The following is a 985763-nucleotide window of genomic DNA, read 5'->3' on the forward strand; positions in this document are numbered from 1 at the left end:
TTGCGGCCACTTGCATGTGGTGAAAGTGGGGTGCAATAGCCTAAATGAGAAAATTTGGAAGAAATTCTTTCAAAAAAAAGGTGCCAAATACTAGAACCTCGGCTGCACATGGGATCCCAAAAACTACGTCTGAGCTGACACCCAGACCCTGGGGAAAGGAGTTCCTTTTCCCATGGAAAATGGCCTCCATTTGCAGCCACTAGCGCTAGACCAAAGTGGGGTTCTGACCTAAAAGCTTGAAAACTTTGCAGGATTTCTCCCAAACCAAAGCTGCAAGCAACCAAGACCCTGCCTGCCCTTTGAGCCTCAAATGCCGCCTCTGAGCTGATACTCAGACCATGGGGAAATGAGCTCTATTTCCCATGGAAAATGGCCTCTGTTTGCAGTCACTCCCTCTGGCAGATAGTGGGGTGCCAACCTAAAAATCTGCAAACTTGGCAGGATTTCTCCCAAACCTAAGCTGCCAGCAGGCTGGACTCTTCTCTGCCTTTTGAGCCCCAAGTTCCGACTTTGATCTGACCCTGAGAAACTGGGTGAATGAGGTTTTTTTCCCATGGAAAATCGCCACTCTTCTCATTCTCTCACATGGTGCTGTAAATGCCACACTGACTGCAATTTTGCATTTTTGTCAATTTTTTGGGAAGGCCTGGAATTTTTTTTACTATCTCTTTCACTTTCTCTTTAAGTAGCTTTGATTTTGCAGTGTGTCTACCCGTTTTCCTTCCCTGTAAAGATCTAGGGACCATACTGCAAATCTCTAGCTCCTTATCCGAAGAAAAACTACTTTCAGAAGTTTGAAATGTGTATAAAACATTTAGCAAGCAATAAATATTTAGCATATTTATTTTATGTATAAATATTTAGGAATACTTAGCTCCAAATCATTCTCTCTGCAACAAGAGGTCTAAAGGGCAAGTGTTTTTTCAGTATGTTACAAAACAGTTTCATATCTATTTAATGGTTTTTGCTAATTTGACCAGATGTCAGATTAAGAGGACCAGTGACACAAAAATGTTGCAGCTGTCCAGGAACTTAGGTGCTTTTTAGCCAATCTGAATGTGGAGGATTGGGCAATGTAAATAATTTTTTTTTTTGCCTTCCATTCCCCTTTCCTTCATTGCACCTTTACCACAACTTCATATGAAGGATGCTTTATTATTTCATCTGTTTCTTGGCACTTATCAAACCTTGATTCACTCAAAATGTCTCTATTGTGGAAGCAGGGAGAAGAAAAGGGCCTGCTGGAGGTTTTATAAAGATGCAGGCTCACAGGCTAGGCACAGGAGAAATAGTAGCTCGCTGCTAAGATTTAGGCTGCAGCAGCCTGAAGGGAGGCTGTGCTGAGGGAAAAAGTGAGAGCAGGCACCAACACAAATTCTGAGCAAGGCAGTGAGTGACAGATGGCAGTGTCAGCCTTGCCCCAAGGAACAGGAACAAATATTGCCATGAGACTTCCCAGGGACTCATGGCAGCCACAGCCATGCCTGAGCCTGATGGAAGGGGAGTCTTTGCTTACCGAGACTGCCATCTATTCTCTTTTTCCAGGGTGACCTCCACAGCACTGACAGTTCCAGCCTAGGCTTGAAACTGGAGTTCTGATACCAAGACATGTAAGTTACATGACATACCATAAAATAAGGTAATTTGTAAGTCTATAATACAAAAGAGGATTATGGATCACTATGCTTCAACAGGAAATTCATGGATATACCTCCCTGACATATCAATTTGGAGCCCATGCCTCCGGATGACTTTTCCCTCCCTTTTTTTTCCTCCAAGCATGGATGTCCTTTAGAGGAAGCCATAATAAAACTAATTTCTACCATCACCAAGGGCATTGCAGATGAAAAATGAGAATACAAGTTGAAATGAACATAAATTAGATGCTAAAATACATCACTGTTCAGAATGCAGTAGGGACTGAGCACTCTGCAGTCCTACATATATTCTGTAGCTTGTGACAAAGTCATTTCTGTTTCTTTCAGGAAGATAAATAGGTCATAGAGTTCAACTACATAATCAGTTAACATGTGTAGAGTATAGGAGAGAGTAGCATTTTCTCTTCCTATATCAATTTTTATGGAAACAAATAAAGGCTAAGAATTTCCAAACACCAAATGAGCTGCATTGAAACCCAGAATCAGAGATTAGACACAAAATCAACAAAATTCTGTTACCAAAAAAAGGGAAGGAAAATTAAAGATCAAATTTAAGAGTTTGATTTTCATAATGATTCAATGTCTGTAGCATGAAGTGGAACCTTGTCAAGTTGTTATTTATTACCTGTGAGACTGGAGAGTCTTACAGTGGCAGTCAAAGTGAAATGACGTCTATCAAGATTTTTTGGACCTAAAAATAAGGCCTATCCTTCTTATTAATTTCAGTTAACATTTAAGTCTGGCTATGGCACATGTATGGGATTGAGTTCCAAAAAGCCAATTAAAACAAAAAATTCACCTGTGATGTATATTTTTTGCCAAGTAAAATGTATATGAATTATGTGAAAGCTTTTAGTCTATCTTAATGAACTACCTGTTACAAGTATTCATTGTCTTATCATAATATTATTTGGAAAATAAAACAATTAAAAGCTTAAAAAGAACATCCAGACTTACAATTTGACCCATAAATGGATCATATTCATTTCTTATCTAAATTTACTTTAATGTTTCTATAGTATAGCAGCATATACAAGAGGTTAGAAGAAAGTAAGTTTGGAATAAGGATACTTATAGCAAAAATTTCCTATTTCCATACTTGCTATAGTATGAAGAATATTCATATACTTTTGTTTTAATTTGTTTAGGCATAATTACTCTGGGAGATATTGTCATGTAGGAGAAAATACAATGATAAACATATTTAGGATGAAGAAGAGAGAATTTGCAGTATCATTTTCTTTGTGATTTATTTCACTATCAATGGGAACTTTTCTAGAAAAGGAAAAGGAGCTGAAGATCTGTGCTAGCATCCTCAGATTATCCTAAAGGAAAAAAAAAAATATAGCATGCAGATGGGTGCTTATGAAATTCAACAAGGCTAGAGATGATTCTGCCTTAGGGCAGTTTTTTTTGGATATATCTGGACTCAGAAGCAGGATGAGTGCCAAGGTCCTTGGGTCTCCATGGTTTCTGTCTGAATCCTTTGGTAATACATCCATTTAAGGAATCTGGTTGTTTGCATGAGGCAACTAAGCTCTGCCACTCTTTCCTGTGCTGGATAGCACTTCTCATATATTGGAAGTAGAGAAGATTATCAGACTAAAGAGGATCGCTTAGGAATGAGACTCACAGTAATATAAAAAAAAAAGTCCAGAAGATGGCCCATCATTATAGTTTTTAATAGGATTGCATGACACATTCAGGTGAAACAGAAGCTCATAAACCTTCAGCCAAACTTTCCTCTGCTGCCTTATGCACCTTTGTTTGTGTAGATGACGGCAGCCTCAGACCCTGTCCGTATAGCAGGCTCTGCCAGATCCAAACTTCCTTAAAAATTAAAAACCTATTCAATCAGAAATTGAGCAGGTTTTTTTAACCTCTTTAGTCTGTAAAAGTTTTCCTGAACTAAATCATCTAACCCTCTCTAGGTAGGATGAGACCCAGAAGGAAAAAGTGTCTGGGAAGGTCCAGATGAGACCACTTTTATACAAAGCAACACTTAGTGTTAAAAGTAGGGATAGTAAATTAGGCTAAAAGCAAAATGTGATAATGGACAATGATAAATTATGTGAGAAAATATAACTATAAATGTGCATAAATTTAGGCAAATAGGATAAACAATCCCTGATATCTAGCTCAAAACTTCATTGAATCAATTCATGGATATTATGTGAACCTGATCTTTCCGTTTTTAAACTTGTTCCCAGCTGTAACAAGAATGTAAGGCTTTTTTTGTGTTTTTTTAGATTATTACATCACAAGAGTTAAATGGAAAGATGACTTGAGAAGAATTCAATTAAATTAAAAAGTACCCTTAAATTGTATTTGCATGGAGGAATTACATTTTACCATAACAAGTTGTTTTCACAACAAGTTTGGCAAGAAGTTTGCGGAAGCATATGCTGCAGAAATGGCAGTTTCAAAAACCCTTCACTATTGCTGTTGGTTTATAAACAAAAACCAGCCAGCCCACTTGAAATAAAGGAGTATTTAGAATTCATCATTCCTTGCAGACCCTTATCAACCCAGGTGATTGACAACTGAGGTTATCTCTAACTGTGTCCAAGGTGTAATTACTTGTAAGGTGATAGTGTCTTGCTCTTCAAATAATCTAATAAATGGCAATTTAAATGGGGCTGGAGTATGGAAAGAGCTCCAGGCAGAGCAATGATGGTCTCTTTGTGGTTGCACATAAAGAACACACGAGTGTGTTCATACCTCTGAATCCCAAGCCTAAGCCGCAGTTTCTGAGCTGCAAACCAGATGGGGTTGAAGGACTATGTAGGGAAGGTTTTGAATTCTGCCACTCTTTTCCTCAGTACCCCCATTGAGCCACACTTGCCTCACCAGGTGACAGCATTTCTCAGGAGGCTTCAGACCCAAATTGACACCGGGACACTCCAGCAGCTGGTTCTTGACGGGAGCACAGCAACACAGAACATCGCAACTGCTTCACCTTGCTTCAATAGTAAAGGTGCTATCTATGCTTGCTTCACCCCTCCCCATTACTGCAATAACATGAGGAATTTAGGATTCCTGCTCTACATTCATGGATGTTTTTCAGCTCACATCATCAAAGCAGGGACTCAGCAGTGAGGAAGGCTGATTGCATAAATGATAATAACAATAAAATCTAGGTCAAGCTGCACTGCAGATTTTATTTAGATATTGCAGGTTCCTCTCTCACTCAAAAACTGACATGGGTCTGGAGCTGTGACTAAGATGACAAAGGGAGTGCAAAGGAAGGTCAGTAGCAACCACCATATCTCTGTAAAAACCAAACAACCAAGAACCCAAAAGTATGGTTGAGGTATGATCTGTGTGAGAGCAGATATCACGAGAGCTGTAACTGAATTATAATTGCAGGGAAGAGAAGGGAGAGAGGTCCTCAGGACAGGGGAAACGTGCATCCAACACGAAAAATGGAACACAAGTTTTCCCGTTGCTGCTACCCACATACTATTCACACTCCAAGCACCTCAACCTTATCATGCAAACATTTCTCAGTATTGACTGATAAGTGGCTCTAGATAGAAAGCACCTGAATTTTTGAAGACCAGCCCTTAGACTACATTTTCAGATCATTCAATCTCTGTAAGAGCAATGAAATACTGAGATTACATAGGATGCTTTTGAGGTCGAAGCTATGAAAAAGCCCACAGCAAGCTGGCTTCTAGGAAAAATTATCTTCTGGTAACCCAAGCAGAAGGATACACAGGGAATACACATATTTTTACAGTTCTTATTCATACCTTTGGCTATCAAGACCTCTCAATTTTGCATAGCTAAGTGTTTTACCAAAACTTTAGCAAAGACTGAAAAATAACTATTCATAGTCTGCTGCATGTGAAACAGATGCCTGTAGCTTCTTAAGCAGATAACATTCATTAAATTACCAGTGTTGGGATTTAAAGTAATTTGTGTGCACTCCTATATGGTGTGAAGAATAGAAGAATAGAGCAGAACACATTCCTCAGTGCCTATGTGTCAATTTGACAATGTCACTCATTCACATACTCACTAATTGGTTCACGCATTCCTAAGTTAATTCCTAAGACTTTTTAGAGATGAAAATGCATATACAATTAAAATTTTAAACTTTGTATTTGTTTAGGATATTCACCTACCATATATTACAAAGCTTGATTATTTCAATTGTAAGACAAAAAAAAAAGACTGCATTTACCATCCACCCCTAAAATAATCTCCATTGTTCTGCTTATGAGACTCTGAGACTCACAGGGTCACAAAGGAAAATGCAATAGAAGGGAAATAAATTTATTATTATTTTCAGGATCACACCAAGAAAAAAGAATTTTTTTAGCAGAAAGTAATTTGGCTGCCTTTTTAAACCTCCACTCAAATTTTCTTCACAGGAGCATCCTGAAAAATGTAGAGATTCACTGCATTTCAGAAATCAAATGGTTTTCTAACCAAACACATCAGCCAAGGCAAACACACACATACATTATTATTTACAATCCAGTATTCCTGAAAGCATCAATCTTGATGAGTCCTTCACTCTGCTCTTTGTATCTTGGTAGTAACAGTTCATCAACAGAAGAGTGACCAATATAAATAAATCAAGACAGGAAACAAATTACCCTAAAAAGAGACTCTGCCCTCTTCATCTTGAATCTGTGAGAGCTGAGTGATGAAAAGCTGGACACAATAAAAGATTTAGCACTGCAAAGAGGGGCTACAACAAGCACCAACCTCTCAGTCTGAAACTGCAATTCAAAAGCAGCTACCACTTCACCCTGAAGGGACCTGTTCTTCCTGTAACTGAGAATCCCCTAAGCACCAAGGCTCATGCCTCTACAGGTACATCTGCTGCTGCTCTCCTCAAACACAGCAGTGAACCCTCCTCAATCCTTCATTACCAAAGCATGGAAAAAAAAATATATTGTGGTGATATCCTTTAGGCTCTGGATGCAAGCTGGACAAAGAGGCCTTCTTACAATGCTGGGTGAAGCTCCAAACTAACCGAGTACTCACCTGTCTCTGACGAAGTCTTCCCTCCTCCCCTCCACAGCAGATCTCCCTGATGGCAGTTCAGCTGCTTTTGGTTCAACTCTCAGTTGCCCTGCCCTTCCCACACCTGCTTCAGGAAGCTGAGGCACTCAGCATTAAGTGTTGAAGTTGAGGAGCTTTTTTTAGTCCTTAAAACAAAACCCCATAATGGAGGCAATTCCCCAACTCCAAATAGAATCTTTTATTAATATCTTCTTTTAATATGACCTTCTTTTATGTCAGGTAATTTCAAGCCTACTTTTTTTTTGCTGAAAACTTTTGGAATTATTGGTTTTTAGGGAGAAAGACACTTAAAATATTTTTTTAATAGCAACATTATTTTTCAAGTATTTTCTGCTCACCTGCCTCCAGTTCTAAGTGCCATTCTGAGCAAAAAATGAAAGGAAAAAGATGGGATTTCTTAATTCCATCTTAAATCATTCTTAATTTAATTCAGGTAATCAATCATTTTAGCACAGTTAAATGGTAAAATGTGCAGAGGGATAAAGGCATCACAGAAAAAAAGGTGCACATCGGAATGTTACGCCCAGTCCTTCCACGTCACATATTTCAGAATTTGTGCATGGTTGCAGCACACAGAAATCATTTGCACTGGTAGCACCTTCTCTGAGCACAGCAGTCATAGAAGTAGCAGTGCCATTGACAGGACAGGAGAGACACTTGGCCAAGGACTGGACTGAAGCTGAAAAGTGAGCTTGTGCCCTTGGCAGAGCAAGGTGTGATTTCCCAGAGGACAAGTACTGCAGCATCACAAAAATAACAGTTTCATGAGGGATTCTCAAACTCAGGAAAAAAAATTATGGGCAGAATGAAAAAAGATTGAAAAAAAAGATTGAAATTACACCTGTGGTAAAATAGGACTAATTTTGAATTCATCGCATGACAATGGATGGAGCCCTGTTACCTGGCCTGTTTTGAGGCAAATACAGCTCAATTTTACCTGCTGCTCTAAGCTCTATCTCTCGCAGGAGTCACATGGCTTTGCTTGTCCTTCAGGCAGAAAACAGGCAGCATACCGTTCAAAGATCAGACGCTGCTGAAATCTGACGAATTAATGGTTTAATTCTGCCAAGCTACCCTTGAAGAGACTTTCATTTCATGGAGGAATTTAAAAGGGGTTTGCTTTTTTGAAATATTTTGTTTGGTTAAAAAAAAAAGCACTTTCACACATCCTTTGCAGTACCAGGGCACTTAGCAACTCCTCTAGTGGGTCTTTACCCTCTGTCTAGAAATAATTCAGCTATCAAACTTTAATGCTTCTATTTTGTATTGAATTTTTGGCCTTCTCTGAGCACTATTATATGCTGTAATAACATATTTTGAACTAAGCACTGCTGAAGATCATTATGGACATCCACACAGTGTTGTCTCCTGTTTTCCTTAGAGCAAACTAAAATGTTTAAAATTAATTCCAATCGAAATATTTGCTTTTCATTCTTCAAGGGAAAATGAAACAAATTGATTTGTTTTGGGTTGCAATATGTGTCTGAACCATGGTGTCACGTTTTAACTTGCGGGAACGGCATGAAGCTGTGTCAGGGTAGGTTTAGTGTGGATATTAGGAAGAGGCTTTTCACTCAGAAAGTGTTTGGGCACAAGCACAGGCTCCCCAGGGAAGTGGTCACAGCACCAAGCCTGGCAGAGTTCAAGAACATTTTGGATAATGCTCTCCAGCACATGAGGCGGTTCTTGGGGTGACCTGTGCAGGTCCAGGAGTGGCACTCGATGATCCTCATGGATGATCCAGTTCAGGATATTCTATGATTCTATGACAACTCCAGCTGGCAATTGAATTGACTCCCTCTCCACAGTGGGACTGGGAGGGAATCAGAAAAGTCACCCTGGGAAGACTCATGGGCTGTGACAAAGACAGCTTATCAGGTAAAGCAAAGGCTGTGCACACAAGCAAAGCAGAACAAAGAATTCCCTCAGCACATCTCACGGGCAGGCAGGTGCTCAGCCATCCCAGGAAAGCAGGGCTTCATCACATGGAAAGGCTACTTGGGAAGACAAACACCATCACTCTGGTCAACTTTCATGTAAAGAAGACTCATTAAAATGTCCGGGCACGTTTAACTTGAAAAGTAGTATTCCAAAGCTTTCTGAAAACACACTTAATTTATGTCACTGCTCTTCTGCTTCACTGAAAGCTAAGTGAGCACATAAATAGTGAAATTCTTAAAAAAAAACTAAACCAAAACATGGTCTAGAGCATGGCTTTTAGAATACAGGTAATCTGCAGCCTGCAAAGCCATACAGACAGCCTGCAAGTCTACTGTTCAGAGCTTCTGGTGCTCCTGGACATCAGTGTTGCAATAGTTACGAACCACAGCACAGTGTCCACCTTGGAAGCAGCCCTTTATTCAAGCAACTTTTAGCAGCTGAGTAGGAACTGAGAACTGTGGAAAATGGATTTGTAAAGAGTTCTCAGGGCCTGACAGAAGGCCCACATGGTATGCATCTGTATGCAAACTTTGTGATAAGAAATGCTGACTTAGAAATGCTACAGAATAGGACAGATATTGTTGAGAGGGAAATGGAGCTAGAAAAAGGTTTTAAAGGATGCCCTTGCAAATAAGACTAGATACTTTGGAGAAATAGAACTACGAAAGATGTATTGTAGGACCCATGAGGGGTAATTTTAGATGATTGGCTCTAAGATATTTACAGAATGGTATGGTAAAAAGCTGATAAGCTAAGAAATGTTTATAGTGTTTTGTAATTAAGAAATAGTTAGCTTCTGATTGTGACAGTGTGAATTATAACATCTATATTGTCTCACCCTTCTTATGAGACTGAAAACAGAATAAAAGTTTTTAGAATGCCTCTCAGTTGCCCCATCTCTAGGTCAGGAAAGGGTATAATCTGACAAAGAACAATCTCAAAAACCACAGGTTACTTTCCATGAAGTCCTATAATGCCATGGGGAGAGAGTAGGAGGAGAATTGCCGGGGCAAAGCACCAGTTCAATTCTGAGCAAAGAGTTTTGCATGACTCAGCAGGCCTGTGAGGTGAACAACGACCTCAGACAAATATGGGACATTTGTGCCATTTCCATACACATGCAGCCATCCTACCTGTCAAGATGAATTCATACTAAAGTCCTAACAAACTCAGACATGACAGAAACAGCTCATACTACCACATCAAAATGGAAAATGGGGGCCTGATTTTCCTAGGTTTGGGACAGTTATTAATGTCCTTTTATATTTATATAGTATTTAATACAAGCTCACGACCATCCTAGAGTCAAGCATGATTGATCATTATGAATTACGTGTTAATAATGATTAACTGCAATGATTAACCGCTGCTGTTCAAGTCAGTGACAACTATAGTTGTCATTGTTATGTTAATTTGCAACACTGTAAAAATGATGATGGACTAAATTGACTTAAATTACTTTAACATAACCTATACTCTGTTTTAATTATTGTAAAATCTGTTCTTATAGTTCTATAAATAACTTGCTGGAATTCATGTCAAACCCCATTCTCTGCATTCCCATATTATTAGCAGAGCTTGTTGAAGTCGAAGTCAAAATATATATCTTTCTAAGATAATTTATCCATAAAAATATATTAAAATTCTTTTCTATTATTTAGGAGATTGAAAAGAAACACAGTTTAATTCAAAATCCTTGAATAGACTTCAGCAGAAGGAATTCTCACATTACCTACCTGGAGGAGAACTACCCATGATTGCAATCCAGAGGGAATGTGACAACTCCTGTAAAAGGCAGCTGCTGCAGTAATTGAGACAGTTACCAAATACTTGAAGTTTCCCTGCCTTGCAGGATAGTGAGGGCAAGCACAACACCGATGCTGCCCAGCTGGTCAGAGGGGCTACCGGAGGGCTTGGCTCCCACTGCCTTTGGCAGCTGATCACTTCTACTCAGCCTTTTCTTCCCACACCAAGCTATTTCACCTTTTTTTGTCCCCAAATCATACCAATTGCTCTGGTGGAAATGAGAGCTGAGGTCTCTCAAAAACCCAGCACAGAGAGCAGCAATGACATTTGGAGATGAAGAGCAATAATTAAAAAAAGACATAAACTCAACCAACCATCTCAGTGGTTGGAAAACTAGGGAAAAAATTCTAAATAACATATAGTGATAAACCAAGAATGGGTGCATTTCCTTCTTTTAGCTTTTGTTTATTACGAGCCTAGAACTCATAATAAACAAAAGCTAAAAGAAGGAAACTGTGGCAACATATCTCATTAACTAAATTCAAAATAATTAAGGACCATCTGAAGATTCCTTTCCCAGTATCTACAAACTGAAAAATAAAATATAATCATGGAGTCATAAATTAAAAATATATGCCTATTAACCATATGTTTCAAAACTATTAAGTTTGAAGTGATTTGTACTTAGAGGAGAGATCTATGTTCTGATTTAAATACCCCTAGCTATACTGACTGTAAAAAGCCAGCTTTAATATTCCATGTACATCTAATCAGAGGTAAAATAAAATAAAAATATTAAGCTATTCACATGCTGTGGAAATTATAACCCACATTTAAGATCTGGCTGGTTTGCAAAGTGTACCCTTTATAGATTTCACAGTATTTCCAAATTACAGTCAGTTTAGTGAAGGTCACCAACAAAATTTGAGCATATCACAATTTCAGTTACCAAAGACATTACTGAAATATTGATAGCGTATGTTACAAACATTGATCAACAAATTTTAGTGGAGGTCTTATTACATGCATGTAACGCACCTGATTATTACTTTTCAGTAGTAATTGGTAGATTCATAGTCTTTTCCACATTAAGGAAGGTCATGTGGGGTCGGATGAAAAAGTGTCAGATGCTTTGTGTAGCCAGGTCTATTGGAACACACAGTGACCCTTTCAGAATTGGAATACAGAAAATGCAGAAAGTTCTGTTTGCTCTCGAACAGCCCACAGCAATGAGGTCGGGTGCCTGGCCCCAGTGTCAAGCCTACAGCTTACTTCTCAAATTTCCTGATGCCCCAGATTTGGATCCTGCCTTGTAAAGAAACTAATTTTTTGCTATTGTGCCTTCAGGAAGAAAATACCTAGCTCTTGGCTATAATATCTATCATTTTTGTTTGCTTTAGTCTCCTGCTTTTACAGTACCTTTTATGCAGGTCTATTTTTTTTTTTTTCTCTTTTCACTTCTAACACAGTGATTGTACTATTTTTACACAATTACCTAAGCCAAGATAGCTTAGCTCGACAGATTATTAATGTTCAGAGCATCTTTTCTAAAGTGCACTAAAAGCTATTGACACACCAAAGCACTGACTACACACACACAGAGAAATGTGATTCGAAATCATTGCAGATCCCTGGACTCCCATTTACAAAGGACTCTCACTTGCTCTCATTTTCTGCTGTGGTAACTTTTCCTCTCAGGCTTTATTAATCAACACTCTCGTGGGGATCAAATATCAAAGCCCAACTGCCCTAAGGCAAACTACCATGTAAATGTGGTGTTTGAAGAATAAAACAGGAGAGGGTTAAGCCAGTCAGATGCCTCAAGATTAGGCTTCCTAAATTCAGCAGTGCCAGAAGGACAAAACTCAACAAGGGCTTTTACATCTCCCTAAGTTTTACAAACCCAGTGTTTTCTTGTGCTTGAAATGTGAGAAATCATTTTTATTGTGGTTTCCAAAATCAGCAAACATCAATAGTTTGGGAGCTGTGGTACTGCTATAACTATTATTTATTTCTACTTCTATCACCACAGCTTATGAGCCCTCAGGTGCTGAGTCATCATCGTGCTGTGCTAATATGTGTTTGGACATAAGAAAAAAACAGAGCTCCTGGATACAAGAAAGCCCAATGGTTGGTTAACAAACCAAAGTGCTGTTCTGACTTGCCATAATTAGGAGGAAATCTTGTAGGTAAAATGTTTCCTACCTTCCACAGACCTTGTCATGCATAACACTGTTTTCCAATCAGCTCTAATTATAAGAACCTCTTCCCAAACCCAGCAAGGCCTTGGTGCAGCTTCAGGATGGGACACTGCATGAACAAACAGGGCACAACGGGACACGCAAAGGCAGCATCCCCACTCCACAGCCAGGAGCAGAATATATAAATACATAAATATAACAGGATATGGCAGGAGCCAGGTCCCAGACTGCTCCTTCTGCTACCAAGAGAACTTTTCCTGAGATGAGTTTGCACTAATGACATCACTGAGGATCCTGAGGATATGAAACATCATTATCCTTACCTTGGTTTCTAAAATGAAGATGGCAGGAAGCATTTCTAGCAGTTCAGAGACTATTAACAGCTGAAGGATGTTATTGTTTTGCCCCCCTGATATTTTTGCTCTCTTAATGATCCCTCTTTTTCTAAGAGTTCCTTGAATTTATATTTTCAAAACAGAAGATAGCTGAGAAGTAATAAAATACCTTGTGCAGGGCATTTACAATGTCCAGAAACCCTATTAACTTGAAAGAATTTCCTAAATAATGTTCAGACGCATACAATAAATTGCAGTGAATTCTATATATTAAAACAATTGATAATGGGCATTATAAAGTCAAACGATTTCAGAAAGTAGGCACCTTATCCAGTAAGCTTGTTATTGTTTGCATTAGGTTGAAATGAATAACAAACAGTCTGAGGTCTCCTGTGAGCTCTAAAATACCATATTTAAAACTACTCTTTCCTTGGTAGGCATTTAAAAAAACATATGATTCCTCAAAAGCCAGTTTGCAATAATTCATTAAAAACCTTTTTAAATGACTGAAAAATAAAGGAGAGGCAGTAATGCTTTATAGTTCTTTGCCATGTTAAATATAATCTATTCCCTACCTTTAACATTTACAAATGTGCACCGTGACTGAAGGAGAACGGACTCTCCTCTCTGTGTGTGCACACACCTACCCAGGAAGTGCTATACAGGTAATCTTCCTTCTGTGCTGCATCATAAATTACATATTTATCCTTAAGATTCAGGCTTCATTTAATCATTATCCTCTTCTTCCAGGTATTTTCCAAGGTGAAAGCAATTATTGACATGTGATGACCATTAACATGGTTGTGGTGGTGCTGACTGGCAGAAAAACTACAGGCCTGAGGTTTGCAGTGGTTTTGGCAAGCAAATAGCACTAAAAGGAAGATTTATCCTAGGATTCTCACTGGCCAAACACTGTTCAGCCTGTAGTTTGCATTTTGTCTGCATGTGTTTTAGAGAGTAGGTGATGAACCCTTTCACTCAAATGCCCTTCCAATAAGAGAAGACCAAGATAAAAGATTGTCAAATAAAAACGGAAGAAGTAGACCTGATCTAGTGAAAGGTGTCCCTGCCCATGGCAAGCAGTCTGGAACTAGATGATCTTTAAGGTTCCTTCCAACCCAAGGTGTTTTATGATTCTGTGAAATCACAGTGTGTCCAATTTCATAAGCTCATGTTTTAAAAATGCTAGATTATTCTCTCTGTTAGCATGTCTACACTGAGTAGACATGCATATCATTACTGGGCTTCAGAATTTCTCACTAAATTACTGTGAATTTCCAGTGAGATATAAAGGATACTGCTATTGCCCTTTACCCTATGACTCACAGGGAATAGCACATGTATTTAAGTTAAGCACAAACCTTCCTTCAGTTTCTGCGCTCTTCATCTCAACATCACAGACCCGTACTGCAGATTTTCAGTAGTCATAAACCAAGCACCCAGGTACTACATATCCCTGAGTCTTTCTAATATTTCATTCATTTCTAAAACATAGTTAAATTCAAGAAAGAAAGAAAAAAAGGTGCAATGAGAATTACCTGATTTGGCGAATTCAAATGCAAATGCAAAGAAACTTCCCACAGGAAAAAAAAAAAAAAAGAAAAAAGCACATATCTTGTGTTCTTCAAAGGTAGGGATGGATGCCTAGCACTGCATGTAATAATCTGTCCTGATGATTGGTAAGGAATATAGTTTATATTTAACTGCTGAACTAAGGAAAAGCATATCAATGATACAGCCATTGGTAAACAGCCCTAACATCTGAAGGCAGCTGAGTCAATTAAATCAATGGTAAAGATTATGTCTGTAAAGCATTGTATTTCCAGCGTGTAACTAATGGGAAAGGAAATCATTGGCTTCGAATGAAGAGATAGATATGATTCCTCTTAATTACACTTCATTACCCAAGAGCAGTCCTTGTGAGTGATACACAGCAAAACAGTGCACAATCAGTTCAATGTTTTATAAGTAAAAAACCACCGTGGGATATGATGCATGCTAAGAGAACATAGCATTACTGTTATCTTCTCATTTATATTTCATGACTACTGGTCCTTTCAATGATGAGATTTCCTTTCGTCTATGAATGGATGTCCTTTGATAAGGGACTACTTAATTAGTAATCAGCGATAGAAAGGATTTTTGGCATTTTGGATATTGCAGTCTTAATCTCAGTCCTTTACAGCTACAGATGAAAGGCATGCTTTAATGACTGATATGTCCCCTATATTGGCCAAAAGAGGCAGCCGGTATAAAGAAAAATTTGGATTGACCAAAAATATGAACGCAAGGCAGAAGAAAAAAAATCGTTAAAGATTTATTGTCTAGTGAGCATACTTCAGTTATCTAGGAATTAAGTAGTTTTTTTGATGATTCTTAATGCTATAGAAAGTAAATTGATGAAGATGTAGTCAGATAATTTTGAAAAAAGAAGTTTGTTTTTTTTAAATTTTCCATATTTTGTGAGTTTTCCCAATTTTTGTCCAATGAAATTTTAGAAATTATACATATATGATGTAGTTTGTGAATTAAGTCTCAACAGAAAAGATTCCTCCAGTGGCAGGAGACATAATGGGAATTTTGCCATCAGACTAGTAAGAGAGAGGCTGAGCCCTGTATCTGTTTTGTATCCAGTTTTTGGAAAAGGCCAGAATTGTGCATCGGGTACTTTATTCATTTGTGGACAATAAGACCTTTCATGGTTATATTAGAAGAGGAATAAAGCCTAGAAGGAAATACTTTAAGTAAAGAGCTCTTCCTATCTGACAGAGGGGCAGGAAGAAAATTACCGTTGCACTCTTCTAGTACACAATTCTAGTATAATGTCTTGTCAAGCATGTGGCCATTTTTGGAGCCTGAAAGAGTCTGATCTGATTGAGAAACTTTGATATTCTTATACCCTTAAATGCTTACATTTAGTCATAATTCACCCATGGATTTACAGCAATCTCAAAGTTATTGCTTCAAAGTTCTTTTCTGTTCTGGAAACAATTTGAAAAAAAACTTTAGCCCTGTCACTTACGAACACATGTTGCAAAACCAAAAATAAGCACAAGGTCCTGATTAAATAGTTCCTCTAATGAGAGTGAAAATTGAACCAAGTTTCCAAAGAAGCCAGCACATCCAATTTCATTACATGAATTCTTTCCTATCACTTTTGATGGATGCACTTGTGGAGGAAGAGAAGTCCTCTAATGAGACCACAGATGTGGTGACTCTCACCTTGAGGCACTACAAATCTAATTCTTATAAGACTTGTCTAACAATTTTCAAGATCCAGAATAGTAAGGCCATTTGTTTTGAGCAATTGGTTGGTTTTGAGATCTTTGACAGTGTGGGTTCCATTAAAATCCTGACATATACCAGACCCTGGTATTTACATTTACTGTTTCCTTTTTGTGGTATTCCTATATGGATGTCAAAATTTTAATGATGCCCTCTGTTTTCTGAAGTGAAAGGGATGGAGCTGTCATTCGCAAGGGTAGGCAGGTCTGTTATCTGAGAAAGAAACAGCCATTCTGAAGATATTTTTCACATGAAACAGTGCTAAGCTAACAGCAAGGGACAGTCTTCGAAGTGTCAGTCCATTCTTAACTCACTCTGTAGTGCCTAGATACTGTCAGAGCACAGTGTAGGATATATGACACAAAAATCTTCAAACAGCATGTGGAGGGGCTCAGCATAAGAGCCAGGCAAGACAGATACATATGTTATAATGCAACACCTCAGTGCAACAGAGCTCAGGTTCTATACTTGTCACTGCTAGTTGTAGTATATATATATATATATATATATATTCACACATATGTATATATATCTATATATGTGTGTATATATATATATCTATATATGTGTATACATATATATATATATATATATATATTTCTGTCTCTACACATCAGTTTAACCCCTCTTTGCTTTGCTTTACTATTAATTTGAGCTCAGGTTAAACATTCACAAAAATATATGGAGGTGTGTGTATAGTATATACATATATATATCCAGGGTCACAGAGGTGTCCGTTGAAGATATAAGCCACAAAAAAAAATCATCTTCATGGTTGGTACCTGCAGTGTTTTGCTCCTTTTGAAATCTTCTCACAGGCAGTGCAACTCAGTGACAGATTCAATTTTTCTGAACACCAAAACCTGGCAGCTCCATGACTAGGCTCTTGGGAAATGCAGTGGTTGAATGCAGTTGGAAGACCAGAGATATAACATCTGTCCTCTGAACATGTTTTTTCTTCTCCTTTACAGGAGCTAAAAAGCATCCTCCTACTCTTGTGTAGTAGTAACTGCTCTCATTGACAAAATATCCAAAGGCAGTAAGGCAAAGAGCTTAGGATAAATCCCCAGGTGCTCTTAAGGGCGGAGTCCTTGAACAATGGAATTTTACATTTCTTAGATGCCACAGTGGAATTATACTCCTCATCCTAATGGTCCCTTTGTTGCTGAAAGAGCAAGTCCAGATCTCTGAAGAAGTAATCAGACCCCAAGTAATCACGCCCTCTTATCTTTCATGACCAGCGCTTTCCCTGAGCACTCTGGAAGCAGAATCAGCAAGGGTTTAGCAGCTGTGGAGCCATTCTCTTTCTGTTTTCTTTCATGGACATATGTATAAATCAGGAAGGCTCAATTGAAAAAGGGGTGCATTTACTTAGGCATAAAAGCAATGAGAATCTGGCTTCATATGTTCTATTTACTCAGAAAAGTAGCAACCTCTCCCCAGGCATGGAGCTGGGCCAAGCTACACGGTCCTGCCAACATACTGCCATAGAACGGGGGCTAAAATTTGGCTCTAAAAATTTAATCCCAAGGAGTAATTTGATTACTTTTAAATGCAGCTTCGTTTTCAATTATTTTTCTCAGCACGCTCTTTCCTCGCCTCCATCCGGAGCTCGAGCTGTGTCATTGAGTGCCTGCGCCTGGCCGGAGGAACACACAGACCTTCGCCAGGCAGGGGGTACCAAACCATCCTTTATCAGGATGGCACCTGATAAAGGTCCCCTCCTCCTGTCCAGGGCCTCGAGGGATCTCAGTTTAGCCGAGAGACCACACGATGCTCGGGGAGCCCGCGGAAAAGCCGCAAATGCTGTCGCTAGGCCATGAATGCGCGGCACAGAGCAGGGATGGTTTAGAGCTCACGCTGGCCACTCACAGCATGGTACAGGCAGAGCCGTGGAGAGCTGCTGGCTCCGGTCCTGCAACAGCAGAACTGCTCCAGGGGTTTTGCCTCCTGCTCGGAAACTTGCTCACGCAGTGCAGTCATTACCTCACCGTGCTGTATTTTGTTTGACAAGCATGTTATATATGATGGAATAAAAAAGGGAATGCTGCTGATGCTCTCCTTATTGTCCTTATCAGATGACAGCGTGCACTTCTGCAGGCACTTGCCAGCACTGAGAAGGCTCAGCACTTTTCTGAAACCCAGGACTTAATGCCAAAGTCAAACATCAACCTAATTGTCTACGTTTTGACACTCAAAGTCGAAAATATATGTTCACCTGGTGGCTCTTAGCTCCTCAAATATCAGTAAAAAATGGGTCAGTCTGCAAAGTGAGAATATCAGCAATTCTTTCCTTTTCCAAGTTCATTTAGATCAGTGCCTGGTGATATTTTATACATATAATTTTTAAAAATCAGGGCATGTAAATTAATCCATTGCTTCTAAATATTTTAATTTTCAAGTTCTAAAAATAGATCAAGGAAGACAATACAATATTTCTTCCGAAAACTACATAAATATTAGTGGGATTTTAATGACATTCTTTAAATAAATTTGCTACTAAGGATAATGCCTGAAGGTCTAGCAGATAAAGAGACACAAGAAATATGTCAGGAAAATTCATACCCTAACTCAGAACTGGATGGCGAATGTAAGTAAAGTGATTTTTAAAAAATAGAAAACAACCAAAACCTCTGTGGGATGTTCTAGAAAGCCAATACAGTAATATTAAGGCATCTATCATAATTTCACAGCTATTGAGTTGCAAACACTTAGCCACACTAATTCACTCAAATCTCATATTGATCTTCCCAGAAACGAGTCAAAGATGAACTGCGTACCACTGCACTGCAACGCTGAAATGTAATTACTGATCCCTCCCCCAACGCACAGCATTTCTCATGTATGGTGTGAGCTTTGCTTTTGATACCCAAGTGTTTAGCAAGACTTTGTTCAGTCACACAGCAGAATAATTTGAAGACTGGCATCTCCCCCCCTCAGTAAGTCACGAATTATATAGAGCATCTAGTCAAGATGACCTGATGGCTGGTCTGGGACTTTGATCAAGAATTTAGAGCAATGGAAAACAAGCACAGCACATTTTTAATGGACTCAAATTAGAGAATCACCAATGATAGACGGAGTTTTTATCAGAGCTGTACAGTGATCAGGTTTTAGGCCTTATATGTTCAGCAGTTTTATCAATGCTCTGGAGGACCAGAGAAAATCACCATCTAAACAACAAAAATGGCTGTTAAAAAAGAAAAGCAGCTGCTAGGTTAGACAAAAAAGAGCAAATCCTTAATGCTGCAACACAGCTACATGTAAAGGAATATATCCAGGAATAAAAAGTGTAGGACACACAGGATAGCAGGAATTCCCTTCAGGATCCCCAGAAAACATTTAGGAATGATAGTGGTCAAATAGCAGTACATGAGTGCCAGCATGATGCTGCATCCAAAAGAGTCAATACTGTCCCTGGAAGAATAAACAGGAAAATTTCTGCAGGCAAGCAGAAGGGAATTATATTAAGTCTGGATTTGGCACTAGAGCTTCATGTTTGGGAGTTTATATGATGGATGAAATCTGATGTCCATGATTCACCAAGGATGTTACTAAATTGGAGAGGCTTCAGAGAAAATCAGTGAGAATCATTAGAGGATTGGAAAGGAAACCTGTATACTCCAGGACAACCACATAGGCTTTTCATCAAAAAGGTCAAGGGATAAGTTGATCTGTGTCCTTATGTCATAGGAAAGAAAACTTTGATATAAAATTACATAACAATATCCAGAATTAAAAGTCAGAAACAGAGTAGAATTTAAGCTGACATTTTTACTAATCACTGAAACAATTTAAGAAATATCTGTGCTAGACTCCTAAATTTGTAAATTAATATCAAGAACTATCAATAACTTGGGGGTTACTCCAGAAGAGTTTCTTTAGTTAACTAACACAGGAATTAACTCAGAAAGGTCTGTGTAAGTATGAGGTCAGGCTATTTTAATAAAAAATGATCTTTTCAATTTTCACATTCTAAAAAGAAGTTATGAGTAAAAAGCTGAAGCCACACATTCAAAAGGTCAGCATCACCTAGAATTTAGAAACTTTCTGCCCCTTAACTAAGGATTTGAAACTTTAGAGGACAACCATGCTCCTTGCTATCTTTTTTCTCTTCACAACATACTTGCAACTCCCACTGACCTGCACGTTTCTTTAAAATGAGCAAGGAGACTTTGAAAAGAGCCAGCCCCACAGAAGGCATAAGCTCCATGTGAAGCTGCCACTATTGCCTTGGGGACTCACATTCAGGGCATAATCCTCAGAATGCAGAATGAGAGCTCCAAGTCACACCTCTGCCATGTACCTGGCAGCCTGTTCCCAGTTCCCGTTTGTGCACAGGGCTCTCAGTCCTCAACAGAGACAGCACTTGGCACTGGTCTTTCTGGAACACCGTGTTATTGGTTTCAGTTTTGCATCACCCTGACTGTAGTTCTACCTAGGCCATGACACAGGGGAATGGGACCAAAACCTGGATGTCACATCCTTTGCCCCCTCACAGTACTCACTGGAGGTGCAATGTTGCTCATCAAGGCCTTGTTCCAATATGATTTATTCTTGATCAATCCATGTTTGCGGTATCTTATCACTGCAGCCTTTCAGTGCGGGAAAGATCTTTACACTCTCTTAAGGTATAGAAAGTCAGCTTATTAGTCTTTAATTCCCCTTCTCTTTTATGACTCCCTCGTTTTTTTAAAAAAAACAGTAAGAATTATGTCCATCCTCTTGCATACCTCTGGAATTCATCCTTCCCTACAGAGTGTTAATCACTACCCAGCAACAGCTCATCCTAATCTCTTAAATAATCCAAGGGTTAATTTCAGCCAGCCTAAGGACTGCAGCACACTAAGTGTTGTTTGACCTGATCTATGACTATCTGGCCAGAGTTCTTGTCCTCTCATTAACTGCTGTTAATCGTATCAGAGGTGCAATTACAAGCTCATTATTTTTCAACATTAAAAAAAAAAGAAACAGGCTAAATATTTCCACTCTTGCCTGCAATAGGCAAGAGACTGTATTTTCCCTTGTCGCCCATAAAGGAACTATATTTGTAGAAACATTATGTTGTTTCTTATGTCCATCGCTAGTTGTAATTCCATTCCTTCCTTAGTCATTCTGATCATTTGTATGTGTGGCCATGTATTATTTTACAGCCTCCAGCACCTTGTTTCTGCTTATGTTTTCTCTTTGATTTTCATGTCATTCAATAGCCCTTGATGTTGCATTCTAGTGTTTTATTACAACCACTCTATTTTATTCCCATTGAGATGGATTGTTTTCTGGTCAGCTTTTTGTGTTTTGTCCCCTAGAAACTTGTAACTCTCCTCTTTGTGTTTGTACTCCTCCCTATAAGAACCTGCCAAAGAATTTCTCTGGGTTTACTGAAGTTCACTTCTTTAGCTTGCTGTTATCTCAAAGCATGTAAATCCTCAGGCCATCACTACATCCAGGCTTCTGTAGGACATGAGCCATTGATCTGTCACATCAAGCCACTGCTGGCACATAATATCCTGCGTCTCTTCCAGAAGTTCCTTTTCTGGATGCAGTTCTTGGCTAACACACTGGTTCCTCCCCATCCTGTCTCTTGTCTTCCCATGCCTTCCTGTAATTCCCCACAGATATCGTCAGCATGATCTGAACATCTACTACTCCAGCTAGATGAGGGACTATATTTGTATTAGCTCCTGGCAATAGTAATTTATTAAATTCTGGAAGATCAGCCACTAGAGTGAATCTAACACACCCTGCAAGCACGTTAAGCTCTCTCCCTTTGATCCTTTTCCTCTTGCACAGTGGCATTTAGAATGGCTTTATGCATAATGAAAATCTACTTTTACCACCTTTGATAGACAACAACTATTTGAAATGCCTGTTCTCTGCAATGAAAATCTCTCTGCTGAACTGCACCTGCTGTGGGTTATCTCTGAGAGTCTATTTCAGTCCTAAAATTAACTCCATATTAACTCCCTCTCAGTCTCCCTAGATGCAGTCCTGCGCTTCCTAGGGCTCGGCCGTCCAGGCATCCCTAATGAAGTGACTTAGACAGATGCAAAGAAACCAAAGTATGCCACACACTAGCAATTTTGGTTGGTATGTTTGCATCCTGATGAGTTTACACCTTCTGCTACATAAGGGAGAACATGTAACAAATACTAAAGAAGTGGGAGTGTCTGCAGCTGGAAAGTAAAAAAATATCAAGTGTTTTCTTAAAAAAAAAGTCCTTCTGCTGAAGACATCAAGGGGGGAAAACAGGTAGGGAGAAAGAGCATAACATACAATGTGGATGGCACATGGATGGACAACTTTAAAAGCTCAAAGTGGTTTGAACTTTTTTTTTTTTTTTTTGCCTTGAAAGTGGAAAAAAAATATAAAAAGAGAGAGCCCCTTTAAGTCCTACTGACATACTGGGGCTGGTAAGTAACTGCACCCTGTGGTTCACATTACTATTTTATGTGTTCCTGTTTTTATGGAGTGCTAAATGGCTTAATTACATTTTACTGGTTTATTCTGCTCACTTGTTCATAACCTCATTAATCTGACACACACTGTTTTTTTCCCAAAATAGAGAATACACAATCATTTTTGTGTAATAGCGTCTCTAGGTATTTGCAACTGTCTGACAGGTATAATGTGGTTGAATTTGCTATTTATTAGGAAATTATCACTTCTGCATAAAGGTGCAAGTTATGAATAAAAAGCATAAACTGGGCAGACTAAGCTCTTTAGCAGCACATCAGGATCCCAGCTGATTTAAGTACTTGGTGGTGCTGGTGGAGTGGAAAGTATGCACTGCTCAGTCTAATTATCATTATCTTACTTTCACATGAGGAGATAGATTGCTAGTGTTCACCCAGATAATTTCTAGGCCATAACTGCACACTTTTCAAGCTTGATCCCTCCACTATTTGGCCCACTGCAGACAGCGTGGGATGCCTGGTTCTGCTCAACAGAAAAGCAGAGTGTGTGGACTGCAGAGCCCCCTCATCACAGCCTCTGCTGGTAGGTAGGTTTTTTACAGCAGAGGCATGTTACCTGACGTGTCTGGAATGATGCATCTTTAGGTTTTAGAGCTTTAGGTTTTAGATAAAGGGAAGTTGATTTGTTTTGACTTGTTTTGGATCGTTTTGTGTGAAAAATGGCACAATGATGCAAACTGAAAGGTCCAACCTCACAGAGATCAAATACAAGACCAGATTTGAGAATAACTTGGAGAACATTCTGTGGTTGACCCCATTGCTTTCCCCCATCCCTAAACAGCATTCACTCATTATTTTAGCTATTTAAACCAAGTAGAAATAGGAACTCAGTGCCTATGAGACAGGAAAAAAAAACCCAAACAAATCAGCTTCTGAAAATCTGTATTTCAATTAAGAGGTCTTCAGCAGAGACAAAAGGACTGATTAAATTTAAATGCTGAAGAAATGGGACGTTCTGTCGTGTTTGTGATTCCACCCTTGCAAAACAACTCAGTGAGACTCCTCTGAGGGTAAAATGGTACCCAGCAAGGACTTGGGATTTCACTAGAGGCACTCTGTCAAGATTTTTATGTGATGGCTGTCTATCCCTCTGTTTTGCAGCAAGATGGTCTGCAGTTTACAAGCATGTAAAACACATGCACAAGGTTTCCACATCAAGTTGTGTGATAAAATTTAAAGATACTGCTGATGACTTAACATGTCCTAAAAATGTTATATGTATTACTATTACAAATAACCCTTAAGGCAATTGCAAGTAAAAATAATGGTAAAACTCCTTTCAAACAGCCTTGCCCTTTTCCTTTTCTTTTCCTTTCTCCTGTGTTTCTGCACTGAGCCAGCGGTACACTGGAAGGCAGTGCTTACCTGAAATAGCTGTCACAGAGATTTGAAATTGAAACTGGAGATGCTCCAAGGAGAGACAGGGGTGAGGGCTGAGAAGAACTGGATGGGCAGCAGAATTCAAACACAAATCGAGGCAAAAGGCGTATCCTTTACACTGAAGAAACAGACCTTCTGTTCCAGGGATCTGTCGAAAACTCAATGTTCTGTATGAGCCACTGCAAAGAGACCACAGAACTGAGAGCATCCTTTTAAACAAGCCATTGAATCTCAAGTAACAGATTTGCATTGCATGACTCAAGAGACAGAGACTGCAAAAACAGAAGAAAGAACCAACTTCAGGTTCAAAAGATATGCATCAATCTTTTTAAATTAATATTAAAATAGAAAGCATCTCCTTGCTAAATTGTGGTTTTTTCCTGATTGCTAAATTAATTTCTCCTGCTTTGTTTTTTTCTCCAGCTATATTTTTTCCCTATCTTTTTCTTCTTTTCCCTTTTTATTTGGAAAAAAACCCACAGTTTCATATTTTTCTTTCATCTGATTATATCAAAATGAAGACTGATCTTTTTTCCTACTTTCTGCACAGCTTGTTAGCTAAGGTCTCAATCCTGCAAACTCATTTGCACAGTATAGCTCCAACTGTCAGTGAGCTGAACATCCCATGTAAAAAGACTGAAAGGCTTGGTTCTGCTCAGTTCACCCATCCATCTTGTCTATCCTCCTATATACTTTTTATTGAGATGTCTCTAAAAGAGTTGCCATGCACACAGGATTGGTTATTTTCTAAAGCACTTGATCTAAAGCAATTACAACCATAGGTGGTTGTTCCCATTGGCTCCAGAAAGGGTGCCTTCTGCTCTCACACAGGGTAACTCCAACTAATAAATTACTTAGAAATAAAAGGGAAAAGAAATATGGAAAACAGTGCAACTAAATGGCCTTAGCTCTTCTATTTAAAAAACTCAAACTCCTATCATTAGGATTCATCACAGGAGGTCAAGCAGAAATAAAGCATTTCCTCTTATTTCTGTACATGAAAATGTTCAATATAAATCAAAGGAATTGCAATAATTCATAATTTAAAACTAAAGCTCACCACATTTGTATCACGGCAGGAGGTAGTCTTCCTGCAAGAACACTCTCATACAACCAAAATTTCCCAGCTTCAGTCACGGGTTATTCTAAAGCAAAACACAAGAAAGTGATTCAAACAAAAAGGCTCAACACAACCACAACAACTGTGTTAGATCGAAGACAAAGTTTATCTCGTGAGAATCCCTGAAGGTTTATCTAGTACAAGACCCCACAAGATTCAATAAATCCCTGAGACATCTTCCCTCAGTCATACTTCTTCCAAGACTGTGAAGACAGCATACAAGAGAAAGGGAAGTAAAAATGGAAAGTTATTTCCATGCAAAGCAGTTGCAAATAATCACCTTTGAAAGTGCCCTTTTGCACCACTTCGAGCTGGTGATCCCACTACTGACAGTGCTGAGAATCTTGAGCTAGGCTTTAGTTAACCCTGGGAATGAACCAGAGAGTACAGAGGTATCAAAGGGTTGGGAAAAATTTAAAAGCAGCACTTTTATAACCTTGCTGATCATACAAAAAACTTTGAGAATCTAAGTTAGGTGTATCCTAGCACACTTTATACTTGTTTTCCTTACTCAGGGAGTACTAAGAACCTCATTTCATTTAACCTGACAATATAGTGGCTCGAACACAAAGACCAACCCCATCCATGCAGACACCATCATAACAAAACATGTTTGTGTGCAGGAGCGCAGTTCAGTACTCCCTTCTCACCATAGAATAGTTTGGAGAAAAGTCCGTGGCAGGGCACATCCTCCTGGTTTAGTTCCTACAATGGGCTCTGAAGCAGCTGCACCAGGAGCAGAACCATCACACATCTGCAGATGGGCCATTAAATCTGTGCTGTACCACTGATCTCTGAACCTCCTCTGTGACCAGGGGTGGTCCTTCCAGCATTTAACATTGATAGGGAACTCAGAAGTATTTCTGATGTCACAGCTGGGTCCAACCAGCAGATTTTTTGCTCTATAGTTTCCCTGAAACCAAAACTCTGGGTTTTTCCTCAATCAACCAAACTTATTCTATCTTTAACTCTAGTTTTGACAGCATAATTACATCCCAAGCTGAAGTGACAAACTTTCAGTCATCAGTTTTAACACATATGGGCATTAACAAGAGAAACAAACAAATAACTTGCTCAGCTTGTGCTTTGTGAGTAATAATTATTATTTCACATGTATACTGATTCTTTGGGATTATCACTTAATTAGCTACATATAAGTAGAGTAAATAATTGGTGCAAGCTCCACTGGAGGCTGCTCTTGGCTCTAAGATGGATCTTCAAAAGAAAGCCTGGCAACCAGAAAAAGACAGCTCTAACAGCCACCTGCTTTGGATCTGGCATGAGTAGATGGACAGAGGCTTTTAGTGTCTTTCAGGATGCTACACTGCACAGTGGGGTATTAAAAACAGCAGCTGTGATGTCAACACGGTTCTTTGGAGTGCTTTCAAGCCTTGTTTCTTCTCCTCAGAATGGGCACGTTTCAGGAGCTACAGATTAATTTCAAGAAGGTACCAAAGGTTTTCTTTATGCTGTATACACTTGCAGTAGGATATTATTTCCCCGTATGTTACCACAGAGTGCAAGCTGTAGACACACCATTCTTTTCAAAACAAAATTGGCTCCCATGACATTGTCAGTACAGGTGCATCCAGACCCTCAGCACAGAAACACCACAGCCCCTTTTCTGGGGTCTAGGAATGCGTTTACTTGCAAATGGTCATTTACACAGATACAAGTGGATTTTTTAAAAAGCACAGCTAAAGAAATTTTCTCCACGGGCCTGTTGAAAATCTCTTTATATGACTAGTGGTTAGTTTATTTAAGAGTATTTCTCTGTGCTTTCCTGGTCTGTGACAGCCTTGGGAAGTGAAATCCTGTTACTGTCACTAGCCTTGGAGCTAGCTGGAGTGGCTGACAGGTCCTTGGCCTTCTGCCTGAGCAGATACCTACTTTTACTACTCAACAAGAACCAAACCATGGCAAAAAACAGGCAGGAAAGGACATAACCTGTCACTTCTAGCTCTGTAGGCACCCCAGTCCCTGAGGTATAAGGGTAAACCTGGGTGTAAATGGGTGTGCAGTTGAATGGGATGAAGCTGGACCCTTCTGTTTTGCACTGTAGTGCAAACACAGGAGAAATTTGTAGTGGCAAATGAGATTTGTTATACTTTCTATTTTGTCAAGACATCTAAGGCTGAAGAAACATAAGACCTGTGGATGAAAACATATAAGAATACTTGAGGGAGACCCTGTGAAATCAGCCAGACATGTTTCTCACCATTTTAAAGGACAGAAGGATGGAGGTGTACAAGCACGTAGTCACAGTAGTCCCAGCAATTTTCTTGATTCCATCTGCCTACACTATGGGGAATTTTCCATTTAAAAACTTCTTAACTCCAAACAAGAAATGAGGGTTGCTGAGGGCATTATGTAGAACACAGAGCCTTGTAGCATGACCCTGAGTATGCCAGCATTTACAGACTTTTCATGTGGACGCCTGTGCCTGCAAAAGAGAAGTGCACATGTTGGCGGCAGATCAGATATCTGCCCGCCTGGGAGTCGTGGATCTTTGGTCTCTTAAACCCACATAATTTCAGCACACAATTTCCCTTGCACAAATGCTTGCAATTTAATTGCAAAAGTCTGGCCCTTGGTACTTTGTGAGTGAGGGATATGACACTCTCAGATGTACCAGTAAGATTGGTGAAGGCAGGAAAAAATGGAGACCGGGAAAACACACAGCAAAGGCTGTTTTGGGCTTTAAAGAGAGCTTCTACAACACTAGAAAAGTCCTGTATGAAAAAGCTGACAACCATGATAGAAATGGATTTTAATTGTGCTCTTCACTGTATTTTAGTATGATAGCAATTTGTGTGCCAACTAAATGCAGTCTGAATTGAACAGTGCCCTGACAGAAGCTGCCAAGGTACTAGATCATTCTGTGCAAATATAGGTATTCAAAATTAGATCAGGACATTTTTGACACTTGCTCTATCTCGAGTTGCTAGGATAGTGCTAATAAAGAGTGCTGAAATCCTCTCTGCAGCACAGCATCTAAATCACAGAACATTATTCTATTTTCCTTAAATGAGCAATCAATATTAGCCACCCAGGAGAGCACCACTTGCAAGCTCCCCTTGCTGCCCCATCCTTCTCTGCTTTAGGCACAGAATACCTGCTCATGTGCTAATGTAGCTACAGAGGAGACACACGTGCACCTCTACAAATGTGCCACACACCATTTCCCTCCTGTTGGTGCATCCTCTGCCAGGCAAATGTGAGAAGTGAGTACAGTATCAAGATTTTTGCTGCCAGCTTCCCTCCTCTACCAGCTGGGAAGAGTGAGGGCAGGGGCAGACGGAACCGAGAGGCTGGTACTCGTCTCCCCAGCAACAAACCTGCCACTTGGCGATGTTCCACTTGAGTGGCCTGCCGGGATGGAGAGGAGCCTGGCCGCTCCCGGTGGGGGCCTGCTGGCCACTACTGCTCCACTGAACTGGCAGCCTCTCTGCTGGTGTGAAACCGAAAATTAAAACTGCGGCAAAGTCTTTTCTAAGTGAACTGAATTAAGTAGCAGGCGATAGCACCTCGGAGCATCTTCCTGCTATCCCAGCACTTAGCTGGCATCACTGCTGATAAGGAAGCGCAGGCGGTGCTGCTTTTCAATCTCCCTTTGTGGGCTTGATCTTATTACAGAAAACAAATTTACCAAGCATGAATTATCGCTAAAATTCTTAATGCTCTGGTGGAGAAGAAAGCCTGACGCAGATGCCAGTAAATACACACGTCTGTGGATGAGGATGCCTCTCCTTGGCACGCTACATTCTCCCAACTTTTGGCTATGTGCTGCCACTGCGAGAATTATTCAAAAGATGGGCTGCAGAAAAAGGATCAATTAATCTGCTGAGCGAGCTTTCGAACCCATTCTCAATGCCACTGACAGCCGGAGACCCCCTCCCTGCGCTTGGTAATTACCCCAATATTTCCTGCACGCTTGTTTAAACGGCTTACACTGGGGCTGCCTGTGAAGAGGAGCTCTCCCTGTGCCGATCTGAGGCAGGGCAGAAAGGCAGCTTCCCTTATCGCTCCGCTTCACTCCATCTGCAGCCAGCGGGGCGCTGCCTAATCGCCGGCCCTGGGACAGGGACGAGCAGGCTGGGGGACGCAGATAGATGTCTCACCAAAGGAGACTGGGACTTTCCTACCGCGCTGGTGCCGCAGAAAACTCATCACGCTCTTGCTGCTTCAAAGGAGGGAGAGGAGCCTCTTTAAACCAGAGGCCTGTCCCTTAATTATACAAATGCAGCGATCAAAGTTATTATCTGTCCTTACAAAGGCCGGAGCTTTAATTGAATGGTGTGTTGCTACCTTTGAGAGAAAGTGTTCAGTACTCCTGGAGAGCAAAGTGCCAGGAGGGGGGAAAATGGGAAAAGAGAGAGTGAGCAAGAGGAAAAGAGCAAGAGGGAGAGGGATGGCGTTTAACAAGGAGGCTGCTTTATATGGAAATGTAATGAATACAGTTGATAAAAAAAGGGAGAGACAAAAGTTGTGAAGTTTCAAGCTGCGAAAGAACTTCAAAGTGTATTCAAATGTCACATTGATTTTTCTTCAAATCTGTAAGTCGTAAGTTTTTCAAAAGAGGAATATGATCCCCTATTTTATCCACTAATGTTTTATCTACAAAAAGGGCAAAAAAGCACAATGTTTTCCTTTCACATTATATAATCCCTATATTGGAAGCCTATCTTTTTTTTTTTCCCAAGCAAAGATTTTTTTCTGTGTCTTTGAAAGTGATGAGGTCTTCACCACATTTGTGTATTGTATGTTTAACTCTGGAGAATTCTGGGTCTGAGAACTTGCTCTAAGTTAAGTGGAGAAGAACTATACCCAGGTGGGACCTTACTACCACAATATTCCAAGCCAATCAGAGCAAGGCAATGCTTCCTTTCCTGGAAGGAAAAGATGTGACAAGTCTGGGAGCAATCTTCAAAGAGACATGAACCAACAAGGTTTTGTATCATGGTAGAAATATGTTGGCAAAGCAGTAGATTAAAATTATGCTAATTAATAAGGCAGTGACACAACCTAGTATGAACAACATAGCTCTAAATGAAAATGGACAGCATAATGGTCTATCATCTTCAATGGCCTACCATGGATCTAGAGACCGGGAAGAACCTATTTTATGCCCCAAAACACTAATTACCAATTGTGTTATATGTCTGCCACTATGATAGGTTGGTAGAAATTCCACACAACATCTCTGAGAACATAATTAATGCCAAAAATCATTAGAGGGAACAAAAGCTGTTTTATGGTAAATTCAGAATATCTCAAGCAGTTCTTACAACCTAAGCTCCTATCCTACAACACTGCAAAGGAAAGGTTTCTGCAGCACCCACAGTTAAGTGACTACCCTGTAAAAATGCAAACCTCAAAAAGAGATGGATGCCAAGGAAAACAAATATATTTTGAGGAATCCCAAAGGTTTAGAGCGAGTGGTTTCATAGTCTTCCAAAAATAGCTTTCATCATCTCTCACTTGGGATTATCACAGCACTAGGCTGCAGGAAGACCACAGAGCACACCTGTCTCAGGTGACTCACACGAATTTTCACACTTGGCAAAAGAAACTCTCCTTGCTTAGGGACTTTTCTCCTTTTTTGTTATTTTGTTTGTCCTTAAGGTTTAGCCATCTTGTTGAGAAATCACAGAAATGGAACATTCTCTTCTTTACCATGTCCAGTTCCCTTGCACATGGATTTCAGTGCTAATAATACTAAATCCAAGCAGAATACACTCAGGTTTATGTGGAAAATGGCCTGGAATTTGGATTTCTTACAGAGATTTGCATTTGGGCATCAGCTAGTAAAGGGAAGGGAAGAGTGTCTCAGCAAGCTGCCTAAAATTGCTACTTTGTGAGGGAATCCTTACCCAAGGTAATACAGGGACAGGATCTCAACTACACTTTGCCTAGAGACTGCAGCTCTGTCACTTTGTGGAAGGGCAGGCAGGTGTAAAATACAGTGGCAGTGCTGTGCCAAAGTACTTGTGAAATTGTAAGAATCTGTCTTTTAATGATTATTCTGAACAGTAAAAGGTACTGTTGTACAATACAGGAGTTTCTAGTGAGAAAAACCTTTGGACAGATTTCTAGTTAAGCCAACGTAAATTTTTTTCCAAAGGCTTCAGTAGCAATCCTCACATGCTTAGATGGAGTTCTCCACTCTTTTCTGCTGACAGTTTTGAAGTCAAAATAACCACAAATAAAATTTGTGCTGTAGGAACAGTGCTGGTACTGACTCTGGGGCAGCCTTCCAGGTTTTCTTGAGGAAAACCTTTGGTGGAGTTAGCATTTGCAACAATCCCTTTCCTCCAAGCCCTTTTTGTAGAAATAAAGCAGGCCTTCAGATATATCCTCCTGGGTTATGTAGACTGTAGATCAGTCCTTCCACACAGGGATTCCAGTGTACTTTCTATGGGGATTCAGACTTGATCTAGTGCAAATGTAGATGGGACATGTGAGCAGCCAGAGTCAGGGCTGAAAGTGTGATGCCTACAGCAGACAAAGTGAAATTTTGGAAGAAGTTTTGCAGATGCCTTTGATGCCTGGTCCTGCTGACAGGATCTAGCAGGACAGAACTGTGGAGCCACCATGAATGAGACCTACTGAGAGAAAATCTAAACCAACCAAGTAGGCACCACAAGGACACGGCAGAAAAGAAATAATTTACCTTTCCTTGCCCAAAGCATTCAGATGAATGAATAATTCTTTTAAAACTGTCAGTCCTCTTTGGCTTTTTACATGATTCCCAAGAGCTTTTTGCTCCCTGTGCTTCTCTTTTTTTGACCACTTCTGCTATCTCTGTTCACAATTCTATTCCTATAACTCACTGACAGCTCAGGCAACACTAATCAGGGAGATTTTCTCAACAGGTGGTTCAAGCCCCAGGAATACCTGCTAAATTTCTAACATAATTGGAGATAAGATCTGAATAATACTAAATGTAATTCCCCATCTCAGTATGGAAATACCAATTTGTCTTGCTCCCGCTTTTTAATACAAATACACACGTCTTAAGAAAACAGAAATACGCCCTTCTTGTGCCACATTTTGAGTTACCTATGAGATAATTGACATAAACTTCACAGGGAGAGGTTTATTTGTTATTAAATTCCACTGATGGAAAATTTATCCAAAGTAGAGCAGGAGGCATTGAATTTCCTGTGGTTACTGGCTGAGATAAAGAATTCTTTCAGAAGCTGAGGAGAAAAAAGGGCTGCCATCAGACCTAGGGACCATCACAAATCTTAACTCGCTCATGCTCCATTTGCTCGGTGTATTTCCTTCACCCTGCCTATTGTAATGCAAGTACACTGCATTTTAAAGTGAAATAAATATCTTATCATGGTAGACATTACTACTGCAGGTTTGGACACCTGGTGTGATAAACTCCTTCCCTGCTGCCTCCCAAGATGTTAACACTGGGAGCCTTCATTTACATCATCCAGCTCAGTAACAGCAAACTCCCCCTCCAATGAACCCCTCTTCTAGAGACTCCTTTCCAGAAACTTCTTTAAAAATCCAAGAATGTTAGAGCCAGTTAGTTATGAATCTTTTTTCTAGAATGAAATTTCCTACACAATTATGGCTGTTTTTCTTCCAAAGATTTCTCTCACGCCAGAGAGTCATTATTTACCCCTGTAGGAGATGCCGGTTTGATCTAAAATTATAATTATCTAATACTTGGACTGTAGTTAGATTGTTAGTAAATTTCCTTGAAGCTGAGATTAAGCTCATCAGGCTGCCATTCTTGAAACTGATCTTTTATTCAGTTAAAAAAGAATTAATTTTTATTCTAAGTACAGGCTGGATTTTCCCTTTTAAAAGGAGCAGCTGCTATTTTTAATGATTTATTGCCAGTATCTTCCCTCTCTTGCACTTTATTTCTTTCAGAACCCCCCGATGAATACCATCTGGTTCAAGTGATTTACTATGCTTGCATTTCATGAGCTGCTCCACAACATCCCAAATTAAGACAAGGAAAATATAGTCTGAGTTTCAGGAAAATCTTTCTGACAGATCTATTAGACAGTGGAGTAATCTTTCAGTGGGAGTCTCATTGTCTGAGCCATTTATAGCAAGACTGGACAAAGCACTGGTAAAATATACTTCAGGGGGCAATTCTGCATAAGCAGAAGGATAGAGTACATACATGACTGAAATTGAGAAAGACAAAAAATTTTAAGGGAACGATTTCCTGTCAGAAAATGCAGTTCTGCAGACAAAACTAGAAATACTTTATTAAACTGTGTGAATTTTGGTGAATACTATTGAAGAAAGAAATAAAAAGTGGAGGAATTACAATGTCAAAATGTCATCTTGAAGTCTTCTCTCAATAAAGAATTTCATTTTTTAATGAAACTTTTATTTACTCTATTTCTATACTACATTCTGAAGCAGAAATCAAACTAAATGCTAAATCTTTCCAATTCAGCCCAAATGTATTGTTCTTCCCTCCAGAATTGTACTTCCTAGAGAAAAACAGAAAAGCATAGGTTTTATCCTGTCAAAAATGAAAGCAAATAAGAAATACGACTTGACCACTGAAAATTGCCTTCCAACAGGTTTCTGACAGTTTTCCATGGTAAATGTCATTTCTTTGTGTTCCACGTTTACAGGACATTTCTCCACATTTGCCCTTTCACTTTGTCATTGCAGTGCCTTGTGCCTCAGTTCCTTCCAGATTAAAAGCAATAGAAATGTGCATTTCTCTCTGGCTGGACTGAAAGGCATTTCATAACAGTTTAGATTTTTATTAGTGAATTTTTCTCATTCCCTGTGGCTTGGCTACTTTCTTGTCCTCAGGTTGCCCGGCAGTTTTATTCTGCTTTCATTGATGTGTTTTAACCTTCCAACTGTAATATAATTGGAAATCTTAATCACAGTTGAAATAACTCCAAAGACAGACTTTGAGAAATAGTCAACACTGAGGTGAACTGTGTATTTTTTTCTAAAGTGTGGCTGGTCACAGTAGTTCATCGAAGCCTTTCTATCCTTTTCAAGAGTAAGAAACAAAATACAGCTTTCTTTTGTAAACAAACCAACCTGCAGAAACATCAAACCCCATATTAAATTTTGAAGTCCTGGGATCTGACCAGTGCTTAATAGCACTCAAAATTACTGTCCTTAGAAGCAGAAAGTCTCGATATTTGAAGACTGACTGTTGCTTCCTCTTTCTAAAGGAAGCAGCTTTCTGAAAGTGGTTTGCTTACCCCTTGACCTATGGACCCTTTTGGGTCTTTCCCTCATTTGCTATCTATTCGAATCCTAATACCTTCCACAAACTTAAAACAAGAATCTGTAAAAAGCAAAATGCCTGGATTTCCATGTACATTCCTCCCACACTGAGGTTTTCTCCCTTTCCTTACAAATAGCTCTCTTCTGCCACCAGTTACCTCCTGCTCTCAGTGGTAAACCACCGTGCTGTCTCTAATGAGTCCTTCATGCTTCCCACGTACATCTTGCCTCCTTGGAGACGATGGAGATTACTGGAGGGTTCCCTTCCTGTTCCCTGGGCTCCATCTGTGTTTCACAGAGGACTGGCAGAGGGAAGCATTCCTGTCCCCATCTGCAGAACCAAGTTGCCTGCAGGCAAAGCACCACATCCAGCCATATCTGATATCTTAGCAACTCTCGGATAATACTTGGTAAGGGTAAGGTTGCTAAGGTCCCCCAGCTCCCATGGGTGATTTTTAGGGTCTTCATCCACTCCCACATTTTATCCCAGTTGATCGTAGATGCAAACTGGGCATCTTCTACATTGTATGATGCTCTGCATCAAGAGACAAAGACGTTTAACAGGGTATGGAGAAAGAAGGTGCTTGGAGGCTCTACTTGTCAGCTTTTTAACAAAGAGAAGACTAAAACATAGCTACCTGGAAGCTCACACAGCCTTGAGAGAGAAACTTCCCTGAAGCTGAGCTGCAGCACGGAAGGTGGAAGGAAGTCTTTGGGTTTTCACAGGCAGCAACTCAGAGAAATAATGTCCCATGGTTAATTTGGTAGGAAGTGAGAGAAAAAGGAAAGCCCCATATAGGTAGAAACAGGTAGAAAATGTGACTGAGAGATTGAATTTCTGAAAGGTTTCTTGTCATAATGCACATAATCACACCAGGCTGCAAAGATCTGCTGTAAAACTGAAATCACAAGCTCTTATCTGCACCAATGTAATATAAATGCACCACTCTCACACATTTTCAACACACCCCTGGATTGCTTTAGGCAATATTTGAATTCATTGTGTACCTCTTTCCTGTATATTTTGCACATATGGGAGAGCAAAGAGTAAAACTCGAGTAAGAGAAGAACAGTTGAAACAAAGTCCCAGAAGTATAGGCAATGGATCAGGAAGAACATTCTTATTTCATCTTTGATTTAAAAAGCATAAATGGAATCACTTGCCACTCTACTTATGCAAAAGAAAAAATAAGGCAAACATTACCAATTTTACTGAATCTACGTTAGGAAGTACAAGTCTCCTGTGAAAACAGTGCTGAGGGATAATTGACTATGTTACCTTCTAGCTTAAGGGGCTAAGTTATTGCCAGATCAAAGAGGTCAAGTTGTAAGCTAGCAGTGGTTATTTCAGATTCAGGGAATGCCATTAAAGTTAAAAGCAGTTGTAATGCAACTTAATGCCTTTGCCTGTTTTATTTACATCTTATTCCTAGCATTTAACAAAAAGGTTATGGAAAAAAATAGCCACCTGTAGGCAGGAAGGAATTTCATTATGATCTCACTTTTAATTATTTAGTGTTAAATGGTTAGATTCTGACACTCCTATTCACATTATTGCCTTACTCAATAAATACTTTATCTAGTTTCGACAGTACTATGTCTTTACCCCCATAAAATCAAGAGGATGGGAATTTCACTTTTAAATTTTGCAGGAAAAAAATCACTGCAGCTCATTCTGGATCAGATCTACTGATTGACGTTTGCTGTCCCACAGAGAATTAGACAAAATATTTTTAATTCTTCCTTTGGTTAGCAGATGTCTTTTTAGATACATAACTGATTCCATAAGTGGAAACACTGCCAGTAAAGCAGTGTCTTTGGACATGTGTCGCTTACCTTAAAAGCAATATTTTATTATCAAGCTAAAAAGTCATATGTCTTTTCCACTAAATGGGAGAGGTGAAAATCAAAGGAGAATATTGCAAATTACCTGCAAGAGGCCACGCTGTTCACTGATCATCCATAATGCAAACTGAATGCACAGTGCACCAAAAGCAGCCTGCACAATTCCAAACCCAAAATCTAAGCAACTCCATTAAATACCTTCAACAGTTGAAGTCAATTAATTTGGAGTGGCAGCATACAAGTAGCCTTATTTGTTTTATTTACGAGTTACTCGTCTCAGGTCTCACCTTCTAATAGGAACTTAGGCTGCTGCCTCTAAATACATGGCCTCTTGAAAGTGAATTTTAGTGCTCCTGAGAGATACTTCAGTTTGATTTCTGACTCCAGGTCACAAGACTATCAAGTGAATTTCTATTTTCTCACTTTTCTGGGCAAGCAGGTCAGGGGGTCTCCTGTGAGACTGATTAAACTAGACAAAAAGTGGATCATGCTCTGGTCTGGATAAAAAACCCGCTTGACAATCACAGTGGTAAAAGCTAACACTAGTCCAAATAGTCTTGTAAAGGGTGGGAGGACTGGAACGCAACTGGCTTACAAGAACATTTTAATTACTGTAACTGTAGTTTCATCTATACAGAAATACCATAAAATGCCTGTTGGAATATTTTCATGCCACATCTAGATTCATTAGCTCATTTAAAACGCAGTGCTAAAACCAGTGCATTAGCTGAGGTCATTACAATACTGCTATCAGATAATTTCGGTGCTTATGCTAATTAAAATGATGGCACTATAAAAGAAGAAACCCATCTTGAGAGGTTCAAAGGCACTTCTGGGGAGAGGAATTGCACTCCCTTGGCTGCATGCCCCTGTCATCTCTCCTGAAAGGGGCTGCCCTTGCTGCAGGCCCTTGCTAGGGGTAAGTATAAACATATTTGTAGAAACTGGTGTCCCAGGCAATACAGAAATACTGGCAAATAAACACTTAGTGTTTACTTTTCCAGGGAAAGGACAGTCTCTGGAGAAGTCACCTTGGTTTCTGTAGTCCCTGCCATGGCAGATACCAGGGAAATCCTGCAGACCACTTCAAATCAACTGACTTTCCTGTGACCAGTTTGATTCTTGAATCCCTTTAAATTGAACTTTAAATTTTAGACACGGTGTGACTTGATTTATCCCCAGAAACTGAGATTTTTTTTTTTCTCCTAGTTTTCTTTTTTTTTCACAAGCGCTGAGGTGAAAGGGGAGACAAATGCTAGCAAATGTTAAAAACCCATTACGAGGTTCTCCCAGGTGCTGCAGTCCCCTATTGCTACCAGGAGGCAATAAAACATTTCATACTTAAACCCAATGCGGTGCCTTCTTTAGAATGCAAAATTACTTTCACTCCTTGCAGCATGGTTATCAATAAAAAAAAGCAACTCTAATATAGCTTTAACATTCATAAAACCAGCTACTTTACAAATTCTTTTGACGTAACTGCTATTTCAAAGTCTACTAAAGGTTATCATGGATTAAGAGTTACGTACTAGATCTGACTGGACATTACAACATAATAGCTAGACACTTATGATGAAATCATCATGTAGGTAAGGTAAAATTAGCTTCAAATTCTTACCTTTACAGAGAAAATTTCATTATGGATTTCATTTTTTAAGGCTTCACAGACAGAAAGAACAAATATGAAAAGGAAAAAACACTCATCAGTTTTTAAATGTATTTTCTTCATGAGAAGTTACTGAAGTAGAACATGAACCAGACTGTTTGTAGTTTTATGAAAGAAATATTCAAAGTGTCATTTAGACCTTTCTTTTCCCAGAGCTCATGTTCTATCTTCTATTCCTTCTTTGCTATATTGTATCAAGAATATAAAAGTCATATTGGCCATAATTATAAGAGATTATATAGTTTTACAGCTTCATACACAGGAAAGTGCTGTGGTGTTTCTGAGCAGATTAGAAAGCATACAGAGAAAATACGTCATTTCAAAAAATGAAGAGTAGGATTGATTTTCATTGAGTTGAATAAAATTTTAATGGCTGAGATCATAAGCGGAATTCAAAACGTGTCAGAACTTCACACTTTAGGTTAGAAGTAAAGCCACGCCTTCCACAGGGTACAGGTCTCGATGAGATTCTGGTAACTCCTTAAGTAAACTTGAGTTTGGCAGGAAGCAGTTTTACCTGAACTAAGAGCCACATACCCCCTAATGTGATGTCTAATTCCAGTGCCACTATAATAACCTAGTGCAGAGTGTGGGGAATTTTTCTGAGCGGCTTGATTTGATTTCTTTTTTTCAGCAACACATCTAATCTGATATAAATATTGCTGTGGATGCCTTAGAGCTTGTATACATGGAAACATTTACCCACCAGCTACAGTGTGAAGACAGTTTATTCCCTTAAACCTGTGACAATATGATTCCTCCAGATGGACTCCAGCCCTGTGTATCCAGGAGTGGGTCTGAAGCAATGACTTTGATTAAAAAGCTCTGTTTCATAACCAACTTTTAAATCATCCATGCTCCAGAATTAGATCTTCTGATTACAAAAGGTGTTAGCAGTCACGGGTCAGAGAGAAAGACGGGATCCAAAATGATTCATGAGTCAATTAGACATAAAGATGCTGTTGTGGATGGTGGACTCACCTAAGTCTTCTGTTCAATAGTAGATAACAAGGAAAAGCATTGGAAAAGGCCATTAGTGTGGAAAACATTATAGGGTGGAGGAAAGACTAGCAAAAGAGGGAAATAGAATTTAAGACTAAAAATTAATAAGATGTCATCCTCATAGGGTGGACATTGTACACCATTAACATGAGAACATTGTGGCACTGAACTGAAGTTTTAATTCCTCTGCTGTGGCAGGGACAAAGATAACTGGGAGACCAGGCAAGGGTTCCATGGAAGCACAGTAGCAGAGCACATCACTTGTATAATTTTCTTGTGATTAGATATTGGGGTACCTCTAGGCTCTCAGAGTACAAAAGCTCTGTGTTCCTGGCTTGGGTCACACCTCAGCTGTGTCTGGACTTGCGTCCAATGAAGAACCAGGCATGGACCTGAATGTCCTGTTGGTGAGGCCTTTGAAAGGATACCTGGATACAGGCCCCAAAACTAGCCTCAGGTCATCTCATTAGGCAACTTGTTTTCAACAAGATGGCCATGAGCAGCCTGTGACAGGTTGTGCTCCTTGCCAGCCACCATGTGTGTTCCCAGCAAAAGACAGTAGGAAGTCAGGAAAGAAACTGAGGCAGCAGCTCGACTTCTGATCTTTAGTTTACCTTGCCTTGCATCCAAGATTCTCAAAGGAAAAATGAAATCCTAAAATTTTAATTCAAAGATGGTATAGTAGTCTCAAATATGTTCAGGAAAGGGGAATAATGTAATTATCAACAACATTTATAAACACTCTGTGTAGAAATTTGTATGCATGTCTGAAAAAAGTATTTTATCTAAAAATAAGTATTTCTCCTGCCATTTTCTAAGTGAAACCTGCCCTAATAGTGTGAATATTAGACTCTTTTGAAATGAGGTGACATTTTTATACAGGTGTCCATAAAGTGATATCATTCCATTTATGGAAATGGCAGTAGAGTCTACTTTGTTTGTTTGTTTGCAAACTCTCCTTGGTATTATCTGCCAAACCCCAATTAAACATACTTTGGTATCATATAAAAAGTGTGCGTACGCACCAACTAAGCAGAAGACTTAATTAGCGGAAATATGCCAGCTCCATACCAAGGGAACTATGAATATTCATTGGCTCAGTTACAAAACAGGTAATCAACTATTCCCTTTATGAATTATGTCAATAGCACCATCAGTTACTGTGTATTTTCTCAGAAAGCAATTTTTAAAAAACATTCCAAGTGCATAGTTCATGCCTCTTGAGAATTAAACACACACACATACCATCTATATGCATTTAGGAATATAAATAAGCATACCTGAAATTATTCTGAGCTTGTGAACACCATTAGACACTTAAAAATGTGAGAGTACAATGGTCCTAGAAACTGGACTTGGTAGTTCACACTGAGTGTTGTTCATACACTCAGGAATCAAAGCTGCAAGTACACAGCAGCACCACATCTTTTGCCCACGGGACACTTATGCAAGCAGACTGAAGGCATGCAGAGTCAGTATTTGTGAGAAAATTGTTCCTTCAGGCTGAAAAGGGAGTAGGAAAGTAGAGCATGGCAGAGGAAAAAACAGTTCTAATGAAGAAACAAAGAACTAAAATTTTGCTTTACCTGCTGTTGGTCTGTATGAATAAGAGTCGTGCCTTTTCTCACCCTTAATTTCATGGAGGTAAGATCTACAAGCAGCTGTATTAGCCTATAGCTTTGCTGAAACTTATTATTTACTGCTGTATGCCACCACTTAAGGTTGTTGTGCTGTGTGTGAAAATCATCACAGATGACAGAGAATGAGCCCCTACATCTCCCTGGAACTAGCCCGTATTACTTTGGCATTTTCCCATGATAGCACTTAACTTTTTCCTACTTAAAGCTCTAGTGATTAAGAATTAAATTGCTTGTAAGAAGACGCCTTGCCTCACTGAATTGTTCTTACAAATAGTTACTGAAAGGTCTCTGAAAATTACCAGTGGTGGCCAGTATTTTTCTTCCTGCGGACATCTGTGACACAGCTTCAGGACTGGGGGAAAAGGGAACACAGAGGAAAGCAGAAGATGTGCCCAAACCCGAACAATCTACAGCCAAAGGGCTGGTGGCTTCTGGATAAAAATGACCATGTAAAACCAAACCTGTCTATACATCAATACAACCCTTATCGTGTTGTTAGCGGTCCCTTAAATATATAAATATTTATTGCTCTTCTAGAGGTTGAGGTCACTTGTCTCCATAAATTCTCAATAGGTACATGATCAAATTGTGAAGGTTCATTTTCATATTTATTGTATTACCAGAAATGCAGTGCTATTAGCATCTGCTTCATATGGTCCTTATTGCCAACTGCAGAGAGAAATGTTAGCGGCTCTCTCTAAACTGCAAAAATAACAATTCTCTGGAAAGATGTTAAATTGTGATAGCTACTATGCCTCTAAATAGATAATACAGACATTGTATGATTTTTGGGATTCTAAGTTTGTTTGAAGATTAGTGAAACTCAAGGTATTCATAATGTGGGAAATGAATTTGTGGAGAATTTTCAAAGAAAATTGTGGCAGGTATTTTTGCCTTTACAAACAGTTTTCCTGCAGTATGGCCATCATGCTCTCTTAAACCAGTTATGCTTTCCAGGTTACTAAGGAACAGTCAACAAATAGCATGGAATTATGAAACTGAAAATTTTATAGAATCATTAAGGTTGGAAAAGATCTCTAAAATCACTGAGTCCAACCTTTAACCTAGGGGGATGGAAAAAAATGCCCCAGAAGAAAGTTTTAACACTAATTTTGTGAAAGTCCTGTGCATGGGCTGGACAGAGAAAGAGAGGGGTGTGTGGCATTTCACAGGACATGGAACAACCAAGTCATTTCCCTGGATCTGCTCCTCCTTCACACTGCCTGACACCGAGCTGTGACCTCACAGGATTACAGACTGTTTAAAGTTGAAAGGAACCTCTGGAGGTCATCTCATCCAATCCCTCGGCCAAAGGAGGGTCATCTAGGGACAGGTGTCCAGGACCACATCCAGCCAGTCTTCAACTATCTCTAATGGCACAACTGACGATTGCATAACAGTGGTAATCTTGTATTAGGAGATGAGAGCCATATTTCATGATAGTGAAAATTAGGGACAAATGGAGAGAAACAGGAATTGGTTCTCCTACTGCTGCTCAGTACAAGGGGCCCAGTGAACACAGGCACTCCTGCTCATTTCCCCAGACTTTGATCTGTCTTCCCTTAGGTTTACATAATTTATCCTTTTAAAATTTATAGTCTACCCAACCTTTCACAGTCCTTCAGATCCTTGCATTCAGCTTCATTTTCTCATCTCTTCTCTTTCACTTTGCTGCTTCCTAGCCCTTGGTATACTCTTTCTCTACAGCCAGACACAAACCAGTCACACAGACATTGCCATGCCCATTTACCACTGGATTCTGGCTTTCTTTTTATTTATTTTTCCAAACTTCTTTTCTTTATGTGTGCTATTTCATCTTCCTGTTTGCCCAGTCCCAGCATCTCCTCCAGGCCCTGGAGGATTCCTGTTCATCTTTTCATACCAATATTCTCACGTATGTTTTCCCCATTCAGCTACTTCCCAATTTGATTAATTTTTTTGTGTTCTACAGAAACACCCACACTCCAAAAAAACCCAGTCCTGGCTTATTCTAGTTTCTCTTCCTACCTTTCTTTTCCTTGACTCCAATAGCTGATTCCTTTTTCTACCATCTTTTTTGTTACTTTTTTCAGACCTACACCCTGAAGCTAGAACAGATTTTCTGATGTGCAAGATTTCAAAAGCTTATAACCTAGGAAAATTTGTCAGGTACCATAGTCGTCCATGCCCTAAGTTGTACTGACACAACTCTTTATTAAGATACATGTTAAACCTCAGGAATGATGTTTCCAAAATAGAAATGTTTGGATTATTGGATACTATCCCCAAGATATTCAAAGAGAATTATGACCAACATAGAAAATGTCAATCTCCATTTGAATAAAGTGAAGTTTAAAAGCACTTGAGAATGTTATCATATAGTGCACAATGTTGGAGAACCTTAAGTAAAGGTTCTCCAACATCATGATACCTAGCAAGAAAAGACACAATTTATGGAATATTCTCTTTTCTGTTTGTTTCAACAGCCTTGACTTCGCTGTAAAGCAAATCTGTAGTTTAATGGTACAACCTGCAATGTTAGTAATCCCCTGAAATAACTGAGATTACTGAACCAAGGAACATCTGCAGAGTGCATGGTCTGTTGCCACTCAAGGAGTAACATGAGACCTGTTTCCTCTACAAATATGTAATTTTTGAAGTACGTGCTTGATCTCAAATGATGAGGAAGAGATTGTGTACATTTTCTGCCTCCCTGTGTGCACTGAGGAAAATAGCTTTAAAGCAGAACACCAGCTCTAAAGATTTTCTTTAGAGAGGAGGTTTTCTGTTTGCCTACCTAACAAAAATGAATTGTGCACAATAATCCCAATGCTGCTTGGCCTAGAAAAAACCCTTTAATATTAAGAGATTACTGAGAAGAACAGAAAGAACTTCCAAAAATAGAAAGAACTTCCAAAATAGGAACACATCACTGCTCTTTGACTTTACCAAGCAGACTATGTAAGCAATTATTATAACGTAATTTTTCCAAAAGAAAAAATGCAACAATAATTGGGCTATTTTGTTTTGCCAAGTCAGCAAAAGCTCTTAAAGACATGACATATTCCACTTATATGGATGAGAATGCAAATTATTTGTTTCTTATCAGCATCTGCTGGTCATGGCAGATGAGAAACTAACCATTCTATACATCTATCTATTTTCAAATGCATATAAGTGGTAACTTTATTCTCAGCTGCAGAAGATCTAAAAACTCAGCAAAAGTGATCACTGGATGCAAAGATATTCTGGTGATGTTTGTGTTTGCATCAAAACTTGTAAAAACAATTCTCAGCAGATAAGTGAAACCAGAATAAGAAAGCACGCTAGCAATTTAATAGGAGATACTGACCAGCTAAGGAATATAAAGAAATGGAAATCATCTAAGAATAATTTGCACAGATTCAATTTAGACAGATAAATTATAGTGCAAATTTTTTAAGTATCAAAAAGAAATATAAGAAAACCCACTCACCAAAGAAATCAGTAAATAGCTAATTCCTTTCCACTCCACCTCCAAATTCCCACACACATCCTAGTATTTTTCCATTCATTGTAAAAAGGTGTTATAATTTAACCAGAAACAGTAATTTTCACTTATTAATTTTGTGCTTTAAGGACTTGTTTAACACAGTATGTACATTTGCAATGAGCGCCCTACTCATCTTCTGTATTAGTCACAGAACAGAAGTCATTCACTAAGAGTCCTGTTTGCTCAGCTTTGTCCCAGTTTCTCTGTAAACTAGTATGGAACTTCATACTATACTTAGCCCTATGCTGGATTATGATGAAATTTGATACATAACAGCACAGATACTTCACATACTTCCTCTTTCATGTAGTTTCTATCACTGGCTCTCCGTAATCACGTACATGTTCAGCCTGTTTCAATTGTTTCTCCTCACTTCTCTTTTATCAAGGTGTCTTCCATAGCCATCAATCTAATTTTCCACTCAGTTCTTGTCTCTTTACTCAAATTAATTACCATTATTTACCTCTCTTGTTGACATTCATGTATCCTCCATGCTACACAAAAGGCTTTCCTTTATTTTGGGCTTGGATGCATGGCGGTGTGCACATGCACACGTGCTTGCCTGACTGACCCAGCCCTTCTAGAAATACATGCAGGTTCTTGAAGAAAGGTCAGAGGCACACAAGAAAAGCATTTTCTTTAAAATATTTAATTTTGCTGTCAGCCTTATCCAGATGATCTTGCTTTGTCTAACAGAATATAGGCAGCCCTGTGCTGAAAGTATGTGCACATAGAAAGAGATACCATAATCTGAAAATCAGTTGTAAGAAAGACAACTGGATCAAAGCAGGATTAAAATTTCAAACAGAGAGATAAGGTTAGCATAATAAGACTGCTGAATAGTTTCCCACCCTATTTTTCTGCAGTATAGCATGTTATTTTCTTTTTTTTTTTCTTGCAGTAACCTTTTTGCCATTATACAGTATTTAACAAATAATTCTTTACTGACTTGTTAGAAGTCAGTGGAGAAGGAGATGAATAGATAAAGGTCTGATAATAGACATAAACAAGCTCTTCCACACTTTGGGAGCCGCAGTTCAATGGATGTATTTAGACAAGCACTTTTATAATAATAAGCTATCCTACAAGTGTAGTACTGGCATCAGTGTATGAATATGAAACAGAAGAATTTAAATTCAAGAGGAAATATTGTTAATGAGGAAGAACATGCTTTCTTGTGAGTTACAAGTTGACTCTCCCATTACAGAATATCACAAATGTGCTGAAATGAATCCCAAGTAATGCATCTCTGTGATTATTACAGTCATTTAATTCACCCTTTTTGTCAGGTCTTTTCCTCCTATTAGGAATTATTAATAACTCATATATAATTTCACACTGCTTACCTTTTCTACAAGGTTGGCTGATCTGCATATCAGCTGCTAACTAAAATCCTTATGCTGTTGAAAGGAAAAATAAATTTCCTTCAACTATACAGTGGCTTGTTTACAGACTGAATATATTCTAATTAGATCCCTACACTGAAAAATAAGCTTTAATATGAAAAGGCATAGGGTAAGTTTTTACTTGAACCATGCAAGTGCATCTAGAATATAACATAGGGTCTGGAATGGACTGCATGGAACATAACACAGACCTGTAGCAGGCTGCATCACTCAAGAGCCTCGGGCATCTGTGCGCTTTGAGCTAAATCTAGGGATATGCTTACAGAGGAATAAAGTTGTACAGTAGTCCAATTTTGATTGGTTTTTATTTTAATACCCTTCCTAGTTAAAGGCTCTGAGTATTGCTTTGGAAAACCCTACCTCTAAATTCTGTTACCTCCAAATTATAAATGGCATGAAATGCCAAGTTTTTATTCTCAGTCAGAACTGCCAGTGAAGTACAGTCAGTTTTAGAATATGCCTTACATGACATGCAGAATAACCCAGCTGTAAGAAGGGCTTCAGAATATCTTTCCTGCCTAAAACCTGTTTCATACTGTATTAATTCCACTAAATGCTTGACTTAAAAAATCTGAGTGTTAAAAAGATTAGTTTGGATCCCAGTTTTGATCCTCAAAACTTAGAAATGCTAGAAAAGCAGGTAGGTTGTTTTTTTTTTTCTTCTAGTGCTGGCACTGCTGCTCAACAATTTATCAGTTATGTAGCTTTTCCCTGCCATGGGACAGGATTCTGACCTATTGGATTGCACAGACTGCACTTTACTGTTCAGATGCAAAGCGCATGGACACAAAAATACAGGAAAAGTATAGTGGATAACCTTTATAGTAATCAGAGTACTTCTCCACTGAGCATGACATGTAGATGAGCTCTAACAATGACTGTTGTTTGATCCTGCAGGTATTTTGCTATGTTGTTGCTGGCAATGTTCAGAGGAAAGTATTATCTAAGGTCTATGGTGATCAAGACAAAGAGTTTAACACAGAGGAAAATTCACTCAGGACTCATAGGAAATACGGAGTATCTCCTATTTCATAAAATGTGAATAGGAGTTCAATTTTCACTTAGTGGAACACAATTTGTATTAACGTTCTGGCCAAATGTCAAATTTCACAGAAAGAAGAATGAATATAGGCTCTACCTATGGGCACATGTACTTCAAGTAGTAATAGCACCTTAATTGATTCCGATACACTTGAAAAATTCATCTTTGTATGAAGTTATTTCTATTGATTGTGAAAGGCACACCCAAGCTGCCTTTCTGCTCTCATTTACATCAATTCATTGTCATTCAATTCAGCAGAGTTGAACAGAGAGCAGAATTGGGCCCCCAAGGCCCAATCCAGGAAAAGGGAGGTTTATAACTCATCCACCAACATGACATTTCCTATTCTCAGGGATGCAAATATAGTTTTGACTGTGACTTTAGGCAAAAAAAGAACCTGAAGAGAATATTTATTAGTTTATGTTTGTCTGATGCCTGAGACACCTTCAGAAAATGTGATTTATTTACACTAGACATAAATTCAGTTGGGGTCATTAATCAGTTTTACCAGACTCTAGATACATGATTTTGGCACACAATTTTCCTGCACCTTTCATCTACTAAGTTCATTGGGAAAAAAAAAAAACCAAAAACCTGGATTCTTTTGTTGGTCTGACACAAAACTCCTGCTTCAGGGCTTCCTTTTAAAAAGCAAATATTTTCCCAGGTAAGCAAGTAGGTGCAATGCAGTGATACTTTTTAATCTAGATATTAAGCATACCCCACTGTAGTATCTGTGAACCCATCCTTAGGGGACCAGTGGCAAACAGGAATTGTTAGCATTATGTTTTTATAGTAGCTTGCTTCAAGCATGCATGCAGGCTGCTCAGCATTAGCATGAGCTGGCATTGGTGCTCAAGGCAGCATCCTGCTCCCACCTTCCCCAGACCAGCTACTCCTCTGCCTCCCTGTTTCTTGTTCCAGCCCAAGAGCCAAAGGGAACAACTGGCTTGGGTTAAAACTAACTCACTAAATGATGAAAAATAGTTCTAACCCAGAGCAGCTCCTCAGCTTAATTCACAACAAAGGCTCAGGAGTGTTTGTCCAACACAGGGAAGCGTGGAACAAGACCAGCCCCAGGTTCAGTGACAGTGCTGGTGTCTGGTGACCTAAAGTGTGTGCCACTTGTCCTAGTGTCAGCAGAAGGCATGACCCACTTTTCCATCCCTTCTGACAGCATTGAAATCTTCCAAAGGGGAACTGAGTAATTCAAAGCATGTAACAATCTTTTTAAGCCAGCAAACCAGAAAACAACAAAGAAGTGCAAGCTGTTTCTTGTCAGCATAGTGATGAGCTGACTGCAACCAAACAACACAATACTATTATTATTATTATTATTGTCATTATTGTCATTATTATTGATAATAGCTTGTAAGACCTGTTTCAGAAATAACTTGCAGATTTATCTCAGTTCTGCATGGCAGTAGGGTGTCTGAACACACATATGGACAATCCACACAATATAACCACAGTCTTGATTTTCCTTCTGATTCACAACACAGTAGTAGCATTACTAACCCCACTTACAAGGAAGAAAGAAAATTAGATAATTCTGCTAGCAAGTTTGGGGGCACAGAGAAGGTAGAGAGAAAGTAGAGATAACCATTTTTCTGCAAATTTAGTAAAAGATCTTAAGATTGTTCTTGGTAAATAAGATTCCCCTCCATTTAAATGCTTCCTCTTACCCACTAAACATTTCTTTTTACCACACCTGTTCTGTATCAATGCCTCTACAAAGCTAACTTCCTTCTCCTGTTCTCCAGACACCTCCACACCTCCCGCAGCTGGTGCACCACATAGAAACTTCCTTTCCTCAAAGGCTGTCTGTGAGCTCCCATCCCCATAATGTGCATCTTGTCTTTAGTTTGTCCCCTTTTATTGTTCTACTTTTTAGTAACCAAAGGAAATTGGGGTTTTCCCCCTAAATTTTCTCAAATCCTTGTGTCTACTGATCTCCCGGGCTCCTCTCCCACAGCACCCCAGTGTACCACTCAGCTGCTCCAAGGTGGTGATGCAGAGTGCCCAGGGCTGCCTGGGTGAATTCACAGACCCCTTTCTGCACACTTAGTGCCTTTTGCCCCTCCAGGTAAGAGTGCAAGGTGGAAAAGAACAAAGAGAAGGTGGGAGGGGGACATAAATCCCTGACAGAGCTCAGCCTGGGGCATGGACTCACATCCTGTAACACAGTCATGCCAACAGAGAATCCGTACGCTTTGCACAAAATATTTCAAACCTCCTATTTTTTATCAGTGTAAGAGTGGCAGGGAAGATCAAAAAGAGCTAAAACACTAACTCTGTTGGGAAAACCCAGCACAAAGACCACAAGAAAAATGTCCTGCAGTTTGTCTCTTTGCAGAATGTTTTGACAAATACTGCCTTTTATAAACCTTGTCTAACATACAATTCATATCATTCTTTGGAAAATTACTCAGCTTGCCTTTGGATTAAAAAAAAAATACACATGAACTGCAAAGACTATATTTTAGCAGTACCTATTGCAATCTAGTTTCTTTTCTATAGTATAAACTGTAGAGCTAAAGTAGTATGTATTCCTCAATATTCCAGACAACCCTTAACTTTCATTTTCTTTCTATTAAAATCATAGCTGCTTCTTGCATATTAAAAAAAAAATAAAAAATAAAGGTTTTCTTGCTGCATGGAAAATACTTTCAATAATCAAATTTAGTCACAGAGCAATTTGGATCTCTAGCACGTCATGTAAACCATTTCACCCTATTCTTATACATAATCAAATTGCACAAGGTAAACATAAAATTAATTATCTGTAAGAGTTGTCTAACTTTGTTTTTTCCATTGAAATAATTTCTCAGACTCCTGAGATAATTTGATTCACCCCTGTACCTAGCAAAATTTTCTTTTCTTGTTTGTTTTCTTCTTCAAAGGTTAAGAAAACTCCTTTTTTTCTCTTTTTATTGTCCTTTACTTAACAAGAGGGTTTTTTGCATGCCAGTATTTTGATTTTCTTTTCTTCCAATCTTCTCTTACAATATGTTACTTTTACTCCAAACTGTATCTCAAAAAAGAGATGCTGAAAGGATACTGAATAAGATAACGAAAAAAAAAGTTGAAATTAATTACTGTTATCAATGTTTTGCATTAGTCATGAATGTAGGAAAACAAATATTGTTTCATCTGATTCTTTTCTCCCAGCCAGATTCTTTTATGCTTGTTTGGGTGGAGGATTACTTTCCAAGTCACATGATCTCATTGAAATTTACGGGATTATCACTGCAGGAAACATTTTTCATACTGAAAATAATGTCAGAATCTTGAATTATTTTCATATATCACAATACAAGTGGCTCGGTAGATTTTTCACCCTTAAATTGAAATATTTGTATTAAATATGTATTTGGTTCCCCAATTGTGGATCACCTTCAAGCAGCTGCCTACCTTTTGTTAGTACCCTACACCAAAAAACACCAGTTTTGCTCTCCAGCCTGTGACTCTGATATGCAGAGACAATTTAATTGCTCAGCATTCCTGAGTAATCATTTTATGATGGGTTTATTGCCACGTCTCCCTTATCAGGGCACGGCACTCTTTCAGACCCCAGTGATAAATCACCCTTTAGAGAGGGAGAAGACTGTGCCACTTTAACAAGTGCTATAAAGCACTTTTTATACCGTGAGAGTTCAGTGCATTTCTCATTCATCATACACCCTCAGTGATTTTACACAGATTTTACACTGTTGATTAGCTCATTAGTGGGGTTAATTGGATACATTAACTGGCAGAATTACAGCTTGACTATGAACCAGAGGCTGCAGCATTATAAATGACAGACAAACTACAGACACGCATGGCCAGCCTGAAGGAAGTTCTTCTCTTTGATTAACTTCCATTAGGTTTTAATTCTTCCCTTCTTTTATAATTGACTCTGCCTGAATATTTACTATAGCACAAAATAATAAGGAGGTAGATCACATGAAGCTGCATTTTCTATGGCCAACTCTCCTAATGTCACAAATATTCAGAAGACAACAACTTGAATATGAGCAGTAAGAAGACTTTCAATAGTTAGACCTTACAATTAAAGTGCACCAGCAGTCAAATCCTAGCTGCTTTCACACATCCTTGTAGAAAATAGTGCCCACAGTTGCACATTTGGGGCCCAACCCTGTTCTCTGCACATAGCCAGAATTTTACAGATGGATTAGCGTGTATAAAAAGATAGGAAACATTTGTTGTCTGTGGGAAGCAGGATGGAGCCACCAAGCAGTTTTCTGCTTAACCCAAATTCTGCAGTGCTTCTGGAGCTGCTGGGATGGTGTTGGTGAAGGAGCCTGAGTTGTTACGTCTCACAGAAGCCCACTGGCCCAATCATTTTGTAGGAAAGCTACTTTTCTATCAGGGTAATCAGGCTTTGAACACTGCTGAATGATGATTATAGAAGTTTAAAATTTAGTGATTTATTTTAAGGAGAGAGCTATGACAGAGTTTTTACACTGTTTTTCCCAAAGTTAGTTCTGACCATGTGAACTGGGGTTTTTCCACTTCAGATATTTAATTTTATCTGGTAAGAACCCAAACTCCAGTTTGAATACCTCTGAAGGCCAAAAGGGAGGAAACTCTGCCCTCATGTCTCTTCCACCTAATCAAAACCTCATGTTTTCCATCTAACAGCAGTGTATGTAAGCTTGGGGCAGATACAGCATGCAGAGCCACTTTGGCCACCCTGTCTTCATCTCACAAGAAGCTCTCCTGCATTTGCACACTCTTCCCCACTTTATAAATAATGGCTTAAAATGCTGTTGATAATCCCAACCTGTATCTCACAAGTTCTGGACACCTACTAAAGCATCTGCTAGGGGTGTCATTTTGTTTTATTCCCCTTATTTCTCAGGGGTAACTGATACAAACAAGTGTTCACATGCCCAAGAGGGTATTTTGGCATGCAAATATAAGAAAAGAAATGCCTAAATCTGTTGAGCACACGACTGGAAGTGTGGAGCAGGACCTCAGGCAAACTCATTTGACTACAGAAATAGGGATTACACTTAATACCTCTCTATGCCTATTTAGGCCAAAGCTCTTAATGGAATTTTGTTCCAGGGTTTTTGTTTTTCATGTATGCCTGCAATTGTCAGCCTAAGATTATAGGTTATTCCACTAGGAAAGAATATTGTAGTTAGTGAATTTGACCTAATTAGTATGTACAGTTGAGTCTGTGACCTTCATTTTCACTTTCGCTTGCCCATCTGGAAGGGAATACATTTCTTGGTCTTTTTTATTGAATGGTTCTGATTTCCATCACTGTACATTATCTTACCTTTTTTCATTCCGGTGAGATAGGTTTTGGGAAGAAAGCCCTTCATTTTTGCTTAGCTTCTGTTTAAGGCTGCTTTCACTCGCTTTTTAATTTCTGTTTTAAATAATGCTCTAAGTTTTGGATTGCTACCAGTCGCTGAGTTTTTTGTGTCTCATCTGGATAGACAGCACTTAGTGGTGAGTAGTAACAACATCAAAGCACTCTGGTATATTCCCTCTTAACCACCTATAAACCATTACTTTCCACATTATGTTATTATCTACGACAAAGTAACTACATGCAATTTGAAAACTGAGGATGAAGTCTGTGGGTTGTAAAAGCCATGCCTATATCAGAGTGAAGCAAAGTAGTTTTGTTGTTGATTTTGTTCCAGTAGCTCCAGTTTCTGAAACTGAAATACCATCTCAGAGACAATTACACATTTTTTTTATGAAATAAAGCCCTTCATAGATAGGATTCCAGACTTCATAGGTAAACAATTTATTAATTCAGCCCTGAAAGCAAGGCAGGATAAAAGCAAGTCAACAGAAAAATGGACATTTTTTTCTTCCTAATAGGTGGTTTTCTTATCTTAAAACCAACAGAACAGCTCTCAGAAACATCCAAGATGAGTATTTCTTCATGTAAGAAGAAATGTCAAGAAAAATGTCACCCCTGGTTTTCCTGTCAATAACCTGGTTTCTTTTGGTTTTGTAGCATGCCCCTTTGGGGATAAGATTAAACCATAAACCAGCAAGTGGTTAATGTTACCTCTTAATTACTTGTAATGGTGTGAAGCTGAAAAGTAATATTGCATAGCTTGTAATACGAGTGTTCATATGCCTTGCACTTACTGACAGGGAGATTGATCCTAGGTCTCTTTGAGCACAACCAGAAGGGAAGGCTGGGACTGAGATTTGTGCTGTCACACAGACACCACTACCCGGGCTGGTGTTTTTACTCACGGAGTAGCAAGGCTTTGTGAATGGCCCCACCAAAATGAAAGGAAATGCCAACAGAGTGAGGTCATGATACTCAGCCTAAGTAAACATATTTGATCTTGCCTCAGTGTTTGCAAACCCTTCCTCTGGATATCACAGCAGGCATCAAAGACAGGAGTAGCATGGTGTAACTGCAGAAGGAGGCCTCGCCTTCACCCAGAGGCACAAGAATGTGCATGTTTGTAAATGCATGAGAAGTGCCCTTCAAGTCAACAAGATTGCTCATGCACCTAAGGCTAGACACTCCTGCAAGCCCCTGGATTGTTTGCACAGGCATTATGCGTGCTGCTGCAGCTTCAGAGCACTCCAAGAGACTTTCAGCATTAAAAACTCACCACATTATTGAACCTCCCATGAGGGAGCTGATGAACATTGCTCCCAGTCACCCTCTAAACAGAGCATATCAAGGTGCAAGCATGGCACAGATCTCAGCTCTGCCTTGCCCCTCCAGCTTTTTCACTCACAGCTGCTGCATTTAGTTCAAAATCTGGAACTTTCTAAACAAACCAAAGGGAAAGCAAAAACTGAAAGCTGTTTGCGCCCTGGTTTCTTGTCAATTAAATGGTCCATTTCCTAAGACTGGCTTTCTTCCCTATTCATTAAGGTTCTTAGGCTAGCAAACTTCAACATCACCGTGTGGGCAAGAGAAGCATGCGTCTATAGCTGATTGGCCAAATGATTTGGTTCCTCAGTTTGCTCCTCCTTCCTGCCTGGCCATGCTACAGCTATGTTAATTTTCTTCCCAACTCTTTTGAAATTAACTGACTAGTTAGTCACCTTCGAGGCAAATGCAGGCACAATTCTGCACCTGGTGCAATAACAGAAGGGCATGGCTGGTGGAACACAGCACAATACTTGTATCATTTTAGATGCTGTGAACTTAAATGCTGTTTGACAAAATTCTCTGAAGACCATAAGGGAGCTGGGGGAGACCTGTGGAAGACACTCTGTGTCGACAACAACTACCAACATTATCATCATAATTACTGTTGTTATTGTTGTTATTACTGCATTGTCATTACCCATTACTATTTAATTACTAACATTATATGCCTATTGAATGCAGTCCAAATTCATGCTGAAGGTGGCTCTAATGACATAACAGTCCAGATAATGCAGGTCCAGCAACTGAGAACATTACCTGGCCCTGCTTAATTCACTCCTGCAGACAGACAGAACCAAGTAGATAGCTCTGAACCTCTGCCCTGTGCACAGGGACATGTAACAGGAGAGATGCCTTTAGCAACCACTCGGCATAACGTGACTTTCAAAGAAGATTGCCTGAGTCTCTGGTGTGACCACTGGCAGATGGTCTTTGAGAGATATTTTTGGGCTTAAATGTTTATTAGCTCGCTATACGAACAATAATTTGTATTCAGCTTGCTATATGAACAATAATTTGTATTCAGGTTAAGCACCTTATGAATAAAATGCCTAGAATAAAATGGTAAGTCCCAGGACTTAAAAAATTAGTAAAATCCTGTATTTGTTGACTGCACTCTGATTTCCATTTTGAAAGTTCCAGCAAAAACTTTCAATTACTTTTGCCAATGGACTTAGAAAAAGGAAATAATGTGATAATATTAAACCTTAATTCTTCCATGGCTGTTGGTTTGGGAGAACTAATTTGTGATTTTACCATGAAAACAAACAGCGTGAAAGGTATGAAACTGCCTAGACTGTTGCTAAAAGGAAGAAAAGAACTTGCAGGGAAAAGCTCCACACATAACTGGATGAATAATTACATGAAATAAGACACTGGAAGTCAACAGAGAATCTAAAAATGAGAATGGGAAAAAAACCCAAAACAACAAACTGATTGACAAAAACAAGCTATTTGTCTTTAGGGACAAAATGCTGAAGAATTTAGTGAGAATTAGAAAAATTCTCACTAGCTGAACTAGAGCAGTCAAGTAGATTAAAAGTACCCCTAAAATGTCCTTCAGGCACATGCTAAAAATCAGAGAGGAAGAGTGACTTCTTATGTAGTGAGATATAGGACAGACATTAAGGATAGTGCAGCCACGAATTAAAAAAACCCAAAAGTAAACATCTCACCTCAGTTTTCTAAAAATGACAGTGTTACTGGAGACAATCCAGGTGACTCTGAATTGAGAAGCTCAGCCAAAACAGGCATTACTTAGATAACCTTGCTTAGATAACAAAGGAAGAGTCATTATTTAGGAAAAGAAATAATCATCAAGTTGGCCAGCTAGCTTCTCAAAATTTTGCGAAGCTGGAGAACAACTTATGAGGAAAAAGCTAAAAAGGACATAAATATAATATTTCTTTACTAAAGACAGTCTCATACTCATCTGACATCTTTTTTGACTTTACAGATAAGAAAGAAAGGGTAGCACAGTACAAGTTAACAGTGTATACAACCAAGGCTGATGACAAAGTCAAAGTAGTTTTTAAAAATAATTAGTTTGTTTAATGTCAGTTTCGATATAGTTATTTATTCTCTTCTGGATGATCTGAGTTTATATTTTGTTGGTAGAAAAATTGTAGGTATAGATAATTTGTTCAACAGCAGAATCCTAATAAGGTGTCCATCTTTTTGTTGCTGCTGCTTCTTCCCTACATATTTAGCTTTCTAGCTACTCTATGATTCATATTCCATAATGCAATTTTGGCCACTTTCCTTCCCTCTGAATTGATGTTTCTTTCCATTGCTGTTAGCTAACATGTTATTCAAATTCAAAACATTATTATATTTCTCCCTCTCTTGCTCGCTCGTTCTTTTTTTTAAAGATCAAACCTCATTTACATCCTGGCTCCAATTGCTCCTTTTTTTCTCTATGCATACAGTATGACTTCAAGTTTAGAATGAAAAAAAAAATACTTCCCTGCCACAATTTATCATGGAAATTTAGTTTCCAAACTTCCTAGTTTTCCCTTTTCTGTATCCCAGTTTTTACTCCTCAATAATTTGTTGCAAACACTCACATGCAAATACTCTATTATTTTGTTTCTAGACAAAGATTTTTAGTTATCCTTCCCCCACTCGCAATTACGTTCTCTGCTATTTTAGCACTGTATATTTCCCTTCATATTTTGACCATTATAAGGCATATTCAAATTGTTCCATAGCCAGCTTTTAAAATCTGTGTTAATCAACTAATACACACAGCCAGTGCAACTGGATGTAAATGTGAGCCATGATTATAAATCAGTTGTCAAAGCAAGTTTGTGTCAAAAAGAGTGGCTTATATAAGCCTTGGGCCCAAAAGTGTAGGTTCCTTTTTGAATCACCTTAAGAAAATATCTATAATCTGAAGATTTTAAAATACTGACCTTCCTACTGTGGGCAAGTTTTTGGTTTTTGTTTTGTTGGAGTTGATGTAGTTTATAATTAGGTTAAGAAATTTATAACCTAGCCTCGATTAGCCACCAAAGCAGATTCTTTAAATTGAAGGAGTTACAAGGTATATTCCCCATTAGATTCACATGTCAAGGTTAAGTAGTTAGGATGGATGGTGAAGAAAACATGCAGAAATTTGTCAACAGCCATGGAGCTATTATTTATGATCTGCAGAAGAGCGCTCTCAGCAGCAAGCCAAGCATGTGTGTGGAACTAGGCATCACAATCAGTTGTGTAAGGCAGTCCAGTTCCACTGAGCCCAGATGGGTGACCACATCACACCACCTCTCAGCTTCTGATGTTTGAAAGGATGGACAGTATGGTATTACCCAGCAAATCCTCAGTTTCTTCTCCCTGTGCTAGCCTGTGATCTCAAAAGGAATGGCTGGAGGCCACTCAGTTTTTCACATAGGGTGTCCTTGGCCATAGATTATCTTTTATTATTTCTGTGGTGATTAGCTTTTATTATTTCTTTCATGCTTATTCTCTTATTTGACTCATTTGGATTTCAAATAAGTCTTTCTTAAACTATGACTACAGATCATAGAAAAAAACGTAAGTAAAAAATGAACCACCGTGATTGCAACAACTAAATTTAAATCTATCTCTGCATGTACTTCTTGAAGGACTTGGTTAACATCATGATATCTGTCGTATCCTCAGCCAAATCCCAACCCCTTCAAGTCTCAAGTGAAAAGTGGGAAAATACCTGAATCCTGCAATGATTCCCAAAATCATCAGCTCTGACACACAAAGCAGTCCATCTTTTGGAAATGCAGCAGCTGTCACTGACAAGCCTTGAGGTCAGTTTCCTTCCTCCCTAGCCAGGAAATGGAGGTGACTCCACCTGGGACATTATCCCAAAGGACACAGGTGATCTCTCAAATGGACAGAAATGTCACTGACCAAAATATGCTTCTCTGCTTCTGAGACCTTTAGTGCAAGAGCGCAGATGTGACCTGGCTGGTCTGGTGTGAAAGCCCAGGCAGCAGAGAAATGGAAGTGACTGGAAGAGGGCGGAGAGGCATGATCATTTTTCCTGACTGCAAGCTGGAATATTTCTGTGCTCAAGTCTAGTCAACAGAGCAGAGCTTGTCAGAGGTGAACGACAAACCTTGTAACAGGGCAATCAGTTCTCTCTGCATCATGCCTTGCAGGTTTGTTTTTCTGCACATTACCAGAGATACGCTAAGGAAGAACCTCTGCCAGAACTGAATGTCAGGAGTTTTGAATGCAGGCACTTATCTGGCTCACTTCAGAGCACTGTGATACCTAAATGCGAAACAGCTCCTTCTCTCTAAGTCATTATCAGCTCATACCACTTCAGCAGGGCTTATGCAGGGCTCTGAAGTTCAGGCTATGTGTCCCTAGTAGTCAATGGTTCCCCAGCTTTATTAGATGTGCTGTCAGTAGATCTTACAAGTGCTTTTCCCCTGGAGTTCTAAATGGAATAACCTGTTCCCCAACGGACTCCTAGAAGAGCCAACAGCAGTTGCTCCTTGTGTTTTTCTCCTTGAGAACTATTGTTCTCAATTATTCATATTCTTTCAGGTTTAAACACATCCACATGTATACAAAAACACTGACAGAGGAGGCTGAGCCCATGAATCTGACTCACCACATGTTAATACAGTGAATAACAAGTTCTTAACAGGAATATATATGCACTTTTCCTTCCCAGATGTGTTGTTCTGAAAACATTCAAGTTCAGCTTCACTAAAATATTCAGTCACATTTAAAAATCAAGATATTTAGTGCAGCTAGTAGAGTTACAATACTGGAACTGAATACTAACAAAAAACTGGTGCATAACTCACCCTCCTTCAGAAGGTTAGGAGCATCTCTGTAGATGTGAGAGTGTGAGATGTTAATGGTTAATAATTCAAACAATCGACCATTTGTAAAAGCACTGGACACTTTGCTGACAATGTGCAAGGGAACCATGCCGGTGCAGAGGGGGTGAGCACCCACCATCAAGGGCTACAAGCTGTGTTTTGACCCAGATGAGCCAGAAGGCTGGTAAGAAGCAGACCCTGCTGAAGTGGGATAGTGCTTTTTATCATTCCCATATCCTCCCTTACACAACTGGCTCAGTTGTAAAACTCCCCCCTCCCCATCACAGGAGATATTGGGTCAAGGAAGTCCTGAGGGTGTTCACCCTTTCTGATGGGACATAATTGGCTCAACTCCACTGCACGAGAGGCAGCTGTCATGTCTTACAAGATGTCATAATTGTCATAACCCATCAAAGATGCCCAGAGTGACCACAGACTAATTTCTGGGGCCTTCTACCAGAGGACCGAGCATGATCCAGAACATTGCAACAGATTCACAGTGTTTCCTCAGACAGGGTAAAACTTCTCCCCAGGGACAGTACCTGGGGGTTCCCACATAAACCTGAACCTATATTAACCTGTCCAACTCCATATGGGCTTCCCCCACCCTCAGGGATCAACACTGTGACCATTTGACAACAAAATTGCAGCAATCAAGTCTTGTTTCTGGATCCACATATGGTGATATCTTTCTGCTCTTATCCTTTCTTTCTCTTTCTTTCTTTCTTTCCCTTATCCATTTTCTTAAGTGTCATTTTTATGCTTTATATTGCTGTATTGCTATAGATAATACCCAAAATGGCTACATATCTCCTTTCCATTGCAACCAAACTGTTCTAAAATAAACACTATACACACACACACACATATATAAACACTAGTCATTTCATGTTTCAGTCTAAACCATCCCAAGGGATCTATTATTAATAAGAACCTTACCCTTGCCTTCAGGGGTGGGTTGTAACAGCAGAGAATGAGTAAGAAGCTGCCCTTCACAGGAACAAGATACCAGGTAAGAGGAGGGACTTGTCTTCTCACCTGCTCAGCTGCCATTTAGCACTGAAAACTCTTATTTACAACTTCACACAAAGTGCTCAGTGACAAGTGCTTACCCACTGCTATCCAGGTTTTGTCAGACCCTCACTTACAGTGACAATTATCTGTCTCTACCTGCTTGCACCCCTGATGTCAGTGGAGCTACTTATGACAGACCCTGGCCCTGCGCCTTCTGTATTAAATACTTACATTATTATTCTTACACTGCTGATAGACAAAGTTATTTCAATTATTCTGGGGCATGCTTTCTCTGCTTTGTATTTTGCACACAGGGCTTTTCACTGATAATCTAGGCAAAGTGTGTCTTTTTGTAGATTTTTTTAAAAAAGCAATTCCCTTGAAGATCTTATAGTGTTTGCATATGACAGGGGAGATTTACAGACAAATTATATTTTAGTACATTCTCACTAGAACTGCACTGTTAAGATATTCAGAAACACTGGGAATATAAATCCTCAAGCAATAGGTGGCATGCTGCCAGGTTTAGAAACAATCCAATAATGTCACATTTTGGAGGTAAGACAGTTTCAGCCTAGCAGCATCTTAAAGCTCATAGCTCACATTACCAAGTTTGTATTTCATAGAAGTTATACATACACAGATTTCAGTTTTGCTACAAATACAACTAATTGCAAAAGGAGATGTCACACCAAAACAAACACAAGAAGAGAAAATATGCTGCAAAGTGTTATTTTTTCTAGAGAATTTCAGGCATCAGCTGTAATGCAAAATTCCAGTACAACAGACACTATATCAGATGTGGGACACCAGCTTATACTGCTTCTAATGTAAAACTGTGGGATATTCACTCTTTTGGTAGCCTGAGCATGCTGCTTACCTTCTGAAACCATCTGTAAGCCCATAATTTGGTTGTTATTCGATGTACTTTGACTACATTAAGTGAAAACTACATGGCAAGCTATGTGCAATGGCAACAGTGTGGTGTTAGGTGCTCGCTAGGCCATGATGTGACACAAGGCCATGTAGTTGGACAACCTTAGAAATCAGCTAGCTAGAAATATAATGTCAAGAGAAATCTACCTAGCTCCTTTTCTCTTTCAATGAGATTTTTACTCTTCTCTGGCAGTACAAATCATCCAGTAAAGTATCTTGCTGTAGGACATCACTTGATATTGGCCTGCTCACATGCCATTCATTCTCTCCCCATATTTTTCATATATTCCATATGAAAAACAAAGATAAAGGAAAACCAAACTGGATACTGTTTTCTAACTAAAAGTCACAGCAATAAAATGGTGCCTGAATACCTGGCTTCCTGAAATGGGTGACCCTCGCATTCTGAATTCATAGCTACGTGTGTGGACTGACTTGTGGATAACAATAAACATACACATGGTTGCCCCTTGGCTGACAGAAAAGGGTCTGGGGGATACAAGGTGAGAAAGAAGAGGAAAAATGCATAATAATGAAAGGACAAGTAACAAATTCAGCTGGCTTTTAACAAGCAATAGTAAAGTATTGATTGTTAATGGTCTTTGGCATGGAAAAGTGTTCCCTGCTAGAACTTGTATTTAGGCTTAGGAATGGAAATATATATTTAAAGTTAGAGCAAATTTTACGAGGCATATTTTTTTTAACCAAGAACTATAACTTACTACAACTGTGGGTATGCTAAGCATTTTCAATATTTACACTATAATTTAATTACATCTTTTGCTCAAAAATCAAATGCTGAAATGCAGAACAACATAACTTCTCCACAACAATTCATGCCTGTGTACAATTCTTCCCTGAAAGACCTGCCCTCCTTCACCAAAGAAGTTTAGTGTCAGATGTAAGTTGCCACTGTTCCACTGCAGAGCAGTGGTGCTGCTCTACACCAGCTAAATACATAAGTTTAAATATCATCTATTAAATGTCACAACTTTTGCAACCAGGAAAAGGAAACATTTTTGCTGTGGAGGCAAGTTATGTTAATGCTGCCTAAAGGAGAACAGAAAGGCTCTGGGTCTTTTGAAAGTCTGAAATGTTTAAAAACAGAGCAAACTGCAGCACCACTGATTTTGCTGACAAATCTCTAATCTCTAAGAACTGAGTTTGTCTGTAAGATTGCTGCTCACACTCAAGTATTTCGGTAGAAATGTGATTCACTATTCTCTAGTTTAAAAAAGTTTTCGTGGAAGGAACCTGTGCATGTGATATCCCACAACACAATCTCCACAATGAACTGAAGCATTTTTCTCTGACAAAAAGATCCAAGAAAACACCAGTGTATGAGAGAGAATGGAGATTTAATATTGCTGGAAAGACTGTCTGGATGAACTTCTTATTGCAGAAGGAGATTGAATCTTTCCATTATAATAAAAGCATTGATTACTGCATCTTGATAAGCCTAGTTTATTATGGGATTCTTGCATAGTAAGAGAAAGTAACATTGTTATCTGCCTTTTTTAGGATTTTGGTAGGGGAGCAGATAGGCTTTTCAGAGTCTCCTCAGTCCAAGATGCAACAAGAGTGACTTCCCAGGTGGCCCTCATGTCCACCTCCTACTTTTGTCTGTTTTGCATCCAACATGCAATGTTACAACACAGCTAAGACGGGCATTTCTGCATTAGAAGCCCTACGTTAAAATTCATTCAGATTACAATTTTAAAACTTACTCTCTAAGAATGCCCTTTATTACTCAATAAGCCTTTTGCAAATCAAGTATATGCCTTCCTTGACCCATATTCCTCAACAGTAAAACTAAAAACCCCACACTCTCTATTTCATTCTGCTGGCCACAAACTTGAAGGTGTGGCTGGATTCTCTTTGACCTTGGCCATCAGGAATGCATGTCTTAACTTAGTGGCTGGCTGCTGAATTGTTTCAGTGGTAAGGAGTTCTGACCATTTAGCCTTCTAGGTAGTTAATGGTAGAATTAAAATCCAATCCCTGGTAATTCCTGTAGCTAGTGATGCTGTTCCTAAACTCTGTCTTTACCAACCCATTTCAGATTATTCCTCACATGTTTATGCGTTCACAGACACACAAGTGCTCAGTGAGGCACAGCAGGTCTGATTACACCCATGCATAGCATGGGGGGGCTGGATTTAAGGCCCTGCAGGAACAGTTCTGTCTTGAGTGTGGAAGAGGTGGCAGGGCATGTTTTCTCAAGGGATGCCTGTTGGCTCCATGGCTATTCTCAATGTCTGCTCTGCCAGCCATGGGTTTGGGGTCTTGAGTCCTACAGCCCACTTCTAAAGTAGCACAGAGCTCTGACACTGAGCCAGGGTCTCTGAAGCAGCAGGAGTTATAGCTGCCACCGGGATGTAGGAGAGCCACAGCCTCGACATGCCAGTGTTGTGCTGGGGGTTGGAGAGAAGTCATCCTCCTTTGCCGCACATCACACCTTCAGGGCTCAGCAGGCCTGGCTGGAAAGCGCGGGGCATTGACAACCTGGCCCTTTAGGGGAGACATTGAGTTGATTATTCATTCATAAAGCAAGTGTCACTTTCCCAATGCCAAACATGTACCTGTGCTTATACTCACTGCTGACAAGGTACGGCTTCAAAGCCAAAATAGAGCAGAACCTGTTGTTCTGTTATTGAGCAGGGAAATCAGGACTCAAGGGAAATACTAAGGCACAATTTCTGTCCCATCTCCAGCTCCCAGTGAGTTAATGATACTGCATTTGATTTACAAAGACCTATTTTTTATTTCTTCTATTATACTCCCAGACTATTTTAATGGGGACAGAATATTGACAAGGGAAACCACAGCTATTTATTTCCCCAAATTTACAGGTTCTGCTGCCACATTCATCATTTCCCTGAGTGATTTTCTTCTGTAAGTGAAATGTCTATCCTCTATCACTGAAAATTATAAATTACTACAAAATGCCTGCAAACCAACTGCCCACCAAGCCAACTGAATTTTTGTCAGATGTAAGTAAAGGATCAAGCTCATTATTTGAAAAATTCCTTTTTGAATGATATTTAATCACACACCTGTTACTCAACAGAGAGTGATTTATACAGTGCTGTTACGGAACCCAAGCCATACAAAATATAGGATGGCTTTCATTTGGAAACGTAAGCTGGATATAGATATCTAATTAAGTACATTTCACATTAATTCATTATGATGACATGTCAGTAGACATTATCCTTTCATTTGGTTGGAATGATTACTATGAGTACAACCAGCATATTGTTGCTATAAAAGACAGAATTTAGCAGCAGGTTTGATTTTGTTCTACCTTTCTTTGAAGATAAGAGACTATAAGATGTACCTGATTATGGCTCTGAAAGCCCAAGCATATATGTCAGAATGTTAACTTTACCAATATAATAAAAAAATGCCTGCACAATAAATTAATTCTAAACCTTCAGGAAAAGAAATGCTTTCTGTGTATGCAGATCATGACATGACAGAGCTTTTAACACCTTGTATAAAGCACAGAAAAGCATTAGTCTCAGGGAGAATTGCCTTAATTGCTTTGACCCCAAGGGCAAGATACTAGAGCTATATATTCAGTACAAACAATGGTGCCCTCAAGCAGAAAGCCTTTTCACTCTATTGCTTTGATTTTGACCAGTGCCTTCAGTGTAATCAACTATGGCAATGCTTAATCTTGCTTTTTTACATGTTAGTAATACAAATCATCTTTACAAATGGAGGAAGATTCGCAATCAATAACTCCTTCCTTACCACCAGGCGCAGGCAACAGCAATTTTGTACTGCACTATCTATTTAGAAAAATGCACTGTAAGAATGAAATATCTGTTTATATTACAACAATTAAAAACAAATTAACAAATGTGTTCAACAAATGTCAAGCATAGTTCTAGTCTTGATTTCAGAAATATGCAACACTTAACTATTATTACCTGCTGAAGGGGAAAATGTTACAGGCATTCATAATTATGTAAACTTGGTGCACTGGATGCATGCTCGTCCATTAGGCTGGTTAATTTATTTTACTTGCATACATGCCATGAGTCAGAACACTGAATGTGTATTTGATGTATACATTCAATTTCTTGTGCCATATCAGCCTGTTCCAACTTCCTTTTCTACCAAATTTTGTGTCTGTTTAAACACAGGCTCATTCCTGGCTCTCAAAGGTCATCTTAAATTCCTCATGTGTCTAACTTGATTTTTCAACTCTGATATGTTCTCTACTGTCTTATAAAGCTTTTTTTTATGTGCTGTTTGTCTTTTGCATATCATTTCAGTCTACACTTACTAAGGAACAAAAGCCTCAGCCTGAAGTGTTTCTGTGTGTCTGTAGCTAGACCACTTCTGATGCTGTTTTGTTATAGCAAGCCCCTGAGTATTTTGAGTCACTGGGATCAAGCAACACTGTCATGAATCATCATGATGTGAACACATACATGCAGTCCTGCTCTCCAAATTCCTTAGGCATTTCATTATGTTATTCTAAATGAACAATAACAAAAATGATAGTGCGAGCTCACAGGTTTGAAACTGCTTTCATGTGTTTCTGTAAGCAGGCTGTGATTTCTGGGCAAACTGGGCTGTGATGAAGTGCTCAGTGTCCCAGAAGAAATGAATGAAGGTTTTTTCTGTGTGGGTGACTGCAGTAAATGCACACAAGACTGCTCTGCATGGGTGGTATATAAATTAACCTTGAACCCACACTTGGCCCTGCTTCCCTTTCCTGCCTGTGTAATGAATGGGAAGGAGAGCAAAAGAAAATATCCCAAATAAAAACTTCTTAATCATTGCAGAAGTAAGGGTATTCCCCTTCTCCTCTAGGAGGCTTGATTTGGGCTGAGGCCTTCCCACTCTCCTCAGGCTGACAGACTGGCTCCCTGATATGCATATTATTTCAAGTGAAGACCACCCCCAGTTTTAGCTAGAGTGTGGGTGACTTGTCAGTCAGCAGTGTCAATGTATATTCCTCATGCTTGTGGGAGCACCCAGCCACTCATGGGACCTTTCTGAAGATGGCATAATGTAGATGCCACCTTCTGTTTTGTGCATCAGATGGGCAATTGTGGTTACAAAGTATATCTATTTGGAGACTGCTGGCACTTTGGAGCATGGCATCTAATTCAGAAATCATTTTGACATATGCTGTGAAGATAAATAACTGGTTCTGGTGGTAAACAAGTAATTTTTGTTCATGTAACTATATGGAGAATACGTGCTAAGTATCGTAGGGTTTTCAGAAAGGCCCTCGTTTCATCTGAAGATCTTGATATGCCTTACAGTGGTGGTTGTTCCTATTTACAAACAAGGAAACACAATCACAGGGAAGTGAATTAACTCTCTGAAGTCACTCATGGTGGGCCAGGAACAGATTTGGGAAAGATAGGACCTACCTAAGAACAAAATTCCTATCCCCTGACATGTTGATTTAAACAAAATACTGCTAAAATTTTATGGATGAAAGAAATTATTCCAGAAGGCTGAAGAGGAAAGGCCTACATGAATCAGTCAAATGCTCTTCTTCTCCAGTGTTCCATGGCTTAGTCCCACCCTTGTGGCAAAGGACAGGGCTGCTTTGATCAGCTCAGTTCTTTAGCTGCACATATTTGCTTATTGGCAAGGATCTTCTGTGAGGCAGGAAAGCAAAGCTCACTTCAGCTGGCAAGAAACCAAAGTCAGGACATGCTGTTCAGCCTTCTCGATTAAAAAATGGTATCAAAGTGAAATGAGTCACCAGCATAACACAGACTGCAAGAATTTAAGTGGCACTCACAGAATGGCAAAGCAACACCCTGAGTGTTCATCACAGTTGTGTCAAATCTAATGTGCAACAAAATTATGATGAATTCTGGATGACAGATGACAAATCTTTGTAAGCAAATGTTTCCCCGGGGGCAGCAGCAATGAACGGAGTGGAAGGGCCACAGAAGAGAAAATACATAAATGCATATTCCTGAGTTAAGAGTGCTGCTGGTAAGCCACACACAAATATACCCAGCTGGAGAGCCTTTTGTGATATGGATTATGCTGACCTGAAGATAAGCAGGCTATTTCTGTCTACAAAAGCAGGGAGAAGGGAGGCAAAGAAAGCAGGTGGAGACTTAGCTTCCCCTCACTAGACACAAAAAACTTGTCACTGAGGCCTCAGCTGACATTCACACAAGTAGACACCGAAGTGCCACTTTGACATAGTGCCACTGGTGTTGCTGTAAGACACTTCACTTGGGTGCTGGCTGCCACTCCAGAAAACACAGGCCTCTTGCAGGTCCTATTTCTTTATCTGTCAGCTCCACCTGATACTGATACACTAGGGCAATCTCAAAAATCATTAGGTGCCTTATGTGGAACAATGAATCCAGGCCTAAAAATGTCAAATGTGAAGCAGGTGAGCAGCAGAGCTACTATCAGGATGAGCAGTAAGAAGGGGAGGACTCACTGATCCCTAAGCAATGGCTATCACAGTAGATTCACAGACAAAACTCAGCACTTCCAGTCTTTCAAATCCCAAAGTAAAAGTAGCCACAGCAACTTGTGAGAGTTGCCAAGTCCATGGGTCCATTAAAAAATACAGTTATTATAGAATATTTTTTATCCTAAATGGAAAGAAAAGCTGAGCTAATTACATTCCCACTGTGTGATAAACATGAACAACTGCTGACTTTTTAATGGTGAGTACTTTAGGTCTGAGGTTTAGATGGATGGAGTAGATTTCCTGTATATATTTGAATATATTTGTTCTCACTGAATGAATAAACACATGCTCTTTTTCTCTATGAATATATTTTTAATGTCCTTCTACACTTACTACAGTACATGATATAACATTCAGTTTGACCTTTTAAGCTAATCTTTACTTGTCAAGAAAATATATTTTAGACATGGAAACTATCTAAACCTCAGCTGTCTTTTGGCTTCACTGCAGTGCCCTGATGCTGTCAAATATAATTTAGAAAGCCATAACACATCATTCCAAAGGGAAGGCTTCTGTTACCCCGAATGGATACATCTGTGGCCAACATATTCCATTTATGTATTCTAAACTGATCATTGTATCTTGCAACTGAAATCAGCTTGCTCTACAATTTAGAGAGGAAAAAGTAAAATATTTTTTAAATAGGACACTTTGCAAGGGGTTTGCATTACTGAAAGTTAGAAGCTTCATATAGTGTTTAAGAGCAGGGGAAGGATAGGTAAAACCTATGAGGCTGTTAGACAACAGAGGGCTGGGCAGCAGCATAGTCTGTCCTCTGCTGGGATGCACCCAAAATCATCACCCACATTTGCAGTGCAGGTACACTGAACACTGTGTGTGGTTTGTAGGAGTTAATCCGTTCCTTGAAGTGGGTTGTAAAAAAAAAAAAAAGAATATTGAAATTCTTCACCTTCATTAAATTCTTCAGTTCAGTGGAGCTGAATCAAAAAGAGAGACCAAAGATGCAAATACCCAACTACTACATTTGTTTAAAGGATTTTTCTCTCACCTGCATGGTTGTGGAAAAGAATAACTTGCATTTCAGATAACTGCTCTCTGACACCAGTGTTTTTTAGTCTCAAATTCAAAAACTGGGAGAGTATCTAAAGTATTCTCTCCCTCAAAGTATATATTTCTAGAAAAGATTAAAAGAAGAAAAGTATAGAGGGTGAAGAATTATGCAGCCTGAATGGCAATGCTTTTTGCATGTCATTTTAGTTTTGTTGTTCATGGATACCACAAAAAAAAAATCAAATGCAAAAAACCAATAAAACAAAACAAACAAAAAACCCAACCAAAAAAGTAACCACTGATATCCGATTCTTGTGTTAATGTCCCCCATTTTGCACAATCTTCAAAAAAATTATTTTAATCTTTGATATTTTTAATTAATTCTCGTAATAGTATTTCAAATCAGATTAGCTCATGACCACTATCATCAAGGAATTAATTAATTTTTAGTTTTGGTTAATTTTAGCTGCATGTATCTGGGGATTTAATGGGTAATATCTCTAATAATTAAGTCCTCTATTTTGTAAATGCATATTCCTGCAATAAATCTTAAGCATGTAAATAATATCATTGAAATCTATTGGATAAGCCACATGTATCAGGTTATGTGTATACCTGCACCTACAGAGAATGAAATTCAAGCCGTTCTCCAGTGAAATCTGTTAGGGCCGGAAGACAGTTATTAACATCTAAAATATTGTCCTAATGAATAAATTTATGAGTTTTCTGCTCCCTGTAGTATATTTCTAAGTAGATCACTTCATTTTTTTATTATCATACAGTCCTGCAACTGTTATTTGGTATCTTGAAGAAAATTCTCACACACTACATTGTATGTTACATCCATAATCATCCACACAATACATCTGTCAGATGTTTGCAATGGACTTTGAATTTCTGAATTTCTTTACTGGCAAAACATTTCCATTGAATGCTATGGCTTTTCATGTCCTCAGACAATATATAGTCCTCAAAATCAACCCAAGACAGTTGGGTAGGAAGTACAGCACCTCTAAAACCTTGGTGGGGCTAAGAGATCATGTTGCAGCATAATGAGGAAGAGTGGAAAGCCACACTACTTCTGCAGGTTTTTGTGTTTATAATTGCATAGATACCAAAGGTTAGGCAGGGTATCCTTCATAAAGTGGAAAAAACACTCTTTGTCACCACAGAGTTTTAATAGGCAAGTCATGTCTATTAATAAGGGCACATCTGTTCCAAAGACTTGCATTATGCAGGTGTCTGTTCCCCTTGTGTTTTTTGATTTTACAGTAGATAATTAGTTAGACATGATTACTTGCAACCCCCATTTGGACCACTTATCTCATTATCAAAGGCTTTAGTTTCTATTATGAAATATGAAACCAAACCCTTACCTTTGCATGTGCAGCACTCAAATATATACCTGTTAGGATTCTGAGAGGCTGATTGTTTTGTACTTAAAACAAATTGGCACCATGGTTAGTGATAAAAAGAGGAACTATTTTTGGTTTACAACTCTGTGAGAGGAAAACACAGCCTTTATTATTCTTTTTCTAATATCTACAGAAACCTTAAATAATATTTCATTACCTAATCTAGGTTAAAAATACAGCTTTTTCAAAATCTTTTTAATAAATATGACAGGCACAGGTCTTAAAAACAACAATTTCTTCTTGTGAAGCACATATTTAAATACCTTCTCTTTTCTGACAATTCATGGATCTATTTTGCTGTTCCAGAATTTCCTCTCTTCATCTAAACTAGAATCAAAGTCAGTCTCTTTGACATCTCTGGCAGTGGTGCAGCTGTTAGCTTGGGCTCAGTGTGGCTAAAACAGAAATACTGCTCTGCCTTTCAAGATTTACATTTATTCCTTCCATCAGAGTAAAAACTAGTGCAATGCCTGTTACTGTCACACTTGTTCAAAGCGTCATTTTGGGTTTGGACCTTTTCCTAAATCTGAAAATACAAAGTTTGCACATTCTGGCAGAGCAAATACTGCTATGGTTGTGCCTTTCTTACACATGCATGCAGAGAAAATGACTTCCTGAGAACTTTGAGTTTGTGCCTTGCCTACTGCACTGTTGATCTCCTCAGCAGAGAAGCAGCCCTCCCTGACCAATGTCTATTTTGATTGTTACTTTAATCTATATAATCCCACTAATCTCTCATTCTTCATGTTTTGCTAGTGTCCAAGACCTCCACTTGCCTATTAACTCAAGGTAATCTCAGCAGCTCACTTACTCAAACTGGTGTCCCTGTGCATTCTTGGTAATACCTCTAGAGTTTGAGAAGTCCTTTGTGAAGTCATTTATTCCCTGAAATATCTAAATAATCCTCCTGAACGGAATTAATGACAGCAACCAAGAAGCATGACATAGCAGTCAAGCAGTAAGACTATTCACCTTGGAGAGGGACAAGCTGTTAGTCTGGTTTCTGCTGAGGCTGAGTCCATTTCATACCTCTGTTTATACAACAGAAAATGCATAAAACTGTTGAGGTAGAATCCAGGATCATCATCCCATCCACTGGAAAAGTGCAATGAGTGTGGACGCTGGGATTTTCTCAGGGACTTCTTCCTGTGGAATAGATTTTCCCTGGACAGACACAGCAGACAAAGCCAGACTTCTCAGAATGCTGTTTCACCCCACACCTGGCATGAAGCAAAGAGGTATTTAAGAGCTCTGGATATTTCTACATATGTGTGGAAACCTCTCTTTAGGCCTCTAAATATTCTGACAGTTGCTAATTAAATCCACATGCCTTTCAATTTTTGTTATTTAGAACTAGTAAGTTTTAGAATATTATTGACACTCCATTTTCAGAAGAGGTATAAACACTTTTGAAAAATATAGTTACCATGTCCTATGATCACAATTTGGGGCCAAGACAGGGTTCTCAGCCCTCAAAATAGAAAGCTACATCAGTAGCCAGCAGTTATTAAACAGTGTCATTTTTTTCCAGGTACTCCAACTCTTTTTTCTCCAAAACATCAGGCATTATCTGCTCAATTGCGTGGCCTTTCACTGTGTAATTCCATCACACCTCTCATAAACTCTTGGTACCGATTTCAGTTACACAAGGGCTTAAATGAGCACCCTAGTATTTTCCTGTGGCTATAACTCAAAGCTGGGAGGCCTCTCCAGACACACTTCTCACAAATCCATGCACTACAGTAGGAAATTATTTAGAATACTTATGAACCCAAGAATTTCCTGTGATTTTTTTTTTTATTCAGGCCACATGGTCACAACTATCAATGTCATTTAATCATTCAGATTCAAAACTAAAATTAAGTTCCTCCCTAATATGCTTCATGAATTCAACTAGATAAATCTTATTTCTACAATTCACTTCAAAGTACAAGAAATATGGTTGAAATATAAGAGGGGCTATAAAAGCAACTATAAACATTATCCTTTCTCAAAGGCAGACTGGAAAAGATTGAACTATTTGACTAATAGCTGTAATGCAGAATATGACGGGCATAGTGTCGAAAATAATTAGGCTACAACATACAGAAAAATGACAAGAAATGGATAAAACAGAGAAGCTGACTGTCAGGCAAAGCTGTATGAAACTTCTTTCCAACCCCCAATTCCTTACTATTCTCTGCAAAGTCCCAGGTTTCTTTATCAAGCCTACTGCAATAATTTATTATTGTTATACTGACAGATTAAATTCCACCACATGCCACTCATGCCTATAAGTTCAATTAAACTGACAAGACTGACATGCATGGGTAACTTTTGTGCAAAAGGGAAAAGAAAGGCGGCTCTTCAATGGAATTAAATTCCAGTAGCACTTATGGCAAGGTGTTTTTGCAAAGCACAGAAGAAAAATTGTGGCCCTGAGTTTCCATCCCTGGAGACAGGTAACCAATAAAAACTATATCTGGGTTTGATTAACTCTGCATGTTTTTCTTGACCTCATTAACAGAATCAGCTGATGGATTTCTAGATCAATTTGCATGCAAATGCAAAAGAAAAGGAGTTGTGCTGTAATGCTAAGCTTTCTAGACTCCTCCTTACCTCATTTCATCTTCCTGTAGGCAAAACTAAGTGATGAATGGCCAGGGGAAGCAATGTGCCCTCATTTAGCTGTCAATTTGTCAAAATCTCAGGACAGGATTTTGTTCAGGATTTCCTGTTCCCAGAACAGGAACCTTTAGCAAGGTTTTCAAGCCACACTTGTCCAAGACTTTTCACAAAGGGTCTCAGCTTGGCAGGCTGTTTTCCTTTCCAGAAAATTGACATACAGGAAAAAAAGGAAAACTGAAATAATACAGTTAGTGGATGAATAAGCAAGGGATTTTTTGATCAAAATTTTCACTTGGGTAGACAAAAAAGTTTTACTGGAATCAACTTGCATGTGCTTCTTTACACTACAGAGCCTTAGTAGCAGTAGAAGTACAGGGCCAAATCCCCACTTTACTAATTCACTGGCCAGTTTCAACCAGTTCTTACATTGAAGAAGAAACTACTGTTTACATAATTAATAAAGATTTAAAAATTCATAGCCTGTCTTGTTACATTTTATAATGACAACAGAAAAATATCTCTTTTCTAATATTCTTTTCAGCATTATTTTTAATAGTGTGTAAATAAGTAAAATGAAAGTACACAGCTGCCAGTAAGATCATTGTCGTGGTTTAACCTCTGGCAGCAACTAAGCCCCACACAGGGGCTCACTCAGTCCCCTCACGCTGGAATGGGGGAGAGGATCAGAAAAGTAAAAACTGAAAAACTAAGGGATTAAGATGGACAGTTTTACAGGTAAAGCACAAGCTGCATGTGCAAGAAAAGCAAAATAGGGAATTCATTCAACACTTTCCATGGGCAGGCAGGTGTTCAGTCATCCACATCCAACTTGAGTTCCATCACCCCTAAGGGTGACTTGGGAAGACAAACATCACCCTGAACTTTGCTCCTTTCCTTCCTCTTCCCCGATTTTTTATATCCCAAGCATGATGCTATATGGTCTGGGATTTCCCTTTGTTCAGTCGGGGCCAGCTGTCCTTGCTGTGTCCCCTCTCAACTTGTGCACCCCCAGCCTGCTCAGTGGTGGGGTGAGGTGGGCTGAGGAGCCAAAAAGGCTTTACTCAACAATAACAAAAACATCTCTGTACCCAGCATTGTTTACAGCTCCAAAACATAACCCATATTAGCTACTATGAAGAAAATTCAACACACCTTAACCAAACCTGCACAATCATTCAGGGTTTAATTCTTGACCACATGTTCATATAATTCTGTGATTCATATGATTTTTTTTAAACACAGGACATTAGGACTCATTTATAACTCAGTTGCACTCCCGAGACCTTGTATTAATATAGAAATAATAGAATCAGGCAAGGTAAAGAGAGGAGGCAGGTAACACTGAGGGGAAAAAAATAGGTCTGCAATGTCATATTGATTTGTTTCTAGAAAGTAGGCACTTAGCTACATTAGCAAAGCTTTTACCCACTGGATCAGTCACAGATATCCATTGACTTATAGGAGGCAGCAATACAGTATCTGCCTAACACTGGTTAGACATTATTTATCTACATACGCAGTTCCACACCTCAAGCCAGTTCAGAAGAAAAAAAGACTACAGAAAACCTTACTGCTGGTAACTTGTTGATCAGCAGATTAGTATCTATTATAAACTACAATATATACATATTCAAGTTGCTTTGATTAGGCAAAAGAGGGATGTCAGGGAGGTACTGCTGAAAGGCCTGTCAAAGGCAGGCAACTTGGCAGCACAAGGACAAATGAAATTCACTGGTGAGGAAATGAAGGGCAGCACAGAATAAGTGATAAAATGCATTCTATCTAGCCAAATTAATAAGGTAGGAATGATCTGTAAAGTCATTACTAACAAGTGACATGGCAGGGTTCCTCTACCTTTAATATTATGTTTGATAACATTCTCTCTTTAAAAAAGATGCAATATGCATGGACAAGAGGACATGGAATAATCAGATATATAGATTTTATACATGAGAAACTCTGAAAATCCCTTCTGAAACTTTTTACAATGATCTGATCATTAGACAAAACTTCTGTTAAAAATCCATCAAGAAGAAAGCACAAGAAAAATAACTCTCAGAGGTCTTACTCTGAGCCCTATCAATATAAAAAGTAACCAGTTAGATAAATTAACAAGCATATTAACCATCTTTCTGGAACATCAGTAACACTGGGGAGTGGGGTTCTATTTTGATTTCTTATTGTATTTTAATTATTCTTAGCTAAACACACAGCTTTTGCCTCTGAAGAGAATGGAATGACTGTTTATTGACTAGGTAGAAAATTGCCAGAAACAATATTAAGTTCATAAATTCAGATTTCTCACTGGGAAAAGAGTTTGCAGAAGTGCTTTTGTCAGATGTACCAAGGCCTGAAAAGTCATCTTGTAAGTTGAAAGAAGATGAACATAAACATTCAAACAACACACCATTAAATGATGACACCAGAAAAACCTTAATGGAGTACGATCATTAGCCTGGCATCTTTGAGTCAACATCACGAGAGAAAGAGGAGGCTTGTCATCCCCAGAGCTGAATCTTGTCAGAATTGATCTGGATTTATGAGCCAGTAAGATAATCCTTCATGATTATCTGTCCTGTTGTTCACCATTATGGCATCCTCAAGGAGGCTGTTTCATTGTGTGCTCTTCATGTCATGCTTAGCTGAAGTGTAATTCTCTCAAGGACCACCTACACTTACAGGTTATTCATACACAAATTAATGGATGCTGGTGAAGTTGTGCATCCATTAAGCAGAGCATTAGCTTTCATGGCATTCATTTATCTATCAGATACTTTATTTATCACAGTTTTTCTGAAAGCTTGTTTACTAAGGGACCATGCTGGCAGAATATTGCTGCTCTCAATGAATTTTGTGGCTTATACATAAAATTTGAAAAATGAAAACTCATATAATTTGTCTTTTAGCTGGTAAAGAGTGGTCATAAGATAATGACTTGCCTAATCTCTGTTCATGAGAAGAACATAGCTCAAAAACATTGGGTTCATTCCCCTTTCTATTAAAAAAAAAATCCAAGTCAACAAAGCTTTGATTAATTAATAACAGTGATCTTAAAGCTTAGAATAATTTTTATCACATTAAAGTACTATGTATTCATTGATCCAGAAAGAGGAAAAAGTGTGAACAATTTATAACTAGATTGTCAAGAGAAGCATTTTTCAGCCTTGCTCCGGGTGCTCATTCTGTATTCAGACTCATACCTAGAGCCAGCTTTCAAATTTGGGTAGAAAGTTTTGAATTGCAGACCATCACACTCTGATATTATTCTAAGCAATACATTACCTGGAGGCTTGTTATCATTATCTTCACAGGGACTCCAGTCAATCAGAAAATCTTACTTCCTCAAGTTTCCCAGAAAAGATTCACAAAGCAACCTCAGCACTGGAGATGCTGCTAGGGTTATGGCATCAGGTCCAGCACTTAGGAGTCTGGCATTTGCCAGGGCTTGTGAAGGATGTTTGCCACCTCAGGGACAAGTAATCTTCCTGATGGCGATACAATGTTAGACATTTAAGTTGTCATTTAGGCTGAAGTCCCTGGGCCAGATCCTTTAAGACAACTAAACATGAAAAAATGAGGGAGATTCTCTTACTACAGTATTTCATTTGCACATCGAATTTTGACACATTTCAATTCACTGACCTGACCTATAATTTGCAGGACACTTCCCTGGTTTTTACTGTTTCAGCAGTTCTCAGAAATGGGAGCAAATGCTTTCTTCTTTTAAAAAAAAATCCCTGTGCCTTTTTGCACTGAGAAAGCCTAGGCAGTTAACGGCTTGGTGGAAGGATTTTGAAGCACATGCTTATGAACTTAATTGTGGCATTTTCTGATGGTGGACAGCTTGGCTTTCCAATTCAAAGATCGTCTTATTCCATCTTTTTGGATGGAAATCATCTTTTTGCCAAGAGAGTATTATGACTTCTACATAGAACAAAATACTATGATTCCTACTTAGCAATACTGATCTCAACTCCTAGTTTCTCTAGCTGGCCAGGAAAAGACAAAAGATATGATGCAGTTTCCTTTTAATATTCTTGTATTTATGTGAAATATTTGAGAAGAAAGTCAATATTATAATATTTAAGAAACATCAACCAGTGTTTCCATTTATTTGGCTGCTGTTACCTTCACACCTTCTCTTGCACTAGGTGAAGGTATGAGGGGTTACACTGTAAAACATTTATTCCCAAATATGTGTAGATACTAAAAAACTGTAGATACCCTCTATCACTAATTAATCTTGATTTACTTGTTTCTAAACTAAATAAATTCTAAACTAAGCAAATCCTCTAAATGAAATAAATTCTACTTTGTGAATTTATCTACTTTGTCTTTTGCTCACAAATCAACATGCGTATTTCACTTGCAAAATCCTTGTTTGTACTACACAGAGATGCTATCTAGAAATTAAATCACTAGAAAGATCCATCTTTAGAAACATCTTCATCCACACTGTCAAATTCTAATCTCTCATACTGACTTGAAATGTCACAAGCACCAGTTATTTTACTAAATACTTATCATCTTTATTGATAACTACAAGCTCAATTAATTTAGTCAGGAAAAGTGTGTTTTAACCAAGCTTATATGGCACTGAGAATTTATAGCAGATGATTTCAATGGCTCTGGTATATTTTATGTCTTACAATCCTATCTCATATATTCAATAATATCTTGCTGCCAGTATTCTTTAGCTAGAGTACAGAGAGATGGAGACAGCTAAGCCTGGAACTGTGGCATGATTAATTAACAAAACAAATCCACATACAACTGAGTGCACTTTTAGGTCTACAGACATGTGCAATTATGCAATATTTTCCAGCATATATGATGTTTGGCCTCATGTTTGTTTGTAAACTGGGGCCATTCTTAGAGACGGCCATAAGATTGTCCCATGTACATGGTGGCAAAATGTACTTGTTCAACTATATTTCATGTAGGTCACCTGCAGAGAAAATACTGAACAGAGAGTGTGTTTGGCTTTTGTATCAAGGACAAAGGCAGAGACTCGATGGGCTTTAACTTTTGAACTGTTTTCCAAACAGTGGCCATCTCATGATATTTTCTTGAGTGAACGGCACCTATTTACATCTGCTCTTACTCAGGTCAACAGGAGTTCTACCACTTACTGCAGCATTAGCCCATTGCTGCTGGCTTTTGAAAATGTCATGTGCAATAAATATGCAAATGATTGCAGTAATTTTTGAAGTCCATATTAAAAACTCTAAATTCTAAAGGGTATCTGCTCATCCCGTTTATTTTTTCCTTTTAGTTCCTAGAGTTGTGACACATTTAAACACATGCATTGGCTGTTTTTCCAGGTAGCTCCTCATAAACATTGCAAAATATTAATGAAGTTGTTAAGAAAGCAAAAGGCACAAAACATCAACAGTCATTGCATATTTAATTCACTGCTTTGTTCACTCTTTCCCCATTGCAAATGTACTAAATGACAATATAATTATAACCTAAAGCTGTTGGTAATTATATGCAAAGTGCTATAATAGCAATGAAACCCTAATGCTGAGAGAGAGCGAGAAAGTCTGAGGGAAGAGAGACTCAAAATAACCATTACTCATTGTACTCCTGGGTACCCCCTAAAATTGTTTGATTCTGATGGGTTACCCAACCTGCAAATTACCTGAAAGAAATTCAGGTCAGGTATACAGAAAACAAATTAATTACCAGGAAATTACTTGCTGGTGTTAAGCCAAGTATTAGCTCGTCAGCATTCAGCATCATTGGAATAGTGAAGGAAAACAATACAGACTTGAATCAGGACCTGGAAATGGAGAACAGCAAAAGGAAAAGTTTATTAGAAATTTTGTTTCTAATGCTGTCACCTTTCTTCCAACCAAACCTGAACTCCATGTCCAGTGCCAGAGTGTGCATTGCCATCAGATCACCATTCCCCTCACCCTCTTGCCCTGGACAGTGGCTGCACTACCTACAGGAACCACTTTCTGGCTCTTCATAGGTCCTGGGATGAGCTGTTCTGTCAGGTGCCATCCATATACCTCCTGGTATTTTCTGGGTTCTAGAAGAGCTCCTCTATTCCTTTGGAATTTGAAATAATTCCACCAGCAAAGCAGACAACTAACAGTTGCAGAACTGAGATGTACAGTAACCTAGACATTCTCTCCTCCTAGCTTAACAGAGTCTTTTCTGGATAGAAATGAGAGCCATACTCACACAATTTGTCAAGGGAATGTTTGACTTCTGCTTATTGTGTGTTTGCTGGAATCAGAAGGAAATGCCATGTAGCTATCTCTTCATTAGAGAGCAGTAATATGCAGCAGAGCAATGTGCTCTAGAAATGGAACCTAATTGAGATAAAGCACATAAAAACTGTGAATTATATGACAGGCAGAATTGGCAGCTTGTGATGGTGAAGTAAAGTCCCTGCTTATCTTACTGATATGTACAGTATGCTACAGCTGAATTTTTTAAACTTACACAAATACCATCAGAAGTTACAGCACCCGCTACACTACTTGCTCTTGCAGACATTCTGCCATGCTTGAATTTCTCCTGCTAAAATGTGCTTAAAAGAGGAAAAGAAAAAGCATCCACAACAGAACAGAGCAAAAAGCAGTATATCTCCAAGATTTTGTTCTGAACGGTCCTTACTGTCTCCATTCCTTTCCAATTCTTCTCCCTAGCAGTGAGGGGAAAGTGAGCAAGCAGATGGTAAGTGGCACTTAGTTGCCAGCTGGAGTTAAACACAACAATGACTAAGGAAACAAACATAATCCTAAAATTTAAAACTGTTTCCATTGCACAGTGCTCCTTTTGTGCTCACCCTTTCCCCAGCTGCACAACGAGCTATGAACTGCTTGGGTTCTCAGACCGCTGGCCGGTCCCCAGTGGCTTCCTCTCTCTGTGCCCGGGAGATCTGCCTTGCAGTGAGACCCATCTCTGCCTGTTCTGAGAGCTCACAAAACCCTTCCAGCCTCACCTGCTGAAGGGCTGAATGTAAAAATGCTTAAAACCACTTGCTGGCTGGCCTGCACCGTATGCTGCAGCTGACACACAGGTAACGTAGCACCATGTGCACATTGCATGCACGGGCTTTGGCAGGGGGCTTTGAGCTGCCAGCAGGTGGGAACAGGAGTTCTGCAGCAGCAAAGTGAGCAAGAAAAGCTCATTACTCCTTTAGTGTACACAAGTTCCCCACTACAGAAGGTATTTTAGCAGGGTTGCTTTTCGAAAAAAACCCACAGGCCTGAAATAAATGAACAGTTTTCAAGTAAATACACTCCTGCATTTTTATATTGAAATATCAGTTTGTTTGTCTATGTGCTCATTTGGTACAGTGTATGGAGTAGACCAGCACTGACATATGTGATCATGAGGGCAAAGCAGCTGTAAAAAATTGTTGAATCTGAAAGGTTGCGGCACATATCTGCACTGTAGTGATTATGTCCTGGATAAATTATTATGTGTGATTCATAAATGTTTAAACCAGAAAATAAAATTACAGTTACCAAGTATAACTTCCTTCATTTTAGGTTTAGATTGTTATGCTCTGTTTCTATCTGAATGAAAAAAAAATGTTTTGATAAGCAATAAATTGCATAAAGATGCAAATAAAGGATTAAATTATTTTAAGTAGTCTGGGCACCTACCCAAAAACAAACATACCACTCCCAAATGAAAGGACTGCTCTGGAACATGCGCGCTTGAAAAAGAATGACTCTTCTGATACAAAACAAGATTTTATACTGTTTATACCCTTTCAAGGTTTCTGGGATGAAAGGACATTCATGAAAGGACTTCAATTTATCTGACAACTGACAGCTTACATGTTAACATGACAGAACAAGAAGCAGAACCCCTTCTCTGCCTGTCCTCACAGCACAGGTATAACATGGGAGCACTGCCCTTGGGGTGATACCAGTAATACAGGCAGGAGACCCATCACAGTTCTTATCCAATGCTGATTTTGCCAACAAAACCAGCCACAGTTAGTTCTACTGCACTAATGGTGGGTTTGATACTTGTCCAGGGATAGTCCCATCTCTGAGTTGCTCTAAGCCCATTTTCTGCCTTACGTGGTACTCTCTGCCACTCAGGGATATCAGGCAGTATGTGGCAAAAAGCCTAACTCAGCACACTGCTGTCCAACAGCTGGCTTAGCTATACTGCCAGAAAATTTAAATAAGAAATTTGAAACTACAGAAAACTATTTCCCTTGTATTCTATGTTTAGACAACTTAGAAATGTACTGGCCCTCAAAGTCATAGCACTTTATAGCTCAGGATAGCCAAAGCCTTTTTCTCCAGATCTGATTCTAATGCAACAGGAATGATAAAGAAGAATCGCAACACTCTTGTCGTATCCATGGACATTCTGTGTCACATGACAGCCTTGGCTTATTTCTCTCTAGAGGGCCACCCCTCTTTTGAGAGCTGCTTATTGGCATGACTTGCCACTGGTGAGTGACCACCAACTTTCTGTGGTGAGACAGCCTGATTGGCCTGCTGCATGGAAAACTGCCAGCCTCACACATGCCGGTGAACAAACAGCAATAAGCGTGGGTTATCAGCAACCACACATCAGGCACTCTACTTAATACCATCACCACTTATCTGCCAGACCAGATCAGGTCTGGAAGTGGTTCAGGATATCTTGAAGCAAGCATCATCAAGAATCAAAAACATGATAAAAGAGGCAGGAGACAAGCTGACATAATGAGAGGACAACAACAGTTATCTGCAGACTGAACTGGGACAGGAAAGAGGACAAGTTAAGTCACTGTGGGTGAGAGCAAGTTTAGCACTGTAGCCTGGTTCTGTAAGGAACTGAGCAGAAATGTCATTGGATACTCAGAGGTGACAACTCCACCAGCTTTTGCATGGGCAAACAAAGTCATATCTCATGTGACAAGGCATCAGATTTCTATGTCTCAATTACGTAAGTGGAGCCATTTCCCCCCATCTTTGGTTTTCATTTTGTTGTTTGATTTTTGTTGGCTTTTTTTTTTTGATCTGTCAGTACAATTAATAAAGTTTTTGTACAAGCAAAACAATTTGATGGACATTGTGCAAGTTGGTTTTGCTTCATTCTGTGATTTTTTTTACATGCAAAAAAAGTACAGCTATGCTTTGAATAGGTGAAAGCTTTTTGGTCTACTACCAGCAGTAGTAATTTATAAGGTGCTAAGGTATCAAAGAATAGAAAGAAAAGAGATATGAGCTAAAAAGGCATCAGTGAAATTGGTTAATCCGCCTGCATTTCTCTAACTGGAATTCAGGGTCAATGCCAGTTTTTACAGACTGGTCTTCCACAGGAACACATAATACCTATAATTCCAAAACAAGGTTGATGCACCTTTGTTCTTGAAGTATTTTACCAAAGATTCTTAGTACACCACCTGGAGTGATGTACTGAGCTCTGGGGCTCAGGAGCCTAAGAAGGAAATGGACTTGTTAGAGTGGGTTCAGAAGAGGATTGTGACGATGATCAGAGAGCAGAACACCTCTCTTGTGAAGACAGCCCATGTCAGAAGATCTATGAGCCCATAGAAGATCTATGAAAGTCCCTTCCAAGCCAAACAATTCTGTGATGCCAGAAAGCTGAATACATCACTATAAATGTAATTTCTAGATCATCAAAATATAGATGTAGACCCTACAATGAAAAGTATGCTTAGATATACAGGGGTAAAATCAGGTTTTTTTCAAAAGAAAAGGAAAAGAAATTTTACCTGTGTTCAATCTAAGACATTTTGTTAAATCCAAAATAAAATGTCATGTAATATTTCACAGGTCATTTAGCTTCTTTGTGTTTGACTTTGACACGCCTTCAAATGAAAACAGAAGCATTTTCACTCCTGTTATTATAAACAGAGCAGCAACCAGTAGGGTCAGTGGATGCAGAAGACCTTCCAGGTTATTTATGGGCTGGGACAATAGCCAAATTCTCATCCTCTGAAAAACACACACATTTCTCTGAACACAGCTCACTTGGTTATTTGGGGGTTTCTGCTTCTCCTATTTGGGTCACAATGTATATGCAAACACAATGCGACCTTAATTACAGAGTCACTTTCATCTACAAGTCCTCCAACACCAAAACCTGCCTTTTCCCACCGCAGTAAAAATCACTTCAGACCTCTTCCTCCTACTTAATCTTGCTGTCTTTCTCATGCATATGTGTTTGTGTGTGAGCAAACGATTGTAAGTAATGTGTTTAAGCAGCAGAAGCATGATTTCTACAAAAAATTTCATTGAGGGGTTAACTACAGCCTGAAACAAATTTTGCATGGAATCTCCAAACTTATGTAAATGGCAAGGCTAGAAAAATGAAGACAAAGAGTTCTAGGCATAGTGGCTCCCTCCACTACTGCCCCAGCCAGCTTTAGGGAGTTCTTACAGGAGGTTCTGTATGTAGATGGAATGGATTCCCATACCTCTCAGAAAGTTTCTTACACTTTGAGCTAGTGAAACATTCCCTATGCAGCTCCCTGTCCCGAACTGGAAAAAAGCCCTGACTTTTTACAGCCTTCCAGATTTGAGCTGCCAATCAGTCAGACCTGCACTGGATGATCTCATCACTAGGCAACCATCCATGAAGGCCACTTCTCCTTGAGAATGTTCACTTATTGTTTAAATGCATTTCATTTCCATAGAGGAGTGTTTAATCTGATAACTCTCTTTTGTTAACCTTGTACTGGTGGCCTTTAGAATTATTTTCTGTTGTGGAAGTAAGAGAAAGACAGAAACCTGACTGCACAGAAGAATTAAATTTTCCATTTGAATAAACATCCTGTAATCTGAACAATGTCCACAGCTGAATAATCCTATTGATTTTATATATATATATATATATATATATGCATATCAAAAGGCCTAGCCTAGCCACATTTTCACTATAAGCGTAGACGAATAACAGAAAAAAATTTTATGCTATTCTAAGCATTGTAGAATGTATCCTCAGAACTGACCTAGCTTCCACCATGGAGAATAAATGTATCCTATAGGCAAAAGGCTCTTTTTCTCAGGCCAATGGGATGAAGAACTCCCACAATGTGAAGATGATGGGAAAACTGCCCTTTTGCAGGAAGCTACTGTCAGGAAGGACAGGTGTGCTGTGCTTGACTCTCCAGTTGTATCAAAAGCCAAATAATGCAAGAGCCCTGACTCATGCAGTGGCCCAGCCATTTTCAACACCCTGCAGCAGCTATGCCCTCAGGTACTCTGTGTGCTCTGACCTCAGGGCAAAGGGAGCAGGGTCCCATGGGAGAGGAGCACAAGAAGGTCGCACAATTGGTTGATTAATTGCAGTATGGATACCCCAATTCTTCTTGCTGAGTGAGTGCGGCGGGGGATTCGGTTCCCACTCCGTCCACCGTGGAGGGAAAACCCTGGGCTGGTGCTGGCAGGACGCCAAATGGACAAGGAGCGTGCCCTTGCCCAATAGCGCTTCCCCTCAGCCCACTTTCTGCCTAGTCCTAGATGGATAATATCCGTTCACCAAGGTGAAGGAGGTGACTCAGTCCTGGATAATTCCAATGCATTTATTGTAAGGAAGAAGAACAGGCATGATCCAAAAGGCAGGGAGACATCTACCAATAAGGACACCAACGAAAGAGTCTGACAGTTGAAGGAGGGTCCAGAGTATATAAGCAACCATGGGTAGGAGGGGTTACAGTATGAACGATCCAATGGGAAAGGGCACAGGAGGAGGAGCAAAGGTGGGGTGTTTGAAAACCGTCCAGTGGGGAATGAGGAAGGGGTGGCTTCAACAGAGCAACCAACGGGAGATCGAAACACCAAGAATGTTCTAGAAAGGGGTGTGTACAACACGTGTCATTCTTCTGCGTATTAGCATAACAGGGAAGGATTATGGGAGGTTACTATGGCAACTCAATTTGATTCAGACAACAGAACTTTCCCAAGGCACCTCTGTGCCAGCTCTTCCACCCCCATCCCCCACAAGTGAGTTTGTAATGATAAGATTTAACTCTGGCTGCTTATTTATTGTAACTGCACATTGTTACTTGTCCTGAAATAACTTGCCTAACAATACTTCTTTCTCTTCAGTTTGCTTCTGGGATAGAAAATCAGCACATATCAAATTTAAAAAAATAAATAAAAGAAAAAGAAACATGAGGCAATAGCCCTGAAACCCCTTTTGTGATATGGATAGTGCTGCAACTTCAAAACAATTCTACAACCCTGGCCTGGAAAAACAGATAAATCAACAGTACTTTGCAAACAGAAAATAAGCATGTATATATGTGGCTGATTCTTTCCTTTTGCAGAGTCATTTCCATCTCCCTAATGAAATTATAATCAGTGTCCTTTCTTCCAAAGTGGAATAATTAAGAATCAATTACACTTTAAACTATAGCACTGACTACTCTGTAACTATTATGTAATTGGAAAGCAGCTATATTGTCATCTTTATGTAGTTACACTGAATTACACAATCATTTAAATGGAATTACATTGAGAAATTGTATGTAAAGTTATTCATATTAAGTTCTGCAACTTAAGGACCCAATTGCCCACTTGGAGCAGGCTTTGAATCTAATATGTACAGCCCTGTGACTTTGAAGGGAAAGAAAAGGTTCCTTAATAAGTCTGAAGTGTTATCATTAGTATCATTTAATGCAAAGTGGTTACATGCTAGTGAACTATTTCAACTACTCTATTATATGGCTGAGCTAAAGAAAAGGAGCAATTGATAAAAATGTGGTGAAAAGTTCATAATAAGCAGAAATTAAAAACAGGACTCAAAAGCTATTACAGAGTGCATTCAGCTGGTACCTTCAAAATTGTAAAGATACTTAACATTAAATGAGAGAACTTCAAATCACTAATTTAGTTCACAGTGTGCTTTGGGGATTTGAGTAACTTCATCTATGTAGAATGTCTATAATGCTGCAAAGTTAAATCTGAGCTAGGGTTTTAAATTTTTCTTGTGGCACAGTGAGATATAAAACACTCCTACAGTGAAGCAATAATGTAAGGGTTTCAGTTTGGACTGATCCAATACACAAACCTTAGGGCCTGAAAGAATTGAAAATAATGTGCAAAAATAAACACTTCAAAGGAGAACCCCACCTGAACACAGCAGAAAGGTGTGAGAGGAAAAGGGTCTGGCTGGATTCATGAAAGAAGCTGACAGGGACAATTTCTTGCCCTTCAGGGGACTGATAAAGTTTGAAAATCTGGGACTGATAAATAGGAACTTAACCTGAGTGAGGTTAGGGTGAAAATTAATTATTTAAGTATTCTAAAACATTTGCCAATCCTCCATCAATCGAGCTACAGAGTCAAGTGTAGCTAACAGAGAAATACAGAAAGAAAGCACAACCATTTTGACAAGCTCTGTTTTTTCCTCAATAGAAAACTCTTCCTTTTAAGAACAAAGTTTTTAAAAGGCCACAGACTCTGCGCTCCTCTCTGTTGAGAGCACAGAGATGTTCATACAGATAATTTTTCTAGCATAGTCTGGTAAATGTCAGATTTAGGTGTAAATATTGAACAATCTCATCATTAAGCACCATGTATTAGTCACTCTCATTCTCACAAGTCAACACATTTTTAAGTAACATACATTTCACTGAAGTTTAGCTAGAATCCTCAAAGTCCTTAGACAGCATCTGTTCTCAAGTTGGTCCCTTCCAAAGTATTTTGTTGTTTGTTTTGGAGAGTAACCACTACCCTTTGCTCAACTGACATAATGACTTTTTACCTGAATCTCATAATGCCAGTGCAACACTTTGGCTTCCTTCTCATCTAGGAGCAGTGCCTTCTAGCCTGCATGCTCCAGAAAACCTGTATTCAGTTTGGCAAAAATAAAAACAGGCTTTGTTGGAAAATTCCTTAATTAGCAAGGAAAGTTGGAAAATAAGGCTTACACAGAGACTCATTTAGTGGAACACCATGAAAAATTCTGATAGGGGAGAACAAAGATTTAATTAGAGTTTGGGAATATTACCTGCAACGCTCAGAACTGAATTTTTTCTCTTATTTTTATGGTTGGCTCTGTCTACATGTCTCAAGTCCTGCATAATTTGACGAAATTGCCCTGCAACATGCCTCATACATACAACTCATTCTCCGCTTTCTCTACTGCCAATCCATCTCATGAAAAAGGTGACAGCTGATTCATAATGTTACCTTATTAAAATGTTTTGTTTCAATTCATGAGACTGGCCTGTTTCAGCCTTACATAATCTAGATAAATGCAAAGTTATTTCCAAAGTAACACTTTACAAAAGTGCACCAAAAACTTGTTACTTTCTTCTACTAATTCAGCTTCATTATCAGCTTACAAGATGTATGTCTGAATATACTAATCCAAAGAAAACCTCGGAAGCTGAATGCCTGAGGCCAGTGACATAGGACCTTTAGACATCACTAGTTTTGTAATGAAGGATGCATTAGTCACATCTGATGAGACACCCATCATAAGTATCAAGGCTTCTGAGAGATTTCTTAATGGGCTCCACCCCTATTTTTAGAAACAGTTTTGAAATTTGTCAATGATAAGATGGCGCCAGTAAATGGGTAGATAAACTCAGGACTAAGTAGTGTGCTCTGAGCTGGTTTATGGTTGACTTTGTAAAAGATCCCTTCAGGCCTCCTATGGGAGCACAATGCTGGTAAACTGCCAAAAAAGTCCTTGCCTAGCACCACAACTGTAGTACTTCTGCCATAATGGAAATCATTACCATTTTCAATCCAACAAACTTTGCACACCATTATCTAAACACTCTTTAAATCTTCACAAACTAGTATTTTTGCCATTCCCCATTATTTCCATTTTATAGATGGATAAATTGAAGGACAGAAAAGCCATGACTCTTCTAAAACTGAGTCATATTGACTTTCATCCCTTGGCTTCACCTGACAAAATGTGCTCGATCCCTAATGTCCCAGAGCAAATCAAAGCAGCTTTTTCATTAAGTTTTAGACATGTCTCATCCACACTGTTTTCTGCTGGTCATGAAAAACACAATGAAGTAAACTAAGTTTGCACATGCACCAAAGTGACCTCAAATTTTCTCTCTTCTTTTTGTACTCATGGAAAGTACATTGTCAAAAAAATTATATCAAATTTTATAAATTACCCAAGAGAGTTTCTTTTACATAATAGGGCTCTGGAATAGAAATTTGGAATAAAAAAATTCTGACAGGCTCTTAGCTAAAGGCACTAGCAAAATTCTCTGGTCTGTGCATTCTGACTAATTCATTGGTACATTTTACGTTCACTTATGCTGTGTACCCTCAGTTGATCTCATTGACACTTCAAATTTTGGCCAAAAAAGAGCATAGAGAACAGCTAGGCATTTTACCCCATCCAAATCATATGACAGTGTCAGCCTCCACACTTGCAGGGTTGCTGTTTCTCCTTGGGCCAGTGCTGCCAGGCTACCTCTAGCTCCAGGAGTGTCTCCTCCATGGTGCCGTCTGGTACCACCCTCAGCCCACCTTCCGCCCAAGCCCGGATGTCGTAATATAAAAATGCCTTACCACCGAATGAAGAGCAGGAGGGCTTCTTCCATGCTTAATCCAGAGAGGTTTATTGAGGGAGAAAGTGAAGAGCAGCAGGGACACAACCTTCTCCGAAGAGGAGCACAGGCAAAAAAGCCCCAACAGTGGCAGGGGTCCGGGTATATAAGCTCAGGGAGGTAGGCGGGGTTTGGGGAGGAGCTAGGGCGGGGTGACACAGCACGAACCAATAGGGAAAGGAGGTAGGAGTGGTTCCAACCTAGGGACCAATGGGGAACAGGGAACCAAGGAACGTTCTAGAACAGGGGAGTGGGGAGTGGGTGACTGACATGGTGATTGACATGGTGATTGACATGGGAGCTTGCATAACACACATGTTGTCTCCCAAGGCATTCCCAAACTTTCCTCCCCCTGGCCACCTCCCACACACACTTACCATTAGATTTCTCTTAGACATCTAACGCAGAGCACAGCTTAAAATTCTGACTAAAACTAATGAAGAGTAATGAGGGGTGCAAAAGAGACATAAGGGGTGCAAAATCTTCTGTCCTCTTCTGAAGCATTAGTTAAATAGAAAGTGTTTCATGTTTTAGTCTCATTTATTCAAACACTACAATCCCCATGTCAACAATATTTTGTCTAAATATGTCTGTGCCTAGTAAAATGTGGTTTATATCCTCCATTGTGATTTGGCTAACTGTTAAGAATATATTACACTGGCAATCTGGACCTAAGTCTCTTGAAAATCTATCCATGCTTTCTGTTCCATGAAAATATGTTTAAAATTATTCCAGTGATATTTCCGTTCTGTGATATTAGTTTGCCAAAGCCTCTATATTAGCTTCCCTGAGTGACGAAAAATGAGGTCTAAGCCCTTGGTAACCCACAAATCACTTCATGCCATTTGTGGCTAAATAAATGCATTAGCCGGTGCAGTTATCCCCAGTTGACATGGTGGAGATGCCACATTACAGCACGAGCTTCAGTGAAAATTTTAGCAGCCTTACTACGTCAGTGTGGCATCAGTACTCAAGGTCACCAGCAGCATTAGTTAAGTAGTTATGAGTTTATCCATCATTGTGAGCAACTTTTGCAAGATTGCAGCTAATTTAAACAGGGCTTATGTATATTTTAACTGAGCTGCAGTGGTGACAGCAGTTACAGCATCATTATTAATCCTAGGGCTCTAACATGCACAACAGCTTGGACTGCAGTTTTGCACTGTGTACAGCTAATACGGATGTATGAATTTGGGTGGCACCTTAGGCCTTCTCCCCTGCCTCCTTATTTGTGTTCCTATTCAGTGCAAATAAATCTCTAAAATACAAGCTCCTTGGCTTTCGGCTGTGTGAGAGATAGCCCATCTGCAGCAGTAGCAAGGAGCAGAGGTACAAAGGAGGTGTGGAACCTGTAAATAACCCTGCCCTGGCACCACCCAGGCCCTTCACAGGGGAACATCAGCCCATACAATGAGGTATCTGGCAGGGAGAGAAAACTTCTGCAGGAGAGCCCCTGCCCACTCACACCCCTGGCTATCCCAGGACAGCCAGCAATCCAGCTGGAAAGCCCAGCACCACAGGTCTATGGGAGAGGCTGGCTGGAGCATCTCAGGATCTGAGAGGTTTGGGGCATATTATGGGATGCAGGCAAGACCATTTGGGGATGGCACTTATTACAGAACAAGTGCAGGAAATGAGGATAAGGGGATCAAAGGGGAAGTTATTTATAAGCACGTTGCTTACAAGCATGTCGGCATGCTTGTCTGGCTATGCCCTGCACCTGATCTGCACAGTCAGTTCTGTCATCTTAAACTCTGTTTTCCTGGATGAGGGAAATCCCTAATTTATGTACATGCATATTCATGGAGGTCTAAGTGCCAGCAGCTGTACTAAGGACTCTGTTTGTGGGGTGCTGAAGCAACAGCTCTTAATTCTGACCAGCAGAATGGGGATCAGGAGGAGACTGTTAGGACAGCCCATTTCTGTGTGAATACTGCATACTTAGTTCATCTGTGTGGCCTGCTCTGTATGTGTATTTGACACCTGTCTGCAGTGTACCTGCTGGGATTACATGCTCAGTCCCACCAGTGCTTGGACCTGCAGCACTAACCTGCGGCTGCCTTCCATCTAGCAGAATTGCTGGATTTGGTGGCTCCCTGAAACTGTATCCTCTTATGAAATTATACACCATCTAGGGCAGCTCTGGAATGTGATATCTACAAACAGTGTGTACTAAGTGAGAGCCTAGGCCTCCTTTCTGCATGCAGATAGCAGTGGACTGTCATGGAACTCCCACTAAACTCCTTTTTCCAGGACTCTGCAAACGCTGCCCAGCAGATCACCAGTACAAGAGCTATTTCCCCCCTGCTGTTTCTGCAACTATTCCTATTGTGAAGTACAGCAAACAAAACAAACACAAACCAAAAAAAGAAAGGGAGAGGCATAGCCCTAAACAAAATTCTTTTGAAGTTGGATGGGACCCCAACTCATTACATTTTAAACAAAAGCTTTAAACCTCTCATACAGATGAGCTATTGTCTTTTGGTCTCCTTTTTGATGTTATTTTGAAGTGCCTTGAGGACACTTGATAATAAAGCACTCTATGAGTTGTATTACCTTGTTCTGTATTGCAATGTTTTATTAACAACAAACGCCAAATGAATAATGAAAACACAAGCTGGAAAGTTACATTTTCTCCTTCCATTGCTTGTTTTAGTCTGGTCTAAGCAACTTATTAATTGCCTTCTTTTTTGATGGTATGGATTTATGTTTGCTTAATGCAAAAGAATGGAAATAGCGTCTATCAATACCAATTACAATACCATCTTTCTTTAAAGGAAGGGTCTGAGGTAGACAGTGTTGCTTGACGGATTTCATGGAAGCTTAAGGATTTTGCATAAGATGTTAAAAGCAATTTTCTAAAATAAGTAAAAAAAAGGCAACCCCCAAACTGTAAATTACAGTTTTTCCATCCAAGTTTTGACTAGGAAAAACAGCACAATTCTCCTACAGATGTAATTTTCTACAGATGCAAGCCTACGAAAGCCATCCATAACAGCATTTTATGCTAGAAATACTGTGCCAAGCAGTTACTGAAAAACATACCATGAGAACAGAATTTTGGATGCTGTCCCCAAAGAACATTAAAGTTAGTCTCCAATTTGAAGCTCAAATTCTTTCGCATTTTTCCTTCTCCATCACACAGTGTTATTTAAGACTAATTTATAGCTTCAGGCTTTCAGGTCTCATAGAAATTGGCTGAGTGATTTTGTTATCAAGAAAATAAATGCTTTTATTGGAATCAGGATTTCATTCAGGATGTTTCATCTATAATGTAATTAAAGAGCTAGTTTAAAAAAGCTACAATTATATGGGAAATATATGCAAAAATATTCTCAGAAATGCTACCAGTAGAGTTTAAAATGGTATTGCCACAAACTCGCTGGGAAGCTCCAGGTTGTGGTACTTTCATTGTCCAACTGTGTAATAAGGATAAGTAACTGCACTCCACGAAAAACAACATTCCTAACCCAGCATTCTCACTGTCAAACACTACAAAAAGCACTTGAGCAACAAAAAAAAATCTTGAGCCTGTATTTGAGTATGGGAAGACAAGATCAAGTACTACTATCCATCCCAGACTTGAAGAGGGCATGTCTGGGATGGATCAGCTATGGGGCAGTTCCTCTTCAAACTAGGCAAATGTAAATAACTACATTATGTACGTTAAATGGCATACCACTACTGCTATGCTTAGAAAGACATGTAGAGAGATGAAGAAAGAAAATTCCACTTACACATAACTAAATATTAATTCATCTTAATGGGATTTTTCTGTGTCTTCCAAATACAAAATTACCAGACATTATAAACGGGATTCAATCTTCAGGTAAGACACAGTGGGTTATGCTTTTTTTGAGCATGTGCCGATTTCTGTCTGAGATTCAAGTCAGAACCTCATTTAACCCAACCTCCCAGGATTTTCTCTGGCTTAAGCACAAGTATCAATTACAAATACAAGTATCAAACTTAATCAAAATATCAGATTGTGAGACAATAATTTCCTTTACATTTTTCTTTCTAATTTCCCCCAGTATTTGAGACACTGATATCCGTTGAATTGAAAAATTATCTGCTATTCAAACAAACGACAATTCATGTCTGAATTTGCTTGAGCCCAAGGGTACAACTATAAATGACTCTTCATTTTTGTCCCCATTAAGATGGAAATGAGTAGACAACCCAGCTAACTGGCTGAAACATCAAAATGCAACTTTATTCTGTGATAAAAATACATTACCTCCAACCAAACAAAGGGTAGTTCATAGGAAGAAGAAAATTATGCCTTCAGATCATTGAAAATTCTCAACAGGGACGACATAATCAAAAACATGTGAGCAGAAATACTGGATGGGGAAGCAGGCTCAGCTTTCAGAGGATTTGACAAACATGAAATTGTGACTAATGTTTGTACAAAGGAACTTTTGTTCTTGCCCTATCTCCTGCACACCTTGTGTTTAAACAGCAGTTTGATCCTTGAAGCTCTTAACTCAGTTAGGGAAAAGAAAGCTCCATGGGTGCCCAAATAATAAAGAGTCTTTCCTTTTCCTGCATATTTCCAAAATACAGCTGCTGAAATAGAGAGCACAGAACTTTAAGCTTGAGAAAGAGAGATCAGGCAACCAAACAGACCTTCAGATGTCTTCCTAACTGGGAACCATAACTCCTTCCTGCAGTAACACTTGTGTGCCATTTGTCATGGCAGGTCCATTTAGCTAGTGCACAACCCTTGTGAGATGCTCCCTATTTAACTGCTCCAATTTAGTTACGATCACACCCAAAAAAGCAAACCAGAGAAATCACCACCTATTTTGACTGGAATGCATTAGGGTGTAATGTGAAGAAAGGGTAAATCATCAACTCATTTTCACCACACAGCAGCAATACCTCATGAGACCTCATTTTGAAAATAGCTGCACTGCTGCAACATGCAATCAGTTAATCTGTGAATTTACAAATATGGTAATTAAATCAGAGGACTTTTGAAAATTTTAACCCAATACTGTGGCTAAAAACACTGCCAAAAGGACCATATAAACTGTACCATAAATACTTCTATTGATTTCCTTGGAACAGTAATGGTGTTTGGAAACTTCTTAATTCAGATGCTTCTAGCAGAAATAGATGTCTTCTCCCAAGGCTCAGTCATGTTAGCAATGCTTTCACAATGTTCCAAAAGGAATAGCCAGTTAACCTCCCTGTTGATTCTTATGCTCTCCTTGTCCAAGATCTGCAGGAGCTCGATCCAAGATAAGGTCCATGACACTAATGCCTCAGGTTTTAGCTTTCATATTTTTCAGATTCTGTGCTGCTTTAGTGTGTAGTTCTGAGCTTCATATTAGGAGATGGTAACCTTTCTTCACAGAGCAGGTAGACAAAACAATTCCTGCTCTAGTTGGGGACCAAGAACAAATTATCCGAATTTCAGGCCTAAGAGCATAAACAACGGTGGACTGAGGAGAGAAAACGAGAAGGATGGGACTTCATAATCCGAAGCTGTAATTGGACAATTAACTCCAATATGCAGATGGACCAGAACTTACAAAAGTGTGAGACCCTGTGATCAGTCATCCATTTTGTGACCATTTTGGGTTCATCTTGGGTACAGCCCTGGCTGGGCTCTTGCACTGTCCAAGGTGTATCCGTTAAAGCCTTCTAATAAATACCTACTTTATTCTTTACCTCCGTCTAGCCTCTGTTCTAGGTCAGCCTTCATAAGGCATCAACACAATGTCAGCTTTTGCAAATCCCCAAGCACATGTGTGAGAAAAAACTATGTGTGTGCTCCAGCGTTTGCCACATGAAATATTAGTTTGCATAATTCCCATTATGCAACGCAATACCTTTACTGATTAAATACATTAGGTGATTACCTCAAAAAGATGATCATTTTAATAATGTAGTGTGGTACTACTTAGCTTTTTGAAAATGAGTTCATCACTGGGACACGACCTAAGAGTATGTGGAAAATGAGGAATTCACAACCAAAAGGAAAGAGAATATTAACAGAGAAAAACAGGAGTACTGTGCAGAGAGATTAATTTCAGCACCTACTGAGCAATCCCTTTATAAAAGATTATTACCAACATTATTTTAATTCTTGCAAGGTCAAACTGATTTATGAAATGAGTTCTTGTTGGGCATTCAGAAAAGTAACTAGGATAGTTTTAAATCACACAGCCATTTTCTCCCAAATTTTAAAAGTTTTTCAATTGGGAAATTAATTCATCAATTAATATTCACAAGTTATTTTTAATCCTATTTCAACATACTTTTATCAAGATATATACCAAACCCTAGGAAATGAAAAGCTGATTATTAATCGCTTGAGAAAGAAATACTAACTTTGCTCAATTGCTTTTCATATAAAAAAAGAGTCATCTGTGAATTCATCTGCTTTAATGCACAATGCTGGCACTGAGATGATTTTTGGTTTTAAAAGCAGGCAACTAAACAGAGGAGGTGAAAATTAGGACATTATATGTTGAAAGTCACAAGAAAATAAATATTTTCAATGTCTTTCAAATAGAGCTGTCAGTTTCAGCCTTTTTTTTTGTTTGTTGGGTTTTTTTTCAATGAGGAACATATATCTTTCCAGACAGTTGTTCCCTATTTCCTATTCTCTCTTTTGAAAACATTTTTGTTTGCTTTCTTTCTCTGCCTTGTTTGTAGCTTTTTTTTATTAGGCAAAATGTCAGAAAAGATTGATCCTTATTTATCTTTGTAAGGGAGGATGTCACAGTTTGCTCTGTCTTTGACTACTTGTTTATAGAACAGATGAAAGAACACCAAGCAGTAAACCAGAACCCTAGTATCATGTTGAGAATCTTTACAGAGAAGGACCAAAGTATTTTTATTGACACCATCAGTTGCTTTGTTTATTGGATGAAAAAATCCTGTACACCTATGCTATGCAGTTAGAGATTCATTGCAAGTTTCAAGATTGGAAATGCTTCTAGATTTTTTTCTACTTCAGCAGTGATTCAAGTTAATTTTGGCTCCTCCCAGTACTAAGCTATTTCATGTAAACCTATATCCCTATAAATAAACAGGTAAGTAAATAAATTGACTCAAGCTCTTCCTCTGTTTCCAGGTTTTGCCCTTCTGTCTCCCCTTGGCTGCTCCATTAAAGTTCTCTTTACACCTGGAGAGATTACATACACCCTTTCTGCATGCACAAGTTGAGGTTAAGGTGTCTCCCCATAACCAGCTTGGTGCACACACAAGTCTGAAATCAGCATTTTTCCCGCTTACACTTGAAGCTTACCATATCAGGGATGCTTTCTTGCATGCCTGTGCAGGGAAAAGGCTCAAGGGAAGGCTGTCAAGGAACAATGGATATATAGCAATTCTAGCCTGTCTCAACATGGACATTATATTGATAGATTTTTATTTTATGTTGCATGGAAATTTTTTGAAGAGTGTGTTGGAAACACAGATATGATATAAAAATATTTATTTCTTGCTATTTCAGTAAATCGAAGCAGTTACAAATGTGATGGGGAGCATTTGAAATGTGTTTGGTTTTAATTATTCTCAGAAATTATCTGCACAATTATAAGTTGGTACATATCACTTTCTAGGTGTAGTTTTAGAATGTCTGAATTTAGTGCATTTGAACTGATTTAGTGGAATCTGTCAAAGAACAATAAAGTAATGTGGAACTTCTAAAGCTGCTGAAGACTAGTCTCAGAGGTGCTTTACTGGTTCATATTGTTTTTGAAACAAACAAGGAGAAGATGGACTCTAGAAGGAGATGTCCCTACTGCTAGGAGGTAAGGAAGAGCAATATTCCCCCCGCTACTAATTTTATGACAGATACTTCTTCATTCAAGGACAAGCTGTGAAAAAGAGGCTTCATCTGGTATTGAGGAGGAAAACAGAGCATAACCTAAGATCTTCAACCCTTCTCTACATCCATCTACATACTTCAGCAACTATGAAAGCAGGTAAGATAAACATTAGAGCCTGGAGTTAAGAATCACAGAGAGGAATCCTGGCAGGACACATCTGTCATTCTTTGGCTGAGCCAAAGCTAGCTAAGGGATAAATTTGGACAGCGTGCTTCAGTCACGAAATTTGTGTTCAGCCACAAACAGGATCTTTTCTCATTTTGTTGTTATAAGTGTTTACCACTGAGGAGTAATTCCGAGGAGTAATTCTGAGGAGTAAATGCATAGTTCTTATCAAATCAACAATTGAAAGCACTTACAAGCCTTCAAAATGCTGTTAAGGCACCAAAATGTAGTGTATGAGTGTAGAATGCTAATTTGACAAAGAGGAAAACAATTCCTTAAATACTAGAAGCATTTATTAAACCTTCAAATTTCCAAGCCCTGCTGTGACTGAGTTACAGAGGATGCATGAATGAAGTCTATATTCAGTCAGTGTCTTGCTAGAATGCTCTTCAGGATTCAAAATGACTCATTTATCCCCCTTCCCTTGTGAGTGTAACCTGGCTCTGAATCGAAGCTCTAAAATAAAGTCACTCTTGACCCTGTCATGTGGTGGTATCAGACTACCCACTCTAAATGGTCCCCTATACAACAAAATGTCTCCTTATCACAGGGCTCTCTCACCTGCAAATAGCAGAGAAAAGCCAATTACCATCTTGCCTGAAGGTGAGAAAAGAAAGGAAACACTGGTGATTTTATGAAGTCTGCTAATGATCTTCTCCAGCAACCTTGGTCACTAACACTGAGTGTGCCTTGGTGCTGCAGTGCAAGCCACAGTCCCCAAGTCTGTCAGAGCTTGATGTGAGCTCTGGGAGCTCTGACAGCTTTCAGAGCAATTGCAATGACCTTTCATTGCAATTAATACTGGAAATATTTGGGAGACTGAATGCGGCTTACCATTGTAATATTCAGAAATCCTCAGCAAATTATTTGCCCATCACAAGAGTGTGAAACAGCCCAAGTAGAAACAGAAGAATTAAAAAGAGCACAACACAGCACTGCCCATATTTCATCCAACCCAGAGCACTTTTAACACATTAGAGTTGAAAGCAAGGGAATTAAATGTGACAGGCTCTTGATTCTTTGAAAAAGGACAAAGCAACAACAACCCTAACAAAACTGAACAGTATCTGAATGAGCCAGGAAAGTTTTACTAAAAATAAAAGTCATCTGTGGTTGCCTGTGTTACTGACTTCTTCCCAGAAGAAGCGTGAAGTCTGATAATCTTCAAGACAGAAATAATGCTTAAAATCAATTGTTGACAGAAACACAAGGCTCCTCTTAGAAGGAATTATAGACATTGCAGGGGATAAATTGTCTAGCTGCCCAAGTACTTCAATTTACTTGTCTGCCTATATTGAATAAAACCCCATAAGAAACATTTTGCGCCACCAAGAGCACTTGTGTATTCAGCTGCATGATTCTGCAAGGCCTCACTTTGCAGACACTGTTTGTTCAGTGGTAACAAAGATGATGATGATGAGTGGGATCCCATCCTCCCACCCATGATGGGTTTGGGGAGCCAGTCAGCCTGAGGAGTTTGCAGAAAGCAAGCCCAGCAAGAGAGTTGGAGGAAGAGAAGCTCTGCAATGGCTTGATGCAAAGTAGAACCCTGCAGCTGGTCTCCCCCTGCTCTGGGTACCCCTGTTTAAAGCCTGTTGTTCCATCCCACTATTAACAGCACTGACCTAGGAGTGGGAATGCTTGCACAGTCCCTTCATCCAGAAAAGGCATCCCATGGCAGTTAAATTTCACAAGAGTGAAGTTTTACTGGACATATATACCTACCTCTCACAGACTTTTCATGTTTTGCAGCCTCCCAGCATTCTCATGCATCAGCAGTAAAATACTTACTGAACATTAGCAACCTTACATCTTATCCAGCTAAATAAATCACTGTTTTTACAATTACTGAGTGTACCTTAGAACATTAAGACAGTGAGATATTTAAGTGCAGATCATGTGACCAGGCACCCCATGAACACCAAACATTCATGCTGTACATATGTGTAAGGTGATTTTCTTTATCTCTGTGGACCATGTGTCCTTAACTAGCCAAATTTTGCTCTAATTATGCATTTGTTGAATATGTCCTTCTCAACCTCTTATTTCTCCTTTTTTCCAGGAAAATATTTAGCTATTCTCTGCCATTAATCCAAATATTTTTAAAACTAAAGACCTTCTTTTTGCTTCTTTTATTGACAACACAATCTTCAAATCCTTATTCTGTGATAAATTTTCCACCTTTCAAACTATTGAATAATTAACTAAACTAAAAAAAAATTAAGCTAATTATTTTGTTCTGGAAGTCAGTAAGCTAGTTGGGGTCCAAGACTGTAGTGGTTGTTTTCTCTTCGTGTAGCAAATGAGGGCTAAGTCCCTATAATTAATGTAATACGCTGCCATGCAGCAAGTACTGTAAGCAAAAGTTATTAATAAGACTACATGAATGGTCTGTTCTTTCATGGCATCACAGTGTAACATAGAACTCTCCTTTGCAACATTCTGTGCATGTAAATGTGTATATATCTGTATGCACTGTGTGTCTATAAATATATATAAAGATGATTCTTCCTAGAAAGCGTTAAGGACTTTAGTCCTCCTACTTTTCAAACACCAAGAAACCACTAATATCATATACATAAATGCCAAAATAATTTCTTTGGCATTAAGATAGATTTTTTTTTTGGCTTCCTGAACTATGAGTGAGAAATCCAACAGAAACTGAATCAAACTCAGCATTTTCCTTTTCAGTCAAGTTACAGGAGTGGTAGCAGGCAGAGAGACAGTTGTGCTAAGAGCCTGACATCCATAGCATATGCACTTCCCAGGATTTTACTTCCTAGCAGCTCTAGCCTGCTTCTGTCAACTGAGAAGCCATCAGCAGATGCAGCACCAAATGCAGCTCCAGACAGCACCTTTCAGTTCAGCCTCAGCTGAAAGGAAACAGTGCAGAGGAAGACTGCTCTACTGAGACAAAGCACAGCCACGGGGATGCTGCAGAGGCCACTTCAAAAAAGTGCATTTCTGGTTCCAACTAAAATGTTACAATAGATGCATCCACAATTTCCATCTAGGCCAAGCACCTGCTGCTGATGCCAGCCCATTTATAAACTATTAGATCTTCACCTTAACAATATGAATTGGTTTTTATCTTTTGATAGGGAGACAATCTGGAACTCAAATGTTATGATTTTTAAACTTCATATTTTTATTCAATGACAATTTATACACATTTTTCTTGTGACATCTTTTTTTTTTTTCTAACTAAATGTGCTATATTACTTGGTTTCTCAATTAATTCACACAAAAATATTACATTATTTTTATTCCCTATTCTCATCTCCTTCTTTAATTAAGGTTCTTTTTTTTCAGTATGCAGATACACAGAATGACACACACAATGTCCCAGATGAACCATTCCCTGGCATTACTAACTCTGATGAAAATGGCTTGTCTAAAGTATTTTAGAATTGCTTTTGCCATTTTAATGGCATCATGGTAGGAGCAGCTCCTAATTTCTCTGTGAGCAACTGCTAGATGCACATCCTTCTCCTCAATTTCTGACAAAGGAGAGAGCACCCATGATGAAGGATAAATTCTGCTTATACATTACTGACTTTCTAACCATCACTTTTATGATTATCACCTAGGTCACCTGCTTATTCCTGAAAAATACCCACTTTCTTCCCTGTACTGATATCTTTTGTACTGTGCCACCAGCAAACTTTTCACACTACCAGACCTTGCAAAGCCCTAACATTAGTTCTAACAAATGTTCTATTGACTTACACACCGGCATTAAAAAGTACAACTCCATGATACATCCTTGAGAAATCAGACTAGGTAAAGTCTCCTGGAAAACTTCTCCTGCCCCTGTTCAGGGAATTTTAACCATTTTCTTTGGGGATGTATTCAATTTAGATTTTTAGTACTAATCTGTATCTCCTTTTTTTAAAGTAATGTTTTCCAGATATTCTGAATTTTGAAAATCAAAATTACATCTGTTAGGAAAATAATGGCTGCACACCTGCATTTGTTGAATATGTACTTCTCAACCTTTTACTTCTCCTTTTTCCAGTAAAATATTTAGCTATTCTATGCCATTAATTCCAATGTTTTTGAAACTAAAGAACTTTTTTCTTTTATTGGCAAAACTTCATATTCTTATGCAGTGATGATAAATTTTTCACTTTTCAAACTATTGTAACTTATTCTTCAACAGAAGAATCTTGACTTACTGCCATTAAAAGAATAACTGAAATTATTATAGGATACAAAGAATTTGTTATGCTTTTACTGAAACCAATGAAATTTGCACTGTATTGTTATGTCAGTGTGACTTCTTAGATTTATTCCTTTATTACTGCCCACTATACATTTCTGCAGCACAGCAAGAAATGCCTTTGTTTTCCCTGCCACAGCTGACTAAAGCTATCAAGAGACATAACAATTTTCAGCAGAGCTTTATCTTGTACTCCCATGCTCCTGTGTTGTGACACTTCTGGGAACAACCATGACATTTTGCTCAGATTGAAATCATTTTGCTTCTTTAAAGCACTGTTGAACTGTACGATGATTTTTCTCCCCTTTTTCATCTGAGTACAGCTATGCCAGACAACATGTTGTGTATTACAGAGCAGTATCTCCCTTCTAGGCTACTTCCTGGAGTGATAATAGAACAGTTCTTCAGGCTAGCCATGGAAATACTGCATGATATTGAGAACAATTCAGATAATTGCTCAAAGACTTAGGATTTGGAATTGTATTTCAGCTTCTCCTGAGGCTGTGTAAAGAAATGAAGGCCCTCTCACTCCAGGGATGTGAGTGAAGCTGCTTGTACCTCAACAGACATCACTGTTGTCATCAGCAGCAATAACAAAGGACAGAGAGAGACACACACAGACAAATATTAGCAGATGCTCTGTTTTCATCAGCTTTGTCTCTGTTTGGCTTTGAACTCCCCATTTCACTCTGCAGAATTGCATCTTCAAAAACCAAGGACAAAACTCATACAGACAGAGACACAGCACTCCAGAAGAATCCTTTGCATTTGAGCTTTTCAATGATCCCTTTTCTGGCAAAACACATTTCTGGCAATGATCTGCTGCTGTTGTTCTTTTACTTTACAAACTTTGAGAGAAATTAAGTTAATATATTTTAGCAGATACAAACCATGACTCAGAACTCTGTTTTTGTTCTCAGTCTTTCATGGTGTCTTTAACAATAATAAGAGGGTTTTAAAATGCTCTACAGTCCTGCTGCAGTAGTCACAATGGTCTAGGGATATAAACAATAAAAGACTCTAGGCATAAGTAGCATATTTTCTCTGAAGAGTTGCTAAGAGTTTAAAAATTACTGGAGAAGATTTTGGGCCCTTCATAAAGTCTGAAAAATACAGACATAATAGAGTGACTAAAAAACCCAATCCAAACCCTGATCCTGTAGTAAGTGCTGAAGGATATCAGTGGGAAATACAAATGCCAGTATGACACAAACAAGCAGCCAACTAAAATTACTGAAGATATAAACAAAGAAAGAGCAGATATTTTAGAGGCCAGAAGCAAACAAGGCTGAGGAAATAAAAGTAAACTTGATGGGTCAGAACGTGACTTAGCATAACACTCATCTGACACTGTAGTACACTATTACAGGATGTGATGAATCATTTCAAACACCGCTGCCTCGAGGATTGGATTTTTTCTTTCTTCTTGATGGAAAGCAGCATGTGGACATAATTGGAAGATGCAGAGTGGTGCAGTGTAGAAAGATCAGTGGATAGAGCAAGTCTGTTTCAGTAAAGGCTCTTAATTCTAATTCTATTCTTTTCACACTTCAGGGTTTTGTGTTTTGTTATGCCACTTTTCTCTTAAGCCTCTTATGTTCATTTGTTTTCATACTTCTTAACTTGCCAGCTATGTAAGCATTTTCTCTTGGGTTTCCAGAGGGATAAATGCAAGTTATTTGCAATATTTGCAAGTACTCAGGTATCCAACAGGTAATTTAACACACTGCAAGCAGCACCTGCATGTGAATTAGCTCTTTCTCAATTTCCAGTCTTCACCCTCCCCCATAACTAAACGTGGCATATATTTCCAAGAGAATCCAAATTATATGGCTCAGATCAGTGTAATAATTCCCTCATAGGCTGCAAAACCTGCTTTTTCTTTTTTTTTTTTATAAGCAAATAGCACAGAGATAAAGGCAGTTTACACAAGCATGAGGAATTCCTTCCATCTCACTAACACCCCATTTACTTCCATCTGCTCCAGATTCAGAGCTGGGTAGTACCAAAGGCGATCAGGGCTACACAAGCTGGGCTTAGAGCTTCTTCTGAAGTTGAACACATACAGTGTTATCTGAAATCACACTGGCTTGTTAGATGAAATCAGGTGAAATGGTGTAACATCAGAAAGGAGAACTTTGAGACTGACTAACTGCTAGCAATGCCAAAGACAACAATCCCATCACAAAACAACATCACAGATAAAAGTGGAAAGGGCTGCTGTGCACTATACATCGGCTACCGAGTGATCTGTCTGCTCAAAAGTTCTTCTGCAAACCTTATATGAAAGGTTGGGAAATGGCTCATCATTTTCTACTTCCATAAGCATTTGTTTAATCATTATTGACACAAAAAGTAAAAAGCTGTAAGTTCAGATAAGGAGAGAAATATCTAATGTGGCTATCTGCCAGGGTGACATAGAGATTCCTGGCACACAAAAGAAATATTGAATACTAACTTAAAAAACTCTCTTCTCTCTGGGTGCAGCTTAATAGCCATTTTTTTACAGCAGCTCTATTCTCCAATATATATATATTTAAATACATTTTTTAGTAGGTTTTACTTTGGTGATAAATAACAGAGCTTAACAGGATCAATAATGAATTAGAAAACAGCTGTCTCACTCTACCTAAACTGAGCTGCATTATGGTTGTGCTCTTCCTCATTTTGACTTTGGCTCCACAAGGTAGTCAGTCTCAGTTTAAGCAGTGGTTTGTGCCATTGGCTTAAGGACTCTGATGGTCAGGCATTTGTCCTGCTGCCCAGGTGCTCAGTTAGACATAGCCTTGCATACTCTAGTGAAAGGGAACATCCATGCAGATGGGAATGCCATGGTGTATCATATCTGGAAGACACAGAGCGTTCTGGATCCAACTTAATAATTTTGATAGTTTTTAAATGGGTTTATACAGTGCTTAGCTAACAAGCATTTAATCCAGAGGTTAAAAAGACAGTAACCCTAGAGACTGGTTTGTAAAGGGCTATAAAGATTTCTGAGGTAGAAAGTCATCTTTAGCCCTAGGGAGTGGACTGTAAAGGCTGAAGGGGATTTTATTAGCATCTTTAATTAAGCATTTATTTGACTCCTTGATTTGGCATTGAATCAATTTGTCATTAGTTGTTTTGTTATTTAATTAGTGTGCTTAATTACTGTAAATACTATTAGGCCTAAACCCTGCAAGTTGCTGAGAATTCTCACAACTCCTAGGGATGTCAATTAAAGCTCACACCATTTCCCAGGTCTAAAAAAGTACAGAGAATTGCTTTTGAGGTACTTATGAAAACCATATTATGACTTTTTTGTTTTGTTTTGTTTTTGTTCCTGAAGTGATTTAAGACCAAAGTCACAGAGGCTGTTTGATGTACAAGGAGCCATTGTGACTACATGAAGTTGATGGAAATTTTCATTTGACTTCATTGGAGTAATTGTTGTGTCCTTGGAAATGGAATACGCAGAAGCAAAACACAGAATTTGGCTTTCTTGTTGTGGGAGAATATCACAGAAAATTTAGTGAAATTTATTACTGACATGAGACACTCCACAGGACGTCACAAGGTGGGGGTCTCAAGGGCAATGGGGTGCAGTGCAGGCAGCATTATTTGGGGAATGCTGTAACAGTTGTACCAGATTTGTACTAGATTGGAACATCAAGGCAATAAACACCCTGTTCAAAAATAAAACAAAATTCAATGGTAGAACAGCAGCAGCCCTGTCTTTTTTGTTTTCACATCTACAAAAGAAATGGATGATTGGGAAGGATCTCAGTGAGAAAGCGGGTAGCTAGTGTTTCAGAATAGAGAGAAAAACCATGAGAGGAAATAGCATCAAATAACTGAGTAATTAATTCACCACAAAAGAAAAATATGTTTTGGGGTTATTAACAAAACCAATGATCTGGGGAAAAAAGAAAAAAAAGATTTATTGAAAACTACCTACCTTATTTCCTGAAAGGTGAAATATTTCACTATGATATTTCCAAAACAGGGAGGCTTAACTTGTGTCTTGAGATGATTTTTCATTTTAATTAAAAACTAAAACCCAAGTAAAACAAAACATTTCACTTTCTTTCCCATAATATTTAATGCAAGATTATGTTCCTGTTTTATTTTCTTGCTAAGTTAGAGAAAAACTAGAGAATGTTGTTTCAGAGTAATCCAAATCAAAAATTTTTCATGGGTTTGCTTTTGAGCTACTGACCCAAGCAGTATCCCTTCCACACAGCTTTCCCCCATCCCTGCTCTGCTAAGACTCTTGGCAAAGTGCAGAAGTGAGAGGGGAGATGATGCACAGACAGGATGTGAACTGTTGAGAGGTCGGCGCTGGAATTTGAGTCCAGGCATAGCTGAAGGGAGGCGAGATGGCAGGGAGCATGAGGCAAAGCCAAATAAAGTCAGTGGGAGACTCTCCACTGACTTCAGCGGGTGTTGAATCCAAACCAAAGTGACAGAGAAGTGTGAAAAATGAACAATGGGGCATGAGGAAGGAAAGGACAGAGAGTGATGTGAAGTGGGGGAAAATACCATCTGCTCTACTTGCTGCAGCCGTAGGAAAGCAGGTTTTTGATTTTTTTTTTTGGCTGTCAGCACAAGCTCAACATCCCCCTCTAACTTTTTTGAAGTGTAACACTGAGCACATGGGGGAGATGTAGAATTTTGCAGTTGATGCTACCAGCATGCTTGCTCAAGCTGGGGAAGTTGTTCATGTATAATACACTACCATTTCGCCATGCATCTACTATAAAAAATGTAATCTAAAAGCTTTCACCAAGTTAAATAGATGAAGCAGATGGACAGGGAAATTAAAAGAAACTGGCAAGGTAGAAAAGATAAATGGTCAACTGAGATTTGAAATGAAGAAGAGAGTCAATGAGGCAGAGAGCCACAGTGAAGATATTCCAGATGGTAGGGGCTGCAGAGAAGGTGGCTCTCAAAACACTCAAGAAATTTGGACCTAGAGAGAGGTCCAGTGGTAAGGAGGCCCCAGAGACTTGGAACCCACCTAAACCTGCGATGATGTTTGGGCCAGAAAAGAGGTCACAGCCCAAGAGGAGAAATGCAGTGACTCAGCAGAGGCTAAGATGCTTCTCTCAGGCTTTAAAATCTCAGCCTGTACATTACACTGGTCACTCTCTGCCTACTGTTAAGCTGCTTGCTACAGCACCTTTTCCTCATGAATCAAGGAGAATCCCCTCATTGTGGGAGAATAAGAAAAGGTCAGAAACAGCTGTCCAAATAGAAACAGGTCTGAAAAATGTTTAAAACCCAGACTCTCATCCAGATCCAGCTGTGCAAGCTCTCCTTGCCTGGATCTGAATTTCTTTTCTTCAGAGTGGCTTTTTCTTCTGACCAAACAGCAAAATTTGCTGGACTTGATGTTTCTTGTGTCCAGTGTGTTATCTAGGTTGCTACACAGAGAAAATTATACCTATGGAAAACAACTGCTAAGTTACAAAAGATTTATTGAATGTGTATGGGCTTTAACAACTGCAGATGAGTTGTCTAAGAGCAGTTCACAGAGGCCATTGGTGTGAATATTTTAAGATGTTATCCTTCCCCTTTCCTGAGCAAAGGTGCCTGCTAACAGTCTCAAAGTAAGAATTGTCACCTTAGAACTTCTTCAGTGGCCTGCTATATTTTGCAATAAAGTGCAGCTCTCTGCTCCAAACCCTCTTCTTTTCATTACCTATACTGAAGTAATGCTGCAGGAATGAGAGACTGAGGTCTACGTCTAATTTTTACTACTGTTTTTGGGAGCAATCTTAGCAAGGTGAGGGGTTATATTGTCAAAGTCTGTCGCGTCAACCGTACAATTTTACAGCTCCATTTTGTGGTTAGATCCACGTAATTGAACCTTCAACATCAATTTACTTGATTATAAGTCTGTGTCACTGAGCAAATGGCCATCAAAAGCCTCTCCTCCTATTTCTGATTTCCCGAACTTCAAAATGGAATATTAAGTGCCATTTAGCCACTGACAGTTGCAATACCCCATTTATCAGCCTATTAGGTACAGCAAGTAACACTAATGGGGGTGAATGTAAAATAACAAAAGACTAGCACCCATGTTGCTCTTCCCCTGCTGAAAGGGATAATTCAGTAATTACTGAGATGCCTCATTTAGTACCCTGGCCAGAGGATAGAAAATGGGTTATTCTCAAGATTTCAGGCGGCTAAATTAAACAGCTGCTATTATATTTTTAACTTAATTGTACCTTTTTGCATATTCTAATAGCCAAATTTCACCAAAGAAAGATTTTTTTCATGAACTTCACATGGGAACCTCAGGATTTCTCATACACACTAGAGTCAGAACAACATATCTAAGATACAGCCTGTCATTGTCTACACTTTAAGGTGCTGTGAAACCTGTTGTTTCCAGTCAGTTTGATGAATTACTACTTTGCTGAAGTGAACAGTGCAATCCATACCAAAACACAACTCTGAATAAGGGATCTTCTTTTTATGATGGCTTCCAAAGCCGGAAACCACAATAAATATTATGTACAGCACAATATTTTGAAATTAACAAGCAGATTGTCAGTTAATATAAATAATTCTGCTTATTTGAGTAGAAAAGCCTTTGGTAATTGACACCATAAATATATCTAAATATTTACATATTTACATAAATATTTGAAAAAAATAAATATGGTTTGTGTACACTATACTCAAATACAAAACAAACTGATGGCAGTACAGCAACAGAAAGAAGGACAGGAAGGAGATGTACCATTTCCCAGAGAAATCTGACTGCAATAAATATGAAGGTTATATGACTATGTAAAAATTTGGGCTTGGATTAAAGAAAATAAACAAAAATATTTAAGGAATAAAGGAATTTGCTTTTGTAATCAGTATTATCACAGGACAAAAGATGTTGGTCACCAGCCTTTGAGGCTGCATAATAGGGCACCAGAGCCTGGAGTTTTGAACTACAGCATAGCTCTCCAACTCCAGTTCCCCAGATAAATTATACTGATTTGTAGAATATCAATTACTTGCAGAGACAGTTTCCAGATTCAAATCAACAAGGTAATATTTATTTACAAAAACTATGAAGTTCCCTCTTTTTGGCTGGAAAAGGTAGAAACAATTACAATTTTAAAAAAGCCTTGCTGAGCCTTATCCAGCCAGTACTACGGCCAGTAAGAAAATTCAGCTAAGCTGTGGATAAGGCCTGAATTTTAAAATTTTGACCACAACATTGCTGGATTATTTGAGCAAAAGAAATGTATGTCAGACTAATTTAATTCCCTTTTGTGCAAACACATAAATGATATATCAATGTTTTTTGTGAGATTTAACAATATTATAAAAAATTACATTTTTTCACTTTTTTTTGTTTGAAGTTCCACTTTAACAAATGAAAGCAAAAACATAATGTTTTTTCTCTCTTCTCTTTGAAATCTTTTTTTCAGAGTAAGCACTCTGAAAGGATATCATGTGTGTCCTATTTCAAAAAATAAAATGTAATGGAAGGACTATCAACACAACAAGGCAGAACTGTGGCTGTAATATACCACAGTGTTCTGCTAACAAGTACAGATATTAATTACAGAGATGATCAGGCAGAGACAAGTAGCAAGGAAAAATTCTCAAGAACTGCAAAAGAAAGAGTCCATCACTGGGATTCTGATTGTCCATCACAAAACTTTGCTTTTAAAAGCAGCAGAGCTACAGGAACAATATTTATAGTAAAAAACATGTTCAACAAATAACTGTTATGAGGGTATGATAAGAAAAACAAATCTCAGCCCTACACTGAAGTGGATAAAAGGAAAGGAATGTTGGACAGACTGACAGACATTAGTAACCCATAGATAGCAGCTAATCTAAAGGGATTTTTGTGGCTTTGCTTTGGAATCACACAGCCCTTCATAAGAAACATTAAATTCTTCTAAGCTTTGCCCCTTCTCATCCTAACTTTGAAATTTTTCAAGGCTTTCTGAGTTTTGAAGAGTCTATAATTTTACGTAAGTCCCCCATAGGAAATTCCTGACATGGAGCCATTAAGGCAGAATTGGGATGTCATCTGGAGATGTTTACAAAATACAAGAACTCCAGTTTCCCTAATTCCTGGCTTTACTCCTTCCACCCTTACCACCCCTTTCTAGAACATGCTGAAAACTCCTGATAATTTTAATTTGCTCTGAAAACAATAATGATCCAACGAAATACTGAATGAAACACTGACATGGGTATTGTTCATGGTGTTCATTGTTCCCAGGAGCTGCGTTCTTCAGGAGGCTGTGAGGGTTGGATCACATGGCTGCTGTGCAAGGACTCACACCTAGGACGCTCGCACTAGAGGGTGGTAGGGAAATAAGGGGACTCCCTGAAATGATTTTCTTTCCCTAGCTCTTCTTTTTAATCTCCTATCATAATTCTTCTCTTTTTTTCCCAAGGCCAAGAGGAGAGAGAAAATAATTTTTAGAGAGATGACATAAGTTAAAGTTGTGTGTACAGGTAGGTTGTAATGTAGCAAACAAACCTTCTACAACATAAAAATACATGTGTGAATTGGGGGTTCAGAGAGCAACTCCATACTTTTCCTCCTGGGTTGAAGAGAAGTCTACATTTATGGTAAGAGTCAGTTTTGCCCAGGGTAACACAGGAAGTCTAAAGACTTAGATATGTGCAGAATTGTGGTTGGACTATTTGACCTTGAGGATTCACAGTCCAGTTAGAAAGAAAATTCAGTATTCTTTTCCCTGAGTCACCATTTTCACAAACATGTTCAGAGACTTCCATGTCTTCACCTTCATGAAGGAGGTGTTGCACAGCTACACACAGTATATAAACTTGTACACCACGTAACTATTGTGTTTTTACCTCACAGACACACTTTTTATTTTCCCATATTTCCCAGAAGAAATTAGGCAGGAGTCTCTCACTTTTATCTTGCAGGCACATATTTTAGCTACTGCAGGCACTTTCTTGGCTCCAAGGCATAGAATCTAAGCAGAAGACTGCTTCTCATAAGGAATCACAAAGAAAGTGGCACATTAAACAGAGGTTTGTGCGTGGAAGTTTCATTTTTTGAAAGAAAAGCTTGCAAGATTTATGAAATGTTTTGTCTTCAGTTGGAAAAGGGGTTGGTAATTTCCTCTAGATTCAATCCTGACGTGTTTAAATTTAACGATTACCATCTATAGAAATTCAAAGACCAGGGCAATCAATCATTCCATATTTTTGCAGGAGGAACTATGGTAGCTGATGCTACAGTTCAGCTTCATGTAAATCACATTTTTTCCCCCTTTCATTTCATGCTTCTTTATAGCAAGTTACTACTGTGTTACATCAGAGGCAGGCTTTTATGTTGTTTCTTAACTCCCTGTGGAACAAAGATTTCAGTCCAGATATCAAGAAGGTCAAAGGAATATAGACTTAATTTTCACCTCTTTTTCTACAGAAATTAGACTTCTATTTTCTCCACTGTTAATTCAAAAATAGATATTTAAGAAATATGGCAGTTCACACTTAAACAGCAGTAAGTTGAGTAGCTGTTGACATTTTAATTAGAATACTTTTAGTGGAAGAAACTCCAAGAACAAACTGAAATTAAAAAAAAAAATCTACTTTTAATTAACTAAACCCAAATGAATAAAGCCATATTTCTAATTTGAGAACTGTCATTAGTTTGTTTATTTGGGGCCTTTATCCCCAGTTCTGAAAAAAGGCCAGCATAGTTTATTAAATTTGTTATTATCATACAATTATAAAAAGGCTCTCATAACATTTAATGAAAATTACTACACAAACACTAATTTATTTGCTTTTCCAGAGCAACTCCCAAGTCCCAGTTTCAAAACACTTAGCAAATATTACACTATAAACCTCACACCAATGCTGTTATCACACTGCATCCTATTAGCTCCTGCAACTGCCAGCAAAAGTGCCTGAGGCAGAGAGATGCAACAACTTAGCAGGCACAGGGCTCATCGGTACTTTTAAACTCCAAGTATTATCGAATCTTCATTTGAAAAATAAAACCAGTTAATAAGTGGACTAAATTTATTTGGTCTCAGATGCCACATACAGTATTCACAGTAAGGAGCCCATCAAGGTTTTAGCTGGGAGAGTGCAAGAAGGGGAAGCCTCGTGTATGGATGCATGAATACATCCCATTCCAGCTCATTCACAACATTATGCCTTATTCCAGGAATTCAAATCCTGTTCCTCTTCCAGCAGCAGGTACAACAACTGCAATGAATGGGATCATTCACCCACATCAGAAAGAGAGCAGAATTTGCCTCACAATAATGAAAGGAATTCTTTTCTTCCAGCCTATCACCACATGCTTCACTTGCAGCAAAGGGACAATTTAACGGTACCAGCTCTTCCCACATTCACCGACAGAAACCCACTCATCTCAGGGGGACTGCGACTTGAAGGACTGACCTCTATTATCTGAAATGTCAAACTGTCATAAATTTGCCTGCTTGATTCCCTCCCTCCATAGCTGTGGCAGCTTCTGACCCAGCAGAGCTCTTGGGCATTTCCACATCATTTCTACAAAACACAGTTCTGAAAAAAGATCTGTGAGAGATGGGGATAAATGTGTGGAAATGAACACAGTCTGTAGGGTCCAGAAGGAGACTTATTTTCAGATTTAAAAATTGAAAATAACATTTTGTATTTTGCCTTTTAGGTGTTGAAAAAAAACCTCTGCTCTTTTTTTTTTTCCCCCCGGTCTACATTTCCTGGGGATAAAACATTGTATTTCAGCCAAATTCAAAGGAAGTACCTTTATCTTTCTGCCTCTCATATCCAGGCATGGGGGCATATGCTTATGGGCAGTTGTCTGAGAAGAGGTGGAGGCAGCAGAAGAGCCTGACAATGTTTTAGCGAAACATACCTTAGTATTTTTAAGTACCACACACCCGGTTATCTCCAGTTAAGTGACTTAAACTGCTAATGAACTTTTATGCAGCTCTCTAAGAAAAAGGCCCCCTAAATTGTAAAAATTGCTGTGTAACTTCAAATTCTTCAGCCACAAAACGAAGAGGTTTTGACAAACATTTACAAGAATGCACCTGAACATGAGGAAGCTGATAGAGTGCAAGTAAATGTTTTCTTAAGTAAATCCAGGAATACATAGGTGTTGCCATAAGAGACACCAACCTAGCTCCCTCCATGACCTATGCTATGACCTTATCAGCATGAATAAAGTCAATATCTCTGTTTTGTAGACCCATATCTTTACAGTCTCAGAGGTATTTTCAGTGTCAAAAACCCTTTCTTCCATCAGAATCGTCAAATGTTGTCCCACCCCCAATGACTGAGAAGATCCCCTATGCACAAAATGCTGCATCATTGTGTTGTGATTTAGGACTAGCATTCCTCAATTTAGTATTCCTGCCAAAAAACTCCAATTCTCATGCCACCCCCTGATTCCCCCACTCCCCTCCCCTGCACAAAAGGTAAAGATCACGGGTTAAGAATGATTTACTGGAAACAGCAACAGAACAATAAAATGAACAGTAGCAGCTGCAGTATTAATAACAAAGGGTATGAGAGAGGCAAACAATTAACATGCAATTGCTCATCATAGAACTGGCACTACCCTGTTCTGTGACTGGAAGGGACCCCTTTCCCCACTACCCCCTGGCATTGAGGAGAGATAGTACAGAATAACCTCTGTGTCCTAGCCAAGGCACTTCTGGCTACTGCAAAAATTAACCCTGTCCTGGCTGGAACTGGGACATTATGACATTTCATATTCCAGTAACAGTAACCAGTACCAGGAAACGTGTGTGAAACATGCAGTGCATATGCAGGAAAAAAAAACATGTATAGTCCCTGCTTGAAAGATAGAGAGGGAAATATTGCAGAGGGTCAGCCCAAACCCAACACACTGCAAATAGGTTACACAAGCCCAGAGGCTTGAGCTTGCCTTTTAGGAAAGAATAAATTTCAGTCCAAATGAGTGACTCTTACAAAATAGAACTTCTGCCACTCTGCTGGCCTGGGGGTGGTCATGTTAACTCTGACAAAGGAGATACTCTTGGTTAGGAAATGTTTTGCCACAGGTATGACTGTGGTAGTTCAAGAACAGTGAAGCATAGTTTATCATAACAGCACTCAGAGAAAGGAAAGAGCAGAGATTTAAGTAAGTCAGGCTTGCTTAGATTGATCAAGATGTGTCTGAGAATGAGAAGGGATATATAAAAGCTGCACAACTGAATCTAGACTGAAAATACATCTCTAAAGACAAAATTATGTTGAAACAGGCATCATGTTCAAAAGCTCTCAAAGTCTACGAACTCTACTATTAGATAATGCTTTGAAATCAGATACTAGTTTCAAGGAAGATTTCAAGAAGGTTGGTTATTTTCCATATTGGTGCTCCTGAAGTATAATCTAGGAGATGTTAAATAAAAGACATTTTACATAACCCACAGGCTTTGCTTCTTTTCAGTTAAAGGAAAATAGATCAGTTGGTGAAAGAAAACTCCATTGAAAACCCATGTAGCAAAGTACTTCACAGAACCAAATCCAAAGAGGAAGGCTGGGAGAAAGATATTTTTTTGGTGATTTTATGTGTTTCTGTGTCCCAGTCCTAGAATGAAGATTGTGTAGATTTCTCATGAACTGGATGGTGTCAACTTCTGCAGTTTTGCTTTTGATTTAGTAGTGCTAATTTCCTAATCCATGTGCTACAACATTCTCATTAATCATGCTCACAGATCTCCTAGGCAACTGGTTCACTTAGTTTTGGAGTCATATCAAACTTTTACCTCTAGTCATTACCCCTTCTTTTCCATACAGGTGTCTTTCACTGCCTGTTTTGATTTCCTCCACAAGTTAGACCTAGACCAGATCTCATTAGATGTGTGCTCTTCAAAAAACCATAGATTTGGTTTCCATTATACGCTTTATGTAAGCTTTCTGTTTTCATTTAATATTTCTCTACGTTGTCACGAAGACCAGAGCCTCTTTGTTTGCAACAGACTTTACAGGCTCCAGGAAATATCAACTCGTCTCAAAGTCATGCTAAATTTAGTTGATCTGTCTTTGTCACCTACATCATTTATGTCTCTATAATTGTTAGAGTAAAACTTCTGTAATGCTCTCATGTCCTTCTTGCTGCAAGTGATTTTGACCCAGATGGGTGGTATTGCTGACAATCTATTCCTGTATTAACACACACCAGGATCTTCACCTTCATTTTTCTCTTTCCTTTATATAATGCACCCCACAGTGCACGTACTGTGAATCCATATTTCTATCCTGTGACACTCAATTCCACATTTTCCACCAGCATATCTCTTTCTTCCACCTTTTTGCCCATTTGTCTTGTATCATTATAAAAACATTTCAGTTGGTTATGAACCCCAGTAAAGGAACCACTCTTAGATTTCCTTCACTGAATCTGTCTCATCATGACACACAAGAACTACTGTTTTATCCTGATCATCCTTCTACTCAACAGTATCTTTTGCCATTTGTTACATGTTTTTTATTTTGCTACCTCTGCTTGTTTAAGTATGTTTACCAGCCATGCCTAGCTCACCCCAGAAAGGTACTAGTCCAGCTACCCCACTGGAGTCCACCAATCCCGAGGAACTCCTGTTCCATGAATGCCTCCTAATGGTCAGACATCCTCAGACTTACCTCACAGCATTTATCCTTGAGCCATCTGTCCATCTTTGCTATCTTGCCATGCCTTGGCCTTCCTTTTATGAGGACTGGAAAGGTTCCACTGAGTGTTACGCACATGGAAATATCATTTCCCCCTGTCAGGAAGAAAATCTCTTCCATGGTGTGGATACTGCACCATTTTAAAATGGAACCTTGTTTACAATGAAGACTATAGGCTCCCTACATCTAAATCATCATTCCTCCAGTGGCTACTGGGACAGATAGGTGAGGCCACTTTCCCAGCTGCTTTTTTGCAATCCTATAAGACAGCAAGTCAGAGAGAAGAAATGAAGAAAAATGCTGGCAGCAACACTACCAGAGGAGGAAAGGGCAGATATCCTAGAAAAAGATACAAATTTTCTGTAATTATTTACAGTAACATGTAACAGTAACATGTATTAGGGGTCAGAAAAAGATACTTCTTACAGCTACTGTGACCCTGGGCAGCATACTGCTGTTCTTTTATAGCAGATCTTATAAATGGAAATATGGAAAAAGGTAATAAATATCCTCAGGTAAATCCCAGCCAAAGTCAAGTCAGTAAATACTTTTTCTATTATTTAAACATGGGTGAGATTTCACATCCGTTATTTATGCATACTGCCTTTACAACACTAAAGGGAGAAACAGAGGGAGACAAAAAAGCCAGTGCTTGGAATACTTTCCTATCAGACTCAACAGTCCTGATTCAGGGGCCTAAGAGTTTTCTGAGTTTAAGGACTTTTACCTCACTGCACCGAAACCACTTCCACATAGGAAAATGCCCCAGCATTGTGTTGGCACAGCTTATCTGATGGCAGATAACCTCAGCCTACAGCAACAAAAGGTGCTGCAGGCAGCTACAAGGGGAGAGCAGCTCTGCCCACATCCCACCCCCTCAGTACAGCTCAGCCCAAGCTCAAGGGCTGGGTGATGATGTTAGCAGGGTGCTAAGGCTCAACAGCTTTGCTATCCTGAGCTAAGCTCAGCTCAGCACCCTGTCTGCTTGTCTTCTGCTCACCTTGGACACCAGGAAGACTACAGGCAGTTTAGACCAGAGATTGCTGCTATAAACCAGTATGGCAGCTATTGAACTATGGAATTTCACACCTTCTTTATGCTTTCCTACATACATGATACCAGTTTAGACTTCTTACACACTACTATTCTGGACATATTTAAACCTTTAAAATATTTTCCCACTGTTTTTACAAGGACAAAAATTATCGCTTCATTTTCGCAATGGGTGGTTTCCTCACCTGGCAGCACCATGCAGACAACAGGTTTCTATTTAGCTGAGCCATTTGTTTCTGAAAATAGGGTGTACATAAACACAGCCTGGTCATTTTCTTGCCCTTTTCCTATCCCTCTCTATTTCACTACTCAATAGACAGTAACCATTTAATATGAAGTCTGCATTGCCCTTAAGAGCCACACAGCACAATTCAGGTGCAAGGGCCACATTTGTGACACAGCTCCATCACAGCACTGAAGCAATCTGAGCAACCTGACAACAGAGAGCCACCACCGAGAAGCTGGACAAGGGTTTAAGAGCACAGAGGTATTCTCTGACTTAATAAATGAACTGCAGTTCAATGTGCTGCACGGCCACACTTGTTTTAGTACTAAGAGATGTGGACAGTGTTTGGATCTATGGAATTATGTCAGCTTCACTGCATAGATGAGTGAGAACCTAAAGAGGTTTGTACTTTTATAAGTTCTTGAAAAGTATATAGGAAGAAAATATGAGCTACCCCAAACAGGAAAAAATAAAAGACTTTGCTCTAGCTAGTATTTCAAAAGGCAAGCAGTTTTCTTTGTATTTACTTCTATCCCTGCAGCTATAATGAATTATTTAGGTAATGTCTATAGAGTACAGGATTTGTTCTTTTATTTTATTTATTTACCTATTTTATCACAGGCTACTTACAAGGGCAAGTGTGCTGAGTCAACACAGGTGTAAATCACTGCACTTTTCCTTTAATCAGTGGAACTAGGCAAATTGACATGCATCACAAAGCTGACTCAATATATTTCGTACAGAACAGTTTTTTACTGAGTTATTAATAATGGACTTATTCGTTACCATATCACAAAAAACAGGGTTGGCAAGGTATACTTCTTCTCTCTCCCCCTTTTTTATTTTTATGCTCTCATTTCTTTTTAATACCATTGAAAACCTGTAAGCATCCAGTGCATCTAACCAATCCCTAGTTTAACTCACAGTACACACCTTTGGGAAAGACTCCCCAGGTAAACCCATCACTGCAAAATGTGCCACAACACAGATCTTCAATCTACTTCTGAATGACCTGGTAGTGCCACTTGGCAGAGCACTTCACTACAGAGAAGTGTCAGGTTGGTTTCTAAAAGCAGTGAAATTACATCAGTGCTGCCTTCTGCCAGGACTAACTGGGTCAGCAAAGCACCCCCCCGAAGGTGGCCATGTGGTTTGTACCTCTAGAGGTTATTGTGTCAGAGCTAGGTCATACCTCTGTACAGTGCTCACCCTCCCACCTTAAGGTCTAGATCCTCAGCTGATTAGTCTGTGCATAGTTGAACATTAAGTCCCACTGACAAGTTAATACCATTTACATAAAAATATCTCACTCTGTATTTTTTATAGGATAATAAGAAGGTAGAGTAAGTTAAATGCTGTCAAACCTCACGATAGGAATGTGATAACTTTAGAAATCAGCTCCACCAGAGAAAAAAATATTTAAGTCCACACTTCCCACTGGCAAACCTGCCCTGCACAGGAAACAAACCAGGCGAAAGGGTAAAGAAATTGTTTAAGTGGCTTGTTCCCAAAGCCTAAGGTAATCTGTGAAAGGCAATCCTGACTCCTATCAATACTTTCTTGGCACTAGGAAGCAAAAACAGGAGACAGGGCATAAATCCAAAGAGTCACTCTGTTCCAGGTAATGTTGGCATGAAAACCCCTTGAAACTGTAACCAGCTATTATTGTTTATAGCAGCACTAAGAATAGAGAAGCCACAGACATACAAATCACAGCTGATAGTCTGGGCTCTTAAATTGTTCTGTGTTGTTTATAGAAATGTATTAAAGACTATTTGTATAAGCTACACAGTTATACAAGTGTTTTAAAATTCAAACTGCAATAATACTGCTCTCTGCTACATTCTTTACTTGAATTAGTAATTGAAGGATCTGACCCTAGACCAGTGTGATATAAAATGCATAGAGCTGCAGGTATTGTCTCTGAATGAGAGCACGTTGTGTGACATTAGTTTATTAAATTGCCATAGCTGCCCTTCGCTCCCTTGCTGTAACACACACAGGGGGTCAATAGCCTGATTTTGGTCATTGCACATGAAATGAATTGTAACTATCTTGCTAATATTTCCAGGTATGTTGAGACATAATTCCTTATGAGTTTCTGGAGGCGGGAACCACACTGTCACTACTGTTGTCTGAGGTCCAAAAAGACTGTGATTGTTGCCTAGGTCCTGCAGAGTTTATCCTAAAATAAATCAGTTCCAAGATCCTTTGAGATATGAACTGTAAGGTATCTGCCTGTCTGTGCACACCTTTCATAACAATGTGACACCCAAAGTGATTAACGTGGGACTGCTAACAGATCCAGGATTGTTGGCCAGTAATATCAGCAACATATTGTAAGTTTGCAGGAGGTTTTAGCTTTGAGACAATGGAGCATGAATTTGGAGGCAGTCAGAAAGGGAATCCTGCCTTCATCCAAGTTAATAATCCTGATCTCAACTATCCCGGCTTAGCTTTTTTCCATAATGTGAAGGTGGGATCCATTACATTGCTGCTCATCAAAACAAACAAACAAACGCCCAACAGAAACATCCCCCCAAACCCTACACCCACAAACCTAATTTCAATTAAACATAGTCCATGTTTTAAGGAAAATTCAGGACAGCTGCCTAGTCATTTAACTGTAGCAAGCAAGAGAAAGTACAAGTGGAAGGGCAGAAAAGCCAGGGTGCTTATTAATTCCACACTTTCAGTTTGATGACATTTTGTAAAGTGTAGAAAAAAGCTTTAATTCTAGTCATTCAGGACTCTGAGATCAGAAGCAGCTTTTGGCACCTGAAGAGCAAGTTCAGGTCATGTGCACTGTAAGACTCAGACAGAAAAGCAGAAAGACCAAAAAAACCTTGTTCCAGTCAACATCTTTCCAAACATTTTGAACTCAAATGAAATAGCAGGGCTTTAGGCTACTGATATTAAGCCTATATCATATAGACTCAAAGTTCACACATAGATGTATAGGTATCTAGTTGTTTCACAATACTGTTTTGACTGAGAAGTTCAAAGTTCAAGTTTTGACTGAGTGCTTCAAACTAAAATGCAAATGAATTCAAATTCAGTTATTCTGCAGTTCATGTAGCATTAGATTAAAACTAGATTTAGAACAAGATCCCAAAGGCTACAAGAAAAAAAAAAAGACTTGTATGCTGCTGCTAAGACTAATACAGTCATAGTTTATTAATGTCGGTGGTAATGCATAATGAAATGTCATTATTACTCATAGGTAATATTGGTTTCTAATTTGAGGAATTGTGTCCATTTGTCTGCAGTTTAGTTATTTAAATTTATACCTTGGCAACTCAGAACAGGAAAGTGCTGAATTATCTGTTACCTGGGAAGCCCAAAAAATAAAATACCTGTTCCTTATAAAGACAGCCTGTATATTTCCCAAGTCTTTTTGTTCTGGATTTATGATTCAGTTCTTCAAGGGAGTCAATGAAAAGCCCTTTGGTAACATTCACAGCATGCCTCATCCTAGATCTTTTCTCTCTCTATTAAGGCTTTTATCTGTAAAAGGGTATTTTATTTCAGTGCCACTCTTAGGGCTGACTGTTGTTTTGGTGCTCAAAGGAATCTTCATGAAAAATTTGTCAGGCTTTCTATCAGTTATGAAGGTCACCAAGATGATGTTCAGCATCTCAGGCCATGCCTTTATCAGGCAACTAAGGATGCATTAACATCAGCCAAGATAGTACTTCTAATAACCATTTAAAAAAAAATGCCCACTGGCACTTCATTTATTCTGCTCTCTACCAGAATCCAGGGACACTCTGAAGTCCTTTGCTGAAATAGCTCAAGAACTGTATCCTTTAAACAAAAAAAATCTCAGTCATTCCCCATAGAAAGCACTGCTGATCTCAGCTGCAAGGCTTCCTCAGCCTGCTCAGCAGGGAAGCATGAAGATGTCAGGTAAACATAATCATGCTATTTGTGGAAAGTGTGAGATGAGAAAGAGGGAGGGTAATGAAGCATAGACAGAGCAATTCAGTTTCCCAGCCTATTTAGGTAGATTGTCTTTCTCTAATTGTTTTTCTCCCTGGAGGTACAAACACAGCAAATTTCAATACCATAAAGTTAAGCTTTATTATTGCAGCTTTCATTTCTTTCACAAAGAAATATGTACTGTATTATAGCAGCACCCTAGTAGCATACTATAGTTAAGGATGTCAGCAGTTGGGCTACAAACATCTATTTTTCCATGAGAAGTAAAAACCAGTGTTAGGCTAAAATGATGCATGTAAGGCAGGTGTCTAGTTTCCTATCAGTTCATAGAAAAGAAAAAAAATCGTAGGCACATTCTCTCATAATTGCAGATAATAATCTTTCAAAAAGCCCCAAGCAAATAATCCCCCACCAAAAAAATAAATTAAAAAATACCCTGACACAATATCTCCTACGTTACAAAAGGTTGGATAGATACAAGTTAAATGTACCATTTTGCAAATGTTTAAATACTGCCCCCAGTGACTTCAGAAATTATCTTCAGGATGAAAGGAATTTCATCTCAGTGTAGCAAAATACTTAAATTTTAATGGGTTTTGTCCAGTAGAAGCCAATGCAACAAAGCACATATTTATCTCATTAACACTTAAATACATGAACAGTTCATTTGAAACAATCAGGACAAGATTTTTCATCACCTTGTAGGGCAAGCTCAGAATAAAACAAAATGAAGACATGCTCTAAAATTCATGCAGACATTCAAAATAATATTTCTGTGCTCAGTTTTATATTTAAAATTAGCATCTTTAGGAACTAAAGAGTTTATAGAAGTCATTAGACAGACAACAAATACTTGATGAAAGATTATTCTAAAAAAGTAATGGCAGTAGGCCTGTGTTTACATTTAGGCACTGGGCATGCACTAAGATATAGAGCCACAAAAACCCAAGACAACAGTAAAGTAATCAGCTTCAGAGAAACAGAGAAAGTGAACCCCAATGACACACTTAGTGATTGACAGGAAAGCAAATTCTTGATGAATTAGGAAAACCTAACTCTTGTACTGTCTACTGTCGTTTTGATTTTTTTAAAGATTTTTAAAGTTTTCTAATGTTTACATTTTTGTAACAAATTTTCTTATACGCTTTTTGTAAATAACTCATTGTTTTGCATTTCTTTATGGAAGAAGAAAAATTTAATGGACTGTTGGTTTGTCCAGTGTCATTGGAGAGGTGGCACTGTCACCCTCCAATCCACTGTCACTTTTAAAAACTATAAATGTTGGAGTCAGAAAATAAACGTTCCCCTTTTTTCTTCACCTTGAGAACAGCAGTGTGCGTGTCATTCATTTCGTATCCTATAGCGACAGTCTACCTCTGACTAGATCTTAAAAGAGCTTTCCAAGCAATTTGATAGCATTACCCAGATTTCACAGAGAGGGAAAGGAACATGCATGGAGATTAAGAGATTTAGCCAAGGTCACCTGTTGGGCCCATGACAGGAGGAAAGAGTAGAGGCTACAAAGTGCAGAAACCTGCCCTGGGGTGGTTACTAAAGCAGAGGGGATGCAGAGAAACTTGCTGCCTCTCAGCATCAATTTGCCTTAGCTGTGCACTCCCCTCCCATGTGCCCAGACTGTCACAGCCCCAGTGGGACCAGTACTTGTTGGACACCTGAATTGGGAGGCAGGGCTTGCACACCTGCCTTCAGACACAGGGCAGAAGTGGAGGGGAGGGGAGCCAGGAGAACACAGCAGGAAGGAAGCAGACATTTGACAGACAGGTTCCTAGGGTGACAAATGTGAAAAAATCCCATAAAAGATCAAAGCACGGGTCTAGGGGCAACAAATGAAAGCTGAAGGACAAAAGATGCAGTGAGTTGCTGAAGACATGACTACAGGCTGTGCTGGTGTGCAGAGGCACACAACAGCAAGGGTGAGAAGGCCCACGATTTCATAGTATCTGTAGACATGCACAAGGAAATAGCAGTAGGGAGCCTGGAGGGTCAGACCAAATGCTAATAGACACCATTATTTAGAGGACTCTGCTAGAGGATGTAGAAACCTGGGCTCCTGCATGTGCAGCAGATGGAGTCCCCTGAGTGAGCTGACCCCTAGATCTCATGGAAAGAGAGTAACAAGACTTTCATTAGCAGCAGGTCTTTAATGGTCTACAGATTTGAATTGCATAATGATAGATCAGAGAATAATTTTGACTATTCTATCCAAAGACATTAGCTTAGAAGAGAAAAGTACTATTTACTTTCTAAAAAACATACTCCAGCAGAAAGGTTCGAGAAACAGAAATACAGTAGAAGTACACAGAAAGGAGAGAAGATGGAAAGAAATTGTATCACTTTCTCAGAGACCCTGCCACAAGGATTACACTGTTGCTCAATTCTGAGGTCCCCGCTAGAGCAAAGTGTCAAAGACTAAACAGGTTAATGAAGACAGCCTGGCATTTTACCCCACTGGTTGAGGGTATGCATTGCTTTAGCAGATCACACACAACATTTTGCCGCTGCGGTATTGCTCTCGCAAATTCACCAGGTGATGTTTTAACACAATGACCTTTCAGCTCTTTTAGGTAAAGCACCTGAAAGCATAAGCACAGTCCACAGACAGATTGTAAAAATAAAAAATATCCAACTGCCCTTTTTTTTGTACCAAGTTTTCTCATTAATCATCCCATGGACTGTGAACTACAGCAATATAGTTGTTTAATAGAATAATTGCATTCAACAAGAGTGTTTTCAGGCTTTCAACAACAGAGTCAAGATTTCTGCTGGTCCTGATTTTTTATTTACCTTTTGCCTTTCACATTCCCTTTCTGTTCCAGAATCTCATTTGCAATCATGAAAAACGAGTATTTTAGAACACACTTTAAAGCACTCACATTGGCAAAAATGGCAGGTTGAAAAGAAAGCAAAACATTCAAACTGAAGGTTGGTGGACTAAAATTCCTCAGGATGATTGGCAAACAGTATCATCCAAAACCATAAAATGATAAAGTTCTCTGATTTATGGTTTTTTTTTTTTTATAAACAAGGAACATTGGACCTTTGCAGTGATGATATGTATTTCAGTTGGTATGCACACATATATACGTGTAAATATACGTACACACATCCTAATATATATCTGAGAAGAAAAGAATTGAATTAAACAGCTCCAACCCACCAAACCAATACTTTTTAAATAGTTAAGAGATAAAACCTCAACAAAACATATTCCCCAGTGATGTCATGAGATACATACACTAAAGAATTAATGAGAATGTCATGCAATATTTTGAGACTATCATACTTGTGTGTACACTAACATGGATTTCAAAAAAAGAATATACCTAGATGACAAGACCAAAAAAATCAGATTAAAGTGGCACTTTGTTTTGACTCCACTGAATCCTGAACCCATGTCAATATAATGGCAAGCAATGAATAGTTTATGAAAATAACATGCCAGCACATAGAAACAAGATTCTCTTCTCTACCTAGCAGACAGGGCTTTCGTAATTAAGAAGAATAATTGCAACTTTTCTCTTAAGTGCACAGTCATTTGCAAATGTTAAAAGGCAACTCCTGTCAAGCTGCACAGCACCCGTCACATGCATACTTTTGGCAGTGAGGGTTTAGACTCGTGATAAAACAGTTCACTACACTTGAATCCAGCAGCAATAAGTATTGATTTTGAACTGATGTGATTTCTTTCTGTGTTAAAAAAACCTACCCCAAACTATGGCTTTTGTAGCATATGTTTTACATTTTACAGCTACGTTTGCTTGTAAGCATTCATTTTCCATTTCTATTGACATATACTTCCCCTCACACTGGCTGGAAGTTTTAAATATGTATGTATGGATGTCTTCTCCTACATTTTAGTGATTGTTTCACTTTAGATTACAGTCCTGCTTGTGCTGAGAAGTCAGTTTTACATCACACTGGAAACAACTTTCCTAAACAAAAATTTAAAGAAGGAGCAGGTAGAAACTCCACAGGGATCCTATTTCTTGTGGAGCTGTTTTCAAGTTATTCCTACTATTTAATTATTGAAGGGGAGGGCTTGCATTTGCACAGATTTTTGTCTACACCAGCTTTGTTCCTCTGATAAGACAACAAAAGTTCCCTTCCAACTTCTGTACTTGCTGCTATTAGAAAACACAGACTCCATAAAAAGCCAAGGGTAAGATAGCTCCATTTATAATTCTAGAGATGTCAAGAAGGGTCATCTTCAATAATTCAGGACTTTTCATCCTAAATCCATATATTTTAAAAATGCTGATTTATTATATTTTCAGGATTTTAAACAACAAAAAAAAGCACAAACTTTTCTCTGCACTTTAATTTAGGAGATGAAAACAGTATTTCCTTCCTACTTAATATTCACTGAACTTCTTGGAAGAAAAGTACAGTTTCACACAGGATAGAATATAGAGTATTGCAGACAGATTAATTAAAACATTGCAAAGTTGAAAATCAGGAAATATTTTAAAACTCAGAAGCAAGGAGAAATAATACCAGCTAATCTGACCTCTTATGCAGTATTAATTACTGTGTAGCGTTACTGTAATTGCTGAGGTGCTTACACAATTGCTTCTCCAGGAAATTACTGAAGGAGGTTTTGATGTAAAATAAAGAATTAATGTATTAAATGCTTTTAAAAATACATCATTGATTAATAGATACAACAGAAGTGCTATAAAAGCTATATGCTATATCTGAATGCCAGTACACAAAGGCTGAGATGTAGCCTAAGACTTATATTTCATTTCAAATATGAACAATAAACATTTTAAAAAATAATGCAGTGAAACTGGGTCTACAGTAATTTATCCTGCAGAGAAGTTCATATTACCATGAACACAGTAGGTAGTGCAAAGGGGGAAAAAAAGCAGCTTTTTTTTTCCCCAAAAGTGGTTCAGAAATGGCACATTCTGTCAGCACCATCATTCAGTATATGGCAGGCCAACTACATGTTACCTCATATTTTATTCCTACAACTTGGAATTGCTGTTTTGCTTCTTGTACTGTGCAATGCTGTCTAGTTGATGCCCCCTAGGAAAAGTCAACATGTGGACACTGAGAATTTGTTAGAAAGCCATCAATATTGACAGTAAGCAGTGTCCAAATAAATAATTTATGTTTAGTTACTAAACCACATGAATAAATTTCTGTCTTGCCTTAAAGAATAGCTTGTTTTCACATATGATGTAGCATGAAATTGAAACAGGTATGGTGACTGCAGTTTAGCCCGCTAAGTATTTGCAGAAATCATAAAAGAACACAAATCAGGCTGGAACAGCTTAGGCATTCTGTATAGGAGAGAAACATTTCCAGAAGAGAGGAAGTTGTTATATTTATAGCACTGGACAGTGGTGTACAGCTTTTTAGGAGGGTAGGGTTTGAGATGTCAAAATGAGCGGTGGGGTTGAGATGTCAAAATGAATGTTGATCTTACTGAAGAACAGAGTAAGTATTGTGAAAGACATGAGACACTTCAGCATCCATCTCTGGGTACTATGGCTGGGTATCTAAAATCACAAACTGAGATTTTGAAATCTGAAGCCAAGCTACTTAAATTTACACCACCTGTCTTAGAAGCAGGGCACTTTTCCTCGTGCCAGCATTGATCAAATCGTTGTTCGTAATTAACTCTATTTTCATATCCTTATCCTCTCTTGGAACAGCAGTAGCTTTCAAAGTATTTAAAAAAGTGACAAGCAGAGTAAGTGATTCTACCTAACATATTTAGGAGAATGACAAGGCACATTTCTGAGTTGCCAGGTGAGACACTAGGTTTCCTTGTAAAGGCTCCAACTTTTTCCTTTTATCTATCTTCAAAAGTACATAGAGTTCGCTCATTATATGAAAACATCTTTCAAATAGTGCTGAGTGGGTAAAATCTCCTCCATAAAATAACTTTATTAATAATGTTCCATTAGTTTTAATCTTTAAACCCTTAGGTCAATTTTTATTTATTCACATCCAGTAAGCCTTTGTAAAAATGTTCCCAGTGACTTCCAGACAAAAAATACCCATGGACCAAAAATCAGACAGCCTCAGAAGAGTGGCACCATTTGAAATTTTATATGAAGCTTAGATCATTTTTCCATCACAGTTTTAGGGCTGCTCTACAATTGCCCATCAGATGTTGAAAGGCAATGAAAACATTACAATGCAGAAGACAATAGATAGAGTATAGAGGGGGTCTTACACCAAGGTCAGTGCCAAAATAAAGCAATATTGTGTTAGCAGTGTTTCTTATTTCACATGTGGACTGTATTTCAAAAGGAGAGTGGTAATCTATATCTGCAATACAGATAAAAATCAGCAATATACTCCCTTTACTTTTTCTTTTTTTCTCCTATGGTGTGCTGCACACACGTAGCCAACAGAAGAGACAGTTTAGGATTTCATAACACAACCAAATAAAACAATATCATGATTTTGTGGTTTCAAAGAAAAAAGCCAACATGAAATTCAGTAAATTTTAGGTTTGGCTTAAACAAGGTAGGAAAAACTCCATTTCATCAGTTACATAGGTAGAACAATTCAGTAATAATCAAGCTCTGTATTGCGGGTGCTACCTGAACCTGATAGCCACTGAGAACTAGGATCTCAATAGATCCAAGTCCTTTCAGAATAAAGAGCCTTGCAAAATAGTGGTAAAAAGTGTTTGTGTGGTAAATGTGTCAAGTTCAGTTGCTCTGTTTGTTCACCTAACAGAATATTTTTTTCCCTGAGGACGACACACCAAGAACATTATGTTTTTAGATCAAGGATTTTCATGCCAGCTCATTTATAGAGTCTTAGTTTTGAGGATAGTCTTGTGCATTTTTGCTGTTTCATAGTATCAACTGCAGCACAGCAAGAAGAAATCCACAGACTGAACTATCCCAACCATCTCAAGTGGCTGACTTGCAAAGTAGGGTTTGCAAGCCTACAGTTCTTCATGTCAAATGGAATAATCTGTTAGAAGCAGTTTTTTTCCTACTGGTGCAGTTTACTGCACATTCTTATGTAAAGGCAACAAGCAGTTCTTCTGAAGTTGCACTCATGTCTAGCATATCTAGAGTTTGGACTGTAGACTTTAGAAGATTACGACTTCTTCTGCAACTGCAAGAGTACCTGCAGCATAATGAATACATTTGAGGTTGGTCTCCCTTCCCTTTGAGTGGATTTCATTGCTACCACCCTCTTCTCTAAGCTAAGGATTAATGTACATACCAATATCTCAGTCAACAGTCCTACTGTTTCCAGTACCACACTTCCTTTTCCCTTTCTCTCTGCAGCTCAATAGATGGAAAGTGAATATCCATTTATGTTTTAAAGTGATTAAAAATTACAAAGGAATTTTCCAGTCTCTGAAGAAAGAATTGAGAGTCAATAATGGCAGACCATAAGCCTCATAAGTGCTGTTCTTGTTTTCTAGTGGAAAATGGGGTAAAAGTTTTAATTGCGTAATTTGTTGTATATTTAAAATAGTTACCTTTACAGATGCTGTGAATAAGCCTAGTACTGCATTCCAATATAGACAGCTATAAAGCTATCAGCCTTTTGATTTCTGTTTCTTGCATCTTTGTTTCAAACTCTGCAAAAAACTGAGACCCTTCTGTGTCATAGCAAGAAAGAACAGCTCAAAGTCAAACAAAGAGAATCATAGTCCATGACTTCTATTTGCACTGAGCACAAATAACTTTATCCACTTTTTGGAGTGAAACTATGATTTAGCTTTGCTGAACATGATACAAATTGCTGTTTGTCCATATATTCACTTTTGCACTTACTTGATTGTCTTGTAAAGCACTTCAGCACTCCATGGGTAGGAAAATATATCATACAAGACTGAAATTAAATTGTCTGTTCTGCTGAAGATGAAACATTCTCTTAAATGTTTATCCTACTACAGACTTAGAGCCATGTAGAGATAAGGGAGTGTTTTATAATTACTGAGCTTGAATTCTACTTTCAGTTTTATATGTTTAATAATATATCAAAATGTTTAGATCCATGGGGTGCCTTATAAAGACAGAAATAAAACACGGACTTCATTAGGCAGTGTTTTCTTCTTTACAGGATCTTACTACAACCAAATACTGAAACATGCCTGAAGAGTTCAAATGGCACTTTGTCAGAGAAATCAGTCTCTGAAACTGTGTCCATCTTGCCTCAAGCCCTGCTTTTGAAATTCCTTATTTGCCTCTATAATCATTATTGGAGATTCAGAAGTTTAGAATAAGTAATGTAATTTCAGCTGCCTACAGAATTTGAGGAAAGCTATTAAAAATATACCCAAGTATCATCTTTTTTTCTTTCCATTAGTGGTGACACGTTTTTGAAGTCAGTGTCTCTTGCAAATGACCTTTTTGTGTCAGCAGCAGGAAAATAATGTACTTTGTTTACCTTAATGGACAGTCATAAGAATACCAATTAGAACTTCAGCAACCTCCTTTGCAGTTATTGCTGTCTACTAATTTAGGGGCATGGAGTGCATATAAAAATTTCTTTAGACTTGCATGGCCGTATTTTAACTCCCAGTCTTCGTTTCTGTCCTGTGTCAGCAAAAAAGATGGAGAATGCACCTGCAGAGGAAGGCTCACAGCCTGCTTTCTCTGCTCTGATGGTACACCAACAGGTAAGTGAATTAACTACAGGAATTGAACTATATGAGCTATGAATTCAAGAGCAGAAGGAACTTATCTCTCTGAATTTAGATCTACAAGATGGCTCAAAAGATTCACTCTTCTTAACATGCCTGGAGCATACAGACTAATTAAGTGGCAAAGAGAAAAGACACAAATGGAGAATGCATTATAAGAAAATGACAAGTTAGTTCCTATTTATAGGAAAAAAAAAAAAAAAACAGCTCCTAACTAATGCATTCATACAACTGGTCTCCTCCAGCTGATGTTGGGCAATATGGATCCCATGTTTTCCATGGGCTTTTCTCATCACTAAGAATCCTTACAAATCACTGAAGAGATTTGACTCCTGCAGAACTGTTACACTAAGTTCCTTACCGGTTCAGTTTTCTCCACATGCTTTCAGGATACCAAATTGTCCACTCTGAACATTTAATTTTCTCAAGGCTTCAACCACACTTGAGGTCCATTCTAATAGTTATTCTTCTGTCAGAAATTTGAGTGGTCATGCCCTTGAACTATTCTCACTATGAAGAAAATAAATGCCATGACAAAACCCCAGCATGGGCAAATGAACAAAAAACAAAAAAATAAAAGGGAATGCTTCACTGGAGTTAGAATACTCAAGATAAATATGGATAGCTGAAGGACAGTCATTAATTCAAACAATAAGAAGAGGAGAGATGCAATATTTTTCTGATTCTGTGAACCAGTTCTAAAACTCAGTGAACATTCAAAATAAAAAGTAATGCACTAGAGAAATGCATAACCATGGTGGGGTTCAGAGGCAGTATAAAATCCTGGATAAGAGATACTACTGAACAACCTCAGGTTTTGATTTTGCTATCAGAAAAAAAGAGGAACACAGCATGAACTGAATAACATTTTCAAAAGTTATAAAGTTATCAGCCATGCAACTCTGATTCTGAGTGAAGGTTAGTTCAGAAAACATGGGTATTGACTGAGCTAAGAAAAAGAGAGGCTATAACTGACACAAGAAATAAGTATAAGACATCTGCCAAAAGCTCCAACACACCAAAAGCCAACAAAATAACAAAGACATAAACAAAAAAATCCACAACAAGAAACCAAACAACGAAAACCAAAAACATAAGCAGCAAAGACAGTACTCTCCAAAGGCAAGAGTAAAGTGTCATAAATAATGTTTTTTACAAGCATTGAGTTTGCTGGTAGAAAGGTGCAAGTCACAGGAGAGATCTATTATAAAAGTATTTTTCTCAAATCCGAGGTGTTAGAGAAAGCATCCTGGGATGACACAGCCAAATGAATAAGGAGAGTATCTCCAAGCAAAGATGGAGAGCAAACATCCTAAGCTCTTTTTCCAGAAATATTTCCTTAAGTAGCCTTGAACAATTTACATTCATAATACATCTATCAAAAAATAAGTTTCAGGCAGATGAAAACAGAATTTCCGACGAGCCCAGAATTTCTGATAGCAGCACCAGCTCCTAGTGAGGCAGACCTGCATTATTGCATTTATTGACCCAAGGAATGAAAACATTATCTGTTTCACTTCCATAATAACTAGGGCAGCAAGAACGAGATTTTTGGTTGATGAGGCAAATCACAGGTAGTACGAATGGGACCATAAAATAGCCTATTGAAAAAAGCCACTAAAACTAATAAAGCATGTCCTTTTTCTTTTAACTTTGGACAGTACACCAGAGAAACCTGGACAATGTTTTGCGAAGAGTTTCAAATTAAAAAGTGTTCAAGAACAAACATTGAGATAGTTTATGGTAGAGAAGTATAGTACAACCAACTCAGAAGCATTTTTATTTAGTGGCCAAAAAGTGCTAACTCCTTATTTATCCTCCTTAGAGGAAAAGAGTGCAGTATGGTTTTGTCCCTGTTCTAAAAACTGTTCTGCTTTGTGGAAGGCTTGAGCTAAAACTTCAACCTTATACAGCAATTCTACCATTTCCTTTATAAAAAAAAAAAAAACCACAGCTTGTGATCAAGACTTCCATAGGTTTGTAAACACTTCTGTTGCTCTGAAATCTTATGCATACAAAAGTTATGGAATTTTTTCACAAGAAAATTTGAGCAACCTAGAAAATTGGGCAGTGTGCAGATGACAGGGAGACCTTTATAAAAACCAAACCAAGACACTTTACCAATATATCAGCAATGCTCTAAATGGAGCATGACTGAGATTAGTGGAAGATAATTTGCCTTAATTAAGAAGAGAGAAAAATCACTGCCATCAAGACTGAAGAGTACTATATAATGTGTTACATCTGTAACACCTATGGAAGTAAAACTTCTTAATTTTTCTGTGAAGTGCCTTGCACAGCTAAGCCCTGACTTCCTTCACTGTAATGAAAAAAAACCATCCATTTAGAGAATACACCAATTTTTCACATACACAGAGCAGCACAGGAGAGTTTCTTTTAGCTACGTGACTTCAAATTCGTGTGAACTACATTCAACTGATGGGATAATACATGTAAGCCAACTAAAAATCCAGACACTCTGAGCCAGTCTATCCCTCATTAAAGCTGACTGGCTGTCAGCTGGCTGGCAAAACCCTCAAAATCCGTGCCCCAGTTTACCTACCTATAAATTGGGTTTTAATAGCACTGTTCTTCTGCACACACTGAGACCCTGTGAAGCAGCATGTGGAATGTGGGAAAAAAGAAATGATAAATCATTACATAAGACTAAGTGCTACTATTCTGAATTTGTACAGTGATAATAACTTGATTTTATAGATTAGTAAAATCATGAGATCATAGGAATAAATCTAAATTAACACATGTCAGAGGGTCACAAGACTAGATAATATTCTGACTTATCTTCTAAAAAGCATTTTGCATAGCAAAATATGTTTTGAAAGGGTTATACAAAAATATAATGTACTTCATTTCAGATTATAGAAATTCCTAGTAGAAACAACTTTTCTTGAGAAATAGTAATAATTTAAAATATCAATTATTCATATTTTTCAATATATCTCAAAAAATTCAATAAACTTTGAAATACAGAACTAAGCACTCACAACAAGTCTATGAAAGTGGAGATGTTACATTATTTAAACTATGTAAGGAATTGGTTGAGCTATCTGACTTTAACATACTACACTTCTTCAGAAGAACATAAATTCAAAGATCTTTCCTCATTCATTACTGTATGGAATGCTTTCCATCAAAACCTGTGCTGACATGGTGGACCACAGATATTAAAGGGGGTTAAACAATAAACTGGGTACTCTGAATGAGATTTTGTGTTGTTCTAAGACACAGGAAGGTAGCTATCACAGCACTCTGTTCTTCCTAGTTCCACACATTTAAGTGACTTGCACATACAAACATTTTATTTATGACCAAGTCCATCATGGGATGTACTGCACTGGCAAAGTAGGATTTTTGGTCATGATCCAGGTGAGCTAAGCACAGTTTCAAACACAAACAAAACCTCTCTTCCCCTGAAGACTTGCAATTTAATTAAATGTATGCTTCTCATTAGATTTGTCCTTGATATTTTGATTTCATCTTCCAGTTAAGTAACAAATCTATGCTTGCACCTGCTTAATTAATTAGAAACCAAATCTTCTTTAAAAACTACTACTTTTATGTAATAAGGCACTGTTTATCTTCTCTGCTTTCCCCCCATCTATCAGAATTATAAAATACCCATTCAACAAATGAGAAGGAAACTTAAGAACGTATTGATGATAGCATTTGCTTTTCCTTTTGCCTACTCCCCCCCAAAAAATTCAGTAAACAACTAGTAACATTTTCCACAACAAAGGAAACAGTATTTTTTCAGGTCTACAGGATATAGACAAATTTATACACTAAACCCCATGATGAAGTGATATTGTGAAGTTTATTTCCATTTTGGCAAGAAGTCTTGCTCTGACTTCAGCCTAGAAGTTCTGTTGCAGATGGTTTTTTGTGTATATTAGAGAGATTTCTTGGGCTTGGGAGAGTAGATTTAGTTTTAGTCCTTGCCATGTCACAGAACTCATGCCACAGTATAACAATGCAATACAGGTATTTTTTCTTTTTTTTTTAATAGGATAAAAGGTGCCTAGAAGGAGGAGGGAATATGCAAGCTGAAAAAATATACTGTGCAGTACAGAAGAAATGGAGGCAATTCCTCACAGAGCAGATAAGAGAGAAAAAAAGACACACAATTCCAAGACAAATACAAACACCACATAAAAGGGTTGTAAAAGCAAAAAAAGCACAAGTAACCAAACAGGGAAAACAACCACACTGTATTGGAGAAGTCATTGAAGAAAAACTGGTGTGGATTACAGTTAAAACCTAATCTTAATAGTTTTTTTTCTGCCCTGAAATGAGTGGGTTTGTATCGACAGAAATACAAAATGACAGAAGAAATGTGTAAGAATCAAAAATATGTGAATTGTGTATTGGTTTGATATAAAAAAATATTTTCAGCAAATGAAAGGCTTGTCTGAACAGTAGTTTGCTGACAAGTGTTTAAATAATTCTTGCCAAATTCTCTAGGGGATCTTGGGGAGGTTAATCTGAATAACTTTTGGTATTAATTCTGATAATTTGCCAGCAAGACACAGAATACTTCAAACTACAACTGAAATATGCTGATTGGAAACTACTAAAATAATGGATCATTATCCTGCCTAAAAACCATCAGGGAGAGAACTCTCAAGAGTTCCTTATTTTTACTTTTCTCCAAGTCCATTCTGGAGAAAGGACAAAATTAAAAGTGTGTAAAGCTAAATTAATGGACTTTTGATCACTTATCATCACTCATTTATATAATCAATATCACTTATTATCGCTCATTTTGATATAAAAATAATTTTGTTTTACTAAGCAAATCAAGGTGATTCCAAAAAAAAAAAAAAAAGAAAGAAAAAAACCAAAACACAAACCAAAAGTCCTGACTATGTTTGCAAAAAAAGCTATTTCTCTAGGAGGGGCCCACCTGCAGCTAATATTTATAGTTAAAAAACCTGTGTTCTATAATAACTGTGCATTGCAGTTCATATTAAGCACACAACAGCAGATGTAAAAGACTTACAGGATTATTAGAATTACACCAAAAGAGGTTGCTGAAAAAAACATTCTGGACAAACCCCTGATACAGTTACAAATGGCCACATTGGATGTCTTCTGCCATGCCAAAGGCTCCTAATAGTCCAGATATACAATATACAACACATGGTCATTAACTTTCACAAATATTTTTACCAAGGAATGCCCTCACTTCAACAGATACATTCAGAGATAAGAAAATCACCTTTTACATATGTTTAGGCAAAATTGCATTATAGTATATTTGCTAAAAAGTGTAATTAAAAAAATATTTAACTGCTTAAAATTACAAATATATAAATTTTCCAGAAGTGCACTGAACATTCCCAGAAACAATAAACAAGAACCTGTATTACTCTTTTGTAATTAAAGAGTGCTTTAAAACACACAGACATGATTATCTACAGCAAGTTGTCCTAAAGAGTTCCCCATTATCATTCTCATTTTTCTGACTCAATTCTCTCCCCAAGATGCTTTGTTTCATAGCTGTTTCTACCCTTCTAAAACTTGCTATGCTTAAAAAATAAAAGATATATATTTGCATTTCAAGTGGTGTCCAACACACCATTCCTACAGCCCTGATGTCACAAGAGCCACAGGCTGCAAGGATAACTGAAGGCAGAATGTACCTGTGGCAAGCAACTAACAGAGAGCAGGTGTCCACAGGCACGCCTCAGGAAGTGGGAAATCCCAAAGAAACAATCAGACTAGAGATGTCTTTGAGTCAGAAGCAGCAGGAGCCTGCAGAAATGCTTTCAAAAGCACAAATTCTTCATTCTTTAGAAATACAGCTGAAATGAAAGATTTGCAGTAACAGCCAGCAATGATCAACGTTGAAGGGGAAGACACTCAGTACCTAAAGTACCGATTCCACAAAAGTAAATTCAGATTTCTGGTCTACAGAAAAGCTCACAAAAAAATTACCAGGGCAAACATGGGATGCACATGCTCATGGAAAAACAGCAATCGGGAGAAATTCCTGATCCATATATTAACTCCTTTGACTATTTTGATCATGAGAAACTGGTATGAACTCCAAAAATGGAGAGGCACTGTAATGAAATTTTGTGCATGCGTGCAGCAGATTTGTAACAATTAAAAGAAAAAACACCTCAGTACAACAATAATGAAAAAAGGAAGGGGAGAAATCAATATCCTCACCAAAAAAAAAAGCTAAATCATCTAAGGATTCAGAGAATAAATGAAGATTTATTCATCATAAAATGTCAGTGCATTAGATGGAACTCATCTCACCAATTCTTTTGTTAAAGGAGCTGAAAACTGTCACCTATGACCAATGCTTCCAGAACTTGGCAGGAGGGTAGAGAGGAAGAGAAGAAAAGCATAGGCACACATTTAATCCCCATCTCCTGCTAGAGAGGGAGAGTTATAAATTCAGGCCATCAGAGAGATGCAATGGGAAACATTAGAGTTTTAAAAAGATGCTAAAGGTCAATCCATTCAAGAAATTTATGGAAAATTTGATAATACTGAGCTACCCCAACCAATCCCTCATGTTCAGGTCAAATTTCAATTATTGAGAGACCTTTATGTCAGGGAAAAATAATTCCCAGCATTGGTAGCATATGCCCTGTCAACATAAATCACAAAAACTGGATATATATGCATCCATGTGTAGTTCTCAAGTCTGCAGTTAGAAATCTCTGCAAGTACCATACTCTACTTCCAGAGCTTAAGAAATGTCCTTGATTCTCTTGCTTGACTGCATTAGCTTTACTTTCTCTCTGAACATCTGACAAAAGGTTGTACAATTTTGTTACTCTGCAAAATCACTTACATCTCTATAATGGAATTACGAGCACTTTTCTTCAGGTCCACAAGTAAACTACTTTTCAAACCACAGACATTTAGCCCCCTCTTATATTATAATATGCAAAAAGCTTAACAACAAAAACCTTTCTTGCTTTCCCTTCCCATTTGTCTCCAGGTCCTGCACAGTTTTACTTCATGGAGGAACAGGAGATGATGGAAATTAATGCAGAGGTTTGGTATGTATGGCATTTAAACAACAAGTAATAAAATAAAACTCCTAGAAGTATTATAGATACAAGCTTTTTTCTGATTTATGTTTATTTTTTAATGTGCTTTAACTGAAAGCATTAGAAACACACTCCAGGAAATACAAAGTGTCAGCACGTGACAATACCTTGATTATTACACCTGGCTGCACATTGCAGAGATTTTAGAGAGAGGCAGAAACATTTTCCGCATAAAGGAAAGCATACTTGGAGTTTCTTTATATGCCAAAAAACCCTGCCTTAAGTCCCATCCCCTCTCTCTTAAAGGGCTTTTTAGTGCTGCCTTCTCTGTAATGTCACCTGGTGATTAGAACAGTGCAGCAGCAGCCAGGGAGAGCAAGAGCTATGGCCTAAATAATTGACCTTTGGGGGAAGTGTTTGACAAGAGCCATGGTGCTACTTAGGGGAAATGCTGGTGGTGTTGTTAGGAAAATGTGCAAAGAGCTTCTACCACAAATGTCAATTTAGAAAGTCACATCTGTCACATTTGTGTCCATTTTCACTCCATTTACAGTTAAATTTAACTATTAGCATCAAAGAAAGGAAATACACTCATCACAAATTTTCCAGCAGAGAGAGGCTGCATAAGAGGAAAAAAAGCACATTCCCTCTAGAATAGTAATTACAACAAAGGAAATACTAAGGACATTACTTATCAAAATCTGAACATCTTTGAAGCATAGCAAACAGCACTTGAGCTTCACAACACACTGCTTCTCAGGAATGTCTGGCATTTTTGCCTAACACCCACAAAAACTCAAAAATAATAGTGATGCCCTGAAACATGTCACACTGTAAGGTTTCTCTTTAAAACTATTAGCTGAAATAATAGATGCAAAAAATCCAGAGAAATTTTTCAGAATTGTACAGGCCAAACTTCAACACTAAATAACAGACAGCAGAAACATACACAATTGCTGCAGTCATTGCTTAGCAGCCCTTACAGGCCAAGGTGCAAAATTAACACTTAACAATAACTGCCTGGGACAGTCCAAAGCTAAAATTCAGTACATTTGGCTGCGTACAACAGAAAGATACTGAACAGCACCAGTAAGTCAGGCTTGAATACCATGGCACAGAAACAGATCCTTAAACATGTAAAAATGAAGATGGAGCAAACTTTCTGATGTGCCAAGAAAGTCAAACATCAGTGTTTATCAAGGATAGCTTATCTTTGATGGGATTTTCCTACTTCATTAAATAGTCTTAGTTATGTATGTTTTATCAAAACAAGCAAATTTCTACAAAGAAATCTGGTCCTGAGGAGCAGCGCTGGAGGTGTCAGTCCTGTTCAGCAGTGAATGTTACAGTCTGCAGGAGAGCAGAACCCCAGGCTAGCTCCTGTTTGCCTGCATTTTCTCAGACTGAAGGCTTTATCCTCAAAAATCCTAGTTGATAGCCAAAGGTGACCACCAATGTCTGAAATATTATATATCCTTACCGTAATAAGAAATAACATTCTTCATTTTTGTCAAATATATATGATTGGGAAACACAGAATAATCCAGGTGGTCTTGGTTGAAATTCTGGTCTTTGGGCTATGAGCTCTGTACTTTTGATCTTGATACTGGTTATGCTTTTATACTCTGTGACAAAGTACAGAACGTGCATTAAAAATTCTTTATCCAGGTGAACAAGAATAAGATTCTATTTCAGCTTGACAGGGATAGAGAAGTGCAGAGAAACTGGTTTTTCCACTGGAATGATCTGCTGTAGGAGTTGGCCACATGCTTTAAATGTGACTGACATGTCTCTGAATTTAATGTGTCATCTACTGAGTTCAGGATCTGCTGTCTATCTCTCAATGTGTAAAAAAATGAATTGCTTCAAAATGATTTATTGCCAGCAAAATAGAATGTGAAAACAACAATAGGAACTGTGTTGTAAAGGTATCCTGCTTTTAACAGCACTGTTTGATGAGTGAATTATTTCAGAAATATAATCAAACATCCTTATTGTGAAATTCTCAGGCTTGATAAAGCTATTGCACAGTCTGGCATCTGCTTCCTGACTCAAAGAGCTAATGCCAGTAAGAACATGGAGAAATGCCACATTAAATCCCAGGTTTCCACTGCTGTTTATAAATCTGTGGAGAACATACAGGGTTGTATTTTCAGTATCAATCTGCAGAATTAATTTCTCTGATTTTATCTCCTGTCCTTTTTTCGTCCTGTCCTGTGAAGTATCTGCAGAGACATCTTTAACAAAGGATTTTAATTTCTATTTTTTTCTATGAATGGGTGGCTTGCTTTATAAATCTCATCTGTGTACAAGCTAGCAAAAGCTTCATATATAGAACTATTTTCAAAATATCATGGGTGATCTCTCAAAAAGAACAGGTTACACTTCAAAAATGTTAAAAATTCAATACATCAGTATTAATGTTTATTACTTTTACCTTAAAGATTAACATGACTATTAAAAGTCAGTGATGACTGGAGGTAAAAGCTCAAATTTTTTGAGAAGGTAAAGCATAAATATAACTGAACACGAGGACTACTATGCTTACGAGCACCTTAAAATTAAATATATCACATGGCATATTGAATCACACTCAGCTTCTGAAAGCATCAATTCAGTAAAGTTCCATGAAGAATATTTTACATCCTTTACAAGCCAAGTGTAAACACTCACCTCCTTTTTCAGAATGCATTCATGCCATCCACGCCTTTGTTATTTACCAGAGGCATTCCTAGGGCACAAACAAAAGACACTCAGATAAAACTATTGGCTTTTTTTCTTGTCACATATGTCACTGAAAATACCATCAGTAAGAAAAACAAAGGCTACACATTATTAGGTGTCCTTGGCTGTTAACATAATCCAGTTTGGTTTTATTTTAATCTGGAGTAAAGTAACTCTTTGCTGATTAGTGCTTAAAGGACTCAAGCTTATAGCCACTATTGCTACTGGACCTTCCCCTTCAGGTGTCTTCTGTCCAGTATTTGGGATTAAAAACTCTAAGATGAGTGAAACATGGTTGCACCTTTTAAAAAACCCATTAGATGGACCCAAGCAAGCAAAGAGATGAGAATGAAATGTTTCTTGATTGTTTTTTTTTCTTCTTCTAGTAATTATCAATGCTTACTTTCCACTTTCTTCTACTAATTAGTAGTGATGGGGAACACAAGCAGTTCCTGTGTTTAAGGCTCATTTTGATTGAAATGGTTTGCTGCTGTTTGGTTTTACAAGGAGCTGAAGTAGTGAATACAAATGGCAGTGGTAGCTTGCCAAGCCATTGCAGGTTATTTTAAATATTTACAACTTCCAGCTTCTTGACAGGACTTAAATTTATCCACTGCCTTTCAAAATATATTTTTCCCTGTTTTGTGAACGTTATCACACTATTCTACCTGCAGAGGAAATCTGACATTTTAATGACTATTAGTCAGAGAAAGAAGGCTGGAAGCAGGGAGGAAAGATCATCTTTCTGAAATATTTATCTCTTTTTTAAAATGTATGCAGAATTTTGGAGGGAGCCACCTGTTTGTTTCTGATATTCATTAAACTAATAACACCTGGAGATAAATAGATATTGCCTAGGCCCCCAGTATTAGTCGAAGCTTCAAAGGGCAAGTGGAATCACCTGTGATACACGGCACCTAATTATTGCCAAACTACTGTAGATAGACAATCTTGGAAAGGAAAATGCAAACAACACAGAGTAACAGACCAGCAATTTGCCAAGGGTTATGCATAAGGTTAATTACAGACTTGACCATTCCATGTTGAACTGAAACCTGGAATGGTTTTGCTGGACCTTAGATACTACCTGGAGTAGTCTGCCCAGTCATAGATTATGTGTAACCACCAGAAGTACATTCCATAGCAAAGTTAATCAAAGCTACAGATGACTGACAATCACATGTCTGCATGACACAGGAAGGAAATACTCAGCAAAAACAAGGCCAAATGTTGGACAATATGCATCCAACTTGCATGTGATTGCAAAGTTAACTTTCAGAATAAGCTGTTCATAACTGTACTGGTGGTGACTTGCCTTTCACTTTTATACCTTGAAGGACAAAGGCTGTTCCCAGCCTCTCCCAGTCTGAGATTGTGAAGGAGCTCCTTACCAGAATGAGAATACAACATTTGTGATGCTGAATGTATTCTCTTAAGGAGCAAAGAAGCCTATGGAAATGTTTGATAAAACATGAAACAAACTCATTTGACTTAAGAATCTAAATATTTTCTTTTTATTATGTATGGGTCACCATTTTGCACTGAGAATACAGTGCACCGATCACTGAAATCTGGTTTGAATTTGTGACCTCTTATTGCTCACTCCTTTTTCCACGTCTGCCTCAGAACTACAAGGAAGAAAGGCTACAGTTTGGAATCAGAGCTTTCTGTTCCCTGCACACAGTTTCAGCTCCTGGCAGTGTAACCACAATTCTCAGTGCAAAAGCCAAAGCTTAATATTCAGAAGTAGATTTAACACACAAAACCCAGGAAAAGTGAAGTTTTGGAGTGCATTTCACCTTCCTTCATTAAAAAGGAGAGGGACTGGATAAAGCACAGAGGACTTATCTCCAATCACTGAGTTATAATAGTATTACACTTCTGTTAAAACTAAACAAAACTCACAAGGGCTAGTGCCAGTGTCGGCACATGTCATTGCTAAGTGACATGAAGTATGCACAGACAGCTTTCTGCAGCACTACTGTGCTAGGGCAACACTTTTATAGCTGAGCTGTTTCCTCAAATGCAGGAAGCAGATTGAACACAGAATTTGAAAACAAGTTTTTACCTTGAAAAGTAAATTTCTTCTTTTCCAGTTCCTTTATCTTCCTCTATGAGTAAGACTCCCTAGCCCATGATAATAACTAAGTTCATCACAGTAATTGCAGTTTTGCTATTTCCCTTCTTTGCTGCATATATCTGGCTCAAGTCAAAACTTTTCATTTTCCTCTACTGTTTTTTATTTACTTTATTAAAAAGCAAATTAAAAGAACTTAAATTGCACCTATTGCCCTCAGAGGAGGCTTTGATGGTCTGGACAGATAAGCCTTTTGCTTACCAGCAAGACTGGACAGCATGCAATATCATGAGTGTAAATACACTGAAGCTTTAGGGGTCTGAAACAACTTCAGGGTTTGTACTTCTGTCACTAACCACGTTGTATTTTTGCAGCACTTTAGGCTCATGGAAAGCTTGAAAACCAATTGACTGTCACAAGGAATTGCCAATAATAGATTTTATGGCTTTCAGTAATTAGCAGTAGAGAGAAGTCCCAAATAAATGCAGTATTGTGTATGTGTTCATCAGCATTAAACTTCAAAAAAACCCTGTAATTTCCAAGTCAGATGCAATTTCCTTACAAGGTCTTTAACATGAAACAATACTAACAATAAAGATTATTCTGTACAGTTACTTAAGAACAGGCTTTGTTAGATGTAAAAATACAAAGATATTCAGAAATAGGGGGACAGGTAGAAATGTATCTACCTAACCTTCTATAAAGATAAGTAAACGTACTCCAAAGTAAAATAATCATCTTTAGAATAGAACAGACAAATTCTGGGATTCAGATTGGATACGTGGCAAGGGGCAGAAAATTTTGTCTCCCAATACACAAAAAAGAGCTAGAATAATTAGAGTTAAGTATTTTCAAGGCATACAAGTAAATAAATGTGTTTCCCAGCTTTGCCTTGTGGAAACAGTGGTAGCTTAATTATTAACACATCTTTGACAACAGGAAGATTAAAAGAGCTTAAAATTACCTCTTTGCACATCCCTGCCAGCATGCTCAAGCCCAGTACCTGTCACCCCTTCCACATCAGGAAGGTCACTACAGTTCAGAGTGTCAGGGAGCAGCCAGGGCAGCAGTGCTCCCCAAGCAGGGGTGAGCCTGGAGCAGAGGGTATTCCATGCCAGCCCCAGCCAGGGGCTATGCCCTGGAGATGGTGGCCACATCCAATTAAGAGCCCAGCTCATAAGGTCGGCAGTCAAACAGAAATCCTTTCCTCTGGATAAGCCCTGGCTTAAGGGAGCACTAACCTCAGGCTGAGCTTAAGTAGAGCTCAGAGTGGGGGAAGAGGAGGCAACTGTGGGGTGGCACAGGTGGGGCTGATCAGGGCAATTAAAGCTCATTGGTGCACTCAGGGTATAAAGTTTGGTGACTCAGTAGAAAGAGCCCTGCTTTTGCCAGTGTAGCTGTGAGAACAAGCAGGAGGCAATGTGATTTGATGTGTTGTTTTACTGTGCGGGAGGCCATACATAAACTACAGAATATGTTCACTCCTTTTCTAAAAAGGACTTGTTTGGCAGCAGAAGGGGAATGAGAAAAACTTCACAGACCTGATTTTTGTCATGGTGGCTGCAGATAATCTGTAGGTAGTATTTTGACAAAGGAAAACCTGTTTTGTTGGAAACACAGAATATGGCACACTATTACATCTATTCACCCAACAGTGATGGCTAGAGATGGAAAAATATATTAAAAATAATATTCCCCATTTGGATATAAAATCCTGGAGCTATTAAGCCATAAGCTACCTTGCTAATATATTTCATACAGATACATAGGGTGATTTTGAATATTATATATGATATTATTGGAGAAGTCCTAAAATTTGAATAAAAGTAATTTTTCTTTCAGCTTGATCAATGTTAACCATTCACACTAACCCAGTTATTTTCAACTATTTTTTCAAGGACCAATAAATGCCTGTGTTTCTTTACAGAAGTATGCTGCCTAAATGTTGTATCTCTTAAATGCTCTCACAAATTAATGAGATTAAACACATTAAACCAACAAATGAAAACATTTGTGAGACATTGATCAATAAATGTGAAAAACAATAATATTTCAAGATGATTTGTTTTTATATATAATTTAATAGGCATAACATTTCTAATAAATGTTATGAAGTTTAATCATTATAACCGTGCTAGATGCTGGATTGTACAGGCAAAGGCTGGTTTGAATGTGCTGCCATGTTAGACACACTTGCCAGTATTAAACAGACTGTGACTATTATCTGTACATTTGTCTCTCTCCAGGGCATTTTTAAGAATTTTTTTAATTAGCTTTTGTTTCCAGGCAGTGCTTTCATTTTTCTTGATAAAGCTTTTGTTTTTCCAGGGTACTACTGAACGCAGATTAGGTTCTATATTTTCTATAGTCATTACAGTCAGAATAGGAAGCTTTTAATAATATATGAAAACCAGCAATGACAAGTATTTTACAGTGCTTTCAAATCCAGTTAAGAATAAAATAGTTTAATGGTTACTTTCTTTTATTGTTTTAATTTTGGCACTATCTTGTAGAAACAGTGTTTCCCATTAGAAAATTCAAATAATAGAAGTCTATGAAAAATGAATGAGGTGTTGAGCCACCATGACAGAAATTGTACTCTGTAACATAAGTGCTAATCTCAGCTCTATTAAGAGATAACAAGAGTTAATAAGTTAACCAAGAATTAACTTTACTTTTCATGGTCAAGGAAGGAGGCCCTCGTCCGAGATTTGTGTTCATTTAAACGTTGCTGTGTTTGTCTCTGTTTGGAAGTAAATAGAAATATGCTAACTTAAGATAAGTCATATTCCATGTGCTGCCAAGAAGATAAAAATCAAGGTGTGGCCTGAATATAGTTTAGGATGATTTCTATCTTTGCACCCCGAGAGCCTGTTGCGATGCTCTGAGCTTTTGTGCAAGCTTTGACAGTCTGGACACCCTTGAGACTCAATTTGCCAGTCTGCACCTCTCTCCTTTGTTCCTTATTGTCAATTTTTCTATCTGACTCCAAATAAAGCAACTAATTTGGTGACAAAAGTTTTAACCTATTGCTTTGTACCAGCAGTCAGGTTTAAGTCAGTGGTTATGAACTGACATGATTCACAACAAATTAAAGTAACCAAGGAAGAGTCATTTACCCTTAAGGATATTAACAGTGGGTTTACCAAGCAACAATATTCACTATTATCTTATAAAAAATTATGTTTTCATCACCTCTCACAGCAGGGTTTCACATCCTAATTTGCTATAATTATTAAGTCAGCATCAGATTTTAAGAACAAATGTTATCATTATTCACTGCAGCACTCCAGCAAGGCTTCTCTAGGAAGCAATAAAGAACAAAATATGTTCTTTTTTATGCATTATTTATATTTCAAAGACCCTTATTTCCCCCTAAATACTTGAATTAAGTTGCAGACTGTGGTGTTCTGAGAACTGAGTTATGTCCTAAAGCAATGCTTCTGAAGAAGTGCATCCTGCTTGGAAATTGGATTCTGATTTGCCTGTGAGTTTTTTAATACAGGCTTCTGATATTCTGCAGCTGTAGCTGCTGCTGGATTTTGCATCCTGGCATGGGGACTCTTTCTGTTGCCAGAGAGAATGATGAATATTTGTCTGAGTATCTCAGAGCACATACTTATTTCCTCTTGAATAAGAACAACAATCAATATCATTTAGGCACAGGAAAACATCAACACAACACAACAAATCCAAGGAATGCTTTCTTTTTTACTGCTGATTCTACCTACTAAATTGAAGCTTTTTCAGAACTTATTTTTTATTGCTGCTGTACTCCATTGAACAGGTATGGCTAGAATAAGTATGGGCCTTCAAATACCCTAACATAATAAACTGCAACAGTTCTAAAGACATCGGATTCTTTCACTCCAATTTGAATCTAATTTTAGTGACAATAACACGGAATTCACACCAACAGAATTTGGAGCATGCAAGGAACATTATGTGTCTTGGTTAGAAGCTGTTTAAAGTTTTTACACTGAAAAAAAAGTCAGCTTTTTGGAACTGAGAAGTTTTCAGATCTCAGCTCTTTTGATAAATTTCATTACTTTAAATTTCTGTTTGTCTGGGTGAGCAGTTGTAAACAGGCAAACCAGCCTGTTTTTACATTTTCAAGATGAAAACCTGGAAGAATAATTAATTAGACATGAACCTTCAAGAGAGAGACTGAAATGAGAAAGAAAAAGCTTGAGTTTAAAATTAAATAATTTGCAATGGCCTAAATGAAACTTTTATATTTTCAGCTTACAGAAATCCGTGACACATTTAATGTCTTCTTTTGTTGATATCCCACAGTGAGCTACAGGAAAAAAAAACCCAAACCTTAACATTTCTTGAAATCTCTGTATCACTAAATGGGTGTTACTTGGAAATGTGTTTATAGATTTGCATCCTACTGGCAAGGTTCACTATGTTTTTAACCACAGCACATTAAATAAATGTTTCTTGTTTATCACTCATCCCATGGTCTGTGATTTCTAGGAAAGATCCCTTGGCTGAAGGGATTAATGAAGGCCAGAACATTGTAGGGGTACTCTGGAGCCTGAGGTTATGGTGTAGCTTTGTATAATACATCAGTAAGCATGTGTCTGCTCTTAAATTACCTACTGTTCCAACCAGAAATTCTAAATATTTTCTCAATTATACTCAAGTAAATTTAATTCTGTGACTATAAAGCAATAATAAAGCTCAGCAACCAGCTTCAAGCTCTTTATTTTTCTACCATTCTGTGGTGGTAGTCACTAGTCAATGGCTCAGAAGATTTAAGAGTTCATGATCAGGCATATTTCTAATGAATTGTTAAGAAAAAATACTTTTCATCACTGCAACCAACAAAGTGTAGGGTATGACATGTAGTGCAATTGTTTAAAGCTCTATGCTGCATGGTGCACAAACATTTCATCACCTCTGCCCACTAAAGAGTGGAGATGGAGAATATGCTGCTTTCACTCAGTGCATTATTTATATCTGAAAGACAAAATAATAGGTTTTAAAATTATGCTACATCCAGATTCAGGCCATAGCATGGAATGGTGAGCAGAATGAAATCAGAAACAAAAACCTTCATACATGGGAGCCCCCATCCGCCCTCACAAGGGTCACACCCACCCTGGTCTCTGCAGTCCATGTCCCAGACAGCCTTAGATTCAGTGTTCTCTGCCCACAGCCCCTCCACCTAATTTTAGAGCCAGGGCTGGGCTGTGCCTGTGTGGCACGGCAGCATCCTTTTGTGTACTCAGTAAACACATAAACATGAGAAAAGTCCAAGATTTACAAAGCTGGCAAAACCTGCTTTCAGGGCTCTGCCCCCTGTGCAGGACTGGGTAACAACTAGGGCCAAGTGAATAATGTATACATTTTCTTTTAATTTGAATTTTTAAATGAACCCACTCTGTTGTTGCACCTGTGCAGCCGCCACTGTAGCCAGAGCATTCTCAACCAAATGGAAGAGAAAAAAGATGATTAACTCTCTCTAGTCCTCCCTTCATTAAGATGAGACAGCCTGAATACTAAGGTGCTTTTTACAGCAACTCCATGTGCCTTGTACACTAAAAATTTCCTATATTGTTTCTGGTCATTGATACTCCATTTTCAGAATGTTATTACACCCCTGCCATTTCCATCTTCTGTTTAACAGACACTGAGTATCTAATTAGCAGCTAAACATGCATTCTCACACAGATGCTTTTAAAACAATAACAAAAGAAAGAAAAATAAATGGAAGAAAGGATCATGTCTGATTTACAGTCACATTTAAAAAAAAAAAACCCTTTTATTAGTAGGTTAATTAGCATGAGCTCAAATTTGAAAGTCAGCATTCCTATAATTTGGGATCTAAGGGAAGATGGCACTCCATAGTTATAAGTCATTACAGAGCAGCTGAGAAACAGAGCCCTTCAGCAGGGGTGCAGGAAGTGACTTCTGGGCATCTGGGAGCCTACAGGCTGCACACTGCCAAAACAACACTCCTTTGTCAGGACACATTCATCTTCTCCTCTCCCGTTCCCCTGCCCAGCCGAGCAGTTTCCCACATGCTGTAGCAAGACATGTGAACAGCACAGTCGAAACACTGTGTCACACATACTCCTTGCTTTCTCCCACCAGAGCCCTGTGGACACTGAGAGGGTGATGAACCCCATCCCCAGCTCTTCAGGCATCAGGCACCCCTGCCTCCCCTTAGGAAAGGCCCCATTTCTTCAGCAGTGTGCTGCACTGCTGGCTGAAGGCCAGGCAGATCTCAGCAGGGCAGGTGTTTCTTTTTTAGGTCAAGTCTTCTCAGGCATTTTTTGTTTTCAGCTGGAAAGCTCTCCTGCATGCATATCTAGTGCAGCATTTCAAAAGGAGTCTGTTAGAAGAAAATATGCTCTTGACATGAAGCAAAGTTTACAGCACCCTTTGATATGTCAAAATATATCAGTGAATATCAACGATATTCTCCAAAACAGCATGTTTTTAATACTTGAAGCTCTTGGCAGAAGTATGCCAAAGTTGCTATGAACAACTTCTTAAAAAATAAAAAATAAAATAATTAAAAGAAGGAGTTTTGCAGATATTTTTCCAGGTCTGTCAAGTTTCCTGGCAAATTATCTGTGTTTGTGAATTTTTAGGTTACCGAAAATAAAATGTACTCTGAAAACATAAATCAGTAGGTAAATACAATAAAATACAAAACATTTATGTCCTTTCAGGACAGAGGGGGAAAAAAGTCTTATTCAATTTCTTCTCCCAGTGAGACCTGGATCCATTGGGAAGGTGAGTAAGTACAGAAATGCTGAATTATGTCACTATTGAGTTCAGGCAGATTGCCATGATTTGATGAGTCTCTCTTAGAGAGACGAACTCTAAAAACTGATGTCATGTTATCCAGTCTTCAGTGCCAGAATTCATATTAACATTGATTTACCCTTGAGGCTGAACAAAGTCCTCACAGATAGTCAGTTCCTCATGATGACTTTCTTGAGGGTTTATTGCTTGTTGCTTGACTGGTTGTCACCAAAGGATCCTTCATTTGACCATTTTATTTTTTGTGTATTTTTAAATTGTTGACGAGGCTGACTGCAGAAAAATGTCACCCTTTTCACCTACTTCCTCTTCAACCACAATGGCAAATATGCCCTGTCAAAAGTCACTGACGGAATGACAGATCAGTTAAACTATTTTAGAAATTTTAGACAACACCTACTTAGTTGAAGATGAAAAGGAGTCTATGCTCCTCAGATTTCCGATGATTTTTTTTTTTTCCTTTCTAATGAATACATTTGCACAGGAAAGATTAATGGGTTATGTTTTGATACACAACAAAAAGAACTTTCACGGTACAAATGTATAGAGCTCATCAAGAAACAGTACAATTTAATTAGTACCTGAGATGTCTAAAATGGAAAATTTTAAGTTTTATTAAAAAAAAAAAGTACACAAAACCCCTCAGCACCTAAACAAGCCCTTTCAGAAGTGTTTATGACTTAGCTGGTTTTCAGTGTAGTGAATTAGAGGCTGCTCCAAACTCATGCGTTGAACTTGTTCCCACGCAAGGTTCATTAACTATAGACCACCATAAGCTGGAGAAAACAACTCTGAAACAGCACTGTGAGGATAAACCAGGTTGAAACAGAGTGACACATTGCTACAGCTCAACTGATAACATAGGGATTGTGCTTGCTCACTCCACTTGAGAAACTGATCTACACAATTTACTAACCTAGGCCTGTTTCAAGCCCCTGTTGAAAAATTCCAGCTCAACTTGCAGTTTTTCACCAGCTTTCTATTACATGGAAGTCTTGGTATCCTTTTGTGAACTCAGGGTTGTTGGTTTCTTTCTTATTGCTATTTTAATTTGTTATCTTACTTTCTGATTTTTTTTCATCAGGAAATGGGAGTTCAGAAAGACCTCAAGATAGGCTATTGCATCAATAGTTCTGGCCTAAATAGAATTAGGAAGTGGTAGGATCTTGCCACAAATTCAATTTCAGCTCTCTCCAGTTGCTAGCTCTGTACTGGAGACATCCCAATTTTGTTGTGTTTTTCTGCCCGCCACAGAGGAAAGAAAAGAGGCCCAGGAGAGAGTAAATTTCATAAAGGAACACAGTAAATCATATCTGCACACTGTTCTGGCTTTCAGCAACGGACACCCAAGATCAATGCAGAAGAATCCAAGACTGAATCTAGGGAGCCAAAGTTGTTCTGAGCTCTTTATCTGATTTGTAACTTCAGATTTTACCTCCATTTTGCTCCTTTCTTGACCTCTATGCCTGGCAGATAGATATATGACTCTCTGTGAAATAAGTTTAAAATTATAATCTCAAAAAGGCTACAATATAACAGGGAAAAAAAAGTGAGGTAGAACCAAGAATAGCATTTCCACCACTGTAAGCCCTGTTACTCAACCTTACTAATTATATGAGCTCTGTCAAAGTGAAACATTTAAATTTTATATTTTTATCTTTAAATTTTATAATCAATGCTGAAATCATGCATTATCCTTTCATATAGTTGTCATGTTTTTATGGTTGGATTTTTCTAATAACTGCATTTTTACAAGATGCTAAGAAGGGCACCACATCCCAGTTAGCATTCACAGAACGGTGCTTTAGAAAACAGCACACAAATGTATCTGTGTGTCTGCTACAGGGACTTACTTGAGCTGGAATATCTCTCTAATAGTGCCTGTTGGAAAGAACATTTTTCAGAGCCATTTCAGCAAGTGTTGTGTAAGTGGTTCAACAGGTAGCTAAATGAATGGTTTTGTTCCACCTCTAGCTAGATTTGTAAATGAATGAATTACTATCAACCTTTCTCGTCTAGGCAACAGCACCTTAGAGCTCACACATAGGACAAAAGTGAAGACTGATGCTTTCTGTTACTTTTCTGTAATTAGCTTTTTGTACTAATGGTACAGAATAAATGCAATAAAGTAATTTCAGATCTTACTGATCTGAAGGAATCTGACATATCTGACTGATATGTCAGGAACACGTGCAGAAATACTTCTCTGGTGTCCAAAGACTTGTTAAACACCTGCACGGCACACAGATTCAGTCAAAGAAGTACCTTGCTTAAAGCAACACCTGAAAACTGCCTCTGAAGTGCTGAGCAGGCTTAGGGCTGCTTTTCTTAGGAGAGTTTATTTTTTTATATGTAGGATGTAGACACAAGTGAAGCAGCTGCTTATAAAAGTGTTAGTAGGGAACTACATTGTTTGAATTGACATGCATTAATAGTTCAATTTAACTACAATAAAATATTTTGTGGTCACTATTTAATGCATGGAAAGGTCAGAAATCCTTTCCATGTGAAACCTGTAGTAGCCTACATCATAAGTCAGCAAGAAAGATCAAGGGTCTGATAAAAGCCTGAAGAGCTGTTAGCTGAGGCTTTAATACACGACTGCCTCCTGATCTTATTGTCCTGTAAATAGTGTTCATCACAGTGTGGCCTTTTACTTGGCAGGATGAGCAATAAGCTTCCACATTACTTGCAAGGGCTTTTTATTTATAGACATCTCTGACTATTAACATCTAAAACCATCATGGGCTCTGTCATATTCCTCCACATAATGAGAGTATAAAGCAAATAGGCCTTCTGTTCAGAGAAAAGTCAGTGTGTGGTATCTGCAAAAGGATTTCCAAAGATAAGTGGCATTACTAAAATGAATTAAAAATGCAATCGGTGTCTCTAGAGATATATTTGGCAACTTCTGTAGACATGGAGAAAAATTGTAACTAGCCACAGAAGTCTTAAGTTAAATACAGAGGAGAAAAAATGGGAGACTGGATGCTGTGTAATGGGCAAAAGAACAACCCAAGGGATGATTTATTTTAACAGCTGTGTTTTGTGAGTGCTATGGAGCAAGCTGTACATACTGCAAATAGCCCTGAAGGACCCTAGGCCTTCTTCTTCTCTGTCTCTTCTCTTATATAGGAAAGACTGGGTTTCATTTTAAAACTCAGAATCAAATAGGTCACTTCTCCCAAATATCAGGTAGAAACTGCACCACTGCATAAAAACAGCAACAACAGCAGTAACAAACATTGGCAAGAAGTAAGCTGACAAAATTACTATGCAAAAACCCCAAACTTCAAAAATAAATCCAGTCAGCTAAAAGGTCCATAGCTGCACTGTTTGAATTCTGACTGCTCTCTGTGAATGAAGTGTGTGCATCCCAAATTTAAGAATCAGTTTTGTTCATTCAGGTTCAAGAATGGCAGCCAGCGTAAGAAACACATGGGTGTTTCACAGGCAGAGACAAACAGAGCAAGCTCAGCAGGCAGTTAGTCAGTCCAGATGTTTCTCTGCTTTCCCTTTGTACATCCTGGATTATACTGGCATGTGACCCTCTGTTAGAAGAGTGCAGATGATATTGCCCAAAACAGATTTAGCCAGCTTTAATTAGCAGTTTTGGAGAGGCCCTGAGCCCTGACTTGCAGAAGACTTGTTCCGGGGGCCTTTTGCAGCAGGGCAGCAGGGAGCCACTTTGTGCAAGTGGCTTGCATAAAGCCACTCAGGATTGCAGGCTAAGACACTTGACATGAACTACTCCCCCTGCCCAGTTTCCTTCAATGACTAAAAACATTCTGAAGAACGTTAAGTTTACACTAATGTGTAGCTCCAGGGCCTGTTTTGAGGAGCTGTGAAATCTCCACACAGGCAAGCAAGCAATAAAAAATGAACCATGAAAAAATCAGACTAATATTTATTTGACTGTAAATGAAAATCACCATGGTGACACTGCAGTAGGATGATGCACTAGGTCTGCCATTGTGTCTTCTAAATTCTGGACACTTTGTATGAACCATGCCTTTGCTTCACAGTGGAGCAACAAGGGGAAGTGGTACAAGGAGCTTTTTGTGACCCACTGCAAGGTCACAGGGGTGAACAGGGCCTTGGTAACCTTCCCAAAATTAAAAGTGCACTGGGCTTCCCCATCCCTGCTTCAACAGGGGTGCCTAATGCTCCACAGAAAATTCCTAGTAGAACTCACCAGCAGGCATAACATGATGTTATCTGCCAGTTGTTTTGATATAAAATCTTGTTTCGACATTCCCAAATTTCTTGCATGGGATTTCTGACCTATATATGAAACTTACTGTATACCAAACATCAGCAATGAAAATTGGGCAGGAAAGTGAAAATGAAACCAATAGCTATGTAAATCAACATCTCTGTTTGGTAATCCCATGTTTCATCATCCTGTGTGCTTACCTGAAGAGCAGTCCCTTCAGAAATCAAACACTTTGGACATTACCCGTCCCCTCTGTTCTGTATGACAGCCAGGGCATTAAAAGCCTACTGAAGCAATGCTTGATTTCAGCCAGAACAGGCGAAACACACAGAGCACATGAAGGATGTTCTCATTACTACAGAGCTATAGGTCATGTCATTGTCCTCACCCCATTTTAGCACTGTTCGTTTAAGCAGAAATGTGCTCACTCTCCTTGCTTCCTTTCATCTCCTCTTTCTTTCATAGGAGGCTGCCTGATGTTTGGGTTTTTTCCCTTTCTTTTAGGATGACTTCAAAACTCCTGCCAAGCAGGTTCCTACACCTCAACTAATTCAAGTTCAGTTGGTAACTGCATTGGAACTCAACCAGTCTGAAAATACTGCTTAGTCACACATATACCTTGTTTGTGATCTCTAATCGGGGTTGAAGTCTTGCTCTTCACAGCAGTCCATAGATTTAGACCAGTGATTTTAGTAGGTCTGGGTTGGTGCCCAGATGAATGCAAGGAGTAGTAAACTTCCTAAATAAAGGGAGGCAGTGGGGAGTAATAGTAAATGTGTGAATATCCTACGAGAAACGGCATATGTGTGTTACTTCTATCACTTTTCCATGTCTCACACTCCTTGTATCCCACAGCTCAGCTCACAGTGAGCTTGGCTTGCACAGTACTTCCATGCACAGAGTGGGTCACCAGTTGGACGTCTACTGTGGTCATGACACAAAATACACTGCAGTTGGGAAAGCTACAATAAATGTAATAATGAAGAAAAAATAAAAAGACATTGACTTGCCTACAGACAATTTAAATTGACATTTCTGTAAAAACTTGTCCATCCAACGTGTTATTACCAGGTTGGGAAAAATTCTAGACAGAAGATAAAGCTTAATCTCTTCATGTGTTCTTTCATAGGAATGGAAGCAGCAATATATGTTGTTTTAGGTATCAAGTAGAATGAAATATTAAGTAGAATGAAACAGTTAAAAGCAGATGAAAATCACAGAACCACTGATAAGTTGCAATGTAACTTCCATCTGTTTACTTACTGAATCTTAGAATTTAGAGATCCACAAGCAGATTTGAATAAACTTGTAGCAAAAAACTGTTCATGCTATAACATAGGATTTAATAATCTCTCATCTATGAAATCAATTCCTTGTTCTAACAGATAAAGGTTTTGGATAATCTTATTTTGACAAAAAAGTGACTTATCAGTGAGTAAATCCTTCATTCTACTTTTATTGGTTTCAGTAACAGCTGTTATCACATCTGACCCCTGGAACCCTTTCTGTACCTGCAACAGAACTCTATCCTAAATTGGATAGCAAGCAAATATGAAATTACAGCTTTTGTATCAGATTTGAATTATTTTTTTTTCCAGAGCTAAACAGATCTAAGGCAATAAAAACATCAAACCCAGGAATTCACAACATTCAGAAACAATGATCCTGAAAACAGCAGGAAATATTTGGTTTAAAGAGTGTTATAGCCCCTGTTTCCAGTAACTTTAGCCTTGAAAGGACAGCAAGAAATTTTGCATATAGCCAGCAGAGATATTATATTACTAAACTCCAAAGAATTTGGCAAGTATGAGGAAGACCATTCAGTGTAATGCTAGCAACTTCTGCCAAAGCTCACAGGCAGCCCAGGAAGAGTCCCTAAGGCTAAAGAAGGTGGAAAAGGCTTTTGATGATTTCCTGTGTCTTTGATGTTAAGCCACACAGAACTGGATGTGTGTGTTCTCTTTAATGTTACCCAGGAGGAGTGTTTTTCCTACTAACTTTCAGGGCAGTTCCTGAGACCATCTTGTGTGGCACTTTCCCAAATGAAAAATGAAAATTAAAGCAATGATGTCAGTAAGAAGAGAACACTGAAGACAAAATTCAGAAATCTGTACCCATGCTGGGGAACATGCTGTTCAGAGAGCAATTTCATTGGAAAAAGAAAAGCCATGTAAGCCTCTGCCAAGTGAGGCACAATCACAGTGGGATCAGAAGGGAGATATCACTGCAGTAGGTGGTCAGTCCTGCCCAGGAGAGAGAGAGTAAAAACACAGTAACTTCATAGTGAGCCAGACTGAAACACATTTAGACTCTCTACAGTCTGACAGCTAAAAAAAGATAAGGATTGCAATTAGACCAGAATTTTTCAGCTAGAATCTTTTCTCTGCCCTTCCTGTCCTCTTTCATTACCCATTTTTGACTTCAGCAGGCTGACATGGTCATGTGTGTTGTGTGTGTGCATGTCCACACCTGTCTGCTTTTGGATGTGTGTGTTTTTAACTCATAGACCAATTTCAGCTTAACCTTTCCAAATATGAAAGGTCTCAAGGAGAAATGAAGTTTAAATACAATAGACAGCTGTGTGGCCATGGTTGATCAATGCCCTGCCAGGGAGAAGAACAATGAGCCCACTGGCCATTAAGGATCTCAGGACAGGCAAAAAATTTGGTACACACTTAAGCACCTACACTTGGTTTACTTTTTTATAAACCATACCCACAAAATAAAACCAGGTGGTTTTGTTCCTGTCTCCTCAAAACATCTTGTTCATGCTGTGTTCTTTTACCACATGAAGTAAACCTGAAAAAGGCCTGATGTATACAGCTGCTTAGCACGAGGGACAGCATCTCAGGCTCTAAAGTGCAAACTGTTAACACAAGTACAAGGTTTTGGGCTCTAGGGAAGCATTAAAGTTTGGTAAATCTCAGCCAAAGTAAGGAAGAATCTGAATAATTTGGTCATAATTTTATTTCTTTTGCACCTGCCTGTTGCCTTCAAATACTTGCTTAGAACAAAAACAGTTTCACTTTCATTAAGGATTGAGAAGTCTTAACGCCATCAAAAGTTGTTTGTGATTGCAGTTTCATCCAATGAAACCAAAGGATACAAACTATGTGCAAAATATATGCCCATTTTCTTACAGATATAACTGTTCTTGTTTCAAAAGCAAATGACAAGGTTATGGGTGAAAAAATTCAACAACCCCCCGCCCCCCCAAAAACAAATAGAAAAACAACAACAATAACAAAACTAAAAACCAACCAAAAAACCCCACACCTGATTAAGGTCTTTAATTCTGAACTGTGGATTATTTGATGTCAAAGACAAATTATGGTTCTTCAGGTTTAGATGTCAACTATAATGCTGCCAGATAATAATGAATGCCTTTCTGTTTGAACCAGATTCAATGTGAAATAAAAGCTAGCTTCAAAACAGTCAGTGCAGTAAGGAGATGATCTAGCAAAAAAAAAAAACCTTGTTTTTCAGATCAGTTTTTTTTTTCTTCTGCTGATGAAAGGTTATTACTTAAAAAGTAAAATCTTGTTTTCAGAGAGATGGAACACTTTCTAGACCTACTTACAGCACTGGGGGTTACGCTTGTCGCTTCTAAAAACCCAGCTTTGACAAAAGGAAAAATACAGGCAAGTAAGGGAATCAGACTGTGCAATCCATGCTTTCAGAGGGAAGAAGGCAAGATTAAACATAGTAGACCATTTTTAGTGTCAGAATCTGCGATGCTAAGTCCCTTCCTGCGCTGTGACAGCCTTCCTTGCTCACCTGTTGCCCAAGTGTTGTGTTCTCACACAGTGCAGCCAGGGAACCTTATGGCAGCGTGCATGATGATGTAACAACTACCATTAGCTGAGTATTAATTTAGGATGTAACCTCTTTTCTAGGTTACACACAAGTCCGTTGGCCACATTTCAAGATGATATGCAAAGGTTATGGAAAAAGCAGCTACAGGACTATACATCCAAATGAGTAAGACTGTGTATCCCATGACAGACTGAAAGAGACCATGTCATAGCTCTCCCAAGCTTTATCCTTCTAAAGCACACTCTTACCCTAAATAAATAAATATAAATTCCCAGACAAGTAGGTCTGCAGGGAAAATGTCTAGGATTTTTCAGACCTAGCAATAAGTTTGATTATCAAGTATATTCTTACTCCCTCCCTCAGCCCACTGTAACTATTTCAGTGGACAGTACAGACAGGGTACAATGCTTTTCACTGGAGTGGCAGCTCTGGTAAAGAGAAGACATTTGATTTCCAAACCCACTCATTGTTCTTAATATCAAGTGGATGGAATGGCTAGGCCAGGTGTCAGACTGGATCTTTGGAAATTTATGTCTCTTCCTCACCCACAGACAGCAAGAGTTTATGCAGCTGTCCCCTCACAGTGACCCACTCATTTGTCTCCTCTGTTGTGGCCAAGAGGTTTCTTCCAAGAGGAAGAACATAGTTCATACTCAACTCGCAATTGTCAGTGGCCCTCTCAGATGCTCTGATGAACAAGAGCACTTGTAATCATGGCTCTTGATTAGAAGCATTACAGCCATAAGGACAAAGCTAACAGCACTAATTTGTTCAGTACAAGCCAGCCCAAAGCTTATCTTCAGTTGCTGCCACACTGGGCCAGATCTAGACTTGCAAAACTAAATTAATGTCTACACTTTAAAATGCCTAAGTCACCCAACTTTATACTGAAGAACGTGTTTTTATTTGTCTGTAATTATTTATTTTTTTAAAAAGGGAAACTAGAGTTTCTGAAATGCTGTTCTTCTTGATATTTTATCTGCTTTGTGACAGCACAATATCTCTAAAGCTTAGATAGGAAAAGAATAAAGTAGATGGCTTAAGCATTATTATTTTAAAAATTTTTTAATCCTGTCATCAAGTCAGGATTTCTAATAATCATATATCAGATGCAAAATAATTAGGTCTATGAGGCCTATACCTGTTTGTAAGCTGGGGAATAATTGAGGTGATGACAACCTCAAGCTCTTCTATTATAAAAAAAAGTGGAAACATAAACCCCTGGAAAGCTGAATCTATTGCTAGACTGGATATTAGTCTCACATATTCATATAACCTAAAGAATTCAACTATCAGCACAGGATCTAGATGTTTAGAATAGGTTTATTCAGAGGAACTAAAAATTCCTGTATGTGTACTGTGTAAAAGATGCCATGAAGGAACTTGATAACCTGAGTAAATCAATTATCAGGTGAAAGGAAAAAAGGAATCTTTTTTCTACTGCAAAAACCAAAATAACACTTACAAAATCAATTGGGGCTAGAAAAATCAGTCAAGATCTCCTGTAACATTTGTCTTCATTCTCCAACTTGCACATGTAGTACCTACAAAACAGCCTGAAGTTTTGAGAAAATTAACACATTTTGATTGATTCAAGAAAGCTGTTTTCCCTAAGGCGCTACTGAATCCTTTCACTTTCCCTTCCCTTTGCTCCCTCCTCTAGAGAGTTACCAATTCCCTGACTTATTCTCTGCTGTGCACATGAGATCCCCTACTCATAGTCCAAAACTAATCACCAGCAGTTCCTGGTAACAATCTCCCTGTCCATTAAGGTCACTCCTGATGTCATTAAGATAGTGCTTCTTTATTACTGCCCTCAAAGCATGGGTGCTGATAAAGACAGAGCCAAGGGAGGCAGAAAGTGATTCCTCCCATTCATGTTAGGGAGGATTGGCAGGGGAACAGAATTAGACTCAGGGCAAAGCTGCCTGGCCTGGAATGCTGCAAGCAGGAAAAGAGGCTATTTCTCCTTCCTAGCTGCAGCATTCCATGAACCTCAATGATGTAATTGATATAGAAAAAAATAAAACCAGCTTAAAATGCAAAAAGAAAATTCACCAAGACTAAAAATGCTCATCTTCAAACCAAAGCAAATTAACAGGAAGCATTAGTAACTTTATCTCTGCAAAGAAATTAAGTCTGATCACTCAATGAGAAATAAATCAGATAACACACTCCAAAATTATTCCAATGAATTAGTACTCAGGAGTTTCTGACTAATTGCTGCCAGCCAGCCAGAAAACATGTCTTCTGTAGTGTTAATTTTTGTTCAAAAAGAAAATTACACTTCCAAGGGAAACATTTCTGTGTCTTTAGCACTGTTATCGGAAGTGTCTTATTACACAAGGTTAAAACAACTGGCATTTTGCACTGCAGAGACTCAGATGGGTGAGAGGAGTTGTGGGAGAAGAAGGAACTGAAAAAACTGTCTTCTTATCTTGGCATTAAACCATAAAAACCAATAAATCTTTAATCATCTTCTTTCAAAAAAAATGCAGGGGGATGGACTTCTTAAAGTGCAAATGAGTTTTTCTCTAAATAGAGATTAGATGATGTACGGGGATGGACACAAGAACAACACAGAATTTGGCCAGACTTTGAAATATATTTCAGAACCACCGTTATATTTGTCTCTGGCATCATTTTCTCAAGGCAGTAACATTGGCACTACTCCCTTGCAGAAGAAATCTAACCCAGCCATAGAGGGGATAAATGGTCTGTGGTGTTTTAAAGTATATCTAGAGCTGAAATTAGCCCACAGTAGAGTTAAGTTGTCAGTGTACAGCCAATTCTGGTGTGTCATTGCTGAGGTTCACTCAACAAATAGTCAGCAAGGACCCTTCCTAGATAGAAGAAAAGGCCTAATCAAAACCAGAGGCACAAAACAGGGAGGAAAACTCTTAATCATTCTATGATAGCCATGAAATCAGTTACTGAAAACAGCAGCCTGCCTTTATGGCAACACAGTCTGGAATATTCAGCTACACCTTGTATTGACTGTCCAACCTAGAAAATAATTCCTCTGAAAGAGACAAACAAAATAATTTCTACTCTATTTAATGACAACAATGTGAACATCATGTTTTGGTGCTATATTCTGTGCATAAAATGACTTGCAATTATATCTAATTCAAAAGCTTGTCCATTGTTGTGCAGGAAACTCCTACAATGCTGGATAGCTGGATAGTGTTAAAAGAGATCATCTCTAAGCAGTGTTAGTACTTGTATCCCCAAGTGTATCATTGCTGTCTAATTAAAATATGCATTCAATCCTGATATAAAACATTTATATAGCTAGACACACTATAGAATGTGTATATTATATAGTATCTAGCTTGTAATCACTATGCTTCATCCCAGCCCAACCTTTTCCATAGAATCCCAGGATACTCTGAACCCACAAGGATCACCAAGTCCAGCTCTTAAGTGAATGGTGCACACAGAGATCAAACTCCCAAGCCTGACATTATCAGCAGCATTCTCTTAACAACTGAGCTAAACATCCCATTGTTCTTAATCCACAAATTCAGAATAGGCAAGTTGCTTCTACCAGACCTGTACCTGAACTTGCAATCATATTTATTTCATAAAAAGAGATGCTGATATTTATGATAAACTCTGTGTGCATCTGCAAACCATCCTGCACCGCCCATGTGTGCAAACAACATTTTCATCAAATATCTCTTTGCACAAAGGAACTCTGTGGGAAGGTGCATACACAGTGCATCTTGATTTAAGCTCAGCCTGCACCTTATGCTTCAAAAATACAGGCAAATATCCCTGGAGTGAACAAGAGTAACACTGTAACTGCAAAATTATTCTGAGACTTGGTGGAAAGGTCCCATACTGCACCCTCTAAATTTCCATTTCCATTATCATCACCTAGAGGAACCAGCCACAGGTTCAACAGGTTCAATACCACAGGGGTATTAAAATGATCCTGTAGAGTTGCTATGGCTGGTTCTCAAGTTAGGAGATAGATTCTCAAGAAAGTGAGAGCGAAAGGGAAAAAAAACCTAACATGTTCTCTGTAAAAGTTTTATTTATAATTCTGTATCACTGTCAATCACTGTCAGAAAAAATAATATTTGTTAAAAGAATGCAGAAGTAAGCCCTCCCCCTCTTTTTCTCCCCCTTTCCTCTCTGTTCCCCTTAATTACAATTTTTAGGAAGGAAAAAAGCACTTGGATGAAAACTGGCATTGGTCTTCCTGATCAAAATGAAGGAAGAAGGATGTAGAGCTCCTGTATTACTAATGGATGCTGAACTCCTGACCTCAGTTCTGCCACTCTAGTCAACAATATTTATTTCAATGTAGGTGCTGCAAATTTACCTTGTAGCAAGAGACAAGAAGTGTATGGAAAGGATAAGCACAGAGAAAGAGGGCAAGTTTGTTACTCTTTCAGCTTTGTACCTAAACTACTACTCCAAAGTGAAGTCCAGCCACTTGCACTACATCCCAGACTCTGCAGACATCCAAAGTCACTTGTCTGGATGCAAAACATCTTCTACTATTTCCTCTTCTCCTCAAGTACTCAGTCTTCAACTGAATTTACTCTATTCTGTTCAAGGTAGAGCTTCTCCATATTGAACAACAATGTTTAGGCACATCCAGGACTGTGCACATCTACACTTCATCAGCAAGGAACAAAAACAGAGAAAAAAAATTCCATTGCCAAGGAACAATTCTTGGAAATAAATTGAAATAATTTTAAATTTGTAAAATACAAGCATTTACAAAAAAAGTCTGGAAGTATTTAAAAATACATGGTGCTGGAAGAAAATTGTTTTATGCATTTCAGTTTCTTTCTTTATTCAGTGAAGTATTTGATCCAATTAAAGAAAGGCCTAAGAAATCTCACCTATGTAATAAACAATCACAGATTATAAAAAGCTTCAAAGAAAGTCTCTTATTACTTATGCATTATTCTTACATGCAGGTCCAGCTGCAGTCACTGGAATACAATACTACAGTTTTGTTTTGCCGTCTTCTGGAGTGATTATTGTTGATAATGTTGGAAAAGGACACTTGTATTTTAGTTATGAAATTTCAGGTTTTAAATTAAGCATTTGATAGGCAGTTATAAACGTGAGGTCATTGTAAACTTACAAGTTGTTACCAGAGAATTAAATATGTGAGAAATGTTTCCTTATGCAATTGGAAAAGTCTCCTTTCTTCAAGGTTTTCAATGCATTTTCTCAGTTCTCATGTTGAAATCAAGCATGCCAGGTTTTACTTTTGTTATCTCCAGGCCTACAGCACTCAAGGCATCATATAACATCCAGTGAATCATTTTAGCTCTGGCCAGACTATTTTGTCTATACCCATACTTTACAAGACCCTAAAGTGGACCTTATCAGTTAGCAAAGCAAGAACCCTGGAGGCCTAATATTACTGGGAATGGATTTACAAATGTTTAAGAATGCAGGGCTCAAAGTGGGATCCTAACGAATCAAAGACAGATGTTCTCCTACCTAAAAGCCATCAGAGAGACCAAATTGCTGACAGATGATACCCTTGAAAGCCACAGCAAATAAGTGACAATTATTCACCAGGAGTGCAGCAACCAGAGGAAATAGGTTAACCAGTTTGCCTTGAAAGTGCTATATATTAGTCCTTGTGACTCAATTCAGATACTTCTCAGTGAATATTACACTACTGGGTGCCTATATTCTACACTAAGAAAGAGCACTGGAAATTTACTAAAATGCTTTTGAAAATCTTTGTATTTTGTTTGCAAAGGCCAATCTGTAATGCAGAGAAGTGAGGCAAACATGCCTGAGGTTTGGGAAAAGCATCTGACAAGAAGGGCTTCTTCACATACACAGGTGCTTCCCATAATGGAGTTTCTGAAGAAGAACATTCAAATGGAACTGTAGTTGAATTTTGCATAAACATAACACTTGTAGTGCTTTGCCTTGTATGAGAAGTGTCTTCTAGAGAGAAAAAGACAAAAAAGGGTTCTCACATAGCTACTTATTAGTTGTGAGGAAATCTGAAAAGGTCAGAACCTCAGCCACAGTTACTGGCTGTCTGGCCGTGTGTGTTGATGCTGCAGGCTGCATTGTGGTCCCAGATAAAGATAAAACCAGTTACTGAGCTAGCTCAGACATCAAAAAGATTCCAGCCAGAGCAACAAAGGCCTCAGCATGATCTCATTTACTCAGTCTGCCTTTGTTTCTAAGTATGTGTTTGATGTTTTTTACAGTATTCAAAGGAACACCGCAATAAGGAGGAAATAATAGCCTATAGCCTTTTTTCTCCTCATGTTGACATTTTAAAGAACATAGTGATAATATGACATTATAATTACAGAACCATTAGGCCCAGTTCTGAAGTTCTTACTCAGTTTCTGGTTCAGGAAAACAGCAATTTCTGAGGTCTGACAAGTAATGAGCTCAATTCAGCACTTTTTTTTTTTCCCCTAATAAAATATGCTGAACAGAAAAACAAGAACAACAAAAGATTGTGTCTCCAGCAATACACATTAAGGCATATGCAAAAGCACATACAAGTCACTCAGTTATTCCAGAATTTTTTCTGTTTATTTGACTCATCTGGAAACAATAACATAAGGGAAAAGTAAGTAGAAAGCAACGTTTTCTTTCTGCTCATTTTCTCCATATATCCCTTTTGCCAAAAGAACAGGTGCTGCTGCTCTCAGGGGTGCCACTGAAAACCTGGGCTCTGCAGAGATAGTGCTTCCCAGAAAGGACCTTCTGAGCAGTCCTTTTACTCAAGTAAAGAAATGGCTGACATAAAGCCCTGCAAAACCAGGGATAGGAATATGGATATTTTTAAAGGATAAAAAAGGTAAAAAATACATGTGCTATTTCTGCCCAGATCAGATTTGTTATAAATAGAAAAAGGACACCAGCGAGGGTGTCCTGGCCTCACACAGACATCAGCATCAGCTGGCTGACAGAAACTCCCTGATGGAGAACTCTATTTGCAGTTCTATGTTATGCTCAAATGCAGTTTTGTAGATGCTTGTTATGTATTCACAACATAATATGTTTCCATAAGGTAAGTTTGGTATGTGGCTTGAGGTAGCCAATAGACCACAGAGTGGCCATGCTGGCCATGGTTAGCTGAATTACAATAATTCATGGGCCAGCATTTCAGGGAGTCTCAGCTGACACAGGTGAAGAAGGTGTCACAAAATGTCTGTCATAAAATCCCCATGACCATCAAGACAGTCAATGGCCAACCTGTTAATGTCATTCCCTATGTGAGAATTAACCTTTGCTGATGATCCCAATAAATCAGTTTCCTTAAATCAGCTAACAGTCTGTGCACACGTATCTGAGCAGCATGCCAGGAGAGAAAAGAAACAAGCTTAGCTGGGATATGACCCAGATTCTGTGATATGGAGTAGCAGGAGTTTTCTAGGGAGAAAGAGGAAGGTTGTTCAGCAGTTTCAGCTTTAGCTCAAGACTTAAGAGACAGGTTTAATTCTCTGCTTCAGTTATTTCCTTCCTATATTGTTTTTGGAAAACTTCAAGATAATAAATGTCTAAGTACCTTCAGTACTGCACCCTTAGTTTTCCTGTAATTCAATTCTTCATTTTTACAGTGAGTATTATAGCAGTTTCTCATCTCATGGGGCTGTTTTAAGTGCACTGAAGGTGGTCAGGTGCTCAGGTATTGCATTGGTGAGGGCCATGGAAACATCTGGCTCATAATCTGTGGATGTGGTGCCTGGCTGTGTGACTAGAACAAATCCTTCACCTCTTAGTACCTCATTTCATCTTCAGAACTAGGAGAATATTTTTCTACTCCCTTTCCAAAGTGTATTAAAGCAGCACTCATTAATGCCAAAATGAGATGAGAAAAATAACGACGAGCAGCTTTTGAAAGCTTATAAATAAACAAAACATACTCTTGTAATCAGGATCCGTGATAGCTTTACTATGAAAGGAGACTGTAAACAACCAGAGGAAATGCAGCCTGAAATAAAACCCAAGGGAATGAATGGATTTATGTTTTAGGTTCCTTGATATCATGCAGATAAAGAAATAAGACTGCTTAAGAAAAAGATAAGACCTTAACTGCTCAGTATAAGATGGAGATCATCTGTGCATTTGGAACATTAGAAACTTGGGGAAATCCTGGCCCTAACATTTTTGGGGTATAAGATATCTCAATTATTTTAACCATAAATCTTTGTCCTCAGTTCTACTTGGATCAAACAGTATACTCGTCAATAGTGCAGATCTTTACATTTCTTTACCCTTTGACTTCTACAGTCCACGACTTTTGGAAATATTTAGATGTTTAAAAATTGCAGAGAAATTATCCCTGAATTTTCAGATGCTTTTAAGAAGATGAATTTCTAAATCCTACTGGAATCTGCATTTACATTCTAGTCAATGTCTGACTGCATGGCTGCATAGCTCCAAGCCCCCAAAATTAGATCTTATACCATTTAGGTGCATTAGAAAATTTTACCCAAATCATATTGCTGTGATTTATTTTGTGCCTCCCCTATCAGTAACAGAATAGCAACTACTGAGACAATTTCATACAGTACGAGTCATCAGGAAATAAGGGTTTTACAGAAGCCTAAATAATTGAAGCTTATTACTTGTGACTTATCATTTATTTGTGTAACAGTGGTAATGCAAGGCTATACATTAACCAAAATGAAATACTTATATGAAAAGGAAAATGAAAACCTACAGGTTTTTGATATTAATTTATGTTTATAGAGAAAAATGAAAATTATATATGATACATCGGGTAGAACTTCCACCAATCCATCACATCTTTGCTTGAAAATCATCTGACTGCTGTGCCAAAATGTAAAAGTGCTTTAAAGCAAAAGATGTGATGTAGTAGCTATTAGTCCTGTTACTTCTGATGCATCACTGTGCCAGCCACTTTCCATTAATAGATGATCCTAAAGAGACTGTATAAAGTGTTACGTAGATGAGAAAAGCTTGGTAATGCTGTCCAAAAGAAATTGCTGATTTGGGAACTTAATTCCCTCACCACTGGAAGGACAGTAGAGAGAGTATTGATGCACTAAATGAAACTCTAAATTAATGAGCTACGTGAGACAAAGGTGAGGGTCAAGCCTACCATTTCTGCAAATTTTAGTTTCCTTTTCCCTGATCTACCTTTACAGAAAGTGAGGCTTCCATTCCATTATTAAGCTGCCCTAAGATGTTTATGATTGACATGTTTGGCAAGCAAAATTATTTGTAACAAGAAAAAAAGGACATGAAACTAAGGAAAAAATGCAGAGCTGAGAGATTCAATCACAGATGGGTTTTGTGACAACTTTTTCATATTCATTTTACTTAATCAGTTTAAGTATGAATTACTAAGAATCAACTCTGTTCTGCATGGGTGGGAGAATGACCTATCAAGTCTTTTGTTGAATGATATTCTAGGTCAAAGTAAGGAAACCATGAGCTGTCATCATTATAATTGAAGTGTTACAGGTCAGATATACTTACTGTCAAACTGAGATAAGGAAGCAAAACTAAAAATTCTTGTTATTTAAATGTGCAAATCTTTCATTTAAGTGCACAGATCACTGTGTGGTTAGACACTGCTATTTTTCTGTTTTACAGATAACTATGTAAATGAGTTCCCTTTCTTGCGGACAAATCTCTGCACCTTGGAGATAGAAATCATTATCTGTTTTCTCAGTAGTGACTCATAAAAGCCAGTAGCTGAGAAGTATCACATTTTCTATTATCATGGTTTATTTTTCTTCTTTATATAATCCATGAATGGGTTCGAAGTTATGTTTTTAACATTATCTCAGAACTGAGAATGCACTTAAACCAATATTTTTTTCAGAATGTTCCCAAATGTGTAGTTATTAATACCCTTTATATGCATAATTGACTTTGTGAAGTGCAATCACGTTTTCCCAGAATCTATCCAGGATGTTTGCCAAGGACTACACGTACATTGAGGACAGCACATTCACTTCAGAAGAAAAGAGTTTTTTGGTAGCTAAGAAGCCTCAGAAACAATGTTTAGATTCTAAGTGAATTAAAGTTTGTTGTAAGACAAAATTCTGCCCACAGACTTAACAGACTGATTACTGACACAAAGTTAAAAAGTGGAAAATGTTGGCTTGTTTTTTAAATTTATATTTATCTTTATGCAATATATGGTATTTTCTGCTATACCAAACATCAAAATTGAGTAACACATATGTGATAAATCAAGAGAAATAATCAGTGATCTCCAAAATGGCTTTGAACTCACCACAATGGATAGAAGGCCATTCTCTTGCCTTCAAGATTGCTATACATCAGGAATTTCAATCTGCTAAAAAATTGTTCGGCAATATTTATGTCCTATTCTATTCTTTCTTTTTCTCTTTAAAAGAGAAGACAAGCAGAGAAATCAAAAAACATAAGGACAGAAAATCCCCACCAGTTTATGCATTCATGCCCATCTCAGTCATGTTAGAAGATTGAGTGTTCTTTCGTGTACTCATCCAGTGTGGTTTTAGAACTCAAACATGAAATATTAAATTTTGTAAATTTAAAACTCAGCTGAAATTTTAAGGTCTGCTCAGATGTATCCACTTACTACCTGACACTTGGGACATTTTCTATACTAAGGGAAAAGAGTCAGTAAGAATAGTGTTTTAAAACAAACTTCAAGCTTACAGTAGTTGTTTCTAACAAAATTTCCAGTATATAAAAATATTTTGACAGTATATTGTACTAATGTTGTAGCCTCATGAATCTTCACTAGTTTTTAATAAAAAACAATTGACTTTGGGCAAAAATCTAGCACTAAATACCTTAAAAGGGCAAGAAAAAGTCACTGGGGTTCTCGCTGAAAGTATTTCATTGTAGAGAGTCCACAGTTTTCCACTCCTTTAGAATTTGTATAATTTCAGCAATTCAATAAATAACTTCAATGGGGAATTTTATTCTCATTCCTCAGAGCCTCTTAAGGCTGTCCTTTATGTCTCAGGCTGTCATTTGCAAAGGCTAGTTTGATAATCAAGTGCCAAATCCTTCAGTGGTTTTCAGCCAGCTTTCTGTTTGTGCATTGATAGCTTCACTGTAGAGACACCTATTGTGAACAGTTTTTATAAAGTAACTGAACACACCGAATGTCTGATTCATGTGCTAGATTTCCATTGATAATAACAAGGTACTGCAGAAATTATTAACACATTCTATTCTGAAAAATGCTGTGTTTCTGTTATGTGAGGACTCTGTTCTTCCTTCACTTTTCCTGTAATTTCCCAAGAATAAAACCCCAGGGCCAGTCTTCAGAAGGTCTAAATGCTTGCAACTCCCACTAACTGCAAATAAAATTCTGTTTTGAGCACTTCTAAAAAACAGGCCTGCAGCACAATGGTTCATGCTGCTTATGGAATACACACAGGGTTTTGTAATGGTCATAAAAATCTCTGACTTTGTCACCCTAAAGAGTCACAGATGAAATCTGTTTATTATAATATTTGCTATCTCTGAAAGAGGAGAGCATACTGCCCACATTTGAGTCTGTATTTCCAAGGAGTTTTTGAGTTTCATGTCAGAAGTGGAGCTGATTATGCTAGGTTTAGAGACACATCAGTAAACAGAAAAAATGAATCATAAGCACTTAATAGTACTGCGGCAATTACACACACAAACACACACAGACCACCCGCCACCTCACCCCACCCCCATTCAGCTGAAATAACATAAGCAATTGCACTCAGCTTCTGGGATTTGGAAAATGCTATTTCCCTCTTTTGTTCTTTGAAACATACTCACTCACCCTATTAATTTTCTGCCTATTCCCAGAAAGCTGTTAAATATCAGATGTTACATTCAATTGCCTCATTGCAACGCATGGCAGCATTTGTAGCTGAAGAGGTATGTGAGTTAGAAAGTGAGGACGCAGGCCTGGGGGGGAAAAAGCAAAAGAAGACAGAGGTACACTCTGTAAGTTGAAACTGTCTGTTGGTGTCTTACAGAAACAATTAAGCTAAAGAATCTTAAAAAATATATATATATATCTCTAGGGAAATATTTCTCTCCTGGAAAGCTGTTTGAGCATAAATGACTGCTCTTACTTCCTCAGCTCATTCCTCCCCCAGCCTCAACCTGCCTATTAAACTAATAGAGCAGTAAAATGAAGGGCTTGCATTTGAGCAGGTTGTGAGATTCTGAGATTCTAAGCCCATGGACAGCATCCTCCACGCTGCCATTGTGCTGCACCAAATCTGCCACCACATGGAAGAGTTCAGTAGGCTCTCCCTCTTCATATATCTCTAACATAATGCATCACTCTTGAGAGAGGCTGTCAAACTCTGGCAGTGGAGAAGGCATAATTACACAAAAAAGTAATTTGATCGGGAAGATAATCACAAAATTATAGTTTTGAAAGGCAAGACAATGGAAAGTGAAGGGAAAATTATTTGAATCAATATAAAGTTTTTTTAAAATGTAGCAATCAGGCACCAGTTTGAACAGTTACGCCATTTTTAAAATTTCTTTTTTCATTGCTTGCACATCCAGATTACCCAGCAGCCCACACTGTCTTTATTTTTGGCAGCAATGCTAAACCAATCAGGTATTTGTTACTTTAAGAGGCTTACATTTTGTCTCAGCTGTGATTACACCCTATCATACTGTATCACATGTGTGTGGTGTTGCTTCCCTCTTGGCAAGCTAAATATGCTGCTATTGAGCTAGTTATAAATAAGTTGTAAACGTCCTAAACCTTTTTATTCCCTGTTTGACAATCTACATGACATTATCATGCAGTAGTTCTGTAATGCAGTTTTGTAGCCTATTTTAATGCAAATTAAAGCTAGTACCTAATATCTAGACTCGTTCAACTTGACTAGTATTATTCAGACTGGAGATTTGATTGTATTTACTATCCACCTCTTATTACTAGGCTTGTGCATATTTTCCTTTGACCTTTTTTTTCCCTGTAATTATAGGGAAAACAAGTCATCCAATTATATGAATGGGTTCTATTATTGTCAGTAATATCTTTGTGGTGACTTATTATAAAGTATTCACTCAAGAAGATCTCATTGTGGAAGTGGCATTGCCTTTCTTTGGCACACTAGCAAATTTCATCTTTACTTACTAAAACAAATAGGACCTAAAAAGTGCAGCACACTTCTTCTTTTGGATGTTTCACTCTGTCAGGTCAGTTACCCATTTTATGTGCAACTGCGTTTTCTTCTTCCCACTCAGAAGCACAATGTTGCCCTCACTGAAATTTTCAATGACATTTAGCAAAAATTATAAGCATGACTTGCAGTGGAATAACAAATATTCTTGAAAATTTTCCATCTAATGAAACCGGCATGTAGGTCCTCAGCCTCTTGATAGTGTCTCTTTAACAACTAATCTCTTTGATAGAGGGTCTCAAAACTGTATAATTACTCCAGTTAATGGATGAATTGTTCTCATTAAGAATCAGAATTTCTAGCATGAAAGCCAGCTAAACAGAAACAAGAAGTCTAAGCTTATTAGCTCTGACACAGAACAATCATTACAATTTCCGTGTATATTCATCAAAACTGCTCTCCCTGCAACTACAGTCTTGCAGTTGTGATTTCTGGAGATTTGAATCACATACCTCCAGAGCATCAAAAGGGTTGAAACGGTTCTGCAGCTGTTAGTTGAGCATTCAAAAATATTTTTAGGGTCCTATTGCAATTAATCTAAGACGGTGTTATCTGAGAAAAGAAGTTCTGTGCAGGGATGATTAATATGTAATGCCATGTATCAGCACAGGTTTGTTTTATGTGACTTTTATAGTGCAATGTAAGTTGAAACTCAGCCTGTGATTTTCATCCACAAACCTCTGCTGTTACAGAATCCTGGTTAACTCCTTGTAAGACCAAGTGGTAAACAATCCCTTTACAATCCCTTTACAATCCCTTCTGGAACACTTCTGTAAAGGACATCTCATTATATTAAGCCAAGTTGGCAGAGTCATAGATACTGTTGAGCATTTATTAAAGCACCTCCTACATTACTATAGCTGTGCAAAATCTAATTAGAATGGAAGCCAATGTACATAGCCTTATAAATAAAATAAAGCCTACAGTAGAGACCTGCTGTCTTTGCACATAATCAGAGTGATCAGCTATACAGCAGATGGCTACTTAGTCAGTTGGCTAAGGGTTACAGCACATTTACATTTGTAAAAATGGATGAGAGTTTGTTAAAATCCTTTCAAATAACTGATTTTCCATGATGCACTTGCCCAATAACATAACTTAAAAGACAGTTTATTGGCTAATTGAAAAGATCAAAAGGGAAATCAAACTGGCTAATTAAGGGGCTGTTGTAATAACACCTTTTTATCTGTTTCCATTTAATATTCCCTGATTTTTACTATCCTGAAAAATAATGACGCTTCATTGAACATAAAGCTTAACTGCACTGCTGCTCTGGATAATCTTCCAGACATTTAACAGCTTTTTAGCCATATGGACAATGCATATACAGCTTGAAAACAGTTTTTATCCAGATACAGATAATTTTACAGGAGAATAGAAGGGCTATACGTATCTTTGGAAGTTAGGGATGAGCATCTGTCCATCCCAGAAAATATTAAAATGCCTTCTTGCTTATCAGGTATATTAAAAGTTATAAAACTTACAGTAAAAATATCATTAAGCATAGATTCATGAATTTATAATCCCTTTAAATATATTACAGAGTACAGGAAGGTTGTGGATAACTCTATAACTAACTTGTTTCAGAGCTGCAGTTAAAAGTGTCTCTATATATTTTGATATGCATGAAAATTACAATGTGTCCTTCCCAAAATTACCACACCGACTCATTAAAAAGTGAATTTATACAGAAGGAATCCAAAATCTGCTAAATCTTTTACAAATTACAATTAATTGAAATTTTCTAATTGAAGATACTTAACACTCAATTCCAGACAAATCTTAGTAACATTGAAGCTTCAGGCCTCTGATAAAATTAAAAGAGAGAACTGGTGTAAATATACTGCATTACAATTTTTCAGTTAAGGTAATTTTTCCTTCCATGCTTTTTATTCATGGTAAGAAAAAGTTATTTATTCAGTATATTCTAAAGGATAAATATTTGACTCCAAATCCTACTGTGTAGAACAGTCTCTTCTAAAGCAATTGTAATCTCTTATTTTTCCCCAGTGGGACTGAAACCAAAGCTGAATTCCACTTCTGGCAAAGACTGGGTGGCAGCCTCCACACCCTCACAGATCAGGAGACAACTGTGCTCCCTACGCGTGTCTCAGGTAGGACTGAATTCACACTGTGCTGGCAGCTCAGCATTACACCAGAGCTAAAACCCAACCCTGCACAGAAATAAAAGACTTACCAGGCATAGATCGTGTATATCCTAGTTACCCCCACTTGGCAGGTGTGCCTATAGTTGCAATACAGTACAGGAGGAAGAGAAAATCTAGCCAGGCAAAATGCAGGATGACTTGATGCAGTTAGAAGAAGTTAAAATCCTGCTAAAATAAAAGGTGGGACAAACATACATGTCTGTGATATGGAGTAAAATACACTAAAGGTGTGTTGTAAGTGTTCTTAAACCTGCATTACTACCCCACAAATTAATAATTAAGACTAAGCTTTGTAGAATTCCAAAAAAATCTGACACCTTGCGAAGGCTGGCCTAAACCAGAGGCTAGACAGAGTTAAAGAATAAAGTAGGTATTTATTAAAAGGCCTCAATGGATCCACCTTGGGCAGGACAAGAGCCCAGCCAACACCCAAGACGAACCCAAAATGGTCACAAAATGCACAACCTGTCACGGGGTCTCACACTTTTTTAAGTTCTGGTCCATTAGCATATTGGAGTTTACTGTCCAGTTATAACTTTAGCCTATGAAGTCCCATCCTTCTTGTTTTTCCCTCTTCAGTCCACCCACCATTGTTTGCGCTCTTAGGCCTGAGATTTCTATTGATTGTCCTTGATCCCAAACTAGAAAAGGAATTGTTTTCTCAATCTACTCCATGAAAAGAGCTTACCATCCCTTAATATGAAGCTCAGAACTACACACTAAAGCAGCACAGAATCTGGAAAATATAAAAGCTAAAACCTGAGGCATCAGATCAAGTTAGAAATGTACTGTAAAAGTTTTGAAGGACTCAGTATTATAATTCATAAATGAAAAAATTAGGGTAATTCATAAATTCCAAATGAGGACTGAAAAATTTGTGATACTTTGAAAATGAATTATGAAATTATTCAATAATGTAACTGTACAGAAGCAGCACTTGTATATTACTTTTTGACTAAATTGTCTGTTTCTTCAAGTAATTTTTCAGCATTTATATTCTTTTTCTTCCAATACACCTATTTACCTCTCAGTGATCCTACTCTTTCTGGCACTTAAGATAAATGAGAATGGAGAAGAACATCCCAGTTGTCTGCAGTGGAACAGGGATTTTCATCTCTTCTAAGGCAAATAAAGTTTAAATTAAGTTGAAGTCTTTTTTCTTCACATCCCAGATGATATTTTTAATTGAACTTGATTTATTCTTCTTTTAGGTTTTAAAACACATGAATAACTTCTTCTTTCTGCCCACCAGTCTAAAACAAGCATTTGTTTTAGACTTGAAACTAGGTCAAGAACTGACAAAACACAGTGATAGGCTTACTTTTTTTAACAGCCTAAATACTTTTTAGCTGCTGGGGATCCTTCTTTGCTGAGAGCTGCTGCACAGACACCTGCATTTTCATCTCCTGTGTGGGGTGGTGCTGGGCATGGTGCTGGTGTGTGAAACCCTGCAATCCTTCCTCAGTGCAAGAGAGAAGCACAGAAGTTACAGAGATGACGTTTGATCAAGGTCTGGTGGGCATGGAAGAGCTTCCCTGAGGAAGAAAAGCCCCTGTCCTGTGGTATTCCCAGTAGACAGCAAATGACGAAAATACTGGTAATTTCAAAAGAACGCCTATCAAGCCTCTCCACTCTCTCCAGTGAATCTTTCTACATACGACTACCTCAGACCAAACCTTCTAAATCACTTATTCCCATTTCCTCCTTCAACTATTTCTAAAGGGATTCCTTGCCTTTGCAAATATTAGTAGAGATCAAACTACAAATCATTGAGACTTCAGATTCCATTCACTTGCCAACTTTCTTCAACACTGGGCTACTTCTTAAAGTGAGCCCCTTTAGACATTGCTGGATATTTGTAAAGTCTCATTATATACAGCACTCTGTCCATCAAAGTGAGCAGGCTGCCTGTAATATCTTTTTTTTTTTTTTAATACAAGATTGTTCATTTTAAAGGCTTTTAATATATCAAGTTGCATTTACTCAATTTTTTTTTAATCTAAAGACCTGTCATTGCTCTTGAGTGCAGTCAGTGAATTACAGTAATTAATGAGCTGGTCACTTCTCATATTTCACAGGTCAGCAATAAAAAAACTTGTAGTGTTTCAGATTTTTTTAGAGTTATGTCTACATGAGCAAACACCTGAGGCATCAGTGACTCCTAATACCTTAATAAAAATTTCTTGCTGTGTGATAATGACATTTTATCAACAGATCATCCATTGAACAAGCCTTCTGCCTCATTAATATCCTGGTCTTTACTAAAGATCTTGACATCATTATAGTATGTCACTGCAAAAGGAAAAGTTTGATGTTTTTAAATACCAAAGGAATAAACACATCTTTCTAGTGGTGATACCTTACAATTCAAAATTTTCTTCTCCTTGTAAGACCTTGAGCTCTCATAAGACATACGCAAAATAAACAGAACATCACTGAGTGTAACCCAAAATTCCAATAATTAGAATGTTTAATCGCCTGTAAAAGTTATTTATTTAATGTTTTGAGATATTCCTGTCTAAGACAATACTGTGGTATATGTGATGCACACATACTAATTATTTACCCCAAAAATATGCTGCTTTTGAAGTTTAGCATTTCCCTGAATATATTAATTATCTCCAAAAGTACAACCTTCAAGGTTGTCGTAATTTGTAGCATTTAAGGCTGTATGTGCATTACAAAAGCATGTCTGCTACTTTCATTTTTTTTGTTTTTCCTGATGTTTCTGGCAGAATGTATGATAATTTTTATAATTTTATTCTAGCATGCAATCTTATATATACCATTTTGAATGTCATGTGTCAAATATCTGAAAATCTGATCCAATGTGTGTTGAAACTAACATGAAGCCTCTTATTCATTTCACTGAAGATTAAACATGACCTTATATGTAAAACAGGAGTTAAACCTATTTTCACATCTGTAGAATGTGAAAGCTTGAAAGAAATAGTGAATTGTGACTATGAAATTATTTGATCTCTTCCTGTTTTTTTCAGCATCTCTGCATTATCAGCATATAAAAGTCTTAATAGAACAAAGAAGGGGTAGAGAACAACTGTGATGCATTTTAGAAATCAGATCTGCCTTTTCTAGGCTGTTTCATGTGGACATGTGCAATTCAGATTTTTAATGTGAAGTTCTGCCTGTCTTGGTATTGTATGCCTATGACTTTGAGCAATTAAGAGATATCATATAGCTACGGTGCACTGGATAGATATGAGAAACCATTAGAAGGAAACAAAGTACATACTCTTGTAATTGACTGAAATGTAATGCTCTCGCTGCATTAAAAATGAACCAAAAAATCAAAACCAGATACAGAAGTAATCAGAATGCTGTGAGGAGGGGGGAAAGATTGCCAGTTACCAATACTGTACTGTTACATTATTTTAAAGTCTTTTCCAAGTAATTAACACACAACCTCAACCATGTTTTTGTTAAATAATTGCAAAACTTCAAATGATTTCAAAAAGGGCAGATTCAGGTTTACTTTTCTCGGGGAACACTGACCCATTATCTTCAGTAGGTTCCTACTGAAACTACCAGTTTGTTTTGTCTATTGGATATTCCAGCTGAATGACTTGACAACAACTGAAAGCTGCAAGAGTGAAACCTGGGTGTATACCTTTGTTTCTGAGTAATGTATCTAAGTTAGATTGACTAAGCTAGCACAGGAAAGTTCAAATCAACAAGTTTTCCTACAATTTTCACATTTCACAAAGTATAGCTCAAGGAGTGGTAGGGAAGAGGAGAGAGAAATGAGGATAATTACCCGAATTTTGATTGGTTTGCGGGACTATCACTAAAGAATAATTAAAGCAGTGCTTACATCTATATTGAATGATGGTATTGCTTATCCACAAAGTCTGGGGAACTTTTTCTACTAAAGGCTGTGAAATTGAAAGTAAAAGATAAGACTGAGACTTCAAAGGAGAGGAGAAACACAGTAAAAGGATATGTAGCAAACTTAAAACAAAATTGCATGAGTATCACCAGTCCTAAGATATTTTTTTGAACCTTTATCAACAGGGCACAACATGCTCAACTCTTCAGTAAAGAGATTACCCACTTGATCCCTAAAGACTTTTTATTCTATCTAGGAATCAAACTGTATTACCTCTTGCATCATACATAGAAAATGCTTATTTAGATGAAAAATGGCCTCTTCCAGACAACCTTGGTCTCATTTACTTCAATTAATTTCTATCAGTAAAACTAATAACAGACAAAATTGTTCACAATTTATGTAATTAAAATGTATAACATCATCTTCATCCTTTTGTGTATATATATATATATATATATATATATATATATATATATATAAATATACACAGTTTGTGCATCGTTAACTATTTTTTTCCTTCCTATACAATTCGGTCTGAGTATGAATTGAAACATGCTGTTGAAAAGTGAATCAGCAACGGTTTCCTCTGGGTGGATGTCAGTACTGACAGGAATTTATAGCCCTTCTGGATGCTTCTCAGTTTTTGATTTCAGATACTCCTTATTTTGCTTTTGAGGAAATGGAGGTATGGGCATAATGTGACATTTAAGAGTTGAACTTCCAGAATCTCTTGGAATGTACAGGAATGTACAGGAATCTCTTTTTTGGTGAATAATCTCCACATAAATGCCTTAATGTTTAGGCCCCAATTAAGAAATGCACATCTTTGTCGCAAACATAAACATTATTGATCATCTCAGCTGCCTGATTATCTTTCATCAGCACCCTCAGCACACTCCACATGGCTTCTTTATATCCAGGTTCACAACAACAGATAGGAAGTAGCTCTTAGAAGAGAAGACACATAGGAAATTTCATCAATCCTACTCACAGCCTGCATCTTTAACAGCTACATGAGTAAGACAGAAAGACTCTTTAGTCTTGTGTGGATTAAGGAAAAGAAGGCTAAATTACTATTTAGAAATGCCAGTGCTTTTCACACACCTATTGCAGCAAATATTTTATTGATATTGGTGACTACCCATCCTCAGGTGTGTTCCCATCCACTGGAAAGGAAGCTGGTGGTTTATGTGCTACACAAAGTAAGGTTTATAGCTATTTCCACTCCTCAACCAAATTTATATTTTGGATAATATACAATAAAACTTGAAGCTAGTCAGTGTGAACACAACAGCAAATAAGAACTTCTTTTGGAGATCTATGGCTGGACTTTTAAGAAATCTTGAAGACTGAAGTTGATTAGAAATTCAAAAATAAACAACATAAATTAACAGGGGAACAAATTTAAATCTTCCTCACACATCACCTTAAAGAATATTTTTAACATCTTCCCTTAATTCTATTTTTTCTTCTTCTTTTAGTTCTCTTTTTTTTTTTTTTTCATTCTAGGATAGTGTGATTAAATAATGGCTCACTTTTAAAACTCTCCAGTTAAGTCAGTCACAGTCTTTCCACCCATCTAAATGGATTGCAAGTTGGGCAGCAGCAAGTTAGAACTGAACTTTTAGCATATCACTTTCACTTTTAATATGGCTAGTTTAAGCTATATATCTAGTATTTTTGGTATCTGCAAAGGAAGAACAGATACTCCCCAAATCTTTGATTTCAAGTACAGGTGTTTGCTTTTTTACCTTATGCCATGTCTTTCTAGACTGCTCGCATGAAGAAGAGTAAAGAACTCTTTCTATTTGAAATACAGATTTTTCACTTTTTCCAGGCTTAAGAGGATGTGCAGGAACAAAATGTACCCTTTTGAGAGGGTAGAGCAGAGACTGGCTGACAGAATATGATTGGTAAGAACATCAAAGCTACAGTTTTGTGAGAATCTTAGGGTCATCCTTATAATAAAAGAGACAATCCCTTGCAGAAGTTTTGGTAAAGAGTTCAATTGAAAGTCCTTACCTTTAAAGATCAGATGGTGTGAGAAGCCATTTAATAAATCTACAGTGTACCTCAGAAAACAAGCCTTTAAAAACAAAGACATTAACCCTGACAGAGCTAAGTAATCCCACTAACAGATGAACATTTTACCAGGCTGCAATGCTAAAAGAAATGCTGACCCATGCTAAGACAAAGAGGGAAAAATTTTAGAACTGTGACTCAGTATCACAGTACATGCCCTCTAGATCCACAGACTGCATTACATGGTTCAGTGCCAAATGGACAGATCTAGCTGGAAGCTATCAAGTACAGATGATTGCAACAATACATTTCTCAGAGACCTGCTTATCTGCAACAGATAACACAAGAATTGCTCTGTTTATCTGAACTGCAGAATGTGAGGTGTTTAATATTGCTTATCTTAACTTCAGGCCCATAAATCCCCTATTTTATGTGTCAATACTCATATTGCAACTTCTCCATTTAAATGTCTTAATTCACACATGGCCTCCTGCAAAACAATCCTCAGGCTTCCAAAACAGGTCTAATGTGAGCAAAATTGAGTCTTAACCCAACATTTAACATCACCATCTCCAACTTGGTATATCATTGTAAATATATTACAGTAAAGCTATTGCTGTAATATTGTCATTACTGGTTCAATTACAATGAAGTAAGGTAAGCTACAGAAATTCATCATTCTTCTTCATTCCAAACTTTCAAACCACTGTTTACAATTTCAACTCTCATGATGATGTATAAGTCTTTAAGGATGTTTTCCTAAAAATAAGAATTTGTAGCTGATACAGGTGTTAATGACTGGAAGGTATGACATGGTAGAAAGGGTTCATTCTGTCTTATTGGCTAAGTGACCTCCAGACATTATCAGTTTGGCCCAGCTGAAGTGATTGATCGCTTTAGAGAAGAGGTCAGTAAATATCCCCCAAGAATTTGGGTGCAGCATCTTTCCTTACACCCTTTCAAACATCTCCAGAGCGAGACTGATTTATTCAGTTTCAAAAGAGACTTAACAAACTCTTGATCAAGGGGTCTTGTATTAGCACAATAATAACAGTAACATCAATGCCAGTGTCACCTTTCTCCACCATACTCTTTCTATCCTGCTGTTTTAAGTATTTTAGAAATTTTTATTCATAACGGAATATGGGTATGAAGAAATAAGCCTGAAAAAAAATATTGCCTGACTGCACCAAAGAAATAAATTACTGTGACTCAGAATTTTTGGATCAATTATTATTTCTCACATGAGTTCATTCTTAAAAAATTATTGGATAGAGGCAAACTATATACTCTTCCAAAATCCCTCCCCCCACCCACTGCCACATACACAAAAAACCAGAAATATTATTTTGAGAGTAACAGAAAATATATTTAGGAAATTCATGGGAATTCAACAGGATTGGTGGAAGTGGCTTGTCTAGGAATCCTCATCCAACATGAAATCACAGCCAACAAGTTTTTGTTACCTGCACTGTGGATCTGCTTTTCCCCAACACTATAAGCAGTAATGCAAATGCAAGAGAGAGTTCTTCCTCAGAACAACCATGGTCTCTGTTCAGAAATTGCTCCCAAAAGTGTTCCTAGAATTTTTCATCCTTATTCTAAATATATGAATATTCACTATCATCCAGAAAGTTCTGTGTACCTTACAAAACATCCATAGTAGAAAAGTAAATTATAAATCTCTTACCAGTGGTGAGAATCAACATGTTTTGCATGAAATCAGCAGAGCTTTGCCTGATTGCACCATTCAAGGAGTGCTTATTGGCACTGAGACATCATACAGAACAAAACCCTGGCACTAAATAAAAAGAGAAGAAAAGAACAACATGATCTAGTATAATTATATTTGGATCTACAAATAAACATTTATGTTCTGATATCATGTACAGAGGACCTAGAGATTTTCAAGTCCATGCAATATTATTCCTTTGCATATGTTTGTGTATTTATAAGCATATACAGATTCAAATTGAGGCACTGTGGTTATTTTCTTCATTTGCTTATGAAAACTTGCTTTTGTTGAATACCATGAGATGCAAAGAGAGTGAATCAGTTCAGTTACAAAGTAAACTGCATTTTAGAAAGCCCTTGATAATTTCAAAACCTAGGACCTGTGTTTCAAGGACATATCACTAACTACTGAAGCAGAATGAAGCATTCTCATCGTGAGGAAAATTTCATGGTAAAAATAGCCTTTGAGCAAGTCACACAACATTAGCAGAATAATTAGTCTTTGACAATTGTCAAGGACAATTCAGAGTAATTTATTTTAGAGGCTGGCTTTTTTTTTTCTTAAATCCAGTATGCAGAGGTATGGAGTGACCTGTCAGGTACAGCTTTTATTTTCCTTACATTGTAACTGTATTCACTTACACTCTCAGCTATTAGAAAGCTTAGACAAACAGAGTGTGTTATATTTACAATGAGGATCCTGGAGCTTATTGTCCATGCACCCAATCCAGAAGGTTTAACTATTATGCACTTCTAATACTGACATATTGTCGCATCTCCCCCTTTCTTTAGTAACACCTTGGCTATGTTGGGAGAGGCTGTAGATTTGCTTACCAAAAATCTCCAAAAATGCTATAATATTATAGCATTTAATAATATTATATATTATAGCATATAATAATATTAAATATTTATTAAAGGAGAGGCACACAGACCACATAAAACCTGAAGGTTAAACTACAGCTCACTGCTGAACTTCCAGACACTTTAAGCAGAAACATTACTTGGGGTATTCAATATTATTCCATCTGGGAATACAAAGGAGTAGCAGATGCTCTCCAGTACTTTAGAGCAGTATTCTTGTTGAGGTAATTCACTGTAAAATCAGGCATCCTCTTATGCTGAAAGGGATGGAAAGGTTTTCCCTACCTTCCTGAATCAGGAGCTTAATAATGATGAAAATACACAAACCCCCACAAGACAAAGGACATCAATGCTTCCTGCCAAGGACATTCCAGAGTCTAGTCTGGCCTCTCTGGGTTTCTCATATTTTTCCCTGAAGGAAAAGACAATGCATAGCTACAGTATTTCTGTTGGCATTATCAAGAGGGCTGAGTCTGCCAGCCCTTACACACTACTTTGAGAAAACTTAGAGACTAATTGATGAGAAATTAGATGGAAAAATGTCCTTATCTCAAAAAATTACTGTCTTATGAGAAAGAATTGTAACGACTTTTCTCCAACAGATTTCTTGTATCCTGGCACTACACTGGAGAAGGTCAATGCCATATGCTCTTTTTCCCTCCACGTTTTCCCGGGGTTTAGAAATGGTACCTTAGAGTGTGTCCCCTCACAGCCTCAAAGTCAATGCAGTTACTCTCAGAGGTCACCATTTCACACAGGTAAACTGTTGGGAAAGGGGCCTGGGTCCCTTGCAAAAAGAAATGGCCAGGTATTTCCAATGGTCTGCTGATTGCTAGTTCCTGTATCCCAGTACACGCCAGCTCCTGGTATTTTTCCTGAGGACCTCTCTTAAGCAGAACAGGTTCCAGCAGCATAAATATTTGTTTCGCCCCTCTAGCTCTGAACTGTGCTATGTGCAGAGCTAGGAGTATCTGGGTCACAGATTTTATACCACAGCATGCCAGGGGGACTTGTTATTTCACTTGTCTGCTCTCCATGGCAGCCTGATGCAACTTGGCATGCAAAAATACGTGCAATGTCACACTGGCCAGGAATGAAACACGCATCACCCTTGGGTGAATCTGAAAGCCAATGTTTTTCTGATTAAGTGCATCAGGCAATGTTTGCCCCTCATTTGCACCAGCTAAACTTCATAATGTTCGCCAGAGCTGAGTTTGGATATGTGTATGAGAGTGCAGGTAAGAAGACAAGCTGTGACTTAGGATAAAATTTTTCTGTCTATCAGGATCAAGATTTCCTCAGGAAACTGGGAATTCTTCTCACACATTTAAATTATTATAATCTCCAGGGCTTGTACTTAAAAATTATTCCTGTGCAGTGCAAATTAGCCACAGATTTGGGAGATAATGAATCAGTATTCCAAGCTGTTGCATCTGTGTTTTTCCTGTTGAGTAGATGGGTACTGGTTTTTTCAGCCTTATGACCTATTTTGTTTTTACATCAGGCACTATTATGAGTTTGGACAGCAGCTAATCTTTTTTCTTTTTTATAATGCGTAAAGCTTTCAAAGCTCTACTGCAACTAATGAGCAGTTTCTTAGAATAAAAGATAGTGAAGTTAAAATCGTGTCCTCTCTCAGAAATTATTGTGTCATATATTTCATTCATCATAATTCACTCTAGCAAGTAGTAAGTTTAACAAATTCAGGGGAACCATTGATACTTGTACAACTCTTTTTATATTTCTTTATATTAAATCTTTTAAATTTTTTGTGATAAAAGTGTATGTTAAACATAAGCGAAAGAACACCTCTGACAATAGGAAATGGCCATGTTTTGAAGGTGTATTTACTATAGATATATCTTATTGTTGCCAGCATTAAACAGGATTAATCATTCACTTTCTAATATTATACATCTCTATACAATTTTCAGATTCTAAAAAAGTATGTTGGGATACTTTTGGCTTTGGAGAGTGCTCCATGAATATGCAATGTATAAGAATGCAATGAGAGCTTTAACATTAAATTGGATATTTTTCAGCAAGAGCTTTGAGTTTCTTCCTGAGCTGTGTAAAAGGTCCATTATTAAGGTCTTAAGCACTGTCACTCAGCTAGGAAAACTTTTCACTTATTTTTGTACACACCACAGTCTGCTGGTGTCTCCAGTCATGTGCAGATGTTCGTGCAACACCAGCATAATGTATAGCTTTATGCTACATGCAGAGAAAAATGCCTGTGCAATTCCATTCTTGCTTCATTTTCTATGAGTAATGGCGAACAAAATAATGAGAAACAGAAGTTGCAACATAAGACAGATAAAATAGGCCAAATTACCATCATTCCCAAGCACAGAGTCTCCATCCAATCCATGGCATGACAGACATCACAAGATTCCAGGTTCCAAACCCAAACAGCTGTGACACTGCTTTTTCTCCCAGGATGTGATAAAAAATTAGCAGAAAGAGGAATCACCTTACTTTAGCCTTCAAAGTGTAACTTTAATTTCTTTTCTTCACATGTATTTGCTTTCTTGTCATAGTTTCCCCTGATACATCATTCCACCCTGATTAGACTATCTTCACGTTTTAGCTGCTATCTATTTCATCTCTCCTAAAAAAGCTATAAGGCAATCCATCTTCATAGCTTTGTTCCTGCCTTGCTCAGGAAAGCACACACCAGTGAGATGAGCGTGAGCTGGTCATATCACACAGAATGCAGCACAAACTCCACACCACCAGGCTTCCCCTTGTCCACTTTTCATCCAGATGGGACAGTTCAATAGAGAAGGGTGGACTCATGACATTCAATATCAGCAGTTTCTCTCTGTAGAGTTGAGCATAAATATAGCAGTTCACCTGTTTTCTCAATAAAAAGAACTCCTAAAAATTTTTTGAGTATTTATCATCTACTCCACTTAAGGTTCTTGAAGTTTAAAAAGATAAACTGAAGGAAAGACATCTCTGTTCCATGCCAAAAGGCTAAACTAAGGCAGGCAAATGAAATTTGGGATTTCCTAATCCTTTACTTCATAGGAAACATAAACAAATATTTTCCATTCATAACTTCTTTCAGTCAAGAATTCTTTTTATGATATATGCATATAGTTGTTTCCATTCAGATAGACTAATACAGGAATAAATGTATTTTTTATATTCACAATTATCAAAAGAAATATGAAGATATAACACTAAAGAGATAAAAAAATGTGGACCTGCAAAACTCTAAACTTTTTCAAAGAAAACATATTTTCCATGAGAAAAATACAGAAAAAGAATATAATTTTCCCTAAACCAAGGAAACAGAAACACAATGTTCTCCTCAGGCTTTTGCAATGCCAGGAGTGCTACAAATAGAACAACAGTGGAATCTATGACCTGACTTCTGATTCTCTCAATAGCTGATTATCCTTTCTCTAATATCTAATACACCTTTCTTATTTTCATTTTCAAATAAGGAGACTTGAACTGAAATAGTGGTCAGGCATTGGAACAGGCTGCCTGGGGAAGCAGATGAGTCACCAACCCTGGAGGTATTTAAAAGCCCTGCAGATGTGGTTAGGGACATGGTTTAGTGGTGGACAATGATCTGAGAGACTTTTCCAATTGAAATGATTCTGTGATTCCATGATACTGTCTTCTTCAGAACACAGCTGAATCATCTGCAAATGTTGCCAAATATTTCCCTTCCAGGAGCTAAGCTGAACTGTTGTGTTACTGCTTTGAGGATTTCGAGGAAGAAAGGACAGCAGATTATTTTTTCTTGTTTTAAATGGTATGCTGCTGATGCAAGAGGTAAGGACTGACCATGGGATGTGGGAGCTGATAGAACTGGTACTGCTGCCGAATGCTTTGCACTACTAAATCTGGGCTCTTGGCATATCATTCTGAGCTGGAGGCCCCAGTTTTCAAGCAAACCATTAAGCACATGCATGATGGAAGGCAAAAGAGAAGAATGTAGAGTTAGTATTTTTCTTTAGCAAGGAAGACTAATAAGTACTGAAATGAAAATTACATTTTGGCTGTTTTTCCTTTTATATGGTTGTATTTCATTTTATTTTAGACTTCTGCTTCATGTAGTTGTATATATAAAAACCTCACAAACAACCAAATTACCCAAAGCAAAGAACATTTTAAAAAATCCCTTAAAAATTGTTTAGACTTAGGTTCTGCCCAGAGATTAAAAAAGCAAGTAAAAATCAATGAAGAAATATATAGAATAGAAACAAAAATTAAACAATCTGTATGACCAAAATGAATGATACCCTAGGGGCTAGAAGCTTGAAAATGAAATACCAAATATTTCTAAATTACTGTAATCTTCTAGATGCAAAGAATTCTCCTGGTATTTTCATTAATGAAGCATTTCAGAGGGTAAGCGTTCAGGTTGCTATAGTTAAAATGCAATTTCAGGTCGATGATTAGACGGCTTGTTTGTGTACGTGGCAGGGGCACTGGGAGTCATGTTTACATTTGAAGTTACAGGTTTTGTAGAGCACTTTGTTATAAAGTAAACAGCCTTACTGTGATCTGAACAATAAAAATCTATTTGTTTGTGGGCTATTTTAAAAAATATTATTTTCATACTTACCAGCACAAAGAAAAATACATGTTCAGTCTATTCAGCTGCAACACACAAGTCATCACACAAATTACTATCTTCCTGAAAGCTCTGTGTAAAATACCCATGAAATAAATATCACATTCATTCTCATAAGTGTGCAGAAGGGTCTTCTCCAAAGAAAGATGGGAACCTGGGGAAGATTTGCAATAACTAACAGTATGGCCACCATTTTCAGTTACTTCACTTGCAAATGGTTTTAGGTTCATTTACTCCTAGTTGGAGGATGAACCAGTATTGAGAAGCTAAAATGTTTGTGTATTTCACCACTAAACTGAATGACTACCACTGGTCAAAAAATGTAGACTGTTAATATAAAAAATGTTTGAAGGAATATGAGGGTCTCAATGAGTTTGTTGAGAGAATATACATATGCTATATGCAACTTGCAGTGCAATGAACATAAAATTTTGAGAATGGCATTGTTATGACTAATATTGCAACAGTCACCTCCAGGTATTGATTACAACATGATGTTCGCTATTTCATATTCCAGCATATTGCCTCCCCTTCTTAAAAGTAAATATCTTCCTTAATTCTAAATTGAAACATGGGACATTAAAATGACATAGCTCACTAGTTTAAAAACTGAAGTTTTTCAAACAGGCAAATGATTTAAATGTTTCAAATATTCTGATTTCTTCATATTTCAATCCAGCATAGTGCATAGGAGAATAGAAATTTCTTTTTTTAGATTTTATTAGTTAGCAGCTGATTAATAAACAAACTTGGTTTTGAAATAAAGAATGGACATATGTTGCAGCTGTGCATAGGAGTTTTACTTGGACTAGGCTGTTTTAAGCGGCAGCGTGTTCTTAGAGATGTGTTGAATAAAAAAAGTTCTAGAAAATGAAAAGGAAATCTAGGTTTCTGGCTTGCGTGGTCATTGAATCCAAACTATCACCAATCCTCATTCCTGTTATTGTAATGTGGAGCCTGGTGTATTGTTAGACCTTCATAATACAGAAATAAGTACATAAAGAAGCAGGACTACTTGAAGTACAGTGAACTGTGTTTATGTTACACACTAGGAACATATCAAAACATCCCCCTCTATTTCCAAGTCTGATATTTCCTTTGCTTAAAACTATCCATTACTTCCCTATCTACATGCAGGATTTGTATGTAAATGTTTATGGAGATTAAATTATTTTTTCGCATAGTGGTTAATCCTCCAGTTTACCTCAAGATGTTGGTTATATATTTGCTACTTTCAAACCCCGGCACTTATAGAGTGTAACATCAGAATATAAATATTTGTACCAGGGGTCATGGCTCATATTCTTAAACATTTTTAAACTTAATGGCTTAGACAAACACAAGAATTACCTAGAGCAGGACAACATATGGTGACTTTGCAATACTGTTTACGTATCTCGACGTGGAGTTAATACATTCTCCTTTCTAACATTCTAGCAATAGCTTTACAGAATTGGACAAGGTAACAAAAAGACTGTCTAGCCATGTGCTAGCAAAAAAAAAGCCCACTTGAAAAATTCTTCCCTGTCATTCCACTGGCTCAAAGACATACTACAACAAGAATCCTGACTGATACCTGATGCTGAAAAAAATAAGTGCTTTGTTTCTTATTTATAAAAAGCACATAGGTATATACATGTGTCTGTATTATATAAAGTTCACACATAAAATTGTTGGGCCATGTATAGTTTCTTACAATAAAACCAGAAGAAATTACCATCTCCCCCTTTATCCAGCTGAGAAACATTCACCTTTTTTGACAGAATCACCGCCAGAAAGAAAAATCATGTTTGACTTTTCATGCTCAGGATTTCCAAACTGAAGTTCCTTGCTGAGACAGGCAGACATCCACTATGGTTTGGGAGGCAGATATCAAGAGTGATCATGGAAACAAAGCCCAGAGCAATCCCAAAAATGTCCACCACTGTCTGGTCCAGATACAAACACACCAACTAGTCCAGATAAGAGAGTTTGCCTGATTCACTTGCAATAACGTGACTGAACATTCAACCCCACCACTCAAACATCTCCACCCTTTATCAAGAGCTGTGAGGTACATCTGCACCATGTGTTTCGTGGATCTCAAATGCCATGAGTCTCAGATCAAGCAGGAAGATGAAGCAGTTTCCATCCAAGATTTAGTTTCACACATGCAATGGTTACTGAATACAGACATCTTTTTCTCTTTAGTTATGGGTCACCTCATTTCAGTTTAGATACAGTTCACAATTCATTACTCTCTATGCAAAGTGCTGCAGATTGAGTCGTCTTAACCTAAAAAAAATCCCAGACAGTGCAAACACAAGAGAGCAATAAACTGAATGTCAGTGGTTAAATCAATAATTTATATAAAAAAGTTAGAGGTGAATTGCAAATCTTTTTATGTATTCCTCAAACTTCAGAAGCAGATGTTGAGCTAGAAGATAAAGTTGGGTATTCAGCACAAATGAAATGCAAGTTTTTAGGTCCCACCACATCCATTCTGTTAAACTTTCTGCCACCAGTTCTTCAGTGATGCCCCTCTATACATTAAAGTGTTATTATTAACTCAGTAGCAACACCAACCTGAAGCATAAAAGTGACCCTTAGAAGAAGGGAGGTCATATAAGTGACACTTCTTAATATTTAATGAAGGCTTAGAATATATTTTTATACACTCATGATATTGAAGACATAAAAAGTGATTTTTAAACTGAAGACATGAAAAATAAAGTTTAAATTTGTCAGAAAACTTTACTTACAACTGGAGGTACAGAAAGTTTTTTAAAAATATACTTTTGTAGTTGATGCAATAGAATGTCATTATAAGAGAAACTGACTATAAACATAATTTATTTCAGTACTTGAAAGAGTCATGGAAATTCTCAAAATACTATAGTAATATTCTTATTCTCTATTGCACCTAAAGTAATTGTATGTTTAAAGTCATTCTTTATTAAGTTTGTAGCAAATCATAAAATCTTAGATGCATATGTGCATTCTCTGATTAAGTTTGAAACATTCATCATGAGAGTTAAAAACTATCCTTAGAATATCATGCACTCCATAATAAGCAGCCCGTGTGATTACTTATCTAAGCAGAGTCTGACTAAGTGAGAGTTCCACAATCATACTCATAATTTTCCTATTTCGATTTCATATTCCACCTTTATTCCATGATCTCCTCTAAGAATAAATTTCTTTTAAACTAGGAACTTGGTTGTCCAACCCTCCCCAGAAATCATCTAAGAATTAATCACAGCTAAGAGACTCTTGAAAGGAGCTGTAGCTGTGAAATAACAATATTTTGGTATTTAATTGACCCATGACAGTAAGACTTTGTCAAAGCTGACTCCATAAAAAGCTGGTTTCAAAGGACCATGGAAAGCAGATGGATTCTGGGAAGGGATTAAGTGTTTACTGGTAGGGGGGTGATGGTTTGCTTCATTAATAAAATGTGAACAGCAGGAGGACACTAATGAATAGGCACCCTAGAACTGGCATACCAAATTTATTTCATCAGGCATGCATATTCACACACTCTAAAATGAAAGCGCCCCTCACCTACCCACGAGAGTTTCACCACACTGAAAAGCTGAAGGAGTCTACAAAGGGATTCTTCTAATAGCAATGTAAATGTTGACTGCATGATAACTGTGAAAACCCTGGAAAGACCTCTGAATGCTAGACAGCTTTCCACAACAGGTGGTCCAGCTTTTATGCTGAGTTTCTTCTCAGGCTTTAGCTTTCCCGAAATTATCTCTTGATACACTGATAGCCTGTGCAGTATAAAAGACATTTTGTTGTTTTCCTATGAGCATTCATGACTTTTGATGGAATGTGACAACAGCATACAAGGAAACTGCAGCAAATTTAGATCCTTATTCTATGCAGCAGTTGCTTGGGTATCCAGCCTCAAAGACTGTTCTGCTCTCAACCACTCTTAAGCAGAAAAACTTCTGGTTATGATTGAAGATCTCTGACTCGATGAAATACCCAGCCAAAATGATGCTTGTATATGGCAGATCTTTACTGTGGATTGTAAAGACCGATAAAAGTTTTATTTAATTAGACGGTACAAGGCTTAGATGTATGGATCATGTCATACACTTTCAGAAGGGAGCACAGAAATACCGAGTTAGTGTTCAGACATGAAAAAATGCCTGAGAAGCCCTTATAGAGAAAGACAAAAATACATGTGAGGGATTCACTGCCCACCAGTGGTGGACTGCAGCAAAATGAGTGATATGGTTTGTTTTTAACAGACATTAATGAACACATCTAGCATTGGATATTTATGCAAAAATGGTCACTTAAATAACCCTTTCCTTTGGTATTCAGTTGTTTCCTGAGGGCTTAGCATCTTCTACACTGGTCAAACCCCATCTCCATCAATTATGAGATCTCAGGGGTTCATTTACCATTTAATTCGGGACACTCCGGCCCAACCTTGTAAGTAAATGGTAGGTTTTCTTAGCTACAACAACATCACACTTCTGAAGAGTCAATTTGGCCCCTCAACACTTAGCACAATGTTTCTCCCCTACAAGCTGAACACAGTAAGAGAAGACTGCCCAGTCTCTTGGTGGAATGAAAAGACACTGGAAAACCCTCTGGGTTCTGCTTCCACACCAAAAGATTGCAGCCTATTCTTGCAACCTCCTTCCTCTTGGAATTGGCTTTGCCAGACAAATGCTGAAGGCATAAACAGGTAATTGGTGCTATTTGTGCCACTGCCTGTTCATGGCTTCTTCACTGCTTCCTCATAGAACTCCTATGAGACAAATTTTAGGGGCATCTGAGTGCTGTGAGAATCACTGAGTAGCTTTTGTTTTATAAATGAACAAATATATTCATAAGAGAGATGTGAAATTAGTCAACAAATCTCTAGGTTTGCTATGAAAAGGAAACAGCTTAAAAGGAACTACCTATCTAAATGTATTAAGGAAAGATCATGAACGTTGTTGAATTGGTTTGTGTTTTCTAATTTTTTGGGTTGGTTTGGTTTGTGTTTTTTTCTGGGCATCTACATGCTTTACTGATTGAATTTTTTTTTTTTTGGCTACTCTAATATTAGTTATCTTACATCTTATATTATTGCATCTTATAACATCACAGTCCAAGGTGCAAAGAAAGCAGAAAGATGTTTATTGCAGATTTTTTAAGCAGCTCCCTTTCAGAAATCTTACATGTATTTCAAGGAACCAAACAATTCCTCCCATCCAAAATGCTTGTGGTATAAGGACTCAAATCTGTGAATTTAAAATATTCTGATTTCAAAGGCATAGTTGAGAGAATATATTTTCATAGAGTACTTAACATATTTCTGCTTCTTCTGCAGAACTCATGGTAATGATCAGCTGCTCCCTGCTAAAAGCCAGAAGAGGGATAAAGCAGCTCATTTTTACGTTTATCAACAGTTTATTGATATATTTTTCAGTTTTCACTCAGCCCTGTTAATAATCCTCTACGAAATCATTACTTTATCCTACACAAGACAATATATATTGTCTTATAGGAAAAGAGATATGCTCTTTTCCTTGGAGTTTGGAAGTTGGAGCAGTAATAAAACATGTATTTTCCCTAGAAGTAATGCCATTTCCAAAAGAAGGCCTAAGATGGAGAAAAAAGCCTGAAAAAGGACTGCTGCAATTTAAAACAAAAAGCCAAAAGGTGCTAAGAGTAAAAGCATTGAAAGGAAATTATTCTTTGAAGTACAAAGAAACGGCATTTTTCCTCTGCAAATTATGTGAAGCAAAATACCACAGCAATCTTCTTACGTGAAATCCACTGCCAGATTTTAACACCACTTTATTAACTTGGGCACCCTTTGCTCTCCTGCTTATCATGGAAGATGAATGGTTAGGATGTAGAAAATGAAGGTGCCCTGTGTATCCCAGCCTTGCTTTCTGCAATCCTTTTCCTTGCTGAGGCAGGATGGACTGTCACCTTTGAGGCCATGGAGAAGGGAGCTGGCCTTGCACTGTAGTGGTGCTTGTGAGTTAGAAGAAACATCAGGTGCAGGAACTACCTCGTGGCTCTACTGCTAATACAACCATGGCTATTAATGTTTTCAAAAATATTTAGTTCAATTAAAAAATATTACTTGGATCAGGCAAATACTTTTTTTTCCAGCATTAAAAAGGCAACAGTCTGGAAAAAGCTTTAAAAAATTGCTGATAATTACATAACAGCTGTAATCCCAGATTTTTTCTCCTCTCTTCCTCTCTCTTTAAAAGTCTTGTGCATGATTTTATACCAAAGATTTCCATTGGCATAAGAAAGGAAAAAATCTGAATTGTCTTTAGAAACATAATTTTATATTTTCTTCTTCCTTCATTTGTCACATGAACAAATACAGATAGATGAGCTTAGAATTGTGTTTGCTGAAAAAATTCATCTCTTACATTCTAGAAAAAATATTTAAAAATCATTACTTGCCAGTGAAAAGGATTCTCATGGTTTAGATTAGTAAGCTCTAAATTAAAATATAAGAACATTAATATACAAAAAGAACACAGTAATTTCTAGATGCAGAATAATTGTACTCGAGGTATTTAAATAAAATTATACAGTTTAGATATACATATGTAAAATACTTTTAAAACTCTTTCATTTGGCATATATATTAATGTATGTGATATTAATGCAGTTTTAACTCTATTTGATGAGAAAGAAGTAGTTTCCTTGGATACATACAGTCCCAAATCCTGTCAGCAGAACTTTTGGAAGACATTTACAGATCTAAAGTGAATGTATACATGACTGTTTTGGAGAACTCATACTAATGATCTGAAATATTTACCATTGCGTCTAATCCTTTCACTGATTTCCTCTGAGAAAACTCAGGCTCCAGCTCCTCCACATGACCCCCGTTAGACAGCTGGACACAGAAATAAAGTTCCTCTTCCTCCTTTTCAAGCTGTAGGAGCCCAGCTCGCAGCCTCTCCCTCATGCACCTCGTGCTGCAGTCCCCCATGATCTCAGTGGCTCCACACAAGCCTCACTCTGGTATATCTCTGCTTATCTCGTACTGGTGAGCCCACACTGGATCCAGTGTTGAGCAGAGAGAAAGGATCCTTTCCTTCAGCCCTCTTAATACATCCCAGAATGCCTTTGACCTTTGTTGCAAGGACAAGCTGATGATTCCCCTTCAACTTTTCACAAGGACAGTCCTGAGGGGTTTTTCTGCCGAGCTGCTCTCCAGCTGTTTAGCCCTCCACCTGGTCTGAAAATGGTGTTCCTCATCCCATCTATAGGACTTAACACTTGGATCTGTCATGCTCCTGCCAGACCACCTTCTCATCATTGTTCAGCTGCAGCCCTGCTTTCCATTGTGCAGCCATCCCACCATCTGGTGCCACCTGAAAATCTTCTGGGATATCGCAACCTGTTTTTTAGATTGTTAATAAAGACGTGACACACTCCTGGCCCACTCCTGTATGAGATCCTGAGGCATGACAGTGATAACTGCCTACCAGGTGAATATAGCACCACTGACCACTGACCATTCAGCCCCCTGGTCCAGTCAATTTTTCTGCTACCTTGTCACCCACCTTGATTGGAAGTTGCTTCATGTTACCAAAAATACATTCAACAACTAGCAAAGATTTTTTCTTTTTAATGTGGTAAAGATTGCAAATTTACTCAGAAGATCATTTCCCAAATACTCCAAATCTCCATACCCCTGTTCCTGTGATAAAATTCAAACAAGAAGCACTGAAATCCCTAGGGATCCCTCATGACTGACAGAGAATCTTAACGATGATAAGGTTCTTCAGGATCATTTGAAATAGATGCTACTATCTAAATATAAATGTACTATCATTATTTCAATGGGCAATCACTGAAGTAAACAGCAACATTTCTATCAATGTGAAGAGCTCCACTGCAGACAGGTGCACATATATTTGCATGTATCTGGAGCACCAGGCACTGGCACAGTGTTTGGATTCAATGGAAAGCCAGAAATGGAGGATTTTCTGCATGTAGTTTTCAAACACTTCAAACTATGTTATGCCTTGAGAAAACATAAAGGCACTTTTGTTCTTGCTGCAGGATGAAGAAAAGAAAATAAGCTACTTTGGAGTTACCTATTGAAAGAAGCAATCTAAAATGGTCTTATAACCTGAAAACATCTTTCTATCTAGATATGGCTATTTTCAAAGCAGAATTATGTTTATTAAAAGCCTTCAGTGTATCTGACAGTTAAATGTACTATTAAACAGGAAGGTTTTCAGGTTTAGGTTTCTACAAGCATGTACTTATCTTAAAATAAATAGACAAGAGAAAAGAAACAAAGGAGATGGGTTGGAAAACCAAGAAAACAGCACCTTGTTTCAAGCCAACCTCTTCCAGGTTATAACTTCCTTGTGTAAGCATTCCAAAGGCCAAACAGATGGGCATGCAGAAAAATGCTCATGAAAATAAATAGAGATTAGTAGTGTTGCACAGTAGAAATTTAGTGAAGATAGAAAATTATCAGAGATGTCTCCAGAATCTTTCAGCCATACCTGCAATAAAGCACTCCAATTCCAAGCACCTACACTGGAAGAGCTTATTTCACAAAGCAATTCCCAGCAGAAGTTGCTGCTGTTTCAAGTTCCTTCACACACATTCAGTTTGGCATTGGGAAACCTCCCCTGTACTCCAGTTTCTCTGTGTTCCAAAACCTGACTTTCTTTACTGAACAATAACATCAGTGCATACAAAATGATGACAAGATTTGCAGGTTTGGCTGATTTTGTCTACAAAGACAAGGTTGCAGCATGCAAGCAGGCAACTGAATGTCATATGGACAGAGAACATCAGACATCACTGAAGGTGTCCACTTGCATCAATGCCACTGCAAAGCTCATGCAAGACTGTTTATATTGTGTAGGCATGGAGAAATTTACTTTTTACACCATGAGCCAAGCATTTGAGTCACTGCAGATGGCAAAAGTTATTATTAAAACAACTTATTCTGATATATAAGGTACAGTATACTATTAAGTATGTAAGACAAGTTATTTTTTATCAGACAAATGAGGTAAAGGAATGTTACAACAAACAGATTTTTAAACAGCAGTTTTACGGTGAGTCTGTATTCAGGCATCCATCATCTCTACTTCCAAAAATCTGCAATATGGCAAGAAAGGGGGAGAAGGAACAAACTTGGAATGGTACTTAGACTTGACATTCATAAACAGTAAAAATTTCCAATTTCTGGAGCAAACAGGATTTCTGTTTTGCCTCAGTAATTTTTTTCCCCATTTTACAATCCCAAAGCAAGTGTCAGGGATCTAGTATAGAATTACCTTTCGTATGGTATTCCTGCTGGTAGGTGAAACTGCACTCTGTCATAAATTGCAAATATGCAATGAAGCTCCTAATTTATTTGCATTTATGTTCAGCCCTTAAGGGAGCTACTGATACCAAATGCTATAAAACACACCATCATTGTCTCTGAAAAAAATTCCTGCCTTGCCTGCAGTGATAAAAGACAAGACTACCATCCCCTAATTACATAAATTATTTCCCAGGTGGATCATAGCAGATTCTACCTTCAGAACATAGATCATATCGCTTTCATATTAAAGAGCATATAATTTTTAATAAATACATCCATATGTGCATATTGATCTTTCATTATGAACAGCCATGGGAAAGAGTCATAGAGATGTAGATTCTGAATTTGTACTATGGATTAATATGAAACTTCAGCCGTATGCATTGATTTGTTCTAAAACATGGATAAAATTAATCAGCACAATGACAATAAGAAGCAAGAAGCCAAGTTGTTCAAAAGAGTAAACATAAAAACCCCAGTTTGTTTAAAAGCAAAAGCTGTTGCCTTCACAGCAAAAAATTTTAAGTTCGTTTTCACAGTCTTCAATAAAGAGAAGAAATGTTTCAAAATAAATTATTTTTACACCAAAATCCAATTTAATACAGTTAATATTCCTTCTTGTAATTTTTGGATATGACATATATATTTTATGCCTCAATATGGTAAAAATATCAAGGAGAAATAAAAATAATCACACTGAAATAATTTGACCATTAAATTAAGAAAAAAACCCCACCAAACAATTTCAGAACTTTTTTTTTAATGAAAAATGTCAACTATCAACTTTCTCTTCTTATCTAGGACATAGTATTTAAAAATTAGAATCCAGATAAAATGGAAATTCTGTTCTCAATTTATGGTTACACCCTGCTGTTACACTCCGCTCACTCAAACCTCCAGCTAAACCAAGGTACTTTTGGTCTGGGTAATCCCAACCAAATATTTTCAAGAGGTAAAAACACATAAAAGTTTACTGGCAAACTATTTAGCCCACTGAACTCAGAAAACCTTCATACCATTCAATGTTATGTTCTGTGAGAAGAGAGCTATAAGAAGTAGAAAGGGAGAAAACCAGAAAGATAGGAAGGACCTAGGAAGACAATCACAGCTATCAGCTCCTGGGTTGTAGTGATGTAAAGCTCCAAGATGAAAGTGGAGTTAAAGAAGAACATGCTTGCCTCGAGGTGACCCTTAAATCCTTTGGCCCATGCTGGGCCTTCCTCCCAGGTGGGACTTTGGTCTATGGGCCACTCAGTGGTGGGTTAGGTGACACTGTGGGACTGCCTCCAGTGTGCCATGACTGACAGACACTGAGAGACTGGGGGCTACTGGGGCAGGCGCCACCTCACCACACATTCAAAGCCTCCAAGATGTCTCGAACAGATCTTTTCCTGTCTCTGTCAGACACTTTTAAAGAAGGACACAGTACAGCTTACTCAGCACAAACATGTGGCATGGTAGAAATTTTGTTCTTCCTTACTGCTGGTTTCATTGAACAACTATGAAATTTTACCTCATCTTGCAAAGATGGCAAGACTGAATCAAAATTATGCTTTCCTGACAAAGCTGCCATAAAATTCTATACAGTTACCAAAGAAATGACTTTCCCACTTGAAACCATCATCAGAAATAGAAAAAAAAAGTGTGTTTGAAAAGATGAATTGCATCAAATCTGTGGAAAATGGCCATGCTACACTCTGCTCAGAGATTTGCATTGATTCTATGCTGTGGTATCTGTCCTGGACACTTGAGAGGGGAAATCTGTGTGGGGCTGTTATTATGTGCAATGTGTGTTTTGTTCTGGGACAGCTGCAGGTCCTTTATGTCAGATCTGCTGCACCTCTTGATGAGATTGATAGCTGCCTAAATAGCACACTGAAGATAAGGACTCATATTTTTTGTCTTTTGTATGCCAGCAAATAAATAAAACCCACCAATCATAACACAAACCCTGAACCTAGATGGAAGAACACGAATGGGAAAACATTAATTGATTGACTGGGGGAAGGATCAGGTCTCAACAGAGCCAACTGCTGCAATCCCAGAGAGGATACTAAATAAAACACCTGCATAGAGCTTATTTCAGCATATCTCAGATAGTGAAGATTTAACCTCAGTTTTCATGGTCACTTGGGCTTTGAAATAAGTAATAAAATTGGATGTCCAGATACAATTAGGAAAAAAATAACAAAACCCATCATATATAATATTCCCATTACTCTTTTGATTAGAAGATGTGCCTTAATATTCCTTTTTACACAATTAAATGCTTCAGCTCACTATACATTATAAACAGTTCATAGTAGATTAAAATTATTATAGCTATTAAGGCTTTTAAAAGCATTATGCAAATTCTCTTTTAACTATAAAACTATTTCATGCAACTAGAAGCCAGGAAAGATGAGATCAGTTTAAGGAAAGTATACCATTTTAAAATTATTTTTGCAAGTGGCATGCGGTACAATAAATGTTCTATTCTTAGTTCAGATGTCGATGTTTTAATCAAGGCCAAGATGACTGCAGTAAACAAGCATGAAGCAATATTTTTTGAGACCGACTGAGAAAAACTTACTTTAAAGTCCTGACTACTTCTAATGAGTCAAGTAAACAATAAATGCAGCTACATGTTGTAAACCATACAATTTTGCTACCAATTCTCATCTCAGTGCACAATCTGATAAAGTTATTTACTTTTTTTCAAAAGGCCAATAAACACAACCTTCCTCTTTTTGCAGTGCTGATTATTTTTGCACCTATATCCCACCTATATTTTGCACCTATATAAGGTGCTTGGAGGCCCTGTTTCAGAAAAAAGCAAGGAAAAAAATGTTTCCAAGGCACACTAAAAGTTGGTCAGTATCTTCTAGGAGTCACAGAGCCCCTGGCAACAGGAGAATCTATGTCAAACCTTGTGCTATGGTCAGAAAATCAACAAACTAACTTCAAGGGGGCTTAAACAAAGATGAAGGGTGCCACTGTTGTCTCAGAAATTAGAAACAAGTCACCTGCATTGACCTTATTAATATTTGTTGACATTGAGTGGTTGATTGCAAGTTTTTAATGTGGCTTGTTAGCTCCAGCAGAGGAAAAACCCTGAAAATAATACTTGTATTGCCTTAACCATGATAAAAGCATTTTCCCCTCTCACTGAGTAGTTGTTTGGTCAAGCACAGAAGTTATTCTTGCTGTAATAAATGGGCATTGCTACTTCCAAGAGATAGTCACATTTCTTGTGCTGGCTGCTGTCACTTCTGAATTCCACTCTGCAATTTAGCAGACTAGTTGCCCTCATTAAATGTGCATAAAACTAGCCTCAAAAAATGAAGTTTATCATGAGTTTAACTGTAATTGCATTCAGTTTGATTTTCTTCCCTTTAGTCACCCATGCCTTGGTAAATCTCATTTTCCAGAAACCTGAACAGTATATTTTGGTTTCATAATTAATTTTTTTTTCCACATCACATCGCCACAATATTTTGGTGGGTTTTTTTGTTTTGTTTTGTTTTGTTTTTGTTTTTTTTTTTAAAGTACCTGTCTAATGTCTCTGTGCTTACTCTGTAGAGGCATGACCATCCTTAGATGAAGACGTGGAAAATTCCTGCCATGTCCTGGAGATTCACAAGCTCTACTTGGAGTCAGGTAACTGGGTGCCTGCTCAAGGACTGCACTAGTGTTAGTAGGCAAGTAGCTTAGCAACAGGAAAGTAGTTAGATGAGTATTTGAGTCTTGAGGGAATCTACAACATGATTTTTACATTTTGAAACACTTCAGAAAGCCAATTTGCCCAGCTGCTGGAGATCATAAAGGAGGTTGTAAGTAATTCTCACTGAACGAATGGGGGGAGTTTGGTTCACTTCTAGTACCAAGAGGTATTTTCCTAAACTGAGAGAGAAAATTAGAATTTTCAAATTGAATCTTGATGGACAAGAAAAGTTGGGATTTTCTTCTGAGAAAAACCCCAAACATCCCAAGCTTTTAACTCTTATCAGCATCAGAAGTGAAATTTCAAAACAAAGCACAGACAGTACTTTTTACTCAAATTCTTACAACCATGTCAATGTCATAAAGAGAACTTAGTGAATGAGAATCCTTTTGACCTTCTTCATAAGAAAAGGGATACCACACCAGATGTATTTCTTAAGAAGTCAACCACTCTTCTAGGAAGACAGGATGAAAAATTTGGGGTTGTTCAGCCTGGGGAGGATAAGGCTGCCTACAGCACCCTTCCAGTACCTAAAGAGAGCCTACAAGAAAGCTACTACAAAGGCATGTAGTGACAGGATGAGGAGTAAATAGCTTTAAAATGAAAAAGGGTAGATTCAGATCAAAAATTAAGAAGTTCTTTACTTTGTGAGTGGTGAGTCACTGAAACAAGCTACCCAGAGAAGCTGTGGATGCTTCATCTCTGGCAGTATTGAAGGCCAGGTTGACTGAAGCTCTGAGCTACCTGTCTAGTGGAAGATGTCCCTCATAGCAGAGGAGTTGGAAAGAGATGATCTTTAAGGTTCATTTCAGCCCAAACCATTTGGATTCTATGAATCTATGACAGGTGAAAGCTGCTTCTCAGTCCTGAAGAGCAGTATGCAAACCTCTTGGAAGCAACAGCCCCACCCTCACTGAGGAGAAAGTCCAGATGTATAACAAGCAGTAAACAAGACGGAGGAGCACCAGTTAATGCAAGGCTGGCTAACTCCCTCCTTTCAGTGCAGAAGGATGGGAATCAGTAAAACTAGATTCTGTTCTACAAAAAGCTATCTCTTGCACTTTGCAGCAGTAATGCAGCTACTTCTTAGATCACAGCCCAAGATGACAAACCTCACTCCAGTCCAAAAAGGAAGGTGAATTTTTGCTTCTGTCTTGACAGCATCCATGGTATTTTTACCTGGTGCTGCCTTCAAGTAGAGATGCTGTCTTTAACCAGCACAGATAATGGGTTCAGCTTCAGGGCAACAGAACTATTTTTGTTCTGATAAAAGCCTGGTATTCCTGCATCTGAGGTTTATGTATGTCTACCCCTGGATGCTCCAGGGATTGTGGAGACAGCAGACTGCATGATTTGCATTAGGGTTGTCTCAGTAATGTCATGCTGAGACAAGTAATGTTACTACCTGAGGGACGTCTTTGTTTAGCAAAGAGTTTGTTCTATGACTTCATTAAAATGCAGAAGGATAAAATTAAGTTTGCTGAGGATTTACTGAAGCTGTGCTGCTTCTCAAACAGGCAACTGTAAAGAGCCACATACTGCTGCCACCACCAGTGCTGCCTTTAAGTCTTCTGCTCCTCATCCAGCTCTTACAACTCACACATCATCAGTTATCTGGTCCCTGGCTGTCACTCAGCAGCTCTTGCATGCCAGCTTGGTGTGCCTGCAACTCCTCACACAGCAGAAGACTGCCTACTGCATTTCAGTGAAAGAGGTACTGCAGCAGATCTGCTGGCTAAGTCAACTAAGTGAAGTTGAGTAGGGAGAAGCTATGTAGGAAGTGAAATCTCCTACACAGAGAAATGCCTCATGTCAATGTATACTTATTCATAGATTCAATGTATGTTACATTACATACATACAAACAATGTATCTACATACATTCATGTACTGTTGTTGGCTTTTATGACTCCTGCTTTTGCTTGATCTGAAAAAAAAAAAAGAAAAACCTGCAAAGTAAAAATTTTTACTAAGCTAATAAAATCATGAAAAGCAGTGTTAGTGGGAAAATTTACTGAACTTGCTGCCTACTTGCTTCTCACATGAGCTAACATTGTACAGCATGTGTTCTCCATGATTGTTTTATAGGACCTTATGGCAAAACAACTCTGGGTTGGTTTTCTCTACTTACACAGATCACAAAATTTTTGTAATGCTTTTAGCTCTGCAGTGGAAAGGGTCCAAAATCCAGGAGAGTGGCTACCTGTCCCTACCAGGGAGTGGCCTGGCATGGTGAGAGCTGCAGGTAAACTACATAATGGGTTGGGGCACTGCCTAATCTCTCCCCAGTTTATGTAGCCAAATGAAGTCCAGTAGAGGTGAACACTCCAAGATTTTTATCTCTGCTTGGCAATAGGGATGGATAATTACACCCTCTCCAGATCTAAAAATAATTGAGCACAGTCCCTTAGTAACTTGTGTGTCTGGACAGTAACCTACAGCTGTAGGACTCGAGAAAAGCAATTGAAGGTACTGTTGGACTAAAGGGAGATGCCCTAAACTCCTTTTCCTCTACAAGTATCATATTTCCTACACCTGAAATGGTCAACTGAGCTTTGTGGTTGTTTTCAGACCAGTTATTTGCCTATAGAAAAGCAACATTTTTCTGTTACTAAGGTTCATTTTGCAGAAATTCCACAATAATTTATTGAATAAAAAAAGGAAAGAAGGAAAGAAGGAAAGAAGGAAAGCTGCTTCTTTTTCCCTTTTAAATGGCCCATACAAAGAACATGCTTGTGAGCAACCATCTACTGTGAAATCCCAGTGCAACTATTTCAATTCTCGCATCTTTTTAGAGTCAAAATTAAAAATAAATGGAGTTTATCAGTCTTGTTCCCTTACAAACTTTGTCAACTGGAAACTACTGCAATACTAGTCCTTGTTATTTCAGGTAATCAGTCTGAGCTTTACAGATTGATGTGACACTACTGAATTGCACAAGATGACTTTTCTGGAATGAGAATCTGCATGTAGCCTTGCAAGTGGGAGACTTATAATCCAGCACATCCCAATGACTTTACATCAGTCTTTTAAAATAATTTTCCTGGTTCACCCTTGTCTGAAATAACTACTGCTATTGATTATCAAATGTGTTTAATATTCCTTTGAAACTAAAATAAATAAGGCAGTTCAATAAATAAAGCAATTTCATGCCATGGTGACATTGCAAATAAGAAAAAAAAATTATCTGTGTGACTGTGAGAGAAGGTATGCCAATAGCCTTGACATGCTCAAATATATCATAAAGTAAGCTCTTCTAGTCTTAGCTCATCATGCAAGTGCAGACATGAAGTATGACACTGTAAATTATTGACTGAAGAACTTCACGACTTACACCAGGTCTGATCAGAGTTACTAATTCACAAGTTTTGCAGGTTAAACTCTTTTATAGTGATTACTGCATGCCATTTATCATGTTTAGAATAGGGTTAAGACTGACAATTCATATATAATCTATAATCAGGTATAACTACAAGAAAATTACCACAACATTTGCATCTTTTCCATCCCATTCTTGTTCACCTGGTTATTTCTATCTAAAACCAGTATTGGGCACTTACTGAAATAGCATTATTATGTTTTCAGATCACATTTTCTATTTCTAAAAATACTTTTGGAAGTAAACCCTTTAGAAAATTTTGACAGGTTTCCTAGCATGGTGTCAGCAGCACCTGTGAGAGGCATACTCACATACTCTATTTCTTTACTTGTGCCATTAAGAAAAATATTGAATAGCACTGTAACCTGAAGAGATCCAACTGGGCTTCCACCCATTCTGATGGTGAAAGGATGATAATTCCTCTCTGGGAACAGTTTTCTGCCCAGTTCTACACAGGGGCCTTAGAGCAGATTGAAAAGATTAATATTATCAAACAATTTATAGTAGAGAGAAATCCCCTAGGGAATTTTAGGAGGTTTTATCTGATGCTTTTTCATGCACACAAGCCCTGTCAGCATCCCATAGTATAACAGAATAATTATGGTTCTTTTCATTATTGCAAATATTGGGTCTTAATCTTCTCCCATTAATATTCTAGGCAACTACAAAGAGTTGGGGGCTTTGCCTTTTCTAAAATTCACAGATGCAGAACATACCATGGGATGGAGAGACATTGTTCCTTTTAAAGCTGTGGTTATTATCCCCTGCACATATGACACAGATAGGGGCACAAAAGTATATGTTGGTATTTCATGTTAGTTGTGCAATTTGCATATTCTTCTGATAATGAGGAAGTTGTGGCTTGCCTAATTAATGTAAGGGAGGCAAATCATTACTGATTCCGAAACATTATCCCCCTCCATAATGGATTTAAGTGATTTTTGTTGACTTGAGTAACTTATTGAATTTGAAAATTGTTAAAAATATTTTATACACTTCAAACATGAAATGCTAATTTTGCACTGAACTTCAGTTTGCTATTTCTCTTTCATTTAGTGTTGGATATTCAGTAGGATTTTAATTTATTTATCTTCTCAGTGTGGAAAATCTGTCTTTCTTTTCATAAGGACATCTGAAACACTTGTTTTAAATTAACATGTGTTAAAATTTCACCATAAAAACAAAAATGCAAAACATATGTGCTTACTGAGATGCAAAGATTTCTTAGAGTTGTTCTTCCATGCAGGTTGTAAGGTGACAGTGGTATAGTAGATTAGTGAAGAAAAAGTCCATTGATAAATTACATAAATATTTGGCCTTAAGCATTCTGATCTAATGATGTCATCCTGATTATCCATGCCAGATCACCTGAGGGCAACAAGATTACTAATTAAAGCAGTCCTCTTCTAAGCTTCTACATTAAGTTTCTAGCCCTGAACATCTGAGTAGGATGGATACTAGCAGGTCTTCACTCAGTCTTTATTCAATGCTTTTATTCATAATGTCATCCACATTTGGCACAGAAAACAGATGGATAGATAACAGGAAATTTAGAAACCTGTTATGACTTCCTTTCCTTCACAGTGCCAGCTGGGTTTCTTCAAAACAAGGATCTGTCTAGAAGCAGGTTAATTTCTTCTTTTTAAAGCTCTGTATTCTCCATCCATATGTAAGAAAGACAGAGGGTCTTAAACTAGTTCTTTACTATATATACAACATTAACTTCCCAAGTTTTCTTGGGAAAGGTAGTGAGAATAATAATATGTTGGAAGGATGATGTTTTTTGTCAAGAAGATCAAGTGAATAAGTATCATAAAATTTTGCCAGTTTATTAAAGTGAGGCTTTAAGGGGAGGTGGGGCGGAAGAGAGGTTTTGGAAAGAGTTTCTTTATATTATAACATCAGGTAGCTGTAATTCTGAGGAAACAAAAGGCAATTAAAAAATCAATAGTGGAACACATATTGCCTTTCCTTCCCTGTATGGGTTCATACCCACGTTTTTCTTTATGCATCTATATAATTTTATTTGCATGAAATTTTACTTGTAAAGAGGTGTACATTTATAATTAGTTGCTTCCCAAAGAATATTACGCTTGTATTTCTTAAAAAAATAAGCACAAGTTTAGCAATTTAAAACAATAATAAAGTCAGCAAAGAGAAAAAACAGCACACAAAGCTCATCAGTTTGATTGGCAAAGAAACCAGGAGAGTTATGTAGTGGTGAAAATTCTTCAGAACAGATAAACAAGTACAGAAAATGGTGATGCAAAGAACCACTCTGCTATTTCATGAAATGCATTGACAGCAAACTCTAATGATGAGAATTTGAACTAAAAATGGTAATGAGTGTTGGGTTTAATTTATTTTTTAGATATGATTTCTTTTGTTTCCTTTTCATAGGTAGATCTTTAATATGATCAGGTCATGCCTTCTCAAATATTTAGCAAAGCTCTGTGGTTATATTTTCCCATTTGGGTAACATGTGCAGACACTGAAACTGCTTCTCTGACAATCCAAACTTCCTCCTTACCAGTGGCACCACTTCACACTGGTCCTTCACAGGATATGGGGTTCCTGCAAGTCTTGTTACTGGAGAGGTGAGATCAGCACAGCTCTCTCAGGATTTTATTCCCATCTTCATGGGAGATGTTCTACAACACTTCAGAAAATTGCCTAATCTTTCTCTACTCCTGCTTTCTCTACAATGAAAAGCAGTGGGTGGGAAGGGAAAATAGTAGCTACTTTTCCTGATAAAATACTTTGAATGTTACACATGAAAAGTATTCTATGCAGAGTAAGTAACTGCAATAAAGAAAGAGTTACTATGAAGCCTTAAGCGCTTGAAGTACTGTGGGAAAATTTTGCCCCTGATTTTTAGATGCTACTCATACTTGGATGGTTACTCTTCAGTTCATCATAAAGAGTTTTCTCACGTGTACAAATTTAGAGGACTGTTTTATAGACCATAAAAATATGTACTCAATTACTTCAAATAACACTTCGGGAACTGCATGTAAATGGTGCATAAATTGCCCAACGAATCAAGACAAATTTTCTTTCAAAATCAGGAATCAGGGGGTAACCAGCATCAACAAACTCATACACACTGTTGAGAAGGGAAATCTTATTACTGCAGAGTAGTTTTCATCTGTGCTGTAAATAAAACAGGGGTTTTAAACAAAGCCACTTCAAACATGCATCTGCAGCAATTCTATTATTAAAGCTGGTAGTGGCTCAGGGACAATCAATGCACTTTGCTTCAATACTGTTTTGATTTGCAATACAGTACCTAGATTGTACACTGCAGAGATTTATGAAACAGCTTATTCTCCACTATAGTTGTTCCCAACAAGCTTACTTAAGCCCTATATATCATAAGCACTAAATCAAAGGTTTGATGTCACAGAGCTCTGGTAAACTGACTCTATGAAGCTGTAATTCTCCTCTTGCCCTCTGCCAAGATGTGTATTATCATCGTCAAGGCCTCTGAAATGCTTCTGAAATGCATTTGTAGAATGTGTTATATTTATTACAATGCTTTTAAAAATCCCCTACACATTGATTGGGGACTTACTGGATTTTGTCTTTTTCACTTTTACTTTTTAATCCAAAAAAGGTTAGATAAAAATCCTACTGAAATTCAGTGCAGAATTTTTTTTTTTTTTTCAGTTAACTTCAGTCATACATTCACAAGTGCAGGCTCAATAATGTACAAATACAGCATGACTTTTTTGGAGCATTTTTATACCAAAGACAATTATAAAGCTTTTGATGATTTACATAGAATACACTTAGATCTTATACCTCAAATCTGGTTCCCACAACCTGACCAGTACAGAAGAAAGAGAAATACAAATCTCTTGGCTGCTTCTTACTCTAGATTAACTACATTAGTCTAGCAGTGCACATGGGAAATGTGGAGTGGAGTAGTTAATGTGCACTCCCTGTTGATGCAGAGAGCTAGATGTTGGTGGAGGGGCTGGTGAGAATCCGTGTGGTTTGGCCTTCACTTCCTTCACCCACACATCCCATGGGCATGGGGAAATGCCGTGGGCAAAGGGAGAGCTTTTCCCCATCTCAGGCACCGTATCACTTCTCTGAAGTTGTCAACTGCAGATGATGAGGCCCTAACTGCACAAAACAGTCTTCCTACTTTACCTTCATCAAGCTCCCTCTATGTGTGGAGAACAAAATACTTCTCAAATACCCAGTAGTATTGCAGGCTCCCCCAAGTGAAATTAGTGGAAGAGGCACACAAGATTGAAATGTTTGTCCTTAGTCAACCAAAGTACCTTAGATACCAAAGTACAGGAGAGAAGATCTACATTGTTTTGAGACAGGGGCTATTGATTTTATGTTCACCATTGCATTATGAAACTGCATCAGGAGCAAGGAAATTAGCATCTCAATATAAAGAAGAAATACAATTCAGCCAGTACAGAATGAAATAAATATTGGTTCTGTCATTCAACATGATTATAAACCATGCCAATCACTCCACATAGAGCACAGGTCCATAAATACAGCTTTGACTTCTTGACTGTTTAAGATGGATAATTGCTTCTGAAAGCAAATGAGTCCACAAATGTGTATTTCATTGTGTACTTTAAATTATCAGTCTCCAGTTTACAAAGAGTATCTGACTGGACCTACAGCTTCTAATGATGCAGTTCAAAATAATTCATATCAAGTCAGGGAAGGAAAAGCATTTTTTTCCCTAAGTAATGTCTCAACATTTACTTCAATAATATCTCAATATCTTGCATTGGACGATAAATGGATATGCACTATGCCAATTATGCCAGCAAATAGTGCTTTATATCATATTTTCTGGCCTGCCTCCTCATGCACTTTTTATACATGGAAGAAGTTACTCATAAACAAAAGCAAAGACAATTTATTTTCCTCCCTTAAACTGCTACTTTTATCTCTACAAGTACCTTTCATGAAGTCTATTTAAAACAAGATTGAGTAAGCAGCTTGGAAACTGTTCACATCACACTGCTCAGGACTTCCTGGAGATAACTGGTAATGTCCTCCTCTCAACAACACTTTGTGTTCAGCTGCTGTCCAGCTGTTACGTAGGTAGTTCATTGCTTAGGACAAACACTCGTACAGGTTGTGATGCAAAAAGTTTTGATTTGGTAAATAGCATCATAAATACTGATAATAGTGCAGTTGTAGAAGTAGAAGAAATAATCATACCAGTACTATCTGATGTGAAATAGAACCAGCAAACAATGAGTTTTTTTGGCTACTTCATATATAACATTACAGAGAGTTCAAACACACCAGCAACTCTATCATCAGTTAAACAAGGTCAAATTCTGTTCTTTCATTCAGTTTGGAACACTGCATTTCATTCCTTAAGTGACATTTTCGTTGATTTAAATATGCCATGTGTGAAATCTGGCTAATGCAAATCTGATCCACAAAACTTTAGACTTCATAAGGTTTAACACATGGCTTTTAGGATCTGGATTTAAGTAGGTGATCTCTGTAAACACTCTGCTGGGGTAAATTTAACCTTCAAATTAATTTTTTGTAACAGCTTCAAGGAAGAGGGTCCTTTTTATATATTTGATCCTTATGACACATTAATTTTATCAGTAATGTTTATATAAAACAAAGATTTTTGACCTCCAAGACAAATATTTTCTGCCATATCTAACGTCATTGCCTGACTACTGGCCAGTGGCTTTACAGTCCAGAAACTGCTCTCATTTTCAAGCCTCATATGTGCCAACAAAACACTGTGGTGTTACACCCTCCATGCAGAAAGCCATGCTTTCCTGAGATTTGGAAGCTTAAATTGCTCCTCTGGTTAAAGTAGACAGCAGTGCTATCTTTATCTAGCTGTTGGATGCTTCATTCGATTGCCTGAGTCATTGGCAAAATAGCTTGAGGCTAGACAGGTATATTACTCTTTAGAAACAGATGGTGTTGCACACAGGAGATTTGAGAAACACATTCTTAACACAGCAACAGATCTCTCTAAAATGAGCTGTCCAATTTATTATGGTTTATATAAAAATTCTGCCATTATCCTTTATTACCACCTCCCACTCCCCATTAAAAGTACAGTATTTGGAAACAGGTATCAAAAGAAAGGAGTTTTATTTCCTGGGAAGCAACATCAACAGAAAAGAGCAATAATTTTTTTGTGTTTGAAGCAGGTATTTTGGCAGAGTCAAGTTTGGAAAATTAATGTGGAAGAGAAATACTTAGTTAAGGATGTCTTTTGCCACTCATGCCTCATTTCAGGAAACACATCGTTTTCTGAAGAAAATGCAGTAGTTTGATATTATTTTCTTTATTAACAGCTTGGAGGTGGGGGACAGAGGGAAGAAACACAGAAAATCAGTATTGTTGCAACCATTTCCTGATTATTATCTTGCTATTTCATCATCCAGCTATCTACCTGCACTTTTCTCATGGAATAAATGAACCGCCAGCTGCACTTTTCTCACAGTTTATTAAAGGTATATCACTATTTCTTTCCAACCCTATCTATTTAAAAATAAAGAAATGAGCATATGTCATTATTCTCTAGCACAGCATTCAGTATTCACTCACAATGTTTCTAATGCCAGTTCTGAAGTGTGAAAAAAGCATCACATCATCAAAACTGCTCTTTAGTTTTCTAAGAATAAAAAAAACTTCATCTTCAAAAGAACCTCAGAATCTGAGAGGCACAAGAGAGAGAGAGCAAAGAAAATTATTATTCCTATACACCTGAATTTTAGTTTTCACTTTCGATTTGGGACTTCTAGATCTGGACATTTATATTTGGCAAGAACTTTGGAGAGAAAAAAAACATTCTCCTGCTTAGTTTATGATTTTGCCAGCATTAATTCAATTTAGGGACTAAATATTTGTTAGCTTTTTTTGTTTGTTTGCTTATATTTTCCAAGAACTTTTTGTTTACAGCATTGGCCATCACCATAAAGGATGAAAGAGGGAAAGACCAAATACATAATAGCATACAATGGTTTGTTCCTCAGTGTGGGTCAAACACAGAATTCAAACAAGTAATGGCAATGGCAATTGTTATGAAAATGGAAGAGATGGCAGCATTTAATTACCTAGATAGCCACAGCAGGTGACATACCTCAGGAATTTTTTGGAGATCTAGGGGGGAGAAAAACCCACCAATGCTGTAAGATTTTTTTATTTTCAACTAAGTAAGTATATACTTGCCTGCTTATGCCTTTACCAGAACCTACAGGGTACTATCTGTTCTTCAGGGAAGAAAATATAAACAGCATTAAGAATTGCAGTCAGAGCAGAATGACTCATCTTTCTCTTTACAAAGTGGGGTGACATCACTCCTCCAGCTGCTCAGTGTGGGGGAGGTCAGTTGGTGATAATCCTTGCCAAATGTGTCCAACAAGCACAGATGAGGAGTGGAGATTTCACATCATAATAATCTTCTTTCCTCTGAGCTTGTGGAGTCTCTTTTGGATGAACACAGCATGGTCCAGGGCTCTGCATAATTTCAAGGGATATGTCTAGCCAGGAGGAAATGGAGCCAGGCAGAAGCCACTCTTGGAGGCATTGTTCCATGGCAAACTAGTCAATAATCCACCAGAAAATCCATTGATGTAAATGCTGATTGGGGATGCATTACCTTTAGCTTCTTGGCTTTGCTCACATCAATATGTGTGGTCATTGTGGGCAAGCACACTGAGAGAGTAAACAATGTAAACTGGGCCCCTAATGCTCAGCAGGGAGAGGAGCCAGGTCACAGCATGAACTGTCCAGAACTCTCTGATTTTGTCCCAAAATTTGCAAGGAGGTGATGAAGTCTTCTTGCAGATTTCTAAATCACAAAGGCATATGGACATGCTTTATGTCTCCTGGCCACATTCAAGAATTTGCAGCAAGCTTCTTTCCCCCATGCTGTTCACATGAAAGTGGTTAGATGTGCCTTGATGCACAAAAGGGAGAGATCATGGTGCTGTTAGATAATACATTACTTGTAGTGCAAGCATTTAGAAAACTGGATACTAATTTTATCAAGATGTTGCAAGAAGGAACAATAATTGCAGGGACATAATTTTTTTTTTAAAGTGCTTGACTAAGTTTCTGCCATGGAAGCACCCTAGACAGGAAAATCCTTACAGATACTGGTTGAAATTCCATTCAATTCCAGGAAAGTACTTTCCATTGATTCTAATGATCTTCACATCAGAGTCTTAAAATTTATTGGTTTTTAATTTTTTTTTATTAATGCTGTTGAGCTTCTCATTCACAAGCCACTCATGGCTTCTCAATAGCCAGTTAAGTCTAAGCTATATTTATCGGGAAGTGTCCATGTTCAAACTAAGCTCAGAGCAAAGAGTGCAGCAATAGGAAGAAGCAGCCAGAGCAAAAAAAGAATAAGCTCTAATCACACTTTATCTAAAATGTACATTGTCTGAGGGCCACTTTATGGCATTGTTCCCATTCAGCTAGGGGACAATCAAATAGGTACATATTGTCAGCACAGGACAAATAATTTACAATTAACTAATAATATTCTGATGAATTTTAGACTACCTTCATTGTTCAATAATAGTCTGAACAAGTAAGGAGAAAATAAAATCCTCTGTGGAAAGCACTAGTCAACCAAGGCAGTCTGGAGAGCGGCAAAATCTATAAGTCCTTCTCCAAGGACTTTTGATTAGTCAAGTGGTATTTCATGCCTTACAGAGGATTTTAAAACCTTTCAGTATAGGAAGAGAGTAACAAACACGTACCTCTAAATATGTGATTTTTTTTCTTTTTTTTTTTTTTTAGAATAGCAGAAAATCCACAACTTTCTATTGTGGGAACCTGGCATTTTAACAGAGCATACATAAAAGAACAGTGGCATCTTTATATGCAGGCAGCAATTTTCCCAGTGCATCTGAAAATACTGAGGCAGGATAATACCATTCACTTAAATGATTCTGTTTACACTGAGTAGCACCTCAGTCCATGAAATTTTTTTACTAAAATTAGTCTCATGTGATGCAAATAAGAAACAGAAACTGAAGTGAATCAGCCAAATCTCGCAGTCCACAATGACAATGGTCTGGGCAATAAATGTTTCATTCAGGCAGGCCTGAAGAACCACTGCTTTTTATCCTGCCCTGTAGAAATTTGTACCTGACACTCCGTAGGAAACTTACAGAAACAATACAAATCAAGTCCATACGTGTCAAAAACAACACTTGAGATTCTTGAAATGGCAGGGAATTTGTTAAATTAAACTTCAAAATAATCCTAGGACAAGACTGGTACTCATATTACAATGAAAAAATAACAATGACACTAGCTAAAATCCCTGCCAAGTTCTCTTGACAGAGAAAAATTCAGCTTGATCTCAAATCTTAATATAAAATTAATCTAAACAAGTAGGTAAGACTATATTTTTCCATGGGTTAAGCATGGAAAAGACTCTGATTCCATGCAATGAAATTAATTTTAATCTATATAAGCCAGAAACAACAGCACAGGTACACACAAAACAGAACCACAGTTGTGCAAATGGACCAATCATTTCAACTAAAACAGGCTGTGCTCACAGTCATGCAAGAAAATGTTTTTCTATTTTAATTTTACTATAAACTACACAGGGGAAAATCCTCCCATGAAGATAAACAAGGAAATAAACAGGTGGTGACCATGTAGGCAATATTGCAAATAACTTCTCTCTCTCCCAGTTTTCAATTTGAATACCTGCTTTTAGCTAAATAACTTGTACTAGGTCCATAAATGGGCAGAGCCTCTCTGCAGCAGCAGTAAAGGAAAAACTTCCATCTCCCTAATTTCACAGCAGACACTTTGTAAATATAGTCTCTCCTGGCTTTCCTCCCATCCTTCTTCTTTAGGAGAAGCTTTACTCCCTCAGATTGTCAGCTCCACTCAAGCCCATTTTGGATTTAGGCGTCTCATTGTTCCTTTGAATGAATTATTTGGAGCAACCTTATGAGTTGACCGACCAAGACTAGGAGGAAGTAGATTTCACTTTTCACAGAGCCAAGTCAAGGTCACCCAAAGTGAATGGAAGGAAATTGATAATTCTGGAAGAGTCTTCAGGCCCAACTGTCTTCCACATAATAACTATAGTTCTGATTTCAGAACACAAGGTCTTCAGGCACTTTCCCTTTTGTTCTGGAAGGATTAAAATCAATAGTGTTAGCTTCTTCCTAGCAATCCACAAGCTTCTGAATTGAGTTCATGAGGCTCATAAGTCTATTGGCATGCTAGGGAAACATGAAGAATGCCAGGTTTCTTTCCAGTGTACTTCTTGTTCTACTATTCCCAAGTCCTTCTCCCTATTGTCATATCTCTGAGCCAAAGATTTTGTGCAAAGAATATCTGTGTGAGATATGAGTCTTATGCTGTTCAGGAAAGATTTGCGTCTAATTGTCACACAGAGATGTGCATTCCATAAACACTTCTCTTTACACGGTCTCCTCTGTTATATCCAGAATCATATTGAATCCATCCCTACCTGAGAGAGTGTTACTACTAACAGGTGAAAATGTTCCATAAGAGACACTTCCTCCTGGAAATGTCACAGTATGCTTTTTGTTTGTTTGTTTTAATTATCCTTGTACTGGCAGAAAACTGAGCACAGCTGCACTGAAACACTGATACTAAATTTTTCATATTTCATAAACACATGTTTAAAAACAACATCTAGTGATGCGACTGAAATTCTTACCTATTATACAAATCAAAAGTTCTCATCCAGTGCTCAGTGTAATACTTTTTGCTTTGTTCCATCAGATGGAAGTTATCTCATTCCCAGAAATTTTTAGTCCGAATATTCATCCATTTGACTCCTTTCCAAAGCTCCTCAGGCTATATGATAAAACTTTCCCATGCCATATATTGAATCTCTGTGACAGGATGAATTTCTTTGCTTAGGCTGATGCAACCACAGATTCTAAAAATTTTAAGATGCTGTTGAAGCCTCCTGGAAAACTCTGCCTTATCTCTTTCTTCAAAATTCTGCAGTGTCATTCTTCAAAGACTTATAAAAAGGCCTATTCTTTTGTGAAACCGTGATATAAAACTTCAGTATACTCATTGTTCAATAAGGTAAGAGGGAGCTGAGTTCCATTCAATTGCTGTGACCCCTCAAGCAGGTTATATTCTCCATCTACTGTGACAATCATAAATACAAAGTTTCTTTAAGTCCCACTGTCTCCAGTCTTGGAAATGTCTTTTCCAGAGTGGGAATATGTTCAACCTTAGCTCTGCCTCTTCTGGGAACGTTGTCAATTCTCTCTATGACAGTGTTGAAAGATAACCTTCAACAGATTTTCCATTGCTCTCTAGGAATATTCAGGTGGTGACAACATTTCATATAGCAAGCCATTACATTTCAAGTAGCCCTTTCAGAGCTTTTGAGAGGTAAATGCCTTCCTGTCTCCCTCCAGTCTCAAATGCTGACAATTTATAACTTGTTGCACTTAATTTTGACCATACATTGGGGGTGAGATTAATCATAGGTACCATAGATATTTTTGTCTGGTTTAACTAAAGGCAATAAAAGCAAAGCTTATTCAGGAAATTGCACTGGTGACACAATACTCCCAACCCGTGATCTTCAGGAAGCACAGAGAACTACTCCTGCTCTCAGAAGTTTGACTAGACCTGATCTTGGACACAGCAAGCTTGGTCTCAAGCCCTTGACTCGGGCTATCTCCAGCTTCTCTTGAAGTTTCTTAGTAATTAGAGAAGCTCAAGTATAAGAACCGTGCCTAGAGCACAGCAGCATGTGCAGATAATGGAAATAATAATAATAGAAAATATTTATTTCTTATATATGCGCGTGTGTGTGTACATATATATTTTTTATAAAAGATCTGCTTTATTTTCCCTTGTTTTTTTTTCTGTCTTGGAGACTCACATCCTGGATCTCGGGTGGAATTTGCTAAGTGCCCTTGTTTATTCAGGCTATGGCTGTTATAATTCTGGACAACTTTAAGTTTACAAACAAGCACAAAATAAGTTCCTTTATTTCAGAAGTACCTTTCCTAAGCTTGATTGCTTTCAGATGGCTTTGTGTTCCCTGGATTGATTCTACATGCAAGTCTTGCAAGTTATTCACTGTTGCTTCCACTTCAGTTGCTAATCCTGTTGCTTTGGGGAAGATTAAGTCCTTTTCTGACAGCAATAATCTCTAAATATTCCTATCACAACACCAAAAGCAAATCAACTCTCCACTTTCAAACATCCAAGCAGGCAAGCAAGTTACATGCCACTAGTCTGACTGGTCATCTTCTCTGTAGCAAAAGAATCTTGTTCTAATCCTGCATTCTATTGCCATCAAACTACATCATCTGCAGCAAGTATTCCTATGTTTCAATCTTAGTCTTTTTTGTACTTAGAGTTTTCCAATGATTATTTTATGAAACATAACATGAAGGAATGGTTCAGTTAGTATTTTCCTTCTCTTTGACAGAGTTATATGGAAATTCCTTTATGTTTGACCAGTTTAAGCTGATGTACAGGGAACAAATGTACTATATGATTATGACTGTAATGTTTCTGCACCTCACCTTCTACAAAATAATGTTTTTTAAAAATAGTTGCATTCAGAACAGTTAGGGTGGCATGCTGGAGAGACACACAGAGTGCTTCTTTTCACAGGTTGTACCTTCTCCCCCATCTCCTTTTTTGGGTTTAGGTTAAAATAAGACCCACTGATGTTAAAAGCACAGAGCTCGTTGTGCTCAGCCTTTCCATTACAGTAATTGCATTCTGCTTCCCAAAATTCCCCTTTCAGATGCAAAAGGAAATTCTACCTTTTCTTTTGGTTGTTGTTCTAAACTTCAGCTCTTCGTAAACCTTATCCCACAACCAGCTGTGTTCAATTCCTAGAATAACTCGTAAACATACAAAGCTAGCTAGCAGGTCTTATGTCCTCTAGGGAGGACACTAATAATGCTGCATAAACTATTATCAGATTAGCATTTTCCAGTGACATGACTGCTTTTCCTCCACCCTCCTTGGATGTGCAATTTATGCAGCAGATGACATAATGATCTTTGACATCTCACACAGCGTTTGCCGTATGCATATGACAATGGGATAGCACTGGATAGAAAGCTAAGACCTCTTACTTCCTTAGCACTGCACCTGCTCACTCTAATCATTATGGCCATTCACATGCTGTTTTTATTTTCTTTTAATAGGGGGTATAAAGAGAAGGAAATAAGTAATTTACTATATGTAGTTTACTTTTTAGCAAAGTGACACCTGTCATTGAATGAGACTTCTATTCAGATATTTACAGATTCCATTTTTCCATCCCTTTTATCTCCACAAGACATGTCTTTCATTCTCTGTTGACACTTACCCATCGATGGATTTTGGCACTGAAAAAGAATTGTACTAAACTATATATGCTTCAAAAATACCTCTCTATCCTCTCATAAAGGTGCACTTTCAAGCTACAAGCAGTGCAAGCAGTGCACGGAACTAGGAGCTGTGCTTCTGATCTGCACGGACAATACCTGACTTCCAAAGCTAAGCCTCAGAAAGGCTGTGCTATTCTAAACCACCCCCCCCCCCAGATGAAGCAGGCTGCCTGGAGCAGTTTTCCTCCCTTCCAGTTCAAGGGATCCAAAAATATTTGCTAAAGACCTGCACACGTACCAGAGCTTTAGGGAATGATCATCTTTGTAATGAAGTCTCTATACATAGAAAGATACTGTTAAATGCCTTCCATGTCAGTTGTCATTAGTGTGCTATTCAGGAATGTGCACACAGAGATTTGTTCAATAAGCTGCAGTCACCACACAGCTTCAGATATCTCACTTTCATTCTGCTCAGTAATTCATCAATCCTAATATGACTGTAATACCCACAACATTCCAAACTTTAAGAGTGCTGCCAATGACTACAGTTTTAAAAATAAAAATTGCCAAAATGTTTCCTCTCCTCAACATAAATGAGGACTTTTCCTATAAAACCCTAGCCTGGGACCAAAAATGGGCAATAAACAGCATTGGAATAGTGACAAGTTTGGATCCCATTATTTCACAAGACAGCCAGGCTAGAAATGAATGGTACCTGCAAGAGATAACAATGAATCTTGTCTTCCAGCAACACACAGAACCAGCTTCTCGATCTGAAACAGAAACTGAAAAATCACAAGCTGCTTGCTTTCTCACATATAATAATACATTTTAAAATCCTAAGTCCTCTGTACCTTTCTATCTCTTCCTGCTGCTTTGAAAGCTGGGCTTTTTGTAATATAGGCAATATATTTTAAAAATAGGTAAGGAAAAGGCACCTCCCTAAACATCCAGAATGATTTAAGCTACAATCTCTCCCCCACACCTAACACAGAATCCACAAGAGGATTCATGGAATTGCATTCTACTTTTGTCCTCTAGCACCCAAAGCCTAATGTTAGCCCAAGTCATACTCATGGATCTTTGACATTGCACAAAAAGTCTGTAAGAGCTTGTGGGGAAAAATTACAGTTCTATGAATGGTAGTTTTCAAAAGGAAATATGGTTTGGTCCTCTGTTCTTCAAGCTGGCCTTTGACGGAGAAACAATTTTTTTGCCTCTCAGAGGTATTATTTAAAACACAGATATGTATTTCCTTCTATGAAGCTGGATGAGATTAAGTATCTTTCAAATACAGAAAAAAGGAGAGCCTAAAAGAGTCAATGGTGAAATTGTTGTTTTTGTTACTATCAGCTTTTAAGGGACACAGGTTTCAATGTAGAAGAATAAGAACACATTGCTATGAAAAACTCCTTAATATTTCATAGAGACCCACAAAGCAAGCAATAATCTTGAGCAAACAAATAAATACTGCTAAGTGGTAGAAGATGCAAATCAGGTATTTAAGCTTTTAGGCATTTGTTTTACCTGCAAAACAAACCTGAAACTCACAGCAGAAATCTGTAAAAGTAGAAAACTGTGTTTGCTTTAGGTATTGGGATGTGGCAAGTCCTACACTTACTGCAAAATATATTAAAGGACTGTAGGTCATTGTTGCTACAAGAGTAACAGAGAAAATGGAATGAGAACCTTTACACTGGAGTCACTAATGAGTAAAAGAATGGTGCACATTGTGTGGAACAACTTTCTTCTGTATGTTTCCCTTATTTTTCATTACCTTTGACATTTCTGAGACTTGTTGTAACTTCTGAACTGCCTACTGCAGTGAGTAGTAGGAGATCAGACTTCACTGTGTTACACTGTGGAGCTGCAGAAAAAAAAGAATACATGAGAAACTGAGTGACCTGGCAGAGGTTTGAAGGTTGAGATGGTGTCCCAGATCATGCTGTCAAACAAAACATGAGCTGTGTGTACATACTACAGAAGTTCTCCACATAGTGAAAGAAATGCTCTATCTCCCTTGTTCTTTTGTTGTGCTGCAACACATAATATTGAAGTGGAAATGGGACATGACCTGTACTTGCTGTTCCCAGCATGTTTATTGGTACAGCGACTCCCTAGAGTCCACATTTGCCCAGGACTCCAGAGTAGGACATTGCCAACACAGACAGTTTAGGGTCAGTCCCTTTCCTATTACAGGTTGCTCAGGATGAATGTAGAAGTAAAAATTGGCTTTTGGTTGGCAAGTCACATATTTAAAACCATAGATGCTACAGGTAAACTAGGCACTGTTTAATCCTCTCCTCATTTTTAGAGACAGACCTAGCTATTGAGGCTCCTTAATGCTAGTACAACAGAGAAAGATAGGCTGGATTACCTTTTTCACCCATCACCAGAACTGTGGTCATTACAAGGCTTAATTCTTATATCCTTCCTAAGTATACATGAAATTTATTCTGAACCTAATCCCCCTTGATGTAACTGCTCTGTGTTATGGATGCAACACTTGATCAAAACACAAGAAAGAGACCCTGAGAGCTTGTTTTGCAATAGTCAGTACTTGAGGATTAATTTGTCAGAGACAAATAAACAATAAGTGTTACAGGTGCAAGTATAAGCTGTCAATCAGAGTTCTCATCCAGTCTGTTAAACCATATTTAGTGATGCATGGAACTTGCCTTTCATTTCAAGTATGCAAGACTGCATTTCTAGCTACCTCTGACTTGAGAACAGCTTTTCTAAGGAAAGCAAAATTAAAAAAAAATACCACCCACCTACCCATTCTGCTTGGATGAAGATCACATTGAGGCAGCTGTGCTTCCAGGGACTGTTCTAAACTGGCCATTTGGGCCAGTTTTCTACTTGCCTGGTGTCACTAGAGCAACTAAAAGGAGTCAGATGCATGACTGGGATCTAAGCCCCTGAATAACAAATCTTCCTTGGTCCGTGACAGCCAATTTTCTTTGACAATTTCCTCTGGTATTATTTCTTCTTCTTCAGTTTGTTTTAAGAGTGCCAAAGCAGCGATCTCAATGCAAGCCCTTCAGATAACAGTTTCAGGATCATGAAGAACAGTTGACTGACTGGCAGTAGAGCCAAGTTTGTCTTGTCTGGTTCTACAACATTTCAGGAATACTTTTTTTTCCCCATGGTGTTAAATGTTGAAACAATCCAAACATTTCACATATGGCAGTATTGCCTCAAATCCTCCCTTCTGTTTAGTCAGCCTCCACGTGTACCACTAGACCACTGTTTATATACTAGGGACCATAAAGGGAAGAATCTCTTAAAATCTGTTGTTTCTTGTTTCTCTTCATGCTGATTCTAAAGCTTCCTTCCTTCATTGTAGTTATCATTCTGATAAAAGGGAATCTATTCTTTATTGCAACATAAATCAGGAAAAGGTTTGTTCCCTTGAGTGAAGTGATTCCTCACACTTCTGTGTGTGTGTGTGTGTGTGGAAAAAAATACTCCCATGTTCCAGCAGTCCATTAAACCATAATTCAATGTCTTTGAAGAGATCAGGACACATTGGCATTGGGTAAAAGGTTAAGCAGGAGAAAAAAATATCTGAGTATTCCTCCTTGGCTCTGGGGATTTAGTCCTGCACTAACTCACTGGTGAAAGGGATGCTGGAAGGACAGTGTTTAGAAATCACAGTAAAAGACAGACTCTTGAAAGGGTCCATTGTGTACCACAGTTTCAAGTAAATTCAATAGAGGAAATATAGGCAGTAAGAAAAAAATAGTATTAGCCAAGTATTGATGGAATAAAAGAGAAGATGGAACTACCATGCAAAGGTAAAAATACTACATTGATGTACAGTTGTTCTACACAGGTATAAATGAATAAATTGTGTTCTTGCTACTGAAGGGGCAGGTGTACTGATATGAGAACCTGGATGGCTGCATGTAGCGATGTAGCATTGAAAAACCAATGGTTTTCAGCTGAGTTTAAGCTAAGAAAAGAGAGTAATAATTATTATCATCTTGATATATGCTGAAAAGCAATCTGCCATTTTAGGAATCCTTTTCCCTTTCCTAATCCCATGTACCTTTCCTCATGCATTCAGTATTTCTTGCATACCAGGGGGATTGATGCTGTCCTTTGGTGAGATACATGTTCAATTTTGGTCCTGACATTATATGTAACTTCTATATGTAACTCTTATGGTGATAAGATTGAGCATCCCTGACACTGCCATGTGAGTAGGGAAATAAACAGGATGGGAGAGGACATCTCATGCTCTCTGCAATTTCTGCAGTTGCTAATACAAAACTGAGCGCCTCACTTCAAGGGAGCTCCAGCTCTGCCTCAGAAGGGTGGATTCACTGATAACAAATTCAAATAGATTTACTGTCTCCCTGTGTTGGTAACAGGTTTCAAAGGTCATGTGCATCTGACTGGATTCTTGGGTCTTCCAGGTTCCCGCTAAAAAAAATCCAAAAATCTGGAAGTCCTAGTTGGTTCATTAATGTCTGAATCTGCAAGGCAACTTCATCTTACAGACTGATAAAATTGGGGCTTTCAGGCTTGTGGGACAGCTGTTTATTGGACTGCCTCCATGCTGCAGTCTGGTGAGAGCAGCTACCAAGTCAGGGAGTTCATGGGTCACCTGATTCTGGAAGCTGGACATAGGGAAGTGTCTCTGTTCTGGATTAAGACATATGGTGGCCATAATCTTTGCACCTCTCTTCCCTCTATTCAGTAACGAACAGGCATGAATTTAACAAAAGTCAGATTGATTTCACTTGATAGCTGCTGGAGTCCCACGTAGTACATGCTGTCCATCTGCTGTTCTTTATATCAATCTTTCTTTCACCCCTAATATGTCTGCTCTGAATGTTTAAAAAAGATGCTTTATCCTTAGAATCTGGCACCTATTATACATTGCCACGTGTTTGTTTGTGTCTTATTTTATTTTTTGTTTTCTTAACACTTCATCCAAAGCAAAATGTTGTGTTGCTTTACCAAACACTCTTCCTCTTACAACAGTGTTCTGCTAATTTATAGAACAGTGAAAAAGCAACTCCCAAGACACTTAATGGATCACATCTTCAGCAGATACAACATGGTGAAGCCCTGTGAGCCTCACTGAAGCAATAACAATTCATACCAGTGGATGATCTGGCCCTGCTGTAGCTATTCCATTTTTGAGCTATTGCAGCAAAAATCTCAATGCTCACAGCAGAGCCAGGAGCATCATGAGGTGGTGAAGGAAAATCCACACACTCAGTCTATGGGAGGTCACAATTGTGCTGAAGAAAGTCTGAAGAGATCCCCTTATTTCAGGTTTTCCATGCTATATTTAGCAAGAAGGGCTGCAAAACTAAAAAATTACATTAAATTATGGTTTTCTTAGTTTCAGAGCAAACCCAGCAAAGCTGAGGTGATCCTGGGGTTGTTTAGCCTGGAGAAAAGGAGACTCAGAGGTGACCTTATCACTTTCTTCAACTTCCTGAAGGGTGGCTATGGTGAGCTGGGGGTCGGTCTCTTTCTCCGGGCAACAACAGACAGAACAAGAGGACACAGTCTCAAGCTGCGCCAAGGCAGATACAGGCTAGAATTAAGGAGGAAGTTTTTCATAGAAAGAGTGGTCAAATACTGCAATCATCTGCCCAGGGAGGTGGTGGAGTCACCATCCCTGGATGTGTTTAAAAAAAGACTGAATGTGGCACTTGGTGCCATGATCTAGTTGAGGTGTTAGAACATGGGTTGGACTCGATGATCTTAAAGGTCTCTTCCAACCTAGAAATTCTGTGATTCTGTGATTCTGTAAAGGTTTTGTTAGTTCATGATAGAGATCCTGGGTGATGATGATATGTCTTTTACATATTGTAAAAGTGCACAGACCTTATTCCAAGATTTAAACCATGCATTTCCCTTACCAAACCCCGTGCTTCATGCCTACAAGCCTTGCTGACCAGAACAGTGGGAAAGCTGCACACTTTGAATGTAAGTGGAAATAAGAAAGAATAAGACTTTGGGACTTTTTCAATTTTCCCTTACTTTATTGACTTTTAAAATTACTTTGCTATCTCATGAACTGATGTAGTGCATAGATGAGCTACTCAGTGAGTGCAAAGGTGGTGATTTTCCATGGAGTATTATAGTTAGCAGATCTATCAGCTCATTGATTCATTAACTCAAAATGAACATTCTTTCATTCTATTTTTTTTTCGGATTGCACATAGTTCATTTCAGATATATTCCCCCTGCTTTCAGCTACGTAAGCAAATTAACACCAATGAGACTCAGAATCTATGAAAATGCATCCTCTGAGCATCTGGTAAGTGGATTTTTGTTATGCCTTATAAATGAGGATCAGATCTAGGTCAGGTCAAGTGCTGGGAAGGACATGCTAAACATATAAATTTGTAGCCATCACTAGTCTCTGGTTTCTGCATTTTTAAGACACACAATCATAACTTATTCATTGTACCAATATGCAGAATTATTGATAGAATTAACATATATAATTGCAAAAGGAGGAAGTCTCCAGATTTTTTTTAACATTTACATTTCTTTCTCTCAACTGAAAATCTATAGAGGTTTTGTTGTTCGCAGGTTTGATGGAAGAGAACAGTGTTAGTAGCACTGGGAAGATACAGCTGGAATATTCTAAGAACTACCGTATTAGTCTTTGCATTCTTGCCTCAGCAGGGATGAAGGAGATCAGAATACATTAGGATGAGTAACAGACACAGCCAAACTACCCCTGCGCCCCTTCTGTGGCTGTTGTCAGGGGTCTACTTAATGCACACTAGTGAAACAACACACACATTGCAGTTCTGAGACAATACACAAAACATCAATGGAGAAGGCAAAAATCTTGCCTTCACTGGCATTGTCCCTCTCACATCTTATCCAGACAACGCCTTTTATTAAGTGTTACGTGGCCTTGCACAGGATTTAATCAGTACTCCAGATTTCCCCACTTTAAAGCATCTTTTCAGTGTAAGAAACTGTGTGGTGAAACAGGAAACACAAGTGTGTTTCATTTAACTGAAATCAATGAAAGCATCTGTGAAAAAATGTTCTCATTGACATCTTTACTCAAGTATAATCCTTAGTGACTCAAACTTTGGATCCAACCCTAAAATCACAACTGCAATTGAATTTTCTGTTAAAATACTGCCTCAAATGCAACTGTTTGCTAAGGCCCTCATACTGAAAGTATGATTGTTGCAATTAATGATTTTGTTTTACTTTTGAAAATAAATTTGATAAATTATGTTCAGGCAACAATAATTATTAATGCATTTCAATTACATTTTACTTGAATTATAAAACCACAAGGGTCAATTGCAGAGATGAAGTAAGTTTCTTTTGTATCACCCAAACCAGCATTTTGTAAGGCATTTTCCTTGGTTATCTAGAATGTTGTTTGACAGGGTATTTTTCTAAGAAAACAAACATGCTGGTGAAAACTTGACTGGAAAACTTAGAGTCCAGTCACCTTTACAAGAAAATAGCAACTTACGGTACATAAAAGAACATATAGCTTACATAGCAATTTCCATAACTAGAAAAATAAGCTGTCTGAAGGTGCTGTGACTAATAAGTCACCAAATCAGTGCTTCTTTTATAGCTTTGGAGAGAGACTCAAATAAATCAGATTTGTCATAACTCTAAATACCATTTGAAATGTCAGCTGGGATTTCAAACTTGGTGTACCATGGCAATGTGTTTGTAAGCCTTTCACAGTTCAAGAAGCCATTTTCTGTGGGAGAAAGTCTTCAATTTTTTTTTCAATCATCTTTCTTCTATCTGTTCACATCAGATAAAGATGCTCATTCTGTTTAATCTGAATGCAATTTTTCTTAACACAATTCTGAGTATGTAAAAACTGTCCTCTCAGAAACTGGTTTAAATGATGCTGACATTTTACCCATTTGGTTTTCACAAAACCTGTGGCGGCACAGAGCAGTCATATTGCTTGCAGTAGCAGGCAACTCAGTTAATTTCTATGTTTTAAAAATGCCTCTTTGCCTTAGAAAAGGTCTCTATTTTTCACAAGCCATCTGCTGAAATGTAAGAGGTCATTCTTTTGAAAGAAAGCAATAAGGGATAGGATGGAATCAATGGAATCTCACAGTAGTTTCTTTATGGCACTTTTGGTTTTCAGTGATGAAAAAATGAATATGAATCTGAAATACATTGAAGTCTAATGTAGAGGAGCCATCAACGAAAGCAAGAGTATAAAATATATTTGGACTGAATTGGTTTAGAGCAGGCTGTCTGCACATTACCTGACTCACCTGTACAGGCTGTCTGCATGTTACCTGACTCTTCTGAGTTCACTTGTGACCACCAATCCAAGACGTGAATCACAGAAGGCAGGGAATACTCTAAATTAATAAGCTGTCAGTGACCAGCAGGGTGAAAACAACATTGGATTTACATTATTTACCATCTATTATATGAAGACAGCATAGAGGAACGTAGGAGAAAGATCTGACTTGGTTTAATGGCATGAAGATTTCTTTCCCACAGTGTTAATCTGCCTTTATGCAGCTATACCAGATCTAGAAGTATGTCATTCTCTCAGCACAAAGTAGCCGCAGTTTGACACAGGTTCTAAACCTGAAGTAATATCTGAGGTGGCACTTCATGTCTTCTCAGATTGTTGGGATGATTTAGGACATTAGCTGACCTGAACTAAGATTCCCACTAGTGTAGAAACATCACAAACTCATATTCAGGTACAAAGCTGTGTTTCAGTTTGAGTCACTAAAAACCAGATTTTTTTTGCTCTTCTTTCAATTCTATGTATATGTAATTTTACAGTAAATGCCTCTCCATGCCATCAATAGATTTGTATTGTCTTTGTAAAACAGTATGTTTACAAACCCTTAGTAACAATTTGGTTCATAAAAGAGAAGCCTATTACATAAAGTATTAAATTCCACCTTTGCAAAATTCCCAAACAACTCCCGAAGAAACAAAGGCTACCATCACTGAAATGAAGAAATTTCAGTGTCCTCTTCAAACACCAAAAATATTATTTTCCTGAAAAATCTCACAACAGCATAGGGATAAATGGAGCATCCCAATAACTACCCACTCATGTAATCTTTTTAAAATACTGTTTTCACCATACATTTTCATAATTATATAGGCATATGAATTAATTTATTCTGAAATTAATTTATACTGAAATAAAGTGAGGAAAGACTTCTTATCTCCTTTTTTCAATCTTGTAACTCTTTTTATGAAAAGACAATATTGAAAAGGTTTGTTCTCTAATATTCTTTGGAGAAAGGTGTCATTCATTTACCAGTGTGATATACAGTGAGAGAGGAAATGATTCCCTGTTCTGGATTAAAAATTCAAAGTGCATCGTGTAAATACCGAGCAAAGAGAACATGTTGTGGCAGATACAGAGAAGGAAGGCAGCTGGGCAGAAATGTACTGTCAAAACACTCCACACTGGCAAACCAGACCCTATGTAATTACAGGAAGCATCTTCATGGTAATTCAGGAACATTTAAAGCCCTCTGCTTCTCCAGGCATTTAATTGAAAGGGATAAAAAAATCCTGCAGAAAGTCAGCATTAGACAATAACAGAAATGGAAAATAATAATACACACAGAATAGTTCTAGTCATAGTGTCCTCTTCCACTTTTCTCTTGTCAATGAATAATTATTTTACTTTTTTACTAATTCGAGCAATTACAGAAATGTATCCATTGCTTTTGGAATGTTGGTATAATGATTCTGTCTATGGGCATGGGCCAAAAAGCACCATACCTATATTGATGCCTCAGGTTTTAGCTTTTATATTTTTTGGATTCTGTGCTGCTTTAGTGTGTACATCTGAGCTTTATATTGGGGGATAGTAAGCTCTCTTCACAGAATAGGTTGACAAAACTGTTCCTTCTCTAGTTGGGGACCAAGGACAAATTATCCAAATTTCAGGTCCAAGAGCATAAGCAACAGCAGAATGAAAAGAGAAAAACAAGAAGGATGGGACTTCATAACCTAAAGTTATAATTAGACAATTAACTCCAATATGCAAATGGACCAGAACTTATAAAAGTGTGAGACCTCGTGATCGGTCATCCATTTTGTGACCATTTTGGGTCCATCTTGGGCGTAGCCATGGCTAGATCTTGTACTGCCCAAGGTGTATCCACTGAGGCCTTCTAATAAATACCTACTTTATTCCTTAACTATGTCTAGCCTCTGTTCTAGGTCAGCCTTCACAAGGCATCACTTTAAAGGAGTACAACACGCTGCCCATGTACAAGTATATGCCAAGCATAAGGCACACATGTCCTTGCTACCAGCACTGCAGCCACCATGAAAAAGTGGCGAAGCCAAACATTAGATGGGGAAACCAGCTCCAGAAATACAGAATTTCTTTGGAAGCTCTGCTTAAATTTTGGGAGAAGAGTTTCCAAGTACATGGTAACTGTAGCCAGGGGCAACTGGTCTCACAACTTCCATACTCATATGGTAGTGAAATGTTTTTTGAAGCCACTGGGAATCGAGGTGTGATTTTCAAAAGGTGCAATAATCTAACCTTGTGTACTTTCCCCACCTAAGGGTTAGCCCACCAGCTACACTGTAGAGTAGAAGTAGGAGAGTTAGAAAAGTTAGGACAGCAAGGTCTATCTTCCATTGTAAACCAAGATCATTGTTTGCTTCACACTGGCATAATACCAGTGATTGTTTGGAAGTTATTTCTGACTTACATTTGAGTAAGTACCTGAGTTAAAATCCAACAAAGTGCATGGAATCCTAAGAAAATCTTTAATGCACATGATACGCTGTAAGTGATAGCAGAAGAGCAAGCAACCTTTGTTTACAAAAGTATGTGGATTCTTTGTTTTAACAGTGACTCAGTAGGACAGGAAAAAAGCATATTTTTCAGTAAAAGTAAAGCCTTTGTATTAACAACTTAATAGTGTGATATTTTCTTAGTGTTTCCGTTGAGGTTATAAATCACTTTGCTTCATGAGCATTATGTCAAAAGCTGCTTTTCAATCTGGAATATTAGGTTACCCTTTATTACCATTAAGATGCATTCTTCTCAGTCTATAGAGATTGCATTTCCCTTTTTCTGCAATTTCAAAAAGGACTTCTCAAGAAAGAACAGGACAGAAGTATTTTACAATTCAAACCTTACTCATTTATGCAAATGTTCTAAAAGCCCAAGTAGGAATTATGTTTTTCAGACGCATTGTGCTTCCTGAAAACAATGAAAACCTTTTCTGTATCCACAAAGTCAGCACTACATAGCAACAAGATAAAATGATCTTGCTTCCACCTGTTAAAACACAGTCAACTATTTTTTTTAAGACTAGACTGTATTAAAAGCTTACTCAGTACTCTTTGCTGGTATGTACCATTCTCTTTAGGAATTATTAAGACTCTAGAAGTGGACTTAGTAAGCTGCAACCAGGAGGGACCTTTTGGATCATCAGATACTCTTCCCTGCTAATGCAAGGACACCATGTCAAGTATTATCACTGTAATAAACTTTTCTGGTGCTGTTTTAATTCCACTTTTACCCCATCTTCTACTGTAGAGCTGATAGAAGCTTGGTGACCCATCTCTCAATCCAGGGGGCAGCCAGTTCACATCTACCAGAAGCTGATGAACTTATAAAGAGCCAGAATAACTTCTGTTACTTCTCAGCCTCTCTTCCAGGTCCTCTTAACTTCAGTTTCCAAATTTCCTCACCCAGGAGTCAAGTACTCCCATACAATTTTCCAGTAATTTCTTTCTGAGGAAACAGAGTGCTCTAACCAGGTTCAGTACATGCAGACCCATTCATTTGAAAGCCTGCTTCTTTCTTCTCCTATATGGTATCAATTATTTATTCCCATCAGTCCATCTTCTCACTGACAGAGTATTCTTTGCATTATTCCTATTTTCCCCAATTTTCCTTCTATAAACTGAAAATACTTCTCTGAACCATCTCTCCCTGCTTCTCTGTTTCTCACAGTAACAGAGCCATCCGTCTTGGTCTACTTCTCACTACAACTGAAAGAGATATATCTGTTTCTTGTCCTTAGATGCTCCTCTAACCTTGGTTAGTTAAGCTGAAACTCTTACACCAAATCCCTGCCCCACTCTGTCCTCTTTTTAATTGATTTTGGTTCTCTTTAAACTCCTGGTATTGAGAGAGGAAGTAGCTGGTACATATATAATCAAAAGGAGTACAGAGAAGAGGAATGGTGGGACAGAGATGCATGCACAGACTTGTTGCAACAAAAGAGGAAGACAATCTGGTGAGACAGGGAGAGTGTGGGGGGAGAAGGGAGCCAGACCTTAGGATGGACCACAGAAAAGATGACCTTGTTGAGTCAGGTAGCAGAAATTCTTAAAGTTGCAGCAGGAAACAGCTTCAGAGCTTCAATTTGAACCTCAGAGTCCTGCTGATCCAACCTCAGTAGAAAGCTATTATGTTCCCTAGAAAGTCTATGGATCCATGAGTGGCTAGATACAAATGGTACTGAACAGATCTTGTCCTGTGCCTCACTCCTTGCCCCTTTGCAGCTGAAGGACCCATGAACGGAGGTGCCCTGGGCAGCTCTGCCAAAAACTAAAATACAAGCATGGAACAGGAAGCAGAAATAGGATTACAGTCAGAGCAGTGGAGGAGCTGGAGACTGTGAACAGAGTATTGGATTTGAATCTATAAATAACATCAGATAAAAAAAAAAAAAAAGCAAACAAAAAACTGAGCTATGAGCCTATAATTTAACCTCTTAGGGTTCTAGTGGTAAATAAAACACTGTGGTAGTCTTAAGCCACCTGACCCAGCAATGAAATCTGCTCCCTAGCCTACTAATCTTACAGCTGGAATGACATTTCAAAGACCACCAGTGCACGTGTGAGCCAAACAAGCACAAAACTGAACTGCACAAGATATTTTAGTAGTTCTCTACTCAGAAACATGATTGAGGATTTTTTGGTCTGGATTTTGCCTGTAATCCCTTATGTTGAAGGCCAGTGTTTATTTCTTAGATATGAGGATTTGCTCTTCAGGGAGAGACAGATGTTTGTGGGAAGTCATGTCTTATCTCTCAAGACAAAGCTGCAGCTTCCCATGGTGTGCAGAAACAAATAATTTACCCAATTTTCAGTACTTTTAAGGGAAAGCTTTTTTGGTGGAAAGAAGGTTAAGTGACAAGAGCCCCCTAAAGGCCAAGGGCAGCTCCATGAATCTCCTTGCCTAGTGAGGCTCTAATACTTCTAGAACACGTATATTTTGGTTTTTTTTTTTCTCCTGCAAAAGCATTTACATGACTTATGCAAATCTCAAACTAGTTTAATGTATATTTTTCCAGCATTTTTACCAGAAAATCTTCTCTTGTGAGGAAAGAGAGCCATGAAGTTATGGTCCCATCTACGTCTAGATTAAAAAAAGCTTAGTAAGTATGCAAAGTTAGCATCCCTTAATGTGAGTTTTCTGCTATGTAAGATTTGCTTGTAAAATAACAGGAATGAAATGGATTATATTTATCTATTTATGTGTGCAAGACAACTTCTCTTATGATTAAATTATCTATGATGTTTATCAGGGGTAAGTTCTACCTTAATCCTCATGTAGTCAAAACTATTGATTCCACTGGATTTGTTCAAGCACTTTGTGATCTTAAATCTGTAGTAGGACAGATACAACACTAATCAAAACGATGGCAATATCTGTTGGACCTTAGAGAACAAAATATATAAGGAGAAACAAGTTTCTAGAGTGAGAAAACATGTAATATATTATACAGTAAAAATTTTATTCACCTTGTGGGAAAGTATCATTAATAATATATTCAATATATATTTCACACTGCATATATGTTTTAAACTTCTTGATTATTAATTTTTTAATTAAATATGTGAGTTATTTACCACTATACTGGCTTCCAATCCTTCTGTATTTCTACTCTTTTTCTGGACACAATTAGTGATTATATAATCTAATTATTATATAACCAAGTCACAAGCTAAAATACCTTTTTTTGCCTTAATGATTTCTTTCTAGTAATTTATATTCTACAGATTGGTCCCTTCATGCTTTATGTTCAGTCAAGTGGGATATGTCTAGAAGCTTCTTGCCCATATTGTTTCATAATTTTCAAGTTCATTTCTCTTCACAGCTTGTTCCAGGAGGATCCTGCTTCACTTAAATACTTAAATATGCATTAAACTTAAGTGTATAGCAGAATACTCTTGAAATCATCTAAGCCTTCTAAATTAAGCAGGAGCTTAAAAACTTTGTTGAATTAGGGGGTGTGTGTCTTACAAGATGCTGAGATATCTACAATTTCACAAACAGAAACTTTGTGGTTTGCTTTTTTCTTTTACCATACCTTTTTTAAGGCTTTTATCTGATTTAGATAAATTTTCTGGACTTAGCAGAAATTGTAACACCCATGGTATTACTTCTGCTCATTTTTCACCTTCATTATGCTCAATTTAAATAAATTTTGCACTTAATATTGCATTTCCTTTTATTTATGTGACCTGATTTCTACAGTATTCAGGCTTCTTTTTACCTCTTACCTGCTACTTGCACAGTGGGGACAAAAAGACTCCAAAGGGAAGATACAGATACTAAACAGTAAAGAAATTAAACTGCTTTCGCTTGAAATCAGGAAAGGTCCCTGTGAAAAGTGAGCAATAAGGAAAGACCATATGATTTGGGAAGATGCTTGGAAAAAAGAATATGCTAAACATCTTCATCTCTAGGTTGCAAGTTGAAAATAAAGAGGAAGTAAAATGCAAATGGAGTGACACTTAAGGAGGACCAGGCAAAGAGTCAACACAGAGGTAAACACATCTACACAAATGCTAGAAGGCTAAAAACAAACTGGGAATGTCTATCTCTAGATAAAGACACTGAATAACTAAGCATATAAAAAACCTGGGGACAGGAGAAAAATCACTGGAGTACTGTTATGCCATGACAAAATTTTCAGTGAAGAAATAGTAAACAGTGCTGCTGTCAGAATAGATCAACATATTTATGACAGTGTAGAGGTAAACCTCATCAGTGAGCCATCCATCTCAGGAAAGACCCAAAAATCTGCATGGCTTTGCAGATTTCCTCTGCACTCCTTTGCGTTCCTTTGCTTTGTGTCACTAACTATCCCCAGTGAAAGGCCAAATGTGCTGACAGAAAACAGAATTGTTTGGCGTTACTTCACTGATCTTCGTGTACTCAAGTGAAATGTCACGTAAATACTTTGCATGGGACTCTTAGAAGAAGTAAATAATTTATAGGTCAGCGACTGTCCTCCAATGAAGTATCCATCCCTTCTTCTAGAACCTCCTGAGCAAATCTCTACTAGAGAATCTTCCTCAGAGAACTTACGGAGCCAACTTTTTTGGTACATGAGGGCTGAAAGGTGTCAAATTTATCTCCAGTCTTAAAATGGGGGTTTGGGGTAGGGTGGAGGAGGAACATCATGAGCTGTTGTACGGTAAACCTGGCAAGCGTCTAAGGCTAATAAGTAGAGACTGTTACAGTATAGAGATTCAGCTATTATATAGCTTTGTTTGAGGGTTTGGTTTCCGTTACAGATCTGATGACTTTTGGATAAATGCAGTAAACCTGGGAAGACCTAATATAAATTCCCTAAACAGAAATCCCACCTTAAAAACCTCGTGAGGGTTTCTTGAACAGATTTATGACCATGTGGGCAAGACTTATCCAGGTGATATGCTTTACTGGAGTTTTACAGCTATTGTCAAATGTAATGAACAGCTTCCATACAAGGCATGAATGATGAACATCCTGTCAGGAAAGGAGATGATGGTTTTGGGATATATAAACCTATAAAATTTTGGATAAAATACAGGCTGTCCAATAAGGCAGAGGAACAAACTCAAAACAAACAGGAGGAGGTGGTTCCATGCATCAGGCAGTAGATCTTTATGACAGGACAGTGCAGGTGGAATTCACAGGGGTCAGGGAAACACAGCAGAAGTAAAAAGAAGAAAGATCCAGAGCAGACTACTAAGTGAACAATGAAAAGGCCAGGAAATTTCTCAGCTGAACCTAGCTAGAGATTTTGAAAGAATCAGAGAAGTGTACATGACTGCCCTATAGTTCTCTATCATGACTGCTTATGGACACTGCTGGAGATCAGTTTCAGGGTTGAATAGATCACCAGTCTGAACCCCTGTTCTTACAAAACATCAGCACAGCTTGGGCTGCATGGATATGTTAGTGCGTCAGGCAGCCAGCACTGCTCTGGGGAAAGGATGGAAAGGAGACAGAGTTCTGGGAAAGAGCAGGAGGAAAGTGAGTCAGGTTGGCCAAAACAACTGAGTGATGCCACTCACTGAGGGTAGGTGGAATAAACCCCTTAGAAAATGGGTTTATATGCTTTATGAGACAAGCAAAAAATATTTTTAGTTCTAATGAGTTCTAATGAAACCTATTTATTCCATAATAAACTATTAATAATGTTTGTTGGTTTCCCTATTAGTCACCACTTCTTCAGTGGTCTTCTGGAAGAGATTTTTGTTGTTTGACAAGTTTCAGTACTTATGGTCCCTCAAAGAACAAAGAAACAGCAGATTCCTTTACGAATAAAAATGCAGAAAAATACCTATAAAGTTAGAAAAAAGTATACATTTTAAATTGCGAAAATACAAAATTTTCTCAAAGGTGTTTTAATATAACAAGTGAACTGCAGTAATAATTAAGACCATTGCCTTAAAAAATGAGTACCCCAATAATTTTTTTTCAGTAAGTAAAATTTACTTCAGTTGTAATTTATGGCATATCCTTACAGTTCAGGATCTCTCTACAAATCCTCTTCCACTACATAATTTTCAGGGGGTTAATTAATTTCATGTCCAAATGAGTGCAAAATATTATCTATTTTCATTATTATCACCCTAATAGGATTAAATTGGTAATCACTTTGATTCTAATGAAAAGTCATAAATATCTCACTGCCTTCTCTTGTACATTTTATTTTCTATACCATCAGACCAAAGCTGCAGCAGCAGACTGGGCTTGCACACTTGGCTGCTTCCCTTCTCCCCAAGCTCAGCAGCAGCTGATTTACTCAGTTGTTAAAATAGACTGGCAGTCTGAGCTACTGCCGGTGTTCAACAGTCAGCCTCACCTGTTCAGCCTATCACTGCCAAATTCAAAGGGTTTTTTTTTTTTCATTTTCTCTTTAAATAACACAATACTGGAATACTGTTTGCACATAGTGCCATATTAAGCAGCAACACACATGCTGGAGGACAGGGTTTGCATTGCTGAGAAACTAAGTAAATGATTTGAGAAAAATCAGAATTCAGTTCAAATAGGACCATTTTATGATACTATTAGACAAAAATTATCAGCTGAGGGTGACAAGCAATGAGGCAGAAGCATAGTGGGGTACAAGGTGAACCTAAATCAACACTCTCACTCCATGGTATGAGGCAAACATCATCACTGGCAGCTGCAAGAAGCTTGAAATGCCTTCTTGCACCTTCTAGCACAAGCAGAGTGAAATTTAAGCACCGTGCCTTGCTTTGGGCACACTCACACAAGAGGGATGCACATGCACAGAGGGTGGCAAACAAAGTACAGAAAAGACTATGAACCCACAAGGAAGAGCTGAAAGAGCTGGCTTTTAGTCCAGAAAAGCAAAGCATGAAAGGAAGAATATTACTAGATTGTGAAGGCGTAGAGTAAAAAACAAAAGGGAATGTATTGCTCTAGATACTTAGGAGGGACAGAACGTAGTGCAAAACTGGCTCAAACTTCAGAAGAGAAGATAAAAGGATATTTCCAGGAAATCTCTCTATAGACAAGGACAGTGAACCAATAGAAGAGCTGATGTGAGAAAGATATAGAGCCTCCATTATCAAGCATTTCAAATAAAATATAGGACAAATGTCTTTCAGATTCTGACACACTGCTGATCTTATTCTGAGGCAGAAGCAATAAACCAGATGACTTCCCAAGGGTCAGGTTCTCTTTAGTGTATATAAATTATTTAACTCACAAGTCTCTGCATAACAATCTCTTTGTTGATATAGATTGTCTGGTTCAAAAAACCCCTGAGAATATAGGCTGATCTAGTAATTTCTTGACCTTGTGACCAGGTGGGAGTCTTGAAACAATCTAAAGTAACACCTGGACTTTTTCTAGGTGTGCTTGCAGCACCCCTCTAAAAGTATTTTGGCCCCGAGAAATTGCATAAATTCAGCAAATGAAGTTTTAACTTCAGTTATTCTCCTTTATGAGCAATAATCAAATTTAAACTGCATCTACCATGCCACAGGGGTCCTTCTATTTCTTGCCTTAGCCAGAATTAGTCCCTCTGCATACCCCAGGTAATGGGCCAAGTGCTTAGAGATTCCCCTACCAGTTTGTATCTCTACAGCATCTTATCTCTCAAAGTGCTCCATGGCACTATGAGGACATCTCATTGAAATTGAATTAGCCCTGAGAAGAAAAGGCAAATGCCAAGGAAAATTCTGCATTCTGCATGCTTTAGGAAAAGAGCAGAAAAGTGTCTTCTTGACATTCTGGCAATGTCAAGAAGAAAAAAGCAAAGCTGGATCTCTGATATACACAGTGCAAGCACACCCTCATTCGAAGAATGCCATTCGGAAGAATTACTTCTAAATTGATTCCCTGAATATATTGCTCCTCAAACCATGATTATGCACAGTGCAAATATATCCCATTTGAGTTCTCCTAAAACTCTAATGCATAACAGTAGGAAAGCAAACTGTGCTTTCTAAATGTCAGAAAAATTTAATAAAGCCTGAAGAAGGATATGAACGTGTCTTTTATTTGGAGCTGTAATTTGTAGTTATCAATGATGATGTTCGTTACTGAAACATACTGCAATGGCTGAAGTACCTAATTCAAACTGTGTGCATTAACTAAAAAATAAATGCAATCATAATTCCACAGTCAGACTCAGTATGCCAGACCCTTAATAAATGTAAATTATCAGCTGAGGATCTGGACCAGCTTTGCTGTATCTTCCTCCCAATTTAAAAGAAAATGCTATTAGTTGTACATAAGAGATACTGATGCTTCTGTTTTAATTAAACACAGCAGGACTTTTACATTTTTATGGCACTGCCTAAAAGGAGCTCACAGATCAACCTAGTCAAAGATTCCAGACTGCTAGTAGCAGACCTGAAGATGGAAAGAGTCATTATGAGTCCAAGATTAGTATTAACCATGACACCAATGATTGCTGACACAAAAAGAAATGGAACCTGTCTGTAGCACACATGAAAAGCAAATAAAAATGCTAATGAAAAAACTTACATCTAAATAATGCCTGATGAGTTCATGAATTCAAATTATTTCTCAATCTTGTATTAATTATCATTTAATAGCTTGGTTAACTCAAGCTCATTTCTAAGCAATCAGCAACTGTTATCTTGATTCCAATGTGCAGGGTTAAGAGATGTCCAGCTCTAACAAGTGACAATCTGATCTATTCTAGGTAATCTTGAGGTGAAACAATAGTCTGCTTGCACAAAGCGTACTACAAAGTCACATACTTCTCACTTCACTGCCCTGTTTATTTACCCAGACTAAGCTCCTGCGAGTGCAGCTCGTCAGAAGAGTAACTGGGCTCACAGGCCCATCAATCAATCAATCCAAATGGACAGTAAAGCTTATTCTGAAGTTCAGCACAGATTTTTGCGAAGAAGCTGTAGGCCTCTGCAATACTTAGAGATGTAAATAAATTCACTGTGATGTCTCCCTGTGTCGCTATGAATACATTAAGGGGACACTGTCAAGGTTGTTTGGCTAAGAAATTGTTAGGCACGAAATTTAAAACAAATAAAGGCTACACAAGACTTACTGTGTAACCCAGCAAAAACAAAACTGAGCCAGCTATTGTTTGGTTCTTTGCTGGTTTTGTTGTGGGTATTTTTGTTGTTGTTGGGGGCTTTTATTTGGTGGGTTGTTTTTAAATCCATGACCCTGAGAGAAGTTGGCTTACCAAATGAAAAAATTACAGGAATGAGAAAGCCAAGATATATGTGAGGCATTTTTTTTGGTAGGGCATTTTATTTTTGCATATCAAACTTAAATAATAGATGTGGGGAACTGAATAAAATTTAAGCACATCACTGAAAAAAAGAAGTCAGAGTTCACTCAGAAGATATAAACCCATGTGAATTGTAGTATCTGCTAACCCTTCTATTAGAGTTATTTTATTTCTGTATTAAGTCAAAGAATTAAAATTAATTTTCAGTGCCCAAAGGCTTTAGAAACTAGATGACATAACTAATCTCTTTCACAGATACCTAAAAGGATATAGTAAACAATATCTCACCAGTTGTCTACTTTTTTCTTGCAAAAGCCAAATATGTGGCCACAGTGTTTCTGATTGCATATCCAGCAAAAGAAAATAACTTTTAAAGAAAGCACTAGAGTAACATTAAGTAGCAGGAAATAAAATTGTATCTCTATATTTAGTCTGACAAACTTAAATCAGAACCATTCCCTTTTCTGTCAGAAAAAAAATAATCCATTAAGTGCATTCAGATGCCTTCTTTTTCTGGTCTCTTTTAAAGGTGTTTTTTCATCTCAAGCAAAACCTAACTTTATGGAAAATCAATTGTTTCATCTTCTAATATATACTCCTTTGGTTTCTGTTTTCTCTTGTTTCTCCCAGTGAAGCTTTCAATATCACCATTATCTTCTATGTTAATAATTTCCAACATCAAAAGGGAATTTTTTTTCCCTTTTTTTGTGCATCTAAAAATGTTGCTGTTTTTACAATCCAAAGCCACACAAAACATTCCAACCAACATAGAGTAACTTTAAAAAATGCATACAGACTATGCTTAATATGCTCTCAGTTAAAGAGGGACACTGAGGTTCTGGAGTGTGTCCAAAGGAGGGCAGCAAAGTTGGGGAAGGGTCTGGAGCACAAATCCTGTGAGGAGCAGCTGAGGGAGCTGGAGGTGTTCAGCCTGGAGAAAAGGAGGGGTGACCTTATCACTCTCTGCAGCTGCCTGAGAGGAGGCTGGAGCCAGGTGAGGGGCAGCCTCCTCTCCCAAGCGACTGGTGACAAGACAAGAGGAAATGGCCTCAAGCTTCACTAGAGAAGGTGTAGGTTGGACATCAGGAGGAATTTCTTCACAGAAAGAGTGGTGAGACATTGGAATGGGCTGCCCAGGGTGGTGTCACCATCCCTGGAGGAGCTTAAGATTAGGCTGAATGTGGCACTGAGTGCCACGAGCTAGATGGCATGGTGGTGGTTGGTCAAAGGTTGAACTCAATTATCTCAGAGGTCCTTTCCAACCTAATTGAGTCTTTGATTATTCTATGATTAATGCATGCACTTTTTTTTGTCGTTGTCTGGCCTGGTATTTTTTAAATAGGTGGAACAATGCAGTTTATTGGAAATTCTTCACAGGAGGAGTAGTTTACCTTGCTCAGTTAACTGAAATATGCACTACAGCAATCTTGATCTAGGTTACACGTTGACAATAAGTGAGGATTTAAAATTGAAAAACATCCAGATAACTTTGTGGTGCTGCTCTACAACAGGAAGATCACTGAATTTCTACTCCTCTAAAGGTTAGGAATGGGACAGTTTTTGTTTTGACTAAAAGAAATACCGTGTATCATTTAAAACCTGAATTGACAAAAGTTAATTATATGTAAGACATGCCTTTTTCAGAGACACCTTAGAAAACTACTTCTAAAGCAGGTTTTAAGTGAATGCTGATGAAGAGTTATTGTTTTAAGATTTAAAAGTCAGAAGAAAAGGGAGAAGGGTGGAATATGGCATAAAATCTAATTTCCAAAACTCGTTATGAAAAATTACAGACTAGGTATAGTATTTCAAACAAAATAAATATGTTGCAAGACAAAACAGAGAACATCCAAAGTCTTCAAAAAGAAATATTAAACCAAAGCATATAATTATTTGCAATCAGGAGACTCAGGTCATGGAAGTCTTGGCTGAAATTTCTGGACATGGGGAAAGCAAGTGACTTTTAAACCTTACTCACTCTATACAAAGAAGTTTGTGGAGGCCTCAGAATGATTTTGTCCCTCTTACAAGCACTGGAAGCAGAGTGTATGATGAAGGTGACAGTAGAGCCATTCTCATCCCTCTTTACAGAGCCTGTGCCTGCAGTCTCAGACAGAAGCTGCACGTGGTTTGTGCATCTTCCTGCAGCAGCCTCAGCACACAGTGTGAGTACCTGTGGGTGGTACAGGTGGAGCTTGGAACACACAGATGGGTCTCATTCCACCTTCCCAGAAGCCCTGCATCGCACCCGTGCAGAGCTCCATCACCCAGCCTGGAGGTGTGGATCCAAGTCACAATGAAACTGAGGAAATAAACTTCCCATGGCTTGACTGAAAAATCATTATGGAATGAGAAAGCACAAATACAGGAAAACAGCAAAGCAGGTGCACAAGTGCTTATTTCAGAATTGCAAGGAGAGAATCTATTTCTTTCCTAGCAGAAGTTGGCAGCTTTGTGGTCATTATCCAATTTGGCTGTAAACTTCCATGTTTGCATGATTCATTATTTGCCACCTTGCAGAACTGCCAGTGTGGAAGGGATACAACCAAGACAAAGCACACATCCAATCATATTGCAAGAGGTGAGCTAGATGCAGCACAAAGACATTGGTTTAAATAACTGAAGCATTACTTTCTTTGAATAGAACACAGAATGGATTCAATTGAGAACTACTTACAGCCTCCTTGATTTCAGAGCTAGAACTAACCCCTACGTATACTCCTTAATCATGTACTGTTCTGGTCAGTCAAACCATATGCTAAAGTGTGCAAACTAACTCTTTCATGTTTATATCAAATATCTGGCCTTTATTATCCAGAAAATTCACTGTAAAACACTCAAGCTAATTGTTTTGACATTTGTAGGAGGACTGACTCACTCTCCCAAAAATACAAGGTTTGGGAGACATAAACTCCTACTCCCTTACTCTATTTGTGGAGCCAAGGTAGCAGCTGATTTTCATTTATAGAGAGCTAGTAACTTCTCACAAACTCTAGTCCAGAAATTCAGAATATATGCACCCCTTTCTCCCCAGCACCAAGAATGGGAAAAAATCTCTGTGCATCTGAAATATTCTAGCTGAATATTTTATAAAGTACTGTTTGGTTCCCCCCCCCTCCGCAAAAATATTAGTTTTTTCAGCAAATCATTTCAAGACAACATTTATTTCTAATTTTCACTTTCACTATTGAAAAGAAAATAAGTTTTTAAAAAGTATGACAAATATCTAGCTCTCGTCCTTTACCTGGAAAATCTTAGGTAATATGCTCTGATTCGCAGCATAAATGATTAATGAGCTTATTTAAGTGTTCAAGTTTACAGCTCTCTTTGTTCTCAATTCCTCTCCTTCACACCAACATCAAACAAATAAGAGAACCTTAGACATTTCTTCAACATTTGGCCCTCGTCATGCACAACTTTCTTTATTGAAGAAAAGGCAAACAAGTTACCTTTTTAGATTATGTTGTTAGGTGACCTAGATCAAGGTGAACAAGTTAAAGTCTCTATCTAGGAACCTGTAGAAACTGATACTTGTTTGATCATATTTGATGGGACTCTTGTCACTTTGTGTTACAAAATGCTGGGCATCTTTAAAGTCTCAGCTAGTTTTCTCTGTTCTCTTCAGAGTCACCCTAGACAGGAGCTCACTCCATCCACAATTCATGTGCATTCAAGCCTGTTTGTCCTTCTGGAGACTGGAACTAGTACAGAGTAAGACATGATTCATGACATGGATATTATATATTATTTTCAAAACTGCTAAGCACCCACTCAGAGTTTTCCAACCCACCAGGCTATATTTTTTTGCTATAATTCAATGACATTGGTTCTGAGCTTGAATATTGCAGAGCATGTAGGACACAACACCAGATACTATGAAAATTAAGACAATAAAGTGATGCAAGGCATCAAATGTAGGCATTCAAAACACAGATTTCAGAAGAGGAAGGATTAAGCCATTACTTCTTCATACTATCAAGTCAGCGCAAAAGCAGGATTATGCTCTACTACCTTTATAGAATTATGAAAGTGGTCTTGTAAAAAGGAATAATCCTGAATTATGCTCTCAAACCAGAAAAATGAGACTGAAACAAAGTACACCAAGTTAGACAGCCTGAAAGTTTTTAAAAATAAAAACCTAATTTAAAAAATATAAATGCAATTTTAAAAAGTTGGGTTTTGTCCTTGCTTGGTAAGATTCTGCTTCTCTGTTCTTTAATTGGTACCTAAAATTATTATAAGACCTTACCTCCAAAACACCTTTTATGCAGTAATTTTCATATATATCAGCAACCTTGCAACACAGCCTTGTTGAGGCTGAGAGGCAAGGGCTGCTTGTCAAGGGATGTTTGTTTAATTAGCTGTGTTTTTTTTTTTCTAGACAGCTTGGACTATTTCAAATGAGCATTTAAAGTTCTTAGTCAGAGTGAACCTGATCATTAAACCGTGTCTCCCACTGTGCTCACATTTAAGCTTGTATATTACTTCACTCACATGAGTAACCCTCTTGACCTCTCTCTGGGATCAGGGATCAGAACTGTGCTAGGGTTTGCCTGTCCCCAGAATAGGCAATAAACACAAACAATCTAGTTATGAGCCAAAAATGTATTGCAAAACTTTTGATAAAGAAATTCCAACTTTTCTGCTGAAAATTAATAGAATTCAGTTTTGTCAAGATTTTTTCTGGGTTAACATCAGATCTGAGAGAAGCCTGAAATTCTTCCAAGTGAGAATACTTTTTTGACAGCCCATTAATTTAGCCATGCTCTCTATGTCATTTTGGTTGCCTTTCTGATCACTTCTGAATCACTGTGAAAATGACATTTCAGAATTGTGTGTGAAGGTTTTCAGGGCCACCATACTAAAAGAAAGATTAGAAAAAGGATAAGAGTGGGAGTTGCCATCTGACGTTGCAGGGTTTACGGTGAAGGTAAATTCACTTATCAATTCCCATCCTATCATCTTTCATTAGTTAGTTCAGATCAGGGTCTGAACGCCTCACGGACTACTTGTCACAGGGACCAAAAGAGAGATAAGAAATGATGTAAAACTATTTCCCTTGACAGCAGTAACACAGATGGAGACTTCATTCTGACCATATTGTCTGCTTTAGTGCCATCCCTAAAGCCATTAACTATCATAATGATGGGGCTCCAGTTATTTATTTCTTCATGATTTTCTGATGTTTATTTCACCATTACATCAGCGTGCTGAGACCTATGACAAGCCTTTGTGTTTGTCCTTGAAGGCAGCTGTCACAGGCAAAATGTTCAGTCTAAGGGATTCATTTATCAGCAGAAGTACACATGTGAGTTAAAACACCAATTCTGTACAATAACTGATATAACACAAAATAGAAACACGTTATGCTCATTTGCTACATATCTTCTATCAATGCTAGTGTCAGGGCTGGAGGGTTTGTTTTTTTGAACCTTGCTGGTATTATACTGATGATTAAAACCGCCAAATAATAGTTACTATTACTGTCTTTTTATCATCTGTTTCACTTCAAATGCCCTTGTGAAAATTCATGTTGCCTGACTTACAGGGAAAAATAAAAACTACTGTTCTCAAAATTACAATTTAACAAGAAGTATATAAATATAACAATGTAGACTGATAAAATTAAGAAATATCCCTTTCACATTTTTCCCCTGCATTCTTACTCAGACAATACAGAGTTCCCTAATTGTAGATCTGCAATAAGCAGCTCCCTAATTCAAGATCCAGAAAAGAAATGTATTTAAAATTGGAGAATACAGTCAATTAAGAAACTAGGTGGTGAGTTGTATAAGGATAGGGCATAAACACCAGGATCATACAGTCAGAGAATGTCAGTTTGGAAGGCTACTCACAGATAATTTGGTCCAACTTTTCTCAGCAAAAGCATCTTCTAGACAAGATGGCCCAGCACCCTGAATCTTAAAAGCTGAATCTTAAAACTGTCCGACATCAAGAAAACCATCCCTTCCCAGGGAACATTATTCTAACGGTTGATTGTACTCATAGTGAAAACCATTCCTCTTATCCAGTCAGAATGTCCCTGGGAGTAACTTGTACCCATTGCCCCTTGCCTTTTCACACGATTCATGGTAAAAAGGGAGCCTCCATTTTCTTTGTGGGCACCCTTTAAATACTTAAACAGTGTTAAGACCTCCAGTATACCTTCTTTTCTCAAGGCTGCACAAATCTAGTTCTCTCAGCCTTTCCTCACACAGCAGGCTTCCTTATCCTTTAACTGGGTTTAGTGGAATATTGGGTAAAGTTGCTAACAATTTTCCTAATCAGCTTGTTCATTTAAAGTAGAAATTTTCAGGGAAAAAAATAAAGGAAAGAGCTACAAAAGGTCTTGCAGAGATTTCTGACTCCCTAGACAACAGCAAACACTGATAGCCCCACCCATGCCCTCCTTCTAGGACAGCAGAAACTCTAACTTTTTATCATATTTTGCTTCAAAGACATTAACCAGATTTAGCTAACAATTGCCACATACAGCTTTAGCAAACTTACCTGAAAGTCACTGCAGTAATTTACAATATAGGAAAGCGATGTTCAGAACCCCCCAAATTAAAAAAAGGTAACAAAACCAAACCACAATGTAGCAAGGCACTCTAAATAGCTCATTTATGAGAACAACATTATTTATCTGCTCTGTGTCAAGGAGATTCCCACTCCAGCAGATACCCTGACAGTAGGGAAGCAGAAAAAGCAAGATGGAATTATTAGAGAGATGCATTTTGTATTCCTAACACTTTTATCCCAGGTGTAGTTATGTCACTTATTACATGTCAGGCCAAATTTAGCCCTTGGATGCCACTCTCACAACCACTGTCGTTTCCAATGGAGCTGAGGTGTTTACACACATGTGGCAAATTATGAAATAGAAGCATCCTAAAGAGTTGTGAAATCCACCTCACCATTTGTCTGATTTCATTTACTTCGGAAGTAGCTCAAATTACCAGTCCCTTCAGTTAGCTCATGTGTGATCCGTGGAGGCTCCTTTTCTGCAGTGTTTGGCTTTCCCCAGGAGAGCAGGTATTCACACCTGTGCTATTCATAGTGTTGCTTGTCAATACAGCACAGCAACCCAATTTTCTCGTAATTGCAATGGTAACTTTGATGCTCAGAGCTACTGTTCTGCAGAAATTAACAGGGAGACGTTTGGTCCCTCTAATCATGGTGATGTTTATAATTTGCTACAAAGTAATTCAGCTAATAGGATGTTAACTAGAACAAGCTCTGTGGTGAATGCGCAGCATGAATGTGAGTGTGTGCTGGACTCACTGCACTACTTGCAGGTGATAAATCTGGTTTCCAGGTTCAGAGTCATGGAATTTCATATGATAATTTGCCAAAGTGGTTTGAATCCTAGTAGTAAGAAGAAACTGAAACATTTAAATATTATGCCCATTGAAAAGGCCTCATTCAGCTCATTCTTTTAAACCTCAAGCTGCAGAGTTACTGTGTGTCTGGACAAATGTGTGGTAGGCCAGCTGTGTCCGTACTCATATTCATGGACTTCTACTCAAAACACTGAGCCCCTCTAAAACCCCTGTTCAAACAACCTCTTCCATCGGGACAATGCAGAAATTCAAAATAACTCTTGAAATAACTGTGTCACTCACCCTAGAAATTATTTTGTGCTCTTACATCCCCTAAAAAAGAATTTTTTTTTTAAAACTAAAGGCAAGTGGCTGAGGTTCTTATTTCCATATATTGTTTTAAAAGTATTACAAGATGTGAAATTTTATCAATAATCACACCTCACGTAGTTCACAAGAGAAGACTGTGACCCTCCCTTTACATCTACCTTTACGTACAATTCTATAACTTTTAAGTCTGAAATCTAGTATCATTTCAGGGCTAGAAATACTAATGAAAGAAAGACTTCCAGTGGGAAGTCAAGAGAACTTGCCCTCCAAGGACTACATATGATAACATTAATCACATGCAAATGAAATGCATGAGGTACTTCAAGTCTGCTTCATGCAAAAAATAATACAACAACTACTAAAACCCATGGTAATGACATTTTCAAATACATATTTCTTTAAGAGGAAAGTTCAGTAGATTTAAATTCTGGGGATCTATAGAGTGAAGGTGCATTTCATACGCCCTGTTGAACATCTGTGTCAATCACAGATTTGTGATTGTCTGTCGCAATCTGTGTTCTTCTGTGATCTTCTTCATATGCTTTCATCTAATTCTGGAAGAGTACAAGCAAGTCCCTTCAGAAAGCAACAAACTACAAGGACCATATGTTTCCAGTGTATATAATGTACATAAACAAACATGCTAAGTGTTGGCTGGCCCTAGCTTTGGTGCCTACATTGAATCCCAGCCAAAAGCCTACTGCCAATGAGAGGCATCATTTGCACACTTGCAGAAGTTACCACTTTTTATGTTCTTTTCTCTTTTATTGAAGCAGAATGAATGACATGCAGGACTGCCAGAGAACAATAGCTTTTGATTTCTTGTCACACAAAAGTCCTCCAGTGCAGAAGTCTAGCACTGACAGGAACACTGAATGTGTTTAGTAGTTGAACTCTTTTTTGCCCTGTTCTTAGAATACAAAACAAAATAGAATTTCTTCCCTGATAAGAGGAAATGTGAATTGCAGTGCATTGGCTCTGGAAGGCTCATATGTTTTCTGTCACTTGTTTCACCTCCCAGCAGTGAAGTATGGAATAGGTTTTTATAAAGATTAGAATGTAAGTGGGCGTACACCTATATGGCCAAGCTTATTATTGACAGCTTTCATTTCTGCTCCAGTGGTGCATAAAAATACGTGGCATCAAAACACTAGTCCAATTTAGTTGACAGGCAACACTATATGCCTTTTCAAAGTAGGTGTTTAAAAAAGAATCTCACATTAAATGAAAAGCTCCTACCTGCTCAACTTCTGTTCAATTAAATGACTGCTTTCACCACAAATTTTCCTTCCAAATTCCTATCATTTAGGATTTCCATGCATTTTTCCAGCTCTGTAAGTGTATACATCTTGGTGCTATGTGAAGGCTCAAATTCCAACTTCACTGCCAGAAAGAAGCCCAGATTTCCAAATGCAGACAGCAAATTCTGAGCCACAGCTTTCCCTTCCAGTGTTCAGACCACCTCTATGGTTGCTTCTACCTTTCCCCTCATGGGTGTTTCTCCTGTTTCAGAAGCTAAACCTTTATCAGGATACAGTAGGCATCAGTGAGACGTCATTATATTTTCCTCACTTGGCAGATTTTCTGCCACTACCTTCACTGCACTAATTGCACACCTTCTAGATAAAAATCAGCATTAAGGTACTAACTGACTTTGGAATACTGTCAGCATTTCTTACAAAGACCAATATTTAGGACAGGGTGTTGCTGTTACTTGCATGTTAATACATCTCTGATTTATGTCCTCTGCATCATCTGCACATCATGATCACCAATCTCTGCAGAAACATGCCAAGTTTGCATCATGCCAACCACACACAATGGCTTCACAGGAACTTGTGCACTGTGTGATAGTCCAGACATCTATGAGCATTTTCCAAAATCAGGCAATCTGGCTTCAATAACTTTCCAAAACTGCATAGCTCTAGAATCTGCATGCATACCAGGCAATTTTCATAGGGGGAACTATGTAATAAAAAAGGGGTAAATTTCCTTTGTGGTCACACTCTAACAACATTCAAAAAAGTCCAAACCTAAACAAAACAAATCTATCAAATTGTAAAATGTTTTTCAAAAGAATTGCTAGTAGTCTCGCTTAGACCTTTTAGTTATAGCAACACTTTTTTTGGCCAGTGATCTAATCAGAAAATTCATTTACAGTTGAAAATTTGAAGATATGTAGGATTTTTTTTTGACTTTAGAACTTTTATGGCCCTTATTTCTCTGTTGTTTTAACAGCCAATATTAAATTAATTAACCACTGAGCTGATAATGCACAAATGTAGTTCAACAGCAACAACTATTTTGATTATTGCTACTTGGAGACAGAAGGTAACATAAGGAATGGGAATCCACCCCTTACACAAGTCTTGAGAGACAGAGCTCTCCTCTCCTCAGAGATAGTCACTAATTCGAATCACATCCAGGATTGGGATTTTAGTGTCACTATTTAAAATCCCATTCCAACTGTCACCAACAAAACCATCCCCACCTTTTAGCAACTTGTCCAAAGTACAAGAAAACTGAGCTTGAAAATTTTGTTTCCTTGTGATGGAGGGTGGCCATTTCAAAAAGTAGGGAATCCTCCAAACAATTCCAATAATGTCACTCTAAGCTCATAAGGAAAGAAAACATGCAGAGATGTGCTGAAGGTGGTGTCTCTTCCTGGTAGATGTACCACGCACCTGTTTTTGGAATTCATTCAGGAGCACTGTTCCCATGGCAGGATGGCAGATGTCTATATGCAAACACAAAACAAGACATCTGTCCTGACCCATTTACCTCATAAAAGGTGAAAAAGAACACAATTTTATATTCTTGTCTTATTCCACAAATCACAGAGAAAGAATGCTTGCTACTGTTTTGGAAGAAAAGATTATGCAAGAAATGATTCTAGATCCAATTGAAGAAAAAGAAACCTGGCAAAGCTTTCCATTTCCCTACAGAGCCTTGGGAGATTTGCCCTTCAGTTTCCAAACAGAAGCCTAAATGGTGTTTTTACACTTTTCTTCCATTACTGTCCTTGCCTCACTGATGTGAATAGTGCCAATGAATTAAGTATCCTCAGTGTGACACAAGGGAATTTCAAAATATGACTGCTGGGATATGTTGGTATTCACTTGTGTTTACATATTTTTTTAAAAGAAAGATTAGTGTCTGTGCCTAAAAAAAAGAAAAAAAAAAAAAAAGAGAGAAGGATGATTCCCAGTGGAGTTTTGAAGAGCGCCTATTAAGCTGATTTAGTAGCTAACAATTTTGAAAAAGACTGTCATTTAAATGCTCTAAAATAGTTTCTACTCTCACAGACTATCAGTATCAGGGGAATCTTTATTATGTTTCTGCCTCCAGATGTAGCTCATCCCAGCTGCTGAAAATGTGGATGATTAGATGTGAATAAACCAGTATTTCCACTTACACAAATATGATATCTGAAATTATTGGGCTGACCCCAAAAGCACACACAAGCATGCTTATTTTACTTGTGGGTTTTTTTGTTTGTTTGAGGGTTTTTTATGACCTATGGGGCTTTAGATCCTCTTATAAGTAAAAATGGAAAATGTTAAATGCTGCCCGGTTTCACACAGTATATGTGACCAACAAACTCTCCTGAATAATTTCATGCTAACTCTGCTTGCCTTGCACGCACACAGACACCACCTGCATGGCTGCACATGTGCACCCACACAATCACGGGCTAGGAGAGTGGACAATCCCCTTTGCTTTGGAGACAGCTTCCCATCAAGCTAGCATATGGTGATAGCATGCTGAGTGACAACTGCATGATTGCTTTCTGGGACAAACTCAAGCCTGCAGCCTTGAGAACAGCAAAGTAAGAGGTTTTTAGGAAGGTGATACCAGTCTTTGGGAAGACAGCTGCCCAATGCAAGAGCATCTCCCAGAAGACTGGAATTAGCAATAGCTGGATGGTCATTCCTGACTGAAGAGAACAGCATACTGCAGAACAGATGACTGAATGGGAAATAGGAAGGGGGGAAATTGAGATGGGAGGGAAGGAAAAAAAAATCCTTGTGTCTTTCTTCTGCTGGATATGCAAGCATATCATATGATTGCCATGGGAGCAAATTAGCACCTTATCCTGCCTCATATTGCTGTTTGGAGTGATACACTCTATCACATCTTTCTCTCCTCTTCTAAAAAACATCCCCACCAGTTTTCTTTTTATCAGCTTGCTAGAGTGCTGTACAGGTCTGATTTGGAATTGCCTTATATCCCTCATTCAGGACACTAAACCTCAGGTAATGACCGAACAGGACAAAATGCTTCATGTGCTAGCTTTTCTCTAAGCCTGTTTGTCCCTCTGTCTCTGACCCTACCAGACTTTGCAGTCAGTTCCATTTACTAACCACATGACAATTTTCACTTAAAAACCAGAGGTGTGAAAGTGCCTTTCCTGTCTCACAAACTTTGCTCCTTTTCTGTTATCTTCCTATCACTTCCCTTACATTTTCTCTGCCACATTTTCCCTGTCTATGGGAACTCCTTCCCTCTTCTTCAACTTTGTGATTCCCCATGAGCCTTTCCATCCCTCAGTCCTCCTGAACTTTTATTTTACTTTCAGTTAATTATTGAAATAAAGACAATGAAGATGAACATTGCTTCGTTAAAGCCCAGATGATAATGGGCTCCATTCTCAGTGGAAACATAGAAGGCAGTCCTCTTCATATATTCAGTTCTGATTCTGAGGTCTCTTTTAATGCTATGTAGACAAATACAGTAGGCTCATAATAATATAACTCCTCTCCTCCATGTGACATCACAGGAGGAAATGCTTGGAAAGTACAGGATTTTCTTATTGTAGGAGTAAAGATTTTTTTTTGTGCTTGGTTTCCCTCCTTCATGTAGGAGGTTCACTACATGAAGTTCGCTACTTAAAAAAAAAAGTGTTAACATAAATTAAATCACATTCTGACAACAAATTGCTTTCTGTTAATGCCATATTCCAAAGTGCATTTTTCTTCTTGCAACAATGCCTTATTTCAATAGCTCTATTTTGAAAACAATATATCAGGGTGGGGCAATGATCCAAAACTCTCCAAAAAAGCATCTGTGGTGAAAAATAAGAAATAGATGCTTGAATGTAGACTGAGCCAACCAATCCCACTCGGTATAACAAATACTCGTAAATATATCTTAAGTGAATTACATAAATCTCCAAGACAGATGGGACATGATATATAGGCAATTGTCTTACATATAATCTTCTGGATATAGTCCTATTTTAAATATCTTCATTTTTAGGAGAATGTTAAATATATTACAATAATTAGAGGAAAGAGACATATGGGAGGACAAGATCTAGATTTGGCCTTCAGACAGATTAAAAAGTGTTGTTTTCATTTCATAGAATTATAAATGTTCATTTATTTTGATTTCTAAAGTGTTTCCTTGGTAAGGCTGGAATCATAAAAGTCTGATGTCAATTGCATATTGAAAGCTCCCTTTCCTCTCACTCACACAGAACTCCTCCAGCATCCTACTGACATTTCTTCCACCTCCACAAATCCCCTGAATATTTGTATTGAAGGCTATTATTTTGTCAATGCAACTACATACATCAGTGGCAAGTATACACGAGCTCCGGAAAGGCTTCAATGCTCAGTATGAGCCTTCATCATTTTGGTAAGTGACCTTTGTTTCTGATGGAGGAAAGGAAACAATTCTGAGTACTGCAGACCCTTTTTCAGCAGTTTTTGTTTCAGCAATAGTTCAAAGAGCACAATGACAAAAATATATACTATGAAGAGTTTGTCAGTACAAGATTTTTTCTTAGATGCTTTACTTTCTGCCTAAGGTGAAAGAGCTACAGTTAAGTTATCATTAGTTTAGCTGATGGAGCTAGTATCAGATATATACAGAGCAAATGGTTTAATCATTAGAACAGATGCTTCTGAGCTTACAGCCATGGATTTAAACCCCAACTGGGAATTCACTATTAGCCCTATCATTAGCATAAATTGATTGCTGTGATTGGCTAATCACTTAATTAGGAAAGAGATCCTTAATAGAGAACCACTTTGGAACAGTTTCTATAAATACAGGATTTCCTAGGTACATTCTGTTTAAACTTTAGACTCTATTTTTTACTTGCCACTTATGCTGTTTTCAAAAATCATATATCATCAATATACTACAGATCATATTGACTGTCTTCTAATTTTAGCGGCTTGTAAAATGAGGAAAATAGATAAAGGACAATTTTTTCCTCAGCTTTCTACAATGATTTTTTTCAAACTCTCCAATGTCCTTTCTCAGCACAATGAGGAGTTCATTATAGTGTAAAGTTTCGCTGTCAGCTCATTCACTGCCCTTAAAGTCACAACCTAACCCTGCCCTTGAATCACACAAGAGTAGTTCCTGGGTGCAATGTAAAAGACCTTGTGTTGCCTCCTAGAGCAATGAAGCTGCCATCTACATTCCTTACAAAGATTGCCCTAACAGTGATATGAAAGGAGGAGCTGAATCTTCTGGTTAAAGATAATAGATGATACAATATGTTATGCTGAAAAGGTATGAATAAGATATAAGGAAATTGTTTCAAAGGCCAGACCAGCGATACTCCAAAAGAATCCCAAGGGCTCTGCCGCTTTCCCTCTCAGATGAGTCAGATTAACCGCCTCACTCAGTGGCATCACAAAGTAACCAGTTTAAAACAGCACTTCAAGAGCTTTTTAAAAGTAAGAATTAAGTGAGTCTGTCTGGTTTAATTTCATTTAATGTAGGCGAGCCTCTGAACTGCATTCCTTTGCTCTAACATTGAGCTTGAAGCCTTGCTGCCTGATTAATGCCAAGCTGTTTGAAGTGTACTCTTTCCTTATCTAGCACTGTGCAGGCCTCACTACAGCCTGGGGAGACCCGCTGCTAAGTCAGAGCTCGGGGAGATTTTTGTCTGCGCTTCACAGAGGGGGATGGAAGCCAGATAAGCCTTACACTATAAAACAGAAAACAAAATGAAAACCTGTTGCCAATCCTGAAGAACTCGTTTATATGGAAACAAGGGGGAACACACTGCACTGTAACACTGACTTGCCCCCATGTATGATTTTCACTGTGTTCATTCATTAACATCCTCTCAAAAACAATCAGGTACCAACAATAAAACCCTTATATTTCTCTGAACATGTCCTTTTGAATTCTATTTGGAATTCTGATAATGTAAATATGTATAATAATAGCAATAATCATTACAGAATGACCAGAAAGTATTTGATTAGCCTCCAAAACGGCGGGTAGGAACACCTTCTTCTCATGGACTGTGGGTCATTACTTCACACTGTGTTCACAGTGAACCTCACCCTGTCTCTCTGATCTTTTGAAATCTACAGGTATTACAGGTTTCAAAGAAATAAAATTTAAAATATCTTCAGTAATACATATTCATTTAAACATTGATGATTATTTCTGCTGCCACTCACTGCTCACTGGAAGCACACCCTGGAGGTGTCTTGCATCTCCTTGGTTGCTAGAAGTTGTGCAAATCTCTGGCTTTGATAGCATTAAACGATGCTTCATTCTAGTAAGATATTCAAAGCTGTTTAGTGTTGGAGCAAAAAAATTGAAAGAAAAAATACATAAGCAGTTCTTGCCTTAAGTTACTATGATGCTTTCAGCAGTCACTAACTGAGAACAGCTCCCTCATCAATATAATCTACAGAGATCAAGATACAAAAACATTAAAATTGAAGGTATGTCCCTGTGGCTTTCAGATGCATTTAAAAGAAGGCTGAGAACAGGTAAAAGTATTTAGAAGCTACACATTCTAACAAGACTTTGCTGAAGCATATTTGTCTGTAAGTGCTGTGAGGTTATTTGAAAATATTGTGAAACATTAAGGCTCATAAGACAAAAAAAAAATAAAAAGAAAGGAAAACCAACAACAAACTATCTGAGCTAGAAACGAAAAAAGAAAAGGAAAAAAGAAGAGGGAACTCTTTGGAAGAATGCACCATTAAGAAAGTTACCATCTCAGAAATACTAGTGACAAACAAAAGAAAATAACTCCTGCACTTCCTTGCTAGCAAACCTCTATAAACCAGTACACTGTTTGTCTGAGCAGATGCACATTATGTGAACTTAATTGCATTAGGGCCAAAAGAAACCTCTGACTACATAAGAGAGTTTGTATAAAAAGAGTCTCTTTTCTTAGATGGGCTGGTAAGGAAAAAAGCTGGGGTGGAAAGGGAAGAAGTTGCAGACCCAAAAAAGAGACCAGCTCCAATACATTGAAAAGCTTCTGGCAAGATATTCTCTAAGCTGGATCCTTTTCCCTTCTCCTTCCCTACTTCTTCTCCTCAAATATTTTTCCTAGGTTTACACAAAATAGTGTCCCTCATTACAAACTGTCTTTAGAAAGTCTTTAATGCAGAGCACCACCCGACCACCACAGGTCACAGAATCAACCAAAGAAAAAAATCTGCTCTAAAGCTCATGAATATTAAGATGGTTGAGTCCCTCATGTGAGTATTTTTGTATTAAAAAATCTGATAGAAAAACCATATAAGATTATCACAAAATATTGTAAGAAGAAGAAAATATTGTAAGAAGAAAAACATCAGTAATATTGGTCACTCAGTGTAAATTTGAAAGTATATTGAATGAAGTCTTATGAAAATTCCTCTTCAAAATCTTTTCATGGTTTGCATTTCTTTTTGCCTTTTCCTACTGCTTTAGTGTCCATTAAGTAATTTCAAATTTCTGTTATAAGACTGTCATCCTGTTCTCGTACTATTCTTTCTTCTTCTCCCTCAAAGATTTTATACTTCATTGCTTACTGTACTTTTAAGGGAATATAAATAAGTAGAATGTCCTCCATTTCTACTCACTACCAGCCTTCAAAAATGAAATTTGTCAGCATAAACAGGATTATAATGATAAAAAATAAAAGTTAGGCATCACAAATCCCACTGCAGCAACTTACTACAAAGTAGATACTAAACCATGCTTAAAAGGCTCATGAAACATTACCTGCTAACTATGAGCACTGTTGGTGAGACCAGTGTAGTCTCACCAGCTTTCTTCTCACTCAGGAGGGCTAGATTTGGCTGGGATAGAGTTAATCTTCTTCACAGGAGCTATGGGGTTATAATTGGGATCGATAACAGGGATGTTTTTGGTATTAGTGAACAGTGCTTGCACAAAACCAAGGCCTTTTCTACTTCTTGTAATGGCCCACCTGCAGGCGTGCTGAGGGTACACAAGGAAAATGGAATGGGGTGGAAAGGCAAAGAATAGTCTGAGCTGGAAGGAACACATAAGAATCGTCAAAGTTCAATTCTTGGCCCGGCACAGGACAGATGCCAGAAGCTGGGAGGAGACATAGCCAAAACAGCTGCCCCCAGGTGACCAGAGGAATATCCATACCACATGGCTTCAATTCAGTGTGTAAGAGCTGGGTGGAGAGGAGGGAACAGAGGTTGCTGACATTTGCCTCCCCAAATAACCATTGGCGTGATGGAGCCCTGCTTTCCTGGAGATGGCTGAGTGCCTGCCTGCTGACGGGTGGATGAATTCTATGCCTGCTTGACAGCTTTTGCTTTGCCTATTGAATGATCTTTCAGATGTATTTTCAACAGTATAAATCACAATGGCAATATGCACGTGAAACCTAATAGAAATGTCTACTGTCTTTGACTGATCTTTGTCAAAAACAGTATCCTAAATACAAATTTTCTTTTGGAGTCTTTAAAGAAAATAAATTTATTTTTACTAGTCTTGAGCCCTTTGATATCATTAATTCAGTGTTAAACACGTCTATATCAACCACAAAGTCATTAATTTTCAATATTAGTTGTGCAATGAACGTAGTAAATCACACTGTGTGTTTGAAGAACTGACTTTTAGCCTGAGATGCAAACTGTTGTTTTTTTAAAGCAGAGCAAAGTTTGGAGAGAGTTATTAGACTGACAGAGCTGGGGACCAACTTTTTCTAAACCTTTAATAGCACTGGAAACCAGCAATTAGATTTGTTTTGTGCAAAGTCCATAGCAGATGTTTTTAACACAAGCATCTCTTCCTCACATTGCAGCTTGAATGCTGCATTTGTACTCAAAACTTACATGCTTTCATGTTCCTACAGATTGTGTCCTGCTTGCTTTTACAGGGCGGTGATTAGAGCATTAGGTGGTACCTTTCATACCTATTACAATTCTAGTAAGAAACACGTCTCTGCTGTGGAACTGGTTTGTCAAAGCAAGAGGCAGTATTGTTTGGATTTTCAAGTTAACAACTGCCAACTACATGGCTTTGTATAAGTAACAATCTCTGCTTTTCCAGAATCCTAATCTGCACTGGACATAAAACACCTCTGTAATGTAAATATAGATTCTTACAAAGATATCCTTTCCAATTAAATAAGAAAAAAAATCAAAAAATGAAACCAAACTAACAACAAAAAAACCCAAGGACATTTCTAAATTATATAATAGTTAGTGGAGACAATTATTATATAAAACAAAACAAAACATACTTTTGAAGCAGAGAGGAAATGAGCACAGAAGCAAAACACAGATTTGATACTGAGATAGACCTCACGTTGAGATCAAAGTGACAGAAGCAAAGTTCAAAAGCGCTGCTTTATCTTTCTGTAACTGAGCAGTTCAAAAGTGCACATTTTCAGAGAAGAGTGCACTTAGTTACCTATACTGAACAGGAAAAACTGCTTCTGAAATTTTTCTGGAAATAAAGATGGATTTCATTAGGCTGATTTGTCCACTGACTTATGATATCAGAATTCACAGCATTACTTCTGATACTGGAAACAGGGAAAAAACCCAAACAAACACAAACAGGTTTGAGGCTGAACTTAAAAGGAGGTAGGTGCTGGCTGCTGGCTACTACATCTTCCGCTCTCAGGTTATTCCATGTGGTCAAACCTCCATTCCCTGCAAGACACCAGGATTTCATGTATCTGGCCTACACATGCTGAGCAGACAATCGCCTGGCCAATAACAAACACTAGGGATTGAGGATTGTGTTCTATACCTGTCCTTATAATGCTTAAGAATCTCTAAGAATGCTTAAATACTCAGGCTGTGAGGAGACATGCCCTCAAATTCTCCTGTGCCTCCCAAAATGGTTATACTCCCTCATGTCCTTAAAAATCTAAGGAAAGAAACAACACAAGAAGCTTTGGGAACAATCTATCAGCAGCAATGATAATGCTACTCTCCTTTTTGGTTTTTGCCAAATCCTACTAGTCCATCTTTTTATATTATTTACATTGAAGTTGCTCCACTCTACAAAAAAGAACTTGAGATTCAGTGTGCCAGAAACAGAAGGAAACTTAGCAGGACACTGATCACAGCACTCAGTAAGCACCAGGCTGTCTCAATGACCTGCTTCTGTATTTCATCAAATTACCGTGTATTGAGACCTTTAAGAGATCAGAGATCTGTTCCAGAGGGTCTTCAAGTGGAGCTTTCCTGGATGGTCCGGGCAGAAGTGGTATGGATGAGTCCTGGAATCACAGAGATCACTGATACCCACTCTCAGGATTCTAAACACAAATCTAATATATTTCTGAGTTCCCAGATATTTTTCTATGAACGCTGTTTCTCAGCTATTTTTTACTAAACATAGGACAGTTTCCACTTCAAAACTGAAACTTGCCCTCTTTGGTGGTCTGCAGCCCTTTCATGATTTGTTTAGGAAAAAGACACTCCAAGATTCAAAACATTGTTATCCATCTACATTCTGTGACATGAATGGTATACATGAAAACCTTCTCCTATTCACCAGCCCCACCCTCAATTTTTTCCCCATTCTCTACAAGACTTTCTGAGTCAGATTAAGGAAAACAAACCAACAGACAGACAAACAAACTGTATAAAAATACCCCAGTTCTTTTTCTGAGACAGGACCACTTTCCACTTGTTTGTTAAGCCTGCTCCAGTAATTTTCTACTTCTTTCTCTTGATTTGAAGGACAGCCACTTGATTGTCTGATCCACATACATAATCTCTGTTACCTCTTGCTGTGCATTGTCTTTTAGGAAAAACCTGCAAACCTTGAGAACTGAAGAGTCTTAAATAAGTTAATAATATAACTAGCAGCTACCAAAAATGAAAGATATGCTATTCTAATTTGTAACATACATTGTAACACTAATTTAAAAATCTTTATTACTTCTTACTATTGTCTGGTTGAAAATTTCAAAGGACAGCAAGGTCTAATGCACTTCATCCACTACAGTCATGCATTCCTCTTCCATATGCCATGCATTAGCTCCATTTCACTTCTAGCTAGGTAGGGGCAATGCAAGCTAATCTATGTCATCATGTGATGTGCTTCAAAATGACAGCTCTCATCGATGAAGAGCTGAACAAAACAGCAACCACAGAGAAGATGACCAAAAGTGCAACCTCAAATACAGGAGTAAAGGGGAGGGCACCTAAAGCCAGTGGATTTCTCTGAATTTTGGCACGGTGCCAACTGATAGCAAAACAGGCGAAAGAAACAGCTGACAGTGACTGTTAAACCCATCTTAGGCCCCACAGGAATCAGTCACTGAAAGCCATGGTGATTTACAAGAGCCTCTGGTGGGAATTTTTAGACAAAAGTCCCAAGCAGCTTGCAATGTTCTCATTATCTGCAAAACAAAGTGTGTTAATAAGTATGCCAAAATGCTCCCTGTATCTGAACTGTGTCCACTGCAGACCTTTGTTCTTTTCATCACTGAAAGTTGGAAAAATATTATCTTTAACAGGCAAGAAAGCTGGACTGGGCACAAGGGGAAGCTTAATACATGAGCACTTCAGCCACATTCAATTTAATTCTCTCTTGATTTTTTAAAAAAAGTTCTTTTATGAAATGTTCGTGTTTCACATTATCACACATGGAGCAATAAATGAGCTGTATAATACGCTAAAAGATAAATATGTCTTATGGGTTGTCATTACGGACATAGAGTCAAAAATTTCTTTTAACTCAAGAACTACTGAAATATTGAAGCAAAAATATTGCATGTGAAAACAAATTAGAATGACCTGTATGAGCACTGCCCACCAAAAAAAAAAAAAAGTCTTATAGGAAGAGATGACTCATTATGAAGACAATATGGACAAATATGATATACACCTCAATTACTTTTAGGCTTGATTCAAAGACTGTTCATGTCAGCGGTAAATCTGGCTGATCGTCAGGAATCTGACGTGAATAGATTAAATTCAATGTTGGCATTTTAACATCTTTACTTCTCTTCAGAGCAAGTTGTCCAAACTTTACACATGAAGGCTACTCATACCTATTATAAGTATTAAAAGTATCATAATTAAAAAGAAATATATACACTACAATTAGTCCATAATCTGAGTACAAAATGTGGGTTACAAATCTGTTTAGTAATTACCTCAGTGATCTTTAACTAGCTCATATGATGTGATAGATAAATCAGATAAAAACAGTGCACTTTCTCCCTATTTCCAAACATGTGAAAATGACTGGCTGGACATAAGCTCCCCACAAAACCATTAAAAGTTGAAAGGTGTGCCATTTGTCAGTGGAAAGGTCATTTCACTAACATTTGGAACCATGTCTCATGATCTGACATATGACTTAACATCAAAATGACTTGAGCATGTTAGTGTAGCAATTCTTTTCATCCAGACTAGTATAAAGATTAATGAAGCAGGTTCAGCTGATGCCACCTACCTGTACCCATCAGATAAAGAGACTGGAAAAGTAAAAAGGCAAAAGATTTTCTAGAAAATATTCCCTAGTTAGGAAATTTCTAAATTCTAGAAAAGTTTCCCATTCTTCTATCCCCCTTTGTCTCTCCCTCTAAGGAGATAAAAGGCTCAAAGACTGCTGTGGAGCTAAGAAGGAAAGGGAATAACATTGTATAATGCCACACACCTTGCTTTCTATCCTCACAGACCACCAATGCCAGCTTCCTGGATTAAAGAGGTGGATGTTTTAACTGATCTGCAGTGTATGTTACACAGCCCAGAATCAGAGAATCGTTTAGGTTTGAAAAGACCTTTAAGATCATCAAGTTCTTCCCTGAGCAGCCTGTTTCAATGCTTGGCAACTCTTCAGGTGAAGAAATTTCTTCTAATATCCAATCTAAACCTTTTGTGACAAAACTTGAATCCATTTCCTCTTGTCCTGTTGCTTGTTTCTTGGAAGTAGAGACTGACCTTCACCTCACCACAACTTCCTTTCAGGCGGTTGTAGAGAATTATAAAGTCTCCCCTGAGCTTCATTTTCTCCTGCTGAACAGCCCCAGCTCCCTCAGCCCTTCCTTATAGAATTTGTAGTCCAGATCCTCCACCAGCTCCACTGCCCTTCTCTCTGGACATTCTCCAGTCTTTTTCTGTCTTTCCTCTTGTATTATGTTTCCATTATGGCAACTATATCACAGATCTCCTGGTGCACTATGGCTTCCAGCTCATCCTGTTTGTTGCCCATGCTGGACACATTGGTGCAGATGTATTTCATCTGGGCTGTTGATTCCACTACCTTTTCTGAGGAAAAAAGCCCTTATCACAGTGTGACCATTCACAAGTGCTTCTGTCATTTCTAACACATCAGTAACCCTGGTGTCTCTGCTGTTGCATGTATGTCCATTCCCTATCTCCAGCTACACAGCAGACTGAAGGATCTTGCTAGCACACCATCCCCCAAACTTTGGCATGCAGCCCTCAGCTGCTCTCTAGTGAGCCTGGTTTTATCCCTTTCCCCCTTCAAATCCAGCTTAAAGCTCTTTCGGTCAGTCCTTCTAGTGCAAAGATCCTGTTCCCCACTTTGAGGCAGGTATGCCCCATCTAAAACCAAAAATTCTGAAAGAGACCCTGAGCCAGATATTGATCTGCTGGCAGCTACCATCTGCCTACTACCTTGCAAACATTTAAACCTGTCCCAAAGCACTCTGAACAGGGAGTTTTATGAAAATACCAATGGATATGTCCCTAGGAAGACATAGTCTTAAAAGCAGAACAGTAAAAATTGGAAGAGAAGAGATAAAGAAAGTGCTAAGGCAGAAGGGATATCATGGAGGCTGTGTGAAAACAGTGAACCTGGTAAGAAAAACAAATATATTGAAGGGCCATTAACACAGAATTGGAGTAGCTGCACACCAGTCTGACTCCAGGAATGTCATCCTTTATGAAGTCACAGCTATGTTAGTGTACAGCTCAGTCAGCACAAGCACAGGGCCTGTTCACTCCTTTGTACAGACTTTGCTTCCTAGAAAACGCACCAGCTTGGTATTCCCAAAGATTCTACGGGCTCATTTTATGTTGGCCATTCCATTTTTTGTAACAATTCCTGATAGCAGAATAGAAAGCTGGTGCTACTTGACTCCCCCCTACTTGGGTTAATGACTTTTGGAAGTCTCTTAATGGGATTTAATTGCTGCTATGTTTTACAATAGCTATTCCGCATGCATTTCCTGATAATTGCCTAAGAGCCAATGAAAGTTAATGAGCAATAATAAACCAATTGTTTGCTTTTTCTTCTGAAACCCTGTCTTTCTCTAATGATTAATACTGTTGATTTCTTCTCGATATCACTTATTCAAAGCCAAAAATAGCCTAGATATAAGATGACAGCTTGTCCTTCAGGTAGTGTGGAGGATTTATTCTGTGGGCCATGCTTTCTAGAACATTGTTTCATTCACCCACCTACATATCTGTTCTGGGCAAGGCAGAAGCACTATCCCAGGAAAGTAAACTGTGATTATGCCAGTTTGTAAAGACTACTGATTTGTGGGTGTTACTTGCATGAAGCGCTTCCCCTGCCTGTTGGTAGAAAGCCATTTGGCCAACTTTGCTAAGGTTTTGATTCACTGTAATAAGGATACATTTTATTTAACAAGAAGCCACAGTCCACAAACACTTCACCACATGAACACACAAGATAAAACCAAAATAGTTACACTGAAAAAAATGAATAGTCTTACTTGATGGAAGTGAAGGGAAATTCATTCTCAGTGAGCTGCTGAACAAAAATTTTGTGTCTGAGTCCCATTCCTTACTCCATAATAATCAAAACCATGCCGGGGCAGCATAAGATCTCTGTGACTTTCAGAGAAACTTATTCCCTCAAGTCACATGGACTAGCACATGCTATTTAGACATTCAAACATGCCTAAGAGCTGGTCCCTACACACACAAAGTAAAAAAATGAATTAAATAAATATGCATGTAAGCAGGATTTTGAAGAAGACATCACAGGCTGGCTGATAGTAGCCTCAGCTGAACGTAAAATGGTGAAAAGTTAATGTTTACAAGGAAAGGTGGGCACATGTGTGTATACAAACTATACAAATATACTTTTCTAATTTTTTTTAATTTCTTTGAAAGTAATTGTACATATTGAAAAATCGTGGCATCCTTCTTATTCATGGCAAAAACCCTAAAAATTTCAGAAATATACCCTGACAGGCTCAAAACACCAATGAACTATTACGAGCTGTCAGTTTCCTAGGCCTTTCTACTTACAGAACATAAAATAACCCAGGCTTAGAAGTATATTCCACACTAGTAAAATTTTCTATCTGAGCAGAGAGGTGCTAGCTGATGTAGTTTCAAGATCACTCTCAGTAATCTTTGAAAGATCTCGGCAACTGGGAGAGCTGCTTGAGGACTACAGGATGGAACCAGAGGCAACGGACACAAGATGAAACACAGAATGTACTCTATGAACACCATGGAACACTTTTTCACTGTGAGGGAGACCAAGCTGTGGCATAGGTTGTCTAGAAAGGTGATGGGGTCTCCCTCCTTGGGGGTATTACAAAGCCATCTGGTCATGGTCCTGTGTAACTGGCTCTAAAGAGCCCTGCTTGAGCAGGGGGTTGGACCAGATGACTTTTAGAGATCCCTTTCAACCTTAACTATTCTGTGCTTCTGTAGAAGGATAACCTCTAATTTCACTTTTCCCCAAACTGGTGAAAATTAGCCAGCTGTACACAAGGCAAGCACAAGCAGTACTGCTTTCTTAACTAGATGAATCCTCTACGGATACCATATCATTATTTTTTTCTGCTTTTTCTCCTTCCTGTTATTTTTATTCTCCCATAAAATCATAAGAAAAATGATTCATGCAACAACAGATGGTGACAGAAACCCTCTACCTACACTGGAATGTAGCTGATGTCAGTATTCATTCATCTCAGCATAACAGGCTACATTCAGTGCTTTGGTGGAGTAAGGATGAGAATCCATTCCTTATAAAATTATTGATTTTATATAAGTCACAGCTATATACCCAATATATAAACCAAAGATAACTATAGCCCAGGGACAAGATTTTCCAAAATGAGCAGTGATTTTTCATGTTCATCTTGATAAAATTTAAATATGACTGGATATTCACAACATTGGAATGGGGAGGAGAGGGATGTTTAAGATGTATTTAAAGTGTTCCACATTGGGGAAAAAGAAAACATTAGGCATCAAATTTACAATAAACATTTAAAACACTTAGCCAAATAGGCCACAGTGATGTCATTTTAGAAATGCACAAAATCCAATTTTTCACACACCAGACACCATTTTACCTTGGATAATTCACATTCTGCTTTCAGTAGATTTTGTTCCACGGAACATTCTGATTACTTCCACACTTAGTTCTTAATAGTATTTGCATTCGATAGTACCACTGTGACTTAATCAGGGAGTGGGATTTTTCCCAAGAGGGTATTTTGGAAATGCTCATTAATGTGTGTTCCTTGCTCAAAACTCTTCAGTGCAGCTACGGGTTTAGCCACAGCAAGGCCCTGATTCCTGTGCAGCATGACTATAAACCATTGGAACTCAGAGTGAGCAACCAAAATTAAATTATGGGCCTTCGTTATAAAGAGCTAGTGTCAAAAATTGATTCACCATTATATAGAGACCTTTGCCCTGTTAATTCTGAGCAACGTCCTCCTAGAAACACAATTAGAGGCAACTTCCTAGCAATCAACTGTGTATTTTCTCTCCTATAGAACTTTGACTTTGAAAGAACCCAGGGAAATCCAAATGCATCCTTAATTCTGTACATTCTTATAACACTTTTTTCTTAATTTTAACTGTGTCCATATTGAGCAGTATGCAGATCTAGTACTTGCAAAGTTGTGAATCGGAGATATTACCTTAAAGATATCATGGGAAATTGGTCATTATATATGACCTGATTACCCTTCCACATGTGCTTAATTTTATATGCTTTTAAATGTCCTTGTATAACGCTATGCGCCAGAAATACTCACAGAACCTTTTCTAAACATTCTCTGTGTTTGAGGTGTGGCCTCACCAGTACTGAGAACAGGGAGACAATCCCTTCCCTGGTCCTGCTGGCCACACTATTTTGCATTAAGGCCAGGATGCCACCGGCCTTCTTGGCCACGTGAGCACCTGCTGGCTCATGTTCAGCTGCTCTAAACCAGCATGCACCGGTCCTTTTCCACTGGGTAGCTTTCCAACCACTCCATCCCCAGCCCATAGTGATGGCCTGGGGCTGCTGTGACCTGAGGGCTGGATGCAGCACTTGGCTCTGTTGAATCTCATACTATTGGCCTCAGCCCATCAATCCAGCCTGTCCAACATCCCTCTGTAGAGCCTTCCTGCCCTCCAGAGATCAACACTGTGCCTGCAAACTGACCGAGGGTGCACTCAATCCCTTTGCCCAGAGTATCAGTAAAGGTATTAAACAGGACTGGATTCCATCTGGACCTTGTAGACTTGTGCAAGCCTCAGTGGTGTAGTCACTTATATTTTCTCCCTGCATAACTTCACAACATTCTTGTAGTCCTCTGATGTTGCCTGTCTTTTCTTCCAAAGACCATAAGTTCTCCTTTTTTTCCCATCCAGACGAAGGTCTCAGTTCAGCCAGGATAGTCTTTCCAACCAGCTCATTTTTGGCTCATGTGGACACCCTTCTCAGGCGCTTTTAGGATTTCCTTCTCAAAACGCATGTTGTCTTCACAGACTCCTTTGTCCCTCAGGATTGGCTCCCAAGGAACTCTCTTAATCAGTCCCCTAAAGAGGCCAAAGTCTGTTCTCCGGACGTCCAAGGTAGCAGTTCTGCTGACTTCCCTCCTAACTTCTCTGAGAATCAAAAACTCAGTAATTTCATGGTGGCTGTGTCTCTCACTGTTACATTACTGACCTATCCTCCCCTGCTCACAAACAGCAAGTCCAGCAGGACACCTTCCCAAGGGGGCTCCCTCACCAGCTGTGTCAGGAAGCTACTTTGCACAAACACGTACATATTAGAAAACTCTCCTTGTTCTGAAGATTTTACAATCTTCTCAGGGGAAGGCAAAGAACATGAATGAAACAGAAAGAAAGGTGAATTTGTCTGCCCTCTGTCACACACTTCCTCTCTGTACAGTGCCCCATTTCCAACCATTGTTCCATAGAAACGGAAAGCACAGTGTTGGTTATTGTAAGATAACTTCATAATATATTTTGTCATCTATACTACATTTGACTGCTGAGTAGATTCCAAAAATCAATCCATGGAAGTGTATGGATGAGAAGCCTAGAGCAACTATAAAATGAGTCACTGCTTTCTGCAATTACACTAAAATGGTAACTAATGGTAGATAATTCATTTTATTGCTGGAATAAGAACTGGTTTTCCCTGTGTGTATATACAGAGAGCAAAATTAATTTCTGTATGTTTCATAAATATGTACTATATAAAATACATGGAAATAACCTGTTTGGGGGTTTCAACTAAAATGGTTTGTACAAGGAGATATGTAAAGCAAAGTATTTTAAACATCATGGCAAATATTTAACTTCTTTGTCCTCATCAAATAAATCACAACAGAAGTCACTAAACCAGACTCAAAGAGTTTCAATGGGAATAGTTAACTAAGCCAAACACTTTCTGCCTGAACACCATATCATGTACAGAAATAGTTCCAGTTCACAGTAACAAATGTTGGAGAAAAATATTGATATTAACTCACTTTTTCTAAGTTTGAATAGAGGCTAACACAGTTGTCGTTGTCCATGCAGCTTATCAAAGGACCTTTATTCTGCTCAGCAATGGAGTAAGAGGGACAGACTTGGGGCAACTTCTAACTCCTGCCAGAAATTACTACCTACTCTGGAGATTAACCCAGATGATGAAAAGACTATCTTCTGCCTTCACACATCTGAATATCCATCTGCACAGCCTCTCAAGATTAGACACATTACTGACAAATGCTGTAATAATTCATTTTCTGCCTTACCCTTTATTGCACTTTCACACCTGATGAAGTGTCTATGGTTAGCAGAAGATTATTTCTATCGCAGCACCTAGGCAGAGCTGATGTACTTCATGGGCATTTCTAACAGTTCATCAGAACCACCAGAATGACTACAGGTCTTAGCAGCATAAAATCAGCAATTTTTGCTTACACTGAGCCATATAGATTATTAATGTAGTGAAAAAACATATATTATTTTTATCATTAATAAAATCCCGATTAATATAATGGACCAGCAAATTTCTAGCTTTATTGTTTGTTCAGCCATCCCAGTAAGCCAGAATTAACATTAAACTGGATAGAAAACAACCACTAAAAAGCATATTTCTAAAATTTTCCAAATATTTTTATGTCTCTTCAAGAATTAAAAATTTAGTCAGCAATTAAAACTTCTTATTCTTTGAGACACATAGTAAACAATACTAAATATTTTTGGCCTCTTAAAAGACCTTTACAGATATTAAACTAATTTGGTATTACTGAATGATTTCTCAAGAGGCTCAGTATTTAGGTGCGTATTTTGACCACATACAAGCATTTCTCCTCTCACATATATATTTAACTATTGCTGATACTTTCAGTGCAGCTTGACATATCTATTGAAATGCAATGGAATCAGGCATTTGAGCTCTGAGTCTCATTTGGTAAACCTTAAGCAGATACCTAATTTTAGGAACCAAAGTTTGAAGACACTATTGAAAAAATATATAAAAACTATATAAAAATAAAAAATAATAAATTTAAAAAAAAAAAAAAAAAAACTCCACCTCTGTAGACCTGACTTGTTTTGTTTTATCACCACCAAACAACAGGAGATGTTTTCCAAGAGACAGCACAACATAGGTTTGTAGAAATAAATTTAATCCTATGCCACATTGCAATAACTTGTGGGAACACCATCCCTTAAAGAACATACAAAGTCTGTTTCCTTTCAGGCATTAGGGACAGTGCAGCCTATTTTTGCCCCAGACTAAACAGATTTGGTGGATTCACTAGAAAAAAAAGTCCCTAAGCAAAGGAAAATCAAAATTTCTACTTGATGATATTGAACTACATGGAATAGATGGCTATTTCTTCCCTTAATTCTGTGATGATGAAAAAAGAGTAGATACCAGAAGCCATGCATAGTCAGTAACTGAGTATCGCAAAAAGCAAAATAATAAATTTTGTACAGAATGACCTGTAAAATGCTCAGTGGCAAAAAATGCATTTAAAAGTGTTAAGGGTAGTTTTTACCAAAAATAGCTTTACACTGTCTTCCTAATAAAGGCATGAAACTAGTTGAGATACTCAGACAGATACACTTGCAAAATTCCATCTCATGTTTAATTTTTCCTAAATAAAAGATAAACTTCCAATTCTGATTGTCATAAACAAACAAACCAAGCAAAAAATACCATGACTGTCTTATTTGGTGCTGTAATGCAATGGCAAAAATTCACTAGGATCTTTTCAGAACTGCTCTGTTTCAAGAGGTGCTTGGTCAGATGACAGATATTCTCATCAGAAAAAAGAGGAGTGCAAATATCTTATTTTACATGGGTAACAAGGCCTTTATTTTATAAAGCTTTACCTATACGCAACAGAACCTGAATACATGAACTATAATGACTGACTTTTATAAAATCCTTGTGAGAAAGAAAAATACCATTTTTTTCTGAATTTATTATGGATTAAATTTAAATCACCTGAAAGTAAACACAATGCCCATCACCACCTGCCTATCCTTTACTTGCTGTATTTAACCTAAGTGCCAGAGGAGTAGTGGGAAGTTGCAACAATACCATTCATGTCAAAGAAAGCACAATCTGAAAATGCAAGTGTTCTTTTCAATCTCTAGCTTTTTTATCCTTTTAAATGCTGATATTTGTTATCCAGCTCTCCTATCCAAATGCACAGGGTTTGCTGAGGATCAATCACAAACTCTGAAGAAAAGTCCTGAAATGCTGTACAATCTAACTTCGAATCTAGAACTAGTCAATTTTCCTGTTAAAAATATAAAGGAATAATGCTTTGGTTCTTAGAATAATATGGACCAGAACTCAAATCCTGAGGTGTAATAAATAAAGAGGATTCAAAGTATCCATAGTGAGACTTCTTTCAAGGTACCAAAACACCTCATTACAGCACTGACAGATAATTCCAAAGCCACTCTCTGGAATACATAAAATGTATTGTATTTGGGTATATAATATATTGATACATGCATCCATATATTGCTCTTTTTCTCCTGTCAAATGATGGACATTTTGCAAAGTAGTAAGAGTGGATCAGCTTACACAATCAAATTAAATCAAAGAAACACCTTTTTAGAGAGGAATCCTTCCTACAATGAGTTAAATCTGTGCTATAGCTATTCTGTCCTGATGCCACCCATTGACAGAGTTCTCCTTACAATACTATCCAAATTCCATGTGTATAGTGCCAGAAATTACTGAAAATGAGAACAAGTCTTCACAAAGAGCCCACAGAGAGAGCCCAGCTTGTACCTGGGCTCACTTGTGTGTGCATTTCAAGATACAGACAAGTTGAGAGAGCCTAACTTTAATGACTTCTTGTACTGCTGTGTCCAGTATAATGCCAGCAGCTGAGCTCCAAAATACATTTTAAAGTGACACTGAAAGAAAACAGGTCTTTAGTAACTGTCAAAGCTGTTTCCACTAGGAGTCCATGTTAAAATCTTTCAGCTACACAGTATTCTTCCACACATGAAAACATTGAAATCTGGAATTTCAGAGCTTTTTTCTTAACTGAAGGTGATGAACTTTATTATTGGTTTTTGTGAATGCTGAACACTCAGAACTAGGAAGTGAACTACAATTTGAATTTCAGTTTTAAATTAATCACAGTGTTCTCTAGAGGTAATATTCACTCTAAGCATAAAAAATACATATCTCTGCATTCAAAACACATATCTCTGCATTCAAAACACATATCTCTGCATTCATTGGCTGAAAAAGACCTGAATAATTCAGTATATGGAACAGTTTTCCTTGTATATCTATTAAGACATGCATTAAACTGCCAATAATGCTATGGCTTAGTTAATACCTAATTAATGTTCATTAATAAAGAAATTAAAAAACTTTGGTACATGCAGTGCAGAAGATGGGTATTCTGCAGCTTATTAGCACCAAAGTTCCTGAACAAAAGATTATTTTTTTCTTGTTATCATTCAGACTTAAAAACATCAGCAAACACGGTACTTGGAGTCCTAATTAAGTACAATAAAATATGAGCTGGAGCTGTGACATTTAACAAAACTTCATAGCTCTAGGGGCCTAGTCTTGAACAGGAGTTTGAAATATGAATGAATTTGCAATTCCAACAACACTTAAGCTGAGCTCAAGGTTGGAAATTCAAGTCTGTAAAAATAAGAGAAGGTTAAACAAAATGCTCAGAGGCAGAAGCACAACACAAACTTATTTGAAAAACTGAGTGACATTTTTATCTATACAGGTCTTAATTATTGTAAAAAGAATGGGCTAACAAAAATGAATGATAGAATATTAAATACCAGGATAAAAAAAATAAGTCCAGGACATATAATGTGACTGATTAAATTCGTGATGAACAGAAGTAGGTAGAAAGCAGCAAAATTATTCAGAATAGTTCTGAATGATTTAAGATAGTAAGATGACACTAAAAAGAAAATTAAAACTAAAGAAACTGGATTTTCAATACCAAGGGTCCTTTTTTTATGTGAGAGGAAACTAAAAAAGGTAGACAATAAATCCTTACTTCACTCTCAGATAAACCATATCAAACTTCAAGAAATCTGGGGGAAGATAGGGGAGGGTGGAGTGTTCCCCCCTCCAATTATGAAACAGGGAAGAATAATTTGGTTTTGGAAGTATATTTCAGGAACGTCTTAAAATCTTCTAAGAACATATAGTAAGCTTATAACCTTAAAACTATCTTTGAATAGAACAAAAATATTTCAACCTGCCATCTCTCACAACATTTTAAAAGTGTTCAAACCCTTCACCTTTCCTCTTTTTTTTTTTCTTTCTATAAAATTTGAGGCGTTTTTGTTCCAATATCTATTTATTTTATGTACATCTTTTTTTTTCTAAGTGTCTCAAGGAACCATTCTGGAGGCTGAAATAATCACACCTTCTCTTCAAAAATCTTCAATACATGACTGGTGCATCTGCTACACTTTTATCTTTTCCACAGTTTCCCCAGAATTTTTCTGTCTCTTCAGTTTCAGTGAGGCTTCATTGCCTCCTATTATTTTGCTGTCTCTGTTGGGAAAAAATCAAGTTCCTTCTCATGAGGAAGAAACTTCCTTTGCTTTCATGCCTTCTTTTACCTGTTTTCTCTTCTCTAAGATTTGGTTATCTCAGCCATGTCAGAGCACAGAGTTAGGAACATCAAGATATGTGTGGTTACAAAAAGGGAAAGATTCTATTGGTATTTACCTGGATCTTACTGTGGGGAATGAATATATCTTCTACATGACAACATATTTGAGGCCTTTAATTTTAAATGTATCACATGAAAAAAGTTTTTACGTGCTTAGAACTGTTTTAGCGGCAGACTAATTCAAGAAGTTTTAACTTTTGTGATCTCAGGGGCAAATTTGTGTATTTTTCTCTTAGAAAAGGTAAAAATCTGTAGAGGTTCAAACATTTACAGGCACACATCTGGGTTTTCTTCTGCAAATCACAACTGCTTGCTGTCGGGTTTCACCCCTGGATTGGGGTGAGCCTGAAAGATGGAAAAGTCTCTCCTCCAACCTGTGCCTTCAAAGAAAGACTCAGTAGTCCTCTGTTGTCTGGTCTCAAGGTAGTTTATTGTTGGTTATCTAAAAGATTCTTCTCCCTGAACTGCTGTGGCCTGTTCAGCAGCTCAGACAAAGGCACACTGCCCTCCCAGGGGCTGGTGCCATCTTTTATATCATACATTACTTGTTACATGTTCATACTTTTTCCCCAATGCCTACTATCCATATTGAATGGTGACTTTCTACTCTAAACCAATCTGTGAGTGCCAACATCACCAAAGACATGGAGGCTAGGAAGGAGAAAGAAGGAGGACAGGGCACTCCCAAATCCCTCCATCTTAGAACTCCTGACCCCTGTGTACAAAACTTGGACCCCTGAGTACAAGGCTTAAAACCCCCCTGTACAGCACTCAGAAATCCTTCCTTTCACTTCGTGACTACTTCTACTACAATACCTAAACTTTTGTGTGTGGCTTGTAATTCTTCATACAGAGTTGGTAATTTGTTCCATGGGCTAAGATCAAAACCCCACGTGTCTTTGGCTGCATGCCAGGGTCTCAGAGCCCCCTGCCAGCAGCTCGGGCCATCCAGGGCACCCAGAGGGATGTCCTGGGTTCCCACAGTCTGAAGCACATGGAATTTTACAATAAAACATATTGCACCAGTGTCTAGAATTGCTCACCATTATTGCCCTCTTAAAGAATTTGTAGAAAAGTTTGTTTATATCCTGGGAAAATGAGTTCCTTTTCTCTCAGCAGCATATAGGCAGCTTCCACCAATATAAATAACCAGATTTTCAGTAGGGCCAGTGGTCAAAACTTGTGCGGTAAGGAAAGGTGTATTTTTAAAACATTTTAAAACTTCTCCCAATTCTTTATAATCTTGGACATGGTGCGAAGCTTTCTCATATATATTAAAAAAAGTAAATTTCAGAGAGAAGTATATTTAGAACAAAATCTTCTCAATGCATGAGAGAAGCATCACATCTAATTATAAAGTGTGGGTTGTAAGTTCACTACACCTCATTTTGTTTAACAAAACCTTCAAATCTCATTTCTAACCATGTGTGAATAGACACACTATGCTTAAGCAATGGAGAGAAAAGAAAAAAATTAAAATAGTTTGTGTCTCATAATAGAGAGAGGAAAACTATCTGTGACACAAGCCACCCATTTTTTAATCTTTTCAAGACCAGTGCAAATGACATTATCAGAAAAAAAAAGGCAAATCACAACTTACAAAAATTTCTCATCTGATTTGAACTCCTCAGAAAACTGTTAGTATTGATTTTCAAAGAAAATCTGCAGAAAATAACTGTTATGCTTTTTGGGATAGAGATCAATACAGGTATCACAAATCACTTCAATAATCAGAAGGGAGAGATTTTTCTTGGAATATTGTTTATCCTCTGTAATAAAACACTTTCACACAATGCATTTATCATCCTATTATGTTCAAAGATCAGAGAGATGGTTAAGAGCACTTAATTCTAGCGAAACTTTGCTCATTTTTTATTCCATCAGCCCACTATGATTATACAGTTAGACTGTTCCTGTTAGTGACAGCTTAAAAAGCACAGCAGTATTCTGACTAGTAAACACATAAAAAGCAAATTACTTAGCTGCTAATGGAGCTGTTCCAAATGGGATATAGAAATAAATACATTCCATCTACAACGTGGTGGGCAAAAAATTAAAGATATCCAGTGGTTATTATTTGTATATTTAGAGTTTTCTTACAAAAAAAGAACTTGCGCATGTCGCGCAACAAAGCCTCACGCAGGGCTGAGCTGGGAAAACCTGCAGAGCTCAGCACCACTCACACCTACTAGCTCAAGTCTGAGAGCATTACAGTTGTACTCCCCACAAATCTCCTGCTGGTCCTCAGGCGCCAAGCTCTCCTTTGGAGAGATGGCATTCCATGCCATGCAACCCATAGATTGCACACTTAATGTGAACGCTTCTGCTTGGTCAATGACCTAATGGCTACATTTAAGAAGGCAGGATTAATGTGCTTGCAGTCACATAAGGAACCTGCTAATGCAAGTCTCAATATTCAACCCAAATCTATGCTTCCTTTGTAATTCTGTCCAGAACATAACTGTTTAAAACCATGGGGAAAGCCAAATATGCTGTAACATGTATCTAAAAATAAGAATTTAAATCCTTCCTAAAATGAAAGCCTAAAAGGGGGTAAAAAAAAAAAAAGAAATTGAGTCCACTGCTTTGGAACTTTTCCACTGAGGACTAACAGCAAAGTCACCACATTTCAGTAAAAATATAACCAAATCTCATTGAACAGTTTCTTTCTTTACCAAGCAGATGGGAATTTTTATTCTGTGGATAAAAGTATCCAGAAGCTTAAATCAGCTCCCCTATAATGATTCTACACCACTGCACAGAGGATTAGCTTATCAGATTTAGACTTTCACTGGTCACCAAGTGAGGGGCATAACACATGACAGACTGCTCTTCCAATGGACTGAAAATCTAAGATAAACACTCATCTTTAAGAAATAAAAAATAGTTGAGATGCATTTTAGAAAGCTTCCATTTGCATCACTTAGTATTTACTTAAAAGATCAATACAACAAACTACTGGGACCTAATAAAACAGAGTAGTTCAGACATAAACCTCTTAAGAAATCAAATTAAATTCTTCAAAATTACAGGTACAATACCTAAGCTTTTAAGAAGAAAGTAGGGCATGTAGTACTGCCACTTCTGTTTCCTTATATCCCAAAATCTCTGGCATTGGTATGAGGAATTCTCCATGTCCTACACCATTAAAGATATTACACAAATGTCTTCTAAGAGCAAAACTTTCATGAGCTAGTCTTACTAGTAATTTTCAGTACTTTAATTAATATATCCCACTTAAAAAAATTACAGGAAAAATTAGTTCTAGAGCTTTTAGTCTGCCAGAAAATGTTGCCTTGAAGGAGGGTGCCATAGCATAGTTTATCTAAGCATAGCAAAAATTTATTCCCACGCAAAATGGATTCATGTTCACTCAGACTTATTTCTGATTCTGAAATTTGGAAATCCAATGTATGTGTCAGACCTTCACACCAAACACACAACTGAAGCATCACCTGGTGGATTTGTATGCATTGTTTTAAATTGGCAAGGGAAACGTGTAGAGAAAAATTATTCAAACAAAATAGGATTAGTACTGGTGCAATTTTTTGTTAAAGTAGTGAGACAGACCTTAGTCACTTCAGCAAAAGAGAAAGTCCTTAATTTGAATCCTTCTTTTATGTAAGTGCTATGATATAGAATATTTTTTCTCTTTTTTCTTACATGTTTCCAGCATGACTACCCCTTTGGTATTTGGTATATTATTACTATCTTCAATTATATGTTTCTGAGTAGAAGTATTTGCCTTACAGCTGCCTGAACACCCAAGGTAAATCTATCATTAGTTATTTCATTATTATTCTCAACACTTAATAGGAGCTTTATGTAAATCTTATCTACCTGTTCTTAAAAATAAGAACAAAGGTAATCTATGCATGTCTTCCTTTCATTTCCCTTGTAGTTGAAAAAGAACACTGCTCACTTAGAAGCTTCCCGGTGTCCAATACAATATAAGATTGATTCCCTTAACTCCGAACTAATTATGATTTAATTCTCTATTTAATTGAGCCAAGCATCTTGCATGAACTATTGAAACAGAACCATATGAAAAATTGCGTGTGATTTAGCTCTTAATTTTGAAGGTCAAAACACTGAGGTAGACCTTAACAACACTGACATTTCTGAGGTGTGTTTGAGAAACAATTTATTGGCTGGCAGAAACACCTTGCTAAGATTTGCCACCTTCCCCACATGAGTAACCTTCTGTACAGGGTCTGAGCTCTGCGGTAGTCTTTAATTTGAAAGATAGCAGGGTCTTTGATACCATGATTTGCCTTGGAACCAAAAGGGATGACAGTACACAGATGGATGGATGGGTGGATGGAGGGGTGGATGGGTGACAAGCAGGAAGGGATATAGAACAACTTCTCTTTCCACAGACAAATACCATAAATGAAGCAAGTAAATTACTTGGGAGCATTGTTTGTCCCTACCACATAAAAGCAGAAAAGAGTTGGTAGCTCTTCTTCCCAGAACTCAGAGAACTGCTGAACCTCTACTTAGACGGTATTAATAACCTGTTCTACCGGTTGCAACACCATGTCTTGGTCTCAAAGGCACATCAGGTTGTTCAGTATATCCCTCATACTTTAAAAAGTAAGGCCTCTCTTAGGAATCATTTGACAGCTAAAAAGGAGACAACACACTTTTCCTTTACTTTAAAAAAAAACCTAAAATGAAAGGTTTTTTGCATTTATGGAATTCTAGATGTTAAAATAATTCCAGGTCCTTCTGCCAGTCGGCTCAGATTTCAGCCCAGTGAACAGAAGACTGGAAACTGACAGCCAAGTCACCCATTATCTTTTCTCACATGTTCACTAATTAGTTGTGACAATTCCTGAAATCCCTGTAAAATGTGTTGGAGGCAAGAAAGGTGCACGGGTTGTATTTCTTACTTATCTTCCCTCTCCTCAGGCCAAAAACATACCCACAACCACTCACTGAATTTTAGTAATAACTGTTCTCCTTTTGTTTTCCAAGTACAGATTCGTGCCCAAATTTATTGAAAGGCTAAGAAACAAATCTATTTCTAAATTGCCAATTGTGTAGACCAAGCAATGCAGAAACTAATTTCCCTCATTCTTTTAGAGTCTATGAGGACCCACAGAACCCAGATAACATTCGGATTTTGTAACATAAAAAATAAATCCCAAAGTTTATTATACTCTCCTAGCAGTTAGAGTCCTAAAGACAAATAATGTATGAACAAAATATAGGAAGTTAATTCTAAGCCTCACAGAATTACTGCTCTAATTCTCTCTCTCTCTCTCTCTCTCTCTCTCTTAGGCTCCCCCTCTCACAAACACAGCAGTAGGAAAGAAGACTTGCAGGGACAAAAAGGCACTGCTGTTAAAACTATTATTAAAACACCACATGGGATGCTCAGCCAATTGTGGCATCTGAGTGGAATTTGTCTTTGTTTACATACATGCTAAATTGTTGCAAAAAGCCTAACATCAGCAAAACCAAGATGGAGATGTTTTAGTTCTTTGTACATTGCAAGATCTTAGTCTTAATATTTAAGAAAAAGAAAATCAGAAAAAATTCTTTTAATTAAGGTCAGTAACCTTCAGGTCTGGAAAAATAAACCACACAATTTATCTGTTTTAAATGAGTTTTGTGGCATCAGCCGATGTTTAATTAAAAGGCACTACAGATACCAGACTAGATCTGAACACATAAAAATAGAAGTACAGAAATAGGAAAAATAAGCTTCAGTAATACACAGGTTTCACAGTGGGGTAGGGTGCTGCCTCAATATGAATGTAATTTCTTAATAAATAACATCACGGTACAGAAGCATATATGAATTAAACAGAACAAATGCAGACCCTCCCTGTTATTTTCTTAGCCTTAGGGAAAAAAATTGCTGTCTGCAGGTCCCCTGACTTTTTCCTACTTTTACTCCCTTACCTTCCTTTTCTACTCCTCCCTTTTTTTTTTTGTTCTTTTCACACAGACTAACACAAGAAAGATGCTGAAAAGAGACTCCAGCATCAGAGAAGAAGTAAAACCAAAGCCTTGGAACAGGAGTATCACAGAAAGATCACCAAGGCATTAATTTTTAAATGAGGGAAGGGAAGGGGAAAACTTCTGAAATATAAAGGAGAAGAAAAAAAAGTATTTCTGTATTTTATTGTACTAAAAAGAGTCTCCACTGATTGGTTTAATCTTCATTCCTCTGGAAGTATTCCACATTGTTAAAAGGGCAAATTGCAAAACATTCTTTACCTTCAGCTGCTCCCCTTCCACCCAAAAAACACCCAAAAGCATTGAAATGTGTCTGTGGAAGTCTATGAAATCAACCCATCAGTGTATAAAGACAGAATGTGCCTTCAGGGCTGGGGTTTCAACAGTCACACCAAGCACAAGGACAAAGCACCCTGGCAGAGTAGATGGCTGCTGTGACACAACCTTGTGAGACTCAATCTTATGCATATTTGTAGGGAAACACAATGTACTTGTCTGTCAGCCTGCCCACCACAGAGGCTGTCATCCTACAGGTGTGACAGACATCACTTTGGAAGCCAAGACAGCCTTTTTGACAGAATGAAAGAACAAAATTATATTTTCCTGATGCATTGGTTTGAAATTCCTTAAATTCTAAGAAAATAAGAAGCAGAAAGCATGTTTTTCAGAAAAAAAATCACCAATCTTACTTACTCTGCAAGTTCAGTCTCAAAACTCATATTTAGGATTAACTGCCTAATGATCTATCTTTTTCCCTGAAAATAATTAATCTACTCAGCATAAAACAGCAGTGGACAAAACACAATGCAAATACAGATTCTACATTGACATGGTCCCAGTTCCTTCCTAAAAAGGGTACAGCTCAATATAAGTTTCAATATAACACCTGATAATTCTAGGTCCTGTGCCCCATGAGACAAGCACAAGCTCACCTGTTTAATTTCATTCATAAAAGGCTACTACATGATAAATTAAGATGTTAAAAAAAGACAACAGGAATTTTACTAATTTGAACTAATGCTGCTTAATACTGTCAACAAGGCAGGCATTAGAAAACAATCAAACAACATTTTGAAAAGTAGCAGGGCCTTGCAGTTAATGTCAACATCAAAAATGGAGGGTGGTACTGAAAGAGAAAAATTCTACTCAAAAGAGAGTGATAGCTGAACAATATGAGCTCAATGAAGGCTAAATGACAATTTAGGGGAAGAACCTTGCTGGGCTTAATTTAAACAGATTCTAGAAATACTCACTGCTATCATGAAATCATTAATAACAAACCCAATGCATCTGTTCTGTCTTTGTGCAGTTACCTAGACTACAATTCTTGACACCACTGTTCTGTAATAACCTCCATCTGCTCTGCTGTCTCTGTCATTTCTTTTGCTGTAACATATTGTGACAGAGGCTTCATTTACCTAAACTTATCTTGGCAACTTGTACTTCATTAAAGAGAATCCTGCAAGCATCAGTTAAAGCTTTCTTATCTGGCCATGCATAGCTAAGCTTCATAAATCATTCTTTCACTTTCCATTTTGCAGCTTCTGGAAAGGTAACATTATTGAATTCAGATCACTGGAATAGAGCAGTACTAAAATGTTTATTGACCAGCTTTTAGGCACTGAGCTCTGCTTTGAATGCAGACAGTAATATTAGCTAAAGCTTTTGAATTTAAAAGGGATGTCACTAATGTGTTTTATACATTGCTATAAATACTGTTTGATGGCAGGCCACTTTAGCAAGCTGCTACTAATACAGCAGAAACAAAGTATTATTAACATACATTCCCTCCCTCCTTGTCCTTTTAACCACAACATCTGCAAATATAGTATTATATATTCATAGATCTAAGACCTCAATCACAGCTCATAGTGCAGAATGTATCAGACAAAGGCAGCAGCAATATGCAAAGAGACCTTAAACCAATCTTTATATTCCCATCAGATCAGTCTGGCATGGCACCAGCACAGCACTTGGGGCAAGCCACAGCAGCTGGGGAAGTGCCAGTGGTCACTCATTTCTAAGACAAGAGAATTAGTGAGTTTCTACCTATACAGACTACCAGGTAGAAATCATGCGATAACCAGCAATATGTATACTACACACAGCATTACTTCATGATAATAACCATTTGTTAGTAGAATAAAAATAATGATGATCCCCTTTTTACAGACAGACAGAGCATCACTTTTGCATCAGATTCAGGAGAGCCATGCTGTGCTGGCTGATGAGTCAAATCGCAAATGCTGAGCTATAATAGGGTAGGAGGGAAGGAATAGGGAAGACTGTATTTGCCAGACAAAACTTAATCAAGATAGAAGGGCATCATTTCAGATGAAATTCCAAAAATAATTTGAACTAATATTTCCTATATTAAACCACTATCACACCTGATCATTTTGGTAACAGTAAAAGACAGCGGTTTAGCAGTTAAGATTGAACAGTTTTAACACTGAACAGTGTAGAAACCTCAGAGATAAGTAGGATGCTGGTCACTTTTATTCAAACTGTCCTTTGATCCACAACAGCAATCTGAACTGAACATGCCACACCTTCTGTGTGAGCACTAGCGGGCTAGAGGGAATTTGGGAATATGATTCTCCTGTTAACGTGGTCTACTTTACCTACAACAAGTATTATGTAGGCCAGAGAGACAAGAAAGTACATGAAGGTCAACATAAGACACCCTTTAAGCCACCTAAATTTAATTATCTTTCATAGTTTATAAAGATGCAGTTGTTTAAGAAAGAAAAATTATAGGTTCCTTGGAAGTTAGACAACCTCCAATGACAAGGAAAGGGGGCAATAAATTACATTTCAGTGGGGTAATGTTATAAATCCTGAGTACTGGAAGCACTGAGAAGCTTCCAGTAGCAGCTGCCTTTTGCCCTTAAAATGCCCCAATAATTGAACTAACTTTTGAATGGATTAAGCCTGAAATGAATAGTTCCAATTCAACACATTTTAAAATAATTAATTTTAAATTAATCTGAAGCAACACTGCCATATCTTTTCAACCACTCTTCCCACTTCACCTGCTGAGTAAAAGAAACCTTGATTATCCATATTGGCCCACAAATCACCTATTTAAAAAAAAAAAAAAAAAAAAGTGGCAGGGCAATGTTAAATAAGGTTTAATCAGCCCTCAGGACCTGTACACCAAAAACATGCAGCTGCCTCAGACACCATTTTTCCACCTTTTAAATAGGACCTAATAGTATCTAATAGGAACTCTCTGGAGATCTTAAACTATCAAGTTGTGTCCACTTCATTCCCATCCCAGGGTCTACTATTTTGATAACGGCTCTTTTTGGTGGAGTCACAATGAGAGGGAAGAAGGAAATGATGCAAGGACAAGGTCACCAGCTTGAAAAAAACCTCTGGCTTCTGTGCAGATGGTCACAAATGCTCTATAGATGACAGATACAGTCAGATCCTGGTGGCTGCTAGTCTCTCATTTTTTGCATTGAAAATACAAATTATTTCTCTAGCCTGAAAAATTGCAAGTTGTATTGTGGCAGTTTATACACAAAGTTGTTAGCATGTTTTCCTAATCTTAGAAGTCATCTAGCAAATAATGTAAATTTACTTATAGCTGAGAAATCTTTTGCTAGTCAAAGAGCAATTTTGTTATTAAGTGATGCTTCATTTTAATAATTTATAGCACAGATAATTTCATTTGGACTAGATTTTTTTGGGTTTTTTTTTGCTTTTAAAGGTTTTCTCTGTCTGCATCAGTTACAATTAAGTCAAATCTTCAAGGAAGGTAAAATAAGACTATTATTTTTTAATGATCAAGAAAATGAGTTTCTGTTGGGAATTTAAAACAATTGTTTTTGGCTGCTTACCTATGATACTTAGAGTCGTAAGGGGTAGAAAAAACCCTCCAAAAACAATAACAATTTGTGTCTAATTCAGTCCTTGCATGTCATTACAGTGATAGCTCTTTATCTGATGTTTCATTAGCAGATCCTAAGTTTTTCAGTAGTAATCCGAAGCAGCATATAACTTTCTTTAGGGTAGAGCATAAAATCCATAAAAATAACTGGGTCTTATCTATAGCAGGTGTCAACAGTCAGACATACTCATAAACCTTTGCCCATGAATAAAAGCATCCTAAGAGTCTCTGAGGAGCTAAAGAGCTGCTAAATTCACAGGCCTTCCTCATTTTCACAGTCTGAGAGCAATGGCCCATCAAAACACATCTTCTCTTACACCTTATGCACACAACTAGGTCATAAAACTTCTGAAAATGGGGAAAGAAGTGGGAAGTTAAAGAGCAAAGTTAAATGTACTTCGAAGATTTCCTCTTGAAGCTCAATACACAATGAATTCAAATCTCTAGATGAACCTCAAGGGAACTAGTTAATTTGTAGCTCCTGAAAACCAAATAACTCAGTGTATGAGTCTTTGGATATAATGATAACTTGTAAGCTTATGTAATGTTTGTAAAAGACTTTTTGATCCTCAGGTGACAAAAACACATAAGGGCAAAAATTGTTATCTCTAATTATGGAAGAGTTCATTATTATTTTTAAAGATGTAACCTAGAGCCTGATGGCTTTCTGTAATTATGCTAGCCTAAGGATGTCTTGTACAAAACTCTTTCCCTAATAAAAACCATTTAGATATGCTGAAATTAATACAGATCTCAGTTGCTAAGCGATTCAAGAGAGCCACATAACCTTTTCTGCTGTAAAACAGAGAGTTACGATGATAACTCTAAAGACAAGGATAGTTATCTTATAATCTTCATATTTATATGTTATAGACAAACTGATGGTTTTCCCTGTTATTGAAAGCTATCATTTATTTTTGACTGCTAATACTTTTAGCAAATTGTGCAAACTAAAGTTGTACATGCAAAAATCTCTTTTGAAGTAAATGTTTGTTTTATTTATTTTAAAATTTTCAGACAGAAAAAGGAAAATATTATGGAAAACCAGTGTCTTTCCCCCATTCAACATTTTATTGACCGTTCTTTAAAAAAGATTTTTAATACTTTTGTGATTTTAAAATAGGAGTTACAAAACTGACAATGTACTGAATTATTTCAGAGGTGTGCTTCTATGCAAGCCTGAGAAACTCTGCTAAATTACATCAAGGGATAAGACTTTGGGTTAAAAACCACTGTTTGCACATGTCTAGTATATACTTGCTGGATCTTTACTGCAGAAGTCTCTGAAGAGTCCAGATGAAGCAAGACTTACCTTTTTGAGCGAAATGTGGGAAGCAGTGAACATTTTTTCTGCCCTGTTTTCAGTTCCCAGCTGGCTGAATTCAGGCAGCATGAAATGAAAGTTAACCGAGAAAAGGGAAAGTCTACAAAGAAAGAATGAGACCAGCATTCAAGTGTGGGACAGATGCTGAGCAAGGATGCCACACATGGGACTTGGAAAGGTAGAGCACTATCCAAAACAAAAACAACCACAAACCACAAAACCTGTTCTTTCTGATTTTTTACTGCATTTGTTTTCATTGCACTTCTGAGCGATAAATAACTTCAACTCCATTTCAGAAACATATAGGCCTGGCAGTCCTTACTTGGTGCATGTTTCTCAAGCATACAAGTTCTCTTCGGTATTCTTCATGAGCTAAGAAAATGGAAAGAGATTGCTCAAAAAGAGTCAAGCACAGAAAGGAGTACCTGATGAACTCTCTAACAGCATGATAAGGATTGTGTTTTAGTAGATATGCCAAAACACCTCTCTGATTCCACTGAAGGAATACCATGCTTTAAAAACCCTGAAAAATTCCTTAGTCAAGTTATCTGCAGGGCTTTTGGATATACCTTGTTTATAATGAAACATACACACATTTATAAATCAATGGCAGTAGTGCTCTGATTATAAATATATCTGAAAAAAGTTTCTTTCAAATATGTCTGTAAAACATCAACTGATCTTGAACAGGCTTAAAATTTTCATCAGCAAGGTAAAAAGCACCATTCCAGTCATGAATCAGTCTTCATGTCAATGTGCCAAATCTACAAGTAAGTTTATGAGAAGCTAGCAGAATCATTAAAAACTATGACCAAAAGACACCCCCGCAAAAAAAAATAATTGCTAGTTATATAAAAATTACTAAAAGCATCAAGTTCCTTTATGCCAAGAGTACAAAATACAGTGAAAGATGGAAAGACAGTACCGCACACAAGTGATTGCCTTTAACAGGAATTTTGGTAGCATTATTAAACATCTACATATGTGAGAATGCTGATTTCATTTTGCATGATAAAAAACCTCAGTGTCATTATCTAATCTTTTTTTAGGCCATTATTACATTTTCATAGAGAAGCAGATTATCTGTAACGTGACTTTTCATTCACTTAAGCAGTTAGTTATAATCATATTGTTGTTACCTCAAAGAATTTAATCAACTTCCCTGATGATCATGCAGAGTGTGACTACTCTGAAGGAAAAGGAACAATAAAAATAAAAAAAAAGAAAAGTCTGCTACTTTCCTGTCACATCTGCTCCCTGAAAGAAGGAAGGAAAAGGTACTACCTGCTGAAATTCTGATCAAGAAGATCCAAATTCTGAGTTACAATTACAGTAAATATCTAATGACCTGGGTGGGGGTAGTTCTGCTTAAAAGAAATTAAACCAGAGTTAAAACAGAGTGGTTAGTGATAGGCAGTAATATCTTTGAATAAGAACAGTTTTGTTATCATTTATCAAGCATTTACTGACTGATGGAGTATGACCCATTCCACATCAGATGCAAGTCTTGCTGGCTGGTTAATTACAGCACAAAGTTTGTGCTGAATTTTGTTTTCTTTGTTGCTCTTTGAAAACAGCATGTGACTAAATTTGGTCTGGTTTGAAGAAAGGTTTCCCTGCTTTTGAAAAAACTTTCCCCAGATGTGTTTCACAGCAGTAACAAAACCCTAAGCAATCAGGATGAATGGATTCCCTGCAAAACTTCGTAATACACACACAGTTTGAGGAACAAGTATCTCATAGGCCTTCTTCACATGTGGAGAACTCAGGGCCTTTTCCACAGCAGTGGCCATTACCAAGGAGATGAGAAGTGACCCTCCTGGTTAATCTCGTCTCTTGGTAATTATTCACTTCACAGTCCTTTATATGCTAGAGTTTTACTCCTTGTATATTTAATTTTAACATGATTGGAGAAGTGGGAGTTAAATTCTTATTTCTACTAACTTCTGAAACAGCTCTCACTTCTGGTCATAGAATATATGGGTAAATGTCAGTGCTGTCTGTATCTTAAGACAAACACTATTTTTATTCCAAACACTATATTTAGATTACGAAAGGGATGTTCTACCACTGTCATTTATTGTTATTGCACTGCACCCACCCCTTGATGTCTTCTTAGCATGCTCAAGTGCACACACTTTTCACACCTGTATGGAACAAACCAGCTTCTGCTATTACAGTTTCTGCTGACATCTTCAACACAGAATGCTTCATATCTTAACAGAATTCTCCAGTGCAGCAAAACAAATTACAAGAAAAATTCTTTTGCTTTTTGAATTTTCTTTATAAAGTATATCAGTAAAACAGTCTAATGCTGTAGGGCAAATGGCTACTGCATGAAATTAATACATTCATTTAGGTTGCTAATTCTTGAGAGGTCTCTTCTTTCTGTGGAAAAGGGTTAAAAGCATTTAATGGTCTGGGTTAATAATAGTCAAGTTACTGAGTCAATTGAGTGATGAATTGGCAAAAATCATTAATGCTGGGTAGAGTTTCTGACCTGCTCTTTCAAAGGCAAAAGCTAAAAATGCCTTCCCTTTAAAACACCAAGCAACCCTAAGTGATCTGTGCTTGTGCAAATGCTTGATTGACACCTGTCTGATGGGTCAGCATGATGAGTAAGACATTGGTTATTCTCAAACCTGTAAAAAATTATGGAAAAGACACAGTGCATTGATAATCAAGGCCAGCATTTTCAGGAAACATATTTAATTTATTCTCAGGGGAATTTAATAACCTGTCTTCCTGTAGGGTTGGGTTTTTTAAATCCCAGACCTACAAGGGTAACTTTTTCATCCATATTTATACTTTAACACACATCTTTAACAGTGACAACCACATTACCAAAACTGAAATCATGAAAAGACTATCAAGGGAATACTTTACTTACAAACAATTGCAGACAACAATATTTTCTAACTGAAACAGAAGCCCTGCTGTGAGCATGGGGAAAGGGATGAGCAGAGATGAGAAAACGTAAGTGTGACCTATGGCATGCCAGGCAGGAGGTGTACTCTGGTATGCAGAGAGGTTCATCTGGGGGCTATATCTGGGAAGAGCAGCAGATGTAGGAAAATGCTGCTGCTAGAAACGCAGCATCACTTGAGTTTTGGAAATGAAAGCAATGTTATCTCTCAGATTCACTTACTAAGTACATATAGTTTTTGCCCTTGAGTATTGCCATGAAAAAACCCCAATGAAACAAGTATAAGTGTATCACTCCAAAAATAGAATTTCTGCTTCTTATATCTTTATCTACAAAGTTTAGACAAATGAAAGGGGGAAAAAAAAAGGCATCTCATTTTGGTGTTCAAGGCTTCTTCCTATGGTGAAAAGCTGAGATTCTAATGAAAGAGCTTGTGTATTCACAAAGACTGTCACTCCATGCTGAAATAGGAAATACACTAAATGATGTCTCTCTGGCTTTAATCTAGGAAAACACTTGAGCACAAGCACAATGCTAAAGCCAACACCATGAATAGTGCCAATGTCAAAGAGATTGTTCATACATTTAGATATTTGTTAGTTTCTTCACAAATATGGACTCTTGTGCTCTGCATTAAGCACAACCATGTGAAGCTGGACATTCAGTTCTTATCCTGGATCTGAAGCATCCTCACTTAGAGGCTTTGGCTTATTCATTTCTACGGGCACCTTCATTTTCACTTGTAAGGTAAAAAATATTTGGCTACACAACTAGAAGTGTATATTACCTGAATTTTTTTACATGCTTTGAAGATGAAAGACACATACATTTAGTTACCATTATATGTTATTATTAAACCTATACCAGACCCAGAAAGCTTAATAGTCTCAATTTATAAGCTACGATATATTTAGTCATGACTATCATTTAACTTGCTCTTCTGTCTTGATTTTATATCTTCTATCAGTGGAGTACTGGGCAGCAATAAATACAAACCTGTTGCTGCTTCATTCATTATCTCCACTGATGATATAATCTGAGTTTCAACAAAAAAAAAAAAAATCCACATGTTTCAAAAAAGACAAATATTAAAGCATGAATTCTGGAATATCATCATTTAAAATATCCCCTTTAGGGAACATGTGCATCATCTATTTCCTTTGGGTCCACAGAAAGATAATTTTTTTTTCTTAAAATGCAATGTTTTTTCCTCCACAGATGACAGCTTTTGGTTCTTATACTTTTTTTGCATGTGCTGAGCTTTGTGCTATTAAACTGATGAGAACACCTAGTACAGAGCACCAAAAAACATCAACAGTTAGACAGCTATTGGCAGACAGTGTTTTGACATGTAAATAACTACTACAGTCTATCTTTCCCTCAGTCTGTAATTGCAGGGTAGACTGCAGGACAGGTGCATATTTTGAGCTCTGTTGAGCACTAAAGTTTTAAAGTGTCTCTCTGGGCATGGATTTGGATTGATGGCTCATATATCATGAGTGAGAAACATTGAAAACTTCTGTAATGGCACAGCCAACCTCCCACAAACCTTCTCCCCTGTACTTTTTTCTATCAGAAGTTAACATGGAGAGTTGTTCCTAATTAAACTGCAGTACAAGGGAAAAAAGGAAATAGATGCAGCAATGAGCTGGACTATTGGATACACTGAAATCTTGCAGGAAGAAAGAGAATAGCAGCAAAAAGGGCTGAAGATAAAGGGCCAAGACATACACTGTTGCTAAAGGAAATAATTATCAAATCACAGTCTTTATTTTGCATAAAGTCATCTGTAATTCTAACAGTGGCTCAGCAAAAGGACTTGTTTCACTAAAAAACCTGATTTGGCCAAATGATATTGGATTCTTTTTGCTTTGACTTGCCAATTTTTGTAGAGAATTCAAGAATAGCTTAGAGCACAATATTTTGCAAACTGAAGGGACTTCCTGGCCTGACACATTAGTGTGTTATTCACATGTTGATCTTGAAATCTAGGACACGAGCTTGCTCATAGACTACTACAGGAAAAAAATATGTTAATACAGAATTTTCATCCTGAATTACTCCAGCAGATTCCACATTAAAAAAAAAAAAAAAAAAAAAAAAAAAGAAGATTTTTCATACTAAGTAATTCTTGGAATAATCCATAACTTCATGAAGGAAGTAAAAGATCACTGTATGCTTAATGGAGTATATGGTACAATACTTAACTTCCTGCTCAAGAAACTTGGTAACCTCAGAACAATAAATGAGCAAAATTTTTCCAGAAACTTTAACAAGATTTCTCCAGTGCTATCAATACCACTCCTCAGCTTGCTGTTCATCACAGTAATACACAAATCACCTGTTTTACAGCTATTTTTAAGTGCAGTGTACGTGTGCAAGGAGCAACTATTAAGGGGCACACAGAAGTATGGTGGTGGAAATATGGCTCTGTTTTCAGGCCACAGTGTGCAATGGCTCATGCAGTCACCCAACAACTGCAGTTTCACAAATGGGCCTGGAAAAAGAAGTGAGAAGAATCTACTATGAATTCTCTCTTCTATTACCCAATCAAGCTAAGTACTAAGGCAAAGGCAGCTTTCAGCTCCAGTAGTCTCCCTGAAACAACTGAAGGCTAAGCTGCACAACAGCTTTGCTGCCTCAGACAATGAGGCCTTAGGCAGACTTTGAGTACCCCTAATTTCTCCATTTACCAGCTGGAGTGGGTTTTGCCCCTACTGGCAGAAATACTGAAGTGATAGCTCTTCAGTTATTTTGGGCCATACAAACAAACCCATCTGGTCCAGTCTGAAAGAGGTTAAGAAAAGCTACAGTACCGAGAAGGGATAAACTCAAAAGTGGGGAGCATTTTCCAGCTACCATGGTTACTTGGGCCCCAAACAGCCACAGAGATTAAACCTGCAGATCGCTGCTTGTCTGCTCTTGTCCATGCAAAATTCTATCCACGTTTCAGCAATTAATTACAGATTTGCCATGAGGCAAACCTCAAAGTCCCACATTCAATTCATCCAGCTAAGGGATAAAATGACACACACAGCGAAACAAAAGATTGCTGACTCCACGGAAGGATCCTGCACTTCTACAAATGGTGACAGCCTCTCAGGCTGTACCCTGAGTGGGACCTGGCAGTCTCCCAAGTGATACTCAAGTGATCAGCACCACTTCCACACTTTCATACTCCCTCGGCAGGAGTCAACAGCAGCCCAAATTACCTAAAAAGCATAATATCTAGGAAAGGAGAACTGCTGACTAAAAAATATACCAATAAAAATACCAATTATGTCCTCAAATACTCAAAGAACTATGGGATTGCACAGCATGTTCACAGAAGGTCAGTGGAACCATATATTCTGGCTCTTCTAGGAAATGCTTCATCTCTACTGTCCTCTGTAACACCACGAGTAATAATGAGCTCCCCAAATACTCACCATGGTTCAGGAAGTCATTCTTTTACAGAAACAAGGAACAAATTAGGTGTCCATTTGAATTTTAACCCAAAGCTTTACTGTATGAATTATCCCATGGTTGTAAGGCATTTAGATCAGAACTCAAAATCTTGCTCTCTTTTGAGTGCCAGTGGAGGACACAACTGAATTTCACTGATGAAAATTATTGGGAAGAAAGCAGAGCAACCCCTGAGTTACAACTTAGTCTAGTTCGCGACTAAGCTAGAAGTGTTAAGGGAAGATACTTGTATCTGGAAATTAAAGACTTATAATCTGGGTGAAGAGTTTGAAGATTCGGACCTTGTGATTGAGAAATGAGAGAGGTACGAACAGAACCTGTGGAGATATACAAAATAACAATTAAAAATAAGTATTATTATAAGATACATATTAGTACTATTTACCACAATTTATAATGCAAGAATAAGTTGATAGTGATGCTGTACAAAACAATTTTAATAGAAAAGTGGAGAAAATACTTCTGCATGGGACATAACTAACCAGTGGTATTCTTCCTGAAGGTATTATTACCAAGACCAAGAGAATAGCAAAATTCAAAAAGGATTTAGACATTCAAATGCATAATGAAAACAGCCACAGATATCTTAGATGAGATTAAAAAAGCCAACATGTGAGCTATAATATTTGATGCTTCAGTGAATAAGGCAACTTCTTGCTGGTGGGCATTGGAAAAAAAATTTAAAAAATCTTTCTCAATTGGCAAACTGTTCCAGAACTGCACCTCAGCCACCTGTTATGGCAGTTCCTACCCTTACCCTTGAAGCCGCTGGTGGTGAGCACTCAAACAGAATGCAAAACCAGACAGACTTCGTTTTTCTATTTCTACATTTCAAGTGTAAAAACAAACAAATAGTATTACTATACAATCCAATTGATTGTGGTGATAGTGAGCTTACAGAATTTGAAAAGGAGAATAGAGCATCTTATCCTAAAATTTCCTTTAACTGTCATTAACTGTAAGGTTTAAGAAACCTTTAGAGGAAAGCTTTGACTTATGGAGTAAGATGTACACAATTTTCTGCAAGGCATATTTGGCATTTTAGACTACCTCTTTGCCTCTGGGCAAAACTCCCTGACAACAGCCAGCCCTACTGGAAAACACACAGACAATGTCCTTGTGTGCTGTGACCATTCCTGTCAATTAAGTAGAAGTTTGTTCCTAAGTTCTGCTTGCCTACAGCTTACCACTCACTGTAATCTGACACCAGTCCTCATGATGCTTAAGGGGACAGACTTATTGGCCCTCTCAAGTGAACCATATTTTTTCAGATGGTTGAGTTTTACCAGGTTTCCAAGTAGTGAGCCATCCTCCTTTCCTTGCAATTTACTAAAGTCACTTCTACATCATAATCTTCCCACCTTTTACAATCCTTGATATATACAAATATCCAATCTAACCCTCCTCTAGTGCAACTTAAGGCCATTTCCTCTTATCCTATCACACTTCCATTCAGGCAGTTGTAGACAGCAATAAGGTCTCCCCTGAGCCACTTTTTCTCCAGGCAAAAAAACCCCAGCTCAGCCACTCCTCCTGAGTCTTGGGACTCATTTAATGTGATGAGGATTAAGCAGGTCTAAAAAAGTCACACTGAGAACTTCTGGCTGTCCAGAGAGCTTTACAAAAACTACCGTACCTATAGAGCTAGATGGAGGTCTAAGAAACATTTCTGACTTACATGACTAGCTCCCAAATACATCTTCCAGCTGTAAATAAACTGACATTTAGCTATCAATTACAGAGCAGGGATTGCAGATCTAGAGGTCATGACAGACCCCGAGTGAGAAGAAACCATTCTTTGTCTGTTACCTTTGCAGAAAAGTAAATGTTTAAATGTAACTGAATTTGAATGCTGATATAAAAACACATCATCCACTTGGATCCTGTCTGAACACAGCGTATTTATATTTTCACCATATGCCAAAAACATCTAATTTGAGGCAGGAGAGAAAAAAAATAGCTATTTATTTCTTTTATAACAATCTGGCATGTGTACAAAATTTGAATTGCTTTATTTTTATGGAATATGTTGTAAATTAATGTAAATAATTTAACATGCAGATAATTCACTGTGCTGAAAATGACTGGCATTTTTCAAGAGTATAAAGAGCACTTGACTAGGAATGTCAGCAAATGATAAAAAGTCAAAAAAGTCTTAACTCCCTGTAAAAATGTTTTAGACTCCACAGATTGTTTCACATTAGAAATTGTACAGTATGTCAGAGGCTAACAAACCATGTGCAGCACATATTTTGAAGATCTGTTGTTTGCACTTCAAGCAAAAAAGACTGCTTTAATTTTTTAAGAACCTAAGTGACTGAATGAGTACATGACCATATTGCCATCCATGCCATATTGGATTTCACTTGCACTTGGCTCAAACTATTGTACTATCAAGCATCAGAGGGGGATTTTTTTCTCCCTGTAGAAAATTACCAATATAAGAACAAAGAAAATGTCTTCACTGACTGCTCAAGGTCATTCCTAGAGATTGTTCTTGCTAAATAAGTCTGTGGACATAGGTGAAAAAGCAGTAATAAGTGTCAGCTAGATGCAACCAGTCAGTCAAAGGGGCAAGCCACTAATTCAAAGGATGCCACAGGTTTTAAAGTCCAAAATAAGCTCTCATGTTACTTCTCTCTTAATTAAAGAATCTAATACTTCTTGTATCCTCTTTTACGTCACATACCTCAAAAATTCAAATGAAACACAAAAATCCCAGCACCTTCCAGATTAACAGCTGATCAGGCAAGAATTATTTTTCTGTTTGGTCAGACTTGGACAGCCACACAAGCTATGGATTTGTCTATATTTCACTGTAAGTATAAAAGACATTTTCCTATATCAGCAGTTAGGAGGTTCCATTAACCCGAGACTGTAAAATATACATAACATTTACGGGTACAGGATGCAGTCAGATGGGCTATGCTGATGGGCTTCTGTAGCAGATGTCTTTTTTATTTCTCTGAAATAACATAACTACTGTTAGAGCTGAAATTTGTAATTAAAATACAGCACACTTCTCAGAAATCTCATCTACCGACCACTCCAGTTCACACAGCCTGGGATGCAGGATGCTCCGAGTCCCTATCTGAATCCAGATTCCACATTTACAGCAAGCTGCTATATATATAATTAATGACAATGCCAATTACAGACATACAGGCACACATTCTATCCTCATCTCCCTTTGAGGTGTTAAGTCTGACTATATAGCCACAAGTTGCTGCATGACTGTATCCTTAGCATATTCCTTTTAATGCAGAGGGCATAAAATTCTCATTAACAATAATTGGAGTTAGAAGCAGGAATTCCAGGAAGGATGTGTTGTCTCATTAGATATTAACTGGAAATACTGTAAAATATTCTGTTTATGCATTGTTAGAATTCTGAAGCCTTTTTTTTTTTCTCTCCTTCAAATTAAGACCCCCATGAATAAGTCATTTGGAGCTAAATGAAAGCTCATGCAATTCTGGAAAACTGTGCTTGTGTGTTCCCCCAAGGATACAGACTTTCTACTGAGCTGTAGAGTTATAAGAAAAGAGTTATAAGCTCTACAGCACCTGCTTGTACAGGTAATAAATCCCCACCACAGTTAATGGATCTAGTGATTTTAGCTGTGTCATGTCCTCTCAAAATTCCCACCATATTTGGGCTTATAAAATGTGTGGAGCTCTACTTCATATTGTGCAAGGACCCAAGTGTGTCGATACTTCTTGATTACACACAGGACCACACCATTGATTCTCCATGCAAGAGAACATGGGCGAGCAGGTGTAGTTTATGTCAGGATTCATGACAGAGAAATCAAAAAGCCTCAAATTTTCTCTCAGGCAGCAATCCCTTCCAGGAGTCACCCATAAGTGATTTACAGCTGCGTCAGAAAACTGCTTCTGCTCAGAGACTAATCTTTCTAAGTCCCACAAAACACATTTCATTATACTGGATAAGTCAGGATAAAATCTTCATTAGCGGACCATGCCTGTTTCCTAACGTTTATGAAATAATTTCCAAGGAGACCAAGGAAATAAGGCTCTGTTCATTCCAAGCATGTTTACAAACTTCAGTCCTCAAGACAGCTCAAATATAAAATGTAAGAGGAGGAAGGAGAACCCGCATGGATTTGATCACTGATATTAAGATTCACAACAGGGATCTTAAACTCTTCTGCTTTAAAGGTAATTGTCTGATGCTCACAATTAGAAAAGGTGATCCTTCCAGCTTCCACTCTAATCTATAGGGTGTCACATGGCCATTTAAAAAAAAAAAAAAAGACAAACAGAACTGCGGTCTTCAATTGTTTGTTGAGAATTGGTTGTTTGACAGAAAATAAAATCCGAACCGGCGCTTCACTAATTGATTTCCCAGGGCAAATCTATACAAGGATACAATGTTTGTTCAAAATCAACAACAGTATCATTCAGAGTTAATACAAAGCACTTGTATCAATTCTCATTGACTGCTAAAACTATGGTCCTTTTCACACTGTAGCTGTTACCTGAGACAAGGAATACCTTGTACAATTTCCAAGGAAACTTTCTTCTAAAGGGTGGAAAACATTCTAAAGAAAACATGATGACTGGAGGAAATGAAACTAACAGTCACTTGCAAAATTTTGTCACAAAGAACTTAAAAAAACCCTCAACAATCAAAACCAAACATGCTAGAAAGCAGCATCCTCTTATTGCCCTTTCATTGCTTGATTGGTCAAAACTGACAGTGCAATTTATCATCCTCACTTCATCTCTTAGGGTTAAACCTTTCCAAAGTGCTGCAGGACTGAAAAAGACACTGATTCCATCCTCCTCCTCCTCTTTCCATTAACTCACTGATAGTTCAATAGAACTGGCCAGGATTTTTCCAAAGCTGCAACTCTACACCACCACATTATACTAAATCTTTTGAAAATGTGGTGGAACCAAAGTCTATAAAAACACTAAGTTCTTAAAGTAAAATCCTGAAGGAAATTAGATAAAGAGAAACTATATTTATGGGTATGATAAAAAAAAAAAAATCAACCAAACAACTAAATAAAGCCACACAACTCAAGAATAGACACACAAATACACACCAAAGAACAATGGGTGTTACTGCTCTTTGTATGAAAAATAAATCTCTCACTAGACCTGACATTACATTTGGTAGTTAGATTTTATTCCAACTGAACCGCCTTGCTGTATTTAACATGATATATGTTATTAGGACACAACTCTATCACATCTCCAGTAGAAGTTCTGCTCAACCCCATCAAGCACTTATTGATTTAGCAATGCTTGTGTGCTAACCAGCAATGCCTCTACATTCTTTCAGCCTCTTGTGACTCCAGTTTACATGGTAAATTCATGGGGCCTGCAGCAGCTCACTTTGCAAGGCAGGTCCTTGAGGAATCAGTATGTTCCACGAGAAGAGGTCTTGGTTCTCTTTGCAAAGCTGGCTGCTGCATTTATTTTGACACATTTCTCTATAGAGAGGACCAACAGCTCATGTCCACTGCCATCAAGTCATCAGATGGGGTTACATGTCTTTCTGGAGTTGCCCATACAATGAAAGCTGTGAAACAGAGTATAGCACATTTCTCAGCTCAAAGGCAACAATAGCTCATGTCAGGTGCAATGAAGGGGAGCTGGACAGCACCTGCAGTGCGCTTACTTTCTCTGTTTCCAAGGGACTTCCTCCTGTCCAGAACTGACCTACTCTCAAAATAGCATCTCCTCGCATGGCCCAGGCAGTGCTTAGGACTTGATCTGATTTTTCCATGACAGAAAAAGGAAAGGAAAATGGCATACATTAGCTTTCATCCACCACGCAAAAGACAAGCAGAGAATGGTCTCTCCTATATATCTCTGTCCCAGTTCTAACAAAAACAGCTTCTCATCCTTATAAGCACTGCAGAGATAACACCTTTGTAATCTCTTCCACAGTTTCATAGCTGACTGCACTAGCATGAAGACAAAAGATAATTTCTTTTAGGAGGTCCTAATACTGATTTACCACTCAAATCGGCAGTGCAGTGCAATTGGAAGTTATATAACTTCTACAACTAATATAGAAGTTATATGGTGCCTTTGAAAGAACATTCATATTGTCATAAATAATACTTATAGACACAGTGGTGTAAACAGAATATACAGAAAACAAATGCAGCATACATATCATAATGTTTCACCCTAGCACCTCTCACAGACAACTGCCTCAGCTTATCAGAGCTCTTTGTAACACTCCATAATCCAAACATCTTAACAACACTTTGTCTGGTAAATCATTCACAGAAGCATACATTCATGAACAGAAATGAACCTGCATATCTATAAATAAATTAATTCTACCACTTGAAATTGCAGAAAATTGTGTAAAAGGTTATGTTATTAATCTCTGTTACTTGCATACTGAAAGTCCAGACAGTGGCATTTTTTACAGTCTAGGTGCTTAAATTTGCACTCTTAATAATGGTATTGTTTTTTTGCTACTGTACTGCACAAACGAAAAGATATTTTACAACTATACACTAAGTCTCCAAGAACCATGAGCAACACTGTATTTTTTCCTGCATAAAATAGCCTCAGTAAAATGTGCAGTGGTGCATACACACAGTGTCACATTGATGTTCTCGGCACCATTAAGTAGTCAACAAACAGAAGTAGCATAATACTGAATTTTAAGTTGTGCTAGAAAAGTCATATTAATTTATTTTCTTAGCAGAACCTTATGATGCTCTGTACACAGCACCAAATGCCACAGACCTAGAATCTGCTTGTAGATTCTAGAAAATAACCCAACCATGGCAGCTCTCTGGTGCATACCTGCTTATCGAAACTTAGACATACACACAAGTAAAAAATTTAAATTTTACTCTTTCTTATCTAGAGTAAACAGTAGCTTAACCAAGGCTGTCTTACTCGGTGCTATAAGCCTGAGGAAACAGAGAAAAAACCTCACATAATCATTATTTAGTATAAATAAGTGATAATGTTCAACTTTTTACCACCTCAAACACTCACTTCTATTTATTCACATTTACCATAACTACTTCTAAATTCTCCTGCATCTCTTATGCAGTTATTATCATAATAACTCCCAGGAGTTAGTCATAAGTATTCTGTCTATGAAGCAACATCAGATACTTATTAGTTTTTCAGGTCTGTATACTTTGGTCTCCTGAGAAGATTCTGCACTTCGTTGTCTGTGGTTCTTAATAATTTCCATTTACTGGTCAACATTCCTGTATGTCTCTGGTCAAAGTTTCTGATCAAAAGCCCAGATTTCCACCCCATGAATGCATACAAGTTGTTTTGCACTCACTTTGCTGACTTAATTCTCAGAACCATAATCTCAATTCTGTCAGCTATATCTGAAGAACAGCCTATTCTAGATCTAAATTAGGTTTTAGCATTTCCAAATCTCAGTGGCACCAGGAAGCCATTGTATTCCAAGCTGTAAGTGTGGTTAAGTGGGTGGGTGGGGCTGGGGACAAAGGGGGACACAACAACACATGACACAAAACAGCTCCAGAACCAACAAACAGCAAAAAAAAGCATGACATTCTTCTTGAGCCCAGATTATTTTTCCTGATAGCAACAAATATTTATTCATTAGAGTCTGATCCTACCAGTAGTCAAGTGTGTTTGCTTTCTCCACCCTCTTCCCTCCCAAAAAGGGATTGTTCTGATTCAAAACAAATAGGTTTAAATTTATATTTTCTTAAAAATGTTTTTGCAATTGTAGAAATGTGCTAGTATTTTTAAACTTTTTAAAGCATTCCCTATTAAAATCTACTTAAAATCCTAGCTTTGCACATTTATTTCTAAAAGAAGAAAACACATGAAAAAGTAATAAAAACAGATAATGGAAACATTGTGAAACTATAAAACTGAGAGGCCATTTCCTAAAGGCAATTTCTGAGATTTGTAATTGTGAAACTTTAATTCCAATTCCTGAAAATATTATGAACCTTACATTTATTTCAGAAGGAAATACTTGCCATTGACCACCCTGATCTGCTCTTCAGGGAGAGAGGAAGAAACCAAGATTTTCAGAATGCCTGTTGCTGGCCATCTTTAAATTGTATATCAGTAAGTCATCTTAAAAGAAGCCATCTCATTGCATGAATGCTCATCCCAGATTCAGCTAAGATCAAATATCAGCTCTTGTTAGCCTGTCTGTTCTTCTATCCTAAACAAATGTTGAAAACCCAGACTCTTAAAAGCAACCTTTTGGTTTCAACATCATACTTGCACTTATGAGGAGCTAATTAGTTTACAAAGTTATGCAAAGGCACACAGGCCCTTGGTTTGGGTATATCTAGAAAACTATACTGAATGTTTGTACAATGCTATGAAAATCTGCTTCCTTCTGAATCCCTCTTCTTACTCAGATGCAAGGATGTATTGAAAAGTTTGTTGCTACCATAGACTTCCTACAGAGGCTAAGTCTCCTTATCCCCCTAAGACATGAGAAATGTTTGCATATTTTACTGAGGGCTGGGCAATGTCACCAAGACACAGCCTGGAGCAGCATGTTTCTGCACTGGAGCATTCCACAGGAATGACTGCAAATTAGACAGAGGCTATTCCATCCTGCTTCCCCGTTGTGGGAGACAGAAAGTAATTAGCTGCTGGCCTACACCAGCAGCAAATCATTAACCCCTCCTGCCCCTAAACATTAGCTCAGCTGTGCTGGCCATTGAATTGCAAAGGATGGAAATACATCTCTGTCCATCTGCTTCATCCGCTCCAGAGAATCAGCATACGTGATATTTGCTTGGCTCCTAGAAATCCAGTGTGGGAAATCTTGAGAGAGCTGGACATCATTTGGATTTGCTCAGGCCTGATACTCAAATCACAATCTGTCATTCACTGATTGCAGTAGAAGGAAGGGCAAAGCTGCCTCCATGCATGCTGCTGTTCTGGAAAAAGTCAGTAGATCCAAAGAGTGCAAAGCCAGAGCAGGATCTAGAGCTGGCTTATCTTATTGGTTCTGCTAGATCAGGCTTCGTTAAATACTGTTTTGGATTCGATCCAATGAAGGCAATGCTTACTGTTTAACCTTGACTCCATGAATCTGTTCCAAAAGCCTAACTTTGAGCAGTACTTCATCAAAGTAAGTATTTCTTCAAATGCTCTTATTACATATACTTGAAACATACATCGTAGGAACAATTTTTCTTCGCAGATACCAGCCTAGCAGCAAAGTAGGCTAAACACATCCATCTGACTCAATGGGCCAGACATAAAAATGTAGGCTTGAAAGAAATTATGTCTTATCATTTGAAAGATGGAGCCATTGCATTGGCATTAAACAGCCTGTGCATTAGATCAGACAGCAAATGAGATATTGATAGAACTATTTTGAACAGTCAATAAGCTTTCTAATGATTGATAGCTTTGAGCTAACTCTAGCAATATCAACGTCTGCACTTGGAAATTGGGGATTGAAACTGTAATGCAATATTCTCTTTGTGGAATTCATAAGCATAAGTCAAATGTGGGCAGTGGACCCAACTGAGGGATTTGCATTGGTCTCTTTCTTCATAGCATAAAGAAAGAATGACAGCAAATTTTGCTTGTTTTAATCTTTCCATCTAAATCCCACCAAAGCAGTATCTCAGAAGATTAAAAAAAAAGGGAGAAGAAAGCCTCAGAAGAAGCCAAGCTAAATCACTGAGCATGCCAGTCCCATGGATTTCATTGGAAGTCCAAACAATGTAACTGTTGCTACTGTAACAATTTTACAAAAAACAAAATTTTTCCCTTAGAATATTTTACATAGTATATTCAAAGGAAAAAAAATGGCTTTTCCTCAAAAAGCCATTGAGGAAAAAAGGGAGCAGAGGAGAAAACATACAGCCAAGACTTTTACAAGTGATGTCAAAAAATTATTAATACACTCCTAAAGTAGCTAGAATTTTAAAGATCATGTGCTTTGTGTTCTCACAGTATAAGCTTCTTTCATCTCATAAAGAATCCAATAAAGAGCCGCTATAAAAATATTCCTTATAAAAAATTCTTTTTTGTAAAATAATGTAAAAGGAATTTTAATTCCCTAATCTCCACCTATTAATTATTAAAATCAATGATAGCATATTTATTTTAATTTAAATTTCCAAGCCCTCAAACTGATAGCAATGCTCTAAGAAGTCTATAAATCCTTTTTGAATTACATGTATTCATGTATAGTGCTTCCTATTTGGTTAGCAACCAAGTTTCCTTTCAATTTCATCTGAAATTGGAGAGGGAAAAAAGGTGAAAGAAGTAGTCTGGTAGTCTTTCCTCATTATTTATAAACAAGTACTTCCCCTTGCAATCTAACTGAATTTGATATTACTACTCCCGGTTGCAAGAGGTTTGTAATTCTTTATCAGCAAAATAAAATGCAAATGACATTAAGATTCTCCACAGCAGAGAGAAGGTCCTTAACTTGGTCAAATTAACAGTTAGCAGTTTAAAACCTGAGTTGTGTCAGATCACATGTACCAGCATTGCTCCAGTTGCCCCTAAGAGCAGTGATGATTCAGTATACACAGGCACATTCCCCTCCTCCCTCTCTGCATCTGACATGGATGCATCCTTGCTCCCCTCTACACAACACAGAGCAGAAAGCACCATGCCTGAACAGTTAGGGATTCTCTCTGGAAAACTGACTGTCAGCAGAGGTAGCTCTCCTTTCACTTACTTGGTCTTACACCAGCATGAGCCTACAATCATCCATAATGCTGCTCTTGATTTATGCTGACGTGCCAGACCAGGATCCACACCTAAAAAAAAATTCAGTCACAATCTACTTAACAAATGCAAAATACTTCTTTCACCACCTCCAAGGAGGAGGCAACCTTCTTCTCTACTTCAGCACTTGCATGAGGTTTTTACATCCCTCTCACTGTTTCCAATGTCTCTTTGCCTTTTCATAAACACTATGCCTGAACTGGGGTGTTTGGGTAAGCATGTCTACTGCAAACTTCATGATATCAAAAAAAAAAAAAGTGCTCATTTTTAATTTATATTCTTTACACACCTGCAGAAATGATGTTTGCGTTTTGGTTTGCTAAAACAACACAGTGGCAAGGTGCTCCAAATGCAGAGAGGTAATATGGCAGGGTATATATAGCAGGGAGATTACACATACAAAAAGTAATTGAAGCGAAACAGTAAGGACAACAAAGGTTTTGAAAACTAATGTTTGCTGTGATCTTTGTTTATTTTTATTTTACTGAATCCTTCATCTAATACCAACTTAATAAATAAGCAGGCACTGCAGTTTATAAACGTATCACATCCTAAAGAAGAAATAAAAATAAATGCACTCTTCAAATTTTCTTCAAACAACTTCTAACACCACAACAGAAACAATTAGGGACTGTGATGCATTCATGAATAAAGAACAAGACTGGCACAGTGAAAAGAAAGCAGACAGAAAATTTCCCAAATGGACATGTATTGTTATTTAGATTGAGAGTTGGAATCAATTTTGGTTAAATCTTTGGTTGTTACAACTAATTTAAGGTGTTCATACCCTGTGAGTTGTGCTGACTAACAGTAAAAAGGCTTGTTTATTTACATCCATTGACAAGCAATGTCAGGAGTCTTGAATTGTATCTAAAATAGGTAGCATGGGCTAGGAAAGTGAAAAAAAAAGATACAATCTATTACTGCTTATGTTTATAACGAGTTGCTCTCCCCCAAAGGTTACTGGTGTGCATTTACAATGTGTGCCACCTAGTGGGAGCAAAAATTTGATAAAAAAGTTAAAATATTTTAAAATGTTAAAAAAATGTAGCCTGGCATTTTGCAGTCTAGAGGGAAATTAGAATTTGCATTAGGTATTGAAGCAGTGTGTTTACACACCAAGACCCTCAAAGGAAAGGGCTTCTGATTGTCCATTATCTCCTCCTTATTGCAAAACATGAGTAAAAGTCAGTAAACTTATGTATGAAAAGCTGCTGTTTGATATTGATAGTTCATCATTTGCACTATGTCTGTACTGGAAACAATGCTGCCTGTAGATAGTGAAGCAGTTCTGTTTCACAGACAGACAGACCTATGAAACTCACCAAGAAAGTTACAAAACAGACCTATGAAACTCACTAAGAAAGTTATAAAACACACCTGTGAAACTCACTAAGAAAATATTCAAGTCAAAGATCAGATAAATTCAAGGATGACAGACAAAAAAGTCAGTCACTAAATATTCAGAGCTACTTCTAGTCTAGCTAGTCTCTTGAAAATACCAACAAGGCTAAGAGTATGTGAAGTATCCTTTGGCTAGTCTTGCTCCTACTGCAACTCAATATTTGGGAAGTACATGGACTTTTGATGTGATTTAGCTCAAAAATTCTTGGTTTACATAGTTTATGCCTTAGTTATTCAAGGGTAATACAGAAATATTGAACTTTTGCTCAGTAGAGCTCATAGGCACGGTGATCTAAAGTACGGAGTAAACATACAGGAATAAGAATTAAAATTTACGATACAAGGCAACGCACTGCAATCTAATTACCTGGCCTTCAAAAAAATAAAATCATGGAAATGGAGGAAGTACCACTCCATAATCTTGGCTTCGAATCTAATCATCTTGTATAATTAGCTCAGGCATGGCAGGTAGCATTAGACGGGAGGACGAGCTCAAGGAGGTCTCGGCCCTCAGCGCTTCCCATCCCGGCCACAGGGAGAGCCGCCTGCCGGCTTCAGCTCGCCCAGGTCCGCGCTGCCGTGGCTGAGCAAACGAGCGGTTTGCAGCTTGGTGCTACTTCCCCAGCGGCCAGCTCGCACGGAGTTACAGCCCGTGGACAACTCCTCTGAAGGCTTGTCTATGCCTTCTCAGCTACACAGAGCTCTCTGGTACCGCGGCAGAGCCCGGGAAGGGGGAAAGGGGCGCAGGGAAAGCGCCTCCAGCCCTCACACCCCGCTCCAGCCTGGGCGCAGCGCAGGGCCTGATGGCACCTGCCTCCCGGCCTCTTTCCCAGCCTCTCCCTCCCCTCTGCCTCCAGCCCTGACCAGCTCCAAAGGACTCACAGGCTGGGCTCTGCCGGGAAACAGTCACTGGAATACAGGAGAACGTGCCCAAGCACTCGCCTTGAGCACAGGCAGCAAGGAGACAGGTGAAAGTTGTATTTCCTCCTGTCCCTCCTCCCAGGACCACAGGGCACTTGGTCCGCCCAGCGAGCACCGCTTCGCTCTCAGCCCAGGCAACCCAGAACTCCTTTTCCCGAGGCCGTCCCGGGGCGCCTGAGGGCTGAGGGCCCGCACCTGGAGCGGCCCATCCGCAGGGCACCTCCGGGGCCGGGCGAGGCACGGCCTGTCCTCCGGGAGCGCTCCCAGGAAAACAGAGCGCAGCATCGCCACCGCCGCCGGGAGCGCTCCGAGCTTCGCCAGGCTCCTACTGTCAGGTACCACTGCTTTTGTTGCTCCCTTTTGTGCTCTCGTCAGCAGCGAGTGCTTTGTTTTTCTCAGTTCCCAGCGAGTATTGCGAGCCCCACCGGTGTTACTCGGCTTTTGGTGTCCTTTGTTCCTCAAGTAGGAGGGTGCTTTAAAAGAAATTCTCTCCCTTTTAATTAAATCAAGGCAATGTGTGCTGCGATTTGTCTTGCTCTTGTCTCAAGAGAAAACTTCAAAATTACTTCTGCCAGGGCTTTGAGTGCTGAAGAAGAGGGCAAAGAGGCGAGAGAAGGCCTCGTGCTACTCAAGAATAACTCTACTTTAAAAAAGAACTTTATTCAATCATATCTGAAATATCTTTATTGCAGACATCACACATTTCCCTTTTGTATGTTGTTTCAGTTTTTTCTATGTGCAACTTGAGATATTCTTCATATAAGATCTGAAATGTTGGAGACAGTAGATACATTTTTCAATTTATTCTGATGGGGTTCTTTATGTGAACTATCACACAAATACGAAAGCAGTCCACAATGCATTTCAGTCCTATCAATTCATTACACTTTCTAAGATTTGGTCACAGTTTTTTCTTCACTTATATTCTTCTGCCTCAAGGATAAGAGTCAGTAAACCGAAACAAGTCACTGTTTTCATTATTTTGAGACAGCTAAAGAAAAGTAAATTAACACATTTATTCAGGATCTGTGCAGGTAGTAGAAGACATCCTCACCTCTTGTCAGCTCTTTATGGGAAGAAAACAGACTTTCACAAGCAAAGCTCAAAGGCAGATAATTATTCTGTGAGTTTAGAGGGGTCTGATTCTCAGTGTATTGAAGGTTTTCCAGATTATATGTTGATAATCAAACTACTGATCCCAGTAGTAAAATGTGAATTTTGACACCACATTTAGACCACTACATTCTGAAACACAATGTGTAGGTGTGGAGAAAAAAAAAGGAGTAAGGGAAATAAGAAAAACACCTGTAACAGTAAGAAGGAAGCATCAAGGCTGTTTGTATCAATATGTTGAGTTTACCACGATGTTTTAGAGGAGACATCGACATTTTCTGCTAATACTGTTAGAGGACACATTTCCAAATCATTCTATGTTTTACAAAGGAACATTTCTGAAAAGAAATAGCTTTTCAGAGAGTGTGCCTTCAGCTAGTAAGCCTGTCCAATGAGAAGCTGGGACCAAACAGAGGGCTTCTTGTGCTACTTTCACATTCACGGTCCCATCTGACTCCTCTGGGCTGGCTCCAGGGTTGGGCTGACCCCACAATGAGGTGGTTTGGAGAACTCCTGTTCCATGAGTTTCCAGTGTGATTTCCTGGACTTGTTACTACTCAGTCAGAGAAGTGTTGAAAGGAAGGAGGATGGAGGGTAGCAGAACCACTCCTCTGTACAGCAGGTTGCTTGGCTGACATTTTAAAATTGAAACTATCATACCACAATAGAAACAAGTGGTCCAAAGAGCTGGAGGCTTACCTGGTACAGATTGGTAGAAAAACATGGAAAATCTTATTTTCCCATCTCTTGTTTTGGTCCATGTGGTTTGAAACCTACTGTATTTCAATTCTAATTGCTCTGCTTCCAATGCAGTACATGGAAAAGAAAACAGGGAAAAGCATCACTAAAAATAATGTACTGAAGAATGTGAAGTCAGTTTAGGTCAGCACATCTAAGCAAATAAAATCAAAATGGGTGTGTATGATCTCCCAATGGGCTGGCAACTAACCAAAAATCACACTGTTGTCTTGCATTTTTGGCTGACCTAGCCTGTAAAGCAGAATTAAATTTTGGAAATAAAACCCTACTACTGTTTTGTAGCTCCTCCAATTCTATTCCAGCCTTCAAGGTAACTTGATGTAACTCAGTGCAATCTAAACTTCAAGCTTACAGAATTTTCAGGACTTTATAACTCTGCTTTACTGCATATATTTTTTTAAATTATTGAAATGTATTTGAAATTTATTTGTTTCATCTAGCCTTCCATGACCTGTTGCTTATCACCTCCTTTTGCTCAACATTATTTTCTGAAGAAAAGTAGCACTAGTACATCTAGCCACAGCATGCTATAAAGAATAAAATTCTCCACAGAAGCTGTTTTGGGTCACTGATGTTTTATGACAACAAATAAAATGTGTATGAGGGACATTTGATCTGAGTCCACTTAAATTTTAAGAAAAATAATGACCCATAGAATTTGTAGAAATGAGCAACAAATCTGCTTTCAGACCTCCAGATGTCTTAACAATATACTTTTTTTCTCTTCATGGGTAAGTTGTTTTCAGATCTAGAGATAAACTGAAAATCTAAAATTGACACAAAATTTGTGTCTATTAAATTCTCAAAATGTTATATCAGACACTTAACACATTCCCCCTTTCCTACTGAATACTACAGTAGTTCCACAAAGAGGACATTAGGGCCAAGATTAAATTTAAGAGTAAAAAACAAATGGATTTGCAAGAGATGTAGCACTAGAGGTTTTGGGGTGATCTACTTCTGAGTTATTGAAGAGAAAGAAGTATTTTGTTATTGGCAACAAATTGTCTTGCCTTTAAGTTTCCTCTCACTTTGCTTCATCCATAAGAAAAAGACTTCTGATCCTCCTATTTACTTGCCAGTGGCTTTGTCAAAAAAAATTGAGGTGCTATACCTATTTAGAATATTCAATGTTAATGAAATTTCATGAGCAAACCTATCTGCTTTACCGTGCCAGAGATTTTCAAGGCTTCATAGAGGGAAAATTGTATCAATCATACCAAGAAGGCACTAAATATCCTGAGCTCCAATAAATTCAATAAAAGCAGTAAGAGCTCCCCAGAACAGCCAGCAACTTAAAAGCTTGAGGCCTTAGGCACTGTTGTCATTTACACCTGGAGAATAATAGAGACATACAAGCAAAATTGAAGATCCTTTTTATCCTTTGTTTTAAAGGACATTCCTGTTCAAATATGTGGTTCTTCTCTCATGCTGTCCCTTTACCAGTAAGGGTGAGTGCATAATGATGCCATTCATACAGGCTTGCTAACAGCTAGATCAATGATACTTGTCACATGAGTAGTTTCCTGGGCTGCTTCTCAGAGTTAATTTTGATGGTATTACTTGAAAAAACACATTTAGCTTTTGGGTTCCTTGTATTGATTTTTGTTTTTCTAAATGTAGTGCTTGTTTCACCCTAATATGTAAGTGTTTCCTTAAAGTGGATCTATAATGAGGGAGTTTGGACTGTGTGTCTTACCTCTCTCTGCACACTATTAGCACTGGACTCCCAAGGGTACCTTGTGCAGTGAACTATGATAATGAGGTTGATGGTTCATAAAAGGGCTGATGTGACAAATTACTGACCTGTTTTGGGGATTAAGTAACAGCACCTTTACCAAGGTCTGCATATCAGCTTTTTGTTCAGCACAATGCTTGTTAAGTATGGTGGTTGTGCTGTTGTGTGTTCCATGTGCTAAGCTGATCAAGAAAACATTTGCAAAATAGAACTACTGATGTGATTAGTTGTGCTTCTCCCAAGACAAAACACATCATTCTGTGATACAAACTGTGCAGTGGGTTAAGTTATGCAGCTTCTTGCAAGGTCTTTGGGTCTTCCTACGCCTTCTGCTTTAGTTGGGAGAGTATTGGAAGGTGCAGGTTACAAAACTCTCTTCCCCATAAGACAGATGCTGCCCTTTTGCCCTATAAAGCTGTGATATTTGATTAAGCTGAAGCAGTATCAGCCTATAATCAGGTCTTCTCATAACCATTCTATTTCATGAGACACTTCTCAGTAAGTGGGACATTTATTCTTTCCTCTGATCTTGCTTTTGATGGTAATGCAACACACCTATTGATTCAAATTTAAAATCTCAAGCAGTACAGATCACTAGTAAAAATGAATTGTTTGTCATCTGTAGGACATCTGTATAGATGCTTTTTAATATTTGTCCATCTATTGGTTTGTGAAGATAGCCAATAGAAATTATACCCGCTGTATAATTTATTTCTTTGATATTTTTGCTGGTAATTTTTAAACCTTCTCATTTATGCCTGCCAGACTTTGGCTGGGCACATTTTTATGGGTGAAGAATAGCTCTGTAATACACAATGTGTATTTACATGTGTACCACAATAATATATGGTTTTCTACAGGAAGCATAAAAGCTGTTGTCATACTCTTAGAAGTGTTAGATGATGCTTCATTTGTCATTTTATTTTTGGAACATTCAGCAGATTGAGCTTCATTGTCCTACTGATGTGGCCAACAGAGAGTTTGCCTTGATAGTCTTTCCTCATTAGCATTGACACTGCTGGTTGTGCTAGCTTTCATCTCTCCCCATAGCTGTTGCTTTGGGTTTTTTGCTGCAAGGGCTCTCAAGCATTGAAATGAGCACAACTCGCTGTTGTCCCCTTGCTGCAGTGGGATTGTCATTTTTGTCCCTCATGCTGTCTCACATGCGTACAATTCCCGAGGAAAAAATGAATTCTGTGAAGTATCTTGCATAATTGTCTGTTCCTCTGTGATGTGTATAATGATGTGTAACATTATTTTGGAAAGTCATGATCAAAAGTTGAATCCTCACTGTATTCCTCCTTCATGTTTTATCAACACAGTTGGCAGGCAGTGGTCACAGTCCCTTCTGCGATGACATACTCCCCTCTCTAAAAAACAGGATGGCTTTTGCTGAGCTTATCTCTGACAAAGTGCCACAAAATAAATTAGTCTTTTTGCACAGATAGTGACATTGTGTAGTACAAGAATATTGGCACCACTGAGAAAGTATGACTGCAAAGTGCTAGGCAGATATTGTGGCAGCGGTAGAGCTATGAGAGAACTTTTACTGAAAATGTCATATACAAAGAAGCCCTTTAATTTCTTCAGTACTTTTCACATTCTCTGTGTGTTTTAAAGTTATCCCTACTTAGTGTGGGTTAAAAAAAAAAAATGGAATATGAATTATTTTGCAAGTACAGGACTCTGCATTTTGTACTCTCAGTAGGCCTTTGTGATGATGAGAGTAAGCTTACTCGAAGTGGAAGTCAAGGTAGGTTTCCAAAAGATAAGCCTCAACACTTCATGCATTTTATATGTGAATGAAAGATTTGTATGTACCCAGGAAAAGAAATCTTGTACTATAAAGCATCAGTCTTGCATGTCAGTATTTTGAAGCTTCTGGCTTCTGATTTACCAGTTGCTTCCAATTTTAGCCAGGATGATAGCCATCCTCAAAGTCTGAACACCATGTTTCTGTGTTTTTATTTATATCAGCTCACAGCTCATGCTAAGAACACCAAAACTCTTGAAAGTGCGTTTTGCCTTCAGATGAATATGGTCTACTTGTGAGAAATGCTTATGAACACAAATTTGTTTATTATTATCTGTTTTTAATAACCAAACAATCAGTATTGGTTTTCTAGGTTTGAAGTTACAATTAAAATGTATTAAAATTCATGTTAAATACTCCTTCTTCCAAAGTGAGTATTCAAGATTTGAAAGCAGTTGTTACGAAAGCCCAAGCCTCCAGATCATTCTGTATTGTGCTGATAAGTACATGGAGACAAACCCATCTTTGTCAATTGCCTAGCTTGGAGCAGAGCCTTCCCATTGCAAAGTTTGCATTAATGAGTATTGCAGCATCTGTTGAAGAAATGCAGAGGTGAACTTTTCGTTGCAGGGAGGGTCTACATGCCTGGGACACAGCAGCATGGTCTATTATGCAGGGGGTTAATGAATCTGCATTACAAACAATATATTTACCCTCTTGTGTGGGTAAATCATGGTTAGATCAACCTAGAAATTTACTGATATGTTGTTCAGAAATGTGTGTGCTAATAATGATGTAGCTGAGTTAAGGGAGCAGAAAGAACAGCCTGTCAATCAAAAATTCAAAAATAGAATTACTTTGATTAAACCTAAAATGCTATGTCCGTGTTGCGTTAACGTGTGTGGCTCCTATTTCAATAGGAGTAACTATGCCAAGACTGATGAATGGCATTTTGTGAAAATCTGTCAACACCAGAAATACTGGGTATCAGTCATTCAGGGACTCTGCTAGTGCCATTTAAACAGGTATGATACAAGTAACTATTTTAATTACATAAAATTTCTTCTTGTGATGCAACTTGTAGTATATGAGGGAACTCTTGAATGGCTTAGGCTTCCAATGACTTGTCTGAGCTCTAGTGTGGTACCAGATTGCTCACTCACTTTATTTTTCAAACAGACTTTGTTTCTGGAGATTCTAAAAGATCACTTAGAAGCATCACTGTGGGAAGAGCCCTGTTTTGACTTCCTATCCCAATTAATTATAGCAAACTTCAAACACTTTATTTTATAAAGTTGTAGATGCATAGAATAATTTGGGTTGGAAATGACCTTTAAAGGCCCTCCGGTCCAACCCCTGAAATGAGCAGGGACACCTTCAACTAGATTAGATTGATCAAAGCCCCATGCAGTCTGACACTGAGTATTTCCAGGAATCCCTCTGGGTAAGTAATTGATGCAAATGTTAAACAGTACTGGTCCCAGTACAGACTCCTGAGAGACACTACTCATTTCATGGTACTTTGTTTCTGAGTATAAACCAGATTTGTATGATCCATGATATTCTTCCTCAATAGATTCCTTTACCTAGTCAAACAGATAAAGGGCTGCAGCTATTAGTAACAACACTATCATCTGATTCTCTTGATATTTAGGAGCTTGAACAGAACATAATATTGCTGTTGTCATGGTTTTCCCAGTCCTTCAAAGTCCTTAATTTCTTCAAGTGGTGTGGTTCCATTTGTATAGCATGGTTTTCCATAACACTAACCCACATAACACCCTCAAAGAAAAAACTGAAGAGGGCTCAAGATAATGCATTCAGATACATTTTTGTCCTTACAGAATTCAAAAAATCTAAAAAAATTGCCACATGCTCATGCTCATAGTCTGCTGATTACTTGAAAGGATGTTTAAAGGATAAATTAGAGATCACACCATTTGAACTAGTTCAGAGAAATGTTTAGAGTGTGAATGACAGGAAAAACTTTAGTACGTGCAGCATGGTCCTGGTTTGTCCTGGTTTCAGATGGGATAGAGTTAATTTTCTTCTTAGCAGCTGGTACAGAGCTGGGTTTTGGATTCAGTAGGAGAATACTGTTGGTAACACACCAATGTTTAGTTTTTTAGTGTTTATTCTAAATCAATAACATTTCTGCACTGTGCCCCGTGCTCTGGCAGTGAGCAGGTGCACAGTAAGGGAGCATGGGCAGGACAGAATCACACAAAATCAATTAGCTTGGAAAGGCCTCTGAGATTGAGTCCAACCTATGTGACACTGTGTGCCACAACCAGTCGTATCTTGAACAGCTCCAAAAAGGGTGACTCCACCACCTTGCTGGGCAGTCCATTCCAATATTTAACACCCTTTTCTGTGAAGAAATTCCTCCTAATGTCTAACCTGAACTGGCACAGCTTGAGGCCATTTCCTCTCATTCTGTCGCAGGTTGTCTGGGAGAAGAGGCTGACCCCCACCGAGCTACAGCTTCCTGTCAGGGACCTGCAGTCTGTGAATACATTTCTCATTCCTGTTCTTGTAAGTCCTGTACAGTACTGGATACAGTACAGATAGTAACAATACTATCCAGAGTTACAGAAGAAACCCTTATTTATCCTATAATACTGCAGAAAAATGATTGTGTATTTTGGAAAATAATTAACTACAGATATTAAGTGTGTATCTACAAATTCATTAAAGACTTTTCAGCTCACTGCCTGGATACCAACTAAGTCCCAACTAGGCAAAGATATTACAAGAAGTTTTTCTGAATGTAAATAATAAATAAAAAATTATGCAAATAATAAATAAAAACCAGTTCAAAAAGGAATTTTGTTGAACCCCCTATTGCTAAATATTACTCACTTTATTTATATGGCTGTTTCATATTAACTGCCAGCTATGAGGGGGTTCTTATACAAGGGAGTAAAAAAAGTAGTGAGTTGAGTCCAGTAAGAAACTGGAAAAAATCTTGTGATGTTTTAATAATTTTGGTGAGATTTCTGACATTATTATCAGAAAGAGGGAGACCTTCATGTGTAGTTAATACTTTCAGTTCTTTGCAACTCTTCATAGTGCTTATGACTTCTAAATGACACCCAAATAGTTCTTGGGTATTAACACAGAAGGGATTCTCAGACTCAATGGCTTAAGGCTTCTTCTCACTTTGTCCTCTCTTCACCATTACTCCTTCTAAAAAAAAAACTACCATGAAATGTCAATTTGAGGGTTTTTCTAAAGCTGAACTGATGTTTGTGGCATGTGGAGTCCATACCATCCTGCAGAGAGCTTTTCACTGATTATTTCAGGGACTAGACCTAACAATTTTAAATACAGCAAATTAAGACCAGTACTTTACACCCACTGATAATACTGGGAAGCAGCATTCAGTGATGATGGCGCTCCTGGACTCGATGCAGCTCAGCCAAAGTGGGCGTCAGAGCAGTTGAAAGCCAACTGATGCCTGCTGCACCAAGGTACAGGAGGGCTTGTAAGTGCTGGCAGTGCAGAACATTTTGTGTTTATCTCCTACAGAAAACAGGCCCTTGTGTCCCTTTGATTTTTAAACCAGCCTGCTCCATCTGGCACAGTCTACACTTCCAAATAAGGTTCATCTCTCTGTTGCCTGCCTAAGGAACAATGGAAAAAGGACCCTCAGAAGGAACTTCAAACTAAGGTTCCTGCACAAATGACTAATTTTCCCTGTTACAGTTTTACCTAACTGTGGGGCCTGCCTTTAGGGGAAAGATGGAAATTCCATCATCCAACCACATCTGTTGTTTTCCAGAGTAGTACAAATATCTGCCAGAACAGTTCAGATTGCTCTAGAAAAGGGTAATGGTATCATGGGGAGGAAAAAAAGAAAGGTTCTCAACAAAACAATAACTTAGTTGATTTTTAGCATAATGGAGTTATCATGACAGATCAAACTCACAGATCTAGATAAGTTAGGAAATTAAACATTGCAGTGGGAGACAATGAGAATGACCAACATGCAGCAGAAAAGAATGTCTTCTAGAAACAAAGTTGAATTTGGATTGCACCCAAACTCAAACAATTATGCTCTTTGTTTTCCCACTTTAAAGTGTCCTCATTGTCCCCAGAATCTGAACATTCTTGATAATCTTGAAGATCATCATATTTATATGCGGTTATAAAATCTTGCTACACCACTTTTTTAAATCTGTGAGGTGTTTGGGTGGGTATTGTAATTGCAGAATGATCATGGATAAGTAGATGTGCCGAGGTTCTTATTAGGCATGATATTAATTTTTTTTATACTTATGTCATGTTGTTTCTTAGTCTGTTCCTTGGACTGATTAGTTCTGTTCTGTACATTCATTTTCTCTTGAAAGTTGTCCATTCCATTAGACTTGTCTTAACTGTGTTTGGATTTCTTGTATGCCTGCACTTCCCTCTCAAAAGCAATGGGGAGTGAAAGTGTTATTTTTCATGAATACCTATAATTTATTTAATGGCGTATTTTCAATTATTTGCTACCTCGGTCTTTCTGTTTATCTCGTACTTCACTACTGATGAAAATGTAGTAGGTATTTTTAGGGATGTCTCTAATTCAAAATCTTTCTTCCCTCACAAGATATTTACAATCACTAATTATCTATTCAGTATACACAATGCTTTTGTCATAGAATGACAGCAGTCACTGTATTTTATCTCTCCTTTTGACATTCTCTCAGTCTTTTTTTTTAGGCTTGAACAACCTAAATATTCTGCTGTCTGCAAATGCTGCCACTTGCATTCTGTTATTAAATAGTGATGTACAGATTCTGCTGTGACATCTTCAATTGAGACATCTAGTTTTCAAACCAGACTTTTCTTCTAGTTTATTGTGTTACTATACTTATTTACACGGGCAAGAAATGGCCCCAACAAATGGCAAATGATGTAATTGTAAGTATGTGCTGTCAGTGCTTGAAAACACTACACAAATTTTGACAAGCAGAGGACAAATTAATATTTTTGGAAGTGCTAGTTATGCAGCAGTTCTCAGGGGGGAAAAAAGGTGGGGCAGGGAAAGGGAGGGAATACTGTCAGTCTTTGGCAGTGAAATAATGTGCCAGAAGTCTTAACAAGAACCTGTTTAGTGACTTTCTGAAACAAGGCACTGTAGATTGAATAAATGATTTAATAAATGCATGGAAATCATGAAACTGACTTCCAAAAATTTACAGACCCTGTCCTACAACTGATTAAAATATAGCCTTCCTAAACATCTCCTCATTCTGTGTCAGCCTTAGAAGGATGATCTGGCCTTGTGCTTCAGGATTATAGCTCATAGGAGCAGGCTGGAGAGGATACAGAGAAGGGCCACAACAAAGATGATCAAAGGACTGGAAGGCTGCCCTGTGAGGCAAGGCTGAGAGAGCTGGGTTTGGGCAGCCTTGAGAAATTAAGGTTTAGAGGAGACCTTATCACCATGTCCCAGTATTCAGAGGTGGCTACAGATGAAAACTGCCTTTTTACCAATAGTCATGTGGAAAAGAGGATAGGGAATAGGTACAAGTTATTCCATGGGAGATTCTGATTGAATACGGGGAAAAAAAGCTGCTCACAATGACAACAATCAGCCATTGCAACAATCTCCCCAGGGAACTGGAGAATCCTCCGACACTGAATATTTTTAAGATTCAGATGGACAGGGTACTGTCCCATCTTGTCTAGATGATGCTTTTACCAAGAAACGTAGGACCAAGTGATCCTTGAAGTCCCTTCCTACCTAGCGTTATGTCTTAGTCTAATCTGGTCTGATCTTGTTCTCACTAAACCTTTAAGTTTAGGTGTCTTGATTGGATTTTATCTCCCAGATTGGTATTCCTACTTGAAAAGCAGAAGGTGTATATCCTAGGTAACTTGTCCCCAAAAGTGAGTCTGGGACAATGCAGGGGGCATTTAGCAAATTAAACATACTTGTTCCTGGAAGGTTTTGGTTTCATGACTTTTGGTGATGCTGATATATTTGAGGCACATGCATCTTGTACCCACAGTCAGCTCTATGTGGAATGTCATACTCAGGATAGATCAGATCCATTATATGCAGTCTGCAGAATTTTCCTGTTCCATGTGTGTGCTGGTTTAGCTTGGGGTAGAGTTAATTTTCTTCCCAGGGGCTGATATGGGGCTATTTTTTCAATTTGTACTGAGCACAGGGCTGATAATATAGAGATGTTTATAGAGAGAAGGGCTTACACAGAGCAAAGGCCATTCCTGCTTTTTATAAGGCCATTCTGGTGAGGAAACCAGGGGTGCCTGTAAGGTTGGGAGGAGACACAACCCAGACAGGTGACTCAAACTGACCAAAGGGACATTCCAAACCATGTGACATTATGCTCAGTATGTTAGGTTGCAGGAAGAAGGAAGGAGGGGGACATTTGCAGTGATGGTGTTCGTCTTCCCAAGATGCTGCTATGTGGGATGGGGCTCTGCTGTCCTGGATGGTTGAATACCTGCCTGCCCATGGGAAGCACCAAATTAATTCCTTATTTTGTTTTGCTTGTACATGCACGTTTTGATTTTTTTATTAAAAAAATCAATGTCTGAATCTCAACCCACAAGTTTTCTAGCCTTTGCCCCACCAGTTCTCTCCCCAGTCCTATTGGTGGGGAAGTGAGGGAGTGGTTGCATGGGGCTTGGTTCGTGGCTGGGGAAAAGCACAGCAGTGTGCCAGGGTGCCAAATTGCCCTAATCTGTTAGATAATGTAAAAGCTACCCCAACCTCAGATATTGCATGAAATTTACGTTAGGATTCAAATCTAAATTTGGTACGAAATCTTGCTTATAATTTCAGCAAATGTACAATATGTAACTAGCACATGACAAAATCAGTTAGCATAATAAACTCAATTTGTTATACCTCAATCCCTCTTTTTTTAAGATTGCTCTTTGAATAACATATGTCAACCAGTTAGAGTAGCTTGATAAATATTCCAGCTACACATTCCCCTAGCCAGTAGCAAACAACGTTTTTCCTCCCCCAGTACATTTTCAAAGCAAAGTCATCAGCAATGTACTAATAAGCCTCTGATTTAGTCATGCAGCTTGCAGTGAAAGCCTCGAGCTGAAGGCTGTGTGTATATATAATTTCCTACCTGCTTCTCTGAGCTACAAGCTCTTTCTATCAAGGTAAAGTGCACTAAACTAGCTCGTAATTCTTCTGTCTGCTTTGTGCTGCTTGAGAGGCTTTAAAGAGATGTAATCAATTTCCCAAATGAATGAAGAACAGCCATGACCCTGCATTGTGCACAATGAAGAATTCACTAGTGAAAATTCTCTGCATATATGTAACTCCTCACCTGTTACACAGCTGCAAAAGCATCAGGTCCTTGAGATGATATTGTATGTTGAATAAAGGAGAAAGACATAAGATAACAATCAATATTGTACTTTTCTGAAGTGAAATCACGTCTCTAATCTTGAATTAAATATGATAGGAAATGAAACTTGCTGGGAAAATCCATTCTGATTCACAGGTGCTGTGTCTTTCTCCCTGCTACTAATTTAAGTTTAAAATTGCAAGGTCACATACTGTGGGATTATTTCACATGAAAAAATGCTTTATGCAGAGTGTTTACAAATGGGGAATAAGGTTGTGAGTGTGTTTGGGTGAGAAGAGAGAACCACCAGTCCGTGTGTTCGGCCACAATTTCTAAAAATGCATATGTTGAAAAGTCACTGTTGTTTGAAGCAGCTTATTGAAATAAGGGCTTATATGGATGTATTTATTTATAAAATATTATCAGCCTACCCAAAGTACTGACAGGGAAGAGTGAGTAACTGTGAGGTTGTGGCTTCCTCTGCATGACACATAAAACAAAGGAAAGTCCAAACCAGGATGGCCAGGCTATCAGACCCAGTCAGCATGGGTTTATGAAGGGTAGGTCATGTCTGACCAACCTGGTCTCCTTCTATGACCAGGTGACCCTCCTGGTGGATGCAGGAAAGGCTGTGGATGTTGTCTATTTAGTCTTCAGCAAGGTCTTTGACACTGTTTCTCACTGCACACTCCTGGAGAAGCTGGCAGCCCATGGCTTGGACAGGAGCACTCTGTGCTGGGTTAGGAACTAGCTGGATGGCTGAGCCCACAGAGTGGTGGTGAATGGTGCTGCATCCAGCTGGCGGCCAGTCACCAGTGGTGTCCCTCAGGGATCTGTGCTGGGACCAGTTCTATTTAATATTTTTATAGACTACATGGATGAGGGCATCGAGTCCTTCATTAGTAAATTTGCAGATGACACTAAGCTGGGAGCTTGTGCTGATCTATTGGAAGGAAGGAGGGCTCTGCAGAGAGACTTAGATTGGTTGGATGTATGGGTGGAGTCCAACTGCATGAAGTTTAATAAGTCTAAGTGCCGAGTTCTACATTTTGGCCACAAAAATCCCCTACAACATTACAAACTGGAGACAGTGTGGCTGGACAGTGTTCAGGTGGAAAGGGACCTGGGGGTGCTGGTTGACAGCTGGTTGAATATGGGCCAGCAATGTGCCCTGGTGGCCAAGAAGGCCAATGGCATCCTGGCCTGCATTAGGAATAGTATGGCCAGCAGGAGCAGGGAGGTCACCCTTCCCCTGTGCTCGGCACTGGTGAGGCCACACCTTGAGTGCTGTGTCCAGTTCTGGCCCCTCAGTTTAGGAAGGACATTGAGATGCTTGAGTGTGTCCAGAGGAGGGCAACAAGGCTGGTGAGGGGTTTGGAACACAAGCCCTGTGAGGAACATTTGAAGGAGATGGGGTTGTTTAGCCTGGAGAAGAGGAGGCTTAGAGGTGACCTTATTGCTCTCTAACACTTCCTGAAGGGAGGTTGTAGACAGGTGGAGGTCAGTCTCTTCCACCGGGCAGCAAGTGACAGAACACGAGGACACAGTCTCAAGCTACACCAGGGAAGGTACAGATTGGATATTAGGAAAAAAAATTTCACTGAAAGAATAATAAAATATTGGAATTGTCTTCCCAGAGAGGTGGTAGAATCACCATCTCTGGATGTGTTTAAAAAAGACTGGACATGGCACTTGGTGCTACAGTCTAGTTGAGGTGTTAGGGCATAGGTTGGACTTGATGATCTTAGAGGTCTCTTCCAACCTCATTTTTCTGTGTGATTCTGTAATTCTGTGAACCAGCAATACAGAAAATGTATTTCTAAAGATCTAACCTACCTGTGTACACATTTATCCCATGTCAATTATCACTCTTTGTAATGGCCATGGAAGATTGATTCTGCAGCCAGATAAAGCTCTTTCTCTACACTTGTATAATTTCTAATACTCCATGATACAATGACCAGGAATTAAGTGGTGAAATCACCTGTGTCACGATGAAATTCTGCTTTAGGGAATCACCATTGTATTGTGCTGTCAGAGAAATAGCTGATAAAGTGGACTAAGATGTAACACATGATTAATCACCTTTTCTTAGAGTTCCAAGTGTAATGATTTTTTTGTTTGTTATTACTTTCCCTCTTTCTTGTCTGTCATATAAAACTGATAAAATGCAGGGAGTTTTATCCCTGTGAGAAATTTCCTAGACACATAATCACTGTATAACCCAAACAGACCTGAATTTTGCATTAATAAAAACTTTTCAGAAACTTTTAAAAGGAGAAAAAAAAAAGAAAAATAAATTATTGAGATGCCTGCCTGCTGATCAGTGTCAGCTGCCTGCTGACACTGATCTCTAAGTTCAGTATCACCTTTTCCTTGCACCCTTTTTCACCTTTCAGATGGCTTATAAAGTAACCATCTGTAAACTCCCTTTGCAAATCTTTTCTCTATTTCCTTCCACATATGCTAGTTTTTAAAAAAAACCCTACTATTTGAGACCATGTCTAATTAACAATTAGATTCATTGGTGGTAGTGTCCTCAGGAAGGAGCATATTTCCCTATTAGTAAGTAATCAGCATCAAAATCAAAACAGCTGGAGCTGGGCTATTGATCAGATAAATAACTTTGTTTGCAAAGCTCCATGGTCTAATATTAGCTCACAATGTTGTTTCCTCCAGCCAGATACTTTCCTGTAAAGCAGTCTGTTCAACTTTATTTACTATATACCTAGGTGTGGTTGACAGTTTAAAAAAATGTTGAGGGAAACTGCAGTTTTGTGACCTTGCCTTTTAATGGGTAATAAAGTTTTAAAACTGTAAGCCCATGACCTACTAGGACTCTTCCTTGGGTTTATTCTTTCAAGGCAATTACATCAGTGAACACTGTACTCAAGTATCTTTGCTCACCAACATCAGAGTGGCAAATCAGGATGTTAACCCAGGGACTCAGCAAATTTTCGGATCACTGCTTATTTCAGAATTTTTTGAAAACTAATCCTGAAAATAGAGATATTTAGGGGAGGGACTGTAAAGAGACAAAGGATGGTGACCTTTTGATCATTCATAGAACTTAAATAAACTGTTTTTAACATATGGTATGATTTGGGCTCAAACTTGAAAACCAATTAACCCTGTGGAACTGTAGCCCCTTCAGTTTGTGAGCTTATTCCTCTATAAAAGCACAAAAGACCTTTGTGACTGATCCCCTGCTTGTACCACCCAGGCTCATAAATATGCTGAAAACACTAAAAAACTGCCCTGTTTTCAGAGTTCAGGATGAAAACAATGTAATCCTTTGAAGGTGGAATGGACTGGCAAACCAGGAGCCAGCTCTGTGAACTGAAGTAGATGGGAAAAGTGCCACCCATTTGAAATGAGCAACACCAAACTCTGAGTAAGCAGGAAAGGAAGCTTGCTCAGCTTTCAGCAAGGGGCATGGTTCAGGTCATGAGAGTGGGGTTTGGGGTTACAAGCTTTCTTCTGACACTGAACAAGATGTTCTTCTTGTGGCAGAACTGTTACCTATTAAGTAGCCCTAATGGAAGGATGAGGAAAATAAACAACATTCTTGCTTCCATGGTCTGTTTCAAGTCTGGCCAGACATTGGTGCTGTATGACTGCCATGTATTCAGTATTTTGAATGTCCCAAAGACAGGTTAAAAATATGCAATGTTGTCTAAAACCTTCAAAATCTACTGAAAACTTTATCAGTAAACAGTGTTAGCTCTGGAACGCAGGCACTGATTCAGCTGCAGTCTATAAAAAGCAGAGTTTAGACTAATCAGAAAAGTGTTCATTGTAATCTAGAATTTAAAGGGTACACTTGAAACTGAAAAAGTTGTCAAGGATTATGATTGGAACTTTCTCAGTGGTGATCAGTTAGGTAGGGTTTGTTTGTTTGTTTGTTTGTTTTGCTATGTTTGTTTGGTTTGCTTCCTGCCTCTATATTTGTCTCTAAACCTTCTTGAGATCTGCTCTCACAACTGGGAGCTGTGAGGAGAACAGCTGTGACCTGGCCACAGCAGCTAGAGTCAGCTTTATAATGAAGTTGTGGGAGGAAGCAGAGGTAAGGACATGTGCCATATAGCAGGTGAGTTCCATGAATCCTAAATGCCAGTTGCTCTGTGCCTAGGGGACTCTAGGTGTGAGAAAGGATGTTCACGTTTTCAGGGTGTGAGAAACTGCCTTTGTTAAAGTGTGCTCTGCCCCACGGTTTAGTGCTTGATCTTGGCTGATTACAGACTGATGGTATGGGACACGGGACTAGTCACTTCCCTGTTCCTCACAAATGTGAGGTTTTCTCCCTTAGAACTTTTACTTACATACAAACATATGCAAGCATATGAGTGTATATACATGTACTTCTATAGATCTTTCTTCTCCATTGCTGGTAAAGAACAGTACACTGAAAAGTCCTAACCCTGTTCTTTCACAGGACTGCATAAGAACAGCATTTTAAATATTACAATTCATCTTTTCAACACCCTTGATTTGAATCCTTCCCCTTCTGACAGTCCTTTGCTAGCCAAGAAATTGAATGACTACCTCAGTGAACTTCCAAGGCATCAGCAGAGTATCTTTAGTGCCATCTCTTCGTGATTCTGCAGTGAACTCTTCTCATGTTCTCTGTATTTTGGAAGTCTTTTGTGACAGAGCAGTGATGGCTGCAGGAAATTCAACACACGAAGTCCCTGACCCAAGGACTACAAAAAAGTAATTAGCAGGATAAGTTTAGGTGTAAAGATACTGTAATTTTTGAGGACACTCAAAGAGTGGTGCTATGAGTTTGCTGATATTTCATTCTAGGGTCTTAACCATCAAACTCCTTTTCTGGCAATTTATTTTAATAAGATGACATTAAAGTTCCCTCTGTATTTTCAGCTAATTAATGTAATCACCAAGAAAGAGTCACAATTATCTGTTTTTCACTAGTACACTCAGTACTTCCCATGCAGAGAGCCAAAATTGCTTCTGGAAGAGCCTGGTTGATGAGAGTGAATTGTTGCTCCTGTGACAGATGGAATTGCCCAGGAGCCTTTTGAGGAGAACAGTCTGATTGCTGGTGAAATTAAAACTTGCCTAACTGTGAAAGGCTGAGAAGTATAATGGGGATGGTAAAGATTTAAATATTAACATTTGAGAAGAGTGAGAAAGAATCTCCAGGCAGATCAGATGGCTCAGATCTGCAGCAAGATCTCCTCAATTAATACCAATACTCTCAGCCTTTAAACTGTCTAGGCAAAACTACAGGAGAAGAAGTCTCCAGAAAGGATCTGAGTGTCATTAGGCAAAACTACAGGAGAAGAAGTCTCCAGAAAGGATCTGAGTGTCATTCCTAATCCCAAAAATACTCTCCCTGTTTTGGTAAGGCCTCATTACCCATCTAATAAGTTTTTACTGCTTCCTGTATTCAGACTGTGTGGCAGAGCAAGGGCATTAAAGCTGTGTTTATTTGCCACTCAGTATTTACTGGTATTTCATTACTACAATTTCAAATTGTAGAAATTTTAGCTGTAATTGCCTGGGCACCATAAATAAATAGTAATGTGTTTTCAAAATCAGTTGTTCCCCCCAAAAAAGCAATAATCTTGAATAAATTCCTATGGAAAAATTAGATCTAGGCCTGCTTTCAACTAACCTATTATTCAGCAACATAGTAATAGAAGATTGAGCATTTAATCTGAAGTGGTTGTTTGTAATCAGTGTTGTACTAATTTGGTTCCCTGCAGATAGTTTATCATTTCCTGTATTATATCTGTAACCATGTTTCATTTTACATGTTTGGATTTAACTGTGATATAGCCTGAATTGATCAGTATTTCTTATTGAGAATTGTTTTCCACACAACCCATTTTAGCATCCATTTATTCAATATGAGGTAGTAGTTCAGGTGGAAGAACATCCTCTAGTAATCAACATGTGCAAGAAATTTCAGTGCCGACTTCAATGTCATTCACCCCAGATGCTTAATAGAAGCATCCAGCAGGGCACTCGTCACATATTTACTAAAAAAGACTATGTTAATCCACTCTTTTAGTATTTGTTGGCATCATTTGTTACAAAGGAACATCAGTTTCTACAGCAGAGATTAACTCTCTCTTCTGGATTATCTAGCATTTCATGAATCTTATTTCTTTCAGGGGAGCCTGCTTATTGCAGTAAAGCCTCTTTAATGAAAGAGGGGTTTCATGAAAGCTGGGGTTCTACAGGATCCAATTTTAGATCCCATACTGTTTTGTCATTATATATTTCCCGTGGGCAGTATCAGATTGCTCTCGTTGTTTCCAGTATCTCATGCAGATGATCTTCAGATTTGCCTTTTTCTATTCATCCAAAACTGAATGTTACAGATACAGAGTAGTTACTAATTGGTCCATCTCTAGGTCTTTGCACTTCTCACTCATTGGTTCTAAAAATAGATGTTCTGTTTTCCCTGTTGCCAAGGCTTGTAGCCTTGGTGATAAAAGAAGAAAGAGGGAAAAAATTCAGTCCCTGAAAAACAGTAGAGAACTCTTTCTCCTAGGTGAGGGCAAGCAGTTCTAAAGGAGATGAGCTGTTTCACTGGAGTCCTTACAAAAGAACAGAAAAAATAATATTAATACAAAAAGTAGATAACGATGGCTAAAAGGAGTAAAAATTGCTGCAAAAAGATGAGCTAACTGCAGATAATAGATAGCATCCCAAGAACCTTTGTGGAAAACAGGGTATTTTTGCAGATAGACAGAGGGTGCCAGTGTAAAGAAGCATTTCTTAGGCCATCATGGAGTCCATGATCTCCAAAGCCTCTATGCAACAAGCAGAAATATAAACATGACAGGGGAGGTGGTAGTGCAGGTGCACATTGTACAAGATGACAGCAGCTTGATTGCAACATGGACCTTTTGCCAGCATAGCCTAGAGAGCTTTGGAATTGATAGTCATTTTTCAGGAAACATGCAGAACCACTTGAGAGAGTCCAGTGCAGAGGAGCAAGATCATAGAAACACGAAGTTTGCAATAGTGCATGAGCAGTCCGTTTGATTCAGTATCTTGCCCCTAACAGTAACAAGCAGTGAGTTTTTAGAGAAAAAAATGCAAAAAATAGGCATAGAGAAATAAGCTTCTTGATGTATTCCACAGAAATTAGCTGAAATTTAGGGAATTTCTGTGTTCAAAGATCATGCTCTCATGTGTCAATATTGTGCTCTTCAGCTGTCATTTTGGTTTAAATGTTAAATGTACTTTAATTACTTTTTAGGGCATTTAGAATATCTTCCAGTAAAGAGTTCCCCCAAAAAGCTTTCTGTCAGAAAGAAGGCAATGGAGCTCTGTAGTGGACTGGAGCTTATTCTGATCTGTCAGTGTATGTCCTCAAAGACAGGTTAGACAAAAGCTGTCTGGCAAAGTACAGTGGTAACGTGACTTGGGCAAGCGGGTTACTGCTTCATCTTTTCATGTTGTTTTTGTCCATACTTTCCTACAGCTCTGTGAAAGTGATATCGTCCCAGGAAAGAAATCCCTGCTCCCTAAATCCTCTCTCACATAAGAGCCTTTGAAGTCAATTTATTTGCTGTCTCTTTCCCTGCTCTATCTTGCACTGATGCCACAGCAGATCAGATGACAAGGCACATCCTAGACATTGTCTTATAGATGTAACACTAAGCGGGTACAAAACACTAAGAGGACATCCTCATTTGATCAGACACCGCCAGAATTGTGTAATTTTGGCATTTTGTTCACTGTCAGTTAACTCAGGTTGTGAAGCACAGAACAACAGGCCAGCAGATTTAACTGCTGTTTTGGGAAAGATTTTTAGAATTATTCATAAAGGATGAACTTGTTAGCCTGTTAGATAAAAGTCTCTTACGCAGTAGCCAAGAGCCATGAGTTTAGAGAATTAGATCTTGTCAGAAGCACGTGATAGAATTAATCAAGGAGCAAGTGGGACATAGAAATTAGAGACATTAGGGCATGCTATAGATCTGTTTGACTTTGATAAAGTTTCACACAACAAGTTGATATGCAAATTCAGAGATCTTAGGGTCAATGAGAGGATGAAGAAATGAATGAAAAACTGTCTGAAGTGAAGGATTCTGAATAAATCAGCACAAACTGAGTTAGAGAACAGAAACTACTGAAAGCGCCTGGATTCATTCATTTGTCACTTTAGAAGTTCTCCATACTTTATTCAGATGCTTAGTTGCATTTAAAATATGACCAGTGTTGCAGAAAAATAGCTGGGGAGATGTAGTAATGGAATATATTTCTACATCTGAGGAAATTTGCTATTTCCCCCTAAGGGAGAGAAAGAAAAGAAACTTACAGAATGCAATTTCTCTTATTCCAAATATTAAACAGACAAATTCATTTTTTAGATTTTAGACAAATTCATTTTTTGTTTCTTTTTTTCTGTGGTGAATTATGGGTTACCAGTTCATAGACACAAACATTGTGGACATCTAAAGTGAATGCAAGATGAAATTACTCTGATGCTTCTTTTTCCCCTCATGTATGCCCATTGTACATTACCATAATTGTGCTGCTCTGCAACTTGCATTCCTACTTTAAGTCTCCCTTTAGTAAGATTTCTCCCCTACACCACCCTCAAATGCCCACTTTCTCATTCACATGTTCGATCTTGTCTTGCATTCTTCTTCCAGCCTTCAAAGACTGAAGTTTAAAGACAGTGTATGATCTTACAAAGATCCATTGCTCTTACAGAATCTTTTTCTCAGGAAAAACTCCTCTCTCACTTTATATGAACTAGACCTCAGAGCCAAACTGTAGAAGCATCATCTGGTACATAAAGATTTGGGCTGGGATTCAATCCTGGGTCAACTATAATTTGGCCTCTGAGCAATCAATTTATGTTTTGCCTCAGTGCTTCATTTGTAAAAATGAGAATGATACAGAGTTATTTTGTAGGCATAATTGGGTAATGAGGCATTTAGCTTTCTGCCATGAGGCAGGGATGTATGATAATAAACAGAATCTTTGTCAACTTAGATCTTGGGAGAATCATGCTGTACACAGTTCTGTGGGTTTAGAAAAGGGTGTATGTGTGTGTTTGTACATATACATACACGTGTGCCTAAATCCTTTCTGATTTATATTGCTGAATGCATTCACAGTGGAGCACACCCTAACAGAGCTAGTATTTATAAAACTAATTCACATTCATCCATACAGGTGGAATCATGATAACACATATTCAGAAACTTTTTGTCCAAACTTTTTTTTTTTTTTTTTTTGTTCACTGGACCCTCTGAATTGGTTAACTGGAAGGTTTTTCTTATTGTGAAGAAGCACTATTCTGCATTCTGAGAACAGCAAAACATCATGCTCTTTATCAGAAAATCTAGAGAAACTGCACAAGACACGCAATGATTCTTAGGGACAAGGGACATAGACTATCTCCAGCAATGACAGAGAAACATATGTTAAGATCTGTTGGGGTATTATTTTGCTGAAAGTGTGTGTTCTACAGCATTACTCCGTTACCAATATCAGCCGTTCAGCAAACATAAGAACAGAAACAGCAGTACTTTAAAACCAGATCTTCCCTGAGGAAGTGTAGATTCCCCACTAATCCAAAATTGGAATTGGCAATAATTCTAAAGCAACTTTTTGAGAAAACAAACCAAGAGCAGGCAGGAAGAAAGGAGGTAGTGTGGCTCTCTCTCGCATCTTAATTCCTTTGCTTCTACATGAAAAGCCTACAGTTCCCATTCTTAAAGTACCTAAAAATACTCCGTCCTACTGCAATATGCCATTGCAATGATCTGTCTCTTGGTACAGTCCCACATAGATTTTTTCATTCAACGCAACGATTTTTTTTCCTTTCTTCCCCCGCCCCCTGCCCCAAAATATCAAGAGAAACACAGTGTCTCTAAACATCCTGGAAGCTTGTAGCAAGCACTCTGAATTCTGTATCTCAGCTGGGTTAACAGTAGTGTTACAAATAGAGCAGTCCCACATTGCTTATGTCCTGCTGTCTTGAATTGGATAGCTGAGTGACTGAAAATACACTTTTTATGCTCTGGGGGTGTCCTGACACCTGATCTATCTCCTGATCATCTTCAATTTTATTGAAATAAATAGCTTGAAAAATAAAAAGCGCAAGAAAAGATTTCCTTTTTTTTTCTTTTTCAATGCAAATTGAATGATTTATTCTACTTCTAGATGAGTTGATAGTTTGCTTTCATTAGATGTTGGTTGTTTTGGTTTTTTTTTTTTTTTTGCATTTATTGAGTTGCCTGACATACAACAAATGAAATATAGAACTTCTAAGTTCAGGAAATGGTTAATGAGGCGAGAGAAATGCGTTCTTACTCTGCTAGATACTTGTACTTAGGGGACTTCTTCACGCTGAGTCTGTGATAGTTAGGTCAACAGTCTCTTCCAGCAATATGCTAATCAATGCCTTTCCAAACAACAAACTCACAGCGATTTTTCTCCTGTGGGGAAAGTGGAAAATCCTATAAAGCTTTTATTGACTTTAGGCTGTGGGTTTGGAAGCAACTTGGTTAGTCCTGAGCAATGCATTGGCTGAGCTCAATAGGCAGCGGATGGTGAGGGAAGAGTTCTGTCTTTTCAGGTAAATGTCACCACAAGTCAATAAAAGCTACCACATGGGACTTTGAAGGACATAAAACACATTTGACCACTCAAAAAAAAAAAAAAAGAAGTTATTAGGCTGCTAGTCCTGTTAATAACCTGATTCCTTATTAAAAACATTGCTTGCTAGTACCTCTGCCTATATATTTCCTACTTTCTTCCAAATATGTAATCCCTCAGAAATAAAATAAATATCATCTATTTTGAGAAAAAGATTTTAATCTACCCATTTGAAAACTGTCATTAAGTTTTTCTCTTATTTTTTTCTTCTATCTTGTGGTTCAAAAAGGAGAACACAAGGTGTCCAGCATAGGCCAGGATGCCTTCACTATTAGAGCTTTATTTTATGTACAGCCTCTTTTATTCACATTTGTAAGACTCAAAACCTTATGGTTTCTAACTCACACTGTGTATGGTCAAAGTACTAAGGAAACAATTCAAGGGCTTAAGGTTGAGCTTTTAGTACTGTTTTTATGTCAGTTGCTGGCTACCATTCAAAAAATTTTGGTCTTTCAACATATCTACCAGATCATATACCATTTAAAATTGTCCCTGTTTAATGCCTGGATCAAGATTCCCAAAAAGACTACTGACCTTAATGATTAAATTAAATTAGATATGTTTATTTTCATTTAATGTTCAAGGGGGTATTTTTATCTTTTATTCAAAACCTGTAAAGCTACCTTGTGCAACAATCATGCTGTTACCTTGTGAATTTTGCTGTTGGTTCTGCAAGAGTCTGAAAAACTCTTTCACCATTGATATTTTTCTCCTGATTATTTTACGTTGTTTTGCTCCTAAGGTGTTATCTGGGTTTCTTATGGAAATGCCTGAGTTGTTAAACTGAAATAAAGGAATATTGTTGCTAAACTGAAATAAAAGAATATTTTAAGTATCCATGAAGAATAAAAGTTACCTTGCAAAGAAAGGGGGGGGGGGGGGGGAAGGGGGAAAGGATTTCTGTTCCTGGCACATTGTTTCACAAATTACTATCACAAGCTGTGTCATAGGCAGTTTTCCTTGTCCCCTAATCAAGCTGTCATATCATATGAAGCTTTTCATACCAAAGCTCACATGTGAAGGAACTTCTTCACATAGGACGTTAAAGCTACTATACCTTGTGACTGAAGGACCTTGATCATTGTTTGCTTATGAGTCATTATTATAAAGTCAAATGCTAATCACCTGCCTGTAGGGAAATGGGTGTCCTCCTGCTTCTTTGCAAGGCAAAGGAAGTTGCAGGAGATTGTTTAGTTGCTCCATACAGGAGGCATTTCTAGAGGTTAGGAGGCTTTGCAGAAATCCCAAAATTTAGACAGGATCAATTGTTCAGTGGATTTGAATAATTTTTTTAACAGCTTTTTGTCTTGAAAACGACTCTGCAGTTTGCTTCTATTAACATTTTCCCAAGAGAGTAGTTTGAATTTGAAATGGAAGTCCTTGGTTCTGAAGCTTGTTCCCTTGGCTTTTGCCCATATGAACACTCCATTTGAGCGCTCAGTTCTATATTTCTGTGTTACAGGAGTCAACATAATTGCCAGTGCTTTCACTTGCTACCTGAAACATTAGCATTCCTAAAGAATCAGGAAGGAGTGAAGGACACTAATGAGCAGGGATTTTCCTCTGAGTAAACTACAGAACTGATATGGTCAGTGGAGTCTCATGCAGAGATGAACCACATGCATCAGATTTCAAGTATGATGGTTTGCATATTACTTGAGCAAGCTTTTAGCAAATCAAAATCTGTCTTAAAAGAGCATGAAAGGGATATTTTCTTGCTTGCACCACAGCCCATGTTCCTAAGTAATTCAGTTGGACAAGATTTAATTAATAACCATCACAGCCTGATAAAGGCAAAGATACTGAAGAGCTTTAAAAGCCACTTGATCTATCCCAAGGCAGAAGTACACTTGTAATTTAATATTAGTCATGTAGTTAATAATTAATAATTTCACCTTCAGAATGATGATGCTGTTGTCACTTTGCACATAAGAAAGCAGCAAAAGCAGGGAAAGCTTTTCAAAGTCAGGTAACCATTTGTTAGCTATCAAAAGCATCGTCATAAGGTTTTTCTCCCTCAAGCTTACCTGGTTTTGATAACTCCAAAATAAGTTGGCAATACTAATGTGTGCCTCAAAAGTTGGTAATACTTCATCTTTCCTAATTCAGTTTTTAAATCTGTTGTTAACAGAGCTAAAATATGTATGTTACATTATTAGATAAAGAGATATATTTCAATAATGTTGAAAACCTATGCATACCATGGGTTTTCCTGATTTCTTTGGTCATTGTTTTATGACAACGCTCTTCATGGACTCAAATGACAATGCAACTTTGCATTTTCTTTTCTCTCTCAAGAACCTTTTTGGAAATTGATGAGTTATCCCAGATTTTCTAGTGGTAACTGGAATCCTAATAAACAGATAAATCTCTGAACCTCCTAAGTTATGCTTCTGTGTTTAGAAGAATTTGGAGAGGAACTGGATAACTTCAGTGAGTTGCCAGTCAATGTATAAAACCTAGCTCAGCTCAATAGACAACACATTATACCTATTTGATGGCTGATTGGCATCTCATCTGATATAAACTGGTCACCTTGATCTACCTGATGGACAGGTGTCTACTACTGTCAGAAAAGTTTTAAAGATTTTAAAAGAAAAGTGATAATTTAGGAGTAAGGCTCATATCCCCGATATGGAAGACTAAGAAAGCATAAAAGACAGGATGCTCATATGGTATTTAGATTGATGGAGCCAAAGGTTGTCCATTTCCATAAGCATGGTTGCACTCATACAGCAGATGTTACAGGCTCGAATTATAAGGTTTGGTTTAAGCTGCAGACTTACATAAGAGGTGTCACAGAAACAAAGTGTATGTTTGGCACCAGCTTGCTTATTTTTACCAAGAAGTCAAGGCATGAAGTGGCCCAGAGATTAAAAATGTCTGAATGATTTATCAGAAAGGGCAGATGAGACAGCACATAAAAGTTGCTGCTGCATGGAATGTGATACAGTCATACATTTTTTCCTTCAAAGGCATCAAGTTTATATTCCTTCACAATGTTAAACTTCTATTGAAAATCTGCACTTCTACAGAGGTTGGGCCTTGGGGTCTGTCTTTTGGGGGCCATCTTAAATGCTAGGTGTTGAAAACCATTCTGCTACATAAGTGATACTGCTCCTGGTGAGTGCCCTTAAGAGTCTAAATAATGTTTTGCAAGATTGGAAACTTGAACAAAATTTTCTACTTAAAGGAGTCCTGTGTGGCTCTTTTCTCATTTTATGTCCACATGTCATTACTGTCTGTAATTTAAATGCCACATAAGGTACATCTGAAAAGAAAAAATCTTGATTTATAATTAAATAACAGGACTTACTAATAAATGCTATGCATTTAATGGAGGCCTAGGACTACAGGCTTTTTCCATTTAATAACGTAAAGGCAATTGCATATCTTGAAGTTTTATTCCAAAATGTCATAAAAATTTTCAAAAGTTTCTCTTCTGATATTTGACATTTTTAACTACCCACATATTGAAATGGAAGCAGGAAGACAGAAAGCTATACCAGGGAGGATTTAAGAGTTTGACCTACACCAAGGTATGGAGTATAATAGTTTTGTGTTGGTGTTTTAAAAAAATAAAACCTTCTTCAAATTCACTTTGGATAGTAGGAGAGATTCAAGTGCAGACAATGATTTATAGAATTATTTCTTTGTCATTTCAAATAGGATTGTTAATGATAAGAGTGTCTCTTCCCTGTTACATGCATTCTTTGGAAACAATTATATCTCCTGAATAGCCTGTTCTGAACTTATTGTGCATTAGGTTTTGACAGCCAATTACACGTGGCTGTGTTTTCTTCATTTGGAGCTAATACCATAATAAATGCTACTAGGAAACTGGTTTATATAAGTGGATCTTGTTTGAGTTTGGATACTGTATAAACAGCAAGAATTGTACGGTAGAATTTGGTCTTTAACTCTTTAGCAAGAGGCCTCTTTATGACATCTGGTACTTTTGTATCATTTTCCAGAGACTGCAGATTGGTTACTGTTGATACTAGTTAGTCAAGCTGATAACTAATGACTGTAGTACCCCTGCCACAGTTTAAACAATTTTATCAGACATTAGCACCTCAGCTATGTTATCACTCAAGTTACAACTCTGTGTGGCAAGAAGATGTTTAGGAGAAAAAGTATGTGGCTATGGAGTAACCTGAAACAAACTTTCTTTATGGAGACACTGTTTTTTCCCAGGCATGAATTATAAATTATATCTTATTAGAAAAACAATCCAGGGGCATAATAACTTGAGTGAAAGACCAGCACTTATGTGCTACTATCCTTGTTATTTCTAGTTATTTACTTACAATAGGTTCTCCTTCTTTGTTGGAATTTGAAAAGTTACGTTATTGGAAATAAATCCATTTACAGACTTGATTATTGAAAATGCTTGTATTTGAGTTCTCATGTTTGACTGGTAAGAAGAGCAGCTTTGTTTCTGAAATGCCAAATGTCTGTGGTTACATTTCCTTGGATACAAGTTGTACCTTATACCAATCAACACTGATATCTAATTGTCTCTTGTTCTCTTAGAATTGGAAAACAGTATTTCATCTGCCATCTCCTTTCTCCTTGAAGATACTGGGCCAGTATTCAAGATCAAGGTCTATGTACTCCCATCTGTCTATAAAAAGTAGCCAAGCTTACTTGGTTCTGCTGAGAGTTGAAATCACAAATAACCACAACTATTTTATTTCTCAAAGGCAATAGATTTGCAAATGTTTGGAAGTAGCAGTTTCTCTCCTTCCCATTTTACATTCTGGGAGTAGTACTGATCAAATTACACCATTTGTAAAAGTAAGCTCTCAATAAAGGGACCGTTATTTTAATACAATAGATACATACAAATTCTGAGTCCTTCTCCTTGAAAGTAAGCATTTTTCGTAAAGGAAATAGAAAAAAAAATCAATTTAACCTTATTCCATTATTCTGTACAAGTTTAGTGCAAAGCAGCTTGGACACAAATTCAGGATATTCTGAGGGTTGGAGCTCCACTCCTTACAAAGAAATCCTTGTAGCTGGAACTTCTCAACATGGAATTGGAGCTTACTTTTAACTGGGGAATACAGGTGCTTAAGACTTCAAACAGTTTGAAAATTTGGACCCCACTATTTTAAGCCACAGATGACCTTTTTCTCCCCTCTATTTCTAGTGCCTGCTTCTCTTCTGCTATTTCTTTAACAGGTTGCTATATCATGGAATCATAGAATCATAGAATGGATTGGGTTAAAGGGACTTTAAAGATCATCTATTTCCAATTCCCCTGCCATGGGCCGGGAACCTTCCACTAGACCAGGTTGCTCAGGGTCCCAACCGACCTGGTCTTGAATGTTTCCAGGGATGGAGCATCCACAGATTCTCCTAGAAACATCTTCCAGAGCCTCAGCACTCTCACAGTAAAGAATTTCTTCCTAATATCCAATCTAAACCTACTCTCAATTTAAAGGCATTCCCCCATGTCCTGTCACTACAAGGGACAGTAAAAAGTCCCTCTCCAGCTTCTCTGAAGGCTCCATTTAGGTACTAGAAGATCGTGTATGATCTCTGTGAAACCTTCTCTTCTCCAGGCTGAACAGTCCCAGCTCTCTCAGCCTGTCTTCATGGAAGAGAAGCTCCCACTCTTGGAGCATCTTTGTGGCTTCCTCTGGACTCACTTGAACAGGCTTGAACAGTGCTTCTTATGTTGGGGGCCTCAGAGCTGGATGCATCTCCTTAGATCTCGCAGGACAGATTCTCAAATTCCTGGAAGTTGTTTAAAATCTTCTTGTGGTTTGTTAGGACTCATTTCATCCCATCATCAACACATGGACAGTGGTAAAGAAAAAGTGTCCATCAGGACTTAGATTTGAGATACAAACTGAAACTAGGGGAAAGATTTTTTTCTGTGAGATAACAAAAATAGGAATGCCTTGGAAAATTATGACTGTATAGATAGACTGTTGCAAGTTATTAAAGTGCATATGAAAGTGAAGGGTAGCTAAGATGACAAAACTAGAATATATATTTATAATGATAAAAATCTATCAAGAATAACCAATGCTGGAAATGTAGAAAGAAAAGTATATTATAGGAGCATCAGCTGTTGTCTTAGCTGTGCAGATGGGATATGGATTCACAGAGATTTTCAAAAAAATGACTGGTATTTTTGTAATTAATGAGATTTTAGAGGTATAAATTCAGATTTTAAAAATTAAATGAACAGTTTAATGCAACATAATCAATATGCTTTCTCTTAATCAAACTCCTAGCAAGCACACCTGTCTGAGGGGTCTTTCAACTATAAAAGCCTGCTTGGTTCTCTACTGAATCCTGGGAGGCTGACTGGAGAGAAGGGTACCTCGGGACACTGCTTCAGTTCACTTCCAGTGAGAAGCAGATCCTTGGAGAGTGCTGGAACCAAAATAAATTTTAACAGCAACTAAAGACTAGGCCCACATTACTTCCAGTACAGAGTGTTTTAAAGCTGCTTTTCCTCCCACTCTCCAATTCCTGTGATAAGTACAGCTCAGCTGAACAAAGGATTCCACTCTGTGAGCTGGCCAGAAGGAAGGAAAATATGAGGAAGTGTAAATATGTGTTTGGAACCCTGGGATGATAAAGAGCTGGACTTGATGATGTCCTTTAAGAATCAACTGAATACTTGAATACAATAATAATAAAAATAATAGCAGTTAAATTATTTTGCAAAGTAAAACTTGAATACTATTTAAACATTTTTTTTTTCAGAAAAACCCTGCAAGTTTTATTGCAGAAATCAAGTAGAATATACTGTGCTTGAGTGATATTCACATAAAGAAAAATAGAAAATTGCACTTTACAGTAAATAATTCTTAAGGGGCCTTAAAACTACTACTGGGTATTTTAGAAATAGGGGGAGCTAACCCCAAATTTAAATTGCCTAGAGTAGAACCTCAATGAAGTTTAGGTGCCCAGGTTCAAAGCTATGGCATGAAAATTTCATTTTAAGTGCTCTTTACACCCAGAGGCACTTAAGTTCTAGGAGCATGATAGTTCTTGGACAAATTTCCTGCAACTTTGTTCATATGTTCCTAGAAATACAAAAGGTTTGACAGGATGTCCAACTGTTATTAAGGCAGATGTCCAGCTTGTATTATCCTAGTCCTGAGTAGGAGCCAGAGCTTCTTCCCAAACACCCTGAGAAGTTCAAACCAGGGAGCAAGCTCGGAATATTTGTAATCTGCACCCAGAATCATGTTCCCAAATCCAGTGATGACTGCTCCTACTCTTGCTGTGTAGAGTAAAAACCCTATTTTTTCGATTACCAAGTATTTAGAGAATTTATCTATAAAGTGGGGGACTTAATGTTCAGTTCCACTGTGTTTTCACATGATTTTACTGTGATTATGTATAAAATTACTTTTTTCGTCCAAGGTAAAAGATGAATGTTTAGACCCCAGCCATAGGTAACACTGAACAGGCACATCTCTGTTCTTTTTGAAATTCTGTTGCAGTACAAAAGCATTTCCTAGGTCAGGGAGAAAGAGTAAACTTGTATATGAATCCATAGTTTGGAACACTTGCCTCGAAAGTGGAATGCTAGATATGAGCTGAAAGGCTGTTGCCTCAGTTTTGATTTCTAGGGTCTTCCAAGTAAAATAAATTTGTGGTTAAAACACTCTTCATGTTAGAGTTGCTGGTTTGAATCAACTCCCATAGCAAATTCTAAAAGTCTGACATCTGATTGATTTTTAAAAAAGATGTAGCCCTCTGTTCTCAGAAAACCACACTCAGCTTCACAGCCACGTTCATCTGAGTGAACACAGGCCCACATATCTGCACTGCAAAGCCAGGGGCCATATTTAAGACACAGATTGCTCCCAGCAGCATGTCCTATTGCTGATCCTCTTGGTTGTGCTTAGGGTACATTTGGCTCTGTGCTTGGCATATTATTTGTCTTAGATCCTGTTCTGAGAGCTCCCAGTACTGCTCCTTGGCACCTAACCTAGTCCTGGGTTTCACGACAACTTTTCATGTTGGTTTCATTTAGCATGTGGTTTATTGTATGTAAGTCTTTAGAACTATTTCTGAAAGCATTTCCAAGTCAGTGATTTCATTAATCTGCTAGAGGGAGACAATATAGTGAAGCAGCTCAATGATAGGTGAGATAAATTGTCTACATACCGTCGTGCAATAAGAGATTGTAGAAACTTTCAAAAGGGGAAGAAGAAAAAATAATCCATTTAGGCATTTACCACATCTTAGGCATTGCCAAATCTCATATGTCAAAATTAGTCTCTTCATGATCCATGACCTAATCCTTGAATGTGCTGCTGTTTGGAGAGGAAAGTCTGCTTGTCAGTCTTGTGTCTTAAGAGTTGAATTCATGCTTCACAAGGAAGTCCACTTCAATAATCTGTTTTTGCTGTGATGTTTGCAATTGCTTTTGCTTTTCTGCCTTTTCCAAGCCTCAAATTGCATACTTAAATGCATCTTTCCCACTGTGGTTTTCAAATACTCATTCTCTGTGCTATATAAAATGATATTGAAAAAAATAATATTTCACTTCATCAAAATGTAAATGATGGATGGGTGCTCTTAAGATAGGAAGAAGAAATAATTTGACTGAATTAAGGGAAATCTCAGATGTTAAATTTTAATGGCAGAAGACTTTTCTGTTGATGTACATCAACTCTCTTCTACTGATGTTAATTGACATTGTCCACTTTTAATCTGCTAAATGAGAATATTGTCTCAGACAGAAAGAACTGCAGCAGCAGGAACTGTTAGCAAGAAGATTGACAATATCCAGGGTCAACTGATTGGTCTAGAAATTGCAAGAATTTGGACCAGAAGTTCTACAGTGGAACAAGTAGTTGAAATTTCAGCAAGACAAAACATGCCTTTATTTTTCTTTTTATCAGAAAATCAACTTGATAGGAAAAACAGGCATTTTTTTTCACCAAGTAGAAAATCCAACCTGCTTCTTTCTTTCTCTTTCTCTTTCTTTCTTTCTTTCTTTCTTTCTTTCTTTCTTTCTTTCTTTCTTTCTTTCTTTCTTTCTTTCGGTACTCCAAATATTCTTGTATACTCTCTAATAATGAACATTCTTTTGAGACACTGTCTCCAAAGAGAAAATAACCCTCTGAGCTTGTGAGACAAGTACTCTAATTCGTTTTGCCTCAACTGACTGCCTTGATCCTCTTGTTTGTTTTGGATTGGGTTAACTTCTATTTTACACTTTATGCTGTTCATCACTGTGGGATTTTAATTAAATTGATATATTAACTCTTTGGTAATTACTGTTGGAGAATCTGTCGTAAATGTCATGCTGCTGTACTCTCACCCCAGGTCAGCAGTGAAAATGAGATGTTGTGCTTCAATATATTTACCCAAGGAAATTAAAACATAAGATAATTTATGATTTATCATTATCATTACAATAATTTATTAAAATTATTTATTACAAAGCATCATGCAATGTTTCATAAGTGCATAATGCTTTGTGCCTAAGTAGAGAATAAAAGAAAAATTGATTAGGGAGGTTCGACTTTAGTATCAGTGACAGACTTTCTGGGTGGTGACTACTTAATCTTGCCTTGCCTGCTGGAAGTTTGGACAAAGAGGAGAGGTAACACTATAAGACAGTAGGAAGTTTTAACTTTGGGTCATGCCTTAGACTCTCACTCTTGTAAAGTGGAATTGTTAACATGTGTTTGCTTCACAGAGTTACTAAAATGAGCAAAGACAAGCTTTTGGATAATTTAACAGCAGCATCATAGAAAAGACTAATGATGCTTGTTCTATATTCAGCAGAGAACGAAAGTGAATGTGCTGTACAAGGTGTACACTAACTAGTGAAGAGGAAATTCATAATATGTTAAGCAAGTACTTTCAACTGAATGTTGGAAGGATTCTCTAGAAAATCAGTCAATATATTATTAAAGAAAATATTGCAGTGCAAAATGTACAAGCAGTTCTTGTCCCAGTACTTCCTATCTGTTAAAAGCTTTACTTTGCAGGCTCAACATTTCCGTGTACAGTATGTGCACATATTTGACTTATATATTTCATTTAGAAATTGCTTCCAAATAGGATTTCTATCCCAATTTCAGAGATTAAAGAGATGTGTCACTACTCTATGTAATGCAGTGGTGTACAATGTTCTCGTTACCATCGTTTCTGAGCAAGATCCCAGCTGAGTCTGAAACCACATTATGCAAGACACTGTTCATACTTATAATTCTGGAGAATTTAAAATGTAAAAAAATTTAAAATGGTGAAGGGTAAAGAAGCTGAATACACTAACTGCCCTTTTATAGCTGAGGAATTTAGAGGATGTTACATTCAGAATTAATAAGCTTATTCTGCAAAGCATGTAGGAAGTTACGAACTAACTGAACCCAGCTGCTGAACCAGCTGCTTGACTGCTTCTGCAAATGCCCTACGGAGCAGGAAAGGTCCTCATTTCTGGTGAACAGCTTGTCTGTGTCCTGATTTCACACCCCAGTTGGAGGGCTGTCAGTGCAGCATTGCCCACATGCCCTACTGTCCCATGGAGGGCCCTCAGCACACCCCAGGGATGGCCTCTGTCGAAACAATTCAAGGATTAAGGCAGCAAGATGCAGCATAAAGCACACCTGCCACAAAAGAGATTTCCTGCTAGTAGCATCCTCTCTCCTATCTTGTTCCCCTAAACACTTACTCAGGGTTTAAAGTCTGAGTTCCAAGATGGTTAGTTCCTTTGCTTTGTATTGATACAGTTATTTTGATGTTACATTCACTGAGAATGAACTTGCACATGTCAAATAATCGATATAAATAAAAGAGAGAAGTACTGAAAACAATAACCAGCACTGCATCAAAATAATTCACTACATTAATTCCTAAAGTTAGGGACATGTTTTACAGATCATTGTAGTTTTTGACACTTCTCTAATGCCAATATAAATTATTCTTATGTTAGTCTGTTATAGACAGAGTAGTGTGCTGAAGTTTCTTAAATTTATTAATTAGGGAAAATCTTTCAAAATATCTTTTTTTTTTTTTTTTTTTTTGCCAAAACACTTTTTATGAAAGTTGCTTCTCTTAATAAATATGTGCATGCTCTGAATAGATCATTCTGCCTGGAGTGCACAACTGAAGAGGGGACTCTCCGTTTATGACTCAAAACAATTGAAGGATATATGTGCATTGTTGTGTTTGAAATGAACACCTTTAATTTCCTATTTATGTCATTTATGATCTTATGTATTCAAGGCTTCAGAAACCTTTGAAATGTGTGAGGAACATGCAGACTAAAACCTCACCTTAGCAAATGGTGAACGGTTGAAGATCTTACTGTGATCCTGGCCTCATTCCACCAATTTAACGGCAGAAGGATTTCTTGCTTTGCCCATGAACTAACTTTTAATTTTGATTCTTTGTGTGTCTTTGGACAAGCTATTTAATTTCAAAGTATCTTGATTTCTTCTTCTATAAAATTTAAATATTCGTACTTAGCTAATTTCACAGGCAAAATGATGCTTAATATTTATATAAATTTATGAGAGCCTTAGAAAACATATTCTTGAGGAAGATTTTTTTTTAATAATCAATGGAGTGATATGCATGACACAACATTGCTAGACAAAGCAAGACACAACAACCCCATTAAGAGGATTTTAGAGTAATAAATCACAAAATATTCCTATTTTGAGTTGAAAGGGACCCACAAGGATCATCAAGTGCAATTGTTAAATGAATGGGCCATACTGGGATTTAACCCATGACTTTGGTATTATTAGCACCGTGTTCCAATCAACTGAGCTAATACCTTGGCTGTTGTTTCTCACAGTCAAATTGTATCAAAACTGCAAAGAAAATTTATATTAATTTTTAGCACTGATACATAATGAAAGTCAATGAAACTACTAGGTGCCCAGAAAATTTGATTGAGTTTTGCTGGGAAAATATAGTCATGAAAATCTTGATCAAATAATAGTCACAATCTGGAAATGTGTAGCAGAGTTTTGAAAATGGAGCCCTATGAAATTGATTAAAGCTTCACAGTGCTGTCATTTTGATTTTAAGAGCTTAAGACAATTGCTTTTAAATTTTGAAGACTGTACTCATATAATCCCTCAGCTTAACATGTTACTTTAACATCAGTCTTTTGTGGATAATAAAATAGAGTGAAATCACAAGTGGTGAAATCTTTATTCACTGCTCAGCACTTTTATGAGCCCAAAATATGAACAGCAAAACCAGCTGTGTGTGAAGATCCACAAATTGGTAGATGTAAGTAACCCAAGAATCTATTTTATTCCAATAGTTCTGTATTTCTCTCAACGTGAAATTTAGCAACAATTACTCATTAGAGCACATTGGACACTCTATATAGATACTGTAAAGAGAAGCAAAGTCCTGGAAAATGAGCCACTTTCTCCAGATTTAACATCAACAGTTATTTGAAACAGTTAAATTCTTTGTGATTTTCTCCTTACAGGTGCTTGTATCAGAATTATGACAGATTTTTAGAAGCAGGTCCCTGCCCCTCATCCTTATATCACTCATCTGGAATAGTCTGAGTTTTTTAGTGTGGCCTTCTGAAAAGCAGCAAACTTGAGTGTTTTCAGGGTAGCAGAGTTTCAGAGTAGCAGACTCTTCTATCCATATTCCCATGACTGAACAACTTGAACTTTTCTTGTGCTACTCCCCATCAGTAGGTAGAAATGTTCACTCTTCCTTTCTTTCTTGAAGCTGGTTCACTTGCACTGGGCAGATATGTCAGAGGTCTGTAGCACATTGTACTTCCAGCAGAAGAGATCTACATAGCTGCCTCTCCAGCAGAGTATGAGTGCCATACTTATGGAACAGAATAACACAGATGTTTACTAAAATATTTTTCTTGTTCCAAGTAAATATGAGTTTTGTTATTCTGAGTGCAGTGCTGCTGCATTTTTTTCTGGTTTTGAGTGAGTTTTCTTTTTCAATATACATTTTTATTATTTAAATTGAATACTATTGCTTATTTCCTTCACAATACGGTTGCACATTTATGAGCAGTTTAACGAGGAGACTGCTCTAACCAAGTGTTTGGTGAAGGATAGAAATCAAGAGGTTAAAATTTTGAGGTATTAAAAAATACAGCAGGAAAACAGTGCAAATAATGTTCTTTACCTTGGTGACATAGCATCCTTTATTAAAAAACAGAGGTACTACTCATCTGAGATTTACTCTTTATTTCTGTGGCCCCCAGTGGCATTCCAGAGGTAAGGGAAAAGTTTCTTCACAGTCTTTACATGCACTTGCAGAAAGCTTCTTGTAAAAGCAATAAAGAATATAAACTTTGTTAAGCTCAAGAATATACACAAACCTGATTTAACTCAACTTTTAAGAAGATCTTTTGCATTTGTCTCCCCATTTGATAACTATCACATCAGTTGTGCACACGCTGATCTCCTGGGAATGCTCAGGTAGAGAAGATATTGCTGGACTCAAAGTAAATACTAGAAAACTCATTTATTCTGTCCAGGAAGAAAGAAAGAAGGAAGGAGAGAGCAAACTGACTGAACCAATTCCTCCATGAATCTGTGGGAAAACACAGAAATATTAGGTACATGAGTCTAATGAAAGAATAACAATCTAGAAATTAGTATTCAATGGGTTATAAAGAAATATCAAAGGAAAGATTCTCAGAAAGATGTAAAAACTAATAAAATTATGTGGCTTGGAGTCTTTTGTGAATAAATGGAAGAATACCAAGAAAGAAATATAAGTTTTAGTTGACATGGAAAAGTAGCTACAGAACAGTCTAACATTTCTGGTGTCTTTTAAGTACTTCCTTGAGTAAAATCTAAATAGGATCCCACTGCAGCCACTCAAAACAGGCACCAAGCCACCACAGGAATATCGGCTCCTAACTTGTTTCATTAATTCTGTCATTGAGCCCATTATTTTTAATTCACTGTGAAACTGAGAGAGGAAACTCAGACAGGCCTTATGTTAGAAATTTCTAGAGCCTTTCTCCTGTGTGAAGCAGAAGATTTTGGGTTCTCATGGAAACTGAAACAGTTTATTAAAGAAAGCAGAAATTTTCCAGAAGCACCTGTAAATAGCTGTTCTCATGAGATACTACTTACTCTGTGGACACTCAGGTTTCAACTGTTGTGAATAAATGGTACACAGTTGTCAATAGATTTGGTGGACTCATATATCAAATGAACCTCTTATTTTGTGAAAACTTTTCATGCTCCAGATATGGTTAATTAATTTTGAGAATTAAGATTAATTCAGTTATGTATCATCACCTATGAAAGAAAAATTACACGGAGGGAAGATTCGTTTACCGCTTGATAACAGTCAGCGCCCTGTAAGGTGTTTCCTTAGGCATGAAGATATGATCAGCACAAAGCAGGGCTCTGGAAAGAAAATACTCTCCTCTTGAAAAGTAAATGGATAATTTCCATCTTGAAGAGCAAGCTCATCCCTGGTTATTTCAGCCAAAGTTTTAGCTTTGGCTAAATCTGTTTAGGCTGTGTAGCTATGCCATGAAGATCCCTGTGGCTATTTAAAACACTTGGCACATGGCTGCTGTTGCCCCTGAGTCTAGGGAACGCCTTTCTCATGTCAGTCCTCTGACATAATGAAGTTCTGTGTAGGCTCATCACAGTGGGTATAGTGAGCTGTGCTCACTATAATAATAATTAATCTTAATTCTCATTTCTCCTTCTGCCAAATGGTCTTTTATTTTGGATGATGGTCTGTTATTCACTACACATTCTCCTTTCTTTCAGGATTCTGTCATTGGTTTCCTTTAAAGTATCACCATATCTTTGGTGCTTAAAAGACTAAATACAGTATAATGCTGGCAGAATTCAGCTGAATAATTTACAATGCCAATCAGTTAGAAGAACACATTTTAACAATGTGTTACATGGTGTCTTGAAAAAAAAAATTCCACTTAGTAAGGCCATATGACTATGGGGAATCAGGAAGAGTTTACTTCCTCTACAAACCTAGATAGTTACAAGGAGTATGTTTTGTAAATAAACTCATTCTTGTTTGTTTTAAGAAATGAAATGATGGAGGTCTAAATGACTTGAAAACAGCTGATAGGCTTTTCTTTATGGTTAACTGCAGTTGCTGTAAATGGTAAAGAAATAGTCAGAAATAGAGGCACATTCTCATCTGAGAAAGGTTGTACTTCTGGCTGTTGAACCTCACCTGATATTTTCTGTAGCAACACAAGCCCATTTATAGCTGTCAAAGGGCTCAACCTGACACAGAAAAGCAAAGCTGGAGTTCTGCTGGACACAGCCGAACTGCAGGTTGACATCTGTGAATTATGCAATGAGGGGAGCAGAACACAAGCTTGTCCTTAAAAATAGCTTGTATTTTCAGTGGAAGAGGGATTGGAGAAACACTCTTGCCTAATAATTATTGAAGTTGGGAGGGTACTTATTCCCATGGTGCTTCTCAGAGAGGAATAGTTTGTTTTGGCTTGTCTCTTCAAGTGGAAACATAACTGTGAATTAAAAAATGGCATGCTGAGTTTTAGGAGTGGCTTTTTTGCTGCTTGCCATAGAAAAGCAGTGGGTAGAGGGCAAGTTGTCATTGATTTTTGAAGCCTGAGTGCACTTTTCATACCCTGGTGCTGAATAGTGAGCGGTGCAATGCTCCTCAGGATAGAAAGTTTATGAATAATGCTAATAAATGGAGTGTTCGCACTGCTGTTTTCCTTCCCCAGTATGATATAGCCACCTGCTCCCTACTTTTGGAAGAAGGTGGTAGCAGATAAATTCTGCCTTATTTAGAAATATGACAAGCTAATCTATTCACAATAAGAATTCCATGAGCATTAGGTTTTCTTTGTTTGTTTAAGTTTCTTTCTACTTCTGTTTGATAATTTATAATTAATATAGTAATATTCTTCTATATGTTATCTTCTAGAGTAGTACTAATACTTTAGCACCAGTATGAACGTAGCTCTGGATGGTGCAATGTGGAGTTGAACTACAGATCATTATAGAGGTTTTTAAATTGTGATTTCGTCAAGAAGAAAGACTATGATTTTAGTAACATGCAGAACATTTGAAAAGCTATGAAGAGTGTAAAAAGCAATATATATATATATACATATTTTATATATATATATAACCACTATTACAGAATTTGAATAACTTTTACCTTTTACTTGCTGCTGCCTGTCAAAGAGCAGGGCTCACTCCTTCCAACATGATTTCATAAGGACGGCCAAGACTTACAAGACTTAATCACATGCACAATGTACACATGCACAAGTAGCACTTTTGGGCAGGATTGTTGTCCCGCTGGAGCCAATACAAACTTAAGGTCTAACTGGTCTCACACAATAAAAACAGCTCACTTCTACTCTTGCTCTCCTCTCATCAATAACAACTTGCAAATACATAGAATGAAAAAGCAAACGAGTAAAATTCACATCTCCTTATTCCATGGAAAAGTTTGCTTATATTCTTAACTATTTCAGCCATAGCTGGATGGTAGTTTTCACTAAGAAACATAATTTATTAATTACATTACTATAATGTGATTTTGCAACAAACCACGAAGGATCCATTGTTATTCCACAGAAAAAGGGTTTGCTTTGTATTCTTTCATTTGAAACAAACATGGCATTAGGCTTTGTCTGCTAACAACAGAGGGAGTTACTCTGTACTTGAATTAAATTTTCTAGAGAAATGTCTGAGTAACTGTCATGAATAGAAATTACATATTGTGCACAGAAAAGGGTTTAAATAGGGAACTTTTAGGCAGTGCAACTCTTGTTACTTTTTTTCCTCCAAAAATGAAATTCAACATTGTGCAGAGTGTATGCAAGCCCTAAATATCATGTGTATTCTTATTTTGAGAGCTAGTGGGGACTTAGGTATTTCATAGGTTCTGTTTGGACATGGAATTTTACCTGTGTGCTGCAAGGCATCTGCAGAAGTCCATAAATGGATTCAATAAATGTTGCTCAGGCTAGGCTGAGTTTTGTTATTATTTTCTCACTTTCACTATTTTACTTTCACTTTGAACCCTGCTTTATAGCTTCTGTCAGATATGAGTTATTGTTCTTGGACTTGAAAACATATTATTGAATAATAATTTTTTTTCCTCTAAACAGTTTTCATGAAATGGCAGGTTTTGTCAAGGGCTAAAAATACTCCTATAGGAAGACATCCTCAGAGTTCCATGGAAGTCATCTTTCTCTCATTTTTCATGTCAAAAGTAATATGTTGCTTTCAATGCTGTGTAAGTTTTGCTCCCCATCTTTGCTGTTTTCAGGAGCATAAAAAGGAATACAAGAAATGGTCTATTAATAGATATTATTGCCTAATGTCATTGCTTTGGAAAGCTAGTGTCTGTGTGTTGCAAACTGTAGCCCACACAGAAGTTACAGACACCAGGACAAGTATGATTCCTTTTGCTTCATTTTTTTTTCTGTTGCAGACTTACAATTGCCAATACCCACAGACACCAGAAAAATATTATATAAAAATGAGAGTGTACAGTAAGTGAGCTGTCTTTGACACCTTTTATGGGGTACACATGCTTTTCTGAGGGAAAGCAAAAAGAGGATCATATTTCTTACTCATAAAACAACATTGTGCATAACATGAGAGGATTAATGAACCTCAAATGCTTAGAACCAAGGAGCTGTTTGGAAAAAGGTATATACAGCTAACAGTACAGTATTGCTGTAACAGTACAGCAATATATGACTAAAAATCTTGATAAGAAGTTTTCCTATGGAATTATTTGTAATACTTCTTTTTCCAGATTGGAGTTCCTTCAGTAAAGGCCACACTATTACCTGATGCTTCAATTAAGATGAAAATTACATTTCAGAATAGTAGTTTTCTCTGTGGTTTTGAGGGGGTCCATTGCTAGTTTCCCTATTTGTGTATGTGGTTGTCTCAAAGTGCCTGTTTTCTCAAAGAAAATTTTGGGAACAAATGCATTTTTTTGAGGTTATGCTAAAAAAATTATAATTAATTTTTTTTTTTTTTTTTAAGAAATGCAATTTGGACTTTCATCAGAAAACCTAATTCGTTGATAGAAGTTAGAGGCTGTTTATTTTTTTTTTTTCCGTGAAGCACAGGCTTGGGTAAGGTCAGTTCTCTGCACCATTGCCAATTAACTTACAGATGAAATGGGTATTTCTGAGAATTGTCTGGAAGGTCTTTCATTCTTCCATGCCCAGTCCTCCATGACTCTCTGTCTCCTCTCAGCTCACCAGGGTATTTTCTTTGTTTGAAAGCCTTACAGTCTCTCTTTGAAGGGTGGCACTTTTCTCATATATGAATACTGAAGCAAAGTATGCTTGAGGGCCAAGATACTGTAGTGGTTTCAGTTCGCCAATTTAAGATTTCCCCAGTTTTGAGATTTCCCAACGAATGCGCTATTGAGTCATACTATGACACATACACAAGAGTAAAGCTACCTACATCTAGAACAATGCCTGAAAAGACTCCTTCTCTAGAAAATCTACTGCCAGGCCTTTTAGATCACCCATGATATTCCCTCTCAATTCTTTGCACAGTGATACTGTAGATGAGTAGGATTTCATTGGAAACACAGTACTGTGGTAAATACTGTCTCTCACAAGCATAAATATTGCGTATATTTATCAGATGTACTGACAAGGACCTCAGAAATATTCCTTCTAAGACAGTTTCTTTGCACGCTAAATATAAAAACTTTTCTTCACATATGCTCCCAAATGTTACAGTGCTCAAAGAAAGAGGCAGAACTCCGTTCAGCAAGGGAGATGCTGTAGGTTTGCTACCAGTACTGGTATTATAACTTCAATGGAAATTATTCTGGGCTCTGTTGGTGCTGGCAGCCTGCAAGTCTCTAATGGAAGCAAATGATAGACTTCCTAAAGCGACAGTATCATTTCACTAATGTGCAACTAAAAGTATTCAAGTGAAATCTAATAGCTTTTACTCTCCAGAAACATTGTTAAAATAATTGCTCCTCTTTTTGCAAAGTAATATTTCATGTGGCAGATTTTCTGGAAAGAAGGTAACCTAAACCATAGCAGGAGAATATACATTGCTCAGAAAATTCTATAGTAATTCTTGGGTGGTATAACAAGTGGGTTTCAAGATACCAAGACACTATGAGAAAAACCAAACCTTCCTGGGAAAAAATGGTCTATTTCCCTCTGTCCAAAACACATAGGACTTAGCCCATATTGCTTATTTTACTAAATTATTTGATCTGTGCATTCTTTTACTTTTTTTTTTTTTGTATGATTAAGGCATCAGCCTGACAGCTTTGTTGTACTCTGATGTTATCTAATTTTATTTCCATTTTCATACCCTCATATATGTGTGTTTATGTGTTTATGCATGTATATATTCATGCATTTGGGTAGTGCAGGTATGAATATGTGTGTAGATGTGTATATGAAGAAAGAGAGGGAGATGAGTAAGATATTAGTGCAGTACAACTAAAATATGACTAAAAGCTCGAGTAACATTTGGAAAAAGCTATATATTTAAGCACATTGCCTTTCCTGGCATAAGCTGTGTTTCGCAGTATTGTTTACCACATGAGGTTGTTTTAATTTGAGAAGTGAAGAAGAATAGGATATATATATATACACACATATATATATATGATAATACACTATAACATGGGCATTTGGTGTCATACACTTCAGTGTACAATTCTGGCCAAATGGGCAACGGGTAGTATTGTGTTTTATTTTTTTTTGAATTTTCCTGACTCAAACTTCCTCTGGTTTTTTTATTATTAGGAGTAAGGTGACAATTCATTACCTCTATGAATTAAGCATAATCTCAAGCTGTGTTTTTGATACCTCATTGCCCTCAAGCATGGTAACTGGCACTCTTGATCTCTGGCATTTTGCTTTGCTGCTGCTGCCTCAAGAAAGGGATATAGTCACAGCTCAACAATTTTCCTTCTAGACCAGAGTTTATTCCCACTCCCAGTTGCAATAGGTTGCTGGGGAGTTTAGGGAAAAATGGAGTAAGATGCAGGATGTGGGAGGGCAGTTCTCTGCTCACCCCATTGTGCTGTAGGACAGCAGTGCTTTCAGCAACTGCTGCCAGCTCCCTGCAGCTGCAGTGCACCAGGTTCTCCTGTGATCGCTCTGCATTGTGTCATGGGCAGAAGCTGCCAGCTGGAGCGGGTAGTGCAGTCTGGTTGTACTTAAAAAAGTTGTAGACTTTCTGCTGAGCCACTGTATTTCCCCACAAGGCAAAAAGTTACCTTTGCAGGCTGAACTCTCTGTTGATGCTTCCCAAGTCTCCTTCTAGTGACCACCATGAGGAGAAAAGCAATGCACGAGTGCATCCCACCCCTCAAAGTGAGGGGCAGTAAGGGGGAATAACCTTAAGCCTCTCTAAAGTGAGGGGATGTCCCACTCCTTTCTGATCATGTGGCTGTAGGCCTTACCATTGTGGTGTGATTTCAGCCTTGCATTAAGCTGACAGTGCCGTTCAATGTCTGAGCTTTGAAATTTAACACTTTGCAAGTATTTAACCGCCTTGAAATGCTGACAGAAACATTCAGTTTTAAGTTCTATAAGGCCAAATTCTTTCCTCCCATAATTTCATTGGTTATAGTGAAATTATACCACAGAGAAAATTGTCACGGAAAATCCTAAAATAGTACTTTAATCACTAATAACCTCTAGACACATAGTGCTGCATTAAATAAATAAATCCCCTTTTCAACCTTCAAAGTGTGTGTCTAATAAGAAAAGTGAGAGCCTATAATGTGGTGCCATTATATTCAACTGATCTGCTTCCTTTCTGGAACCAGAATCACATTAACTGGCTTCAGTGCCTGCATAGGATCCTGCCTGCTTAACAGTGTTAGTAGCCCTGCAAAGCCAGTACCCAAAGAAAAAGAGAGTTGCATTCTATCCTAATTAATTTTGCTCTGAAATGGTGGCTCAAGTATATATTAGCATAATACATTTGTATCTATTTTTTTAAAAGTCTACAGTTGATTATTATGAAATTTTATAATTAGAATTGCTCCATGAGGAAATCTCTGTAACATCTGTCTGAATCTCAGCTACTCCTATTCAATCTCATTAAGGGCACTAGGACAACCCAGATGATTCTGATCATATAATTAGAAAGCAATGATGCTCATTGTCTGATCTGTCCAGGAAAGCAATTGCTGAGGAGTGTGCACCAGAAATAATCCCATTTAAAGAGAGAGTCATTCCTCCCCTGTGACACCATGGCAGAGAGGGCTTAAGCCACTCTGAAGACAGCTTGAGTTTAAAGTTACTGCGATACAAACATTCAGCCCAAGGGTACACATTTACCCCAGGTCACATTTCAGAGCAGGGATGATGTTTAGCACAATTAGCCCCCTTCACATGCTGTAAAGTTCATATACTAAAATTAATGTTTCTCTGAACTTGGTAAGGCATAAACACACACTTCATTGAGGCACGTGCCTAAAGGGTGAGGTGGGCTTGGGAAACAGATCCAAATTTGAATGCTGAGCAAACCTAGGTGCTGAAAAAGAATAAGTCATATTTTGTACACTGGCCACATAGAAAATAATTTTTCCAATATTTTTAATTCTATAAACTGGGCTTTTTATCTTTTCTTTTTGAGATCATATGCCTACTTGTGAACCAGAAATAATTTCGTGATACACCTTAAGCAGCAGAGTTCATCTGTCTTTCAAGTCTGTATGAGCAGAAAAAGTGGAGTCAAGTGTTCATCCTTTGTTCCTTTCATTGGGTTTTTGTTGTTGTTGTTGTTTTCAAAACTTGGGGAGCGGAATTCTATTGCATCAATTTTTGTCTATTAGTGAACATGGGGTCTGCAATGTACTGAGTTTGAGTCCCCTGCAGCAGTATCAATAATGAATTATTTCCTTAAAAAAAGAACTATTTTTATGTTTATGTTTGTATTAATTTCCTTAAATTTTTTTATTCCTTTCTGTGACTTTTTTTCATGGGCTGTCATGGGTGTATTTTTGAGAAGATAAAAAATGAGAAGTGTGAATCTTTAGAAACAAACCCTTGTTACTGGATTGTTTTCCACATAACCAACAAAATTGGGACTTTTGTTTTCACCTCACAGCTGTAATCGTGTCTGAATTTATCTTTTCCATTAAGTTTCAGTTTGGTTTTATTTGTTTCTTTTTCTCCTTTTTCTGCTTATGTGCGTGCATGCATACACACATACACGCATACTTTGACCTGTACTCATATGTTTACATACACACACCCACACACTGCTACAGGTAAAATACAATTTATTTTTCCAGTGCACACAGCATGGTCTAAATCATGTATATGCAGTGAACCCCTGGCGTGTTGGGGAAATGTGCCTGAGCTCTACAGGCAGGGTGATGTTGACACTAGCTTCTCCGGCAGTGAACGCCCTGTGCTTTTTTTTCCCCAGAGGGCAAAACCCACAAAAGCCTGAGGGAATATTACCTTTGTGTTAAAAGGTGCACTGCAGTATGTTCAATTTATTTTGTGTACAGGCAGTAAAAGGACCCTGGATAAAGAGAGGAAAAGCAATGGCTTTTTGTTGCATTTTCCTTACTCTCCCAATGGTTCCCCTTTACATCTGAGAAGCAGCAGCAGGTGTTTGTTTTATTTGACACCTCACTGGAAAGGTCCACAGCACAAATTGAGCAAAGTGTGTTGCTGCAGTACCAAAGGCCTTTTTCATGTATATGTGTGTATGATGTTGGAGGAGACAGCTACAGCTTGTTAGTGATGATATCCCAATTACAGGTGACTCACCAGGGCTGCAAAGAGGATTTCAGCTCCAGTTTGGGACTCTGGCACAGGATGCTCTCAGGCTATGTTGTGCTGCTGCCCTGTTGGACAGTGCTGCTGTCATGGCTGTCCTTCCCTCATTCCTGGAGGTACTGGGGATCCCCAGGGAGAACCATCTTTGTGAGAATGAGGGCTATGACACTGCAGGATGCAACCTGAGCATTAACGGGTCAGTGAGTGACAGCTGAGCCTTCTCTCTGAGGTACTGAGCTGGCTATCACTGCCAGGAGCACAAGGTCTAGACAGTGAAGTGTGCCAATTTAATTTTGTCACATGTGGCTGGGTTGCAGAGACATGGCTGTTTCTAGAACTCTTTGGCAATACTAAAACTGATTCAGACCACAATGCAACATTTAAGGATGCTAATTAGAAAATAATTGTGCTGGGTTGTACAGATTTTACCATCGTAATATATCTTAAAGGCCCCTATAGAATGGGGAAGAAGGTATTTTAATGCACTTTGCATGCAAAATGAGGCACTAGATTTTGTGATTTGTAACAAAGCAGAGTACAACCGCCATCATCCAGTAAATCAGGAAGCAAAAATAGTTCTTAAGGAGTTAGTATTCTGCTTTATTTGCTAATTAAAATGGGGTTTGGATCTGCTCTTCAAAATGATTGCTCTAATTAATTCGTTGCTCTTTTGCAGTTCTACCTTCTATGCCATCTGAATACAAGGCAATCCCTTGTGCTTCTCAAAAGCATGATGGTCAACAGGCCCTTTCTAAGAGCAGCAGGCTTTATTGCTTTGCAGTATTTAATAAAATGTCTATTCTATATCAGGGCTAAAAATCCATCCATATACACACTATCACAAGATTTATTTCCAATAAAATGCAAGTATAAACCCACATTTTTAATTAACATCAAATATTTGTTTAACTTAGGGAGAATTAAAAGAAAAACAGATGATCACTTTTATAAGGCCAGTGACAGATTTTAGCTTTAATTGCTTTTAAAACTTAATAAAAGATAGTGAGTATTGTAATTGCTATTTCTGTCACTGTGATGTAATCTTTCATTTTGTGGTTAAGGGATGATGTTTAAGGTAGCTCCTACAGTTGCCTTTAAAACGTTGTCTGCAGTATTGGCATGACTGTGCAGAGCATTAGACATCATGTATGGAAAGGGAACTAAGGGAGTGAAGTGTGGAAGAAGATGCACTCATTTTACATTCCTCAGAGTGCTCAAAAGTTTGAAAATTATTCAGATCAGTCAGGACACAGATTTAAGGAGGTGTAATTGAAATATTGATTGTGAATATATTATCTGATAGAGGTAGCCTTGTGTTTTCTTAAACATATCCTGCTTTTTGTGTGTGCATTTATATTATTCACGGGTTTCAGTGAAGAATTTAATGCCACAAAATCTGCTTGTAAACTGTTGAAGTCAGTGGCTTGTTCAATATAGGAAGATGTATAGTCTATTGTTTGTTCTATTGTTTGTATTAGAAAATTTGAATGAAAGGGAAAAATGAAGAATGGATCTGGAACTGGAGTTCACTGAAGAAAGTGTAATCACTAGAAAAATCATTGAAAAAATCAATATAGAAAGAGAGTCTAGATGATTTCAAGATATTTTTGATCAAATCTGCAATACTTGCAAATAGTGGCATGATCCCACAAGTATCACTGGAGAGACCTCAACTATATTTGGAAAAGAGGTGTGAATCCCTTGCATCTTATACTATTTTGTGTTTTCCCAAGAGCAAGTTACACTTGCCATAGCTGACAGGAAAGTTTTAAGCTCTTCAGCTTTTCATTGCCAGCATATTTGGAACCTTGGTTTAATTAAAGTGTGTCTAAATGACCATGATTACAGCCTGTTGTATTTTAAATATTTAGTATATTAAAGATGAATGGTCCTAAATTTAGTTTTGTGAGGCTTTTTATGCCTTCAAGCCTGAGCTATGTCAGGGTAGTGGCTTTTGGAATATGTTTTGCGCAATGTCTGGATCCAGGGTGTTATGAACACTATTTTAAATATTGGATAACTGTAGCAAAAATCGGTTTTTCAGGAAAGCATCTTTGCCAGCCCAAACCTCCAAGCTATTTCAAGTTTATCTCTCCATATCTATTTGGTTGGTCATTAAAAAAAGTAAATACGAAAATATCCTCATAGTACCTGGGTACTCTCCGGTTGAGAAATTTCTATCAGAACAGTATTTGTTAGTAAATAAGAAATCATGGGAAGGAACCAGCATTTATCTTTCTTTTTTTGCCCATCTGTCTTTTCAACAGCAATCCAATATCAAACAGATACTTTTAAAGTTTACTTCCTTGAAAATGAGCAAGCAGACTAAATGGCCCCTACAGGTCCCATAAAACAAATCTTCTCTGGGATCAGAGGCAGTGCTCAGCCCGTCTCTACTGTGAGCGTTGTTTCTTGCAGAGGGCCTCCTCTCTGCTGGGCACACCTGATTCTTCCTGGAACAAGGTCCTTCCTACTCTAGGGAACTACACTCCATCCATTTTTGTGTGTCATCCACCCTCATCTTGCTCACCTCCACCTGATTGTCATTTCAGCTCAGTACTAAACTCTGTCTTTCTTGCTCCATTTTTTCCTCCTAATGATTTATTAAAATAATGACCCACATTTTCATAGCTGAGTGTTTGCAGCTTGCAAATTGTTGCAAGTACTTAGCCTTCATTTTTGTGATATAACGTTGTGATTTACTGCTGTAATAGTTATTTTCCCTATGTCTGGAATACAGGCTTGCATACTCAAATCTTCATGCTCCTATACATTTACATTTGCAATTCCTTTGCATTTCACTCCCACTACCCAGCAGCTTTGTAGCTATGCATTTGCAATATACTACTCTGACAACAACAAAATCTTTTCAGTTAATTCTTTATTCAAAAATAGAAAAAGAAAAATTTCTCTTGGTAGCAGTAAGAGGGGAAAAAAATCTGTGTGTGATTTGCTTCCTAATTTCACTGCATTATTGTCATTCTTAACTACCTGTCATCTGTCTGTGCCTGTCAAAATCTGCTGATTTTCTCTGTTGTCCATCCTTATTTTAATGGAGGTGCTTATTTTAATGGAGCTTTTTGGAGGTGCTTCCTGACACAGAAAGGAACTAATAAAGTGTTTTTCTCCTGCGTAAGCAGCATCTGCTGATACTTCTACCTGGTAAAACACTTATGTTTTTGGAAAAAGGCAAGAGTGTCTAGAAGCTAAAACACAAAGTCCTACCAGTCTGAGTACTGATGAGATATCTTCTGGCAAATGTGTGAGATGAGAGGAGTGCAGTGGGAGAGCCTGGTGGTATGGAGAGATAGCTGAAACAAGCAGATGGCTTAAAGGAAGCTGAGAAAGGCTGTTAGCACATAAAGCAGCAGACACTTGATGATAAATTGCCATTTTGAGTTGCTAGTTTTTTCTTCCTTATTTAGCTAACTACTGTTCCAATAATGACTTATATAATAGCTTCTCTTGGAAGACATTTACATCTCCTTTCATTGGAGGCATCTTTTTTATGGAATGAAATCACAGACTTAAAAAACCAGTAAGGTCTAATATAAGGAAAGGGTAAAAAAATACTGAGATGAGAGAAAGGTAATTATGCAATTTGATTCCTTTTCCTCTATTCAAGGAAAAGTCATTAATTGTCCTATCAATGGAAAGTAAGACCCAGGAGTCCAAAGAAGGGAGTCTAAGTGGCCAGGCTGCTCTGGTTATAGTATCTGCACCTTTGCCAGAGGTAGCTTATTCCTGTCCAGCTTTTGTGTCCTGGATATAGGCTCTATATCATCCCTAAGCTCTTCATATCTTGCTGCTTAAGGTGTATCATTACAGTAGTAGACCTGTCCATTACTTCTCATCTAACTTCGGGAAGAACCTTTAATTTACTGTTAGTTTTAATTTCCCTGCCTGTGAATTCTAGCTTACAGCTCTTAACTGACCTCAGAGCAGCACATGTGGGAGGTGGAAGCTTGTTACATTACATCAAGTAATATAGTATTTATCAAGAACACTCAAGGATGAGACATCTTCTCAAAGCTGCACACAAAGATTGCCTTTTGCCACAGAGGTAGAGGGCCAGGCAGATCTCTACAGCAGGTCAGTCCTGCATGATAAGCCCGTGGCAGGAGAGATGCTCCTTTCAAGTAGTTGTCCCCATCAGACAGTCTGGGTAATATGTGGCACGTGTATGTGGGGCAGTCACTGCTTACTTGGACAAGGGAGCATCAGGGCATATTTCAGATGCTCTAAAATGCTCTAAAACTTGTGCATTCATGTGACTGGGCCTGTGCTGGGTCTTCATGCAAGTCCTGTAAGCTATTTGGTGTCTCCAAAGAGCAAAGATACTGGTGAAGGGTCTGGAGAACAAGTCCTATGAGGAGCAGCTGAAGGAGCTGGGGGTGTTTAACCTGGAGAAAAAGAGTCTCAACAGGACCTTATTATTCTCTACAATTACCTGTAAGGCAAGATGAGGTTTAGTCTCTCATCCCAGGTAACAAGCAACAGGAAACAGCTTCGAGTTGCACCAGGACAGATGTAGACTGGATATTAGGTAGAGTTTCTTCACTGAAAGGGTAATTAGGCATTGGAACAGACTGCCCAGAAAAATGGTGGAACCATCATCCCTGTTTAAAAATCATGTGGATGTGGTGCTTAGAGACAGGGTTTAGTGATGAACTTGGCAGTGCTGGGTTAATGGTTGGATTCAATGATCTTAGGGCTCTTTTCCAACTGAAATGATTCTATGATTCAATGAAATACATCCTGGATTAGACATGGTAAGTGTCCTTCGCCAGTTGTCTAACAATGGGGTGGTTCTGGTTTCTAAGAGAACAGTAAGATACTGGTGTGCTTCAGGGCAAAAACACATGCAGCCCTTGGGAACCTGGCAGTGCATTCTTTGGTTTCCTTTTTCCTAAGTACATTGCTTTAATGTTATTCCATAACATCTATTCATTACTGCTAATGAACATAGAAATGATAATGAAGATGTAGCTCCAATTTCCTACTGTACCTGTAAAATATTAGTAATTTAAATGAGGCCATGCAAACCATAAAATTACAGCATCACACACTCTGGTTGCAATATGATTGGATTGCCTCTCTAAATGGTCCATCATCAATCCCAATAAAGGTAAAGTGTGGGTCTAACTGTTGTCTTGAATCCAATAGTTTAATTTTATTGCCTCAGCAGCAGCTGTTTAAGTGCCCCTTCCTCTGCCACTCAGTGCTGTGATAGGCCTTTTCCATAAAGGAAGTTCATTGAACCTGCCAGGATTCTGCTCCAGCCTACCGCAAGGGATTCTCTCAGGTTTAGAAGTACACAGATTATTCAGAAGGCTATAAATGAGTAAGAGATGTGTGAAAGTCCATATTTTCCCTGAGCTTAATTTAAATTCAACAGAAAAAAATATTAGAGTCATAGAATAACCTGAGTTGGAAGGGACCCACAAAAATTATCAAGTCCAGCTACTGGGAATATTCACCAATAGTTCTCAAGTTATCCAACCATCCACAATCCATTACATTCATGAAGGAAAGACATGCCAGGGTCAGAAAAATCCAGAAATACAAGAACACTTTGCAAGTCTTCTAAAAATATCTGGGTACTAGTGAACCCTAAGTGAAGAATTTTCTTTTCTATATGGTTGCTGACTGCCAGGAAATTCCTGAACTGGACATCATTACTGAAAAATCAAGACAATATTTAAGAAGAAAATCAATGAGGCATTTGCTGTAGTCAAATTTCAAACTGAAAGACAAAAATGGAAATGTAATTACATGTTAGCAGGACCCAGAGTTCTATTCAGTTAATATTTTTAACAGGTGAATTTTACCAGTAGGCAGGAACTGATTCTATCTGATACTCTGAGAATATAAGTGTCATAACTTCTAATTATTGTAATTCTTGTTCCAATTTCAGTACATTATTTGAAGAAACAGTGACAATGTCTTAAATGGGGAAAAAACCCACATAGGGAAATTGAAGCTGATCAAAATGAAGGTAAAAAGTGCAAATTACTTTGCAATGTTCTAATACAGTTTTTTGAAAGTGCTTATATAACCCATACTCAAGCAAAACTCATTTTTTCTCACTTTAAATATTTTTTTAGTGGAAAATTTACATTTACTTTGATTTAAAATCCAGTTCAGTATGGTGGCTGGAGATTTGTAAGCATGCATACTGTAGAAATATTTTTTGTAACTTCTGGGCCTGAGCTGATGCAGAGTGAAAAATTGCTTCCTTTCTCTTTCATATGAGCTGCAATGAAAAAGGTACTGCTCACTATGGACACATGACAGGTGCTCTGGAAAGAAGGGAAGTGCAGAGAATATTTCATTGGATGCCTAGGCCTTTTCTGGCCACCTACCTTGGAATGCAACTCTGACCCTGTGGTCCAGAATTTCAAGTTTTAAATGCCCTACTGTCCTACCTAAGAGGAATTTTAGAAGTATTTTGGTACATGTCAGGAATATTTTAAAGAAGGAAAACCTCATTTAAATGGAAATGGCTGGCAGTCCTATATCCCACTTGACAGAGCAGCTTTAACTGTACACCTTTTGATTGTGGGCAATAATGAAGATCTTTATTGTTTTATTCTTGTGTATTATTTCTCAGCTAACCTAATTTATGAGAACACTGATAATTTATTGTTCAAGTGCATATGAAATGCCAGTAATACACTGCCAGAGTGTTTCCTAGAAAATGTTTTTTTGCTTTGTTTTCTAAAATTAAAATTATTAATATTCCATGAGACTAAAATATGATGTTATCAGTTTGTTTTCAGGAGATTTTCACAAAACTTTCGTGCCACAAGGAGAATAAATATAAATATTCCCACTATTGCTACTGTACATATTTTATTACAATCTTCTATTGGTTTTCATTTTTCAGTCTGGAGTTTCACGACCTGGATGACAGTGGTTATGCTGATGAAGATGTTCACCTAATTAATATATAATGAAGTAATAGCTAGATTTATCTCTGCACTTCCATACTAATGCCCTGTAACAAGGGCTGTTCATAAATAAGCATTCATGCTGAAAAAAGTAGTTCTGTGAACACAAGTCATTTCAGGGAGAAAATAAACTAATGAATCAAGGTTGATGAAAAACAAACCCAACCAAGATTTTGGTGTGAATATAAACTTTCATCCTTTCATCAACAGGTTTTGTCATTGTTCTTTAGACAAGTATAAAACAGCATCTCTGGAAAATCCACAAAAATAACAGAAAATATAGAAAATATATTTTTAATAGAAAATCCTATTAAACACTTCTCTCTGTGGCTACTTCCAGGGGCCAATGAATTTAAATCTGCACTTGAGACAAAGTCTCATAAATTTAATTTTAAGGTCTCTGATTGTTACCACAGAATTCCACACATCCATCCTGTTTAGTAGGCCTTTAGTGTGTGCTTTAAGACAATGAATAGGAAATATCAATATTGCTGGCATGAAAATAATTGACACTTGAAATAATATGCTAAATAAGCATGCTCCTGATTTGGGACATTTAACATATGTTAATATAAATATTTGAGACTTTTCTAGGCAAATGTCAAAGCACAGGACTTTCTTCCTGTAATTAATTATTTTACTCTATTTACTTGTAATTTTAATGGGGGAGGTGGTGTTAGTTTTTCATAATCATGACATAATTTTTGTGAAGTGTATCCAATACTAATGAGTTCTCCAAATAATTTTAAAAATTTAGGAAAAATTTAGTAAAACTGTCAGAAGATATTTCACTATAAACATGAGTATTATTAAGTTCATGGCTTCTTGTTTTCTGGTCTTACTGGAGTCTTTGGTGACATATTACAGTTTTTCTTTTCCCTATTTATTTGACTCACAAAAATGCATTTTCTTAGTGTAAGTATTTAGATTTTTAAATTCTTATCTTTATTTTTTTTTGAAGAAGAAGTAGTTACATTTTTTTGTGAATGTACTTTCCAGAAATTTAACATTCAGGAAAAAAAATGTAGAGAGCAAAGAGTGATATTTGGGGTTGTTTTATCAAATCTATAGCATATTATTAATTTATTAAGAAAATATTTTCCCAGATTCCTAATGTAGTCACTAAATGGAACTAAAACACTTGCAGGCTTGATTTTCAATGGGGTTTCATTGTGTTCACTCGAATTTTGTCTGATTTCTATTGTACAGTCCACAAAATCTCTAGTCTCATTTCCATTATTGTACAATGCAGGGACAACCTCTTCTCTATTTCTACAAACTTACTAATTATTAAGAGCCTCATCTGGTTTCAAAAATGGATTTTAGATTAAACTATTCTAGGAGAAGCTGCATGGGTAAATCTATATCACAGGCATAAATCTTTGGTTAAAAAGGGGAATTTTAAACCTACTGCTTTTATGATTCTTTCTTAACATCTACTAAATATGTTATTTTTCCAAGTTATGCCTTCTGCCCAGGATTATTTTTTCATGGTTTATTTGGGAGACCTTATTCATAGACATCTCCTAGATCACAGAAAAAGTAAATCTTGAGGGGACTGTATGAAAGTCATTGAAAATATATCCATATCTGTTTTCCACATTTTTGTCCACTTGATACAGGAAGTCCATGAAAGCTTAAGAAAAGGAGGAGGTGCCTACATGTAGGGATTAGAATAGCTGAAATCACAAGAACTGCAGAAATTCCCTGAGTCAGCAGAGCATTTTATTAGAATAGCGCAATGAATTCCGGCACTTGTCTTTAGTGAGTTTCTAAATAAGCTTTAATATAATCTTCTATGAAATATAGATTGATTTGATAACCAGCATCATGGCATCATTGGAATAGCAACTATCAATTTTCCTAAATTAGGAGCAGTTAGGAAATAAATTATTAACAGACAGTGTAGAGCAGGAAAAATATTTTTGTGAAATTTAAAAAATTTGTATTTATTTCACAACTAATATTAAATTGTCCCAGCATGCAGCTATGTCCCACACATTGTGATTCTTCTTTCTGAATAAAATTTGTAAATGTGCCAGTGAGTGTCATACTGTTTTTGTATGAGATGCAGATTTAAACCATGTTTGGATAGTTTTAAATACTTCTACTGTATCTAAACCGAACCATTTCATCTTTTGAACGGATTTACTTCTTGTACCATTCCCATTACATTACAAATAACAGTGAAACTTTCTCCATCTCCAAATTATTTTTGTCTTTTTCTGAAGGCAGAATTCAGTGATTCCATGAGATTTTTCAGTTTTATTTGAATGGAAGCACTTATCATAAAGGTGATGCTGAAAGTTTTCACCTCAAATGCCATTTCACTTTCTTGTCACCTCCTTTGAGTATTCTTTCACACCCATAATTTTGTGCTTTCCTGCTGGGCCATCTCTGGTGTCCATTATTTACGCATTTTTTTCAGAGCCCTTGAAAACTGGACTGCACAGCTGCTGTCTTCTATTTTATTTTTAGGTTTGTTGCCGTTTCCATTTCACTGCAATAAATTTTATCAGAAGAAAAACAAGGATGATCTTATTAATTAAAATGGAATTTTGGGTAATTTTGAGATGATGACAAAGGGATAAGAGCCAGGACATGGAGTGTAAAGGCTGGCAGGATTTAATGGATTGTCATATTGGACTCAAGCTTGTTTATACAATGAGCAAACTCAATAAGCTACTGTCTCAGTTCTAAACTAAGAATATCTTATTTTTATCAGAAAACTATTGTGTCCTATAATTAAAAATAAGATTTTTGTAGCCACAGGGTTTCCCTGGAAAAGTTATACTTCTTTTCTGTATAATGAACCTTTAAATATAACAGCTCCCTCATCTCTGCTGTCGAGACAGCAGTTGTTTAGTCTCTTAATTCCTTTTAAAAAGCCCTTTAAAAACATTAATATGTATAACAATGCCTTTGCTCAGTGCACAAGGGAGCAACTGAAACTTATTCAGTGAGCTGCTGCAGTGAGTAACAGTTCATAGGAAAGGACCTGTGTGCTTTATTACTAGGATGAAACATCTGGATCAGAGAGAATTTCAAAAGCATGAGGAGCAAGTTAATTTCTGACAGGATGCAGAGAGTGCCACCAGGTCACAGTCTTTTAATTTAGTCCTGCTGGATGCCTTAGTCTCCTCTCCTGTGGTTCAATTGCTCTCCTTTTGCTCTAGGACACCAAAACAGCCTTGGGCTGAGGTTTTGGTCAGGAGCTGGTTCACTGATTGCACAGCCCCTAAATGTCCAGTGATGCCTTTCTGGTGGCCATGGAGACCTTGATAAACTCCCAGCTCTGGACGTCTAAGGTGCCTTGCCCAGGGACTGCAGTGAGAGGGTATAAATATTTGTCTTTTTTATCTCTGTCTTAAATTTTGAATTTCAGAGTTAAAATTAAAAAAAAAATCAAATTCTTTAAAGGCAAAATTCTTAACTTTTGCTATTATAACACTTAGTCTGTAAAAAGAAGAGCAATGCCAGGCTATGAAAATCTTGATTACTGTTTTTGTGCTTCCTTTTTCTTCAGAATTTCCTTTCTTGGGAGAAGTTAGAAAGTTTCAATGCCTGTCAGCTGAAGTCTCTGAGCAGTCTCAGCTTGGTCCAGATAGCCTGGTTTTCCCCAAACCCTGAGAAATAACCAGGCTTCTTGGTGAAGCCAAAATCGGGGTAGCCTCTACTCCCTTGCTGGGCAGTTCCAATGGAGTAGAGACTGCTAGAGGTCTTTCCACAGACTGTGTTGAAATTAAAACATTCTGGTCATGATGGCTATCCAGAGCAACTGTGGAAGCCCTCAGAAATGACTATTCAGAATTTGTATCTTCTGTGTGAGGTTTCCAGGAGTTTCTGCCTTTTTATCACCTTTTAAAATGAGAAAAAAGTAAAAGAGAAATTTTTTCTAATGTTTTAGAGATTATATTTTACCCTATCAGAACAATTATGGATAAATGGTTGTAGCAATACTTCCTAGCTCATTTGCTTTATTTTTGGGTGAATACCTGAATATAATGTTCTGACAGGTAGAGTGGCTTTTGCCACCAGTAGCCAATAACACCATTTTGCATTTACAGTATTAAATTTCAGCAAAAATAAGTGGCAACATGGACAGCACAACTGCATGCATTCCTGATACATTCAGCTGCTCATAACTGCCTGCAGGCTTAAATTATTCTTGCAAGCTTTGAGGAATTGACAGGGTAAGGGAATATTTTTTATCTTCCTTTCCTTCTTTTGATTTCTCTTGAGTGGATTTGTTTGCTGTTACCTGGTCCTTCCTGGACACTTACATTCTAGAACAGTAATGTTTTCATTCTTTAGTTACATTATAAAAGATCAAAAAGAATTTGGCATCTTATTTCATATTTGGAAGTTGAATAATATGTATATTTTTTCCAGCTTTAGACATGAAACATTCAAGAATTCAGTGTGATTATTGGTTTTAAAAGAAGATTAATTTTTTTTTGAACTCCATGAATAATAGGTTCTTGGAGCGATCATTCATATATCCATCACATTTCATTATCTTGCATCAACTTTTCATAGTTGACAATAAGCATAACTGACAATGGAGGAGCTTTCATTACAGTGATAGTAGCATACAGTGCTAATATTCCAAGAAATTACATATTAGAAAAATCTACATTTGCAGACTGCATTTTAAAAAATCCATAGCACCCCTGAAAATGAGGAAATTCAAAGTTAAGACCAAATATGGGCATTTCTAAAACAAGCACAACTTCAGGGGAACCACTGCATTGTTGTGGTATTTCCAGCTGTTCCAAACCTTTCTTATTATATACTCAATTTCTAATCTTGATTGTTTATCTGTGCCCATTCCCCTTTTTCAGAAATAAGTCTATCCAAAATTACTCCTGACAACAAATTTTCCCTTCAATCAATAAGCAAATGAGGCCAAATTCACTTTTCCACTCTTCACATTTAAAGATTTCCAGGGAAAGTATTGGAAAATTATTCCTTTATAAGACAGTAATGTCTTCCACTTGAGGATCCCTGTGCAAATGCCTAAAGTAAGGCTTTTAATACAATGAAAGTAAAACAAAATAAGCAATGCCTTAGAAGTGATCAATCTAGGATGACTTCTAAAGATTCTTACCTTAAAAATAAACTTAAGATACTGTTATTTATTTCTGTTCAGTAACTGGCACTTCTGTAACTGCATGAAACACAGGTATTTTCAGTTACATGGTGAACCTGACTCTGATTCTGTTCTACATTTGAAGCTCACTTTGGAGTGAGTTGTATATACAAAACACAGAGCGCATACAGACCTGAGAAAATAAATCTGGCATTCTATAATAACAGCCAGAAACCTGTTTCACTACCTTTGTTATTTTATCTTCCTTACCTGATCAACTCCGTTAATCACTTGTCAGTTACCAATTCCACCTTTTATTTCACCAGCAATACTTATTATTTTCTGGAAGATTATACTGCAGATATATTTTGCAAAAGTATTGCTTTTAGAGACATATTCTACAACTATTAACCTGAATTTGTAACACTGACTTTGGAAGTAAACTGACATGAATGAAAGGAAACACTTTCTTATCACAACTGTCACTATTATCCTGTTATGGTACTTCAGCCTTATGAATTTAAATAAGTGAGAAAACAAAACAAACTAAAATGTAGCTTGGTCTCCCTTTTAACTATAATTTTGCCTCATGAATTCACTGTTTGCCAGCTAAAATCCCTTGCATTTATTTAAATGCATTTCAGGTTTTCTCAGCCTTAGATCTTATTTTTTTTTAATAGCAGGAGTTGCAAGGAGAGTCACATCTCTAACGTTTGACCTCCATTAGCTGCAATAACATATACCACACACTTATCAAAACTCTCTGGGTCACTAAAATTCCCTCTTTAACTTGTAGAAAGAAGGTTATTCCTACTTTTTAGTGGTACTTTTTTGTTTGCTTGACTATTTCCCAACAACTAAGGGCAGTTTGCTGTTGTAGTAATTAGAGAAAAGGAGAAATATCCTGATTCTTTATCAATGTATTCCATTTATGCATTATTCCATTTATCCATATAAAAACTACTGTGCAAAACTTGCAGTTATTTTTCATATGGTCCAAAAGTAAATACATTTTAAGGGGCAAAAGAACAGTTGAGCCTTAGGCAGTGAGCAAAGTAAACATCAGGTGAAAGACAAAAGCCTGGAAGAATTGATTATGCCACTTGGCTGCTCTCCTGAGGAAGATAAAAGAGACCAGGACATGCTCTGCTACTCCCTGCATGTAGAAGTCAGGCTTGGGAACAATACTCTGACATCTCTGCCATGCAGATAACTTTAGCAGTCAAGGCTCCTGATTTAACTATTCACATTTTGTGGTTTTTGTGGCCACTGATTGACAGCTACAGAACATATTCTACCAGCTTGATCTTTCTGTACGGGCTGTAATGAAAAATAAAGAATTAGGATAGGAAAGGGATGAAATTGAAAAGATAAAGTGATCAAATAAAAGATTAGGATTTCCCTGAAGGCTCTGTATTCTGCCAAGATAATGCAAGAAGAACTTGAGCCAGAGTGTTTAGTGGGATGCACCCGGCCAAGGACACTGGAGACTGTACAAACTTTTGCTGCTCAAAGCCTGCTGGGAAATGCAATTCCAAAGGAACAGCACTTTACTGATCCTCAGCCTTTGAGCAGCTGAGTTACAAACATGTTGTAACCTATTGTGCTGTAATGCCTCCAAGCCAGAATATCAGAGGACATCATGCTATTTATGTTCCATTCTCTAAAAATATAATGTCAGGTAGAACTCACATCACTGGGTTTTGTGCTAGATCAAACTGCAGATGCTATGTCTTGTTTTGCTGATACAAAAATGTAAATCATAGTCATTATCTGGAGAATGAAGAATCTGAAACCTATGAGATGTGAGTTCACCCTCCAATATATGTAAAAGAAGGAGCTGCATTGTACAAGGAGTTTCTGTTCCATAATGACCCCAGAAAGTTGCTGAGTCCCTGAAAGTTATAATTTACAATTTTAGTTATTAGAACTAAGACTATAAGGAGATAATAGCATAGGTAATTTAGTTATTCTTTTATATGTTGGGATATTGCTGATATTGCATCATAATAACTCACGATCCATGCACCAGGCAGATCCTGTCTGTGGAAGAGGTTCTCTTATTTTGTTCATTAGAGCTATTGTATAATAGTCTTACAAGAAAACAACTCTGTCCATAATTTCTACTGCTGAACAGGAAGGAAGTTCACACAAGATCATATTGCTGCAGTTCTAGATAAAGGCAAGGCCACACCTGTGGTGTGATCAATGGTACCAAGCAGGAGCTGTCTGTGGGCTCCTTTATCACAAGGAGCTGCCTGAGTTTCTCCTGCAGCCAAGGGGTGTGTGCAGCATGACGCAGCCTGCGGGCCCTGCAGGCACAGCTCTGCACCTGCTCAGGTAACTGTGCCTCCTGTGAGATGCACACTGGCTGTGACATGAGCACTGACTCTGAGATGAGCAGTGATTGCTGGGCCAGATCCGTTGTGAGAGCTGCTCTGGGTTTCTTCTGCTCTGAACTTTGACACTTCCCTAGCTGAGAAAGTGGAGGTTCCTGAAATTGATATGAAACACCAAGTTGCACTGAGCAAGAAAATATTGGAAGGGCTATATATTCTGGGGAGACAAAATAAAATAGAAGGGCAAAGACATTTTAGATACAAAGACTGCCTCAAGTTGGGTCCCTGTATCTTCTCCCTTCCTTGACTGGTAGCCAGGCTCTCCAATGGCATCATTAGGATCTGTGCATGAAGAATTTGGCTGTGATGGCTTCAAAAATAAAAGCCAATAACAAAATGGAAGAGCTTTGAGATAAATCTCCAGGCCTTGATATCCCTGTTCTCAGGGAATGATGATGTATGTATCTGTTGCTATTATCCTAGCCTTTTCCCTTTCCAGATAAGTGAGATACAAGCATCCAGGCTCCCTACAGGTGATATTATGATTACTTGTAGGCTCTAAAAGGCAAGTCTGTGGAGTTACATTTACAGAGATCCTTGTGCCTATGGCCCATGGCAACACTGTTCCTCATGACTTCTGTCACCTGCTCTTTCTTACACTAGCTGAGCTCTCCAGATCCTCCTGACTGGACCAGAAGTCTGTGCACCGATCCGTTCAAGAAAACTCACTTAGTTCTCAGAGAATGGGTTCAAGATTAAGCTGTTCCAAAGTCCTCCAGTTCTTTGCTCTGCTGTGTGAGAAAAGGAAAATAACAGTGTCATTGTATTTCAATATATTTCATGTGACCATTTTGTCAGAAAGGAAGGAGGAGTTTTACAGTTTTCCCCTTACTCTTCTGAATACACTTGAAAGGTGCACCCTAAATCTGTAAAAATAGCATGCCACATCTTCAAGGTATTCAGGTACATGCAGCAAAACATAAATGTGCATGAACTTCATTTCATGGATTCAAAATGGAGAACCAAAAATCTTATAAAATAGAAGTTATGATCCATGCACAGGTAAGGAAATTACAAAATACAGTGAGTTTAAAACAAACTCATGAAAAATTGCTCTGAGGGAGAAAGACTGTATCAGTTAAGTGACCTTTTAAAAATGTAAGTGAAAGTAAAAGATGAAAAATATGAAATGGCCCTTATATAGAATAATTGCTGGGAGTCAAATGATAGGAAGGAACTACAAAATTAAGAGGAGACTCAAAAATATTAGAGAAAGGGGAACAAAAATAAGATGGCTGCAATTGTGGGATTAGGAGAAAGAGTATCTATATTTCTATTTATTACTATTTTTTGTAATAAAAACAGCGCATTTTAATCCAGAGATAATTTTCATAGCATGAATTAGAATCTGCAGTTCTGAACTCAACATGACGTGACAGAAGCAGCCTTACTGTTGCCTTGCAGACACTTGTGTGAAATCTAACCACCAAAAGACATAAGCAAGAGCACAGTGCCTAGCTGGGAACTGTGACCATGGTCACAGGAGAACACATCTCTGCGTAAGGTCTTTGATATGTGTTCCTCCTACAGGGGAGGACTTCAATGTTAAACTTGTCCTCCAAAGAGTTGCTCCATGTAGGAACATATTAAAGACAAAGGGTACTGTAGAAAGGTGACTGGTGACCTTGCATTGAATTTAATCTGTTAGAACAGAATTATTTTAGCTGGCATTCATCTTACTGAGAGAATTATTTCTTGGCACTCATTACTGTAGCAAAGGAACACATAATGAACATTAATAGAATGTTTTCATCATCATAAGCCTTATGTGAGCTAAGAATTAGCCCCTTTTGCAGGTGGTGAACTAAGCCAAATCCTTCAACATGATGAATGTGTCCTACATAGTGTTGCATGCCCCTAACTCCCACTGGAATTGCAGAGCAATGAATACCTTAGAGAAAGCTTTCAGACATCCAAGCACTTTGTTTAAGTGATTTGCTAAAAGTTCTACATACATAGCATTCCTTGTTCTCAATTACACTAAAACCATGTTACATTAACTGGGCAGGAGGCCAGCAAACACAAACTGAACCCTACAATACCAGCCTAGTGTCTTAACCACAGGATCATTCTTTCCACTTAAAACAGGGGCAAAAAAATCCAGAAGTTTTGGAAAAATGGCACAAATGGCAGTCTGTCAATGAGGGCAAATGGATAAAAGCAGGGAAGTGGTGAGTGGGTGTGTGTGTGTGTGTGTTCATAAGGAAGCAATAAAAGAAAGGAGTGGCAAGATGGAGAGGCTGTGGAGAAAGTCAGTAATAGAAACAGAAAGTAAGGAGAGACAATATGAGGAGTAGTACTGGCAGTACATGCAAAGGAGGTCCTTATGGCAGTGGGAGCCAATACAGCAAACAGTAAGACAAGAATAAATGTATTGTGCATATTTTAAGCAAACAAATCTTTAGTACTCAGTATGTCATTTGTATCCACAGGTAAAACACTGGAAAAAGAAGTCATATATACCTTAGAATACCACCATAGCTATAAATATAATGTGATTTCTACCAAATGGTGGGTTTGGGTTTATGTTTACTGTTAATTGTCCCTTATGACTCATGTATTTTCTCCTTATTGTGTTACAATGTCTGTCTTGATCACCTAATTATCACAAGTTAAGCTATACTTCATTACATTGATCTACCACTACAGTAACCCTTGTGCTTTTATTTTATTTATTATTATCTTCACAGAATTATACTTCCAAGTTCTCCTAAGTCATACATAACAACTTCTGGAAATTTCTTGAGGGAATACTTGTCAAAAGGATTTCAAAGGCTTGGGAATTAACACAGTAAAATCAAAGGGCCTTAGACAGAGGCTTTGATCTTGCAGTTTTGTGTCCTACCACCTTTCCCACTCTTTTTGATCCCTTCCACTTTTGCTGAAGCTAACGACTGCCCAAAAAGCAAAGCACAATTTGTCTAAGAGGGAGCATGTTTATCCTGCAGTGTCACTTATTACACTAGATGCTGTTTCAGAGAATTCCTTTTACCTGCCAGATCCCACTCTTCAATGGTGGATATACTTCTGCAGGAAGGGAAGATGAGCTACATAGACAAAGGCACAGCCACATGCCTAATGATACAAAAAAGGCAAATTTTCTTGAGAAAGGTTACCAGAACAGCTTTACCAGGAAAGCTCATACTGCTACTCTCAGGCCCACAAGCTGTTCATCACGTATGTGAAGTTCTTCTAAATAATTTTTGAAAATTTACTGCAATATTCCAAAAACAGCTACAGTGTTGATAGAACAGTAGAAGCTGGCAGCGGAACATGCTGACCCAATTGCTCCTGCAGAATTTCCCAAGTTATCTATTGTGTCTCTGACTGAAGATAATGCTGATGCCTAATACTTTCACCTTGTGTTTCACACACAGTGACAAGGGACCTCTGTGATAGAGCAGACTGTCGTCAAAGACAGAGTTTCCAAAATGATCCTCAAAGATTTGCTGCATCAGGTTTTCTGGCAAAAGGGATTTGTGGTCCGACCAAGCAAATGTCAAGAGCTGTTCCTAACCTTGTGCTCACATTTCCCTCTCTAAAGGGAGAATGGCTAAACCTAAGCTCCTCCAGATCGACCACAAGAGAGGTGATAAAGAGCCAACACTCTTATTATTGGTGGGGAAGGGTGAGCTGATAGACATAGATCACTCACTGGGAATAGCAGCCAACCTGTCATCCAGTCTATTAACACCACAGTCACTCACCATAACTTTTACTCTACACTGAACACAGGCTATGTGTTTTCAATGAGAGAAATATATTTGTCAAAATACCAGCTTTCACTGTTAAAAATACCATTCTGGTATTTTGGGTGTCACCTCTGGAGGGACTGGTCACTTGCTGAAACTGTGTTGCAAAAGGTTCTCCAAAGTGATATGTCTTGTGAAATAGCCACAACCTGCCTATTATTTTTGTACAGCAGGAAAGCAGTAAAACATCTTTTAGATAATCCCACTTAAGGTTTAAGCTCAGTGCTGCAGGAAGCTGTTGTGATTGTGATTTTGATTTCAGAGTCTGAGAGAAAGGGAAAACTATCCTTATTCCTGTTGTAATGGAAGTGGATCCTTTCTGTGGTTACTGTACAGAGAGCTTTGATGTTTTAGGGTAGAACTGTAGGATGTTATTCACTGTTCACTCTTGAGAAACAGCTCACACACAGCATAAATGTAATTTAAGTTTAAAGAAAAACAAACACACACACATATACACACACATGCGCACACACACACACACACACACACACACACACACACAAAGATTAACTCAGGTCCTGTAGAGAATATTGATGTGTAGTAAATTGGTAGAATTTGATCTCTCATGTGTTCATCCTCCCCTGTGCATTTGGTTTGATTCCCCATGTCCTTTGAGCTGTTATTTCAACATAGTGCCAGGTATCAGAATACTATAAAAACATTACAATGCCTCACACCAAGGAGAGCACAAGGGCACACAAATGATTGTTATAAATTTGGACACATTCAAGACTCTGTTGCAAGAACAGTAACACTTCTGGCAAATTAGTTAGACTCTTACAAAATAATTTTTACTGGAAAATATGAGTAGGATGCTTTTTAAGGACTGCATTAGCCAAGATTGCAATGCAATGACATGAAGACAAAGCTGTGAAGGAGGCTGTGTGTGACCAGCTATAGGAATTCAAAGTGGGATTGGCAAAAAAATCATATCATGCCTATGAAAATCTATGAGCATGTTACTGAATACCACGATATAAGGAACACAAAACAAGGCAGAACAGTGATTCAGTTTCTCTAGGAAATTATATCCATAATTTTAAAAATCTGTGTAATGTATCAGGTGCAAAGGCAAGGATTGAAATAATATGAATAGGCCTACCTGCAGCCTACAGACCTGTTTACATCCATATGGAAAATTTTCAGCCATAACATTTATTTGTTATTATGAGCACATTGTATTCCTGATGTCATCAGATTATTGAGCTCTTCCCAGCTGAAATTTGTTGAATGCAAAGAAGTCCTTAGAAAACTTAATAAAATCCACAGTTCCCATGCTTTTAAATTGGATTTGTTTAATTGGCTGATGTTATTGGCATAAGGACAAATATTCTACCCACTCCTGTTGTCATTTTTATCTTTAAGAGCCTGTGGACATTAGTAGTCGTTACTTAATTGGAATTTATCTTCAAGTGCATTTAACAAAACAAGTATGAGAAACTAACAGCTTGCAAGAAATTTGTGGTATGCTGTGTATTTGACTGTGTATGTTTTCCTAGTAATAATTTCTTTTGTTGTCACTGTGTCACATTCCCAAGGACAAGAATCTTAACATTAACATGTTCTGTTATTTTCTCTCAGTCATTTTAAGAGCATGAATCATGAGAAAACTCAAAAATTCCTAAAACATAAAACAAGAATAAGCAAAAATTACTAAGTACCTTCCCAACCTAATATTCTCAGCAGTTCACAAAAAAAATAGGCTGATTTTCTTGCCATGCTACCAAGGTTGAATTGTCTTCTCCTATGCAAAAGAAAAAGCTCGTCGGATGTTACAAATCAAAAGATATGTAGACAAAAAGCACAGGAATGAACATGAAGTGTATTTCTCATCTTCTCCATGTCACAATCACTGACACATTGCTTAATGACTTTGTGAATAGTTATTATTGAAATTTCTAATTTCCAATGTATTTTTCTCAGTGAACAGAGAGAACTAACTTTTTCCACTAAAACCACATTATTCTTTCAGTGGCTGAATTTCTGAATACAAATATTGCATATAAGTTGACTTGATATTATTTAGTGGACTAATTACAGAGAGGATATCCAACCAAATAAACTAAATTAATGCCAAGTCTTAAAACTGGGGAGAAATGTTTTGCCTGCATATTTAATTCTGTTGTGGGTTTGGCTTTGGATGGTAAAAGAAGCAAATCTTCTAGCTGATCAGCTTTGCACAAAAAACATACAATCCTGAGAATACAAGCTTTGTTGTTGCTATTGTTCAGCTAGTTAAACAAATCAGTGGAAGAAATCACAACATCTGATGAAGAGGTTTGAAGAGTTAAAATAAATACCTTGTGAAAAGCTGCTTTACCATACACTACTTTTCCTACCATTATGTATAGAAAATATCTCCAAGCCTAGCTTTATTATGAAGCCATGAGATAAAAGAAGCCCTAGAAAGTCAAATGTTTATTTTTCTGGCAAGTACAACACCTTCACAGCTGCTGAAGCAGGCTCTGTGCTTGCACAAACTCACATTCTTTACTTCTTGATAAATGTGCTACAATGTATTTTTAAAATATGGTGTTTGGAACAGAAATAATGTGTGAATTCATCCTTTTGTCTCTCTCCAGCAGTACTCTTTGTACTAATACAAAGGACAGGTGTAAATCATATTTAGTCAGAAGCACTGGCTACAGATATAATTACTTGAGTCTTCATGGTCTTCATGGTTCACAAATATTTTTTGCAGAGATTGATCACTAGAATGTTTTATTTTGTTATGTAGACTAGATTACCTATGGATCGGTCTCATACTATTATATAAGAAGTATCCATACTTAAAAACATATTTCTGAAATAAGAAGAGCCAAGTTGTTGCCATAACAGGCCTGTTTAGCCATACATCTTGGCTATTCCATTAATGCTCACAGCCTGGCTTGGTTTCTTGCACTTGTTTTTCCCTTTTCTCTTCCATGGCAGGCTTCAGCTCTTTCACTTACACTGGCAGAACAGCTGCTCCATCACAGCTGTTCCTTTTTTATTATTTTTTTATTATTACTTTCACATCAATGGTGTGGACACAAGAACGGATGAATCAGTAGGACTGAGAGAATGGCAATGGCAAGAGCAAGAATAAAGAGCACAGAGCGTCTCAGGGGCAGAGTTCTCTTAAACTGGTTCCCTGCTGGCCACCTCTGGTCCTCAGTTCTTGTTTTCTCTTTGGAGAAGTAAGTGTAATTTGTGGCAATAATGCAACTGTTCCTCACCCAAACTCAGTTACAGGGAGGAATGAACAACAGAACGATGGCTTGAAATTTCAGTCTCCTGAGGTTTCAAAGCTCTGAAAGCTAATTAAAGACTGGTATTAAGTATCCATCACTCATCCCTTAGACTTGTGTCTAAGTTCAAGAATATTCTTCAATATTTAGCTATTAGCTCATAAGTTTAAAACACATCAGAACTGCAGAATCAATATGGGCAAATGGCAAGGAAGGTAGAGGCATAGATGAACTGCAAAAAATTTCACCTTTCCCTGCTTGAGGAATGACACAGTCTAGGAATGAAGAGATTTCACTCTTCAACAATGTGCCTGCAAATAATTTTGTCAAATAATGTACTTAAGAAATTGCTGCATATAATGTGTCCCAAAACCCCATAGTTTGGCTGAAATCTACCTCTGTAATGCTGTGGAAGAAGGTGGGAGAAAAAAGCTGTTTTCACTCTCTTTGTTCTGCATTTGTATGGGGATGAAGTAGGCTGCAGTGCAGAACAGTAGTTTTGTCACAGAAGATATCTCAGCTGATAAAAAGAAATAACCTTGTCACCTTCTGTATTCTTTGCTGAAGTTAACATTATATCATTATGCTTCTGGTATTTTACAGTGAGACACAGAGTCAAACTAACATTTCTTTTGTCTTTTTAGTTTTTGTCCTCATTGTCAGAACCTTGACCTCTAGGCATAATGTGGGCATTGAATTAGACATCTGCTCTCTCTGGATTTTAGATATTTGTACCTTAACTAGAGACTTCAGCTCAGGAGTGTAACCCTGTTCTTGCTAACACTGGTGTAAGGTAGGGATCATTACAATATAGTCAGTGGAATTATTCTGGTAGAAGATGGGGGTAAATGGGGCTCTGGATTGTCCACAGACTTTCAGAAAATTGGAAAAGATGTTGCAGTATGTCCTCCAATTACTATTAACAAAAGTGCTCTTCCCCACACAGCCATTTTTCTCAAAGTGGCAATTTCTTTCGAGCTTCGCTTCCCATTAAGACTTCCCCTGAATGAGGGCAAATGAGAGTGATGCTCACTTTCATCAGCCAGGCAGTATTGGAAGACTGGCCTTGCTATTACTATGCACTTACAAGCAGCTCAGAAGCAATTGCAACGCACTTGGTTGTCTAATTTGAAACTCTGAAAAATAAAGTAAAGGTTTTTTAAGGCTCAGTTCAGGAAGAGAATAGCCTGTGCAGCAGCATTTAAAACTTTCAAGTGCTTTTTAGAACAATCTTGGTAGGAACTTTTCCTTCTCTTTTCCAGCATTTAGGATCCGGTGTGTTTCTCCTGTGAGAATTCACGACAAGACATACCTTAGAGATAAGGTAAGAACTGTGAGAAAAGGGTTTGCCTTAATTGTTATTAACATGCCCAGATTTTACAGCAAAAAGCAGACCTGGTCTTGGTAGGCAGCTACACAGAAATTAAACCGCACCACAAAACAAGCTGTGAGCTTTGAACGGTGATCCCAGCTTGGCTGAAAAATTGAATACCAAATTCTGCACTGAGGTCTCTTGTGAGCTAATGAGTGAAATCCATTGGTTCTTGTCCTTCCTGTCCTTCATGGGCTTGGAAGGAGTCTTGCTTACAGATCATGAGCCCAGATTTGACTTGGGCACTCAGATCTAACCCAGTGGTCAGAGTCCTGACAGTCTGTTTAAACAAAAATTGTTTTCATCTCTGTAATACCAAATTTATATGCATTTATACTCCCTTATCTATGCTTGGATTGTGACAGAATCTAATTTAGGAAATTTTATTAATCACTTTTGAATCAAACTCTGTATCTGCTTTGTAAAGGAGATTAAATAAAGAGATATCCTGTTCATATTTATGAGGTGTTTTCCTCTACCGCAGAAGCATAACTTCTGGTTTATTGCTCCTAAACAGCTTTTCAAAATAATGTGGGCTGAGAAACTATTTACACTGAGATACACACAGCTCTCTTTGCTTACATTTATGTTTTTGCATCAGTCCATAAGCAGCTGCCAGCTGAGGAATACCCAGCTCCAGCATTCTTGGTCTGGAGTGTTTGTACTTCACCCCGTAAAGCCATGTCCGATGGGGAGAGAATATGCATGCAAAGGAAATCCTCAACAGTTAATTGCAAAGTCTGTGTTTTGTCAAATTTAATGCATTTATGGGTACAGTTATGCCTCCACTTTTCTGCTTATAGGCCAGTTATTGCCCATCCAGTCTTATAAGGATTCATGAACAGTAGAGTTTGGAAAAAAGTTATAATGGAAAAATACAATTCTAGTGCTAATATGAAGACATGGTACTAAAACAAAACAGTTATAAAAATTTATAGGAAATTTTCAAAAGAGAAAAGTCAAGAGGATTGTAACTGAAACAATCTGGTTTCTAAGTGACTTTCATTTACTTTAGCAGTCGTGCTGAAAATACTGTTATGGGTTAGGTAAATAAATTTTTTTGTGAGAGAAAATATTTACTATTTGGCATCCTGGTGGTTTAAATCCTTTTTTATAAAAATCTAATGGAAATCTGCAGTAACCTTCAGTGTCTACAGATTAAAGCTCTCTCATCAGGAAATCCCAAAATGCTACACAAAATGCACAAGAAATGGTTTTGATGTTAAGGGAAAAAGGGAGGGAGTTTGCTCAGGCTGTACTGTTGCAGAGACAGTGAAGTGAAATCTTCATCTGAAGTTCTTTTCATTTGATGATATTTTTGTCTTATTCTCTGATATAAGTTCAGTATAGGTATGTCGTAATACGACACGAAAAGACGACACGGACACTGCTGCTCTCCAGGTGAACAAAAAAGAGGGACCTTTATTTTCTGCCTCCAAAATTTATAGTTTTCCAAAAGTGACAGTGGATTGGAGGGTGACAGTGCCACCTCTCCAATGACACTGGACAGACCAAGAGTCCATCAATTCTCTCCTCCTCCATGAAAGAATGCAAAACATAAGTTGTTTACAGAACTGTGTGTGAGAAAGTTTGTTACAAGAATGCAAACATCAGAAGGCTTAGCAAGGTCTTAGAAAATCAGGGTGACATAGGTATTCTACATATATATGACACACATTTTGTACATTTGGGGTTCCTGTCAAGTGTAATCAGTATGAGTAGAGTATCTGTATGGATACAAAGATGATCTAGGTTTCATGAAAAAAAGAAAAAAAAACCACTTTAAATCAATCCAGGCCTGGATGGGAAGTCTGTGCATGTTCAGGGTGCTGCACAGAGCCTTTGAGCCCTTGCCCTTCAGAGGTAGCTTATGGATGTAGGATTCTTTTCGAATCAATAGGATCCAAATGGCTGGTCAAAAGATGACGGAATTGAAAGTTTCAAAGCTGCATTGCATGAATGCTCTTTTAAATAGATGTAATTTGTGGGAGGAGAGTTTTCAGGTGTTGATTTTTAACTTTGAAGTTAGCAAAAATGCTGAATTGCATTGCCTGGTGTTTCTGTCTAATCGGCAGAATGGTACTGGTAAACATACCTGACATCTGGAAATTATCACATTGTGAAGTAATTTTCTTTAAAGTATTTCTAAATTTTTTGTTGTTGTTGTAATCATGTATAGTGGCTCAGATGTAGGCTTGCAACAGAACCCTCCATCAGGGAAATTAGGCATTTCAGTCTTAAATGTATAAGGTTTCTCATGTTACCATTTTAGAGATAGGTTTATCAAACCTGTTCAAAGCAATGTTCCCTGTTTGAAAGAATTCAATCTGATTCTGTTTGCTGCTGTTCCGAGTGCAGAAATGCAGAGATACCCTGGAATAAGATAGACACAGACAGCACTGGAGTGGTTTTGCAGCATTGTGTAAGTGGATTTGTCTATTCTTGGAGGCCTCCTTAACCTTGCTTCATGTCTCCTTAATGAGACTGCTGGCAAAAATTTCAGTGTGAGCTGTTCAAGTATGACGAGACTGACTACAAAAAAACCTCAGTAGAGCTGCAGAGCACATTTTTGATTCTCTAGTTTACCTACTTGACTCTGTTCACTCTGTCTCCTCACAACACCCTGCCAAAATAACCTTGAGAAATGTAATTATACACTCACTATTGATTAGAAAGGATCCATATTTAATTGTGTGTAACATGTTCCACTTTTAAACTTTTAGTTCTTTGTTCATCAACACTTCGTGTCAGACTGCAGCTCACTTTCAGCCACTGCAGTAATGATCTTCATAGGAAAATGAGGTTTCTCCCTTACTGAAATTGCTTAAAGAACAGACTTGCTTCCTGCTTCTCTATCTGCATGCAAGCTGTCATCCTTCCTTTGGTACAGAAGTGTGACCAGTCATTCCTCCTTGAAGGATCTTATTTGTAGTTTTTACAAGGAAAACAGCATTGCTGAGGCAGTACTTTGAGATCTTTGCATTGAATCTGTACTGCAGTCCCAAGGGACCATGTCAGTTAAATTTGGACCTATGGCTGTAGCAGTTTCTTCATTTTTACTTCACAAAAACTTTTAAATATAGTGGTATAAGATCATGTATTTGAGCAAACCTAAAGTCTTCTCTAATCTGTTCCTATTTACTGCAAAAAGCCCCACTTTTGCAGTAGAACATACAATTAAACATACAATTAAAACCTCCTGAACTTCAGCATACTAAAACTCTCTGACTTTGCAGGCAGTCTCCTTAGAAGTAAAACGTGGTGAGTTGCCTCTTGTTTAATAAGGAGTCCTGCGCAAAAAAAAGCTTAGATTACAGTATTTTTCTCAAGTAGAAGCCTAATTGAATCTTTCTTCCAGAGAAAATCTAATTTATGATCCTTAGAGATGCAGCTTGAAATTCTTGCTTCTGAATCTGCATCAACCCTCTGGGCGGGGTTTGGGTTTTATGGTTGGTTCAGTGAAGAGTAAAAACTGAGGACTTTAGTCTCTATATATGGTTCATGTCTGCTCTGAACTGGAAGAAATGCCATGACAGCAACTCACATCATTGTACTTCCAAAAAGCCAGACCTACCTGACTGCAGTTCTGCACTGGGAGTTTTTGCCTAGACCTTCTTCGGTCCCAAACGTGGGCAGACTGCTACAGAAAATTCAGGGTCAAATTCAGAAGCCTCACACTTGGTGCTTAGGGAATGAGCTTGGGATGAAAGAAAATTAAAAATTCTCTCCCCAGTGATTACCTCTGTCTTCTTGCTCAAATAGCTTCTACAGACTTTATATAGGGTGATGGTATTCATAGGACATGTTTACTTGCATCCATGGATTCAGACTACCTTAATATGATAGCCTCATAGGAATCAGGGCTCTGCACTGCAAAGAATCTGTGTGCAGCCATGCTGTGCTCCTCATTGTCTCTTGAGAGATTTGGTTGCTACCAAGGCAGTGCATGGGTGAGTAAAAGGAGAATGAATGTGTCCTCAGAAGACACCATTATAAAATACTTCCCTCTGCAGAAATTGTGACATAAAAATGCACAGATGAGCTCATTGCCTAGTGGGGCTATTTCTGGGATGTTTACCCTCACCTCTTTCTCAGAGCTGTGCCTACTGTAAGCAACCAGTTTTGAAGGTTTGCTTAAGATAGCAGTGCAGTGTTAAGCAGCGGAAGCATTTTCCTTTGAACATGGCTATATGCCAAGAGAAAGTAGCTATGAGTAGTTCATTTGTACAATAAACCCAGTTGTTAATATGCTCTGGGAGCTGTTTGGTTCCAAAATGTTATAAGTTGAGGAACATTATAACTGGAAAGTGCTTTTAATAGCAAATGATCTGTATGGAGTAACAAAAAGAGGGAAGTTGCAAGGGAAGTACAAAGATCAGGTTCAAAAGCATATCAGAATAACTCATAGGGTTACAGCAAAGATTTATATGGAGTAATTTCATGGGGTCCTGTCTTTGTTGAGATTATCCCTGTTATATAGGACTACAAGGCCATAACTGAACTGAGAATGAGATATATGTATCCTGTAGTTGATAAAGGAGGTACAATAATACCTCATTATAAAAATAATGATTTATAGAAACCAGAATGACTTATGGCTTTCTTTAACATTAAGCAAGAAAAGAATAACAGGAACAGTCCTAAGGCTTGTTCATTCTCTGAGCAAGAAGTAGGTCTCCAAATCTTCCAGACTGTCTTGATCAACAGGAAAAAAAAAAAAACCACACCAAAAACTGTGAAAACCTGTTTTAAAAAATCACTTATGAATACAGTAGCTGGTACTGGGTTTTGAAAAGATCAGCAAGAAAAAAGGCATAATAAATGCCTGATGTTCATCTATCAGAATATGGTTTGCATTAATTAAATGAAATCTTTTGTATGCCAGGAAGCAGATCTAGAAAGACACTGTTCTATAGTCAAGATATGTGTTGCTGGTACTGTGTAGGTATATTCTCCTGCTAGTAAAGACTTTTGATTGAAATCCTCCATTTTTTTTAGTACTACAGTTTAGCTCTGAAGCATCCTGCTGAGTGTTTCTGCTCTTATTTCAAATATGATAATGCCACCATGATGCCTTGTGTTGTGTAGTTCTGAAAATGATAACACCCCTCAAACAAACATGATAATTTGTGGAACTATAGGAAGATGTACATAGTAACAGTGGCAAGACTGATAGGAGAAGAATCTTATTCTCAGAAGTTCACTTTTGGAATTTAAAAAATAGACTGTGTGAGCTGAGACGGAAAATAAGATTTTACCTGAAAATTACATTCAAGATATCTCTTCTATACTTTCTTTTTTTTTTTTTTTTCCCTATGAAAGCTTATTGGCGTACCCTTTTAATATATTGCATTTGTGAAGGAGGAAAAGTGAGCAGGGAATTACCTAACTAATGTACTTCTAGGCAACTTACATTCCTTCTAAACAACTTAAATTCCTTCTAAATGATTAATGGATATCCCAATAACCAACATTTACATCAGATAAAGAGCTATGGTAGTTGATTCAAAAATTGGTTATGAAAACTACAGTTTCCAATCTAATTCTTGGAGCCATGAGATTAAAAATTAAATCCCTTTTTTAGGAGCAATATGAACAGTAGTTATATTTGACATCATGATCTCAAAGTACAAGTTGCACTGCACAGAAAATATTCCATCCATCCATCCATCCATCCATCCATCCATCCATCCATCCATCCATCCATCCCTGCCTTCTCTTAGCTTATAGGCACCCAGGCCCATATGAGTAGGTGGATCTATTGGACACAAATTGATTCCTGTCATGTGAGTAAGAAGACAGCCTGTAAAAGTGATGTCACAGTGTGTTCCACATCTCTTGAGGACAGTGTCACTACTTTAATGAGCTCCTTGGAGTAAAACTTGTTTAAAATCACAGAATTACAGAAAATGCTGTGTTGGAAGTGACCCATGAGGATCATTGAGTCCAACTCCTGGCCTGGCACAGGATATCCCAAGAGTCACTCCATGTGCCTGAGAGCACTGTCCAAACATTTCTTCAGCTCTGTCATTCTTGGTGCTGTGACCACTTCCCTGGGAAGCCCATTCCAGCCAGCATCCAGCCACCCTCTGGGTGAAGAACCTTTTTCTAATACTTGACCAAAAACTCCCCTGACACAGCTTCATGCCAAGGCAGGTTTAGGGGAGCTTTCCTCTCAACACATGCATCTGTGTAAGCCAAATTGAATAGATCTGTACTGCAAACACCAGACTGGATGTCAGTGCTTTTTACTTCATCGTGAGCAGGGAAGAAGAGAATCATATACTTCAATTTCTTTTGTCACATATATTATTTATATGTCCCAAAATATCCTGCATCCAAGTTTTTTAGAAACTCTTACAAATGTGGATCTTTCCAGGAGCTATTTTGGATTCTTAAATTTCATATGTCCTTCCCAACCACCCCCCCCCCCCCCCAGAAAAAAAAAAAAAAAAAAAAAAAACAGGGAAAAAAGAAAAAATAAAGAGACAACAAAAACCTGACAACTTAGATCTGATCTTTTTCTTCAAGATATATTCATACATATACAAATAAGTAGTGAGTTATATTAATATTCCATCTGACTCTCTCATCACCTGCGTGTAGTTGCAATTGCCAGTTTACAGGCCATTGTAGCCGTTTTGCAGGTGATGCTTAGCCACTGCTTTCATGTAAATCTAGCACATAAAATGAGTGTAGAAATACTACATACTCATCTACTGCGTTGTTTGTATTTTCAATCAGAAAGTGGTAACTGCTACCTAAATGATAATGTCAACCATTCAGCTGCCGCTTAAGTTACTAAATAACTATTCAATGCTGCTATTACAATAGGGTTATAGCAGTGTACAGTTTAGCAGAAGTACTCTAAAGTTATACCTCAGGAAGTATGCATTTGGCAAGAATACATACAAAAATCACCACCTTTAAAAAAAAATGTTCTTGAAGCAACTATTGTGACAAATCAAACAGATGCATGAAATAAGGAATTTTGAATGACAGATAGAGGGGTTAAAAATAGAGACCAGTGCAGCTGGATTTTGGACTCTTACATAATATCTGGGCTGACAGTCACAAATGTGAGACTGTGGCTTTGCTTTAAGAAAACTTCTCTTCCTTGGTCAGTCTGTCAAAGCTCTGAGAGTCATAGTTGTTCTGAAACAGGGAAAGTAACTTCTGCCAGCAACACATGTGAAAACAAAAGTGTCAGATTTCATGACATTTTAAAATATTCCTCTGACTTTTGAAAGCTCCACAAAAACTTTAACTACTAGAGGAAATCACAGTGAGTGTCTTTACTGATGTTTTGTCTTTGGCTGCTCTGCTCCAGACTGATCAAATTACTGCACACAAAAGCACTTCTGACAAGGCCCAGCTAAGATCCTATTTTTTCACATTAATACAATAAGGAGGATTGTCAGAATGGGACCATCATCTGCTGTGAAATGGCTTGGATAAATATGTGTTCTATATAAGGAAATGGTAGTCAAATTGTTCTATTTCCTAACTGGCTCTGCCAATTGACCAAGGTACAGTTATGCCCTCCCACAACAATTCATGTCGTGCATTATATTCTGTCATTATCAAGTCCTAAGAAAGTCTTTGAATGGCTCATGTCTGATACAGTAGAAAAACTGAAAAGAGTAGATTGAGGCACCAGCTCTTCTGCACTCAGTCCATTATGGGAAACCCCAGAGCTCAAGAAACCACCTCAAATGGATTGCTGCTGGTTACAGGGAGTAACAGCTACTCTGAAGAGATCATCACTTGGTCTCTCTTTTCAGCAGCAGTGATGCCTGGGAGCCCTGATGGTCCTTGACTCAGGAGAGAACTTCTGTGTTTGAAATAGCATTGCCTCATGGAAATGTCATGAGGAAATAGAGCAGGGATATGGGGAAATACAAGAGAAAAAACATGAAATAGCACAAGGACAAGAATCTTTTTCAGAAGGGTATTTAGTCCTATTAGGTAATGTTGAGAAGAGAATGAGAATGGAAGAATAGGAGAAGGATGTGTAAGACAAGCATATGTCATCCCAGGCACTAGAAGAAAGAAGTGGAAGAACTCTTGTTCCTTTAACAGTTCAGCAGAACTTAAAATCCTGGTCTGCATCCCTGAGCCATGTCTCATTACACTTTTATGAAGAAAGATGTTTACTTTGATTGGAAATACTTGTATAAAAAATTTGTTTGGACTTGGTCTGTGGGAAGAAAATACTGTGCATACCTAGTCAACAGATTATGTGAGTGGACCAGAAGCCCTCACATAAATATGAAGGCTTTCAGAAGACAAAATGAGGCTTTCAGAATTAAAAGTAGAAAATACTTATATGATTTTTTTTTAATCTGCTATGTTGAAATAACTGAAGGATATAAGCCTGAAATTTTTGTGGCACAATTGAGTAGAAAAGAATTAGTTTTGTCAAGCAAAATATGCCTGGGAACTTAATATTATTCAGATGATGTCAAATGCAGAGCAAACAACATAAATGCTGAGCTGTGAGAAACTCTGTGTGAATAAATATGTGCCTATCACACTTTAGACATAAAATATTCATATATTTCAACGCTAATTCTTCCCTGACTGGACTGCTTCCTGAAAATAAAAACAAAAAAAAAAAAAAAAAAGAAAAAGTTTTCACAAAAAAATCACTGGATACAGCTTATACTTAATATTAGTGGTAAAAACAGTGCCTGGAAACATCAAGCAGCCCTTTTTAAAACTCCATTCTATTTTAATTGTGAACCTTCACATTACAGGGTGGTAATTAGAGGAGCAGACTTAGCATGGAGGTAAACAGCTTTTTTTCTGCATCATTGCCTGACAGTTTGGAGCTGGTTGGGATTCAAGTCCAGACCCTGAATCGCTGGTGTCTCAGAAGCAGCTACGGATTAACATTTAATAAAGAGTAGGTCAGCTATGACCAGCTTTAATTGAAAAGGGACAGCCAGGGATAATTTCAAATGTACCACCATGGTTTCTTGCCTATCTGAGAGCAAGGTCAGAGCTCTCACTTCCTAAGTGCCCTTATTGCTGATAGAAAAAGCCCAGCATTTTGAATCTTTCTGATCAGGTCCAGGGGTAATACTAAACCAAAAATTATGTGCAAATACTCATTTTATTGGACATTTTGGTCATTCACAGCACTATGGGCTGAGAGAGACAGCTCACCTCTTTGAATGGCAAGTCTGAAGAGAAGCAGCAATTTTAATCAATGCACAAGCATTGCTCCTCCATCATGCTATAAGTAAGCACATAAGCAATGCAAGGACCTGATTCTGTGCTTCTGTTCCCACATCTGTACCTTTGGAATACAATATTTAGGGACAAATAACGGTCTTTAAGCTTGTGAGGTACTGTGCTAACAGAGTGATGCTAAAAAGATATCTGTAAAGAGATAGGTGCTCCAAAGCAGTCTCTTCCTGGGCAAAACAGCACGCACCCTATTGACACTGCAATTATGGAGCACTGCCAAAGCCTGCCCGCTCTTGATTTTATGTCTACTGGATTCCTCTGCCCTGTTACTGGTACAGATCTACCTTGGTTAACTCAGTTCTCTCTGCCATGGCATTCCCAAACTTCAGGCTCCTGGGGATTTACCCATCTTCTCAAAACAACAGCCTTGCCTCTCTTGTGAGCTCCCTATTTTCTTTCTCACTTGGGCTTAGTATTACTTGAGTGTTACACAAAACTTTTCCTGGGATATTTTATTGAGTGTTTTCTTTCTCAATCATCATCCTTATTTTTCATACTCATCTTACAGCTGAATTTTCTTTCTGTCTCTGTACAACTCACCACTTGTGGTTACTTATGTATTTCTTTGTGCAGTTCCTGACATCTGAAACTGATTATGAAACTCTTAATTTTCTTCCAAAGTCTCAACTGAAGATCTACCTTTTGGCGCTTGCCTGTATATCTTAATATTCTCATCGTAGTTTTTCTATTATAAACCCATCAATAAACAGCATATATTATATGGGAATACATAGTATATTTTTTTAAAGTTATAGAAAATAAGGCCTAATTGTGTTGGCTAGCTTTTTTCTTATTAGCATTAGCTGGAAAAAAAATTCCATAACTTTCTACAGAATGACACAGATACACTCTGGATACAGTGAAAAAGAGTAGGGCACAGGATATTTTGTTTATTTGTTTGTTTGTTTGTTTTTATTTGTTTATTTAGAAGACTTGCTAGCAATCCTAGATGCCATGCAATGCACCAGAAGCTGCTCACCTGTGTGGTGGCTGCTTAAGATTGAGCACCAATCTGGTTCAGGGCCAGGAAATTCACATAGCAGGAAAAAAAAAAAAAAAAAAAAAAAGATACAAAAAGAAACACACCAAGTGAGGGTTTCTGTAGCAGAAACTTGGGGCATAAATTCAGCATTTTGATTATTGTCCTCCTTGAATTATCCTTTTTTTAGTCCTTAACATTTCATTCTCTGCAACTTATTGGTACAAAACACTGCAAATCTCATATGCACAGAAGGAGCCGTAGCCTGTGCTTATCTTGCATCCTTGATCACTTTGGGTACATATAGAACCTTCAAATCCCCAAGCCCAGCAGACCTACAGTAAGGCTTTAAAATAACTTTAAGTTGCCTACATCATGAGTTTCCCCTGCTCCTGTTCTGAGACTAAATCAGAAAACAGAGAGTACAAGTGCTGCCCCCAGAGGCTGTGTCCCTGGAGAAGGAGTCAGGCATTGCTAATTACAGATGTGCCTTACTGTGTCCTTTGGCTTAAGTAACTAAGGGACTGATCCAAAGAGACCACAGGAATCAGTGGGAATGTTCTTCCATTTGCTTCAGTAGGCTTTGGGTCAGGCGTTTGTTATAGAGTACCAAAACCTGCTTAAATACACCTCAAGTTTCTGTTGGTCTCATGAACTCTATCAATTGTTCCCAGACACACTCTGCAAAAAATAATTTTCCTTTTCTGTGAGATTTCAAATACAAACAGCAAGCAATACAAGAAGCTTGTGGGCAGCTGGCTTGACTTTTGCCCTAGAAACTGCAGACAGGTCATGCATAACCTTTCTTGAATACAAAAAAAAAAATAGCAATAATTCAAATTGATTTGGATCTGAGTACAGTCAAAAGGACTGAAATTGGATGAAAATGTCCTGGATTGGAAGGAGCTTCAAACACTACTGAGGAGAGAAATAAGAAAAACAGAGAGTAGAACTGTGAGCAGGAAATTACAAAATGGAATTCAAACTAGAAAAAGAGTTAACAAATCATCTGAATTCTGTCTTCATTGGCACCTTGTGTATTTCTTCTGTTCCTGATGTTCTCTTTTCTTGTAGGTTTTAAGTGGGCCTGATAGGGCCATTGGTTTCAGGAAAGGTGTTGCTGTTTTGCCTCCATGCTGTGCAAAGTGTATCAGTATATCAGACTGTGAGATGACTGCATGCAGTCAGGAAGGACATGACTGAGTTGCTCACAGTCTTCAGGAAAAACAAATGTGAATTATATTTACATGTCTGTTCCTATATTAGCCTTTTCCTTTTGACATGCCAGGAAGGAGACAATTGCCATTATACAGTCAAGTGGGGACCTGGCATTTCCTAGCTCATTGAGAGATGTCCCAAAGAACTTCCAAACAGCCTCAATATTCTGATCCTGAACATTGACAAGAGAGAGTAGGCAGGTTTGTTAGTGTGACACCGGATGGAAAGGAATTTAAATTTAATATTCTGAAAATGCAAACCAAATATCACTTCCCATAAGAAGGGAAGAGTTTCCCTTGAAATGTGCTAAAAGACCTATTTCTTGAGATGCCTGAGAAGGAGTGGAAGTGATGTGTAAGAGGCAAACTTGCCTTGGTAGAACGAAGAACCAGCTAACCTTTTATTCATATGTGTCTAAAATGGATCCTGCAATGAATTTAATGGAATGGGTCTCGTAAAATGTTGTCAGCTGAATTCATCTCTTCACTGGGAGATCAGTGCTGATTTGAAAGTGTTAGCACAGTGATATATATTTGGAAACCAACAACAGCCTAGTTTCAGCTGCTTGTCACACATGTAGGATGGGGGCTAGATAAAAGTGACGTGGATTAAAGAGAAAAAAAAAAGGGAGAGTTTAAGTATGAGCCACAGAAGCACTGTGTTCCACTCTTCCAAGGAAAGGTCCAGGAGCCAGAAGTATTAGCTGAGATCTTGTCAAAGGCACTTATTTCACGAGTTTAATGAAGCCTGGCTACCAAATACCAAACTGACTTCAGAAAACTGGAAGAGAGGGAGGGAGGGAGGAAGGAAGGGAGGAAGGAAGGAAGGAAGGAAGGAAGGAAGGAAGGAAGGAAGGAAGGAAGGAAGGAAGGAAGGAAGGAAGGAAGGAAGGAAGGAAGGAAGGAAGGAAGGAAGGAAGGAAGGAAGGAAGGAAGGAAGGAAGGAAGGAAGGAAGGAAGGAAGGAAGGAAGGAAGGAAGGAAGGAAGGAAGGAAGGGAAGTCGCCTTCAATTTGTAGTCATAAATTTGTGATGTTGTATCTAGGAATTTGGTTAATCAATTAGTGATACAAAATGTATCTTCCTCTGTATCTAGAATACTTTAGATAAAAAAATGTTTAGCCTAAATTGATTTGTAGAACTAAATGAAGTAATTATGATCAGGCCAGAAAATATCTATATGCAGGAAAATGCAGTGCCTACAAAAGCAATTGGGTAAGTCACCAATCCAACAGAGTTAGGCATTCTGTGCAGATAAGAGACCTTATTGTTCTGCTGTGCTGTGCTAAACAATGTCAAAGAGGCTAAATTCTGATTCAGTGGCTTGCTATGTGTTTTTTATTCAGGCCAGATTTGCTCTGACTTTGTGTGCAGTGGTGTACACCTTGTGTCCTGGGGAGCAGCAACAATTGACTAACATTTGTTTGCTAGTTTAAATATTTGTTGGTTTGTTAGGATGGACATAGAGAGAAAGAGGAAGGAAAGTCTGAGGTATTATTTATTTGGGGAAGAAAGTGCAGCCATACAAACTAAAGGAAAGATGGGTAAACACTTCATGCAAACTGATTTTCTCATTCATATACCTATCACAGTTGTGCCTGATAAAAATACAATTTACTTTTTTTTGCTAGGAATAGCCACCTCTTTCTTTTTAAGGTACCACTTTGAAACTGCTTTCTTTTCTATCTGTGTTCTTTTTTTTCCCCTCTGGTCTGTATTTGGGGTTGATAATCTCAGGAGCAGAGTATCTGAGATGCTGTTCACCATTTTAAAAAGCCTGTGTTTCCCATTTTTCCCCTGAAAACAAAAACTCTAGGGGTTTTTTGATGTTTTGAAGGTTAGGAAGATTGCGACGTAAAGGAAGCAATTACATGAGCCATTTAAATCCTTTGATAGGCTCTCACTGGCAAGCCTAGCTTGATTGTAGTGAGGATGGAAGATGCAAGAAGTCTCATCAGACCAATCCCACAGTAGAAATGTGCACCAAAGAAAGTGCAGGAGAACAAAAGGGACAGATTGTGCACAGATAAAATCAGATGCCTCAGTAAAGTACAATGGGAAATGTGGGGTTGGTTCAGATATGAATAGCAAGTGTTGTTGCTTTTGTTATTTCAGATGCTGCTGTTACATGCTGGGGTTTACATATTCTTCACTCTTTATGCATTTTTTATGCTTATTTATCTTTCCTGAGAAAAACAGATTTATATCACATCCACATCTTGAAATATGCTGTATTCATAAGCCTTTGATTGACAAAATACATGAAGAAATCTAACACAAAAGATGAATTGTAAAAAAATAGAATGTTGCAGAAAACCAGAAAACAGTAAAGTGTGGATTAAAATCCAAGAGGTGTTTATAGAACTGAGTCAACAAATCAGCTTGAACACTCATACATTTACTTTAGCCTATCTATAATTCAGTTTCTAGATTGTTTGCCTGAGTATGTAGGGACTGATTGCCCTCCTGCTTGTTTGTTTAAATCAGGAACATCTTCTCTGCATTTACTAATATAACAGTGACATAATGGAGAGATGAGTCAGGCACAGAAAAAAGTTATATAATGGTATTTTTAAAAGATGCTCCATAGTTTACTGTGACAAAAAAAAATAAATTTATCAATCTCAGCAAGGAGATGAACAAGTCGGACAAAGTGGCTCAGCCTTGATCTGTGCTGATGAAAGATCTGCTTAGGCATGTCAATCACTGAAATGAGCACAAGGCAGCAATCTTTCCTAGTCATGCTATTGACTGGGATTCACAGAGATCCTGTGCATGCCAACCTGTGGTAATTTACACAGGATGTGAGAGCTGAAGCCATTCTGTTCTCATGTCTGCAGTAAGGTGCAAGACACCTACCGAATTCCCTTTATGCATCTTTCACAGAAAGAAGTGAGGCCGCGTGATAGATTTGATCTCCTACAATTATTTGCCAATTGTTCTGGAGCCAGGGAGATCAAATACAGAAAACAGTTCATATTCAGTCCACATGCCTAAACAAAATTAACTTTGGGCAATGAATAAATTTGAGGAAATCGTGACTTGCATGTGGACGGTCCCACAAACAGGAAATGAGGCTAAATCAATTTGATAAATTACTCCTTGCAGATGAGTCATTCAGAAATACTTTTGCAAGCATTTCACAGAGAGCTATCCAGAGCAGTCAGGGTGGAGAACAGAACTGTTTCCTGGCAGTGGGGTAAGCAGAGTGTCCACCCAACCCTGCCTGGAATGCAGCTGATGCCAGTTCCCTGCAGCTCCTGCCGTCTCCCAGGTGCTGAGGTGCTGATATGCTGTAGATGGAAGAAAGGTTTCCACAGAGACCAGGGGGTATCACTGTGAGAACTGTGGTTAATACCCATGCTCAGGACACCTTGGAGAGAGCTGTCAGAAAACAAGGCCCCACCTCTTTCCTTGTGAGCTGTCAGGCCTGTGAATTTTGGACACTGTCAATGTAGATGTCCTTAGGACTGTGAATGTTGGGCACTGTCAGTGTTGACATCCTCAGCCTTTAACATACATAGGTCAAATGACAGAACCGTAAACATTGGTGGGAAATTTCAGTCTCATTAGAAGTATGTTACAACAAATAAAACTCCCTGCAAACTCTCTAGATCTGTTTCTACTCCTAGTGTGGCCCTAGTCCTGTTTGACATTGTATTTATCTTGTTTTGTGTGTTGTAATTGTCAATACACAACTACATAGGGTAAAACACAGATTCTGGAGATGTGAAAGAAAATTGGCTCATTTTTTTGTGGAACACAACGATGAAATAAGGTGCAGAGGAACAAACTAGATTCCTTCATAGTGATCTTAGACCTGTCCATGCCTCTGCTACCTGTAAAAGAGCCTGCTATTTTACAAGAGGGGTGAAGATCATGGCAACTGATGTAGGCTGTTAAGCTGCCATGCACAATTGTGTGTGCAGTGGTGGCTTTCCTGTGGGCAGGTGCTATGAACCCAGCTGCTCTTTTTAGAGATGACTAAAAAGACTGACTCAAAGAGAATGACTGACTCAAAGAGAATGTGATGCAAAATTATTTTACACCATTTCTTAGCTTCCCACTGAATGAGCATACTGAGACTGGGGAATGAAACTGAGTCATTGGTGCTACTTGATGGAGCCATTCTGGTTTCATTTTTCTATCTCTCTGGGAATCTGATCATCCCTCTTTCTGTTAGGTAAGACTAAGAAGCTGCACTTTGTATTCCTACACATATCTCTGAGATACTCTGTCTAGAAAAAAAAAAAGAAAACAACCAAAAAAACCCTTTTACTAATAAAGAAGAAATAGGAGAAACTTGTGGAGAGGACTTTTACTGGAGTACACTAAGTGAAGTGCTTTCAGCTCAGCGGAGGCAGGTATTGTGTGTGCATATTTGTGGGTGAAAAAGAAATGCTTTCAAAAACACACACATTTTTCAGTGCAGGTAGAATAACAGTTTTCAGTCTTGAGAATACTCAGGTGACAGACAAAGTACTGCTTAAAGAAACTTTGAGCTGAAGTGTTATTTCTACAGCCATTATCAGCTGCATTCCCATGACTATAATGCGTTCCTCCAGAGAGAGAGGAAAGCTAACACAGCTTCTAGCAATTCACAGGAAATACACTTTCATTTCTTCAGAAAGGAGCAGAGGGAGTACTAGGTGAAAAAATTAACTTTTTTGAGACCAGAATTTCAGCACAGAAGCAGACATGCAATGGACAATTACGAGAGAAGTTAAAGCTCCAGTCACACCATGGGGAATCCTAAGGCCTCTTGTTTCACATGGTGTGGTGGCATTTGGGACCAGATGAGCATTTGCTCTTTCAGACTACAGCACATGCAGTGAGGTAATAAAAGTTTTCAATTGCCAGAGCTGTAAATCACTTTAAAGAATTCTAGATTTTTAATCTTCCGTGCTTAAAATGATACTGCTTCATGTATTATTAATCAAAGACCATGGTCTGTATGAGGATAGCATAGATTCCTGCTAGATGGAGCCACACCACATTTACAGCATTTGATAGGTTGACTCACTGAGATAAGAAGTTTCTGCAATCGTTAGATGAAACAAGCACACAAAGAGGTAGCCCAGAGCTGAAAATCTCTTCAAGAGACCCCGTTGTGTAGACTTTCTAGTTTCATTCCTCTCTCCAAGGAGCAGTATAGTTTTAAAAATACATTTCCCAGTTATTTCTGTTTCCTTTTCAGTACTGTGTTATAATATATTATGGAACTCTGTCAGCACAGATCTCTTCCAGGGAAATGCCACAGAGAGACTTTTGAAATGTAGGATAAGTAAGGGTTAAAAACTGATTAGTGAAATAGACTAAGGCCTCCAAGTTTCATTTGGTAATTTTATGTTGTCCCAAAACATCCAGGGAGAGATGTTTCATGAAATGTTATTTAAAAGATAATGTTTGCCTGGATTAGAAGATTTTTTCTAACATATATATTATATACAGAAAAATGGTGACAGCATAGAAGAGTGAGAGGAAAAAGCCTGCTTGTCAAAGTACAATATTTATTAGGTAGTGTCCTGTGTGCTGGGTAACTGAATTCACTGCACTGCTTGTACACTTGGGCTGTAGCCATTAGCCTGCTGTTCTGGAGTGTCAGGAGAGAGGGAAACTAACAGCAACAAGTAACTCCCCTTTACTTTGGAAAGCAGGGAAAAAGCCATGAATATATTTTCATAAATACAGAGGGCTGTGTGAAATATTTCTAATCATGTCAGTGTTCTAAAACAAGACACCCCCCCCCCCCCCCGTTTCCCCCCCCTGCCCTGTTCCCCATTCAAATACAGAAGTTCTATTTGGAAACATGGTCTGAGCACGGTGCATGCCTACATCTGCACTGAATACATCATCTGTCTCAAATATGAAACTGAAAATACCAGGGATCATGAGAGAAACAGACAGCCAAAGGAGATGATGGGAAGCAGTGTGATTTTGAAGCTGACTTCAATGATTTTTCTTGGTATTGAAGGAAAGAGTTAATGTTTGGAACATTTATGTATAGCATATCTAATTCACTGAAATGAGCAAATTATCCAGGGTTGAGCTAAAAAGAACCCTAGTTTTAGACTACAAGAGAAAGACCACTGCTTTGAACTACAAGAAGTCAAAAAAACCTGCTTTGAACTACAAAAAGAGGTACCTGTAAGAAAAACCTTGCTTTAGTTGAGCAGCAAAAGAATTCTGCTTTGAAATACAAGTAGGGGGGAAATCCTATCATATTCTGAGATGAATTGAAATAAGGAATGCACTTCCAAAACAAAGACAAAATCTGGGTTTGGGCATTTGAAAGGGAACAAAGAAAAACAGCTGTAAATACAGTAGCGGAGTTGTCTTGTCTTATGGTCAACATCTAAGATTGGAAAGAACTTCTGAGTCACAGTTGCTGCTAAAATTTGGTCTGTCCTGAGTGGCATTACTTGGCCTGGTACTTCACTTGCCTGCTCAGTAAAGCACCCTTAGCTCTGCTTACCTACCTCACCGAAGTGGGGATACTTTTCACAGTGCTTTGAAGATGTTAAGCCTTATGTACATGATAAGTATTGTTATTATACTTTACTATGGATGATTGCAATGCAAAGAGGAGAATAAAAGGCTGCTTTAATATAGAAAAGAACATTCTAGCTGTAAACATGAATAGGTAATGTAGGAAAAAATTTCAAAAGACTGAATAAAAGGAAATAAAAGAGATGGTGAGGAAAGAAGTAGGTAAAAACACCCTTCCAAGCACATCCATCTTCCAAGAGATGGAAAGGGCTCAGAAATTACTTGCAACAGAGGGAATTTCCACACAGATATGACTTGCAGCAAGGAAAGTTCTGTTTGCTCCCCTCCTACCGGATGAAGGCCTCTTGCTGTCACATTGCCATCTGGTGGGGAAAGGTGACAGGCTTTCACAGCCTGTGCTCTCCCAGGAAGGTTACCCAGGAAGAGCTGAGGCAGGAGCCATCAGGTATTGACACCAGAAGTGCTGCTGCTTGCCAAGAGCACGGATTAATCCCCGTGGGTGCTGCACTGTACCAGGAAGAGTGACTGTGCTAAGCTGAGAGCAAAGGCAGTATGTGATGGGTAGACAGGAGAAAGCCAGTCACGCTCAAGTGTAAGTGCTGAGTAGTTCACAAAATAATATATGAGTACAGAGACATATGGGAAAACAAATTCCGAAGACTGGGTCCTTCATCCACTCATCTGTATCCTGTAACTTGTTCTTCTCTTTAATATTTTCAGTTTAAAAAATGGAGAAATAATGAGACAAAGCATATGCACTTGTGCTTCAGGATGCGTTACATAAAGAGTTTGCTTTGGTTGGCCTGATAATTATGTCCAGCATGATGAAAATATATGAGGAAACTCAAAATTAACTTTCTCTTGCAAAAAAAATTAAAATGGGGTGAATTCTGGTATGGGTTTTGTTTTTTGTTTTGTTTTGTTTTTTACTCAAGCACACACACACAAGAGGAAAGTGACAATGAGCCTGGCAGGAGCAGAAAGGTCCATGTTCTGCAGAGCGTTTTGCCATTTCAGAAGTGGTTACTAATTGCGGTAAAATTTTTTGCATGACCAAACAAAGTCAGCTAGTTAAGTGAAAATTTTCCAAAGGAAATGTTGATATTTGTGGGCTAAAGGATATTTCCAATATATGAAGAGTCAATTGAAACAAGAGTGCCCCAGGTAAAACTAGATTCCCTGTAGCTACTTTATCTTCACGAATGTAATGATTAAAGTCAGTCTTGTTCAGGGAGGCCAGATTCTGAGTTTGTTTTCACCTGTTTGTCAGATCACCTCTGCTGAGTCCATTCATCAGCCCTGCAGCAGGAAGGTTTCTGTGGCATCATTCAAAGGCATCAAAATAGAAAGTCCTTCAAATATTGATTCTGCCACTAAGTATTAGGCACACTGTTCCACTTGATATTTATGGATTGTTACCTTCCTCATGGACCTTTCTATTGCAGGTTCCCCTGAGATCTATGAAAGTGCATGCTAAACAGAACCTATCAAACATTATTCCTCACTCATTTTAAACTGTACATTTCAACAAGCAGGATGGAATTCAGCATTCCACAAGGAGCTACTAGGGGATTGCAATACAGCTTCTTGTTAGACCAAAAGCAGTAAGGACTTCTGTACTGACAAAGGACATCCTGCATGGGAACAACAGTGCCCTTCAGAGCTGGATGGTTGAATTAAAAGACACTGGTGTAAACTCTCTCCTGCTTCATAAATGTTTTGCAAAAATTGAAAATTGCAATCAATTTTCCCTTTGCTATTTGTGATGACCCTTTTCTCAACATCATGATGCAGCCTGAACAGCAATAGCCTAAGCAATCTTTTGGCCAGTGATGAGATGGTGTGACAGAAAACTCTCTCCATGCTGCCCTATGAGTACCAGCTGGTACCGTGTTCTATCAGCATCAGATAGAACCCTTGGACTTTCCTCAGTTTACATGACTAACTTTAGGGTTTTGTCCTCTGGCTTAAGGGAGATTAGCAACATTGTGCTATTTTGTCTTACACTGTTTAAGCTCTGTGACACACAATGCGTTGGCTTCCTGAAACAAAAGAACTGTCAGCATTTTGAAAGTGAAGACTGGACCCTTGTAGCCTTAACTAAGGATGAGGAAAATTAGCAGCACAAGGAACTGAGTGCAAGGGAAATGGAGATACCATGGTGTGGGCAGCAGCTGAGTGTTTGTACTAGCAAAGGTCCTTCTGCAGGACCTCCGTGGAGCGCCTTCCTCTGACTCCTGCTGTTTAGCTAGGCTGAGCACCAATTGTCTTCACAGGAGGCAGAAAAGGACCAAGATCCAGCAACAGAAGACTTCATCTAGGTTTTATCAGAGTGGTGCAATGGTTTCATGGAAAGTGAAGCATGGTTCAGAGCAGTTTTTCTGTCTCTTCAGTTTGGATCAATGTGTACAGGCTGCCCAAGTCTATCAATGTGCAATTTTTCCCTTTTTTGTACCCCGAAGGATTCCTTCTTGAATTCTGTTGTAGCACTGATTTAGAGGGAGGGTTTAGATGAATATGACTTCTAAAATTTCTTTAACTCAAAATAACTATCTTTTAGCTTAGAAATCTTAAAATTACTTTAGCTAAAAGTATACATTGAAACATGAAAGATTGCCAGAATTAGGTAATTACTGGAACAGAACATATTCTGCTCTAGACTATTATCCTGGAGGTTGGTTAAGTCTCTGCACATAATAAAAACTTAAATTCCAGAATATGAAACTTTGATAATCCCTTCAGTATGACAAGATACTTTTTCCTTCCTGTCTGCATGACTTTTATTACATAACACTGAATTCTGCTTAAATATGTCTCTCAATTCTTGTAGGCTGTGTGGAATTTAAATAGTCTTAAAAACAGGTGCCATTCAGCATGGTGTTTTAGGAATATAGGGCTTGATCTTCCCTTACAGCATCCACAGGCTAACTAGTTCCACCAATCCAAGATGAGAGTAAGGTGAGTGGGAAGCCTTATCGAATCTGAATATTAAATACCCACTGAGGCATACGACCGCAGTATAAGAAAAAACTACTGAAGAATGAACTCTACAGAGTGCATCATGGCCACTCCTCCCCAGGATTGTTATGTAAGATACAAAGTCATAGATGCAGAGAGAGAAAAAAATGCAAAATACTTTTCTCAGATCATCAGCATTTCTGGAACATGGCTAGGGGGAATAGTGTTACACACTTTTTCTTGGTTTTTTGTTTGTTAAGTGCCATCCATGTGGGAACTCAAAGTGCCTCACAGAAATCTGGCTGATATTTGTCTGTGGGCATATTCTGCCCCAGCAGGAGTATGACAAGTCAAGGGATGAGCAAACACCCCAAGCCTTGGGACTACAAGCATTACTGCAGCATAGCAAGGGAAGGGCTCAAACCTGAAATCAGTCAGGCACAGTTTGTTTGTGTCTACAGGTTGTGTAGTGAAGAAGCATTTGTTGATCAAGCCAAAATAAATGCCACTGTAATAAAACTGATTATTTAAGTTATAGCAAGATACATTCATCAGCACTTAATGGCTGAAGTATAAGGCAGAAGGAAAAATTATAAAGCCCTTGCCATTTTCACACTCTTTAGCAATTCCAACTTTTACCTTGGAAACTCTTTATTTCACTCAATATCTTGCAGGACAGAGCTCTTTATATGACTATTTAATTAAAACTAATTATCACAAAGTGATCCCATTTTCTGCATTGCTTTAGTCTGAATTTACATCAGCTTGACAATTAAAGCTTCAAACCAGTTGTGAAAGCCTTTTATATCTGGTTTTCATTAGTTCATATTAAACAATTCATGGGCTTGATTTTCACTTCAGTGAGCCTTGTCATAAAACGTGCTTACACATAATGGTGATATCACATAAGAAGTGAAATGAATTAATAGATCAGCAGAAACACTAACTAGCAGATATTTTTTTCTCACACAATTTAATATTTTGCAGTCATACATGTCAGTCATGTGCAAGATATACTGAGACCATGAGGGTGGGAAAGCAGCACTAAGTCAAGAGGATGCTTTGACACTGTATTTTGTGTTCATTTGCTAAAGCAGGTGTGTAGTCAGCAAATCTCTGCTGAAGGGAATTATCCTTTAGATGGTCTCTTTTTAGTACTATAATGGTGCCACTAAAGCTGCAATAATTAAGGATCTCTCAGCATTTCATTACAAAACCATATTTTCAAGTGGATATATAAATTGCATATAGAGAAAATTTGCTTCTCGTTCAAATATCTTCCTAAAATTAGCATTCTGAGTGGGTTCTTAAAACAACACACATATTAATTTGTTGATAAGAATGACTTAATGAATATTCAGTTCAGAAACCATGGAGGAACAGCTGTAACCCAGTAAGACTAAATGGCTTAGTTCCTTCCAGATCTGTGCAAATATTGTATGAAATGTAATGTACAAAATGCTCCTATGCACACAAGCAGACGCTGTTCATCAGAAATATATCTGTTTAGCAGGCAGGGAGCATATTTGCATTTAGAGGGTTTTGATGTTTGGTGGAAGGCCTGTGCAGGTTAACTGAAAACACAAATCTGCAAGATCTCATGTATTATTAACCTTATTAAAAGGTTAGAATAAGAGATTTACAGTATAGCTTGCTTAAGATGGCAACAAGGAGAAAGCACCTCTCTCATTCAGTTCATGTCCATCCCAATAAACTGTTTCGCCTAAATTATCCTCCATGTTCTCTTTATACATTTCAACAGAAGGTTGAAATCAGCTATAGGAGCAGACTGGAAATCTACATAGCTTGTGGATGGCGAGTCTGGCAAGTTAAGCAGGCATAAGTGAGGGGAATTTCTCTGCTAGCTGGGATGCTTTAGCCCAGAATTAAGCAGGTAGCCACCTCGGCAGCATGGCCAGGCACTCTGGCCTGCAACTGTCAATTGCCCTTGTGGATGCAGTGAAAATTGAGTGTTTTCACTCTCTTCCCATTCAGGAGCTTCCCAGTGTCAAGGTCAGATTTGAACCCTCTGTATAGGATGTGAAACACTCCATGAAGGACTCTCCACGGGTAAACATGGCAGCGGCAATAATGTTATTCCTTGTCAGGCTCTGTTCTGTTATTTCGGTCTTTCCCTTCTTCCACAAAGGGTATGTTTGCCCTGTAGGAGTTAGGCAGGGAGGGATCAACTCTGTGCTTCTGATTTGCAACATCAAATGCTTTCCACAGCACCGTCATAGAGAATTTTGGGGTCTGAGCTCTGTCTTACATGTTAGAAGAGCAACAAATGGAAAGCAAGGATTTAACCAGGAAAAGACTTTAAAAAAAAAAAAAAAAGATAAATTTATATAATTGCTGCATTATAGAAGAGTGTATTTAACTTTTTATTTCAGATTTATTGAGTATTTACCCAAAAGACTGAAACAGCTCTTTTTGGAACATACAGTGATATAGTGTTCTAAAAATAACAAAGACTATTAATTAGTTATTTATCCAACAGATGGTCAGTGAATTAAATAATACAAGTTTTAGAAAACTTCATAATTATGTGTTTTTGCCAGAGACCTCAGTTAAATCTGTATAGAAATATGGAAAAATATGAAAATCCAAAGGATGCCATCAAAATTCAAATGTAAGTAACAAAAGCACTGAAGTACCTTTTAAGGGCTTGCACAGTCCAACAGCAAATATCTGCTCCCTCAGTCTTGGTTTGTGGGAGCTCCTTCTGATTCATGGCAGTATAACTAGGAGCAGAACCAAAGATGATCTTTTGTTCTCTATAAATCATGCTATTCTCATTATTATTATTATTATTATTATTATTATTATTATTATTAACTTAAATAGTTCTATTTTGGTTGTCAGTGTGTCAGATTCTTGACATTAAACTATACTAAACATAAGTCCTTGGAGCTATCCATTGCATATCTAATACTCGCATAACTAATCCCTCAAATTATATAGAACAAGGCCTGTGTGTGATGAAATACATCAACCTTTCACATATTTATCAGGAAAAGAATACAAGATTGAGTCCACTTTCTACATAAGGATACAAAAAAAGAAGAACAAAATTTTTCAAATCCTAATGCTGTGGTTTAAGTAAGTATTAAGTTTGTATTAAGCTTAGGTTTTGACAGCCTGATTCATTACAGTTATTTCAACTTAATTTGAATGTTATCTTCTGCATGTCCTCTCCATTATTCTTTCATATTGCAATGCCCCATTTTTAAGCAAGAAATGAATTTTCACTATAATTATGGCCCCTTTAGCTGCCCATCCATGTAATCTGACATCTTGAATAGGTGACATCTGAGCCAGGTGCTGTGGAAAAACCAGTCTGTCCCTCCTACAGAATGATGGTCATTTCCCTACTTGAACAAAATGATTATTTTTTTTCATGGTTAAAAGCCCATACATATTAAACTAATAGTTCTAATGCTGACATTACAATTCCATGAAGTGGAAAAAAATGCATTTTTTTTATACCTTTTTAATTCACTTTGTAAGCATCCTATTCTCATTTCAGCTATGTAGAGCACAAATATCAGTTCGCTGGCTCTAAATGTTCATATTCCAGTCAGGTTGAGTGTTAACAATACCCCTTCTTAAAATTTAATTTTAACAATATTCTTTTTAAAAATTTTATTGTATATTTTACTTAGTGCTTCATGTTCTACATTCATGTGAGATCAGAAACCAATTTTTATCACAAAAGGAAACAAAAAGGTCTCTATTCCTCATACCTGCAGAAAAAAAAAAAAAAGAAAAGAAAATTTCAATCTGTTATCTGGACATCTGATAAGACCCTGAAAAGAACAAAACGAACAGCAGTTGTGTCATGATTTTAAAATCTCTCTGCTTTTAAATGAAGCACACAGTCTGATTTGATTGAAAGCTGGTTTTGGTGTTGGGAGGAGGCTTCTCTGGGTGGGTGGCAGGAAGATCTCCTCTCTGCCACCCGGCCCCAGGCTCAGGACATAAAGGCTGAGCTGCCATCAGGAAGTGCCACGGTCCCATCCGTCTGTGGTGCCCTCCCACCGCCATGGTCACTTGCCTCCCAGTAGATGAGAGGAGAGATGGCTGCTAAAAATACACAGCTCTCAATAGCTGAAAAGCCAGCAGGAACAATAGTGTAATGCCCTCTAGAAACTAAGGATGGAAAAAGGGCATGAAGGGGAGGAAGAACAGGGAAAACTGAGAGGAGCTGTACAGAAAAGTCAAAGAGGAAGCAAAGCTGCTGACCTACAAACCAGCCACTACTTTTTGGGAAGTGCTTTTCTCTTGGAAATCAGAAAAGAAAGAATGACCAGTTGTAGATATGGAGTAAATGTGATCTAACCCTGTTGAGCAGAACCTGTAAAGCAAGGTGGTTTTAGTTTAAAAAATTAGATTAAAATTCTGTTTATTTAAACTGCACACATTTTTTATGACCAGAGCTAAGCCGTTATCAGAATGGTTTTAAAATTAATTTCCATTTTTTAAGACTGTAGTATTTTTATTTCTTCTATCAACATTTTTCACTTTTCAGAAGAAATAACTAAAAAAATCCAAAAACAGGCTACATTGATAAGGGTTAGTAAGATTTGAATCTACCTTTTTTAAGCTTTGAGGAAATTTTGCAAGACTTTTAAGTAAATATATTTTTCAGAGTATACTTGTAGGGTTTTGCAAAGTCCTGTTATAATTAGGACAGATAAAGAAACCAGGAACTAAAATTTCCATTTGTGACCTCTCTGACTTTCTACCACAGCATCTAAAGCAAGGGTGCCACTGTTAATACTGGAAAATGGAAAGAAGGGTGGATGCAGTAGCACTTACCAACCTTCACTTGATCTTATGATTTGTCTGCAGAACCATGATAGCTTTCTAATTTAACTGGAGGACTGAACCTAACAAAAACAGAGTTGTGATCTGAAGGGAGGGATTGTGAGCAGCAGCAGGCAGGCAAGAACAGCCTGCAAGTGCCAAATGCAAGGTGAGCTGGGACCACTGCCTCTCTTCACACATGTCAGCATGCAGATGCCTTCTGATAACAATTTACTCAGCTCTGGAGAAAGAGGAGCTTTTTCATCTTAATTACACTGGCTCCCAAATAGCATGACAGATTTTATTGAAAGTATTTCATAATTAAACTGAGGACTAACGTAAAGGAGAGCATAATCAACATTCACGTTTTATTACTTATTAAGACGCCAAACTATGGCCTGGGATTCTGATTTCTGGAAGGGGAAGAGGAAAATTTGGGCATACAACGGGGTCCCCAGTGTAAAAAGACTGTGTAGTACGAATGGAAGGGAACAGGGATCATTGAGGGCATTGGCGTTCTGCTTTGGGAGGTAAGACAAATTGTGATATACTACATTAAATCTGAATTATGCCATGGAAGATAAATTAGTATGTGGATCCGTAAATAAATACAAGTCTACTTGTTAAACTAACAAGTTGGGTTCCCCCTAGAAACCACTGTTTAGTGGCACAGGAACAGCATTTCACAGCTGGCCAGCAGTGAACAGGAGAGGAAGTGAAGAAATGGGAGGGGCTATTTAGGGACAATGATAGCAGAGATGGGAAGCCTTAGAGATATGTTAATGGCTATAGAGGAATTCAGTGCTGCAGCTGGAACTAAATACCCCAAATACCCCATATGTAAATTTCTTAAGAGTAAAGGTGAAATCAGCCCAAAGAGCAAGAGAACTGACAACACAAAGACCCAAAATGTACAAAAGTGAAACCACAAAGAGCTGGTAAAACAGCTGGTGTTAAATGAAAACTATCTCCTATCTTTCAGCTCACACCTTAAAAAACAACCAAGTCACCCCTCTCTGCCATCAGAAGTAGTACATAGGGGGAAAAAAGGGAAACGTGGAATATTTGGGAGAAGAATTGGATGAGTGATTAGGGGTTTTTTTTGATTGCATATAATTATATGAGATGATTTGGCAGGGAGCTAAACGAGATCATCTAATCCTTTTCCACATCCACAGAAACATCTCGGTACCAGAAAATATTTATTGTATTTGATTTCCGGCTTTCTCAGAACCACTTATATTAAATAACTTCAGGGAATCTTTTCTTTATGAATTTCAAGCTGGTGCACAGAGAGACAGAACATCAAGCAATTGCATTATCTTTTGGAATAGATATAATTTCTTTCAAATAGGACAGAAATCTGCTCTGGCAGAGCAAGGAATAGTGAGGCACCGGACCCTGAACTGTCTCTTCAGCTTGCCCATTTAATGGATTAATGGCACACCAATGTTCATGCCTGCCACATGATTTCTTTCATTACTAAGAACTTCCCTTATCACAAAAATACTAACATTTCCTTAGTGCCAATAATACAAATAGAAAACATTCTCTGTTCACAGCCCAGCAAGGCTGGTTCCATGGCTGCTGTCTCACATGGCCAGCAGAGTGACAGCTTCCAGGATAGGGATGAGTGTGCTGTGGGGTAGAGACAGAAGACAGATCTTCTTATGCCCTGCAGAGAAGCCTAAAGGGAAATGGGATTTGCTTCTTGAAAGCCTAAAAAGGAAAAGAAAAACAAAAACCCAACAAGCAAACAAACCTGATTATATGAAGATTCATAATTGTCCAAATAGCTAATAATTTGATAATATGCCTGCATAATTTTTGGCTAAATTGAATGCTACTTGGTGTAGTTCCCAGGGCAATTTTATCAGTAAAAACATTCTTTCCTGTATGAGAATTGAGACATCTCTATGACAGTGAGTGCTGAAGAGAAGAAAAACAATAGAAGCCTGCTGATAGCCAAATATAGTTATTTAATTCATGTCTCCAGAGAGGTAACAAAACATATGTTTTGGTAGCATCAAGTGGTGAGCGACGAAAGGAAACCTTTAGATCTCTCTGGATTATCTGAGATCTTTTTCCTCTATTAAAACATAACCTTTATTTTGCCCACTGAGAAATCCTTTTGGCATTTCACAACACCTCTGAGTACCTTGCCTCAAGGCTTCATAAAACTCCTCCTCCCAGCTAGCTTTGAAATTGTACAAATTCTGCACAGTGTCTTGAGGAACAGAAATAATTGTTTGTCCATTTACAATTGCTGCAGATCAGAGGAGGCTCCCCAGTCAGGCAGGACTCTGGGCAGAGTTTTCCTCTGCAAATTCCAGTAAAGTGAAGATCTTTTGTGCTAAATATTCCTGCACAGTACACTCATAATTCCCCTGTCAAAAACAGTTTGTGCTGAAGTGCCTGGTTGTTGTAAACAGGGAACAAGGAAAATTACTTCAGGAGAAGGCTCACACACACACACAGAGGCACACACCCATGTAGCTCTGCTTGAAGCCGTAGGCAAGCCAGAAGTTTAAATCTGTCTTTGGAGACTATAGGCCGAAGAGTGCTAAACATCATGGAAACTTTAAACATTATCCAACAGATGTGGTTTAATTCTGCTACATCTGTTGGCAGATATATGCACTATGAGAATAGAGGATGGCTGATGAGAGCCTGGGAAGGGCAAAGCCACAGGCAGTGAAAGCTGAATGTCAGGGACGTGATGCCTGAGGCAGGTGTGTCTGTGTCTAAAGTGAACTCTTTCCATTCGGTCTGCCAGCTCCATAGCATTTGTTTCTGTAGATGGAAAAGGTATTTCCTCTAGAGATGCTGCAGTCATCTTGCAGGGTACATTCTGCAGGTGCAGTGAGATGGGAAATAAAAAATTACTTTAACAAATTAGCAGAGGTTTAAAAAGTGAAAGTCAGCATTTTCAGGATTGCACGCAGATTTAGGAGGGCTCAGTTTCTGCATGCTCAGCCTGAAACAAATAATGGCTCAGATGCTAAAGAGCTACCCATGCCCCTTAGAAATTCCAGCTTTTCAGAGTTTTCAGACTCCTAAAAACCAGACATTAGCTCTTTTTTGTGTAGTTAGTGCCTACAGATTAAGTGCCACTGTCACTAGCAGCTTCTGGAAAATGTCCCTTCCTGTTTCCACCTTGCTTCTTAACATTTGACTCCTCCATCCAGCTCTAGCCAGATGGGGCAGTGAGAGTGAGAACTGGGCTCTCAAACACTGCCATTCTCATTCAGGTGATGGTTGGGTTTGACTTTTTTCAAGTTAACAAAAAGCACTTATATTTAGGACTGTATTCAAACACGATTTTCAGAAAGTGATAACAATGGATTTTTCTTTTTTGATATGCCATATGCATGGACTTTTTAAATGAGGTCTTTCTGAGCATCTCCTGGTTATTTTGTTGCTAAATTATTCCTAATTTATTCATAGTTTATGTGCATAGCTATTTTTAAAAGGAGTTATGCAAAGACCTTCCACCTTGCTCTGGCTATGAGAAAGCAGCTGTGCCTCTGCAGATTTTTTTCACCATCCCTCTTCACAGTGCCTGGCATCTCCTCGGTGAGGTATTTATTCAAAAGGAGAATTGACCTTTGGTTTCCTTTTGCTTCTGCCACTTACAAATAAGAGGAAAGAGTGCAGCTCGTGCTTATTTTGTGCCATCATCCACTTCAGTTGGGCTGTTTAGAAGGCACAGCCTTGGGCTGGTGGATATCCAATGGCCCAACCAATGCAGGCACAGAGAAGTGTGTCTGTGATAGCAGAGGTAATTCAGAAGATCAATAGTTGCCATCTCATCCAGTAAAGACTCACATTTTTCATACCTTTTACCACAAACTCAACTTTCTTCCTTCTCCCCAAAACAACATTTAAGTTAAACTATGCACAAGTTCATTGTATTAACATGACCATTTTTTATTAATTTTTATTGGTACTTTATTTAGATACAGCTTGATTATTTTCTACATTATATTGACGAGTATTTACCAGATTTACTTCAGTCTTTGTACACAAGCATGTGACCATCCTTTTACAGAATCACACAATCAATTGGGCTGAAAAAGATCTCTGAGATGATCAAGTCCAACCTATGACCAAACATCACCCTGTCAATTAGACCACTGAGTGTCATGCACATCTTTCCTTAAACTCCTCCAAGGATGGTGAATCCACCATCTTGCTGGGCAGTCAATTCCAATGTCTAATCACCCTTTCTGTGAAGGAATTCCTCCTAATGTCTAACCTGAACATCCTGTTGCACCTCTGGAGGCTGTCTCCTCCTGTTGCCAGTTTCCTTTGACTCCACTTGGCTACAGCCTCCTTTCAGGCAGTTGCAGAGTGAAAAGGTCACCCCTAAGCCTCCTTTCCTCAAGAAAAGTGAAATCTTTGTTGTGTAGTTCTTCCTTGTTCATGCTGTTCTTTCACAGCTTCCTACATCTTTAAAATACAAATACTGTTGTGCATAGGCTTTCTCAGTGCCAAGGAGCTATGGAGAATGGAAGAAGATTATTTAACTGGAACTCAGTCAAAAACTAAGACTAAAATTATATTGTTTGAATATTCAGTTTATTTCAGAGGCAGGGCATAGCAGCTATCATTGTTGTAAGGCTAGATACACGGAGTGAAACAAAGAAAGTCTTTCCCACATAAATGGCTCTTGCTTGTAAGCTATGAAAGTCTACATGATATAATCACAGAAATAATTATAAGTTTACTGTCTAAGGGCCACTAAAATGAATCAGAGCATTTTCTTCAATTCCCCTGACTCATGAAGCTGACACTGAAACTCTTGTGTTGCCATGATCGTTCAGTCAAATTTCCCAGTGAAGTCAGGGTGGGTTTAAAGCTTGAAGGAATACACCACCAGTTCCCCAGGACACATCAGTTTTGATGTGAGCTGAGGAAAAGGCTCATGCTGCAAATGTAACCATTAACTTTGTGCTGTGATACTGACAGGCAGCTGTAGCATTTAGCCCCCAGGCAGGGAATGGAGCAGCCACATCTCTGGGAAGCTGGGGAAGGTAATCAGAGTTTGGGAGGGAGGCAACTCACTGTGCTCACTTACTGCTGAACCCCAGGCCATCCTTCACTGCGGCCCCTGTGCCAGCCTGACCCCTGCTTGCACCTCACAGGGCATCACAGGCAGGTCCTGGTATTTGGAGTGCCAAAGGGTACTTACGTGACAGCTAAAAATGGGAGCAGAACACAAGTAGTTACCAAGATGAGAAAAATGTGTTCAGGAAACCAAAGCTCTGTTCTTCTGATAGCCAGAATCACTGGGATTCAGTCCCATAACCTAAACCATTTTTTTCTGGACAAAATGCAACTCAGGACTTTTCAGGGAGCCAGGGTGGACTACTCAGGGCATGCATATGAATATGAGGTGGTTGTGTTCCCCGTGGCTCAGAAAATATCTGTTGTTGTGCTCTGCTACAAGCACCGATGGGTTCTAATGAAATTATGGAAGGAATGAAAGTAAATTTGGAAGGGTTCAGAAATCAGAAATGACACAAAGGAGCTCAAGGAATTTGCAAGTAAGAGTGAAACATAACTATGTTTGCAGTGGTTGTATTAGAAATATATTCCTTTACATTGGGCTGGTATAATTGCTCTCATGTAGCCTGAGGCAATTTGGGAGGCCCACTGATGAAGCCAATGCACTTACAAAAGTGTAAATCCAGTGAAAGTGAAAAATGAGGAACTATTATTGTGACATACATCAGGAAAATATATTTGCAGTGAATATAAACAGAGACAACTGTTGAATATAGTTGCTCCTGAAAAGGTTTTGCCTGTGCACTGTTTGCCCAAACAATGTCCTGCTTATGATAGGCTGAGTGCTTATTTAATGAAATCAGTTCCTGTTTATCTTCAGCTTCTGATCTATCTGACTTTCTATCTGTATTGTAATGGTCTGGTTTGGGATTTTCAGACTAGTTTTTCTTCTAAGCCTGTTCCTTTCTTTATGTCATTCCCCAGGCCTGTTGAGAGCTCCCTCCCAGCTCCAACCCCAACCTGCCAAAGCCTCCTTGAAGGACTTCTTGTGCAGCAGGAAGGGTCGTCAGTATTTCTTACTGAAATAATCCTTTTCTCCTTAGGTTCTGTCAAGATAGACACTTTAAAAGCTATGTTAAACTGACAAAGTTCTTTGGGTTTTGCTCTTCTTTAAATTTTAGTGATTGACTGATTCATTTATCCTGTCTGGTCTGTCAGCTTATTGTTTATTCTTCCCGTACATGCTCTGGATGTAATGTTTGTTCCCTTAGCATTTGTCAGCCCTCTACTTTTTTTTTTTTTTTTTTTTTTTTTTTTTAGCAGCTACGTTATTTACAGCTGGGATGACAGCATTTGCCTCCTGTCCTGTCCTCTCCTCTCGTCTTCTTTCCTCTCTTCTCTTCTCCTCTCCTTGACTTCTCTTTGAATAGCTGACCTAGAAAAAAAAAATCTGGGTGAGTTTTCCCCTTTCCAAAGCTTCCAACTAAAGCTGCAGTGTCTACCTTGCAACATGGTTACTGGCCTTAGTCCCTTTTCTCTGTCTCCTTCACAAATGACTTCATTACTGACTTTAACACAGCTCAAGGCAGAACAGGAGGTCCTTTACTATCCCTGTAGAGTGCTGAATAAAACCAAAAAGAAAATTGCAATAATGCAATAATATTGGAACTGAAATAAAACTGCTGTTGGGATTCAAATGGGTGATCTCCAGATGCAGCTCAGGTCTCACCAGAAAGAATGTCTTTGAGTAAAAAGGTTTTACTTTTCCCAACTCCTCACTTAGCCAGTGTTTCACCAGGATGACAAGAGATGTTGTACAACAGGGCTTCTTTCACTTTATTATAAAACCAAATTTATGATTTCTTATGGTCACTAATGTGTCCTGGCATATCTCCAAGTGTTGGACCATTAACCTTTCTGTCAGAGCTAAAATCCACTTATATAATTATGTTATCTTTATCTCAAATTTCCACTTACAGTTTCACTTGGGAAATAATATGCAAACAAACTCCTATTCTTCCTTTCCTTTCCTTCCCTTCCAAAAAGCAAACAGTTGAATAGAGTTGCTGTCAAACAAAGGTGACTTGGCTCTTCCCTTGTCTTTTCCACTTGTTTTTGAAACAGAGTTATCAAACTTTATCTCCACGCTTTACTCTCTTTGATTCCACATCTAATCACAGAATTCTTTTAAATACTTTTTATGTCCCTATTCTGCACCCATGGCTATTCCAAAGGTGTGTTAGGCTAGAGTGGCAGCTTTCATGATTTTTTGCTCTCCAGACAAAAAAACCTTATCGAGAGAGGGAAACACAGTGGTTTGCTATGAGACACTCTGGGCTTTACCTTTGAAGACAAGGTCAAAGAACCTTTCAGTCTTCAGAAAGAATAACTACAGGGTTTGAGGTAGCTCTTATTGTTGGAGAAATTTTGTGTGATATTTTTGGTGACATTTTTCTTCACATTTTTCTCATAGCACATTCCTCAGTAATTTAGTACTTTCTGTCATCCATATAATCTTCTACTAGGATTTAATGTGATACTCATACCTGGAGAGTGCACCCCACTGGGCAAACGAAAAGCTCTGAAGTGCAGACAGGCAGCAAAAGGCACCTCACCCGCAATCAGCAGTGTGCATGCTTCCAGCTTTAAATTGTAATTATGATCTGAAACTTTAACCTGTGAAGGCAACATTGTGAGAGTTTAGCGTATCTGCTCACAAAGGTGAGAGGCAAAATGTGCTAGCACCAAAATGTGCTAGGAATTTCCTAATGGCCAGTGCTTTCAACCACTGCCAGTATTAGCACCCGAAAATCCATCTTTATTCTGTCTAGCACAAATAACTCCATGTGTAACAAGCATTCAGGCATGGCAGAATCTTTCCTACTTTACCATTTCTGTAACTTCATTGCCATTAGATGCCTCAGTTCCCATCAGGTTTTTTTTTTCCCCTGGATATCCCTGAAGGGAAGTAAACAGTGGAACTGTGCAGAGACTCTGGAGTCACATCTGGACTGGCATCTGCAGCTGTGTTAACAGGTTTGTTGTGAATGAGTGCAGAGCCCGGCTCAGGCACAACCTGCCAGAACAGCGTGACCCGCCAAAATAAGATAGAAAGTAAGATACATCCTTGTCACCAATTCATGCCACCTTGTCTCAAAATATATCCACTCCTAAAACTTAATGGAGGAATACAGTTTGGGTACCTGCTCTGCTGTTGGGAAATTGAAACCGGTTTGAGTGAGAGACTGCTTTCTGGTTATTTTTTTGCCAGAGCAGGGAAAAAATGCTTCAAACCTCTCCTGAAATTGTTGCTGCCCCTCTTTCAGTATGTTATTCTTTAAGTACACAGAAGAGGTGATGGCCACATAGGTTTTCATCTGTTTATGACTCCCTGCTATTAAAGCCCATCCCTTTCAGCAGTGCTGAGCACTAAGAACTCATTCTTGGCAAAGACTATGAGCAAAAAAGAAAGCAGAAAGAACAAAATTGGTTTTCCTATGAACCACAACTGAGACTACCAGCTTTATACCCTGCACAGGAAGCAAAAGTCAAACTATGGAGGAGGTATGGTAACCAAACCGTTCATAGATAATAGCAAGGATATTTTAAGTAATACAATGTTGATAAAAAAGTTTTGTTCATGATAGCATTACTTTGCTTTTCTCCTTACAACTGTAAGACTTTCCTGTTATGAAAACCAGACTGTATTTAGGATTGCAATCTATGTCAATAATACGTAAGAGAGAAAACCATGTAAAGTAATTCCAGTAACTGGAATTTAAATAATTTTTTTACATATAGGGAACCAACAGGAAAATACAGACTGCTTTCATGGATTGCTGTGTTCTTTTAGCAAGGGGGAACATGTACCTTGGTGTTAAGAAAAACCATATGAAGGATTAGCCATTTTGTGTTTTGCTTCACAAACTACCTCAGCAGAAACGCAGAGTTCACCTTACTTCTTGCTCAAAACCTGTTTTGGGTAGACATCACTATTGATTTGAAATGTAAATCACAATTTTCTCATGAATCAGAGCACTTCATTAGTCATTCATGGCATTGTTCTTTCCAGTCTGACCTCTGCTTGCAAAATGATGTCTCTCTCCCATTCTCAGACTGAGAGTCGGCAATGAAGGAGAAAGGTTGGGCAGCTTTGAAAAGAGTAACTATTTGTCTGGAGTGGTTATTTCAATATTTTCTGATGCGAAAGCAAAAACACATCAGAACTAATTTCCTAGCCTTCTGTCAGTCTGCCTCGCTTCTCCCACAAGGCGCAAGTTGTGGGAATTCACCGAACAGAAATTATACTGCTCATCCTGTCCTAAATGGAGCTCTTACTTTCATTTTGATGTGCGAGTGTTGCATGGAGTGGAACTTCATTTAACATACACTATATAATATTCTAGCCCCTGATGCCAGTGGTGCACAGCTGAATACTAAAATTCACAATTCAATCTACTGTAACAGGTTTTTCACAGCACCTCTTCCACAGAGTGAAGTTGATTGATGTCTTTGATTAGCCCAATTTTAGCATAGAGGACAGGGCAGTTTCTTCTCCATCTTGCCTGGAAACAATAAAAAAATGCAAAGTCTGATATTTCTACTTGACATTTGTTGTCTGTGAGTACTGCTCATTTCCTCAGCACCATTGTGCACTTAAGGATTTCTGTAGTGCAAGGTGAATGTATTCCATAACATGAGTAAAATCCATTTTCTCTTCTCAGGAATATGCACAAGCGTATATGTAGACAAACAAATTTTTCCATTTCCATTCTAAGTGTACAAATCTAGCATCAGGTTCTAACACTCTAATGACATTTTAATAAATTTTTACTTAATATATGTACTAAACAGGCTTTAGTTAATTTTTTTTTCTAAACAGAGCTTTTAAAAGTTCAAACAATTCATATTGTTGAAGTTAAAATGGCAATGAGCAATTTCAAACTGGAAATAAAGGCTTAAAAGCTTCTGGTCACAAGACAGAACTGTAAGAATCCTTAAAAAATTATCTGCTCAAATAATTCAATTATTTATACTAACAGAAGGTCTCAGTGGGGATTTCAAATATCTCTCTGATAAAAAAAAATCAAAATATAACAACCTTTCTTTTCTTTTTTCCTTTTCCTTTCTTTTTTCATCTAAGTCATATAAATAAAAATAAAATTTTAAACATTTTTTGCGAAGAGGTTACGGAATCACATTTTATGGCTTATATTTCATTTGCTTTGAAAACAGACACATCAGTGAAGCTAGATTTCTATGAAGTTTTATCATTAACTTTTATGTTCCCATAAAAGTGAATGAGAAGTTACAGTTTTTTGGTCATCCCAGTAGTTAAACTAATAAAAATGCACACTTTTTCAGCCATGCATACAATAGTATTCTCAGATGATTACAACAATTCTTGGTGATGTTTTCCCCTAGGTTTTGTTTTTATTTATTATCAGAATATTTCCATTTTAACTATCCTGAATTCACCTGGGCAAATAGTAAGACTCAGAAAGACTTCTCTTTTCAGGGAAGCAAATAAATCACAGTAAGGGCAAAATAGAATGTATTCAATTTCTTTTGTTCAGAACTGTGTCAGTTTTTAGCTGAAGCAATTCTTTTGGTGAAAAATGTAAATTGAGGGGATGTGTATTCCATTAAGCTTTCCTGAATTGTTCCATAAAAAGAGCTCAGATGAAAGAAAAAGTGTGAATCTTTTACTTGGAACTTTTAGAAATTTTTTAAAGGAAAATGCTTTAAGTCTTCATTCAAAAATAGATATGGTTTTAGTTTATTTTATAATCCCACTTTTTTTTTTTTAACTGGTAGAATCAAAATGGTGTTTTTCCACTGTCTTGCCTAATTTTTATTGAAATATTTTGTTTGATCTGCTGATCTTCACGTCCTTCTGTAAAAGACCTTAAATCAACAACAATACATAAAGAAATAAAACTATTCCAGTTTCCATTTGGAAATTTAAAAGCAAGCTAACCAGTAATCTGCACCTTGCATGCGTTTCCATAACCAACCTGCCAGTGCTCTGTAGCAAGACTGAGAAACAGAAATTATTATGTTACCATAAATACAAGCACAGCAGAACAATCTTTACTGAGGTGAGAGGGGGAAAGTAGAAAATTTGGAAACTAGGTCATTCAGCAAATGTTAATATGGCCTTTTACTGGAGAGAGTAACAGAAAATTCTGCACCACAGTTACCCCTTCCAGAAGAATAAAAATTATATATTGGGAGCAAAATAATTCCAAAGTTACTGTTTAATTCCACAGAAAATATTTTTTGCACATGGCTATTAAGTCATGATTTTATTAATATAATGTGTGTGTGAGTACTATATATATATTAATGCCCAATATATTCTATGCAGAAAAAAAGCATCTAATCTACACATAACAATGCACTGGGCTTGATCAAATGGACAGTTTCTAAGATTTGCCTTTTAATATAAGAACCTGCAAAAAAAAAAAAAAGTATTCTAACGTGTGCCAAGCGCATGAAAAACGTAACGCATTCACATCCTGTGAAGTATAACAGAAATTTCACTTTGGCAATTTCAGTGGTTCGTGGTTCGGTGTTCTGTTAATAAGAAATGAAAGAAAAAGGACTTCTTTCTAATCTCCTTCTCTGAGTTTCTCTCAGTTGCACATCTGTTCAGTCCCAGTGGAAACAATGTCATAACTTTATTTTAGTTATTAAGTAAAATTTTACAGCTGACCTACCAAAGGAACTGTAGACTTACTTCTCCAACTACATTTAAAAAGAGGCACAAAAAAAGAAGATTCTGACCTCAGCAGTTCACTGTGGAATTTGCACAGCAGAGTTTCCAAATCTTCCATTAGCATTAGTGATATACAGTTTTAGACTGTTTCACACTTTGCAGGGCAGAAAGCAAAATTTTAACAATTTTAGCAATTACAGGGAAGAATATTAAGCTCATGAGCTGTGACATTTAATAAAGTAAAAGATCTGTTAGAGGAAAAGGACTATATCTGGTCCAAATTGCAAACTCTTGTCCATCCAAGTGGACATTCCTATAAAAATCATGGAGAAGGTGTGATCCTAAGCAGTTGCATTAAGATCATGTTTGAAAGTGGGACTTAAAACCCCAAGTAACTGAGGTCTGTGTAGAGGCAGGCCAAAACATCTTCCAGACATACATATCTTAATCTTGCTTCTTCCAGATCCTGAAAGCTATTCAGGGTCTTAATTCCTATTGAATGAAACACCTTTGAATCTCTGTGCATTCTGGCTCCAGCCAGGTCTGGAAGAAATTGCTGTCACACACTGGTGCTGGTTCATACCGTTTCTTCAGTAAGTTTTCCTGAAATTCCACCTGTACCACAGAGCTAGTACCACTTCCTGAGCTTTTATAATACTGTGAATAGAAATGAAGACCTGAGAGAAACTATTAGTATTTTAAGAGCAGTTTTGTCAGTGCAGTAAATGGTATCTGACACTTTTCCTGAGGATGGGCTACTGCAGGTGCTCTCGTTGGCTTTTGTGCAGCTTGGGATGACACCAGGCACTATCATCAATCAGCGTTGGAGTACTCTTCAGTGAAGAGTAATGGGTAAGTGCAAGAGATTCTCCAAAGCAGGTCTCTGTTGAAGGAGAATTGTAGTTTCTGCCAAAGGAGGAAAGAAAGAAAAAGAAAGAAAGAAAGAAAGAAAGAAAGAAAGAAAGAAAGAAAGAAAGAAAGAAAGAAAGAAAGAAAGAAAGAAAGAAAGAAAGAAAGAAAGAAAGAACAGCGAACTACACAGAATATTAAGAAATAGGAAAATTGAAGAAGATAATTTTCCTCCTTGCAATTAAGGAGAAAAAGAAGTAGGATAAACAAGAAAATCAGGTAGAGCTTCTTTTTTTTCTATCAAGATCTCCCCTTCCTTCTGTAAATATTTTGTGATAAGTTTATGTACATGTTTGTCATGGCCAATGTCTGTAAAACATTGCCATGACGTAACTGTTCCTTTCTTTAGTGATTTCCCATCAAGGCCTGTGAGATCTCTCCCTGTTTGCATTTACTGCACTGCTGCTTGGCTCACACAAATCATTCACCCCTGATTTAAGGGGACAAAATAAGTGAGATTTGTTCTTTGTGATCATGACACAAACCTTTAAAGATGGAATGCCTTTAGCTGCTTTGGGCTCTAGAGTCTCTGGGCCAGAAAGGGTAAATATGATGGCGATGAGCAAGCAATACTTCAGTCTTGACTTGACCACCTCTTCTAGCAATTAAAGCACAGAAATATGTTCCTTACCCTTCTAATCAAAGAGTTATTTATTTTTTGCATGAGGTGTTGATTAAAATCACTGTATCTGAAGTAGACAGAGATTTCTTACTTTTATTTTATTTCATTTTACTTTATTTTATTTTATTTGTGCCTTGGTGGTTTTTTCCCCTCTTTCTCCCAAGGCATTAGGTGGACTTTTCCATCCTGTGGACTGGCTCATTTGTCTCTGTAGCTCTTCTATTACAAAGCATGTTCCTGCTGCCTGGCACATAGCCCTTCAGCTAGCAGAACCAATTAACCTCCCTCTTTTACTTTAAAAGTGAAAAAAAAAAAACAAACCACCCTCCTCTCCTCCCTTCTCTGTGCTTACAATAGGGTTAGCCAAAGTACATATTCACAGCTATAAATATATCTCTTGGAAAAGTGTAAGCATGTGCTGTGAATCGGGTTTATTTTGTCTTGGGAAATCACACTTAATATAAAACTACAGTTTCTGACCTTTCCTTTGTTTTTCAATGTCTTACTTATTAGCATAAGCTAACATTTATAGTTGTGCTAATATCCAAGGAGGTGTTGACATGCCTGTGGAAACATAAGCTTGCCAGACAAACGGCAAGCCAAAGGGACATGTCTTACCCATGCAGGTGCTGCAGTGCATTGCAGAAAAATGAAATATCCTGCAGGTCAAGGAGGTACTGCAGAATGAACACCATCACCTTGACTGAACACAATGGATCTGCTCGAATGCATCAACAGCAGCTCAGGAAAAGGATTGATAAACATTGTTTGAGCCACCTGGGCTCCTTCCAGTTGAAAAACCTATGGCAGGGGTAGGTGGATATCCTTTAGTAAGCACTTCAAAAAAATTATCCCTTGTTTCTGCCTAAACATGAGATGCAACAACGTGGTTTGTTTTGATCTTTATAAAAGGAAAGGATTGATTATTTTATTTCTCTTTCCCTAGAATGTTTGTCAGCTGTAGATTGGAATCCTTATTAAAATGAGGCACTTAGAATCCATTTTAAGGAGTTTTATGAAAAATATTTGTATGTTTTGTCTCCATTATTTTATATACCACTTACAATACTTCAAGTGTTTTCATTTTATTAATTTATGAAGCACCTTGAAAGAGAGTGTGATATGTATAAACTAGCACCTGCTACAAACACGGTCAAGGCTCCTGCTGACTATTAGTGCTATTCTTCAATTCATTGAGCTTCTTTTTCTGATAGCCTGAAAAGAACTGAAGCTTTGTAAGAAGAGCTAGCACCTGAAGCACAGCTTTGATGGAAAAAAAAAATAAAATTGTGAATGAGAGTCAGAGTGGAAATAGGACTGTGGTATTTGACCAGATATCTAGTCCTCTGTTCTTGAAATGCCTATGATCTTTCTTAGCAAGAGAAATGCAGAAGTCAGATGAAATAGGAAAATGTGGCTAATTTTGGCACACCTGTTTGTCACTCATAAATTGAAATTTGTGACTTAACCCAAGCAATGTTCACTTTGTTCTCTGTATATCAGTCACAAATGTTTGGAGCATCTCTATAAATGTCCTCATTTGGAAAGCCATAACAACAGTTCATAACTCCATTGACTCTGTTTATATAAACAGTTTCACACAGACTCAGTGATCTGTTTAATCCATGTCTCTGGCTTTGGGAAAACTGAGACCAACCAGTTTGGATCAGTGAAAAACAAGAGGATTTTTTGACAACATATGCTATATATGCGTGCAGTGCCTAAACCCATATCAGTCCCACCCCGTTATGCCCCCTATAGCAGTGTGCTAATGGATTCCCTCTTCTACAAGGTAGGGCTCCTGCTAGCAGGCAGTCTCCCCAGTGACCAGCTCTTCCAGGACTTTGCTAAGGAACACAGGCAGAAGCATTGTAGTTTCCAAGGTAAACATTCCTGAACAGCACTTTAAGAAGCAGCCATGCACATTCCTGTTAGAGCTGTGGCCCTGCTGACCCTGGCAGTATCATGGAGCTGTGGCTGCTGCTTCTCTGTTAAGGGACTTCTACCCTTCAGCTTTAGCTGCCTGTACTGCTGGAGGGAGAACCAAAGCAGGTGCGGCCCACAAGGCTGTGAGAAGCTGTGTTGTGTTTCTATGTCTGTCTGCACCCATAAAAGCAATCCAAGAGGAATCATTAGATTTTTGATCCTATATCTCGCCTCTACTTACTCTGCCTATTTTTTTCCTGACTATGAGAACATTTTTATTCAAAGCTTTATCCTTCCTGGAGTATTCTGCTTCCCAGAGAGCTTCATTTCCAGAGGTCTTCTGTAACATTCAGGCTGGCAATTATGGGCCAAACTAACACTTATAATAACCAACAGAACTTTAAGTTAGGTGACTAGGGTAAGCCACAGTAATTGTATCATGTGCATGTTTTGGTACCTGTGGTGAATGTATTGTGAAGATGGATAATTAAGTACACCCCACTTGTTCATGGGGAAGAGGGGATAGTTCTGCAGGGAGGCATCTTCACCTAGCTGTGCCAGTGTGCTGGGCAGTCTGCACGTGAACATGGTGTGGGAAGAACTGAAATATCTTTAGTGTGTTTTGTTTTGCCTAAAGAAATATAACAGAGACCCTCTTTTTCAGACCCCAAATGCATGAAATTTAGGAAAAATGATTAGCATGGCATCAAAGTTGACTGACTGTTCTTGCTATTCTAAGACCTGTTTTAAAGGCCATTTTCTCTCTGTGAATCCAGTAGAGCTTTTGGAATAATTGTAAACTAGTAAATTGTGCGGTAAAGGAGCTTTGTTACAGACCCATTCAAAAATGGGTCATTACCCTCTCACAGTGAGGGAAAAAGGTAGAAGAGGAGAGAAATTATTAAACAGCTTCAGGGTTAAAAATGGAATTAGTTGCTTTTGATCTGGCATGAAACCAAATGCAGGTAGCGGATTCCTCGGGAAGAGAGGTGGAGAAATCAAGGAGCACTGATTATTTGTAATGCCTACTGAGTCAGAAACAATTGCAACATAGGAATCAAGCCCTGCTGCGCAGGTGTGAAATTGACAAGTCACACACATCCAAAAATACATTGAATGCATCAGATGCTGCTGTGATTGACCTTATTTTGTGTACATTAGGCTTGTAACCTTGAACAGTAGGCAACGTGTTACAGGCGGTACACAGGCCTGATATCCACTGTGCAGCCCTTTTATTCTTTGCCTCAACAGATTGTTTCAATGGTTTGCCAGCACCTCTGATCCAAAAGTGACTGATCTTTCTGTCCAAGTCCCAAACACCCATGCCCTCTTCTGCTTCCGTGTGTTCCTTGCAATGTTGTTCCAAATCAAAACCTACCCTCTTTCCAGATAAAGCACAGAGTGACAATTAATTCTGTTATGAAGTCACAAAAAAACCCAAAAAAAAAATGCGCAGGAAATGTGTTCCCCTTTTCTCTTAGCTTATTTTAAAATAGGAATATTGGACTTTTCCAAGCAACTTTGTCAGTAATTAGAAGGGAAAAACTGCAACTATTTGAAATATGGATATTTCCCTCTCATCTTTTTATCCACCGTTTCTTAAATAGTGCTATCAACTTTTGCAATTCAAGAGATGGTCTAGATGGTCACACAGAGGAACTTTCACCTGTTCTTACTGGTTTGGTTCTGAGATCCAGCTGATCACGACCAGACATTTCACTGACCAAGCTTCATGTAATGTTTCCAGGCATGTTCTATCGGATCAGGGAATTTTTTAGATTGAGTAGATCTCAGCCCCACTTCTGCCTAGTTAAGAATCCCTGCAGTATTCGATAAAGCCCAAACTCCCCTATTTGCATAATGCCAGGTAACCATCACCCCACCAAAGCACATGAGCTTCCCTTCATATAGGCCATTAAAAATGACCATGACTTCTGCCACCTACCCTGGGGAGACAGATGAAAACAACTTGAAATTAGTATTAATTGGCAAGATGTTCAGAAAAGAACAGGAGCATTCCTGTGAGAAGTTCAAGAACAGCAGCAGCAGAATCTCTGCCCTCATGTTGTGTCTTCTATTCTGAATTTCTTCCATTAATTATCCTACTTTTTGAAGGGCAAGAATTTGTCAGCAAAGAAGTGGAGGCAGAAGCTGTGTTGGTATGAAAATTTAAAGTTTATCGTAGCTTTTTCTACAGTACACTTATCTACTGCTCGCTCAGTGATCAAAACCTTGTACAAAGAAAACCAAACTATTTAGGATTTGCACTTCCTGTTGATATTGTCAGTGAAAGGTTCCCTATTCATTAGCAGGTATGTGTGGAAGTTCTCCTCTCTGTAGAGTAGAAAAAAATCCGTTCCAATTTGCTGGTCTACCCACAGCACAATTTCCATTTTTTCCCTCTGCTTCTTATCACCAATGACTGCATGTTGCACTCCTTTTCCCACTCATCAGGCTATCCTCTACCATTGCAGCAAAAACACATGGAAGTGCTTCTTTATAACAACTGAATGCTTCAGTCATTTTTCCTTCCATGTCTGTCAGTCCCTTGCACTAGCAATGATCCTCCAGCCCTTTGATGGATCAGACACCTTGGTGACCACAGCAGAGCGTGGTAAGGCTCCATCTCCTTTGCAGCAGGCGTTGTACACTTCCAGGAAGTTTTGCCTCTTTCAGGTGCTCTTCTGCAGTTGCTTAGGATAGGTAAAAATGGCCACACTGAGCTCAAGTGGAGGTTGGCCCTGTGTATGTAATTGCTAACTCCTATTATTACATTCAAATCAAAAACGTAGAAAGCTTATGCCAAGATCTGAAAAAAAAAGGGCCTTTCTAGGCTTGTCTCTGCCTGCTTCTCCATACAATTGGTAGGATGTTGCTCTGTTTGAACAGAATCTGCTTCGATTCATATAAAATATCGAGCAAATTATTCTACCATGCATACTTCACAGTTTCTTATAGCTGAGCACATGTCATCATAGTGCATCACCTGCTTGTGAAAGAGCCATATATCTCAGTTTGGTAATTGAAAGATGGGAAGATGTGGGGAAATGTGATCCTCAGGTTCATCCTGGAGGAAGGGAAACCAAATAAATTCTCTTCATTTCTACATCTGTGGGAGCAGACAAGAAAAATGAGAATCAAATGCAGATAAAGGGTAAAGAATAAAAAACAAATAAAAATCTGGAAGTGGGAGTAGATTAAAATAAATAGATTAAGATGCCAGACACTATAGGCCATGCAAGGAGATATACGTACTCTGTAAAGTGTAACAAGACAAGCTTCATGGTGTGATTCAGGCTGTTGAAGTAATGCAGTACCCCTGAAATGAAGACAAATAGGAAACTTGTTACAAATTCACTCCCAAAACATCATCACAGTTCTGCTTAACATTGGATTCAAATGTCTAGTAGTCGCCTTCCAACCCAGCAGCTCACAGCAGGCAAGGTTTCATTTGCAAATGTCATCATCACTACTGGCAGCCTCAGTGACCGCAGAGAAGCCAAGGACTTGTTGATGTAGTGTTAATTTAAATGGAATAAATTGGCCTAAACAGTCAAAGAAATAGCATGACCCTGTCACTGTATGCTTAAATGCGGCTCAGCTTTTTGAGCACAGCCTTCATCTCTGTCTCATGGAAAAATATATCAGTAAAAATCTTCTAACTTTCATCAAAAAAATCCAGGCAACTCTTGCATGCTGTCAGCTGCAGGTAGAGATCAATATGGTACCAAAATAAGGTAATCTGTAGCACTGCTTGAACAAGAAGATCATGCTCTGGAGTAAAGGAAGCAAGGCAAAGGACAGAAATAGAAAATAAAACCTTCTTGCACCAGTAAGGGCAGACAGAAAATGTCATAGGTCGGTACACCTATCTTTGTAATTATCCAGTTTTCCTGACACACCTCCAATTGTGCTGTTCTTGGCTGCTACAGGGGTAGGAAAGAATCACTTCTCCAGATCTCCAAGGGTTAAAGCCTTTAAAACTCAAGGAGTGTTTTCCTGCTGTTCTGAGTTTATGGGGACAGGACCTATTTTAAATGTAAAGTCAATTCCACATTACTAAACAAGTTAGAGAAGTTTACTTGAATTTAGAAAGCGGAAACCTAACCTGACTCTATCTCCACACACAATCGGTGCTCATTCCCATGCAACAGGAACTCTCCCAGTAAGTGTTTCCCTGCAAGGCATTGTTCTGGAAGTGGGGAGAGGAAGGCTTCTCTCCAAGCAGGAATGGTAGAAATGCAGCAATGCAAACAAACACTGGTAAACAAACAACATACCTACTTGAGCTCTGCAATGGATCTAAACGATAAAATTGCAAAGACAACAGTCTGCACGCTCTCTGGGCTTTCACCCACCACCTGGCAGATTTTGGGAGAGAGCAGTGAAGCAGCTCCTGGAGCTCTGGGACAGTGCCAGACTTCAGAGTGCTGGAGCTAGATTTATATATTTGCTGTCCTTTCAGAGATGGCACTAGGTCAGAAGAGCAGAGCCAGGGTTCAGTTACTCAGCGGAGCATTGAGAGGAGCCCAAGTGCCTCAGACATGATGGCAGCACTTGCTGAACACTCCCTGAATCCAACTTACATCTGAATCAGAGCAGGAAAACAGGATGAGAGCAGGCACTGCACAGCTGAGACAGAAAAATGAGGTCTAATTGTTTGAAGACCTTTTTGACCTAGATGCACTGTTCATTACACAGAAACATTCTGCCTGTGTAGCTTTTCCTTGATAGATAGTACTTGATACCATTTTATTATTATTATTATTATTCATTTTCTGCTGCTGTGTAATACTAGACTGAGCTGTCAGGAGCTACTTTATTGCCCCTGAGTTGTTACTTTTCGGTGGTGGATGAGCTGACTCCCATGTTAGAAAACACCTTTCATCTTCCCAAACTGTTTAGTGTAAACAAGACTTTTCTTGCACGTATGTGATGTTGTTTAATTGAAGTAAATTGCTGTCTAATTGTGCAGATCATGCACAAGAAATAGAAGTAACAATATTGTAGGATGGAATTTTTAAGGGTTGTGTTTTGTAGGTTTTTTTTTTTCTTTTGCTGTGAACAAAACATTTTTACACTGATGAGTTTTTAATTAGACACAGTTCCCATTAGCACAGATTAAGATCGGGATTACATCTCCTGCATTTTTGAAATGTTGTATGATGATGAAATGGATAAGTAAAAGGCAAGAATTAACACAAAAAGTTTCTTTGCATTTAGAGATGTGCTGAACAACATCTGAATGCAGATAACTGCCTTCCCTCCACCCCTGCTGATGCATCTGGGTTTATCAGCAGGAAATGAGTGTGTTTATGTATTGGGAGATATTTGTTTTAAATATTTATAGAGTGCAAAGTCCTTAGGCATTTACAGGAGGCTTTGCAAATTCATCACAAAGTTGTTTTTTTGTTTTTTTTTTACACAGACCTATTTCAATGATTTTTTTTTTGGCATAATGCAGAAAGATTCTGTGCTCAGCCTCTGCATTAACCTAATGGCACTGCCTGGATTAAGTTGAGTATGGGAAGCAATGACAGTTAGAAAGAAATAGTCAGTACCTGGAACTCAGGAAGATCTGAATGTGAAGCAATGAGGGTGGAATTGCAACACTGGTATTCCTGACATTTCATACTCTGCTTTACCTCGCCCACGCTTGCACAAACAAGTATAGACAAATACGATTGCTCTGACCCTGAGTGTAGCAAAGTAGCTAGTGACTGTAAGACTGATGATAAGGCATTGAGAAGAATCCATCTCCTGCAAATAACCATAAAAATGTAGGTATTTCTTTCCTTTGCTTCTCGCCATCTTCTGCCCTCAGATCTGTTTCCCTTATTTATCCTAATAAAGCTGCACAGCACAAGGAGTTATAGATGTTTCACAAGGAGTTATAGATGTTTAAAGATAAGCACAAATAAGAACTTTGGGATACAAGGTAGGTATTCTGGATCATGTCCTTTATATGAAGGATAACCCATTTCTCCATCCTTCAGCCAATTTTTTTGAGATGCATGAATGGGAGTCCATGTGGTTTTCTTTCCCCTCAATCTGAGCAACTGTATGTGATGAAGCACAACCCATTAATTTTCTTTTCCTTTGTGTCTCTAAGGTGAAACAAGAGGGAAAGGTAGTGTGTATTCTTTGTTGCCAGTGTAGTATGTGCTCCCAGATCTTCCGCTAGCTCTTTACCTCTAAAGCAACAGAAGAGCCAAAACATTGTTTCTCTCTGTGGAACACTGCTCTGCAGAAGTATGTGCTGAGGAGTACTTTAATGAGGCATTAATACTCTCTACCATTTGGCATTTCAACATCCATGATATTTGGGATTCATAGCTCTAAAACGCTCACAGATCTCCTTGTACAACACCTTTGCCATAGGCATTCTAACTCAAGGTGCAAAATCTGTCTGGACAGGCTGTGCTCTGTGCCCACAGTCGATGAACAGACTGGGTGTTTCAGCTGCCAGGTCTCCAGTCCCATCTGTTCAGAAGCTGCTTATGTGGGTTAGATGCTGGTCAGACCCCTGCCCCTACTCCAGAAACGCCGTGTACGAAACGCCTGACAGATCAGCTTGAAACCAGGCTTGTGAAAAACAGCAAGATGTGTACGAGTTGAGATGACTTATAACCAACACAGATTGTAAGGCTTCATTAATTAGAAGATCTATTAATTAGAGAACTTTTTCTAAAGTCACAGTGCACTGTATTCACGTCATTTTTAACTTCAATTGTTAAGGGGATAAAAATTTAGGCAAAAAGAAGATTATAATTAGTCATGTTTCCATACAGCATGCCTTCATACACTCTGTCACACCTGTTGACATTTAAGTTCCAAAACTCCTTTTTTAAACAAGACAATAGCCAAATAGCAGATGACAGGAGGGCATGCAGATAGTAAGGCTTGTAGATGCCAAAAAGACAGATTGTATGCAGCAGGCATCCTAGAAAAAAATTGTTTGGCAAGCCACTTGATCTCTCTAAGTTTGTCACAGTGAAGAACTGCTTACAGGCAGCCCCACTGCATTCACCGACACCTGCAAATAAACTATAAAAGGACTTAATCAGATGAGATGTAATTTGGACCCTGCCAGTCAAAAAACAATAATCCTAACTGGCCAACCTCCGAGTGCCTAATGCCCTTGCAAAAAGACAAAGGACAACACAAAATATGACTTCCCTGCTAAGTTTATTAAAGTATCACCTACAGATCCCACCTGAGACACAGCCTTTGTTGTACTATAGGGTATACAAACAGCCTCTGCAATCCAAAAAGCAGAGAATCCACAGAAATTAGGTTGGTGGTGTGCAGCCAAAGAAGACCAGCCTGATTTGGGTACGTAGTATGTAACCTCTTCCTGTAGTAGAGGGCAGGGAAAAAAGCACTATGCCAAACACAGGGCTGGCTGTTTGAACCATTGCATCCAGCCTCCTCTCTGTTTGCATGGCAGCTTGTCTTTGTGCTGTATGCACTGCTAAGTAAGTAAAAGTTTGGGGGTGACTGTGCACATGCCAATGGTGGCTGCAGATCATCTGTCACACAAGCAGAAGATAGCAGACAGCATGTGTTAGCCAAGGGAGAGAGATACTTTAATGGCTCTGAAAGGAGTTCAGTAATTGTTTATTTTGAGATCTGACTCATTGTGTTTACCTTTAGCTATAGCAGTACAATAAGTAAGTGCCATTTATCATAATTGCGTGTTCACCCTCAGGAGAGAGACCTGGAGGTAATCCTGAACTTCAGCGTTATCTGCTGGGCTCACAGAAGGATTGGGATTAAATGGGAGAGATCAGGTTTCCCCCTCTTGCCACCAGGCTTTGCTGTTAAAATGTCACTTTCAGCAAAGTTTCCCCATACAAATATTGCTGAGAGTCACTATGAACCTCTCTAATGATAGTAGGGTTACAGGTGCCTTTTGTGTGACAAAGTAACTGTGTTCCTTTCTGCAACCAGATAATAAAAGCAATTTTGGGAAATAAGAACCTTCATCTGTGAGAAAGCCCAAGACTTCTGCTGAGAAATTGTTCCAAAACAAACCTCAAAGCAGTAGTGAAGCAAAAATAAGAGGAGAATGTTTGAAAGCTTAAGTCACTTCTTATTGTTTTTATTTTCTCTCCCCTTCTTCCAGTCTTTTTCTTCTGTAACCACATATCCTCCACTGTACAATATGTCTTATTTTAGTCATGGATGTAAACAGTTTTCCCCTTGAAATCTCTTGAGTACAAACAGCATAGAGCATGGCAGGAAATACAGCAACTGGTGGTCTCAGTACCATGGGGGAAAAAAGTAGGTTTTGTCATTTCTGACTTATTAGGCAATTATAAAATTACTTCCAGACATCAGCTGAGATCATCCTCTTTAGCCTGCTGGAACTTTGATTCACTTAGGTTGTTAAATAAATAAATAAATAAATAAAAATAAGCAAACAGTAACAGAGTGCACAACCCCATAATCTGTTGCTTCATTAATGCAAGATGTAAATGCTTCTCTTAATCTTTCTGAGCCTTAGAAGTACAGGGTGGTGTATCATGATGACAAGGCAGGGTTACTGAAGGGACACTCTATACACCCTTTTTAACTCAAATGCATTCAGTGCCATTGAACAAAAAGCTTTAATTTATCTCATATGCAAAGCTCTGAAGGTATTGCTTGCTTAATCATGTTGATGCAGACAATGCGATTACTCAGAGACGAAAGTTCTTTCACCTATGGCTCAACTTCAGGTCACGTTAGAAGCAAAAGCCAGAGGCTGGTTCCAAAATGCTGCGTGGCATGAGACTTCTGTTGACAGCTGGGCTTGGCACAGAACAGGGAGTCTCAAAGTGCTTTGAGTTCCCACTGATGCTGTTGGGAATACAAGCAGCAAGGAAGTCCTGGCTGTCCCCAAGGCCACCAACTTGAGGTCTTTGTTGATGCCACTTGAGAGTGCAGAGAGCAGGTGCTCAGCTGCTTCTGCAGTGCAAATCTGCCGACAACATAGGTGCTTTCCAGGTAGCTGCTGACAGAGAGGAGTCAGCTCAGCATCTTTAGACATCTGGCATTTTAGCTGGATAGTTGGGAGGGTCATTACATGTGTGGCTAATAAGTGAAACTGCACTGAATGTTTTGCCTCCAGATTCACGTGTATGTTGCCCTGGACTTAATGCAGCTCCATATGCACACAGCCGAGCAGGATATTTATAATGCCTGTCACTGTGATATATAAGCACTTATCTAACTTACTTTAAGTGCTGAGCAAGCCAGCAGGCCCTCCAGGGAAGCAAGATTAGTAGTCAGCTTGCTACTGCACCCTCATAGTGTGAATCCTTTCTACCAAAGAGAAGGGATGGTTAATGTCTGTGTAGAAGTCATATCCAGATCTGGCAGCAGGATATGTATCCTGGGCAGGATACACTCAGCTAAAATTGTAAATATTTTGGAACTTGGTTGTTTTTTTATTCAAGCTCATGCTATTCTTGTACTTCAGCTATTGCACTGCCTTGATGATACAAAAGAAAAAATGTAATTATGCAATGCTGAATACATGTTGTGATTACATGACCTGTTCCATATTAAATAATTGTACTAGAATAGTGTTTTGTCCTCCTCTTCCCCTAGGAAAATTCAGTATATTTCCCAATAGAATAAGTCAATCATTACAACAATAATTTCTAGATCATTGGAAATATTGTTACATCCATGTCATAGGAAAAAGGAAAATCTTACACAATATTTTTGCAATTGCTACAGAGTTTTTCCCCAGTTTTCTGCATTCTAGGCCCATGAAGAAGTATGTATGTGAAAGATCCTGAAGCTGAGTTCAGCCCCACTAACCTTAATGTTGCTCTGCACGGATCACAAATTTCCCCATGTCCATATGTCCTTACAAACTCTGTCTTCACAAGCAGCACAGCTACAGTGCAAATCTCTGTAGCTCTTCACATGACACAATTGCCATAAGAGCTCTGAGTTGCAAGGCAATAAAGCAAGGAATCTGTTTTTGCCTAAAGAAATTCAAGTCCAATTCTTAAACCAATGAATTTCAAACAATTTTACTGACCTTGTGTTTATCTAGAAAGGTCTTAGCATCAATGAATGATTTTACAGAGTCAGTGCTGTTCTGAAGTTGCTCCAATGTCTTAGACTAAAACTTTAATTTACATTTTTAAAGTTAGATATTTGTATGGACACCTATCATAATACACATCTCATTAACAGTATGAGTGAGAGATAAAGTCCTTTCCTTTGAAATATTTAATTTTACATTTTAATTGTATATATGTCACTGCCTTAAAATTAAATTAAGGAATAAGAGCTCAGATGATTATTACTGGCAAAATGTTAATCTTTGAGGCAGGGACATGAGGCAAGAAACTCCAGTCAGTATCTTGGAACGCCTTTCAGAAATTCTGAAAACAAAGGTAACTTCTCCATGTACTTCCCAAGTATGCAGCCTGCCTGCACCCTGATTAAACTGATAGGCTAACTCAACATGACTTGCAGAGGTGCAGCAGTTACATAAAAGTTTGAATTAATAAGAATTATCCAATCATGGTGTATCATTTCTAGGCCTCACATGTTTAACAGCTGCATTTACAGGAATGATTAAAAAAACCAACATTGCCAACAAATTGAAATGCAGCTCAAATTCTAATTCAAGTCTACCATGTCTGCAATTCGGCATGCATCACCCTTGTGTATGCAGACCTCATTCCACAGCTTTGGCCCAGTTGTGGCTGAGTTGAATTAAGTTGTAACAAGCTCAGAAATAGGGATTGTAGTGTTTTGGAAGAGAAAGCACTTCTTTTTATGATTATAAGTTCAATGTATGCAAATTTACTCTTACCATTTTGGAGAAGCAGAATTTAAGCTAGTGCCAAGATAAAGGTCTCTGCTGAAGCTCTAGACTCAGCCTTTCAGTTTTAGTTAGAGCTGTTCAAGGTGGGATAGAGGAGAGGCCATGAATATTAACAAGGGCTCTACAATCTGATGTATGCAAAAAAGGACATTTTTCCCTTTCTTGCCAGATGTTTTACTGCTGTGGGAATTACAAGCAAGAAGGTATCCAAACATCTTTGGGATAAATGATCTCCTTTCCCTTTTCCTTCATAATACAGCAAGTTGCTGTCAGAAAGTCCTGAAATACATGTTTCTGTGAAAGCCCAGGTCTCTATTATAAGATTTGCATGTAAATAGTAATCAAGCAGAGTTTTAAAGGGCTACTTAAGAATGTATACAGAATTGGATCAATGAAACTCCCTGGATTTGTATTTAGTCCAGTTTTCAAATTTCTGACATAGAAGATGAAGATAAGAGCTTTGTTTCATGTTTAACTATGAAAGGTAGTACTTCACATGTTTTACAGTAATTAAAAGATCTACTTCCCTTATGGAGCAGTGGATTACATGCTTTTATTTCTAGAATAGGTTTATTGTTACTATTTCCACTGAATTGTTTCCAGGAAAGGCATCACATAAGTTTTTCCTCTTTTTTCCCATTCTTCCTTAATCTCTTTTTTTTTTTTTCTCCTTTACTTTGGTTCTAGGCTTTGACTCCAGATTCTTTTTTTAGAGCAAGTAAAGCTGCGAAGGTCTGGCATTCTATTTCGAGTACCATTAAAATGTGTATAAATGTAGTACTCAACAAAATGTGACAGTAATGGCAGTCCAAATTCACAAGTGTTGCTGTTTTGCACTGCAGTCCCAGCTTCCTCGCAATTAAAACACACAGTATATAATGTTGGGTGACATACTCCAAATATTTCCATGTGTTTCCGTTTCTTAGAATTCTAACATGGTTCCCCTCTCTTATAATGACTAGATTAGGGATTATTACAGTTATTAGTGTAGTTTCTGGTAGCATTATGCTAAAATGTATCACAAATTCAATTCTGTTTAATGTAGGCCATAATCTCAAAAGATATTTAGATGCTGAACTTTCAGGATCATGGCCCTAGGCATATTGCAGGATGTACACACATGAATAGTAATAGCACTAGTCACATTTCTGAACTGCTTGCTGGGGTAGATACAGGACCAGGAGCTAGTGCTGCTCAAATTAATGAAAGCATTTATTAGGACTGTGGTAGTAAATTAAGAAGATCAAATGAAGAGCCCTATAATTACCTTATTTGGGACACAGTTTGCAATAAGAATAGTTAGATAAAAAAACAATTTAATGCTTAGAGCTCCTGGATCCTCACTTCTTTTGGCTCTCCAGATGACCTGACCCAGAGTAACAAGTCTTAGCTGACAGCTGGAGGCTTTCAGCCTCTCTGTAATTTTTATTGGAAGATTATTAGAGATAGAAAACTGACAGCCTGAGGTTTCTCCTAATTTAACTCCTCAGAGCAGGTAAAGAATAACAGAGCTGCAAACTTTTCACCTTCTCAGCCCTAATTAACCAGAAATCAGACCAGACACTGAGGCTTAAAGAGGCTGCCCTGGCCTCAGCATCAGCCTTTACGTCTGCTCTGACAATAATTCGTTTGGCAGAAGAAATCTTAAGTGTGCTTTTGATGTATTTACAGTCTACTCTTGCTGCTGCAACAGTGATTAACTTGCACACTATCTACTAAGTGTCTACTTCTGCAGCTAAAAATTTGCACAACAAATTTTCTTGTTGTTTATTTGGATTAGCATCCAGCGCTGTTAATTAGAATTAGATTTTAATTGCCATTCCTAACATGTGCTTGAGACACAGGCTAACTTATCACTCCTTTAGGCAGCGAGATCAACTTCCAACCTTTCTGTGTTTTCAAGGGATGAGTTCAGTTTAAATGGCTGGCTAAGACACATCCAGAGTAAGAATGACCTGATGAGCCAGAAGCTCAAAACATGGTGGCTTTAGACCAAAAATGTTAATCCTTAAGTTACCAAAACTTTTGACATTGTTAATCGTCTTTGCCTACTGTCACGATCCGTCCTTATGAATGGAGATCATGATGGTTTGTTAATTGAACTCAGGGTACAAAACACCAACACAGCAAAGGGGGTTTGCAGTAATGATCAGAACCAGTTTACTTTATTGAATAATCACAGCAAAATGCGTTGAAGGGAATCGAGGAAAAGAGAGAGGAAGCCCATGGAAAGAAAAGGGTTGAGAGAAAGGGAGGTAATAGCTACCAAACGCAGAGGCGACGAAGTTCTTCGAGGTCCAGTCGAGGTCTGGTCGAGGTCCAGTTGAGGAGTCACTTTCATGTTGGGGAGATCTCAAAATCTCAAGCTAACCCGGGGGTGTTTTATTAGAATTTTTCTATTGAGAATTGTAAAGGAGAGGGAGGCAACACAATTGTTTGGTCAACAGTGGGCGAGGGCTATTGTCTTTTTGGTCCCGTGGTTACTACCTGCAGGCAAACATCTCAGTTTGATCAGCTGCTCTCCCACACACACACTGCTCCCCCTGCAGGTTAGAGGTTTCAGTCCTTGGGGAAAAAAGGAGTCTTTTCCATATAGAGGTCTCATGTCTCGGCCTTGGAGGGAATGGCTTCTCCCACCTCAGTCCATCTGTCACGGTGGTTGTACAGTAGATGAAGGTTCTTCTGTGGAGACCACCAAAAGGTCATTCCAGAAAAGAGTCCAGCCGGTTAGGGGGTGGAGAAATCCCAGGGCCATTGTAGCAAAGCGATGCAGGTGAAGAAGGGCAAAGTGCCCCTTCTCCTTTCCCTGGGTTCAGTGTACCATGGGGTGGACAAACACACCTGGAACAATAACTCGAGTTCCAGTCCTGGGGCCCTGGCAAGCCCCCACGAAACCAGGATGCCGAACAGGATGTATGGTGGTCTGAAAATCATGAGGCAGATGAGAGTATTTTCGGGCAGAGTATCACACCTACTGACACTTTACAGCAGACAAGAAGTACTTCTGTCCCTTGGCTTTCTCTGAAGGCAACCTACAAAATTTTGGTTGTAACTGTAGCAAGGATTTTGGTGTGAACTCCTCTCTAATAGAAATTGACTTGCCCCAGAGATATTCCATATGGGTTCATCAGATCTTACTTTGTAATCTATAGGAAAATAAATTGCCACAGTTTTTGATGTGTGCTAGGATTTGCAGAACTGGGTAGTTTCCTTTCCATCAGCTAGCACTGGTTTCTGCAGTGAGCTGGATTAGGCTACCAGCAATCCTCTGTGTCAGTGTTTCTCAGTCTGTGGCAGCTGCCATCTACAAATGGTTTAGGTACTCCCAGTGAACTTGTCTGTCACTAGAATGGATTGCAGATATTTAAGTAAGGTTTCTAGATATTCCACCATACAGGCACACTTTACAAATATTGTTGGTTTAAGTTTTGGAGGGCTCTTTTGCTTTGTTTTATTTTTTCCTAATGTCTGTATAAGGGTAATGGCTCATTTTGCAATTCCCTGAAGAGTTCCTCCTGAATGTATGCTCTGTTTGCAGAATCCATTAGCCAAGCCAGTCCATGCTCCAGAAGGAGCCTCAAAACACAACTAATAGAATTACCTTAAATAAAATGAGTATGGAATTCCTTAAGCCTGTGAACATTTGCTTTCCTGCCAGAGGTACACGGTAGTTCATAAGAGGACTAGCAGGAGATTCTGGATATAAAGAACATTTGTGTCAGTAGCAGATGTAATTAAAGGAATCATTCTCTGGTTTAATGTTCACCTTTAGCACTGATTCTGTTGGGGTTAAGCGTGGAAGGACATAAATATTGTATGTGGGGAGAACAGTGTCTCTGTTTGCAGACCAGCTGAATTGAAAATGACAGGGAGTTAGGTGGTCCAGATAAAAAGTGTAACAGTGAGAGGTGAAAACCATTATGAGTATTGTGGCCCTGAGTTAGAAGAAACTCACCCACCCACAGTGATTTTCAGCAATGACTGTGTAGTTGCATGGCCAATCTGCTAATGAACACACAATCTTTAGTAGCTATTAAAGTTACTGTAGCACTTCAGTAGCTGAGAAAGGAGTGAGCTCAGAGAGTGGTATTTACTGAAGTTGTCAGGAAAGCAGTAGCAGACAAAGCTAAGAGAAGACTACTCATGGTTTTTTTGTGGAATTTAGGCGATTCTAGACAAATATTAGTTCTATTCTTTGTTATTTCTCCATCCTGTTGCTTTCAATTTGTTTCTTAATACCAATAAATTCACCTGATATTAATACTTCATATGAGACAGGAAATAAAACACAGCTCAGCTGCTAGTTCTGCTGCCAGCTGTGTCTATTTATCAGTGCTTCCAAATGAATCCACTAGATGCAGTGATCTAAAAATGTCTTTTTCTTTCTGTCATAATCCCCAGACTGACACAGGTTTCTTAAATATGCCATTCATCAGCAGAGAGTAATTAAGACACCAATTCAATACCCAAGAAAACCCCATTAGCTTTGGCCTTGAAGCTTTCTACAGCACTGCAAAATGTTTGGGATCTTCATGGCTTATCATTTTTTCCTATAATTTTGGCAAAAAGTGCCACATAAGTGATCTCCTGTTCTCAAAAAATTGTATTTCATTACATTAGGATGTCTTAAAAAATCTATTCTCCAAAATTATTGGTTGAGAGCAGGGCACAGCTGAATTAAAAACTGAAGGAATTCCTTTATCTGGGAGCAGAGAGCTGAAATGCAGTGTAATGACCATGTGCAAAACTATTGTTAAATCTGGACTTGGTCTGAGCCTGGTCCTGATCCAAGGCACTACACATTGTTTAGTACTTTTCCACAGCACAGAGTTTTACTGGTAGTTTGGAGAAGAACAAATGATTAATGCTGAAGCTGTGGTAAGGAATAAACAAATCTTACTCATACATCATGGAATTGTTGATGTGTGTACTTCTTCTGGGAAAACCAGCTGGGAGTATAAACATGGTATTGAATGTAGACTTGCCTCTTGATCCTAAGACCACTATCACTGGTAATCTTAATTCTCTTGTAAACATTACAGACACATGGCACTCCTAGGGCAGAAGAATGTCCTTAAAAGGGTAACAAAAGGTCTGGATCCAAGCCAGAATGGGGTAAGACTACACAGTGTCTCCTTTGCATGCTCTGAACTCCTTTTTTTTTTAGAGTTCCACCATGCACAGAGATCTGGCTAGCTAGAAAATGTCACAGAATTACTTTCCACCACATATTGAAGGTAGCTCAGCTTACAGAGTGTATTGCTGTGCAAACTAGTGATGTCCTGGCATCACTGTGAGAATTATTTTCCTTGCAGAGAAAGATCGAAGGCATGTGTGGTATAAAAGTAAATTTAAGTGAAAAATAAATTCCTTTTTGGGGAGGAGAAAAACGAACCAAAACCAAACAAAACAAAACAAAGAAAACAAAAGCAAAAACAATAACAAAAAAAGGAGGAAAAATGGCTAAATATATGTGATTTACTTTGTTCTGTGATCCAGCAGGCATTTTGGGACTTTGACAATCTCTGAAATGCTGGAGGTGTGGGGAGAAACAAGAATCACAGAATATTTTCTTGACTTGTAACTGTGAATCTTGTCCTAGTTATGATCATATTGTTTATCCGAGTCTTCTAAGAAACAGGATCTTACTGCTTATGTATTATGTCCTGTTACTTTTACAGTGTTCCATCCCCTGCAGTCCTCCCACATGCTCATCCTTGTAAACTGTGATCAGTTCTTAATTTTTCTTCTAAAGTAACCAAATCTTCCTTATCTGCTAAAAATTAAAAGGATAAAAAGTCAGCCAGCAGCCTCCATAATGCTAGTCTTTCGTAGTTCCAGTTCAGGCCTTCCTCTTACAGGACACATTTGAGAACATGTAGAGCTGGCAGAAAGCATCAGAGGTCCCCAGTCATTAAGGAACTTACTGGCACTCCCTGTGAATCTTGAGACTGTCTGGTAATGTGCTATCTTGTCCCACTCCTGTGTCTCCTCTCTTCCAGCCTATGCCTTCTATCTTGGTCACTTTATCATTAAAAGTTGCTTTTCAAAGAGTTCATTAAGTGAGCTGGTATTGTTACTTGGAACAATTTAACTCAAGAGAAATCAGTGAGCCCCCAGGCACGCCTGTTGTGGTCTAACATTGTAAAAATTGAGTTCTTTCCTTTTTTTATCTCCTGTGGTCTGGAGAGGGAGGAGCTTTTAGGGATGTTAATCTTGTAGATGACATGATTGTTTGTACTGATTTGTTGGGACCAAGAAAACAGAGTCTACCAAATGCGGGTTTTCAGTGGTAAATTCTTGTTCCAATTTTTTAGAACTGGTTTTAATAATCTCAAGACTAAATAATGGCTGATATGTGTTAGTTATGAAGGTATCACCTCTCATCTTAGAGTTTATGCTAGTCAGAGAGGAAGGAAAAGTCTTGGCCATTATCAAGCCAGTATTGTAATCTTCTGTATCTTATCATACTCTGAAGTCAGTCTGTAATTCCAGCTTAAAAAAAAAACAAAAAACCCCCCCCCCCCCAAAAAAAAAAAAAACCACAGAGAGAAAAAACTCTGCAACATTCTATAGAGAATAATGCAGAATATTAAGTTTTTATTAATAGATTACCATCAACTAATTTCTGAATACACATGGAATAAAATGAACTATGAACTATGAAACTACGAAACTCTGTTCAAGATGCTTTAATCATCCTCAAACACAGAACAACTGAGACATCTAATAAAAGAAAGCATTGTGTGGGGCCACAGCCACAGGTCCATTTATTTGATATTACTTTTCAAAATGTTACTCAGAAGAGAAACAATGAATAAAAGTGTAGGTCTCGAATTGAAGTGGTAATAAAGCAGACAGCTGCAGATAACCTGCAATGCTCTCTGACCAAAATAAGGCTCTTGTTATTATCTTTACAGTAGAGTCCTATTGGTGAAAGAGCACAAAGTTCTTCACATAGAGAACTTATTCCCAAAAGGCCTGAGCTGGTTTCTGTAAATCTTTGCAGAACTTTATTGGAAATAAGAGCAGACCCAGAATAGCTGCTTCTACTTGGGACAAAACTTAAACTTTTTTAGCACTGCATTACAAAAAACACATATTATCCTGGTTAGACTTGGAAAGCAAGTGGAGTCTCCTCTTTATTTTTCATGGTTTGCTTGATGTTATCCATGAGCAAATGCACAGCTGAATTTCTAGTAATGTCTTCAGACAAAGAAATCTAAAAGCTGTCAATTTTAACTACTGTAGTAATGCAAATCGGAGTTCCTTTCCAGCATTGAATTATAAGTGCTTTAAAGGGCTAAAGGTCATGCTTAAAACAGGATCACATGTTGTCATTGTGGGTGATTTTATTTTCAAAAACTTTTCATCTTCAGCTGCGAGACTGAACATTTTTGCTATTCCATAATTTTTCAACCTCTGTACAGAGAGATGAAACAGAGTATTTCTATGAAAACAAACTAATTATTGCTAAACAGTCAAGAATGTTGTTAATTATGTGACTTAAACAAATCATGCCATTTGTGAAACATTAAGGTCTTTTATAAGATGATAATGATAACTACAAGTATTAAAACAGCCTTTGGAAAAGAACATTAGAATAAATATTCTGGGAATGAAACAGTTTCTCTTCTACAGTTTGACATAGAACTTTTTCAGTCCTTCATCTCTGAATTCATAAGCATTAAATGCACACACAGCTTGGAGCACTTCACAAAACAGAATAAATACATCTCCTCATTTGAATCAATAAAGCTACTTCAGTTAACAAAGACTTCATTCTTGTTGGAGCAATCAAAATCTATATAATGTTTGCTTTGATTACTGGACTGGGATAAGTTTTCCCTGTACATTTGAGCTCTAATTGCCCTGCCACTAAGAGGCCAGCTGAAAAAAGACTGAAAACACACAACTGGGCTTCCATTACAGGGAACTGCAACAGATTTCCTCTTACTGTCACACACTGCTCAGAAAATTGAGGGTTTTCCTACGAAAGCTTCTTTCTGTTGACTAAAAAAAAAAGATTATTGGGTTACATGTTGGCAGGAGTAAGTGCATTCATGCATTTTGAGAAGGTACAGTAGGGGAGCTACTGGGGAGAGCTGCATTTCAAACGCACTGTACAACAGAGTAGTTTGTCAGGATTCAAAATGAAAAAGGAAAAAACCCCAAAAACCACAAAACCAAAAAACCAAACACACAAAGTGAGGCTCTTTGTTTTTGTTGTAGCTGGTTTTCCTCACAAAGTAGACAGAAATGGGAAGGCCAGGGGCGCTGCCATGTATTCAAACTCCCACAGTTTGCTGAATGTGATCAGTTTTAACAAAACAGTTCATGCATGAAACTGCCAATATATTGAACTATACAGAAAAGCTGTAACAATTAAAATTATGCCTTTTTTTATCTAGAAGATAAATGAATGCTACACAGGTCTATATGTAAGTTGATTATATTGTAGAGCTCCAAAATACTATGTTAAACGTTAATTTTCTTGGAAATTGGACTTCTTCATAGAACCTGCATCTTCTTAAACATATTTTGCCAGTGTGTTTCATTATTCTTCTTAAATATTTCTTTCTTCATGCTGTCAGTTTCCGCTCCTAATAAGTGGTTTACTAAAAACTGTAATTATAATTGTTTATAATGTTGCTTTCTGCCAAGTGCATCAGGGAAGAAAATCCATAAAATAACACACATGGTAAGAGCAACCCAGAATATACACCTAGGATCCTAAAAGCAATTATGTTATTTTCTCATGGTACCTAAGGCAGAGAAAAACCACAAAGGCAGAGGTAGGCAGTGAGGTGGTATTGAGACATCAGAGGGAGGGTTCTTGTGGCACTTGTAAAGAAATTTTGAGGCACTGTACCCTGAAAGGGACAATCAGAAATTAGTACTTGGTAAACAGAAGAGAAACTCATGTCCGTTGGAATCAGATGATTCTGGGGCAGAGACTGACATCTCTCAGTCACATTAATATTCAGTTCAGAGGTAGAGATGTAGTTACAATGCTACAAAAATACATACCGAGTGGAGAGGGAGAGAAGAATATAACACTGTTGTTCAACAGACTGAAATATTTCAAGTTATTCATGGTCTTAACCTCAGCCAAAAGGAGAAACCGAGGAAATTTGGAGTAGAACGCTGCACTATCACAGACTGGCCTAAAAGAGGTTTGTTCTCAGATAAAATGCTTAGATAATGAGAAGTCGTGGGACTCGGACGTGTTCCTAAAACATTCACGACTCATCATCGATCTGTTGCCGAGACGGCGGGAGCTGCGGGCCGGGGCCGGAGCCGGCGTCTCGCATCTCCCTCTGGTGGGAGGCGCCGCAATCGCTCGGCCGCGCGTCGGAGCTGCCCTGAAGAAACAGCCGGGGCAGCGCTCGCTTCAGGTCCCGACAAATACGGATTGACAGTAGGTCTCACCCTTGGTATTTTTGCAGTGATTTTTCAGGCAGATAGAGACTGAAATGATTAAGCTTTCTCTCTCTCTCTCTCTATTTTTTTTTTTTTTTTTTTAATACTGTACCATGCAATTGGAATAAGGAGCACAGTTTGAATACTGAGCTTCAGATGCTCGTGAATGAGCTACAGCTCAGGAACTGCTCAGAGAATACATAAAAAATGTGAAGAGAGAATAAATAAATAAGAAAATTGTGATCTGTTTACAGACAACTCAAATGAAAGAGAAAGCTCTTTGGCTGCATTATTTGGCAGTAGATGGAGGACACACATTTCAAAAATGGACAAGGAGCCTAAGTTCCATTGCCATACAAAAATATGATGTCCCTGAAAGTAAGACTTAAACACCTTTGACGTTTTTACCTTTATTCCCTAGGCATGTAAGTCCCCAGCTCCAGCAGTATCCTCTTGCACAAAGGACAACAGGATGTTATGCTCAGTAGGATACAACAGGATAATATGCACAGTATTCAGCATATGTATAAGGGCAGAATTTGGCCCTCCCTTTGGTATAATTAGTTCAAGAAGGTCCTCTTCAGATGTTATGAAAAGCCAAGCTGTTCAAATTAATGGTGAGTACAACAAAGTTGTTAATTGTCATAAATTTATTAAACAAATAAGTGCACCTCAAAATGTTCCAGGAGCAGGATATCATATGGTCTCCCAGGTGATTCAGTACAGTTCTGTAGTATGGTTTGTTATGAGGTGAAGCGCTGTTTTAACAGTTTAAGTGTGCACTATTAACATATATGCTGATCCATGGACTTGCTAGTATAATGCCAAGACTGAAAATTTAGCACACTACGATAGTGCATAAGTAAGAATGAACTCGGGAAAATCTGGTTCCATAAGTAAGCAGACTAAGTAGTGATTTTGGAAGATGAAACACAGTTGTTTTATTAAATTTCAATAGCTATGAAAGAAATTTTCCTTGGACCACAATTCCACTGCAAATAGTCATTCTCAGTGTGAAAAAACCACTCAGAAGTTTTTACTGGAAATGAGGCTGTGCTGCTCTTGAAATGTAAGACACCAAAACGGTAGCTTCATTTGCTGATCCCCAGTATCACACGCAGCAACCACAGAGGAGGTAATTGCCTATCTAAACTGTGAGAGCAAACTGCAGTACTTGATAGCTTGGGGCAGGCATGTCAGTGAAGTGAGAGGTTTGTCACACACCTGCTTTTTGGATTGCGTTGCGCTAGGCTCTGTCATAAAATAAGAGCAGCATGGCAGAGCCTGGGGGAATGGCACAGCCAAAAGCAGGTGTGTGTGCCACATGCTCCCCTGAACCGCAAACAGCTCATACAGGAACATGCAAAATACAGCCCTCTCTCAACCATGCTGTGCTGCGTTAGGGATGGGGCAGTAGCTGAGAGCACCTTGGCTATTGTAATCTCCTGGTGGGTAGCCTGAACCCACATCCCTTACTGCCATTTGTGTGGAAAATGAGTCCTTGGGTCAGTTGGTCAGAGTTGACAGTACTTGCTAAGGAACACAACACTCAGTGAGAGGACTGGTTAGTGAATTCTTACAGGTAATTATCAATGCACAGAAGAGATTCTTCTCCTTGTTCAAACCAGCATTGCTGACATTGCACATAATACAGGGGACCTGAGTATCTCTGCTCCAAAGTCATCAATCAAATTTTGAAATGCTTTGCAGTAAGGATTGGGGCACTTGAACCATTGGAAACTGGTTTGAACCAGGTGGAAAAAGTTTGATCTGGTTTAAACCAGCTTGAACTGGTTTGATCCAGTTGAATCAGGTCTGAAATTACTGGAATCATTTTAACCCAGTTTGGTTGTTTAGAATTGGTTTGAAATAGTTGCAACTAGTTGGATCCAGTTGAACCAGCTGGATCCAGTTTGAACTGCTTTATACCACTTGGAACCAGTTTTGACTAGATTGAACATTAGTCAAAATTTCTTAATGGAAAGGGTTGTTAAACACTGGAATGGACTGCCCAGAGAGATAGTGGCATCATCATCATCCTTGAAGGTGCTCAAGAAATGACTGAACAAGGCATTTAGTGCCATGGTCTAGTTGGCAAGTTGGTGATAAGTAAAGGTTTAGACTGAATGACCGGAGAGGTCTTTTACAACCCAATTGGTTCTGTGATTGTTTTAGTGCAACTCCAGATGATTGGGCAACAAAATACACTAAAGTCAAATTCACCAGTACACAAGTTACACCACAACTTTTTAAATGTTACCCTAGATTTTATAATCATCTATTAGGGGTATCTAATTTAGGGTTGAGTTTCTTGAACTTACCTGAAAAACTAAGGTGACATCTGTTAGGCTGCTAAAGCCACTTTCCAATGCAGACTCTTTGCCACTTTATATTTCTGTCCAAGTATGAAAATTGGAGATTGATAATTGCTTCAGATGAGTTTATGAAGGGTATGGAGTGGTTTTTAGGACATTGAAGGTGACAAAGTGATAGACTTAAATTACAGGTACTTTTAAGTCACAAACTTTTCAGACAGGATGGAAAATACCTTCCCAACCAGGCTCTGTCAGGGAAACAAAACAACTGCTTTTGGAATAAACCCAGGCAATTTGCACTTTCTAATCCCAAAACTCTGAATTACCTCAATCCTTTATCTCTATGTCAAATCTGAAATTTATTAAGCTGGGATAATAATTCTGTTTATCTCAGAGGGAGAAAAATAAAGAGCCCTTGGACAGACTTGCTCCTGAATAGGGAAAATCCATTGTGGTGGTATTGGGGATGGCCCAGACACAAGAGTCGTTTGTCAGAGTATAATGGATTTCTGAGAAAGCTCAGTGATGCAGACACATCCTCAGGTTCCCTTGCTTACACATAATGGAGCATGGAAAGATTTGAAAGCATGTTTTCCAGATAAGACCCCTATCCAGTTATTCCAGTTATTGGTTGCTGTTTCTTGAGCCATCTTCTCCAGGCCAAGGTATATCCACTTCCAGTAAAAAGTGGTTACTGAACACCTCAGGCTGTAGTACCTTTGCTCCTCCATTGTCCACCACACCTTGGGTACTGGGAAAGGACTTACTTTTTTCCCAACCTGAGGGCTTTTGGTCCCTGTGCCATCACTTCTGTCACAGCTCTAAACCAGCAATGCTCCCCCTTGCACCTACTCCAGGGCACAGAGGCTGACAGGTTGGCAGCCACCAGGGATCCGCAGGCAGGGCTGCAGGGACATCATCTTGAAATTGGGATGGACCTGTTTAATGAGGTCACTGAGCTACTAACTAGAAACTAAGCCTGGAACTATAGGTATTACTCCTGGGAGGCCCCAAAACATCAAAAATAAATTAACTCCGATTAATGGAGAAGCAAGCCCTCCCTCTCCTTTCCCTTGTGGCAAGAGATGTGCTCGTCAGCTGGTGCTGCCACAAATGCCTCTTCTACATGTGACATCCTTCAAGGGTCTCTCTTCCTGCCTCCGAAAAGTTTTCCCTGGAACAGGGGAAACAGTAAGTACCCAAAAAAAGGAGAGATGCTCCCAATTCATAGAGTTAGGGTAAAACAGGCAAATAAATATCATACATGGGGACCTGTTCTGTTGACTATCTGAGCTAGGGAGCATGAAGTCGGGGATTGCTGGAGGGAACATCTGCAATCAAAAAAGCTCCTGCACAGGACTCATATTCTCCTTTGAACGTGGTTAAAAGTTGAGTTTCCTTTTTACCACGTACACAGAAACTTAAATCACAGATTTTGATGGAGCCTTAATATTTCCTAGCCTGTGCTGTATTGTTTGAAGCAGATGGGACTTGCCCCCTTAAAAGATGTAGAACAGAGAGGAGATGGAGTGCTCCAGTTGGAGAGAATCACTGAGAGTGATGGGGTAAAAACCAGCCTGTTGAGCTTGAAACACAGCCTACTTTGGGGCATCTTCCAGGCATGCCCAGAACAAAAACTGCCCCTTTTCCATACTCTTAGCCTGTACCAAAAAAAAAAAAACCAAACCAAAAACCAAAAAAACCTCAACATAAAACCAAATCCAAAACCAACCAAACGAACCACAAAAAAACCCAAAAACAAAAAAATAAACCAAACCAAACCCCTAAAAAATTAGGACTTTGCTTTCCTGTCACACTGCAGCTTTATGTCAGCTGTTGTCGAGGAGAAAAAACTGGTGCCCCGCCAGATCCTGAGGTGGGAACAGTCTGGGTAATTCCCTGGGAAGGACACTAAACCCGGGGGCAGATGGGACAGAGCCTCCCTGGGGGCAGACAGCTCCAGCGGCTCCTGAAGACCCTCCTGCAGCATTAGAAAGGCAGGTAGTTCTTTTCCTGTGTGGAAGGGATAGGGAGGGGAAGGCAAAGCCAGAATGACTGGGAAGATCCCAGCCACGCCTCCCAGGAAGAGGGCTCCTTGCCTCGCACGCAGCCTGGCTTGCGGGAGCTTCTGGGCTGGAGAAGGCAACGCTCTCTGGAGTACCGTGGTGTGCGGAGGGTTCCGGGGCTACAGCCCCTGGCATTGGCACACGCGGTGTGTGAGGCGCTGGGTCTGCTCATGGCAGCCCGCCTTGGCTCTGCAAAGTGAAGGACAACTTAGAAAAGAAAAGAAAACCCAAAACCAAACATATAACCTACCAAAACCAAAAACCAGACAACCAAACCAACCAGAGGGAAAAAAACAACCAACCAACCAGACGGAAAAGCCATAGAAAGCAGCAGTAAAACCCGACCAAGCCCTGGTTGAGCAGTGAACCTGAGGTGTGGGCACTGCTATACTTCTCGGTGAGATTTGGTGGGCACGTGGTGAAGTCAGAGGCCAGGTGCAGCTTTTTTTGGGCTGCAAGAAAGGTGGAAGGATAAGGGCTAGAAGGGAGTGTTAGGACAGAAGCCCTGGAGGGCAGAAGGGGAGATGCTCCCCAGGGGTCGTGGGTCCTCCAACAGCTCTCCTGGTGCGATGTCTCCCCCTGCCCTGCTGCTTGTGGGAGCAGACTAGTAACCCCCGTCCGGCACGGAGCTCCCCGATCCCGCATCGGCTGGCTCCCTAAAGATGGTCCTGATGGCCCAGAGTCCTGAAGGTGTGTGCGTGGGTATCAACCCCACGGGGACATTCTGGGGATGCGAGAGCCACGGGTGCCGTGGGGTCCGGCCAGCGCAGCCGTGGCTCCCGTGCCTGCTGCCGGCTGCTGTGCCCAGGTGTGCCGGGGCGGGGGTGCGGGCGTGTGCCGCTGCGTGTGCGGGCGCGCACGTGTGCGCACCAACATCTGCGTGCGCCCGTGCCCGCGGCTCTGCGCGCAGGGGGCGCGGGCGGAGGAGGCGAAAGGGGGCCGGTTCTGCGGCGGGTGGCTCCCAGCCTCCCCCGCCCCCTTCCCTCTGGGTCTGCTCCTCGCTCCGGCTCGCATTCTATCGCAGGCGGCCGGCGCAGCCCCCTCTCCCCAGCCCCGGCCCCGGCCCCCGCCCACCCCCGGGGTGGAGGCAGCCGCGCCGAGCCGCCCGCGGGAAGAAAGCAGCGCTCCGCCGGCTCCGCGCCCCTCCGCGGGGCCATGCAGCGCCTCTGCCCGCCCGGTCCGAGCGCAACCCCTCGCCCCGCCGCCCTCCGCGCAGCCTGAGCGCCTGGCGGGGGCTCCGCGCCGCTCCGCGCCCGGAGCTGGGACGGGGCCGGCACAGGCGGCACAGGAAAGCTCCGCAGCTCCGCGACACTGCCCCGCTGCCCGGCCATGGGGAAGGGGCTGGATGGGACAGCGGCCCGCTGCGGGCTGGGACTGGGATACCTGCTGCAGACGGTGGTGCTCCCCGCTTTGGCCGTCCTGGGGGCCAGCCGCCCCGGCTCCGCGGCGCAAGGTAAGGCGCTGGATGGATGCATGGATGGATGGATGGAAAGGGGTTGGGGCATTCTCCGTATGCGGGTTGGAAATTGGAAATTGATTGGAAATGCGGGCGAATTTATGCCGTGGTTATCTTTTTTACTGTGTTTGTGTGTGCAAACAGTGCAATCGCCCGCATGCACGACCCCCGCCGGGGTCTGGAGGGTCCGGTCGTACCTGCCGGGTCGAGTCTGTAGGTGCTCAGCCTGGCTGGGACAAGCGTCTGCCTGCACTCCGTCCTCAAATGAGGCACGGGGAGCGGAGGGGAAGTTCGGGCTGAAGGAGCCCTGCCGGCAGCCTCCGGGGCAGGAGAGCCCGCCGGTGCGCCCCGGAGGGCTGGCAAGGTGTGTGGGAAAGGCAGGTGCGGGGCGGGTGTCCTTCCTCAGCGACAAAGCCGTACCCTGGAGCTCTGCAATCGACAGGTCAGTCTTAAACCCCCCAGGGCCCCCCAACGCCCTCCTTCTTCCTGCCTAAAACATGATACACCCGAAGGGAGTCACCGTCTTTCTGTGTTTATGTTTTGAGATTTTGTTTCCTCTCCCGTGTCGGGAATTCTGGAGTACATCTCGATCTGCCTTCCCGGTAGCTCTTGTACAAATACCCCTTTCTAAGTGTCCATGTATTGCTTCTCAGTGCATGTTTAGGGGTGTTTGAGAGCATCACAAAGAGCCCGGGCTCAGTGTGGCACCAGCCAGGCTGACAGCCACAGCTGGAGGCTTTTTCTCCTGTGAGCTGATGCTGGACAAACTTTCTCGGTGCTTCTCTTCTTTCTTTCCAGGAGTTAGACCTAATGTGGAAATGTGCTGCTTTTGTGGAACACAGGAGAGAGAAAGAGAGCTTGCTGCTGCATGTGGGCAGAGCCGCACATAGCAAAGATGTGCGGGTTGGTTAAAGCAGTTGGAAATCTCAGTTGTATGATTAACAAGAGAAAAGGAATTTTAGAAGCTTCTTTATTTGTTTATTTTCCACATGTATGTAGCCACGAAGTAATAACATGCACCAGACTTTTGATTTGAAATTGCTAGCATAATGCAAGGGTAAGAATGTTTGATTTCCCCCACATCATGTCTGTGGAGAGGCACTTGTGAAAGCTGCACAGATCTGACCCTCTCACCCAGCCATTACAAAGTGCACTCCTCTGTGGCCTTTTTGACAGGAGAACAGTGATGGTTGTTCTGATTCCTGGTGCTCCTGGCAGGCTTTCTGTGGATTCTCCCAGGCACGGAGCTGTAGGTTTGCTGCTGGTGGACTGGGTGAACTGAACATCATGTCTGTACGTGTAACAGTGCTAATCCATTTCCTGCTGATACTTACTCCATCCCCTCAGAGTCACATTCCCTTGCTCATTTATTTCACAGGAAGATCAGAAATCTGGCCATGAAGAGGGGGTAGCAGAGAACGAGAGTACAAAAATCCCTTATGCATTGTGGCATGTTTCATCTGTGTCTTCCATATAATTTCCTTTCACTGGTTGGTTTCATGTTCAAGATAAGACAGGTTTGATATTTTGTATGTAGAGGTTTTAGTAGTGCCATATGTGTGTAGACCTACATGTCAGGGGGTATATATCAGTCTGTGTCGATAGAGAAATATCATGTCAGAGGGTGTTGGAGAAGAAAGCTCCCCTCAGACAGTGGAACCTGGAGTGGAAAGGAGCCTGCCAGCTCTGCTGGCAGGACACGGGAGTTTCACATGACAGATGGCCTGAGCAGGGAAGAGAGGACCCCCTGCGTTTGGCTGTTCCAGAGCGCTCCTCTTGGTGCCACAGGGCTCATACCCCATACTCCTGGATGGTTTCTCCTTTCCACACTTACCCTGTGTGACAGAAATGCCACGAGGGCACAGGAGCCAGGCACCCTGTTCCAATGCTGCATAGGGGAACACACGTGTAGGACATGCCACACAGCGCAGGTGTGCTCACATACCCAGAGAGGGATGGAGAGCTCTTCAGCAACTCTGCCCTATGTGTGATAAACTTCCACAACAGAGTGAAATATCCAGGGAATCTGGTTAGGATATAGCTCTTTGTCTTAGACTTTTTTTTTTTTCCATTTATACTTTTATTTTTATTGCTTGGAGCAGGCAGAGAATTTGGGTGCAGACCTGGTTTTGGCATTTCTCCCAGAGCTGAGGGATTTTCTGATTGGTGTGTGCAGTGGGGATCTTCGTGTATGTGTGTATGTGTACACGGTGCTTCAGTGAGGCAATGAATCAACAGTTTAACTATGCCCTCTTCAGGAAGTTTCCTCATCATATAGCACCGGGCAAAGTTTTCCCTCTATTCTATATATACATTTTAAAAACATACATCTTTCATCTCAATTCCCCAAGTATCTTTAGCTTTTGAAGCAGGCTGAAAAAGCCATGAGTATTGCTGGGACTTGTGCTTTCATACCTTCCTTTTCCATTGCCTCATAGAAGATGAATTTATTAACTGAGGGGTTGGTGGACCAACCCCCCCCTCACTCCCTGGCACGTTCATTATCACTGCATCTCGGCGTCCTCCCGTGAGCTGCTCAGCAGACCTAAATACACTTTTTGTTTTATGAGTATTTCTTATCTTCTTATCTGAAGCTGTCTGCGTATTTTCCCGCTGTTATCAGGAGAGAACAGGAAATGGCTGCAATGGTAGAGACAGCCCTTAATTCTCAAAGCGGTGTGAATGAGGCCAGAATGATTATCAAGCCAGAATCAACTGTGACTTGGCATTCACTGCATTTACTATACCTCTATGATAAGCTACATCAGAATGAAAATTTAAATGCCCCAAACTGTGCCCCTGCTGGGCATTTTGGTGCCATCTCCATAAGAGCAACTTTTGTTGTGCTCCCCTACAGCTCCCACACTTCCCACCTCCCAAACTGTTATCCACTTATCCTGTGGCTCCCACCTTTTTGCTGTGTAGGTTGGATGAAAGGGAGGGTCAGGCTGTCTATTTGTAGGGACAAGCATGCTTCAGACAGCTTTTGGGGTTAATAACGATGATGTAAAAGATGGTAGAAAAGCTAAATGGGCTACGTATTAATGAGGTTGTGTTTCATTTGTTCCTTTACAATAAAAGAGTGCATTTTTCATGCTTAACCCCTCAAACTAATTAAATCAAAGTGATAATTTAAAAAGAAAACTGTAAAAGAGCCATATGTGCAGATATTTGTCTTGCCCCAGCATGGTCTGTATTAGCAACAGCAGCAGTTTGAAAATGCTTAGTGCAGAAAAAGTGAACTATAACATGTGAATGTAGTAACCTTTTGGGGATGCATCTCCTAATTAAATACCTAAACACATCTTGTTGAAAAAAGGCGGGGAAAGGACTTAATTATCTTGATGCATCAGTGGACCTCTTGTACTTGATCAAGCAGGTGTAATATTTGTATTAATAAAGCAGGAGCCAAGTAGTATTTTGTTGTGAATGGATAAGGCCCTTTGGAACATTAATCTGTTTTAAAGCGATGCACTGTGGTAGCTTTCAATGATGCTGACAAGTTTGAGCTGGATGTGGTAGCCTGTACCTGTTCTGAGTAGCATTTTAGTACTGCAGTACTCTTTGCTGAAAGCAAGGCAGCCACTGTGTTTCCTTTGCTGACAGAGGTGGAGTTTGAGCAGGATTAAAACTAAGTGGACGAATCTGTGCATAGAGGAGAGATTCCTCCTTGAGAACATGGGAGTCAGAATCTGAGCTCCTCTTCCTTTGGCTTCAGGCTCTAGCGGCTGGTTGCAAGAGTTATGGAAAAAATATATAGATCACGTACAGGCACCTCCTGATGGCTCTTCAGCATTGCTGTCAGTGTCATTTATTCCTCTGTACAGTAAGAATGCCAGAGTGCATCTAAACATTTCCACAGTTGTTGTGCATGTTTGCACTTAATCACTTTACATGGATCATTCACCACACAACTATATTTTTCTTTGGTAATGATCTTAAGCCCCAGTTATCCACTATATTTTGGGACTAGCTTTGTGCATGACATCCAAATTCAGAAACAGGAAACAGCCTTAACCAAATTAAAAAGATTTTCCTAATTTAATTTTCCAAATACAGTACATCTGAAAACAGGAATACAACTCTATGCCAAGGCCAGGAAAATCAGTTCCATAGCTGGTCTGTGCAGTAGGAAAGGACAAAATGTGGGCTATATTTATTAGACATTTCCAGGTAAATCTCTTGTTTTTTATGCAAATAGAAGAGAGGTGTTATGAGACACACCCTACCCAGTTCAGGTGAATAGGATACAAAGCAAATCAGTTCCTATGGAAAGTAAGAGAAGGCTAGGCTGAGAAGGACAACAACTGGCTATTTCTGTGCAGTATATGACTAGAATTTAGTGCATAAGTAGAATACAGAGGAGAGTTATACTTCGAAAAGCAAAGCTACATTTATGTCATGCTACCAGCAAAACAACAGTGTTTTTTTATAGTGTTTTATACCTGTTTTATAGTGTATGGCTGTATTTCTTGATTTCTGGTTCTTTCTGGATTTTAAGTCACTGGGCATTCGAGGAATCTGTTCTGGATACTTTTTCTACAAAAAGGCAAGAAAATTACTTTTGCATCACGCTAGAAAAATATTTTTGAATTGCTGGTGCAGAAGGGACTTCCTGGGTAAATTTACACAGCTTGGACTAGTGAACAATTTGCTGTGATTTAGTCCAAGAGAATTGGGCTCCATATGAGTCTCAGACTGTTGGTTTGTCATTGAAAACATGTTACTGGAGGCTATCTTAGAAACTAATATGTAATCATGGATGCTTTGCCTATGCAACACATTTCACATAACTGTCTATACATCCCTTTAGGAAGAAATGGCATTGTCTTTCTTCCCTTTAGGGTGGGGAGAGGGCTGTGCTGGTTTGTGAAGTGCACATCTCGTTAGCCACCCAGTGGAGGTATTCAAGTCTAGCAGGCAGCGATCTTGGCAGCGGTGCCATTGAAGCAGTAATTACAGCGTCTGTCATTTGCATTAGCCGGCTCTGCTGCGCGTTCGGCTCCGAGGTACAAAACAGCTTCTCAAGTACAAGTCGAGAATCAAAGGAAAGGAGTAAGAGACGAGCTGTGGTTTTCCAGTTGGCCATAACCTCCATCAGCACAGCGTCAGGATAACGTTGTGCAGAGGCACAGTTCAATGCCGGCTACTTCCAAAGACTGAAGGAATGGTGGTGTTTTAAGTGATTTATTGTGTGTGCTCAGTCAGTCCAGTCTCAGGAGCAGACACCCCTGGATTTTTCCATCATAACATTATCCAAGAGGCAATCTGAAGGAAATGTTATTAAGTCTTCTAGGAGGCAAGCTGCATTCCAAGAAACACTTAATTTGCATCATTTGCAAGCAAGCATTTGAAATTATGCTAAAAAGGGAAACGGTTATAAAGAACTTTACATAGAATAAATAGGAACAACAAAATTCCCCTTGATTTTGAGCATATTTATTCCCCTGTGTTTAAATTAATGAGGTCATCTGTAGGTACTTCAGCCCCCAACTCCACTGCTGTGGTGGAGAGATGATTAATTGAGTACTGTTATTTAGGTTCATGATAGGTTTGGTTAAATATTTTGCAGCAAGTCCAGTGTGGTTACTGTATTTAGATTTGTCTTTCTGGTGTGAGAATGTAGCATAAAACTGTGTGCACACTAGCTGGAGGAGCTAAAGGAAAGCCCTGAACTGTAGCTGTGTTCCAGTTGTTTTCCTCAAGGCTGGCTCTGCTTGTACAAATAACATGCACAAGTGGGGTGCAGTGAGTGGGAGCAGTGGGCAGGAGCTGCCAGAGATTTTCCCAGCTCTCAGTAACCTCAGAGATGCTTGTATATAGTTTTCTCCCTAGGTAGTCATCACTAGAACAACTTCCTGTTTGCTTTTATGACTCCATCCCAAATCACATGGACGTTAAGCAGGAAATATGGGATTTCCTCCCAAGTCATCAAATGCCAGGATTTGGGGAGTCCCTTTATAGCCTGGCACATTATCTAAAAGTTTGGGCTGGGGAGAAAGAGCTTCATGCAAAAACAATCTCACTTAGAAATACCATTTTTATCAACATGGAAAATCTAGGGGGAAACAGGAGAATAAAAGATTCCTTTTTTTTTTTGCTTATTTGCTCAGGGGAGGTTGGAACAAAAGGAAGAAATCTTAATCAAAACCAGAAAAGACTCAGTTATTTTAGAGAAAAGGTCAATAAAGCCCTGAATATTTACCCTACTGTCCAAACTATTTGTATTTATGCTCTCTAAAAATGTGTTAGGCGTTCAGTGAAAACTAAGTCCAAAAGTTGTGAAGTCTTCTGACAGCAACAGTTTTTTATTTCCATTTGCATTTTTCCACATATTTCCAGCCTAGTGAAAAATCTCACTGTTAGACTTCATTTACAGTCCTGGTTAGGACTGGTTAAGACATATATTACACTGCTCTCTAGATCTTACTGGGGTTTTTTGGGTTTTTTTTGGTAAATCACATTGATTTTACTGTGATGCAGATTGAGATGGAGACCCAGATTCTCAGTGGTGCTAGACATGCTCCTATTTCCACCAAGGAGTGTCAGGCAAGGCTGAATTTAGGTGATTACCTTTGCTGCTCCCTGAATACAAGCAGTGCTGCTCTAGCTTGCACGGCAGCCCAGCAGTCCTGTCAAGGCAGGGACACCTCCCCTGTCAGCATGTGATGCTGCAGTGGCTCAGTTCCTCCTCAAATTCTCACTTTCCTTTGTTATGAGTCCTACACAGGCAGGACAGGAGAGGCACCCAAAAAGCTGTGCATGCTTGTCTCAGTTGGTGGTACCTCCTGTGGGGAATATCTGCAGTTGTGTCTTTAGCAAAGTTATGTGCTTGTGTTGCTGGGCATAATGGGAAGTTCTTATTTGTAAGATCGCCTTAGTTATTCAGTCTCTGTTTTGCTGGATTTGGAAGGTTGCTGTATTTATCACTGTTTGGTGGAGAGGTCTAGGGGGAATTGCGTAAGCGTACAGAGCAAATGTGTTAGGGAAACCAAAATATGAGCTCAAGTTTTCTGAGTAGCCAAGACTCTGCTGCTGCAGTTGAAGAAAGAGGGGATGCTACAGAGGGAATGCTATATTGAGAAGGCTTTCAGGTACCTACTCAATATTGAATTTCTCGAGTCTCACTGATGGTGTCTTTATATCTGCTGTAATCTAGAAATATGTATAAAAGGATGGTGTGGGTTAGGAATGGTACTCCTCAGTTTAGTATGTCCCACTGGGACCCTCGAAACCAAGTGATCCTCACTCTCTCCCTCCTCCCTTCTCCCCTCCCCTGAGGCGGGATGGTGAATTGGAGGCACAAAATGTAAAGATCATGGGTTGAGCTAAGAACCATTTGCTGGGAACAGCAGTTAGATAAGAAAATGTACAGCAACAATACTGACAACAGAAGGTGCGAGAAAGAGGGGAATGATTCACATGGAAACTCCCTGACCACAGCAATGCCTCACCACTCCCTCTGCCACACCACCCAGACTTGGAAGAGAGCCCTTCACCTCATCCCTGGAAAATGAAGTGAGTTGGTTCAGTATAATCTCCAGGTCCTAGACATGACCCCTCCTGGCTACTGCAAAAATTAACCATGTGCTGGCCAGAACCAGAACAAAGGAACAGGCAAAATTATATGCTGTTGCCCAGGAACAGAGATGCTTCCTAAAAACTCTGACTTTCTGGTGGCAGGCAGTTTGGAAGGATTTGCTTTGCCCAATGCAATCCACAGTGTTATCTCAAATTTGGAAGGAAGAAGAGCAGATCTAGGGCATGGCTGCAGCTCTGTTGTAAATGGAATAAGGATCACTGTCCTGGGCTGTTTTGTTTCGTTTGGGTTTAATCTGCAATTCAGGACTATGTTATTCAACTGTATTTCATTCATCTGAATGAATGACTTATGCTCCAGAGGACCCTGTTGCTGTATGAGTTATAAAAGCTGTGAGGTTGCCTAGGCAATTAAATCAGTATCTTTTTTCTGTTGTTGCAGGAACATTTTTAACAACAATGCTAAGGAGCTCAGATAGATTTCACTGGCCTGGCAACAGCTGAGCATTTTCTTGTTAGGTAGCTTTTGCCAATCCCTTTTTAGTTATTTTCAAGAAGCAAAGTAGCTTTATTTCTTAGTCTTATATTGAGTGAGAGGTTGAAATGTTAATCTCAGTGGATTAGCAGTGTATCCTTTGAGAAAAAGGAAAGCTTGCGTTTTTCTTGGTCCCCTGAGTACTGGATGTAATTGTTTGAGAAATCTTGAATTTCATCAGCTAGATACAAGGAAATGTGCAAGTAAGCCTTGAATGATCTGTCAGAAGAGGTTGACTTTATTGCAGCCGTTTTGGAAACTTGCTTGAACTGATAGTTGTTCCCCAGGTGTTTCTTTGCTTGATTTTAGTGCATTTCACATGAGACAGTGAAAAGGGATCAACACAGGATTATTAGTAATTCAGAGCTTCTTGGAGAGCTATATCCCATCAATTTGCTGAAATAATGGCTGGAATATGAATTGCTGCACTTTTATGATATGGTGCATCTATTGTTTAAATACTTCCCTTGTCTTATCCACTCCCAGCATATATGTTTATACTGGAAAGTTTACATTGTGAGTGAAAATAATAATACAGTCTCACTGAATGAGGTTAATTGCAGTTCAGCCATACTGAAATCAAGGAGTAAGAAGTGGGACAGAATAGCAAGCGAGACTAATTCTGTTCTCATGGGCACTGGATTTACCTCCACTGACTGAAGTGCAGGCACTTACCAGGAGTAATTCCAGGTACAGATGTGCACACTGTCTTAGTCTGAATGACTTTTCCATTAGTATATCTCTAAGTTTTGCCAGTTGCTCATGGAGTCAGCCCAGATGTATCCCTCTCACCTTTCCCTTTTCCCACAATTTTGTGTGTCTGTTGGGTTGCTCTGCAGCTCTACACATACAAAAGATGAGTGGCTGTGACAAACAGTGAATAGCTGGGGCTAACAGGCAAACAGTGAGGTGTCCAGACTGAAATTTCATGTCTACACTCAGAAGAGACTATAGAGAAATCTCTGCTGCATGAACCTCTATTAATAGGATAAAACTCTCTGGTGCTTTCAACTAGAAAGAGATAAAGTTTCCTCTGTTAAGCTTGGCCACTTAATTGGAAAATCAGAGTTCATTGTGGAAACTAGAACTCTGTCTGCTTAAGCAAGGAATCTGTAATTACATGGGGAGGACTCTGCCCTTCTACAAGTGCTGTTCACAGAAAATCTTGCTGAATTGTCTCATGTAGTATTATATTCTTTGCTCAACTTTTTTGGCCCCAAAGCTGCACTATTTTTTGTCAAATCATCATCCCCATTACAAATTCTTTTCATGTAGACATTCCAAACCTAGCTTGAGGGTTTCCTTTCTGCTTCCTCACCAGTTTTTGAAGGTGAGGGTAACTTTTTTGGTCTCTTGCTCAAACAAAACGCAGCAATCTCTTTATGCAGCAGCTCTCTGCTGGCAAGAATAGGAGTGCAGGTTTTCCTTCTCTTCATCATGCAAAATAGCTGTATTGTAGCAAATAGGAAGTTCCTAATTTCTTACTTCCTAAGTAACGAGAAAGTTTGTAGCTAGAAAGTTCAGTACTGGGACCTGTCAGTTTCACCATCAGTTTCCTTTTGTTTTGTTTTCTTTTTAAACACCTAATGTTTATACCAAGGATAGACTTATGTGGTACAAGGCCAGGTTATGACCACCACCAAATGTAGCTCCATTAATTTCAGAGCCAGCACATGCCAGAAGCTGATCTGCTTCTCTGTTAAAAATATGTTGACACAGTAGAGTGAGACTCTAGGATAAACAGACCTTGATCTCATCATACTTGGTGGCCAGTTTTTTCCTGAGGTTGCTTCTTTTTTGCTTTGGTTTATTTTGAAGCTAAGTAATTTGAATAACTTTGAGGCTTTTCATTTTCTTTCTATGTAGCCATGTGAGTCTTTCCTGTAGAAAGATTAACATGGTGCCTCACTTGAAAAAAAGTTTGCAAGATTCTTTCAGGTAGACTTTTTTTTTTTGCTTGGCTTTTTGTTACAATATTTTAGATAAAAAAACTGACAGCCAAATGTCCCCAACTGTAGGCAGATATCCATGTAAATATCTATTACACACAAATGGGTAGCAATTTCCTGCTTTAGCAATCATTTTTGAACTAAAGACCCCTGCCACTAAAAGCATGGGCTTCGAAGTTTTAGGTTAGAAGTGCAGCCTGGTCGCTGGTTACAAAAGCAGTTGTTATCCTGGTGCAGGCAGTAGAATGAGAAGTGCCATATGCCTTTCATGAGCACTGGAGAAGGCAAAACTCCTTCCTGAAAAAGTCAGCTGCTGACTTTTGTTCTTTGCTTGTCCTAAAATATTTCTGTATGAATCCTTTTCTTCCCTCCACTTCCCCAAAGTTATATATTAATTCCTTGTAGTAAACATGGCTATTAGATAAAACCTTCCAAATCTATAAAAAAAATTTAAATGCCTAATTTAATTACTTGCTTTATACACATTTCTATTATTTTGTGGTCTCAAGAATAAAGTTTTAGATTTGCATTTATGAGAAACATTTGCAAAGAAAATTAATTTAAGTGGCAAAGCAACTTTGTGTGGCCTATTAATCTGCTTTGTTTTACTGATCAGCTTATTTTACCAGTACTTGGTTTCATTGCCCTTTTTTGTTTAGGGAAATCAATAGATAACAGTATTGTGATCAAATTTACTTTCTGTCTGATTATTTTTACTGGGTTGCTTGGGATTTGCTCACTGCAGCAAGGCAAGGAAAATCTGGTCTTTTGTCTTTGAAGTTTTGTATTCACTGGTACCAATGCAGAACATATTTCATTTGTGGAGGCCAGGCTGAGGTTAAGTTGGTTTTAAAGATAACAGTAGATTCTTGCGTCCTTGCATTTGTTTTGTATTTGGTGACAGTCACTAAATCAAGGGAAGGAATGTTCAAACAACACACTTGAGGAAAAGTGATTTTTATAGAAAGGGCCCATTCTTGCTAATAGCCAGTAACTGCACACAACCCCACTGACATTAAAAGTCCATTAGCTAAGCCAAGTTTAAACACCAGCTGATGCTATGTCAGCTAAATGTATATTGGAATTTTTCATGTAACACAGCAATAGCACTTCTGTACTTTTCCTAAAACTATGTACATTAAGAAAAGCAAATGTCATCTGATAGTAGTAAGATGAAGAGTTCACATTAAAGTAGGCAGAATTGTAATCAAACTGCAGTCACCATCTGGCTGCATTAATGAGAAACAAAAATGGATACAAGAAAAGCAGGGAGTGTCAGGTTTCTGAATTAAAGCTAGATTAACAAATGTAGCGTACAGGCTTCTGTAATACAGGATAAGCACAGAGCTGCTTATCTGCTTGGTTTTTTACCATTAAATATAATATGACCTTGTTTGAGAAGTTTATACTGAAGTCTGTAAGATGCCTTCTCATGTGGAGAACTGGGTTGCCATGGAAGGAGGTTGTTTCCCGGCTATTAAGGAAATATCTCATTACAACAGTGTGAAAACCTTTAAATGTGTCAAGATAGTGTTTGTATCCTATGGTCTGAAATTCTAGTTAACCAGTGGCATAGCAAATAGCATTCACCTGTCTCTATGTATCAAAAAAAGGGTTGAAAATTGTGGTGAAAAAACAGTGTGTGTGCTTGGTATTGAGAAGTGTTACAGGTGAGGAACTCACTGTTCATCTTCAGAAGCAACCAGCAGGCTGAGGTCCCAGTACTGTGGTCTTGGCACTCACAGAAGCACAGTTAACACCTGGTTTGGCAGTGGGTCGAATTCAGAGAAGTCGTTTTGAAGTCTGCATTGGAAATAGACCTTGTGCTGTAAAGCCGCTGTGGAGACAGGCAAAGGGTGGCTTAGCTAGTTAATGTGAGAGCTGGAGCAGGAGGTAATTAGTTGCTCACTGACATGCTCCCAAGCCTGATGAAGGACTGCTGTAACCTCCTCTGCCTCTGCTGTGTCATTAGCTGTCCATTAGCGAGGCCTTGTGTGAGCAGTGACAGGAGCACAGCTAAAATGCCTGATGTGGGCAGACCAGCCCACTGCAAATATCCTGTGGATGTATCTCGAGGGCTCCCTTGCATGCTCACCACACTGTGCTAGTAGTGCAAAACTCTCACACGTGTCATGGGGCCAAGCCTGTTTGTGTCTTCCTTGCTGGAGAAGCTGACATCAGTAGCGTGCCCAGAGCAGATTGTGTGTTTGCGAACCACAGGGTTTAAGGAGAGTAATTCAATTGCATTTTTCCCCCTTCTGGAACATAACATGTAAACATATTACTGAACTAAAGCCTGGTTTTAATTACAAGCAGCAACTTTTTCATGTTGACAGATTTTTACATGGAAAGCTTTATTGAAAATGAGAGGAGACCTTTTTGCCATCGTTAGTTCTTGCTGCTTAGTGCTTTTATCAAGTACAGTAAAATACAGTTTATAATTAATTCAAAGCTTATATGGACATGTTTAATATAATTACCAAACAAAATCCTGTTTACTGACATATTGCTTGTGAAACCAGCCTGAATAATCTGGTCTCTGGCACACATAAATCAGGCAGTAATAACAGCTGTAAATATTTCATAATATACTTAGAGTGCTTTGATTTTAATACGGAATCCACTTTTGGGTTTTAAGGATAAAACATAGGTCAAAAATTACTTTTACCATATGTTCCTTCCTAATCTCATGTACTACTTTGCCTGAAAATCACTTTTAAAAATCATTATTGTATTTTATTATAAAAAAAAAGTAAATATATGCACATTTATGAGCTGGGAAAATTATGTAATTAAATTATACTGGAGCTAACAAAATGACGCCATTCACATTGGCACAGGACAATTGCTTCAATACAACCATAAATATTTTTCATTGGAAAAGGCACTGCAGTGCCAATACTCTTTGTCTTTCTCAAAGTTTTACTATTTTTATCTGTCTGGATGTCTGTGTGTTATACACTAAGCCTGAAAGACACTAAAAGGCAGCTGGTTATGCTGTAAATTCAGGTAGCTGAAGGGCTGGGAAACCAAAGGTGACCAGGAGCCAGGTTTGTAGTGGACTGCTGGGGGACCTATGACACTGTGTTATATACTGAGCCCCCTCTTTCTGGGAAGGCTTTGAACTGGTATTTAAATAGAAGGAAGAAGATGTGACTGATTATCTGGCTACCGCAGAATATTTGGGCTTGCATGAGGCTACTAAATCATCTTTGAGAGCTCAAACTGTGTATGTGGTTTGTCCAGTTCAGAAAAGTACCTCAAAGGTTCAGGAAAAGGCTTATAATTATCCCTCAAGTCATTTTACCCTGCAACAAGAGAAGAACTTAAAAAGTAGCTGTGCAAAAGACAACATCTTGCATTTTTTGTTTACTTGGAAATGTTCTTTAACCTCTAAAATAAAATAAGAAATCAAGTAACTAGAGTACTATTTAGAGACACAGATTTGAAAAATATCCACTTTGGGAATTATTTTACCCTTGTTCTGCAGTTGGATTCCCCTGCTAAAGTTGACATAAATTTTCAAATGTTTTGGCTGTGGCACTCTCTGAAAAAATCATTAGTGTCCAAAACTGTGCCAGGCTCCTCAGGAATACTGCTCCCTCCATGAAACTCTCAAGCTTAGGATCCCACCCCCCCAAAATAAAACCACAACTAACAATTGTTATGAGGTAGGAAATGGCACTGGGATATATCACAACAGTTCTTATTTTTTTCCCTGCATTCCTTGAGGGAATACACAAAACCTGTTTGTGTAAAGGGAGCTTCTTGGCCTTGCTTTTAGTTGGTCAATATTTTAAGATACATCAACATATTTTGATCTGTGTAAAACTACTTGATGATACTTGTGATCAGCATTAGGTGTCCCTATCCTCATCCTACATGCACCTAGGGATGTAAAGGTATTGCTGCAAAGTATTATACAAGTCACTCTCTGTAGAGAGATCACAGGGGTTTCTGAATGCAATACTTTAATTTTAGAAAGCTGAAGTCCCAATTCTTAACTTTCTGTAGTGTGAGAACTTGCACTGAAGTCTGAGTCTTTGCTTGAGAAGACTGTAGTGTGTGAACAGTATTAAATTGCTTTGTTGTGTGTATGTGCAGGCTGCATCCAGATGCTGTCATTGGGAAGTTATTATTATATATAATTAACTAGCCACAAGGAATTTCTGGACTGAAATAGCTTATGTAAGCCTACGTGTTTCCTTCCCACAAGCCCAGCTTAAAGCTTCATGCAAGTATCTTGCTAAGAAAGTGTCTTTCTGCCCATGAAATATCATTTGGAGAGATGCGCTCACCTGCCAGAGTACAGCGCTTTACCTTGCAATAGTCCGACCTTCAAAAGTTAGTTCTTCTGACTGGTGCTGTTTATCAAATGCTGTGTTGTTTCATATTAGATGATGTGACCTTTAGATTTCAGCTGCTGCCATAATTTAATTGACAGCATGAGCCTTCCTGTTGGAGACTGTTGTGGTTTAACCCAGCAGGTAGCAAACACCGTGCAGCCACTGGCTCACTCCATCCCTGCTCCCTGCACCATGGGATGGAGGAAGAGAATTGGGGGAGGAAGTAAAATTCATGGATCGAGATAAAGATGGCTTAATAGGACAGAAAAGGAAAAGATGATAACAGTAATATTACTAACAGCCATAAAATAATTGGAATATGCAAAACAAGTGATGCACAGTGCAATTGTTCACCTGCTAAATGATGTCCAGCCAGTTCCTGTGCAGCAGCCCCTGTCTGGTTTCCCCCTCACTTGTATACTGATCATAACAGGATATGCGATGGAATAAACCTTTTGGGGTCAGCTAGCCTGGCTGTGTCCACTCATGACTTCTTATGCACCCCCAGCCTCCTTGCTGGCAGGGTGGGGTGAGAAGCTGAAAAGTCTCAGCATAAACACTGCTGAGCAACACCTGAAACATCAGTGTGTAGCCACCATTAGCCTCATCCTAAATCCAAAATGAAGTGCCATACCTGCTACTAGGAAGAAAACTATTTCTATCCCACCCGAAACCAGGACAGAGCCAAAATTATTAATGAAAATTTGTGCAACACCAGGTTTTCATGACTCAGGCCAACAGATATTACTTGAGTGTGTGAAGACCAAGTAGGTGTGGCAGTGTAGGTCTGGAGTTCAGGAAGGCCAAGGGTGTTTTCATTAGTGAGGAAATGGAGACCAGCTGCTTTATTTATGCTTATAAATATATTGTTATTTAGGTACACAGGTAAATTGTGTGTGCCGCTTAGCCCCATCTGTTCCCAATAAATTTCAGCCTGCAGGCTCTAGGTCTTGAAACTTTTGATTATGCCCAGAATGGTGAACTAAGTAGAAGAGCTGGCCTTCACAAAATATGCTTGCAGCTGAACCTCTCATTTTGTGTAAACCAGCACAACGTCCTGAGTTCAGGGCCTCGGTTCTGCTCCAGCTGAGGGCTGTTAACAGTCAGGATTTCTGTAAGACTCTTTCCTGGAGGAGAGATTTCTATCTGGTCTGTTTGGACAGAAAAAATTTCCATGACTCTAAGAATGCTTTTAAAAGAACTGGGGAGAAAAGGGAGCAGATGCTGCAAAGTATATCAGAGAGCGGACACAATGTTAACAAAGAGATTATTTACCACTAAAATAAGGAGGAAAATGTTTGTATCTTTACAAGATCTTGTCCCACTTATGAGAGCCTAAAGAAAAGATAGGCATCTAGAAAGGCAATTATTGGTTAAAATGCTGGTTTATGACTACAAATTGTTTGAAACTCTTCATTTAAAAAAAAAATCTTCTTTGGAAGTTTTTGCAATTGCCCATTATCCCACTGATGCAAAGGCTCTTCAAAGACTTAGTAATTAAAATGAAGAGGCTGTATGTTCACATTTTCCCAACTCTCTGCAGTTTTTCTTCCTCAGAACATCGCCCTACTTCTGAACAAAACCTGAGGTTAATTTTTCTGTGTACTATCAAGACCATCTTCCTTGCCGTGGCAATGGCTGGTCACTTTTGATCATCTTAGAGTGTATTTACAGAAACAAGACTTGATTGTCCTCATTGTCTTCTATCAAAGTAGGCATTGGAAAACTAAAACACAAGTAAATGAAACTGCTAGGATTAATGATTTCAAATATTAGTAACAGTGGAAAACATACATTTCTTTGTAGAGTTAAGAGTTTTGAATTCACTGCAGGCTTTGTCACTTTCCTGGGTGGCAAGACAAATACTGCACTGTATGAAGAAGTTCAAGCATCCTCTTCCCCCCAAAATACAATACACTGAACATTCTTCTCTTGCATGAAAACTTGGGATAGGAACAAACCTGGGGGATTTGAGGTGAAAGCAGAGGAGTATGTATTTACCAGCCACTTCAAAACCACGAGACAGACACAACACATGCAGGCAGCCTGTTTAAAGGTCAGGTATGTTGTGCATGGATACTTGAGTCAAGGAGGAGAAGGCAGTGATAAAGGAGCTGCTGCTCCATTTCCTTAGGACACCAGCACACACAAAGAGGACTGGTCTGGCCTAATGACTGCGAGTGGCCCCACAATCATCCCACACCATTAGTTGATCACAATAGAGTGGTCTGAATGTGGCCCTGACATAAGAGGCTTTGGGCTTCCCTGCTTCAGGAATGACCCCAGGATCCTCAGTTCAGTCTGGAAGACTATTTAGGATGAGCTAAGGCAGGCAGGGAGGAAAAACTTCTTGAAAACCAAAAGGAAAGTCACATGAACTTAAGATTTGGTAGTGTTTTTAATTAATGTGTCATCATTTATATAAAATATCTATTATATTGTGGCTAGGAGGTGCATTAAGCAACAGAGGTACATTACAAGAAGAAAAATATTTACTATTGCCACCAGGTTATCTCTTGATGTTGTTGTTTGGTTTGGATTGCTTGTTTGTTTGTTATTAATGTGAGAATGTTCCTTGGCCACCTGATAAAACTTGCAGAAGTGGGAGGGGGAACTTAGAACAATTTTATGAATTTATCCATCTAGCCATTAAAAATATATCAGTGGACCATTATTATATTTAAATCTGAAAGGACACTGTAAAATGCAGAGGCAATTTAAAGTGGGATCCCACAAGCTGTCTAAGTGAGGAATTTGGAGCAAAATAGATGGAAAGTATCAGTGAAAAGACAATGGATCAGGCCCTTGTTTTGGGTCCCCACGCTGGTGCCAGGACATAGTTATTTGCTACCAACTCTCCTGCTGGGATGCTTTAGGAAAATGTCATTTTGGTGTGGTTGCTGGGTATGCTAAGCTGTAAATTACATAAAAGGAGCTGAAAAAGTCAGTTTAAGCATTGTGGACTTTCATGCACAAGGAAACATGTCAAAGGAAAATTTGCAGCTAGAATGGGATTAAAGGCACAGTTCTGGATAAATCCTTTCCCTTGTGAGCAGTCCTATTAACCTTTGAATTGTGATGACACTTGTACAAGGATCTGTGCTTCAGTGTGTCAGTAATCCCATACTCCTAATATGCAGCCTAGCAAGGTTATGTGTAGCCTAAAATGAATAGTCCCAACAACGTTTCCCAATAGGATCAAAACCAGATCCTTAGGAAGGAGTTCAGACCAGAAACATAACTTCTCTGAAGAACTTTTAATCTAAACTCCCTATTGCAGGAGCTCTTATCAGAGAAGTTTTGACAGTGTCTATTGATTAAGATTCTCTTTCGTTGTATCTTAGAGAGTAAATCGAAAGGTCATTTTTTATATTGATGTGCAAGGAGTTTTATTGATTCTCTATTATGAGGCATTAATGAATCTATGGAAGCCTAACAAGATTGTATAGTTAACCTTGGCAAGATTGCCTGTTCTTTTTACATGTGCAGAAAAGGAAAAGTAGAACGTTCCACTTTGGAGGTTTAAATTATGTGGGAGTGAGTGGATTTTGTGGAATTAAATACCTCTAAGCACAGAAAAGAGAGCATGATATATCTATACTAACCCATTCTCTCTGAAATATGCTTAGCAGAGATTTTTTGGGGGGAACACTTTGTTTTCCTGCCCAATGGTACCACATATTTATCACTATGAAAACATGCAGAGAAGTCAATCACTCACTATGTGTGCCAGAAATGCCTTCCACAGTCACAACGATGTTATGTCAAAAGTCTGTCTCACTTTAAAAGAACAGGCGGGATTTATTCTGGAAACCTACCAAAACGGACCAATCTGTCTCAAAAATATGAAGCTGGGATCAATTTTGCAAAGTTAAAATAAACACTAGTCACACTTGACCCAGTGTATTAAGCTAGCAGAAGAAGAAATATAAGAAATTGGGGATATCTATGGATTTGGCTTGGTAGAACATTAAATATGACATACTGGATTAAAAAGTTATCTACTAACCTAAAAAGTATGCATAATAAAATTTGGAATGCCTTTTCAGTGCATTGTTCCACTACTTTCTTAAACATATTTTCTTTTTATGCCACCTAAATTAATGAGGGCCATCTTGGCTATGAAATATAAAGTTCATACCCCCTGAGAAAAGGTGCCTTTGCACAGTGAAAGCTCAGAAGCCTTTGAGTGAATGTCGTGCATTTTTATTTGCAGTAGGAAAAACATACTGGAGAGAGGCAAGTATAATTATATCCATTTTAGATGGAAACCAGAGGAGCTGGAGGCAGGACTGGGGAGTGAGCAGACACAGGAATTCCCCTCTGGTGGGCTCACAGAAAACATGGAAGTAATTTGTGGTATGAAAAAGGCTGATGGTGATGTTTGTTTCCATGGAAAGGCAGTGGAGAATGTAGGAACTGGGTGCTGGATTTTTGCACTAGAGTCTGATTTGTGTCCAGCTTAAGTGCTGCTGGCCCAGCTCAGCTTTGCCACTCATCCTCACTGGCAGTCAGCAAGGTACAGACCAAATTAGGAGTGGGGCTCCTAATGCCCAATTGGAGAAGCCCTGTTGTGCTGAGCCATTGGTCCAGCTCTGCCAGTGCCTCTGAGGACCAGTCCTGCCCAATTTGCTCCATGTCATGTGGTTAGCTCCAGCCTGCCTGCCCACATGTGTGCAGTTCAGTGACTCTAATGGGGCCCCTACACAGCTTTTCTGTTTCTCACTCCCTTTATAAAAGCCTCCTTTTCTCCTCACCAGATGGACAAGTCTTCCCCAGAGCATTTCCAACACTGTTTTAGCTGTGAAGGTGTGGGGATTCATTTGTGCCACTGTGCCTGTGCCCCATGGGGGCTGCCCTCAGGGCAAAGCTGTGCTGGGTTTCATATGAAGGAGCCGTGCTGCAATACTGCATCGTTCAAATCTGCACAGCTGGAGGTCCCTCATGGTCTTGGTGCACTCAAGAAAAGTGTCCTGTCTTCACCCCTGTGGCAAGCACCAGTTGTGTTTGAAGAGGATAGAATTGGCTGGAGGTGCTGGGTGCTCTGGAGTTGCTGGAGAGACATTAGATAGCACACCAAGACTTTGCTTGTGCCCAGAGCATGAATGGCTTTCCTTCCCAGTTTGGAGCTCTTGTCTGCTTCAGAGCACTACAAAATCAGTCTGTAAAGAGACACATCCCAAAATACAGAACTGGTCTTTGGCTCAGCTCTTGCACTTTTATTAGGTGCCATGAAATTGAGGGCTGGATGTTGCTGCCTTTCTCAGTCCAGGAAACAGGTACAAGGCAGTTCTCCTTTATGTATTTTTTTAAGTCACAGAATGCGTTCTATTTTCTGGTTTATGTTTTGAGTAGTGACCATTCAGGCTCTGGTGGTTATGAAATTGTGTCTGCACTGGAGGACAGTGGAGACCCGCAGTACATTAGAGTCTCTTTATTTCCCCCTTTGGAAGATGTACCTAGAAAATCCATTAATTAAGTCTTCCTATGTGGGAGCACCCCCAGAAAAGAGCTGGAGAAACCTTCTGAGACATTGCACAAAAACTGCAGGGTTATCTGAAATGTCTAAAATTCATGCAGGATGTAAGTGAATCCAAGAGGGACAGGCAAACATTACCTTTTGTTTTCATGTGTAAATAACACAAAGAATAGGGGTTTGTTTATTTTCTTTTTAATGGAACATTTTGGTTAAACTTCTTTGCATTTGCATGCATCAATACGTAAATAGATTTATATCTTTGAAAGTTAAAAACATTTTGATGACTGCTAATATTTAGTTTCTATCCACTTCATATAAGCTGCAGAATTCTTTTTTTATTGATCAAAAGAAGATTAAGGGATAAGGGATGCCAAGAAGTGCTTGGATCCTAGCCATCCAGCAATAATATAAGGAGGAAGCGCAGTTGTATGCAGTACCTTCAACTGCATTTCCAGACAGTACATAATCAGGAAAACAGACTCTCCCTCTTTTGTAAAAGAAAACATTGAAAAAAAGAGAAAAAAAGAGGAAAGGATGGATACAAACATGAGGAAAGTTAGGATTAAGCAATCCTTTGCAAACATAATATGGGTTCCTACTTTTTCTTCCTGGTGGTGTGCAATGGCTTTGGTGACCAGGCAGTAGGAGAGGCAATCCTGAGGTGACTATAAACACACAATCCAGCTGACAAAAGGAGTGAGTGCAAACAAAGCTGTTTGTGCCTCAGAGCACCACTCAAAGGTAGGAACATGGAGCAGTCTGATGAGGAGTCATTTGGCTCCCTGGGCACAGCCAGGATTGCTGTCCTGGTGACTCAGCTTCCCTTTGTCCCTGAGCTGCACACACCAAGCTTTGTGTGCCTGCAGGTGAGCACACCCGTGCCAGACATCTGTGCCAGGTGCTGCTGATGTGTCTGTCAGGGAAAAAAGAGCTGTCATGGGGCCTTTGCTGCCTAGCCCCTCTGTCTGGCTTCTGTGGTTTGCCCAGCAGAGTGATTTATGATGTGGAAAAAGGATAACCTCTGTCAAAGGGGAAAAATAACTACTGACCCGAGGGTGCTCTTCTTAAAGAAGTTTGTGTGGTTTCTCTAACATATATTGTGCTTTGATCCCATGGTAGAGTTGGGCAAAACTATGAACTGTTTCTGAAAGCCTTGGCCCTGCTCTCTGGATGGGTTGCACCTCCCCCCTGACTCCACTGACTCCTGCCACTCAGCACTTCCCTTCAGTCTGTAACTCCATTAACATTCATCACCTCTTACCTGCAGTTTGGCAATTATTGCTTTATGGAAGTTAAGAAGGGATGACCTTTGTTACAAGCCTGGCTGTTTTTATCATTCCTTTGATGCTGAGGGCTTCTCTGGACCCCAGGGTAGAACCAGTGACTTCTCCAGGCTAAGGGAGATTTCTGCCTGCTATTGAATTTGAGGATATCTTTGTAACATGCCTTTGGGTCCACATGGGTTTTGGAATCCCAGACATGACAATTTCCTGCACAGAAACACCACTTGGGTACGGCAGTTCTGGCACCAGATATGCTTTAAGAGGCAAGTCAGATTCCTCCCAAGTTCAGAAGCAGGGTTTTTACAGCTTGGATAAGATATGTCCTCAGCACTCACACTCATTTGACTAGTCTGGGAAGGAAAATGAGCTCCTCACGAGTTCAGCCAAGAATGCAACATATTTTGGACAAATGGACAGAAAACCCACTTACTTTTTAGAAGTGTGGAACTAGAGTTCAATCATTGTTCAGATCACTATTAGCTACAAAATGTGACTTTGTTGCAGTGGCTTTTAAAGTGTCTTTGGCTTTCTGATTGTGTTTCACGCTCTGGGCATTTTGCTCAAAAGCATCCCTGCCCATGCATGAGTCATTCCCCCTTTTTCCTTTCCCCTACATGGCATTTTGCAGGCTTCATGTAACAATGTTATGCACGGTCCTTGAGACACCCTCATGATCAAATTCTGTAGGAACTGCTTCAGGTACTAATTTCTGTCACAACTGTAGCCGGCCTTTTCTCTAACAAGCTGCAGGATGCTCCTGGGGGAGGCCAGCTGAGCCCTGCACCTTCTACAGAAGGTCACACAAACCAAAAATCCCTGCTCTGCAGAACAAGTCTGTTCTCTCGCAGTATGGTTCACGGTTCACAACTTTATTTTGCTGTTCAGACGTGGAGGGTTGGTTCTCATTGTCACAGTAAAGTGAATTATGTTGCAATTTTCACTGCAGATATAGCCTGTGCTAGGCACTTCTGCAACTGCTGGCTGGAGAAATGGGGCTTGCTTTGGGCCAAGATACAGTTGTGGTTTTAGTACACGGTGTATTTCTGCTGTTTGTGTGCAAACAACTGGCAGGGGTTTCCAATTGAAGCTCATCCTCTGGTGTTCACTGAACACTGAATTCAAAAATTAGTGACGTAATATATGAAACAACTTTTATGCCTTTTCTTTGAGGTTACTTTTTCTGATATTGATTTTTGCCTGGCACAGGATGAATTCCTTCTTATAGTTTTCCCCATTTCCTTAAAATAAGAAAGCTGTATAATCTGTAGATATTAGATTATTTCTTCCAAATGCTGTATTAACTGAACAAAATGAAAGGAGAATGACAGAGTTGCACTCACCTTGGGTTGTCCACCCTCTGAGTGCCCTTCCTGTACCCTGACTAGGACTTCTATATGGAGACACAGTCTCACTCTGTCCCTGTGCAAAACATTCTTAGGGTTAAAATGTTCAGAACTGCCTTTTCTTGTCTGTTGCATTCAAGGTCATATTCTTGAAGAATTTAAACTGCTGATAAAAACAAAGGAAAATAGAGTTGCATTAATTTATGTTGTCCTGAGGACATTCCGTTCTCTTTGGTGTGATACTGTAATTTTTAATGGATAGAGACTGACTTACACACTACTTATGTCTTTGTTAAGACATTCTAGTTGGAATTCAATGTCAATGAGATTTTGTATAGGTCCTTCACCTAAGTATGAATTAAATCCAGAAATGGCATTCATTTATGCAGGGTAGGGAAAATAGTTAAATGTTTTGTTCTTTCCTTAAATGCATTTTATTATACAGTTTACCACTCTAAATCTTGCTTTGATACTGGGATTATTGAAAATACTTCTTAAAAGGCTGTTTTCAAATCTAGCACATAATAAATCTGCTTCAGTCATTTAATATATGGTGCAGTACATTATACTGCAAATAAATCTGCTTCACCTAATTTATACATGGCAGGGCAAATGCTTGAGCTGGGAAACTGGGATCATGTATCTAATACAACTGCCCACTTCTAGTGACATAGAGACACTGTGCTTTCCATATCCAGCTTTTGTCTTTCTGTGGAATATTTTGAGGTGTTGCAATAGTCAGTCAATTATGTATTAATAACATCTTGGAAATCAAGCAAGGATGTGGACCATTGGAATGAGTCCAGAGAACGGAAACTGAGTTGATCAGAGCGATTGAACACCTCTCCTATGAGGAAAGGCTAAGAGGCTTGGGTTTATACTGGAAAAGATAAAGCTCAGGCTGACCTAACTGTGGTCATTCAGTACCTGAAGAAAGCCTACGAGAAAGATGGAGGGAGTATTTTCACAAGGGCATGTGAAAGGCTAGGACAAGGAATAATGACTTTAAACTGATTTGTATTAGGAAGAAATGCCTTCCTGTGAGGGTGATGATCCACTGGAACAGGTTGCCCAGAGCAGCTGTAGGTGCCCCATGCCTGGAACTATTTAAGGCCAGGCTGGATGGGGCTTTGAGCATTCTGGTCTAGTAAAATGTGTCCCTGCCCATGACAGGAGGGTTGGAACTGGATTTTTAAGGTCTCTTCCAAGCCCAGTCATCCTGTTATTCTATGGAAAATGTTTTAAAATATCCTTAAAAAGTGCAGCTTCATTTGAAGGAAAGGTATGAACAAGATGCTGCAAATCAGCCAGGATGTCCACTGTGATGAGCAATGAACCATACTTGGTACTGGTTTGTAATCTGGAATATGAAATTAAGTCTTCAGACAATCTGGGTCTCCAAAACATACTCCAGAATATACAGAGAGGGTATACCAGGATACACCAGCACGTTTGTCTGCCTTAATCTCTTGCAGCCGTTTTGTTAGCTATATTTGCATATGTAGTTTAATTAATCTAATATTTGCCAGTTTTCTTGGCATCAGCCTTGATGCAAGAAGAAAACCTTCTGCTTTTTAAAAGTTCTGGAAATTCTTCATTTGTGTGTGCTGAGAGTCAAGGCTTTGTTGGCAAGTAGAGTGGCATGGAAACCAGATCTGGGAGGCAAAGCTCTCCAGTCATTTTGAGTCTCCCAGCAAAAATAATTCTGCTGTTGGCTTGCTTTCTGACTACAAAAATACATGCAGGCAACTTTGGGGTGTTGTGTAAACTACTTTGTATGCAGACTTGACCAATGAAAGCATGTAATTGAGAACTGGCATGTTTCCTTCCTTTTTTAAAAGACATGCTGCTAGGGTTTGCTCTTTGCTTTGTATTTAGACAGCGTCCCTTGTAGCTGTCTGTTCTCACTCTTTCCCAAGCATAATAAAAATGAAAGAAGAAATATGTTAAAGCATGTTAAATTTTCTCCAGCATAACTAACCTCAGCATTTCCTTCCAACTTTTTCTTCTTCCTATGACTACGTGAAATAATTTTCAAGAGTTTTATCTCTGCATTGCTCCCTACCTTTTTCTGTCCCTCACTGCTTCCCAGTATTTGTGATTATTTTTGAAGTTTCTCAAACCTTCAGTTAATTTGCATGCTTTTCACTGCCATATTTTGTTTCTGCATCATTTTGAGAGGTGGTCACAGCAGCAGGTTTACCTCTGGTGGTGGCTGTGCATGTGAGGAGACCAGCCTATCTTAAAAAAGCCTATCCCCAGAAACCTGTTTTGAAAAGCTTCTGGCTGAATTCTGCAGACTGTTTTCAGAAGCTGTCCTAGCAGCTATCCAAATATTTCGTTGCTTCTCTGGATGCTGTTGATAAGGTTGATTCTATCATTAGTTGTAATGGTTTTTATCTCCCAGAGCAAACAGAGGCGTTAATGCGGATTAGCATATTTGTCAGTGTGTCACTAGATTTAATTTCTGTGATTCCTTCGGTCATCCTCCCCACTGTTTTTCAGCATCTGCATAAGGTAGCACTGAAATTATTTGTGATTCTTTAAAGTCCATTGGGTTGTGGTGTGATTGATCATTTGTCTGAAAATTTGTATTTAAGATGTATTGCATATCTAGGGGTGTCAGCAGAATACTTATGATTTACTATGCTCTAGCAGGAAGGGCTCTTAATATTTTGTATGCCTTGCCAGGTGAAATGGTATATTGCCAACACAAAGACTTTGGGAGGAAAGTGTACATAAAAATATTCCACGAAAATAATTCTGTGAACACTGGCAAAACCAGCTAACATAGATGGATAATACTCAGATTGGATTGTAAATAAAACTATGAAAGAAATAAGGCCATATATAACTTGTAAAGAAGAACATGATAATTCATGCATTGTCACTACTTTATCTTCTTGCTGCTGTTTTTCAGCACCAATCAGGATTGCTGTGGTTATTTTGAAATGTACCTTTTGAGTTACTGAGTTTCGGGAAACATAAATCTCAACAGCTTTGTTATCACCTTTGACTTGCACTGCACATAAAAGTCAGATTTGTCTTGGGAAACAAGTTAAAAGAGAACATTGGTAGCAGCCTGGGCCGAGTAGAATTGGGGAGTTTTGTGAAGTGGGTCTGGTACCTAAAGCAGGAGGGATGGTGTGAAGTGGAGGAAGGACAACATTGGGCGCCAAACCCTGTCTCCACAGCAGCCTGTGGAAAGACCTCCATTAGCATTGTCAGGGATAGGATTTCACCTTGACATTACCTTTTCAGAAAACACCAAAGGGAAGTTACGAGTGAGCCAGCCTGTACAGGACTTTGCTACAACACACTCCTATTATTAATAAAACCCACAACCAAAACAATGGCACAGTACTGTTTGCCTTTCAGAACAGGATGGGAAGGGTGGATTTTCAGCTTGTTTGAATCTGTACTGCTGAGGGCCCAGGAGAATATCAGAGGAGAGTAGAGACAAAAGCAACTGAAAAACGTTCGTGTAGTCTCCTAGTCTAGTTGTAACACTTTCTGCTGCTTCATTGTGCCTCTATAACCTCATTAGGCATTTTATCTGAATGTACAGTATTCTTTAATAATTGCAAATATTTGTTTAGACAAAAATATCTAAACATTTAAAATCTCTCTAAGGGAGGGGAAAAAAAAGGAAAACAGTAAAATCTGTGGGACTTCAAACAAAATTTTTCTTCCTGCAACTGGGGGGGTGGGGGTGTGAAGAAAGAGGGTAAGTCAGAAAGAGAGAGTGGTTCCTTCCTGCTCAGAGCATCTGCAGTAGGGCTTAGTGGAGGCTGTGGAGTACTTCAGCTCTTGGTTGCTTTTGCTCACGGGTTGAGCACACACCGTGTTTCTGGAGTGACTGTCAGTGGTGATGCATGGACCCATCAGAGAGGAGCTTAGGCTGACTGTCTCCCCCCTGGAGAGCAAGAACAGCCAGAGCCTGCCTCTGGTATTTTATCAGTCCTAGCTTACTCTGAGTAACAACTCATCTGCTATCTTGCTTGAGGTTTTCTTTCCCCTTTAAGTCAAGGAGAATCAGCTCCCAGAGAGTAGATAGCGTGCCCTGTGATTTCAGCCAATGCAGTCACTAACATCTTCCAGATGTTTTATTCTCCCTTGCATCCGTTTCACCATGAAATTCCTCTCTTTGTTGCCCATATTTTCTCTTATTTTCAGTTAAATCTATGCTCTAATGGATACCTTCTTTATGAGGTGGTGAACCACTTTATTTTAGCTGTCTGGGACAAACATTTACTGTCTGACAGCTCTGTGTGAACTTTGTGGGATTTTCATAAACTGACTTCAGTAAAAACAAGATTGGCTGTGTAGGAAACATTTACCTACAGAAGCTTACTATCAAACAAGGAGTCAGGGAAATAGGTATTTTTTACATGAAATTACACAAACCAGGATATATTTCTACATAAAAATAAGGATATAATTTTTACAATCCTGCCTGCCTACTGAAGTTTGGGAATGAAAAGGGGTTGGGGATTCAGCTGTAAGTGTAAGGCAAATGCTGGAATAATTTTCAAGCCCTTCACTAGGCATTAAGTCTCCAAGCTTAGAAGCAGATCTGCATGACTCAGTTGAATAAATGTGTTTGACACAGAAGACAAATATTGTACTCAGTAGAGCAATTTTGAAGTCTAATGCTCTCCTCTCCCAACTAATTCTAAGGCTTAATTACTGAATACCAATATAATATAATTCACAAATAATTCCCTGGCTGCCTTTTGTTCACTTGTGCCTTTAGTACTGTATTATCAAATACCAAACGATTATCAGATAGCATGATGGGTTTGCAGATGCTCTGCAGTGCCAAAAAATATCAAAATGCAATGACTTGCCAATTCACAAACTGGTGTTTCACTGGCTCCACAGGAGTATTGTTCCACTCTTTGGTTTTCCAAGTCTGATTTACATGTGGTAATAAAACATTCCCTTCATAATACTATTAATCTCCTGAATTTGAGAGGCAGACAGACTGAGTTTCCTTTGTCTTCATTCAAGAAAATATATGTTTTGCCTTTATATCTTGCAGCTTAGTTATCTGCCAGCAGATTACTGTAGTGCAGGGAAATAGGAGGAGAGTGAGCCTTTCAGCATGGAAAGGCTTCTGCCCACACATCAACAACTGCAGCTCTACTGACTTTATATTGCATGCTTTTCCAGGAGGGCTCTATTTGGTCCCCTTCAACAGCTTGAGAAGATTTTTTTTTTACATTAGTTTCTTAAAAAACTGAGCTTTCTTATGAGAGCTTTTGAGTGTCAGCTTTCACTTACGTGAAGTACTGTACACAAAAGGACATAAAAGCAATATGTCTAGCACTGGAAATTGCTAGAATTGATTTTTGTACCATGAATTGATATTATTTTTAGCAATAATCATATTACATTATTGCATCTAGAGATTTGATAGATGTGTGCAGTTTTTTCTCCCTTTAATGAAAAGGTGTCAGTCAGAAACTTTTAGCATTTCTGTGCTCAATGTCAAAAACAACACTGTGAGAAGGACTAGGATTTTTATTGTGAATATACACCCCATCATTAGATAGAGCAATTCAAATATTTCATCTGACAAAGCAAAAGGCGTGAAAACCGAATTGCTCCAAAGCCCTTGGGAAGAAGCAGAATAGTTCAGATTTTGCTGGGCACTTCAGTCTCACCTGATAATAGCCCACTCTCAGGAAAGAAGCTTTCTACCTCTATGATCCTTTGATCTTGGAGAGGTACACGAAGGAAGTCCGAAGACCTTCATGGAAAGTCTTTGCTCCTGTTAGGTTTTTAACAAGTAAATGAAAATTTTGAGTGGAAGCCTAGTTTAGTTATGGCTCTTGAGTTACTTGGTCCAAGCAGGTGAGTTCAGAATAGTCCTTATTGTTTTCCAAGTTCCTGACCTAGATCTGTTCCTAAAGTGGAGTGACTTGAATCCCTCTGAAATATCACATATGGCAGCCACAAGAGGAGTAATATAATAATAAGCGTTTCCAGCCTGGCCAGTGAGGGTGGAACTTTCTCTGCCTAGACTCTTCTCTACTGTTTGGCTTTTGGTTCTGAAAGAGGTGGCAGCAGCTCCAAGTGTCACCCCGAGCATCAGCAATCAGTGAGAGCAGCAGCTTGAGGCTTTCGGCACGTGAGGTGCCGCCGCAGTCAGTGTTGCAGGGCTGCAAGTTCTCTGTCACCAAATGTGAAGCCACACGCCCTTTGGAGCTGGTGCTAGGCATGCCTGTGACTGCATCTCTGTGCTTGGCATGAGGGCACTGGGGTGATGGGGTTAGAGAGTGGTAGGACTGCAGATAAAGCTGTCTGATGCAGTTAACAAAATAGATTCCACTGTTTGTACTGTGACGTTGGGTTGGCAGCCACAGCTTTGCACAGGGGTTCAGTTTCATTTCCTCTAGGATGGGTCTGTAGATGACGCAGGCTGTCACTTAGGGACAAGAAGTCTTCCAGTGCCTCCTGCCATGGGCCCAGGCAGATGGCCTCATCCTTCCACAGCTTTCTGGGAAACTTTGTTGAAAAAGCAGAGCTGACTGCAGCATGAAGAGCAATGGAACAGGGCTTCAGAAACCCCAGACATGCTCCTGCCCATGTAGGGCAAGGTGAGAAGACACAGGCTCTGGGGCTGAGCATGTAGGCTCTGGGGCTATGCTGGGCTAAGCCCAGAGCTCAAACACAGAGAGCAAGTGCTGAGTTAACCCTCTGAGAAAGATGCACTTGAAATAGTGCTGCCACAGCGTGAAGTGCATCAGCAGGGTGTCTCAGAGAAGCTTTGTATTGCTCCTGACCACGTTTGATCTGTCTGCGGATGAACAAAGGCTGTTGGTTTCTAGGGCTATATGTCCATTACTTCAGACACACATGCAAGGCTTGGAGGACAAGGATGTTAGAGCAGCAATTACGTGAGGTATTAAGGAGCCACAGCTGGCCACTTAGCCTGTCATTAGCGACCACTGCTATGCTCAAGTCAGGAAACACTAGAAATCTGCCGAGGAGGCCTGAATTAACAAAATGTGAGGACAGTTTTGAGATCAGATGTTCAAAGGATTAATTAACTTTTGGAAAAAACACCTGCTGATAGATACTGAGTCTTTGAGACCCCAGCATCAGGAGTGCCACAGAGCAGTATGTGATCCTGGGGCTGTGGTGTGGCAAGAGCCACAGCCATGTAATGCTGCCTCTCTGCCCCAACAGAGCCTGCTGCAGCTGCCAGGCTGCAAAGCCAGTGTTGGAAATGCTTGAGGAAAACATAGGGTCTGAGCTGGAGTTTGCAGAGATAATATATAACTTTTGAATGGCAAGGGGTAGGTATTAGTAGAAAAGCTGTAACGGTATGTTGAATCCTGCTTTTATTTTTGGTTTTGTGCTTGTACCTTCTAATGGCTTCAGCCCCTGCTTTACCATGAAGACCCTTTTTACCTTGCTACCTCCAGAAGCTGCCGTGAAGCTGAGTTCATTAAGCTTTGAAGTTTTCAGCCTCCGTGGAGGCTGAAGAACCACCTGCATATAAAGAACAGTTGAAGGAGTGCAGGAGTGTTCTACTAAAGAAACATGTCATGCAGGTTGAACTCCTGTAGCATCAGTCCCTAGAAAGAAAGAAATAACCAGAGTTGGTGATTTCTTTTTCCTTTATTTATTTTTTTTAGAGGAGAGGTGGGGAAGGACAGGGATTTTGCCCATTATTTGAGAGAAAGAGAAGCATTTAAGAATGGACACTAAGAGAGTACTTTGTTAGCAGGAGACTTCTCAGCCACTTCCCCTCTGATTCAGTGTTATTGCAATGTGTGGGACTCTCGTGGCTGTCACTGCCATATAATGCAATGAGTGACAAACACTACTTAGCATACTGAATGGGGGCACTGTCCCTAGCTTAATCTACCTAATGGCCCCACTGCAAGATATAAATAGATTAAGAGAGAAAATTCAATAATTTCCCCATTCTCCCACCAGAGCAATACACATTACATGTTCCTTGCCATCTAATTGCATTACATGGCAGGGATGCAATAAACATTTAATGGCAGTCACAGTCATCTGTCACTTCCCTTTAGGCTGGTAATGTTAGTATGATTTACATGCTTAATGTTGAACATTTTTGGGGGGAGGGAGGAAGGTATGAGTAAACCACATCAAAGAAGTTGTGGTTATAGCTAAAATATTTTCTTTAGTTAATTAAGAAAAAAAAAAAGCGATTGAGTGCCCATTGCTCCTGAGGTACTTTAATTAATGCCTCATGAAACCAGGATGGGACATTAAAAGTCTTGGTCCTGATTTATCCCCAGTGGTACTATAGTTTTGCACAGGTATAATGCCCCAGAAATTAAACAGGAGTCACACCACTGAGTTAAATGCAAATAATTGGAAGTCTTTAGGGAAAAATGTTTTACTCCCACTTCAGTTTGTTATTTAGACATCTTCATGCATCAGTGCATTTCAGAGGGAGGTGCAGTGAGTATATACGGGTCTGAAATATGTATATATTTCAGGATATAGTGAATTGATCTATACAGTGAATTTTCTATCAGCTTCAAGAGAACAGAGTGGCTCCATCACAGTAGTCTGTAAAAACATGGATGCCATGAAATATATTGTTCATGTTGAACGCTGTAATGGAAAAGCTACAAATCCCTGTGGACACATTTATATTAAATTATATTCTCCCTTCCCCAGACAAGTTGGGGGCAAGATGTTCAGCCACACTTCTCATAAAATTGCTCTGTTTTTCCTATGTGGACTTTTACCACGTGATGAGCAACATGTTCCACATCCAGTGGCAAACCCCAGCTGTTTTTAAACAGGAAGAACAAAAGTTTTCACATACTTTTTTTTTGTAGCAGCATTGAGACATGTGCTTTTGAATATGCAGGCCATTGGCTTTTTCAGCAAAGTTAAATTTCTGCATCAAAAAGTGTCCTCTTCACACCAGTGGTTTTTGAATTTACTAGAGCAGCATGAAATGTTAAAAAAAAATCCCAATGTAGGTTAGTAAAAAGCATAAATCAGACACAATAGCAAAATCAGTGTGAACTAGAAGAACAATTAAAAGATTAGGAAGGCACTGTCGTATTCTAGACCGACCACCAGCAAGTCATCATCTGGTGGAAACTTTCAGCCAGTGTGAATTTGAGCCAAACAGCAGCCTGCAGGTGACAGTCTCTGTAGCCCATTAAGAGTCTCTTGGGGCCTGTAATCCAGCAGCTGAGCCCATTTCTTACTCTTTCTGAGAGCTTGCTTCACATTTAGATTGGCTTTGCTTTGCTGTGCTTGTAGCTTGCAAGCCAACTGGAGAGCAACTGTGCTCTGCTACAGCACTGTGGTTCCCCAGCAGCTATGCAGCTTCCCTTTTCCTGTGGATCCCTAGAAGGATTGCTCTAATGTTTTGTCTCTTAATTTTGCATTTGTACTATCTAGAGCAAAAGTAGGGGAGTGGGTTTTGGTTTTTTTGTCTGTTAGAAAGTAAGAGTTGGGGTTCTTGGGATTTTTCACCAGAGGATGGGATTAGCTGAACAGAAATCTGTTCAGCTAATCTGTACTAGAAAAAGCTCCTAGAAATTGTGCTCAATCGGGATGGAACAGAGAGTGTGTGTGCATGTGCAGAGACTCACATATTGGTAACCTCAGTCTCTAGTTTGCTAGCTAGTTACCTGCTGTACAATGCTCCGGGCTTTTGCTAATTTGACAAGGTCACTTCACGTGGCACTATCTGCAATGCAAACAAATACCAAAGGTGGCAAGGCAGCTTTTCTTCTATGAATCACTAAATCATTAACTTCTCTGTCACTGAAGAGGTATCCTAGCTACTGTTTGTGTCCCTCTCAATCAATATCCCCAGACAGAGTATCCATGTCCTTTATCCCCCACAGGAATGACTAAACCTCTCCAGCAGCTCGGAATCACTCAGCTAATGGGCAGGGGAGCAGAGACCTTAATTGTCCCTGACACCAACACAGCCGCTCCTCTGCTTTGCTTTGTACATCTCTGCCAGGCAGAGGCCAATTGAGCTATGGGGATGCTCGGGCTGCTCTCCGAGCTCACCGAGCCAGGTTCGTGGCACGCTGACTCGATTGAGCTGACACAGCCGGGCTGCTCACACCCTGCCGAAGGCAGGCCCCTGTCGCTCAGGCCGAGCGCATCCTGCTGCCGCGAGGCTGCGCTGTGCCGGGCGCGGTGCCGGGCGCGGTGCCGGGCGCGGTGCCGGGCGCGGTGCCGGGCGCGGTGCCGGGCGCGGTGCCGGGCGCTGTGCCGGGCGCTGTGCCGGGCGCTGTGCCGGGCGCGGTGCCGGGCGCGGTGCCGGGCGCTGTGCCGGGCGCTGTGCCGGGCGCTGTGCCGGGCAGGGCGGGGGCAGCGGCTCGGCGGGAATGGTGCCCGCGCCCTCTGGCGGCCGCCCGGGGAGCGCGAGGGTTTGTTTGGAAACTCCGCCGTGCTTCCCCAGCCTCCTAAGGCAGCTTCACTGCTGAGTGAGAAACACTCTACACCTCTAAAGCGTTTTAGTGCTTCGGCCAAATGCCCGTGAAACTAACCTCCGCGACAGTTAGAAATGAAGATTACAGCTACTGCTGTCAGTCCCTTGCATTTAGCGCATCAGAGGTTTTAAAAACCTGGGAAAGATAGGACTGAAGTTTTGATTGTGTTGTTTTTGCATGTACACTTTGGACGTGGGCTTAGAGCACCTATGAGTGTGGATGTGACTGCTCAACTGATGTACTGAATTCAGGGATAGCAGAGCAGCAATGAATTCTACACAATCCCTTGCTGTCCACTTAAACATAAGTACATGCTTTGATTTAATTTTCTGCTAATGAGATGAAATTTTACTTAACTGAAAAGGTTGCAAGTATTACTGCCCGTCGGTGCAATTGGGATTTTGTGGTCTGAGTTGTTGGAAGGTTTGTTTTTACAAGTAGCAGGTCTTTGAGAAATCTTCCCATACAACTCATATCAGAAAAATATTTTGAGGGTGTATCTGTACAGACAGTGTAAAAATTTATCTTTTTTCATCCTGATATTCAGCAGAGAGCAATAAATGATTTAACCCAAGGCAGTTTTCCTAGTGCCAACCCTTCCTACCCCCACTGCAGCCAGTGCTGGACCACAAGAAAACTTCTGCAGTGGGAGGATATGATTCTCCCAAAATATACAGTAGTCTGTGTGGTCCTCCCCAGTCTGCCCTTTCTCCCCACCCCTCTGGCTTTGCTTTCCCTGGAAGCAATGTTGTATGTTCATGAATGAGTGTGGGGGATCTCTGCTCTTAGACACCGGCTTGAATATTCAGCCAGGTTATTGTTCTTTGAGCCTCATTAGAAGTTTTGAGAGAAGTGTGTGCATATAGATATAGTCATGAGCACATTTATCATTTGCAAATTTACGCTTAAGTTCAGATATTAAATATACAAATGGGAACAGCCTGTACCAGTACTACTGAACTGCCTGAAATATTCATTTCAGTCAGGTCTTGCAGTGATGTAAATTGCTGTAACCGCATTCAAATCAACGTTGCCGTGCAATTTAGAGCAATTTGAAAATCTGTCTGCAGTAGATATTATTTGTTAATAATTAGGAGAGCAAGTTTTATTTATTCCTTTGAGGAAGAACTCTGAGAAGCCTAGACTTAAAAACAAAGTGAAAATATATATAATTAGTTTTATGTATAATACATAGCTTGGGACCATATACCATAAACCAATCTAAAAACCCTAGGCCCTGGAAATAATCTTTGAAAAAAGAAACAACAAACCCAAGCACATTTCCATAGCATACAAAGTGTGACTTAATAAAAAATTGTAAAGTTTCTATAAGCTGTTTTCATAGGCATAAAGAACTGTGTTGGGAAAAATATTGAGCACTGGGTAGAGATCACTCAGTATCCCTGTTGACTGGTCAGCCCAGGAGGGAAGACTCAAAAACAGAAGAGAGTTCTTAGAATGGCTGCTGATGAAACTGTTGCAGGAGTGATGAGTCAGTCCCTCGTCAGAGAAAGACACTCATTTCTTCTGCTTGTTCCAGATGTTCCGGGTGATGTTATATATATGTATGTATATATATATATATATACACACACACACAAAAGTTTATTTGTATAGACAGCTAAACAATAAGAAGGCATGCACAAATTTAAAAAGTAATTTACATCCTACTGCAGTGAAAATAGAATTTCCCTGTTGGCACCATATTGATACTATGCTTTGGATGCAATACTGCCAAGTGCTGAAGGCTTTGCACCCTTCAAGGAAGCAGTTGGTTTGTCCCTGCTCACAAGGCAGAGGAAATGTCACTGTCTGTCCCTCTTCTATGGCAGGCAGCCCCAGCTTGGACTCATGTGAAATGTCACACAGAGCACTCACAGCAGAATGTGACAGAGCAAGACTCACTGTTCAGGAGCTTTAGGGACATGTACAGGGAGAAGATCACAGGCCCATGGTTCAGCAAGGCAAGGGTAAAGTGCCTCAGCCACCAAGGAAGCTGGTGCTGAGTTTTGTGGCCATGCCATTGCCATGCAGGCAGGATCCTGGGTTTACAGGGCTTACTGTAATGATTTGGGGATGGTGAGACTGTTGGCTTTTCAGACCTCCTCAGCCTGCAGCAAGTGTGCTTTTGCTATGCTGCACTGTCTATCTCTGCCTATTCAGCAGCAGCCATGCGAGTCAGCTGCTTGGTCCTCCGAGTGTTCTGCTTTCCTTTAATGTATTCCTAAATTGCTTAAAAGTTTATTTGTAGCTGTAATAGCCTGGCCTATCCTAATTTCTCTCTGCATGTTTGTAAAATCATATGTCAGCAGCCATCAATATTTGAAATCGTTGCATCAATTACATCCCTTTGATGCTGGTAAAGGCTGTTTAAGAATAAAATAACAACCCTGCATTTACTGCAATAAAAGTTTCCCCCAAACTGGTTTATACCATCATCACTCATTCAATGTGCTTGAAAACATTTTGTATAATGCTATTAGAGCGACTTTCCAATGAACAATACAAGTTAATATTGATTTTAACACACACAAATGATTCCTTAAATCCCCAAATGCTTAATGAAAATTTTAGTGTAGTCTTATGAAAGAATTCATGGATATGAGCCGGATAGCATGCAAAGAACAGCAGAATTTTCCATTCCAGAATACAACCTGATGCATGGCATACTTGTTTCTCTTACCTACCCTCCAGGTAAACTGATTCACCACCCCATAAATATTTGATATGGTCTCCTTTTTCCCCCCCTTATTTTCTTTCTTCCCACCCCCAAACATTACTGAAGTGTGTTTTTAAGGCTCTCTGTTAACTGGGAAAAGTCATAAACAAATTCCCAAGTCTAATAGTGATAGAAGTCTCAGTACTGGCAATGCTTTGTACTCAGATCTATTTTTAGCACCACTCCTTAGTAATGAAATCTAGCAGCCTTGAGTAGCAGTGGGGATTTGTCCGTGTCTTCATCCTATAATTTTGTTTCAACTGTTTCAATTTCTGCTTCTATATGAACTGTGTTCCCAACAAGCTGAGGGGTGAGATGTGGAGAAGGGAGAGCTGTAGTTCACTGTGGGAAGTGCTAACAGAGTTGGTTGATTTGTTGGATCTTCTTAAGACTGGAGATCTGAAAACATGCTTCCATTGTAAAAGTGGAAATCCAAAGAGATTTGGGTAAAAGAAAATATAAAGAGGGCTCAGAGGGAGATAGAAGAAGAGATGTGTGAGGATCATGCCAGCAGGATGGCGATCCCACCTTCCAGTCCAGATTTGCACAGATCAGCTGGACCAACTGGGAAAGGAGACTGCCTTCACTGCACTGACCCTTGCCCTCCTGTCTGCAGTTGGAGGTTTTGCAACATCTGTGTAAGCTAGAGACTTGTACATGCAAAGACCCCATATGAAGTTGAAAAACTGTTTTACTTGCAAGCCACCAAACAGCACCAGCAGACACTAACACATCTGAATCCCTAGTAAAGTAGGTTACCTTTGAATTAGTGACCTATGGAGCAAAAATTCTGTCTGCAACTGCTGCTCCCTGGAGGAATGCGTTGCCCTTCTCTCTGGGTGGTTATTAAACAGAAGTTATGTGTTGATCTCTCCAGATTATGCATTAAGTGTTAAGGGAAGGAAGATTCAGAAGATCTGCAGGAGAAATACCTTACCCTAGCACTGCACAAACTCGTTAATATTTGTGCAGCTTTATATTTTCTCAATTTTTGTCTAAATTTTTTTTTTTTTTTTAAGTCAGAGTTTGCTGTGCTGGGCACTCAGGTTGCAGTGGGAAATCATGACCAAAGAGTAGTTCTTTGCTGTCTATTTTCTTTTCCAGTGTGAGAGATACGAAAGCATCAAGGGCACACTGGTGTTTTAACTACTGGTTTCCAGCAAGCACTACATCTTAGCTTTGGGCAGCAAAGGAAGCATGAGTGAAGAAACCACTGGTATCTCTCTGGTCTTCTACCCTACTTTCCTTTCTGAAAACTCCATTACTTGGTCTATCACCTCCCATTTTTGCACCAATTCATGCAGGGAGGGTTGTTTCCTCTGCCCAGGGAAAGGAGGATCGCGGCCCCAGTGGCTTCATCCCATTGAATGCAGTAGTGTAGATGGTTAATCCCTTTTACCCCTGCCATGTTCAATTCACCCACTGCCACTGTTTCCCTGTGCTGCCAAGGAGGGCATCAGCTGATTCTGTTGGCATGGCACACTTCCTCTGCGCACATAACTGGCATAGGCACAGCCAGGGACACTCCAGTGTCACTGCTGCATGTGCCTTAAAGCACAAAATATTCCACTCTGAAAATTGCTTGGAGATTCTAAATTGCCTTTTTCATCCTTTGGGATGAAAAGTTCTATATCAGTGTATTATTATTAATGACAATAAATTATTCTTGAGGCAGAGAGGCTGCCTCGCTTCCTCTGGAGTGAAATGAGTAAGCAGTTTCCCAGGAGTACACCCAAAATATGAAATTTTAGCAGATGAGGCTTGCAGGACAGCCTGATGTTTCACTGTCATGCATGTGATCTGCTTGCTGAAATGGTCACAGAAGAAGATGCCCTGAAGAGGAGGAGCACAGGGCTCCCAGGTGGCAGGGCTAGTGCTATAGCCCCATGGCTCACTGATCATCCTTGCTGGGAGCTGGCTGTACCAACTCCCTCTTTGAGAGGCTTTAGTGAAGTCCTGGCTTGGTGGTTGAAACATTTCCATCGTTTGTTTTTCTGGGATGCCTTCCAGTTGCTCTGAATTGGCCTCTTGTTTGGCCACCCCCCCTGCCTGCGCCTGGTGCTGCAGTGCTCCCCGGGCCTCTGCTGATCACTCGAACCGCTTGATCGGGGGTGGTGCGAGGCCAGCAAAAGAGTCAAATTCCAGTAACTTCATCACTTACTTTTGGCAACACCTTTGTCTCACGTTACTTCTAAAACACTCAAGTTCATTATTGCAAGTTCAAGCAAAGAAGAAATAAACCCCCCTGCTTATCACTGACTATGGAGAAGCTTGTTTTTTCTTACCCTGCCGCTGATAAAGTATCCAGGATTTATTGTTTTGAAAGATGCCCTGTGCAAAGACATATTTCAAAAGGCAAAGGGGCTGACAATGTTTCACATGTGCTCTGGCATTTTGGGAGCACTGCTAATAAAGTGAGCTTTGCAAAGATGCATTTCAGCTAGGAGCAATAGAAATGTGGCCAGGCACAAACGGGAACTGTTCTGCGCAGCCTTGAGAATGGGACAAGTGGAGGAATGACAAGTTGTGTGATGGCAGATTTGTGCCGCAGTTCTTTTCCTTCTGTTTTTACAGTGAGTGAGATGCTATGGCAAACTATTTCGTGCCAGGGAGCGTATTTTCTGAAAGTAATGCAGGCACTGTGGAGTAAAAGAGAAGAGAACAGTTCTGAAAGACCCTCCAGCCACTTCATACAAAGTTTTCAAGGCTGAACTAAAGCTGGTATTGATGTCAAGGCCACTGTGCTCTGTTTGGCTGTGTAGAGCCCATCATTGCTTACTCATGCTTTTTGTGGGTAGTGAAGTACTTCTTGGCCCTGTATGTTTTCCCATTTTCACACCTGTGTGCACACCTTTCCCAGGAGTGTGGAGAGGGCTAGGGTTTTTTAATGGTAAGCTCACAAGATTGTCCTTCTGGGTATACTGTTCTACTGCCCTGACAGGAAAAAAATGCACTCAGTCGTCTGAGGAAAATGTTATTTTTCTCCTTTAAAAAAAAAAAAAGTAGAAAGGAGGAAAAAAAAAAGAAATACAGCCACTGTGGGCTTTGATTGTTGGAGGTCTGCTGGAGAAGAGTTGGTAGGAAATTTTTTTGGAGAGTTTGGTGTAGAGTATCACAGCTGGAAAGTGTAATTTGTCTGAAGAAGGGTAAAAGAATAATAAAAGGAAAATCCCTTTTACCCAAGCCATTCAGAGGCAGTGCTGAGAAGAAGAAAAGAAGGTATGGGTGTTGCATGCTTTTATTTTTCTTTTGCATAAATGTTTGTATGAATTTTCAATTACATAAACACAGGATTTTGGTCCAGAAAATCCTGGGCTAGTTACTACTCCTGCTAGGCTTACGTGTTGTCAAGGAACAGGAGGGAAATAACGAGAAGATAGAGAAGCATTTTCTTTCCCTTAAAGCTGTAAGCCCTGGTCTGAAGAGAGCTCTGTGAGTTCAGCATCGGATGAGCTTTCTCATCTCCTAGGAGTAGGACCCTGGGTAAGATAAACACAGGAGCCATTATGGGCTCTCCTAGATCTGTTCTGAATTGCACAGATGGCAGACTGTGATCCTGGGCTCATGTAGCACTGTGTGTGTGTGTGTGGCTAATTTGGAAAGGTAGAGTGATTAGTTTTCAGAGATGTTCTTGTGAACATACCTGTAAATTATGGGGTTGAAGGGTTCACAGTAGCCATGGTTGTTTACGTCTACCACTGTAATCAAGTACAAACTGAATTGGTGGAATTTTGGTCTTACAGGCCAAATTCTTCATAGACTTGTTCTGTTTTAACCGCAGCTTTCATGGAAAAGAGGTAAATGCCAAAGAAATGCAATTTTCTGCAAGATGCAATATCATCGTGAAAAAGGTGGATATAAAAAAGAGACTCAACCACACTAACTAGACCACATCTTGACTGTGGTGTTCTTTGTTCAGAATGAGCCAGAATATAATGTTCATTGCAGCAAAACAGTCTTTAAAATGTTAGGCTAGCATATAGGTATTTACTGGCTTCATCATTAAGATGAAGCTGGAATAATATAGATCCAAAGAACTGATGTTATTATTGAAGGCTCTAAACTAGACCTCAGGGACAATAAAAGGGTCATATTTACATGGATTTTTTTTTTTTTTTGAGAATGGACAGCAGTTTTCCTCCACTCAAACATGTAGATGGCCAGAGACGTATTCTTTTTTCCTCTGCTTTTCTCTGACAAGAACATTAACAGAACAGAGGCTGAAAATGATAATAATAAAGTAGACCACTAGTAATCTATTCTCATGGTGCTTTGTGTGTGTGTTGTATTGCTTGTTAGTTTAAGTTTTGGGGTTTTTTTTAAAGAGTGAGCTATGCAGTCAATCTAATTATTAGGAAATTAAAACTGAAAGGAAATTCAGGCAGAACTATTACTCAGAGGGAAGCAAACATATGAAATAAGTTGTCAAGCCTGGGTATTAAAAGCAATATGTGTGTTGCAGAGAGACAAAGAGGGTAACTTGTTTATTGTGAACAGGGAGGAGGTTCTGAAAACACAGAAACAGATGCAAGTAAGGGGAGAGTGAAATAAATTCAAAGGAGAGAGAGACTGAATTTTGTGGGTATAGTAGCCTTTTCTTGGGTGATGAGTTTGAACACATCTGTAAGGCAATGGAGAAGAATGTTTTTACATTTAAGTTTCAAGTTAACTGGGTGCTTTTGAAAAATAAAGGGGCAGGGAAATGGAATTCCTAATTTTTCTTGCAGCCACTGTTTCAGGGAGTTCCATTTCTCACCCACCGGACCATTGCTGGACTCTGGTGACACTGGTGTCAGAGTCAGCTGTATTTTATAACAGCAAACAGGTCTTGTGCAGGTCTGTCCTTCCCTCTGAAGTCAATGAGTGTCCTCCCTTCCCCAAAAGACCGGCTCTGCTGGCCTCAGTGAGACAGCCCAGGTGAGGGGTGGACAGCCTGCACCTGAAATTAAGTATCCTTGTGACATGGGGAATTCATTGGGAATGGACCCTGCCTTTCCAAGAGCTAGTCAGGATGCTAGATTTTTTTCCTCCCAGTTTTGGGAAAAGTGTGAGGTTTCTTTAAATGGGAGCTATAATGATCTGAGCACTGCCAAGGAGTCCAGCTTCCAGTCCTTCCTCTCCCTGCAAACCCGACCTCTTGCAGGAGCCAGCTCTGATTGCAAAGATAAGGCTGCTTTGTAAGAAACCATCCCCTGCCCCCTGGGGTCTCCTCTGTGAAGTGTGCAGAAATGAAGAGCAGAAGGAGGATCCTTTGGTCCAAAGTGATAGCGAGAAAGAAAGGAAGCATGACCTGAGTTCCCCTAATTATGGCTCTGAGCACAGAGATCCAAGGCCTGGGGCCTGGTCTTTGCCCCCATGCCTTTTCTTTTCCTTGATGTGAAACAATCCCCTAAGTGTGATAGCTGGTCTGTGGGTATCCTAACAATGATGTATGCAGCCTGTCTGCTGCTCTGCATCAGAAGTCTCCTTATTTTGCGATTAAATTTCACACAGGATCTTTCCATCCTCTCTTAGGTCTCAGAAATTTCAGGCTTCTTAACCAAAAAGTCAAACTAATATTTAAGGTCTCTGATCAATTGTTTACTAATATAATTAAAAAGTGAATAATGGATAACATAGTGTAGGAAACTATTACCTTTTGAGATTGTCTTCTTTCGAGATTGATAGCAAATATGACATTTGAAAATTTGTAACGAGCTTTAAGCTGGGAAAAGCCAGCCCTGGTTTTGAGCTGTGCCCAGACATGATTCAATTTAGTATCTCATCTCCTTTAAAAGAATTTGCCTGTTTCCTAGTGAAGAAAGATCATCAATTGTCTGTTTATTCCTGCATCTGCTGTAACTAAGATGATGTGCAAGCGATGATTAATGATTTGCGTTTGTTTCGGTTTTAAGGTTTCTGCAAGTGACAGTGAGAAAGGGGAGTTTTGTGAGCTGGTCTTCTGCCATGGGTTGTCATTCATGTGGTTGACAACTCCATCTCTCTAGAAGGCCATATAATAATGTATTTCCAAATAAAAAGTCAGTTAAGGGGACATGCATCACTTTGAGAGCTTGTTCAAAGTCAGTGTCAGGCGTGTAATTCAAAAGTGCTTCAGAGTAGGGCTCCTGAGAGAAGAATAAACAGGAGTGAACCACAGAGTACTCCCTGTGTCCTTCCCAACTTAACTCTTCTTAGTGGGAAGAACATGGCTTTTTTTCTTCATCTCAGTCTCCAGGATCAGTGTTACTGGGCATGCCTGAGCACCAGTGACTGCTGTCATCGATGTGGATTCAGCTAGCTGGCGATGCCCTTCCTTCTGCACCACCGTTTGTTGGACAGAAAGGGACAGCACTGATATCACTCGTGGTATTTTTAGACTTGAAGTGGCTCTGTTAGCATGATGTAAGTGTGGGGAAAACACTGGGTCCAGAGTGTGCCTGCCAGCTGGTATCCCACACTCCTGTGGAAAAAAAAAAGGCAGCAGATGTGGTGATGTGGCCCTGGGGTGTGGTAGTGTTGATTCCACAGCAGCAGGTGTTGCATCCCTGAATCACTGGTACACCTCTGCTTTAGGGCCTCATCTCATTCTTGATGGTTGCCTCACTCTCTTGCCGCTACCTCTACAGCTGCCATTCAATGATGAAGTCTTAAGATCCTGGTACTAACTGATATTTTCCTGTGGCCGTGGGACCCCACTTACTAGCCCAGCACCTAGCCATAGCCATGTGAGTGTTTGTAGGGCTTCTCAAGTCCTTTAGCAAGCTGAGGACTTTTACCTCTTCTGAATAATAGAACTAGATGAGAGTAGCACAGGTTAGTTAATTGTTCCTAAGGCTGATTGAGGATGAGTTTATCAGTTGTTGTCTCAGTCTTCAAATTAGTCTTGCCCTTTTTCCCATGGCATTGCTTTGGACCAATGTAAAGACATTATTTCTCTTATCTTTCTGTTTCTGTGCAAACTGCCTGCTGTCCTGGATTTCAATCTGGCTAGACCCTTCCACTGAAATTTTTCTGAAATTTTGTCACTTTGTGTCCAGGCTCATACTGCGTGTCAGTGTTTCTGGGCAGGAGACTTTGCAGTTGCTGTGTGCTTGCCCCATACCAAAGATGTCTGACAACTGCAGACAAGAGGATCAAAGTGCTGTCAGTGGAACTTCAGGTTGTTTGCACCTTTAGATAGCTGGTAAATGAAAATTGCTTTCCAATATCTCAGAGAGAAGTGTTAGAAACTATTAGCTAAAAGCTTTCTGCCTGGTAGCATTAATTTCCTATTCATTTCATTAAAGGAAGATTTTTGAAGGAACTTGCAAATTACAGCATGCTCCTAGCAGAATAATAGCTTCAGGAAAAACATGTAATAGCTCTCCTTAATCAAAATAAGGGCAAGTTGTTGCTTATCCAGCTGAAGAGCTGGGGATCACTAAATCTTGATTTCACATTTCTCATTAAACAATCGTACTTTTTTTAAACTGTTTTTAGAGAAACATGAGTCTATTTCAGTAAAATATGTGCTGATATGGTTATTTGTTTTTTCTGAACATGTTTATCCTACTGTATCCCGTTGTATTCCTATACCAGTCTCCCTGTGTCCATGTTCTTCCTTGACTGTGATATGTCAGCCTAAATGAAGCAACCCCAAACTGCTGGATAAAGAATTCTGTCCCTGTGGGATAATGTAGCAGATATTATCATTAGATAAAAGCTGATGATTAGATTTCCTGCTGGAGCTGAATGATTCTTGTCTCAGTCAAGTAATAGATCAGGTGGGAGTTTCTGCAGGCGCTTGCACTGTGATGCTCAAGATCAGCTCACACTGACTCTACACGTGTAAATAATTAACACAAGATGGAAGGAGATCCAGAATTAAACCACTGATTCTAGTGGGGTTTTTCAGAGAGAGGTGGATGCAGGCTGGCTGGACATAGATAGGACTGCAAGTCTTCAAAGACATTTAGATACCAAGTCTAGATCCACATGGGTGTTTAGAAAACAGAGTTCCTTTAAATTAATATGCCAAAATTTGCTGGCTTTTTTTTTTTTTCCTGAGGTGCCATTTTCCTGCTTAGTTTGCCCTATGTCTGCCTTTAATTGGGTGTTAGACAGTTTGTACTGTGGAGTTGAGAATCCTCTTGCATTATTTCCTTTAACAGTTTTACTCTGTGTTCCTCCAGCCTGTAGGCTTAATTAAGCCTCAGAACCTGTTTACCACAAAAGGTTATATTTTCATTATAGATAATCAAAGCAAAGAGAATTTAAATAAAATAGAATAAATATTTTTTTAAATAGCACAGAAATTTAGTAGCTCTAATCCCTTGCTTATTACTTGTGTACTTGTGAGGAGTGGCAACATACTGTGGCACATCTTAGTGCTTCCCAAAATCTAGGTGCTTGTGCCCTTCCTTCAAAGACCAAGACAGTGAAGCTGGGGATTATTTTGAAAGTTAATGAAGTTCATTTTTTGGGACATGTACTGCTTTGGATTTCTGGAAATGCAGGGGATTGGTAAATCAGTGGTGTGCCAGTTGGGTGGAGGCAGCAAGACTTCTGTGGCATGGGACAGGAGCCGGTGCTGTGGCTTGTGGGCTGTCGTGACTGCTGGATTTTTCCTTAAAGAATCCATCAGCATTTCCAGCCTGTCTGCATAGACTCTCCTGGAAAAGGACAGACTAGCAGACCCTTCTGTTTGGACAAAAGGAAAACTGAGAAGCCTGTTCAGACTGATGTGTACCTTTGAGTTGGCTTCCTTGCTCAGTGCAGGAAATGTATTTACAGAGTGCAGTGTGGCAGAGAGTTAGAGCAGGGAGCTGAGGCTTCTCCATGCCGTGGAGAGGGCAGGAAATGTGTGATCAATTCCACAACAAAATTGTACTTTTCAGTGCAAATGGCTGACTCTACTAATAGTGGCAATGCACATGGGGAGGAGCAGAATGAAGAAATAATTGAGGAAACCATGAGGAGCAATAATGTTCCCCAGAAATAGCTTGCTTTTATTTTTTTCTTAGATATATGAAATGCAGCATGCAGTGCTCTTGCCTATATTGCATTCTCCATCTGGCTGGTTACTGAAAGCTCACATTCTCCCGGGTTTTTCTGAGTTATTTACTTTAATATTCTGCCTTTTATAGGAAAGATTATCTTACAAACTGGATTCTCCATACTGGACAGATTTTTATGGTTTAATCCTGTTTTTGATATCTAATTCTATTTTTTCCCTTGTATTTAATATCATTTCCCCTGACACACATACATAAACACACGCAGGATTTCATGTCATATTTTTTCTGTAGTAGAGTCTCATGCAGAGATTTTCTTACCACACTTGATTGAGAAATAGCTCTTATGGGATTCAGAGAATTGTTCTGTACCTCCAGCTTAGGAACCAAGAAATCCTTGCGTGCCTTCTTCCCTTTAAATGGAGACTACAGCCAAAGCCCAATTAATGCAGAGGGAATCCTTCCACTGAAACTTCTTGGTTTCAGTTCTCTTGGTCAGGCTTGTCTGTCTTTTATGCTTCATTATCCTTATCACTGAGCATATCATAATACATATATTTATCCTACTACATGCCCACAAGAGATAGTTCTTCCACTTTATTGATAGGGATTTGAAGTACAGCAAGATGAAGTGCTTGATCTGGTAAAAGACTGAATTTAGCTGTTGAAGCCCTGGTTTAGATCAATTTCAGTGTATTGTCACTAAAAGGCCTATTCAAGTGGCTGTAGGTGCTGGTGGAATCCTTAATATCCTTATTGCACATATCCTTAATGCAGATGGTGTGGTTCATGTGAAGTGTTGTGAAAAGAGCTCTGGGATCACAGCTTGGGATCCAGGGCTAGCCATCCTTCTGCCACGTTGGCCTTAAGTGAGAACAGCAAACCTGCTTTCTCTCTCTCCTGGGTAGACACTTACATTGTGCTCTGTGGCATCTGTGCAGTGAGAATTAAACCTACCTGCACAGAATATTGTTTGGTGGCTGTAGGGTTCTACCGACAGAATATGGACCAGAGTTATCTGGAGCTGAGCCTGGGCAGTGATTTGTCAGCTACATATTGCTCTACATTGTTCCTGTGAGATTTATTGCAAGATGCTGTCTCTTCACAAGAGTGTTCAGGGTTGGAAAGCTCTAATCTGGCAATTGTGAGATAGGGTTATTTTTATTTTTTTTTCTTTTAGCTGGAAGGTAATTAATTGGTTTCCATAAAGGCTGGTGACAGTATGCCTTGGGTTGCACTGGAGGGTATGCTTAGGATGGGAGGATGAACATCTCTCTAACCAAAGCCAAAGCAAAACAGCTGGAGTTTTGTTGGCCCTGGGACCATGCCAGGGGCTCTCCCTGTTATTCCTCTATCCCACCCATTACACTTACTGGAACAGCACTGCATTATTCAGTGAAATATGGATTTCTTCTGGTTTATCTATTTAATTTTATGCAGGAAATAATTTTTGCTTACTTTATAGGACAAGCATGTAAACGTCCTGTAGTGCCCTAAGCAAATTGCTGTGAGATTTAAAGCAGAAAGCTTAGGACTGCGTTTAGGCTTCCCATTAGACTGAAAGGGGCTTAGATTTCCACTGATTGACCACTGAACTCTCCCTTCCACCCTCCCCCCCACCAACTCCACTTCTCTGGCCCAGATCAATGTCAGTAGTTAAATGGATCGGTTATTTGAAAGCTGTCTGTTGACCTTTCCTTCATGATTGATTGCATGAAAAGCGCACAGGAGTGTGGCTTCCAGCTAGGCAAGTAGTCACTGCTGACGGCTCTCTTTCACCACTCCCCATAGCCCACTAGGATTTCCCACAGAGGAATAAGCTGTCTGTGAAGATGCCAGACCAGAGAGTGCTCTCAAGTAACCATAATGAAGCTGAAAGCCAGCTCTAGTCTTCCTCAATGGCCGTGAGGAATTATTTATGAAGAGGAGACCAGGGCTGAGTGGTTTACTGGTCTTCAAAACACTTCCTGACCGGAGGTCTGGAATTGGAGAACCACAAGAGCCCTGGGTGACAGTTACCTATGGGTGTTGGCAGGTGTCCTGCCCCAACTGAGGGAAGAGGACAAAAGCAGGGCCATCTGACTTTTTCTCGTACACACACCAGCATGTGCTTGCCATCTCACTTGCTTATCATCTCACATACGTGCTGTCCTAGCCCAGAGAAATAATTAACTTTTCTATCTTTCAATATGTGTTTGAAACACAAAAACAGCCTGCAGGAGCAGATGCATTGAATTAGTCTTTGTGCAACTCTGCTTTCTTATGCTTTTCCATTCTAAAACTAATGTTGTCAGAGCTTTAATTTGGTTTAAATCTCCTGTAACCAATTCCATGCTAACAGGTTTTGATTTCTGGCATATGGAACATTTTAGTTACTCCTGATTGTTAGCATTATGAATAATGAACCCACCTTTTAACTCTTAAAATAAAGTTTGGCGGTGCAGTAAGTGACATTCTGTTTGCACAGAAGCAGAGAATACAAATTACCCTAAATCAGGTAATGGGAAGCTGATGTATGATGATTATGTTGTTTCATCACCCACTTTTTAGTAGGTTGTGCAGGATTGGTAATTCGCTGCATGATCTCCCTTTTAAATCACTTCCTTAATAAACATGTAACAACACTAGCCTGATGTAGGGCACAGCGTGACTCTATGCTTAATCTATATTTTACAAACCAGCGATACACTGCGAGTAATGAAAAGGTTCGCAATGTCAGCGCTTGATTCCGATTATCAGGGAGCTGCTGTCTGTGGAGTGCAGGGAGACATGGACAGCTGGGAAGGAGGATGGAGCAGGTTGACAATTGGTTTTTCTGCTGATAAATATAGTGCACTGCTGCCCAAGCTGTGTGAATGCTATTGTAACCTAGGTTCATGGTGATGCCAGGCAATTTGGTAATTGGAACAATGGGTGGGGGTTTTCGATGGCAACCATTTGCCATCAGCCGCCTTCTCTCTTGCCTGTCAGTGCTCTTTAGCTCTGGCACTGCAGGGTGGTCCTCCTAAAGGGTCAGCCTTAACCCTTCACAAACACAGAGAAAAGGGTTTGTGGAGGAGCTCTGAAAGGCATGAACTGGGAGTGAGGTCTGAGTGAGTCCATTGGAGACTGAAGAGGGCTTGGGAGCCTTTGAGATTTCTGGTTTCTTGGTGCATGATAATTTAAAATTATTCCTTGTACTGGAGGGAAGAGGGCCAGAATGAGAAAAAAGACAAAAGAAAAACAAAACAAAAAAAATTAGAAAAAATTGGCAGTCACCTTGCTTGCAAACGCAGTTTGAGCCTAATGCATGCTCAGTCTGCACAGCTGCATGTTTCCTTGCCCTGCTGACTCATCTGGAGTCGCTTCATGAGCAACACTTATTTTACTTAGGGTGGCTTGGTGGGATGACAGGGGTATTAGACAAAGCAAATCCATGTTATTTAAGAAATATTTCTATAGCTAAAATTAGGAGGGGAGCTGGTGTGTGTTAGAAAGGAGAATGGCATTTACTGAACTCACTTACTCTGGTAAAGATGGAGTGATGCAGCAGAGAGCTGTTACAGTAAGGCCTTGAGGAAGTGGGCAACACACTGGATGCTATGAGCACTGAGAGCCTGGATGCAGGTAACACATGTTGCAGAAAAGGCTCTGGGAGTGAACCCCCTTCTTCACAACAAGCCTTCAGGTTTTGCTCTCTTTCTTATATAATTTTTGAAGGACTTTTCTGGAAGTAAAACCAAAACCAACAGGGACATTCTTCTGTTGTAAAGATGGGATGAGAACCTTTAATAGGGCTAGAAACTACAGACCCATTAAAGATGATATTTACAATTACAAAGCTGGAATAAATGGAAAAATTAATTGCTCAGGAATAGCCAGCACCCATTGGTTTTGGTGCTTGGCCATAACAGAGTGAAATCTCCAGTCTGTCAGATAGGTGCTTGTTTTTCTCTTCCTTCCTTCTCTGAGGATCTTTCCATTGCCAAAGCTGAGAACAACGATGACTCTTGGCAACAAAGAGCGGTGTCCTTGCGTGGTCCTTCAGACCCAGTGCTAAAGGGAGTCCTTGTAGCTCCCACTGATCTTGCCAAGGACAATTTCTGAGTTCACATTTCTGGCTTGGGGTAGCAGTTACCAGGGGTCACTGCAGTGCTTTGTTGGTCAGGAGTTACTCCTGACTGGAGATCTAAATTTCTGGGTTTTGCCATGTGTCTGATAACAGCACTTTACCTTTCAATAAAAGCAGGGGTAGAAGATGAAGAATTGCATTGATGGCTGAGCAGAAATGAAGGGGATGCAAAGTTTCCCCTTCTCATTCCTTCCTTCCATGCAGCACAGCTTTTTTTAGCTCTCCTTCACCCTGGCCCTGGGTGTCTGACTATTCCCACTGTCATGATGCTCTGTACCCTCATGTCCAGAAGGGAGTCCATCCATCCTTTTGCTGGCATCCCCACACGGCTACCTGACTTCTGATAGACTGGGAAGTGAAATGCTTTCCCTGACAGTGCAAGGTTGACAGCAGATTTTGCAAACAACCCTTTCATTGCTCATGGAAATCTGGGCTTCAGATTTCAGCAGTTTTAGTTCCCAAAAGGGCCTTTCCCTGTAGGTAGGCAGAAATCAGTAAGTTGATGGAAGACACATGAGAGATATTTAACTCCCTGCCGGCTTACTATAATGGTCTGCACCAATGTGCGATCTTGAGGAAAAAAAGGGGGGGAAAATATCAGGCAATCAGTTTTGTTTTCATTTAGAGAGAGAAATGGAGACATTTTGAGAGATTAAGTGATATGCCTAAGGCTGGGCAGGGGGTCTGACCAGAGCTCAGACCTGAATTTACTGTTGCCAGGTCATGTAATTTGAGATCAAGACTTTTTTAAACATTTGAATAAAGGGTCTTTAAAGCCAAACAGTAACAGCTTTTTCTGGCACGGCTTCTTTCAAATCATTCTAGTAAACTGAAGGATATTAGAAAGTGCAAGAATAAAGCTGGGTCACAATATCCTGCCTTTTCCTTAAGTCTCGTAGTGATTTTTGGGAACATAATTTCTATTTTATCATGGTTAAAAAGCAGCACCTGCAGAGGGTTTATTTCTTTGCAAATGCCAAATCTAATGTTTCAAAGAAAGCTGAAGACGAAACGAAAGGGAGAGCAGAAGGGTAGGTAGCTGTCATTAGCCTTAAGTTTGTTTATGAAAACCCGAGATGACCCACAGCTTTCAATGACATTGATTGGCGTTCTTTAACTTTGTACTAATGGACTAATGACTTGCAAAGCTCTGAGCATTCAAAGGGAAAGAAAAAATCCTGGCATCTGTGAAAGATTACAATCTGTGGTATTCAGCTGACTTTTCCAATAAGTGTTAAATATGCAGGACACTGCAAAGAATTGTAGTTGTTGCTATTTAAAAGAAAAGAAATCATTCCTCAAATAGCAAAGTATTTTGTTTTTATTGCCAAGAATGCTACACTGAAAGTGAATAGTTTCAACTGTAGCCTCTCGACTAGAGGCAAACCTTGCTACAATTCAACAGCAAGCCGTGTCTGAGCAATCCCTCTGAAGCTCGAGTCTTAAGGGAGGAGTATTGAGGCAATAAAAAAAAAAATTATAATAAAAAATAAATAGTAGAAACCCCCTCTTGCTCCTGCTGCAGAACGCAAGTCAGCTAGTTTTGATTCTTGTTTTCCCCCCTTAACTCAGTTGAATGCTTGAGATAAAAGGGATTTGCCTTAAATTTCCAGTGTAGTGGTTATTGTTTCTTCTTCTGCTCCTTTTATTATCCTGAGTAAAATGTGCCACTACAACAATCCTTTTGAGACATGAAATACTGCTGAAAGGTCACTGTTTAGAGCACAGCCAATATAGCAGGAGACACTGCTAATCTATCAGTTCTATGATGAATATGTTGACAAGGAGCTGAATTTTAATAATTAATCATGATAAAACTAAGGCAAGTTAATAATTTAGAGTCTGATAATGGAGAGTGGTGTGACTCCTTGAGTAGGCAGTTTCTGTTAAGTTTCACCTCTGTTAATTTTAACCAAAAGGAGCACTGTCACTTTTAATTATGAACAAGAAGCTCTTGGAGCTGTACAGACATCACAGAGGAGGTCAGCTCCAGAACATGTTAACAGCTTCAAGAGAAAATCTGGGGAGCACATACAAAGTCAGTCTAAAGCGACTAAATGTGGTTAGTTCCTCAAGCTGTATGTTTGCTTTACTATAATAGTGTGTTAATGGAGAACAAGTAAACAAAATGGTAAAAAGTGATTAGATAGAAAGTAGATATTTTTCATCCCAAATATGTCAATTGTAAATGATCAGTATGAAACCCTGAACTTACTTGTAGTGGTGGCAGAATTGTCATCAACTCTGATGGAACCATCTATGTGCATCTTTTCACCAAAATATTCTCATGACTTGTCCATCATTGCAATTTCCTCCTCTGAAAACATTCTGTATTCCAAAAGACGTGAGATGGAGATGTAGGTATTTCCACCTTTGTTTGCCTCTCCAAAAACTTTTTTTTTAAAATTTAAATAGCCCATGTCAACAGAAAGAGGATAGAGAACAGCTTGAGTTACTCCTCCAAGCTCTGCAAAAAGCAGTAGCAGGATTGAGAGGGCATAATGATGTTCTGGTGGAGGGAAGGATCCATGTGGGAAGGGAAGGGTTCATGCACCCTGACCTTGCACCCCTACTCTGTGCTGCCCCAGCAGGCACAATGGGAAGACTGTGGTGCTGTTAGTGCTGGAAGCCCACTGGAGCCAGGGAAAAGAATGAGATCTAGGGTACATAAAGCCAGAATTCAGGCCTTCAGCAGGTTTCAGGAATTCTGCTGTTGAGGGAATATCCCAACTGATAAGTACATTTTGCTTTTTTTTAAGGCTGAATATGCTGGTTTGGGACACCACAGCATGTGCTCCATGTAAGATTGCCAGCGTGGCCTTAGATGTCGGAGTGCCTGAGCATTAACTTGTGTTTCCTGCTGCTTATGGTAGGAAATTCTTGGAATGCTGGGACTACTGAGGTACCTATTCAGTTATCAGAAGCATTTGGCAAGTTTCTGAGGGCAGCCACTGTAGCTGAAATGTTATTTTAATAATTTTACAAAGCTCTTTAATAAACAGAGGCTGACATTTCTAAGGAACCCTGTTCTCTTCACCCTTGTGGCACTCAGAGTTGGCTAGTGGGGAGAAAACACCTCACATAGTGTGGCCCAGGTTACACAAATCAGATGATTTAACAGACTTTTCAATGTTCACTGTTTAAATAGCTACTTTTGTTCCAGACTTGGCCGAGTTTTCAGAGGGCTGCCGTTCTACTCTTTACTATCTTGTTTGCAAAAGTTTGCAGTTCATGTTAAAGATGCATTGGCATGGTTTTAAAAAGAAGAAATAATAAAGAAGGGCACTAAGCAGTTAAACTATATGGTGTGTAATATTCAGAGTTACTTTACTTGGCCTCAGTGCTGTATCAATGGCAAAAAAATTAACACCAAAAAATGCATGCAAAGAATATTTGCTTCTGAGAAGAGCTCCGAGCAGTACCCGCTTGCCACTCTTACATCTCTGAGTGTGTGATCTTGTCTCTGCTAGTTGTTTGTTTTGGCCTGACTCCAAGGGATTTGTATTACAGGCTGTTTTGTCACTACAGCTGACATAACTCACAGTTTTTCTCTTTGGTTTTTCACCAGAGAGAATCGTATTTGTTGAACTGCACAGAATAACTTCATCTCACTGTAGTTTCATGCCATGTTGTGTTGATGTGTGATGAAGGCACGTCCTGTCATGATTTTATGTCATTCTAAGACAAGACACCTTCCCCATAAATTAACACATTTTGGATAAGTTGCTGCATTAGGTCAAGTTAGTCCATTGCAAAGTTTCCGGAGTCCAGGAGACACAAACTAGTTCAGAACAGTCGCAAAGCTTTGAACTAAACTTGTGGGATGTGATATACTCTCATAAAATTCAAGGTTGCCCCATGAACTTCTTTGTAGATGATCTTTGCATCATATCTCAGCCTAAGATTGTCATTAAAAATGTTCCTGAATTGTCTAGCAAACATGGGTGATGAAGTACTTGTGATTTAGGCCTCCATTCCTCTAAAAATAAATTTGGCAGATATCTGCACATATATCTGTCTCATTTCCAGTTTACTTGAATGAAAGGTGTCCCCAAATGTCTGTACTTCTGACTTCCTAAATCCATTACATGGTAGTGTGGTGTACCGCAGCAGATGTTTGGATGTTTGAAAGAATGGCAGCATCCAGTGCGCCATGGGAATCCCTGATCCATAAATTATTACATTTGTGTGTAGCAAGCTGCTGCATCAAGCACGGTACTTAGGGTATGGACAGAGAATGCTACCTGTCAGGAAGAACAGAGATATGCCTGTTTTATAGTAAGTCAGAATTAATCACCTATGTCTTCAATTAGATGTGCCAACGTCTCTGAACTTATATGTGAAGTGTTTGTAATTATAGACAAATGTCTACATGAAAGGACCAGATCTGATTCAGAGGCCCTGAGAAGCCCAGTTCCTTAGCACCAGACATGAGAGCTATGTCTGTATCTCAGGGGTCACCAAATTTGTCCCCTTATGTTAATGCTATCACCTACTGCCTTGAGGTAATTGCATATGCCATTACTTGATTAGTGTAGAATTTTTATTATAATTCACTCATCTCTAAATTCCAGCTCAAATTAGACTGCATATCAGATAACCTTTGTATTTGTTATATCTACAGAAAGAAATAGTGGCGTCACATTTTCATGTGCGAAGATTTGTGTCAGCAGTCATCAGCTTTCCTGCTGTAGGCTGGAGAAAGGATAATATTGCTTTGTCTCTTAACAACTCATGCTTTTGAGTTAGATTTCATGCACATACATATGAAAGGTTTTTGAGAATCTTACCTTTTTAAAAGGTTTTTGAGAATCTTACCTTTTTAAAATGTTCAGTATTTTTTGAAGATGACAGAAATAGGCTGAAAGTATGAAATTACCAGTTCTTCCCCCTCAAGTTTTCCTTCTTGCCAATCATTTATCATTTGACAGCACATAAAACTCTGAGGGCTTTTTTTTTTTTTTAATCTGGTTTTGTTCTTACTATATAACATCAATAGCTACTTACATCTCCAGTGCAATGTATGGACAAAAAGGCATATCCAGTCTATGTTGTTCATGGGTTATTGTAAAAGGATTAGCTATTAGGTGTTGTTTTCAGGCCAGCAGAAAGCCCTTTCGCCTTAACTCTTTATATCTAGCAAATAATTTTCCTCAAGTCATTCAGTTAGTAGATGTAAAATTTGAGCACTCTCCTGCAAGCTGGTGTAATTGTTGAAGGTTGAAATTGCTGCTCACATTTTGGCTTCCATTACAATTTAAACAATGGACATCACATTTATTCCTTCCCTAAACAAATGGTGCAACCTGTTCTACATTACTTAAACAAAAGTAATGACAAGAGAGTTAAGTGTTTAGGAGCTGACAAGCTTGATTTAGGATTGAGATGCATCACAGCCACTGGGTTTGTATGATAATGTTACTTCTCTGCCTGCTGTACTGATCTGCAGCTCAGAGGTGATGCTTGGGGTGTCCTCATCCCTTGATGAGGGTGCCCTGTGACTTGTTCACATCTTCCTCTAAGCAAGGTGGAAGCCTTCCATTATCTACCTGTGAAATTACCACAGAGGGAAAAACAGAAAGGGCCCGATCTCACAAAGTGCAAAGCAGACCCCGAAGCATTAAATTCCCATAGCTCCCCAGTGATTAAGATGCTCAAGTTTGTTCATTCTGCATTAGGCATGACGGCAGTGGAGAATGTCAAGGGCTCATTTCTGCTTTACATTTTTCTGTCAACTAGTTTATCCCTCATTTTTGTTTGGTTGTAGCTGCCAGGTTGATGCACAGTAAAAAGTAAAACCTGTAATATAAAATCACCTAAAGAAAATATCAATAAATTCCTTAGGGGATTTTATCAGTTTTAAATTATTTTCATATGACTGATGTTATGTGCTATGCTAAGAAGAAAATAAAGCAAGTTGACAGTACTTTTGACCATTTTAAGATATCTTACAATTTTTGGGAGTCTTCTCCTTGGGCTGATCATAAGACAACACCGAAAGGGACACTGTAATCAGCAGTGCAAAGAAGTCAGGGTGTTCTTCCTGTGGGTTCAGAACTGTCATGGTGTAAGTGCCTTTATCTAACTGTTGGTGATAGGTTACTCCTGACATAAACCCCACTTTGTGTAGACCTAAGATTTGCTCTCAGCATTTTGGTTTTAAGAGAGATAAATATTCTTGGGCTTTTGTTTGCCTGTATTTTTACAAAAGGCTTTTTAATTTAAATTTCTAAAGAAAGTGGCAGGGCAAAAAGTGTTTCCATATGCTGCAGCATGGAGCTGAAAAATAAAACTTGTTACTGGTGAATTATTATCATTTACTGTTTATACTAGAATATTCAACATGTTGTAGGATCTACTCAGAGATGACATGAAGGCATGATTCCTTCACAGCAGAGCCCCCCAGATCAGTATAGGCACAGAGAAGAAGACAGGCTAGAGCAGATAAAGAGTGTGAAAAGGAAAGTCAACTCTTCTCGCTGTAATGTGGCACAATTGTTTCTTAAGGGTATTTCATGGGTAATGAAGCTAAACAGCTTAGTTTCATTATCCAAGCTGAGATAAATGCATGGGGAATACATTTCAATACATCATCCAAGTCTCCAGTCAAGTCACAGTCTGTTCAACACAACACCACATTTTTAGGAGTTGGACTTCTAGACACAATTAAAACTTTGGTTCCCTAAGGTATGTGAAATCTAAATTTTTCCAAAGGATTTAGTGATTGCACAAATAAAGATGTTTCCGTCACTAATTAGTTTGGGATCGCTGTGTGTCCCATCCCACATATACTGTACAGAGCTTGGGCAGTCTCATTGTGTTCAGAGCTCTGACTGGAGAGGAAGAAGCAAACTGGAGGGTTGCTGTAGTTGCTGGGCTGGCAGCACTTGGCAGCTGGCTTCTGGATCTTGATCTTGGTGAAAAGATAAAACCAAGAATATTTTCTGTCCTATTGAAAGGAGAAAGGCCCTGTCCCTCTGAGAATGTCCTGAATATGTGTCTTAGGGAATTTTGGCATAAATGTGTATCTTATGCAGTGTAAACTGGATTGCTTTAAAATTGCTTTTAGCTACAATCATCCTAGAACAGCTTTAAAAAACAGGTAAGAAGTCTAGGATGACATGAAGATGGCAGAGCCCTTGGCTGGCCTCTGCCTGCCTCTTTCCAGCAGAGTTCCTTTCAAGGATTTACCCTGTGATGTTTGTCTTGGTGACATCCCTTTACACCTCTTATTCTCTTCAACCTCAATTACTCGCTCTGAAGCATCATTTCTGTCTCCTCCTGTGCAGTGCTTGTATTGGGGAACAGGAAAGGTTCAGTAAATCAAACTAGAAGTCATTGAGGAAACACTCACAGATATCCATGACAGCAAGATTCAGCTTCACTTGCTTGATAAATTGTGATCCAGAAGGTAAAATTTTCTGGTTTGAGTTTTTTGATGACCCCATACTAATTGCTGCTCTTTGCTAAGCACTGTGCTGTTCTTCAAGCAATGGGTGGAAAGCAGACGTGTGTAAGAGGTACAGAAGCCACCAGAAGGCTGGCTCATCTGCTTGGCTCATTTGCTCACGTGCCCTTCTATGATCTCAAAAATCTGCTGCGACTCTGCACTCTGAAGAAAAGCCCTAATATGCAAAACAAACATGATGCTAGCGATGCAACATTAAGCAACTGATGATGTTAAGAAATGTACTAATACTTGTGTTTGAGGCCGTCTGGTCTGGTTAAACCCTCCTGAGCCTCTTTAATACATGAATACTGTGTATTTCACAATGAAGTGCTTTAGGATAAAAGACTTTCTCTTATTGTTGCTACATTCACTGAAATTAATACTCTCTGATTTACATTCCCCCTGCCTCTCTTGTCTTCCTATGTATACATTTATGTGCTTCATGTGTATAGATTTGAAAGATAATTTTTTTAATATTTTCTATCTTGGGAAAATTCTTTTCCCTAAAGATATCTGGCTTTCCCTAATGTGGGCTAGTGGCAGTGACTTAATGAATTTTCGCTTCTTTCCATAAGAACTTTGACCAGAAATACTTCAGTAATAGGATAGCACTGAATATAAGTGGAATATAAATGTTGCACAGTTGAAATGCCTGCTTTGATGGAAGGGGGCAGAATTACAAATGTCACATATTCCAAACTGTTTTGAGATGACTGGATTCATTTGAAACAGAACTCCATTGCAGAGAAACAGCCTGGGGGTAGATTGATCTTGTTTACCTACTGCTATGTTTCTTCCATAGTTGTTAGTGCAGAAATTTGCCCACGCAGGACTGTATGCATTGGGAAGGTTGGTTTGTTTTAAACCATTTGACTCATTTTCTTTAGAGTATCTGGTTTGTCAAAGAGAAGGAGGGGGAGGGGGATGGAAAGGAAATGTTCCACTGTTCCTTAGGCTTTAAAAAGGAAACTTGGTATTCCTTTAAGTCTTAAAATGTTTTAATGCATCAGTGTTCCTGAAGTGTCCCAGTGCAATTGTTGCATCACCTGAAAGAAATGCTTAGTATTTTTGATTCCTAAATTATAGAGGTGTCCAAAGGACCCAGTGTAAGAGGTAACATCCATATTGGCATGCTATGGTGCTATTTCTCTGTATGGTTTGTTATTTCCCACATTCTGATTAAAGAATGTCAAAATGGTGCTGCCACACAGGTTCCAGTATCAGAGTGCTTCCCTCACCCACACACTCTGTTGGGGGCCTTGGGGTAAAAGGGAAGAGAATATGAGTTTCCCTGTGACAGCATTATTCATAATGATTTATTCTCTCTATTACTGTGGTTCTCAGAGGCCATGTGTAAAGATCAGGGCTTAATTGCGCTTGTAGTCATGAGGTAGAAAAAAGCGAGCGTCACCCTGAAGATCCTTGTAAATAAAACACCTTTGCTGGTGGCAAGTCAGACAGGTGTGTGAGGTGGAAACAGGAGAGAAGGTACAAGAAAGAACAGAGAAACAAGTTTGCTGTATAGTAACGTGTGTACAGAAACGAAAGGAAAGTGTACTTTGCTCGAGTGTCAGGCGCTGCAATAAATCTCACCAGACTCTGAAGAAGTGTCAAGACTGAGGCAGAGTGGCTGGACCTGATGCTTGCTGAGAGAATTAACAAGCCTGGCAATAAACCCCTGGGTAATAATGGCTCTGATGAGTTACATTTGCTTTGGAATTTACTTTTATAAAAGCATGAAATTTTATGTGTAAACAAGATCTATAACCACGTATACAGAAGTAAAGATTTTTAGTACCTCTGAGAATGAATTTATAAATGAATTTAGTACCTCTGACTGTGTTCTGTGTGCTCCAGCAGGACAGAACTTGGATTAGAGCTGTAGGATGAGAGTGAGTAATTCAATATTAGTTATTTCATAAGCTTTGTCCTTGGTGAACATAAAATATTATTTTCTTGAAACAATTTATTAGATGACCTTTTTTTTGCTTTTTTCCTTCCTTCCAATATGCTTCTGCCAAACTTACTCTTAGCATTCCCTCGGTCACCCAGATGCCACACCAAAGGATGTAGCTGGGATGTGGGAGCATTCCCAGCCTGGGTCAGGGAGGGACCAGCCCTCTGTATTGTCTCAGGAGAGCCTGCCCTCACCACCTTGCTCTGCCCCTCTCCCGTGTGAGGACCCACAGAGTCGAGTCCCTTCTCTTCAGCTGGCAGCACTGCAGCAGCCTACAGAGTCTCTGCAGCCAGCCACTGGGCTCCAGCTGCAGCAGGAGGTGGCAGCTACAGGGACAAAAAAGGAAGGGTGAATTAGGGAAGGGCAAAAGATTTTTTTTTTTTTTCCTGAAGTCCTTCTTCTGTTTTTCTTCTGGGAGCACTGGAGTCTGAGTTATGTTCAAGAGTAGCATGGATAAAGCTGTTGCCTTCAGCAAGAACACGCTGAAAAGCAAACTTGCTGGAATTACACTTTTGGTTATTGCTCCCATGAAGCAACAGCCTTGTGAACCTGGTGATAAATCAGGGCCCAAAGCCCACAGCGATTATGAGGTGAAGTACAGAAAAAAAAACCTGCAAAGGAAAAAGCCAAGACAATGAAGAAGGCATTGATTTGATTTTGATAGCTGCTAAACAAAATGGGCTGACAAAAAACATTAATGCCCCTTTCAGACGCCTCTGTGGGAGGTCAGCCACCAAACAAGAGAGGAAATGGTGGGGGTGCCTTTTGTGTTTGCTATAATACTGATGACTTATGCTTGATGGAGCCAGACTTGCTTGATAGGGGATGATCTGGCATATCAGAGAGAGAGCGGGACTCTTGCTTTCTGGTGAGGAACCCTGAAGAAGAGACAATGGAAGAGTGTTGCTTGCCAGTGGGCTGGCAGCAGTGGGGAGGGCCTGGGCTGTGCAGCTCTCCTGGGAGGCTTGATGGGATCACCTGAAGATGGGCTGTTCTTGTGCAAGGTGCAGGAATCCTTCTCAGGGAGTAGTGTTTGTGGCAGGTTTACTTGTTAAACTTCTTCATTTTGGTTTTCCTTCACTCCTCCAGGATTAAAATATTCTTTTTGGGGTCTGTATGCATTTACAAACTTGTCAAAGATCATAAACAAGCTCATTCCTTCTCAAAATAGTTTCCACCTTGTCCATGATTCGAGATGCCATTTTTGTCATGGCTAATCTGTACAAATTTTTGCCAAATAAGTAAGATACTGCTTGGAGACAATGGGACCTTTCTGCACAAACTCAAATGGTTTCAGTAAGGGAGAAAGAAAGAGCAGCTGAAAATCCAGCATTTCATTATTGATAGTGGCTAGTGAAGATGGCTAAAACAGGATGCTGTCTACAGCACTGGTTCTTTCTTCTGTTTTAACATCTCTGTGGCTGGCAACTTGAAAAACCCAACTAAATTCTGCTGTTATCAAACAGACAAGTTTAATTACAATGCACTAACAATAGCTTAGCTAGTTTTCAAGTGGTACTTAGCAGATTGGATAAAGGAAGCCTGAAAGAATATTTTTCCCATTCATTTTCTTCACATTCTTCCACTTTGTTTTCACATTATGTGCTGTAGAAAATTGTTTGCAGTCTGTCTTGTGTGAGTCACAGAGTATCTTAAAACATGTGGATTTTGGTAGCAAGTCACTGGCTTGTTTACTCAAGTGTTGCCTTGTGGACCAGAGACCCACATTTCACAGATCCAGTACCCCTAATGGGAACTTTGTCTCTAAAACTCTCCTCTGCTTTTAAATACCCAGTTTGCTTCTATTTCATGTGAAAAAAGATCACCTACAGAAGGTTACTGGAAAAAATAAGGTTACTTGCAGATACTTGATATAGAAGTCTGAAACTAACTAACAGAGGCAACTCAAGCGAGATTGCTGCGTGTTTTTATGAATATGTTACCAAGTAATGTAACTAATTACTTCTGTCTGGCCAATGGGCCCTTCCTTGGCAGCAAAGGTGACTTACAGAATTTCTTTGTGATCCCCATCCTCCCTTTGCTCCCTAGTACGCATTTCACCAGAATTTTCTGTCTTGCCTGTGCCCACATTAGTGTTTTGGAGTAGTGCTGTAACCTTCCTGACACGATCTGAGTTACAAAGCTTTCGAAGACATTAAGAGTTGATTTTTTTTTTTTTTTTGCCCCTATTACTTCCCAAATGCAGTTTGTAAAAAAACATCCAAAATTATCAGTGTATCCAAGCAAACGGTGATCTGTTTTCCCCATCCCCAGGTAATGGAGACAACGCTATCTTAGGCTCTGAGTGCCACTGGTGCCTGCCTCCTTCTGAGAGTTATCTTTATCCTTAACCCAGCTACCGCCTGCTGGGTTTTTCCCTTTTCCATTTTCATTGCCTTCCTTAAGCATCTGATAAGGAAGCAGCTTCTGCAAGTGTACACAACTGGTGGCTTCCAGGACTTTTATTTCCAGTACTTTCATCAGGACACTTTCATCAGTGTTAATGAGGCATGAAATCATGCTGACCAGGAGATGTATTCTAAGCAAATTCTGTTCCAAAATAAGCAGGCGTCTGTGCCTGATGGAGCAGTGGAAGTTGCATGGCACAAGGAGGGCCTTGGAGAGCCATATGTTTGAAGGCTGGTGGTGACATTTCTGCTTTTCTTCCTTATATGGTTCATTACTACAGTTTGTTTGCTTTCTTAATTGCTCTCTCTGTTGCTGAGTCTCTGTGGACTGTAATGTATGTAAAACAATGTGCATGAGTCAAGAGAAATGAAGGGTTTGACTGTCTTGTTGTAGATACCAATACGTGAAATACTATGAACTACAAATTAAGGGAATCCACTGTACGTTGAGCTACATCCTAAGCCAGTAGTAACTTAAATCCTTTGTTCATGCTATAATTTAATATTTCATAGCAGCAGATTTGTTCTATAGCAATGTAGTGCCTAAGGCACTCACATAAGAGTGCATGCACCATAGCGGTTCCAGCAGAAAGGAGCTTGCTTTGTCTGAGCAGGCAAAAAGTCTGGGGAAAAGGGAATATTTTAATTCCTATTCCACAGAAGAGGCAGACTGCAAAATTAACAGACTTGCCCGTGATCTCCCAGGGTCTTCATAAATGTGGTGGTGATTTAATCTCCCAATTGCGATTTTCATCACAAATTCTGAACTAATCGATAACATGTTTATTTGCCATCCCATAATTGCAGCAGTATTTTGCTGTTAAATACCCTGCAGTGCTGTTAAAAACTAGGTTATTTAAGAATTGTAACTAACATGGGCACTTGAGGCATTTCTAAAGGAAATAGTGTGTGAGCTGTTCGATATAAGTAACAATAAAGGAAAGTAGTTGATTATCCAGCAATGCAAACATGAAATCCTGCCTGAAGTACTTTGGAGAAAGCCTGACAGTGTCATACCACCATGGCACATCCTCTTCACTACTCTGCAGGGCACTGTAAAGTGGATGCAAAATGAAACAAAAGATTAAAAAGGAAAAATAGACTGGGGCTACCTTAATCTGAGGCCAGGAGTGAGAACATGGCCCCATGTCCTCTTGCACCCTGAAACGCAGGCACAGCACAGAAGGGGAAATTCACAATGGCAGATTGCAGCTTTGAAACTCTAAATTCAGCATTAAAGAAAATTGAAACGTGGCTGACTAGGCTGGTGGCCCACTGGAGTAATCACCTGCAGGCGTGTTTTCAAACAAAAGCTCAGATGAAAGCCACAGGGTGACCAACAAAGGGACAGAAAAGCTAATTTTCCACCTGCCTTTTGTTATAAATCGTGATAAACTGTGACTGTGGTCCTAGAGGCAGAACACTGCAAAGAAGTGAATTCTGTGGCTAGAAATGATGTGTTAAGACACTTTGGGCGAAACAAAAAACATTCTTGTGCCCCCCCAGCTCCTCCTCTCCCCAGCCAGATTAAACCACTGGTACTGAATCAAGATGCAAAGAACTGAAGCTAACCAGCTAGGCAAAGATTTAGCCAACATAGGAAATGTCTATAGATAGTTTTCTGAATCCCAGCTGTTAAAAAAAATTACAAACTGAGCCGACATATGGATATCGCAGCATTGTTTCTGCTTTCTGCATAGGAATGGGGCTTTTAATTGGGTTTTCAGTACATGTGCTTGCTGTTCGAATTGTGTTTGGATAAACCTGCTGGGAAGTTTGTTTTTAATGTATTGTTTTAGCAATGTTCTTGTTTTCTAACATTCTGGTAAGATCGATATTTAATGGCTTTGAAAGCACTCAAGTAATTTTATTTACAACTGTGAATGAACATTTTGGGCAACTGTTCTTTTTTAGTTGCCCTTTTTCCCATTTGGTTATCAATATGATGTAGATAAGAAGACTAATCTTGTTCATCTCCTATTGATTTTTGGACTAAATGAACAATCAGCCCCTGTTACTCCACTCCTCCACATCCTCAAATAACATCTGTAAAAGCAGAGATGTAGTAACAGATGTGAAGGCCAGATATGGATACATCACTTTTGCAAGGGAAGCATTTAATAGAAAAAGGGGAAATTGAGGGAGTACAGAGAGTAGTTTGGGAAGGTTAACTGAACTATTTGCACTCTTGAAAATGATAGTAACTGAAAACATAATTTCTCTCTTAACCGGTTTGGGAATTCCTCTCTGTCGAAAACTTGACTGGGGTAGATGAAGCAATTAGTGCAAATATACTGCAACATTAGGGAGCATAAGCATTTTTTTATTTTTAATTTTACAACAATAGAAGCCAAATACCCTTATATATTACATTAATGAGATAGATTGCTACTTTTAATGGAGCCCCTGTGCTCTGCACTGCTCTGTATGCAGATTTGCTAGTTAATAAGCCCGAACAGTGTTTCTGTTCATGGAAAATGAATCCGAAACATTTGTCAGATTATCTGTTTGGCATGCCTGACTGGTGTCTGGAGTGGCACTTTGCTAATGTGCTATTACTCAGTGTCATTAACCCACAGAAGCGATTGAAAGGTGAATTTATATTTGTATCATGCTGCTCAGAACAGGCGGTGCTCTGGATTAATCTGGTGTCCTGTGAAATGGTGCTGCACAGGATAAAACAAACCAAGCATTTCGCAAAGTGCGTATTCCTAACTCTCGGTGGCTTTTTTCACTAGAGGAATGTCCTGTTGTGAATATGGTAAAATGCAGGCACAAAGTTGCCTGTGGGAACATTTGCTTGTTAGTTGTCTGTTCAACAGAGTTAGAAATCCAAAGTTTTTATAATTCCTGTGAAAAGCTTCTGATTGCTTTCCCCGTCAGCATTAAAACCACATAAAATATTTTGGCAGCTGTATTATACATAAATAGCTTTGAAATATTGCATTAAAAAGAGGGGATTGGTCTGAGAAATGCAGAGCTGATTATTTTTTTCTTATTGATTAGGAAAGTGTATCTGTTTGCATGCAAGTAGATTACTTTTATCCTACAATATATTTCCTTCTCCACTGAAGAAAAGGAATTTATTTTCTTTTCTTTCTGTCAGTGAAACCATCATTATTAGTTTGTATTGGGTTAAATAACTGCCTTTTTTCTTTTTTTTTTTGTGTGCCATTATGTTCTTACAAACAATATTCATTGCAAACGGTTTTTAATGAAGTATGCATGTAAAACCACAGTCTTTTAATTTGTATGGATTTTGGAGCTGAAATGGTGTTTGCTATGACCTGTTCAGGAGTGCAAGGAGATACAGACCTATATAACAGAAAGGGGTTTTGCTTACTGAAAATATGGAAAGATGAAGGAAGAGAAGGGAACTGTGATTGTTCTATATCTCTCCTGATTTAACTTCTTTCTGTTTGGTTTTGCATCAAAGTTTGAACTTTGAAATATTTTTTTTCTGATTTTAAGGGGTTTTTTCTTTTAATTTTATTTTTTATGTAGTCTTAAAATATTGGTATACTTTTCTATGTAAAAAGGCAAAACCATTTTTAGCATTGTTGTACCATGCTTCACAAAAGACAGAGGACTGTGACACACTGTGCTAATCAGCTTTTGACGCACCACAGAGTTGGAAATGGTTTCAAAATCCCTTTGAATGGGGGTTTTATTTCCTATTTTGACAGCTCAGGTCTCCAACTCAGTCTGCAGACAAAATGCCCACTGCTTCAGCAAGCTTCAGCCGCGTAACCACGTGCTGAGAGCCTGCACCCAAACACAACTGGAAAAGAAAATAGAGGTGTAAGTGAAGACTGTGACATTAATGACTCACTGTGATAATGAGCACAGAGCTGGACCTAAATGAGAGGCGTCAGGGTAATAAATGACTTCTGGAAGTCATGGTGACAGGCGCGTGTCCCAGATCGGGATGTGGAGGTGCACAGCAGCGCGGTGCCATGCGTGCGCTGGGATGCTGCTTTGTCCCACATCCCTTTAGGAGGATGCACATTCTTACTCATTTCTCTTGTAGTAAGAATTAGTGCTGTCTCCATTTGTGAAGCTTAGCCCTTTTCCAGGGACTTGAAAAATAATGGACTCGCTGTTCTTCTCAATTAGTTCATTATTTTCTTTAATCAGATAGAGATCAGTTTTCCGTCATCATTCCTTAATAATGAAAATGCACTGATGAGCCTAATTGTTATAATAATTTGTCCTCAAACCCAGGAGCAGTCACCCCTGAATTTTATTGTTCAAAAAATGATAAATGCAATGCAACCTTGAATGTCTTTCCAGTCGTTGATTAGCTGTGCAGCCTAAGTACTCGGATTCTTCTGTGTGTTATTTTTGCTGTTATTGTATGATAAAACAAAGAAAAGAAATCCCGAGGAGTTCATCTACATTGACACATTAGATTACAAGAGCTTCTCCAGGGCATTTGTTCATCATGTATAGATAAATTCAATCTCTCACTCCTTTTCCTGTAATGGAAAGATTGCTGCAATGTGGGAGTTAATTAGCAGAGCTGTTTATGAAAAGGAAGGGGGGGGAGTTAGGCATGGGTAGATGGATAGATGGATGGGTTGATGGATGAATAGATAGATGCTGGAATGATTTTAATTTGTTAGAAAAGCCCAAGTGTACAGTGAAATGCAAAATTTGAAGTTTGCCCATATTTAAAAAAATAAAATATTATTCACTGACAACCCTGGAAAAGTGGATACACAGTGGATATACAGTGGATATTTTTAATTTTTCTGTGTGCACATGTGTTTTTGTTAGCTGAAAACACTGTCTGAACATTATGTAATTCTACTCGCTAACGAGCAATTTCTTTCATGTCACCCAATGGAAGCCGGATGGGCAGCACAGAAAAATGAAGGAAAAGTAGCTATGGAGTTTAAGTAATGGTTAAGTAGAACCTGAACTGATGGTGTAGGTTCTTAGTTGAATTGTTATTTCAATGAAGAAAATATGTTTTTTAACAGGTTTCATAAAAGGAAGGCTACCAATTTTCATAAAAACAGGTTTCATAAAAATGCTACCAATTTTGCCCTTTTTTAAGGCAAACCTGGGTCATATTTCAGCTCTATTTATTATTTTGTATATTACTCAATTTGGAAAAAGTTACAAACTTTAACAAATACATGTTCTGCATTTCACTGAAAAGGGAATAAGGCAGGGACCTTCTCCTATTTCTGCTTTAATGACTAATTCTGATATAAATCTGAACAGATTCAGACTTTTCTGTTTCTGGAGGGTCTCCATTCCTGGTTTGCATCCACAAAGGAACCAGCACAGTACTTAGCTACTTGGATTTCCATTCCTCTGCTCTGATGTTTATTTCATTTTATCTGCTTTTTTAAAAAAAGCCATTGTTACAAAAATAAGTATAAAAATATTCAGTAGCTCCTGAAGTTAAGGAGTGATCTCATGAAAGAATTTATTCCCATTTTAACTTGATTTTTGTAAATGTATATTTTTAAGAGTTAGTTGAAGCCTTTTCATTAGACTGCATACATACAAAAATAGGTTTAGCTTAATCTTGACTCAGAATTGCTTTTCATTAAAAATATAAATGTTTAAAAAATATGCAGAAGGCTTAGGAGCACTACAATTATTTGTAAAACCCATTAGCAGGATCCATACTGGTAACATTCCTTTGAGCTTTAAGAGGGAAAGTACAAGGTTCAAAGTCAAGATGCAGCAAAATTTGTTTTCAATGAACCTGTAAAAGTGATATATGTAAACATGTCAGACAAAACACATTTTGAGGCTGCATAGAAATACTTTGAGACTTGCTGTGAGATGAAATATGTTTCATACCTGCCTTATTTTGTGTTGATCTGGAAGAGACTGCCCTACTGAATATGAAAGCAGCATGTCCCCCAGCCTCACAATTATTTCATTCTGTGATGTAATGAAGAAAAGAGAATGGCTGTGCTCACGAGAAAGTTGAAGTATGCCTTAGGGAGGCTTAGGGAGGGTGTTCAAGAGGAGAGAGGACATTTTGCTAGAGTATGAACCTGCTTGTGCTGTTTGCTCCTCCATTGCCCTAACTGTGGTCTTGGACTTCTGTAGTTCTTCATGCCCTAGGCTGACCACATCTCATTTAGAAGTACCATCTCCCCCCCAGGCAGGTCTTCTTTTGAAAGAAGCATCTCCCCATGACTTGTTGACATTTCCCCCGTTCTTGCAGCTCACAGCCAAATCTTTCTTTAGGGAGGCTGTAAGATGTCCAGCTGCCCATGGCCTTCTCACAAAAATGTCCCATGAAGTTCTCCATTTCCTAAACCTGTCTGCAAGATCACCATTTGGTCACAAACATACAGCATGGCTATACACTGACCATCATCAACAAATTGTGCCAAGTCCTCCATGTGCTTTCTGTGCACAAATAGTAACAGAGAAAGTGAGAATCCTTCTACTGGGATCTTGCCTCTGATAGATTTTAGTCAGGTTCACAGTGACCATTTATATGTAGGCCATGTTTTCAAATATTATCTGTTGATGTCCTTCTCACTAACAAAGGGAAGATCTTGAACCTGTTTTCAAGGCAATAAGCTGGTGAAACCCACTTAGGGGAAACATCTCGCTATTGCTTGGAAAACTAAAACTGAGGTGGGTACTCATTTCTTTGTCCACATAAGAAACCACCCATTGCTCCTTCTTGAGTGCTTGGGGGGCTCTGTGATTGTTAGATTTTAAATTTTTAATTGTTTTGTTAGCTTAACCTGCAGTTGACCCATACAGATTTCATTCAGAGTGGTGCCACTTAGTAGTAATGCATTTTCTGACACCCTGCAGAAATTACCCTGCTGGCGTCGCAGTCTGGCCCATCAGCCCAGGCAGGGCTTCTGGTGGGCTCATCCCCTGCCAGGGGGAGCCTTGTACAAGGCTGCTCTTTTATTATTTAGCACCTTGTTTATGGCATTGCACTTGAACCCTGGAACTTTTCAAGTCCACTTCCCAGGGGTTCAAGGGCAATTATTAACCCCTGCAATGCAAATAATTTCCAAGAAGCCAAAACTCTGTGGTTGCATGTGGCTGATGTGTACAAGGCATTTGCTTAGTGCTTGACAACTTTAAATTAATTTAGCCCCCATTTTCTGCAACTCCCTCAGACCCCATCTGTGGGAGTCCCGCTGGGGGCCAGACGCATCTCTTTGAATGCTCTTAGGTGTGGGCAGAGCCCCCTGAAGACAAACCTTCCTTTAGCCTTATCTCTGTCAGGATTTCACTCTTGATGTTCTAATGCCCTAAAGTATTTTGATTTGTTGCCTGCAGAAAGAGGTATTTAGTCCCATTATTTCCAGCACTTGGCAACATTCGGTACCAGTTTCTTCACGTGCAGCTTTTAAAAACGTTTTAAAAGTAAAATACACTTGTTGTAATGTAAAGAAGGAGAACCAAACAGGGGCATTACCACACTGGTTGCTTTTGACATTCACTGCTCCAGGCCTTCTTACAAACGTGATCCTTTGGGAAATAAATTTTAATGAAATAACCCCAAAACATGACAAGTTACAATTAAAGGCCTGAGCCTTTTGAACAACCATAAAGAAGGCAGAATTCAGGTTTTCTTTTGGAATGTGTGAGAAATTAGAATATTTTATGTCGTGAAGTAGGAAAACCAAGATAGATTCATTAACGTTTTATTTTGAGCTTGAAGTTGCCACTCAGGAAAGCATCAGGCAAGAAAATAATAATGCCAAGAGAAGCCTGTTGATGAATAAGCAGAGTTCTTGTGGTGGCACATCCTTCCCTGTGGCCATCTTCAGGGGTATGCCAGTGCGAAAGGCAAGCCAGCACATGAGCACTTGGGTCGGTTGGGTTTCAGAAGGGTATTGCCTTCATGAAGGACCAAGGGCTCTCTTTGGAGGTTACTCCTGAAAGAAAAAGGCTTTAAAATGAAGCCTAGTGACTCAAAAACATACACGTGGGAAAAAGCTTGAATAAATAGCCAATCCTGCACCTGTTTGCCTTGTATCTTTTGGCCCCATCTGTGCAATGGAGAAGGGTTTCTTTGTACTCAAATGAGCTGGATGCAGATGGCAGCTACCTATAGTCCTGACGCAGCTGTACTTTGAGATCTTTGCATTTTGCTCATTTCTGACACAACGGCTTAAACTCCCTCCTAGGGCAGAGGTGCTTAAACTCTCTCTTAGGTGCTACCTGCCAGGTGGCTGCAGCAAAACACTCTTGCAAGCACATGGGGCTGATCCAGACTTCATCTCTGCAGCTGCTCAGTCTGCCCTCCCCAGCGCAATGGGAAGCTAAAAATGTAAATGGTATGGCACTGGCATGAATTTTGTCCTAAACAGAGCTGTATGTCCCTTAGCTTTGAAACTGTGGACTGCACGTCAACATAAAATGTGGCAAATGGTTATGCAAATGAGGAAGGGAAAATGTGTTATTTCTTGAGTGCGAGATCTTGCAAATGGATGTCTGCAGGCTGACAGAGCCCTGCCCTCATGCTGAGCTCTGAAAAGCTCTGCAAAAACAGGACAGGGCATCTCCCTTTACCGGCTTGCAAGACTAGGACTGGCATAACAAGTGGAGGAAAAAAAGTGTGGAGCCATAATTTTCCTTACAGAAAGCTAGTTTGGGAAAGTTCTTCTGTTGACACATTATCATTGCTTCAGAACTAAGTACCCACAAGAAGACACAAAATGATTGTGGTTCCATTTTTAAAGGGATATTAGATGTGAATTTAATCTAACCTATCTCTTCACATTAGACAGAGCATGAATTATCACTGACGATTGCTGGAATTCTGCGTAAGTATTTGAAGTACAGATGGGATGATATGACAGTAAAATTAAGTAGGAAATGACCACAGACAAGTGGGAAGCTGCTTCTCCTGCCTTCACCAAGAAGCAAAACAAACCCCAACACCTTTGAAGCCTTTAAAAGCAAGTTGGATGATCAGAAAATCCGTCTGATATTGATGATCTTCACGTGCTTTGCTGTTTATATGAACTCTTATATCCAGCATTTTTAACCTCATAACTGTATTATTACTCATTAATTTTATAGCCAGTTTATTTCTCAGCTGTGTAATATAGATCATAAAATTAATAAACTAATTGATGGGGAATCAGCTGAGAAAATGTAAATGAATGACTCCCCCATCAGGCAGCTGTTCCCCCGATCCTGACAGAGCAACGAACGGGGAGAGAGAATCAGGAGTCACCCTCCTCTGAGGAATTCGTAGTTGGTGGTTTAAAAGGTAGCATTTGTACTTTGGTGGCTAAAATATCTTCTGATCAGATGTGCTGTGGCATTTCACAGGGTCAGCTGGCACAAAAGCTGTGCACTTGTCATCTATGACATACGTGACTTGCACTGCAGTTTTGTTAATGCTGGAGACCCAGGTTAGGCCAAGTTTCAAATAAAGAGGGATCTTGAGGAAGAGAAACACTTTTGAGATTAGATCCTTATATTGCCTTTTGTGTTTGTGTGTTTTACACTGGAAAATTTTGGGTTACTTTCCCCTTTTCAAAATGGGAAAATAACTCTAGAGTGCATGTTTCACTGCCCTAACATTGGATGGACAGACGCATGTCTTCAGTTCTATCTCGCTCATGGCTTGCCATGAAAAGCAAACCTCTCCTAATCATCTAGAATTTTATCATGTTTATTCTTTGCATAGAACACTTAAATTTTAAATGTTTACCTCACAGGACTATTTTGGGAATATGATTATTAATATTTATTAATTTAATTTTCTTTCATTAAAACTAACAGCCAATGTTTTAATTTTTAATACTACTTCTGGTATACCTAGTACTCGAGGGAACATAAGGGTGCTCCTGGGAATCTTGTTAAATTTATAGCTGACCTATCCACTATGACTCATCAGTCTTCAGAGAAATTAGAGGTCCATTTTAGTACTCCTTTGTCTGGGTTTTTTTAATCTGTAGGAAGGAGAAAGAAAGGGAGGGAGGTATTTAAACACTTGACAGCTCAGTAACTCCTATAGACCATAAGTGAAAAGCTCATTTCTAAATGATGGTCAGGCAGTGGTGAATTTGGTCCCACATGCTGAAGGAGAGAAAGGGATTGAGTATAGTCAGGTCGATAGTCAGAGCTGCTGGTAAGTCATGGCAGAAAAAACTGTGTATGGATGAAAAGCATCAGCAGGTGTTTTTTGCTTCACACTGCCTTTTTTTAAGATGAGCCCACTAAAAACAAAACAACAGAACCATCAAAATTGATTTTATATTGAAAACCAAAGTACTCTTCAGGCACCCAAGTTCATTAAGCACTTATTTGTCTGAATTGCTTTTGCTGAGGTTTCTTGTGACTTGCTGACACTTCCAGAATTTCCCCAGAGTTCCTAATGATCAGAGAAGTTTGTGCCATTGGGAATAATGTGGAAAGCAGAGACCAGATACAGCCATGACTCCATTCTCCTGCAGCTGGGCACTGTTACTTGAGGCATCTCACAATGGCCAAGCTGCAAGGACAGGTGCTTAAAAAGGACCATGCCTTTGGAGCAGAGCTTTCCCAGCTGTGCATCCCTTTGAAACCATGAGTCTTGCACACAGGTGAAGGTAGGATGGCATTTTTCTGTGCAGTATTTCCTGGCTGAAGGCAAGGAGGCACTTCAACCCACGTAGTCAAAGAGAGAAGCTATATGGCTAATGAATCTTTAGCATGTCTGTGCCAGTTTGGATGTGGGGAGTTAATTTTCTTCACAGTAGCCAGTAACCAATGGGAAGTGGTGAATTATTTCCTTGTTCTGCTTTGCTTGCACGTGTGGCTTTCACTTCACCTCTTAATCTGCCTTTATCTTAGCTCAGGAGTTTTCTCACTTTTACCCTTCCAGTTCTCTCCTCCATCCCACCAGGGAAGAGCTGACTGACCATCTATGTGAAGGTTTATTGCCAGCTGGGGTTAAACCACAACAATGTGAAAATCACATTGCTGGGCTTCGTTTTCTCTATTGATTGTGTCTTCACAATGTATCAAAGGTGTCAGGAACCTGAGAGGCTCTTTTAAGGTTTTTTTTACTTAATTTTCTGTTTTTAAGAAAAAAGTATGGTGGTGCTTTTTGCTTGGGTTTTTATTTTCCACCTATATAAACAGCATTAACATTAAAAAAAGGGATCAAGTTTCACATGTGAATGACTTCTATGTGAAAATCTCCAGGGAGAGATTTTAATCTGAGGGTTTAAAACTTATCTCTCTTAAAGAAAGCAAATGTGAATCTACAGTGTGTGCATTTATATATATGTGTGTGTGTATATATAGATGATGATCAGTTTCTACATACATTAGCATGTATGCTCTAGTTGTATGGATGAACATGTGTGGATACGACTCACATGTTTGTTGACAGCTTTCTGCAGTGTGTCTGCTGGCATTCAGCAAAGGTGAACAGAATCAGACGCTGAGTTGTTTTTTCACCTTGGAGTTTCTTGCATGAATAAGGGCTCTCGTCCTGCACTGGTCAGGGACAGCTTGCAGGGTGAGGTGCAGGACACGGTGACTTGAATGGTGACACGTGATGTGTTATCTGAATGAAAGTTGACTTTTATCCAGGTTTCAGGATCAGGTCCATATTCCAACTACTCCTACAATGGAGTGTTTGCATGTTTTCAGATGTTCCCATAGATGGTCTGCAGATGCTCTTCCATTCCAGATTCTGCTCTTCATGTTGTTCCTATATTACACTGTCTCTGCCCCTCAGGAAATGTCCAGAATCTCCCATCTCCAGTGCTTCTCAGGATCAGTTCAACACCAGAGATTTGGCCTTGCTGGTCTCAGGCCTACAGCAAGACTGCAGAGGACGTGGAGGTTCCTCTTAGGCAGTGGATTTATGCACTGGCACAGAGCATTTTGTTGCTCACTCCCTGTACTGCTGTGGATTTTGCTGGGGAAGAGAAAATCCAGTGTTGCTGGTGGACCCTTTGTATTCCATGTTACCTTAAACCTTAGACAGATAGCAAGGTCAAGTGCTGTACCAAGCTATATTTAAATTACAGGCTGTGGAAATGTGAATTCTGACCTTTTGTAAACTTGCTTTTATTGTTTTTATTCTTCATTCACCAGTGTTCAAAAGCAAAAGCAAAAAAAAAAAAAAAAAAGAAAAAAAAAGAAGAAGAAGCCATCAGAAGGTTTGAGACTGACATTTCCGAGTGAAACAGAGAGTGCAAAATTTCAGTTTGACCCTGGCACTGCAGCTGCTGAAATATTAATGGCATTAAATGCAGGTGAATCGGAAATGTGTGCACAGGCCAAAGATTCCTCCAGGCGGTTTTCCTGGGGCTCTCCCGCTGCCTGAGTCACTGCTGCCGGCGGGGCGTCTCCTCTGCTCACCCGAATGAGGAGTGACAGGGGTGATGAGGACGGCCCTTATCGCAGCAGCCTCTCCTTGATAGGGAAAGCTGTCCGGCTGATCAGATTGAACAGGCAGCGCGGGCTGTTCAGCCCTGCTGCAGAGCACATCAGCCAGCTGGGGAAACAACATGCATTCTTGCACAGCGCCAGCTGCCGCTGCCCAGGCTGACCACAGAGGCTTGGGGACGCAGGTGACTTTGTTGAGGTGAATCAGGACCTCAGGCTGGGCTGGATTACCTCCCTGGTACGAAGCTCCACTTGCAATGCTCCTATATTCATTTTGTACGTGTATGTTGTAGTGTGGGTCACTCCAGCACACGCTGCAGCAGCGAGGTAGGCGATTGCTCCTCTTCCTGGGAATTGCTTGCTGTGTTAAAGGATTGCAACTAGAAGTCTGGAAAATGAAATAGTTGATGAATATTAAAAAAAAAAAAAAACAACAACACTCCGAGCTGTCTGTCCCAAACAGCTTAGAGGGTGGCAGTGCTACATAGCTGTCAGGCACTAAGCTCCCGTAAGATTTTCGTGATGCTAGGAGGTGAAATATTTGGAAGCGGGCACTCTCACGGCTGCCAGAACCATTTGAATTGTTAATTTCCATCAATGTCATGCCAGCTTTTTCACAGAACTGGGTAATGAGGTAAAGCAGCTATTTCGATACTGTCACATTTAGGTTAGTGGAAAATCTGCTGTGACATAAATGGACTTTTTAAAAAGCCAAAATAAAATGAAATGTCTAACGACTCCCCACTCTCCTTTCTATTCAAACAAAATAAAATGCTAAGGAGGGGATTTAAATGTTTGCATATGTGCCCAAAGCACAAGTTTCACTCCTTTCTTAGGACCAGAATAAACCCCATGAGTTTGTTTTCAAAGTTAGTTCTCTGTCAAGTTTGTTGCCTCATTTTCCTTTAACTTTCTTTCTGTTCTTTTACCCCATCATTCTTTCCTCCCCAACTGCCACCACACACCATCCTTGCTCGCTTTCTTGCAAAGCTGCCAAGAAACTGTGCGCAAATTTAATGTATGAATAACTGCTCGGTCTCTCAGTGACCTTGAAAAAATTGCTTTGCATCATTAAAAATTCATAGAAATGAAATTTTTGTGAGGAGACTGGCACATGGAAAATTAGTACTTGTTGAAATGCAGCTGGAGTAATCCAACCTCGTGAACTTTCAAAATTGTAATTCTTATGAGAGCTAATTGTGGCCAGCTTACAACTTGGATCAAGTGCTGCTGTTTGACTTCCTAAAATAATATCATGCTGTGCATGATATACCTGTTAGCACGTGCAGTACAAGTGCAGGTAAAGTTGATGCACAGCTTAGCAGACACAAAAATGTTTAAATATTGTTTAGTGCTGATATGCTGATAAGTGTGTAAAAGGATTCAGTGCCTGGGTGGGATAGTTTGGAAGCAAGTAAATTATAATTCTTTGCTGCTGTTAGTGGGCAGCTCTGGGTTGGGCCGCATATCCACTAAGTGACATTAGTGAGCTGTGGTGCCATGATGTTCAAGTCCATGTAAGATGCAACTTCTTAAGCTCTCAGAATTTAGCAGTCCACATTTTTTTTCCCTTGTGTTGGTCATCTAAACTGTAAAGCTTGGTTTCAACATCTGAGGGAGTGGGGAACTAAATAACATGTTTGCATGCTAGCTGTGTTCCGGGTGTCCTTGTTTTCCTGTTATACATGAACAATGCTTTGCTGGGAAAAATAGTAATTAAATAGTAACTACTGAAGTACAGCATGTAGTAGCAAAGTGCACTTTGCCTTCTTCAGCTGTGTGGCAGGATGGAAGCTTTAACAGATATCACAGTTCAGGGAAATAAAATGCAATGCTCACGGCGCTTGAGCAGCAGGAATGCTGTCCCCACAACCTGAGCAGACCAGGTTGTTCAGCCCAATGGAGGTAACCACTCAGGATTTCCCAGTACTGACCAATATCCTTACAGTCTGGCTTGCAATTTTTGCAGTTTATTCCTTGAAGGCTGCTTGTTAAAACTGGAGAGCCCTGCAGTGTTTTGGGCGTGATCCCAATTTTGTTAATACCAACTGGACAATTTCCATCTGCTCGTTGGATTTGAGATTTGGGTTCATTCCATCCATGGGAAATAAACTGATACCTTTTATGCTTATGATCCATGGAGGCTCTTTTACACTTTTTTACTTAAAAATCACCAGCTTGTTGGGTGATTTCCCATGCAGTTCAGTGTGTGTCACCAGAAGCACAGTGTCCCAGGATGTGAAGCAGAGCTAGGAGCGTACAAAGGCTGCAGCTGGCAGCAGCAGTATTTTGTTGTAAGTGGCTTTTGTTTGCCTGGCTCTGAGACATGCCTGTGAGCCCAGTGGACGTGCTGAATACCAGTTGCAGCTCTGTCATCAGCCATGCCACAGTCCATATTGTTGTCACAACGTAATTAAAAAATCATTGCTCTCAGTACCGTTTGGCACTGTGGCTGAGCCACAGCAGCGAGCAGCTCAGACAGGATGTGTCTGAATGAAAAGAAGTTTGACTGCCCAGGGTATTTACAGCCAAAGTCTGTGAGGATAGCAATATATGCATAACTTTGGGGATCAAGCTCTCTGCTTTTTGATTTTCCTTTGTTCCTGGGCATCTGTTTTCCTGCCTTTGTTGTAGGGTATCTTGTTCTGATGAACACATCCTGTTGTCTTCCCTAGCGCCTTGCTGCTAGATGCCATTAGCATATATCTGGGCCACCCCTTGTGCAGACTTGTCCCCAGGTGAAAGCCCTTGTGGTCTGGGATGGAAAGAGGCTGCAATTTACTGAGTCCATTATCACCTCTGGACGTGTAGAATGATAATGGAAGTGACAGAGGTGCAGCTGAAAATTGGTTCTTAATATTTTATGTGTTAAAGCTGAGGATTGGAAATCTCACACTGCTCTTCAGGGAAAATGAAGTGTGTGTGTCTCCCCTTCCCATCATCCCCTGGCCTCCCATCACATTCAACCATTGGGCAAATCAGCTCTTTTTTTACACTTCATCACGATGGAAACACTGCTTCAGCAGTGATATTTTTAAAGACAATGGCATAAAATAGTCTGGAGAAAGATGAGCTGTCCAGGGTGGTAGCATGGCCCCGTCAGGATCACTGCTGGAATGAAACTTGGTAGGATGTACATGCAAGGCTACTTGTTCCTTCCTCTCTGCAAATTAGGGATGAAACAAAATGACTGCCCTGAAACAGTACCTTCAAACTTGCAGTCTGTAACCCGGGCAGTTTCATCCCGCTGCTCTAATGCTTGCAAATTATGCTCATTTATCAAGGCAGCTTCCTTCCCCCTCCTCTGCACATACCCACCAAACTATTATTCAAGATTACTGTTCATCTATTCATGTGTAATGTGTCATGGATACATAATTTTAAATAGTTGCTTCTTCTAAATGACTTATGCAAATGACAAATTAACCTCCTGGCCTTTCACCAAACTCTGTCTGCCGACTTTCTGCATCTTCTTGGTACTGATTACAAGCAATATTAGATGAAATTGGTTCTTGCAGCTTGGCTTTATTAATTTCTCGTGTTCTTACATCAGTCGAAACACTTAGGACTGGGTGCTGCTGTGATTCTCATTGACCCAGAAATTTCTTGAGTGCTTTGGAGGACTCCTTTCTTTCTCCTTAGCCTCCTCCGTGCAAGTGCTAAGGCTGGGAGCAAGAGTGCACAGCTGAAAGGTACTTCCACATGTACAAAAGGAACTCTGGCTTTCCTTGTGCACTCTGCATGTTTCAATGAGATAATCAGCAAGGTGTTGCATCTCTGCTCTCACAGGTGTGTCTTGCAGCAAACATACTCAAGGACCCTGCCCTTGTAAGGCACTGGTGCAGGTTTAATGCCTCCAGCTGGCCTGAATTGTATCAGCCCCTAAGTGCAGTCACAGTCAGCTTCATATCATGGGTACCTTACTCTGTACTGTGTGCATTGTTTCTGCTGCCCTACTCACAACCAGAAATGCTGAAATATTAATGCAAACCACCATTTTGTCGTTGTTGTTACTGTAATGGGCTGTGAGTTTTGTAGGTAATAGATTAACCTTGGACTGAGGGCGCCTAAGTGCTAGCCATGGATCTGCAGATGACTTCTGTTGGTGCAGATGTGCAATTTATCCATGACTTGGTTCTTCATTTTTTAATGAAAAGAAAACACACTTTCTCAGTAGTGCAGTTGTGACATAATTTACTAATTTGGAGACTGCTCAACTATGATGCCATTATGAAAACAGAAATGCTTAGGAAAATTCAATATTACTCACCACTTTACAAATTGGTAAAATAAAGCCTTGAAAGAACTTGGTTGTAAACAAGGCTGAGGCATCCTAGCTAATTATGTGTATAGTGTGCTGAACTAATTTAACACAATGGAAAAGTGCCACCCACCCCCACGCTGGTCCCATTCTCCACAGAGATGTGCTGGGATGCAGGGAACACCATTAGCGGTAGCTGGTTGAAAGTGGGATGCAGGAGATGTGCTTTTGAGGACTGGGGAAATTTCCAAGATAATAAACAACTTTTCTTCAGCAGTTCCCATTTGATTGTTGTCAAAGTTGTTGAGGGTTTTTTTTAAATTCAGAATTGGTATTATTGAAATTAACAGCCCTGCATGCCAAATGGATGCACATAAAACACAAAGTCCAGCATTTTCATGCTATTTGTATGACTTTTTGCTTGCTTGGTTTTAAATAAAGAACAAGAGAATCACCCTATTAGGATTTAATTGACTTAAACACAGAAGAAATCCTGACTAATAACAAAGAGCTAACGTTTCCTCCGATCACAAAAATATTTTATCTGAAAGAGAAGAAACTGAGAAAAAAAATATTCAGATTTTGTTATTTAATCACTGTGTTTACCCCCAGTTTCTGTTTCAAGCCAAGCCAACTGCACATAGGCCATGGGGAAGGAGGTAACTTTCTTTTTAAGCTTACATATAGTTTTCAACCCTAATATTTTAGGGTTCTTAAAATATTGAGAGCAATTTCTTGACTACCATGATAAATATTTTTCAGTTTGGGGTAAAGAAGAAATCTAATTATAAGGTATGCTCTTCAATAATTGTGAAAATTTAAGTTTGGTTGTGATCTAGTGCACATGGATTCAATTAGCTCAAGGTGCAAATATTTGAAATAGAGAGGAGAAATATTCAACCATTTCAGCAGCCTTATTTTTTGGGGACACTGCTAGGTTGCTCATATGTGAGGAGCTTGGCATACAGCACATTTAATTCTGGCATCCCATTAAATACTGAGTCCTGTCTGGAAGCTGCTGCCCAGTGCTGTATGAACAGGCAGGCTGTTATGGCACCACCACGTCTCTCTCTTGCTTGATGAAGGTGGAATTGGGTTAGACTGAGCTCTTTGTATTTCAAGATGTTCTCCTGGCTGACGCTGTTCTTGATGAACATCTGCCTGTACCATGGCTTTCCTTGTCACCCACATGCAGTGACCAAGGCAGGGAGAACAGAAGCAGTCAGTTTAATGGCAACCAGGACGCTGCAGCAGGAGGAAATAAGCTCCAGGTCTTTGATTCAATAAAACTCTGCCTCCTTTCACAGACCACAGGAGACATCTTATTTCAATTCCATGTACTTATTACTCACATTAAGTATAAATAGGGCTATTCATGCTTTGCTATCCGATTGGTATTTCCTCCTTTTTCCAGTTGCTTTCAGAGCAAAGAATGAAAAGACCTTATTTTGGTTAGGTCTTTATTAAAGCTGCACAAAGCGTGGAAGGACCGACCTGGGCAACTACAAGTTAGAAGGTTCAGATTGATCATAAAGTTATTTAATTTATTTATTTCCTTTTTAATTTTGTTATTTGATGTTAGGTTAATTGCCTAATGTTTGAGAGAGAGAAGTAAAAAGAAAGCATTGATCAAGGTGGTGAGTGGCTCTGTGCACTGCAAGACCCAGCATCAAAATCCCAAAGTTACTGAGGAATGACCTCAGGGGACCCATGGGTCCCCCAAGTACCTGCAGCTTATGATTTTCATGAATGGTGTGTTATTTCCTACCTGCTACATGCTACTCCTTAATTTCTAATGTTCATTTTTGTTATAAAAGTGCCTCACTCAGTGAATTAGAGAGAAAAAAAAACAAATCCTGTGTGACAGGGCTTTAAATAACTCATTCTTCCAAGTTACTTTGCAAAAAATTCTAAGTACCATATATGCCCAGAATTCAAGGTCAAGATACAGACTGCTTTCATTTGACAAAGGGAAGAAAGCAGTGTTACATGTGAAATCCAATTACATAACAAATTATTTTGACAATGTTTTGATGTGATTTTGCACAAAGTAGTAATACATTTAAAAGTGAATACTTTTTAATAAATATTAGTCTGTTTTTATAATTTGAAGGAAGATACACCATTGCCTGGTGGGAATTAAGTAGCACTCCTGTTCTGCTCACAGTCCACTGAGGGAAGAGATCCTTAAGATTTACAAGTGCAGAAGCAGCTGAAAAAGTAAAATGCCCAATATGAATACTTTGTGTAAAGAGACCTATTGATTTAAACAGAAAATGAGAGAGAGAGACGCAATTCCATTGTAGCAGTTGGCTCTTCATACACTTCTAAAGCAGATGGTCTAATGGTCTAAGCATCTGGTTTGAAATATCTGCCTTCCCTAGGGCCATCAACTCAAATTCAGTCAAGCCGCATTTATACCTTTATTTTCAAGACAGATCAATTGGGCTGACTCTCTGTTTAGTTACAGGAGGGCTGTTCTCAGGTAATACCACTGATACTGGCTTGAAGGGCCTCATGCCATTCATAGGGTTGATTTTTCAGGCTTGACCTTAAAAGCAGAAGTTGGCTATATGTCATTCTTTAAGAGGATCCTTATGCCACAGAGGGATTTGTCCTGGTGTCATTGTTCAGAATTTCCCTTGTGTCCGTACTGCTGTGCAACATTTTTGGGATATATAATGTATCATTCTTGTGTCTCTTCTCTGCCTTGAGTATTTAAGCAAAAATCTTGGAATTTACATCTCAATTAGGACAGGAAGCTTTTGGGTAAGAGCAGGTAACTGTGTTTAGAGTGAATACAAAATTCACTTTTATATAGCAAGTAACACAAGAATGTGGCATCCTCGGTGCTCCTTGCATGGGATTTTACAAGATAAGGTCTGTTTTGTGCTTCGAGTCACACTTACATCTTGCTTTGCTGTCTGCTATCTGTCGCACAGAGCATTCCCTCGGATGCTGGCTAATAAAACCAGGAGGCACATTTTCCTGTAATAAGGAGGCAAATCTGAAACAACTGTAGAAGAATAGGAGGGCAATGGAAGGGCAGGTTCATTTTGTGATCATTGTGTGATATTGTTTATGCTATCATGTATTCCTCATTGCTGAAATTGTCTAACAGAATGTCTGCAGATTCTGTATTATGCTGCACTACAGCTGGTGACCTATATGCTGTCATCTGCATGGGTTTTGTATTCTAAGAATTTGAGTATGAATTAGTTTTTTTTTCTCTATTATTTATTGATAGAATGTTTTTAGAAAAGCCAGGGGGAAAAAAATAACAGGGAGATTTATAAGTTGAATGATGAGAACAGAATTTAGCCTGCTGTATAGTAATTGAGTGGCAAAACCAATTCCCCCTGTTGAAAAGAGATTAATCAAAAGATTAACCAAACCCACTTGCTAACGGCAGTTCTTAGGACAGTCCGGAATATGTAGTCGGCAAAATTAATCCTTCCAAATTGCTAAGAAACTCAGGGACTTCGAGATTTAAGCCAGAGTACTGCAGTTAGTAAACTTACCAATCAGTGTGTCAGGTTTGTAATTATTTTTTGTTTTAGTTTGATTTTTTTGCTTTGGAAATATAAATACTGGACTGTGGCATCTTGTGTGCCTCAGTTCCTGTGCAGGTCTGTCCTGCCAGGGCTCTGGTGAGTGTTCCACGTTGTATCGGCTCTCTGTTCAAAAGGAAATTAGGTGGCCACTGTTTGATTCAAGGAGAAATCCTTTACCTTCTATCCCATTGACACCTTTGCTGGCCTCCAGAAGGGATCCCAGAGCAGCTGATATAAGCCCTAGGCTGATGGCTTTTAGCAACTTCAGGGTCTGGCTACATAAGCAAAGGGATGCTTCATTAGTCAGCTGTATTGATTTTGTGTTGGCTTTGTGCAATCGCAGTCCTACTGCAAAAAAAGGTCTTACTCCACAGTATTGGATGTCACAGGGCTTTGATGGTGCATTCTGGATCTCTAGGGATGATAATGAAGAGCATGCCTTATTAAGGAGTGTCTGTGTGGGTTAACTTAATAGGTGACCTGAGCCATTCTATAGGAATATTTAGTATAAGTAATTTCTGCTGTGATTAGAATTTAAAATAATCTCCTTCTCACATCTGGTTCCCAATGGCTTCATTGTGATGGAGGAAAAATTAAGAAAGAAATGAAAATGAAACAATATTGAAAAGATAAATGGCAGTCCTGCACAATTCCTTTAGTAAACACTTCCCCCCCCCCCCCCCCCCCACCCCCCTTAAATGCCTTTCACAAGGCAAGGGAGAAAGCTGCAGCAGAAGGACAAAAGACTTCTGGAAAATTTCACTGCAATGCTCTGTTTTCTACAGTCTCTTTCTTCTGCCAAAACACAAAAAAATCCCAGGAAACTGGGAATGAGATAGCAGCTTTGCCTTTTTTTGTTTGGATTTTTTCTCTTTGTTTTCGTGACTGACAGACTTGGTGCTTCACTTTCCAAACTGTCACCTTCCTTCCACGAACTGTTTTCAAATCCCATGGAGCTCCTGCAAGGGAGCAACCTGTCAGAAGTGCCCATCAGCTTCTGACACATCGATGTACTCAGGGACCTGGAGGAGGAGTTAATCTCTCCTGCTCTTGCCCCACTTTTCTTTCTCTCAATTTTACTCATTCCAAATTTTATGGGAACTTGTGGTTTTTTAAGCAGGTAGACACCTTCATGGAGAGAGTGCTCTGCTCAACACTGGCTGGAGATCACAGCGCAGTCAGAGGGGCCAAAGAGAGTCTTGGGAACCTGTCCTGATCCAGAGCAAGCAAGGCCAGGAGATACTTTGACACATGGGACTACAAATAAGATTTCCTTTGCTATGAGAACCAGTACATTTCTTATGCATCTAGTGCTGTGGAAACCAGCAGAAAGGTGTGGTTCTTTCTAGAGCTGTGAAATACTATATAACTTTTTTCCTTGCCTTTATGAAGTTCTCTGGAGGATTAGGCAACCTGGCAGCTATCCTGAGTACAGTTCCCTTCTCTCTTACTGAGTTTTTTTCTTCCACACTATCAAATTTCTCTGAGCACGTAGAAAATTAGGGTAAAAGGATGAGGCAACTAAAACCAGGTAGCAGAACAATAGGATCCTGTTGGTATTCTGAAGAATTTGATGATATGTCAGTATTTTGCTGCTTCTCACTCTTTTTGCTATTTCAGAGACCTTTAAAATGTACTTCTTTCCTGCAAAAAGGGATTAATTCATGTTGATTAGCTACTTTTCTTTTTAGGTGATAGCCAAATGTAAAATACTTAAGCAAAGCTCTGGTGGGTCATCACAACTACTGCTGTTGATTCTTCATCAGATATTCTGTGGCTTGTTATCATACAATCTGTGTGGGGTTAAATGAGTTCCTATGTTATGTATTTTTGCTACAGAAAATGATCAACCCTTTTTTCAGTGCTGGTCCCTTCAGGATTTTGAGGGAGGCAAAAAAACCCCAAAAAAACAGAAAACCAAACCAGTATCTCTTCAGTAGTTAAAGACTAAACTGCAGCAGACATGGGCCCATTGCTCTACCTGGCAGGGCACTGGAATGCTGCTGGAATTTCAGGCTTGGTACTGTTGTAATTTCTGTGTGGAATTATTTTGACACACTGCATTTTTCAGCTCCTGAGGTCCCCTGAGGCTTTATGTGGATTGAGATAGCCTTAGTTAAGCTTGATTTGATGCTGCACACTTGGATCCAAGACAAAGCAAAGCTTTTGTATTTCCTAAAGAGCACATTATCCTCAGAGCACTTAATTTGTACCTTCTACTTCTGCTAGTAAAAGAGGCATTACTGCTGTGCCCTCTGTGGTGTAGTAGCAGGGGTTTATTCCCTTCTGCCTTACATGAACATCTGCTTTAACTATAGTTATTTACCTGTATTTACCTGCAGATCATGACAAGGAATCATGTATAAATAAGGTGATAAAAAGGAGGCAGGAGGATATTTTGCCCTGAGCCTGATGCACATCTGGAAGCATTTTTGTCCCTTTTGTGCCTGTTCAAAACTGTGTCTGAGAAAGCAAGGGAAGAAAATGCATATGAGTGAATACATAATAATGTTTCACAAATAAGAGAAGTGGGAAAACAGCAAGAAAAACATTAGCCACCAATACTGGGATACAGGTAGAAAGTCTCGCAGCTGAGCTGGCAATATACAGAAAACCTAATCCCCTGGATATTCTCCCGGGCCTAATCTGATGACTTCTTTTCACTGCTGAGTGTTGTAGCATTTATCCTCACCCTTGGCCACAACTCATGCAGCAGATACAAGAATAAGGTGGCATAATATTCCTGTGGTTCCTGCATTCTCCCTTGCTACATCTCTGTGCATACCCAGAGTGAGGGGAGCTCCATTGTGAGTGTCTTATCTAGGCTCTGAGTAATGCAAGATACTGGTGCGAAAAATTGAAAACCATTCTGGGGTCTTTTTGTGTAATCTCTGTGAGTGTATCTAGGTAGTGTATATTTGCTATGCTTGCTATGCTCTCATACTTTCTGTACTGCATTTCTGTAATTTTACATATCCAAGATACTTTAAAAAAAAAAACTAGAAGGAAAAGTCACACTGAATAACAAGATAAATCTGATTTATGTGCAGTGCTAACAAAAACGTTGAAGAGATGTTCTATGGGAAGAAGAGGGCAAATACATTAAATGCATTTTCCATAAAACAGAGCTCCTTTATTGTTTTGTTGTTTTTGTAATTTGGTTTGTTTTGGTTTCAGGGAGTGAAAAAGATCTGCACGCATTATTAATAGTCAGGAGCAGGAGTGAGCTGGATTTTACCCACAGCCTTGCTGTTATCTCTAATGCAAAATAAACTACAGCTAAATTGAAGAATTAATCACATTAAATTTTTGGTCCCTGATAAGGAAAATGCCAGTGTATTTGTATTTATTTTGAGCCTGGGAAACAATTTAGCTGAGTTCCTCTGGATGAGGAGTTTGCTTCTGTTTTGGCATCCCACAGCATTACATTAGATCTCATCACTGCTGCTGCATTAGTGTGTCTAAGCAGCATTCCAGTGATTACATCCACCTTTTTTAACTCCACTGCTAAATGAACAGGGAAAGAAAAGCTAATTACACCTTTGTTATGGAGGAAGGCTTCCTATTATCAAGTCTTTATCTGCTGAATAAGAAATGCACTCCAAGATCGACAAGCCTTGTGCAGTTTTTTCCCCCCGGTCTGTGTTTGGAAGATCTGTGAAATGTAGGTTTTGGCAGGGTTTGTCATTCAGATATCTCTGGGATCCAGACCTGTGGACAGAGACAGCAGCAGCTGTTTTCTAAAAATGCTGATTGAGGATTGTTAAGCCATGGGCTACCAGTACCTGCACTTCAGGATAGACTGGAGGTGGTGAGCATAGAGGAAACACTGCTTTTAGTGGAAGAAGGTGAAGGAAACTGTGCTGGATCTGGGATAAGAAAGTTTTGGAGGCAGGAAGGAATGCAGCCTAACAAATCATGAAAGTAGGGGTAGGCTCCAAACTTGAACCCATATCCTTTATGGGGCATTGGCAGATTTGCTGTATGTGCAGCCCCACTTGGCACTATAAATGTTATAAAACAGTCATAAAAAATAACAAGTATGTCTGAGAAATCCATGACCTGATTATAAAAAAGCATTCTAGTTTCACTGAATGAACTATTTCCTGAAAGTGATTAACTCAGATGGAGTAATAAATGAAGTAATAAATCTCTGCATTTGATCCTCTGGGCTTAATCCACGAGACAAGATTTATGACTGGAACCATTAACTCTTGTATTGGGAAAATGCTCTTTGTATCTCATCTGCATGATATTAGTTTAGAAGGTTTGCATTCAGACAGGTGCATCTCAGCTCTCAGTTGAAATACTGAAAACTTTGAGAATATTTCACAGTAAAATTATGCAAGATAAAGTCCCAGAGCAATGCTCTTCTGATGTATGCAGCATTTTGCTGGTTATTTTGAAGTTAAGCTATGGTCTGACTGAAACCTAAAGAGCTGAGGAAATCAATTTAAAGCTTCAGTCAGATCTGAATTCATGTTACTGTTGCTAAATAGAATCATAGAATTATAGACTATCCTGAGTTGGATAGCACTACAAGGTTAATTGAGTCCAGCTCCTGGCCCTGCACTGGACAACCTCAAGAATCCCACCATGTGTCTCAGAGCGTTGTCCAAGTGCTTCTTGAACTTTGTCGGGCTGCTGCTGCAACCATTTCCCTGAGGAGCTGTGCCAGTGCCCAAACACCCTCTGGAGAAAAAACTTTTTCATAATATCTAACCTTATATGTAACCAAATCTTCTCCTGGCACCGCTTCATGGCGTTTCTTGAATTCATTATAGGTCACCAGAGAAGAGATCAGTGTCTGCCCCTCCACTTCTTCTCATGAGGGAAATGCAGACTGTGGGGAGGCCTCCTCAGTCCCCTTCAGGCTGAACAAGTCAAGTCACCTCAGCAGCTCCTCATTAGGCTTCCCCTCAAGGCCCTTCACCATCTTCATCTTTGGATGTTGTCTGTGTATCATATAATCCAGAGGTGGAAGGAAAGGAGAGGGTTCTCTGTATGTATGTATGCATACACATACACATATATATGCAGTTAAAAAAGTTAAAAGTTAAAAAAAAAGTTTAAAAAAAAAAGTTAAAACCCCTCACTACTTCAAGTGAGTGTGTCTACATTCAGATGACTACTTCTGACACTAATGGGGAAATAGGTTCCTTTACAATGTGCTTTCAGGCACTAATATAATAAGTGTGTTACTATCCTACGTTCCCTAACATGAGCGAGAGCTAATTATAAAATATGACCCCTTAACAGGGACCTGCAGTGTTTCGTTAGTGTAAACATTAAGGCTGCTCCAGTTACAGGTTTCCCTGTAGCTGCCTTGGAAAGCACAGGTATCTCTGCCTCCTTTCAACAAGGAGGAAAAGGATTAATCCAAGTTATGGGATGATCCAGCACATGCTCTGCTTTACTGGCTGAATAGTCCATTGACTTTAAAGAAAATCTTTGGAAGATAAGATCTTGGCATCTTATGGCCAGCTAGGATTTCACCTAGGCTGCATAAATTAAAGCAGGTATGTGATTTTTTTGCAGATTTTGGACCTTAAGACCAAACATTGCTCAGAGGCAGGGCCCTTTCAAAGACATTAAGACAGCACAATTGAGTTGTGCCCCTAAACATCTGAAGAAAGATCACTTATTTTCTCCAAAGTTGGTGAGGTGGCAAACTGTGAAGAATTGGTTTGGGATGAGTATCCATAAGGTGATTTTAATTAGTAAAGCTGCACAGAAATTTCCACACTTCTTCCTTGATCATTTCTGTTGTTCAGTTCTAAGTTGAAATGCTCAAAGGGTGTGTACAGCCAGGCACTCTTTAGGTTAGCACCCACATCCTCATGCCTGGTGTGCAGTAGTGCTGCCTTCAACCTGAGAGCATCTGAATTGCAGCCTTCCACGAGCTGATGGTGGAAGTAGCTGGGAGCTATCACCTCCTGTTCCCAGGAATGCTTTTGGAAGTGAAACTACTGCTCTGGTGCTTGGAATATACTTGCAGAGTTTCTGGTGCACTTTTAATGCTGCTCTGTGTTTTGTAATGCTGTCCTCTGCTTCTGTGTGTGGGTGAGCTGCCCTTGCACTTTGCATGTATCTCTGACAACTGGGATGTGTCACCCAAGGGGGCTGGAGGGACCACGGGTCCTGTTTTGTGCCCAGATGCTCTAATGGCTAACCTGGCATGCTCTGCCTTTGCTCTGGATCAGCTATCAATTTTACACAACAGTAAAACCACCCAAATGCTCCTTCATATCTAGTAGATCTGGAAGCAATAAATTATCCAAGTAGCACCAAATCCAAAGACAAAGACAGATTGTTCTCCTCTTTGGATGTACTTCTGGAGAGCCAGATGTCTTTCATCTGCTGCGGTATTCAAATGTCTGTCTTCAAAAACTGGAATGCTGGACAAACATGGGGTGGGTGGTGAGTCTCACGGGCCAAGTGAGATGTCTGGGCTCTGCCAGCAGTCATAGTGGCAGAAATGCAAACATCTCGTTCTGCATCACTGCAGTTTGCTGGTGGTGTAACTCTGCAGAACTTAACCCCTGATCCTGCTGGTGGGGGCTCCCCTGATCATCCTGCCCCCTTGCCTGTCCAGGAGCAGAGTGATGTGATCACCCATGCTCATGGATTGAGAAAGACATACAGGAGTCTCTAGCCTAGGGTCCCTTGGCTGTCCGCTTGAGCAGCCCCTTTCTTCCCCTTTGGTTTGTTCTTCCAAGCATCTGCATGGGGGAATATTCTCTTTTCATTTTATCCTTCCAGCTCAAGTCATGACTGTCCATATCCAGCTATGTTTACTAGATTAAGCTCCCTGGCTTGTAAAGCTGTATGTAGCTCACCTCTGTTGGGAAACTTCTTTACTTACTTGCAAATCTGCCCAAGAGAAAATTGTCATAAAATGTATTACAGGCAGGGAGACTCACTAATCTACCATTTAATGATGGTTGAAAGGTTTTCTTTATTTTTATGTAGAGTGCAGATCAATAAACCTTTAATAAAGGTCCATTTTTTTAGATAATGCATCTTTTGAGCTATGGGATTGCTGAATTACCTACAAAAATGAGCTTCAGTACAGAAAAATAAAAAGAAAAGCTCGCTTGTAAAATTTTAGCCCTAGGAATTTTATGTTTTAATCAGTTTGCTTAGTAAAATACAATAAGGCTGTTGCAGTTATCAGCAAGATACTCCTCAGAGATACAATGCTTGCATCTGTCTCATTTATTAACCTGAATCAGAAAAATGAATGGCAAATACAAAGCATTCAGCTGAAGTTGTGCTAACTCCCAAGATAGCTTTCTTGTTCTGGTGCCTCACTAGCTTAAGTTTATAATGACAACACTGCAGACCTGATGTCTTTGTACTGAATGTTTAAATAAACCTTAGAAGAAAGCAAAATCAGGTGTCTAACCAATTAAGACTAGGGATTTGGATTTAGAGTTACAGACACTTCAAAGGAAGATAAGTTTGCCCAAAAAGACATTTTCCCATGTCACTTCTGGTTCAGTGTGAACTTTGAGACATATATGAGGGAAAAAAGCCTTTTTCATATTTAAGAGACATCTAAACAAGCCTGTGGCTGTAACAATGACCGTCATCTTTAAAAAGTAGTTGTATATATTATAACATAATAAGATAATAAATAATACATGTCTGTCTGTATCTATCTAGCCATCCATCCATCCATCTAGCCATCCATCCATGTAAATCCATTCCTCTTAACTGCGAAATTATGAATAGCAAAAATGCTCATTCTCCCTGACATGCTCTCTTTTTTCCTAAGAAAGATTGTGAACCTAAGCTTCAGATATAAGGAACTCCTATTTCAATCATACTTCCTTACAAATCTAAATCTTTTGTGTGACAGAGTGCATCTGAAATGTCGCCTTGTGCATCTAAATTGTCACCAGACACGCCAGCAATGATGTTTTGGTATGGCCTTTCTTTTCAGGGGGAAAGTGTAGGCATGCAGTCTGTGGCAATTGGGAGTGGGGCTGTGGCTGAGCCTCATCCCCAGTGGGCTACAGCTGTGAGAAGCAGGTGAGCAGCATTGACAGCAATGAGCCAAGGAGTGCCCAGGGGCACTGACCAACCACCAGAGAGCACACAGGTGCAATGCATCAACATGAGGGGTATAAAAGGTTGGGCTAAAGAACGAGAAGAGTAGATATGTGAGGACTTCTGCAGTGGTGTGGATGGGTTGAAGCCTTCTGGAATTGTATGGTAATACTCTGTGTATGGTGGCTGTCTCAAATGTTACATGTGATGTGTGCTGTGACAGCAAGGGTTTGGTGATGAACCATTATTGGCACTTACAATTTGTTACACTTTGCTTGGCTGCATACTGCATCCTATGATGCTGGAGCACATCAGGCTTCACTAGCGGTCAGGCAGTTTTTGGGGTTATGTACAAGGGAGCCAGGACTGACCTCTTGAGTAGAAGCCCCATACAGAGACACAGCCTTGCTCAAGTGGTTGGTCTCTGTGAGTCCAAGGACAGGGACGTCTTGAATCCAAATCCCCTCAGTGTCTCTGAGGGCTACAGTCAGCTAAATCATGTTTTCTGTTATTTGCTAGTGGCAGATAAAGTCCCTGCTGCCTTTGGAGGAGGTTCAGTGAGCAGTTTGGGGTTTGAGGCAAGGCCAGGAAGTGCGCCTCCCTCATGGGAAGCGTTGCTGTTTTGCACTGAGGTTGCTGCTACCTGCCACAGGCTTCAGGTATGCCAGTTTTGATAGCTGAAAACTTTGCCCCCCTACACAATTCAGGGCTTTATACCCTTCCTTCTGTGAAAACTTCCTGATTCATTTAGTTGCTGGTACAATGCCTGTGTCTGAGGGTGGGTGCTGGGGACAGCCTGGTGCTGGCAGCCCCCAGACCCTGGGAATGGGCACCCCAACAAAGCTGCAGTGCCAGGATTTTATGCTGCAGGCTTTTCTCATCCCTGCAGGACACAGATGAGTACATATGCTTTCCAAGTTCCATTGTCACAATGGGATGCCCCTGAGGGAGAGCTGTGAGGATGCAGGGGAGCCACTCTCAGCATGTTTGCATTCTCCCACATGAGGCTGTAAACTGTGGTGTCTGGCGCATGGCAGAAGTGCTTCCCATAGAGGAGGGGATGGACAAGGCAGGGGCAAGGCTGTGGTACTGTGGAGACAATGAGAGGAATACTTGGGATGGTAGGATGCCAGTGAGACCAGCTCTGCAGAGCGGTGGTGTTCCCACAAGGAACTATAACTCCTTTTGGCTGCCTTTTCATCCTCATTCTGAATTATTTTAATTTCATCTCTGGATTTATAAAGCACCTCTTTTCCTGGTGGTTTAGCACTTATTTACCAAGTTAAACCAAGCAGTAAATTACCTATGCTTGCCTGGCTGCAATGGACAAAATGACGGAACTGCTGTTGCTATGTTATGAAATTAAAGTCAGGACAGAAATAAAGAAAATAAGAAGGGTTTTACTGTATTACCTCACTATGCCTTCTGCTAGATTTCCCTGGAGAGAGGAATCCTTGTGGCAAGTCCTCCTGGAGAAGATCTCTGCTGTCCCCAGGGCTTTAAAACTCCAGAGCCCCCCGAGCTGATGGATAAGCACTTATTTTCTTCCTAATGGAACCTATACACACAATTGCTTTTTACCACAGCTCCCATTATTTCCATCAAAATGCACCTTCTCTCCAGCAAAGGCTGATCCAGCCTGAGGATTTGCTCCATCCTTTTTTTTTGGCTCCAATTTTTCTTCTGAGGCAGAGTTGCATTTTCCTGTTGATTTGCAGATAGGTCAGGTATTAACTGGGCATGCTGGAGTTTGGTGTCTGATTCCACAGTTGGCCCTTCTCCATGAACCCCATTAAGGCTTTTACACTACAATTTAGGCTAAGAAATTGTATTTTATCAATTTTATAGTCCTCAAGGTATCACAGTGAATGGCAGATTGGATTATACAAAATGAAGACAGTTTTACTGAGAGCCTGTTAAAGGCTCTGTGCTAATTCTGTAACTTCGTTTATAAAGTGTTTCTGCTAACATCAAATTGATTGTGAGCAAAGAGGCAGAGGCTGTTTGGTCTTTTGAAGCATTACTTCTCGGTAGAGCCAACACAGTTGTGGTGTTCAGTTGAGAATAGCAGGTAATTGTAGTGAGTTCCCAGCATTTGGTCATTTACAATCCTCATACGTTTTCTGTGCAAACATTTTCCCTTTTCTGATGCTTGTTTTTGCTGACCCTCTCTAGTCAGGAGACAGGGTTCCCTTATTAATCTGTAAATCAGAGTCATTTAGTTGACTTCTGCAATTTCAGTATGGGCTTGGTCATGTTCCAGTGGAAAAAATGTTGCTTTGACCAACCACTGTGATGTCTGTTGTTCCAAGCAGGAGACAGAAGAGAGAGCAGAGATAAGATACAGTCAAACAGTGAATGCCTTTTCTAATTACAAGTGGGCCATTCTGTTCCCCTGTGGGCAAAAGGCCAAAAGTAATATATTACATACTAAAACAACATAACTGTATTAATACGTGTGCTTAATATTGAGGGGAAAAAACCATGTGAACTGAGAGTTTTGCAACAGAAGGAATGTGCATGTTTCTTTGGGATAAACCAGCAGTTTGTAAAAGGGAGAATTTTCTTTTATCTTTCTGACTAGCTGTGGACTCGGGGTGCAGTTACAATGCTGTTTACATTCACAGTCATACTCAGATCAATTCATAATAAAGGCAGATGAAGGCAGGCTCCTCTAATGACTGGAAAGAGTCCAGAGCATGTTAGGAATTTCTGAGGTTCCTTTTAGGGTGCACTGCAGCTAATTAAATCCAAGGGGGGGAAAAAAGAATAAAAAATAGTAGAGGAAGTACAGATTGCAAAACTAACCTCGAGGGTCTTTGCCATTTCTAAGCTGTCTTCATTTGAATCTGAATTTAGGGGGAATAACTGCATTTATTTACATTCCTTAAGTACATCTCACACTCCCAGTAGGATGGATACTGCCTTCCTCCATTCTCTCCCAAATTTGTGCACCACATTGGTCCATGAAAATGTTTCTTTTCCCTTCCACACGTAGGGATCTGTGTGTGTGTCTTCATTTGAAGATGTCTGGGACTCAAATAACAAAGGACAACTGGAGATGTGCATAATAAGCTAGGCTTAAGACATAGAAAAACTTAATCTCTTCCTGAGGTTGGCAGCCTGCACTAGAAATCATCAGGCTCTTGGCAGACTCAAATTAAAAACCCAAAAAAACTGCAAAGAACAGCTCAGGGGGAGTTGAGCATCAGTGTGCAAGAATGCAGAGCAAGATAAGGCTGGGATACACCATGGGGAGAGCGCTGTCCCTGGGGCAGCTTGGAAGCAAGGCTGGGGGAGCAGACAGGGTGCAGCAGTCCATGAATCAGAGAAGCCAGGTGCTTACTGTCAGAGTCTCCATCACCTGGAAGAAGCTTGCTCATCCCCACAGCTCCAGCCACTTCAGTTGTGCTGCTTTAAATAAACAGAGCAAGGGAGATCAGAGCTTTTAGCTGCTTTTTCAGAAGCTGTTACAAGGAACTGATAGGGTGGCTGGTGAAAGGGAGAGCTTGTTTGGAGCTGAAAATCTGTGTGCAGCCTGACTCCTGGCTATCTAGAAGATGGCCTTGTGGGAGAAGAATTCTGGAGCAGATTTGTCATAGGGGAAGAATTGCTGGGCTTTTTCACTTGGCCTCTGCTGGGAGTATATGAGCTTCAGGGGCTCACAAAGAGCTTTGCAGAGAAGCTGCCTGCTCTCCTGGTGCTTGCAGGTCTGTGCTGAGGCTCAGAGGCCAGTGGCTGCTGTCTCCTCTGGGCCCCTCTGTTTATTTGCCTTCTGAGAGTCTTTGAAACACTGCTAAATGAAGTCTTGTGTAAATGTATTTTTTTAAACCCCCACAGTTTAATGTGAATAGAAAGAAAGTTCTGTGTTCCTGCATTTGCTGAGCTTGTTTTCCACTGAGGAATATGAAGTTGTTTCAATAACTAGTAAAGTGGCTTTAGGAGTACGGATGTAGACCTGGAATTTGTAAATCTTTAGATGTGATCCTGTGGACTGGCTACAGGAATTTGTTTTGGAGTATTTGGGCTAACATCCAGACTGCAGGCAGACCTAGGCTCTGTTGTGCTTAATAATGCCAAAGATTTCCTATATGAACAGATAAATGCAAATAAAAACCACTGACAGTAACAAAACTTCAGAAACCCCAGTGCAAAGCTGCAGATTCCCATGTGTGCTGGTGGGAGGCTTTGTTTTGACATCAGGCTTTGGTTCTGCATCTGCCACTCTGTGTAGCTGAAAACCTAAGAGCAGTAAGAGCCATTGGATGAGTGACATGACAGAATGGTGACTTCATTCCGTGTTCTCAGCTCAAGAGTGGTCCTTTTTTCAAGCTAATGTTTTGGGTTTTTTTTTTCCTTTTCTGCAAGTCAGTTACTATTAAGTTTCCAAATATTGTCTGCCCTTACATGTGTCTATATGTCTGTATGTTTATGTAGGCAAGTAATTAAGTGGACTTATTTGATGATGTTTCTCTTTGAAGAATATTTGGGTTTATCTAGAAGGGGGCCATTTTGGGCTTATTTCTTGGTTAAAACAGAGATGCTGGGAAGATGCCAGGTTGTCATGTCTCACTAATAACTAGAGCAGCTGCCCTCTAAAACTTTGCTTTCATGCTGATAAATAAGTTTCTGATTTTCCTTTGCTGGAGAAAATGTTCAAGAACTCACAGATGTAGGGCATATCTGAATGGTAACAATTATGTGCTTTTTATGCCCCTATTTCCTAAATGTCTTGTAAATGGTTTCATGCTACTACCACTGGGACAAAAGCATCCCTGAGCTACCTGAGGCAGTCAGCCCTTGCCTGCAATTCATTTTTTCTTGGATAGCCATGGGATGGGAGGGTAGTTTCCATGGGAAAGGAATAGGATTTGTGGGGTAAAAGAGCGCCTGGAACATGGCTGGCTTTCCCAGGGAGATTATAAGTTTTGCAGCAGTTTGGGTCCTCTTAGACCCGGAGCTGCTGAACTGCAGTTGCTATTTGTGATTTCTAACCTGCAGTGCTCTAGACAGCATCCCAGAACATGACTTAGACATGTCAGGACCATCTCATAAAAACTACAGAGGACCTTGAACAGCATTCCTTTTTTGATTTCCCATTTCTTTTTTCCGTCTTTCACTCTCCTAAGCGACCAAAGTGAGAAGGTGCAGCTGGTTTGTTTCTCTTGGCAGCACTGTGTCTGGTACAGGCGGAAGGAAAAGGTGATTAAGCAGTAAGTCAGAAAGAGAGGGGGAGTGCACTCTGTATGCCCCAGGGCTGTCCTTCTCCCTTGGGATGCTTGCCAGGATGACACTTTGAAGTAAAAGCACTCCAAAGCATCCTTTGGGGAGGCTGAGCTTTTTGCAGCTTCTCTTTGACATTTTCCTGTCCCATCCTGCTCCCACACACGTGCTTGTTGACTTCACGAGTCTCTCACTCAGCAAGAGTGATGTACCTGTAGCTCTTGAATCCTGCTAATACATGAGAGATCTTCCCTGAGTGCCTTCACTGGAAGGTGTCAAGCAAACCGTATTTCTTCCAGTACTCCCTGTCTTTTAATGAAAACAAGGCCATTCCTCTAACATTGTGTGATGCTTTGTTTTATACAGATTACACTGAAATTCTCAGTTACGAGGTTATTACAGTTTATAATCCCCTGAAACTCCACTATGAATCCTCTTGTAGTAACAAGTACCTGGCTGTCACGTATGCAAATGCCTTATCTCGTGAGAGCAGCTGGGCACAGAGGGTGCCCTTGGCTGAACACTTCAAGGTATGTGCTGAGACTGCTTGTTTCTTTTTCCATGTGAGTTTATCCCAAAAGGAACCTGCCCTCCAAGAAATCAATAATGCATCTATATTTAGATTCAGATAAAGATACAATGTTTCATATTGGTTTTCTTGGCTGTGCCAACACAAATTCCAACCAGAGAAGTTATTGAAGCAGGAAGATAAATTTTGACTAAGTGCTACCAGAAAAACCTAGTTATTCAAAATCTGTAGAGTGTTCATGCTGTACATGTAATATGCTTCATCTGTGATGCTCAGCAGCAGCTGCTTTTGCATCTTCAAAACAAAAAATTACAATTATTTGAAGTTTGATGCAGTACTTCTAGGTTCTTAGAAATGTGCAGTGAGCAGATAGGGCTTTACTGATAGGGGATCAGCTCCTTTTGCCAGCAGTAATTTAGAGATGAATTTCTTAAAACTGTCCAGCCTAATCATGGGACTTTAGTCACCTGGATCATCTCTTTGCCTACACTTCTCATGATGGGAGTTTTTCCTGTTTCTGCAGCACTGGGAAAAAACTGCAAATTCTGAAAACTGCCACTTGTCCTTGCTATAAAAGTAATTAAGGAACTTGCTGCATTAGCATGCAGAAAGTGAAGCCAGATTGCATTCTCTGCTGAGACCCTGGGGGCCAGAGAGATACTCGGGCTTTATCATAGGAACACGAGGCCGTCGTGTGGGCTAATTGAAATGTCATAAGCCGTGCATCAGTTAACACGTTCCGATACATCTCCATTGTGAGATCTACAGTGATGAGACGGCTTTCTTCGCACAAAATCCTGGCCTTGCACTTTGGAAGTGAGAGACAATATTAAAAAAGGAGGGAAAGCAGTGAGAGAAAATAAAGGTGAGGCTCTAATTAAAGTTAGATGTGATTTTATTTTAGAGAATGTTTTCTTAGCTGAGCGCTGCAATGCTCCCCTTCAGCATTTTGGATTGAATTACTCTTGGTAGAGATAAGCTCCATTAGTGTTGTCATTTTCAAAGCAGGCTTTTTCCTGTCTGTTGCTCTCTGTTCCTCCCCCAAACCTCAAGAACAGTGATACAAACATTAACAGGGGCCAGAGCAGGCCATGAGGATTAACTTTTTATTACCCTACTAGTGCAGACATTGTAGAAAATTAGTATTTCATGTGTGCCTCTCTTCCCAAGGCCTGTTTCGATCACAGGCTCCTGGTGCCTCAGCTTGGCGCCTGGCTGCAAGCTCTGTTGTCTTAAGCAGGGTCATGAACTTATTTTTGTTTTTTGCTGGCTGTTATCTGGGAACAAGTCTGGGGCCCTGGCCATGTTGCGCTGGGCAGGCCGCCCCAGGGGCTGTCTTGGCACTGCCATGAGAGGAGCTGAGCATGCGGGTGAGCACAGCACCGAGTGTGGCTTCTCAAGCCCATAAAGCTGTGTTAGTCAGCTGGGGAAGTAACAAATACAGAAGTGGCTGAAATCGTTTTCTCTGTGCTTCCTTAGCAGGTAGGTAGGCAGTGCTACAGACAGATGTACAGCCAGGATGTGAGGAGGACAAGCTGTGTGATAACCCTAGTGTGTGTTTGCACAGCACTGCCTGACACAGGAAGGGACACGGTGCTGGGATGCTCCTGGGAGTGGTTTGAGCAAAGGGGCTGTCTGCTCCGCACAGGTGAAGAGGCAGGTCTCCTCAGACTCCCCCAAGGGCACTGGCAATCTTTGGACCTGCCTTTGAGAGAAAGAGCATGTGGTTCCCAGCACCTGCCAATGGGCAAAAGTGCATCTGCAGCACAGTGTGCTGTGGTCCCTTAGGCTGAGGCTGGCCTACTGCCATGCATGCTGCCCAAAAAGCCTCATGTGCTTGGGAGTTCCAGTTCATATCTGGCTCTTGCCCCTCTTCTCTCTTCCTCAGCCACTTTGCCAGGAGCAGCTGCAGTTTCACCTTCCCTCAGCCTGGCAGTGTGCCTGCAAGGTGGGCAAGTGCAGCTGTGCTGTTTGTTCAGCAAGCAGGCAGTTCAGGAGTGGCTCAGCCAAACTGCTGAGGACTCCCTAGTCAAGTTTAGGATGGGTCTCAGGAGCAAGTGCTTACGTGTTCTTTTTCTCATTGTGATTTTTATGATTCCTTATCACAATATATATGCAAAACAAAAAGCATGTGCCAATATACCACAACCTGAGACCATGCAGGGAGCGTTCTGTTTCGGATGTACTCACCCAGGAATAAAAGCCTCTTAATGTCTTCAGAGTATTAATATGCTTAAAGTGGCTTTAAAGAAAAGGTAAGAGACTTGTGAATTAAATATTGATCCTGGTATTTCATTGTTGAATTGCAGGCATTCAATTGCCTGTGGATTATTCTGCCATCAAATCATAGCAGCTAGAGATGGAAAAGCTGTGCAGCTATCCCATTCATCTCCTTGGCAATGGAAGAGTGTTCTGCACAGTACATTTTTGTAGCAGCTGAAGTTGATTGCTTAATTCCAATTACTGACAGTCTACTAATTGCTTAGGCTGTATTCCAATTTTTGTCAGCCCTCCCATTAAGTTAACTTTTTATATAGAGGTCTGCCCTGCCTTCTGGATGGGGATCATATGAGTATCTTTGAAAAGGAAATTGTAAAATATTTTTTTTCTTTTCAGTTTCGTTTCTGACTACATGTGTTCTTGAGACACCTGCACTTTGTAACATAAACAAGCAAACTAAAATGCCACAAAGTGAGTAACTTAGGGAGATCAGACATGTCAGTATTCCCCAGCCATCATTATTTGCCTTTCAATGTGTCTACATCACAAACCTCCAGTGGATGGCTTTCATACTTCAAAATAAATTAAGGCAAAATATCTCTGTCAAAGTGTCCAGCATTCACATAATTTCTATCCCTGCCATTAGAGAATTTTTCTTCAGCAATCCTTAGTTACAGAAATTAGTATTGATGAGAAGGAAATACTAGCTTTATGTTACTGGTAAGCTCACACCTTGGCCCTTCAGCTTCTTCTCTGCTCTTAAAACTGCACTGTTTTACCCTAGGCCATTTTACTGTAGGGAAAAGTGTACGCTGGCAAACATCAGAGGGCAGGGGACAGTTTTCTGACTGCCCAAATTTCTTTAAATCATTTATTTATTCACTGCTTCATTTTTTGGCCAGTAAATGTGTATGAGCAAGGGTTTCTTGATGGGACTGGACAGCCAGAAAGGTAGCAGATGGAAAGGCTGGCAGAGACAGGGGTCATGGGAGAGCAAGGATGAGTTTGTGAAGATTATTTTAAAAAGAAAATGCTGATGATTGAGCTGAGGGGTAAAGGCTGGTGTGGGTCTGGGGAAAAGATGAAATGCTTGAAGGTGGATAAAATAACTTTTCTTCTGTGTCTATGTGCACTGCAGAAGCACGTAGCAGCGGAGTGGAATATGCTCAGCATCCCTGAGTGATGCTGGGCTGTGTCCTGCGCCATTAGGGGACAGCAGGTACCGAGGGGCTGGTGGGCTGCCTGTGCCTACGGATCTCAGCTGTCCCTGGGGGTGATGTAAGTGAAAGGAGAGCCTTGTGGCTCAGAGCAGCGTCAGAAAGTTTCCAAAGAGACCATTGAACAGAGGCTTAGTTTTGACAGGTGAAGGTACAGAACTCCCAGATGAAGTGACATCAGGTAAATGACTGTCATTTTCAACCACATCTCTGGCAAACAGTTTTTTGAGGGAAGATTTCCAGGCGCAAAGAGAGGAATTTGAGTGTTGATGGGGATTGCAGCCAGAAAGAAGTCAGTAAGAGAAAGTCCAATTTAAAAAGAATTTTGCAGAAGACAGACAACCATCAAGTCTATTAGACCTCCAGGCACGTGAAATTAAAGAATTCTGCTCAGTCACAAGATGACACAGAGTATGTCAAGCTTTTGGTCTGAGAGCTTATAAAATGGCTTAGAGTCCTGGCTTTGCTTTTACTTTTGTACATCCCAATTGAGAGCTGAGTGAAAGAATAGCTGGAGAACAAGTAGGCTGAAAATGAGCCTGTGCAGCAGAGCTGCTTCTTTGAAGGTGCATGGCCTTTCACTGCCACACAGCTTCAGCATCTGAGGCTCATCAAGTTTTTAACCTGACAAAATGAACTAGGAAAAGGAAAATGCACAAAGGGAAATTGTTACATCTGTCTGCAGTTTAAGCTGAGTCTCAAGTTCAGGTTACAGAGTAAAGTAAGGTTCATAGGAGTTATTTTAATATTTCAGGAACTGCTGTCAAGACCATGGTTGTGCTTATGACTGGCTGTGTAGAATAACCTGCAGGAAACATTATTTGCACTGGAGAATACACAGTCTGAGACAGGGATGCTGTATGTAAGCTCAGAGTGCAATATTAAAAGGAGCCACTATATCTCCCATGATAGTTGTTTGTTTCACAAACGTATTGCCAGTTATTGTAGCTATGCTATGTAACCTCCAAAACAATTGCCACCATCACCTCCAAACAATAGTTTGTGGATTTTTAATCTTCTCTTTGATGGTTCACACAGCCATTCTCTCAAAATGTGAATTGTGTCTGCATTACAGATGGTTGTCTAAAGCAAGAAATCATCCTGCTTTTTTCTGCTTACCTCACATTGGTATATTGTTTATGGCACTTGCACTTGACTGTGCTTAAACCTCAGCGTGTCCTGTACATTTCTGTCCCCCGCAATGTGAGTCTGGAATGAAAAGATGGTAAGGTGATGGGGGTGGTATATCTCCCATGGGTCTCATACCTTAAGTAAATATCTTTGAACATAAAATTTTTGCTTATATAGCATATAATTTTATACTTACTACTATGGCATTTTATCATTAGAAACTGCTTATACTTAGATTTTAAAAATTCTGCTGCTTTCATTAATTTTCATGCTAATGCTGGTACAAGATACTTGTGATTGAACAGGTGAAAAAAATTAATACAAAGGGATCAAACATCTTTCTGTGTTCTCACAGGACAAGGCTGAGTGGGCTGAGATTAAAGAAAAGGAGATTCAAGCAGATCCCCTGAAAATTTTTCAAACAAGATAAATAATTAAGCACAGGGTGAGTTTCCTAGAGAAGTGGTCAAGTTTGCACTGATGAGATTTAAAAACTCATTGGGTACCTATTATAAGCATGATTCATTCATGTTGAGTGGAACTTGCCTGCTGACTGAAGGACTATGACTGTTTTCAGTGATTCCCAAGATTCAGGGAAGAAAGAATCCAGGTCTTGCACCAGTTGTTAGTGTTCTGCCTGGATTTCTCTCTCCTTGTGCAGGCTGGTTTGTAGCATTAAAGGTCTGTGAGCATTAAAAAGATTGCTGTGTTTGTGGCTGTGCGGTAGTTTGGAAATGCAACATAACTGCAAAGAAGGGTCCATGACCTTATTGGGAATTAAGGGCAAAGATGTATGGTCTAAAAGGGAGTAAGTTTTAGGCAAATAAAAGTAGTCAAGTTTAGCAAAGGAGGAGAGAATAAATTGGTGGGCAAATGCCCTCCTGTTATTGTTCAAACTGTGATGCACTTCTCTTTCAAGGTTGCTCTCCAGTTGAACCTTAAGCAGTTGCAAACAGAAGTTTAGGACCTCCTTCTCAAATAAATAATGGCTCTGGAAAGCAGGTGCAGATTTACAGGGTGGTGATGAGTGACTGCTGGGACACTGGCACTCTGCTTTCCCTGGGGGGGAGGGTATAGAGTGTGCTCCAAGATCATGCAGTTCACTACTCTTCCATCCACTTGGCATGAAGTTTCTTTAGAAAACAATCAACTTGTATTATGGATGGCATGTTTTAATGATGGGTGGAGGGGATTACATAACTCTGGCAGCTCTTCTCCCAGTAAATGTTGCCATCAAGGCAGCTCTGGAAAGAGAAGTAGAGAAGAGATGAGTTCCTTTGACTTGCTGAGATTATCAGTTTCACTCAGAAATATTGAAGATGTGGTTCTGGTGCTTTTGCTAAGAGTGCTTTGGGACAAATGCTGAGAATCACTGATGTCCCATCTGGTTGGCAGGAAGACTTTCCAGCAGCCAAAATGCAGCAGTGCCATCCTGCAAGCCTGGACAATGAACTGCTTTGAGTGATTACTTGCTTTCAGTTGGGCTATGGAACTGCCACCACTGATCCACACTGCATAGGGAGTGAATATGTGTGGAAAAGAATAGGAAACTGACCTAGGAAAAATATGCTTTTCAATGCTTTATGGTTTTTCCATCCATCCTTTCATCCAAAGGAAGGCTTCCTGGAGAGTCAGTGTTACACTGTCAGGAAACTGAAGGAGCATGCCCGTGTGTGTGTGCTTATTTTAAAAACAGCCATCCTCTTTCCCAGGTGAAAGAAAAGATGTGTTCCCTTCCCTGCTGCACACAGCTCTGACTGATTGATGATGCATGCTCAGGAAGAAAATAAATGCTTGTCCAAAAGTTATTTCCCATATCTTTGAGAGGAACAAGCTGTATTATTTTTTTCTCTTGATTCCTAGAGTTGAAAGCTCTGCTTTTACCCTTTAATGGTAAGACATGGTTGTGTTTGATGAAGGTTATTTGAACTGCCTAAATGGTCAGGTATCAGAGAGCTATAGGCAGCTGGTGTTTGTTTAGTAAATGATGTCCCTGTTATTGTAGTAAAAGACAGGCCTCAGTGGGCTGTAAGTACACTCTGTTCCCTTGCGTGATACCTTTGTCCAAATGTGCGTTTCAGACCTTTGGTTGTTTGCTCTCAAATTTCTTTCTTCTTCATTATGTTTCTCCTTCCTTCTCTCCCACGAGGTTATTACACTGAAATAAGACCAATCCAAGTAATTCACTTAATAACCCTTTCAGAAGGAAGCAGAATTTTCTCTATGCAACAGTTGTCATTGCAATCTTATTTGTTGCTGTTTGCCAGCCATCGATGCTCCCCTGTAACTTGAATAATGTGACAAAGACAACAATTAACATATATTTAGTGTATGCCACTTCTGCAAAATGTTCCTATCTACCCTCATAATGAAATCATGAATTGGAATAAATAATCTATTTTCTGAAGTTGATGTTATGTCTGCACTGTGGAGGGTTAGAAAGGGAACTCTCTTGGCCAGAGCGATTTTATTATCAGATGAGTGTCCAGATGAGAACTTCAACAGCTGACCCTTTCCTGTCTGTCTCTCCTCATTTTACTCCCATGATGTTGTTCTTGTAGATTTAGAGGAATTTTAGGTAATTTACAGGTTCTGTAGAGTATCACCAAGATCCCAAAGCTCACCAGACATTCATTTGAATAGGAAAAAAAAAAATAGCTTTGGGGAACCAATTTTTGTTGAGCTGTATCTCCTATATAAGAGTTCACCTAATTCTGTGTTTCACATACACTGATGTAATTATAAAAATAGTTTGTCCTGTGATGTTTTGACCATTTTGTTTCTGGTTCTGTTTCACACTTTAGTAGGTAGAGGTGAGGATTTGGTGCAAGGCCTGGAAAATACACCTGTGGGACTTTTGCAGGACCTAACCTTTCCTTGTCTGGGATATGGCATGGCCATTATTATCTCATGTCAGCTGGGTTGTTTCCTCTTTTGCTTCACCCATAACCCAAAGCTGCCAGTCTGCTCATCTGGAAGTGCTGGTGTGGTGTAGCTGGGAATAGAGGGCGTTGTACACACCTGACATACAAGGGGCACTGGGTTGTACCTTGGAGTCAAGACCATCCTGAATCTGGAAACATCTGAATCCAGGAGGAGTGTGTATTTGAAAGAGGAAAGGAAACTGTGAATTCTTTGAACCTTGAAGAGATCAATCGGTTCATCAAACTCTGAGTCTAAGCTTTCCAAATAAGATCACTCTGCCCTTAACTCTTTATGTAGTAAATCTGAACATCTGATATTTCACTTCTGATGAACCACTGGCAGAAAGTCCAGGAATGCAGAGCCTCGAACTGTCCTACAATTAACATTTCAAAGTCTCCAGATCTGTGAGTGGAAATTTAGTGTCCCAGAGGATCTGGGCACACCCTGTGGCCAGGTTTGCATCTGACTGTGATTTAACAAATGCACTTAAGATTTAAAAATTCCCTTAAGATTAAAAGTTGGATCGAGTTGCTGGAGGAAGTCCTTCCCTTCTAGGCAGAGAGTTAAATTTATATTCCTCACCCAAAGATCACAAGGACAAAGAAGGGTGACATGGCAGGCTTTCTCATATTCTTCTGAAAGAACACAGTCATTTGTTCAGTGTGGAGGAGAAGCATGACCTCTTTTCAATATTATTTTTTCTCTTCAAGCATATCTGGCAGAATTACAACTGCAATAAATCTGTCCTGATACTGATGCAAATGTGTGAAATTACAGATCTCTTTCAACAACCTTTTGCTAGTTGTTTCTTTTTGGTTGTCAAGCTGTCAAGTAACCCCTTCCCCTAAATCAATGCTTCATTGGGGAAAAAACCCCAATACTTTCTCTTCTTTTCCGGGCTCCACTTTTCATTCCCCTCATTGATAGTCCAAAGAAGAATCTCTGAGTGAGCCAAATAATTGGAATCTTCAGGGTACGAATTGTTCATTTTCCACTAAATATGAAACCCATCATGCTGAACTGTGAATACAGCAGGATACACTTAGCAGGTATATGAAAATGAAAATAAAAGGATGCTGATTGAAAGGAGAGGGAAAAAAGAATCATGAAAGTGACATTTCTTTAACTCATCCAAAATATACAAAACTATTTTAACTGCTTTCATAACAGATACTGTGCAAAGAGACCCAATTAATTTTATCTTCATGCTGCTATACAATCTGTATAATTCTTTTGCTCACCCAAATGTCTGAGGTACATTATATTATTCATACAGACTTTACTCCTTGGTAAAAGAAATCACATTTAATCTCTTTTCTCTTTATCTATGGATTGATCTGTCTGTGAACAGTTCCAAATCTTAGCAGGGAAAAGAAGTGTAAGTAATATCAACCCTGTAAGTTGTGGAAGAAACCTTAAAGAGAGAGCATAATTGCATCAAACAGAGATTTTTGTCTAAATAGAGTAGTATATACTGTGTAAATGCAACATAAGATTGTGTTTAAAGGTATAATGTCTTCTAACTTGGTATGTTGAAGCAAAGAAGTGCAAGAGATCAATGTCCTTAGTTTTTATGAGGCAAATGGAAGGAATTCTGACTATATCAAATGAAACCCTAATTCCATACATAGTTACAGGAAACCAAATCAGTTTCTACAATTCCTTAAGCCAGACTCACTTTTGGTTTCTGCTACTGGAAAACAGCAACAAGGGATTTGCCCAAGACCCTTAGACCAAAGTGCTGGTTTATTTGAGCAGTGGGCAATGGCAGAAGTTTTCTGAAACTTCTCTGCAGACATATAGGATGGGAAGGTCAAGTTGCCCTCCAGTTTTAGGAATATGTGCCTGGGTTTCTTTGCAGAAGTAGAGCTGGTAAGTCCTTGCAATTTCATCATAGTCGTCACTTAAGCCTGTAGTAAATGTTACAGGTTGCTCAGTATGCCTGAGCTGAATGGTTTGATCTTCAAGGATGCTGGAGAGAGGAAAAAGCCACCACTGTCTGGATTTTGCTTATGGCAACAGAGTAATTGACCAGATAGCAAGTGTGGGTGCTCTGAGATTTGTTCTCCAGAAACTATGAAGAGGGAGGATGAAACTATGAAGAGGGTAGATTGATTTCATAATTAGGTGTGAAACTGCCTCTTTTTCTGGTTTTATTGTCAGCTTAGAAGCCAGCTCTAGTTTGAAGAATAGTTTTCTCTGATTGACAAGGCTTTCAGAAAGCTTTGATGCAGTTTTAAGTAATCTTATGTCAAATTCAGCTCTATACAGGGGTCTGGGTAAATCTGGGTTAGTGCCTTTCGTGCATACAGTGCAGAGAAATCAGCAAATTGCTTACAGTCCTTTTCTGCCTGTAGGCTGATGCAGAGAGGAGCCATAGTCATATACAGCTAAAGAACGCAGCACTGATGTTTCATCTTAGTCACACTGTAAGAGTTGTTTATCTCTTGTAAAGTAAAGACATAAAAATTAGTCTTGTAATAGTCACTGAATTGAGTTTCCGAATCCAGGACCATGATCCAGGATCACCTTTGGGAGAAAGTCCATAGTTTGACCATTTGACATTCAGTATGTGGGAGAACCATCTGTACTTGAATATGGAAAAAATAAATGGCCATAGAAAAGGGGAAAGTGCCACAACTTTCACTCGCTGCAGATTTCAATAGCACCTTTATATTCACATGAGAACCAAGTGGGAGTTGAGACCTGATCTGGAGTTTGTTCTCCAGTGTGCTGCCCACATAGCCCCACTTCTCACTGCAAATCACTGAAGTACAGGCAAGTCTGCCTCAAGGGCTTGTTTTTGAAGACTGCAGTGTCTTCCCCAGTATGGCCTGACACCGACACAGTGAGTGTGTATTTGTTACAACGTGGGTGGGAAGCCTCTTGGAACATAGGACAGAGAGCCTGCCCTGTGTTACAGGTGGGCTTTTTTCATTTAACAAATGCTCATTTATCAAGCTGCTGAGGGGAGAGAAACCCATCTATTTCTGTTTGTGTGCCTACAAGGATATAAAAAACACCTTTAAACATATAAACAGACTTGCAACCCCATAGGATTTAAAGGCAATTGTAAGGCATATGCAAGCTTTTAGAAAGATAAGTAGCTCACTTGATCCTTATTGTGTTTTTACTGATTCTATAAAACATCATAAAGTAGGGATTTAAAAATGCTTCCTTCTATAAAATTGTTTCTCTCCCTGCATTCATCTTTGCATGGTCTGCACATTTCAGGGGAGTTTATTATAGAATACTGGATTTGGATAGTGCTTTTCCTTTTCATTATTTTAAGTCATTTTCTCGGCAGTGATTATACTTAACATTTAGTATAAACTTAACTGCCCAAACTAATAGGCAGAGAGAATGTCATTGACCCTTACTCCTTTCTCTTTACCAGTTCAAGGGTAACTGTGAAGTTAGAGTAGTTATGTTGGTCTGAAGTTGGCATCAGAGGCTTATCCCTGTTGAAAATGGTCCTTTGTGTATTTCTTTTAATACAGGCAGTGATTTTAGGCTTTTGTTTACAATACACATACACACAACTACTTGAAGCATCATACCTACTTTTTGTGTCCTCTAGTGACTTTGTTTATGATATAACTATAAAAAAAACCCCTAGGCTGGTTCTTCTTTGAGGCTATGTCTTTGATCATAGGATATTGCACTGAACTTTACTTTACTTTAGAGGCTCTAACAAGAACAAAAGTCAAGAAAATTTAGAACAGCAGGGAGGGCCTTTATATACAGAAGCAGATTATCTTTAATCCTCTTCCCTTCCTTTTGCTTGATGTGATATGCGCATACAGGCATCCATGTGTACACAACTACTTGTACAGTTTAAGTTTCTCTTGCCCTCCCTCAGAGCCAGAAGCATAAATCTTGTTTCTCCAATAAAGGCATTTAAAACACAAAGTTATAAAAATATTCTCTATGTTTCTGTGTGGGGTATGTCACTGGCAGTAGGAAGCATTTATCTTCCCTGCCACTTAGTTTCCTTGCTGAAGTCTCTAGGGACAGCAACATTTGGTTTTCTCTAAATTTTCAATAAAGGACAGGCAAATAATGTCTTTTGCTACTGGGTTTTCCCCAGCTTAGCTCTGCTGAGGGTGTCTTGCAGGGACAATTACCCTGCACCACTGCCAGAGTTTCAGTGGTCATTGTTATTGCAGCATTTGTCCCTTTCCTGACAAATCACATTATTCCCCTGGCTGAGGACCATTAGTGGACCCAGGAGAGCCAGGAGGGGATGGCAGCTGGCAGCTCGCCCCTGGGCAGAGACAGTGTGAGAGGGAGTGAGCAGGAGAAGGTCAGGAGGAGCCTCTTCCATGAGCTTCTCTCTCTGCTGAAGCGTTTGGCAACGTGCAGTCACCTAAACTTGAGCAATGCCTAGAAATCACACCATTTTGATAAAATACCATTTTCTTTGGGGATGTTTTTCATTTGTTTGGGTTTTTTTGGGGTGGGGTTTTTTGTTTGTTTGTTTTGCCTTTTTGATTTTTTTGTTGGGTTTTTTTTTGGGGGGGGGTTTCACTTGCTGCTTGGTCCATTTTCAGGCTTTGGCTTCCCTGGCAGCACAGCCAGGAAAGATAGCTGATGTCATGGTGTAGCTGGAGTTTTGAGGTGTGCACAGTGAAAAAAGGCCAGAGCTTTTCCTCCTCGTGTCAGGCACTGCAAAAGCAGCAGTCGGGCACTGTCAGTGTGGGGCATCCCTGAGGCTGAGAAAGCAAATCTGTCCTTGCTGCTGCATGTTACATTGAGTGGCTCTATGCTAGGTGGTGGTTCTCTCTTTGAGAAACTAATAGAAGCAGGACAAGGAAGTATTAAGACATCAATAACTAAAGCCTTATCTTGACTTGAAATTCTTCCCCTGTTCTGTTCCCGATCCCAAACACTGAGCAGGAAAATCCCCAAAGAGGCTGGTTTGTAATTCTCACCAGTCTTTATGCAACCAGCTGTGTTTTCTAAATCCCAGGGGTGATGTGAGTCTCCAGGTGTGCTGCTAAAGCCTTATTAATTCATGTGCTTCTTTTCGAATATGGATGTTCCCAATTCACTTTTTGACATATAATGCATCTTCATTTCTCTCTGTTTATTTACTACTATACAGATATTTCTGTTAACCTTAATATCTTGCTTGGGAGAGATAGAAGGAGATGGTGGTGCGTTGAGAGGTAAACACAAAAGATTGTCTGGTCTTCATTCAGATTACAAATACTGGAGAAAGCTGTTATTTTATCACTTGTAAAGTCCTTCCTGTTTGCTTTCTTTCCCAGAAATCTTCACCCCAGAAAGATCACATACATGGTACTCCCTTCCTGAGTGCCACCTTCCTATGGCCCTGTACTTCGGTGACAGGCTGATTAAACTTGCTCCCCACTTCAGTTTAGCATCTAGACTTCTAAGCACAGCAGTATTGGTAGTTGTTACCACTGGAAAATAGATGCTTTGCTTTCCCAGTGAGGCAGGCAGTTTGCTTGATGCTCTTGCTCTCTAGGAGTTTTTAGATTTTGTTGGTGTTTGTTTGCAATATGTCCATTTGCTGTGGATAAAAACGGGTATGTTAGCTCACCAGTCTTGTGCAAATTTCTGCTGTTAGAATTTATGTAGGGTCTAGGTGGAAGCAAATTATTTAAAGTGGTTAAAGAGTGTATGTGTAGCAAGATTCTTTCAGTTCTCTTTCTACCTTTGCTGCAGACAATGTGGTGCTTTATACAGATGCTTCACTGGGAATCTCAGTACCTTGCAGTAATGATCACTGCAGATAATCAGCCTCTGTCTACACCAGAAGAATTACTGCAGGTGGATACCACAGTTTATCTCCGCTGGGAGCCCAGATGAGGCACATTAGCAGAACTGCACAGCCGACATGGCGGTGTTAAGCACCGTCCTGAACTGTGGCATCAGGGATGCTGCTGTGCTTGGTAGGGCAGTGGTTGCCAGCCATCTGCAGAGTCCCCATGCTGTTAACAGTGTGGGCAATGAATTCCCAAAATAGTCCTTTTGGGGACCATAGTCATGGCTAGCACTGCTGCATTCTGGTTGTATTTACCTGTGGAGATCTGCTCGCAGGAGGAGCGCTGGCTTTGGTGGCAGTGCTCAGATCTCCTGTACTGCTTTATTGAACAGAACAGGGACTTTTGTTTTAGCATGCCTAAAAATAAATGCTGTCTTCCTAACACTGGGGTTTAAAGCTAATTTGTTTAGGAAGTGCACAATTTAAAGTTACTGTTTTTATAAAGAAGCCACATTACACTCTAAACAATGTGAGCTTTGAATTTGCTTTGCTGGTTTCTGGGTAGGTTTAATCAGACGCAGCTAAGCTTTACTGATCAGTTCTGAGATTTGGGAGGACACCTTAATGGCATCCCCAAACTTCCTCAGCATATAAGCAGAGTTCATGGGGGCGCAGCAGGAGCTGTAGGCCAGCAGCAAACACCAGGTCCTCATGGAAGCTCCTGTGCTGGCAAAGATGAAACAACTCTGAGCTGCCAACTCAATGGGGCCCCATGACAGGAGAGGATAAAAGGGACTTTTTGAGCAAACACTAAGACTTACACTTCTGAGAGCTGGTTTAACAGTGCTTTAACCTTACATAGATGTTTGTACAGCACCTCTGAGTTAAGATCTTGATCCTAATAGAAAGTATAAGTAGAATATAATGTTACTTACTCATTACTGGTTCAGGATGATAAAACAAAATGATAGAAACAGCACATATGATGGAGAGTGAACTTTTAAATTTTTTTTCCTCATATAATGTTGGTTAATTTGTGCATGCAGTTGGTCTCATGAACCTCAGTGGGACTGTTTGTGGGAATAAATAGGCTAGTTTTTAATCTCTCAGGTTTTCCTAATAGCATCATTATGTCATTTAAAGCAGGAGCAGCATTTATCTTGATGACCTCTTGTTATCTGAGATCAAAGTCAGATAAGAGTTGAAAATTAATTCAACCCAGCAATCTCATTAAAAAACTGTCTACAATATGACTTTCACAGCAGAGTCATTCTGAAGGTTTAATTTTGGTCTTTTGCTGCAGCCTTTCCTTCCATAAATCCCTTTCTTGGCTTGGGGCACTAATTATGACTTTTATCAAGAGTCCTGTCCTCAAAATGCCTGTGCACATGTCTGTGTCTTGTGGCATCACCAGAGTCACCGAATGGGAAATCAATCAAATTACAAAGACCTAAAGATCTAGAGAATTCTAGCCTTGAGTAAGATAAAATGCCTACCTACTTCAAGGTGAGTTGTGAGGGTTTGATAGACACATGAAAAATCCCTATTAGTGCTAAAATATTACTAGAATTAGGTCATGCTCTGGTGTCATTTTCCTAAAGATAGGGGTGTGATATTTATATCAGAAAGATGTGTGAATCTGTGTGAGATGAAAGTGTACTAATTTCAGAGCAGCCTTTAAAAACATTTCTCTTGCCTGCTGCTTTTTTGAGGGGTCTCATGAGTTTGTCTTGTGCTGGTACCTCAATGAAGGTCTCATTTCACTGTCTAGTTCAGATTTACTATAACATATGGTAGTGATGGTGGTGAGAAACACATTTAATGGAATAAATTCCAGATACAGAAAAAAAAATCAGCTTTTTTTGAGATTAAAGGTTTCTTCCAATGAGGACCATTTATTGCATGGATTGGTAACAGAGGAAAAAAGAAACCTAGCAAAAAACTAAGATGCTGCTTTCGTCTGTGGAATACATCCAGAAAGTTTCCATACTAATAATTTCCCTCATAATGGGTAAATCTTACTGCTCAAAAAAAAGGTATTCAAAATATTGTGTCGAACAAATTCAAAGTAGTTTCTCCGTAAGTTATTAACTGTTGCCAACCCAATGCAGGCATGAGTTATAAGAGAGGGTGTTATGAGTAGAAGAAAAGGTGTTCACTTTTTTAAAAAAGGTTGCATAGTTAAATTGCTGCTAAGTTGGAGTTTTAACTATTTGTTTTTAATAATTTCATGTTGTAATCCCCTGCTCTTAATAGTTTTTTTAATCATCTGTTGATGGTTAAAAATCCCTCTTTCATTGAGCATCCCCTCCCCACCCCGCCGCATCCTCGGAGATGACACCTGGGACTGCAAAGGTGAAATCAGAGCTGACATGCAAATGTAAAGGACCAGCATGCAAAGGTATAAACATCATACCAAATCCTGCAAAAAACCCCTAAAACAACGAGCCAACATGGAATTAAGGGTTCTAAATGATGTCTAAAGGTGAGCAACTGAATCCAGTGTTTGTTAAGATCCTTTTTACCCCTCACCCTAAGCTAAGGATGCCAGCTAAGAAGATGAGGTAGAATGCATGACATTATCAGGATCTTCTGATGCTCCTGTGTGGAAAGGAGTCCCCAGCTCAGCCTGCTCCTCCTTCTCCATGCCACTCATGCTGCTCCTGGGAGCAGCAGCAAGGGGCAGCAAGGGCCAGACTCAGCAAGGGGCAGCAAGGGCCAGACTTGTCGCTAGTCCCCACCTGCACTGATTTCTTTTGAATTAAGGCATTAAAAAAGGAGAAAGATCTCCTGCCCTATTTATTTCAGAGGGCATCTCAAATTACATGAGATATTTACATTTAAGCAACTGAATTAAGCTCTTTGTAAGGTGATGGCAGTATAATTAATTCATACTATGTAATAAAATATGCATAAGTAATTCATATCGTAATAAAAAGTGACATTCTTGTTTAGTGTTAGTAGAAAGATATGGTACTGGAAAGGACTGCAAGATTTCTTACTGTGTTCACACATATGCAGGATATTTAATAATATTTTAAACTTCTTGCATTGGGCATATCATCTGAAGCAAAGTTGCATTACATATACAATTGACCTCAGCCTTGAAAGCTGTGTTAAAGATGGAAACTCATCTTAAGATCAATTTGTAAGCTTATGGTATGATCATCAGCATCCATTTAATAAGAATTGGGAAGATTTGTGTAGGCAAAGGGAAATAACAAGCTGAACTACATCAGGAACATGGAGACACAGAATTCTGCAGGTCCCTCATGATTTTAGGCAGTAATCAGAGAAGGAAAGAACGTTGCATATTCTTTTCAGTATTTTCTTTTCCTTCGTCTTTGCTACTGAGTATAATGAATAAATTTGGAACAGGGGAATTCCAGAGAATAAAGGTGCAGTGCTCCATTTGACAGATATTTCAAAGAAAAAAAGCCCTCTCCATATATATCTCTATATATATGTGTTCATGTGTGTGAAATGGAAAAACTCAGGAAATTAAATGTCAATAAATCTTTGGGACCAGATGGCATTCATCTGAGGTTTCAGAAAATGCAGAGCAGAATTACTATAAAAATATGTATGGATTGTCACTGAAAACAACCTCATCTATCAAATGAGAATAGTTGCCAATTGAAAAGATTTTTTTAAAAGACAAGTATAGCAGCAAAAATCATATTGTGACCAGCGAATTTAATCTTCCATGGTGGGAAAATAAATGTGTTCTGTTCTAATAAATTAATATCCTAAATTTGATATCCTACCATCTTTGACAGGTTTAACAAAAATGTTTAAACAATGCAGAAAAACCCATGTGTTGTTAGAACATAGATATAACTAATTATTTTTTTAATGTCTTGTTAGTGATCTTTCTATGCAGTATGTTAATGAAATTTGTTAACAAGAGGGTGAGAGTAAAGTTAGATCTGTTCAGAGATTAGGGGAAGAAATTAGATTACCTAGATTACAGATAGGAAAAGAAGAAAAGACTGGTATCTATGCCTCAGCACAGGAGGAGGTTGTTACTATGATGTAGCCATAGGGTTCAGACCTAGAGGGAGTGTTGCTGAACATATTGAGTGTGTGAGAAAAGAGGTGACTGCCGGCACAACAGGAACTTGTTTGTGCAGTTTTGCAGTACATTAAAAATTCCTTAGAAAGCTAGAAAGCTGGGCAGTGTACGTCAGGATAGGCAGGAGAAATGGAATTCAAGCAAAAATCAACTTGATGAGCACTCATTTTGGGCTAAATTGAGCCATCTGTGGAGGAGATAAAGATGGGAGGTAACATGTCCCTTCTACGTAGGAGCACACCAAAGGCCTTCCAGAATAAATTCGGTCCTGTGTCTGGAAGGGAGCTGAGCATCAGGTGTCCTGTGGGTGCCTGGGGTGCGAGCCACTCACAGCAGCATCAGACAAGTTCTGCCTGACTTTTCACTGCCTGTACAGTAATGGGTAGCTGTGTCTGTGTCTCCTGGTGGAGCACATCACTTACCTCAGTTCAGACATCCAGGCAGCTGCCTTTTCCCACCCCAGACTAAATATGTAGTGAGCACAAATAACCCTACAGAGCCAAGCAGCATTTAAGATAGGGATGGCTGAAGATGACTGTGTGACAGGGAAAGATGATGAGTGGAATACCAAAATGTTGCACTTAGTGAGGAGAAAATGTTGTCTATTATACCTTTTCACCTTCAGTAAAGGATTTACTTTTGCTCATTTTATTCTGACAAAAAAAAGGGAAAAGATAGCAAAGAAAAGAGTGAGGGAAGGCTCACCAAAGATGAGAGGAATGGTAGTTAGAAGTGTGGAAAGAGCTTCAGCAATGAAGACTTGAAGCAATGCTAGGAAATCAATTTGTCTCCCTTCCTATGCACAGGCTGCAACTAATGATTTGAAGAACATTTCTGAAGGAGGTGCTTGCTATAAACCCCAACTAATTGATCCGTTTCACTTCAAAGTGTGTGATAAGGGAAAAGTCTTCTTTATCTTCTCTACTCAGGGTAGCAATAAAGTCCTACTCGTACTCCTTTCAGTTCCAGCAAGGACTGTGCATCACTGACATTCTCAAGCCCAGCTTTGCAAAGAAAACATCTAGAGACTGTTTCTTAAAAGCAGGCTGAGATCTGGTTTTCTCCCTAGGAATCAAAAAGAAAGGCTGGACTTTTCGCAGAAGATTTGTGGGTATCTCTTCCAAATTCTCAGTGTTCAGCTGAATAGGAAGTCTGCCTGTTTCAAGAGTTGGATTGATAATTCAGAGCACTGGGGATAAAGTATTAGCTTCTAATGTTTGCCAGGAATTTCATATCAAGCCATCCTAGAGGAGTAGGGAGGGCTTCATGCCTGACATGGCACAGCTCATCTCTAAATACAAATATCTCACAGTCTGGAGTTTCAAAAGAGAATGTGTTTTAATACACAGTGTTTGAAAAATTTGAGAGGTCAGCAAAACAGGACTTTCTTCCACTGTGATTTTTCTTCTAATTAGACAAAAGCCAACTTTTCCTCAGAAGGAAAGCCTCCTTCCCCAGCTCCCTCATTTCCTCATGGAATGTGCTGTTGGCAGAACAAGGACTTACTTCTGAAATAATTGCTACTACTTGTAAAGATAATTCCACTGAGAAAGTGTAGAGCAACTATTTTCTCATTAAGACAAGTCCAGATGCTCTGTTTTTGTGTGTTTTAAAACCAGTGCAGTGAAGTCTTTGACACACATGTAACTGGCAAGAGAAAGCAGAGGACAAAAGGGTAATGGTTCCACTGTTTTATTTTAAATTAACAACTGTGGTGTGTTGTCTCATTTCCCAATAGAGATCTAAACAAGGACGGGGATTATATGGCGTGCCAAAATGAGTTTGTGGGCTTAAGTTGCAGGAACAAAAGGAAAGGACTCTCACATAGAAGATGCTACAAAGACTCTAAGAGAATCATGTAGGAAAGAAGTCAAGGTGCTAGAAAGGAGAGAAATAATGTCAAATTTTCATCTTCATTATTTTCAGGGCTGGAGGGGAGATAAATCTTCTTTTGGGCCTTTGGAAGGGGAGCATTTTTGCCCATGGGAAGTGGTGAGAAAGACCCTTCCCATATTAGCCAGACAGTCTGAAAGCCTATGTGGGAGAGGTTGATGCTGGGCCTGGGCAACTTTGCCTCAATTTACAGACACTCTGCAATACAAATTTCTCTCCTGCCTCCTGGGAGCTTGATCACAGGTAATAGAGACCAACATTTTACTCAGAAAAAGGAAAAAACCCTGCATTTAGACAATTCTTGTTGGAAAATTGTAGCTCAAGGCTGTAATAAAGATGCCAGTTCTATGAAACTGAAGCAGGCTTGGACATGCTGAATTATGGACTAAGGTGAGCACAGACAATTAATAGTAAAATTGCTCTTAAATATAAATGAGAGTTTAGGATAATGTTTTTGATAATAATCTTTTTGTAATAGCACAATAAAGGGATCTGCACTCCCTGCCTTTCACAGATGAACTCATTTAAATATGTCCTCCATTCCCTCAAGATCAGGCTTAGATATTCGACATACACCATAATGTCAGTCATTATTTCCTGAGCACATCAGCAAAGTTTGACTCCATTTTTTCCTAAGTGCTGAATTTCGCTGCAGGCTCCGTGTAGCACCAGAATGACTGCAGCAATAACACACAAAATGTACAAGATGGAAATGGTGTGGCCACTGTGGTCCTGCCTCCCCTGCAGGAAAGGGCAGAGGAGTGCAGTGCTTTGCACTGGTGCTAAGCACGCCGGGCCTTGGCTCACCCTCTTGGCAGGAACAGAGGGAAAAGCTGGTTGTGATGCGTCTGTTCATAAGGGGAACTATGGCAGACTTCTTTCAGCCTCATGTTTTGAGTACTACAGTAAGGTTTTCAAATGTGTCTCTTGGAAGTTATGTTCTGGAAGATTACACAGAGCCACAGTGCAGGAAATGGCATGGAATTGCTCCCTTATCTGTTGATCCTGGCTCCACAAAAGAGTAGGCAGAAATGATGGCCCCAACGTGTCTCCCAGTGGAGGGCCACTAGCAACCCAGTCTCATGTCTGCACTGCTTTATAGGGCATTGATTTTCTCTTAGGAGAGGATAACACTCTCACTAAAACCAAGGACAAAATCCCTCTTGATACCAGTGGAAGTAGAATCCAGCTTTTGTGATTTAAGTGGCGTGTATAAGGAGAGGTTTCTGTCCCGAAGAAGAAAGCCTCTAACTTTTTTAGGCTTGGTTGCATTTATCTCACAGGCAATCTGAAATAGGTATTATCAGCATCCCAGTTCCCTTAAGTGCTTTCTGGGGGAAGCGCGAAGTGCACCAAAGCTTTGTGTTATTTCTCTTGACTAAAAGAACTGACTGATATTTGCAGAGATAGCAGAGCAGCAGCTCCCTTTCATGCTTGGGGGGAGCCCAGTAGTTGCCCAAACTGCTGAGATTCCTTTCCGCCTGGGGCAGTGTTCTCCTCAGGCTGGGAATCCAGGCACAGCCCCCAATCTGGCTGTGTCATCACTGGCAGTGAAGGAAAAGTGATGCATCTTCGTTATACCATCAGGATGCTATGTTCTAGGGATAGGGTTAATTGGCTTTTTAGAATGGTAGGAGGGAAAAGAGGGAAAGTGTGACAGCTGTTTCATTAGATGGGATGTTGTATAAAACAGTTAAGAGATTGCACCCCTCCAGCGTTAACCTTTCCCGCCTGCATTTCAAAGCTCAGTCATGAGGTTAGGTTTGAAAAGGCTGATGGGGTGGAGAAGGAGAGGTTAATATATTTTATTAACATCAACTACGGAAAAAAAAAAAGCTTTTCTTTCATCATGACCTGAATCATACTGTCCTACTGTAAATGAAATGACAGCTCACCTGGGAGAAGAGAGAGGGGATTTAAAGCCAAATAATGATTCATAAAAATCCATTGCTGCAAGATAAGCAAGTTTGGAAGAACGTTTAGTGCTAGACCAGCTTTTCTGTTTGCAAAACCCTTATAGCTGAAAGCCATTAAGTCAATTAATACCATACAATACATCAGAGCTTGTTCATGCCAACAGAAGGTCAGCTCAAGAGATCCAGCTGATGTGCTCGCCTAAGATACCACAGCACAGGACACTGTCCTGGCAACACAGGGCAGGATGTGGATCCTCGCTGGACAGCCCAAAATTTTGTGTTTTGCAGCTGGCTACTGCATAGACTTTGTCATCTGACTCCTGTCTCCACAGTGTTTACTTTCTGCACATTTTTCTGGCTTCTTGGCCAGCTTGAGTGTCTCTTTGGCAAAAATTTCAACAAGGAAGGTATCCTTAGGACAGGTCTTGTGGACTGGGGAGCCACTCTTTTCAGTATTTTATGTTCCTGCATAACAACAAGCTCTGCTGTGTTCTGTTTCACACTGGTGTAAATGTGGAGGAAATCTGTGGCCTATCAGTTTACACTGAGGAGAGAAAGAGACCCACTGTGGTGAATGCATTGTACAAAATGAAATAATAAGTCAGCCTGGGTCTCCACTTGGCCTTGTCAAAGGGCAGGCAGAAAGACATGCTGTGGGGAGGTGGGGTGAGGTGGGAGGGTGGCAGGCTCAGTTTGAATGTTTGGCCTTTGAATTAATTCTGGTTGACCTACTTCAGCAATGATTGAAGAATTTTTTATTCAGTTTGCCCTGATCTATCCCCTGGTGAGCATGTGCTTGTTATTTTTTAATGAAACCATTTTCACAGCCTGTTGTTTTAGGTGTTGCGAATGGAGGAGAGTGAGGTTATTTTTTGGTTCATATTCTATTTTTTGTTTCTTCAGGGTTCCCAGCACCACGCGGTTGCTTTTAACTGTGTGTGCACAGTGCGCTCCTGGTTCCTCACTCTCAGCTCAGCAGCTTTATTTTCACAGCAGATAAAAATAGTGTAAAGATACAATCATTGATTGAAAGAAAAACCTCTCTTACAGGAGCCATGAACCGAGTATTTTTGTCTTTCCTTGCGAGTCATGTGCAAGTAGACTTGAAGAGGGTCTTGCTCTGTCTTTAAACTTCTCCAGAGTGTTGGCATTTGAGCCTTTAGACACAGAATGAAGGTAGGATGGGATACACTGAAGTCACTGTGAAAAATGGCTACTAATTTACACTCTGTGCTTAGGTCAGACACAAAGGACTTGCCATCCTGGATGAGATCACTGCTCCTTCTTGTTCTCAGTCTGAGGAAAGTGCAGCATCCTCCCATCACACCACTTGGTTCTCCCACCAAGGCTGTTTCACTGCAGATGCAGTTCCAAATGGCGAGATCCTGAGGTCTCTGCAGATTCGGGAGTTTAACTTCACGAGAATCGCACCTATTCTCCACCACTCTGGAGCTTTTGTTGTACATTGAAAGAGGCTCCAGGGATGACTAATGACTTACTGCCCTCAGATTCAGGGCTGATTGCCTTTTGGAGGTATTGCTTTGGCTCTGAAGTGACAGGTAAACAGAGACTTTGGGGTTTGTTAGCAATCAAAAGCCACCACATTTTTCTCAAATTAAAAGACACCAGGATTGGTTTTGCTATACAGAGTGATACAGAGGAGGTATCCTTGTGGCAGTCTGAGAGACACTGATGTGTTGTGCCATTCTGTGTTGCTGACAGCATCAGCTTTTGTTTTGTGGGGCAGGAGTAAAGGGCAGAATGCATGGAGGTTAAATGAAGTATTTTTTTGAAACAGTTCTTTTTGACATTTGGGTTTGCTTTTTTTTTTTTTTTTTATCCTGTCTTTAAGAAAGTAATTTTCTGGCTATGAAAGAAATATAAAAAATGTTCTTTCTAAACAACTGAATGTTAAATAAAAGGCCTTCAGTTTATTAAGTGAGTGCTTCTTAGGCAACTCACATTGATCACAGTTTCAAATATCAATTTCTGACTTAAAAGAAAAATTGACCAAATGCCAGTAACTATTTTTCAACAAAGAAATAAATAATGCTTCTAGAGTGGAATAACATATTGTATTATTATTTATTTTACAATATCACTGTGATTAGCTATGTGACATATAAGTTGAAAGGCATAAATTCCCCAAAGAAACTTTCATCTTGAGCAAAGACATACAGCTCTAGTCCTTTCTCTGAGTATAACTTGCCAGGAACAGGTTTCATAATGGGACTCTATTATCATAACTTTAATCTTGTTTAAATTCAAAAGTCTTCCTGCAAGCCTCAAGGCCTAGAGGAAAGACCTTTACTAAGTTATCTTAAGAAAGCAGATTGCCTGTGAATCACTTCTTATAGTCCATAAAATCCTTTGTAATTTACAGAACAGCTGTCCATGATAGCACATCAGAAAAGCTCTATTTTGAGTCCTGAAACTGACATAAACACAACAGAAAAAATACACTTATGTGCAACACATTTAGAAAGGTGCATGTGCCAGCTATAAGCTTTTCACCTATTTATTGCTAAAATGTCTTAAGGTAACAGATTAGGAAAGGTTGTCAGACAAAATGATAGCCAATAAATATACATGGAGGAGCCTCAAAATATTAAAAGATCATCCACAAGAGTTTCTAGGAAAAAAAACAAGTGACCTCTAATGACTTTGAGAGGGGAAAAATGTTTCTAAATGCAGGTTTTGTTCAAACATTTACCTTCAAATTTTTAATATAGTCTTCTTTTTGCTGTTCTTATAAACTAGTTCTAGGATCTTTTCAAGGTTAAGAGAGGAGTTACTGTAACATTTCAATGTAATAGGTGTTCACTTAGCATATGTTGGCCATGAAGAGGACAAATGGAGGCTTTTCATTCCATGGCTGTTTAGAAAAATAGCATTTATGATACTGATCCCACGTAAATGTCTTCATAACTTACAGATATGCTTTTTTGAAATGAAATTTCCTATAAAGTCAGGTGCCAGTTAAAACAATATTGATGTCTGTTTCTCTAGCACCTTTGTTCCTTCAAGACCTTAAACTTACTTTGGTATCACAGACCTATCCGTAATTTACTGACAGAGTCTAGGACATGGTACGATGGGAAATAAAATAATAGGGGATCTGAAGACAGTTTGTTTTTTTTTTTTTTAATTTTTTTTTTAGAGAGGAGCACTTACCTCCACTGGGGACAAAGTTGTTCTTTCTAATGCTCTTTCTGTGGTTCTCCAGAGTGGGTTTCTGTTTTCAATAATTTTCCTAAGTTCTCTGATGAAACTAGCTCATGTTTTTTTGTGGCATTTAAAAAAAAAAAAAAAAAGCCAAAATCAAAAAACTCTTCAACTGGAACAGCAGCTGTGGTTAAAAAAAATCCCTTTTTGAAAAGCAAATGGGCAGTTAGCATTTGAACACAGCAATGCAGACTCAGCAGAAACCCTGCCCCATGGTACTAGGGAAGGAAAAATTAGTCAGCTGGAATTTGGTGGCAAATCAGTTCCAGCCCTCTTCATTTTTATACCTTCTGAAGGCTTTTACTTCTTTTCTGACATTAGTGACTGACCGCTGACTTCACAGGGAGTATAAGGTGCACTGCAATTTGTTTGGATACCTGATGATGTGAGGTATGTAATTTCCAACATGTAAATGTAAACCTCTGGGTTACTTAAACTATCTTGTCCTGCTTCTGTCTCATCAAACGAGAGTGATGAGAGGAAATAGCTTTGTCCTCATGTAAGGAACAGAGACATAGGATTGTTTCTTTCTTCTGGTGTTAATAAACAGATGAGACTGGACAACATAGTGGAATTTTTAGGGATCCCTTAGTTTCCTCAGCACTTGTTGAATTGTTGCCATTAAAAGGCATGGCTTTCTGCAAGGCAGGAATTGTGTGTGCTTAACTAGTTGAAAAAATCTGTTTAATCATATTGCAAACTACAGCAAGTTCTTCATTTGTAAAGCAACAAGAAGATGATTTATTGAGGACAGTTTTCAAACTGATCTTTTACAGATTTTCTGTTCAAGACCCAGTAGCACTGTTACTGAAACAGTACTGAGAATGCATTTGTGTTCAGACCGGAGGAGCTACAGTAAGAGCAAAGACTGAATCTAGCAAGTGGACTGTGGAGCAGAAAGCTTTTCATTCTAAGTTAAGGGGGGGAAAAAAAAGAAAATTAAAAAGGAAAAAAAAAAAAGGAAAAGAAGCTCAGCACAAAATTTATACCAGCTTCCTTCGATCACTGTCTTAGTCCAAGGCTCTGGTATACGTCCCACACCAGTGAGTACAAAAGGCAGGAATGGAGAGGAATGAGTATGAGATAGGAGTACAAAAGGAAGGATTGCCACAAGCCACAGGAGTTAAGATAAAACAAAGAGAGAGAATGTGAACAAAACATATTTCATGCAACAAACACCCCATGTGTTTATGCTCTGCCAAAGAAATAACTTCAACAAGGAACTTTTCCAATTGTTTATCTTTCTTTTACTATTTCTCATTATTGTTTTCCCAGTATTATCTGATCTTAAATCCTCACCTTTGTAATAATGACAGCTGAAATTCTTACTTTCTCAAAAGAGTTATAAATTATTGGCTGGGGGAAGGAAACAAATGGGAAAAGTAATGTTTGATGGGGGGAAAAAGTAGAGGTTGGGAAAGGGTACACAGAGGCTGTCCTGAGCTACAGACACATTTTGTGTCCTTATGTGTGAAAGGATATCCCTAAAGATGGTTCTGCCAGGAAAGATTAAGTCACGCTTGGGAAGAGGGGCTCAACAGTGGGTTTGCTATTGAATAAGTGCAGCAATTCCCCTTGACTTTGAGCATATTTTCAGCTGTCTATTCTTGTTAAACACAGGCAGAAAGAGAAGGTTGAAAAGGATATAGCTTCCAGTTGCAACTAGTCCTTCATACTGATAAGGGGATTCAGGACTATCAGTCTGAGGTTTTAAGAATTTCATTGCTTTCTTATAAACAGCATCATAGTTACTGAATTTTTGCTCTTTCAATCAGGGCAGATTTTGGAGAATGCTATCCCTGTGCCAGTTCTCCAGCATTATCCTGATACTGAGCTGATGCTGTGCTCATGGTTACAACTCTCCCTGTGGCATTTAAGACTGGTGCTATGTGGCTGCTTTTAGTTGACCGGTAATATACACAGTATCTTGTTTTTATTTTGTTGAATTCAAGCAATCAGTATACCCATCTACTGTTTTAGTGTCCTTCAAATTAGATATTTCATGTCTGTACTTTTTTGTCCTTTTAGCAGATGTACCAAGTAAGCGGAGTCTAACAAAAGCTCCACTTAGTTAATAATATTGGTGGCAGAAGTTGCTGTAAGCCTCAGTGTAGAGGCCTTCAGAGCAAAGAGTCTTTGAGGTAAAAGAGCTGAATACTTGAGCAAAGTCTGTGCAGTTTAGAGTTGTCCAGGGCCTGTTGTCTTGGTGGCACGCTGGAGTGACACAAGGTGGCGAACCTGAGATGGCCTCAGAAGGCCAGCAATGAACACCCACTGGTGTCTAGGGATAGCCAAAGTGAAGAAGATGAGAGATGGGAATGCTGATTGTCGCCCACACTGCTCTGGTTCCAATGTTGTGCAACACAGGAGATGGCCCCACTTGTTGGGGTGGGATTTACACTCCCCCAGCCCAGTGAGAGCTGACAGTGTCAAAGTATCACATAGTTTTTACTCTCACATACCCTAAAACTCAGCTGTCAGCTTGTCTTTGCTCAAGGGAAAACCAGTGACCTTCCTCCCTTATCAGGCTATGCAACATCTGTTTCAGTTTATTAGCTACTTTCCTGCAATATTGGAAGACTTTGATCTGCTGGAAATGAAGTTTCTGTTATCAACAGCTGCCAGTGGAATGTGCTTTTGTGGAGCATCCTGTGCCTTTGCCTAGGACTTGCTCAGCTTTGTAATTAAACCTCTCTGGTATGGAGAGTGTGCAGAAGGTGTGGAATAGGAGCGGAGCTCATGTCAAAGATGTCATTCACAATTGTTTCATATCTAAACTCTGATTTTCATATTGCAAGAGTGGTGACATATTGCTTTTCTTCTTTTGCGGACTCCCAACACCAACTCAAACACATATTGTGGTTTCCTTCATCTTGAAATCCTGCTTTTCCAATGCCACTGTTCAAGCAAGGCAAGCATTTGCTAGAAGAGTTGTTCTAGTAGCTGATCCAACACCCATGGGGGAAAGGCTTTCTTGGAGTTGTTTTTTTGTGACTTGGTCATGGACAGCTAAAAAGGAGTAAAGCCACTGTGTTGCCCACAAAGTGAGTTGGAACTACCAGCTCTGGCAAAAATAAGACCTGCTGGGGTAGTAGCATATCTGCTTTGTATCTGCATATATTTCAGTGTGATAAAGTGTCTTTCAACTCAGCAGCTGGAGCAGCACAGCATTAAATTTATCTGTTGCTGTTATTTTGAAATTCATCAACTCCTGCATTGATGTATCCTAAAGTGCTTGTTCCTGTGTCCTCCTTCCCCAGATGCAAAACACCACTCTCTTTTTGGACTCTATTAAGTACACGTACTGAGTAAAACACTGTGCTCTCCTCACCCTCCCATCTGCAGATTGCTCCCCATATGTTGCATTATATGATGTAATTTAATAACTAAAGGGAATTAATACATTTAAAAAATTGGGCATGAATTTTAAGTGCTTGCAGAAGCTGCCAGATGGACAAGCAGAGGAGAGGGAAGACCTTTCTTTGTCACCAGGGTCCTAAATCAGAGCACCAGCAGCACAAAGCTCCTTACATCGCCTGTTAATGCTCCTTATCTCCCTTCTTTACCAATTACTGAGCTTTTTCTTGGGATTCACTCCAGTCTCAGGCCAGATTGAGTTTTTTGTCCGTTCTGCTGTCTGTCCAACACCATGCCCCAGTCAAAAGGATCAGCTTAACACTGGGAGGAGAGGAAAGCAGTGCATCTGAGCAGGTGAAGTGTGCCCTATTCTTGGGCTGGGAAATGTTTTCCTACTTTCTGGAAAGGATGGAGCTGGAAGCCAGGAATTGCCAAAGCCCATCTTGAGTGGCTGGTGCTTCTGGTGAGGACACAAAGGCAACTGCAGATAAACAGAACTGCTGCTTTACACATGTCCAGCCTGCACTGATAGGGTCTGTGGTTTGCTGAGATTGCCAGAATATTATACAGCAGAAATCTGTCTGAAACCAGGGTTTACATAACTAATCCACTAAAATACTATAATGAATAGTGCATTGAGCTTTTAATCAAGAAGTGGTCTTTATAGCTACAAAATCAGTGCACAATAGTATTATGTAACACAATTGCACATTAAAAAAAAACCAAACAAACCAAAACCAAGAGTTCAGCACTGATGGCTTTTGGTATCTTATTATTTTACTCCTTTTAAATCTGCTGTTTATCAAGCCTGCTTGCTTCTCAGAGCATGCTTTTAAGTAACATCATGGGTAAAGCTGCCATGTTTATTTAAAAATAGGTCACCCAACAGTTTGCAGGCTTCCTTGAAAAGTATTCACATTTGCTTACTGGATATTGAGTATTGGCACTGTTTTTCACTGTAGAGTGAAGCAGTGCTCTCGTGAGCTTTGTTCAGCTGTTGAACTCCCTCACAATTGTTGGCCGGTTTGATATTTATTTGATAGAAGTCAACTATTGATCTTAGGAAGTCTGAAGTTTTTAGCTAATCTGTTAAAATGATGGAAACACAAATAAACAAAATACAATAGAAAAAAAAAAGGTAGTTTGAGGCCATGCTATAAAGGCCAGCCCTCTTTATCACCCTGGTGCCACTGTCACTCATTCTGAGCCACAAAGCATTGCCAGACAGGGGCTGTGACTGGAAGCCCATGGGCTTCATGAACAGGGTAAGATTTGGAGCTAGGTCAGCTAGAGATGAAGCCATTATATCACTGGCACACACAGGGTTCTTATTTTTAAGTCTTCTTTGATGGAGCTTTTTACACCTATGTGACACGGTGAGAACTTTTGTAGTTGTCTGCCCAAGCTGTGCAAAAAGAGGCAAAACGGTTTGCAACTGGAAAGAGATTTTTTTTTCTGTTTTAATTTAATATTCATTGTGATTAAAAGTAATCAAAATTCAACTTGGTAACAAGGAGCTTATCATAGCATTTTATGTAAATACATTAAGCTAATAAATGAACAGAATAGTTAATGGAAGTTAATGGAATAATTTCAAATGGATGTAATAAGCTTAACTGTATAGATTTACTGCATTTTATCTGTTTAAGAAAATATGTCTTCTGTCTATCAAATGCCTGTTGACTCTCAGGGTCTTCTACAAGTACCTAAAATGAGGAATAGAGAGGTGGGGGATTGGTCTTTTCTCCCAGATAACAAGCAAGAGGGCAAGAGGACACAGCCTTTAGTTATACCAGGTGAGGTTTAAACTGGATATGAGGAAAAATTTATCCTCTGAAAGGGTGGTCAAGCATTGTAACATACTGCCCAGGGAAAAGTGGAGTCACCATCCTTGGAAGATGTGTAGATGTGTCCCTTGGGAACACAGTTTAGTGGTGGCTTTGACAGTGTGGGGTTAACATTTGGATTTGATGGTCTTAGGGATCTTTTCCAACCTAAAGCATTCTGATTGTCTGATTCTAAGGCAATCACTGAACATTGGCCAAGACTTCAGGTGGCTGCTACTGAGCTCATCCCCCCTTGTATTGCCCCTACACATGGGGTCCGTGGCCTGGGACCCAACACACAATTTTGGCCAATCTGTACCCTGATTTTGTTGCTGCTTGTGATAAGAGTGTCTGGCAATTGAAATGTCTGCTTCTTTTCTAAGTCATGATGTTACATCTGTACCTTCCACAGGAAGAGCCAGACAAAGTAGTAGGCTTTTACATTAGGTTTCTTTTTATTGTTTAATTATCAAACTACCTGCAGCCCAGGCTGGATGCTGCACTCTCTTCTTTCATGCATGTTACACTCAGTGTTTATATCCCATTATCATACTCTGCTGGCAAGAAAGTAAATAGAAATTTTGGGGAATATGTGACAAGCAGTTCAAGGAAGCATTTGGACAGCCCTAGTAAGTTAATCAGTTTTTGGTATCTGCAAACTAATTGTACTTGGGGCTGGAGCACACCACGCGACAACACATTAAATGGTTTCCTCTTTGTGGAAAGTGTGTTGTGGCATCATTTGGACAAGGGAGCATTTGACAGCTCAACTGTCACATGCAGCACACCCTGCAGGAGCTGCTCACCCTTGGCTTGGCACCAGCCAAGCGCTGCTGAAGCAGGGGCTATAAACAGGAGAATCATTTCCCAATCAAACAGCAGCCTGGGTACTTATCCCATTGCCGAAAGGATCTGTCAAACACTGCTGCCAGCAGGACAGTCACTTGGCATGTTTATTCAAGTAAACCTGTGCTTGGCTGGTTTTTCTTTATGCATCTGGTGTTGTAGGCTTTTTTTTTTTTTTTTTAAATGAGGAGCGGTTGAGGAGATAAGGAAACAGGTAAAATACTTTGCTGATTTGTGGTCTCCACACATTCATTAATGCAAGGTGACAGGATGACAGATATTGGAAAAACTCTGCAGGGTCTGTGCAGCCATGCAAAGGGGATCTTGCCAAGATTTAGTAAAAGAGTGATGAGACGGTGTGTGTACATGGCCTGACCTGGTTAATCGGTGCTTGGCTTGTCCAGATGTTGGAATATTCTATAGCTTAAAGAGTGACCTGTAAGCAGAGTAAACAGTGTTATGTCTGTGCTGTTGAGGCATTAATCTGAACTTCCTGAGGGATTTAAAATACAAAGTAGAACTATGATTTTACAAGGGATGGGGATTGGGATTATCCAGGTCTTAATATAGCTATTTCTTTTTTATAAAGCACATGATCTCTACTCAGTACAGAAGCACTTATCTCCTAAAACTACTGGGAAAATCCTACAAGCAAAGACAAACTCAAACATTATTATTTGAAATGGGGGGGAGGTGAGGGGGGAAATGCAGTTTTCATACAATAACATTCCCTGAATTATTTCACATGTCTTTGTGTGGATTACACAGCCTTTCCCTGTACCTTGAATTTAGTGTTCTACCACTGCAATTGTGTGGGTTTTAGCTGCTGAGGTTTTTTTTAAAAGGTATTCTTTCAAGAATAGAGATTATAAGCAATTTGAAAAGTTGAAGTCTAGGAGCTTACAGAGGTTGGAGATAAATTCATCTTTCCCTACTGTTCATCAGCAATTTTTTGCAGACATTTGAAATTTTTCTCTAAGTCCCAAAGTTCTACAGACAGATACTTCCTTGCCTATTCCTGTATTTCCCTTACCAAGCACAAATCTTTTGGATTAATTGTGTTTAAAAAAAACCCTTTACTTTGCATTGATAAAAATCCAATACCTTTCTACAGAAGTCGATAGGTCTGGTTTAGGTTTATACCTGGGGAAATTGAAACCTGAATTTGTCTTGTTATGCCTGTACATATGCACACACTTATTTTTAAAATCTCTCATTAAGAAGTTATGCATTGCCATATATTACATTTCTGAGTGAGCTCAGATGTTCTGACCACTCTGGTGTGCTGATGCAGTGACTTTTGGCAATACTCTAACTGCTTTGATCATCTAGCTTTCCTCCTGGGTGTTGACTTCTTACGCTTTAATGCAGCTTCCGTTCACTCATGTCCGTTTTGGATCACTGCAGCCAGGGCTGTAACTTCTAGGAAGGTGTCCAGGTTTAAGTAAGCAAAGTGTTTTTAATTTAATTCCTAACTCAAATGTGGGTTATTGTCCATGTGTAGAATCAGTGCATATCTTAAAATTCCATCTTTCTTTCTTCCCATTTCCACTTGGATGTGCATATCAGTGTATCAGAAGTTCAGAAAATGCTATGAAAGATCTTTCCAATTAAAATTTGGAAATCTATGTAATTTTCATTGATTAATTACTTGAATCAACTCGTGCATCTCAGACATTGGATATTTTGGCATCATCATGCTTAGTCCAATTTTACAGTTAGCTCAGATTTTACTAAAATAACTATAGATTATCAAAGATCACATGTAATCACATCATGTGCAGCATATGTCTGTCAGACCTCATGGCACTCTGTAAGATCTTGAATTTGGTGCTTAAAATTTCATTTCAGAGTATGTAAAGACACTGAAAATAACCCTTCCCTCTAAACTTAGGTTGAAAAATGAAATCCTAAGTCCCGTCTTCCCACACACCCCTGAAAATATCCCTACATCTTAAAAGGCACCTGCTTCCTTTGCAGAGATGATCCATTTCTGAGGTTATAAATAAGTGTACGTTTCACTCAGTTTGGTTCTGTGTTTTCTACAAGTGAGACCTAAAGATTTTGTTTGGTTTATTTTACAGACCTGGCACCACAGATCTGGCACAGGCTCTAAAAGGCTAAATAAAAATCTAGCTTTTCCTAGTCCAGCATGGGTTTGATCTCTTGAGTTTGAATGCCTGTTTGCAAGTCAGTAAATTTGGGCACTGGATGGTTCATAGAATCTGGATGTGAAGGTTGCTCCTTCATGGCTTTGCGCTGCTAAGTGTCTGTCCCCTCACTACCACTTTGTTTCAAGGTCAGAAGCCAAGGAACACACAGGTGGGACAGGAGTAAAGAGTTGGGAGAGACAGATGTCCGGGTCCCAACCACCATGGTGGGAGAGAATAGGGAGGAAGGGTCAGAGGAAGTGCCACAACAGCAATATGCAAACTGGTTGTGATTTTAGTGCCAGGTTTGCCAGAAAAAAACCAGACCACGTTCTTCTGGTGTTCAATGTTCTCTCACTTAGCACCCTCCCTGCACAGGTGACACAAAATATGTACTGTTGGAGATTCACAACTAAAACATTTGATCCTAAGATCTTCCTAATTCATCCCAGCATCTCTTAAATTTGCATCTCAGTTTTCCTAAATTTGCTTTGTACTAGAAGATAGAAGATTGTCTGGTGATTAAATAGCATCAACCTTTTCTCAGCAGGGATAAGTAAACCATGGTTGTGTAACATGGCAGATGTTCATACTACACGGGCCTTACAGGTTACTGCCCGTGTTAGTGACGAGCACTAGAGAGCCAAATAAAATCAGCCAGGGAGAACTCTGTTCTGGTAACACTTCTCTGCTAGAGGGACATTATGCATCAAAATACCTAACTGTGCACCTTTCTAGTAGAGTTACAGGGCAAAAGTTTATGGACCAGCAGTTCTGAGTGGATGTGATAGGAGTTATATCTCACTGCCTTTGACTTCGCACCTCAAATCAAGACAGGGCTTGCTTAAATTAGAGTTGTCTGCCAGACACTTTTGGAGGTTTTCATTTACAGTTTGCAGCAGTAAATCTTTAGGAAAGCATCATCCCTGCTCTATTCCCTTATTGCAGTACCTATGGCAGTTCTTGATTATGCTGAAGGAGCTCACAGAGACCAGAAGGAAGGAATTGAGTAGGAATGATGCAACGTCATCTGCTTCCCATGTTTATCATTGTCACCAAGGGTTCTTCAGGGCTCTTTTTGGGGAGATAGTTATGGGGAGAATGAAGCTGTATCTCTTGAGCTGCTTTGAGTTCATTACTCCATTGTTTGAGAAACTATATATTATTTTCCATGGTAGCCGAAAACCTAAACGATAGAAACATGCTGCTTTAAAACTAATGGTGCACTGATGACTCATAGGATTGCTTGAGCTGGGAACATAACAAGAGCATCTTGAAATAGGCAGCACTAATCTTTTGTTTTGTACAAAACAATGTGGTGATTTTAAATCATGGAGATAACATGGTGATTTTTACAAACAATTGAAATACGTGTTTTCTGACAACACTGACTCACGTAAGTTGTTTAGCAACTTCTAAATGAAACACCAGTGTTTGGCAGGGTCTGCACCTGCTTCTAGAATCGTTTAATTTTTCACATAAAGTGGCACTTAGGTGGATTTTTTGGAGAGTGGGTGTGATTTTTTTTAAAGACACAAAGTTTTATCTAAACCAAGGCTGCGTGCTGTATTTGCTGTGTGTCATAACCTTATCTTAGCAGAATTTCCAATGCTGCACAGTGTGCATCTGTGACTGAGACAAAATCAATGCTTATAGATTTAGCCGTGTAATTCTATCACTTGACCTCCTAGATATGATTTGAAATGTAAAGTTTGTTAACGTTTAAATGAACTTGAAAGCCCAGGGTCTCTAGAGTTTTTGGTGTCTTGGAGAGTAATCCATTTCTTATCTTTTTTTCCTACTTGTCACTGTCTGTCTTTTTGTCTCCTTAATCATTTAAGACTCTGGAACACTTAATCATGTCCAAAATATATATGGCTAGAAAAAAAGCAGGAATGTTGCTAACCATGTTATCAAAAGCTGCTTAAGCATGGTGAATGCTTGAATTCCTCTATGGGAATCAGGGTTTGGAAAAGTGAAACAGAAAGTGAGTAATTGGCTTTAGCTGCTTTTGTCATAAAATCAGTTAAAATTCATTTTCCCCTCACTATAGACAACTGCTCTTACCTTTCAAATAAAAGTGGTGTACTTTTCTATAATACTCTATCTTACCTGTTTTGGCAGTCAATATTTTATGAAGATGTAGAAAGAATGGTTGATTTTATTTTTCTCATTCTAAGCTTCAGTGGATCATACATACAAGTGTCAGGGGGAAAAACAAAAACATATTAGACGTTACTTTGAGAGAAAAATTCCTGTAAGAATTTGTAGAAGTGTAAGGCAAAATAAATTTGTAACTTGTTGCAACTTTTGCTGATCCTGCATTTAACCATCTTACTTTATTTGGATTGCACTGATGAGAAGCCAGGCATGGTCATCTATGTAAGGAAATAGACTACTTAGAGGAGGTATTTCAGTTTTTTGAGAGCTCACTTGGCATGAGTGCTTGAATGCTTAAAGCAACGATTAACTACTTTCAGTCTCTTAAAACCCAGTCTAAGTGAGACAAAATGCTGTTTCATTGGGCTGATATTCTGCACTTTAATCGATTAAACTGCTGGACTGGGCCCCACTTCCTAAGGTTTTTCCTGCACATTCAGTGTTTTTGTACACTTTGTGTATCTGAGCCCTATTTTTATGAGAGCTGTACAGGAGTTTGGAAATGGGGTTCATGTAGGAGAGCTGCATTCAATGTAGACTGCTGAGCCAAGCTGCCTCAAACACATCAAACCCAGCATAAATTTTGTGTTCTTCAAATTTATGGCCTTCAGCAGCTCTTTGGAAGAACTTGGCTCTGGATTTACCTTATTCCCAACCCAGCTCTCCTTCCTTCGTTTCCCACCAATGAATTTCCCTCTGTTGAGGCACCTCTGGAAGTGCCTGGGGCACACTGGGAGGGATGCCTGCCTGCTTGCACACATCCCAGGTGGGACCAAAACCGCAGCGAGGTTACTAAGAAGTGGGGTTTGTCTGTCAAAAAGCATGTCCTCATAACAGAAGAATCTTGTTTTGGAAATCATTATCCGTATGGACTGATGCCTGCCTACATGTACACAGCCTGTGGGCTTAGCTTTGAGGTGAGTGAGGTTTTATGCTTTGGCACAGATACTGCCCCAGGCTTGACCTTCAGCCCTGCTTGAGTGGCTGGAGCTCAGGGCCAGTGGGCTCTCTGCTCCCAAGGAGCATGGGCTTGTCCTCCCCTAGGACAGGCAGAGGGGCTGCCAGTACAGGAGGGGAATTCAGGAAGATTTGCTGGTGACTGCAGCATAATTAATGGGTGTAAAATCAATTTCACTTGAGCATAGGTGATGCTCAAGGCTGTGCCGTTCTCATCTGTCAGGCAGGCTCTCTGTGGTTTGCAGCATGCACCCGCTGAGAGATCCTGGGTTTGGAGTCAAAGTGCATGGGATTTTTGGTAACAAAGTCCAAGGAGCTGCAGTAGTACAAGAGAGGAGCATTAATGGAAACCGGGGGCTAATGCTTGAGGAAATAGAAATTGGACCAGAGACTCTCTCATATTAAGCAGGTGTCTGTATGTGGTGCTGTTTATGACTGTGAAACTAATCTATGTTAATAATTGATTGTTCAATTAGTAAAACAAATGTGACAAAGCCAGGCAGCTTTGTGTACCAGTGATGACAGGAATATATTTGGCTGCAGCCCATTATCAGTCTAAGGCTGAGAAACATTATTCCAAGAAAATCCTGCTTGTTATTCCTCTTGTTTACTCTTTTCTTCCACCACCACTTACAATAGCATAATACAGGCAGACACTAAGTGCATGCAGTGAATAGCATTAGATGAAGATGTAGCTGTGCTTATTGTATTGCTGATAATAACACCAGACAGCATAAAAAGCCCAGAGCTTTTCAGGCAAGGTGACATCAGAGCCCCAACTTTTTCTGCAGATTTTGAGGAGGAAAAGCAAGCTGGCAGGAATTCTTGCAGAGGGGCACGGAAACAACATCTGCTGCTGTTTTTTCTTATTTGCCCTTGTAGTGTTGTTATGTTCAGAGTGATGGTGTGTTTTGCAAAAAATGCAGTAACTTTGGTGTAAGCAAATGTAACTTTTTGACAAACCTTGGAAATGTGTAAATGTAGGTACAGATTACTCTTTTTACAGTGTGAGGCTTTTTTTACAACATGCCTGAGAAAGTGAAAATAAATCCTTTTTCTTGGTGTCTTATCTTACAAAGCAGTACATGTGGAGTACACTGTGAAGGTTTTCTCAGTCAGTTTCCAGGAGCTTGCCAATCCCTTATCAGAAGTTACACAAGAGCTGGACCTCTTCTGCTTAGGCCGTTTAAATCTATACATGTTTTTACAAATCAGTATTGCAGGTAATACGCCAGTAATCATTCTTCTGATTGCCACTAGTAGCTTTCCTAGAAGGGTCTCAAAGAAACACATAACCATTAATTGCTTAATCCTCACTGCTCTCCTGCCAGCACAGTCCAGAGTGTGTAAAAATGTATTATGACCATTTTTCAAGGAAAGGTTGCAAGGAGAAGGCAGATTAATAAAGGGATGGAACCACCTTAATAAATGGCTGTGCCCCTTTTGGAAAGCCTGATTCAGTCCCATAGCCCCTCTAGCTCAGTCAGCACTTTTCAGGCTGCTGCCTGACCATATGGGAATTTGAGCTTCACATGTTTTTTTCTCTTTGAGTTTTGAGAAAGCAATTAGTAAGTTGTTCTGCTTATTGCTTACTTCTGCAATGCCCAAGCTATGTGGAGCTTAGGGATTCACACCTCCATTTGATCTGTGGTGTGGCACAGCAGACTCTAGCTGGGGACATTTGGGGGCAGGTCCAAACCTGCAGCACTGTGTCATTGTTGACTCCAGGAGTGAGGAGGCAGAGCTACAGGCCTTTATGTAATGAACGTTGGGAAGAGAGGTGTGATTAATAAAGACTGTAATGCCAGTGAATTGGTACAGAGATCAGTAACACTCATTTTCACTGTCCCAGAAGGCTGTGTGCCCTTAAATAATGGTAGCAACAAGAAAGAGTCAAAAATAATTATGCCATAGTGAAATACAGTGGTTTATTTTTTTGTAAGTGTTGTACTTAAACTTTCAAAGATTTCATGCCAAAGGAAATGGCACAACAATTTTGAAAGGAGAAGAGGCAGCAATCACAGTTTTTTTGTTGTTTTGTTCTGTTACTCTCATTTCCTTTGTGTGCTCTTGACCCTGAGCTTGCCAGTGCAGGGAAATTTATTTGGTGTTTGTACAGCATGTTTGGGCTTTGTTTTAATTGTAGTATTTGAACATTACTAATAAACAATAATTATATCAATAATGAAACCACACAGATACATGTATAAAAGTTGGAATACTGAAGTAAATCTCCATGAGATTCATTTGTGTATAAGGTATATAATCAGGCTTATGGTCAATTTCACTGATTTTCTGATATGAGTCTCTGGTGTTCACATCAAAGTTTGTGCTGCATATAATTTCTGGCCCCATAAAATAGCTGTACCTATTTTTCTATACCTATGCCTAAATCAGTGCAGTGGGAAAATGGATTGGCTTGTGCTACAGACTGCTGTAACTTTGACAAAAGAGCTTCACAATTCCAAGTGAATTAATAAAAAAAAAAAAAAAACGACTTGATTATTTGCAACCCTTGGTGTGTTTGGTAATATTAGAATTCATAAGGGGATGGATGTTGTAGGAGACAGATTCTAAAGTTCATGAAAGGTGTGATAAATTCTCCTACACCTCTCAGGTTTTATGGCATGACTTCCTATTCCGCACATAGTGTTCTCCTACTCTTCACTTCTACATTTGTTTAAAGAGGGATGAATTAACCTGTCAGAGCAGCTGACGGAAGGGGCTCAGCGTCTTAGAATGGGCATTCTTGGCTGCTGCCCTGGCTTGTGTTCAGGGAGATAGATCAGTGAGCAGAAAGCAGGTAAATGGTCAAAATTATGACAAATAAATCTTTGACACAGTTCTGGAAGTTACATGTGGGTTTGGTTGTAAATGTTTAGCAGATGTCACATGCCACTGGCATTTATTAGTGACTTTGATATTGTATCCCTTCATTATTGGCTTGAAGGACTCCCTTGGCTTGAAGGAATTTTGCAGAGGTTATTGATGGCAGGGATGCAAATGAACCTGGTGGTTTCTATGGCAATGTTGCTGTGTCCTGAAGTGGTACTCTGTATTTGCCAAAATTAAGCCTGAAATATCATATAAAGTCCAGAACTGTTACCTTCCATTGGTGCCCTTCAAGGGTTGGAGTGGTCTCCCAGTCACATCTTTGTCCCATAAAATAAAGGCTGGACAGGTTGTTGTTTTTTTTTTTTTTCACATGTTTTCCATGCAGCACATGCTCCAAGCTGCTCTGTGCACAAGTAGTATAATGTTGTGACCAGAGAAATCTGGCTGGATTGCCTCACTCTGGCCAAATGGCTCTGCAATGGCAAGATCTATTTGTCTTGGAAGAAACAGTAAATGAACTGAAGTTGGCTCCAGCTTCCAAAATCTTTAGCTGCACTGGATCTCTGTATTCTGGTGGTTTTCTATATTAGTGCTGGCAAATGGCAAATGTGAGTGTAGCTAAGTCATTTCACTTTTCTTTGCTGTAGAGTTCATAAGTATGTAAAATATATATCGTTAATGCTATTACTAAAGCAAAATTAAACTCAAAAGACTGTGGTCATGTGCTGCCTTAAAGGAATGCATTGAATATCACTGCTTTGCTGAATCTAAATTCTGCCTCTTAAGCATAGGTATAGCACAGTTTGTCTCCTGGAAGTCTACAGTCTTCTATTGTTTAGCTTAATTTAGCTTCGAAAACATGGAAGCCAAACACTTAGAAAGCAGCTGTTCAACTGAATGTATTAAGCAATTTACTTTCGGTAATGTAGCCTATAAAATTTTAATTTTGGATTAAATAAACCGTATCCTTCAGCGTGGCTTTTCTACCTTGATGTTCAGAGAATGAAATATGGGCACATTTAGTGAATTTCTTCTCCAGGATGTGCCAGTGGATAAGGGTCAATAGTTTCCTAATGAAAGCAGTCAATAGCAATTTCTCTTAGTAAGCACAAAGAAATTAGCACCAAACAACAGGCACAAAGTTGCAGAAGTTTTATGTGATGGTTTGGTTGGACTGCTCCAGGATTTAGGAAATAGCTGTAGCAGGTAGCATACTACTGCTCAGTAGATAGCAAGCAGAGGTTGGCAGAAAACAGATCAATTAAAAAGGTATCTAAGCAAGATAAAAACAAAATTACAAATGTTTGTGTCTGTGTGTGCAAAAGTAGGCATATTTTCTACAGCGTTTATTTTATGCATTTCATATCTTAACATGTGGAGCTAAGCAGACATTTTGCTACAGAACAAAGGTGGAGATGACTTCTTGTCATAGTTCCTTCACAAATGTTGTTCTCACTCTAAAAACATGTGATGTCTTGTGTCATAACTGTGGCAAGATTGCATGTGTTTTACCCATACTCCTCTTGGGATAAGATCTTCAGCTGCTATTGAACATTTTTGCTCCTGTGATCGTGACTGAAGTGTCCTTTGAAACAGCTTAAGACTTGTCCCTTTCCTTAGTCTTGGAATAGCATAACAGAGAAATGATAGAGCATTAACTGAGGCTGTTTTCCTATATGAAATCAATAGTGTTCTGCAAGTTTCAGATCAAAATCCTGCAGATATGTCTCTCTGACTGGTGTCCCTGTGATCCAACCATGAGAGGATGCAGGGAGGGATGTTTGTGGGTGTACAAGTGATGACAGAGACTCTCAAGGGAAATTGTTGACTATCTCAAACACACCCTGTTTTTAATCTAAACGAATCTCAGCCAAAGAGTTTCTAGCAATTTTCTAAGTAGAAAAAGGCTGACTTTACATCTAACACGTTCCATAAACACGTGTAAAATAACTAGACCTGAGAATTAGTGAACATCTCTAGCCTTTACTCCTGTTTATTCTTGATATCAAATTATCTTTTGACTTATGACTCAGTCACATGTAGGCTCTGAGATGTAAGAGATGGGAATTCAACAGATTTTATTAAAATATGTAGGGAATGTTTGTAGCCTGAGAGGCTTGGTTTGTAATCTGTTTTGTTTTTAACTCCTCTTTTTTAATGTGGTTGTTCTTAAGCTCTGCTCAATTTTTCACTGTAAAATAGAAGTCTCACACAGTCAATAGCTAAGTTTGTACAATCTATATTGTAGTATTGATTTGGGACAGGTGAGGAACTCAACTATTGGCAGACTGAGGAATGAAGGAGCATTTTTAATATGGCTCAGACAAGGTTCTGCCAAGGGCCCTTTATTCATCCTGATTCCAAAGCAATACCTCATTGCATCTGAATAACAGCAAGGGAGACAGAGAGACTGAGTAAACAGGGGAGAATAGCAAGATCTTAGAAACAAGTCTCTCCTAAGTATTGTCCAATGCTGTAGGCTGTAAAGGACTGTGAGGGTAATGCCTATTTAATGTGTTGCTTTGAAAACCTAGTGTTTCATCTCTTAACATTTTGACAAAATCTAACTCTTAGAATAAAATTAATATAATAAGCAAAAATACTTTTTGAGTGGCAGAGGAAAAACTCAAGTATTTTTGTATGGAGGCACAGCAGGTAGTCACTTTTTCTTAGTTTCAAAGACTCATGCTTTCATGTACTTGTTTCTTTGATGAGAAAAGTAGCTTAGTGCTCATATTATATACTTTCAGAGCTATTGTTTGATAGAGAAATTTCAGGCATGGATAGTTTATTGAAGTTTTGATTTTATTCTTGATAGACTACCAATTTGTCCAGCAAAGAAAATGGTAAGGAAAATTTTTTCTTCTTCCTGTTTCATTCTGCAGTTCTCTTTCCAAAAAGTGTAACTTCATTATATACTCAATCTCATTCTCTGCTGTTACACAAAGACTATGCTGTAGAGATACACACTGCCCATCAGAAAGAGCTTTAGTCCTGGTCTGCCATGACTTCATGGATAACCAGGCAGAGAATGGCTCTTCTTGTTTATCCAGGCTGCATTGCAGTGGCAAAATTAAAATGATGCTCATGCTGCAGATGTAGGACAAAAAGTGATGTTTTGACTTTCCAGGATTTCATGCTTCCATGAAACCCCATGGTTGACATCTATTGCTAGCAGTCTCCAGTTGCTCTTTAGTCCAGAGCACAGAGACACCTGGAGCAAGGAGAAAACTGGTGATTGTATATTCTTGAGGCCAGAATCCTTCAACAACAGGATTAGAAAGCCCACTATTATTTATTATTACTAAAATGATTGTTTTACTGGAAATCCCAACTGGTTGTACCAGATCTGCATAATGTTGCACAGGCAAAGGACATGAAGGTTGCCTTCTGCTGGGATGATTAATTGTGTGCCTGGGTACCTAAATACAGAATACTCTCATGTGCGTGTACATTCAGCATGTTGGCCCAAATCCCTCAGACCCAGCAGACTGAAGGACAGGTTATTCTGACATACTGGAATAGCTCATCTCTTTGTACAAGGCATTGGTTTCAGGAGCCAAGAGTTGGGTTGTTGGCCTTTTTCTGCTGGAGGAGTAGGAGACAAGCCCTTTCAGAACACCAGAGGAAGTCAGTAAGGGTGCTCCATATTGTGTAAAAATATTTTGGAATAGGACTTGTATTATTTTTCATAAAGTACCTCTTGCAGGAGGAAAAGGCTGTTTTGAAATTACACAACGGCAATGGCACGTGTAGCTGTCTCTCATTTGGATTGAAAACCAGTACAATTATCCCTAATCAAGGTTTGTAAATGCAGAGAATGTAGATTTCAGTTCAGTCATCCATGCTTGTCAAGGTAGGGAAGTGCTCACTATCCAAACAAGCTTCATACTCACTACCTTCAGTTAACAACCCTATTACAAGTGAAACATTTAACCTCCCTGGTCCTGGATTAAATTAAGCTGATCTTGAAGGGCAGTTCTAGATTTTTCTCTTCTGTGGCTGTGTGATTATGTTGCATTCTCATGCCTCTAGACTTCCCCTGGAAACACACAGGTTCCAATGTGCACCTATGGTCCCTCTCTCTGTGGTTTCCCCTTCTTCTTCCAGGGCCTCCCACCTCACAGCAGTAAATGCCTGCTGTTCTTTTTTCCAGACTTCTAATATCCTCCCTTGGTATCAAGAGAGCAGTGACAGAGCTGTGCTATGGTGCCCTTCCTCTACATGACCATTGCCTTCTTTTTTTTCAAAAACGCAAATTTGTCTTTTTCAGAAACTAGCTGTAGGCTTAGTTCTTTTGTAAATAAAGGGAGATAAATAGTCTCAAAATCCCTGCCTAATAGTGAGTAAATTATTAGTTTTGTCCTTTTCAGAGCAATTATGGGTATCTGGTAATATGGCGATTCTACATTAAATTCTCTATGGTACAATCATGAGCTCATGCTGAGGAACAAAAAAGCTCAAAGTTAAAAAAGAATCACTGGAAAAATGCTAAAAGGTTTCCTCCCTTTCCCTGTGCCCAGCTTCTGTGTGCTATTTCAGTGAGTGTCTGGTTATTTATGGCCAGTATCTAGACACACCACAGCTTGTATTTATCTTGGGTACCACTTGTAGGAATACTTTTGGAGATCCAGTACTGCAGATTGCAATGGAAGCTAAATATCCAGGATCCCATGTGGACTGGTACAAAATGTACTGAAGGGAAACCTGTCACTTCTTCATCACTTTTGTTATCCAAGCCATAAAGATTAAAGTGTCTCACTGCCTGCCAATACAATTCAAGTTGTGTTGTAGACCTAGATTAAACTCAAAGGGAAGCATAATGCATCCATTTTATTCAATAACGAGAAAGAAATGGTCTGACACCCACAGGCCAAATTTCTTGAAGGGTTCATTTTAAAATAAACCCATATATTAATCTGTTTGCATTGTCTCGGAGAAAAATGGTTCTTTGATCAAAGGCATAATCAGTGGAAGGTCAAGTGTCTTCCTGCCAGAAGTGTAAATACTTTGTTGCATCTGTGTCTAAAAGTGGTTTTGGGAAGACTCTTGTAGATGTCTAGCTATGGCTTTAAGTTTAGGGTGGATCTCTTCTAGATGCAGCATGAATCCAGTGAAAAGTAAAATTTGTCCCTTCAGGACTTGAAAATATTAAATGGTGAAAGAAGGGTGGAAAGAATAAAGATTATTGCTATGATCATACAGGCTGAATGGCTTGCCCATGCTTATTCAAGTTGTTTCTAGAACAGCTGGGATTGACCTTTTAAGCCCTAGGTACACATCTGTCACACAGCTCCCTTCCCCTCAGGACTTTTCCACTGGGTTTATGTTGCATTGGGCTGGACTTATTTCCCATGTGAAATGTAAATCTTCCTTTCCACACCTGGCAGGAGCATCCCTCATGTTGTCCTCGCCTAGGATGTTGAGAGCATAGGGAAAGCCAATGCAGTGCAAAGTCTTGCCTCCCACATGACGGGCTTGTCTTGCACAGAGAATTGAGTTGTCACTGCAGCGTGGGACACAGCTGTCAGTAGCTGTAATACAGCGTGCCTGCAAATTTCCTGACAAAATTGGTACAGTCAGCACACAGTGTGCTTTACAGCAATAATAATCAAATGTTCCATTGTGATGTATGATGGAAGAAATAGTGCTGGCACTCCTGGCCCCACTCTCATAGGTTCTTCATATTAATAGACAGCTTCACCAATTTTTCCTCTTCACCAGGGGAGAAATCCATCCAGACAGCTGGGCTGCATTTAGTTTTGTAAACCTCAGGGCATACTCAGCTTGCTCTGGAGCGACAGGATTAGCAGCACCATACATATGTGAGAATTTGCCTGAATCATTTCTGAAGCACACCAAGTACTGGTCAGGGTGTAATGGGCTGTGCTGAGAGCTCAGCACCACTCACAGTGGGTACCTGCCTGTGAGGGTGTGTGAAATAGCAGCATCTGCAGCTGGCACATGATTCTGGGAGCACATGAAGACCCTCCTCACTGTTCCCTGCTTCTGTCAAAATTCTGCAGGAACCTTTCTCAACACAGCCACTGGAAAGAAAAATAATAGGAGCTCGCTGGCTGTGTTGTTATTATTCAGCTGGTATTGAGTGGCAGTACCAGGACACTGCAGAACTGCCTCTCTCTAGCTGTCAGCTGATCAGTTGTGACAGCCCTAATAATGGTTATGTCAGGAGGCAAGTAAAAAGATGCTACAAATGGATTGCACGTGTATAATTGCTTCAAAAACAAATCTGTTAATAAAAGGAGATGAGAAAATTGACAGGAAGAGATGGCTTATTGCATGCTAATTTTCTCCAGCTTTCAAATTCCCTCTCTCTCCTTTTCTTTTTTTTTTTTTAATTCAATTGGGTCACTTCTGTGGAGAATCATGGTCAGAAAATTGAATATGGGGAGGAATTCTATACAATAAATAATTACAATGATGTGTTATTCCCAACAAGGATCAAGTTCAGGCAGATGGATTTGGCAGAAGAGCTGTTAGCCATCTGATGGCTTCTTCAGTTTATGTTTACCCTGTTGTAGTACTTAGACTTTTTATGCAAAGGGGTATATGAATGGAGTGGCCTAAAAAGCATAAAATCTCTTAGCTTATGTCTTCAAAGGTTCCAAGATGTGGTTGCACCTGCATTATCCCTCTAGAGGAAACAGAAGATGCTGCAAATTCTGTTCATAGAAATGGCAAAACCCACAAGAGATGACAAGGATTTTATTTACTCAGTCCACAACGTAACAAGATGCATATGGGTGTTCCTGAATTAAAATGCTTTGCCTTCTGCACTTCCTCAGTAAGATTGCTAGTGTACCTAAACAGGGGTATTTAAAGAATGTAGAAGACTTACTGTTATATATATCTGAGCAGTTGAAACCTGAGTCGTTCCAGAAATACGATAAGGGAGTCCTGTAGCAGACAAATGAGTGAATATAGCTGATGAGACAATAAGGCTAGAAGTAAGTAATTTGAGAAAATTGGACCAAATAATGGGATCAATGATAAGCTTGATGAAGGCAATAGTTTTTACATGACATTAATGGAAGCAGCTGCAAGACTTACAAATACAAGCTCAAGAATGCCCATTTTAGTGCAAGATTTTTTTTGAAGAAAACATTTAGGTTTTTTTTTTCTAAAGAAAAACATCTTTTTATCTATATATGCGTGAATATATCTATACTGTTTGTATATATTTAGACCCTCCCCAAACTGTCTAAGCTGTCAGCTGTAATGTGACTTGTTCTGGCAGCAGGAACAGATGGAAGCCCTTCTGAACTGGGAACTGTAATGATGCTGATGTGCAAATCAAAATTTTGTTTATCCTGCAGTAGTTTATCGGTAGAGGAAGTCAGTGTTATATGCACTGGGATCTAGATGTTCACGTAGTTTTATGAACTTAGTTGCCAGATCTTTATGAAGTTCAGAGTTATAGTTCAGAGTTATAGTCTGAGATGTATTCTGACTTGAAGAATGTAGGTAAAAACAGCCACCTGGAAAAGAGCTGTTTGGAAGAGGTACAGACAGCAGTGTGGTTTATTTTTTGGTTTATTTCTTGTCGGATGTTACTTATTATGAAATTGAATGATACCTGAGAGTTTTGACCTTAATATGTGCTCATGCTGGCTTTCTAATGAACTCTTTTCTATTGCATGAGTCTCAGCATCTAGACTGGTCTCCATTTGTGGCCTCAGCGGAGAGCCCAGGAGTCAGATTGCTTCAGACATAAGGTTTGGTCTTTCAAAGCAGTCTAGTAATGCTAGACTAACTGCTTACAAGGAATAATTGATGCTAAATTCCCTAGGCTATGAGAAAAATCTCAACTCAATATGACAACCCAGAAAAGACCCAGAAAAGTTTGTCTAAATGATGACTAGGGCTAATTTAGAAGCATGAAGACTACACTGAGATTTCTGAAATGTGGGCTTGGCTCCTGATTCAATCAGTTCCCAGTCTGACAGGGTCTCATGCTTTAAAAAAAAAAAAAAAAAACCCACCAAAGAAAGAAAAGAAAAGAAAAATTATCTTCAATATGCATGAGACCACTGCTGACAAGGAAGTAGATATGTTTTCTGCTAGGTGAGCAGGTTTACTGTGCACTTGCAGAATTCCTCAGGTGTGTTCATTTTGGGGTTGAAGCAACGTGACTAGTAATTTCTCTAGTGTTTACTTCATGCTACAAATAAGAATTTTTTTTAAAGTACCTGACAAACCGTTATTTTCAGGTTTGTAGGAGATATTACAAATGGCAAATGATAAGAGCAGTAACATAACCAGGGAAAGTGGGACAAATAGGAAGAAAGATTTGAACAATATTCTTTGATAGTACTCATTTAACAAAGAGAAGACTCATTTCATAGCTGACTCCTGTGATCTGTGCTAAGATAGTTGATGGCATCATCAGTTTTCACACTTTTCCTCCAGTTTTTCGGGCATGAGGCATTTACAGTACATTATTTAAATACAATGCATGCTTCATATTTATGCTTCCCTTAGTTAAACATTCTCTGCCATGGTTTGGGGTTCAGGAGAGCAGTCACTGCTGGAGCTCTCTCCGCTTGAGCAGTGAAGAGCAAGATGCTGTACATGACAGCATTTCATCTCTGTATGGCTGGGGACAGTAATGCATGAGCAGCAGGCAAAGGCATTAATCTCCTCAGCTATCCAGAAATGAACTGTCATGTACAGCAACTTGTTCTCTGCTCTTGCTGCTACTCAGTCTCTTCTCCTTCTGCACCCAAGATCACCTCTGCATACATTAAGCAAGTTCTTGGGGCGCTGGCAGTTTTCCTCCTGGGAGTAGAAGGCTATGGCAATATGAAGCCAGGAGGTGCTGCAGCCCCCAGGGACAGGCAGTGGTGATGGTTGTAGCAAGTACAGAGGTGTTGGGGATGGCAGAGGGGATCTGCTTTCCAAGCCTGCAGGTCATAGGCTTGAGGGGTGTTGTGCTGGAGATCCTCAGAACTTGAAAGAAGCTGATGTGTGTGGGGTGGTGGAAAAACAGGCTGGGAATTTGCTGTCTCTGAAGCATTAGACTGTGTCCCCAGTACCTTGGCCCATTTACTCCCTGGCTTTTGTGTAAAATAGTCTTTTCCTAGTTGACTTCCAACCTGTTTGAGTTTCTGCTTACCTGGACAGAGCATAAGCTGTCCTGTAAGAGAAGGAGGACCCTGGAAGACAGCAAGTCACTTAGAAACCAGGCTCTGCTGTGAGTAAATTGTGCAGAGCTCTGTAAGTTCAGCATATTGGCAGAGATTAATGTAGCAGTTGGGCATTTTTTGAAGGGGGGAGGCAAATTCAGGTTAATTTACAGTGGTGGGAAGTGCTGTGCTCTGTTTAGTGTCGGGAGAGTGACAGTTTACTACATGTTTCCCAGGAGGAACTACAGCAGAAGTAGGCTTGGGAAAGAAGCAACTCAGCTTATAGAGATTTCTTTCATTAACAGAAAGCTACAGCCCAGGTTCCTGTGGCAAAATGCTGACAGTCTTGCTCATACAATATGTGTTTTCAGCTGTGCTATAATGTGTTTTGGCATCAGCACTGGGTACAGTGGGAAGCCAACCAAAACACACCCCTTGCTTTAAGTATTACTAACGAGCTTCTGAGGTTCCTTCCATACAATTGCTACCCAAATGCACAGCTGCTGTTTTATTTTAGATATTAATTTGCTTATGTGCTGTAATTTTGCCACTTAAAAGGAAATGTGGCTTGGAGAATGAAATGGAACCGCTGCAAATTACCTTTTTGGTGAAAACCTCCACTTACTATGGCTAACAATTAATTTTATATGTTTTTTATCCCTTCTGCCCCAAGCCTAGTGCAATCACAGAATGTGACCTTCTACTATATATTTAGATACATTTGATGTAATGCTACTGCGGTTTCCTGGTCACAAATTAGTAACCTGCTGGATGAGGCTACCTAAGTACAAAGTGAGCTTGTGCTATTCAAGCCAATTTTGCCAAATGAAGAGCAGAAAAAGGTGTTTAAACTAACTGGAGAACCATTTTAAATTGTTGTCTCTGGTTAGACCCAAAATAAAGCAGGATCACCACTTCCTTTATGGTAGAATGTTATTACTGTTGCTTGAATGTGGATAAATTAGATCTGTTGTTAATTATTCTGAGAATTTAAAAGTAGGTACAGCTATTTAGTTTCGGTGTTCTGTCCCCAGTCATTCAATCTACACTTACTGGCCATTAATCTTTATCAATTTGTAACAACATAAGGAGATTCCTGACTGGTCATGTTTGCTTTACTTGGAAAAAAAAAAAAAAAAGGAGTGATAGGGATGTGGATTTAAAATAAATAAATAAATAAAAAGAGAGCCTAGAGGCAAGAAAGAAGATAAAAAGGGGGGGGGGGGGAGAAAAGACATGCCAGAAAACCTAAGAAAAGGGATGAAGGAAGAAATGAGAAAACTAAAGTGGAATTGAAATACGTATGTCTTGTACTCAAGTCAGTGAGATAGCTCAGGTCTGTGTTTCTGTAGTGATGGTGTTTATGATTATAACTTGACAGATTCAGCTGGGGCTGGATATCAGTTTCTTCACAAAGGCTGGGGATGATGGGGAAGGAGATTAGAGTACTGATTCATTGCTCCCTAGCTTTGAGCTGACTTGCTGAGGAGTGCTGAATAAATAAATATGATAGGGCAACACAAAACATGCCCAGCAAAGCTTCCAGCTTAATTGCATTTCTGTTATTCCTCTCCAGTGCTTCTTTATGTTTTAGGTTCATTCATTAACACTGCTGCTCTGTCTTTTTGAGTGCAGATCTATATTTTAAAAATCAAAACCAAAGGGATCTATTTGCTTCAGCCAGGGCACTAGCACAGACAGCACACTTACTTGTGCTGAGGGAGTTGAGACCTCAGAGATTTACAGTCTTTGGACTAGACTGAGATACAGACAAATGCAATTCCTTGGAATAATCTGCACCATTACTGAATGATACTGCTCTCATTAGACACGAGGGAGTCAACAATAGCTATAAATGCTGCTGTGTCCCAATCCAGGCAATGCACATCTAAGGGCCAGTTTGGCTAAATGCTCTTGTCCTGCATGCTGTGCAGTGCTATCTCCTATGGCATCTGCAAGACAGAGGTGGATGTCTGTGTTTCTTATCCCTGCTGCTAGAGGCTGTTGAGCCAGAGGCACTCCAAGCTGCCCTTTCCCTCTCTTTCTGCTGTGTACTTTCAGCTGCTGAAACACAATACTGTTATTATCTGACCTGTGGTGTGAGTTACAGAGTGCTTTTGATTTCATCCAAACCAATTCACATCACTGTTGAGAAATGTCATGTAACTTGGTAGCAAGGCTTTTGTTTTGCAGGATCTGAAGCCCCACTTCCAGTGGCATTTTCTGTTGACATCGCATTATCAGAAGCTAGCAGTTCCTGTAGAAACCTTACATTAAAAATGGGTGTAGCAGACAAGGAACTAAACAGATAAGGGAGGGATGCAAGTCAGTGTGTGATCCATAGATTCAGGGGTTAAGCTGCAGCTGCTGGTCTCTGAATATTCACTCTTTCTTTACATAGAACTTCAGTGTTGGATCTGTTCTCAGCCCTTTCTGGGGATTTCTCTACTTTAGCTATCACTTCCAGTCATAACTTTGATTACTGAATATTCAGAAGACTTCCTTTTCTTTTTTTCCCCTCTCATTTTTCTTGTTAGCATCTATGAAGCGAGCCTGAAAAGATTTGGAGGCAAAGCCTAGGGTGGTGGCTGGGAAGGGTGACCAAGCACTTTGCAGGTCAACAACTTCTGTTTGAGCTGTCCTGGGTGCTCTTGATGTTGGAAAGGGTGATAGTTTTCAGACACTTGAGCTAAAGGTTGAGTTAGGGGCAAATCAAAGCCAGGAGACTGCTGTCTCAGGCTTTACTTTGAATGGTAAGATTTTTATTGCTTTTAATTGTAAGAGAGTTTGTGAAATCAACAGGACCTAAGGGGTGTGAATGAAATTAGTCACTGCAGGGGAAGATTTCCTGTCTGTAACCAATTTCTGAAAGAACTGTGTGGATGCAGACTGCTTCTATAAGTCATATGAGAGGGACTGTCGTGCAGTTTCCCTCTGTGGGCCTTGTCCATCATAGTTTCCAGCTTTAGGAAAGGATAGGGTGGGTGTGTTAGTACCAGTGAACTTCCAGCATTCACCTTCCATCCTCCTTCCTTTGCTGTGTCTGCTGATGGCAAGGGTAGAGTGGCAAGAGGAGAGGATATGTTCACCTGGAAATAAACATGTGCTCAATGAGATACACTGTTCATGTGTCTCCTCAAATAAGCAGGCTCTGAATGACGGAGGATAGCTGATTAAATCATCCTGTATGTTTCCAAAGCAAATAAACATTTTTTGCTTTCATTTTCCCTCAGAGGGAGGAATGCCTTTGATTATTTTGTGTTAAGATTTGGTTGAACAGCTCGTTATTAGCTTTATTAGTATATATAGCACACACAATCTGTTGGTATTTTCGTGATGGAAACTATAATATTCAAGTGGAACAGAGTTTTTCATCTGCTTATGAAATCTCATCTACTTACAAAACCAATTGCTAGTCAAAATAAATAAATAAATGTCTGAGTCATATTTCTGATCCTAGGCAATAATCTGTGCTTTTCCATCTGGCTCTATAAATACCTAGTTGTTTAATTCAATAAGAAGATATTTATGTTTTCTATTCATTTTCTACTTCTTTTAAGGATTTTCCCCCTTTTCCATACTGGTGTTCAGATTCCCAAGTTCCCCCTCCTTCCTTTCCCCTTCCCCCCAGAAGCTCCTGCTTAGAATTCAGCTAATGGATTTCTAATTCAATTTGGGCTTCTGCTGGGATAAATCAGTCTCATACAAAATAATTTATGGTTCTTGAATAATTTGCTGTGAATGAAATTAGGTAACCAGCACCAGGCAAATAATAATTTCATTAAGAACCATGAAAAAAAGTAGTGACTATGTAGATATTCATGAGGATTAATGTCTGTCTTGGGACAGCAGTATTCCCCTAGCCCATGGAGAGAGCCCTTCAGAGCACCCAAGGCCAGGCTGCTCCACTGATGCAAAGGGAGACAGTGGCAAACTTCACATCAGCTCCAGCATAGACAGATTTTGTTCCCTAGTCATTTCATAAACACAGATTTGTTTGGGATCCTTTCTGTAACTGCTGGCTGTTTAGCAAATGATACTGGCATGGATCTGGGAGAAGTTTTGAAGGAAGCATCTGAGTAGAGAGCTGTTTGCTCAGTTTGAAGGTAGTGAACAAAGAGTGCTACCTGTTGAGGTCCTACATCCATTTTGCAGATGGGACCCTGAACCTGGCAGATTAGATTTCCCCAAGGTTACAGAAGAATATCAATCCTCTGGGTCTCAGCTCAATGCCTGAAGCAGGTGGCCATGCAACTGAGCTGTTATTTTAGGTATAGTCAAGTGTCCCATGTTTTGCTGAGATGCAGTGACACCGCTATCTAGATTAACTATACACTTCAGGTAGCTCATGAAATTAGGATCCATGACATCCCATTAGATCTCAGTTGTATTAATCAGGAGATGTTGGATCATCACTTTTCAATGAAACAAAATTGCTTTCATTGAAAGTGTTACAAAACAGGGAGCAAAGCTCTGCTGCAGTTTTAATAATTGGAAAAGTAAGGGTAAAAATAATCATTCTTGCTGGAAACAAAAGGTTGACATTTTAACCCCAAAATACTGATGCAAGAAGCAAGCTTAATTATTAATATATGAAAGAACATAAAAAGCAGAGAAAGTATTTGTAAAGTGCCACATTTAGTTACAGATCCTCACTCAAGGTAGCAGTGTGCTTTCCTCTATTAAACAAACTTGTGCTGTGTAATGTGATTTACCACTGGCCTTAAAATCCATTTGCCTGTTGGCTGATGACTCTGGCCTGTGCTCTGTCTTTGTTTCCAGTACATGATAGAGCCTTAAGAGCGTGAGAAAAGGTGGGATCAATGCAAAAATTATAATTTATCATGTTTGGGACACCATGTTCAGACTGTTGACATAGCAGTTAGATAAAGGACATGAGTCCGAACTTTTAATTCTGAAAATGTATGCAGAGTTAACTATCCTTGGATTTTTCCTGAACTGTATGCTTTGGACTATGCCCAGGAAACTTGTTTCCAGTATGTGTTGAGAACATATTTTATGTGCTGTAAAATGCATTCTACCTTCTAACCACAAAGGTTGTCAGGTCTTGTAAAAGGAGATTTTTTTTGTGTGTGTTGTTGTAACAGGCACCTTCTTTCATGTTCATGTAAATATGGCAGGCTCTGTCCTGTGTGACAAAGAGTGCCTGAAGGGGACTTGAGAATGAATAGGTTTAACAAAAAGTATTTTAGCCTAAGCCTTGTCCATCTTTAATTAGTTATCAGGGTTAAAGAAGGGGTCAAGAGCCTGGAGCTGCTTCAGGACTAATGTGTCAAAGGGAAGTGAAGCCTAACACTGAAGAGGAAATGATGCTCCTCAGAGGTTTCATAATTTTTGACCTTGTGTCAACCATTATGACCACTAATGGCAGCTAGGGCAGAAGTGTCTCAAATTAGACTTTGCTTTTCAGGTGGTTGGGAGGGGATCCCACGCCATCACACAGACCCATCACAATCTAGAATCCAAAATGAAAAATGCTTAAGAGGGAGGACACAAAACCTCATGGGCTGACACGGGAGTTTCTCTGCTGTTCATAGGCTGCATCTGTATTAGAGAAGACACAACTAGACTTGAACTCTAGCAGCACAACCATCCATATCCAACAGGAGCTGTGTTAATTTTCCAATTAAATGCCTGTGGCTCACAGTTACAATATGATGTGAGTGCTTGGCAAAGTAACACTTGCATGTGTGAGTTTGTTACATGACAGAGCAAGGAGATAAAGTTTTGGAGAAAGTCTGTAACCCTTTTTTTTTTTTTTTTCAAGCATGAATATTTTATTAGTTTTAAACAAATCAGACATTCATGGAATAGTTTAAGTCAGAAAGACCTCTAAGATCAGACAGTCCAGCTGTTAACCCAGCACTGCCAAATCCACCACTAGGCCATGTCACAAAGTGCCACATCTATACATCTTTTAACTATCTCCAGGGATGGTGACTCAACCACTTCCCTGAGCAGCCTGCTCCAATGCTTGGCAACCCTGGAAGTGGAAAGAGGGTGGAAACTTCCACAGGGCAATCACCTTGAAATATCACTGATGTCATCTGCTGTTTGTCAAGCATGTTATTTTCAAGTCCTGTACTGTTGAGAGACGTGGCACAGTATCTGAGCAAACCTTACCCAGTAGCTCTATAAAAGCACAACGAGTTTCCATCAGAAGTAATTAATACTTTATAAAGAGGGATGTGACTGCTGGTACTCAGGACAGGGCAGCAAAGAAACAGGGTCTTTGCCTCTTCACTTTACATTTCATGCTCTCAGTTCTTCTAATTCAGCCTCAGCCCCTAGCGATTTACCTCCAGCCTTTTTTATCGATTTACATGGTTAGGCAGACTCATAGAAAGTAGAGCTTGCAGATTACTGCATTAAGTTTCCTACATTGACAACAAGTCTCACAAACCTTCTTGCTCAAAGAACAGCTTGGTGCTCTTCATATGCAACAGAAAGTATTTTCAGTTGCCTTGCATGAAACCATAACCTCTTCTGGCATTTTCCTAGGCTGAGTCCAATGCTAATGAGTACCTCCACCATCTCTTGCATGTTTAGGCAGCAGCTGGTAGTCTGACAGAGTTTGTCTCTGCGTAATGGTACAGTTCTGGATACAGAACCTTAAATGTCATGTCTACATATATACCTGCAGGTATTGCCTTGAATTAGCAGTGGGATGTATAAAAAATTCCCTCTGTTACAGAGCACTGACAGTTTTGTTTTCAGTGTTCCTCTCATCTGGTTGATGTTAAAGTTTCAAGAGAAGCAGAAACTTTAATCATAATTATGAATTAAATAAACTGGGGGAAGGTGCCTTTTTCCCCAATGGAAAGATGTAACTTGCAAAACTCTTTACAAAGGTGGTACTTTTTTTCTTCAAGTGTTTTCTTCATCTAGATGTGATTCTCCTTTTCCTTACTCTGATGCAAATCGTATTTGACTCCACTGGAATTAGCTGTAGATTAACAGCAGCGCAGTTTACCAGGGTAAGCCAGGCAAAATGTACTCCAAGCACTGGCCTGAGAGAAGGAGATGGCACTATCAGAGCAGGGGAGATGAAGAACACACTGGTTGCTGTAGGCAAGATGGTTGTGTTGTGTCCACATGGTCTGTGGCTGAGTGATAACCATTTATCCTTTCATCTTCCTCTGCCCTTGGCTTTATATTTGGGCATGCAGCATCCACATAAAATAGGAGCACAGAGAGAAGTGCACATGGGGAGAGGGCTCCACTCTACATAGGGCTGCCTAGGGGGAGCACCAGCAGCCACTCAGTTGGCTGCTTTCTTTGACTGTGAAACCTCCCTGCTCTTGAGCTGCAGCTCCCCCCCTTCACAGTCCCCCAGTGTAATGGCAGACTGTGCAGTGTTGTTAAAAGGGTAAGCATGGCGTTTCCTTCTCCCCTTCAGCTCCTCACAGCTTCCTGAGAAAGGCTAGCCAGAGTATGGTGGGCATAACAAGCACAATTACTATTCTAGGTATGGCTTCTTTATTTAGAAAGAAAGACTGTATAGTCTGTATAGTCTGTGTAGTAGGACTGAGTCCAAGCATCAGAAACCTCCTTGCTGGACTCTTTGGTTAGCCAATAATCCAGTATTTCAGGTGTCTGAGATGCCCATTGTCTGGTTTTTTGAAAGGGCTTCAGGTCAGCCTGCGGCTGACCATGGATCAAGTATTGGTTCCTGTGCTGCTGTGAAAGTTCCTTTTTTTTCTAGGGTATAGAAGGACAGGAAAGAATGTGTTTGGCTTTTCTTTGATGTTCCTGTGTTTGAGAGGGACACTTTTGCCCAGTAGCCTTCTGACGGATATGTAGTTGCTCAGTGCATATATTCTTTGTTAAGAGCAAGCAAAGCTTGGGTTTGATCTCCTGGGGATGTGTTGTTAAGCTGAGATGTGCTAGGACAGTCTTCACTGAACTGCTGCAGGTGCAGGGAAAGTTCATTCCTCTTTGTGGTCTTTATTTATTCTGTTTCTGGACTGAAGTCACCCAAAAAAGATGAACATTGCATGCCCTATCGATTTCTCTGTCACTTTTCCCAGACTGTGCCTGCACACTGCCTTTCCTGATGAAAAGAGCATTTAATTTTGTGGGTGCTCGGTAAATCTGAGTCAGAAATTCCCTTGACCTTGCTCCCAGGAGGGTCTAGCAAAGTTCAGCAAGGATCTGGTTTGTGGGCTGCCACAAAACCAAGCCTCATCTTCAGGCACATAGAGTCCCGCCAGTGAATTCAGCCACAACCAAGCAGATGCCAGCCTCCAAGTTCAGCCAAATATTTTGCTGTTGCAAAATTGCAGACTTTCTGGGCTTTTTGAGGATACCTTCCCCTTCTGAGGTGCTGAAGAATAAGGAGTGATTGCTTTATTGCATGCTCACCTTGCAATCAGCCAGAGGTAGGGCTGAGAGGGGGTAAGAGCTGAGAAAGCCACTCTCCTTCTCTCCAGGTCAAGGAGGAAAATGTACTTTCTCTCTCAGGGCACAGGCTACACTTTGCTGTGCCCATTCTCTGTCTCTGTGTGGTCTCCAAGGCCGAGGCAGGGTTGAGAGGGTGTTTTGGTATGGAAACTGTTCATTAGTGATTCTTAGAAATAAGTCCTGTTTTCTCACAGTTTTTATTCAGCTTGGACTAATATTGGATTCATAGCTCTGTGGTGTTATGGGCCTCTAAGGTGAAGGCAGGCTCTATGGCATATAGTATTTTTTGCTTCCCATTTGGTGGCATTGCGTGCCCTTCCTAGGAGGATAGAAAACCCTGTGACTAAAGGACTTCCAGCCGAGCAATTTTCCTTTCCTGAAAGAGTGTGCACTGTAATCCAAACCCTTGCCTCCATCCTGATAAGCTGTCTGGCTGAGCTAGCACCTGCTGTTAATTTCACAGTAAACAGTACTTGTTGCTCTAGAAAGCTTTTTAATCATAACATTAAAACCTGAACAGAAATCCCATCCATACAGTAAACTCCAGCCGCCTTTCTTGCAACGCTCGGGGAATGGTCTTGCCGAGTCATGGGCATCCAAATGCAAATAGAATTAACTTTGCAGCCATTCATTTTAAATTGCTCTTGAATCATTCTGAAGTAAATTCCATTTGAGAAGAATTTGCTTCAGGTCTCGCATGAAGAGATAATGGTCCAATATATTATCATCTAAGCAATAATAGTTCAAGTCTCGCAGTTCAGATATATACTGAGTTATATGCTGGGCTGATGAGAATTAAAGCTTCGTATATAGCAATAAAACTAGTGATCTAGAGATGAATAGATTGGTGTATGGAGCACAATATTTTCCTGCCACAGATTAGAGCAGGGATACTAATCCATGAAAGGGGAAATATACCATTAAATCTCTCTTTTCACGTGTTATGCATGGAGAGCCATAATATGTACAGTTTTACAGGCAAATGCATGAAAAGAGTAAAGACCTTTCCTAACATCAAAAGGTTCCTGACTTAGGCAAAGATTTGTTTTACCATAAAAGAAAACTGAACTAAAATTAAGGTAAAATTCCTATACGTTGACAGCCCATGCCAGATTGTATCGATGCTGATTTCAGTGCCATTTCCCCTGTTCCTATAGATTTGCCTTTAACTTTGGTTTTAAAAAAACATAGTTGTCAGATACTACAGAAGGCAAATACAAGTGCATCTGAATTTGGGCCAGCAACTAAAATAAAAATTCCAAATTAAGTTTATAGATTAAAGTGGCTTTTAAAAATTTATTTTCTTAATATGAATGGATTGCATGACTGGAACCAGTTTAGCAGTACCATTAATCAGGTCTTTTGTCTTGCTAATATAAATCAGTCAATAACAACAGATGGGCTGTACACTTTATTATGTGAAAATAAAGATGAATGTGACATACTGCAGAAGTAAACTTGCAGCTCAAAGTTACTGAGCACAGAAGGGGATTTGTTACAGCAGGGGAGAACAATGTGTGTCTTGTGTTTGTGTTTGATCAAAGTTGTGTGGGGAACTTGCTGCACATGACATTGGCATAATGATTGGAAATCAAGTATGTGAATTTTTAGTGTTTGTTTGTATCTGCACTTCCAGATCACTCCCAAATGGTTTAATTAGCTTTTTTCCTCCAGACAAAAGAAAAAAAAAATGTCTAGCTACTTAGGAGAGTTTAATAAGAGAGTTACAAAGTTTGCTGCTTTGTTGCGCCATTGGGAGATGAGCATTTTAAATAACTGGCAATAACCGTCAGGAAGATGCAGATCAAAGTCTCAGGCAAGATTTATGCCCTCATGCAGCAAGGAGCACATCATGAGAGGCAATCCCCATCCAAATTATAGAAATTGGCTCAACAGGCCACACGGTGATAACAAAAACATCTCTGAAAAATCTAAGTCAGAGTTTGATTTTTGTATGGAGAGAGGAATGACCTGTGTTTAAGTACAGCTGGTCAGGAGAAATTGATAGTAGTGTTTATTTAATTCACTTGTTAGAAACTGTGTCCTCATGAAAACACAGATTCATTAGATTGCCCTGGTGCTACCAGGTCTTATTCTTTAGAGAACTGCAAAAAATCCCAACACAGTCAAATGTCCTATATTGGCATTTTCTGTTGGATTTTTAGGAATGTTTTCCTATATAATTACACTAACATTATAATTATGCTTGCATGTTGCTGCGAGCATTGCAATGAAGGCATGACAGCGTACGGCTGTAATTCAAAAAATGAAATGCAAGACTTGGCTTCAAGATGTGTGTTAAGGTTGATGATTCAAAGATTCAAAACCCTGTCCCAGATCATCAGTTCGACTGGCTGGCTGTCCTAAGCTGTGACACAGCTGTGCCTGGTGTGATGTGCAAGCCATCATGAGGGGTTTAAGGTTCTTCTTCCTCAAAAGATTCTCATCCTGAGAAGCAAGGGTCACAGCCTGGTGCAGGGGAACTGGGGCTGCACACCCTCTCTAGCTGTAAACCACCATCCTGCCACTTCAGCTGGTGTGCCTGGGTGAGAGGGGAGGGGTGCTTTGCCTCCCTGCAGCACCTGACCCCATCTCTTTGGGGGATGCAGGAAACACCAAGTGACTTCCCACTGTGGTTCACACAGGTGGATTAGACCACCTGATGCCTTTCAGCAGTGAAAAGCAGGAGCAAGGGCCCTTCAGTGCTAATGGAGGTAGACTGGCTTCACAGTGAGATTGCTGGTTTTTCTGCCAAATGCAGTCATGGGGATATTCTATATGTTCCTCTCGGGAAACTACTCTATAAAAAACCACCATTGTTGCTATTAACAGCAGTAGTATGAAGGCAGCATTCTCCAGTTTAAAAATAAAAAAAAATTCTCTCTTAGCTACTATCTTAAATTTTTCCTAAAGTGATGGTTTTAAATGCCAGTTTCCAGGGACGAGGCATCCTTTGAGCACTATTTGTGTGACAGTTTGTGAATGGTTTCCATCTATATCCCTAATATTTAAGAGTGGTTCAGTTGCCTCTTGATAGAAATGAGAGAGTGTGGAAAAATAAAGCTTTATTTTTATTTATTGTCGTTCAAGAGGAGTAAGGAGGAATCACAGCAAGAAAGCTGTAAGAAAACAGGCTTGTATCTGACTCTAGGATGCCAGGTTGGTGGAGAGAAGCAGCTATCACCATAATCAAAATGTGAGACTAGATCATAATGTACTGGGCAGTACTTTGAATTCATACAAATAATACCTAAACTTTATAAGCAGTTACCTTCAGGAGGAAAAGCCAAAACCCACACCCATTTTCCAGGCTTTTTAAAAAATAATTTTGAAAACCTCCTTTTTTTTCTTTTTTTGCAGCTTGCTGATCCCTCCTTTTAGACTTTCTAGTTATCTTTGATAAGGTGCAGTTAATTGGTCAGGCATTGTAATTATTGCTTTTGATAACACACAGAAATTTAGTGGTGAAAATAAATACATTTGTTCTTCCAGTCACCAGAAATTAGTGAAGCAATACTTGTTTAATTATAAAACATATGTGTGCTTTGTTAGTTTCCATCTGTCTGCTTGCTGATTTGCAATTAAATGACCAGAAGAAAAAGATACGTCCTGTGGCAATTCAGGGGAAATGATTCATCTCTAATGTTTCTGTGTCGTGGATGTCGGTGGAGCAGCATGTGGGAGAGGGCAAGAGGGGAGGTGTGCATGGAAGTGGATGAGGAATGCCAAAAAGCCTCTTGATTCAGTTCAGACATGTTTCATTGTCATGAAACCAAATGAGAACTCCCATTACTGTAACTCATCTTTCTTTTGGGGAAAAAACAGGGAGTAAAATGGAGCAAGGAAAAAATCCCTAATGAGGAGAGGAAATAGGATTGCAAAGGAAGGAGCCTGGTATGGTCAGAGTGAAAAGGAAACTGCAGAAATAAAGGAAGCATGGGAAAGTGATAAAAAATTAAATTTAATTTGAGTATCTGGAAATGATTAATTGGAGATGAAAATGGAAGTGTTACAGTGTGTCACAGATTTTCCCTTTGCTAGAAGAATGTCAGGCCTTATTTATTGGCCCTTTTTTCTATCTTTGAACCAGTTCACTTCTATTAACTCTCAGGGAATGATGCAGTAGTGAGTCAGGCCTAATATTCCTTATAAAATGAGACACCAAGAAGGACAGGAGCATTTTTAAATTAATATGAAGGGCAGTGGGAAATAAAAAATGAAAGAAAATGGTGAACATATGTTCTCTTCATAAACAGTTTAGGAGGTTCACAAAATAGTTTGCTCTGTATGGTACTCCCATCTCTGATAAAGATGTGCAGTTTACCTTCATATGGCTGCATGGATGGGGTACCCCATTACCTTCTTCCCCTCTCTCCTTCACCTGTCCCTGTTCCTTCTTGTCTTTCTGAAAAGCAGTATCTGGAAGGAGAGTCGTGCCCCTTGTAATTCTGGACACGACCTGCACAGGGAGGTCTCAGGTCTGGGGAGGGAGCTATCTGACATTTCATCTTCATGAAGACTGGCAGGGAGGAGACAGCCAGGATTTTCAGCTGGATGTTCCATGGAGTTTTATTGATCAGCATCCACCACAGGGATGATACCTGTGCCAGAGGCAGAAAGGAAAGATTGAGCGAGGCCTTCAGAGCTGCCAGCTCACTGCTGGTGGGTCTATCAGGAGTTGGTGCCCCCCACCACTTTGCTGCTCAGAGCCTCTTGGATATTCCTGTGCTCTGATGGCAGGTGGGGAGAAAGATGGGGAGAGGGTTATTCTCTGCTGAATTTGGTGCTTTCTGATGTGGAAGACTTCCTCTGCACAAAGGGGCAGAGGGTTTATAAAAGACGATTTGTGAAAAGGGAGGGAGAAAGGGAACGTTTGGTGTTTTTCAGTCTTGCCTCCCACACAACAGATTCTTTTCCTCCTTCTCCAGACTACTTTCATTGACTTAATTCTTTACCAGCAGCACCAGAGAGGTGCTGAGATTCCTTATGTCAATAGCATGTGTCCATGTTTGCCCAGAATGTCACCATTTCACAGGTTCCCTGCCCCATTCCCCAGCTCCTACATGCTCTCCATAACAAGGACTGCACAGACCAAGGTACTACTGCCACAGTAAATAAAGCGTACCGTGGCACCTTCATTAGCAGTCTTAGCAGGAGAGTTGGAGTATGAACAAAGAGGTGCAGACTGGACTTGCATTTAGACTTTTGCCCTCAGCAGATTTCAAATTGCTCATCTGAAACAAAAGGTACTGTTTCCTATTTAGACCAGCCTCAGCTGGCAGTAGCTATTGCACACACTTGATTATGCAGTGTGATAAGTCACTATTTAAAATGTGGCCTTCAAGCATCTGAAAGTTTCTATTATTTCTCTTTATGGTTTTGCAGGCAACTCTACCAAGCACTAACACAAAGCTTTATTGCTGGTATTGCCAGTGATGGCAACAAAGGACTGATCCCAGACTGTGAATGTGCACATTCCTGTCACATCACAGAGAGGAAAGAATGCTCAGGATGTAAAGAACAGTTTCTTCCAATCTGGAAACAGCAATGAATCTAAGCCTCAGTTTAGGAATGCTCCTAAGATAGCATTTTATTCAAAAAGTATGCACCTTTTAATTTTCATGAAGTTTTTGCAAATGTCTGCCAGCTGAATTTTGGTTCTTTCATTTTTCCTTTACAGATGACGACTTTTTTCATGAGCTTCCAGAAACTTTTCCATCTGATCCTCCAGAGCCATTGCCCCACTTCCTCATTGAACCCGAAGAGGCTTACATTGTGAAGAACAAGCCTGTGAATCTGTACTGCAAAGCAAGCCCAGCCACACAAATCTATTTTAAGTGCAACAGCGAGTGGGTTCATCAGAAGGACCATGTGGTGGACGAGAGGGTAGATGAAACCTCTGGTGAGTTTGTGTAATGTTGTGAAGGGATGAGAATGAGCACCATTAATATCAAGCCCACTGTTGTAATCTAGCCGCTGTTTCATATGGCAGCTGCTTTTCTTTACTCCTGTTACAGCTGGGATTTCCATATCTGGCATTACAAAACGTTCCTGTCATAGCACAGGGGTGGTGCCTGCATCCAAGTCAGCTGGTGGAACAGGAGTGTAGAGCACCATGACCAAATCTGAAACCAGAAAACCAGGAGAACCATACACAAATGAAATGAAACTCCTTTCTTCTGACAGGTCTACTCCCAGTTCACTTCCCCAGTGTCACAAATTCACAGTGGTTTCCCTGTGATGTTGTCTCAGACTGAGAAACAACATTCTCCCCAAAGTGTCAAGGAGCAATTGGGTTGTTACTAGAATGATGTTTGCTTGGGGAAATATGAGTAAAAAAGGAGAAATTTAATCAGTTTTCAGCAAGAAAGAAGGAGAAAGCACACCTGGGCACACTTTAGAGCACTATTGATCCAGAGCAAGCACCTTGCTGTTATTCATTGTACTGCTCTGCCTGCTCCATAGAGCCTGTAAGGAGGACTGCAGTATCTTAGCATCCTTCCTCAGCCAATACCAGAAATCCCACTGACATCCATGGAAGTAAAACAGGATCCTCATAGAACAAAAAAAAAAAAAAAAAAAAAAAAAAAAAAAAAAAAAAAAAAAAAAATAGAGAGCAGGGTTAAAAACTTGAGTAATAAAGCAGAGTTTGGGAAGACTGGTAATCAATAGAGTCTGAGACACCGGCAAGGAGAGAAGCAGGACTTACTGCTGTTTTGATGGCCCTGAGAAATAACTGGATACCAAGCGAGAAGGTACTTTCCGTTTGGGAATTGCACCACCACTTGGTCTAATTACTTAGAAAAATAACTCCACCAGATGTCTTGGAAGTCTCTTGTGAACCAGGTTTTATTTGTTTCAGCTCATTTATTTGCACAGAGATCAAAAGCATAAGCTTTTCATGGTACTCTCACTTGAAAAAGGGAAGGTTGGTGTAGGAAGAAAGGCTGTAAAAAAAAGTCTGTATTAGACTTGGGGCCTGTGTATTCATTTGTAAAAATTGGCTTTTCCACAAGTTGACTGCAGGAGAAACACTTGAAAAAAAAAAAATCCTGCTGCTTAATACATCTTCAGGATTTTTCATTCCATGGGAACCCAAGGGAATGAAGATGGGCAAACAGAAGGACAGCTATGACTGTTAATTTTTTAAGTTTTCATGAACATCACCATTTAGAAACATGAACGTTTTTCACTACAGGTGAAACATTCATTCTTTTTTTTTCATAAATCCCATTGTGGGAAAACTTGGTGATGCTGGAAAGGAAATTGAATTCTACAAGTGTAAAAGGCAAATCTTTAAAAGAGAAGCATCAAAATATTTCAGAGGATAAATATTTTGCATAATAAACAACAGCGATTATATGCAAATGGGAGCCATTATCAATTAAAGATTAATATGATCTACTAGAGTTCAGTGGAGGGAAGAGGGTGTCAGAAGCTGTGCATGTCATATTATTAGCGCAAGAACCACAAAATTAGTCACACTAATAGCTTTTTAAAATGAAACTGTCATCAAGATCCAAATTTATCAGTCAGCCTGGTTGTTGCCAGAATATTGGTTAATGCATGTCACAGCTGCAGTGTTTGTGCACCTTCCTGTCGGCAGATTTGGAATCTAGGGCTTGTAGTACATAAGTGGTATAGAAAAGGGTAAAGAATTTAATTAAGGTTGTGGTAAAATAGTATTTTCTATATAGCAATGGAAGCAATATTCACTGCAGCTTAAGCTGCAGAAAAAAAATTGCAGGAGATGGTGAGAATTCATTCTGGCACCAAAAGAAGGAGATATCAGCTTGGCAGCTTGCACCAGTCAGGCTGGCAAAGCCCTTGGACTCTATCACTTTTGAGACTATTTTGGTTTCTTTTGCTATTTTTGACTATCTAGTACCTAGGGCACAGAAGTAATGACTTAGCTGCCCAGAGGGTGATGTAAGGATCCCTCTAGGTCCAAACCTACCTGCTGCTGATGCTGCTTCCTGACTTGCGGTTAGAGAGGCAGGAGAAACTGCCCACAAACCAGATTAGGTCTAGACTTCCCATGGGTGACCTGGGGCTCTAACACACCGCGTTTCTGCAGGGTCAGTTGTGTGTCCCAGCAACTGAAAACTGGGTGCTTCGTTCTTTCCTGGTATTTTACTTCTCCTAAGGAGGGAGATATTCTGCTGCTGGGTTTGAACCAGGCTTTCAATTCTTTATGTAGACAAGCAAAGCAAAGAAAAACAAGGCAAACAGACAATAAAATATGAGAGGAAAAGTGTAAAGGTCACTTGTGCTTTCTTTTCTAAAGGATGAGTAATCAGGAAGAAAGTGCACTAAAATACAGGTGTGATGCTAGCAGTACATCACCTTGGGATTGTAAATGATGCATGAAAGAGAGAAATAGGTTTTGATTTGCAAAAGATTATGTGTTCATGGACTTTGAACCTGTGCCCAGGAATGAAATCTATGTAGAGATGATTAACTCTTCTTATAAGGCAAATTTGTTTGTGTCATTGAGAAGACCAGAGAAAACAGCACAGCAATAGCAATGGCACATGAGATGGAATTAGAGTGCAGCCAAGCTCTCCTTGAAGAGACCTACTAGACAGAAATGTTATATGTATTAATTTTTAAGAGCGGGAAATAAATATTAATATAATTGTTCTCTGTATTTTTTTCTTTGTGAAGGAGAGAAGGAACAAAATGAGAGTAATAGTTATATATACTTTGCACTGTGGGGTTTTTTTAAACAGTGGGTAAAGCATTGCTCCGTGGGAGCTGTTGCCTTCTGGTTGGACAGGATGAGAACCATAATATTGGCAGGGTGTTCTAGTACCACTTTATTTAATTAAATTAGCCTGAAGAGAGAGCCTTGCAAAATACTTTATACTGATAGAGTCTGAGAAACCTGAGGCTTTTCACAGAAGATCATTACATTCTGTTTTTAAATCCTCAGAATCACTGGAATTTTTCTTCTTTATGAAAAAAGCTGAGCGTTGTCATAAAGAAATCAAATGGGTGCTTTGGAAATGTCTAGTGTACATCTTTGACTCGTTCATTTCCTATGTATATGAAATACAGGGCAGGGCATTGTCTTTTTTATGCCTTTATGTCTCTGGAATATTTTCCCATTAATGCAGGGGAAAAAATAAGAAAAAGAACACTGGTTTTAGAAAACAGAGATGAGAGTTCTTTTGAGGGAAGACATTTGATTTTATGGCTGACTGTCATAAAAGATAACAGCAACAAAAATAAAAGGAGCCCTGTAGAACTGATGCTTTTGGGGGCAAGAAAATTCCATTGTTACAGGGCAGGAAGTTCAATAGCATCAATAATTGTTAGAGCAGTTTGTGCACATTTTACAAATTACTGTATCTCTGAAAATAACTATGGAAAAGATTTTTTTGCAATGAGGATGGAAAAACACTGAAACAGGTTGTTCGAGAGGTGATGGATGCCTCATCCCTGCAAACATTCATGGCCAGGCTGAATGGGGCTCTGAGCAACCTGATTTAGTTGAAGATGTCCCTGCTCATTGTAGGGCATTTGAGTAGATGACCTTAAAGCTCCCTTTGAACCTGCACTATTCTGTGATTTTTATTTTGCATGTGTGCTTTTATGGAGAAATATTTTCCAAGACACACAGACCAGTTCTGCAGTGGTGGGAGAATTGTGAACATATAGAAAATCAGTGTCTTGCACCTCTTTCATTTGTCCAGAGGGATGAAATGCTGCTATATCAAACCCCACATCCCAGTGATGTACAAGAGAAAAGCAGAAAAAAATCTGGGGCTTTTTTTTTGTCTTTCTAGTTTGGATATGCATTGTAATATTTTCTCTGTGACTATTAAGGTGAAATGGTCTATAAACCCTCTCTTGCCCTCTGCAACGCCAGGGACATGTTCTTCTCTCTCCTTCAAGCAAGGAGAAAACATTTGTGATGCTTTAAGTGCTAATTAAATAGACATATTGGGCAATTCACCCAGCATTATTGTTTGCATACACTGTCTGTCTTCTTTTGCTGGGATGCATAGGGAGAGGAGGTCTTGGGGACTTTGCTGATGACCCCCTCCTTTTGTCTGTTTAAGAGAGTTTATCAAACTGCACTTGGAGTGGACAAATATGCACTTCTTTTCAGAGAGAAACCTGACTTCTTTTTCTTCAGTTTCTTTACATAGCCACCACTGAAATTCCAATGCTTACCTCCCACCATTACCTTTCCCAATTAGTAAAGTATTTTAGGATGACTTGCAGATCCAATGAAAGGAGACCGAGCTTTTGACGTAGGGTCAGCATTGATCTGGCAAATAGGAGTTTGTTAACTTAAGCCATGGGTTTGGCAGCCTGTCGAGGGAGTAGATACCCAGCTAGCGAGTCTTTAATAGATCACCCTCTCAACAGAAAGATCAAGGATTGACATCTGCCCTTTTGCCTTTAAAACAGCTCTTACAAGATCCTGCAGCCAAGACAGCAGTGGGGAAGCCTTCACAGTCACTGTGCCCTTCTGGCACCATGTAGAGAGGCAGGAAAATCACTTCCAGCACAAGATGCTCTGTTGCTTCGTCTCCCTCTCTGTGTGTACATCTCATGAAAGTCATTTATTTTGGTGTTGGTCACACCACATATTAGAAGGCTACATTGCGCTAATGGCAAACGTTGTTGTTTAAACTGGGACTTCTGATTATACAGCAAAGGTCATCATACATTCTCTCATTTTGAGAAGTTGCATTCATTTATCTTAGTATTTTTTATAAAAAAGAAAACCCATTATTTCTTAGTATTGCATGTCTTTGAATAACAGTGTTGAAGAACTTAATTTGGCAGCTCAAATACAAAATTCCAGTGCCCCCAATCCCCAAGTAAGCAGAGCTCAGGGAGAGATGTGGAGGGATAATGTTTTACTCATTTCTCTTACCTCTAGATCTTCCTTTCCTTATGGCTATTTCCTTTCTCTGCACATCTTTTTTACTTAATCTCTTTTTGCATCTTGACATGTTGTAGCCTCCTAATTTTCTATATTATTTCTGAAGAATCCAAAGGATAAGGAAAAAGCTATTTTTCTGAGCAAATGTGGCCAGTGTTCCTATTAACTTCACTAAATATGTAGCAAGTGATGCTGAATGCTGCAGTTAGATTTACCCTGCAATATTTTGATTCTCTGGGGTAGAATACCTTGGGGTTATGTTACTAAGTGTAGGCACACATCATAGATAAGGATTGCTTTCATTCCACCATTGTCAGAAGTCATTTTATTTTCCGTTTGTCATTGCATCAAATCCATTACAGACATCAAGCACCCATATACAAAATAATTATTTCTCAGCAACATATTGCCAATTTTTAGCTCTGCTCCTTCAATACTCTGCCCTAATTCAGCTCATTTCAAGGAAATTTAAAAATGTGTCAGAGTATCTCTTCCCAAATACTCCTATTAATAGTTTTGAGATGTGGGTTAGAATTGATACTACAATCTGTTCTCTTCCATAATTTGAAGTCTGTTTCCTCTCTGGAAGGTTGCTGCAAGTGAAACATGTTTATGTATGTATGGTCTGAAAGGCTGCAGGTGGTGCAGAAAGAAGCACATAACTCAGTTTCTCCAAAGAACTGGAACTCTCCGGGGAAATACAGGCTCTTTGCTTCCATAAAACATATCAAGAAACCTATGGGGTTTTTCCCTACTTGAAATTTCAGTCGCAGACTTTTTTCCTGTCACTTGGGCCATCTTCTTTCTGCCTGTCAGTCCCTGTGGCCTGACAGGAAGCTCTCCTGGGGTACAGGAGCCCTGTGCCCATCAGTGCTGCAAGAGAAGTTCTCTCTTCTCACAGGTTGCATCTTCAAAATCAGCTGCTGGGAACGTGTTTTCCTCTCACCCAGATCAAGGGAATACCCAACAACAAAGCTGCTGCAGACAGTGTTTTCAAGTAGACAAAGTTTGCACTTCTATCTTGAGCAATTAGTATATTTGGATAGAAAAAATAGCTGTTTTGGAAGCTTCAGAAGAAACACACAGAGAGGCAGAGAGCCACCACTTTCTAGGATATGCATTTAAAATAGCAGGGGTTTTTGTTGAAGTGAGTGAAGAAATTGCTACAGTCAGGGCATACCTGAAGAAGGGAAATAAATTTTTGTTAACAGAATAAGACCACTGGACCAGATATTTGCTTAGAGGCAAATCTCATAGGCAATAACAAGACTCCCCCTAAGCCCAGGGAGATTATTTTTTTGTTTAGAGGTCTGCAAAAGTCTTGAGGATTTTTGAGTTAAACTCAACTGAGTATTGGATTCACTTACAGTATGTGCATTAATATACCAATTATTTCTTATTTAATCAAACTGTTATATGTGGGGGCTTTGTCCCTCTAAGCCTTTGTGGAAGGCTGCTCCAGCTCTTAGACCAAGACATCTTTTTTTTTTTTTTGTGTTCATAGGCATTGAGACATGCCTGTCCTTCTGCTACTGCTGTCCTTTCCAGCAGCTTTTTCCCTGTGGGGGTGTGTGCCCAGCCCCCTTTTGAGGCAGCAGCAGTGGACATCACAAACCCACTGCCCTCCTGTTGCTAAGCTGACTGGGGCAGGTTCTCCCAGCCTTGCTCTGTCCTTCAGGGTACTCAGGCATGCTAACAGGGGGCCCAGGGGGAGCTACTCCTCCTGCAAGTTAATCCCTCTCATGCTCCTCCTCTGGGTAATGATGGGCCCATGGGAGGGTCATTTGCCCATTCCAGATTTTCTGTATATTCACCATGTATCTGAGTGATTACTCAGTGTCTCTGTGATTTACCTCTGCAAAGTGCTTTGGGACCAAAAGATAAAAGCATTAGGATATTTATTTCTTACTGCAGCATTAACTTCCTATCTGCAGCTGTTTGCCTAATTGTCCTGGAGGTTTCCTGTGGGCTTCTAGAAAAATAAATCTGAGACAGGAAATAAAGTTATTTAAAATAATTAGAAGAAGGAATATGGATGCCTCTTGCATTCATCTGAAGCATTTGAGGACCCCACTGAGTATTTCCGGCCTACATCTTCTCTCTTCCAAGTTTTTCCTTCATTAAACCCTTTGTTACACGCTCCTAAATCCCATTAATTCCCCAAGAGACATCTTCTGACATCAGTCCACCCACCACAGCTTCAGACTAGCCACAACTTTGCACAGCAGTGCTTCCTATTTCCATCCATATCCCCCAGCTCTTTTTGAGCCCCTTGTGTGGGATCTGGAGCCCCTGTGGCGAGGGTGGTCTGATGCCTGAAAGGCTCATAAATGTGCTCTTGATTTGGAAGTGAGTCCCAAAGCCCAGTATCCATCCTGCACCCACGGACCTAAATGGAAAACAGCTGTTTCTTGGATACAGTAGTGGCAGAAAAGAAGAGCATAGTGGAAAAGAAGAGCAGAGCTAAGGTATTGTGTGCTGTCAAACAAAAGTGCCTCAGTCAGTAGCATCTTGGCAGGAACACTTGCATCCTGAAAGTGTAGATTTTTCTGTTAATTAAATATGAGAATGAGTAGGACTAGTAGAGCTGTAGTTCCTTTACAAAAATACCTGGAAATACTCAGGGAAATAGAAAGTCAAAATTATACCTGACTTTTACTTCTATGCAAACAAGTTATAGTGTGATGCAACCAGATTATCTGGCTATAGTCTAACACTCTTTAGAGACATTGGGGTCTTAATGACTGTGCTAAACATTTAAGTGTTTTGCAGACTCCCTTGATGTCTATCTAAGCTTGTGTCTCAGTGGTATCTTCTATGTTTTCCTTTATCAGCTTGTTAGGCAGAGAAATCACCAGAGAAGAATTCCTATTCCTTAAAACTACATTGGAGAAATCCTTTCCTTTTAAAACTTTTTTAATGTGGTTCTTTTTTATATTTTTTTTAGGGGGAAAAAAGCATTTGTATGGCGCAAAGCTTAGCACATAGATCAGATTTAGCGAGGCTCTTTTTGCTCTGCAGGTAGGGTGCCAAATCATCGCTAACGTTATGAAGGGAATGAGAGGTGCCTGTCACATGCAGCTCTGACCCATACAGGATCTAATTTTGTGCTGCCTTTACAGGTTCACTGCCTGTATTCATTTTGTCGTTCCCATGCATTCCCAATTTGTACATAAATGAGCAGCATGATGTGGTAAGTACCAGCAGAGCTGCCATTCACCTGCAAGGTTACGTACAGCTCTTTCTCCTCAGGCTTTGTTGGAATGCCTTTCACAATTCCTCATAACTTCTCATCCTCTTCATACTTTGATTGTAAGAGTAAAAAGTGAGTCTTTTGTCAGACACTTCTGTGTCTTCTATTCCCTGAATACAAATCTTTAGGCCCTTGCAGCCTCTTTTTTGCTTCCAGGTTTTGATTCAGAGAGGATCTTGGTTGGTTCGTTGCAATTTTTGGGTTCCCAGTGACTTGTATAATAATGTTTTTGTAATGCGTGCTGACACTGCACCTGGGTTGGTTGCTGCACCCTCCTCTGAAGAGGAGTAAGGACTGCTAGCCCTGAGGAACAGCAGTGCCTAGAAGTAGATCAGGTTTGCTTTGGGGGTTAGGTTGAGTGCTTTTGGTTTTCAGCTAAGGTGGAAACCAGTATTGGAATTCAGAGTGGTGGGGTACCTAGAAAAAAAAAAAAGAGAAAAAGGAAGTATTTAGACCTACAGGGATACTTTGATGGTATTTACTTACATAATTTAAAAGGTCTTTTTTTCATGTCAAAGTCACACGGATCTGCAGAGGAACTTGCTTGCATCCCTGGTGCCCCCCTGTAGCGGGCCAGTATCATGAACTGTGCTGTACCCAGCTGTACACACCAAAGGACTTCTGTGACCACCAGGCTGCCTTTTTGCATGCCTTCCTGCCATGATTCCTTTGTTCACTGCAAACTAAGAAAAACCTCCTGGTGTTCAGGAGCTGGTGTTTTGACTGCTGCCCTGGCACAACTCTGAAAACATGCTGGGTGGGGGAGCAGACAGTAAATTCCCAGAGCTTCATCTCTGTGTGGAGAAAGTCACTTCACTTGACAGCACAGTGGACAAAGCTGCTTTGAAAGCAGCTGCTAGCCTTTTTCTTCTTTTCTTTTTATTTTCTTTTTTTTTTTTTCAAGATACCCAGGTCAGCTGTGAAATGCCATCCCCAGCATGCAGAACAATGGCAAAAAATGATGGAGGTCTTAAACTTCTTCCTCAACCTGCTGTTCCTGCACATTGCAGAATAAAAAAATAGGAAAACAACTGCTGAGGAGGCTCCCCAGTGACCCCTTGTGTCACATTGAGACTGTCCTTGTTCCCACAATAGCTGCACCAGCCACTGAACTGTGTCATTGCATCAAGTTCACAGAAATAAGGCATTTTCATGTAGTCTCTGCTTCTCAAAGCAATGCAGAGTGGATGTGGTACATGTGTACATGTGCAGATACATGTTTTATATCTGTAACATGTATAAGTTGGTAAGTCAGTAAAATAAACAACTTGATCCATATTTTTATATATAAATTTACACAGAAACCCATTTATTGTTCATTTTCCTGCCCCCCCCCCCCCCCCCCCACTGTGCAAGGGAATGTAAACATGCTGTTCAAAATTCAGATGTTCTCATTTGGCTTCCCAGATGTTTGAAGTTCAATAGATTTCTTATTTTGTTGTTGTTTTTTCATAATTTCCTCTGCTTCATCTTGTGAAGTGCTAAACCATTATTTCTTTTTGCCTGCACATTGAGATTCATCTGTAGGCTCTAAACTGCCTCAAAAGTGCTTCAATTTTGCATGAGCACTAAGCTGGGGACTGGGAAGCATTACCCACTGCTGAAGGCCCAGATCATTAAAACGAGCATGTAAATCCTCTGAACCAGAAATGAAAAGTGAACAGATCTTCTTTGTGAAGTCTCAACTGCTGCTTTAAGTAAAACGTGAACCATTGGCATGTTTTTTCCTGGCCCTTGAAAAAACTAAACCAACATCTTTTCTCAGCTGCATGTTCCTCAATCAAAGGAAGGGAAAATTGGGCTATGACCCAAGAGCTGGAGCTGCTCAGAGCTCTTACTCCTGCTTTTCTGTGTGGACAACCTGTCTTCTTTCCACCCCCTGTAAGTAGCACCAGCCAGGCAAGGAATTGTTTGGGGATTGCCACCTGGGGTTTCTTAGTGTCAGGATAACTTTTGGGTCAAGATGCTTCAATTCACAATTGTTTCTGCTCTTAGATTTCAGCCTCTGTGAGTTCAGAAGTTATGATGGCCATTGTTAAATGTAAATATATATTTATAGGGAGGTTTTCTTTGGAGTCCTGCTGCACTGGAGCTTATTGCTTTTGTTCCAGGAAAAAGGAAAAAAGGAATGTGGCAGCTGCTGGCACATATTTTTGTATGTGGAAGACAGCAATGAATTTTGAAGCAATTTGTACATATTTGCAAAAACTGCTGTCAACCAGAAAATAGCCTTCATTAAGAAACAAAGGGGGAGGCGTTTTTCTTTTATCTCTGGTTTGAAGGCTGAGAACAAGCAATCCAATGCTGTTCCAAGGTATTAAACAGCAGTAGTTCAAGGGTGATGTAAAGCAATCAGCTGCTGAGATTGGCCAGGGGAGGAGATAGCAGAGGGACAATTTTACCTTCCCAAGTGGACAAACCCACAGGGCTGTACTGGCCACCCCCACCATGCTGGCAGGCACCAGGGCACATGTCTTGTTTACCACCAGCATCCAAGAACTCGGTTTTGAAATCTCCCCTGCATCTCATACAACTTGGTCCTTCAGTTGTTAATGGGAAAAGAACAAAACCACCTTGTTTTCACTGAAAGAAAACAAAACCCAAACAGAATACGTGTTCTTTAATTCCAATTCAAAATAAAATCCCTCTGAAGACAGTCCTTTGTAATTTTTGTTTAAGTCAGTTGCTAAAAAATATTAGGGGAGCTGGGATTTTAGCTTACCTTGATACCATTAGGTGGTAATTAGATAACATAGGTAGGGGATTCCAGCCAGTGCAGCTCTGACATGGATTTTAGAGCAATCTTGACTTTATTATGCTGTTGCCTTCACCTGTGTTAATTTGAGTTCAGAACATATCTGTTTCCTAAAGAGAAAGTTATGAAGAGACCAAAAATAGCTGGAAGCCTTTAATTTAAATATTTAAGCTAATATTTGTGGGAAATTGTTTGTGATCTTTACACAGTTATTTCATATTGCCAGCCAGCCTCAATTTACGTAAAAGCAGTATATTGAGACAAAACCAGGTGTAGGCAGTCACAGTGTGAAGGATTACTGGGTGTAAAAGCTGTTTACTCTTTTAAACTATCTCTGGATATCTATCTGTCTATCTGTCTTTTGTTAAGATTACAGGTACTCTATATAGAAAATAAGCTATAGGCAAAGTGTGCCATTCTGCAATCATCTCAGTCCTATTATGGTGCACAGAATACATTTTTCTCAGCAAGAACTTTAATATTTGAAGCTGTTCTTCTTGTGCATAGCCTATTTATTCATTTTTAAACATCAAATTCTATAGCTTAAGTACTCTGATATATTCTAGTGGAATAACTCTCTGACTGCGAGGGATCCATCTCTGCAAGAGGGTAAATAAATTTAAATTCCTGCATAGCACTGATTTTGAATTTTTTTCCTTTGTAAAAAATTTACTTCACCAAGTAAAGCAAAGAGACACAGATTGTTTATAGCACCTATGATGAACAATTAAATGAATTGGATAGGTCATTCCAGACTATCCAGACTATCTTTTTACTATAAGTAAAAAGTTACTTTGGTCACTTATATTTTGCCATTAAAGGTAAAAGGACAAAAGACTTCATAAAAAGAAACAAAGCTGTTTCCCTTTTGTTCAATCTGTTTACAGTCATACCACTTTGACTTATGGTCTTGGCCACCTTCATGAGGCAAAAACTGTGCTACTGTTTTAAGTGGGTTTTTTTTTGTTGAAGCTTTGTTTGAACTCTTAAGACACATGAGGAATATGAGGAACAAAATTTGATTCTATAGCAGCATGGGTGTTTCATGGGGGTGTAGAGGAATGCCCCTAGCCCAGAGCTGTTTTGCTGCTGGCTCCACAAAGCCTCTTTACATCAATCAGAAACACTGTCCCTGCTCTCTGTGTCCTCTCCAAGCAGTGAGAAAGGAGATTTGGGGTCTCACCTACTTGGGGGAACCTGGGCCTCTCTAAGCAGGGAGAGAACCAACAGCACAAAATATCAGGTTTGTGAGGATGGTCTGAGAAGTGACTTTCCAAAATTGAATGTGTAAAGGGTTGCAAGTTACCTTTGTGAAAACAGGCTGTATTTCCATACTTATTGGCAGTGGCTGCAATGTACCTGTCATCTATATGCAGGTATTACTGCAATGTCTTTTTCCAGACCAGTAGGTCATAAAGTTCCATCTACTTGAGAAATGTGTTCTTTGGCGTATGTGATTACTAATTAATGAAATACCTTTTGGGCAAATGAAAGCACAAAAGCACAGAAACGGTTTGAACTACTTACAGAGAAAATAAACAAAGTATCCATGCAGTTTCTTAGAGTTTTTGTAAGTGCAATTTAGTCTTGTGACTAAATAGTTCCTGTTTACTCTTCTGCCAGAGGGTTCAAACACATACCAAAGTAGCGCTTTCACCAAAATTGCTCTATCAAATCCTGAGAAGTATTTTCACAGGTCTTGGGTATTAATATCAAATGCTGAACAGTTATGACAGCCAAAATATATCAAAACAGTTTCTTGGCAGAATGATGCCCAGTGAGGTGTAGATATTAACTCTGTGACCTAGACTGACTCCAGGCTGAATAATTACATTTGATTAATTGATAATAATTTTCTGTTTTCTGATATTTTTGGTGATCATTTATTGTCTTGTGAAGTCTTATTTGGTCATAGAGCCTTGAGACATTTTTGTTTCCCTAGAAAGAAATGCATCTGATCAGCAAATCTGTTTCTTTTAAAGTCATTGGGAAATTTGCCAATTACTTCAGTGGATGCAATGTGGAAGCCATGAGTTATAACTGCAGTTATCAATAATCTGCCATAATATCTACAATTACATTGCATTTGCATACATTAAAAAAAGATAACGTTTGTGCCTCTGAAGACCAGATAATCTACCTCACAGTTTGTATAGCCAGCTAAGTTAAGCGCTTGGGGACTGTGTGTATGAAGTGTGTCTTTGCTTTATTGTGTTTCTAGGATACAGTTATAATAAAAGACCATGCATATAAGGCATGATTCCCTCTTCACATTTCCTTTTGCTTCATGAGAGGTATTAACTTAGATTTTGATATACACCACGAGCTAGTGCCTCTCCCTGTGCTTATTAGCAGTAGGCAGACTGAGAAAGATTCCTTCCACCCTCTGCCTTTCTCTGCCCATTAATCCCTCATAACCTGCAAATACAGAAATAAGTAAAGTTCTAGTTCCTTCCTACCCCTTTTCAGAGACCAAGTTGTATTAGTCCCAGAAATACATTTATTTTATTGAAATGAATAATTGAAAAGGCTGTGCTAGTAAGTAGGCAAAAGTTGTGACTTACAGACAACTTCTTAATTCACTGGACTGGAACATAATTGCAGACCAGTTATGACAAATGTCACAAGCCTTCTTCATTGCTGTCCTCCATCCTGAACTGGACAGAAAACTACTAGGAAAAAAGAATATCTTAGACTTCTTGTCATGCTTTAGGTCCAGCTGGTGACTGAGCTACATACAGTCATTCACTCCCATGGTGGGATGGGGCTGAGAATACAGCAGGTAAAAGTGAGGGAACTCATGGGTTGAGATAAAGGCAGTTTAATAGGTAAACCAGAAACTGTGCAAGCAAAGCAAAGAATTCATTCAACACTTGGTAGGCAGGCAGGTGTTCCCTGGAAAGCATGGCTCCATCACAGGTGACTTTGCAGGACAGATACGGCCACTCTGAACATCTTCCTTATTCTTCTCTCAGCTTATACGCTGAGCATGTCAGGGATATCCCTTTGGTCAGCTTTTTGTGGATTTACAGAAGGAACCTGTCAAGCATTCTAGCTGCCCACATTGCAGTTATTTCCCTTCAACTGTTTGTTATGGCATTGCTTGAAATAGGAAGATCCTGACTTCTTGTGGGTTGTTCCAGCATCTAAGTGATTATTATGTAATTCTGGAAATGTGCAGCTTACTCAAGTGTTCAAAAAAAAACCCCATATTTATGCTGTGTATCTTAACCTGCTATATAGCTTAGCTGTATAAAGAACTAGACTGAAAAATACAATATATTTCTAAAGAGGAAGGTAAGGTCGAGGATTTACTCTCTGTGAGAAGATGATATTTTTTTAGCACAGTGACAAAGTAGGATTGGCCAGTAACAGGTAGGTATATGATGCATAAATTATTGCTAATTTCTTAGTGAGTCTTGTCCTAAATATATTTGGGCAAAACACAGGGACTCATTTTATAAAGCAACTACTAATTTTGCTCTCAAAGATTGTACACTCACTTAAAATCAAGCAATTTGATAAACAGTTACCTGAATAAGAGGTGCAATATTTCCATTGCCTGGAAATATTGAGACATGGGGTTTTCAGCTTTTTCCCTCCTTTTTCCTTTTTTTTTTTCTTTTCCATTTCTCTAGGTAATGTTCTTTGGTGTAGAAGCAGAAGCAGGTCCAACAGAGATAAGATGAAGATCTCTGTTTGAAGTCATCATGCAAGGGTTTTCCTGCACTTGGTGCCCACGGGAGATGGATAAGCAATACACTCCTGAATGAAAGCAGACAGAGTGTGCCAGCTCCTCTGTGAAATCTGATGTGCAGCAGTGTGTCAGCTGGTAACAAGGCAGTTGCTATCTGAGATATCTCAGCAAATTGCAGTGTTTGCAGTATGGCCTAGAAAGGGATTTTCTGTTTGGGGTGATGTTGGAGTTTGCTAGCAGAAGGAATAAGATTGTGAGTTGGTACAACAAGGGAAGCATATCTCCTTGTGCTTGCCCCAGGTCTGAGGCTGGGTGTGTTTCAGCTGCTGAGGGTTTTCTCCTAAATCAGCATTGCTGTTTGTGCGATAAAGCACCAGTGGGTTGTGCCGGGAAGCAGTGGTGGAATCAAATCTCTGAGTTCTGGCCATTGGTCCTTATATCCCAGATGATCTTATGGCACCACCAACTGGTTTGATACATTTTGAGCTCTAGGAAGCATAGTTTACCTTAGAGATCAAGACACAATGATGGTTTTTTTTTTTTTGCTTGTAAGCAGAAAGAGGTAGAATTCATTTGCTACGGAAAGAAGGCGTGCATCTCTTTGGTCATGGCACAACTGTTGATACTACTCAAAGACCAAATTACTCTGAATAACCTGAAACCTGTCAGTACTTCTCAGCCATCCCAAAAGGCATTACGAGGAGTAGCTTGTTATCTTGAATTAGAAAGCATCTCAGGAGGTCCAAGATAAAAATTCTGCTGGAGCATTCCTAAAGAGCAGCTATTTGTAGTATAGTTTTGTATCTTCCACAGACAATCAGAAAACAGCATTTGTGTCCTGAATGTTAAAGATATTTCATAATCATTATTAACCAGTATGGTCATTATGAGCATGCTTGTTTTGGCCCTTGGGTAACAAAGTTCACTGCTCCATCCAGCTCTGTCATAATCAGCCTTATTATAGAAACATAATATTGTAACCTTCAAAAGCTCCCTGGGCTAGTGCAGTAAAAACTGGGGGAATGAGCTGAATCTTCAGGCTAGCATCAGTTGCACTGGGAAACTATAACAATTTTATGGATGTAAGGTACATGCTCCTCCCCACCCTCTTCATGCTCTTCTCACCAGGACAAAAGCTATCCCTCAGACCCCTCTTGGAGCCAAATTAGCTCATCAAAGCAAAATAAGTTTATAACACAGTATGCACTGCATCTCAAATTCCCATGCACTGCTTTGATTTCCATTCTTTGGAGTGCTGTTACCATATTTTGAGTGTTACATTTCAAAGAGAAGAGCTATTAAGTGTTTCCCCCAAAGAATCTGATTATTCAATGGCTAAAGATGTCAAGGATAATGAAATAAAAAGGGAGCTGGGCTGTGATACTCTCTAGCAGGAAAATGCATCTCATTAGAGAGCATTCCCACCAGAGAAGTCTGTGGTGTTACATGCCTTAATTCCTTTCTGCTGCTAGGTTGTTGCCCAAGTTTGGGATGCAGGCAGCATGCAGCCGCAGTGACAGTGCACAACTGTGTGCAAACAGTAATTAATCATTGGCTCCCTGAATGGAGCCTCTGTGAGGCTGGAGGCAAATCAAAGGGCTGGCCTGCTTTCCAGCGCTTGAGGAACACGCCATGCTGTACAATTGGGAACATTCACGTTATGAATATCCCCTTGTAAGCCCTGTGGCAGGAGGCTGAGGGTAGCTGGCCTCCACAGGCTCAAGTCTGTGCTCAGCAGAAGGACCTGCTCTTTGGTGTTTGGTGATGGGGACAAACTGTGCATGCTCTGATCCAAAGATAATTCAGTTCAGTTTCCTGGCAATTCTGGAAAGAAAAAGAAAATCAATCTCGCTACACAAAAGATTTGTATGTGAATTTATATATTCAAGGTTGTTTGCAAGAGTGCATTTTTGAAATGGCAATGGTGTTCTCTATAGGCAGACATGCATTAGAAATTTGTTGATACTTGGGCATCATCAGCAAAGAGCAAATATGCTGAGAAAAGGCGTAAACACTTTCTCCCACCCCCACCCAGTAATTAAGAGCCTTTAGACCAGGGAGTGCATTTTGAAGCAGAGAAGGGGATTGTGTCAGTGTGAAACACAGTGGTTGTCATTAGAGGATCTACATATTTTGCCAGTGATGCTCACAGTGGTGTCTGAGACACCGCAAAATTTCCTTGCACTTAGAAGAAGCAAAAAGGCTTCCCCAGAGAGAGCACTCTGTGGAAAATGTGGGCAAATCTCGGTCTTCTTGGAAGGATGGCAAGTGGGTCACTGTCCTCATGGGTGCAAATGTGGGTTTGGGGGAGGGTTGTGCTGAGATAGGTTATGGAAGGCAGGGCCAGAGAGACTGTCAGGCACTGAATTTTTTTTCATTGTGTTATAAAATCCCTTTAAAAATATCCCAATATCTGCAGCATATATGACAGCAGCAGTGCCTGTCTTGCAGCTTGCAAGAACCATACTGCCATGCATATGCTCATCATTATGAAGTATCAGGACATTTTCTGCCATCCTAAAATCCATTTTCCTGGCAGCTCAGTGTCACAGTGAACAGGACTTCTCCCTGTGCTGTGTCTGTCAAGCAAAAATAGATGAAGTACAAAAGGGCTAAGGAAATCGTACAAATTGAATGATTATGTGGTTTTATGATATATCAAAATAAAACTGGTCTGGAATGTCCCTTGATGTAAATTGTCCTAGAGATGTGGTACAATTTATATTAGCTGAGGTGCTGTTCCTCCAATTTGTTTAAAATGCATGCTGTATGTGATGAAAGTCAAAATCTCAGCAATTAGTTTTTCACTCACCCACATCTCTCATTATGCAGATAAAGTGGGAGTTTCTTTTCCTTCGCATCCTCATGACAGTCTGTGTTGCTGAGTAGATATTTTTAGAGAACTGTGAGGTCTGCCAGCAACTTTGCAAGCAGATTTCTGAAACTACACTCGTTTTCTGTCCATCAGTAAGTCCAACACTGACCGGTGTTCCTTGCTCCCTGACAGGTCTGATTGTCCGGGAGGTCAGCATCGAGATTTCCCGGCAGCAAGTGGAGGAGCTCTTCGGGCCGGAGGATTACTGGTGCCAGTGCGTTGCCTGGAGCTCCGCAGGCACCACCAAGAGCCGCAAAGCCTACGTCCGCATTGCATGTGAGTGCTTGGGTGTGCAGCTGGGGTGATGGTGGTTGGCTGAGGGAAAGTGCAATCTCTGCCATTTCAGGGAGATATTTAGTTTCCAACCACTCTGTATTTTGTGCATGCATGTATTTATTGGTGCAAACTGAAAATATTCAGAAATATTCACAAGAGTTTTGTTTTGTTCTCTTCTTAAGAGCTAAACCTCATTCTCCTATGTGTGGCATCAAAACCAGTATTTATCAAGTGCAGCAGTTCTATGTCCCAATAAAATTGCCTGAAGCCAATGACTAGAAACCTTAACAAAGCAAGCTCTGGAAAGAGGTGATTGCTGTTCTTTTCACAGAACCACAGAATGGTTGAGTCTGGAAGGCACTTTGGAGGTCTTCTGATTCAACCATTGGCTCAAGCAGGGACACATAGAGACAATTACCCATGACCATCTCCAAATGCCTTTTGAATATCTCCAACAAAGGAGACCCCACCACCTCTCTAGACAACCTATGCCACTGCTCTGTTACCCTTACAATGAGAATGTGTTGCCTGATGTTCAGAGTGAATTTTCTGTGTTTCATCTTCTTTCCATTGCCTCTGGTCCCATCACTGGGCTCCACTGAAAAGAGCCTGGCTATGTCTTTGTTGCACTCTCCCATCTGGTGGATGGGCTCTCTGAGCCTTCTGCTCTCCAGGATGAACAGTCCCAGCTCTCTCAGCTTTTTCTTGTAGGAGATGCTGCTGTCATCTTTGTGGCCCTTTGCTGGACTGCCTCCAGTATGTTCATGTGTCTCTTGTACTGGGGAGCTCAGAGCTGGTCCCAGCACTCCAGATGTGACCTCACAAGGACTGAATTAAGAGACAGGACCAGCTCCCTCACATGTCGTCAATGCTTTTTCTCTAGCTCAGCACAGGACATCATTAGCCTTATTTGCTACATTTCTCACTTAATGTCAGCTTGGTGCTCACCAGAACACCCAGGCTCTTTTCTGTAAAGCTGAAAATATGTATCACTGCAGTCAGATAATAAAGCTGCTGTTCCTTAGCAAAGAAAAATTGTGTGTTTAGCATATCATGTGATCAGATTGGTAATATGAGTTTGAAAGTGGTCATCTGAACCCTAGTATTTCATCATTGTTATTCATGGCTACTGGCCTCAGTATTTATTTGGAACCATTCCCAGCTTAGACCCCAAGAACACAGGGCAACCAGTTCCCTGAAAACAGATCTTCATTTGACTGTGCAAATATTTAATGTTCATTAATTTTCAAAGAGGTGCTTTTCTTTGTAATAGAGTAGTCACACTGGGGACTCCCATTTCTCTTTCAGATGATGAAATACTGTTCTGTATAATAGGAACAAAATATATCATCTAGAATTGCCTTTCTTCCACTGCTTTCACTCAGCAAAAACACATTTTGTGAGAAAAGGTCATTGGAAGCTGGATTTGCAGCATACTTATATTCCCTGCACTGTGCCTAACAATTTATAATAGGATAAGAGAATTCTTCCAGCCAAATAAACCTTTTCACAGACATATTAGAGGAAGGACTCTCTGTCATTATAGCTCTCCATTAAGGGCTTGAGTCTCCTTCTGTTCTTGAGAAACTACTACTTGGTTAAATCTTCAAAGAGTAGGTACCTTCTGTATAAACATCCAGATAAAATCTCGGAGGTGCTATTTAAATACCCATTTTTGAATGCTTTTAGTCCAAATAAAATAGGAAATAGGGACCTGTACTTTTAAGTATAGGCCTGCCCTCAGAGAAGAATTTCCCCAGGGCTAAGGGGAATTAAGATTATTGTACAAGACAGTCTTCCTGCAAAAACAGAAATGCCATTACATGTGTGAATATTGCTTTCCCGTGGCAGGAAGCTTTTCAAAACTTTGAGGATTTTCCTTTTTTTGTAATGAAATAAAAGAGAGTGGTTTCAATTCTTTTTTTCTTCCAAGCAGTCAGCACATCAGAGAGGCTTAGCAATGTTTGAACAGGTTTTTTAGATTATGACTCTGCATTTGACTCATTCAGTAGATTCTCATGTCCTGCCAGGTAGCCCCTGACAGATGACCATTAAATTAACACAGTTTGGAAGTATATTATATATACTTAAGTGTATTTTATTTGATGTTTAAGTAACTTTTGTGTCCTGTGCACCTAATTTCTATATAACACATAATCATTATGTGTCAATGCAAGTTATTTTATATCAACTGACATTTCTTCCCAGGTGTCCACATTTCTATTGAAGGCGCTCAGGATACAAAGTTTGCTTATTTTACTTACTATATTTTGGAAAGAGGGGAACAATCAGTTCACTGATTTTCCCCGAGTCTCATGGCTTTTTTTTTTTTCCCCTCAGAAAAGTCTAATTAAATAAACACCAGGGAATTTTAGATGCCTGTAACTCAAATGTGGCTTTGTATTTTACTGAAGTTTTTTTAACCTCTTGTCCCTGAATTTGGGGTTCTTGGACAGCTGTGACAGAAGCAAGTCACTTAGAGTCCTTGGGATTAAGGGTTGAAGTATGAGTCCTTTAATCTGTGGATTTTAAACTAGCAAAAAAAGCACATTCTCTTCAAAATTGTCCATGTACAGATTTCTATAAATTTGTCAGGTAACTCTGACCAACTTTTTGGGAACTCAGGAAGATGATGTGGGGAATATGCCTTACTTTCTGATGTTATTTTGTCTGTGAGAGCACTGGTTTAAACTCAGTTACACCAACACTCATCTGTATTCACAACTTTGACTCCTCAGGACTGAATCTGCACTGGCAATATAATAGTTGTGTCATAATAAACTTTCAATTCAGTTGAGCATTCTGATGGTTACACAGTGTGCCATGAGGCTGGGATACAATGTAGGTTCAATGCAGTATTTATTAATCCAGGAAATCAAGGATGTCCAAGTCTTAAGAAGGACAGAAGAGTCCATCTCTCCACATCAGTCTGTAGCTATAGCTGCTTATTTGTCACCAGTGCAGTCTTCCCTTTTAATTGGCACAAGAGTGAGCACTGACACCCTTGGGAAAGGTGAGGGGCCAATGGAGCATGTAAACTGCTTAACTGGAATTATTTATCTTAATACCTGAACCTGGCGATTTTATCTTGGCAGGTACAATTGTAGCATAACTTGCCATGTCTAGCACATTAGGAAAAGCTTCTCTCCTCTTTCTCTCTCCCTCTCCCCTCATCTCCCTCTCCCCATATCTCCTTCTCCCCTCTCTCTTCCCCTTTCTCCCTTTCCCTGTTCATTTACTTCTCCTTTTCTCCTTATCCACTTTCTGTTTTTCTCCCTTATGCCTTTATGTCTGATTCTGGAATTATTGTGTCCTCTCAAGGGCTGGAGCTGCACTCCATTAAAACAAACAAACAGAAAAATAGCACCCAGCATCACTGTTCACTGAGCGTGTAATAGAATTAACTGAAAAGTAATTTGAAAGTGTGAAAAATGTGCATCCTGGAAAAGCAGCTTGTGTTTGTTTAATACAGGGTCAGGCATGTGTCAGAAAGTACATAACAACCTGGTCAATGAAAGTTCTCTGTGAAAATCAATTGCAACATTGCTTTGACCAAGAGCTTCAGTTATTCAGGAAAGGAATGATCTATAAATATGGACTAAAGATGCTGCTGGTATTCAAAGCTTGCCCATGCTGGCAATACAGACAGGAAAAGAGCCTGAGTTTAAAGACAACATTCCAGCTTCCTTAAGTGTTCAGGGCATTTAACAGCAAATCACTGTTGCACTCCTGGATCATGCATGTGCTGGGAAATGACTCCCTTCTGTGCAGGCTGTTTCTGCAAAGGCACGTCTTTCCTGTTTCACAGAATTCATTGTCTTGGGGCATCGGTCTCTCCATGAGAGCAGAGCTGAGCATTTCATCCTCTTAAACCAGCAGATTTTTTGGGATTAATTTTCACTTTGCCATTTTAGATATATCAGAAAGCAACAAAGTAGTGACACCTAATGTATGTATCTTGGTGGAGCTGGAAAGATACAATAAATTTTCTGAGGTATTTGCCTGGGAAAGTGCTAAAACACATATTCTATTTATTCACACATTTCTGATTTATTCTAGGCAAATCCTATGAGGAGCCTTAGAAGTCACTAATATGTTTTGATACAGCTTTCCTGCTCAATTTAAAAATTTTCCTGTTGTGGAGGGAGGGAGAAAGAAAGGATTTTGGGTAGCTTTACCTTCAGCTGTGAAAAATGCAACCAAATATAAAGTTTTAATGTGAATTTTCTGTAACAGAGCTGATGCCACTGAGCAGATAAAACTAAACGGGGCAAAATTCCTGTTAAAACAATGAATGAGATCTGAGCCTGTGTAACCAGAAGTAGAGTTAAACCCACCGGAACATACATCTGATAAAGACTAAACAATAGCTGCAGGATTTGACCTAATTTTTATATCAGATAATAAAGGGGTGGCTAAGACAAATTGCTTTGAGCCCCTGTGCATAGAGAAAACTCACTTTTCATTTGCACCACTCTGGTGTTGCTGTAGCTTCACTGAGTTCAAGATGTTAACCCATGCTCTCCTTGAGAAAATATAGTAGAAAATTCAAGCCTTAAATCTGCTCCCAGGTTTTGGATTTGTTGAACATCTATGAGAAAATAGAAGCTTTTTTCTGTAATTTCTATTACCTGATCTTTTTTTTTTTGTGTAATGGATGTGAATAGTTTATTCTTTTCTTTTATTCACTACCTTAAAACCAGAATTAAAAAAAAAAAAAGAAACAAGAAAAAAGATTTTTAAATGCCCTGATGTAGTAAGGAACTGTGCTTGTTAATCTTTTTTTATAATTTTGTACTAGTTTCCCACGTACTTATCTGAAAGCCTTTATTCTCCCAGATATTTTTTTCAAAGGCATGCAGTTAATATATGCATGTCAGATACTGTATACTGATAAGATAAACGCAGTACAGAAAATTAGATTGGTTCATCTGATGGTTTATCTCCCTTTACAAGGGATTTGCAGTTATGCAAAGGAGCAGATATGAAAAAAACCCCACATATTCTTTACTGATAATTGTTTATCTCACCTTGTAGTGCTGGGGCCCGTGCTCCGTGGCACATGGCTGCAGTGCCTTTCTTCCCTCCCTTCTCATCCCTGATCCAAGCAGAGCTGTGGGACATGCTCTGCAGCCACTAAAGCATCAGAGCCCTTTGCAATAGAAACAAAGTTGGGTGGATGTTGAGATAAGCAGAAGGGAGCTGGCAAGTTCAACAGCAAAAATGTTAATAAGTAGGTACATCCAGGATATCCAGTATAAAAAAAATACCATAAAAATGTGGTTTGTGTACTTTGGCAAGTGTGTGTGAGAGTTAGCAGAGATAGGACCTTAATTCCTTCCTTCCTTGTGTGCCATTTAAGTTGCTACTAATCAATATCCGCTGCTTGGAGTTAATAAAGGGATGACTGAGGCTTGTGGTCTTGAGCTGAGATTACTGAAGAGCAGCAGATTACAGAAAGGGCAGCAGAGAGGTTAACTGTGCATTTAGCGTATTCAGTCCTACCTACCTCTCTGCTTGTGCTCCTGAAAAACACTCTTCTGTACCACTTCCCAAGTTAACAGGCATGACCACTCCCAAATTTAAGAATGCAGTTGCAACAGTAGTAAATAGAAATTACATTGCACTGTATGGAAGAGCCAAGACTCTATAAATTAGGGTGGACCTGATTTTTGCATTGCTTAAAAAACAAAAGAAAACTCCTGTACTGAATTAACATTAATTTAATCTCTCTGTAGGAGCTTTTAGAATACCCTACCTACACTGTCATGCCTAATAAATTATCGTCTTTCAGTACTGTCTGATTAGGGCTTTAATGTTGATAGATCCAGCCAGGAAGTTAATAAATTTTTGCTTGTATTTTAGTAGTCACCAGATAGCTGTGTGAGTTATGTTAGTCAGAAGAGCAACAATAAAACACCACTTACATAAAGAGTTTTCAGTTTTAATGTTTCGGTGTCTGTAAATTCAATTCTACATGTGAATTGTAATGTATTCCTTCTATTGTCTGTCTTTAGTACCTTTAGCACAAATGTCATGTAAAAAGTCACCTGTTGAGGTTACATCATTTAAACATTACATTTAGATTTATTTGAAAAACAAGAACTGAGAAGTTCATATTCAATCACCAAATAAAATAATGAATAGAGTTAAGTTTATAAATTGGTTTTCAGGTTAAGTTTACAACAAAATATTGAGCTATCAAGTAAAATAGAAAACAAGGAGAACAGTGTGATCAATGTACACCTGGGAACCCATCTGCTCAGTGAATTCTTGACAAAGTTTGTTTACTTGTATTTTTTACAGTTGTTTCAATACTGAATGTGTTGAGTGGGTCATTCTTCATTACAAGCATAGCCCACAAGGAAGCTGGGTTGCAAAAGATGGTTTAGTCTTACGAGCACCTGGCTGAATTAGCTTGGAGGTAAAGAGGGGAGGGGAAAGAAATGGTTTTCTTGCAGATCTGTAAGCAGTGAGTCTCTAGAGTCATTGGGGTATAGTGTTATCCCCAGCTGGCTGAAGATGCCATTGACAGAATGAGAGCTGGCCAGTCTGCACCTCCCATTTGTTCAGGCTGAAAACACAAAGGAAATAAAAGAGGAGAGAAGGTCCTGGGCTCATGCAGAGTATCTTGCAGATGGTAGCCTGGCAAGCGAAGGGTGTTCCTCACCTCATTCTGTAGCTCAGGTCAGTAGATAGAGCAGCCTGTATCCCCAAAACAAGGTGTGCACTTCCAAGAAGCTGCTGCAGTCCCCCTCAGCATTTCTTCTGTGAAAACTCATGCTGCTTCCTGGCTATGTGGGCCACCAGAGGGCTACAGACAAGCTCAGCCCAAGCCACGAGCTGCCAGGCATCTTTGGAAAGGTGGAAGTTCCACCATCTGTGATGTTCCTCTCCAGACTGAAAAGGCGGCTGTGTCAGCCTCATGGTACTGCAAATTTTGTCTTTAGAACTGGCCAGAAGTGAAACAGCCCCTCCAGAAAAGGAAAGAGTAGCACAGAGTTGTGTATTGAGGATTAAGACAGAGTTTTGAGGTGTTGACTTATTTCCTTAGTCTTCAGCTCCAGCTGCTGAAGCGTGGGCCAGCTGAGAGCATGGCCTGGGCCAGCTGCAATCCCGTTCCATGAGCAGCAGTGCTCTGGAGGGCAGGAGGCTTTGATCAACACCCAGTGTGCAGCTGGTACAGCAGGGGACTCTGCAGGGCAAGACACCACACTTAGAAAATCCATTGATAGAGGTTGCAGAGGGATCCCCTGGGTTACAGACTGATAACGCTCCTGTGAATGTCTCACTGGAAATCTGGTTTGATCTAATTAATAACAGAGCTGGAACCCCACAAGAACAAAATGGAAAAAGAAGAGGTCTTGTACCTAACCTTTTCATTGCTTACCCAGCAGTGGGATTGATCCCCTTGCAAAGGTCACAGACTCAGCTGTGAGCACTAAAGCAAGGCCAAACTATGCCTGACAGGGCAGGGTTCCTTATATTTAAATTTGTAATTCAGTATTTACTAGCTTTTTTTTGAAGCATAAAGGTGTCTCTCAACTCTGTCCACATTGTGGAAAGTGATGGAAGAGGAAGAGACCAGTTTTACAATATTAGTTATGTTTCTGGAACTAAGAATCAGTCATCCAAGTTTGGGAATAAATGCACTGAGATGTGTTTTCACAAGCATGTGGATTATTTTTCCCTTTATAGAACATCAGTGGCATTTTACCAGTCTGTTCCCACAATTACTCTTCTATTTGGGTGTTCTTATTAGGCCAGGTAAAATTAAAAAAGAATTGAACCTTGCCTCTTGAGAACACTCTCAGGGGAAGAAGTGGTTGAAATCTTGAAAATCTTGGTTGTATATCACATATTGGTGCTCTAATAACAGCTAAAATTTTACCAAGCCAAATTCACTTTTTCTCTAGTGTTTTTTATTGGATTTTTTGCTTTTGATGTGTTTGCTTTTATGTGGATTTCTGTAAATACTTACCTGTATAAAGCAAGCTATCTTCTGTACAGAAATGCATACTTTTTTTGGAGGTCTTTTCACATTCTTAAATCCTTGGTTCTCTGAAAACACACACTGAACATATTTCTTTCAATGGCCATATTTAATACAACAGTTGTCTAGAAAAAAATAAGTGTCTTTTTGTGCTCTTAAATCTTGCTCATATCTTAGATTGTTTGTTCCGATCCTGTTCAGTAAACAGGAGGAAAGTTGACGTTGGAGTTACTAGAAGAAGAGAGTCTAAAAGGTCTGCCAAGGGCAGAAATCCATCTTTTCCTGACAGTAATGCTGCCTTGTTCTGTTTGTCTGGTTTGCATCTAATTCCTGGCTGACAAGTGTCCGTTTTTCATGCTCATTCATTAGTCACCCTTGCATTAGCACCACATTGAAGCGCCTGGTCTGCCTCTTATCACATTTCTCAGAAATGATGAAAGATATCCTTATAGTTTTACCCACCCACACATCATGGTAAAAAAGCCAGAACAACAAAGAGGTAAAATATATTTGATTAAAAAAAAATAATAGGGTTGTTCTTCGTTCTTTCTTAGAAGCTGACAGGTAGAAAAAGAAGGGGGAAATGACTTCCTGTATAATCCATTACCTTTTGCAGGCAAAAAAATGCAACTTCTGAGTGTTTTGTAAGATAAAAATGTGTTAAACATATAATGAAGTAATTTAGCAGTGCATCAAAAATTAGATCTAATGCCCCTTTGTCCAAAAACATAGCAATTCAGAAGTTAGCAACGTGGTGTACACTGAGAGTCTGATTTCCCATTACTTTATTTCAGTTTTATGCTTATGAAAATTCTCTTGTTTCCATGCAGCTCTTATGCAGCCTTATGTCCTTACCAGAGACAGTTGTGCAGAGTATTTCAGGAGTCTTGGAGGGAAGTCTTGCCATAAGTATGCTGTAAACCTGCTGCGATATATGCCACAAGAGCCCCCTCTGAATTCACTAGGACTGTGCTTTAGTAAAGAAAATAGTCTGGCTCAAGGTGGCAGACCAGAATTTTAATTGCTGCCTTTGATTTCTTTTATGAAGACAGCCTTGAAGGGAAGGTAGAGGTGGGGTAAAGCACCTGGTGGGGGGGGCAAGTGCAGACTGTTACCTGAGCCTGGCAGTGACATCCCTCTAGTCAGAGAGCTGGTGAAAGACAGGATGGACCCTTCAGCGCCACTGTCCACTCCAGCTCGTTCCACTGTGGGGAATATTACCTGCAGAAGGGGAGGAAGGGTATTGCTAACACCAGCAATGTAGGGTTATTCTACATTACCAAACTAATAATGGAAAGAAAGTACAGCTGCCTTTCTCTCTTGACCCCCTATGGAAGGTAAGGGTAGGGAAGGTGCTCTCTCAGCATCTCAGTAACAGGGCTGCTGCCCACCTGAGACTTTAATAATGCACACTGCCTCTTCGCAGACAGAGAGGTCCTGATCCAGAATGGATCAAATGTTTTATTGATTTGCTTTTCCAGGTATATTTTTTGAAGACTGTTAAAGCTTCTTTGGGATGTATTTTATTAGTCTCTTACCATTCTCTGGGAAAATGAATCCCTTCTGTCCCCACTCACAAGCAATTGTAACTTATATGACACTCTGAGAAATTGAAAAGTGTTATTGAAAATACTCTGCTTGGGAAAGATCCAAAGTCCCTCACTACATTAGCAAGCTCACCCACTCCCAGCTGACAGTGTGAGGTTTCTGTGATGACTATAATTGTTAAATGGCAAAGGAAGCTGAAGATTGGAGAATTAGAAGGATGTCATTGTCACCCACATAAATCTTAGCAAGGGGCATAGAGAAAAAGTAATTTCCAAACTCAGTGCTGTCCAAGCAGGGTGTTTCAAGATAGTTACATCAGATGAGGAAGATGTTTGTCCAGGCCCTTTGCTTCATCATCAGTTAAAAAGCCATCTCGTGTGTGTCACAACCAGCCAACCTTATGCTTGCTTAGGTCAACTAACCATAAGTGCCCTGCACTGTTGCCATCCCGAGCCATTTGTAGGTGACATGGTTGCTGTGGGAGGTGGTGGGATAAAGCTGTGAACACGTGGGAGGCAGCCAACACGATATAAGAGCTCCTAGTCTTGTAAATACACAATTATGTATCTTCACCCCTGCCAAATTGGTATCATTTACTCAATAGTATCTAATGGCTCCTTTGAGAACATTACTGCCTATTATGTCAAAGGCTCTACTTAGTGTATTTTTAGTTTGTGGATCATTGAAATGCTTGAACCCAACAGTGCCATTAGAGCATCCTCCTACAGCAAGGCCCTGTGGGTAGGGCAGCCAGCAGAGCAGGGGACCCAGAGAGTTCATCTCATCTGTAGCAGCACCACTGCAGTTGTTCCGGGGGAAAAGGGGCTGTTCATACCCAGCAATTCCAGATGTTGGTGACAAATATATTAAAGGGGGACTTTTTTACTGTTATTACACATTTCTAGATTAATGCTATTTATTTTGCATGCACTAAAACTTGGGGATTTTTCTAAAGGCAAGTGCTTTATGGAAGAGGTGATTATTTTGCATGTGAGGCAATGTAGAGCTAGGGCTCTGTTAGATATTTCAGGAAGGTAGGTAGGACAGTAAATCAACATGTCAAGAAAATATTCAGATTATTATCTAATCTGCCTCTACTGTCTTCAGCCTGAACACCTGACAGCTACTGTTAATATGCTATTTAATACTGTGCTTAAATGCTTCTATTACTATTACAGTAACTTTCTCATTTTCCCTCAACCATGATATTAGAGCACAATAATTGCCTTGTGCACGTGTGTTTACCTGCTAAATGCACTAAGGTGTACCTGATGCAGAGGTAATCCTTTTCTTCTGAAGATATCTGTGGAACTAGCAATAATATGATCTTATGGGTACCACTAGCAATATAGCCCCAGCTGTTTGCTAATTTGAAGCAAACTGCATTATCCTGGCATTATGTGTGCCCAGGATACTTATTAAGCCCACAGGATGGGTGAGGAGCCTGGGCCCTAAGAAGAATGTAACTTCCCAAGAAACCTCCTGAAAGAGCTGCTCATTTCCATGTTTAACCTGTAGAACTGCAGCAAGCCAAAACTCAGCATTTTGTCCTTGGAATGACTCCCACCCATGGCCCCCTGGAGGGTTTCATATTTACTCAAATGGAACCATAGAACTCAAATGTCCCCTGGGTGGCCTGTCAGAGAGGGTGGGATGAAGCTGCTGGTACTGGCAATGCACGGGGAACTCTGTAGAGACATCAGAGACTTGCTGTGGGTGCTGTACCATGAATGAGCTTCACTGGCTTGGAATAACTCCAGTGTGACAGGGATGCTGACAGGCAGAGCCTGGCAAAACTTGGCATGTCCTCCTAAAAAACGTTCATGTCCAGATTTTTGCTCCTCCTCTTTGCCCTAAGTTATCCAGTGTTGTAGGGTGAAGCCCCCTTCAGCAAGAGCTGAGGTTGGATAGATGGGGTTTGTAGTGAGGTGTAGCTGTGACATGGGCATGAGCTTCCTTTTGACATAAGGTAATCCCAACCAAGCAGAGAGCTGGAGGCAGCAACTTCTTATATTGCTGCAGTAGGGCACCAAAGCTTATCTTTTGGTGCCTTAAACTGTGGCCATAAATCTTGTCCTATCAGAGGGGCTCTCAATATCCCTGCCCTGTGTGCCAGAGGGGACAAGAATGCTTCTGGGGGAAAAGCCAGGAGGTGTGGGGCTGCTTTTCTCGTGCCTGTGGTGCAGAAAAAGGACTGAGATGCCTCAGTTTCACTGGGGAAATGCCTGGATGTCAGAAGTTTGCCACTATATCAAGTTAAAATGTGCATCTCCAGCTCTGACAGAGCTTTTTCATGGTACCATTGAACTGATGTTGAATTCCAGATAGTTACAGTCATGTTTTCCCAATATAGGGTAAGAGATAGAGGTCTCATGCTATTTAAAGTTTCAGGGTGTCAGAGGAGCTGATTTTGGTGGCAGCCACCCATCTCCTTTTCCATCTCTGCATTTGCCAGCCCCAGGTTTTGCCTTTTGGTAGCACTGATGAAGTTCCTTGTGGGTCAGCTCTTACTCAGGTCTTGGAGGTAATATAGGAAAAAAAAATAACTCTTTGCATGGTTTATTTGTAAACCAGTTCAATTCAGTGATCTGTTTTCCAGCCCAGTCATAGATTATGGCTTCAAAATATGAAATATTTGGCTATTAAATTGTTCCCATATTGTGTCTTGTTGCCAATAGGACACAAGTATTTGTGCAACCTCACTGTGAGCTGATGTACGGAAATGGTTTGACTTCAGAACGAGAAGTAAAACAAAAATAACTGAGTTGTAAAATTTTGAAGTCAGGCCAGCTCTTTGAAGTGACTTTGAGTATGGCTTCACATCCATTTGCAGAAGGAACTGGCAGCAGGGAGAAATATCCCCAGTAGCTACTGGGGCTGAATGCTCAGCTCTCCAAAGCCACGTGCTCCCTGGCACAGAGGAGAGGGTGGCAGTCCATGGCAGAAACATGGGGATAGTGATAAGGAGGGAACTTCTTAAGTCCATTTTACCATCAGTACAAAGATGTTACAGAAGAGTACACTGCAAGAATACATTGCAGCTGTCCAGTACAATGAACTGCTCTATCTTTGGAGGTACATTCAATGCTCTGTCAGTCTGCCACATTTCTGTGGTGCTGTGGAGGGATCCAAACATGGTTCAACTCCTTGAAGTGACTTTTTATTATTATCATTATTATTACTACAGTATTGTTAATAATAATAAGAACTTAGTGCTACAGGGATAATGATAAGGTGTAGATAAATTAGCCAAAGCTGTAAAGTTAATGCTTATGAGCTAAAAGTACATTAAATCACAGCATGAGCACTTTCATCTATGAGTTTAAGGCAACTCAGTTTATATGCTGTAGTTTTACAGATTTATTTCGTTTTCCATAACTTTAGTACTTCACTGGTACAGTTTACCAAACAAAAATTATCTGAAGAAGGGACTTGTTTCACTTTTTGTTCTGTGTCTGGACATGACCTTCCACAGGAAGCCTTGGTTGCTCACTGGGTTCACATGCTGTACCACAATATAAGTATTAAACCCACTATGAAATCTTTGCTTAATGTTGGAATGATGTGAAACCATGACCCAGACTTTTTTTAATATTTTATTTTACAGGGAGCAGAACTGCTGTTTTCTTTGTCTCTTGCATTTATCCAGTATGGTAATCAAATACAATATAAATGACTGGCTGATAATAATGAATTTATTTTCTTCTTCCTTCTCAGATCTCCGGAAAACTTTCGAGCAGGAGCCCTTAGGGAAAGAAGTGTCCCTGGAGCAAGAAGTCCTGCTCCAGTGCCGTCCCCCTGAAGGCATCCCAGTGGCTGAGGTGAGCAACAGCAGCAGTGTCTGGCACTGGGACATCCCAAGTAAGGCCTGATGGGGGGCTAATGGTGCAGTGACTTACAGCAGGGCATGATGAATGGGTGCTAATGGAAAGCTGACTGACTGCTGCTCATAGGCAAGATTGATTGGGAATTGATTAATGGCTTTGGGTTGTGGTGCCTTGCTAGGCAGAGCTGCAGGCAGTTTGGTTTCAGTTTTTTCTTCCCTTTCAAAAAATCACAACTATATCTGGTATCCAGAGGACACGTAGCTGGGGGAACATATAAATACCAGCCTGCTATCTTTTGCTTTGCTTTCAAAGAAAAAAAAAATTCACTTATTCTGAGGGGTACCTTTCAAACATGTTTTAATTTTTAGTTTGCCAGACTATATTCTGCTCACATGTGTATGCACCAACCTGCGAACTTGGCACAAGAGCATGTGGTAGAATACAGGCTCCCAGGTAAAGCAGAACGAGGTTTGGGCAAGTAGAGGATGTATTTGCCTAATAAGCCATCTTCAGGGCCTTAGCTGTTTTTCCTACTGGCTTTTAAGCAAACCCAGAGTGGGTAGCCTGTTCTCCCCCTGCAGGAGCCAGCCTGCCCTTCAGCAGCATTTGTGCCTGACAATAGCAGTGAGCAGCAGCTTCCCTAAGTGCAGCAGTGCCTCCAGCTTCAGACTCACAGCTCATGGAAGGGGGGTCCCTGAGTCACAGGGAGGCCTCTGAAATCCTAAATCCACGGTGGCTGTTATGAGAAAAATTGATTGCTAATGACGGTAATTCCCCTATCTGAATTCTCTTTGGTTTTCCTCTACCAGGCACAGAAGAAACTGTTGCCAATTTGCATTAGGATAAGTCAGACTGTCATGGCTAAGTAGCAAAGTGATTGTCACTCAGCGCTCATGGCTGATTTCTCAGGAGATGAAGCTTAAAGTGTTACCTCCCCATCTAACCCAAGTTTAGATTAAATCAGAATTGCAGAAACATATCCACAAACATCAGAAAGAATAATTAGCACAGAAGTTTTTTCCCACTTTCTTGTTCTGTAGGCTCTTTTCTTTCCCCATTAAGATCTCCCAAATTGCAAAGAGTGTTTAGGTCTGCCGAGCCAGCTTGCTGACAACTGTAATATTAATCAGTTGGGTTTCATCAGGAACTTAGCAGCAGGTTTTTATTTTCCTTTCTGATGTTTCTTTGCATCAAATCAACTTCTTGTTGTACCATGACAGGAGTTTTTACACTGGGATGTGTTGTTCAGGCAGTGCAGGGTAGTACTGGGGAACTTCATTACCTTTGCTAGAAGCAGAGATCAATGCTGGTGGGTAGGTTCGTTTTTATGCAGTATTACAAGAAGCTCAGGAATTTCAGCAGCCAGGCCGATTGTTCCCTCAGAAAGGTCTGTTATACCCAGTCGCGTGGCTGAGACCCAAACTGCATAATTTAACATGATTTGTGGAAAGTGATCTCTGAAAAAATCCTCTGTGAGCTGCTGCCATAACAGTTGTTCTTTTTCCTGCCTTCCAGTATCCTGCTCGCTCTGTCAATAGCTCTTCATGACGGTGCATTGAGTGACTCTGAATCTTATTTGTACCATGGTCAGGGCAGACACCAATTAACACTTGGCAGGCTCAGAAATCTTATACTCCCTATCTGACATTCAAAAGAACCATTCTCAATATGGGTTTTTTTCCTCTTCTGACTTTTGAAGTCAGAAAGAGATCAAACACCCAGATTGGACAGCTGCCTAATACAGCCTCTTTTTAGATTCTTTCCAACACTATTAAAAGAACAAAGACCTGAACACTAATGAATATGAATACCTTAATGTGACACTTTATTACAGCCACTTGCTGAAGCTAGTAAGATAAATTTAAGAAAAAAAAAAGGAGAGATGAAAGATAACTTGGTGGGTTGAAGGATTACATGATTATTTTAATTTAAAGATGAATGAGTTCTTTGTTTAAGACTTCATTTATTTGTTTGGAGAAGTTTCTGATACGATGGTACAGGTTGAGGGGCTTGGGAGAAGGCAGGCAGCAGACTGAGGCTGTTTTCCACTTGTTGAACCACTGCTTTTATTCTGAGCAGGGTAATGCATATGCTGCAGCTGTGAGCAGCATTTCCAAATGCTTTGGTGGTGAGCATGTGCTTTAGATTCTTCACACTCTGGAAACTGTGTTTTGTTTAGGATTTTTTCTTACTTAATGGTTTCTGAAGGAGCCGCTGTATTTAACACCAAAACAGAAGAGAAGCTTACACTGTGAGACTGTGCAAAAAGCACCTTCAGTGTAATGTGGTGCAGTGCTGGAGTCCAGAGTCCCAACATCTTTCGCTTGCTTTTTCTCTTTGATTCCATTCTCCCCCTTCATTCTCTGTTGGGTGTTTAGTTTGTTTTTCTTTTTATCCTGGTATTTCAAAGTGGTGAGAACAAGCATGCTCAGGGATAAATTCTGTCCTCTTTTCAGTATCTGGGGAATTCAGGCTTATCATTCCCAGCATATTTAATTGCAATTAACTGTGTCAAGCTCTTATGGATCAATGCTAGAGCAGACCTTAGGAGTACTGAAAAGCTGAACCACACAGCAACATACAGCTTCTCCAGAGGGCAAGAAGGACAAAGACAGAGATGGGCAGGCAAAGCTTTTAAAGCAACACTTACCAGTCCCTCAGATCCACTTCTACATGACAGGCATTAAGCAGGCTCAGGTCATGGGCACTATGAAAAAAAAAGAAAAAGTCAAAATCCAAATACAAACAGATGTGTTAAAATACACCAGCCTCAGGGCCTAAGGTCAAATCAAAGTACATCTCCTTGCTCACTTGGGACGATGTAAGGAACCAAGGGTTTCCATGGTCTCTGGGAAAACAGAGATGTAAACAGAGATAACAGAAATATCAGCTTCTCTGCCATCATACACCCCTGCCCACCAGCTCCGAGCAGCATGGGTGTCACCTGTGCCATGGCATCCCTCCCCACTCCCAGGTTTATAGCCAAGCTGAACAAACCTACAGCTTCTGAACCACCCAGGTAAATGTTAGGGCTGCTCCAATGTTTGGGCTGCTCAGGCAAGCAGCAGAAGGAGCAGCACAGGTGCTGTTACCCTGAGATTTACACAGGTTACACTGAGGTTTCTGCACATAGCTGAGGGGGGAAGGGGCAAGCTCATGTGTTCCGGCTGTGACGAAAAGAAGAAAAAAATGAGTGGACATAAAAACAAACAGCACCCTGCCCTAGCTCTATGCTTCTCTGCCTTCTGCTTTCCCCCAGTAGGGAGAAGTAGAGTGAGGTGGTGAGATCAGCAGTCTGACCCGCCAGCCTTACGCTCAGTGGAAATCAGGCAGTAGCAACTCCCCAGCATGAACAGAAACATCCATTTCAGTTCCACTCTGCTCTCTGTGTGTGATTTTCTAAACCTAACCTGAGAAGGCAGGAAAGATCCCATTCTGTGACGCTCCAATAGTAATGGCTGAGTTGTTAGCAATTAACCCCTTAGCTCATTTAACTTGTTCTTTGAAAGACACTGACATCGTATTGCACATGATAAAATATAGTTAGAGACACTGAGTCACATCAAATTAGCTCATTTGGGTAGGTTATAGATCAAAACACAAATGAGATGTAAGATTGGTTAATATGCCGTAAGCTGCCAGATGAACTTTTGCATTGAAATGTATGATTTGTGGAGCCTTTAACAGGGGGGTAATTGCTTCTTTAATTTTAATTGAGGTGTTTCACACAGTAATTTAATTGCAGAACAGGGTGTAGTGTACAGTTTGGTGACCCAGTTTGGTTTAAAACTGTATGTGATATTTATCCACTTTCATGGCTTTAATTAGGAACTAGAGCGAGGGGGAAAGGATCACTGAGTCAAGAGGCAGAAGAGGGTGTTTTGCCGAGTCAAGATGACTGTGACACAAACTTTATTCAGCTGCTCTTGCCCAGGCAAAGGCTGGTGGAAGCTAGGGACTTCTACAAATAGGCAGCTCCATCTAATTGATTATTAATATGACTGCTGTTTGTGTTGTTTCCTGAGAGCCTCTTATGTTTTGCAGCAGTTATCCCTTAACTGGGAGTTCATGTGTGTGCATTTCCATCCAGGTGTGTGTCACTGAGACAGTGTTTTATATTCACAGCAGGAAAGTGAGCACTGGGAGAGACAAGTAGAAGAGTTTGTGGCCACAAATGCTAATTGCTGAAAAGTGGCACTGTTCTTTGCAGTGCCTTGTGACGTACAGCAGAACTGCATTTGGGTGGCAATGAGAGGAAGAGTGGGGAGGGGGAGGCAGGTTTGTGTAAAGAAGGAGCACAGCCCAAAATGAATGAGGGCTGCTCATCCTTCACTTTGGAGAGCCATTGGGTATGGTCTGGCCATGCAGGCCTGTCCTCCAAAAGTACAGGATAAAGCACCCTGCAATTGTCAGCACTTGGTCCCCTACATCTCTGTCTCTCTTAACATACATTTTACCCCCAGTCTACTGGTGGGTGGTCGAGTCACTCTCGCAAAGTGTGAGACATAGGTTACAACCTCCTGTTGAAGGACTGATTTGCATTTGGATTCGTGCTTTCCTGGGAAGTACACTGACTGCTAGATTATTAGATAGCCTTATTTTTACATTTCTTACCAGTTCATTTCCACAGCGCAGAAACCCATGTCAAGGAGCACAGGTCTTGCAGAACTGCTCTTTTGGAGGCCTGACTTTTCTACAGGACCTACCCCTATACTTTTCTTTTCTAGTCCACTTCCACTGATGCCAGTGTAAGTGAGGGCAGAGCATGCTCCAAAGGGAATCCATTTGCTGTACGATTCAGTTCAGGCAAGGATGATCTGTGGGATTGGAGAGCAGTCAAACTTCTAGTTCCTCCATGAAATATTACAATAGGAGATTTTCTACAAGAGCTCTGACATGAACTCTGCCAGCTTCTCTACAGCTGGCTTTCTGTGGCAAAGACAGCTCTGGAATTCTGGTTTAGCTAACCAAAAGTGCAAGTCAACCTGTGAGCTATGGGCCTCCAGTTCGAGCTCCTCTTTCAGGTGGGAAAAGAAGCCAAACAGCTTCTGATGGCCACATAGCAGGTGCTGTGGTTTTCATTTAATAAAGCCATGATCTGTGTTTGAATTTGAGACACTGTGGAATAAAGTCCTCCATCTGCTGCTACCAGTCCATCTCAGAAGTTTATTCTCTGGCTCAACTTCCCAGCTGTGCATAAAGCAAAGCCGTAATGGGGCTGGAGACATCCAGCATCTGCACATACACCCTGCAAGCAGAAAGCTGGATATATGTGTAATTAAGGAAGTGTTTCCACAGCAGGAACAACAATTCTCCTTATTGGCAGCAGAAGCAGAATAAGAACAACTGAAAAAAACACCATGGTGGTTTGCATTTGCTGTCTCATTCTCAGTATGTTTTGCAGTCTCTTCAGAGCTGTAATTTCAGTTGCTTTGGAGATCACTTCTTTTTCCTTTTATTTTCAATCTTAAATGTGTATGAAATATCTTTCCTGTAAATAGTACATAAGGACAGCATCCTCTTCAGCAGACAGTTGCTGGGATGAAACCAGATCCAAAATCAAATAACATTCTTCAAAGAGACACTCAAGTCTCATGGTACCTAAAATTGTTGTTGGCTCGTATGAAAACTGCTAGAGTTTTCTCAGTCTCACTTAGACATCTTGTACTGTGTCAAATTTGGTAGTTAGTTAGTTTGTTTGTTTTACAAATGCCTTATTACTGGAATGTGTGTGTTACAATCCAGGTGAAACTGGGGAGCTGAGATTTCACTGTGGCTGTTGGAGGTGATGCCAGCTCAGCAGGGACTGCTGCAAGGTGAGCCATGCCACTGGGACCAGTCGGCACAGCTGCAGAGAGCACCAGCCACAGTCTAGAGTGGATAGGGAACCAGATGGAAAGCAATCCTGCTGTGTCAACCAGGCATGGGGAAGGCACGGGGTGCAATGTTCTCGCCTTCCAAAATTAAAAATTGCCTTTCATCAAGACAAGTCTCTTGCTGCTCCCAGATGTTTGCATCTTGTTTCTTGTGGAAAATGGCACTGGTAGGCTTTGCCTGTGTCTGGAGGGTAAAAGACTTGCTGGTTTTGGCAGGTGCTCCTTGCTCTGAAGGCGACCCTAGGGCAGGTTGGTGCAGAGAAGACGATGAGAAACTGGGATCCAGAACTCAGACCCTGCTGACTTAGCTCTTGAGATTGCCAGATGTGCAGGGAACAACTCTTATGATCAAGAGGGCAGCATCTAGATGAGATCATATTCCTTTTCCATATTTCCTTAGGTTTCTTTCAGAGCAGATGTGTTTCTGCTCTACCAGTTTCTAAAACAGTCACGCATATGCAAGTGTGCCAAGAGATTTGAGTGTCTAGGAATGCTGGTAGCTTGGTATGGCTAAATTTGTATCAGCAATTAGCTTCTGTAATAGGTTTTCCTGCGTGTGTAATCGCTTGTGTGATTTATGTTCCCTGTGATCATTTAGTCTGCACAGAAGCCTGGCCTGGCTCTGCAAGTCTTAGTCTCTGTGTGTGCTGCTGCTGTAAACACCCTGTGGCAGCACAGGTCTGGCTGCAGCTCCCAGGTAGAGCTGAGGTGTTAATGCAGTTTTTGGCTCTTGCTGATGGTCTTGCTTTTCATGTTGGGTGGCATGTGGCAGGTTCCTTCTGTTAATTAGAACAAATGTGCCAATTATGTTAATGTATCTCCTGATACCAATCAGTGAATGATTAGAGACAACACATCTGTCTCTCACCAGGGAGCAGGATGACAGAAAAGACACTAAAAGGTATGTTGTTTTAAATTAGGGACACCTTGGATCGTGCCTTCCCCTGCTGGCCACAGGGACGGTTCAGTCTCCTGCAGGCTCACTTGCCAGCCCATTAGCAGCCCTGGATGTGCAGCTCCAGTGCAGCTGGCAGGATTCGTGTGCCTCATGGAACTGCAAGTTGCATCCAGAGTGTTAAGGAGCTCTGACCAAAAGGTAGCTGGCTCCAGGTGTGCTCCATCTTCTCATCATCTGCAGATTCTCTTGGTCAGGTTTTCATTCACCACTCTCACACCTCAACTGAGTGGCCTTTTCTTGCTAGTCAGTTTGCAAACATATAACAAAAATACCTTCTTGTGTAGAAAACCAGCAAGAAGAAAAAGGATTTTGTGTCTATTTTGTTCCAGGGGTTTAGTATAGGAGAAAAAACTCATGTATGTTGTTGTAATCGTAATTTTCCATAGCTGTCATCCCCCAGAGGGTACACTTACCACATCCTTCATGGCATAATTTTTGCCAATTAAATGATTGATGTTATGATAAGGAAAAAATTGATCCCATGCTTTTTCTACATATAAGCATGACCATCAGTACATTTATCAATAACAGCTGGAGGGATGTGCCTGATTTAATTGAATACATAGAGCTAGGTGCATGTTCAGGAATTGTTCTGATTATAGCCAGTAAATATACACCCTTAATATTTAGGCAAAAGCAAACATCTACTCTAGAATATCTCAAGAGAGATGAAAAATGGAGGCAAGAGGATGTGATTTGGTATGACCTTGAAGTCAGGCTTTTGTGCACTATGAAAAGCCCATTTATATCCTGTTGGTCCTCTGTCCACTTGCCTGCAGGTGTACAGGTCTCTGGCACATAAGTGTCCAGTGCCTTAGCTGCCAGTAACTATTATTCAGGCTGCAGAATTAAATTCAGGATAAGTTTCTGCACTGACTGGATTAACAGCCTATTTCAGCAAGGGGGCTGCACCTTGGGGAATGACATGGCATCAAAAGAGATCGTTGCTTTTAACTTCTGTGGTAACAGTTTGCATACTTGTCACTCATAAATCAAGCTGTCTCATTCTGCTTGCTTCTCTGCTGTATTTGACACCTGATCTCTTCCTACTTACGTGACAGAACAACCCTACTCCCACCTACTCTGCTTACCTCAAAAAAAAATAATCTGAGGTTTGGAGGTGCTGAGCACTGCAGTCACCTGCACCATAAAAAATAGGTCCAACAGTAATTGAAAATAAGTACCAGCAACAGTCTCACATATTGTAGTGTGTTTAATTAGTCCAAATTTCTACAAGGACTGAGGGAGAAAATACAACCACTAGAGGGGTGTTCTTTTTTTTTTTTGCGTTGTTCTACTGATGGCTAAAATATGTATGAAAGGAGACTCCCACTGCTTGTCAAATCATCCATCAGTTCCTTCCTTCAGATTTGACATTAGAGTTTGCAACATTAACAGACACCATAAAAACCTGGATGCCAGAAGACTGGCATTTAGATATGCACACACAGTACTGAGGTACTGGCAGAAAAAAAAGGTATCCTGTTGTTCTTCAAACTTTTACTGTTAGTAAATTCTGTGACACATTAGATGAAAAAGGATCTTTTTCCTAAGAGATTTGGTGTAGAGCCAGAGGCAATATACTGAATTATACTGAGCTGCTTCATTTTGGGATTTTTTTTTTTTTTTTTGTATTGGCAACTTCTCTTTTCATATTATCTTTGGTGGTTTTGCAGGGATGATAGGGAATTCAATGCTTACAGCTTTAATTTTGTCTACTCATTTGAGACCCAGATTGAATATGTATGTGTGTTTTTGCAGAGAGAGAAAATGTTGCAGAGTAGTGGAAAAAAGAACCATGTGCTTGGGCATGAAGCCTTGAGGGTACCAAAGGCTGCTAGAGTATATTCTTGAATCAGCATACCAGAAATATTTTAAACTGAGCCTTAGACCATGTAGACTGTAGTCCTGTCCTTACTGCTGTCCTGGTGTCCTCAGTATGCAAAGCAGAGGAAGAGTACAGGCAGATTTGAAGTGGGATGTACACAGCTCTGGTAGTGTGTATAGCATCTTTTACAGCCCTGGCATAGCCATCCCAGAAATAAACAGTGACATTAAAACCAAAGAAATGCATGGGTTTTGTGTGAGAGGCAGCAGTTAATGGCAGCATACCACTGATGGAGATAAGCTTCTGGCTTGTTTTGCAGGCTAGAATTCATGCAGACTCGGCCTGCAGGTGAGGAAGGACCTAAATATTGCCATTGACTGAAGAGGAATCTGTCCGTCTTGATTAAACCTGAAACCTCTTAGGATTCAAGAAAGGCAGAAAAAACAAGTTTAGCCATTCTGTCAAGGAAAAACAGATTATTGACTAAGAGCTTGTATCTTCCACGGTGAAACATGATTGTGATGGTGACAGAAATACAGCCTCCAAAGTTTTATGTCTTTTTTTTTCCTCCTCTGTTCCTTGCAGACACACGTATCCATTTCCAGAGCCCTTGTTGCACAACTGTCTTTCAGCTCTGCAGTATTGACAGCTGTGAGGCTGCAACATCCCACAGTGATGTGCTGTGAAAGAGAGGGGTTTAAATCAAGCTTTCCTTGGAGCTGTGGCTCTACATTCACTAAAGGTGTAAATCTTTGGAAGCAGCTCATACCTGAAGTGCATCCACCCAAACTGGAGTAGGGAGCTGGAGCTGCTTAAGGCAGGGCTAAAGGTGGGGAGTGGGTGGTGGGCACCTGTAATCCAAACCCACATCTGCCAGCACTGCTCTTGCACCATTGACTGGCTTTGTCTGGGAGTGAATTGAGCCCTCTTTGTTGAAGACACATTGTTTTTCATTGTTTTTTCTCGCCATGGTTTGGAGCAGTCTGTACAGCTGTCTCAGGTGGCTTTTGGGGTATGTCAATGCTTGGGTAGTTCCTCAAATGTCTTTAGAAAAGGAGGCCTTGTGAGGGAAGGACTTGGCAGCTAGCACCTCAGGAGTCCAGTGGGTTGATTGTGGTTATGTTTTTCTTCCTTTAATTAAATTCTGGGCACAGGCTGAAGTTATCCAGTCGCGTGAAGGCCCAGCTTTGATCCATCCAGGGCCCCAGTCCTGTCCTTCAGCACACTCAGTTCAAATGAAAATGAGCTACTAGATTTGTAGCCAAATTATATTAGAGTGGCTCACAGCAGTCAGCTGGGATATAACAGGGTGTTTTCTAAGGAAGGCAATAAAGAGAATATTGTCTAGATTAAAAACCTCATATTAAAAATATTTTTCCGTGCAACCAAGGAAATCATGCTTTATTAAAGTAAAATATAGCTTACACAAATAAAGAGGAAAAATAAGCAGCGATGTCCTCGTGATTTCCTATTTCCTTGGTAACTGACTCTATTTTGTTTCATTCTCCTTGAAGCCAGACAATGTGCATGTGAGTGCAAATGTACTTAAAAATATTGGGGTTTGTGATTTGTTAGTGCTACAGTATAGAGTCTCATGGTAGAGAGTCTCATGGTTTTAGATCCAGGTCAGGTTACTGCATTACTATAAGGTTACTGCATTACTAACTGCCTGATTAGGCAAGATATGGAAAACAATGGGTGAGATCTCTGCTGATTTTGGGTTTCTGGTGTTGTAGGAGAATTTTCTGTTTGCAGATATGCTCCTAAGATATCACCCTTTCTTTCTGCCTTGCTTCTGACTCTGAAAGCACAGACCAGCTTTTTCCTGTGCAGTACCTGGCAGCCTTTGAAAATGCATTGATGCTTTCAAGGCAAGGCAAGACAGCTGTTGGGTGGGCGGGTGGGTAGGATGAAAGGGGACTGGAAGGAAAGGGTAGGCACGAAGAGTGCTCTCCTGTTTTTCTGCCTGGTGTTTTGTTTCAATTGGTGACATTCATCAGGTGAGTCCTTCGTCACGTGCCTTGGCTCGTAGTGTTTTCTGGGATGAGCAAGGCAATCACAGATACTGTGTCTGTCCATATTGGTGTGATTTGTTGTTGACTCACTGCCTCCCCTCTGGCCCTTTGAAACCCCAAGGTGGAGTGGCTGAAGAATGAAGAGGTGATTGATCCTGTGGAAGACCGAAACTTTTACATCACCATTGATCACAACCTGATCATCAAGCAAGCCCGGCTTTCTGACACCGCCAATTACACCTGCGTTGCAAAAAACATCGTGGCCAAAAGGAAAAGCACCACAGCGACTGTGATAGTCTATGGTAGGTGATGCCTTGTACTGTTGCAGGTGGATGGACACACACTCAGAGCAGGAGGAGGGGCAGAAGCGGGGTGCACAATGCCCTTGAGCAGCTGTGGCTGCAGTCAGTGCCTAGGCTGGGCTGCCTCTGCTGCCTGGTGACTTGCAGCCACACATGGGGACTGCAGTCGGGGGGCACTGCTGAAATCCCTCTGGAGTCTGATGATTTGTCTTACTGGGGACAGGCAATGGTGTTAAAGGAAGAAGAGCCCCCTGCACAAACAGCCTCATTGGAGAGAAGGTGGCTGTTCCCCTTGCTGTAACACACACTGGCTGCAAACAGCAAGGAGCCACCAGGGCACATCCTCCAGCAGGAGTGTCCGAGGCACAGCTTATTACCAACACAGTTCATGTTCTTAGTGACTCTTTTCTGAAATAAGAGTGAAACTGATGGAGAGTTTGTGCTTCCAGTGACTGGTAAGAGTGTGAGAGCTCATCAGAATCCACCATCTTCTTATAGCTCTTTAAATAAGCTTATTTTTGGTGCCTACTTCCAAAACATACCCTGACACCAAGAGCAAAGAAGCAAAGCATTCTGCAGTTTGTAGGCACACAGCCTAGCTTAAAACTAAACATCAGGGGAATATAAAGCATGGGATAGCATTATTCTGTGTCAGCATCCACAGTCTTGATATGACTGAGGCAGGCCATGCTTTGGCTGGGAAAGGATGGGATTCCCTCCTAGGGTCTCTTCCAGCCTTTGTTGTGCTGCAGCTCTGCCTCACCAGTCCAAGCCTTTGCCCCTGCAGAGTTACTTCCCCAAATGCATTCCAGGTGGGGGCATCCACCAGAACAAAACCTGCTCTGATTATGTGCCAGCTGACTGAACTGGTGTTTCTTACAATCAGCTTAATTATAGGATAGACAAGTAGGAAAAAAATCCCTATGATTATCCCTAATATTCATTTCATATTCAGGGTAGCAGTTAGATTTAATTGTAAGCAGTTGCTTCTCTGAAGTTACAATGAGGGCTTTTTATTTCAGTTTTTATAGAAAACTGACTGAATTGAGTTGATTAGCCATGCTTTTGGTATTGAGGGATGGACCATGCAAGAGCATCATGTTTTGTAACTGAGATGAATGCAGAAACATAAAGATGTAGGCGTACTATAACCCTTCCTTACACATATAAAGAATTTTTTCAAAAGTGTATTCAAGAGACATGTGTAGGGAGCAGGCATTTTTATGGGTTTTGCTGCCAGAGCTGCTTAAGGGTTGTGTCATATCACAAACATTTGGGTTTAGGAAATCCGAGCAGTTAATATGTTATTACCCATACCTGACAATCTCAATATTATGTAGAAGAGCACAACTCCTTCTTCATTCCTCCATCTATCCTAGAAACTGTGATGGATGAAAAGGAGAGTCAGTATAAATAACGTCCCTGAGATAAATATCTTCCCAAAGTCCAACAGAAAGAAATGCATTTAGTGATAGCTCATTCTGAACAGCTTAGGGAGGTGCTGGGACATTTACGTATGCAGCAGCTAGGTCCAGAGAGGGGTGAGTGAAGTCCTGACATCCTGAAGTCACCTTCTTGCAAGAAAGGAAAATTTTTGATATCTAATCAAAGCATGGGGGTCTCTCAGCGTGCATAGGTGATGGGTGCATCTGAGCGTGAGTGGGAACGCAGGTTATCTCCCTCTGGAAAACAGTGCAGCTTTCAGAGCACGGGCTTCTGGCTGCCAGAGCTCTCTGAACCTGCAGGGATTTTGGTCATACACACTCCACCAGGCGCTTAAGGCTGGGTCAGGTTGGTTTTCAGGATAAGGCAGGTCACCTGCCAAACCTAATAGTCATCAAGTGATGTTTTTCATTCAGCATCAGCATTTCTTCAGCTTGTACTACTTCTGACAATGATCAGCATTTCTTCAGCTTGTACTTGTGCTGTACACTTGGTGTGTTGGAGACATGGGTTTGTGCCTGTTCAGTGTTGTTCCTCATGCCATGTCTTGTGGCCACTGTTCAAGGCCACATGACACAGAGCCAGAAGCGCCTTGGGGCTGCCCAAGCTGGGCTGTTTGTGTGACCATGCTCTTTTTCTCCTGCTTTGCAGTGAATGGAGGCTGGTCCACCTGGACAGAGTGGTCTGTGTGTAACAGCCGCTGTGGGAGAGGCTTCCAGAAGCGCACAAGGACCTGCACCAACCCTGCCCCGCTCAACGGCGGTGCCTTCTGCGAGGGCCAGAGCGTCCAGAAAATAGCTTGCACCACTCTGTGTCCAGGTTCAGTACACATAAATACTTTGTCTGTCATCAGTCATTTCAGGAGGATGCTATTAGCTGCAAAAGCTTCCATTTCATTATTAATAAATCCAACATTTCAGGGAATTAATATTCAGTTGTAGTGCATAAGTGGATAAAATAGTGAGCACATCATATCAAGCAGCACGAGTTCCAGCCCTTCTTTGGCACACTGCTTGCACTGTGGTCTCAGCTCCTACAATTCAGGAGATTTGGGGAGCATTCAGAGCTTCAAAACGTGGGAGATAAAGGTTGAAAGCTCTGGAAAAGAATTGGGGTTTGAATATAGAAAGCAACTGTGATGCAAATATATTTGCAATGTCTGTTCAGTCCAGCTGTCTCAGCAAGTAAAGCATCTGGGATGTGGGTATTAAATTTGAGGCAGATGTTTACCTGATATATACAATCGTCACATACAAAGGCATTTTTATTGGAAAGAGATGTGTATCCATACTTTTGGAAGTTATTTAAATGTAAACTTCTGAAAAATGCAAAATTGTTTCAGGACATGCAATGTAGTTGGTGACTTCTTGAGATAAAATTCTGCCATCTGTCCTACTGTCCAGTGCTCTCCTACTACTGACCCACTCAAATTGATGGCAGTAAGGCCATCTTCAGCTTGTGAAGTTTGGTAATCCAGCTCTCTCACTGGAACAATTTTATACATTATGCTTCGGCTGTTCATTTTAGTGCTTTTGAAAATAATTTGCAGGATTTTGAAAGGTGCTAAACACATTCATGGTTCTGCTTATGTGAAATAAATTGGTGCCTCTAGAGATTTCTTTTAATAGAGAATATTTAACATTAAATATCTTCCTATTAAAGTAGAACTTCTGGAAAAGTCTAACCTCTGCGTTAAAAATGCCATCCCCCTGCCACAAAATTAAATCACCGATTCCTCACTTGTTGCTTGTACACTTTGAACACAGATAAACTGGTTAGAAGTTTATATAAAGGGCAGGAAAGACCAGAAATGGGACCAGGGCAGAGAGGAAGAAGATGTGGGGGGTGAATGTGCATTTGCAAGCCAGAAGTAGAAGAGCAGGCTGATGGTCCTTCTGCCTTGGAAGGGCTCTTGGATGGTTCTTCTCCAGGAAGGGCTGGGAGCTGCGGGCTGGCTTGTGCTGGCAGGTGCATCGCTCTGCCTTGGTCTCACTGTTGTGTACCCCTAACAAGTTGTGTCCTCTCCTTGTCTCAGTGGATGGCAAGTGGACATCCTGGAGCAAGTGGTCCACCTGTGGCACGGAGTGCACCCACTGGCGCCGCAGAGAGTGCACGGCCCCAGCTCCCAAGAATGGGGGGAAGGACTGTGAGGGGCTGGTGCTGCAGTCCAAGAACTGCACAGATGGGCTCTGCATGCAGGGTAAGTACTCTCCCCAGGATCTGGGATGTGTGTGGCAAACCCTGAAATAACTGCAGATCAACATCAATGACCTAAACTCACTAACCATTTGTAGGAGAAATGAGTTAGGGACCAGTTCTCAACTAGTCTGGACACCCCACTCCTCTTGTCTGGAATATGAAACTGTGAAGAATTAGAAAGAGTCATAACAGAGCCTTCTACTGCCTGCCCTCCCCACCAAGCAGCCTTCCTCTCAGAATCTGGCTCAGAATCTGTCCAGAGAAGCTTGGCAGTGGCTCTTATAGCACTGCAAATGGAAAAATAGAGCATTTAGAGCAAAGCCAGCATTTCCAAAAGAGTAAACTTGGCCAAGCAGATCAGCTTCTGGCTTCTTACTGTCAGGAATGGTGAGTGTATGTGTTTCTATTTATAATAGTTACGCTCCTTTTTCAATTTCGGGTGACCTGTGGTAGAAAGAGGTACACTGTATCAATGCAGTGCTGATGCAAATTTCCTATCTGGTTGCCAGCATGCTGCAGCCTCATGAAGATCAGCTCTAGCCCTGGAGTCTATTCCACCTGTGCCTATTCACACAGAGGTCCTGCCTTTCTCACTGATAGAAAGAGAAGCAAAGAAAAGCAGGTTTTTAAGTATAATTCTGACATACACTGATGAACAATTACTCAGCTCTACATTTCATCCCTTCTCAAAAATGAGGTCTTCTCTGCTCTGCTGGTGCATCAAAACTCCCTTTCACGTTTCATTAGTGAGCCAGAATCCTCACACACAGCTCTTTCCTATTCCTTCATCCCGTCTCTCTGCAGTACTTCTCTGTCAAGTTTCAGCTCTCTGTTGTCCAAAGAGCTGTGGCTGTACCCATCCAGTACCTCTGTGTCCAGATCATAAAATGCTTTGAGTTCTGTCATAAAAAAAGGAGTAAAGAATCCTTATTCTCTGAGGCAGGTTACTTTTGACTGAAATACTCATCATGAGAGAAAATGACGCTACCAGCTAACAAATTGGTCTGCTCTTTGAATAAGAGCTATATAGGATAGCTACTCTGTTGGTAGTGATCTCTGAGCTGCCCTATGGCACAGCATGACCATTTACTTTGAGGTTTCTCAGATTTACAAATATCTCTCTCAATGTGGCTCACACAAGCATTTCCACCATGTTAAAAGCTATTAGTCAATGTCAGTGGTCTATAAAGCTGTAATCCCTCAAGACACTTGTTTTTATGGTGAAATTGGAAAGGTAACATTCAGAACTCCTCTCCTTTTCATTTCTAAGGATAGGGAAAAAAATCCAGCTACATGTTACTATAAAACATCTTGGTGACTTTTATTGTAGGGAAGCTAATGCACCCCTAGTTCCAGCAGTGTTAATAAGTCATTATGGCAAATTAGGAGGAAAAGATGCATTTCCCAACACAGAGGAGCTCTTCACTATCAGATTATATTTAGACAGGTGTATGTCATCTTTGTGTGTGGGCATAAAGAGAGCCATTTAAGCAGAAGTCTTGTGGAAAAGTAGATATAATAGTACAGCAGAATAAAAGCCCTGTAGGGATCTCATTTATCTGTTGATGGTATATTGCATTTTATTTGTGAAAGTGGATGCTGAGTATAAAGCAGAGGTCTTCAGCAGGAGAGAGGGTGAAACTGTTGTGAATCCTATTCTGCTTCATATATATGTATATAAAAAATGGTAATGAAAAATATGCAGTCACATAATGACCTGCTTAGCTCCAGGGGCCATGATAATCCTTCAGTGCTGGAATTTAATGGCAGTGTTTTAATGGTGCCTTTATACTCGCAGGGTTTCATATACCTGTAAAACTTCCAGTCCTGCTCCCTGATCCATCACTGCTGAGAAGATTGATTTGCTGTACTCTGTGGTAGTGTGCCTGCTGCTCTCTCTCTCTCTCTCTCTCTCTCTCCCTCCTTATTTATTTATCTTTCTCAGTTTATGCAAAATCAATCTGAACACTTACATTTTTGGTTGTGTGGATTTAGATTCTTAGAAAATCTGCCTGCTGAGCCAGGAAGATGCACAGCATTTCTTTAATTCCTAAAACAACATGCCTCTTTCCACATTATTTGAGGCTTTGGGGGGTCTGGTCTGGAACTGACAATTCTCTTAGCCTGGGCACCTGTAGGTTCACAACAGTCTTTTCCAGTGGATTCATGCCAATGGGTCTGGCATGGCACATGAGGCGTGGAGGAAGCTTCAGCCACCTTTTCTCTGTGGCCACAGCTCTTTGGGAGATCTGTTGGCCAGCTGTTTACCTGCACCATAGTCAAATCCTGTTTCTAGGTGCCCTGGTGTTGCCTCCTTGCTGCCAGTTTTTAGGGAGAGCCTGAAGGTTGACACTTTGGGTGAAGTTGAGGTCAAAGAATTAGTAGGTAGATACTCTGCCGGGAGTCACTAGCCTGTTGCTCTGACAAAAACTCACTTGTAAATATATATCTCTATATAGCTCCGTGTAAAAGATATCCTGGAAAATGCTGGACTGAATGAGTCTCATTTACAAGCCCTTTCTCTTTCAGTCTATTATTCACTTCAGTAGCATCAGCTGGATAAATCAATAAGCTCTTTCATCAGACTGCCCCTGCTCCAGCAAAGAGCACAAGTCTGCACCACTATTGATTTCTGTGGGGATAAAAACAGTGGAGCTTTCTCCATCCCTTGTAATTACAGTATTTTACACCCAAAGGTGTAGTTTGTGCTTACCACTAACTGTGGCATTTCTCATGCAGCTCTGTTGCATTTATTCAGACTAATCATCTTGCTGGTACGCACATACTCTCCCGTATCCAGTAGTTTGTGTTTTTCTGTTAACATGAAGAGATGAACAGCTATTAAACTAGAGAGCCCACAGAGAGCCAGAAGGTTGAATTGAAAAGGAAAAGCAGATGTAGTGAAAATTTAGGGCAGTCATTGCTATTTTAAGTTTTCAAGTACACAATATTGTCTAGCAGTTCCCATTATACCAATTTCATAATTCCCATAATAGCATTAATAAGATCTTCTGGAACAAAATCTGCTGTAGGTGTAAGAAGAATTGGCTGGTTACCACCCACGCTAGTTGCATTATTGCATCCGTAGTTGCATTATTTCCCACTTGATGTGTGAGTACTGTGGTAAATACTTCAGTGCAAGGAACAACACTTTTAAAGGCACGCTCTGCATCTCACAGGGGATTGCTGTAAAGTGAAGCACTGCAATTAGCCCTTCAGTTGTATCACCTAATGACTTTGGTGGGTGTTCTGTGCGGGGAATGAGAAAGCAAAGCTCTCTCCTGCTGCCTCAAATTTCAGTACAAGTAGTTCCCTTCACTAGGTCACAAACATTTTTAAAGCAATGTACGAGGGGAAGTGTTTTGCTGGACTCACTCTGGAACGAGTGTGAGATCACATGTGTGCTACAAAACTGCTGCTTTTGCTTTGCATTATGTGTAAAATTCTGCTGATAGTCAAGAAGAGGGGCACAAACTATGAGGAGAGTTAGCTGTGCTTCATGGTTATGTTGAAGGCTTATTACCTGAGCTGTGACATGAAGCTGTCATGCTCACAGCAGGTCATGTACATCCTTTCTGTTGAGGATCTGAAGTGACAGTGCTCAGATCTTTATTGTCCCTGTCCCGAAGGAGTAAGTACAGCAAGTCCATAGGCATGAGGTTGGTGCCTGCTGGTCTTTTAGGCTTTTCTGAAATCTTGCCTGGGATGTGCAGTGTTGGCACTAGCTCAGTCAGAGGGAGACAACTAGTGCCCCTTTTCTCCTCACTTTTGGCTTTAGTTGACCACTGTGGCTTTTCATAAAAGGCTGGCTAATTTGTGCTTTAATTTAGTTTTTTTTTTCAAAACACAAAGCTAACTCTCTTACAGCAGCAGGCAAGATAATACAGAAGCACATGTTGTTGCTCGAGGACTATGGGTTATATAGTTACACAAATAGTACTGTTGCTCTGTGAAATAAAATTGCTTACTTTATACAGTCTCACAATATGGAATAAAAATCTATCATTGAATGGAACATAAGGAAATTTTCACCTGTGAGTCATTGCCAAGGGTCATCAGATCCACGATGGAATTTCCCTCTGTTTCTTGAGCATGAAAGGTCTGAGATGTGCTACTGTAATTTAAAAAAAATGGAAAAAAACTTTCAAAATATCTTCACCTGTTGCTACAATACTCTGGACTGACTCTCAGATCACTTTGGTCTTCTCCCTGCATGCAGCTTAACTACTTGGAAATGCAAATAGCAGATGCACCACTGGAGGAAAAGACACCACACCGTGGTCAATATATTATTACCAGACTAGTAATGCCATTCCTTCTTAGAAAAGGCTGCCTTCTAGTCAAGAGTGAATTGGTGTGACAGCAAATCTGTATTTGCTGAGTGCTCTGAAATCCTCCTCTGAAAAGCAGTGTGACGTTCATAAGGTTCCCTCTTGCAATGATAGTGCCTAAGCAAGTGAAAAAGGTACAGTTTATCCTGCCTGGGCATTAAATGGCAAAATGCTTCCCTTTTTCAGTCTTGTTTCTGTTTATACAGGTCCTGAGTAGAAAGCAAATTTACCCTGATATTAGCATCTCTTTCTTTCCAAAACATCCATATTCTGCACATGTCCTGCTTGGTTAATGTAACATGTCAGAAACTCTGTTGGAATCAGAATTCGTTTCCCTTTTTGGCTTGATTTGAAAGCAGGCATTCAGGGAAGAATTACAGGGCAGAGCAGCTTGATGAGGACCACAGGTCCACCAAAACAGATCGGTGTGCAAAGAGCAGGGGAATGTTTTCCAAGCTCTAGAAGGTAAGCAGAAGTCTCTCGAGGGAGACTGCAACAGAAGCCTGTGTGTGCAGAGGAATGAAATAAAACCTTTTATTAAGAGCATGTGGGTCAAGAGAGAACTTCTAATACATTCAGGCTGTCAGCATAATGATACAGCCACCTGGCCTGTTTTGGCCTAGCAGGGGGAGTTCATTCATTTAAAGCAGGCATCTCATCTGTTCCTAGAGGAAGTTTTCCATAATATTGTTTTTTTGATATGAGTAAAGGGATGTGTTATTCCGTTTTCTACCCAGCTACTATGTAATGGTGTGGCAGCCAAGGGAGTTTATGCACACATCTCAGAGTTATGACTCATCTCGATTTTATTGTAGTGACATGAAAAATCCCCAGCTGAGAAGCATCCGTGCTCTGATGGGCCCTGTGCAACTGAGAGCTCTTGCCTAGAAAACCAACTGCTTGAAGCAGATAAAAGTGCTGGGAGAAAGCAGAAGTGCAGAGCCACAGGCAGAACCCAGGGCACTGAAATCCCTGTGTCTTCACCCCAGTCAGATCAAAAAGAGCCACCTCCACATTATTTTTAAAGAAAGCAAGTGCTGTAGGATTTCTAGGCTGTTTTCAACAATCTGCACTAATTAAAAAAATATTATAGCTAGGCAGAGAGGAGAAAAAAGACAACCTTGTCCATCTATACTTTTCATTCTTCTTTATCCTCTTAGGTATTCTTTTATTCTTCCCTATTCCTCTACACATTAAAAGCTCAAAAAGTTGCTCAGATAGATGAAAGAAGAATTCAAATCTTATGAAGTCTAACTGATATATTGATTTAATTGTAGGAGAAAACCACCCCATACAGAGACAATAATGTACATTTATGTTTCCTTATCATATACAAAGGTGGATATATTTCATGATTTTTGCTTTCCTGTCAGGGTGTCAGGCAGGGCAAAGTTACATGAGCACCTGAAGGCTCATCGAGGAGTAAGTGAAACAATTAGAAGTAAAACTCAGTGCTCTCTATTTCTAAATCTGGACTAACAAAATTATTGGCAGAATGCTTAAATGAAAACTCATGTTGGGGAAGGAAGTTTCTAGAATTTGTAAACAAACATTGAGCTGATCAGCTGATTCTGGAGTCTCTGGACTTTCTGAGGTTATAAGCTGGGCAGTAAAAGTTAACTTACGTGTGAGCATACAAACCTGCCAAAGATTTTTATACCTGTTCCATGTGGATAATGTATGCTTTCCATGACCCGTTTTCTCCAGCATTCTTAGCAGTTTTTATCCCCTCTCCTAGATCCTCTTCCAGTTGTCCCTTCCTTCATCTAGCTGTGTGCCATGTATCCTCTCTCCAGCGGTGTCCCTTGTCTGCATTTCAGCGCTCTTGTCGCACTACAGCAAAGTGAACCCCGGGAAGTCTATGTAGCATTCAGTCCTTGCAAGAGTGGAATTTGCAAATACACCTCAAATGCTAGGCATGTGTTTACTTTTGCTGTCAAACATGCATAACAAACCCAGTGCTGAGGTCCTACTAAAGACTGACATAAGATTTAACCGAAAGGTCAAAGTCCTTAACTACAGAAGACTGCATGATGTCAAACGTGGATATTCTAATCCACATCAAATTTTAGCCACAAGTTATCCTTCTCTTCCATCTTCCCTTGTTCCCGTATAGATGTCACACATGTTTAAATTCAGGCAAGACCTTTCTATCAATGTTAAAAAAATGTCAGGATCTAATTTAAAATGAAAACATAATTGCAGACTTAATTATAGAATATCATGAACTCCTGCTCAAGGAGAGAACAGGAGAGTGTCCCCATTTAACTCACCCACTCAGGAAAGATCTGAGATAATACCCAAGTAAATAACAGTCACAAAACCTCAAGCTCCCTGTTTATTAGCCCACCCTGAATATGCCAATAATTAGTCCTTCAGAAGGAAAATAAATTGCTGTGCATTATCTCTGGGATGCCTGATATCATATCTGACCTTCAGCATCATTAGTACAGACATGAAGGTCTTTCTTTAGAATAGAAAATGTAGGGAGGGGAAATCTTTCTGTCTACGGGAAATCTTTTTGCCTGCGGGAAATCTTTCTGTCTGAGGGAAATCTTTCTGTCTGAAAGATTTTTGCTGTGCCAGAGACTCTGTTGTTGGTTTGTTTTTTCGGTTTTTTTTCTAATTTTCCTCATCAAGCTGCTCTGCCCTGTAATTCTTCCCTGAATGCCTGCTTTCAAATCAATTAGAAAATTTTTTCTATTTTTTTTCTAATTTTTTCTAATTTTTAACTACCACAAGTAAGGTATAACATATCACGTCTTCTTGGTTTTGTGCTACATTTCCTGGGAAATAGCAAGGGAGATAAACAATTAGCAGCAAGTAGAGTTCAAATTTTATTATTAATACTTTTCCAATCTCATTAGCAACATGTTAAGTGAACAGGAAGCCTTGACACTAAACAGTTAGAATATGGGGTTTACTCTAAGATTGCTCTTGTACCATTAACTCTGCCCCTTGTAGAAAAGAAAATACTGGAAAGGTGCAGCCTCTGGACAGTGGAACTTGCACAAAGCAATTTAAAACTCCTGAATGTCAAATTAAATCTCCTAAATTCTTTCTTGTAAGCTGGGAATATGTGACTGTTTGGCCATCACAGACAGAAACCTAGATGGACTTAGATGGAAGCCAAAAGCATTGCAACGTACCTGAATTAATATTTTGAAAGCCCTTGAAAGTCTTTTGTGAAAGCTTTGAGCCTTTGCACACTGTACTGGTAATCTAGAATTTCCTTTAAAAGTATTGAAGAAACTCAAGCAAGCTGGTGATAGCTGTAGGAATGATGGTGAGTGAGGTAAGGCAGAAGGAAACACGACTGGTAATGCAAGGTCACAGACACAGCACTGCAAACACTGCAGGGACATGTAACTTTTTTTTTCTTCTTTGTCTCAAAACCCTCTCTGTATAATGGAATTCAGAATGAAGAATTGATGAATGTCTCTTCCCATGAGTGCAAAAAAACCTGAAATTGGACCGACATGGAATTGAGAATGGCATTTTACAGGGAAAGGGAGACAGGCTGAATTTCTAGAACTTGGAATTTGGAAACAGCAATATATACTTGGGGGAGTTGAGGATGTTTTTACTCATTGAGATCCATTGAACTAGAAATTAATAACAAGAGACAAAGTTACTAGGGTTCTTAAACCAATTTTATTCAAACTTTTCAGTATAATTTCTGAGACTGAAACTCATTATAGAAAATTCCAGCAAAACCCAAAGATTTTAAATTAAATTCTGAGCTACTGGAACTGGCCCAGTGAGGAGGGTAATATGACTTAATGCTGAAAGAGGACCTCATCTTGGGAATTAAGAACAGAAGCAATTGGGTATATATTTTTTGGGTTTGATATAAAAAATAATTACCAGCTTGCTGGCTTTGAATTATCAGATACTGGAATTCATCGGATGTGTATGTATCAAAGCAAAAAAAAAGTTTACTGAGTTGTTTCAGTAGACTCATGTCGCGTTTTATACACCACACACCTACTTTAAATCATCCAAGAACTATTTCCTTCAAATGTTAAGCATCTGCATGTAAGAATCAGTCTCTGTTTATCTGTTTCCTGAGAAAGGAAGGCAGCAGTTGAACGTGTGGCATCTTGTTTTCTCAGAGGTGATTTGAGGGCATTGATTTTGGATCCAAAAGGGAGAAAAGTGCTGCTACAATTTGTTATGCTCAGCCTGTTGAGTTCTTTGCAACAGGATGTCCTTGAGGCACATCATGTGGCCAGGCTTTCAGAAAGACCATGGAATTACTCGAGCTCAGCTGTTTTTGAAACTGATACAGAGCAAGTAAAGAGAGTTCACAGATTTGAAGCAAGTGGTGCCAGATTAAAGTATGATGCTTTGAAGAAACTAGCAGTTATGGTGTGCTTTATGCAACCTTCACCTTATTAAATGAAAGTGCAGGTCTCCAGTTCTCACTGATCTCGACAGAGTCTCAAACTATGTATCATTAACTGTGACCTCAGCAGCTAATGCTATAAAACTATTTATTTGCATATTTATTTTCATAAATATGATCCAAATTGTATAAGCCCTTGTAAATAAGTGGCCAGAAATATCATCTTCAGCTACTTCACCTGTCTTACCTACACAGTTGCCAGAAAGAGGGAAGATATGCAGGAAAAATACAATTTGAAAACTGTGTATTTTTCTTTCTCTCTTGCTTAAATATTTTAATTTCTGCAAGCAGCAGAGTAAAATATTTTCATAATCTGATCAGTTCACTCTAAAATTGATATTCATTAATACAAATTCAGCATGACTAGAAAGCTAGCAAAAACCAATTACAGACCAAAAAGGGGAGCCAGTTACAAAGTTCTCTCTGCATGAAGCCATGACCTAGAGTTTTATAACACAGGGATAAAAATTCTCTTTAAAATATTCCAGTTCACAGGCCAAGGCAATATATTCCCATGGCTTTCTAGGCAAAATCAAACACAGGATTTCAGAATGCCCATGGTCATGATCCTGAGCTCCCAGGCTGAGCACCATGTGTGTATAAATGCCCATGAATATGCTGAGGAGTTGATTCTTTCCCTGTGGAAGAGGAAGAGCTTAGAACAGTCATTTTTGGTGACTCTTTGGTGACAGTCACATGCAGCTATGCTGACGGCTGTTCAGTGACACAGAGCAGACACTCTGTCTCCTGGGGCCTCCGGCACAAACGTGATTCCAGAAGGTCAGAACAAGGCATGTGGGACTAGAATGCTCAGGCTAGACTTCCAATGTTTGGGAATCATCTGTCTTCACAAACTGCACCAAACTAATTAAATGAGCTTCACAATCTATTCAGTTAAATGGTCACAATCTCCCAAATCAGTGCCAAGTGTGACTGATGCTTAAATTGAGTTAAAGTAAATTGATAAAAGGCCTGCTGTAGTCTTTTCTATATGTCAACATTGGATTGGTTAATTTTTCAAGCACAATCTGACATATGCACCCTTCTTTGCTTTTCCCAGTGTGTTGCAACATTATAAAGGTGATTAAACTGCTCTTCTCACGCTTTCTAGAAACAAAACAGGCAATGTCTACTTAAAGCACCTTTTTAATTGTGCATCTGCATTTTTACAAAGGATTTGTACCAGTGTAATTAATTTAGTTAAAAAAACCCCAGCTTTGACACTTGATAGAAACACTTCCTAGGCACAAAAAAATATATTTACAAACATAAATTGGAGTATAAAGTATAATACAAGGAGAAACATTAACTTAACTAAAGGCTTTTTACTGAATGCCTTTACCATGCAATTACTGTGGTTCAATTTCTGTGTGTTAACCTGAGCCTCCCACTGATTTTTCAGGTTTGACGTGGGGTGAGGTACTTGTAGAATGAGGGAAACAAATAGCCATTTTGGTAAGCCTTTGAGAACCTCACACAGCAGGCACTATGCAAGCATAAAGTATGATTATTAATCACACTTTATGCTTGCATAGTTACACAACAAAATAGCAGAAGTGCTCTTGAAAATATGTATTTCCCAACAAGCTGTAGGAAGAAGCTTAAATTACTTTTCTCAAAGTGGCTCTATGTGAAACCAGCTGTTCTAAGCATGAGTCAGCAGCCTTCCTAGAGTCAAACCCTCCGGCACCTTTCTAAATTCACACTCATTAAAAATGTTCATCACCCTGGTAGAAGTCCCTTAGGTATTTGCCAAGCAGTGCTGTTAATACATGCAGGAAGAAAAAAAAAACAACAAGGAAAGTATCTCTCTTCACTGCAATTACTTTGAAGAGAGGAGGGAAGACATTCTTTATTATTTCAGTTACTAATCCCAGCAGATTTGTGTCATTAGCATGATGAAAATGTCTTTTTTCATTGCTTGAAGGCATGGTCAGAGGGACCAGTGTGACAACCAGCTTCATATAGAAACCCCCATTCTCTTGTGCTGAGATTGTGGCACTAAGCCTGCTTCCTGCCCATCACTAGTGCATGGCTGCAGGACTTCTCCTTGCCCTGCTCCCTTTTGGAGTGCTTTTTGGAGGCATGCTTAAAGCTAATTTTGTTGTAAAACATCCTGCCCAAATGGCAGAAATCTCCTGTAGTATCCTTGCCTCTTCCTTGTGTTTCAATAGATGTGTCTTTAAACATGTGCACAAAACATTTCCATGAAGGAAATTGGAATCACTGTTATGCAGCTGCAGGGGGATTGTCTGTAGTTAGCAGTAAGAGAATCTGTGGAAACTTGTATTTTAAATATTGAAAATTTGAAATACTTCAAATATGTATTTGTGACTAGCATGGTCTGTGGAGAGGTGGCGATGAGGCAAATTTCTTTTAGAATACTTGAGTATTGTGCTTAGCTGTAAAAGCTTGAACCTGGATTTCCATTTTCCTGTGAGGAAAGAATGCTTTCAGTAACATCACAGCTAATCCAGGTAGTGCCATCTTTTGTGCCTGTTGAGTGGCAGATGCTGGATCCCTTCAGATGTGGCAGGAGTGATGCACAGCCTTGAACACAAAACTGACCACCTCAGATGCAATATGAGGAGAGAGGAATAGCCTCTTCAGCTCTGCACAGGTGAGCTCAAGCTCCATGGGTGATGCAGAGCCAGGGCATGTGGGCTACTCCATTCCATCTCCCCTGAGAACCTGCTGGGGCACATGAAGTGCAAGGAGACATCCTCAGCTCTCCCAATGGATTTGAATACAAGGCAAAAAATCATTCAGAAATGCGTCCAGCCTAAACTCCACTTTGTCCCTGGGCCTTTAAGTTCCTTCTTCCTGCCTCTTGGTTTCTCCAGAGACGTCTTGGCAAAGGAAATATTGGGCATAAGGCTGTAGCTGAAATTTACCTTTACCAAATTATGAGCCTCAATACTTGTCTGGGGAGTAATTGGGAGTAACAAGGGTACTCTAAATTCATGCCCAGGCTTGCTGAGCACTCACTCAAGCCCTCAGAAGTTACTCACCAGACTTTTCATGGCCAATACCTCAAGTATACCAGTAGAAAGAGAAGGTAGTTATTAACAAAAGACTGAATATGCATGTTGAGAGTGCACATAGGTGAACTTGCATCAAAGCCAGGGAAATGAATGTAAGAACATAATATTTCTAAAAACACCTGTATGGCTAGAACCCTTGCTCCAAAGGAAAGCTTTAAACTGAGATTACAGGCAGTATAGTTTGTGCCATGATGTCCCAGAAGAAAACATCATCATCAAAAATCAGCTGGTTTGGCTCTGGTATTTCAGGTAAGGTAGAATTTATACAGCAGTTAATGCATGGAAATTTTGGAAGGAGGTATGTCTATGTCTGTGAGGGATAGACTGACTGTGTCTTCATTTACAAAAAATACAGCAAGGCAGCAAGATATGTGTAGAGCACAACAGATGCTCACAACAGAGCACCCAAGCTCAGTGGTTCTGGGAGATGGGGATTATTTCTCTGGTCTGTAATGTGGTCCAGTGCATCAGGCACACACCAGGAGTGCATTTTCCAGTTTTATCTCACCTGCAGGGAGTCCCCAGCTGTGTGAGCTCCTTGCAGTGTGATCAAAGGGGAAGGGGTGAAATTTCCTTCAGGAGAACTTAAGGGAAGGTGATGGAGGAGAGGTACCTTCTTTCTTACACTGACTCTAATCCCATCCCAGACAGTGACTCCCCTGCTTAGCTGGGATTTGTCATTTACCTTTCCAGCAGGATGGGACTTGGAGCACTTCACTCATTTGCCACATGGGAGATGCTTAGTGGGTTCACATGTCTGAACTAAGCAGCTCCAGCGTGCTGTGGAGACTGCAGAAGGAAAAGACAAAGGAAGTGATATCTCTTCTTTATCCATCTTGAAATAAAGCTGTAAATTGTGTTATGATTTTGTCGATATATGGTGCTTGCAAAGATTTCAAATAAATAATGTTCTGACCCCAGGGGCCTTATTGATTTTGTAATGATTTCAAAGAGAAACCACTCAGTTTACTGTTTGCTGACAAATTCTTTACTCCCTAAGGAATTCCTATTGAACATGTAATAAGGACAGGATAAAATAATTCCAAGGAAATACAGAGAGAGGGCTTTGTGCATAGACTGCTCCACGAATCAGTATTTAACCTCTGACCAGTGAGCACAGGTCTCCTTTAGCTCTATTAGATCAACAGCAAGCTATTATAATTAAATATAAAAACTGTTTAGAGCCTCACTAACATGTCCTGGGAATTAAAGCATATGGCAGGGATAAGGATAAAAAGACTTTCCATATGCTAATGACCCTAGATGTCTGAAATAAATTAGATCCATTACAGTTTATGCTCAATAAAAGAAAGACTTTAAGCACTCCAAAGTTAGTGACTCGAGACCGATTTTGGCTTAGAAATTCAATCTGCCTGCTTATTAATTCTTAGTAAGGCTCTGGAGGAGACAGGGGATGCAAAATCATAATTCTGTGCTGTATCGGAATTTTAAAGTGCCATCAGTTTCTTTTCCTTCTTTTCCTTTTTTTTTTTTTTTGATTAAACTATTTTCATGCTTCATTTTTTTTGTTCTCCTCATTTGATTTTGTTCCCATTTTTGTTTAATTTCTTTCTTTTTAAGGTTTCATTTATCCTATTTCAACTGAACAGAGAACCCAGAATGAATATGGATTTTCTTGTAAGTTTAATGTTTGATTTTATGTTCCTGGATGCTGTTCCTTGGGTCAGGTTTACAGTTAGGCAAGCTCAGTGTGACTAGCCAAAAAAAAAAGGGACTTATTCAGCAGGGTGACATTCTGCTTGCTTGACAGCAGGCAGAATGTTTGCAGCAGACACAGGATTATAAGGGCCTTTGTGCACCAGGGAAATGGGAGAAGATGCTGCCTCAGAGACAGAAACTGGAGAGAATGAGCCATCTTCTCATTAAAATTCCCTTAGCAACTGGACGGAGTGTGGTGGAAGGGTAACTTGTCTTTGAGCCGGAACTCAGGAGTTCTGCTTCCTGAACTGCTGGGTTAAAAATGGGATGTTTCAAGTTGGGTAAATTGAAGGTCTCATAGCCCGGAGCTGTCAGAGATTGATCAGTCCCTTTCTGCATCTGCCAGCTCTCACCTCTGCAGCTGGAGGGCAGCTTGGCTTAAATGGCTAAAAGAGATAAAATAAAAGTGATTTCATATGTTTCAAACCAACAAAAATGGGGTACTAAAAGAGTCTGATTTGTTTTTGCACTTCCTTTTTTCATTAGACTATTTCTAAAAATGGGATTCTTCACTGCATAGAAATACATCAATTTTTGAACACATATTCAGACCTTTTGGGAAAAAAAATGTCTGGTGGATAATGATGCTAGAGATTAGCTTGGAATTGGTGCTGAGGATACGGTACAAGCAGCTAGAGAAATATCATAGCCATTTCCTCACAAGACAGCTCTAATAAATTTTGGTTCCTTTTGGTAAATTACCACATTATTTCTTGTGCTTACTTCAGCTTTTATCTTAATATGTATGTGTTAATGCCACTGATGAGAATTCAATGCTTGATTCTCTTCTTTACTAATTTATTAGTTTATATTTTTGAAGGAAAATGGATGGAAGGGAATAATGACAGGCTAGATTTAAAAAAAAAAAAACCAAAAAAACTAACCAAAGATATGTCCTGATATTCCATAGAAAATTGAATTTTTGGGTTCTTTTAGTTTTTTAAAGTAAAAATAAGGCTTCTGAAGTTTTAAAACCCACATGACTTTGGTATCATATGAACTTCTAAATACCAATATTATGACATTATGTCACTAAGACGTAATCTCATTTCCTAGGGTGAATTTGGTTCATAAGACTAGGTCTATTACATGTTTTGCTTAGTAGTTCACAGCCTGAGTATTAGATAGATGAACAAGTGGATAGGTAAAGGGTTAGAACACAAGTTAGAGAGAAATCAAGGATTGTTTTCCATCAAAAGGGCATAGACCTGCTATACGGTGTTGGAAATGGATTTTAAATTAGCCTATAAAAAAGGCAGTAAATATCTGCTGGAAATGAGAATAATAAGAACATGTTTTCTTGAAAGTCCCTGTAAGGAGGACATTTCTTGAAAGTTCCTGGCCTCTCTCCCTGCAGCTGCTCCTGACTCAGATGATGTTGCTCTCTACGTGGGGATCGTCATCGCTGTGATCGTGTGCCTGGCCATTTCTGTGGTCGTGGCCCTGTTTGTCTATCGCAAGAACCACCGGGACTTTGAGTCGGATATCATTGACTCCTCGGCACTAAATGGGGGATTTCAGCCTGTCAACATCAAGGCTGCAAGGCAAGGTTAGTTGGCATTTCACTCCATTTTTACCAAGTCAGGGAGTTGCTCTCAGGTTATGGTCTCTTGGGCTGCATGGATGATATTGCTGGATGCCTGTTGACACTTGATAAAGAGGAGAAAGATCATGTTCATTTGTTTCTGATTGTCTAATGCTCAAAACCCATGGTGGCATTTGTCAGCTGTGCTCAAGAGTATAAAGCAGGTGAATTTAACTGCTGAAGAGAGAGCATGAATGTGAGAGTGAAACTCAGACACTTTTATGGAAATACAGGTCCAGCTCAAGTTGAAATCAAAGGCAAAGCCCTGAGAGAAACAATGGAGGCAGGATGCATCGCAGGAGTGATAGTACAGTAATTCTATCACATCTCTCTCCCTTTTATTTCACTAATAGCTTTTCTTCCTATGCCTGTCTCCCCTGGTATAAACAGTAGTTTGAGAAGTACTGTGCATTTAATAGAAAATGTAGAAGTTGTGGTAGAACATAATTTAATAAAGAATATTTTTATCAATGGTGCATAACAGCTTGATTTTTTTTTTCTCACTTCATTGGCCAGGAAAAAAAACTCTAAAGGTAGTGCTGCCTTTATCAAGACATTTATTTAGGCTGAAGAATTCCTCTTTTTTCCCAATAATTACACCAGAAGAATATCTACACTGTAAAAGTTAAGATAATAAGAGAGTTGTTACATGTAAGATTAGCAGAAGTGTTTTCTTTGTTGGAGAAACTTTTAAAGCAAATCTTAGAAAAATGTGATGCAGGTACTAATCCCTCACTGCAGGGAGTCATGGAATGATGACCTCATAGGCTTGTTGCCTTTTATTTCAGGAATGCTGTCATTAGGCCAGTTAGAAAAATTGGCTAATGATTGTCGCATAGCATTTCGGGAGGGAGTTTTTAGTTAAAACTTGATCTACTGAGTGATGAAAACATCTTGCCCTGAAGCTAAGCATGTCATATTTGGAATCTGAGTGCAGCCTGGAAAGATACTCCCAGTGAAAACTCTTCAGAGCACAAGTGTGCAGTAATTTTGTACAGCAATTGGATTCCAAAGCAGCTGGGGCAATAGGAGCCCTGGGAGTTTGCTGGAGAATTCACAGAAATGGAGATGAAGGTTCAGGGACTTTGTGTATCTGAACGTTTGGAATGAAAGACAAAATGCAAATGTAAATCCAAATTGTTGCTCAGAATAAAGTCATTAGAACAGAGAAATAACATGGTTCTTCCTTCTCATCTCCACTGCAGACCTCCTGGCAGTGCCACCAGATCTCACTTCTGCTGCAGCCATGTACAGGGGTCCTGTGTACGCCTTGCATGATGTCTCTGATAAAATCCCAATGACCAACTCTCCAATCCTGGACCCGCTCCCCAACTTGAAGATCAAGGTTTATAACACCTCAGGTGCAGTCACTCCCCAGGATGACCTCTCTGACTTCTCCTCCAAGCTGTCCCCACAGATTACTCAGTCTCTGCTGGAGAATGAGACCCTGAACATGAAGAACCAGAGCCTTGCTCGGCAAACTGACCCATCTTGCACCGCCTTTGGGACCTTCAACTCCTTAGGAGGCCACCTAGTAATTCCCAATTCAGGTAAGTGCTAGTCATGCTGGTCTAAAGGTGCAATTGTTTTGTGGGATTAAGTGGTGTTAGCTTGTCTTTATATGGGGAAAGAAAGTCTGTACGTGGGACTCTGCCTTGTCTTTGATCAAAACAAATAAATGGGGTTTTTTTTCCCCCTCCATTTGCATCTACAAAAGTAGTTTGAATATTTTGTACCCAATGTCCTGGCCGCCTTTTTAGCACTACAGGCTTGAGGAAGACTTGGGTCCCTCACTACAAGAGCGCTGGTCTTAGGAGTAGCAACTGAGGGAGCTGGGGTTGTGCAGCCTGGAAAAAAGGAGGCTGAGAGGGGACCTTATCCCTTTCTACAACTGCCTGAAAGTTGTAGATCTCTTCTCTCAAGTAATACATAGGAATGTGATCTAGTGGTGAACACTGTGATGTGCTAATGATTGGGTTCAATGATCTTAGAGGTCTCCTCCAACATAAATGATTGTCTGATTCTAAACAGAATATTGCAGGGCTCTTAGCCACTTTCTGTGACATGCAAAGTTTCAGAGCTCCCCTGTGTCAAGTGCAATTCAGCATCACCTTTTCCTTTCATGCAGTTCTAGAAAAGGGACTTCAATACAGTAAGCCTCTATTTTGTCATCACCCTAAAAGAGAACAAATTAATTTAAAAACAACTTGGTTGCTCCGCTTCCAATTCATGGCAATCTATGTATAATTGAAGTAGAACACCAGAACACCGTTTTTGGGAGGCTTTTTACCTGTATTTATTGTTGACTTGCTTTACAACTAGGAAAGAGAGGGACTGAGCATTGAGGGCCAGTTGATGTAATGCAACATGCTGCTCAATCTTTCTTATACAGCACCAAGTCAGGTTTTCAGGTCCCTTCGGGCCACCCTAACACTAGCAGGCAATTTCAAAGTGTCCAAGGAGCTCTTGGGCAGCCTTGGGAGAGCTCAGGTCTTTTAGACAGATTTTTTAGCAGAGCCATGCTGCTGCTTGGGTCCTACATGAAGTGTTGATGTTTTTTCTAAGGAAGTTCAGCACCTAGATGTTCCCGTGGGTTTAGCACGATACTGCAGAGCAGCATTAATATCTAAAGGGAGAATGAATCAAATACAGCATGCATGTGAAGAATGTGCAGGGTATACAGTGGTCAGGAACACACCTGCCCAGTTTCACTGGAACTCTGAATTCAGGAAAGACCACAGTACATGTGAGACTGCAGCTCACAGCTTGGCCATTTTACAGCTAATATCCTCACCAAGGAGATGGTTCCTACCCTTGTCCCCTGCGCCTTTGCTGGACCATTTATTTTTTGTTGATGTTATGGAGAAGGCACAATTCCTAGGTGGCCCAAGATCTGGGTGGTTTGGTTCCAGGATGCAGTCCCACATTGCCCCTGAAGCAGCCAAAAGTGCATGGGCCCACACCCCTGCGATCTGAGCTCCTGTCCAATGGGAGGCAAAATATCTATGAAATTTAAGTGAAAGCTGAACTACTTCAATAAATCTGGTGCTGACTGATGAGAAATGTTGAAAATTTGTGCTATACAATCTTGGATTTCATATTTTTCTAACAGCTGAAGATAGATATTCATCCTCACTTTTCATATGCCAGAGCAGTGTACATTATTAGCAAAGTCTATTAGTCACTGTTAATTCACATATATTAATATCAATTTGTAAAGAAAAAACATTTGATGCTGTAATCCCTTCAAAATGATTAAAGTAATTATTCTATAAAATAAAATAATCTGTCTACTGCTACCTTGTATGCCTCTGTGCTGCTTCTTGATGCATATCCTCCTCAATATATGACCAAAGCTCTTCAGTTTCATTGCACCTGCCCTGTTACAGCTGCAAGCATGCACAGGTTAAGTTGTTACAGGCTGTAAAGACACAAGTGCCAGAAGGCATCTGTGGAAGATGCTTTCCTAGCCACCTCTCTCCTCAAAGCTAGGTGTGGGACTGAGGCCCTGCACACCAACACATGGGAGGTGTCCGGTGTAACCAAATTGTGAATGCTAAAGAAAAGGCAGAGCCATGCAAGGTGTTTATAAAGTGTCTCTTGTGTAAACACATACATGTAAATAATCTTCCTCTAGGTCTGTTTTCAGCCATGTGGTAACAACTGTGTATGCAAATCCATGCCACTGATTTCCAGCTAATCCACATCTACAAAGAGAGCTGGCTGAGATGTGTCCAGCAGAGTGAAATAACCAGTTCATGAGCCATGTTTTTTGTGTTCAGGACACCTATTAAATGGAAGTAATGTAAGAACAGTGGTTTTTTAATCAAGTGTGCCGCAAATCATTAGTGAAAATGACACTGAGCATATTTGCCCACATTTTTTTCAAGGTTGCATATCCCAGTTGTGAGCCACTCTACAGGACTAGGCACTTTCAAAAATCAAGAAGCCCAGTTTTGTCTCCCTGGCAGATTCAGTTCCTCCCTAGGAACTGAGTGCATTAAAAGACAGGATGCCAGACACAGAAGCCATCTTTCAGGAAACAACTAGTTCTTGTTGCTTCCTGGGACGGTGCTCCATTGCTTTTCTTTCCTGATCTTAATTAAGTAAGAATTGCCTAGGGAGTGATGTCCCATTACTGCTGTTGGAAATTTTAGTCAGAGCTGTTTGTTTTTCCATCATTTTACAAGGTAAGCAACAGCGTAACCATCTGTCTGCTCTTTAAATAAAACTAAAGGGAAGAAAATCCTCGTCTCCATTTCTGTTTTTCAGTGCAGAGGAAAAAGAACAGGCAGGTGGATGCTAAACACACCAGGGTTACAATAAATGCTTTTTCTCACATTTTGCTGAGGTCATTTACAGTCTGATGGTGAGGGTGGCTGAAAATCTGGCATTGCAGGATTCATCTTCTGCCTCTCCTGTCACTCATCTCTACAGACCCACTCACCTGTTTTTTCTCCATCTTTTCTTTTGTGTCTCTTCTGTTCTGCAGGAGTAAGTTTGCTGATCCCAGCAGGAGCCGTTCCACAAGGGAGAGTCTATGAAATGTATCTGACAGTTCACAGGAAGGAGAACATGAGGTAAAAAATGCCTTTATTTCCTTGTGCATTAATAGGGTAACACATAGTAACTGAAGACCTGTGGTAATAATACTTATGCAAAGCCTACTGCATTGAAGCTATTTGCTGGCTTGGAGGTAAACACAAGCAAAGCCAAGGATAAACTTTGCCACAAAACCAGCTCAGACATTTGCTTTCCTAATCAGGTGTTGCACTCTGCAGCAAGTCCTCAGGCCAGGGGGATGCTGAATTGTAGAGGAGCAAGGAAAATATGCCAGCATGAGTTTGTGCAGCAGAGAAGGTGTGAAGTAACCTCTTGATAAAGACCTGTGCTGCAAAGGAGAAAGGAGCGGAGGAGAAAGGTGATAAATCAGCTCAGTGAAGGGACAGGTGCCTGAGCACTGGACTTGGAAAATCTCCTCTCCTGTTAGAGAGAAGGTGAACCTTTATTTTACCCTTCATGGGCTTGGCTAGTCTATGCAAATGATGGAGCCAAAGCTTTTGGTGTCCTCCACCTCCTTGCTGCTTAGCCCCAGATACCACACACTGAGGGCACCCAGAGCTGATGCTGGGAAGACCACCGTTGTCTCCTGTTATCTGAATGTGCAGACAATTCATATTCTAGATCTTAATGTCTAATGGCATGCAATCTGGCAGCCTTGAAATTAAAAAAAAAATGTTTACAAAAAGGCCAAGGTACCATTTGGAGCCAGTTAAAAAACCCTAATGTAGAGGAAGGTGAGATCTTAGGCTGCAGAATGGACTTGTGCACTAAGGCAGAATGGCAAATGTGAAGCTGAGGCAGTCATTACACGGTACTTTGCCTCTTTCTCCTCCTCATAGCTAGATATGTTTTTTTGGCTCAGCCTCTTAATAGCTTTTATTATGTGCTAAGCCACAGCTGTTTATACACTGTGTGATATTGAACACTATTCTTTAGCTTGGTAGTCTTTCACCCAAGCTAAAATAATCTGCTTAAAGAAAAATTAAGTAATCCTTCCACCCACCCTTTTGCATACATTATTCATCAGCTGCTCTTTGAAAATAGCTAATTGCAGCTACAGAAAAAATGTCTCTGCTCATAGCTAGTATTGATTATATTCCTATTACTTTTGGCTGTGAAAGAGGTTTACAAACAGTATTGAACAAAGACTCTTTCCTGAGGAAGGGAAAAAAAAATTCAAATGGCATCCCCTGTTATTCAGCTTGCTTCTAAATCTCCTTTTCCAAAATACTTAATTCTTAAAAAAATTATTCAATTCCTAGAAGGTGCTGTATGTGCAATTATTTTCTTTCCAGTCAGTCATGGAGGGAATCCCTGTTACTTTATTCATGCAGCTGTGGACAACTAATGTCACATACTTGTCTAATTTATTTTCTTCAAGGATCATAAAGCTGCCTCTGCATGCTTTGTGAAAGCTGTAACTCAGCAAGTCACACAGAGGATAGAAGGATAGGTTAACCTGTGCTGGGAAAAGCATGGCTGGGGATGTGCTGCTTGCCAACCTGAGCAAGTATGCCAAAGGACACCTGCAGAAGTAAACAGAATGGTGCGAATCCTCATTTACAGTGAAGATTTTAGAAGTTATTTCTTTCCCTGGGAGAGGAGAGCAGAGCAGTCTGCCTTGGGGCATCAGGCCTCATTTTATTGTGGTGGCAGTCACTTTCTGGGTGCACAGAGTCCAGCTGCTTATTTGATTTGTGGCAGTTTTTCAGAAAACACACCAGGCTCCTCATGCTCTTGGAAAGCAGCTTCTTCTGGGACATTTAAGATGGAGCTCATTGGCTGATGTCTAGATCACTCAGAACTGAATATTCTGCCCCCTTTCCCCAGGTGCCAAGGAGCAGAAGGGGGTGGGTGGCACCCAGCTGTAAATGTTCCCCTGCTGCAGGACTGGTTACCAGGCACTTCAGTACCAGAGCTACAGTTCTGTCAAAGCTTCTTTTTCTGGCTGCATGGACCACAGATGTTGCTTCATATAATTGGAGTCATATGGGTACCACAAGTTGCTGTGTAGCAGAATTATTTTTTAAATCAGCTACTGCACTCTTGTAGCACTCTCGCAGAGAGTGATAGTCCCCAGTAAGGACAAGCTGCAGACATTTGCTTTCATGGCCAGGCAGTAACTGCAGTGTGTTCAACAAACCCTGGGAGACCCTATGTTTATTTTCATGAGCACTGTGCAAATGTGTTTAGGTTGAAAAGTCCTGTTATGGGTTGACTTCGTTTGGAAGGGGACACACAGTAAATTATAAGATGCATGTTTTTATCAGAAATTAGGGCAGAGCCTTGTCCTTGACATTAAAACTAGCACTGAGGTGTGATTTTGGTCTCCACAGTGCTACCCTAGCAGAACCTGACCAGCAACAGAGAGGGTCCCCACCCCAGATCACAAATCTCCAACAACTTAAGATCAAGCTCATACTTTGTTTGTAGAACTGTGAAACTACTTCTGAATAGTCAGAAACAGAAATTATGTTATCTCTCAGGCACCTGCAAATTCCCCTTTTCTTTCCCTTTGTTTTCACAATAAGTTTTCCCAGTTAGTTTTTGAAATATATAGTACAGAAATTTGAGAGAGTTCACAATCCAGTAACATCACTCTTTGTGCTGCCTTGCAGATTGGTTAGCAGAGCTTTCTGAGACAGTCTGTTTACTCCATTTCATATCCATCAAAGCATGTGAGAGCAGGAAGGTCACCCTGAAAGCATTATCATTTGGCAGTGAATTGGGGTTCTGATAGCTTGCAGTAAACACTGTTGGAGGCATTTGTTTCCTCCAAGTGTGTCAGCATACTCGTGGCACAGTGGTGCTTCTCTTCTACTGGACTGATGCTCAGAAGAGTGTTACCCCTGCTCCTGTCCTGCAATCTCACCCTCATTTTTCTGTCATTTGGAGCAGGATAGATGGCAGGCAGATCCCAGGCTCTTATCCCAAGTTGATCTCATAAAAAGATCCACGTCCTTTATGAAGCAGCTACAGTGGGGAAAATTATATATGGGTATATATATGGTACACATTTGTACACAAGTACATGTATCCATAGATATGTATATGTTATGTATATACATGTAGCTGAAAGAATGACAACCCTCTGAGAATATTTCACAGCTATCAGACAGGTTTCTTCTCGAAGCTGTGTCTTTTTCAGTGGTGAGCAAATGCTCTCTTCCTTAGTCTGGGGAAGCACTACCAACTTTGAGTTTGCAAGGAGTCCCTTCTTGAGTAGTGGTTTCATCTGTAAAATCAGCATACTATGTTGGCCAGTACCTGGCAAGAGCTCGTTCCCATGAGCATCTGTGAGAGCCTGGGTTTTACAGATTAAGTAATTTATTCAATTAATCTGTAATTTAATCCTAAGGATTAAATAGCATAAGTATAAACCTCCAGCCTCCAGGATTTGCTTGACTGCCTCAGGTTAAAAAACAAATCTTGCTGTGAGCTAAATTAGTAGAGCTGTGTTTCCTTCAGAAACATCTGGCAGTGGTCAGTGCTAGATGGGGTCTGGGTCTTGATGGACCACTGGTTTTATCTTGTGTGGCAGTTCCTGTGTTCCTGTGTGAACCCCTGCTGAGCTTGCACAGCTTTAGGTGGAGCTACTCTTGCATGCTCTAATCAGAGGCAGGAACTGCACAAAACAACTACAGCTCTGTGAAGGACACTGCTGTATAATCCATCACACAGGAGGTGTTCCAAATGAGAGTGGAGGTCGCTGTGCCCACAAAATTTGACAACCCTGAAGAACAGAGCAAGCAACACTCCTAAAGGTCTTGATGGAAGACACACATAAATGTGAAAATTTCAAATTAGCTACCTTGAAAGAGAAAAAGGGTCAGGTGAGCCTTGCCAGGATTTGTATCAATGGCTTTATAATGTATGCACAGAGTTTAATATAAAGTCAAGCATCTGATCAATGACTGTGATCCAAGGAGTAATGTTGTTTTTTCACCAGTAAATCTTAAGCTTAGTGATGTGAAATAAAAGAAATTGAAGTCTTCCACATTTCATTTCTCCACCTTCCTTATCTCAGTTGCATAAACAAAATTACTTTGCAACTCCAGAAGACAATTTCTTGAAGTGCCAGTCACTGTAATTGAAAAATTCAACATGAAAAAGACCAGAGCAAAAGGGGAGGGCAGACTTCTCAGAGTATTTTTCTTCTGAAGATAGACTGTCAGAAGAACCAGGATCTGTCGAGAATATTAACTTTGAAACTTAAGAAAGAACACATATTAAAAAAATAAAGCCCCAGCAATGAAAGGAGAAATAAAATATCTTCCCTCTAACATTTGGCTAAGCTGTGTAGAAGGGTTGCAACCTGTTGCTATGTGATAGCCATTCCTCTCTCCCTGCTCTGTCCTGTGCTTCCTGAGCTGCTGTGATTGCCTGGAGCACAGTGGCAGGGAGCACAATGTAGTCCCACTGAGGAGCAGAGATTTATCTAGTTGTGCTCACATCTGCTGTCTGACAGCTACCTTAATGAATATGGTCTGGTTTATTACAGGGAGACAATTTTGAATGAGTAATCCCATTAAAAACACAAATTTGATTGTGAAGGGACCAGATATGGTGAATAAAAGTTTGTTTGCTTTTAAATATAAGTTGACTGTTCTTGATAATCTCTGAGGGATGGTAAAGCATCTAAAAATATCTGAAGACCTTTAAGCTACTGTTAGTGCCTTTTAATAGAAACGCTAAGCAGTGAGTTGAATTTTAGTCTCAGATCTTTGTAAAACAAAAACATCTCTTTGTTTTTGGAGTTATGCAGCTGAGTGGCCAGTCTCTTCTAATGAGTTATCCTGAGACTGCTGCAAGCCTAAAGTGAAGCCCATGTTGATGGGATTTTTGTAGGGAGTTGCGTTTGGTTGGGTTGTTTTTTGTTTCTTTTTTTTAATCTCCCACAATCTATAACACATAAATCTCAATGCTGGTCACAACACGTGCTCCTCTAGGTTGGGATCCTGGCTTTGCTGGTGCTGCATCACCTATTTCAGGAGAAGGAATAAAATTGCCTGCAATGAGTGACTACACAATAACTTGTCTTCAGGGAAATTTGTTGTTTACTAATTCCATGAATTACTGTTGGTTTATGCTTTGAAGAAGAACGATTAATATCCCTTGTATAATGTATCTTGTCTACTGCATCTGTTTCTGCTCTCATTAGCTGTAGTAAGGCATAATCCTTTTGTTTAAAATGGAAATTGAAAACAGTGAGAAGCGAGAAAAGATTTGTCGGGAGATTTTTGTTCCTTTTCGCTGTCACTTGTCATAGGGCACTTCTCTTCTGTCGGTGCCATTGTGTTGTTTAGCCTCATTCCTCTGAGTTTCTGGTTTATTTCTGAGATCTCATGGTGATCCCTAAACACACTGCTACTACCTGCAGTCATGGTAGAGCAGGAGAGGAAAGGGAATATCACCATGATGGGCTCTGATGTGCTCTGATGTGCTCTTTGTCCTGTACAACACCAGAAATCAGGTTTGTTTCTTGTCACTGTGTCACATTACGTGTTGATGCCTGCTGTGTTGCAGCAAGCTCACCTGAAATGTTTGCTTTTATTGCTTTATTTGTTACTAAGTAACTCTTTAGAAGTCGTTTTGCTCCAGCCTGAGCTACTTAACAATTGATAAGATTTTATTTCCTACTCATATTTTTACCCTCTCTAGAATTTTGCCATTGTCTTCTGGCTTTCACTGTTACTTGCAGTGATTCCTTATTAATTGTTACCTGTAAATGTAATAATTGTGTTTTCCACATGGTGAGTAGAAATCTTGGCCTCACAATAGTCAGAGAGAGGTTTTGCATAGACTTTAACAGAGCTGGGATTTCACCTCAACAGTGACAGTGACCCACTTCACACCTCTGCAACTAATTGTATGTCAGTTTTTAAAGGTTTCTCTGTGTTAGGTGAATGTTGGAGAGTCACTAAGACCAGCAATGTTCAGTGATTTTATGGTGCCAGTCTCTGAAGTGTGCTTGGTTGGGAATTTGGGACTGTAAAGTCAAGCATCCCCACAACTGGCCCATTTTTCTGCTCTTCACTAATCAGACTGTTCTCTATCATAAATATCCAGGTCAGGACCATGCGTATCTCATACAATTTGCAATAAATCTTCTAAGTCTGGTGAAAAAGATGCTGTTTATGAACATGGGGAAAAATATTAAGCCTTGGTATTTTTAACATGTCCTTTGTATGCTTGCATCCACCTCCCATCTCAGTTCCTCACTCTGCAGTCTGCAACACATCCTGGCTTGGTGTTCTGCATAATCATTTTGTACTTCTTATAATCAGCTATAAAATGTTGCAGCACAGAATTGTGCCCTTCATCAGAGTCCTAAAATCTGACAGTAAAAAATTTTGGCACGAAGCAGTGACTAAACTTAACTTTACTTGGAGACAACTTCAGACTGTATGATTTATCAGTACCATATTATTTTAATGACCTTTTGGGGTTTTTTGACTGCAAGCATCAGTGCTTGTCGATTTTAACTTATTTTTCACCTAAAAGGCACCATATCAATTTTTAAAGCAATATTCATGATATATGCACTCCTGCGTTCTTTTTGACTGCTTGTTTTGTAATTCAGTCCAAAAAACCAGGGTAGCTTGTATTTTCTTTTCTTTTTCATGGGTCAGTACTTCTAGATGAAGTTAGTTTAATGAGATGATTAAGTCTATAGCTGCTCATATCTGCTTTCCATGCAAATATTAAAATTTTGAGAGAACTTTCTCATAAGATACTATGTTTTTTTTGAAATTTCTTGAATTAGACCATAGGAGAGTGTTCAAATATCCACCAATTTCCAAGGCTAATGACCATTGAAAACCACTGACACACTCTGAGTGTTTTTTAAGCTTCTTGTTGCTTCTTATGAAAAAATAACAATGTAAATGAGTCATAAAAAGAAGGCATGTTTTAGTGAAAAACTGTCCAATGATTTATTCAGTCTGGCCTTGCAAAAAAGTGGTACGTCATCTTCTTAATCTGAATCCAATGTCTCCTTGCAGTATGCAAGAGGAGCTGGACTAGGTACTTCTCTTGTGATTCATTTATTTTGTGTATTGTTTGTTAGGCTAAAAAGCTGGCACAATACATGATAGCTGTCCAGATTGTTATACTTTGCATCTTTTTTGAAAGACATCTATATTGCAGCTGTTTGTTTCCAGTCCATGGATTTTCAGAAACAATTGTTAAGTCATTTAGTAAACTCATCAGTTAATTTCCACAGATGCGTATCATCTGGATTTACTGATTTGCATAAATTTAAATTTTCCAGTGCCAGACCCTTTTCTTTCTCAAATATTACAAAAATCTCCACAACATTTGTGACAAACGGGGGTAATTTTCAAAAGTTCCTTCATTCCATTTTGAGAAAGGATTTCCCAAAAGTTTGTCTTTCATTCTGTGAGATTAACGGGATAGGCAGGGAGAATCAAGGTGGACAAAATTAAATTAGTCCTATGGACATATATTTGCAATAACCAGAATAGGTGTGATAAATTATCAAAATAGCTTCCGTCCTGATTTGGCCTCCTTGAAAGTGTTACCTACAGTTACCTGCTCTGCTCTTCTCTGCTCTGGCGTGGCCTGACTTTGAATATTGTGAGCAGATTCGGCTACCACAATATGAGAGAGACTATTAGAGAGCATTTAAACTATTCGGGAGCATCCAAAGGAGGGCAATGAGGATGGTGAAGGGTCTTCAAGGGAAGCCATGTGAGGATTGGCTGAGGTCAATGCATCTGTTCAGCCTGGAGAAGAGGATACTGGAGAAGAGGGGAGACGTCACTGCAGTTACAGCTTCCTCTTGAGGGGAAGAGGAGGGGCAGGCACAGATGTCTTCTCTGTAGTCACCAGTGACAGGACCTGAGGGAACAGCCTGAAGTTGTGGCAGGAGAGGTTTAGGTTGGATATCATGAAAAGGGTCTTCACCCAGAGGGTGGTTGGGCACTGGCACAGGCTCCCCAGGGAAGTGGTCACAGCACCAGCCTGGCAGAATTCACGAAGTGTGTGGACAATGCTCTCAGGCACACGATGTGACTCTTGGGGATAATCCTGTGCAGGGCCAAAGCTGGACTCGATGATCCTTGTGGGTCCTTTCCAACTCAGCATATTCTAGGATTCTCTGATTACAGCTACTTCTTTTTTCTCTTGGTAAAGACAAAGACTTTTAGAAAAAAACAGCAATGTTGTCTCAACTAATTTCTCTAAGACTGATGCACGTGTGCTTGTATTTGTAAATGCAGCCTGGGACTGAACCCTCAGCTAGAGCAGAGCACATGTGATCCCGTGGGCAGATTAGGATTTTAAGTGCAGATCTCATTGAACACTTTTAAAATCCCACTTGCTAGTTTCTGGATCATGAATTTGTCCTCCATTATTTAGGGAGGCAGTTGATGAGGCACATTCAGCTGTGTTTGTCATACACCAGCTGTCGGGATAGTTAAAGTCACTCATGCTTCCTCTTGTTTTAAGCTCCTCAGCGGTTGGTCTGGGATGGTTTGGACTTGCACATATGCACACACACACATGCACACATATTATAATTTTCAAACCAGAGTGTATGTTATGTATCCTAAATATTCTCATATGATTTCCCATAACACCAATTCCTAGTGACTGGCAGCAAGCACACTGGATAATACCTGTGTTTTTAGCTGAACAGCTCGGGGTAATCACTAGAAATCTTGGGTTTGCAAGTGTGTTTTACCCTTGCACTACTCCTTACCATCCCTTCATCCTTTCTCCCTCACCAGCAGTGACACTTGCTCCCTGCAGGCTTATTTGCAATAGCCATTCCAGTAGATCTGAATGCCTTTTAAGTAAAATGGAGTACCAGTGGTTTGGTGATGCCTCAGAACTCAAACTGCACATCTCAGACGTGCTGTGCACCACTTACAGTCATGCTTACATGCTTATTAGTTCAGTGTCTTCCTCTCTTTGTCAGTTTTCCCTGTCCTGACAGTAAATAATTCTCACAAGTGGTGTCCACAAGAGCCACCATTCATTTTTGTGTGCCACTGAAGAACTGCCAAATGCAGCAGTGACCACATTTTTGTGGTGGGTGAAATGAAGCCTCTGCATACCATCTGCAAGGATCCTTCAGAGTGGAGTGCAATCAGCAAATGTGGCCTATAATTTGCTGACACCTAAACCTGCATTTTGTACATATGAATGATATTTGGCACAAAAGCAAGCAAAAAAAGGAAATTAATACGGATTTGGGAAAAATGAAGGAAAAACAAAACCCACCTATTTTGCTTGCACAGTCTTTTTATTTTAAGAGAAAGATTTTTTATTTTTACACACCCAAATTAACCTTTTTGTCTTTTTCAACTCACTTAATGTATCCATCTTTCTGTCTCCTCGCCAGGCCACCTGTAGAAGACAGCCAAACCCTGCTGACACCAGTGGTGAGCTGTGGCCCACCAGGAGCCCTGCTAACCCGGCCCGTCATTTTAACCATGCACCACTGCGCAGAGCCAAACACAGAGGACTGGCAGATCCAGCTGAAGCACCAGGCTGCCCAGGGACCATGGGAGGTGAGGCTCCAGAGCTCCAGCCTGTGTGCTGGCTGCATGCAGGGCTCTCTGCTAGTCCTTTACTTGCCTTTCTGAACCTGGATGCCTGTATTTTGGGGTTTCCATGACTGCCACACATGACTGCTAGAGGCAGGCAGGAGTGCCCTTCCCTATAAGATGTCTAAGCTGCTGTGTGCCCATTCAGAGATCTGCCTTGGGGCATTTTGGTACCTCCTAGCACCAGCAGGTTTCCATAGTGGGAGCCTGAGGTGGTTCCTTGCCAGTAGTATAGCAAGAGAATGTCCCAAGGCAGTGTGGCAAAAGGATCTTCCCACTATAACTGGAGCATAAAGTGATGCTTTCAGCAGGGCTGGGCCATCTTGACAGAGCCCTCCTTTCCAGCTCTGTGCTCCTAGGTCCCTGCTGCCACCAGTTGGGTCTCATAATTAATTTGGCAAGGGCATTTTCTCCCACTGGCAAGTTTAATAAGGTCAGGGTGGCTTCTGAAGGCAGTTGGGCTGACAGCAGCAGAAGAGCCATGTCCAGCATTGTCTTCAAAAGCCTCTCATGTTTGGCCTCCTGCCTGTGGCACTGGCTCTTCCTCCTGCTGGGAGGGAGCGTGCAGCAAACACAGCTCTGTCTCGCCAGCTAATCTGCACCCCACAGCCCAACTCGTGGCACCACACGTGTGTTCCTTATTTGTGGCTGTGTGCTACTGGCACCTCTTCATTTCCTCCCCATCCTCCTCCTGCCCGAGGCACAGGTTGCTCTGCCAGCCCTGCACACACCCTGGTGTGTGTGCAGCATCCATGGGGCCCCTGGCCATCACACAGCAATCTTCTTCCTCCTGTCAGCTCTGGAGCAGCTCCTCCAAGCTGAGCCTCACACACACACGTGTGCACACACATCCATGCACAGCCTGCAGCATCACTCGGGGCAGCACCTCCTGCCAGAGCCACGCCATGGAGCAGCACCTTGCCCTCCAAAAAGGTTGTGCCACTGCTGCAAACGTGGCAGGTTTGCCTCTCCTGAGACCAAGGGAGCCAAGCTTAATGCCTAATGCCAGCTGAGCCCACTTTTGTCAGCTGCCAGGTGTGTACATTGTTCTGCAGAGCTGCAGGCAGCAGGGATGAAGTGGACAAGTTGTGCTGAGTGTCGTGTGGCACGTAGTGGCTTTGCGAGAGGCGGCTGTCACCCACTGCTGACCTTTCGCTTCTGCTCCCTCTCAAAGCCATTGAAAGCACCTTGTGTTGCGTGCAGGATATTACACGCAGGGTTGAATGGAGAAATTAGCAGGGGAGCTGTTTTCCTGTACGCCCAGGGTGGGGAGGTCATCTGCATTCAGGCAGTGGTTTTTTTCCTCATCCTGCAGTCTTGTCACAGAGGATTATTCTGAGGAAGCAGCAGGTGATATTTCATATAGATGTGTATTTGGCTGTCACAGAGGTTACTTCCTTCCCCGAGTTTTTATAACTCCTTATTGTTGTGCTTAGGAGGTGAAGGGCAGTTATTTATTCAGCATGCCTGAGACTACTGATGCTGAATCACGGTCACCAAAGGATTAGTTTTGCAATATCTCTTTCAATAAAGTCTTGGTGATATTTTCATTATTTGCCTAACTCTGCCCAGGGCTTTAAAAGCAAGAGTAAAGACAGGGGGAGTTTTTGACCTCCAACATCATCACTAGCACCCCAGAGAAATCTGCTACCTGTGCCTACACAGGAGAAAAGCTCGAAGCAGGACGTTTAGAACTTGGTTAATCTGAGGGGCAAACAGCAAGGACTTTTTGCATATCTAGGCTTGAAAGGGGCATTGCTGCCTGAAAGGAGAGCAGCTCTGAGGGGTCGCATGCTGTAACTTGGCCTTTTTCTCTCTTAGGATGTGGTGGTGGTCGGAGAGGAAAACTTCACCACCCCGTGCTATATCCAGCTGGACCCAGAGGCCTGCCATATCCTGACAGAAACCCTCAGCACCTATGCCTTGGTGGGACAGTCAATCACCAAGGCAGCAGCCAAACGTCTCAAACTGGCCATCTTTGGACCGCTGTCCTGCTCGTCCTTGGAGTACAGCATCCGGGTCTACTGCCTCGATGACACGCAGGATGCTCTTAAGGTGGTTCTTGATCTCTTGCTTGCTCTCCCTCTCCCTCCCCAGTTGTCACAGGACTGCAGTCATAGCAGAGACTGGACCCTCTGCTCCATGTATTCATGCTCCCTGGGTTATTTTTCTGATTAGAAGAAGAGCTTGACAGCAAGCTGCTCTTTTACAGTTTAACCCTCACACGCTATAAATCGTCCTTTGCATAGGAATCTCACACTATTTTCCACCCACCAGTCTTTTTTCCTTTGTTTACCTGTATCATATCCTGAATCCTAAGGTTTTTGCATTATTAAAAGGCCATGAGGTACACGGGGCTTCATTCGTTATTCATGTATTTTTAATGCTAAGTGCCAGCTCCCCAGAGATGGGAAAACATATAAATGCTTCTTTGTAAATACTTGATAATGATAAAAGAAGCTTCTGGCCCGTTAATCACTGCCTGCTTTCATACTGCTTTATTACATCCCTTCACGTGCAGCTTTTTGTGTTGGGAATTCACAACTGGAATAAACCAAAGCTGCTGCTATCCCTAACTGGATAACCTTACTCTCCCTGCACAATTCTGACATTCACACAAACACACACTCACTACATGCAGATGAGCAGAGAGGTAACCATACTCACTATTTCTCTTTATAAATACCTGTATTTATACAGAAGGTATCTATAATAGATGCCCTCATGAAATATGTAGCTCCAACTGCACAACTGAGTTTATTAAAAGATGGGGTTTTTCCTTTAGCTGTAGGTAGTGCTACTTCACTTCTTTGTGGCAAAGAGATTTCAAAGCCTGACTAAGCAGAGTCATCCTCCTGCTGTACATGCTTTTTTTTCGCCACGTCTAGCTGGGAATTATTGGAATTTAAACACAAATACACTGGCTGGGAGATGTTTGTGTTTTTCAGAACAGTGATTTCCATCACTGAGAGCAGCACACTTGCTTGTCCTCCCTGATACTATCTGATATTGCCTTCCTAGTCTTTGCTGAAGGGGTGCTCTTGTACATGTAAGAAGGGCAACAGAGTATATAAGGGTTGAAGCAGACACAGGGTGACTTCAGCATGGTTTTGTCCTCTGGGAGCTTGGTCTCTGTCACTGCATTGGTGCTACCAGCCTTTTAGAAACAATTATTTTCCCTTGTCTGATTTTCCTTTTGTTTTTCCTATTAAAAAAAAAAAAAAAAAAAAGCAAAAAGGATCTTTCATAGCAATCAAGCTTTAGAGGTCCTGATGGTTTTATTCCTGTGCTGCATAATACAATTTTCCATGGGTTTGACAAGGCCTGAGGTAATAATAACTGAGTTGGAGGGGCCTTGGCCAGCCAGTTAATGCAGTCAGAGCTGAGGAATCTAATTAGGAATTACTCAGGAGTTGTTGGTCTGTTTCTAATAGACTGTAGGGAGAGTTGTGTGGTAAAGTTAATCCAATTCAGTGCAACAGCAGAAGGGATCAGGAAAGGCACACAAGGGAACCATCCTTCACCTGAGAAGCTGCAGCCAAAATCTGGGAGGGCAACAGGTCAGTCCTTGGGATCATGCTGCAGTTAGACCCCAAAGTGAGACTGCAGATTAGTGAGGAAAGGTGAGCAAAATCAGGAAGCCACCATTCCACTCAGTACCTACTGCTTTTTTACATTCAGTTTATGCGTTTTAATTTTCTTTCTCTTTGGCATGTCCACCCCAAGAGTGGGGGGGCACCCATGAGGTTCAAGACCCAGCCAGCTGGTGGTTTGCAGGAGGACAAGCACATCTACTTGCTGGCCACAGACTCTTATGAATACATGAACTATGCTTCTTTAGAAGTATAAGGAAGGAGAAGATTGAGGAAAAAGAAGCCTAGTAGACCAGCTGTAGATGAGTAAAATAGGTGTAGATGGAAGGGCTGGCTCTGGACCAGCGTGTATAAGCAGGCATGTACGAACTGGTGCATACAAACCAGTGTGTACTAAACATCCCTGTGTGACAGTATTGTAGACTCAATATGTGTGACAGTGTTGTGTAGACTCAGTCTATGACTATTTAGATAGAAGAAAAAAAGGTTGGGGTATTTGGCATGTGCTTTCACAGCAGCTGGTACTGCAGCAGCCCCTGCCGTGCTGGGAGGACATCCTTGGCACTACTGTATTGCCAAAGGGAAGGCATTCACAGGGCAGTTACCACTGGGCGTGGGGACAAGGCATGCAAACAGGGCTGGGCCAGCACATCCTGACATTAGAAGTATTTCAGAGAGGAAAGAAAAGTTGTAAGCAGCAGGTGAAGTACCAGCCGCAACATCTCCATGTCTTGAAGCTGGCAGCTCTGGGCAAAGCACAGCAAGGGTAGGGAAGAGCAATATTCCCATATTGCATTGCCTGAGCTTTGGAAGAGCCTTTGTTGGGGATTGTGTGTATTTTTTAATAGACAACCAAACACATTCTGTTATTATTTACAGCCAGGAATGAGTGTGCCATATGCTGAATGTGTTTTAACAGCCAGCAGAGGAAGACAAGTAGTTGCAGCATAAAGCTCAGTGCAGTGTTTATCCAGCAGACTTTTCCCTCTCGTCATGCAGAGTAAGCGCTCGCAGCTGAGCTGCCGGCACCCGCAGTACAGTAGGGAAGTGTAATGATTTGCCATCAATAAGGGATTGGTTATTGTGGGAGCAACTTAGTGAAGTTCCTGGCTGCTGTGGAGCAGCGTGGGCTCAGTACTGATCACACATGCAGCATCTTCTGCCCCACAGGGTCCTGAGCCACCTGGATGGGGCACTCACAAAAATGCCTTTCAGACAAGGATGAGGGGAGTTGTGACTGGCCTCTTTTTTTAAGGTTAATTTTTACATTTTGAAGAGGATGCCCAAGGTTAAAAAAGAGAAAAGAAAGAAAAAGAAAAAAAGTAATAACATGATAACTATAAAGAAATCCATCTGCTTTGCTCTCTTTATTGATGTGTGCTTTTGAGATTAAGGTATGTGACCTATGTGTAGCAGCGTGGCAGGGGCTGAGCAGCCAGATACATGGAAACAGCTGCCTCCCACACTGGGGGCATGTGAAGGATTTCAGGCTGTAGCAGGGTGACATTCCCCAGCCTGTCTTGTGCTGTGCAGCAGGTGTCTTCAAAAAAACACCTAAAAATGGGCACAATAGGCCTGTGATCTTCTCCCTGTTGTTTCATGCATATTTTTTTATTGAAGAAAGGCACAGCTTGGACTGAACACTGTTATTTGCTTGTGCCCCTTTAATGAAGAGGCCCAAGCTGCAGCTGTTACAGTGCCATGGGTGATGGAGTGATGCTTTACATGCATAGGAAATAACTCCTGCCTTGCAGGGTGGTGAGAGACAGTGGGCAGGATGACCACAGCCAGCTCAGCATGGGGCAAGCAATATGCAGCTCAGGTTTTGGCTCAGGAGGACACAGAGGTGCCAGCCAGCAGGATAAGCGCTACTCTAAAAAGAGGCTGTATGGCAGGAACCAGCCAGCGTGTTTGAAGGGCTGTGCAAGTCATGGCTCCAAATTAATTCTGAATTAATTAGCTAAATGGCATGGGAGAAGCACGGGCTGCTTGGCATCCTCCAGTTAAAGCATGTGGAAGGACTATAATGGCCCAGGGTGGCTACCAGAAGTGGGTTGTTGAAACTAGAAACACAGATCTGGTGGGTGGGATGGTGCAGCATCACGCTGCAGTTTTCCCCCACAGTAGTGCAGCCCCCAGAGCTGGTGCAGCATGGGCAGGAGCAGTTTCTCAGGACACCTGCCCCGCATGCCTGAGATGAGAGGTGGCATCTGCAATTAGCTCACACAGTTCCACAAGTCATCTTCTGGACCTTACGGGGAGGTAATTGGAACATAATGAAGATCTGTAGTAATCAGATAATTACTATTGATTGCTCTTTAGACATCTTGATGGAGTAATTAGGTGGCACTGGAAAGAAGCTGGAACTGATTCATTGGCATAACCTTAATCTGAAAGGTTTCCTGATTTTGTTTCTTTTCCTCTAATGGCCAATAAAATAACATTGTTTTAGCTTCGGAATCTGCCAGATATTTTTCTTATATGCTTACTACCTCCCTTAATGTGGTCAGGAGCAGCTTAGCTAAAATGCGGGCTCCTTTATTTGGCCTGGGGCAGAATCCCAGTTTTGTGTGCTCCTGTATTCCTTGAGCATCTCCACCACGTATGGTTGTCTTTAGCCACATGAGACTGGTTGGCTGGTTGACTCCTTTAATTAGATGTGACTGGGATTGGTTATGTTGGTTTCTAATGGGGCTTATGGAAGTGCCTTTATACTTGCTTCCTTCACATGGTCCACAATTAGGCTGTTTATACACAACAGTCCATTGTGGTCTTATTAATTACAAGCTCATACTTAGCTTCATAAAATGACCAGACCATTGGCTTGCTAGCTTTTAATCACATGATCAATATTTCAGTAGCCCTGAACCTGTGTATTTGTATGAACAAAATGCTCCATCACAGTGTCTCAGGCTGTTTCCATGCCATCCTACTGGCCAGTGTCAGGGTAGGTATCTGTTATCTCCTGTACTGCTCTGCCACGGGGCAGGAGACCATGAGCTGACAGACCAGTGGTATGCACAGGTCCCATGTCAGCAGGACCTACAAAAATAAGAGTTTCCAAAAACCAGATAGTGAAGCTACCATTAGATGTCCAGTTTGATGAGCAACAGAGATTGATCCATTTCTGTACTCAAACAGTGAATGCATGCAAAGTCTTTTCATTCCATTGAATAGCATAGAATTGAGCTTTTGCTTACAGGACATGTGAGAGAACACTCTGTCTCCCTGCTGGGCTGCTGCTGGATGAAGGAGGTGGGAGGATTACAGTCAGATCAACTAATGCAGTTCCAGTTCACAGGGACACACAATTCTGTGTGATGCCTGTGTATTTTTTTTTTAATCTGTATTACACAATTTACGGCATTTACAGCACATAACCTTGAGGACTCAAAAGACCAGTGTGCTGTCTTGATGAAACCTGACCACTTTGTTCTTTTTTGTCCCAATACTGCAGGAGGTCCTTCAGCTTGAGCAGCAGATGGGCGGGCAGCTTTTGGAAGAGCCTAAAGCTTTGCATTTCAAGGGAAGCACCCACAACCTCCGTCTGTCCATTCATGACATTGCCCATTCTCTCTGGAAGAGCAAGCTGCTGGCTAAATACCAGGTAAGCATAATATAACATTCACATTGGATGCTAGCAGTGAGGCCTAAAGAAATACTCTCACACATAGGTGTGTTTCAAAAACACCAGGAGTCAGGCTGTAGTTCCATGGACATTTTTTTTCCCTGGACCATTTGCAGTCATTAGCATGGAGCCTGCAGTCCCTGGTCACATAGCATCCATGCCTTGGTCCCACATCCCTCTCTGAGTATACCTTTTTGCTTTCCTCCTGCAGGAAATTCCGTTTTACCACATCTGGAGTGGATGTCAGAGGAACCTGCACTGCACCTTCACACTGGAAAGGTTCAGTCTGAATACCCAGGAGCTGGTGTGCAAACTGTGCGTGAGGCAGGTAGAAGGAGAAGGACAGATCTTCCAGCTTAACTGCTCTGTCTCAGAGGTAAATGACACTTGTGTACTTTTCTATCCCACTGCAGGAATATGGGACGGCTAAGAAGGTAAAACCTTTCCCGTTGCTACCTCTTTAGTGCTTCCCATTTTGCTCCTGACTGCTGGTATGGACATAAAGAATAGATTAAGTCATTGCTTTGTCACTCCTGTTGCATTTTTCCTTAGTTTCTCTAATTTGGAAGGAAGCATCCCTCCTTCAAGGGTGGGAAGAGAGCAGCTTTGGTATCTCTGCTAGTGCTGTCTTTGTCTATCTGGAGGAGCTCTTTGCCTACCACTCCCTAAAACATCTCATGAAGTTCTTATGGTCCTGTTTCCTTGGCAGTCCATAAGACCCAGTATGTCTGATAGTTCCCTGGAGAGAGAGAAAAGAGAATAGGAAAATGTCAGTGCTGTGTGTTCCATGAGCCACTCCCCTCTGATCCCACGTAATAGCTGCTGTGCAATAGGAAATATCAGATGATCTGGTTGTAGTAACTTTTCTCCTTGTATTTGGCTATGACTACAAATCCTGACTTTTGTCTTTGGCAATTTTCCTTTTGATGGCTGACATTTTCCAGAAGAAATACTATCATAAGTTTGCTAATGCTGTGGAGCACCTGGAGAATTTTAGCTCCATGGGGCAGTCAAGCTTGGGGCTGAGATGGAGCAACAAATTCAGGTGTGAAGTGGCATTGACTTCAGTGAATGTGCTGGTGGGTTTTATCCCTGGTACCCTTGGAGCAGACTCTCAGGCAGCAATTACTGCTGGCTGGCTTGGGGAAGGGCTGTGAGAGCAGAGATGAAAGTTACTTGTGCTGTAGGGCTCTGACAGTGAGCACCATTACCCATAACATCTGCTTGGTTAGTGGGTGTAAAGTTACAGATTCATCTGGGGACTACACAGCATTAAGGACAGATGGTAAAACAAGCATCATAAACAATTATTGTAATAAGTGCAGCATTGAGGTAATCACTAATTTAACCTCACAGAGAAGAGAAAGAGCTGAAAGTAACTTTAATGAAATGCAAGTATACACTATAATCATCTTCAGCTGGTTGTGTGTAATAGGGCCTGCTAATAGATTCAGAACAGGATAATATTCTTGTCTTGTGCTGTGATCCTATCCATCAAGGAAGAATAGAGGGAGTGAACAATACCACTATGATCAAGGCTGCCTCCTGCAAAATTGCCCCTTGTTGCTGACACCTTGTGATATTCTCAAACTCTAGCAAGAAACAGGAGGACCTTGGGCTGCTAAGAGCTGGAATATAGGGTCAACTAGGGAAAAATCCCATAACTCAAAGATTTGATGAAAGGGTAATCACCTGAAAGGGTCATAACTGCAACTTGGAAACCAATGTATGCCTCTAGAAGTGTGATAAAGACATCAAACCAGGCACCAGGAAATCATCGCTCTGGTTCCTTACATTTTCTTCTGAGGTTAGGCTAGTGGTATCCAGCTAGCAGTTAGGCATTGCAGGACTGTGCTGGCATCTTTCCTTATTGCTGCATCTGTCTCTCAGCCACTGTCACCCTGCGATAAAAATTTAGTAACACAGTTTCCTGAATCCTCCCTTGATGAGCTTTATTTTTAGTCCGCTGCAAAGGATGTAAAACTTCTGCAGATTAAACTGTCTTATACTGGCTTTATACAGTGCCTGCCACTGGGACTTCAAAAAATGCAAATGCAGTGAGTGCCAAAACACGCACATTTGCAAAGCAGGAGGAAAATTGTGATAAAGGTCTCCCATGATTCATTTTTGAAGTTCTGTTTTTATCTTGTACTGATACTCACACAGAAGAGCCACAAGACAATGCTACAGATACCTGGGCCCCTTCTGCAGCAATCCTGAAGCCCCTGGGGCTGCAAGCCACCTAGAGAGCCAGGACAGCACTTGTGTCCTTTGGCCCAGAATGTAAAGAAAAGGTAATCTGCCTGCAATGCCACTGCCACCACCCTACTGCCACTTCCAACCTCCCACTGTGGGTGAGCCTGCACACAGCACCAGCATCAGGCACATCATTCTCCTGGCTCCTGGGCAGTACCTGCTGCCAGGTTGTTGGGTATTGGTGTTGGGACAGGCAGTCTGTGATCCAGGGCCACATTCAACATGTTAATTGAGGACATTACAGGGTTGTGCAAATCTTCCTTAGTTAGAAATTTCACTTATTGCCTAAAATGTCATGTCTTTAACAAAAAAAAAAAAAAAAAAAAAAAAAAAAAAAAAAAAAAAAAAGAGAAAAAGAAAGAAAAAAAAAATTAGACAGTGGAAGAGAATGGAAGTGAATTAATTAGTGTAGATAAAAGAGTGGAGCCAGAAGGTTTAATTCTGTGCATTGCTCATGGACACTGGCTCTTCCCTTTCCATCTCTGAATACATTTTGGGGGGGTAAACCAGAGATTGCACAGGACAGTGAGCATCTTCAGCAAAATCCTTGGGGGGGGTCTGTGATTGCAGCTTCAACCAGGAGCTACCTCTGTTTAAGGTATTACAGCTCCTTCCCAACAGCCAGTTAGACACTAAGCAACAAGACAGTTCACAGAGGAGGAAACAAATTGATATTTAATGACAAGTCTTTAGCATGAGTGTTTCTGGCTGCCTGGGGCTGTGATCTGGCAGGGGGGAGGAGAAGCAGCTCTCCCATTTCTACTAGAAAAGAATACCAAATTGTGAAATAGACTGAGCAGCATTAGGGCAGAACCAGCCATGTTTGCTGCTTTTTCCATCATAGTCCCTGTAGGACCTCGCTGTTCCTAAACAAACCCAACCATCCAAATGTACCAGCTATCATTGTCCCACCAGCTACCAAGCCTGTGGCCACTAAATCCATCCAGGCCAAGGAGAAGACAAAATCCTTGCCCAGAGGAGCCAACTGCTGTTATTCCCAGTGGTGTTAGCAGTGGTGCCATGGGGACCCCTCCAGCTAGGAGGACCACATCAAAGAGTATCAACACCACACCTCTAGGGGACAAGCTGGCTTTGGGGATGACTTTTCCCTTGAAACACTTGCTGCCACACTGCCTTAGAGCACAGCACGTGTCTTGGGGAGAGGGGGCAATGCCTGCCCCCACCTGCCCCACCCCCTGCTCTTAGCACATGCTCTCCATCTATTTCCAGAGTCAAAGCCACAAGCAGATGAGGGCTCAGATTGTGCCTGGGGTGGTACTGACTTTTTGTCTGTGGTCTGCACAGCATTGGAGGCTTCAGAGAACTTGGGTTCTGCCGGAGGGATGTCAGTAGTGTGAGCCTGTGTTGCAGTTCGAATGTACTTTCTTGCTTCCTTGTTCATTCTGTTGTACCGCTGTGTTCTCCCTGAGTTGGGTTACCCCTGGGTTTTACCCTCCCTCAAAGCTGTCCCTCGTGCCATTCCCCGCCCCTTGTTCCAGCTCTTTCCCTGCCTGTCACGGCAACCCAGCCCTTGATTCCCGAACCTTGTCTGCCACTTAAACCTTAATCCCTGTCTGCAACACCCTTTTGGAATTCCCCTACTCCTCCAAACCCCACTGGTCCACGTGACCCATCCTGTCCACCCCCCTAACCCAAATTTGCCCCAGACACTTGATGTTATCTTTCTCTTCCTCCCTCGAGGATTCCCTATTGTTTAGCTGTCGTTCGTCCCAGCTACATGGTGATGGGTAGGCGACAGTCCCCCTCTCTCGGGCTCCGCAAATTCCAGCTGCCTGGGAAGGCGCAGTGCAAAACACAAGAGCAGCACGATGGTTCCTGGGGTAACTTTATTCGATGGTAAACTTCCCCTCTGGTGGGTCCCAGGACCTTGAACTCGGGGTAGACAAAGCTTATAAACAAGGGGAGGGCTCAGGGGAGGATACAATCTTTAACTAATCAGGAAAAGTAAAGATAAAATACAAGGCAGGCATACAATATGTCAACCAATGAAAAATCCCAAGGGAAAAAAACATTTTCAGTAAACTAATAGAGTTTGAAGAAATACAAAACTGACTGGGAAGTTTCTCGAAGGAAGGCAGGCTCGGGGAAAAACTGGCATTTAATAAAAGGAGGAGTGAAGAAGGTTCTGGGAAAAGGGCAGAAACCAAAAGACAGCAAAAGGAAATTACAAATCAAACAATAATCATACTAATAAAACAAAAACCACACCACAACAGTTAGCTGTTTGTATCCACCCCCTGACTTGTAGCTGAACAAAACACCTTGCACAAGAGAACTAGGGACTTTTTTGTCCTGCTTCCTTTACCTGTGATAAACTGTTCTTTGTGGAAAAAAAAAAAGATTAGCTGGCACCCAACGTGCGGCACCAGCTGATGCTATCCACTGGAGTCTTTAGCAAGCTCTTTCGGTTCACCAGCAGCCATGCCAAGGTGTAGGGAACAACTCCAGGATGAATTCACCAGGGGCTGAACTTCAGAGGTGCGGCTCTACGAGCCTGGTGCCGGCTCAGTGGGACACGGGGGCTTGGGGAGATGCTGGGAAGGGGGTCTTGTCAGCCATGCCAGGAAAGCCCAGCTCTGCTTTAGTAGTAGCAAATTGCTCTGAAATGTGTCCAAGTGACTGATCCTTCATTATTTCCCATAAGTGATTAATTAAGCTGGCCATTTTGTCCAGCTATAGTAATATTTACCCTCCAAAAAAAGAGGAGGAAAAAAAACTTCTGTCTTCCCAAAGCTCATTATAAATATGTCTGTTTTCCAGTGGACTAATATGTTTTTGTTAGTGTTTACTAGATCAGCAGAGAGCTGCAAGTAAAAGCCCTGAGGCTCAGAGGATGTAGTTCCACAACTGTCTCTTCACCCAGTAACCAAACTGATGGGTTGTTCAGGCATTTTTTCTGTCTTTCCAATCTCAGGAACCTACTGGCATTGACTATCCTCCCATGGACTCAGCGGGCACCATCACCACCATTGTGGGGCCCAGCGCTTTCAGCATCCCCCACCCGATAAGGCAGAAGCTGTGCAGCAGCCTGGATGCTCCCCAGACCAGAGGCCACGACTGGCGCATGCTGGCCCACAAGCTGAAACTGGACAGGTGAGCAGGGTTGCCCATACATGGTCAGGCAGGGAAGATCCTAGGGAAGGGGAGGTATGTGTAAAAACATCCTGGTGCAAGTCCCACTGAAAGCACATGGACACACTGGTCATGTTGACTGCACAGGGGATGAGCACCTTGACAGCCCCAACAACAGGGATGGATTGAAATCATATGAATTCCGGTCGTTTCCATGCAGCTCAAAAGCAGCAAGTTTTCTTTTGGCTCATTGCAGGTACTTAAATTATTTTGCTACGAAATCAAGTCCCACTGGGGTGATCCTGGATCTCTGGGAAGCCCAGAATTTCCCTGATGGCAACCTGAGCATGCTGGCAGCCGTTCTTGAAGAAATGGGAAGACACGAAACGGTTGTTTCTTTGGCAGCAGAAGGAAACTACTAATGCAGCCTTGGCATGACCAGGAAGGACAGACGCAGGGAGCGGTAATGCCCTGTTATTGCAAAGGAGAATTGAAATGAAAACCCAGACCAATGAGTTACACAAGAGACGTTTCAGAGAAGAAAGCAAGCAAACAAACAAAAAAAAACAGCCCTGACCTTCACATGTGCTCTCCTTGTACATTATCACAGGATCAGAAAGAGATCATGCAAAGTTGTACCTTGAAAATATAAATCAACCTAATGTTCCTCTCGGCTTGGCTGTACACTGCTTGGTACAGGTTTTTACAGTTTCCTAGGAAACGCTTTTTATTGCTATCCAGATATATGGATAAACTTTCTTAACAATCCCAGTTTCTATGGATGTTGTTTACATCAAATTCTGGACAGGGGTAAGGAAACTGTCCATGGCTCTTTATATTTTTTGTTTAAAGCCATTGTAGACAAGGCTATGGACAGTTGGTTGTGGCTATTTCAGCTTATTGGTTTCTGGTGAATTCAGATTTTGGCTACAATTCTGCACATCGGTTGTCTCGCAATGATCCTCCTGTCATTGTTCTGTTTCCTAGACCTACTTGTAAAAAAAAAAAAAAAAAAACCACAAGAAAATCAGGGTGTGCATCTGGAAAGCAGGTACTCTGGCTGATAAGCAGGAACACACAAAATGTTCCCTTTCTTCCCCAAGACAGTCCCACTGAGCCTTTGTGGAGAATAGCTCTAAGACAGTGGGGAATAAAGGATCTGAGTTAATTTTCAATTCACACCCTTTCCACCCCTTTGCTATATGAGGGGCCAGATATGCAATTCAGAGTGGTTGGAGGGGAGGGGGAGAAACCCAGAATAAAATAAAAAAGAGAAGTTGCTATGATAGTTATTTACTGATTAGTCTCTAGTGTGAGGATTATAATGACTATTATTATTGCCATTATTACTTTATTTCTAATATTGTCAGCAGCAGAATGAATAATTTCTGGTTTTATGGAACCTGTTTTCCCCTCCCTGAAGGTCTTTTAAGACGTGTCCCTCTCTATGCTGTCTGTCCTTCCATTTGTCATCGTAATCCTCCTCCAAAGTCCTCTGCCAGCCCACAGAGGCTGCTCACCTTGTGTTAGCATTGCTCTGCTCCATGCCCAGTGCCAAGCCAGCATGAACTGGTGACATTGCATTGATCCTCACCCACCAAGTGTCTGACCCTGGCATGTTTTGCACCACCCTGGTGCCTCCAGGTTGCTCCAAGAAGCAATCCTGTCCAGAGGTGCATGTGAACCAGAAATGGTGCAAGCGTGTGGAGGCACTAACGTCCTCCACCTGATTTATGCATCCAAGGTGGGCCTCCATAACTTTTGCTTTGTTTTGTAGCATTCTAAAAGCCAGCAGTTCCCCACAGAGCTGCCGGTGTCACTGAAACCCACCACCTCCAGTAATGCTTGCTGTGCCAGGGCTGCTGACAGCCCAGCCCTCTGCTGGGTCACTTCTGTGTGAGATGCACTTGGCAGATCTCCATGGATATTCCCAGGGATTGCTGCAGCCAGGGAAGCCTGTGTTCCATGGGCCAGTGCAGGGCAGTGGAGTGGTGAAGATGAAGTCCTGTCTGCTGCAGTTTGCTGCCTTTGCTGCTCCTGCCACCACCCTGGGCAGGGTGGTGCAGTCCTCTGTGGCTGGCCAGGGAACACTTGTCCCTCCACAGCCCTCACAAAACAGGTGAGGTGGGAACTTTGCAAAAGGAGCAAACCAAAAATGGTTGTCACTGCAAACGTATTTTGTTCTGTTCACTGAAAATTCTAGCTTTGGTACATGACAGCACATAGGATTGCAGTAGTTTTACTACCTGACTGGGCTGTCATTTATGTCTGGCACAGAAAGGCTTTTCTGCCCCAACCTGTCCACTCCAGGTTTCCAGCCAGGCCCTGGTTATTGCTGTTGTGCACACATGCATGCCCCTGCCCCCATATGCATTGCCATTCCATATGCTTCCCAAGAGTGAAGTTAGCTTGTTCTCTTTTGTGGCTTTAGTTTTGCTTTCCCCAAGGCTTTCCAGATTGCACCTTTGAAGGTAACTGAAAATGTCATCGGTCAAAATGAAAAGAAAATTTCCCATTTGACATTTCCATAGCCTTGTCACTTTTTGCTTATAATTCCCTGACCAGTGAGTTAGGTTTTGATTGACCACCAGACAGCCAGCACAAAAAGTTCCCTTCCCTGTAAGAGGTAACCAGGCAGTTTGCAAACCAGCATTTCACTCAAAACTGGAGACCAGAGGACATGCATTGTAACTTTCAACCTCTGTGTGCATTTTGCTCATGTAAGCCCCACCTCCTCTTAATGTGGAGATGCCATGGGCATCCTCTCAATGAACAACTATCTTCTTCTTCACCTTGGGAATCTGGTGCAGCTCACTGCAATGCTAATAGAAATTTTGCTTTCAACTTTTGGAGAGTTGGACTGGGGCTTTCAGCTTCACCCTTTCTCCACACCTTTTACTTACCTCAGAGGGCTAAAATGGCTCTTAAAGGTAGGTCTCAGCTTTTCTCCTTCCCATGCCATCTTTAGGTGTAATCAGTTGTGTTTGCTTTGTGCTTCTTCACCTTTCCCATGTGTCCTTCCTTGACTTCTCTTCCAAAGCAGGTGCAGGAGCTGAACTGTCCTTAAACCCTTTGGCCTTTTCAGCTCAGTCTGTGTTGGTTGATCCCCAGGCTCACTGTTGCTCCCCAGCTCTCTGTTTTTCCTAGGTGGGCAGCATCTGCACCCCTCTCACCAGGATCAGGGCCACAAAGTCCCTCCTATTTATCTGTACTGCTGTGAGTTGAGGCTCCTTTGGCCCGCCCTCTCACCTGTGTTCTGATGCCTTCTGCAAGAGAAACAACTTGCAGATGAACAACTTTCTCACGGTGTTTTGGGGCATTTTCCTTTCACAACATCACAGTAAAGAGGATTTATTGTGAGGAAAAATGCACAAAATGCACACTCTGATTAAGAGGAGCATCCACAGAGGTGGTTGGAGGTCAAGAATGTAACCCTTCATCACTGAACATTGACTTGGGCAGCAGCATGGCTGCCACTGGGTGGGGAAGCAGCAGTTCTTCCACCCTGACTGCTCAGAAACCACCCGCAATCCCCTGCTGCAATCACGGGCTGGGTGGTTTCTGCAGCACCAGCTCCATAGGCTTTGCAGGCTCCCAGCACAGCCCTGGGGCTGCCTCAGCCCTGACAGGGCAGGGAGAACCAGGGGAAGGTTCCTCCACAGAGCCACAGCTCATCCCAGCAGCTTTGCACCCATTCTTTGCCACTGCAGCTAACAGCAGCTCCCACCTCACTTCACACATCCCTGCATTAATTTTGCTCAGTTTTTTCTTTTTTTTTCTGGGGGAGTGGCAGTGGCAGGGCACTGTGCACTGTGGGAGAGGGCTCTGGCTGGTGGTATTCACAACAGCATCCCCATCCTGCTGCCCCAAGGAGAGCAAGAGGGAAGCAAGGGCAGCCAGATGGGTTCAGGATATTATTTTTGGTGGGAGAAAACCCAGCAGCAGTCCCTCTGCCTGGATCGCATGGACACAGTGCCATCTCGTGGGGCTGAGCCCCAGCTCCACCATGTCGCTGCCACCACAACAACATCACACGGGAAAAAGCTTCCTGTGGGGTGGCTCCTGCAAAGGAGTTTAGCAGTCAGAGCTGACTCTTAAAAGTTGTTGTAAAATTTTATGTCAGGTGAGCATATCTTCTTTAAGAGAAAAAAACAAGCAAATGAAAAAAAGGCTGCAGGCTTATTATCCTCCAGTTATTACTATTTTTTAAAATGCTCTTCCTTTTAGTTGTTCACCTTTGGCTCTGTACTGGAGTAGTTTTGCTGCTCTTCACACCATCTCTTCATTACATGTTGATTGCTAGTGCTATAAATAGTATATATATTATATAAATATATATAAAATATCTACTGACTTCAAGGAAAACCTTTAATTTCCAAGTAAGAAGCATTTATCGGAGGCAGTCCTTTTCACCTTATTTTTTTTCTTCAGTTCTTCTTGTGTTGTGTTCTTGTAAAGGTGACTGTCAGTGTATAGGGTAAGTTTGGGGTTTGGTTGGTTTTTTTTTTTTCTTTTCAAAATTTATGATCACAACTGCTCCACTGTGTCTTGCTAAACAGTGCAAGACCCAAGTGCTGTTTCAGTGGATCTTGAAAATTTTGCAGCAGTGAAGGTGTCTCCAGTCAAGATTTGCTTTACTGGGAGACCAAGACTTTTTTCTGTCTCTCTGGCAGAAATGCAGACACTCATGAGACATGTTGGAGTCTGCAATACCCACAGAGCCAAACATGTCCATTCCTTGCGTTTCCTGCTATTTCAGTTGCTTACATATAGAATAAATGTATTTACATGCTGTAAGCCTGTCATTGTGGACAGTGTCCTAATGTCTTGTATTGCTACCTACAATAGTTTCTTTTTGGTTCTCCTTTTCTTCTTCTTTTGGGGGCAGGGGGCGTGGGGAAGGGAGGGGTGGGTGGGCCCTTAGACCCTTGTATGCTCTACCAAGTAGTTACCACAGCTCTGAGGTTAATTTTAAACACAATAATTTTGTTGAGGTTGGCTTGGGTTTTATCTTGTTTCTAGGGCACTTTGTAGACAGTCTTACTGAGCATTCAGAAGTCTTTTCAGGTATTAGTGTGGCTCTCACCTGGCCATGAAGTAACTCACTGTTTGCTGGCTGGCTTGGTCAGTGTCAGGTGGTGCAAAGACAAGAGTGGTTTGTGAATGAAAACCAAACCTTTGGTCCTTCTCCCACAAGGACCTCCAATGAGTTACCGACTTTGGGGTCACCACTGCAATCCATTCCTAGCTTGTGTGTGAAACCTCGAGTCCATAAATGAGCTGCACTGCAGATTTTTAAATGCTGAAGCACTTATCTCAGATATCCTTTGAAGTGGGACAGAAAGGCAAAGTAAGTGTGTGTCTATACATACAGACAACAAGGAGAAAACAAAGCACACGACCTGCTGGAGGCTTTTAACTCTCATGTTAGGTATGGGCATCCTCTTATTTTACCAACTTTTGAATGGGAAGGTAAAGGTCAAAATTCAGTGCTGTATCATCACTGCAAGGTCAAATAGGCAGTATGTCAAAAGCCAACAGAGTGAAAACTGGCAAGTAACTGGAATTGGACTTGAACTAAAGCCACAAGTTTGGCAGGTCATTGCTTGAATAGGAGCATTTAGTTTATTTACTTATTTGTCCTTTAAACTTGATCCCTGCTCCCTGAAATCTGAAAATCCCTTATCTGAAAGTCCTTAGATAAACTGTCTGTACAAAAAAAAAAGCAACGATAATCCAGAATTCCCACAAACCTCTATCCCAAATAGGTATTTCACGTTTTCTGTGGTGCTGGTTAAATGTATTTATTAGTGGTTCAGTCTCCTCAACTGCTGACAAAGAGATTAATTGCTACGTGTGCTGCATCCTAGGCCTGCCCTCTGCTCCCAAAGCATCCCATGTCATGGCAGGCGAGTAGCTTTGGGATGCCTGTGAGGAAGTGGGATGTCATCAGGAGGGTCCTCCCACAGCAGTGATGGGACAAGAGCCCTGAGATGAGAAAAGCTTGCCTGGGCCCCAGAGCTTCTTTGGCTGCTGCCAGCTGGCTCTGACTACCGCTTGCCAGTAAATTTGAGAGCCAGCACAATACAAATAAAAAGCAAAATCGGTCTGGAAAGTAAACAAAATTAGGAAGGAGACACAAAACACTCTTCTCCCTGCAGATTTTTCAAGGTACCTTGCAAAAACACCCGAGCCGAGAGCCAAGAACCCACAGTGTGTGGCACAGATGAGACAGAGAAGTTGTGGCATCACTGTTTTCACACATCTGTGTGGTAGACTCTTTTTGCTAACACATGTTCTGTTATTGTTGAAGAGAAAAAAAAAAAAAAAGAAAGAAAAATAAAAGAGGGTACCTTTAGTACCTTTCCAAAGTAAAGGAGGGCCTGTAGGAAAAGAAGCATCTGTGTGACCCAGGTGTATCACATTTCTCCCTTCTCTTCCCACGTCACAGCTCTACCGGGGTTCATGGGATTTGTTTTCTTTGCTATTCAGATCTGGAGAACTCTTTTGGTTTTGATTTCCCTATTGCTGTATCTTCTATGCAATTCCTTTTCTAAAGACTGACTTACTACAGGAGAAGTGCTAGCCATTGCATTATTTGTATTGCTGTACAGTGGAGGTGTGGTTTACTAGTTCTGAGTGTGCCTCTTACCCCCCTCCCTTTTTTCTCCTTCCCTCTGTTTGTAAATGCCTGCATTTATTCTGTCAGCCTGACATGTACAAAGTGTAAGAAAGAATTTTTAAACAGGTAATAAATTATATTTATAAGCAACTGGAAAAAAAAAATGCACCACTACCTTGTGTTCAGTTGTTTAGTTCCTGGAAGCTCAGAAGTGGAGTCTTTTATTTAGTTTCTTTTTAAAAAAAAGAAAAAAAAAAATCTCCTCAGAAGAAATGTTTCCATGCCTAAGAACTGTGGGATTCAGTGGCATACCAGGGGCAATGTGCAGCAAGCACAGGGCTTTGTCACCTCAATGTGGCCAGGTCAAGGGGGCTGCAGAAATGCTGGAGAATACTGGAGAATAATACTGTAGAAATACTGGAGAATAACTGCAATGCCACTGAACACAGACGGTCTGGGGCAAAGCAAGAGGGCTGCAGGGGCTGTGCAGCTCAAGGGAAAATTGCTATTATTTACACACTTCTCTGAAAATAACCAGAAAGGCAATTAAACATTAGGAAACACTGAGCTGGATCTGCAACACAGCACTGCAGAATGAGAATAGTGCTCCAGCTTTAAGTACGAATTCCCAGAAACGCTTCGCTAGATGTAGAGGTACATACCCCATGGCTCAGCACTGAGCAATGCTATTTTCAGCTGATGCTGGGTATTTTAGGCTGAAACTTTTTCACCTGATACGTGGGGCAAGGAATTACTGCTTCAGCCTGTGCAGAGATGACTCCTGCTCCTCTTGTGCTATTAAAAATAGGAGTCAAAAATACTCATAAAGATGTGGCAGGATGAAGGGGGGGGGGTGTGTCTAAAAAAATATTATGCTAATGCCAAGTTCCAATAGATTTACATAATCAGCCACAAAACACGAGCAACTGCTCTATTAGTGATAACACTATTTTAATTACTATTTTTCTCTTCACTGACTTGTGAAAGGAGTGATGCTTTTTTATGCCAGTGGAAACATATGCAACATATTGCTGTTTACTTGTTTGTTCAGACAAAAAAAATCTTATAAAAATAAAATAAATAAAATAAATAAAATGAGGCACAGTCAAAATAATCTAGCCAGGGAAATAAAACAAAAAGATGGTGCTTTTCAAGCACATGAAAAGGAAATAGCAATCTCTGTCATGGGGAGATGGAAACAATTTTATTGGGGGGGAATGTTAAAACAACCATATACAATTTGAACAAATACAACGTAACACAGTTTGTTCCCCAGGTTTTCTAATTACAGTATTTACAGGTTTAATAAGGCACTGGTTCTCAAAAAAGAACACAAACTAGTTTCTCAGTCTCTACATTGACAACCTTTTCTTTAATAGAAATAACTTTGTGCTAGAGAAAGGATAGCAGTTGCTAGACGGCATCTCTCTTTTTGTTTCTTCTCCCACTTATATATGCCATCTCACCTATGCCAGTAAGAAACTAAACTACACTTCCTTGAGTGATTTACATTTGAAAAGTGGATTTCTAGACCCGTGGGCATCGAAGCCACAATTATCTTTACCACTGACTTCCAAGCCCTCATCAGCGTGCCCTTTGAAGCTACCAAAATATGGAAGTGACATTAAAAGGCCATACCTGGCAAAATAAACACACTAACCTGCAGTCACTGCAGGGGCTGAACCTCAATAATGACACACTGAGTGTTACAGGAAGTCACCCATGCAGGCATTCTGACTTGAATGTCACAGTGCTGGAACAAATGACCTCCACACTTGCCTCAGGCTGTTTTTCGGCCTTAGGAATAGCCCTTCACAATAGATTACAGCGGATAGGAGATTTGAGGGCAAAATCTGGTCTTGGGAGAAAGTAGGCAGGCACTAGTTACACAACCGCAGACTGTTTGCTTTCTCAGTGTGTGTCACCTCATATATATATATTTATTTATCTATTTTCCTATACAGCACCGTTGCAGTGATTTGTCATTTATGCATTTTCATAAATAAATAATATGTTTTATTTAGTGCTTTTTCATCCATAATAGTTTATTCTTAATCCACATACTGGAGCTATTCCAGACTTGCAACTGAATATATATATATATATATTTATATATATATAAAAACACATAAACTTGAACATTTAACATACACACTTTATGTGATCTATCAACCAGTATCTTAGACCCTTTTCTTCTGGACCAAAAAAAAAAAAAAAAAAAAAAAAAAAAGGTAAGATTTGCTCAGGAAACCAATGGCTGGCCCTTTCTCTTGCAACATGCTGATGGCAGGTGCCAGGGGCATTCATTGCATGCCTCGTGCTGCCAGCTGGCAAAGCATCCTCCAAAACACTCCTGGGGAGAGAGCTCTGCTAATTCATTTAAAAAAAAAAAAATTTGACCTGGGACCTGCAGGTGCTTCTTTGGAGCTGAGAAATCTCAGTTCCACAGAGTGTGCTGGCTTTTATGGGAAGAAATGAGACTGGAAAGCCATGGCTCCATTCACTAAGACAAAAAGGTGAAGAGAGGCTGGGCTGTCCCCATTCCGGCCCACAAATCTCAAGGCCAAGGTGGTCAAGGAGAGGAGCCAACTCCACTCTCAGCCTCATGAACATGTTTTAAGGATGGGGAAACCATCCTTGCCCCTCCTGGGGTCAGGATTTGGTGTATTATTAACTCTCAGAGATTTTGTATTGCTTGGTAAATTTGAGTAACGGCAGGGAAACTGCATTGTAGAAAAAGCATTCTAATGAACAAAAAACTTCTGATTAAGCTTTTTGACACCTATCATCATGGAGGTCTTGCTGGTTCTCTTGAACCACGCATTTTTCTCTGTTAGCTTGAAAGTATAAAATGGTAATTTTTCCAGCTAGAAATACCTTCAGGGAGCTGTTAAGCTAAACCCCAATTATACACCTACCTACCACAAATAAATCAGTTTTGTCCAAAAAGGGAAAAAAAAAAACAAACAACAAAAACCATTACATAAGTGCTGAGGCTAAATCCTGCATGGCAATTATTTCAGTTCTGAAATAGGCTTAGCATAATCAAAGCAGCATTTGTAAGGACTTATTTCAAAATTAAGCTGAACACCATCTAGTAAAACAACATAGGCAGGCAGGAAATTTTTAAAAAACAAATGAAGGGTAAAAAAGGGTAAACCAGTAACTCCCATGCAGCTCAGCTTTGGTAATCTGACAAAGAACAGAACCTTTCCAAAGAAAACACTTCCCAGGGTGTATTTCACCTCTCATTTCCCCTTCTGTAGCATTAGCATTGCTACAACCACTGCAGACCCAGGAAGGAAGAACAGGGGAAGACAGAAAATAGATTTCCCACTGCCTCTCTCCCCTGACAGCTCCTCTTGCTGGGAGCCACATTGCTACAAAGCCCCAGCCTGGCAGCTGAGCCTGGCATTACTGTGCAGCAGCTGCCAGAGGTGTGGAGGCTGCTGGAAGGGCACACAAAAGAGAAATGCAGACAAAGCTCGAGCTAATAGTTCAGTTTGTGGTGTCTCTCACTACAGCAGAAGTGCTGGAGGCAGGTACCCACTGCTGCCCACAGCTCCCAGCTCTCACCACCCACCTAATGTGTCCCACCCTTCCTCCCTGTCACTTCCTACTACAGCCTCAAGGCACCAGTCTCCTCACACTCAAAAAAATATATGCCACCTCAGAAATGGGCACTTTTGAGGTTTTTCACTTTCCCTTAAAAAAGGGAACACAGATATTTTTTTTCTCAGCTGTGCTTGTAGGTGGACCCCTCACTTTTACACAAATGAAAGAGCAAGTTAGTAATTCCTTCTCACAAGGAATTTCCTCTTGAACAGTGGTTGTTTGTGGGTCCTAGAAGTTACAAATTACCCAGCAGATTCAAATGTGTACTTCATTTCCACTCACACACAAAGTATTTTATTTTGCAGTGGGGGAAAAAGGAAGGAAAAAAAAAGCTAAGAAAAAGGGCACTTGTTTATCACTGTGGTACTATTCCCATCAGGTTTCCTGGAAACATGAAGATTTTCTTTAAACAAGTCACACCAAACCATATTCATACAGCTCCCAAGTACCTTAAACAAAGCATGACCTTCCCTGGGATGGGCCACCCACAGGAATCAGGCCACCCACACCAACTGGGATGTCAGGGATGTAATTGGGCTCCATCTTTGTACTCTGAGAATCACTTGCACACACAGGGTTTGGAAAGTTATCTCCACAAATAGGTGGCTTTTAAGGCAAGCTCCATTACAGCTCCTCTGAGCTACACAGATCCACTCACCTTTTTGTTGTTTTTGTTTTTTGTTTTTTTTTAAGGCTGGAGTGCAATAGTCTTTTTGGAAATGAAAAAGTTGATTTGCTTTCATTTTCAGCAGTTTCCTCCAATTTTTTTTAATGTAACAATATACATCTTTTTTACTTCTAACCCAAAAGTTTTATTTTCATAAAATTTAAAGCAGTATCTTTTTAAACCATCAAAATAATAATAATAACAATAATAATAATAATAATAAAATAATAAGTGGCTTTCATGGAAAGCAACATGCATAATCTTAAACCAGTTACTAAAACTGTATTTCCCCATGTAAACAAGGGCAGACAAGCCTCTTCCATCTTGCATGTCAAAATTCAGGTGATTTTTCAATGGATAGTCTCCTCAAAAACTCACAGCTGCTCTTAAGCGTGACTCCTCCATTCAAGGTACTTAGGAAAGACTTCTGATCCATCTTCAGGTCTTCTGCCTGCACAAGAAAGTCCATTTCCAGGGGCCTCCACCAGAGCTGCCTCTGGCAGAGTCAGAGTTTAATGTCCTGGGACTCTGACATTTTGGCAAGCGTCTTCTTGACGCGCAGGGCTGTGAGCCGGGAGGCAGGGCTGTGAGCCCAGCACTCCATCATCAGCTTCCCCATCTGCCGTAGGCACTGCGGAGAGAAGTGGGAGAGAAAGTCCCACCAGGTCAGTGGAACAGGAGACTGCAGTTGCTGGCAATGCTGAAAAACTGAAGGGAAAAGGTCTTTTCTAAGGGCAGTGCAGACCCTGAAAGGCATTACAGGTAAACACCACCAGCACTGCCCAGACCAGCCAAACACGTTTCATGTAGATTAGCGTAGATGTTCATAAATGCATTTTTGGTAATACACAAGCACTATGTAATAACAAATTGTCCTTTTTATTGCTGGAACGCCTGGGGTGGGATTACCAAGGATGCTAACCAATTAATCAAGATTGCAGTAAGCCTCCCCAATCCTTTACATGTGTAGTAGCAGACCAAACACTGAGTGCCACCACACAAAAGCCCTTCCAGGAACTCCAGGAACTCCTTCCTCCAGTGTTTCCAGCCCCAGTCTGAAGGCTAGGGAGAGGAATGAGGCAGGTGAGGAGGTTTGGTTAGATCTTCTCACACTGGCTGCTGCAGAAGACCTCAAGCAGCCCAGGGAGGTTGTTTTTTTCCCTCACACTCACAAATCTCATGCTACCTAAATCTTTCATCTCCCCACAGACTATTCATCTACATGCTGCTATTCCCAAGTGGCAGCACCATTGGTAAATATCCTCCCCCCTCAATATGATGCAGAATTGGGTCAGTCACAGTCACTAACTGATTAAAAGCACAGACTGCATGCTAAGAGGGATGATAGGTACCTCATCACTGCTCCATCTGTTGGGAAACGAGGGGCGTAATCTCTTGATGCACACGATCTCCCGCATGTCTTCGTACGAGGGGTCGCTGGGCACAAGGTCATGGTATGGAAGCTGGTATTCCTCAACTATTCCTGAAAGCAGCAATTAGTCGCCTGTCACTCGCAGCAAAAAACCTTCCACTCCCCTCTTCCCCTCTCATTTTATAACAGATTGGCCATACTGTCTTAACAGTTGGGTGTACTGCCCTAAAAAGGACTAGAAATTTATTCTACAGTCGAGTTCCAATGTAATCATTGCTGTGTAAAGACTGGCCCGGTATCCTAATCCAAAAGTGTAGCAACTTGCCAAGTGAGACAGTTTCTACCACTGCTGTCCAGTCCAGCACAGAACGAGCTATTAGCACAGGGTTTGTGTCACAGTAATCTGAGAGAGAATCAACCTTGAGTTAGGTCTCCTTCTTATCAGTGGACCTGGAAAATACCAAAGGGCGTTTCTGTGCCTTTTCAGAACGTGGCAAGGTACCATTCTTTGTGCATAGCAACAATGACAAAAATATTACAGATTTCACCTCACAACATTGTAATACATGTCACCAGCTTTTAAACACAGGGATCCTGCATTGGCAAAATTCAGCTTCTCTAGGGTGAACATTCAGCAAGAAACTGCAAAATTTAAAGACTCATAAGGAATGCTGAAGGGAGCAGAGACTCAAGAGAGACATGATCTACTCTCACCACCAAACTGGCACAGAACTGCTACTGAGTAATTTCTGTGCATTTAACTTTCTTAGTGGCAAAAGAGAGGTAACAACACCCATCACTTCTGCACGACACTGAGCTCTACATGCAGAAAGAGGGAAATGAAGCACATCACTGGTATGACAGTGATGCAATAAGTGCCACTTCCCTCCAGTGTTTTGCTACTTGTTTGCAAACAGGTTATTTATTTCAAAGAGTAGAACAGCAACCCCCGAATTGTTTATCCTCCTCCTTTCGTTTAACTCTTAATTAAACTAAGAAATCACTCTTTTCTTTCTGTGAAATTAGCTGAACACACCCACTCCAGCAGAAACGTGATGCCTTTAGCAAAGGTCCCCAAATAAGTTCCACACTTCCTCAGCGCAGGCATCAGGAATGAAGAGCCGTTAAATACAGTCTAAATCTCTGCTGCTGAAATAGCACTGACTGATGCTTTAAATTAAGTTTCAACAAGAGAACAGATATTAAGAGAGTTACCTGTATGGTTTACCCACATCTGTTTATTACTGTAAAAACAATCACCCAGAGAAAAAGGTGTAATGGAAGGCTCAAGGTTCAGTGACACAATTAAAAGTGATCTCCCAGCTCTTTACCTCCTGAAACACATCTCCTTGCTATCTCCCAAAGGATGAGTCCAAAACTGTACATATCAGCCATGATGTACGACTGAAAGTGATTTCTATTCAAGCTTTCATCCAGCACCTCAGGAGGCATATAACGTTTTGTTCCTACACGGGTATTTGGAGGGATGTCTACCTCATTTGTATCACTAAAAGAAAAAGAAGGAGAAGAAAAGGGCATCAAACATGCAGTAAAGTGGGTTGAAAATAAAGCCATTTAGATGGAAGAAGTAGTAAATCCACATCACATCCACTCTCAAACAAGGTCAAAAGTAATGCATAATCTTAATGGAACAATTCTTGCAAGAAAAGCCTCTTAGTGTGAAGGCAACCCTCCTTAAAAGGCTGACCCGCCTGAGGCTATATTCAGCATTCAAATGCAGAACCACAATGGAGATAAGACTCAACAGGGATGCTGTAACATTTGTGAGATTTCATTAGCATTAGCCCGAGCTCTAATGTTAGTGATAACAATCAAATCTTCATTAAACGCTGTTTTCTTAACATACTCCACCACCTAATGCTTCAGTCTCGGCAATTAATGGGGGATACTAAGTAGCTGGGGCAGTATCTCTTAGCTGTAGCAAATCAGATCTGCGAGACAGATGAATCTAACTATTATATTTTTGCATGCATTATGTTTGATCCCTTCCAACCTTTACACATCAAGATATGCAGACACAAAGAGATAAATGCATAAAAACATCTACGCAAATGTGTCACACCTCACACATTGACCGGAAGAGACAACATACGGGAAAAAAATCCCATTAATTATGTGAATGGATTCTTATTTTTCTTATTAACTCAGATTCAGCTACATCAGTTTCAATATATTTAAAAGTTTAATATATGGTATATATTCTGGTTTGCTTAAAAAGGTCTGTTTTCCTTTATTCACCTTCAAAATGTATGTATTTTAAATATGGTGCATACAACAGATGCTCACAGAATAACTTCATTTCTGTAGTTTTCTTCAAGTACAGTAATTTTTTTTCACCTTCCAATATGAAGAAAAGCTGAGTCTGTGGTGCAACCAGTCACCTACACAGTCACTAAATCATACATATGCTAGTGGCACTACTGTACACCTGCAAGAATGCAACATAAATCCAGTGACCTGCACTATCTTGCAATATTTCAAATGAAATGGAAACACAAAGAATTTCACTAGAATCATTAGCTTCAGCAGAGCACACCCTTCCAACTATTTTCTGTTCCTTGTTGTTGCATGAGAAATGCTGTCTGAGGAAGGATTCAGTATGAAAACAAGCCAAGTACATAACGTAAATTCCGTCTGGAGTGTGAAAAATCCATATTTCACCTTCTTTTGCAACAGCACTCAGCAATTCCCAGCTCTTCTTCATTCACAGCTAAGCAGTATGCTGCTCTGTATTTGCCAGGCAAAGTACACCTGCAAAGGGTGAATTTCTTCCCCAGAACTTTTTAATAGTGTTTTTTCAAGTTGTTGTTTTCTAGTCCTCTGTTCCTCAAAGTAAAAATATTCCTTTCTTGTCTCCTGAAGAAAGGTCAGACTCATAAAGGAAATGCCTCACCAAGGAACCCGGTAGGTAAGTGAACGGTAAGAAGAGAACATAAAAACTGCCTTTCCTTTCACTGAATAATTTCAGTTCAAGATTTGTGCAGAATTCCTGAATTTATTTAATACTTCAGGGAGTGCACGGTTTCAAAGCTGACCTGCGAAACGGAAACCTTCAGTCTATGTATTCTGGACACAGTTCTGTGTATAGAAAAATCAGAAACTTCGGAACACGCGCCTCCACCACCAGGACCACCGCTGAGAGCTCAAGCTGCTTTTGAACAGAGCTGTCAGAGAGCAGTGGCTCCTTATGAATCCCAGGAGTGAGTAAGTTCTACTTGTCTGCTCTTTCTAAGCTGTTTAAACACACAACCATTTTTTAAAATCAAATTTAAAAGCCATTTAAAAAATCAAATCTGTACTTCGGCAATTTGATTTGTAGGAAATGAAACAAAAGGCAGCCCAAATGGGGTCCTTTTCAATAAATCCTAGTTAGTAACTCGTGCAAATTATTAGTATTTTTCTCTCTAAGTTGAGAGTGAATTTTCATGGGATCAGACAAGCTGAATGCTTCAGTGACAAGCTCAGTGATGTGACTTCAACCTGTCAGTGCTACGTCCTTTCACTGCGTGCCAGCAATACTGGGACAGCCACGGAGGATAGAGTGATGAAAACTAAACCTTGATACAAATGCAGCTAATGTGCTCAAATAATCAAACAGTGACTTATTTATACACCTGCAAGAGGTGCTGACAGGACATTCTCCCCCACACAGGTGACCTCACACACAGATGAGCAGAGCCCAGGTGTGCACACACACTGCAGGTGCTTGCTCACACGTGCACACTCAGTCAACAAGTAAGGAAACTTTTGCACCTGATTTATTAACTTCCCCTCAGCCCCCTCACTTCCACTCACCTGATAAATTTAACAGCCAAGCCCAAATCTGCTATGCAGCAGGTGCCATTCTTTTTCACCAGGATATTCTTACTCTTTAGGTCACGGTGGGCAATAGCAGGTTTGCCCTGAGTACTGAAGATCTCAGTGTGCAGGTGGCACAAGCCACTGACAGAGGAGTAAGCCAGTTTTAGCATGGCTTTTGTGTCCAAGGTAGTAGATTTTAGGTAATCATAAAGTGAGCCATTCTCATGGTAGTCAGTGATAAGATACAGCTGGGTCCAAGATCCTGTACCTTTAATATCTGCAGCAATGAATCCTTCAAAAAAAAAAAAAAAAAAAAAAAAAAAAAAAAAAAAAAAAAGGTTATTTTCAAGTTATTACTTCTCATGTTTTTGGGTTTGGTTTTTTTTTTTTTTTTTGACTGCTCAGAGCTCTGGACTGTCATCCATTTCAGTAGTTTTGTTTTAATAACATATTTAATTGCTTTCATCCTACTTACATACAACTGTGCCTCACCTCTAGCCTTTAATGTACTTTCAGAAGCCCAGATATGGATATACCAGTGGCTGAAACTGACATGTTGTGTTTGGAATAACAACCCCAAAAACCCCATTATTTTTTTAACTTCTATTTATGTTTCAGTAATCCTTTAAACAACTTTCCTTTGAAAAGCACTGGGTGGCTAATTGCAGAGCACAGAGGGAAACAAAGCACATTGGAAAGGACATCAGATAACAGCAAATACAAAATTGCTAATCTTAAAAACCTGTTCACTATCAAATAATTCTCTTTCACTTCACTCACCAAGAATATTTTCATGCCTCATCAGGACAGTTTGGTAGATTTCGGTTTCTCTGAACCAGCTGGCCTCCTCCGTAGTAAAAAACACTTTCACTGCTACCTTTTCTCCACGCCACTTTCCCATCCAGACTTCTCCATAGCGACCTTTTCCAATCTGCTTCACCATTTGAATCTGTTTTGCAATGGTCCTTTGAACCTGTGAAATGCCAAGGCAGATCTTACACCTTGCTCAGAGGAAATCTCTGCATTCACCTCCCTCCTCCTGTGTCTGCTTCTCACACAGCCAGCCCAGAAGAGAGTGGAATATGCAGCCGTTGTGACATGGATTTCAGCAACACTCCACAATTGCAGATGCTCCCATTTTCTCCAGGACACACTGCTGCTGAGGACATTCCCACCACGGGGAAGGTTTTCCATGCATACTCAAGATATACTGTGGTCTCTTAAGAAACTACATCAGTCAGTGTAAAGGAAATGTTTGTCCCTGCACCTTGAATTTTTAAAAATTTTTTCTGCAGGATGTAGCACTTGGTGGATTTTTTTGTTGTTTTTGGAAAAGTTTGGACAGAAAACACTCCTGGTCACCTCAATGCAGTCCAAATTCCAAAGGGGTAGGTAACACATTTTCATTAATATAGGGATGTTTCTTACACAGTCAACACTGCTGACATTGAAGGCTAGGGCTCACAAGAGTCAAAAGCCTATTAGAGCTCCAAAACTAGCAAAATTACAAAATTATCTTTGATTTTTTTTTGTTGTTGTTTTGTTTTTGTTTTTAAGGATGATACTTCCTATCATCTTCCATGAAATTGCCATGCCTAATTATTTCAAAATATATATTTGGTTAGGAACCTCAATCACTACTTACAGAGTTAAAACACATGTGCCTACATTGATTTAAATAATCATATTTACATATTCATAAATAGCAATTTCCGCCCCCAAAATATTTGAAAGAACAGCTTTCTGGTGTCTGTGCCAGCTTTGTCAGTGGCTGTACTGTGAGCTAAGGCTAAAATCATGGGTACTGCAAGATCAATGTCCACAGCAGCATTGCAGAGATACTCTTCACAAGGATGGCAGACCGCCTCTACATTTAACAAGCTTTTACAGCCACGAAAAATCTTGGACAAATGGAAATTTATAATCTCATCAGATTCGAGCATGTCTGCAGATCACGTCTTTCTAAAAGTTTGCAAATAAAAATGTGAGTGGATGCTTCAACACAATTCACAGGGCTGACTTTGCCTCAATTTAATATAACAGGAGATTTAAAATGTCACTCTCTTGTGCTACAGCCTTGCCAGTTCAACCCATAGCTACTGAGTTTTTGTCAAGTAGGATTTGGTAAGATTTTGAAAGAATATTGCTGCTGATGTGACGAGATTTTCATCTGGCCCAAGCAATTGGCAAAATCTGGACAAGTTCAAATTTGTGGCCTCTTGCTCTGTTTTGCCACCATCTAGACACAAACCTCCAGTAGTTTATTGCAGCAAGTAAATCTAACTGCTCTAACCGAATCCCTATGAAATCGTGTTCATTTCATGAAACCAAAAATATTTTTGCAATCTTGCCTGACAGAAATGAGCAAAACTTGATTTTTTAAATCATTTGCTTCCTTTGTTGTGCTTGGGAGGTCCAGTGGGAACTACCAGTTTGGGAATGCCAGGGAGGACTGCCAGGAATGTGCCGTGACTGCAGCATGAATGTGCATCCAAAGACAAAACCTATTCTGTCAGGTCTATCATCATTCATTTTTTAAGTGAACCACTGGTTTTCATATTGAACAATTTTAAGAAGCAAAACATACAGTGGTATTTATGCAAAGCTATTTCAAATATCCCAGTCTTTTTCTTCGGCCATTTAAACAGAATTCCATTTTTCCAGCCCTGCACTGCATTATTAGATGTTCACGATGGTAGCTTCAGTGCCATTATTTTTGATTATCAATGAAAGCCAACAATAGAGATTATCCCTAATTTTTAAAATTGATTTATCTTTTATACTCTCATATAGTGATTGAACAATAGTTATATTACATTGGAATTTTGCTGTAACATTTTGTAATGTCATTTTACCATTGTTGCTTTCTATTTTGCCCATTTTAAAAATGCATCCTGAACAATAATGTAGTTACATCAAATAACTTAATTTGTGCAAATATATGTAATGGCATCATAAAGTACATGCAAGTACAATACTTAATGATGAAAAGTTCCTTATTAAATTGCATAAAGAAAATGAAAAACACATTTCTGTTATGGGTTTTCAGGCGGCAGAATACTATGTGAAAGGCCTTAACCTGGTTTCATCTTGCTAGAACTGGTCAAATGATTTCCCATGAACAATTTAATTTTTTTAAGGAATTCAGCTCTTTCTTGAATCATCAACCAATAATGATTTCTAAACCAAACAGGTTAATCAAAATTGCTGGCTGAACTGATTTCAGAAGCATGCTGAATGATGTGCTCGTGTTGAGTTATTTACACTGAGTGGGGCTGGGGGTTTCTTATTTCTTTTTAAATCTGTGTATTTTGCTGCTTGAGCTCTGTAAGCAGTCAGGTAAGGTTACATGACCTTTTCTTTCATCTCCCTGAGTGGAAACAATCCAATTACCAACTATTTCTACTTTCCTGGCATTCAGCTAAACGCGTTCAGCTACTGCAGAAGAAAATTTAGACTGACCAACCTTTTGTAAATTTAATATTTTGAACAGAGAATTCATACCTATAGCTCGGATGCAGTCCCTTGCAAAGCAAAGTTCATTGGAAGGGAAATTATGAAAAAAATGTGTGAGAAGGTAGAGGCCAAATTGCAGTTCAGCAATCTCTTCAGACAGACCACTTTGCAGCATTTGACTTGCAGCAAACTCTTCTGTCAGAGGTACAGACAGGTCAGGAGAAAGAGCACTTGCTGAATGTCATACTGACAAATTCTTGGCTAATACTTGTTTTGGGTATAATATTTATACCCATTAGAATAAATGTTCTACACAGACAAAAAACATTGCTGGTTAGCATAAGGTGACATTTTGCATTAAATTTGCATCTTACTTTCCTGAAATTATAACCCTGGATGTTTCAGTCTTTGCATAAGAAACAAGGTTTAAAATAAGCTCTTGCACAATAAAGACCAGAGCATGATTGCCAGGCACCTTCTATACACTTGTTTCAGGCATGGGCCCAGACGTATCACTCTGTGCACTTCTGGTGAGCTCACAGTGGTTGTAGCCATCTGGGAAATGCTGCAAACATCTACTGCCAAGTGCAAGATCAATTTTCTTCTCTTCCACCCAAAATCACTACCTTTAAAAACAATTGTATGGGGTTTTTGTAAGCAAGACGAAGATGGGGCGGGGGGAAGAGTTCCTGGAGGAAAAACATTTGGTCCAGTGGCTACAAAGTCTCAAAGACTGAGAGGAGTAGACTGACAGAAGACTGGATGGTTTCTGCCTCATGGAGCAGTGGCACAGCTCTGAGAGCTGCTGAGCAATGTCCCATCTGGGATGTCACCTTGGCCATTACAGCAGCTAAGTAGCAGGGGTTGGTTTTCCCATCCACTACAAGAGCAGACCTGGGGACAGCACTGAGACAGACCACAGATCCCTCCTTCAAACTGCTCACTGGGACAGAGGAAGGTGTAAAGAACAAGCAGTCATAACCAGCATTGCTCCAGCTTTTTTGGGATCCTGTGATGAAGGACTGAGCCATGCACTGCTGTGAGGTGCCCCAGGGCACCTGCTACCCACATGGGCTGCTGGAAACATCTTCTCAGAGAACTACAACCAAGTTCCTTGTAGTTGCTCTAAATTATTACATTTTTATGTCATTGGAACAAGTGAAGATGAAGACCTTGATGTGGCAGGTGTTATGCAAAAAAAAAAAAAAAAAAAAAAAAAAAAGAAAAAAACCAAAAACAAACAAAAAAAACCAAACCCCAAAACGAAACAACCAAACCCCAAGGCAAAAAAAGGAAGAATCCCTCACAATTAAATCAACTGGAAATTCATTAGGAATGGTCCTAAACTGCACACAAGATCTCTACCTTTCCATTGGCCAGAAAATCTCAAATTAGTGAACCAAAACCACTACAGGGTGCTAAAAGGACATTGGCATGGGATAGGAGAGAGCCTGTTGCTACATTTTTAAAGAAAGATAAAACTTCCCATTTAATGTCTTCTTCAGCGTGTTTAAAAAATATGTGTGGGCAAAAACCAGCCCAATAGTACATGGTATTTGGAAGCTGGACAACACCTGCAGTAGTTGCATCAATACAAACTAATAGGTTTGGAGGACAGGAGGGACATACCACTCTGAAAAATGAAAATGAAATCTTCCAGTTTCTCTGAGCCACTTATTTTAAATAAGTAACCTAGCTTTTTTACCAATTCTTTTCTACCAGTGATGTTCCGCAGAAACAAAACCCCCTGGTGAACAGAACTATATTGCCACAGATCGTTCTGCCTTTTCGGCAGGTTTAGCAATCCTGGAGTCTGTTCAGAAATAATCACAAACTCCATGCCATTACCTCTTGAGATTGCCACACTACAAGGAAAAAAATCCCCCTTGACTTCTGAATGCAAAGTGAAGCCTACAAATAAAAAAGGTTCCAAGTCTGACAAGTTACAGTTTCCTTTGGAAAAAGGTGATGGGTCACTGTTTGAAATCCTACTGTGTGTGTTGCACATACAAAGGAAGAAAACAAGATCAGTGGGCCAGGTGCTGTCCTGTACACTGGAGTAAATCCTGATCTACTTCCATGAGCTCTCTTAGCCTGTACCTACCCCATAGTATCTAAAATAAGAAATGAAATTAGGTAGAAAAATAACCCTAACCTTTTTTGGCTTAGTTCACATGAAAAAAGTCCCCTGCTTCTAAAGCAGCTATTCTCCATTTTAACTCCTTCTCATTTTTGATAGAGAAAAAAACCAACAAAACTAAACAAAAAACAAAAAAACAACAACAAAACAAAACCAAAAACCAAAACAACAAAAAACCAAAAAAAAAGACACCAAAAAAAAAAAAAAAAAAAAGAAAACCACAACCAAAACCACCTAAAACAACAACTGAGAACATGTAGATGTATTTTTTGTGTCTCTTCTCCTCTACACATTTTTGCCTTTGAAATGTGCACTAAAATAGTATTGCTTCCTTACCAGGAGAGGGAGCCCGGAACCGCTCCCTGAGCTCTGGGACTGCTCGATCAAATCCTTCAGGGACTCTCCAGGGGGAATGTAGGTCTCATCCTGCTCCAACCCGATGCTGTAGTGGGGCCTCGTCTCTTGGCGCTTGTATCTGATGTTTTAAATGAAAACGAAATGAGATTTAAATACAACGAACACATGTGCAATGAATAATGCACATGTCCTTCACATTTCCTTCATTTATAGACTAACAGATTTCTCTGCTTCCCTGAGACACTGGACTCGATGGCCAAATTTTTTTTATTTTATATTTAGCAATTGTTTTCATCATCAAAATTCTATGTATAACACTCACAGGCCATGCAGTCTGGGGTAACTTTGCAAAGGAACCAAATGTTTTCCTTTCAGAAACTTAAATATGTCTAAAACACTGACCAAGCAAGTAACTTTATTTTACTGTCTTCTTAGAGCCAGAGGAGGTAAGGTCATGGAATCTGGGAATGTGTAAAAAACATGTCAAATTATTAAAATGAAATGTATGTAGATTATGATAACACTCCAGACACATTTACTGACATTCCTGTATTGTCTTCTTTTTTATGATCAGCTCTTCATCATATAAATTTAGAAGTCTTAGATATACTTCCCTTACAAAAATTTCCCTATAAAATTTGTCCTTTGGCCTTCTCAGTAAACAATAATCTGTGCTTCTACCTGAATGGCTTTTAAGGATGTTGAGTGAAAGATTCTGTATTAAATCCATCACACAGGTATACCTGTCAACAGTGTGAATAAAATACACATTTTTTTCTCATTATAAAATTACTGTTTCTCATTTCTTTTCTTTAAGGCTCACTTCTATTTTTTTCAATTTCCTAAATCTATAGAAAGATAAATGTTGGGAGGAACATTAACAAGCTGCCAAAATATTCCTTATTTACCTGAAGTAGCAGAATATGATGATAAGCACCAGAAGGATGCTGCAAACAGTCACTGAGATGAGCAGAGCTTTGTGGTGAATGTTTCCTTCAGCAAAGTCTGGGGTTAAAAAATGAGAAAGTTAGAAAATTTAGAAAGGGAGATGGTATGAAGTCAACGTCAGAAGTACATTGAGCACAGGATCAGTTCCGCTCTTTCCTCGTAATTCCTGTACAGGATACCCCTGGATTCCCCAGGCATTTTGTGGGCTTCCTCTTTGACCCTCACTAACCAGGACAGAATGGACACTTCCAGTGTCAAAAAAACCTATTTGTTTTCTCAGTCCTCACTCAAGCAAAACATTGCCTTGATTTGCAATTCCCTCTTTGTCTCTGAATGAAAAATCAATCAAGACCTGCAGCTCTGGGTCTTAACCTGAGTGATTAGCCAGGAAATGCAAAAATCAGTGCTTTTTTTAAACACTCAGCTTAAGTAGCATCCTAATGAGTAACTAAAAAAAACAAACCAAACCAAACCACCCACCAAAATGCATTTATTCTACAAGGGAAGACACAGCAGACCATTCAAACTCCAACAAGGCAGGCCATGAGAGGCCTTGAAAGTGTATTATTTCCATCATTACAGAACAATTTGTCTCTTAGATCCTGTTTTAAACATTTGAGCAAGAATTTTCTTCTCCATCTGCTCTACAGCAGCCCTGTGTGCCAGCAAGTCCTTCCTATGCTGGTGGGCAAAACTATCCTTCCAGTGGCTTTTCTGCAAAACACTTTGAAAATAAAATGTGTCAAGTAACTTGTAGAAAATGCCATTGCATAAAAACTATTAAAATGTTTCAGTCAACCTTTGTATAGGAGACTCGTATTCTCTTTTAAAGTATAACATTAATCTCCAAATTTGAATTCTCAGCTCAGACAAGCGAGTCTGACCTTCACACATGCTTTTCTGCTGAAAAACGAAGACATCCAGCTCTATTCTTTTTTAACCTCCCCTGCCACTCAAACTCTCAAAATTATAGTATTTCACAAACCACCCTTCCCATAACAAATGGGATAGTGCAAATGAGGGCCATGTTTTCTGAAGCTCTTCCAGCCTTGCTGTCTTGAATCCTTCACTCCAATGCCTGACACATCGGAGAATGCAAGAAATCTATTCTCACTGACTGGTTCTGCAACGACGTTATTATGTTTCAGATTTACAAGAGTAATGAGACCAGGAGATTCCTAAGGGACTCTTAGTTTACTCTCAGACTCTTATTTTCAAGATCCAGTTTCTTCTTTTTTTTTTTCCTTTGCTCCTCAACAATTTCTTTCCTTCCCCTTTCCACTACAGAGATTACCTACCAACACACCTCCCGATCACACTGGTCACGCTTTAACCTGCCATTGCCTGCTCTGGGAGCACTGACAATGTAAACACTCAGGACATGGCTGATGCCTTTGAAACGGGATGCTGACACGATGTCTATCAGGAAAACCCTTGAGCCCATCCTTCTGCCTGCCACAGCAGATTTATCCCTGGCCCTGCCACTCCAAGTGGGCTGTGGGTCGAAACCGAGAGCCCACCGGGGAATCCAGAGCTCTCGTGAAGGCCATGGCAGCTCGGCAGGGCTGAGGGCTCTGGCTTGTGCTTTGTGAGCAGCCTGTGTCAGCACCACCTCCCTCTAAAATGTGTGGGTTGTAACAGTTTCAGATGTCACAGCCCATCAGATGAATAAGCAGAGAACAGAGACCATAAGGCAGCATTCCATACCTGGGAGAAACCCGGATAACCAGCCACAGCAAGGGTTCTCCCACTTCACACAGTACGACACGATGGAAGCTGAGCTTCTGTGCTTAGCAGTAACGAAAGCTGATTTCAGATGGAGAGGGAAAAATTCAGATCTTAGACTTGCGTCTGCTAGCTGATAAAACCATGGAAATCTGTGCATTTTTGCAGACACAGTACTGCCCACAGTATTGTGTGGAGTTGTTCACGCTGTTTGGGCGTGTACGAGTATGTACATTTGGAGATGATAAACATGCTGAAATCTTGAATCAAATTCCCACAGTTTTTAGGGTTTAAGTTATCCAAACCTCAGGCTCAATGTTTCTAATAGGCTTCTGCCATTCAGAAAAGTAAGTAAATGCAATTTAGTTATTCCAGAGGCCAGAAGGAAGTGCTGTGTAGCTCTCAGATGAACTTCAGGCTCCAACACTGCAAAATTCTTTGGGTACCCAAATGCAATTATGTGAAGCAAGTGTAAGGAAAGCATGAAAGACATAAAGGAACATGTCCTGATCTTCTTGCTGGGAGCAGGAAACAAGACTTTGACGAATGCAGAGCTGACTGTCTTGTGGTGGGTGGTGTCTGCATGCCAACAGTGGCACAGCTTTAGCAGTGGTTCACTGTGCACAGCACAGGCGTGCAACCGGCTCTCACAAGAGGGGACAGTAAGTTCCATATGCCTTTCTATTTATTTGGCTATTTGAGAGGCAATACTGATGGTAAGCGAGCTATTGTCCCACCTTTCAAACACTTCCTGCGTTTTTAAAGCATTTTGGCAGGATTTCATTTGCTGCCTCACTTGAGGTCTTCATAAACCAGCTGGTGTGTGTGTGGACAGCACAAGATTAAACGTAAGCTCCCATCCTCACACCAGCAATGTCTGTTTGTTCTGCTGCACTGAGCCAGGCTGCATTTCTTCTCCTGCTCCTCCAGCCCACACTGTTCCCTACAGAGCAGCAGGACAAGCCTCCCTTTCCCTGCACTATTTGACCAGGAGGAAGGATGGGGCAGCTCAGCTGTGAGTCTGCCTAGGGCCTTGCTTGTGGGCTGTGTGGTGAGCTCTGTGGTGGGTCCTGGTCAGTGCCAGTTTATGTGATGGAGGTACTCTGCCCTTTAAGAAGTCCAGTGCTGTGTTTTTTACTGCTGTGTTACTCACGACTGCAAGGTGCCAAGCAGCAGGGTTATGAGAATAAGCAGCAGCTTCCACGGAGGCAGCAGTGAGGATTACTGGGAGCATGGTGTGGGAAGTGCAAAACAAACACACTGTAGGTTTGGGAGGCTTCTTCACATACCTTGGCTGGCTGATAACAGTGCAGCCCAGCAAACAGCACATTAACAGTTCCATGTTGTAGTAAAACAGTGGTGCAGGCTGGTGACAGCAGGGAGCTCAGTGAGACCAAGCTGCCTCTCTGTTTTTCTCCTGCAATTTCCCCCTCCTCCACCACTCGTTTCACTCACTGTCATCAGCGGGACCATGCTGAGGAGTGCATTGAAAATGCCACCCAGAAGGTTCAGAAGTCAGCATATCAAAGGGAGAGGAGGTTCTCCTCCCACCCCAGGTCCCTCCAGCTCAGAATGTTACAGCTATCCAAGTAAAAACGGCAGTGAAATCTGAGGCGTGGAGACTGTGTGCACACATCAAACCCCATCATTCCTCCAATCATTCCCTTGCCCATTCATCACTAGCTATACAGGCAGGGAGCCAGACACGGTGGCACCACCACTTCTGCTTATATAGGCTCTAAATCAGTAAAGACATATTTCTCTTTTGACTGGTCTCAGCCTGTGCTTTCGCTGGGATTTCCAGGAATATCTTTTATTGTTTAAAGCAGAGGTGTTATATCAGACCCAATTATGACTTTCATTTCCTTAATAAGACAGATGTATAGCTGGCACAAGGATTTAATGGTTTCTCTGGGATATTTTATCCTGATAGTTCTGTACCAAGATGAGCTCAAAACTTAGGCTTAGCTGTTGTTTCTTCCATCTTACTTAACAAGTCTTGCTTTGACCAGTGTTAATTTTTCTAGCTCTCACTTTCATGTATGTGGTCCCCCTTTCTTTCCAGGGGGGAGAGGAGAAGGATAGGGTGTGGCATAAATCTTGCCTTGCAGCACATGCCAGGCCTGGAAAAGCACTTAGAGAACACAAGTCACTTGCCTTTGTAGCTGTTACCTTGGTGCATAGGTCAGTTTTGAGTTCAACAGCCTCTGACCCGCAGCTGCATGCTCTCCCTAGACTTTGCTTCCCATGAGGTATCACCTCAGATGTGAGTTCATCAGAAGCCAAATTTCTGTTTGCTTTTTAGATGCTGAGGAGCATGCGTATCTTTCATGGAACCCTGAAGGTCAGAAGGTTATTCCAAGAAGCTTGTTTTTAAGCTCACCTCTCCTTCTCTGTACTTACAGTTCATGTTAAATTTGATATACAATTCTAACATTATTCAGACAATCACAGCCTAATCTAAATGCTTCAGTAGAAACAATGATCACAGCCACAGTAGCGGGCACTGGCAGCAGTAGCATGTATTTGTAGACAGTATTTTCACCTATTTGCAGCGAGGGCCTGTGGTTCAAACTATGCCTTTTTTTTTTTTTTTTTTTGCTGGTTCAAACTATGGCTTTTCTGAGGTTTCATACTAGGATACAGCAGTGACAAATTAAAACAGGCCTGGCACCGAGAATGGCATATTAACCTAAGGCTTTAATAACAATGGTGACTTCAGCCCTGTTCAGCCAAATTTATTCAAGCAGTTCCTGAAATGCATTTCTACAAAACACTGTCAGAATGCTGGTAGTGTGAGAGCTTATTTTAAAAAAAGTCTTTTGAGTATGTTGAGTGACTACATCACCTTTTGTCTGTCATGCTAAAATAGTCAACTTTGCAACACGGAACAGCTAGAACCCTGCTCCAGCTCGCTGAAATTTTTCTTTTAAAAAACATTCTCTCTGCCACCACGGTTCCCCAGCAATACTTTATTTACCCTATATACACACGAGACAAACCCAACATCAATCCAAACACCTTCTGCCACTACCAAAAGCTTGGTTCATTGCTTTCTTTATAAGTAGCAGATAGCATTGCCAAATAACTAAAATCTTAATAGATGGATGTCTAGCGTTAGGCTCTGATTCAGTATTTTTGAGTAGTCCTAATGTAGAATAAACTCAGCCAGTAGCCAGAAGAAATCATGGCAGTGTTTTCCAAACTGATATTTAATGAAAGACTAAGTAAGTGTGAACAAATATTGACTGCTTTTTGGAGCTTCTCTCTCAGTCCAAAGAACTTTTTAAAATTAAATAAACCAACAAAGTAGTACATAACTCTTCTGCTGGAAGTCAGAATTTTATGAGGTTTCGCTGCCTTAATGCCTTGCTAGTAAACAGTGAAGTATTTACATACTACTCTCCAAAGACCTGACTCTGCAGCCCATCTGTGCAGAATTTCACAGGCCTGAGGGGAACAGCTTACATGAGTGAAGGCTTTCTCTGAGCATGCATTTGTGTAAGTATCTGCTGCTGGTGAAATTAAGAGTGCATCTGCGCACCGATCTGGATCTTCAACACAGAACACCACGATCATAAATTCTTCTGCAACCCTGAACTGAGCTCAATGCTGACTACCACAATTCCTGCCAATGCCAAGAGTTTATTATGGATGAATTTACACTTACTTAGGAATACACTTCTATAAAATCTATTCTGAACACCCAGACAAAAATAGTTTTACCAGCTTTCTGAAAGTATTTAAATAAAGAAAAATGCTAAAACTTTGCCTCAGCATCTACTAAGTTAATACATGCCTGTTTGCTCTCAAATAATTTTTTTTTTAAATTGTGTGGGTTCTTACCCTACATTCTTTTTTCAGCTACATTGTTCACATAAAAAATACACTTTAGTGAGTCATTATTGTCCCAGTGCTGGATGATCAGGTCTTGCAAATAAGAAAAACTTACAGACTTGTGTCAACTTGAACTGACCAATTTGTGTGTGGAGTTATGAATGAGAGTAATACATGTTACAGGGACTGGAGAGAGGATTCAATTTTATTATCAGGCTAAAAAAATACACAGCAATAGTCATCCTCTGCCACGACCAGCCTAGGTCTTTGAGATGATCTCTGACAGCTCAGCAGGTGTGTGCTAGGACAGCATCCTGTGACTCTAATGCATCTTGTGTTCGCTGCATGTGTGGAACAGAAATGATAGCAAGCATCAGCACCATTCCACACACAACCTACAGGAATGCAGAAATACTGTTTAATGCCATTTATCTCTCTAATCACATGCTTTTGGATATGGGTGCTTCAGTCTGCACCCTATTTTTCCCTAAGGCCAAGGACCAACAGCAGGAAAAGATCACCTTGGGACCAGATTTTTCCCTTACCTCGATTCTTCAGTGGTGGCAGTGTAGGGTGAAGGTGTCTGTTACAGTAATCTTGGCCTGTGCAACATTCAATAGATCTTCTTTGGTGTGGAATAGGAGTGTCCTGCAACAAGCAATTTAGATGGAAAGGAAGTCATTACCCATGTTGTAAATATACATGGTCATTCTGGCACTTGAAAGATGTGCTTGCTAGCTGGACTGCAATCTGCTACAGATTCCTAGGATGTGTGGAGTAAGGATTTCTGCCAACCAGTGTGTCCAGCGATATTTCATCCAGGTAATTAAGACATTAATTCACTCCAAACTTACTCCTGTTGGTGCCTTAATGCTGCAGAAGGGACCGACTTTCTGTAATGGTGCAAGTCAGAAGTGTGAAAGTCACACATATCCATCAGTTAGACCAAAAATGAGTTAATACGGATATCCAAAACAGGTTAGCCAGGATAATACAGGAATTGCTGCATGGACTAATTTAGCTGCAGCTTCTGGTCTCATGGCAAGCTGGATAAAATATCTTCCATTAGCCATAATGATGAAACCATTCCTGTACTCATCTAAAACCATTTTGGGTTATTGTGAGGAAAGGCAACCACCTTAGAACCACCCTGCTCCATTTTCCACACCCCTTCCATTCCTGCAGTGATACTTGCTTTCCAGCAGGTGATCGCTGTACTTGAAGGGAGTATCTCACACCAAAAATCCCAAACCACAGTGCGACTGCATGTAAGACATGGATGTTACTGCACTCCATCAAATAATATCCTAACTAACTTTAGCTAGCGTGGAGATTTGAGGAGTTAAGACTGCAATTCTATAAATCCAAACTTCCTTTGAGTGGGAATGTTACTAGCAGCAACAGTGCCAAAACCAAAAACATGAGTTGTTATTATCAGGAGGAGCTATAGTATCATCTTTTGGGGATATAAATGCACTCCCCTCAGTAATCAATGCAGATCAACTATCTGCCAAAGGAAAAGAAGTGGAAAACATAGACACAGTAATGTCTGTTGACTGCACTTTAATTAAAAGCTATCAAAAATTCAAGTGACACTCTGGCAGAAAATGCTTCCTCACCCGACACTGGAAGTCTGAGCCCTCTAATCCGAGACATCCCTTGGTGACTAAATGTCCACCGGACTCATCCTCTTCTATTATGGTGAAGCAGTAGCCATCAGTGCTGTGGATTGGAAAGAATGAATCAGGAAAAGGCACTGAAATGTGAAAAGTGGAAAATGTGCTGTTGAATATTGTGTTAAACTTTGCTCCTTGCCAGGCAAATCTGCCATTCACAAATGGACACACCGGGGCTGCTGCGGACCAGCTCCTGTACACACAAAGGAGGCTCTGCCTCAGAGCTGGGCACTTACCTTTGCAACATTTCACAGCCTAAACCCAACTAACAAGCACCCCAGCTCTCTGCCTGTGTGTTTAGACTTTGGAAACCTATACAGTGCAAGCTTCAGTACTACACAAGGTCTGCCCTGAGTGTGGGAACAAGGCACCGATACTTGCACCACGGTACAGACCTGAAGAAACACTTCTGAGATACTAAACATAAAATATCCCCAAGAGTGATTTGTGATTCCTGTTTTAACCATATTATGAACTGCAGCACTCCTGTGTATGAGTCCTTGAGTTATCATCAACACCCTTCATAGATGTTTACTTGGGTTATAAGCCTGAAGTGATCCATAATGCTTCCGTTTACAGGAATGTGCACCAGGGAGGGCAAGTATCCTAACAGATGGCTAGATGGTGCTGGTGATAAATGTCCTTCCTTGATGAAGGTCAAATGCCTGAATGCTATGGAAAGAGGGAGTGGAGGGCATGGAAAGGGTGGCTGCATTTTATTGAGACTGCTGTACCTTACGTTCTCAGCGCTCTGATGGGGATACGTAACGTGTAAGAAACAAAAACTGACACACTTGCAGGAAGAAGATCCAAAAATAAAGAAAAAACTCCTTAATGTAAGACATTTAAGTCACAGAAAAATAAAATATTCTCTTATTTGCTCAGGAAAATAACAGTGGCTATTATGTGCAATGAGTATTTTTCAGAAGAGAAGAAACAAACTCAGTTAAAACAAGGAAATAAAAAGAAAAAAAGATTAGAAAACTTAAATACAGCAAAATTTCAGATGATTTGCTCCTTACTTGAATGAAACAAGAGTCTAAAGAGCACCAGCAGCAAAGGCAATGAACATGTAGGAAACAAGAGCCACAGTTACACATTGAAGAGACAAACACAATTTGTAAGTATTAGCTACACAACCGAGAGATGCTGCAGAGGATCACGTCAAACATTTCTGTGGCATATTTTTATATTAGTGGGGCAGGGTCTAGCCACGGTAAGCTTATTACTTCAAATAATAATATATCAGGATTCTGGATCTGAAAAGTAACCAATTGCACATTACAAATTACTTTCTCAGGGAAGCCAGCAGTAACTTCTACCCTTCTTTGCATTGCACATAGGAGTGAGGCAAAGGAGACAGTAACTCTTCTGGGCAACAGCCACCTTGATGTCATTGCTTGAGCTGAAAAGATAGGAACAATAGGATTGCCAAGAGAGACTGTAAGAAATCCATTAGAGAAGAATATTATATTAGATTAGATTTTATTTGTTTGCATGGTGCCTTTGATTCAAAATAATGAGTAAGTTTAACCCAGGGGACAGAGCAACAAAACAATAAATTGCTATCAAGTGAAACACAAAAATGGACTCCACAGCTAACACGCCCCAGCAAAAAAACCAAAACTCTTGGTTCATCAAAGAAAAGCAGGGGAAGGAAAAGTCAAATTGTTTCCAAAAGAGAGAAAAAGAAATAGGTAGTCAGCTGTTTTAATTATATTTTTCTGACTTTTCATATGGGACTCTGATACTTAGCTCACTTATGAAAATTAAAGCCAGGCTCCTCATGTACTTTAGTCCCTCTAAAAATTTTACTCCAAATTTAAAAAGAAAAATTAGATTGCGTGGAGCTAAAAAAAAAAAAAAAAAGACGTTCTAAAGCTCCAACAATAAGTCTAAACCATACTCTTTACAGATGTTAGAATAATGAAGGAAAAAATGAGAGAAAAAAATAGCATTGCTGAGCAGAATAAACACTGCTACTGCTTGTTTCTACCTCTAAGGAAAAAAAATAAAATCAAACCAAACAACAAAAAGCTTTCATGCAATGTAAGAACTCATTATCTTTTTGAGAATTTCTGAGGTGCTCGGGTGAGAGGGAGAAGGGTCTCTTCTGAAAAGAAAAAAGGATCTCCTATCTGCTTCCCCCCCTCGCCCCAACCTGTTCTCCTGGTTCATGGGATGTCAAATGGACCACACACTGCAAGAAAAAGGGCAGGGCACACCCCTGCTGTTTTATTGATTTCCCCACCTCACACCTGACTAGGGTAGAAATGAAACTCACTAATATAGCCAGTAAGAAACAAGTCAGAGATGTGTGCAATCTCAAATTTTATGCTTCTTTTGGTGACTACAGAAAAAGAAACATCTGTACATCACTGATACTTACAAAGCAGTATAAAAAACCTATTCTCCACTTTCTAGAAAAAAACCTGTAGTATAGAACTGCTATTTTCTTAAAATCTGCAATGTGAATTCTAATTTTGTGTAATTTGATTCTGCAAATGGTGTGTAAAGAAGGAATTCAGTGTGGGTACAACTGGATACATCTGGGTACACAACTACTAACCTCCTCCACTGAAGCACCATATTAAAGAATGGTTCAGGGGAGTGATTAAATTCACTTTTGATGTGATCACCAATAAACACAGATTTGCTGTGTCACATAATTGCCAAAAGTGAATTCTTACAGCCAAGTCAAATGCCAGGAAAATAAAGGGAGTTAATAGCGAAACACTGACAGACACTGATTTTGAAGGTGCTGCTACAATCACAGATCACAAAGAAAGCAGAGATCTTAACTCAGACCTTTCCTAAATGTCACAAGAGAGGAACCAAGGCCAACAGCTTTGCATCTGCTCACACAGATGTCCCCACTGGCCAGCAGCCATTTCTCACAGAAGATGTGATTCCTCAGCTACCAAAGCCTACCTGCTGGACATTTCCCACCCAGCTCTGTGAGTGTGTGACACAGCCAAGGATGGCAATACATAACTTTGAAAAGCAACATCTTTCCCTCATTCAATGCCTATCACAAAGAGACAGGTAACTTTCATAATTTGATGAACAGATCCCTCATCTTTAATTTGATTTCAAATTAGTCCATACAAGTATTATTACTTTTTTCCAATCCTCCTCTTCATATTCCTCAGTTTGATACCAGAAAGAGCAAGAGCATTTTTTCACTTACACCCAAAGCAACATGGCAAGTCTCTGCACTCTTTTTAAAATGATTTTAAAATTTCCTGTATAAAGGAGAAAATTTCAAAATAAACATAAACATTAAAAATTGAAAGGCTAATATTTAAGATATCACCATAGCTCCTTTATCAGGAAACATTCAACTTTTCCCTAAAAATTAAAGTTGATTAAAACAAAAGTTGTCTGAACTTGGTGCTTTGGCCCCTGTCAAAGTGTTGGTTTTTTTTCCACATACCAAATTACAAAGAAAATTCAAGCATATCATCTGGAGAACAGGACAATGAAAATAGCATCATTCAAGTGAATTATCAGCTTTGGTAACACTGAAAAAGCAACTTAATTATTTTATTGCTTTATACAACCAAAGACACAGTTGGGCAGAAATACAATCTAGTAGGCAGCACATAGGAACTTAAAACTTTATCAGCCCAATCTCTAAAACTGTCAGCATTTATTTGTTCATGAAAACAGAGTGCGACAAGGCACCTAATTAGCCTCTGCCTTTACTGCAATCCCATTACAGTCAAAGCCAATTAATCGTAACACCACGTTTTAAAATATGCAATTAATTATGATCAGACACAACTGTCCGTGCATTCACTTTGAACACAGAAAACTTGAAATGGAACAGTAAAACAAGGTCCCGGTTGTGTTCAAAGCAGCTTTGACCTTCTTTACTGAAAGCCTTTTATGAATTGCACAGATGTTCAGAAAGAAGAATAAAGTTTCAACATGCAGCAGTTTAACACACCCTTTGTAAGCAGAGGGTTGTGAGTGTTTTCCAAAGGTTTTATCTGTCAGGGCCTTGAGTGCACTGGTATTTTTCAACTGCCCAGAGTGGCCCCATTTGTGACTCCTCTTTCCCCCTACCCAGAACCCCTGAGCAGTGGTACAGGAGTGCCTGTCTCCAGCCATGGGAAGGGCTATTGAAGGAGCTGTCACTGCCCGTTGTGTTCACATATCCATGGGGAAATGGGGTCCTGGTGAGGATATCATCCTCAGCTCCTGGCTTGGTCCCCTTTTGCACACCCTGGCATTAATCCTCCCTTGATGAGCTCACCCTGCAATGGATCTTCCAAAACTTCACTGTGCTCATGGACTGCCCCATTTTTTAAAGCACACTCTTACTAGAGCTAGAGCTTTTCTGCTTAGAGAGAAAAGCATTCTGCCTTTTAGGCTGCAGTGCTATCCTTAGCTCTCCCAAGTATTGTTGGACTTAAACTGCAGAAGTATAAAGGAAGGGAGATTCTGTATAGGAACACAGCAGGCTGTTGGAGGATTTGATATAGATGTGGTTAAAGAATATTGGCTTTTAAATTTCTACAAATACAATTATGGAGAGGATTTTAAATGGCCACCAGATGTCCTCATTTTTATATAAACATTCAGACCCCTGGTACTATGGGCTGGATATATACTTTAAAGCTGAATACCTGTGGTAGCAGATAAAAATCTTCATGTGAGATGACAGACTGTTTTTTAGGAGAAAATTTTAATGGTGATTGCAATAAGACTAGCGATTCTATTCTGAGAGTTTTAATTTAAACACAGCTGGAAATACTTTTGCATTGAACTTTCAGAGTTTCTCGCTCCTAGGCTCATAAAATGCTTCACTGCTTTAGCAAGAACCCTGGTAAGGACAGTGGCTGATGCTCTCCAGAGCCCAAGCCCTGGCTGTGGATGTACTCAGTGAATTTCCAGAGTGTCAGAGCCTTGCCAGACCTTGAGTACCCCAGAACACACTGGCTCATTCCTGTTGGGCTGGCAGGTCCAAACTCTGAAGGTCCAAGCACAGCCCAAAGCTTAACAGATTGAGAGAGCTGACAAGAGGGTTGATTTTTATGTTTTTTCTTTAAAAATATAAAATGCAGAATGCTTTTAGTGGCTACATCTGAGGCAAGCAGATAATTAATGCAGTAACTTTTAATCTGAAGCATTCAATTTATTCTTCAGACAAAAACTGCAAACTTCTTAAAGTTCCAAAGGGGGAAACTTCCTTTATAGTGACACTCAGTGATTCCCCAAGTGCTTTAAAATTGTGCCAACAGTCATTCACACAGGATAAAATATGAAAGTTACTGCCTGACTAGTAGGTTGATTCCAAAACTCAGGGGAAATTTATAATGCCTGCTAACCTGGTTGGTTGTGCTCAAATCTTTTGAAATTTTGTCTCTATCCAGCCAACTAACTAGATACCTAATAACCACCTAACCAGACACCTAATAACCCCTCTTTCCCAACAGATGGCTCAGGATCTAATTTTCTCTGTAATCCATAATTCCAGCTATGCAGCAGGGAATTTTAAAAAGTAATTATTACACTAACAGTCAGATGCAGGGAAGACAATGGGTGTTGAGTCCTTCTCACCTCACTGCAGCTCCCACACCAAGGCAGTGGGAGCCACAGCAATGATCACTATCATGAACGTGATTACTGCTGACAAGCCACGAAGGCAGTGCATTTAAATTAATTTAATTTGTTTTACATTACTCCAAACTCCTCAGCAAATTTTCACTTCTGATGTTGCTCACTGGGTAAGGTGGGTACTGCTCAGGTGACAGCACAGGGCAGATGAGAGGAGTTGATCTAAAGCAAGTCTCCTGACTGTTCCAGGAAACTCCGGACTGGGCAGAAAAGTGATTAATATTTGATGGATAAATTCCAGCTTCAATTATTATTTTGATGTCTAAATTGGAAAAAATCGTTCTGGCAATAAAGCAGAACATTCAAGCCTGAAGTCTTCAAGGATTATGAAGACAAAAGGGGTTACAATTTTTAAAGTTTTATTACCACTTAACTGCCTATCCTTGGGCATTAACACCTAAAAAAATTTTGACATTTGACACTGTAAAGGAGACTCTGAAGAGAGTTTCTTTAAAGTACTGCAGTGAGGGAAAGTGCTCAAATCCATTCTAACAGGACATTCACTCATAGTTCCATGAAAAGTACTTCATGTCAATGATGCCTACAAAGCAACATGCAAAAGCAAGCCTACCCAGCTGGGGGATAAATCTTGTTCAGTCATTGATCCCTTTGTGCTTCCTAATTCAAGGATTTAAAAGTCATCTGCAAATTCCCTGTTGCTGCATGTGTGAGACAGCACATAGGAAAGCTGTGGCTCTTGCTGGGCAGGAGCAGGAAACAGCTGATTGACGCTGCAGGGGATCCGCAAATTGGTATCAGAGTGGGGTTCTATAACTTTTTAAACTGACTGCCATGTGAAAGCTAACTCCTGGCTGGAGCATGGGCTTGTAGGAAGAGGTTAGAAAGGGGAAATGGTATTTACAGCTGTCACCAAAGCTTTGATACATTTTAGTAGGAAACTGCAGGCTAAGAAGAATAAAGTCAGGCTGCAAACCCACACTCCAAAATTCAACAAAGCAATCAGTGCCTTCCGCAACCTTAGGCTTTCCACATTTATCTTTTAAATATGCTGCCTTGAAGAGCTGACACAATGTTAGACTATCTGACCTCAAACAGCACTGCAAATCCAGCTGGGCTCACATCTGTGCCCGGCTTCGATGCCTCTCTGACTCCCCCAGCTCCACCAGGCTATTGGCTGAGAGCTGGTATCTCCAGTATCACACCTGCTCTAGCCAAGCAGAGAAGTTTAAATCCCTCATATGGAACGTGAGGATCTCAGCCCAACTTTGCTGCAGCTAAAGCAAACTGTACCTGCACCTCAAGCCACGACAGAGGTTCATTCAACCCTCACTCAACCTTCACCCAACAGCAACTGTAGTTGTCCAGCAAGAGCTGCTTTTGGGTAGGGGAACAGCAGCTTGAGGGTACGCCCAGGTACCCTTAGTCACCTCTGCTTGCTTCAGCCAGCACCAGCGCAACACACACCAGTGCTGAGCCTTCAAGGAGATTGGACCTGACTCTTCCCCAGAGAGCCAAAAGGTCCTGAGGAAGCAGAATCCAATCCAGATGAGAAATCTGTACTATTCTAAGCTCAAAATTAAACAGAAGGCTACAGCTAGTAGACAAAAACACTCAATACTTCCCCTCAAGATAGTTTTCTTTTTAGCGTGGAAACAAAAGAAAAACCACCAAAAATAACAAACCCAAAGCCTTAAGGACCTACAGATACAGCTGCTGTAGACACAAAGACCAGGGTTCTTATAAATAGTATTCTATTGAGAATGATTACAAATTTATAAGCATTTATTGGCATTTCAATATATCTCCATTAGGTCTCCTCTCATTAACTGCATGCTCCTTTAAAAACAAAGTTTAACCTTCAGAATATTCCATATGCAATGCATTAAAACAAGTATTATCTAAAATGATAAATATGTGTATGCCCTAACAAAACAAAGCAAAACAAAACAAAAAACAACAACCATGCAGCAGGTAAAAATTACTTCTGATTTTTAGACACAGTGAAAACCAACTCATTTACACATCACTGCTTAAACAAAAACTGCGACACCCAACTTGGGATTGTTGAGCTACCACAAGTATGTTTACCCATGTATCATCAGCAGATATCTATCCCACCAACCTGCAGGTATTGTTGACTGAGTCCTCAGGGCAGTGGTGGTGGCACTGGCAGGACAGCTTCTTCTGGGGAGGAGCAGGGGCCGTACTCTCACCATCTCTTCTGGTCTCCATGCTCAACTTGCCAGAACTTCGCAAGGCCATGCCGTCTAGAAAACTGGCTGTAAGAGAGGAAGAAAAAGAAACAGTTCTAGGTTGTATTGCAAGGCCTGAAATGAAGACTTTAAACTGCTTCTACCTATCAAAACTTAAGAAAGTTATTTGAGATGAGTGCTCACTACAGAGTGTTTTTCTGTAGTGTGACATGGTCACCATGGTTGAGGCTTACTGGACCTCAATGGTATTAGATGAAAGGTACTGATGTTTGAGCTCTGCCACTGCCAAGAGATATATTGTGCTTTTATTATTATATATTGCACAGTACAGCCTTTCTTCTATTGCATTACACAGGTCAAATCCTTGCTTACACCTTTGAGTTTCTTTATCTCTACAGAAATCAGCACAGATCTACATTCACCGAACCCCATAAAAATCAGTGGGATTTATGGTACTCCAGCCAGAACATTACTTGAGCATACAATTTTACAAAGTCTTAACAGAAACTGATGTTCTTTCAAATTCAACAGCACGTACTGTCACTGAATTGCAAAAGCCCTGCTTGGAAAACAAGGGAAAGAGCTCATTTCTGTAAGAGAAAAGTCTATAAACAAAGTAAAAGAGAAGAATGTGGTTTCGGATAAACAATGCTGAAATATATGGAGGTGATTATTTCTAAAAATATCAGAGTACTGAATCTCCATGGAGCTGGTGGAGTACAGCTGGAAATGTTGGTGATAGGCTAGGAGATGTTTAAGCAACCTCCTTCCCTCAGCTCTACTCATAAATATCAGCTTTCAGTCCTTGTGAAAATTTTAAGACTCAAAGACAAAAATGAGATTAGCATGAAAAGCTTCAACTGGCAGTTCCTCAGTCTCCTTTTGGTTCCCTGTAAGAAATTTTACCAAAGGGTCACTTACAAGCAGCAGTCTCCAACAAAGTAGCTGAACAGCAGGCTTGAAGTTCTTGATTTAATGTTAAGTCTTTATAAACAACTGGTATTATAATTATTTTGATTGCTCTTTACTCTAAATTTTTTCCAAATCTCCATCATTAGGACAGATTTATTGTGGAGCTGACAAAAAAAAAAAAAAAATATCTTTTTTAGCACCCTACAGAGAGATAGGGTGGGCAAACAGGCAGAGGGGATGGGGACAAGCAGCTACACTTCAGGGCTTGGACTGCAATCAACATCTGAGGTAAGAGTGAGGCTGAATGACTCTGAAGCAGTGAAAGGCTGGAGGAAGCACGGGGCTGTTCTACCAGACCTTGCCCAGTCTGGACTCCTAGCAGCATGGGACCAGCCAGGGCACACCGTGCCCCCAGCTGCATATCCCTCTTCTCCTGTGCCAGCTCTGGTAGCACAGGACAGGCACGGATAGGCACTGGGAGCAACAACTGGCAGACAGGCTTTCGTTTTCTGCAGTGTAACATGAGACAATGCAAGCTTATCCCCAGTAAAGCCAGAAAAAAGCTGTAACCTGTTAGCTCTGGGAGAAGTGGGGCTTTGCACGTAAGAACATTGCATTTAGAGAAGTGCTAGCCTTTTTAACATCATGGCTCTTCCACTCCTTGCACATTCCTTGCACAAGAGGTATATCAATAATATTAGGGTGATACACATGAAAGAGAATCATTCACCATGCCAGACTAATGCTCTTATGAAACACAAAACTCATACAGCTTGACCTTTGCTCAGTACCTCTGTATGCCACTGAAACCAACTGGCCTCTTGATTAGCTCTCCTCTTTCTAAAGTCAAACCAGACAACCAATTACAAAACATATACAAACCATGGCTTGTAACCCTTGTGCCCAGCATTAAGATATAAACTACATTCACAACACAACTGGCTGTAAGTCCCATACTGTTTCCACTATCATTTGGCAAAATCAGAAGTAAATGCATGAGTTCACTCAAGATGCATTGTGTGTATGTGCTGTTGTGTACTCACAGCTGTACCTTAAGATGAAGTAGATGCTTAAATTAAGGGAAAAACAATGCACTGTTGTTTGTTTCTCCTAATATGATTAGGCAGCCTGGTGCCTGAATATGTTAAATTTAGGCAGCTAAATACCATCTTCATAATATATACAACCATAGATCATTCATTTTTCCAACAAGCATAAAAGAAGTCAGATCTAAACACAATCTGTGGCCATCACTCACCAGTGATGTGATCATGAACAGCTTCTGCAAAACTTGCCACAAACAACAGCTTCCACTCCTACACCTGGTTGCACTCTCAGATATAATAAGACAGGCAGAAGGAATTGGAATCAAAAATCTGAAGAGCCATCACAGCTTCGCAGGTGGATATTTAGAGATGTAGTTTGATTTTGGGAAAATTTAGGGCAGATAGGCTGGCATTCAAATTTCCACCTTCCAAGAGTTGAAATTAGGAATGCAGCCTAGTATTTTGCTTCCACATAATGCCCAGGGTCAAAACTACTGCAAAATCATAGCAGTTAATGTCAAATATATTAGATCGAATAAAACTAAAATAGGCAGGAATAAGACACTTTCAATCAACCTCTTTTCTGTCTTGTAAAACTCTTCTCACTCTATTCTCTTGCTCCTTTCAAGCCTTTGTTTCCTGGCTGCCAGCTAAGATGACGGGCAGATCTTTTGCCTCTGAAATTCAGGTGTCTCACCCAGCAAATAACCATGGAGTATGTAAGAACTCTTCTTCTCCCACGCAGAGCTGAGTTTCAGCAAGGTCTCTTGACTTCTATGTCTGCTTGACTTCAGCAAAGAAAGGTTTTCCAGCAGTCCCTTCCCTAAAGGAAACATGTAGGAAGGAACTCACAAGAGAAATGGGTAGAAACTTTCAGCTTGGCAACAAGTTCCTCCTGATTTCAGGTGTGAAAAGCACTGTTTAGGATGGTGAACAGCTTGTTCATCTTGCATTTGCTGCTGTTCTGTAACAAGCACATGTTGGTCACGCAGACCTGGCTCTGTCTAGGGTTTAGAAGCCCTTTGGATTTTGAAAGCTCTCCTAGAGCCCTAAAAGCAAGAGATTTTGGGCTATTTAAGCTTGGCTGCTTTTTTTCTGTAGCCTGTTCTGTTGCAGTCTGCTCACAGTCAGCTTCCCATCCCTTGAGAGAACTGCAGAAAAATAGTGGCATCAAAAATAAGCTTATTTTAGTCTGCTGAGAAACTTACTGACTGCATCAGGGAACTCATCAAAGCAGTTGAGCACCTGAAGCTCTTCATCAGACTGGTACAGATTCATCAAGTTCAGCTGAGTTTCTCTGCTTAACTCTCTTTTTCCACTAAGATTCAGCATGTACAAAGCACCATCCACCACAAGGACTGGAAGTCAGCTGCCAGGGCTTTGATGTCTCTTTGGAGTGTTACTCCTGAGAAATATTTTCCTCTCTAGGACTGGGATCACTGAAAACTGTGATGTGATGGCCTCTGTTGTGAATCTCTACCTGAGAATGGGGACTCTGTGCAGCATGCTACTGCTTTGTTCTTTCCATGTGTTAGTGTGTTTCTCCCTCCATGCTTTGTGGTCCTTTCCAGAAAAGAACATCTACAAAGATCCTGAATCCAGGAGAAGGAAAACAATGAAAATAAAGTGCTGTAAAATGAAAGTCATTCTCATGGTCAAATAGGATAATGTTAATGTCTAATTTAAACCTCTACTAACCTCCAGAGTCAACAAATAAACCTTCTTGGATATAATCTTCCATCTGTCAGCACTAAGATTTGCAGCAAAATACTTTGTCACGTGGCAAAGCCTTCCACGGCATTTCAGGGAGTTCTGCTGTAATTTTTTAAATGTGTGAGAAGATCCCCACTCCACAATGATAATGAAGTAACTATAAGGATGAATTCTAACTTGGTTTTAAACAATGTTGTTGTTTGTTGGTTTGACAGGTCTGCAGGCAGTGGTACCTCACACACAAAAGGAAAATCACCTATTTAAGCTTAACATTGGCTCATGTAGGTGCAGCAAAAAAAAATCTGATCTAGAGAGCCAGTCTCTCAGTGTACATTCAGTCCTCAAACCCTCTGCCATGGCTGCCAATAAGTACTTCAGCCACTGCCAATTGTAGCCATAGTTATGTGATTTGGACAGAAATTTCTCCACTAGAATCTGGATAAAGCCCAGTGACTCATTTCACACTGGCCCATAGCCATTGGATGGTAATGACTTTTGGGCACTGCTGCGATTCAACAAGTCTGGCAATGTAGGAGGTGAAAAGCTCTTTATTCTGTTTCTCTGTATTCTGTGGTTTGAATTTTAAGCCATCCTGTTCCTGAAGGATGAAGAATTAGCAATAGTTATCTTAACAGATTGATTTCTGTGCCACAGCTGTGAGATTTATGTGTTGTCAATGCAGTGAAAAAAGCAAATCTGTCATGACCTTGCAGGGGTTTGTAAAGTGTAAAAGTACGACTTGCTCCTTCCCCAAACAGATGCTAAGGACAAGAAAAAAAGAAAAAAAATTCAATGCCATCCATTCCAGTTTTCCCAGTCTAATAACAACATCTGGCCACAGCACCCCCCGGCTACCCTGACTAGGAGCAAGGCTTACTGCTTTTACTGCTTCAGGGAAGGCACGCACCAAAGAAGCTCTACACATCAGGGAATAACTTGTTTCAACATATTGCAACTGCTCTTGTGTCTGAACTGTAACTGAAAACAAACCAAAACAATGCAAACCTGAGAAGAAAATCAGTCGATTTGATAAAATAGTTATTATGGAAATTTTAAACCACAAGATGATTTCATCTATGTCCAGCAGTAATCTACATAGTGTGCTTTTCCTCAAAACAGACTTTTATTAAAATAAAAACTATCTTGCAACACACTGCTGGAATTTCCTATGCCATATCATAAACCACAGCCTGATGATTTCCCACCAAGCCAGGGTTATACCATCAACATGATTGTTTTAAGAGAAAGGGAAATAAGTTACTGCTAACTCACTGTACTTTACAGCTCCCAGATAAAATAATTTCCATGGGATATTTTTTGGCAAATAGTCAGCAATAAAAACACAGCACAGTCAAAAGACTTGAAATAAATTACACCTCTTAACTCAGCCTGATCTACTGTGTAAAATAGTCAAGAGGTAACAGTAAAACACTTTTTTATTGGTGATAATTATATAACAGAGAAGGCAAACTGGATCATGACAGTTTCCCCTTGCTGGATATTCAAGGCTACCATAAAACTCAAGGAAATATCGGATTCTGAGACCTTCATATTTCTGATCCAAAACTACAGTAAGCAAAATTTGGTATTAATACAGCAGAAGAAAATGAAAACAGCACACTTGGCTTTTCATTGAGAGGCTATATTGCACTAGTGAGCCCAAAGAGAGATTGGCATCAATCTGTGCTTGAAAATAGCTGCACCTTGATACACATCCACTGTAATAAACTGACATGCTACAAAAAATGTAACATTGTAGGGCAAATATATGATTGGCACCATTTCCCACCTATGCTGAATTTCCTGTACAACAAAATACAGAGAGCCTACAAGTTGCTCCTTCTCATCTCTGTATTTGAAAATTTGGGGTGGTTTTGTTTCTATTCATAATGCAAATAAGGTTTAAAATAAAATGTGCTTTTAAACAGCCTGTCAAGGCAGTTTTCTTAAAAACTGTTCCTGTCCATACTCATAGAATTGCCACTAAGTGCCAATACAGCTACAAGCATCCAGCTTTAAACGATGTCTTTATTTTTCAGAATTACTAGCTAAAAAGTTTAGCATGTAATGTAACAAGCTGTGACAAAGCCACTGCAAAAAGACCCTCCAAACTAATACCCATTCCATGCTACTCACAACTTACAAACACAAAGGCTTCTTTGGTAACACAGCCCATGGAAAATGCATGTGTAATTTGCTGTCTGTTTTCCTCTCATTTCTGGTGCCCACAGTTAATCTTTGACATATTTTTCATTTGGAAGAAAATGGGAATTGGTTGGCACATTTTTCATAGCATGTACCAACACAACGTAAAAAAAAGTAGAACAGAAAGACAACTTTAAAACTTCCAAAGGAAAGTGCATGCAAAGTGTTTCATCCTGTCAGTTTGGACTCGGTAAAGTCCATCCCTATCCATGTAATTCTCCATTAATAAATATTACCCAGCTGTCAAACATTTTGCCTAATTCTGCCTTCTAAAATTCTTTGATTCAATGTCTAAATGCTCCATGACAAAATAAAAGCTTTTAAAATGTATGTTTTAGTCTTTAATATTTGCAAAGATGAATGAGCAGGTAGTGCATTTAATTCTCATTAAGATACCAATACAATTTCTTTTTTAATCCCTTTTCAAGAGCTGTATTTTACCCAGAAAAGGTAAATGTGTTGGAGCTATCAATCTGGAAAAATTAAATGCAAACACGTCATAAATACTAAGGTGAGATCCAAAGTCCAACGTGAGAATGACTGATTCTTCTGGACACGGAGAAAACAGAGATATTGAAGGTCACCTTTGCATCTGTCTTCCGTGCCAAGACCATCCCTCAGGAATCTCTGACCCAGAAGGAATGTTTTAAGGAAGACGCTCTCCTTGTCAAGGAGGATTGGATTAGAGAACACCTAGACAAATTTGATATCTACAAGTCCACAGGCCCTAACGGGATGCATCCATGAGTGGTGAGAGAGCTGGCACACACCATAATGAGTCTACTCATGATCATCTTTGAAAGGTTGTGGCAACCCACAGAGCTGCATAAGAACTGAAAGAAAGCAAATGTCACCCCAGTTTTCAAACTGGGGCAGGAGAGAGGAGCCAGGGGCCTACTGGCCAGTCAGCCTGACTTTAATGCCTGAGATCATCTCGCTTGGATAGAACAGAGTGCTAATAACACCAAGATGGTGGGGTCTGGTCCCATATGGGCCATTCACTCAAGAGCTGGACTTGATGATCCTTGAGGATCCCATCCAATGGGAATAGTCTGTGAAAAAGAATGATGGAGCATCTCATTCTGTAGGTCATCTCCATCAACATGAATGACAAAAAAGTAATCAGGAGTAGTCAACATAGATTCACTAAAGTTAAATTATGCTCAAAACAGAGGATAGAAATTAGGGCAGAAATATGTAAAAAAGGCAATTTGGATATTAACAGACAGCAGAGTCTGTGCCACACTCTACATTTAAAAACAATTATTAAAAAAAATATAGGAAGATTCTTGTTAACATCCTGAGGTAGTTATTTCTGCTTCTAAGCTGCAAATCACCACATATTCTTGCAGTTCCAAGCAGCAAACACCAAATGTGATCACCAAGAGATTATGTAAATGTCACTACAACTGATCTTGAAAACTCTCCTGAACAGCAGCAACAGGGGAAAGAATACACGGATGGGAAGAAATGCAATGTGATACCGTTGCTACTAATCCATGCTTTGCTATCTGATCTTTAGGAAAGCAGCAAAGATTGCACTGGGCAAGCTGCAGATTTTTACTTATTATCATTTCAGATGATACTGAGATTGGGGGATTCAGACAATGGAATCTAAATGAAACAGCAAGAGACAGCTTTGACCTCATGGATCTCTTAGATATGTTTAATAAATCACTGTCACTCCTGTTGCCTTTCCAAAAGAGAAGAAACACAAGAGCACCATGCAGTTGAGACAAAAATAGTGCCTGGAAGATAAAAATACCAGCTAGCCATTCTCACCTCAAGATCAAAGACTGCACCTGGATATTAAAATATAATTAGCATGTGCACATGCCATGCTTGCAGAAACCAGTGCCAACACTATTCAGAGGTGCTGGTGCCCTTCTGGCTGACTGGGTTTGTCTGTTCAGGAGTAAATGTGACATAACCCCAGATCAGCCTAAAGAGTAACCTACCTCATAAATTACTAACTCCTTTCTTTCTAATTTCTGCTACACCGGTGTCATTTCCTTTTACTCTTCTTGTAAGAAGAAATTAAATAGTGTTGATATTCACAATACCAGAACTGTCATGTAGCTGTTATGGTATAAGCATGCTGTATTTTTAATGGTTTTGTTTTGGTTTTCTTTTCAAATTCTGTGGCCATATATATATATATATATATATAAAACTTCCTTTAAACTTGGTTTATTGATTAACTTAGCATGCTTCCCAAATCATGAGGATGATGATGCTTCTGACCAATTCCCCTTCCAGCTTTTCCTCAAGTGCCTGCCTATCTTCCAGAAGGACAGATTATTTGGTGTCAGAAGAAAATAACTAGTATTTTGATAATTTTTGGTGGATTAATACCATCTGCTTCCCAAAATCCCAGGTGTTTACGACACTCTCAGCAACTAACTGTTACTGAATGAAGTGCTCAAGGATCTCCAGGAATTTTTCTGCCTGGAGGCAAATCCCACCCTGACAGGTCACCAGGCAGAGCAGAGTTTTAAGCAACTGAACAAGTGACAGTATAAATTGCTGCCCTGTTAAGCTGCCAAGGCAGGGACTCCATTGAACTGACTGCTGCTACTGTTGGCCTCACCACACACGCTGTGCAGGCATTTGAACTGCATGTGTGGAAACTCTAAGTGATGAAGAAGATCTTTGTGTTCATGAACGAGGGCTGAGGCACAAACCTTATCTTCTGCAAACACAGCTGAATGCAACAGAAAGTGTCATTGACTTACTCACTTTGACAGAAAACAAACAAATCCATTTAGAGGGGGAGGAAAGCATCTCTACTGCAAACCAAAATTAATTGCACGCATGGAACAACAATAATGAATTTTGACCGCAGACATAAGCGCTACGGTTTTCCAGAAGTGTTTGAGCAGCCTACAAGCACTTCCCTCTCTGAATGCTCCAGAGCTCATGTCTGGGCAGGAAGGGGGTGTGTGCCACCCATGCCAGTGACACTGCCACCAGCCCATCAACCAGTGCCCATCAACAAGCTTCCATGCTTGCCCACCGACTCAGGCCTCTGCAAGAGGAGGAACCAGCCCTCAGCCCCACTGAGTTTGCTTGCTTTCTTTTTTCCCAATGTCATACACATGCATCTTCACAGCTACACTTCATACAAAACCTCAAAAGCCAAGAAATGTGCACTGCAAACACCCTTGGCAAGCTCACATCCCATGTGCTCCTCTCCTCAACCACAAGTTTTCAAGAGATGCATGACCACCTTTCTTTCATTCTCTACAGATTTCTCCACAATTCTCATCAAATGTAAAACTTTTTTTTTCCCAATGTCCAGCCAGATAGGAACAGCAATGAATAGGAGAAAAAGTACATGCGTTTTTATTATTTGACTATTTTTCTAATTGACTAGAATTTGAAATCTATAGAACAGATGCAGCATTTTAATAAGCATTACTGACATACACAAGCACTATATATCACCAAAGTTAGACAGAAGGGTGACTATCACTAAGGCTAAAACCAGTCCCAGCTCTGAAATTCAGGCCCACAATGCAAACCTGGCACCAGAATTAGCCTATTACTGCCAAAACATTTATTTTTAAATTAACTTCAAATCCAAAGGTTAATATAAAGAAGAAAAAGTGAAACATCCTTCTAAGTTCAAGATCAGGCTGATTTCCAAGTACTAGTTCTAAAAATCTCTTTTTCCTCAATCCTCACTAAAAAGAGTAACAGGAAACCTTTTGTTTTCCCTGCAGTATTTTCTCTGTAAATCTATCACCTTTCTCCTTCAATCTAAACCAACCAAAGTGCACCTAAAGGCTTGCATCGGCCTCCTGACACTGTACAAACTCTGACCCCCGAGTCCAAGTGAATGAATAGGAAATCTCCAGGGTGTGTGTGTGTGAATATGTCCCTGCAGGAGCCAAAGCTGCAAACACAAGACCCTGTGCACCACGAGCAGCTGGCTCCCTGCTACCCCACATCTTGCCAGCACACCAGCAACACTGCTCTTTCTTCAGTCCCTCTCTGACCTTTCTGAAGAACCCACCGAACTCCACTGTTTTACTTTTTTTTTTCCCCACCCTCTTAAGTGTTCTGCTCAAGCCAGGCTTAAAAAAAAAATTAAAAAGAACATAAAAGAAAGAAAAAATAAGAAAAAGACGAGGTGGGGGGAAGCACAAGTGCTTTGTGAGCTGAAAAGCTAAAGCCTTCTACTTACACGGAGTTTCGGCGCGCTCGCTACATCGCTGCCAGATTCCCCGAGGATGAAGAGTCATGTGAGGCGGCAGAGGGTGGCTCTGCTAAGCAAACACAGCACCGTAGGCCGGGCTAATCCTGCACCTGTGGCGTGTTATTCAGCAGCAAAGAAATGCAGTCCAGACTGCCTCTGCTTAATACGGCTCAGCTGTTTCCCTCTGTGCTCGCTTTGATTGTAAGCTGGCAAACAATATTATTTCAGCCAGGCGCAAAGGGGTACTCAGGCTACATAGGATGTGACAGTAAAAAGGCGAAAGAAAAAGAAAATCCTGGAATTGCAAATAAAACAAAGATCCCGAGCAATACAGAATTTCTAACTCTTTCCAGATGGTTGGCAATGCCTTCCAAGGTCAGTATATAAAATGCACACTGAAGTTGGAGCCTTCTGCTCTTCACCTCCCTTTAAAGTGGGGCTACTTGTGATACAGGATACACCACAGTGGCCTGGCCCTCATTTACCCAATCCAATACGTATTTGTCAATGAGAGCAATCACAAGAAGGTTTTGATGGGGTTTTAGGCTTCTTATGGTACAAAAAATGCCAACTGAGAACAGAGTATGAAAAGAAATGGCATGTAACCAGCAATCTGGGATTTTTTTTTCAGAGAAAAGCCAGCAAAGAGGTTGTGAAGTTGCTACTAGGATACATAGCCTTTATCACAGTGCATCATAAAAAAAAATCTCAGAAAACCCCCACAAAACCAAAACTAAAAAAAAAAAAAAAACAAAAGCTCAAGAAGCAACCACAAAAAAAAAACAAAAAACCAAACACAAATAAACAACAAAAAAGCAAACAACAACAACAAAAATCCAAAACCAACCAAACAAAAAAAAAAAAAAAACCAGAAAAAAACAAACCCAAAACTAAAACCAAACAAACCAAAAAAGACAGGAAACTTGATAAACTGCATCAAACAGCATCAAAATTTGGTACCATCATGGAACAATAGCAAGAATTTCATTTCAAGGTAGAGTACACAGCCACTGAGAGCATTTTATGATCCTGATATTTGCTGCACAAGTTGACTAACCACTGTTAAAATTCCCTGTAATTATGATCCACACATATTTACATAAAAGAAACCAGTATTATTTTTAAAAACCCCACACAGATTATTATTTCAGATGCTTGAAATAATTTAGTTAACTTAATCTGGTAATCAGGATTTATTCCAGACAATATGGTCATAATATACCCCACCTCTTCCACATAACATCTATCATTTCCATGGTAGCATGTAACTGCCAGAGGTGACCAACAGATGCTGTTACTAATGTTTCTTTCTGATATTGAGATGTAAACATCAGACATTGCAGTCACAACACACTCCCAGCATTTGTACTGAAATGTTCTTCTCTACAAAATGATACTTCAGTTTCTGCTCCATCATTCCCTAATCTAATTCCACGTTTGGAAACTGGTGATGAAAAAAAGAGATATCTGCACACTTAGAACTACGTATCAAATTTCTTGGTGGAAGGTTTATTGCAGCTGCTGTTTACCAATGGGATTATTTCCAAAGAAATAGGAGCTTTATTCCTATGAGAAAATGCTCAAAGTAATCTGGACCTATATGAACTTTCAACTGGTTTCTTATAGAAGAGCTAACTCTTCAAGATTCTGACTGAAACAAGTGGGATGTCTAGGTATTTGATTAGATCACAGAGTAAAAAGTAAGAAACAAGACTTTATACAACATAAAATCAAAATAAAAAAAGCTGCCTCCAATTTCCTCTTTCAAAAAAATTGCATGTGAGGTTTTTTTTCAAATACTTAATTCATTTTTTGGAGCCTTACACATGCTTTTTTAAAGCTATCTGATAGTAGCAGAGGCAATGACTAATTTTTCCTCCTCCATACTCTGGTCTGTTCCTGATTCATCCCTAGTTTAGTGAACTACCTGTAACTCTATCAAGACCACATGTACCAAGTGAAAAAGACAGATGACGTCTAAATTTCTGCCAACACAATGTTGAATCGTGGTCCTGCTAGAAACTGCCTGGTGCTCCTGGCAGGAATCACATTCCTCTCTTTAACTCTCCGAGGGCATCCTGCTCATTCTGCCTTGTGTCTCCTGGAGCTCATTCATGGCAATGTCCAACAAAATCATCTGCAGAGTTTTAAGTAGTAAGCTGTAAGTAGTTGCAAGTAGTCATAACTACTTACTACTTTTGAATTTGAAACCTCAAAACTTTTGAAATTGTTTTCTTTGTACACTGTGGCCTTTGCAGCGCACATGGTGTTACCAGACTGTGCTCGGTACCAGCCTGCTGCTCTGCCAACACAAAGCTCAAAACCTACTTCTAAGAAAATGTGAAAACTCAGAAAAACAATGAAAAGCATGGAAGCTGGAGCATAAACAAGACTGATATAAGTATCTTTAAGTAGGAACAGCTTTCATATACAACCAGTCACACACCTAGATGTTTACATTTAATTAGCTCTCAAAACAGTGGACTAGATGGCTGTGGAGAGAGAAATTAGGGACATAGACTGTTCTGTATATCGCTAGCTGAACTTCACCTAAAACCACCAAAAGCTTCCTGCTAGATGGCCTCTTTGAAAGCAGAACACTGTGCTGGCTGAAATAATTCAAGGGTTATATCCACCTCACAACACCTACATCTGCAATTTCCAATAAATACTCTTCTTGCAAGTCAAAAAACTCAGGAAAAGGTCATATTGATGAGCTTACAGAATGTAGAAAAATATTAACCCCTAACACCATAAGCCATCATTGCCCCCCATATTATTTTAATTTGATGCATAAGCAAGGAACCTTTGTTCCCAAGGTAATAATAACAGAGCATTACTGATGGGTGGTAAATCCACTTGGCTTCTCTTTCTTTCTTTCTTTCCCTTCTCTCTTCCCAGAACATGTACTTAACTCTATTAAAAAGGAAAGCTTACCACTCTCCATTCACAACTAAGCCAAAGGTCAGGAAAATTTAAAATCATCTTTCTTTCATTAACAAATTCAAATGTCATATTAAAAGGCCCAGAACAAAATACAGTAATTGCCAGCTGCCTAATTATTTTCTTATCCTCTTCCAGGCCTCAACACAATGCCGTTCTTAGGCTGCCTGCCAGGACTGTTTGGAACATTAAAATACACAAAATTTCTGCAAAGACTTAGTGTTGCAAAATGGGCTCCGATGGGCAAAACTGAAGCAAATGTAAGAGCAATCTGATATTATCCACTTTAAATGATGAGGGAAGGGAGAATACGGTGTGCTGTCAACTCCCCCTCAGGTTTGTATCCATATTCCTAGAAGAGTTCAGTAACAGGAGGTTGGAGGCTAGAGGCGACCAAGGACAAATTTTGGTCCCCAATTAACACTACTGAGCCATGAAAGCCTTGTCTAGCAGGCGCCATCACATACAAACTATCCTCCCACTGCACAGGGCCCTTGCTCTCTGCAGAGTTCAGTGTCTCCTGGCTTGCCCAACAGTGTAAGCAGAGGGATCATTAGTTATGACTAGTAGAGTCTAGGAGATAATGTTGACTCTCATTTCAGGAACTATTAAGCTATAAACACTGCGCTGAAAGCCATTTATCTGCATTTTAAGATAAACAGTGAAGCTATTCAATTAAGTAGACTGCAAGAAATAAGCTACAGATGTCAAATCGAACAACTTTTAAACTCCAAAAGAGAAAAATCCGTGCATTTAATAAGCACAACTTTATACCAAGAAATTACTCACATGGTAGTTCATAAGCAGTACAGCTTAACCACCCCACCATGTCTGATAAAAACAAAATACAAATCAAAGTGTAATTACGAAACAGTAAAATTCAAGCAATGTAAATTACATGTGCTTACAAAGTACAAGTTCCTACGGCGGCCACCAGTGATGGTGCACAAAGTTATGAAGAGGCAATTTTCATGCGGCAGTTTTTACATTTTATCTCCACATCGCTACAATTTGAAAATGAGATGCTATTCCAGACCTCCACAAATGAGGTAAATGGCTAGGCTGTCATGTTCGAATCTGCACTTGCTAAGGAGAACATTCTTCCTGAGATAAGCAAAAGAGTATGAAATTAATTTCTTGAGTCTTGCCAACCAATCAGATTTTTTAACAGAGTATTATTCATCTCTTTAGACATATCACTATGAGATCTTTAAGATACTAGCTTAAAAAAATTAAAAGAAAAAACCCAACCTCAAACCACTAAAAAGCATACCCACTAAATAGTTTCCATTTTCCTTTAAAAAGATATAAAATACAAGGCATTCTAAGCTTAAAAAAAAAAAAAAAAAGATGGATTTTTTTTTTCCCCCTCCCCACACAAAAATTAAAAACCTGATCTTTCCCCACACTTCCAGATGCCAGAGATTTTCAAGCCAGCTCTGAGGTCAGACAGGGGAACACACAGGTGCACCATGCATCAGCAGCTGAAAGCTTACAAGGTTGTGCCGGAATCTGATCTGCCCCCTCTTCCCGCATTCCTGCCGGCATTATAAACTCTCCCTGAAGGAATAATACCCTAATACGGACTAATTTTCCACAAACAGCCCCAGCCTCATTAAACCTCTTCTTTATCAGCATTGTTCAAAGCAGTTTTTCTGGTAATATTGAACTCTCCTACGCCTGTCTAAAGAGAAAAGAAACTCCTTTTATGTTCTCTCCAGTATCGTTTCTCCTACTCAGGTCCACTGGCACTACACAATAGATTCAATAAAAATATTCAGTTTCATCATATGGTAGTAATGTCCTAAAGACTATGTCATGGATTAAGAGAGAGAGAAAGAGAGAGAGTCTGTTCCAATAAAAAGAGACCACTCTTCCAATGGGATTTGATAGATTTCTAAGAGTGACTCCTCCCAGCAATTAGGCAAGCCCACAAGAATAAGAGGACAGTATTCCTAAAGCAGGTGTTTTTCAGAACCTGCAATTCTTCACACTCCTTAAATGGCCTTTTACCCTTCCCTAGAAAAATTCTTTTGCCTTCAGCAACATCACACAGACTCTGTTAAAATGAGCAGCCTTCGCCACTACAATAATTAAAAAAGTTGAATGTGCCATCACCCAGCTTCATTGTGGAGCCAAAAAAAGAGCTGGTCTGCATTCAAGCACCCTGTGAAGTAACAAAACCTAAGAGTGCGGTTTTGACATGCTGAAACCAAAAGTGGGTTCTCTTCCCAAAGGGATAATACCGGTGGCACCTTGTCCCAGATGCTCCATGATGCACCTTGCCCATCTGTAAGTCACTGATGTGAGTAACTATGTCCTTTTAAAACCATTTCTGTTTTGCAGATGAAAATTTTTATTACAAGACTGACAGAAGAACGCCATCTGCAGACACTCCTTCTTTCCCAGCTCCATCCAGACTATCCTGAATGGCCAGAGACTTGAAATACAGCAGAGGATAACACAATACAGAACAGAAATGCATCCAGATGATTTCTGCCTGTCCTGCACACTCTAACAACAATGCTGAAATGATAATACCAGTTCTACTGCAAGTTGCTAGCTCAGAGGAAAACAGCAGACCAAACAGTGCTGTATTTTCCAGGGATTCTTTTGCCTGCTGTTCAAAGTACAAACACCCATGAGAGATTGCCGGAAATATGGACACCAGGAAAAGAAAATGTAGGCACTGGGAAGGCAAGCCATGCATCTATGGTCTTTCTACCAGTTTAATTCCATCAGGCTGGGATATTTCAATAGGAATATAAACAAGCAAATATATTGTTTATATATAATGTATAGAAGACACATATTCTATCTAAATGCAAAATATATCAACAAATAATAAACCTGTTAGGGCTCTAAACTGAGGAAACACAGACTTAGTTCCATTGAACAAATTACAGTGGAAATGAAATAATTTGAAAATTGAAACTATTTCAATACAATTCAATAACATAATGTCAATATAAGCAATGTAAGTATGAGAGCTGTGGTCCTCATAACCATTTTTCTCATGTGCACAATGAACACAAGGCTGTGGTGTAACATTTTGTTTGCACACATTTGATTATAAAATAAGGCACATAATCATGAAATTTTGATGATAAAACAATGTTTCCCATATTTTAATATTCTGTTCTTCAAATCACTGTTCTTTCTCATTTTTCTTCAACCTAACTCCTCCAAAGGTTTTTAAAGATTTAATTTTTCTCCTTTTTTATTGCATTTATTTCTTTTTTTAATTAGCCCATTAAAATTGAATTACAAACCCTGACTTCAGCAAAAACCAAAAAGAAGTTTCAACTAATGCTGACAAAATACAACAATGTGGGTCTTGTAGAAACTTCACTTAAAAGAAGGTGGCTATGCTCACCAATATGAATTTAAAATACTGATATTAATTTTTGTCTTTCCCTTTTCTTCTTTTAATCTATTTAAAAGAGATTAAAATTGTCATCCAGCTCAGTTTCATTTCTTTCAGCTCCCCTCAATCTCTAAAAATACTCCAAAGCATAAGAACAAGGGGCCTACAGCAAATATGTGTTTCAAGCTGAGATGCTGTGTAGTTTCAGAGAGAAAGAAAAATATTTTCCCAAGCTTTCAACTTTTCATTTGTATAAAACAGTGTATTTTACAGCTAGGTAAAGATGTAAAATTAAACTTCTTCATTAGTGTAATGCACTGTAGCTCACTACAAATAGTGTTAACATACCTAAATGCATGAATTGTGCAACATTTTCCACCAGAATATGAAAGGAAATAGGTGCCAAATATAGAGTAAAAGAATATAAAAAGTAAGCTTTCTTCCATAAAATACCAGAATTTTCAAAGAATGTGTTGGTGGTCAAGTCTCACAAATAACAGGTTGTTTCCATGCTACATCCTGACTATTGGTTTGATCAACCTTTACTAAGAAATAAGAAAAAGTATTTGGATATTCTGTAAATAAGCACAGGGATTATTACTTACCCAAATAATAAAGTTATCTGAAATTACTCCCTCTCAGCTTGTATTTCTTACTGCTGTTCTTTTAATGCACCACTGCTAAATCAATTCCCTACACAACTTTTCAATAGAGGAATGATTTGCTGAAGTCCTTTCCTGGGTGGGGACCATACCAGATAAAACAACCATTATCACTGTGTTCCAGTCAGATAAAGAAGGAAAAGGGTAAAAAACCATTTTTAAAGATGATTGTGATTATTACAGACATTCACACTTTTCTACATGTAATATTTCATATTTCTACATTGCTTTCCTTTTCAAAGTCACTTCTTCTTGGACTGAAGCTGGTGGACAGAAGCTCAATCTCAGTGAGTTGAAGAACCAGATTTATCTGTATGTCCCGACAGAAGAAAAACCCTTCTAAAAAGGGCAGTTGATTCACTCCAACACAGATTTCACGTTTGTCTCCCTAAGTTATCACCATGCTCAAGGAAACACATTTCAAGGATTTAGTTATACATTCAGCAAAAAATCAGTGTAAACACTTAAACATGTGTGACATCAGAAAATATCACAGAATTTCTAGGTTGGAAGAGACCTTTAAGATCATCGAGTCCAACCCATGTTCTAACACCTTAACTAGATCATGGCACCAAGTGCCACATCCAGTCTTTTTTTAAACACATCCAGGGATGGTGACTCCACCACCTCCCTGGGCAGATGATTCCAGTATTTGACCACTCTTTCTGTGAAAAACTTCCTCCTTAATTCTAGCCTGCATTATGTCAGACTTAGCCATTTTCTTCTATAAAATACCCAACAGTTAACTAATCTTCCCCAAACAACTTTTCTTAAGAACACTGTAGGCCCCACATTGGAAACATCTACTTTGTCCCCCAACAGAAGTGATATGGAACACACATGGCACAAACCCAGGAACACCAATCAGAAATTCAGCTGCAACTATGACTTATGTTTGCCAAATTGACATTAAGACACATTTGCAGGAGCCTCTCCAGGAGCAGAGCCACAAGGCATGCATTCCATTGGCTGGGCTGTACCAAGAGAAGTCAGAGGCAGTATTACTGGGGAGGAAATGTCATGGGTACTCTCTGTTACCTTTGTCTTGGAAGTTAGCTTAGAACTGGAGTTTAAAACCTTGACTCCATACACGAGAAAAACATGAAGCTCACATCAAGCCCTAGAGATGGAGGAAGTGTTGGTAGGCTAAACACGACTTCTCCACTAAATGTTAGCCACCTAAAACAAGAAAGAACAAACCTTTTAATAGCTACTTGAAAGAATAAAGTTGATAAATTTATGATCAGAAAAGTCTAAAATACACTCTGAGAGAAAAAAAAATCTTGTACTACATATTTTTCTTCCTCAGCAATAGAAGTTCTTATATGAAAATCATTGTAATAAATCAACAAACCTAAGAAGCTACATTTAAAGAAAGGAGAAAAAGGGAAGAGTTAAATACAAAAACCAACAGAATTAGAACTTAGTCATTTATTCTGCACACTGCTGGCTGGAGTTTCAGTAGGTGATACACTCAGGATAGAAACAACCCTACTTCAGTTTTGCTCTCATCAGTACCATCAATGTGAGTTATCAAATTGAGCAGACTCAAATCCAAAGCTCGCTGTGTTTCAGGAAGGAATCTGATTTCTGCAAACTGTTCATACAGCTTTAGTACAGGGTACAATCTAAAATTTTCAACCCTTCAAGATACTAGTTATAGAATGAAATCCCACACTTTACTGCAAGCATTTCTAGTTTTTGCCATCACCTGCAATGGGTTTAGCATTTCAAAGAAAGATATCACCTGCAAAGAATTCCTCTTCCCGTCTGTGTCAGAGAAAGTCAATTAAAAAATTTATGTAGTGAAGTAATTCCCCTGCTTCTTTCCTGTATCTTAGCTCCCACTGAAAATAAATTGAGTTATGATGTTAAAAATTAAGGTGAAATAAAGACCAGCATGCACTGCAATAGATTTACAGGGTCCCCTTTGGATTCACATTCATTGTTCTGTAACCCATGAAATACTGGGGAACCTTGGGAAGAAGTCTAAACCCTTAACCTAAACTTAAAAACCTCACACCCATTCAGAAAGAGATGATTAGGAACAAAAGTATTCTAGCATCATATTTCTGGTTCCCTTCACTAGTATAAAATGGTTTCAGATTCAGCAATAATATTAATCAAGTGTTTTAAGACCACTTTTTCCTTTTCCTGCAAAGTTTCTCCTTCTTAGCACTCTCAGGAGTATTTGCTTCTGCCAAAGGTAAATTCAGTTTCTGCCTGTAACAATCATGCAAAATGAGGCTCAGCACACTTCTAGCAAGGAACAGATGTACTTTATATAGATCATTGTATTAGAAAAGTTCAAAATACTGCCAAATTAAAGGTGAAAAAACCCATGCTTTTCAAACATGGTTACAAGAAACCAGCACAACCATGTTACTCCATCTGCATGTTGTATTACTTACAGAAGTTCAAAACAGTTCAGTAAAACAGATTACTTAGATTTTTGCACACTTCTTTTAGAAAGCTTTCAAACTAAAATATCTTCTCCCTGTCCCTGAAGAATTTCATAGTTTTCCTGTATGTCGATATTTGTTGCTTAATTTGCCCTACAGAAGACACAGATCATCCCACTAGTGTCTCCTTTCTGTCATTTCCACCCTTTTCCAGGAGAAAGTCAGCTCAATACTCCTTCCCACTTCCCCCAGCAGAGGATATCCAAAATCCTCCAGATGACATCACAGGGCTGTCTGACAGGTGGGACCCAACCTTTCCTCAATAAAGCCAGCCATAAGATTTTAACAGGCTGACACTCAGCTTTCTCTCAACAAAAGGTGTCCAGGGGTTCATGCAAGGAGAAGAGATGGAGGACAATGTGCTCAAGCTATTAGCCCTGCTTATGAACTTCTCAACCCACCCTGCAGCAATCAGGGTATCAGCAAAGGACTCCACTTCCACAGTAACACCAGCTAGGGAGCAGTTCTTGCCAAAAGAAACACCCCTGTCAAAATTCCTCTGCCAGCAAGGATGTGCAGGTGTTTCCCCACTCCTCATTTTGTAGCCCATTGCTTGAGAGACCTCTTCATCTTCTAGTCCCAAATCACGTGTGCTGGGAGTTCCCTAAAGTGTAGAGATTATTGTTAAAGAAAAGCAAATTATGGAAATTGAAACCTAAATAATCCGATTTAGGCTGTGAAGAAACAAATACCAGCGGCTGTTGGAATTTGGGCAGGTGTCCTCTCTTCCCATTTCTCCTCCCAAGCCACCAAAACCTAGTCACCAAAGTTTCCTCCCACATAGCACAGACACAATGATAAAGAATCATTTTCTGGACCCATCCTTCCAAAATACATTTGGAATAACATTTCTAAAGCATCTTTCACTCTTCTTTGCATATTGAGCTTCCAATCAGGCAGTAAAGAAGAGGTGACACACTGTACTCCCATGGTTTGCATGCATTTCGTTTTTTGCACTTTGTGTTCATTAAAGATATAAATTAGAAGCAAATCTTTTCCTGCATGTGCCTAGCAAAGCAAAATAGGACACAATGTCTGAAACAGTTCACTCTGTGTACTGTTTTGATGCCTCTTGCCAAAACCAGACACAGTGATGCTCTTTTGCCAGCTGCGGTCCGCAGGACACCGGTTAAGAGCTCTTTTCCCTCCACAAAAAGCTATCTAAAGCACAGCTTCTCCATCCTCCCCTTCCAAAGATGCATGTTTCAGGCTGCAGTGGATTTTCTCCTTTTAACCAGCAGCTCCGTGACACAACCCAGAGGCTGAAGATGTAAACTATTTACCCTGCCTTGGTGTACGTTATTTTTGCAAGCCAGCAGCCCAGCCTCCCCGGGCCATGTTTGTTTATAAGGCAAGCGCTTCTCGGTCCTGCAGGGCGCTCATGGAAGGAGACGCCTGGGAGTTTCTGTTTGAGGAAAGCCACTGAGTGATCTGCATTTCTGGCAGGGGAGATGCTTTGTTTAACTTGAACATAGCTTCAAAAAGCAGCACAGCAAGTGCATTATCCCCGAAGAACCCGGTGTCACCAATAATGCTGCCATTCAAGTGAGAGAAGACACTCCTACAGAGAAGTACAAAGCACCCTTGAAAATCTCCCATTAAAATGTGGGTGACCCGGTTTCACATGGAGGCATGTACTTTCTCTCCCTCTCTCTTTTTCACTCTCACCTCTATAATAATTCTCCCTGGATGGTCTCTCTGTCGGTCATTATGCATTTTGGGGGTTTTTTGTTTGTTTGTTTGGGTTGTTTGTTTTTTTTCAATTAAACAGGGGTGCTAAACCTTCAGAATGATTTTGTAAGGAATTTTCACATTTGGAGACTACTAAAAACAAAAATTGGAAATAAGCTTAAGTTATTGAAGCTTCCTTCAGTTCTAACCAACATGTAAATGCAATTTTGGATGCATATTGTTCAGATCACATGATTTAGTTTATTTTCTATATTACTTACTCCTTGAAATCATTGTATTTTGGGTTTTGTTGCTTAGAGCTAGGTCAATGTTTACATGGAAACGTTATTTTGAAAGAAAAGTATTTACATTTTACTGAGAACAAGTTGTACTCACACAATTTTAAAAATCCTGCACTTATTTAGTTGAAACTATTAGTCAAGTGTAACTCAAATTTGTGAGTATTTTAGGCCCAAACCCAAATATTTTTGTGCTAGTCTTTATTTTCTTATGCTTTTTAATTGTCTTAAACTTTTCAACTCTATCCATCATATCACTTCCCAGTTTTCTAGGAGGAAAATTAAGACTAATGATGAAAAAATATATTGGGAATTTCTATTCCATCTATACATTTTAATAGGATGCTAAGGTCACACATTAGACTAAAAAGAAATGCAACACAAAGCCAAGTAAAGCGTATTTTCTCCCAAAAGTGGAAATGCTGGAGTGTCAGCACTTTAAAAATTTAAAGGAAGTCATGTGACATACTGAGACAGTCAAATATCTAAAATTAGGATAAAAACTCACAAAAGCCCTATTTAGATGTGAAAATACAGTGATCTGCAGGGTCCTAGCTAAAACAAGTCAGCATTCTACCATCCTCTTGGTATTCAAGACCTTGTCACAGTAGGCAGCAGAAATTCAAGAAAATACCCATTCCACAAATTTACTTCAGAGCTTTGGTCTCACAAAGATATCAATGATTCACTTAGAAGTAATTCTGAGTTTTAATAAAGTTTAATGCAAACCACAAAACCACACTTTTTTTTTTTTTTATTTAATGTAAGAAGGCTGCTATTTCACACTGATGATTAAATCCCAGAGGTGAAAGAAGGATTTCAGCCACAGCTGGGGCCAGCCCTGCCGGATAAAAAGCATCATGTAGGACACACCACATATTTCCCACGGAATCACAGAAAAGTGGCATTTTGAGAGGAAGGGAATTGTCTAGTAGCTCTCCTTCAGTAGCAAACCTCACTCAAGCCTTTTCAAAGCATTCTACTGCGTGAAGGCTGATTGTGCTTCTTTCCATTTATTTATTAAGAGACAGCAGGGAAGAGAGAAGGAAATAACTAACATAAAATACAGGTGGGATGTAGAAACAAGGCTGGCCAAGGATCAAATCTCTTCTCCCACTTCTGTGTTGCAGCGCGCACTGTTCCACACACCATGCAAACTTCTTAGGGCAGCTCATTTTCACTTCCACCACAGCTTCACTTCTACTAGCACAGGGCTGCTTGAGTTTAGTACCGAAGGAGAAGGTTTAAACATCCCTTTCAAACCCTGCATGGCTCTCTGTACAACATAGCTACAAGTGAATACAGTCTGCATTTGCTAGTAAAACAACTGTAAGCTTCAGCATCAAATATCAGACAAATTCGGCACTGATTATATGGCAGTCCTGATGTGTAAGTCTCTACTAAGCTACAGGGCAGCATTAAGAAAAGCTCTCCAGTTCTGGCAGCAAGCCTCATCCTCAGTTTGGACTTTTAAGGGTAACTTCAGCATGCTTCACATAGCATGCTACTGTTAACAGCCGCTCGTCACTCCTTTCCCGTCTCCTCTGCTCTCAGCCCACCTGGCAGGGTCATTACTTAAACCAACAGAAATACATTCTTCAGTAACATTTTCAGGGTATTAAATACCTTTGCAAGATCAGAATGTATCAGATGCCCAGCTTTTTTTCCCTCTGTCTTTCAACAGTTAGTGTTCAAAATGTCAGTCATGAACAACATTGTGTAGGATATTTTGCTGTTAGTACAGAACAAATATTTAGGCAGAGAACATGTAAAATCTATGGGGCAAATCTTAAGTAATTGCTACCGACTGCAGTGAGTAGTGCTGCAAAGGGAATCTACAGGTTTTTCTTTGAATGGTGTAATATATTATTCTTCATAAATATTTGCCCCTGAAAATGGGACCAACTCATGCAACGGTTTCATTCTGCAGAGAGATCTGTTGTTTGCATTAGTATGTCCTGCTAGGATAAGACTGCATGAATGTTGTTTCCCACAGAATAATCTGAGAAGGCTGAAGAAAATCTCACTAGAATTAAACTTTGCCAAAAACCACCTAAAAGAAAACCCCTCTTTATTCACCAGCTCAGATATTAACCTTCATTTATGTAACTTTTAATGGAAGTTATAACCTGAAAACTGCTGTTTGTAAGTAAAATCCCATTATAGTAGAATTGTAAATGAAACTTGCTCACACTGGATATATCTGTACCTCTTGTGTCTGTACCATCTTGTTGCCAACTGTGTGAAAAACAGCAGTGAGGATGCAGAAAAGAAGAGATTCCATTTTTTTTTATGTTGGGGGTTCGTTTCAAGTGTTCGGCATAAGATTTACTTCCATGCTCTACAGATCAGAGGCAAAACAGCTATTTGAATTCTTTCTCCATTATCACCTTTCTGTCTCCCAGAAGCTCACCTCAATTCATTAACAGAAGAAAGAGAGGTGAAATCCTCTCAGTCAAAACACTGCCTTTTGTTTCTCACAATACACTGGGATTATGTTTGTATGAGGACAGAATGCTGCCCTTTGCTGGGATTTTGTACAATGAATAGCATCTATTATTTCATGATTTTAAAAATGTTTGAACCAATGACATTTTGGGGTGAGAAACACCTGAGTCTAACCACTTGGGCTTTAAACTGCTGTGCATGTCTCCACTGTATCTTTTAAAATGAGACTCCAGTACTCATCTCAGTCTTCGAAGTGCTGACAGAAGTGCAGCCTTCAAGTCCAGTGCTGTTACTCATACATTGAATAGATGCTGATGGATACATTTGCAAGCAGACACATTCAGTGTATAGCAAACAGTGAGAAATATTGTGGGAGGTGCTGAAAATGAAACTCTAAGCTCTGAAATTTCCTTGAGAAGGTATAAAACAACACAGTGATCTTAGGAAGCATTATTGTGATGAAAGAACCCAATACTAGAGTTGTGTGAAAAACCCTAGACAAATATGAGATACATTGCTAAGGTCCTTTCACACTTTTTTGTAGAGAAGACCATTCTCCAGCGCCTGAATAGACTGAAGAAATGTTAGTGCTTCATTTTAGAAGAGTCTTCAAATTATTTAATAGATCATCAAGATACTAGGATGTTTTTTCCAACCCTCCAATGCAATTAATGTGTATCTATTGAGACCCAGGTATTCCACAGGAGCACGAATGTCTTTGCAAGGGCAAAGACAGGAGATAACATCTCAATCTGTACTGCATGCTGCCTGAATGTGCACACTGCAGACTGGAATAAAAAACAAATTTCTGCATTGCTGGGAAAAGCAGCTGGGTTTAATTGTGTGTAAATTTGCCCTGCAGTGTTTTCTCCTACTTATCAAACAGTAAACTGTCACCTCAGTCATCCTCGTAGGCAAAATAACAAAGGAGCTAATCCTGATTAGGTTTAATATTGTCTGAATCCCATTTATGTTCACCCTGCAAAAACAAGTCACAGAAGTTAATCCAGCCTGCAAAAACATCTAGAACCAGAAAACCCATCAGGCAGAGTACAAGTCATATGCCCAGTCACCTGACATGAACCATACACCCTGTCTTAGCAAGAATTAACCCACTGCAAAAATTTAACCATTGGCAAAATGCTCAACTGCCTTCCTTTCCTTTCTTCTCTTTCTCAAATTTTCCAGGAACAAAAATAGAGCTAGCAATACAGGAAAGGAAGCTGAATTGCACACTTGTAGACAAATTCTTTAAAAATTTGAGATTTGCTGAAGGTTCTTAATCGAAATGCCTAAAAGAGGCAAGACTCTGCAGGGAGAAGCTTGTGTTAACATAACCTTTCTGAGGAAGGTGAACAGGGAAAATGAATCTGAAAAGGTCCTCCAGGAGAGCAACTGACAAAAGAGGTTCTCTGTAACAGCAATCAGGGGAAGCCTAAAGTTTATCCAAGGGAGGTTATGTTTTATTCCCTCTGAGGCTTGACCAGACACTATACATTGCTGCTCACAAACTGGCTGGACAAGAAAAACATGTGCTGACAGGCTGGATATCACCAAAAGGAAGGTGTCAGCCTTACTCTGAGATCACTCAACTGAACAATTGTGTAAGCTCATCCAGAAGCATTTCACTGCTAATGGCCAGCAAGCCAAGTTGCTGGCTTGCTCATTTCCTTCTATGAATACTCGCCAGCACACCTGAATCTTATAGCAGAATAAAAGAAAATCCAGAAAGCTGCTGCTAAACTTACTGCTTATAATGAAATCACTGCAAGATCTTTTTATGCAGACCTTTTTTGGGCCATTTTCCAGGATGAAGCAACAGCTGTCTTTGCCAATCTCCTCACAGGCAAAGAAAATTTTCAAGATTAATTGCTCTGATAGAAAACAGGAAATTTTTTTTTTCCCTTTGCTTTGTTAGTGTTGCTTCTCCTGCAGTCAAGTTTCTATCCTGGAGGCTCTTCCAACTGTGGATTAATTACAGGTTTGATAAGCTGCATACCTGTTGTTTGTAGAGATCAGGAATGGTAGACTTAAAACCCCTTTTATTTCCTAGAAGACTTTATTTCCTGGAAGACTGTAAAATTAATTTTCCACTTCTCCAAGAGAACTGATGGGAGGCAATTGCTGATGTTCTCCTATGGTTAGAAATGCAGCAAAAGGAGACCTCTGCTCAAAACTGAGCCTTAGCAGAGGACAAGGGCCTGAAAATATGGCAACTCTTGCTCCTCCCCTAAAGAGATTCCAACTAACCCATAAATAAAAGGAGCAGAGCCCATAATCCAGACTGGTGGGTGCCCTTGATGAAACCCATGCTACATAGGATGTCGTCCTTTTTAATTAGGACATTTAACAGATGGATATGGCCAAGAACCAGAATTGCCTGTTCTTGTTTAAGAATAAGCTCTCCACCCAAACAAAGTATTAATGTGTCACTCTGTATAATAAATACATGACTTGCTATACAAAGAAGTAGAGTTGAATGGCTTTGGCCTTGTCTCGAACTAATTTATTTTAAGTCTATATATAACAAGTTCCTCTGACAATGAATTGTGTAAAGTCTACAAGACAAAAACCGGCACACTTCGTTAGCTACAGAAAGACAGGTGGACTGACAGAAACTTCCACTTAGTGCTTTACTGGCAGCCTGCCATATTTTGAATGGGGGCAATTATGAAAAAAATTGAACACATGACTTTAATAAGCTTCAATATAGATCACTGTCTGGTGGAAGCGAAGCTTTACAATAAGTTACTCTGGGTCTAGTCTTTGCTGCAAAGAAGAAATGTGTTGTTTCAGATGTCAATCATTTATTCTTGGTACTATTTGAAAAGGTTAGCGAGAATACTGACAAGCGGAATTGTGGATGACAGGAAGCAGCCACAGCACTGATCTCCCTCCACATCCTGTGAGAGAGATAGCCAGGCTCCCTCTGTGCCAGTGGGGAAGTACCTCCCTGAGCACAACAGGGATGTGGCAGCAGCACCTGACTCCAGGACTACACAGCAAAGAGCTGCTGCTGCAGGGGTTTGACATCAGCCTCTCCAAGTAGAATTGTTCTCTGCCCACAGTTGAGGGGTGGGCAGAGATTTTATTCACAGATAAATGGAAAATAATCTTATCAAATATCTAGGATTGACATGTCTTGATGCAAAGGTGTCCTTCAGCAGTTTTACAGTCCAAGTTCCCACCTCCAGCAATTGAACTAACTGTGAGTAAGATAGCAAATCATCCATCACTTCACAGTCACCATGAGGTCAGGGAGGCATCACTGCAGCAGTTAATGCTGGTTCCACATTTTGAGCAGCTTTAATGAAAGTTGAGGTTTGGATGAACCACCAAGTCTCCTTGCCAAGGCTCCTTGCTCTTCCTTCTCTAGCCAAGCACAACCTGCCTTTTTCAAAAAAAATCACATTACCCCCCCATGGGTAATTGCTCTTTCAGCAATAAAGGTCTGCAGGGAACTTCTTCAGGACTGAAGCAGGCCGCTGATGGGGGAAGCAGCCACTGGCCCTCTTGCAAGAAAACCTGCCTACATGTGAGTCACAGAAATCCAGGCTTGCTGGAACTGCTCACATGGGAATGTGAGCAACCAGAGCAAGAGCAGCAGTGGTCCCAGCCTTCCATACATTTTTTTCCTAATTCCCTATCAGAAGAAGCAGCAGGACAATTTCTCCCCATGCCCACACCCATCTGCCAACTCCAGCTCCCTCCCCTGGCAGCACTGAGAATGTATTTCCATGTGCTACCACCGATACTATTCTATTCTGTAATTTCGACCTGCTCTCAAACCATCTGTAAAAATAGTAGCAATTATTAACAACAGGAACAATGTGCACTGATGACAAATCCATAAGAGACATTCCTGACACACCACAAATTCAGTAAGGACAAGTCCCAATAATGAACTGTCATAATCTGGCGCACAAATGCGATGTGGAGAGCAACCGGCTAGTCAATAATCTGCAGCACTAGACAGGAGGTCACTGACTTAATGTGAGTCATCAGCGTAATAATTTATGAGAAAGCAGTTACAAAATCAGGAGATATCAACAGACTCTTCTGTGTAAGAAAGGATAAACAAGCCTCCTGCTCAGGGCAGGAAATTCACTTCAAGAGCAGTGTTGTGCTTTGGGCAGCATCGCTCCCAGGGGAGAAAAACTTGAGAAAAACAAATCCAGAAAGTCACAAAAAGTACCTTCACCAATTTTAAAACAATTAATTATGAAGACAGATTAGAATTATGAGATTTGTTCAGTCTAGAGACAAGGGCCACATGGTAACATGGCTCTGAAATGAGGAGAGTCTATGCAAAGACAGATGAAATACAGCCCTGCTCCGTGTGCACTTGCTCAAGGTGAGAAACAAAGGCTGAAATTTGAACACTGGGATCTCAGACATCCAGAAGATCAAGTTTTCTTTGAAACCCTAACAACGAATGGAAACAGATTGTTTACAAAGGTGCAAGAATAAACATTTCTTCCAAAAGGTTTAAAAAATTATTTGACAAACAGGTGTCAGAAATGGTTTAGGTACAGTGCCTTCAGGTGGAGGGACAGCCTAGATAATTCAAAGTTCTTTGCACACTTACTGTCCGTCACTCTTCACAAAATGCAAATTGCACTCATTCAAAAACTGAACCTGTATGTCTTAATTTCTAGTATGTAAAAATTCATTTAATGTAATTCCAATTTTTAATTTCATAACATTGACATTCTAACTTGACCTAATGAACAATAAAGAAAGTAACCTAAACCCTAAATGTTTCAATGTAACATTCATAAAACACATATTATGGTATTACAGAGACTCCATATTAGTGTTATTTGCTCACCAAGCCAAAATACCTGTTCTCAACAAAGTTTTTATCAAGATAATTCCATCACTGGAATTCCAAGATTCCAACAATACTGTTCCTATTATTGTATTCACATCGGAATATGAATAGAGGTTAGATCAGTTGTAGCATCAGTCTTGGTGACAGTCTGAAATCCTAGAATCATAAAATGGTTTGAATTCTAAGGGACCATAAAGATCTTAAAGGTCATATGCCCTCTATCACAGACTATTCTCTCCAAAAGAGGTTTAGGGGAAAAAAAGAAAACAACAGCTAAAGAATTGCTAAGGATCTCAGGGAAAAGTTGTTTTGAGACACTGGATCTTTGGAAACATGGAAACTACAGTGTTTTGTATTTTCTTCACTCAGGAGACTCAGAAGTTGCAGCAAGCCTTAAGTTAAATTAAAACATATTTTTATTACACTTCGAACACTGCAGTGTGTTTCTTTGATCATAATAGCTTAATCTCAGAAGAACAAAGAAGCATTAAAAATCACTCTCTGACTCTACCCATGTTTCCTAATCTCCTCTGAGATTATTTTTAATGCAGGCAAGAAAACATCTCTTTCAAATAAGAAAATCCATATCACATTTGTCTCCAGACCTTTAATTATTTAATGCTATTTCACTAGAAAGACGTTCAGTTTCATCTACACAATCCTTTTTTTTTCCTTTCTTTTCCAAAAGGTTAATCAATATTTTGAAATATAAAGCTTCTTAATAAACTGCCTTGATTTTTCAAATGAGTCAAATTGAAGCTGTAACAAACAAGACAATTTACCATGTTTTCCCCTATTCAATGTATGAGATCTCTTGTGAATAGCAGCTTCTGCCAGTTGGGGTTTTGGTTGTTAGAGCAGTAAAATTTTGCTTTCCAGAGCTTTATGTTCTTTGTGCACAGCTGGAGAACTTCATATTTAGCAGAGGATTACCATGTATATGCAACTGAATTCCTAATTTATAGGGGAAAGTGAAAAGTAGCCTTCGCAGTGTAGTGTGAAAGAAGATGATATTTAGTCAAGCCAACAAGGGTCATGCACAGGAATGGAGATGAAGAGCCACCAGTCAGCTCAGCTGGACCCAAGCTGCCAGGCTTTTACAATACCAGTTCTTTATTAACAGGATTTAACATTTTTATTTTATTAAATTATTTTTATTTTATTAATTATTTTACTTTATTAACATTTTCCTTACAGCCTGGATCCCTAATAGGCAAAAGAATGTCTAAAAACAGGGAAGAAAAATGCCATTGCAAAGAACTCCTTCATGCATCTTCTCAGGAGGGCCAGGGAAACAGACACCAAGTGCTCGCAGTGTTGCAGAAGTGTCTTCTATTTCCTTATGGTCTGTCTTTGTCCAGTGAATTTCAGGGGACATTTCCACAGAGGACACACTGTTAGAGCACAGTACACTCCAAGGACACTGTGTTCAGCTCCATCCAGCAGGTGTTTCGAAGGAATGCTCTGCCTGAAACCTGCCTTTTGATTGCTATGGCTTTGGAGACCCTCTGAAAAGAGAGACCTGACAAGGGCACTGAGCTTTGTTTAGAGAACTTAATCCTTATTCTCCCAGCTGCCAACAGGGAAAGGCTATGTTTTGCCTAAGTAAAAAATTCTTTTCTTAGAATCAAGTGATGAAAGTGGCAGAGACAACCAAACATCCTCCCTGAACAGCCGAGTTAACTAACATCCCCAACAGGTGCCTGTTTACAGCAGCAGAAACATCCCTTTTCACTTTGACAACATGTATCAAAGTAAAAAATCTCTGCCAGGTGGCATTAGGCACTACAGGAATACAAAAAATATCCAAAGAACAACCTCATCCTGTGAGACTCTGAGTTCCTCCCTCCTGTTGGAATTAATGGTGTGGAGAGTGCTACCAATGTAACCTGGGTGATGAATCACATGCCAAAGGCTACAAAGCATAAGCCATTCCAGTGCAATACTGGGCATTGTTGAACATATTTCCTAAAAATGACATTAAAAACTTTGATTTAAACTGAAATTCCAATCTTGGATGCACACATTGCCATGAGATTTCCATTACTCCTAAAATACTGATAATGTGAGTCCAAAGAAAAAAATGTTTAAAGTATTCATAGATTGATTTTTTGTTTTTCTCCAAAGACGTTTACTTTTATCAGTGGCACACAAACCGAGAGACTTTCAAAAGTATTGGGAAGCAACATGGGTGGTGATTCACTGGAAATAGGTTGCCAGAACAGCTGTGGACACCCCATGCCTGGAAGTTTTCAAGGCCAGGTGGGATGGGGTTTGAGCCACCTGGTCAAGTGAAAGGTGCCCCTCCCCATGGCAGAGGAGGCAGATGGAACTAAACGATCTTTAAAGTCTAATCTTTTAAATCTAATTTGAAGCATTACAGTACATTCCATGAAGCTTTTCTTAAACAAAATCTTTACTCATGAGCAGAAGAGTTTGCAGAAGGAGTGCATTTGCTGCAGCTCCTTCAAGGATCTGACCTAGAATGGCCCAATAATAAATCAGTAACCGCCCCTGGCTGTACTAATTCAGACCCCAGGGATCGAGGAGTTGAATTTCCTGACAATGTCACCTCCAAAGGAATATGCCAGCTCAGCAGGACTTTTCCAGCAGCCTTGCTTCCTGCCTGTGAGAGGCTACGACAGGCTGTGCAACAGCACAGTGGATGGAGCCATTCATCCCAGTATTTGGGAACTGAGGAGGAAATCAAATGGGTTGAGAGACAGACCAAGCTGGACTGAAAAGCTGAGAATAAGCATTGGACACAAAACTGGTAAACAGCACAAGTGAGCTGAGAAAATCTGGGAGCTATATAAACACACATAAGGAGGAAAATGTGCAGGGCAAAATTGAGTTGGGTGAAAACAAGAGGTGCTGGATGTTTCTCTGCAGCTTAGAGCTGCACTTTGATTTGTTGAATCTCATAACTCCTCTGTGGAAAAACCTTTCAGCAAGGCCCTAGCAAAACATCCTGTCCCTTCCAAGTGCTGGACACACAGAGATTTGCAACCTATTCTTTGTGCCACTTTGTTCACTCAAGGGAAAAGTTTTGTGACATGGATATGCATGGTCATTGTGCTGCATCATGCTTTGGCACAATGGGGGGGGGGTGTGTGCTACATGAGAGGACTTCTGTTTTCCACTTGATTTTTTTCAAAGTTTAAACAATAACCCATAAAACCACAATATGTTAGAAGCACACTAAAAAAAAATCATCAATTCACCTACCCACCTGCCTACTAAGGAGATGGCTGAATTAGTGTTACTTCTGCAAGTTTAATAAAAGGTATTTATCACTGTGTGTAGAAACTTCTTTTAATTATTGCCAGAAACTTAAAAGGTAGATGAGCTAAATAACCATGAGTAGGAAAAAAAAAAAAAAAAAAAAAAAAACAAAAAAAAAAAAAAAAAAAAAAAAAAAACTCCAGAAAAAGGTAAAAGAGAAGGAATGATCTGCAAGCAATGCCACTTGATGCTTTGCTGTGACCTGTTTCCCCCAGCAGTATCTGGGGGTGAAGCCAGAACAAACATCAAAGCCACTCTTTTCTCAAGCGGTCCCCAGTTCTTTGGCCCTCTCCTCTGTGTGCTCAACCTGAAAACTTCAGTTCTGATCACCCAGCACAGTCAGCACTCACAGGTATCACTGATGCCAAAAAGGTGCTTCACTCCTCAAATAAGTGTATGCCAAGGGATGGAGCCCAGAGTGCCTCAAAACCAAGCATGTAGCAAAACAATGATGTCACAAGGGGATTTAGCCATGTCAGGACACACTTCCTTTGAAAGAGATAGTCCAACCAAAAATTCAGTTTCCTTCTGTTTTGGTGGCATTATTTTGCAGTCACATCAGTGATCTGCTCCACCATGCAGCTGCCTAAGTCCCAGGGACAAGCAGAGAAAGGAATCAACAGCAAGGAGTTGTCCACTGCTGTCCCCATGCTAAATTAAGCTGGTTTTACCCAAATGTGAAACTGCAGCCTGAACATCTTCTAGCCTGAACCATCCTCTGCCTTGATGCTCCACCTGCTAAATGGGGGGACAGATATCCCTTTGTCTAACCTTAGTGATTTGTACAACTGAACCTACAGTTTACAGTGACAGTAATGTTACAGTAATGATACTATAATGATGGGTGTCTCAGGGGAAAAAAAACCACAAGGAAATGAATAACCACAGCCTCAGCAGGGTTTGAATAGCATGTGGTAGATAAGGTGATGGTCACACAAAACAAAATAATGAATAGGGACTCATTAAGTGAGGATTGCCCATCCTTTATACTGAAGAAAGCAGGGGTCCAATGAAAAAGCTAATCTGTTATCAAGCAACTGAAGACTGTACAGCAATGCAAAATGCACAGAAGTCAAAGACTGCATGTACAACATAAACACAATTTGACTGTAGCACTAGTAAGGGTATTTTCATCTGTTTTGGGCTTGTGCAGAGTGACTTACTTGAAGTCACTCTACACAAGTTATGGTACATGAAACTTCACAGCTAACATAATTTAAGATACATAAATTTTCTTTCTAAATGCCACTTCACTCCCCTTGAAATGTATTACCTTGAGTGCCTTAAGGATTGGTTGAATTATTTGGTCCAGATCAGGAAGTAGCCCAGATTAACAGATTCAGTTGTGGAGTGCTGAGGTTGGAACACACACCCTTCCTCCACCACATCCCTCCTCCTTCGTTTCTTGCAAGGAGGCCAAAACAGGGATGCCTTCGCAAATGAAGATCCTGTCTGAGAGTCAGGCACATGGTGACAAACTCACTGCCATTCTTCAAGGGAAGTTTACTCTCCATTATTTTAGATTAAGCTGCCCTGAGAAAAACAATGGGAATGTAACATGGCAGTACCTCAAGCCTAAGTGGGCTGACACTCAGGTTTTGAAAGCCATTTGGTCCAGCATGTGAAACAGCAGCAGTCTGTTACTGTTTATACTGTTACTTGTATCTACAAATATTTCTGTGGCCTTTGTCACCAGCGGAGACAGCTACTCCCAATTAATGTCTCTCTTGAACAGCTCTGTGGAGTCAGACTGCATTATTATTTCCATTTTTACAGGAGAAAAGGTAAAACAAAAGAACAGACCAGATTCACAAGAGTGTCTTTGTGACTAACTCCCACTGAAACGAGCCAAACTTGGTTCAACTGCAGAACTTCTGTGGATCTGGATCCACAAATCAAATGAGCATCTAGGTGGGATAACTCTACAAAGCTTTGTATCTTTGAAAGGTCATTAGTGAACTAAACACAGTTTTTTTCAGAAAATTGAGCTGTATTCTTTCCTTCAGTAAAGGGTTGGTTACTACCACTAAAATATTAAACAGACAAGAGAAACTGGAGCAGGAGGAATGGTAAGGGTTATACCAAATGCTTACAGTGATGAGTTTAGTAGCTCTTTTTCCCACTGCTCATAATTGAATTTTCCCCTAATACTGTCTATTTATTGTATAAGAAGAAGAAACAGTAAGTCAACAAACACTGAAAATATAAAAATCATTAATGCTGTCACACAGTAAGAAAAAACTTGTCATTCTAAGCAACAGTCTCAGAAGCACAGATTTCTATACATCTTTTAGATCTATATAAAAATGTGACAAAGATCTACACCACTACCTTTATTTAGCTCCGCAAAATCCTTCTGGTGCAGACATAAGTGTTAAACCTAACCCAGTGTAAGTGTAAACCTAACCACAGGACCACAGCGCTCCTCCAGCTCTTCAACCCAAGTGTGGAAGGTGTTTTCCCACAAATACAAAACAACTTGCTTGGAGAGAAGCAGGAGCAGTGCACCAGCTATGAGAATTTTTTCAGCAATTCTCATCTTTGCTATTTGTCCTCCGCTTCCCAGCATGTCCATGGCAGGGCTGCAGCCTTTCTCCAGCATAACACCCATCTAAGAACTGCTCACTGAGAGCAGGAAGGTGCTTCCCAGAACCAACAGTGTCATCTTAGTGCCAGGACATGAAAGCACACAGGTGGCAGAGTCGTTGTCAGTAGGTGCTGTCTGCCACTCAAGGCTGAAAAGCTCCAGACTGAATTCCCTCCTTGCCCTCTAAACACACAGAAGACTCTGCCAACACATCACTTACAGAAGTGGCAGAAAAACAAGAGGTTTTTTTTCACTCATTAAAACTATTATTTGTTAAAGACAGATTTTCCCTTAATTTAAAACAGCTAAGCTTTAGTTCTCTTTGTTACCTAAAATAATCTTAAGATATTTGTTACAAAAGGAAGGCTGTAACATTAGGTTTATTTTAGTGCTCTTTGGCGGCAGGATGCTAGCTGACTGCACAAACATGTTCCAAGGGAAAGAAGCTTGGTTAAAAAGGTTAGATCTTCACACAATTTTTAGTCTGCTTTTCTTTGATTTAACTATTTTCTTATTAAACAAAACATGTACATGGCTGAAGAGCATGACCACAGATGTAGAAAGTGTCTAGGACTTGTTTTTTGGCCCCAAAAAGAAGAATTTCTAAGGGATTCATGTCTAAGTTATAATAGAGTGCTTAATACAAAAAAAAAAAATTAACAAAGTACAATGACAGCAGATATTCCAGACTGAATCCTTCTCAGGTTGTAGAAAGCACAGCATCTGCCTCTGCCACAGAGAACACTCAGCCTAAGGCAAGCATTAAAACCCTTCAAAAACCAAAGCACTGCAGAGTACTGTTAACCATCCACAATGATAGTGTCAGCTATCACTGGCTGCTACTAAAGATACTGGATCAATCACAAACATTTTTGAGAACCCTGTTTTAAAGAGAACTGACCAGGAAAAAATGCCAAGAATATCACTACACGTTAGTATCTGGGCTTGCATGGGAACTGTAATCGAAGAGAAATGTGAATTTCTGTACATGTAACACAGCCACTACCAAGGAGAAACCATTACACATACCAGCATCTCTATTTCATACACAGAAGCAATTCCATGCCCAAATTTTCCCACATGAACAAGACGCTCCCTAGACAGTTTAATCCTCACTGTCCAGCTAAAATGCCTACTGCAGCTGGGCTATCCCTATTTGCAGAAAAAACCTTCTCAAATTTTCTTCTTTACAGCTACAGCTGGAATTTTTTATCTTCCCTTCTTTTTTAAAGGGAAGACATGTCAATACCAACTGATCTGGACAGAATCAGATACAAAATTTTACAAACGCCCTAATAACTTCAGACACTCTTTTACCTTCCCTCTTTTTGCTGACGACCTCTGGTATGTATTTACTTATTTTCCAATTTATAAGGCAACAAAACTAATGAATAAAGTACATCTTCAGGCAGGTACTAACAACTAAACTGCTAAGAAAACATACAGAAAACTACATTTAAAAAATAATAAAGTTTATGAGATGTTCCAGCTTTTTGAAAACTCATCTGAAAGAATGCTCCCAAAGTCTAAATTTATTTGCATTACTGAAGTCGGTAATGACAGATTCAGAAGGTGAAAATGTTAATTCTTCATCTGCAGCTGTATTTTCAGCTGGTGACTTCCCATAGGCAGCCATCATTCATTCAACAAAATCTACTTGGTGGCCTTTAATCAAACGGAATACATTTAACAATTTAAACAAAAGACTGAGTTTTCACTTGCTACTTATTCACAACAGAAAAGAGGTTAGTTTAATGTCACAGTGGCCTAATTAATATGCATTCAGATTTTAGAAGAGGTATTCAATTAATAATTAATTTACTTAATATATATGTTGCTTGATCACAGCATATGTCAATATAGAATTAGCTTGTCAATTTCAGACATTTCAGACTAGAATTTCTATGCTTTTTACTACTAAAGGAAAATATAGCTGGCTGTTGTAAAGGTTCACTCTGTATACAAGGTCCCATGGTTAGAAAAAAAAAAAGTTCTTTTATTGCTTAGGCTGACCTAAACAAAGCCTCCCATGAAGAGCCTTTGATTGTACCTAACCCAGGTAAAGGAAGAAACTAAGCCCATCTGTTTCTTAAGCTATGTCACTCACACTGATTTTCCCAGTACTCTGCACAGCCACCAAGATATTCTGTGTTTGGGAAGAAAAAGAAATTTGCTGGAAACCTCCTGCAAATGAAACCCAGCTGCTTAAGTACAATCCCAGATGTCTCCTGGACCGTGTGGCTTTGATAGATTAAATTGAGCATAAGAAAGAGACGAAATATTTATGAAAATTAAATTTGCAGTGTGCATGTCAGTAAGCCTGAAAAACATTTTTTTCAAGCGAAGACAGGAAACCACATTTTTCACCCAATCGGCTTACGTTAGGTTATAGTGGTGGTATTCATGCAGCTCCTGAGGTGCTTAAGTTTCATGCAGACTGCTTAGCTTTTATTCACACCACTTATTTCAGAAACAGGGACTACAGATACTGCCTCTGACACCAGTGGATCAAACATTTCTAAACAACAGGCTCAAATGAATTACTGCGTTTTACTCCTTATCCACCAAAAGTTCAGTATTTCAAAGGCTGGGAAAAAAGCTCAAATGCCACTGAGCACTCTGGGTAACAAAACTGTGTACTAGACAAAAAATAGTGCTGGGACAAATAAACACTCAAGGGAATGCTGTCAGACACTTAAGCAAATTCCTACATCCTGACACATCATCAGGCTATTTGTTCCCCAAAACGTCACACTTGTTTGGCTTCCTCAAAAGAGAAGTGGAGGAAAAAAAAAGGATTGTTGCAAAAGAGAATAGAAAGAACAAATTAAGGTAACATTTACAATTAAGTGAAGCCACGGAAACAATAAATAACTCATTTTTTACAATGTTTAATGTCTTGCATAAAATCTGCAAAGACACCTGACATCTCTGGCTCCCCGTGGTCCCGGTCTTGCCCATCTCAGTAGATCTGTTAACACTATAATAAGCTCTATTATGGAACATGACCAGGTTTTCCCTTCCTAGCCATTCCTAAATTTCATCCATTGGCAAACAATTGTGTTGGAAAGGGTAGCATCCCCATTCAAGATGCTCTTTCCTCTCCTCTGGGGAACTGAGAAACCCAGAAAAAAATTTTTAGAAGTTAATCTTTGTGATCATTTGGCACTCTATTACTTCAAAATCCTGCCTGATACAAATATCCTTTCGAATACAGAACTATGACCTAATACTCACAGATGTGATCTTCTTAGGAAAGCGAAATTATACAAAAGGCTGATATTTATACTGTGGATTAGTAATAAAGGGGCTGTACTTCTCTCTGTGCAGCTCACTGAATGTTTTTAAAACAGAAACCAGAAGGTCATTAACTTCAGCAAAGCAGGAACAGAGACAAATCTAACACTTCCCATCACCCTTGTGCTCCTTAAACACCTCCTGAGTGCATTACAGGGCCACCGGATGAGCCAGGACAGCAGAGCTGTCCCAAAGGAGATCAGGAGTTTATTTGAAGAAGCCCAGCAAGCAACATTTCCCAAACTCTCTTTCAAAAGAGGAGCAATGAATATCCTATTTCCTTTTCATGGAATGTTTTTATGCTATGGCTTGGTACCTTTTACACTGCCAAGCCAATGCAAAGCCACATTTCAGCACAGGAAGAACAATACATTTGCTTAGTGTGCACGTTTTGACTTCATACAAGAATACATTGTGTCTGAAGCAACAGCCCAAAATCTGCTGAGAGCTGACCAGTACCATTGCAATAGCACAGAAAGTCCACAGACAAACATCATAAACATCAGTAGCATTAGAAAATATGTCCAGTACAGTCAGTTTCCAGTGTTAAATGCTAAAAAATAGAAGAGCTGCAAATACAGGTTAGTAAAAAGACAACTGTCCTTAGTCTGGATAACTAAACTGACACACTAGCCCTGTTTATTTTTTAAAGGTAATAAGTCTCCATTTCTGCAAATTACTCAAGGAAGACAGTAGTCCTGTGAGTCTCAAAAAGTCCATTTAAGTTTAAAATCATGCAGGTCTTTTAAACACTCCAGGGCTATTTGGGCTAACACATGGCACACCTACCTTCAGTCCACTTAAATATTCTGCTTTCTAGTGATGAATCTGGAACAACAGGCATTCAAAAATCACACAAGTGAAGTGTTTGCCACTGCAAAACATGTCAGGCCTTCAAACCCAGTATCTCTGTCAAGGTGAGGATGGGTGATAAACTCCAATTCAGAACAAGTGGTGCAAAGTACATTTCTTATGGCCTGAGTTGAACCATATCTCCTAGAAAAACAAGGAGGGAGGGAATGAAAGAAAGAAAGACCCAAGTATTTGCTATCTTCCCTCAAGGTATGATGCTGAAGAGATGAGATTTCGAGCATCTGTAATGCTCACCTTAAGCTACTTTTGCTGCTGATTAATAGTGAGAGATTAATATCTGGGGATGCCATATAACGGCTGCAGTCTGAACCTCATGAACACAGACATGGTTATGCATTTAACAGCTGGGTTCAAACTTTAAGTGGATTTTCCTGTATGGTAACTAGGATCAGTTTACAGCTGAAAAATTATTACTTTAAATGCATGCTGTACAACTACACCACACAGCTACCTCTGAAGTAACACAGCCCAAAGGTTACCTATTCTCATGCTTCTCGGATCATCCTTCGACTTTCAACAAGCCAAACTTCATTAGGTCCTATCTTCTTATTCCCACAATTTTACCCTCTAAGTCCCCAAGTGTTAAAATGCATCAAGGAGCAACAAATGCCAGAGATGGATGTGAAGGCCTGACACTTCTCCAAATGACAGCTAGACCAGCAGGTGAATATGAAATTCTTCTGCATTACACCAAAGTACCGAATTGCCTGCTAAATCCCTTAAGCAGCGAGTGTACTGTCTGACAAAAAATATACCAAAAATTTAGTTGCATCAGGTTTTATATATTTACCAGATTGCAAAAATAATTGACAATTACCTCTGCTCAGAGTCTCTGTGGCTTTGGATCCATTAATCATAAAGGCTTATACGTCACCACACAGTGTGAGGCTGGGGTACACCAAGAGGCATAAGCTTCTCCTCAAAGACACAACTGGGTCCTGCTCAGCTTTCTCATGCTTTCTCCCCCTTATTTTTCACAAGTACTACACTCGTTCCTTCAGAAAGACTTCTCCATGATTTCCCCACATCACTTTAGGACAAGGCTGCAACAATGCCAGCTTTCTGACTATTTAAAAGATGCTCATTTGTAGCACCACTCAGGATGTGTAGTACTCAGAGGTAGTAGAGGGAGATGGAAAAAATCAGCCAAATCTATATCCTGCCTCCATCCCACGTGGGTAAGATGAGCAGGAAAATCTCAGGATTTTCATAAAGCTCCATTTTTATAGTAAGTTATGGCTTACACTTCATTCCATGTATAGGACTGATACAGCTATGCAAAGGAATTAGGCCAAAACTACAATTTTGCCCCAAAGCTCAGCCTCTTATGAAACAATGAAACAAGTCTTTCTTCCCTTTTTCCCCCGCTTTTATTCTTTTTTTTTTTTTTTCGGGGGGGGTGGGGGGGTGGGGAATGACCTTTGCTCAGATTATGGGATAAAAGAGAGTTTTCAAAACAAACCAACAGGTTTGGTAAAAAGAGCTTTTTTCACCAGTTTCCTTCACAGTTCATCCCCCTAAGTTGCATCATTGAGCTCAAGTAAGCATTTTTTCTAACCATTCAGTTAAATTAGGTTTGCCCTACGTTATTGATGATTCAGTTTTCAAACAAACATTACCTTTTTCTGACCTAATTTTTGAACATTTCCTTCAGAAAGAATCTTCTCAAGTCAGAACTCCAGCCTGAAAAATTACCCTCAGTAAGTTTGTAATGCAGGATAGAAGCAGAAAATAGTGCTTAGCCTAAAAGCCTGAACATAAGAGCCACAGTTCAGTTTGAGTGAACTGCTCTGGTTTTCTTCCTTACACTTTGATCTCAAGTTTAGAGAAGATTAAATTCAGCCAAAAATACCCCAACAGACAGACATGAGCAGCAGCCAACACTGGTCACAAACAAACCATGTCAAAAACATCTCAATTCCCTTCAGGATAATACATGGGCCTTATAGACATAAATCAAGTAACTAGAGGATAAGGCTAGCATTCAAAAATGTTCTTAAGAAATGGGAGAAATGTTTGGGAGAAGCTGGGGTGCTATTAGGACTGTATAACACAATATTCAGTCACTGTAGCAATGCACACACAAAAGTGATTGCACAAATGAAGAAATACTCAGGTCTGAGTTCTGCATTTTGGGGAACATACAGAAAGCCTGAAAAATGCATAGCAAAGTTCAGCAAAAGTAACTAGAGATACTCAAGGCCAGTAGAATAGAATTGGGTTTGAACTAGCATGAAGACAACCAGGATACACTCAAGACTAATTTTTCTAGAGGTGAAAATAAGAAGACACTGGACATGAAACCTGTGGTCTCCTTGTCACTGAAGGGAAGCCAAATGTTGGTAAAAGTATGTATGTGTATCAGAGGGAATAAATAAACTCTTGGCATTTAGTGCAAATCAGCCATTACAATAATGATCTAACTATCTGATTTTAGCAACCATGTGGAACCATCAGGATCTCCCCAGGTATATGTATAGGCAAAAGGCAAACTCCACAGGTGAGTAATTCATGTCCTCAAGGAACTTTGAATTCATCCTGCAAGGAAACAGAAGCTTTGAGGGGATAAAGAATAGATGTATTTACTAAACAAATTAAAGATAGAATTAATAAAGCTTTAGAAAATCTTGTTCTCAGCCTGAGGCATGACCTGAATTACGTAGAAGACCTCTTAATTTCATCTTCAACTCTGTTTTCCTAACAATTTCTGGTCTTGAAACTAACCCATAACCCAAAGGTTAGAAGGTAGCAAAGAGTCATCGTGATTTTTTTCTTTTTTTTAATTAAAAAATAATAAATACATAAATACAACTATACAATGCATAGCTTACCAAGAGTTTGTTTGGGTTTTTTTCCTGTAATATTTAGCTCCTAAAATTATCCTCAAGCACTGAGCCTCAATTGCTATCACTTTGTCTTTCTTTATTTGCTGAAAGATTTTGGGCTGGAGCTGCTGAAAGCACCTTTGGGAAACCACTGGGCATTTCCTGGCAAAGATTCCCCAGCACAAGCCTCTCACCCTCTGAGCAGCGCTGGCAAACAAGAAATACACAGTCCTTGGGAAAAGAAAAAACCTTGTGCCGAACAAGACACTAGCTGCATTTCCTAAAGGAGTTTGTACAAGTGCTCAAAAACCAAGAAGAGATTTGACTCCTGACTGCCAGGAAGTTTGGAATGTATTTCAAATGCAAACAGTGAACTCAGAAACAACTAGGTTTCAAATTACTGGGAATCTCCTACTGACACTTGTAATTACACTGTTATTTACACTATAAGACACTGTATCTGAGGATCTTTTCTTCTGACATAATTTTTGCATGCTCATATTTGTGCCTGAAATTCTGCAGAGAGGGAGAAAAAATCTTGGTTTCTTCTGGACAACCTAAGTTTTCTGTGCACATCTTTCAGCAGCCTACTGCATTTCTTCCACAGATCTACCTAATCCCCTTGCAGATGCTCCTAAATCAGAATACAAACTATTTCCTTGAGGGTCATTGCATCAAGATTCTCAGTATCTTTAGGAGCACATTATTTTGGTATGGATAACTCTGAGGATAATCTAGGACTCCCCTTGATTTCAAGGGATCATGCCCACAGAAAAGTGTCGAAGAATCCAGCCATCAAAATTTTAAAAGGGAACAGAAAACCTAATAAGGCTCAGGTGCATTTCTGACTCCTGGTTTCAGAGAAGTCGATGCAGCCCCAGCTGCACTCTCCACTTCGGCAGCAGAGGGTGCTGCCAGAATACTGAGGGCCCCTGCAAAGATATCCTGGACTGGTCAGTCAGGTGTGAGTGCAGTTTGTCCAGAGCCTCCTCGTCACACAAGTATCACTTAGGAAGAACAGTACCAGTTAATGGTTTCAAATTCGTTTTTCAGTATCACCCAAAGTCCATAAAATTTGTTCATCCCATGCCCAACTGTGTGGCATTCTCACTCCTAAGCCTCATTCACAGCTTCTGCAGTGATGGCTGAAAACAAAGTCAAACACTAGATAAAAAACACCAGTACAGCAGTTTTGTGATTCAAGGAGAAAATGACTGTAAGATGGAATCTGAACTGGACACACTGTTGTACTTGCTTAGGACTCCTGCAGACCAGCTGCTGCTCAGAATCCTGCTCTGCCATCTACCACGCTTTCCCCAAGCCCAGCTGTTCCCATGGACACTGCACCCACTTCCCACCACATGAAAGCTTCCAGGACAAATGGACTGCACGAGTGGCACTGCTGTTTCTTCTGCTCCTTAGTTTTAGTGTATCTTACTAAGGAAGCCAGAGTAAAATCTTCTCAAGCATCAGGAAAACTCATGGTTGATGCTGAAGGGCTGTAGGTGTAAGTCACAGAGTTTACCTGGTTGGTTAACAAAACCAATTTCTGTGGAAAAAGAAAAAAAACTTCCTTGCTACGCATATTTTTTTCTCCTTTTAGATGTGATTATCAGCCAACTGCTTCATAATGAATACATCTAAGCCAAAACATCCAGGATGCTTCATTAAATTATTTACCCCTTTTCAAGAGACACCAAGCTTAACAGAAAAACGAGTCTTCAATGACAGTAATTCCATTGTTCTTTCAAACAACATCAGTACATGAATGAAGTACTACTATAAACACATATATAAACTCCAAAAAAAACGTCCCAAAACCACATCAGCTCATTTGCTGCACCCAGAAGTTGTTTTCAAATGCAGGTTTATAAGTACGTTTCAAATCCTCTAATACACTCCTTGTTTTCATCTCTATAATGAATAAAGTTGCCATGATTCTGCTGTCAATCACAATCCTGCCTTACTGCAATTTCTGTTTACTGCTAATTAGTACCTCCTTTTCTTATTAGCCACGCCAAATTTTTGTATCTTGATGGGTAAATACGGCATTTTCCCTTACAATTAGTGTGATGCTTTCCTGCTAAGACTTAAACATGAACAAATTCAGTCTTCCTACGAAAACAGCACAACGTTTAGTAAGTCTACAGCTACTAACAAAAAAAGCCCTCGCTGTAAAAAGCGGTAACGAGACAAAAGTTACAAAAAGCATAAGCCTGAAACGCTCGAGATTTCTAAGGGCAAATTTAATACAACACATCTTCTTTAAAACTTTTTCTTTTGGGCGCTGCAAGTCGCCCCAAGCTGCGCTATCAGAAAGGGAGCAGCAGCTCCCGCCGCCCCACCGCGCCGGCTGTCCCCGCACGCCGAGCGCCTCCGGAGCATCACCCGCACCGCCGCACCCAGCAGGGCCAGAACGGCAGCCCGGAGCTAAAATCCTTCCCCCCTCGCCCATCCGCGGGCACCTTCCCGCCGCCCGCTCCCGCCTCGCTCCGTGCGTCCCTCCCCGCTCACCTCGGGCGTGCAGCCAGCGCCGCGCCAGCTCCCAGCGAGAGCCGCGGCTCCGGCCCCGCTCCGCCCCGGCCGCCTGCTCGCCGCGCCCCCGCCCCCGGCGGCTCCTGCCCTCGGCAGGCTCCTCCAGGCGGGGCAGGGCCGGCGGCGGGCCCGGGGGGGCAGCGGGGAGCCCCACCCGCCGGGCTGCCCCGGACACCCGCGGCCGGACACAAAGGGACAGCCGGGGGAGGCACCCCTGGGCTCGCCCTGCGCCGGCACAGCCCCAGCCTCGCAAGGAAGCCGGAGCCGTCCCGCCAAACGCCTCGGGGCTTCCGCACATCAAAAGCTTCCTCTGGCCGGGAAGACGCCGCAGCCGCGGAACGCTGCGGACCGCGACCCTGCCCCGCCAGAAAGCGCTCGGCAGCAGCAGCCGGTGCAGCCGGGAGCGAGCCGGAACCGGGACCTCCGCTCCTGCCCCGGCGCGGTTTCAGAACTAGCACCCTCCCTGCGGCTTGTCACCGGACAGCTGCTACGGACACCTTCTGAGCTGGTGTCATCATTCAAGGACTAAATGAGCCGCTTCGGTATTTGCGAAGAGCAGGATTTCCCTGTAAGCCCGTTAGTGACTCAGCCGCGCAGGGGGGTTTAACCTCGCCCCTCACAGTCACACATGCACAGCAGCTGTTTCGCTCCTCCGCCGGGCGCGCTAAAACAAAGCCCCCTCATCTACGGCTAGGGTTTATAGACCTCTACACCAGCAGGTCAGGTCATCAATGGATGCAAACTCACAGAATCACTGAATCAATTTAAGTTTCAAGAGACATCTAAGATAATCAAGTCCAACAGTTAACCTAGCACCACCATGTTCACCGCTAAACCACATCCCCTGGTGCAACATCCTCACAGCTTTTGAGCCATCTACACATCTGCCCCTTATGACAGGAACAAGTGTTTTAAGCAACTCTTATGCCATCGAGCAGCAGAAGTGTGTGGTCTATGTTCTTGAGCAAAATACAGGTGAGATCCTTAAAACGCCTTAAAATACAGCATTATGATGGGAAAATTTAAAAACTGATGTACCATAATACAAAGAGGCTCCCAACTACCACTAAGCAAAAAAACCCCTGAGCACGGGTAAGCTAGCTATTTACAATTAAATTCTGTATCAATATGTGGTAATAATTAATGACAGCACTAATAATTTTATCTATAAGAATGGGAAAAGTAGGGTTTGAGAGTCATCAGGTCACTTGCAACACTGTTTGGGCAGTTTGGCACTGATACTGGCCTGCTGTAGCTTATAGAAGCCTGGCATCTCAGCGGGTAAATTCCACTACCATGCTTCAAATGGTATTTTGCTTCAAACAAGTAATCCCCCTGAAACTTTCTGGGAAAGATCAACATCTTTGATGATGCTTAGCAAAATGGAAATCTCTGAAGTGGCCACCTAGCAGATGTCAAACAACAATTAGTAATAACAGAATAAAATTCACTTTTATTTGACTGAGAGTAATTTGACCAAAGCATTCATAAACCATAATATCATAATAAATATACCATAATATAAATATAAATAAATATATCAATAGGTATCATAAATACAAATAAATATAAACATATCAATAGGTATCATAAATATAGATCAATATATCAACAGATATCATATATGTGATGAGCATTGCTGTCATCTTGCTAGTGATTAGTGAAATTTTTCTTTCCCTCATTCTTTTGTTTAAAACTCTTATTACCTAATATTACACCAACTAACAATGCAACTGCAACGCAGACATTCATTTCTATACACATGAATGGAATACATTGTTTGTATGAATATAATAATCCTGTCAATATAATTTTTCAGTCTTTCTCACGTTTTCATTGCAATATATGGCAAGAAAGTAACACAGTAGTGCCTAAACTATTTATTTTCTAAAAGGAGTCCTAATTACAGATTTGCTCCATGCAGATCAGTTTTCATGGGAAAAATTACCTTATTTTTGAAATTCCTATTTAATCTACGTGTGGTCTTCAAAAAGCATGCTAGGCATTTCCTTCCCAAAGTCCCATTCAAAAAACATGTTAAAGTAATGCTTTGTCATCTGCTGACACCATTTAAAATACTTGTTATTAAAATTAAAAATCCCAAATTGCCACATATCACATATTGAGCACTACAGAGCAGACCATTCCTCCCACGTCAAACACAGGATGTCACTCCTGTGACCTTTTTGACTGCAAGATGGAAGATTATCACTGTTTTGGACACTTGGGACGGGTACCACAAGCCTAAGCTGTGTGACCTTAAAGGACTTAGATTAATTCAGAGCAGCAAATGTCTGAATCTGAAAAACTGCCATAGAAAGTTTGGGGAATCCAACCAAAATGCTTTTAGGATGTCAGCAGGAAATGCATCAAGGAAAGGAATTTCTTGTGCAGAGTGAAGCAAGTGTTTAAAATCAGTGCCCAACAGGTGTTTGTTAGGGTGTGGGTGGCAGGAGTCTTTTAGACTCAGAGTCAATGATGTATCTCGGTACATTAGGTGGTTCTTTGCACATCCATACTGGGTATATGGATATCAGGTGATACTCTTCTTTGGGACAGTGGCCAAAAAGAAAGCATAAATTACTTTCAGACACACCTTGATCACTTTTTGAAGAGAAACGTGGTGGTGGGGAAACATAATATGGTAGCTCAGGACACTATTGTCGTGAACTTGATGACAGAAGAGGTTTCATCTCCTGTCTAGTATTCCAGAGTTTCACACCTTACTGTGAAAAACACTGTCCAATGCAGCCAAGCAAAGAGGTGACAGGACAGTGAAGGGAAGAAAGAGGTCTCCCTGCTCATGTTTCTGTTCAGAGCTCAAGGTGTGAGCTGCAACTAAGGGATCTTTTTTACTGTGCCTTTTCAGCGAGGAGCTGGACACTCCTGTTACAGTTAAAGCACAAAGCAAAATAAATCAATGAAGCAAGCAATAATGTGGTGTAATTACAAGGTCTGTAGGCAGGCTGTCAGTGTTCATGGATCTTCCCCCAATTTCAGGGAATACAGCAGTATTTTACACTTCCATATAAAGAATGCGTAAGAAAGCAAAAGTCTTGCAAATTATTGTCCTGAGTGACAATATGTTTCTAAAAATGAAAAGAAATTTTTGAAGTCATCATAAGTGTGGGAAAAAGATTTCCCATCTTAGAGGATGACATCATTGTTTCCATAGTTGTTAATATTGTCAATGATGTAACGGTATCTTTTATTTCTTCCTGCTAATTATGCTATTTCCCTATATATTTTGTGTTCTGTAAAAGATCTTTGCCCATTAAAATCCTTTTCTAAGCAGAAGCACAAATCAAAAAGTCTAAATTAACAACATTTCATTGCTGCTCTCTTTGTTTTCCTAGATAAAAAGCAATCCAGTGCTTAAACTACAGTAATATTCACAAATGGGAGGCTCTTCCTTCAGATGAAACCCACTTACATCTGCTTTCTCCAGGAAAGCTGTCAGAAATGAATTCTTTAAGGCATTATTCTCTACCATCTTTTTTCACTCTGTGGTGAAACACAGCATCCCCCTCTGTGGAGCACAAACTCAAAAAGAATAAAAAAGATGTTTTCACTCCACTTTGAAAAACTGAAGCATTCAATCCCAGGGACAGGCAGACTACAAAAGCTGTGACATGCTTAGAAATCTCTGAAAAGACTCTTAAAAGGTACTGGATATGTGAATTGAACCTCTTTTACCCAATTTTCCTGCCTCTTGCCTCGCTCTACCAGTGGGGATGCTCCCCCAGCAGCCTGAGAGGAGCCGCACACCCCAGCCCCTGTGCAGGGACAGCCACTGCCTTGCACAGCCCCCTTGCCCTTGTGGCCCAGCTGAGGGTCCCATCCAGTATTCCAGGCACGTATTCCTCTGAGTTTTGTCTCTCTTTTTTTTTTTTTTTTTTTTTTTCCCAGAGATCTGCCAAAGTTTTCCCTCCCCTCTGACATACACACACCCCATTTGGAAAGGGTAAATCAGGAGTGAGGGAGAAAATCCCATAACTTGTCCAAAGCACGCAAGGATGATTTGTGTTCTCACTTATGGGGTATGACTGTCACTGTTGATCTGCTTTCAGGCCTAGATTACATCTGATAAGGGCTGACCTTATTTGAGTATTCACACATTATGCACTCATAGAGAGCATGTGGACACAAAAGTCCCTCAGATGTTCTGGGCATCAATCACGCTCACAGCGTGGAGGCTGCCAAACTTTTCTTCCCTCAACTCGGGAGAGGAGAGGGTAGTTCAAGACAGACTTAATAAAGTTTAAAGCTGTGCCACAGTATATTTGGGGCCCATTGTCTTCTAAAAGTGTTCTTTTCAACAAATTCTCTGCAGTTACCACGGGCAACAATTCGTCTTTAACAAATTGGGGCGGACTGTGTGCAGACTATCGGGAGGAGGGGAAGTGAACAAAAGGCTTGCCAGGCCCATTAAATAAAAGCCAAACAACCAAAACTCTTCTGTCTCCTAGTTGCCCCATAACTACAAAACCAAAGTGGGTTCTTAAAATTATTCCCAAAACCACAGTATTTTCAAAACATACCTTCAATCAAATCACTTCCTTAAGAACTCAATAATCTATTGTTCACTCCAAGGAAATACTTCTACTCATTACCACAAATTAACATGTGCTTTTTTAAAGAATATACTATAACCATCACTGATGACTAAAACATTTCATCTGTTGTAATGACTGACACCTCTGTAATGACTGACACATCTTTCCCAATTTCACAAGAACTACAACTGCTTTTATAAACCACCTGCTTTTTTCTGCATGTTCATTTGAAATTGGGAGAGTTGGGAGGAAATAAGAGCACAGGCAGGTGCTTCTCCAGAATGTATTTAGTAACGGGGCCTTTCTTAATTTGTAAAGTCTAAATTCTCATGCAGCATCATCCTTACAGATAAAACTGACTCCATAGTCTGCAGACTTTCATGGAAACAGACAAACTGCCCAAATAAGCCACCATACCCAGCTCTCATACACCTTTTACTCCCCTTTTATATGTAGATTATATGAAATTACTACTCTCAAAACAAGGTATGATTTGCTTTCCTAGATCATGCTTTTTATCTCTGAAACTTATTTAGGCTGTTTAAACTTAACTTTCTTCTACAGCTGGCTACTCCAGCAGAAACAGTAAGCTAAGGCATTCTTCTCATGTGACTCAAAGTAAATAAGTAAAAAATGCAAATACTCATCAACCAAAGCTTTGGACAGGGTGCCTTGAAGAGTTCAGTATGTTTTCCCTTTTCAGTTTTAGATGCCTTTAATGATGGAGGGTTTGTTGCTACAGTTGGGGAGGTCAGTTCACACTATGATGCATCTTATCATGGGGAGGTTCTGCTGCTTTTCCAGAGATGGTTGGTTGAGGCTTTTTCCTTCCAATGTAGGGCCACTTATTTCTTAGTTATATATCAGAAGTGACTGACCCTTGAGAAAAAGGAGCAGCACGCTGCCAAGAGAGGTGAAAAGAGCTTTGAATTAAACCACAGGAAAACTACATTGAGAAGGGTGTGGTTTTCAGGCATGATTCCCAAGATGATAGCATGGAGAAATCCACTACCAGTTTCACTGGGATTTCATTGAAGCCATTCACAGCAGTAGCACAGACACTCACTGCCTTTGGGAGGTACGTTTCCTAGTGAGGACCTTCTGTGGCTGTACATCATGTTTCTTTTTAAAATACCAGCAGCAAACCATCCATCTCATCACATGTAGGGATTGAGATATGGTATGCTAAGGGCTGAGGTTTAGGTCCAAGTGTCCAGTCTATAAAGCTGTGTTCAGTCTTAACTGAAGGGTTCCTTTGAAAGATTTTGGCTACACAGCATTCAGATCACAAAGTTTAAAGAAATAATCACCTCAGTAAGAAGGCCTACCCAGACTAATATGATTGAGTCCATGGCTTTTTTTCCCCCTTGGTTAAAAACTAGCCTTTAAAACTTGTAATATTTTGATGAAAAGAAATTTCTTTTGTTCTATCAGTATAAGCATACACAAACACATGCACACAGATGTTCATTTGTTGGTTTCAAATGTCATTACATGAGTTATTCTATGACATGAATAAAAGCCCATTACTCTGACAAGTTGGATCTCAAAATCCAAATGTGTGAGGGAAGATTGTACCTTTAGCTTTACTAAAGCTCCTTGCTAGGCTGACTTTATTTGGGTAAGGAACCAACATCACAAAGGTAAAGGTAATCGAGCTTGGACATGTTTGACCCAATAAACCAGAAACCAATATTTATAGGGGTTTTGTCATATGCTGCCTGATCTTGCGATGAGAACCTGCACATGGTTCTTCAACTGGAAGTTGTCCTCGCAAGGTGGGAGCCACACAGCCACCTCACAGCAATGTATCTACCACAACTACCACTGCCACAGCATCTGCACCACCCAGCTGCTGAGCCAGAGCTGGCTTCTGGCCAGATGTCTTAGACTGTGGCAAAATAGAACTGTACCCAGCTACAGAAACTAAAGGCTTCCTCAAAAGGTCACATAATTTAGCAATCTCTGTGCTGACACATCAGATCAGAGCAATAGCTCAGTTTGTCCATATTCCTGTCTCCAATAAAAGGTATTTGCTTTTTATTAATTTTTAAACGCATTGCTTTTTAATTTCATTGGGATGTCTCCTGTCTTTTATTATGTAAAAGGTTAAATGGAAGAATTCAATTTGCTTCTTCTTTTTATGTGTATTATTTTATTTTCTGTTTTCTGTCTCCTCTTATTGAAGTCCTCCCTAACCATCCCCCAAATTTTAAGTTGCTTGTTCCTCATGGAGATAGTTCATCTCATATTTTATCACCCACCTATTCATGCTACACCTTTTTTATCAGCTGAGGTGTCCTGATGCAAATGCAGTGTTCTTGGAGGGATGTGACACTCACTGACAGTCACTTTCAGAAATCAGCTCTATCTCTTGTTTGGAGTCAAATGTCTTATTCACTTTTTTCACTGCAGAAAGATTACTTTGACTTGTTCCAGATTAAAAGAAGGATACTTTTTGTACTCAGATTTATTTCAACATTCTGGAAATATACCAGGATTTTGTATTTGACAATGTGCACTTGCTAAAAATACTTTAACCTGCATGCTTGTATCAAGTTTAGCAAATCTTTTGCAGTTAGGCTCAATTCTTTCTGATTTAAACTAATTTAAATAATTACTTTTACTTTCCCTGAAGTCACTCTTTCTTACAAAGGCTAACATACCCAAAACCACTTTCATAAGTAGCTTATTACTGCCTTCTTGGTGGCAAGAGCAGTGTGCCTCACAATTCTGCTTCCCCTCAATATGCCAAAGAATGAGCTGCAAGAGGACAGAAGAGGAGGCCCAGCAGAGATGGGATGGTTTGGTGGGATGATTGGGTACAGAGGGGAGGAGTGCCTGAAGAGAGCTCTAATTACCCTCAAAAATTATTTTAATAATTTCACACTATTTTTTCAGGGCTTTTATAACTGAGAAAAATTATACTAATGAGATAATAATAATAATAATAATAATAATAATAATAATAATAATAATAATAATAATAATAATAATTTTATACCATGAAGTGTTCTCAGCAATTACATTATGCTAGAGTCTCTTGGTACAGTATCTTATCAGCACATAATTTCATATTTCAGAAGTTCTTTTCAGCACAGTTTGGATCTCAGCCTCCAAGCTATTCTCCCAAGCAATAAATGGACAAAGGCATAGATTTATTAACCCCACTCCCAGCCCACAAGCATGTCTGATGGATTTGGAAAGTATCCTGTACATTCAAGATAGGCATCTGCCAAAATAAATCCTACTCTAATGCTGGTTGAAGGTATTTTTTCCCCCCATACCTCTTTACTCATTACCAATTTCCAGTTGAAATAACTTTTCTTTCTGAGAAGAACTTGTCCCTGTGTTTACAATTTCATTGCTCTGTAAGTTGAACTGCAAACCAGGGTCACCCTGAGGAGCCACAGTGGCACACTTGTTTTAGGTACCCAGCTCTCCAGGGAGGTTACCTCCATAATATACAGCCACTATTAATAACTTTATCGTCATTACAGGTACACAAAGACCACAGAAGCCAACCAAACACATGGAAAGTAAATGCATTTTGTGACTTCATTGTCATCAAGAGCCCAGCAAGTAGGACTTGTCAGCAACGTAATTCTTAGCATTATTTACAGATTTATTGCAAGCGCATGGTAAGAAAAAAATCACCCAAAACAAAAACAAAACAAAGAAAAGATACCCAAAACCAATCAAATTTCACTCCATTGCTACTAAATTCTGTGTATTACAACACAAGACAAGTCAAACCTCAGAGCAGTCCCTAACGTGGTGTGGATACAACATGACCTGAGGCACTTCTGACTGGTGTGATGAGCTTGAAGGCAAGTAGGAGCTTGCATAGTCCACTGGCCAACAGAATTTTCAAATAGTAATTTCAGTATCACTTACTTCTGCAATATTATCAAAAATAAATCTAATTTTGAAGACACTAGACTTCTACAATATCCCTCCTTTTGGAGGACCATATTGTTTCCTTGCTTTTTTTTTTTTTGTTTGTTTCGGTTTGGTTTTGATTTTGTTTTTCTTTTTTAGCTAAAATGCATATTAAGACATTAAAAAACCCCTTTGGCTTTGCCTCTTTAAATAAGTAGACAGCTTTTTTAGCCCTTCCTATTCCTTCACCTGTCCTCAGTTACAGAGCACAGCTGCTTGAAGGCTTAAGATATTTTTTGTGAAGTAACAGTTCATGATAATCTCATTAAATCCTTTCTAACACTTTCCAGTTCATACAGGATTTCCTTCACCAGGGCGAGTGGAACAAGGATTGGCTGCTTAAGCAATCTCTCTGCAAAAAAAAAAGAGTTACCCAAACCCCTCCTCACAGAAGAGGGTGCAGGGGGACCAAAGCTCAGCCCCAACCAAGGGGCTGGAACAAATCTAGAGATGCAGCAGCTCTTTGCTGTTTCTCTCTGCAGCTGAGAAACCACATTAGACATGTAATCCTTGGTTTCTTTTGCATGTAATACAAACTATGTGCTGAGCAAGCTCCTCTATCTGTAAATCATTCTGCTTAAATGTCCAAAGTTCCTCTCTCTGCTAGCCTGGGAAGTACTCATTGCAAAGGAGTTGTGTTCTCAGGGAGAGGCTCCATGACCAGGCTGGCTGCTGAGACACCAGTGCCATTCCCAAGAACAGGAGACAAACCTCCCCAGGGAGAATGGACAATGTGAAACAAAAACCAGACAAAAAAAGGCCTGACTGTTTTATAGATGTGCCTTCTATCAGATCACACAAGCCATGCTGTGGGTGTTCTGAAGGCATTTCCAAGGAGAGGGACCTCCCCAGAGAAGCCTTGGGTGCTAAGCATATCTACGTGAGACACTGGGAGCATGAAAAGCTGGGACATCCTAAACACCTTTAAGAACAATTCTTAGGCTGCTTTAGAGAAACCTTTGTAGCACCAACTACTTGTGTCAAAATGGTCAGTTTTCATTTCACTGCATGCTGTCTCATCAATAGCATTTTAATAGAATTTTTTCCCTATTTACATGCACTTAAATGGCAAATGCCCATTTCCTTCTCCAGCTGCCAAAAAATACTTTTTCAACCTGCCTGACTAAAACCACCCAAAACATACAAAGCAAAATGTGTAAGACAGTTTAAGTTCTGTAGAAAAGGCTAGCCAGCTCAGGTATCTGGGTAACAAATATTTTTATAGGCCTTTCAGTGGCTCAAATCCAGGACAGCTCTGCAGTGATTTATTTCTCCAACAGCTTCTAGGGTGGCCTATGTAAAATTAGCTGGTAATCACAAACCAGGCCCCTACTGGGCACGTTCCACACCCAAAGCACCAGTGACTGGTGCTCCCTTGCTGAGGGTCACAGGAGAAAGAGCAAGGGCTGAGGGGGGAATGCTGGATATCTCATGCTGTCAGGAAGAATGAGGCTGAGCACCAGAACATTTTGCTAGAACTTTTCAGGATCAAAGCACAGTTCATCTTATCTAAGCTATAAATGTGTTACTTTTTATGATTGCCCTGCTAGTATTCTGAATAAGCACTAAGTACAGTTTTTAAGGGTTATACAGAATTTGTCATGCTAAAGTCTACTCCCTTAAGAGCACACTGCATAGGCTGTTTGCAGTCTCAGTTGCTACGGCAGTTCAGAGTTTTTTAACTGAAAATTGTCCCTATATCTCAGTGCAGTAGGGAGCAAATATTAACAGCACAACCTGTGTATTGACCCTTGAGTCTGATGTCTGAGACTTCATTGATTAGGATTTTCTACATAATCACAACATCCTATTTACAATAGAATTGGTTTCAAATCCCCATGCACTGAAAATCTGCAAGTCTTGCCAGCGCCTTCTCTGCTGCAGGGCCCCATCTGGGCACTTCCCTGGCCTGCAGGCTCCAGCTCCATCCATAGAACACCCAAACACATTGCAAATTCTTTTTTCCTGCCTCCAATGCAACTCCAGTCACCTCAGCCAAAGCATCCAGCCAAGAGAGAGTCTAAAGCATAGTGCTGATAATTTTTGTTTGGCTGAGATGATTCAGCAACACCTACATGGTCAGCTCATGTGTCGAAGCAACTCTGGTGTCATCACTGTCTCTCAAGGACCTTAAACCATCACCAAGCTGTGGAAATTCTTATACTCTGATGAAAGCTAGAAATTAATGGGAGACTCCCAAATCTTACACGACAGCAGCTGCTTTTCTTCAACTATTTCCCACTATCTTTAAGAGAAGTGATATGTTACAGTTTTACGCTCTCAATTCCTATTATATTCACTCAGGCCTAACAGAATAAGTTCCTTATATCTAGGCTCAGTTTGACCATGTTTTTCATTCATTTTGGCTGATCTATTTTTGATATATTCTCTGGATGCACTTCCTTAAAATGTTCTAATTTAGTTCCCTGGCTGTAGATTGTATGTTAATCCCAGCACTTGCAAATATTTAGATGGAAAATAAAAACTAGACACTAGAAGTCACATGCTTATTTAAAACATGTAGCTGGACAGTATCAATGTGACACAAGGATAGTAGATGAAAATTAACCTGCAATTCTGTAATATCATCAAATAAATCGACCTGCTAATGAAAGGAAGCACATTTCCATAAGAATTCGAGTGGTATCCAAGTAACAATTCCATGATGATACATTTTCAATTAAAGAATTACAATAGACTACACTTATTTTTTCTCTCTAATGTTAGGTTGTAATTCATTATTGTACAGGCAGCTGAATATTAACCTACAGCTTCTGTTCTTTGTCTTGGTAGTAACTGGGAAATGTTTACAAGGTCAAATACTTTTACTAAAAAAGATACCTACACACCAAATTTTAGAAATTTTCTTCTTTTATATTATCTGGCTACTTCTTCTTACTTATTTTAGCAAGTTAGAGAAATATTAACAAAATCTATGAGAAACTGCCAGACTGATGAGTGCAGAAGAGTGTATCCATTCATAACAAAAGCAGGTCTATTTATTGCTATTCTGTACCCAAAAAAGGCTCATGTTCTAGAAGGCCACAAGATATGAAAAACAAACTCATGGGTTTGAGAAAGTAGAGCCATTTAGTGAGTCAATGTTAGCAGGGGGCAGACAATTTATTAACTGTCCATTTACGGTGACAAGCTCCTAAGTGCAAGAGCATGAAAATTAAATTCAACAAGATCTTTAATTATCTTATGTGGTCACTTCATATTATATTCTCTCACAATGTATCACTCACTAATGTTGCTATATGGTACCACAAAATGTTCATATTTAATCAAATCACAAGCAAAATGCATGAAATTCTAAAGATTATTTTCCATATGCCGCTACATATCTGTCAATAACTACATTCCTGAGTTTTGGTCAGATGGCACTGATGCCTGAGAGGACAGGAACAGTACACTGTATTGTTAAATTCCCCACTAAGGCTTAGCTTCAGTAATTCAGCTTTCATTACAAATGCTAAAATTCAGTAGTAACTGAATTTAAAACTCAAAAAAACCCAAAAACACCTCTACCCTCAGAATATGTGAAAAATGTTATTTCTTGAGCTTGACAGGAAAATGAAAATAAGGGAGGGATGGAGGAGAGAATCAAGATACTGTTCCCATTACACAGTATCTGTGGAAGGATTATTTCAAGTTAGAAAGCTACCAAGAAATGGAAAAAAAAAAATCTTACATGTTGAACAGTAGTTCCTGCTTCCCATGAAAGCCATCTGTTCTGTGTATGTACATGGTTTGAAAGACATTCCCAGGATTGTGTCAAGCCAAAGGAATCCCCACTAGAGTTACAGAAATATAAACTCCCTTCACAGTGGCAGGAGAGCGCTAAAATGCAGCTCTGAGGACGTGTATAGCTCCACCCGCCTCAGGACCATAACAGTCCTGCTGGCATTCCAGGCATTACGCGGGATTTTCCCATCTGATATTGGGTTATGAGAACTGCAGCTTTAGCAGGGATAACATTGCAGTACTTTGAATTAGAAATTCTTCAGATGAGTCTAAGGCGAGAGCTCCACTCTTCTCTATTGCAAAATGGCATCATCATCCTTTCTCCCATTTGCAGCTGACATGAAAAATGCCTGGAAAATATTTTTGAAATAGGATTAAGTCCATAACACAGTTTTTGCCATTACTAATTTTAATGGGAGTGGGACATGGCACAGTTTGAATAATACACTTGCTCCACATTCATTTCCAAACTCTGGAAACGGGAGTTGAAAACAGAAGTCTAACAATTAATACTTGTATAAGAAGGACAATCCTTCCTGTGGGCCTGGCATTTTTGCAATCCCTTGTCTATTACTCAACTGAGTTCAAATTGCAATTATTTTTCCTAGGGAGCAATTAAATACTGCTACCAATGTTAAGCATAAACACAACTCTAACTACAAGCAACGCTCAGATGACTTGCTGAGGTTCAAGGGTTCACTGCACATGAATATCCATAAATACCACTGACAGCCTTAGCAGTATAATGAACTTTGCAGCAACTCATGCAGGCAGGCTACACAATACAAGAACATAATGCCCCAACCTTAAAGCTAGAAAGAAACCTGCAGAAGCAATTCTGAGCTACTTTTACAGCTGAAGCAGCGTGTTCAAGGAAGAAATAGTCCAATCTTGTTTGTAAAATGTTCATGTGTTTATTGTTTTTTTAAATCATTGGGTGGAATCAAAGAGTAGAAATGAAGGAAACATGAACTTTATGTAAAGATGGTCAGTTCTGCTGATTTATCACTCCAATTAGCAATGTTTTCTTACCTCCATTAACTTAAACATGCAACATTACAAGTTAAACACCCTGTGCTTTTTAAGGCATCAGATAATATTTTATCTTTAAAGTGCTTACATTTTTTTCTCACAAACACTGGCCACAGTATCACACAGCCTCCCATAAGCAGATATTTCTGGCATCTCTTGCAATACATGCCCTGCTCCCAGCTCAAAAATCAGATCTGTGTTAAAGAAACACTCTCTGTTTGAAATCTAGGGAATACATTTAAATCATTGGTTTTGTTTAACTTCACTATTTTCTTAGTTGCCAAGATGCTGCTCCTCTACTTCTGTGGAGCTGCAGCACAAACAATAGAGGAAGCTTCTATACAGATCTGCATACTTGGTAAATGCTTCTAGCAAAGGCAAGCACATAGAAAATACAGCATCTTTTCAACCAGGTCCAGGCTTTAGGAATGCTAAGGGTTGATTAAAGTTACTTTTTAAAAGACTTATGAACTGGGAAGGTGTATGGGGTTTAAGTCAATGGTGGTTTTCCACGTACAAACATTAACAACTGTATCCCTTCATATCTTCTTGAGCTTGACCTGGTAGGAAACTTTTTCAAGGTGCATTTTGCTGCTTTTCAAGTCACACAGAAAGCTATCACATCCGTTTCTCTCTTCTGAAAGGTTGTCACTCCCTACAAAACTCGTCACAAAACTAGAGTGAGCTGCCTGAGACCTCCATCTATTCCACAGACAAGTCAGCTGGGCTTAGTTTAAACAGCCTTCAGCAGCAGCTTAAAGCAAGATATCTGAGCTTACACCAAAGCAGATGAGGAGCACTCAGCAATCTTCCCACCTCTCTTCAAGCAGTAATCAGCAGCAGATAAGCAGTAATGGATTAAGACCAGCACATCTGTTCCAGCAGCAAGCATCTGTCTGTATTCTACTTTATCAATCTACGGACCTGCAGTTCCTCACTGTAAGGGACTCAGTGTTATTATCTATGATGCCTATCAGGCAAACTAATAATTTTCAGTGCTGTAAGCCCCAAATACAAGCTAGGATGCCGATAATAACAATTTTATTACTAATTTTCTTTCTTGTATTTAACATTAGATGAGCAGCCTGCTAAAGTTAACAGACCCTTCTGATCTTGACTCAGTTCACATATTGATTGGTGATCATACACCGAATCTCCACAAGCGTTTGCTATGGTCTGAATAGCTTTACTAATCTCTACTCACACATAAATACCATGGCATATAATTAAAAATTTTTCTTATTTCCTGTGTAATCCTGGTATGGGGAAGTGTTTGCCAGATGGATCATGATGAAAGACAGCATTTTTCAATGTCAGCTTTTCTTTTTTTCCTCAGTTAGGAGGTGCTTCTGCACAGATCCAAAAAGCTGCTTCAGCCACTGACCAACCTGAACCAGAGATGCTAATCCGTTTGTTTTTTTTGCCACAACAGGCCTCACCTTCATGCAGAAACACCCAAAAGTCATGCTATTTTTGCATCTGACTCCTCTCTGCCATGATGAGGAGAAATTCTGTCTTTAGCAAGAGGATGAATGCGCATCTCTCTGAGAGCCCACCAGAAGAGAATGTGCAGGGAAGCAACCACAGTTCACTGGCACATCTGGCCTACCCATGAGCACACAGTCTTTTAGGAGAGAGAGAATTGGGGTCTAGATAGCAAACTGAGTGACTCAGCCCCTGCTGATCACTAATTTTAAGTGAAGAATGAGTTTGTAATTCCAGGAAAAACAAATCAATATCGTGGCTGTGCCATCTGCATTTTCCGTCTCCAGTGATTGCCTCTTCAGTGCTTCAAGTTTCTCTGGGTGGTTTTGGCAGTCCTTTTAACATATCACCTTGCAGCGGATCATGATCTCTTTAAAACCTCTGCAAGGGGTTTTCCCCAGATAGATGGAGCACTTACCACGAGCCTCTTCAGTGGCTGCAGTAACATGACATTAACAGCTTAGTCCCAACTTTTCTTTCTTGCTCTCCAGAGCTATCCAACCATACTCACAAATACCTTTGTAAAGGAGGATCTGAGTGAGGTATTTATCATTGGCGTAGGGTTGAAGAGCCCTCTAACCCTCCTAGGACACAGGCTATTGTGAAGAAGGTGGTGCTACCTGCGTTCTTCACACCTCTGTGCTTGGACAAGTTTATAAGTCTGAAAACTGGCAAAATGACATGTAGCTGTTTGAATATCCCAAGTCCTTCTCCAGTAACTAAAAGGCTGTGAAACCAGTGATAGCATTTTGCTTCAGGGCTGATATGTGACAATTATTAAAATAATAGACTGAGACAGTGCGTTATGCATGGATGCAATGAATTTATATGCACAGGATGCAAATATTGTCTCAAAGCTAGAGGCAAGCAGAGAACTATCTCAAAGCAAGATAAAGAGCTGGCTAGGCAAGAGGCCCTGCAGTGGTGTCCCACTGTGAAAGTCAAGCCATCCACTGGCCAAATGCGGTCACTCTCAGTGGCCAGAGTGTTTGTGACCTCGAATCCCAGCCAAATATCACACAGAGGATAATCCTACAATAACACCAATATATTAAATAAGCTGACAAATATATAAAATGAGCTCCCAAAAGTAACTAATCCTGCTTTTAAATAACTAACAAATGAAAGAATGAAGAAAAAAATATTCAACTTGTTAAAGTCAGGCACGATGAATTAGTGCTGTTTCTCAGAACTGTTACCAAATCAAGATGTTACTTCCATGTTTCCTTAGAGGTAATTGTTTACCTTTTAAAGAGCAGTATTTTAAAATAGGAGTCAAAGTATAAAAGCATAGTCACCATGATGTTTAAAAATTTTACTGCAACAAAGGATATTTAACTTCCAGGTTACATTTTGGTGCTGACAGCCTGCCTCTAGCAGAGGAGAGAAAAAAAAGTATACTAAACAACTCCTAGGACAAAAATTATATACACTGAGAATTTGGATTCAAAACCTTGGCAGTTTTGGATACTCATTACTCCATGAGCCAGACAACTCCAAAATGTGTAGTTCTTGTTCAAAAGCTCCTGTGTTCCATAATGGAGCATCTTGATTCTTTAACTTGGTAGTCTTGATCTAAATTCTTGATAAATGGACCCATAAAGGCCTTGACAACTTGGAGGGGTTTTTTTTGGTATTTTTTTTCTCCAAAAACATTACTGAAGCAGGTAATGATAAATTCAAGGAAACCACCTAACAATACCTTAAACAGTTTAAATCTTCAGTAAGACTTTAGGGCAGTCATACCTTAAAAAAAGTCATAAACCTTAAAAAAAAGATGACAAATAAATAGAAGTCAATAGCCAGCAGTATTACAGATTCAACTTAGTATCTTCACAGATATTCAAAAAGGCATGAGCTTTCACATCCAAGTCCTATCAAGAATCAACTCCAAGCAAAAATCAACATGAAATACTGGCCTTGCCTGAAAATACAAGTCACAGGATTCAGCACTGGACACCATGTAAAGGAATGTTAACATGCAAATGGTCAAAGACAATCTTGAACGAAAGAGTGGAGTTTCTACAGTAGAAGTCTCTGCAACAATTGCCCAAATTGATTCATCCTGGTATCACTTAAGAACATTGTTTCTTGTCAACAGTACAGTACCTACAGTCCCACTGTATTTGCAAGCTCCAAATAATTTTTTTTTGGCTGTGGAGTGAAAAGAAATCATCTAAATTAATAGTGTACAACATGATTTGTCCCATTTACTGGCTACCTAATGTCCATCAGTTGGGGTCAGTATCTGTGACAAATGACTTTGTCAGTAAATGGAGAAGTTATCAGTTTTTATTGTTCTAAAGTGATTTCTAGAATTTTTAATCCAGCTTCTTCATTCTCTATACAACTGTATGACTCTTTCCTACTGCTCAGTCTTTTCTGCCCTACCACTTATTTGTTCAGCTACTGATCTCCTATATGATATCCAGCTGATACATTTTTTCCTCTGAACTGCTGAATGTAAGAGGCAGGAAAAAACAGATTTTTTTTTTTTTTTTAATACTCACATTCTAGATTACAAGAGGAAAAATTGCTTCCTAAAAAAGTTCTGGATGATTCACAGCAACCCTTTGTACATTATGAGCCTCAACTTAAAAATTGTTGTTTACAATCTACATTTGAGACATGAGTAGTGCAATTAAATGGGACCATTTGACAGCATTAGCTGCTTGCTTTCACATCAGCAAAGCTGGACTCTCTGCAGCAAACACCTATAAACCAAAGAAATGGACTTAGCATTTCAAGGCACCTGAGCAAGAACAGAATCATGTTTCAGATGTGGAATTCCACGTTCGCAGAAGAGTGGCAGTGTCTCTGTGGCATGAGTGATTTTTATTCAGTTTCTAGAATGCATGCAATCATTTCAAAGACTCTAAAACAGTCTCTACAATTGAATTGCTATTCTGATACTACTGACACTCAGCAGAGGGAGGAGGACCACTTTGGGAGACATGCAGGTCTTGCCACACTAAAACTTGGACAGAAATTCCTATATAGGATGATTCACATTCAGAGTTGGATTTTCACAGATTAAAAGCTTCATTTTAGGAGTTTCTACCTCTAGTTTACAGAGCAATAAGGAGCAAATATGTTGATACTTTCCTATGGCAATCTAGCAGTAACTAGATCTGGAACCAAAAGGATCTGAAGTAAACCATGAAACCTGAGACTCAAGAGGACTAGAGATACTGCCAGAGCCACACCAGTTATTATACTTTGTGCATATTACAGACATCTCTCTAAAACCCAGTACCACAACTTGAATTGTGAGTCTGTTAATTAACACCCCATACCCATAATAGTCACAATCAGGAGACATTTGTGCAGAAACCATGGAATTACCTGGGAATCCTTCACCTAAAGCCAAGCAGACAGAAATCCAATTAACTCCCCAAATAAAAAAGCTTTTCACATGTCTCAGAAGTTATTTCAACTCTCCCATTGTTTTCATTTGGACTCACAAACAAACAGAGCTCAGCAAAACCTTGAAGCTATCACTATTCCAGGAAATGTGCTAATAAGCCAGAAGAGTGGGGGGCCTAGACACAACTTTGAAGTCACCCCTTTACACAACAGCATCTTAATTACCAAGAAAAGGAAAGGCACTGGAGTCACACTTGCAATAGACACCATTTGTAAGGGCTAGATGCTGCTGAGTTGATCCCTAGTTGTTATGTTCAATGACAAGTTAGAGGAAAGATTCCTTTGGACCTCCTGAGCTTTTCAGGATTTCAACTTTTTGCCTTTTTTTTCCCTGCTACTGTACATGGAGACATTTTTCTGCTTTAAACACCTGCAGTCTTGTACCTTAAAGATTATGAGAGAAAAATCTAAGAATGTTTGTGATGCAGGCAAACCCTTGGATGCATATCCCGTTTCTGAAAAGTTTGGGGATTGCTTCTCACTGTGTTGCAGAAGTCCTTCCTAGTATGATGCTCATCCAATGCCAGGAAAGAGAACTGCAATTTCCTCTCCCTTGCCACATAGGCATTGCAGAGCACCTATATGGCAAAGGGGCAAATAGCAGCAAGACAGCTTATGACTGTGTTCATTTTATGTTTTCAGTCTGTTTTAATAATAAAAGCCAGAGCTTTAGATAATCTCTTAAAAACACAGATGATTTGAACAGAAAAATGTCTTGATTTCTTTTTTTCCCCCCCTACCAGTCTGAGTTTTCAGACTTCTCCCTAATTCAATGAGGATTAGAAACTTTATTTTGCCTTACTGCATTAAAACAGTTTCCTGTGACCATTTGAGTGTGGACAGTAGGAATATATGACAAAGAGCAAGGACTGTGAGGCTAATGATGTGGTTATAAATGCTGGCAGCTCTGGGCATCCATTCAGAGCACTGCAGGGGAATGCTGACAAGTTTGCCATCTTATCCTTCAATTTCCTATTGAAAATGGTAGTTCACTGACATCTATTAAAGAAAAATCTTTCAAATGGAACTTTCTAACACATTCTTCACTGTAATATCAGGACCTCATCTCCTGCATGTGAGCTGACTTCTTGGGCGTGAGGATCCCAAACAGACGACTTGAGTGTTGTATGACATTATCTATTCACACTGAACCACCAGCAGCATTTTCAGCAGGAAGAAAGGAAGGACCCTAGGGACCATTTGGAATGGGTAGGAAAGCCTGAAATGAACATCCTGCATTGCTGGCATCTCACAGTTTCCAAGTTCTCTGGATGTACAACAGGGATACTCACACCTATCTGTGGCACTAGTAAACACACCACAGGAAAATGACCTGGATGTGTGGCTTCAGCACACAATAGTAACCACATCAATATAGCAGGGGAAAAAAATATCTGCAACAGGAGAGTCCTGGGGATCTGTGGAAATGCTGAGACAGATGCCACTGAAGAAGTGATCTTTTGTGCCACCCTTTTCAAATAAACATAAAGGAGCCACGAGTGCCACTATCAGTTCCTGAGTGACCTCATCTGAACACAGAAGGAATAGTAATATAATTAAACTACTATAAAACATCTTTCCCTTCCCACCCCTTTTAGATTCTAGGGAATTGTGTGCATTCATATTACTACACAAGTTTGACAGACTCCTTCAGCAACCTATCAGTAGTTAAATTTCAGCAGAATTGGGATTCTGATTTCTGCAAGGCTGCAGCTTGCCTCCTGTGTAGGCACAAGAGGGAAAAAAAAAAAGGGAAGTATATCATTTTCCCCTTGAACAGCAGCCAGCAGAAGTGAGCTGTCAGGCCACTGGACAAGATGAGTACTTGATGTGAAATGTCCTCCAGGACACAAGGAGCCTTCGTCATTTACCCTTCACCTTTGCATCCCTTTAAAATATTTGTAAAACAAATCCCGTGTTTTGTTCCAGCTCCTGCAACTTTCTGTCCTGTGCTCTGGAATGTGAAGAGAAGATACACAAAACACCAGGGAGGCACTTGGAGAAGGAGGGGACCTTCCAGGCCATGCAGCCTCCTCAAGGACAAGGCTTGCAAGCCACTTCTGTATTTGCAGTTGGCATGAAAAACTTCCAATAATCATAATAAAACATACATTGAAACTGTCTGTGTTGTAGCAGAAATTTCAACTTCCAACTCTTCATTCTGAAATCTGTTCTTAGTCAGAGTGTTAAAAAGTTGATCCTTGCTCATATTGCCTGAACTGACTTAAGATAAACAATGCTTTTGGCACTGGATTTTGTTTGCTCGCTTGAAATTTTTGTCAGGGCCATGGAGATAAACGAGCAATGAATTGATAAAGAATTACAGTAATGTGTTTCAACGGTTAAATATTTTGGTTTTAACTAAAATTATTTTAATCCTCGATGCACCTTATGAACTGTTTTTAACTTAAAGTAGGAAAAAGTTTTGAAATGTCTTTACAGATAAGTTCTTTGTTTTAAAGGGGGAGAAAAAAAAATAAGACATTTCAAGATAAATGGCTTATGTCTCGGGGAGTGTTAATGAGGTAAGACATTTCCAAAGAGCCTGCAGAGTGACAATAGCACACAGACTGTGGTGATTCCACAAGTGCAGAACTGCCCCCAGCAGTGAACGCCCACTGAAGTGAAGCAAAGCACAGCCAGGAGGGAGGGAGACAGAGAGGGGGAGAAAAAGGGAGGGAGAGAGAGAGAAAGGAAGAGAAGGGAAAAAAACCCCGAACTGTTGCAAGTTCATGCACCCCTATTACAAATTCATTTTAATTAAACAAAGAGATTATACAGACATTGCTGACAGGGATTATCAAAATAGAATGGCGCCACCTGCCCCTTGCAGCCCAATTAATTAGCAGAGAATCTGAGGTGCCAATTATCACAAAGGAATAAGAAAGGATCAGTAAACACAGCTCATGATGAACTTGAAAATTAACTCTTTCAGCTCACAGCTGAAGTCCCACAGCCTTATACAGCCCTGATGCTGCTACAGCCCTGATAAAAGCCCCACACTGAAAAAACACAACAGGCTTCTCCAGATCCCTCTTTCCCATGGTTTTGTGAAGTATGACCACTCCTGTCCTTCATTAAGCTCCCAGGGCACTTTGGAAATATATGTCACTAAATTACATAGCAGAGAAAGTCATTTAAGATTGAAAATGTTTCTCAAAACAAAAGACAGACTTCTTACTGTGTTTTGAGGTATGTCAGGAAAATGTAGATCACTTCTCATGCCATACCATAGAGATTTTAAGATGAATCCCTGAGTAGAATTCCAGTTACTGACAGATAACAGATAAAAGTTTTAATTTTCTAGGAAGTAGGTATTGCTCATAGGAGCTTGACTCCTTCTCTCCCTCCCCACATAAGAATCTTGTTTTTCGAGCTCTTGGGTAGGATATACCTCCAGGAGTAAAAGCATGCAAGTAGGAAGGCTCAGCAGCAGTAGCTAATTGAAATCTATTTTCCTAGGGGAATTCAGAGTCCACCAGAATATCCCAGAAATGAAACTTTTGGCTTTGGATCTATGCAGTGTGAGCCATTACCAAAGGTAATGTCTGTGTCCAGTCTGCCTCAGCACTTGCACAGCTGGCTGGTGGTGGCCCTGGAGAGGGAAGAGCTACTGCCATTTGCCCTTCCCTGGTATAAACACCATATCACTTTTAGCAGAACTTTGTCCTCCTTCTAGAAGGTTCAAAATTGTACCTGCCCTCAGTCTATGGACTTGAAGCTGTGTCATAAAGAGGAATCAGTAAGTACCCCATATGTGGGGCCTCAGGATTTTTTCCAGTTGTTGGAGGAAACACACTGAGGAATGACACCTTCAACTTCCCCTCCTCAGAAGAGTAATCTGCTGCCTTTCGGGGCAGGCAGTGCTAGCATGCCTTATGCAAAATTATAATCACAGCTTAACCCTACTTCATGGTTTCCTGGAGGCCATAAAAAAAATGAACAATGCAATGCAAAGCAATGGAAGCAAGAGGCAACCTTTTTAAGTTGTTTTTTTTTTTCTGAAAAATAGAATTTCTGTTGAGGAATGTTTGCCTTTCCACTATGCATATGCTCATTTTACAGTTATATTGACAGCTGCCATAAGTATTATACAGAATGATAAACTTAGCTTGTAGAGCTAAGCAACTCAATACGAAAAGGGTGGATGAATCCTCAGTTATCCAAGTGTAAAGTCTGTCTTTGCTGGATTTGAGTGTCACATCTTCAATTAAACTCCTGTCTTTGTGCTATTTCTTCTCTATTGCATTTGAAATAGAAAGAAAAAAAAAAAAGGTGGTTTACACGACAAACCATGTCATTAAATATCAGTTAGGCAAAAACTGTATTGACTCAAATGGGGAAAAAATGAATCTCAGAAGTTTGGAGTTTACTGTTAACATTGTTCAATACTCCTGTAAATAAATATGAGAACAGGGTACTACAAGCATAGAGTGAAGCACCTACAATGCAACTGGATTTAAATTAATCATGCTAGTGATGTCGCATGATATATAATTGCACTCCTATATCTAGAACTGCAAAACAAAGTCCGAATACTTCAACAATGCAAACTGTGAAGTACAACAAGTTTAATAAGCAAATTTGCTTGCAATGCCAAGCTCCTCTTCTTTTCTAAAGTGCCTTCTGGATCGTTACTCAATGGCTTTATTGTTTTGGGATCAGAAAGCGAGGACTTCAGCTCTACAATGCACAGTTTGTCACCCTTTGGATAAAGGAGCTGTGAACCAAAGCAGCGGGACATACTTGCATTTAACACAGTGTGCTCTGAAGAGTGGAGCACATGCTGGCAGGACTTGAAAGCCCTGAAATGCCAGCCAGTTCCTCCACTTAAATTGGTGAGACCTCCACATACCTGTGGGGTGTGAAAAGGCCCTGGTGCTCATCATTCTGCATTAGGATTGAGTTCATCTTATCAAATGGGCCTTTGAGCATATTGTGGAGTAATTTACCAACCGAAAAAATCATAACGATTTTCCACTTCATTTACCTCAACAGTAGCTACGTAATGTCAATAGTTTTAAACATTTAATTAGACACACCACGTGTTTTATGCTCTACTAATTACATAAAATTGTGCTCAATAATTTTCTTCCCATTGAAACAAACCTTAAGCAGCTGTTAAAACACTAATTAGGTGAATGCTTCCACGCTGTGCGTCTGGCTGGGTGCCAAGCGCATTCCTCCCAGTGGTGAGCGGGGTTTTTCCAGTGTCCATGATGCAACCCTGAACGCACGTCAATCTCTGCTGCACCACACAACTGAGAGTGAACTCCAAACATTTATTTTGGCCCACACCTTAGAAAACTAACATTATATATATATATAAAATGCAACAGTTCAGAAAGCTGTTCAATTATACTGGGCTCTTAGTTTTCTGTGCTTCCATTTTTATCTCCAAAGAGCAGCTAAATTTGACACAGAGCTTGTCATTTGCAATCTCCTATGAAATCAGCACTTTTTATTACATTGGAGCTACCTTACAGACATTATCTCACAATCCAGTCAAATAAAAATGCATTGCTGAGCCTGATACAAATGAGGCCTTTAGTACTTCGATACTTTAGGGTGATTTTGTTCCTAAAATGTTTTAGGAAGTTATATGAACCACAGTTATCCATGCATACAGTGGCAAGGGCTGGGAAAATATTTTTTGTTTTTCAGTTTTACACAAGAAGATAATTCAGAAAGGTTTTATTTATTTTAAATATCCTTGAGAAAGGGCATTCAAGTCTTACCATTGATGAGTTTGGTGATCCTAATGGCATCCAGAATTGAGTCAGTACCTCTGAATGTCTCAAATGGCTTCACTCAGAGCTTTAACCCTGGCTGTAACTCCAGTAAAATCAGGTTCTCTTAATTAGTGACTAAGCCTGTACAGCTGCAGGCCTAATCCTGGCATTTCTACAAGGACAGAGGCCTGGCAGAGGGGACCAGATTGCCAATAACAGGAACTGTCTGACAGGTCCTACCTCAGCAGTCCCCCCAACCTGCCCATGCGTCTATGAACTGGGATTTTGCTCTTGACCACATCCTGATGATTCCAGATTCAGGATTTGTTCCTGAAGAATTCCTATAAGAAGAAATTTCCCATAATGGCTGTCCTCAGAAACTCACATGTTTACTTTTATCTACATCTTTTTTTTTTTTTTTTTTTTTGGACCATAATGAGTGTTCATAAATTAAAAATTCAAAAGAAAATAGGGGGTTTTTTGCCTTTGATAAATTTTTAAGCGTTATCACCTGAGTATGCTTGCTGCTTCTACAGCTATGAAAGTATGCTTGCTCTATTGCAAATTAATAGATTGTTTATGTTCTTAGTTAATCTCTGGTCTTCAGAAATTATGTTAACGATACTTCTTTTTTAATCATTTCCAGTGATTGGTGCTCTAGATGATAATGGGTCTTCTATAATCCATTGTACCTGTGGACTTCTTTGTTTTATGGAAAATTAGGAGGGTCAGGTCCTGGCTTCCTTTTCTAGTGCCATTAGGAGCTACATTAGGTGTACTGTTGAGTGGTTGTTTTTTTTTTTTTTTTTTAACTTGCATGTTCTGAAGTCAGGAACATCACTAAAAAAAGATACAATTCTAATCCACATACCACATCACTGAAAACTGTAAGAACAGATCTACTTAAAAAGACAAACCCAAAACATAAAAGTTGTTAAATTTCCATAGTTCACATTGACCTCATGTACTTGTACAAATGGAAGACATATTTTCTTTAAACAAAAGAAGAAAGAAGAATAAGAATTTGATGTATTTAGTGTCTGTATATAAATTAATTTTTTGTTTCTGTCTTTTTCTATTTTGCTGAAGAAAAACCTGCCAGTGCAACCAGACCACATACAACCAAGAGGCATTTCCTGGTTAAAAAGAGCATTTTTCTGTTTTCTGGAGGTTCCCAGTTTAGCCTGTTTCTTAATCCTTTTCCAGGTAGTAATATACCTGTACAAAGTGGGTAAAGGAAGGTATAGCTGAAGCATCGTTAATGTGAGCTAAATAATATGAGCTAAACAATCCCTTCACATAACAAAGAGAGTGTAAATCTTCATCAATTAATTATACTGAGATATAAGACAGGAACAAATGGAAGCTGTATTAAATGTATCTGTGGATATAAAATGTATCTGTGGATACAAATTCAAGTTCTCTTCCCACACAAGACCCATAACACTTTTCCTAGTAACTAAGGTGTCATTGAGTCTCACCATTAAATTATTGAGTCCTAATGCAGAGTTCTCTTCCTGAACTATTCCTTTTACAAATCCAAATAGCAAATCTAGTGATTGTTTTCCCGTCTTGCAGGATAAAACATCGCCATCGACCAACTAACTCCAGCAGGCTGATCTAGGAAAATGTCATCTAAACAAGCTGATTGGTGTCCAAGGATTATTACTGCAGGAAAATCAAACAAACAAACCATAGATCTTTTTTGTGCTGTTAGAAATGAAAATGTAAGTCCTTTTCAAAAATAAGTTGGAGGGTCTCATACCTGTGAAAGGGAGGAATTAATCTAAGATGTATTTCTGATAAATATTTAAATGGGATGATCATGGGCACTTGCCATGTATTTGGAAATTTAACTTAGTACACGACAGCCACTGTGTTTTCTTCTGCTTTTGAGTGGACTTGTTTAATGTACAAGGATATTCTGTAAGGACAAGGATAGTCTTATTTTTACATGCATAAAAAACTGTGAAAATTCACTAACTTAAGTCTTCTTCCAGAAAATGATAGTGGAAATTACACTAGTGTGGAAGAATTACACTGCACACATGTTGCTCTTTTCTGTAGCCAGTCATTAAGTTTGGAAAAGATTTCTAAGATCATTGACGCCAGTCATTACCCCACACTGCCAAGGCCACCACTGAACTATATCCCTAAACAACACATCTCCATATTGTTGAACACTTTCAGGGATGTATATTCCACCACTTCCCTGGGCAGTCTGTTCCAGTGCTTGACCACCCTTTCACTGAAGACATTTTTTCTTCATATCTATCCAATCTATACCTCTCCTGGCATAGCTTGAACCCGTGTCCTCTTGTCCTATCACTTTTTACCTGGGAGGAGAGCCTGATCCCCCCATCTGGCTACAGCCTCCTTTCAGGCAGCTGCAGACAGCAATAAGGTCTCCCCTGAGCCTCCTCTTCTCCAAGCCAAACACCCCCAGCTCCCTCATCTCCTCCACATCAGACTTGTTCCCCAGACCCTTCCCCAGCTCTGCTGCCCTTCTCTGGACTCGCTCCAGCACCTCAATGCCCTTCTTGTCATGAGGGGCCCAAAACCAGATACAAGATTTGAGGCGCAGCCTCAGCCGTGGCAAGTCCTTTCTCAAGCTGGTGGACTGTGTACTCATAGCAAAACCCCACTACATCTTTCCAACACTCTCATCTCACACCATTTGAAGATGGGATTGGGATCAGACGACTTCCTGAGGTCCCTTCCAACCTGAACATTCTACGATGCCTTCAGAACACCAGCAATCACATCAGGTGGCCATAACTTCAGTACCTTTCACACACAGCTCATTTCCTATTTATTCCTTTTTCCTGCAGGAGTCAGTTGCACTCACCTGCCTCAGCCTGAGTACCTGAATTATTTCCTTTTTACGCATAATGTGCAGCAGAGTACAGGGTGCTACGGGGTAATTTTCCCTTTCCGGCTTCCATATTTATTTCACGGAAACTTCCTTTATCAACCACATTCGTGTTCTTAGAAATGTGTTCGTTTCAATAAAAATGACTTACTGTTTTATGGAAGTTGAAGGCCAATGACCCAAATCCTATAAATCATTAAAAATACTTTCTGCCATAGAATCCTAAGTTGCTTTTTTCTCAGTAGCAGAGAAAGTATTTTACTATAAAAAGTTACAATTTTGCCCACACTAAAAATTCTGCATTAAAAATACACTAAATGAGGGACAGATGTTTAAAACAGCAGACCTACAATGAAGTATTAAATATTGCTGGCACAGTGCACCCTTTGGTACAGTTTAGTCTCTTTTTGCAATAGGCATGTTTTCACAGCTGTAAAAGCACCAAAAATTACTGTCTTTGCTCCAATATTAATATAGAAATCTATTAAAAATACACCAGACTGCTGAACAGATTAAACTATTGTTCATACATTCTATCATTAAAATAATTTGCTTTAAAAATTAATATTAATTTTTAATGTTTTGAAGTTAAGAGGAGTAGTGTCACTTTGAAGAATACATGGATTATCTATACAAAACCAAACAATTCCATTTTTTTCAAAATAAAAATGGAAGCCTCCAAGAAATCAAAGAAATCAAACCTGCTACTTGATGTTTTGCTCAATGACAAGCTGTCCAACCCACAGCAGCACAGAGGAGGTGAACGATCTTGTGCGAAATCACTCCAAACCTGCACTGAGGATGCGGTGTAGGATTTAAGCCCTTTTCCACAGGTACTGGTGGTGTCCTAGAGCTATGGGAGAAAGTGAGATGAGTCATGGAAGAGCAGATTCTGTGGTCTAGGGGGTTTTTGTGTTAAAACATGATAAACACAAACAAGATGGGCAAAGAGATAATACATAGGACAGAATGATAATAATAAAATCTTCAGACCTAGTAACTGTGAGGATGAACTTGGTAAATCCATAAACCACAGTAGGTTATGCTCACCACTATACATAGGTTTTGCTACATTAAAGATTTAATTTCTATACCCCAGGCTGGTGGCTCAGAGCTCCAAAATCAAACATCACAAGTTCACACTCTTTGCCAAATTTTGTCTCAGTCTGTGCTTCAGTTTACTTGAGCACTAAGCAATCTGTGACCATCATAGTCCTGATGAAGTGATGCCTACTTAAGTTTGCAACCTGTCTGGAATAAGAGTAGCTCTGAGTTGTCCATAGCTCAATTCATTTTAGTCAGTGCTACTTCAAATACCAATTAGGAACACTAGTCCTTGTGACATGAAACTCTTTTACTACTCAAAGCAAGGAAATGAAATGTTACAAAACTCTGCATATAATGTTAAATGAAATGTGGAGGACTTAGCTTGGGTCCTTGAGGGAACCAGGAAAAAATAACTCGATTGAATGTGCACGCATCTAATAATCTTTGTCCAAACTCCTAACAAAGAAGTGATGGGGTGCTGAGGAGAGACAAAGCTTGATTAAAAACTCAAAACCCCAGAAACACTATTTTAAAAGCTAGGAAAAAAAAAACCTAGAAGAATGGACAGAGCAAGACAGGGTAAGAACACAGCATGTTGGCCAACCAGCAGGATGCTAGCACATGCAGTAATAGAAACAAAACCGCACAAGGCTTTGGTAGCACAGCTCCTGCTCAATAAACAAATTCCTTGGACTGGAGACATTTTCTTGGAAGGAATTTTTACGGCACAAACATTTCTACTCTCTTCTGGAAGCCCTGGAAAACCAAACCCAAACCTCCCCCTCACTTTGCACACACACACAACCTGAAGATGTCGACAGCCCAAGTGGAACTGGATTGTAATGCTCTAGAAAGCCCCTTGTTATCTGTCTTGAGTAGGTCTTTGCTGAGGAGGTTCTACCCATCTGTGAAGCTCAAAGCCCACCTCATGACTAATTCCTGCCTGGAAGGAATGCCCACATCTCTGGAAGTCTTGTTGCCGTGATGGGCATGTCCCACCCAGAGCCCCACCAAGACTTCTCCCAAGTATGGAGCTGTGGCAGTGCACACCTGGGCATGCAGAGGTGTGAAATGGCAGCACTGCCACAGTGGCCAGCACAGCCCAGCACATAATGAAACAAAGAGAGCCCTCGCCCCTCTGGTTAGACAAAAAAACCCCAGGGGCTATAAAATGTAAGGAGGGAAGGGAGAGGGGGGAGTAAAAACAATCTCTGAGCAGGAAAACAAGATAAATTCATTGAATAAATTATTTACTGGAATTATTCACTTAGCTTCAATTACAATCTATCCATTCTATCCACCATCTACATCAAATTATAATAAATTATTCTATTATAACTTGGCTTCATGCCTGCTGATTTGCAATACCTTATTTTTTCAGAAAATAATGGTCTGATGCTGTTCAGCCTTCCACAGGATTTAGATGTACACACCTAGACATACCCAAAAGACAATTTGTTTTTGAAAATCTCACTCCTTCTGTAAATTAAAGAGAGGGGAGCGAGCATATTATATTTAAATTGCCAGCAGGTATTTTAACAACATAAAAAAGACCCAAGATACCAAAACAATATTAAAACAAAAATATCCTGTTGCTTTCCTGAAGAGTTTGGCATATGTCCTGTACTGGATACTCAAATGCACTTCTGAGAATATATAAGCACTCTCCATCCTTCTGCCATCAGGTTTCTTTACAGAGCAGATGTTTTATGATTCTACTGAATCTAAAATATCTTGTTCTGCTTTATCAGACCTCCTCTAAAATTCATAAAGAGTTGTACTTGAAAATTAATTACTACTGAATGCAGAAAAAGAGGAAAAAACCATACAGATTGGTTTTTAATGTAAAATATTAAAATAAGATTTGTTTCCACAGCTGTAGAGAATAATTATTTTTTAGGAATCCAAACCTGCACTGAGATAAAATGAGCACAGGTCAAACTAAAAATTCTAGTTATACTGAAAGCACAGCAGGCGAAATGTGCAGTTAAGTCAAGGGATTGCAAACATGTTCTCATGTTTGCTCACCTTCCTTTCCTCATTCCCATACTCCTACCATCTCTGTGCCCATAAGCTGATCAGACAGACACTTAAGTTTTAATTCTATATACACTGTAATTTTTACAACATCCTTGATTTCAGCACAGCATGTATCATATTGTGGATGAAAGCAGAAATATATAAGAAAAAAACGAGAGCAAAAAACCTGACTTTTGCACATTTTTCCAGTAGTTTATGAAACAACACTACAAAGCAAGAGATAACCAAGGCCTTATGGGTCTCTCTCATGGGTAGCAGGGGTAGCTGCTACCCATGTGAGCAATCTGAAGGCAAAGTTAAACCAGGTGGGTGAAAGGGTGGGCGTGCTCCGAATGGGAGAGAGTGGTTCTGTCCCTGGCAAAAAATGAAGGACAATGTAGAAGATAGCAGCGCAGAGGAATTCCACCACAAATACAGGAACCTGAAAGCACCTTGGATGTAGCCACCTCTGGTCCCACCTTTTCAAATATGAATCTCAGAAAAAAACACCAGACATCACACCAGTAAAATGAAAGCAACGCTTACAGTCTCTGTCACTCTTATAGGAAAAGTGTGGGGTTTTATTTTCCTAGTATCAATTTGTTCTACTATGCTAGAAGTGCTTTTGTAATCCTAAAAATACACCAGCACTACTTCCATGTAGTTCCATTGCAGTGTCTACTACCATTAAAGGGTAAGCATATACTTCAAGACAATAATTCACTTAGCTAGTTGCCAGAGCCAGCATTATGTGAATAACCTTGATAGATCTCTGTTCCTAACCTATCAGAAAACAATTTATGGAATCTAATAAATTAAAAATGAATTGTCTCCAGCAACCATATATTTCACAATAAATGTAGGCTCTTTGATCTCAACTGACTGTGCTATGTTCTAATTAATTTTTATACAGAAGTTTGCTATTGCCCCTTAAATGGATTTTATATACAAGACTAATCAGCTAGCATTTTCAGCTGTGCCTTTGTCTTTTCACCTTCCAACCAAGTTAAAAATTCACAGAATTCTAGAATTTATGGCATAGCTTTCTACATATAAGCCTTTTCAGTTTAAGGAAGGAAAGACCTATATATTTTTCTCTGCTTTCTTGACCCCAACAGGCACATAATAGAAAGAAATATGTGGCAACAGCTTAAGGACCTCCCTCTAGACAGTGTGACTGTGGAAATTAACCCCTTTCTAGCTCTCAGCTGCTTTCTTACCCAGCAAAAAGTACAGCAGTTAGTCACTGTGTATCCCTTCCATGATCTTCTGAGATAGGTATAGAGCCATTGGTATTGCTGTTTGGAATGGCAGGGCAGCTGGCACGGAGTAGGGGTTTGGCCCAATTTCTGCTGGGGTGCTGTAACTGCCCATTCCTGAGCAGATTTTCCTGTGTCCATGACCAAGAACCTGGAAAAGTACACGACTTTTGTACGACTGAAGTACAAAATCCCCAGTTTGGACTGGAGGGCCTATGCCCAGATTATTTAATGCATACGTCGTGTAGGTTCTGGCATCAGGAAAAGAAAATACCAGTGAGGCTGGGGCCAAAGGCATTAGCCTGGGAAGTAAAGGAGAAACGAGGAGCTTGGCCACTGATGCCATTTACCTCTACTTTTCCACAGCAGGTAGATTTTGTTCACCTGAAGGACTAAAATGCAATAGAAGATTCTAATTCATTAGAAATAAAAACACATTTACTCCTTCGTCCAAATCCTCCTCTGTCTTTATGAATTCATGTAGAAAGGTCTAAGGTTCTTTACATATTTTTGCATAGCACCATCCTTGCTTACAAGTAAAAAGCTGTGCCTTTAATGGTCTACCTGCCATGAATCTCTGAAGGGCAGTATGATGCAAACATTTAAGCTATGAAAGATGCTCTAATATCTTTTATATCCATATATATACATATATAAACATATATGTATGCATTGAAAAAGAAAACAAAAGCTTAAGGAAATGAAAAAAGCATCCCATAAATTCCCAGTGAGAAAGAGAATAGTAAATTCAGCCTCAGCATCAGGTATCACTACACAACAAAAAATTCTTGTTGCATACCATGTGGTCTAGAGACACCGGTAAAGTTGACATAATATCCACTTAACAAAACGCCAGAAAACTGTCTCTCTAGAGTGGTTTAAGTATGTGAAGATGCTGCCTTGGGAAACAGCCAGATGACCTTGGGAGATCTCTTTCAGCATTTTTCTATGACTCTGTAAAAACAGTTATGGGGTTTAAAAAATGGTATTTTCAAAGCATTCTTTACTCTGTGGAGAAACTCTGTCAAGAGGCATTCTTACACTTTGATACTGTCTTCCAATGGAGTGATATTACAACAAGTAAGTAAGAATATGCAGAAATTAAAATATACTTTTAGACCATGGGGTGGTAGTTTTATTTTTTTTCACATACAGACCATACAAGACCGTTTATGTTAAATGTTCAAAAATTAAAATAAATTCCATAATACAGACAGGAAGTCAGTGCAATGGGAACCAAATGGGAGTAATGGGACCCAGGTGGTTGGAATGGGTACAAAAACCCAAATACATGGCCATGTACGGCACAAATTGGAGCCTGGAGATGATTATTCCAAGAGAAAGAAAGGCTGTAAACTGTTAATTGTATCAATGCAAACATCTTGGTGACTTACCACTGAGGAACGAGTGATGAGGGAGAAGTGTATAATTTACAGCCTTAATTGTAGCTAATACAAACTGATAGTGTAGATACTGAAACTATACCATATTAAGGAATATATCAGTATGGAGCAGCACATGCAGAGAATTTTAACTCTTGATTAGGATGGGAGCTGCGTATAACAGAAGTGGCAAGATGGAATTTACTTTCAATTTGAGTCAAGAAACAAACAGCCACACAAAGCTTCCAAAGCCACCAGACAGAACTGTCAGCTTAGGACAATTAAGAATTATAAGCAGAATAGGAGGAAGCCTGTTATCCAGCATGAAATCTGGTAGAGAATATACATTTAAGATTTAGTAATATAGTTTGGGCCACTGAAATACCTTCATTTACTTATCCACCTCTCTGCTTATTCCAAGACAGAAGACAAACATCCTATGCAAAATAAAAAAAAAAAAAAAAAAAAGATAATCTACAAAGCACATCTAACTCACAAATAAAGCTCTCCTGGATGAAAAATAAACACTTGTAAGAGGTTTTTCATTAAGAGAAAGAATATCCTCAGTATGGCACAAAATGGTAATAACTTAGCCTAGGTGAAAGGAGCCCCAAGCATTTCTGGCATTGTGTATGTAAGGTTAATGCCTTGAAAGAATTTAGTGAGACTTTGTCAGCCCTGTTGGCTGCAGAAGGTACAGTGACGGAATTAGGAGCCCATGTCAACAACTCTGTAGATTTGCATTTTCTAAAAGTGTCCAGAAAAACCTGTGACTGAAGGACAGTGCACTGATTTTAGTGCTCTTCCTTCACTGCAGAAAGACTGAGAAAATGCACACCATTTTACCTGCTGCACTTTATAAAGCAGTATGGCCTGCTTGGCCCCTCAGGGATTCTGTGATAGCTGAAGTCTTTTTGTTATCACTTTTTTAAGAAGGAGGGAGTAATTTTTTTGGCAAAGGAGGAAAAGAGAGTGGGAACACATTGCTGCTGTATATCATAGTCCAGCTTTAGAAACACTTTAAATGAATATGTCCATGCTGTACCTGACAAAATACCAATTTGTTAACAACACAGCAGTGTAGCTACCCTACCAAAGAACAGTGAACCAGAAAGTTCAACTTATAAAGTCCCATGTAAAGTGAATTTTTTAGCTTATCCAGATCTACCTTGTCAAAATAAACTAATATTATTTGCTCCTACTTAGATGACACATCACCTCAAGAACAGAAGGATTTAAAGTACAAATTATGAGCAATGTTTATTTGAGGGGTGGTGGGGTGGTGTTACTGTTTTCCATTGTAGTGCCATTCGTCTGGGTTTATTTAATTTTTTGTTAATCTTTTTTTGGTTTTGCACTCTTCAATGAGAATCAAAGATTTTGTAGCATATAGTATAGAAAATAATTTTAAAAAACAACCCTGAAAGGAACAGTGAGGAAGCCATCAGAAATGTGCAAAATTATACAGACTGTAAGCAAGTCGAGAACAAAGCCTTCTAGGTATTAAAAGCAAGTGGAACCCCAAGTCACGCTCTCAAGATGGTAATAGAGTGAGACCAGAAAACAGCCAACACCATCAGATTGTCCTACAATCTAAAGGCAGACAGTGTAGACGACTTTTTTGATTAAACTAGAAGGCTAAAAATATGAAATGTGAAACTTCTGAAAAACAGAAGACAAGGGGAGAAGAAGCAAATTCATAAACCACAAAATACATCAACATTGCAGCTAAGTAAAATCCATATAAGTTTGGTGCCAGTAACCCAGTCAATATAGTTTGTGATGGTAAACAGGCTGAAAGAGGTGGCTGGCCTTTACTGGAGGAAGAGAACAGATCTAAGTAAATCCCATGTGAAAAAGAAATGAAAAACATCTGCTAAAGACACAAATAGTTTGTTGGCTGACGTCAACAACGGGAAAGCTTCCAGTATATCAGGTCTGGGCTTGCCAGCAGGTGTTGCTGCAATTATTCAGAGGTGATTTTAATTAGAGGTGATTTTTCCAAAAGCACGGAGATGACAGAGCCAATAAATAAGGCAAGCATGATATTGTCAACAACTGAAATATAAGTGTTTCTCATAAATCTTCTGAGGACCTGTGCAACTCAGTATCTTCAAGTTAGCCACCAGGGCCTCAAATTTTACCAGTCATACTAATATGGAATAATATCCTCCTCCATGACCAATGCCACCAAGATCCCCCAAACAACATGATTTCTGTAATATTTCCTTTCCTATGGAGTAGAATCTCCCCTTGGCAAAGAGAAATATAACTGTGAGCAAATACACCACATAATATTTTCACATAGCATGTACTTGAGTGTATTTATTTATTTTTAATAAGCATGAACTTGCATTGATGTTGACATTCATTATTATTTAGATTAACTAACTGGATTAGTCTCATTACAATTTTTTTTCCTTTCCTTTGTGGAAGATCTCCAGTATTTGCATTTTTTCTCTGTGGCTATGCTTCAGCTTAGAAGGAGGCATAAAACAGCTCTCATGTTTAGATGTTGAATTTTTTCAATATATTATGATTATACATACAGTATTGTCTAGCTGGGCATACATGTTAACAATAGTTTATAGGTAAATACCAAACATGGTTGAACAAATTTGCGTAATGCTAAAATATCCCCTTTTTTCCCATTAATGAACTGCATTGTCTACACCCATCATCATCAGGTTTATTTAGAGGAGGTTTTCAAAATTATGTCCACATCATGATTTGCTGTCAAGCCTGATTTAAATTGCATTCTCAATTCATTCCTCATTTTAAAAGAAAACAGAGCTTTTTTTTTTTAACCATTCATCTTTCTAACTAGCTTGGATAAGAAAAAGTCTGTTAAAAAACCCAAAGACATTATATGTCTTGCATCATTTTGAACCCTTAAATTACTGCTCATGGAAATCAACCAAGGGTTTCAGTGGCTTCTTCACACTGAATTGCATCATGACCACTCATCCCTTGATTTGCTGTCTTGCTGTTAGTTTTACAGCTGGACTCTCTGCTATAAGCAAACCTCTCTGTCATTGACATCATGCCCTGCATTTCATGGAAAAACTGCATTGAAAAGAGATAGCAATTTTTACTTCATTCAAGTAAGAGAGCTTGGCTGATGGCTCATGGCAAATACTGCTTATTTCAATGTTATATTATTAAGACATCTCCTAGATGCGTAGCCCAGCCTCAGGACCAAGAGTCAGTCCCTCCTCCCCGGCATGTTTTATAAAGTACTTACTCAGTGCAGGTGGGGTAATGACACTACAGTTCATGTTTCTTTTTATAATTAATTTCCAATCATTCATATCCTTCAAGCTGAAAGTTAATTACATGCTCAAGTCACTCTGAGATTAAATGGTACCAATTCCTTGCATGCTTAGAGTAAGTTACTTAGCACACTCTCAGCTTTCATCTTAAAAACATGGATGTGGCTGTTTGCCTCGGGAAAGACATAATAATGGAGACTTTCAAAATCTTCTCAGGATGCAAATTGCTATTTAAGTGTCAGATATTACCTTATTCTAAAGGGCTCTGAGGGTAGAAAAAGTAAGGATGCTGATAACTGCCAGAAAGATTAAAAAAACTCCATGAGAGAAATAAGACCTGGTAGTGCAATTATAGGATGAGAAGTGGTTTGACTGAAAGGATGCAATGAAAAATCACTATTTGTCTTACAAAGTACATTTTCTTAATCTACAAGTTTAAACCAAACAAAACAAGAAAAATTTTTTCTTCCAACAGCCTGCTTTACAAACCACACCTGAAACCATGCTGCATGCTTCTGGCTGACATTTGAAAGCAATTAACACTTCTGTTGACAATCAACAAACCAGAGTAAAATCCAGCTCATTTTCTCATACCACTATAGAGCAGGTAAAAGTAAAAAGCCATCAGCATTTATTTTTACGCTATGGGAAGCAGAAGTATTTTGGAAGACAGATTTTGGCTGAAGAAAGCTGCCAGCATTTGTGCAGAGTCATTTTCTGACCATATATGCACTTTATGCACTTTACAAAGAAATCCCCTTTTGCACACCATGCTAGCTGGACTTGTTGAAAGCTGGGGAAGTGTCTGCATTTGAAATAGAATCCTTTTTCAATCACATCAACCAGGTATGAGATTTTCTTCCCTCAAAATGTCAAAAAGGGCTGTAGAAAAACTCTTTGCCTTGTGAAAGATGCACAGCTGCCCTCTGTGGCTTGAGAAATGGAGTCAGCACCTGCCATTTAATGCCTGTGCTACTATAAGGAAATAAGAAACATCTTTTTTTCTAACTGGTATAAAATAAAGCAAAATCCTTATACCATATATGCAAGAATAACCCTTTCAAATTCATCCTGTTATGCTCAGAAAACATGACGTAAAAGCTGCTCTCAAAACCACGGTGACCTTGTGCACAATGTGTGGAGGAGACAAGCAGTGTGAAGAAGGAATAGAGACCAACTTCAGCTGAAATTTAAGCTGGCCTCACTCTAACTGGCACAAGATAGCTGAAGGCCACAGGTCTACTAAAGCAACCAGAAGTATGACACTACACATGCATCAGACTTATAAAACCTGCACTTTTCAACACAAGGAGGAAGGAGTAACTCTAAGTGAAAATCATCCCAAGTAAAGGACGCAGCTTAGAATCTCACCTTGCACAGTCACCTCTGCAGACACCAGGACCCTGGGGCAGCTGAAGGGGTTGAAATGAGCTTCCCACCAAGTGCACCCACCACAGACAGCTCCCAGGATTGCTGGCCACGAGCAAGTGCCAGCAGAATTGGTTTCCTCTGGGCCCAGGTGACAGCGGGGCTCTGGGCGCAAGCTGCACAACCCAGCCCTGGGACAACCCAGAGCAGTTTCAGTGTGCTCGCCCCCACTAAAGGCTCTCACAGCACCAGGAGAAAAAGTATTTCAGCACACACAAAAAATTAATTAGCAAGAGAAAGGGTTACAAGCTCCATAATTCACGGGTCCCATATTAATGATTAGCTAAGTGAACGAGCTGCCCAGTTGGTAATTTGATTCGTTGGAAAGGAAAAGGCACTCTACAGACCTTGAAAGGTTTTAGCAGAACTGTGTGTCCCAGGTCACCCTGCTTCCCCCTGCCCTGCCTTCACCATCTCATTGTCAAGCTCAATTTGCCAGCAAGGCCCTGACAATAAACATAAAGATACATTTCAAGGTTAGTAGGCAAGACTCTCAGTGGATGTCATCATGAGCCACTGTAGTGATGAAATGAAGGACATGGAGTGCTGGAAAGGGTTGGGGTTTTTGTTTTGCAAATAGCATAGTTTTATCACTCTTCATTTATTTTACCTTCATCATTAATACTTCATGTGTACCTATGCTGCTAAAAGTAAGCAGAAAAACATTATTGGGGAGTTGAAGCATATTATTTATTGCTTGGAGGGAGAAATGAATGGCCTGCTAAACTCTCTAGATACTGATATGTAATTTTCCAAGTCAAAGCACTAGGACAATGTGCTTGTTAATTAAAAATCACACTTTATACTTATGCTTTCTGAGGTGGGATGAAATACAGTAAATAACTACAATTCACTGGCTTATTTCATTTTTTATAGAAACCATGGTCCCACTTCAGTGCCCTGGCACATAGTGCAAAGTTTAAGTAAAGGGTGTTCTGACCTTAAGTGAGAGATTTCAAACATATAGCCTGTGGGCCAAGTAATAATCTAAGCCACAAGGATAAAGAAAAATCAGAGTATTATGTTCTCTGCTGCAAGAAATGCATTCTTGAGTGACAGTTTGACCCAGGAAAAACTGGCTGAAGACTTTCAATTCAGAACACAGTAGTCGCCTGGTCCTTCCTCTTCATGGCCACTGTCTTTATTTTGCATCCATGTTAAAGTCTGCCTCTACTTTCCAACATGAAAGACAGCCTCTTAACTAAAAAGCACATTAAAAGCTCCAGCTCTTTTCCCAAATTGTTCTTTCTGTATAGTCAAGGAGGTTCTGTGCATTTGTAACTCCTAAAATATGAGAATGGCAATGTAGATCAGATATTAAGATGTGTCTGGACTACCAGTATTCAGTAGTCTTAACTATGAATCACAGAGAAGCGTTGGCAATGGCATTATCTCTTTTTTTCACACAAATAATAAAAACTTCCAAAAAATTGAAGCAGCAGCAGCACACACACACACAAAAAATTAAATAGCATGAAAACTTGAGTTTTCTTATGCTCTAAATACTCTTATATCATGTCAAAGATTAGGATAAACTTGAAAGGACTATTCACACTACAAATTCTGTTTCTAAACCAGTGTTAACGAGCAACCACGCATAATTCTCTCCATTCTTGGTTTGCCTAAATGAGCATCGGTTGAGCAACTAAGTCTTGCTCAAATAAGAGTGGACTTCCTCAGTGCAGGGAAAAAGATAAAAGTCAGTGATCAAGGGAGTTACTGCCCACAAATACAGTGTTCTGTAAATTTACCTGATATTGAATGTACACCTGCCTTCAGGCTAAGCAGTGTTCCCCTTGGATGTTAAATACTCTCACGGTATCCATACACAATGTTGTTGATGTAACCACCTTAGCCAAGTTCTTCTCAGTGATACGTGAAATTCTAATACTAAGCAGCACTTGGTGGTGATTTGCAAACACAAATCAAACTGAAAAATCCAATATTCATTACCCATCCAAGGACTACATTCTGATGCCACTTCAGTTTTTAAAAACTCACGGCAGTGTGCCAGTAACATTGCTGTACAGGGCACCTGCAGGCAAGGTTTAAAAGTTCTGATTAGGAATGTTTTTCTGGTTAGGAAAATAACATGGCTATTCATAAATTTAAGGGTAGCAAGGAATAGAGAACACAAAATCACTTGTGTGAGACATGGGAGTCAAAGAGGAGCTCTCAAAGAGGGAAAGAGCACTGAATCCCAAAACATAAATTGTTTCCTTGGTTGCATAAGCACATTTTTGCTTCTGTTACTTTGCTCTCAAGTTTATTACAAAACATGAAGAGCTCCCAAAGTCATTATCAGCAAGCTATGGTAATGAAAAATAGGAAGGTGCCACTCTTCTGACACTGAAAAGTATCGCAACTGAGGAACAGGAGCACTGGCATAAAAAGTAAATTTATGCTGATTTTCCCATTTCTGCATGGGAACACAGATATTTAAAAACGGACAAACCAGCGCGGAAGATATCAGCTTCAAGATGGAAACAAATACATCCATGTTTATTACTAGGAAAGGCTTTGCCCCAGGTGATGTCTAAATGGAAAGGAATATTAAAAAACAAACAAAAACCCCGCAACCAAACAAACATCCCCCCCTACCCCAAACCCAAACATAGGTTTTATTCCTCAATCTCTTGAACCCAAGATATTTCAAAAGGATTTCCTCAAAAATCACAGAGGGAAAGAAAGAATACCAAATACCCTGCTCTGACTTGTATAATTTTCTCATGGAAATTAGTATTTCTTAAGACAGATCACAAAACACAGAATGAGACAATATCCCAGATATTAGAAGTGTCACTTCCAATATGGGAGATCTAGGACTTTTGTGTCAACCTGGTTATCGAGTTCTGATGGGGACTCCTCAAATAGAACATGAAAGCAAAAAAAAATACCAAGGCAGCACGACATGAAAGAAAGAATCCTGCTTTATACCATCCATGGAAATGCATTTCCTAAAGCTGAAATTGTACAATAAATTTCATGATCATGATTTCATGAAAGACTTAAAAAAGGCAGGCTGACTTTGACATTCAAAAAACCAAAGATAAGCCACATCCAACCCCAAACACAACATGGTTGCAAAGAAACACAGCCATGGCCACAAATGCACTTTTATGTCTGTGCTCCTGCTCCAATTACTAATGGGGGAAGGGGCACAATAAAAAGTGTTCACCCTACTGTCCTTACCTGTGAAGCCTTCCTAGCCATCTGCCTTTTAAAACCTCTGGAAGACAGTATCACTCACCATGGGAGTTCCCCCCATCCTAGCAGGTAAGCACTGATAGCCCTCCCAGACATGTCCACAGCAGTCAAAAAGCCCCAACACTACCCCTGCAATACCCAGTGCTATTACAACTCCTGCAGACACAATGCTAAAGAGGCAGCGTGTGACTTTTCTCACCCCAGCCCCAGCAGGTAATTGGACTTTCCATGGATAATCCCAGCAATCAGAGAGAAAATCTCTGCCTCCAGCGTGACCCATTAGCACAGAGTTCACTGATCAGTAGGTTAACGTGCCATTAAAGCATCTCTCTGTGGGGCTTAGGAAGGGTCAAGAAAACTCCATCATAAAGAACAAAAATACCTACAGAGCTCACATATGATTATATCAAGATCCTCATGAAAAGGTCAAATTCAGCTCAGAGGCTATTCCCTTCCCTGGAGCAGCAATAGCTATAGTCCCGACACTTTCTCCGCATCTTTCCTTGAAGGTCCCTTGGAATTGCAAAATACAAAGTATTTTGCTAAATGATTTACTATTATTATTTCATTTACTAATTATACTGTTCACACTTGCAGTTTATGGTCCCTGGTTTTAAATGAGAGACCTTTTTTTACCTGTTGCCAACAGGTAAGACACATTTACCTCAGGTAATGATGTGCACACAGAGTACCTCAGCTACTGGAGAGCAGTTTATGCTCTGTAAGGACCATGCAGGTTCAGCAATGGGGCATCAATTCTATGCCTATAGTAGCAAAAGTAGCAGTAGTAGTAAAATACAATAATAGTAAAACCTGGCCAGGCTGTGATCAGCTAGAGATGTACAGTCACAACACCAAAACTGTGAGGATGTGGACTGATGCCTTATAATCTGCTGTGCCCAAATACACTACGCTAAGTCACTTTTCAATAACTCTCCTTTCTCTTATTCCTTATTAGGTGCATTTTGGCCAAGGTACTAGACAAAGAACCTCCAGACAACCTTCAAAGAGAAGCACAGATAAATTTGAGTAAGGAAAAGGAAAAAATAGGAGGCCTCATCTTGTATTTATCAGTTATATATAAACCTCGAAGAGATGTGACAGTGCTGTCCTCTATGAAATTCACTAGTTATAAGGCAGTTGATTCTTTATCTTTTTTTTTTTTTTTTCAATGTCCATGTACCGGAATAGCTCTGCAATGATAGGATTTCCCAGCAGATTAGTTTTATTAGTGTTAACTGTCCATTTCATGTACATTTCTGTCTCCTCTGTTGCATTTCCCAATGCATTTTTTCAATGTTTCTTTCTAGTGATAACAGTGTCTAACCAAAATGCGAACTAAGTGATGCACATAGGAAATAATCATCATCATGATCTTTAAATACAGACATGGTTTTCTACAGGTTCTTGTATAGACTGCTTTATTTATCTGGAAAACACCACTGTTCTTGTAATTTACTTGCTAAATCTCAAATGGGTGGATAGGTACTTGTGTTGTGCACCCCATGCGTGCAAAACATTGGTGTTAACAAGTACAGCTAAGGATCTAATGTGAGCTCTGTCTTGCATTTCCTTTTATTTGTTAGTCTGAGCCTCAAGCTTAAAGTTATTTCAACAGACTTTTGTTTTCAACACGTATTCACTCTGTGTCTAACACCCTCTGAAGTTGCAAGCCACCCTCCCACTCACCCCCAAAAATCTTCAACCAGTGCCAAAGTCTATATTTTCTTAACTTAAAGAAGTAATTCCAGGGCTGTCGACTGATAAATTTCATTCAGGGAAATGCTGTGTTCTTTGAGCAACACATTAATCTTCTCTGAACTAACCATAGTAAACATCAATGTTGAATTGTACAGATTTCACATGTTGCTGCCAGGAGAGTTTTAGAAGAATAATCCCCTTTTTAGGTAACCTGGCTTTTAAAATTACACCCTAGAATACGCAAACAAAGAAGACTAATGAACTCAGCAGCCTGTATGTATTGAGGCTGTATGTTGAAAAAGATACTGAGTAATGGAAAAAGGTTCATTTTTCAAAAGCAGGGAGCTGCCTGTGTGAAGGTAGGAAGGAGAGGAAGAATCTCTCTTTCACTTTGGTTATAACAGTTTGCTGTAAACAATCCTTTCCCCTCTGTTATCAGGAAATATCCTGCAGGGGTGCATGTTCTATGTCACCTTGACCAATTCACGAAGGAAGGGGAATTTTTCTCTCCTAATAACCCACTCAACTCCCCACTTTTTAAAAATTATTCATTTTTTAAACTGAAGTATGTAAGAACATCCATTAACTACTGTCCCGCTCCTCAGAGAAAGACTGAGTATTGACTCTGATTGCTAATACAACAAAAGAGAGAAGATTGAGTCAAACTTTTTTCTTGTTTTCTGCTGCTAAAAACAGTGCACATAGGGCAGCAGCCTTGCCATACAACTACAACCAGCTATCCACCAAGAAACAGACGCTTTAAGCCACAACCTAGACATTACTATGAGACAGTATTTTAAATGACCCATGCTATCCTCAGTAGTGGGAGTGTGTGTATTTCTTTTCTGATGCTGACTGACCTTTCCAAGCATGTTACTAAATGAAGAGACTGCACAACACTCCTCTGTAACTGTATACAAACTCCCCACATGCAGAACATCTTTACATAAAGGCAGCACCATGCTTCAGTCCCAACACCAAGCTCTTGATGCAGCGCCCTCAAAGGGCAACGAGCCGGCTGGGATGCTGGAGGTAAAAGTGACACTAAATCAATTACTTACTCCCAAATGTCCTGTTTCAAATCTCCAGCTTCCACCTGGTCATAATGTGAAGCAGGACTGCTAGGATTCAGAGAGGAGATGGAGGCACAGGGGTTTTATCTAACGTTGCTTAAATAACAGAAACCTGAAATAAAATTGCCCTCAGTTCAGCCAAGATCTTTCTCACACTCCCTCTCTGGCTCTCTCTCCAGGACTGCTACGGAGCTGTCTATAAATACTGGCCCCAACACTTGCTCAGTGCTTTCCTAGCCGATGGCACAGGTCGGTGTCAATGGACACCGCGGCATGGCTCAGATGAAGTTCTCAGCTGCTCAGACAAAGCCATGGACGGGCTCCCCACCCCTCCTGCCTGGAAATACCATTCTGCTGCCAGCTTTACAGATGCTGCAGGCCTTTCCTGCAGGCCCTGATCAGGCACAGAAGGGTAATTATGAGACTCATATACAAAAAAAAAAAAAAAAAAAAAAAAAAAAATACAGCTTTTTGCAAACAGGTGGAAAAATGGGGGAGGAGAGGAGGAGAAGGAAACACTTTTGTTTCAGCTCCCTTTACAGTGCACATCCAGCTATGATTATAGAATTTCATTCCCAGGAAATGTGGATGTCAAAGAATTCTGCAAAAATGTTTTCTATAAAATGAGTTCTTCCAACTGAATAAAGTGTGAGTGTGTCATAGAACTCACACAAGAACATTAAGATTGCATAGGTCCATCCTTCACAGAAGGATGAAGAATAAATACTTAAGCTGTGTCTCAAAATTTCTGTCAGTGGTTAGGTATTAGTTATCCCAATTCATATTTAATAAATATGCACAGTATGACAGTAAGCATGAGACATCACTGGTGGCAGGAACCCACAACCCTGCCCTGCAATAAATAAAAGTTTCAAAGTTTAAAAATCAGAAAAATAAAAAACAGAATTACATCTCTGTAAACGCACCGAGAAACTGGGCTGTTAAGAGACGGGCACCCTGAAACAGAAAACTGAGGGCAATGGAAATGAAGATGACCAGATCAGCTCAGACAACTACATGTTTGCTGTGTGCCCTCAGTGTACACTGTGGGCAGGGACCACAAATGCAGATCAACGCCCTGCCTCTCATCAGTACATTGGATGGCACAACCGGGAAGTTTGCCCAAGTAAAATGTAAACCACAGCATAAGTGCATTAATACTACGAGCTACAGGGGTTTATCTAAAAATCAGTGTCTTTTTAAGGCAGCTTATGACCATGAGGTTCTCCTTGTCAGGACAATATTGATACATAAATCCCAGTCTGTTCCAAGGCTTACAGGACCATCAAGCTTGTGTGATTGGACAATGCACAGCCTGGCATAATCCCATGGCACAGTATCCCTGCACACCTGGGAGGTTACCCCTGAGATTGTGGCCAGTGCTTATTCATCCTTTTGCAGCTCTGCCAAGTAGAATTAGTTTCAATAGTAACCTTGGAATGAAACAGAAGTTTAATCTCCTGCATATATATTGAAAGATACGTTGTCTTACTGCTTTCCTTCCACTACTTTCATCAACAACAGCTCTTGGAAGTGCTTTTAGTACCTTGTGCACATCATTAAGGCTCTCCTTTCATACAATTTATTTATCTTACTGTGCAGCTTGAAAAGCAAAAATGATCTTTAGTAACACACCACTGCTGAAGCTGAATTTGTTTAAATGGACACTGTTTATAAAACCATGGTTTAGAAGCCTGCCACTGATGCCACAGAAATCTTTTGTATTTAAATGAAAATACATTACAATGACATGGGTAATTGCTAAGCCTTGGTGAAGTGCCAGATGCAAAGTGTAACTAATTTGCTCATTACAAGTTTCTCAGTCATAAAGCTCCTACACATAGCTCTCATCCTCAATCATGTACATGACAGTTTCATAATATCGTTCCATCAAACCTTTAAGCTGCCACAAATAAATCCCTGCAAAAAACAGAATCCAGAGTGGTTTCATAAAACTGAACAAGAAATTGGAGTATTTATCATAGCTTTATGAGTAGTATAATGTCAAAAACTTATTCTTGGACATCCGCATTTTCAAAATGGGGAATTATCTTAGATTTTTTAATTTCTTCAGGAGAAGCCCATAATTTTAATGAAACGTGCACATTACTATACTTCTGTAAAATAAATATACAGCATCACTTTACCATACCCCATTACTACCATGCCACACAAAAAGAAGCAAAAGAAGACATGTAAACAAGAGTCAGAGGAGAAAACCAAAACTAAGGCTGTTAGTGAAGGCTGGGTTTATAATCATGTGTTTATTTGGCATTGCACATGCAGAGGGGCTACTGCACAGGTGACAGCACAGAAAACCAGCATCACGACATTAAATGATAAAAAGGACAGTGTGTTGACAAAAAACATGAACTTAGTGTGCTGGAGAAGTCTGACAGCACTCTGAGGATGACTTCTGAAGGAGGGAAAAGGAGGAAGAGCAGTACTAGCCAGAAATTCAAGAAAGAGAGCCTATTTCAGAAACTCTTAAAATGCACAGGCAGCATCCCAGTGTTAGGAACAGTAACTTACATTAAAATCTCACAGCTGAAGTGTGCATAATATAGAAGAATTAGACACTAATTTAGGTCACCCTAATGTTTTCTAAGTTTCTGAAATCCTCCAGCAAAATTTTCAGGAACAGGAGAGCTTTGGAGTAAATGCCAGCTGTGCATTTTTAGGTCCTTTCGTACTAGGAAACTAGAAGGGCCTTTCCTACTTTGATCACTGAAGTCAATGGCACCAACCATGACATCCAAAATTAAACATGTGCAAGGTTTAGCTCAGTCACAGCCTGCAGTTTGTAAAAGAATAACTCAAGAAAAATGTGAATTTATTACTGCATTATTCCTGCTGCTTTTTTGCCTACATTTTGCATAGGCAGCAACTGCAATTTGGTAATGAGACAGTTGTTACTGCTTCACTTAAGGTCAAACTCTTACAATGCAGTCTGGCTGGCCCTAAATCTAGAACTAACACTCATATTAATCAGAACTAACAGGCTTACCTGAAATATGTCAACATTATCATAAATTTTACAAAGCTGTTGTAGTAATAGAAGGTAATCCCCATGGGACACAGAATGGTTATTGAACATTATGGACCAATACAAAATGACCTCTTAGCAAGATGAATATTAGCTAAGTTTCATAATCAACTAGTCTGACTTAAAGAAAGGAAAAACCTGCTGAATGAGTAACTTGAAAAAAAAAAAAAATCAGTAGTGTGAAGATTCAAGTTATTTGGAAAGAAAGAAAGGAATGCATCCAGCAGAAAGGAAAAATTATTTCCAGTAATGCTATAAAACTGAAAGATTGTAGCAGACACTAAAATCCAAATTGTGCCCAGAAGCCTGGATTTCTGCAAGTATAAACCAGTTTAAATACTGAAAAATATTCCAAATATTCTGTGTATTTTTAAAAGCATCTTATTCTGTTTTCTTTCATTACATCAGTTATGATACAGTGAATCAAGCCAAAAGTTCTAAAACCACAAAATAGCTTTAAAGGGCTGCAAGATTATTTTAAATCTTGTGAAAACTACCTTAACATATTGTGCCTCAACTAACACTCAAACACCTTATATAAAATTTCATTACTTTATGAAAATCTCCATCTGAGTCTTCATGCACACTGTGGTTTTATTCCATATAATGAATAAGTGAATTTTATCCTTGATTAAATAAAGACTTCTTCCCTGGCTATTCCTGCCAAGTAGTGAAAAAAAGTCAATGCTAAAAGCCAAATGTAGATTACGAGTTCATCCCACAGGTTCAAGAAACCTGTGGAGCTTGCAGACCTAAAACTGTCCAAAGTTGTACTAACAGTAGACTTGTTTTTCTACCTCACGACTGACCATTCTCACATAGGACACCTCCAGTATTAGTCACAAGGAGCTTAAATCATTTGGCTTCAATGTTGTTTCAGATTTGTTTCAGAATTTAGTCTCTCTGGCAAGGAAGTGTAAAGTACAAGACTAATATGATACACAATGACCATAATTTTCTTCCAGTCTTTCAGTGGTCAATACCCATTTGAAGACTCTATTGCATTACAGAAACATACTGCCAGCATCCAACATCCCAGTATTGTATGTGAATTAATCATTAGAAGATAGATAATCTGAATTATTTTGAGTCTGTTCCTGCTTCCTGACTCTGAATTGTTTTTTCTCCTAACCTCTGAAGTTCACCCAAAATTAGAAGTTTAAGGTATCCTATAAAAACATCACAGAAGTAAGTTTTATCTGTATAGGCAGTAATGACATTTCCTAGTTTAAAGAAGGAAGTTAACTGAAGATGTTCATATTGGAATCAACTATTGTGTCACACCCTCTAAAAGATGGCTCACACTCCCCTCTAAGGCAAGACAGAAATCCTTCAGAAATTTTTTCTTGTCTTCTCTTCTTAATAAATGAAATTTTGAGTGAGCTTAGCAGATCACTGAAGCTGTAAAACCAAATTCTATAACATTCTGTAGTGTTACCTTTCCTCCAGCCAAGAAAAATAAGAAAATAAGTGCCTCTGAGGGTTTTCATAATGTAGCTAAAGCTTAGACAAACCTGTATTAACCACACAAGAACAGCAACATCTGTCATCTAGGCCAGCACATTTCCAAATGCAATGTATGTGAAATTGTGGTCATTCTGAGCTCGAGTCCTCAGTCTTCATTACAGCCTGCTCTGCACAGCAGCAAAGTCTGTCAGCTGTGCAGACACTGATGAAGAGGGCTTCAGTGTGCTTTTAGGAAATCCAAAGAATTAAAAGACATTGAGTTATTCTTGCAATTTAAAGACACTGAATTATTCTTACAGGCATGCAAATGCTGTGATGGATTGGATGCTGGTCTTCACTAATGAATAAGGAAAGCAGGGTTAAGACAACACTTGGGTCACTAATAACAACTTGCAAAATCTTGGAAGGCTGAAGTCAGAGGAGGAGGATTCCCAGTAAAGGAGATAGGATGTCTGTAGGTCATCGAAAACCTTTTTAGTGAACTGCGAGAAAAGATAGCAGTGCATACCTGACCTTTTATGGCCTGAGGTCAAGCATAAGGAACAGTTTATAGCACACTTTACAGCATGATAACTCTTTACACTTAACAAAAATTCCTTCCTGATCTCTGAAAAATGATCAACTGCAGGCCAATGCCCTAGTGGTTGTTTAGTATAATAATGTTTCTCATTTCCTCACTCAGCTGACACTCTTTGAGACACCAATCTTTGAAAACAAAGTTAGTCAAAATATGCAGTGCTCATTTTTAAAATCTAAAACTAATTTAGTTGTTTAATCAGAGAGTAAATCAAGAGTAATCTTTCAGCTGTATCACTGTGCTTCCCTATTCAGAAATGCCATAAGCAACAGAAGACACAGCTATAGCACCAGGCAGCTAACACAAAGGAGCCACACCTATAGATGATTTGTTCAGAATGCCTTCTTGTTGAATTATTTCATATAAAAGGTCAGTAAACTTGAACCACATAGTCTAAGCATCAGTGTGACATTTATTGTAAGGTCAAAAAAACTGTTACTGGTACCCTGCCCCTTTGATACTTCTCTGCATCACATCATCTTTGAATTGTCTGGTAAAATCAGGAGATCTGTTACCACAAAGAGCTAGTTTCTCAATAATGCAGAGGATGGTGAGTTCTTAGAGTGAAAATAAATCAAGTGGCATTTCTTTTTCACTGAGCTAATCTAGTCCATAATGCCAGTATTTATAGGATTAAATGACTGAGCAGTGAATGAAAACTGTTAATGATTTCAGTTTTATTTTTCATAGATGTCACTGTTTCCTAATGTTTCATGCAGGTTTAAAAGCTGTCCATATGAACAAACATCTGGAAAAATGCTGAAAGTGGGGGAGAAAAGGCAGAAAGGCAGAATGAGTTGTTGCATACTTTCAGCAGGAGAGCAAATGTGTGAAGTCATTAATTAGCAAAGGTAATTTTCAACATTCTAAGTTTAGATGACACATTCCTTCCTGTATTCCTCTAGGAATACATGTATTCCTTTGTATGTGTTCCTGTAGGAATGTATGCTAACAGAAGAAAAGGAGTTGCTGCCATGGAAGGGCACTCCAGAGCAGGTCCTTTGGTTTGTTTGCACATCTTCCCCTAAACCAGCAAAAGAAAGCAGACAATTGCCCTTTAAGTGTTTAGATACACACATACACACACGTGTGGAATCATCTATGTACCTAATACAAATCCATGTAAGAAATTTGGTTAGAATACAGATAGAAGTCTATAAAGGCAAACTTCTTTCTAGAAATTCGGTGCCTCATGTGTTCAAAAGTCTTAATTCCACCTGTATTACAAACTGTAATGAAAGTGTGATCTTCCATAAAAAAACATTTCCTTAAATCTTCCTCCCAAGCTCAGAATTATGAGTTTAGTCATAACTAAAATATTACCAGTTACTTTCAAAGTTTAAAGCATCCTTAACAAGCACCTCAGATACTCATTAAACACAGAATGAACAGAATGACTACCACTGAAGAAAACTGGCTTGCAAAGTGAACAGGAAATACTAAAACCACAAAAGGTCACTGCATTTATAAAGACCACAGTATTCTCCACATTCCTTCAAGTAACAAAGCTTTATGATTCCAGCAAAATAATTTGGGGGGAAATAGACTACAAACAGTAAATCGCACACGGCTGAACATATTGTTCTGTTTCTGGAAAATTAAAACCTAAGTCAAGTTTTGTGAAATCTGAACTTCAGGTTCCTGTGATTCTGGGTTTTGAGTTTCTTCTCCCCCATAAGCTAAGTGATTAGACTGTTCTTGATTATACACTCTGATCTCTTCAGCTAACATGACATCTCCTCCTTGTCAGGTTTGACAAGCACGTTTTCAACAGCAGCACTGATTTCACTTTTATTTATGTGTGCAAGGCAGATAATCTTACAGTGTTGTCAGTGGTGACTGTGAAATTGTTTTAACCAAACATACCTGGAAAAAAAATTAGTATTTCAAAAGTCAGAAGGAATACATTATTAAAAAACCACAAAACAACCGATTTTCTTTCTCCTCCTTCACAATGCCTATTTGAAACTCTGCACAAGTGCCAAAAATCACAGTGAAACTCTATCATATTTCATTCATCCTTGCATTATGAGCCATTCTAATACTCTTCACTCATCAAAGTGAATTCTATTCAGCTTTAAAGAATTTATCTGTAGGCAACTCAAAGTAAAACAAAATTTGGATTTTTCAAGTTGGCTGCAGTTTCACTGCACTGTAACAATTGCTAGCTCTTGATCTGTCCTAGTTTTGGCCAGGACAGGGTTAATTTTTTCCAGTGGCCAGGAGGGAAGCATAGCTAAGTCTGGGATATTATTTGATACCACCTCATGCTCATTGTCAGGGGCAGGAGTAAGGGACTCTCACTCCCAGGGAGAAGGGTGTTCCCTCCATGAGGAAAAATCACGATGGGAAAAATGGTCCATTTTTGTTTTATTTTACGTGCAAATCATTTCCTTGTATCATCCCTTTGTTATTAATATTGTTGCTGTTACTGTTCGTTTTCATATCTCAATGCTGTTTCCAGTAAATTGTTCTAACCTCAACCCATGATCTTCGCCTTTTGTGCTTTCAATCGGAGGAGGAGGCTCAGGGAGCGGCAGCACCGTTTCAGCAGGACTACTAAATTGGAGAACACTACTCCTAAACCGTGACATGCTCATGAAGTTGATGGAAAACAGACCAAATTAATTTTAAATTTCTGTTATTTCCTTAGATATGCCCATCCGTGATGTCTCTCACACCTCAAGAATTACAAATGAAAGAGGCCACTCTTTCAATGAGTACTGCTCTACTACCCAGACAGGCCATGCTGTCATAAGGGCTTAATGCGTTTAAGAACAGTTTTCACACAAGCACCATTTAAGGGTCCAACCTCACAGAACGCTGAATCTACCCAGAGTAATTAACAATACACTTGGACTGCAGAACCAAATGCTATTTATTTGGTGAAAACAAATATGTACGAGTTTTGCACTCCTTGTGCAGTAATGAATGCATGTAAAGATTTGATTAGGCATGAACTCACTGTTTATGAATGTGGCCAGAGAGAACTGCCCCCTGGCTTAGAAGAAGGGATGGGGTGGGTAAAGAAGACTGAATGCACAGTGGGTCCTTCTAGAGGTCCATTATTAACTCTCCACCATATTCCTGTTTACAGGCATGCTCTTGCTCTTTCAGCATGCCATAGCTTACCTTTGACTCTAAGGGTCTTTGTTTCCAAGCAATAAATATTTCGGACTCCAGGGACCAGACAGGAAGATCATACATGACTCCAAAAAATCCTTTACTGTTGATAGATTATTGTAAGCACTTATTCATTATTAGCTGAAATGCTGCTGACTGCACACTTAATAAATAGCCTATTTGTTCCTTCCAACTGAAGCAATACTGTAAGAGGACTTTTGAAGAGAAGACCATTAAAAACATAAAGACATCACACAGCAGGTAATTTGCAGAATGTGGTCTCAGTTTTCTATTCATTGCAACACAATCAACAAATGCGGCATCAGAATTTCTGCTGCTTCCATAAATTTTTTGTGTAGAGCCAGGTACTCATACCCCTTAAGAATGAAGTTTTCAAGAAACAAGGCATTGAGGAGAATTACAACTACACTTGTGTAGCTTTATAACAGCAGAGCCTAAAAATTTCTGTCTTCTTTGGGAAAAAAACAGCAGTCTTGGCTCTCCTAGGGAATAAATGTTGCCCTGAAGCTCAAGACAACAAACAAGGTGAAGAGTCCACTTTGCTGCAAAACACCAGCAAGTTGTCAGCACAAAAGGCATGCAACTGAGCATTCCCCCTTCTCCCCTTTTGTTCTTATAATGAGCTTAATCTCATTTAGAACAGGAAAATATTCACACTGAAAGTTCTTTTGTCTTCAGTCAATCTGTATAAATATTTTCAGCCACGCCCTCAATAATCGTTAATTAATCACTGTTTTAAGACCACACTTAATAAACTATGTGCAAGATAACTGTCTCTTAATGGCTACAAGAAGGAAAGCAATCACAATTTAAATTGCTTAAAAGGATTCCACAAAATTAAGAAGTGGATTAGAAACATATTGTACAGGAGGAAGAGATGAACTGGGAAGGGAGATACAGAAATATTCAAAACATGTGACTGAAGAGTTCAATTCAAAAAAGCATCAACCATACTCAGCAGTTAATAATTATAGTTAATTTGCAAGCCTGACACATGTAAGAGCTAATACTTAAGTGATCCATTCCTGTAATAAAAGCAACTATATCACAAATATGTAATCTTCCATTTCAGTATTAAAAAGTCCTGAAACAATAGGATATCCAAATGTTTCCAAAATGCTTCTGAAAAAAAACATGTGCAGAGCTTGTACTGAAGCGCAGTAAAACAATACCTGTAGGAATAACAAAGGGAAAACATCTCTAATAGTGCCTCTTTCTTTATGGCATTGTATGGCAGTGTCACTGTAGCACAAGTGAGCACAAATCAGCTGAACATTAACAACAGTGAGTTTACTTAGGCTCTGCAGTCCATCATGCCTTCACTTTATCCCTTTGGCTAAAAAAAACAACTCCAACAAACAGCAAACAAGTCAAGAAGCCACATCCATTTCAGCCTGCGTTACTTAATGTGTGCAGCTATTTTTGAACTTCACCATTGGGCAGCTCACTGACTCAAAGGTGCTGATGGTTTGTTTTCATTTACTGTGAGAGTAAATTATGCCACTTATCTACAAAGGCATCTCTCATAGGTGCCTCATTTTATTTCTGATGTTAGACTTCACTGAACAGCTGCATGCCTGCCCTCACAGCTGGATGCAAGCTGCTGGACAGCTACACTGCCCATGGCAGAAGGAAAACAGAAGAGGTAATGATATGCAGTGAATTTGGCTTGTTTGAATCAGACTAAATATTTGGATTAGAGTCCAATTTTTTTATAATGTATATTGCAGGCATATGTGTGACAGTAAGAAGATGAGTTCATTGGAGGAAAAACATAACATAAAAGAATAAGAATTACTCCAAATGCATGGGAAAGGCAAACCAACCACCTAAGTGTTTCTCAGACAAGTGCAATTGATTCCTTTCTTGCAGTCCTAACAGAATTAATTTTCTAGTAGAGCTGGTAACTGCAGTCTGGCATGCATCAAGTATTGTGGAAGCTTTGATTTGATCACCATGACTTATGTCCTCATTTCCCCAGCTACACTTAGTTCATGCACCTTCCTTTTCTTCACACAATGAATGTAGTAATGTAAACTGCAATATATTCTAATTCTATCACTGCAATATATTCTAATGTATCAGAGTCCCCTGATTTAAGATTTAGTGCTACTGTGACAGATGTTATCCTTGGCTATGTTATTCAGAAAAAAATCCCACACTGACTCTGCTGTTGATGACAGCTATAGAACCACACAGAGTTTACACTAATCTAACAGCAACTTTTTCTATAACCTCATCATAAATCATGTCAACAGCACCAAGACTTCATGGCAAGTTTTAATCCTTCCATGCTGTCAAGCTTTCTTCTACTGAAGAGCCAAGATTCCAAACGCAGGAGGAACACAGAGCACACTGGGATCATCCTTGACAGGAAATGTGAATGAGCTCTGAGATATGCAGTCTCACCTGAGACTGTTCGACCCATTCTACAGTTAAGTTATTGATCCACTTACAGATATCACATGGAAATTGGAGATTAAGTACCACCACCATTTTGAAATAGGTTTCAAATCAGCTTTATATTACACTACTGCTCTTTGTTCTACATTTTCAGACCCTCCCATGAGAAGAATGAGTTCTAACAAAAGGATGACTGTCATTTATATGAACACAAAGTAATTCAAAATGCTACACATGAGAAAGCAACCGATGAAATATTCCAAAAGCAACACTGGCAACAATAAAACCAATTTCAGAGCTATCTCAATTACTCTTAACTATTCACATAATCTAGGAATGCACAGTGTGTTAATTAATGGAAGGCTGCTCTTACTTTTTTTAAACTAAGTTTTCATGCTGTCATCATTGTGGTTCAAGTATGAAAATGGTAATACAATTCATCATGGAAAAGGATAATTACTTACAGTATTTTCAGATCAGCCCAATAAATTGTTTGGTCACTTCTGATGAGAAATAAGATAGCAATCTTTAAGACAAAACTCCAAATTGTATTTATTATTTCACATAACACCACCAACAGTTGAGATTTTAATGCGCCTTGGAGAGAATCTAATGCAGCCATCTTGCAAGGCCACCCAGAACAGGTTTCTGAGAGCTTTGCTTGGATCTTGAGCATTTACAGGGATGGAGACTCCATAGCCTCTCTAGGCAACTTTTGCCTGAGTTTGATCATCCTCACAGTGAAAAGTTCCCCCTCTCCCTCATGTTTAAACAGAATTTCCTGTATTTCAGCTAGAGCCCATTGTCTCTCCTCCATCACTGCACACCACTGAAAAGAACCTGACTACATCCTTCCTGCACCTTCCTTGAAGATATTTTAATCTTAATCTTGGTGGTTGTGGGTTTTTTTTGAAAACAAACAAAAAAAAAAGGCTATGGAAAAGGGCAGGTGGATTGTCAACAAAAGAATCGTCCAAAATACCCTATGTAGAGACATTGAAAATGCATCTGATCTAAATGATGGATTTGAAAAACAGGCAGAAAGAAGAAACATCTTAGGAAATTAATGGAAAAATTTTCACTGTGTGGCACAATTTTTTGGTTGACCACGAATCATCATTTATTCAGTGAGGTATGAATATTTCCAGAATTATTCACAGTCTTGGCTTATTCTCCATCACTCTTCCCAACATGTTTTTTTGCAAAGGGACAAAATGTAATGAAGACAAATCCATGTGTTCTGTTAAATTATTAAAAATGAGACTTCAAAGTTCGAGAAGTCATTGCCTATTTCCTTTAAAAAACAAATTTTTGTTTACAGTTTTCCTGCATTATACCTATATCACTTCCAAACCTTTACTGCTTTACTGACTGGTTACTAACTGAAAAGAATGCCAAAAAAAAAAAAAAAAAAAAAGAGGAAAAGCTATTCTGAGTCCATTCCACATAGCTGCCACATTGTCCCCCTTGCCAATGTGGCAAGAAAGCCAGTTATGGCCCATGGGGTTAAGAAATGAACCCATCACACATCTCTCTCTACCTGTAGTTATGTAACTGATTAAAAGCTGATTAACACAAGCAAGCAAATTTTGTCCAGCTACCTGGGAAGCCAGCAGCATAGGAAAGTATGTGCAGTTTTCCTGCAGCTTAAAATGCCACGACTAGTAAATGGAAATAGAATTCAGTATTTTGACCCTCTTATCTTTTTCACACAATTTCTAGCTTTATTACAGAAAGATATTGTCTTTGTGCTTCCAAGCAGCACAGGAGTTAGGCTGGAATTGGTCAATAGCAATTGAACATTACTAATGGATGGACTTACAGATGTTCATAGCAGTCACAAAATCCTGGTGGGAAACCAGTCTCAGAGGAATATTGCATTAATATCTCACAAAGCATTTGAGAAATCTTCGAGCTGTAGGAGTCAGAAGAAATTGGGCACTCAAAAGTGAGGGCCCATAAAAACAATTCATGGCATCATCTGTTGTGCCATTTATCAGCAGAACCTCTGACAAAAACCTGGGTGTGTCACCTCTCCTGCAGCAAGCACACATGGCTCAGCCAGATGTGCAGTTTGCAACTTTGGTCCAAGTGGACAAGATGGTGTCAGCACAAAAACATTCAGCTGGGAGGAAGAGAGGTGGCATTTTTCAACAGAAAAAAACTGGAGGAATAAAAATAAAAGCTTTCAAGAGTAGGAAATATTTTCCCTTTTTACTCTTTATTCTAAGAACAAACACTTTCCTTAGTAGTCATGGGGGTTTTAAAAACATTAAGACAGAGAGCCAAGCCTGACACTCAGCTGGTATTTTACCTACTGCAAAACACAAGAACAGAGATGTAAAAGGCAGCATCTGGCTGGCTTTTAAACTTCTGGTTGACCATGATAAATTGCTCCTTTATTTTCTGACTATAAACTTTCATCATTAAACTAAAAATAAAATAGCTCAAAGATCAGCTGCAAATGAACAAAATTCTGTATGAAAACATACTGGTAATGATCTATAGGTTAACTATTTTGTCTGGAAATGTTTTGTTTTTATTTTTCCTAAGGAGTAAATGCAGTATGCAAGGAGTCATGTGTTTTTAAAATAAGATAGCATTTCTTAAAGTTTTCTGCAACCAGAAGCTGAGACAGAGGAAAAAAATTTTAGTCAAAATATCTTCTGATAGAAAGCTGTTTGGGGTTATTATGTCCCCTTCCAATGAAGGAAAGATATGGAGCCCAAAGGAAATATGTCAGATAGTTAACAAAACTGGAGCCAGAAGGTTTCAAATCTCAAGAAAATGTCACCGATTAGATAATACATGCCTAACTGGACAAAAGCTCTTCTATCTCCTCTAAAATAAAAAAAAAGAGATGAGAGAAGAACAGAGAGGAGGCAGCTCCTGGATTAAAACCAGAAAAAGAAGATAAAGATTTAGTCACCCTGATGGAAGAGAAGCAAACTGCCCAGAACAGCAGGCTCTAAGATTCTTCAGAGGCAGCTGAAGTATTTGGAATGAATGGATTTACTAAGAGAAAAAGAGTAACACCAATCAACTTGGCCAGAATTAACATGGGAGAAGAGAGATTCAAAGCATTTAATTCCCAGCCAAGAGAAGAGAAGCATGCATAAAGAGTGGGTAAGTTTTTCAAAACACAAGGTGTGCATGGCTGTGGGAAAGAGTGAGGTTCCTGTGTCTATAGTACAAAGTGATGTGAGGATACATGATGAAGAATACTCAAGAAGGAGAGGAAAAATTTTTTTAAAGTTTTCTGGAGGAAAAAAAAAAATCATTGAAGAGTTTGCAAAAGGCAAACATGAAAAAAAATAAGATTACTGTATATGTGCAGGAATTCACAATTTACAGCAACTAGAAGTAAGTCCTATCTACTAACTTACATGGAGGAGAAAAAGAAGGGAATTTTGCTAAAGTAGAGAAATAAAGCTAACTGCTAAAACCCAGAAATGAAACATTTGCCAAGAGGATACAGACAAGGGCAAGAGATAAATGTTGCAAGACTCTTCTTGGAAAAAGTTAAAATAATATAAGCTACATTTACATTTCATTTATCAAAGAGAACAAATCCAGTGGATTTTATTTCAGTCTTCACAACCTTCAAAGTAGTTCCATGAAAACTCATGTGTACTTACACACGAAGCAGATTCCATGTGAATCCCACTGGTCCCTTAATTTTTGATGCTGCTATTTTATCATCATAAAGCTATTCAGATTCAACATACTGGCTTCCAAGCTAGTTATATCACCAAAAATATTAAGTATTGTTTGTTATTATTAGCCTAGTTTTGGCAAAAGTCAACAAGACTACACTACAAGTTACATACATTGGAATTTATATCTTTGAATTTCTACCACACATGCCTCAAATTATGTCAGGGAGTCACCAGTTCCAGCGTTCAGAGTCCCTGAACGTGATACACTGGAGTGTCATTTACAGCAGACCTTGCACATTAAGCTTTCATGGTGGTAGCTGAATGTTCATTACTTTTTAAAGAGAGATTTGGATGACACTGATTTGTCCCACATAGACAGACCTTACACATACCTGCCTGTGTTTGTGTCTCTCTGCTGATTCAGGCCACGTTTCCTGCTTTTCTCCATGACTTTTCTTGGCCAAAGGTGCCATTCATTTGCTTATATCAGACTTTCACCTTGTATTTTAGAATGTCACCATATATATCAGTATTTCAGCTCCTAAGCTATACTTCATACTATAATTACATTGGTTTGCTTCTCCACCCTCATGCACCAACACATTGTGCTTTAATCAGGGATTGAAAACAACCAATCCACCCACTCAGCTAGCCAAATGCCAAAGTGTCTCCAGATTTCTTGGCTTTCTTTGGCTGCAAAATGATCTTCCCAACACGAACGGACAGTAAGCATCACAGCTGGCTTCTCATGTTTGCAAGCAAGTAAACAATTCTTTGGATACCTCTTCAGCTGCATAGATGTGTGCCAAGCTGCAGCAGCTCACGGCTGTTCGTAAAAACCACGCAAGATTCACCGAGAGCACCAAGAAACAGCTGCCTGCAGGGATGAAGCGGCAATGAAAACGATGCTGAATTCAAAGCAGAAGGATGTCTTCCTCCTCTTTGCTATAGAACACTAGTGTTTAGGCTCTTTTCAGGCCAATTTGTCACATGCTACCAGAATGCTGATATCAAGGATAATCCCACCCTGGCATCACTGCAGTCCTGTGGCAGCACAGCCAGAAAAATCCTAGTACTTGCTGGTGGGAAGGGAGAAATTCAGTACACAAAACTTGGGAAGGACTCGGAAAAATCAGTCTGTTGGAGGGACACATGTGAAATGTGTTGAGGCTAAAGGCTTTGAAGTTACTAAGTGGTCTGCAAGAGGAAGTGGACCAGCTCACACCAACTAAGACCAAACAAGGCATATGCCTTTCTTCTGGAGGCAGAAGAGTAAGAGACAAAACACATAGTATGAAGGCAGCATCTGACAAAACACACTTCGCCCTCTCACCTTTCTTTTCTCACTCATTTTTGGTCCATGTGTAGATTTAACACAGAGGCATGTCTTTTTTTCATGTTCAAATCCAAGCCCTCATCAGTCACTGCCTCTGGACACAACAGGAAGAAAGCCAGCCCAACTATTTTTCACTCTAGCGCTTAGGAACAGGCTACATTTTTCAAGCCCTGGCTTCAGCCTTGCTCTCTGGTCCAGTTCTTTGAGACGACACGATAGCTCACTCACACCTCGTTCTGCAATGTGCAGAGAGAACTATTTGTTCTCTTGCTGCAGAGGCAGAAAAGCCAGACTGTCTTAGGACTCCAGGGCAGCCCGAGGCTCACCCTGCAGCTACAGCCTTCAGCAACAGCTGGCATTGGTAGAGCATGATAAAAGCAGCGAAGAGGCCTAAGACAATTAAACAAATTGATGGTTTTGCTACTGAACTTTGGTGCTTTAATAAGACTTATTGCTTGAGATTAGATAAATCTTTCCAAGATGGGTAAAGGCCCTACAGTTGTCATGCAGGGTTCAGTGCAGAGACAAGAGACTGCTCTGCACGTTACTGCCCACTGCACCGAGGAGATGCTGAGCAAAACACAACTAAGAGGATGTCAGCTAAAAACCAGCCCAAGTAAACAGGTTTTATATGAGGCATCTTGGGACTGGAGGAGTGGAAAGGCAACAGCTCCACTGTTTTCACAGTGTCTCTGTGGAAGGACTTGGAAGTACCTTGAGCCTGATAATCTGCACGCCCAAGGGCACCCACACAGCCTCCCGGCATTGCAACCCCTCAGCACATGTAGGACTCTCAGTGAGTCTGAAAGCAGCATTTGTCCTTGGATATCATAGAGGAAAGCTGAGTACTCCTTACAGATTCCCTGCTCTCACCCCACAGCAGAGAGGGGTTTTCTTTGACCACTATTAGATAGTCCACTGGTACTGAATCTAGTCCCCAAAATCATTCAATATGCTGTTTTTCTTCAATCTGTGCTAATAAAACTATACAACACTATAAACATTTTCCACTGTTGACTCCAAGGTGCTCTAGCTGGAAACACTGCTCCTTTTGTTTTTTACATTACAGCAGATCCTTTTAGACACACTTCCCATCAAGCCACCGAATATTTTTGTCTTCTATTTTCTGCAAGGAGAGCCCTAGAGCCCTTTTGAAATCAAAGCAAGAGACTTATGACCAGCTATTGGGTGACTATTATCACTACAGATCTAAGCACATTACAAAATCAGACTCATCAGAAAAGCAGAGCAATGGCCAGGGAACAATTTTCCCTTCTGTACCTGTTCCAAGACACAGGTGGACCACACCAAGATCAGCATTAACAGGAACTACAGGACCCACATCTCTCATGTGAGGAGAAAGAAACAGACTCCATAGAGAGCAAAATTTCCTTTCCATCAAACATTTAAGCTAAAGCTGAGGAAAGAAACAAACAAACTACTCTGATATGCTTTGTCAGTCAGTGTCTATTAATCTTATTAATTGAACATATTCTCCCTTTTTTGCCCTGTAAGTGCGGGGCAGGTAAAGCAGGAGTAGTAGTATGCCATATGAAATCCAGCAAAGCACCATGCCCATGCTGCTGCAGGCTTTTCTGTTAAAAGGCTGACAGAAATGCCCATGTTTCATACAGGAAAAGTTTACAGGGAGAGGCAATATCTTTTATTAGACCATCTGATACAGTTGGAAAAAAACAGACAAGCTTCTGGGCATAGAAAGCCTTTCCTGAAGGAGGATTTGTTTGTCCGAAGCATCTGTTTTTTCCAACTATATTGGTTCATCTAATAAAAGATATTACCTCTCTGTGCAAACCCTGCCCCCCTCACCAGTCTTTGAATATTGTGGCTGTAGCAGCAATACTATTACAATTACTTTAGTACTGATGGTTTGCAGTACAGACTTCTGCATTTGGTCTAACAGGCATCAACTCATTTCACAGAGAAAAGGCTACCATTTTTAAAGGCAATAGCTTATTATAGATTGTAGTCACTGCCAACATGGGCCAGTGTAAAGCTGATGGTGATGAAGGCCAAAAATATCCCCATCCCCAAAAACCATTCCAAGTCCTGTTATTACCAATCGTCTTGGGAAGTGACACTTTCACATGTGAACTACACCCTAAAGGGTTTGTCGTGAGGATGCACATCTACATAGCAGAGAGAAAAACACAGAAACCAGTAAAGCCTTTCAAGCACTATGGGCCTCAGGAAGGTCTTTGTGTCTTATGTACTTTGATGTTCTGAGTCCTTCTGGTGGAAGGGATGAAGCAGCTGTCTGACCTGCTGCATGGGCAAGCACTGCTGCTAGGAGATGCACAGATACTTGAAAGATCATGTACAGCTTTTTAAGACATACTTTTCATTCCATAGTCTGCCACTGAGTTTAGCACAAATTTAATTGAAAAGCATTCATACTGCAAATGAGAAAAATCAGTTCTCACCCTCAATTTAAAATACACTGTTATTTATTATAAAAGGGGCCATGTTTAGCTACTCTTCACTGCTCTCTCAGGTGAGCAGATTCTCTGTAAGAAGGGTGTCAATAATACAGCCACAGTTAAATAATTTTTCAGTGAATTACATTTGGTGGACATATGCTATTACTAAGACATAGTCAGAGTTTTATTTCAAACATCTATGAAGCAAAATGCAAAACATTTTCCATTACATGTCTGAAGAATGGTAGAAATTTTTATTACAGATTTGTTTGTATTCAAATTACAAATGAATGATCCATATTACTATTTGACTCAGTGGTGTAACTATAGATTAACCACATTAATTTCAGTGGAATTTTTCCACAGTTTTGCTTTGCCACACGAATTAGAATGGATGTGGTAATTATTATAAAATTACTTGACATTTTATATATCGTAGTTCATATGTATCAATGACTACAAAATTGTTTTTCACCACAAAGTGTTTCATCTCTACAGGATGGTTGACATTTTGCATTTTTAAAATAAAAATAACAGCTAAAAATAAATTTATTTTGTAAGCAGAATTTTTATAAGCTGATCTGGCAAATATTTATCTCTGACATATATTTAAAACCTAATAATACATATTTATGCAAATATCAATTACTTTCTTGAACCTTCTTTTGGGGATAGGAAGTGGAAAAACTATTTTTTAAGAAGTTTATTTACAGAAATGAACTAATAAAACAATCCACAGCCTGATTATGCACCCAAAATAGGCCAGACTGACCAGAAATGCAATAGCAGAGGACTATAATTTTGAAAACTATATGAGGGTTGAGAGAAGGGGAAGGAAGAAATTCATTTCTGCATGCTTCAAAAAAGAAAAAAACAGTAAGCTAAAATCTGTAGGACTAAGTCCCTACAGCTTTCCCCATACTGGGGAATTTTAGGGTAATGAGAAAAACTTTTTCCTCAAAGCAGCAGTGGTATGATAAGAACTACAGTCTCAAAACACTTTATACATAACAGGCTGTTTCTTACCTTTGCTTTATAACTACCTGAAAAAATGAAGAGAAAATGAGACACAAATTTTGTTCCACTGAAAAGAAGACTTTTACACTTATCTCAATGTAAACAAGAAGGAGAAGACCAAAAAAATTAGCTTCAGAAATGATCTACCATTGGAATAAAACTGCATTTTTGTTAACCATGCCACCACTCTGGTGCGAGCTGACCTTCAAAACAGCTTGTGTGGTTTGAAGCTGTCTTCCCATGCAGGCTGTGGTACAGCCCAGAAGCCACAGATAGCAACCATTAGTTGCTCAGTACCATGTTGCATCAAATTTTCAAAGGAATGACCTCAGATTTTTTTCTGTAGGCATCACACATTATATGTACTCAGTGTTGGTTTAAACCCTCAGTGGTTATGAAGCAGAAGGTAATTTTCATGTGTTCTCACATCCAGGCTAATAATAATTTGCATTAATATTATTTATGTATCATGTGCTTTTCAAGGCTGCTTTAGGACATTAATGGAGGACAGGTCAAGCAGCCTCTCATGGAGTCCTTAAAAGATGAAAAAGGGCTTGTAACTGATAATTGCCAAAAGGTATTAGTTATTTTGTTCATGAAAATATTTCTCTACATGCTCTGCAGAACAGGCACCATTTGATGAACACCACAGACAGGAGCAATGCAGCCACTCCTCATCTAACTTCTCTTTGCAAGGTTAGTATTGATTTCCTTGGAGCACTCTTCAATCAGCTCACAGCCACACACCTGGTGCATAGACCATCCCCCTACTTTATAAAGAAGGACAGTACTTAGCTGCTGCTTTATTTTCCCCACACACAGCAGAAAACACCCAGGTGACTTATTTAGAAATGGAGGAAGAAGGCACTCCAAAAGACACAGGACTGAGATAACAGCGTTAATGGATGATGAGCTGTCTCAGGGCCATATTACATTCTAAGACTTGCCTGGTCTTTAAGTCAGCTACACAGTGTTGTGTGTTTCTATTCAGAGCCACAGAAAGGATAGGTTTTCTTTATACCAGTTGCTTTTATTGTGTCAAATGCAGATACTGAGGCATGAAACATACCAGACATCATGGTTGGTTTGCACAAGTTGTCTAAAAGAAACTAAAACTCCAACCAAGGCATTTCAGACAGCATGGAATGGAACAATCTAAAGGTCCACATCCCTGTTTGACACCTTTCAGCTGTTTACAGTATTTACAGATGGAGCAAGATAAAAAATTACACATAACAATGATTGATGAATTCCTAGTTGTATGTAATACTCCAGACTCCGTGCTAAGCGGCCTCTAAGCCATCCCTGAATGCCAAGATGCACAGAGAAACAAGGAAGAAGTCTGTTTGACCTGAACTGGAAAGAACTTCAAAACCTCTATACACAGTCTGCATAAGAATACTAGGGAAAAAAATACAGTAAAATTCTTCATGCAAATTGCCATCTGGGCCAGGAAGCTGAGCACAATACTGTTTTCATCATCTTTAATGATGCACAGTTTAGTTCAGGAGGAGGGGGGAAGGAAATGGGACCAACCTTTGACCAGTATGACAGCAGCATAAGTAACCCCTTATTGCATTATGAAATGATTCATACATGGAGACCTGTTACATTACTGGCCTGTTAACAGTATCTCAGCTCCTTGCTTGGACTTTTTTCATTTTGTTTTACATCAGACAAGCCTATTGCTGTCATTTGTAAAGAACAGAATAGCTGCTACAGTTTTAATATCAAACAGAGGAAAAAAATACACAGCAGCTGTTCATATTTTCTAGGAAGTCTGTTATAATAATGATGTCATGGAAAAAGGCTGGAATCTATTAAAATGGATCAGACAGGCAAGCCATTCAAAGCCTCCAAACAATATGCATATACAAGCTGCACTATGTACAAACACACAAATAGTGGAGTTCCTTAAAAATACTATTGAGATCAGGCAATTAAGGTAATTTCATAGATTTAATTCAATAAATTGAGTTTACAACTAGAACTACCCAGTAAAGCAAAATACAAAAGCTACAACCAGCTCACTGTCAATTAAGCTCACTTCACCTATAAACGCATTTAAATCTATTTTTAAATCACTGGCTCAAGCTACACAGGAACAAAGAAGCTCTCCCAGCAAAAGAGCAGCAGTGAATAGTTTGGAAACTAATAATCCAACTTAGCTTGTGTTTTTCCAGACTACACAAAGTCAACCACATATGACATCAAATTTTGAAGATTCTGAGTTACACTGGTGAGTTCACAAGTAAAGGGCATTTATTACAGATGAAGCATTATAAATCTGAGATCAAGTTAAAAAGAAATTCTTAAATCTCTTCCTTTTCAAACCATCAAATAGATTTTTTACCTGCTAATTAATAAATACCACGTACAAAACCCCAAAATCATTCCATCAGGTCCTCTGAAGAGATCTGTTTGATGACAGCCCTGGTCAGTTTTGCATATATAAGCTCTACTGCTCTCATTACACTCCATATTCAGCTACACTCAACACTACAACTACAGCTATCTAGTAAAAAAAAAAACCCAAAACTTACTATCAGAACTCCAACCCGAAATTCAAACTGCTAAGCAGAATTAAAACCTCACAAAACAATGACTCAAACTTCACAGACACTTCCACGCTGAGGCCGTTAAACACCTCCTCCTGCAAATGGGTATGTATGAACAAATTTGACTTCACACAAGTCTGACTGTCTAATCTGATCCCCACTATCGTGCTCACATTTCCAGTCCCGCTAAAAGGAGGAGGCTATGCTTGCACTAAAAGCAATAGGTTAGGTACCCAAGTGTCTCTGTGCACTTCTCTAAAGACTCAAAAGATTTGAGCCAGGGCACAATAAAATGAGTCTGAATGCCTTATCTTATGCACCTCACAGTGTTCATAAATTTTCACTTTAAGCTGTTATTGCATATAATAAAATAGCGTTAACATTTCAGATGAACATTCAGGGCAGCTTATAAACTATTCAGTGATTTATGTCCTTGTCTCATGTTTTCAATTTTCATTGCTAGTGGAGGTCATATGTTATGATGTCAGCTTGAATCTAGATTTCCATTTTAAGCAAATTTAATTTAAATTATGATCCTAAGGCATATGGTAAAAGACACTTAAAAGTTCCATACTGAGTAAATTTATTCACTCTGCTAATAGGATAGATTTCACATTATGGTGCCACTAACTCATCAAACAAACACCGTTTGGGTGGATGGTCCCAGACAGTAAAGATGCCATAGGTTGAATGTGCAGGAGCAGAACTCACTTATACCAAGATTTAACAGCACACTTGCCAGCCCTGAGTGCAGGGGTTTGCAAGACTCGGCCAATAATAGGAAATTAATCAAATCCCCAGAGCATGATGTAAATTGAATCTGCCAAAAAGATTCAGAAGGAGGAAGAACAGAAGTCTTAAAAGATATCTGAGCTGGAGGAAGGCTTGGGGCATATTTTCCTTAGGAACTAGTGGGATGGAAATGCTTCTTGGGGGCCTCTCAATAGTAAGACACTCATCCCTTTATTCTGCCATGCTCATCAGACTGCAGAATTCCTCACCAAATTGCAAAGAGAAGTTTTATGAGACAGCTAAGATCAGAGGAGAGTAGGTGGCCAGTGAAAGGACTGCTCTCCTCTGCCCATCCCACCCTTGCCCTCCTTCTATTTCCTTTGGACTACCACTGCCTTTTTCATGACCCTGTCTGTGACACCAGCTTACACAACTAAACTACTTGAGAGCTACCTCTGTCTTCTTTCTCCCTAGTCCCTGCTCCCCAAAAGTAATAGTTCTCAGGTGGTAGTGCTCCCTAAGACAACTCACTATGGGCCCAAGTAACAGTCAGCTCAATAATCTGATTGTTTCAAGCCCAAGGTATAGAGCAACAATTTTCTGTATATTGCCATGCCCTTTTCTCATGTGCATTAGTTCCATGTGAAACATTAACAAAAAAAATTTTTCAGATGAAGTTACTAGGTTTGATGTTATGGCTTATTATTATTATTATTTATTCTTTCCATGGAAGAAATATTCATGGAATAATAGTAAAAAACTTTAAGTCCTTCTCAAAGCAAAACCAAGATCAAATGGGTTTCTCAGGTATGCAATACATGAAGCACCAGAATTATTATTGCTTTTTTCTATCATTTACTATTGCTTTTTTTCCACTAATAAATGGTAGTGCAGGTATACAAAGTAAATATTTCTATACAGCCTTTGAATTACAACAATTTCTTATATTGGCAAAGCAGTGGCAGAAACAACGAGTACAACCCACTGGAATTACTTCAATCATGACATAAGGAAGGATATTCAGAATTTACATAGTCACTAAAATGTCAAAGCTCATTTTGAATTGGTCAAGTGTTTAAAAATTACTGCTAAAAGAGTGGGCAATCTTCAGCAGCATTTTACAGCCAGATGCCTACAATGTAGCGTATGCCAGCTCAGATGTTTTGTATTACACAAGTATAATTCTAAAAACAAGGACTAGTGCAGGAATTACACAGAGAAAGCATGAACCTACTCATGGGGTTTTTCTGTGTTTAATTTACTAATGCAATTTTTTTCTTCTCCCCAAAATGATTGAACTGACTAGGAACATCATATAATCTGTCCAAGGGATTGCCTTCCTCCAGGGAGGCATTTTAAGCACACAGTAATCCAAAACCCTTCAAAAGGTTTTTAGTGTGAAGCTATAAAGCCACTTACATATATGCAGATGTACAACCAAAAGCCATGTATACATCCACACAACTACATTGGTTCTATTATTATCTTTATACTCATTTCAGAGTCAGGCAGATAACTAACTAGGATACTGCAAAAGCAGGAATAGCATTTGCTATCATGTCGTTAAATGCGGTAAATAGATTACTAACCATGAAACGTCTCAAAAAACAATATTTAAAAAGTTCTTTGTAAAAGGAAATATTTCAAAACAGCTTAAAACATGCTTGAACAGTTAATAATAAAAATATTCATTTTCTGCAAGAATGGGAACAAAGATTTGGGACAGAACACAGAAAATGAATAGAATTTTAACAGTCTTAAGAATTCTTATATACCATGCTCCTATATAAATAAAGATTAACATATAAAAGATTATACTTAGTTCACTTGTTTTGTATATAATGTTTGGAATATAACATAGCCATTTATTTTTTTAATACCTCTATGCAACTTACTGGCATTTCAAGGTTAGCACATCCATTTTTATAAGAAAAGGCTACAACTTTATTTTAAACTTAACAGGCATTCATTCTTTTTCCTTTCAAAATCTAGGTATAAGTAACAAAGCACCAGAGCCTTATAAATTTTCTAACACCAAATGCAAATTAAGTCGTGAAATTGCCCTAGGAAAAGTTCCAAGAATGTAAACCCAAAGGAACTCCAACACAATTTCTCAACTTCAGGCTCTTTATGATACTGAGGCAAGGTAACAGAATATGGTGCAGTCAGGAAGCGCTATCTGTGTATGGAAAAATGTTTGATTCTCCAATTTCAGCAACTTCCTGTATTGTGTTTATAAGCCCTAAGATGAAATAGATGTATACAAAAAGGAAGAAACCGAAAGGATGGCAAGGGCTCTGTAGATTAAATAGCTCACTAAGTTTTCAGTGGCCTGGAAAAGTGGATTGACAGTTCATAACTTAAAGGACATCATAGGTTTTGCAAGCACCTATCAATTTTCTGTGTTTCTCCATCCTTTATTTGGGATCGAGTGAACTGCTGACCTGCATTGTCTCAGTCTGCATTAGAAGTAAAAACCACAGAACTCTCCCCATTATGTGATAAGGTAAAACTGTTTATATTTTGTTTTTATGTCAGCTCTGACTATAAGGCTTTACAACACCATCTCCAGCAAAGTGGGAGTTTTCTCATTATAAACTGAGTAATTATTTAATCTTTCAACAATCCTCCTGAAAAGACTCAAATCCTTGTTTCTTAAGCACAAGGCAGGAGTTTTAGCAGATTGTTTAAACAAAGAGCTGATGACTTTTTGCTCTGCAGATCTACTTCTTGTTTACCCCAGGGGAGACATCAGTCAAAGAATGACAACTTAACTTGCCAGGCATGCTATTATTTAGCAATAACCCTAAGGGGACTAGGGACATTTCCTGCACATGAAGTTTAGGTCTCCCAATGGGTACCTGAAAAAAATGAGATAGACAATGACAAGCAGCCACACCAGAGTTGTGCTGCCAACACCTGGTGTCTGTGTGCCCATTATCCCCAGCCACTTTCTCAACTGGCTCCCATTTTTCTATCAGAAGACAATTCTTTACAAATCCGTTCTTGACAGACATCCTAGGTACTAAGCATTCAAAATACTAACATCATTCACACTTGACATCTGTCTTTCAGACATCTGTCTTTTGCAAATACCCTGTTTGTATCACTGTGAGCATCTCAAGTGATATTTTTCAGCTTTTCAGAGTGTAGTCCATGAAGAGTGAATACTTCTGAGTTTCCTTTATGACGCTGCTCATTAACAGCATTGGTCTTTATAAAAAGAAAATTAGTTAGCTCTTACCTGTAGAACTCTTAATTTTCAAGAAGTATTCTTGTCTCACAGTTTAAGTAAGATGATATAATCTACAACAGAGCAGAAAAATATTTCAATTGCATATAATATTGTACATTTAACATTAGTATTAGAGTTTAGTCACACCTGAGTAAACTGACAGATAAAATTCTAACTATTTTCATGGTGTGGCACGTATCAAGCAGCAATTGTACAACATTGCATATACTTACTAATAAAAACTACCTTTTTCCTTTCCCAGTGTTCCTGCTCAAACATGAAGATGTAAGAGTTTTATCTACCTCCATGCATTACTCATAACACTCATGCTGTGGTTAGAGAGATTAAGTAATTAGGGTCCTGCTGACACAGTATTTCTTGTCACTAAACACCCCAATCAATTGAATTAGGTGCTTTAGGAAAAGGTGCATGACTGGGCCGAGATGCACTCAACTCCCATCAACTTCTAATGAGCTCTTCGGTAAAAACATGCAAAAAATTCCCATACTCCCTAAAAGTATGGATCTGATTACATCCCAGTGAAGCCTAATTATAAATTAACACCCTGAACTACAGCTAAACCAAATACTGTGAGCCTGAGTTTCTACTGACCAAAAAAGGCTCCCTGTCCAAAAAGCAGCGGCCACACTGCAAAAACATTCCAGCCAAGACAGCCCACTTTTGTGTGTGCCATCTCCCACTGACAGCAGAAACTATGGGCTCTAACCTTTCATAAAAGTTGCTGAAAATGCCATAGGCATCACAGCCAGTTACATCTACTGTTCTTTAATCTGCATCTAGTGCCAGACTTATGCCAAGTTTTTCATTTATTGTTCATGAAGGCCTCTTTGCTGACTTGATTTTACAGAGACTGACAGAGTCAGACCAAGAAGTTTTGTGGTAAGAAACAGTCTATGTGAACATCTGCAGAACTCAAATAGGTTTTTCTTTCCTGGTTTGGGGTTTTGTTTTGTTGGGGTTTTTTTCTTCTTCAATTAACCTACCTAGAGACAGCATAAGCTGCCTCTGCTCTAGGAGAATTTTCTGGCATAACCATCACAAAAAATTAATGCCTAACCTACCTAAACAGCACAGCCCTGAGCCAAAAGCCAGCAGAAGAGAACAGCAGCAATGCTATTTCACTGCTCAAATATCTGAAGGCCACAGTGTTGAGCCTTTGTTCTCTGTGCTGGTTGTCCAAGCTAGACAGGCAACCACAAGCCTCAAATTACACTTCATTGATCCAGGGCAACTGAGGTGGTGTTCAGTTTCAGTTCTGCAACCTGCATGTTGACCTGCCTGTTTGTTGGCCTAAACAATGAGATTTCAGGAAATGAGGCGTTTGCACTTTGTCCAAGTCTTGTTTTTGGAGAGGGGGATCTCTGCCTCAGAGGCCTGGGTTGGTATGGAAGGAAAGCATAACATCTGGACCCAGGCTCTTGGACTGCATTCCTTCCCTGAGAGAGTCGCTGCTTCAAATTCAATATGACCAAAATAAACACAAACCTAGAAATGGGAGGTCGTCTCAACTAGCTCAAATTCTTTTAGCATAATGTTTTTGTTACCTCTGGTAAAAGTGGAGGATATATTTAGAAACACGACAGAGAGATTACAATCGTTTGTTCAGTAATATTTTACAAACACATATTCCCACATTTGGAAGATTTCATACAGCCCATCAATACAAACACAAATCCTAACCATTTGCAATAAAAAATATATAGCTTATAGAAATTTTAAAAATTTACATAACACGACATTAATAAGATCCACAGTAATGAAGTGCCAGCAGTTAAATGTAGAAATAACCTATATGATAAAAAAAATCTTCAGTTTCTCTATAAAATAACTAAAATTTTCCATGCAAACTTCCCATTAAACTAAATGACATAATAAAGTTGCTCAAATGTGCAATGCAAGAATTCCAATTTGAGACTCAAGCAAAGACCTTTGTTTCTTTCTTTCGTGCCATGAGAACAATTCCAAAACGATGCTTATAAATGACCTACGTTAACCCCCCACCCACCACCCAAAAACCCCCATACAATAGGAATAAATGACACCCAAGACATTTTCGAGAAACAATGTTCACTTCTCTCCTGTAAGTAAGAAACACTATCTCATTGTGCTCATGTATGGCAAATAGAAGACTAGAGTTTCAGTTATTTGCTTGCAACCATAAAAGAATTGTAATCTGGTGTCTAACTCAATCTGCTGCAGAACTTTTGTATCAGCTTATCTTCCTTTTGAAGTCTGCATAACTTTAAAGTACTCTTGGACTGAAGCCTTGCCTTATGCCTCCAAGCAACACTTTATTATTTATTCTGGCTAATTGATTGGTCTGATTCCTTGTCCACATTCAGAAGGCACCTTTTGTTTGGAAAGAAAATCTAGTACTTATGAACTTCAGGTTGAGGATACCCCCAGAGCCAAGCAAAGACTTTTTTTTAAACAGCCTAATACACTTTTTTTGGTGTGGTTTTGTTTGTTTTAACAAAGACCTTGTCAGCTTTTCTCTTGATTTTGCTTTAATTTAGATAAAAATATTTACGCAGTTCATGCTCATAACCCAGCAGCCCCTTCTTGGCAATTTAAAGCTATTTTTATTCAGCAACACCTGAAAAAATGCCTCTGTGGCACAAGTGCTCCATTGCAATAAAACAGGATCCTGAAAAGTGCAAAAAGGACAACATTTCATCACATTAGTGTACTTATTGTCTATCACAAACACAGAGGAGAGCTCTCCACAATAAAAACCACTGCTGCATGCTCAGTTCAGAAATTTTTCTTGCTCAGAGAGTACCTGAGGTACCCTGCAGTAATTTATTGCAGAGATCCAGCTGTATGTCCCACTAGCATGGATGGACCGTGCAGAGTAAGTTTCCTTTCCCATTCTTAGGTACCAGATAGGCTTTTATTGTACAATAATGTCTTAGCTTTAGTTTTAACTTGCGCTTCACAGCACAAAAAAAAGAGACAGTAAAAAACAGAACAAAGAGAAACCCAGCTGAGACAGTTCCTTCAAAACTAGCAACACGAAATATTAAGTTTCACCTTCTTATCTAGAATATGTAAATGTTTCAGATTCTGATCTCAGGCTGACTTCCACCGACAAGAGCACTGTGGCTGCCTGGGGAGCTGCCGCTGTCCATCTGCTTTACACTGATACAAGACTGCCATCAGATCTGGGTCATCTCACCTTGGAGTTTGCCACACACATAAATTAAGGGATCACACACAAATGTGGTTGTGCTAATTGCAATATAATTTACTGGCAAAAAATATGTTTTAGCTATTTCCCTTCCACCCACTAATTTGAAAACAGTGATTTATCTACATAAATGAAAGAGGAATTTTTTTATATTTGCTCTTTCCAGTATGTTTACCCACACGTCTATGGAAAATAGAAAAAAATATACCCACAGTAGTATATAAAATACCAGAGAATTTTAATAGCTAACAAGGTATTACAATGCAGAGAATATATTTTCTGCTATTCAAATATTACAAATATGTGCACCTCACACTATAGAATCAGAGAACATTTTGAGTAAGAAGGGACCTTTTAAATGTCATTTAGTCCAATCTCCCTGCATTAAAAGCTTTATAGCAGTCACATGAATATGCACTGCCTAATAATCACTTTTCATACATGTTACTATTTGTGAAATGCCTGTGCACATCCTCCCGGATTGACAGAAGGATTTTTAAAAGCAGCCACCAGAAAATGCATGAAGAGTGTGGTATGCCAAGCTGCTGCTTGCTGGTAGCCCCTGCACTACTCCCTCATGCTTGTAATCAGAAGTCACTGGTATGCTGGGCACACTGGCAGGGAGCTGTGCTCTCCTCACTCAAATCAAGCAAGTCCCAGTGGAAAGAACAATTCAGTGTTCCAGCAACTCAGTATGGAGTGCTGACTTTGAATAAACTTTAACGAGGTGTTCATGGCTGAGAAATAACAGCAGGGGGTCCCTGAAAGTTTCAGACTAATTGGCAGATGCCTTTCTATGTCAGAAAAAAAATAAAAATGCAAAACCCGACCCTTGTCGTCCTGAATAACAAGTCACATTACAGAGCTCCAAAGCAGCACCTCAACCAAAATATGATATGCTAAGCATAGCTGCAATACAAAAAGAATGAAAAAACGACAGAACTGCTGGCCTTATGCTTGAATGGCAAATTCCATCTTATGTTCACAACTCCAAATCACTGCAAACATCAGCTCATCCACATGTACACAACTCAGGTACATTTCCTGTGTCCCCTGCCATTGTTTTCTCAGTCACGTGAAACACAAAATAAATAAAGTATAGCATGTGGAACCAATCTTTCTGTTCAGTTTACATAGTCAGTATTCTCTCTTGTGTCTCTTTTTTTAAGTTAGATTTACAGTATAGAATGTGGCAAAAGACAGCAAATGACGAGTTGGTGGAATCAAGAGACACTTTCCATGTGGGTCCCTGTTTCAAAGGACACATAACTGAGGGACTCAGGTCTATAGCATAGATTTACTCTGTGTAGTTCTTAACTAGACAACAGTCAACCAGTTGGATCAGCAGCATGTCCTTACTTTTCAGTGTCTTAGAGAAGGTTGGCTATAAGAAAACACAGATTTTGTGAAACTGATGTGTTTAATAGCCACCAAATTAAAGACAAGATGATTAGAATGGTCTTTATTAAATGTCAGCTGAGACAATGAACGCCACCACTCAAAGACCAGTATGAACCTAAGTTACACTTCCGCTGTCTCTGACAAATGTGCTCGGCAAAATTCTGCAGTTCTGTGCCACTCGGTGCCATCTGATTACATTAATAATGGGAACTATCACGGTTTTGGATCAAATCACTCAGGGGGACAAAAACACAATAGCCTCCAACTCATAGCCAGCATTCCCTAATTTCAGAAATCACTTCACTTGCTCTGAGCACAGCCATAGTGTGGCTTCCTAGGAGGGACAGGAGGCTTTCAGGCTCCTCTAGCTGTGTCCATGTACCCCAGGTGACAAGGAACTGGCTTAGTTCCATGTGTACTTCCTGCATTAAACTAGCACAGAGGAGCAAACCCAACAGGGAAACCAGGGGAAACAGAGCAGCAGGGAAAGCAGCAGTTTAGTTGCCCCCTGCAAAAGAGGCAGATTTTCAGACAGAGCCTGGCTGCAAAGCCAGGCTTCGTATTACAAGTGAGGAACTGCTTCCTGGTGTTTGATCTGCCCACTTTAGTAAAAGAGCACTTGCTAAATGCGGCATCAAAGGCGTTCTAATTGTCATCATTACTTCCACCTGTCCCCTGAAATACAACTCCAAATACCATCTAAACCCTCAGCCTCAGAGTGGCAATAGTGTTTGCTTCTGGTGTAATGCTACAACATGAGCAGTCTCGGTCACATCTTGAGGATTATTCTGCATGAGACACTGCTCTGACGTAGAAGTAAAATGTTGGCACCCTGTCCCCTAAGTAATACATTTGCTCTCTATGACCTATCAAGATCAGCTGTTCAAACTTCCTATTCAAAGAGGAATTTTTACAAGACTATTTTTGAGGAGTTATGCTTTGTTTTTAACAGGGTAACATAAGCTCTTCATAGGAAATGGATGTCTACAATCATTGTTGCTCCTACTGAATAAAATCAGACCAGTAAGTGAACAGCCAAGCAAAAACAAAGCAGTGAAAGTGAAACTGACTGGAAAATCATAATACAGCCATATCATCATAAAACTTTTACTAACTGTTCAAATAACTTCTGAAGTTAATTACTCTAAAACTTAAATAGAAATACACTAAAGTATCTAATTGCATACATTTTTCCTTCCATAAATCTCCATCTCCAGTAAAGCCCATAAATTACCTGCATCATTAAACCTCAGCAAGCCTGGCAGCGAACATAAAATTTGACTGTTTACACATCAAAAATCATGACAAAAAGACCCCATAACAATCTGAAGCAATCTATATAAACTGTTTCAAATAAACTTCTGAATTTGAAATAGGCAGGATCACACTTACTTGAAAATCTTTATATTCTGGCTACTTCCAGAAGAACACATTCCAGTTTCTCAAGCCAGACGACCAAGAGACTCCCAGGGCAGCCTGGGAAGACTGGTGGAGCTGCTCTGCTTGCAGGGATTTTGCAGGGGAGCAAACTGCGTGTGAGCTGCCAGCTAAACTCTGAGTGGGCAGCACATCATGCAGTACAGGGAAGGTGACTAATTGGTAGAAGACACGAGAGCCTTTCAAAGAGAGGGAAAATGCACGGCAGATGAACACGTCTTCTGCTCCCTCATTCCGCTCTGCTCTTTCACATTAATGGAAAATATCAAGCTAACAAGGCAGTGCAATATATCACAAGGAAATTGTAACATGCGTTTCCTTGTCAAAATAAGGCCACATTTTATTTCTGCGATACAGCACAGCAATAACACATTAGTCAACATGCAAAATCCTAACAATAATAATTCAAAAATAACACAAGCCATGTGTTGGCTGGTGTTCCCTGTAGTCTTTGTGTAAAAAAAAAAGTTGGAAAACATGGAGACGTGACAAAGCTGCAAGATTTCAGGCTCCAGCCATATTCATACACAGACTTCATGAGAACCTGGAGCCAAAGGTTTTGCAATTGAAGCATGGAGCAGCCTTTTACATCCTACTCTCTGGGCTCTTGCTTAAGTATAACAATCTTGAAAAATGTGGCTACTGACACTCTGACTTACTGAAGTGTTTTGAGCCTAGGAAGTCACATCTGTAAGTGTACTATGACATGCTCTTCTGGTCTAGGCAACAAGCAGTAACCAAAAGCAGAGACCATTATGGACCAGTTTGGGACAGGCAAACTCCTCAGAACACAGCATTATGTCTAAATCAAACCACTGAGTCCTGCCTCTTTCTACTTTTTCCCATTTGAAAGCATCCACATGCATTGCAGCCCTATTCTTAAGTTCAACCCTTCCTATTCAATGCTGACTTTTATTTTCTCGGTTTTCCTCCCTCCAAGTATTAACCACAACAATGTGAAGTAGAAAATCCTTATGAAATAGAAATACAACACTGTCAGACTGTGAGCATCAAACAACTGTGAACACTTCCTTCCTTCTAATTACACTGAAAAGAATTTACCTTGGGAGAGTCTTCAAAATGCTATTATTATTTTTCAAATATTCTTTAGTGATGAAGCCTATTTAGATCTAGAATTGTTTCTACTTGACTTCTCCCATCTCACTGAGCCTTTTCATCTTCAGACCTAAGTCAACCAGAGCACCAAACCCCTCCTTTAGGAAGTTTCTCTCATATGTTTTTCACTTTCATACAATCTGTAAGGTGTCTTTTTTCCTTTAAAAAAGCCCAGAGGATGATGTTGTTATATTAAAAGCTTATCTAGTGTTTGTTTCTTCAGTGCTCTAGTCTTTAAGCGTGGTTTACTAAGGAGATGAATTTGAACTCTGTGTTTCTTGGGGGGGGGGGGGGGGGGGGGGGGGGGGGGGAATATTTTGCATTTATATATCCTTCAGTTTTATTTCCCCATTTTAACATTTAGCCTCCTGAACAAAAATACATATTATTCAGTCCCCATCACTGCTAAATAACCTAAAGCTATGCTGTGCCTGTTGTTCTACAACCTTCTACCACTTTTAAAATTACTGTGCAATAACATGCTGAAGTTTTACATGCTTGTTTTCCCCTTGCACTGAAATAACTTGCGCAGAAAAAGAAGCTCAGATGCATAATGTGTCAATATGTATCATAAAAGGTTTCTTCTAAGTGGCAACATTTGAGCGGGACACTCTTGCCCTTATACCCACATTAAAATGAGCTGGATTCGTCCTGAGGCTACCAGAGGCCACTTTGCACTTCAACAGCATTCTGCAAGCACCTGGGAGAAAACTTGAGATATAAGTCGTCTCTGCAGGCAAGCAGAGTGGAATTAAGGCTGCTGCCTTCAAGCACCCTGCCTCTGAGCTGCCATGACCTGCTACAGGCTGCAGCATCTACCTGGCTCTTTAATATAATGACAAAAAGGTGCTTAGCACATTATTCCACATCTAATGATCCAGGAGCACTAATGAGTTTAGGAGATCTCTTCAGCAGCGCTCATTTACAAGCTGATGCATAGACAATGAGTGTCAAATTTCTCCACAAAATATTTAGATTCAGGGCTTTTTAGCAACTTTGCAAAACTGAAAGCAAGAAAAAAAAATTATGCCAGTATTCCTGAAAGGAAACAGAAACTACCTTGATGAAGCTTTTGGTTTCATTTTTAGGGCCCACATGGAAGTTCTTTACACAGGCACTGAGGAGGTACAGAGGGGGACTAGACATTGGCATTAGATTAGAACCCCCTTTTTCTTCAAAGGAGGCGCTTCTGGAACAAGAGCTTGTAGCACTTTGCAGAGCTCCCTGCTGTATTCAGGAAGGAAGTCATATCTAATTAAACTAGACAGAACAGATGCTTCATCATTTTAGCTGGAAAAGCCAGCAAGGGAGCTCGGCTAGCACAGGGACAGCCAACTGCAGCTTCCCAGCTCCCCAGCAGCCTGTAAAGCTGCTACTGGGGGGCCTTGGCATTGTATTCAAAGCCACTTTTAAGAGCCAATATGGTAAGCTGTGCAAGATATGATGTACAGGGAGCCCCATAAAATCCTTTAATGGAAACAGCAGGCTTGTGTTGGAAAAGGTTTCAAGGAGATGTGTACACCAGCATAAAGATTTCTGCTCCTGTAAGACACCAGGGCCTGAGTGCACAGGCTCCCGTAGCCCCAGACCTCACCAACTTTTGGGATGTTATTTTCTGTAAAAAAGTGTGCCTCATCATCACAGAGTAAACATTGATATGATGATGACAGAACACTTTTTTTCCCTGCTGCTCTGCTGTGTTAAACCATCAGAGGCAAGGTGAGATTGTTAGCCATCTAAAAGCCCAGCAGGAAGACAGGACTGCTGAGCAAGCTACCTGTGCAACATGAATCTTACAGGGACACATGCCTGCTGCTGGGACAGTACCATTTAATGTCCCTGTGATTGTTGCAGTTTGTGTTTATTTCATTAAGTTATTTGTTAAAGGGTTCATTCTGCTATCCCCCACATTTTCCCCAAGTTGCTTTTTCCCTAAACTGTACTGTCCCTTAAAGCTGTCCCTCAATCTATACCCTTCCCTTTGTTCTAGTCTTTTCCCTGCCTGTCAAGGCAAGCCTGCCCTTTTTTCCTGAATGTTCCCTGCCATTCACCCCCGGGCCAATCCCTGATTGAAACACCCTCTTGGAAATCCCCTAATCCACAACATCCCATTGGCCCATGAATGGGATGTTTCCCACTCTCCTTTTTTCATTCTTTCCCCCTCTCCTGATTGGTCACACAGTTTTGATGCAATCCCCTTGCTCCACCCTTGATGTCCCCCTGTTGGTTGATTTTCTGCATCCACCCCCTGGTTTGTAGCTGTATTTAACCCTGTTCGCTAAGGTGTTTGGGGTTGTTCTTTCTTAGTCCTTCATGTGAAGTAAGCTTTCTTCTGGCACCTGAAGACAAAAGTGTTTTCTTTCTCCTTTGTTTTGTCCTTGCTGTGGCTGTAACAGCATGCACTGTAGAGCTTGCAGCTCTTCATGTTCACCTGTGGGCAAACCTCAGCTGTTCACCGCTCCTGTTGCGGCTACCAGAGCGTTCAGAGCTAGCCAGGGTTCCGGTGGGCTAGGCCATGTGGTAAGTTATTCTCCTATAAAGCACTAGCAATTTTAATTCCCTCTAGGTGGAACGCAGTCCAAAGCTGTCACGAGGAGGAGCGCAACACTGAGGGTCTGTCTGTCTTTTCTTTCTTCCATTATGAACAAATGTAATGACTCTTACTTTAAGCAAACTCTTTGCAGATTTCTGCCAGTGTCACCTGCAGTGCCAAGTATTTGCCATTCCCAAAGAGAGGGGAGGGCAGGACCCCCATTCTGAAGAGCATTTCAGAAGTATGAATGGGGATGAATCCAGCAGCTCTGCCTGTGGCTATCAAGCACCTCCAAGTCTTGCTTTGTTTGCTCCTGTGCTCCTGGGCCTCAGTGATGCGGGATGCAGCTGCTCTGCCATACAGGGGTGTGCTGCTCAGCTACACAGGGTAATCAAGATACTAGTCTGGAAAAGAGGCTACAGGACCCCAAGGAACATCAAGGAACTATTGCTTTAAGAAGCCTCATTGGAAAACAGAGATTCCTGGGACATGTAGGTCTCTGCTTATAACACTTTACCTATCACATCGTCCAAAACTCATCAGCACAGCATCACTGGCAGAATGTGATTATCACCAGAATATATTCTTTTGCCTGTTTACTGAAGTTCTTCCCAGTATCTCCAAACTACTCAAAGTCACCACAACCACTGAAGGAAAACAGAGAAATGGCTCTAAGTGGGTAAAGAGAACACCACCAAAAATAAGTCCCTACACACTGCATCTGGAAAACCCCTGATCCTTCACATCAAAATAGGAACAACAATTTAAGTATTCAAAGGGAGGACCTTTAAAATTGCAAGCATCAACAATTAGAATATGGACCACCCACACCTGTACATTATATCTTTGTTTCTAAAAAATATGTGAAATCTGGAACATCAAAAACACTGCTTGAAGGATTAAAGCACTAATGTGGTCATTAGGGGATCTCATCTGTTCAAAGCCAGAAACAATCAGAATCCGGGGAGGGAGTGAAGGAGGCTGTGGAGGGGAAAAAACTAATGCAATCACCTTTTCTTGATGCCTTTTTTGTGCATAAGGACTGACACATTCTCCACCCAAACTACAATTTCAAATTAGAAAAGGAAAAGAAGTCTTTGGAAAACAGTGAATGACTTTTTCATGACTGAGTATCTGGTTTATATTTGGAAAATACAGGAAATACATTCCTCTAATCAGCCCTTTTACATACTGCCAAAAAAATGAGAGTGCAGCTTTACAGCCAAAACAAGCTGTTATCTACTCCTTTTATAATTCTCTCCAAACCCATACATTAATGCAATATTGCAAATGAGCACTTAAATGCAGAAAAAACAAAAAAAGTAAATGATGAGTCCCTCTGGCCTGTGCACACATCCTACAGACTTCCTATTGTGGACCATTTTTACACTTAATTTTTCCCAAAGCTATTCAATCTTAACAAAAGTAAATCTTTTGTAAAACCACACATACAATATGTAGGAAATATTATCTCTCTCTCTAGCAAATTCTCTAAGAAACTGTACATTTAAAATTTCTGCTGGCATACAGTACCATTCCATTCACACCCTTTCTGCTTACAAAACTCAAGGTTATCATGTATTCTAGCTACTGTGTGTTCTCATTTTCCAAAACTTTTTTTTCCTACCAACATAAAATACCATTTGTCCTGGAGAAAGCTCTTGCACCTTTACTTAATGCATAATCACTACACTGACGGCTTATGTGTGTGCAATTAATAATAAAAAATAGATTTCAAATCTATTTCATATATACCAAACAAGTGCACAGTTCATCAACACTGAGTAAATTAGTAAATTCACAATATTTAGTGCTTCAGATTCACTACCCATATGGCCAGCCCTACAAAAAACGTGACTCATTAGACACCAGATACCAAACATGGATGCTTGACATGCAACTAGAATAAGCATTTTATCAGAACTGGTAAGAGATAAAGCATGTGGAATCTTTAACACTGTTAAATTACAGTGATCCAGTTCCATGTTCTTTGCCAAGCAGGGAGGAATTCCCCAAGGGAGGGAGACATTTATGTACATGCAAGAAACACTTGCATTCAGGCTTAAAGCAGGCAAGATCAGGAGAACATTCAAAATTTCTAATTTGGAGAAACTGAAATTAGAAATAAGCTCAGGTTTTAAAAATACTAAAGGTGTTTTATTGAAAATATGTCACAATAGTTAATGTATTGAGACAAGGCAGAAAACACTCAGTTCTGAGACACCTGAACAAACATTTACTGTCCCAACCCAAGAGCAACCAAAGAGTTCCAAAGTTTATTATGCTAATGTACCTCACTTCAAAGATTTCCTTAATCTACATCAGAAAGCAAAATTTCTATGCCTGGAAATTTAGCACTGAAGGAAAGGGGAGTGACAAACTGTCACACTGTCAAAAGGAAAACACACTGAGAAGTGGTCCAATATGCAACCCCTTGTTTTTTCTTGAAATAGACTATTGCCATTTTCTGTAATTGCAAAACCTGTACCCACGTGAACTTTGTTCCCACACGGCCTGGTAAAAATTTCTGTTTCCCAAGATACTCCTTGACAGCCAGTGCTACCTCTTCTAAATTACTCTGTGGTACCGGGCGCTTGCAAATCAGGAATTTGATCTTCTGGCACCTGGCAAAATAGAGACACAGCTGAAGCTTCACAGAGAAAAGGTCCTGTGGCAACATGGGGTACTGGCAGACAGCTTGGGTCAGATGCTAGGACTGTTCAGAAGGTCAAATGAAAGAGGATTTTAAAAGTGTACAGAATAAAATGAGGGAATTAACTTCACCCATTTCTGTAGGACTGCTACAGGAGTGGAAAATTAGAGTGTTTGGGGGGGAAAGAAGTGTGCAAATTGGAGAGAAGTTTTCTTGGCTGTGGAAGGGAGGAAGGGTGTTTTGTGTTACAGTTCCAACATCTTCCTTCCCCCAGCTGATCAAGATGCAGATGACCAGGAGGACACACGGGCTGGGATGTAGGGGCCTGATTTCATTCCCATGCAGGAAGCACAGGGACAAGTGTTAGACATCCAGGGCAGGGACACCAAACACTCTTGATTCTCTCCATTTCTGTCAGGCTTAGACGAGTTGCAGTTAAGTCTAAAAATAGTGAAGCTAAAGATGCGAAAAATATCGTGCTTAGTAATGCTACAGTCTTTTTCAAGGGTGTGGGACGCAGTGGTTATCTACATTACAAGATGGGTATGATCCAACAACAACATTAAGGCATTAAGTTTCTAACTCACAGGTTACAGAAAGACAGAAGTGGCCATTCTCATCACATAGTGATAGTCTTTCAATTGTACACTGTTGCAAAAAATCAAGAGAATACATTGCTAACACGGGAAAATGGAGTTCCACTTGTTCATGTCTCACTGGGAATAACCAGGTGCTGACAGCACATGGCATAACACTGATTCAAGCAAGGAAAGAAAATATTTTCAGGGGATTCAACTGATACAGAAACAATGAACAGTTATTACATTAACACCAGACATCATGGATTTATGTAAAATAGATCTAGGGAAACAAAGTTGGTTTCATGCTCTGATGAGCATAGCAAATCTATCAGATTAAATAAGGGTTTACAAATTGAGAACACAATTATTTCTGTACCATTTCAGTCTTTGCTATCCAAAATTCTGATCAAAAAGGTTGATGCTAAAAAGAACTAATAAGCACCTATTCAAAAGCCTGGCTGATTTGAGATTCCTCAGCAATATAGATCCAGTCTCTACCAGTAACATCTGTCTCAAATGAGCTGCTCCACAGCATTACTGACACTAAAATCAGCTTAGACATTTCTGTTCCACCTTTAAATCACAACTTTAAGTCAGAGATAAAGCAACAAGAACTTACAGTAAGCAATTAAAACTTCAACTCTTTTAATTTCTCCAAGTTCTAGGAGCAGACTTTATTTCAGTTACCCAAGTGCTTTCCACTGGAAGAAAATCCAGTCTTAGCTGATGAAGGCATAAAAAACCCCCTCAGCTATGGACAGATGCTCCAGAAAGGATAATTTCTCGTTGTTCTGAATTAACAAAGCCAGGAATGTTGAATTCTTCAACTCATAATATTCAAGAGCTAAAGTATCAAAAATCTTTGCAGAATATACATAAAACATCAAAGTACAAATTTGCAATAATCACATATAATTTATTGTCTTAATGCAGGTTAAGTGCAAGGAGTATGATAGTCAGTGACGTGCAGAAGGATCAGACAACTTTTTCAAGCAGAAAGTTTTCCAACAAACTCTTCAGTCTTACTTGCTTTGATTGTACAAATGAAACAAAACAAAACAAAACCAGACCCAAAGGTCTTGAAGTTAAAAGGTAAGAACTTAGGCAACAGCTGTATTTTTAATCTCTACAAAAGAAAGCTAACATTAATGCTGCCTCAACAGTGAAAAGGTTTTACTTATGTTAATAAATGAGAAAAAGGCACACCATTCTTCTCTTTCATGTACAGCAATGTCTCAAATACTTCCCAACTGCTTGACTTGCTGGTGCTGATAGGAGGAGAATGAAGTAGAGTGTGCTCAGTACAGTACAGCATGAAACTGATAACATTATCCCACTTGAATGTCAAGTTTGCTTTGGTAGCACATGAGTGATAGGAAACCAGGGAAAGAGGAGGGAAAAAAAAATAAGCAACAACAAAAATCCCCAAGACACTTAGGGAAAAACAACAGCTAAAATGAGCAATTGATCTCAGGGAAGATATCCAAGTCAAATTTAATCATATGCTCAGCAAAAGCATGCAAGTCTCAGGCAAAGTGGATTACCTTTGCAAATGAGTAAGCACTGAAAGAGAGTTTACTCAATTCCTTTACATAGTCACAGACTGGAAATACAGCTTGGAAAGGAGCAGTATTGATAAGGAAAAAACACAGCAGGGAACCAGACCTCAAAACCAGAGAGGAAGACAGGTGGCAGTGTAAACTGGCAGAAAGGCCAGTGCTGGACAGAAAAAGATCAGAAATAAAATGTTGCAGGGCTCGAGAAATTTAGCTGTAGGAACAAATTGTTCAACCAGATTAAGTAGGAAGGTCAGAGCAGAGGCGCTTCACTGCTTTCCATTCAATCAAAACCACCCAGGGCTTGTCAAAGTTTGTACAATGCCTTTTGGGTCACATACAGGACAAACAGGTTGCCAGGCAAGTGTCTCAGTAAAACAAATCTCGCTGTGCTTCTGTTTGTTCAACAGCACTGCCAGCATCAAGTGCTGGAAATACTCTCAAAATCCCAGCAAAATTTAATCTTCTAGGACAAGAGTAACATCCCAACCACTGAAACAAATACCTACTGCCAAAAAATACAGAAAAGCTGCAGTGTCAATGAAGCCACACTTAAATGTGGGACCTTTGCCCTGCACAAAGTAAAATGCCAAATCCCTTCCAGCTGGTGTGATGCCAACATAAGCCACTACTAACTCTGATACAGATAGTAATGAAGAGAGTCTATAAGGAATAAATACATGAAGAATGAGAAAATTATTTATGAAACCTGATGAACTCAAATGAGCTGATATCCCTGTGCTGGAGGAAAACCTTGCCTGTGCAGGTATCTCGAAAAATGGTTTTTGTTTTTAATAACTTGGGTGGCCTGTGACTACATGACTTCAATCCTTCATGTCATAATAGCATAACCTTTACTGAGCAAGCAATATATAGTCATTTCCTCATGATGTACTTTTTACTTCTGTATATGACTGTTCACTACAGATGAAGAGCTTGTAGATCAGCGTGTGACCTTATTCACTGAAAAGAATTACTGCTTTTGTGAAAATACCATCTTTATATATACACTAGCTGTTTTAGCAGATGGAATATTTCTTCTCAATTCCTGAAGTCAGTAATAACCTGCTTTTTTTTCTTTTACACAGACTATTTTGCAGTCTTAAAGGTTCCCACAAAACCAAGACAATATGTTTATTTATAAACATACTCAAGGTTTACTGTAAGAACTTGGTCAGCAGTCTACATAAAGCATCATATAACAACAGTACTTTGGACAGGACTGGCAGCAGGACAATGTGATGCTAGAAGAGAATCAACCCAAGGAAAATCAGTGGGGAAAAAAAATTGCAGTTTGCATTGATGATAAATTCAAAACATACATGAAACTGGCACTGAAGATCTCAAGCAAATGTTCTGTTTTATGGCTACACTCCTTCAAATAACATCTCAATTAGCTCCAGGATGGCCCAAGGATTACATACTTAAAAGGCAGCTGTCCTTCTCCTGTATGATCTCATAAAACAAGGCTCCAACCTAGAAACTCATTCACTGGTTGTCTCAGTGTGCTCTGTATCCAGCTGAGGTTTGCTCACCCACTGTCACTGCAGCTCACACAAACTGAGCCTTACAAAAGCCACCTTGTCCAACCTGTCAGTGTTTCTCCATTGGATGAGCACAAAGGAAACTGACTTTCACCTCAGCTGCACTACAGGATTACCCTGGTCCAAAACTTCAAGTAGTGTTCTTGTGCTTTGGCATAAATCATAAGAAAAAATACACATCCAAATCTGAAATTTCTCATGAGGAAACACTAAAGATGAAGAGAATACTGTAAAAATGCTTCACAAAGAGCATATTATTGAATGTGTGTAACTGACAAAACTCTGGAAAATTTCACTCCTTGACAGTGCTCTCAAGTTTCAGTAATGCACAAAGAATTCATTTTCACTTTCTAATCCTGTGGATTAAATATGTTTGGGAAAAAAACTGGAGCAGAAAAGAGACCTCCCAGTTTATAATTCACATATTAAAGAGGACCTCCTGCCATGAGCAATTCTGTCCTAAATACTGTTTTAACAAAATTCATCATTTAAAATGCTTAGGTTATGATGTTTGCATCAAAATAAATGGTTCCCAGGGCAAAAGCTGCCATACTTATGAAATATGGGGACAGATGTTTCTATAGGAAAACAAAATATTATGGAACTCCAAAAAATTACAGCCATCACAAGTCAGAACCAAGAAGTCTGCAAAGTCTGTTTCTGTGAACAAGTCTTCTTGTTGTTTCTAATTTTTTTGTATCTTAATTCTGTAGAGACCAAATGAGCCAAAAAAAACTGAATAAAATACTATTCATTCTTAATTTCTGAGAGAAAAAGAAAAAATTGAAGATGTCTTTTTTTCTTATTTTTAAAATTAGCTACAAAGTGGAAAGCCCTATAAAAAAAAAAAAAGAAGCCAGGTTTCCTGCTTATCTGCAATTAGTTAAATATCCATACATTTTCTACAAATATTACAGTTATATTCTTCTGGCATGCTGTTCAGCAAAGACTGAACCAATTTAGTTGTTCTAGGTGAGATTTGAAGACACAAAATTCCTCGCAAAATGTGCTCAACATTTGGCAGAACTATAACAATGCCTTTGAATTTATTTATCTATTGAATCCTTCAGAAGGTAACAAATTACCCAATTTTAGAGAGCACAATCCATTTGATTTAAGTTCCAAAGGTCAAAACTGGGCTTTAAGACAAAGGTAGGTGAAAGCCATGCTGCAAGAATTATCTCCCCTTAAGCAAATATACTGAATGAATACCAGTGAAGTCCAGGGGAATGAAAGCATGGGAAAGAAGTAACACAAAAGTGGCAAAAAGTTCTTGTAATAAGAGAAATAACACCACTAGTTGACCTTGCTAATAATACACAGAACACAGCTGGCTGCCCTTTTATATATAATTTTACTGCGGTCCAAGTACTCAGTATGTTGTCCAAAGACAACCAATTGCTCACAGAAAAAAAAAATAGGAAAAAAGATTTAGGTGTTTTGCTGTTCACAAGCTGCTTTTGACTTAATATGCTTACCAAGATACATGAATAAAAGACAAATTCTAACAAATAATCAATTTATTCTCACAAGTTCTCCAAGTGGAAATAATGCCTGACCTTGTTCTTGGGTTTAGCCTCTTAATTAATACTACCTCTAGGGAGACAACAATAGTCTCAAGTCCTGCAACATTAACTGTGATGTGCTAAGCATGTTCAGATTATCTTTTCAAACTGTGTAACATCTGCCCATTGATGCAGCTACCCATGAAATTATTCCTTCATTAAACAAGTACCCTTCTCAAACAAGACAGCCCACAATGTTGAAGAAGTCTTGCGCTTATTACAACATCTGTTAAAAAACAGCTCCTCCTTGAAAATAAGTAAACCTCTTTGGAACAGAGGGGTCTCAGAGCCACTGCATTTAGTACCTGTCATCTCACATTATGCACTCCTAGAAGCACACTTCCCAATGAAATAGTTGTTTAAAAAAGAAGATGATTCCAAGTAAATTTCTTGCTTGTACATAATCGAGAGGTCAGCTAGAGGTCAAATTCTAACATATCCATATTAATTCTAACATTCATTTCTTTAATAAAAATTTGGGAGTAGAGGAGAATGGATGCAGTTGGTAAAGATGCTAGAACCATATCCTAATTGTCTTAAGTTAAAAACAGCTCTCTCCTGTCACAGCATGTATCACAGCATATGTGGCAGTTCAGATGGCCACGATACACAGAGTATCACCATGCAGTTTCAGAAAGCTTTAAGCATCCACCCATACCTCATGAGAAGGCTTCAGGTGTCTGCCCATACAGAGTAACATCATGTCACTTCAGAAGACTGCAAGCATCTGCCCTTCTTGGCTCATTGCTGTCAATGCTGCTCACCTGCTTCTCACAGCTGTAGCCCATTGGGGATGAGGCTGGCCCTAGCCCCACTCCCAATTGCCACAAACTGTGTACCTACACTCTCCCAACCAAAACCCAGTTAGGGAAAGCTGGCACAGTGCCAGCTGTGTTAAGTACACTACTTGCAAACATTGTCCCTACACGCCTTCATCACAGACCTTTCCAGATGAGAAGTCTCATGCCCAGTTTGTATCCATATGATCAGGTAATGTACCAAGGCAAAAAGAAAAGTGCCTGAAGCAAGTGTTTGAGGTCATGTATCTGCTACAACACAAATCACTAACTCAAAATGCTGGAAAATGAGACATTTTGAGTTGCCATTCTCTGGTGGTGGCAAATTTCTGACAGAACCTCACCTCACTTGAAAAATGCTGTGGTTTTCGGTTTAGAAGAATTGCTACCTTTTAAACTAAAAGTGCAGTAAAATACTTCAGATACATCTGTGAGCAGTCCATATGGACAACATTTCAGACACTTCCCAGCTTTGAAGTGAGAAAATGGAACTGAGAAGCATTAAGCATTCTGCCCCATCCCACCTCCTGCTCATCACCCAGCCCTCGGCTCCATGCCACCAGCAGAGCTGCCTCCACTACTGGAGCAGCTCAGTAGTAAGAATAAGCATCCACAGTTGGAGAAAATGAGGTAGAAATTAATCTTTGCCACCAAAAAAGAGGCTGTGGACCAGTACCCAAGAGTGTAGTATCCTCAGTATCTAAAGTGCTGCCTGTGCATGGAACCCTGTTCTCCTAATGCTGTAAAGATACTTCTCTTGCTGGTGCACGTTGTTACCAAGAAGCAACAGGATTCTCCACAGAGTGCAGTATGACTCATACTAAGAAAGAAGGTTAAAAAGAATTATATATTCTAAGACCGAAAAAGAAAAAGCAGACAGATTCTTTTAATTGAAGATGTGCTAGCTTCCAATTAAATTCAACTTTTTTTCAGTTTCTCACAGTTCTATGACACAATTCTATCCACTACGTCCAGGATGCCAGAAATAGAATCCTCTCAGTGAGGGTAATAAGCAGAAAAATGAACCTCAGTGTAGCTTAGATGATGATCTTCTACACGATTTCATTTCCAACTTCTTATGCACTAGAAAACAGAGTATTATAGAAAAATAAAGAAACACTTTAGGCTGATTAGAGGACAAAATCACACCTTTAACAAAAATCAGTCTTGGCATTGACACGAGAAGACAATACAAATGAGCAGGAAGCTGTAAATCTTTAGAGCCATAGGAATCTCTCTGCAAGGAACAACTAAAATGAGCCATTTGAAAAATGGCATGTATGTATTTACTGTATTTCCTAGTCCTGGGGCAGCAGCAGTGTGCTAAAATACATGTCTTTTCTCAGAATGCTTAGCATCTCAAAACACTTGATATCAGATACAAATTGTATGCACCCCAACAACAGTCTAGAGACAGGAGGATGGGGAACCAAGAAAACCTGTGTAAAATGTATGGCCAACTGACAGCTTCTAAATTACTGTGCTGCTACTTTTACCAGAAAATTTACCAAAAATTGCATCACAGCTGCAGCAAAGGTGTGCTGGAATACATATAAAGCCCCTGACTGCCTGAGTATTCAAGCCTGGGTGTTTCTGGAGCCAGGATTGACTTCTGGTCCAGCCTATCAAGACCTCAGGCCTAAGAATGGTTTGTGTAGCTTTTAAAGCATAAATCAACAGTATCCATATTAAAATGCGCATGCATAGCTCATTACAATGCTCACTACAAGGTACAACACCATTAGCCTTCAGCTCAACGAGAGTCCCAATACACACAAATCTTGACAAGGCACCATCTCAAGGAACTCTTCCTGAGGCTTTCCTTACTTTCTGCTCGTGTAGCTATTACTGTGACATTTTTTGTGCTGTAAGTTTTATGTTCCACACCTGAGAAGAAAAAAAAATAACCCTTTGGGTGGTAAATATGAACCACACTTGCACTGGGACCAAGTTCTTCTTCCTGGATGGAGTTGGAAGGAGAGAAGGGCAGAAGCCTGGAGCTCTCCTGTACTATGCAGGAAACAAAAAATATTTGCTAACCCAGGAGTAGGTTCCACAAGTGCTACACATGCACAGACTCACTGGGGAGGGCGAGGGCAGCTCTGCAGGGGCATACAGCTGAAGCAGAAAATACCTGGGCAAATCTGATAGTGAACAAGCTCAGCTTGAGCAAGCCTTCAAATGCCTGTTGAGTGTAGGAGGTATTTTTAGCTTTCTTTACAAACTGGAGAGAGTAGTTCCCAAAGCTTGGAAAAAGATTATTTAATTTTGTTTTATTTTTCCTGGCATTTTATTGAAAACAGTCTTAAAGCTGTTTTCAGGTTAAGAAAAACAAGCAAAGGGAAAATGCACAGGTTAGAGTTCACTTTTCTTGAAATCTAGCCCAGATTTTCCAAGTGTTAATCTCTGGAGGAAAAGCAAACTAATTCTGTAAGAGTGGCTCTGATTTTAGGCCATACGACCTGTTTCTCACATCTCTCACAGATTTCATGTAGTTCTCAACAATCTACTGTTTGCACAAAATCCCAGAAAGATTTTGTTCATTAAATGTAATAATTGCATCAAGCTCTCTTCTCTCTTAGTAAGCTTTCAAAAGCACATGCCAATAGCAGCAGTTCTGAGAAACTGGCTACTGACCTAGTGTGGTTATGGCAGCTGAAATTTTGTTAAGTTCAAACATGAGCAAAAACAATATATTAATAACTGCTTAGAAAAGACAGAAACCAAAAATAGTAGGTTTTACCTTTTTCAACTGGTCAGTCTTTCTTAATCCTCAGTAAAGTTGTTCAAGTGTAAAGCAGTGTCACCAGTGGCATTTTTTGAACCCATGTATTTTGAAATACAGGCTGTACATCACATCTCATTTCCCAAGTAATTTCTGTACATGTTTAGTACAGCACAATCCTGTGTGATACTCTCAATTTAGTATTTAAACACCAAATGGAATAAGGTCTGTTTCTAATTGACATTGAGCATTATAATTTGCTTAGATTCGCTGGTGGGGAAAAACAGAAGAAAGATTTTCTTCTTTTTTCACAAACCTGTTTAACATTCTGTAAAACCTACTAAAGCTTACTGTACTTGTTGCAACATTAGAACACGTATTAGAGCAGATGCTTCAGGAAGATTCACTGAGAATTCAGCTGCATACACAGGCAAAACCACAGGGGGCTTTGGTCACTTCGAATACCTCCAGCTCCACAGTTCAGGCTCTTTAATAAGGCTTCCCTTTTAGCTTCTCCTGCACGGGCCACCACTGTGGTCCTCACTCCCTGTCTACCCCCAGCCTAGGAAAACACAATGCTCAAACCAAAGGCCCCTCACCCTTTTGAGCTTTGTTCTTCCCTTTAAAAATACTTTTCTCTAATTTGAAGGCTGCTTTAGTTCCCAGTTCTGCAATGGGGAAAAGTCTTCAGTGTCTCTTGGGTGAGCAGCAGGTGTACCATGTCCTGTGCCCCTCAGGTTATAATGCTGGTGAGGGAACTGGCCAAAGCCCACTGTGTTTAAACCTCTTTGGGCTTCCTCTTTGTGAGGCAAAGCAGCAAGTTGCATCCATCCCCTGCCCCACTATCTCTGAAAGGACTCTAATTCTCAGGCTGCTGAAATCTCTGCTTTTCTTCTTCCTACCTTCATCTCCCCACAACAAAAACAAAAACAAACAAAAAATAAAAAGGGGGGAAAAAACCCACATAAAGATGAAGACAATTAAATGAGGGCTAATCTCTAAGTCAATCCTTGTGTGTAGACCTCTAACTTGCACTGAGTGTTCCCAGGTCAGTGGAGCACTTGTATAGGGAGTCATATCCATCTCAAACAATAGCAGGATCAGCAAGATGCATGGACATGAAGATCTTACAAAGCTGTGTGCCAGAGCCACCAGCAACCTCACCCAAGCCAAAACAGAAAAAGTGAGAGACAGAGACAATCTCTGGCCAGGATTGCCACGGCCTTAAACAACATGGCACAACAAGTTGTAAAAGGACTGCACAGTCTGACCCTGCCCTGTGCTGGGACTTGACATCTTGTACAGAGATGAATTGAGTGTTGTGATGTACAGAGTGAATTGCAGGAGTTTCTGCCTTTCTGGGCAGGGTTTCCTGGTAACCAGTGTGTGCTGGCACCAGACAGCACTGCTGCAACAAGTCTCCTCCATACGGCACACATCTATGAAGGTGTTGGCCCTTGAAGATGAAATGAAAATCCTTGTTGGAACTCAGAATGTCCCTCAGACAGTCTCAGATGTTCCAGACCTGGGTCAGAAGCATCTAAGACCCTGGCATGCAGCCGGAAGCCCCTGTGGCTTTGAATCTGACCCATGGAACAATTTACCAACTTTTCAGGAAGAACAAGAAGTCACAAGAGTTTAGGTATTGTAGTAGAAGTAGTCACAAAGTGAAAGGAAGGATTTTTGAGTGCTGTACAGGGGGGTTTTAAGCCTTGTACGCAGGGGTCCAAGTTTTGTACATGGGGGTCAGGGATTCTAAGATGGAGGGATTTGGGTGTGCCCTGTCCTCTTTCTTTCTCCTTCCTAGCCTCCATGTCTTTGGTGATGTTGGCACTCACAGATTGGTTTAGAGTAGAAAGTCACCATTCAATATAGATAGAAGGCATTGGGGGAAAAGTATAAACATGTTAACATGTAATGTATGATATAAAAGATGGCACCAGCCCCTGGGAGGGCAGTGTGCCTTTGTCTGACCTGCTGAATGGGCCACAGCAGTTCAGGAAAAGAATCTTTTAGATAACCAACAATAAACAACCTTGAGACCGGACAACAGAAGACTACTGAGTCTTTCTTTGAAGGCACAGGTTGGAGGAGGGACTTTTCCATCTCTCGGGGTCACCCCAGTCCGGGGCACAAGACCCCACACATCCTCAAACAAAAAAGTCTATAACTACGTTTATACTTCGTGCAAGAGCTGTGTAAGTCAGAGAATTCAAATTTCTTAAAATGACATGCTGCTACGTCATTTTCTATACAAAACACATAAGCATGCAAACTCCTGCTTAACATGGAGATGAGTCAATATGACTCTTTCTAAAACAAAAGCAGGCTGATTGATTTGAATTTCTTTTCAGATTAAGAAGAGAGGATGGTTCTATTTTAAGAGAATTTTTCCTAGAAATCAAAAAGCACAGAAGACCTTAAGTGCACTTGTTATTACTTTCTAGTACACCTAAGGCCCTATCCTTTCTATTAAAAATAAATATTGTCAATCTAGTTCACTGCTATCATACCAGGTATTTTCTCCCTTGGTGATCACTATCCTTGTTTTTTTTCGGGCCACACTTTATAGCCCCGCTGCAAAAATACAACAGATGTAGAGAGGGGCTGCTGTGCACAAAGCCAGCACTGAATCAGCCTTGTGGACCCAATCTCCTGCACTGTGGTGCCTTTCTGAAAGGGAGTGTGCAGCTCAGCCTGCAATGTTGTGCTTGGATGCCATACAGGTCTCCAAAGGAAAAAAAAAACAACCCACCTTGTTTTCATTCCTGCCATGTTTACATAAAGGCTCTAATGATCCCCACCAGCAGGTTATTTCTAACCCCTGGCCTCCCTCCCAACCCCGTGTGTCCCTCTCCAGCCAGCCCCCAAGGTAACAACCTGCCATTCTCCTCAGCAGCAGTGGTTAAACATCTGGCTGTAAATTGCCATTGCCACACACTTCAAGCCCTAACTATTTATCCTAGCTGGAGAAGGAAGGCAGAAATGGTTAACTGCAGCTAAATTCAACTCCACTGCCATGGCAGTTTTTGCTACAGCATCATCGCTTAGCACCTAGGCAAAACCAGCCAACAACCCCCATTCTTAGCCAGAGTCATGTTTGTAGTGAATTAGCCAGCATTTATCTGACACACTCTAACATAGGTCATTGAACTTCACCCAGTTCTTCCTCACAAAGTAGAGAGAAGTACAACCTGCCAGTCTGAGGTCACTTGCATACTTGCACATAACTCACAGCCCTGCAGAGAAAGCAAAGAAGTGTCATTCCTAGGACCTCTTCAGGGCAGGGCCATGGTTTCACTTTGTTTTATAAAGAATCCCAAACAATGCAGCAAGGAGGTCCCTGTTCAGCTGCTCTAGGCAGTGCATCAGCAAAAATAATCAACAACAAGAAAAAGCAAAGCAATCCATGTGTTCCTGTACCCTGTCACAACTCTGCTTATTAAGCCAGGAGAGCTAGAAGTGCAGATTTAATCTACCCAAAAAAGACTTCAGCCAGCTGACCAGATCTGCTGCAGCTTCTGCTCATCGCTCAGCATATGCCACACAGAGCGAGGAATCTGTTTCAAGTACCACTTAAAACAATGTGCTTTAAACTTCTAAGTACACATGACAACATACTGAATAATAAGCCACATGATTCAGGTGTTTCAGGGACTGTTTGCGTGCCTCACTGAAGCCCAAGGGAACTTGACCATGTGTCTTAGGGTCACTGCATGTGGCCCTTGACCCCTCAGGTGACAACTGCACAGCACCTCCACATTTGGGAGAAGCAAAGGAAAACTTCATGTTCCATGTGCCTTTTGTAGCTTGGTTTTGCCTATTTTATGCATTATTAATGATAGTAGTTATTAATTATATCATTAGGATAATGCACTTGAAAGTAGTTTAAACTCATGAAAATAAACAGCTGATTCTCTAACCCAGACTTCATAAAACAGATGCACTTGAATGTCCTAGAATAGCAGTCATGTGGGGTTTGGCATTGTGATTTTTGGTTTGTTCACTTATTTTTTAAAATTTTTTTTTTCCCATCTACAGATTTGAATAAGATTAAATCCAGAAGGCTATTTTTATTAAACTTTCTCCAGCAGCACTTGGAAAGCTGGCTGCCTCTTGTCCCTGAGCAGCTCATGTCAAATTCAGTGGAAGCCTGGGATCCAGCTGCACAGGCAGAACATTTCTCATGAGCATCACATTTTACAGGTAGATGCTGCAGACATAAGCAATTCCTGACCACTATCCAAGCCCAGCCTATGGGCCTACTCTAACCACAGCCCCATGAATGAGTTTATTACTGAATATATTAAATATTCACACAGAAGACATTGGTAATTTGCTTTTAGATTAAAACATGGCTTTAGGAGGTATTGGTAACAGAAATCACCTTTCCAGGGCTTTTAACCTCACAGTAGGTTTATTTTTATGATTCTAGTCCATTAACACAGTGCCAAGAAACCATCTTGTGTTGCTTGATTTAAAAGCTATTAACTTTTCATCTGAAATTAATGTTTAAGATTATTAAGCTATGAAGCAATAATAGCTATATTTGCAAAATTCCAGAATTCTTGCATAGGAAACTGCCTGCTAAGTCACCTACACTTTCCTTTTAACCTGTCCTTGCTAAAAATTTTGGGCCACAGGCAGTTTATCTGGTTTTGGTGCAAACTGTCACATATACATTTGGTATTGTCCATGAACTTACAGCAACAGTATCATCCCAGAAAGGGATGGTAATATTCCATCCTCACTGAGGGAACAGAGCTCATGCTAGGACATAAAACATTCCCCAATTCTGCCTCATGCACGAACCCAAGAGCCATCTACTCCACACACATATTTTACCTTTACTGAGGCTTTATGTTCACCTTTCCTGATAGGCACTAATTTGTCACATGGCATTATTGGAAGGTTGTTGGATGAAAAGTAAAAAGAATCTCATACATTTTATGCTGCCTGTGTTACAAACTTATTAACTACTCTTCTGATATAGTTCATCTATGATAACACACTTGCTCTCTATTATTTTTGGCTTGGATCACAGCATTACTTTTATCTGCTTCTTTTTTTACTGCTTATTAGGTTCAAGAACTGAGGATAATTTCCCCAGCAGAAGCCTCCAGAATTAGATAATGTTCTCAGAGTAAAAGCCTCAGCTTTTAGGAGTCCTTCTTAAGTGTAAATCTTGTGCTAAGGCAAGGGAAAGAGAGGGGTGAACTTGGCTACCACTTAGTTAAAAAGTCGATTCCAAAAATCAATTAACATTCCACTGGATATCCCACTTCCACTGCTCTTCTGGGGAAAGCAGGTGAGGGCCTGAAAAACTTCGCATCCCCTCATGTCTGTTCTGAACAACTGTTAGAAAGGCAGCAAGAAGGAACACTTTAGAGATCAGAAGAACTTACAGTCTGATGTGCAACCATTACGCCCGTGCAAATGAAGATGATCATTGCATTTGTTTTTCTTCCTTCATCACCATCTCTCACAGCACACTTCAGCTCTGCTGGAATCCAGCACAATTTCCTGCTAAGCTTCAACAGGAGGATGATCAGACTGGATGGACAGAAGGTGCAATGGGTACAAAAGCTACTGTGACTTGCACAGATGATATTAGCCATCAACAGCTTCTGCTCTGAAAGATGAAGCCATCTAGAAATATGTACAGATTCCCTGACTTTTTGGTCTTTTTCCTTCCTTTAGTTTTACTCAATATCTCTCAAATACAACTTTTTATTTGTTCAAATCTAACTGGTAACATCTTCACAAACGTACACAACATTTTAATATCAAAACTTTTTCTAGATTTGTATAAAAATCTTGGATATTTATTGTTGAAAATAAAGGTAAAATACAACATGCATTTATTCTATGCCAAAGAGAGCAAGTCTTATTTGGGCTTCATAGACTTAGGAAATGGTTCAAGAAGAGCTGAGTGAAAATGGCATTTCTGTGATGCTGCTAAAGCCAGCAAGAAAAGTTCTTGAAAGGAATAAATCTAGCAAAGTTACAGGATAGATACCTACTGCATGTTTTAAATACTAAAAATTTTGGTAGGTCTTATAACCTTCCCATACTTAAAAAAAAAGGCTCTACACTGGGACAGTTTTATAACATTTAATTCTGCACACCTTCTCTGGCCTGTATTTGTATTTGCACCCTAAGTTACTATGGGCTAACACAATCACTGAACGAAGTGCCTTAGACTGCCCACTCCATATAAAAGCTTTGGTTGGAACAAGAGCAAATATGTGCAGAGTGCTTACTTTCTGTTTGCTTGAGATTTCTTTTGCTTCATTTGTAAATCCCTTCTTTCCTGGCCATCAGCATAACAGGAAGGTGAGATGAAGGCTGTACAAGCCCTCAAGAAGCTATCCAAGGGATCTTGTACTTTGCATGTCTGCCTCTCCCTAATACCTCACTGTACAGCAAATCTGGCACCACCAGGGAGAAAATTAAGTGGGCTACTATGTTTTTTTTCAGACTCTATAATTAGATGAGGAAGTCTTAAAAATGTTGAGAAGCAGATGTCCTACGAAGAAAAGCAACAGAATGGATTTGTGTTTGTTTTTGGCCAAAACATCAACCCAAAAGCTGTTCTCCTTAAAAAAAAAAATTGTCAGCAAATTTTACAATTGCACAGAAGATTATATTAGCAAATAAGCTTGTAGCCTTTCTTTCTATTTCTTGCACATCTCACTAATGATTAGCTTCTATATTGCTTAACATCAAGTCAATCAAGTTCTGAATCCATCCCACAGGTATTTTTGTTTGTGGTTTTCTTGATTGCTTGTGTGTTTTTTTCCTATTTTTTCTTTTCCTGCCCTTCTTTGAAAGACCTCTGATTTTTAATTTTTAATTTTACTCATTTGGACAGTTTGATGGCTTTCAAAGACAGAAGCTGTAATCTCTGTCTTGGCATGACACAGAAAAAGGTTAACTACATCTGATGCTACAGACCAACATTAGATTTCAAAATGCAGCTATGAGTATACATGAGGAGCAAGAAGAAGCACTGAAAGAAAGCAAGCAGCTTTTCAGTGGATTAAATGTCACTGTGGTGCAGGCCTATGCTGTATAATATGACAAAGAACATTACACATACAAGGTCACAGATTTAGTAGCTCTACAAAACTTTCAGACTTAAAGAAACTCCAGTCTTGCTCTACAAATTTGTTACTCGACCACTGAGAATACTGAACAGCATTCTTTTCAAGGCCTACAGTTTAATTCTTGCTGTCTCTTGTAACTTTGATACGCAAGTTTCAAACTCTCAGCTCCAGGATTTTGTTAGTATCCAAGCTCATACCTTTCCACTCAGTTCTTTCAAATGATAAGTGGTAGACAGCACCCAGGCACTTCCTTTGAGAACTCCAGCTATTACAGCCATATAGCAATTATTCCATCTTTGTTGGCTGTGAAAGAAATAACCCAACCAAGAAAGCTACATCTATGTTAACCAAAGCAATAACATGAAAACATGCAGCTATGTTTGGGAGCTCATTAGCAAAAAGCACAGACATACAGACATTTCCCCGCACAAAACCTCTTTCACCAGCGTCAGATATAGAATGCTTTCTGCATTTGTCACCTCTCAGGTCTGAGTTTCCAGCACGCTTCTTGTTATATGCAATTAGCCCCATGCCAAGGTTTGGTACATTTCATAATAAATCCCTGACCACATTTGCTTCGGGCTTGGCAGCTCTGGAAAGGCTCTATTCATCAGGGCAGCAGTAAGCCACAGGACTCACCACACAACTCACTTGCAGAATTCCAGCACGCTACACTTTTCAACAAGCCATCCCCTCCCTCCTCCTCTCCAACAGCCTGACATATGACTGTGATTAAGTAGGATATGAAAAAGCTCCAATCCATTTTTCTCTTTTTCATCTCTCTTTTCACCTCTTTTCCCTTCAGACAACACAGACACACAGCTTCTCCTCCAGGAAAACCCCTCCTTCCCATCCCCAGGCTGCATGGTAGATAGGAATCCTTTTTCTTTTTTTTTCCCCCATTGCCTGTATTTGAAACAGTAACCATCTATTACTTTCAGGAAGGCTGTGTCTCCTTCTCAGGTTTCTCCAGCTTTGGAGCATTACCCTCACAGCAGCACATGAGGCTGGCTCTCAGCTGGGAACGCTCCCAGAGAGGCACCTGAGAAGAACAGAGCAGCAGCAAGAGCAACCGCTGGCAATTGGGCCATCTGTTCATGAACAATGCCAATGAAAAACCCTCCCATTTCCAACATTCAGACAGCTACAGCAACAAAGAGGGAGCTGGGAGAGACACCATGGAAGCATGCATGCCACAGGGAGTATGAGTGGGGAAATTGTTATCTCCGTTATAGGCAGACTAGATTCCTCTCTTCACTGCGCTGTGAAACAACCTTGCTGGCAGCACTGGGATAAACCCATTTCCCCAAAAACCCACTCAGAAGAAAGCAGAGCCCTGGATAAAGAGGCTCCATCATGCTTAGTAGCAATGTTATAACTAGGCCTGAAATACGCTTTTATTTTATCTAAGAAAGGGTGAAAAACTTCTGTTAACTCAGAATTCTCATAATTTATAAAAGCGCACTCAAACTGACTTAGGTAACCCATAAAACAACTTCCAGCAGTGCCAAAGCACCCCTGCCTGTGTTTCCATCCTCCTTTCATCTCCAGGGACACATTTTCAAAGCTTCATTTCTTTCTCAGCAACTCTTGTCCTTTCTTAAGAGCTGCCATAGGAATAAGTGAGACACTGCTAAGCTGCAAAACCTCCATTGTACACCTCTGACAGGCCAAAGATGGACAAAATGACATTAAAAGGGCGTAAAGTAAGCTCCAAAAAAAAGCTGCATCTCAAGGGTTGCAGTCAGGAACCAAGACACAGCATGGAAAAGGTCATGTTGTAGTAACAGGCCAGGTTTTCTGCAGGTCTGATTTCTCCTGAGGTCCCTCCTTTCAGGATCTATACTCTCCAGAGAACTCTCCCTCTGCCAGAAGTCTGTTCACTCCAAAGCCTGAATACAAATTACAACACCCCCTTTTTACACAAAGCATAAAGGCATGCCACAGCTAACTATACCCAATGGCAAAAACTAATGAGAAACTAAAAGAGAAATTATACCAGGAGTTTATCTAATCCTATCTTTTCCTTGTTAACCTACCCTTTACCTTGCCAAAACACTAAACTAAACATGCATCCTAATTTCATGTCATTCTTTTGCTTGCCTGGAGCTGCTGAATACCAGAATTTACAGTGAGATATACTCACAATTATTTTTCTTCTTAATTCATCTTTTCCTGAATGCACTACTCTAAAAACAGCACAGTAACTGCCTGTGGCATAATGAAGTCAGGAAATAGTCATCATCAAACTGCATCAGCTGCAGAATGTATTTGATTCATCTAAAGACAAGTCAAACTTGCCTAAGACTTTTACAGTTATATATCTGGTGCTTAATGTCATTTATAAGAGCTGAGCCCACCTTCTGCTCAAGAAGTGCCTGTGTGTGCATCCCAGCTCCGCTCCCTCCAGCGAGGGCACAGTTTCATTCATGGGTCCTGGAGAAGCTGATGACGCAGCATCACACTGTGTTTCCAAGGTTCCTGTTTACCTCAACACATGGCACTGCTGTAACAGGATCAAAAGCTGGAATAGCTGAACTATTATTTAATAAAACAACAATGCTAACTTTCCACTTTACCTTGAAAGGTCTTTCAGGAGTTTTGACAAAGCTCTCTCACGACCAGTTCATGGCTGTGTACGCGCAGCCGTGGGACGGAGGAGCACTTGGGCATCCCCAAAAGCCCTTTGCAAGTACAGAGGTGTGTATATGAAGTTTTACCATGTCACCAAAGTTATCCAGCACACATTGGCTGTTCCTTTGTTAATATAAGTGAGAAAAACTGGAATCAGAGTTTTTGCAATGTGCTCCTCTCACCAGCCATTAGTCTTGCTTCTAAGTTTACCAAACCTTTCACAGACAGCAGAGAAGTGTAGATGTTTAACGTGAGTACAAATGGTACCAGCCCTACTCAAAGGCAAAAGAAAGTCCAATCCATCTGTTTTTACAAATACATACACTTAACTTTAATCTAAGCACTATTTACAAAAATGCATGCAGACATAAAAGAGCATAATAAATTAATAGCTCACAAGAGGCAACGATGACTAATGACAGATCTTACTCTCCTTTCCAAAGCCCCGGCCCAAGGGAACACAGCAGATAAAATTACCTAAGTCGACTTTCTGTGTTTCTGTTAAGCCAAAACTTTGGTGTATTCTGAACTGTCTGTGTGATGTTTCCCAGCTGGGAGACATAAGCTTTCCTAAACAATTCAGTGCTTTAACGTGACCTTAACACCATCTTCTTTCATACAGCCAAGGGATATGCTTGTTAGTTTATGTGGGGTTTATCTTATTAATCAAATTCTCCTGCCTGAGCACTGATATTGCCTACTTGTGTCCATGCAGACAACAGACCCTGCAAGAATCTCTCCAGTAATCCGACTCCTGCCCATGGACAGCAGTCAGTAAAACTGTAATGAAGCAGTTGTGCAAAGCCCTTCTTGGGCAATTACTACGTGATTGAAATGGTCCCACCAACACAAATATGCTCTATAAATCCTTTTTAATCTGTGCACTTGCCCCACATTTCTTTGATGAAAATTGTCACCAGTGGCCGTTGGGTGCTGCCAAATTGTTACATATAAGCAATGCATTACCTGAGTCAGAGCTGAAAGTTGAGAGGCAAAACAAGATAGTGCTCTGAAATTCCACTTCTGCAGCTGCATGCAAATGTCAGCTCCTGACAGATTATTTTCAGTGTATTTATTGACATAAACAGTATAGATACCATGCTATAAAATCAAGAAGTGAAAATGTCATTTCTTCTTTAACTAGAAAAACCCGACTGGCATTCATCAGAGCTCTTCACATCCCACATCTCGTGTTGCAGGGATCACTTACAGAAATCTGCATAGGCTTTTCTATTTCCCTTATCCTGGACTGTAATGTGATTATACATGGAAGAGCAGCATGTGTGCACATGCGCTTGCAATTGAAACAACCTCCTCTCAAAATTTTCTTTTTTCCTCCCCTAAACTACCTTTTCCAACACATTTCCATCCCATTTCTTAGAACTGAACTGTGCATTTTTATTTTCCTGCATTCCTCTTTAACAAACTTTTAACAATTCTGTGTCTGTCCAAAGCCCACATGTTGACCAAACTTGGGAAATATTAACAAATATCTAAAAGGGCACAAGTCTTCATCCTTTGTTGTTAAGATTTCCCCATGTGAAACACTAGTGCACTATCATCTGTTCTGATGGTGCAGTTCCACAAGGATTTACTCCAATAAGGCCGTGACTCCCTGTCCAACAGCATGTTTTATGGCTTTTCTGCAATTTCCCTTGCTCATATTCTGGAGCCAGGTTCACCACGGCACCAGTTGTGCTGATGAAGAGGAGAAGTATCATGCCTGAATAAATTCCTCTTGTATAATTTTATCTTAATAGTGTGAATCCTGTCTATGAAAAATGTTTATGTCATGTCACGGAAAACCACAACTTTGTGTTGGAGGGCAGACTGGGGGAAGGGAGAGGAGAAAACATCCTGTCATGGAAAATTCTCCCTCAGTAAAAGGGGAAAAAATTCTCCACAAATTATACCCGGGCAAGTACTAGCTTCCAGAAAATAGCCCAATTTACTTCAGTACACTTCACATATTTAATATCAATTAATTATTAATATACAGCATTAATTATTTTAATATGTGGTTCAATGAGATGGTAACTGCAGGTTCTGGATGCTCGGTACCTAAGAAAGCAGTGAAAGCTCCCATCAAAAAAAAAGGCAAACCATGAACAAGTATCAAACCATTCTGCTGACATGAATAAATTTTAATTTTTTTTTTTTAAGTAATTTTATCTTGGTAGATTTTATGCCAGATCAGGTATCATCCTTCTTCCTGCAGCTGGTACAAGGCAGCTATAAATACATCATTGTGTGCTCTGCCAGGCTGACAAATACATGAGCAAGTTCTCACATCTGACCTGGTTCCAGTCCGCAGGGCTTGGCTGGGCTGCAGGGTGCAGACGCAGTGACAAGTATTGATGAGCATGGCCTCACAAGGCAACAGGCAGTTCTGGACTCTCCAGAACACCCAGAGCTCAGGCACCAATATCTGGGATCAACACAGTGACTTCCACAACATATTTTTTCTTATTTAAACATATGTAAATGAACAATGTTTCTAATCATTACTGAAATTAAAAAAAAAAAAAAAAAATCTTGCCACACACAATCAAAATCTTTTGGCAAATTTTAAAGTCTTAGATCTGTTGGGAAGCTTTCAATTCATTTCATTGGGGTATGGATTGGGCCTTTTATCTCCTACCTGCAGCTGATTCAGCTCTAGCTTAGACTGACAAAATCCTGCCAACTTTACCATGTCACTTCATAATAAACTGCTTTTTTTTTAACTGAACCTAACTGAAAGACAACTTTACCATGTCACTTCATAATAAACTGCTTTTTTTTTAACTGAACCTAACTGAAAGACTGTGTTTGTGATGACTGCTTGCAATTACATTTTCATTTCCCTTCGTTGACTATGCACATAAGTGCTGTAAATCTCTATAATTTTAAATGAGGTCTTCAAGGGTAATTTTGGCAGCCAAAGAGAAGTAGGCATCATGTTTGAAGTATTGAAGCATCCTTTTTTCTTTTTTTTTTAAATCTTTTGGACTAAGATCAGTCTCAAACAAATTCATTGCTCACCTATCTCACATGACATTTTAATTGTAGCTTTTAACTACACATACACTAATGGAGGAAAGCTGGGTATAAAGTTCTTAAAGTCCACATTCAGTTGGAGGGCCTTTACTGTGAATTTGGTTTGCACGGCTGAACTTTATATTACTGTGATACCTATAAATATATTCAAATGCAACTTGGAAAAAAAGTGCCTTTAAATTAAACTTTCTGGATGTCAAGGGATTTTTTTAAACTTTATTTGCAGAATATTAGCATTTAAAACCAAAAGGTAATTTTGTAATTCGTGGAGTTATGCAAAAGATTTCCTAAATCTCCATATCTGCCACTGCTTTTTGTTTAGATTTTTTGTTTAGATTTTTTTGCATTCTTTCAAAAATTCCCACAGTGTGTGTGCGTATATTTATATATATAGAAATATATATTTATATGCCCAGAGCTAGAAAATGTCAAAGGTCTACCTGGTGTTTTTATTTACTTACTTTGCTTTCAGGTGTCAAAAAAGTACTTTTTTTTCAAGTCAATACTGTGACCCTCATGAAAGGAGTTCTCTAGGTGGTCTTTATATGCAAAGCCTCCCTGACAATATTTACATCTGTGAAAACATTTTAAAAGCACAGAAGGATGCAAAAAAGGCAAGTGAAAGTCTCACCATTCACATCTATATGAAACAAAAAAAAGGAATGTCTACTTGCTGCCCTGAGGCTCTTTCCACACAGTACCACATTTGCTAAGGTCCTTTCTTTTCTTTCGTAGCACTAGGGTTCAGTGCAATTCTTCACATGTGTATAAATGCCAGAGACGTATGTGGAATAACAGTACTCAAAGGTTTCACGTGTTTGTTGGTGTTTTAGATATGTATACTTTAAAATCAAAAATAACATTGCTGAGGAAACCCTGAGACTGAAATCGGTTTCTTTCAACTTATTTTCTCAAAGTGACACTTTCTGTTGTTGCAGCTTTGCAATATTAATTGCTTAGCTTTTTTCTTCTGGTGAATGATATTTATAACAAACATAACTAGCTCAATGCAGCTGAAAGCCATTAACGTAAAAAAAAGTAGGAATCACCCATTCCATCTGCTTTTCATAACAAAGGGATACAAAGACCATATTGAACATTCATTCCCGTTTCTCTAAACCGATATTCCCAAAAGAAAATTCCAACATCCAGCCTCAAAATGCGCAACATGTCTCAGAGGCATGAAAAAAGGAAATAAAAATTAAATAGGAAAACACATACTGAAAATAATGTACAGACAATTAAATATGTAAATGAAATGTTAGATTATTAAAAATTCCTGTAATTAAAAATCACAGGAAGCAAACTTATTTACTCAACTTTAGTAGCTACTTGAAATGAAATACCAATTTGAAGATTGGTCAATCAAAGCCATTTGGGGATTTTGATGCCTGAGTATCAAAAAATATCTTTGTCAGATGGAAGTGCCAAAACAGTGCATTAAAACATTAATTACAAACTAGTACATTAAAAGCTTCACAGAAGAGCAGCTACGTGTCTTACGTATTGCTGTAAAAACTGAAAGTCAAAACTTTTTAATGAGTAAAACTACAAAAAGACATTTCTAGTATACAACTATGCAAACTGAAAGAAAAACTGTACAGTAATATATATTAGGGGAGAATGCAACCTGTGGTGGACAACCACCCACTGCCATCACTTGGTGCCTTTTCTGCTGGCCTTGGCTGGACATAAATGGGGAGGTACCACACGTAACCCCTTGCTGCACAGAGGTTTCCAGCTTTGGAGGCAAGTCTTGAAACCTGCACTCAACAATTGAAAAAACACATTTTCTGATGGGAAATGTCAAGATGAGGGCATACCTATTGGAGCAGAAAGCAGTGAGAGCAATGCCTTGTACATTGACCACAGAGAAAGGCTTGGAATTACAGTTTTAGACTGTGCTGGAAACCTGATTACCAGTATTCAACCAGTGCAGAAGGCATGCACAAAGTGAGTTAATGCACAAATCTGACAAAATTACTCATAACAATTCCTTCCCTCAAGCCACTAACATCTCATCAGGGCAATATTTCTTCACTCAAGTTAAAAATCAGATTTTTCACTGAAGCTATGAGTCTGGTAAATTAAAAAAAAAAAAAATCAATAACCACATGATGTTAAAAAGTTACCTAGAATTCAATGAAAAGTTCCAACTGCATTTTAAGATACTCCATAAAGCCCAAAAACTCCTTAAATCTCTGCGACTTCTCTACGCTGAAGGAATAAAATAAATATTCTAGCTACTTATTCCTTAACAAAATACTCACATCTAACTGATATTAGAAATTTTATGGAAATTGCCAGAAAGATCTGGCATCTAAAAGAACCATTTACTACAATTTTTTTTTGTAATTCATATCACTTTGACTTCCCAACCATACCATCCTACTTTGCAAAGGGTTTGAAATTTTAAAAGATTATAAGAAGTTATAGTCCTAAGTCCTACTTCCTTTATTAAAAAATTTGTGCTTGAATGTTGAAGACTTTTTCAAAATCCAGAAATAGAGACTTATGTATTAACTCCAGCAACATGATGCTTCAGATGCAGTTAAACAACTTCTTGCAGAAGCAAGACAACCTGAACCTAAAACATGATACATTGCCTGATGAAGGATTAGTTTTGTGATCTGAACAGTTTAGGGTGGGAAATGTCAAAAGTCTGGTTGCTACACTGCTTTATGTAAAAATCTTAACAAAAGTTTAGAAAAAACTGTAAATCTGCTCTATATAAAATAAATGTTTCTCCTTCCCACCCCCCCCTCCCAAGTTGATACTTGTGTCAAAAACAGAGGACAAAGTACTGCTCAGAAAGAGGCAAATACAAATTTATTTAAACAACTCCTTAAAGAAGCAAAGCAGGCTACAGCTCACCTTTGATAGCACATTAGAGCCATTCTAAAGGTGTTTGTTTAATCTCTCTAGTCAAAGAAGCAAAAAGACTAATTAGTCTTTGTGAGCTTAGTGCAATAAAGCTTTCTGCTCTCAGGAAGTCCAGGGTTTCTGAGAGCAGTTTTCCAGCCCTAAATTGTATTGTTATTATTCTCACTATTTTACAAAAATCATAACATCATATCATGCATTGTGTAAGGCCACAGCTTCTCTCATTGTCAAATATATCAGAGACCTGGTGAGAGTCATGACGTATGTGAACTTGCTCATCAACTGGTGAGAACATCACCATTTCTAGCCACCTCTATAAGGACTTTTATACAAACTAATGTTACAATCAGGACTTTAACATATTTGTATAGGGTGCCCCTTCCCCATGGCATTTTTATGCCCTGTGAGCAGACACTTCTTCAGGCTCCTGAAGGAGTGTGTCCCTGTCTCTTCAGAATGAACAATCCATTGAGTTTTAGGATTAAATAATTAATTTTAAATCCCCTTCTCAATTCAGTGTCAGGATCAGTCCTTCCTCTAGCAGCATATGAAGCAAGTATGATTTTGTTCTTCATTTCTCAAGGCTGAACAACTGAGGTTTTTCCTGGAATTTAAACAAAATTAATGACTAATACCACCATAAACAAAACAACTCTTCCACCCCCCCCCAGTTCTTTGGTATTACTCTTTAAGGACAGTCATAAAGCTGCAAAGAAAGAGACAGAACACTCAATGGCTTTTAAACAAATGCTACCACATTTTAAACATGTGCATGTTTGCCAAAGCTCTAAGCCTCTATTGCTCAAACCACTTGTGGTTTCTCAGCACTTCTTTTTTGAATGATTGTGTCTTTATAAAATAAACATGTTTGAGACTAAATTACTTGTGTGTCTGTTGGGAATAATTATAAAATTAGCTCGTTCTAATTTACACTTGTGGGTTTTAAAAACATGGCCAAATAGCATAGTGAGTCTCCTGGTGAAACCAAAGCCTGGCATGTCAAACATGGTTTACATCACACACATGGGTTTTGATTTTCTCAGTGCAGCAGTCTGATCTCTACAGCAGGCTTAGTCCTTTAGTTTTGAATTCTAATTCTCCAAATAAGTATTCCCTTTGCAGGTCTCCAGAGACATTATTTCAGTGTGCCAACAGGTTGTGCAATATATAACACAGGTAATTCAACTCCAGGCACAGAGCTGTGATTTTCAAAATGTACTGTCTCCACGTGTGGTTTCAGCAGATCGCAATATGTTGTTCATCCATGACTCATAGAAGAGCTTTGGTTGCTGGATATCTCAGTGTCCCAGGCATGATGGACAGATGTACTACAGCTCCAAACACATTACCTAAGAATGTATTTAAGGTCCAATTAATATTAATCAGGGGAGCAACACCTGATATATTTTAGCTGTGTCCCTCAGTCCCACTGATTTCAGTGATCTAAATTATGTTTTTTTCCAGGAAGAGAAATTATCACAATGCTTCTATTGTACTGTCCCGGCACAATCCGATACACTTTTGTGCATTAGGTACTCACAGCAGCAGATAATAACTGCTAGGGAACTGCAGTGACCAACCTATTTCCAAAGTGTTTTCTGCTCTTCTACTAGACAACACTGGTTGATGTCGTCAGTATTTTCATACTAATATGCCAGGATTCAGTTAAAATAGTCTCAAGTCAGCTGCTGGCATCTCTGGAAAATTAAAATCTTCTTCAGCTTCCTCCTCTTTTACTCTGGACTTGCCACACAACACCTTTCCAAAAGTGGATTTACAGCTCCATGAATCCACAAGATGTACATTTGTGATGAAAATTATTCATCTCATTTAATGTCATAGGTTTGTTTTCACTATCAGTGGCTTCACTATTTGGCATCCCACAGTCTGCCTTTTTATCCAAGGCCAGGGGAGAAGGCAAACTGTACTTTCTGTACCAAGATAAGGTGGGTTTAGTTTCTGTGTTTACATCCTGCTTTTTATCCCTTGAGGCTGCAAAGGTTACATTTCCCTGGCCTTGCCACCACTGTTTAACCTTATTTTCATCTTTTCATAAATACCTAAATAAGTCTTTTTTAAATCACATCATAACTAATACTTTAACCAGCAGGTTTTCCATGAAGAGTCTGTGGTGTCAGACTTGTTCCACATTTCTCAAGCATTGTAAATTCTCCTTCCTCTATGTTGGAGACTTTTGATTAGTTTGTTTATACCTCTTCTCCCTTTGCAATTCAAATACATATCTCAACAGACTCTCACTCCCAGTCTGATCCAAACTTCAGTCCAGCTGGGTATAGTTGTAAATCATACCATCAACCCCTTCACTCCCTTTTCCTCCTCTACTGAAAAAAAAAAAAAAAAAAAAAAAAAGCTTCCAAGTTTCCGGCACATCTTCCTGCCTTCCACAATACTTGCTGCTTCCCCAGTTCAAGAATACTTGTACTTGTCCTTATTATTCACACGTGTATTAACATGTCTGCATATACATATATGCCTACGTATGAATACGTGCATATTTATTTACAGAACATTTATATATGTGTATGTGTGTATTGAACAATATATATGTGTATATTCTCACATTTAGGTGTTTGTGGCAGGGTGCAAAGCCCTACGCCGCCACTTTTTAACATCCTCCACGGCACATTTTTGCCAGTGCGTTCTCAGGGGTCAATTCTTTCTCTAACCCAATAAAAAAGTCAATAGTAAACATTGTATTTAATAGCCTGAATTACACATGGGCTATTTTACCAGCATCGTTTTCAAGTGCACTTGAGTTTACCTTCTGGCTATTCTGAAGAATGAGTAACTCGTTCCACCCCATTCAGCAACATCCACTCCTCCCCCAACCTCCCTTCTTTTGGACTGATCACATTTAGAAACAAAAGGAAATGAGCCACTATGTGAGAAAGAGGTGCATTCCCCAGAATTAAGGTTTTAGTCACCTTCCTGAGCTGAAAACGGTTTACTGGTAATCTAGAACAGACTATTTTGTTAGAATATGAAACAGGAAAGGTAACAAAATGTCCCCTTGCATAGTTTTCTACACAAATCAGCCTTTCCCTGTTGATATTTGTTCAATTGCATAACATGCACCTATAAACTGAATCATTAGAAAAGTTACTGAAAGATAGTTCCCAGACACAAAACATCACACACTTCACCGGCTCTGTGGCTCCACGTGCAGCTTTATACACCACTGAAAACAAAAATACCTCTCAATTCTCCTCCTTCAATGGTAGAACAATAATAAATCTTCCCAACTGTAGTTACTGGCTGTTTCAGAGGCCTGGCTTAGGATGTGGATAATTAGATTACAATCAATTAGTGGAAATATCCAAAATAAACAAGTCAAGACAGCATCCAACTTCCTGGAAAGTTAAGCTCCCCCAGCAAACCAAACATTTCAGGAGTATTGAAGCTCTGTTCTTATTTTAGGAAAACAGCAACGCTATTTTCCTCGCTTCATTTACAATATAACGCTTATTCCTGCACTTTGTTTCCAAAAACATCACAAAGCAGGTCAAGCTCCTTTGAGACAAATATTGTTTCTGGGGACAGCATTTGCTTTCTGACACAGCTCTCTCTTCAGGGAGAAGACTGACCAGAGCATGCATGTGTTCGAGCATAAACCAAGCAAGTATGGAGAGCGCCGCTCCCCCAAGGGGTTTTTGATTTAAGGGTCAGGGAGGAAAGAATTAGGAAGAAATGGGGAGGATTTTTGGCTTGAACTTGAACTGTGTTCTGGTGAAAAAAAATTACACTGCTCATCATAACTGGGAGGGAAGATGTAGGAAAAGTTGAAGGGCAGTTTTTGGCCTTCCATTCCCAAGGACCTGAGTTTTCCCAGTCTGAGCTGGCAGCCTGCTGGCACATTTTAAGCAAGCTTTTAAAAGATTCATCCTACTCTCACACCCAATTTACAGACATGAACTTTCTGTGTATAAAACAGAAGCATATCATGTTAAAAATAAAGCTAAATTAATACTCAAGGGCATTGCTTTTGGAGCAGACTGCAGGTAGGAGCAGGGAACAGCTAGCATTATTTTCCTTCAGCAAAAGAGGCCTGCAGCCACTGCAGAAGTATTTAAGCTGAAATAGTAATTACGATACAGAGAAGCATCGCAACTTAACAACTACAACTAACTTTCCATGACACTGTTAGCTGATCCTGCCTGTCTAACTCAAATTCCTCCCATAGCTACACACAATCACCAGTTCACGCAGCCAGAAACTAAATCTGCCACTGATTATGTTTGGGAATTTCTGTCATTAAATGCAATCCTTAAATCCTGCTGGATACTGGTAAATTTAAGTGTGAACTCCAGGCTCTTCCACTCCCACAAAGCAACAAAAAACAAGCAAAGTGCTGCTTCTTTGTTTGTGCAGCCATGGGAAGAACACACCACAGAGACTCCAGATGTACTGGTTTTTTACCTAAATAGAGAAAGAAAAGCACCAAGTCCAATCCAGCCTATACATTAAAAAATATACATATATATATAGCATAAATAAATAAACACACATATATGTATATATCTGAGCAAGGCTTAATGGATGTACAAGAAGCATGGAGCAACCTCTAAGAAGCAATAACTTCTGCTCAATGTTCAGAAAATACAAGAGTACACTGTTTCACTGGAGAACTGGGCTTTATACAGGCAACTGATTCTCACCAGGATGGGAAGAAAGGTATTTGACTGTAACCAGCAAGTTAACACTGAAGGTACTATCAAATATTTACCTTTATGGTTTTTTTAGATTTATTTATTACTTTACCTGAGTTCCCCAGTGTAGGAAAGAAGGGGAGAAAAAAAGAAGAAAGGAAAAAAGAAATAATACTTAATTAGATCCTAACACAGTAAATTCTCATTTCCTTGAACATGGGTTTTCCCAGAATGAGATTAAACTCAGGCCATATTAATTTATCAGTAAATCATTGTTAATACATTTTCACGTATGTTAGCATAGCAATTTTTCACCCTGCATCTTTATCAATTTAACACATTCCTTCACGAGGAGTCTAAAAGTCCTTCAATAAATGTATCACTTCAGCAGGAAATTTCTCCCTTCATGATTGATGGAGAATTCTTCCAACAACGGTTCAACATCTGAGATTATACATGCTGAGTAAACTTAAAAATCACAGAAAATGAGTTGTCTTTTCCTCTTTTCCAAACTATTCAACTTGAAGAAGTAGACTTAAGCTGTGCTGCTCCTGACAGCCTAAACATCAACATACAACTGGAGCCTTCATTCTACCATCCTGTTAAATTCATTGCTGAACAAGGCCAAAGTGCATCTGCAAATGCAGTCACTGAATAGGCAGTGATTGGCTTGGTTAAAGCACATTACCACCTTCAATGAGAGACTGCAGTCTCTGTCACAGGACAAATTAGAAACAACCATGTATGAATTCCAGCCCCTTCGAACAGAAATTGAGCCACACTTCTGCTCTCTACCTGCCTTGCATGAAGGTCACATGGATGGTCAATCTGCTGCATGCCTGGTCCCTGCTAAACCAGACCAACCCCACAACTAGCAGGTGTCACATCAAACCCACCCCCACTTCTCAAAATTTGCCAAATGGAAATAGGGAAAGACAGTCCTACGTAGATTTCTGCATCAAAAACTGCAATTAATAGTTCAACACTAAGCTGCATGCTCTACTTCTAAATGTTTCTTTTAGGCTTTAATTCAACACACAAATCTATAAAAAGTCAGACCTTTTAGCACAACATGAAGAAAGAGTTATTGAGGATTTGTTTGTCCCTTAGGCATGTCCCTAAGAAGATTTCCAGAGTTTTATCCCCTTCTCTGTCTTGTACTTCTGACAAGCATGATAATTATTTGTTGCTTAATTTTCAAGGTGTTATCTCAATTAAAATAGACCTCAAGGACCTTCTCACATCAACCTCTGCACTCTCACATGACAATACAGAGCAGTGAAGGTAGCAGCAGGAAAGCCTATTTCTCTGACAAGTGGCATGGAGAGAGCTCTACTGGTTTTAAGACCCTTTGCTGAGTTTGTGGAGGCAAGATGGAGTGAAATTAGGCAGGCCAGTTCAGTGGCACATGGAAAATATCACAAGTACCAGCAGTAGAACAAATTGCTATCCACTTTGTCATGCTGATCTACAGGTACCTGTTTATCTTCAGAGCCTTTACTGATACCTTTGGTAGAGTTACACATTCCATTCCCAACACAAGTTACATTATCACACATTGCACTTACTACAAAGCACAAAAGTTGAGAAAAATAGCCCCAAATAAACAAACCCTCCATCGACAAACTCTCTATGAGCTCATAATAATGAACAGTGTCTTATCCTTATCAGCAGATGCTGTCTCACCTTTATCAAGAAAAGCCGAAATGTCCCTTTCTCCTATTCAGCTCTCAGGAACAAAAGAAATGAACTCCACCCTGCAGGCAAAGAAAATTTTTTTACTGATTAGTGATATTCTGAAAAAAGGTTTAAATCATTACAAAATAATACAAACCTTCCAATTCTTGTGTGATACTCATGCAAAAATATGATGCTCTCTGGAAAAACACCCACTGATGGCATATAAGTAGTTATGTATTTATTACCTTATTTTAAGAAGTAACATGCAAATGCTCTAATGAACTGCAGACCACTGATGGCAAAATATTCAACAATAGTGGTTTACAAGAAAAATTCCACTTTTATATATTAGGTCCACTTCCAAAATAAAATGGCAATATTTCAATCCACTACACAATCTTCAACTGCAGTTTTTCTTGTCATCTTAACAGAGGCCCCAGAAGAATGAGATTACATTATATACACATGACTAAAAATAATTCTGGATCCCCTAATAATTTGCATATTTTCTAAAACAAGGATCAACACTCCTCCTTGTAACAAATGCACAAGCTCAAGTTCTTCCATGGAAGTAGGATGGGATTTTTAGGGCAACAGAAGCTACAAGTCTTAGAGAAAGAGCAAGAGTCTCATAAGCATTAGAGAAATTGAGATTCATTTATTCTGCAGTATAACCATAAAAGCCTTACTGAAGTCCTCAGCAATTGCAGCTTCAGTCAGCTGCAGAGGATGGAAGACAAGGTTGGAAAATTAATCACAGAGGCTAGAAGGAAAAGAGAAGAAGAAGATAGAACAGCTGCAGAAGGATGATGATGAAGGCTGCTGGAGAACAAGCATATTAAAGGGTATGTTGCAAGGAAAAGAAATTTCACATTTTGAACAAAAAGCACAAGAGTAGAGAGGGAAGGAGAAAAGGAGGACCAGAGCCTCATTGTATTTGCTCTTTGATTAACTACTCAATTATTACACTAGAATGTGGAGCAGAAATTATTCATTTAGACAGCTTCCCAAAAAATTTACAATCATAGAATCATTTAGGTCGGTAAAAGACCTTTAAGATCATTGAGTCCAACCATAAATGTCACTGCTTATCTTATCTGAAGTAGTATTACATAGATCAACACCAATTCAAGAGTTACATAATGGTTCAAGCTCATTCCTCTCCCAAACAGTGGCCAAATACTTATCATTTCCTTCACAGTGCAAGAACACCTAGACATTTTACAAGGGCATAAATACAACTGACTTGCTGATAATGGGCCAATTCAAGTAGCTGTCCTTGTTCCTACAGCAGGTTTGTCATGCTACAGTTTTAGTAACCTGATGTTTGAAAGGAAAAATTAATGTTGTTTGTTATTAAAGAAAATACCCAGCTAATGAAGAGGCACTAATCAGATGTTATATTTTAAATATGCAACTAGCTCATAATGACATCATTATTTCACAGTATACATTACCATTTCCCTTTTCCGGGATAAAAGAAAATCTCCAATTTTTTTTTTTTATTCTGTGAACAGTCATGTATAACGGTCCTACTGAAGTAGTTGTGATCATTTGTTTTTGCTTCTAATTAACAGAGACCAGCTGCTAATGGTGAGTCTGTGACCCCAAAAATACCTCTAACTTTGCTATCGTGGAAGCTCGCATGCAACTCTAATATACAATATATATTAAAATTCAGAAAAAGTTACTGACTTCACTCAGTAAAATTCACTGGAAAGATTTTGAAACCTTCCTTTGCATTGCTGAGTGTTTTCAGAAGGGCACAAATATTAGGGATTCTGCTTTTTCACATGCATTAATTTGTGCACGTCAGGTCATATCTGTTCTGAAATACTCTGTTAAAATGTGCTTACACATTCTAGAGGTTTGTCTGATGCTTACGCAGGGTTGCAGGTAAAAAAGGTTTGGTTTAACAATTTATTTTCAATCTAATGTGCACCAGTATTTCATCACCAAATTATTTTAACAGCACGCATTTAACAGAGCGACTTTCAGCAGCATCAAAAACTTGCCCAAGTTAGTAAACCTCCCTGAGCAAACTATCCTGCCCTCTTCAGAGCATCCACACAGCTCTGGAGCTGCCACAGCATTCTCCTTGCATCCTGCCTGCACCAGGGACTGACAACCCTGACAGTGAAGAGCCTTTTCCTCATGTCCAGTCTGAACTCATTCAAATCTGTTTGACTGTGCCCTCCTGCACAGTTAAAAGAGGGGTGGGGACCTTATTTGGAACTGACAATTTATACAAGCAGTTATGTTTCCACAATCTTTTTCTGAAGGAGTTTAAACAGGGTGGTTGGCAGTAAAGAATGACAGCTTCTTCCCTTCAGCTCCCACAAAGGGACAATAATATCCTCCTCAATTTTGCCTCACTCAGCAGCAGGCAAAAACGTCGTAGGGATATTTTCACATGACTTTCCTGTTTTCTAAAATCTCTGGAAACCATTTTCCTAGACTTTTTTACTCTTTCTCAACTCCATCCTGCAGACACCGGGGATTGGTTTCAAGTAGGTAAACTCCACAGGTGAATGTCCCCAGTAATCACAGAACAGCCTCTCCTGCTTGAAACAATTTCCATTTATAACCTTCAAGCTGTCTTGAAGGATATAAATGGAATGATTCTGTCTTATTTTTAAAGAAGTCCTTAAAAGAAAAATTTTCTCATGTGAAGCTAATGTTAAATACACAAATGGTGATGTATTTTACTACAGACTGACAAGACTGGTCTCTCTTCCTGCTTTATCCATAATACTGCATGTAAGCTCCCAGCTCATTGTCCTATTTTCAGAAGCATGTTGTCCTATTTGAGAATCCTCCACAGTCTTCTGCTTAACTGACTTGATTTTTTCTAACTGTGATCAAGAGGAGCTGCCTAGCAAACAAATGCTTCAGCTGGCACTTGACCATATGTTACCTCTATGGGCTGGCTTAAAAATATAAAGACCTTCCTTCATTTTATTCTCAGAAAGAAAGAAAATATGAGAATGAGTAAAAAACCAAACTAAAAAATTAAGCTGTACAGTTCACACTGTCCTTTACCAGACCAATACAGCTGGTATTTGACATCCATGTGCCCGACCTCAGAACTGGTGTATAACCAATACAATGCCTGTAAAAATGTGAAGAGGATTCAGTTAGCATTTACTCTAAACTACACAAAAAACACTCATGTAATTTTGAGCTAATTTATCTTTCCTCTTGACCCTGCAAGAATAGACGCAGAAAGGTGAACTTAGCTCTGACCGATACAATCCAGGATTTCACAAATAAGCTGATATTATTACAATGAAGAGATGGAAAACACTACAGGAACCATAAAAATGTCCTGTTTCACAAGATAAGGAAGCTTTTTGCTACAACTTATATTTGTTTTGACTTCTTAAATGAAGCTAAGTGGTATTTTCATTGTTCTTTCACAGCTCTTTCAGAAGGAACAGCTGCTCTGACAACCCAAGGACCAAAGGCTCCACAGCCACTGACAGGAAAGTGGCCTTTCCCCCTCCTGCCATTTGTCAGCCTTAGAGGCAAAAGCTGAGAGAGAAGCACAGATTGGAATGATTACATAGAAAGTTTGGGGCTAATTAAATACATTATTCAGCATCAATAGTATTTGAAATCCGTGGAGAAAATTAATAGGTGCCATTAGAATATTTCTAAGGGAGATAGATTACAGAAAAGTGTTACAGCATGAGGAATACATAATTTCACTTGAAGCAGCCTCCACAAGACACCAAAAAAACCAAACCATGCACATAAAACTTCGTAAGTACCTTTTGTAACATGTGTCAATATAACATATAGAAATACATGGCTTGATTGTAGAAACCCAGATAATTCCTCTGGACATCAGTTTTCAACAGCGGCTTCAGTTCTCAAATTATCTAACATTATGATAGTAAGGAATCAATTCAATGCATTTGCAGTTGTCTCTGCCTACCAGTTCTATAAGGGAAAATTAGAACTGCAGTACAGACAAGATGGTGAGTAGGCACATCAATCTAATTACAAATAGACATAAAAAAATTAATCTAAATAGAAATAAATTCCTCTCCTCCTAATACACTATGTGATTTCACATAACGGCATCACATAAGATACTGCTTTTACTAAGACTAGAGCACTTTGAAGTCTACAGTTTTTGAGTGGCATATCGGTGAGACAAGCAGAAGCTCTAAATTACTAAAGAAAAACCAAAAAACAAACAATTAAAAAAACCCCACCACGCCACTGAAGATTCAACAAACATTGAATTGACATGAATCTTTATCTGTGAAGAACTGAATCTTCAAAGGACAAGATTCTAGCAGGAAGGTGTAATCAGTGACCACTATAATCAGTGACAATTGTGAGGTCTTATATTCTAGCCCCACATAGTCAAACACTAAAGGAAACTGCAGCACATAGCAATAAGATGCTGACGGTCTGCCACTTTAACCACAATCCACATATAAAGAGTTTATATGGATAAACACTTCTCCATAGGTTTTCTAGCTTTCCTGTGGCTGGCAGTGTTTAAGTTGTCAGGAAAAACACAAGGCCCTTTCTTACAATGTTGTTACAGAATACAGTTTTGCTATCCACTGAATGCTCACCTGTTTCAATGCATTTCTTATTGCTTCCTATTTTCTGTACTTACTGTGCTGCAAATTAGTGCCATCTGAGAGATTCTCCAAGATTCAGGCACTAAAAGCACCACAAATCTTGCAATTGAAACATTGCCAGATTTCATCTATGCAATGAAATCCTTGTCTTGCTCATGCTTTTCCACATTCCCCCACAACATCCTCTCTCTCTCTATGGCCCCATGCCATTCAGGCAGTCACACACTGAGCCTCCTTAGCTCATTGCTAGAATGACAAGCACCTATCTAAACAGAGAGCATGAAACACGATCCACGTGTTTTCGACAGAAATCCAACAAAAAAAGACACTCCAGGCTGACTTTTGAAATAATATGTTCAAATATTTTCTTAGTACGAAAAGAGTAAGCCGTGCTCCTCCAGTTGGAAAAGTCCCTGCAAGGGTGCTGCAAAGATAAGGAACATGGGGAATTTGGCTTCTGTGTTTGCTGTCACCGTTTCCATGGCACACAAGTACCACAAATTGGATGCTCAAGGAGTAAAGTTTAATTCATAATTCATGCAACTAGGTCAGAGTTATCCCAGAATTATTAAGCTACAGAACAATTATAAACAACCAAGACAAGAACCAACACTACTTGCTATTGTAATAGTGTCTTTGTTTGGGGTTTTTGATGTTTTGGGGACAGTTGTTGGCTTGTGCAGGGTTTTTGCTCTTCTTTGTTTTTCAAATGCAAAAATCTTTGATGTTTGAACATCTCAGAAGAAGCTCCAATATATAATTAATAATTCACTCGACTTCAGAGGATCTTAATGTCTCTGTATCACTATAAATGCAGTAACATTGTACTTCTTACCAGTTACTCCATGGAAAAGAAATCGAGCAATTAAACATATATAATTGCTTAAATCAAAGTAAGTGTTTAAAGATTTTGAAAGTCTGAGTACACACAAAATGTGACAGTATAAATATCCCTTAAGTTTACATGGCTCTATTGTGACTTCTTAGACTTTTCAATATTAGAATATTATATTCTAGCTAGTCATAAAAGTAGTACTTGAAACATTCTAGTGCTGTTTTTAACTCCAAAGTAGAGGAGAAAAGGCACTACAAAAATCATGTGTGTTGACATTATGAGTCATCCATGTATGTGCTTTAAAGTAACTACCAATATTATTTTGGGGCATACAAATTTAAAGGGAGAGTCAGAAAATGCATTTCAAAGGACAAAGATTAAGAATACAACTGTGGCTTCTACCTACACTTAGCAACTGGAAATTTAGTTCCAGCCTCAGGGAAGTTTAGAGTTTACAGTTGGGTCCAAAGATCTATTTTGCTCTCTACACACAAGCTGGCTGGCACTATTGGTAAAGTGCTGCACCTGTGGAGCTGTATTTTCCCCATGGAGCTGATGAGGACTATCACTAGAGATGAAAGGAGCCTAGGCTACAGGCTGGAAAGGAGAGTGGGATGTGCTCCCTGAAATTTGTACCTACCTGAAACATGCTGGAGGAGACAGAGCACAAAACTACGGGATGCTGATGACAAATGCACATATATGCATGTTTGAAGGGCATTTGACATACTTGACGTCAACTCGATGATGTCCCCAGAGGGGACTAACAAAACCAAAGCACGCAAAATCAGGTCTGAGGAAGGACAAGAGGAGCAGCAGGTGCCCATTAGTCAGCTGCACTCTTCTGCAGTGAGTGCTTATCCAAGAGTGATTGCTCAATTCAAGTACCTGGCTAAGGACAAGCAGCTTGCAGGTGGTTCTCCCAGAGACACCAAGGGCCACAGCAGTGCAAGCAGGATCCCCATGACAGCGGTCCAAAGAGGAACTGTAAACCCAATCCCCTTCTCCTCACTGAACACACCCACTGCATCATAATGTGTCATCCATGAGAAAGAGAGAGATGGTGTGTCCTAATCAACCCATCTTCTCAGATTAATCTCTGAATCAGTGTTGATAGAGTAGGCCACAACCATGGAATGCCTATTGAAACAGAAAAATGTTTATCCAATTCAGCATTCAATTCTGGGTGTGTTCTGTAAATGTGAAACCTTCTATTGAAGCAATAGGATTATGAAAATAGCGAAATATGTTAAAATTATCCATGTGTGTGATCATGCCACTGAGAAAAAAATAAATATAATGGGACAAGGCTACCAAAAAGAGTTACAAAACTTCAGTTGCTTTTTCTCCCTTTTTAAACAAGGCTAACAATGTAAATAGATAGTGAGAAACACACAGAAAAGTGAGAATTACAGTCCATTACAGTTGAGGCAGTGAAAAACAAGAAAGCTAAAATAGCAGCATAAAAATCAGAGTAAATTCTAAATCCATGTTTACAACATGATGTGCTATGACTTTTAAACAAGGAACACAAACCTTTCATACAAATCTCTGCATTTTCCATTAAAAGGATTGCCACATACAGTAAATAAAACACAGTGAACTGGGGGGAATGGAGGGGGGACACAACAAAGACCCCCTTTTTGAAAGGGCACAACCACATTGCTAGGTAAGCTACAAGGGAAATGACAGCCAGATCTTCTCCACTTATGAACAAAATTCATTGCCTTGAAGGAAGGAGAGAAAAGGGGGTCGGGATGAGAGGGGGCTTTCATTGCAACTTGGTCATATAATGGAATTTCAAACTAGATGGCCAAAACCAACCAAACACACACATGAGAACACAAACACTGCTTGCTTGATGAAATCTCACAACAGCAGTAAAGGACTGGAGTACAAAGTCATTTGTGAACCAAATGGTTCAAACAAACAAACAAAAAAAAAAACCCTCACCTCACTACAGCACAAAGCAAGTTACTAAGTCACTGCAGTAGAAAAACAATTTGAACCTTAGAGCATGTTTCCTTTTGCTTGTGTTTACTTTGGAGTTGAATGATTTTAAACTACATAGTCAGGATACTAAGTAAAAATCACAGGGTTTCTGTGTGTATATATTGCATATGCGTAGAAAATTATATGAAGATTGGGAATGATTAGAAGCCTTATGCCACAGAAATGCTGCACAGGCATGAAGAATGTATAACATTACTCTTGAATTATTAAGGGTCAGAAGGTCAGCCCATGTATGCAGACCTTTCCTCTAAACAAGGTTACTGCAGTGACCTCCTCAGAGCTGCCTGCATCCTGGTGTATTTTTGCCCATCTCTGCTCCAGGTTTTCACGTAGCTGGAATTCCACAGATGGTCCCCATCGCCCCCAAATAAATGTTCTTTCCAGATGAATTCCCCAGAACAGACCTTCATTTCTTTGACAGCAGAGGGATATTTTCCAGAAATTCATGATTCCCAAAAGCACAACAACTTGCTAATATTTAGTCATTCCATCATCTTAGAAAATATGGTACAAGTATAAAAACATTTCAGAAGGCACTTGCATTCCAATAAATGCTGGAAGCTCTCTGACCAGCATTTGATAACTGTACACTCAAGGACTTGTGAGTCCCTTCTCATCATTTCAATATAAATAGTGTATTTGCAGTAAAGCCTATGCTAATGTCATGCTTCTGAGGTTTTAGTCAACAATTTTAAACATGGTATTCTAATGTCCTTTGTTAAACACACAGAACAGTCAATAGCTCAATACTCCAGTGTCTCCCTTCTCTTACTATTTCATTTGTTGAAGTTAATGATTTGCTAAGTTGATTTCCTGTCAACCACAGCCTCTGTGTTTCTCAAAGTTCCTTAAAGATTACTTCAGTAAAAAAAGACATTATGACACAAAGATAAAAGCAAAGATATCCTAGTATATAATTTTCCAGCTGAAGGGCTGCACCTCAACACAAATAGCTATGCCCATAAACTCTCTTCATGCCATCATAGTATTTCTCGATGCATGCACATGCACCCTTCAGCAAAATAACCCACACTTAGCACAGAACATTTGCATTCAGACTAGCAACCCTTTTCCAGGATTTCTGCTTGCATCTCTGGTGGAATATTGTAATTCCTACATTATATACCCATTCTACGCAAGGAGCAAAACAGATTTCTTCCTTAAAAGAAATTTGGTATAATTAAGAATAGAATCATTATTATAAAGAAATAACTTGTCTATATGAAGAGCAGATGCTCATCTTTCATACATGCTAAGTGGACTTACTGAATATGTTTGTCAGGAAAGAGACGAGAAATCCTGTACCCCAAGATAATACAGAAATGTATATAAGGAAAATCTTTAATTTCCTACATTAGTATAATACTTTAAAGGGAAGTAGTCAAAGAGAGGTAAGCATAAATAGAATGTGAATAAAGGAAAACTTGATTTAAACATTGATTATTAATCTCCTTTGCATTTATTCTTCACTGACCTTAAAAAAATAAGCCTCATTTTCACTGCCTGCTGTAACTACTGCAACAAACATTAACTCTAAACCAAGCCAAAGTAGGACTTAAAAGCAGTGAAATAGCTCACTAAAGATACTTTAGGTGAGTGGTAAAATGGGTCAACCCAAACGCTCTTTGATTCAAAATGAAGTTGCTGACTAAAAAATTTCCATCAGAAAGTTTTCCTCCAATTGTGGCTAAGATTTTTAAGGGTTTCAACTTCACTGCCCTTAAGCCTTCCCAGGAGCTTCACAGAAGGTGAGTATCATCATCTGCCTTAAAAAAGGATTCTGTTGAACAACTGAAAAAACAATAACAAATACATTGAGCTAGCACCTGTTGAGATTTTTAAATGAGCCATGGTGAGCTCCTTCTTGGTAGCATCTTTGCAAATTGCTCCTCACCCAAGTGAAAACCCCAAATGCTTTAATTGGTAGAGGCTGCAGCATGGGGAGATGCAAAGCATTAACTGAAAGCAGCCCAACAAAAGGTCCTTCAACACCAGTGAAGGCTGGTATAAACCCACCTGGTAACTCCCACAGTATTATCTAATAAGATAAGCTAATTTCAGGCTTTTCTCTAAGTTTAAGTTTTCTGTTAAAGACTTAGCTGCTGAATATTTAGATGGTAACTGTTCAACAATTTCCTCAAAGATTGAAATTCAAGTTGCCTCATAGCCAATGCATCACTGTTTTTAAAGAAACACACCAGATCAAGTTTTAAAAGGCAAATAAATTTTAACTGAATGTTTTACTTGAAAATATATTAGAATTACCACTAATCTTGAATCTTTAAATAAGATTAAATGCTCTCCTTTTGCTATACCACTCCTCATGTTTGCAGACCTTTTTTTTTTTTTTTTCACCTTTTCCAACAATTTTGGCAATGCAGACAGACAAATAATTTTTCTTGGTTTTCCCTGCTTCCATTGTAGCTGACTCAGGCTTGGTTTCAAATGTCTGCAAAATATATTTGATGTCTGGACTACTAATCCACAGAGATTTCTTTTTCAACTTGTTTCCTTGGAAGGTGATGGAATCAATTCTATTACTGTTATTTTCAGAAAAAAAATTGATAGAAGTTCAAACACTACTGTTTTGTTTTAAATAGAGCCAGCCTTTGAAATTCAACTACCTGCCAGTGGTCTAAAATGCCTTTTTAAGCAGTTCACCTAACATAGCAAGTAATAAACATAAGGCAAAACTTTAGCAAGTATAAAAAGATAGGAAAACACCCACATGCCATTACAGCCTGTTTCGACCTACACATGCAATATAAATCAAGCATAAGGTAACAGTAGCTTAACTAATTCTATTAATCTCTATGAGTAAGCGTTTCATTTGGCCATTTTCACATCCTGTAATTATTCCAGAGGAAACGCAGGTTAAAGGTTCAACTAGCACTTAAAATGTCTCCTAAAACATAATTATATATACAAGACTTAGCCTGTGGGTAAAACTGAGAAACCTACAACACAAAACATTTATTTTTCCCAGATAAACCGCTGAGTCCAATTATAACAATAACATTTTTTGTCATTATTAATACTCAGTTCTATGCAAAGTGTATCTCAAAAGGAAAAGCTGTCTGCAAGCTGCACAATTAGGGCAATAAAGCGTTAGTATTCAGCCATAATAAATGGTTAAAACCAAATTATGAGTCCCCTCTTCCAGTTCACTCAAAGGAAGAATCACAAAAAATAAAGTCAGAGTTGTCAATTTCTCCATGTTCTGTAGGGGATCACTGCAATGGCACAGGCTTCAAGGGCAGCCTTGTTTGTTTAATAGTAAAATATGGTTTCAAAAACCACAAAACATCTATTTGCTTTCTTTCTTTTGGAACAGGAACTGATTTCCAAAGATGGAAAGGGAGCCCACAAACTGTGTGTACCATGATGTACCTGTTTATCTAAACTGCTCTTAGCGACATGAAACAAAACAAATCAAACAAACAAACCAAATTGCAGCAACAACAACAAAAAAACAAAAAAAAAAGAAACAAAAAAAAAAAAAAAAAGCACACGAAAAAGCCAACAAAACAAACAAACAAAAAACCCAGAATAAACCAAACAACTCCATAAATTTAAATCATTGGGCATGCAGTGGGAAAAAGCTGAGAAGAGGTGAGCACTCAAAACAGCAGGAATTCAAGTCAAACAGATAAAATACTTCAAAAGGATCTTGCAACTTTTACCTACAGAGCCCATTAATATCCTTCTTCCTATTAAATATGCATAGTAAGTGCTATATGTAGTATATATTTATTTGAAACAAAGACAGTCAATTGTATTAAATTTGCTATTGGAAATCTATAAAGCACATAAAAGGCTGTTTGCCATTATAAAGAAGGCTCTGATTCTGCTCAGCTATGGTCTCTTGATTTTTGGATGTGAAAACGTCAACGCGAGGTGTTCATAATGTCTCTAAGCACAAATTCCAAGTTTGTGTTCTGGAAAACATCATCTTCTCTACTTATTTCAAGAGGTGCAATTAATGAAACCTAGCAAGCAAGTTCCAAGTCCTTAATTTAAAATTAAGAAAAATAAAATTCAACCTGAAAAGCTCATGAAAGGAATATTAGTGTTAGAAATGCTCTAAATTCTCAAATTAGTGAATACTAGAATTAAGGCTGTTCATGAAGCATGAACTTAAGCATCATATATATTCATTGCAAGGGCTTTGTCCAATATTAAAAAGTAAGTCATCTATGCAACCAAGGGGAAAAAAAGAGAGACAAACCAAAATACCCCAAGCTAAACAGCAATGCTCCTGTGACCATCCTGTTTCAGATGATGCAAAAATCAACAAAATCACTGTAGCATTTAATATAAAAAGATTGTATAAAAACATGAAAAGGGGAGTTTCAAAAGATAATACATAGCTACTATAGTGTCAAGCTGGAACTTAAATACAAAGGAAAATGACCATATTATATACTGAGAAAAAATTTTGGTTTACATATTTTCCATTATTTATTTTTAAAAACATTCCACATTTTTACTATTAAACCCCAAAACCACCCTAACTGGTTTTGACATATTTTTAGAGTTCTTCCAATGTTTTCCTTTCCTTGGCAATTTTTCTTCAGACTTCTATTAACATCTCACTCACCAACACAGACAGCTAATGGATTACTACAGGTATCTGCCAAAAGGTGGCAAGCACCAAAGTACAGGCAACAGAACAAAGGCCAGTGTATGTTTTATGTTTTGGACACGCTTCCTAAATATTTTAGCCTTCCAACATCCAGACATATGGAAGGATCAGAGAGCACCATGAAAGGATTCTCCAAGTATCTCCTACAAAGTAAAGCACACTGTGTTTTCAGTAAGATACCTCTTTGCCACCAAACCTGAGTTTCTGCTTGTTCCTCATTTAATCCAGTTTATATTGATGATATCTAGGGGATGAAGAGGGAATGGAAACGTCAAAATGTTGTTTCTCCAGTTCCACTGTGAAGAAACAGCGGAAAACTCCAAGGTCTCCCTGACCTTCCAGCACTCTGGGGCAATCTTTACACAAGGACTAAGTGTTCTCACACAGCTCCTGCTCTGTACAAGGTAGTGATCTTTTTGTTAACACTTGGCATTCAGGTCTTCTTGTCCTACTTCTCTTTTGACAAAAGAGCTATTCAGGTACAATGTAATCCCAGCACAGCATAGGATCCTGTTCCAAACATAGGTCTGTTTTCTCAGTCCATTTCCCTTCCTTCTTCCTTGCTCAATATCAATCCCTGGAACAGGCTGCCCAGAGAAGCTGTAGATGCCCCACCCACGGAAGTGTTTGGGGCCAGGCTGGATGGGGCTCTGAGCAACCAGGTCTAGGTGAAAGTGTGTCCCTGTCTGTGGCTGGGAGTTGGAACTCAGTGGTCTTTAATGTTCCTTCCAACCCAAACCATTCTATGATCTCAGTGACCCTCTAGACTGGAAATGGATATCAACTCTCTGCATTAATAATACTTTCATTTTGACGGTAAGATTGGCAAAAGAGCTGGGCTTCAACATTTTGCTTGCTGGCAAGAGTCAAGTTCCATTGATTTACAGTAGGAACACCAGAAGCAGCTTAGCTTAGAACATCCTATTTGCCCATGGTAGGCTCAAGATTTCCTTTCCTCTTTTTGTATTCCAGTACCAGTGATTTGTGACACTTACACAGCACCACATTACTGCTACTGAACAGTGGTGAGTCTGCTGCTAGTGTTCACTGCTGGCTTTTTCCTCTCTGTCAGTGCAAGAGGAGCACCAGAGTCATACTGAAAGTTTGCAGGGCAAGAGCTGAAGTCAGTACAGATGATGTGAGTTATTCAAGCATTCCAAACATGTCTGTCCTCAAACATCAGTCACTTGATGCATCCAACAATAAGATTTTTTTTTTTAAGAGAAAGGCACATGGCAAAAAAAATTGAAGACATTTCTGTGGAATCAGAGTGGATTCAGACATCTCCAGCAATGTATCTTATTCAGCATGCAAAGATTTTATAAATTGAATGCTACTTTTTCTTAAAGCATAAGGCATCTACAACATTTGTGTAAGAAAAATAGTGTTCAATTAATATATATAAATATCAGAAGTATTCTCATACTTAAAACTGGGGAAATGACAGTCAACTAGAAAGAAACATTAATTAAAAGAAAAATAGTATGAGGATGCATTCATTGTCAAATGTAAATTTTTCTTTTTGTTGAAGAAATGTCTGACAGTGCACACCTGTTGTTTACAGCCTTACAACATTGCTAATGAAAAGGTGCCAATGCAAACCAACTCATGAACTCTCCACGCTGCTAAGTAGAAAGAAACCAAGGCCCTGACTCAGCAAGCACCTACTTTTCCTGGAACAGGTTACGCACCTTGAAAGTTCAAAGGAGTGTCTCGCCCAAAATGAGCTGTCAGCCTACAATAACATTTCAACATTTGGGGCTAAAACAGGAACCTAGGAAAGAGTCACACCAACATATACTCTATGAAGGAGTGCGATGTATATTTTCAGTAGAGGAATAAAGTTCCTTGGTTTTTTTTGTCACAGATGATGCGTCATGGCTCAGTCTCTGCCCACTAGAGCAGCTATTGGCTATGGGGTTGCTACAGCTGCAAGATGAAATACAGAAAATAACCACCTGGGAATTAGCTATACAGCTTTCAGTTTCCATTATTGACAGGAAAGAAAGCATGGGATGAGCAAATTAAACACTTGCACTAATTATTAGTTCTTTGGAATTTATTTTTTTTTCCTAGAAGATCAAAACCTCAAACCTTGATCAATGGTCTTCATCAAAACACAATTCCAAGAAAGCAAGAAAATCTCCAGCTCTTGTCACCACAATCCCATTGGACATAGGAGAGGGTGCCAAACAACTTGGGCCTTCTGCAGCCAGCCTGCACAAAAGCCTGGGCTCTGCCCCCAACCCCTGCAGGCACAGCATCACGTTTCCCTGCAGCACCCCAAGCTATTGTAGCCACTCCTGATGCAAAGCTGACAATGTCTCTGGGCTGTAGAGCCTAGTTAAGCATTAGTGTTTTCAAAACACATCAGGTTGAGAAGGGAAACAGGCACTTGCTAGATCTGTTCTACTCTGCTTATCTTAAATGCCCTGATCACTAGGAAGATATTTAGAATCTTAAAACATATGGGTGTTTTCCAGATTTCTTCTGTACAAGCTGCTATTATAAAACCAGATTTCATAAGAGGATTTTATGGATTCAATAAAAGCAAGCATCTGGTGTCTTCTTAGATTTCATTTTTCAGAGGAAACCTGCTTGCCTGTAAGAGTATTTCCCATAATTTTGTCCTTTGTAGAATACTTAAATATGTATGGTTTGATTTACTGAGCACTTTCCAGTAACACTGTTACCTCACTGTACACATACACGAAACCCATCCATCTAAGCCTGCAATCTTTTATTACATTTGTGAAACTCCACTATGAAAAAAATCAGGCTGCTAGTTACATGGGCAGGGAGCAGAGCTACAGCAGGCACACCATGCTGACAAAGCGCTTTTTTAAGAAACAGAACTGAAGAAATTACGATGGCATTGACATGAAATAGCAATTAATAGATATTAGGCAGTAAACTTAGGACTGAAGAAGGTGGTTTACAACAGGCAAAAACATATGACTGTCAGGCTGAAGTGTTCAGTGTTTGAGAACAATTTGTTTGGGTTTGACCACTTCTCAACATGTACATAGAGAAAATTTCCGTCTCACAAACACAAAATCACTGTATTCCCTTTTTGATAATTCCTCACACTTGAAAAACTAATTTTTGTTTCCTTCCATTGTGCAAATGCATAGAGAAACTGCCTCACATGCATGTAAATAAACACAAATATGCATTTAATTTTTTTAAACCTTGATAATGGCCTGCCTTCATTTGTGAATGCTGCAAAGTGAAATTTAAGTTGTGAACTTCAACTGAAATATTCACAATGCACTCCAGAACATATCAAGGCATTAAGCACACTAAGTATCAAGCAAATAAATGAAAGGCTTTTTTTCTTTAATGACATCAATTAGTAATTAGTATTTCTGGATAAGAAAGCATCTTCTATGGTAGGCAAGAGGATAATTTAGCTGTTGCTATTAGCTTACCTTCTGCTTGTAACTTCCAGATACCACATCTCATATGATTTAAAATTATCCTCAACAAGTTGTTTTTAATTTGACATTTACACTGGTGCCATTAGTATTAATTTTCAGCTCTCATTCTGAAGAACAAGGATTTTAATCTAATAATTCCATTACGAAATACAATACTAATAGTAATTATCAAAGCAACTATGATTTTAAAGCTATTATAAGAGTAATTATTTGTACAACTGAGCCTGGCAACTCAAGAGGATAGAGCTGATTTTGTCTTTTATAAATGGAATATTTTCTGTGTCTGTTTCATCCTTATAACAATTTGTTTTCTCTAAAGACTGGAGGTTCAATAGCTTAATTTGAAAAATTTGGCTTCACTCACCTGGGTGAATAAATCCTTGTCCCACAGAGAACAGAATAATTTTATTTCCTTATTATCAACTTCCTCTGAGATACAGAAAGTCCTCTTTAAAATAGTGCCAGGTACTAAAAAGAGATTTAGCATTTCCTTAAAACAGGAAGATTTGTAGTAGGAGATGAGCTCCCCATTATCCATCTGTTTCCAGTTGGTTTTATTCATATTACCAAAATTTCCAGATGTTATGCTCTTCATCCTTTGTCCTTCTGGAACAATAAACCATGTTCCTCTTAGAACTCCTTTATATCTACCTTTGTATCTAAACATTATAAATAATTCTGAAATAAAACTTGTATTAAATTCCTATTTTCTGTAGAGATTTCCAAGACCAACATTCACCAAATCCCTCTCATGAGCTACCTACCAGAAAGAAAGAAAAGAATGGAGTGTGCTTCTTGGTGCAGGGATTTGGGCACTGGGGAGCAGCAGCATGGGGTTAAGTCAGCTGGAAGTAAAACTAGAGTTAGTTCTGCCTCCAGTGAGCCATTTATACATATTGAAAGGGAGAAGCAAAGAAGAAAACAAATGCCAGACCTGCAGGTGTGCTAACAAATTAAAACTGGAGCAGGAAAAGAAAAAAAATCTGCTATATCCTTTCAGCCCTGCCTCACCTCAGCACTCCCTGTGATGTAACCTTTCTTCTAAGTGGAGCTGCACACAGTCTTAGCCATAATCAGGCAGTGAATATCTGCACAGGCTAGCACAACTCTGCTGCTGCCCCTAAACAGGGCCAGTTGTCACCTGGAACAAGAGTCCCCAGGCTATTAAAAGATGGAGAAAGGAAAAGAACTGGCTTCTCCCTTGAGCGCAAACAGTAACTCAGAAACAGACATTACCTGCAGCTACGAAGTATGTTAGAGTTAAAAAGTTCTCGGTGCTGCACGGTACTGTCTTCTGGTTTCTCAGGAAAGCACTGAAGAGAGGGTTATTCAAATAAATAATTTGTGCTTCTCTACTTGCATGACTTCGCTCAGTATGAGCTACCATAGTGCACTGGAAAGGAGAGTACTTGTGAGGTTGTCGTGTGCTCTGCATCAAAAAAGTCAGAACCATAAAGTCTTCTTAAATCTCCAAATGGTATTTTATCTCTGTACGTGTTCCACTCGGAATTTTCCATATCTAGTAAAAAGGCTGTTCTTTCCTTTATGAACAACAAGAATTTTTATGTTATGTTACCACATTCCTTCAAACTAAGAAGAGGAAGAAATTGAGTCATGTAGCTAAGGCGTCAGCATTTTAAATATACTGGAGAGATCTTTCCACAGAAACCGCACATACAATTTAATTTTTTTTAAATAGAGAAAACATAAGCCATGATGTTGCTATGAAAAGGTTCCTGTTGTAAGCATGGTTTCCGAAATTAAAAATCACTATAAAAGAGGCAAGCTTCTGTGCTTTGTATCCACATAATGGAACAGTGTACTTTTATGACTGCAATGAAATTGTTTTCCTGAGAAAAAGGCTGAATGGAATGGAAAGATGGTCACATCCAAGACTTGTGCTCATCATGGATATATACACTGAAGTAGAGCAGAGCAGTCTCACAGTCAACAAGAAGCCAGGTAGCACTGCATATTTAGAGCAGGGAAGTAAGAAGCATCTTGACATGCAAATTAAGCATTGAAAGGCAACACATTAGTCAAACCCAAACTCAAAAACTCAGAAAGGTCTTGTGAAACACAGGACTCCACAGAAGTACCCTGGTAGGTCAGGTCTTTGCTTTGAACTCTTAAAAACCTAAAGACACCTCTAGGAAAAAAAACTGACATCAAGTCAGTGGACAGATTTTATTGTCTCTGTGGACAGATTTTATTGTCCTAATGCTTCTTTTTTATGATCACACCTCCAACCTTATACCAAGAATCTAACCCTTTTGCTTTACTAGAAGAAAGCTGCTGGTTCTTCTTTAAAAAATTGTTGGATAACTGAAGGCCCTCTGAGCAAGTACCTTGCCTAAGGCAGTAAATCTAAAACCTGTTATGGCAAACCAATACTGGCAATCTACAGCAGGCTTGGGATCTGCAAGTCTGGGCCACGACTCCTACATAGCTTCAAAAGGCAGTTTTGCATGTTGGTACTACTCAATATTAGGGGAAATATACCTGATCAGAATGACTTCTCAAAAGACCCTGCCATCCTGCACAGATTTTGCCTCCCTGTGCAATTCCAGTTTCTTCTGACAGTTCCCCAACAACCATCTACCCTGCTAGGGTAGAGGAGTGATGGGTAAATACAGACTTTTATAATCCAATCAGAACTCACAGATTTGGCAGCTTCTGAGCTTGTCATGGGGACAAAGCCCCCACAGGTGGCTCTGCAAGGGCTCAAGCTAGATTTCTCCCAGTTTAAGAGCTGTCCTGCTCTGGAGTGAATTATCTTGAGCTGGTTTCCCTTCTTACCTATTTTTCCCCAACACTTTTTTATTAAACTAAATGTCCAGCACAGAGATACACTATCACTCCCATGTACACACAAGGGCTCAAGCTAGATTTCTCCCCGTTTAAGAGCTGTCTTGCTCTGGAGTCAATTATCTTGAGCTGGTTTCCCTTCTTACCTATTTTTCCCCAACACTTTCTTATTAAACTAAATGTCCAGCACAGAGATACACTATCACTCCCATGTACACAGCATGCTGGGTACACTTACAGTACGCATTTATGTAAAGCATACACACAGTAACTGTGCTATTTGCCACACTGCAAGCAGACTGCATGAGTGCACCCAGAAGAGTTTTTCCCCATCCCAGTAACTTCTGCCTGATTCATTGCAGCAATACCAGGTCAGATGACAAACTCCCCATTTACAGGAGGCAAAGACCCAGCTCTCAGTTCTTTCTTACAACTCACAGAGAGAGTTTCCCCCCATTGGCAACTAGAGCTCTGTAAACTAGTGCATGCTTGCTTTGGGTTGGGGGTAAAAAGGGGGCATGACAAGAAGACCAGAAAGCAGCTGTTAACACAAAGGACAGCCCTGAAGTCAATGCAGAGCATTGTAACCCTATTCTACACCTGCTAAACGTTTTCCCTGAACCTTATTAGAAACAGCGCTCACCCAGCCGAGGAGGGAATTAGAGGGTCTCTGCAGTGCACTCACACCACGGGGAGCTGTGCTAGAGCAGCCCTGTGCTGGAGTGTTTTCCAGCACAGCCTCTCTCTCTGTGAGAGGCACTCACTTCACAGGTCAGCGCTCTGGCAAGCCCGCTCCTTGGCAGGGCTTGCAGCTTCCACAGTGGCAGGGTGAAGTAGCCACAGCTGTACCAGCTGTACGTTTAGTGCCGAGCACGGGCTCCCAGCAGCTTAAATAATACGAGTTCAGTGCAGCAGGCAAGATTACACATTAACAACCACGAGCAAAACAGGAGCAATTAGAGAACAGCTAGGGAGTGCTCAAATGTGTAACCAGATACTCTCACAGCCAATACATATCAATACAGCATATAAAAACATGCTCAAGGACCACAGCTCCCTCCCTCCGAGCGTTGCAGTTGGGTGGTCTTGCAATGAAAAGGACGTGTTAAATCACATTGTGTCCACCCATAAAAGACAGCCAGCCATAAACTGGCTGCTGACACTTAGAAAGTGCTCCAATCAATGCTGCCAGTAATTGGAATAACCCTGAAGAGGACATTTCTGGACAATGCGATGGCTGACCATGGCTTTTCATAGGAACGCAGCACTGGAAGGCACCACCTGAATGATAGGTCTAATGCCTGATTTCCTCCTTTTACACCAAAAGCTCTCTCCATACAAAACAGTGGGATGCTCTATACCTACACATCCATAGCTTAACAGCTGTTTTGCCAATAACTCTCCACATTTTCTGCTGCTCCTGATCCCACAACACAACGTGATGCACTACTAGAAACTGAACAGACTCCAAAACATCAAGCCATGAAAAAAAGAAGTTGCACCAATTCACAGGTCCTAAAGGAGAAGATGAGAATAAATGTATTCATGTATAGGCAGACACAATTCCTGAGTGATAAAGAGCAAACACTGTTTAATAGAATGAGTAGGTACAATGTAGAAGGGTTTTTTCCATTACATCCACCAGGTTACCTGTGGAAAAGACTGATTTTCAGGAAAAAAATTAAAACCACAGATGGTTGACTGTGTAAAACAACTGTTTCTCAAATACTAAGGAATAGCACAAAAAAAGGCAGCTTGGGAAGTCGGACAAGGACTGGAAGACTATGCAGGAAGCTGGAAAGACTATAAAGGAGATGACAGCAGAACAGAGATAGAAGCACAGAGATGCAATATGTGAGGGGTAGAAAGGAAACTGGAAGGACGGTAACATTTTTGATGGGCTGGAACATCAGACACATGAAAGGAAAAAATTCCATATTCAAGATTTCAAGGCATCCATTTTCTCACTCCGATACTAAAGGAATGTCAAAAAGTGACAGATTAACAAAAGTCAAAAGTTAGTTGAAAGCCATGAAGGAAAATGGCCATTCTTCTGCCAAATGACTCTTTATCCCACAATTTTGAATTTCTGGGAAATGTACATTACTTTGACTGTCAATTGGCTTGTGCTTTTTATGTCTTCTGGGATAAAACTAACAGGCCAGTGAATTCTACAAGCAGCAGGCTGCTTTCAAGGTTTCTGGAGAACATGAATTACCAAATATGTGGTTTTAATTTAGAAACATATAAAGCAAAAAAATTACATTTTCTTCTCTGAGATTAGTTAATGAACATGTAAGTAAACACAGCCAATGTGACAGCAAAATTCAATATAATTGACGTTACTAACACTGAAGTTAGGACTAGATAATTTACATTCCAGAGCTCTGGAAACCAGCCTATGAAGAAGGAGGTGTGAAAAGAAATATTTTAATAGGTCTCTGATGCTGAGGGTGGTGCCATCTGATTGGAAAAGAGCAAATCTAATACCCATAACATGAGTAAGAAAAAATGCAGTCTGGGCAAACAAAGTCTAGTTATTCTGATCCCAGAAGAATGCATGGCTTTAGCACATTTACTCAGAGGGGAAAAAAATGTTGAAGAAATTGAAGTAAACAGGAATAAATGTATCTGCATTAAAAAAGAGAGAGAGAAGAATGTGTGACTAACTTTTTTCTTTTCTAAAATGTGAGCGTCTCTAATAGACATCATTTATCTAGCCTTCAACAGAGCCTGTGCTAGCATGACATAAGGAATTCCTTAGTGAACTCAGAGGGAAAACCTGAAGTACATATTAGCAGCATGAACGGACTGAGCAGCTTATAGAGCTTTAGAAAGGGAAAACACGCACCATGTGGAGATTATTAGCGTACCTCCAGAAACACTTGTTCAGAAAATCATTTTATTTAATACTTTTACCAGTGAACTTAGCAAGGAAAAAGAATAAAAAACCAAGCCCAAGAGTACCTTATTAAAAACAGCTTCTAATGCAAAGTTGGGAGATACAATCAACGCACGGAAGGACCATTTATAATATCACACAGAATTTAATGGATAACTTGGAGATATGTAAGCATGAAGCCCTGTAGCATAAAATGGAAGGCTAGGTGCATAGAAGTACCAGGAAATGAAGCTATTTATCAACTGGAAAAGTTCAAGGAGGGAAAATACCTTGTTGACCATACTCATTGCTAACAGATTAACTGTGATGGGCCAACATAATGCAGACATGCCAAAGGCAAATACCATCTGGAAAAATATCAGGAGTTATGTGACCAGCAGAGATAGGAAAGCAGAAATGTCACTGTACTTCAGGAACAGTGCGTGAAAGTCTGGCCATCCCCACTCGAGAAAACTGACTACAAACCAGTGGCAGAAGAGGGCTTCCAGGGTGCTACAGAAGTGGAGAGCCTCTCTCAAAGAAGACAAAGCCCCGCCCAAAATAACCAACAACAAACTACTGAGCAAAACTAGCCCAGCACAACAAACGTTGGGAGAATCACCCCTCTAAAAGTGTCAAAATACAAAAGACACCAGAAAAAATTGGCTTGCTGTACTTGGACTTCCTCAACTGGTTGCTCAGACTAGGAACTTGACACTTGAAACAAGTTCCCGTTTTCTGAATTTAGGATTTTAATGATACCATTTCTCCCTGATTACATGCAAATAGCTTACATTCCTCCTTACAGAGAATTTCAACCCCACTGAAATTAACGGGGGACAAAGGCCAAAATCTAAATACCAGACACCCAAATATTAAAAATTCCAAAGGAATTCAGACGTACAATTCCTACAGTCTTTTGACTGGAATCCAGTACTGAGTTCTGTTAGGTCCCAATGAATAACCAAGCTGAACTAAACAAGCAGGGAAAAAAGCCTTCCCACCCCTACAAAAGAGGACTCAAATTTGTCTGCCTGTGGTGCAAGCTGAGTGGCTGTGCTATCAGCAAGGAAGATAGCAATAGACTATTTGCCCACAAGAAACCGTTTAACTAACAAGAAAACCAAACCAAACCATCTTCCCCCCTTGCATCCCCCACCACAAAAAAAAAACCAAAAAAAAACAACAAAACCAAAAACAAACAAACAACCAACCAATTCTAACAGAACCTATTAACCTAAGCTGAATAGTTCAAACTAGGTCCCTGAAGTGAAATTTGGGCACTTGTAAAGATGACAGGCTGATCCCCACAGGTGCTGAGCAATCCGTCTGCAGTCAGCTTTGACTCATGTCAGCACGGGGCTAATGCTGTCTCCACCATCACTCCCCACCTGGCCCAGCTGGTTGAGTTGGGACAGCTGTGGTCCATAAGTCAGGGCCAGGGTGCATTTAGGCTCTATGAGCAGGCTCCATAACACCTGCCTGGACCACGAGGCCAGGAGCACATCCCTTGAATAAGCAGAAAGTAAAAAACCTTCTTTGCAGCCTTGACATACTCAATATCCTAGTTTGATAGATGTCTCAATGTGTTTTGACCAAGACAGTTCTGCCTGTTTTTCCTCTGCTGTTCATTTTTGGGAGTTACTCAAATATTTCTTACCGTTCATAACAGCTGATACTAACCCGTGTCCTTGGTTTCTTCTCCTAAACACACCCCATTTGCAGTTCTCAAAAATCCTGGCATGGCTTCAACTGCAGCCTTGAGCTGTGCTAGGGATGCTTTTGATATCACTGATGTTTTAAAAAGCTAGGATATGCACAACAGTCCTTCACACAGATAGGCAAGATGTAAATAATTTTTTATATTCACATAGAAAATTTCCCTTTCAATAGAAAATTTCTTGGGCTCCTATTTGGACTAAACAGAACTGAAAGCAGACCTGGCAAAGGAACAAACTCCTCTCGATAGTAAATGGAAAGTAAGAAAATACTTGCAATTCTGTTACTTCCTTCCAGCTCTTGCTCAAAACCAGCTCATTAAGTACTTCTGCAGTTGCCCCAAAAGGAAAAGCAATTTATACAATTGATTTTTAAAGACATCTATAAACATATAGTTCTCATAAATAATGTATCTCTGGTATGGCTTACTGAACTTCTTTGTTTAAACTCTCCAATGTCTACAGTGAAAAAAACAAAACAAAACAAAAACTTCTACATCAGTATGCAAAGTGGGAGATAGTGCTTCCATACCTGAAGTTTCTAACAGCTTTATATCCATCTAACAAACATCAGGAGTGAAATGAAACAAACATTAGGAATAATCTGCTTTAAGGATACATGGTCAGTGGATGATCAAGATAAAAGCAAAAGAAAATACAGAACATGAGGGTCAAAACAAATAACAAAGGGGGAAAAAAGCCCCTAAGGTTTAATTAAAAAAAAAAAAAAAAAAAAAAAAGGAGTTCAAGAAAACCCAAAATGTGAAGAAAGAGAATAAAGCAAACAGAAAACTTCAAAGATTGCCAGGTTCTGTCCTGCCACAGATGTGTGCAAGATCCCTATTACACTCATCTGACTAACTTCAACTGGAGAGTCCTTAGGCACCATGCTTTAGACACAACGTGTCTGACCTGTGCCAGTGGTTCCATGGAGCAGCATTACTGGACAGCTAAACTGTCAAATTTACTGCCCAGGTAAATCAGTGCCTGATGCTTAGAAGTAACATGAACCCAACATCTTGCCAGAACAGAGTTGGGCTGGGTTATGGCATTCAGCTAAATATTGTACACTGAAGGAAAAATACATGTCCAGGGGTGGAAAGTTGAAGGCTAATTCTCAACCAGGGCTCAAGCAGATACTATGGAATGTGCTCTTTCCTGAACACTAAACACGAAGGAAATCAATGTGAAAGAAAGCAAAAAATGTATTCATTCTCCCTCCCTCTTTGGAAGAATAAGGCCTTCGAATGGTTTCTCGTTAACTTTCCCAGTATGTGTTTGCTTTATCCAAGAAAAAGGAAAAGGGAAGTAGGTGGTGGTAACCAACCAGTAAATTTATATACTCCCTGAGGGGAATTCCATCCCTTCTTGTACCCTGGGTATTCCCATAACTCCCAAACAGATAGTTTATACGCTCTGATTTCATTACTCCATATTCCTCCTCTTGGATGCAGACCCTTTTTCCAGGAGATGTGTTGTCAGTACCTCCACCACCTTACCACTGTTGGAAGTGAGGTCAACACAGAGTCAAGCATAGTGGGAATGCAATGAAAGGTTCACATGAAACATCATCTCCCCTGCTAGAAATCTACCAAAAGGAGGGGCATATGCTCTTCTGCTTGCACAAAGATGCTTTCAGTGCAACACTATGCAGTTGATGCTCAAAGAATTGCAGTTTATCGTTCAAGTTCACTTCCCAACAAGTTTATGCCTTCCCCTTTTTCCTCTCCTAAGCACACCTTTAAGACAATTCCCAAAATATTTGATTTGTTATAGTCAAAGAGTCGCCCCACCTATGCAGTAACGTGGCCAATGTGGATGATTTTTCAAAGCTGTTAACAATGACCCAAAAGCTTTATCAGAATTGGGTTTACAGACAGAGTTATTCTACAGAAGGTGATGTCATGCACAAGGGATGAAAGCGAACAAACTGTCCATATCCCCATGCAAACCTGTAAGCACACAAAGCTTTACAGGATGTGCAGCTGATGGGGCTTGGTGGAGGCATGAATGAAGCAAGCAAGTCAAGAGAACAACATGACTTGAGGAAAAAAAAGAATAGATTAACAATTTGCAGCAAGGCAGCAAAATGTGACCAGACAATAATCATGACAAGAGCTTATTTTTTTTCCCAAATAGGAAATGTACATCCAGTGCAGAAAAATAAAAAGCTGACAAAATATTTCTCCCAATAACACAGTGTAATTTATGAACAGATCTTTTAAGCTACAAAGTTGTAGTAGGTAGGGTTATAAAATAGGAATTATTATGACAGTCTTAGTGAGGCCCATGCCATTTACCTTCATTCCAAAGATTCATAAAAGTTTTTATTTAGGAACAGACAGAGCACTAAAAATGATGTCGCTCTCAGCCTTGGTGACTTTCCATCTGCTGTGGCATAATACTAAAATTTGGATTCATAAAACTTAATGTTTAAGACTAACCAAAAAAAAAGTTTTGTTTTAAATTATTTACACTCAAATAATGGCTTTCAAGATTTTTTTATACTTTAAGGTATATAAAAATACATTGTAGTTTAGTTGACAGTAAAAGAACCTTTTATAATTTCAAAGAAATAAGTTACCATAAAGGTTTTCTAAAATTAAAAGGGGCATATTTTCCACAACATTCTGAAATTCAATTCATCTTGAGAAAGAAGATATCAACATTTATGTACAAAAAGGCATAGCCCAATGTACCGAAATTAGCATCTGCTTGATCGGTTCCAACTTGCATATACCAGTTCCACTCAGGAATATTTGTTAATATCACTAAATGTCTTAGTCATCTACTGATTGCTTTTTTTTCAGGGCAATCTAAAACTTGTTCTGCCACTAAATTCCTCCAGATAAATGCAAAATACATCTATGATACAATTTGGTTGTATCACTCTGTGGCTGCAGAGCTAACTTAAATCTGCTAGCCCTCAAATTCTCACTTAAAACTAAGCTAATAATTGCAATAAATTGTACTCCACACCTAGATAACTAAAACGTGTTATGTCCATTTTCTAAGCTATTACCATCCTGACTTAAATTTTAAAAAATGGAAACCTGAAGAGTAACTGCAACTGTTCATACATGAAGAAATATGTCAAGAATCCAACACTGTCTTAGCTGTCCAGATGATTTAAATTCGTGCCTGTTGATCTGCACTTCATAAAATGTTGTATCACAGTTAGCACGTGGCACTTGGGGCTTTTTTCAGAGTTACCTTCAGAACAGGGGTCACATTTCCTATATATGATGTAGAGCATTTGGCTCCTTCTGGGAGCTACTAGGAGCAAAAAGGAACAACTCTATGATGGGTTATTTCCCAGGGAATGAGCACTGGTTCAGCTTTCCTACACATACACTGATTTTTTTATGAACAAAAGCAGTTTGAGATTAAGCACTTTTCAACCCAAAGACATGACAAGCACAGGACACAACCTAACCTCACTCCACAGCAGCTGTCTGAAGCATCAACAAAGTAAAAAAAGGCTATCCAGCCTGGGTAAGCACCTGCAGAAGCCACTGAACACCAAGAAGAGTCAGGCTGAGTAGAACACCAAGAGCAGCACATCACTTCCAGACACAGAGGAATATGGATTTGCAATGCTTGAAGAGCACAGTTACTCAGCAAAAACAGAGGTTCTGTTTAAAAGCATTTAGATGTCACAATAAACTGATGAGTCGTTTCCATGCTCACAGAGATTTCTCTGGATCAAAACCTGTCAAAACAATTCTGGCCTTTGAACAAGCTCTCAGGAAGAACTGTAGATTTGGATTAGATTTAAATCACATTTATCACTCTTGCTTTAGCAGAGCATCAACAGCAATTAACTCTCCATTCACAGATTTTAGTACAGGAACTACAGGGGAAAAAACAATTCATGACACTTGAACGTACTTTACTCCATCTGAAATTTATGTGCTTAACACACAACCTAAAGCTAAGTTTCTTGAACAATCCTTTGTATCATTTAGCTAAACCAAACACTTGTTAAAACAAGCAAAGTAATAGGCAATCAACAAAATATTTGGGGTTTGGGCCTTTTTTCACAATTTACAGTGCAGAAGAATCACAAAACTGATCAAGTTTTCTTAAATGCCATTTAACTATTCTCATGAGCAAAGCATCTATACCACGTCCATCACACTCGCAAAAAACAAAAATTCAAGAAAAGATAAATGAGAAACCCTTTTCATCAGTGGGAGAGGAGTTCTACCACTCTGTGGGGAAAAGTGTTATTGTACAGTAGCTCATATTCATGTAATAATTTTAAAATGTGCTGACATGCCGTTTGCTGTGCCAGAAAAGTGGTGTGGCTGTTGCCTCTTGCACTGAATCTTGGATTTGCTGAATGTGAAAAGCACATATCAGTGGTTCCATACCACGAGATCGCAGAAGGTTGATGCAGGGAGTCCCAGCTGACTGGATTAATTTTGTCCACAGCCAAGCATAACAGAGGTTTAGAGCCTCACACTCTATCAAGGGAGAAATTCTAATTGGATCTAACAAAGAGCTCACTGCTTAGGCACACGTGTCAGAAAATAGTTTCCACATCACATAAACGGTACTGCTAAGGAGAATTATAAAAGGACATTTTCAGAGCTCTGGAATAATGACACATTATATTACACACATTGCTTTCAAGTATATTGCCTTTGGGAAAGTATCATGTAAATTATGAATAATGCATTCACTTGGGTAACAGCAGGTATGGTGAATCAAAGCTGGGCTCAGACACAGTTACTGCCATTCATTTCAGCTTTTACTTCACTACAGGATAATTTCTGCTATACTTCACTACACGAAAATATGATGGAAGATGCTTCACCAGAATCTTACTATTTAATCTTCAAAATGATGTACTAGAAGGGAATAAAAAATGATGGTGAAAAAACAATGTAAGGCCATACGAGAGTGAAAAAAAACCACTTAAAAGTGTGGGAAAAGAAAAATTACATCTTAACTTCCCACTGAAGTCCCTCTCCACCCGCCACTTCTCTGTAGGAGGCATCTCAGTCCTCATAACTTAATGTGTACAACACTAGAATTATGAGTTGAGAGTACCACACTACTACAAACCCCACAATACTATTCCCATCAACCTTTCTTCCCCGACCCATGCCTGGCTCTCTGCCTGTGCCTCTTCCCCATTTACTTTCCAAGTGGAATAAGCCTACCTGGGCATCCCCTCTGCTCCAGCAATATAGGAGAGAAGGCTGGCAAATCAAAACATGGGAAAGAATCCTCCCCCCACCACCATCTTGCCCAAAATATTCCGTGTTATCTCAGTAGTCCATAATATGTTAAAACCTTTTTTTTTTTTTAGTAGGAGTACCAAGAAGGATTTGGAGTTTTTAAACATCAATGACAGAGCACTGGAACAGATTGCCCAGCAAGGTTTTAGAGTTTCCCTCACTGAAGATATTTAAGAACCATCTGGATGCAATCCTGTGCCCTAGGATGGTCCTCCCTGAGCAGAGAGGCCAGACCAGACAACACACTGTGGTGCCTTCCAACCTGACCCATTGTGTGATTCTGTGAAATTCTATTTAATGCCACAAAATCACGCAGTTCCATTGCAGTTAGTCTATCTTTTACCTACAGCCTGTTCAGGGATACTCAAAAGTTTTCAAGCTGGACTCTGCAGCTGAGGGTTACAAGGGGAAGCAAATGCATGGTGTGACAACTCAGGCGTCCAGAATTCTGAAATTCTTGAGACAAATTGATTGTCTAGATGCAAGCAACTTATGACAAATTAAGTTAGAAAGATCTTTACAAGTATTTAGAGGTTACACCATTTATTTGTCTTCAGTACATCGAGCATAGGAGCCCCCTTATCTCACGAAAGGTGCTCCTGACCCATGCTCCTGATTATAATTAGAGGAGAATATTGACTGACCGGGGCGGGGAAAAGCTGGCACTGTAAAACGTCACTACAGCCACCCCAATGGTCAGGGGTCACTGCCACACCACGTAGCACCTGTACCACTGGAATTTCAATAATGTGGACACACAGACAGACAGAGCAATTAACCTTGCTGGGGGGGGGGGGGGGGGGGGGGGGGGATAGGCAAAAGAGAAAGCACATCACACCAGAAATAATCTGATTTGGCTCTATACTGAGAACACCAGCCTTCAAAAAATAGACTACACTTTCATTTTGCAAGTCCTTGCTCTTATCTACACTAGACCCCCACCTGCCTAACTCACATTCCCACCCTACTGATGAGAAAACACATACTGGTTTTGGCTGTGACAGAGTCCGTAGTTCCTCATGCGATGCTGTGAGTTGCATTTGTGGGGAAAATAGTGTTGATAAGAGAGAGATGATTTCACTATTGCTGAGCAGAGGTTACTGGTGTCAAGGCCCTCTCTGCTCCTCATACTGCCCTGCCAGTGAGCAGGATGGTGCTACAGAAAAGGCTGGGAAGGGACACAGCTGGGATAGTTGACCCCAAGGGACCCAAGGGATATTCCATACCATACAGCATCATGGTCAGCAGTAAAAGGTGTGGAAAAGAAGAAAAAGGGGATGTTTGGAGTGATGCCATTTGTTCTTCCTGTTATATCTGATGAAGCCCTGAATTCCTGGAGATGGCAGAACAACCACCTACCCACAAGACATCATGCACAAATTCCTTGCTTGGCAGTGCAGCTTTTCCTTTATCTGGTAAATTGCCCTCACCTCAACCCGTGTTTTCTCCCTTTTGCCCTTCCAGTTTCCCCCACTCTGGTGAGTGAGTGGCTGTGTGAGGCTGAGTTGCCAGCTGGGGTTTGCCCACAGCTCAGTGTCACTACAAATCTCCCCACTTAGTGCCTTGCTGCAGCTACATCTTCCAGGAAGCAAAGACACTGGCCTTGCCTGCCCTGGCTATCATACCTTAGCAAAGAAAGCCTAAAATGGCATTTGATTGTTGCCTACCAGCATGCCACAGTAAAGGTAGGAAGGCACAAATGGCATATCAGAAAAAGCAGCATATCTGCTAAGGGCAGCCTCAAGCTCTATGTATGAAGCAGTTGTGCTGATGTCCAGGTTGGAATTGAAAACAAATGTCCTCACAACTCTACAAACTCTTCCTACAGGGGAAAGAGAAAGCAGGCATTCAGCCCTCAGAAGAAGAAACTTGCAAACTCTACATAAGGAATTGTGTAAGAGATGAAAAGGCAGAGAACTGGAAAGTGTCTCAGGAAGTCTCATTGATCTGCTGCCAGGAGAGGCTCTGACAGCAGCCCATAGCTCAGAGAGCTCCCTCCCCTAGGTAGCTTCTGCTGGAGCAGTCAGCTTCTAAGTAGGAAGAGAAGAAGAAACTAATCTCTCAAGCTTATTTTGATGTTGGGGTCCATAAACATTAAAAAAGCATATTTTTATCTGTGCATCTCAAATCATTCCATAATAATAATAATAACAACAAAGTAAAGAGAAGTGGCCAAAAAAAAGTTCTTTTAAAATGAAATCAATATTTACTTTTTAAAAGGTGTAATTTGTCTCCTATATATGCTCATCTACAAGCCCTGGTGTTATTTTGATACCCTTAAAAAGGACCCTGGGCTTCCAAGTATTCATTGCTCTGTCTTAAAACACCTTAATGTTAGGATAGAACAAACAGAACTGTCTTCAGGAGGGTCCATTTCTCAGCACTGACAAGGGAGAAGTGCTAGAGAATTAAAGATAACCAGTGGATGACACAGAAAGAAGAAAATCAAGTGACAGACCCAGACAAGTTTCCCTGTCAGAACGAGCTATTAAAAAAACCTACTAAGAAAGATAATAAAAAAGGACTTTGCTGGCAGTGAAGGTGTGAGAGCCTTAGCTCTTAGCTAAACTATTATACTTAGTAACCTGTCTTAAATTGAATTACAACTCACTTAATTTCTTTAGACTTCACAGGAGTGCTAATTCCCAAATTCATGGGTGAACACATTAACTAATAGCTTGTAAATCATTTTAATTATTTCCAAAGTTGCCCTCCTCTGTAGCCCTTAAACCAGGATGTCGTTTTTATTTTAGCCAAATATTCTTCACCAGTGTTCTCAAACCACCCAGGAGTGGAGCTGTGACTCATCCATAATGCTGAGCCTGTGGCTGCTTTCACCTGGCTGCTCTGGTCTTGTGGGGGGCTTGCAATGCTGAGTGAGCCAAGGACTCTCCAGGAACATTACACACACTCTGCTCAGCCATTCCCATCAACCTTGCAAGTGGGAGTTGAATTATTTTGTCTTAAGGGTTTCTTGTTTTGCTTTGAAACATAATGTTCAGACAAAGACTTCGCTGGGCTTTGCAAACAGAGAGAAAGGTAAAGGGGTGGTAAGACAAGGTTTTGGCTTGCCAAATGAAATTATGATCCTATTAAAAAATAAGCAAGTTTGACTAATGAGAACCCAATGACATCATAAAAACATCTGAGCTTCCTTCAGTAGATGAAAGGCAGTTCATAAATGAACTCTGAAAAATTGTAAAATTAGAGAAAGGTAATGTAAATATCAGGGCATGTTCTAAAGAAATAAGTGAGCTGTGTTCAAAGCAACATGGAAGCACTCAGACCAGCACCAACATTTATTGAGTACTCTGTTCATTTCTCCCTTTGATACTCAGGCGTTATTTTTCCTGTAAGTTGATGTAAACTTTGAAGTTTTGCACAAGATCTTGAAAGAAATGCAGAGTGTAACCAGCTGCTACATATGATTCTCTAGCTAGTGGCTGCCATGTATATTACATATAGAAAGCATAAAAGAGAATAGGTTGAGCAATGTAAACTGCCAGCAGGGAAAGTCTTTGAAAACTTATACAAGATAAAAGCATCTGTAGTCTCAACACTAATACTCTATAGTCCAGCACAATGATAAAAAACAGCATCCACTGGAACAGCTGGAGTCCAGTGCATGGGAGCAAAGCCAGTATTTGAATAAAATTAGCTCTGACTATGCTCAAGCTGTCCGACATACACTTTCACATTCACAATAACCCCCTTGCAAAAGCCAGTCCACTAGAGGAACCACCTTTTTTAGTAGAAGGGTTGGAATCTAGGAGGCAAGAGAACTTTTCAAAAAGGGTGTTACTGAGTAGAAAACAACCGCGCAAGGACACATGTCTGAAATTACACAGCAACAAAAGTGCTTTGCCTGTATGGGCTCCGCTTGCCATACAGCTCTAGGCAAAGGTTGTATCCTTTGTCTCCTGCTGCAGACACTCCCAGGGAATTCCTTAGTGCACTGGAGTGCTGCTGGCTTGGTCAGTACCCACGGGCAGCCTGGGTACTCACACCACCCCCAGGCTGAGCGAGCATCCCTGTCTGTGCCCACCCTGAGCCACGGGAACTGGCCAAAATACTTCTCACATTCCAGAAACCACCAGTGACATGGGTACAGCTAAATTAAATGCAACTTCTCTTCTGTGAAATGGAGTAAAATTGCGCCATCTGTGTCAAACTCGCTGTATTTAGTAGGAGTTAAACTACGCTCACATAAAGGGACCACCTGAATCCGCTCTTTGCCAAAACACCTTGCCCATGGAAAAATTGCAGAGATGTGAAGCAGCAAATGAGCCCTTCGATGCATGTGGTGACATTAACTGAAAGTGACAAGTCACAACTGCAACATGGAAATACAGAGGGAGTGGTATATAACACACTACAACAAAACAAACAAACCAACCAACAATACTCAAATGGGTTACTATTCTAGTCACCCTTCCTGTGTATGACCCAGAAATTCTTGGAGTGCATCCTCTTGCTTCTTTCCCACAGGTGGATAGGAGATTTAGAATAAAAAAACTTTTTGGATAAAAAAGTTACTATTTTATTATTCCAAAGATGCACAATTTTGTTTTCAGATTCCAGTAACTAATACTAGATGCATTCCAGGTAAATATTTGGCGAATGCAATGCAATAGCAGTTTACCAAAATGAAGTAAGAACTGCTAATGGAATTGCTCTGGTTTACACGTCTAACTCATCTCTTGCTTTCAGACCATTTTTAAATGCTCATCCTGAATCATCTCATAGAGAAGAAAAGAAAGGAATTGTGTCAATATTGTATTTAAAATCATGCACAAAAATTAATAGCATTATTAATGCTATTAATTAGACCTAAAGTAACTTTTATTTTTACAGCTGAATTACAGAACCACAGCATAAACAGTGAAAATGAAAATTATTTTATAACATAACTGGAAACTGTACTTAGCTAACTGTAATCTACAAACTGCAGGGTTTTGCAGCTAAAATCAGCAGACTTCAATACAACCAAACTGAATTCTGTGTAGAGGACAAAAACCTCTCCCTGTGTGAGCTCTACCTGTTCACAGGCTACACTGTTAAATATTGGAACAGTCAGAAAGTCTGACAACCACTGAGCAGGACCAACCTAACACTTGACAGTACAGAAACACAAAAAATTGGAGAATTTGGAGAGTAACAAAAAGAATCTTAATGGCTGAAGAACTGGAACCATAATGGGAGATCAGTAGTTGACTACATACCAGATTAAATAAAAGACGACATTAATGTTTCAAAACAATGTCGTGAAGTAATCAAAACACCTCATAAAAATAATCTGTACCTGCAAAACTACTAACTGCTACAAGAAATGGAAAAAGGGTCTGAAGTTAATGGATATTCTTTAAAAACAAAAGCTTGTCCCCCAGATTTTTTCCTCATATCCTCAATGAGGGCAGAAAAAGATGAAGCTTCACATATCCCAGGGTATAAGAGGAAAAAGCAGAAGAGGGAACTAATTTTCTGAGAACAAAATTGCGCATCTGTGGAAAAATAAAATAGTAACTTTTTTATCCAAAAAAGTTTTTTATCCTAGTCCACCCGTGGGAAAGTATTAGAAGGCAAGAGGATGCACTCCAAGAATTTCTGGGTTATAAACAGGAAGGGTGACTAGAATTATTCAGAGTCTAAATTTTGTTTTGTTTTAAAATGGGAAACTACCTACAGTTACAATAATTTGCATATCCAAAAAAAAAACACCCACTAATTTTTCTCACACTGTTGATTCTATTGCAATTCACCTCCATAGCTGATGATGTAAGAACTCTAGCTGGGAAAAGCTGATTAACAGAAAATAAAGCAAATTACACTGCACGCTTTCAAAGTCAGTAAAATAACCGAGTCAGCTTTTATAATTTCTGTATTTCCAGACTTTTTGGTCAAGCAGAATAGGACACTGCAAAATGCACCATTGCACATACCTGACTGTAGCAGTGGGGTATTTGATCATATCCATTAAGATGAAGCCAGATCTCCTTCCTGTCAGCAGTTTTGAAGATTTCTGAATAGCTAAGGATGCTTGTTTCCCATGAGTATAAAGCCATTTATTCTCATCATTCAAGTTTCCCAGTGTATTTTTTGGAAAAAAAATGTATTTTAAAAGTCTGTAAAGAAACAATGACCTTCCAGCGTGTGATATCATTTGCCTCTTTTGGCAGGGTCATTTTGAACTGAACAAAATCAGCTGTTGCTTTCTTTTCAGACCTTTCCTATCATCTATTGCAATTCCTTCCTTATAACTCATGAGCGTAACGTCTGCAACTCCAGCCCATCAAGTACCCTTTCTGCCTGCTCCTGAGCTCAAGGGCAGCTTTCTGCAGGGTCAGATTTAAGGGCTAGATCTTAAATCTGAATAAACAAGTGTGGCTGAAGATCAATCAAACAGGGAGTTCTGTTACATACTCATTGTGAAAAGCCTCAGTTTATCTGTTTCTCCCAGTGTCTGTCCCCTCCAGGTCCATCTTCTCTGAGGGATGGTAACAGCACAGCTCCCCATAGGTCTTGTGCAAGAACTCCCAAATTAAAAATTAATTTCTGATGAGGCATTCCCACATTTAACCATACATCTGGTATGTAAGGTAAAAAATAAGGTCTGAAATTACCTAGGCTGCACAAAGACTAAGCAATACCAAGCTTCATTTGAAAAAAAAAAAAAAATCTGAGTGAAAAAAGTTATACGTTCAATAAATAATAAACATATCAATTTTGTTAGTCAGTCAGTCAGCTGGCCCCATCATATGTTGACGACCACCTACAGAAAGTATACAATGGATTCAAGAAATGCTATTTTGAGAGCAAACTTTCCTCAAGAAAATGTAATGACCAATGTTTAAAGGAAATTTTAAATCCTTTTAGACAGGAAGAAAAAGGGGAAAAAAAAATAAAATCACAATACTAAAGACAGACAGGAATTTGAGAAACTCTCAAAGCTAAGAGCTCAACATGATTTGTATTCTCACTATCGTGAGGCCCTGTATCCTGGACAATTTTAGCATCAGATGGACCTCTATAAAAAAAAAAAAAAAAAAAACCAAAAAAAAACAAACCAAAAATAAACCAACAATGCAGCTTTAAAAATGAGGCAGAGAATAACACTGCTGGAAACCACGGCCAGAATGGTTTAGATCTACTATGGTGGCACTAAAGAAATGTTATGGCTCAAAGAATGAAGAAAGTTTACATGGGTGAGTTCACAGGCTTTGCAAATGTCAGCTGATCAGCAAAACGCAGCAGTCACAGAATCTGCATCTAATTGGAAAAACTCAGTAAAAAGCATTCAGAGATGCAACTGGGGATCCAGCCCAAGCCCTGCTTTAGAAAGCAGATCCAAAGGAAGTGCAGCTGCCTCAAAATCTTGATGAGAAAAGGGAAATGACTGAGATAAAGCCCACATGACTGTTATCTGTGCCACAGGGGATTATCTCCATTTCCAGCTCCCAGAAGACTGCTACAATGAAATGAGGCTTCACTACAGTCCTCAGAAAGAGACAGAACATATTATTTTTACATATCATTTCTTGGCCTCAAACAATGGGCACCACTGCGAGTTCTATCATGCTAAAAGACAGAAAATAGATTCCAGCTAACTTCTCCTGTGCAAGGACTGGTTTTGAGCTAGCCCCACATTGAGAGGAATTAGGAAGCATTCCCTACAATGATAACCTAATTCAGTCAGGACCAGGAAGGACAGAAGGACGCAAGTCACAACACTGCAAAAACACAAGTGTGCAAGACAGACACAAGTGTCAGCAAGATTGTCTAGAGAATATTCTATTGTTTGACATACACTCCTAGTGTTTTTATGCACTCTAAAGCATATCTGTCCTGCATTCACTGATGAACAGGATTGTATTCTTTGTATATGGTACATTCAAGCAAAAATCAAAGTTACATTTATCACTTTATCAGCTTTCTTGATTAATGAATTTGGAAAAGAGCTGCTATAAACAGGCATTTATCGTCAGATAGGAAATTATCATCATTAAGTGCCATGAATACTGCTAAGCTAATATGCAACAAACGTCTTCAAAGTACACAAAGGAGTATCTCCTAAAGAATGAGTGCAGTTGAAAAATTTGAGACTGACTTATTTGACAACAAGCACAGAAACTGGCTGCTTTTGTTCAGGAAGAAATACCATCAAGAGAAAGAAGGAACTGGGGAAATGTATTAAAGAGGTTAGCAGCTGGGAGAGAACTGAAATGGCACAGGAAGAAGGGGAGATAAAGTCACTAAAGTCAAAATAACATTTCCATTTGTTACAGAAATAGTATAACAGCTTCCATCAATTAATTACTACACTCATTAAATAGGCAGCCCATTTATTTTACTTCTCACTAGTCAATTAAAGAGGTATCATTGCAACACCTTTAACAAGATAGTCTCATACTTAAACAGAATAATTTTTAAATGTATTTCTCAAGACATATTTGTTTATTATTTCTTTCAATTTAAATAATTTCTCTTTGGAGTATTAATGCAACAAATCACAGTAAAATATTCAAACTAGCTATGAAAATATTTGTTTAAAATATGACTTGAAAATGTACTTTCTTAAAGAGTTTTACTGAAGAAACATCAGAAAGAAATTACTGTATTGGAGTGATGCTTCACCTCAGACACATTAGGGAAAATATGGAAAGGATGATGAGATTCAGAAAAAGTTTGTTCTGTGCAAAATCTTTCTCCACTCCTGACATGTATTTATTATTCATTCCCCACCACCTCTCCTTATCTGATGACACAGCTTACAGACTGCATGCCATTTAAGATGTAGTTTGAAGTTGCTGGGAACTCCTCTGTGATAATTTCCAGTCCCCAGAAAAAGAAAAGCCACAGCTTAGTCCATTCTTACACCTACACAGAACAGGTAACTGGATCGACAGTCTGTCAGAAAGCAAAAAATCGTTACCAGGAATGAACACAGGAATTGCTGAGCTCATCCTTCAAGGATTTTATTATAATTATTTCCAGGGCTCACTATTATCTCTAGCCATTAGTAGAACATACAGACAGCTGCAGCCTGAAGTAGCCCGTCTCTGACAATGTGAGAAGCAGAAGCAGGAAGAGTCCTGACCTTTTCTGAGCTTTTTCTCCCCAGGGTTACACTGACAGCACTCACCTTTGGCTGTACCTTCAGACAGCATTAAGGACTCGTTTCAGGGTACTGAAATTTCCATGTGTTCAGTGCACTGGGGATCTCAGCACCCAGCACCAGTAACCCACCACCTGTTGAGCTCTACATGTTGTACCACTGTTATCAGCCTACTGAGGTAACCACTGCAGGACCTCTGTTGGTATGGCTGTGTTTGGATCTTCACTATTCTGCCTCCTGGGTACTGCCTTGTGCTATTTCCATTTTTCTTTTTAAGTACTCTTTAGGCTAGTAGTTGCACACACACACACAAAAAAAGAAAAAAAAGTCTAAACCTCTCCATCTCTAGCCTTGGATGTTTCTTAAGCACCATTTGCACGTATAGCTTTTTCTGGAGTCACAGAGAAAAGGAATTAATTTCTGTGGCAGACAGCATTTTCAATTGTTCATTGCTGTGCTAGCCAGCCAGGCTAAGCCACACTTCACCAGATGTTTATCTCACCTTGCTTGAGAATAGGGAGTGAGGTTATGTTACCTCACAGCTGGAGCAAGAGACAAAACAAGGCAGGTGCCTTTGCACTGATGCAGGCCAGGCACATTCCCACCCGCTGTGAGTGCTGAGGACCCTATCTCTCAGCAAGAAGAATAAAAAGAGGAGCTAGGCACAGCAGCTCCTCAAATGCGCCAACTATTCCCAAAGCAACTGCCCATTTAGATCCTTAATTTTATGGCAAAACACTTCTAAAAGCTTATCTCAGTTTTCATGCCATTATTTTATCCTTCACAGTACTACTTTGCGTCCATTAGAGTACTTGCAGTTTACTTTTCACCTCAAGCCAAGTCCAGCATTTAAGTATGATAAAAAAATCCCAATCAAACATTTCAAAAGGCATTTAAATACATGTAAGACAAGTCCTGCCTGCATGCCAAGCCCCCACCTACTTCTAAAAGGATTTAGCATCAATGATCACACCTGAGACCATATCCATGTACACAAGTAAAGTCACAGCATTTTAGTTTTTATGAGATTTGCAGTAAAAGAGAAGAAGTGACAAGAATGGGCCATCTAAACAGCTGGAACGCTGCTAAGGAAATAAATTACATTGTGATTAATAATTTCAAATATATTCAAAAATTTTCAAATATTTAAGAGCAGAAGGACAGCATAAAATAGATCAAACCCTGTTGACAGGCTCTCATTTGTTCACACCACTCCAAGTCACATTGTCTGAACTGCTAAGGTGCATTAGAAAAACTGAGTTATGCACAAACTTGTCACCGCACACATTGCAGTTATGATGGCCACAATACCCAGAGTGTCACTATACCACTTCAGGAGCCTTCAACCCACACAGAGAAACACCATACCACTGCAGAAGGCTTCAGGTGTCTGCCCATACATACAACACCATGTCACTTGAGAAGGCTGCAAGCATCTACCCTTCTTGTTCTTCAGCCCATCCTTTTATACCCCTCAAGTCCATGCATTGCACCTGTGTGCCCTCTGTTCCCTTTGGTGGTTGGTCAGTGCCCCTGGGCACTCCATGGCTCATTGCTCTCAATGCTGCTCACCTGCTTCTCACAGCTGTAGCCCATTGGGGATGAGGCTCGGCCACAGGCCCACCACAATTACCACAAACTGTGTACCTACACAAACTATGCAGAAATTTATTCTTTTGCAGAAAGCTAGGAAAACATATATGCACAAATTAAGCACCAAGTTCAGTAAAAAGATGGCATTTTGTACGCACAAAATCTAACAGCGGATGATTCGAGCGTTAAAAAATACTAATAAAGTTTACAATCCAGAGGATTAGAAATTATTCTTTGTGATGATTTGGTTTTGTTAGTCTTCAATTAAACTAATTTTCAATTAATGTTTTTTTCTGCAAAACCTTAAAAACATCAAGTCATAAGAAAATTCCACACATTCAAAACATAAGCATGTGTATCATTCAGATCACATTGGCTCTTGTCAGGAGAGAAGATTTTTTTTCAAAGTGAAGCAGTCTTAATAAATTACATAATTTAGTTATAGAGAAGTTTGATTACTCCCTGGCAATGGATTTCTGAGTTAAAAAGTTATAAAGGTTATCTTCATATTTTTCATTTTTAATTGGAGTAAACTACTGATTTCTGCATGTCCTCAACCAGCAGCATCTGTACTACACTGAACAGTCCAACAATACTGCATAATCCCCATTGTAAACAATTATTTTGGGTTGTATTTTCCATAGCTCTGACTTAGTCGTGGAAGACAAGGAATATAGACAAGCCTAAACAGTTTTTATACATGGTTATCAGAGAAAAATTAATTAGCTTCAGGTTTAAAATGTGCTCCTCCTCCTCTTCAAAGGCACAACCGTGACCCTACTTGCTGCTGTGACAGCTGTCAGGAAAAGCACAAACCTGTCCCTTCCATGAAATACAGATGTATCTATCTGATGCCATTACTGCTCACAAGCAGAACTCACATGCCCTACAAGAATATTTAACCCCAATATAGACCCACAAGGTTTAGCATCCACTTCCAATTAATACCAGAAATCTGGAGGAAAACACTGGTGCTGCTTTTTCACTCTAATAAAGTGATTATGTTTGCAGCAAGACAAACTTAAAAAAGATGATTAATACCTGCGAAAAGAAAGACTAAGTGACCCTGTTGGGATAAGTGAAAAGGCTCAATTGTCCAACCCATTTTCTGCCCAGTGAAGAATGCATGCATCCACACCATGAGCTGTCACCAGAACACTGTGAAATGGTGAAGGCAGTTAAATCCAGCTGGAGGCCAGTGACTGGTGAGGACCCGGTTAAGGGGATCTAGTGTGCTCTAAGCAAGTTTGTGCAAGACACCAAGTAGAGTGGGAGTGTTATCTACTGGAAGGTGAGGAGGCTCTGCAAAGGGATCTGGACAGGCTGGAACAATGGGGTGAGGCCAATTGTGTGAGATTCAACAAAATCTTGAGTACCAAGTCTTGCCTTTGGGTTACAGCACCCCATGAAGTGCTACAGGCTGGAGCAGAGTGGCTGGAAAGCTGCCTGGCAGAAAAGGACCTGGTGTTGGTCAACAGCAGCTGAACATGAGCCGGCTGTGCCCAGGTGGCCAAGAAGGCCAGTGGCATCCTGGCCTGTGTCAGTAACAGTGTGGCCAGCAGGACCAGGGCAGTGATTGTCCCCCAGTACTTGGTGCTGGTGAGGCCTCACTTTGAGAGCTGTGTCCAGTTCTGGGCCCCTCACTGCAAGAAGGACGCTGAAGTGCTGGAGCATGTTCAGAGAAGGCAATAGAGCTGGGGAAGGGTCAGGAGCACAGCTCTGATGCAGAGCAGCTGAAGGAGCTGGGGGTGTTTAGCCTGGAGAAAAGGAGGCTCAGGGGGCACCTTACCACTCCCTGAAAGGAGGCTGTACACAGGTGGGGCTCAGTCTCTTCTCCCAGGTAACAAGTGACGGGATGAGAGCCAATGGTCTCAGTTGCACCAAGACTGGTTTAGATTAGGTATTAAAATTCTTTTTTTTCATGGAAAGAGTTGTCAAGCATTGGAACAGATCACCCAGGGAGGTGGTAGAGTCACCAACCCTGGAAGTGTTCAAAAAATATGGATATGGCACCTGAGGACATGGTTTAGTGGTAAACACAGTGGTGGTGCTACATTGACCATTGAATTTTGTTATCTTCATGGTCTTGTCTGATCTTAAAGATTCCAGGGTTCTATGATCCTATGAACGTTTCCTACCATTAGACATTCACTTCACGTGAGAGTGATGGCTGTCCTGTGAAAACCACCAAGCGCAACAGACTGTAGTCTGCATGCAAAAATTACAGAGGCAATCTTAAAACAAATCCCTTCTTACCATCATTCAGACAGAAATCACATCAGTATTTTAGATCCTAAGCACAACACAGATTCAAAGTTTCAATTTCATAACAGTTACAAGACACTGAATGCAGTAGCCCTGAATGCCTACCCAGGAACGCTTGTGAATAAAGAAAAAAGACAATTTGTGATAATATTTTAAGCAATGAAAGGCGAAACAATCTCCTGAGTAACTTTAGTTTTATCCTGTCCGTCAACAGCAGCAGCTTGGACTTGACCTCATTCTTGACCCAGGGTCTCAAAGCACTTTAAAACAGGTACCTGTGACTGCACCCAGTGAAAGAAGCAGAGATACAGAGATGACAAGAACCCATCCTATGGCATGTCCTTGAGGCAGCACAACCCTCCTCATCTTGAAGGGTTCCTCCACTTCGATTTTCTGGTAGGACAAGACCCTACAAGACTTGCCCATGAATAAAAGGAGTCTATGATGCCTGCACACATTTAATTGTATTTCTGCAGGCTATAAAAGTCTTGCTCTACTCATTTTAACAAACTACCAGATAGTTATGCCTGAAGAGAAATTCCCTGTTAGGGGAAAAAGCCCTACTCATCCAACTTCAGTAGCAAATGCAAATAGCTAATTAACCTTATCTCCATTACACTGTCCTGATTTTGCAATACATCTGGCACAGATGCAAGTATTTTTCTGCCTTGTCCAAATCTTCTCACATGCTTACAGAGCCTACACTCAATGGGCTCTGAAGCAAATCTGACCAGCAAAGATTTAGCACGTACGTATGGGTATTCCCTCTGACCAGCTCTCCAGATGCGCACCTCTGCATTGGGGAAGAGACAAATTGTCGCACACATGAAGGAAACTGTATTTAACAAGCTAGCTACAAATAAAGCTGTATTTGTGTACTTAGCAGAGACAAATAAACAAAGTAGCCAGATCCAGCTCATGTACACATTATCAATCCAAGGCAAATAAATATACTCTTTCACCCATCAGTTTTTTCCCCTAAAAGACATATGTGCCCAAATTATGAGATTCAGTATTTTGCCTTTTCATGGTCTGTTTTAAATACAACACTTTTTTCCTTGGCCAAAATCGGCAAGGGTAAGGGAAAGCAAAAAATTTGACAAAAGGTCAGATTATAGTGAAATTGAAATATTTATCAGAACAGCTACTTCTGCCAAGGAAGATAATCACAAAGGTAACATCTCCTTTGATCCTTAATTGACCTGTGTGTTTTTAATTAGGAAGCAGGGGAATTAACCTAGAGCTAATTACAGTCTTCATTTTACAAACCTGTAAGTGTGTAATTTTATTCATATAAGTATTCTTTAGTGAAGTTATGCATGATCAAATACGTTTGTAGCTTCAGGGAATAGGTCTTGAATAACTTAACCTTTTAAAAACTTTTAAGTGGCTACTTTACAAATATGTCTTACATACAATCTATTTTGTATTTTAGGCTTTAGATGTGACATTTTTCTGAACACCAAAGAATATTTCTTTTTGTGACAGCAAAACAGCAACAGTTATTTTTATGTTAAGGAAATAAGTGGTAGGTTTAAAGAACGAACACTTATAATTAAGTGCCTTTATTCATCCTGGTCTGCGAAACTGCAATCTTTGGTTAATGGCATCACAGAGTAAAGGCTTGTAGCAATGCATTTTGACTTCATCACTGAATTAATTTTAATGTGTAACACAGTCGGTTTCAGGGGAAGAAACTTCCTGAGACCTGTGTCATTCGTGTCCCTGCATGCTAAAACTCATTCACTATTGGAAAACCTTTCTGGAACATGTGAAGGGTGAACCTATGCTCCCTGGTGCTCTCCCCATGCTCACATTGCTGCTCCAATCTCTTCATTACATTCAGAGTTTGCAAACTCTGTGGACCTGTGCCTGCAATCCTGCAAGCAGCAACAGATGACTCCAAAATACCCATTATGTAATGGGCTCGGAATTGTGACCGTGACTTCCATGCAAATGCCCTCCCTGCTGGCCATTGTACCACCAGAGGAGGACTCGCTTAGCATCCTGACTCCAAGAGAAAGTAACTCCTTCAGCCTATTTTCCCAAGGCAATGTTTAGACTTGCTTATCTGTGGATAAACACGTCTGCCAGACCCTCTCTAGTAAGTTTTGAGTCTATTGGCCAATTATAACCAAATCTGACAAAGGCTTGGGGGATATTCGCTGTGAGAAGCAGCAGCAAAGCAGACAGCTGGGCTGAGCATACAGCCCCTGTGAGTGATCCTGTGAGAGAAAGGCCAGAGCAGTGACAAACTGGGGACCCCAGCCTTGAGACACAATGCCAAAGGGAAGAGGTTCCTTTGGGTTTGTCTGCTTATCACAATCCTGCAGCATGGTCTGTGCATGACAGCAGTTAGAACATACTGCCTGTGTTACCAGAGACACAGACACGCTCCTCTCCATGCACACTGTGCAAGCACTTACACATGGGTCTGCATGCACACTCTGGCACGGGCTGATCATAAAGAATAATTGATCACACAGGAATTTTTTTTTTACAGCTTGATGAGGTGTTGACATTTTAAGCAGAGAAAAGTAAGCTTGGTAATGTGATGCATGAAAAAACTGGTATAATGTAATCAAACACTATATTATAAGGTATTTTAGTTACCTCAAAATCATTTCCTTATTACAAAAGAGTCCAGCACTTCCAGATGCTGTCATAGATAAATATTTTCTCCTTTAAGGCACTCAAAAGAACAAGGTTGTTGATATATAGCACAATGCAATTCATAGATACCATCAGAATGTTACAATTTCAAGGCTTTTTCAAAACTTCTCCTATAAACCTTATTAGATTTTTGCTACCTCAACCAAATACAAAACAGCAAGAGGAAAGAGCTCACCAGAACCAAGCCCAATCTGAAACACGCACTAGCTTGACACACGTGAACTGTAGACTAAACTACAGTGTTTTCAAATCTGTTTCCTCCAAATTTTGCCTATCAGCAGCAAGCTTCTCAGTTTGTTTGAAACAATTAAAAAATAGCTCATATCTTCTGAAAAGGAACAAAAATCTGATTGGTAATAAGTCTATGATATATTTTATAGCTTGCTTTATGGAGTACCACAAATAGATCTTACTAATTTGTTTTTGTTCTATATTTGCCATATTTACAGCACATTACAGCACATTCTAATATATCTCTAAATCCTCACCAACTTCATAAGTTGGAGTAATGACAACCAAGATAACCATGTTGGTTTATATACTATCCTATCCTTGCAATTACCCTAAGATTGGTAGAAAATATCTACTACAAGTTTTTGGAGACTTTTCTGGCTTGGCCCATATTCTGTTTGAAAGATGCAAACTTAGAATGGCTGTTGTTAGCAGCAGCACAGGCTGGACCCAGAGGCAGCCCTCCACTCTCCCCAGCACACTGCATCAAGTATCACATTTGTAAGACAAAGCAAAGCAGCCCCTTCCCCACAGGATTTACAGTCTGGACAAGTGCTTTGTAGTCAGCACCAAGCATTCAGTGGCTAAGACATAGAGCAGCTCATAAACCTTCTTCTAAAAAAAAAAAAAAGTTCATCCTATTTCTTGGGAGTAGTAACACATCATTTCCCACCTGAGCATCAGACTTCCTCTCATTGTTTCCTTACACCTGGCAACAGATATTGTGTCTTACTTAGGGAAGGTCTTGATTTGTAGGAAACAATACACAGGGAAGGATGACAGAAACAGGCAAGAAAGACTAGACGCTGGGAACAGCCTTTGTGAATCTGTCAGTTTACATCATCGCCAATCAAAGCTCTTTCAAAGGGAGTTTCAAAACTTGAGGGCTCGATTCTGTCAAGAGATGAATGTTCCAGTCTTGCTGCAGCAAGGGCCCCAGCACATGCATCACTTTAATTACACAAGTGCACCAATTAAAATGGACCCCCCTCATACCCTTAAAATGAAGCATGAATTTAAGAGCTACCTTGAAGCCAGAACATTGAGCATCCTGACCCACAGGAAGGACTGCTATAAGTCAGGATAAAACAGACAGATAAGTACAGATACAGCTATCCCAAAGGCCTGAGGGTTTGTTTTTTTTTTCTCTGATTGCACAAGTGTCAGTCAAGGGCAGCTCAGCTGAAGCCAAGCAGGGCAGTAGGCTGTGGGAAGAGAGTCAAGGTCCTTAGGTTGTATTTACTGTGATGGATTTCTTATTTTGAAATAACTGCAAAACTGTTTCCTAACAATGCAAAATTTCAACACAAAAACCAGAGAATCTTCTTACAAACACATTATGAATCCATCATATCACTCTAACAGTAAAATGCTGGTTGGGTTTTTGCTTGCTTTCAAAAACCTCTGAAAGAAACACACTCCCTGCACATGCAGCCTCTGCCAGTAAAAGAGAGGAGGAATACCTGGTGCTCTAAAGCTATGCTGGTCATCAGACAGAGGAGATTTTGTCCTCTGTAGGCAATCACGGTAGCCATTCTGCGGTGCTAATGCACACTGCTTCCATGAGTTACTCACAGAGACTGTAGCTTTTAACATCCTAACTTTAACATGCCTGTCATTCTAAATGGTCCATTCTCAGAAAATAACTATGTCTCTGCTCATTTCCCTCCTCTTCAGCTACACTTTAGGCAACGTAGAAGAGAGCATTTTGGCCTGAAAAGGAGGCAACAGAGAAAACACTGGAAGTATATAAAAGTGTGAATGGGACCGAGAGGAATAGGGACCAGTTCTGCACTAACTCTATATCAAGACATGGGTACTGTTAAAGGTTCAGAATAAAATGCTATGGCATTTGACACAGAGTAAAGTTAAAGCTATGAACTTCCTTCTCACAGCACATTGTTAAAAGTTTACGCAGTGTCAAGGGGCAGTCAGAGCAGTTTATGGAAAGGAAAACTCAGTGAGTGCCATAAAGACACCAGCTCTCCCTTAGAAAGCATCCAAGCTGCAAATCATTGCATGCTGAGAGAGCCTTCTGGCAAATCATCCTTATGTGTCTATCTTATTTTTACTCTCCCTCAGGCACTGCTTTTTGCATCATCAGACCCAGGACACTTAGACAGACCTCCGGTTTTATCTACAAGAGACTCCTAAACAGTGACACTTTGTGTCATTTGCATTTAGCAGGTCCTTAAATCCAGTGGTTTAACGCTATGTTTCTGAACAACATCACCGAAGACGTCGACTGCTATATACCAGCCGGTAAATCAGAGTTCACGTCAGTCCGTCACAAGCGACTAAGTCTTGAGTTAACAATACCGTACTGCTGCGTGAGAGAGTCCCGCTTCCCAGAGATTCACAGCGAGAGGACAAACCATCTCCATCGTCCTCAGTTACCAAACAAGACGTTCCTTAACAAACTGGCGTTCAGATTTAAAAGTTCATTTCGGGAGCGCTGCAGACCGCCAGCTCCTGACGGGCACGCGTAACGAGATCGTATCGAGCCCGGCGCAGCGTGTGCCCGGAGAGAGCAGGTCCCGCAGCCCGCTCGGCCACTCACACGCTCCACCGCAGCTGCTCGCCCCGGGGCAAGCTCGGGGCAGCCCGAGGCGAGCGCTCCGAGCCTCGCACGGGACGGGACGGGACGGGACGAGAGGCGGGCGGCCGGAGCTCCCGGAGCACCGGCGCGGCTGGAAGGCGCCGGGGTCGTTCGGGGCGCTGCCCCCGCAACACTCGGGACCCCCCTGCACCCTGGGCCGCCCCGGCCGCGCAGGTGCCCGCCCGCCCCGCCGCAGCATCTCCGCGCCGCAGCACCCGCTCCCCGCCCCGCTCCGGCTCCTCACCGCCTGCGAAGGCTGCGCGGGGCTGTCTCCTCTGCCGGGGCTGCCGCCTCCTCTGCCGGGGCTGCCGCCTCCTCTGCCGGGGCTGCCGCCTCCTCTGCCGGGGCTGCCGCCGCGCACACCCCCTTCCCGCCCGGCTCGCAGCCGCTCTGCTCGGGATCGGGGTGGCTTGGGGCTTTCTCCCCTCCTCTCGCCCTCTCCAGCTCCCACTAGTGCTCGCACACCCGGCCAGCCGGACCAGGATTCGCCGCCGCCTCCTCCTCCTCCTCCCGCCCCCCCGCGGCCGCCGCTCCCCCGGTCGCTGCCGGGGGGCTGCGGAGCCCCAGGGCCGGGGCTGCGCGGGCGGGCTGCCCTGTCCATTCATCACCAGCCCGGTACTCGGCCGCCCCGTCCCCCCGCACAAGGGCCCCCGCGCTTGGCTGGCGGGACGGGGAGATTTAAGAGAAGCGAAGCAATTTACTGCCAGGATTAAATTAACAATCGAGATAAAACGGACAGCGTGGGAACAGGCAATTGAAAGATGAATCGCCGATACGTTGCACGGTGTTTAGAGTGTCAGCAATAATTTATTACTAAGTGTAGGCAGCACCACAGCCCCGATGTGGATACTCCTGCTGCTAGTTGTACTACATCCCACAGGCAGGCAAGAACCATCCCATGCTACCTTCAGCCCAGGCTTTCTAACTTCTGTACTATCTTATTACTGCTTCCCTCTTTTCTATGTTTGATGAAAGAAAGTAACAGATCAGCAGCTTAAGTTAACATATTAGAAGTTTATGACCATAATTTAGTCCACTGTAACATGTTATGATGAGAAAATGCAGATTTAAGATTGGAATGTTCAAAGGATAACTACATTAGCAATTTAGCGTGCATCAGGTGTGCACTTTAAAACAGAGGTGGAGCAACCTCAGTGCACAGACTGCAAGCAGTAAGCCAAAAAATGCATCCTGGGAGTGCACCTAATGCACTGTGGGGCCAGCAGGCATCCCATGCACCAGGTGAGGTCGCAGCCAGTACAAACACCTCGGCCCGAGCACCAGCGGTTTCACGTGGCACATCTAGTGGGCCACACTCACTAGGCATGCAGACACCAGCTAACCTCATTTAATTTCAGTTTCTCACACTCAAGTTAATATATTCCCTCCCTGCTCAAGTGAGTTGGTGCATTAATGCTACATTCACATACACAGGAGCTAGTCTATCCCCCTCTAACCCACAATGTTTAATTTGCAGAATATTGCTCCAATATTTTGGTCCAGAGACACAGAGAGAGGGGAAGCTCTCTCCAACTGCATGTCCCCCTGTTCTTAGGCCCAAACCTATCCTCTCCCCGCTCCTGTAGGCATGGGGCCTTTTTTCTACTTTACAACAACCTCAGTTAATTGTAGAGACTGGCATGGTGGAAGCCTTATTACTAGCAAGGCAAATTTGGAAGTGCTGAAAAGCCATCAGAAAGCTCATTCCAGCAAGATTTCTGCACTGCTATTTTGTGACATCAGTGTATTCTAATTGTCCTTGTGCACTTCATGCTCCATGCTTTTTTGGCCTGTATCCTAGCCACAGCTCACTATGACACAGGTATATTGTCTATTGTGAACCCAAGGTTTCCCTCTCAGCAGAGATACTTCTTCACTTTTCAATTGCGTTCCCTCTTCTGTTTATCTCCTACAGACAAAAAAGAGAAGACCAAGGCAAACAGAAGTACTGGCTCTTCTGAAAAACAGCTGAATATCTACTGCTGCTGCACCAACAAGAAAAACCTAGAAAACCGAGAACTCAAAGAGAAAAGAAAAACACACCCTCAGGAAGTAATAAAGAGAGGGATGAAAAGGAAAAGAAGACATAAAAACAAATAGGAAGGAACAAAAGGAAGGTGTAACTGAATAAAAAGCGCCATAAAGTGAAACAGTTGGCAGTGAGAAAGAGGCCTTATGGACACCTTTCCTTCACAGACAAACTGAGAAACTGAAAATGTGGTTTCCATTGAGGCACCAAAATAATTAACTCTTTACTGAGTATGTGAGAATCGAGCATTTGAGCATTTGTGCTACAGCACTCCAAAAAGGGGAAAGATTTTACCAATTTCATTGAAAACATAGATCAAAACTTCAAAAATGAATGCCTTTCTTAGCTACGATGAATCAGCAGCAAGAAAAAATATGCAGGCCTGGACTGAACTCTAATGAAGGCACCACAATTTCTCTCTTCTTCCCACAAGCTCCACTTAATCTCTTCTAACTGGATCATTTCAGCCACCATTCTTTAACTCCTAATTATATCAGACCTGATTATAACAACACTTGAATGAAAATGCTCAAAATATCAGGCTCCCAGTGACACTGCTGAAAAGGAGAAGTAGTGTTGCCCGACAAGACACTGTTGAGACTGCTGGGTAATTGTCTAAATCTTCTATCATTGCTAAGGTAAACACTTGAAACCACAAAAATATTTGAGCCTCCTAGCAAAGCTTTTGGCGAGCTTTCACCTTCCTGACCTCTAAGTGTTGAGCACTCCTCTGCAATTTCTTCTCATGCTGCGTGTTGCCAGTGGAGGAGAATCTTCCCCTCGCCCCCCCAGCCACCCTAAACACATTCAAATAAACCATCCAGTGGAAAAACAAATATTGTGTGATCTCTTCACCTTTTGTCTATGTTTAGGAAAGACAACATAATCCTTTCTATTTCAGAAGGAAATTCTCTCCTGTGCTTTCCAAAACAGTAGCGTTCTCCCTGTTCTGTGAAGAGCCTGGTGGCTCTGTGCTTTATTTGTTTCTTTTTCTTGGTAAACAACTTCATGGAGTCTGTTTGTCTTTAAGTGGCCCTATGTATTTCACAAAGGAAAAAAGAACACACATGCAACCCATTTCCCTGTTGATCAGATATTATGAACCAAAGCTGGAAGTTTCAGTAATACAGAAAAAAAAAAAAAAGAAAAAAAAAACCCAACACATTACCATGCCAGATTAAATAGAGCTTGTTCTTTGCTGTGCAGGCAAGGTAAGATTATTTCACAGCATTCTTACACTTCCATAACACAATTACATCTCATTTTCAAAACTCTATACCAAACTGCACTTGTCTAAGTTTACCCACAGATTACAGCTGATGGCTCTCTACCATCTGTTTCCTGGAGTACAGTGTCTGTAGTGCCATGCTGTGATTTTCAAATCAGCCCTCAAACTGTGATAAACAGAATATCAAAATCCTTCATCAGCCAGCTAATAAATTACTTAGGAAAGAGATAATTACCACTTACATGATGTGAAAAATGCTTTTTCCCATTAGCTAATATAATATACTGATCATCCACACAATATCTCCGTAGTATGCTTATAAAAAAACCCCGAACATGTGAAACACATTTTAATTGCCAAAACTTGATTCAAACATTTTAAATAAGCATAGCTTTAGTCTGCAGATATGCAGCACGGTCTTGTTTCATATTTGCTCTGCAAACCCTAGAAGCTTAGGATCAAATTAACTTCTTGTTACCTCACTCTGCCATAGGCTACACACGTACATATATGTGTTTAAGTATGTAATACACTGGAAGTAAAACACTGACAGCCCATCTCAATAAAAGGAGAGGAACAAGAAGAAAGGGTACATGTTTCCCATGTGAAATGGTAATTGTGAGAGGGACAGAGAATTGGAAAGAACATAAAAGGCACTATATTTGAACAAAATTATTTAAGACAGCCATTCCCAAACTGAGATCCAGGGACTAACTCCCTCCTGGGGAGAGCAGCTGGCTGGCTGCCTGCCTCAGCATCTTTCACCAGCGAGAGGAGCCAGCAGTCAGCCATAACATCCTCCACAAGTTTTCAGTGTGCTGGAGTCCTCTTATGCATTTCTGGCACTCACAATCCCTATTGATTTAAATGGGGCTTGAAAGCCATCACAACTGAACACTAGACATCTTCACTGAGTAAGAAAGTTTACAGTGCAAAAAAACCTTCAGAGGAAATTTGAAAAATAAAAATAGAGGACAACAGCAGTGGGGAAGAATATCCTCCAACTGAAAATAAATCTGTTTCCTGTGATGTTTTTAACTGCAGTTAAACTACTCAGTCTTAAACTGCAGACAAAACATCCTGGATTTTGGGTACATCCCAAGGCACCCACGTACACCTTGCTGATAGCAATACTGCTCCCAAGTCCAGTAAATGGACTTGCACAAAGAGCTCTTCGCATGCCTATGGTTTCCAAGGACTTGGACCACAGACTGCACTTTCTTGTGGATTTTGTTATTGTTTCTCCAAACTTCGGCAGTACTTTATATAAAGCTTCTGCCCTCTGAACCACTAACTATTTTTATAATATGGATTAATCCCTTTTTCAGTTTAAAGAAACAGCTGAGATAGCAAACTTTAACAATTTCATATTCTAAACTCTAATTAGTTTAATGTAATGTTATTTGTTCAGGAGTGTTGCTCCTTTAGTCAAGTTTCAGTATAATCCCAACATAATCCCCAATTTTTTTCCTCTTTTACATCTCATGCTTCTCTGAAACATTTTAAATGTTTTGATCTACTAAACACTTACTGTGTGCCTTGTTTTTGCTCAGTATTTTCTTTGATCACTTCTTTGAAACTTAATCCAACAGGTGTTATTTTAATTAAAAGCAAGTCTGTCATCATTCTTTTATAATAGTTTCATTATTAAAGAGTATATTTTATGCTTCTTCTTCCTCTTAAAATTCCTTAGTTTAGGACTTGCACAATAGATCTGTTTTTTGTATTTACTGTTTGTCATGTCTATATAGGGTGTACGTGTATACTTATTCTTCCTATACAGTAATGTTATTTGATCTTAGTGGGATTTCCTCTTGGATTTAAACCCTTGAAAAGAGATGGACCTTCTGGAGAGCATAAAATGACCAATTTAATGCAATAACAACAGCATTTTTCCTTGAATGCAGCTGTGTTGTCACAGGGCATAAAATTTGACCTTTAGCACAATGACAGCAAAAGTTCTTGGTATTCCCTAAGACTTCAAAACAAGGATCAGGGCTCAGTCTTGAAGCAGCCATAAAAAGTTCTTGGAACAAAACTGTTTAAGCTATTTTACTTTTATCCAGCAGGCCATACGGCTGCCTGGTGACAGTCTGATGAAATCTGCAGAGTTTGCATAGTAAAAGGTACATTTCTTTGTTGGGATCTTCCTTTGGTCATGTTTTGCCTTTTCTAAGTATGTCAGGCTTGATTTGAAAAATGGGAGTAAGAAAACAGTGGATTTCTACACCAGGGACCCACCCAAGGCAAGGAAGTCTCATGCTGAGAGACTGTTTAATTCTTGCAGTGGGAAGGAACGGGGACCTGGAAGGAACCTTGTTTAAATTAGGTGCCCTTTTATTTGCAGGTACCCATTTTGCCTGCCAGTGGCTCAGCCATACAATGCATTTCTCCTATACCCAAACTGGAGTATGTAAAACCACAAAAGGCATTCATTAACTCATAAAAGGATCCTTTTCATTTGCTCGCTGTTGTATGGTGTGGAAAGCAAGGAGAAACAAGCCATGGAAAACAAAAGAAAGCTGACAAGTAGAACATTGCATGTCAGGGATAAAAAGCCACTAAGAGCCAGGGAATTGTCATCACACTGGAGTTACATCAGACTATAACCATCTCCAGCACTATTTCACTAGCTCTCCCCATACACATCACTGTTGCATAGTGATCTGTCAGTCAAATAACTCTAAAAATAACAGCCAAATACCCTTGAAGTTACAGAACTCCTTCCTTCCTTCCTTGATGTGCTGTGCTTTCAAGACCTGCCATGTCACACAATCCGTTGGACTGCTGTTCTCCTGCACTGCAGAGATGATTTCCAGAGGTTTACTGTACTGCCTTTCTCCTGATGCAGCTCCAAGAGGGAGTCCTTTGATGAGTTAATGACAGGACACTACATCAGGTGAAAGCCAATGGGTTCAATGTCCAGAAAACAGGAAAGTTTGTCTTCAGTTCATTATAAAAAAAATGAAATTTGCTAGCAAGAAAATGTTTAAAACAGTTTACGCGTCCAGGAATCAGCCACCACATCCCCTTCATAACCTTGGCTTTTCCATGCCTTCACACTATTCAGATTGAAAATATTCATCATTGCATGTTCTGCTCTACACAGCCTGACTACATATTGAAACTTTGAAAAGCCAGCCATTTGGCCAAATGTTGCTTCTTCAAATTACAGCTTCTCTCCTAAAATAAAGAAAAATATCATAATAAAAGCGCTTAAATTTTTGTAATGCTATCAGGAGGAAAGAGAAAACTTTAAAACCAATTTTCCATCATAAAAATGGTAACCAAACAACCCAAAGGTAAATGCTATTAAAGAAGCACACACACACAAAAAAAAAAAATCACCACTTAGTGTAATTGTATACTGAAAGTTGTAGGGGATGTAAAAAATACAAATAAACAAAAACATCATTTGAGAAAGGACCTTTACACTCTGACTGAAGCTCTCAGCTAAAGGCTGGAGACACTGTCTATCTTTTCTCGGTCCAATCAATCCAGTTATTCCATAAATTTCAAGAGGAACCAGGGAAACATTTTCTGTCCTACCCTGACTTCTTATGAGAGAGATCCCGAGTTTCACACCAGCATCTTTTACCCCAGCCACTCTCCTGGACTGTATTGCAGCTCAGGTGCACAGGTCCCCACGTCATTATGTCCTTTTTAAAGGCTGCTGGAGATGGGACCATGCATCCAACCAGGATGTCAGGGCACTGCTTGGGTTTAGGGTGCTTTATTGAAAGGCTGAACTGAGTAAGCTCAAATAGCTCACTTTTACCAAAAGCCATGCAAAGAAATGTTCTCAAATTCAGGACCATAGAGTAATTGGATACCAAAAGTTATAGTTGTTGGCATAGATAAGGAATGGGAGAACAATTACCCAAACTCACTAAGAAGCAGGAAGACACTACATGGAAAGTGGATTACAGTTAGTTTTCTGCTGTGTTTTGAGACCCAGGCCAAAAAAATAGCAGGATCTGGTGGAAAAAAAAAGTGGGATTTTTTTTTTTTTTTTAATTCTCAATCTGGGACTTAGCTAGAAAGCCATCTATAATGGAGAGCTCTTCTTTCACAATAAGTACGTAATTAAACTGAAAATGGTCTCCTCATGCTGCCGAGGTGACAGTAGTAAAAGTCCCTCAGAGTCCTAAATATGTCTTAGCAGATAAAAGTTGCTAATAGGCATAAATGTTGGCAGTCACTACTAATGAATGCTTGCTAAACTAATGTGTTTTTCAGCAGATCAGCAGGACACAGACATCTCCGAACCCAAGCATGGAGACCACAGTAGGCTGGATCAGTGCATGTCCTAATGCTGTGCTGGAAGCAGAACACAGCAAGAGAGGAGCAGCTGCCACTCCAGGAACGATTTTTCCAGCAACAAATAACTTCCTTGCATTATAGTCAGTCTATTTGCCTCCATCCTCTGCAGGGTTGCTGTTTCTCCTTGGGCCAGTGCTGCCAGGCTACCTCTAGCTCCAGGAGTGTCTCCTCCACGGTGCCGTCTGGTATCACCCTCAGCCCACCTTCCGCCCAAGCCTGGATGTCGTAATATAAAAATGCCTTACCACCAGATGAAGAGCAGGAGGGCTTCTTGCGTGCTTAATCCAGAGAGGTTTATTGAGGGAGAAAGTGAGGAGCAGCAGGGACACAACATTCTCTGAAGGGGAGCAGAGGCAAAAAAGCCCAACCCTGAGAGGGGTCCGGGTATGTAAACTCAGGGAGGTAGGCGGGGTTTGGGGAGGAGCTAGGGCGGGGTGACACAACCTGAACCAATAGGGGAAGGAGGTAGGAGTGGTTCCAACCTAGGGACCAATGGGGAACAGGGAACCAAGGAACCTTCTAGAACAGGGGAGTGGGGAGTGGGTGACTGACATGGTGATTGACATGGCAGCTTGTATTACACACATGTTGTCTCCCAAGGCATTCCCAAACTTTCTTCTTTCAGGCCGCCTCCCACATCTCCCCCCTTTCGGTTAATTAGAAAAACATTGTTAAATGCCTTATTCATGGTCTTCTTAAAACACATAATTGCTGTGGAAACTATCAACAGGATAATGACAAACCATATCAGGCTCCTAATGATAGAAGCTGCCCACTCGGGGACACCCCATTGCGCCAACATGCGGTCCATTGGGTCGCGAATCTTTACTTCTGTGAGTAGGTTTGCAACTTGGTCCTGGATCTTTTGGATGTTCGCATGGATGGAAGTGCTTCTAGATGATAAATTGAAGCAGCAAAGTCCTTCAAAGTCCTTGCATCCGTGACCATGGGCAAGCAAAAGATAATCAATCGCTGCTCGGTTTTGGAGAGTGGCATGTCTGGTGGTTTCTTCATCAGCCAACAAGTCCGATAGTGCGGCTGAGGTAGCGTTGGCCTGCTTACTCAGCTAGCACCCTAAATGGGAAAGCTCCCCGAGAGCCTTCGCTGCGGCGTACCAAGGTAAAAAGATTGAGGCCGTGACTCTCTTACCTTCATTCCAATTGTAAATTTTATCATCGCAGTTGGGGTCGAATGTAGTGCAGGAACGTTTTTGTCTTGCCACTTGTGTATTTTCTTTCCAATTAGGAATTTGGGTCTTGTTTTGGGTGAGCGTATTCGACGGGATCCCAGCCCACACCCTGTCCCCGCAGATAAGGAACACTCCCTTGGGGAGCAGTCTGGGAACAGAAGAGGACTCGGACAATATGTTGCTCGTATAGTTGCACCAATTGGTTACACAGTATCTTTTTGAGGTCGGGGATACATCTTTTCTTTGCATCTCTCCTGTCTGGTCTTGTGGTTGCCCAATTGCCTGCCAGTGTTCTTGTTTGAATTTGTAGAAGAAGCGAACACAATAGGTGGCAGGGAAGGAACCCAGCAGGTCTAATTCTTAGAGCTCCTGTGGTGCATGTGGAAGGATCCCCATCCACTCGTCCCAGGTGTCCACCGGGTTGGGTTCCTTACCCGCATATGGATAGTCTTTTGGGGACAGGGGTACCCCCACCAGGCATGTGGACAGGGGATCATCTACATTGCCCATGGCCATGCAGAAGTTCTCCTGCTTGATGGACTCCGCGAGGGTGACCCAAACGTTTTCCTTTGGTTGTTGCATGATCCAGGCAGCTGTTATCTGCATACATATCCACGGAAGCATTGTGCCCGCGAGTAGCACTTGGGGTGTTTTGGGAGCCATCATTGGGCTGAGGCACTGGTGATGACCCCACAGAGCTGCTGCATATCCCTTAAGGTCCTGGGGTCGTTGTTAATTGTCAAATGTTGGGGCACGATGGTCCGTCTGGAGATTAAGAAGCCGAGGTACCTCCAGGGGGATGAAAGCTGAATTTTTTCCAAGGCAATTTGGAATCCTGTGGTCTCGATGACTGAGATGGTCTTTGTGAGTGCTGCATCCAAGTAATTTTTTGTTGGGGCACATATCAGGACATCGTCCATATAATGTAAGATGATTGCCTCCGTGAACAGTTTGCGAACTGGTGACAGTATTTGTGCGATGAAAGTTTGGCAAAGAACAGGGGAATTTTTCATCCCCTGGGGCAGGGTGACCCAATGATAGCGCCGAAATGGTTCTGCTAGATTAGTGGTTGGTACTGAAAACGCAAATCTGGGGGCATCTCCTGGGCACAGGGGGACATTGAAGAAACAGTCCTTTATATCAATGATTGCCAATGGCCAGTCCCTGGGGAGCATGGAGGGTGAGGGGAGGCCTGGTTGCAGGGGACCTATGTCCTCGATAACCTCATTTACTTTCCTTAAATCCTGGAGCAGGTGCCACTTGTCTTTGCCGGGTTTTTTTATGACAAAGACTGGAGTGTTCCATGGGCTCGTGGATGGTACTAGATGCCCCAACTGCACCTGCTCCTCCACCAGTTCTGTGAGCGCGACAAGTTTGTCCTGTGGAAGGGGCCATTGGTCTACCCACAAGGGTGTATCAGTTTTCCAACGCAGTGGCGGGGTAGTGCGCTCCACAGTGGCCCACGCTAAAATCCCATTTGGGGTTGGGGATGTCGAGGCCGGCCCCCCACTGGGACAAAACGTCCCTGCCCCACGGGCGACGCTTGATGTGATAACGAATGGCCGAATGGTGGCAATCTGTCCCTTGGGTCCCTCCACACACACTTGGTGTTTTCTCTGGAGGGAGTTGACCATTCCTCCAGTGCCAGAGATTGTGCCACAAGGGGGCACTAACTCCCAGTCATTGGGCCACTTTGACTTTGGGATGATGGTGTCCACCATCAGCCGCATTTCAATTGTCTTTCCTTTGTAGGAAACAGAGACAGGTAGCACAGGTCTCTCCCGGGTCACGTGGTGGGATAAGAAGACTTGATAGTCATCATCCCCAGCACAAGGGTCTTGTTCCGATGTACATTTGTGCAAAGGGGGTTCCCTTGCACAATGTAAAAGGCGGCTCAATGCAATTAATGGATACAATTATCTCGTTCCCTGGCTCTATCTTGACAACCTCAGGTATAATGTTGATGTGATATAGTGTATGGTGGTTGTCCCCCAGGAGAAGCACTGTAGTGGTCTGTTTATTGTGAGGGCTTAGAAACCCGCGGGCACCCTTACTAGTTCATCATGTGCTAGCAGCAGGTGGACGCTGCTGCAGAGAAGGTACCTGGTGTCCTGGCTTAGATTGCAGGTGCGGCGGAAGAACCTGAGTCCGTCCTTGCGGCTTCGATCCTGGGAAATGTGCCTGAAGGGAACTCGACCTCCCGGATGGTAGGGAGTGTTGGGCGAGGCGGCTGTCCACTTGATATCTGCATGCGGGGCCGCATCGCGTTCTGCCACCTGTTTCCCTGATGATATGTTGGTCGCAGACCCTGAAAAAGAGGCTGGGGATTTCTGGGAAACCTCGGGGAAGGGGTGTAGTTAGAATGTCCGGGTAAATGAGGACAGTTCATCTGCACATGTCCCAGCTGACCACAGTAGAAACATCTGGTATTTTGTAAGTTCATCATCACCTCGCCCATTTCTTTGGTGACTGCGGTCATGGCTTCCCCCATTCCTTTGGTGACCGCCTGTGTTAGGGTGGTTTCAAGGGAAGAGGCTTTGGTGCAGGCGTTCACCATATCTGGGACAGTGGGCTCGGGGTCTTGGGTAATGCTCTCAAGACTTTCTTAGTTTCCCCGTTTGCATTAGACATAATCATCTTTCTCAACAACTCATCCTGGGCATCAATATTGTCAATCTGACGGTCAATCGCCTCCCTCATATGGTCTACAAATTTTCTAAAGGTCTCAGTTTCACCCTGATGAATTGAGGCAAAACTTTGTAGGGGTGTAGAACCATCTGGTACTTTCAGAAGCACTGTTTTGGCTGCATTCTTAATCTCTTCTAGCAAATTGTTGGGAAGAAGCACCTGGTCCTCTGGCTGGGTAAACTCGCCCTCTCCCATAAGCGTGTCCTGTCCCTCACTGTCTTCTCCCAGAACTTCAGTAAGATCATACTTGTTCAAGAGGGGTCTAAGCAGCTTTCTCCACTGGGTCTCCCATAATAAGAACTCAGTGGGAGACAACAGCGCAGTGGTAATATATTTCAAGTCATGTGGAATAAGGTCATGTCCAATAAAAGTCATATCAAGCACATTTTTAAAATACAGAGAATTCCACCCGTAGTCTTTTGCGGCCTTCCTCAGTTCCTTTACTTCCGCGTATGGGATTTGCTCCCACTGTGGCTGCCTTCCCCATTTAATGATGACCGGGGCTGCGAACCTGTCCAGGTCCTGTACTAGCTCAAGGTCTCCCTCCCTCAAGGCTTCATCCTGGATCTTGTGCCAGCTCCCCCCTGGCCTATTTTCAGGGGCAGAGGGCTCACTGTCTTCGTCCTCCTCGGAGGACGGGGCAGGACAAGCTAGGACACGAGCTCTCTGACTGATTGGTGGGGCTCGGTGGCGTGAGCCCTTGCAGGCCATGATGGCCTGCTTCCGGCCAAGGCCACTTCCGGTTCCGTTGGCGTGGGAACCGGAAGACAGAGGTGGAGGAGGGGGCGGCGCGAGGGCGGACCAGCACCACCCACAGGGGCGTGGTCGTTTGGGGAATCGGTGCTGCCCTCTGGAAGCTCACAAGAGGGCGTGGTAACAGAGGTGGAAGGGGAGGGTCCTGACGGTGACGCAATCGACGCCAAGGTGGGGTGAGAACTGGACACAGGGGTGGAACCCGACGGTTGACAGACACCCGATGGGGAAGGAGAGGGAGTGCCACCATTGCCATTTTGCACCTCATCAACATGTCTGTGGCACCCCACCACGTGGCAGGCACCATTTTGTGAGCTAACTCCTAACTTAATAGAACTGGGGACTGAACCAGGGATGGGGGGTTTAGGTGCTGGGCGGCAGGATGAGCCCTGACCGGAGTGGCCAGCTCCGAGCAGAGAAGGGACAGAGTGGGAGGGGAGGTGGCAGGGAGCAGGTGGCAGCCCTGTGCCGGAAGGCAGGATCCAGCTCCTAACCCACTCAATGAGGGAGAAGGGGTAGGATTGAGGCGGGTGGAATGCAGGGGAGGATAACTGGGGACCCCAAACTCCCTTTTTGCCTTCACAACTCTAAGAATCAAATCAAACATAGGATTATATTTCCCAACCCGGAAATTCCCCTCAACCTGCAACTCGTAAATGCGTTTCCCCACCGTTCCCCAAAACAGTACTGAATTAAGGTTTTCCCGACTCACGTCAGGAAAATTCTTTAACAGAAATTTAACAAAAGATTTCAATCCCCCTTTTTAAAAGAAACATTTCCCACAACGAGGATCACCGAAACTTGGATATATATCTCCCGCTCAGCCACTGTCAGGCAGTTGCCCATTTTTTGAGAGTGGCTGACGAAATTCCCTCCTCTGAAGACTAGAAATAAAACCCCAAGTAAATGGTGCCTTCCCTTTGGCACTTAACTCTGCACTCACCAAAATATGAAGGATCTTCAGAGGGGCTGGTGGGCTTCTGCTGGTCCCTGGGTATCTGGGAGCTTCTTTACTCGAAGCTGCAGTGGTTACTCAGGTCCCGGGGTTGTCGGCAGACCAAGAGGAGCAGTCTTCCAAAAAACAAAAGGGGAACTCCTCCTGGAGCCCGCTCCAAACGGCGTTTAATGTCCCGGAGACCGCGGGTCAGAAGTCCACTGGCTTTCAGGAGACGCTCAGAAAGACCTGGGGGAAGCCCAAGGTCCCTGTTTGGGTGCCAGGCAGCAGGGTTGCTGTTTCTCCTTGGGCCGGTGCCGCCAGGCTACCTCTAGCTCCAGGAGTGTCTCCTCCACGGTGCCGTCTGGTACCACCCTCAGCCCACCTTCCGCCCAAGCCCGGATGTCGTAATATAAAAATGCCTTACCACCGAATGAAGAGCAGGAGGGCTTCTTGCGCGCTTAATCCAGAGAGGTTTATTGAGGGAGAAAATGGAGAGCAGCAGCGACACAACCTTCTCCGAAGGGGAGCAGAGGCTCCCCTGGGAGGGGTCCGGCTATATAAGCTCAGGGAGGTGGGCGGGGTTTGGGGAGGAGCTAGGGCGGGGTGACACAGCACGAACCAATAGGGGAAGGAGGTAGGAGTGGTTCCAACCTAGGGACCAATGGGGAACAGGGAACCAAGGAACCTTCTAGAACAGGGGAGTGGGGAGTGGGTGACTGACACGGTGATTGACACGGTGATTGACATGGGAGCTTGCATAACACACATGTTGTCTCCCAAGGCATTCCCAAACTTTCTTCTTTCAGGTTGCCTCCCACAGTCCTCTGCTCTCCTTCATTCTCACCAAACTATTTTCCGTCGAACAGCTTTCTCCAGGCCCTAGGCACCACAGACTCTTGCACAGAAAATAATCATTTGGTGGCTTCCATGTGACTTTTGGGTAAAATGAGACATATCATAGAAACATGTTCCTTCCTCTCTTCTTCTGCTACCAGAGTGGTGGCATCAACTAAATCTGATGTTTATTCTATGGTTTAGGCAGACAAAAAGTTTTTAAAGGCTTGGTTATCAAAACTGATAAACACACCTAGGCTACCTGCAAGCATTCAGGCAGTATCATGCATGCACAGGTGCATCATGCAGAGGAAGATTTGCTTCTAGTGAAATACAACCTTTCTTGCATCAGAGTAACAGGAATCCCCTTTAAACCTTTTCATAATGCTATTATTGTAACAACAAGAAGCAGCAGCACACAAGGAACAGTCCCTTTCATTGCCATCCATCACTAAGAGAGCATGTATGAGATCTCTGTATTTTACTTCCAGCTCCCAAATTTAAAGAGAAGTTATCCTGTAGAGCATCAGCTCCTGCTACTTCTGGAAAGTGTTTTACAACATGGAAATGCAGCCTACAAATCCCTTCCCACTCAGCCCTTTTCAACCCATAAGCTCTCGTGGTGGAGCGGCCCTTGTAAGGTTGAAGTAGTGGATGGGAGGTTGGTTATGGGCAGTGTCTGAGCCCCACCAAAGCCCCATTTGGGGGACTGAAATGGAAGGGAAATAGCACATTTAATCCATGAGTATTCCTCAGCAGACGCATTTATACTGAGCACAGGAAGCACTGACCACCAGAGGTAAAGCTCAGAGGATGCAAATACTGAAAACAAGAGAGATTGTCCTGTTGGCTGAGTTGTGTCCTTCACTGCCTCCCACAGACTCTCTTTTTACTCCTGAAAACAGATATTCCTGTGGGATAAAAGCAAGTCTCTGGAAGATATACCACACTGGAGGAAAAGAAGTTTTTTCCCTACCTTGCAACCAGAGGATCCAGTTTTCTTTTGTACAAAACACCCATACCTTTTTTTCAAAAATATATCTAGGAAAAAGAATTATCTATGTCTTCAGCACTGACCCTTTGAAGTGTTAGAGACGGCAGAGACATGTGGTTGTAAATTCAGAGACAGCACATACATAGTTTGGATTCATTTTATGTTTTGAACAAGGGACAGAAAATTTAATCCATTCCCAGAAAGAGAAAAAGCCACCATCCCACAACTACAAGTTGATGACTTCTATTATTAAAGAATCAGCATTTTTCCTGCATTTATAAGTATCATGAATTAGAAAAATTGCTACTCGTGTGAGGTGCTGTTTCAAGGTAGTGACACATTACAGAGAAAGCATTTACAAATGCATATTTTGCATTTTGGCTTTTTACTTGGCAGACTGGGGAAAGCTATGTGCATTTTTACAATTGGAGATTTTTTTTGTGAACAGTGTTAGAAAAAGAAAAAAATAATTAGTCCATTAATATCTTTGCCCTAAAATTTAAAGTTGTTACTATTGCGTCTTGACTTCCCCCTGAATGCAGTCAATAATGGGTAAACGCTGGACCCCTGTAACTCTCTGGTTGCAGCCCCTTATGTTTTTCTGGTTGAGGTGCTCCAACATAGGAGGAGCTGGGTTTTTTCCTCTCTGTTTGTAATGCTGAGTTTCTGAAAAAGAAAGGTTTTCATTGAACCTTTTATGTTAGACATATTATTTAACAAAGTATTTATCAAACACCTGGAAAATCACTCTCTTTTAAAAGTTTTATGATGGAAAAGCAATTACCCTTTAAGCCATGTTTCAAAGTCACTTCACAAGAATCCTTTGGAAGCAAACGTCAGCTTTCTCTCCTCCCTAACACCCAATGTCACCCAACAAGCATGTAAACTACAGCTGATTTTATTATTTTAAGATCTAGTAATAAAATATAGATGATGATTTTATTTTTTATTTGATATCTATGGGTAAATTAAATCTTTAAATAGATCAGGATTGACTTGGTTTCAAATATTTCTCTTCCTTACCAGGGTTTGAATTTGTACAGCTATTAGAGCCAAGTATGTCATAAGCTTTTTCCGTACATCAAAACAAAGAGCAAATATGAATCAAAGGCCTTAAGATTCCAGATGAAAGAAAATGTAAATTAAAAATTCTGTGTGTATGGAAGAAAAAAATAAAATAAAGGGCTTTATGGCAAGGAAATAAAAAAAAAAATTTAAAAAAGTGCAAGGAAGAACCAAGCCAACAATCCACATCTAACAATCTGTACTTGTCTGAAAACATAAAGACCAGCAACCAGAGCTTGCCAGGTGCATTAAGTGGTGAGCAAACATGCAAGACTTGAATGGAAGATTGTACAAGTGGGATACTCTGGGGAGCTAATGTCATTTTTACTCAGGGGAGCAACACACAAAGACTGTGTCTATAATGCAAAACACTGCCTTTGGGGTATTTTGAAATAGGATTCAAAGTTCTGTTTGACCAAAAATACAGGGACAGTCAAATCCCTTTCCAGATTCTCCCACCAATTTCCCAGTTCAGGGAACTGGCTGATGCTGTTGACAGGCCATCCTTCATTACATCTGAAGAGTCATGGCCGTCAGGCAAGGACCTAAATGAAAGAAGAGAAACCACTCTTCTGTTTTTAAAAAGGGAAGAAAGGAAGACCTGGGGAACTACAGACAGGTGAGCCTGTCCTCTGTGCATGAGAAGATCATAGAGCAAATCTTGATGGAAGCCATGCTAAGGCACACATGAGACAAGGAGGTGACCAGAGACGGCCAGCACAGCTTGACCAAGGGCAAATCACACCTGAACAATCTGGCAGCCTCCTACAATGGAGTGACAGCAACAGTCAACAAGGGAAGACCAAGCTGTGTTGTCTACCCAGATGTCAGTGGGGCTTCTGACACAGTCCCACGACAGCCTTATCTCCAAATTGGAGACAGAGGTGTTTGGCGGATAGACTATTCAGTGGAGTAGGTATTTGCTGGATGGTCAATGGCTCTGTGTCCAGGTGGAGCCTGGTGACAAGTAGTGTCCCTCAGGGCTCTGGCTTGGGAGTGGCACTCATTAATATCTTTATCAACAACACAACCCAGACAGTAAGATCAAGCACACCCTCAGCAAGTTTGCAGACAACACAAAACTGAGCAGGGTGTCTGGCACGACAAAAGGAAAGGATGCCATCCCAGGGGGGCACCAAATTGCTTTTTAGCTACTGCTCAATGATGCTCTACCCTCCTTGCCCCACCTGAATGAAGGACACCGAGCTGCAAGGCCATAGTGGCAGGGAACAGCAGGAGGAGCTGCCCCATTCAGGGGGATCTGAGGGTACCCCCAGCACCAGTCATACACTTGCTCATCAGGACCCTGTCCCCCACAGCACCTGAGCACTGGGCAGAGCTGGTCCTCTGATGGCCCTCAGCAGGGCAAGGTGTGAGCCACCCTGGGGTTCCGAGCATGAGCAGCAGGAGACAGGGCTGGAGAAAGTTGTGCTCGGAAAGAAGAAAGAGATATGCAGTCCTGACCTTCAATGGAGACCCTGGGGAGGATGTGTGGGTGGAAGTCCCATGTGGGGCTTTTCTGGGCAATTAAGGCTCGTTAACATAATCATATTGGTAACAGGTAGGGAGCTTGTGAGATTGCTTAAGGCTGGAGCTTGTTCTCCAATTTATTATTTTGCACAGAAAAAATGCAAACATCAAAAGTTGAGACTCTCTCAAGGTCTCAGGGTTAAGCAATGTCCCTTAACTTGTCCTGTCTGAGGAAAGCTGAAGACACACTCCACAGGAGGCTTCTCCAACTATAACTGGAGCACAAACAATTTAATACAAGACACTGTTGACTTCCTCTTTTTTTGTTTTCAAGAAGATGTATTCTCTTGAAGTGTTCTGAAAGTCACTGAATTTGGGAACAGCAGACACTTTATACTGGAGCAGTGAAGGGAACAGGCTCTGCTGGATAAACTGGCATAGTTATGCTTGGGTATCTCACAAAGGCACAACAGAAATTCCAAATAGTACCAAACAGTAAGTTACAGCAGGTGCAAAACTCAGGGCCAGTTTATCTGGTTTATCAAGCCTCTGCAAGGAATGAAAAATAAAATTAAACTGAAAGCTATGATTTGGTCAAGGTCAAATACTTTTGAATGCATTTTACCACTGTTTAGGATTCTAATTCCTTGATAAATCATGAGAAAACAATGAGATCACCCTCAGTATCAGTTCACTAAGTGGAAGACTGTCATATTGCAAATTTGCACATATATAAAGGCACCTAATAATGAAATATTATGGCTCATAATCTTCAAATATCCCAATGAAATTCTCTTTTTGCAGACATGAGCTTCATCAGAACTATACTGTTTCCATCAAAACCAAAGCTATTCCATAAATATACACTCCATTTACCAACACTGCAACATTTACCAGAAAAAAAGTACTGCTGAGGACTACTAAAGTGGACTCATGTTTCACAGTTCCCAGTAACGATAATGTAATGTTTGAGATTTGTTTTTTGAATCAGATGCTCACCATTTATGGGATGCTTCTATTAAAACAATCCCTTTTACAAATTTTAATGATGCTGCTTCTGCATCCTGTGTAGACCGCCCTGAAGCATTTCCTGCAGTCTCCAAAGTGAGACAACGTCAGCATGAGATGGGCACATGAACTGGAACTCAGCAAAGTTTGAAAATGTAGCTGAAACAGGGGAACAGATTGTTGTCAGCCATAGCTCAGATAATAAATTATGTTGTTTTAAATGTACTTTCTGAGCCAGGGCCGTGCGTCTATTTTTGCTCTCAAATGTGCACTGCCTTGTGCTGTATTCACAGCACACTGACAGCATGTTGAGAAGCTTTGTTTCTGGAGCCTTTCATGTTGTATCATCTTGAGTCAACAGGACTTGTCCCCTCATCAATGGACTCTGCCATGCTGGATTGAGCTTATGGGGCTTGGAAAATTTAAGCCTCCCGAGTGAAACTTCGCTGGTGCCAAAGCATCAGCAGCTTTGATTTCATAGGATTATTCTCACAGCCCTTAAGAACAGGTTTCTACTAAAGCCTCAAAACAAAAGTACTTGAGTAATGCTGAAAATCATTAAGTATGAATCCATGCAAAATATTTCCCATCATAATCAGTTTTCAGCCAGGGGCCATGTATTTGCTCACCCATGCCCCAGGCAGCTGACAGGGTGGCTCGCCTGTTTCCCCCAGCCCAGGAAGCACTTTCCACCACACCCAGGGTTTCTTACAGGTCAGAGCTTTTTATTTCAATTATGAGCCTTGGGCAGAATGTCAAACAAAACAGTTATTTGCTTAGTTTGGGCTACCACCCTGCCTCTGAAGCTCCTTCCTTTCAGTTCCTCTGCTTTGGGGACTATTGTAGGGCATTGCCTGAAACTTCAGTAGGGAGCATCAGGACATGCTTCAGACAGCTTTTGCAGCTGTGCAGGGCTGACTGGCATGAGGTCTCTCCAGCCTGCTTAAAGAGCTGTCTTTTGTGGTGAGAAAACTCACTGTTTGGTGCAAGACATGCCTTTTTCTACAGACTCGACTCTTGTGGCTTTCAGGCTTCAGAGCTTTGTTTTGATTGCAGATCTGAGGAAGAATTACTCTTCTCCACACACGCATTTACACCTCTCCACTGGTGTATCCTGGTGCTCCTCAAACCCTCACACCTCTCCCGGGGACATCAAGCCTGACACAAGCTGGACTAATAGCAGAGCCAAAAGCTGTTCCTATGTGCCCGTCTGAAGGAGCTTTTATGGAAGATTTTTTGACAAATTTAAGAGCAAGAATAGACTGTGGATCACCTTTCCAGATCAGCTACCTGCAGTTTCTTTCCTTGTTGTTTTGTCAAGGAGTAGTCCATCACTAATTGTGGAGTATTCCCATTTTATTCTCTGCTTGTAGTGAGCACCAATAATTCCAGCATGCCAAAGTTCTTTATTTGGCTTACAGGGCTCTCCTTAGGGACCAATGGCTAAAAAAACCCATTGATAAGTAACATGTAAAGGGCCAGACTGTGCAATTCATATTTTGCCATAAAAATTATGCAGGATAGATTTAAAAAAAAAATCTAGCACTGCAAGTATTTTATTTTGTCCTTTTCTGGAAAAAAAAAAGGAGCCATTTTAAAGTTTGGTCCCCCTGGAGTCCCTTGGTTTTTTCCCACATATTCCAGATAAGGAAATCAACCTAAATAAATATTTGGCTTGAGTTAAAGGTGATGTCTTCAGGGAAGGCCAGCAGCTTTGCTTTTCCAGGGAGGCCACTGGGATGCAGTGGCCAGCTCTAGCTGTGGCTGCTTGGCCCTAGCACCTCCACTGCTGTGCCTCCATTGCCCTCCCACCCATCTGCCTTCTCTGCTCACATATAAACCCCTTGAGTTAGGGACCCTCTGCATGTGCTACCACAGGACTCGGGCAAAAAACAGCTCTTGTCTTTCACATGGAAATGTGCTAACAAATAAAAAATATATGGCAGGAATCTTCCTTTAAATTCACTATCATTTGGAAGTTGATCTTTCCATAACCTCAGCATCAGATGCATTGCTCTTATTTTCTTTGTGCCTGTTTAAGAGGAACATGAAACCATCAAGGGACAGATTGCTGTACTAACTCTGTAATATAGCAAGGCACCACTAGCGTAACTCCACCAAAAAAAAAAAAAAATCAGTATTTTAGATACGTGAAATAATTTTTCCTGAGATAAAAGTTGATTTTTCTTGGACTGTGAGATGAGATAATACCAGAGTTGTCAGCATTTGGCTCACAACTGACAAATGCACAGTGGTTGGATTTTTCTGGGGGAGTAGAGGGGTGTAATTCTGAATTAGATTTTTATGAACCATGAATATGAGCATTGACAGAAAGAACCTTTTTAGCTCTGTGCTTTCCATGACTTTGCTCTTTATTTCCAAAGCTGCTTGTGACAGCTTATTCATTCCCTCAGATTGTTTATTCCTGGTAAAAAGAGCACACCCAACCCAGTGCAGATATACATGCAGATAAGCAGTTTTCAACCCAGGAGGGTGGAGAGTTATTTCAAGAGGACCATGAAAGGACAGCAGAAAAAACTATTTCATATGCACTAATCTGAAACATGCATAGTTTCTGGAACGAGCCTCACTATGACTAAAAAAAAAAACCTAACAATATTAAAAAGATTGAAAAATTCTGACATAGATAAAGTAGTAATTTTCCAGATCTGGAAATCCAGCAGGGATTGTGCCAGGAGACCTCAGTACCTGCTGCTGAGGTCTTGTGCTGCTACCCAGCTTTTAGTACTAAAATCTCTTATTTTGGCTTCCACAGTGGAATAACAAAGGAAACCAGAGAGAGAGAGATGGTGTTCATACAGTCAGTTGTAAAGAACTACACTGCAAATTCATTATCTGAATCAAAGGTACACAATTATACTTTGACTTAAACAAATCCATCTAAGAATATTTAGACAACAGCATGAAAATATCTTCACCTTGAGTGTGCAGACTTTGTGACAAAGATTAGCCTCAGTGTAGGCCAAAAGCAATGATCTGCTTGCATGGTATATACTCATGTATGGTAGAGAACACAATGGGCTATGGAAGTCTTGTGTCATATCGCTTTTTCTGCTCCACTTTATGACTCAGCAGCTCTTACCTGGAAATGAGATTGAGATAAATTCAATTATTAATGAAAAATATTAGCATATGGCCTTGAAAATAATTCAAAGTGCCCTTTACAGCATGCCCTCTGTCTCAAGGCAAGAAGTGACCCACTCCTAGCACAGAATTCAACATCCACATATCTCCTCCTGCTTTTCCATTTGTGAAGAAATTGCAGGCTACAGTTTGTATAATTTACAGTATTCATTCCCCAAGTTGTCCCCTCTGTCTCCTAACCCAGGTTTGTTCAGCTTCCTCTTGACAGTCCTAATAATTGTAGTTACCGGAAACAAAAACTCTGAGCTCCCCTAATAAGCAGAGTGGGAATCACCAACAAGGACTTACAAAACCCTGATAGCTTCTGTATAAATATCCAACACTGTAATGCAGTATGTATCAGTATGGGATTTGGATCCCTTAATACTGGTTTTCCATCAAAAAAATAATGACCAACACGTATTTTATACAATGACCACTACTAATAAATTACATTAATTAATCTAAAAGGCAAAGAAGTTTTGTTTTCCAAGTGGTTTCCTCATGGTCATCAAGTTATTAACCTCTTTAGCTGTGAATGAAATTCGAAAGCACTGTTCACATGTGAAGGATCTCATTTCACATCTGTGGAATGCAGGGAATTTCTGAAAGGCGGAAAAGTAATAAGCACAGATGTGCATCCATTCATTATCCACAAGACAATGCATATAATATATTAGTCAGTCTTGGAAAACCTCTTGCCAACTGTTGATCTGCAGGAGAAACCTGCAAATAATTTAGTGAGGATTGGTCTGTGGTCTGCCTATAGTCAATCTGTGACACACTAGCATCCGCTTGAGGAACTGTTGATGAACGTTTTTAATTTATGGCTGTCTTTGCAAAATACAGGGGTGGACTTAGGAGAAAGACCTTTTCTTCTTACCATGGTTACGTCCATGAGGAATAAGGATATCTGTCCCAGGATATGATCCAGGGACAGACCTCTCTGAGACGAGCTAGATAACTGGGGACACAGTGAAGGGCTTTGGTCCGTAAAGCCCCACAGGGCATCGAGCACATATCAAGAATGCTCACAGCAGTACCTCACCTCAGGGCAAGAGACTTTGGGCTGTCAGGGGTCAGGGCTGGAGTGAAAGCATCTAAAACCTGACAGAAAAAGGAAACTCAGAATGGAGTGGTCTCATCCCACTCATAATTCTTCACTTAAAAGGTGGTTGCCTTAGGTAGCACTCCTCTATTCCATCAATGAAGATGGATTGGAGGGGACAGGAAGAAGTTCTAGGCCTACCTATGCATTGAAGGACTCACCCATGCCCCTGCTTGCTGTGACTACACAACTGATCTGTGAGAACAAGATGAAAATCCAGGAATTTTCACACATCTCATCTGGGCCAATTAATACAGAATTATTACTGTTATTTTTATTTTGCTCAGAGATAAATTAAACTGAAAGAAAACAAAAGTCTATAGCATGAGCTCTAGGACGCTTTTCAGAGATGGAACATTCTGACCTTGTATTCCCTTCAGTGTTGGAAGAAATATCCTCTCACTTGGTGAATAATCTGACTAGGATGTTTAATGGAAATGAAGGCCTTTTTCTCTTTTTCCAGCTATTCTTTAAGAGGCAGAGGCAGCTGTGTCTTCATTTTGTGAGGAACATAATCGTTTCAGTATGTAGCGGGCATTTTCTGAGAGTGCCTAAAACTGGACAAAAGCAGTAGTCGGGCCTTTTAAATCTTTGTGTCGAGGGTTCGGGGTTTTTTTCCTCTTTTCTTAGGGAACCACTCTTTATGGGAATAGGTACCACACTGTTAAAACCTGCAAGGTCTATCCAGACTTAAATATGTCTTTGAAAAGGTTTGCACAGACAACTGCTATGCTTCATTTTGGGGACACCAAGATCAACTGTTGCTAAGGATTTCAGGGGAAAATAGCACTGTTTAAAAACCATGATGTGTTTCACTTCCATGCTAACAGCTGGGTTGCATAGTCATATGAAGATGAGGGTAAAATGTTCAAAGGTACCACCTGAGACACCAGAAGAACATAACACCAAGCAGGAAAGGTCCTGGAGGCATCAGGTACCTCCAGAGTCAAGTTGCAGTCTAGCCAGGTTTTTCAGAGCAGTTTTGAGTGGAGGTTCCTAAGATGTTAATTGCCTTTTCCACTGCACTGGTTGCTGGTAGCAGTCACAGACAGATGTTTTTTGTAGATGATTATTTAAAAAAAAAAAAGGATGGAAAATGCCAGTCATGCCAGTTTTCTCAGAAGTTCTTTCCAAGTTTCTGAAGTGTACAGCAGTTGGCAACCTCATGGCCATTACTACCTGTAACTTCTTTCTCACTATGCCAACAGTGGGATTGAAAGCCCAGGCTACAGCCTCAAAGCCTCTCATTAAATGAGGGGACCTCATCCATTAGCTTGAATCAGTGTCATCCTTGGCAGATTAAAGAGGAGCTGCAGTGTCTGCCTGCAGTACAACAGTGTGTAAATGGAGAAACCAGACTAATGCTGACAATAGCTATGACTCCTGGAGAGGGTAGTCCTGAGCTGCTCTTAGGCAGGAAAGGATTACCATGACAGTCTGGCTGTGCCAGGACAAATGTTTTCCTCATCATTTTTATGGTGGGGCAGGCCAGCTCTGCATCACACCCTCTTCAGAGCTCATTACATCTGGTTTTGGTTTCATAAAATTCTTGATGCCTCTTGTTGCCACAAATCCAGTCATGTAGTGGTGGCTATCAAGTCACCAATGCATGGTTGTAGCAAGGAATTCTGTATTTCAGGAGATGCATCTGCTACTCATTCCTAGGCAGTCATCTGATGCTGCTAGATTATATAATGAATTTGAATCTGGCAAGAATGAACAAGAATCCTATACCAAAAGTAGAAACCTGTTTCCCATACTAGATCAAAACAGGCAGGAATGATGGAAAGAAACTGTTTCAAAACTGAACTTCACACATTCCAGTTGCAAAGCTTGGCAGACTGTCAAGAGACTGAGTGGAGACTCTGGTCTGAGAAAAGGGAGTACCCTGTCACAGCAAACTCCACAACATCACAGCTGATAGCCAATGGCACAGACCCCTAATTGAAATAGGGCTCTCAGTCATGCATTAAAAAATGACAGTGTCTGAGGCGGCAGATTCCAAGTGTCAGCAGGAACCTGATTGCTTCTTTCGCTTGTCCGAACTCAGACTGGCTCTCCGTCTGCAGCACATGACTTTTGGGGCTGGCTCTCAAGCACTCAGCAGAAGTTGATAGGCTGTGATTTATGAACAATTATATCCCTCACTGCAGATCCCAAGCGTGCAAGGATGGGCGAGGATGATAGATATTCCCAAGGCGGGGAAACCAGTGACGAGCAGGAGGAGCCTCTGACCTGCTTCTTGGCTGTGCACTGCCCCACAGCTTTATGGGAAAGCTAGTTCTTTGAGAAAGCCATTCCAGAGAGGTGGTGTGACCAAAGATATAAACAGGAAATCCTGAGCAATAATAGGAGGAGTTGATGCTGCACTTATTCATCTCCCATCAGTTTAGGATGTCATATAATATGGACAACTAACTGCAACCTCCTTATTTTCCATCAGTTTCTTCCAGGACAGATGCACAAAGTGATGCTTCACTCTGCAAACTGAACAAGAAAGTGGCCTCCTGCACATTTTACCTTCACTCCTAAATTCTCAGTTATGTATGTATGTATTTATCTGCATACTTATAGGCATGATATATTCTGCATGTTCACAACATGCACTGACAATTCCGAAATTATTTTTTTTGTGCAACAAAAGGCATCTAAAATGTAATGGCTGTACCTTGACCATTTTGTTCCAAAAGAGAGGAACCACAGTCAGTAAGATCAGGATAGTAGTGAATACATCTTTGATGCTGGTATTTTTCCAAGCACCGGTCCTTTTTAAAGAGTTATTTCAAGTTGGGGAATAGCACTAAACTTGAAAATACTAAGCTCTGTAATAGAGTTGCTGTATTTATTACTCTGATGTAGCTTTGAACTCAAGCTCTGATCTAGCATCTGTTTGAACCTCTGTGTTCTGTATATGGTAGGAGAGGGGGTGAAAGAGTCAGGGTCAAACCACAGATCTGGTGGTTTTCTCCATCTGCAGAGCTCCAGCTTCTCAGCATCTTTTGGGAGGGAGACTTGTAGCCTACTGGGTAACTGTGCTGTTGGCCTCTTGCTATGTCTTCTTTGCCAAAAAAAGAAAAAAAAAATCCTTACTAGTGATGAGAAAGAGGTTCCAAATACTGAGGAGCTTGTTGCTGTAGCTGCCCCCTTGCCTATTGAAAGGCAAAGCTCAGCAGAGCTCAGAAACGAAATCTGACTCTGAGTTGTTATAACCATGAACCATTTCTTTCTGTGGAGCTGTGCAACAGACTGGAACCCAGGCAGTAAAAAGTGCTTGTGTTGCCACCCACCAGGTGTCTAGAAGGTGGTCTGCTATGCTCACATTCACTGAATTAATAAGGCCACTATACCTAGAAAACCCAGAAAGTGATGTCTGACTTCCGCATACAAGAAACCAACGTTTCAGTGCAACTCCCTCATATGGATTTTATAACCAAATCCTAATTACTGATCAGTCCTCCTCAAAAAATCTGCTCTGAATCAAGTGCACATCAGAATACATAATTGGCAGAGTTAAAAAACATCAAATCCAATAATAAGCATTGCAAACAGAAACACAGACAATGTATGATTTTAGTGACTAATATGTTGCTGTTATTTTCAACTCAAAAGACCAAATATGTACTACTTTCCCTGTGTGCAGAATATGAGAAAATCCAGATTATATGCACTTCAATTTTCATCTGTTTCCTTTTAAACAGTCCACTCGCATTTCACTCATAATGGTAAAAGCAAGGCTAAGCCATTCAGCAACTGACTGTCACTTCCTGAGCCTGAGCTTTAATCTCATCTCAGACTATGTCCTGTAACAACCAAGATAATACCTGAGAAGTGATGGATCAATTCCTTCACTGTTCAGAGAAAAATGATGCATTTTTTATTGCATTTGAGAAAATAAAAAAAAAGAAGAGAAACAGATTTGGAGCCATTTAAAAGTGCCAATTTCTTTTAAACTTGAAGAATATAATGACTGGCATATTACATTTCTATCAGGACACCCACTGGGAATTAAGTTCCATGTCCAGAATGTAAGCTCCTAAATATATTGGGCACATCATGGAAAGATTGATACTTCTTTAATGATGACACTGCCAAGGTAATAAAACCTTACACCACAATATTACCACTTCATACCAAAAATATACAGAAATAAACAAATAGAACATGTTGAGAAATTATAGAGAAACTCTGTTAAACATTTTAAAGGGTTATAAAAATGCCTTTGGCCCATTAAACACACTCTACTGGCTACATGAGCCAGTGCCAAAAAGTATCAAAGCTTTTACAAAGAAAGAGAAATAAAAGAAAAAGGTCTAAGAATTTGGTAGTGTACGATCTCGCTGAATAATTAAATGAATGTGCTGGGCATAACCCAGGAAAAAGCATATGGGCCGTTTCATCTTACAGAAACCCCAGTGCACACACATATACATGTACACATTATGTAAACACATATATATTTATACCCACAAGCACACTTGATATGGGCATGAGAGCCCACGTGACAGTTTGCCAGGAATATGATAGAATCAATTAGCATTCTGCCCTTATCTATTCAGCAATGTAATTCTTTTCACTTTCACCAGAATGTAAAACTCCAGGGTACATTCTAATGTTATGTTAAGAAACCTGAATCAACTATAAAAAAATCTTTTCCCTTTTCTCTGTTATTTTTACTTCTAGCAGTTGAGCAAGTTTCTGCCCAGATGCAAAGAAGTGTCCCACAGTCCCAAGCCCAATTTCTTCTGAGCACTGAAATGTCCTGGGACATTGATTTTTTCAGTTCTGCAAATGACAGATCAAACTTAGAAATAATTATTTCTTATTTTATTTCAGAACTGATTCATGACTAAAAAAAAATTACATGTATTAATTTCTGTATCAATGTGTATTTCTCTATCCTTTGTGCAGCAAATTCATGAGGCAAGATCCTAATCCTAGAACCAACTGTTAAAATGACATCTACTGTAAATTCTTCTCAAAAGTAAACTTTGTATTTAGAGCTAACAATTCCAGATTCTGTCCTATCCCTAAACCTGTGGATCTCTTTCTAAACGGCAATGCTTTGGTTTTTTATGCTGTACGTATGTCTAGTTGCAGTAATGAACACCTCAAACCTTGTGATTGCATTTGCTCTGGTATCTCTTTATGTGGCCAAAAGTGACAGGACAGGACCTGTGCATTAAATGATTATTGGAAAACAATATAAAGCCAAATGATACTTTCCTTCAAGCTTCTGAGATTGTTTCTCTGTTTTACATCTTCCTTGTAAAGATTATCTTTTATCAAAATTTCACATGTTCTATTAAATGAAAATAACAACCCACAATGAGCTGAACTCTCTGCCACATATAAATTGCAATCCATTAGATATAACTTCTTGAAAGATGACAACGTTATTCTGTCATGTTATTCTCAAGTCAGCTGTCTTTTTAAGGATCCAAAATACATAAAGCATCTCCTGGAGTCACTCTAACTTAGTTTGGATCCTTTTAGTAACAGTTTTGTAAAATAAATCACTATCCTGAAGTGAAAGGATTTGGGTAACTCTTTGTGGGTGAAGAGGAAATTGATGACTTGCTTGGAAAAATCCAAAGACAAAGGAAACACAGATGAAAATTTTCACTTTACTATTTGAAACAACCACAAAAGGTTGGGAAGTCAGACTGGGATTACTCCAGCAACTGTGTACACTCCTCTCTTTGTACAGGAATGGTAATTTAATCTATTTACAGTGACTTGTACCGTGACCTCTGGAAGACGTCACAATAAACTCAGAAAGGATCTATGAAAAACATGTTTGAAAAATTCATATCTAACCACACGACAAAAAGTTTGGCTTCCTGTTTGAAACAGATGGAAAAGATTTCACATAAAGCCCATGTAGTTTCATTTTCTTGTGTTCAAACCCAAAACAGCTGAGGTCTAAGTGACTTTAAATCACTAAATAGTCATTTTTTCCCTTTACCTAATTTAATTTTTCTCTTGCTGTTGAATTTATGCATCCTTCAGCTGCTAAGCTAATATGTGGCATGTGACCTTCAAGGAATTTTCCATGAACATTGCTATGTAGGGCTGGAGTCAGGTTAAAACAAGATGTACACACACATGGAGGCAGGAGTAAGCATCTCCCCTATGCTCATTCTAATAGCTTGGGCCAACTGAAACAATGTTTTCCTGAAGAGTTTGGAATACTGTGAACAGCACAAGCATAAGATTTTAGATTTGGTCTCTTATCCATCCATTTTTCTCCAGGCATGTTGTTGGAATTGTGTAAGTAATAACAACACAACAAAATTGACAGGGGAGAAAAATGGTATAATAAGGATTAGCAGCACAGATAGTTTCTTATCAGCCACACCAGGAATAAGAATGTAGACATGAGTAAGAATTTCGTAGACAACATTTGGCAGCTGGTGTAAACCATGGGTAGGATGAATGAGGTGAACCTGGAATTATTGCAGATTGGCTCTTCTGCTTCAGCAGTAACTGAAGAGCTCATAATGCTAATCCTGCATAGAGTATTATCATGAATACACACAGCTCAACCTACTAATACAGCTCACACTATCCTGTTAATTCATTTGCCAAGCTAATCAGTCATTAACCACTCCTGTGTTTCGTCATTTATTAAATTTCCACATTTTGTAATATTTTCATTCACACCTAAAATCATAGAAGGCTATTAATGAAATGGAGTGTGGTTTGATATGGTATATTCAGCAACATTCCCTGGAAAGTGTGTAAAATTTTGTATTAATCCAGTTAAATCCTTGCTTTCCATCAAGGAGAGCATTTCTCACACACAAACACACCAAATTTAGCCTCAAAGTGTGAAATTAAAATTATAATTCTTTGTCTTCTTGATGGGATCACAGAATAATTCTGTTCGGAAGGCACCTGCTGAAGTGTCTGGCCTAGCCTCCTGCTAGAAGTGAGGCCACACCAGGTTGCCCAGCAATTCAGAGATTCAGTAGGGACTCTAAAACTTGAAGGAATGGAGACTACACGATCTCTCTGAGCAACATAATATTCCAATAAGATAATACAGTGCAAATAATTTCATGGGCAAATCCATAAGTCACACTCTTTTCAAGATGTACATCCTTTTAGTATATATCCTCAAAAGCAAGAGGATGAAAAAGAACTGGAAAACATCCCCATCTCATTCTATTTTCATTTTTCTCACATTTAGTTTTTCATTAGTTGAACTTAATGAAACTTATCAGTGTGAGGCTTTTGGTACTTGTGATCCAAAGGACGTATGTTTGAAAATGAATAGGGTGTTTTTACAGATCCAAGATATTTCTCTCAACAGTTGCATCTGAACTTATCTGAGACCCCTGGGACTGCATACCCTGGTTCCAGACGTACCTCTATTTGCCCACAGAGTGTGTAATAGCAATAATAATAGCACCAGCCTGGCATGTGAGCCCAGCCTGCTGCTCTCCCTGTGGCCTGCATTGAATGAGCACAGTTGCTCAGCTGACATCTCCACTATTCTTGAAAGAAAAGCTCAGCTAGACCATTTAGTTAGTCAACCCTGACTGTTCTGATTTTACATAAAGGATCACATATTAACTTCAGCTCTTTCTGCTACAAGAACTTAATCATCTATAGCAGATTTTATAGCACTTTTTTTTTTTCCTGTGACCTTGTGACAGTGTTTTGTTTCTCCCCAGTGATAGTAGAAAAGGACCTTATGAGGGCCACGAAACTTCTGCTGCATTGCAGAGCAGTTTTTAGGAAAGGTCCTGTTAGTTGGCTATTTTTATTTTCTGGCATCATTAGAGGTCTGGAAAAATGCCCTGAAAAATTGAGTCCAGGCACATTGACTTCAGAATTTGTTATATATTAACCAGAAATTTCCTCTTTCCCCACCTACTTTTAAAATTTTTAACAGTGGAATATATTGAAACATGCAGAGAACTGTAAGATGGCCAACAGGACTTACATAAAGCTCACTTAAATGATCCACTTCTGCAGCAGAGTAAATCAGAGGAAATATCAGCTAGAAAAAAGGATATCTGAAGAAAGTGAGTGCAAACTGCTAGTTAAAAAAAAAAAGAAAAAGAAAAGTGTGATATCCCTTTCAATTATCCTTTTTCTACTCTCAAAGAGCCACAGCTAATTGGATTGCTTTCTGAAAGACTCTGGTCAAATCCACTTTACTCTGCAGACACAAACAAACAAAGAAGTCACCCTTTCTTCCCTTGGACCAGCACAGGATGTTTGCAGGCTGAGTACTTGAAGGGCATATTTGTCCTTTAGTGTTGCATTCAAACGCAGTCACTTCACGTGTGGTAACAAGCATCTCCTGGGAGATGTGACAAGTGTTGAAATGTGTATGACAAACCCCATTCATCTGCCCCCTGCATTTCACAGCCCAGCATCTTTTGTCTCTGGGGACGAAGGGAATGGAGTGCCTCCAAGATGAGGGCAAGGTTGGAAAGCGTGATCAGAGCCTGAATGCACTGGCATCCGTTAGGAGCACAGGGAGTTGAAATGATATTTCTAAGAACTCCCGTGACCGTTTATAACCACATATTCCAAGAAAACTCGCAATATAGTTGCCATCGCGAACAAAGACTGCAGCCTATAAGTAACAGATGAGCTAACCTTCCTGCCTTCTGGGGCATATCTCCTTTGGCCTGGAGCAGGGATAGCCACCCTGGTGCAAGGGGGGGAAGGGGACAGTTGATGGCTCCTGCCCTGCCTTTGAGGCCAGGGCACAGGCGAGAGAACAGGGCCGAAGTGTTCCTCGCTGGAGCAGCAATCGTAGCCAGGCTGCTCCCACCCGCCCTGCTTCCATGGCTCCTAAAGCTGACCAAGGCTGGGGACACTGCAGCAACACCTCTCCTGAGGTCTTGGCTTCAGCCACAGCTGCTCTGTGGCACAAACTTTTTGGCTCATTCTCTTGCCCAAGGACAGGCAGAGTGGGAGCCCCAGGAGATGCTGCATACATCCCAACCACCTCTCTTATTCCAGCTTCTCAGTGTTAGCGTTTTGGAAGAAAAAGCCCCACACTCTGCTGACAATCCTAGCACCAAGCAAGCAGGCAGTGCAACCATCACTTTACCTGCTTTCCTCAAAATACCCTCTGAGCCTGAGTTTTGGCTCACCTGGCATTTGACTAATCATATCAAAGTCCTTACCTATGCTTTGTTTCTATTTTTATTTCCCCCCTGTAGTATTAGCTTCAGATGTTACTGTTTTGCTTACTTTTTAATTAAAGGCTTTGCATTTTTAGGGCACTTTATATTTCCTATCTAGGCACTATTCAAAGAAGGACTACACAGATGGGCAAATAATATATCAACATCTGAGGCAGCACTTCCCTTCATCTTGGTCCACTTGGGTAAACTCACACCACGTGCCAGTGTGAACTATTCTTGTAAAGAAGACAAGGGCTGTAAATCCCTGCTGAAACTTATTTGGGAAGGGTAATTCTGGGTATGCAAAAGTGCCATATATTAAATATAGTACAGGTGAAATTTGCTGGGAAGGGCCCTGACATTTGTAAGTTAAACAGACGGTACCTATTAGAGGGGCTCCAAATTCTGAGCAAACGTAAGATAATATAATTTTATATATAATTTATACAGCAATTTAACATGTAGTCGCTTCAGAAAGAAACACCAAACCCTTTTCAATTCCACAGTCTCTGGCCTTTAAAATTCAATGAATTCCCTTCAATTACTCCTAGGTATTCCATGTGCAAAGGCCCTGTAATATTTTTTCTTATTTCTGAATAGGTGTTCTCAGTGTCTTTAAGTGAGCTGTGCAAAGATGCAAACATTTGCTGTCTCCTTTCTCCTTTACAAAGCACCAGCATCTGTCTTCCTCACGCTTTCCCCAGAGAGAAGGGAAGCTGGGAGCCCCACAAAACAGCAATGGCAGCCTGAACCACCCCTGAAATGCAAGAATGATAAATGTGATAGGGCTGATCCTGCCTTGGGTGGTCATGAGTTAGGAACCACAGCTACAGAACCTAGTTTCGCTAAAGATATCCATGTCCTTCCTTGCCTTATTGCAAAGATTTTATGCCACAGTTGGCAAATTATCCCAGCAAGCTCTGGGATATCAGTTTTGTTAGAATAATTTGCCACTGAATTAAGTTTCTCTGTAAACTTCTCATTTCTTACTGTGCTCTAGTGGATTGAGAGGGCACCTGAGACTCACTTGTAAAACTGCAGGTGTCAGGTTTCTAGCACTCAGTGTAATTCTCACAAGGAGTTTTAAAAGTTAAAGCCACTCTCCCACATGAAGGTGGTCTAATTCCTGACAGGTAAGGCTGCTTGGCTGCTTGGTCGTGTTGTACTCCTTTCCATGGTACTGCCTTTGGCTCCTGCATGGAACTGCAGAAGGAAAACCACACCTGCCAGCTGGGCAGACTGGTGAACAAAACCAAGGACATCATACATGGAAAAACCTCTCCAACTCAAGTGGGGAAACTGACAAAACACAAGGGGTTTTAAGATATGCCCTAGAAAAACAGCAGCTGCTTTCTTATAAAAAGATGCAATGGTTCCCAGCAGTTGCAGCCATCTAGGCCAAGCCCTGGGGCAATTCCACAGTTCCTGTCTCTGCTGCTGTGTCTGCAACAGAACCAAACCTAACCAGCTTCAGATGGCCTCTTTTCTCTTCACATCATCTATAAATAACCATTTCCTCCTCTAATTCCAGCATAAAACTCCCTTGCCTTGAATCTATCCAGCTCTGGATCAAGTGACATGTTTTAGATTTGTTGTCTTAGACCTCCATGCAACAAGAACTGAAGTGTCACTGCTGCTGCCTTGAAGGGAGCTTTGTTGCTCCACAGGGTGTGTGGCACATGGACACAGACCTGGGAAGCAGCAGCATAGTACAGTCCCAATGACTGCAGCTCTTCTGAGCTATGCAAACATACCATTTCAAATACTAAATATGTCACTGGTCCAGAACCAAAAATTGCCAGTTGCTGGCTTTCAGGCAGCCATAACTTTCAGGAGAAGATTCACACTGAAACTAGAATCACATGAGCAATTGTACTGATTCAGCATCACTTACATTTGTTACCATCCTCAAATTCAGCCATGCAGTGTAATAATAATGTTATGAATCATTTTGATAAAACCCACCTTCTACACAGAATGACAAATGTGAGTAGCTTAGAAAATGTGCAGATTGCCTGGATCTGTATGCAAGAGAAGAGGCCTGCTCCATTTCAAAACAATAATAATTTTTTTTAAATGGTTAGGAATATAAACATTGATAAACTTGCCTTACAAATATTATTTTAAAGATACCTTTGACAGACTGCTTGAAGTCAAAGCCTAATACAGCAGCTATCTTCAAGGGGACTTCTTTACATGTTTAAGAGGAAGCACGTGCTTCAGGGCTTTGCTGGGCTCCAGGCACAATGTCCTAATAACAATCACCTGCAGTCTCTGCCTTATCCCAGCAGGCATTTCCCTGTCCAAATCCCAGGCCACAAATCCCAGAGTGCTGTAACAGAGTTGCTCTGAGTGACCAAGAATGAGAGAAGGGCTGCAGGCTGTGCTTTGTTTTACATCTTTATGAGGCAGAACATAAGGTTTTCTATTCTTTGCATACATATGCAGAGTATTATCCATATGACAACCATAACAAAAGAAAGAAAATTAAAACCAGACTTATTGGAATTGATACAAAATAAACAGTTTGCTTAATATCTCTGTCTAATTTATCTTACAACAAAAGTGGAGCAAATGCTTCTGTCTAAGCTTGGGGGTGGTGGTGTAGATTAGGGAAAAAAAAGCAAAATATTTAGCTTACCTCACCTGAAAGCAATCTCCTCTTTGATCTTGTTTTGCTTGAGTTGCCAGCACCACTTCTTCTCCAGGATCATCAATTCCTTCTCCATCTCTATTTGTTCTTTTCCATGGAGCTGCGTGGTACTTAGTTGCTGGCTGGGGTTAAACTATGACAGGTCTTTGTTTCTGTAGCTCAGGTCATATAACTGACTTCTGTGCTTGGCCTTTGCTGCTAATAAATATTCTCTTGGATTTACTTTTACACCCCAAACCTCCAACAGTTTGAGCCTTGAACCAGACCAAGAACATTGATATAAACACAACAGCATTTTTCTTTGCTGTACAGATTACATTCCATTAGAAGAACATCTGTAAGGCTGAAAAGTAAGACCCTGTTAGGTAGGAAATGGTGCCAATTCAATCCTCTTTGGAAACAAACTCTGGTTACTGCATACTCCAGTTTTCCGTAGCAGTCCCACCGCCTGCATGGCATGTTTTGGCTGAGATGTAGATCCTAGTTTTTAAGGATGCTGGAACTCAGATGAACAAGCTCCTAGAAAGCCGATGGATCAAAACTAAAGTAAATTTACATGATTTTTGTTATTATTTATAAACATCAAACTGTGTATAATTAAACAGTGTTTATCATACAGCATGTTACTCTCAACTTATACAATCACATTAATAAGTTCTTTGGTGAGAAACAGTGAGAATACTGATGGATAAATACTTGTTTGTGTGGTTCTTGTCCTATTTTCTGTATGATTAAATGCACTCCTTTGAGCTATGTCCTTCACTCCCAAACACTGAAAATGCTTGGTGCACAAAAATGTTCCCCAAGTTGACTCCACGTGCTTTTCAGAGCCCCATCTCTATCCTGCCTTATGAGGGCCTGCTGGGGCTAGGCAGGCTCCAGGTGAAGGAAACTTGGACAAGGAGGGAAAAGCAGAAGCTCCTGGATGCTTCCTCTATCCGTGGTCCAGGACACCAGCCTGGCCGAAGCAGAGTTGCCTGAGACTGCACAAGGTGAGTGTTTCACTCCTCCAGCATCCCCATCAGCCATCTGTGGTACACACCAGTGCAGAGCCATTTCCAACCACAGCTGGGACAGGTGGCCAGGGAAAGGGCAGGGCATCCTTCCAGATGGACAGGAACTCCAAACAAGGCAGCACTGACAAAATGACTAAGGGGAGATCATATTATTAACTCAAGCAGTTAATAATATTCAGCTGACACAGACTATGCTCTCACAGCCTCACAGAGCTGCTGTGCAAAATCTTCATGTGGGCTTTAGCAGAGGTGGCCAGGCCAAGAGCTCAAAGAAGTCCAGAGATGCAAAGCCCAAATTTGAGATAGGGCTGCTACCTACAGAGAGCACAGAATGGGACGGTGTGATTTGAAGCAGCAGCTGGCACTGTAATGTTAAACAAATCTCACTTCAGCCTCTGGGTTGCCCCAGATCAGCTGATGACAAAAAAGGATTTGCTTGTGCTCGTGTACATCATGAAGATAAAAAAAAAAGCTATTTGACCTCAAGGAAAAAAGCTGTCAGAAAAAAATATGCACAATTTGGTGATGAATATAAATGTAGAATAGAGAGGGAAAATTCCTTTCCCATGAAGCTGCCAGGTCTTTGTGCCTCTTAGGTTCCCCTTTGGAGCATCCTCAGCTCCTGCCAGCTGTTTTACCTTGCCAAGCCAAAATTATCCCAGTTTTTCAGACCATGTGCTCATCAATCTTTGACAAGAAACAACTGACTAAATAGCCTGACTTGCACAAGCCCTTGCTCTGTTTCTAAACTCTTTCCTACTGTCAACCTCCTCTTTCCTCCTGTCACTGTGCCCTGAGTTCTGCCCTCTGCTGCAGCTCACTTTTCCTTTCTGTCTTTACAGTAACTGAAAGCACAAATAAAAATTTCTGTGCAGCACACTTTTTCTCCCCTCCAGGAGAAAGATGGGAGCTTACTGTATGTACATCATGGCAAGACATGAAGGACAGCATAGCAAACACTGTTACTGTTGGAAAAAAACTGATTTGAATACCAATTTCCATCCTGGTTGATTTTGCAAATTCCTGCCAGGAAGGTGTTAAGAGCCTTCTCTCAACATGCCCCCTGAAATATAAGTCATTACATTGACATAGACACATATTGATAAGAGTAGGCTCACACTTGCTCTCAACAGTGATTATCCTTGAATGTATACTAGTTTAAAAACCTAACCTATGTATAAGCCTCTGAAGATTTATTTTTGGGTCTCTGGATGTGGGAGAACAAAGGGTCAGGGTCACCAGTATGCTGCTGGGTAGAGGGAGGGGAGATGACTGGCAGAGAGGCACCGAGCCAGGGGCATTTCTTGGGATGGATTGGCCAGGTTTGTAGCTCCTGCCAGTGGCAGGACCTATCCAAGGAAGAAGCTGAGGTCTGGCTGCAGGTGGCAATTCACAGCTCCCATATGCTGATTTTCATTTAACTGTTTGCACCCTTTGTGTAGGAGAGCAAAGATCACTCCCATCACATTCCAAATTATAACTCCCAGTTTCATGGGAATGCATCATGCTCTATAGTGATGCAATGCTCCCACAGGACACCACAATCCTCGAATGCTAATTACCACTGAGCAGAAAAATACAAGATTCTCCTACTTACAGACACGCAACTGCCTTTAAGATGAATATGGTATTAGGAAACTTATGCCAAAGCTCTACAACCTTGTAAAGGACTTTTTTTGGGGGGGGTAGTATATCATAGGCTTCATCAGAGCACACTCTGAAACTGATTGCCACCACAGACACCCACTAGGAAAAAATTAAAAAGAAGCATCAAAAAATAACATGCAAGATTTAAAGACAGATTTGCAGCCATTATTGTAGCATCATTTGACTTCCACTTATACACACTGATTTATTTCAGAAAAAGTCCAGCCTATTTTCTTCTCCAGATAACACTTGTCTGAATTTCCCTGAATCCTCTGCTGACTGTCAGTGGGTAGTGACTGTGGAAAAAGTAGTCACATGGCAGATTAACTTCACTGTGGTTGTTCAAAGCCAAGTGTAAGTCCAAGATTGGATCCTAGGTGAAAGGAAATCCTGATAAAACCAAGGACCAAATCCTTAATTCTGAGCTTGCTCACTGGACAAATGTAAGCATAAAATTAAAATAGCTTTGATACCAGTAATTTTTAACTTGGAGGGGAATAAGTTGAAATCAGTGAGATTGTACCTGTTTAGGTTATCCATGATTTTGGCCCTATACTTGTTTTCACATGTATCCCTTTTGCTTGATGGATTTCAAGGGAAATAAATACTTTATGTGGGATATAATTACATTTTTGGTCTAGTATCTTGAGTTATTTTTCCAGCGGAAATTCTGGGTGGGAAAACTTGGCACTTCGAAAAGTATGCCAAAATTTAGTGCAAGTTTATATTTACCAAAGGAACATTTGACATTTCATTGATGCATCACAAAGAGAAATAAGGGATACACCTGACAGGATTATCTCGTAATGAAGTATTTTAAAACAAACAATGGCACTGCCCAGCAGTAAGAAAAAGCAAAGCAAAGGCCGGAGAACTGAAAAGGAAACAACTCTGATCTACGCAAAGTGTGAATATTACTCACAGCACAATGACACAGTCCTTAGTCTCACAGTACAGGAGAAAGCTTGGAAAAAAGCATATCCAAAATGCTGGATATTTTTCAATAGGTCAAGGTATTTTCAGTGCAAATACAAAAGTGCTTTATTAGAATTGCACACCCTATCATCTTAAGAACTTTCAAAAATCAGCCATGCATAAATTTTAGTGTGGTGATTTTAAATTTCTTTAGAAATGTTTTTGCTTTCATTCCATCTTATTATAACATGCCTTTCTCACACAAATTTCATGAGACCTCTAAAGACACAGTGGTTTTCTATCCCCAAACTACCATACACAAAAGAGATTGGGGCTTATCAGAGATTTGCGCTATTTTTCAGTTTCCTATCTAAGCCAACCTCAACTTTCCTGGCAAATGATAATGAAAAAGACCATTAAGCAAAGCAATAAAGAGTAATATAAAAGCTCATTATAAGCCCAATTCATAAAATTACACGCTGTAGTGTGCAGTATGCACAAGTAAAACGGAAAACCAAGTTCAAGCATACCAAATGAGATTATAAATTAGCTGTTGTTTTTCTGTCTGAAAAAAGCCATTCTTTAACGAGCTTGGAAACACAGCTAAATATTTTCTTTCATAAATTCAAGAAAAAGCCATACCACTTTTGAGACTTCTGCCTGGCAGCTTTTTCTCGTCTCTCTTTTCCTCTTTTAAATTTTAAATATTGCGTAGGCACCATTTGCTCTGTGAGGTTCCCATAGTTAGGACCAAACCCTTCTCAGAGGAATTTTGGCACCTTATTAATTAGCTGGTTATGAGAAGGAGCTGCACTCTTTCAGTGACTCCTATTTCACCATCAGTAAAGTGTGATACCATAATAAATTTCCATCAAGCAAACTATTTCTGGTAATTCCCCCTAATTAACACCAGACTGCTAATAATAAATTAGGCCCTATGTGTTTCTGATATAACCAAGATCTTGTCTGAGCACAAGATATTAACCAACATCCCAAGAAAGTAAAACTTGAACCTAAATTAAGCCTTTGCTGGTAAAAGGATTTATATGCAATTTTGTGAGAAACCCTTTGAAGATCTCATATAGAGCATTTTGACCAGCAAATATTTTGAGTGACAGAGAGATTTGTTCTGTGCTGAGCAGTGAAAGTGGATTTATTGTGAAAACACACCATTGCGTTTTAAGCCTATAAATCTTACACTGGATTACAGCATCTTAATGAATGAATGACAGATCTCTTTTTTTTTGTTGGTCGGTGCATTTTAATGTTACATGACGTTGTGATTGATAGAAACCAAACCTTCGCCATTAAAATGTCAAATGCAGACTTCATGCCTTTAAAAATTTGGCTTCTGGAGCTTAATGTACTGTTTGCAAATAGACTTGCGTTTGTCTCGCTCATAGCCTAAACACTGAAGGGGAGGCAAGTTTTCTGTAAAGTTGCCTCTAAATTTTATAGAGCTGTGTGCAGTGTTTTCCTTTGCCTGTGTGAATAAAGGTAGAAACACAACAGTGCATTTGCCTGTTTAAGAGATGCTCAGCTAAGGGGATTCTTACCAGACTGGTATTATCACGAAGGAACTGGCCCTGTCAGAGCAGGCAGTTCAGTGTCCCACGGTGAAAACAGAGCATGCCGAGGCTGAGTACGGGAGCAGACAATGCTTGCCAGAGCAGGCAGTATTTCCTTGGACAGTGTCAACTTAGCAAAAATATTAAACCCTTCTAGAGAAACAGCGCAAAGTATTCTAGACAGGCAGCAGAATGGAGAAAGGATAGCAAACAAACAGTAATGTAAGGCCAATGTAAGTTTTACATTGTTACATACTCTACAGCGTTTAACACAGTATTTATACCTTTCCATCCATCTTGAGAAAAGATGAAGAATCAGAGACTCACCAAGACTGGAAGGGACCTTGACAAGTCCAAGGGCTGTATCCAGTCAAGTTTTGAGTATCTCCAAGTGGATAGACTCCACAATCTCTCTGGGCAACCCACGCCAATGTTTACCATCCTTACAGTTGTCCTCTCACTACATACCAAGCCTGGCTCTTTCTTGACTCCCCTATCCAGGTATTTGTAGATATTGATGAGGTCTCCCCTGAGTCCCCTCTTCTCCAGGCTGAGCAGTCCCAGCTCTCTCAGCCTCTCCTTGTATGACAAATGCTCCATGCTCCTCACCACCTTCCTCACTCTTTACTCCAGTACAGCCACATCTTGGTACTGGAGAGACCAGCACTGGGCTCAGTTCTCCAGATGGGTGTCACCAAGGTTGAGCCAAGAAGGAAGGATAACTTCTCCCATCTGCTGGCAATGCTCTGCCTAATGGACCCCAGGAGGCTGGTGGTCTTCCTTGGCTCAGAGGAGTTATCACTGGCTCATGGTCACCTTGGTGTCACCAGGACTCCCTGGTCCTTCCCTGTAAAACAAAGCTAAAAAATCCCATAAAACCTGAAGAAAGAGCAGCTCAAATGCTATCTATTCATGCATACAATCATGGCTTTACTTTAATGGCTATGATTCAGGAAAGAAAGTATCCAACAATCACAAAATAACTGAAGACAGAGAATTTCAGGTTTTGAGTAGGGTTTATTTGCTTGTTATGTTTTTCAATTGTAATTAAATTTGCAAATGTGAACAGACAAAATTTAATGCCAAAGATTATTAAACACAAGCAAAAAAATCACCAGGATTTAACAGCTGGTAGTTTAGCATAAAACAATGTTTGCAAAGCAGCTGGCATGGCTAGATGATGCAAGTAACTCTGTGAAGAAATAGGTACACAATTAACAGACCAACACACACTGAACCACAACTCAACTCCTGCTTTTATGTTCATGGCATTGTTATATTAAGCATTTGTATTTACATGTAATCCTGAATTATTTCATTACAGCATACTGAAACTGTCATCATGGACCAATTATTTACTTACAAAGACATTCTACCTGCAAACAGAGTTAAGCCAAATTCTCTCACAGGCAGTCTTGGAAGAAATGCATGCAAAGATCTACAGTAGTTAGGTTACTAATATATCTGTTCTGACTCTGTAACATTCCCTCATAACATGAATGCTATATTGTGTTGTGTGAAAAGAAGTTGGGAATCTCACTAAATCCCCAAATGACTTTTTGCTATGTCAAGTCTGCATTCAAATACACATTTATACTTCTGTCTCTCAACGCATGTGCATACGTGTGCATGTAGAAAGAAGTATATTTAAACACAAACACTCAGACCCCAAAGATCCTAGAGGTAAAGGCAGGCTTAAAATAAAACAAAATAATACCAGGATGAAATAGTTCTAAACAACAACAACAAAAAAGGTAATAAATATTCAGTGAGATATATGGCATTATTATAAAGTGCTCTACTAAAATCTCACTTATTAAAATAACGATAAAAATTATGTTCCTTTTAATTGATTTATATAATTTGGTAAAGCCATTAAATATTCATTTTCTATCAGTGACTCTATGCTTCCTTTAAAATTTTAAACAAATAGATAAAAGCAGAAATTAAAATGCAAAGCGGCTAAATGAAGCAGTTTTATTGGAGCCTTTCAGGCTTTTGTCCTCAAATTCATTAACAACTGCAAAAGTTCAAACCCTAGAGCATATGGATTAAAAATAAAATTCAAATTAAAATTATGAGGCTAAACAAAATTTAACTGGATTTTAAGGACAATGAAAAACTGGGAAGTTTTCATCCTACGTTAAAACTGCAAGGTGTGAATCGCAGAAATTACGGAACGCCTTTTCCTGTGCATTTCCCCCTCTTTCCTCACACATGTGCAATAAAGCTCCACTGAAACCTAGTCTGTAGGTCTCATTTCTCCACATTCCACTTAATTTTAAAAGCAACCTGGCTTATATGTTACTGTATCTTGTCCAGTCTGCTTCCACCCTTCTGATTTTTAGCCAAACTCACAAAAGGGTAGATCTACAAGAGTGTAAACATTTTAAACAGCTTTATACCGTACCACCAAATTTCTCCTTATTTACCAACATTCACCAAATTTCTTCTGTACCACTGGAAGTTAAAAAAGAAATGTGGTAATATTGAATAAAAATAACTTCAGGAAATAAAGTGAAACAGCACCACAATGTGAACCTGTCTCACTGAATTAATAAAAAGCCAAGTATTTTTTCATATTTCAGTACAGCAATTTTGGTTTTCTTTCCTCCTCTTTTGCTGATGTTCCTCATTACAATTGCTTTATTCAACCATAGCAAATTTTTTTGACTTTTTTATCCACTGTTTTATGGATAAAATTATCCCTTGAATCAGTAAAAAAACCCACCCCACAACAACAAAACCAGTAAATGGTTATTTTTAATGTCTACTAGAAAGAGCACTAAAGACTAACAATTCAGCTCAGACACGCCAGTTGAATCAAACAGCATGTAAATTCAGTTTCCTTCAGGAATCTGCTCTGGTCCCAAGAGAGCCCCCTTCACTGTTGTGCAATTCTGCAGAAGCAAATTCACCCTGTGCAGAGGAGCACACCTCCCCCCTGGCTGCCTGCAATTGCTCCAATTAAACCAGTTAAACCCTAATTTGAAGCCAAGGAAGACTGAGCTGGTGCACGGGTGTTGCACTGCCTCTCTGTGTGGATGCAAAATTCCTATCAAGCCACAGAATCAGCTGATCTGGCTAGCGGCAAATGCATAATGACAGCATTGTCTCTCTGCTCCCTTGCAAGATATAAGAAGTACTGAGCTGCTTAAACCAATGGGATATCATTTAACAATACATTCCCTACATCTGGAAGAAAAGTGAAAAATAAATCCTTAACTAATAAAAATCCTAACAGCCGAGCAAGAAACTTAAGTTTTCAGTACGCTACCTGGCACACCACCAATATACATATTCATGAGCTACGTGGTAAAGAATGTACTGAGAAAAAACCAATGTCCTCAGTTGCACTTCAGCAGCTTCCCTCATTCAACACCAGAATCTGATATTCTGGATACAAAGTGCTGTTACCTGCAGATTCAGCACAATTTCCCCTTTACAAGGCACTTAAAGCTACCTAAAACCTGAACTGCAAACAGAAGAGTTGAAATCCCTGCTCCCTTAAGGTTTGATCTGACATTTTTATTCTATCAAACACTCTCAGCAGCATGGGATTTTGGCTAGTGTTCTGGTAGTACACCAGTTACAGAAAAGTATCCCATTTATGTTTTAAGTGGCATCTTCTGAATAATATTTTTACCAGCATAGCCACTTAAATGCTTTGTAAAAACCTCTGCCCCTTGCAAACCCTTCAGAAATTCAAGTGCAAAGGCACAGGTACATGTAATCGTATAGGAAGCTTCCTGTATTCAAATATCAGATTTAAAAAAAAAAGGTTTTGGAACAATATATTTTGTGTAATCTTATCTTCGAGTTCTTTGAATGGAGTTTAGCTGCAATACTTCTGGACACACTTTAAAAACATCACTGAAATAAAGTGATCGGGATTGCTGAATCCAATCTTTTATTTGTTGAATAGCAGCAAGACTGAGACCCCTAATATCAGGTATTTACTTTTATAGATGCTTCACTTCTCATACTGAAACAGAGATAAATGTGGTCATAAAATCATGAAATACAGTAATGTGCAAAGCATAGAGATAAAGATACTCTAATTGTTTGGCTTGGGCACAATTCCTGATACCTTTCTTTTTATGAAGCAAAATCATAAACCATAAACACTCTGAAAATTAGTGTACAATCCTGTCTGCAAGTTTCCACATCACTTTTACATTTTAGAAAAATTTGGCATAAATAATTTTAACCAATTATTGAACATGGACATTTTAACCTTTCTGCTCAGTACATTTGTTACACAAGACGAACTCCAAGTTTCAGATGTTGATAGAGTGGGCATGTTTCTTGCACAGTGGCTTGTCTTTCTTGGAGAAGAAAGTCTGGCCCTCCAAACTGTCACTACAGACCTGAAATGGGGTAAGAAACAAAAGAACACCCAATTCAGATGGATTAATTACACCATAACCATTCAGAATGCCAAATCATGGTATTGGTTCTATGCACAAATATAGTCAAAGAGTAAGAATTACCTTTTTTTTTTAGGGATTCCCCTTTTATGTATTACTAGTGGTTGGTGTAAGCATAACCTTTCTTAAGACAAGAGATGCTTAAGTGGGAGCAGAGTTAGATTCAGAATTTATGAAAAAAAAACCCCAATCATTAATATTGGGGCTTCTCTTTAAGGTTTTTTTTGGTCATACAATATTAGCAAGCAATACCTTGGCTACAGTGTCCTTATGTCAAAAGCACTCTTACTACTTTGAAAACACAGCCCATTTCCTTACAACCTTCAACACTTACTCTGAGGAAGTAAACGTTGAGGGTTAAATGCTGGGACACAGGGCTGCAATCCAGGACACCTTCGCTCGCACCCGTGCCAAAGGCTTATAATAGCAACACACCTTCCAAACAACTGGGAAAGCACTTTTTGTTTGGGCTTGGGGGATTGAGAGAGGTTAGAGCTGTTAACTCCCATATGGGTCAGGCTAGCACTGCTGCCAGGGTTTGTTTAAAGGCAGACCAACTTTACTTACGGAGCATACAAAGCAAGTGTCATGCCAAGTGTGGCCCAGGGCTTCAAGAAACCTGTCTCCAGCTTCAATAGGGAATTCACAGCCGTGGCACATCGTACCAAAGAGGGCATAGTAATCTGCAAAGAGATACAAACAGCTTTTAAAGCATATGCAGAAAAGCAGGACTGACACTTGGAGAGCTTTGCTCTTTCACTGGCAACACGTTTGGACTTGTGGAGGTCTATTAGACTAAGTATACTGAATAAAGAGCTCCTAGATTGAAAGCCTGGGATGTTGACTTCTTGCTAATTCAGTTCTCTTCCTCATCCTTTCAAGTGGGCAATGCTTCCATCTTCCTGGTGTTTCATTTCCTTGAGATCAACAGCAGGCTGGAGCGGGGGAAATGTGCTCCTTGAGAGCACCCACGTGAACTCTACATGTTCCTTATGTTCTCTCCAGCTCTGCTTTGAAACCACACCCCAGCTGCTCACACTACTGACCTTCTCAAAGAGCAATGAACTCCGACCTACATTCTGGTACAATTTTTGCCCCAGACTGCACTACTCAAAACCATGTAATCATTAGCCTTCTGTCCTAATTTGAATACAGAAATTTGGATCAAGTCAGAATACCTTTCTAATCACTTAAGTACGTTACATGACTTTTAAAAAAACCAACAAAACAAAACCCCAAACAAACCAACAACTTCATTACTATGAAGAAGCTTCTCCAGCAATCTCAGGGAGCAGGGACTAAAACAAATGGCATTGAACCACTCATTTTCCTCAACCCAAGCTGTCTGATCTTTTCCATTTATTTCAACTCTCAAACACCCCATTCTAGGAAGCAAATGTTTTATTCCTGCAGACAGCGGTGGCATTAGTGCTATAACATGAGAGAATTTGGGACCGGCACACTACCATGGCAAACATGTCATGCAACACTCTGTATTCATAAGTTGAACTACAGTCAAAGTGACAGCCACAATGAAGCTTTGGACTCCATCTACCAGTAACAGAGTGTTACTACCACAGTAACACTCTGCCTCTAACAGGGAAATTAGATGCCAGGGGTCATTTTCAAAGGAGAATTATAAGGGGTGAGAAGCTGGGTAGAAGTGGATTTTGTTTCTCACCTAGACTGTACACATCTGAAGCTCTAATGCTTACTGCAGCAGAGCCCACAGAGGATCATCAGATGTGTCAAGCCCAAGAGAAAAGTCCTGGTTTTGTTAACTAAGACTATGTTTTATGTGATGACCTCCCTGAAAATGAATTATCATAGGACACATCTCAACAGGACAGGGAACACAAGTGCTCTGGAATAGCTGCCAGTGGCAAGAAACTGCTTCACTGATCACCTCCATTAATCCATGCTACCGGAATGAATTTTTAGGTGTTTAGGAAGAAAGACAAATAAAAACATCAAATGGTAGGACAGACCTGTGCAAAACCACCAAAGGACATGGTCTCATGACCATACTCTTTCAGCTCTTTACATCTGTGGTCATACAGAATCTTACTGATATTTTCCTGGTGCAAGCAATTAAAACCTTTTGTAAGTTGGCCTGTGGTTGTGTTGATAAGCTTATTGGCTTTTCTTCTGAAGAAAGGGCAGTAGATAAGGCAGAATGAAGGGCATCAGCTTTCTTTTGCATGCTTGAATTGCGATACCATAGAGGCCTTCCAAGGCAGACTTCTGACATAGGCACATATCAGTGCTTCCTGCACACAGCATTTTCAAAACTAGGCATTTTCAAAACTAACTCTGCACTTAAAAAATGTTCAAAGTTGTAGATATCCAGACTTTTATTTTAATTTTAGCCTCAACATCTAAACCCAGAACATTTTGCAGATTAATCCCCATTTAATACTAATAGCTGATGCTGTTATAATTTCAAATACAGATTTAAAATTAGAAGTCTCCTTCGCACTAGGAAGAAGGAAAGTTGGCAGTGACATTTACTCCTTATTTCTTTAAAATTAGTCATAGACTCATAACTCCAGCTGGACTGAAAGTCTTTGAAAAATTAATGTAACTCAAATTAACATCTAGTTAGTGAGCCAGAGCCATTACAAAGTATCACTGCCAATAACACCTCACAGATTGTGTCTGCACTAACTTGCACTAGCAACTTTTTATCTTGGAAATAAACTTTGAGGAAGTGTAGCATACTTGACATCTTACCACAGTTTTTCCTGCTCTCAGTATAGAAAAAGGCACATTTTGCACAGGAATTGTAACAGCAGCACAAATCAATGCACTGCATGACATGTGGGTCATTTGGTGGCAGGAATAAGAATTGAACCTTAAGAGAACAAATCCTGTCATGAGCTTCCCACCCAAAGAGAAGTTATTGATTCCTCCAGCACTATTTTTGAATCATCAAATGGTTTCAGGATTAGGGGCTTCACATGGCTTCAGGATGAAACTTCACCGTGCTGTCACACTGGAGGATGCCACTCATATACCTATTTCCTCTGCTGCTCCACAAATTCAATAGGAGCAACACCCTACCCTACATTTGTCACCAAGTTAGCAATAACCTACTGTGTCCTTTTGCATCAGCCAACATCTCATTAAAGCAGCTCTTACAAGAAAAATTTTGGATAAATTGGCCTACTTCCCTCATGCTTACAGTACCTAGCACTCTCCCTGGCACCCACTGTGAACAACTCTGGGATCAGCTCAGAAGGAAATCTAAGCTCCAAAGAGGTCATTAGAATTTCATGCTAAATCTTTTCTGGTCATTCCATTTGAATGGTCAATCTTTTCTAGTCATTCCATTTCTACATCTAGTGAAACTGCAATGTTCCTAAGAGTAGAAGGAAAACCATAACAAGGGTCCAAGTGACTGTTCCAACACAGCATGCATTGTGAAAACACATAATTTTGATATAATTTTGTCTCTTTTCCATTTTGTGGGAATTGTTTTACAAATTGCTTATTTCTTTCCTAGCTCTGAGGGGTACATGGAACATTTTAAGTGAACTAGAAAACCAACTGAAATAAACACTGTTCATACTAATAATAGGTTGACAAGAGGCTCAGCATGGCCTGGCAATGTGCACTCACAGCCAAGAAAGCCAACTATATCCTGGGCTACACCACAAGAGGAGTGGCCAGCAGGCAAGGGAGGGATTCTGAACCATCTACTTCACTGGAAGGCCTGCATCCAGCTATAGGGCTCCCAAGATGGGATGGATGTGAACCTGCTGGAGCAAGTCCAGAGAAGGTCACACAGATGCTCAGAGGAATGGAGGACCTCTCCTTTGAGGAAGTGTTCAAAGAACTGTGGTTGTTCAGCCCAGGAGAAGAGAAGGCTCCAGGCAGACCTTACAGCACCTTCCAGTACCTGAAGGGGGTCTACAGGAAAGCTGTAGAGGGACATTTTACAAGGACACATAGTGATAGGACAAGGGGAGATAGCTTAAAGCTGAAAGAGTACATTTATATTGGATAATAGGAGGACATTTTTTTACTGTGAGGGTGGTGAGGCACTGGAACAGGTTGCCCAGAGCAGCTGTGGATTCCCCATTCCTGGAGATGTTCAAGGCCAGCTGGATGGGGCTTTGAGCAACATGGTCTGGTGGGAGGCGTTGACAGAGGGGTTGGAACCAGATGATCTTTAAGGTCCCTTCCAACCCAAACTATTTTATGATTTTATAAAAAATGTTATGATTACCTGGAAGTGCTAAAAACCAAACCAGAAATGCTCTGAACTTCTAGGCCACATGGTTCATGTAATATTGCTCATCAGGCTTTCAAGTGCTCTAATTGTATCACTGTATTTTTCCCCTGACATTTTTTATCCTTGATCCTGCAAAAAACTACCTGGACAGACTGCTTACTCTTGGAAACCCCTCAGGTTGTGAATAAGGCTATTCAGAGAAAACCACATTACATATAATGTGTTTGGTAAATAAGCAGATTCACATTAACTTCAGATTACTTTAAAGCCAATCAGAAAGTCACCCTAAAACTCACACTTTGATGTATCACTGATACTCCAGCTGAGGACTTAACATGAATAGGTAAAAATCAGTGACAAGAAGCCTGCTGCTGCTGAAGCTGATGAAGAAATCCTCACCAACTCCTCCTGCTGCAAACTGAAATGTCTACAGCAGCAGTTACTGCTTTGAATTGACATATCAAAGTTACGTGAAATTGCTGGGGCGCTTCTAATGTGTAGCTTGAGAAAAGGGAATTATTTTTTTCCCCCCAACCTTACTGAGCTCTGCTTTCCTGCACAGCTGCAGTAAACTTTGGTTGTGTTGCTTCTTACCCGTCTCACAGTAGGGATCACCATCTTCTAAGTGGAAAACATTATTGCGGATGGGGTTATGACAGGCCACACACACGAAACAGGAAACGTGCCAAGTTTGTTTCAAAGCATTTATTACTTCCTGTGGGGATTAGAAAAAGTGTTAGGAACACATTATTTCGATGTGATGACTAGAATTGTGGTAGCTATGCCTCCACACTTGATTCATTTCAAGAATACTTCGCTTCCTGCTGCTACTTTGAAAACGGGTTGTGCACACAAGTTCTGCGATGTTAAACTTAATGAGGTGCTTTATTTATGGTACATCTCCTTATTTTTCATGAGCAACCCTTTGGGGTCCTTGGAAGGTCTGACATAGAGTTGGACAAATCTTAACAACTCATTTGTTCAAATTCTTAATTTTAATCAGGATCTCACCCATAATGGGCCCCTGAAATAAGAAAAGCAGCATCTCTCCTTTCTCTTGAATTCCGTGAAGAGTTAATCAGAAGACATCACACAGAAAATTATGACTGTTCGGTGCTGTTTTGGAAGATGCTATAGTGCCAAATATGACTTGAGAATTGTGCTGCCAGAGCCCTGCATGACCCCAGTTACAAAAGAATGCAGACACATTGCTGTCTGCAGCGAAACAGCAGCTGATCAGCTGGCAGGCTCAAATGAGCAATATCAGTACCCAGCAGGAGAACGCGTCTTTCCATCTACATTAACACTGGGAATATTTCAGTACTTCTCATCTAGCAAGCAGTGTGCTCTTAATGCTCAGTTCACCTAGGGAGGATTTTTTTTCTTTTTACTTCCCTCCCCCACTTCCCCCCTCCCATTCTGTAAAAAGCTGCCATTTTGCTCAGGAAAATTTGGTAATGGCAACAGCTACGGAACAGCTTCACAAAAACAGGAGCTGAGCTTAGAGGAGCCAAGGAGCCTACAGCACCTTTTCTCTAAGACATTGAAAAGGTTCAACATTAGAAGATCCAAAGGTGTATTTTGTATGTGATAAGAGCAAAAAAGATGTGTCAAGAGTATATTTCAAAGAATGCAGACTGGGCCAGGTAAAGTGGAATTTCATAGCAGAGAAGCACTGAACACTGTGATTATTGTTCCCATCAAAGAACAGGCCACTTGCTGGTCACTTACCCCAAGAATCTTCCTCTGGCACTTTGAACACTCAGGGGCAAAGAACTTCTCATAGCAGACCTCACAATACAGCATCCCTTTTTCTTCCACAAATCCTATGTATGCCATGGAGGTTTTGCAGTGGGCACAATTAAACTCCTCTGGATGCCATGACTTTCCCAAAGCCACCAAGAAGGGTCCTCTGATTAGAAAGAAGAGATAATGTCAGCAAAAGCACCTGGACTGGCTCCTGCAAAAGCTATTAATAGATTTATCTGCAATAGTTCTGTGCCATTACTACACTGTTCACACATATAAATTGCTCCATCCCTCTTTTCTCCTACAGGCTCTAAGAAAGCTCCAAGTTTGACTGTATCCATCTCCATTGAACTCTCTCCTAGAAATGCCTGCCCACAATAAACACTAATTCTTTTCACTTCACTGCATTTCAGAAATCTTATTTTAGTACTACATTAAATACAGCACTGAAGTGTCTGCTAGGGAAGTGAAGAAGAAGAATGTTTTCCATGTTCCCAATTCCACCTATTCCAAAGAGGTATTTGACTCAGTAACAGGATCAGTTCTCCTATGGTCTGCTTTTGTATTGAGACTACAAATATAAGTAGATTTGACCCCACTAGGAGCAGATAATATCAGTTTCTTCTGAGACAAAAATTCAATCACTGTTCCTATCCAACAAGTTTCTTACAGGATAATCCATCCTAGTTATAGGAGGACTTTTTTTGTACTAAAATAGGTCCATTTTTTCCCAAACACACAGCTTCCTCTATCATTTGCAAATGCAAAAACACTATACTTTTAATACCGTTTGTCTGGTTAATGCAATCAGTTAATAAGAAATGTATCCATTTTTCAGTCACCAAAAAATTCTCAGTTTGTAACTCATGAATCCCAGGTATATATCATTGTCTCTACACTCATCTGCAAATATATTCAGTATGTTAATCTCTTTAGTGAACATATTTACTTTAAAGAGATGCCTCCAAGGTCCCACCAAGACTCAACTTTCCAGAATTTAGGTTTCAGATGAACTTTGTGGTTCATCTCCCTCACCAGATTTCCTGTTTTTCCAACACCAATAAAGATGTAATTCTTTCAAGTAGTGAAAAGTGAAAACACGTAATTCATACTTTTTTTTTCTGATCTAATGCTGCACTGAGAAAAACCTGAAAGGTACTAATACGACCACCTGCTGCTAAACATTTTTTCAGAAATCAAGTAATCTACAAAAACATTTTTGTGTAAGATTTTCATATGAACAAAGCAACAGCAATAAATAAATAAACATCCTCCCAAATCCACCTTGAAATTGATTTATGTTGACTCTAAAATGTAAAATGGAAATATAAGTGGTCTGAGGACAGAGGGCAATTTCATGAAGGATAGAGTGTAAAGACTCATTTCTCTTCTACATTTTCTCTGGCAACGCTATGTATTTTCAGCAGGATAAGAAGTCAAAGACCAAAGACAAGGGACTCAAACAGACTTAGGATAGACTCAAAGGTTTAGGATAACCCAAACACCTTGTAAGATGATGAACACTTAGTCTGGGACAGTTCTTTCTCATTCACCCCTGTTTACTGGAGGGAACAGAGTGAAAAAGTGTTCCAGAAGAGAAGCTTTAAGGAGGGACCTGGGGCTGAGGGCAGCTCTCCAGCCCCTCTCCCAGTGGATGCCTGAGCAGTGCAAACACTGACCTAACCAGATATCCTCCCACTGCTCTACAAGCACCTTTTTACATCAATGCCCTCTCAGTTATGTACTGATCAAACAATACAAGTCCTTATGTACAACAAAGTGCCCTCAGAGCGCCGTGTCAGCACAGGCTAATTTAACAGATTCATTAACATAGGGCTGACACTAAAGACGCTCTCCGGCTCCAGGTAGGATTGAGTTTCTGGCCATCTGCACTGAAATGACAGGCTCAGCTCTGCAATGGGAAGCAGGCATGCCAGCAACAGGAGGAGGGGAAGGAATTTTTACATCTGCTGCATTTAGCTCTCCAGAGTTTACAGCCCTGACATGTTGAGGTCAGCCATTCAGGACAGTGCGCAGGAACGCAGACAGACCAGGAACAGCCTGAGAGCACACCTACGGAGTTCCTCTCCCAAAGCCCCCAAACAGCTGGGGCTGTGCCCTGCACAATGTCTACGAGGTGTTCCATTAGTGCACTGGCTCCCTGTGCACACATGTCCAGAAGAACACTTTCTAAATACAATTTTACTTTCAATCAGGCCGCAGTTTAAACATGTCAAGCTGATACTGCAACTTAATGATTCCTGCAACTTAAAAGCTGCCCAAAGCACATGGAAGAAAAAAAAAAGAAAAAAAAAATACCTGCCATGTAAAATACACTAAAACATGATATTCAGAACTTGGAGGTGTTCCCAGTCTCTGCATAATTTTGCCATCAAAATGATAGCTTCCAGTACTGAAAGGTATTTATTTCCTCTATTAGTTTGAAAAGGTCTTTAAAGCCCCAATTTGAGTAAGAGGCAGGATGCCCACTCTCACGCAATGTGAATGAAGTAGCTAGGGGGATGCAATGCTAGGAAGATCGCTACAGATTCTTCATCCTTCATTTCTTCCCTATTTAATACCAAAACCAATAAAAATCCCACATGTCTCCATCAAACAGAACATATTTGTAAAAGCAGTGCTAAAAACCCACGTTCTTAGTGTCCAAATGGGATATGGGATGACCCAACTGGCAACAGCTGGCTATGAATGTGCCTCTACCCCATGCTACTTTGACATGCTGAGCATTTCTGAACAAATTTCTGGCATTACCACCTAGACCACATGAACAGAACTCAGAGATGAAAACAAACGAATAATTTACTTATCATTTCTTGGAAAGAGATTCTGATTGATTTACAAGAGTATTTGCAGAATCTAATGCTCTAAAGGTACATAATTTTAGTAGTCACCTCAGACATCTGGGTTCTGCATGCTACAATGATACTGTGGCAAACTGAAAGGAGAAGTGAGCAACATAAAGAAAACATAACTGCAATTTCAATTACTTAATGCTCATAACTGAATATAACTTCATCAGTATGATTGTGATGTATTTTATTAGCATGCCAGCAATTTAGTTTCTCATGTGGGTTGTATTAGGATAGTAAGCCAGAACTGAAATTTGCTGGTAGAAAGATCAAAAAGGCTTTCCACATCTGCTAGGAAGGCCAATCACTTCACAGTTAACCATACAGCAGTTCTACATTCTTGGCAGTTTCTTCTTCTCCTCCGCTGAAAATGCCACAGTATACAATTTGTGTACAGGAGATGCTAAAGGGAAGCACCATTTGTACTTTTTCCTTTGTGGTTTTTTTGCCTTTAAAAACAATTAAGCTTTATGAAAAGGTGACAAAGCCAAGTCATCATTCACAGCAGCCATGCCAAAGGGTACGTTCTCAATGGCGATCCAGAGAAAACACATTTGGACTTCAAAGGAAGAGCCAACTCTGCAGTGCAGAACTTGGTAAGGCTGTCTGGGAACCAGAAGTCTTCATCAGGAAATGCCAGAAGTCTGCCAGACCGTCACAGCAAGTAGATCAAGAGAAATTTAGTTTGCCTCCAGCTTTGATTCTTTTAGACGTGGACAGAAAAGCTTACTTATTGAAGCTTTGGAAAAAACTGGAACCTTCAGACAATCACTGTGTGAATAATTGAAGATATATTAAAAAGTTATAAGGTATCTCTAAGAAAGGTTTTGGCTCATCCAGCCATGGTTATTCTATGCCTGAGTGTAAAGTAACCAACTCCAGAATGCATTTTGGCTTCAAAACAGATGTACAATGCAATGCCATTTGATCCTCCTCCTACCTTTTCATAGGTAAAGCTACCACTGAGGGCATGAAGTGTAATTATGCTAAAACTTGAACTCAAAATGCCATTGCAGTCTTCCGCATCCACTGTATGCTGTGAACACGAGGCGTATTTGGCATTGATTAATGCACATCAACTCATCTCGGAACACTTGCTTTTAATAATTGAGCAGGCATTTAACATATGAAGAAATATAAGGATTTAAACACCACCAGCAAATTACAAAGAAGTCAGATGTGGGTACCAATTACTATTCATGAAAAGGTGTCACTTACAAGAGGTGACAATGGCTTAAGTACAGTCAAGTGGGGCCTCTGCAGTTTGCCCTCTCTGTCCACTAAGGAGTAAATGTTGCTCCACAGACCAATAGACTGCCCTACTTAAAGGGCAGCAGTTCATCTCTTTTTTGTGATCAAAATGGGGGAGTGGGGAGCAGCAGAAAGTGATTTCAGGGCTAAGAGGAAAGGGGAACTGCTCAGGACTGAGACCCCACAGCCCAGAGCACCAGCACACCCTGATAAACCAAGGCAAGGAAGCCTACTGTATGCAAGATGCAGCATATAGTGCACTTTGTGTTTGGTTTAAAACTAAAATAACCGCACAAAAAAGAAAATGAATAGTTTCTTGCATGTTATTTACTAGACACAAATCCAAATCCCAGAGAACAAAAAGGATAGACTACTAAAGACAGAATTATTATATAGGCCAAACTGTTCAAGGAATCAGACGAATCTCACCCCAAAAATAAGTACCCTTTTTCTGATTTCAATCTTTGATTTTTCAATGAATAAAAAAAACTGGATTAAGATGCATAGGAACACTTGTGTTGGGAATGTGTGTAAGTATTTTCTATTGCTTCAAGGGAGTTAGGTTCATATACTTTTATTTTATTTCTTTGATGTATCCAGTGGAAGTAGGAATAACGTCTCCAAAACATCCCAGATCCATTAGGAAAGAGTCCTGTAAAATTAACCCAAATGCTAACTGAACAGGTAGTGAACTACCACAACAGAAATCTCATGGAAGCAAACAAGCTGGACTCAGTTCACCTCTAAAGATCAAATTATTTGCATTGGCTGGTTCTGATGTAGAATCCAAACCAGGGCTCAAGAGGCTACAAAAACCCATCGTGGAAAGGCTGATTTTCTATTGTAATGAATGAAAATTATACAGCTCACCGAGTTCCTCATTTTTCAGAACTTTCTAATCAATGAAAGTCTCTTTCTTTTGTCTTGGTGAAACATAATGCAGGCTCTCTTATTTTGTCCACTGAAAACATGGGATATAGATAAATAAATTAAAAGGTACTATTAAAAAAACATTACTTTCCCCTTGTAGTTTAACAATACAAATGACAGAATAAGCAAGAAGAAAACACTTTGGAAGAATGCATTTTTTTTCAATAATCCTATGAGATTTCTATTTTAGGGAAAATAAAATGTAAGGTGGACAAAAATAAGGATGATTTGCACACTGGCAATAAAAGCAATTACAATTCCCTGAATGAGACAATCATGACTAATTGTCAGAAACCACTGACTGAACAATGCAACCCAGATTCAATTCTTTATACAAAACTCTGGCTAATGGTAACATATCTTATGGTATCAGCAGAACTTGTTTAACTTAATCTCTACTGGCAATCTGGAGTTTGTGTTGTACCCATGTCATACAAGTCAAGGACAATAGCTACCATAATATCCAAAGGCCAGGAGCCCATCAGAGAGCTTGAAATCCAGCAACACAGGAAATTATTATCAATCCAGTCCTAGTAATTGTTAAAACATCACTTGCTTTTCTTCAATGGATGTTATTTTTCTTCTTCTCAGTTAGAATCTACACTTTAGAAATCAACATTAGTCTTTCTAAGGTTATGCTATCTGTTTGGTTTCCAACCAGCTAATAGTCCCAATTCCATTGCAATGTGTGTATACATGAAAACTAACTTGCTTACTTTTCTTTGGTCTTACATTTACTCCATTCCACCCAGCTTTCTGGTTCTCTGTAAAATGGACTGTAGGACTGTGATTGTTAGTAGTTCACAATATTTTTCCTCCAAAGTAGTTTCATTCTCAGTTTTTTTGGATAAACCACACATGAAAACATTGTTCTGCATTACCAAAATGAAGTTTAAACCGCTTGTGACCAAAGAATCAAAACCCACAAAAGCAAAACAAAGCCCTGCTGTGAGAGAAGCTGCAGGATGAACAGAATCATAGAATCATTTAGGTTGAAAAAGACCTGTGATATCATACAGTCCAACTGTTCACTCAGCACTGCCAAGTCCACTGCTAAGTCATGTTCCTAAGTGCCACATCTACACATCTTTTAAATACCTCCAGGATGGTGATTCCAAGACCTCCCTGGGCAGCCTGTTCCAGTGCTGGACAACCCTATTGGTGAAAAAATTTTTCCTACTATCCAATCTAAACTTCCCCACCACATCTTGTGGCTATGTCTTATCACTTGAGGAACATTACTTCCATAATGATAAAAGAATGGTAAAAGTACTATTTACTGCTAATGTGACTATAAACCTGTTGACTCCTTTGAACCAACCTCCACATCACTGCAAGCTCCTTTCAGGCAGCTGTAGAGAGGGGTACGGTCCTCCCTGAGCTTTTCATCAGGCTGAACACCCCCAGCTCCCTCAGCTGCTCCTCACAGGATTTGTGCTCCAGATCCTTCCCCAGCTCTGTTGCCCTTCTCTGTCCTTTTTGTAGTGAATGGCCCAGAACTGGACACAGGATTTGAGGTGTGGTCTCCAGTGCGGAGTACAGGGAGACAATCACTGCCCTGGTCCTGCTGGTCACACTGTTGCTGATACAGGCCAGGATGCCACTGGCCTTCTTGGCCACCTGGGCACAGCTGGCTCATGTTCAGCTGCTGTTGATCACCATCCCCAGGTCCTTTTTGGCCAGGCAGCTTTCCATCACTCTGTCCCAGCCTGCAGTGATGCCTGGGATTGTTGTGACCAAATGAAAGACACAGGACTTGGCTTTACTGAACTTCATAAAATTGACCTCAGCCTATTGATCCAGCCTGTCCAGATTCCTCTGCAGGGCCTTCCGACACTCCAATAGAGCAACACCCCTGCCCAACTTAGTCATCTACAAGTGTGACTAAATGTGCCCTTGATCCCAGTCTGGACCACTGATTAGGATATTAAGCAGGACATGCTCAAACACTGAGCCTGGGGAGCAACCCTGGTGGCCAGTGGCCAGCTAGATTTCGCTCACTCATCACCACTCTTAGGGCCTGGCCAGAGAGCCAATTCTGCATACCCCAAAGAGTACCCCCAGCAAGCAGATACTCACCTGATGACCTGGTTACAGTGTGCACACATGGGAGTGCGCTTCCCTGCTGGAATATGCTCCGCCCGCTGAACCAACGTGTCTTGCTCATTTAGCTGAGGTGTTGTTGCAGCTTTTTCACTTGGGGCAGTTGTTCCAGGTGGTTTAATACTGTTTGATGTCCATCCACTGACAGGAGCTGGGGAAAGAATGCCAAAAGCTTTTAGGGGACCATTTTTCAGTACCAAGTAAATTAACTTGAAACATAAGCAACCAACAGCATTTGCCTAACATCATTGTCCAGTGTATACCTGCCTCCTTAAAGGAACATATTAAAAAGCACTCATTTTCCCCTCCTCCCCCAGTTAGTTACCAAGAAAGTCCTACCTACTTTATGAAATGTCTGTGAAATAACACAGAATGATTTTGGCTAACTCGGAGAGGTAGTGGACAAATTTTAACATGTTGAAGAAGTTAGGTAAAAGAATATACAATCTGTGAAGGCATTTTTTTTGTTTTAGATACAAAAGCTGAAGCCAAGAACATCAGTATATGAATAGAGGCAGGAGAAAATTACATACCTACTCAAAAAATTTCCCAGTGAGTGCAATAGATCATACATCATCACTAACATGTTAAACAAGAACATGCATTCAATACAACATGTGTAGGAATTTAAACTAGAGTACTGTACAAGCAAAATTTGTTTCTACATTGAAATTAAACACTGGTCTAGATCAGTGGATTCTGCCAATCTGAAGCACTCCAAAGGTCATGTTCACATCCTCCTTATAAAAGTATGGCACAAATAAAACCCTGACATTTTCAGAAATGTATATGCTACACACTTCCATGTGTACTCAGGGTTTTAGAGCTGAAGAACAGACATAAGCTTTTATGGAGTTTGAGAAATGCATTTACAAAACGAAAGGCACAAATGATACTGTTCTAAGGGTAGTAAAGAAACAAGCAGTCCTCTGCTTTTCTTTTCCCTCTATGGATACATGTACCTTGGTAACATAAAAGCTGCAACAACATGGGTTTATGGGAGCAGTTATTCCTGTCAAGAGGAGGTATCTTTCTTTTTCAAGTACATTATAAAAAAGACCACATTTCCAAGACTTTTTGTTTCCAACCACAGGCAAAAGAAACCTGGAGTGTTTACTTGGTGGCGTGTTTTTAGTGCAGCCTTGCTAAAGCTTGTAAATAAAAGAGTGAAATTAAGGCCTGAGTGGAAATTCAGAGGCAAACAACCAAGCAATGACCAAGACATTGGACAGTGCAGGATGATGCTTCTGCTGCAAAGATGCAGCTCTCCAACACCAGGGTCAAGGCATTGGTATGAAGCTTTGCCAAAAATCTAGTTTGTGGAGCTGTTAATCTTTGTGCTATTCGTCCTCTCTTGTTTTTCGTATCTTCCAGGGAAAAAATGAAAAATTGTTTATCTTCATCTCCATTAATGTAATGCTGATCAGCCTCTGTCCTACAGAAAAGTTGCAAGTACTTTTCAGGCAAAACACTGCATTCCCTGCTGAAAGAGAAGTGCCATACTAATTCACAGAGAAGGTAGATTCAGGCAACACTGAATCCACAGAAAAACCAACATAAATGTTGTGCTATTTACAGAATATAGCCAAGCACTGCGTAGTTTAATCAAAACACTACCATGAACTTTAGCAACCCCCTCATCTACTCACATCTCGGCTAACACATCTGGAAGAGAAGTCCTGTTTAACAGCAATGCTTTTGTACTGTAAGTAGACTGGGTATTAACCTGCTGATATGGGCTCAATACCTGCTTTTGCTTACTCTTTCTGTGTATGAATAAGAAATACACTCTTTTTTTTTTAAGTGGTTGGTTTATGAAAATTTCTGATATCAGATAAAGACTGATACATTTTTGGGTCCTTTTCAGAACTTGAAGTAGCAAAAAGTAACAATTCAAAAGGTTTGCTTGTTTTAGTATTCTTTTTTTTTTTTTTTAACAAAACTGTATTTCATGTATAATTAATGACTCTGCAGTATCTTGAAAAAATAACATTTTTATTCTTGAAACATTCAACATTCCTGAGCAGAAAGAATTTGGGAACAGAGGCACTTGATCTTGAACAAGTCACTCTGCTACTGTAGCTCACTTTAGATTATAAATGCCTGCTAAGCTGAAAACCTAGGTAGAGATAAAAATGAAAAAGGTGGCAGAACAGCTTTGAAGACATGAACAAAAGTGGTGTTGATTAATAGCACTTTCCTCCTCTGTCATCACACATGGTTTTTCAATTATCAGATCCCATTTCATGAAAAGACAGGAATACACACTAAACCCAAATCTGTTTGAAGACTGCTTTTGCCATAAATCAAACTGCAACACAGCTTCTAGTGTATTGCTAATTTCTCTTTGGGTATCTACTGAATCCCAAAGCCCATTCAGACACATCAGCTGTCTCGTTTGCACTGTGCAGTTAAAAAAAGTGTTTCTGCTTGCTTAAGGGAAAAAAAAAAAAAGCACAAACATCACAATTGCTCCCCCTCCTTTGTTCTCATTACAGCTTTCATTACTGCTGTTTTTATGAATTATGCTTTTCTGAACACTATCTAACTTCAAAGTTACTACTGGCCAGGAGGAGAATTTGTCTACGTAAACCTTCTCTACAAAGCTGTTAGATCACTCATTTCTGAGTTATTTAAAGCACTAAAAACTGAGAGAAGGAGATAGTCCATTACATTATAACTAAAACTCTCTTTTAAGCAAAACATAATAGAAACCACACTAATTAATATTGTGTCAAGCAAGAGCTGTGACCTGAGCAACACCAATCTGGCATTTAGTGTTGAGGACACTCCCGGTCCATGCTCCCAATTCTCATAAGGATTCTCCTTCTCTTTACTGGTAATTACATTAAGACCTTGTTGGTCTTGCAGAGTCAAAAATCCACCAGTAAAGTACTGTAATACCTATACCTTTATCAAACACCTTATTTGATATACTGGCTTCCTTGTAAACCTTCTACAGTTCTCTAGATTTATTTCTTTTTTTATTTCACCATAGATCATTCTCCCTTCCTCACTGCTTGATTTGCCTCAGCCTTTTATCTTCCTCATTTCCTTCTGAACAGCAGCAGGATAGCTTTTATTGGCCGCTTCTTTCTTTCCACAGGCCACAAACATACCTTTAACACTTCAGTAATTTCACCAAAGGTTCATTACCTCCACTGCAACCCACAGACCACTTTTTGTTGGTGGTGACATTTTCGTTTAGTTGGTTTGCTTTTGATTTAAAAAAACAACACCATTAATGCTCCACTTAAATCTGTATGAATTCTCAGTACTTTTCCCAACATAATTCCTCCTCTTGTAGCTAGAGAATTTCAAATATTAGACCTGTTTTCTTGTTTAGATAGAACACTGATATCTCCCATATATTCCTTCTACTTCAACAGCAAGTTTGGCACTCCAGTGGACAAGATGTTTGTACTGCAGACAGGATGGGGATTCTCTGAGTTCACATCTTCTCTTCCCCTCCTTTCTCCTCTCTATTCCCTTGGAAATATTTCAGATTGAAACTCAACTACTTGATTTAAAAACATTAGACCTAAAAAACTAATGCAGGTGCTTTTTTTCTTGCAACGAGAAGATTTTACCAGGGCACATGAGGAATGCCAAAGTAGGTACAAATCTTTATGCACAATCTAAGTGAAAAACTCTCAACTCTTGGCAGCCAGTCTGAGCTCTCCTGTAGTTTGTGTTTTATACTTTGCTTTTTATATTTTAGACATATGATCAGCAGCTTTGTTCTCCAGGAGTACTGGGCAGATAGATGTTCCATTACCCAAGATGTGTCAAGGCACATGCACATTTTTAACTGCAAATGGTGGCTGATTAGTAATGGAAAAGGAAATCACCCATATTTTCCTGTTGCCACGTCTGTTGCTTGAAATGGGACAAAGGACAGCAACTTCTGTGGGTGGTCTAAATATTTAAAACTAAAATTAATAAATTCAATTAATAAAGAAAATAAATATTTTATAAGAATTATACACTCCAACAGGAGCTATTCTGACCTGAGTACCAGAGAGATTTGGGTTCTGTGCAAGTCATGAGAAGATGTCTGTGGCCAAATTTTGGAGTTTTGTAGGCTTCAGTTCACCTTCACTCTTTTTAATTAAACATTCTAAAGCACTATTGATTTACACTGATGTATTGTCATTGCTTTTTTTTTTCCTAAAACCAAAAACACTCTGTACCTGATTATTAACTTTCTACTTTATTAGGTTTAAGTTTAGCAAACCCACAGTGTTTGCTTTCACTGAACTCCTTGGTATGGCTAGTTTAATATTTAACAATCTTTTAGGCAGGGTAAAGAACTGCCTCCTTTTTTTCCTTTTTTAAAAATCCCAGTGTGACTTTGCCCTTGTTAGTCTAACAATAGGTTGTTCCATCGCTGAGCACATGGATAACTGCAAACACTGCTGAAAGGTTTGGAAGACAAAGGGAGAAAGGCGGATACACAGCGGTGCCAAAGTCACTTTGACAGAGGTTCTCTGGTGCGTAGCAACAATACAACAGCCTGAACTGTTTAACGCTCACTTAAACATAACATCAGCCTTCATGTAATATCTATAAATAACAATGCTACTTGAAGCAGTGGGAGTGCCAGAACTTCATTTTAAAGTGTTCTAACTCTGTGATTTATACACTGCAATCAAACTACTGTATTATAAATGGAAAATATAAAGCTTCATACGTCCGATTTTCTGACTTTTCATAATATATCTGTAGTGTAAGAAATCTTCCTGTTCCTTCCCTCAAAACCAAACAGATGGCCAGATGAAGCAGCGTGTCTGAAAAGCTCTGCTGTCAGCTCACTGCTCTGGCTGCATGCAACACCCCATCCACTCCCGGGCCCTCACGAAATCACACAAGTTCAGTGAAGAATGCTACAGGACAAGTACGAGGTGAGAAAAAAACCAAAACCTAAAAACAACTCCCCCCAACAAATGCAAAGTTCAACCCCTGTATTCTGTAGTTGTTTCTTTTGTTTCTCATGAAGTCTTGGAAACACAGTCAGAGCTAAACTCCTTTTGCTGATTAAAGGCAGAACAGGACGAATTAAACCATTATCATGTCTTTAAATGCTGAGTGAAAGTTGTATGCACCCGTGGAAAATCAAAACAGGTGTCACCTTGGCCCCATTTCAACAGCCCCTGCAACTAGAGGGACTAGTTCCTGTGTTAGTAACCACCCTTTCAAGTGGAAAGGCTCCGGGTAAATTAACTGTAAAGCATCTTAATTAAAATGAGTATGGTGGTTTTGGCTCGCTCAGCCTGTCTCCTTCTGATTTGTTACATCACATACCGTCACAAATTTGGCACAACTGGCATTGCTTTTATCGAAAAAGCAACTCAAGAAGAAAGGAAAAACAAAGTCCTGTACTACAGTATTGCATTTCTCTGCAGTGACAGTATAGAAACCCATTTGGTAGCTTTCTGCAGATGAGATTTTAGCCCCCTTGCTTTTAGTGCCTCTTCTGAACTCGACAGTTTGGCTATGCCTGCAGGGAGCATGTCTGTCCAGTCTCATGTAAATTATCTGTCAGTTTCATGAAGCTGATGTTTAATACTGAATTCCAATAAGAATGCATTTACCAGAGGAATACTGGCTTTTCATTTGCTGAACAAATATTAGGCATAATTCTAGAATGCCCTACACGTGTGCATCTGAACAGGACACATCACTGCTCTGAGCTGGTGATAGCTAATGGAGAGGAACTGATCTGACGAGTCAGTCCATGACAAGAAGTTACTTTTTAACAAATCAAAGACAATGAACACCAAATTTTGGAAGTCAGTGAATGCTCCCACTTGATGTGTGTGAAATAAGCATAGAGCCAAAAAAATCTTTGCATCTTTGTTTAAAGGAACACAAAGAAACATGCATCTGTCCAATGACTGCAAATAATTCATTTAAGTGCGCAACTTGGTGCAATAGCACGTGAATTTGGCAAAACCAAAACACAGGAAAATTGTCCAAGGTCATGTTTGTAACAGAAAAGCTCAGTTTCTATTCAGCAGATCTTGTACTGAGGTACACTAGGCCATTCTGTCTCTGAAAAGCAGGTTGTACATTTCTGCATCATTACTATTATCTGCCCCTTCTTTAAGATAAACATTCAAGTTTTAGAAATACACTAATTTTTTCACTTACTCTACAGGAGTTAAAAATTCATACCGCCATCAAGTTAAGGTTAACATTTATAAATTACTCTGGTTTCACAATGGGTTTTGCTTGGCTAAGTGACTTCACATTAATTAACTTGTAAGAACAAACTCTTGTGGTTTGCTGTCACATGGTGATATAATAATCTTGATTAGATGGAAAATTAATTGCAGTCCATAAACCAGGATCAGAAAGGTTTTGTATTTTGACCTGTCAATCATAACACTTTTATGGAGAAGGCTTTCTGCTTTTATGAATAATGACTACATCATGGAACAGCAATCTTTAACAATCTTTTTCAGTGAAAAATGGTGGAACTGTTTTGGGACCTATTTTTAACAGAGGCCATACCAATAATGTGCGAATTTGTCTTAGTAACTAGCAGTGTTAACCCAGTTTCTTCCCCATATTCAGACCTTGGTCCTCAATGGGCAAGGAGCTCCTTGAGCTTCTATAATTAGTCCTGCCTTTAAATTCCTGTTCTAAAAAGGAAACAAATTATTATGAGAGAGTCCTAAAAACAAAATTGCAGAACTTCATGATCACTGTGATGGTGACACAATAGTTTGGTTGCTTTTTCCATGCAGAACTATTCACAAAGCTATCAACTTAACTTACCCAGCCTGTATGGCCTGTAAGATCAACAAAATTGACACACGGGCTGGTGCAATTACAAATGAAACACAGAAAAACAAGAGTGTCAAGGACAAAAAGTGATGCAGTCCATCCCTTTATGGTACTTAATCCCTTAAGGACTCACTGGCAGTACAAGCATTCTGGGATAGCACAATGTATCTCGGTGCTGTCCTCCCTCTCCACAGCTCCATACTGTTTGCCCTGATGGCCAAACTCCAAAGTTTGATACATAATTTTTATCCCATTTCCTCTACACAAATAAGTAGCAGAATAAGTAGCAAGGAAGGAAACAAAGACTCAAACTGCCAATAGAGCACGATGTCAAGTCACGTCTAGGAACAGGCTTACATTTTCTTTTGCTTTTAAAATTTTTGTATTATTGTGGGAATGGGACATAAAAAAGAAAATGCAGCTAGAAACCTATGGATAACTCCAGAGAAGGTAAATTCAAGGCTACCAAGTACACAAAAACAACTTCAAGGAAATAGCAGAATTTTTTAAACAAAGTTTTCTGGGGAGTACTTTTTATGTGCTTGCAGCCAGTTTCTAAGTGTGTTCCCTCTGCTGAAGGGATCATGTGCTTAACACATGTGCTTGCTCAGGATTAGGCAACTGACAGTTGTGCATATTGCAAAATATGCTGACATTCCCTAGCAGCTCTGCTGGAAGGGGATTATATATCCCAGTGATACCAGGCTGAGAGAGACCCTGGGAATAAGGAAACTGGCACATCTGAGTAAAGGGTCACTTAAGGGTCACTTAAAACACCAGCTTTGAACGCTTCTACTGCAGCTTTCCCCATCCTATTCTTCTCACTCAGCTGCAAAGCCTAGGAGGAACAAAGGGCATCGACTGCAATGAAACTCTCCAATAAGCAAACCAGCCTTTCTGGCCACCAGCTGTAACAGCTCCCCACAGGCCCCCTGCCATCCCACGGGACCCCAGCAAGCAAGCAGGATGCTGCCTGCCTAGCTCCTGTACTGGAAGGCAGAGTGTGGGATTGGCAGTGCTGTGCCTGGCACACAGCCTCTACGGTCTCCATGCATCAGCAGCTCACCCCCCAGCAACAGGTTTGAAAGATGTCAGGTAAGAGAAGGCAATTTCATGTGAGAAATATGTAACACTGGAAGTCCTGACTGCTTCTGACCATCACAGATCATGCTACACTCTCCCTGAGAACAGTTTGTCTCCTGGACTGACTCCAGCTGGTGTAGCTGTGCTTACTAGGCAATTACACCTTCCTGAGATTGTCCCGGCAGCCTCAATTTGCCACGGTGCTATTCACTTCCTTTCAAGTTGCCGTGGAATGTCACGGCATGCTGACAAGCAGCTGTCATCTCTCACCCACGAGGTGGCTGCGTGGCAGTGGTGAGTGAAAACCATTCCTCTGCATGCACCGTGTCCTTGCCCAGGACTAGAAAGTGCCTTGGGGTTCCTTGGGGGCGAGCCATGCTATTTAAGTGTAGAGTCATAGTTATCAAATATAGACTAGCTCACTGCAATGCAGCCAGGATGCTCTGGGTTATTTCATTCTTTCAATTTAAAATAATCTTGTAAAAATCTTCTTCCTCTGGTAGGTGAATAGAGCTTCATAATGAAGCTCAACAAAAATTAAGTGAGAACTATTATGAATTCCAGTCTGCACATATAACACACAGAAACAGTGTGTTTTTACTTGTTTCAACAATAGAAAAAAAATTGAAGATGATTGAGCCTCTTACCCATGCTTTAAAAGAAAGCATGAGGCAGCCATCTCTCTTTTCCTCTAGCAAACCACTGAGGAATCCTGTAATATTAGGATTTTGTTCCAAAGAGAAATAAAACCTCTGTTACCAGCATAGTGGGCAACTAACACAGTAACATTCATGGGTACTCCATGAATGGCCCCCACAGCCAACGAGGATAATTCAGGCCCAAAGGTATTATCATTGTGAGATCCACTCAGATCATGAGACTTCTGTAGAGAGAAACCCAGTCCCTGAAGCATCTCCAGGTTCACTATCTCGGCCATTCAACTTTGAACCGTCATGTTGCCAGGTCATGAAATAGCTCATACTGCACAACAAAATCCCTCTGACACCTTCAGACATCTCTGCACAATCTCAAAAAAGAAAAACCAACAACAATCAACAAATCACCCCAAACCCCTACAGTGAAGGTAAAAAAAAAGCCATAATACTTTTATTAAAAAAAAAACCAACAAACAAGGTATTCTCTGGGTGGTCTATACAACAAAGAGAGATTCCAACTAATAATTGAAAAGATGCGTCTACCCAAATGACATCCCTCTGAGGTCAGGCAACTTAATAAAATCACTGATAATTTTCATGCCGCACCATCAATCAGCATCTTACAGCTTCCCCAGGCACAAACAAAATCCTATGACATGCCTATTTTGCTTTGGAAACAACTTGGTGTTATAAACAATATTCATTAGCAGGGTGAGTGGTATCAGAGCTACAAAACTGTGCTCCCCATACATTTCTGCTATTAATAGCATACCACTATACATTTACATAAGATTGTATCTTCCTTCTAATTATTTCCCTAAGGTAGACTTCAGCTATGAAATCAAAGGAGTTTTTTTGTCTAAAACCTTGTCAGGCTTATGGCCTATGAAGCCAAATTTTGCTTGGCCTGTGGAGCACTGGAAATTTTGCTTTAAGGAAAACTTTATGCTTGCTCACAGACTGCAAAGAAACAGCAGAACTGAAGTCCAAGCATTCTCTGAAACACTTACAGTCTTTCTTTTTCTTCAACATCTGACAGATTTTATCAAAACATTCAATTATTGGAACAGTTTTACCTGTCTGACTGCTGTTCCACCTACAGGGGACAAGCACAGACTGGCTTCCCATGGCAGTGGGTGACTCTCTGTGTTCCTAAGGTGCAAATGTTAACTGAAGCTCCTCTGGTACCTGGGACATTGTACCTCCTCCCACCCTGTTAATTCCTGGGCAGTTGCCGTTCATATCTGCATTATCTTCCCTGTACTTTCCAGTTTTAGGGAACTCTGAGTCTTCAATGCCTCTTTCTCCTACAGCTTTTATTTCTGGCTCCCCCAATATTTTGGGGGAGAGATAACGGCTTTGCTTCTTTGGAACTTAATCAGTGCATCTCAGAACCCCTTCATCAAGACAGCACAAAGCTGACATCCTAATGACCATTTCTTCCTACCAGCTTCTCTACCAGTATGAACTTTCTAAACTTTCTTTAAGCTGTTCCGGAACACAACAATTAAAAATTCTCTGCCTGGCTTTCCTTCTCACCTGTCTACTCAGTATCTCTGATGTAAAAAAAATAAAATCTCCCAAAAAAAACCCCAAACCAAACAAACAAAAAAAGATTTTCACATTATGCAAGAGCATAGGCACAGAATTTCAGAGCACTACAGAATCAAATGTAGTTTAAGTAATCGCTTTAAAACTTTCTCCTTCATGAACATCCTAAAAAAAAAAAAAAAGGCTATTTCAAACATTTGACTCCTACTAATACTATCATACGCTAGTAGGATTTAGCAGTGAAACACCTACCAACACACTAAAAATGAGAGTGGTTCTACAGAAACTCCAAACTCATGGGTGGTTTCCATGCAAGTTAAATAATTCATCACTTGGTGAGACAGAAAGTTATATCAACTGTGAAGCACAACCAGTCACTGAGAAAAATGCAGGATTATGACATGCCCACAAAAGCCTGCCTTAAACACACATGCTACCAAAAAGGTAACTTTAAAAAGTGTTGGGGCTTCTGTTGTTACTGCTGATTTTGAGTTTTTTTTCCCTTCTAATGCTAGCTAATTCATAGAAGTTAAACAATGCTAGAATTATACTGATCTAAATTTTAAGAAGTCTTTACCTTGCCCTCATTAGCAGACTCACTATTTGCCAGGAAAGTACAGCAATGACAGTGCATTGCCATCTTGAGGCTTCCTACAGAACTGCACAGCCCAACCATAATACACCAACTTGTTACCAACCATAGCAGCCATTCAATCAGAAGTGCCAAAGCCATTATAAAACATGAAGCATTAACACCGTATTTTTCTTTATTTTCATGCCAGGGCTTCTATGATTCTATTTTGGGGCTGGATATACTTCTAAAGACGGAAAACCCTTACAAAGAACAAAACCAAACTAATACAGCTATTCAGCATAAATGATCCTGTCAGAAAGAGAATCAAGACTACTCATCTCATTGAAGCTAAAGCTTAATTAATAATACAGATTTCCCAGACCCTTTGAAATTACTACACAAATTTAATTCGGCACCAAAGACTGATTCAGCTTAAAAAATTACCCCAAATAACTACTGCATGTAATACTCTGGAAACCTAACTATACATTTACACATACAAACGTATCTGTATCTAATAACATAGGAGTGCTCATAAAGAAAACAGAATGCTTTCCAGATATAACACATTCTGGTGTGGGTTCAAAGGTTTAGAAATCACCAAAGTTCATTCAAAGGTAGAAGCTATGTGAATTGTCCTTTTAAGAACTTTTACTTTACACAAATCTCTACAACCCAAACCTACGTAATAATCTGGCACCCAGCTCAAATAAAACCTACAGATGTCAAATACATAAACACTCTAATGCTTCAGCCTTTTTTATCTTCTTTTTAAATTAATTAGTACTTCTGAAAAGATCACTTGGAAAACACATGCATATGGGTAATATCAACACAGGTTGATATTCTGACCTGAAACAGCATGGGATATGCTTGAACCTACAGTCACATAGAAAGCACCAAGATGAAACTGTGGGGTGCATATACATATAATTGATTGGTATAAATGCCTTTAACAGAGGTGTGAGGCAAGTTATTTTGCTTGTTTGTGAAAGTAATTGCATCTGTGAGGCTACTTACAAAGGGCTACTGGTTTACTAAAATGGCTAAATTGGTTTTTCTTCTCCTCTTTTCCCAGCAAACTGGCCTGTTCTCAAAACCCACAAACAGCCACTTGAAACCTGTTGCTTTTATGCCCGAGGTGAAGTTTGTTTTCCTGAGCCATCCGAAGGCCTTTAGGAGAACAAGAAAAAGCCTGTCTGGAAGTTACCTGCTTGGTTTGGAGGCTGCCAGCCCTTGGCAGAACCCAGGGGTGCCACTGGCTTGAGGACTGCAGCAGGTGAGGAGTTGGCAGGAGCAGGTCTCACATCCACATTGTCCTGGCAGGCAGGGACGCTCCTCACTGGGGCAGGCTGGGCAGCTTCCAGGGAATCACTGTTCAGAAATGAGGGAAGAGCAAATAAATGCCTCTTGCTAGAACAGGAGAACTTGTGAAATGGAGATGTGGAGTGACATTCCCTCACCCCAGTGCAACAATGCAGCACCCACTAGTCTGTCATCATCAACAATGCTGTGGTAGTTACACCCTGAAGCTGCTTTCTAAGAACTGGACAGTTGAGTAAGGTCTGCCAAAAGTCAATAGAGTCAACTAAACCCCTCCACAATTTTAATTTTAAAAGAGTTCTAAGTTTCTTTAGTCATTAAGCAACATGCACAATATTTTATATGGCCTCTTTAGAGCACTTTACAGCTGCTTTTATATTTTAAGGGCTGGCAGAACTCTTGTACCTCTTTAAAAACACATATGATGAAAACTGAACTTAATCACAATCCACATGTAGTGCAAGTAGCCACTAATTACACTGATAGCAACAAAATTTTTCACTTCTCACTTGCCTTTGGGAAGCTGAAAATAAATATTTTTATTTAAAATAGTCAAGGTAGAGGAGTAATTACTAATGAAGGTCATTTGCAAAACAAATGTACATCAAAACCAGAAAATTAACAATATTGTGAAATACAGCCAAATACATACATGAAGTACCATTCCAAAAACATATTTTGCACAATTTAGAAACCCACCAGTAACACACTAGAAGTGTTGTATTCTTTCTGCTATTGAAGAAAAACAAATTTACAACACATGTGTACCATGTGTATTTTCACCAGGGTCGTTCCCAGAATTACAGATTGTGCCAAGTTTGTAAAGTAAAAATCCATGAACTATTTTTATTTTACAAGTGTTGCACATGCACAGTATTGCCTTGCCTGTATGACATGCAACAACTTGAACACACCATGAGGCCAAAACACAGGTTCATAACCTTGATTTTTTTTCTGTCGTCTCTAGATTTACAGGGTAAATAACTCATGTATTTAGAATCTTCTTCCGGGTAAAGGATAAAAAAGTTATTCACAGTTTGGAGAATAAATCTGAATGCTCAGTTTAATGAGTAACAGCTATGGCAATTGTAGGCTTTTGTTAACAGCAGTAGCTGTGCTGAACCAGCACTGGTGGATTCACTGTATGCAGTATGCCCAAGCCCAGAGAAGCACAAAGTGAGACCTTGCATTCCATTATCTTCAAATACTGAAAAGATATTTAAAGACATTTGTGTAGCTCAAATGGAGGCATTGAAGGTGCATGTTAGATTCCTTTGAGACTCATTTTCCAAGTCTTTATTACAGGCAGATTTTGAGGCAGTGGAGAAACAGGGCATAAAAG

At 39.6% G+C, this 985763-nt stretch overlaps 3 protein-coding genes and 1 long non-coding RNA gene across 13 annotated transcripts in view; 1 reads left to right on the forward strand and 3 right to left on the reverse strand.

Moving 5' to 3' along the window:
* Positions 1-25122: 25122 nt before the first annotated feature.
* On the reverse strand, positions 25123-87091 carry LOC119700657. The gene is made up of 3 exons (XR_005256857.1): positions 86962-87091; positions 77156-77252; positions 25123-25207 (listed from the first exon to the last, which is right to left on the reverse strand). It is a non-coding gene; the product is annotated as an uncharacterized LOC119700657 (long non-coding RNA).
* Positions 87092-429833: 342742 nt separating this feature from the next.
* UNC5C (unc-5 netrin receptor C) lies at positions 429834-675387 on the forward strand. Of its 3 annotated transcripts, none has more exons than XM_038136418.1 (17): positions 429834-430245; positions 586499-586720; positions 604434-604577; positions 617836-617939; positions 628744-628924; positions 631019-631186; positions 632403-632567; positions 645931-645987; positions 647426-647617; positions 648859-649203; positions 652146-652233; positions 661587-661755; positions 663613-663846; positions 668842-668991; positions 669224-669388; positions 674204-674382; positions 674618-675387. In XM_038136418.1, the coding sequence occupies exons 1-17, from the start codon at positions 430122-430124 to the stop codon at positions 674781-674783; spliced, it is 2853 nt and encodes a 950-aa protein (XP_037992346.1). In that variant the 5' UTR covers positions 429834-430121; the 3' UTR covers positions 674784-675387. The 3 variants fall into 3 exon arrangements, with proteins under 3 accessions (XP_037992346.1, XP_037992347.1, XP_037992348.1); XM_038136420.1 differs by lacking the exon at positions 429834-430245 and adding an exon at positions 559723-570053; XM_038136419.1 differs by lacking the exon at positions 645931-645987.
* A 6680-nt stretch (positions 675388-682067) lies between these two features.
* Positions 682068-915464, reverse strand: BMPR1B (bone morphogenetic protein receptor type 1B). 8 transcript variants are annotated; one of them, XM_038134840.1, is made up of 14 exons: positions 915396-915464; positions 868492-868562; positions 825364-825425; positions 784056-784207; positions 712307-712463; positions 704542-704644; positions 703468-703570; positions 697321-697417; positions 696392-696530; positions 691240-691432; positions 690454-690751; positions 687969-688144; positions 686618-686748; positions 682068-685896 (listed from the first exon to the last, which is right to left on the reverse strand). In XM_038134840.1, the coding sequence occupies exons 5-14, from the start codon at positions 712444-712446 to the stop codon at positions 685771-685773; spliced, it is 1506 nt and encodes a 501-aa protein (XP_037990768.1). In that variant the 5' UTR covers positions 712447-712463; positions 784056-784207; positions 825364-825425; positions 868492-868562; positions 915396-915464; the 3' UTR covers positions 682068-685770. The 8 variants fall into 8 exon arrangements, with proteins under 8 accessions (XP_037990768.1, XP_037990773.1, XP_037990769.1 ...); XM_038134845.1 differs by lacking the exon at positions 784056-784207; XM_038134841.1 differs by lacking the exons at positions 868492-868562; positions 915396-915464 and adding an exon at positions 831359-831463.
* A 40405-nt stretch (positions 915465-955869) lies between these two features.
* LOC119700863 (PDZ and LIM domain protein 5-like) overlaps positions 955870-985763 on the reverse strand; it is a 42735-nt gene continuing 12841 nt past the window's right edge. Inside the window, exons 6-11 of the mRNA XM_038136545.1 lie at positions 984309-984472; positions 972419-972593; positions 965271-965451; positions 964134-964254; positions 959870-959985; positions 955870-959242 (exon numbers count right to left, since the gene is read on the reverse strand). Coding sequence (XP_037992473.1) covers positions 959153-959242; positions 959870-959985; positions 964134-964254; positions 965271-965451; positions 972419-972593; positions 984309-984472 — 847 coding nt within the window. The 3' untranslated portion in view covers positions 955870-959152. The remainder of the gene's footprint in view (positions 959243-959869; positions 959986-964133; positions 964255-965270; positions 965452-972418; positions 972594-984308; positions 984473-985763) is intronic.

Source organism: Motacilla alba, chromosome 4 (assembly GCF_015832195.1).
Source record: "Motacilla alba alba isolate MOTALB_02 chromosome 4, Motacilla_alba_V1.0_pri, whole genome shotgun sequence".
NCBI classification, from domain to species: domain Eukaryota; kingdom Metazoa; phylum Chordata; class Aves; order Passeriformes; family Motacillidae; genus Motacilla; species Motacilla alba.

What these genes read in the sequence shown, in the direction of transcription:
- UNC5C (XM_038136418.1), top strand. Translation starts at nt 430,122, where the DNA reads ATGGGGAAGGGGCTGGATGGGACAGCGGCCCGCTGCGGGCTGGGACTG. An exon ending in GAATGAATATGGATTTTCTT is followed by an intron (nt 645,988 to 647,425) that starts GTAAGTTTAATG and finishes CTCTCCCTGCAG; the next exon opens with CTGCTCCTGACTCAGATGAT. An exon ending in CATCAAGGCTGCAAGGCAAG is followed by an intron (nt 647,618 to 648,858) that starts GTTAGTTGGCAT and finishes TCTCCACTGCAG; the next exon opens with ACCTCCTGGCAGTGCCACCA.
- BMPR1B (XM_038134838.1), bottom strand. Translation starts at nt 722,520, where the DNA reads ATGACTCTTCATCCTCGGGGAATCTGGCAGCGATGTAGCGAGCGCGCC. An exon ending in GCCACCACTGAAGAATCGAG is followed by an intron (nt 697,418 to 703,467) that starts GTAAGGGAAAAA and finishes TTTTAACCCCAG; the next exon opens with ACTTTGCTGAAGGAAACATT. An exon ending in GTTCCGGGCTCCCTCTCCTG is followed by an intron (nt 691,433 to 696,391) that starts GTAAGGAAGCAA and finishes GGCATTTCACAG; the next exon opens with GTTCAAAGGACCATTGCAAA.